Source organism: Anolis carolinensis, chromosome 4 (genome assembly GCF_035594765.1).
Source record: "Anolis carolinensis isolate JA03-04 chromosome 4, rAnoCar3.1.pri, whole genome shotgun sequence".
NCBI classification, from domain to species: Eukaryota; Metazoa; Chordata; class Lepidosauria; order Squamata; family Dactyloidae; genus Anolis; species Anolis carolinensis.
This window is the reverse complement of record NC_085844.1, coordinates 114,997,946-116,141,444: the sequence shown is the minus strand read 5'-3', so window position 1 is coordinate 116,141,444 and position 1,143,499 is coordinate 114,997,946. Positions and strand designations below refer to the sequence as shown.

The window sequence follows — 1,143,499 nt, the reverse complement described above, 5'->3', positions numbered from 1 at the left end:
CCCAAGTTTTGCACTAAGCCTCAGGCCGCCCCCGGAGGGAACCCAAGCTGCTTTTTCCGGAGGAAAGTCCACTCATTGCCACGCCAGTCTGGGTTTGTGTCCCAGATCTAGTTTGACAAAGGCTTTCCCTTTCTCTGCCACAGAATGCTGGGGCCTCACCAAGCTACAACTCCCAGGATTCTATAACATTGAGCCATGGCAGTTAAAGTAGTGTCAAATGGCATTTATTCTACAAAGTAAATGCACCCAAATAAGCAAAGTTTGGCACAATCTTCGCCCCGGATGAGGAAGGCACATCGAAAGACAGACAGAGAGTGTCTCAACTCCCCTTCCTTTTTGCCTTCTCAACCCCTGCAGCTGGAAGGGGAGGGACAGCTCTGCTGAAGGACCTACTGGATCTCAACTTACAAAGCAGAAAAAAGGGGAGAATTTATAACATTTTCCTGCAAATCCTCTTAGGAGACTGCTTTGAAACCATAGCCATAAAAACAAAGATCTCTGCCACCACTATGATTTGTGCTCTCAGAACTGTCCTGATTTGGCAGGGACAGACTATATAATCCTCTGTTGTCCCACATTTGCAGAATGGCCCAGTTTTTCGCCTCTCAATTCCCTCCTTTATCCCGGAGTGGATGAAAAGAGTTCAAAATACTCAAGAAGCTTGCACTCAAGTTAAAGCTAAAGGACAGGGAAAGGTGGGGTTCCCAGCAATGGGAGAAAAAAATCTGCGTTATCCCTGATCTGCTTGTTCAAGGGCCCTTCCACACAGCCATATAACCCAGAATATCAAGGCAGAAAATCCCACAATATCTCCTTTGAACTGAGTTTGCTGAGTCCACACTGACATATATTCCAATTCAAAGCAGATAATGTGGGACTTTATTTAGCTGTGTGGAAGGGGCCCAAGTGGTATGAGAGCAGAGGCAGGTGGTTTTGTCACTAAAGATAACACTGTAGGGAGAGAGATGAATATACAGTAGAGTCTCACTTATCCAAGCTAAACGGGCCGGCAGAAGCTTGGATAAGCGAATATCTTGGATAATAAGGAGGGATTAAGGAAAAGCCTATTAAACATCAAATTAGGTTATGATTTTTTATTAATACCAGGGACAGAAATGCCACTTCTACCCCAAAATAACTTGGGTAGATGAAGTAATAAGTCCTTTGCTTCAGAACAGTCTTAGATATTGTGGCCTGGGTTGATGGGCCCTAAGGGTGCATCTGAACTGTAGAATCAATGCAGTTTAATATCATTATAACAGCAATGGCTCCTTGCTACGGAATCCTTGGAGTTGCAGCTTTGCAAAGTCTACAACCTTCTCTGCCAAGTAATGCTGGTGCCTCACCTAACTACAGCTCCCATGATTCCTTAGCATTGAGCCATGATAGTTGAGTATGAAGTGAGTCATACCACATTAATTCTACTGCGTAGACCAGTGGTTCTCAACCTGTGGATCCCCAGATGTTTTGGCCTTCAACTCCCAGAAATCCTAACAGCTGGTAAACTGGCTGGGATTTCTAGGAGTTGCAGCCAAAACACCTGGAGACCCACAGGTTGAGAACCACTGGTGTAGACTATTGGGGATTGTGGATGATAGATGGAAGCTCTTATGTGTGTCCGTGATCCCAGAGACACCCTGTGGAATAATGCACCACTCAGCTTTGCAGGACAAAGTAACACAGGAACTTTTACTAAATCCAATAGATCAACAGAACAATTATATTTCCAATAATCCCTCTGATTGCTTACAGAAATCAGCAGTTATAGGCAATCCTTTCATAGTCCATGAATCTGGTTCAGTGAAGATCAGCAGCAAACAAGACCTCAGAAACAGTCAGGCTTCTTTGAGTAGAGAGCCATCTTCTATCCAGCCAGTACTCAGTAGACTCACAAACACACACAGTGAAACCTATTCAAACTGGTTCTCCAGCAGCAGGATAGCAACAGTTACAAAAACAATTCCCCAGGTCCTTGCAAACTCAGCCAATCGGCTTCATGCATTTGATTTTCCAGTTAACACACATATAGTATCTTTGCAAACCATGACATAGACGGATGCAAAAGCTATTTCCTCAGGTACATTATGTCACCATATCTAAGGTTCTCTAGGATCCCTTTGCATTCTGATATTCCAGACCAACAGAGCTATGCCTTTGAATTCTAACCTGATGATTAATCAAGGAAGTGCGGTTTTCCCAACCCCTGCCTGAGGCAAAGGGGACTGGTATGGACTGGTGGAACTGCATCATTAGACACAGCTGTCTGTTCTGGATGTTTTAGCCTAGTCCATGTGCACATAGTTTTCTACGGAGGTAAAGAAGAGATTGTTTGTGTTGTGGAATAACTGGTGTGGGAGGCAATGGCTGTGAAAAGAGTCACCCTCTCAAGGGAAAGCTGGGTGGTGGATGAGCGAGTGATGAACTCAGGCCTTCCCTCACACTCTTTCAATCTCAAAGGAAGGCAAAGGCAAAGCCTTCTCTGCACAAATTCTGCCAAGAAAACCCCATGATAACTTTGCTTCAGAGTTGCCATAAATGAGAAATGACTTGAAGGAATAGCAAGAACAATTTAGAATTCTCTGCTAGATAAATCTAATGTCTCCCCAAAGTAAGGAGCCTGGTATTCCAGTCAATGTTGCTGTGACAGTTAAAGGGAAATCACAGTGCTATGACTATACACAGTGTGAAAAGGAGCTTAAGTATAGCTTATAACAGCACAATATTTGAACACTTTGGTCTAATGCAAGTACCCTCTTATATGGACTTTCTCATATCAGTGTGAGGATTCTATAAGAAAGACGTGTTGGAGCCTAGCCATATATACTCCTCAGGAATAATAATAATAATAATAATAATAATAATAATAATAATAATAAATGTTATTTCTATCCTGCCACCATCTCCCCAAAGGGACTTGGGGCGGCCAACAAAATACGGCGAAGTGGCGCATATAGATAATACATAAATCTGAAACGATAAAAACCACACAATTACAACCACAGTTTTAATGTAAAACATTACAATTCATAAAATGCAGTCATAGTAAAGGTAAAGGTTTCCCCTGACATTAAGTCCAGTCATGTCTGACTCTGGGGGTTGGTGCTCATCTCCATTTCTAAGCCGAAGAGCCGGCGTTGTCCGTAGACACCTCCAAGGTCATGTGGCCGGCATGACTGTATGGAGCGCCGTTACCTTCCCACCGGAGCGGTACCTATTGATCTACTCACATTGGCATGTTTTTGAACTGCTAGGTTGGCAGAAGCTGGAGCTAACAGCGGCCGCTCACTCCGCTCCCCAGATTTGAACCTGAGACCTTTCGGTTTGCAAGTTCAGCAGCTCAGTGCTTTAACACACTTCACCACCGGGGCTCTTAAAGTCATAGCTGTGGATAAAAAAACAAGTTGTTTCAATTGACATAGTCCAGTGCTGAAGTGATGCCCACAGTAAATCCTTGGACTAATCCCTAAAAACCTATGTAACCCACATTAAGATTACTTCTTTGTTCACTTATTGGTTAACTTCTCCTTTTCCAAATACTTACTGAAAGGAAATTTATGAAGACCACAACTCTTATCTCACTGTCGCATAACAATGTTTAATACAGGCATCTTCAAACTGCGGCCCTCCAGCTGTTTCGGCCTCCAATTGCCAGAATTCCTGACCATTGAACAAACTAGCTAGGGCTTCTTGGAGTTGGAGGCTACCAGTTTGAGAAGGCCTGATTTAACATCTGTAAAGAACCAGCATCATGGTTTGAGCCTTAAACTCTGACATTTCAATTGTGTTTGGTAATTAAAAATTGATTGAAAAATTCACTGGGAACACAAATGTGAGGTTCAGAGACCATGCAGCTCATAAGCCGCCAAATTACATTTCTCTTTAATATGACCTCCCCTTCTCTGTTTCTATTAAGAAGTGAACATTGCAAAGTGGCACACTACAGAAGGCATCTTCAAAATATGAAGTTGTCCACGTGGATAATTAAGATAATGCCACCTTTGCTTTCTGATGGTTTGGTGTACTCAAAGTGATCTAATAGGCGTCAGCCAAATTTCTGACCGGAGCGGCCTACAGGGAGCACGATCCCCCTGCTACGTCAGATCCACTGGCTGCCAGTCTGCTACCAAGCACAATTCAAAGTGCTGGCTTTAGCCTATAAAGCCCTAAACTGTTCCGGCCCAGCTTACCTGTCTGAATGTATCTTCCTCTATGAACCATCATGGAGGTTAAGATCTTCTGGGGAGCCCCTGCTCTTGGTTCCATCTGCTTCACAAGAGTGGTTGGTGGGGGCGAGAGACAGGGCCTTCTCAGTGGTGGCTCCTCAGCTTTGGAACTCTCTTCCCAGTGAGATTAGATCAGCACCCTCCCTCTTGGCCTTCAGAAAGAAAACAAATACATGTCTATGGAACCAAGCATTTGGCCAGTAAAGTAATACAGTGCAAGAAACAAATAGGGAATATGTGCAATTGACTATTGGAATGGCCCCAGTCTACGATTTTGGATCATGTCATTTAAAATGTTTATATTAGATGTTTTAATTCTATGTCTTCATGTCTAAATGTTGTTTATATCCTATGTTTAATGTCTTTATTGATTTTAACGCATAGTTATATGTTTCTTGTTTAGATGTTTTATTTGGTTTACATGTATGTTAGGCAATGAATTTTGCCATTATTATGTTGTAAACTGCTTTAAGTCCCCCCAGGAGTGAGAAAAGTGGTATATAAATACAGTATTTTTTTTTTCTTGTCAGGAGCTGCTTGAGAAACTGCAAGTCGCTTCTGGTGTGAGATAATTGGCCATCTACAAGGACGTTGCCCAGGGGATGCATGGATGGTTTTGATGTTTTACCATCTTTGTGGGAGGCTTCTCTCATGTCCTTGCATGGGGAGCTGGAGCTGATAGAGGGAGCTCATCCACACTCTCCCCAGATTCAAACCGGCAGCCTTCAGGTCAGCAATCTAACCTTAATTTCAGCAGTCCAGCTGCCACCAGGGGCTCCTTCTTGACACTTTGCCTTACTGCCAATTTTCCTAGCCAATCTGATTGCCTTCCAATCTAAAGTGTTTAATGCATGTGTGCAACTACATCTAAAATATAGTCCTACTCTCAGCACAGCTAAGGATTGAACAGGAGAGTTAATAACAAGTAGTAGACAATTACACCCTCTTTATTTTAAGCTATCCATAATACAGTACGTTTCCCATATCTACATGGGATACATTCCAAGACATCTCCTGGATACCCGAATCAGTGGATAATAACAAATCCTATGTTTTGACCATACTTGGGCTGGAAGCATACCATAGAATCATATTAGAGAACCCAGAGGGGCCCACACACACTTCTGTGGGTGGGGTATTTTTTGTTTTCAGTTACACCCCTTTTTTCCTTAGTGAGAACGGAACTGTATATTTTCTTGGATTTTGTTTTATGAAAACAAATATTGTTATCAGGGACCCAGAGGCAGAAAGAACTGTCCCATGGAGTTCAGTCTGGGAATGTGACTACTCCCTTAAACTTCACAGTTAAGTGCTAAATGGTGGAAATCGGCCAAAAATATCAAGGTGTGTCAGCAAGGCTGCAATCCAATATAGATAAACAGTTCAAAACCATTTAAATTAAACCCATCTAAACTACTGGTATGCTGGAAAATATCTCCATCCCCACACAGATGTATAAAAAATTCTAATAAACACCTACACTCTCTCTGGGCCCTTCCACATAGCCATATAACCCAGAATATTAAGGCAGAAAATCCCACAATATCTGATTTGCACTGGGTTATCTGAGTTCACACTGCCATATATTCTAGTTCAAAGCAGATAATGTGGGATTTTTTTCAGCTGTCTGGAAGGGGCCTCAGTTTCTCCAGTCTCCACCTCTCTCTTTATATATAAACTTCTATAGGACATGGATTTTCAGCAGCTTTCTTAACAAAAGTGTCATAAAGTCTTAGTTAGAATTATGCAGGATGCCATAAAGATCTTTATGTCCCAGGCTTAGTCGCACTTTTGAATAAGTGGACTTATTAACCTGAATGCATAATATGTTACTAGAGGAATTTGTATGTGTGAAGAGCGAAATAAGACTCTTGTAGAAATAAGTATCAAGCATTTGCAATGAAATGGTATATATTATGTTAATCTGAGTACAAAGCAGTGCATTTTCATGACTAGTTCCTTCTCTCATTTGTGCAACAAGGGAATAAGGAAAAATGAAAAAACTCCAAAGGTTCTTTAAATAGTGGGGAAGTATGCATGTGTGTGAGAGAGAAGAGGACTGTCCTTGATTCTTTTTAAGTGTTTAAATATTTGCTAGAGCAAAATCCTCACTCCAGTGCTACAATGGCAGGTCAGGAAGAATACACAGACACTGAGTTCATCAATTTCAATTTTTGAAAGAAAGGAAGGAAGAAAAGTATACAATACAAATATAAAAGTGCATTGAGAAATGGTTGTGGCTTAGCAGTAAAGAAATCACAGTCAACTAATAAAGTCAACCTTGTTCTTTGGACAGTGACATTCTACACAACACTTAGGTTAGCAAGGACAGACAAGGCATATTTGTCAAACTTCCTTTGCAAACCAGCCACCAGTTCATGGACGCTATGGGGCAGGGGTGGATGCATGCATGGCCCAGCTTTTTTTCATGTGATGTTTACTCTTTGGAGATATTGATGCCAAGGCAGGGTTTAAATGTTGCATTGTGACTGCTTTGTATTTAATATGCTTAGTTTTTAAAAAAATAATTATAAGCAAATAGGACCAAAATCCATACTCCAGGAAATAAAGCCCAACTGCTCACTGGAGGGAAGGATATTAGAGGCAAAGATGAAGTACTTTGGCCACATAATGAGAAGTCAGGAAAGCTTGGAGAAGATAATGAGGCTGGGGAAAATGGAAGGAAAAAGGAAGAGAGGCCGACCAAGGGCACAATGGATGGATGGTATCCTTGAAGTGACCGGCTTGACCTTGAAGAAGATGGAGGTGGCGACTGCCAATAGGGAGCTCTGGCGTGGGCTGGTCCATGAAGTCACAAAGAGTCGGAAGGGACTGAACAAATAAACAACAATAGAACCAAAATCATAGGTTATTCAGAGGGTTAGCTAAAGCATCTCCCACCTATCTCTGCAATGTCCTTGCAGATGACCAATTCACATCAGAAGCGACTTGCAGTTTCTCAAGTTGCTCCTGACACAAAACCCTACCTCTGCTCGTTACTCTCTAGTGGAATGAAAAATGATGCTAATGCTAGCTTCTATTCACAGCAAAGGGAAACTTGCCGAGGCCTTGTTTTCACTAGCCTTATTTTTCATAAAAGAAAGAGTTATCACTCTAATGTTGTTTCAGTTCTTTGTTCCAATGCCACAATTTGAAAGCACCTACAGATACAGTAAAATATAGTCTAGGTAGCAGGACATAGGAACCCCCAGTGGTTCCTATGAACTTGCTGACCGAAAGGTTGGTGGTTTGAATCTGGGGAGGGGGTGAGCTCCCACTGTTAGCCCCAACTTCTGCCAACCAACAGAATAGGTACTGCTCCAGCAGGAAGGTAATGGTGCTTCATGCAGTCATATCGGCCACATGATCTTGGAGTTATGTATGGACAAAGCTGGTTCTTCAGCTTAGAAATGGAGATGAGCACCAACCCCCAGAGTCGGACATGACTAGACTTAATGTCGGGAAAACCTGGACATATACTTTTATAATCGTATCCCCTACCTGAGGATTCAAAGATTTTGGTTTCTCAGAAGCCAATTAACAGTTCCTGAGAATACCAACCCTGGCTGGTATAATGTATAGCTAAAACTACAATGGTGTCTGGTAGTTTTTGAAACTTCTGATTTCAGCCTTGTTTTGTGTAAGCATTCTTGGAACACATATTTAGTTCACCTTGAACACCTCCATGCATTTATTATTTATTTATTTACAGTATTTATATTCTGCCCCTCTCACCCCGAAGGGGACTCAGGGCGGATCACATTACACATATAAGGCAAACATTCAATGCCTTAACATAGAACAAAGACAAGACAAACACGGGGCTCCGAGCTGGCCTCGAACTCATGACCTCCTGGTCAGAGTGATTCATTGCAGCAGGCTGCAGCTGGTCGCTCAACAGCCTGCACCACAGCCCGGCCCCGTATGCCACTTCTGGCCCCTGACTGTTTATCTCAGTAAGTCTGCTACAGCTGAACACCAATGAAATAGATCTAAATATTTCACCCATTGTATGGTAAAGAATATGTTTTTTCAAGAGTAGCTGAAAGATTTCCATTACTCTTTTTTCAAGGACAGTGGCAGACACGTTTGTCTTTGTGTTGATGTCTGTGTCAGATCCTCTTGTAACAGTTCCTTGAATCTTGTGGACAGAGTTGGATTAACATACATTGGTTGCCTTTCCATCACTAATTCAGTTCTTCCAACACTTGAAAGACTATGGTTATGACATCTATCCCATCTCTGCATACAGGAAATATTTTCAGAGGCTTTTCCTCCACTTTTGCTGTTCTTATAAGTGCTCTAAGGACCTTATCTCATTATCTTCGGGATACACCATCCATTGTGGCAAATCCATGGGGTCCTGACAGAGAGTGTGGAGAACCTGTTGCTCCATGCCACACATCACCTGACTTGCCGCTGTCCAGATCTCATGGAAGGAAGTGTCCACTGCCCAGATTTCCCCTCCCCCATTGTTACAAAGGCAACATGTGAAGCTTCCCATGTTGTACCAGCTTTCTCCATTTGCCACAGAGCCCTGCCAGAAGTTGATGTGCATTGTGTAATGGGCTCCATGGCAAAAGGGGAGAGCAAGTGACGTATGACAGGAAAAATGACCCTGTCTGATGAGGACGTATGACACAAGTCAAATACAAGGTCTGCCAGCCAAATCCGGCCCACTACATCATTTTATGTGACCCATGCGGCTTTCAATACCAGGATTACATAGGTACTTTTATACAGTCTTGCAAATACAAACATCCCTTTGAAGGTAACCATAAGGCTGATGTGGCCCTGGTGAAAATGAGTTTGACACCCCTGCTTTAAGACAACATGGCTTTTAGGTTCTGAATATTTTCAGCAGGCATCACAGTGGGTACATCTACATTGCAGAAATAATGCAGTTTGACACCCCTTCATCTGCCACTTCATCTGCCATGTAATCCAGTTCAAAGCAGTTAATCAGGATTTTATATGATAGTGTAGATGGGGCCTAAAGTACAACTTCATAAACTGTCAGTCTCAACCCCAAATGAGATCTCTTTAGTTCAGTGTTGGAGGTCCTGAAAAATTTGACAACAGTATCCGTTTTCTGAATGTCACCTAGTGGCATGAATATTCTTACAATGGGCTCTGCAGAAGATGCTTAAGCTGTACTTCATAAAAAGGAAAATCAGCCTACTTAGCAAGTCTTGCAAGTGCTGATTTATTATCAGTAAATGTTTGTTTTTATCTCTCATATACCTATATACTGGGGGTCATGTGCAAATTTCTTGAGCCAAAGAGGTCACAAGAGGAAAAGTTTAAGAAGCCCTGCTCTAAAATACTACTCTTTCATTCTAGTGCACTTCAGATGGAAGAAAATGAAAAACAGCTACTGCCAGTTGTGAGTTCCTGTCTCTACCCATCCAAGGTTTCTCAGTGGAAACTGGCTTTTTCCCATCCACCCACATCACTATAAAGCAACATTGAGCTGGATCTACATTGCCATATAATGTAGTTTCAGAATGCAGTTTAACTGCATTGAGCTAGACTCTGAAATTGCGTTATTTGGCAGTGTAGATCCAGTTCAATGAAGTCATATTTTCTATTACTTTATGTTTTAGTTTTGACCCAACTGCAAAACTTCAGACTTTGCCATCTTCCTATTTAGAAGAAAGATTAGCATATTATCATTAGCTGAAACTCATGACAGCATTCACTTTCATGAAGAACTCTATTCCCTTTGAGTGACTTCTTGTAAGTCAAGTGCTTCCTTCTTTTTGTTTTGCTTTCTAAGATGCCCCTGGGGCCAGACTACCATGTGCTGGAAGAAGAGAGGAGATTACAAAAGATTTCTTTAAAGTATTCTTATTCCACAAAAGATAACATCAATCCTCTTTTCTTGAAGCACAACTCAATATTCTTAGCAGCTAATAACTCATACAGAAGAGAAATCTGGTTTGTCAATGACACAGGAGCGGTTTTGTCACAAACCAACAGAGAGGTGCCATACACTTTGGTTTGCTGGATTACTTAGCATACATCGTGATTTGTAAACCTGCTTCAGATAAATTTTTGGCTGTTTGGACGTAACACCAAACCATAGTTAAATGTCTATAATCATGATTTTGCATTATATTATAAGTAAGTCTCTAGATGTTTTTCTGCTACACACAACTGTAACTTTAATTTAATAACTGTGGATCTATTTTTTTAAAGAATATGATTTATTTAAGCATTTTTCTCATGGCTCTTTTTATCAAATTTCAGAGCAGCAGATATAAAACAATGTACAAATTTTAAAGAACTCCAAATTAAAATTAGTAAATTAAAACAAACTTTAAATGAGTTAAAAGAGTTTTGAAAGGCTAAAAGAGTTAAAACCGTGTGCATGTGTAAAAGTAGACACCAAAGGCATTTAATAAGAAGTGAAGTCTTGCTTTCACCTAAGAGAAACAAGTGTTGCAAGAGTCCAAGGAGAAGGCATATTTATTTTACAATTGACATATTATTGTAATTAGTTGCTTTTCCCAGTTGCAAAGATATACAACAAATGCAGACAAAGTGGAGCCTCAGGGTTACAGACATTACCCCAGATCTTTTTCTGAAGCTCTGAATGCTTCCCAGAATTTTTACTTGTTTTAAAAAATGACCTTGTGCTTTTCTAAGTGAACTATCGTCAATGGGGGAAAAGAATGAAATATGAGTATACTATAATCAATTGGATAGTCAATGTCATCATCACTTCAGTATTGAATGGTACCATTTCATTCAGTATTGCTATTAGTCAACATGATAGTTAATATTGTTTGTGTGTGTGCATATAAGAGAGTTAGACTGATTTGAACATTGGACTACCACTCTGGAGACCAGGGTTCAAATTCCTATTCAGCCACTGAGTAACCTTGGGCAAGTCACATTCTCTCAGCCACAAAGGAATAACTTCTGAGGAAATATTGCAAAGAAAACTCCATGGTAGGCTCAACTTAGGACAATTGTAAGTCAGAAATGCACATAACAACACTAAAGTTTTTTTAAAGATTTAAGTAAAGGTAAATCGGACATGACTAAGTCTAGTCGTGTCCGATTCAGGGGGGTTGTGCTCATCTCCATTTCTAAGCTGAAAAGCCAGCGTTGTCCATAGATGCCTCCAAGGTCATGTGGTCGGCATGACTGCATTGAGTGCTGTTACCTTCCTGCTGGAGCAGTACCTATTGATCTACTCACATTTGCATGTTTTTGAACTGCTAGGTTGGCAGAAATTGGGACTAACTGTGGGAGCTCACCCTGCTTCCTGGATTCGAACTGCCAACCTTTCAGTCAGCAAGTTCAGCAGCTCAGCAGTTTAACCTACTGCGCCACCTGGGGTTTACATCTAGATAAACATAAAATTTAAAGTTATTAATCAAGCACTGAGCCTCCGGTGGCTCAGTGTGTTAAAGCGCTGAGCTGCTGAACTTGCAGACCGAAAGGTCCCAGGTTCAAATCCCTTGAGCGGCTTGAGCGCCCGCTGTTAGCTCCAGCTCCTGCCAACCTAGCAGTTTGAAAACATGCAAATGTGAGTAGATCAATAGGTACCACTCCGGCAGGAAAGTAACGGCGCTCCATGCAGTCATGCTGGCCACATGACCTTGGAGGTGTCTACGGACAACGCCGGCTCTTCGGCTTAGAAATGGAGATGAGCACCAACCCCCAGAGTCAGGCACGACTGGACTTAACGTCAGGGGAAACCTTTACCTTTTAATCAAGCATTAATGTGGTAGGGGTTATTTGTTAACAGTGTATGGGAAGAAATTATAATTAATTCAATATTATTACAAATAACATTCAACTAATGTCAGTTAATTTTTCATACACAGTTGGTGCTAGCATGCCATTGGATTCAAAAGGCAGGTATGTTAATAAAGGAACTGCTTGTGCCAATGTTCCCCGAATGAGAGTAGTATAATACTGAAACTACAACTACATATGGATCTACAGTTCCCATGTTTTGCTTGCAGAAGTAAAACAAAAGCTCCCTATCACTAAAAATGACTCTAGTGCATAGCAGTAAGAGCTTTGCTTATGGAAACACAAATCAAGAAGGCTTCACTCACTTTTGTAACATCATAGTACACTTCCGAATAACGTCAAGGCAGCTGCAATATTCTTTTTTTTTTAAAGTGTTTGAAAAGGAATATAATTTCCCCTCCTGACTCATCTGCTTCACAATAGTAAATTTTCATAAATTCCTTCTCTAGTCTGAAGACTACGGATGATTTCATCCCAGCTTTATGTAATTTGCATGGAAATATCAATAATTTGGTAACTTTACAGTGCTTTAAAGCTGAACCACTGTGCAATGTATGGTATTATTATGGTCTGAAATAATTGCACACAGATGGAAAAAAAAACTGGTCATGCAAAAGAATTGCCTTTTCACATTTCTGTTTAAAATCAATAGGACACAACTGCCCACCTACCAAAATAATACGCAAACCTTCAGTTGGTTGTAACACATCTAGATTTTTCTTAGCGTCCCCTATAATTTAGTAACTGCCAAGAATTTTGGTTCCTGAGCTTTAAAAAAAACGATTGAAGGCAAAATAACCTAACACCATAATTTCCACAAAGAGTTTTACGTATCATGAAGGCAAAAATCCATATATACTCGAGTATAAGCTGACCCGAATATAAGCCAAGGCACCTAATTATACCACAAAAAATTGGGAAAACTTATTGACTCGAGTATAAGCCAAGGGTGGGAAATGCAGCAGCTACTGATAAATTTCAAAAATAAAAATAGATACCAATAAAACTACATTAATTGAGGTATCAGTAGGTTAAATGTTTTTGAATATTTACATAAAACTGTATTTTAAGATAACAATAAGACTTTAATAAGATAAGACTGTCCAACTCTGATTACCTATATACTCACATATAAGCCAACCTGAATATGAGCCGGCGAGGACCCTCACTTGTGTATAAGCCCAAAAAAGTGCTGAAAAACTTGGCTTATACTCAAATATATACAGTGTATGTCACTACTGTTTTTCTTCAAATACAATTCAGAATGCTGATAGATCTTAAGGATTTCTGGGAAAAGGGTATATGTAAAAGGACCAGGCTGTGGCGCAGCTGGTTAGTAGCCAGCTGCAATAAATCACTACTGACCGATAGGTCATGAGTTCAAAGCTAGCCCGAGTCAGGGTAAGCTCCTGACCATTAATAGTCCAGCTTGCTGTTGACTTATGCAGCCGAAAGAGAATTGCACCTGTCAAGTAGGAATTTAAGTACTGCTTATGCAGGGAGGCTAATTTAACTCATTTATGATACCATAAAATCTCCAGCAGTGTGCTGAAGATGAGGAAGTCCTCAATCAAGGACTCGGTGTGACAGTGGATGATGAAGCAGCAGCAATCCCTGTGACCGGAATTGAGCATACCCTCATGAAAGGCCAGAAGCTGGAATGTTAAATTGCCTCTGTGTCTGTCTATATGTGGTTGTATATATGTATGTCATTTGTCTAATGACATTGAATATTTCCATGTATATGTACATTGTGATCCGCCCTGAGTCCCCTTCGGGGTAAGAAGAGTGGAATATAAATACTGTAAATAAATAAAATAAATTGGTCTAGCAACTTATTTTACCCTTCCAGAACTTTTAAAATTACTGGAAAAATATCCTCTGAAAAGAAGTTTAGCTTCATGCTGATACTAATACATCATTCGTGCTGAAGATATATTCAAACTTCAGTAGGGATTAATTTCCCCACCTCTTGTCCACTCCCATACACATATAGTGCACTTGCATTATAAATATTGGGGTAAAGTTTTCATCCCCATACTCTTAAAGTGCCACAATAAACTATATGTTTACAGGAATATTTGTGAATGTACTTGATAACTCAGAGTGAAACTGGTTCCTAATTTAATCATAGAGTCAATGAAATCAATGAGTCTCATTCAGGTGTGATTACATCTGGATCCAGCCCATTGTATATTTTCAATTATTTCTATATAATCCCAACTCTACAGATTTTTTTACCCCTATCACAGTTCATGTCTAGTTTCAGTTCTCACACCGATTTCAAACTGTCTCAAGAATTTGAAGAGGAGAAGAATTTGGACAAGAGTACCCATACAGTAAATAGCTTTGCAAACCTTTTGGCTTTGCAAACCTTATGCATGTATCTTCGTTATCATTATAAGAAAGATATAGAATCAGCAATCCAATTTTCTCTCTCCTTCAACATATGGCAGAGCTCAAAGCTTAACTGAAAGTTATCCCAAACTGCCATAGTTGTAAAACAAATATAGCATAACCTTCAACATTTCACAGATGAAAACTGGGACACATGTGACCAAGCAACATCAGAGTGTGATGAAAATGGAGAAAGTTATTGATGGGGAAGAAAAAACACATGAGCTGCTTCATTGCTGAATCAATTGATCCCAAATTACTAGGGAACTGCAGTATCACAATGGGTTAAACCCTTGTACCGGCTAAACTGCTGACCTGAAGGTTGGCGGTTCGAATTCGCGAGATGGGGTGAGCTCCCGTCTGTCAGCTGCAGCTTCCCATATAGGGATATGAGAGAAGCCTCCCACAGGATGGGAACACATCTGGGCGTTTCCTGGGCAACATCTTTGTAGACTGCCAATTCTCTCACACCAGAAGCAACTTGCAGTATATTCTCAATTTGCTTCTGACACGATTAAAAAAAAATCCCAAACTACTTTGGAAAAGGGTTGAAATGATTGAAGGAGGCTGGGGAAGAAGAGGGGAGAGGAGAGAAAAACTGGAACCTTTAAAAAACAACTAAAATAGTCAGAAGATGGAAGACAAATTGGGATAGTTTGAAGCTAAAGTATGTGGGGCTAGGGATAGAAGCATAGCTAGTTAACTTTAGATTCTAGGCTAAAGGGTCTTAAGCTCTTTTTCATATTAAATGATCATGTCTATAAAGTATACAATACTTAGGTGGTAAGCAATAACATTTTTGTATTGTTGCACATTACAAAATGTCCAAACTGAAGTACAAGGGAAAATAATGCAGAAACAAAATAAAAGTACCGTATATACTCGAGTATAAGATGACCTGAATATAAGCTGAGGCACCTAATTTTACCACAAAAAACTGGGAAAACATTGACTCCAGTATAAGCCATGGGTGGTAAATTTCAGCAATAAAAATAGATGCTAATAAAATTACATTAATTAAGGCATCAGTAGGTAAAATGCTTTTGCATATTTACATAAAGCTCAAATTTAAGATAAGACTGTCCAACTCTGATCAAATCATTATTTTCATCTTCTTCAATGTAAATGTGCTTATGTATCCTTTTAATAATAATAGAGTAAAATAATACATATAATAATAATAATAATAATAACAGGAAAATAATACAATAATAAATAGAGTAATAATAATAAGATCAGAGTGAATAATAAATGTATTAATAATAATAAAATAGAGTAAAATAAATGTAATAGTAGCAACAATAATAGAGAAAAATAATAAATGTAATAATAATAATAGAGAAAAATAATAAATGTACCATATATTCTCGAGTATAAGCTGACCCAAATATAGGCCAACCAGGACCCTCACCTGAGTATAAGCCGAGGGGGGCTTTTTCAGTCTTAAAAAGAGGGCTGAAAAACTAGGCTTATACTCAAGTATATACAGTAAATAAAAATATGAAACAATTCATAATAGTGACACTATTGAATTTGGCAGGAACATGTAGAGTGACAGTCCAGAAATGCCAGTTAAGACAAGTAAGTTTTCAGCATGTGATGACAAAATCATATTTATTGCCACATGCCTCATATCCCAGGCCAACCTGTTCCAAATAATAGGTGCTGTCACTGCAAAGTCTCTTTTTATTTTAAAAATACTATTTGCAGGTTTATAAACAATATAACAATACACTATAATCAACATAGTAACACTATACTACCAAAAAAGTAAGTACTACAAATAGCTACACTAATCCTCCCACTTCCTCACATAAAAGACATAAAGAAGTTAACTTTCCACACTTCACATCAAAGACAGTATAATTAAAGTACCGTATATACTCGAGTATAAGCCAAGGTGAATATAAGCCAAGGCACCTAATTTTACCACAAATACTGGGAAAACTTATTGACTCAAGTATAAGATGAGGGTGGGAAATGTAGCAGCTACGGGTCAAATTCAAAAATAAAAATAGATATTAATAAAACTGCATTATTTGAGGCATCAGTAGGTTAAATGTTTTTGAATATTTATATAAAACTGTAATTTAAGATAATAAGACTTTAATAAGATAAGACTGTCCAATTCTGAATACCTATATACTCAAGTATAAGCCGACCTGAATAGAAGCCGGCCAGGACCCTCACTCGAGTATAAGCCGAGGGGAGCTTTTTCAGCCCTAAAAAAGAGCTGAAAAACTAGGCTTATACTTGAGTATATACAATATGTTAAAACTATCTGTATTGCATAACTAAAATTGTATCTCCTGATTTAAAGTGCAACAAAAACACTGCAGTTGTCACATCCCGTAAATATGATAATCCCTTCTGTCTTTATAAAAGATAGAAACAATTCCCGATCTTTAAAAAGGTTATTCAATTACTCTTCTTTAAGTGAAGCGAATAACTTATCCATCTTTGACATTTTGGAAAAAAATTAAAATCTCTTCTTTCTTTTTTTTTGGAGGTTGTGAGATACACAATTGAAGTTTATGGCATTATTTTCAGAGCATTTGGAGCACTGATCTCCATGGGTCTTGTATGCTAGGAAGCTAGTGCTTCCATAAAGTTACCCCAAGTCTTTATTGTAATCTAGCTGCTTCTACAATATCTAGTTTAACTAGCAACTGGACTAGCTGCAACAGTCTCAAGGGAAAACATAGATTGTATCTACAGTTACTGTAGAATTAGCCACTGTAATAGTTATGGCTCAATAATAATAATAATAATAATAATAATAATAATAATAATAACTTCAAAGACTCTGGCAGAAACCAGTGCAGGTGGTCCCGGTGGTGATGGGCACATTGGGTGCCGTGCCAAAAGATCTCAGCCGGCATTTGGAAACAATAGACATTGACAAAATTACGATCTGCCAGCTGCAAAAGGCCACCCTGCTGGGATCTGCGCGCATCATCCGAAAATACATCACACAGTCCTAGACACTTGGGAAGTGTTCGACTTGTGATTTTGTGATATGAAATCCAGCATATCTATCTTGTTTGCTGTATAATAATAATAATAATAATAATAATAATAATAATAATTGCAGACTGTGAAAGGAAACCGACGAAACCATTGATCATCTCCTCAGCTGCTGTAAGAAAATTGCACAGACAGACTACAAACAGAGGCACAACTACGTGGCCCAAATGATTCATTGGAACTTATGCCTCAAGTACCACCTCCCAGCAGCAAAGAACTGGTGGGATCACAAACCTGCAAAATTATTGGAAAATGAACACGCAAAGATACTGTGGGACTTCCAAATCCAGACTGACAAAGTTCTGGAACACAACACACCAGACATCACAGTTGTGGAAAAGAAAAAGGTTTGGATCATTGATGTTGCCATCCCAGGTGACAATCGCATTGACGAAAAACAACAGGAAAAACTCAGCCGCTATCAGGACCTCAAGATTGAACTTCAAAGACTCTGGCAGAAACCAGTGCAGGTGGTCCCGGTGGTGATCGGCATACTGGGTGCCATGCCAAAAGATCTCAGCCGGCATTTGGAAACAATAGACATTGACAAAATTACGATCTGCCAACTGCAAAGACCACCCTACTGGGATCTGCGCGCATCATCCGAAAATATATCACACGGTCCTAGACACTTGGGAAGTGTTCGACTTGTGATTTTGTGATATGAAATCCAGCATATCTATCTTGTTTGCTGTGTCATAATAAAATAATAATTTTATTTTTGTACCCCGCCACCATCTTCCCAATACTAGGGAATCATGGGAATTATAGTTTTGCATCATTAAACTACAGTCCCTGGATTCCATAGAACTGAGCCATAACAGCTAAAGTGGTGTCAAACTGCATTAATTCTACAATATATATGTGCCACCCACACATATAAGCCATTATACAGTACAACATGGCAACATATCCTCAGTAATCTTTTACTTGAGGGGTGATACATGGATAAAGTGCACATCAATGAAGAATAGTCAATATCTTCTTTCCTGGCAACCATGAAACTAGGACTTCATCTACATCTGGCAGTTTAGCCCATGTAAATCCACATTAGACAGTTTGGCCTGTGCTCTGAAGCAGCCACAACATACCGTATATACTCAAGTATAAGCCGATCTGAATATAAGCCGGGACACCTAATTTTACCACAAAAAACTGGTAAAACATTGACTCCAATATAAGCCGAGGGTGGTAAATTTCAGCAATAAAAAGAGATACCAATAAAATTATATTAATTGAGGCATCAGTAGGTTAAATGTTTTTAAATATTTACATAAAGCTCAAATTTAAGATAAGACTGTCCAACTCTGATCAAATCATTATTCTCATCTTCTTCAATGTAAATGTGCTTGTGTATCCTTTTAATAATAATAGAGTAAAATAATACATGTAATAATAATAATAAATACAGGAAAATAATACATATAGTAATGAATAGAGTAACATAATAAATATACCGGTAATAATAATAAGATCAGAGTGAAATAATAAACGTATTAATAATAATAATAATAATAATAATAATAATAATAATAATAATAGAGTAAAATAAATGTAATAGTAGCAATAATAGAGAAAAATAATAAATGTAATAATACCAATAATAATAGAGAAAAATAATAAATGTACCATATATTCTCGAGTATAAGCTGACCCAAATATAAGCTAACCAGGACCCTCACCTAAGTATAAGCCGATGGGGGCTTTTTCAGTCTTTAAAAAAAGGGCTGAAAAACTAGGCTTATACTCGAGTATATACAGTATTTGTGCCAGATCTGGGGCTCTCGTCTAGACGGTCAGCCCACATTTAATTTTTTCCATGTCACTGCTCTTAACCAGTCATGGAGCTCCATTCATGTTTCTGGCCATTGCAGTAGTCTTGATGTGTACTGTGTATCAAAACGGGGTATTTCATATTCCTTGTTAGTAATGCGGGTGCCCATTTCGACAGCAGCAAAGTTGATTTAAAGAAAACAATATTTGATCCTTACCAAAAGCCACTGTGTATCATGGCGGCAGCCAGCAATCTGCTTGGGGTGAGTCCAGATTTTGACCTTTACCTATGGACAAGCTTAGTTTTTATTCATAATACAAGGAATATATAACTTCTAAGCATTTTAACTTGCCTTTTCTTCCTCAGGACTAGTTCATAACATTACATTATTCTCTGTTGTTCATCCACTGGCCTTTGGGAACGAAACAATGCATTTCAGTGGGCATTTGGTGATTTTATTTTCAGAAGGTATATTCTCTTTTGTTTTATTTGATTTCTTCTCTAAGATACTGTCATGCACAGCTATATTATTTTGACTGAAATGTCTGATATACCTAGAGTAATTTGCAGCAAAGTGATGGCTTGTCTAGAGGAAATCGTGTTTTAAAAATGATCAGTCCCACTGGGCAATAACATTGTGAATTACCATCAGGATATGCTTTTTGGAAGAGAAAATATCCAACTCAATTTATCTACCTTGCCTCCCCAGTGCTTGTCTATGTGATTATTTCTGCTATACATTTTGCAGGTCTCCTGGTAGAAGATGGCTATTTATATTGAGCGTCCTTCTGTGGGTAGCGCTGGGAAAAGGAAAACAAATGCACCTGCCTCTTACTAGGTAAGGGAACATTTTTCCATGTTGTACCAATGGGCTTCTTATTAGATATATTTTTTATTTTTCTATTTGTTTCTGAGCTAGTTATTTTCCTGATGGTAAAATGTGCTTTAGAGAACTTTGCTTTTTAAATGTGTCTGTTACAGCAAGAGAATTTATGAAAACTATCTGGCTTTTTGCGAGGGAAAACACATCCATACAGAAACAGAATTCAGGTTTTCATTGGCTTTCTCAATTTGTGTTCTGCTAAGAAATATTTCCATACTATGGGATATTGAAAAGCCAGTGTGCTCTAGTGGTTTGAGCATTGGACTATGGCATTGAAAACCAGGGTTTGATTCCAGTCTTGGCCATGGAAACCCATTGGGTAACCTTGAACCCCGGTAGCGACGTGTGTTAAAGCACCTAGTAAGTAAGTAAAAGTAAAAGTTTATTTGTATACCGCCCTCTCTCCCAAAAGGGACTCAGGGCGGTTTCCAATATAAAATCAGCATAAAACATTGTACAATAAAACACTGAAAACACTATAAAACGCTATAAAAATACAACCCCCCCCCCATAACAATTGACTAAGACAATCACCTAGCTGCTGAACTTGCAGATCGAAAGGTCCCAGGTTCAAACTGCTGTTAGCTCTAGCTTCTGCCAACCTAGCAGTTCGAAAACATGCCAATGTGAGTAGATCAATAGGTACCACTCTGGCGGGAAGGTAATGGCGCTCCATGCAATCATGCTGGCCACATGACCTTGGAGGTGTCTATGGACAACACCGGCTCTTTGGCTTAGAAATGGAGATGAGCACCAACCCGAGTCAGACATGACTGGACTTAGTGTCAGGGCAAACCTTTACCTTTACCTTAACCTTGAACAAATCACATGCCCTCAGACCCAGAAAACCCTATCACACAAAACTCAATTCGCCTTGGGGTCACTATGAATCAGAAATGACTTGAAGTTATTCAACAACAGCATAAGATATTGAAGAACAACTGTCTCTGTTTTAAAGCTGCTGTGTAGAATTTGCTAGACTTTGAGCCCTTCCAGACAGGCCCAAAAATGCGAGATGTTGCACTTTTACCTGAGGTGTCCAAACGAAGCCTCGGGTAAAAGCGAATTAATTCAGAACAAAGCAGGGTTTGCCTGCTTTGTTCTGAAGTAGACACCTGGAAAGATCTGGATCTTAGGTAAGATCCAGGTTTTACCAGGTGTGAGCCCAGTGTGGATTGAGCTCGGGGACCGCATCACATGATCCCTGGGTCCAATCCACACAGCCATCTTGATTTTTCAGGCTCCATGAGCCCAAAAACCCAAAGAGGACACTCACTCATTCCCTCACCCTGTGGCCACCCTGTTAAGGAAAGCCTGGGTTTTGGTCAGCTTGTGGGGACAAAAACCCATGCCGAAGTGGGTTTTTTAAACCCACTTTGGCGTGGGTTTTATCCCTGCCTGGAAGCACCCTTTGTCTCCCATCATGCTGATTGGAAATCCAGAAATATATGGGAAAGTGAAGATTACTTTATTGAAATAATTGGAGTTTGACTTCTGATTAAGAGAGATTGAATTCCTATTCTATGATCTTCCCTTTGACTGTCTAAAGATTTCCAACTAAGTAATATTGTACTAGGAGGCCCTGGTGGAGCAGTGAGTTAAACCACTGAGCTGCCGAACTTGATGACTGAAAGGTCGGCGGTTCGAATCCGGAGAGCAGAGTAAGCTCCCGCTGTCAGCTCTAGCTTCTGCTAACCTAGCAGTTCGAAAACATGCAAATGTGAGTAGATCAATAAGTACTGCTCCAGTGGGAAGGTAACAGTACTCCATGCAGTCATGCCGGCCACTTGACTTTGGAGACAACTACAGACAACACCGGCTCTTCAGCTTAGAAATGGAGATGAGCACCAACCCCGAGTTGGACACGACTAGGCTTAATGTCAGGGGAAAACCTTTACCTTTAATCTAATATTGTACTAGCTGGATTGTGCTTCATTTTATTAAATCTCATCCATTGAACATGAGGATTTTAAATACATACTTCTCTCTATACTACAAATCCAAGAATTCCATAGGATGTTCCCATGGGAATTATAGTGGAATTATAGTACTGCTGCTGTTGCATGAGAGCAACAAAAAAAGAGTTGCTGTCCAAAAAAGCTGATAAAAAATAAAATGTGTTAGTCTTTAAAGTGTCACAAAACTCTTTGTTATTTAACAAGACACCAATTATTTCCCACAGAGAGTGGCACTGCCGGAGAAACAAGTTTTCGGAGCCTATCTTCCACTGAATTCATCTCATCCTGGGATGAAATCCTCCTTGACATTCTAGAAAGGAAGCAACAAATTCAGTGGCTAGTGACTGTGAAAAGTCTTTTCAAACAGCTAAAGGGTTGTGTAGATGAATGGAGACTGAATGCACAGGAAGAGCTATTTTTGCTGTGTTGCCCTACATCCATCCACCCATGTAAGATGAAGAGCCTGAGGCCTTGGATTCCTACTGTCTTTAACTGATTCTAAGAAATGGAGAGAGAAAATGACCCTCATGGCTTTACATGCCTGGACAATTTATACACTGTCATCTTTCTGCTTATAATGGACACAAAATATAGTATCTATTTTTAAGACCTTTCACTTGAGTGAAAGCAGCTAGAAAGATCCCCACCTCCTTCCTTTCAATGGTGACATTGAATTTCTTATAATGGAAAACCCTGGGATTCATCCCATTAAGAAGTTGATCATAAATGTTCATGGATGTGTAAATAATATGAAAAGCCAGGTATATTGATGCTAAAAGATAGTCTGGGTCCATTTAAGAGCCATTCCTCATGGAAAGTATCTTACTCTTGGAGAAAAGGAGGGCTATCTAGAAATTCTGTAATGAGTTTTTCTTTTAGATTTGTGTGACCAAAACAATTCATTGCCATAATACAAGAATAGGAAAAGCATAACTTTCTTTCTGTCTCTGTGATAATTAGATTTTGAAAAATTTGCCTTGTTGTGGAAACTAGGATTTGTAATAAAGCGTCAATGGAGACACCTTCTCACCATGAGAACATTTTCAGGAGTGAATTTCACTTCCCAGGGGTAGATTTCTCTCATTTCCAGTTGTCTCACCCCTTTTCTTAACTATAAGTCATTTGTAAGTCGGGTGTTTGTATATACAGTAGAGTCTCGCTTATCCAACATAAATGGGCTGGCAGAATGTTGGCTAAGCAAAAGTGTTGGATAATAAGGTGGGATTAAGGAAAAGCCTATTAAATGTCAAATTACGTTGTTTTTACAAATTAAGCACCAAAACATCATGTTTTAAAACAAATCAACAGAAAAGCAGTTCAATACATGGTAATGTTATGTAGTAATTACTGTATTTACAAATTTAGCACCAAAACATTGCAATGTATTGAAAACATTGACTACTAAAAGGCCAGCTGCGTTGGATAATACAGAACATTGGATAAGCGAAGGTTGGATAAGTGAGAATCTACTGTATATACTCAGGGATTGCCTGTTGTAGTGAACCTTACCTATTAGGCCGGGAATGAAGCCTGGGTAACAGTGAGTGAGGCAACCCTCCATTTTGTAGAGGAATGCCAGGCAGCCATCTTGAGTGTGGTTAGAAAGGGGGAGGAGCTTAGAGAGAGAATCCTAGGATTGGCCAGAGCAGATGGGAGGAGACAAGTTTTAGAGAGCAGGGGGAAAAAAGAACTCAGAGGCAGTTCAGTTTTAGGGTTTGGAGAGGAAAGAGCAGTTTGGAGTTTGGAGGGTGTGTGTGAGAGAGAACTGAAAGCTGTGAAACTGACAGGCTAGGTCAGGCAATTTGGATCTCTTGGGGGGAAGATAACTCAAGGGATGGACTCTCACTACTGGGCTGGTTAATAGAAGGACTCTAGGTTAGAGTTAGTTAACAACCCAGGGGAACTCGTGACTATTCTTAGCAAATAGAGCGAGGGTTTTGGTGACCAATGGATAGATTGGTTGGTTGGAACTGTTTGAAACTAAGTGAAGTAATCTGAAACATACAACTAAGTTAAGCTGAAGAACTTCTGTAACCCTTTACGCTTATGTACCTCTCTGAAGTAATCATTTGCCTGTTTTAAGAAAATAAATTTTTATTCTCTTTTCAACTTTCAAAAGCCTCCACAGTGTAACTTTCATAAAAGTTTCAGCAATACAACAATAAAATACCACAGAAAAGCCTCATAGTGAACAACAGTTTGGGAGCCAGGGGTGGAAACAGTGTGGGCAGGGAACGGGGGAAGTTTGCCTCAGACACATTTAACAACAAAAATCCTAAAGACATTTTAGGTTGGTGGCAGCTACTATTTGAAAAGAAAATCTAAAATCAAATGGTATACCCTCGCCTCTCACATACGTGTGCTTGCGTGTTTGTAGAGTGGGGTTGTAGTACGTTATACACTAGAGTCTCACTTATCCAACACTGGCTTATCCAATGTTCTGGATTATCCAATGCATTTTTGTAGTCAAAGTTTTCAATATATCGTGATATTTTGGTGCTAAATTAGTAAATACAGTAATTACTACATAGCATTACTGCGTATTGAACTACTTTTTCTGTCAAATTTGTTGTATAATGTGATGTTTTGGTGCTTAATTTGTAAAATCATAACCTAATTTGATGTTTAATAGGCTTTTGCTTAATGCCTCCTTATTATCCAACATATTCGCTTATCCAACGTTCTGCTGGCCCATTTATGTTGGATAAGTGAGACTCTACTGTAATCGGTGGCAGCGCCATGTTATATTTGGTGTCTTCCCCACTCGTTTGTTATATTGGTGGCAGCGATGGGATCAAAAGATTCCCCCATGCCTAAAGGAGACTCTCTGCTCATTCGTTATACCTGTATATATAAATAAGACATATAGTGTTGTATAGTTTTATTTATTCCATTTATACGCTGGAGTTCACAAGGTGGTTCACAAAAGAATGAGATAAAACAATGTAATAGTAAAACAGAATTAAAATAATAGCATGTTTAAAAGAACAAAACAAAGTCATTAAAAAGCACTGAAGTGTTCTCCAGAACATCTAATCTTTCATGCATTTCATAATTTGATCAGGCAAGATGGTATAAAAAGCAATTGATGGGAAGGAAATAAAGGTTCCAAATGCTGCCCCAATGTGTTTGCTGTTATATGTCAGCAAGATAGAGGATTTACCATGTTCTTCTTTTTCATGTACACTTTCCTCCAAGGAGATATGGGCAGAATACATGGAGTTGCTCAATTTCCTCCTCCAAACTACTCTATGAAGTAAGTTATGCTGAGCAATAATGATTTGCCTAAGGTCCCACAATACATTTCACAACTGAACCGCAATTCCTGTCACAATTCCAAACTTTGGATCTGAGATTGGAACCCAGATCTTCCTGAACCAAGGCTAGCTCCTAGCACCTACTGCACATTATGCAGAACTTTTAAAAAATTAAACCGGCGTACTGAAAAACTTTGTTCAAGTTTTGTTTATAATGAAGAGTATTATCCAGAATGAACAGTGTCTGTTCCCAGAATGGTCAGGAGTAATATGTGGCCCTTCTGTGTCTATCACTTGGAATGTTTCATGTCAAAACAAGCGTAAATGATTGGATGTGTCTGCATAGGATAATTAGAGATGTAAACAGACTTCCATTGCAGAAACTGGAGCGATGCACAAAGTAATTACATGAATTATTTCGGTCTAGTTGTAATATACATCATTACTGTAATTACACAATGTAAATTTGAGCCCATCATACCTTTTGTCCGCTCTGTGCACAAAAACCTACTCATTGGTTTTTTAAAAATGCAAGCCCTTTTGCCACTTGGGTGGCCCATGTGCTTTGACATTTACTCAGCTCTCTAGCTTTCAGAGAACATAGTGACACGCAGACCTTTCAGGCCTATGTTTAGTCTAGATGACCATGAAATCCTATTTATTTATCTTGTCAGAAGCAAATCGAGGGTACAAGTTCTAATGTATTTGAAAACACAAAGTTTAAAAAACTTGGCATTATAGTAAATTTCCTTTGACCAGTAGCTGGACACTTGGAATGCCTCTGATGTTGCTATAAGGAGGTCCTCCATAGTGCATGTGGCAGGGCTCAGACTGCATTGTAGTAGGTGGTCTGCTCTTCGAGGGTACAAGTTGTAATGTATTTGGAAACACAAAGTTTAAAAAACTTGGCATTATAGCAAATTTCTTTTGACCAGTAGCTGGACACTTGGAATGCCTCTGGTGTTGCTATAAGGAGGTCCTCCATAGTGCATGTGGCAGGGCTCAGACTGCATTGTAGTAGGTGGTCTGTGGTTTGCTCTTCTCCACACTTGCATGTCGTGGACTCCACTTTGTGGCCCCATTTTTTAAGGTTGGTTCTGTATCTCGTGTTGCCAGAGCACAGTCTGTTCAGTGCCTTCCAAGTTGCCCAGTCTTCTGTATGCTCAGGAAGGAGTCTCCCATCTGGCGTCATCCACTGATTGAGGTTCCGGGTTTTAGCCTGCCACTTTTGGACTCTCGCTTGCTGGGGTGTTCCCACAAGTATCTCTGTAGATCTGACAAAACTCCCATAATTCTTGGCATGCTGGCTGATACCTGAACAGGGAATGAGGCCTTGATCCTTTCATTGCTGGCTGTTACTTCCCGGCGGATGTCAGGTGGTGCAATGCTGGCTAAACAGTATTATTTCTCCAGTGGTGTGGGGCGTAGACATCCTGTGATAATGCGGCATGTCTCATTAAAAACCACATCCACAGTTTTAACGTGGTGAAATGTATTCCACACTGGGGACAAGACAGAAGCCTCCCCGCAGGATTGTGACACATCTTGGCATCCCATGGGCAACATCTTTGTAGACGGCGGATTCTCTCACAACCAGAAGCATGAATTCATGAAAAGTTCGTATTCTCAAACCATTTTGTCTATTATCCCCTTTTAAAAAAATGGCCTGAGAAAAGATGACATGGTTTTACTAATATCAAATTTAGATCAGTAAAAAATGCTGTTGCTTAGGAGAGATCGAAAGATATGAATGCGGCATGAGAAAAACCCATGCAATTATTTACATTGTTCTTGAAAAATCAACTTTTTCTATTTTCAATCCAAGGTAGGGTGGTCAGTGGGTGTAGAGTTGTGAATCCACTCTACATTTTCAATACAGTAGAGTCTCACTTATCCAAGCTAAATGGGCAGGCAAAAGCTTGGATAAGCGAATATCTTGGATAATAAGGAGGGATTAAGGAAAAGCCTATTAAACATCAAATTAGGTTATGCATTTACAAATTAAGCACCAAAACATCATGTTACAACAAATTTGACAGAAAAAGTAGTTCAATACACAGTAATGTTATGTTGTAATTACTGTATTTACGAATTTAGCACCAAAATATCACGATATATTGAAAACATTGACTACAAAAATGGCTTGGATTATCCAGAGGCTTGGATAAGCGAGGCTTGGATTAGTGAGACTCTACTTTAGTTTGAAAGAAGCTGTCTAATTTGCTGAACACATTTTGAAGTATGTTTCAGCACCTTGAAGAGCTCCTTTAAAGCTTTATTAAAACTTGGAGTGGATTTGCTGCTTCACAAACATGGGAGCCATTAGCCATCAACTGGGCAACTGTGATTATGAAACCTACAGTTATGCATTCACAATTACTATATCTTAATGATAACTATGCAGCTCCTAATTTAAACCTTCTATAGTACTGTTTCTCAACCCTCCTGATGCCGCGACCCCTTAATACAGTCCCTCATTTCGTGGTGACCCCAACCATAAAATTATTTTTGTTGCTACTTCATAACTGTCATTTTGCTACTGTTATGAATTGTAATGTCAATATCTGATATGCAGGATGTATTTTCATTTACTGGACCAAATTTGGCACAAATACCCGATATGCCCAAAATTGAATACTGGTAGGGTGGGGGCATTGATTTTGTCATTTGGGAGTTGTAGTTGCTGTGATTTATAGTTCACCTACAATCAAAGAGCATTCTGAACTCCACCAATGATGGAATTGAACCAAACTTGGCACACAGAACTCCCATGACCAACAGAAAATACCGGAAGGGTTTGGTGGGCATTGACCTTGAGTTTTGGAATTGTAGTTCACCTACATCCAGAGAGCACTGTGGACTCCAAACAATGATGGATCTGGACCATACTTGGCATGAATACTCAATATGCCCAAATGTGAACACTGGTGGAGTTTGACATTTGAGAGTTGTAGTTGCAGGGATTTATAGTTCACCTACAATCAAAGAGGCCCTTGAACCCTACGAACAATAGAATTGGGCCAAATTTCCCACACAGAACCCCCATGACCGACAGAAAATACTGGAGGGATTTGGGTTCCTAAGATCATCAGAAATATGTGTTTCCTGATGGTCTTTGGAAATACCTCTAACCACCACCACCCTCGTGACCCCCCAGTGGTCCCGACCCCTAAGTTGAGAAACTTTGTTATATAGGAACTGTGAACCCCCACTTATTGGTAAGCACCTGCATATCATATTTTGCTATTACAGTAGAGTCTCACTTATCCAAGCTAAACGGGCCGGCAGAAGCTTGGATAAGTGAATATCTTGGATAATAAGGAGGGATTAAGGAAAAGCCTATTAAACATCAAATTAGGTTATGATTTTACAAATTAAGCACAAAAACTTCATGTTATACAACAAATTTGACAGAAAAAATAGTTCAATAGGCAGTAATGTTATGTTGTAATTACTGTATTTATGAATTTAGCACCAAAATATCACGATATATTGAAAACATTGACGACAAAAATGGCTTGGATTATCCAGAGGCTTGGATAAGCGAGGCTTGGATAAGTGAGACTCTACTGTATATCACAACACACATTTTCTCATTCTTACCTTCAGTAGCAGCTAAATATATGAAGCTGGTATAGAGAATTGATGATAACACATAACATATGTCAAGTGCTAAGACTTACTGAGAGTGTTAGGAGAGAAGAAATGAGACAAAACGGAATCATTTTGGGTTGCAAATCTATATTTATTTCATGGCAGCTACACTCTTAGACATAATCTATACTACTCTTACTCCAATGAAGGCTGGAGAACACTAAAAAAAAGGCATGGGTTGGTTTGTATATTTATAAGTTCAAAAGCTAACTAAAAGTGACAGAAGGCATTATACTTTACAGTGGCATAAGAAGGTTGGGTGCTTTGAAAGTCAATAGAGAATGCTGAATGACTTCAGATTTATTCACGTAAGGCAATTTCCTTGTGGTAACACCCTTCTTTTAACTGGATGTGAATAGCCAAAGTATTCATTGATGAGCTTAATATGGTTAACCTCTGAATTGAATGTATGCTATCATAAATCAGGGCATTCTGGAACATTTGTTTGTTTGTTTACATTATTAACCATTCCTTTCAACTAATAATTTATAAGATAATGCTATGATATTTATTCAGCATTTCATGATTTAATGATTTTGTGTATGATTGAATGCAATGTAAGTTTGAGCAATAATTTCTGTAGTTCTTAAAATGTTTTTGATGCCAAGTTAGATGCAAATACACCAAAAAAAAACTATCATTACTTCACCACGCAAAGCAGAAGTGATAGATCATGAATGTATATGTAAATGCTTGGGATGTCAAGTTAATCATAACTATCAAGATTGGTGAAAACTGTACAGCAGAAGCTATAAATTAAATTAAACCAGAGGCAATAAAACAGCAACGTAACTGTACATTGAAAGGCCTGGCAGATGTAAAGCTTTTAAAGCTAGTAAAAGGAAGCATGTGAAGAAAACAAAAAAATTCTTGGAAGATAAAGTCATAACGAGGATGATAGTACAGAAACTGTCTATCACCACCACACCCAAAATTGCCACCTATTTAAACTCCTATGGATGAGCAGAGTTGGCAAAAGATGTCAAAACATGGCAATATGATAATATTAGCCGGAGAACAAACATAGGCCAACATTATCGTGGTTGATTTAGAAACTGGATGCTCCCTGAGCCATTCAACAAGAGCTCCAGAGAGGTTTAGCTTACAAAGGGCATTGTGACACTACTGTGACAAGGTTAGGGGTGTGTTGTTTATATCAAATGAATGCAACATGACAATCTAGATCAGGCATTTAGCATTCAATACACACCCAATATATCCAGGAACTAAAGGAAGGGCATTCTTTCTCTGCTAAGCCGACTGAGGGATCCTTTGCATTCATTGTTCTGCTCTGCACATGCTTTGATTCACCGTCTCACCAGTCATTCTAGTTGGAGCAGATCACCTACCTCCCAGGAATTACTTGCACTTGCCCAGGATATTGTGGTTGTCAGGGACGGGACAATACAGAGACTAGGTAAAAAGGTAAAGATTTCCCCTGATGTTAAGTCCAATCGTGACCGACTCTGGGGGTTGGTGCTCATCTCAATTTCTAAGCCGAAGAGCCAGCGTTGCCCATAGACACCTCCAAGGTCATGTGGCTGGCATGACTGCATGGAGCGCCGTTACCTTCCTGCCGGAGTGGTACCTATTGATCTACTCACATTTGCATGTTTTTGAACTGCTAGATTGGCAGGAGCTGGGGCTAACAGCGGGCGCTCATTCCGCTCCCAGGATTTGAACCTGGGACCTTTTGGTCCACAAGTTCAGCAGCTCAGCGCTTTAACATGCTGTGCCACCAGGGGCCTAACTCATCTCAAATAAGTTTCATCTATTCCTAGCCTAATTCTCTAGAGCAGGGGTCCCCAAACTAAGGCCCGGGGGCCGGATGCGGCCCTCCAAGGCCATTGACCTGGCCCCCGCCCTCAGTTTTAGACGTAGGCTCGCCCAAAGTCTGAAATGACTTGAAGGCACAACAAAAACAATCCTACTTGATGATCTCATTGGCCAGAAGCGGGCCCACACTCCCCACTGAAATCCTGATAAGTTTATAGTATGTTGGTTAAAATTATTTTTATTTTTTAAATATTGTATTGTTCTTTCATTTATCAATATTGTAAATGAAATATTGTAAATGAATGATATGGTAATAATATAATATATTGTGTATACATATAATAATATTAATAATAATATTATAATGTAATACAATATAATATTTATTTATTTATTACAGTATTTCTACCCCCGCCTTTCTCACCCAATAGGGGACTCAGGGCGGTTAATAATAATAATAATAATACAATATAATAATATTGTATAATATAATAATATTAATTATATATTATATATTAAATGTAATATTACTAATAATATTACGGTATTCTGGTATAGTGCAATATAGTAATATACTAGCTGTGCCCGGCCACGCGTTGCTGTGGCAAAGTGGTGGTGGTATTGGTGAAAAATTGTTGTGTAATTTTTATTTGACGTTATTTGTATTTTTTAATTAATTTTATTATATGTTATCTTTTTATTATATTTTATTATTTTCTTGTATTATTTTAGTTATTTTCTGTTATTATAGTATTTTACTGTATTAATCTTTTAGTGTTTTTAATTATTTTTTAGTGTTTTTTATTAATTTTTATTGGGTTGCTAGGAGACCAAGTTGGAGGAGCTTAGCCTTCTAACTGGCAGCAATTGGATAAAAGCAATTATTCCTCTCCCTCTAATTAGGACTTTTATTTTTCTTTTCTTTTTGTTGTATCAACCTAGAGGCGTGGATGATGGGTTGTGTTGTCAAATTTCGAGGTTGGGGGGCTTGTAGTTTTGTTGTTTTGTCAGTTGCCGTGATGCCATCACTCTTTTATATATATAGATAATGCTAATATTGTGCTATGCTAATAACACAATATATTGTATGTACATACAACTTGTAAGCCGCTCTGAGTCCCAATCGGGGTGAGAGAGGGTGGGGTAGAAATGTAATAAATAAATAAGTAATTGTTGCTGGAGTTTTGTTTTTGTTTTTTTGCACTACAAATAAGACATGTGCAGTGAGCATAGGAATTTGCTCGTTTTTTTTTTTTTTTCAAATGATAATTCGGCCCCTCAACAATCTGAGGGACCATGAACCGGCCCTCCACTTAAAAAGTTTGAGGACCCCTGCTCTAGAGCAGTGGTTCTAAACCTGTGAGTCCCCAGGTGTTTTGACCTACAACTCCCAGAAATCCCAGCCAGTTTACCAGCTTTTTAGGACTTCTAGTAAGTAAGTAAGTAAGTAAGTAAGTAACTTTATTTTTCTATCCCTCCACCATCTCCCGACAGGGACTCGGGCCGGCTAACACAGGACAAAGGCCCGAAAACAAAACAAGTACAACAATTAAGACATATTACAATAAATAAAACACAATAAAATCGACATGATAAGAATGATACATTACAAAAATAATAAAAACTCATTAAAAGTATAAAATGAGAAAACCAAATTACAATGAAATGAACCACCAGGTTGATGGAAGGGGATGGTGTGGCGGGGACATTTGAACTAAAGTGCAGTAGTATACCTATAAAGTGCTTTGGGGCAAATGACAAGATGGAAACATTTCTTAACCATTTGATGGGGATGGGAACTTCTGGGAGTTGAAGGCCAAAACATCTGGGGAACCACAGGTTGAGAACCACTGCTCTAGAGAACTTTAGTGCTTCTGGCTCACATGTGCATCCATTAAAAGTTTTGTAAAAACCAAAATTCTAGATCCAGAGTTATTTATAGTCCCAAAGACTGGCCAGTTTGTTTTTTTTGATGGAGAAGTGAACAGGGTTGTATTCAAACTTTAGGTAAGGTAAAGGTTTTCCCCTGACATTAAGTCCAGTCTTGACTGACTCTGGGGGTTGGTGCTCATCTCCATTTCTAAGCTGAAGAGCCAGCATTGTCCGCAGTCACCTCCAAGGTCATGTGGCCGGCATGACTGCATGGAGCGCCGTTACCTTCCTGCCGGAGCGGTACCTATAGATCTACTCACATTTGCATGTTTTCGAACTGCTAGGTTGGCAGGAGCTATGGCTAACAGCGGGCGCTCATTCCACTCCCGGGATTTGAATCTGGGACCTTTCGGTCCATAAATTCAGCAGCTCAGTGCTTTAACACACTGTGCCACCAGGGGCCCAACTTTAGATTCACTTAAAACCAATGGGCAAAGATTAGGATTGATAGAATCATTCATGTATCCATGTGAAGATTGCTGAATTTTAGAAAGCGTTGTTGCTGAATCTGCTTTTTATGTTTGGCATGAATATATAACTCTTACCATGTGAAATATCCTCACAAGAGCTGAACCTTCTGCAAACTATGACCTGATTATCAGTGGGATATTAGGCAGGAAATCCGGTGGTGTATCTTTCACTGAAGGCAGGAGCAGCAAGGAAACAGACCATGCCAATAATGAACATTTTCTTGCACAAATGGGGAAAACAAGGATCTTATACAGATGCTTATAGCAGCTGCACCATTGGAAACGGTACAACATTGGAGACAGTTTTCAGCAATGGTTATCAAGAGCCTAGAAAATTAAAACATTAAAAGCTATCGTATAAAATGAGTCAACAGACAAGCAAGGGTGAAGATGATGACTTCATTAAAACTTGATATTTATTCTATATTTGCCAGCCAAGAATCTGAATATGCCCCTCCTGACAACCTGAAAACATTCTGAGCCAGCTCCTTTTAAGCATGGATAGAAAATTTCTTCTTTTTTCATTGCACTACACATTAACTGCAAAATAAGTAATTATAATTTAAGATCTTATAGCATGCCTATAACTAAATGTTGTTTGGTCTGTGAAATTGTCTTATGTGTATGTGTATATATGCATATATAGTAAAGGTTTTCCCCTGACATTATCCAGTTGTGTCCAACTCTGGGGGTTGATGTTTATCTCCATTTCTAAGCCAAAGAGCCGGCATTGTCCGTAGACACCTCCAAGGTCATGTGGCCAGCATGACTGCATGGAGCGCCATTACCTTCCTGCTGGGGCTGTACCTATTGATCTACTCACATTTGCATGGTTGGCAGAAGCTGGGGCTAACAAAGGGAGGTCACCCCACTCCCCAAATTTGAACCGCCGACCTTTTGGTTAGCAAGTTCAGCAGCTCAGTGGTTTAACCCGCTGCACCCTCACAGGCTCTGTATGCATATATAACTATGTAATATTTGAAATTCAACGAAACAAAAAATGCAATGAACCAGCCATCCCTTAAGTGGATAGTTAAAGAGATACCAGCTTCACTTTATCTTAAAAAGTCATTAAATCTTAGCAACTGTCAGCATGCCTGGATTGAGGAGGTGCTCATACAGAAATTGAAAAGTTTACCTGAGGCATTCCAGAGCTGGTATCCAAAAATGTAATTGTCCCAAACTCTTTATAGATCCCATGATCCCAGAGTGCCTCAAAATGTGATCCTTCGCAATCTCATAGATCATAGACACTTTCCAACTTGGATAGTCACTACAAGGAGGATGTTGCTGTTACAGTAGAGTCTCGCTTATCCAATGTAAACGGGCCGGCAGAATGTTGGATAAGCGAATATGTTGGATAATAAGGAGAGATTAAGGAAAAGCCTATTAAACGTCAAATTAGGTTATGATTTTACAAATTAAGCATCAAAACATCATGTTATACAACAAATTTGACAGAAAAAGTAGTTCAATACGCAGTAATGCTATGTAGTAATTACTGCATTTACAAATTTAGCACCAAAATATTACGATGTATTGAAAACATTGACTACAAAAATGCATTGGATAATCCAGAATGTTGGATAAGCGAGTGTTGGATAAGTGAGACTCTACTGTACATACAAATAGTTACTCAACTTAATTGTCCTTTGGCTATAAGATATGACACACCAAAGAGGTGGAATATATGACCTTAGAGAAATCATTATATTGCAAACTCCCATTATCTCTTACTATTGGTTATCCTGGCTCAGGCTGATGAAATTTGCAATCTGACAACATTTGGAACGGGCATATCGCATTTCCCTTCCCTGCTCACCCACTTCCAAAGCCAATCAAATTGTGTTCTAGCTCTGCCTCTACTTTTCAGATAATGTAACCTCATAATTTCCCATGGCTAGGAAACTGTGAAAATAAAATAGTCCCTTTTGTAATTATCCATCCTCATCACAAATACTGTACAGTGTAGATTCTTTGAAGATTAGTGGGAAAGTCAATTCTAATAAAAACAAAAGAAAAAGATCTGTTGTATTTGCAGCTATCTCATGGGGAGATGTATTGAGAAATGACTTAGTATCCCTCACAGACTTGTACACAAGGTACATATGAGATTCCTTTGGTTCAGCAGAAGGAAAACTACAAGCTACACAATCAGTTTACCTGGGCACTGGAGCATGAATGATTGCTATTAGTAACACATACACAAAGTCTTGTATTATACAATAAAATAACATAAATAACAACTTTGCCTGGCAGCTCAGTTTACCTACAGGGCAACTTTTGATAGGGTTTTTGTGATTGTGTTGTCACATTGATTCTGTTGTGCTAGGATGTGTATACATGTGATTTCAAGTTGCCTATCGACTTATTGTGAATTTCATTGAGTTTTCTTAGGCAAATGTCCTCATTTATCACTCCCTTTCCTTCTTTCTAAACATCACAAAATAATTAATTATAACATGATTTCAAACTATAAGGTTTGTCCAAAGGTCTCAAATATTCGGACACTTAATAAACCAGCCTTTCCCAAATATGTGCCTTCCATATGTGTTAGAGGCCCTTAATGGCACAGTGTGTTAAAGCACTGAGCTGCTGAATTTATGGACTGAAAGGTCCCAGATTCAAATCCCGGGAGTGGAATGAGCGCCCGCTGTTAGCCATAGCTCCTGCCAACCTAGCAGTTCGAAAACATGCAAATGTGAGTAGATCTATAGGTACCGCTCCGGCAGGAAGGTAACGGCGCTCCATGCAGTCATGCCGGCCACATGACCTTGGAGGTGTCTATGGACAACGCCGGCTCTTTGGCTTAGAAATGGAGATGAGCACCAACCCCCAGAGTCGGATACAACTAGACTTAATGTCAGGGGAAAACCTTTACCTTTACCTATATGTGTTAAGCTACAATCCCCAAATGAGAATGGGTATTCTGCCATAGAGATGAATTGAGTCACAATCCAACTTGTTCAGAAGATGGAGTTGGCACAAATGTTGGTAATAGATGGCATAGGGATTTTAAAATCTGAAAACAAGATCTCTGATATTCAGCATCGTAGAGGCAAAGTTTACTGGTGTCTTGCAGTATTGTATCCTTATCCATGGGGGATATATTTCCAGACTTCACATAAATAAGCAAAGATAACAATGAATCTTATCAAAATGAAGAACCTCTGATCCAAGAATGCCATAGAACTATACTGGAGGACCTAGAAAATGCCTATAGAAGCCATATTTTGCCAAGAGTGGACAAATGAAACCACAGGTATCAGTCACAGATACATAGAATAATAGAGTTGGAAGAGACTACAATGGCCATCTAGCCCAGTGATTCCCAAAGTGGGCGCTACCGCCCCCTGGTGGGCGCAGGAGCGATCCGGGGGGGGGGAGGTGATGGCACCTATTAGGTCATGGGGCCGGGACCAGAGGAGGGGCGGGGCCTCTTCCCAAGTGCCAGAGACAGGGCTGAGCACCTGAGGTGCCTGTTAGGACACACAGGGGGCGGAGTTAGAGGAGTGGGCATGGCTTCTTCCCAAGAGCCCAAGACAGGGCTGAGAATCTATACCTCTCCTGAGGCTCTTGTTGGGACACAGAGGGCGGAGCTAGGGAAGGGGGCGGGGCCTCCTTCCAAGAGCCCGAGACAGGGCTGAGCCTCTATATCTCTCCTGAGAAGACTTTTAGGACTAAAGGGCAGAGTTCGGGGTGGGGGCGGGGCCTCTTCCTAAGAGCGCGAGACAGGGCTGAGCCTCTGTATACCTCCCCTGAGGCGCTTGTTAGAACACGGGGGTGGGGTATGGAGGTTCAGCCCTGTCAGGCACTTGGGAAGAGGCCCCGCCCCCTGTGTCCTGGCAGGTGCCGCAGGACAGGGATAGAAGCTCAGCCCTATCTCAGAGCTCATAACTCCACCCATCCAGTCCTGGCCGCCCATTTGTGGCCCCGCTCACCTCCCCTCACAGCCCTGCATCTTGGACTAGGGGAGAGGCTCGGCCCCACCCTCTTAAGTAGGAGCCACGCCCACCCCTCTAAGCCACACCCCCTTTTCAGGGGGCGCTGAGTCATATTTTTTCTGGAAAGGGGGCGGCAGGCCAAATAAGTTTGGGAACCGCTGATCTAGCCCAACCACCTGTCATGCAAGAAAAGCACAATCAAAGTATCTCTGATGGCGCATAGATATGGAGGTCATAGAGTGTGTTAAAGCGCTGAGCTGCTGAACTTGCAGACCAAAAGGTCCCAGGTTCAAATCCCGGGAGCGGCGGGAGCGGCCGCTGTTAGCTCCAGCTCCTGCTAACCTAGCAGTTCAAAAACATGCCAATGTGAGTAGATCAATAGGTACCGCTCCGGCGAGAAGGTAACGGCGCTCCATGCAGTCATGCCTGCCATATGACCTTGTGTCTACGGGCAACGCCGGCTCTTCGGCTTAGAAATGGAGATGAGCACCAATCCCCAGAGTCAGACATGACTGGATTTAACATAAGGGGAAAGCCTTTACCTTTTACTGTATATGAAAACTATGGCACACAAAAAGGAAAGCTGAAAGCTTGTTCTGCTTCTTATATCTAAAGCAGTAACTGAAGACAAGAAATGAGGCTATTTAAATCCTGTGAAGCTATTGCATGGAATGAGTTGTGTTTGAAGTTTGGGAGCTATTGCAAGAAGAGAACTGTGCTCTGCAGCTTGGAAGATTGCTGTGCTTTCTGTTCCTGAAAGCTGTTACTTTAGGCTTAAGCCTGAATGAGCTATGCTTGGTGGGAAAATGTCCAAATGGGTGAGAAATATTTCTGGCTTTGCATGCTTCCCTTTGGCCCTACTCCTCCCTTCACTGCACCACTGCTGGAACTTTGCCCTTTGCAAATTGGAACTTGAATCCCAGGCCAAAAAAATCCCCCGTTGCTCCAGTCCTAGTTACAGTACTCTGGCTACAAAATACAGCAAATTAATTACTGTGAAAATGCAGCTCTCCGGCAGCAGAGGGATGGTGTCTGAGCTCAGCATTGCAAAGGGACAACAAATGGATAACAGCTGGATTTAACGTATCCAAACTGAAAGATGTTTAACTATGAGGCATTTAGGCTGTGAATTGCCCCCAAAGCATGCTCAAAATAAAAAGCTCTTGGAAACAGATGATGCATTCGTTTCCTAAATCTGGAAAGGCTCTCGAGACAATGAACAAACAAGACATTTGACTGTGTTCTGGCTCTACTCCCTCTTTAAATGATGTCAGTGGAAGTTCAGCCAAATACTTTTAATGGAAGCATGATGAAGCCAGTTGAACTCTTTTTCTTTGCAATCCAAATTAAGTGAACTGGGTACAGTCAGAAGTTATGGAATGTAAATCTAGAATAAGAAATGAGATCATCTTTCTAGTCTCCTTCCTGACAGAGGTTTCTGGACGACTGCAGTGGGATTTGTCCAGAAGAGTGATCTTGTGTAAACTGGAGAAGGATCTGGTGAAAGGATGATGATGGACTGTCCAATGCCCAGTTAATAAAAGTAGCTATGTACAAAAGTTGAAACCCAGTGAAAGTAAAATACCTTATTTGTTGGTCCATGGTACTCAGTAAATGCAATGAAATGCTTAACCAGTTGCAACTTCCCATATCTGTTCTTCGAATCCTCAGTTTGCTTGGTGTCTGGTGATGTTGGATGTTGGTGTACAATCAACCTGAATAGCATTGGATGGGAAAGGCTGCCGAACTTGATGAATTGAAAGAGAATGCAATGTTAGTTTATTTTAGCACAAAAAGACACAGGGGATTCCAGTGGCACTTTTGAATCTAACTGCAGTGAAGAAATTTCTGGTACAGTAGAGTCTCACTTATCCAACACTTGCTTATCCAATGTTCTGGATTATCCAATGCATTTTTGTAGTCAATGTTTTCAATACATCATGATATTTTGGTGCTAAATTGCTTAGAAATGGAGATGAGCACCAACCCCCAGAGTCGGACACGACGCGACTGTAACACCCCTAAGCAGCGTGAACACTGGAAACCAACATGGAGGCCAATAAACAATCTAATATCTTTATTAAAGCAATAAAAGTTCTAAACAAAAATAAGCAGTTGACCTTTTAGAAAAGATCAAAATTAGTCCAATAAAATGAAGTTATATGTCCAGTATTAGAGTCTAAAGTCTATAATCCCAATAACCGAAACACACTCAAACTCTTTGGAAGTTTGAGTGGGGAAAGAGCAAGGTTCCGCAAGAAGATTCTTGAAGTAAAGTCCAGAACAAGGATTCAAGGCTAGGCAAGGTATTTCGTGGTGGATCTGAAACACAGTCCAAACTTGGCAAGGAGTGGGACGCAACTCCCAGACTACTCGTAAGTAAACGCTCCAGTGGGCCGCTTGGAAGCTCAGGAACAAGAGACGATGTTCTTCATTCAATAGTCACGTTGACACCGCGATAGGGAAAACTCAGTGCAGAACTTTTATTGAAGTTCAAGAGCTCCCCCCAAGCAGGTGATTGACTCCCCAAATCTTCCCAGAGAACGAAGCTGTTTCAACATCGTACGAGATGCCTGCCTCCCCGAAACTTCCCAAGGGAACCGATTTAGCCACAATTGCCTCTCTTCGCTAATCTCGCGCTTCTCCTTAAAATCTGCCTTTGGGAGCAATCTGTTTTGAGAAAAGCCCTTATATCAAACACCAAGCTTTCCGGAGAAACAGGCTCCATTTCAAGGGCATCCCTAATTGGCTTTGGCACTGAAATGTCAACAGGAGACATCTGGAAAGGGATGGAATCTTGCTGAGATGGAAGAAAGCCCAAATCCTCTTACCCTAAAACTACATGTAAGCATTTAGAAATACAGTTTAGCCCTTTAAAGAAAAAGGACAATCAAGGTTATGAAATGAATGTGAATCACAGCAAATATAAGAGTTGTGGGTGTGAATTATTTTTTAATGGCTGAATCTCCACAATGTTAGAAATGTGGGGGTAGAAGTAAACTTTTTGGTAAAGGGGCAGATTTCTTATTGAAATGTCCTCATTCCTTCCCCCACTCCTTTCAATTTCTGAACCCCTCAGAAGATCCAAGTCCCACACCTTGAGCTCTCAGGAAGAAAAGTAAGATATTCCTGTAACTAATTCATACATAAAATAAATAATTTACCTGTAATTATTTACCTGTCTTGCCTGACATTACCTACCAAATTTATTAATAACATGGAAATAAAACCCATCCCTTCTTATTTTATCTTTTACAGTTTAGAATATTAATATGAGTGCAATAGAGATTTCAGTATGAAGAGAAGAAACACTGTCAGAACTGCTCTGAATACATACCCATAAATTTGTTCCTTTCACTTTGATGTCAACAAAATCAGGGCTCTGTGCCAAATGTATAGAGCAAAATTGGGTCATGTCACCATTATCATTAAGGGTTTCCTTCTTCAATTGAACATCACACTTGCCCAGTATCTCTTTCCAAGCATTACATAATATTTCACTCAACATCATCTTTGAACCTCTTTAAAAAAGCATCTGATATAGATTGTTGTGCCAAAAGAAATGCACGTCTGGCCCTGGGAAGAAAAGTAAGCCAAGTTTATCTGGCAAGTAAACCTGGCTTGATGTGAATTACCTACCATGCCCAGGAATGCTCTGGTTCCTTTTTCTAGTTGGCAGAAATGTGATGCTCTATAAATAAATCCTAGATGAAGGGATGTTACTAACAGGCAGGAATTTCCACCTTTGTCCATAGTTCAGGGTTGGCTTCACACTACACAGTTATACCACCACAATTCCAACTACTGAGGCAACATCTGATGAAATCCTGGGATTGGTGGTTTAGTGAGGGACATTTAGAACTCTCCGCCACAGAGCACCTCTGGCACCTCACCAAACTACAGATCTCAAGATCACACTTAATGTTGCAATAGAAATTATCGAATTGGGGGTCTGTAATTCTGTGATGTGAAAGGGTTTATATATGGCCAGTTATATGGCACACGGTCATCTCTACCCACAGATATTACAGAGCTTCTGGGGCAGCTTTTAAATAAGTGTCAAAAATCTTTAATTATATTGGACTTAACTCCCATCAGCCCCAGGCAACATAGAGAGCTATAGTTGCTGAGGTTGTTGTGCAATACATCTGTACACATCTGGGAAGTGTTAGGTTAAGCCATTTAACATTCTCAGCCATTTCATAAGACCACAGACACAGCTTCATGCTTAGTTAGGCTGTTTATGTATCTGCCTAGTATTATCTACTCTGCACTAGAAGACCTTCTGCACACAACAATAATGATCTACCTCTGAAATAAATTCTCCTTGAAATAAAAAGTTTGATCAGCCCTCTTGCGATCAAAGAGAGTAATTTAGATTACTGCTTTGTAAACTGTGGGTCCTGACCCCAAATGGTATCCCCTTTGCTCAATGTTAGAGTCACAAAAATTTGGGCAACAGTCAAAGGCTTCTTCTGAATATCTCCTAGTGGCTGTTTTAGACATTTACACAAATCTGTTGTGCAATATTTACAATGGACTTTGCAGAAAATGCTTCAGCTGTACTTCTTTAAAAGGAAAATTAGCCCACTGAGCAAACCTTACAAATGCTGGGTTATTCTGTGTTTTTCGAGCTGTATGGCCATGTTCCAGAAGTATTCTCTCCTGACATTTTGACCACATCTATGGCAGCATCCTCTGAGGATGTCTGCCATAGATGTGGGTGAAACATCAGGAGAGAATACTTCTGGAACATGGCAATACAGCCCAAAAAACACATAACAACCCTGTGATTCGGGCCATGAAAGCCTTTGACTTACAAATGCTGATTTTTTTTTTAGTAAATGTTTGATTTATATATCTGTTTTATATACTTATATAAAATAGGTCATGTAAACATTTCTCAGGCAGTGAAAAAGAAGCCCTGATCTCTAGAATACACACAGTATAGGAGAAGTAGTGGTGGACTTTTGGAACTTTTCAACAATATCCTTGAGCAGTAGGATTGAAGAACATCCAGAAGTTTCAGGACCTCATCACATTGAGGATGTCCTGCATTTGGCGGGGCAGCAGGGCAATCCAGGTGCTCTAAGCCCTGTTTCACTGACAGCGATGCTTTCCCATCACACATGAGGAATTATTGCTGCATAGCTTCCCTCTGCACTGGCCCCGTTGTTACTAATGTAACATGGGAAGGCTTCCATGCTGCCAGCGCAGTGCCATAGGATACTTGTGCCCTGTTGATTCCTGGAGCCCTGCTGGAAGCAAGCTTACATTGTTTGATGGACAATGTGGGGCTCCATGACTCATTTGGGGCAGAAGGATCCTATAACATTGAAAATCAATCATATGATGGGGTCCCTAGTCAGTGCAAAGTGATGCAACTAGACTGCTAACTGGTTCACAGTGTCATCACTCCCAGTACTCCAAGTGTAGTTAGCAATTGCTTTTGGGGCTCAAATTCTAAATGTTTGAATGATTTGGAGTCTGGCTCTTTAAATAACTACCTGTTTCATTATGAACCTGTCCAGATCCTAAGATCTTCAGAATGCCATACTTATAGAGGACTTTTGCCTGTACGGTTTCCACACTGCGGAATGAACTTCCTATGCAACTGTCATTCTTAGGGAACATCCAGACAGCGCCCAAAATGCATGGCCTCCTGCGTTTTCCCCTGAGGCGTCCAAACGACACCTCAGGGAAAACTAATTCCTTCGGCACAAACCTTGCTTTGTCCCGAAGTAATTTGTCAGCTGGTAAGACCCGGGTCTTTCAGAAGGCCCTTTTTTCCCCAGCTGTGGACACTGTGTGGATGAGGACAGGGGATCGCGTCATGCCACTTCTGGTGCCCATCCACACATCTGTCTTGGATTTCTTGACAGTCCCCACTTCATCCCAAAACACCTTTAAAAGCCTTTAAAAAAGAACATAACTCCTCTTTCTCTGGAGCTCTCCTAGAGAGTAGAAATGACACGCCAGGAGAGGAGGGCAAGGAGTGATTTTCCTCCCCCACCCTGCTTCTCCTGGCACATCATTTATATGCCCAGGAGAGCTCCAGCAGCAAGGTAATGTTGGCCAGGTAAGTTATTTTCCTTTAAAAAGGGTTTTCTTTGGGGGGGGGATGTTTTGTGCCCCAGTGCCCTGCCGGACATCTGGACACCTGCCCCACAAAAGCCTGAGCTTTCTAGGGTGTGTGTGGACTTCAATGCGAGTCCAATCGGGTTTTAAAAACCCAATTGAATTCGCATTAAGTGCTGTCTGCAACTGCCCTTAGTGTTTTTGGGAAAGATAGGGATATGAAGTCAGCCGTCCACGTTAACTGTGGTTAGGAGCACAGAACTCTTGCAAAAACCCCACAAATTTTAAAACTGTTATTTTTAAAACCCGAGCAAATCCCTAACTTTTTGTCCTAGGGACATTTGTAGTCGGCCACAGAAAGGCAATTATACTACTGAGCAATTGTGAGTGCTCCATTGCAATGTCAGAAAAATAAAGCTATTAATAGCCATAAAAGAAAAAAAAAGTAAACATAATCATGTATGCACTCCTCCCCCTAATTAATTACTGTACAAAATGTGTCTTAATATATAACCTCTAGGATTCCAGTTCCATTCATTGCACAGTTGCTTGGATATTTTCATTAATATGTTGAACTGGGAGGAAATTTTCCTCCCTGACATTTCTAATTAAAAATAGCAGTGGGGTTGGAGGGGCATTGATAATTGGCTCTCTGTGGCAACTTTGTATTCTAATTGCAATTAAAACGGATCTCTTGCAGTAACCATTTTCAGCTTCACTACATAAGAAACGTATTTGTTCAGCTCCCAGGAGCTTGGATGAAGGCTGCAAACATACATCTCATTCACCACTCAGCCCACACACTCACTTTGCAGTATTAATATGTCTTTAACTTTAAAGTACATTTATAGTCACTCACATGAAATGACGTCTCCCTGAATACAAAGTTAAATTAGTTTAGACTGAAAAGAAGCTTGTGTCAATCTAAGCTTTGATTCTACTATGTACTCGCTCTTTTCAGTTGTTTATTTGCTCTTTTTAAGCCACAGTTTGCATTCACTTCAAAACAGGAACTGAAACAGTTTTAAAATACACACTGAGAATAATAATTACTGAGCAGATAGTCTGCTAACTTTAAAGGTAAGGAGGTTGGTGCTCATCTCCATTTCTAAACCGAAGAGCCGGCATTGTCCGTAGACACCTCCAAGGTTATGTGGCCGGCATGACTGCATGGAGCGCCGTTACCTTCCCACCGGAGCGGTACCTATTGATCTACTCACAATGGCATGTTTTCAAACTGCTAGGTTGGCAGGAGCTGGAGCTAACAGCGGGTGCTCAAGCCGCTCCCAGGATTTGAACCTTGGACCTTTCGGTCTGCAAGTTCAGCAGCTCAGCGCTTTAACGCACTTCGCCACCGGGGCTCCTCTGCTAACATTACTAATGTTCATTACACTGGGAACAGAGATTCTCAGAAATGTCTCTTTCCTCATCTGTAGGTACTCCAAATAGGGTTCCCAGTTCAAGATTGTCCAAAGCCCTAATGTTGGTGGGTTTTGGTTTTTTTTTCGTGTCAGGAGCAACCAGAGTTGCTTCTGGAGTGAGAGAATTGGCTGTCTGCAAGGACATTGCCCAGTGGATGCCCGGATGTTTTGATGTTTTACCATCCTTGTGGGAGGCTTCTCTCATGTCCCTGCATGGAGCTGGAGCTGATAGGGGAGCTCATCTGCGCTCTCCCTGGGTGGGATTCGAACCTGGCAGCCTTCAGGTCAGCAACCCAACCTTCAAGTCACAAGGCTTTTATCCCCTAGGCCATCGGAGGCTCTAATGTTGGTGGTCCAAAAACAGATCTAGACCAGAGCTTTCCAAACTGTGTGTCATGACATTTTAGTGTGTCACCTGTAGTATGTATGTGTGTCTCACAAATGTAGCAAATCTTTTTTCTCTCCTTTTCCTCACCCCCATTCCAGCAGTGTGAAATTATTTTATTTTTATTTAGAAATGCTTAATAAAAATTATTTACCACACCAAAGAAATCTCTTCATCTATGTGAAATAAGCAATACCAAATTGTGTTCATTTTTCCACAGCAAAGCTGCTGATTAGTATGGAAATCTTGAAAATGTATATTATTACCATATAATTCATATATTGTATTTACTCAATTGTAATGCGCATCCTTTTTGGCAAAATTGCTTAGCCAAAATGAAGATGTGCAGTACATTTGATGGTGAATTACAATTGTCCACCTGAATCTTGCCTATGCCCCTCCATCAAACTAAGACTAGTGAACTTACTGGCCTTACTGTGATGTTCCTAGTTCACATTCAAACACAGATAGTGTTTGATAGGGTCGCCCTAAGTCTGAAATGGCTTAAAGCCATACAACAATAACAATCCCAATTAACTTGACTATCTCATACTGATAAGTTTATGTTGCTTAAAATGGTTCATTTTAAATATTGTATTGTTCTTTCATTTTTTAAAATACCCCAACAATCCGAAGGACCATGAACTGGCTCTATGCTTAAAGACTTTGAGGACCCCTGATCCAAAACTTCTTGCTTTTCCAGGAAAATCTGGTCTTTTGTTACATGTATATAGCTAGACTGAGTCCCCTTCTGCACTGCCATATAAAATCCAGATTATCTGCTTTGAACTGGATTATATGGCAGTGTAGAAGGGGCCTAAGAAGAACCACACTCTCAGCCCTAGAAAACTCTGTTAAAGGTTCGCCTTGGGGATGCCATAAACTAGAAATAACTTGAAGGTCTTCTTCATTTGTTCAGTCGTTTCCGACTCTTCGTAACCTCATGGACCAGTCCACGCCAGAGTTCCCTGTCGGCTGTCACCGTCCCCAGTTCCTTCTAGGTCAACCCAGTCACTTCAAGGATACCACCCATCCATCTTGCCCTTGGTCAGCCCCTCTTCCTTTTTCCTTCCATTTTCCCCAGCATCATGATCTCTTCCTGTCTCCTCATGATGTGGCCAAAATATTTCAACTTTGCCTCCAATATCCTTCTCTCCAGCGAGCAGCCGGGCATTATTTCCTGGAGGATGGACTGGTTGGATCTTCTTGCGGTCCAAGGCACTCTCAGGATTTTCCTCCAGCACCAGAGTTCAAAAGCATCTGTCTTCCTTCGCTTAGCCTTCCTTATGGTCCAGCTCTCACATCCATAGGTTACTATGGGGAATACCATTGCTTTAACTATACAGGCCTTCGTTGACAGTGTGATGTCTCTGCTTTTCAATATTTTATCGAGGTTGGCCATTGCTCTCCTCCCAAGAAATAGACATCTTCTGATTTCCTGGCTGCAATCTGCATCTGCAGTGATCTTCGTGTCTAGAAATATAAAGTCTGCCACTGCCTCCACGTTTTCTCCCTCTATTTGCCAGTTATCAATAGGTGTGGTTGCCATAATCTTGGTTTTCTTGATGTTCAACTGCAGCCCGGCTTTTGCACTTTCTTCTTTCACTTCGGTGATAAGGCTCCTCAGCTCCTCCTCGCTTTCAGCCATCAAAGTGGTATCATCTGCATACCTAAGGTTGTTAATATTTCTTCCAGCTATTTTAACTCTAGCCTTGGATTTGTCAAGCCCCGCACATCGCACGATGTGTTCTGCGTACAAGTTGAATTGGTAGGATGAAAGTATACAGCCCTGGCATACTCCTTTCCCAATCTTGAACCAGTCTGTTGTTCCATGGTCTGTTCTCACTGTGGCTACTTGGTCTTTATACAGATTTCTCAGGAGACAGACAAGGTGACTTGGTATCCCCATACCACCAAGAACATGCCACAGTTTATTATGATCCACACAGTCGAAGGCTTTGGAATAGTCAATAAAGCAGAAATAGATGTTTTTCTGAAACTCCCTGTCTTCCTCCATTATCCAGCAGATATTGGCAATTTGGTCTCTTGTTCCTCTGCCTTTCCTAAACCCAGCTTGTACATCTGGCAGCTCTCGCTCCATGTATTGCTGGAGTCTGCCTTGCAGGAAGCTATTCACCAAAATGCCTCCCTAGAACAAGAGGCAAAAAGGGGGAAGTGGGAAGCAACACCTGTTTACAGAATCATGCACTAGCAATAATAGGCATGTTCAAAACCTTTGCTTCTGTTCCTGCTTATCTAAATGGACATTCTAATAAGTATGTGTACACTTGCAGTGCTGACTTGCAATTTTTCCTCTCTCTTCCCTTTGTTCCCGCCCCTTGATACCACTTCCTTTTTACTAGCTACAAATGCATGTATTTTTAGTGCAAATCTAACTTTGGAAGAATGAAGAGTCATACTTCATAAAATAAACCCTGGAAGCAGCACACACCCCTGGATTCGATTCTGCTAGTTTGCTGAGCCTGAAGCTCAATTCACAACCATCCATGGTCTGCCATATTTTATTCTGCAGCTCCTCTCCCTTATCATACATTTGAATTTTTCACAACTCAAGTTCTTTTTCACCCAAACATTAGGAAGCTTTTCCTGATGATAAGAATTGTTTAGCAGTAGAATACACTGCCTTGCAATATAGTGAAGTTTCCTTCTTTGGAGGTTTTTAAACAGAGGTTGTATGTGTTTTGATTGTCTGTTCTTGTGCTGCAAAGGGTTGGACTGGATGGCTGTAATGGTCTCTTTCAAGTCTATGATTCTACAATTCTATGTTCTTTGTAAATGGACTTACATGTGCAGAATTAGATTTGAGCTGATGTTCCATTATTGCAAAGCAGAGCCAAAAAAAAGACCAATGTACAACAGGACTAATACACAACAGAATGGGCATCTCATAATCCCTGATTTACATCAGGTACCAATGAGCATTGGATGCTCTTGCCAGTATCCTGTTATGCATCTTCATAATACAGTAGTAAAGGGGTTTCACTTTCTAAGCATCTCTGCGTGTGGTTTTTTTTTTATCATGTCAGAAGTGAACATACTACAAGTCGCTTCTGGTGTGAGAGAATCAGCGATCTACAGAAATGTTGCCCAGGGAACACTCAGAAGTGTTACAGTCCTGCTGGGAGGCTTCTCTCATGTCCCCACATGGGAAGCTAGGGATGACAGCTCACCCTGTTTCGTAAATTCAAACCACCAACCTTTAGGTCAGCAGTTCAGCCTGCACAAGTGTTCAATCCATTGTGCCACCATGGCTCATACCTCTGCTTGTTGCTGGGTATACATACAGCTATATAAAGTCATATAGCATTGCAATGATTATAGGTAAATCATAGACACATGGGTCTAAAGCTGGGGTTACAAAATACCTCATTTAACACATGGCACCATTTTGAAATGTTACATACTTGAACATACTTAGCCCCCTTCCACACTTCCCCTATATCCCAGGATCTGATCCCAGATTATCTTCTCATCCTAGAATATCTGGAAGTCCAGAATATCTGGAGTCATATAATCCAGATTAAATCAGATCCTGGTATATAGGGCAGTGTAGAAGGGGCCATGTGTTGCAATAGCAGATTCCCAGATTAGCTTAGTGTTTGCACTTTTTACCTTTGTCAACTTGATATAGACACAGGGTCTACTCCCATCCCAATTTGCACTTCCAAGAATTTGCAGCACTTTATCAGTCACCTCGTGTTTACAATATTTATATGGTGCACCTTACCCAGTCTACTTTTACAACCTTTCCGTTTTTATCCATGGTTTTATTCGTTCTTGTCATTAGTTTTTATTGGCTAATGTTTAAATTTTTATAATTGTGCATGCCTCTTGTTGTGTTTTATATTGCTATTGTTTTTATTCAGGCTCGGCCCCATGTAAGCTGCCCTGAGTCCCCTTTGGGGAGATAGAGGCGGGGTATAAAAAGTTATTATTATTATTATTATTATTATTATTATTATTATTATTATTATTATTATTATTATTAGGGTAAGGTAAAGGTTTTCCCCTGACTTTAAGTCCAGTCGTGACCGACTCTGGGGGTTGGTGCTCATCTCCATTTCTAAGCCGAAGAGCCGGAGTTGTCCGTAGACACCTCCAAGTTCATGTGGCCGGCATGACTGCATGGAGCGCCGTTACCTTCCTGCCGGAGCGGTATCTATTGATCTACTCATATTTGCATGTTTTTGAACTGCTAGGTTGGCAGGAGCTGGGGCTAACAGCGGGCGCTCATTCCGCTCCCAGGGTTTGAACCTGGGACCTTTCGGTCTGCAAGTTCAGCAGCTCAGTGCTTTAACACACTGTGCCACCACCAGGGGCCCATTATTATTATTATTATTATTATTATTATTATTATTATTATTATTATTATTATTATTACACCTTATTTTATTTTATTTTTTGGTTCTTTAATATTTAATGTTTATTTTACTTATGTGATATTTGTCCTTACTGTTCCAATGTAGCACAAATCCTATGTAAAATCATAGTATGCATTTTTGACATAAATATTGAAATCTGAAATATATACAGAAAGTCTATTTTTGCAGTAATAACAAAAATAGACATTTATATTTTCATCCACATCTGAATGTGTGGCATCTTCCCCCTCCCCATATTGTCTCCATATTTTTTCCCATCTGTGCTACTGCTTTGTTTTATCTCTTCCCCACTTTTCAGCAGAAGGTCCTGCATTCTTTCCCAGTCTGGGATGAGATGCCCATGAAATGAGGTCATCATCCCTGCCTTAGACAGTTAGGTCTTTCTGTCTGTGCTCCTTTTCTGAAATCATTCCAGTTTCCTCATATGACCCTTGGCTTGTTCCATAAATACTTGGTGGAAGCATGCTCCCAACAAAGCAAAACAAAAACTTGAAATGACTGTCAGGCTGTCTCTCTTTCCCCCCACTCGACTCTCCAAGACAGAAGCTGGTGTATTATTGTCACGAGAGGGGAAAATCAAATAATCTGTATATGGGCCTTTACACACAGTGATATAACCCAGAATATCAAGGCAAAAAATCCCACAATATCTGCTTTGAACTGAATCCACACTGCCATATATTCCAGTTCAAAGCAGATAACGTGGGATTTTATTCAGCTGTGTGGAAGAAACCTAAAGCAACATCTTCCAGACCAAAGTCTGGTCCCTGGCATTCAACAAGCTCATTTAGGTGCCAGACCTCTATCTTTCTTTTCCTTTTATGCATGTCATTACTGACCATGTTGTGGGATTTTAAATTGCTTGGACTATATCCCAAGGCAAAAAAGAAAATGAGCCTCTATAGCAGGGGTCCTCAAACTTTTTAAGCCAAGGGCCGGTCCACAATCCTTCAGACTGTTGAGGGGCCAGATTATCATTTGAAAAAAAAATACAAAAAAAATCCGATGCACACTGCGCATGTCTTATTTGTAGTGCAAAAACAACAACAACAACAACGACAATGAAAGAACAATACAATATTTAAAAATAAAAACAATTTTAACCAACATACATTTATCAGGATTTCAATGGGAAGTGTAATCCTGCTTCTGGCCAATGAGATAGTCAAGTTAATTAGGGTTGTTGTTGTTGTTGTTGTTGTTGTGTGCCTTCAAGTCATTTCAGACTTTGGGCGAGCCTAAGTCTAAAATAAATTTATTATTTATTTATTTACTGCATTTATTTACTACATTTGTATCATACCCTTCTCACCCCAAAGGGGACTCAGAGTGGCTTACAAATTATATGTACATACAATATATTATATTATTAGCATAGCACAATATTAGCATTAGATATTACTATATTGAACTATACCACTATACTGTAATATTATTAGTAATATTATATGTAACTAGCTGTGCCCGGCCACGCGTTGCTGTGGTGAAGTCTGGTGGTATGGGAAATAAAGTATTGAGGAATTGGTGGTAGTTAAGGTCAAGGGTAAAGGTTTTCCCCAGACATTAAGTCCAATCGTGTCTGACTCTGGAGGTTGGTGCTCATCTCCATTTCTAAGCCAAAGAGCCGGCGTTGTCCGTAGACTCCACCAAGGTCATGTGGGATGACTACATGGAGCGGCGTTACCTTCCTGCCGGAGCAGTACCTATTGATGCACTCACATTTGCATGTTTTCGAACTTCTGGGTTGTCAGACGCTGGAGCTAACAGTGGGGGCTCTCTCCGCTCCCCCAATTCAAACCTGTGGCCTTTCAGTCCAGAAGTTCAGCAGCTCAGCGCTTTAACACGCTGCGCCATCAGGGGATATTATTTCCTAAAGGTTGTGAATATACAATATTTCTGATTGTTTTTTTTGTTTGTTGGAGGCAAGTATGAATGCTGCAATTAGGAAAAATGATGAGCATGTAATGGCCTTGCAGCTTTAAAGCCTGGCTGTTTCATCCCTGAGTGAATTTTTTGTTGGGAGGTGTTAGCTGGCCCTGATTGTTTCCTGTCTGGAATTCCCTTGTTTTCAGAGTGGTGTTGTTTGCGATATTTTATGTGCTTCTACTGTCTGTGGCCCTGAGAAAACAGGATTTGCCAGACTTTGATGATGGGAATACTTTGTTGGGAGGTGTTAGCTGGCCCTGATCGTTTCCTGTGTGGAATTCCCCTGTTTATTTACTGTCCTGGTTTTAGAGATTATATTGTTCTGCATTATTCTATCCCAGTAATTATTTCATATTAAAGAAGACTCTCACTTATCCAACATTCACTTATACAATGTTCTGGATTAGCCAACGCAGTCTGCCTTTTCATAATCAATGTTTTTGTAGTCAGTGTTTTAAATTCATTGTGATATTTTAGTGGTAAATTTGTAAATACAGTACAGTAGAGTCTCACTTATCCAACATAAACGGGCCGGCAGAACGTTGGATAAGCGAATAAGTTGGATAATGAGGAATTAAGGATAACCCTATTAAACATCAAATTAAGTTATGATTTTACAAATTAAGCACCAAAACATCATGTTAGACAACAAATTTGTCAGAAAAAGTAGTTCAATACACAGTAATGCTATATAGTAATTACTGTATTTATGAATTTAGCACCAAAATATCACGATATATTGAAAGCATTGACTACAAAAATGCGGTGGATAATCCAGAACATTGGATAAGCGAGTGTTGGATAAGTGAGACTCTACTGTAAATACTACATAGCATTACTGCGCATGGAACTACTTTTTCTGTCAAATTTGTTGTATAATATGATGTTTTGGTGCTTAATTTGTATAACGATTACCTAATTTGATGTTTAATTGGCTTTTCCTGAATCCCTTCTTATTATCCAACATATTCACTTATCCTGCCGGCCTGTTTACGTTGGATAAGTGAGACTCTACTGTATATTTCTAATCTTATATTATCTGCTCAGAACTGGATTATCTGAGGCCCCTTCTTCACAGCTGTATAAAATGCACACTGAAGTGGATTATATGGTAGTGCGGAGTCAAGATAATCCAGTGCAAAGCAGATAATATAAGATTATAAATGGGTTATATAGCTGTGTGGAAGGGCCTTGAGTCTACACTGCCATATAATCCAGTGCAAATCTGATAATCTGTGGAAGAAGTCTAAGTGAGGCCTAAATCTGCCTGTCCCCTAACTGAAACCTGGCTGTCCCTTGGTTGCTAGGCAACCAAGTGGGCAGAGCTTAGACCTCTAAACTGGCAGCAATTGGATAAAAAAAATATTGCTCTCCCTCGAATTAGGACTTTATTTTTCTTTTCTTTTTGTTGTATCAACCTTGAGGCGTGGATGATGGGTTGTGTTGTCAAATTTTGAGGTTGGGGGGCCTGTACTTTTGTTGTTTTGTGAATTGCCGTGATGCCATCACTCTTTTATATATATAAGATATAGAATATATAATTAATATTATTATATGGTATTATTATTAGTGTTATATTGTACTACATTATAATATTATTATCAATATTATATGTATATACAATATATTATATTATAAAACTGAGGGTGGGGGCCAGGTAAATGACCTCGGAGGGCCGCATCCGGCCCCCGGGCCTTAGTTTGGGGACCCCTGCTCTATAGTGTTTTGTAGTTAAGGTTACCAGCTGCCCTGGACTTTGAATATTTTTGTTCGAACATACACTTCTTGTTCTATTGAGGAACAAAATGGATGTTCCTTATTACAAATCACTAAAAGAGATGCTGGAAATCTGTAAAGCACCTTCTGTTTTTAATAAGCACAGGCTATTGGGGATTTTTTGTTTGATACATGAATTTCTATAAAATGTGTGCTTGAGATTCTGCAAATGAGCATCTCAGTCCAATAGTTCTTAGTGGATAAAGAATCTCTCCTGCAGGTTGATATTCAATAGATTTATATACTCATTAAATGTATTAGTTAAAATGTTTATATACTGCACTACATCCAAGAGTTCAAAATAATTTAAAACAGTTTATTTTAAAACAAATTTCAATTTAATCAGCCCCCAGAAGCCATAGCTTCACTTGCTGCTGGAATGATACCAGCATTGTGTAAGTTAGTTCTCTAAGGCCCCTTCCACACAGCTGTATAAAATTCACACTGAACTGGGTTATATGGCAGTGTGGACTCACATAATATAGTTCAAAGCAGATATTGTGGATTATCTGCCTTGATATCCTGGGATATATGGCTGCGTGGGAGATCCCGGAGATCCCTTTTCCACTGCCATATAAAATCCAGATTATTTTATTTGAACTGGATTATATGGCAGTATAGACTCATATAATCCTGTTCAACGCAAATAATGTGGATTATCTACTTTGATAATCTATGACTGATTCCACAAAGTCCTTTAATCTGCACCCAATCATATTTAAGAAACCCGATTGGGTGCGGATTAGAGTCCATACATCTCCCCTCAAAACCCGAGCTTTTGGACAGGGGATCTCTAGATGACATGAAAGAACCTCTCCTCCCAAAAAAGAGCTAAAAAATAAAAATGATTTATCTAACCACCATTATTGTGCTGACAGAGCTCTCCTGGCATGGAGCAATTTTCCTCCTCCCCCTTTCTCCTAGTGCGTAATTTCTATGCGCCAGGAGAGCTGTGCTAACACAGTAATGATGGTCAGCTAACTACTGTATATACTCGAGTATAAGCCTAGTTTTTCAGCCCTTTTTTTAAGACTGAAAAAGCCCCCCTCGGCTTATACTCGGGTGATGGTTGGCTTATATTTGGGTCAGCTTATACTCGAGAATATATGGTACATTTATTATTTTTCTCTATTGTTGCTACTATTACATTTATTTTACTCTATTTTTATTATTATTAATAATACATTTATTATTTCACTCTGATATTATTATTATTATTACATTTATTATTTTACTCTATTTAATATTACATGTATTATTTCCTGTATTATTTCCTGTATTATTATTATTATTATTATTAACCTATTATTAACCTACTGATGCCTCAATTAAGGTAATGTTATTGGTATCTATTTTTATTTCTGAAATTTACCACCCTCGGCTTATACTGGAATCAATGTTTTCCCAGGTTTTTTGTGGTAAAATTAGGTGCCTTGGTTTATATTCGGGTCGGCTTATACTTGAGTATATATGGTAATTTTTTCTTTTAGCCCTTTTGGGGAGGTTTGGGAGAGAGTGCATGCTGTTTTGGGTTTTCTGGGCTCCTGGACCCCGGAAATCCTGAGACAGTTGTGTGGATTGGGCTCGAAAGTTGTGTGATCCCCAGGCCCAATCTACACAGAGCCCACACCTGGAAAGACCTTGGGTCTTATAAAAGACCTGGGTCTTTCCAGGTGTCAAATTAATTTGGGACAAAGCAGGGTTCTCCTGCTTTGTCCCAAATTAATTCACTTTTACCTGAGGTATCATTTGGTAAAACTGCACGAGCATGCACATTTTGGGTGCTTCAAACCGGTCACAGAATTAGCTGAACTGTTTACATGCTCCATTCCACAAGCAGCAGGAACAGAGTTCAGACTATCTACCCTGTTTCCCCTAAAATAAGACATCCCCAGAAAATAAGACCTAATAGAGGTTTTGCTGAATTGCTAAATATAAGGCCTCCCCCGAAAGTAAGACCTAGCAAAGTTTGTGTTTGGAAGCATGCCCAATGAACAGAACACCAGAGCATGCAGGATCGGTAAATGTACGTACCATAGAGTGTTGTACATGGAAATAATGGTAGTAACAAGAAATTCTTGATAGGATTCACAGTTTGTCTGGTTATGCTGGTTTGTGATGACAACTACTTTACAGTATATAATAAATGTTCATTTTTTGTTCAACAATAAATGTGAATTCTTCTTCATGGAAAAATAAGACATCCCCTGAAAATAAGACCTAGAGCATCTTTGGGAGCAAAAATTAATATAAGACACTGTCTTATTTTTAGGGAAACACGGTAGTCCATCCAAATCTAGTTTGACCCTGCTGAATGGTCATCCTTTGATGTCTCACAGCTGGCCTCTGGAGCTCCATGGTCAACTGCCATGGTAACAAAGGACACCCCTGGTAAGCTCCACTCCCTTTTTCATGCATCATAAAATGGTGAACATAACTGGAATGGTGAACCAGCCTTTGCGGATAGCTGGAACAATTTTAATTAGAGCCAGTCCAGCTGTCCATGCCAAACCCAAAAACTGCCCAAGTTCTGCTAATGGAGGATAAAATTAGGTTACCTCACATTACAGGCTGGCAGTTTCTGGAAATTGTATCGAGATTCTGGAGCAACTTCTGGCCCGATTCAGAGTTTCTTGCCAGTATAGACAGGCCCCCTGACTGGCAGTAATGTCCTCAGGCAGGAATCACAGTCTACTCACATGTTTCACGGAGGCACCAGATCATCTGCTCATTCTTAGACTATTTTTAAATAATGCTCAAGGTGAAATGTGGGTCAATAAAGAAGGGGAAGTACAATTGGATTCAATACCATTCAGTGTTAATCGTTAGAACAGGGGTCCCCAAACTAAGGCCCGTGGGCCGGATGCGGCCCTCCAAGGTCATTGACCTGGCCCCTGTCCTAAATTTTAGACTTAGATTTGACCTAAGTCTACTTGGTCATTGGAGGTCTCTTTGCTTAGCTATGGCCTTATGAGACCACCTAGATGGCTTTTGGAGGTCACTTTCCTTACCTATGCTCACATGAGACCATCTAGATGGCCTTTGAGGGTCCCTTTACTTACCTATGGTTTTATGAGATCATCTTGATGGCCTTTTGGGGCTCCTTTCCTCACCTATGGTCTTTTGAAACCATATAGATAGTCTGTGAGGGTTCCTTTCCTTATCTATGGTCTTCTGATGGCCTTATGAGATCATCTAGATCAGGGGTCCTCAAACTTTTTAAGCAAAGGGCCGGTCTACAATCCTTCAGACTGTTGAGGGGCCGAATTATCATTTGAAAAAAAAATACGAACCAATTCCTATGCACACTGCACATGTCTTATTTGTAGTGCAAAACAACAACAACAACAATGAGAGAACAATACAATATTTAAAAATGAAAACAATCTTAACCAACATAAACCTATCAGGATTTCAATGGAAAATATGGGCCTGCTACTGGCCAATGAGATAGTCAAGTTAATTCGGATTGTTGTTTGTTGTTGTTGTGTGCCTTCAAGTCATTTCAGAATTTGGGTGAGCCTAAGTCTAAAATTAATTATTTATTTACTTACTACATTTATTTACTACATTTATATCCCACCCTTCTTACCCCGAAGGGGACTCAGAGCAGCTGTATGCACATACAATATATTATATTATTAGCATAGCACAATATTAGCATTATACATTACTATATTGAACTATACCACTATACTGTAATACTATATGTAATACATAACATATAATTAATATTATTATATGGTATTATTATTAGTATTATATTGTATAACATTATAATATTTTTATCAATATTATATGTATATACAATATAATATATTATTAAAACTGATATAAAAATGTATTATAAAACTGAGGGCGGGGGCCAGGTAAATGACCTTGGAGGGCCGCATCCGGCCCCCGGGCCTTAGTTTGGGGACCCCTGATCTAGATGGTCTTTGAGGGAACCTTTCCTCACCGATGGTCTTATGAGACCATCTAGATGGTCTTTGGAGGTATTTTTGCTTACCTATGGTCTTGCTATCATCTAGATCAAGGGTCCCCAAACTAAGGCCCATGGGACAGATGCGGCCCTCCAAGGTCATTGGCCTGGCCTCTGTTCTAAGTCTGAAATAACTTGAAGGTACACAACAACAACAATCCTAATTTTGGACTATTTCATCCTAGTCCAGCTCCCCAACAGTCTGAGAAACTGTGAATTGGCCCTCCACTTAAAAAGTTTGAGGACCCCTGAGTTAGAAGAAGCCTGAAAAAGCTTCTCTGGACTTCACATAGGTTATGGTTTTGCAGTTGTTTCAGTGATTCATGATCTCATCTTTGTTGGATTCCTATTAAAAAACATTCCCTTGGAGAGGAGGGGGAAACCATTTGTGTTTACCTTTGATAAGAGTGTTTGTTTTGCAGATGCCTAGCATGCACTGGGTCTGGTTCATCATTAACACCGCAACTGACAAAACAGAGTGCTTGGATTTAACATACCATAATACTGGGGCTTAATGAAGTGGTAACACATAATGATTTTATTTCTGAGCGTACCTGCTTAGCTGTTTATGAATCACAGTCATGCTGACTTCAGTGTTTTGAGCTTAACATATGCACTTTTCAGCAAGACAGATAATCTATTGAACATACAATTTGTGTAACTGTATTGATGGCTTTTTGAGAGGTAGTGCTTGTCTTTTTAAGGTACAAACAATGACATGGGGAAGAGGGAGGGATATTTCTCCTTATTTTCTTGAGAAAAGTGACTTTATTTTTTTTAAATGGTCTTTTCTGATGTGACATGGAATAATTCCAAACAATCCCATGTTTTTTTTTTTCATGTCAGGAGTGACTCGAGAAACTTCTGATGTGATAGAATTGGCCATCTACAAGGATGTTGCCCAGGGGATGCCCTGATGTTTTTTTGATGTTTTTACCATCATTGTAGGAGTTTTCTCTCATGTCCCCGCATGGAGCTGGAGCTGATAGAGGGAGCTCATCTGCACTCTCCCTAGGTTGGATTCGAACCTGCAATCTTCACGTCAGCAACCCAATCTTCAAGTCATCAGTCCTGCCGGCACAAGGGTTTAATCCACTGCGCCACTGGAGGCTCCATACAATCCCATGTGAAAGAGGTAACTGTTGATTCATACAGAAATTGATCAAGGACAATTAAAAATACTGCTCAAACCTGGTAGATGAAGCTGAAAATGCTTTGGACTGCATAGTTTTAGGCCTTTTGTAAATAAATGCCCTCTGAAGACAAACTGTTTCATGGTACTTTGGCACTCAACGGACTGTGACATTGAGGGAAGTCACTTGGCAAACAAACATATAAGCAAGCAAGCATGATTTGGGGTTGTTTTTAGGGCCGTATCTTTTTTTTGTTACACCTATAGAAGGCTTAGGGATTGGATCCAGATCTTGCTCAAAATACCTGCTGCCCGAGGATTTCTGGAAACCTCAGTCTGCTAGATAGGACCTCCTTGGGGTAATGGAAGGGGAATGCTATACGGGCAAAAGCTGCTGTGTTGATGCCTCGCCATCTGGGGTTGAGAGTGCCCTCTAGGTAGGCATGTATCTTCCTTGCTAAAGTCCTGTAACGGCATCCCCAAGTGGGTATGATAGGACATATATCCTGCGTTTCTATAGGTAAAGGTAAAGGTAAAAGTAAAGGTGAAGGTAAAGGTAAAGGTTTTCCCCTGATGTTAAGTCCAGTCGTGTCTGACTCTGGGGGTTGGTGCTCATCTCCATTTCTAAGCGAAAGAGCCAGCATTGTCCGTAGACACCTCCAAGGTCATGTGGCCGGCACGACTGCATGGAACGCCGTTACCTTCCCACCGGAGAAGTATCTATTGATCTACTCACATTTGCATGTTTTCAAACTGCTAGGTTGGCAGAAGCTGGGGCTCACAGGAGCTCACCTCGCTCCCCGGATTTAAACCGCCAACCTTTCGGTCAACAAGTTCAGCAGCTCAGTGGGTTAATCCGCTGTGTCACCAGGGGCTCCTGCATTTCTTTCTATACAAACTGCCAAGAGCTGTGGCAATAGAGAAAAGGAAAGACTGCTGAGAAAAAACACATAAAAGAAGGCAAGGAGCGTGATACAAAGGACTTCATAATAAAGGCCTATGGATTCACCACGCATAGTGAATCTGAGGAGCCCCCAGATGGCGTAGTGGACTAAGTGACTGGAAGGTTGGGTTGCTGACCTGAAAGCTGCCAGTTTCGAATCCCACCTGGGGAGAGTGTGGATGAGCTCCCTCTATCAGCTCCAGCTCCATGCGGGGACATGAGAGAAGCCTCCCACAAGGATGGTAAAAACATCAAAACATCTGGGTGTCCCCTGGGCAACGTCCTTGCAGACGGCCAATTCTCTCACTCCAGAAGCAACTCCGGTTGCTCCTGACACGAAAAAAAAAACCACGCATAGTGGTGAATCCATGGGCTCCCAGTGGGAGGCGTCGAGAATCTGTCGCTCCACACCCTGCATTGCAGGACGTGCATATTTCCCATCCCACGGGGAGAAGCGTTGGCGCCTGGCTTTCCCCCATTGCTAGTAAGGCTGAGATGGCAGCATACGCTGCTTGCTCTCCCTTTTTTGGACGGAGCATGGCTGGAAGTTCACTTGTTTAAGGAGCTCCACTGGCTGCCGTTCATTTTCCGGTCCCAATTCAAGGTGCAGACCATCATTTATAAAGCCCTAAACGGTTTGGGACCCACCTACCTCCGTGACCGTATCTCCTACCATAAACCTGCCCGATCTTTGCGATCATCCGGGGAGGCCCTTTTATCACCGCTGCCTATATCCCAGACCCGTCTTGTGAGTACAAGGGAGAGGGCCTTTTCCGCTGGGGCCCCTCGACTATGGAATTCACTACCCACTGAGATCAGGCAAGCTCCCACTCTGTTAGCTTTTAGGAAAGACTTGAAAACATGGCTCTTTCGCTGTGCTTTCGGCGAGTAATTTCTGTTATATATTTCTGTATTGCTCCCCCCTCAACATCTACCCTCTAGATTGCCCCACTTTCATGTGTCCCTGTCCACAGTGGAGTACTCCTCTGTTTTTCTCACTCCGAGTTTTATCCTTGTGTCCATGCGGCCTGCCCTGTTTTACTGGGTTTTTTTGGGTTTTTTTTTTATGTAATGTATATTATCATCTATTGTATTGCTTTTAATTGTGCTATGGTATGCTGTTTCATATTTTATTATATTGTATTGCTCTGGGCGTGGCCCCATGTTAGCCACCCCGAGTCCCCGTTGGGGAGATGGTGGCGTGGTATAAAGTTTTTATTATTATTATTATTATTATTATTATTATTATTATTATTATTGTGTCATGTAATGGCTCCATCCTGAAAGCAGAGAACAAGCGGTGTAGGACGGAACGAGTAGTCTGTCCAATGAGGTTGAAACATTAAAGCCAGAATTCAATGGAAATTATGGGCCTACTTGGGAAGACTTGCCACCAGCCAAACATACCTACTCTGTTTTGTTGGTTTTCTGGTTGCTCTATAGTCCAGTCATGTCTGATTCTGGGGGTTGGTGCTCATCTCCATTTCTAAGCCGAAGAGCCGCCGTTGTCCGTAGACACCTCCAAGGTCATGTGGCCAGCATGACTGCATGGAGCACCATTACCTTCCCACCGGAGTGTTACCTATTGATCTACTCACATTTGCATGTTTTCGAACTGCTAGGTTGGCAGAAGCTGGAGCTAACAGCAGCACTCATTCCACTCCTGGGATTTGAACCTGGAACCTTTCGGTCTGCAAGTTCAGCAGCTCAGTGTTTTAACACACTTCGCCACTGGGGCTCTATAGAGCTAATGAAAACCATGCTGAGCCCTGGGGGAAAATTGACAACTGTGCAGAAAATTGTGCCAAAATGCTACTTCCCCACTATCTGTTCCAGACTGCAAAAAATGGGTTCCCAAGTAAATTCAATCTCTTCTCATAACAACTTTGCAAAATTGCTGTTGCTCCTGTCTATGTATATTACAACATCCCACTGCTAAGTTCTGCACTGTGAACTAAGTATTCAATATGCAACACATAGCAGCATATGTTGAAATCAGGCATGACTCACAGGAAAGCTAAAATTTGTCTAATTTCCTAGCTCTGCTCTCATAATCTTATGACATCAGTATGACAAGGGTCAATCATTTTGCTTCTTGTGAAAGCAATGACACTGAAGTGAGAAAAAATATCTCTATGAAGACCAACAAATAAAAGATGTGAATTGATGGGTAGATGGGTGGCTGGATATATATACTACTAGATATATGATAGTAAGATATCCATGTGGCTACTTTTATCTCTCATGTAGTTTTGATCGGTCTTTCTTCTGAAATGTTTCCATAAGGTTACATTACATGTAACTACCATTTCCACTGATTTAAGACCCCTTCCACACAGCTGACTAAAATCCCACGTCTTCTGCTTTGAACTGGAATACAGTAGAGTCTCACTTATCCAACATTCGCTTATCCAACGTTCTGGATTATCCAACTCATTTTTGTAGTCAATGTTTTCAATACATCGTGATATCTTAGTGCTAGATTCGTAAATACAGTAATTACTACATAGCATTACTGCAAATTGAACTACTTTTTCTGTCAAATTTGTTGTATAACATGATGTTTTGGTGCTTAATTTGTAAAATCATAACCTAATTTGATGTTTAATAGGCTTCTCCTTAATCTCTCCTTATTATCCAACATATTCGCTAATCCAACATTCTGCCGGCCCGTTTATGTTGGATAAGTGAGACTCTACTGTATATGGCAGTGTGGATTCAGATAACCCAGTTCAAAGCAGATATGGTGGGATTTTTTGCCTTGATATTCTGAGCTATATGGCTGTGTGGAATGGCTCCGAGATATAGAATTTTAAACGGACAATCCCTGTATTATGACAGACGTCATGAGATTCTCGATGATGGTCCAACCACCTCAAAATGATGACGCCTGATGAAAACATCACAAGATTCCAAAATATGACAGTACCCACAGTGATGGTAATGGAAGAGGACTGAACAAAACTATAAGGGGAAGAAAGAGGAGAATCACCAAGAGATAAAATTTTCCACTCAGCATATTTTTTTTCACTGTCAAAAGTGATAGCGCAAACTAAATTGTGGTTCCTGTTTTTTTAATTTGAGAGAATTCTAGAAGTCATGTAACCAACATTGCTGCAAGCACAGGCATTTTTATCTTATTTGATTTCCATGACACCAAGAAATTCAAATGTCTTGAGGAGAAAAATAACATGTTCAGACATACATTCATTTTACTGGTAAGACTGTATTACAATCTTTCTATAAAGTTTGTGGTGTGATAATCTTGCCCTGACAGTGTGAAGGAGAGTTTGGCAAGAGATGAATGCTTGGAAACAAAGAAGTAAAATGACATCAAACACTTGGAATAAATACATATATATCATTAAATGTTGCCCTAGGTTATCCCAAAGTGTTTATCCTTGCCTTGCATAAAATATTTTGGAAATTCAGCAACACGCTTTTGTGAGTGGTATTTAGCTGGAGAGTATGCATGAATTTAAAGCTCTTCTGAATAAACAACTTTCCATTGTCTCTTGGTAGGTAAATTGCCAAAGATGAGTCCAAGGTCTAGGGCTGGTTGTATATGTTGATTCGGTCACAGGAGGACTACATTTAGAACTGCGTCTAAATGTACATGATGGAAATCCACCATCCTAGGAAGCTTCTGCCCCAGTTGACCTACGGAGCCCCACACTGCCCACCTCTTCAATTCAAGAATAAAACAACTATCATACCATGACCCATGTAATCATCCATGTAGTCTGGGAACTTCATAGTCTATTCAATGACCACCTGTGCCATTAACAATAAATGACTCTCCTCCCAGAAAAGCAGACAGCAACAACAACCGATACTTAAAAGAAAACTTTATTGAAATTATATGTGGAGAGCATAGTCAAGAGATATAAATCTTGTAGTGATCCAAACAACAAATCTGGGGTATATGTGTTTTTTGCAGAGAATTAAAAACCATGTGCCAGCAACCATTGGATAAACTCACTGGTGTAATGCATCCCTTAGGGAATGTTGACCCTTGAAGCCATGTGATTTAGTCCCCTTATGTCTCCGATCACTGTCTTCTACTTGACCACAGCATCAGTGTACACAATAAGTCTATGATTTAGCTTCTTCAATTGTGGACACAAAGAGAGGCCATAAAAAACACAAGCAACAGATGCGCAGCTGAAGTCTGTGTGCCATGATATTCCCTGTCTCTTCCATATCCTCCTGTTGTCACACCGAAGAATGCGAACTTACTTCAGCTGGCAACCTAAAAAGCCATGACTTGTTTTATGGAGTGATTGGCTTATGTTGGTCAACCTGGGCCTCATGTGTTTTACAAAGTTGTGGCAAAAGCCATTTGGGCTGAAGACAGATGTCCTTTGTTGTGTGACAGATGCATCCTTCCTTTGTCCCCTTTCTGTGATGGCATCCTGTCTCCAAAAAGCAACAGTCCGACATCTGCTGTAGCAGCAAAGAAGGCGTCACTGAAAATTTACAAGAGTTTCAAGAAGAGACAACCACATTTCTATTGGACTGCATCCAGGGATTGCCTGTGGGCTTTTGCAGTGAATGATGTTGTTTTGAGTGTACAATCAATCTTTTGTTTCAGACAACTGCAAAAGATTTCCTAGCTATTAAAAACTATCTAACAGTTTTGCTGGGAGGCACAAAACATAAAAGGTACTGTGGCCCTATCAAGTGGTCCAGATATCTAAGTTTGATCTGTGTTAACCCATTTTGAGTTATCTGAATCTCCAACAATTAAAAATATTAATACAGTAGAGTCTCACTTATCTAAATGGGCCAGCAGAACCTTGGATAAGCAAATATGTTGGATAATAAGGAGGGATTAAGGAAACACCTATTAAACATCAAATTAGGTTATGATTTTACAAATTAAGCACCAAAACATCATGTTATACAACAAATTTGACAGAAAAAGTAGTTCAATATGAAATAATGCTATATAGTAATTTAGCACCAAAATATCACGATTTTTTGAAAACATCGACTACAAAAATGTGTTGGATAATCCATAATGTTGGATAATCATAGAATTATAGAATCATCGAATAGTAGAGTTGGAAGAGACCTCATGGGCCATCTAGTCCAACCCCTGCCAAGTAGCAGGAAATTGCGTTCAAAGCACCTCCGAGTGTTGGATAAGTGAGATTCTACTGTAAGTGAAACTTTGAAAGGCTTCTGCATGACTGCAAATTGTTACAATTTATGTTTCAAATCTTAAGCTTGGGGACATTAGAGTTTTTTTTACTACAAGAATCCCCCGGCAGAATGGTGACTGTGATCCAAAAATATCATCTTACAACCAGAAATATAAAATGTTTTCTATTTCATTTTTGCATGCAGGAATAGAAAATGTCAGATTTTTTCCTCCCTTCTCTCTCTGGCAAGAGTGCATGCATTTTTCAGTTATTTTTTCAAATTTTGGGGATTTTGTGGGGAAATTATATGGAAAAAACAGCTCGTCTCTTGGTGGTTGACAGTTTCTTGATGGAATGTCTCAAGATGTCCTTTCTTGTCAAGGATGAGAAAATTTGTCAGTATTCTTCACATATTCTGCCCCAAGCTCTGCTAAGATCTTATTGCCTCTTGGCCTGTCTTTATTAATGTTTTGCCAGATGACAATGCACTGATGCTCTAATAGAAGGGGAGATACATTGCACAGCATTGCACAATTTTCCCACTCTGAAAAAAGCAATTAAAATAAATGAATGGAAGCATATGAGAAATACAAAAGCAAATTGGGCATATTTAGGAGCAAAGGTGCAAGTCACTTGCAAATGCAGCATTGTGTATGTGTATGTTTGTGTTGTATTGGATTAACGAGGGTAAGCCATTTGGCCGAAGCTTTTCCCCCATGGGTTCCCCATGCCTCCCAGATTCGCCACAATGCGTGGCAATCTAGCAGCCCATGATGATGTCACTCCTCTGTTTTCAGAGTTCCAGACATGAATCAACCTGGGGCAGCTAACGACTCTGAACAAAGGATGCCCCCAGGCAGGAAGAAGCCAGGAGATGAAGCTATTCAATGCTAATTTAGGTGATTAACTACAACATTTACACTGGCCTCCAACTGACAAGAGTTCTTCTCTCACCCTGGACTTTCCACAGATATATATAAACCTTCCTTGCTTAGTTTCTCCATACCTTACAACCTCTGAGGATGCTTGCCATAGATGTGGGCGAAAGGTCAGGAGAGAATACTTTTGGAACATGGCCATACAGCCTGGAAAACATATAACAACCCTGTGATCCCAGCCATGAAAGCCTTCGATAACACTTTTATTGAGTTCTTTGTGAAAGCAGGCTGATCTTTAGGGCCACAGATTGTCCATGCCTGCTTTGAAGAACATACGTTGACATTCTTTGTGGGCTTGGGTAACAGAGTTCCCAGCAACTACCATAGATGACAAGGCAGGTCATCTCACAAAGGTCTTACAAGACGCCATTGTAACTAGAGTATACTTCATTGGAATTCTGACTCAGAATTGTGTCTTTTCCACTTTACATCACACATGATGTCAACAAGTTTATAAGATTTGCTTTCCTAACTACAGCTGGAGGCATGGCAGGCAATTAAAAATAGCCTGGCTCCCAAAGTTGTGTAGATCAGTCAGATGACATCAGCTCATTCCAATAATAAGTTTCTTCATGTATGCTTTACATATAGGTATGTTCAAGAAGGAGCCCCAGTGGCGAAGTGTGTTAAAGCGCTGAGCTGCTGAACTTGCAGACCGAAAGATCGCAGGTTCGAATCCCGGGAGCGGAGTGAGCGCCCGCTGTTAGCTCCAGCTTCTGCCAACCTAGGAGTTCGAAAACATGCCAATGTGAGTAGATCAATAGGTACCGCTCTGGCGGGAAGGTAACAGCGTTCCATGCAGTCATGCCGGCCACATGACCTTGGAGGTGTCTTTACTATGTTCAAGAAAGTGTTCCAGTTGAAGAGAAAATAGTATGTCCACACAGAGGAACTAAGACTTATAAATGAAAAAGAACAAGTTCCCTAAGTGCGCAACACATGAATATCAGAAAGGGAGAGTTCAGTTTTATTCCAGAACCTGGAATGTTGTTTTTATAACACAAAATATTAAGTTCTGATCAGTGATGATGTTTCTAATTCTTCTGTCAGCAGCACACTAAGTAATGCTAACTCATTACAGTAGAGTTCACTTATCCAACACTTGCTTATCCAACGTTCTGGATTATCCAATGCATTTTTGTAGTCGATGTTTTCAATATATCGTGATATTTTGGTGCTAAATTCATAAATACAGTAATTACTACATAGCATTACTGCGTATTGACCTACTTTTTCTGTCAAATTTGTTGTATAACATGATGTTTTGGTGCTTCATTTGTAAAATCATAACCTAATTTGATGTTTAATAGGCTTTTCCTTAATGCCTCCTTATTATCCAACATATTCGCTTATCCAACATTCTGCCGGCCCGTTACACTCAAACGTGATGTATTTAGCTAATGGGGCCTATATGTGTGCCCTGAAGAGTCCAATCTTTTATGGCCATATAAATTGAATAAAAATGAACTGATTTTTATCTTGGCCTGCCTTTTCAAACAATTTGATCAAATTCCAGTGCTTGGAGAATTAAGTATTAACAATTCACATAATTTTATTGGGCAATCTATAGTCTTCTAAACTAAATTTCAGCTTCCTATCCCCTGTATTTTTGAGAGATATTGTTGAGTGATTTCAGCTAACCGCTAAAACGCTGGTTCGGAGCCCAGCTCACTTTGCTACTCCAAAGGCCAGATCAAGACATGAACCGGGCTTGAAAGCAAAACAAACAGAAGTTTATTCTTTCTGGCCAGAAAAGATGTCAGTACAAAGTCTGTGCTAAAAAAAACAAAACCAACATAGTTAATAATATGTGTATATACTCATGACTAGGGGTTTATTTATGACATGTGCAGAACCTGAAGAAATCATTTTCCGACTCCATATCCCAGAATCTGTCACTAGCATAGCCAAAACAAAAAATAAAAAAAACTGAAAGTATCTGGGCAGTTAGGAAAAGCATACCATTTCAGACTGGCAGTGAGAAATCACATATCTGAATGTTTTACCCTACATGATGAAATTGTTCTTTGTAAAACTGACTAAGCACTCTATCCTGAACTGCTAGCTCTCTGTGTGCAGGGGGTCTTGTCGTATGCAAAAATGATAAAATCCAAGATGGAAGACTTGACTAGTTGATGCTGCTAATAATATAATCTAGTTGTTAAGACCTTACCTTTTTCACACCTCCACAGCTACAATCCCATGATAATGACAGCAAGGAATATGTACATTTTGTCACTCTTCCTAGCTGTATACATTAAACTCATATGTGCGCACACATAACTTTTGAGCAAGCAGTGAGAAAGGAAACAAATGTGCTTCTGTGTTCATATTATGTAAACAACCCATGAGGAATACAGACGGAACTGAAAGTAGATCTTTGTTTCATTGTGACTGTGTTCAGGCATACATTCCAAAGCAAGGCTGCTCTCAGGGCTGGTCTTGCATTTACATGCTATAAGGCAGTATTACTATTTGCCCTGCAATGCTATAGTGCCATCATCTGTTGAGCCAGGGGCACCGATCTTCAATTTGATGTATCCAGTAGGATTTTGTTTACATGACAAAATATATGACTTTGGAGAGACTCTAGCCATGTGCACGTACTGCTCATTGGAATATGGTACTAATATACATTTCAAGAGAGTTCTACTTGCCCTGATTTAAAAAAAAATATTTCAAAATGAAAGCAAGCATCTTTGGAGAGGGTTTGTTTTGTTTGTTTGTTTGCTTGCTTTTTGGCCTGGAAGATAAAAACTGCACATTTCCCCTCCTTCTGCCCCCTAGTTTCAGACTGATCAGGTTTCCCCATAATGGCTATCAAAATTTATGGATATCGTGGGCTTTTGGTATCCACTAAGGTTTAGTTCCAGGACACAAGCACTCATTGGATACCAAAATCCATGTACACTCAAGTCCCGCTATATACAGTGGCATAGTATAATGGTGTCTCTCGTGTAAAATGGCAAAAGTCAAGATTTCCTCTTATGGAGATTTCATTTTTAATATTTATAAAACTGTAGATGGTTGAATCCATGCATACAGGGGGGCAACTGTATTCTGCGAGTGTGGCTTCTAATACATACATTTTAGTAAGCAATTTTCCCCAAGCTAAAAGGTTTTTCCAGCATTTTCCCAAATGTAATGTGTTCTTAATCAGTATTTTCACTCATATATGTATTTTTACCTATTTTTTTTACTTCAAGAAACATCTTGCAAAATTCAGAGAAGTATAAAATTTTGACATACAGTTGAATTTCCATTCATGTATTAGACTTTTTTTCCGTGTCAGGAGCAACCGGAGTGAGAGAATTGGCCGTCTGCAAGGACGTTGCCTGGGGGATGCCCAGATGTTTTGATGTTTTTACCATCCTTGTGGGAGGCTTCTCTCATGTCCCCGCATGGAGCTGGAGCTGATAGAGGGAGCTCATCCGCACTCTCCCCGGGTGGGATTCGAACCTGGCAGCCTTCAGGTCAGCAACCCAACCTTCAAGTCACAAGGCTTTTATCCCCTAGGCCATCAGAGGCTCCATGTATTAGACTGAAAGTGTGAAAATAGTTTTAATGTAAAAATGAACAGAGGAAGTTTTGCACATCCTTGCGTGGGAATGCAAGACAATAACCTTTATGCATGATCTGGTGATGTGCATGTATGGTGCATGTATTGCCACAGCCCTTGAGAATGTGGGAAATGTTAGAGATATGTATCTTTTCAATACGTATCTCTGGGCTACAGATGCGGAGTTCATCATGGTTAAGAGGCAATCCTATATCCCAGCTCTCCTGTAGCCACAACTGACTTGATCACATAAGGTCATATAACTAGTTAAAAAATCACATAACTAGACCTTTACTCATAGTTGGCAGGCTGATAAGACTAATTAATTTTTACATGGCAGTAGAAAAATATTGATGTCCATGATCTTGGAGGTGGAGGCTGTATCTGTGAAGCTCAGGCTCAAACAATGTGTAGCAATGAGAGTCATGCTTGTTTCACCCCAGGTCTGCCCTAGTGAGGGTTGTCAGAATGAAAACTGGAATTAGTTTGTGTGCATTTAATGGTTGTCTAGAAGAGAGAGTTTCAACAAGTGTTGCTTGTAACCCAGTTGCATGACAATGAACATGTGTTGAAAGTGTCTCTATTCATCATTGGAAACCAACATGGTGTAGTGATTTGAGGATTGCACTACAACTCTTATGAATCCCTGCTTGACCATGGAAACCCATTGGGTGATCTAGGGCAAGTCACACTCTCTCAACATCAGAGAAAGGCAAAGGCAAACTCTCTTTGATGAAATATTGTCAAGAAAACCTATTGATATATTCACTTTAAATTGGAATCAACCTGAAGACAGGTTGGTGGAGGCTCCTTCTTTGGAGGCTTTTAAGCAGAGGCTGGATGGCCATCTGTCGGGGGTGCTTTGAATGCGATTTCCTGCTTCTTAGCGAGGGGTTGGACTGGATGGCCCATGAGGTCTCTTCCAACTCTACTATTCTATGATTCTATGATTTTATGACACACAAGAACAACAATCCTAAAAGTAAGCACACCGTTGGAGCAAACAACACCTCCTCCTAAGCCAGAATCAAAGGGAACTGTCCCGTCTCCTCCTATTTTTCTGGGAGAAGAATGGCTGTATACTATGAGCCCCCGATGGTGCAGCATGTTAAAGTGCTGAGCTGCTGAACTTGCGGACTGAAATGTTAGCAGTTCAAATCCAGGGAGCGGAGTGAGCGCCTGCTGTTAGCCCCATCTTCTGCCAACTTAGCAGTTCAAAAACATGCAACTGTGAGTAGATCAATAGGTACCGCTCCGGCGGGAAGGTAACAGCGTTCCATGCAGTCATGCTGGCCACATGAACTTGGATGTGTCTACGGACAACGCCTCCTCTTTGGCTTAGAAATGGAGATGAGCACCAACCCCCAGAGTCGGACACGACTGGGCTTAATGTCAGGGGAAAAGCTTTACCTTTACCTTACAATGAGATAACTCATAAGCACAGAGAAGCTCTTTTGCTTTTAAAATCAGACTCATTCGCCCTTCCCTTGTAACACAGCTGGCTTTGGACACACAGGCCTTCTTTCAACACATGCAGTTTAAGCCTCCTTTCTAATATCTTGCAGTGCCTGCTTCTACATTTAAGCTCAGCTAATAAGAGCAGAAGCAGTTTGGAATTTTAATCTTTTTCTCCCTAAGGGCCAAGGGAGACGGGTTCTCTCAATTCTTTATGTATTATGTGCTCGGATTCTTACTTATTTGGTAAATAATGTTGCCTTTATATTTTGAACCAACAGAGGTGAAAGGGGAATTTAAAATCCCAGCAGTTGCATTCTTGGCAATGCCTGAGTGATTTTCACAGTCCCATACATGTAACTCTTCTTACGCCATATATTTTCCATACAATAGTTTTCCTCATCTCCTCCCCCAGAATGGGTTCCTTATCTCGGCAGGCTGGATTTCTGCTTCCTATATTACTGAACAAGGAAATTGCTTTTCCTCGAGGAAACTCTTTCACAAAGCAGGTCTGGCCTTCCAGCAATGACTTGCTGTGAAGGGCAGACAGGGGATCTCTGTAAATCACAGGAAAAGGTGGTAGCGCATAATGCACAATTGGGAGATTGTTTGCCAGCAGGAGGAAGGCTAAACAGTCACTCTACTGTAATCTGGTGGTATATTTTAACACTGTGAAATCCACATTATAAATGGTATGCTGCTCCCCAATATAACATCAACTGTGCTGTAATTCCAAAGGGGCTTTTGTGATCATTAATATTTTGAGTAAGTTGTTTATTGGAGCCTCCAGTGGCTCAGTGTGTTAAAGCGCTGAGCTGCTGAACTTGCAGACCGAAAGGTCCCAGGTTTAAATCCGGGGAGCAGAGTTAGCGCCCGCTGTTAGCTCCAGCTTCTGTCAACCTGGCAGTTCAAAAACATGCAAATGTGAGTAGATCAATAGGTACTGCTCCGGCAGGAAGGTAACGGCGTTCCATGCAGTCATGCCGGCCACATGACCTTGGAGGTGTCTACGGACAACGCCGGCTCTTCAGCTTAGAAATCGAGATGAGCACCAACCCCCAGAGTCGGACACGACTGGACGTAATGTCAGGGAAAACCTTTACTTTTACCTAAGTTATTTATTATCTGTTAGTTATATAGTTGCCCCCCCCCCATATCCACAGATTCTTCATTCACGAATTCAATCAGCCATAGCTTGTAAATATTTTTAAAGCATTTCCCAAAAACAAAACTTGATTTTGTTATTATTTCTATGGGACGCCATTTTACTATGCCGTTATATATAATGGAAGAGTGACTGACTCAAGGTCACCCAGTGAATGTTACGGACTGTAGTATTTCCTGCAGAGAAATTTTTATTTTCTGAGCAAAACAATTAGGAATACAAGAATAAATTCTGAGCTGCAAATAGGCTTCTTTTGCACATTGATCCCACAATATGGAGAAAACTGCTAAAATTACATATTCAAGAAGAAACTTATTGAAGAATTATATCCCTATGGCAGATTCATATTAGAGGGATTATGAATGATTCCTAAAAAGGGAATCTGAAACATAAGACTGAAAAACCCCCAAAGCAAAGTGTACTGTGTGTATTTTCCCCCAACAGTTCATCATTCATAGATGAGAATACTGCCCTTAGCAGTTAACTGGAAACATTAAGATATAACAGATGACAGATAGTAGTATAAAACAAACTAACAAAGCCTGGTTCAGATTTTATTTTTCAAAACTAATACTTCTGAGTGTCAATATATTTTATTCTTTTAGTAGGATTTCCCGGTGGCACAATGGGTTAAACCCTTGTGCTGGCAGAACTGATGACTTGAAGGTTGGGTTGCTGATCTGAAGGTTGCTGGTTCGAATCCAGCACGGAGAGAGCGTCGATGAGCTCCCTCTATCAGCTCCAGCTCTATGTGGGGACATGAGAGAAGCCTCCCACAAAGATGGTAAAAACATCAAAACATCCAGGCGTCCCCTGGGCAACGTCCTTGTAGACAGTAAATTCGCTCACACCAGAAGCAACTTGAAGTTTCTCAAGTTGTTCCTGACACAAAAAAAATTCTTTCAGTAACCATTCAAAGGTAGCTTTATTTTCTTAAGAGATACATTTATACCATTATATCTGTCAAAAGCATGAAAAATACTGTTGCGATGCTACATTGCTTCCATGTTAGTGGGGCAGTGAATCCAAGTTTTAGCTCATATTTTAATGGCACTATCCAAGGTGCTGAACCCTACTTCCAAAACAGCACCTGGAGTATCTCCTTTAAAGTCTGGGCTGAGACTTTATCACATCAACCTGAGGGAAGTCTCTTGGCAATCACATTGTTTAAGTCAGTGTTTCTCAAACTCTCCTCCTCCTAGTGTTTTGGAATCCCAGCCAGCTTAACCGCTGTTAGGAATTGTGGAAGCTGAAGTCAAAAACAATTGGAGGATCACAGTTTGCGAACCACTGGTTTAAGTAATTAGAAACATACTGGATTTGAAATGAACACTCTTACATACTCACCACTGTCCATTCCTTTTCCCAGAGTCTACAACCAAAACTCAAGCAATTGCATGCTGGTTGGGAATAAAAAGAGGACAAGATAATTATCATGCCTATTTTATACATGAGTCTGCTGCACAAGAAAACTATACCACCAGAAATAGTGCTATAACTACAGCAATATTGGAGCCATTCCTGGTTTCCTCCATTAATGAAGAAACATAACCCAAGAACGAGTTGGACTTAATGCATCAGTGGGTAAGACATGATGTTATACATTAATCACCAACCAAATAGGAGCCCCTGATGATGCAATAGGTTAAACCCATGTGCCAGCAGGACTGCTTACTTGCAGGTTGGGTTGCTGACCTGAAGGTTGCTGGTTCAAATCCAACCCAGAGAAAGTGTGGATGAGCTCCCTCTGTCAGTTCCAGCTCCATACCGGGACATGAGAGAAGCCTCCCACAAGGATGGTAAAAAACATCAAATATCCGGGCATCCCCTGGGCAACGTCCTTGCAGACGGCCAATTCTCTCACACCAGAAGCGACTTGCAGTTTCTCAAGTTGCTCCTGACATGAAAAAAAACCAACCAAATGCACTACAGTGTCGTAATTATAATTTGACAAGCTTCTATGATAATGCCCTGAAACTATGAGAGGGTTCACTGTCCCGCTGGCAAAGAGATAATCAGCTACCACTGAAGATCGGTAGCCTTCCATTACAAGGATTGCAATATATGTGGTTGTTAAAAAGTACTGTAAGTAGTGGCGTTTGCCAGTGTTTTCATGACTGAAACGAAGGCTTCCATAAGATGTATTTTAGCTGCCGGCAAGGCTCCTGACCACAACAGGGGATATAATTACCAAGCAATGGTCACTCCCATCAACTGGATTTTCCTTTTTGAGTAAAGGTGCCCTCCGGTGATCCAATAGGACTGAGGCTTGTTATTGTTCAGGCAGCTTGGCATAAGACTTGCACAATCAATCGATTCTGGAATATTTTTCAGTGCCCAAATAGCTCTCTGTGCCATGTGTATGCACATTTTTTCATATTACTTTGAATGTTATAAAGTCAGTATGTTTAGTCCTGTTCTTTCTTCCTGCACATAGCCTTAGTTCTTTGAGAGACAAGAACCGGAAATCAATGATGCAGCTAAATAATTCTTAAAATATTGGATTTGCAGTTAATGATTCTTAACTTCTTGGGTTATGGGTTTCCTCTTCTTTAGAAAATAATGTGTTTTACCTTACTTATTGAAAGTGTGTTAAAGCAGCCAAGTTTGCATAGCAGAGTTCTTTCATTTATTCTACTGGTTGGGATTGTGTGTACCTAGCCTCCAGTCCTTTAAAATAAGTGGGATTTAACAAGTCTAGCTGTAGGCAAATTTTCAGTGAGAGGCATACATTATTAGACAATTATGAGCAATGTATTTGGTCCAGTGTCTTCTTAATCTGTCATAAATGTGGCAGGGATGCTCTTGGCACGTACACATCTGGCCTTAATGGGAAATGGCGTGATGAATTATTGTCTGCCTTTTAGTATAGAAATGCTTGTAATAAATTCTGTAGCACATTTCATTAAAAAACACCAGTTTTCTTTTTTTTTAATTTGATAAACCAAGAATAACAGATGTAGGATCAACAGAATGTATTATTTTAAAATTACATATATATGAAATATAGTTACTGAAATGAGTGATGTAGTTTTAGATCCATTACTTTTAAAGTCCCTTGCATTGGAGTTCCTTTCAGTGTTGTTGTTTGTGCATGTTGTTGTTGCATTGAATATGACAACCAGATAAAAATGTAACTGTGCTACACAGTTGTACCCTGTTTCCCAAAAATAAAACATCCTCTGAATATAAGACCTAGTAGAGGTTTTGCTGAATTGCTAAATATAGGTAAAGGTTTTCCCCTGATGTTAAGTCCAGTCGTTACCGACTCTGGGGGTTGGTGCTCATCTCCATTTCTAAGCCGAAGAGCTGGCATTGTCCATAGACACCTCCAAGGTCATGTGGCCGGCATGACTACATGGAGCGCTGTTAAATATAAGGCCTCCCCAAAAGTAAGACCTAGCAAAGGTTTTGTTCAGAAGCATGCCCAGAACACCAGAGCATGCAGGATTGGTCAATGTACATATGATTGTTGTACATGGAAATAATGGTAGTAACAAGAAATTCTTGATAGGATTCACAGTTTGGTTATGCTGGTTTGTGATGACAACTACTGAACAGTATATAATAAATGTTCATTTTTTTGTTCAACAATAAATCTGAATTCTTCTTCATAGAAAAATAAGACATTCTCTGAAAATGAGACCTAGTGCATCTTTGGGAGCAAAAATTAATATAAGACACTGTCTTATTTTCAGGGAAACCAGGAGCAGTTTCTGGGATAGGTAGTGGACTCTGGAGCTGTTTTTAAGATGTGGGCAGGCTAAGCATTGAGAGACACATTGTTATTAATTTTGCTTACATGCAGAAACATGAAGCAGTTTTCCCCAGGTCGATCTGGATCAGTCCACATGTATATTGTGGCCACTGCAGTCCCACAGCAACCTAAATAGTCAGTCTAGATGGGGTCTAGGTTCTCAAGTGTGCTTCAACTTTCACCAAAAGCTGTAAGAGATGTTCTGTCAGGTAAAAAAAAATCAATTTGTTTATTAGAGGTATTTCATATGGCTAGCCTTTCACATTCATTGGGTTTAGGGGTCCTGTGCCGTAAACCAGCATTTCTGAATCTGTGGGTCACAAAGGGGGTTATCAGAGAGCTCACCAAAGACCATCAAAAAACACATATTTCGGATGGTCTTAGGAACCCTTTTGACAGAGAAGGCTGGATGTAAGTGAACTACAACTCCAAAACTCAAAGTTAATGCCCACCAAACCCTTCCGTTATTTTCTGTTGGTCATGCGAGTTTTGTGTGCCAAGTCTGGTTCAATTCCATTGTTGGTGGATTTCAGAATGCTTTTTGATTGTACGTGAACTATAAATCCCAGAAACTACAACTCCCAACTGGCAAAATCAATCCCTCCCTCAACCCTACCAATATTCAAATTTGAGTGTATTGGGTATTTATGCCAAATTTGGTCCAGTGAATGAAAATACATCCTACATATCAGATATTTACATTACGATTCCTAACAGTAGTAAAATTACAGTTATGAAGTAGCAACAAAAACAATTTTATGGTTAGGGGTCACCACAATATGAGGAACTGAATTAAGGGGTCACGGCATTAAGAAGGTTGAGAATCACTGCCATAAATTCCGCTAATGTGAGTTATGTGAGTTAACATTTCCAGATGGTTGTTGTATGTCTTTCGGGTTGTGTGGCCATGTTCCAGAAGTATTCTCTCCTGACGTTTCGCCCACATCTATGGCAGGCACAACCTCTGAGGATGCCTGCCATAGATGTGGGCGAAATGTCAGGAGAGAATACTTCTGGAACATGGCCACACAGCCCGAAAGACATACAACAACCCTGTGATCCCGGCCATGAAAGCCTTCGACAACACATTTCCAGATGGGTGAAATAATAGCTTCTTTGGGATGAATGGGGAAACAAAGATTTTTAGGCTTTCTCAGTTTCAAAAATGTTTTGAAGGGTCAGATAATGAAAAAAAAAACAACAACAACCAAGGAACTTGAAATAATTACTGGCTCAAAATACTATGTCCAATTTCTAGGCTAATGTATATTCTGAAATTCTGGAGATCTGCCTCCATGGTTATTCTTCCAGACCAGTTCTTGATCTATTAAATAAGACATTTAATTATTCTCAAGTAAATCACATTTGCAGATTGTGTGCATGCTTTTTGTAAAAGGTGGTGATTCACTACAGTGCAATCACTCTATATTGTCCCTAACCATTTAGAGCAAACTGACATAATGGAGGAAGGCACGAGAGAAGGTCAGACAGCAGCCTTCACCTGTCTCTTAAATGAGACATACAGTAAAAGCTTCATAATCTTTGTGGAAGTGACTGAATTATCCATGGTTATCAAGTGAGGATTTAATCAGGCATTTGCACATCAACTTATTAAACAAAAATGACTTTTAAAAGGGTAAAGCTCAGCAAGAGGCACAATCTGTCTACATGCTTTTAGATCTTCTGGATTTCAGTACAAGTCTTACCATTGATTAAAGATGTTAAATTCCTGGTTTCTCACAAAACATTAGTGTTCTGGGAACAGTTGGATTTGGGATGCCACCAGTAAAATGAACATTCAAATAACCTGGAGGTCCTCCACATTCTTCCACTAAAAGTCCCATCATCCTTACCCTCAACTCTACTGGGAATTATGGTTATGTAGGAGAGCCAGTGCTCTGACTCAAAAGCCTATACATGTGTCATGAATACTTTTAAAACAAAGGTTAAAACATCCTGCTCCATTGGGAAGGAGAGAGATAGTGTACCTTTGGGCCTCCTTTTCTCAAGGGAAGAGGAAAGAACAGAATACCCCACTTCTGACACCAAAAATGTTATGACTAACATTTCAATAACTTTAAAGCATAGGTTAATTTTATTGCAATTTCAGTGTGAGAGGTACGAGGGCTATCCAGAAAGTACATTGCGTTTTGGAATTAGAAATGAACAAAGTGTAGGAGAAAACATTTACCATATGCAGTTGAAAGCCACACCCAAATACCACATCTCACGTAGTCGCCATTCAAATCTAGGCACTTACCATAGCGATGAAGGAGCTTTGCAACTCCTTCCCCACTAAATTCTGCTGCTTGTCCTCAACCAGCCGGTCAGCCCTACTCGCAGCTGCGCAGCGTCACCAAAACGCTGCATTGCCTGCCACATCCCCATTGTTGGAAACAAGTGGTTGAGGAAGCAAGCAGCAGAATTTAGTGGGGAAGGAATTGCAAAGCTCCTTCATCGCTATGGTAAGTGCCTAGATTTGAATGGCGACTACGTGAGATGTGGTATTTGGGTGTGGCTTTCAACTGCGTATGGTAAATGTTTTCTCCTATACTTTGTTCATTTTTAATTCCAAAACATAATCTACTTTCTGAATAACCCTCATATATCAGAACTTTTACGGAACAACATTATACATACAGACATACAGATTCTATGCAACTACATTGGATTCACAAACACCCTACAGTTACATTGGCTAACAAACAAAGGAGGGGTTACATTTTGACTCAGCATTCACACACAACTTGCATCCATCTTCATGCATACAAATATTACCATATCCTTTCTCCCTCCTTGGAGAAGCACCTGCTTAGGCCAGACCCAGCTTCTACTGCAGCCTGCCCACACATCTTTCCTCCTGGGGGAAAAGAGCAGTATATAAATAAATAAATACATAAAATTTCCAGAACTCCAAAACTTCAAAACTCCAAAATGCATCCTTTCCCCCTAAGAACAATGCCAAGATCAGATCGTTGTTTCCATACAGCAGAACTGACTCCCTGCAACATGTATCATGACTCCAAAATGCACTCCTTCCTCTTCCCTTGAGAAAAGGAGGCCACAAGGTACACTATCTCTCTCCTTCGCAATGGAGCAGAGCATAGCGGGTGAACAGCGTCGCTGTCTGTCACACTTTCTGGATTGTCATAAGGTTACTTATATAGCAATATTTTGTTGATGCTGTCCTAAAGTTGTAAATGAATGATAGATGTCTTCCATCCAGGAATATCTTGGCTCTCATTTTCCTAGACCAGCTGTTGAATCTTCTTGATTGGTATTGGCCTTGTGCTGACTTCCTTCTTAACAGTTGTAAACATTTCCTTAACTTGATGTAAACATTTCTCTTATCAGTCACAGTTCTTATTACAATTTACCAGGCAGGTCAACTATTTCAGGTCTTATTAGCAACTTTTAATTACAATTCAGCAAGCAGGTAGTTAGTCATTGTAGGCCTTAATATTTTAATGGGGTCTCCAAAATTACTTTCATTCATTCATCTTCCATTCATACCCACACATATTAAATCCACATTTATCAAATCTGCACATTACATTTTTGTAACATGTGGGTACGCACAGATAAGGATATAAAATACCAGCACTCTGTGTTTCTATTTTCCCACTGCCATCTCTATTCCTCAGAATTGCTTATCTAGACAGGAAGTAAATTTTGCAGGGCTATCCAGAAAGTAGATTACGTTTTGGAATTAAAAATGAACAAAGTGTAGGAGAAAACATTTACCATATGCAGTTGAAAGCCACACCCAAATACCACATCTCACGTAGTCGCCATTCAAATCTAGGCACTTACCATAGCGATGAAGGAGCTTTGCAACTCCTTCCCCACTAAATTCTGCTGCTTGTCCTCAACCAGCCGGTCAGCCCTACTCGCAGCTGCGCAGCGTCACCAAAACGCTGCATTGCCTGCCACATCCCCATTGTTGGAAACAAGTGGTTGAGGAAGCAAGCAGCAGAATTTAGTGGGGAAGGAATTGCAAAGCTCCTTCATCGCTATGGTAAGTGCCTAGATTTGAATGGCGACTACGTGAGATGTGGTATTTGGGTGTGGCTTTCAACTGCGTATGGTAAATGTTTTCTCCTATACTTTGTTCATTTTTAATTCCAAAACATAATCTACTTTCTGAATAACCCTCATATATCAGAACTTTTACGGAACAACATTATACATACAGACATACAGATTCTATGCAACTACATTGGATTCACAAACACCCTACAGTTACATTGGCTAACAAACAAAGGAGGGGTTACATTTTGACTCAGCATTCACACACAACTTGCATCCATCTTCATGCATACAAATATTACCATATCCTTTCTCCCTCCTTGGAGAAGCACCTGCTTAGGCCAGACCCAGCTTCTACTGCAGCCTGCCCACACATCTTTCCTCCTGGGGGAAAAGAGCAGTATATAAATAAATAAATACATAAAATTTCCAGAACTCCAAAACTTCAAAACTCCAAAATGCATCCTTTCCCCCTAAGAACAATGCCAAGATCAGATCGTTGTTTCCATACAGCAGAACTGACTCCCTGCAACATGTATCATGACTCCAAAATGCACTCCTTCCTCTTCCCTTGAGAAAAGGAGGCCACAAGGTACACTATCTCTCTCCTTCGCAATGGAGCAGAGCATAGCGGGTGAACAGCGTCGCTGTCTGTCACACTTTCTGGATTGTCATAAGGTTACTTATATAGCAATATTTTGTTGATGCTGTCCTAAAGTTGTAAATGAATGATAGATGTCTTCCATCCAGGAATATCTTGGCTCTCATTTTCCTAGACCAGCTGTTGAATCTTCTTGATTGGTATTGGCCTTGTGCTGACTTCCTTCTTAACAGTTGTAAACATTTCCTTAACTTGATGTAAACATTTCTCTTATCAGTCACAGTTCTTATTACAATTTACCAGGCAGGTCAACTATTTCAGGTCTTATTAGCAACTTTTAATTACAATTCAGCAAGCAGGTAGTTAGTCATTGTAGGCCTTAATATTTTAATGGGGTCTCCAAAATTACTTTCATTCATTCATCTTCCATTCATACCCACACATATTAAATCCACATTTATCAAATCTGCACATTACATTTTTGTAACATGTGGGTACGCACAGATAAGGATATAAAATACCAGCACTCTGTGTTTCTATTTTCCCACTGCCATCTCTATTCCTCAGAATTGCTTATCTAGACAGGAAGTAAATTTTGCAGGGCTATCCAGAAAGTAGATTACGTTTTGGAATTAAAAATGAACAAAGTGTAGGAGAAAACATTTACCATATGCAGTTGAAAGCCACACCCAAATACCACATCTCACGTAGTCGCCATTCAAATCTAGGCACTTACCATAGCGATGAAGGAGCTTTGCAACTCCTTCCCCACTAAATTCTGCTGCTTGTCCTCAACCAGCCGGTCAGCCCTACTCGCAGCTGCGCAGCGTCACCAAAACGCTGCATTGCCTGCCACATCCCCATTGTTGGAAACAAGTGGTTGAGGAAGCAAGCAGCAGAATTTAGTGGGGAAGGAATTGCAAAGCTCCTTCATCGCTATGGTAAGTGCCTAGATTTGAATGGCGACTACGTGAGATGTGGTATTTGGGTGTGGCTTTCAACTGCGTATGGTAAATGTTTTCTCCTATACTTTGTTCATTTTTAATTCCAAAACATAATCTACTTTCTGAATAACCCTCATATATCAGAACTTTTACGGAACAACATTATACATACAGACATACAGATTCTATGCAACTACATTGGATTCACAAACACCCTACAGTTACATTGGCTAACAAACAAAGGAGGGGTTACATTTTGACTCAGCATTCACACACAACTTGCATCCATCTTCATGCATACAAATATTACCATATCCTTTCTCCCTCCTTGGAGAAGCACCTGCTTAGGCCAGACCCAGCTTCTACTGCAGCCTGCCCACACATCTTTCCTCCTGGGGGAAAAGAGCAGTATATAAATAAATAAATACATAAAATTTCCAGAACTCCAAAACTTCAAAACTCCAAAATGCATCCTTTCCCCCTAAGAACAATGCCAAGATCAGATCGTTGTTTCCATACAGCAGAACTGACTCCCTGCAACATGTATCATGACTCCAAAATGCACTCCTTCCTCTTCCCTTGAGAAAAGGAGGCCACAAGGTACACTATCTCTCTCCTTCGCAATGGAGCAGAGCATAGCGGGTGAACAGCGTCGCTGTCTGTCACACTTTCTGGATTGTCATAAGGTTACTTATATAGCAATATTTTGTTGATGCTGTCCTAAAGTTGTAAATGAATGATAGATGTCTTCCATCCAGGAATATCTTGGCTCTCATTTTCCTAGACCAGCTGTTGAATCTTCTTGATTGGTATTGGCCTTGTGCTGACTTCCTTCTTAACAGTTGTAAACATTTCCTTAACTTGATGTAAACATTTCTCTTATCAGTCACAGTTCTTATTACAATTTACCAGGCAGGTCAACTATTTCAGGTCTTATTAGCAACTTTTAATTACAATTCAGCAAGCAGGTAGTTAGTCATTGTAGGCCTTAATATTTTAATGGGGTCTCCAAAATTACTTTCATTCATTCATCTTCCATTCATACCCACACATATTAAATCCACATTTATCAAATCTGCACATTACATTTTTGTAACATGTGGGTACGCACAGATAAGGATATAAAATACCAGCACTCTGTGTTTCTATTTTCCCACTGCCATCTCTATTCCTCAGAATTGCTTATCTAGACAGGAAGTAAATTTTGCAGGGCTATCCAGAAAGTAGATTACGTTTTGGAATTAAAAATGAACAAAGTGTAGGAGAAAACATTTACCATATGCAGTTGAAAGCCACACCCAAATGCCACATCTCATGTAGTCGCCATTCAAATCTAGGCACTTACCATAGTGATGAATGAGTTTTGCAACTCCTTCCCCACTAAATTCTGCCGCTTGCTTCCTCAACCACTTGTTTCCAACAATGGGGGCGTGGCTGGCAACGTAGCATTTTGGCGACGCTGCGCAGCTGTGGGAAGAGGTGACCGGCTGGTTGAGGACGCAAGCGGCAGAATTTAGTGGGGAAGGAATTGCAAAGCTCATTCATCGCTATGATAAGTGCCTAGATTTGAATGGCGACTATGTGAGATGTGGTATTTGAGTGTGGCTTTCAACTGCATATGGTAAATGTTTTCTCCTATACTTTGTTCATTTTAAATTCCAAAACATAATCTACTTTCTGGATTACCCTCATATTTTAAGTAGTAAATATTCTATCTAATCAGATTCATTTTCAGCTCATGACAGCAGACACATCTGCATTTAATTACCAATAACTAAACTGAACTCTTTGGGAATTAGTGCAAGCAATAGTCCAAGGGGCTTCAAAACATGTGTACGATTGTGCTGCCAGCATTGTGGGCCAGGCTTTAGCACAGCAGGTTAATCACCAAGCTGCAATAAATCTTGCCAACTGGAAGGTTGAGAGTTCAAAGCCTGGTTCAGGGTGAGCTCCTGACCTTTAGCCCAGCTTCTGCCTATCTAGCAATTTGAAAACAAATGTGAGTAGAGAAATAGGAACCGCATAGGAGGTATTTAGGCTCGGCATTTCGATCAGAAAAAAGGAGAAAGTTTACAAACAAAGAAAGCTCTTCAGCAGGGAGATGGAGCAACAGCACACCCTGGTGGCCGGAACCGAGCACAGCCTCCAAAGAAGCGGAAAGATAGGAAAGCCTATATATACCTCTATCTGTTGTCTGTTTTGTCATTGTTATAATCGGCATTGAATGTTTGCTGTATATGTGTTCTGTGATTTGCCCTGAGTCCCCCTTGGGGTGATAAGGGCGGGATAAAAATATTGTAAATAAATAAACTTATAATTTTTGTTAAAGAAAACTGTTATGGCCTTATACTAGCACAAAACGTAGGCCAGTATAAGGCAAAGTATACAAATACAACATGAAGAAATCTCACGAAAACATGGACAGTGGCCACTTTGCCAGAGGGGATTGGGAGTAGAGATCATAAAAAATAATCTTTCCAGCCTCTGCTTACACTAATGACAGGGAAACGTGAAGTTGCTTGTCCCTATTTTGAAACTAGAAATTGCAAAGTACCGTAGCCTTATCCATTAATAGTAAAATCACTATCACAATAAACCAGTGAGATACAAGTTTAAATCTCTGCTCAGCTTTAAGAGTAATTGCTAGCCCAATCGGTGTCTCTTAGCTTAAGTTAAACCACAGGAATTGTAGTAAGGATAAGAGGGGAGAACCAGCTAACCATCAAAGTATAAATAAATGAATAAGGAAATTCTTATGTAGCCACCCCTTCAGATTCAGGCAGTAATTTCAATCATATATCTTTACATCCACCGCATCCTTCCCTGGCCTCCAATGCTTTAAACGCTTATTTCATTCAAAAATATATATTTATTTATTTTTAAAATCAGGCAAAGATCAAGGAACTGTACAGCTCATCAGTTTCCTCATCCTATCCCACCTCCTTCAGTGAGAATGATAAAGGCCTCTTCTTCCGTACTGAAATATTTTCAAACTGCCACCTCAGCAAACTTTCTTTTAACCTCCTACCCCACCCCATACTTTTAACCCAACTGTGGTGAAGAGATGGAGAACAGCCTGGGGATTTGGTTTGGCTTCATGTAGCGTTGCATGAACAGTGTATATGTACTTGATTTGTAATGCATTAGGTAACTCTATATAACATATTATACACAGTATGTTTTGACATAATTGTTTTCAGATGTCTCACTGCCTCCATTTGTAAAGTGTAGCATAGCTAACTATTCTGTCAAACTAAAAGTAAACTTAGAGCTTCTTTAAAAAAAATTGTCTCTACTTCTACGTTATATTTTTGAAGAGGAATATATATATATATATATATATATATATATATATATACTCAATTTGAAATACATCCCGTGATGAAATAGAGAAAAAGTAAGAGTTTCCCTATGTGTAATGGAAAAAGAAATTGTCAGTAATTTTTTTGCCCTGATGTGATCGAGGTGACCACCCCCTCCCCCCAGGACTTTGTAAAAGATAGTTCAAAAATCAAGACTTTATGTTCTATATTTCATATATTTATAGTAGAAGGTGATTGAGACTTTTTACTGGAGTTTACTGTGGTTTACTAAAACTCTCTGCACAAAAGGTGTTTGACCTTTTAGCCTGAGGCAAGAGATAACAACTTCATGAATTGTAAAATCATGCTGCTAAAACTCCACTTTTATGAATTTCCATGCTGGGTTCTCCAGATGTTATGAACTTCGTTCTTATCAAATATTTTCAATTGTTTATATCATTCATGATTCCCCTTTATGAAATGTAACTCACTTTTATGAATTCTCCCTTATTTCCATGAAATCTATCTATCTATCTATATGTATTTGTACTCTTTGGAATCCCCGGAAAATATGTATTTTTCCCAGCCTGGGTCATATTCCAACTTTATTTTATTTTTCATTTTATTTCATATAATTGTCAAATCATGAAATCAAATAGGAAATATTTTGAACTCAACATGAACCCCAGAACCTATCCCATTTCCTATGACCCAGGCTTCCTTTCCCAAAAACAAAAGGATAATCTGCCACCGCTAAATCCAATCAAATTCAAATTGCATGGACAATATAGGGCTTGAGTCACCGAATTCGGAGTGTTGACCTAAAGGAGATTCGCCCCAAGGCAAACATTGTCATAGCTCACCCAAAGAAATATCCAGGACACCTCAGGAAGGCGCCCTGCAGAGCCTGTCAATATGGCTCATCACCACCCATCTTTGCTTCCATCTCTGACACCCCAAGGCATATCTGAAATCTGTATACGTGACAGAAACCCAGACATCCTTGATTGCTGCCATTAATAAAATAAGCACCCTTTAGAAATCAGTCTAGCAGGATTTAATCCTCTGGTTCCTGTCCCCGTCACCTCATTGTTTCACTAACTCCCGCCTTCTCCCTCCTGATTGGCCCGAGTGGAGACGTAAGGCAGCTTCCTATTGGGCCAACGGAGCGAGGCAGGAAACGAAAGCCCGCCTCGTTCAACCTTCTAGCCTATCAACGACCAGATAGGCGGGGAAGCAGGGCGGGAAATTCAAAGGGCTGTCAGACTGAAATTTTGTATAAGTATGGCTTTATTTTGATTGTATGGGACGGCTGGTAAGTCGAATGATCGCTACCAGAGTCCTCTTCAGCTGAATTGCTCAATAAAGACTCCTTGGCGGATTTTCCTTCAACTTTGGCGGACCTTCTTCATTTCGGCTTCAGGTTGTATTGCGGCTCGTATTTTCCTTTTGGCTCCGCCAAGGTCCGTTCTCTCAGGACCGGATCGGGTCTCTCCTCAAGGGCCCCGATCCCCTAAAACTCGGTCGACAACACTGAGAACCACTGAAGACTGATTAGGGTGGCCATATGTCTTATTTTAGAAGAGACATTCCCTTTCTTCCCAGTTGAAAGGGTGTTCCGAACTAAATGTATCTTACAGAAGAAGACCTGGAGGAAAGAAGTTACCCTTCAATAGTAAACATCTATAAGCAGGACATCCCAAATTCTACTTTGCTGCCTGCAACTACAACTCCCAAATGTCAAAGTCTATTTTCCCCAAACTCCACCATTGTTCACATTTGGGCATATTGAGTATTTGTGTTAAGTTTGGTCCAGATCCATCATTGTTTGAGTCCACAGTTCTCTACACTGTGAACTGCAACTCCAAAACTCAAGGTCAATGCCCACCAAACCCTTCCAGTATTTTTTGTTGGTCATGGGAGTTCTGTGTGCCAAGTTTGGTTCAATTACATCGTTGGTTGATTTTAGTATGCTCTTTGATTGTAGGTGAATTATAAATCCCAGCAACTACAACTCCCAAATGGCAAAATCAACCCCCCCCCCAACCCCAACAATATTCAAATTTGGGCATATTGATATTCGTGCCAAATTTGGTCCAGTGAATGAAAATACATCCTGCATATCAGATATTTATATTATGATTCATAACAGTAGCAAATGAAAGTTATGAAATAGCAATGAATGTAATTTTATGGTTGGGGGGTCACCACAACATGAGGAACTGTATTAAGGGGTCGTGGCATTAGGAAGATTGAGAACCACTGCTCTAGGTAAACTCAATGGATAGCTACTACTGGTAGTGTAAGGGGCATGACATCAGAGTATGTTTTGCCTGGTGCACAATACCCATTCCTATCTGAACCTCATCCTGCCTGGATTTTGCTTCACGCTTGGGAAAAAGGTTTTTTTTGGCACTACATTTTCCAAAATTAAGTCATTTTCATGGTCACTGGACACTCTGGCAGTATTCCGGGAGCTGTGATCAAAAGAATGATTTTTCCAAGCTTGGGTTTTTCTATAACAAAGGGAAATACAGGTCAATATCCCTCATACAAAATGGTTGGGATGAGAAGCATTTTGTATTTTCTAAATGTTTTGAATTTTGAAATACCAGCAAATATATAACAATATATAATAGAATCATAGAGACATCATGAGCCATCCAGTCCAACCCAAGAAGCAGGAAAATCGCATTCAAAGCACCCCCGACAGATGGCCATTCAGCCTCTGCTTAAAAGCCTCCAAAGAAGGAGCCTCCACCATCTTTGAGATGTGATCCAAGTCTAAACACAAAACTCATCTGTGCTTATATACCTTAGAGCCTATACAATCATTTTAATCATTTTGTGCATGCAGCAAAGATTGGGTACATTGAACTATCAGAAAGCAAAGGTGCCACTACTTCAACCACGCAAGTGGACAACTTTGGATTTTGGTGGATTTTGGATTTTGGAATTCCAGATAAGGGATACTCAATGTGTACTGCAATTTATCCACCTTCTCCTGTTTAAATAAAACCAGCTTGGAAAAACGAATAAACACCTCCCCATTGCCAAGAAATAGGAAGCTTGTCTCATGCAGACCTGATTTACAGAACAGAAGTTCTCTGGTGAATAAGTTGGCTTTTGTTCTCTCCACCTAGATTGCTTTAAGAGGCACTCTGTTGTTAACATCAGCTTTTCCCAAAACTTTCTCTAGGTCTTAAAACACACATGGAATTTGGATTCCTGCTACAGCTTGACCCTTGTCCTTTTGGAGGAATACAGAAGATTTGGGAATTAAATCTTCCAGGAAAACTCCAAGTCATATTGAGAGATCCAGATTTACTGCACAGTTTTGCCTCGTCCAAGAGCTGTAGGTCACATGTGTAGGCCATACTGGCAAGTCTTTCAAAATAATATAGTACAGATGCATTTGTAATTAGATTGGCTAGCTAGGAAACAAAAGGTAATTGACTTCCTGAAATGCTTTCCATCTTGGAGTGCAATGACATTTTGAAGCCATACATAACAAAGCAGTGCTAAGATAGTGCTAATTGGCCAAGTGGCAATAAAAGATTTCCCATTCAACCTCCCGCCCATTATTTTTCACCATTATATTTATTTCAGATCTAATGTGATGTATTCATTTGATACCAGGCAGGGCCGGCCCCACTATTGAGGCACCTGACGCCGCCGCCTCGGGCGCAGGCCCGCGGGGGCGCCGTCAGGCTGGGCGGGAGGCGGGGCACCGCCCTGACGGTGCCCCGCCTCCCGCCCAGTGCGCCCTGGCCCGTCTGGCCTTTTCTAGCTGGCCAGAAAGCAGCGGAGGTCCCTCCAGGCCGCAATCGCGGCCTACAGGGACCTCCGCTGCTTTCTGGCCTGCTAGAAAAGGCCAGACGGGCGAGCGGGAGTAGCGTGGGAGGCGGGGCCAGCTCTGGCCCCGCCCCCCCCGCCCAGCGTGCCCTGGCCCCGCCTCCCACGCTGCGTGGGAGGCGGGGCCAGGGCACGCTGGGCGGGGGGCGGGGCCAACTCTGGCCCCGCCCCCCTCACTAATCGCCCTGGCCCCGCCTCCCACGCAGCGTGGGAGGCGGGGCCAGGGCACGCTGGGCGGGGCCAAGGCGCGGGAGGCGGGGCCGGTGGCGGGGGCGCTTTTCAGCACCCCCGCTTCCCATTAAAAAATATCTCCGGCCGGCCCTGATACCAGGATTCGAATCCCCACTAACCCTCTGAGACACTGTCGCAGAGGGAAAACAAAGGCACAGATCCTTTGAATAAATCTTGCCAAGCAAACACCATGATAGGTTTGCCTCAGAGTTACCCAAAGTTGAAAAAGACTTGAAGACACACAGCAACAACATATTTATTTACCTATCAAAAAGAAAATTATTTTTGGTAGTGTTGAATTTGTAGTCCCAACAAAAAAGCTTCTGGCTCTAGAAGTATTTTAATTTTTAAGATGTTTTCAATGCTCTTATGAATTATAATACTTCTTTTTGCTTTAGGACGTGTCCACCACATATGGTTTAAAATTCTTTTTAAAATTTTGCTTCCATCTTTGGTAGTCATTCTGGCGTCATGTACCATCTATACATCATCAGAGATCTCACCAGTCTTAATCCAACAATCTGTACATTAGACCACATCAGCTGTTCAATTTCAATGATAGCTGTGTTATGAATACACAAGGCAACTTATTTTATTTTTTATTTATTTACAGTATTTATATTCTGCCCTTCTCACCCCGAAGGGGACTCAGGGTGGATCACAATGCACATATACATGGCAAACATTCAATGCCATTAGACATATGACATATAGACAGACACAGAGGCAATTTAACACTTTCCAGCTTCTGGTTTCAGGAAGGTACGCTCGATTCCGGTCAAAGGGGGAGCTGGTGCTTCATCAACCACTTGTGACACCGAGTCCTTGATGGAGTACTTTCTCATTCCTTTCCACACACTGCTGGAAGTTTTTATGGTGCCATAAATTAGTTAAATTAGCCTCCCCGCATAAAGCAGTACCTAAATTTTCTACTCGACAGATGCAACTAGGTCAACAGCGAGCTAGGCTATTAAATGGTTGGGAGCTCAATCTGACCCAGGCTTTGATCTCATGATCTCTTGGTCAGTGGTGATTTATTGCAGCTGGCTACTAACCAGCTGCACCACAGCCCGGCCCCATTTGTAAAGTAAATACTTTCTGTATATATTTCAAATTTCAATATTAATGTCAAAAAGTATGATTTTACATAGGATTTGTGCTACATTAGAACAGTAAGGACAAATATCACTTGGGCCCCATCAACACTGACCATTTGAAGCAGTTTCAAACCAACATTGAAGAAAGTGGTTTTGCTATGCAGATTTTTTTTCTGTGTCAAAAGCGACTTGATAAACTGCAAGTCGCTTCTGATGTGAGAGAATTGGCCATCTGCAAGGACGTTACCCAGGAGATGCCTGGATGTTTTGCTGTTTTACCATCCTTGTGGGAGGCTTCTCTCATGTCCCCGCATTGGGAGCTGGAGCTGACAGAGGAAGCTCATTTGTGCTCTCCCCGGATTCAAATCATCAACCTTCAGGTCAGCAACCCAACCTTCAGGTTAGCAGTCCTGCCAGCACTAGGATTTAACCCATTGCACCACCAGGTGTAGATGATTACATAGGAAATCCTGGAACCAGTTTGTGGCCTGGATAATGATGACACACACCAGAGCATTGATGCACATTAAAGGCTTTATTTCATACATCTTTGTGGAAGTTTGATGTCTGGCCACCACAGTTTGAAACTAGCTTCAAACTTTATTAAATGGTCAGTGCAGATGTCGAGAGTCAGACGCCAATTAGCGAACAAAAATAGAGTTTATTCAGCAGATAAGCCAAAAAGTAATGTTAACACAGAAAAAACCTTGAAACACTTCACTATCAGTGCTTCAAGAGCAGTTCAAACAAAAATATAATTCAGCAACACAAGCAGGTAAAAACAAAGCTAAACAAACTTAGTGCAAACTGCACTTTCTGAGTCCAAGCCCTGCCAGCCGGCTCTGTAGTTTTCAAAGGAACAGTTCCCAAAAAAAAAACACCAAATTGGGCAGGAAACAAACAAACAAACTAAGAATGCAGTAGACTGCTTCCACAATGTGGATAAAGCCGAAGGCTCCAAAAGGATGGTTGAAAGACGTCGTCCGGGATTCCAAGGTCAGGTCAGGAGATAACAGCGGTGTCCAAAGAGCAAGCCAGGTGTCAAAAGCCGATAGTAGTATCAATCACAGGGCGAAGGCAGTAGCAAGGTCAAATTCCGATCCAAGGTCTGAAGAGGGTGCAGTCATCCAAAACAGGTCCACGATAAGACACAGCGAGAGCCAAGCTAGGTGATAACAGCAGATTCAAATCATAGTCCAAGTCCAGTCTTCATGGAAACACAGAGATCCCAATGGCGCTTCAGCAACACCTTGCCACACGCAAAGTGCAGTGGCCAAACATTCCCATTTTATTCCCCTTCCTCCTGGGTGACCAAACACTCACACCCAAACACCAGGTGTCCCAAATCTACTCAGAGTCTGAGCTCCACACAGCTAGAGCTCGTGGATCTGGAGTACCTAGCAATTCGTCGGAGTCCCAATCATCCTGCCCACACTTAGCCCCATGAACACTTAAAGAACCATCCTCCCTTCTCCAAGCATCCCAATTGGGATCAGCTCCTGCAGAAACCCCAGGTTCAGAAGTATCCATAGACCCCAAATCCCCAGACATCTCCGGTGGCTGTGCCCATTCAGTGCCCGCTTCCCCAGCCACCACCTGTTCCTCAGCATCCATCTCCCCATCTGAATCTTCCTCAGAAGATCCCCCACATAGTTCTCTAAGTCGCTTCCTGCGCAACTCCTCCAGTGAACCCTCATCACGAGGGTTTTTTCTTCCTCTTCGAATTCCATCCCCATCAACCATAATCCCCGAAGGCGCAGTCACAACAGCAGATGAAGCCAGTTAGTCTCTTTCTACACCCTTTGTTTCTTCATCTGCGATAACACAATGAAGGGTTTTTGTAAAGATGGAAGTAAGAAACACACTTTGAAACGTGCTATGAACAGAGGACTGCCAGTTCAAAGGATTTTGCTGCCTGAGGCAAGAGCAAGATGACATCTCCCTCACCCTACCCCACCAGAAGTGAATTAGACTGGCAGTTCAATTATATTTCCAGCATGGGCAATGTGACAGTATATTCCCCTGCACAAGAAGACCAAGTATATTTAGGGGATTTAGGACAACTCATTTGACAAGCACGGCTCTGTCTTGCAAGAAAAAGCAATGGTTGAAGGGGCTCAAGAGAAAAAAGCTTGGAAATCTCCATTTTAGAAACATCAACTTCCAGATTTCATACCCTCCAAAATATATATATTTTAAAGTTTTGTCTTCATTGAGGAGCTAGTGCCCTCCACTATCTTGTCTCCTTCTGCCTAATGATAGAGCTGGCCCTGGTAATATATAAGAACAATCATTCTCATCAAAACTCAGAAACATAATCCTCTTCCCTTTTCCCGGAGATTCTTCATGCAGACAGATTATTCATCTGTTTCTCACTAGACGCCAAATCATCCTGAATTGTTGGGCTTCAGACCTGTAGCTGAATGAATAAGAAATCACAATGCTTATTAAAGATAAGCCCAGAGGAAGAAATGACGGAATAACTGCATGTCAGGACTTGGCCACTTCCTCCAGAAGATTCTGAAATGGCTAGCTCTTATTTCTTGAGAGATACTGCTACAAAAGCCTTGGCTCTATCTATATAAAAGTATTCCTGGATCAACAGTCAAATGGGGAGACAAAAAAATCTCCAAAATTGCTGCATAATTTTTTCAAATATCTCTCTAACTGGGTTAGTCCCAGTCTCCTCCTTTCACAGACCTGCAAAAGCCTCTCAGCATACTATGGTTTTTGTGCTACTGCAAACTGAGAATGTCATGTGGCTTCTTCTCTTTTCTTCTTGGCTGTCCTGAAGGCAATTTGCAGTTTCCAGCTGGATGGCTTGCCCCGTTTCCATACTAATGGCATGTTTTTAAGCTATGAGAGATCCATTTGAGTGTCATATGTTGATATTTGAGTGCAAAACAACCCCCATGAAACACGAAACTATTTCCCCTCGAGCTGGACCGCCATTTCCATCTTTTCTTCAAGGAGATTTGCAATAATTTGGCTTTTTCACATAGGCTTTTATGACACTGTTTCCTTACAAGCGTGCATCCTTGCAACACAGAGTAAACTTACTTCCGAGGCTAAAGTGCCAGTCAGATAGGCTACTTAGGTTTGACCTCAATGGGGATTAAGCAATCTATCTCTGACTACCGTGTTTCCCCTAAAATAAGACCTCCCCAAAAAATAAGACCTAGTAGGGGTTTGGGGGGATTGCCAAATATAAGGCCTCCCCTGAAAGTAAGACCTAGCAACTAAGGCTGCAGCAGAGTTCCATTGGGAAGCATGGCTGCAGGGCTAAAGCAGCACTAATACACACCGGAGGGAGGGAGAGAAAGTGCTTGCTGGCCTTGCCTTGCCTGCCCCCCAGCCTCCGTGGCTGCTGCTGCACTGCCGTTTCTTCCTTCCGAGGCAAGGCTCCGTCCTGGCCATGCTCCCTTCACCCCCAAGGCTTCTGATTGGCTCCTGGTGCCAGGGCAAGGGAGGGTGGGAGGGAAGGAAGAGGGCTTGAACAGCCTTTCCAATCATCCTGCTCCTTCTGCTTCTTAAAGGCACAGGACGCATTGGGCTTCTCCTACCATTCTTATTCCTATCCTATGCATTGAAACTTATTATTTTATACTATTATTATTACCATATTATTAGCCTCATATTCAGTTATTATTATATCCCATTATTATATTATCCTATTAATATATTTTATATCATTATATTCTATACTATTTTTTATTATTATTATATTATATTATATTATATTATATTATTATTAGCATATTCTGTTATTATTATTATATTCCATTTTATATTATCCTATTAACATATTTATATCATTCTATTCCATTCTATTATTCTATTATTCTATTATATTATCCTATTATTATTATATTATTATGCTATTCTGTTATTATATCCCATTATTATATTATCCTATTAATACCATATTATTATCATATTCTGTTATTATTATATCCTATTATTATATTATCTCATTAATATATTGTATATCATTATTTTATTATTATATTATCATATTATTATTATAGTATATTATATTATTCATCATTCATGACTACATTGAAACTAGAATAGAGAGAAATCAGCGTGGAAACCTTGTGAAACCTAAACTGCAAGAGGTACCATAGATTGTTGTACATGGAAATAATGGTAGTAACAAGAAATTCTTGATAGGATTCATAGTTTGTCTGGTTATGCTGGTTTGTGATGACAACTACTTTACAGTATATAATAAATGTTCATTTTGTTGTTCAACAATAAATGTGAACTCTTCTTCATGGAAAAATAAGACATCCCCTGAAAATAAGACCTAGTGCATCTTTGGGAGCAAAAATTAATATAAGACCCTGTCTTATTCTCGGGAAAACAGGGTAGGTCTACAGTCCCCCATCATGTAAAAGAAAACACATATATACCACCTGAGCTTCTTTCTGAAAAGTCCAAATCACTGCTTTATTTCTACTTAGCAATTCACTTTATGTGTTCCATTTCACACTCTGTAAAATTTACCGTATACACTCAAGTATAAGCCGACCTGAATATAAGCCGAGGCACCTAATTTTACCACAAAAAACGGGGATAACTTATTGACCTGAGTATAAGCCGAGGGTGGGAAATGAAGCAGCTACTGGTAAATTTCAAAATAAAAATAGATACCAATAAAATTACATTAATCGAGGCATCAATAGGTTAAATAATGTATATATATGCGTACAGATATACAGGTACATGGATTTGCAAAGACCTGCAAACCTATGAGGGGAAAATTCATATATAAAATTAATAGATAGATAAATACAGATATAAGTACATAGGGATTGCAAATGCATGCAGGGGGCTAATGTTTATGTATCTGTAGGAAAGATTAACAAATATTTCAAGGGAAAATTCTTTTATAAGATTAATGGATATATATATATATATATATATATATATATATATATATTTCTTCTTCCTGACTTGCAAGGGCTTCTTTCCCTTTTCAAAACATTCCCTTGGTTAAGGGCGAGGGAGGCTTTGGAAAACACACTGATAAGGGAGGGTAAGAAAGAAATATATCATCTATTGCAAGCAATGGCCTCCAGGTTCTGTTGCTTTGCCTTGACTTTGACCCCATTATAAGCTGAGGGAGGTTTTGCCAGCCCAAAAAAGGGCTGAAAAACTCGGCTTATCTTCAAGTATATACGGTACTTTGAAAACAGGGATCTAACTTTGCTTTCTACTAAAATCTATAGGAAGGCTTCAATATCCTAAGGCAGTGTTTCTCAACCTGGGAGTTGGGACCCCTGAGGGGTTGCGAGAGGGGTGTCAGAGGGGTCAGCAAAGACCATCAGAAAACACATATAATGTCAAGGTCTATTTTTACCAAACTCCACCAGTGTTCGCATTTGAGCATATTGAGTATTTGTGCCAAGTTTGGTCTAGATCATCATTGTTTGAGTCCGCAGTGCTCTCTTGATGTAAGTGAATTACAACTCCAAAACTCAAGGCCAGTGCCCACCAAACCCTTCCAGTATTGTCTTGTGCCGTCGCGCCTGGGGTTATAAGTCTTAGCAAAAGAGACATGGACATGACATCTTTCCCCCAGGGGATTGCTTCTTGTCCTCCTTTAGGAAAGCTGGAACTCCCAAGGATCAAAACACTGTAGATAACTAAAAACTGGTTTTATTGTTTACAAAAAGTTATCCTTTTAAGGCAATAAGCTAGAAGTTTCAAAGGGGTAAAGGAAAATATACATTACAGTCTCTGGTTGTCTTGGGTCCAAGGAGCTTCGCAGCTGAGAAGCTTTTCCAGGTCCCTCTTTCTCAATGGCAGTGAATGCTGAAGCAATCCTCAACCCCGGTCCAAATGGCCTATGTTTGAAGACACAGAGCCTTCCTCTGGTGCCAAAGAACCAATTTGAAGGCGCTTGAGACTTCTCAACGTCGTCCAGGTTGGTCTGAACATGAAGCATAAGTCTCAAGGGTAAGAACCTCAGAATTGGTGCTGAGAGGTAACTTAAGCAAGGGCTTGTCTCTCTCTCACGTCCATCTGATAGAAAGCTTGATGGTGGAATGAAAAGGAAACACTGTCCTACTCCAGGAAGAGGTGGAGCCAAACAATTGAGCTGAGGGAGCAATATAACTGGTGCAAACAACATTGACTGACAGCTATAAATAACCAATCAATCCAACTACATTTACAGGGTAAAAAGACAAAATCAGGCATGATACAATTCAAATCTTGCAACTTGCAGTTCCACATATAGATGGCGCCACTCGCGCCATCACATTTCTGTTGGTCATAGGAGTTCTGTGTGGCAAATTTGGTTCAATGCCATCGTTGGTGGAGTTCAGAATGCTCTTTGATTGTAGGTGAACCATAAATCCCAGCAACTACAACTCCCAAATGACACAATCAATCCCCCCCTCAACCCCAACAGTACTCAAATTTGGGCGTAGTGGGTATTTGTACCAAATTTGGTCCAGTGAATGAAAATACATCCTGCATATCAGATATTTACATTACAGTAGCAAAATTCTAGTTATGGAGTAGCAACGAAAATAATTTTATGGTTGGGGGTCACCACAACATGAGGAACTGTATTAAGGGGTCACGTCATTAGAAAGGTTGAGAACCATTGTCCTAAGGGATCCTGAAGAAATAGTTCTCTCTTTCTACATTTTGCTACTTCCTCACAATATTTGTGCCCAAGATTACTGTCTCGTTGTGCCTTATGGTAGTACCACCCCTGCCCACAAGTAGCACATTTTTACTTCAAAATAGGCATTTGCAGATTTGCAGTCAAACACATCTGGATGGCACCAGCTGGAGTGTTAAGAAAATTGTAGTAGCAGCAAATGACTAGCGTCACTGAATATTTATCCTGGTTAAATACAGGCAATTTTAATGAGACTAACACAGTTTTAAACAGATTGAGATCCTGCAAAATGTACAAGGCTGAAAATTAATGCAACTGCTAATAGAAACAATGCAAAAAAAAAGTTTTTAAAAGCTTTCTCTTTCTTAGCAGCCTGGCATTAATTTATTCCATCAGTACCCACAAAAATGCCAACTGAATAGTTTGGCGGATTACAGTGACACATCTCAAGAGCATCTCTGGATCAGTGTTTGCCAGAAAAAATAATGCACTGGAAAGCATTCCGCTTAAATCACACAGAGTTCATGAAATAATTTTCTCTTCCTTCCTGTGATGGTTTTTAAAGGCACTCAGTCTAGATATTTCAAACTTAAACAAGCAGATGGTTCAGTTGGGAAATCTGGATATCTGTGTCTATATTTTATTGAATGTGTTACACTTATTTGTTACAAATATTATTAATTTGTTACTAAGACTGAGGTAGCCTTTCTGACAATGAGCTCAAAGCAGCATAGCTGGTTTGCTTCCTTACCATTGTATGGTAAGGACAGAAAGAAAGATAGTAATTTAGTGAGTGAGTGACTGGTCCAGGAACACTTGGTTAGTTTCATTATTCAGGGTCCTGGGAGTTACAGTTTTGCAAAGAGTGCTGGTGCCTCACCAAACTACATTTATTTAGGTGATCCCTTGTTGTCTGAGTATGATGGCCTTCCAAGTGTAGTGTCTCAGCAGTGGATACGCAGGTGAGTATAGAGCTCTATTCTTGACCCACATGTTCTTCCACAGTGAGGACATTGGTTTCCAGATGGAAGGTGGTCCCTATCAGGGTTGGCTTGATGCACCTTCCTCTTGGCACGTTTCTCCCTTTCATCCTCTATTCATACCTTTGCAAATTCCACAGCACTGCTGGTCACAGCTGACCTCCAGCTAGAGCACTCAAGGGCTAGGGCTTCCCAGTTCACAGTGCCTATGCCACTGTTTTTAAGGTTAGATTTAAGTCATCTTTTCCTGCCCATTAACATTCCGTTTTCCGTTCTTGACTTGGGAGTATAGTAACTGCTTTGGGAGATGTTGGTCGGGCATTCGGACAATGTGGCCAGTCCATCGGAGTTGATGGTGTAGGAGCATCACTTCAATGCTGGTGGTCTTTGCTTCTTCTCGCTGACATTTGTCCGCCTGTCTTCCTATGAGATTTGCAGGATTCGCAGGCCGAGCTTCTCGTATGCTTCTGCAAAGGTATTTAGAGTGGCTTGTAGTTCTTCTTCTGAATGTGCACAGACTACATTATCATCGGCATATTGGAGTTCTATAACAGATGTTGTTGTGACCTTGGTCTTGGCTTTCAGCCTGCTGGGGTTAAATAGCTTGCCATCTGTCCAAGAGATGATTTCCACTCCAGTTGAAAGCTTCCCATCAACAAGATGAAGTATCATAGTGATGAAGATGGAAAATGAGGTTGTGGCAATAACACATCCCTGTTTGACACCTGATTCCATCTTAAATGGGTCACTTTGAGACATTGCTGTCCAAGACTGTTGCCATCATGTCATCATAGAGGACAGCAAACTACAACTTTTTTTTTGTGTCAGGAGCAACCGGAGTTGCTTCTGGAGTGAGAGAATTGGCCGTCTGCAAGGACGTTGCGCAGGGGACGCCCGGATGTTTTGATGTTTTTCCATCCTTGTGGGAGGCTTCTCTCATGTCCCCGCATGGAGCTGGAGCTGATAGAGGGAGCTCATCCACACTCTCCCCGGGTGGGATTCGAACCTGGCAGCTTTCAGGTTAGCAACCCAACCTTCAAGTCACAAGGCTTTTATCCCCTAGGCCACCCTACAACTTATGATTCCATAGTATTGAGCTAGGACAGTTATAGTGGTGTCAAACTGCATTAATTCTGCAATGTAGACACACCATCAGTGAAGACTAGAATTTGAATCTCCCAAGTCCAGACTCAATATTGTAACCATTGCAGGGAAGAAACATCTCCCTCAAATGACACTGACAATAAACTCCCTGGAGAGTGGCATCAGTGTAGAGGTGGCATGCTGAATGAATCAAAGGTACAGTACTTTTCACACATGGCAATTATAGTGCTATTATTCCACTTTAAATGGAATTCTGTGATTCACAGCTTAGGGATCATTTAGAATTTCCAGCCAAAGAATTCTAGTGCCTCAACAAACTATAAATCCTGGGAGTCCATAGGACAGGAACATGTTCGTTAAAAGTAGAACCGTAGTGCTATAATTGTGCAACACGAAAGAACCCAAATATGTGAGCAGAATACGACAATCTTGCAGTATGGATGGAGATATCACAGCTAATTCTTTCCTCATGTCATGTTGAGAAAACTTTCCCAAATCCCATTGCCAAGTGATGTAATAATATTAACCAATGCAAAGTACTTTTAAAAAGTTCAGATCTATGCCAAGCCTAACATCTTAAAAATCCCAAACTGAACTGTTGCCCTACAAAGAACTCAATTTGTATGCTTTTCTGTGTGTATTTCCAGGAAAACATTGTGTTGTTGATGCTCCAAGCACACTATACAGCACAGGTTGAAAATCGGAAACCTTGCTTTGCCTTCTACCGTTTACTGTGAGTTTCTTTCTGCCTTTGACTCGCCCAAAGCTTGAATCCATCCACTTCTTAATTTGTTGGATCACATCTCGACAGCACTGCTTGTGGACGGTTTCCCAAATATTGCAAATTCACCAAGGAGATTGGGTTCCTTTGTAAACATCAAAGCTAGGCTAAGCTTCCTTCTCTCTGTTTCCAGACAGAAAAAAACAGTTTCCCAGAGAGATGAGGGGAAATTTTGTTTGGCCTGCGGTTTTAAGCAAACCCAGTTAATTCACTCCTTCTAGATCTGTAGGCAGATTGGAACACAATCATGTTTGGATTACGCATTTCTTTGAATTGTGTGAGGCACTTCTTGACTCAAACATTGCATATTTAAGAGTGTATATCAGGAAAAGCTGTCTAACAAAATAGATTATGGAAAGTTGTGCTCCACAATAAATGCATTAGAAATATATATATATATATATATATATATATATATATATATATACACACACACACATATATGTATATATGTATATAACAACATCTGTATTAGGAAGTATGTAAGGTAAAGGTAGAGGTTTTCCCTTGACATTAAGTCTAGTTGTGTCTGACTCTGGGGGTTGGTGCTCATCTCCGTTTCCAAGCCGAAGAGCCAGCGTTGTCAGTAGACACCTCCAAGGTTATGTAGCCGGCATGACTGCATGGAGCGCCCTTACCTTCTTGCCAGAGTGGTACCTATTTGTCTACTCACATTTGCATGTTTTTGAACTGCTAGGCTGGCAGAAGCTGGGGCTAACATCAGGAGCTCACTGCATTCCCCGGATTCAAACTGCCAACCTTTCAGTCTGCAAGTTCAGCAGCTCAGTGGTTTAATCTGCTGCACCACTGGGGAAGTGTGCACAAGAAAATTAATGTGTGTGTGCGTGTATGTATTTTATATAATATGCCAAATGACTGAATGTATGACAAATTTACCTGGTTTGGAAATCGATTTGTTTGCTCCAAGTGCTGGGGCTGTTTCTCAGCTCTGGTATGGAGCAGGAAAAGCAGCCAACAAAAGGCAGTTTGATTGACTGCCATTCGGCAGGACATGTAGACAATCCAGACTATAGATTTATAGCAATTTGATACTACTTTGATTACCATAACTCCACCTTATAGAATCTCAAGATTTGTAATATGTTATGGTAGCAATGCTCTCTGACAGAGAAAAATAAATAACCCACGAACTACAAATCCCAGAATTTCATAGCATTGAGTCATGACTGTTAATGCATCAAATTACAGTAGAGTCTCACTTATCCAACATTCGCTTATCCAACGTTCTTGATTATCTAACGCAGTCTGCCTCCTGCTCGGATCCACAGCTGTTTCTCTAGGCACCAAGGACTGAACTTTTTACAGATTTAATTCCCGACAGTGTTGTTACTGTATGTTCATTTTATGTAATTCTATCTTTATTTGTAGTCAATTTGTTAGTAGCCAAAGTTTTTGTAGTCAATGTTTTCAATACATTGCAATGTTTTGGTGCTAAATTTGTAAATACAGCAGTTGCTACATAACGTTACCGTGTATTGAACTGCTTTTCTGTCGATTTGTTGAAAAACATGATGTTTTGGTGCTTAATTTGTAAAATCATAACGTAATTTGATGTTTAATAGGCTTTTTCTTTAATCCCTCCTTATTTATTTATTTATTTATTTATTTACAGTATTTATATTCCGCCCTTCTCACCCCAAAGAGGACTCAGGGCGGATCACATTGTACACATATAAGGCAAATATTCAATGCCATATAAACATAGAACAGAGACAGAGACAGATGCAGAGGCAATTTAAACCTTCTCCAGGTTCCAGCTTCCTGAGGGTATGCTTGATTCCGGCCACAGGGGGAGCAGCTGCTTCATCATCCACTGTGATGGCAACTTCCTCATTCCAACGGCGACTGGATGATTTTTATGGTGTCATAAATTAGCCTCCCCACATATAAGTGGTACCTAAATTTCCTTCTTGATAGATGCAACTATCTTTCGGGTTGCTTAGATTAACAACAAGCATGTGATGTCTCAGGGACCTTTGGCCCATGACCCCGCAGCCATCATAGATCAAATTGAAGAGGATTTGGGCTTTTTCCCACCTCAGCAAGTTTCTGTTCCATTCCAGATGTCCCCTGTTGACATTTTCATGCCAGAGTCAATTAGAGACACCCTTGAAACAGAGCCTGGTTCCCCGGAAAGTGTTGTGTTTGATAGGAAGGCCTTTCTTAAAACACATCGCTCCCATAAGCAGTTTCTAAGACGAAGCGTGAGATTAGCGGAGAGAGACGATTGTAATTAAACCGTTTCCCTTGGGAAGTTTCGGGGAAGCAGACATGTTGAAACAGCTTCGTTCTCTGGGAAGATTTGAGGAGTTAAACACCTGTTGGGGGGAGCTCTTGAACGTCCATAAAAGTTCTGCACTGAGCTTTCCCTATCGCGGTGTCAATGTGACTATTCAAGAAGAACATCTACTCTTGTTTCTGAGCTTCTAAGCGGCCCTCCGGTGCGCTTACTCACGAGTAGACTGGGAGTTGCGTTTCCACTCCTGATCAAGTTTGGACTGCATTTCAGATCCACCACAAATTACCTTGCCTAGCCTCGAATCCTTGTCTGGACTTTACTTCAAGAATCTCCCTGTGAATCCTTGCTCTTTCCCCACTCAAACTTCCAAAGAGTTTGAGTGTGTTTTGGTTATTGGATTGTAGACTTTGGACTCTAATACTGGACATATAACTTCATTTATTTGGACTATTTTTGATCTTTCCTAAAAGGACAATTGCTTGACTATATACTCTGCATACTTTTGTTTTATTCTTTTATTGCATTAATAAAGATATTAGATTGTTTATTGGCCTCCATGTTGGTTCCAGTGTTCACGCTGCCTAGGGGTGTTACAGAGCAGGGGCTATTTTTTATTTTAATTGTCGGGTGCTCACCCTGACACGGGCTGGCCGCGAACTCATGACCTCTTGGTCAGAGTGATTTATTGCAGCTGGCTGCTAACCAGCCTGCGCCACAGCCCGGCCCCTTATTATCCAACATTTTGCTTATCCAACGTTCTGCTGTCCCGTTTATGTTGGATAACTGAGACTCTACTGTACTATAATTCTGCAGTGTAGATACAGACTTGGAGCAAGTGGAAGATTCGTGCAGGTCCTCCGTCAACCCATTTAAGCTGATCTCCTCTCCATGCCAATAGTTAGTTGGCTTCAATCATCAATCCTACTCACCATCCCTCCCAACATGTTTATTTAAAAAAACCCGAGAACCTTCTACAACCATTTAAGGAAATAGGGACCCAGATATTTTGGAAGAGAAATAGATGCCTTTGGAATAATGTGTAAAAATGAAGACATATGTGCTAAACTAAATTCCCATCATGGAAATACAGATATTGGATGAAGTCCGTACCTCCTGCAGCTCACATTTGGATTCAGGAAAATTGGTCCTTCCTTGTACTGTGTTTCAAAATCATAAGGACATTCAGTCAGATGAATAATTAACATAAACAACCACTCGCTTGCTCTTCCTGGGTGGGATGATGAGATTAATTAATCAGTACAGCTAACCATCATGTAAGAAAAATCATAATGCACAAGGGAGCAGCTGCCAGACACCAAGGCTGACTTGCTAGACTGATTTCATTTGACAAATGATGTCCTGTAACCATTTATAGGACATCTTTAAAGCTAATTTTTACGAGAGTAAGACTACAACACCCACAATCTCCACTTTTGCCCGTGCTGGCTGGGCCTGATGGAAGCTAAAGTCTAACATCCGGAGAAGAAAAGATTCCTTATGCAGTAGAGTCTCACTTATCCAAGACTTGCTTATCCAAGCTTCTGGATTATCCAAGGTATTTTTGTAGTCAATGTTTTCAATATATCATGATATTTTGGTGCTAAATTCATAAATACAGTAATTACAACATAACATTACTGCGTATTGAACTACTTTTTCTGTCAAATTTGTTGTATAACATGATGTTTTGGTGCCTAATTTGTAAAATCATAACCTAATTTGATGTTCAATAGGCTTTTCCTTAATCCCTCCTTATTATCCAAGATATTCGCTTATCCAAGGTTCTGCCGGCCTGTTTAGCCGGCAGAACCTTGGATAAGAGAATATCTTGGATAATGAGACTCTACTGTACCTACCTAAAGAAAAAAGGATAGAAAAGGAAGGTATTCCCTCAGAATCATGATTTATGTAACGAATGAATCAGCTACTCTAGTAGATGAACAAAAATTAAGATATACAGTAGAGTCTTGCTTATCGAACTTTCACTTATCCAACATTCTGTATTGTCCAACACAGTCTGCCTTCACAGGACTGAACTTTTTACAGATTTAACTTCTAATAATGTTGTTACTGTAAGTTCATTTTATGCAATTCTATCTTTATTTGTAGTCAATTTCTTAGTAGCTGATGTTTTTGTAGTCAATGTTTTCAATGCACTGCGATGTTTTGGTGCTAAATTCGTAAATACAGTAATTGCTACATAACATTACCATGTATTAAACCACATATTGGGTTGTTGTATGTCTTTCGGGCTGTGTGGCCATGTTCCAGAAGCATTCTCTCCTGACGTTTCGCCCACATCTATGGCAGGCAACCACATATTGAACTCCTTTTTCTGTCAATGTTGTAAAACATGATGTTTTGGTGCTTAATTTGTAAAATCACAACGTATTTTGACATTTAATAGGTTTTTCCTTAATCCCTCCTTATTATCCAACATTTTCGCTTATCCAACATTCTGCCAGCCCATTTATGTTGGATAAGCGAGACTCTACTGTAGTTAGCAGTGCATTCTGTATCTGCTCCGAGCATTGAATGCATAAAGACCCAACTACAACTCACTTTATTCAATGAAACAACTTGAAAGTGTGCAAATTTTGTAGGATTCTGATTGATCCAAGTAAAGGAGTTGCTTAACTGGATTGGGGTGATTCCTTTCCTTCATGATGGAATAATTTTTGTATGTTTGTTAAGTAGAGGTTTTTTTCGTGTCAGGAGCAACCGGAGTTGTTTCTGGAGTGAGAGAATTGGCCGTCTGCAAGGACGTTGCCCAGGGGACGCCCGGATGTTTTGATGTTTTACCATCCTTGTGGGAGGCTTCCCTCATGTCCCCGCATGGAGCTGGAGCTGATAGAGGGAGCTCATCCGCGCTCTCCGTGGGTGGGATTCGAACCTGGCAGCCTTCAGATCAGTAACCCAACCTTCAAGTCACAAGGCTTTTATCCCCTAGGCCATTGGAGGCTCCAGTAGAGATGTTCTGATGTTTCATGTGTTGTTGAAGGCTTTCATGGCTGGAATCACTGGGTTGTTGTGCATTCTGTATGGCCATGTTCCAGAAGCATTCTCTCCTGACATTTCACCCACATCTATGGCAGGCATCCTCAGAGGTTGTGAGTCATATTGGAAAACTAAGCAAGGGAGGTTTATCTATCTGTGGAAGGTCCAGGGTGGGAGAAGGAACTCTTTTGTCTGTTGGAGGCCAGTGTGAATGTTGTAATTAATCACCTTGATTAGCATTAATGGCCTTGCCAGCTTCGTGGCCTGGCTTCTTTCTGCCTGGTGGGTGTAAAGCAAAGATCCACCCAGAGGAAAAGTGTTCTTACCATACATCAAGAGAACCACTGACCGCATAGGAAAGCTGCTGAAGAAACACAACCTACAAACTAGCTACACACCCACTAAGAAAATCCAACAAATGCTACATTCAGCAAAGGACAAGAAAGGGATCCTCTCACCTCTGTAGGAGTCTGCCATATACCATGCAGTTGTGGACAAGTCTACATAGGGACCACCAAAAACAGCATTGCCCAAACACAATGTAAGGAACACGAAAGGCACTGCAGACTGATTCAACCAGAGAAGTCAGCCATAGCAGAGCACTTGATGAACCAACTTGAGCACAGAATATTATTTGAGAACACAGAAATACTGGACCACTCTGACAACCACCATGTCAAACTACACAGAGAAAACATTGAAATCCACAAGCATCTGGATAATTTCAACAGAAAGGAGGAAACCATGAAAATGAACACAATTTGGCTACCAGTATTTAAAAAAGTCTAAAATCAGGACAATAAATAAAGAACAACACTCTGAAAACAGAGGCATTACAGACATTAATTAATCAGGGGCAACTAACACCTCCAAACAAAGGATTCCCCCAGGCAGGAATGAAGCTTGCAAGGCCATTAATGCTAATCAAGGTGATTAATTACAACATTCACGCTGGCCTCCAACAGACAAAAGTCCTTTCTCTCACCCTGGACATTCCATAGAAATATATAAATCTCCCTTGTTTAGTTTTCCAATATACGTCATAATCTCTGAGAATGCCTGCCATAGATGGGGCCAGGCTGTGGCGCAGGCTGTTGAGCAGCTGCAATAAATTACTCTGACCATGAGGTCATGAGTTCGAGGCCAGCCCGTGGTGGGGTGAGCACCCGTCAATTAAAAATAAAAAATAGCCCCTGCTCGTTGCTGACTTAGCAACCCGAAAGATAGTTGCATCTATCAAGTAGGAAATAAGGTACCACTTATAAAAGTGGGGAGGCAAGTTTAACTAATTTATGACCTGGAATGAGGAAGTGCCATCAGAGTGGATGATGAAGCAGCTGCTCCCCCCTGTGGCCAGAATCAAACATCCCCTCAGGAGGTTAAATTGCCTCTGCGTCTGTCTGTCTCAGTTTCTGTTTGATGTGTTTATGGGCATTGAATGTTTGCCCTATGTGTGTATAATGTGGTCCGCCCTGAGTCCCCTTTGGGGTGAGAAGAGCGGAATATAAATACTGTAAATAAATAAATAAATAAATAAATAAATAAATAATATATAAATAAAATAGGTGTGGGCAAAACGTCAGGAGAGAATGCTTCTGGAACATGGCCATAAAGCCATATGCACAACAACCCAGTTCTGATGTTTCTTCTTTTTTGCCACTTCTTTTTCTCTCTCTTCTCTTGTTTTGTGTGATGACCACCATATGCCAAATGTTTTCGAAGACCCTGATAGCAGCCTGTCAGTTCTGTGTCACTAGAACCCTGGCTGCGATGCAAAGGTGGGTGTTAGTTTCACAACAGCCTTTGAGCCTAAGCCAGTGCACCCACATCACCCCACCCCCAAACCTTCTGTACAGTCAACATAATTTTTAGAGTGAGTGGGTTGGGGACAGCAGTATCTTTTGTTCCATTGCAGTGAAACAAAAGTATTCAACAACAAATAAACAATTTTTAAATGATATTTCTATAAGAAAAGACAGCTAAAATCATAGGAAGTTGGCGGCAGACTATTGTGCCTTAGTATTGCAGGACAGGCTGTTATCACCCTATAGCCACTCAATTAAGGGCTGGGAAATGGTTCTTCAAAGGATCGAACAGTTGTTGTTATTTGCCATCCAGTTGACTTCGATTTATGATGTGCCTAAAAAGGAGATCTCTAGTACTGAGCTCTGGTTTGCAATTGGAAGGTCTGGTTGAATGCACTACTGGGTAGACACTGAGAGAAAACGTTTTCCATTACAGTAGAGTCTCACTTATCCAAGTTAAACAGGCCAGCAGAAGTTTGGATAAGCTAATATCTTGGATAATAAGGAGGGATTAAGGAAAAGCCTATTGCACATCAAATTAGGTTATGATTTTACAAATTAAGCACCAAAACATCATGCTATACAACAAATTTGACAGAAAAAGTAGTTCAGTACGCAGTAATGTTATGTTGTAATTACTGTATTTACGAATTTAGCACCAAAATATCACGATATATTGAAAACATTGACTACAAAAATACCTTGGATAATCCAGAAGCTTGGATAAGCAAGGCTTGGATAAGTGAGACTCCACTGTACCCTAATAAGGTACTATTGGCACTTGAAACTTCTGAGATGGAAACTGTGAACATGGCCACTCTGAATGCCATTTTAGCCACATGTCAAAACACTTAGATTGGGTGTAGCTTTTGTTCTGCCCTATGTCAGTGTACAAATATAGAGATAATACTAAGTTATTATGCAATTGTTCGACATGGCATAGCATTTTCCTATTATAGCGCACAGAACATTAGCAACTGCCAATTCCATTCTGTAAACTAGAAGCCATCAAGAGAGAAGTGAGAGACAAGTAGACAAGACTAACACATAGCACAATGAGTCAGCACCAAGCTGAGGACGAGTAAGTTCCAAATTGTTACTGTGGGAAACAGTTCTTTAAAAAAAAAAAAAGATATCCTAGCCAAGATAGCTATACCACTAGTTTGCTTACTCATCCCTGATGTCAAAGCACTAGCCAAACTCTACCTAAATGTCAAGAAAGAAGCATTATAGCCAACATCAGCAGGCTGGGCAGCAGTTAATTTAACCTCTAGGTTTCTTTCTACAGGGGTTCTAAAATCTAAATAATGATATCAGGCCAGTTGCCCCAGATAGAACCAAAAATCTGTCATCATACTTTACTATTGCTCTTATCCTCACTGCTGCCATATAACCTATGCACTTTACTCATTAGCCTATCCTTTAAGTTATTGTTGCACTAGTCCACCCACCCGTGATAAGTGCAATTGATATTGGTTGTTGGTTTGATGCCTTTTTATATATTGTTATAACGTTGTTGTTTTATTTTGTCTTATATTGTTGTTGTGCATTTTCATGTATTACATTTTAAACTGTGTCATTCGGACTTGGCCCCATGTAAGCTGCCCTGAGTCCCTTCTGGGAGATGGAGGCAGGATACAAAAATTAAGTTGTTGTTGTTGCTATTATTATTATTATTATTATTATTATTATTATTATTATTATTGACACAAAGACATAGTATGACACAGCAAACGAGATCTGTATGCTGGAATTCGTATGACAAAATCACAAGTCGAATACTTCCCAAGTGTTTAGGATGGTGTGATGTATTTTTGGATGATGCATACAGATCCCAGTAGGGTGGCCTTTTGCAGTTGGCAGATCGTAATTTTGTCAATGTATATTGTTTCCAAATGCCGGCTGAGATCTTTTGGCACAGCACCCAGTATGCCCATCACCACTGGGACCACCTGCACTGGTTTCTGCCAGAGTCTTTGCAGTTCGATCTTGAGGTCCTGATAATGGCTGAGTTTTTCCTGTTGTTTTTCATCAATCCGACTGTCACCTGGTATGGCGACATCAATAATCCAAACTTTTTTCTTTTCCACAACAGTGAGGTCTGGTGTGTTGGGTTCCAGAACTTTGTCAGTCTGGATTCGAAAGTCCCACAGTATTTTTGCATGCTCAAAAATACAAAAATAAAGTAGTAGTTGTTATTATTATTATTATTATTATTATTATTATTATTATTGAGCAAATATGTTAATGGTTCTGCAATTTGTCATATCCTCCAACTGTGTCAATTTAGCCGAGACAGTCACAGTAAACCCTCTGCCGTCCCACTTTTTCTTCTATTTTTAAAATGTCCCAGTTTCTCTTTCCTCCAACTACTCTCCCTCTTACTCCTCAGTTTAATTCAACTGGTGCAAATTGAATTAAACGAGAATAAGTAATTTGCACTCAATTAATTCAGCAAGCTAGGGGAGGAGAAGAATCTTGTTTACCTAGAAGACTCAGGCAAAAGCAAACAGTTGCATCTTTGTGCAGTTTGTGTGATAGTCCCCATTTATTATGTTGACCATCATGGCTACACTGTGATGTTGTTCAGACATGCACATCCAAATTTTCATCTGTGAAACATTGGAGAATATATATCACATTTTCTCAGGCAGGCAAAGGTAAAGGTAAAGGGTTTCCCCTGACATTAAGTCCAATTGGGTCCGATTCTGAGGATTGGTGCTCATCTCCATTTCTAAGCCGAAGAGCTGGCATTGTCCATAGACACCTCCAAGGTCATGTGGCCGGCATGACTGCATGGAGTGCCGTTACCTTCCCGCCAGAGCGGTAACTATTGATCTACTCACATTTGCATGTTTTTGAACTGCTAGGTTAGCAGAAGCTGGGGCTAACAGCAGGTGCTCACTCCGCTCCCCGGATTCAAACCTGAGACCTTCCGGTCAGCAGCTCAGCGCTTTAACACGCTGTGCCACTGGAGGCTCCTTTTTATCAGGCAATCTCCCTCTAAACAAATCTTACCAAGCAAACCCTATTATAGGTCAGGTTCACCATAAGTTGGAAATGACTTGAAGGCACACAACAGCAATAAATAAATACATATGTGAAAAATATGTTTAAGATGATTATAATTTTATTAGCTTTCACTTTTTAAAAATTGTTAAAACAATTGGGGAAGCAAGAAGAGCTCAATAGGCAAAAAATTGGAGTGCAAATGTTGCACCTGAATTGGCACATTTTGATCTGTGTTGTTGGCTTTTCCAGATTTGTGGAAGTGTTGCTGAAGGAACCATAAGCCAGAAAGTAGTAAACTATTGCCTATGTAGTTTTATTTATTATTATTTTTATTTACAGTATTTATATTCCGCCCTTCTCACCCCGAAGGGGACTCAATGAACACATATATGGCAAACATTCAATGCCAACAGACAAACAACATTCAGTTTTAGACAGACACAGAGGCATTTTGTGTTTTAGACAGACACAGAGTTTTGCCACTGCATATGCCCCTCCCTTTTCCTCCAGAAAGTTCTAAGGAGAGAGGAGAACTCGGAGTAAACAGGTTAGATCATTGGTATCATTTATGCCAAAGTAGGTGTGAAAGGTGAGGAAGACCCTCAGCCATTGGTCAATTCTAGATAAGGCCGAGATATAAAATCCTTTGTTTGCTACGCACATGTTGCGGCAGCCATTTGCATTGTACAGCCCTCTGGAATATGTACAACTATCCGCCTTTTCATAGCTATGTGAAAATAAACTTCGCTTTTTACATCTCTCACAAGACTGAATTTCTCTGCCTGATTTCCCTCCTGAGCCAGGACCCTTTGAAGGTAATTGTCTTACATTGCTTGTGCATCATCAACTGTTGCAAGGTGAACATTAGGAATGAATATATTTAGAAAACAATTGTCTAGACCAGGGTTTATAAATCCATTTTCAAAACAAACAAACAAACAAAAACCCAGGAAGCTGGAATCTTTATTAGCTGGTTTATGGAACCAGATATCTTAGCAATTGAATTCATTTCAAGGGCTGGTTTGTTTACATGTTTGAGAGGAGTGAATCAGGATTGGAACAGAAAGAACAGCCAACAATAGCTGTCACAGAGATGCATTTTGACAACCTACTCCTTCTTCAGAAGCTAAAGAAGGGTCAGTCCCAAATGGCCCTCGGGCAAATGGGGCACACCAACCAAAGTCTACATGCAGCCTGAGCAGAACATTGTGTATTTTGTTTCTCACATTTTCAGAGTTTTGAAAAGGGAAGAGAGGGTTGGAGAAAACCTCTAAGCGATGACATGACATTTTTCAGTATTTGGGAAGAGCTTGAAAAAGTTACATTCTTCAAAAACTCAGAAGGGTTCTTGAACCCAAGAGTTATAGATAGAAAATATATTTGTTATAAATACAGAAAGAGAGAGAGAGCATGATAATGATAAAATGATATAAGAACACTAACCTACTAATAATCTAAATGAAAATTGTAGAACTTTCTTGGTAGATATTAATAATAATTAATTTAAGAAAAGATTTAATGGGTTGCTGTGAGTTTTCCGGGCTGTATGGCCATGTTCCAGGAGCATCATCCCCTGATGTTTCGCCGTTATGGAAAATTAAGTTTAATTTCCATTGAAGAACTGGAAAAGAAGATATGAAGACCAGGAGACAATGTGAGAAGACACAAGAAGATACAACTGATTGACTTAAAATTAAAATTGTTAGAATCCTAAAAAATTTATTGAAATATATGTTAAAGAAATAGAGATGAAGACTTAGTTGTAACAATGATAATTTTGTAAAAGAACCCCCCATACCTCAAGGATCTGGGCCAAAGTGCAGAATATATCAAAATGGGAGAGGTAGTTTCTCAGTCAAAATAGTACATAAAGTGCAAAATAGTAGTGGCAGAAAATCCTATAGTTGGATGGGCAGATAGTTCAACCTAATAATTAATCGTCAAAGGCCTTTTGGAAGATATTTAATAAAAATTATTTGGTGAAAAATGAAAATATTTCTTTAGATTACAATAATCAGATTACCTTTTCCACCATCTAATTCTTGAAGTTCTAATATTATTTATTTATTTATTTACAGCATTTATATTCCGCCGTTCTCACCCTGAAGGGGACTCAGGGCGGATCACATTACACATATAGGCAAACATTCAATGCCTTTTTAACATAGGACAAAGACAAACAACATAGCTCCGAGTGGGCCTCGAACTCATGACCTCCTGGTCAGAGTGATTGATTGCAGTTAATTGCAGCTGGTTTGCTGGTTTGCTCTCCCGTCTGCGCCACAGCCCCGGGCAGAAAAATAACAACTTTTCCAAGCTCTGAAAATGCTGTAGGATGCATTTAGTTTTTCTTTAATTGAGATTTTAGCCTATAGATATTGTTTGATGTGTTCTGTTCTTGATGTAATTTTGTTTATATGTTTTCTCGCTGACATTGAATGTTTGCCATATATGTTGGAAACCACCTTGAGTCCCTTTGGGGAGATGGGGCAGAAGAAGAAGAAGAAGAAGAAGAAGAAGAAGAAGAAGAAGAAGAAGAAGAAGAAGAAGAAGAAGAAGAAGAAGAAGAGAGAAGAAGAAGAAGAAGAAGAAGAAGAAGAGGAGGAGGAAGAAGAAGAAGAAGAAGAAGAAGAAGAAGAAGAAGAAGAAGAAGAAGAAGAAGAAGAAGGAGGAGGAGGAGGAGGAGGAGGAATACTCTGGGCTAGTTTTGCCAATTTCTTCCTCTGCAATATAGGCCACAGCAGCCGGTACTAATTGGCAGTTTCCCATCTAACAACTAACCAGGGCTGACCCTGCTTAGCTTCTGAAAGCAAACACGATTTGCCAACTTTAGGGTATTTTGGCCCCTTTGGTATACACATACTCCTCTTAACTGACTTATTTTAAAAAAATTCCAGGGCTGATGGTTTCTTTGTTTCACCATGCCCACTTATCTTTATATGTCATTTTATTCTGTTGTTTTTGTGGTTGTAAGTCTTTTTCAACTTTAACTATATTGTAATGCTGTTTTATTGCAGGCTACTTTGAAGCAATTTGCAAAAGTCTGGGACAATACTTGCAATAAATACGTGGACAGTAATCAATATTCTTTAAAGCAATTATAAACACATTACTTTTTCATTTTATTCAATATAAGCTCCTCACATTACCTACAAGATTAAAAGCTACAAATAATACAACTACCTTTACTGTAGGTATATTATTTGTAGCCTTTAATCTTGCAGGGTTTTTATTATTTTAGTATTATTGAACATCTCCTACAATATCCATCTGAAATCTAGCAATAAATCCCAACTACAATAAATACACGGAATCAATGGAAACTTGGTAAGTCAACGCTAATATAAGTTCCGATTATGAAATGGCTCAATTCTAATTGGGGTAACGGTTGAATTTTGGCCAGGGCGGAAATCATGCAATCCTCTTGCTGTTGTTGGATTATACCAGACATTAATATCTGCCAGTACAGTCAATATTCAGTAATATTGAAAGCTGTAGTCTAAGAACACTATAGAGCAGGGTTTGCCAAACTAAGGCCCATGGACCGGATGGGGCTCTCCAAGGTCATTTATCTGGCTCATTATCAGTTTTAGACTTAGTCTCACCCTAAGTCTGAAATGACTTGAAGGTACACAACAACAACAATCCTACTTAACTTATCTCATCAGCAAGAAGCAGGCCCACACTTCCCATTAAAATCCTGGTAGGTTTATGTTGGTTAAAATTGTTCTTATTTTTAAATATTGTATTGTTTTTTCATATTTTTTTGCACTACAAATAAGACATATGTAGTCGTATTTTTTTCAAACTATAATCCGGTCCCCCAATATTCTGAGCGACTGTGGATCGGCCCTCTGCTTTAAAACTTTGAGGACTCCTGCTATAGGTGACGCAATGGGTTAAACCCTTGTACTGGCAGGACTGCTGATTTGAAGGTTGAGTAGATGACCTGAAGGTTGCAGGTTCGAATCCAGATAAAGCACAGATGAGCTCCCTCTATCAGCTCCAGCTCTCCATGAGGGGACACGAGATAAGCCTCCCACAAAGATGGTAAAACATCAAAACATCTGAGTGTTTCCGGGCAACATCCTTGCAAACAGGCAATTTTCTCACACCAGAAGCGACTTGCAGTTTCTTGAGTCGCTCCTGACACAGCAAAAAAACAAAACAAAAACTATAGACCTGTGTGATTCCAATCTTAATTGGCTAATTTAACTTATATGCTACTTTTCTCCTTACATGGAAATCAGGGTAGTTTACATAGATTAAAAAAAGATTAGCTGATTATCGTACACATAACAACATATCTATCCACATATTTCCATCACCTAATGCTCTCAGATGTCTTGGCATACAACTCCGTCAATGAGTCCTATAGCAATGACACTTGAAAAATTTAGAGAGCTAAAGTTTGAAAGAGGAAGCTTTCCATCCTCTTTATGAGCTTCCAATTTTTGTCCAGGCTTGCCATAGATTCCTAATGCCTGTGCCATTTTTTTCTCCTACTATCCAGGTTAACCATCCATGAATGTTTTCATAAAAAGCAGGTAACATTTTATACATTACAGTGCATCCTTGGTATCCACTGAGGTTTGGTTCCACCACCACCCCTCCTGTAAATACCAAAATCTGTGGACAACCAAGCCATATCATATACAATGGCATAACAAAATGGTGCCCTTATATAAAGTGCCAACTGTATTTCAGAAAATTTGACTGTCCAAATGTGTTTCAGTGCACACCTATCACAATGATTATTAAGTACACACATTTTCTGCAGTACTATTTATTGAACCACCAGGAACAAACCCGAATCCGTTTACATTATATAATATTTCAGAAGCATACTACAGCTCTTAAAACAGAAAGAGAATAATATAGAACTAGCATCTCGGTGGTGCAGCGGGTTAAACCACTGAGCTGCTGAACTCGCTGACCAAAAGGTTGGCAGTTCAAATCCGGGGAGCAGGATGAGCGCCTGCTTTTAGCCCCACCTTCTACCTACCTAGCAGTTCGAAAACATGCAAATGTGAGTAGATCAATAGGTACCACTCCAGTGGGTAGGTAACGGTGCTCTATGCAGTCATGCCGGCCACATGACCTTGGAGGTGTCTACGGACAACGTTGGCTCTTTGGGTTAGAAATGGAGATGAGCTCTAACCCCCAGTCGACACGACTAGATTTTGCCTTTACTTTAGCATGTCAGGTTTGTTTTATCCACATATTTCAAGCTACAATAATTTTCACATTATACTCATAAATGAGCTCCAGCTAGACGGTAAAGCTACACTCTTAAATTGTTATGTAGTTCAGGTGGCCACTCTTTCTACCAGTCGTGACATGATAATATGAAGTACAGCTCCTGTGAATTTCTCATCTTTGATTGCCCTGCCAACATATTCAAGATTACTCCATTTAAATGACAGATGTTATCTTTTAAGTGTCAAGCTTCAGACCAAACTCTGATCTATTGCCTGAAATTGTGAACTATTTGGAAGAAGTTTACACAGCTCAGATTAAATTGCTTCTACCTGATCTGTTTCTAGTAGCAAAGATTATTCTTTCTTGGCACTGCAAATTGCAACTGTGCTTTTTTAGGTACTATAATAGCTGATTATATCAGAAAATGGATAAAACTGCTGGATCAAATGCGAAGAAGATTGTGAATATGGTTTTTTATTTGACAATTTAAGAGAAAATCCCTTTTATTGCCTGTCAGAACCCTTGTTGTAGGTCTGTTGCACAGCAATAGAATATGTTTGCTTGTGTTTCATAAATTCTGAATATTTTTAAAAAGAGTAATAAGTGATCACTGATGTGGCTCAGCCAAGACACATTCAGCTGTTAGAAGCAACGATTATTTGCCAGCAGCCTAAATATTACGGCTTTATTGTGTGGTTCATTCTTAACATGGAAGATATTTAGCTGAGGCTCTGTATTGCTTTCCCTCCACTCCATCTCTCTTCCACCATTTTTGTCAATGTTGTATGCTTTTTCTCGATTTATTTATTGCTGTGTTTGGATTTGTTTTTACTGTTGTATTTTTATATTGTTTGGGCATGGTCCCTTTGTAAGCCACCCCAAGTCCCCTTGGGGAGATGGGGTGGGATATAAGAATAAAGTATTATTATTGTTATTATTATTTTATTATGACACAGCAAACAAGATAGATGTGCTGGATTTCGTTTCACAAAATCACAAGTCAAACACTTCCCAAGTGTCTAGGACTGTGTGATGTATTTTCGGATGATGCGAGCAGATCCCAGCAGGGTAGCCTTTTGCAGTTGGCAGATCGTAATTTTGTCAATGTCTATTGCTTCCAAATGCCGGCTGAGATCTTTTGGCACGGGACCCAGTGTGCCGATCACCACCGGGACCACCTGCACTGGTTTCTGCCAGAGTCTTTGAAGTTATTATATTGTTCTGCCCATCTTTCTGTTTGCCCACCCACCTATGTATCCATCCCATTGCGAAGGAACCTAATTCAGAGCTTTCCAGACTTGGTGTCATGATACATTAATGTGTCAATGATGAGCCATGGTGGGGCATTGGGTGTTGGCTGGACTGCTGACCTGAAGGTTGGGTTACTGACCTGAAAGTTGCCGGTTCGAATCCGCAAGACAGGGTGAGCTCCCGTTTGTCAGCTCTAGCTTGCAGGGACATGAGAGAAGCCATGTTCTCAAGTTGCTTCTGACACGATAAAAAAGCTGCAGTGTGTACCCTGTTTCCCTGGGAAAAAAAAACCTAACTGGAAAGCAAGCCACAGATGGACACGTTTACTGTACCAGTAGTTGCAACACATGATGGATGTATTGATTTATATAATAATAATGTTCACATATAATTAAATATAAATAAAATATTATTAACAGAATATTACAACAATGTTTTAGGAGAGGATGACATGACTGTATTTGAATACATATAGAATTTTGTACAATGTAAATTGTTGTACATGAATAAATGCAGATTGATGTACATGAAGAAAATAAGACATCCCCTGAAAATAAGTCCCAATTCATTTTTGGAGCAAAAATTAATATAAGACCCAGTCTTATTTTGGGGAAAATATGGTAAGTGTGTCATGTGACATTAATGAAAAGCCTCTGAATCTACATGAAATAAATAATTGTATATATCTTTTAAAAATTAAGTAAAGGTCTTCATGAGCTAAGTTATGCCTCTAAGCATTTCATCATTACACGTTATGTATGTTTGCATCTCTTATAAGGGGTTGATGTAATCTCTGTTTTGCTAGTAAAACTGGATTACTGTGTCATGAAATGATGTGTGTCTAAAAAGTATGTCACCAACATGAAATGTTTGGAAAGCTGTGTGATTTTAATGTACTATTTTAAGTGATATGTTTTAATTATGTGATTTTAAAATATATGTTGTTTTATTTTTATATGTACTCAAGGCATTGAATTGTGCCTTTGCTGTGAGCTGCTCTGAGTTCCCTTCAGGGTGAGAAGAGCAGGATATAAATTTGGTAAACAAATAAAATACATAAAGCTCCCACCTAATCTAACACAGATTCCTGCAGGAGAAGAGAACAGATGACAGTATGAGAAAGAATGCAGGATTGAAAAGAAAAAAGGAAAATACATTTGCCCCCTCATAACCATGTGGGATACATTCCCAGACTCCATGTAGATGTGCAAAACCATGCATTATAACATTCTGAAACTCCATTACTGTATATGGCAGTGTATATCCAGCCACAGTTAAGGTTTATAGAATGATGGCATCATCTTCCTCCACAGTCACTTTCATACCTTCTATTTACTCGAAGCCTAGCTGAAGTCACAAAGTCCAAGGAAGGGAGTAGATTTTTTCAGCAACAATATAGTCTTAGGAACTACCCACACTGTAATGTAAAGTATTTGAAGATTGCTTGGTCTTGAATAGGACAGTAAGACCCCATTACCTTTACAAAAGACCATGGCAGATGGAAATAAAGGTGTTAAAAATAGTCTGTTAAAAATAGGAAGAAATAAGTTGCCTCCTTATTTGAATGCTCCTGGGGGAGGGTGGGGAGCTTGCTTTGCGGCCATAGGAACTGTAACAATGAGTCACTGCACTTCAAAATGTACTATTAGACTGTTCTAGATCAGTATTATGGGACACATAGGACTTCATCACATGCTGTTTTCTCAGCATTTCTGAACATTTAAAATTCAAATACCCATGGAGCCTATCAGATGCTGCAAGATTGCTCTGTGGGTTCCAAGTTAGTTCCAATCTCTGAAGTTTTTAGAAACACTACGATTCTTATGTTGGTCAGCAAGTGACTTTATTATTCACTCTGCACATAGACATGAGTTAAAGTGGCAAATATCAAGTGGGATGGCAATCATCCTTTTTGTCCGTGTTTAATCATGTTGGTGACATTTTCTTGTGGGTTTTCTTGAAACACCCATCCAAGTTCCACCATAACCAGTTTTCATCATGCCCAGCCAGTTCTAATCATGAATTTTAAACTTGCCTCTTGTTTTTAATCTTTATACTGTGTATTTTAATATGGATTTTGTAGAATGTTTTAGATGATTATGTGTTTTTAGCAATTTTGTAACCCGCCTTGAGCTGGGTAAGAAATAAAAATATTACTATTATTATCATCATCGTCACCATCATCATTTGGACACAATTGAGGGAGGAAAGATAAATTTTTAATGTTATAATTCACATTTCTGAAATTGTGCAATGTCAAAGTTATGCTAATTTGCTGGATGTACATTTCTCTTTTTTGCTGGAAATGTAGCATGTATTCCAAGTTGTGGTGTTATTGTTGTTTTCGAGAGGGAGGACTACTCATGGGGCAGCGGGCAAAGGGCTCCAGCAGGCATGCCACTACAGTGCCTTTGCTACCCTCCAACTGCTCTGATAGGAGCATGTGCTTGGAGGGAGAGGAGGAAAGAGGAAGGAGGGAGACCTAGTATAGTCACAGGCATGCTTGGAGGGGAAGGGAGGAGCTGGAGGGGAGGGAAGCGTGGGCCCCTCAATTAGCTTCACAGAGCCATAAATAATAATAATAATAATAATAATAATAATAATAATAATAATAATAATGATAATAATAATGCCAAGATCAAAAAATCAGCTGATGACCCAAAATGCAGACTGTGCAAGGAAACCGACGAAACCATTGATCATATCCTCAGCTGCTGTAAGAAAATCGCACAGACAGACTACAAACAGAGGCACAACTATGTTGCCCAAATGATCCATTGGAACTTATGCCTCAAGTACGACCTCCTAGCAGTAAAGAACTGGTGGGATCACAAACCTGCAAAAGTATTGGAAAATGAGCACACAAAAATACTGTGGGACTTCCGAATCCAGACTGACAAAGTTCTGGAACACAACACACCAGACATCACAGTTGTGGAAAAGAAAAAGGTTTGGATCATTGATGTCGCCATCCCAGGTGACAGTCGCATTGACGAAAAGAACAGGAAAAACTCAGCCGCTATCAGGACCTCAAGATTGAACTTCAAAGACTCTGGCAGAAACCAGTGCAGGTGGTCCCGGTAGTGATTTAGGAAACAATAGACATTGACAAAATCATTATCTGTCAACTGCAAAAGGCCACCCTACTGGGATCTGCACTCATCATCCGAAAATACATCACACAGTCCTAGACACTTGGGAAGCGTTTGGCTTGTGATTTTGTGAAACGAAATCCAGCATATCTATCTTGTTTGCTGTGTCATACAATATAATAATCTTTATTTATAAGGTAAAGGTAAATGTTTCCCCTGACGTTAAGTCCAGTCATGTCTGACTCTGGGTGTTGGTGCTCATCTCCATTTCTAAGCCGAAGAGCCGGAGTTGTCTGTAGACACCTCCAAGGTCATGTGGCCGGCATGACTGCAAGGAGCGCTGTTATCTTCCTGCTGGAGCGGTACCTATTGATCTACTCACATTGACATGTTTTCGAACTGCTAGGTTGGCAGAAGCTGGAGCTAACAGCGGTCATGCCGCTACCGGGGTTTGAACCTGGGACCTTTCGGTCTGCAAGTTCAGCAGCTCAGTGCTTTAACACACTTCACCACCGGGGCTCATTATCTTTATTTACATTCCACGCTATCTCCTCAGAATAACTCGAGGCAGATTCCAAACATAAAAGGTAAAAATCCAATGCCCAAACACAAGAACAATACACCCAAACTAACGAAAATTGACAACCCAACATATAAAAAGAAATTATGACTTAACAACTAAAATTAAATTAAAAACACAACCTGTTATTAGACAAAACTCCTGGGCTCCTTTATAGCCCCTCTCAATCTCTTTACTCTAGAGTAGACCCAAGGCACTGTCCTTAAATCAGACACCATTCCTGGGCTCATTTAGTTACCGTTCAATCATTACTCTAGAAGAGACTGAAACACTGTCATTAAATTCGACATTGCTCCTGGGCTCCTTTATTCTCTTACTCAATCCTGTTGCTCTAGAGGAGACCCAAGGCACTGTTTTTAAGACAGACGCCACTTCCGGGCTCCTTAACATTTCCCCTCAATACTGTTGCTCTAGAGGAGACCCCAAGGCACTGTGCTTTGGAACACCCATTCCACCACATCACTGAAATGATTCAACACAGGCAAATCTGACAGATCCCATTCCATGTATTTTAAAGTGCTTTCTCCCATTTCCAGGCAATCCGGAGCTCAGAAGATAATTTCTCCCGTGCTTCAGTTTCCCCGTTTCTCCACACTTCTGAGACAGTTCACTGACAAAACATCATGGATGACAGCAAAAAGTCTATCTGCATCGTACTTTGTCTATGAGCTGTGTGGAAATGGGGGGGGGGGGGCTGCATATGATGAACTCCTTGGTCATGATGATACAATATTATTTCATTTTAAAAACAAAATAATTAATTACAATAATAATGTCAAATAATAATCATGGTTACCGGTTTTGTATTTAAAACTCATTAATTCACCTTCAACAAAATGAAAACCAAGTATGGCTCATAAAAGTCAGAAGCAGATTTTAATTTTTTTTTTTCGTGTCAGGAGCAACCGGAGTTGCTTCTGGAATGAGAGAATTGGCCATCTGCAAGAACGTTGCCCAGGGGATGCCCGGATGTTTTGATGTTTTACCATCCTTGTGGGAGGCTTCTCTCATGTCCCCGCATGGAGCTGGAGCTGATAGAGGAGCTCATCTGCACTCTCCCCGGGTGGGATTCGAACCTGGCAACCTTCAGGTCAGCAACCCAATCTTCAAGTCACAAGTCTTTTATCCCTTAGGCCACCGGAGGCTCCAAGCAGATGATAGGACCTCCAACAAAGGGTTGCAGTACAAAGCACTTCTACTCAGGGTACCAGACAGCTAATCTTTGCATCCAAGATATTCTGTCACCACCACTTTCTTCCTATTCCCCCAAGAATAGTCAGCATTCTGTGCTCACTGACCTTGTCCTGATCAAAATTTGGGCTATTTTTAAAAAGGAGTGTTCCCTCTAACAGAAAAGAAACCCAAAAGAAAAAACATTTCTGCAAACCTGCTGCAATTTGGTTTTGTATGCAGATAAATCCAACCTGCCTGCATAAAGACTGACACTGGAAACTTGAGAATGCTATTACTATTAGGATAATGCCAAGAGCAAATTGGGCTAGGTTTCTGTCACGTCACTTTGCTCCACTCAATTGCCTCCAAGTTATATATTTAAGACTCCACGTGGAGCTTCTCCGTGTGCCAATTCATATGCTGGATGCTTATTAGCCTATCCATTATGTTATTATTCCTCTATCACTTTAAGAGGGTGATTAATATAAAATTGTTCTTTGCCTCCCTTTATTTGTACAATTATTCATTCTTCTTACTAGCTTTAAAAATTGCTTACCTAAAAAAAGCCCTACTCTTTAAATATGTGTCACACAGAACTTGCAAGCCCAAATCCAAGAAAGCTGCAAAGGCTATTTATGTGGAAATTCAAAGAATCTAAGACAGTTTTTATTATTTTCTTCTACTTTTGGCAGGAAGGGAGGTCTTGTGAGAACCATGGCAACGTAACATCTATATACACAAATGCCTCAGGCAAACAAAAAAGTATCTGAGCGCATCAAGGGAAAAGGAGGAGGCTGAGTCTCCAGCGAGGAATTGAACTTTAATGTGACAGATTCAGAACCAAAGAAAAGAAGCCTTTGAAAAAACAGAGGGAGGGGAAAGGAAATAAATGAAAGCTCTGCACAAAGAAAGTGACAGAATGTTTTACTTTTATCCAAAGGAGACATTGTTTACTTTCTGTGTGAGAAAAAAAAATTGCTTGCCAAGTTTTAAAAAGTCATTTTTTTAGTATCCAGAAATGAATTGTGGAGCTATTCTGGCAGAGAGATTGCAAGCTCTACTCAATAGTCCATGATCTAAACAAATTTGACCGAAAAGAAGACGCTGCTGTGATGTCATAATGCAATGGTTGGCTAATCGAAGACATTTTGCTGGTTTAGATAAAATACGTGGTACTTCCTTCCACTCCATGTATAGATGCTGAATGAATCAGCAGGTTAATATTATCTCACCACCAACAATGAAATATGTCCTTCAGAATAAGGATAGCAAGTTAGTTTAGGAGTGTAGGATAACACATGATGTACAGCAAGCACGGTCTTGTCTTCCAGCTTAGAGGATCTTAGGAGCAAAATCTTCCCTGAACCTTCTGCTGGAGGCAGTTGCCTCAATCTGCCTAATTGTACGGCCAGCAATGGATGTCACATGCATCTTAGGGAAATATTTGCCATTCAATCAGTTTCTTAGAACAAAGCCCCATTCCTAGTGAGAATATAACACAGAGCCAAGTTCTTTTTAGCCAGCACAACTTTAGCTAGGCTGGTGGCAGTTCCAAAAAGGGAACATTTCTGAGCTCATAACAATAACACACCAGAAGCGACTTGCAGTTTCTCAAGTCACTCCTGACATGAAAAAAAAAATAGATGAAGATGGATAACCATGTGGCCGTACCTCTTTTACGGAAGGTGTTTCCAGCCTTCATCCCAGGGCTGGTCCAACGTGGTAAGCTGATTACGCCTTGGCATTGGGCGCACGGCGACGGGGGGCGCTGTCGAGGCCTCGACAGCGCCCCTGTTTTGCGCCGGTGTTTGTCCAGGCGCCGGCGCTGCTGCCGCCTCACCGCCACCACCGCTGCGCTGCCGCTGTTGGCTGCCATTGCCTCCACAAGGCAATGGAGGCCCTGCGTGTAGCACATGCTCATAGCAGCACAGGACTGGAGTCCCATTGCCCAAAATGTCTGATGGGACTCCTGTGCAGAGGCGGTCCATCAGCGTCACCAAGCAGAAATGCTGCGTTTCTGGTTGGCAAAGTGGAGATCGCCTCCCTTCTGGCCAGAAGGGAGCCGATCCCTACTTCGCCAAGCAAAGAAACATGGCTTTTCTGCTTGTCGAAGTGTAGATCGGCTCCCTTTTGGCCAGAAGGGAGCCGATCCCCACTTCGACAAGCAAAAATGCCGCGTTTCTGGTTGGCGAAGTGGAGGCCTCCCTTCTGGCCAGAAGGGAGCCGATCCTCACTTCGACATGCAGGAATGCCGCGTTTCTGGTTGGCGAAGTGGAGGTCGCCTCCCTTCTGGCCAGAAGGGAGCCGATCCCCACTTCGCCAGGCAGAGAAACCCCACTTTTCTGCTTTGCAGAGTGGAGATTGCCTTCCTGGCCAGAAAGGAAGCGATCCCCACTCTGCAAAGCAGAGAAACCCTGCTTTTCTGCGGAGCCTGCCCTTCTGAAGCCGCCTTGGCCCTTCTGTTGGAAGCAAGGCAAGTGGGGTTTATTTGTCTGTGGAATAATGTCCAGGGTGGGAGAAAGAGCTCTTGTCCGTTGGGAGGCAGGTGTGGATGTTGTAATTAATCACCTTTATTAGTATTTAATGGCCCTGTGATTTCAAGGCCTGGCTTCCTATTGCCTGGGATAATATTTTTTTGGGAGGTGTTAGCTGTCCCTGATTGCTTCCTGTCTGGATTTCCCTTTGGTGTTTTTCTTTATTTAGGCCTTTCCTTAATCCCTCCTTATTATCCAACATTTTCACTTATCCAATGCTTTTATTTTTCAGTTATTGGGTTTTTTTTGCGGGGGGGGGGGGGGGGTGCCAAAATTTCTGTTCGCCTATACTTGATAATTACCTTGGACCTGCTCTGCTTCATCCCATAACTTTCCAAACATCTCACATCTGAAAAAAATGAAACAAAATATTTATTTATGCAAAAGAAGAACTTCCTCACTGTGAGAGCTGTTCGACAGTGGAACTCTCTCCCCGGGGCCGTGGTGGAGGCTCCTTCTTTGGAGGCTTTTAAGCAGAGGCTGGATGGCCATCTGTCGGGGGTGCTTTGAATGCGATTTCCTGCTTCTTGGCAGGGGGTTGGACTGGATGGCCCATGTGGTCTCTTCCAACTCTACTATTCTATGATTCTATGATTCTATGAAAAGTATTAAAAGAGGGCAGCTATGAGAAGATAATAATATTTTCTTTTTTTTAATGGGGTGAAACCAAGCATGCCTCTTGTAACAAGTAGTGCCTTTGCTACCAAGCAGATAGGTTTTGGTGGGAGATGGCTCATACGTATGCACCATTATATTCTTTTGCCTTTGCATATCCTTGGAACTCCATGCTGCATTGGTCTCCCCTCAGAAGGGAAGCACACCAGTCAGGGGACCCAAATAGCTAGCAATGGGAATACCAATGTTTCTGGAACATGGCCATACAGCCCGGAAAACTCACAGCAACTCTGTGATTCCGGCCATGAAAGCCTTCGACAATACAATGGGAATATAATCACCAGTAGAGGATAACTTGGGTAGAATTAACTGAGGACCTAATTCTCCTTGGTGGTGAAGGGGTACTGGACTCCAGCAGCAAAAAACGGAGATATTTATCTTCTCTATACCATCAACTGATGCTGTTTTATGTTATGTTATTGTCTTTTGTAATGTTATTGATTTTATCAAGTTATGTTTTAATCTATGGTTGGTTTTAATTGTTGCTGAATTGGGCTTGTTCCCCATGTAAGCCGCCCCGAGTCCCTTTGGGGAAATGGAGGCGGGATATAAAAATAAAGTTATTATTATTTATTATTATAACTCTGCATCATTTATCATCAATGGAGCTTTTCTTATAGCTGTAATGTGCCAGTACAGTAGAGTCTCGCTTATCCAAGGTTCTGTATTATCCAATGCCGTCTGCCTATTAGTAGTCAATGTTTCTGTAGTCAATGTTTTCAATACATTGCGATATTTTGGTGCTAAATTTGTAAATACAGTAATTACTACATAATGTTACCATGTACTGAACTGCTTTTTCTGTTGATTTGTTGTCAAACATGATGTTTTGGTGCTTAATTTGTAAAATCATAACATCATTTGATGTTTAATAGGTTTTCCTTAATCCTTCCTGATTATCCAACATTTTCACTTATCCAACGTTCTGCCGGCCCGTTTATGTTGGATAAGTGAGACTCTACTGTATTTGGCACCAAATGAACACTTAAGAAGGCCAAGGACTACACCCAATTCTGGCGTACATAAAACACCCTCCAGATTTTTTCTAGCCTGGCTAAAATTTGTGAGTATAGATTTATTTAATCCCAAATATGTATCATTTGTACCCAACTCAGGATGGTGAATGATTTGGGTCTAGTGAAAAAGGCCAAAACAAAACAAAAAACCAAACTAATGTAGGTCTGGTGAGTCTTACATGTGTTCTGCACTGTAATGGAAAAAATGTGTTCTGAGAGCAGTGGCGAGTTCAGGAAAGAATTGTTGGAATCAGGAAATATTTCATGAAAATGAAAACAGAGATTTGTTTCCATAATGCCTCTCACAATTCCTGCAGCAATGCAAGTGCAGTCAATGGTATAATGAGCACTTCACTGAACAGAAGAGTTCTTGTCATAGCTCTGACTACTGCAATAGTAGTCAAAAGTGCACTTTATGTAGTTAAGGAAATACCAGCTCCCAACTGATGTGTCAAGCAGCCCTATTTGCTTATTGCTGAATGCACCAGATAGAGAACTGTTCACAGTAGTCTAGTATGGTGTGACAGCAGCCTTCAAAGCACACGTAGGAATAACAGCTTCCTCCTTCAGGATGTACATTAGTGAAAATCAAAACCCTTTTAAAGAGGTTTTCCTACCTAGGGTTGGATCTGAACTGCCCCATATCCCAGAATCTGATCCCAGATTATCTTCTTTGGATTATATGAGATTCGACTGACATATAATCTGGGATAAGAAGATAATCTGGGATCATATTCTGAGATATAGGGTAGTGTAGAAGGGGCCTAAGAATGGAGTTCTTACAAGCTCATTTATATCCTTTAAAATTGTGAATAAGCAAACCATTTCTAATCTGTACCTTTCATTTAAAAAATCCTCTCTCCTGATTTCAGTTCCAACCTACCATGTTACAAATACAAAAGATCATTATAAAGATCCAATACATCGTCTTCATCTTGGAAAGAAGTCACGAGTGGAGTGCCGCAGGGTTCTGTCCTGGGCCCGGTTCTGTTTAACATCTTTATTAACGACTTAGACGTAGGGTTAGAAGGCACAGTCATCAAGTTTGCAGATGACACCAAACTGGGAGGGATAGCTAACACTCCAGAAGACAGGAGCAGAATTCAAAACGATCTTGACAGACTAGAGAGATGGGTCGAAACTAACAAAATGAAGTTCAACAGGGACAAATGCAAGATACTTCACTTCGGCAGAAAAAATGGAATGCAAAGATACAGAATGGGGGACACCTGGCTAGACAGAAGTACATGTGAAAAAGATCTTGGAGTTAAACATGAGCCAGCAATGTGATGCGGCTGCAAAGAAAGCCAATGGGATTTTGCCCTGCATCAATAGGGGTATAGCGTCTAGATCCAGGGAAGTCATGCTCCCTCTCTATTCTGCCTTGGTCAGACCACACCTGGAATACTGTGTCCAATTCTGGGCACCACAGTTGAAGGGAGATGTTGACAAGCTGGAATGTGTCCAGAGGAGAGCAACTAAAATGATCAAAGGTCTGGAGAACAAGCCCTATGAGGAGAGGCTTAAATAACTGGGCATGTTTAGCCTGCAGAAGAGAAGGCTAAGAGGAGACATGATAACCATGTACAAATATGTGAGGGGAAGTCATAGGGAGGAGGGAGCAAGCTTGTTTTCTGCTGCCCTGGAGACTAGGACACGGAACAATGGCTTCAAACTACAGGAAAGGAGATTCCACCTGAACATCAGGAAGAACTTCCTCACTGTGAGAGCTGTTCGGCAGTGGAGCTCTCTCTCCAGGACTGTGGTGGAGGCTCCTTCTTTTAAGCAGAGGCTGGATGGCCATCTGTCGGGGGTGTTTTGAATGCGATTTCCTGCTTCTTGGCAGGGGGTTGGACTGGATGGCCCATGAGGTCTCTTCCAACACTACTATTCTATGATTCTAGTATAACCAATTCTACTTTTAAACCCATTCTCTTTAGAAAAAGCTTCATAAAATAGCTATATAATAAAGATAACATGTCTTTATGCCAAAAAGACAGAGGAAGCAGGCACACAGCAGATAAGAGCCCTCTGGAGCACTCTCAGCCACCCGGTGTCTCACCCTCCTCCCGGCATAAGGACGGTGCGAGAGGTCCCATCCTTATGCCTTGTACAAAATGCAACAAAAAAGTATTGGGTAAGTTTAAATTCTTTGGTTTTTGACGCAAGCCACACATTGAATATTGCGTCATAGGTACGAATTTCATGAATTTGATCCAACTAATGGGGACTAATGAAAAAAATGTGCACCCCTATAGGCTCGATATCTCATGTTGGGTATCAGAATGATGTGAGGGAAAAGTTTTTCACCTGAAAAGACTGAATAATAAAAAGAGGAAATATGACATTGGCTCAAAAGAACAGAAGACATCATTTCAGACTGATGGACGTGGCCATAGCCTGGTGCCTTACAAAAGGAATAATCTGAAGGTCTGGATCAGCTTTTCTTATGGTGTGGGAAGAGGAAGCATTAAAAAAAATTAATCCGATAGCCAGATGTTTCCATTCTTCATGGAAGCATGTAGGTAGGCAAAAAACAGAAGTACAAATGAACTAGCCTATTTAATATTTAAAATGCTGGAAGTAATTTTATGTGGGATACTGGGTAAAAATAAAAATATCAACCATAAGAAGTCAAAATAGGTAGTTTAATAGTTGGAGGAAATGTAACTTTGGTGAATAAATGTCCAGCTTTGAGTTGTAATAAAATCATCTTCGTCCAGCATAGTATTCTGCTGTCAAATGGCTATTTAATATTCTCCAAATCACATAAAAACCATGGTATCTGTACTGAGTATGTGGAACTATTCCAAAATCCAACATCAAGAGAGCTGTTACCTCTTATCTACCATCTTTGTATGGCTTGGTGTAGGCAAAGTGTGGTCCTCCAGATATTGTTGGACTGCAGCTCCCATTACATGTATTGTATATCAATGATAATGAATGCTGGGAGCTGCTGCTCAGCAGCTTCTCGAGAGCTACACTTTACCCATTACTGTTGTGTAGAAAAGCCAGTTTGCAGAAGGTCCCAGGTTCAGTTTTCGGTGTCGGTAAGTAAGAATGAGTCTTCCATTCAAGTATTGCAAACAATCCTGAACAGGACATTCAGGATAGTAGGAATACTTCTTAGGGCAAACAGCAGTTTCGTATATTTGTTACTGATGTAAGTTTTATATTTCAAGAATAAAAACAAGAAATATCAAAAGATGAGAATAGCATTGGCCTTTTGCTGCCCCCTTCTGGACTGAGAAAAAAAACTCAGACAGATGATAAGCACTTCCCAATCATGCTTTTCACATGAGTAATATATAAGATGTTATTCTGATTTTGCTTGATATTGTTCCAGAAGGTCCTCTGGAGTCACACCACATTATTTTTTTAATGACATCACCCTTACCTGAATGTAACTATAACAGGTATCTTTGAAGAAGTTGCCATAACTAAGAATTATGCATCCTCTCCACGCCAACAATTGTGTTTTCAGTCACAATTCAAGGTGCTGGTGATGACATAAAAAGCTCTATATGGCCTGAATCGAGGCTATCTGACAGATCCTATGCCCCCATACAAGCCTGCTTGTGTGATGTCTCAGGGACCTTTGGCCCATGACCCCGCAGCCATCATAGATCAAACTGAAGAGGATTTGGGCTTTTTCCCACCTCAGCAAGTTTCTGTTCCATTCCAGATGTCCCCTGTCGACATTTTTGTGCCAGAGCCAATTAGAGACGCCCTTGAAACAGAGCCTGGTTCCCCAGAAAGTGTTGTGTTTGATAGGAAGGCCTTTCTCAAAACACATCGCTCCCATAAGCAGTTTCTAAGACGAAGCACAAGATTAGCGGAGAGAGACGATTGTAATCAATCCGTTTCCCTTGGGAAGTTTCGGGGAGGCAGGCATGTTGAAACAGCTTCGTTCTCTGGGAAGATTTGGGGAGTTAAACACCTGTTGGGGGAAGCTCTTGAACTTCCATAAAAGTTCTGCACTGAGACACCCTATCGCGGTGTCAACGTGACTATTCAAAGAAGAACATCAACTCTTGTTTCCGTGCTTTTAAGCGGCCCTCCGGTGCGCTTACTCACGAGTAGACCGGGAGTTGCGTTTCCACTCTTGATCGAGTTTGGACTGCTTTTCAGATCCACCACGAATTACCTTGCCTAGCCTCGAATCCTTGTCTGGACTTTACTTCAAGAATCTCCCTGTGAATCCTTGCTCTTTCCCCACTCAAACTTCCAAAGAGTTTGAGTGTATTTCGGTTATTGGATTGTAGACTTTGGACTCTAATACTGGACATATATCTTCATTTATTTGGACTATTTTTGATCTTTCCTAAAAGGACAATTGCTTGACTATATACTCTGCATACTTTTGTTTTATTCTTTTATTGCATTAATAAAGATATTAGATTGTTTATTGGCCTCCGTGTTGGTTTCCAGTGTTCACGCAGCCTAGGGGTGTTACAGCTTGGACTGCAAAATCCAGTCCCACCAGCTTCATGGAGAGGTTTGGTGGAAAGGCAAGCAAGGCCTTCTTAGTGGCTGTTTCTATAATGAAGAACTCCCTCCATTGAAAGGCAGGAATGGCCCACATCTCCCTGACTTGTCCCAATCTTGGTGGAAAGGACAGGATATAAACTACCAAGTAAGCCACTTCTATCTGGTAGCAACAGGACCAAATAACTGCTGGAGTCTGCATCTGGGAGAAGGCAGGGTATAAATAAAGGATGGTGATGATGCAACAAGTCGGTTTGTCAAGTTAGTTGGAGTTGTCCCATCTCTTCCTTCTTTTCACTTTTACACTCAGAAATGCTAGGTGAAGATGTAATAATTCCAAGGGCATTGGGAGCCTTGCTGGGGCTTTGGCCTCATATGCAAACATCACCAATTCTTGATTGGAACCTCTATTTTCTAAAGCTTCCAGACTACCCTTCTCAGTCTTCTTTTCAATGCAATTCTTCTTCCCCTTTGAATTTTTAGTATTCAAAACAACACAGGAACTAGATGATTGCTTTAATGTGTATCTCTTGTGATTATGTATCACAAAGCCCCCAAAACTGATTAAGAGTCATGCTGTCCTAAATGTAGCATGAATGGCGCATGGCAAATATCACATGCTTCCAACTCTGCACATTACTGACTTCTGAATTCAGTCGCACAAACTGGTAAACAAAAAGTGGAAGAGAAAGAGTTCCCTGTTCCACAGTGTGGTAAAAATGTCCCTTTATGACCCCAAGAATCTCACTTCTTCAACAAAAAAAGGAAAAGAACAAGAGCAAAATTTAAGGATCACACAATACCATTGCTATGCCTGACTTAACTACACACTGCCTATATGACTTTTCCTCTGCCTGTCTTGTGTTCTGTAGAGATCAGACTTAGCTGAAGGATAACAAGATGAATCGAGAGTATAGGCAGTTATCTGGTGATGAACAAGATGGGTTCTGTATGTTCCAGGAGTGAATTTCCCTTTCTGGGATAGATTTCTTCTCACTTCCTGTTGTCTCACTCCTGTTCATAATCAGGAGTTGTATGTAAGTTGTATTTTGTAACTCAGGGACTGTCTGTACAGAACAACATTGTAAAGTACTAACCCTACATATTCCACTTCCAATAGGTGATGATTTTTTTATGTAGGCATCTTACAGTTCACAAAGAAAAAGAGGGAGACAAAATGTGGGTTAAAACATACATTTTATCGCACTTTATAATACAGGCAAATAAAGAACTATTGTTTACTGTCAAAAAAGAAAACTAAGTACAACTCTAAATTAGAATATTTTAGCAAAACTATAAGTTTCTTAACAAACATAATCCTTGGTTGGAACTTGCTAAAATTTCTCATGTTGTCAAGACCATAACAAGTGCCCTGTTATCATTTCTTGTAGATCAAAATACATTTTTATATTCTTATAAGAAGAATGGCAAACTGGCGATCTGCTGGCCAAGTTTTGTCCTCAAAAACATCTCACGTTTCAATGGTCTACTAAAAATCCACAAAATGAAATTGAAACAAACAAGACAAATCCTTAGGATGGGGAGGGGGCTAAAAGATGGAAGTGCAAACAAAGCACAGGGAAGCATGCACTTTGTATAATGGGAAAAGAGCTGCTAGTGGAGGTTTCTGGGGAAGTAAATAGTCATTTTTAATTAGGAAAATTTGAGGAAGGGGATGTCAAGGGTGACTAAGGGCTGCGGAAAAGGAGGCTCCAGAAGCCAAACAAGGCCCACAGCCCATACTTTGGCCATCTCTGATTTGATAAGTCTCCTCACAAGTGCTTATTTTATTTGTTGTCCTTGACAATTCATTAAAGACAATCTGATGGCTGTTTACTTCCAATTCATATTTCAACGTTCTAAAGGTAGTTTACTTCCTTCGGTCCAACTTGCTTCCTTTGAGAACATTTTCTACACTGGCTTATCTGTTTTTAAATATTTTTTAATGATCTGGTCATTAAATGGTCCACCTTTAGAGGGCTTGACCTGTATTTTTCATCAGCTCCAGCCAACATGGCCAACAGTAAGGGACTATGGTAGCTGTGGTCCAAACCATTCTTACGGCCTAAGGTTCCTAATTCCTCTAAAACAACTTAGTTATGCAGTCCACCTTGGGAACTGACCGGGTTGCTAGGGCCTTTCCCTTGCTCCATGTGATGATACAAGGTCACATCCAACTATAACAGTGGTTCTCAGCCTGTGAACCAGATGTTTTGGCCTTCAACTTCCAGAAATCCTAACAGCTGGTAAACTGGCTGGGATTTCTGGGAGTTGTAGGCCAAAACACCGGGGGACCCATAGATTGAGAACCACTGAACTAGAACAATAGTTCTCAACCTTTGATTTCAACAGATATAGTAGATCAACTCCTGGAAGTCCCAGCCATGGTAAAATATTCTGGGAATGATTTTCAAAACACCTCTGGAGCAAAATGTGGATAATCATGAGCTGAGAACATATGCAGCACTCTGCTGTGCCAACAGATCGCTGGGAATTATTGATAGTATTGATAAATTTGTCTTTCAGGAAATATTTGCCCATCATGATTCATCTCCTTATTGAAGACACCAAGGCAGCATTTTATATTTGGAAAAACAGTTTACTTCTAAGTGCCAACAACCTTCCTAACCCCATGCTATGCCCATTATACTGCTTGATTTCATCCTATATGGCGTTCTACTTTCTTGCATTTCAGGATGATAGGCAAGTTCAACTGGTGCAGGTAACACCGACAACCCAAAGGTAAATTACGTCAATCCCTGTATTTTATTCTTCTTGTCCAAACAAACCAACCCAGTTAGCACTATTCATTTTGCAAATATGATACAAAGAACAACTAAATCCAATCCTATGCTTTGGTTGGTGTCGCTCATGCTTTGTCTCTCTATTTCCTAAACAGAGCTACTGTTGCTGTGATAACTGTTTCCAGAAGCAACCAAAATAAACAAAAAACACAAAAACAAGGCATGCCTCTTGCCCCAAACATTAGCAATTCCTCGAAATAACCTAAGGGAATTCTTGCTTCAGCTATTCTGATGGCCCTTTCCCTCCACACTGCATTCCTTGTTCATTTTCCATACCAGCACAAAGCTTTTAATTGTCATATTTAAAGCTCTTCATTTCTCTATAATGGCTAAGTCTTTTTTTGTCCTCACTATACAATGCTATTTCATCTCAACCCAAGTAAGCCCTCACTGCCTCTTTTACACATATCTAATGTCATTTCTTTCTAATCTAGGAAGAATAGATCTCCAGCAATGAAATTGAGGAGTCACATCTTCTTCTTCCTCCTCACTTTTTCATCATTCTTTTTATTTTTCTGTGATTTCTTTTTCTATAACTCTGGCATCTCTGCAGCATAAATGACAAGTGCAGGGCTTGACATCATTTTGGAGGACTACAATGCCAGAATCCCCTGCCACCATGGCCACTGCAGATAGAAAGATTGAGGCCCCTTCTACACTGACATATAAAATCCAGATTATCTGCTTTAAACTGGATTATATAGCAGTGTAAACTCATATAATCACGTTCAAAGCAGATATTATGGGTTATCTGCTTTGATAATCTGGATTATGTGACAATGTAGAAGGGGCCTAAGAGTTGTCCAAAAAAGTAATCTTTTCAATCCTTGGTCTGCACCATGGTTCCTGTGCACCAGTGACATTAATGAACATCTGCCCCTCACATGCCCACACCACAGATTGTGAAAGTCATGCTTTTAGCAGAGAATGGAAAAATTATCTATTTCTATGAACCACACACCAAAAACAAAATCCGGATGGAAGTGACATATTTTCCTCCTATTTTATATCAATTGCTGAAATACCATGTTCAGAAATACTCAAAAACCTCTAGACATTAAAGATAGAATTTTTCTTCTCTATACTTCAACTATTACAATTTACCGTTAGTTCTGAATATATGTTTGCTATTAGCTTATATCATATTATAGACAATATGAGATTGACAATTTGGGAGGAAAAAGGAGAAGAGAAAAGCTAATCCCATCTATCAAAAGACAACAAAGGAAAAAGGAGAAAGTGATCTCCAACCAGTGTCCTTGTACTTTTCTCCCAGGTGTTAGTTGAACATTTGAAATTAAAGTGGGGAGTATACAACCGTTGATATATAGCATTTTAAGAAATATTAAACAAAAGGCAAAATGGGTAGAATCAGGGTCAACAGTCCAAATGGTCAAACCCAATATTGCAAGAACCACAAAGCTAAAACACAGTTAAGGGTTGAATTTCTGTTGCTTCCTCCTGTGATTCACCCTGGCGACTAGTGTCCGCCGTGGGACACCCGCACGGGAGGGAGGAGAGATTGCAGGGCGCGGACGAGCGTGCCAGGAAGGGGCAGGGGGTGCTGGGGTCTGTTCAGTGGACTGCATCTGCACCAGTGACTCCAGCAGTTCCGTCTGGCGCTGCATGATCGCGATTATTTGTGCAGTGTCCGCCCGGTCTCTCTCTCGGTCTTGCATGTCAGCTGCAGCGTACCTGTTCAGAGATGACAGGATCCTCTCAGTTACTGTGTGGGCTCTCCGGTCTGCTATCCGCGAGAGCTCCATGACCAAGTCACCCCTGATTTTCCTCTGCCGTTTTCGGACTCTGGATAGGCGGTCTTCGGAGGAAAGATTCACATAGTTACCCAGCAGAGATGGTGAGGGTGTTAGAGCAGCATCTGAAGAGATACAAAAACAGTATTTTTTAAAAAAGGCACACATTACAATGGAATGCAAAAGAACATAGTCATGTCCAATAGCAAGCAGAGCAAAGACAATGCAGAACTTACCCATCCTGGAGTCTTTGGTTAATGTGCTGCTAGAAAATATAGATGACAAGGAAGGAGTTGGATGATCAGTTTCTAATAGGAACAAAAAAAAGAAAATGTGAATTATAAATGGACCTCTTTATTAGCAGTCCCAAGCATGTGAATTCTGTGTGTGTGTCAGGAGCAACTTGAGAAACTGCAAGTCACTTCTCGTGTGAGAGAATTGGCCATCTGCAAGGACGTTGCCCAGAGTACGCCAGATGTTTTTGATGTTTTTACCATCCTTGTGGAAGTTTCTCTCATGTTCCCGCATGGGGAGCTGGAGCTGCAGAGGGAGCTCATCCGCACTCTCCCTGGATTTGAACCGGAAACCTTCAGGTCAGCAACCCAACCTTCAAGTCACAGAAGCACTCCAAGTGCCACATATAAACAAAATGCATAAGTATACAGTGTTCCCTCACTTATCGCAGGACCACCCGCAATAAGTGAAAATCCGCAAAGTAGGGACACTATATTTATTTTAATATTTATACATTATTCTAGTAGTTATACACTATTTTAAGTCTATCAACCAATTGTGTGTTGATAAATTGCCTCCTTTTTCCTCCTGTTGCCACTTGGGCTCCTTTTCTCTCCCTTTGGCTTCTCCTTCCTCCCTTCCTTAGGCTGCAAATTGTAATTTTTATGATTTATAATAGACTTTTAGAGTTTATTGAAAAACCACAAAACAGTGAATCCGCAAAAAGTGAACCGCGAAGTAGTGAGAGAACACTGTATACACAATGACATAAGTATATAAACAACAACACACATAAAATCCCACTAATAATAACTGTTAAGAATTATAAAATGATAAAATTTCCTGAAATGCACTAGAATCAAGCTGGCTATCTGTTGTAACAAGTCAGACTGCGAAGTTGCACAATCAGTGGATCATCGAGCTGATCATAGATTATGCAGGGTCAAAGGCCTGTCTGAAGAGCCATGTTTTTAAACTCACCCTAAAGGCTTGAAGAGTGGGGCTAATCTAATTTATTTAGGGAAGAATACCACTGGATGTAACTAAGGCGTGGACCACCGTGGTCTGTATGGCTGTGTTCTAGAAGCATTTTCTCCTGACGTTTTACCTACCTCTGTGGCTGGCATCTTCAGATGATACAGACCAGAACCCACACAATACCCCATTATTATTATTGGTCTTACACATATTTTCATCCATGAACTAGCAACAGCAGCATGGATCCGAAGTGTAAAGTTAAATGTGCAAAAGCTCATAACAATAATAGGCAAGTTACATTCAGAGACAGAAAGTGGAGTCCTTACTTGGTGTTGGCCAAGCCATGCTTGCAGGATTCCCAGAAGCTGGCTTCATCATGTAAACCATGGGGCTGGGTGTGGCAGAGTCAGAGAGCTCAACGGTCATCTGTGGACATGGGGAAGGCTGGTCTTGGCTGTCATTGCAGTCCTCGGTCACAACAGGCACTGCTCCCTCTGCTGTGGGACACGGGGAATTGGTATCCCCCGATGACTCCTCTGGCAGAGGGATTTGTCCCTTCTTATGAAGCAGAAAACTTGATTCAATAGCCAATATTCTATCAAGCTGCTCATAGAATGGGCAAGAAATATAGTCGCCGCCCCCAGAGGAGAAACTGTCCTTGGCTTTCTTGTAGTCTCTTCGCATGGTTTTCGTCTTGGTCCGGCACTCCTGGGCAGTACGTTCATGGCCCCGCTTTGCCATCTCGCTTGCAATGACTTGGAATGTGTCCATATTTCTGTAGCTGCTCAGAAGCAGCTTCTGGATCTTCTCCTCTCCCCATATATCCAGGAGGTCAATGACCTCAGAATAGGCCCAGTTGTTTCCACGGCGGCTCATTGTGGCAAAATGTACAACCTGTTAAAAATATTAAATTATACGAAGTCACAATGAGACCAGCAGAGCATGCAAATCACTTTCCAACCACAGCAGCCTGCAATTCCCCTTATATGTTCCAATTAGGTTAAAATTCTCATCATTTCCCATCTTGAATATGGTATGACTCCTGTATCTATTGAACTTTATGTCAATAGACACTTGAAAAAATGGGTAATAGTCAACCCTATTGAAATGAAGGCTCTATGGCCTAGAAATACCATAAAGTCAGACCAGAGGACCTAGAAAATGCATAGAGAGGACAAATTTGGTTAGATGTGGATGTCAAACCACAGAAACTGGTCCCACCTATATGATAGTTATACAGTGTTCCCTCACTTATTGCAGGGGTTAGGTTCAAGGACCACCCGCAATAAGTAAAAATCCATGAAGTAGGGATGCTATATATTTATACATTATTTTAGTAGTTATACATTATTTTAAGTCTTTATCAACCAATCATGTGTTGACAAATCGCCTCCTTCTCCTTCCGTTGCCACTTGGGCTCCTTTTCTCTCCCTTTGGCTTGTCCTTCCTCCCTTCCGTGGGCTGTAAATTGTAATTTTTTATTATTTATACTATTCTTTTCGGGTTTACTGAAAAACCGCGAAACAGCGAACCCGCAAAAAGCGAACCACAAAGTAATGAGGGAACACCGTATTCTATTTTCCTCTCTTCTTTTTCAAGTCTGCTAACTTTGTGATGCTTGTCTGCTTCACCAGTGCCTAATTAAAGTGGCTTCATGTATTACTCCAGGGCAATGCTCCTAAATCGGCACTTTCCAGATAGGCTGCACTGCTAACTCAGGCCCCTTCCACACATCTGAAAAAAACCCACATTATCCGCTTTGAACTGGGATATATGGCAGTGAGGGCTCAGATAATCCCATTCAGAGCAAGTATTGTGGGATTTTCTGCCTTGATATTCTGGGTTATATGGCTATGTGAAAGGGCCCTATGTCATCCCTAGTAAACACAGGTATTGCCTATGTTACTCATACATAATCGGAGCTGGAGTCCACTGCATCTGGTACCAAAATAGTAGGGAAAAAGGCTTGGACTATATAATATATTGACCACAGCGATCATGGAATACCAGAGTTTTTCATTTTATGTTGGAATTGTCCTATTTTTCCAATATACTAAAAGAAATATATTTGTGGATATAATGGCACCTTATGTCCTAAAATTCTACTTCCCACATTTTCTATTTGCATATTTGATTTTGGACTTCTTTATTTTTCAACTGACATTATATCTGGAAGATGAATGGGAGACACACATATTATTTATTTATTTTGTAGACCACCCTATCTCTCCAGAAGGACTCAGGGTGGTTGTTCAATCTAGGAACGTCTTCTACTAAGCTATATTTAACATGTCAAACAATGCCATATCTCAGTCTTGTGTGTTCAGAACATTTTGGGGGGAAACTTTTATGCTTCTGCAGAGTTGTGCAATGCTCTTACACTCAGAGACGTTATTAAATTCTGCCATGCCAAGTTTTATCAGATAATAAATCAAGCACAACTTTTACAACTTAAAGTTATATGAAGACACACTCAACATTTTTAAATGTAGGGCTTTTTAAAATGTACACAAAAATTCCAAGTAAGAAAGGATCCTATAAAAGACGCGTACAGATGGGAAAGAAAGACCTTTAATGCTACTTACAAGCTCTATCTTTTCTTTCTTGATGTCTTAACCATAAGTGAGCAGATACATGATGAATTTAGTGTGGGCTCCTGCTGGATTGAAAAAGCAATAAATCACTAGAATGATTTTTTCCCCCAAATTTAAACAGAATTAAAATGAAATTCATCTCCCTTTTGTGCTAAAGTATGTTTCTTTCACATTTCAATTTTAAACATTCAACTACATGTCCAAGACTTTTCATGGAATTTTAAAATTTGGCACAGTGTTGTTAAAAATAATTGCAACTCTTACAAGAAAAGGTAAAACATTTATGCATCAGAATAGGCACTTAATGTAGAAATGAAAAGTTAACAGTACAATTTCACAATGGTTCTACACTGCCATGTAATGCAGTTTGACCAGCATTATTTGCTCAGTGTAAAACCATATAATGCAGTTTGAACTGTATTTTATCACTCTACACTGCTCATATAATTCAGGTCAAAGTGTATTGTATGGCAGCGTAGACCCAACCTCTGTTGGTTTTTGGCCTTTTCTACACTGCCATATAATCCAAATTATCAAAGCGGATAATCAACATTATCTGATTAACTGGATTATATGAGCCTGTACTGCCATATAATCCAACTCAAAGCAGATAATCTGGATTTTATATGGCAGTGTAGATGGGGCTTTTGATTTACATTCTCCCCTTTGGACTATAAGGATGTTTTTCCTGATTCATAAATAGACCTGCAGATTTGCAAAACTGGGGAAATTTCAAAAGCCTATCACTGTCAAAAGAGCCATCACTCTATTACCTTTTGTTTATTTCTCATGTAATTGGAACTTTGAAGGCTGAAGGAATCAAACTCATCTTCAGAATGAAGAAATGTATCCACCTATGAGAGGAAGAATATATATATTTAAATTGTTTGGATAATTTCTTGAAAGTGGTCATCTGAAAAGCATTTTTTTGAATTAGAGAGCCAATTAGAGCAGTGGTTCTCAAATTGTGGGTCCCCAGATGTTTTGGTCTTCAACTCCCAGAAATCCTAACAGTTGGTAAACTGGCCGAGATTTTTGAGAATAGTAGGCCAAAACACCTGGGGACCCACAGGTTTAGAACCACTGTATTAGGGTCAATCCATTGCTCACCAAGTCAAATCAACCATTGCTACTGTTGTCGCCCAAAACCAATTACCGTATATACTCGAGTATAAGCCGACCCGAATATAAGCCGAGGTACCTAATTTTACCACAAAAAAACTGGGAAAACATTGACTCCAGTATAAGCTGAGGGTGGTAAATTTCAGATATAAAAATAGATACCAATTAAATTACATTAATTGAGGCATCAGTAGGTTAAATGTTTTTGAATATTTACATAAAGCTCAAATTTAAGATAAGACTGTCCAACTATGATCAAATCATTATTCTCATCTTCTTCAATGTAAATGTGCTTATGTATCCTTTTAATAATAATAGAGTAAAATAATACATATAATAATAATAATAAATACAGGAAAATAATACAAGTAATAATAAATAGAGTAAAATAATAAATGCAATAATAATAATAATAATAATGAGATCAGAGTGAAATAATAGTAAAATAATAATAATAGTGAAATAATTAATAATAATAATAATATAAAATAATAAAAATAGAGTAAAATAAATGTAATAGTAGCAACAATAATAGAAAAAAAATAAATGTAATAATAATAATAATAGAGAAAAATAATAAATGTACCATATATTCTCGGGTATACACTGACCCAAATATAAGCTGACCAGGACCCTCATCCGAGTATAAGCCGAGGGGGGCCTTTTCAGCTTTAAAAAAGGGCTGAAAAACTAAGCTTGTCCTCGAGTATATACAGTACATCATAAAACCAACCCAGTCAAGTGTAATATTCAAGATTAGCAGATGTATCATTTATTATGGTGATCATTTTTGCTGTCACAGACTAACACAGCCAAACTGTGAAAAGCCAGTATGGCGTAGTGGTTTGACCATTGGGCTGTGTGCCTGGAGTTTAGGGTTTGAATCCCTGTGCATTCAAATCCACTGGCTGGCCTTGGGAGAGTCACAATCATTCCTAGCCTCAGGCTTGGCAAGATTTGATCACAGAGGGTTCACCTTTGCCTTCATCTGAGGTTGGATCTACACTGCCATATAATGCAGTTAATCTGAATTCTGAAACTGGGTTATATGGCAGTGCAGATCCAGCCTCAGATGAAGGCAAAAGTGAACCCTCTATGATCAAATCTTGCCAAGCAACATCCATGATAGATTCACACTAGGGTTGCCATAAATTGGAAATAACCTTAAGAGACATAACAATCTAGAAGTGGGATTTGGGGGTGAATGTGCAGGTTTAATTCATTTTAATAAGTTAACGTTTTATGGTTTTAATTATGCAAATGGATTAACTGATTTTTATTACATTTCTATTTTAATGCACATAGCTTGTTTTAATTTCCATTCCTTTATTATTTATTGCTAGTTGCCTTTAGTCCCTATAGCAGGAGAAAAGCAAGATAGAATTAAATTAAAATTATTAAAAGTAAAATAAAGAAAAGCAGGCATATATACAAGAATAGCTTTGTATCTACATTTAATATTTTAATATTAATATTTTAATGTATGTATCTTGTTATAATTTCCATTGTTTTGTATTTGTTTTATAGTATATATTTATTATATATTATTTATTGTAGTATACTTATACAATATAATAATATATAATATGGATATTGTGTTATGCTATTGTATATAAATATAGCATTAATAATAATATTGTAATGTAATGCAATATAATACACTAATATTGTAACATAATAATAGTAGTATATTAATTATAATACTGATAATATATAATAATACTGTTTAATTGTTATATATTTGTATATTTTAAGTTGTATTGTAATGTTTTTAATGGTGAGCCGCATTGAGTCTACGTCTGGAGAGATAAAGTGGGATATAAAATAAATAAATAAATGTGTTGTCAAAGGCTTTCATGGCCAGAATCATTGGGTTGCTTGAGTTTTCCAGGCTGTATGGCCATGTTCCAGAAGCATTCTCTCCTGACGTTTCACCCACATCTATGGCAGGCATCCTCAGAGGTTGTGAGGTCTTTTGGAAACTAGGCAAGTGGGGTTTATATATATATATCTCTGTGGAATAATGTCCAGGGTGGGAGAAAGAACTCTTGTCTACTTGGGGCAAGTGTGAACGTTACAATAGTTCACCTTGACAGCCTTGCAGCTTCAAAGCCGGGCTGCTTCCAGCCTGGGGTAATCCTTTGTTAGTTGTCCCTGATTGTTTCATGTCTGGAATTCCTCTGTCTTCTGAATGTTGTCCATTATTTACTGTACTGATTTTAGAGTTTTTTTAAATACTGGTGGCCAGATTTTGTTCATTTTCATGGTTGTCTCCTTTCCGTTGAAATTGTCCACATGCTTGTGGATTTCAATGGCTTCTCTGTGTTCTCTGACATGATGGGTTGTTAGAGTGTTCCAGCATTTCTGTGTTCTCAAATAACATGTAGTGTCTCTGCTATAGCTGGCTTCTCTGGTTGAATTAATCTGCAGCGCCTTTCATGTTCAAAGAGAAAACCATGAAAATGAACAAAATCTGGCCATCAGTATTTAAAAACATTAAAATCAGGACAGTAAATAAAGAACAATATTCAGAAAACAGGGGAATTCCAGACAGGAAAAAAAATCAGGGCCAGCTAACACCTCCCAATAAAGGATTCCCCAGGAAGGAAGCAGTCAGGCTGTGAAGCTGCAAAGCTATTCAATGCTAATCAAGGTGGCCAATTGCAACATTCGCACTTACCTCAAGCAGACAAGAATTCTTTCTCCCACCCTGGACATTATTCCAGATATATATATATATATATATATATATATATAAACCCCACTTGCCTAGTTTCCAACAGACCTCACAACCTCTGAAGATGCCTGCCACAGATGTGGGTGAAACGTCAGGAGAGAATGCTTCTGGAACATGGCCATACAGCTCGGAAACCTCACAGCAACCCAGCATATTATTATTATTATTATTATTATTATTATTATTATTATCTCTACCAGGATCAAGATAAACACGTAGTTTCCTCTTTACTGGAGGCACAAGCAGGGCTTGAAAATTCTTAAGTAAAGAGTAAGAGGCTTAGCCCAACATGAGATTGTATGGTTCAGGCCCTGGCTGCCTTTTATTACCCAAAGGCCAACCAAGAGAAAGAACCCAGCCATTGCTTCCTCCTTCCTTCCTCAGGCCGGAGGCTCAAAGGCAACCAGGGGAAAAAAACATACCTTAGTTATCCTTGGCGAAGAGATCTGCGGAAATATATTAATCCAACGATGTCAGATCCTCCGCCTGTGAATGAACGCGATGCAGAGGAGAGCGATGCAGGACCTCTGCAAATCTTGGCCTGGGGGGGAGGGGCGGTGGAATGTTCCATTCTGCTTCGCAGGGGCGAAGGTCTAGCAGGGCCCCCATTGGTCGCTCTCCACTTCCGTTCCTCCAATCCCTTTGCCAGCTGCAATATCCCAGGGAAACATTGATCCCGCCCACCGAGACACAAAGGGAGCATGTGCAAATTCTTCTAGGCCTCTTCCATACAGCTGAATAAAATCCCCATATTGTCGGATTTGAACTGGAATATATGGCAGTGTGGGCTCAGATAACCCAGTTCAAAGCAGATCTTGTGGGATTTTCTGCCCTGATATTCTGGGTTATATGGCTATGTGGAAGAACCCCTAGAGAAGCATTTCAGGCAGTTTATTAAGGAGCAGAGTTTTTCCCACCCTCTATAGCAGTGACTGTCAAGACTTCCGGCCCTTCCACACAGCCATAGGGTAAAGGTAAAGGTTTTCCCCTGACATAAAGTCTAGTCGTGTCCAGTTCTGGAAGTTGGTGCTCATCTCCATTTCTAACCTTAAGAGCTGGCGTTGTCAGGAGTCACCTCGAGCCCCGGTGGCGAAGTGTGTTAAAGCACTGAGCTGCTGAACTTGCAGACCGAAAGGTCCCGGGTTCAAATCCCAGGAGCGAATTGAGTACCCACTGTTAGCTCCAGCTTCTACCAACCTAGCACTTCGAAAACATGCCAATGTGAGTAGATCAATAGGTACCACTCCGGCGGGAAGGTAACGGTGCTCCATGCAGTCACGCCGGCCACATGACCTTGGAGGTGTCTATGGACAACGCCGGCTCTTCGGCTTAGAAATGGAGATGAGCACCAACCCCCAGAGTCAGACATGACTGGACTTAACGTCAGGGGAAACCTTTTAACCAAGGTCATGTGGCCGGCATGACTGCATGGAGCACCCTTATCTTCCTGTCGGAGCGGTACCTATTGATCTACTAATATTGGCATGTTTTCAAATGTCTAGGTTGGCAGAAGATGGGACTAACAGCAGGAGCTCAGTCTGCTCCCTGGGTTTGATCTGCTAACCTATCATAGAATCACAGAGTTGGAAGAGACCTCACGGACTATCCAGTCCAACCCCCTGCAAGAAGCAGGTTCAGCAAGTTTGGGTCAGCAAGTTCAGTAGCTCAGCAGTTTAATCTGCTGCATCACCGGGGGCTCCCTCCACACAGTCATATAACCCAGAATATCAAGACAGATAATCTACAATATCTGCTTTGAACTGGGTTATCAGAGTCCACACTGCTATATAACCCCGTTCAAAGCAGATCATAATGGAATTTTATACAGCTGTATGGAAAGGGCCTTCATTGGTTTTATTTTGAACTGACAACAGTGGACTAGAAGTGGCAATGCAGTTTGGGGCCACTTTAACGGCCAAGACTCATTGCTATGGGATCCTGGGAGTTGTAGTTTGGTGAGGCACCAGCCCTCTTTGGCAGAGAAGGCTAACGAACTGGAAGACTACAACTCCCAGCATTCCATAGCAATGAGCCATGGCAGTTAAAAGTAGCGTCAAACCGCATTAATTCTGCATTGTAGATGTACCCCATCTTTCGACATTCAATTTACATAATCCTTCTATTAGGCCAACCTGAAAGTCAAAAAATGAGCAAGTTACAAAATCTTAAGAAATGTTACAGATTTACCATCCCTTCCACAGAATTTCAAAATCTGAAATACACCAAGATTTGGTATCTTTGAGGCCTCATTTACACTGTCATGTGAAATCCAGATTATCTGATTTGAACTGGATTATATGGCAGTGCAGACTCATATATTCCAGTTCAAAGCAAATAATGTGGATTATCTACTTTGATCATCTGGATTATATGGCAGTGTAGGAGGGACCAGAGTCTCCTTCTGGAGAGAAATGTGGAGTATAAATATTAAGGGTGTGCATTTTGGGTAACCCCCCATGCCATTTTTGGTGTCCGATTTTCGGATGCCCATGTTCCGTTTTTTCAGGAACTGCCTGAATTCAGGAGAGATAAAATATCGTTTATCGATCTGTCAACCGGAAGTTCCATTTTATCTCTGGGAAGATTTGGCCCATTGGCAACAATGGGGTGACTTCCAAGACTCCCCTTTCTGTCATTTTTAGGGTTATCGGGACGAAAACGGCCATACTTGGAGAAACCATTTACCACCGCAAGTTGACCAAGTTTCAGAACGTTTGAATCATCCACTGATTTTTAGGAAATTCTTTATATTTCAAGAAATAAAATCTCCTTTACAAAAAGCCCCAAAAAGTATCCCTTGGAATTTCTCCATAGTGACAGTATAGCAGTAGCAGGGCATCATTCCTGCCAACTTTCATAAAGATCCACACATCCCACAATTTGTAGGAAATTTCTAAAAGGTTTTTTTTACTAATAAAAACAAATACTGTTCCTAAGCTTTCCCATTTCTACATGGTTGTCAAGCTAGGTGAATTGGAGCAGGAACACACACAAGCCAGAAGGCAGGAGAGGGGAATAAATGTGTTAGTCAAAGAAATGAACAAGAACATTAAAAAATGTTTTGGAGGGGGGGGGGAAGGTGCAGGACAGAATACAGAAGCAAGAATTTACAGTATCTATATTCAGTATTTATATTCCGCCCTTCTCACTCTGAAGGAGACTCACAGAACATCACAGAACACATATACGGTAAATATTCAATGCCGATTATGACAAGACAGACAACAGATAGAGGTATTTATAAGCTTTCCCATCTTTCGGCATCTTTGGAGGCTGTACTCAGTTCTGGCCACCGGGGGGTGCTGTCGCTTCATCTCCCTGCAGGAGAGCTTTTTTGTTCGTAAACTTCCTCCTTTTTTTCTGATCGAAATGCAGAGCATAAATACCTCCCCGCTTTAATGCGGTACCTTGTTTTTGAACTGCTAGGTATGCAGAAGCTAGGCTAAAAGTCAGGAACTCACCTTGACCCAGGCTTTGAACTGTCAACCTTCCGGTTGGCAAGATTTATTGCAGCTTGGTGATTAACCTGCTGTGTTAATGATAGATAGGGCTGGGTAGGGATTGAATGAATTCTCCTAGGGACCTTCCATACAGCCTTATATCCCAAAATATCAAGGCAAAAAACCCCACAATATCTGCTTTGAATTGGGTTATCTGAGTCCACACTCACAAAATGTGGGATTTTCTGCCTTGATATTCTGGGATATAGGGCTGTGTGGAAGGGCCCCTAGTGAGGACTCAAGGGAGTCAGTATATCCCCTCCCTTCAATAAATCCCCTCCAAAAAGTAAAAAATATTTAAACACCTCCCCCCAAAAATGCCATTTTGCAACCCCTCCAAACACATGCCCACCCTCACTTCCTTAGCGAAACAGTAAAAAAGAAGGACTGAAACAGGGATGCGGCCCTCCAAGGTCATTTACCTGGCCCCCACCCTCATTTATAATATAATATTTTATATCAGTTTTAATAATATAATATATTGTATATACATGTGATATTGGTTATAATATTATTTTATACAATATAATATTAATAGTAATACCATATAATAATATTAATTATATGTTATATATTACATATAATATTACAGTATAGTGGTATAGTTCAATATAATAATATATAATGCTAATATTGTGCTATGCTAATAATATAATATATTGTATGTACATACAGCTGCTCTGAGTTCCCTTCAGGGTGAAAAGGGTGGGATATAAATGTAGTAAATAAATGTAGTAAATGAATAAATAAATAATTTTGGACTTAGGCACGCCCAAAGTCTGAAATGACTTAAAGACACACAACAACAACAATCCTAATTAACCTGACTATCTCATTGGCCAGAAGCAGACCCACACTTCCTATATAAATACTGATAGGTTTATGTTAGTTAAAATTATTTTCATTTTTAAATATTGTATTGGTCTTTCATTGTTATTGTTGTTGTTTTGCACTACATGTGCAGTGTGCATAGGGATTTGTTTGTATTTCTTTTTCAAATGATAATTTGGCCCCTCAACAGTCTGAAGGATGGTGGACCAGCCCTCTGCTTTAAAAGTTTGAGGACCCCTGTAATAAACCAACAAAATTTAAAGATTGGAATTGAGTCCAAAAGCAATCCTAAACAGCGACAGCACGGAGATAGAACATGGAACTAGCTAGCACCTGATCTCTCTCTCTCTCTCTCTCTCTCTCTCTCTCTCTCTCTCTCTCTCTCTCTCTCTCTCTCCAGGAAAATGTAGAAGCTTGCCCTGGCATATATAGACCAGCTTGGCGGAAAAGACACACGATCCACTTTCTTGCTCTGATTGGCTCAGGCAAGACTAAAGGGAAAATCCTCTATACGTGGGGCTGCTGCCACGGCATTACAAAAGCAGCTGTTTTCAGCAACCAGGTGGTCCATTTTGGCTAAGTCAAACCAAGTCCCACCGCCTGTTCCGATTCCGGAGATTCGGTTTCCGAAACTGCCTGATTTCCCAGATCCCATTTTGAAAAACGGCACAGTGCACACCCCTAATAAATAAACATAATAATATCTGAGATAATGATAGCTTTATTTTCTAGTGGGTCAATATATGTGCATTTTATTTCATGTAAACAATAATTTAAAATATTGTGCATAAATAATTTAGTGCAAATCAGAATATGCAAAATAATGGTGTGAGCTCCGGCTTTTGAAGTTTTAACGGTTGCCGTTCACAAACAAAACAACTCCAAAAATCCATTTTAAAAAGTTGAATGAAGATTTCTGAAGAGATGGAGCTCAGTTTCATCACATTTAAATTAAAGCTATTGGGAAAGTATAGGAGCCCTGGTGGCGAAGTATGTTAAAACACTGAGCTGCTGAACTACCAGACCAAAAGGTCCCAGGTTCAAATCCCGTGAGCGGAGTGAGCGCCCGCTGTTAGCTCCAGCTCCTGCCAACCTAGCAGTTTGAAAACATGCCAATGTGAGTAGATCAATAGGTACCGCTCCAGCGGGAAGGTAACGGCGCTCCATGCAGTCATGCCGGCCACATGACCTTGGAGGTATATATGGACAACACCGGCTCTTCGGCTTAGAAATGGAGATGAGCACCAACCCTCAGAGTCAGACATGACTGGACTTAATGTCAGGGGAAACCTTTACCTTTTTTATTGGGAAAGTATTGTGAGAACCACCGGTGGCGCAATGGGTTAAACTCTTGTGCAGGCAGGACTGCTGACCGACATGTTGGTGGTTCAAATCTGAGAGAGTCAGCTCCAGCTCCCCATGCGGAGACATGAGAAGCCTCCCACAAGGATGGTAAAATATCAAACATCTTGGCGTCCCTGGGCAACGTCCTTGCAGACGGCCAATTTTCTCACACCAGAAGCAACTTGCAGTTTCTCAAATTGCTCCTGACATAAAAATCGAGAGAGTATAGCAAAGATGTGGAATGATTACTGGAGAAAATCTAGGAAGTGCAAAGGGCAGTTTACAGTAGAACATTAATACAGCACATTAAGGCAGATAATCCACAATATCTGCTTTGAACTGGGTTATCTGAGTCCACACTGCCATATAATCCATTTCAATTAGGATTTTATACAGCTGTGTGGAAGGGGCATAAGAAAACCAAAATAATGATTGTGTATGTGGAGGGATGACTCCCTAATTACGGTTACCTTTCCAAACATGGGCACAATAATATGTTGCCCGAGATACAATTTTATGCTTCAGAGGAATCCGCACAAACATTTGCAATAAGATTTATTGACGGGTCTTCCACACAGCTGTATAAAATCCACATTGATCTGGATTATGTGGCAACGTGGACTCAGACAATCCAGTTCAAAGCAGATATTGTGGGATTTTCTGCCTTGATATTCTGAATTATATGGCTGTGTGGAAGGGCCCCGAGTCAGCAAAAGCAGGAGGGATCTTGTGGCAACTTAGGTCCCTTCCACACAGCCATATAACCCAGAATATCAAGGCAGAAAATCCCACAATATCTGCTTTGAACTGGGTTATCTGAATCCACACTGCCATATATTCCAGTTCAAAGCAGAAAATGTGGGATTTTATTCAGCTGTGCGGAAGGTGCCTAGGGGCCAGGCAGGGAGGCCCAAGCATGTGTCTCTTTTTAGACGTTCCCTAAAACAGACCGTTCCATTTTCCGCTTGCGTTTGAAGACAAAAGAACTAATCGGTGCTATTTCTATTCCTCACTTCCGGTTCGCATTTGAACAACGCAACATGCGGGAAAGAAGCATTTCCCCCTTATCTATTGCAATTATGCTTTGGATGCTCCATATTCGACTGGGAACCGGAAGTCTAGTTGAGTCGCTGAAGTCTCGCCGGAGTTGACGTTACCCTCGCGTTTCCCTTCCTTTCTATTCTCGCGAGGTTTGTCTTCATTTCCGGTTACCTGACGCTGTTTGCCTCGTTCTGTAGTTTCGGACGTTGGCTTCCTCTCGCACGCATGCGCACGCGCCCCACTCTCTTCCTCGGCGTCGGCGAAGGCGTTCAGAAGTTCAAAATGGCCGCGGCGACGGTAGTGGAGCTGGGGGTGCAGGGCCCTGGGTAAGGCCTACTAGGTTTTTCCTTCCTAAAAAACGCCTAGCTGTTGTCGTTTTAGCCCTTTTTTGACAAGACGGGAGTGAGGAAGAGTAGAGAGAACAACGGGAGGGAAGGGAAGGGAGCGCGTGCCTGAAGAAACCGTTATTACGGTCGCGAGGCGGCCTCGGTTGGGCCTAGTGCCTGAGCCTGGCCTTCAGAGTCGAACGGGCCTCGGGACTCTTCCACACAGCCATATAACCCAGAATATCAAGGCAGATAAGCCCACAATATCTGCTTCGAACTGGGTTATCTGAGTCCACATTGCCATATATATAGTGTTTATGTATATTTATGGTTTATTTTATGTTCTGGCATTGAATGTTTGCTGTATATATGTTGTGCTCCGTTCCGAGTCCCCTTCGGGGTGAGAAGGGTGGGATATAAATGTTTTAAATAAATAAATATAATCCAGATCAATGTGGATTTTATACAGCTGTGTGGAAGGAGCCTCAGAAGACAGCTTGTTCTCGCTTATTCCTCCCCCCCCCCCCATAACATGCAAATAATAAAACCTGTAACAGTTTCCCTCCCATATTTATGTGGGAGAAATTTGTTTGGCAATTAATGGCAGTATCCTTTATGTTTGTAGATGTAGAGACATGGAATATTTTCTCGTACCATCTCAGGCTTGTGGTTTTTAAAATTCTAATTACCGTACAGTATACTTTATTAACTGGGGGTCCTTCCAAACAGCTGAATAAAATCCCACATTTTCTGGTTTGAACTGGAATATATGGCAACATGGACTTAGATAATCCAGTTCAAATTATATATTGTGGGATTTTCTGCCTTGATATTCTGGGATATAGGGCTGTGTGGAACTCAGGCAACTAGCGAAAAAGAAATATTAAATAAAAACTTTGTTATAATAGAAGAAAACAGAAGTGTCACATTTAGTTAAATTTGTCATTATTTGCTTTCAACTAATGTATTTCAACATTATCAAGTCAATACATGGTTTGTCGCATGTATACTATTAGTTAGGTCTATTTTAATAGATGCCCTTTTGGGGCCATTCCACACAGCTGGCTAAAATCCAACATTATCTGCTTTGAACTGGAAAATATGGCAGTGTGGACTCAGATAACCCAGTTCAAAGCAGATATTGTGAGATTTTCTGCCTAGATACAAACCAACCTTTGTGGGTCTGAGGGAGCATTTTTCATGCAACACACCTAGGGACTACAGGCGACCACTGGTGTATCCCGACACAGTTTGGAAAGCTCTGATATATATACTATAATGCAGTGGTTCTCAACTTGTGTGTCCTCAGATGTTTTGGCCTTCAACTCTCAGAAATCCTAACAGCTGGTAAACTGGCTGGGATTTCTGGGGAGTTGTAGGCCAAAACACCAGGGGACCCATAGATTGAGAACCACTGCTATAATGAGACCTGAATATCCAGGGATTTGGGTATCTATGATCCTGGAAGCAAATCCCTGTGGATACCAAGGGTTTGCTTTTGGTATTATTTGAAATACTTGGGACCAGAAGTGATTTCAGTTTGGGAGTGGGGTGGATTTTGGAATACAGGCAGTCCCCAAGTCATGAATAACTTCTATAGGTTTGTTCAAGTCGAATTTGTATGTAAGAACAGGTAAACATTTAAGTGTAACTCCAGCCATATAAAAGCTTTGTATAGCATAGGGAAGGGTTGACACCCCTGTGGTGTTTGTTTTGCTATCTGTTCATAAGATTTCACCTCACTTTCTGGCCCTGTGATAATTGGATTTTGAAAAAAAAATGGCTTGTTATGGAAACAAGTGGAGATTCCTTTTCCCTATGAGCCTTTCCACACAGCCATATAACCTAGAATATTAAGTTAGATAATACACAGTATCTGCTTTGAACTGGGTTATCTGTGTTCACACTGCCATATAATCCTGTTCAATGTGAATTTAATACAACTGAGGGAAAAGGGGCCTATGATAATTCTTGACTGATAACCCAGGAGTGAATTTTCTTTCAAAAGGGTAGATTTCTCTCACTTCCTGTTATCTCACCCCTGTTCTTAACTAGGAGTTGCTTGTAAGTCTGATGTTTGTAACTTAGGGACTGCGTGTAATTCATTAGATAACATGGGATGAGACCCTGGTCTAAAAAAATACTTGTTTTATGTAAATATTACATGCATATCAAGAAAGTAATTTTATACACAATTTTTAAAAATAATTTTGTGCATGAAACAAAGTTTGCATACATTGAAGCATCAGAAAGCAAAATGTCACCATCCCATCCAGTAGTGTGGACAGTTTTGGAGCATTTTGAATTTGCAGTTAAGAGATACTTAACCTGTATAATCTTAAGTATCATGGTATTTAGAAATTTGGTTTCTCTTGAGAATGCGTGTAATAATTCTTTGTATTCATTTAATACTCTTTACAGACAGGCATTACTAGTGTTTAAAAAATTCAGCATGACTTTTATAATGCAGTAATTGATTTTGTGAACAGGCATGCACTGTTAAAAATGCTTATTATGGCATTTCTGTTTTATTAGCAGTATTGGAGTTGTTCAGAATTAAAATCAGTGTCATTAGCCGGATTTTCTAATCAAAAGACCGACATTGATCTTGTATCCAGTATGCCATGGAGCTGAAATGTTAACAAAATAAAGATTGTAGCTGCTTCTATATATGCAGTTAAAAGCATATACTGTACAGTAACTGCACATAAGTACAAAGAGAAGTTATAAAAACGGTACAATAGTTTTGGGTCATGGATGTTTGTGTGGCTGTGAAACCAATTCCCTAAAAGCAACTGTTTATGTAATTTTCCATGTTACTATAGAAAACAAATTGCATACAAGTGAGTGAAAGTGCATGGTGTTTCTCCACTAGCAATTTGATTTCTATCTTAAAGACAGGAAAAAGAGATGGTTCTCAGCCAGTACAGCAGTGTTTTCTAAACCCTAGTCCTCCCATATTTTTTGGACTTCAACTCCAGAAATCTCAGCTGTTTTGGCATCCCGGGATGTTTCGGAATGTTTTGGCATTCCAACAAAACAGTTGGAAAACCAGTCTGGAAAACACTGCAATAGAGAAATACCATGTGCAAACAGGGAATAGGAATATCATTACTCTTTGACTAGCTTCATATAAGGTAGTGTTATTGGGATCTTAAGTGACTAGAAGCCTTCATTTTCACCTGGATGAAATGGAAGAGGATCCTTTCCTCCCCACAGTTGACATAAAAATAAGGACTAGTATCTTCATTGCAATGTATTGAAAAATGTTTGGCTACACAAAATTATCTTACATTGCTAGGCTTGAAAGAAAATGGAGTTGAAACTAATGTCCTGGAACTCCTTTTTTACCCTGCTCCCAATTCCAGTGAATGATTTCTACTTATATAATGTTTAAGATAGACATGTTTGGCGTTCATAACAATTCAAGAGTAAAACATTATTCCTCATAGGTAGTATAAAAAGGCTGTGTAGGTAGTAAACTAATTGTTCAGCTTGTGTAAAATAAAACGAATAACTTTGATAAACAGAAGTTTCAGTTTGGAGCATAGTTCTTTTCCCAAATTGTCTTTACTCTCAGGTATCATTTTGTCAGTGCTGGCACCTCACTTATGCCAAAACTAAAATGGTTTGTTGCTGTATGATTTGTAACCCTGTGCCTGTATTCATCCACCCCTTTTTACACAAAACCACCCACTCTCCATAGCAGGCATGGGTATACTTGAGCCCTTCAGGTATATTGGACTTCAACTCTCACAATTCCTATAAACCAGCTATTAGGAATTGTGGGAGTTGAAGTCCAAAACACCTGGAGGGCCCAAGTTTCCCATGCATGCTCCATAGTGTTTGTCTGTTCTCAGGGCTGGATTTGCATTTAGCCTAGCATTTCTAAGGAGTCCTATTTTCTTGAAGCAACTGACTGTAAATAAGAGTAAAGTTGGCATGAAAGAAAAGGACTATAAATAGTCTTCAGGTTTGGAGTTGTTGATGGAAAGATGGATAAGACTAATTGCCAATATCCCTTTTTTCACAGCTGCAGTGTCTGTAATTAGAACCATGCTGCACAGCACTTCATTTGCATGAGCATACAAGTTTGATAAGCTGAAGAAATAAAAATTACCAACACAGATAAACTTGTTAGTTTTCTATGTTTGAGTGGTTAGGTAGAGATATTTGAGATATGGTCCTGGGTGATCTATGTCCACAGAAAGGCATTTAAGAGAAAGGATAATTCCATTCACTAATCTGAAGATTTGGCTAGATTACAGTGTGAATTTTTAAGTATAAAAGTTAGATTTCTTTTGCAGATGTTTTATAATCAGAATTTATATTAAATGTATGTTGATATATACATATATATACACATACATATACACAAACACTTGATACAAATGTTGAGTGGGTATATGTGTGTGTTCTAGAAGCTACTTAATTTACTTTAAAATTAAAATACAAGAAAGATTTTTTGCGGATGAACTAAATAAAACTAAAACGAAGGGTCCAAAACTGGAGCTGTAAGTATAAATGCTCACAGCGGAGAATGGATGCAAACGTCTCCCATTGGAAGTTACTTTTCTTGGATTTTTCTTGGGATCTTCCTCCATTGATTTGGTTTGAAGATGGCTTCAAGCGGGGAGAGATCCTTATACCAGGTTTTCTTTTGGAAGTTAGGATGTATGGTTGTAGGATCATGAAATGATTTCTCTTTTGGAGTGAGTGAAATATTTTACCCAGAATTTTTGTGTAAGCCAGCCCCCTAGAGCAGTGGTTTTCAACCTTTGTGTCCCCAGATTTTTGGCCTTCAACTCCCAGAAATCCAAACAGCTAGTAAACTGTCTGGGTTTTCTGGGAGTTAATAATAATAATAATAATAATTTTTATTTTTATACCCCGCCCCATCTCCCCAGTGGGGACTCGGGGCGGCTTACATGGGGACCAAGCCCGAAATATACAACAATAAAACGATAAAACAATTACTCCAACAGTAAAACATCAATATCAATAAAACCATCATAGTAATCAACATACAGCATAAAGTATTAAAGTTGTAGGCCAAAACACCTGGGGACCCTCAGGTTGAGAACCACTGTCCTAGAGCACTAGTAAGTGATACTTGTGTGCATGTTATGGACTTATCACAACACCCAAATTGTTGTGCGTTTCTGCGTTTGTGGTGTTGCTGTTGCTTTAAGGGAGGAGCGTCCATAGTCTTTTCATTTCTTGAGGATTGTTGTATATTATGTTCTAGTAAGTTTTGAACTCATTTGGAAATACAGTAGTAGAAGCAAGTGCCATGTGTTGGCTTTCATTTAGTCTGAGCTCTGTACCCTTATCATTATTTACTAATATTTACTGAGGGCGGTTACACTGGCTTCTTAATTTTGAATAAGTGTGCATAGAATTATTCTATAACTTGCATAATAATTCTGAATGTTCTATATTAAGTCAATTGATATTTTTATGTTAAAGTGGTAAAATTAAGTTTAGTTTTTATAAGTACTTTCTTTTCTGTAGTATAATTGTACTATGTGGTCACATAATAATTACAGTTCTGCAGTACCATTTATGACCACACTGAATGTTTTAAGGATGTTGGTTGTGTTTAGATTTCTGAATGAATAGCGTAATTAAATTTTCTTGTTGAATTGTAATAGTTTATTTGATCCTGAAATAATCTTTTTAATATGTTCATAGAATTGAAGAGGCTGATATATCTGAGAGGAGTGCAAATGAAGAAAATGGAGATATTTCAGAAGGAGACCAACTTCAGACAAAACACAACCGACATAAAAAAAAGAAGCACAAACATAGAGGCAAACATAAGAAACACAAACATTCTTCAGAAGAGGATAAGGACAAAAAGCATAAACATAGGCACAAGCATAAGAAGCATAAACGAAAGGAGGCTGCAGATGCTTCTGATAAGGAAGATGGGCCAGCAAAAAGAACTAAAATTGATTTCTTAGCCCCCCTTGAAGATTTAGAAAAACAAAGAGCATTACTTAAAGCTGAACTTGAAAATGAGCTAATGGAAGGAAAAGTTCAATCTGGCATGGGATTAATTTTGCAGGGTTATGAGTCAGGTTCTGAAGAAGAGGGAGAAATCAATGATAAGATGAGAAATGGGACTAGATCTTCAACTAAAGCATCTATTAAGGGGAAACTAGAGATTGTGGACAATAAAACTAGTTCAAAGAAGCAGAGTAAGAGCGGATCAAAAGAACGAACTCGACACAGATCTGATAAAAAGAAGAGCAAATTAGGAGCTGATGGTATAAAGGAAAGAACAGCTAGAAGTAAATCAAAAGAGAGAAAAAAATCAAAAAGTCCATCTAAAAAAATCAAGTCTCAAGACCAAGTAGGAAAGTCAAAATCTCCAACCCTTAGAAGACGTTCTCAAGAGAAAAATAGGAAGTCGAGATCTCCAGAAGATAGGAGTAAAGCAGAAGAAAAGATTAAGTCAAGAGAGCGTAAAAAATCTCCAGTTGTTGTTGAAAGTAAAAGCAGAGATCGTGGCAAAAAATCTAAATCTCCAGTAGAGCAAAGGAGTAAATCCAAAGACAGAAGATCAAGGTCTAAAGAGCGAAAATCTAGGAGATCAGAGACTGAAAGAGAGAAAAAGCCCATTAAATCTCCTTCTAAAGATGCATCATCTGGAAAAGAAAATAGGTCTCCTAGTCGGAGACCTGGTCGTAGCCCAAAGGGAAGAAGTTTGACTCCAAAACCACGGGATAAGCTGAGACGTAGCAGATCACCTCTCCTTAATGATCGCCGATCTAAACAGAGTAAATCGCCGTCCCGAAATCGGTCTCCCAGTAGGAGAGCAAAGAGCAGATCATTAGAGCGAAAAAGAAGAGAGCCTGAAAGAAGACGTTTTTCTTCTCCCAGGTAATTTCAGCCAATAAAGTAATAGCTTGGATTTGTATTTCATGGTGGGAATGGGTTAATTTTCTTTAGTCCTCACACCCTCAAATCTGTTATGGAGGGCTGTAGAAAGATCCAGAACAGTGTAGGATATTATATTGGAAACAGAAGGTGCAATCAACCCTTATTGGAGCCTTCATTTGATGGGAAAGTACTTCATTTGTGGAGGGAGGTCTGGATTTGACTCGGGAATATAATGATTAAGAAAGTGATGTGGAGGCAGGGCTAGGCTTGCATTTCCCAATCCTTATTGCTTCCTGAAGACTTATGACATAATTTTCAAATTATCTCCCTAGCGGTGCAGTTTTTCATATTAACTATTTTTACTTCGTACAAATTAATAACTGCCATACTTACGACTAGACCTGGTAAGGTCTGGAAAAAAACCAGAAAAAATGGGGGAAAAAATGTGGTTTCTCCCCAATTTTTCTGCCCCCCCCCCCCCCGGGCCTTCCCATCTCTACTTCTGATACAAGAGCTAGAGTGTGGTGTAGTCTTTTGTGACTGGGATTCAAATTTCCACTTGACCATGAAAGCCCATTGGGTTACCTTGGGCAAGTCATATTTTCTCAGCCTCAGATGGAGGTGAAAATACTTAATAGTTCCACTCCTCCCTTTGAGGGATTTTAAGAATTCCCTACATAATAGTCCAGCCTGTGCCTGCACGCCTGCCTTTTGGAGAAACCCCCATATCTCAGAGGAGTATGTGCAGGTGAAGGTGCAAGAGCTAGAAAGCCTTTCTTATCGGCTGCCCGGAGGAGGCCCTATAGTAGTTGTGCATACGCACACTCCTTTTGGGGGGTGTGTGACTATTATGTGATAAAATAGGGTAAACAAATCTTGTAATGCAAACATCATGAAATACTATAGGGTCAATATGTGTGGGAAATGACACAAAGGCATATAACAGCAATGTATGGTACATTCTTCATTGGGCTGTTTTTACTTAAGAGGAATGAGGATCACCTGAACAGCCTCTTAGTTCTGCTGAGAAAAGATTTAGTTGAAAGAGAGCTGATTTTTGGACTTCGGTTTGCCATTATCACTATTCCATGTGGAAGGCAGGTAAAAAAGTAGGGGAAACTTCATTTGAAAGTAGGACACAGCTTTCAAAAAATGTCATGTTGGCAACACACTTTAAAGATATTTTGTGACATAGTAATTCAGTTTTATTAGCAAATCTGTGGTTGAACCAGCCCCTTATAAGAGATATGTACATATACGTAAATTATAATAATGTAATGTAAGTGAACACAACATACCTCATGAAAGCTTTTCATGTGTATATATATTAATAATATATATATAATATGACTTTTTGCTTATTTTACATAGACTTAGAGGTTTCTCTTTATATTCGCATGACACATGCACTGCAGCCAACACAATAAGGTGATGCAATACAATTTGAAAAGTTCTATCATAGGCAATTAAAACAATAAGAACTAAATGTCTGAGTCCTCTCCAGAGATATTGAAAATATTGAAAAGTTCATAGTTAAACAAGTACATTCTTAATATGTTCACACATTGCATAGTCTCAGTTAGAGTAGAGCAGCCATTGAATCCTTGAAACTTACATACAGTAAATATTTATTGACAATGTTTCTATTTGTTCAGTGTTATTGGACCTTAGCTTACAAGCTTACTTGGGAGCAGGCATGATTTTTCAGCAGGTACTAATGTCATATATAACAAGAAGAGAATTTTTGAGTTTTGACCTTCATTGTGATCTTTTCATTTTGTCTGCTTTTTATTGGAAACTGCTGAGAAAAGGATGTCATCTGTTGAGATGAGTGCTGTGGGAGTTTCCTGTCACAAGGGCAAAGCTACTTTAGCTTTTATGCATCATACATGGCATCCTCTGACTTAATTCCATTATTCCTGCTCAACTATTAGATGTCATTCCAATATTAATATACTGTAGTTTTCAGTTATTAAGGGGTTGCTTGGGGTTAATTTTTAATGATCATAGAATCAAAGTGGTGTGAGAAACCACAAGGCTATCCTGTCCAAGTCCCATACAGGAATACACAATCAAAGCACACCCAAAACCAGCTTCTGTTTAAAAACGTCCAGAGAAGGAGATTACACCACACAGGATCACCCAGAATATTTCTTTCTGTATATTACTAGTGGGAGTTGACCATGTTTGTATGAGCATGGGAAAACTTGAATACAATGATCTTACCTGCAGAAGGAGTCTTAGTGAATTCTACAGCAGCAGTCTTGTATCTTATTCTCTCAGCCTATCCAAGCATTGAAAAAAACGTCATGTTTATTGTACCTAAGGATCTTATTTGCAGTATTCCGTATGAATTGCATTACAGTGTAGTGGTAAATCACTCTTTTAGCAAAATATCCTTCCAATTTTAGTTTGGGACAATAAACCCCATGTACTTTGAATTTGCATTAGGAAGACTATTTATAAATGTATTTACACTAATAATTCTTGGGCAAGTGGCTTATAAGCAAAATACCCTCTGTGTAAATCAGTGTTTCTCAACCTGTGGCTCAGTTTACCAGCTGTTAGGATTTCTGGGAGTTGAAGGCCAAAACATCTGACCAACAGGTTGAGAACCACTGCCGTAAATGTATAGTAGAGTAATTACTAGCAGCGTTGTAATCCAGCAACAGCAGCCATAAAATGATTGACAGAACAAAAACACACAGGCCCGTTTCTTACTTCCTTTGGAGGCTTTTCCTTGTAGCAAAAATAACATAGTTGCAGGACTTACAAAATAAAGTTTCTTGTAACACAAATAAAAGTTCATTACTCTTTGTTGCTTGCTTCTTTGCTCATGGAGATACTAGCATTTTAATTAATTAGCTAATTAGTTAATACCCTCTTTTCTCCCAGTGTTTGACCCAAAGTGGCGCACAATACTCAGAAATATTAAATTTCTTGATTAATTTCTCTGGATAGCTTTCACTTGGATCACTGGAGATAGTTTAAAATTCAGAATGTGAATTTTTCTATGTAATGGGCCTTTGAAAAAATTATTTTTCTGGGTGCATCTACATTATAGAATTAATACAGTTGGACATGACTTTAACTGCCATAGCTGAATGCTATGGAGTCGTGTATGTTGAAGTTTGGTGATGCAGCAGCAGTCTTTGGCAGAGAAGACTAATGACTTTGTAAAGCTATGTTCCCATTGTTCCATAGCACTGTTATGACAGCTATGGCATTAATTCTGTAGCATCATTCACCTTCTGTCACTGTCCTGTTCTACTTAGGGATGATGGCGGTGGAAATCCAAAAAGGATGCTAGCCTTGGAGAAAGCTTCAGTAGCTTTTACAGTTTTGTAAAATTTTGTGGTACATTTTTCTTCACATTTCAGTTTCTGCCATTTTAAAGGATATGCTTATTGTTTTGTATAAGCTTCCAGCTTTATATCTTATCATCTTTTACCTTCAAGAACACGAACTAGAGATGATATCCTCTCTAGGAGTGAGCGCTCAAAAGACGCAAGTCCACCTAGATGGTCCCCATCCAGAAGAAGATCCAGATCTCCCATTCGACGAAGGTCTCGCTCACCTTTACGTCGTAGTCGGTCTCCAAGAAGGAGGAGTAGATCTCCTCGGAGAAGGTATGTGTGCACTGTACAGTTTGTAGTAGAAGCAAACTCTGTGTGTAAATTTACAGTAGCTGTTTCTTATTTTTATTTTTTGAGAGGCAGCTTGGTGTAGTGGTTTGAGCATTGGAATAAGACTGGAGAACAGGGTTCGTACCCCTGCTCAGCTATGGAAACCAACTGGGTGACCTTGGACAAATCACTCTCAGTCAGCCTCAAGGAAGCCAAGGCAAAGCCCCTATGAACAAAACATTTCCTGTAGGGTTTCTGTAAGTTGGAAAAAACTTGAAATGACACAACAGCATTTGTTATATTTTAATGATCTTCATTTCCCATTATATGTTCAGCCATTTCCAAAGCTATGTTGATTTGTGTCAAATGATACTATATCTTTTTGGTTTTTGTCCAACAAAATCTTAACAAGCACAAGCACAGCATCATATTCAAAATCGTAGTACAGACAGCCCCCTAGTTACAAACATCTGACTTACAAATGACTCATAGTTAAGAATGGGTTTGAGACAACAGGATGTGAGAGAAATCTATCCTAGGAAGGGAAATTCACTCCTGGAAGAGTTATCATAAGGAAAACGGGTCTCAACTGAAGCTTCATCACCAATCCTTCTTTTCAGAACAAGCCACATTTTTCAAAATCCAATTATCCTAGGGACAGAAAGTTAGATGAAATCTTCTGAACAGGTACACAGACAGCAAAGCAAACACTACACGTGTTAACCCTTCCCTATGCTACTCAAAGCTTGTGTGTGTGTGTGTGACTGTACTGTACTGTCACTAATATATTTTCCTCAGTCTCTCAAAATCATGGTTCACTTTCGGATAAATATTATTTGAATTTTAAAATGAAAATCTTGATTATGACAAAGCAGAAGAATTAATACTTGTTGATTTAAAAGTGTACTTGGTCTTCACAGTTTAAAAACATTTTCCCAATTTTCAGGGATAGATATCGACGAAGTAGATCTCGCCTTAGAAGGAGATCCAGGTCACGGGGTGGCCACAGACGTAGAAGTAGGAGCAAAATAGAAGATAAATTTAAAGGAAGTCTTTCTGAAGGAATGAAAGTTGAGCAGGAATCTTCATCAGATGAAAAGTAAGAATGACAATTTTGATACTTCATAAAATGCAAGGTGGGCAGTATTTTCAACATGGTGGGCAGTCTTGAAAGTTAATAGTGAGTTCAGACCCATTAGCTAATTTTCAATTCTGAGCCATTTATTATGCGACACAGCTATTTGAGAAAAATAATGCAAACCTTGAATCCACAGTGATATTTTCACAGTTCTTTCTGTTTTGACTGCAGTTGGGTTTATGGATTTTAAGGTGTACATTTTTCAGTATTCCTTCAATACTTTTTCAAAGAAAAAAATGCTGTGTTAGCAGGTTTTGAGTGATATTGTTACACTTTCTAATATTCTACATTTTCTAATAGCCTTGAAGACTATGATGTTGAAGAAGAAGATGAAGAGGCTCTCATAGAACAGAGAAGATTACAGAGGCAAGCAATTGTACAGGTATGTGATTATGCTTACCAAAATTACATTTTAATAGACTTATCAAGGGTAATAATCATAATGCAACAGTTCATAAGCCTTGAAGAGGGTCCATAAGCTGATTACAAAGGGAAGAAAACTTATATTTCCTTACTGCTGTTAAAACTGTGGTTAAGTAATTTTTGCCTGGGGAGCTTTTATAACTTTCTCAATGTAGTCTGATCCAAAAAAGATAAGCACTAATGAGTTTTGGAGGTTCCCTAAGGTTATGGCATGAGATTAATATTTTGTCAACTTTTTAAAATAGTGGTATTTTTAGATCGATAATTACTGTGCAGAGGAATGGAGACTGAATAGTTATGTGTAAGTCACTTACTTTTCAGTTGTAGGTAGGAAGAGAGATATAGTGTGGAAAGGTGTGAGTATCTTTAAAACAGCATGTCAACAGGAAAAGCGGAGCTCAGCCTGCAATGTCATGTTGCAATTCAATTGCTGGAATAAGCGTAAAATATTATAACCCAGAGAAGTCACAAAACATGGTTACACATTCAAATATCCACACAGTTCCAAATTCCACCATTCTTTACATACCTGGTTACCACCATAGAGCCTCTGTTTGTTCAGAGACTAGAAACAGGACAGGATATGATCATATTGACATGATAGCCCACACAGGAAATTCCAACCCATCTACAGTTGTGGTCATAGAAATGTAGACTTCTGCAAACAAAGGTTTGTTTGTTCAAGCAAAGAAACAGTTGAATTTAGAATTGGTGGGTGAAAGTTATTGGAACTCAGTCACATCCTTCACAAGTTTGCAGTCCTCATCAAGGACATAGATAGGCAAATGAGTTAGCTAGCAGGGAAAAACCCTTCCCTCATTGGCCTTTTTGTTTGTCACACTATTCTCTCCTATTTCCTTGATTCTCAGGGACATGCCTCTTTTTCCGAGCTCATTACTATCCCTTGCATCCTCTATTTTGCTCTTCTATGAACATGGAGAGTGACAAGATGTCTGTTGTGAGTTAGTTAAATACATAGGTTCTGTTAACTTTCCTATTTAGTAATGTAGTTATTTGATTAAAGTGTTTCATAATTTTTAAAGCTTGACTCTGTTCCTGAAGTGCTTAAGTGCAATCGCTCTACTCCTGGCACTAGAAGCGTCTGATCTGCTGAACTGCTACTAATGCTGTTTTTGCTACTTTACCTATTTTTGGATGCTTTTGTTTTTTGAAAATTACCCCCCAACAAAATTTGTTTGATATAGTGAGTGCTTTTCTCACTTACTGCCCCTGAAAATCTTAACTTGGGAATCTGGGATGTATCATGGGGCTGTAGTATGGAGGAGTAAACAGGATCTAACGTCACCTTAATGCTCAATTTGGTTTCTCTCAATATTATATCTAAATTAGATGATAGTTTGTCACTATCTTAAATTATGATGAATTCTCTCCAGAAATACAAGTATGTAACTGAAGATAGTAACCTCTCCATGCCGTCTGAACCAAGCAGTCCTCAGAGCAGTACTCGCAGTCGCTCCAACTCACCAGATGACATTCTCGAACGAGTTGCTGCTGATGTGAAAGAGTATGAGCGAGAAAATATGGACACATTTGAGGCCTCAGTGAAGGCTAAGCACAACCTTATGACAGTTGAGCAAAATAATGGTAAGAATCAGAAGTATTTCTGTGTAATTTCCGAAAGACGAAATACTTCTTAAAATGTAAAGGAGATCAAGTATAATGCCAAGGTAGCTATGATTAAGAGATTGTGTCATTTCTAGGATATATGAAAACACATGTTTCTTCATTTAAAGAAGCCTAGTTCAGTTATAGACAATATGGTTTTGGTATCTAAATGTTGAATCAGGAGAAAAAAGTGCACATTGTATGCATTGACATACAGTGCAGCATCAGCATGATGGGACATTTTTCTCTTCCCTCTGCTAGAACTGCTGTTTAAAACATATATTTTGATTATTTTCTTAATCGGAACAAATTTTGAGATTGAATGTGGGATTGAAGTGGGAAGGGGAGATTACTGCTCTCCCACTTTCTTTATGTCTACCACTGGACCCAAGGATAATTTGATGTTTTTTTCAACAGCTTCATTGGGTTTAAATTTTAAAGGCTTAAACAGCTTAAAGATCTGCTCTCACACATTTTTTCTGTATATTAAAAACTGCATTATTTCCTCTTTTCATACTGCCAGTCTAGAAACTTATCACACTGAGTAGCATTTGTCCCTATCCACTTAAACCATCATAGGTTTAAGTGGATAGGGACAAGTGCTACTCAGTGTGATGTTTTCTAGACTGATACCCATCATTGAGCCATTAGCTGCTGGTCCCTGGAAAAAATTTCAAGAAAGAAATTATACACAGTGGGCACAAATATGGTGCCAGTCTTCAACATCTTGGAAGAAAATAATTGCCGATCACCAACAGACACTGTCCTTCAGAGAGGGCACCCTTGTTCTAGAAGTCTCTCATTCTTCAGTTTAATAGGGAGATTTATCTGGTGCTGTGTGGGATATCTTTTTGGTGCCAGGCAAAAAAAAACTTTCTTCAGAAGATTCCTAAAACAGGGTAGTATGTTGTTATAACTATGAAAAGATTGATAAAAATTATTTGTGGCTTTTCAGGTTCATCTCAGAAGAAAATCACAGCTCCTGATATGTTTACAGAATCAGATGATATGTTTGCTGCATATTTTGATGTAAGTAATTTTATAACATTGCATATCAGTGTTTCAGAAGTTCTAGTCCCTATTGTAAAACTAAATTGGTAAAGAACCGTGATTCTTTGACAATTTTTCTTATTATCTTGTACTAAATAAAAATCAAATGGTCGTGAATAAAAAAAATTCATCAATTTTATGCAAGTATTGTGAGTAGACTTTGAAGTTCAGAGAATGGTTGCTCTCCATCTGCATTGTATTGCACAAAATCACAGTTGGGAATATAAAAGACACTTAAGTGGCAATAAAGATTTGCATAATATTTTTAGTACAGTAGTATCATTGAATTCTTCTCTTTATCATAAAAATACATCCCTTTGTAAAACTAGATTTAAAGGCAAATTCATTCCTCAAGAATATAGAAAATAATTTATGTATGGAGAACAGAAACAAAAAGGCTGGATTTGTTTTGCTTTCTTTTAGAGTGCACGCCTTAGAGCTGCTGGCATTGGAAAAGATTTCAAAGAAAACCCCAATCTCAGGGATAATTGGACAGATGCAGAGGGATATTATCGTGAGTATAACTGATGAGTTCTATACCTTCTGTACATGGCATGCATTAATTTTCATTTTGGGAAATTGCATACTTATGTAGAGTATTATATAAGAACGACATTGTCTTAGTAAAATAAGGGCCAGCTTCCAGAGACATTTTTTCTCTTAGTACCCAGTTTCTTGGGATCATGATTCAGTAGATACTGCTGCTATTAATTTCTGCTTATGGCTGCCTGTAGGCATAGTTGTCCCCCTGTGAATAATGTCTTGGGTTAGTAACATGTGGTATCCCAACCCAGCATGGTGGTTCTTAATATATTTTCTTTCCCAGATATGACGTGTAAAAACTGAGCAGGGGGGGGGGGGGCATTTCTGTAACTTTATCTTCTAGCATCTTAGATTGGGCCTGTTCAGATACGTTTTGCATTTGACAATGTTTTGGGAAGTTCTTTCTCATATAGTTTTTGAAAATCTTATGTTCAAATAGGCTATTCCCATTATGGCTAAAGCGAAAGCAGTAGGGGAGAGAGCACATCATCCCAGCATCTCTTCCTAGAGACAATTGGGGCAGGGATTGATATTGTTCACATAAGCCAATTTTTGTATGGTGACCATTACAATTATTATGAAATAAAGTTCTATTTATGAGATGTCCCATGACAGAATATAGCTGAACTGCAATATAGTTTAACACAATTGCTCATGTATAGTTTGTTTGCATTTTGTGTAATTATATGGGATATCATCTTTCTTGCCCCCCCTCCCCCAATGCTGTGTTAAGATGTTTTAAGTGTGCATAGAAAATTTGTTTAACAGTAATTTGTATCTTACTACATATGTTTCATTTCGCCTAGGTGTTAATATTGGTGAAGTCCTAGATAAACGTTATAATGTATATGGCTACACTGGCCAAGGAGTTTTCAGTAATGTAGTGAGGGCCAGAGATATGGCAAGAGCAAACCAAGAAGTGGCTGTCAAAATTATTAGGAACAACGAGCTTATGTAAGTGAGATTTTTAAATATCTTTACATAATAGTGTGCATATATAGTATGCTGAACTGTTACAATGAGATCTACTCAGAAGTCATTGAATACGGTGTGGCATGAGTACTCCTTTGTGTTATTTCTTGTTATTAATTTACCCAGTTTTGTTCCCACCTTCCTTACCCAACTCTCAATCGTTAAAACTCCAGTACAGGTTCTTTTCCTGGTCTTAAGATTCATATGCATTGCAATACCATTAGCCAAAAATATGGTGTAACTGTTGTATCACTTCAGCTCAAGCATTTCTTTTTTCTGTTTTAATAGTTGATTTCATGTCCTCCTTTTCCCAACAGCTTCCCCTGCCACTCTTAGTTAAATGTGTTCTTTTTCCCTTTTCTTTGCTCCTTCTTCTCTTTCACAAATCTTCAACAACCTCTGGCTAAATGGCATGTTCCTTATTCTTTCCCTCCCTCTTCTCCTTCCCATGTCTCTTTGCTGTACTCCCTTTTCACTTCTGAGAAGCTGGGTGTGATTTGGGGCATCTATAACTTTCCAGGATTCTCTCCTAGTATGAGTGCAATATCGGGGAAATAGAAGGGGAAACTGGGCAAGGAGCAGGTGAGCTGTAGCCTGCCAGGGCTTTCTTTGGCTCCCATTCACTACCATATGACATCTAGACGGTTGGCGGGGAGGCAGTTGAGGATTAGTAAGGCCTTCCTGGATCTTCTGTTAGTGCCACTCGCATACTATATGGGTATCTGTTAATTCTGGCAGGATGATTTAAATAAAGGAGGGAAATTTCTAAGGTTTCTACAATCTTAGATCAGCTGCCATTTCATGGGCTTTAAAGTATTGAAACCATATTCCAGCTCCAAATTGTCAGTCATAGCAAATTCTATTGTTGCAATCTTTATGCAGCAGATTTTGATAGTACAGTAGAGTCTCACTTATCCAAGACTCACTTATCCAAGGTTCTGGATTATCCAAGGCCTTTTTGTAGTCAATGTTTTCAATATTTCATGATATTTTGGGGCTAAATTCGTAATACAGTAATTACAACATAACATTATTGCATATTGAACTACTTTTTCTGTCAAATTTGTTGTATAACATTATGTTTTGATGCTTAATTTGTAAAATAACCTAATTTGATGTTTAATAGACTTTTCCTTAATTCTTATTATCCAAGATATTAATTTATCCAAGGTTCTGCCGGCCCGTTTAGCTTGGATAAGTGAGACTCTACTGTATTAAAACATCAGTATCAACCATGTGAATGGGAATGTTATTGTACTTTTGTTCCAGAATATTTCATAAAAATCAAATTTATTTTTCTTTAAATATACAGATGGCTTTATTAAAAAGCACCGTACAGATTGGCTAATCCAGGCTGCCACTAGGTCTTTTCTGAGAGTTGGTATTTCTGGCATTTCAATTGTTGTTCTAAATTTATCATAACTTTTTTTTCTTTTTGTATAACTGAAACAATTTATTTCCCCTCCATTGTTTTCCACCTACATAGTTGTGATACCTGAAGCAAGAAAGAGTTCTCTCGCAGATTTTCTGATCTTGCAATCCATGCAGAGGAGTTTTTTGAGAAAGGGATGTCACAGAAAAACAGAAATAGTGACTTTCTTTTACATATGCAAAAGCTACTCTTTTCTCCTTCCTTTGGCTTTGTTGCATTTCCTGGGTCATCAGCAAAAACGTTTCCTCAGAGTCCTATGTAGCACATTCTCTCTTGGACATCTGCTGTCTATGTTACCTCTTTTTTTTCAAATGTCTGCAATATGTAAGGATTTTGCAAACTTCAAAATGCTCATTTGAGCCAGTTTCAGGGACAAGCAGGTCATTGTCACCTTCTTCTTTGTAACTACCTCTAATGTGCCATCTTCTAGTCTGTGACTACAGTAAATGTTTCCTTTATTATTGTTGCTGCTTTATATTGACATATCCCTGCCGTTTAAATACTGGTTGTTATGTGCTCAATGTCCTATTACATGGTTCTCTTTTCAGGCAAAAAACTGGCTTAAAAGAATTGGAATTTTTGAAGAAGCTTAATGATGCAGATCCTGATGACAAGTTTCATTGCCTACGATTGTTCCGCCATTTTTATCACAAGCAGCATCTCTGTCTTGTGTTTGAACCACTCAGGTAGGTTTCAAAGATAGATTTAAGTCCTTTTTAAAAGGTATTTTTCTAAGTCTCTTTGTTAATCTTACGCTTATTTTTCTTCTTTTCAAAATAACACATAGTCTGAATGTTTCAGACATAGTTGTTCCTTTGCACTTACTTAGATGTAGTCTTGTGCAGAACTTCAGGAATCCAAGTAAAGACTATATATGCTGTGGTTTCAATCTTCTTGAGCTCTGTGTGTTGCACCAAGTGATTTGAAAAGAGATTGTGGTTGCATTTGGCTGAAAGTAGTTACCATTGTGATAAAGAATCCTGGTTGCACAAGATTCCTGGGGTGAGAGCATTGTCACAGTGTTCAGCTGAACATGGATGCTGCCTTCCTTGTCAAACTTTCTGGATAAACATATGGTGGGTAGGGGATGGAAGGAATAGGAATAAGTGTGTATACTCATGGCCCTTCTGCTTGAGTAGTGCTTACTGTACATCTGTCTAGTCTGGAATGACATACTGGAACAAAGGAAATCAGAAATAGTTTTCCATTAATGAAAATGTATCTGATTTCATTTAGTTACTCCTTGTTTAATCCCCCCTTTATTTCTTTGTGTTTCTGTTTTTTCTTCAAGTATGAATTTACGAGAGGTACTAAAGAAGTATGGAAAAGATGTTGGTCTCCACATAAAAGCTGTACGATCCTACAGTCAGCAGTTGTTCCTGGCACTCAAACTTCTTAAAAGATGCAACATACTGCATGCTGATATCAAACCAGATAATATTTTAGTAAGTAATATTTGGTGTACAACTGTGTAAAAAAAATCTGTAAGAGACAAAAATACAATACAATGGGCCCTCAGTGTTTGCTGGAGTTTGGTTCCAAGATGTCCCTATGGTTATCAAAATCCATGGATGTCTTAATATAAAATGGCATAGTAAAATGGCATCCCTTATATAAAATGGCAGACAACTCAAAGGAGTGCTGGAGAGAACCTGAGGTTTTGTGAAATGGTAGAAGGCTACAGCACAGTGCAGTGTTTGATGCATAGTAAAATCAACGTTTGCATTTATAAAAATGTTTTTTAAAAACATTCTTGAGCTATGTTTGATTGAATATGTAGATGCAGAATCTGTGTGTACAGAGGGCAGGCTGTACTTTGGATTTGTATTAAGTTTGTATTACTGTGAGAATTTAGAATGCGTTTAGAATGCTTTTACTTTACTCTGAAAAAAAGTAGTGTGCTTTAGAATAATATTGTAAAAAGTAAAATCAGATCCAAAGTGTATGTTCCAAAATAGTTATGCTGTATCTAAAGGTTGGTTTGCATATTATGTCCGCCATGTGATAACCCCTGTTGTAAGACCAGCTATAAGATTAGAATTGACAAGCCGTGTGAATTGATCCCATTAGCTGGAACGGCTCTATGCTGGTGCTACTACACTCACTCTGGGCATTTCCAAATAACACACAAATAGCCTTGGGAAAAATAATTTAGTTTTCTATTAATGTTTAAATCAATTGCAGAAAAAACAAAGTCCACAACAAACCTTATGAGTATAAAATATATTAAGTTTCTGTGGAACAGGGATCTTTCTACTCCAGATTTTTTTGCATTGTAATGCCTATAATCTAGTATTGGGCTATAACTGATGGCAGTTGAAATCTAGAATGTAGAGGGACACTGATTCCCTACCCTTGTTGTAAAGTGGTCAGGTGAACAATTGAATGCTTTTCCTTATTAAAATGAAAATCCCTCCTTGAAGAAAAGCTTTAGCCTCCATTTCCCATTCCCTACATAGTACATATGATGTGTATAGTGGGTTCATTTTTATATTTTGATAGAATGAAACAAATCTGCAACACAGCATTACCCTATGAAGGCAGTGTTAATTGTATGTTTAGAAGCTTCTCTTAAGACATGGCTTTGGGACCAAGCTTTTGACAAGTAATTGGAGCAGTGCAATAAGTGACTATGAAACAATGTGATTGACAAATGGAATGGCCCTGGATTATGTTTTGATTGGCATGGTTTTAATTGTTTTTAATATTCCATGTTTTGATTGTTTGGTTTTAATTGTAATTGTTTATATGCCATCAAATTGCTACCTGTTGTAAGACCGCCTTGGGTCCCCTCCGGGATGACAAAGGCAGGATATAAATATGGTAAATAAATAAATACTGTTGAGAGTTTTAGGATGTAATTCAGAAGCTGGGAGATTATTGGGTAATGATGCTCTGAATGTAAGTGCAAACTTTATTACTGGCTATAACAGTCTGAATTGTCGCATATTTCCTCATTGATAAGAATAACCAGAAAAAGAAATTCCATTCTTTCTCAGTAGATGTCAGTCTTACTACAGAATAGCTTTTTAAAAAAAGAACAATATGCATGTCTTGGAAGTGGTTGTTGTGTTTTTTCAGACAATGTTTTTGGCGCTTATAATTTAAGGAGATTCTTGTATGTGGGAAGACCTTTAATGGATTAAACCAGCAGTTCTTCCAGCCTGGTATCTACTGTGGCTCAAGATGCTTATTCTTCCAGATTTTGTAACTGGACATAAAAATAACAGCTCTCTCTTCCATTTGTTTCTGACCCTGATCAGAGTTCTGCAAAGTTGGGAAGGGGATTGTTTTTGTTTGAAGGGGGTACTATAACTCCATAATTCCGTAGCCACTGATCATGATCTGAGGTCTGCTTCTGTTTTCCTCCAAATAGCATGTTCCATAAACATAAGTGAAGTTGAATAGTACACTACTTAGGACATTCAAATATTGGTGTATCATATGCACTCTATAACAGTGCAACTTATTGCTTTTTGTCCTCTAGAAGGTTTAACTACAGCTTTCCTACTTTTTAGGTGAATGAGTCTAAAACCATTTTAAAGCTTTGTGACTTTGGGTCAGCGTCCCATGTTGCTGATAATGACATTACGCCATATCTTGTCAGCCGATTTTATCGTGCTCCTGAAATCAGTAAGTTAATCTATTTTGAGATCCTCAAATATTGCAGTTAGTACTTGATCTGATTTACACATGTATGAAGAGTGAGATGTGTGGAAATTTGTATTTGGTTTCCTGTTGTGTACTTAATATGGAAGGTGGAATGTAAAGGCAGACTATAGTTAACAGGGACTTGAAGTGCTATCCACATATTCCCATGGCACTTTCTGTATGGCATTAATGCATGTGAATCATAGTTTTCTAAGACTACGAAGTTGCAGAAATCCTAACTGAATAGCTGTTTAGAAATGGCTGCATGAAAAACTGTTTCATTTTGTACTGTTGAGTGAGATACCACCATGTTGCATAATTTCTGTTTGACTTTTCATCAAATCTCTTTTCATCCACCATTTAACACAACAAATGTGAGAAAAACTAAGAATGATGTAGGTTATTAGAAGATGCCTAATTCACTAAAAGATTTTTGAAGACTAGAAGGAGAGGTGAAAAAGAAAGTAGTTTAGTAACATGCACCTTTTTTGAATAGATAGGCACGGGATAAATGTTCATTCTCTGGCTGATTCAGGAGAAGTGAGTGACCTTAATTTCTGTCTGTTGTTTTGTATGATTAATTCTAAAACTGTTTTCCTTCAGTTATAGGCAAAATCTATGACTACGGTATAGATATGTGGTCTGTAGGCTGTACCTTATATGAACTTTACACAGGAAAAATATTGTTTCCTGGGAAAACCAATAACCATATGTTGAAACTTGCAATGGACCTCAAAGGAAAGATGCCAAACAAGGTAACGAAATATAGTGCTTATTAAAATGTACCAGTGTCTCCAGATTGTCTTGGTATTGTAGGAATTCATGGCCTGGTACTTCCTTGCTTATTCACACTTCCTCCCTTGATTCGTTGTCTCCTTCCCCTCCAGCTGATCACCAAATTGTTTACCTTATTAATTTAAAGTGCAGTTCCCCATCATGCCCAAAACTCGGAATTTTGCTTGGATGTCACTTTACCAACCAGCATCTTAAATTGGATTGTGATGTAAATTTCTGGATGGTAAGTCGGTAGTAAATTTTCATGTATTTTAATTTATACAGAGGGACACAGTTATAATCTACCATTTATTCCAATTTTCCTTGGAACTTGTTGGTGAGCTGGCATACAGTGGCATACTGACATACAGTGGAACCTTAGACCTGATGTGTTGGTGCGGGCTGTGTCCCTCTTATGAGCTGGTCATTGACCATTATAAAGTGAACTTGAACTCGATACAGTGGAACCTCGACTTAAGAGAGTCCCAACTTAAGAGCATTTTTGAGTTAAGAACCATCACTCATCCCAGGTTTTGCTTTGACATACAAGCAGCATTTTGAATTAAGAGCTAATGCCAGAGGAAGCTGTAACACCAGAGTACAGGGCTTTAGGGCTTCAAGGGAGCAGCCTCCATGCTTCATGCTCTTGTCCACTTTGGAAGATTGCTTTCTGCTTTGCTCTTGTTCATTTTGGGAGATTGCTGTCCGTTTTGCTCTTGTCTGCTTTGGGAGATTGCTTTCTACTTTGCTCTTGTCTGCTTTGAGGAACTTTGGGATAGTTGATTTTGTGTCGTTTTTATTCCTGATGTTTGGCTTCATGCAGAAAGAGAGGGAGAGGGAGCAAGAGAAGGATCTGGGTTGGAATGAGTACAGTATGAAGAAAATAATGCTTCTGCCTCTTTGCTTTGTGCTTTCTTTCAACAACTTTGTGCTTCTACCATTTTAAAGTTGATATTTTCTATTGTTCCATGTGAATGTGCATTTATACATAATTTATTATTTATAAAGTACATTTTCTTACTTAAAATATGTAACAAAAATGGATGGGTTTTCAGGGGGCCAGAACAGTTTAATAGTTTATCAGTGGGAAAATTCATTTTGAGGGAAGAGTGATTTGAGTTAAGAATTCAGCCACGGAACACATGAAACTCTTATCTCAAGGCATCACTGTATTTGAAAGGGAGTTCATATGTCTCTCAGGCATAAAGTAATTTTTTTCGAAACACCATTATATATAATAAAAGCTAATTGAGTTCTTTTTTTATTTTATGTTGACTACATCATGGAAACAAATCTCCTTTTTTGGGATTACTACTTTAAGGGTATATACTTTTGAATCTTTAAAGATTTTTAATTTGCTATGTTTTCCTTTCCCTCAGATGATCCGAAAAGGTGTCTTCAAAGATCAGCACTTCGATCAAAACCTTAATTTCATGTACATAGAGGTAGATAAAGTAACAGAAAGGGTAAGTCTGAACTGTACCACTGCGATGCTTTATTTAGAAGTATACCATACAATTTTTATACTTTTTCATTGAAATTGAAATTGCCCAACCTGTATTTCTTTTCTTTGGTTTCTTTAGTTAGGTTTTGCTATATTGACACGTCTAAAGCTTGTGAAAGATTGGCAGTTCTTTTAATGTTCTCATTATTTTCATGTGATGTACTCTATTCTAGAGCCAAATGACATGCCTGTTCTATATTTTGTGAAATGCTGCTCTTAATTGGAATGTATATTTTTGTACTGTTTTTGTCATTGCTTTTTCTGAAAGTGAATATTGAATGACTTTTTTTTAGGAAAAAGTCACTGTCATGAGCACCATTAACCCAACAAAGGACCTGCTAGCAGATTTGATTGGGTGCCAACGCCTTCCCGAAGACCAGCGCAAAAAGGTTCACCAGCTGAAGGACTTGTTGGACCAGATCCTCATGTTGGATCCTGCAAAGCGGATTAGTATCAACCAGGCACTGCAACATGCCTTCATCCAGGAGAAAATTTAAATCCAGTGAAGATATTCAAAGGGTTTGAATAGTTAATATACAAAGACTGATGAAATTTCACAGCAGTTGATAAATGTACATATAACATATAAATAATTTCCTGGCAAAGTTGAGGAAGAGTGATATGTGAGTTAACACGAAGTCGGATATTTCTTTTAGAAATGTTAGATTACTGGCTCTTGTGTTTACCCTTTTCACTGTAGAACTGTTTTAATTGCCACAACTGCACAGAAATACAATGCTAATGTATATGGTTGCAGTTCTATAATATAATATATATACATATATATATAAAAATACATAGGCATACTCAAAAATACAGATGCACATGCACACTGTCCTTTCCATCCCTCCCTCCCTCTCTAAAATACATATAAACAAAGCGACTGTTAGCAAATAACAGTTTAGACCGGGTGGTTGATTGTGGTTTTTAGCAGAATTGGCATCATTTGGGTCTCTGAGAAATGGCCAGCGTAAATGCTGTTTATATTGCGTTTTCCTAGGTGTGCGTGCAGGCCACAGCAGCATGCCCTTGGTGTGTAGTCATTGCCGAAGGGGGCCTGTTCCTTCTTGCGCCTGCCCTGCAGGGATGGCCTCCTCTTTTAAAGCAGGTTGCGTACAACTTTCAGTACACTGAAGGTAAGCTAAACCATCAACATCGCTGGTGTTTTAAGATGTTAACTGTACTGGAACAACTGACAAATAAGGGCTTTGTAGCAGAATTCCCTGCATGTTTTATAAATGAACTTGTTTTTGTTTTCTGGCATTACAACTGTGGCATAATTCCAACTTCTGTTTGATCATCACATTCGAAGAAAAAAATGGGGGAATGTGCACTTGATGGAGAGAGCGCCTTCAGTGTACTGTTTATTACTTTTGTTTCTTTAAAAACATCAACTTGCTATATAGACTTTATACCTTTTATGAAAGACAGTTCAGACTTGAGAAAAGTCAATTTACTAACAAATGTTCAGCTTTGGTTCTAAAAGAACACCCTTTCTCATGGCCAGATAGAAAACATCGTAATTCAATTTTTAACTATTTGTATGTCATTTGAAAGTGTACTGCTTTATGCTGCAGGTGTTTTTTGTTTGTTCATTGTTTTCATTCTTTGTGATCATGTTGTCTTTCAATACAGGCATAAACCTTCCACTCTTGAGCAAAGCAGCTGCTTTTTAAAAGCGGTAATTGCTTCTTTACCTTTTATTTCTTTTGTAAATGAAGCTTTCTTTAAGAAATGTGACTTTAAAGTGTTGTCTCTTGCATAAAAACAGTTGACTTTCACTTATTGTAAAGTGAAGATTGTTTTGCTGCATGTAAAGTGGACCATGCAGATTTCTGTATGTTTTCAGTATGCATCATTAGATAATAAAAGTCTTTTGTGAACAAGGCATTGGTAGCCATTTTTAAAATATTTTTGTTTCCAGTGTGGCTGACTCGGGTATCTATAAGAATTTCTTTTATTTCGATAGCCCCTTAATTGTAGCAGTTACTGAATAAATGTGAACCTTTAAAAGCGATACTAGACTTAATTGTCAGATTTTGCAATATAAATGCTGTCCCCACCCCCAAGCATCCTACATATTCTAGGGTAATTTTAAAAAGGAAAAAAGCATTTAAATATGTAAGTCGGAATAGCAGTTTTAGGTGATCAGAAGCGTCTTGATTTAGCAGTAGAGCAAACGAGCATCAGCAATTACAGAAGCAGAATCGAGCTTGTAAGAGTTACAAAAAACCTTATTGAAAGAAATATGTTTATATAGGAAAGAACCTAGCTCTCTTAAATATCAAGCTCTTCGGAGACTTCTTCTCGCACCATACTCCCAGGAGAAGAACAAAATGGAGGACTCTGGGGTCTTGCCATATGGCTGAAACTTGAATAAAAAAGGGCATCTCCCTGAGAAGTATCAGTCTAACAAATAGGAGATAACAAAAGAGAAAGAGAAAGGGAGACAGCAGGCAAGGAGGACAATGAGAGAAAGGCTTTCCCCTGCCAGCTAACTCACCTGCTTATTTTATTTCCTTGATGAGGACTGTCCCTATTCATTTGTGCAGGATGTGAGTTCCAACACAGATACTATCTGCTTTCACTGTAATGAAATATTTTCCTGTGCGTTACTGGATTGAATGCAGGTTTTAACTAATGTTTGTGCTGTTTTTCTTACTTTTCCTTTTTGATGGTGCTGAGAGAGACAAAGGAAGGCAAGTCACAGGCCACTCAACGCCTACTCCAGGGGGTCTGGTTTGCTGAGACACCAACTTCACCTTCCTAACAAGGTTATTTCTGACAGCATGTGTAGATAAAAATTTAGCAACCAGTTAAACAATAGTTCATTGTTCATCGTGAAGATACTCAGCTAAATCAATTAATATTTGCCAGTTCAGGTTTTGTTCAATAAGCAGTTCCCATAGTGTCATATTCTTCTATATATATTCTTTTTCATGTATGCTGAACAAGATTATGAAGGCACCCGAAATCTAAATGTTTTGTACGAAACGTTTTTTAAATAGGACTTTTAAGGACCTACCTAGGTATTGTCACATTCCGTGTGACATTTCCATGATGCTTCTTGTCTGTGGGGTGCTCACAATGAATTCTCTCCCCACCATGCTAAAAATAATGAGCGAACAAGGTATAGCAAGTGATATACTACCTGCCTGTTTTGAGCCTCTACCCTGACTCCGCTCCAGCTTAAGTTAATTCGAAAGGTAGTAAATGTATATTTTTGTCAACTTACTTAAAATATTTCTTGTTCGTGCAGGAGACAGAATGCAGCTTTCACTCTCACTGAAATGAAGACGTAGATTACTTGATAGTTATTTGCACACAAAGTAATGTGTCGCACTGCTTTGGCAACAGAACTCCAGCCTCTCTTGCACATCTGATGGCAGTTTTACACAGATGTCATACAAATTCTATTTCCTCTACGATTGTTTCGTATCCCTCTTTACAAAATTTGAAAAGAGTTGGTCATACCAACTCCAGTAGCAGCTGCAGTCAGCCATATGGCTACAGAATTTTTAATCTCACAAAAACCAAGTTGCTTGTTTACTTATTCTTTGTGTTATAGGTGCTGCTCAAATGAAGACGATGGCAACCAGAAGACATGAGCAAAGGTTTCTGTTCTATAAAAGATATGAAAAACATTCTTCATCTAGTTATGTCTAGTTTTCTGTTCACAGCACACAAATATAGGCTTCATTTACACTTCTTTGCCTTGCTGGCAGTTCTTAGCTTAGTACTGTTGTGGTGTTGCTATGTAAAATGTGTCTGTTTCATTTCTGGGTGATGTGATTTTGTTGTGATAAAATTGAGGTAGGCATTATTTAATATTTTCAACATTTTATTATCATGCCTTCTCTAATACAAAGGCAGTAACATTTGGTAAACTATGCTGATGTAATCACTAATGTCCTGTTTAGAAACAGATAGCAAAAGGAAATACTTATGAATATCAGAGCATCGATTTCTGTTTGCATTGGCGGGAAAAATATTGGTATTGTTGTGACGAGTCAGATGTAAGGTGTCTAGAGATTTTTCAGACCTTTACACTTAAGGTCTAGATGTGTGTGAATTACTTCCCCCAAATCCTATCCTGGTAAATCTGTTTGTACGTCAATGGGATGGCTTTCACAAGGAAACCAAGTTAACAAAAAAATCTTCCAAAATGAGAATATAATTATTTGCAGGCCTACCAAGTTGAAATTCAAAATCCTGCTCTTCCAGTTGAGTAGAACATTAGGAAATGCATCTTGAGAATGGCTTATCTATTTCTGTTTCTCGTTGTTTGTGCTGCAGTATAGATTGAAAAGACAAGAAAAGGATATTTGGGAATTATGATTTTGGTGCATCAAGTTGATATTTGTTTTTGCTAATGATATCTTTTCCTTCCTGTGTAGGGTAAGTGGCAGAAAATCTCTGAAACATTTGCATGGCATGAAGTGGGCTCAAGACGCAGATATGTCTGTGAAAACATAAAAAGAAGGCTTGGATCTGAAATGTGGCAAGCTGTAACGTAAATGTCTGCACCAGTATGAAGCTGCAGTTTGTTTCAAGATAACAGCTTTTACTGTTTAATTTCAACTTCGTCAAAATGTTTTGATAAATGTGATAGCCTTTATTCCTTTTGTACTTACTCATGCAGGATTCTGTTAATTGTTAGATAACATTGCAATAGCACTTTCTTGCACTGCATTTCAAGCATTATAGTGTGTTGCTCATTGCTTTAGTAGGCTTGCTCAAAGACACCATAGACTCCCAATTTCTCTTTATTTCTTCTGGGAGAGAGCGCCTATACTCTCATTACAGGGAGTTGTTCCCTTCCTGAAATCTCAGTTAAAATGACATTTTTCACAATTTACCTCCATCAAAATTGGAGATGGCATCTTTTCCAAGGCCTACCCTTATCAACTGTAGCGGAGAAGAACCCCTGTTGTTTGATGAGCAGAGATGACAGGAATTTCTTTGGAAAGGGAGGAGGAGCAAAACCATTTGCTTAAAGTTGCTCCTTTCAGTGTTAATCATCTGGTGCTTGCAAGTACAAGGTGATATCACTTTGTTCGTCCTTCCTCCTAAGGAAGAGGGAAGACTGGTGTTGTCTGCAAAAACAGGTTAAGCCCCTTTTATCCAGAAACCTGGAATGAAAAAAAGTTTTTTTGCCCGCAACCACCTGCTTCCACCTTGAAGACAGAGGTTGCAGCATTTCTGCTTTTATTCATATTTCAGATCCTCAATTTCCTCCTAGGTTCACAAATCTGGAAAAATGAACAAACAGAAGTGCTGCATTTACCACCTCAAAGGTGGAAGTTGGCAAAAAGAGCTGAAGAGCTGAAAGAGAAAGAGTGCCACAGCTGCAGACTTGAAGGCAAAAACAAGTGGCTAGCAGCAATAAGTAAAACATCCCAAAATATGGAACACTTTTGGTCCTAAGCATTTGGGGATACCCAACTTGTGCCACATCCTTTCAGGTCACTCTTGAGAGTGATGCTTGGGATGCCAGTATGTTATCTGATCAGTGGAAATCTGAAGATCTAGGCCCAACCCCAACTCCACTTTAGGTCTCGGAAAATATCCTAGTGTCTGGAAATAGATGCGGCATTAATGGGGACATGTGTCTTTCTAAAACAATACATTTTAAGCCAAACTGAAGTGTCACCTCACCAATGCATGTTGTTACAAACTACCACCACTGAGGCTATTTTTCTGCTTCTTTTCTTTATATTAACTGTCAGCCTTTTCCCATAAAGTAATTGCAGTTTATACTACAAGTTATTATATGATACAGCCTTGAAGGTGTTTCAGAGATGCTGTTTTAAAAACAACTTTTTTTAAATGTAGAAGGTAAACTTCTTTAGACATAGCCTCAATGAGAAAAAAATATTTTAAATGTGTACTATTTTGCCATTATCCCTGAGTTGAAGATAAAGTGTAGCATATCTGATAATAGACTCAGAAACGAATGCTACAAAAATGTTAGTTTTTTAAAGGCAGCCTTCAACACAGCCTTCAGATGAGGATAGACAACTCTGTCATTCTAACCTGCACAGCTGCCTGGAAAGTTGTAGTCAAATTAAGCTTCTTTTATCAGAATATACAATTAACAATTTTCTCAAAAATAAAAAAATATCTAAGTCGGGAAAGTACATGATATTTTTATAAAGACATAAACAGATTTTTGACATCTTAATACATCTTAATACATCTTATACATACAATCATTAAACAAGTTAGCATTTTGCATATTCCAATGTAAAATTTCGATGATCATAATCTTCTATCCATCTAGTTTTGAACTTTCCCCTCTTGAAACATACTATGCTTATATTCCTATTCCAGTTTTCTATCTATTTAAGTACATTCTGTTTTATTATTATTCCCATACTGTTTTCTTGTGCCACCTTCACCTGGACCAACTTGTCTTAGCTAGTTAGGCGTTTTTATAGCCAAACGTTTCTTTGTTCTGTTTTGATCTGTGTTCTTCTGCTCTTCAGCTTTAAATAGAAGCAAAAACAGATAAAACACGTTTTAAAAGATGGTGGAAATATCAAATTTTTCATTCAAAGCTTTAGAATTGCTGTTGCTGTTTATTATTTCATCCTTGTTAAGAATAACCACCAATTAGCAACTTTAACTGAGTAAAAATCAATTGCTGCAGAAGTGCATATGCTTTTCCTTGCTGTAAGCACCAAGTACTTACAATAAATATTGACAGTCAATGATCCGTTATTCTCGATACAAATACCCCACATTTGTGGAACTAATTGTAGTGTCTGTTATAAGTCTTACTGGGTTTTGTTAAATAAATACTCAGTTGATACCTTAAAGCCTTCTGTGTTTTGCTTTGAGATACTTGATATAAATATCCTTTATCATTCACTTCATGATGATATGAAACACTTTTATGGGAAATTCAAAAGCTGCCTTTAGTTTGATTTGTCAGTTCATTTACTTGGAAATGAGAGTATTTGGACTTGTATATTTTCAATTTTATGAAATCCCCACTTGCAAGTTTACAACCTTTGGCGATCTTAGGGGAAGATTTGTTCAGAAAGGACTTTGCCTTTACCTTATTTAAAGCTGAGAAAATGTGACTTGCCCAAGGTCACCCTGTGGATTTCCATAGCCAATTGGAGAGCTGAATTCTAGTCTCCATAGACATAGCCCAATGCTCTAGCTGCTGTACTACACTGGTTCACCATTTCCCTACACATAAAGACAAAACTTGAGACTTCACTTTCTTGAAAGACATATGCAGAGAATTAAGTCCTACTCAGAGGAAACATTAATACTTATAGTCAAAGACATTTCAGTTTTCTCTGAAAAAGGATCATATTGTGAATAACTTTATACAATAGACTTAGCAACTGTGGTCCCAATTTAGACTGGACTCATTGAATCAATGAAAAATTGGCACTTAAATTAAGTGGGAGCACTTTAGGACCAGGTCTTGAATTTAGGTCAAAATATTTGCCTTCAAGGCATATATTTTGTTAATGAACACATTGGTATACAGAATTTTAAAGTTCCATATTGCAGAGATTCAGTATCTGGATAGTTTTTTCACCCTCGTCTATTCAGGGCTGCATGTTTAGTGCCCTTTCATAGAAATGATTAAATGAATTAAATATGTTTTCAGACTAATTTCCTCTATTTTAACATAGAGGAAGCAGGAATTCCAATTGTCATGACTATCAGCATATGCAGTTTTAGAGTAATGTAGCATAGTAGTCACACCCAGCCTTACGATGAGTGGATTAGTGTACTGCAACAAGAATATTCAAGTGACTGCTTCTGTTGAGGGATACGACCACTTCATTCTTTCCCAACATAATCTGCAGCTGCAACAAAAGGCACAGCATTTTTGTTCCCACTGAGCATATTCAGTCTTCATTGAGTAACATTTTGCACAGTTGTATTAGCCCAGATTGCATTTAAACCTTGGTGTTCTCTTGGTTTGCTAACAGCTCTTTAAACAAGGCCTTCCTTATCCAGGTGGCAAGATGGTGTTTTCCATCCTGTGTTATCCATCTTTCTAGCGGCACATGCTTCTGTCCTCAATTTTCTGGGAACATTGAATCCCCATCAAAGTGTATTGGAAGGACCATCACTGTTTCCTCTGCGAATTCTACTTGTAATCCTACAAATAGCAACAGGGCTGGCTTGAATTTGCTGATAGTGTCTTGTGGATGTTGCCATTTCCACCATATTTTGTATACGCATTTCAAAATATTAGAAGAGATGTCAGAAATGGCACCCCTTTCCTACAGTTAATAATGACACAGACTGCAATAGCTACAGGATGGCAAGGCCTTAATTGCTTCTGTATTGTCCCAACTCCATATGATAATGCAATATCATATTCAGAGATGTCTAGTAATGCCAATTGCAGTAGGGAAACAGAAAGGTATTTCTAAACCTTTACTTTGGTATATTTTAATAGAGAGTACCATTCTATGAACATGGTCCTGAAATGTTATGCCTCATATTTGGCTTTCTGTATATAGGACATTTTTGTATTGATCATTCTGTTGAGTTCAGTTCATATCAACAACTGAAAAAATAATACATAATAACTTGAAAGTAATACATAATAAATTTAATTAAGATATACACATCTGTGTTTCCCCCACCCCGTCAGTTTCCCTTTGTTGTGAGAACTCTGGCATATCATTAGACCATTTTGTGTATATATGAGCACAAACATAAGGACCTTCAAGGATGTTGCAAAAATCATTATTTAAACACTACCATTTCTTTAATTTATGAAATATTAACTGAAGTACCCAATTTAACATTGTTTTAAAAAAAAATTAGTTGCACAGTCAGGCAAATCCTTGTTATCTTGAGCCCCTTATTGCAAAGTCCACACTGATCTCTCTGCACCCCAGTATAAATTCACCCTATGACAATTTACCTGGGTAGCAAATCCCTTTGCAGCCATCTTTTAGTGTTTCTCCCACTCTTGATCAAATATTCCTTTAGCCTTTTCTGCTCCTAACCTACCCAACATTACCTGGCAATTCTCTCTTTCTCTGCTATAGTCTAGTTCAGTGTGGTCCAACCTTTAGTTAACCAAGGGCCAATCAAACTTTAGTATAGGAATGTGAGGGCCAGAGACATTCCAGAAAGAAAACAAATTACATAATATTTAATTACATAATTAAAATATTTTTCCAGTAAGAAGGGCAAGGGCCAACAAAAATGAATTGGTGGGTCACATGCGGTCCACGGGCTGCAGATTGGACCACACTGGTCTAGTTAACCAAATCAAGCCAGTCCTCTTTGCATATGATGCAAAGTACTTGTTCATTATGCAAATTATGTGGATCATAATAGGATTCACTCAGGCCCCTTCTACACTACCATATAATCCAGATTATCAAGGCAGATAATCCACATCTTTTTTGGATTATATGAGTACACTACCATATAATCCAATTCAAAGTAGATAATCCGGATTTTATATGGCAGTGTGGAAGGGGCCTCAGGTGTTGTCTTCTGAGTCCCAGAATAAGAAACTGGATAATATCTCTTCATAAAGGGATGCACCAGCGGATTAGTGGGGATGACATTTGTAGGAACTTCATTGGAGTTAGATGGCATTTGTATGGAAGGTCCAGTGAAGTTTCTGTGGGAAAAATAGTGGTATTAGTGAAAATGAACATTGGCATTCATCTTAGAAAAATGAGTATGAGTCGTACTCTAGATGATGATGATGATGATGATGATGATGAACCTGCCTTCCATTAAGTGGCACAGTTTCACCCTATTCTATATTCTGTGGAGAACAGGGAAGGAAGTCTGCTTTTAGCATTGCACTCACACATACAGTATTAACCTTTCACTTACAGGCAAAATGCCCTACAATACATTCTGAAGTCGTATTTTAATGCTGTCAGTGAAGTAGTATAGACTTGCTAGTAGCAGACTCTTAGAAGTATGTTCCATGGCAGCCAAAAAGCACTATTCAAAGCAAGTATATTTCACTATTTTTTTAAACAAGATAGAATCACACTTAAGATCTTTTCTTTTTCTTTTTTTTTACTTTTTGGCAATGTTGAAAAATCTTCACAGCCACTGGGTAAAGGGTAGTTCACTCACTGCCATATTCAAATTCCAAGAAGTTTTATAGAAGTGATGGAACCAAAGGCGAAAGGAGGCGACCAAATATACATGATACAACTAAGGAGTTCAAACCTCTTGCTGCCAGTAAGCTAAAGCTTAGCAGAAGCATTTCAGCTTTAAAAAAATGAAATGGAAACAAAAATGAACCAAAATCAAAAGTTATGAAATCTCTAACTGAGGACATCATGGAAAAGGCCACAAAAGCATATGGGGAAACTCAAGGTCAAGTTTGGCTCCTGGCTCTGAGGTTCTCTACTGCTGCGATAGAATATAGCAGAAGAACCAAGGGAGGTAATCTCCCATCACTCAACAGTCCTTTGCAAAAACAATCACCAGTAGAATAAGACAACCCCTCAGCACTGGGAAGCTACCCTCTTTCCCCAAAAATAAGGCCTAACTGGACAAGTAGCCCTGGCATGATTTTTCAGCATGCTCATAATATACTCCCTACCCCAAAAATAAGCCTCAGTTAAGATTGTCAGCTAGATGGTAGTACATCCATTGCAACACATGATAGACATAATGAATTATACAATAATATTAATATGTTTTATTTATTGTGTCAAAGCAAATTGAGGGTACATTTATAATGTATTTAAAAACACAAAGTTAAAAACTTGGCATTATACTAAATATCTTTTGACAAGAAGTTGGCCACTTGGAGTGGCTCTGGTGTTGCTGTAAGATCCTCCATTGTGCATGTGGCAGGGCTCAGGCTGCATTGTAGTAAGTGGTCTGTGGTTTGCTCTTTTCCACACTCGCATGTTAAGGACTCCACTTTGTGGCCCCATTTCTTAAGGTTGGCTCTGCATCTCGTGGTGCCAGTGCCTTCCAAGTCACCCAGTCTTCTGTATGCCCAGGGGTGAGTCTCTCATCCGGTATCACCCATGAGTTGAGGTTGATTGGGAAAAATGAGAGAAGCCTCCCTGCAGGATCTTAACACATCCGGGCATCCCCTGGGCAAGGTCTTTGTAGATGGCTGATTCTCTCACACCAGAAGCAACTTTTAGCATGCAACCCAGTATGTAATTAAATATGAATAAATGTTACTGACATTATATTCTGATGATGTTCCATAAGCAGATGGCATTACTTTAATTGAATAAATGTCGAGTTTTCTATTTGAATAAATTAAAAAATGTAGATTGTTGTACATGAAAAAAACATTCCCTGAAAATAGGTGTCTTTTGGAGAGAAAAAATAACATTATGTAACAAAATTTGAAAAAAAATCTGTTGCTGGTTTGAAAGTGTCATTCCTGTTTAATTGTGCGATGCTTACTTTCAAAGTACAGTAGAGTCTCACTTATCCAAGCCTCACTTATCCAAGCCTCTGGATAATCCAAGCCATTTTTGTAGTCAATGTTTTCAATATATCATGATATTTTGGTGCTAAATTCATAAATACAGTAATTACAACATAACATTACTGCGTATTGAACTACTTTTTCTGTCAAATTTGTTGTATAACATGAAGTTTTGGTGCTTTATTTGTAAAATCATAACCTAATTTGATGTTTAATAGGCTTTTCCTTAAACCCTCCTTATTATCCAAGATATTCGCTTATCCAAGCTTCTGCCGGCCCGTTTAGCTTGGATAAGTGAGACTCTACTGTAGTTGTTATACTCCAGCAACTTATTTTTGGCCACCACAAACTATGTGGAATTGGTTAAGACTCTGTGAGATACCACTGAAAAATTATAGCAAAATGTGCTGCAAAATGTCATGCAAAAACAAAGTTTTATGCAATTTAATATTTTTTTTCTATGTCTTTATGATAGAACGAATTGGGAAATGACAAAAATAATGCTACATACTGTAATAGAAGACATATTCTATACTTCTTAGCTGGTATGGCAGCTAAGAAGAAGCATATTTTTGCAGAGTGGATTTCATATTTCCATTTTTCAATTTCACTTTCAGTAAGTTTGCAATATATAAATGTTTAAAACTGTTTTACTGACTAGAAAATAAAATGATTGCATGAAATGATTGGACAGCAGTTTATTTATAAAAATATTATTGTGATATGTTTAGAAAAACCATTGAGGGTAAGAGCCAGCACAGGAAAAGGCATGCTGTTTTCACTGTCTGGCAAAAGGTCTTTTCTCTTCTAAGCAGTTGCATTATGTAAGAAACGCAACACTGTATCATTCTAGTTGTTTAAAAATTATTATTTATCCTTATTGATTGCTTAATCTTGCAGGTTTTAGTCTTTTTTGCTAGAATTTCTTTAATTTGCTGGCAGAACCTATTTGAAGCATGTTGACACACAAATGACAAACAATGACACGTTAGTCTGGATAACCTTTTCAGTTTCTTCCAACTCTCTGATTCTGTGAAAACATTATATGCACTCAATGAATATATTATAGTTCATGAAAAACAAATAATTAAATTTCACGTCAGCATATTATATAATTGAGGAGCCCCGGTGATGAAGTGTGTTAAAGCACTGAGCTGCTGAACTTGCAGACCGAAAGGTCCCAGGTTCAAATCCTGGGAGCAGAGTGAGCGCCCGCTGTTGCTCCAGCTTCTGCCAACCTAGCAGTTCGAAAACATGCAAATGTGAGTAGATCAATAGGTACCACTTCGGCGGAAATGGTAATGGCGCTCCATGCAGTCATGCCGGCCACATGACCTTGGAGGTGTCTATGGACAATGCCAGCTCTTCGGCTTAGAAATGGATATATTGGATCCATGACTGTGAAGAAATGACTGGGGAATGAAGGGACCTTGAGACTGGTACATCCAATGCTTGAGCTGCCCCAGTATATTCCACCCCAAACACGGCTCCTTTTTTTATCTTTAATTCCTGCAAAGTATCCATACTATGCAACAGGGATTTACATTGCCCAAATATGACTTATAAAGGAAGGAGTGGTTTAATGCTTCTTTTGCCCTGCCTATCCCCCAGTTCTATTTTAATCTCGCTTAAAAGGCAAAGAGAATGCAGTTCTTTACCTGCTCACTGACTTATTCTTCTGATTATGCGTAAGGCTCCAGGAATTAAATGACATTTGTTTGTTGCTATTTGAATAGTGCTGAAAAAGATAAAACATTTGAAGAAAAAATGCCCTCTATATATAGCTCAGAACAAGCAATGGGTAAAATGTATCATGAAAATATCAAGGCAAAGATATGCCACCTTCTCTGCCAAAGAGTGCAGGTTTCTGATATGCGGCTGCCCAGAGCTCTTGGGAGGCATTCCTCTCAGCAGGAGGATATAGCGGGACACTGCGTCCTCCTACCAGGAGGATGGTGTAACTCTCGGGAAAGCTCTGGGCAGCTGCATGTGACTACAGGATCAAAGGAATGACCCCACTGGGCCGCATCCAGCTCACGGCCAGAGTTTGACCAGCAATCCACAACACTTAACAGATCACGTAGTCAAGATTCAAGGTTTAAATTGCACTTTTTGCAAAAATGCTGAGGAAATCTGACAAAATCACATCTAAAAGATTGCTGTGGAAATCACACCAAAAGAATGCTTGATGGAAACTGCAGAAATAAAGACCAGACAAATCGCACACAGAAGAATTGTTATGGCTAACAATTTCATCCACTGGACGACCTTGGAAATATTTCTAGGAGAACATGCAAGTTTAGTACTTACTTTCATGGATTGCTTATTTGATGACTTTGAAACTTGATTTGCTAGAGCATTGTGTTGTCGACCGCGTTTCTGGGGGATCGGGCCCCTTAAGGAGAGAGCCGATCCGGTCCTGAGGGAACGGACCTTGGCGAAGCCAAAAGAAGAATATAAGCCGCAATACAACCTGAAGCCTGAAATGAAGAAGGTCCGCCAAGTTGAAGGAAAATCCGCCAAGGAGTTTTTATTGAGCAATTCAGCTGAAAAGGACGCTAATAGCGATCATTCAATCTACTAGCGTAACATATGTTTCAAATAAAGCCATATTTATACAATGTTTCGGTCTGACAGCCCTTTGAATTTCCCGCCCCGCTTCCCCGCCCATCTGATCGCGGATAGGCTGGGAGGTTGAACGAGGCGGGCTTTCGTTTCCCGCCTTGCTCTGCTGGCCCAATGGGGAGCCGCTTTTTGTCCCCACCCGGGCCAATCAGAGAGGAGGAGGCGGGAGCTATTAAAACAATGAGGTGACCGGATAGATTAATCCTGACCCGGCCGATTTCTAAAGGAATTAATGGCACCCATCAAGGGTGTCCGGGGTCCTGTCACGTTCTCAGATTTTAGATATGCCTTGGGGTGTCAGACGGGAAGTGGTGATGGGTGGTGATGAGCCGTCATTGACGGCCCCACAGGGTGCCTTCCTGCGGCGTCCTGGCCTGGGATATGACAATGTTTGCCCTGGGGGTGAGTCACCTTTAGGAATTTGGGTGACTCGCCCTATATTGTCCATGCGATCGGAATGAGATTGGATTAAACTGTGGCAGATTATCCTTTGGTTTTTGGGAAGGGAGGTCTGGGTCATAGGGCTAGAGTTCATGTTGGGGTCATAATATTTCCCATTTGATTTCATGATTTGGCAATTATATGGGATAGAATGAAAATTAAAATAAAGTTGGAACATAAACCCTGCTGGGAAGAATACATATTTTCCGGGGATCCCAAAGAGTACAAATACATATAGGCAGATAGATAGATTTCAAGGAAATAAAGGAGAATCCATAAAGGTGGGGGTTACATTGCACAAAGGGGAACCATGGATGATATAATCAATTGAAAACATTTGATCAGAATGAGGTTTACAACATCTGGGGGACCCAATATGGAAATTCATAAGAGTGGAGTTCTAGCAGCATGATTTCACAATTCATGAAGTTAGCCCAACGATTAGAAATTCATACAACAGTGAGTCATGAGAGTGTCCAAGTACATAGAATATGAGAATTCACAAATACATGAGGAAAAAGAGTTCATCTGTGATGGGAGGAATTCGTAGAGGTGGCATGGGGAAGAGGCACATGTGGGTTGCAGTCTTTGGAAGTATAGGATTTCATAAGTCCAGGGGTAGGTCTGGGGAAGAGTGTTCTTCTCCTTCATAAAATCATGAAAAGTATGAAACGTGGAGGGCATCCGTCCGGGCACCCCCTGGCAGCTGCAGAGAGGGTAAGGGTACTTGGAGAACTATGTTTCCCCAGCGAGAGAGAGCGATCCCCCATCCCTAGTTCACAGAAAGGGGCTAGGGATCTCTTAAACCCATTCCGCGGGGAGAGGAAAGTCCGGGATAAGGCAGCAGTTTAGCTTGAAAGGAGCCGTCGGTCCCGTTTGACAGTCAGCTGTTGAGGTGCCGAAAACTGGACCGATTCCGGTTCTGCTGGTTGTCTTCGAGTCAGGAGCCTTAGAAAGGGTTAGGACTAAAAGAGGAGCGTTCTAGGGGTAATTTTGATAGAGATATGAGCCAATTTGTATCGTCCGCCATATTAATCTATGGCGGAGAAATCTCAGCCGGAGTTAAAGGGACGCGAGAGAGAGAGAAATTGCATGCAAAGGAAGGAGTCAGAGAAAAGATACAAAATAACCAGATAGAGAGGGTTACTGTTAAAATAAATGCTACTTTTATTGGGGGGATTTTGTTACATAGTTCAGGGAAGGGGAAAGTGAAATAAAAAGATCTCCTAATAATAGTCTGCTGCGGTCCCGTTCCGTTCCTTTTGTTGAGCGATCTACGGAACTCTCTGCTGCGTTTTCAAATCAATTTGAAAGCCGGGGCGACGGTTATCATACCCCCACTCGGGAGGGCGGGGCGAGATGGGCGGAGCCTATTTCGCCCCTGCCCTACCGCATAAGCATTATAACCTCTTAGCGGCAGCCTGGCCATCTGCTGAGAGGGGTTCGAATGGTTCTTTTTGCGACAAATTTGGAACAGAGCGGGCAAATGTGACCAGCAGCAGCCTATTATTAGAAGGAAAAGGACTACAGCTAGAAAAGAGGAGAAATCCTTTGCAAAACCGGGCTAGAATTGACAGGGAGGGTTAGAGAAGAAAGGAGAATTAGGGTTAGGGTTAGTACGCTGGACAGCTCCCAGCGCTGAAGGATAGGGGAAGAACAGGGAGAGAAATAGAGTGAAAATTAGGACTCACGGCTCCTGATTCAGCACGCCGGACAGCTCCCAGCAGGGAACCTAAGGTGTTCAGTTCTTCCGAGCGGGGGGGGGGGGGGTTGAAGTGAGGGCTGATTTGACAGCTGTCAAAGTGAGCTGTCAAATGTTTGTAGGTCCAAATGGGGGTGTTCCCGTGGTGCTAGAGGGATGGGATTTGGAGGGGTCCTCGGAGGGGGTCTTGTGCTTCCGTCTCTGGCGTTTGGTCTTTCTCCGGACCTCGGGAGGGTGTGGGTCAGGACAGCTTGCGGGCGGCGGGCCCTGAGGAGGTGTTTTCCGGAACAACACCTTCAGGTCGTCTCCCGGCTCAGCAGTCCACAGGTCTTTGTCTCCCTCACCGCTGGTGGGGGCCGGTTCTGGTTCTGGAGCACTCTTGATGGATCCTGGCATGGATTCCAGCACCTTGCAAGTGGTGTAGGAGGTCAGGAGGACTTCGAGGAGGTCGGGATGCCATCTTCACCAGGCGCCTCCTAGTGACCACAGCCAGGTCCAGCACCTCCACCCGGGAAGGGGGGTCCAAGGGGTAGAGAATGCCTCAAGACAGCAAAGAAAAGAGATCACGTGTCCCATCCCCACTCCCCTTCCCCCAAGACCCTAAGTGTGGAGGGTTAATTTTATAAGGAAGAATAAAAGGAGGGAAAAAAATGGAAATAAATCATTCATACCTTTTGGGACGTTTTCAATACTGAAGGTTCCTCTGGCACCCTCGCCGCCATGTTAGGGCTCCCCACTCGCGCCTGACCCAGCGGCCAACAGCGAGGGTCCTGTTCGTGGCTCCATGGGGACACACTTTTAGCCTCTGCCGCCTCTTCTCAGGTGAGGGGGGGTCGCCCTTACCTGCCAGCCTTCTCCTGGTCTCGTGGGGGCGCCCTTTCCTCCCTGCAGTTGAAGGGGGATGTTCTTCTGCTCAGGGTCAGTCTTACGATCGGAGCCAGCTTGTGGGTGGGGGCCTCATCACCGTGATGGCACCCCACTGGTTGCTCTCGCCTTATCTGAGCTGGGTTTCTCAGAGTCCCTTTATAGCCACAGGAGCGGATGATGGTCCTGGTAGTCCAGGTCGGAGTGGAGTGCCTTCCATGTGGGGTGCCAGGATCCCCATTCTACAATTCCCAACGGTCCCTTTTATACTGAGAGAGTGTTAGTAAAACCCCTAACCCATTGTATACACAGTCATTCAAGAAATAGCAAACAAGAGAGGGAGAGAGAGGAACAGAAAGCATAGCTCAAGGAAGAAAACCATGAGGAAGAGGAACAAAACTTGGTTCCCCACATTTTAAAGGACAGACAAAGCTCCAAAGTCAAGGCAACAAACAAAGAATACTACTCAGAGAACAGGGAAGCCCCAGGCAGGACTCAGCCAGTCTCTGAAGATGGAAGGTTTTCCAAAGATACACAATATCCCCCAGAGAGAGGGGGAGCTGAGAGGGAGATTCAAAAGGGGAGGGGTTTTGCAGGGTTGCCCAAAGGGATTGGGTGAAGAAAAAAGAAAAAGGGAAAGGAGTCTTTGAGGACACAGGATCCTTTAGTTTGAGCAAATTTCAAGGTGTGACCTGATGATTTGGAAAGAATGCCAGATCAAAGGTCCCACTTACAAATTGTAACCAACAAAAATGCAAATTGACAGTCTAAAAATTTATGTTCCTCTGGGATCTTTGGGGAGTTTCTGGAGTTTTTGGGTAAAGCTTTGAAAGCAAACAGAAAAGAAGAAGGAAAAAGGGGATTGAACGGTGACTCAAAAATTCAGAAGCAGATTGCTTTGAAAAGGAGGGAGAGAAGGGAAAATAATTCTTTGGAGAACTATTGGCCCAATATTCAGGCTTCAGATAAAACAGAGGTTGGCAATGGATGTCTTATGGTCTCTGAACAGTCAATTCCTCCTTCCTCTGATGGTCTCATCCCCCCCCCCCCGTTCCTCTGGCCAAAAAGGACGAGCGAGAGGAAGAGAGGGAGAGATTAAGGGAGGGGGGCCGCAAGGGGGAAGAAGTCTTGGGGTGGAAGGGAAAAAGGCTTAGAGGGATTCGGTTGGGGGGGTGGAGAGGAAATAGGAGGTTGGGAAACGGAGGGGAGATGGGGCTGAGAAAAAACAGAGGGCTGGGAAACGGAGGGGAGACGGGGGTAAATGGCAGGGAGTTGGGAGAGTGAGTCTGGGAGAGTGGGATCCCGGGAAGCAGAGGTTCCCTTGAAGGGTCGATTTGGGGGTTCTGGGTCGGTGCAGGACTCAGATCAGGGGAGAAAGCAGGGGATGAGGTGGGGCAAGGGATGGGGGTCGGGGTTGGTAAGGTGGGGGGGGGCAAGCAAATGTCTCCAGAAGTTCCTCTTCTGGTGGAGGCGGGAGGGGAAGTAGGTCTAGAGAGGAGCTTCTGAGGAGGGTAGGTTTGGAGCCCACGTCCCTGCATGGGAAGACTTGGACCCCCCTCCCCCCTTCCACTCTCCCTCTGGCTTAAGGCCATGAACATCGCAGCATAAGCAAGTTGGGACCACTTGCCCTTCCCCTGGCGAGTCACCTTAGGTCAACACTCCGAATTCGGCGACTCGAGCAAGGGGGGGGGCAAGCTGTTCCCCCTTCAAGGGCCCCAAGGGGCCACTTATGTGCTCTGAGTTAGCCCAACCTGGCCTGCACCATGTTTTTCGATGCAAAGCCCACCCCAATTGGCCAGGATCTTACCCAATGGAGAATCCCTGGGGATGTCTGCTGGGGTGGGACACCCTAGACGTGCTGAACAAACACCCATTCTTGGCTCAACCCCTGCCCAGTACCTGACAGTTAACGGAGTAACGACTCACCCAACCGGCTAGGTGCCGCTCGTCCTTCCGAGAGTTCCCTTCACCAAGACTGAATGGCTGGCGTCCGTGGAATCCGCAGGTGCCCCGGGAACACAACCGTTCCCCTACCCCGTGATTCTTGAACCTGTAATCTTACAAGCCAGACTGTTCTCACACGTCCCCCGAGCGCCAGATGTTCCCGCGTTTCACCAGGAATTTGTTACCGAGCCCTGATCCGAAGTGCAATACCTCCAGGGCTCCTCCCACCTGGGTCTCAACAACGGGGCCGGTTCCCTTTTATTTTTACAGGGCGTCCCCTGTTTCACGTTGGCGCCTTTCCTTCGAGGAGCTAAAAATCTGCTTCCTCCTATCTGGCTCCTTTGTTCAGTACCCTGAATCAGATCTGGAGAGAGAAAGGGGCTGCCAGGGAAATTTGGATGTGAAATAAGGTCAAATTGTTGGTCGGAGGGCCCTCCTTGCAGCCGTTTCTCTCCCCAACCTGTCCCAGAATATCTGGACCAAGGTCGCCGCTTGGAATTTTAGCCTAGAAATTGATCTTTGGAACTTCCAAGCAAGTCCCTTCGTGGTAAAGCCAAATTATGTTGTCGACCGCGTTTCTGGGGGATCGGGCCCCTTAAGGAGAGAGCCGATCCGGTCCTGAGGGAACGGACCTTGGCGAAGCCAAAAGAAGAATATAAGCCGCAATACAACCTGAAGCCTGAAATGAAGAAGGTCCGCCAAGTTGAAGGAAAATCCGCCAAGGAGTTTTTATTGAGCAATTCAGCTGAAAAGGACGCTAATAGCGATCATTCAATCTACTAGCGTAACATATGTTTCAAATAAAGCCATATTTATACAATGTTTCGGTCTGACAGCCCTTTGAATTTCCCGCCCCGCTTCCCCGCCCATCTGATCGCGGATAGGCTGGGAGGTTGAACGAGGCGGGCTTTCGTTTCCCGCCTTGCTCTGCTGGCCCAATGGGGAGCCGCTTTTTGTCCCCACCCGGGCCAATCAGAGAGGAGGAGGCGGGAGCTATTAAAACAATGAGGTGACCGGATAGATTAATCCTGACCCGGCCGATTTCTAAAGGAATTAATGGCACCCATCAAGGGTGTCCGGGGTCCTGTCACGTTCTCAGATTTTAGATATGCCTTGGGGTGTCAGACGGGAAGTGGTGATGGGTGGTGATGAGCCGTCATTGACGGCCCCACAGGGTGCCTTCCTGCGGCGTCCTGGCCTGGGATATGACAATGTTTGCCCTGGGGGTGAGTCACCTTTAGGAATTTGGGTGACTCGCCCTATATTGTCCATGCGATCGGAATGAGATTGGATTAAACTGTGGCAGATTATCCTTTGGTTTTTGGGAAGGGAGGTCTGGGTCATAGGGCTAGAGTTCATGTTGGGGTCATAATATTTCCCATTTGATTTCATGATTTGGCAATTATATGGGATAGAATGAAAATTAAAATAAAGTTGGAACATAAACCCTGCTGGGAAGAATACATATTTTCCGGGGATCCCAAAGAGTACAAATACATATAGGCAGATAGATAGATTTCAAGGAAATAAAGGAGAATCCATAAAGGTGGGGGTTACATTGCACAAAGGGGAACCATGGATGATATAATCAATTGAAAACATTTGATCAGAATGAGGTTTACAACATCTGGGGGACCCAATATGGAAATTCATAAGAGTGGAGTTCTAGCAGCATGATTTCACAATTCATGAAGTTAGCCCAACGATTAGAAATTCATACAACAGTGAGTCATGAGAGTGTCCAAGTACATAGAATATGAGAATTCACAAATACATGAGGAAAAAGAGTTCATCTGTGATGGGAGGAATTCGTAGAGGTGGCATGGGGAAGAGGCACATGTGGGTTGCAGTCTTTGGAAGTATAGGATTTCATAAGTCCAGGGGTAGGTCTGGGGAAGAGTGTTCTTCTCCTTCATAAAATCATGAAAAGTATGAAACGTGGAGGGCATCCGTCCGGGCACCCCCTGGCAGCTGCAGAGAGGGTAAGGGTACTTGGAGAACTATGTTTCCCCAGCGAGAGAGAGCGATCCCCCATCCCTAGTTCACAGAAAGGGGCTAGGGATCTCTTAAACCCATTCCGCGGGGAGAGGAAAGTCCGGGATAAGGCAGCAGTTTAGCTTGAAAGGAGCCGTCGGTCCCGTTTGACAGTCAGCTGTTGAGGTGCCGAAAACTGGACCGATTCCGGTTCTGCTGGTTGTCTTCGAGTCAGGAGCCTTAGAAAGGGTTAGGACTAAAAGAGGAGCGTTCTAGGGGTAATTTTGATAGAGATATGAGCCAATTTGTATCGTCCGCCATATTAATCTATGGCGGAGAAATCTCAGCCGGAGTTAAAGGGACGCGAGAGAGAGAGAAATTGCATGCAAAGGAAGGAGTCAGAGAAAAGATACAAAATAACCAGATAGAGAGGGTTACTGTTAAAATAAATGCTACTTTTATTGGGGGGATTTTGTTACATAGTTCAGGGAAGGGGAAAGTGAAATAAAAAGATCTCCTAATAATAGTCTGCTGCGGTCCCGTTCCGTTCCTTTTGTTGAGCGATCTACGGAACTCTCTGCTGCGTTTTCAAATCAATTTGAAAGCCGGGGCGACGGTTATCAATTGGATGATCCCATTTGTTTAGAATCAGGCTCTGCGTGCTTACAGAGGTCCCTCCAGACAGAAGACATTCCCACTAAAAAAAATGCTGACATAATTGGGTTTTTTTTTTCAGATGATAGCCTTCTTGGCTCTACAGTGCCTTAGTAGAAGTGGGAATCATATGAATTCTCAGGGTTGTGTTTCTAACTCATGGGTTGCTCTCAGTTTCAATTGGAAAAACAATCAGTGGAAAAATACAAACTGCTATTCTAGAAGCAGGGATTTCCCTTCTAAATACAAGCTCCCATTCAATACCTTCTAGAAGATTAGGGAATGCGAGTTTTAAAAAAAAAAGCTGGAAGAGAAACTCCACTTCTCCATCGTGGTCAACTGTGAAATATGCACATATGGTATCCCCCAGCTTATGCTGACAGCTTACGGAACCTTCTAGAGCTTTCCAGAACGTCTCTGGCAGAAGCCCCGCCCACTCCCCTATATATAGCCCATGCAAGGGGCTCCCGCCTCAGTTCCCTTTTTTCCGCTAGACAGCATAGAGAACTCTTCTACCTGATCTCTCTTCAAGAAACATAAACTGCCAAATGGCATCAGCAACATCCTTTAAAAGATGTTCCTCTTGTGGAGGTAAACTACCTGAATCTGATGGCCATGCAAAATGCCTTCTATGCCTGGGGGAAGGGCACGTAGTTCAATTATGTGCCATCTGCCAAGGTTTTACCCCCCAGGCCAGACGAAATAGAGATTCACGTCTCAAAGCCATCTTCTATGAACAGGCACTATTGCCTTCATCAGAATTGGAAAGTCAAATACCCATAACAAAACCAGCTTCCAACTCACAGACACGAGGGGGACTTGAGAAGAAAAAGAAACCAAAAGCTATAACTGCCAAAACGGCATGGCAAAATGGCGGCGGCTCTGGAACATCCATCTCCACCTCAGACAAACAAAGAAGATCGGAGCACTTACCATCCATTAATGGATCAATCATCCCTCAGCACCACCTCAAGGGTTGGCTGCTAATGAGGTAGAGAAAAATAAAAATCAATCCTCTTCTGCATCATTTGGTAATGAACTAACCCCCCTACACCAGGAGGCTAAAGAGACCTCACCTGAAATAACGGCTGAACATCAAAGGCCATTAATCGTCACGGGTTTGACACCCGCAATACCAACATTAGATGGTCCCGAAGGCCCAGATGCAGGCTGGGACAGATGCCAACCTCGTCCTTGCATGTGTTCGTCTTTGCTTGCCAATCCATCTTGGAGGAAGCATAGGAGCCGAAGCCCCTCCCAACGCTCCAGACGCTAGCATCGCAGCTGAAGCTCCTCCCAGTGCACCAGACGCTTGTGTTGGAGTTGAACCTTCTCCCAGTGCCCCAGACGCTCGCATCGGAGCTGAAGCTCCTCCCAGCGCCCCAGACACTCGCGTCGGAGCCGAAGCTCCTCCCAGCGCTCTGACAGGCAAAGAGGAGCACGGGTTAGCGCCTCCCCCTCCAGCAGCTGTGACTCGAATCCGAGTACAGCCTCCATGTTCTCTGGCTCGCAGCGCGTTCAGATCCAAGGAAGGCAGCATTTAGAAAGGAAGGAGAGGAAAGGACAAGGGGAATCATATGCCCATTGGTTATTATAACTATCCTCCTAATATGTGGCATATGTCTCCGTGTCAGGCTCACTTCAAAGGACCAGTCTGAACGCAGATCAAAGATAGCTGCTCTCAAATTCAATCTTTATTGAAGAATACATGACTTTGGAAAAGTCGAGAATGACCTAATGTTTACATACATCTAATTTTATCACTTCTGATGCAACGTAATATCACACGCAAATATCATCATCAAACCCCACCTTCGGGATCACATTTCTACCATGATTTCTATTCCCACACACTACAGCAATTATAATTGTTTATACTTTCAACTCTGAGTTCCCAGGCTCATTTTATCTTCTCCCGCCAGGTGCTTGCAGGATTGTTTATGTTATGAAGTCAGATTCAGTGCTTGGAAATTCAGCCCTGGGATCTGGCTCCATGACATGGCGCCCTCGTTTTCTTCGTCCTCCTCTTCGGTTCTTCTTTCATCATAGTTCTGAAACAAATCAAACAATAATTCTATGTGTCCATTTTGTCCAAAGTCCCCATATACTTTTTCAGTAAGCTGCGATGGAATACTGGGTGTATTTTCCCTAAACTTTTTGGCAATGCCAACTGGAAAGTCACTTCATTGATAACACCCTGTATTCTGAATGGTCCAATATATTTGGGGCCCAGTTTTCTTGAAGGTAGCCCCAATTTGATGTTTTGGGTACTTAACCACACTAGATCTCCTTTATTTAATTTATCGCCTTCCACCCTCTTTCTGTCTGCGAACGCTTTATACTTTTTGTGTGCTTCCTTTAAGGATGCAGTCACTTGACTCCAACATTCTAGCATTTGCGTTTTCCACTTCCCTGCCTCCGTTTCCTCATTTTCTGTCCACCTTGGCAACTGGGGTAAAGGCTGTATTTCATACCCGTAAACTACTTCAAAGGGGGTTTTATTTGTTGCTGAATGTATAGTTGAATTAAAGGCTAGTTCCGCAAAAGCCAACCACCTAGACCAGTCATTTTGTCTCATGTTAGAGTACATTCGAAGGAACTGCCCAAGCGTTTGCTGAGTACGTTCTACCGCCCCGTTTGTCATGGGGTGAAAAGCAGAACTTAGACTCCTTTCTGCTCCTAGCATTTCCAAGAATTTTTCCCAAAATTTTGCTGTGAACTGTACTCCTCTGTCACTGACTACTCTACTGGGACATCCATGTAGTTTGTAAATATGATTTATGTACAATTCAGCTAGTTTCTCAGCCGATGGTAGTTTCGTCAGCGCTATAAAGTGGGCCTGTTTAGAAAACAGGTCTAATACTGTCCAAATATAACGATGTCCTTTGCTAACCGGCAGTTCTCCCACAAAGTCCATAGCTACACATTCCCAAGGTCTGGTAGGTTCCGCTACTGTTTGTAACAATCCCATAGGCTTCCCTCCTCCCGATTTATTTCTGGCACAATCATCACATTGAACAACATGATTCTTTATGTCCTTCCTCATTCCTGGCCACCAACAATGTTTTACTATTGCCTTTGTTGTTTTTGTAATTCCTGTATGACCAGCGCTCTGGTTGTTGTGAAAACGATGCAGAATCTTAATCCTTAATGTCGCTGGGATATACAGTTTCTTGTTTACAAACCAAAATCCCCCCTTCTGTTCCCCCTTTTCTGCGTTGGACGCGATCCATTGATCTCCTTCATAAGACTGTTTCAGTTCATTTCCCCAGTTTTCTTCCCCGCCGAGTTCAACAAAAGCGGTGTCCTCCTTTTGGGTTTGTGCTCTGGTCCTGACAGCTAAGCCCCATTGTTTGTCAGAGAATATTGTCCCCTCTTTTGCTGTGGTTATGCCTTCGTGTTGAGGCATGCGTGAAAGAGCATCTGCCAAGACGTTCTGCTTCCCTTGAAAAAACTTTAATTGGAAATCGAATCTGCTGAAGTATTGCGCCCATCTAATTTGTTTGGGGGACAATTTTCTAGGAGACTTTAAATACTGTAGGTTCTTATGGTCAGACCAAATTTCAAATGGGATTCCGCTTCCTTCGAGGAAGTGTCGCCAGCATTCTAAGGCTTTTAATATGGCTAATGCCTCTTTTTCCCATATTGGCCAACTTTTTTCAGTTTCGCTGAACTTCCGTGACAAATATCCACAGGGTTTTAAGTTCCCATTTTGATCTTTTTGCAATAGTACTGCCCCATACGCACAGTCTGAGGCATCGCAATGGATTATGAAAGGGCTCCTGACATCGGGGTGTTTTAGGATGGGTCCTTCAGTGAAGCATTCTTTTAAGGTTTCGAATGCCTTTTGGCATTCTGGCGTCCAACTCAGTTTGGCGCCAGGAGCTTTCACTTTTGCTGTCTCCCCTTTCCCTTTTGTTTTTAAAAGTTCTGTAAGGGGTGCGGTTATTTGCGCGAAGCCTTTTATGAAGGGTCTGTAAAAATTTGCAAACCCCAGAAATGATTGTAATTGCCTCCTTGTTTGAGGCACTCCCCATTCTTTCACATCTGCTACTTTAGCTGGATCCATAGCTAACCCTTCTGGAGATATCCGATACCCCAGAAAGTCAATTTGAGTTTTATTGAATTCACATTTGGACAGTTTTGCGTACAGCTTTGCTTCTCTTAGTCTCTGCAAAACTTCCCGGACCAATTTTACGTGCTTTTCCTTATCTTCAGTTACAATCAAGATATCATCAAGAAATATGAATACCCCTCTGTACAATAACGGGTGTAGTATTTCATTTATAAGCTGCATAAAGCAGCCGCCTCCGTTTTTTAACCCGAAAGGCAAAATTTCGTATTCAAAATGGCCGAATGCGCAGGAAAATGCAGTTTTCCAAGTATCCTCCGGTTTGATCCTTAATTTATGATACGCTTCAATTAAATCCAGTTTAGTAAATATGCTCCCTTTCTTCAATACGGTAATTAAATCCTTGACTAAGGGCATAGGGTATTTATTGTCCTTAGTAATTGCGTTTAAATTTCGATAATCAATGCACAATCTTAGGGAGTTGTCTTTCTTTCTCCTAAATAACACTGGGGCCCCGAGAGGAGAATTGGATGGCTTAATGAAGCCTCGCGCCAGGTTTTTATCAATGTATTTCCTCAATTCCTCCTTCTCCTGCACAGACATGGGATACACTTTTGGTTTGGGTAAGTTTGCTCCTGGGGTTATTTCAATTTCTACTTCTATATTCCTTTTGGGAGGCAATTTACTGGCCTCTTTCTGATTGAAAACATCCACAAAGTCTCTGTATTCAGGTGGCAATAGCTGTGGGTCTATTTCCCCTGCTTCATCTTCCTCGTCCTCCTCTTCTGCAATTTTGCTCATCTCCCATTGCATCTGCTGTTCTTTGAATGCTAGGCTTTTTCCTCTCCAATCTACTTCAGGATTTGCCTGTTCGAGCCATGGTATCCCTAATATTACGTGGTATGTGGCAATAGGGGCTATCACAAAGGATATTCTTCCTTCCCATTTGCCTATTTTACATGGGATTCCCCGTATTTCCTTTGTAGATACTTCCCCAGCAGCGACTGATCCATCTAGCTGCGAAAATGCAATTGGGGAGTCAAGCGCCATCTGCTGGCATTTCAGCGCTCCTGCTAATTCCGGGGTTATAATATTTCTAGAACACCCACAATCCACAAATGCCTTGCAGGTGGCCCGATTTTCTAGCCCTGAGAGGCAGATTGGCACTACTATCATGCGGTTGTCCCGACTCACCAGTTTTTCTGAAGATTCTGGGGCCTGCACCTCCTCTTCCGCGCGCCTCCCGGTTGCTGGCTTGGGCTTTGGGGCTTTTGGCGGCTCCCCCTTCCGGGCCCAGCATTCTGCTGCTCGATGGCCCGTCTTCCCACATACAAAGCATCCCGGTTTAGGTTTGTTGTCGTCTCCTCTGGAGGGAATCCCCGGCCTCCCTCCGGGTCTTTCCTGCTTCCTCGTTTCTCCTCGACCCCTCGCCACCGGTCTTTGCTGGCCGCTGCCGCTCCTGAAGCGCTTTACTTGGGCCAGGGTGGATTCGACGCGCCCCGCTAGTTGAATCCATCCCTGGAGCGTTTCGGGGTCGTCTCTGTGCGCTGCCCAGCTGAAAATCTCGGGGCGTAGTCCCTCTTTAAATAATTCCACTTTGGTCACTTCAGACCATTCTGGTACCCTTTCCGCGAGGTGAAGGAATTCCTCTGCGTACTCGGGCACTGTTTTGTCCCTCTGCTTTATTCCTTTCAGCTGGTCTCGAGCCCTCAATTGCTCTAGCCGGTCTCTGAACCGGTTTTCCAGTGCGGCGAGGAAGCGGGGCACTGACCTCAGGCATGGGTCGCGTCTGGCATGAAGCTGCACATACCAGCTGGCTGCTCCTCGCTTTAGTGTGTTGCCGATGGCTCGAACCCTGCTTGCCTCGGAGGGGAATGTGTGTGCATTGTCTTCCATGTATCCTCTGATGCTAATTAGAAAAAAGTTCAGTTCATCTGATTCCCCTCCGTATTCTAGTTTGAGATCTTCCCTTCTAGGCATCCATTCTGCAGCCCGTTGATGCTGTCTGGGAGGCATGGGGAAGGGTTGCATCAGGTTTCCTCGGGCGGCTCCTTGGAACACGCCGCGCCCCACTCCGGTGGTCATTCTGCGCGGCTCCCGAAAGTCTGCCGCCGCTGTCGGCTCTTCCGCCCATCCGCATACTGGCCTTGCTGTAGCCCCCTCATCTCGCCTTTCCTCGTCGTACGGCACATCCTCCTCCTCTTCCTGGATCCCCCGCTCCTCTCCGCCTTCGTCTGCAAATCCACTGGACCCGATCCCTGGCCCCAGTGGCCTTTCCACCCCGACGCCCATTCGGGGGGTTGGGAGCTCTGTTGGAGATGGCGGCCTCAGAGTTCCCAGGGCTCGCTGACGCTCCACTTCTCGCGCCATTCTGTCCCGGAACTCCAGCTCCCGCCAGTATTCCTCATCTCCCTCGTCCCTTGCCGCCACGGGACTCTGCGTTGACGCTCGCTGGCCCCTCTGGCTCCAATCTCCTTCTTTACTTGGTTCTCTCTCGGCGCCATATCGGCTGGGCTCCTTTTGGAGATTCTCTTCCAATAATGGCACCAATCTCCCCACGGTTTCCGACAGCCTGGATAAATTAGTTTCCAGGATGGATAACCGCAGGGCCACGGTCTCCGGCATACTTCCTCCAGATCCCCAACTGGTTTCTGCAGCCGCAGAGACGCCTCTTCCTCCCCTGGGAATTCTCTGGGTCACGCCGTTCGGCCTGGGGTACCCCGTAGAGGAAGCTATGGCTTGCAGCGTTTCTTCTCCCTTCGGCCGGGCCCCTTGCAAAGGCCTCTCTGCCCCATTTGGGCTTTGATCTCCTTCTTCACTCATTATCACTTCACTGCGAATTCCGCAGGAGGGTGAGAAATGGATTCTCGACTTTAATGTCAGGCTCACTTCAAAGGACCAGTCTGAACGCAGATCAAAGATAGCTGCTCTCAAATTCAATCTTTATTGAAGAATACATGACTTTGGAAAAGTCGAGAATGACCTAATGTTTACATACATCTAATTTTATCACTTCTGATGCAACGTAATATCACACGCAAATATCATCATCAAACCCCACCTTCGGGATCACATTTCTACCATGATTTCTATTCCCACACACTACAGCAATTATAATTGTTTATACTTTCAACTCTGAGTTCCCAGGCTCATTTTATCTTCTCCCGCCAGGTGCTTGCAGGATTGTTTATGTTATGAAGTCAGATTCAGTGCTTGGAAATTCAGCCCTGGGATCTGGCTCCATGACATCTCCGCATGGTCAGTTTTATTATTTTGGCCCCCCTGGATCTAGTATGCCTTTCTCACATGATATGGCTACATCACACCCTACAGAAATACAATATTCTCAAGGGACTGCCTCTTTCCAGCCTACAGTGGAGGCAAAGAAATTACAGACTGCTAAAGAATCAGGGGAAACCCCACCAAACAACAGCAATACACAACTATGCATGAACCTTTAGTTAGGGAAACCAATGTAAACACCATTACCAATAAAAATTATACATCTTTAGCTATGGCAGGACTGGGAGTTCCACAGCCCACTCTGCAACCTTCAATTGAAACATCTCATCCACAACTAAGCGAGGTTCTAGATTCTGAACCTAGTGATGACAATGAATGTCTCCCAAATCCCACTATTGACATTGAAATATCATTAATCACTTCTGAAGAAATGCATCGCTTCTCTGCTTTGATGATTTGAATGTCTAAGGCCTTAGCATTACCTACTTCTAAAGTACCCACTGCTGTGGAAGATCCACTATTCCCAGCAAACCAGCAGAGGTCACCGACACCTACGGCCTTGCCTGTTTTACCATTTTTCCTACAGCTGGCAGGCATGGCTCACCTTGCTCCAGCAGCTGTGCCAGCCGTACCTAGATATGTGGACAACATGTACAAACTGGATACATCTTCTGCTGACTGGCTAGCATTCCCCCCAAAACCTAACACAGTAGTCACCGAAGCAACACATACCAAACGCCTCAGAAGACAAGTATCAACACCGCCAGATAAAGAGGGACATAAAATAGATGTATTAGGAAGGAGAATACATTCTTCTGCTGCCCTATTTACAAAATTAGCCCACTATGAGGCTTATATGGGGGCATATCAGTCTTTTCTATGGTCTAAAATAGAACCATTGATTGACCATTTACCCATCGATGAACAGAGACTGGTCAGGGCATTTCACCTCGAAGCAACTTCCTTGGCAAAACTACAGAAAGATTTAGGGAAACATATGGCCGACTCTATGGGCAAGCTGTTTGCAACAGCAACCTCAATAAGACGTCATGGCTGGTTACGCGCCTCAGCACTTTCGGAAGAAGGATGTCCTGTTGCAGAGGACCTACCAATGGACAATTCAGGCCTATTTAATGCTAACACAGACGAAAACCTTAAGCACGGCCATGAAATGAGACAAACAATGTTTAAGTACGGCCATCATCCACAGTATACTTACCAATAGAGAACACGCTGGCAGACATTTAATCCAATCTATTTCAGAAGACTGGAAAGATCACAAGGTGGAAATTTTAACAAGTTCAGGAGAACAACACAATTTAAATACCAAAATCAAAGGAAACAACCTTACCTATCAAGGCGCCAGGGCTCCAACAAAACAAGGAATCAAGGTGGGTCCAAACGGCACCTTTAGCAAAACACCAGAACTTACGACTCCAGTTAAGACTTCCTCCTCTTGCCCATTGGTAAATTGTACAACATACATTAGAAAGAAATTTAGAGTCAACTCTGAGTTCACCTGTTTTTAGTTTTAGATTGGCACCTTTCATTTCAGCATGGCGTAGTATCTCATCTGATAGCTGGGTGCTTAAGATTATAGATTTTGGTTATTTTATTGAGTTTTACAAGTACCCACCACTTGGGGAAGTTTGTATAACTCCTCCTTCCACCGCATTGTGGGAAGAAATACAAACACTTTTGGAAAAGGGCGCCTCGACCAAGAGTCAATACCTAGATGTTTTTTCTCACATTACTTTCTAGTACCGAAGCATGGAGGAGGACAAAGACCAATTTTGGATTTAAGGGGAGTAAATGTATTTATCAATCCCAGAAAATTTAGAATGGTTACTTTATCAGTGATTCTACCATTATTAAATAAAGGTGTTTGGTTTGCAAGAATTGATTTGAAAGATGCTTACTTCCACATTTTTATACACCCAGAACACTGCAAGTTCCTATACTTTATGATTGGAAATCAGGCCTTCTGTTTCAATGTACTTCCCTTTGGCTTAGCTACAGCCGCAAGGGTATTTACTAAGTGCATGGCTGTCGTCGCAGTTGTCCTTCGGTTATGGGGCACAATGTTATACCCATATATCGATGACTGGTTAATAATTTCTGACTCTCACTCTCAGTTACTCATTGATATTGACATCACATTATCTCTTCTCCAGTCTTTAGGTCTGTTTGTGAACATAGAGGTGTCCCATTTGGAACCTACCTAGTCTATCCAGTTTATTGGAGAAATTATAGATTCGGTGCTGCAGAAAGCGTTTCTTCCAGCAGACCGATTGCAAACTTTGAACAATATTATCCAAGAGGCAATCCAACAATAGCATGTAACAGCAAAACAAATTCAATTAATCTTAGGCCACATGGCATCCACAATGAGTGTAACTCCACATGCCTGCCTGCGTATGCGAATACTGCAGGCCTGGTTCCTCAATACTTACAACCCTTTATTGCACAACCACAATATACAGCTGTCCCTTCCGCAGGAGGTCCACCAATTCCTTTTATGGTAGACCAATCAAAGCAATGTTTGTGCTGGTCTCCAATTCAAATCTCCAGACCCCACAATAATTTTAACTACAGATTCTTCCACACGGGGCTGGAGTGCACACACTGGAAATTTGATTGCTCATGGAATTTGGATGAAGGAGGAGGCCGAGAATCACATAAACTACTTAGAGCTCCTCGTAGTTGAAAAAGCCTTAAAGGCGTTCAAACCATGACTCAAAGGGCAAATCGTTCAAGTCATCACAGACAACACAACAACACAGTGTTACCTGAACAGACAAGGAGGAACGCACTCAAATCAACTCCTACAGCTCTCAATCTACTTGTGGAATTGGTATATCAACAGAAACGTAGACCTGAAAGCGATACATCTACTAGGAGAACAAATATCGTTGCAAACCAACTCAGCAGGACACCTTTTGCAAATCATGATTGGTCACTACACAAGGATGTTGTGGAACAGATATTTAAATATTGAGGAGCGCCAAGAGTGTATCTCTTCGCAACACCAGAAAATACCAAATGCCCACTGTACTATGCTCGCCGACCAGTGAACCGGACAATAGGCTGCCTGGGAGTCGCCTTCCTGCAACCGTGGAACAGAGAACTTCACTATGCATTCCCACCAATTCCTCTCTTAACGAGGAAAATAGCCAAGCTACAGGAGGACGAAGCAAACTGCATTCTAATAACTCCATGGTGGTCCCATCAGCTGTGGTTCTCGACTCTCCTGAAGTTATTCAAAGGGGAGTACTTCCGTTTACCGAATCGCCCCAATCTGCTAACAACGCAAGGGGGAATGGTACAGCATCCAGACACACATCTTTTTAAAATTGATAGCATGGTGTCTATGATCACCACAATGACATCTACAATATTATCCTCAGTGCAAAGAATTCTGCTTGCAGCACACCGAGCGTCAACAAAGAAGTCATGCAATTATAAGTGGAAAAGATTTGCCTCATTCACAAAACAAAAAGGAGAAAAACCGGAGACAGCACCATCAACTATAGTTCTAGATTTCTTAGGTACTTTAGCAGATGCAGGCTTGTCACTATCATCTTTAAAATGTTATTTAGCGGCAATATCTTGGTATAGAAGGAAGGCCAGCCTTCCTTCCTGTTTTACAGACTTGTTAATAGCACTTTTTCTCCAAGGTTTCAGGAACCTGAGGCCATCAATAGCAGCAGTAGTTCCATCTAGGAGCCTGGAATTAGTACTTTCATCCTTGACAAAACCTCCATATGAACCGCTAGCTTCAACAGAGTTAACTTACCTTTCCTGGAAAACTGTGTTCTTAGTTGCAATAACCTCCACAAGAAGAGCAGGTAAATTGTGTGCTCTTCGTTCAGACCCTCCTTACATACGATTTCATAAAGACAAGGTAGTTCTGCGCACTGACATCGTGTTTCTCCCGAAGATGGCATCAAGATTTCATACATCACAAGAAATATTTCTTCCAGCATTTTTTCAGAATCCAGCTACTGATTTGGAAAAGAATCTGCACATGTTGGACGTTCAAAGAGCACTCTCCTATTACATAAACAGAACATCTGAATTTCGTAAATCACGACTATTTCTAAAATATCGGAAAGATGCAATGAGTAAGCCAATCTCATCTCAGTGCCTATCAGCCTGGATCGTTGCTACAATTCACCATGCATACAAGTCAACAGGCCGAGAATTGCCAGAACATGTGAAAGGCCATTCCACAAGGTCAAAGTCAACCTCCACGGCATTCATAAGGGGTGTATCCTTGGATGCAGTTTGTCAAACAGCTGCATGGTCCACTCCATCAACATTCATCAGACATTACAAAGTTGACGCAACTTCTAGAAAGGATGTGGAGTTTGGAAGAGCAATACTTTTCCCCTCGGTGGCATGACATCCACAATCCAAGGTTAGTAGCTCACTAATCTACAATATGTGCGTATTTCACAGTTGACCACGAGGGAGAAAGATTAGGTTGCTTACCTGTAACCGTGTTTCTCCGAGTGGTCACCTGTGAAATTTGCACATCCCCGCCCATCCTCCCAGCTGATGTCATGCCTCTTACCTTACTGTTGTCGCGGCAGGGAACTGAGGCAGGAGCCCCTTGCATGGGCTATATATAGGGGAGTGGGCGGGGCTTCCGCCAGAGACGTTCTGGAAAGCTCTAGAAGGTTCCGTAAACTGTCAGCATAAACTGAGGGATACCATATGTGCGAATTTCACAGGTGACCACTTGGAGAAACATGGTTACAGGTAAGCAACCTTATTTGTTTCCAGCCATTTTTAGTTTTGTTCTCTCCATTCTATACACATTCTTTTTGCATGGGAGTAGGTCAATGTGGCTAGAGGGTCCTTTAGGTGGGATATAGACTCCTGGACATCTGGAGTACAGATTACAAAAACACTACAGACTGTAACATTTAGGCTGTTAGACACCTATGCAGGTGCATGCTTTTTTGGGTATTGTTTTGGCACAGCAATAACAATTAAGACACACAGCAGCTGTGGCTTCTAGTATGTGGGCGGGAAGAGAAGTCTCCTGTGTTCTGGGGGAAGTGTCCAACTTCTACCATAGTTGGAGGCAGAGTCGTCCTAAGAAAACTATTATGAAAGGAATAGTGTTTATTTTGCTCTTACCTTGTCGTTCTTTCTTGCAAAAATATCTGTAAAAGAACAATGCTACTTTACAGACATTGTTTCACAGTTTCTCATCAGAATGTCTGTACTAGTTCTCACCTCTTTTGGAAAATATTCAGTTTTGGCAGACTGATGTTTTCCTTAGCAAATTTCATGCCAGAGGTACCTGCCTGAAATGACATGCATTGTTAATTTCACTACATATATAGAGAGACCTAGCTGGAGAAATACACATTGGTACAATGTTTAAGTGTGTGTTCGAAATAGAATTGCAGCTGACCAATTTGGTCAGAAGAAATCAACCATATCCAGCTGTACATTAAAAAACAGTATTAAAATTTTCTTACTGGGACCCCCTCTTTCAATGGAATCTACATGGATGAACCTCACTAAGAGCCATTTTATTTAGAAAACGGCAGTACAAATCAGATCTCAAGCCAAGATCAGCTCACATTCATACAGTCAAAATGATATCTGATCCTGGGATGAAATTTACACTATATCGAAGGTTAAGAGTATTTGCAAGGACTAAGATCCAAAGAACCATATTTAGCTTTCTCTATATCCTAAAGGCAGCAGATCCTGTCTGATCTTGGAAACTAAAAATCAGATCTTGGATAGTGGGTTGCCAATGAATACCAGGTGTTGTAGGCTATATTTTAGAGAAAAGAAATGGCAAAACTTCTTCCGAGTATTCCTTACCTGAGAAAACCCTATGCAATTGATTGGGTTGCCATAAGTAAACAGGTAATTTAAAGGCTCACACAGAGTGGGAGTTTTTTGTATGGAATTGCACCATTAATGAGAAAATTGAGTTTTTGTCTTTCAAAAATTTTAATTTGATTTTTAGGTTTTGTCCTTATTTTACTGATGTAAAGAGGGAATATGTTTTTAAAAGCTGCAGCTGTTAAACACGGTTCACTTACTATGCAAGGCAGGCTAATCAATGGAAAACTTGTTTTCAAAAGTTAAATTTAATTTTTAGGTTTTGTCCTTATTTTACTGATTTAAAGAGGGAATATGTTTTTAAAAGCTGCTGCTGTGAATCAAGGTTCATTTACCATACATGGCAGGATGATCAATTGAAAACTAGTTTCCTTCACACAAGGTGTACCATCTTTTTTCTCCATTGGACATAACATAAAAATGGAAGACTGGGAAAAATGTTGGAATAAGCTAAAGTATACATATTCTTATGATTTAAAGGAAAATTGGTACAAAATGCAATGTCGTTGGTACATGATACCAGATAAATTGGCAAAATGTTATAAAAATGTAGAGCCAAAATGTTGGAAATGTGAAAAACATAAAGGTACTGTCAAAAGTCAGACGCCAATGGAGAGCAAAACAGAGTTTAATTCAGTTATAGCCCAAAAACCAATTCAACAACCTAAAATGGCTTAAAACACTTAACATTCAGTGTTATTAAACAGTCTAAACAAAGAAACGCCAAAAAAAAAACCGTGAATTGGCGAATAATCCGGATTAATCAGGAATATAATCCGGATTAAACTTAAAGTCCTCCAAATAAGACCAAAAGTTCAGAGCGGACTTAGAATGAACATACAAAGTAAAGTAAACAGCTTCAAAGCCCCAAAAAAACCTCCTAAAGCCCATAAGTACAAAAGCAACTTCAAACCCAAACAGGAAACCAAACTAGGCAGAAAAGCTCTCAACTGAGAGCAGCTAAGCAAGCGGAGCTGAAGGACACTGGCGGGCCAGCGACAACCGCTGCAGAGCAAAACGCCAAGCCAGGCCTGCATAAATAGGGGTATAGCATCTACATCCAGGGAAGTCATGCTCCCCCTCTACTCTGCCTTGGTCAGACCACACCTGGGCACCACAATTGAAGGGAGATGTTGACGAGCTGGAAAGTGTCTAGAGGAGGGCGACTAAAATGATTAAAGGTCTGGAGAACAAGCCCTATGAGGAGCGGCTTAAAGAGCTGGGCATGTTTAGCCTGCAAAAGAGAAGGCTGAGAGGAGACATGATAGCCATGTATAAATATGTGAGGGGAAGTCATAGGGAGGAGGGAGCAAGCTTGTTTTCTGCTGCCCTGCAGACTAGGACACGGAACAATGGCTTCAAACTACAGGAAAGGAGATTCCACCTGAACATCAGGAAGAACTTCCTCACTGTGAGAGCTGTTTGACAGTGGAACTTTCTCCCCCGGACTGTGGTGGAGCCTGTGGTGGAGCCTTCTTTGGAGGCTTTTAAGCAGAGGCTGGATGATCATATGTCAGGGGTGCTTTGAATGAGATTTCCTGCTTCTTAGCGGGTGGTTGGACTAGATGGCCCATGAGGTCTCTTCCAACTCTACTATTCTATGATTCTATGAAAATCTTATCTTCCTGATTCTTCTTTCAGGACATGTGTTCTTTTCTTGATAGCTTTCAGGATAAAAAGGCTTACTCTGATTATGGTGGATCTTTCTTGTCCTTGCAAGAGGACTGTCAGAAGATCATTTCTGTTGGGGGACTTAAAATTAGATAGTAATGGATGAAAATATCTGTGTCGAAATTCAGCATATGCTGGGCAGTCAATCAAATGTTTGATATCTTCCACTATTTATTCTCTCCAGACACAAAATCTCTCATTTCTTGGGATGTTACAGTAGTGACCAGTTTGCATCATAATATCGAGTTGTTCAAACCTGGCCCTGGTATATATTCTTCTTAAGAGTAACAGAACTGGAAGAGTCAAATAGTATTCTGAACGAATATTCATTTTGTGGGAGGCTAAAAACTTTGTGGCAGAAGACCTACCTCTACTATGCTTATTATGCTTAAGAGAGAGGCTAGGCTTAATGTCAAATACCCATGTGGTAGTGTCATTTTGGCCTAGTTCATCAGATTCAAGATATAAGAAGTTCAGGTATTCTTGTCTGGACCCGTTTTTTGTTTTTAATTCTCTTCCTATTGATTTTTTTTTTGCTTCATTGTGGAATTGCATGCAAGGCTCATTTGGTTTATTGGTCGTTTTTGCCACCATTCTTTAAGACGGTGTTTGTGCGCTTGGAATTATTATGTTTGGACTGCTGAAGCCAAGCTGCTTTCCTACATTGAGGAAAGAATCTATCTTCCTCTGCTGCTTCTTTTGAAATGTATGCAGGGCCGGCCCCACTATTGAGGCACCTGACGCCGCCGCCTCGGGCGCAGGCCCGGGGGGGCGCCGTCAGGCTGGGCGGGAGGCGGGGCACCGCCCTGACGGTGCCCCGCCTCCCGCCCAGTGCGCCCTGGCCCGTCTGGTCTTTTCTAGCAGGCTAGACTTCAGCGGAGGTCCCTGCAGGCTGCAATCGCGGCCTGCAGGGACCTCCGCTGCAGTCTAGCCTGCTAGAAAAGGCCAGACGGGCGAGCGGGAGTAGAGTGGGAGGCGGAGCCAGCTCTGACGCCGCCCCCCCCGCCCAGCGTGCCTTGGCCCTGCCTCCCACGCAGCGTGGGAGGCGGGGCCAGGGCACGCTGGGCGGGGGGGGGGGAGCGGCGTCAGAGCTGGCTCCGCCTCCCACGCTACTCCCGCTCGCCCGTCTGGCCTTTTCTAGCAGGCCAGACTTCAGCGGAGGTCCCTCCAGGCCGCGATTGCGGCCTGCAGGGACCTCCGCTGAAGTCTGGCCTGCTAGAAAAGGCCAGACGGGCGAGCGGGAGTAGTGTGGGAGGCGGGGCCAGCTCTGGCCCCGCCCCCCGCCCAACGTGCCCTGGCCCCGCCTCCCACGTTGCGTGGGAGGCGGGGCCAGGGCACGCTGGGCGGGGGGGGGCCAACTCTGGCCCCGCCCCCCTCACTATTCGCCCTGGCCCCGCCTCCCACGCAGCGTGGGAGGCGGGGCCAGGGCACGCTGGGCGGGGCCAGGGCGCGGGAGGCGGGGCCGGTGGCGGGGGCGCTTTTCAGCACCCCCGCTTCATATCAAAAAATATCTCCGGCCGGCCCTGAATGTATGGCAGTTTTCACTAGGATCGTTGACAGATTTGGTTGCTCTTGAATTTCCCGGGGTGTGTGTTGGGACTTGTAGTGCAGGAACCGAGGGTGTTGGTAAATTCGAAGGACTGTTTAGCGTGTAAAGTAGGTCACCTAGGCATTCAGTTATTACTTGGAACATTTTGAGAAGGTCAAAAAAAAGGGCCAGGGTCGTTTTTGACGACCCTATGCCTTCTTCTGTTGGTGATTCTGTTGGAATCTTCCTCCTTCACTGGGTGAACCTTGCACCTCTTCTGTTCAATCCTCCTCCCCTGTTTTTGGAGACCGGTTAGCTCCATTTATAGAAGCCTGGCATGCTATTACGTCAGATGCTTAGGTGTTGGAAATTGTAGAACATGGCTATGCCATTGAGTTTTTTGAGCAATCCCCTGTGGGCACTGTTAGAGTTACCTCTCACTCTTCTGCTGTTTGGCAGGAAGTTCTTACTTTACTTGAGAAAGGGGCTATAGAACCCCTATCGCCTTCTATGTTTCCTTTTTCTTTTTTCTCTAAATATGTTTTAGTTTCTAAAAAAGATGGAGGTCTCCGTCATATTTTGGATCTTAGAGGGCTGAATGCATACATAATTTATCATCGTTTTTGGATGGTGACTTTATTGACCATCTTCCCCTTTTGCCCAGCAGTGCTTGGTTTGCGAGCATAGATCTTAAAGATGTTTATTTTCATGTGGCAATTAGATGCCAAGATCATAAATTTTTGTCTTTTATGACTAATGGCCAAGCTTTTTGTTTCCGCATTCTCCCCTTTGGTATTTCAACAGCTCCCAGGGTGTTTACCTAGGTGATGGCAGTGGTGGCAGCTCACCTTAGAGAGCACGGTGTAGTGGTCTATCCCTACATCGATGATTGGTTACTGGTTGCTAGAACATGTGACCAGTTACAAAACAATATTCAGTTTACTTTGTCGTAATTACAGAAACTGGGCCTTATTATCAACAAAGACAAGTCTCATCTTCAACCCTGCCATGTTATATGTCGGGCTCTTCCCCATGTGAGCCGCCCCGAGTCCCTTCGGGGAGATGGTGGAAGGGCCCAAGGGGCCCACCGGCAAGGGGGGGGCACCACTGGCAAGATGCTCCACCTCTGAGAAGATGCTAGAAGAACCCAGCATCCTTCCTGAGAATATGGCCCTCCAGTTGCAGTAAGGATCTAAGGGCTGGTGGAGGTTCAGGGAGGAGGCCGTTTGTTTTCTCTGGCTGGGTTCCCTCACAAGAACATCTCTTGTCTTCCAGAAGCCTCTTCAAGTCCTCCCCCTCCTTACTCCTGTACCTGCTTTTCAACGGGGAGGCAGAAGTGTCACTGAAGCATTTGGCCAGCATGGTGGGCTTCAACATCCAGGTGAGAAGGGTTGGTCAGTTAGGGGTTTGGGGGTTGGAAGGGGCCTTAGGACAGGGCTGGGGAGGCAAGGAGAGGAGAGGCAGTGCTTCCCTTCCCGGCTCCAGTCCTTCACGCTTCTCTTCTTCCCTTTCAGCTGCTGCACATCGGCCAACGCCCTCACTCCCCGGAGAAGACCTGGACGCTGCTGATGGCCTGGCTCCAACATCGCAGTCTGGCCGTCCAACATCAGAACAAGTAGGGCCTTCTCCTTCTCTGCAAGACCTACAGGGAGGTAAGTCAGACACAGCCCAGGCTCCATGCACCATAAAGAGTCCCAGCATGCCTTGCTCTTGTGATCATAGGAAGAATGTATGATATGGAAGATCCTGGAAGATTCATTTCCCAAACAAGGGGGGAGGTCTGTGGTCAGTTCTCTGCAGAGGACCTCTTAGGAACAGCTGTGCTTTGACTTTATTTTCCTTTCTCTCTCTTTGCCAACCATGGACTTTCAGGGGCTCCTTGACGGGGTCCTCAGGGGGTTGCAATCCCCCCACACCAACATCAATCTGGAGTTCCTGGACCTGGCTGGCTGGCTGGGGCCTCTGCTGCACAAGGAAGACCAGGCCCCTGCAAAGGCTCACCTGGCTGCCGGGTGCTGCCTCCTCTTCCACCATGTGAATCCTGGCCCCTGGACCTTTTTGGGGAGGGTGCTGGGTTCCACCTCTCTCCAAGCCCTGAGAAGGGGTTTCATGCAAGGAAACAGTGAGAAATAAGATCTCCTTTTCCCCCTCCCTTTTAGGAGGCGTCCAATATATGGAAGACAACCCTGGAATGCTTCCAGCATGTTCTCTGGTGCCCAGATCATCCCCATCAGGAGCACCAGACCATCCATGGAATCCTGGCGGTGCTAGTTCATGTGGAGGATGAGGACAAGGAGGTGGTCAAGATGGGTGAGAGGGAAGCCCAGTGCTGAGGCTCAGGAGGGAGGGAAGATAGGAAGGAAAGGGGCCCTTGCACTCTAAGTGAGGCTGATTCAGCTTTCCTCTTCTTTCTACTCTTTGAAGACTGCGAGGGAGACCCTCAGGAAGGTAGCAGAAGTCCTGTGTTGGCAACTGGAGGACAGCGTTCGGGGGGGGGGAACACCTTCAGCCTGCAGGAGTTGCTTCACAAGATATTCAAGCGCCTGGTCAGTGCCCACCCTGAGGCCTGGGAGTCAAGGGGGCATTATGCCTAGCAGGTGGAAGAAGCCCCCCTTTTGTCCCCGATCTCTTCTTCAGATCCAGCACTGCAGCCCCAAGAAGGAGATGGAGGAACATGTGTATGACTGCCTGCCATTCTTCAAGAGCCAGCATCCATTGGCAAAGAAGGCAGCATACATGTTTCTCGGTAAGGTCTTGGTCCCTTTTGTGCCCACCCCTAGCTTCCAGATCAGCCTTTTGGGCAGCAGGAGTTTTTAGTTTATTCAAGAGATTTTTTTTAAGACATGCCGCTTTTTAATTAGCTACGCCGACAATGCACTTTAGAACTCCCTTGGTGTCAGTTTCAAAATGCCCTCTTGATTTATTAAACAATGCTCCTTCCCTTTGGGATGGAAGCCTCCAGGTGTGTTCCAGACAGGTGTGTGTTGCAAGGGCTCACCGGCCAGTCTTGTTTTTTGCTTGTTTTTTTATCTTTTTATCTCGTGTAATTTTGATATCCAGAACACTGCAGATAATAATGAAACCCTTCACTTTGTAGCCTCTTGTTTTCCCTGGCGTGAATGATCTCTTCCAGCCTTGTCAACAAAAAAGCAAAGGAAGTCCTTTCTGAATTTTAACTGCTGCAAAACATTGCAAGAGAAGCATGGAAAGTGCATTGCCGAAAAAGGTCCACGAGGGGCAGAAATATTTTTCTGGGGCGGGGGGGAGTAGCAGGCTTGCATTTAACAGCTTGTTTTGTTTTGTTTTGTTTTGTTTTGAAATATATTTTTATTGAAGTTTTACATTGATACAGGAGGGTAAACTAAGGGGAAAAGGAAAGTGTGTAGGGGGGGGTTAAGATATTTCAGGGGGAAGAGGAGAAGAAAGAGGGGAAGGGGAGAAAGCTTCAATAAGGGAAGGGGAGGAAAAGGGCCAGACAGGGATGGGTAGAGTCTAATACTAGGCTCCTGGGAAAGGAGACCCTAATAGGGGGTTGGGGGGTTGGGTTGACTTCCAATCTTCTAACTTCCATCCACCGTTGATATGATTTCTTCAATTCAGCGTTTCTTGAAGGTATTAATCAAAAAGTGACCAGTTCATTTCTCTCATTGGTCTTCCAGTAGCTTTTTTAATAAAAAAAAAGTCAGTCTGTCCATATTTTTAATGTCCATTAATTTCTCCAGCCATAATTCTTTAGTAAGGTTATCCCTACCCTTCCAATTTCTCGCTAATACTAATCTGGCTGCTGTTACAACATAAGTAAATATTCTTTCCTTATTATTTTTTTCTTTCTCTGAGAGCAATTCTCCCCCTTCTTTAAAATTATATAATCCTAATAGATAATATTCTGGCTTGCAATCAAAATCTGTTTTAAAGATTTTTTACATTCCATATGTATTATTCTACAATATTTTTAATTGTTTTACAATTCCACCACATATGGAAATATGACCCAACCTGGTCTCTGCAGTGCCAACAATTATTATCTCTATCTTTATACATAAATCCTATTTTTTGGGTGTCAAATACCACCTGTGTATTGTTTTTAGTCAGTTTTCCTTTAATTCTGTGGAGTAGCAAATTTTGGTCATTTTATTCCATATTGCATTCCATTCATCCATAGTTATCGGTCTACCCACATTTCTGGACCATTTTATCATTGTATCTTTAATAATTTCCGATTCCGTATTCCATTCTAATAATTTATTGTATAATATTGTTATAATTTTTCCCCCTTTTAAGTAAATTGTCCCAGAAATTTGTAATTGCATTAAAGCCTATTATATCTTTTTTGTAACATTCTTTTAATTGATATATTGAAGCCATGTAATGTTTTTATAATCATTTTGAATCTCCTCCCATACTTTCATAGGGGATGCACCTGTCAAAGTCTCTGTTTTTTTTAATAATTTCATTGTATGTCGGCCATTTTTGCCAGCCGAGTGATCTACGTTGAGTTGCTTCTAGAGGTGAAAACCAGAGTGGGTTTTTTTCATATAGGAATCTCTTATATTTTTGCCAGGTTGCATTTAAGGCCGATAACAGCTTGTTTTGTGAACTGGTGGGTTTCTGTTAGAGTCCCGCAAGGAGGTTTTTAATTGGAGTTTTGTGTAGTTTCCGGGCTGTATGGCCGTGTTCGGCAGCATTTTCTACCAACATTTCGCCTGCATCTGCGGCTCACATCTTCACAGGGTCTGGTGGTGGTAATGCAAGTGAAATATATTATATACCTGTGGAAGGTCCAGAGTGGGAGAAAGAACAAATGTTTATTAACCAAGTGTAAAAGGTGCAACTAGCAAGCCTGATTTGCAAGTGTTTGAATGAAATCCATCTATTAGCATGTCAGTATCTGAGAAAATTGCATAGTCAATGTTTTAAACATTTTAATGTAAAATGTTTTACTGTTCTATGGTATGTCTGATGATTTATATGCTGTAGTTTTAATTAGCTAATTTATGGTTTTATGTATTTTATACTTGAAATGTTTCTTTTATATGGTTGTGAGGTATTAAATCTTTGCCATTTACTATGTTGAACCACTTTGAGTCCCCCCTAGGGGCGAGAAAAAGTGGTATATAAATGTAATAAATCTATATCTAAATCTCTTCCCCAGAGAGACTCCCCCCCCCACACACATACACACACACTTTACCCTGTTTTCCCTAAAATAAGACATCCCCAGAAAATAAGACCTAGTAGAAGTTTTGCTGAATTGCTAAATATAAGACGTCCCCCGAAAGTAAGACCTAGCAAAGGTTTTGTTTGGAAGCATGCCCAACGAACAAAACACCAGAACATGCAGGATCAGTAACTGTATGTACCATAGATTGTTGTACATGGAAATAATTGTACTAACAAGAAATTATTGATAGGATTCACAGAATTCATTGACAAGTGGATTCCATTTTGATTAAATGCTCTATAGATTTAATGGCACTCATCATTCAAGAGGCCAACTCTCTTATTGTCATACAAGAAGATAAAATCAATAACCTTAAAACAGAATTTAGAAACTCATACAGAGCACAAGGATAAACTACAAGAAATAGATAAGAAATGTAAAGACTTCATGAAACAAATCAGGGAATATAAAATTAAGAAATTTAACAGAGACAAATATGATTATGACCATAACAAAGTATATAATTGGACCAAGAAATCTAATATCCCTAGAAGGAAGGTTCGCTTTGAAACAGATTCAACAGATCCTTACTCTACCTCTGAAGAGAAATCTGCCAGAAACACAGATAGCTTCACTACGTCTCCCATTCCCCTACGTAGATCTAGTAGAATCAGATACTCAAAACCACAGGCACATTTTCAGAGGGACCCTTACAAAAAGAATCGTCCCTAGTAATAAATCTTTCTAATTATCCTCTTTCTACCCTAGAAATATCGGTTGTGAATAAAGGTTTAAGTTTTGTACCTACACCTAGGTTCAATGTTTTCAATACTAAAGTGGAATTATTTAAACTCTTTAGAATGATCAGATTAAAAAAAAATTGGTCCTAAAATTGATAACACACGTGCAGACCCTTTTAAGCCTAAAAGCAAGTTTTTTCCTAACACAAAAAACATAATGATTAAAACTTTTGAGAAAGTAGTCACCAGAGATATAGATAAACTTTCTAAAAGCAGGTATAGGTCACATCTAAATATGTCGAAGAGGGAACTGGACACACTTTACAAATTGTCAAATATGAGAAATTATATTTGGAAACCTGCAGACAAGGGAGGGGCCATTGTACTAATGAATATGTCAGATTATTTATCTGAGGTCTATAAACATCTCACAGATCACTCATTCTATAAGGAACTCCCGGGAGATCCTCTAAACAAAATTAAATCTTTAATCAAAATAGTGTGTTCTGAAGGGTTAGCGATGGGATATATTACTATGCAGACATTTGAATTCCTCCAGAATCAATACCCTAGGACTCCTATCTTTTATGTTCTCCCCAAAATACATAAAGGCATTATACCTCCACCAGGACGTCCCATTGTTTCAGGCACTTCATCAGTATTAGAACCTGTAGCCAAATTTTTAGATTATTTTCTCCAACCTTTTGTTTCTAAGTCCCGTTCATATATCAAAGATACTACTCACTTCATCAATATTATTGAAACACTACATATTCCACAATCATGTTTTTTGATGTTGACATTAAAAAACTTTACTACTTGTTCCTCTGAAAATGTGATATATGCCATTTTATGTCCATGCAAAAAAAATTATGTAGGCATGACGATCAGAGCCATAAGGATGAGGATACTTGAACATAGATCAAGAATCAAAAGAATGAGCACAGAATCCACACTGTATCTGCATTTTAAAGATAGCTCCCATTCCTGTAATGATCTCAAATACTTTGTCTTAGAGAAACTACAAGCCCCCTTCAACAGGGATATCAGGATATCTCTCCTTCGCAGAGAAACCTTTTGGATCCACAAACTAAAGTCTTTAACTCCTCAAGGCTTGAATGATAAATTAGAATTTACCTGTTTTCTTTTATTGTGCTATATCTCTTTAATTGTGCTACATTCCTTGAATTGTGCTATAGTACTTAAGCAATTACTGTTCCCCAGTAGAATGCTCGCCACCTGATAAAGAACACTGTGTGTAAAGATTCTCCTAGGACATGTAAGTTCTAACCATAATCCTTATATATTGCTTCTCTTTTGTTATACATTTATTAGGGTGTTTTCTAACATGTCTATTTAAAGTATGGTATATATTACTTTTAATTGACCTTTAAAGTGTATATTAGATCGTTATTCTTTGCATTTCTACATGTATAGAAGAATCAAGAAGGCAGAGCCACACCACTCTTTAGCCCAAACAAACAGTGGGAAATCTGATTTACCTGAAGAAGCAACGAAACTGGCCTATACCCAGGAAACCAGTCGTAACCATCCCCGGCACCATAGATCACTTGGGCATCCCAGATACCCTACAACGGATTGGTATCAACATCTAAAAACAACAATCTATTCATTTAACCCTTAAGACATTGATGTATGTCTGGTATCCAGGAGCTACTCTGAGAAGAACTGATAAAGATGATATATTAATTACTGAACTGTCTTCTTCTACGCTCCAGCAATACTTGAGAATACCATTTAGAAAGTAGTAGATTCTGCTTGTTTTTCATTTATTGGATTGGATAAGATTGTAACCAATCTAGAAACTACCACAGTTTTATGTTAATACTTATGTGAAGGGTTGTCTTGTTGTACATATATATGTTAAGAACTGTTTATTTACCTCGATTCTACGTTGCGACAACTATTTTGAGTGTTATTAAGTCAACAATAAGACTTTGTTTGGTTTTGATTTTTATTTGACAGAACTGACACTGAAACTATAAAGAGGAATAGTTTTTCCAGTATATCTGTGTAAGTGTTGCTGAGTGTATTCCATTTATGTTAAGAATCATACTAATGTAGTCAAAGTAAATACAGGTAGTGGATACCTAAAGTAATATATTCATTGTAATATATATTATCAGTAAATGTAAGAGATTCTAGAGGGTTATGATCTACCACTGTTTCTAATCAAATCTAATTTTGATGGATATTAATAAGATACCATAATCACCTTCTTTGGCAAATTGCATAACAAGTGCCACTAAAAGTTGTTTATATAGAAGAAATATTACATTACTAACATAGTACTCACACATTACATACCATACTATCCTTTTTACGTTTCATTGTAGGATTCACAGTTTGTCTGGTTATGCTGGTTTGTGATGACAACTACTGTACAGTATATAATAAATGTTCATTTTTTTTGTCCAACAGTAAGTGTGAATTCTTTTTCATGGAAAAATAAGACATCCCCTGAAAATAAGACCTAAAGCATCTTTGGGGGCAGAAATTAATATAAGACATGGTCTTATTTTCGGGGAAACACGGTAGACCATTGCTGAATGGCTCTTGGAGCTCCTCCTGGGAATCCCAAGCCTCTTTGGGGAGAGCAAAGTTCAGGTTCCCCTTCCTCCCCTTCCCTCCCTTCTACCTGCAAAGACACCCTGGGCCTCCTCTGGGTCTTCCCCCTTTCTTGGGTCTAGTGTGGGAGACAGGGAGCTCTAGGACGCTCTTTGCTCATGGAGATGGTCCCTCTCTTTTCTGCCGCCTGCCTTGTCTCCAGGTCACATTCTTTACAAGGCCAGCAACAACTGCACCGAGATTAACATCTGCACCTACGAGGTCTGTAAGTGGGGCCTGAGAGGGGCTGGGCCTTGGGGAGAGAGCCTCCCTGGGGGGTCCGTGTGCCATCTCTCACCTGCTGCCTGCCTTTCCTCCTTCTTTCCCCCCTTTCTTCCAGGACTGATCAACCTCCTTGCTGACCATAACCTTGAAGTCAGGCGAGTTGGCTGGGAGACCAAGGCCATTCTCGCCAGGGCCTCCGCCCTCCACTCCCGACATGGGCTGCAGGCTGCTCTTCGGCACTTGATGGCAGCCTGCGGGAGGCAGAGGTACTCCCCATATTACGCCAAGGACCCACCTGCCTAATGGACTGGTAAGGGAGGGAGGGAGGAGGAGGAAATGGAGGAAGGAGGGAAAAGAGGAAGCAATGGAGGAGGGAGGGAGGGAGGAAGATTGGAGGGAGGAGATAAGAAGGGTTGAAGGAGGAATACAGGTAGAGTAGCAAGGGAGGGAAGGAGCCCTGGTGGCGAAGAAACTAGGCAAGGAGGTTTATATATATCTGTGGAAAGTCCAGAGTAAGAGAAGAACTCTTTGTCAGTTGGAGGCCAGTGTGAATGTTGTAGTTAATCACCTTAATTAGGTGGTCAAAAATGCTTGACCACTCCAACAACTATCATGTCAGACTACACAGAGAAGCCATTGAGATTCACAAGCATGTGGACAACTTCAACAGAAAGGAAGAAACCATGAAAATGAACAAAATCTGGTTGCCAGTATTAAACTCAAAAATCAGAACAGTAAATAAGAAGCAACACTTTGAAAACAGAGAAGTTCCAGACATGGGAACCAAGGGCAGCTAATGACTCTGAACAAAGGATGCCCCCAGGCAGAAAAAGCCAGGAGATTAAGCTTTTCAATTCTAATTAAGGTGATTAACTACAACATTCACACTGGCCTCCAACTGACAAAGAGTTCTTCTCTCACCCTGGACTTTCCACAGATAAATATAAACCACCTTGCTTAGTTTCTCCATACCTCACAACCTCTGAAGATGCCTGCCATAGATGTGGGCGAAACGTCAGGAGAGAATACTTCTGGAACATGGCCATATGTAGTGAACTTTACGTATTAGGCCTGGGATGAAGCCTTGGTGGCAGTGAGTGAGGCAGCCTCCATTTTGTTGAGGAATGCCAGGCAGCCATCTTGAGTGTGGTTAGAAAGGGGGAGGAGCATAGAGAGAGATTCTTAGGATTGGCCTAAGGATTGGAGCAGATGGGAGGAGCCAAGTCTTAGAATGCAGGAAAAAAAAGAGCTCCAGGCAGTTCTGGTTTGAGGTTTGAAGAAGAGAGTTCTGTTTGAGGGTTTGAAGAGAGCAGTTTGGTTTTGGAGTTGGGAGTGTGTGTGTGAGAGAGAGAACTGAAAGCTGTGGAAACTGACAGGCTAAGTCAGGCAGTTTGGATCTCTTGGGGGAGATAACTCAAGGGATTGTCTCTCAATATTGGGCTGGTTAATAGAAGGACTCTAGGTTAGAGTTAATTAACAACCCAAGGGAACTCGTGTATATTCTCAGCAAATAGAGCAAGGGTTTTTGTGACCAATAGATAGATTGTGTAGAGAGGTTATGTGTTAAACAGAGATTATTGATATGATTTTATTTGTTTGTTGGTTAAAGAAAAAATAAGAGTTATATATTAGCAAGGAAAAGCCTAGCGTAGAAGCAGTGTTTGGTAGGTTGCCATGGTAACGCAGCTTCCCTTGGGAGAAAAAAGGGGGCGTGGCTAAGTTGACAGTTGGAGCATATTCCCTTTTTAAAAAGTTGAGTTGCTGATAGGGTTTTGAGAGGATCAGTGGCTGTTAGGTTTTGGAAAGATTAGGAGCTGTGGGAACCAGCTAAGGACGGCAGCTTATTGTTCACTCAGGGGAAAGGCTGGTGATATAAGTTGACCGGGTGTTTTATTTACTGTTCGAAGAGAAGTTATTTAAGATATATCCATTCAAGCAAGAATACATTGTAACTTAAGATCCGGAATGTTTACTGATTGAAACCACATACTTATGTACCAAAATAAACTTGAGTTTTATTGTTCATAAAGATCAGTCTTCTTGCCTCTCTGTAAGCCTGAAGGAAGACCATTACCTCACGTTGGTGGCAGTTACCGTACCTATCTATATAAGTTACCGTACTTTTCTATATAAGTTACCATCTTTACTCATTTAAACCCATCAGTTCTATTATCCTTCCTTATCCACTAAATCCTCCCAGTCATACATTCACACATCCTCCATCCCTCCCTCTCACACGCGCGCACATCTCCTCAATTGGAGGCAGCGGTGGGATTCAAAAAAGGATTTCTCCCTGCCTGAGTTGAGTTTCACAAATTGGGCCTCTCTTTTCAATTGGTGCCAAGCGGCGGGATACGTTTAACATCTCAAATTAAGTGCCTTGAGACTGCATAGTGAGAAATCGTGAGGTAAAATTTAAGAAGAATGGCTACCAGACTACAGAAGAAGTTAGCAGGAGAGGCTAGTGAATACCAAGGAGATAGTTCGGACTCTGAGCAAACCCCTGAGACAAGGGAAACCCTTAAATATAAGATAGAATTGAGAAAATTAGAATTAGAGGAAAAACGATGGGAAAGAGAAAGAGAAAGAGAAAGAGAAAGAGAGGAAAAACAATGGGAAATGGAACAAGAGAAGGAATAGAAAAGAATGCAGCTAGAGAAGGATAAGGAAATAGAACTGAAAAGATTGGAATTGGAAAAAGAGAAATTGGCACTGTCTCAACAACACATTATTAACCAAGAAGGGAATGGTAGGACTGAAGCGTCTGATCTACTTTTAAAGAGATTCCCGAAGTTTAATAAAGATGATGATGTGGAGAAGTTTTTGATTTCTTTTGAGAGGTGCTGCAGAGATTTTGAAATTGATGAGGGAAAATGGATGCTTTATTTGAGACCCCAGATTTGTGGGAAATTGTTAGAAATATATGGTGATGTACCTGAAGAGTCACACCGAGATTATAATTTCTTTAAAAAGCAGGTACAACAGAAATTGCAACTCACACCTGAGTTTTATCGTTTAAAATTCAGATCTCTGAGGAAAGAAAAGGGCCAGAGCTTCGCACAAGTAGCCTCAAAACAAGCCCAGTTATTTGATAGTTGGCTCAGAACCTCAGAAGTGGAAACCTTTCAACAGTTGAGGGAATTAATTAAGTTGGAACAACTGTTTCAATTAGTGCCCTCAGATTATTGGTGGTTAGTTCAAGACAGAAAGCCATCAACTGCCGATGAAGCAGCTTCCATGACAGATCAATTAATCACTCTGAGGGAAGGATTTAAGAAGGATGAGGGTCTAGGGGAGAGGAGGCAGAATAGACCGCCATTTTATAATTATCAAACACACACACAATACAAAAAGACGCCTGCAAGAGTAAACACCGCCTACAGGAGGCCTGAGGTAATTAATCAGACCAAACCTGAGGTAAAAGCAAGGTGCTATCAGTGTGGGAAGTTTGATCATCTGAAATATCAATGTCCTCTTTTGAGAAGAGATAAAACATCCTTCTTCATGAATAAAGAGCCTAAAGAAAACACTGCTAATAGTGATACTAAGTTGCTGAGCAGTACTGAGACAGTCCCTAAGGAGAAACAATGTTTATTTTATCCGATGATTTTTCTGAAGATTATTTTGAGCCTATCACTATTGTGAACCAACAAAAACAAGGGTGGAGGGATACAAGATCCCAGGTGTGTGTTATTCACCCGAGATCAGTACCTCAGGAATATCAACAACCCACCTCTGAGATTAATCTAAAGGGTTTGGGACCAGCTGTACCAGCTGAGGTAGTATCTCTCCCAATTGAATACAATGGATGGAAAGGGATCTGGGACTTTGCAATTAGCTCAGATATCCCTCATGAATGTTTAATCGGCAATGACCTAGCTAAACAAGTTAAGAACTGGAGGAAGTTGTGTGAGGAGAAGGAAAATAACAACAGAAGCCCTATTCAGGAAGCCGTGTGCTTACCTGTTCAACCGGAATCTGAACAGGGTCCAGAATCCAGTTCCGCCATTATCGAAATTGTTAGTAAAACGGGGAGTTCAAGAAATTAAACAAGCTCAGGAGGAAGATGAATCCCTGAAGCCTTTGTTTAAGCAAGCTGAAAGTTTACCAGATTCAGCAGAAGAACTACCCAATAAATTTGTTACAAAAGATGGGGTGCTTTATAGAGAAAGCAAAAGTGTGAAATCAAAAGAAAGGTCAGGAGTACATAGCCAGATTGTAGTGCCAGAGAAGTTTAGAAATCAGATTATGGGGGTGGCACACGATAACCCTCATAGTGGACATTTGGGTACCAGAAAAACTACAAAGAGGATTGCAAGAAACTTTTATTGGCCAGGCATGTTCCAGAGTATAAAAAAGTTCTGTCAATCATGCAACACCTGCCAAAGATTGAGCTCTGGTAGAGACAAGGTAAAGGCGCCTCTGATTCCTATGCCAGTGATAGAGGAACCATTCTATCGAGTGGGAATAGACATTATAGGACCTCTTTGCAAACCAAGTAGACGTGGTTATAGATACATTTTAACCATGATTGACTATGCTACAAGATACCCAGAGGCATTAGCTCTCACCAATATAGAGACTACCACCATTGCCAATGCGTTACTGTCCATTTGGGGAAGAACTGGATATCCTAAACAATTAATATCGGATTTAGGGACACAGTTTACCTCAAGACTCATGAAAAAACTGCTTGAGTTATGTGGTATTAGACATATTACCTCTACGGCTTACCACCTGCAAACAAATGGGTTGGTGGAGAATCTGAATAGGACTCTAGTAAGAATGATAAAATCATACAGCCAAGAGAGACCACATGATTGGGACATCAAGCTACAACAACTGCTATTTGCCTACAGATCTGTCCCACAAGACAGCACGGGCTATAGTCCTTTTGAACTTTTATATGACCGGAAAGCTCGAGGTCCATTGGATCTAGTTAAGGAGTACTGGGAGGCGAGACCAGCAGCTGATGCAGTTCCAGTGGCCGAATATTTGACCGATCTTCAGTCAACCATGAGAGTGGCGAGAGACATCGCGCACGAACATCTAGCTGTAGTCCAGCAGAGACAGAAAAGCTACTATGACATTTCAGCCAAGCCGAGATTCTTCAGCGTTGGAGATGAAGTTTTGTTTTTATTACCCACCAAAACTAATAAGCTCCAGATGGATTGGACAGGACCTTGGAAAGTCACAAAGAGACTTAATCAAGTGAACTATGACATCCTAGATGAACAGTTAAATATTGGGAAAAGGGTCCATGTAAATATGTTGAAACCCTATATTGGAAGATCAGCTAATGTATGTTTTATGATTTCAGAAGAATCTGTTCCTTTTTCTTTTTGGGAAGGTGATCGCACCTTATGCAAAAATTTAGATCAGGTGGAGATTAATTTGGATTTGGCCCAATCTCAACAAAAAGAACTAGTAGGAGTTTTGAATAAATACAAAGAGATGTTTTCTGATTTACCAGGAAGAGTCCAAGGAGTGGAACATCAAATTAACACCGGTGATGCAACTCCTATAGCATCCCCTCCTTATAGAGTAACTGGGAAACTCAATGAGTGTATTGATAGGGAGGTAAGGGAGATGCTGGATTTAGGTATCATAGTACCCTCCAGTAGTCCCTGGGCTTCGCCAGTTGTCTTAGTTCAAAAGCCCGACAAAACTATTAGGTTTTGTGTTGACTATAGACTGCTAAACAAGGTGACCCAAACAGACACTTATCCAATGCCCAGATTGGATGATCTTCTAGAAAGAATTGGAAACTCTAAATTTATTAGTAGTATTGATCTTACAAAAGGGTTTTGGCAAGTGCCTATGGCACCACAGGACCAGCAGAAAACTGTTGGGTTATCTAAGCAATCATGCATGCATTTTCAATGTGGGATGGTTTATGTAGTTAGTTATGTCTGTTGCTTAGTAACCTGAGCCAAGATGCATTCCAAAGTTGATGACACCATTTAGGGGGTTTTGCATATGAAATGGGAAATGGGAGTATCCTTTCTGGGGACACACAGGAAGTGATGTACAGATGCCTCTTCCTGTCTCTTCCTCTTCCCTCCTGACCATGCCATGCTGATGTTCCTGTCTGTTAAGAGATATGTAGTTTCCTGAACTGTTTTTCTTTGGAACTAAGATGTTTTTGCCTGTATGACCATCATCATACAAGATTGTGAGTAAACATATTTTTGCTATTTTATTTGATGTCTCTGATGCTTATTTTATGCGCATGACATTTTAAAGGGAAAGGGAGGCTGGATATTTTGTCTTATTGTTTATTTTCTTTTTACCTCTGCTCACATAAACCCCTAGTCTTCTGCGTTTTTACTGCTCTGCACTAATATTTAACCATATTGGGATCATAATCTTAACAGGTTATGAAAATATATTCCTATTAAAAACGGTTTTCAGGACCCAAGGGGGACTCCACGAATTCACAGTCCTTCCTTTTGGACTCAAAAACAGCCCCGCCACCTTCCAAAGGTTGGTTGATAAAGTTTTAAGTGGCCTAGGAAGTTTTTGTGTAGCCTATATAGACGATATAGGTATCTTTAGTAATTCATGGGAAGACCACCTGAAACATTTGGATTTGGTGTTAAAGCGATTGAAAGAAGCAGGCCTAACCATCAAGGCTTCTAAATGCAAATTAGGGAATAACACCACTAAATATTTGGGACATTTAGTAGGAGGTGGTTGTATTAGACCAGACCCTACTAAAGTAGAGGCGATTCATAATTGGCCAATTCCCAAAACTAAAAAACAAGTAAGATCTTTCCTTGGATTGGCTGGATACTATCGCAAATTTATCTCCTCCTTTAGTGATTTGGTGGCCCCTCTTTCGGACTTAACAAAAAAGAAGAACCCCAACCAGATAATTTGGACTCCAAATTGCCAAACTGCTATGGATAAATTGAAGAAAGCCATCACCTCAGATTCAGTTTTAAAGGCCCCAGACTTTGAGGTTCCTTTTGTTTTAACATGTGATGTGTCTGATACGGGTTTAGGTGCTGTCTTGAGTCAGAAAGATCCAGAAGGGGAAGACAGACCTATATTGTTTTTGAGTAAAAAGTGGCATACGCATGAATACAGCATGTCCACAATTGAAAAAGAATGTTTTTCTATTATTTGGTCTATCAAGAAACTTAAACCTTATTTGTGGGGTAGGAAATTTATTTTGCAGACTGACCATGCACCGTTAAAGTGGCTGGACAATGTCAAAGGAACTAACAATAAATTATTAAGATGGAGTATAATTTTACAGGATTTTGTTTATGACATCAAACATATTACAGGTAAAAAGAACGTGGTAGCAGATGCACTATCTATGGTAACTTGAATGATGAAGGTTTGTATTTTATGATGTATGTGTTGTATATAACTTTGTGTTTTATTCCAGGAATACCATTATATATGTATATATGTATGTATTAATTATTTTTGCCATTCTAGGCATAGAAAAGGCAAAAATAATCTTTCTAAGGGGGGAGGTGTAGAGAGGTTATGTGTTAAACAGAGATTATTGATATGATTTTATTTGTTTGTTGGTTAAAGAAAAAATAAGAGTTATATATTAGCAAGGAAAAGCCTAGCGTAGAAGCAGTGTTTGGTAGGTTGCCATGGTAACGCAGCTTCCCTTGGGAGAAAAAAGGGGGCGTGGCTAAGTTGACAGTTGGAGCATATTCCCTTTTTAAAAAGTTGAGTTGCTGATAGGGTTTTGAGAGGATCAGTGGCTGTTAGGTTTTGGAAAGATTAGGAGCTGTGGGAACCAGCTAAGGACGGCAGCTTATTGTTCACTCAGGGGAAAGGCTGGTGATATAAGTTGACCGGGTGTTTTATTTACTGTTCGAAGAGAAGTTATTTAAGATATATCCATTCAAGCAAGAATACATTGTAACTTAAGATCCGGAACGTTTACTGATTGAAACCACACGCTTATGTACCAAAATAAACTTGAGTTTTATTGTTCATAAAGATCAGTCTCCTTGCCTCTCTGTAAGCCTGAAGAAAGACCATTACCTCACGTTGGTGGCAGTTACCGTACCTATCTATATAAGTTACCGTACTTTTCTATATAAGTTACCATCTTTACTCATTTAAACCCATCAGTTCTATTATCCTTCCTTATCCATTAAATCCTCCCAGTCATACATTCACACATCCTCCATCCCTCCCTCTCACACGCGCGCACATCTCCTCAATTGGAGGCAGCGGTGGGATTCAAAAAAGGATTTCCCCCTGCCTGAGTTGAGTTTCACAAATTGGGCCTCTCTTTTCAGATTGGTTAGTTGGAACTGTTTGAAACTAAGTGAAGTAAATCTGAAACATACAACTAAGTTAAGCTGAAGAACGTCTGTAACCAATTACACTTATGAACCTCTCTGAAGTAATCATGTACCTGTTTTCAAGAAAATAATTTTTTATTCTATTTTCAACTTTCAAGAGCCTCCACAGTGTATATTTTCCATCAAGAAGTCTTAATAAAAGTTCCAGCAATACAACAATAAAATACAACAAAAAAGACTCATAGTGAACATCAGTTTGGGAGTCAGGGGTAGAAACAGTGTGGGCAGGAAATGGGAGAAGTTTGCCTCAGACACAATTAACAACAAAAATCCTAAAGACATTTTAGGTTGGTGGCAGCTACCAGTTTTAAAAGCAAAAATGTTAATTAGCCTTTCCCCGCTTTGCTCATTTCCATTATAACGGTGGCGGAGGTGGGATATTATTATAAAACATTTCCCCCTTGCCATCGATTTTTTTATACCATACAGCCCAGAAAACATACAACAACCTATCTATGTATTAACTGATTTTTTTTTAAACAGAACCCTTAGGTATGGGCAGGCTAAACCTTTCCCCACACCATTCCTCCAGTTCTGTGTTCACAGGACAGCCCTGAGTTGACAGCAAAGTCCATTCAAAACTAAGGTTTCAGGCATAACAGAGGCCTTTTTTCTTTATGGAACGCGTCCAGGGATTAAGGCCAGGTTTTGAACATCCAAAGCTAACATTCCTTCCAACTGTTCCCCCTCTCTCTTCTGTCTCTCTCTCTTCTCTAGAAGATGGGATATATTATCCTCACCACACTGTCTGTGCAGTTTTGGAGTAAGAAGACTCACAATGATAATAGAGAACTAATGGGAACTGTTCCTCCCAAATCGGGACAAGGCGGGGGAAATGAAACCCGGTGAGAAACATCTCTTCCCTTCAGCCCCAACTTGAACTGTTGGGTTGGCAGCTATTCAGCCTTGGGACTATTCCTGGATTATAGCTCCCAGCAGCCTTAGATATCTTAGGCAAAGGGGAAAAAGGATGGGATTTGCAGTCCACTTCTGGCTAGTTGTGTGAAAGCAATGTGGAGCACACACAAAAAGAACCCAGCCAGTTTTTTTGCTTCAGGCAAAACAAACTACATGTCAGAGAACAGCAGGGACTCTAACTCCCAGCAGTCCTAGCCAGCCTGGACAATGACGAAGAAGGCTGAGATTTGCAGTCCAACTGCATCTGGCATGTATGTGTTTTTTGGATTGTGCGTCAGAAAGCTGAAGAGGAGTTATTTGGGCCAAATTCCTCCTTGTCATAGCAAGGATTACCAAACACAAGCCTTGCTACTGAGGAGGCCTGGAGAGAGAGAGATGTTAGCATCTGCCTAGTTATTCTGTTTCTAGATTAAAGCAGAAGATATAGATCCATAATAAGTAATAAAGATCGAGGGGGGTAGAAATACAATAAGTAAATAAATAATTCATTTTTCTTATGATTGCCATTTTTGATAGCCAAACCTATAGCTTTATGTTTGGCGCAGGTTTGTGTACTCAGGGAAAGGGGAGTCTACTTTGCTGTTCTTTGCATGTACATTGAGAGATTCTGAACGCACTGCTGTTTCCTTTGTCAACTGCATTGAGGCATACAAAGCCAGGGCTGAATCCGGGTATTTACCAGGTCAAGCTTTGTTTATTCATTGCATCATTTACAGCAGACACTCTCCTGCGTTCTGATCCTGAATGTCTGTTACGATATGTAAGAACTCAGTTAATGTGTGTGTGTCAACTGCAAAATAAGATGCATGAAGCTGATTGGTTGAGAAATATCTGGAGAGCTGGTTAAGCCTGGGAGTTTTTGATACTGTTGCAATTTTGTTCACTCTTGAGCTAAGCAGGTGCAGAGTGATTTTGAAGAGAGAAGCAGATAGAGACACAGAGTTTGAAGTGTGCTATTGCTTCACAATTTGCTGGAAGGAATTTATCCACATGGACAAAGGAAAGATTACTTTAAATCTCTCATGAAAGGACATTATGCGAGTTGGTGCAACTGATCACATTGTACATATGTTGTTCTGGATTTAAGAAGACTAAACCACTTATTCTTTATTGTTCACCTCCGTGGCATATATCTTCTTTTTCTGGCAAGGCAGTGCGTGGATTACATATTTTGATTTTTCATTCTGTCACAATGTCCACTTCATCCTAGAAAGAAGTGATTAGTGGAGTGCCTGGGCCCAGTACTGTTGAACATCTTTATTAATGACTTAGATGAAGGTTTAAGGGCATGCTTATCAAGATTTCAAATGACACCAAATTAGGAGGGATAGCTAATATTCCAGAGGACAGGATTAGACTTCAAAATGACTAAGAGATTATAGAGCTGGGCCAAAACAAGCAAAATGAATTTCAACAAGGACAAATGTAAGATGCTACACTTAAGCAGAAAAAATGAAATGCAACGATACAGGATGGGTGGTGCCTGGCTCAACAACAGTACATGTGAAAAAGATTTTGGAGTATTTGTGGACAACAAGTTGAACATGAGTCAACAATGTGATGCAGCAGCTAAAAGGCAATGGGATTTTGGACTATCAAAAGGAGTTATAGTGTATAGAAGAGATTGAGGGAAGTCATGGTGCCTATCTATTCTGCTTTGGTTAGAGCCCACCTGGAACATTTTGTCCAATTCTGGACACCAAAAAGGTGAAAAGAGATATTGACAAGCTGGAAGATGTCCAGAGGATGGCAACAAAAATGATGTAAGGTCTGGCGACCATGCCCTATGAGGAGCGGCATAAAGAACTGGGCATGTTTAGCCTTCAGAAGAAAAGGTTGAGAGGAGACATGATCGCCATGTGTAAATATATGAAATGATGCCATAAGGAAAAGGGCAGTCTTGTTTTCTGCTGCCCTGGAAACTAGGACTCAGGAGCAATGGGCTCAAATTACAGGAAAGGGGATTCCACCTGAATATTAGGAAGAAATTCCTGACCAAACAAGCTGTTCAACAATGGAACTCTCTGCCTCAGAGTCTGGTAGAAGCTCCTTCCTTGGAAGCTTTTAATCAGAAGCTGGGTGGCTTTTCTTGCTTTGATTGTGCTGTTCTTGCATGGCAGGGGGTTGGACTAGAGCCCATGTGGACTCTTCCAACTCTTTGATTCTGTGATTCTAATATCAGTCCCCAAGTCACTTTTGCCATCAACTTCTGGTCAAGAAACATCTCATTTTATCATACAATCTTTCACTTGTTCATCTTCCCACTGAAATATTAAAAAATACTCATTTTACCAGCTTTACCAATTAACTGTTCATAACTAGTGCATAATTGACTTTTTTGATTCACGGAGAGAGTATTTCATGTTATACCAAACTCTTCTACAATCACTAATTATGTAACTTCAAATAAATAAACATCCTAGGCCCATGTACACTGCCTTACAACGTAGTTTGGTCAGTGTGGGTTCATATAATGCAGTTCAATGTTGCTGATATGGAGACAGCCTCAGCTGATCACAAATATTGTGATGCAATGGATGATGTCATTATCAAGATGAGCTTCCGATCTGAGCAGAGGTGGTAGGTGGCACTGAGGGAGGCCTGACAGTTGCAAGACATCTAAATACTGTACTGGATCAGTTGTAGTTGTAGTTATTTGGGGCTTAACTACACTACGCAGAAACCCAGATTTACCTTGAATTCAACATTGACTCTATTGTCTATATAGAATACTTTTGGTGAGTATGTAAGACAATTACTTCTAGGTTTTCCGGGTTTAAACCTATTTTACCCCACTTAGACTAGCTTGTTTTCTGCTGCCCTGGAAACTAGGGCTCAGAGCAATGGGTTCAAATCAAAGGAAAGGGGATTCCACCTGAACATTAGGAAGAATTTCCTGATTATACAAGCTGTTCAACAATGGAACACTCTGCCCTGGAGTGTGGTGGAAGCTCCTTGGAACAGAGGCTGAATGGCCATCTGTCAGGGGTGTTTTGATTGTGCTTTTCCTGCATGGCAGGGGGTTGGACTAGATGGCCCACGTGGTCTCTTCCAACTCTAAATTCTTTGATTCTATAATTGTATACAGGTACACATTTTCTAATAGGACCATTCATAAAATCATAAAGCGAACAATCATTGGTTCTAATAAATACCATTAGATAATGCATACCCAGGCAATGCCAAGTACATAGGCTAGTAGTGTATAAAATGTGTGGGCACAGTACAGTAGAGTCTCACTTATCCAACACTCGCTTATCCAACATTCTGGATTATCCAACGCATTTTTGTAGTCAATGTTTTCAATATATCGTGATATTTTGGTGCTAAATTCGTAAATACAGTAATTACTACATAGCATTACTGCATATTGAACTACTTTTTCTGTCAAATTTGTTGTATAACATGATGTTTTGGTGCTTAATTTGTAAAATCATAACCTAATTTGGTGTTTAATAGGCTTTTACTTAATCCCTCCTTATTATCCAACATATTCGCTTATCCAACGTTCTGCCGGCCCATTTATGTTGGATAAGTGAGACTCTACTGTACATACTTTTTCCTTCATCTACATAAGCACACCGAAGCAGCAACTCCTTTAGTAGGTCTTTCCAATTCTGAAAAGATGTCATACTATTAATACTTGAAATCACCGCACACAGGGTTATTAGTTAGCTGGCTATTACCCAGTGGAGGAAACTAGACATTTTTATTTAAGTTGTTCTATTTAAGTTGTATTCTTGGTTAATTTATTTGGTATTAAATGTAGAACTAGGTTGTTTGTATTTTGTTTGATGTATTTTGTTTTGATGTCATTTGTTTACATGTTCTTTGTAAGTATTGAAAGTTTCCCATATGTGCTGGAAACCGCCCAGAGTCCCTTCAGGGAGATAGGACAGTCTACAAATAAAGTTGTATTATTATTATTATTATTGACACAACGACGTTGTATGACACAGCAAACAAGATAGATATGCTGGATTTCATATCACAAAATCACAAGTCGAACACTTCCCAAGTGTCTAGGACTGTGTGATGTATTTTCGGATGATGCGTGCAGATCCCAGTAGGGTGGCCTTTTGCAGTTGGCAGATCGTGATTTTGTCAATGTCTATTGTTTCCAAATGCCGGCTGAGATATTATTATTATTATTATTATTAACTGAAAATAAACGGTCAAATTTCAAATTTTATAGAGATTCAAAAATATCCTCTGTCATCCTTACTGTTTATATGGATTTTAGAAATACTGAAAATTAGAATTAGGGAAGATACTGTGTTCCCCTGAAAATAAGACAGTGTCTAATATTGATTGTTGCTCCCAGATATGCTCTAGGTCTTATTTTCAGGGAATGCCTTGTTTTTCCATGGAGAACAATTCACATTTATTGTTGAACAAAAAAACCGAACATTTACAGTACAGTAGCTGTCATCACAAACCAGCGTAACCAGACAAAATGTGAATCCTGTGAAGAATTTCTTGTTATCATTATTTCCATGTACAACTATTTATGGTACATAGTACATTGACCCATCCTGCATGTCCTGGTGTTCTGTTTGGCAGGCATAGGTAAAGGTTTTCCCTGACGTTAAGTCCAGTCGTGACCGACTCTGGGGGTTGGTGCTCATCTCCATTTCTAAGCTGAAGAATCGGCGTTGTCCGTAGACACCTCCAAGGTCATGTGGCCGGCATGACTACATGGAGCGCCGTTACCTTCCCGCCGGAGCGGTACCTATTGATCTACTCACATTTGCATGTTTTCGAACTGCTAGGTTGGCAGGAGCTAGGGCTAACAGCGGGCGCTCCTTCCGCTCCCAGGATTTGAATCTGGGATCTTTCAGTTTGCAAGTTCAGCAGCTCAGTGCTTTAACACACTGTGCCACCACCAGGCATACTTCCAAACAAAAACTTTGCTAGGTCTTACTTTCAGGGAGGCCTTATATTTAGCAATTCAGCAAAACCTCTACTAGGTCTTATTTTCAGAGGATGTCTTATTTTCGGGGAAACAGGATAATCGTATGAAAGGAGTTAAAATAAAAGAGCATGAATTTAAAGGGAAGGCATTTACAGATGATCTGGTGTGCCTCTTAGGGGACCCAGTAAAGAGTAAAGATAAAGTCAGCAAGTTCAGCAGATCAGCGGTTTAATCCGCTGCGCCACCTGGGGCTCCTAGAATCAAACAAAGCTAAATAGGCCAGGGGCACATGTTAACTGTAGTAACAATCTAAAACAGGGTTAAAATATGCATGTCTCAAAATGTGCCTAAACATATTCAAGTGAAGGGGCAAGGATGTAAAAGATGTAAAATTACTCCTCTTAATGCAAAGTTAAAAGCAGGAGGCCCCTTTTCTGTGGAGAGGGCGAGGAAAAACACCACAAAAGTTGGAGCTTCAAACTGCAAAAGAAGTATTTATTGCGTGGCCATAGCAATGTGACAAATACATGCATACATGCAATCAAAGGATTTGTCCGACTTTCCAAAATGGTTGCAAGGGTTTATCACCTTCACAGAAATTAGCAAGCATATTCTTATTGGCTTACAAAGATCATTTACCCCATTTGTCTAATGTTGTCTACGTCACAAGCAACCACCATGCAATCCCATTGGTTTTCTATGCTGTAACAACATGTGATTCTTTAGACAATGGTGCTTTCATGTTACTGACCCAGACTTGTTGCAAGTATATGCTCGAAATCGTATGGGAACCGGTTCTGACTTGATGAATTGTTATTATTTGAAAGTAACTTCTTTTCTCTGGAACAACTCTTTTCCCAAACATCAGCATTTTCTCTCAAGCGCAGGCCTTCCTCAAACATAGGCCTTTTGCAACTTAGGTCAATCAAAACATATGGGACTTATAGTCATTACAAGTACAGTAGAGTCTCACTTATCCAAGCTTCTGGATTATCCAAGCCATTTTTGTAGTCAATGTTTTCAATATATCGTGATATTTTGGTGCTAAATTCGTAAATACAGTAATTACAACATAACATTACAGCATATTGAACTACTTTTTGTCAAATTTGTTGTATAACATGTTTTGGTGCTTAATTTGTAAAATCATAACCTAATTTGATGTTTAATAGGCTTTTCCTTAATCCCTCCTTATTGTCCAAGATATTCGCTTATCCAAGCTTCTGCCGGCCCATTTAGCTTGGATAAGTGAGACTCTACTGTATCTTTGAAAATCCTTTTTAAACCCACGTCTCTCTCACAAGGATAGAAGTACAGTAGAGCCCCGTAAATTTCAGTTCGCTTTTTGCCCAGTGAGGAGCATTGCCAGATGGAAACTGTGATTCTTAAAACCAAGCAATACCTTTATTAAAAGCCCAGAAAAACCAAGCAAATTTTAATATTTCTGTCTATTTCCTCCTGAAATTGGATATATTGTCTCCTCTAGCCTTTTTTCCTGCTGCTTTCCCTTCCTTTCTGACGCCCCTTTGTCCCATTTTTAATGGTTAGAAAAAATATCAGCCAGTTTTCATGACGAGACTCCAAGAGCAATGTACAATGTTAAATACGAGTACAAACATTGCAGATCACCTTTAAAGAGGGGGAACAGGCTGAATCTCCGACTCTTAGTTTTAAAAGTATGCCAAGTGAAAAGCAGCTCCTTTATTTTGCTCATAGAATCATAGAATCATAGAATAGTAGAGTTGGAAGAGACCACATGGGCCATCTAGTCCAACCCCCTGCTAAGAAGCAGGAAATCGCATTCAAAGCACCCCCGACAGATGGCCATCCAGCCTCTGCTTAAAAGCCTCCAAGGAAGGAGCCTCCACCACGGCCCCGGGGAGAGAGTTCCACTGTCGAACAGCTCTCACAGTGAGGAAGTTCTTCCTGATGTTCAGGTGGAATCTCCTTTCCTGTAGTTTGAAGCCATTGTTCCGTGTCCTAGTCTGCAGGGCAGCAGAAAACAAGCTTGCTCCCTCTTCCCTATGACTTCCCTTCACATATTTGTACATGGCTATCATGTCTCCTCTCAGCCTTCTCTTCTGCAGGCTAAACATGCCCAGCTCTTTAAGCCGCTCCTCATAGGGCTTGTTCTCCAGACCCTTAATAATTTTAGTCGCCCTCCTCTGGACGCTTTCCAGCTTGTCAACATCTCCCTTCAACTGTGGTGCCCAAAATTGGACACAGTATTCCAGGTGTGGTCTGACCAAGGCAGAATAGAGGGGGAGCATAACTTCCCTGGATCTAGACGCTATTCCCCTATTGATGCAGGCCAGAATCCCATTGGCTTTTTTAGCAGCCGCATCACATTGTTGGCTCATGTTTAACTTGTTGTCCACGAGGACTCCAAGGTCTTTTTCGCACACACTGCTGTCAAGCCAGGCGTCCCCCATTCTGTATCTTTGATTTCCATTTTTTCTGCCGAAGTGAAGTATCTTGCATTTGTCCCTGTTGAACTTCATTTTGTTAGTTTTGGCCCATCTCTCTAGTCTGTCAAGATCGTTTTGAATTCTGCTCCTGTCTTCTGGAGTGTTAGCTATCCCTCCCAGTTTTGTGTCGTCTGCAAACTTGATGATCGTGCCTTCTAACCCTTCGTCTAAGTCGTTAAGAAAGATGTTGAACAGAACCGGGCCCAGGACGGAGCCCTGCGGCACTCCACTTGTCACTTCTTTCCATGATGAAGACGACGCATTGGTGAGCACCCTTTGGGTTCGTTCGCTTAGCCAATTACAGATCCACCTAACCGTAGTTTTGTCTAGCCCACATTTTACTAGTTTGTTTGCCAGAAGGTCGTGGGGGACTTTGTCGAAGGCCTTACTGAAATCCAGGTACGCTACATCCACAGCATTCCCTGTATCGACCCAACTCGTAACTCTATCGAAAAAAGAGATCAGATTAGTCTGGCATGACTTGTTTTTGGTAAATCCGTGTTGACTATTAGCAATGACCGCATTTGTTTCTAAGTGTTCGCAGACCACTTCCTTAATGATCTTTTCCAGAATTTTGCCTGGTATTGATGTGAGGCTGACCGGACGGTAATTGTTTGGGTCGTTCTTTTTTCCCTTCTTGAAGATAGGGACCACATTCGCCCTCCTTCAATCTGCTGGGACTTCTCCCGTTCTCCAAGAACTCTCGAAGATAATTGCCAGTGGTTCTGAAATAACTTCCGCTAGTTCCTTCAGTACTCTTGGGTGTAGCTGATCTGGCCCTGGGGACTTGAATTCGTTTAGAGAGGCCAGGTGTTCCTGGACAACTTGTTTCCCTATTTGGGGTTGGATTTCCCCCAATCCTTCGTCCATTCCGTGTTGCTGAGGTTGAAGATGGCTTTCTTTTTCTGAGAAGACCGAGGCAAAGAAGGCATTAAGTAGTTCTGCCTTTTCCCTGTTCCCTGTCGCCATCACCCCATCTTCTCCTTGCAATGGCCCTATCGCCTCCTTTTTCTTCCTTTTTCTACCAACGTAAGCAAAAAAGCCTTTTTTGTTGTTTTTTATGTCCCTGGCAAGCCTGAGCTCATTTTGCGCTTTAGCCTTGCGAACCTTTTCCCTACAGGTGTTGGCTATACGTTTGAATTCTTCTTTGGTGATTTCTCCCCTTTTCCACTTCTTGTGCATGTCACTTTTGAGCTTTAGCTCAGTTAGAAGTTCTTTGGACATCCATTCTGGCTTCTTTGCACTTGTCTTATTTTTCTTCTTTGTTGGCACTGTTTGCATTTGCGCCTTGAGTATTTCACTTTTGAAAAACTCCCATCCATCCTTAACTCCCTTGTTTTTTAATATCGGCGTCCATGGAATGCCGCTCAGTAATTCCTTCATTTTTTGGAAGTCAGCTCTCTTAAAGTCCAGAATGCGTGTTTGACTTGTCTTAGTTTCAGCATTCCTTTGTATTGCAAACTGCAGGAGCACATGGTCACTTGCCCCTAAGGATCCAACCACTTCAACTGTATTGATCAGGTCTTCCACATTTGTTAAGATTAGATCAAGAGTTGCTGATCCCCTTGTTGCCTCTTCTACCTTCTGGACCATAAAATTATCTGCAAGGCAAGTGAGGAATTTGTTGGACTTTGTACTCTTGGCTGAGTTTGTTTTCCAGCAGATATCGGGATAATTGAAATCGCCCATGACTACTATATCTCTTCTTTGTGCCTGTTTGGTCAGCTGTTGACAGAAGGCTTCATCAAGTCCTTCATCCTGACTCGGAGGTCTGTAGTAGACACCCACGACAAGATCTTTTTGAGTCCCGGTTCCCTTGATTCTTATCCAGATGCTTTCAAGCTGGTTTCCCGGATTACAGTCTTGCATTTCTTCTGCAACGTAACTGTTTTTGACATATAAAGCTACCCCCCCTCCTCTCCCCTTTGTTCTATTTCTGTGAAAGAGGTTATAGCCCTCAATGGTTAAATTCCAGTGATGGGAGTCATCCCACCAGGTTTCAGTGATGCCTATGACATCGTATGTGTGATGCTGTGCTAGGAGTTGGAGTTCGTCTTGCTTATTTCCCATGCTCTGAGCATTAGTGTAAAGACATGTAAGCCCCTGTGACCTCCCCTCGAACTGTTTATTTGGGATTATTGTGCTCTCTGTACTTGGTCCTTGCTGTGTTTGTGCAGCCCTCCGTTTAGCCTTTCGGCGGTTCCCTGTGGTCGTGGGTAATATAGTGTTCGCCAGGCTGTTGTTCCCCTCAGGATATCTCTTGTAAGCCGCTCGCTCAGCCTTATGGTGGGTGAGTTTCATTTCCCTCCATGATGCTGAGGATCCCCTATGGATAGATTCTTCCCCAAATGCATGCCTTCCTTTCCCAGCTCCTCTTTCCCCTTGGAAGCATGGAGATCCCTGCCCCTTCCTCCCTCCCTCTTCTTCCTGGGAAAGGCCAGAGGCAACTCCTTCCCAGTGGCCTCCTTCCTTACTTCTTTCCCTCCTGCAGGACAAGATGGCTGCTTGAGGAGGAGATGTGGAATCCCAGGACCCTCCAGGCCTGAGGAGGGGCTGCCAGGAGCCTCAGGGACTGAATGGGGAGGAAGGGAGGCCTTTCCTGCCCACATTGGCTTCCATGGCTGGAAAGGCTGTTCTGTCCTCACAGCCAAGCCTTCTCTTTCCAAAGGAGCAGCCAAACGGTTCCCTTTGGAGGGAAATGAACTGCAGCCCAGAGATGGGGAGAAAGGGCAGAGAATGGAGGGAGAGGAAAGAGCCATGGAAGGAAGGAAAGGGTTTCACAGAAGCCACGCAAAGAGGGCTCCATTCACACATGGAAAAGGACTGGGTCTGCAGAAAGCCTGTCCTCCACATCCTGCCCTTCATACAAAGCCACCTTTTCTCTCCTTCTCTTTCTTCCGCAGCCAGCCTTAAGAAGAGTTTGTGAGACATAAATATATTCTGGACCAAACCAGAGTCCAAAAGGCCATTAAACTAGGCCCCGAGAGGCTGGTTTTCAGAGCCAGAAGCCCTGCAAACGTGAGAAAGAGTAACTATGGAGGCTTTCTCTGCATGAAATGGCTGCCGACTCCGACTTTGCTGTGGAGAAATCCGGAGACACCATTCCTGGCCTTGGGTCCAGCTTTTGGGGAATGTGGGGCCGCAACCCTCTTCTGCTCCAAGCAGCCCGGCTCCTCAGGCTGACCCTAGAGCCATCCCCCTTTCGGTTTCCAGTCATGGCTTTCAACTTGTATTCTCGCAGCCAGGTCCTCCATTGTCTTCCCTTCTCCTTTTCCACCTCAGATGTCCTGAGAAGTTGTATGTCATTCTGGAGTTTGCATGCTTTTTTAACGTGGTGATCTTTAAAAAAGAATGAAACTGGAGCCTAGGTTTGGAAAAACAGGTCCAAAGTCCTCTCTGTGGGATTGTCATGATTTCTTCTTCCATTTTCAGTCATGGCTTCTGACGTGTATTCTCACAAACAGGTCCTCCGTTGTCTGCATTTGTTTTTTCTGAAAAGATGTTTATGACATTCAGGAGTTTGCATGGTTTTGTAACACGGTAGTCTTTTAAAAATGTTTAAGAAACAACAAAACTGGAGCCTAAATTTTGAAAAACAGGTCCAAAGTCATCTCTGTGGGATTGTCATTCTTTCCCCTTCCATGTCCTCTCACGGCTTCCGACTTGTATTCTCACAACTAGGTCCTCCATTCTCTTTGCTTCTCCTTTTCCGCTTCAGCCGTCCTGAGGAGACATGCATGCCACTCGGGAGTTTGCACACTTCTCCCACGTGGAGGCCTTGAAGAGAAGAGCCTCCCCCAAGGAAAGGGGCCCTGTTCTGGGGAAGGGACAGGGCCTCTCTGGGGCCCCATCTTGAGGCTCTTCCTTCTGCCTTGGTCTCTTCATGAGGGAGAACATGGCCGCCGACTGGAGGCGGGATTCCCAACCAAGGCTCCTTCCTTGAAGGATGATGGTTCACACCTCAAGTTCAACACAAGCCATTCATTTTGTAATGTCCGTATTTATATTTCAAATGCATCTACATTATTTTAAGCTGCACTGTGATGTCTTTTCTTAGCAGTCTTGAGTGAAAATCAAGTAAATAAATACATAAGCAAACAAACCCCTCAAAGGAGAGATTTTTGAGAGGAATTTGTGGAAACCGTGACCCGAAATGCCCCTTTTCAAATGTGAATAGGATTCCTCCTGTTTCCACCCAACACTTTGAAGCGCCTGAGTGCCGGGAATCAGGCACCACTTCAGTTTCCATGGCTCAGTGCTGTGGAGTCATAGTTTCCCCAGGGCCCTGCAAAGAACACTGCTGCCTTGCCAGACTGCAGCTCCCAGGAGCCCATTGCGTTGAGCCTCGGGAAGGAAAGGGGTGTCAAACAGGGTCCGTTATGTCCTGTAGAGTCAGCCTCAGGCAGTGGTCGGCTGCCCAAGGGACTTTCCTCTCAGTTTGAAGGTCTTCTTTGCCCCTCAAGCACCATTTCTCTCTTCTCCGTCTCCGTTTGGAAAGAGAGCCGTTTCCCGACTTTGGCCAAGAAGGTCCCTTTGAGGCCAATCCTAATGAATCTCAGGACCAAGTTTCCGTCAGAAAATGTCACAAAGGCATCATGTTCACAGCAACCTGGGTGCTGTTTATGGTGAAGTGTCAATACTGGCTTAGTTTTAAAAGATTGATACCGGTATCATTTAAGTCAAACTGAACCTTGCTGTTCCCAATCATTATTAGCAATGGGATTTCCTCTCAGGAGTCATGCTTTTGCCTGTTTAAACCTCCTTGGGGTGTTTTTTGCTTTGTCTTTTGGGGTTGAAGAGGCAAAGACGCATTGGTACTCCTACGATCCCACTGAAGGCAGGAGCCCCCTTGGTGTTAAGAGCAAGGTTAGGAAAGACTCCAAAAGTTCAATCTTCAAACTGCAGAAGCTATTTATTGCGAGCATAGCAATAACAACAAAAATGCATACGGGAATGCAATCAAAGGTTTTGTCGCACCTTGAAATGGGTTGCAAGGCTTTTTATCACTATTATTACAGAAAGTAGAAACAATCTTATTGGCTTACAAATATCATTTATCCTATTCGTCTAACATTGATTACGTCACAAGCATCTTAACTAACATACAATTTCATTGGTTTTCTTTGTTCTAACAACATGTGCTTCTTTAGATAATGGTGCTTTCATGTTATTGACCCTGATCACTTCACCTGCGGGTCAATCTTATCTACTTCTGTTGCAAGCATAACTCCAATGTGGCTAGGAAACTTTAGGGAGTACTCCTAACCAGGTTTGTCCTGATAGACTTTTCCATGAAAAGTAACTTCCTCTCTCCAGCAACTCTTTTTCCAAGCATCAGCATTTTCTCTCAAACATGGGCCTCACTAGGGCATTTTGCAAATTAGGTCAAATAACATTAAATCAGCACATATGGGATTTATAGTCATTAGAAGTATCCCTGAAAATTCCCTTTTTAAAACCACGTCCCCCTCAGGATCTCCGTTTGGTTTTCTCGGGAACTGGACTCAACGGCTTAAATCACCCTTCTTGAATGACGCCTCCTCCAGATTTGTAGGACCACAACTCCCATCACCCAGGAGAGCAAGCTGGGTGAGGACAATGGGTGCTGTAATCTGACACATCAAACGTTATGGCACTGTACATGGAATGGAGGTCAGTGTCTACTGACGGGAAAACCAAATGCCTACGTGGTGCATCACAAGGATATCATCAAGACAAGTGCCCAGGATATGAATACAGACAATTTTCAATGGGCTTCCTGGGTTTGTGTCTGTTTCTTTTTCAGGGCACTTCCAGACTGCACCAAAGTCTATTCCTCATTATTTTTATCCTAAACACATAGGGAAAGTTGATTACAGGGCAAAAACTTTGTCCAGGCAAGAGAAACATCGCCACCCACCCATTTATCAAAGTTCGTGATACACAAAGTTTTTGCCATGTAAGCAACTTTCCCCATGTTTTTACAACTGAACCAATGAGGAACCGACATTTATAACACAAGAACAAACCAAGATTTTAAAAATCCCATATTTTCTGAGTGTAAGGACATACAGAAATTCGAAGATCTGAATCTTCTGGCCAGAACCGGGATATTCCCACACTTTTTTATTTCATGGTTTTTCGGCTTTGTAGCGATCCCTCTTGTATTTTCAGCTGTCGTCGTCTAGCCACCCTCCATTTTGAACTAGGAGCTCCTGGGATAAAGGTGCTGTTTGGATGGGTCCTCAGATGCCCCCAAAGGGTTGGATTCTTGTTTTCGGGAAGCTGAATACCAATTACAGTAGTCTCACTTATCCAGCATAAGTGCTGGCAGAATGTTGGATAAGCGAATATGTTGGATAATAAGGAGGGATTAAATAAAAGCGGATTAAACATCAAATTAGGTTATGATTTTACAAATTAAGCACCAAAACATCATGTTATACAACAAATTTGACAGAAAAAGTAGTTCAATATGCAGTAATGCTATGTAGTAATTACTGTATTTACGAATTTAGCACCAAAATATCACGATGTTTTGAAATCATTGACTACAAAAATGCCTTGGATAATCCAGAACATTGAATAAGTGAGTGTTGGATAAGTGAGACTCTATTGTATTAAGTGTCAATGTTTCCTTAACTTTATTCATGTGCATTTTAAGTGTGGAAAGAGGAAAAAGAGGGCCCTGTAAACAGGAAGACCAAAGACCTCAGTAGGGTCTGCAAGGCAATGGGAGTATCTCAAAGAAATCTCAGGAGTTGCAGAGGCTCCCTTCCAGAGATCCCTTGGTCATTGAGTCCCAAAGCCAAACCAGCGGCCAAAGAGCCTCCGGAAGATACATCTAAGATACACACCTGGGGCTCAAGAGAGTCCCACGGCCCCTGAATCTACCCTTCAAAGCAGAGGAACAGAAAAGGGAGACACGCAGTGCCACCCTCCCTCCCTCCCTTCCTCCTGCCCCCCCTCCCTCCCAAGAGTAGCTCCAAGCTGGTGGTTGTTTTCCTTTGAAAAGGTTCCATTCCTGCCAAGATTCCAGGACCGATAGTGTTTACCTGGTTGTGATGAAGACCAGGGGTTCCGAGCGGCCTCCAGTCAGTTGGCCCCTCCATTGCCTTCCTGGCCACCAACATGGTCAGAGGGCTCTCCAGGTAGGTCCAGCCGGGGCCACCCCCCACGGATGCCTCTCCGCCCCAGGCTCCTCCGTGTGCCCCCTCAGATTGACCCTGGACACGTGGTTCAGGGTAAGGGCCACACTCCCTTTTGGAGCACTCCCCTCCCACTCCCTTTGGGGTCCCGGGGCCAGCCCTGTTCTGGCATTGAGAGCCCCTTTCATTGCCTCCCTCTGCAGAAGGTCAGGACGAGGCGCCCACATCTCCGCCGCGTGGGCCCCAAAAACATAGAGGCTGTTCTTGTGGATCCTCTAAGGTCAGCTCTGGACCCCCATTCCCTCCAGGGGTCCCCCTCTCCTCCCCAAGGGAAGCCCTGGCCCAAGAGGGAAGGGGTCCCCAGAAAAGGAGGGGCCTGCCTTCTCCATTTGGGTCTCAATTCCACTCTCAGGTAGTCCCTTTTGGAATAGGGGAGAATTTGCATGTGGGATGTGATTGGCCAGGGAGGGAGAGGAGGGAAGGGGATATGCAAATTTTGACCAGTGGGGATTGTGAATTTGCATGTGGGAGGTGATTAGCCAAGGGAGGGAAGGGAGGGAGGGGGAAATGCAAAGTGTGGCAGGTAGGGATTGTGAGGTGGGGGGAATTTGCGTGTGGGTGGTCATTGGCGGAGTGGGAGAGAAGGGAGGGGCACCAGGGAAGGGAGGTGGATAATATCAATTAGGCACCGATATCTATATCAAAAAGCTACTAGAGTGGTATCAATAGAAATAAACAATTCAAAAAACAATTTTCAGTCCTCATTCTCGTGTTAAAGTGATTCTAGAGTATCAATGTTCTCATACAAATTAAATGTGTGTATTCATAAAACAGTATGTCTGTATTGACAAGTATTTTCCTTACCATCCCAACTGGGTTCTATCTTATTAGGTAACACATGAAAAATAACATACATCAATCTCAAACAGAAAACAGTCCAAGATGATTGGCCAGGAAGGGAAAGGAGGGAGGGGCCCAAGGGAGGGAGGGGGTTATGCAAAGTTTGGCATGTGGGGATTGTGAGGCAAAGGGGAATTTGCATGTGGGAGGTGATTGGCTGGGAAGGGACAGGAGGGAAGGGCTCCAGGGAGGGAGGGGGGACATGCAACGTGTGGCAGGTGGGGATTGTGAGGTAGGGGGAATTTGCATTTGCGATGTAATTGGCCAGGGAGGTAAAGAAGGGAGGGTCCCCAGGGAGGGAGAGGGGATATGCAAAGTGTGGCAAGTAGGGACTGTGAGATAGGAGGGAAGCTCCATGTGGGAAGTGATTGGCCGGGGTGAGGAGGCATATGGAAAATGTGGCAGGTGGAAATTGTGAGGTGGGGGGAATTTGCATATGAGAGTTGATTGGCTGGAGGAGGAAGGGAGGGTCCCCAGGAGGGATATGCAAAATGTGGCCAGTGGGGATTGTGAGCAGGGCTGTAGCCAAGCAGAGTGGGGGTTAGAGGTTCAACCTCCCTTAAAATTTTCAGGCTTTTTAAAAAACTGGTTTACTCATGAATTTAAACTATTTCACTCCTCTGCTCAATTGTCTTTTACAGGACTCCAAAGTGGCAATGCTGGCTGACATCTGTAGCCTGGAGGATGAGGTGTGGGACCCTCTCCCAAGTTCAAGCAGTTGTGTTGCTCTTCACCAGGAGGGGTGACCATTGCCCTCCTCCTTGTCCTCAGTCCTTGTCCTGCCAGACCTAACCTCCTTTAATGTAAAGCCTTATTTTATTGGTGATTTTTGTCTATGTTATTTAATGTTGATTCAGAGATAAAGGTGGGCAGGAGTTAGCTACTGGTGATTGGCTATGTGTCACCATGGTAACGTAGCTGCTTCTGTAGAAATGTAACCATTTCGAAGCTAGCATGAAAGGGGCGGAGCTAGCTGGATGAAAAAAGGAGGGAATGTTTTAAAAAGAGTTCAGTTATGTTCTTGTTTCTAGTGAGGGAAACTAGTGGAAAGACTTGTGTGAGTCTGAGGGGTCAGTTATGGGAGTTCTCTAGCCGTTGAGCTAGAAAGAAGTCTGAAAGTTAGTAAAGTTCTCTAGCCGGTGAGCTAAGAAGAAGACATCTGTATATTTAGGTTCTAGCAAGGGGAGCTAGAAGGAAGACTGCTGTGTGTTCAGTTTAGTTTCTAGCCTGTGTGTTAGAAAGAAGATTTCTGAAGTGAGTTAAGTTTCGGTTTCCAGTGAGAAAGAGATGAGGAAAAGGAATACTGTAGAGACAAAGTTTCAGTCAAGTTGTTAATAGAAAAGAATAAAAGATATTGTCCATATTATGTACAAATGAAACTGAAGAAGTAAAACTATGCAACAAGCTAAGAGCTAAGAGGGAGCCATGAGGACAGTTCCATCTTGTCTCTTTACATCAGCTGAGGCCCCTCCCACCATCTCCAACTGACGCTCGGGTGCCAGAGCTAAGAGGGAGCCATGAGGACAGTTCCATCTTGTCTCTTTACATCAGCTGAGGCCCCTATCCGCAATAACATGCTATGCTAGTTTTATATCTGGAGCAGAATGAAGAAGGCGGGGCCGGGAAGACATCTTTCCACCATGTCTCCTGTATCAGTTTAATGATATAATGATATATAATAATATTATACTATACTAATATTATAATACATTGTATATACATGTAATATTAATAATATTATGATGGAATACAATGTAATAATAATAATAATAATTCACTATTATAATTGTATATTTATATTACATGCAATATTACTAATAATATTGCGATATAGTTGTATAATATAATATGTTGTATGTATATATATACTTGTAATCCGCCCTAAGTCCCCTTCGGGGTGAGAAGGGCGGTATATAAATGTCGCAAATAAATAAATAAATAAATAAACAAGTTACGCTTTTTGGACTAAAGAAACCATAAATAAATAATTCTTTGTTTTTAATAAAGACAGTGTTCCTGAATTGCTCTACTGAGAGTCAGCGGGAGATTCGTCTTACATATTTTACCTCAGTGTCACATCCTCTCATACATACACACGCACAGACTCAAGTTTTATAGCTGGCAGTGGCTGGGATCCTGAAAGAAGGATTGCCCCCTGTCATAGTGGGATTTAAGAGATCCCATATTAAAAAGGCGTGGCAAAGGTGTGGGATATTTAAAAAAGAATCCCATAGCCTAAATGTAAAGGGGCTTTGGGCAGGGTGTCTCACATCTAATGGTGGCAGTGGTTGGGATCTTGAAAGAGAGATTTCCCCCTGCCTGTTTGAAAGCCACTCTCGTTGTTTTGTGTAGTGAACCCTGTTTTGTGTAGTGAACCTTGCACCTCCTTGTGCCTCTCTTCCGGCTCCATGGGACACGAGGAAGAAGACCCAGCTCTGCACCCTCGGAGATGGTCCTCCCTGGACCCAAAGCAGGTAAGGCCCAGAGTTCCCCCTGGTGAGGCCTGGTACCACGACCGAAGAGACATCGCCCAACGCCTTCCTCAGGACATGGAGAGGGGCCTCCTGCATCGGACTTCTAGGTGGCAGGTTTGTCCAGAGATGTCCAGCTTTCAGGTAGGCTGCTCTTCTTGTCTCTCGTTCATTACCCAGTGGTCTCTTTGGCCACTAGAAATGTATGTTGGGACCCTAATGCCCACTTCATTCCAGCAAGCATCGCACACACAATCACCTGCCCCTGCTCTCCCTCCATTTTTGACCCAGGAGCCTTTCCATTTATTTATTTATTTATTTATTTACTACATTTATATCCCGCTCTTCTCACCCCGAAGGGGACTCAGAGCGGCTTACAAATCAAATGAACATACAATATATTATTAGCATAGCACAATATAAGCATTAAATTACTATATTGTACTATATCATTATATGGTATTATATATTATATAATATAACTAGCTGTGCCTGGCCACTCGATGTTGTGGCATTGTCTGGTGGTGTTGGTGAGAAATTGTTGAGGTAGTGGTGGTATTGAATGTCTATTGTATGGTTGTCTTTATGTTTAGTATGCATTTGGTTTTTTGTGTACTGTGAAAGTGGTGAGGGTAGAGGGGGTCTATGTCCCTGTGTAGTATTGTATAGTATTTATACGTTGTCCATGTGTTGTGAATGCTTGGATTGTGTCCTGCTGCATAGTAGAAAGGGTTGGGCTAGATAGCCCTTGCAAACTCTTGGATTCTATGCTTCTATTATTATTATTATTATTATCATCATCATCATCATCGTCATGTTCATCATCATCATTATTATGTAGAGGCTGGATGGCCATCTGTCAGGAGTGGTTGGATTGTGTCCTCCTGCATGGTAGAAGGAAGTTGATCTGGATTATCCGTAGGGGTCGCTCCAAACCTTAGGATTGTATGATGTTGTTGTTGTTGTTGTTGTTGTTATTAGTGTTGAGAGGCTGGGTGGCCATCTGTTGGGAGTGCTTGGATTGTGTCCTTCATGGCATAATTGAGTTGGACTGGATGGCCTTTAGGGGTGTCTCCTAACTGTCTGATGCTATGATTCAATGTGTATTATTATTGTGGAGATATTGGATGGGCATCTGTCAGGAGTGGTTGGATTGTAGCCTCCTGCGTGGTAGAAGGAAGTTGAACTGGATGATCCTTAGGGGTCTCTCCTAACCTTAGGATTGTATGATCTTCTTCTTCTTCTTCTTCTTATTATTATTATTATTATTATTGAGAGGCTGGGTGGCCATCTGTTGGGCGTGCTTGGATTTTGTCCTCCATGGCAGAATTGGGTTGGACTGGATCACCACAGTAATTATTTATTAATTACTGTCCTAGTAATCACTTATCCAACGTTCTGCTGGCTTGTTTATGTTGGATAAGTGAGACTCTACTGTATATTTATTATCTTATATTATCTGCTTAGAACTGGATTATATGAGGCCCCTTCTACACAGTTGTATAAAATGCACACTGAAGTGGATTATATGGTAGTGTGGAGTCAAGATAATCCAGTTCAAAGCAGATAATATAAGATTATAAATGGGTTATATAGCTGTGTGGAAGGGCCTTGGGTCTATACTACCATATAATCCAATTAAAATCAGATAATATGTATTTTATAGGCAGTGTGGAAGAGGCCTAAGTGAGGCCTAACTCTGCCTGTCCACTGGGCTGAATGAGTTGCTAGGTGTGGTGAAGTGTAAATTTTGGTTTACAGTTGTTATTTTAATTATAGGTATATGTTTGGAATGGGTAAGTATTAGAGTTATCAGTGCTTGGGGGATGGTAGCCAGCTCAGCATTCTGAGGCAGGTTGCCATAGAAATGTAGGCGGAACCAACTGCCGTTTGGTAAGAGAGAGCAGGTTTTGAAAAGAGAGTCAGTCTGTGATCAGGGAATCACAGGGAAGACTGGTTCTAAGGTAGTGAGAACCAGGGAAGTTCAGATCTCTAGCTTGTGTCGGTTTTAAATAGGTCAAGTGACTTATTTGAGTTAGTAGTGGAGTCTGAGTGATAAAGGGAAAGAAATCCCAGTTGGATCTGTAGTGATCAGTTGAATTAAGAACATCAGTTGGAAGAAAAAAAGTTTAAACTGCTCAAGGGAAGAAATAATCCTTTTGAGAATTGTATCATCACATGTTATCATTGTAACTGTTGAAGAAGTGTACCTCTAAGTGAGAAGCAACATTGAAACCGCTATGCTTATGTACCTGAATAAACTTGTTACTGTTTTTCAACATCCAAGCCTTTGTTACATACATTCTAAGCCAAGTTATGCTACCCTTTAAAGTAAAAGTAAACATCTCCTTGCATCTCTGGTGGTTGCATCGCCCCACTAGGAGACCAAGTGGGCGGAGCTTAGCCTTCTTTTTAAATGATTTTTATTGAAATTTTCTTACGTGTACATAAATTAAAAAGAGTCGAGTAAGTGAGGGAAGGTTAGGAGAGGGATGGAGGGATGGGGAAGAATAGGTCCCAAAGGGGGGGGGGGAGAGCTTAGCCTTCTAACTGGCAGCAATTGGATAAAAACAATTATTCCTCTCCCTCTAATTAGGATTTTCTTTTTCTTTTCTTTTTGTTGTCTTGTCCTTGAGGCATGGATGAGGGGTTGTGCTGTCAATTTTCAAGGTTCTGGGGTGTTTAGTTTTGTTGTTTTGTCCGGTGCCGTGATTTTATCACTCATATATATATATATATATAAAAATATTCCATGGCTGCCGGGTGCCATTGTTTCCCTTCTGTTTTTCTTGACAGGCGAAAGAATACCTGCACTGTCCTTGCCAGCTAGTCTGCAGTCCCTCTTCTGCAGAGGTCTCGCGGGCAGTGGATTACATGGCCCGCAAAAATCTGAAGATGGCCACGGACCACTTTCTGGAGTCCGTCGGGAATTAAGAGAGCTTGGCCTGGGGATGGCACTCCCCTGTCCCCATGGGCGGTCTCCCCATAGGGTTGGAGACAAGGCTGAACCTCACCATGATTCCCGTTTCCTTCTTCTCTATGGGGCTTATGGTGAATTGATATGCACCATACTAAATTCACTGTATTGTTGCCTGTAGGCAGCGCTTGACCTGTTTCTGGCCAAGGTGAAGGAGGGACCATGGCTGGCCCAGGAGGGCAAGGAACAGGGCACCCCCACTTTGGATGCTTTCAGCAGGATCCCTTCTTACATTTGAGCCTCCTTCTTTCTTTCTGCAGACAAAAGCAATGTGGGCCATCGGCAGGATCGTCAGACACATCAGGGACAGCACTTGCCTGGAGGCATGGCTCCTGGAGCTTCCGCTCGCCTTGGTGACCAACTTCATTGAGGTCACAAGGCCTGGGTTGGAGGCACCCAGCAGGAACTGAAGCAACAGCTACATTCCTCCAGAGTAAGGAGAGGTTGGGGAGGAAGGGTCAGCGGGACTCCCAGCCCGTGCTGGTAAAAAGGGTGGTGTAGCGAAATGCATGTTATAATGTAAATGTAAAATATGTTTGTTCATATTGGAACATGACCTACCTTACAGGGCTGGTGTGCAAACAGCCATTTTGTGGTTCTTAGAAGGTAGCAGCAGGAGATGAGCTAATTTGCATAGAGGTGACTTGATTGGTCATATGCAAATGAGCGGGTGCTAGGATTTGAAAGGGGAGATAGCTTGTATGACAGTTGGAAGAAAACTGAACATTCTATAGGAGTAAAAAGTCAAGTTAGGAAGGGAAGGAGCTAGCTTCAAGGTCATGATAGTTTAGTTGTCAGTGAATAAGAATCAGAGACTAAGTTAATAAAAAGTATTTGAAGAAATAGTCAAAGGAGTAAGTTGAAAATAACCAAGAGTCTGCCTCTACATAGTGATAAAGCTAATCTTTCTGTGTATGAAGAAAAGATTGAAGGAAAGTGTAATGAGACAATGTTACTCAAAACAAGAAACCAATATGCAATTGTAACCAATATGCTTTTGTCATAAGAATTCCAGAAATAAACTAAGTTGTTGTTTCACTTTATATGAAGACTTTTTTCAATACACTGAATATCAGGGGTCCCCAAACTTTTTAAACAGGGGGCCAGTCCACGGTCCCTCAGACAGTTGGAGGGCCGGGCTAGAGTTTTTAAAAAAAACTATAAACAAATTCCTATGCACTCTGCACATGCCTTATTTTGAAGTAAAAAACAAACAAAACGGGAACAAATACAGCCTTGATGATAACAACAACAACAACAACAATAATAACAACAACAAAGAGGGTTGGAAGAGAGCCCTTGGGCCACTGAGTCCAGCCCCCTTCTGCCTTTGTGCACCCAAAGCACAAGCAAAGCAACCCTGACAGATGGCCTCCCAGCCTCAATGTTAATAATAATAATAATAATAATAATAATAATAATAATAATAATAATAATAATAATAAAGAGGGTTGGAAGAGACCCCTTGGGCCATTAAGTCCAACTCCTTCTGCCTTTGTGCACCAAAAGTACAAACAAAGCATCCCTGACATATGGCCACCCAGCCTCAATAATAATAATAATAATAATAATAATAATAATAATAATAATAATAATAATAATAATAAGTGTTGTAAGAGAAGAAGAGACCCCTTGGGCCATTTAGCCTAACCCCCTTCTGCCCTTGTGCTGTGGGGGCCGGATAAATGGCTTCGATGGGCCGCATCCGGCCCCCGAGCCATAGTTTGGGGACCCCTGCTGAATATCATTTAAAGAGTCACAGAAGGTCCCTGCAAGCTTCATTTAAGAACAGGAGTGCATTCCAGGTGGCTTGGGTGTCCTTCAATGAGACCTCGGAGAAGATGTTAGAAGAACCCAGCATCTGCCCTGAGGGGATGGCCCTCCAGTTGCAATTTGGTGCTAAGGGCTGGTGGAGGTTCAGGGAGAAGGCCCAGCCTATTCTCTCTGGCTGGGCCCCTGACAGGAACCTCTTGTCTTCCAGGAACCTCCTCAAGTCCTCCTCCTCCCTACTCCTGCACCTGCTTTCCACCTGGGAGGAAGATGCTCCGTTGGGGCAGTTATTCGGCACATCAGAACCCGGATGTTCAGGTTGGTTACTCTTGCAACCATTCTCCCAGTCCTTAGGAAGGGCACCTGGTTTGTGACTATTGATTTACAAGACGCTTATTTTCATATCTCAGTTAGACGCCCTCACCTCAAGTACCTTAGATTTATGGTTGGCGACTCCTACTTTTTTAACGTTCTCCCGTTCGGCTTGGTTATGGCCCCATGGATGTTTACGAAGTGTATGTCTGTGGTTGCAGCGTACCTCTGACAACAGGGTTTCATAATTTATTTGTACATTGACGACTGGCTTCTGGTGTCAGATTTGAGATCTCAGCTCCAATCTGATGTCAAGTTCACTCTGTCTCTTTTGCAGGCCTTAGGGTTGATGGTGAACGAGGAGAAGTCTCAGTTATACCCCAAGCAGAGGATTCACTTCATCGGAGAAGTTATAGACTCATCCATAGAACGAACCTACCTGCCAGAGTATTGCTTTTGTAATATCCGTTCGGCTATTTCCGAAGTCTGTTCAAGAGGGTATGCTTGGCATATCCAGTCTATCTTAGGCCATATGGCCTCAATGACAGCATTGATAGACCTAGCAAGGCTCTGGATGCGCCCTCTGCAAATTTGGTTTCTGGGGTCCTTTGACCCATTCACCAACAGTCAACAAATCAGATTGAAGCCTCCAGCACGGGTCCTCCGCTCCCTGAGGTGATAGACGATACGACAGAACGTCCTCACTGGAATGCCCTTTCAGCCTCCGGTTCCATCATGCCAGCTCACCACAGATGCTTCTTGCTGAGGCTGGGGAGGGCATCTAGACAATCTCATAATTAACGGGAAGTGGACAGAGCGACATTGTCCCCTCGATATAAATCTCCTGGAATTACTAGCAGTGGAAAAGGCCCTGAATGCCTTCAAACGACTCCTCAGAGGAACAATAGTGCGTCTAGTAACGGACAACATGATTGTGAAGTTCTACCTGAACAAACAAGGTGGAACACTCAAAAAGTCTACTTTACCTCTGCATGCGGATTTGGAATTGGTGCGTCGACAGGTGAATAAGACTCCAAGCTGTTCATCTACCAGGGAAAGACAATATCCTTGCAGACACCCTCAGCAGGTCACTCTCAACCGATCACGAGTGGCAAACTGAACATCAGGGAGTTCCGCCTGTTAGCCCGATGCTGGGGTTGGCTGGTGATAGATCTCTTTGCCTCCCTACAGAACAACCAGTGCCCCGACTACTGCCCCAGGCTCCTCCCGCACACCGCTCCGGGATGTGTTCCAGTTCACTTGGACAGGACACCTGTTGTACGCGTTTCCCCCAATCCGCTGATAGGCATGACAGTGTCGAAAATAATTTCAGACAATTCCGACTGCATCCTGGTGACACTGTAGTGGCCCCGTTGTTCTTTTGATTTTGTTTAATGTACTGTATATTATCATTTATTGTATTGTTTAATGTGTTATGATTTGTTGTTCTACTTATATTCTGTTATATTGTATCATTCTGGGCATGGCCCCATGTAAGCCGCCCCGAGTCCCCGTTGGGGAGATGGTGGCGGGGTATAAATAAAGTTTATTATTATTATTATCAACTGTGGTTTGCACCACTGTGGAGAGCAGCCAGGGGCGAATCTCTTGGCTCAGGTCCACGCCGGACCTTCTCACAATTCACCACAGTAAAGTCAGGTGCCCAGACCTGGAAACGCTGCGCCTCATGGGTTGGAGGGTCAGGCCGCACAAGGTCTCTCCTCCCCTGTGAGAGCGATACTTCAGGCAGCACAAAAAAAGTCAATGAAGAAAGCATATAGGTACAAATGGGCTAGATTACAGAAGTTCCTGGAACCAAGAGGTCTGGACCCCCTTATAGCCCCTACATCAGTGATTCTAGATTTCTTAGTCCATCTCTCCAGGTAAGGCCTCTCCCTTGCCTCCCTAAAGTGCTATGTGGCTTCCCTATCCTGATACAGGAAAGGGCTTCTGAGCCACTCTTGTTTTCAAGAACCTCTCATTAAACTCTTCCTGAGAGGGTTCAGAAACTTACACCCGCCTGCAATGCCTCTGCCTCTGGCGTGGAGTCCAGAGTTAGTCCTCTTGCAGCTCTCTCAACGGCCCTTCGAGCCGATGGCCTCTAGCATTATCAGCCATCTCTCTTGGAAAACAGCATTCTTGGTAGCTGTCACTTCATCGCGGAGAGCTAGCGAGTTGTGGTATTGCGTATAGATGTCACCTTTCTGCCGAAGGTAGTGTCCGGGTTCCACATGTGTCAAGACATTTCTTTACCGATCTTTTTCCCAAACCCATCCTCGCCCCTAGAGGTGACGTTCCATTTTCTAGATGTGAAGAGGGTGCTAGCATTCTATGTCCACCGGACGTCCAGCTACTGGAGGTCGCCTCATCTATCCTAAAATACCAGAAAGACTCTTTGGGCAAACCGGTTTTGTCTCAGCACTTGGCGTCGTGGATAGTGTCTACGATCTGCCTAGCTTATAGGATGGCGGGGCAAGATCTACCACATCACGTGGCGGCTCATTCCACGAGAGCACTGGCAACTTCGCAAGCATTCCTGAAGGGAGTCCCATTAGAGGATATCTGCAGGGCTGCGACATGGTCCTCTTCGCTGACATTTGCCATGCATTACAAGTTAGACATCTCAGCGAAGAAGGATGCAGCGTTCAGGAGAGCTGTCCTCATGCGTGGCATGACCCACCACCATCGGTGAGTAGCTTGCTAGTCTCCCATACATGCAATTTTCACAGAAGCACCACAAAGAAGAAGAAATAGTTGCTTACCTGTAACTGTGTTTCTGTGAAATTCCCACAACCCGCCCATTCTCCCCACAATCCTCATGCCACAGTACACCAGCTGTTGCCTGGCGGCTGGGATCTGAGGCCAGTCCCCACCCATAGGGCGATAGTCTATTTGAGGATTGTGAGCGGGGCCTCTGCCAAAATGTGTCCCTTTAGAGTTCTAGAAGGTTCCGAAAAGCTGTGCAGGTGCAGGATAATCACATATGTGTGAATTTCACAGAACACCACTCGAAGAAACACAGTTACAGTTAAGCAACTATTTCTTAATATCTTTTTTGGTTAGAATAAATGTACCCCTTTAATTTTACTTTGGTGCTTTCCATGGATTCCTTTGGGGAGGGAAACCCAAGCCACCCAGGACCTGCAACTCAGTCCCCATCGACACGGATCCTTTCACACAGGTTGAACTGCATATGAGGCTGGGTCTATACTGCCCTCTATCCCAGGATCCGATCCCGGATTATCTGCTTTGGATTATATGAATCTGCATTGCCAGATAATTTAGGAAAAGCAGATAAACTCGGATCAGAGTTTAGGATATAGAGCAGTGTAGATCCAACCTGAGTCTGCACTGACCATATTATACAGTTCAAACTGCATGAAATGACAGTGTAGATAAGGCCCATCTATACTGCCATATAGTCCAGTATCACAATGCATATTAACTGTGATTCAGATTGGATTATAAGGCAGTGTAGAAGGGCCTAAGAGGGAGAAGTGAGAGAAGACGACAATGCTGCCATGTAGACTGGATCTACACTGCCGTATATCTCAGGATCTGATCCCAGATTATCTGCCTTACACTATATTATATGAGTCTGCACTGCCAGATAATCTGAGATAAGAAGATTATCTGGGATCAGATCCTGGGTTATATGGCAATGTCAATCCAGCATGAGTCTTCATTGACCACATAATACAATTCAAACTGCATGAAATGCACAGTGTAGATAAGGCTATAGGCCCCATCTACACTGTCATATAATCCAGTTTCAGAATGCATATTAGCTGTAGCTCAGACTATGGCAGTGTAGATGGAGCCATAGTTTGTCTCTGTCGTATAGGCTTTTTAACCAGGGTTGTCATGTCGGGCAACACTGGCGTAAATTGTGATTTAACATTGTATTATTCTATAGTCTATTTTGTAACCAAGTATATAATATCTGCTGTATAATTTTTATCATCTTTGTTTAGAATAAACGTACCTCTTTCTTTTTAGTTTGGTGCTTTCCTTGGATTCCTTTGGGGAGGGAGACCCAAACCGCCCAGAACCTGCAACTCAGGCCCCATCAACACTGACCCTTTCATGAAGGTTGAACTGCATTGTATGGTGAGTGTAGGCTCATCCAGTCTTCACTAACCATATAATTCAGTTCAAACTACATAAAAAGTCAGTGTAGATGGAGCCATGTGACTCATTTGCACTGCCATATACTCCAGAATTCTTATTAACTGCAGTTCAAAGTGGATTATACGGCAGTGTAGATGAGGCCTAAGAGGAAGAAGTGAGAGAAGATGACAATGTTGCCATGTAGACTGGATCTTCATTGCCCTATATTCCAGGATCTGATCCCAAATTATCTGCTATAAACTGGACTATATGTGTCTGCACTGCTAGATAATCTGAGATAAGATTATCTGGTATGAGATCTTGTGATAAGGGGCAGTGTGGAAGGGGCCATAGTTGGTGCAAATGTATTTGTTATTACACTGTATCACATTAAGATCATGTTGTTACCAGGGAGTTAGTACATGCAACGGTTACTAATTACTTTTCCAAAGTAACTTCCTGCAGCAAAACATGACAGCAAGATGACATTATTTGGCATTGTCAATAATCATTCAAGGATTCAAAGAATGCATCTACAGTAAAACTAATGTGGTTTGACACAGCTTTTAAAGAAAGATTAAGATTGAAATAATAATAATAATAATAATAATAATAATAATACACACTGTGCAAGGAAACAGACGAAACCATTGATCATATCATCAGCTGCTGTAAGAAAATCACACAGACAGACTACAAACAGAGGCACAACTATGTGGCCCAAATGATTCATTGGAACTTATGCCTCAAGTACCACCTCCCAGCAGTAAAGAACTGGTAGGATCCCAAACCTGCAAAAGTATTGGAAAATGAGCACGCAAAGATACTGTGGGACTTCCGAATCCAGACTGACAAAGTTCTGGAACACAACACACCAGACATCACAGTTGTGGAAAAGAAAAAGGTTTCGATCATTGATGTCGCCATCCCAGGTGACAGTCGCATTGACGAAAAACAACAGGAAAAACTCAGCTGCTATCAGGACCTCAAGATTGAACTTCAAAGACTCTGGCAGAAACCAGTGCAGGTGGTTCTGGTGGTGATGGGCACATTGGATGCCGTGCCAAAAGATCTCAGCCGGCATTTGGAAACAATAGACATTGACAAAATTACCATCTGCCAACTGCAAAAGGCCACCCTACTGGGATCTGCTCGCATCATCCGAAAATATATCACACAGTCCTAGACACTTGGGAAGTGTTCGTCTTGTGATTTTGTGAAACGAAATCCAGCCTATCTATCTTGTTTTCTGTGTCATACAACAACAACAACAACAACAACAACAATAATAATATAAAATATGTGGCTCGGTGCTGTAGAAAATGTGCAGTGTCTTAAACCTTCTCTGAAAAATGGTTCTGGTAACTCACCAATCTGTCAATCCCTGGATTCCATAGCTTTGGGTTGTGGCAGTGAAAGTGGTGTCAAACTGCATTATTTCTACGATGTAGATCAGGCATGGGCAACCTTTGGCCCTCCAGGTGTTTTGGACTTCAACTACCACAATTCCTAACAGTCTACTGTTAGGAATTGTCAGAGTTGAAGTCTAAAACACCTGGAGCGCCGAAGTTTTCCCATGCCGGGTGTAGATGAGCCCTTCGTTCTTACGAGCAAAATATGTCTATCTCTCTAAGGGTGTATCTACAATGCAAAATGTCACGACTCAATGCTATGGAATTCCGGGAGTTGCTGTTTTGCAATGTCTGCAGCCTTCTGTGCCAAAGAACTCAGAGAAAGCGAAAGACATTGCAAACTAAACTACAAATTCCATGACTTCATATCATTGGACCATAGGGGTCAAACTGCACCCACTCCACAGAATAGATGCCCCTGAAGTCCAGTCCCCTTAAAGTCCAGTGCTCCTTGTAAAACTACAACTCGTAAGATTCCATAGCATTGGATCATGGACGTTGCCGCAGGATCAGACTGCATCCTGAGTCCAGGGCTCCAAACAATTAACCCAACTGTGTCTCTGTTTCCGGCACTTTTGGCCAAGAAAGCCTGTCAAACTACAACTCCCAGGGTTCCATGGTGTTCAGGTGCCTTTTCCCCAGGTGAGTCAGTTCCTCCTCGTGCCCTCCAGAGGGCCCCTTGCCATGTGCTACAGTGCAAGTGTTTATTCCTGGAAGGAAAGTAAAAGAAGCCAAATCCGGCACATTGAACCCCAGCCGCCTGCTTCTCCTGAGGATGCTTCTCTTTGGGATCTTCCTTGTGTTGTGGAGAGATAATACCAAAAGAAATCTTTTTGGGAGGCTTTAAAAAGGAATGGATTATTTTAAGGAAAACCAGCTGGAACTGACTCTGGCATGGATTACTCCAAAAGGCACTAGAGGATGGATAAAGAGCTGTCTTCTATTTTTTTACATTTTCAAATTTGAGGTTTCTGCATAGTGTACTTAAGTCCCAAATAATAGCCTCTGACAGTGTTTGGATGTCTTGTAACTTGTCAAGCCTCCCTCCCTGCCACCTACCATCTCTGGTCAGATCTGAAGTTCATCCTGATAATGACATCATCCATTGCATCACATTGTTTGTGATCAACTGAGGCTGTCTCCATATCAGCAACATTGAACTGCATTATATGAACCCACACTGACCAAACAACGTTGTAAGGCAGTGTACATGGGCCTAGGATGTTTATTTTTTTGAAGTTACATAATTAGTGATTGTAGAAGAGTTTAGTATAACATGAAATACTCTCTCCATTAATCGAAAAAGGTCAATTAGGCAGGATATATGAACAGATATATGAATATGAACCCCGGTGGCGAAGCACTGAGCTGCTGAACTTGCAGACTGAAAGGTCCCAGGTTCAAATCCCGGGAGCGGAGTGAGCGCCCGCTGTTAGCTCCAGCTTTTGCCGACCTAGCAGTTTGAAAACATGCCAATGAGAATAGGTCAATAGGTACCGCTCCAGTGGGAAGGAAACAGCGCTCCATGCAGTCATGCCAGCCACATGACCTTGGAGGTGTCTACGGACAATGCTGGCTCTTCGGCTTAGAAATGGAGATGAGCACCAACCCCCCCCAGTCAGACATGACTGGACTTAAAGTCAGGGGAAACCTTTACCTATGAACAGATAATTCGTAACATTTGTGAAATGAATAATATTTTTAGCATTTCAGCTGGAAGATGAACAAGTGAAAGATTGTATGATAAAAGGGGGTGTTTATCGGCCAAAGTTGATGGCAAAAGTGATGAGATTGATTTGCTATTACTCAATGTTGTTTTCTGCCACTCCAAGTTTTCAAAGAGGAAAAAGGGGAACATTTGCTGAGCAGAGACAAAGTGTGGCCACAATAAAAGTCTATATATTTGGAAGTAAGTCCTCCAGAACTTACTGAGGCTTATTTCTAAGGTCCTATTTGTACAATTGCATTGTTAATTTAAATGGAATATTGCTTTTCTTAGACGCATACACCTAGATAAACAAATGCAAATTCCTTATGACTTCCTTCTGTGAAAATCAACAGCTATTGTAGTAGTGCTTTATTAATACTTAGACCATAGGCCTTTCACATACAAAATAAATAGCTATAATGTAAAAGTGCAATAATATGAGTAACATCAAAGTAATATCTGGCCAACACACATTTTGGTGCCTCAAATGTTAGCCTTGTTTCTGGGTATATTTCACCTGCTGATTACAAAAATAGCACCAATTTCTCCCCATCAGGTATAGTTTTTGAGATACAGAACGTATGGCATTTATCAGTTGCCATCTGCTACTACTGTCATTAACTGATTTAAATCCTCATTTTTCTGTTACTATTGTGAGTAGTGTCTATAAAAATGAAGCTCACAACTGTAACCAATAGTTTCTTATCACAATATTAGGTAAAGGTAAAGGTTTTCCCCTGATGTTAAGTCCAGGCGTTACCGACTCTGGGGGTTGGTGCTCATCTCCATTTCTAAGCTGAAGAGCCGGAGTTGTCCGTAGACACCTCCAAGGTCATGTAGCTGGCATGACTGCATGGAGAGCCGTTACCTTCCTGCCGGAGCGGTACCTATTGATCTACTCACATTTGCATGTTTTTGAACTGCTAGGTTGGCAGGAGCTGGGGCTAACAGCGGGCACTCATTCCACTCTCGGGATTTGAACCTGGGACCTTTTGGTCAGCAAGTCCAGCAGCTCAGCGCTTTAACACACTGTACCACCAGGGGCCCTTATCACAATATTACTACATGGTAAAAATAGTTTATATATTCCACATACAAGAGTATGCTATAAAAGTGTAATATGTGGGAGCTGATTTTCCAGCAGCAGGGTAGAAATATCACAGTATTTTTATTTGGATCTCCAAGGTGTTTTTTTTTTTTTGCTATATGGAAGGTCTCCATTTAGTTGGGTAAAGTACTGGGAAGCAGCATTAACTGGACTAAAAATAGATGGGTTGTGGATAGGTAAACAAATAAGCATATCAATCCTAAATATCTCTCCTGTTAAAACATTAAAGATATGCCTTCCAGGACATATCTACACTGGCTAGGTTACTCTGATGTATCTCTGACCCAGAGGAGCCCCAAGTGCAACATATATGTACTGAATCTAGAGCTGTTGTCCAAATTGGGTGGGACCACTTCACTACCTCTGGGAGTTCACCTTGACCTCGTTGCTATCACGCTGCTACTCAATGGCCATAGATCTTTGTGTGACCACCTGGCCATCATTTGTCCTGTCTGTTCATGTCCTTTATATCATACTAGCTGTGCCCGGCCACGCGTTGCTGTGGCGAAGTCTGGTGGTATGGGAAATAAAGTATTGAGGAATTGGTGGTAGTTAAGGTAAAGGCTAAAGGTTTTCTCCTGACATTAAGTCCAGTCGTGTCCGACTGCACACTGAAGTGGATTATATGGCAGTGTGGAGTCAAGATAATCCAGTTCAAAGCAGATAATATAAGATTATAAATGGGTTATATAGCTGTGTGGAAGGGCCTTGAGTCTACACTGCCATATAATCCAGATCAAATCTGATAATCTGTATTTTATAGGCAGTGGGGAAGAGGCCTAAGTGAGGCCTAACTCTGCCTGTCCCCTGGGCTGAGTGGGTTGCTAGGAGACCAAGTGGGCGGAGCTTAGCCTTCTAACTAGCAGCAATTGGATAAAAACAATTCTTCCTCTCCCTCTAATTAGGACTTTATTTTTCTTTTCTTTTTGTTGTATGAACGTAGAGGCATGGATGAGGGGTTGTGCTGCCAAGTTTAGTGCTTCTGGGATGTGTAGTTTTGTTGCTTTGTCCTAGGCCAAAATTTTATTACCCTTTTATATATATAGATCTTGTCACATAGAAATCAATTTGTCTTTCTTCTGTGCTCTAATCATTGCCTTACTGTTTCATTTCCCCGAGAGTTTCTGTATACCAAGGAGCCAATTTGGTAACTGAGTGGAGAGGACATTTCGGAGAGATAATGTCAATAGCCCTGGTTAGAGTTCGATTCCATGTATTGATCAGGGATTCAACAGGAGCTATATAACCTCTAAGGCTTTTTGGAATCTCAAAGGATTCATCAGACCATTTTAATAGATTCTTGACCCCTGCAGAAGTAGGTTGTAACTGTGATACTAATCCTGACCAGAAAATGATCTGTTTATAACACCTCGGAGTATTGGTCACCCCCGCCCACAGATCCTTATGTTCTGTGCTGAAAACTACAACGGTGTCACCTGCTGAGTGAACAGGTCCAGAAACGAATTGAGATAGGCCAATGTTTGCCATGGATACCATGAAGTCCTGAGCCGCATCTGTCAAACTGGCTTCCAGAGGTATGTTTCATTGATCCAGAAAGAAATCCTGGGTGATTCTAACCACACTTATGAGACCAATTCAGTGAGCTTGGCCAGGGAATCTGTTGGGCAACAGATCTCAGGGCCCTTCCACACAGTCATATAACTCAGAATATCAAGACAGAAAATCTCACAATATTTGCTTTGAACTGGATTATCTGACCCCACACTGCCTGGTTCTAGAGAAGGTGGTGCCTCTCAACTCCAAAGATTCGTGGATGAAACAGATTACAAGGATTCAATGGCTGCACATTGCTTAAGTCGCATTGACCGACCGTCTGCACAGGGTTCCATACTTTGCACTTTAACAACACAACCATTCAATGCTAAGGTTTCCCGTCAAATGGAACTGTAGAGGAGAGTCTACTGAACAAGCCAATACCTGCCGCATACCAGGACTGCCATCTGTTGAGGAGTTACGAAGGTGGAGGCATTACTTTTCATTCAACCCTCGTACTTTAACTGCTTTTAACTTCATAGATAGTTTGATAATATTTTTAACTTTGTATAAGGTAAATATTTAAGGTGCAGATGTTGTAAGTTTTGTAAGGCACTTTGCATACTAGACTGGGGAAAACATAGAATATAAGCAACAACGTCATCTTCTAGGAATGACCATTTTCATAAGTAATGCAGAATTTTCTATAAAAATTAAATGCAAATATATCTGCAAATTTCAAGAGCAGCAGTTCTTTCCTTCCCATCCGGATGCAGGAGTCAGCCAATTCGTCATCACAAGGATTTTGCTAGATCTGCTCCTTCAGAACAGGGAAGTCTGGTCTCCATGTAATCCAAATTACATTTTGGAAGTATTTCAGTTTGTGATGCCTTGGGTTTATACTCCTGGAGAAGCACTCCTCAAACCCTCTTCCAGGGGTTCGTTCTACATTGTAGAATTAATGTAGTGTGACACTACTCACTGCCATGGTAAGCGCGCTATAGATTCATGGGAGTTTTAGTTTTACAAAGTCTTTAGCCTTCTCTGTTAAATAATGCTGGCATCTCCCATAATTCCACACCATTGAGCCATGGTAATTAAAGTGGTGTCAAACTGCATAAATTCTACAGCATAGATCCAGCTTAGTTTACTATTGAAGGAACTGGACATTTTGTTGATTTTGTTGCCTAAGTCAGGATAACAATAAATGCCACCTAACATTTTTATCTCCTTTAAATACAAATGATTCTATGATTCCATGGACTTCATCATATTGAGGTCAGTAAGCCGGGTGATAGCGGAGAGATTCGGCATGGATCATGGTGAATCCAGTGTGGGGCATGAGGAACCTGCTGCCCTGTATCTTGCATTGCCCTTTGCCTATCCCATGGGGGGAAGCGTCACCACCTGGCTTCCCCCCATTATTCTCTCTGGAACACCAGAATCTTTCTGTGTTCCCAGTGCTGCCTTGTACAACAGTTCAACCTCACTTCAGGCACAGAGCCCCACCGGAAGTAGATCTACATTGTAAGATGGGATCTAGTGAGCTTCATACCTGAAGTAAAGTCGAACTGTTACAGGACAGGCAATTTTCTCCATGTGAAGAGGTCAAACGAGATAAATTAATGGAAGAGAGGCCAACAAAGGAGTCCATACTTTTTATTACTTTTAATTTTATTTTATTTTTACTTTAGTTCCATTTCAATTTTATTTTATTTTAGGGTCAAGCACAAGGCCAGAGTTAAGGATTCGAGGCAATGGGTTCAAATTACAGGAAAGGAGATTCCACTTGAATATTAGGAAGAAGTTCCTGACTGTAATTGCTGTTCAACAGTGAACTTCTCTGCCTCGGAGTGTGGTGGAAGCTCCTTCTTTGGAGGTTCTTAAACAAAGGCTGGATGGCCATCTTTCAGTGGTGGTTTGATGGTGCTTTTCCTTCATGAGACGAATGGCCCATATGGTCTCTTCCTGTTTCATTTCATTTCATTTCATTTTTATTTTCATTTCTTTTATTTCTATTTTAGAGCCAGGGCAAAACTGTTTTGTGTTGTGTAGCATTCTATTATAGAAATAGTGATAAAGCAAGGGCCAAAGTATTTTATTTAGATTTTTAATGCCAGAGCTAGGGTCAGTGCATTTTATTTTATTTTCATTACATTTTATTGTGATTGATTTTGATTTTGAGGTCAAATCAAGGTCAGCATATTTTATTTTAACATTTTTATATTTATATGTATTTGCTTTGCCTGCTAATGAAAGGAAAGCAGGGAGGAACCAGCCTAGCCTCCTACAGAAGGGTGTTCCAAGGGTGGGAACAACCGCTGAGATATTCTATATTCTCACCAAACAAGTTTGTGATGATGGTAGGCTAGGGGAAAGCCCTTCTTTGTGAATCTTCAGACTCAGGTATATATATGGAGATCTGGTCTTTCGAATAGTCATGGTGAAAGGTCTCCAGAGCTATGTTACGAATCTGCTTCAAAGAGAAGAGATTCTTGGGGCTCCTTGGGAGTGAACATTCACTTCCCATCCTCTAGCCCAGGGGTCCCCAAACTAAGGCCCAGGGGCCACATGCGGTCCATCAAAGCCATTTATCCGGCCCCCGATGCAGCGGCAACGGCTCCCTCCTCCTCCGTTGAGGAAGGCGCATACGGCGCAAGGGAGCAGGGAAAGGCGCTCACCTTTCCCACCTCCTCCCTCGCCTGGTGCACGCCTTCCAAAGCTTTGCTTGTTTAGAATGGTATTTTAATTATTATTTAATTAATAATTAATTATTAAGGGGTGCTTTGCTAGTGCTTTTGGTGCACAAAGGCAGAAGGGGGTTGGACTAAATGGCCCAAGGGGACTCTTCCAACCCTCTTTATTGTTGTTGTTGTTGTTGTTGTTGTTGTTGACACAAAGACACAGTATAACACAGCAAACAAGATATATATGCTGGATTTTGTATCACAAAATCACAAGTTGAAAACTTCCCAAGTGTTTAGGGACTGTGTGATGGATGATGATGATGATGATTTTTATTATTATTATTAACAACATTGAGGCTGGGTGGCCATCTGCCAGGGGTGCTGTGCTTGTGCTTTTGGTGCACAACAGCAGAAGAGGTTGGACTAAATGGCCCAAGGGGTCTCTTCCAACCCTCTTTATTGTTGTTGTTGTTGTTAACATTGAGGCTGGGTGGCCATCTGTCAGGGGTGCTTTGCTTGTGCTTTTGGTGCACAAAGGCAGAAGGGGGTAGGACTAAATGGCCCAAGGGGTCTCTTCCAACCCTCTTTATTATTTTTATTATGATTATGATTATTATTAACATTGAGGCTGTATTTGTTCCCATTTGTTTTTGTTTTTTACTTCAAAATAAGAGATGTGCAGTGTGCATAGGAATTTGTTTATAGTCTTTTTTTCAACTATAGTCCGGCCCTCCAAGGGTCTGAGGGACCGTGAACTGGCCCCCAGTTTAAAAAGTTTGGGGACCCCTGCTCTAGCCCCTTTCTCATGGGAAGAGTTCATTGAAGTAGACCTGTAGTGCATCTCCCCCATTTTTTCTCCTTTGCTGAGAGCCCTTCCACACAGGCCCAAAACCCGTGGTGGGTTTTAAATCCCGGTTCCTTTCGTAATTTGGGCTTGTCTGGAAGAGCCCTGAAAATGTTTGAAAAAGTTCCCAAGATCAATGAGTAGTATGGCCATCTTTTCAAAATAGCAATAAGATCAGCTGAAATTCATGATATGCATTCATGACATGACAATCAGGAAGCAGTTAACAAATTTAAATGCCAAATAAAAGTATTAATTTCAATTCACTTGACTATGTAGTTTTCTGTAAAATTAACATACTGTTCGCATTCTTAAAATATATTTATCTCTTTGTGAAGAACCCACACCTCAAAATGCATTATTTTAAGCACCTCATTCAGTCTATATAAAATGAAAAGCTTTCTAATCTTGCAATAGGGAGCACCTGGCAACCAGTGCAAAAGTGGTCAAGATCAGCAATAAGCCATGGCAATAAACATCTCTGTCTATTTGGAGCCAATTGAGTGGGAATTGAAGAAACTCACTCAAAATGATGATGTAATCCAGAAAGAACCATGCCAGCTGCCCATTCTGTAGACTTCAAGACTACATCTATAAAAGAAAGTGCTTTCTGTCCATTTGTAATACCTTATTTTTGGAATGCTTTCCTTAGGCTAGTTTATATTTCTTTTGGTGCCAAATCAACATACTTTTAGTCCTCATAGACTTTATAATTTTTAAATGATGCTAAATTTCAATATTTAAAAAATGTAAATTCTATGTCTATCAAGTTTTAAATTTTTAGGTTGCCTGGTTGCTGAATATATATCTTTCTTTTTAAGCACCTCCTATTGTTTAGATTGCACTGTTGCTATGCACTGTTACATTAATTGCCTTGTATAAATTTACACACACCGCCCTGTGTGCCCATTATGAAAGTGCAATATAGACATCTGTAAAACGAATAAAACAAACAAACAACAGGAAATGAATCCATATCCGTTCCCAAAAATAAAGATTATTGGACTGCCTGAAGTTGTGGAGAGATGGGAGTCAGCATATACATCTTGCTCCCTAACGTCTCTAAAACTGATCATGTTTACAGTCATTGAAAGAACTGGGATGCATCTACACTATCCCATTGTAGCACTATGATTCAGCTTTAACTACCATGGCTCCATCCAATGAAATTTTGTAGTACTCTCTAGCAAATAATTCTGATTACGTCAGCAAACTACAAATCCTAGTATTGTGTTGAACATAGCTAGAGTTGTTAAAGTGAGATCAAAGAAGGGTTAAAATGGAGCAATGTAGAAACAATACTACGACCTCATTATACAATGAATTTTTAGCATCCTAAGACATTAATGCCCCAGTTGAGCAGTGGTTCCCCATGCTGCCCATTACATGACATAGCCTCACTTCCAGCAGAGCTCCATTGGTCAACTGGGGTGACAGCAGGGGCAGTTCAACCGCGAGGCCATTTCAGCACTTGCCTGTGGCGCCATAATCCAGGGGCGCAGATGAGGTGCCCCCGCGTGCGCGCGCATCTGTTGGAAACTAGGTAAGTGGGGTTTGTATATCTATGGAATATAAAGGTTGGGAGAAAGAACTCAAAGAACTTTTGTCTGTCTGAGGCAAGTGTTGATGTTGCAGTTGGCCACCTTGATTAGCTTTGAATGACCTTGCAGCTTCAAAGCCTGGCTGCTTCCTGACTGGGGTGATCCTTTGTTGGGAGGTGTTAGCTGGCCCTGATTGTTTCATGTCTGGAATTCCCCTGTTTTTGAGTGTTCTTTTTTACTGTCCTGATTTTATTTATTTATTTATTTATTACCCATACTTGTGTCCCGCCCTTCTTACCCCGAAGAGGACTCAGGGTGGCCTCACAACTGGTAACAATTCGATGCCCAATTGGTTTGAAGGGGGGGGGGGGGCAAAATTCTGTTTGCCTACACTTGAAAATTTCCTTGGGCCGGCCCTGGGTGACAGCAAGGTAGGATGCTGCACTGCCAACATGAGAGCCTCCCCACATTCCATTTGGAACAATGGCGCTATCGCAGGGATAAACCATGAAGCAATGCTTCCTTACGTGTGATGGGGAAGTGTCACTGCTGGCCAGACAGAGTACAGAGCTCCAAGATTGCCCTGCTGCCACTGATTCACTGCAGTGGCTGGTGAATTGGCACAGGGGATCTCATCAATGTGATGAGGTCCCAAGAAACCACTGTAATCCCCTAACATGGTCAATCAGAGAGGTTTGGAAAATTTTAGTTTTATTGGCTGGATGAGTTTTATATTTTAACCTTTATGAACCAGGGCAGGACTATTCATCTATTTATTTAAAACATTTTTATGTTTAAAAGTTCACTTAAACATAGGACTTCATCACATTGATGAGGTCCAGTGTTTTGATTCTCCAGCCTCTGTGGTGAATGGGAGTGTAGCAGGCAATCCCGGTGTCCTCACCACCAGCAGACACTTCCCTATCACACGTGGGGCAGCATCATAATGTGGCACCTCCCCATGGTAGCCCCGTTGTTCCAAATGGAACACAGGGAGAATCCCGTGTTGGTGGCGCAGCGGCCTACGACACTGCTGCCCTAGTTGACCCACAGAGCCCTACTGGAAGCGAGGCTACGATGTGTGATGGGTGGCATGGGGCTCCTTGAATTAGCTAGGGTAGAAGTGTCCTAGAATGCTGAATTTCCATTGTCTGATGAGGTCTTTAGAATTATCACCTGAGGAGCTGCAAGCCATGAGCCAAATTGTAGTTATTTATTTATTTATTTCTCTCATTTCTATCCCGCCCTTCTCACCCGAAGGGACTCAGGGCGGCTCACAATCTGGCAAAAATTCAATGCCAGTATACAATAAAAGAAGATAAAACATAAGCAATTAAAACAATTGAATAATTTAATAAAATACAATAAATACATTTAAAACCATACAGTATAAAATCCTTGAACCATTCGTCCGCAAAACCTTGTACATAAACCTTAATCCGGACAGAGTCGAAGCCAACAGAATTCACTCATCAAACGCTTGCCCACAAAGCCAGGTCTTCACTTTTTTCCTAAAACTCAGAAGGGATGGAGCCTGCTGAATATCACTGGGGAGGGAGTTCCACAGCCGAGGAGCCACCACTGAGAAGGCCCTTTCCCTCATTCCAACCAGCCGCGACTGTGAGGCAGGTGGGACTGAGAGCAGGGCCTCTCCAGACGATCTTAGTGTTCTTGATGTTTCATAGGAGGAGATACGTTCAGACAGGTAAGTTGGACCAGAACCGTTTAGGGCTTTTGTATTTGTCATTTACAAATGTTGTTTTCTAAACAAACAAGCAAAGAAACAAAATAAATGAAACAAAAACCTTCCAGCACATCTACTGATTTTTGCCATTTGGATACTTTTTAAATTTCGCCGGAACAAAAAAAAAAGGGGGGGGGGCTTCAATTCAAAGCCTGCTGAGTACTTAATTTGGTACTATAAAGTCATCTCCATTACTATTTATTAGTGATGGTAAATTATGCAGCAGAGAAGCATCATGGTCTTTTAGTTGATGGAGTCCAGCATCGCTTTCAGCAGATGGTAAAACTGGGTCCCTAAGCAATTAATTCTACCCAGGCTATCCCATGGTTGCAATAACAGCTTCCTATAGTGGAATCTGGGTGAAGTGCCCCTTTTTTGACAAGACCAACTGAAGGGTTATATAGCTCAAAGATGAACCATGGAATCATACAGTTGGAAGAAACAACAAGGGCCATCCAGTTCAATCCCCTGCCATGCAGGAAAACATAATCAAAATATCCCGGGCAGATGGCCATATAGCCTCTGCTTAAAAATTTCTATAGAAGGAGACTCCACCATGCTCTAAGGCAGCATATTTCACTGTTGACAAAAATATCTCTGAATGAGGAGAGAGCATGAGATCACACATGCATGCTCTAAAATGCTGCTCTTCACTTTGAAAAAGATGTTTCAGATTAACATCAGGCTCAAACTGCTAAGCAAACATTGATGGACATTGCCCTTGCAAAACATAAAGTTATTAATCTCCTTCTAAGTACCTAATATACAATTGATTTAGAATTGAAGAGAAATCTTCTGGCTAGTGATGAGAAGGAGGCCTGAGTGACTTGCGTTTTTTCTGTAAAGAAATAAAAAGGAAATACAGTAGAGTCTCACTTATCCAAGACTCGCTTATCCAAGGTTCTGGATTATCCAAGGCATTTTTGTAGTCAATGTTTTCAATATATCATGATATTTTGGTGCTAAATTCATAAATACAGTAATTACAACATAACATTACTGCACATTGAACTACTTTTTCTGTCAAATTTGTTGTATAACATGATGTTTTGGTGCTTAATTTGTAAAATCATAACCTAATTTGATGTTTAATAGGCTTTTCCTTAATCCCTCATTATCCAAGATATTCGCTAATCCAAGGTTCTGCCGGCCCGTTTAGCTTGGATAAGTGAGACTCTACTGTAAAGACTTTTCACAAGATTTTGGTTTTAAAGCAGGCCTGCACAACCTATGGTCCTTCAGGTGTTTGGGACTCCCAGAAGCCTTAGCTAGCTTGTTCAATGATCAAGTTGAAGTCCAAAACACCTGAAGGGTTGTATAGGCCTGGCTTACCAAGAGTGTAGCTTAACAAAGTTATAAACAGATAAAGCAGACAGCCATTTTAACAGGATACAAGAATTCTTATTTTATTTTTGTGAATAAGTAAAAGTTAAAGGTTTGCCCTGACGTTAAGTCCAGTTGTGACCGACTCTGGGGGTTGGTGCTCATCTCCATTTCTAAGCCGAAGAGCCGGTGTTGTCCGTAGACACCTCCAAGGTCATGTGGCTGGCATGACTGCATGGAGAGCCGTTACCTTCCCGCCGGAGCAGTACCTATTGATCTACTCACATTTGCATGTTTTTGAACTGCTAGGTTGGCAGGAGCTGGGACTAACAGCAGGCGCTCATTCTGCTCCCGGGATTTGAACCTGGGACCTTTTGGTCTGCAAGTTCAGCAGCTCAGTGCTTTAACACACTGTGCCACCAGGGGCCCCATTTTTGTGAATACTGAGTCAAAATTACCAGATTTTTGTGGGAATATGGATTGCTTACTTTGATAGAAGACAAGATAAACAATATCTAGAGACCTCATCACAATGAGGTCCAATTTGCAGGCAATAGCAGGGGGGATTTGCCATGCAGCATAGCAAATCTGGTGGGCAGCGGGGGAAACCATCGCCCCATGCTTGTCATTGCCTGCATCACCCCCTTACCCATCTCATGGGAGAAGGGAGGGAAGCATTGCTGCCCAGCTTCCCCCCATGTTCACCATGTACTTTCCTATGAGAACACGGGAAGCCTCTCAGAATGGGGTTCCCGCAACATGAACTAGGAAGAGGTAGAGCAATCTCCTCCTTTTTGCTTGTCTCATAGTCACACTATTTTGTTGACAGCTTTGTGGTCATTCCCTTCCCCTGCATGGATCAATGTACAGAAAGGTGGTGGCAGTGCTGTCCATCTGGAAAGTGGATTAGACCAAAACAGATCCAATACAGGTGTCCTGCAAATTCAGCTCCTGCAAATTCTGAAGTTTTCCCCAAGTTTGCCTAGAACAAAGCAAAATCAGGTTAAGGGCAGAAAACCAAGAATATTTTGCTATAAGTACTCATGCATCATGAGGACAATCAACATTGGATATCAGATGAGTCCACATTTTTTAAATCCTGAAGACAAGCCCTAGCAAAATGGCACTACCTAGAAGAATCCTTCACCTTGTGTGACTGTTGAGCAGAACAAACAACTCCGCATCTGTATGCCTGCCCACAATGCCCTGCCTCAGGTAAAGAGGAAGAATTCTTGAAAGCTACAGACAATGCAGTCGCTGTTGCCCGTTATTTAGCCACATGTGTTCCCTCTAATGTTATCAGTTTTATATGCAAGTTCAGCACTGAGCTGCTGAACTTGCGAACCAAAAGGTCCCAGGTTCAAATCCCGGGAGCGGAATGACCGCCTACTGTTAGCCCCACCTCCTGCCAAACTAGCAATTCGAAAACATGCCAATGTGAGTAGATCCAGAGGTGGTTCAACCACCAGGCTAACTAGGCAGTTGCCTGTGCCGCCATCTTATTGGGGGCACCATCGAGGCAACTCCTGTCTCCTGTGGCCTGCTTCTGCAATGTATTGAACTGCTTTTTCTGTTGATTTGTTGTAAAACATGTTGTTTTAGTGCTTAATTTGTAAAATTTTAATGTAATTTGATGTTTAATAGGCTTTTCCTTAATCCCTCCTTATTATCAAACATTTTCGCTTATCCAACGCTTTTATTTTTCAGTGATTGGCTTGGGGGGGGGGGGGGCGCCAAAATTCTGTTCGCCTACACTTGAAAAATACCTAGGGCCGGCTCTGAGTAGATCAATAGGTACCGCTCCAGTGGGAAGGTAACGGCGCTCCATGCAGTCATGCCGGCCACAATACCTGGAGATGTCTATGGACAACGCCGGCTCTTCGGCTTAGAAATGGAGATGAGCACCAACCCCCAGAGTCGGTCACGACTGGACTTAACGTCAGGGGAAACCTTTACCTTTACCTATACTTTTTATGCAATGCCTTTGACACAAAATAAATAAATAAATAAATAAAGACCTAGACGGTGCCATCACTGGAACTAATTTTGTCAGTCCTATGGAAGATTTCTGCTTCTCACTTTTAATCCTGTAATTGCTGGATTTTTAATTTGGATTTACTGAATATGATATCCACTAGAAAAATGATAAAAAATATTTAAAGGAGAAATTTACAGTTATTCTTTGAAGATATTAGACTTATAAGAAATGATACGGTAACAGTTAAGGAGGAATTGAAAGAATTATTTTAAAGAGGAGAGTTAGCAAATTGTTGAAGCATCAGTGAAATTAATTGAGATGCAAAAAATGATAATGATGGAGTGGAGATTCTGGACTGTACAGCTGAGATCATAGATGAAGAGATGGAAAAAGAACTGAACATTCACCATGGCTGAAACTGAGAAATATGGGATTTGGAGCCATTTTGGAACCACTTGTAATAGTATTAATCGAAAAATTAGGGGATAAAGATAATATGGATATAGAGTTTATTAACAGAATTAGTTTCAAAACTGAGAAAAAAGTCAAATACATAGTGGTATTGCTATAAAGACCCCCAGTTTATCAAAATACAAAATTTTGGACCCGAAAGTTGTCCTTGACATGATGTCAGCTTGTACACAAGACTATATATGATAACTAAGTTAAGACACAGAAGAAGATTAGGAAGAATATGTTAAAATGGGAGAATCCCTCTTTTAAATTCTATATTCTTGAACTTTTATTTTATTGCATTTCATGTTTTGTTTCTAACCCTTGTAACTTTAAAACGTTTAATAAAATCATTATTTAAAAGGATAATTCTTTTTGGGTTCAGACAATATTTCAGAATTCATACAATGTGAGATTTTGTTTAGTTCTAGTGCATAAGGATTAAATGTGGTTTTTAAATTGATTAATGCGGTTAGCTTTCTATGCCATATCTATTAACTAGACATTTGTTTATTGTATCCTTTTGTGTGAGAGATTTTGTTTGTTAAATGTATGTCTTTCCTTTGCACCAAAGAGTACTGAAGATGGCAAATGCCAATTATAAAAATGTAATAACACAGTCATAAAATGCCAGGCTAATAATGGAAACAAGGCATAACAAAACATCAATCAAATCAATAAAAAATAATTGGTTAAAACCAATTACCATGTATTTACAATTCAGAATTAATTACTGTTTACTTACACGTCTGGCTACAGTTTTCTGAACCCGCAGAGGCTCCAAGACAGCCCCACACAGAGCATATTACAATAGACTAAATGAGATGTAAATGTGGCATGTGTCATCGTGGCCAGAGGCAGCTTGTCAGAGAACAGGTGCAGCAAAGCAATGGATAAACACTCGTGGCTACTGTCAAAACTTGGGCATCCATCTTCAAGGCTGAATTAAGCACTACACCCAGGTAGGAACTAAAAGGGGAGTGCAACCCTCCTTGAGACAGGTTGAACCACTCTTTCCATGATCAGCCTTTCAAATGACTAGGAGTACCCCGTTTCAATTTGTTAGTTTAACCTTGCCCATTATTGATATCAGACACTGATTGCTAGCTTTCTTTAATTTAGATAGAAAGGATAGCTTTCTTTAATTTAGATACAAAGGAGAGATAGAATTGGACAGCATCAGCTTTTTGGGAGACATCAAACCTACAAACCCTGGATGGTCTCCTCCAGTGATTTCATGTACACGAAAAACAGAATGATAGATACATTGAAACATGGATCAATGTAGTCATAGGTCAACTGCAGTCAACCAGAATCAACTTTGGAGGTTGTCTTTTAACAAAAAAAAGTTACAGCCATATTAAATAGTCTCCAAATGTCATCTCAGGACTTCATCAGATGGAACTGAGGAAAACGGGAAAATTGTCTTCTTTGCATGTAGAATCATCTTCTTTGCATGGGATTCCATCTTTAGAGAAGATGGTGAATTTACTTACCCTCGTCACACAGGATTGCCTTCTCCCACCTCTAGCTCAACCATCCATAGAGACACAAGAGATCATTCTTAAGACAGGCACCACTTTTTTGTGCTCCTTTACTTTCCCTCTCAAGTCCATCACTCTCAAGACAGACACCACTTCTGAACCCTCCTCATGTAAACATCCTAAGGAGGATTAAGTAACACATTGTGACTTTTGGGAACATGACAACTGAAGAACTTATATGCAATAAAATAGGGAAAGGGGGTGCCATGGAGATTTTTTTCCCCTTGAGAGACTGCAAGTCACTTCTGGTGAGAGGAAATTGCTTGTCTGCAAGGACATTGCCCAGGGGACGCCTGGATGTTTTGATTTTTTTAGCATCCTTGCGGGTGACCTCTCTCACATCCCCGCATGGAGCTGGAGCTGATTTTTTTTTTTTCGTGTCAGGAGCAACTTGAGTTGTTTCTGGAGTGAGAGAATTGGCCATCTGCAAGGACGTTGCCCAGGGGATGCCTGGATGTTTTTGATGTTTTTACCATCCTTGTGGGAGGCTTCTCTCATCTCCCCGCATGGAGCTAGAGCTGATAGAGGGAGCTCATCCGCACTCTCCCTGGGTGGGATTCGAACCTGGCAGCTTTCAGGTCAGCAAGCCAACCTTCAAGTCACTTAGTCCACTACGCCATCTGGGGGCTCACTGGAGCTGATAAAGGGAGCTCATCCGCGCTCTCACTGGGTTGGATTCAAACCGTCAACTTTCAGGTCAGCAACCCAACCTTCAAGTCATCAGTCCTGCCGGCACAAGGGTTTAACCCATTGCACCACCAGAAGTTCCGCATCATGGAAATAAAATACTTAAATAATCTACATTATTATGACATAGAGAACACAAAATTATTTTTGAAAAACTTTTCTAAATGAAATCACAATTGTATAAATTATCTCAGCAATGTCAACTAAATACTTGGCCAAATTCAGGAATGAATGTGAAGAGCAGGCAATCAAAATCTAATAGTATAGGAGGAGAAAAGGCTTTGCAAATAATTTTAATCAAGCAAGACCAATACAATTTTAACCAAATGTAGGACATACTATTCTTTGAGCCAGGAGTTCACACCTAGAAAAATGGTAGAGGAAATGAAAGAATGTATTCATATTAAAATTAATATGAATTATTAATTATATTAATGTTAAAATTATTGTGCAGCAAACTTACACTCACATGGTAGTGTGTCCCATTTTTAAAAACCTGTACTTTGTCAAGTCAATTAGGGGAATAGCATAGTAGGGGACAGCCCAATAATCAGAGGCCATGGGATATTTTTACTCATGGTGGGAGGAAACTGAGAGTTAGGAGCATGGCACTCAAAAAGTGTATGTTTATGACGAGAGATAGGGAAATCACAATTACAGCAGGAGAACAGCAACTTTGACTTGGACCTTTCACACGATGCCACTTCTTTCTCACCACTTTCATTGTGTTCTTTTACAAACATAAATGATCCATTAGTGGTTCCCTTTTTGTAAAAGAACCACTTTTCAACAGTCTCCAATCAGACAGTTGTGGGAAAAGAGCAATGCCATGTAATAGCAGGGCTGGGTTCAACCCCACCCCCACCAAATTTTTCAAGTAAAAAAAATGGATTTACTTATGAATTTTAACTGATTAACCAAATCCACATGAGTGTCCACTGAAGTTTATCAATGGAGCCTGATTTCTGAATTAATTTTCATTATGGAACTACGCTTCATGATTCACTAAAAAAAACCACCACCCCCCTCTGAATTTTTTTCTGGCTATGGTCCTGTGTGATAGGTATAAGGCAAGGATGCTGTTGTTCTGCTGTGACAGCAATTCGCCTGTCTCCTGTGATAAAATCTCTAGTAAAATAGTAATGAAGAAGCCGCCAGCGATGTTGTCTGAAAACATATGTCCACAGAGTGTTTCGCAACCATCCCATTATCTGACTGCTAGACCGAGAAGAAACAGTGAAAAACAGCCTAGTAGATAAAACCAGCTCATGCATAGCAGTTCAGAAGTAAAAAGCTGAAAGAGCAGCAATCATCTCCCCCATCATTCCCATGGAAATATAAACACAGTCCTTTGCAGATGCATACTCACATTACAATTCTATCTTCATCAAAGTGTCAAGATCATGAGTGAAAAGTAGAGCTGGTGGGCAGCACATGCAACATTTTGCTCTGATGGCAGCCATTTCTAAGCATTCAAAGCACACTTCTGCCTGACTTGTCAACTATCGCTTCCATTTCTATTCCAATTTAAGCTTCAAAAAAGAATGTCAGCCACTAAACCCCATTATATAGCTTCATTCAGAAGTCGGACAGACACATTACTCAGGAATATGCAAAAGCAACAAGTTGTAAGCATTCAAAATGCATCCGTCTTTAATAAACATGTTGTTATTGTTATGTACCTACAAGCTGAATCTTATTTAGTGTTTTCCTAAGAATGATGCATTCATTTGCCTTTGGTTTTCCTCCGAGACTGAGAGAATGGGACCTGCCCAAGGTCACCTAATTGATTTCCAGAGGTGAACAGGGATTTCAACCCTGGTGTTCCAGATTCTTAGTCTAATATTCAAAATACTAAACCATACTGATTGTTTCTTTAACATGACCATTCTTCCATTCCTTCTCATATATATGTGTCAAAAGCAACAAAATAGAAGGACTCCCTTTATGCAAAACAAAAAATCCTCACAACCTCTGAGGATGCCTGCCATAGATGTGGGTGAAACATCAGGAGAGAATACTTCTGGAACATGGCCACACAGCCCGAAAGACATACAACAACCCTGTGATCCCGGCCATGAAAGCCTTCGACAACATAAAAAATGGAAAGCAATAGAATAAGGGGCCAATAGCCCAGAACAGACAGAGGCTGGATCTGCACTGCCCTGTATCCCAGGATCTGATCCCAGATTATCTGTTTTGAATTGGATTATGTGAGTCTCCACTGCCATATAATCAGGAAAAAGCAGATAATCTGGGATCAGATCCTGGGATATAAGGCAGAGTAGAAGGGGCAGAGAGAACAGAGTGGTAAGGCATACGACCTCATCAGACTGGGCAATTTGCCTATTGTATGCCACTTGCCCATTACACAATGCACACTTACTTCTGTTCAGGCTCTGTGGTGAAAGGGAAGAGCAAATGGCGTACGCCACTGTCACAGCAGCATGAAATGCTTCCCATGTTGCCTTTGGAGCAATGGGAGAAGCTGGGCAGAGATGCTTACCGCCATGGGATGGGGGAAGAGGTACATCGAGCGATACAAGCATGCAGTGACGGTTTTTCAAGCCTCCCGCTGGGACTCCATAGATTCCCAATGTCAATATGGTAAGGTCGTTGGACACCTGATTGACTTGCAGGGGGCTAAGGGACGGTGTGGATGGTGTCCTCATTCAGGTAAACAAGTCACATATATATACACACAGTGCAGATGTCTTGAAAACATGATGGGAAACCGTGTTGTCTCTCATACACGTGCTAATGCATGCTTTAAAACATAAATATTTAACACCAGTGTGTATTTTCCCCTCAATATCTGAATTGACACTTTTTAAAAGTAATACGATTTTTTTTTAAATTTATACCACACCTTTTTCCCTGTGGGGACTCAAAGCAGCTAACAATCCCAAACTTAGATCATAGTTTTAAAAGTGCAATATAAAAATTAATAAACAATTAAATAATACAGAGTGGATTAAGGTTAGAAAAACAGATTAAAATATAATAGGTAAAGGTAAAGTTTTCCCCTGATGTTAAGTCCAGTCGTGACCGACTCTGGGGGGTTGGTGCTCATCTCCATTTCTAAGCCAAAGAGCCAGCATTGTCCATAGACACCTCCAGGTCATGTGACCGGCATGACTGCATGGAGCGCCCTTACCTTCCCACCGGAGCGGTACCTATTGATTTACACACATTGGCATGTTTTTGAAATGCTAGGTTGGCAGGAGCTGGGGCTAACAGCGGGCGCTCATTCCACTCCTGGGATTTGAACCTGGGACCTTTGGGTCCTCAAGTTCAGCAGCTCAGTGCTTTAACACACTGTGCCACCAGCGGCCCTTCAAGGTCATTTACCTGGCCCCAGTCCTAAACGTTAGACTTAGGGTTGACTTAAGTCTACCTGGTCTTTCGAGGTCTTTTTTCTTACCTATGGTCTTATGAGATCATCTAGATGGTCTTTGAAGGTTTCTTTGCTTAGCTACGGCTTTATGAGACCATCTAGATGACTTTTGGAGATCACATTCCTTACCTATGGTCCTATGAGACTGTCTAGATGGCCTTTGAGGGTCCCTTTCCTTACCTATGGTTTTATGAGAATCAGGGTGATAACCAGAAAAAAATTTCGGGAGGGGTTTTGAAAATTTGAACCCCTAGCACCCCCCCCTCGCTACAAACCTGTCAATATCTGCTTGAGATAGTGCCTGGAGGGACTCTTAATGTTTTGCGTCTGATAGCATGGGGATTTGGTTAACCAGTTAAAATTCATGAGTAAACCAGGTTTTTTTTTATAACCTGAAAAATTTTGAGGGGGGGGTTGAACCCCTTAAACACCCCCCCCTCGCTACAGGCCTGATGAGATTGTCTAGATGGCCTTTGAGGGTCCCTTTCCTTACCTATGGTTTTATGAGATTGTCTAGATGGGCTTTGGAGGTCTCTTTGTTTACCTATGGTTTTATGAGATTGTCTAGATGACCTTTGGGGGGCCCTTTCCTTACCTATGGTCTTATGAAACCATCTAGATGGTCTTTGGAGGTCTCTTTGCTTACCTATGGTCTTATGAGATCGTCTAGAGCAGGGGTCCCCAAACTAAGGCCCATGGGTTGGACGTGGCCCTCCAAGGTCATTGACCTGGCCTCTGTCCTAAACTTTAGACTTAGGGTTGACCTATGTCTGAAATGACTTGAAGGCACACAACAACAACAATCCTAATTTTGGACTATTTCATCCTAGTCCAGCCCCCTAACAGTCTGAGGGACTGTGAATTGGCCCTCCACTTAAAAAGTTTGAGGACCCCTGATCTAGGTCTTCAGTATCCACCTGCTGCCTGCTTGGATGCTGGTCGTATTTTAGAAGTTATTGTATTAAGACAAATAATTCTTGGGTAACCCAGGTGGGTGACATTTTGAGAAATGGTGGTAGATATAACTCCAGATACTAACGTAGTAAGTCTCTTACAGGATAAGACAACAAAAGACAACTCTCCTAGCAAGGGCTTTCCAAGTGCTTGGGCTACAATTATGCTAAACTTGACCCAATATGGCTAATAGGAATTGTTAAACTATGATTCAAAACATTGTAATTAGGATTGTTCACGCTATTGTATTTCCCATTTCTATTAATAGTTGTGAAAACCGGAGAGTGAAGATCTTAGGCAGAAAGAGATTCAACTCATTTGAAATATGGTACTGGAGAATAGTCTGATGAAAACGGTGGACTGTTAAAAAGACAAATAAGTGGGTCCTCGAACAAATCAAGCACCAACTCTTCCTAAAATCGAAGAAGACTAAACTAAGACTGTTGTACTTTGGTCATATCATGAGAAGGCATGACTCACTAGAAAAGACATTGCTTACTAAGGCGGAAGGCAGCAGGAAAAGAGGAAGACCACATTCCAGATGGATAGACTCAATTAAGGAAGCTACAACTCTGAGTCTGCAAGGCCTGAGCAGAGCAGTTGAGGATGGGGTGACTTGGAGGTATCTCATCCATAGAGTCACCATAAGTCAAAGTCAACTTGATGACAGTTAATGACAACAACAATATAGGGCACCAAGAAGCCTGATGTGGTTAGCTATGCTCATCCAGATGCTTCTTAAAAAATTGCAGTCAGAGCAAAACAGCAACAATGCCCCCTTGCCATTGTTTCTCAGCATCTTCTATTGTTTAGGTGGGCATCTGTAACCCTTTCAGTGCTGTCAGATACTAACTCCTATCACCTTCAGACTGTCCATCTTGACGAAATTGAATAGCCAGAAGGTATTCATAAGGCCTTAATGAGACAGAGCCACACTGAAGAAAACAATTTGCTTAGCCACAGAAAACGGCCTAGGTTCCTAGTGATTTCAATTAAACATAAACATAAACAAAACATGTTTGAACAATGCTGCAAAACACTTGACATGTTCTGCTGTGGTGATAATACTTAGGAAAATGAAATAAGACACAAAGAACCAGTGTGGTGTACATTGTTTGGAAACAGTAAACAGTGTCTATTCCTTATTATTCTTTGCTCAATTGCTGCCACTGCGTGGTTTTGTAAGAATTCGATCTAAAGTTGGTGTAATTGTTTGTAAATGGGCTACCAACTGCTGAATTCAATCCACTATCAGACTCCAAACAGAATCCCCTTCCATAAATACATGGGTGAAGGAAGAGGGGGTTCTCCCTGCTCTCTGTTGTATTGTTTTCCAAAATATACTGTTTTTATGTAAAGGTTCCATTTCATGCCCATGATTGATAGACCATGACTGGCATGCGTGACCAACTTTTAAATGCATCTGAATTAATGGCCAGCACCATTTCCTGGAATAAAGATCCTACATGACGTTTTGGAGAATATGCAAGTGATGTTAAAATTTCCTCCCTGTTGGGACATCTGGGCTGCGGCTATGTTCTTTGCTTAAAAAATTCACATTCTTTTGGTAGTGCCCACCCAACCCCTAAAAAAGTTTTCACTTTAAGGATGATTACTACAAAGGCAATCTTTTCAGATCCCATTATAGACCACACTTAGAACAGGGTAACAACACGCAGGGCACTCTTTATGTCATAATCCATATGGCTGTCTGCAGCATATTAACAATACATAATTATACAAGGTCATAGACATAGTATCGTAATCTATGATAATTATATTTATTGCAAAGGCTCAGTTTATACTTTACACTGTTTTCTTTATGTAAATGGCCAGTAATCAAACTGTTGCAGATTTAGAAATCCGGCCTTGATTAATGGCCACGGGGCTGTACCAAAGTCTGTATAAATACCAGCACCTCACACAAGAAGAGCATCACACTCAACTGGCAGTATCTGACTACAGCTGCTGAAGTCCAGGTAAAGAGCTTTCTTTGCAACTCTTCCTATACCCTTGTCTTTGGTGATGGGCATCTGTTCCTAGAATGAAATGTCACTTATTTTAGGTAGTGCTTCAAACTGTGGCTTGACTGAATGGACGGATATAATGACTATATAGAATTTATCACCCAAAAACATTCTCAGTGATTTGAGTTTTATGCAAAGAGTTGGAATAAAAATATTCTCATAAATTGTTATGATTTTGTTCTTCTTCTAGAGCCTTTGAATTGCATTATGAACAGCCTGCCTGAAGCCAATTTGAAATTTGCGATTGACACTTACCACAAATTGAGAGAGGAGCACCCACATGATAACCTCCTCTTTGCCCCTGTAAATGCTACCTCTGCCTTGGGGCTACTTGCCATGGCATCTGGACATGAACAGGCAGCAAAGATTGAGAAGGTAAGCACCATTATGTGGAAGAGATGTTCAATGCCTTCATTGTTCAATGGTTTGCCATCACTGCCCCTCGCTGCATTGCCATCATTCTTTTCTCTCTTCTCTTTATTCACTTTGACCGAATCAAACCATGACCCATCAGAATCTGCCTCGGTTCAGAACAGGACTAAGATAACTTTGTCTTATTAATGGTTTGATTTTAATCGTATGTTTTAATTTTCATTCGTGTGTTTTCGGTATTTGATGTTTTATGTATGTATACTTGTTTTGCATTTGTAAGCCGCCCTGAGTCCCTGTGGGGAGTTAGAGGTGGGGTACAAGAATAAAATTATTATTATTATTATTTTATTATGACACAGCAAACAAGATAGATATGCTGGATTTCGTATCACAAAATCACAAGTCGAACACTTCCCAAGTGTCTAGGACTGTGTGATGTATTTTCGAATGATGCGTGCAGATCCCAGCAGGGTGGCCTTTTGCAGTTGGCAGATTGTAATTTTGTCAATGTCTATTGTTTCCAAATGCCGGCTGAGATCTTTTGGCACGGCACCCAATGTGCCCATCACCACTGGGACCACCTGCACTGGTTTCTGCCAGAGTCTTTGAAGTTCAAACTTGAGGTCCTGATAGCGGCTGAGTTTTTCCTGTTGTTTTTCGTCAATGCGACTGTCACCTGGGATGGCAACATTATTATTATTATTATTATTATTATTATTATTATTATTATTATTGACAATTCTTGTAAATTGTTTTATTGTGTTGTCGAAGGTTTTCATGGTCGGTATCACTGGGTTGCTGTGAGTTTTCCTGGCTGTATGGCCATGTTCCAGAATTTTTCCAGGCTGTATGGCCATATTCCCGAAGGCATCTCTGAGAATGCCTGCCATCAATGTGGGCAAAACATCAGGAGAGAATGCTTCTGGAATATGGCCATACAGCCTGGAAAACTCACAGCAACCCAATTGTTTTATTGTCACAGAAAAGTTAAAAGACAAAAAACCTAGTGCTCTATACAAAGTCATAAATGGTATTGACATCTATAATACAGCCATAATGCAGATGTATGGAGCTCTTAACATTACAGCAAGATTTATGTCTCTATTATGGGAATGTGAAATGTTTTTATATAGCCCGACACCCCCCACACACACATGCAAGCTTATATAGACCTAGAATATTGTGCCAATTTGCTTCTGGGCCCAATTCAAAGTGCAGGTTATTACCTACAAATCCCTATACGGCTCAGGTCCTATCTATTTACATGACCGTATATCTCCCTATAAGCCTGCTCGGACTTTAAAATCAGCAGGGGAGGCTCTCATCACAATCCCACCACCTTCATAAGCAAGGTTGGTAGTGATGAGGAAGAAGCCCTTCTCAATAGTGCCCCCCCCCCCGGCTCTGGAATGCTTCACCCAAGAAAATAAGACAAGCACCCACCTTGTTAACTTTCAGGAAGGAGCTAAAAACTTGGCTATTTAAGCAAGCCTTTGAGAATGGCTAGACAACATTGGAAACCATCAGACACAGGAATGGCTGGTTAAATATTGATATATACTTAGATTGTTTTTATAGGACTACAGTAGAGTCTCACTCATCCAACACTCGCTTATCCAACGTTCTGGATTATCCAACGCATTTTTGTAGTCAATGTTTTCAATACATTGTAATATTTTGGTGCTAAAGTCGTAAATACAGTAATTACTACATAGCATTACTGCATATTGAACTACTTTTTCTGTCAAATTTGTTGTATAACATGATGTTTTGGTGCTTAATTTGTAAAATCATAACCTAATTTGATGTTTAATAGGCTTTTCCTTAATGTCTCCTTATTATCCAACATATTCGCTTATCCAACATTCTGCCAGCCCATTTATGTTGGATAAGTGAGACTCTACTGTACTAGTTTAAATTAGTCTGTCATTGTGAATTTTAGCTTCTAGATTGTTTTTTATAGGATAAATTGTTTTTAAACTGTAACATAATAATAATAATAATAATAATAATAATAATAATAATAATAATAATAATAATTTTATTTTTATACCCCGCCCCATCTCCCCAAAGGGACTTGGGGCAGCTTACATGGGGCCAAGCCCAGGTCAAACAGGCAGTACAAAACACAACAATAAAACAACTCTTATGGTATTTTTAATTGCACTAAATGATAATTGGTTATTGTTATTGTTGTTTATCATGTAAGCCTATAATTTTGTATTGCTTGTTGTAAGCTGCCTTGAGTCTCTTTGGGGAGACGGGGCAGGGTAAATAATAATAATAATAATAATAATAATAATAATAATAATAATAATAATAATAATAATTTCCACCAATTCATGCTGCTACAGTATTTTATTACTTTGTACAAAGAATTGATATTAGTCGCTACTTTTATCCCTGTTTCCATTTTTACTTTCCGACAAACCCAGGCTTCCCCTAATGCGTTTAATTTATTCATGCATTCAGCTCATTCAGCTCATTTTGTTAATTTGATATCTTTTTTAAATTCTTTTTTTAATGAATTCTTTCACATGTATAGTAGGAAGTTAGGGAAAGCAGAATTTATTCATGTTATTGTTAGTCATTTAATAGGTTAGTTTAACAGATTTTAACAAATGTCTGATAAATCATCTAAAAAGGAGGGTGGTGAGGAGAGCAGGTAGGGAATCTTTTAAAACATGATATTGTATTACATTCAGTTTTTGATCTCTATTACTCTTACATTCATTGCTTACACTCCTAAAATTTTAGGAAGGTCTTTTTTCTATATAATAGAGTAGACATGGGCAAACTTTGGCCCACCAGGAGTTTGGGATTCCAACTTCCACAGTTCCTAACAGCCTGCCGGTTGTTAGGAATTATGGGAGTTGAAGTTCAAAACATCTGGAGGGCCAAAGTTTGCCCATGTTTGTAATGGAGGGATCTTATGGTCCCTTAAATCTATTGATCATGTCTTTTTATGCTGGATCTTTGATTCCAGTTGGTTATCCTCTTTCCTTTTCTGCTTGAAGATTCTTCTTGGCTGTTTCTGTTAGGTTGTTTCTTTTTATTACCAAACTGTTCTGAGAAAACTATTACTTAAATCTATTTGTTAGCAAGTTAGCATTATATATACTTATATTATATATACTTAAGCTACAATGTTTTTCAATTATCCTCACTTTTTCCCAATACACAACCTTTCTGCTATCCAATATCTCTCATGAGAGATTTAGCCACATTAGCCACATTATTTAAAATATATATTATTCAATACTCAAATTTTAAATCACCAAGTTTACATAACATTCTTCTTGATCTTATATTACCAGAGAATCCCCCCCCTTTTCTCTTCCACTAGATCCCCAAAAAAATTGTTAGCCCTAGTCTATGGGAATTCCCCCCTTTTCCCCACCTGCTATTGAAGAGTCCTGTATTCACCAAGGAAGTGGAGATTTGATTTTACATCCTCTTTAGACTCCCAAACTTTTCTGAGATATCTCCCAACTTTATTTGAAATTTTCATTGTTCCTTCTGTATATTTGCCAGGGGTCTATTCTGTGGTGGTTCCTTCTGAAATCTTGCTTTTTATTGTGCATCTTCTTCCATTTTTCCAGGTCTACTTGGCTCCTCTTGTTCACTTTTGATCTCTTAATTCAGAGTTAATTTTTTTGAGGGAAAATGTAATGACAATGCAGTTTGTTGCTGGTTATATTTTTATTGGCAAATCCAAGTTGGAAATCTTAGATTACAAGCTGCAGCAGTCAGAGCCAGTATGCCTAATTGCAAAAATTGCTCGGTGTTGCAGTTCAGCAACATCTGGAGGGTAACTTGATTGCCATTCTGGTTTAAATATTTTGAAATATACGTGGATCATTCTTCTGGATTTTTAATTTGCAATGGATATGGTGTACTAAATGTACTGAATCTTTTTGATTGAAGATATCATTTAGTGGTACAAGGGACACAGAAACCCACCAGGCCACACAAATATTAATCTATTTAGACACTAAGCCTGGAATATTTGACTCAATGTTACAATTTAATTCAAGGTCTTGCACTGGGATGAAGTAAAAGAGTGTGACACATCCAGAAACAGAAGATATTTGGAGGCAGTTGAAAGCATTGGACTAATATCAGCCAGAGTAAAGGTAGGTATGGAAAAGTTTGAACTAAGTTCACCAGATAACCTTCACCCATTGCATCACCCAGCTAGTATATTAGATTATATACTTTTATTTAAATTTAAAATATTATATGTGAAAAACATATCTGAAGGAAGAAGCAAGAACACCAGTTTTCTGTAAAGGTTAACACAAAAGTCCACAAACAAGTATTGCACATGTGGTTTCAACAAAATAGTCAGATTAAAAATCACTGAGTAGAAATAACATTTAATTTTATGTCTGCTTTTTGTTTTGTTTCGTTTTGTTGTGCTTTGTCGTGTTATATTGTGCTTTATTTGGGAAAAAAGCCAGCTATCTAATGAATATTTGTTTCAATTATTTTGAAAGATAAATGTGTTATTTGAAAGATAAATAAAATTTTACCAATTTTTTTTTTTGAAAAACCGGATGGTAACTGCAGTTTTAATTAATAAAGAAATGTTAAACTCTTATTTCAGACACAAGAAAAAATTGATATTCTTCCCAAATCAAGCCCTCATTCTGAATCAACATTTCCCAGATCAAAGCCTTCTCTTGAGTCAACTTGTCCTGAAGCAGAGGACTCCAAATCAAGATCTTGTCCAGAAGCAGAACGTTCCAGACCAAGAAGCCAACCTGAACGAGACCATCCAGAAAAGGAGGACTCTAAAAGAGAAGCCCATTGTGAGCAAGACAATTCTGAACCAGAACGTTCAAGATCTCGTCCGGAGGCAGGGCGCTCCAGACCAAGATCCCAAGCTGAGCCAGACCATCATGAAAAAGAAGACTCTGCACCTGAATGTAGGCCTGGTGAAGCACACCCCAGACCAAGACCACATTCTGAGGCAAATCACCCAGTAAAAGAAGACTCTGCAACTGGACGTAGGTCTGAGGAAAGACACTCCAGAGCAAGAACCCATGCTGACTCAGAACACCCTGAATCTGAAAAATCTGCCCCAAGAACCTGTCCTGAGGCAGCACACTCCAGACCAAGACCTGAGACATCCCGTCCTGAACATGACTCTAAATCAGAAACCCATCGTGAGTCAACCTGCCCTGAAGCAGAGGATTCCAAATCAAGATCTCGTCCAGAAGCAGAACATTCCAGACCAAGAAGCCATCCTGAACGAGACCACTCTGAAAAGGAAGACTGTAAACGAGAAGCCCCTCATGAGTCAGAAGATTCTGAACCAAGATCTCGTCCGGAAGCAGCACGCTCCAGACCAAGATCTCAGGCTGAGCCAGACCACCGTGGAAGAGAAGACTCTGCACCTGAATGTAGGACGGATGGAACGCACCCCAGACCAAAAGCACATACTGAGGCAGACCGCCCAGTAAAAGAAGATGCTACAACTGGACGTAGACCTGAGGAAAGACACTCCAGAGCAAGAACCCATGCTGGCTCAGAACAACCAGAATCTGAAGAATCTGCCCCAAGAACCCGTCCTGACGCAGCACGCCCCAGACCAAGATCCGAGTCATCCCGCCCTGAACATGAAGACTCTAAATCAGAAACCCATCGTGAGTCGACCTGTCCTGAAGCAGAGGACTCCAAATCTAGATCTCGTCCAGAAGCAGAACGTTCCAGGCCAAGAAGGCATCCTGAGCGAGACAACCCTGAAAAGGAAGACACTAAAGGAGAAGCCCATCGTGAGTCAGAAGATTCTGAACCAAGATCTCATCCGGAAGCAGCACGCTCAAGATCAAGACCTCAGGAAGAGCGAGACCACCATGATAAAGAGGACTCCGTACCTGAATGTAGGCCTGATGGAACACACCCCAGACCAAGAGCACATGCTGAGGGAGACCGCCCAGTAAAAGAAGACTCTACAACCGGACGTAGGACTGAGGAAAGTCACTCCAGAACAAGAACCCATGCTGACTCAGAACACCCTGAATCTGAAGAATCTGCCCCAGGAACCCGTCCTGACGCAGCATGCCCCAGACCAAGATCTGATTCAGCCCGTCCTGAACATGAAAACTCTAAATCAGATGCCCATCGTGAGTCAACTTGTCCGGAACCAGTGGACTCCAAATCAAGATCACGTCCAGACGCAGAACGTTCCAGACCAAGAAGCCATCCTGAGCAAGATCACCCTGAAAAGGAAGACTCTAAACGAGACGCCCATTCTGAGCCAGAACATTCTGAACCAAGATCTCGTCCAGAAGGAGTACGCTCCAGGCCAGGATCTCAGGCTGAGTCAGACCACCGTGGAAAAGAAGACTCTGTACCTGAATGTAGGCCTGGTGAAGCACACCCCAGACCAAGAGAACATGCTGAAGCAGACCACCCAGTAAAAGAAACCTCTGCATCAGGACGTTGGCCTGACCAAAGACACTCCAGAGCAAGAACCCATGCTGGCTCAGAACATCCTGAGCCAGAACATTCTGAACCAAGATCTCGTCCAGAGGCAGAACGCTCCAGACCAAGACCTCAAGCTGAGCCAGACCATCGTGAAAAAGAAGATTCTGCACCTGAATGTAGGCCTGATGAAGCACATCCCAGACCAAGAACCCATGCGGAGCGAGGCCGCCCTGAAAAGGAAGACTCTAAACGAGAAGCCCATCGTGAGCAAGAACATTCTGAACCAAGATCTCATCCAGAGGCAGAACGCTCCAGACCACGAACTCAGGCTGAACCAGACCATCATGAAAAAGAAGACTCTGCATGTGAATGTAGGCCTGATGAAGCACACCCCAGACCAAGAACCCATGCCGAACGAGGCCGCCCTGAAAAGGAAGACTCTAAACGAGAAGCTCATCCCGAGCAAGAACATTCTGAATCAAGATCTCGTCCAGGGGCAGAACGCTCCAGACCAAGACCTCAGGCTGAACCAGACCATCGTGAAAAAGAAGAGTCTGCACCTGAATGTAGGCCTGATGAAGCACACCCCAGACCAAGAACCCATGCCGAGCAAGGCCGCCCTGAAAAGGAAGACTCTAAACGAGAAGCTCATCCCGAGCAAGAACATTCTGAACCAAGATCTCATCCAGGGGCTGAACGCTCCAGACCAAGACCTCAGGCTGAACCAGACCATCATGAAAAAGAAGAGTCTGCACCTGAATGTAGGCCTGGTGAAGCACACCCCAGACCAAGAACCCATGCCGAACGAGGCCGCCCTGAAAAGGAAGACTCTAAACGAGAAGCCCATCCTGAGCAAGGACATTCTGAACAAAGATCCCGTCCAGAGGCAGAACGCTCCAGACCAAGACCTCAGACTGAACCAGACCATCGTGAAAAAGAAGAGTCTGCACCTGAATGTAGGCATGAAGAAGCACACCCCAGACCAAGAACCCATGCCGAACAGGGCCGCCCTGAAAAGGAAGATTCTAAACGAGAAGCCCATCCTGAGCAAGAACATTCTGAACCAAGATCTCGTCCAGAGGCAGAACGCTCCAGACCAAGACCTCAGGCTGAACCAGACCATCGTGAAAAAGAAGAGTCTGCACCTGAATGTAGGCCTGATGAAGCACACCCCAGGCCAAGAACCCATGCCGAACGGGGCCGTCCTGAAAAGGAAGACTCTACACGAGAAGCCCATCGTGAGCAAGAACATTCTGAACCAAGATCTCGTCCAGAGGCAGGTCGCTCCAGACCAAGATCTCAGACTGAACCAGACCATCGTGAAAAAGAAGAGTCTGCACCTGAATGTAGGCCTGATGAAGCACACCCCAGACCAAGAACCCATGCCGAGCAAGGCCGCCCTGAAAAGGAAGACTCTAAACGAGAAGCCCATCCTGAACAAGAACATTCTGAACCAAGATCTCGTCCAGGGGCAGAACGCTCCAGACCAAGACCTCAGGCTGAACCAGACCATCGTGAAAAAGAAGAGTCTGCACCTGATTGTAGGCCTGAAGAAGCACACTCCAGACCAAGAACCCATGCCGAGCGAGACCGCCCTGAAAAAGAAGACTCTAAACGAGAAGCCCGTCCTGAACAAGAACATTCTGAACCAAGATCCCGTCCAGAGGCAGGTCGCTCCAGACCAAGATCTCAGACTGAACCAGACCATCGTGAAAAAGAAGAGTCGGCACCTGAATGTAGGCCTGATGAAGCACACCCCAGACCAAGAACCCATGCCGAACGAGGCCGCTCTGAAAAGGAAGACTCTAAACGAGAAGCTCATCCCGAGCAAGAACATTCTGAACCAAGATCTCGTCCAGGGGCAGAACGCTCCAGACCAAGACCTCAGGCTGAACCAGACCATCGTGAAAAAGAAGACTCTGCACGTGAATGTAGGCCTGATGAAGCACACCCCAGATCAAGAACCCATGCCGAACGAGGCCGCCCTGAAAAGGAAGACTCTAAACGAGAAGCCCATCCTGAACAAGAACATTCTGAACCAAGATCTCGTCCAGAGGCAGGTCGCTCCAGACCAAGACCTCAGGCTGAACCAGACCATCGTGAAAAAGAAGAGTCGGCACCTGAATGTAGGCCTGATGAAGCACACCCCAGACCAAGAACCCATGCCGAACGAGGCCGCCCTGAAAAGGAAGACTCTAAACGAGAAGCTCATCCCGAGCAAGAACATTCTGAACCAAGATCTCGTCCAGGGGCAGAACGCTCCAGACCAAGACCTCAGGCTGAACCAGACCATCGTGAAAAAGAAGACTCTGCACGTGAATGTAGGCCTGATGAAGCACACCCCAGATCAAGAACCCATGCCGAACGAGGCCGCCCTGAAAAGGAAGACTCTAAACGAGAAGCCCATCCTGAACAAGAACATTCTGAACCAAGATCTCGTCCAGAGGCAGGTCGCTCCAGACCAAGATCTCAGACTGAACCAGACCATCGTGAAAAAGAAGAGTCGGCACCTGAATGTAGGCCTGATGAAGCACACCCCAGACCAAGAACCCATGCCGAACGAGGCCGCCCTGAAAAGGAAGACTCTAAACGAGAAGCTCATCCCGAGCAAGAACATTCTGAACCAAGATCTCGTCCAGGGGCAGAACGCTCCAGACCAAGACCTCAGGCTGAACCAGACCATCGTGAAAAAGAAGACTCTGCACGTGAATGTAGGCCTGATGAAGCACACCCCAGATCAAGAACCCATGCCGAACGAGGCCGCCCTGAAAAGGAAGACTCTAAACGAGAAGCCCATCCTGAGCAAGAACATTCTGAACCAAGATCTCGTCCAGGGGCAGAACGCTCCAGACCAAGACCTCAGGCTGAACCAGACCATCGTGAAAAAGAAGAGTCTGCACCTGAATGTAGGCCTGATGAAGCACACCCCAGGCCAAGAACCCATGCCGAACGGGGCCGTCCTGAAAAGGAAGACTCTACACGAGAAGCCCATCGTGAGCAAGAACATTCTGAACCAAGATCTCGTCCAGAGGCAGGTCGCTCCAGACCAAGATCTCAGACTGAACCAGACCATCGTGAAAAAGAAGAGTCTGCACCTGAATGTAGGCCTGATGAAGAACACCCCAGGCCAAGAACCCATGACGAGCGAGGCCGCCCTGAAAAGGAAGCCTCTGAACGAGAACCCCAGCCAGAACCATCTTGGCCAAAACAGACAACTGTGTCAGCACATCCCAGACCAAGATCCCATCATGAGCCAGAACATTCCGAATCAGAAAGCTCTAGACCAAGACTCCATCCTCAACTAACATGGCCCAAACAAAGACCTACAATCCATCCCGAGGCATCCAGTTCTGAATCAGAACAGCCCAGGCTGCCTGGGCGTGAGCAAAGCAGACATCATTCACTTCCATCTCATGATAGTAAACCTGAAGAAGAACCTTGCCCTGATAAAGTAAGTGATGAAATATTTGACATATTTGACCTTGTACTGAAATACAGTGAAAGATGATATAACCATGGATGGATGGATAGATAGATAGGGTAAAGTAGTTTAATGATAAAATGATAAGAATGATAACGAAGGAACTTAGAAAACTAGTCTTTAAAATAGAAATTTGGTGTTATTGTTGGCATAAAATAAACAATAAACAAGCTTTGGCTACATTCTGGTCGGGTCATATAGACATCAGATATGGATTAACACGTAAGTATTAAATATTGCTCATGTGTACTATGTCATTCTATACAGTGCCCTGAAGTTTTATAACATCATTATCATGGGTGATCATTTGTAGTCAAGTATGATCAAGTATGATTGTCTTCATAGCGGTGGATCTGTAAATAATTGAGAGGACGTATTCTGGATCCACATGGTCTTTCACACTGAGGACATAGATCTCCAGATAGAAGGCAGTCCCAACAAAGATTTACTTGATGTTTTTTCCTATTGGCATGTTTCTTTCTTTCATTCTATATTTGACTCTTCAGAAACCATAGCACTATTAGTAACAGCTAGCCTCCAGTTACAACGCTCGAGTGCCAGGGCTTCCCAGTTCTTGGTGTTTATACTATAATGTTTAGGTTAGCTTTAAGCCCATATTTAAATTAACATTGCTGCTAATTCTTAGATCTTTTAGATTGTAATCACCTAAGAAGGTAGGAAGTAAAAGTAGCTTGGCGACATGTGGCTTGGGGGAGAAAGGAGCATCAAAAAAGCATCAAAGCACTATCAGCCAAATGGGATTAGACATAACCTTTGTTTTTTGGGTTGGTTTTTGTTATTAGGATGTTCCAGATTATGAACATGAAACACATGAAGGAGTCCATACTGCATTTAGCAAAATCCTTGAAGCTCTGAATGAATCCATCGGCAAATATACTCTGAGTATTGCCAACAAGCTCTATGGAGACCATTCTATTGCCTTCATTCAGGTAACTCTCAATTTTCAAACCACATGATGGGTCCACTACAGCATAATGACCAAAAGTATGAAAGGTTTTTCCATTTCCATCAAAAAGTGCTTTATTTCATTCCATTTGTATAGCCATTTACTTTTTTACAAAGTGCTGCACCAGCAAAAATTGATATTGTGAAACCTTATACAAGATTAGGAGGAAATTAACTTTACAAGTTTTTAGTTCATTTTCACTGATTTGTGGCATTAAGGAAAGGGGGGAGAGAAAAGGATGGGAGATAAAGAAAAGCATAATATAGGCTACAGAGTTTTTGTTAGTAAATTAAATCTACACAGGAGTCAATTGCATCGCCGGGACATGGAGGGGAAGGGTATTGTTATACATATTCTCTAGCATATAAAGGAATTCCATCTACAATATTTTCTATTCCAAGAACAACTAGATTCTTGCCATCTGACATTGGCATTAATCTTCTGTCTTCTTGTAATATCTCATCTTTTTCATATCTTTCCTCCAAGCCTGCATAATAAGTATTTCTTCTGTTTATCAGTTCAGTTTACTTATACATACTCTATTTTCCCCCTAATTTTAATCATATCCATTATTTAACGTATCCCAGAGTCAGTTTCTTTTTGTTAATACATTAATAATACATATGTAAATACTTATATTAGCCTATTGTCTACACAGATTATACACACACACACACACACACACATATATATACCTTCATATACATATACATTATTATGATTTAGAAATATTAACCCAGCAGTTACCTTCAATCTTTTGAGTTTACGATACAGAATATATTCATAGTATTTTTAGTTCACAAAGCCTGTTATGATCATCTTCTGATTTTTTTTTATAAAGTTCATAAAAGGTTTCAATTCTTCTTGCAGTTTCTGTGAATTGGTTTGTTGTAAAATTATTTTGGTCATTTCAAAAACTTTTTGTAACCCAATCATCTTTTGGTGTAGTTTATTGCTTCCATAATTTTGCATATTCAGTTCTTGCTGCTGTTGTCATATAGAGGAAGTTTCTTTCTTGGTGTTTTGGTATTTGCTTTGTCTAATAATCCTTATAAAAGGGCTTCTGGTTTCAGTGTTATTTTGTTTTTTAATATGATTTCCATATCACTATGAATTTTTATCTAAAATCTTTAGTTTTTGGGCAAGTCCATCATATGTGATTGAAAGTTTTTGTCTTTGTTTACATTTCCAGCATAAGTCTGATCTTTTGTATATCTTTGAAAGTTTTCTTGGAGTTATGTACTATCTATAAATCCTTTTGTATAAGTATACTTTAATGGTATAGCTTCTTGTGAATTGTTATCTTTTCTTCCAAAGTTCTTCCCATTCTTCTATTTTTTTGCCCATTAAACCATGAGATCTTTTACTTGTTCATTAACTGTGTAGTTTTCAGAAGATATTGATATGTTTTCTATGATGCTCCTTTTTCTAATAACTGTTTATAAGACAATTTTTTTTCTCCTCAGTGTTCTTAGTTGTGGAAACCCTGGGGTTTCGTTCATCCATAATATGCGTGCCATCCATATTTTAAATTCGACCCTTCCTTATAAGCAATCTTTTAAAAAGAAATCCATTCTTTTATCCATTTCCAGGCTGCTGCATTGTAATATAGTCCCATATTTGGTAATGCCATTCCACTTCTCTCTTTTGAGTCTTGTAATTTTTTTCATTTTAATTCTAGTTTTTTATTTTTCCAAATGAATTTTGTCAATTTTGTAATCTAAACTTTAAAAATATGAGGAATACATCTCTCTTGATTTTTTAGGAAATGAAAACGTTTCTATTTTGCTAAGTCTCCCAAGGCAGTTTGTAGCATTCTTAATCATTTCAAAGTTAGAGGTGTGTTTTAGACTATCAACGTACATTTTTTTCATAAATGTACTAATTCTTAGATCTGATTTCTTTCCTTCTGTGCAGAAATTCATTTCTAATGCTCTAAACCTCTACCGGACAGATGTAGAGGGAATTAATCTGAAGAATGCCCCAGAGGAAGTGAGGGGAATCATCAACCATTGGGTTGAGGCTCAGACACAAGGTAAGAATACATCATCTATTCATTGCTTCTATGTGATGTTTAATGAAATGTCAGAGAAGCAAGATCTCTTACTGTTGTAAGTCTGCTGGAACAGAAGTGAAGGACTTTGTCCTGACCAATTAGACAAACTAAAAGTAGAAAATTAAATTTCCTTCTTCTTGGCAGAGGGTTGGACTGGATGGCCCATGAGGTCTCTTCCAACTCTATGATTCTATGAAATGGTTGTATATGAAGCAAATGGTTGAAAATGTAGCAAACTGCCAACTGTTGTGCCTGTTTTCCAGATAAAATCAAGGATCTTCTCCTTGAGGACAGCTTTGACTGTCATGCCCAGCTGCTGCAACTAAATGCTCTCTACCTCAAGGGACAATGGAAGGTGAAGTTTAATAAAGACCTTACAGTAGAAGCTCCATTTTATTCACATTATGCAGCTAAGGTAAGTTCTAAAGATAGAAGATACCCATCTCCCTGTTTTGTTAGGCCAAGAAAACAATGCAAATTAATAGTAAATTTGCAACCAGCTTTGTGGAAAATGTGAAAAGTCACTTGCCCTAGTAAGAAGTGTTATTAGTCCAATGAAGTTTTCAAGCATTATTTATTATTTATTTATTTTATTTATTTCCAATATTTCTATCCCGCCCTTCTCACCCGAAGGGACTCAGGGCGGCGTACAATTGGCAACAATTCGATGCTGATACATCATTAAAAACAACAACATATAAAAATATATTACAACCAATTAAATACAGCATAAAATATAAAACATAAAACATATGCTTAAAATCCGTTCGTCCAATATCCTCCAACTTTATCCATATAACAGCATGTAACTTCAATATCATGCAGCTAAGAATGCCCCCATGATTAATCACTCCTTTTGGCTTATAATGGCAATCCTATATGCATATTAATTATACTAAAGTACCATTAGAATCAATGTGCTTAAGTTAGCCACTTACAGTAAATTAAACTTTGATTTCATACCCCTTTCTTTTTGTCTAAGAATTCCTGATATTGCTGAACCCATTTAAGCTTGGTATGGTCTTTGTAGAATTTACTGACAAGAGTCCAAATAAGGATCACTTCCCCCTATAGAAAACTCTCAAAACTTGCTTTTAGTTTTACATATCCAGTTTTGGGGTGGGTGGGTGATGGGAGTTGTGGGGCTAGTTAAAAAATCAACGATGGATTGTGTCACCTCTTTCCATTCTTCTTTTTGATGATTATTCAGAGGCTTTTAATTTAATTTAAAATATCATCTGGTTTTCAATTTGACCATTGGAATTCTGAATTTGGATGTACGCTAATAAAAGCTCCCAAAAAGCAAGTGCAATCTGGTTGTCCCCCCTTCTCATTTTTTAAAAATCTTTGATTTTGTTTACAGAATGACTGCCAGACTGTGCAGCTGATGAACAGGAATGGTATTTACAATACAGCCACATTTGATGTCGGGGATACTGAGGTCCAAGTGCTTGAGATTCCTTTCAAGGACAATGAACTGAGCTTATATGTGATGCTCCCAACAGACAGTGGGCCGGAAGCTCTCAAACAAGTAAGGCAGCTCTCATATCCATTTATCTAAGGCTGGAGCCATAGTGCGCTATATCCCAGGATCTGTTCCCAGATTATCTGCTTTGAACTGGATTATATGAGTCTACACTGGAATAAGCAGATAATCTGGGATCAGATCCTTGGATATAGGGCAGTATAGATCCAGCCTGAGTCAGGTCTTTATGGACATAGTAATCACTTCACCCAACAATGGCCATCTAAATTATAAGATCTTGTTGGTACTAAAGCATTTCTGATTACTTGGTTTTGCTTTGGGGCAATGTCTGAAACTTGGGCCCACTTGGGTTAAAATGTTCTTACCACAATTGTATGTTTGTTCTTCTAGCTGGAAGATTCTCTGACCCATGAACACCTGCTCGACTGGGCCAGTCATCTGAAACCTGAGTTGGTGGATCTTTTCATCCCCAAATTCAGCTTAGAAAAGAAATTTTATCTCAATCAATACTTGGATCTGCATGATCTTTCTGATCCTAAAAAAGCTGATTTCTCTCAAGCAACAACCACAGAAGGAGTGACTCTTACTCAGCTGGTCCATGACGCCTTTCTTGAAATCAATGAAGAGGGTTGTGAGGAAGTAGAGGACCCACGTCTCTGCCGGGATAGGCGTTCACATCGAAAAGCCCTGGAATTTATGGTTGACCATCCTTTCCTTTATTTTGTCCACCATAAATGCACCCAAAGTATCATTCTCTTCGGCAAATTCTCTAAACCGGAATAAAAGGACCCTTGTGATTCATGCAAAACACACACACACACACACACTGGAGCACGAATATGGAAAACCTGTTTTTGATTACGGCAGTCCTCTGGATTTTTTCCCTCTTTGCCACATTCTCTGGACAGCTTAGTCTTTGCAGAGATTTGGGACAAAGAAGCTTTCTACTTGGTGGTAGGCCAAATTCTTACTGTGGAACTAGAATGCTTTAAGGCTTCATGCCCTGTCAGTCTGTTATTTTCTTCTTTTACTGTGTATAACTGTTCAGTTCTTTAAAAAAAACAGCCTTCCTCCTGATCTTTGGCAATAGTCTCAGGTCTTGAGACCCAGATTATCACATGTTAGCTTATAATTAAATACCTGCAACTGGGGAGGAACAGAGCTGCATTTGTGTAGCACAGTAGCACTGTATTGGCTGAAGAGACACTTCTTTTTTACAGGGAGATCTTATCAGCACATTTTTCTCTTGTGATAAGGTCAGTCAAAACAAAATGCAGCAAAAAATGAGATTTTGTGCCATATGCACTGTCTTTGGAATCTGCTTCTTGACACCAGCCTTCCTAATGCTTCATGATCTAGCCTGCCTAAGTAACCCATTGCCTAAGTCAACATAATAGTATCATCCTACCTACCTAAATGGAAGTGAGCCTCTCTGAAATCAATGGCATATGTGTAAACATGCTTAGGGTTTCACTAGCTCCATCTACACTGCCATATAAAATCCAGATTATCTGCTTTGAAGTAGATTATATGGCAACGTAGACTCATATAATCCAGTTCAAAGCAAAGAATGTGAATTACAGTAGAGTCTCACTTATACAACATAAACGGGCTGGCAGAATGTTGGATAAGCAAATATGTTGGATAATAAGGAGGCATTAAGGAAAAACATCAAATTAGGTTATGATTTTACAAACTAAGCACCAAAACATCAGGTTATACAACAAATTTGACAGAAAGGTAGTTCAATAGCAGTAATGCTATGTAGTAATTACTGTATTTATGAATTTATCACCAAAATATCACGATGTATTGAAAACATTGCCTACAAAAATGCCTACAAAAATGTGTTGGATAATCCAGAATGTTGGATAAGCGAGTGTTGGATAAGTGAAACTTTACTGTATCTGTATCTGATTTGATAACATGGATTTTATGGCAGTGTAGATCCAGCCACTGTTAAATTATATGACGGAATGGTTCTTTTAAAGGGCAAGTATCAACAACGAAAAATCTCTACGACTTTTGCTTTGCATTGCAAGATGGAAATCTCAATCTTTTTCCTTGACTTGAACTGTAGCTTTTGTATCACAATAAACTAAGCATTGCATAAAAATGTGGTCTTGTCATTTTCGGAACACAGAGTTGGGGAATGTAGTAAAGTGTACATTTGCACGGATTAATATGACAAAGTCTTCCAAGGAACAGAAGCTTAAATCTTGGGTATCCAAAGCATCAGACTTAAACAAGGGGAAGAACATCACAAAAAGATTTATATGAAATGATGCCATTTTTTGTGGCCATCCAGGATTCTGGGCCTTTCATTTTAAGCATGGGTTAGACTTTGTTTTTGAAGACCTGTCTAGTCGATGTCCTTACTTATGGAATATGCTGTTACCTGATACACAGCCTCCTTCATCATGGGATAGAAATGTAATGACAGCTGCTGCTCTTGCTTGGCACCTGCAGATTGCCCAATTCCCAGCCAAACATGACTCAACCAAATGGGTTCAACCTCTAATGTCTGTGCCTTTGGTTGTGGTCCAGGCCTTAAAGGCACTGTCCAAGCTACTTAACCATATCTTTAAAATAATTCCAGTTCCTTCTGGCGCACCTTTAAAATGTTGACAAATTTTCATCAGCTCACTAACACTTCAACCACCAACCTCTGCTGGACTGAAGAACTTGTTTTGATCACTTTCTAATCATCCATTTACTCAAGTGAAACTCCAAAGACTAGAGGAGATTTGCAACCTGGTTTTAAAAGAAGTGTTTTGAACTAGTTATTTGTTTTTTTAATGAATCTATGAAGTATTTTATAGTATTCTCAAAATGGTTCCCAAATGGCAAACAAATAACTTATTCGAGCTGTGGATGTTGGATGTGCTTTTCCCTTTGTCTCGCATTTGATCCTTTCCTTCCTTCTCTATGGGGCTCCATGAATATACAGCTTGCAAGGAAGCTGAGGTCCCAAGTTGTCATTTATTTGCCTTCCTTACAGAAGAGGACAGGAAAATCAAGCCCCATAAAGGTGGGGTGTAATGAACCTTACCTATTAGGCCTGGAATAAAACCTGGGTAACAGTGAGTGAGGCACGCCTCCATTTTGTAGAGGAATGCCAGGCAGCCATCTTGAGTGTGGTTAGAAAGGGGGGGAGGCTTAGAGAGAGACTCCTAGGATTGGCCAACCAGAGCAGATGGGAGGAGCCAAGTCTTAGAGTGCAGAGGGAAAAAAAAGAGCTCCAGGCAGTTCTGTTTTAGGGTTTGAAGAGAGCAGTTCGGTTTTGAAGTTTGGAGGGTGTGTGTGTGTGAGAGAGAGAACTGAAAGCTGTGAAAACTGACAGGCTAGGTCAAGCAGTTTGGATCTCTTGAGGGGAAGATAACTCAAGGAATTGACTCTCACTACTGGGCTGGTTAATAAAAGGACTCTAGGTTAGTGTTAATTAACAACCCAGGGGAACTCGTGACTATCCTCAGCAAATAGATCGAGGGTTTTTGTGACCAATAGATAGATTGGTTGGTTGGAACTGTTTGAAACTAAGTGAAATAATCTGCAACATACAACTAAGTTAAGCTGAAGAACGTCTGTAACCTATTATGCTTATGAACCTCTCTGAAGTAATCATTTGCCTGTTTTTAAGAAAATAAATTTTTATTCTATTTTCAATTTTCAAAAGCCTCCACAGTGTATATTTCCATCGAGAAGCCTTTATAAAAGTTCCAGCAATACAACAATAAAATACCACAGAAAAGCCTCATAGTGAACATCAGTTTGGGAGCCAGGGGTAGAAACAGTGTGGGCAGGGAATGGGAGAAGTTTGCCTCAGACACATTTAACAACAAAAATCCTAAAGAAATTTTGGTTGGTGGCAGCTACCATTTTAAAAGAAAATCTAAAATCTAACAGTATATCCTCACCTCTCACAGACGTGTGCTTGCGTGTGCGTGAGTAGAGTGGAGAGGTGTCCGATATATTTGGTGTCAGCCTTCCTTTATATTGGTGGCAGCGGTGGGATATAAAAAAGATTCCCCCCCCCCCCCGCCTGAAGGAGTAGCCTCCTCTCTCCTCTCCGCTGAGCGCCTTCCATTATATGGGGCAAGGCAACTATCAGTTTTTAATTCTGAACACACTATTATTCCACTTCCTATTTTTTCATTCTTCTCAGACCTCCCTCCCTTCCTTTCTCTGTCAACATTAGTTATGGGTCCATGGGTAAATGTGAAAGAAATGTTTAGAAATGTACTATCATGCAGCTATTGTTTCGAGTCTTGTGATTCAGTATGGAAGTTCAATGGGATGGTCTTCCTGGAAATGTTACTGAAGAAAGTGAATCTGGCATGACATCAGAGCCAATGGTGTTTCACTTGTGATTCTGGCCCCAAACAACTACACTAGTTAAACTCCAAGGCAGATATATAAATAGGTTATGTTTGATTCTTTGTGACCTATTGCTTTCTTTCTTATTAGTATGCAAGGGGAAAGGCTCTGTTTTATCAGTCTGTGCACGTTGCCAGGTGATCTTTTCTGATGATATGTACATTCTTTCAAAATGTTTGCAATACTGCCATCAGAATAGCTCCTCTTCCTAGCCCATGCCTCCAAATGAACTCTGATCAATTTGCCGTATATACTCAAAGATAAGCTGAGCTTTTCAACCCTTTTTTTGAGCTGAAAAAGCCTCCCTCAGCTTATAATGGGGTCAAGGCCAGGCAACCTGGAGGCCATTGTTTGCAATATATGATATATTTCTCTCTTACCCTCTCTTATCAGTGTGTTTTCCAAAGTCTCCCTCACTCTTAACCAAGGGAATGTTTTGAAAAGGGAAAGACGCCCTTGCAAGCCAAGAAGAAGAAATATATATATCCATTAATCTTATAAAAGCATTTCCCCCTGAAATATTTGTTAATCTCTTCTACAGATATATAGGCATTAACCCCCTGCATGCATTTGCAATCCCTATGTACTTACATATCTGTATCTGTCTATCTATATACATTAATTTTATATATGAATTTTGCCCTCATATGTTTGCAGGTCCTTCCAAATCCTATATACATATAGATCCATGTACCTGTATATCTGTATCCGTAGGTAAAGGTAAAGGTTTCCCCTGACGTTAAGTCCAGTCATGTCTGACTCTGGGGGTTGGTGCTCATCTCCATTTCTAAGCCGAAGAGCCGGCGTTGTCTGTAGACACCTCCAAGGTCATGTGGCCGGCATGACTGCATGGAGCGCTGTTACCTTCCTGTCGGAGCGGTACCTATTGATCTACTCACATTGGCATGTTTTCAAACTGCTAGGTTGTATCCATATATATACATTATTTAACCTATTGATGCCTTAATTAATGTAAGTTAATTGGTATCTATTTTTATTTTGAAATTTACCAGTAGCTGCTTCATTTCCCACCCTCGGCTTATACTCGGGTCAATAAGTTATCCCAGTTTTTGTGGTAAAATTAGGTGCCTCGTCTTATATTCGGGTTGGCTTATACTCGAATATATACGGTAAATGAAGAATGCTCATGCTTTAAGAGTCTTTTCATGTACCTTTCAGTGCAATGTCTACTCAGGCCCCATCTGCACTGCCATATAATCCAGTTACTGAGTCCAGATTATCTGCTTTGAACTGGATTATATGGCAGTGTGTACTCATGTAATCCAGTTCAAAGCAGATAATCTGGATTCAGACACTGGATCATATGGCAGTGTAGATCCAGCCTCAGATATAAGCCAATGAATTCATTGGGAAATATTTCTCAGGGCCTCATCACAAAGGCCAGGCAAAGCACCCCGGTTCGTCTAGCATCATGGCAAAAAGAGAGGGGCAGTGGGGCGAATCTGGTGCCCCATGTGCAGCTCCTTCTCGATGATGCTTTCCCCATCACACGGGGGAAGCGCCGCCCACCCGGAGAGGACTTGGAGCCAACACAACACATAAACTCTCCCATGTTGTGGGGGAAGCTTCTGGTGATACTTTCACCCCAGTTGGGAGCAGGGCCTCCGCCAGAAGTCACATGACGCTGTGTGATGACCGGCATAGACCTTTATCCTGAAGACGGGGTGAAATCATCCTAGGATGCTAAATTCCCCCACCTGATGAAGTCTCCTGCAATTGTGTATAAGAGTGCATGTTTAAATCATATTTCCAGCCGCTTTGGAATTTAGCATTTTCAAATACCATAGGAAAGTTTACCTGCGGATCTTCATACATCCAAACAGAAACTAAGCAAATTTAAAGAACCTGTACTATGATAGGGACAAATATTAATTGGGGAAGACTGGAATAGTGAGAACACCATGTGTCCAACTTTTTTATATTTTAACCTAAACATTCCATAACAAAAACTGAAATTGTTTCTTTTTTTCTGTGTTTTTCTCATGGAAACAAGAAATGTAATCCATCTACATTACAACCTATAAAGCCATTTTAGCTTGCCCATTTGTAGCTGGAGCATTAAGGCAGAGTTGAGACCCAGTGAGTGCTCTTGATGCTATTATTTTGAATATGTGAAGTGTGGATATGAGTTGTGCCAATGCTGTAGTTCAATTCAATTCTCCTAAGCAACAAGAACAACAAAAATGGGACCATTGATTTCTCTCCCTCTCTCTCTCTTTACTGAGAGCATATTTACACTGTAGAATTAATGCAACTTGATACCACTTTATTTCTATGAATTCCTGGGAGCTGTAGTTTGGTAAAAAACAAAACAAAAAACAGAATTTTTTGGTAAGGTAAAGGTAAAGGTTTCCTCTGATGTTAAGTCCAGTCATGTCCGACTCTGGGGGTTGGTGCTCATCTCCATTTCTAAGCCAAAGAGCCGGCATTGTCCGTAGACACTTCCAAGGTCATGTGGCCGGCATGACTGCAGCTCAGCGCTTTAACACACTGAGCTACCAAAAGTTCCCATTCTTTGGTAGGGAAAGATAAAGGCCTTGTAAAACTATAACTCCCATTATGCCATATCACTGAGTTATGAAAGTTAAAGTGATGTCAAACAGCATAATACTGCAGTGTAAATGCACCCTGAGTTGAAAGTAATGTGTTCTAAATCCACTTGGGGATGATGGGGGAGGAATATTGCCCTTCCCTGTATATTCCAACAACAGCAATCCCACCCACCTTGTGAGTATTTACTCATTAATAACATTTATCATTTTGACTGCCTTCTGCTATTACTTGACCAGCCTTATTCTGTGGAACGTATATATGAGGCAGTTAAAGTGATGTCAAACTGCATCAATTCTACAGTGTAGGTATACCCTAAAAGACAGAATTTCCCTCCAGATTTACTGAGAATGACTCTCTCATTTCATCTGGTGAGAAGCTGGAGACTGGGCCAAAAACGTCTGTGTCAAGCTGTATTTGAAACCATTTTAGTGTTTTTTCATTCCCCATAATATCCACTAACTCTTGTTCCCGAATCTCTCTGGCTTCAGCCACAAGAACCCATAGGCTGACAATTTGTCACACAAATACCAACATCCTCCTTCTGTGAAACCCTGAGAGAAATCCTCTTACTTTCTAGGCAAGCACTAGATAAAAAATACTTCTGGCAGGCTGTTTCCCATTTAAATCAGTGGCCTCATCAAGACTAGATCTTCATCTAGTTATGCTAATGTGTTCCTGACATAGCGAGATTGCACAACTTACCATGCAGGACAAGTCAAACTGCAATGTAGAATAAACATTGGGTATAGGACTAATATTGCTAACTGGCAATATTGAATGTCTGTTTAATTTTTTCTTTCCTACCTTATCACATTAATAAATGGATTCGCCATACATCATGGCAAATCTATGAGGTCCTGATGGAGTGTGTGATGAACCCGTCACCCCATGCCATGCATCGTCCAACTTACCACCCCACGGGGGAAGCATTTGCCACCCGGCTTCCCCCGCATTGTTGCAAATGCAACATGGGAAGCCTCTTGTGTTGCCACTGCGGAGGTGTACACCACTTCCTCTCCCCTTTTGCCATAAAGCCCTGTATAGCGAACCTTACCTATTAGGCCAGGAATGAAGCCTTGGTAACAGTGAGTGAGGCAGGCATCCATTTTGTAGAGGAATGCCAGGCAGCCATCTTGAGTGTGGTTAGAAAGGGGGAGGAGCTTAGAGAGAGACTCATAGGATTGGCCAACCAGAGCAGATGGGAGGAGCCAAGTCTTAGAGTGCAGAGGAAAAAAAAAGAGCTCCAGTGTGATGACCCATGGGCCTTGTAGTCCTGCACAGGACATTGTAATTCCTGATGAAGATGAAAACTTGGGTTTTTTACCTTCCCAGTCTGAACTGGATTCCTCTCAGCCAGATCTTTCCCAGGCAGATCTGGGAACCTTGCACCTGCAAGAAAGTTGTTTCCCAGAAGTATGTCAAACAAGCCCAGAGCCTACTTCTCCCGTATTCTTGCGCCGGGAGTTTTGTAAACAACAGAGAAGTTTGGATTCAGCTTCGCGCAGGAGTGCGAGGATTGCAGCTAAGAATGTGGCCAATTAAGACTGCTTCTCGTGAGAATCTTTGGGGAGTCTCACATCTGGTCTCAGAGTTAGCTTTCGGTTCTGATTCCCAGAGAACTGCTTCGGCGGGAAAGCTAGACTCTATTTAGGTGATTTACCCGCGTAGTAACTTCGCGGAGTCAATTCGTCAGCCTACGGAGCGGGTCGTGTCTGGACAGCGCGCTCCGATTCAAGCCTCGCTCTCGCTCAAGCCTTGCCTTGCTATCCAGCCTTCGCCTTGCTTCCCAGCCTTTGTTTACCTACGGACTTTGCCTTGTTTCCCAGAACCAATCCTTGCCTTGTACCACGGATTTTACCAAGTTATCCCACGGACCTTGTTCTTGTTCCTAGTTACCTTGTTCCACGTTCAAGCCTTGTTTCAAGTATCAAGTTATTTCCTAGCCTCGCTCAAGTTTCATGGACTAAAGGACCTTGTCATCTCCCCTCACTTTGCTTGGCAAAGTGAGTGTTTCGGTTATTGGATTACAACTTTGGACCTTAATATTTCTTATTGGACATTGCTTTTTTGGACTAATTCTGACCTTTCCTGAAAGGTCTAATTCTGGACTATTTTCTACACTTGTTTTTATTAACTTTATATATTCCTACAATAAAGATATTAGATAGATTCTGGCCTCTGTGTATGGTTATTGGTGCTCTGCAGCCTGGGTCGTGACAGTTTGACTCCGCCACCCTAAGCACCAATTAACCTCGGCCAGAATGTCTACCGGAGTCGTACCTGGGCCGAGCGGCCAGCCGATTACCTACACCATCGACAAGGAAGAGGTGGACCGAATCCGTGATAAGCTCAATGCACAGGATGGAGAAATAAGGGGTTTGAAGGAACGCGGTGTTCGTCTTCCGGCCATGGCGTTGCCAACCAAGTTTACTGGAGAAGCTTCTAAGGTTCATGTCTTCCGTCGCCAATGTCAAGCTTATCTGGAGGCCCGTGCTGCCGAGTTTCCCCAAGAAGACATCAAAGTGGCATGGGTTTGCAGTCTTCTAGACGGGCCAGCGGCCAGCTGGGCGACGGCACTGTTCGACCAAACCTCTCCACACCTAAGATCAGCGCAACACTTCTTGGACCACCTCAAGGAGACTTGGGGAATCGAGGACAATTTGGAGGCAGCCGGTCACAAACTCCGTCGCCTTTTCCAAGGAGACAGACCTATGTCTCAGTATATAGCCGAGTTCCGAGTGCTGGCCCACAACACCGGCTGGAACGATGTAGCCCTCAGGGGACAATTCCGGGAGGGTCTCAACATTGAAATGCTGGAAGAAATCTCCAAGGTGGATCCTCCCCAGACCCTCGAGGCACTCATTGATCAATGTTTACGGGCTGAAGTCATGATTGCCAACAGGAAACAGTGGGTTCGAGGCCAGGGCAGTAGAGCCGGGGCAAAACCCCCCGCTCCCGCCAGCGTTCAGCCACGTCCGGTGTGGAGACCCCCACCGCCAACCCCATACCCCAGAGGAGGCGAGGAGGTGCCGATGCAGTTGGGCAATGTGCGTCCCAGACTAGATGCCGCCGAGAAGGCCCGTCGTCAACGCTTAAACCTCTGCTGGTACTGCGGGAACGGGGGCCACTTCGCCAGAGAGTGCCCAGCCAAAGGGAAGCCTGCCGCCCGTCTTGCGGCGGCGTCCTCCACGGAGACGAAGGCGTCTGAGCCGACTGGCACACAGCCGGCGGGGGAAGCCAACGACCGGGTGTAGAGAGGCTCGCCAACCCGGTCAAAAAATCCATCCAAGAGCCGCCAACCGGGGTCCTGTTCCTTCTCGTGGTCACATTATGGTCAACAAAAAGGGGACCCGTCATGATCCACGCCATGATAGACTCTGGAGCTACCAACAATTTCATCGATAGAGAGTATGCCGACTCTCTGGGATTACAATATCATGATTTCAAGAATGCCCGTGTGGTGCAAGCCATAGACGGCCGTCCCCTCAAGACGGGCCCCGTAAGTCAGTGGTCGGAACCCACCAGGATGTGGATAAGGGAACATATGGAAGAGATTTCCTTCTTTGTTACCGAGGTCCCCCATTTCCCTGTGATTTTGGGAATTCCATGGCTGACTCTCCACGACCCTAACATCTCCTGGTCCAACAGAGAACTGCAGTTTGCTTCACCGTACTGCCAAAACCATTGCCTCGTAGCCAAGGTATGCCATGCCACAGACACCGAGCCCATCATCACCTTGCCAAAGAAGTACTCCGAGTATTGGGATGTATTCAATGAGAAAGAAGCCGAAAAATTACCCCCACATAGACCTTATGACTGTGCCATTGACTTGGTGGAGGGGGCCCCGATCCCGCGAGGGCATCTCTACTCCCTGACTGAACCAGAGCAAGAAGCTCTCAGGGAATTCCTAGAGACAAACCTTCGCAAGGGATTCATCAGACCCTCTCAATCCCCAGCCGCCTCCCCAGTGATGTTTGTGAAGAAGAAGTCAGGGGAACTACGCTTGGTGGTGGACTACAGAGCATTGAACAATATCACCAAGCGGAACAGCTATCCCCTGCCCTTAATCTCGGATCTACTGGATCGGCTTCGAGGAGCCAAGGTTTACACCAAGCTGGATCTTCGGGGGGCTTACAACTTAGTTCGCATCAGGGAAGGGGACGAGTGGAAGACCGCCTTCCAGACCAAATTCGGATTATTCGAGTCCCGAGTTATGAATTTCGGTTTATGCGGAGCCCCCGCAACGTTCCAGCATTTTGTCAATGACATTTTTCAGGACTATCTAGACAGGTTCTTGATAACCTACCTGGACGATTTTTTGGTGTTTTCCAGATCACAATCAGAACATGAGAACCACGTCAAAATGGTGTTACAACGATTGCGGGATCATGGACTTTATGCCAAGCTGGAAAAATGCGCTTTTGATCTACAAGAGGTAGATTTCCTTGGTTACCGCATCTCGCCTCTAGGGCTTTCCATGGATCCAGCCAAAGTTTCAGCAGTATTGGAATGGCGGGCGCCAACTAACAAGAAAGAGGTGCAGCGTTTCTTGGGGTTCGCGAACTACTACCGCAAGTTCATTCCAGATTTTGCCCGCTGGTCCGACCCCATCACTAGCTGCATCCGTGGAAAGCAGCCTTTCCGCTGGACTGATCAAGCAGAGAAAGGGTTCCAGCAACTAAAGAAACTATTCACCTCCCAGCCAATTCTACAGCACCCAAATCCTGGAACCCCTTTTGTGGTGCAAGCGGACGCCTCTGATGTGGCAATTGGGGCTGTACTCTTACAACCGGTGGGAGATCACCTCCACCCCTGTGCCTTTTATTCTCGTCAACTAACCACACCAGAGAGGAATTACACCATTTGGGAAAAAGAACTACTGGCCATAAAGGCAGCCTTTGAAACTTGGAGACATTGGCTAGAAGGGGCCAAATTTCCCATTGAAGTCCACACTGATCATCGTAATCTAGAACATCTAAGAACTGCCCGCAAACTAAATCAGAGGCAGCAACGTTGGGCTTTATTCTTTGAACGTTTCAACTTCCAGATCCATTATGTGACCCCAGCCCAAACCAAGCAAGCAGACGCCCTGTCACGTAAACCGGAATACGCTGCAGGACGCAAGGAGACCTTTGAATCCCAACTGCTACAACCTGAGAACTTTGCCACGCTCACGGTGGGGAACACCAAATCCATTCCCATTGGTTCAACTTCCCCTACTCCAGGACCCATCTGTGCTCAAGAAATCAGGGCTAGTCAGCAAGCAGATGCCTGGGCGCAGGACCAACTTCGCCAAGGTCTGCATTTCCCCTTTTCGCTTAAAGATGGGCTGCTCTGCTATAGAAATCATGTTTATATCCCACCCGGACCGGGCAGGGAAAAAGCGCTTCGTCTGTGTCATGACTGCAAACCAGCAGGACACTTCGGACTATTTAAAACTATGCATTTGATCCTAAGGGATTTTTGGTGGCCCAAGATCCGCAAGGATGTGGAAAAATATGTCAACACCTGCCCAGTATGCCAGCGCTCCAAGATACGAAGGGAGAAGCCCTCAGGGCTTTTACACCCCCTTCCTACCCCATCTCGCCCATGGGAAATAATTTCTGCGGATTTCATCACTGACCTACCACCTTCCTGTGGATTCACCACGATCTTAGTGGTGGTGGACCTATTCACCAAGTTAGCCCATTTCATTCCCTGCGAAGGCCTCCCCACGGCCAAGGAAACTGCGGATCTATTTCTTCAACATGTTTTCAGACTACATGGATTGCCCAAGAGTTTAGTCACAGACCGTGGATCTCAATTCACCTCTCGTTTTTGGAAGGCACTACAAAAACTATTGGGCATAGACTCTCGCTTATCTTCAGCTCATCATCCCCAAACAGATGGGCAAACGGAGCGCACCAATGCCACTTTGGAGCAGTATCTTCGCTGTTATGTAAACTATCAACAGGACAATTGGGCTTCTCTGTTACCACTGTCTGAGTTTGCCTACAACAATGGAGTTCAAGCTTCTACAAAAGAAACGCCGTTCTTTGCAAACTACGGCTTCCATCCACGTTTCTTTCCCCCTGTCATTGAAACTTCAGAGGTTCCCGCAGCAGAGGATTGGCTGCAGGAACTCACAGCGGTGCAACAACTTTTGCTCCAGCAACTGGACCAAGCCAAGGAGGACTATAAACGCCACGCTGACAAACATCGCCAGCCGGGCCCCGAAATCAAGGTAGGAGATCGGGTCTTCCTGTCCACTCGCTTTCTGCCCTCCCACCGCCCTTGCCGGAAGTTAGATGCCCGTTTCATTGGTCCCTATCCAGTGGTGGCGCAATTAAACCCCGTGACTTTCAAACTCCAACTTCCGCGTTCAATGCGCATTCACCCAGTGTTTCACCGTTCCCTGCTCCTTCCGGCGGATGGTGTGCGACCTGATACAGACCAACCGGCCCCCCCTCCTGTTTTGATGAATGGGGAGGAGGAGTTCGAGGTTGAGGACATTTTGGATTCTCGCTTTCACCGCCGCCGCCTACAATATCTCATTGACTGGGTGGGTTTTGGCCCTGAGGAACGCTCTTGGGAAGACGCCTCCACAGTCCATGCTCCTGATCTAACCCGTCGCTTTCATCAGACCTATCCCACCAAACCACGACCTCGCGCCTCGGGGAGAGGGCCCCAGTTTGGGAGGGGCCTTGAGGAGGGGGATAGTGTGATGACCCATGGGCCTTGTAGTCCTGCACAGGACATTGTAATTCCTGATGAAGATGAAAACTTGGGTTTTTTACCTTCCCAGTCTGAACTGGATTCCTCTCAGCCAGATCTTTCCCAGGCAGATCTGGGAACCTTGCACCTGCAAGAAAGTTGTTTCCCAGAAGTATGTCAAACAAGCCCAGAGCCTACTTCTCCCGTATTCTTGCGCCGGGAGTTTTGTAAACAACAGAGAAGTTTGGATTCAGCTTCGCGCAGGAGTGCGAGGATTGCAGCTAAGAATGTGGCCAATTAAGACTGCTTCTCGTGAGAATCTTTGGGGAGTCTCACATCTGGTCTCAGAGTTAGCTTTCGGTTCTGATTCCCAGAGAACTGCTTCGGCGGGAAAGCTAGACTCTATTTAGGTGATTTACCCGCGTAGTAACTTCGCGGAGTCAATTCGTCAGCCTACGGAGCGGGTCGTGTCTGGACAGCGCGCTCCGATTCAAGCCTCGCTCTCGCTCAAGCCTTGCCTTGCTATCCAGCCTTCGCCTTGCTTCCCAGCCTTTGTTTACCTACGGACTTTGCCTTGTTTCCCAGAACCAATCCTTGCCTTGTACCACGGATTTTACCAAGTTATCCCACGGACCTTGTTCTTGTTCCTAGTTACCTTGTTCCACGTTCAAGCCTTGTTTCAAGTATCAAGTTATTTCCTAGCCTCGCTCAAGTTTCATGGACTAAAGGACCTTGTCATCTCCCCTCACTTTGCTTGGCAAAGTGAGTGTTTCGGTTATTGGATTACAACTTTGGACCTTAATATTTCTTATTGGACATTGCTTTTTTGGACTAATTCTGACCTTTCCTGAAAGGTCTAATTCTGGACTATTTTCTACACTTGTTTTTATTAACTTTATATATTCCTACAATAAAGATATTAGATAGATTCTGGCCTCTGTGTATGGTTATTGGTGCTCTGCAGCCTGGGTCGTGACATCCAGAGAGTTCTGTTTGAGGGTTTGAAGAGAGCAGTTTGGTTTTGGAGTTGGGAGTGTGTGTGTGTGTGAGAGAGAACTGAAAGCTGTGGAAACTGACAGGCTAAGTCAGGCAGTTTTGGATCTCTTGGGGGGAAAGATAACTCAAGGGATTGTCTCTCACTACTGGGCTGGTTAATAGAAGGACTCTTGGTTAGAGTTAATTAACAACCCAGGGGAACTCGTGACTATTCTCAGCAAATAGAGAGAGGGTGTTTTTGTGACCAATAGATAGATTGGTTGGTTGGAACTCTTTGAATCTAAGTGAAGTAATCTGAAACATACAACTAAGTTCAGCTGAAGAACGTCTGTAACCAATTACGCTTATGAACCTCTCTGAAGTAATCATTTACTTGTTTTTAAGAAAATAAATTTTTATTCTATTTTCAACTTTCAAGAGCCTCCACAGTGTATATTTTCCATCAAGAAGCCTTAATAAAAGTTCCAGCAATACAACAATAAAATACCACAGAAAAGCCTCATAGTGAACATCAGTTTGGCAGTCAGGGGTAGAAACAGTGTGGGCAGGGAATGGGAGAAGTTTGCCTCAGACACATTTAACAACAAAAATCCTAAAGACATTTTAGGTTGGTGGCAGCTACCATTTTAAAAGAAAATCTAAAATCTAACGGTATATCCTCACCTCTCACATACGTGTGCGTGCGTGTGAGCGTGAGTAGAGTGGAGTGTGGATACATTATATTTGGTGTCAGCTCCTTTCGTTATATTGGAACCAGAGCTGGGGATTTATAAAAAGATTCCTCCCTGCCTGTAAATAGATGTAATGGGCTCCGTTGCAGAACTGGCATATAACAGGCATCATATGTAGCCTGTCTGATGAGGTCATAGGTTACAGGATGAAATCACAGCCTATACTCCTCCTTGGAGACTATGCTTCTACTAATGCATTTTAGGACCTCATCAGACAGAAGTTGTCTTCTGTTTCTACACACCTGAAAAACAGAATCCTAGGGTTCCCATCAAACAATGACCAACCCATTCCATGACTTGCTCATGGGACTCTGCTTCTGCAATATGTAGAAGTGAGTGGATTTTACAAATGGGGTGGAATTGACTCCAGTCATTTCCTGTACTAAGAAATACTTAGAAATGGGATTCCCCCCCCCCCCTGTGGGATGGGAAATGGTGCAATATTCTGATGTTTCAGTGTGGGTATGCAGGTGAGTGGTCTATTCATGCCCTTTGATGCTCCTTCTGCTGCCATTGCTCTTTGGCCTCCTTTTTTGATTGCTTTAACTTGGAATCTTGAAATTTCACATTTTCTTTAAAAAAGAACCTGTGAGTGGACACTCTGTGGACCTTTCAAATTCTGTTCTTATCCTCCAATATTTTAACTACCCCTCCCACTTTGTATCATCTACAAATTTATTTATTTATTTATTTACAGAATTTATATTCCGCCCTTCTCACCCCGAAGGGGACTCAGGGCGGATCACATTACACATATAGGCAAACATTCAATGCCTTTTAACATAGAACAAAGACAAACAAACATAGGCTCCGAGCGGGGCTCGAACTCATGACCTCCTGGTCAGAGTGATTCATTGCAGTTAATTGCAGTTAATTGCACTGGCTTGCTCTCCCGCCTGCGCCACAGCCCGGGCCCAAATTTGAAAAGAATTCCCTCGACTCCATCATCTATTCTAAATCATTGAAAACACTGAAAAGCATTGGCCTCAGGACAGAATCTATGGCACTCCACTTGAGATCTTCTTTCAATTTGGAGTTGTGCCACTGAGGACAGCTCTTTGCGCATAATTTTTCAATTAATTATGGGTCCATCTCCTAGTACAGTAGAGTCTCACTTATCCAACACTCGCTTATCCAACGTTCTGGATTATCCAACGCATTTTTGTAGTCAATGTTTTCAATACATCGTGATATTTTGGCGCTAAATTCATAAATATAGTAATTACTACATAGCATTACTGCATATTGAACTACTTTTTCTGTCAAATTTGTTGTATAACATGATGTTTTGGTGCTTAATTTGTAAAATCATAACCTAATGCGTTATTTAATAGGCTTTTCCTTAATCCCTCCTTATTATCCAACATATTCGCTTATCCAACATTCGGCCGGCCCGTTTATGTTGGATAAGTGAGACTCTACTGTACTCCCACCTATTCCATATTTGTCCAATTTGCTAGTTATGGATTTGGAAAGAATTTGAGGTAGAGAAAGGCACTGATTATAAAAGTGTTGCCTTGTTTTTAAAAAATAAGAGAAAATAAAGGTAAAGGTAAAGGTTTCCCCTGATGTTAAGTCCAGTCGTGTCCGACTCTGGGGGTTGGTGCTCATCTCCATTTCTAAGCCAAAGAGCCAGCATTGTCCATAGACACTTCCAAGGTCATGTGGCCGGCATGACTGCATGGAGCGCCGTTACCTTCCCACCGGAGCAGTACCTATTGATCTGCTCACATTTGCATGTTTTCGAACTGCTAGGTTGGCAGAAGCTGGGGCTAACAGCGGGCGCTCATTCCGCTCCCGGGATTTGAACCTGGTACCTTTTGGTCCGCAAGTTCAGCAGCTCAGCGCTTTAACACACTGTGCCACCAGGGGCCCCAAGAGAACATTTGAGATTGGGAGACTACTAACAGCCATGTCCTTTCTGGGGCATACTCGAGTATAAGCCGACCCGAATATAAGCCGAGGCAACTGGGAAATCATTGACTCAAGTATAAAGCCGAGAGTGGTAAATTTCAGAAATAAAAATAGATACCAAAAAATTACATTAATAGAGGCATCAGTAGGTTAAATGTTTTTGAATATTTACATCAATCTCTAATTTAAGATAAAACTGTCTAACTCTGATTATTCTCATCTTCTTCAGTGTAAATGTGCTTATGTATCCTTTTAATAATAATAGAGTAAAATAATACATGTAATAATAATAATAAATACAGGAAAATAATACATGTAATAATAAATAGAGTAGAATAATAAATGTAATAATAATAATAAGATCAGAGTGAAATAATAAATGTATTAATAATATAATAAAAATCGAGTAACATAAATGTAAAGTAGCAACAATAACAGAGTATAATAATAAATGTAATAATAATAGATTAAAATAATAAATGTAACAATACCAATAATAATAGAGAAAAATAATAAATATATTCTCGAGTATAAGCTGACCCAAATATAAGCCAACCAGGATCCTCACTCGAGTATAAGCCAAAGGGGTATTTTTCAGTCCTAAAAAAAGGGATGAAAAACTAGGCTTATGTATTTAAAATGGAAAGTTAACAAAATGAAGCTTTGTTTTAAATTGGTTTCATCATTTTCCATTGTGATAGATCTGTAAACACATTCATCCAATCGTCTGATCTTGGAGATAATGTCCCTTTGGCAGCAGTGAAATGACTGATGAGATTCCCTAATTCCTGAGAGACAGAGATAGTGGCAACACCCATCAGACTCTGATTTGTTGTTTACAAAGGAAACAATGATGCAAAAAAATAAAAATAGAGACTGCTTGTAACATATCTTGCAAATCTAAATATGTGTTTCGGTGGGCGGGGAAATGGCAATATAAGTTGTCACCATTAACAACTGTTTTGTTGTGTCTTGTGCTGCTAATCCTCATTTGCAATAGGCCGTTGTTGCATATTAAACTAGTGCCAATGCAAGAATGGAACAACAGTAGTTATACAGGACAGTTTTAGTGTTGAACAGTTACAGATCAAACTTAGATATGTTTAGAATTTTATTTTATTTCTCATTGGGAAATAAGGGAGTGTTCCGTCCCCCAGAGGTTTGGTTTGCATTTTTCCATAGCTGTAGAAAATAGCACCTGTTTGCATTTGCTCCAGGGTTGCTGCAGATTCTGCAGCAGTCTGATAGTTAGACTATTAGCAGAGTTTGTAGCCAGCTCAGCAAAGTCTTTGCTGCTTGCAGCCTGCAAATGTATCAGTTTGTTCTGGAGACTGCCCCTTTTCCTGGGGAAAGAAGGCTCCATTTTGAGAAGCCTCTTCTGCCTTCTAGACTGAAGAAAAAACAACTTAGATGTGCTTGTGTGGCCAAGCCCGGCCAACTCTGTAAAGGCCATCGTAAGTACTGACCTGCCTTTATAACCAGTGCCGAGCATAGATAGGGAAAGACCTGTTCTTTCTAAAATTAGTAGCTTGGCACTGGGGCAGAGAACATCTCCGGATTTCTTTGCCACTGGAAGAAGCCCTACCAACTTCGCCTCAAAACTAGCTTTGAGCTTAGATAGTTATCGACTTTTTTGATAGCAGCTTAGGGCTAGGGTAAAGAGGATCTCAGGATCTCTTCGCCTTTGGTGGAAGTTAACCCAGCAACAAAAAGGGAAAACAGGGTTGTTGTATGTCTTTCGGGCTGTGTGGCCATGTTCCAGAAGCATTCTCTCCTGACGTTTTGCCCACATCTATGGCAGGCATCTTCAGAGGTTGTGAGGTATGCCATACCTCACAACCTCTGAAGATGCCTGCCATAGATGTGGGCGAAACGTCAGGAGAGAATACTTCTGGAACATGGCCACACAGCCCGAAAGACATACAACAACCCTGTGATCCCAGCCATGAAAGCCTTCGACAACACAAAAAGGGAAAAGCAAGAAAGGAACATCTGCAAGATTTTATAAGTTGACTGTTTATATTTGCAACCTTAATTACATGTGCCAAGTCTGCCAAGGACTTTGTGAAAATAAAATTTTGTTGGATTGTTCAACTTGAAGTGCCTTTGGTTACTGTGATTTCCAGAGCTTCTAAGTAAGGACCCCGCAGTTCACCTGGGCAAAGGAAGAAGCACATCTTAAAGCTTTAAAAGGTGCCTGGGTGTGACGGCATAGAGAGTGATTGAAAAGGACATTGGGAGAGTTCTTTTAAAAAGGAGAGGGTGATGCCAGACCGAACAAGAATTGCAATCTGAAACAAACAGCCCTGTAAAGTACACTCATGTATAAGTCTAGAACTTTTTGTCAAAAGCTTGAGACAAAAAAGCTGTGTCAACTTATCCATGTGTCAGTGCAAGTACTATACCTTCACTCTTATCAAAAAAGAAACCACCCCCTTTTGCGAGTAGAATGGCTAAAGGCAAGAGGTAAGTCCATCCCAGGGGAATCTAGAAGAGGCACTGATCTCCTCTATTTTCTTCTCTGACCTTTTCGAATGCCTGGCTGGAAAAATGGTGGTGGTGGCAGCCAAGCAGAACTGTCCCTCTGAGATTGCTGCAGTGTTTCCCTCTGTCCGTTTAATGGGCCTCAGCTTACCCATGGGACATATCGAAATCCTTACTATTGGCCATTAAACTTGTGCTTGACTTCTACATGAGGTCAACTTATAAATGGGTATATACTGTATAATAGGGATATAACAAATACTAGCAGAAGTTCTAATCTTCTACCAGAAAAAAGGGTGCAGGGATACCCCAGCATACTGTAACGGCCAGTCAAGAAAATTGCAAAACGACTGCATATGTTTTCAAATTTTGTCATTTTCCTGCCAAAACAAATGGAGGTAATGCATGTTTTGTGAGGGTAGGGGAATAGTTTCCATACAAACAATATTTTCAAACACAAAAAGTCATTTGCTTATAGTTGTTTGTTTATTCATTGTTTAAAAAATGAATTTTTCAAAAGAAAAAAGACCTAAAGTCCCATTCTGGGAGAAAGTTGGAATATAAATTAAATACATGAATAAACAAAGATTTGGGAAAAAGTGTAAAAATCATTACAAAAATGTGCAAAAAACCAAAATAATTTTTCTCGATGGAGAGAAAATGTTGCAACATATTTGTTCTTGGATTAAGATGTTCATTCCTGTGAAGTAGATATGATTTAATCTTGGGGTAAGCATGATTAAATTTTTAAAATCACTATGACCCTGAAAGAGATCAAAGTAATAAAAGGGGTATAAAAATGAATTATTACATTTAGCTTACATTTTCCTTTGTGTTGTCTCTTGGTGCAGAGTATGCCTAAAACTATTTCTTTCTTTTATTCCATCACATAAGAATGAAAAATTTCAAAAGTTTCATTCTCACTGAATATTTGTACTTTTTATTATTTAAATTGGGCTCCTCTGAAAACAAATTAACAGAGTAATTTTTTTCCAAATTGTTTTTGTAAAGCATCACTTTTTTTTCACAATATCCATCAAGGATCCAGAACAATATGTGTAACTGCAACTGAGGCCAGTCTTGTCCTGGGTTAAGTCCATGTAGATGAAGCCTATGTCTTTTTAAATTTCTTTCCAGATTTTTTCATAGTTCTTCATAAGTGTGATTCTCAAATATTTAATCTCCTTCCACTTTAAAATCTGAAAGAGTAGTCATTTCATTGTTCATTCCTGAAGTCTTGTTTTAATCAGTAATTTTGTTTGGAGGTGTCTACGGACAATGCCGGCTCTTCGGCTTAGAAATGAAGATGAGCACCAACCCCCAGAGTCAGACATGACTGGACTTAACGTCAGGGGAAACCTTTACCTTTACTTTTTCTTTACCCTAAAGGGGACTCAAGGCGGCTTACATATAGCAATTATTCAACCTTACCAGTCTTACCATGGTTTGTCATGGGATCCCTTACCATGACATTTCCCTGCTCCAGTATCCTCCCTGGCTTATTTTCTGTGCTGCCAGCACTGAGTCCCACTAGAAGTAGCCCTGCGCCATCTGCTGGCTTCGGTAGACTCTGTGCTGACAACATTTCAGTAGCACCAAGAAGCATGGAGAAGACTCTTCCGAGCTTCTACTGACATTGGCATTACAACAGGCTGACAGAAGCCATATTCGATTTGCTCTTTGCACACAGGCCCTTTTTGCCTGCACCCATGCCTTCAAGTGAATATGTCTTTTTGTTTGAACTCCTGTAGAACAGCAGTAAGTCCATGTTTTGCACTGTAGATGACAGCCTTACAAATTAGGAAAAATAAATATAGGCAAACAGCAAAGCAAAAAGCGAAGAAATTTCCACAATGGCTCCCCAGAAGCAAATAGGAAATTCCAGGATTGCAAAGAGATTTCTACCGGAGCAAAGCGAAGGCAGAGATTTCAAAGGGAGAGCTCCCATGAATTCCAGAGACACTATGAATATGTACAATATGTTTGGCAGACTATAAAAACCCTAAGGAGCCCCGGTGGCGAAGTGCATTAAAGCACTGAGCTGGAGACCAAAAGGTCCCAGGTTCAAATCCCGGGAGCGGTGTGAGTAGCCGCTGTTAGCTCCAGCTTCTGCCAACCTAGCAGTTTGATAACATGCCAATGTGAGTAGATCAATAGGTACCGCTCCAGCGGGAAGGTAACAGCGCTCCATGAAGTCATGTCGACCACATGACCTTGGAGGTGTCTATGGACAACGCCGGCTCGTCGGCTTAGAAATGGAGATGAGCACCAACCCCCAGAGTCGGTCATGACTGGACTTAATATCAGGGGAAACCTTTACCTTTACCTATACAAAATGAGTCAAATCAAATACTAGGAAATGAGTGGGTCATAACAAAGGAAATAGCGGTATTAGGGAAAAGAGAGGAAAGGGAAATAAAAGGGAAATACAGTAGAGTCTCACGTATCCAAGCTAAACGGGCCGGCAGTAGCTTGGATAAGCGAATATCTTGGATTGAGGGATTAAGGAAAAGCCTATTAAACATCAAAATAGGTTATGATTTTACAAATTAAGCACCAAAACATCATGTTATGCAACACATTTGACAGAAAAAGTAGTTCAATACGCAGTAATGTTATGTTGTAATTCTTGTATTTACGAATTTAGCATCAAAATATCATGATATATTGAAAACATTGACTACAAAAATGGCTTGGATAATCCAGAACCTTGGATAAGCGAGGCTTGGATAAGTGAGACTCTACTGTAAAAGAAGCAATAATTGAATGTGCACAAGCAGTAATAGTATTAGGGTGGAAAGATAAATCAAAATGGACAGTAAATAAATGTTACCAATATATGGTGGAGCAAATGGAATTTTAAATTATGAATGTGAAGTTAAATGTTTTAAAAACTAATGAAAATAGAACGAGAGAAATGGAAGAAAGTTGGAAAAGGGTAAAGAACTATATCATGAATCAATCCGGAGATCATAAGAAATAATGTTATATAGTATATAGAATGGAAATGTATAAAGATATAAAGATTGTCTCAAAAAGAAATGAATATGTAAATGAAAACAATCCTCGTGTTGGTGGTGGGAAGTGTAAATGTTTTGTATGTGTACGGCATGTATTTTTTGTGTTTTAAAAAAATAAAAATTCGTTTAAAAAAGAATTCCAGAGATACATGCCAGAGAAGAGAGAGATTTCTGAGAGATTTTTCACAGAAGCAAGAACAGCACAAATTCTAATGTCCCATTCATCCAGAACCTACTTCCTGCCTGGAAGAGCTTTCTCAAAACCAGTAAACCCAGGCATTGCTCTTATCAGAACCAATTACCTAGAGTGGTGGTGGGATCTCTTTCTATTCATATTTTCAAAAAGAGGGTGGGCAGCTACCTGCTAGGGATGCTCTAGTCAGTGGTTCCCAACCTTTGGTCCTCCAGGTGTTTTGGACTTCAGTTCACACAATTCCTAACAGCTGGTAAGCTAGCTGGGATTTCTGGAAGTCCAAACAACTGGAGGACCGAAGGTTGGAAACTACTGCTGGAGCTGGAGCTCTTGTATTGAATGGATGGGGAGTGTGTTTGATGTCCTTTGGGTTCCCTTCCAACTCAAGGATTCTGATTCTGTGATTCTATGATTCAGCTCCAGTGGCCATGCCTCCCAACTTCAAAACAGAACATCACATAATTATTATTATGTATTCAATTTCTTGGATGACTATTTCTTTTTTAAAAAAATGGTTTTAGATGTATTGCAATAGACCTAGGGAAAATGATAAGTGACCAAAGATGATATTCCCTAATTTACACTAGTTATCTGAACATACCTTGTGCAAGCCTTTTGACTGGGCTTTTTTTTACATTAGGTGGACAAGCTTGTTATTAGGATTCACACTTTGCCAAAGAAATGCTATACTCAAGAGTTTTATTAAATGCTTTCTTTATTAAGATATTGGCAAAATACAGTTTGAGTTGTGGGAGGAGGAGGAGGAGAGAGAGAGATTGAGGTCCACATATTTCAAAGGAAAACAACAGTTTCCTGTTACAAAGAAAGATTTTCACTCACAATGTTTTCCCTGTTAAAAATTGAAGTTAAAGTCTACAGTTTAAAAGCACAAATCCATATGTGTCTACACAAAAGAAAGAACCACCCAGTTCAACCAGGCTTACTCCAAGAAGTCTAATAACCATCTAATGCTGACTTTAGACAATGATAGGGAAGGTTGGCAGTCCAAGAGGTAGGGCATCCCACCACAAAGTAAGACTAAGCCTTTTTGCACTACAAATTGGAATTGGAATTCAGTAAATTTCAGATTAGCAGATTTCAAAGTGAATGACATATGCCACCACATTTCCTATTTCACTAAAACAACCCATCCTGAGACAAAAACTATCCTAAGGCACCTCTCCCAGAACAGGTAAAAGTCCCAGGTAAAAGTACACCTCTGGATATTATGTTTCTTTAAAGGTTTTTAAGAGACAAAAGTTCCCTCCCCTTTCCAAACTGCAAACTTTTAAAAATAACTGCCATGCTAAAAAAGCTAAGGCCATTTCTCGAGGTCAGGAGGAAAGCTATTCTACAAAAAGCTGAACTGATATAAATGGCCAGAGAAAGAAATGCAGAGTAGACGGGGCACAAAGCTCTGTCCCAATATGAGAATCAAGCCCACCACCAGGTAAAAAGTCTCTTTCCTCCAATCTCTTGAATGAATTGCATTATAGAGAATGAAGCAAAGAGCAAGAAGATCCAGAGGACTGCCATGGTCAAAAACGTATCTGTGTTCCATTAGTTTCCCTACATGGATCGCAGGAGTTCCTTTATTCTGGTTTTGCAAATCTGCCAAGGGCAAGGATGCTCTGGGTACAATTGTGGTGGATAAAATACAGGAAGGGATGGTTGGCCACAAACTCCAGGACTTCCCGATTTTGACGCCTATCCCGGCAACGTGGGCTAGCAGCTGCCTCTTCACCACCCTCCTCATCGAACTCAACGAAAGTATCATGGACCAGCAGAGTAAGAGCAACTCCGTCTGTGCATGTAGCTCGAGAGAAATCAGCCTTCTCGGGATCAGCTAGATCATGCAGAGCTAGGTATTCATGGAGGTAAAGGCTCTTTTCCAAGCTGAACTTGGGGATGAAAACATCTACCTCTTCGGGCTTCAGGTGGCAGGACCAGTCAAGCAGATGCTCGTGGGACAGGGCATCTTCCAGCTAGAAGAACAAATATACAATTGTGATGAGATCATTTCAATACCCTTGCACCAACATCGTCTGATTGTTTGATGATCAGAGATGGGCTAGATCCATAAAGATTTTGGTCAGACAGATGGATACAATGAAATGTGGGAGAAGATGCATTACCTGTTCAAGGGCTTCTTGGCTGCAATCCAGTGGGAGCAAAACGAACAAGCTCAGTTCATGGTCTTTGTAGGGGATCTCAACCACTTGCACTTGAGTTTCGCAAATATTAAAGGTAGCTGTGTTGAAAATACCCTTCCTGTTCATCAGCTGCACAGAATAGCAAGTTTTCTGAAAAGAGATACGGAGATAACAGGTTAACGTAAAATGTAAAAGGGAGATACCCTTTTGATTTCATTGTGTAAACTATATTATTTTGGGGAATATGAACCTGAAGTTATAGGGTACAATGTTGAGATTATTGAACCAAGACCAAGATCCAATTGCTTGCCCATGGAACCCACTATTGATTATAAACAAACACTTCTGTAAATGGGTTGATGTGAGTTTTCTGGGCTCTATGGCCATGTTCCATAAGCATTATGGAACATGCTTATGGAAAATGGCCATACAGCCCGGAAAACTCACAGCAACCCAGTGATTCCGGCCATGAAAGCCTTCAACAACACTTCTGTAAATAGTCATCACTATATAAATCTACTCTGTTAGATTTACTCCAAGTACTTGTTTTTTCTGTACATCAAAAATGAAAATAAAGGTCAACAGCTATCAAGCATTTTTAAATCACCTCTCGCATGATACATAATATGTGCAACACTACAAGAAAGGCATACAATATCCAAAATATAACCAACAAATAAGTTCCAGAAATGATAAGCATTGCTTATTTTGAATCAGTAACTATGAGACACAGTGTGGTGTAATATTTTGAGCATTGGACTATGACTCAAGACCACAATTCAATGTTCTGCTCAGTTATGGACACCAACTAGGCCAGTCACATACTCTCAGGCCAGAAAACCTCCTGATCAATTTCCTCTATAGGGTCGCTATAAATAAGAAATATCTTGAAGGAATACAGCAACAGATTTTTTAAATGTTATTTATACCCTGCTTTATCTTTCTCGAAGGAGACTCACAGGAAACTATCCCTCCTGTGCAAGAAACTATCATTTCCATCCACTAACAATGTTTAATAATTAAAACTCTTGTAAGGCCAAGAGCTCGAACACTGTCTCCATCCTAAACATCTTGGTGTCACCTTAGATCGAACACTAACATATAGGAAACTCTGTATGAATACCAAGCACAAAGTAGCTGCACACAATAACATCCTGCAGAAACTTACTGGCAGTGCATGGGGTGCAGACCCAAAATTAATTAGAACATCAGCCCTCGCCTTGTCTTACTCAACTGCTGAGTATGCCTGCCCTGTTTGGCACAAATCTGTCCATGCAAAGCACGTGAACATAGCATTGAATGAAACATACAGAATAATCACGGGATGTCTTAAACCTACATCTGTGGATAAATTCTATAAGCTACCTGGCATTGTCCCCCCCCCCCCCCCCGATGTGTGACGGGAAGTTGCTGCCAACTGTGAGAGAAATAAGGTTGAACACTGTGAAAGTCATACTCTACATGGCTATCAGCCTCCTCCTAGTAGACTCATATCAAGGAAAAACTTCATGAGAACCACCACTCCTCTTAATGTTCCCCTAGCAACAACAAGAGTGTCTCTCTGGGAAGCTAAGCCAGGACATTCCAGTTGGATGGCCCCCCACGAGGGTCTTCCTTCAGGGGCAAACCAAGAATTGGCAACTTGGAAGTCCCTAAACAGACTCAGAAGTGGAGTGGGCAGATCAAAAGACAACCTGGCAAAATGGCACTACCTAACCTGTTTCCCTGAAAATAAGACATCCCCAGAAAATAAGACCTAGTAGAGGTTTTGCTGAATTGCTATATATAAGGCCTCCCCCAAAAGTAAGACCTAGTAAAGTTTTTGTTTGGAAGCATGCAGAATCGGTAAATGTACATACCATAGATCGTTGTACATGGAAATAAAGGTAGTAACAAGAGATAATAATAATAATATTATAATAACTTTATTCTTGTATCCCACCTCCATGTCCCAGAAGGGACTCAGGGCAGCTTACACAGGAACAAGCCCAACAACAACATAAATTTACATTCAAACAGAAGTTTAAAACAGTAATTTAAAAACAGTATAGCAATAAAATATAATATAGAAATTCTTGAAAGGATTCACAGTTTGGTTACGCTGGTTTGTGATGACAACTGTACAGTAGATAATATTATCTACTGTACAGTAGATAATAAATTTTCATTTTTAAAAAATTCAACCATAAATGTGAATTCTTCTTTGTGGAAAAATAATACATCCCCTGAAAATAAGACCTAGTGCATCTTTGGGAGCAAAAATTAATATAAGACACTGTCTTATTTTCGGGGAAACAGGGTAAAGAATCTTCCACCTTGTGCGACTGTGGAGCAGAACAAACAACTCCGCATACATATTTTGTCCACAATGTCCTGCCTCATGTACAGAGGAAGAATTGTTTAAAGCTACAGACAATGTGGTCGCTATAGCCTATTTTTGGTCAAAAATTATTTAACCCTCTATTTTTATAAGTTTTATACTTCTTTATTCTTTTGACATGAAATACATAACTAAAACAGGTAGGAATACTAGAGAAAAAAAACAGTAGACGGGAGAGAGATTTTATCCAAATGATCACTTATGCCCTGTCAAAAGTAGTGATGTCCACCATCCTATTGGAAGCAACAAGGCTGGCTACTTGTGCCTCTGCGTAATTTGCATTGCTACAAAATGAGACTTTAGCACTTTTAACTTTATTTGAATGGCAGCTGCAATTATCTAAGCAGAAGAGCATACCAAACTCCCTACGATTCCCACAACTTCCACAAACATTGAACTTGCAAAGTTATTCTTTTCCACTCTGCAAAACTGAGAGACAGAAGCTATGTACATAAATAATACATAACTCACCGCATCTGCACAGTGTGGGTAAAATGGGGCTTCTACTGTGAGTGCTTTGTCAAACTTCACATGCCATTCTCCCTTGAAGTAGAGAGCGTTCACTTTCAGGAGCTGAGCAAGACAGTCAAAGCTGCCCTTGGGGAGGAGACACTTGATTTTACCTTGCAACGAAATGAATACAACACTTTATTTGGTTTACTGCATTTTTAGCCATTACATTTTACTCTTAACACTTCAAATATAGCAAATTAACTTTATTTTCTCTGCGATTTGGGGAAAGCATAAATCAGCATGGTTATCTTGAGATGTTTGATATTACCACTCCCAACATCTCTACTAGTCAACTCTTTGAAAAGAATAGGAACAAAAAGCTAGGACTTTTCAGTCACTCTGGCTGCACAATTAATTGGTGCTTTTTTGAACAACCAGAAAGTTTCATTAAAGATGGGTGGATGGTGTATTCTTACCTTGTGTCTTGACCTCAACCCAAAGGTTTATGATTCTCCTCACTTCTTCGGGAGCATTCTTCAGATCAGCTTCAGCCACTTCTGACCAGTACAATTTCAGAGCACAGTAAATAAATTTCTGGACAGAAGGAGTGGGGTGGGAGAAAGATCATACATTAAAAAGGAAATATAGAAACCTTTGACTACAAAATCATTAGGAATATTGCAAACTGATCTCAATGACTTGTGAAGTAGAAAAGTTCGTATCAACTTTCTAAAAGTCAAGAGAGGTATACAGCTCGATTGACATCTGTGGACAAAGTGCTCCAGGAAACAAGACCAGGCAGAGAAAAGGTATTTCTAGTTTCTAACTATCTCTACTAGTCATCTAAAGGTCTATAAAGCTTTTGCTGAGGGAGCACTTAGTAGAAAAAAGAAACACTGTAATAAAAGCATCCTTGTATTATCTGAGGAAACAAGGCTAAGTTTTGTTGATAGAAGTAGAGTTCAATAAGCGAGTTGAAAACAGTATGTATATTAGAGTACCATATACATATTATGTTATCTAAAACATAACTATGTCCTCTGAAATCATATAGGATTAATACCAAAATATTATTTATCTAAGTTTAAGGCTCTTCCCATGACCTTGTAGCACCTTAACTTCCTTCTTGTATACAAGTTCCACTCAGTGCACTTTGCCCAGCTCATTTTATGTTTTTATTGCTGTGTTTTTCATGTGTTTTATAATGATTGTGATTTTTTAATGCCTTTTAAATTTATTTGTGTGTTTTTGTATTTGATATTACTGTATGCTGGTTTTATATCTGTAAGCCGCCCCGAGTCCCTCTGGGGAGATGGTGGCGGGGTACAAAAATAAAATTATTATTATTATTATTATTATTATTATTATTATTATTATTATTATTATTATTTCAAAGCAAACAAGTAAATATACAAGTCTCTGTAGTTCTGGGAGGATTTCCTATAGATTTCAACCGAGTTAACCACGGATTAGAATCAAACAGTCTCCGTATTTTTATAATCCTGGAGGGATTTCAACTGGATTCAACATAAATTGGTATTAACAGTCTTTGACATACTTAGATAAATAATATTTTGGTATTAATCCTATATGATTTCAGAGGACATAGTTATGTTTTAGATAACGTGATATGTATATGGTGCTCTAATATACATACTGCTTTCAATTCACATATTGGACCATTATTGTTTATCGTATTTTGATTCATTCTCATAATAGACATCTGTGGTTTTCACTAGAAGTAGAGTTCACTCAAGTCCTGATGATCAGTGTTTTTGGTCCCCATGCTGCAATGGACCCATCAGGGAATTTAAAATCAGAGACTTACCTCAATGAAGTCAATGACATGGTCTCCATAGAGTTTGTTGGCAAAATTCAGAGTATAGTTGGTGCTGGGTGCATTCAGGGTTGCAAGGATTTTGCTGAATGCAGTATGGACTCCTTCGGGTGACTCACACTCATAATCTGGAACATTCTAATAATGAAAAAAGAAGGGTTAGCTCTAGCTGCCCTTAAACGTTATTTTAATTCCTAAAACATGAGTCAATGATAGAACTAGCTCTTAAATTGCTGCTCTGTTAAGATTTCTTGATAGAATCATAGAGTTGGAAGAGACCTCATGGGCCATCCAGTCCAATCCCCTGCCAAGAAGCAGCTTATTGAAAACCGCTAAACCTTTTAATGAAAAGTAAATATTTACTCAATTGTGCTTACTCTTTCAGGACAAGGAGAGCACTCGGGCTCAGGACGGGCTCTTGGTCTTTGGCATGCTGGTTCAGGACGGGGTCTTGCCTTGGGGCAGGATTCACTTCTTTGTTGTGCCTGTTGTGTCTGAAATGAAAATAATAGAAATTAATAGTCATGTCAAGTTAAAGATGCTTAAGGAAAGGGCAAATCCTCTTTGCATAAAGTCATATTCAACTATTCAAAATATCTAATAAACATATCTGGCATGTATTCTGCATAACACAACTGAAGGAATGCAAACAATGCACTCATAACCATATAATATTAATGCAACTGAATTCAATTTCATACACAAATGTTTTGTTGGGAATGTGACTGTTAATAATAATAATAATACTTTATTTATATACCGCCCTATCTCCTCAGGGGACTCAGGGCTGTTTCCAACATGCAAAGGAAACCATACAACAACTTAAAACCATACTACAACTTAAACATAATATGAATAATGAACATAAGTGCAGAAAACATACAATTCAAAACAACCACAGAATTAAAAACTAGTAACAATATATATATAGATAGATAGATAGATAGATAGATAGATAGATAGATAGAGATATCTATATATATAAAAGGGTAATGAAATTTCGGCCTAGGAAAAAACAACAAAACTACACATCCCAGAAACACTAAACTTGGCAGCACAACCCCTCATCCATGCCTCTACGTTCATACAACAAAAAGAAAAGAAATATAAAGTCCTAATTAGAGGGAGAGGAATAATTGTTTTTATCCAATTGCTGCCAGTTAGAAGGCTAAGCTCCACCCACTTGGTCTGCTATCAGTTAGAAGGCTAAGCACCCACTTGGTATCCTAGCAACCCACTCAGCCCAGGGCCACTTCAATCAGGCCTCTTCCACACTGCCTATAAAATACAGATTATCTGATTTCAACTGGATTATATGGCAGTGTAGACTCAACCCCCAGAGTCAGAGCACCAACCCCCAGAGTCAGACACGACTGGACTTAATGTCAGGGGAAAACCTTTACCCTTTACCTTAACTACCATCAATTCCTCAATACTTTATTTCCCATACCACCATACTTCGCCACAGCAACGCGTGGCCGGGCACAGCTAGTAGATATATATATATATATATATATATATATATATATATATATATATATATATTTTTAAATGATATCTTTCAGATATAATTCTTTGCAAATGCTGTGGAATTCCGTGCTGAGTTATTTGATGCTTTTCAAATTAGGTTTGGATAAATATGGTAGACGATATACAAAACTATCATCTTTAGGGTTGTTGTGTCTTTCGGGCTGTGTGGCCATGTTCCAGAAGTATTCTCTCCTGACGTTTCGCCCACATCTATGGCAGGCATCCTCAGAGGTTGTGAGGTATGGATAACCTCTGAGGTATGGATAACCTCTGAGGATGCCTGCCATAGATGTGGGCGAAACGTCAGGAGAGAATACTTCTGGAACATGGCCACACAGCCCGAAAGACATACAACAACCCTGTGATCCCGGCCATGAAAGCCTTCGACAACATATCATCTTTAGGCTTTCAAGTAGCTACCTTTAGTGTGATTGCTGATCTTCCAAAGCTTCTGGCTGCGGAAATATATCTTTTGTGTTTGGATCCATCACATTCTTCCAGTTCATCCCAGTGCAGGATCTTGGGAAAAATTGTAACATTGAGTTTCAAATCATACATTTGTTACCTTGATTTCTATGCTTTCTTTGGGTTCTAGCTCCCTTATACTACAAAGTGGCGTATCTAGTTAACCACAAAATAGATGTCCTCCTGTATTACAATCTTGTGAATTATGAAGCATGTATACGGTACCTTATCAGAATCATGCCAATTTGATAATCCACATTGATGGCGAACTCTTTTGGCATGATAATAAGTATCCACCAACAATGAACCATTGAGTCTAAGAAATTGAGGAAAGGTTCATTTTCTATATATTTATGTACGGAAATATAGTCTGCACACACTGAAGAAAGCCATATATGGTGCAGATTTTATTCCATGCATAATCATTTTAAAGCATAGTAATATAAGGTGAGATTTTTAGGAAAATAAATAATAAATTAAAAGCTAAAAGAACTATTCAAACTATTCAAAAGATTACGAGTCCACTATATACCGTAATCAAAATATCAGATATGCTTTTCAATAGAAATGCACAAATGTTGTAAAAGAAGGGAGATTAAAGTAACAGTTTTTATAAATCTGTGTACAACATAAGACTCTCATGCAAAAGCTTGAAAAGGAAACTTCAGGGAATACACAAAACATCTATATAGGTTAAGATTTATGAGTATAATCCATATAGTGTAAGACAGGACTTCATAAACTGTTCTGTTCATGACCCCTTTTGACCTGAGAAATGTTTATGTGACCCCCAATGTGTAGATATATAAAATAGGTATAAAAAATCAAACATTTAGTGATAACAATTTGGCATTTGCAAGGCATGCTAAACAGCAGATTCTTCTTTTTATGAAATAGAGTAAAGTCTCACTTATCCAAGCCTCACTTATCCAAGGCTCTGGATAATCCAAGCCATTTTTGTAGTCAATGTTTTCAATATATCGTGATATTTTGGTGCTAAATTCGTAAATACAGTAATTACAACATAACATTACTGCATATTGAACTACCTTTTCTGTCAAATTTGTTGTATAACATGAAGTTTTGGTGCTTAATTTGTAAAATCATAACTTAATTTGATGTTTAATAGGCTTTTCCTTAATCCATCCTTATTATCCAAGATATTCGCTTATCCAAGCTTCTGCTGGCCCGTTTAGCTTGGATAAGTGAGACTCTACTGTACAACTGAAGCATCTTCTGAAGAAGTCCATTGTAAACACTGCACGACATATCCATCTAAAACAGCCACTAAGTGGCGTTCAGAAACATTTAATGATGTCAATTTTTGGGACCACAATATTGAGCTAAAGAGGACCCACATTTGGGGTCTGGTCCCACAATTTAAGAAGCAGTGATGTAAGACACATAGTTATTTCAATATAAAGTAGACCTCTGTGCTATTGCTATGTTTTAGCTGTTAATAATATTCTTGACCTTGGGGAAAAACATTGAGTTCTGTAACTTAAGGCGTTTGGGTGGCAATAAAGCTTGATAAAGGCTTACATTGATTGCCAATACAGTAGAGTCTCACTTATCCAACATAAACGGGCCGGCAGAATGTTGGATATGCGAATATGTTGGATAATAAGGAGGAATCAAGGAAAAGCCTATTAAATATCAAATTAGGTTATGATTTTACAAATGAAGCACCAAAACATCATGTTAGACAACAAATTTGGCAGAAAAAGTAGTTCAATATGCAGTAATGCTATGTAGTAATTACTGTATTTATGAATTTAGCACCAAAATCTCACGATATATTGAAAACATTGACTACAAAAATGCGTTGGATAATCCAGAACGTTGAATAAGCAAGTGTTGGATAAGTGAGACTCTACTGTATTTACATTGCATATCTCAGTTCTGCCTTTCATTACAATTTAATTTGAAGAACCCCATCAGATGAGCCTTGGGAAACATCCTAGAACACTTCCCCGCCAATCCAGCAACAGATGGGCATGCCGCCCATCCCATGATGTTTCTGGACTTCCGGCGAAGGCCACACCCACAACTGGAGTGAAAGCATTGTATGTCACTTCCCTCCCAACATGGGAACCTGCCCATGTTGTGCTGGCTCCAATGGAAGCCAAGTGAAGCAGGATTCTTTGCCTGGCTCATGTGATAAGGTCACTGGTCTAAGATGGACATGCTGTAATACAAAAAGGATGTGATGATACAATGAAGAGTAGCAATGGCAAGGCTGTTTGCCAGTCAAACCAGTCTGTGGTCTCCATTCCTTCTATTTGTTGATGCCTACCTTCTCGATCTCAGCTGCCTGTTCACATCCAGATGCAAGGGCAAGCAGACCAAGAGAAGAGGTAGCATTCACAGGGGCAAACAGAAGGTTCTCACATGGGTGCTCCTTCCTCAATGAGTGGTAAACGTCAACAGCAAATTTGGCATTGACTTCAGGCAGAGTAGTCATGATGAAGTTCAAAAGGCCTAAGGGAAAAGCAAAAACCCTTCAGCATTGTGCATTCTGTCGCAAGGTTCTTTCAACCATATTTAAACAGCCCATCTCATGGACATGAAGCATATTGTAGGTCAGAAACGCAGAGCTATAATCTAACCACCTCCCCAAGCTACACTTTCTACATATTTATGGCATTTCATTTAATATTGGGAATACCATCACTAAACACAAGGGTTTGAATCACTGAGGTGAAACATACTGTTAGGTACACACTGCAATAATCTAGCCATCCCTCCAAACCATAATTTTGAAGTATCTGTGATAAAAAAAAATCACTCAACGCAAGGTTCCTAAGGAGCTGGAAGGAAGGTTTTTTACCTAGACCTCAGCAGAGATGATCAGAGACCGTCAGCTGAGTGAGATGTTCTTCTGCTGTGAAGTGCTGGTATTTATACTGATATTCAGACACCCCCACATCCATTAAAGATGCTTGCACTTCTAAATCTGCAACAGTTTGATTAAATATAATTTACATAATGAAAATATGTAAACTGGACCTTTGCAATCTTCTAACATAATTATCATACAGTATTACATTTACTGCATTTATGTAGTATAATTAGCTACACCTCATATACTGCAGAGTGTCCAGATTGCAACACTGAAAGTTGCATCCTTTCAGTCTTCAAAGCACTTTGTATGTTGACAGTGCAGCGTACTACAAATTATAATCATTTTAGTCTTTCCACTATATCAATATCCCCTAAAGCCAAGAGTTTCCCAAAAGATTCCAGTAAAGGAATGTTCTGTGCGGATCTCCACTGAGGGAGCAAAAACTAAGGATTATTCTCTTATCCATCATGTCATCATTATGCTTCCTGCAATATAAGCTGGTGCTTTGAAAAATCCAAGTGATTTGGTGGTCCATACTGAGTATATCCTTCCACAGATAAACCATGCTATCTAGGCCCCTGGTGGCACAGTGTGTTAAAGCGCTGAGCTGCTGAACTTGCAGACCAAAAGGTCCCAGGTTCAAATCTGGGAAGCAGAGTGAGCACCCGCTGTAAGCTCCAGCTTCTGGCAACCTAGCAGTTCGAAAACATGCAAATGTGAGTAGATCAATAGGTACTGCTCCGGCGGGAAGGTAACGGCGCTCCATGCAGTCATGCTGGCCACATGACCTGGAGATGTCTATGGACAACGCCGGCTCTTCGGCTTAGAAATGGAGATGAGCACCAACCCCCCGAGTCGGTCACGACTGGACTTAACGTCAGGGGAAACCTTTACCTTTTACCTAGGCTTTAGAAGAGACTGGAGGTAGGGCTGGAAAGGATGGGCATTTAGTTGTACTCCCCAGCAGAGTTATTTTAATAACAACTGCCAGTTATTCAATTGCCACAAGTTTTGTATTGACACTAGATTCACAATTCAGATAGACTGGCCGTCTGACTTAGAAGAACAACACCAAAAAAATTGTCCAAAATTCAAACAACTGTCAGAAGTTCACCAAGGCCATTTGGGGTGGGGGAAACCAAACCTTTCTGATATCCATGTATGTTTGTTTAAACTGGTGAGGGAACATTGGAGTCCTCCTGATATGGAATGTAATTATTATCATTCCTCACCAGGAATGCTGGGACATGCAGTCCAACAACATGCGGAGAGGCACATGTTTCCCATCCTTGGTTCACATTCTTCATTGGGTTATTACTCCAAGAAACCTTGATGTCTCCACCAAAACCTAAGGAATCTTAATACAGTATGTGTTTTTTTCTTCTTCTTCCAGTTGTTTGGATTAGTGGATGGGAGAAAGGGGCTCAAAATACTGACCTTTTTGGAGTAGTTCTCTGAGATCTAGACCAGAAAAACAACTTTGTGCTAAATTGTGAGAGTGCCTTCAATGTTCAGTCTTATTCTTTCTTTGCAAGCAAAATGATATTGCAGGGTCCTGGTTAGTATAGAGGGGATTTTTCCATAGATATGCCACATTTCCAAATTGACTGCAACTATCCCGGGAACGGCGGGAGTGGCCGCTGTTAGCTCCAGCTTCTGCCAACCTAGCAGTTCGAAAACATGCCAATGTGAGTAGATCAATAGGTACCACTCTGGTGGGAAGGTAACAGCGCTCCATGCAGTCATGCCAGCCACATGACCTTGGAGGTGTCTATGGACAACACCGGCTCTTCGGCTTAGAAATGGAGATGAGCACCAACCCCCAGAGTCAGACATAACTGGACTTAATGTCAAGGGAAAATCTTTACCTTTTATCAGACTGAAACCGTACTGGGTTAAAACCCTCCTCTTTCCTCCTTCGTGACCTCATGAACCAGCCCACGCCAGAGTTCCCTGTCGGCTGTCGCCACCCCCAGCTCCTTCAAAGTCAAGCCAGTCACTTCAAGGATACCATCTATCCATCTTGTCCTTAGTCGGCCCTTCTTCCTTTTTCCTTCCATTTTCCCCAGCATCATTCTCTTCTCCAAGCTTTCCTGTCTTCTCATTATGTGGCCAAAGTACTTCATCTTTGCCTCTAATATCCTTCCCTCCAGTGAGCAGTCGGGCATTATTTTCTGGAGTATGGACTGGTTGGATCTTCTTGTGGTCCAAGGCACTCTCAAATTTTCCTCCAACACTACAGTTCAAAAGCGTCTAACTTCCTTTGGTCAGTTTTCCTTATGGTCCAGCTCTCACATCAATAAATTACTACAGGGAATACCATTGCTTTAACATTGTGGACCTTCGTTGCCTGTATGATGTGAAGCCATCTACTTCCTTTTATTTTTAATACCCCATTCATAAAATTGCTAATGTCATGGATGGGCTTCTATGTGTGGCACTCACGTGTGGTATGAAGAGGTAGAATACATGGGCTCTATCACTTTCATTCTGATTGCTATGCAGAACCTGTCAAACAGGCAATTCTTTTCAAGAAAAGGGTGCCAATTTCAAATCTTTTCAGTAGCAATGGAAGTGACATGTCATCACTTCCATGTTGCCGTAGCGGTGGCTGCAAAGGCATAACCCTTTTGAGCACTAGAGGAATCCAAAATTTCATGATGTGCTCCTTCAGGCTCTGGACCATATACATTAATATAGTATGTTCTTTACAGGGGAACTTGCAGACCGAAAGGTCCCAGGTTCAAATCCCGGGAGCAGAATGAGCGCCCGCTGTTAGCTCCAGCTCCTGCCAACCTAGCAGTTCGAAAACATGCCAATGTGAGTAGATCAATAGGTACTGCTCCGGCGGGAAGGTAAGGGCGCTCCATGCAGTCATGCCGGCCACATGACCTTGGAGGTGTCTACGGACAACGCAGCTCTTTGGCTTAGAAATGGAGATGAGCACCAACCCCCAGAGTCAGACATGACTGAACTTAACATCAGGGGAAACGTTTACCTTTTATACAGGGGAAACTTTTACCTTTACCTCAGTTCAGCCTTCTATGGACAGTACAGTTAAAAAAAAAGGTTTAGTCTCTGACATCAAATTAATTCTAATGCAAGAAAATATATTCATTTCACCTTGCTGACACTGCTGTACAAATACATAGCTGTCTTCTTGACTTGTGAGTGAAAGGCAGAATATAAATCGATATGTTTGATATCAAGAGACTAGTAAATTTAACAAACATATATTCTTGGATTTTTGTCAATTGATTTTGATTTAAAGGAAAGGGTACTGATACTCCAGGGATGGCTGATTCTTTTCCCTCTAAAGCAAGCATTTTGCAGAATGGATTCCACCGAGATACTTCAACGTCTCTCGCCAGTTAACATCTTCATCAAGAATGAATAATCATTTCTGCTATTTAGAATCGCATTCAGCAAAATACACCTCTAATAGTCAATGAGACCTAAGCGATGTCAATATAAATCAGACAAAACAGATTCACTTTGCAACTCCAGCAGTACACATGGTGTACAGCCAGTTTCACAGCGAAATACTGTAATCCAACAGAAGGGAAACCACAATTGTGATCCTTGTGTTTTTGAGGTGTGGACAGTTGGATCATACTTTAATCTGGCCTGATCCAGTGTCCACACATCAAACAGACTTACTGTCGTGTCACCCATCAGAAGCAGCTCACTTGCGAAGACTTATGTTAATCACATGGTTTGGTGCCTTGCTGTGCCTTCACCAGAAGCAACATAACAAGGTCCTGCCAAAGAAATGTTTTTGACTAGTGAAACAGCAGCTGCAGTGGCCCAATTCACTGGATTGAAAAGGGGCTCCAGAGTGTTCCATGCTGTCCAGGGTAGTAATCCAGATTATTTTGGCAAGGGTAGATGCAACCTTAACCATTGCAGTTAACTTGTCATTTTTTTTTCGTGTCAGGAGCGACTTGAGAAACTGCAAATCGCTTATGGAGTGAGAGAATTGGCCGTCTGCAAGGACGTTGCCCAGGGGACACCCGGATGTTTTGATGTTTTACCATCCTTGTGGGAGGCTTCTCTCATGTCCCCGCATGGAGCTGGAGCTGATAGAGGAAGCTCATCCGCGCTCTCCCCGTGGGTGGGATTCGAACCTGGCAGCTTGCAGATCAGCAGCCCAACCTTCAAGTCACAAGGCTTTAACCCACTACTCCACTGGGGGCTCCTAACTTGTTATATAAAGCTTTATCAGCCTCAGTCAAGGATGATGAGAGCTGTAATTTAGCAACTTCTGGATTACTCCTTTGCAATGAATATGTAATACTGAACTATTCATGATGTTATAAACTAGGGGTGCATCTACATTGTACAATTATTGCAGTTTGACACCACTTTAACTGCCATGGATCAATGCTATGGAATCCTGGAAGATGCAGTTTATCGAGACACCAGCATCTCCCTCTATGATCCACCTCAGAGATTAAGATCTTCTGGGGTCCCTTGGCTGTGGAACCCCCTCCCTAGCAAAATTAGAGCAGCCCCCTCCCGCCTGTCCTTCAGGAAGAAAGTAAAAACATGGTTATGAGACCAAGCTTTAGATAGCAAATGCTAGTGCAATCAGATAATAAGGAATAGTGATATGACAAATGGAACGGCCTTGGATCATTATTTTGGACGGTGTGATTTTAATTTTTGTTTTAATGCTTTTGTTTTAATGTAACTATGTGTGTGTGTGTGTGTGTGTGTGTGTGTGTGTGTGTGTATAAGCTGTGCCCGGCCACGCGTTGCTGTGGCATTGTCTGGTGGTGTTGGTGAGAAAGTGTTGAGGTAGTGGTGGTATTGAATGTCTGTTGTATGGTTGTCTTTATGTTTAGTATGCACACTGAAGTGGATTATATGGCAGTGTGGAGTCAAGATAATCCAGTTCAAAGCAGATAATATAAGATTCTAAATGGGTTATATAGCTGTGTGGAAGGGCCTTGAGTCTACACTGCCATATAATCCAGTTACAATCTGATAATCTGTGGAAGAGGCCTAAGTGAGGCCTAACTGTGCCTGTCCCCTGGACTGAGTAGGTTGCTAGGAGACCAAGTGGACAGAGCTTAGCCTTCAAACTGGCAGCAATTGGATAAAAACTATTATTCCTCTCCCTGTAATTAGGACTTTATTTTTCTTTTCTTTTTGTTGTATCAACCTAGAGCCATGAATGATGGGTTGTATTGTCAAATTTCGAGGTTGGGGGGCCTGTAGTTTTGTTGTTTTGTCCGCTGCCCTGATGCCGTCACTCTTTTATATATATAGATGGCATCAAATTGCTGCCTATTTATAAGGCAGCTCTGAGTCCCCTTTGAGATAAGAAGGGCAGGATATAAATACAGTAAATAAACAAGTCACTTACTAAATTAAGCATCCTACAATGCTTGCCAGCCAGTTGAGGGACTGATGGGCACGCAGCCCATCACACAACTCCCTCGATTTCTGGCGGAGGTCCCACCCCAAACCAGCATGGAAGCATCCTGGAACGCTTCCTTACCAACATAGGAAGGCGCCCATGTTATGCTGGCTTCTGCTTTGGTTGGGCGAGGCTTCCCCCATGTGATGGAGAAAGCATCATCACATCTGAGCAACGTGCGGGGTGACAGAGTCATTCTGCGTGGCGGGGGTGTGTGTGATAAGGTTCAAAGACCTTGTAAAACTACAAATGCCAGGATTCCATAGCATGGTGCCATGGTGCTTAATGTGGCATCACACTGTATTAATTCTACAGTGTAGATGCACCCCTCATTTAGAAAATCATTAAAGTGCTGAGCTGCTGAACTTGCGGACCAAAAGGTGCCAGGTTCAAATCCTGGGAGCAGAATGAGCGCCCGCTGTTAGCCCCAGCTCCTGCCAACCTAGCAGTTCGAAAACATGCAAATGTGAGTAGATCAATAGGTACCGCTCGAGCGGAAAGGTAACAGAGCTCCATGCAGTCATGCCAGCCACATGATCTTGGAGGTGTCTACGGACAATGCTGGCTCTTCGGCTTAGAAATGGAGATGAGCACCAACCCCCAGAGTCGGTCACGACTGGACTCAATGTCAGGGGAAAACCTTTACCTTTATTTCATATCCATTGCAGAGTAGCTTTCCAGAAGTTGCTGAATCATGGCTCTCATCATCCTAATAATGCTAATAATACTGGCTAGTTCTGATAAGAGTTTGAATTCCCCAAAAATGGAGATTCAAATGTCCCTCCCCTGCTGTACACATATAACATTGGAGTATACATATTTTCTGCTCATGCCAACATTACAAAATAACAAACATATCTGTTCTCATATCATTTCATTTCTCAATTTTTTCCAAGTTATAAACATGACACAAAAAGCAACAAATATTAACATGTACATATTACAGCTACAGTGTGGCTTCACTATCAATGGCAAGATAACTTTAATGACGATTCAAATATTCCTGATTGTACTCATTATATGAAACTACTGAATAATGCCCCCTCTTTCCTAATTAGCATGCATTTCCTATTGTATATTACAACAGGATATTTATGAGTCTGTCTTCATTTCACAACTTAAAACTTTATATAATGCATTGAGATGAGTCGTTTTTATAGGAAAACATTTCTGCCCAGACAATCTGGAGACATCTAGGTAAGCACGTTCGCAGCTCTGAGAGTAGAAAACATCAGCAGAAAACCATGCAGATAGGAAACGGAATAATATTATCTCTTTTGATATCTGCTATCTTGATGAAGTAATTGGCACATCGCAGAGGGAAATGTAAAAATTATATGTTGGCATTGCCCCAAGGCAGAAGAAGATTGAGGAGTGGTGTAGTTAGGCAATGCTAGGTTCTGGACATAATGGTCTTGACCTAGGCTTCCTCTTTAGATGATAATGGGCACATTATTTCACTTGTTACATAATATGGTGAGTGAGTAATGACACTTAGAGGGGGGACCCTATTGAGCACAAACAGGAAACAGAAGATGGCACCAATACTGGCAATCCTGCAGCAACCAACCAACTTTTGAGGTATCATCATCATGGCTGGTTGCTGCAGGATGGCCCAGATCTTTTGGATGCCAATACTCAATGAGCTAAATGACTTTTGAGGATGGTGGCAATCATCAACTTTACCCACTGGCTACATCTCCTCCCAAAATCCCCCAGTTGGCCCATTAGACTCCCCTACCCCAAACAACTTGTTAGTCCTCTTGTCCACCAGTAAAAGCCCTCCATTTCCCAAAATTGATGCTAAACATTAAATGGCAACAAATGCAAATGGCTGTAGAGTAGCCCCCCCCCCCCACGTTTGGAGATCATTACCCTGAAAAAAAAAAGGGAAAAATGCAAATCGGAATGCTATTTCCTTAATGTAAGAGAACATGCTTCTACAGATCTCTATGTCCTCTAGTGTTGGAAGTTGACCATGAAGTTGTGTAAGGGACCCAGAGCCCATACTAATGAAATCCATAAATAATAAAATATGTAAAAATTTCAAACCCACAAATGTGGGGGACTGACTCTATTCCGGGCTCGGGCTGTGGCGCAGGCTGGAGAGCAGCTGCAATGAATCACTGCAATGAATCACTCTGACCAGGAGGTCATGAGTTCGAGGCCCGCTCGGAGCCTATGTTTGTTTGTCTTTGTTCTATGTTAAAAGGCATTGAATGTCTGCCTATATGTGTAATGTGATCCGCCCTGAGTCCCCTTCGGGGTGAGAAGGGCGGAATATAAATGCTGTAAATAAATAAATAAATATTCCATTTATATGCACAGTTTTTAGAACACCCTGTAGGAGGAGTTTTCCGAACTGATTATGATAACATTAGAAATTGTTGACCATTTCCACTACCTTGGCAGCCACCTCTCCATAAAAGTCAACATTGACGTTGAAATGCAATACCATCTGAGCTTTGCGAGTGCAGCATTTCTCTGAATGAAGCAGAGAGTATTTGAGGATCAGGACATCCGTAGGATACTTTTTTTTTCGTGTCAGGAGCAACCGGAGTTGCTTCTGGAGTAAGAGAATTGGCCGTCTGCAAGGATGTTGCCCAGGGGACGCCCGGATGTTTTGCTGTTTTACCATCCTTGTGGGAGGCTTCTCTCATGGAGCTGGAGCTGATAGAGGGAGCTCATCCACGCTCTCCCCGGGTGGGATTCGAACCTGGCAGCTTTCAGGTCAGCAACCCAACCTTCAAGTCATGAGGCTTTTATTCCCTAGGCCACCGGAGGCTCCTTAGGGATACTAAGGTGCTTGTTTATAAAGTTATTGTTCTTCCAACCCTACTATACTCCTGCAAAACATGGACTGTCTACAGACGTCACACTCCACTCCTGGAGCGATTCCATCAATGTTGCCCCTGAAAAATCCTGCAAATCTCTTGAAAAGACAGGTGGACAAATGTCAGCGTTCTGGAAGAAACAAAGACCACCAGCACTGAAGCGATGCTTCTAGGCTATCAACTCCGCTGGACTGGCCATGTTGTCCGAATGCCTGATCACCGTCTCCCAAAACAGTTATTATATTCCCAACTCAAGAATGGGAAATGTAATGTTGATGGACAGGCAAATATATTTAAAGATGGGTTCAAAGCCAACCTTAAAAACTGGCATAGACACCGAGAACTGGGAAGCCTTGGCCTTTAAGCATTCTAACTGGAGGTCAGCTGTGGCCAGCAGTGCTGTGGAATTAGAAGAGGCACGAATGGAGGATTTAAGGGTGAAACGTGGCAAGAGGAAGGTGCGTCGAACCAACCCTGACCAGGACTGCCTTCCATCTGGAAACCGATGTCGTCACTGCGGAAGAACATACGGGTCAAGAATAGGGCTTCATAGCCACCTACGTATCCACCGCCGAAACATTACACTTGGAAGGCCATCATCTTCGGGCTACGGGGGATCGCCAAAGTAAATAAGTATAGTATGATGCGGGGATCAGAGAATAAAATAAGTAGAATTCCAAAAAAACCATATAATGTATAATCAAAATGATTACCTTTCACATCTTACTTACTGAGGAAGGGCCTTTGATGTTGTTGTGAACACTGGGTTGTTTCATGTGTGAAGAGGCAATCTTTCAAATACTGTCATCTCAAACCATGAGAAACACTAGAAGTTTAAGCCTCCACCAATGAACCAACAAAACAGTATTACTATACATTCATAATCTAAGCACATAATACAATGTTTTCCATTTGGAGATACAGAATATATAAAATCCACCCCATGGTATGCTAACTAGAACATTGCATGGTATGACAATGCATGAAAATTGATTTATAGAGACCTACATCACAATTACATTCTGTGTGAAGAGAAGGAATATATATTGACTCCCTGATGGCTGCACTTTTTAGGACTTTGGGAGTTGGAGTATCAAATGACATTTTCCAAGTTTCTTCATCATGTGAGATGCAGTGTTGACTTAGGCTGGATCTACACTGCCATATAATGCAGTTTCAGGCCCCATCTACACTGCCATATAGAATCTTAGAGTCATAGTGTTGGAAGAGACCTCGTGGGCCATCCAGTCCAACCTCCTGCCAAGAAACTGGAAAACAGCATTCAAAGCATCCCTGATAGATGGCCATCCAGCTTTTGCTTAAAAGCCTCCAAAGAAGGAGCCTCCACCACACTATGGGGCAGAGAGTTCCACTGCTGAACAACTCTCACAGTGAGGAAGTTCTTCCTCATGTTCAGATGGAGTCTCCTTTCCTGTAATTTGAAGCCATTGTTCCATGTCCTAGTCTCCAGGGCAGCAGAAAACAATCTTGCTCCCTCCTCCTATGACTTCCCCTCATATACATGGCTATCATGTCTCCCCTCAGCCTTCTCTTCTGCAGGCTAAACATGCCTAGGTCTTTAAGCCACTCCTCATAGGGCTTGTTCTCCAGACTCTTGATAATTTTAGTCGCCCTTCTCTGGACACATTCCAGCTTGTCAACATCTCCCTTCAATTGCGGTGCTCAGAACTGGACGCAGTATTCCTTATAATGCAGTTTGACTGCATTGAACTGGATAAGAATCTACACTGTCCTATAATCCAGTTCAATGCAGTTAATCTGCATTCCGAAACTGCATTATATGGCAGGGTAGATCCAGCCAAACAGACTTAAGTGTAGGCAATAGTATACTTCCCATTTGAAATCCTGTGGCTGCCTCTTGCAAAATTCTGGGGGTTGTAGTTTAAAAGAGCGGCCTTTAAAATATTCAGTCAGAGAGGTCCTGGGTCTCACTAAACTGCAAGACCCAGAATTCTGCAGGATGCAGCCACAGAATTTCATAGTATAACATGGGGACAGTCTGTGTAAAATCCATTCCTTCGGAATACTGATGGGGGCAGTAGAGAGTTGAGAATATTTTTTTAAAATTGCCATTCTAAAGAATTGCCTTGACAATGCACCTTGCAATGGAATTGGGATCTAAATCTGTCCCCTTCCAATGTTTGTGACTGAGGAGCATTCAGTCCCCAGTGACTCAGAGGGTCTTGCTAGAATCCTTTACTTTCAGAGATGGTTGGCAATCAGATAAGATGGGCAATTGAAGGTTATTTCCAGGATTCTATTTTAGATTAAGAATGTAATTGCAATTGCTTTTGGCGGCAGGAGCCCCTGGTGGCACAGCATGTTAAAGCGATGAGCTGCTGAACTTGCGGACCGAAAAGTCCCAGGTTCAAATCCAGGGAGCGGAGTGAGTGCCCGCTGTTAGCCCCAGCTTTTGCCAACCTAGCAGTTCGAAAACATGCCAATGTGAGTAGAGCAATAGGTACCGCTCCGGTGGGAAGGTAAGGGCGCTCCATGCAGTCATGCCGGCCACATGACCTTGGAGGTGTCTATGGACAACGCCGGCTCTTCGGCTTAGAAATGGAACTGAGCGCCAACCCCCAGAGTCGGTCATGACTGGACTTAACGTCAGGGGAAACCTTTACCTTTACCTATACCTAGGCTCAATAATCTGGAGTATCCTTCTCCAGAGCTGCCCTGGATGCACCACAGCAGCAGCCCAGTTACTACAACGGCACCAGTGCTGTCCTCCCTTGGCTGCCATTACCCGTCGTATGCCACTTGTTCCCGTCATATGCTACTTGGCCCGTCGTATGCCACTTGTTCCCCCTTTCAGGACAGAGCCCATTGCAAGGCACACGTGTACTTCCAGCTGGGCTCCATCCAGAAAGGGGAGAACAAGTGGTATATGGTACTGCTGGAGCAACATGGGAGTATTCCGATGTTGCCTTACCATCAATGGGTGATGCTCCCCCCAGTCGGATGGGAGCAAAGGCAAGTCATGCCATGTGGGGCATAGAGTGACAGGTTCTCCATGCCCCCCATCGGGAGCCCATGGATTTGCCACGATGCATGATGAATTCATGGCCCTTTGTGATGAGGTCCTAGGGGAGTTTGTTTCTCACATCAAAAGGTCTTGAAATATAAGACTTTAATTATCATGCCACAAGATTACTCTTATAAGCAGTGACAACTAGACTGTGTCTATACCTAGGCTCGGGGGCACCTGGTGGCACAGTGCGTTAAAGCGCTGAGCTGCTGAACTTGCATACTAAAAGGTTCCAGATTCAAATCCCGGGAGCGGAATGAGTGCCCGCTGTTAGCTCCAATTCCTGATAACCTAGCAGTTAATAACATGCAAATGTAAGTAGATCAATAGGTACCGCTCCGGCGATAAGGTAACAGCGCTCCATGCAGTTATGCCAGCCACATGACCTGGAGATGTCTATGGACAACGCCGGCTCTTCGGCTTAGGAATGGAGATGAGCACCAACCCCGAGAGTCAGTCACGACTGGACTTAACATCAGGGGAAACCTTTACCTTTACCTATACCTAGGCTCAATAATCTGGAGTATCCTTCTCCAGAGCTGCCCTGGATGCACCACAGCAGCACCCCAGTTAGTACAACGGCACCAGTGCTGTCCTCCCTTGGCTGCCATTGCCATTTCATCAGAGAGAAGAAGCTCTCCAGCAGAGCTTTGATGGTGACATCACTTCTGGTCTAGCTGACCAGTCAAGTGATCATCAGAAGCAACATCAAAAGCAAGCTTCTGTCAAGGAGCTGCTTCTGGACAGCAACACACCAACTGGATTGGAGAAGTCTGTCTCAAAGCATGGTATCTAACAACCCGTCAATTATGTTTTATCACTAATTTGCATCTCCCTTCCTTCCACCCCCACCCACTGCCTTTGCAACATATATGCTGATTGCACACCCATCAAATACAGTGGACTGTATGTCTGGATCAGGTAGTTAATAAGGAATTGAGGGCTAAATCAAATTACTAGTACCGATTAAAGCTATTAAAATTAATGGGATAGTACGTTAAGAGTACTGCAAGCGCCATTAAACAAGTAAACCTACTTTTGCGGGGAGAAGCAATTAGATTTTGAGGGTTTTGCTCCAGTGGGAACATTGATGCTATAAAATGCTACAGCAATTCTTGCACGGCTTGATTTTTACAAGCATTGAGGGTTTATTTTTTGTTTTCTGACACATACATTAAAATGTAACAGGCTCAACCTGCAATCTAAACTGATATCTGCCCAGGACAAGTATTATCGGTTGAATCTTTTGCATGCATGAATTACCCTGAAGCTATTGAATATCATGCAATGTCACGTTCTTCTTGGAAGAGGCATTTCTCAAAGGATGCAATTAATCTTGGACAAATAATTCTTTGTTAAAAGTGATCTTATGGTCTCTGGATTAGTGATGAAGTGGCATCCAAGGCCCAGAGAAAGGACAGTAACCTAATTTCAACACCGTGATTATATTTTTTTCGAGAGATAAAAGTAGTTTTTATTATAATTTCTGAATAAATAATGTAAATTATTCCAAATTATTCTGGGGAAAAATATCTGGTGTTGCGGAGCTCTACATTTTTTGCCTACGCTTTGACATACCTGCCAAAAGGAAATACAAATTCAGCTCATTTATATTATAATTTGGAAGCAACAACTGCTGATCCTGTCATTCCAAGACAGAAGTTTCAGCCAAAAGCTAAAGTGACAAGAGTTCAACTAATGCACCATCAAAACTCTTTCAAAATATGGACTTGAAAGGATCCGATCCAGGAAACAAATGCATAGAACTAAAATCATGCTACCTCTCTTTAGTTTGGTCTTGTGCAATATTCAATCAGCCTCTGATATGTCTTTAAGTCTGCAAATCCTGTGAATGTACAGTCCTGCAGTACTAACACAACCCTACCTCTTTCATTTGGTCTAATTTACTGCATAGTTAACCTTTTTTTTTGGGTATTCAGACTGATTGAAAAATCCCATATATTGTTCCTGCTCTTTCAAATTTTACCAGGTCTGTATCCCAGATCCAGTGAGCATTATCCTCCTTCAGTTTGGCCCCATTAAAACTAAACTTGCCCATTTTAATTCAAGCTTAAATTGGTCTCAAAATCGACATAACCCCATCCTTCTTGAAGTTTTGATTAAATATCTCCTTATATTTTTCCTGTCACGAGAAATTTTATTACTTTTTTCACTGCTATGTGAAAAGCAAGATATTTCAACTGGATAATGAGAAGCAGGTTATCCTCAGAAAACATTTATGATGCTAATGCTATTTGCACAGTGTGTTAAAGCCTTTCATAGGATTTATATATGTTGGGGTTGCCTTAATAACCTCCTTCCCAAAGAAAAAACTACAAACCCTCAAACCCTATGAAATGTGACATTCTGGTTTCTTTTTATCTCTTAACCTTCTCCCTTACTTTAACTACAAAGGGAATTGAGATTCGAGTTGTTTGCTTTGGTCTGAAGCAGTGGTTCCCAGCCTGTGGTTCGTGGACTACCAGTGGTCCACAAGAATTAAAATATGTTTTGCAGTCTCCCTGTTACTACAACATTACATGAGAGCGACTGGTCTCGTGAAACCCTCTTATAGACCCTCTTATTAAATATGGTTATCTGTGGACGAACAGATGGCGGTTACTGGATGGCATATGTTCTGTATGAGAAACTAGAGCTGATGTGGTCTATCCAATGCAATTTTCTGAATCAGCACCCCAAATAACCAAACCGAATCTAAAGTTGACCAAAAACTGATTCGTAACCCTTTTGGTACTAATGTTGGAGAGTGGTCCCTGGTCAAAGTGGTCCCTGGTCAAAAAAAAAGGTTGGGAACCACTAGTCTGGAATTTTGTCTTGACCTGAGATGAAATTGAGAGTTAGTAATAGCCCTCCCCATTGAGAACTTAGTGGCTCTCCTCCGCCACTAAGATGCACCATTTCTGGCCTTGAAAGTCACTAGCTAAGAGAATGGGCTGTTGTAGAAAATGTCCACTAATTCAAAGAACAAAAGGCACAAAAAAGTGTAAGATATTGAGTATAAGCAGGATGTATTCTCACCTTTTGCACTTTTGACCAATCATACTGGACGTTAACTTAGAGACGTCATGGGAGCATCTTAATATTGTTTGACCTATAAAAGTAAATCTAATTTAGGGCCCTTCCACACAGCCATATAACCCAGAATATCAAGGCAGATATCCCACAATATCTGCTTTGAACTGGGTTATCTGAATCCACACTGCTATATAATCCAGTTCAATGTGGATTTTATACAGCTATGTGGATTTTATACAGCTATGTCTAAGACGATCACAAAGATATATAAAAAGCTACTGGAATGGGATACCGAAACAGAGCACATAAAGACATGCATGACCCAATGGGCAAGGGATATTGGAAGACCAATCCTGTATGAAGAATGGGAAAAGATATGGAATAAAAATGTAAAAACTTGCTATGCCTCGGATCTGAAAGAGAACCTGTACAAAATGATGTACAGATGGTATATAACACCGAAAAAGCTAGGGTATTACAAGAAGGAAATATATACAAAATGCTGGAAATGTCATGAACAAGAGGGGAACTTTTTCCACATGTGGTGGACGTGTATAAGAACAAAGAAGTACTGGAAAGAAATTCACAAAGAATGTCGGAAAATTCTGAAAAAAGAGATCCCATTTAAACCAGAAGTATATCTTTTAGGTCTGACAAATATAAAATTAGAAGATAACGGGCAAAAAATGAGGAAAACACCTAAGGATGAACAGGACAACCATAATGAGTGGAAACGGAAAACCGCTAACGGAAACTGGCATAATATACTAAAGAAGAAATCTCACTCCCACTCTAATCATCTTACTCACTCCCTCGTTCCCTTCCCCCTTCCCTCATTGACCCTGCATGAAACCCCTTCCTTCTCACACCCTCCCCCGCGAAAGCCCCCTCCCTCTTCCCCAATGTATGATTATCCCCACTCAGTTTTAATCAATGTATTAAAAGAAACAAATAAAAAGTATATATATATAAAAAAACTTAGAGACGTCATGGGAGCATCTTAATATTGTTTGACCTATAAAAGTAAATCTAATTTAGGGCCCTTCCACACAGCCATATAACCCAGAATATCAAGGCAGATATCCCACAATATCTGCTTTGAACTGGGTTATCTGAATCCACACTGCTATATAATCCAGTTCAATGTGGATTTTATACAGCTATGTGGATTTTATACAGCTATGTCTAAGACGATCACAAAGATATATAAAAAGCTACTGGAATGGGATACCGAAACAGAGCACATAAAGACATGCATGACCCAATGGGCAAGGGATATTGGAAGACCAATCCTGTATGAAGAATGGGAAAAGATATGGAATAAAAATGTAAAAACTTGCTATGCCTCGGATCTGAAAGAGAACCTGTACAAAATGATGTACAGATGGTATATAACACCGAAAAAGCTAGGGTATTACAAGAAGGAAATATATACAAAATGCTGGAAATGTCATGAACAAGAGGGGAACTTTTTCCACATGTGGTGGACGTGTATAAAAACAAAGAAGTACTGGAAAGAAATTCACAAAGAATGTCAGAAAATTCTGAAAAAAGAGATCCCATTTAAACCAGAAGTATATCTTTTAGGTCTGACAAATATAAAATTAGAAGCAAATGACGAAAGGATGCTAAACTTCTTAGTTACAAGTGCTAGAATTGTATTTGCTAGATTATGGAGACAAAGCCAAATACCAACGACGGACGAATGGTTAGTAAAGATATGGGACATAAAAAACATGGATAAACTAACTTTTCTAATGAAGAAACAACAAGGGAACCCAATAAAAGAAACGGACTGGTCTAAATTTGAGGATTACATAAGGCAAAGAAAGGAACAAACAGAGAATATACACTAAGAAATAAGATAACGGGCAAAAAATGAGGAAAACACCTAAGGATGAACAGGACAACCATAATGAGTGGAAACGGAAAACCGCTAACGGAAACTGGCATAATATACTAAAGAAGAAATCTCACTCCCACTCTAATCAGCTTACTCACTCCCTCGTTCCCTTCCCCCTTCCCTCATTGACCCTGCATGAAACCCCTTCCTTCTCACACCCTCCCCCGCGAAAGCCCCCTCCCTCTTCCCCAATGTATTATTATCCCCACTCAGTTTTAATCAATGTATTAAAAGAAACAAATAAAAAGTATATATATATATAAAAAACTTAGAGACGTCATGGGAGCATCTTAATATTGTTTGACCTATAAAAGTAAATCTAATTTAGGGCCCTTCCACACAGCCATATAACCCAGAATATCAAGGCAGATATCCCACAATATCTGCTTTGAACTGGGTTATCTGAATCCACACTGCTATATAATCCAGTTCAATGTGGATTTTATACAGCTATGTGGTAAGGGCCTGAGTCATTAGTTGCAGTTTATCTGGCATCCACTGGCCAGTGTCCTTCTTTCCTATTTTCTTTTTTCATCACTTTTTAGTTATTTTTTTCAAAACAAATCATTTCTTTTGTAATCAAGAAACGACTGACTGTTGCCTGTTTGAGTTTAAAAACTCCACCTTGGAGAAGTTAAGGTGATAATATGAATAAGGCTCCAGTGGATGAGAGTCATATAGGAATTAGGGATACATTTCCAGGACCAGAGAGAGGGAGAGGGAGGGAGAGAGAGGGGGGGGGAGAGAGTTTGCATATGCACCATTAGAATGCAGTGTACAAAACTGGAGCTGACAAAAGCAAAAAGAAGCAAAAGTAGGTATATGGGGAGCAAAATGATGAAATATAATTCACAATGAGAGTGTTTATTTCTGCTGCATTTGCATTCCCTTGATCACTTTGCCTGCCCCTTTTCTTTGCATGTCTAAATGGCATGCTTAATTCAAGTTCTAGATGCACTTGTACAATATACCGTGTTCATTATGATAATCCATGAAGAGATACTGTGGACAGTGTTGGATTTAGGACAAATGAGTCCCTGTGCTAGATAAATTATGAGGTCCCTTCCTTGGACCCTGGGGGAGGTAGGCCTGGTAGGCCCACCTGTTCTGTGGCAAACTCACATAGACTATCAACTCTATCATTATATCTTGAATCGCTCCAAAACAGAAGGACTTCAAATTTAGAATTGCACACATAAGCAAAATTCATTGTAAAAAAAAATTCAGGTAGATTGGGCCCCCCTTGTCAACGGGGCTCTGTGCATACCGAAATTTAATTGACGATAAAGAAAGAGGGGGGCTAAGCTTACCTGATCTAAGGACCTATTATGAGGCTGCAGCGCTGTCCTGGATGAAGGAAGGGATAAAATTAGAAAATAAGACCCTGTTAGATTTGGAAGGATATGAATTAAGATTCGGCTGGCACGCATATGTGTGATATAATGGAGACAAATTAAATAAAGACTTTAATAAACATATAATTAGAGGGGGATTATTAGACATTTGGAAAAAATACAGAAAAGGTTTGGAACTGAAAACACCCCTTTGGCTGAGGCCACTAGAAGCAGTTACAAGACCAGCCTTAAGCGTAGAAACAAGAACATATAAAGAATACCTTATTAGAGAAAATGAAAAGTGAAAATTAAAAGGGCGGGAAGAATTGGAGATTAATGATTGGTTTCGATATCATCAATTGCATGAAAGATATGAGGGTAGGTTTCACAACTAAAAAATCAGAACTGGAAAGAATATGGGAAAAGGGAAACAAAGGGTTAATCTCCAGATTATACAAATACATATTAAGTTACAATATGGAGGACAACACAGTCAAGACAGTAATGATATCCTGGGCCAAGGACCTAGGTAGGCCAATAGAATTGGATAGCTGGGAGTACCTATGGAACAAAGAATTCAAATTCACAATATCTGGCTCAATTAGGGAGAATCAATATAAAATGTTTCATAGATGTTACATCACCCCAGCAACATTGGAAAAAATAGATAAATCACAACAAGGTATTTGCTGGAGGTGTAGGAAACAGAAAGGGACTTTCATCCATGTGTGGTGGACTTGTGCGACCATACAGGCATTTTTGAACAAGGTAATTAAAGAGACAAATAAAATGCTACATAATAAGATTTAAAAAAGCCCAGGATTGTGTCTATTAGGTTTATATAGAGAAAACAATAACCAAAAGGACCAAGAAATATACCAATATTTCTTGCTGCAGCAAGATTGACCATAGCCAAAGACTGGAAATAGTGGATAACATGTAGAAAGAGTAATTCTATATGTTTTGAATTACTGATAATAATATGTACTTAATGTTAGAATCAACCAGTTGATTGACTAATGTAGATATGCATGTACGTTTCAAAAGGATTGTTATTTGACTTTATCTGCTATAATTTGCTGTTTTGTTATGTAACATATCATTAATAAACTGTTTACCCACCAAATTTTTTTTAGAATTGCACAACATAAGCAAAATCCATTGTAAAAAAAAATTCAGGTAGATTGGGCCCCCCTTGTCAACGGGGCTCTGTGCTTAAGCACACCTAGGCACAATGGTAAATCTGACACTGTGGATATTTCACAGGAATATCAGAAAAAAAATTCTCTTTTTTATTTTTCCCAATATTTTTATTAAATTTTCAACAATAAAAACACATACAAAAAGTAAAGCAACATAGACAAAGGATCTCATCACACCCCTAGCGCTGCCTTCCCCATCACACGGAGGAAAGTGTCACTGCCCTTTATAAGTTTTTATATGAAGGTTGGGGGGGGGGGGGGGGTTAAATGCCAAAGTGACTGCTTGTGAAACTTGTATATCCAGGTAAAAAGTCATTTGTGGAGGTTAGCCTAATCATTCACCATTATATAAGATAATAAATGGGGTTTGTCAGAGGAGTAAAGCAATATGCATGGGATCAGTGAACAGAGGTGAATGGTACAATGCAAGTATTTATTAAAATCAATCATAATGGCTGAGAGACCATAGACATGAAAAGATTTATCTCCAGTCACAACACGGGAGATTATAAAACACTATAATAATAAGAATAATAAAAATAACTTTATTTTTGTACCGCACCTCCATTTCCTCAAACGGCTTACATATGGCACAACGCATAAAATAAATACACAGTACAATACAGAAAACCCCCCACTAGTATATAAAACAACAATTTGAACTCAGAACAGTGCCCAATAACCTATAGTGTCATCTGTTGTGAAAACATAGCCAAGTCTAAACAAGAAGAAAGGAAAAGGATAGTGCAAGTTGTGGCTAAGGAACAAAGGAATGGAATGAAAGTGCTGTGATGTATGATGATTGCAGACCATTGGGCTAGACATTCTCGAAGGCTTGTCTAAACATTCAAGTCTTCCATTCCCTCTGGAAGGAGGACAGGATGGGGGCCTGCCTAATTTCCCTGGGGAGGGCATTCCAAAGCTGGGGAGCCACCACTGAGAAGGCCCACTCCCTTGTCCCCACCAACTGTGCTTGTGCTGGTGGCGGGACCGTGAGAAGGGCCTCCCTGGCAGATCTTAACACGCAGGTATTTGGGGGGTATGCAGTAGTGAAGATAGGCAGGGCCTGAACCATTTAGGGCTTTATGGGTTATTACCTGCTGTACTGAAGTATGAATTTTTATTTACAGATGATATGTTAAATTGTGTGTATTTGTTTTGCAAGGGTAAGTATTATAGTTATTGCATGAAGGGGGTAGCCATCTCAGCGTTCTGAAGGTGGTTGCCATGGAGATGTAGGCGGAGCCAACTGCCGTTTAGCAGAATTTAAAAAGAAACTCAGTCTGTGATCTGAGAGTCACAGAAAAGAGACTGGTTCCAGGTTAGGGAAACCAGGGAAGCTCAGATCTCTAGTTGGGTCATATTAAGCAAGTCAAGTGACTTGTTTGGGTTTATTGGTATAATCTGAGTGGTAAAAGGGAGCAATTCCAGTTAGATCCAAAGTGTTCAGTTAATAGCATCAGTTGAAAGAATAGGAAAAGGTTTAAACTGCTCAAGGAAAGCAGAAAGTCTTTTCAGAGTGGATTCATCATATGTTATTATTGCAACTGTTGAAGAAAGCGTACCTCTAAGTGAGAAGCAACATTGTAACCACTAAGCTACGTGCCTGAATAAACTTGTTATTGTTCTTCCAACCTCCAAGCCTCTGTCACATATATTCTAAACCAAGTTACGCTACCATCTAAAGTGAAGAAGAAGAAAGAAAAAAAAGTAAAAGGTCTCATTCCTGCGTCTTTGGTGGTTGCATCGTTACAAATTGGTGGCAGCGGGTGGATAAAAAAATTCCCCCCTGCCTGAAAGAGCCTTAGTCATTATTAATCCTTTACACCTGCACTTTGAATTGGGACCGCATAAGATGCATAACACAAAAGGGAAGAGTAGAAACTAAAGATACATCACTGGGAAACAAAATTAGAATTGACTATGGCTGCTGTCACTTTCAGACCTCCTGGGACATACAGTTTAAAAGTAGTCCCCAATTCCAAATTGTGGCACAAACAATGTTTGCCCCTTCACAGGAAGTATTAATGGTATCATCCTTTGCAAGCACTTCCTCCACTGGAAGTATTAACTATCATCCTTTGCATGTACTCAGATTACATTTTATATTTTTAGATTGAAGGAACAGAAAAGACTGAACCTGTAATTGTTGATGGAAATGCGCTAAAAAGTGTTGAAAAGAAAATATGCAAATCAGTACCTCAAATTTAGAATATGCTATCATCTTGCCATTAGGAAAGCAACAGAACAGTGGTTGTGAAACTCTTGAGATCCAAGAACATGTCCAGGAGAGAGCATATGGCAGGGAAGAAGGACACAAAACGTACCCACACAGTCAAATCATTTACAAATAATTTCCAACCATTATAGTCTGGTGAAAACAGGTCTCTCAGATGTCCCCCACTTCAAATAGTCTGGATGCAACAAATGTTCTATGCTGAAAATACTGCTGCTTAATGCCAGGTTGATGAATGGGAAAACATTGTTGACCCAGGATTTGATCCCAGATGAACATGCTGACTTGGCTTCTATAATGGACACCTGACGGGATGAATCTGTCGGGGTCAACTTATTCCAGCTTTGTCTACCTGTGTTCTCTATATAGCTGTAGGTAAGGTCCAAGGAGCAGAGAAATGGAATATCTCAAAATGTATTACCTGTCCCAAAACTTTTGAACTTGAGTAGCCTAAGTGACTAACTTATGCATGCATTTATTCAACGATAAATTAGAGCAATCAGTGTATGCACCATTCAGTCATTCAAAGTCTTAAAGGCTCTTTTGCTTCCCAGTTCTAAGAATGTGCATGTGTAACAAAAGTAGTAGTGTGTAGAATTTTTAATTTATCTTTGAATAAATGCATGCATAAGTTAGTCGCATAGGCAATGTGAGTCACTTCAAAGGAATTCCTAGAATTCGGAAGCCTTAAAGCCTTTGAGTGACTGAATAATGTGTACACGGATTGCTCTAGGTCTTCCAGTGAAAAGAAGAAAAATAAGAAAATGGTTCGGTATTCTACTCTCTGATACAACCAATTCAGCTGAGTGCAAATATCTTTGGCATACACATAATGGGCAGGTACAAGGACGTTTGTAACTGAAATTGGATTTCATTCATTTTTCATATTCCCTATCCACAATAATGTAAAAAGTATTTGTGCATCGCCATTTATAGTGCCATGGGTTTGTGTGTGTGTGTGTGTGTGTCAGGAGCGACTTGAGAAACTGCAAGTCACTTCTGGTGTGAGAGAATTGGCCTTCTGCAAGGATGTTGCCCAGATGTTTTTGATGTTTTTACCATTCTTGTGGGAGGCTTCTCTCATGTCCCCGCATGGAGCTGAAGCTGATAGAGGAAGCTCATCCACGCTTTCCCCAAGTTGGATTCGAACCAGCAATCTTCAGGTCAGCAACCCAACCTTCAAGTTATCAGTCCTGCCGGCACAAGGGTTTAACTCACTGCGCCATCGGGGGCTCCATAGTAAAATGCCTTCAAGATTTTGTTGAAAAGGGATGAATTTCACAGACTTTCATATGTTCTTTAGCTTAAATTGTACTTGGTAGTTGATTGATATTATTACCTCTGTATTAACTCCAGTTTTATTGTCATACTGTGTTTTATTTTTTGTATATTGTGCAATGTATTTATGCTGTTGTTTTTGTAAATTATGCTGGTTGGGCTTTGCCCCATGTGAGCCACCCGGAGTCCCCGTGGGGAGATGGTGGTGGGGTATAAATAAAGTTTTATTATTATTATTATTATTATTATTATTATTATTATTATTAATTAAATGATTAATTACCCAACTACAGTAGGCCACACCAAATGAATGGAACTTTTGTATCTTGAACTAACAAATTAAAATTAATAACAGGGCCAACTTTATGTGAGGTATGAGGAATTTCAATTGTTAAAGGCAAAGTGTAATGAAATAATCCCTTATCTATATCACTAAATTTCAGTAGGTACAACTACTCAGAACAATTGATATCTTGGAGAAAACTGCAAACATGGTAGAATAAATATGGATTAAATTTTGATTTGTTATTCCACCTGGTTGACAGGGTTTCCGCCATGCCACTTGTGACTGTTCAGAGCATCATTTGGTACAGATTCCAATATCTATTTTCTTTTGGGCCCAGCCTACTTCAGGGACGCCATCTCCCACACAAGCCCTGAAATCATCAGGAGAGGCTCTTCTCTTGGTCCAACCACCTTCACAAGCACAGTTGGTGAACAAGAGAGAGGCCTTTTTGGTGGTGGCCCCGCAGCTCTGGAACTCCCTCCCCAAAGAAATGCTTGTGGCTCTCTCTGGCCTTTAGCTCCAGGTTAAACCCTTCCTATGGAAACAGGCCTTCTCCAACAACTCATAATAAGCTATGTCTAGGCATTCAGTGGGCACTACCAAGACTCATCACTGAAGACCATCTCAGTCTGGCAAGGTCCATATAGCTAAAGAAGAGCTTCCTGATTTTTAGTATAATACTTTAAGGGCAACCTCAGTGATAATTGATAAATGTTTTTATTTATTACGCTTATTTTATATGGTTTATATAATGTCTCCAGGTAATGTGTTAGTTTATTGTTTACCTGGCTGGGTTGGGGGTGATGTTGTGTTCTTTTATTATGTAATAGTTGCTTTTTAACCATTTGTTCACTGCTTTGAGTCCCACCCATGGGAGAAAAGTGAGATACAAATAAATAAATAAATAAATAAATAAATAAATCTCCTGTCCAAGAGGGAAATGAGGCAGTCAAGGAACTGAGAATAAGGATCTTAGCTGAAAGTAAGAACCTGATAATATATGCTGCAGGAATCGCCACACATTGTGGCGAATCTGGCTTTGCCCAGCGGGGGGTGGGGGTAACCCATCACCCCATGCCCCACATCATCCAGCTTCCCCCTTATCTCATCCCACGGATGAAGCGTCCACTGCCCGGCTTCCCCCCCACTGATCTTGTGCTGGTACAGCTGTACCAAAAGCTCCGACTTTATTTTCTTGCTGCTAATGTTTGCAATCATAGGACAGAATGCCTGTCAATCATCATTAAGTTTGGTTCCACCCCTTGTTCAGGGCTCTAGGAGGGAAAGAGCCATTTTTTAAGTTAGTCTCACTTAGGAAGCTAAGCTATAGGACGTAGACCAGCTCGTCCCATTGAAAAGGTTCACATCTCAAGAACATCCGGGGATATAGAACATCTGAGGAAACAGAAACAGAAATTCCAGGGGAAAAGTCCTAAAAGCTCTGGCTGAGAGCTTACAGCCTCTCAGCCTCACAGCTCCTGAGGGAAACAGACCTAAAGTTTCTAAAGACTCAAAGAGACAACAGCATCACAGATCCACAGAACCCCAGCTGAAACATCTGCAAGCCTTGGCTGGTAGGTCCACTCGATACCCAGATGCATTTGGAATCTGTAGTGGTCCCACATCAGCTAAGCCCATATTGATAGACAGCCTGGGAGAGGTTATAAGAGGGTTTTCACAGTTATCCAAAGCCAATTGCCTTTCTCTTGGGGACAAGACCCAAAGGGCCAACAGTTTATTAAGGAAACCTTGAAGTGTTATTTGACTCCTTGAAGATTTGTTATTTGTTCATCAATAAAGACTTTGTTATTTCATTAAAGACTCAAAAGGCCATCCTTTTCGGGAAAATTCTCAATAACCTCTCTTTAGGCGCCCTGGCTTCCCGCTGGGCATAAAGTATACGTCCTACACAAAAAGACAATAGTTGCAGGCCCAGCGCGTGACAGAAAAGATCTCAATGTAAAACAGAAAGCTTTCCGTGTTGCTGCCACTGTGGCATATGCTGGTTCCTATTTAGTTTTGTGATGGAGCCCCTCTGGAAGTAGCTGTATGTCATGGGATGGAAACCGGCAGGCTCCATTGCAAAACTAGAGAGGAACCGGCATAACTGCAAAATTTTACCCCATCTGATGAGGTTGCGAGATGCAAAGGAAGATCAAGAAGAAAGACTCCCTGGGGATGAAAAGGATACCTGCTGCTGAGCCTTTTCTTTTTCATCCTTCTCAAGTGGGTCTTCTGGTCCTTCTATTATAACTCCAAACGAGAGTTTCATGGGCCAAACACTGAGAGCAAGGTTTTTTTCACATGTCCATGGTCACAAAGTGAGGCAGGTGCAGCCAAGTTACAGCAGAAAGACAGGGGAAAGAAAAGAGGCTATCTTGTGGCTTCAAAAAAATGACCTGGGCAGTCGCTGCTCCCTTTTAACAGCCAGCATCACGACTCCCCTCTAGATGTCCAAACTCATATGCATGCACACTATCTACTGTGTTTGTCTAGCTGGCTTAGCCAGCCAGTCAGTGAGCAATGCCTCTAAATGGAAAGTGGAAATTCAGGGAACTAGGCATGGCAGAACCATCATAGTGCCAAGGTGGAAAAGGAAGTATGGGCCGAGGCATCAGCCAAGAAGGGTGACAAGAATGAGAACACTGAGATTTTTTTTAGCAGTGTTGTAATAATAATAATAATAATAATAATAATAATAATAATAATAATAATAATCAGAAGGCCTGATCCTTGCAGCCCATGAGCAAGCCATCAGAACAAATGCAATTAAGGCCAAGATCGAAAAATCAGCTGATGACCCAAAATGCAGACTGTGCAAGGAAACCGATGAAACCATTGATCATATCCTCAGCTGCTGTAAGAAAATTGCACAGACAGATTACAAACAGAGGCACAATTATGTGGCCCAAATGATTCATTGGAACTTATGCCTCAAGTACCACCTCCCTGCAGTAAAGAACTGGTAGGATCACAAACCTGCAAAAGTATTGGAAAATGAGCACGCAAAGATACTGTGGGACTTCCGAATCCAGACTGACAAAGTTCTGGAACACAATACACCAGACATCACAGTTGTGGAAAGGAAAAAGGTTTGGATCATTGATGTTGTCATCCCAGGTGACAGTCGCATTGATGAAAAACAACAGGAAAAACTCAGCCGCTATCAGGACCTCAAGATTGAACTTCAAAGACTCTGGCAGAAACCAGTGCAGGTGGTCCCGGTGGTGATGGGTACACTGGGTGCCGTGCCAAAAGATCTCAGCCGGCATTTGGAAACAATAGACATTGACAAAATTATGATCTGCCAACTGCAAAAGCCCACCCTACTGGGATCTGCACGCATCATCCGAAAATACATCATGCAGTCCTAGACACTTGGGAAGTGTTTGGCTTGTGATTTTGTGATACGAAATCCAGCATATCTATCTTGTTTGCTGTGTCATACAATAATAATAATAATAATAATAATAATAATAATAATAATAATAATAATAATAAGTAACAAGACAAGGAGAAGCAGCAATATTAATCTGATGACATGTTAGTGCAGATTGTTCAAGCAGACCCTCTCTGGAAGAGCTGTTAGTTTGTGTTATCGTTGGTGAAGGAATGTTTAATGCTGAATGTTAATAGCTAAGTTAAGTTAATAGCTAAGTGATTTTGTAATACGAAATCCAGCATATCTATCTTGTTTGCTGTGTCATAATAAAATAATAATAATAATAATAATAATAATAATAATAATAATAATAATAATTGTTTCCAAATGCTGGCTGAGATCTTTTGGCACAGCACCCTGTGGTGATGGGCACACTGGGTGCTGTGCCAAAAGATCTCAGCCGGCATTTGGAAACAATAGACATTGACAAAATCACCATCTGCCAACTGCAAAAGGCCACCCTACTGGGATCTGCACACATCATCAGAAAATACATCACACAGTCCTAGACACTTGGGAAGTGTTCGACTTGTGGTTTTGCGAAACGAAATCCAGCATATCTATCTTGTTTGCTGTGCCATACAACGTCGTTGTGTTGATAATAATAATAATAATCTTATTTTTATACCCCGCCTCCATCTCCCCCGAAGGGGACTCGGGGTAGCTTACATGGGCCAAACTTGGATAAAACAATAACAATATAAAATACATCAATAGACAAAAACATACACAATTATAAAATTTAAACATTAACCAATAAAAATAAAGAACAAACTTAATAAAACATGAAATTAAAAACAGCGAGGTTGTAATAATAGACTGGGTAAAGTGCACCTTGTAAAAGTTGTAAACACGAAGTAACTGATAAAGTGCTGCAGATTCGTGGGAGAACAATTTGGGATGGGAGAAACCCTGTGCCAATGTCAAATTAACCAGGAAAAAGTGCAACCGGTGCAGAAATGGTCATGGAGCATGATTGTTATGGGGATTGTCATCTTGTACTTTAGATCGGAGGTGAGGCAGCAACAAACTCATGAAGAATCAAATCCATGGGAAAGAAAGCTCTCAAATGTTGAGGGCTGATGGTGCTAAGACCCATGAATCTGCTTTCTTAATAATTTTGGACCACAGGACATTTTTGCACATACTCAGTAGAAAATTGAAGCACGAGTGGATATTTTTCCTTCCTCTCCCTTCTCTTACTTTTTCTTTTCATTTGCTTCCCAGTAATTATATACATATATTCAATTTTGTCTCCTCATTCCCATTTTTCTTTTTCCTGCGTTCATTCTCCCAGATCCTGCCTCAACATTTTCTCCTGCCCTTCACACCCTTTCTTTTTCCCAGCCGCAGCTACTATCTTCAGCTCTTCTCTTCCTTCTCCTCGTCTTCATCTTCTTGAATATACAAAGCTTAGGTCAAATTATGTGATCTTGAAAAAGCCATAACATTTTTTGTAGCTCTTGTGAGGTTTCATTTTTAATAATTTTATTAAGGTGTATTATAACATATACAGTAGAGTCTCACTTATCCAACACTCGCTTATCCATTGTTCTGGATTATCCAATGCATTTTTGTAGTCAATGCTTTCAATACATCGTGATATTTTGGTGCTAAATTCGTAAATACAGTAATTACTACATAGCATTACTGTGTATCGAACTACTTTTTCTGTCAAATTTGTTGTATAACATGATGTTTTGGTGCTTAATTTGTAAAATCATAACCTAATTTAATGTTTAATAGGCTTTTCCTTAATCTCTCCTTATTATCCAACATATTCACTTATCGAACGTTCTGCCGGCCCGTTTACGTTGGATAAGTGAGACTACTGTATATAAAGATAAAAAGAGAAATGAGGTGGGGGGGCATCACAACAAAAAAGGGTGTTGCGGTAGGTAAGGGAGGAAAGTTGACTTCCAATCTTCCCACATCTGTTATCATAGCCCTTTTCTTCTCCTACCCTGTTTCCCTGAAAAAAAGACATCCCCGGAAAATAAGACATAGTAGAGGTTTTGCTGAATTGCTAAATATAAGGCCTCCCCTGAAAGTAAGATCTAGCAAAGTTTTTGTTTGGAAGTATGCCCGCCAAACAACACCAGAGTATGCGGGATTGGTAAATGTACATACCATAGAGTGTTGTACATGGAAATAATGGTAATAACAAGAAATTCTTGATAGGATTCACAGTTTGTCTGGTAATGCTGGTTTGTGATTACAACTACTGTACAGTATATAATGTTCATTTTTTTGTTCAACAATAAATGTGAATTCTTTTTCATGGGAAAATAAGACATCCCCTAAAAATAAGACCTAGCGCATCTTTGGGAGCAAAAATTAATATAAGACACTGTCTTATTTTCGGAGAAACACGGTATCTGTATTTCTTGCTATGCCCTTTTCTGCTTTCCCTGTTCTGGAGAACAATTTTAGTTTCAAATATCAGTCCCTTCTATCCAGTTTATTTTTTCTTGTTTCATATATTGTAGTAGTGGTGTCCAATCTGTTAGTTTTTTCCTGGGAGATCTTGGCATATAGTTGGGTTGATTTGTCCATTTTCATGATATCCATTATTTTTAAGATCCATTTATCTACTGTTGGTAGTTCTTTCGTTCTTCATTTTTGGGCATATATTATTCTGGCTGCTGTTGTAATATATGTGATATATATTTTCTCTTCTTTGTTATTTATTTCAGAATCTATAATTCCTAATAGGAAATATTCAGATCTGAGTTGAAATTTAATGTCCAATATTTTTTTAATTTTTCCTTGTATTTCTCTCCAATATTTTTGGAGTTCCACCACATGTGGAAGAACGTTCCAGTCTGTTCTTTGCATTTCCAACATTTATCATTTAGGTTTGGATAGAAGCTTGATACTTTTGTGGTGTCAGATACCATTGATTGAGGTTTCTGAACCATGCTACACAGTGTCCAAAACCAGATGGAGAAGATGGATTGCCTGGAGCTGAGTGAAGTGTCTCATTTTGTCCATGTCCACCCCTGATTTGTAGTAATCAAGGACAAATTTAAAGTATAATAATTTAAGATCTCACTCAGTCCAATACAGAAATGTTTTGGAGATATTTTTTTCTCCTAGGTAAGTCTTAACAGTTTGATTGTCAGCAGTAGGTGAAGTTTCAGTTGTTTCAATGTCGTAAAGATGTTTATCATTCCAAAGGTTTGGAAGAACCCAAACTCAACAAGACCCCACATTAATTAAAACTACAGATCCACGTATTTAATCAATGCTTTGTTTATTAAGATATTGAGAAGTTACCATTCAGGTTGAGAGGAGAAATGCAACAGATTTTCACATATTGCAAGAGAAAGCATAGGGTTATGAGAAACACAGTAAGAGTTTTACTTTTAAATATTTATTCTGCAGTTTAAAGCTTCACATGACATTCCATCTATGTTTACACAGGGCATGTCCCATAGATATGAGCCATAAATTCAGGAAAATGAAGATAGAATGAGAACAGGTTTCTGATTTCAAGCATTAAAATATGGCAAAATCTCCAAGAAGGTGTTTTGATTATTCAAACAGAATGCATTGTAAAACAAGAAGAAGACTGTAAGTTCGAAGAAGAAAGGGACATTTACCTAGCCCCAACTTCTATCTCTTTGATGTATTGCTTTCCTTTGCCAGATGAGTACTGGTCCAGAGAACTGCCAACATTATTTGGTCTTTTTGTACTAGATATAAAGACATCTGAAGCCAGCACATTACATTAAAAGTGTACTATTTCATTGCAGTTTATTCAAGGTGACCTTATTCTCCCAAGAAACTGGCCCTTCTAACAACTGAATAGGACAAAGAAAGAATGCTACACTGATGGAGGATACTGTACCTCTGAATATTATCTTTCATGAAGAGACAAAATCCATCCCACTCCACTTATATTTAAATATAATCAGCTACCACGGGATAAACAGGTAGCTGGGACCATTTCCAAAGATCAAGAAGAAGAATATCCTTTTAAAAAGTTAAACAGATCTAAATGATCAGAGGAGCAAAGAGCAAGCAGGCAGAACATGATGCTTTTAATGCATCCTTGTCCTAATGTGAGAATTAGACCCACCACCAAGTAGAACGTTTCTTTGCCCCAGCCTCTACAACAACTGGCAGTCCAGAGAATGAAGCAAAGAAGGAGATTCAGAGGACTGCCATCTTCTATAAAGGGTCATCCAAATACATTTTCCATTTATTTCCTTACATTGATCACAAGTGTTCCTTTATTCTGGTTTAGCAAATCTACCAAGAGCAATTAGGCTCTGGGTGCAATTGTGGTGGATAAAATACAGGAAGGGATGGTTGGCTACAAACTCAAGGACTTCCCGATGTTGACGCCTATCCCGGCAACGTGGAGCCTCTGCCTCTTCACCACCCTCCTCATCGATCTCAATAAAAGTGTCATGGACAAACTGAGTAAGAGCTGCTCCTTCTGTGCATGTAGCTCGAGAGAAATCAGCCTTCTCAGGATCAGAGAGATCATGCAGACCCAGGTATTCATGGAGATAAAGGCTCTTCTCCAAACTGAACTTGGGGATGAAAACATCTACCTCCTCAGGCTTCAGGTGGCAGGACCACTCAAGCAGATGTTCATGGGTAAGAGCTTCTTCCAGCTAGAGGAACAAACACACATTTCTGGTGAGACCATCATCAAACAAGAGGGTTTCTACCAAGAAGAAATACTTTTGCACCAACATTGACTGATGTGATGGTCAAAGATGGGATACACCCAAGGCTTTAATCAGACAAATGGAAATACATTGGAAGAAGTGTCTCACCTGTTCAAGGGCTTCTTGGCTGCAGTCTAGTGGGAGCAGAATGTACAAGCTCAGTTCATGGTTTTTGTAGGGGATCTCAAGCACCTGCACCTGAGTACTGCAAATATCAAGGATGCCTGTGTTGTAAACACCCTTCCTGTTCATCAGCTGCACAGAGTAGCATTCTTTCTGAAAAAAAGATAGAAAGAAAACAGGTAATTGTAAGATGGAGGGAATCATCCTTCTGATTTCATTGTGTAAATGAATTATTTTGGGGGACTATAAAGATGAAATCGTACTGGTAGGTAATGATGCTGAGATTGATGAACCAAGCCTAAAATCCAATTGCAACTAATTTATACATCTGGAGCTAATGCTGATTATCAATCAACATTTGTGGAAATATTATTCCTTGACTAGGCCTACGCCATTTGCTACCAGTGACCTGAGGACAAAGTAACTTTTGTACCTCAGAAATGCAAACAAATGATATGAACAAATTCCATCCACTACATTTTTGTGTTTTTGAAGCGTTCCTCCTCTATGAAAAAAGATGCACAATAATGCAGGAAAGGCCTAAAATACTCAGAATAAGGGGCCTTTTCCCAAATAGCACTTCAATGCTGCTAACTTCAACTGCACAAAAGCCATCAACACAAAATCAAATGGTTGTTGTATGTCTTTCGGGCTGTGTGGCCGTGTTCCAGAAGTATTCTCTCCTGACGTTTTGCCCATATCTATGGCAGGCATCCTCAGAGGTTGTGAGGTATGGATAAACTAAGTAAGGAAAGGAAAGAATATATTCTTTCCTTTATATATAAGAATTCCTTACTTAGTTTATCCATACCTCACAACCTCTGAGGATGCCTGCCATAGATGTGGGCAAAACGTCAGGAGAGAATATTTCTGGAACATGGCCACACAGCCCGAAAGACATACAACAACCCTGTGATCCCGGCCATGAAAGCCTTCGACAACACAAAATCAAATATTTCGATTTGCAAGGTGATTGGTGATATTGTTATCCTTACACTGCAAGGTTGGGGGAAAGAAGCAATACTCATACACAAAATATAACTCACCACATCTGAACAGTGTGGGTAGAATGGGGCTTCTATGGTAAGTGCTTTGTCAAACTTGACCTCCCATTGTCCCTTGAAGTAGAGAGCATTCACCATCAGCAGTTGAAGAAGACAATCAAAGCTGTCCTTGGGGAGGAGGCACTTGATTTTACCTTGCAAAGAAAATAACAATTATTGGTTTGCTAAAGTTTTTTTTAACACAGATCCAAACTGGAAAAGACATTAAAAATGTAGGAGTTTTCAGTCAATCTTGAGCCATAATTAATTACTGTGATTTTGAATAACCATGTCAGGACCAACAATTAGAGAGCTTCTAAGGTCTCTAAGGTTTTTACTAAAAAATCAAGAAGAAGCAGTGGGTGGTGTGTGCAATGCATACCATGTGTCTGGACCTCAACCCAAAGGTTTATGATTCTCCTCACTTCCTCTGGGGCATCATGGATGTCTGCTCCCTCCACATGTGACCAGTACAGCTTCAAAGCACAATAAATGAATTTCTGAACAGAAAGAGAAAAAATGATCCAGGTATCAGTATATTTAACAACAAAAATGAATTTGAGTAATCAAATAGCCTCTCAAAGTATACATCCTATAGCTCTCAATGATTTTGCAGAGCTGAAAAGTTTTGTCCCCTACAAGCCAAGAAAGATAAAGGGCCTTTCTGAGAATGGAATTTCAGAACGCAAATGTAACTACTGAAAGATCTTTGTTGTTTGTTAACTATCCTAAATTCATACTATGCTTCTGTAAACTCTTGGAAAACTGGATTTGCTGGTAAAAATACTGTAAAACAAGTATCAGTATAAAAAGAGTTCCATTCAGAACCTGTGCCATGGAACTCTTGTATCACTACAAATCAGAGTCTTACCTGGATAAAGGCAATGGCATGGTCTCCATAGAGCTTGTTGGCAAAACTCAGAGTATAGTTGGTGCTGGGTGCATTCAGGGTTGCAAGGATTTTGCTGAATGCAGTGTGGATTCCATCAGGTGAATCACACTCATAATCTGGAACATCCTAATAATGAAACAAGTAAGTTATATTCAACAAGCCTTTGTCAATAGGCCCTAAAATATGTTTTGTTCTTTCTTTCTCCATAGCCAGCAGCTAAACAGATGTTCTCTCACATTACATTATATATTTATCAAGACACTAAAAAAGGATAAGTGAAATCCTTAAAGATGTTATGACTTACTCTTTCAGGACAATCTGGTTCAGTGTGGCAGACTGGCTCAGGACGGGCTCTTGGCCTATCACAGGTTGGTTCAGGGCGAGATGGTTCTTGATGTTGTCTTGGCCTGCCACAGGTTGGTTCAGGACGAGATGGTTCCTGATGTTGTCTTGGCCTGGCGCAAGTTGGTTCAGGACGAGATGGTTCTTGATGTTGTCTTGGCCTGGCACAGGTTGGTTCAGGACGAGATGGTTCCTGATGTTGTCTTGGCCTGGGACAAGATGGTTCAGGACGAGATGGTTCTTGATGTTGTCTTGGCCTATCGCAGGTTGGTTCAGGACGAGATGGTTCTTGATGTTGTCTTGGCCTGGGACAGGTTGGTTCAGGGCGAGACGGTTCCTGATGTTGTCTTGGCCTGGGACAGGTTGGTTCAGGACGAGACGGTTCTTGATGTTGTCTTGGCCTGGGGCAGGTGGGCTCAGGGCGAGATGGTTCTTGATGCTGTCTTGGCCTGGGGCAGGTGGGCTCAGGGCGAGATGGTTCTTGATGTTGTCTTGGCCTGGGGCAGGTTGGTTCAGGACGAGATGGTTCTTGATGTTGTCTTGGTCTTGGGCAGGTTGGTTCAGGACGAGATGGTTCTTGATGTTGTCTTGGTCTTGGGCAGGTTGGTTCAGGACGAGATGGTTCTTGATGTTGTCTTGGTCTGGGGCAGGTTGGTTCAGGACGAGATGGTTCTTGATGTTGTCTTGGTCTTGAGCAAGTTGGTTCAGGACGTCTTGCATGTTGGCAAGCTTCTTCTTTTTCTTGTACCTGCAATGAAATTAGAAATTTTCTGTTCTAAACAGTTCATCCATGCACAGTCCATTATAGTTACCCCCCAGCCCTCAAATCGCCTCTGTTTCAAGTCATACTGAAGTTCTCAAATATATAGAAAACATGTCTAATGTGAACAGTATATTTTACCCAATAATACAATTTGTTTAAATGGTGCATATACAACTCAAAAAGGGACTGTCAATTTCATATTTTAATATTTCATTGAAGATGTATATGTATTTAAAAAGTATATTTTCACTTTTTACTTTTAAAATATCATAGTAACTATTCTTTCTTCGGATGTGTGTTTCTACCTAAATATCAAACAGTGTGATGTTGAGATTGCTGGAAATAAAAGGCTCAATTTATTTGCTTGAGCTTTGTTTTATGTACCTTGAACATTGTTGCTGATCGTCCAAAGCTTCTGATTGCTCCCAGGTATCTTCTGTTTAGGGATCCGATACACTCATTAACTTCATCCCAATGCAAGACCTTGATTTAAATTGTGAAATCATTTCAGATATTTCAATCAAATATGAGCAATATTTAACTTCCTATGTATTTTGGGTGGATTCCTATATGCCATCAGTTACAAAATTGAGATCCTCATGCTTTCCAAGCTTATGGACAATTTCACACACCCATGACATAATATCTGAATCATGCCAAATCAATGATCCACATTAATGTTGGAGGTTTTAGGCAAGGAAAACATCTACCTTGTGATAAGAGCAATATGCCCCCTTGTGACAGAAATGGGTAGAAGGGATATTTTCTGTACCCATGTATTATATATTACTTACCCTGTTTCCCCGAAAATAAAACATTCCCTGAAAGTAAGACCTAGTAGAGATTTTGCTGAATTGCTAAATATGAGGCCTCCCCCAAAAGTAAGACCTAGAAAAGTTTTTGTTTGGAAGCATGCCCGCCAAACAGAACACCAGAGCATGCAGGATCGGTAAATGTATGTACCATAGATTGTTGTACATGGAAATAATGGTAGTAACAAGAAATTCTTGATAGGAATCACAGTTTGTCTGGTTATGCTGGTTTGTGATGGCAACTACTGTACAGTATATAATAAATGTTTTTTTTTCCAATGATAAATGTGAATTCTTCTTCATGGGAAAATAAGACATCATCTGAAAATAAGACCTAGCACATCTTTGGGAGCAAAAATTAATATAAGACACTCTCTTATTTTTGGGGAAACACGGTATGAGATGTAAGTCTGTACACAAGCTGAGCATCATATATAGAATTTCTTCTGAGTAAAATTATAGGGCATAATTTTAGGACATTAATAGTGCAAAACACCACAGAACAGGCATGAATATTAATAGACTGAGAAAGAGAGAAGTAAGTCAGATATGCTTCTCATTAAAAATGGACATAGACTTTCATGAATAGCAATGTAAGCAACAGCCCTTGCAAATTTTTTGCAAAGCACAACAAGCTCTTATAAAAGCATATGATGCAATTAATGTCCCTTGAAGAATACTGTATGGAAACAAGGATTTGTGTATAAATTGTATAGGCATATTTAAACAAAGCAGCTGTATTAAAATAGCACTTGGACTATGTTGTCCTTCGCACTAAGATGGAGTCAAATAGGGCATGATTTGAAGGCTCTGTCCTTTCTACTTGATGATGCCTACCTTCTCAATCTCAGCTGCCTGTTCACATCCAGATGCATAGGCAAGCAGACCAAGAGCAGAGGTAGCATTCACAGGGGAAAACAGAAGGTTCTCACATGGATGCTCCTCCCTCAGTCTATGGTAAGTGTTGATGGCAAATTTGGCATTGGCTTCAGGCAGAGTGGTCATGATGATGTTCAAAAGGCCTAAGAGAAAAACAACAGCATTCAATACTGTACACTCTGTTGTTGATCAGGAACACAGAACTATAATATAACCAACTCCCAAAGCTGCCCTTTCTAAGAACCTATGACATTCCATTCGATATCATTAAACACAAGGGCACCTAAAGGCTGCAAGGAAAACTCCTCACCTGGATTTCAATAGAGATGATCAGAGTCTGCTAGCTGAGTGAGATGCTCTCCTGATGTGAGGTTGCTGGTATTTATACTAAGCTTCATACACTCCCATGGGCATTAAAGATGCTTGTGTTTCCAAATCTGCAGCAGTTTGATTAAATATAATTTACATAATGAAATTGCTGTAATGCATAAACTGGACATTTGTAATCATCCAATGTAATTATCATAGGATATTACTCATACAACTCTTGTGACCTTGTATAATTGTATACTTTATGCTGCAGGTTTCATAAGCAAGCAGTGGCAAGATATTTGAAACACTGCACTTATTTTAATAGGGTTTTGTATGTTCTTTAAAGTTAAGGGATAGATAGAAAGATAAGGGATAGATGGATAGATAGTTAGATCCCCTATCCCCTAAGGGAAGTGGATTGGATACAGCTATGGAATCAAAGACATTTAAGGAACTTATCGATACGTGTTAAAGAAAAATTATTATAAATTGGTCTGGAAATGGTATTTAACACCAGTAAAGATAGCAAACATCAATAAAAATACCACAAAAAATTGTTGGAGAAGTTGCCAGGAGGTGGGTACATATATACATATGTGGTGGCAATGTAAATATGTAAATGAATTTTGGGGGAAGGTATTTAGTGAAATAGAAGCTATAATGGATATGAAGATGGGGGAAAGTGCAAGTATTGCATTGTTGTCATTATTTAATGTCAAGAAATTGAAAAAAAAAACAGAGAAGGATGCCATAAACAACATATTAATGGTAGCAAGGTTGTTGATAGCAAGGAACTGGAAAGGTAAAATAAACATACAAATCGAAGAATGGTATAAAGAACTATGGAAATTAGCAATAAACAATAAGTTGACATGTAGGTTAAGAGTTAGGAAAGGAGTATTGAAGGAAAATGACTTTGAGGAGGTTTGGGGAAAATTTATTGAGAAGGGTTTAAAAGAAGTAGATGGGAAATTACCTCCACAAGAAGAAATGGTATTTTGGAAGGAGATTGTAAATTGAAGTGGCTTGGGGGGGGGGGGGGCACAGAGGTGAATAAAACAACATACAAGATATACAGTAGAGTCTCATTTATCCAAGCCTCGCTTATCCAAGCTTCTGGATTATCCAAGCCATTTTTGTAGTCAATGTTTTCAATATATCATGATATTTTGGGACTAAATTCTTAAATACAGTAATTACAATATAACATTGCGTATTGAACTACTTTTTCTGTCAAATTTGTTGTATAATGCAATGTTTTGGCACTTAATTTGTAAAATCATAACCTAATTTGATGTTTAATAGGCCTTTCCTTAATCCCTCCTTATTATCCAAGATATTCTCTTATCCAAGCTTCTGCCAGCCTGTTTAGCTTGGATAAGTGAGACTCTACTGTATATACATATACAGTTGATGCAATGAAATAAGTGTGAAATATAAGAGTGTTGATGGTACTGATGTATTGATGTATCTTAAGAAAACCAATACATTTTTTTTAAAAGATCCCCTATCACTGTAGTACTTCAGCGTCTTTGTTATTTGTTTTGGAAGAGAAGAGTGCAATCTACGGGGATGGCCACATTTTCACATTCCAAATATTAGGCACCAACCTCAAAGGTTTGTAAGGGTCAAAGCTCAATGAGTCCACATTCTCAGGTCCTTAACCTTGATCAAGAGCTTCTATATATGGTCAGCACTCCTTGTTCACAGATGGATTTAATAATCTGTAGTTTGAAAATACACCCACCCACCCAAATTTTTTTCCAAAAAAGCAAATTGACCTTGCCATTTTACTACACCATTGTATATACAGTAGAGTCTCACTTATCCAACACTCGCTTATCCAACGTTCTGGATTATCCAACGCATTTTTGTAGTCAATGTTTTCAATACATCATGATATTTTGGTGCTAAATTCGTAAATACAGTAATTACTGCATTGCATTACTGCGTATTGAACTACTTTTTCTGTCAAATTTGTTGTTAAACATGATGTTTTGGTGCTTAATTTGTAAAATCGTAACCTAATTTGATGTGTAATAGGCTTTTCCTTAATCCCTCCTTATTATCCAACATATTTGCTTATCCAACGTTCTGCCAGCATGTTTATGTTGGATAAGTGAGACTCTACTGTAAAAGGACTTGAGAATCTATGGATGTTGGTATTGACAGGGGATCTTGGAAAACACTGTGTCAGATACCTAGTCTTCACTACTTCTGAAAGGGTACTCCCACTATTACCAATACCATGAACAGCTTCTTGTTTACTACTTTATTTTGAGGATCAAATTAGTTGACATATCTGGCTAAGAAATAAGTTCTGCTGGAGAGGTCTCTACATCCCATCAGTGAGACTAAAACACTACTGAGGACATAGGAGGAGGGCTTGTCAGCTATGGTGCTAAGTTGTGGGATGCCTTCCTTCTGAAAGTCTGATTGGTTTCCTTATAGCTTCTTTTTTTGGCCAGAGAAAAGCGAGGCTACTTACTGAATGCATATGCACATAGTTTTAACTATTGTAAACATTTACAGTCTGTTTTAACTTGTTTACATGTTTAGTACATTTTAGTCTATTTAAATTATTTTTATTATTGTAAATTATTGTAATCTATAGATTAGGATATAATTTTTTTTGCTAGTTTAGGTACCCAGCAATGCCCAGGTTAGGTTTTTTTGTAATGCTATTTATAAGAAACAGTCATTGTTTGCATTTGGTTTTTATTAATGTTCTAATTGGAAATGCATAAGGATGTGAGTAAACTACAACTTCCCACATCGTGGGTCAATTCCCTCCAAATCCCACCAGTATTCAAAGTTGGTCATGTGGAGTATGTGTGCCGAGTTTGGCCCAAATCCATTGTCAGTTGTGTTCACAGAATTCCCTGATTGTGGATGAGCTACAACTCCCAACCTCCAAGGTCAATCCCCTCCAATCCCCATCAGGATTCAAAATCACAAGGAAAGACTATTAAAACGACAGATTGGACTCTCTTCAAATATTGGCTCAAAGAAAATAAAGATTTTAATTTGACTAATGGAAAAGACATTAAAAGACCATCCACGACAATAAGAAGGGAAGTGAATTGAAATAAGCTGACTGATGACTAATCGTTTTTTCTTTTTAGATATAAGAAGTAAATATCAAATACCACTACTCTGAAGAAAGGAAACTACTAATAGTTTTTTTCTTTCTTTCTCTCTCTCTCTCTAATTCTCTTCTTTTTTTCCTACTTTCCTATACCCAAAATGTTCTCCCACTTTTTATGTAAAAAAACTCCTGTTTTTAAAATTATATATATTTTTAAAAAGGATTCAAAGTTGTCCATGTTGGGCACGTGGGCCAAGTGTGATCCCAACTCCAAGGTCAATCCCCTCCAAATCCCACCAGCATTTAAATTTGGTCATATGGGTAATGGTCCAGGTCTATTGTTGGTTGCGTTCAGAGTGCTCTCTGGCTGGAACTCCCAACTTCCAAGGTCAATTTCCTCAAAATTCTGTTAGTATTAAAAGTTGGTCATGTTGGGTCATGTTTGGTCCAGATCTGTTGTTGGAGTGACAGGACTGTCTATATATGGGGTGAATGATAACTCTCAAAATCAAAAATATATCCTATCCCACGCCCCGCCCCACAACCCCTCCAATATTTTATGTTGGTCACGAGTGGTCTATATGCCATGTTTCATCCAAATCCATTGTCAGTGGGGGTCACAGTGGTCTTTGGAAGTCTTGGAAATCTCCTACAAACACACACACGAACATATTTTCACTTTTATTATGTAGATAGATAAATAAAATAATATAAATATATATTATCCTTATTAATTTCTATTCAGAAATAAAGAGGGAAATGACTAGAAAGAACAAAACAATACAAAAGAGATAATTTTATAATATTTAAAACTAAAACTACTACATTTTAAACTCAGCTAAGTCTAAAACAGTGGTTCTCAACCTGGGGCCCCCAGGTGTTTTTGGCCTTCAACTCCCAGAAATCCTAACAGCTGGTAAACTGGCTAGGATTTCTGGGAGTTGTAGGCCAAAAACATCTGGGGACCACAGGTTGAGAACCACTGGTTTAAAACTATCGCCCAAACCTTAAATAATAATAAACTTTATTTGTATCCAGCCACCATCTCCCCAGAGGGACTCAGGGTGGCTTGCAAAGGCACTCCAGGATGCAACATATAACATACAACAATACATGAGTATAACACATAATTTTATAACATATACAATTATAACAACAACCACTATCAAAACATATAACCTATAATCAAAATACCACCATAAAAAAAACAACAATCTGTAGATAAAACTAGCTGCGATCAATTCACAACTAAAAGACACTTATAATAATATTCACATATTACACACAGCACTATTGGAACTATTCTATGAAGCTCCCATTCATGGTCTGTTGATCTAATTCATAAATCCAATAGTTAAAATTTGCTCCCACTGTTGCTATAAAAAAGTGTCAAATAAGTCCCAATCATTCTTGAAGTTGGCCAAGAATTTCTCCTTAATCAGCATGGTCAGTTTCTCCGCTCTTTCACAAATCTTTGTTAGCCATTCTTCTTGCTTTTGGGTGATTGGTTTCTTCCATCTCTGCTCATAAACGATTATTGCTGCAGATATATTGTCATAATTATTACTCCTGTTTTCTTTCAAGTTGATTGTTCAGCATTCCCAACAAATAAAACTAGTTTCATCATGATTTTGTCCATAACCATTTCTTTCAACATCGTATGCATTTCAGGGCTTTTTTTGTAAGATCAGCAGACACGATAAAATGTCCCAACATTTCTCTCATATTTCCAACATCTAATACAATGGTTTTCCATCTGAGGTCCCCAGATGTTTTTGGCCTACAACTCCCAGAAATCCCAGCTAGTTTACCATCTGTTAGGAATTGCCTTTATGTCTGCATTGAATTTTTCTATATCTATATTATATTAATCATAGAACTGCATGGGAAGAGGGAAACATCTGGATCAGCATGAAATTATAAAAGTGAGATAAATGTCTTACAATCACTCACAGCAGCATTAAAAAAATCCTCACAACCTCTGAGGATGCCTGCCATAGATGTGGGCGAAACGTCAGGAGAGAATACTTCTGGAATATGGCCATACAGCCCGGAATACATACAACAACCCTGTGATCCCAACCATGAAAGCCTTCAACAACACAATAAATCCAGACACTGGGTATTTGTATTTATTTATTTATTTATTTATTTATTAAAAATGACTCCTCTGCCCATGGAAGTTGGGTTTGTTCCAGATAGTCCCCTATGGGTTAATTTGTGAGTTCCCTCTTACAATGAGATATTACAGTTTTAGTGTATCATGGACCTTGTTTCATGCACCCCAAGAAGCAGGCAGTATGGAAAATCTATCCAAAAGGGTGTGACAGTTTCAGGCATACTCTGTCGTGTGGGCGATTGTTGTTGTTGTTGTTGACGATCATTATGATGCTGATGCTGCTGTTGTTTGCTTTCAAATCATTTCTGACCTATGATGAGCCTAAGATAACACTTTCACAAGGTAATCTTGGTAAATCAATGTTGCTCTGTGCTCCAAGATCTCAACTTTTGCAGTTGGTTAGAAATGTTTAAGCTATGACATGAAACAATTCCTCATTCTTTTCATATGACTGGCAGCACTCTCCTTGGGATCCAGTTACCGACCAGCATTCTCACAGGGACATAAATGCACAGATTTCGTATGCATATGCATTAGGTGCGATTCAAAGGAGAGCACAGGAGTAATTTGGAAATGGGCGGACAACATTCTTGCTGTGGCTGGAAGTCATATTTTAAAGAATCGATACCATGAAGACTTCCAAGCCCAAGGATTCACTAGTCAGGTTCAGAATCTTCTTGTCATGGTAAGGAAATGTCAATTTCTAGAATTTAGAGTGCAATACAAAAAAAAAGTAATCAAAGCTAACTTGAAACCTTTCCATTAAAATCTTCGAAGTTTGGCTGTATATAACTTTTTCTGTATTTCTGAATTCATGCTGATGAGATTCAGAAGAGGCCAACAGAGGCCCAGTAATAACAAAAAAAATTAATTTTCACAATATGTGATCCCAGGACCCCTTTTGAAATACTTCTTTTGACTTCCTTCCCACTTCTTAAGCACAAAATTGTACTGGTTGTTGTTTTCACAGTTTATTATATCTTAAAATTCTTCTTCATATCTTAAAGCTCCCATAGGGAGCCAGTGGCACCAAAATGATGGCAGACCATCGTTCAGTCGCTTCCGACTCTTCGTGATCTCATGGACTAGCCCACGCTAGAGCTCCCTGTCGGCCATCGCCACCCCCAGCTCCTTCAAGGTCAAGCCAGTCACTTCAAGGATACCATCCATCCACCTTGCCCTTGGTCAGCCCCTCTTCTTTTTCCTCAGCATCATTGTTTTCTCTAAGCTTTCCTGTCTTCTGATGTGGCCAAAGTACTTCATCTTTGCCCCTAATATCCTCCCCTTATTTCCTGGAGTATGGACTGGTTTGATCTTCTTGTGGTCCAAGACACTCTCAGAATTTTCCTCCAACACCACAGTTCAATAGCGTTTATCTTCCTTCGCTCAGCTTTACCTATGCAGACTTTCGTTGCCAGTGTGATGTCTCTACTTTTCACTATTTTATTGATGTTGGTCATTGCTCTCCTCCCAAGAAGTAAACTTCTTCTGATTTCCTGGCTGCAGTCTGCATCTGCAGTAATCTTTGCACCTAGAAATACAAAGTTTGTCACTGCCTCCACGTTTTCTCCCTCTATTTGCCAGTTATCAATCATTCTGGTTGCTATAATCTTGGTTTTCTTGATGTTTAACTTCAACCCAGCTTTGGCACTTTCTTCTTTCACCTTAATTATAAGGCTCCTCAGCTAGATGATAAATGAAATAAATCATCTTGATATCTGGAACTTGGTGTCTTGAGAGCGTGCTAAGAAAAAAATGCCTTGTACAGACTCTCAGGTAAAATACTCAGTAATGCAACAGTATGACATGCCAAAATAGTAAAAGCTCTTCAGATCTTGTTCTACCGCAACTACAATAATCTCTAACCTGAAACTGATGGGGGTAAAAACTTAACATTTTGAAAGCCACAGGTTCCACACTCCAGTATACAAAGTACAGTACAGTCTCACTTCTCCAAGGCTCACTTATCCAAGGTTCTGGATTATCCAAGGCATTTTGTAGTCAATGTTTTCAATATATCATGATATTTTGGTGCTAAATTCGTAAATACAAGAATTACAACATAACATTACTGCATATTGAACTACGTTTTCTGTCAAACTTGTTGTATAACATGATGTTTTGGTGCTTAATTTGTAAAATCATAACCTAATTTGATGTTTAATAAGCTTTTCCTTAATCCTGCCTTATTATCCAAGATATTTGCTTATCCAAGATTCTGCCGGCCCGTTTAGCTTGGATATGTGAGACTGTACTGTATAAACAATTACCTGGGAGTATACAGTATTCAAAGTTTGAGATTTATTCTAAAACAAAACCCTATGTATTAGATTGCTGGGTAGAAAATGATATTCTCTATGCAGAAAACAGTTTTCTGTGCAGGAACCTTGATTTTGTGATCCAAAAATAATATTTTGAGGTGGAGGGAACCACGTGCCTTTTTTCATGCAGAATGAGCCTTAAAATGTGAATATTCTCTCTGACAAGATTCTCCTTGTCATGCGTTTCCTAACACTTCAGAAACCCATTTTTGCCCATTATTTGACTATTTTCAAATATTCTTTTCATTCCTACCTGGGAGCAAGTGTCACTTGATGCAAGAGTAGACGAATATGAACAGATGTGCATAAATAAATATATAGTACAATTTTTAAAAAAATTCTGTATATTTTAAAAATCATACTATTAGGGTTTGCTTATGTATTTCAGGGGTTGACACGTTTTCAGAAAATTGAGCAGGAAGATACTTCTGGGAAAGTTTAATTTTCCTCCTTTCTCCCCAACTTCCAGGAATGGTTGTCAGGTATCTCAGCTCACAAAAATGTGCAGGGACTGCTTGTTGACTTTCCCTAGTTTATTTGATACACAGATACCCTGTTTCCCCAAAAATAAGACAGTGTCTTATATTAATTTTTGCTCCCAAAGTTGTGCTAGGTTTTATTTTCAGGGGATGTCTTATTTTTCCATTTACATTTATTGTTGAACAAAAAATGAACATTTATTATATACTGTACTATAGTTGTCATCACAAACCAGCATAACCAGACAAACTGTGAATCCTATCAAGAATTTCTTACTATTATCAGTATTTCCATGTTCAACAGTCTATGGTATGTACATTTACCGATCCTGCATGCTCTGGTGTTCTGTTCGGTGGGAATGCTTCCAAACAAAAACTTCACTAGGTCTTACTTTCAGGGGAGGCCTTATATTTAGCAATTCAGCAAAACCTCTACTAGGTCTTATTTTCTGGGGATGTCTTATTTTCGGGGAAACAGGGTATAAAGAAACTATAGAATTCTTTTTTTTAAATTCTGTCAGGGTTGTCTTTTCGCAGTTTTAAACATACACTCAATCAGGAACCAAAAAGAAACAAATATTGTAATATGTACAAATTGGGCTTACAGTGTTGCTTAACAGTTGGTGACAAGCTGATTTTAACAACAATGCAAGAATTACTGTGCAAGCTGTCAAGAACTACTGAATAATAGTCCCCCCTTTGTTAATGAGCTCGTGGGCCTTTTGTATATGCAGTAATTGCAGCAGGATATATACAAGTCAGTTCCCATTTCACAAGACTTTATACAACACATGAAGATGAGTAGTTTTATAGGAAAACATTTCTGCTCAGACAATCTGGAGACATCTAGGTAAGCACTTTGGCAGCATCAAGAATAGAAAGCATCAGCAGAACATGGCCCAAATAGGAAATAGAGTAAGATATCACTTCATAAATGTGCTGTGCTGATGAAAGAATTAACAAATCTCAAAGACATATAAACGTGATGTGCTGGGAAGAACCCAAAGCACAGATCTCAGGAGTAGTGAGCTCAATAGGCTTAGCAAGTGGTATGATTACATCATTTTAGGCATGGTATTTAATATCTTATGTGGACTTACCATCCCATTTTTTACTGTTTTTAAAAAGCATTTTCAAGTTATCTTTCTAGCCCTTCCCAGGAGTAAGTACTATTGTACACAGAGACGGGAAAATTAAGGATTGGGAAACGATAAAAGACAATTGTAGTCAATGTAACTGGCTTCTCTGGAATGGACTGAAAAAAGGATTATGAATTGGAGGAAAAGGGAAGGTCCAGAAACAGATTTTGGCCAAATTTTAAAGTGGAAAAGGAGAAAGCCCTGATTGGTTTTATATACAAGAAATTAGCTGAAAAACAAAATAAATTGAAACAAACATTGGCTAAGATATGGAAAGAGGACTTGAATATCAATGAGTCAGACACTGAATACTGGATCAATTCAATAAAAAAACCAAGCACAGAAGGATTAGAGAAACACAAAGGAAAATACAGTAGAGTCTCACTTACCCAACATAAACGGGCCAGCAGAATGTTGGATAAGTGAATATGTTGGATAATAAGGAGGGATTAAGGAAAAGCCTATTAAACACCAAATTAGGTTATGATTTTACAAATTAAGCACCAAAACATCATGTTATACAACAGATTTGACAGAAAAAGTAGTTCAATATGCAGTAATGCTATGTGGTAATTACTGTATTTACGAATTTAGCACCAAAATATCACAATGTATTGAAAACATTGACTACAAAAATGCGTTGGATAATCCAGAACATTGGATAAGCGAGTGTTGGATAAGTGAGACTCTACTGTACTAACTAAATGATATAGAACCCCAATTCAATTAGCCCAGATTGTGTTGGCACAGATGTGGGAAAAGTGGCTCATATATGCATATGTGGTGGGAATGTGAGAAGAGAATAAAAAAAATTTATAACAAGGTAAAGAAGGAAATGGAAGATTTAATAGAACACAAATTGATATTGAATAATAAAGAATTCTTTACCTGGAAATTAGACAAGAATTAAAACTTTAAGGATTGGAGGAAAATTATACAATACATGATAGTTGCCATCCAAGCAACTGTTGCCTTGGGTTGGAAAGAGCAAAGAAAGTGGGAAGTTAAAAATGGTATGGATACCTAGCTGACTTTATGCTCCAGGATTACATCCTTGAAAGGAGAACCAAATATACATCTGGCCAAATCAAAAAGAACTGGGATCTGGAATGGAGAAGATTGATAGATAAAGTCAAACAAAATGGAAAATATAAAGAACTGAACCATTCTCTTTTTACGATTGATCAATTAAAATAATATCTGAATGAAGGAAATGAAATGGTGATGGATTTTGATATTATTCTACCTGTGTTTACAACAATGGCTGTGAAGGCAGAAGAAGGCTGCAACAGATGAGAAGCCACCAGTTGTTGGGTTAATTCATGTCACTGGGACCCTCATTCTTTGAAGACTGTGTGTTGATCGGCTATGCACAGACCTCCACATATATATCAAATTCACACAGAGATGTCTTCTAAGAAAAATAAAACAAAACCAATAAAAGTTCCATGGTGATCAGCAAGTGGCAACCGGGGCAGGACTGTGAAATCTGGAAGCCTCTAGTCACAGACTGGCACAAGGGTGGTGGATATGGATTCAGTTACTCTACTTCAAGTTCTGAAGCAGTTTAGTAATTTGGCAGCTGTATCCATGACTGAGCATTGAACAGCCCTTTTTAGGATCCACTCTGCTTACACCATTCGGGGAGGGGGCTAAAAAAAAGGTCCCCTAAACATAGTCTGCCCCTCTTATCCCTGGTTGGACTGCCGCATCCAGAGGGGTCATTACCTTGTGGCCCAAAAAGAAAAATGAGTTTTGGAACGTGGAAACTACAGACATTGTTGGACAACACAGACAGTGAACACCTTGAACACAGGACTGCTATTATTGCAAGGTACCAGAGACACTTTGACATCGATACAGCAGCACTTCAAGAGAACCAGAGAGCAGGAGATGAACAGCTGAAGGAAGAAAAAAGAGGCTACACCTTCTTCTGGAAGGGACTGCCTGAAGAAGAACAAAGAATACACAGAGTTGGCTTTGCTATCAGAAACAACCTGGTAAAGCAACTGTTAGAAGCACCCACTGGCATTAATGAATGAATCTCAACCCTCCGAATTAATTTTGCCAAAAGGCAGCAGGCAGCCATCATTAGTGTCTATGCACCAACACTAGATACTGATGAAGACATCAAGGAAATTTTTACTGTCAACTTGATACCATCCTATTGAAGATACCTAAGGAGCACAAAATCATCATCACAAGCACTGAGAACTGGGAAGCCCTGGTCCTCAAACATTCTAACTGGAGGTCAGCTGTTACCAACAGTGCTATGGAGCCTCCGGTGGCCTAGGGGATAAAAACCTTGTGACTTGAAGGTTGGGTTGCTGACCTGAAGGTTGCCAGGTTCCAATCCCACCCGGGGAGAGCGCGGTTGAGCTCCCTCTATCAGCTCCAGCTCCATGCGGGTACATGAGAGAAGCTCCCACAAGGATGGTAAAACATCAAAACATCCGGGCGTCCCCTGGGCAACGTCCTTGCAGACGGCCAATTCTCTCACTCCAGAAGCAACTCCGGTTGCTCCTGACATGAAAAAAAAAACCAACAGTGCTGTGGACTTCAAAGAGGCATGAATGGAGGGCAAAAGGGACAAACGTGTCAAGAGGAAGGTCCATCAAGCCAACCCTTGTCGAGACCACCTTTCATCTGTAAATCAATGTCCCCACTGTGAAAGAACATGCAGATCAAGACTAGGTCTCTACAGTCACCTACAGACCCATTGCCAAGACCCTACACTTGGAAGGCAATCATACTCAGCCATGAGGGATCACCTATGATGATGGTGATGATGACCAACAGACCTATATTGGTATGCAGTTTGGCTGTGATTTATTTTGTATGCAGGTTGAGTATCCCGTATTCAGAGTTCCAAAATCTGAAATGGGTAGCTAAGACATTGACAACTTTGCCTTCTGATGGCTCAGTGTACACAAATTTTATTTTTTTGCACAAGACTGTTAAAAATAAAATTGCCTTCAGGCTATGTGTGTAAGATGTCTATAAAAGCATTTTCCGTTTAGATTTAGGTCCTCACCAAGATATCCCATTATGTATATGCAAATATCCCATATTCCAAAAAAAAAAATCCATAATGCTTCTGGTCCCAAGCATTTCAGATGAGCTATCTAGTGTTGTATTGAGCATTTAAGGGATGGACAAAGGTTTATGTATAACAGAATATAGCCACATATCTAAAATATATTTATTTATTGAGACAATTAACAAACAGAACTAAAACAATAAAGAACCAAATGTTGTAGTATTGCAAAATACAAGAAAAAGGGGAAGTAAGTCTCTATCGGGAAAAATTGGCTCATTAAAAAGTTGAGACATACTTTACCAGATCAGGTTTCAACTCGTAAGAGGTCATTTAGATTAACCTGCTCACAGCGACACCAAAGGCACACCAAGTGTTCTGGTCAAAGGACATTTAGCACAATGTGATGTTTTTAACTTTGTTTGGTTTTTTAAATACATTATAACTGTAACCAATTCACTTCTGACACAATAAAGAAATAAATAAGCTAAAAAAAAAAAGTGGACTCACCCCAAATTAACCACTAACTATCTTCATGACACACAGCAGTCTCCAGTAAGTACTATAAGTTTTTTCAGTTTTAAATAACTTTGGGAGGGTATTCTGGAAAATCCAAAGTATCCCTGAGTTTTGGAACTGTCTGGATAGCTAGTTCCAGGGTCACTTGGGCCAATTCACAGTCCAAACTGGAGATCACCACCACTCCTAGCCAGCCATGGAGCTCCATCCAAGCTTTTGGCTGGTTATGGGTGCCTCTGCTTTTGACAGAAAGGGGTGCTTATGCAGCCAGCAGGAATGGGGGGGGGGCAATCTCCCCTGAAAATTAGTATTGGATCTCCTTGGCATCATGCCTGAACTGGAAGTGCACCATTACCTCTTTGTTGTAAGTACAGTAGAGTCTCACTTATCCAAGCTAAACGGGCCGGCAGAACCTTGGATAAGCGAATATCTTGGATAATAAGGAGGGATTAAGGAAAAGCCTATTAAACATCAAATTAGGTTATGATTTTACAAATTAAGCACCAAAACATCATGTTATGCAACACATTTGACGGAAAAAGGAGTTCAATATGCAGTAATGCTATGTTGTAATTACTGTATTTACGAATTTAGCACCCAAATATCATGATATATTGAAAACATTGACTACAAAAATGCCTTGGATAATCCAGAACCTTGGATAAGCGAGTCTTGGATAAGTGAGACTCTACTGTACACATTTCCTTGAAAAATGGGCCCACTCTCTTTTACAACAATCTTGTCTGCCATTTTTTTGATTTCTCAGTGAAGAAACTTTGACAAGCTTTCAAGCAGCATGAAGATTCTCCAAAATATATTTCTCTCTCATTCTGCAGGATTATCCTTTAAACCAATGTTTACTTTTTATTTCTTTCCAAAAATAAACAGATAGCTTTGGAAAATATACCCTGGCCATGGTTTCTGCTATAACATTAGAGAGGTAAAATAATACGTTTGAAAGAGTTAAATTCTACTGTCCTATCCAAATAATATACTGTATAATGAAATCTGCACTGCAGATCTAATTATTGCAGATACAGTAGAGTCTCACTTATCCAAGCCTCTGGATAATCCAAGCCATTTTTGTAGTCAATGTTTTCAATATATCGTGATATTTTGGTGCTAAATTCGTAAATACAGTAATTACAACATAACATTACTGCGTATTGAACTACTTTTTCTGTCAAATTTGTTGTATAACATGAAGTTTTGGTGCTTAATTTGTAAAATCATAACCTAATTTGTTGTTTTCTTTATTCTCTCCTTATTATCCAAGATATTCGCTTATCCAAGGTTCTGCCGGCCCATTTAGCTTGGATAAGTGAGACTCTACTGTAATTATTTAATGCCAGAGACTATATATGCATTCTATTCAGATACTGTTGTTACTTATGACTACTTACATCAAGAAAACTGGTTCAAGTTTTGGATAAATGACATTGGAAGGCCGCATCTGACCTGTGGGCCTTACAGTAGTTTTCCATAAGGATCTTTCTGCACCTTTCTTATCCTTCCCTCCATCATATCTGGAAGGAACCATATGGCTGGTTCAAGAAGTATTTATATGTATCTGTAGTCCCCATCAGTGCTGAACACTTTTTCGGCTTATATTAAATCTAGCATAGTTATTTTGGCTGGAATTTATCAGTCTGAATGCAATAATTATTCCAAATTACAGTAGATCCATTGAATCAAAGCAATTGATATAAATGTCAGTTTTCCAAGGTAACAGCTACAATATTGAATTAATACAGTTAATTGCATTAATTAGGAATGTCCCTGCTAAATCAGGGCTATGTATCTGCTTTGGCTCAATGCTATAGAATCCTGAGATTTTTAGTTTGGAAAGGCACCAGCACTCATGGACAGATTAAAGACTTTGCAAAATAACAACTCCCATAGTAACATGGCATTGAGCCAAGACTGTTAAAGTGATGTCAAACATCATTAATTATACAGTGCAGATACACCCCCAAGTTCCCATTAATTCAGTTGGATTCAGGCTTTACTATTTCAATGGAGAAAAGTCACTGTGTTGCCATTCCACTCTTTTTTCTTCAAAAGAGGGGTTACTTAATGGTTTTTGATGCATATCCCTGATTTGGCAGGGACAATCCTAATGTCATTCCTTCTTTTAAAGTGCTTTTTATATGCCCCAGTTGCCTTCCCTTTTTGCTCTTGTGTGTAGACTCCGGCAAACTGCTACAAACTCTTACAGCTCATATGATCTTCTTCATTAATAACTTTTTCCATCTTAGCCACATACTGTTTTAATTTGGCCACATGAAAAGTGAAGGGTAACATATGCCATCTATTGAGCTTCACCCTGCTTGCCAATTAAAAATTAGGATATTTTAATTTAGTGTTTACATTAATGTCTTTTAAGCATGAAAGAATCATACTAAAATTAAAGAAAAGTGTACTGCATGGGAATTTAATTATTTCATACCAAAAGCATAGGTTTATGATACAAAATTTATAAAGCAAATCTAAGAAACTAGAACTGATCAGGTCTGTCCAATGCAGTTTTCTGAACCAGCACCTCAAATAACCCCAGGAACAGGCCTAAAATCCAAGGCAACCAGAAAAATATTTTTTGGTTGGGCTATGAATGTAATTTGTTTCTTAAAAAGCTGATCGCTTTACATATCTGCAAAGTTTAAAGATGGGTTTAATACAAAATTAATATACAGATTTTTTCAGTTGACAAAATAGCTGTGCTCCTGGGCATTACTTCTTTAACAGAAAACTTGGTGTCAGAGGCAAAAATAGCACAAAAATCTTACACTACAAAAGAGAGAAGCAGTTCAACATGTTTTTATACAACTTTTAATCCCAAACTGATGATATGCACATGTGAAATGAAGCAAACAGGTCAAGCAAGCCTTGCATAATTATACAAAAACATTTTGAACCTTTTAAAGACTACGTGAAGGCTTTAAAAAATGTATCCAGAAGTATTTTTCTATCTTTCACAAGTCTCCACTTACTTTATTACGTCTATTGTCATAGCCAAATTTCTATCTATGTTTAACATTCTGGTGATGGCTAATAAGGCAGGCTTGTCTGCTTTCTACTATTTATTTATTTATACTTTTTATTTATTTATTTTTATCCCGCTTTTCTTCTGACACAAGGACTCAAGGCAGCTAACAATAAATATAAAACACTGCTCATTAAAATGTGAATACATTACAATATAAATATTAAAAACTATTAAACAATTCAAACATTAAAATATTAAAATGTATTAAAACTTTATACCTACCTTAAAATCTCAGTCACACCACCTTTAAAAGCCCAACCCTCATCAATGTATAAACGCCTGATGATAGAGAGATGTTTTCTCTCTATTTTTCTATTCGTGTATATTCAATAAAGGATACTGGAGGCAGCTGCTGTTTACCTTGCTTATTTTAGATAGGCACACAGAATTGGCCTGAACTTCAGACACAAAGTTGCAACCTGACATCAAAAGTCTGTGTTTCTCCAGCCGTTCTTCACCATCTGGTCAATCTTGTCAATGTTGATACTTCTGGAAAAAAAAAAACCTGTGCAGCTAGGGAACCATGCAGGCAAAGGGAACAGGGACTTAGTGATCATCTGAAGCAGTGATTCTCAACTTGTGGGTCCCCAGGTGTTTTGGCCTACAACTCCCAGAAATCCCAGCCAGTTTACCAGCTGTTAGGATTTCTAGGAGTTGAAGAACAATACATCTGGGGACCCACAGGTTGAGAACCACTGATCTAAAGACTTTACCAAAGACCTTATTTTCTTATGCCAGCATGGTGTTGGACTAGGACTCTGGAAAACTGGGTTTGGATTCCCATTTGGTTAAAAAAAAACCTCATTCTCTCATTCTCAAAGTCAAACCCCCTCGAAACAAATCTTACCAAGACCTCTAAAGGACTTTAGGATTGCCATGCTGGAAAAGACTTGAAAACACACAACAACATCTTTAGTAATTTCATTAATGCCAAAATAGCAGCAAGAACTACACCTAAATAGATTTTGAGATCTATTTTTGTGAGAAACTGAAATAGTTTGTTGACCTGGTTATCTGATGCTACTGCTTCAATGCGCTCTACCTTAAAGAGTATTGCCAGCTTGGGCAACTCCTTTACACTTCAGACTAAAACAGAGCAATATGGAACCCAACAGCAGCCACTCTACTTTTGCATAGAACTCCACTTCCAGTTCCTTTTTCTCTTTGCTTCAAGATCTCAATGTTGTAGGAAATTCTGACCAATCTGCAGAAAATCACAATTAGATTCATTTTGCCTCTACCCATCCCTCAGGGTAGAAGGTGCAACGTTCCCTCTGGCTTCCTTGTATTTCAACATATTTCAACTTCCAGTTGCATTTGAATTTGCCCAGGAGCCTTCACACTTGAATGTACATGAGTGAAACGCATGTATTAATGAGCCAAGAATGTCTTAATGGAAAACAATTAGAGCAAGCACAAACCATGGGCTAGGTATGAGATATTGGATGAAGCTGATCTTGCTGACTATCTTAGGACTCTATCAAGTTAATTTGTAACATGTTACTTATAGTTGTAATAAATATATATTTTTCTATTTAAAAAATTAGCCCTTCTTACTGTAAGCACTAAAACTGCAGTGTAAAAATTAAAAATATATTTTTGTATATTGAATGGGTGATGGATAAAGTAAATACAGTAGAGTCTTACTTATCCAAGCTAAACAGGCCGGCAGAGCTTGGATAAGCAAATATCTTGGATAATAAGGAGGGATTAAGGAAAAGTCTATTAAACATCAAATTAGGTTATGATTTTACAAATTAAGCACCAAAACATCATGTTTTACAACACATTTGACAGAAAAAGCAGTTCAATACGTAGTAATGTTATATTACTGTGGCCATGTTCCAGAAGTATTCTCTCCTGATGTTTCGCCCACATCTATGGCAGGCATCCTCAGAGGTTGTGAGGCATGGATAAACTAGGCAAGGAAGGTAAAAATATATATCTGTGGAGAGTCCAGGGTGTGACAAGAGTCCTTTGTCAGTTGGAAGCCAGCGTTAATGTTTCAGTTAATCAACTGACAAAGGACTCTTGTCACACCCTGGACTCTCCACAGATATATATTTTTACCTTCCTTGCCTAGTTTATCCATGCCTCACAACCTCTGAGGATGCCTGCCATAGATGTGGGCGAAACATCAGGAGAGAATACTTCTGGAACATGGCCACACAGCCCGAAAGACATACAACAACCCTGTTTCTTGGCAATTGTTAGCATTCATGTGTGAATGGTGGCAACCATCAGATTGAAGACAATAGCTGATTTATATTGGGTTGGGGAACATCAGCCGTGTGATAGTTGCCTTCAAAAGCAGCTACAGCTAAGCATAGTGTGTCTCCTCTGAATGAATTCCTGGAGGTGGTAATTGGCTGGATGAGGAAAAACAAATTGAAAATGAATCCAGACAAAACAGAGATGCTTGCCATCAAGGATCCTAATCTGGGGATGGAGGTGTGTCAACCAGTTCTGGATAGGGTTACACCCCCCCCCCACACACACACACCTGAAAGACTGTGTTCACATCTTGGGAGTGCTTCTGGATCTGTCTCTCCAAATGTCAGTCCAGGTAGATGCAACGATCAGGAGTGCTTACCTATCAGCTTCAGCTGATACGCCAGCTGCTCCTTTTCCTAGATTTGGAGAATCTGAAGATGGTAGTGCACACACTGGTAACCTCAAGGTAGAACTTCTGCAATACACTCTACATTGAACTACCAAGTTTGGAAATTCCAGCTGTTTCAAAATGCAGCAGATTGTTTATGGCCAAGGAATCTGTTAGGCAGCAGGGAGGATGGTACACTAACAGAATCCCCAGGCTATCTGTGGTTTTCAGATTCAGGTACAAACACCAAATGTGATTTGGCTCCTTAATAAGCACTCTGCTCAGGTTAAGATGGTCTTTATAGAATCATAAAATCATAGGATAGTAGAGTTGGGAGAGACCTCATGGGCCATCCAGTCCAACCCCCTGCTAAGAAGCAGGAAATCACATTCAAAACACCCCCAACAGATGGCCATCCAGCCTCTGCTTAAAAGCCTCCAAAGAAGGAGCCTCCACCACAGTCTGTAACAGAGAGTTCCATTGCCGAACAGCCCTCACAGTGAGGAAGTTCTTCCTGATGTTCAGGTGGAATCTCCTTTCCTGTAGTTTGAAGCCATTGTTCCGCGTCCTACTCTGGAGGGCAGCAGAAAACAAACTTGCTCCCTCCTCCCTATGACTTCCCCTCACATATTTGTACATGGCTATCATGTCTCCTCTCAGGCTAAACATGTCCAGTTCTTTAAGCCGCTCCTCATAGGGCTTGTTTTCCAGACCTTTGATCATTTTAGTTGCCCTCCTCTGGACACATTCCAGCTTGTCAACATCTCCCTTCAACTGTGGTGCCCAGAATTGGACACAGTATTCCAGGTGTGGTCTGACCAAGGCAGAATAGAGGGGGAGCATGACTTCCCTGGATCTAGAAACTATACCCCTATTGATGCAGGCCAAAATCCCATTGGCTTTCTTAGCAGCCGCATCACATTGTTGGCTCATGTTTAACTTGTTGTCCACACGGACTCCAAGATCTTTTTCACATGTACTGCTGTCTAGCCAGACGTCCCCCATTCTGTATCTTTGCATTCCATTTTTTTGCCGAAGTGAAGTATCTTGCATTTGTCCCTGTTGAACTTCATTTTGTTAGTTTCGGTCCATCTCTCTAGTCTGTTAAGATCGTTTTGAATTCTGCTCCTTTCTTCTGGAGTGTTGGCTATCCCTCCCAGTTTGGTGTCATCTGCAAACTTGATGATCGTGCCTTCGTCTAAGTTGTTAATAAAGATGTTAAACAGAACCGGGCCCAGGACGGAACCCTGCAGCACTCCACTCGTGACTTCTTTCCTAGATGAAGACGACGCATTAGTGAGCACCCTTTGGGTTCGTTTGCTTAGCCAGTTACAGATCCACCTATAGACCATGGTTACCTCCCACCGCCCACTTTCTCTCACCTGTGCACTGACACGGTACCCAGCTGGGAGGCTTGGCCCAGGTTGGAGCACTATCATCTCCCAGCCAGGTTTCAGTAAAGCATGCCAGGTCAGCCCCTTCATCCTTGAGGAGGTCCTAGATTGTGTGTATCTTATTCTTAATTGACCTGGCATTATTTAAGAGCAAGGTGAGGTTTTGTGGGTGGTTTGTTCACTCTCCAAGTTCCTCAGGTTGGCAAGATAACTGGAAGGTGGGATGGGTACTCAACACCTTTCTCTACTTCCTCTATAAAAGGTAAAGATTTCCCCTTACATTAAGTCCAGTCATGTGTGACTCTGGGAGTTGGTGCTCATCTCCATTTCTAAGCTGAAGAGCCAGTGTTGTCCGTAGACACCTCCAAGATCATGTGGCCGGCATGACTGCATGGAGCGCCATTACCTTCCCGCCGGAGCGGTACCTATTGATCTACTCACATTGGCATGTTTTCAAACTGCTAGGTTGGCAGAAGCTGGAGCTAACAGCGGGCGCTCACTCTGCTCCCGGGATTTGAACCTGGGACCTTTCGGTCTGCACGTTCAGCAGCTCAGTGCTTTAACACACTTCGCCACTGGGGAAGTTTGTATATTGGGTTGTATGCATCCTCAGCTCTGCTCCTCTTGTATCAGGTCTCCTTTCGGAGGGATCCAGTGCAGTACGGTTTCAGCCAAATGTGTCCAGCAGAGACAATATTTTCCAAGCACTTTGAAGGTGCAAATTGCTAGTTTTAAAAATACTTTTAGTGCTTTTCCTGAGAGAGGAGTACTGAAGATACCATCACAGAAGCATCCAAACTACACAAAAAAGTCCAGGGATCATTTCATAACAGGAACATAATCTGTTTTAATTTTTCTCTGTTGGGATAAAAAAATGGTGTTGTGCATTATCTGCCAAAACATTTTTTAAAGAGATGACAGCAATGTTGAAATCTTTTTGGAAAATTATACAGAAAACAATTAAGGAAAAGTGGGAAAATTATGGCTTTTCTTATTATATTTATATTTATATAATATATATTATATTTGGTGGCACAGTGTGTTAAAGCGCTGAGCTGCTGAACTTGCAGACCAAAAGGTCCCAGGTTCAAATCCCAGGAGCGGAATGAGCGCCCACTGTTAGCCCCAGCTCCTGCCAACCTAGCAGTTCGAAAACATGTAAATGTGAGTAGATCAATAGGTACCGCTCCGGCGGGAAGGTCTATTGATGAACTATACTTTCTGCTTATTTTCGTTTTAATTTCTTAATTCCTTAATAAAGATATTAGACTGTTTATTGGCCTTGGTGTATTGGTTTCCAGTGCTCTCGCAGCCAGGGGCGTCACAATTACATACTAACCATTTTACCTAATTGCAGCATTCATACTTGCCTCCAACAGACAAAAAAAACCAATCAGAAATATTGTATATTCACAAGCTTTAGGAAATAATATCCCCTGATGGCGCAGCGTGTTAAAGCACTGAGCTGCTGAACTTCTGGACCGAAAGGTCGCAGGTTTGAATTGGGGGAGCGGAGAGAGCCCCCACTGTTAGCCCCAGCTTCTGCCAACCCTAAAGTTCTAAAACATACAAATGAGAGTAGATTAATAGGTACTGCTCCGGCGGGAAGGTACCGGCGCTCCATGCAGTCATACCACATGAACAACGCCAGCTCTTTGGCTTAGAAATGGAGATGAGCACCAACCCCCAGAGTCAGACACGACTGGACTTAATGTCAGGAGAAAACCTTTAACCTTTACCTTAACTACCACCAATTCCTCAATACTTTATTTCCCATACCACCATACTTTGCCACAGCAACGCATGGCCGGGTACAGCTAGTAACCTATAAAAGCTATTTCACAGTGTAATTTTGGAATGTTAGATCTCTAAAGAGAGATTAGATCAGGGGTCCTCAAACTTTTTAAGTGGAGGGCCAGTTCATGGTCCCTCAGGCGGTTGAGGGGCCAAATTATCATTTGAAAAAAAATGCGAACAAATTCCTATGCACACTGCATATGTCTTATTTGTAGTGCAAAAAACAAAAAACAAAAACAAAACCCAACAACAACTATTTATTTATTTGCTACATTTATACCCCACCCTCTCTCACCCCAAAGGGGACTCAGAGCAGCTTGCAAGTTGTATGTACATACAATATATAATATTATTGGCATAGCAGAATATTAGCATTATATCTTACTATATTGTCCTATACCACTATATCGTAATATTATTAGTAATATTACATTTAATATATAATATATAATTAATATTATTAGATCATATAATTATTAGTATTATATTTATTACAATATAATATTAGTATCAATATTATATGTATACACAATATATTCAATTATTACCATAGCACTGTATTAGTAAATGAAGGAACAATACACTATTTAAAAATAAAAACAATTTTAACCAACATAAACCTATCAGGATTTCAATGGGAAGTCTGGGCCTGCTTCTGGCCAATGAGATAGTCAAGATAAGTAGGATTGTTGGTATTGTGTGCCTTCAAGTCATTTCAGACTTGGGTGAGGTGAAGTCTAAAACTAAGAGCGGGGGCCAGGTAAATGACCTTGGAGGGCCGCATCCGGCCCCCGGGCCTTAGTTTGGGGACCCCTGGATTAGATGATCATTTATTGGGATGCTTTAGCAGTGAATACCTACATGGCAAGTGGTTAAACTTCATTGGGTATCCTTCCAACACAGAGCCAGTGTGGTGTAACAGCTTGAGTGTTGAGATATGGAGACCAAGGTTCAAATTCCTGCTCAGCCATGAAAATCTACCGTCTCAAGCACGGTTGGTGGGAAGGAGGGAGATGGCCTTCTCTGTGGTTGCTCCCCGGCTCTGGAATACCCTCCATAAAGAGATTAGATTAGCCCCCACCCTTCAATGCTTCTGTTCCAGTCTGAAAACCTAGTTGTTCAGACAGCCCTTTGACCTTGAGTTGGCTTAATGGGCCCATACAAAGTTGACACTTGGCACTTTCTGCTAGTTTTATCTACTGATGTTTTAAAAATTGTTTTATTTGACTTTTCTGTTATACAGTAGAGTCTCACTTATCCAAGCCTTGCTTATCCAAGCCTCTGGATTATCCAAGCCATTTTTGCAGTCAATGTTTTCAATATATTGTGATATTTTGGTGCTAAATTCGTAAATACAGTAATTATAACATAACATTACTGCGTATTGAACTACTTTTTCTGTCCAATTTGTTGTATAACATGATGTTTTGGTGCTTAATTTGTAAAATCATAATCTAATTTGATGTTTAATAAGCTTTTCCTTAATCGCTCCTTATTATCCAAAATATTCGCTTATCCAAGCTTCTACCAGCCTGTTTAGCTTGGATAAGTGAGACTCTACTGCAGGGATCCCCAAACTAAGGCCCGGGGGCCGGATGCGGCCCATCAAAGCCATTTATCCGGCCCCCACAGCACAAGGGCAGAAGGGGATTGGGCTAAATGACCCAAGGGGTCTCTTCTTCTCTTACAACCATTATTATTATTATTAACATTGAGGCTGGGTGGCCATCTGTCAGGGGTGCTTTGCTTGTGCTTTTGGTGCACAAAGGCAGAAGGGGATTGGACTAAATGGTTCAAGGGGTCTCTTCTAACCCTCTTTATTATTATTATTATTATTATTATTATTATTATTATTATTATTAACATTGATTTTGGGTGGCCATCTGTCAGGAGTGCTTTGTTTGTGCTTTCGGTGCACAAAGGCAGAGGGGGATTGGACTCAATGGCCCAAAGGGTCTCTTCCAACCCCCTTTTTTATTATTGTTGTTGTTGTTATTATTATTATTAATTAATATTGCTCGGTGGCCAACTATAGTTGGGCCCTCCAACGGTCTGAAGGATCGTGAACTGGCCCCCTGTTTAAAATGTCTGGGGACCCCTGCTCTACTGCATATGTTACAGGTGTTATTGTTATAATTTCATGTGACTTGTTTAACTTATGTACCATTTATTATTTGCTATATGTTATATGTGTACCTTGGAGTGCCTTTGTAAGCCGCTCTAACTCCCTTTATTTATAACTATTGTTTTTTTATAATATTATTATTATTTATTATTATTGTTCTATGGCAGTGATTCCCAAAGTGGGTGCTACCGCCCCCTGGTGGGCGCTGTAGCGATTCAGGGGGGCAGTGATGGCACCTATTAGGACACAGGGGCGGGGCCAGGGGAGGGGCGGGGCTTCTTCCCAAGAGCCCAAGACAGGGCTGAGATTCTATACCTCTCTTGAGGCGCTTGTTGGAACACAGAGGGCGGAGCTAGAGTCTGGGACAGAGCTGAGCCTCTATACCTCTCTCCCCCTGTCCTGAGGCGCCTGCCAGGACTAAAGGGCGGGGCTAGGGGTGGGGGGCGGGGCCTCTTCCTAAGAGCCTCTGTATAGCTCCCCTGAGACACTTGTTAGAACACGGGGCGGGGTATAGAGGTTCAGCCCCGTGAGGCACTTGGGAGGAGGCCCCGCCCCCTCCTCTAGTCCCACCCCCTGTGTCCTGGCAGGCGCCGCAGGACAGGGATAGAAGCTCAGCCCTGCCTCAGAGCTCGTAACTCCGCCCAGCCCAGTCCTGGCCACCCCTCCCCCTCCCAGCCCTGAATCTTGGACTGGGGAGAGGCTTAGCCCCGCCCTCTTAAGCAGGAGCCACGCCCACCCCTCTAAGCCACACACCCCTTTCCAGGGGCGCTGAGTAATATTTTTTCTGGAAAGGGGGAGGTAGGCCAAATATGTTTGGGAACTACTGCTCTATGGCATTGGACATGGCACTTTCTCAGCTACAGAGGGAGGCAATGGCAACCCTCTTCTGAATGAATCATGTCTACAAAACCCTGTGATAGGTTTGCCTTAGAGTTGCCATAATAATATAAATATAAATATTGTTATAATCTATATATATAAAAGAGTGATGGCATCAGGGCAGCGGACAAAACAACAAAACTACAGGCCCCCCAACCTCGAAATTTAACAACACAACCCATCATTCACGGATCTAGGTTGATACAACAAAAAGAAAAGAAAAAAATTAAGTCCTAATTACAGGGAAAGGAATAATAGGTTTTATCCAATTGCTGCCAGTTTGAAGGCTAAGCTCCGCCCACTTGGTCTCCTAGCAACCTACTTAGCCCAGGGGACAGGCACAGTTAGGCCTCACTTAGGCCTCTTCCACAGATTATCAGATTTTAACTGGATTATATGGCAGTGTAGACTCAAGGCCCTTCCACACAGCTATATAACCCATTTAGAATCTTATATTATCTGCTTTGAACTGGATTATCTTGACTCCACACTGCCATATAATCCACTTCAGTGTGCATACTAAACATAAAGACAACCATACAACAGACATTCAATACCACCACTACCTCAACAATTTCTCACCAACACCACCAGAAAACGCCACAGCAACGCGTGGCCGGGCACAGCTAGTATAATATAAAACACAATTCATCTATGATTCTATATTTAGCTGATATGTTCAAAGGACTCTTTCATAAAACATTACCTAAAGATCAAAGTATATGAAGAGAGTTGCATAACTCTCGAGATGTACCCAGTAACCAGAACTTATTCTACATTAACATCAACACCACATCTTGCATTTACTTGGTTTCTTTTCCCCCTTTCAAATGCTATATTAAAATAGCTAGTGATCAAAGCTTCAGGGAGTTCCAATAAAAAAAGAGCAGTTGCTAAACAACATGATGTTTCTTCATCTGTTTTTGAAGGATCACCTCATCTCATACCCACCTAACCATAAGATCTTTATGCTGTGTGTACATTTGTACATGGATGCATGTGTGCTTGAACACAGATAGAAATAATCATAAATAATTACCTTCCCCATTTCGGCCCATTTCGGCACATGTTGCACTTTGCCTGGATTCTATGAATTAGTCTCCAGTGTTAATATTGTTTGTATTATGTTGATTTTAATGATTGTTTTTACTGTAATTGATGTTTTTATTGGATAACTGTTTTATTGCTGTGTTTTGATATTTGATTGTTTTATCGGGCAAGGCTCCATGTAAGCCGCCCCGAGTCCCTTCGGGGAGATGGGGCGGGGTATAAAAATAAAGTTATTATTATATTATTAATATTAAATAATAATAATCGAGACCTTTTCCATGACTCCAAGATGGCGCAACAAGAGCAGGTTGAGAAGGAGAACCCCATGTAGGAGCTGCACATCCACAAACTCTGCCTGAACATCTGCGTTGGTGAAATATCCGCGAGCCTCCAAAGTCCGGGAGCAGATCACAGGGCAGACCCCTATGTTCTCCAAAGTTCAATACATTGTCTGCTCCTTTGGGATCAGGAGAAATGAAAATATTGCCGTCCATTGCACTGTGCGTGGGGCCAAAGCTGAAGAGATCTTGGAGAAAGGCTTGAAGGTGTGTGAATACAAATTGAGGAAGAAAAACTTTTCCAACACTAGCCACTTTGGTTTTGGAATTCAGGAGAACATTGATTTGGGCATAACATATGATCCCAGTATTGGAATCTATGACTTGGACTTCTATGTGATTCTGGGCAGGCCTGGTTTCATCATTGCTGTCAAGAAGTGCCGAACTGGGAGCATTGGGGCTAAGCACAAAATCAGCAAAAGGAAACTATGTGGTGGTTTCAGCAGAAGCATCCTTCCTGGGAAATGAATGGTTTCCTCTATTCAAAAAGAGCCAATAAACTCTTTCTATTAAAAAAAATAAAAAAGAAATAATCATAAAGTTAGAAGGATGCCAAAAGCCTTATTGTCCCATCTCTTGACATGTTGGAATCATAGAGCTCGAAGGGGCTTAATAGGCCATCAAGTCCTATCCTTTGCTCAATGCATTATCTTCAGCTAAAACATGTCCAGCAGGTAACTGTCTGGCCTCTTTTTGAAAACAGCTGGAAAAGGATACTCTCTGGGCAATTGATTCTATTGCTGAACTGTTTTTACTGTCAAGGTAAAAGGTAAAGGTTTCCCCTGACGTTAAGTCCAGTCATGTCTGACTCTGGGGGTTGGTGCTCATCTCCATTTCTAAGCCAAAGAGCCGGCGTTGCCCGTAGACATCTCCAAGGTCATGTGGCCAGCATGACTGCATGGAGCGCTGTTACCTTCCCGCCGGAGCGGTACCTATTGATCTACTCACATTGACATGTTTTCGAACTGCTAGGTTGGCAGGAGCTGGAGCTAACAGCGGGCGCTCCCGCCGCTCCCGGGGTTTGAACCTTTTGGTCTGCAAGTTCATCAGCGCTGAGCTGACTCAGGGCTCCTTGAGTCTTACTGTCAAGGCGTTCCTTCAAATAGTCAATCAAAATTCACTCTCCTGCAACTTTTACCCATGAGACCTGGTCCTACCCTCTGAGAAAGCAGAAAAGCCTGAACTCTCTTCCGTGTGACATCCCTTGAAGTATATAAAGAGTGGGATCATCTTACCCCTCGATCTTTTCTTCACCAAGCCAAACAATGCCCAGCTCCTTCAACTTTTCATTATATGCTTTGTTCTCCATACATCTTATCACCCTTGCTAATCTTATCCTAACCTGTTCCAACTTGTCTATATACTTCTTAAAATGTCATTTGCAAACTTGATAAGGATTCCTTCTACCCTATTGTCTAAGTCACTGATAAAGGTTTGGCAAGATTTCTTGGCAAACCCATGCTGGCTCCCACTGGTTACTGCATTGTCATCAAGACATTTTCAGACAGACTCCTGCATAATGTGTTCTAATCATTTTGCTGGTATTGAGGTCAGGCTGACTGATCTGAAATATCCTGGATGTTCTTTTTTCACTTTTTTAAAAAGAGAGGGACTATGTTTTCCCCTCTTCAGAACTTTGGCACCTCACCTGTTCTCCAAGATTTCTCAACAATGCTGAGAAGTGTTTCAGAGCCCATCAGCAAGTTATTAAGGATCCCCCAGTGGAATAAAGGATTAAACTCTTGTGCTGGCAAGACTGCTGACTTCAAGGTTGAGTTGCTGATCTGAAGGTTGATGATTCGAATCCAGGGAGAGAGTGGATGAGCTCCTTCTGTCAGCTCCAATTCCCCATGTGGGGATATGAGAGAAGCCTCGCACAAGGATGGTAAAAACTTCAAACATCTGGGCGTCTTCTGGGCAATGTCCTTGCAGACAGCCAATTCTCTCACACCAGAAGCAACTTGCACTTTCTCAAGTCGCTCCTGACACAGGGGAAAAAAGCAAGTTACTTGAGTACTCTGCGATACAGTTCATCTGGGCCTGCACAACTGAACTTATTTAGGTTAACTAGGTGTTTCCTAACTCCCTAGCAATATTGATTTGCCATTTGGATCTCTTGCCAAGGTCTCTGCTTCTGCTTCTTCAATAAGTATTGAAGAGTTCTGCCATTTCAATGTGATCTATTAGCATTTTACCATCTTTACTGAACTGTCTCCATGATCATTCTCTTGCCATGAATGCATTGGAACATTTCTTTTTTAGTTGCTCCTTCCTTGTCTAGCCATTCTTAGTTCATTCTGATGTTAACTTTCTTGATGCAGTTCCTGCAAGCTTGCCAATTGGATTTTTCCCAATATTTCCAATTTTTCTTCTTCCATGGGATAGTGAATGTGCTTTTTGCAACTCCGTCTTCAAGAACTCCAGCCTTGTTGGTTGTCCTTCAGTGTTTCTAGTGATGGGATTCTAGCCAGCATTTCCTCAAATTGATTAAAATGGGTATTTCTATAATCTGAGGTCTGTATCTGACTATATACTTCTTTGCTCTGTCCCACAATAGTGAATTCTAGAACCCACTGCACTCCTGTTGAGAAAGAATCATAAAAACATAGAGTCGGAAGGGACACTCATGTCGGTGGCCTGAGACAGGTTGATAATTTTAGACTGGGACTTATTGGCGCTACTTAATAGTAGAATGATTGCATGATTTACAGCCTCTTTTACATTTCTGGTATGTTCAACAAAAACAAAATGAAACAACCCTATATCCAAATCTGTTTGGCAATAGAAATAGTTTCTCAGATGGTTTGAGGGGAAAATAGAAAGATACAGCAACTGTAGATGCTCATATAGCTCTTTCATGATTTTTGAGATTACAACAGAGCTTGCTCCTGCCACTAATGCAAAAATGCATTTATTTAGGAATAAGTATCATTTTGTTAGGAAAATGCACATGTCTGACTGTCCATCCAATGATCATATATAAGTTTTTAAAAAGAAAAAGAAGAGGAGAGAAGGAGGAAGGGGAAGAGGAAGAGGAGGGTGGTGGGCAAAGGAAGGTACCATGCCATGCATCCTTGACATTAATAAAGATGCTGAACAGGACTCAACCCAGAACCAAATCCGGCGGCACTCTACTAGTCACTTCTTTCCAGAATGAAGAGGAATCATTGGTGAGCACTCTTCGGGTTCGGTTGCTTAAATAGTTACAGATCCATGTAATAATAGAATTGCCTAACCCACATTTTGACTAGTTAGCTTGCAAGAAGGTCATGGGGGACTTTGTCGAAGGCTTTACTGAAATAAAGATATGCTATAACCACAGCATTCCCTGCATCTACCAAGCTTGTAACTCTATTGAAAAAGAGATTTACACTTCTCCTATTTTCTTCCTTGCTGGCACTGTTTGCTATTGCGCCTTCAGTATCTCACTTTTTAAAAAGTCCCATCCATCATTAAACATGGGAGATGTTCCAACTTTCCTGATAATATATAGTATATATAGTATATAGACCTTGGAGTCCTCGTGGACAACAAGTTAAACATGAGCCAACAATGCTCTAGCGTCTAGATCCAGGGAAGTTATGCTCCCCCTCTATTCTGCCTTGGTCAGACCACACCTGGAATACTGTGTCCAATTTTGGGCACCACAGTTGAAGGGAGATGTTGACAAGCTGGAAAGCGTCCAGAGGAGGGCGACTAAAATGATTAAGGGTCTGGAGAACAAGCCCTATGAGGAGCGGCTTAAAAAGCTGGGCATTTTTAGCCTGCAGAAGAGAAGGCTGAGAGGAGACATGATAGCCATGTACAAATATGTGAAGGGAAGTCATAGGGAAGAGGGAGCAAGCTTGTTTTCTGCTGCCCTGCAGACTAGGACACGGAACAATGGCTTCAAACTACAGGAAAGGAGATTCCACCTGAACATCAGGAAGAACTTCCTCACTGTGAGGGCTGTTCGACAGTGGAACTCTCTCCCCGGGGCCGTGGTGGAGGCTCCTTCCTTGGAGGCTTTTAAGCAGAGGCTGGATGGCCATCTGTCGGGGGTGCTTTGAATGCGATTTCCTGCTTCTTAGCAGGGGGTTGGACTGGATGGCCCATGAGGTCTCTTCCAACTCTACTATTCTATGATTCTATGATTCTATGATTCTAGTAGATTTTCTTGCTTTTCTTGTCTTCCTCAACAAGATGAACCTGTGCTGATGATACAAACGTATTCATGAGTAAACTATTTTATATACTTTATGAAGAAGACCAGGGACTTCATCACATTAAGGCTGGGATTCACCACTATCCTCATCCCATTGGGGCACGCATCACTGCCTCCCACCCACCCCCATTGTTTCCTATGCAATATGGGAAGCCTCCAGTGTTACTGCCACTGCCTCCTGCAACACTTCCACTTCACTTGAGGCATGGAGCCCCACCAGAAATAGATTGATGTCATGTAATGGGAACTGGTGGGCTCTGTGCTTCAAGTGAAGTGGAAGTGTCATAGGATGGACAATTGTGCCCTTCTGATGAGGTTGTAAGTTGGATTTTTTGCTAGATATTGGGAGAGGTGAACTGTTCACATTTTTGTTTAGCACATCAGATGTTCTGCTAATAATTTCTCAATAAGGAGAGGTAGTCTGGCTACAATCTCTGTAGCTAGATATGAAATAATGATATCAGCACTGAGTTCCCCTAGGGTCCTCAAAGGGACTCCATGGTGCTTTAGATATCATGACGAAAATATGGAGACTTTCGACCTCATCAAACACAGTCTTCTTAGTGTCCTCTCCCCATTTCCCTATGCTGTCAAAACAGAGTCCCATGGAGTCCATCACATGATGTAAGACAATTTCCAGTGGGATTTCATGGGGTTCCATTTTGGCAATGTAGAGAAATGGAACCCAGAGTGGCAGAAAGCAGGGGGAAGCCAAACCTCTATGGGGGAAAAACGTGGAATGTCAGAAGACAGATCTTAATGGGAGGGAACAGAGTAAGACAGTTCCCTCCACTGTCCCACACTGTCACATGTTTTCCCCACTTTCCATCTGCTCATTTGATAAGGTCCATAGTTTGCTGGCTGGCTACAAAGCCTGGAATGGCAATGAATTCGGCATCAAGAAGTAGATGATGGAGGTATATGGCTTAGCATAGTTCACATGTAGATATTTATGCTATGCTGAAGGGACGTTGAATTGAATATACTTAGACTTCGACTTATGAGCATCCCAGCTTAATAGTGTTTTGAGTTTAGAGCCATAGCTTGTCCCTGTTTCACGTTGACATACAAGCAGCATTTTGAGTTAAGAGCTAACACCAGAGGAAGTGCTAGCGCCAGAATACAGAGCTTTAGGGCTCCCCGGCCTGTGTCTCCATGTCTCATGTCTCATGCCCTTGTCTGTTTTGGGAGATTGTTGTCTGCTTTGCTCTTGTCTGCTTAGAGGAACTTTGGGTTAGTTGATTTTGTGTGGTTTTTATTCCTGATATGTTTGGTTTCATGAAGAGAGAAAGGGGAAAAGAGCAAGAGAGGGAGGGTGTGAAGAAAATGATGCTCGGGCTGTGGCACAGGCTGGAGAGTAGCTGCAATGAATCACTCTGACCAGGAGGTCATGAGTTCGAGGCCCGCTCGGAGCCTATGTTTGTTTGTCTTTGTCCTATGTTAAAAGGCATTGAATGTTTGCCTATATGTGTAACTAGCTTTGCCCGGCCACGCATTGCTGTGGCTTATGGGAATCCTTTATTGGCCAGATGGAATAGCAGTGAATAGTCTTGCAGTTTCAAAGCCTGGCCGTTTTCTGGAGTAACTGGAGCTTTTTGTTGTTTGAACGTAGAGGCATGGATGAGGGGTTGTGTTGCCAAGTTTAGTGTTTCTGGGATGTGTAGTTTTGTTGTTTTGTCCTAGGCCGAAATTTCATTACCCTTTTATATATATAGATGTGATCCACCCTGAGTCCCCTTCGGGGTGAGAAGGGCGGAATATACATGCTGTAAATAAATAAATAAAGACATCTTTACTTTGTGCTTTGTACTTCCTTGCCACAACTTTGTGGTTCTGCCATTGTGCCACAACTTTGGGCCTCTATCATTTTAAAATTGATCTTTCTTTTTTATTGTTCCATGTGAATGTGCTTTTAGACGTTATTTGTTATTTATAAAGTGCATTCTCTTGTTTAAAAACATGTAACAAAAAACTTGGGGGAGGTTTTGGGGTGGTGGAACAGATTAATAACATTTCAATGCATTTCAACGGAAAAATTCATTTTGAGATAAGAGCAATTTGAGTTAAGAGATCAGTCACAGAACAAATCAAACTCTTTAATCAAGTTATCATTGAACTTTATTTCATTTAATTTTTACTTTATCACAGAGTACAAGATTTTAATTAGATGTGTACCTTATATTTTGTTAACTAAAATATAAATTTGATAGCTCAGAATAAATAAATGCACAATGTATTCCGTACACATGGTTAGTTAATGGTACATAAAAGATAAAATACAGTACTTCCTCTAGAATGGGATCTCAGTGACAGCACTTTAAAGTGTGTGTGTGTGTGTGTGTGTGTATGTGTATGCATATGTAGTCAAAATGAGAAAGAAGGAATAGAGGTGTGTCTTGGCTACACTATTCTATTTCCTCTTTCAAGTATAGATCTGAAATGTCTAGATTCTCTCTTCTGATGAAATATTGATGTACTCAGATACCAGGAGGCAGAGGGCAAAATAAATTTTCCATATGCAATTTCCATATGCATATCTTACAAAATAGGATTCTATTCACCATCACCACTACCTCACACCAATTAAATGGAGAGGAAAGATAAAAAAATATTGTTCTGTTTTATTTCTGTTAAGCGTATATCACCATTGTTTCATAGTTCTACAGCTTACCATTTTAAGTTAATAGAGACTTAGAATCAATTAAAATTAATACAAGAAAAGAAGGCAAAACAACACAAGAAATTTGTTAAAAATCAGTCAAATCAAGAAATCCAAAGTTCTTTGGAAACTGCATTAACAGGGCTTAAGTGGTGGTGAAATGTCTACTGCTTTGACAATAAAGAAGAAGCTTCAGAAGAGGGAAAAGACCCCTCAAAGTAACCCATTAACAGCAAATTACTTCTAAATTCGCTTTTATGCTCATAGCACATTTGATGGAAATCTGTGTCCCCTTTCTCATTTTTTTCAGTTAGTAGGAAGCCGTGCTATAGTAAATGATAAAGTGTTATTTCTATCTAACCTCAATTTTTCAATTTTGAAAGAATATTAAACACTTTTTTGGGCACCCCACAACTCCCATCAGTCCCAGTCTATGTTGCAATTGTTTACATTGAAAGATCCGCAGCGCATAGGTTATGGTCAAAGGAAGGCAATTGTAAACCATTTCCAGGTATTCCTTGCCTAAGAAATTCCTATGAAAATTCATGATATTGCCATAAATCAATGTATGCGAAGACACACACACATCTCTCACATTTGTGCACACACAGTATCCAAATCACCTAGACTTCAATACCGGAGACTGAAAACAGTTGGCTTAAGCTATCAATTTATATAATGAGACTGATTTTCAGTATGAGCCATATGTTTAATTTAATTCCTTCCCATAAATGTGTTTCCTCCCTACTCTCTTAAAACTGTGATGAGGGATTCCAAAACACCTTGAAGGTTTGACATGCTTGTACACATGTTGTCACAACATTCTTTAAAGAGCAACCAACTTTCCTTGAATGTCTGTGCATTGTTATCTGCACATTTCACTGTATGCCTGAATTCAGACAACATGGTTCTTAGATTTTCTATGGCATCTTCAACTCTTGAGGGTGCAGTTGGTGAACTTGTTTCTGTCAAGTTTTCGCAGACATACTTGTGAGCAGTAGCTTCATTTTCAGTCACCTTTCCTTCTGCAGATGGATTTTCTTGAGTTAGATTTTCACTCTCTTCCATTCCTGTGAGATGTTTTCTCCAGGGAACATAGTGCAAGGAACTCTCTTCCTCAGCATCTGCTTGAGGAATATTTTCTGCTAACAAAATAGTTTCAGCTGCTAACAAAACCAAATTCTCTTTTGTAGTTTGTTTCTCACCTTCTTCAGATGTTTTGAACAGGGAGGATTCTCTACAGCTAGTTTTGTTCCAAGTGGTTTGAGCTACAAGCAGGACAAAGAAAGCTAAGTTAAATTCATGGAGATACTGTCATGCAACTAAAATTATGTGGGAAAAGTATACATTCTGTACCAACTGGTCCCATTCTTCACCATCTATATGTTTGAGGACGCATTTGTGGGGAGGGAAAACTATTCTAAACTAATAAGATCCACCAAGGATTTTGAAAAGTTATGTGTTACATACGGAACCAATGCATATAAAACAAGGGGAAACCCTGCATATAAAACAAATCTGAAGGTTGTCTGGATTTGGGAATAGAAATATCATAAAAATCCTCTTCACTTTGGCAGAGGTTAAGATTGCTCCCTAAACAAGTTTCTTATATTACTCTATAATCTGTATTTTTAGTTTTTAGTTCAACAACAACAAAATTCATATCTGCATTTTTTTTTCTGTGTCAGGAGCGACTTGAGAAACTGCAAGTCACTTCTGGTGTGAGAGAATTGGCCGTCTGCGAGGACGTTGCCCAGGGGACGCCTGGAAGTTTTGATGTTTTAAATAGATATACATGGAATATTATATAGCCAAATGCTTGGGAATAGAAATATTTTGGGATTTTTTTTGAGATTTTGAAATATCATTATGTGCATATACAGTAGAGTCTCACTTATCCAAGCCTCGCTTATCCAAGCTTCTGGATTATCCAAGCCATTTTTGTAGTCAGTGTTTTCAATATATCATGATATTTTGGTGCTAAATTCGTAAATACAGTAATTACAACATAACATTACTGCGTATCCAACTACTTTTTCTGTCAAATTTGTTGTATAACATGATATTTTCGTGCTTAATTTGTAAAATCATAACCTAATTTGATGTTTAATAGGCTTTTCCTTAATCCTTTTTTATTATCCAAGATATTTGCTTATCCAAGCTTCTTCCGGCCCGTTTAGCTTGGATAAGTGAGACTCTACTGTACATAAATATTGAGATCTCTTGGAGCTGGAATCCAAGTCTAAACATGAATTTTATTTAGATTTAAAATAGATATAAAATATTTCTAATGTTTTTCTGCATGAGACACTATTTGTGTTTCATGCAGAACCATCAGAAAACAAAGGCATCATTATCTCAGCCACCCATGGGGACATTTTTTGATTTTGGGATATTTTTGATTTTGGAATTTTAGATAAGGGATAATCAAGCCAAAGGCCAAGGATTTAAGGAAAACAATATTAAGACATTACAGATGTTTTCTTAGTAGAAATGTTATCTTGTTGAGAGAGAAAAAAACATACCGTTTGGCAATTTTGGAAGATATCTGCTTTGCTTGCTCCCCAAACTTTGACCTCTTGCTGATGTTTCAGAAAGGCATTTGGTTTCTGAATTAATGGATTCTTTCTCTTTGTTGCAAGAAAGCACCTAATACAAAGAATGAAAATCCAATATTGAAAAACGAGATGATGAAAATGAACTTGTAAATTGGATGGTACACCAACATCTTTGCATCAATATAATGTCTTTTATCAGTAGAATTGTACCTTCAACATATTTATAGTGGTCATGTTCACTGTATTTCCTTTCATCTTGTGGTGGTTACCCTTCTTTTGCCTTTTATTAAAACTAGCTATGGCGATATCTCATCTCCTTTGGTGCTCCTTTCCCATATGCTGGTTACATCAAGTTTACTCCAGTCATAATTAGTTAGCAGATTTTGAGTTTATAAGAGCAGAAATTGGGTTATTCCCTGTTAAATCTGTTTGCTGCAAAAGCATGGATGATCTTTGTGATTTGCAAATAACTTTTGAGATTTTTCTTTAAGGTTGCCTCATATAGGCTATGTAGGGAATACATTCTGTCTGAAGTCCTGTTTGAATCAAATTAAAGTCAACTAATTAATTCAACTGTTGAATTGTGAGTCAACATGTAGAGCCAATTAATTCAATACCTCTACGCTAATTAAAATTAAGACTAGGACTTAGGCCTTTGTTGTTTTCTTTTATGCTACCTGTCCAATTTGTCTCTCATCATCTGTTCCTAATTTTGAATTTGAATTTAACTTAAGTAATTTTCTTGCACATGACAGATTGCTCTTTTATAACACAACTTTTAACCAGAGGAGACAAAAGGAAAACAATCTGTTCTGAAAATTTAACAAGAAGTGTTCCATTTCTAGTAGCTGGAAATGAAACCAGTAGCTGATATTAAGGTATTTCTCAAGGCCCATATGCACAGGGCAGAAACCCAGGAGGAAAGGGGATAAAATAACCCACTTCATCCCGGGTTTTTGTCTCCACACCCTCCCATTTTTTTCAAGCGTCAGGAATACTCTACCAAGGGACCTGTGCTGCCAGGCACTCCTTAGGGCTTCAGGAGCTTAAGGATCTTTGCAAGAGTTTTCTTCACATTCATTCCCTTTTACCTGAGACATCATTTGGACTCCTTAGGTAAAATCGAGACAAGTCCCACATTTTGGGCCTGTCTGGAAGGGCCCTCATTTTAAATGGAAAGTGAGTGAAAATTATTCTTTTGGATCAAAACTTTCAAAATCACCAGAATGCCAATAAGTAACTTTTTCAAGTCCTAGGTTTCCAGGATGTAAAAATGTTATTCCGTGTTTTGGGGGACCTGCGAAATGATGTATATCTTACCTTTTCTGGCTCCACTTTTTTGTCACATTGTGATCCATAAGTTAAAAAACCCAAGGCAGAGGAAAGATTCACTGGAGAAAACATTATGTTTTCATCTGGGTGTTTTTGGCTCAGGAGATAGAGGAAATCGATGGCAAATTTAGCATTTAGTTCAGCAAATGAGGCCATGGCGAAATCAGTCTGCCCTAAATAAATGACAGGATAACAAATCCTTATTCTGCATTTTCCAGTCTAGTTTTTCAACTTATTACTTCCTTGATATATTCACAAGTAGGTGTGAGCTGTGTGCTTACATAATGAATATATAATCTAGCACAACCATTTTTTTTTGTGTTACAGAAAGAGCTACAAACACAAAATAATTTAAAAGTTGCGGTTCAACAAAAATATTTCGTCTCTGGCACTCCCTCTCTTGCATTGGTTAGGAAACGTAGTTTTCACTACAAAAAAATTAAAACATGCAATGCAGATACTCATTTTCAACAATGTCAAAGACTCTTTCATTTTTTCCAAGGGAGGACAATGGTTCTTGGATTGCCTGCTTTTGGTCATAGTAATATTAAAATTTAGCCAAATCCTACTGCTTATATATCAACATGAAATCTTCAGTATATAGATCCCAACTGAATCAGCTATTCATATCACTAAAAGAGAAGTATGGATCCTACTCTGAACTGTCTTAATTTCTTTTTAATGATTTCACAGTAAGGCAGCCAAATCTGATTGGCGATATACTATCAATACCTTATCCTATCAAATACAATGGTTGATATCTCCTAAGGGCATTATATAGGCACACTTCCTGCTTACGTGGGTGTACTTTTACGATAATTGTATAGTGAGGTATCCAATGCTACCTTATAAACTCATTTTTCATTTACAGTTTCCTCCACCAAATAGTGGGACTTTTCATGCTATTGGCCAAAATCACTACTTCTCTTAACTGAGGAGGAAGAGGAATTTTTTTTATTAGCAAGGAAATAGTGCAAAGTTATGAAGTTATGAAGAGTTATGAAGGTGAACAGAACTGAAAAAAAGTTAACAGATTCACTGTTGGAGTTCCTTTCCCTCTGAAAGCATTTCTTCCAACTTGATCATCTACATGAGTATCTGATGTATTCCCAATTCACATCAACAAGAGCTAGATAATTACAGTACTACAAGGAAAATAACCAAATAATGTTGTGAGCTTGATGGACACACCTTATTGAGAAGTATTTAAAAATAACCACAACTTGTTCTTGGAAGCATAGCAGCATTTTTTCAGTCTCTTCTGGAATATGAACAAAGGCAAGCATTTACGCTTTGTTGTGAAATCTGTCCCCTGCCCCATTCACAAATATCTCTTTACCTCCCACCCTTCAACCCAAGCTTCTGGGTTGGACTGAATGGCACTTGTAGTCTCTTCCAACTCTATGATTCTATGATTTGTATGGCAGAGATCAATATGAATATATTTTATTCCAAAAACTGATGTCAATTATCTACAATCCAGAGTTCTTCAGCTATTTCCGGTTGCAACTCCTATCAGTTCCAACCAGTGTGGTTAATTGTCGGAGTTGTTAAGTTACAATAGCTGGAAGATTTCATAAATGAGGAAACCTGGAGTATGTTGAAGACTCTAAAATGGAATTTCTTATCTCCAGAGCTTGGGGAAGTTAAATGTTGACTGGAGGGTTCAGCAAAAAAGCAACTTGTCCAAGCTCATCTCCGTGGCTTACTAGTAGGATAGCTTTAGATTCAGCAGCCAAATTAAGAGCTGCCTGCCACTCGTTCAGCCTTCAAACAATTAACACCATAAATGAGTCAGTGCAATAAGTGTCAATTAATTCCCCCGTCTTTTCTAAAGCCCACATCTGTCTTTCCTGAGACATATGCAAAAATCTCCTAAACATGTAAGAATATGAAAGTTTACCTTCTCTTCCAAGAGGTATCTCTGAGAAGCTGGTGATTTTGTTTAAGAACGTCCCAGACTAAATGGAAAGCTGTCATTATTTCAGTTTGCATTCTAGCAAGCAAGTGGTGATTAGATTTCAGGATATTTGCATAATGAAAACTATGCAATGCACTATACACATGAGGTCTGCTCAGTAATTGCATTCATAGAGAATGAAATGCAGCTCATAAATAAAGCAGGTTAAAATGCAGTGGCCATGGTTTTGTACAAAGTGACTTATTCAAGTTGGAATCACATGCATTTTTTTTAATTAGAAGAAAGTCCTAATTAATTGTGTGGGGCAGACTTCAGAATCAATGCATACTGAATAATGTTATAGGATTTCATAAAAATGGTATATGAACATAGTATACACAGTCCAAGTTATTTTCTGGCCAGAAAAAGCAGAGAAGCAACTTTCCCATATACATGTACATGTACTCCTCAACTCCACTTTTGTGACTATTGAAGCACTCTTATTCTCCCCAAAACTTCCTAAACACTCTCAATTTTAAAAACATTCACATGATTTTCAGGTTATTTAACACTTTTTTTTACTGAACATTAGCATATATATCTTGTGTTGCTCATGTATGCATTTTCTAATAATATGAAATACACGGTGAACTGGCCTCCTACATACCAACTGCAGGGAGAGTGTTGTGACTCAGCTGGAGTCTCAGAGTGACTCTGATGGGGATTGTGGGATTCAAGTTCCTGATGTTCAAGATGATGAGATTCAGGTTCAAGATGACTCTGATGGGAATTATGGGGTTCAGGTTCAGAGTGTCCCCTGCTGTGAGAGATAAGGCGCAGGGAGACATTCCCACGGCAAGGAATGGGGTTGTTGATACTGAAGATGATACCGAAGCTAGCCAGGTGCAAAGGGAGGATAGCTCCTGGTTAAATAATGTGCAGACAGAGGCTGCTGCTAATGAGCTCTCTGGCCTTGATGAAACAGAATCTCTGGATCAAGCTGGCCGTTTGGAATTTTGGCGCAGGAGTGTTAGAATAGCAAACAAGAAAGAGAAAGAGGTCAGAGGCCAAAGAAATGCATTCCTGCAGTGCAGAGAATATTAAAGGGTGTGCTGAGAGAGAAATCTTTGTCTCATTTTGGAGTGCAGAAGCTAACTCTTGCTTTCCAGGATTACCTTGCAGCCTTGTGTATTCAAGTTATGGGACTTTGTCAAGCATTCATGGAACCTTGTTTTATGCCTTATGTTTTCTTGGGATTTTTACTTTTGTTTTTTAAGAACTATTTATTTTCTATTACCTAATAAACTACAAAAGACTTCAACCTGTGTGTAGTCTGGTGTGTTCAGCAAGGTGAAGCTATCCTGAGGTGCGACAGAGAGAAGGGAAGGAATGGAGGCATAACCTCAGCTTCCAGGCCCATAGCCAGGATTTTGATTTGGGGGGGGGGGGCTGAGTCTGAGTGAGAGAGGATCTACTCTAGCAAACCTTTTGTATTGTTATCCCAGTACCCCCATGCATATGGGCTATATTGAGCATGGTGATCAGATCATAATATGAATAAACATATAATAATAAATGTAAGGCCTTCTTGCGGACCACCCTGAGAATTTGGGGGGGGGGCTGAAGCCCCTCAAGCCCCCTCCCCCAGCTACATGCCTGTCAGCTACAGTCACAGCTGGTTTCCCACCCACTCTTATTCCACCATGGCTGGGCTGGGATACAGGCTTGCAGACTAAACTTCTTAACTTCATGAACTGAAACAGCTGCTCATAAGAAGTCTTTCTCTCACAAAATCTGAGGGGATTCCTGTCTCACTCAATTTTTGTGATTAGTCCGAGTATGTTATTTTGATTAGTGAAGTGTCTGGGTACCAGGTTTGGTCCAGATCTGTCATGTTGGAGCTTTAGAGATACATACATACCGGTATATACATATTTTCACTTTTATACTTTATATATAATATATAATTATATAAAATATATTACATATAATACGTTGATTTTGATATCTTCTTTACGGGTAATAATATATTGAATCTTGACAGCATTTATGTATTTAACACAAGCAATAACAAATACCAACAAAGGAAAAGAATAGATTAAACATTGGGCCAGCAGGATTTATTTATTTATTTACATTATTTCTATCCCGCCTTTCTCACCCACAGGGACTCAAATCTGCCAAAAATTCAATAAAAACAACAGTACAATAAAACATAAAATAGTTTTTAAAAACACATTAAAACACATGAAACAATATATGAAAATTAAAGCATATAAAGTGCATAAATTTATTTGGATGGATGGATCTTTTCATGGTCAAAGAATCTACATTTGAAAAAAAATGTGTTCTCTTATAGGAGATTTGTAGTGGTCATTTGAAGAAGCAGTACCGTCGTGTAAAGTGTCTTTCCAAACACTTTCTGGCCCGGTGGAAGTTGATGCTATTTAGGATGTTTGTTTATATATTCAATAAAGACAAACATTTTAATTTATTTTATTGAACACTTCTGATCACCATATTGACAAGCTTAAACCTGTCTAGAGATGTGTGATCAAAATATTAACAGTTGTACAAGGAGCAGCTTAGGGTATGTATAGCCTGGAGAAGAGAAGCTTATAAAGCAACATGATAGTCATGTTTAAATATTTGAAAAGGTGTCACATTAAGGAGAAAGCAAATTTATTTTCTGCAGCTCCAGAGACTAAGGACCTCATCACAGTGAGATTCAAAATGCGGGTGACAGTGGGGTGTATTTGCAGGGCAGCGTGGCGAATCCATGGGGCAGTGGTGGAAACTATCTACACCTCATATTGCCGCCTTCCCCTTCACACAGAGGAAAGTGTCATCACTCATCTTCCCTCTGCGCTAGCCCCATTGTAGGCAATGAGAACACGGGAAGCTTCTCATGCTCTCTGGGCTCTGTCCTACAACATTTCCAGGACGGAGCCAAGACGGGGCCTTATTGGTAATAGCCCTGCATCATGTAATGGGCTCCGGTGAGCTCAGTCCTGGCTCCATCCTGGAAGCATCCTAGAACGAAGCCCACACCTCATGTGATTAGGTCCTAGGGCACAGAGCAAAAAATTCAAGCTCCAGGAAAAGAGATTGCACTTAAACATGGAGAACAACTTCTTGACAGTAAGAGCTGTTTGGCAGTACAATATGCTGCCTTGGAGTTGGTAGAGTCTCCTTAAAAGAATTTTTAAAAAGCTGGATGGCCATCTAGCAGGACTCAATGGCTCTTGTCTCTTTCAACTCTTTGTTTCTATTATCATATTTACTTACAGCACAGTTGATGTTATTGTACTTTCGTTTTGTATTTGTAAGCCGCCCCAAGTCCCCCCCGGGGAAATGGAGGCGGGGTACAAAAATAAAATTATTATTATTTTATTGTACGACACAGCAAACAAGATAGATATACTGGATTTCGTATCACAAAATCACAAGTCGAAGACTTCCCAAGTGTCTAGGACTGTGTGATGTATTTTCAGATGATGCGTGCAGATCCCAGCAGGGTGGCCTTTTGCAGTTGACAGATCGTAATTTTGTCAATGTCTATTGTTTCCAGATGCTGGCTGAGATCTTTTGGCACAGCACCCAGTGTGCCCATCACCACTAGGACCACCTGCACTGGTTTCTGCCAGAATCTTTGAAGTTCAATCTTGAGGTTCTGATAGCGGCTGAGTTTTTCCTGTTGCTTTTCGTCAATGCGACTGTCACCTGGGATGGCAACATCAATGATCCAAACCTTTTTCTTTTCCACAACTGTGATGTCTGATGTGTTGTGTTCCAGAACTTTGTCAGCCTGGATTCGGAAGTCCCACAGTATCTTTGCGTGCTCATTTTGCAATACTTTTGCAGGTTTGTGATCCCACCAGTTCTTTGCTGCTGGCAGGTGGTATTGAGGCATAAGTTATTATTAATTATTAATAAGTTGTTGTTGTTATTATTATTATTATTATTATTATTATTATTATTATTATTATATACATTTTCAATAAACGTAACAGTTTTTTCTTGCCTCCACTCCAAAAACTTTTAAATCACTCATAAAATAGTCAGATTGGGGATATGACGCCATTCCTGGAGTGCTGCTGATGAAACATTGATGAAACCTGTAATAGGCAAAATTGTCCTCACTATGGAATAACATGCGGATCAAGAACAGTCACCTACATATCCACCACCAAGACACTACACTTGGAAGGCCATCATACTTGAACAATGAGGGATCGCATAAGTACGCAAGTAAGTCTATTCCTACTTTAGCATCTACAAAAGTGTAGTGTATTGGGAGTTATCTCCAACCCTGGAACCTGGGAAGCAAGTTAGTTTAAGCATTGAAGGGCAGGCAATGTCATACAGCCATCTGTGTCCTTTCCCCAAGTAAACTGGGGGATAAGGAAATCAGATGAGGGACTGCTGCTGCTGCCCCGTCCCCCCAGCATCCACTGTCTGAGAAAGCCAGAAAATGCTGTTTCGGCTCTCCATTATATGATATTTGAGCTAGTAAAAGTAATTTATTTCTGTTCCAGGGGTATTTTCAAGCACTAAGCTTCCACAATCATTACATGATTGAAGCCAGATTCCAGTCTATTGGGTTGCTAGGAGACCAACCCAAGAGGAGCTTAACCTTCTAACTGGCAGCATAAAGCTGTCTCAATCACTGAAGTAAATAGCAGAATACCCTAGAATCACACTGGAAGACTTGGAGAAACCCACAAATACACCTGCAGATGTATATTTTCGAAGCAAGAGTAATCGAAACCATGAATATTGAATCCAATGATAAATGTCCCATGTTGTACTTAGAAAGTGACTCATACATAGAACACTGGTTCTGCATTCCTGAAGAAAAAAAATGCAGCTGTGTCATATTTTTGCTTGCTTGGGCATGACAGGCTATCAGAATCCACTGAAGAAAGTAGATTTGAAAATGAAAATACATATTTTAAAAATTATACTTTTGTATTTAGCAAATTAAATGTATGTAAATGAAATGCATACTTTGTAATTGATTAACAGATACAGTTAATCAACATACATTACTTTGCATATATGATTTATAATCGACAGGAGGAAGTGATTTTACAGAAAAACAAATGTTGAGGCATCGTGGGAACGTTTCAACTTGACTTTGAAAACTTCATTCCCTTTTTTAAATTCATCGTGCAAAGACCACAGTACTAAGGTTCAAAGAATTTCTAGATGGGGCAGTCATTTTGATGTCTAATGATATGTTTTAATCTGCTTTCACAGGTTTTTTTATTGTTAATCTTTAAATCCTTGTATTGTGTCAGCTTTTCCAATTGCTTCTCATCAATCCTGCTGTCACCTGGGATTGCAACATCTATGATCCATACTTTTTTTTAACACCATCGTGAGGTCAGGACTATTGTTCTCTAAAACTCTATTAGTCTGAAGTCTCAGAGTAGTTTGACATGTTCATTTTCTTTAACTTTTTTCAGGTTTGTGATCCCACTAGTTCTTTGTCACAGGCAGATGGTATTTGTGGCATAAGTTCCAATTGATCATCTGGGCAATGTTATCATGCCTCTGCTTGTAGTCCATTTACAACCAAGCAGAATATATTGTGTAGGGACATCACACTAGAAGAAAAAGATTGAATGTAGGAGACAGGACAGATTTAGTCCCACACAGGTACAGTCTCCAGATATGACAAACATCTACATTCTAAGATAGTCAACAATATGTCATGGAGTCCATTTGATATATTTTGCACCCAAATGATAGCATGAATGAACCAGATGTTTTCTTGTGCTCTCCAAAATTTAATTTCTTTGCCCAACAGATGTGATTAGTTGAAGCTATCCCTGATTATTTATGATTCACGTTTAGTATTCTAAAGCTGGTGGATTCTGTTTAGAAGTAACTTTGAGTTCTGTTGGTCAGATCACTACAATAAAAATGGGAGTCAGTGGCACAGATTACCAAGATAATAGTCAGGACTAAATTGCAAGAGCCCAATGACCATCATTTGACTACACAACCAACCCACACTGTTTTGCAAACGCCAGTTGGCTGCTGTAAATTTATGTGGATATTTGCTTAGATTTGCTATGTGACAGCATAGTTTATATTTAAAAACTATATTTTTAATATAGTTACACCCAGGCACCTTTTAAAGCTTTAAGATGTGCTTCTTCCTTTGCCCAGGTGAATTGTGGAGGCCTTATTTATTTATTTATTTATTTCCAGAATTTATACCCCGCCCTTCTCACCCGGGGGGACTCAGGGCGGCTTACAACAGTTGGCAACATTTAATGCCAAGAACATAAACAAAACAAAAACAGTACATATAATCAATTAAAACTATAAAAATACATCATTAAAATACATTATAAAAATTAAAACATATGTAAATTAGATCCATTTGTCTAAAAACCTCATGCTTCAGCCTTCAATCGGACCATGTCGACGTTATCATATTACTCGTTAAAAGCTTGTGCTTAGAAGCTCTGGAAATCCCAGTAACCAAAGGCACTTCAAGTTGAACAATCAAACAAAATTTTATTTTCACAAAGTCCATAGCAGACTTGGCACACGTAGTTAAGGTTGCAAATATAAACAGTCAACTTATAAAACCGGCCACATGACCTTGGAGGTGTCTACGGACAACGCCGGTTCTTTGGCTTAGAAATGGAGATGAGCACCAACCCCCAGAGTCAGACACGACTGGACTTAATGTCAGGGGAAACCTTTACTTTAACAGAGCAGCAAAAGTTTGGGAAGGCAAGATTATGAGGATATGCAAACATCTGATTACGGTACCACGGATCAAGGAATTGGCTCTATAAGAGGTTTGCAATAATAAGAGTGTTTATGCTAGTATGTAGCTGTGACCAGTGATCATGCAATTGCAATGGAATAATGGCTTAATATGATCAGTCTCCAGAGTCCTCAGTCTCCATAGAAGGAATGGGTTTTTAAAAACTCAGACACCTTTTCATATCTACACTTTTGACAGCATTCTTTTCAAGAGGGATTTTTTCAATAAATCTCCCCAACATGTATGACCATATAATAGCAGAACTGGCACATGCTTCTTGGTATGTTTGCAAAGTTCCTGCTAAGTTCAATGTTTCTGAACCCTGGGCAAGAACATTTGGAGTGTGGCCTGTGAAGGGAACAGCCCTTGGCAAGGGCACCCAAAAGCCCCTGAAGCAGCTGAATAAATGAAGGAGTGTCAGGATGTTTATCCATATCCATAACACGCAGTCAGGAGTTCCTTAGGTAGACCTTGTAAAGCAAAGGATTGTCAGTAAAGAAACTTGTTTCACACTCCTAAATCTGTAATATTGGGTAATGCATACATTGCAGTTCACAGAGCTAAGTTTACAATGGTGAAATAAATATCCCAAGGCATCTGTTTGTTAGTTCTCACAACCTCACTCACGACAAACAGTAGCAGCTGGTAGTTCCTAAGGGCCTATCTACACAGCACCTAAAACACAGTATTTACTGGGTTAAAATGGGGGGATGGCTACATGACGCTACCGGTAAATCACTGCAACGGAAGAAAAACACGTGGTAAAAAGGTCCCCTTTTATCCCGATTCTGGCTAAAAAATATGCATATTCACAACACTGTATATCCCTGCACTCACAAAAAAGTGATTTCCTTCCCTCGCAGCTGTGAAGCCTGCTCAAGTAGATGTCTGCTTTTTAAAAGTCCAAAACAGCTGATCAGACTTTGAAACAGACACACAGCTGATTTAAAGGAAGCACCAATGAAGAGCCATTAGAACTCTCTTCATTTTAAACTTTATAATATTAAACAGAGCTTGAATAAACAATTGGGGGAGGGGAAAATATGATGGAAGTATTTTTTTAAAAAAAATACACTCCTTTATGTACTGAACCTCATATGAGCACATGCCAATCTGCTTATATTTATATTCATTCATTCTACAGTATGGATCAGACATGGGCAAACTTTGGCCCTCCATGTGTTTTGGACTTCAACTCCCACAATTCCAGACAGCTGGTAAGCTGGTAAATCCAAAACACCTGGAGAGCCAAAGTTTGCCCATGCCTGATCTATTTTATTTATTTATTTCCAATATTTATATCCCGCCCTTCTTACCCGAAGGGACTCAGGGCGGCTTACAACACTGCCACAATTAGATGCCTATACAAAATCAATCAACAGTACATAAAATCAGTTAAAAAAACAATTAAATACAATATAAAATTACAGTATATAAAATTTAAAAATATATGTGCTCAGATCCGTTCATCCGAAAACCTCGTGCCTTATCCATAGGTCAGTCTGTGTCATCTTTATCATTTATCGTTTATTCATTCTACACTGTAGAATGAATGCAGTTTGACACCACTTTAACTGCCATGCCTGGTAGAGATGAAACATTAAACTACGGACTGACAGAAGGCATAATGTCATGAGTAAGCCTTGATGATGTCACTGGGCTTAGTGAAAAAGAGGACTATGCACTGATTGCACAACTGATGAAGTCTTGGGCTGTCCATCATCCCATAACAAAACAGCTCACCCTCATTTCCCACCCTCAGCTAAAGACCATGCTTACGGAGTCTCCTAGACAATGTGACTACTTGTGCAATTATCCAATTTAATAGCATTTGCACAACCCCGAAGTGGATACCACCTTTGCATGACATTCCCAAAAGTTGTCTAATGGCAAGAGCAGGTTTCTAGCCATTATTTTTATGAGTTAGAGTGGGAGGGAGTGGTACAGGAAAAGAATGCTGCAGCAAGTTATCTGAAGTGAAGCAATGTAATGATCAATCTTCCAGCCAACCAATAGTCCATCTGAAAGGATAGCAGTAATTGGAAGTAGATGGTTACGGTAGGGGCTCCCAAACTAAGGCCCAAAGGTCAGATGTGACCCTTCAGGGTCTTTTACCCATCCCACCCTAAACTTTAGACTTAAGGTCACCCGAAGTTTGAAACGACTTGAAGGCACACAACAACAACAACAACAACAACAACAACCGTCCTAATAAACTTGCCTATCTCATCTGCCAAAAGCAGGTCCATTCTTCCCATTGAAATACTGGTAAGTTTATGTTGGTTAAAATTGTTCTTCATTTTAAATATTGTAATGTTACTTCATATATTTTTGCACTAAAAATAAAATATGTGCATTGTTCGTATGAATTTATGTTTTTTTCAAGCTATAATCCGGGCCCTAACAGTTTGAGGGACCGTGAACTGGCCCAAACAGTGAGGGAGTGGTCAATTCTAGCTCATGGGAAACTTCATATTTTGCATGTCAAACTTTCCATTTTAATTCGGCATGAACTTTAAATGCATGTCTTGTGTTTAATCTCTTTTTTGTGTGTTTTAATACGCATTTTATAGAAATATGCTTCAATGTATAGCTTTTATAGAAATACATTTTAATATGTGGATTTGTAGTATTTTTACAATGTTTATGTGTTTTAATTATTCTGTAAGCCACATCGAGCCACAAGGAGTGGTGGGTAAGAAATACAGTTATTATTATTATTATTTGATAGTAGTCATGGACCTGAAATTTGTCTCATCTGTTTAATTTGTGTTTTTGATTCGTGCTGTTCATTTGGGATACACGAAACGGTACACACACCCCCCCCCAGAACAGAAATATCTGTGAATAACTTCCACGCTTTCCTGGAAGTAGCTGAAAGGTTACATTGCTTGATCACTCCAAGAAATATGGCCACTAGCAATAAGCAGTAACCAGCCTCACTTGTTGCTGTTTCACACAAGACTATTAATGATTTTATAGTTTAAAGAAACAGCAACTGAGTCATGTTCTGCTCTGTTGTCCTATACAGCTAACCCATATGGGAGCGAAGACCCACTCCCCTCCCATGTTGTGAAATACTAATTGCACCATAAAAACCAACAAACTGGTGGCTATTACAAATCATCATTTTACAGTAAAAACAGGGCCTACGAAGTAGTATAGTGTGTGTGAAAATTGTTCCCTTAGTTACTTTAGTAAATTTCATTACAGACTCCTATTATAAAGTATTGAGAGATATCTTAATGCATTACCTTCCAGCACTGTGCTTGGTAATTGGTCTTGGCAATTTGCAGTTGCTCAATTTTTTTAAAAGGCCACTCAGACATGCAACACTCCTCAACAGTTTCATGAGTGGGGCTCTTGAAAATTAGGAAGTTGGATTCAATATTAGTAATGTTGAGCCACATCTTTGGCCATTTTAGCAAATTCAGTTTATGGCCAGTGAAAATGTATCAAAAGCAACACAGGTTGAGTTTCCCTTATTCAAACTGTTTGGGAGCAGAGACATTTTGGATTTCAGATTTTGGAATATTTGCACATAGGCATGCAATCTAAAAGCAAACATTGTTTCTGCTTCATATGTACCTTATGCCCAAACTTTGTATATATTGAACCATCAGAATGCAAATGTGTAACTATTTCAGCAACCCATGTGAACAATTTTCAATTTTGGAGTATTTTAGATTTTGGAATTCCAGACAAGAGATGTTCAACCTGTAGTATGGTTAGTTCCATTAACTTATTGAGAACCAAAATGTCAGATACAAAAGCTGTACCAATTATCTCCCCATTCTCATTTTTTATAATTCCTCTTTGATTAAATCCAGTATTTAGATCACCCTATAAAAATGTCAACATTAACCTTATCTTCAAAAAGTCTGTGTATGACATGTTCTTGTAGAGCAGTGGTTCTCAGCCTAGGGTCCCCAGATGTTTTGGGCCTACAATTCCCAGAAACCCCAGCCAGTTTACCAGCTGTTAGGATTTCTGGAAGTTGAACGCCCAAAACATCTGGGGACCCCAGGTTGAGAACCACTGTTGTAGAGCTTCTTTCACTTACACAGTGATGTATTTTGCACACACACTTTCACTAAACCAGGTTCTGTAATTATGTACAGTAAATTTGAGTGATTGTGATAATGTAAAGGATATAAAAGGAATTGTGCTTGTTGATTACTTGTTACTGAATACTTAGCATATGATTCAGAAAGGAGAACCATTACAAAGCTGCAAGTAATGGAAGACTTCAGATTGTAGTGCAGTCCCAAATAAGCATCAGTGAGTTCAGTAGGACGTCGCTATTGTTTTTTGTGAACCTTGAATTTATAGCAGCCATGTCATGTGATTTTCCTGACAAGACTTATTGTCAGCGGCTTTGCCATTGACTTCCTCTGAGGCTGACAACATGAGACCCGCCCAAGATCACCCAGTGGGTTTACATCACTGAAAAAGGATTTGAACCCTGGTCTCCTAAAATACTAATCCAACACTGAAACCATTTACTCACAGCAGGACTTACTCTCCCATCAGTTGTACTATTAAGCTAGGATTGGCTCTAGGTTACCATATTATTATTATGTTATAAAGAAGCTGAGATTTGAATAAATGTACATAGATTGAATGTGGTAAAGCCTTCGCCCACACTCTGATGTTCCTCAGTCACCTAGTTATCATCTATGAAATGCTGGAGGGCATGAAACTGCCTTCCCAACCTCAAAGCCTCCATTAGTGCACACTGCCCAGTACACTCACAGCTGGAGTCTCTCACTATTATATCTAAAATAGATATAGAATATTTGGAGCACCGAGACCATTTTCCATGAAACACCATGTAAGCCAATGACATCTGTTGGCTGTATGTTCCCCATTGTCTGCTGTAAGAGCATCTAAGCATTTACCTGTATTTCCTTGATAATGGTTGCCTTTACACAACAGCCGCATCTCCATTTTGGGGGTTGGCAAAATTGGTTGTGTATTCCTCGCATAATTGTCATACCTTTAGTGCACCTGTTCCCTTGGAGCTATGGGGCTTGCCTTGCCAAGGCAAGCCTCTGTACCTGCAGAGGGGAAAGTTGGATGGGCTGGTGAGTTCACTCACCCGCCTGCCCTTCCCCTGCGAGCTACAGGTCTTGCCTTGTCAATTCACCCACTCACATCTTTCCTCTGAGATATAGGGCATTCCATGCCTCTGTAGCTACAGAGAGGAAGGGCAAGCTGGCAAATTCACCTGCCCACCCACTGTTCCCTTTGAGCTACGGAACTTGCCTTGCCAAGGTACATCTCTGTAGCTGTGGGGGGGGGGGAGTGGGGCAGGCCCCATAACCCCAAGGAAACAAAGCAGGAGCCCCTGTTTAAGGAGCTCCATTGGCTGCCGTTTATTTTCCGAGCCCAATTCAAGGTGCAGGTTATCACCTACAAAGCCCTAAATGGTTTGGACCCCACCTACCTTCGTGACCGCATTTCCCCCTATGAACCTGCACGATCTCTTCACTCGTCGGGGGAGGCCCTCCTCTCGCTCCCACCACCCTCGCAGTTGCGGTTGGTGGGGATGAGAGAGAGGGCCTTCTCCATCGTGGCCCCTCAGCTCTGGAACTCGCTCCCCAGGGAGATCAGGCAGGCCCCTACCCTCCTCACCTTTCGGAAGAGCCTGAAAACTTGGCTCTTCTAACAGGCCTTTGGCTCCATAGTAGGATCAACCTGTTGCCTATCCCTTGTGTACGTCTTCCCCAGCACTTTAATGGGTATGATAGCTTGGGTAACCACCCCTCCCTGATGATACCGACATAACTTGCACTTTTGGCCCAGTTTCTTTTGGAGCCAACCCAAGATTTTATCATTACATTTTTTGTATGTGATCTTTTATGACTTGTTTTTATTGTTGATGGACTTGTTTTATTGCTTTGTTTTTATATTGTTGATGTCCGGGCTTGGCCCCATGTAAGCCGCCCCAAGTCCCTTTGGGGAGATGGGGCGGGGTATAAAAATAAAATTATTATTATTATTATTATTATTATTATTATTATTATTATTATTATTATTTTGCAACTACAGGGCTTCCCTCAGCTACAAGCCCAGGTAAGCCCCATAGCTGCATTTTTTTCACTGTGTAATAGTTGCCACCACATAATAGTCGAAACCCCCTTAAAAAAAATACAATTATGTGATGAAATGGGGTAAACCCAGCATGTAATATGAACTATGAAGTAAAGATCAAATGCAATTTCATTGCAGGTTCCCCTCTGGGCCAGTCCTACCATTAGATAGCAGATAGAAGGGATGGAAGTGGCCATTCATTGTCATTCTCTTAGTGGAAGCAAGGCAATGGATGTGCATTTCCTGGAGCTGTTAAACTAAAGCACTGCCTTCAGGAGTCATGGGAGATTCAGGTCCATCATCTGGGTAGGGATAAGATTCAACTGCAGGTCCTGTTGGCTTCTGTATGTGGATGGAAGAGTGCATATTATTCTTCATCTGAGGTAGCAGACTGCTTAGCAGGCTTGTGCACAGAGTAGTTGGTTCCCTTTGGCCAATCAGGCTTGTTTGGCTTGGCTGGATGGCCGTAACAGTAAGGGCTCAGATGTCATGTTTTTTCATCCATTACAGGACCATGTGGCAGCCAATCATGGCTCCTCCTTGTTGAGTGTTGTAGATGTAAATAAATAGAAGCTTTACCATGGCTTCTGAACCAAAGTTTACTCTGCAATGTAATAACATGCCACTCAGGTTTGTGAAATAAGTAACAGTAACTTTACTTCAGTTCAATAGGTCAAACAGAGCAACAATATATACAGCAGTCTCTCTGACTTTTTACAGAGAACAGAGGGAATAAACAGTCCTTTTAAAACAGCCTTTAAACATGCCTCATTGCCTTAAAAATGGTCAGGCTTCAGAGAATCGGCAGCCATTAATTCCATAACTGTTACCTCTTCGCTCTCTGAGGTAAAAGTGCCCGCTCAAAACGTTTCTCTCAGCAACAAGCCAGAGACAGTAGCCAATCAGAATGCTGGCTCCTGGCATGCTTAGCCAATCAGCTGCTGACACAGTTCTTTCCAATCAACCCATTACATCATGGTGCCTTTTACAAATCCTCACACTTCTCCCCTATTCAGCATCACATGGCACGGAGAGAATTTCCATGTGAGCCCTTCCTGTTGGACCAATCAGAATAGAAGAACACCATAACATGTCTTATACAAGCTGTGTCTAAGGAAAGGGACCCAGGAAGGATGCTTCCTTAACCCCATTGCTCAAACCCAGGCTCCTTGAAAGGAAGATAGGAAAGGGTCCCAGGAAGGATGCTTCCTTAACCCCATTGCTCAAACCCAGGCTCCTTGAAAGGAAGATAGGAAAGGGTCCCAGGAAGGATGTTTCCTTAATCTTGTTGCTCAAACCCAGACTCCCTTAAAAGAAAGAAAGGAAAGGATCCCAGGAACTGAAAGGGGAGCCTCGTAAGTTCCCCATTCCCACCAATGGGCCAGATCTTCCCAGATCTTTCTGCTGTGGACGAGAAATGGCTATTCGGCAACCTGCCCATTTTCTGGAGGTCTCCCAGAATTCATCCAGCAGAAACGAATCGAGGTTCAGCTGAAATGCACAAGCCTACTGCTTAGTCCCTTCCCATATTAATATATTGAATATGAGAGATTCTGTACAAGCTGAAAGGGGTCCAATTTTTGTGTAAATTTATTAAAACATATAGATTAATTTGTTGACATCAACACTTCAAGTTCCACAAACTACATCTTCCATATTTGTTCATCCATTTTTCTTTTTTAGCTGAAGCCTTCAAATGTGAGCCCTGATAATTTTTGTAGTAATAGCTCCTTGTACAGCTTTCAACGATGCTTGATGATGCAATGAAGACTACAGTTCAGATGAACATAGAGTGAAGAAATGTTCTTCTCTGTTAATCAGTAACAAATTGTCTTGGTACACAGAAAGTATTAGTTAATATGTAAGCAATTAATAGTAATTATAGTGTGACTTCTGAACCAACACACGAGCTCCTTTGTGGAGGTAGTAATTGCAGTATGAGATATGATTCCATTACTATGTTGTAACATATAGATTATAACTAATGAGTTATTCCTCCCCGACAATCTGGAGACATGCAGGTAAGCACATCTGCAGGACAGAAGCCATCAGCAGAAAACAGAATACCTGAATAAAAAAACACTACATCTCTTTACTGACAGCATTAGGTACAGTCATAGTGACTTCCCCAAATGCATTTCTCCTTGGATGGGTTCATAGTTTTTCTAGTACAGTAGAGTCTCACTTATCCAACACTTGCTTATCCAATGTTCCGGATTATCCAACACATTTTTGTAGTCAATGTTTTCAATACATCGTGATATTTTGGTGCTAATTTCATAAATACAGTAATTACTACGCAGCATTACTGCGTATTGAACTACTTATTTCTGTCAAATTTGTTGTATAACATGATGTTCTGGTGCTTAATTCATAAAATCATAACCTAATTTGATGTTTAATAGGCTTTTCCTTAAACCCTCCTTATTATCCAACATATTCGCTTATCCAACATTCTGCCGGCCCATTTATGTTGGATAAGTGAGACTCTACTGTACTTCACTCTCCTTCAGATGATATTCAAATGGATTTAAAGACAGTAAATAAGTGGCATACTGCCTTTTCAAGCTTGTACTGTACGAATAAAAGCAATTATGTCTCCGTTCATAGTTGGACTGAAATTCACTAGCATAGTCCATGTTTCTCATCTGTATCCTACATCCATATATTAAATATGTTACTCAAATCCATGGAGTGACTGTCCAAGCATCACATATTCCATCACAATGTTCAGCATAGTATTTTAAAGGTAAGTCTACATGTGTATAGATGTATATCCTTAGTCTCCCACCATTATTGTGATGCCAGTTCATAAAGCAATCTGATTGCAGCATTCTGATTCATGATTTCATGGAGAGCCTTTGAATGGTGAAAAGGCAGTCAGTATTGAGAGCAGTGCCTCCCCAGAAGATCTTAACTTCCATGATAGCTCATAGAGGGAGATATGTTCAGACAGGTAAGCTAGGCCAGAACCGTTTCATTCCCAAACAGATTTACTGAATACACACTTCTTGAATAAATATACAAATAAGAACATTTTTAGCCTTTAGCATTCCCAGAGTGTTGCAGCAGAATTCTTCAAAGAGAATATTTTTACACTTTTAGGAAAGAGTCGGCAAAAAGGTAAATATTTTAGACAAAATAATGCTTGAACAAATATTGCATGTAAAACAAAATGTACACTACCCCACTCAATTACAAATGGGTTACTTTTTAGTTCTAAACATTGCATTAACTTATTTTTCAGATCTGCAAATCACACCAGAAGCTTGTATGTGTGTTGATTTCTGACTGCAAAATTCATTGACATTGGATCTGCTTGTATGCATTTCTGAATCCAGTGAATTTCTCACCCATACACAGAAGAAGGTGGGAGGATATACTTTGGACAGGTTTGTACTGGGTCTCTGCAGATAATGGGGCTGCTTTTCTTTGATCTGACTGATTTGGAAATCCAAAATTGGCAGCTATACTGAAGTCTCATTATAATTGTTATCAGACAGAAATCAAAAGCCGAAAGAGAAGGCGTGAAAATATGGTGTATTCAAGTAGCTTGTATGCTAAATTCATTAGCAAACCAAATAGTTCAGTTACTTCAGAAAACATCTTTCTGGTATGATTGGGATGTGCTATTTTGACCTGATTTGCTGAGCATGGTCACATTACTAGAAACACTGGCACCATGGAAGCACTTACAAAAGCAAAATGTGTTGATCAGTTAACATCATCTGTAGAAATGAAGCACAGAGTATGAAAGCAGCAACCTTAAAATATTTGTATATTTATTACTATTGCTATTATCATATTTATTTATATCATGCTTTTCTCTCTTAAAAAAGGCTCAAGCAGCTTCTTCTTTTTGTCATTGAGCCTATGCTCAGATCAGAGACATATAGGAAACTGCACCAACGAACCCAGATTTCTTTTTGATTGTTGTGTAAAGTCAGGGACCTCTGTGTTACAGGATATATATACTGTATATACTTGAGTATAAGCCTAGTTCTGGTTCTCCTGGACATCTCAGCGGCTTTTGATACCATCGACCATGGTATCCTTCTGGGGCGGCTCTCGGGAATGGGTCTTGGGGGCATTGCTTTGCAGTGGCTCCGCTCCTTCCTGGAGGGTCGTTCTCAGATGGTGAAGCTGGGGGACACCTGCTTGGACCTCTGGCCTTTGACCTGTGGGGTCCCGCAAGGTTCCATTCTCTCCCCCCATGCTTTTCAACATCTACATGAAACTGCTGGGAGAGGTCATCCGGGGTTTTGGAGTTCGGTACCATCTCTATGCAGATGACACCCAACTCTACTACTCTTTTCCACCAAACTCCAAGGAAGCCGCTCAGACCCTAAACCGGTGCCTGGCAGCTGTGTCGAACTGGATGAGGGCTAACAAGTTGAAGCTTAATCCAGACAAGACAGAGGCCCTCCTGGTCAGTCGTGAGACCAATCGGGGTATTGGGTGTCAACCTGTGCTCGACGGGGTTGCACTCCCCCTGAAGGCGCAGGTCCGCAGTCTTGGGGGTCCTCCTGGATTCATCTCTGGCGCTTGATGCCCAGGTGTTGGCGGTGGCCGGGAGAGCCTTTGCACATTTAAAACTTGTGCGCCAGCTGCGACCATACTTCGAGAAGTCTGATTTGGCCACGGTGTTCCATGCCTTAGTTACATCCAGACTGGATTACTGCAATGCTCTCTACGTGGGGCTGCCCCTGAAGACGGCCCGGAAACTCCAACTGGTTCAAAGATCGGCAGCCAGATTTCTAACGGGAGCCGGCTATAGGGAGCACACAATGCCCCTATTAAAGCAGCTCCACTGGTTGCCGATAAACTGCCGGGCCCAATTCAAGGTGCAGGTTTTGACCTATAAAGCCCTACACGGTTCGGGCCCTACCTATCTCCGTGATCGCATCTCCTACTATGAGCCAGTGCGGACCTTGAGATCTTCCGGGGAGGCTCTTCTCGCGCTCCCACCACTGTCTCAAATACGGCTGGTGGGGACGAGGGAACGAGCCTTCTCGGCAGTGCCCCCCCGGCTCTGGAATGCATTGCCAAAAGAGATCAGGCAATCCCCTACATTATCCAATTTCCGTAAGGAACTGAAGACCTGGTGGTGTCGGCAGGTTTTTAAGTAATTATATTGGACTACTGCCGATTTCTGAGCCTAAATATATTGCATTAGATTTCCCTTTATGGTTCCCGTCCCCTTGATCTGGTCATGTAAGTGTGATTTATTGTTATAATTGTATTACTTTACTTTGTTTAATAATGTGTATTATGTTGTTATGTAATGTTGTGTTGCTTTTATGACTGTAAACCGCCCTGAGTCCCATCTGGGAGATAGGGCGGTATATAAATAAAGTTTTATTATTATTATTATTATTATTATTATTATTATTATTATTATTAGTTTTCAGCCCTTTTTTAAAGACTGAAAAAGCCCCCCTCAGCTTATACTCGGGTGAGGGTCCTGGTTGGCTTATATTTGGGTCAGCTTATACTCGAGAATATATGGTACATTTATTATTTTTCTCTATTATTATTGGTATTATTATATTTATTATTTTTCTCTATTATTGTTGCTACTATTACATTTATTTTACTCTATTTTTATTATTATTAATACATTTATTATTTCACTCTGAACTTATATTATTATTATTATTGTATTTATTATTTTACTCTATTTATTATTACTTGTATTATTTTCCAGTATTTATTATTATTATTATTATTATTATTATTATTATTACATGTATTATTTTACTCTATTATTATTAAAAGGATACATAAGCACATTTACATTGAAGAAGATGAGAATAATGATTTGATCAGAGTTGGACAGTCTTATCTTAAATTTGAGCTTTATGTAAGTATCCAAAAACATTTAACCTACTGATGCCTCAATTAATGTAATTTTATTGGTATCTATTTTTATTTCTGAAATTTACCACTCTTGGCTTATACTGGAGTCAATATTTTCCTAGGTTTTTTGTGGTAAAATTGGGTGCCTCAGCTTATATTCGGGTCGGCTTATACTCGAGTATATACAGTATGTCAATGACAGTATCAGGCTTGGCCCCATGTAAGCCGCCCCGAGTCCCTTTGGGAAGATGGGGCAGGGAATAAGAATAAAATTATTATTATCATCATCATTATTATTATTATTATTATTATTATTATTATTATTATTATTATTGAGCAGCCATCAAAGGAAGAAAGGAGTGAAATGGGAACATGTTACATATCATATATGCCATAATGATATGCCTACACATTGGCCAGCAGTCAACACCATTTGATGTTGTAGCCACTGCTGGCCATAGCCTGATCACAGTGTCGTGGTATCTGTATTATCACTTGTATTATCAGGGATGTCTCAAAATACAGTTGGCCTTCCAGATATTCCAGGGAAGAGGGAAAACCACCAATATCTCAGAACATCCTCCCCCAAGTCTACAAACAAGGAACTGAGATTTCCATTATCATGTCTTCTGGAAGCCTTGGAGACAAGAGCAGCAATGAGCAGAGGAGCCACCAACCACTACCCCGAAGTCTACAAAATAATAGACTTGGAGAATGGGTGATGACTCAGATCATTGTTGCCCCATCCCCTAAAGCTACGGGACACAGACAGCGACAATCTAAGACTCCATCTATACTGCCATTTAATCCAGTTTGAAGCAGATAATCTTCATTTTGAAATTGGATTATAAAGCAATCCCCCCCAACCAAAGTCTACAAAACAGTAGACTGGTTTGTTGCTGTCACACTCCTTGAAGCTGAAAGGATCAGAGCTGCAATGATCTGAGTCATCAACCCACTCACCCCCCACAACCCCGAAGTTTATGAAGGATCAGATTTTAAGAGGGTAGCTCAAATTGTTGCTGATCTCCGAAGCTATGAGGAGTAGAGCAGTGATGATGGTGGTGACTGTTGCCAAATGCCAAATGCCCTTTCCCCAATCTACTTCCCAGACATACTGCATTGTGTACCCTGAGATCCATTCAACTAGCAATCCGTGCAGAAGGAGTTTGACATTTCAATCCAGGCATAAGTCTCCATCAAGTCACCCTGGCATCAAGGGCTGGGGTTGCGATGGGAACTCCATTCTCCTTGCTCTTCAGTTTCCAAATGAATGAACTTCTTTCAGTCTGGTAAAATAGATTTGGGGAGGAATAGCTAGTTACCCATACATAAATACATATATGTAACTAAGAACATCATGTAATATTTTTCCTTTATTCTGCACAGAAGTATTATTTCATACACAAAAAGTCCAGTGTTCTGCACAAAAATGCCATAGGTGAATTTTGTACCGAATAAGATCCCAACGCTGAAGAGTCTCATTGTCTTTGAATTCTCTGCTTCGGGTGCTACCAATATTCAAGAAACATGTTTTTGAACCATTGTTCAAATGTTTTCAAATATCTTTGCCTCCCTAAGTCAAATATAATCTGTATTTTGTCAGTGGTAGTTGTATAAGGTAAAGGTTTCCCCTGATGTTAAGTCCAGTCATGACCGACTCTAGGGGTTGGTGCTCATCTCCATTTCTAAGCCAAAGAGCCGGCGTTGTCCGTAGACACCTCCAAGGTCATGTGGCTGGCATGACTGCATGGAGCACCGTTACCTTCCCGCCGGAGCTGTACCTATTGATCTACTCACATTTGCATGTTTTTGAACTGCTAGATTGGCAGGAGCTGGGGCTAACAGCGGGTGCTCATTCCGCTCCCGGGATTTGAACCTGGGACTTTTTGGTCTGCAAGTTCAGCAGCTCAGCGCTTTAACACACTGTGCCACCAAGGGCCCCGGGGTACCAGGGGTAGTTGTATACATACATGATTTCACAAATTATTCAGGAGACATACCCTCTTCCCCAACTTGAAAGATCAGTGAGGTCAACTATACCTCTCCAAGGCAAAATTGTTCATTTTCACACTTATAGCAAAAAGGCTGGAAAACCTACTTAAATATTTATATTTTTTTAAAATGTGATTTATGTACTCGGGATATTCAAGCATAGAAACAGCATGAAAAAGACTGCAAGCCCCAAAGGACATGTAATTATTTCAGAGGATTTTCACACGTATAGCTATTAAAAGAACAGACAGGATTTAGCTTATGAAACATATCAACATCAAAGTGAGCTGAAACTGTGCAACTGATATCAATGGTTGAGTACAACATATTCAGATGAGGTGGAAAGAATATGTCAATGAGATGGGGACAAACTTAATCTGGGGTTGGCTTCCAGCCAGAAATTATAAGTTATGATGGTAAGATTTTAACAAGGGAGTGAAGATAGTTAAATGAAGAGCAAAGGAGTGATACTAGTAAAGATAGGATTGAATTGTCTCTATCACCCACAACAAAATAAGTATGTTCACAGTTAGGGTGAGTGGAATGATAAATGGCATAATTAATGGTCAGTTTACCCATATTCCAGGAGAGGAAACAAGAAATACTGGTGTGGCCAGACTTTCCTATCTTCCATTGCGGCTATGGCCTGATGTCAGGTACTACATTATGTCCTGACACAGAATATAGCCACAGTTTAATTTCAGAAAAGGAGAAAGCAAATTAGATTGTATCCATGGAATGGGACTGTGTTTTGTATGTGAAAAGAGAAAATTTGCCTTGTGATTTTTGTTAACTAAATGTTTACCTCCTAGAGGTGTGCGTGGTACCTTTTTCTCCCATTTCATTCGTTCTTTCATTCCTTTCGTTTCAGGCAGGAGCTCGAAAAAGGACACACACACACACACCCCAGAGCAAAAATTAGCTCAAAAGGAAAGAAAGCGGGAGAGGTTACCGTTTCCTTGCCTGCTTTTCGTGAGCACAGTTTAATCTTTTTTTTTAATCCCCTGCAAACAAAAAGTAAACCCTTATTTACTCTCCTCTACCAGGAGGTCATCACTCTTCCTCATCTGGAAGTGGGAAGCCTCCTTAAAATGCCTTAGAGAGTGTGTGGCGACCAAGGCCCTCTCCTCCTCCTTCGTCCTCGGATCTTGGAGCTGCCCGTCTTGGGTCATTACTTGCTGCTGCTGCCTCTCTCCTTCTCCTCCTCCATCTCTCATGCATGGAAGATGCCTCCAGCCTCCCTCCTCTTCCCGTCTTGGGTCATTGCTTGCTGCTGCTGCCTCTCTCCTTCTCCTCCTCCATCTCTCATGCATGGAAGATGCCTCCAGCCTCCCTCCTCTTCCCGTCTTGGGTCATTGCTTGCTGCTGCTGCCTCTCTCCTTCTCCTCCTCCATCTCTCATACATGGAAGATGCCTCCAGCCTCCCTCCTCTTCCCGTCTTGGGTCATTGCTTGCTGCTGCTGCCTCTCTCCTTCCCCTCCTCCATCTCTCATGCATGGAAGATGCCTCCAGCCTCCCTCCTCTTCCTCCTGTGTGTCTCTCAGTGTGATGAGGTAGCTAGAGTTAACACTATTGAACTACAAGATAAAGCAATGCCCTGTTTTGAGCCTACCCTGTTTCCCCGAAAATAAGACATCCCCTGAAAATAACACCTAGTTGAGGTTTTGCTGAATTGCTAACTATAAGGCCACCCCCAAAAGTGTGGAGCCTGCGCTGGCCTTAGGGGAGAAAAGCCTTGTGACTTGAAGGTTGGGTTGCTGACCTGAAGGCTGCCAGGTCGAATCCCACCCGGGGAGAGCATGGATGAGCTCCCTCTATCAGCTCCAGCTCCATGCGGGGACATGAGAGAAGCCTCCCACAAGGATGGTAAAACATCAAAAACATCCGGGCGTCCCCTGGACAACGTCCTTGCAGACGGCCAATTCTCTCACTCCAGAAGCAACTCCGGTTGCTCCTGACATGGAAGGAAACAAAAACCCAGAAGTAAGACCTAGGAAAGTTTTTGTTTGGAAGCATGCCCGTCAAACAGAAAAATCATGATAAAGTGGGCCAAGAATATAGGAAGAACCATAATGCTAGAAGAATGGGAAAGAATATGGACAAAAAAGCTGAATTATACTTATGCATATGACCTACGGGAAAACTGGATTAAAATGATGTATCATTGGCACCTTACTCCAGAACGGATTGCAAAATTTGCTAAGGATAATAATAGTAAATGTTGGAAGTGCGGAAAAATTGAAGGAACCCACTTCCATATGTGGTGGACGTGCGAAAAGGCAAGAGCCTTCTGGAAAACAATACATAAGTCCTGCCAAAAGATATTAAGAAGCAACTTCCCATTCTTACTGGAATACTTTCTCCTTGGAATGACAGAAATGAATTGGAGTAAAGATGAAGACAAGATCTTCACATACTTAACCACAGCCGCAACTGTGAGGAGCCCTGGTGGCGAAGTGCGTTAAAACACTGAGCTGGAGACCAAAAAGTCCCAGGTTCAAACCCCAGGAGCGGCGGGAGCGGCCACTGTTAGCTCCAGCTCCTGCCAACCTAGCAGTTGGAAAACATGTCAATGTGAGTAGATCAATAGGGAAGGTAACGGTGCTCCATGCAGTCATGCCGGCCACATGACCTTGGAGATGTCTATGGACAACGCCGGCTCTTTGGCTTAGAAATTGAGATGAGCACCAACCCCCAGAGTCGGTCATGACTGGACATAACATCAAGGGAAACCTTTACCTTTACCTACAAAGATAGTATATGCAAGAACGTGGAAACAGAAAAATATCTCGGAAAGAGACAAATGGATAATAAAAGTAATTGATATCATGAACATGGACCAACTCACCTATTTTCTATCAAAGACCAACAACAAACCTGTGAAGACAACAAACTGGACGATGGTAAAAGAGTGGATGAAAAAGGAAAAAATCCCAATATTGATATGATATGCTCTATGATGAAGGAAAGCATCTCTCTAGCAGCAAAAAGAAGTAAAATGAGGAAACAACTGGAAGCAAAATGAAGACAACAATATGGAGAAGAATGGAAAATGAGCCCCCCCCCACCCCCCTCCCTTCCCATCTTCCCTACTAACCTTTCCTAGCCACAACCAGAACCAACCAAAATGTGGCTTTTTCTTCTTTTTTTCCTTGTTTTAAAGAAAACCTCAATAAAGATATTACAAAAATAAAAATAAAAATCAGTAAATGTACATAGCATAGATTGTGGTACATGTAAATAATGGTAGTAACAAGAAATTCTTGATAGGTTTCACAGTTTGTCTGGTTAAGCTGGTTTGTGATGACAACTACTGTACACTTTTTTTTTGGTTCAACAATAAATGCAAATTCTTCCTCATGGAAAAATAAGATATCCCCTGAAAATAAGACCTAGTGAAACTTTGGGAGCAAAAATTAATATAAGACACTGTCTTATTTTTGGGGAAACATGGTACATGACTTTTTTTGTTAGTAGTTCCATAATCTTTACAATAATTGTTTATTTTAGATCTTAGTGGTAAATATGGCAAGGAGGATTAGATAATAGAACTTGACTGTAGCCATCTTTTCAAAGCAGACAAAAGTGTCAGTAACTACTAACCATGATGACTATATGTTACCTCCATTACCAGAGGTAGGATGCTTTTTGATGTACCAATTCCTGGAGAACTTGAGGTACTAGTAAACTCAGGTCCTTCCTTTGGATTTCTCATTAGAACATCTGGTTGACTACTATGGAAAGAGAATACTGGGATAGATAAGCCTTTGGCTTGATCCACCGTGGCTCTTCCGATCATTAGCATGATGCTGTTTTCATAATGGCATTTATTGACTCAGCAGATTAAGCAAGATATTATATTGCTATTACTTATCAGCTGAAATCATCTGCTGATTCACTTGTGTCTGTGTCTTTCTTCCGTACTGTTCAGCTACTGATCTCAATAAAGTACCTGCTGTTCAGGGCGTAATGTTGTAATTAGCTCCGTTTAAAGGTATCTTTTTCAAGAACACAGTTGAAGATTGAGATACTTGGCTGCCAAGAAAAAAAGAGTTTTGCAACTTGATCCAGGTGACATCAGCTCTGATCAAATGAATGCAAGAAAAGGTAACAGGACTCAAGCTGTTCCAAGTTAGGAAAATGTTGTAGCTCAGATTCAAAAGAAATGTTTACACAGCATAAAGTTAGTGGAATTCACTACCATAAAATATAGTTTTGTGTTCATTTTAAATGGCTTTAAAGGGAGACTGGATACATTCATAGATGATAGGGCCATCTATGACTACTAGTCAGAATAATTGCATACTATGACCAGTATCGGAGTGATAAAACTATAAGTGCCTTGCAGATTTAATGTATCAAAAGTCTTGCCTCTGAGGAGATTCAGACATGGCTTGGAGCTAAAACTGACAGGGTTTGAACAGACACAGTCAGGGTTTAGAGCTGATTTTGGAATTTGGAATTGAGACAGAAGGGAGAATTACCTTTGGTTTTAGGGAGGTTAAGGAATATATTATTGGTGGTTAATATATTTCGTAGTGTTTAATAAACCTATTTCTGTTGTCATTTTAAACCTGACTGGCTCTCTATCAAGGCTGAACGAGATTCAAACCTTGCATACAAAAACTAAAAAACTCGCAACACAACCACATTTAGAAGAGATCACCCTGAGAATCAATAATCTGATCCAGAAAAGGAATCACTAGGAAAACAAGAGCAGGGTGATTTTTAGGATTCCTAGGGGTTAGTTTTGGGACCAGCCTAGGTAAAAGGATCTGTCACATACATTTGAAGTCAAGCAGTGGGATCTGAGAGAATCTGACAGGTAGTCTTCTGAAATGACCTATTTGGTTAAAAGAACCCCCCCCCCCCAAAAGGTCTTGAATTGACAGTTGGCAAAGTTTTCACAAAAGAGATGCGTTGTGAGCAACTGAAGTACCCAAGGAAAAGATGCCGTGAAAGTTTAAAGGAAAGTGGAATCCCTGACGTTAAAAGACTGAGGTTAAGAATACAGTAGAGTCTCACTTATCCAAGCTTCGCTTATCCAAGCTTCTGGATTATCCAAGCCATTTTTGTAGTCAATGTTTTCAATATATCGTGATATTTTGGTGCTAAATTGATAAATACATTAATTACAACATAACATTACTGCGTATTGAACTACTTTTTCTGTCAAGTTTGTTGTATAACATGATGTTTTGGTGTTTAATTTGTAAAAGCATAACCTAATTTGATGTTTAATAGGCTTTTCCTTGATCCGTCCTTATTATCCAAGATATTCGCTTATCCAAGGTTCTGCCGGCCTGTTTAGCTTGGATAAGTGAGACTCTACTGTATAGTGAAAATTCACATCTGATAGAAATCCTGATCTCAGTAAGATGATGTCTAAGGTAAAAAGTTTGTGGTGCAGTAAGAAATCACTAATGTACCATGTTTCTTCAATTCTAGGAGCTTCATCAGATGGGCAGGGGAGAAATGTGGGACAGCATGGAAATCAACTTATTCTGTTCCCTCTCGTCCAGGTGCAATCCCGTGTCCTTTCCCCCTTCAGGTCTGTCTTTCCCCCATGTTTCTCTGTTTTGGGCCATTACGAGTCAGGTAACACCCAACCCCACCAAAGACATTCTGGGATCCATTTCTCCACATTGATGAAACAGAGACCCATGGTGGAAGTTGCCTTGTATCACGTGATGGGCTCCATAGGACTCTGTTTCAGCAATAAGTAGAAGACGCAGAGAAGACTGAGTCTGATAAAATCCCAATAATCACTTTTTTTCTTAGATAAATAGCTCTAAAAATGAGGCGTGTCTTAGAATTGCAGGTGTATTTTATGTATTTTTGTTGGTGGTAGTCAGAGCCGGCCCTAGGTCTTTTTCAAGTGTAGGCGAACAGAATTTTGCCCCCCCCCAAACCAATCACTGAAAAATAAAAGCATTGGATTAGCAAAAATGTTGGATAAAAAGGAGGGATTAAGGAAAAGTCTATTAAACATCAAATTATATTAAGATTTTACAAATTAAGCACCAAAACATCATGTTTTACAACAAATCAACAGAAAAAGCAGTTCAATACATGGTAATGTTATGTAGGAATTACTATATTTGCGAATTTAGCACCAAACATTGAACAGGGATATAGGGCAGTGTGGACTTAGATAACCCAGATAGCCCCCGGTATTAAAAAAAACCCTCTAAAATCAAGACAATTAATAAAGAACAACACTCTGAAAACAGGAGAAATGCAGACATTTGTTCTCGCCAGACATTAGTTCTCTGCTCCCCAAACCGCCAAACGCCTTCCTGGTGAGGCCTCACCAGGAAGGCATTTGGCAGCTTTTTTGCTCCGCAAAGCCCCGAACACCTTCCTGGTGAGAAGGAAGGTGTTTGGGGCTTTGCGGCGACCTCGGCTCCTTCCTTGCAGAGGGAGGTGCGGCAGTGGAGGCAGGCCGCAGGAGACAGGAGTTGCCTCAATGGCGCCCCCAACAAGATGGCGCCACAGGCAACTGCCTAGTTGGCCTGGTGGTTGAACCGCCTCTGGTGGTAGTTGTCCTGAAATTAGGGGGTATCTTGCAATCAATGACATCTTACAATTGAAGAAATATGGTAATAAAGAAACAAATGGTAAGATGAAGCAGAAGCATTAATTGAACAGTAGGAGGGAACTGTGGGTGAACAGACAATTGTGAATGTCAATAGACAACCCAGAGCTCATGGAGATGGTCCTGGAAGCAACCTGAATGCAGCCATTTTAGGGCCCTTCCACACAGCCATATACAGTAGAGTCTCATTTATCCAAGACTCACTTATCCAAGGTTTTGGATTATCCTATGCAATTTTGTAGTCAATGTTTTCAATATATCATGATATTTTGGTGCTAAATTCGCAAATACAGTAATTACAACATAACATTACTGCACATTGAACTACTTTTCTTGTCAAATTTGTTGTATAACATAATGTTTTAGTGCTTAATTTGTAAAATCATAACCTAATTTGATGTTTAATAGGCTTTTCCTTAATCCCTCCTTATTATCCAAGATATTCGCTTATCCAAGGTTCTGCTGGCCCGTTTAGCTTGGATCATAGAATCATAGAATCATAGAATAGTAGAGTTGGAAGAGACCTCATGGGCCATCCAGTCCAACCCCCTGCCAAGAAGCAGGAAATCGCATTCAAAGCAACCCGACAGATGGCCATCCAGCCTCTGTTTAAAAGCCTCCAAAGAAGGAGCCTCCACCACAGATAAGTGAGACTCTACTGTAATCCAGAATATCAAGGCAAATAATCCACAATATCTGTTTTCAACTGGATTATCTGAGTTCACACTGACATATAATCCAGTTCAACATGGATTTAATACAGCTGTGTGGAAGGGGCCTTAGTGGAAACTTTGCAGAGTGGCATAGAAAACAGGTGACAAAAATGAAAGTGCTCCAAGTGGCAGACTTTGAAGACAACCAGGGTGCAGAGTCTATAAACATCAGTGACAGTTTTGGCATCAACATTTGAATGGAACTCTTGGCTTTTGGGGATGTGCTGTAAGTGTAGATTGCAAAGGGAAATACTTGCCTGACAACCATGGCGAGAGACAAAAAAGGTGATTGCAAAGAGGAAGAGAAAAGTGAGAAAGAAAGCAGGCTGAGAAACAGGACTCAACCATATAAAAATGGTATCCGTATACCACTGAGACAGTCATCAAATGGCCATCAGTATCCCAAGACCATCTCCATAGACTGACCTCTTCTTTCTTGCCACATCCAGCATATAGGTGTGCCTTAAGAGCATACTAATGAAATGTTTAAATGTTAAGAAACATTTCTGAGGCAAGCAGTGGTAGTGAGAGGCATAGCTATAATCTACAGTATCAGCAGCAGGAAAGGGATAAGAATCATAGAATTGGAAGAGACCTCATGGGCCATCCAGTCCAACCCCCTGCCAAGAAGCAAGAAATCGCATTCAAAGCACCCCCGACAAGTGGCCATCCAGCCTCTGCTTAAATGCCTCCAAAGAAAGAGCCTCCACCATACTCCGGCGCAGAGAGTTCCACTGCTGAACAGCCCTCACAGTGAGGAAGTTCTTCCTGATGTTCAGGTGGAATCTCCTTTCCTGTAGTTTGAAGCCATTCTTCCGCATCCTAGTCTCCAGGGCAGCAAAAAACAAGCTTGCTCCCTCCTCCCTATGACTTCCCCTCACATATTTATACATGGCTATCATGTCTCCTCTTAGCCTTCTCTTCTGCAAGCTAAACATACCCAGCTCTTTAAGCCGCTCCTCATAGGGTTTGTTCTCCAGACCCTTGATCATTTTAGTCGTCCTCCTCTGGACATCCTCCATCTTGTCAACATCTCCCTTCAACTGCGGTGCCCAAAATTGGACACAGTATTCCAGGTGTGAAACATAATCTTGGGATAACCCTTGGAAATTTCTTCATTGTGTAGAGGTAGTCATGTGAGTTTCCCCTGCTTCTTTTCTCACCTCAAGCAGAACTGATGATGCCCGATGTTTGTTACAGTGTTTGTAACTTTGTTAGAAGTCTTATCGAAAACAGACAAAGACAAAGTTGCATACAACTTTCCAGAATGTGTATGTAATGTTGCTTTATTTAAGTTAATTATATTGAAACATAAAGTATGATATTTGGGCTGGTAAGGAATGACTCGTATTGAATTGTGTAGTTACATGCAAATAGTGGGATTCAAATTGCGCTGCGAGTAGTACCTCAACTCCATTTATGCAGCCTCAAAAAGATACATACATTTATCTTTTATATCAAGCATGTCTTTTTCTTTTTATATATGAGTTTTTATTATAGATTGAGCATCCCTTATCCAAAATCCTAAGTATTTCATATTGCTGATATTTCAAAAAAAATGTACATAAGAATTTTTTTAAAAGATGGAAACCAAACCTAAACACAAGATTCATTTCTGTTTCACATACATCTTGCACTTATCATCTGAAGGTAATTTCCTACACAAAAGTGTCACTATCTCAGCCATCCACGTGGATAATTTTGAATTTTGGAGTATTTTGTATTTTAGAACTCTAGATAAGAGAAACTCAATCTGTACAAGTTCCTTTTTTTCAAATACAATAAAGAGGCAAATGCTTAAAGAAAGAAAAAACAAAGGCAAACAAGAAAAGACTGTAATTTATAATAGAGAGAAATATAAACACAAAGAAAAGTGACTTACAGCATCTCTCTCTAAAGCTACATCATCAACTTCTTTCAGTAACCAAATCTTACTACTATAAGGCGTTTCCAATATTTGAGAGATGTCACTGCTGATTTTTATCTGATCAAACCAGACATCTTATTCATTTCTTCTTTTTTAACAACCATTCTTCTATAGTAGGTAATGTTCAATCTTTCCATCTTCCTAGGGCGGTTCCACGCAGCCCTTTAACCTGGGAGCAATCGCGTTTTTAAAATGCGATTGCTCCTAGGTACTAGTCCACACACACACCCCAGAAATCATTTGCATGCTTTTCTGGGAGGTTGTCCATATGCCCTGCTGGGCTTTCCAGCAGGGCACTAGGACACAAAAGAAAAAAGCCTTTAAAAGCCTTTAAAAAAGAAAATAACTCACTCGGCTTCCATTCCCCTTTCTCCAGATCTCTCCTGGTACATACATTCTCCTGGTGCATCATTGATACGTAACACCAGAGCTCTGGAGAAGGGGGAATGATGGCCATGTGAGTTATTTTTTTTAAAGGGGGGGTTGGGAGGGGGAGCTGTCTCAGTTTTCTTGGGCTCCAGGAGGCCAAGAAACCTGAGACAGATGTGTAGATGGGCACCGGACATCACGTGGCACAATCCCCTCCCATCTACATAGGCCCCGTACCTGGAAAGACACAGGTCTTCTGAAAGACTTGCATTTTTCCAGCAGACAAATTACCTTGACACAAAGCAGTATTTTTCTGCTTTGTTCTGAAAGCATTCGTTTTCCCCTGAGACGTCATCTGGATGCCCCAGGGGAAAACACAAGAGGGTGCATACGTTAGGTGCTATCTGAATGCGCCCCTACATACAACAGTCACATATTCAAATAGTCTTCCATTAGTCTTTTCCAGGTATTTATCCATAGATTTAAAAAAAATGGTTTGACTATCTCACTTATCCAAGACTCGCTTATCCAAGGTTCTGGATTATCCAAGGCATTTTTGTGGTCAATGTTTTCAATATATCGTGATATTTTGGTGCTAAATTTGTGAATACAGTAATTACAACATAACTTGACTGCGTACTGAACTACTTTTTCTGTCAATTTTGTTGTATAACATGATGTTTTGGTGCTTAATTTGTAAGATCATAATCTCATTTGATGTTTAATAGGCTTTTCCTTAATCCCTCCTTGTTATCCAAGATACTTGCTTATCCAAGCTTCTGCCGGCCCGTTTAGCTTGGATAAGTGAGACTCTACTGTACTTCTAATTGGAAGTTCACATTTGAGAACTTTTAGCCTTTTTTCACATGCTCATCACATATGATAAAATGTCCTTTTCACAAGAGTTTATACATTTTACCAAATACATCTTTGTCTGTTGTTTCTATTCTATAATGAGTTTCTTGTGCTGAGACCGACAAAGGTATTTTTGGCAAACCATGGTTTATATTTATTCCATGTGTTTATTAAAGCATGCCTTATAAAATGATTACTAAAATCTACACTGTCTTTAACTTTATTGTATCATAAATATCCATGTTACCAAAACCTAAAATCATGCCTTTACAATTCTAGTAATCTTTTATTGCTCAGCACCACAATTCTTTTAATCAAACCCAAGAGCAAGTTGCTAAATAAAATTTCAAATCAGATAAACCCAGTTTCCCTCTTTCCTTTGCATCTTGCAGCTCTTTATATTTGACTTTTGGTTTTATTTCCTTGTCATATACACTTAGGTAGATCCATCTGCCATTGCTTAGGTGGTACATTCATTGTCAAAACTGGTGCTTTCTAGAATAAAAACATATACCTAGGCAACATATTCATTTTTAATGAAATTCTTTCCAACATTTACAAGTTTAGTTTCTCGCTTCAGGCCATTTCATTCTTAATTTCATTGCACATCTTAAGCTTGTTATTCTGAAACAGTATACAATTCGTATTTCTCATAATGATACCTGAGTGTTTTGCTTACTTCTGCATTTTAAAACCGGTCTTATCCATTAATTCTCTTTGATCTTTCGTTTTCTTTTTCTTTTTTGTCAACCTCTCTCTCTTTTTATTATTAATCTTAATACTTCCCAGTTTACAAAATTGTTTTCATTTTCCCATTAACGCTATACCTTTCAAAATACTTTCCGAAACATTACCAAGTCATTGGCAAATGCTCAACTTACACATTTCTCTTTTCAATCCTGATACCCACTATTCTCTCACCAAAATACTTTTATTCCAAAATTCTAGATAAGAAAGAGCAGCCCATACTCTCCAAGACCTTTTCTGCATCCAGTAAAATCAATGCATTTTAAACAAGTCTCTTTCTAATCCAAACAAGTATATAAATTGCCTTTCAAAGACACTCTTCCTTTTTTCCCAACACACCCTTTTTGAGTGACTTTGTCTTTCATCCTTCCCAATGACATTTCATCATATTATTTTTAAATATAAGGGGCCACTGTGGTTCTTGCTGACTCAGTTGCAGCATTCGATGTTTATCCCATTCTTATATTTTTATGTATTTTATTAATCCCATCTATATGCCTCATTTCTTCAAAGCGGTAAACATCTCTCTCTTCTCTTGTTCCAGATTTTTCATTGTAATCCATGATGAAGTAGCCAGTCTGAAAAGCAGGGATGTTATATTTTCATGTAACTTTTGCCAAGTTATATAGATGCTTGGTCAAAATGAAGGCTTTGGGGTACATATTTCTCTGGCTCTTTTGTTAGCATTGTCCCTTTTAGGTTTCTGTTTCTTAAATGGCTATACCTGTTAGCTTATTGACTTCTTGGTTTCTTAATTCTGTTATCCCATGGCTGCTTCTTTATCAGAGTGCAGGGGACATTAATTACCCTGAATTCATTATAGTTTTGGAAAATTATTTTTGAAAACGGGTGTTTAAAATTTTAAACACAAAAAATATTATTTCATGGGTTTTAAACTACTCTATCACTGGCCTTTTAAAGTACTTTAAGTATTGTAAATCGCGTTTGTAATTTAACAAAATTAATATGCTTTCTGTTTAATGGCATGCACCTCACTGATAACAATTATTTCTTAAACTATTTAAGCAACAGGTTTAGGCCTAGCCAAGTCTAACCTAACAAATCAACAATTATTGCAGAAACAGGCAACAATAAAACTTTTTAAAAAAAACACAAATCCAGTGTTGTTACAGAGTTCCATGCAGTAATTAATAACAATTCAGAAGAACTTGAAAGTAACGAGGGCCTCTCTTGTGTTTAATTATGTTTATATGGATTGTTTTATTTTACAATGTTCTTATTTTATTTTAGTGGTGGCTTTGTTTTAATGGATTGTTTGCTTTTATGTCTGTTGGACTTTCTGTCCCATATGTCCCTTCAGGGAGATGGTGGTGGAGTATAAACATAAAGTTGTTGTTGTTGTCGTTGTTGTTATTATTATTATTATTATTATTATTATTATTATTATTATTATTAGACACTGCCATATAATCCAGATTATTAAAGCAGAGAACAGGATTATATGCGGGCCCTTCTGCACTGCCATATAAAATCTAGATTATCTGCTTTGGACTGGATTATATGGCAGTGTAAACTCATATAATACAGTTCAAAGCAGATAATGTGGACAGAATAACTAGCAAAGTCCTCAATTTTTCCCTATACAGTAGAGTCTCACTTATCCAACGTTCTGGATTATCCAACACATTTTTCAATATATCATGATATATCAATATATATTCAATATATCATGATATTATGGTGCTAAATTCGTAAATACAGTAATTGCTACATAGCATTACTGCGTATTGAACTACTTTTTCTGTCAAATTTATTATATAACATGATGTTTTTGGTGCTTAATTTGTAAAATCATAACCTCATTTGATGTTCAATAGGCTTCTCCTTAATCTCTCCTTGTTATCCAACGTATTCGCTTATCCAACGTTCTGCCGGCCCGTTTATGTTGAATAAATGAGACTCTACTGTAATTAATAACTAAGGAATATCATAATTAATTATTTTTGAAAGTGTCACATTAGCTAGTGAAACAAATTGCCTTTGTGACTTTTCAACAAGTATTAAATTGCTATAAACGGGGTATCAAAGCCATTTTCATAGATAGCCACATTGGCATTATGGTTGCCTACAAAGAGCAGAGATGCACCATGGGTTCTGTAGTAAAAAGGTGACTTTATATCTAGGCCCATCTTTTATACCTCCTGCTCTCAAGAGGTGCCATTATATTTTCAAATTCATGTTGCTTCATAAAATGGAAGAATTCTACTACAGTCTCCCTCTTTTCTCTTCCTCTGAGGTATTTATACCAGGGAAGGTCATAGGAAAAGTACTGTGACATAGAGATAGGTGGGCTTGAGCTGTAGGCCACTCTTTGGTCCCCAGTGCTGGATATCAGCCTATCAGTTGACCAAGCATTGGATGAGGCAATCTGATTGGAGGTTCCTTCTTCTCCTGAAAGGTCCTCACTTGTTTTTTGGTTGATGGTATCTTCTGGAATCTGAACTGAAGTGTTGCACCACTCCGGTTCATGATAATCAGTTGCAAATGGAGGACTGAATTCTGTCTCAGAATCCTCATTTTCCATATAGTCAACATGATGACTATTCTCCTGAACTTCACTTTTTTGCATATGTCCTGCACCCGTTTCCATAGAAGAAACAGGTGAAATTAAGAATTTCTCTGAAGGAACAATATTTTCTATTATAGATAATTTCTCCAGGTTTCCAAGTGGGCTTCCCTGTTGTGGCTCTAATGTTTCTTCCAAAGAAGATTGTTCTTGGCTTGGGAGATCATTCTCATTGTCTGTTCTTAGTAAACTTTCATCTTTAGTATAGAACATCAAAGGAGTACCTGATGTAGTCTTGAAATAATGCCTTCCTGTTATTAGCTGTCTATTATCTAACTCTGGAGCTGGAAGAAATGCTTGAGAAGTCCCTAGTTTTGATAAAGTATTGTTACATATTCTTTCATATGCAGTATATTTGGATGGTTGTGAAGTTGGAAGGAACATCTGAGAAGAGGTCCCTAATTTTGTTAAAGCATTGTTGTATATCCCTTCATATGCAGTATATTTGGATGGTTGTGAACTTGGAAGGAACATCTGAGAAGAGGTCCCTAGTTTTGTTAAAGGATTGTTATATATCCCTTCATATGTAGTATATTTGGATGGCTGTGAAGTTGGAAGGAACATCTGAGAAGAAGTCCCTAGTTTTGCTAAAGTATTGTTATATATCCCTTCATATGCAGTATATCTGGATGGTTGTGAATTTGGAAGGAACATCTGAGAAGAGGTCCCTAGTTTTGTTAAAGTATTGTTATATATCCCTTCATATGCAGTAAATCTGGATGGTTGGAATAAAGCACTGGGTCTACTTCTTGCAGGTCCTTGAACATTGTAAAAAGAAGGTAATCTTACACCTCCAACAGCCATGTTACTTTGTGTGACTGATTCTTTCGGGTTTTCTAAACCACTGGCTAATTCCTTAGAAGCTTCCATTTCAGGAGGGACCTCTTCTCGACTAAAATCTTCAACAGCTCTATGGTTAGGGATTAATTTGCGCCAAAGAAGATATTGAGATGACACACTTTCACTACTAACAGAATGGCCAACACTAGATGGGAGAGCATGGGTCAAATTGCTGCCATCTTGTCTAGCATCCCTCTCAAAAGCTGGAAGGGGAGATGCAATGGAAGGCTTTTCCTTTGTTTCACGAACCTCACAGTCTTCTTCCAAAGACTTAGGCAGAGCCTCCTGAGCTGCAAATGGGGGAAAAAAGAAAATTAAATGTAAACAATAAATAGCAAATCACATAAGTATATATATTCACCCTACATAACCATTTTTTCATTAATGAAGCACTCTTTTCTAAGGGGCTGTCCATGTCCATGGATTATGATCCACAGTTTGAAAAAAATGCAACAAAATTTTCAAAAAACCAAACTGATTTTGCCACCTTATATAAGGGACACCATTTTACTATACCATTGAATATAATGGGACTGGAGCATACATTGATTTTGGTATCCACAAGGGGTCCTGGAACCAACCTCCAGTAGTTAACAAGGAGCTACTGTAATTAAGAAGTGCATAGAACTAGATCACCAAATTCTGAAACATACCAACTCCTGGAGAACAAGAACAATCATATATACAGTAGAGTCTCACTTATCCAAGCTAAACAGGCCGGCAGAAGCTTGGATAAGCGAATATCTTGGATAATGAGGGATTAAGGAAAAGCCTATTAAACATTAAATTAGGTTATGATTTCACAAATTAAGCACCAAAACATCATGTTATACAACAAATCTGACAGAAAAAGTAGTTCAATACGCAGTAATGTTATGTTGTAATTACTGTATTTACGAATTTAGCACCAAAATATCATGATATATTGAAAACTGACTACAAAAATGGCTTGGATTATCCAGAGGCTTAGATAAGCAAGGCTTGGATAAGTGAGACTCTACTGTATATATGTGTGTGTGTGTGTGTGTGTGTGTGTGTGTGTGTGTGTGTGTGTGTATATATCCCAAAAACCAGATCTGGAAAATCTTAATTTGTTGCTTTCTGCCTGCCAATTTACCACAGCACTCTATGCTTTATTGAAAACTGTTCCAGACCTTCAATATCTACTGGTTGCAATGGGTGAATAATATGGGAAAATGTCTTACCCAGCTGTAACTCTGGGGCAGTGGTAGAGAACAGACTGAGAAGGTAGGCCCTGCCTTGTACAAACTGTGGCAGTTTTAGTTGGTGCAAACCCATTGTTGGACATTATTGTGTACCTAAAAGAAAAAGTCTTTTTTCTGTTTACTGCTGCATCATACAACTTTGGTGGTACTCCAGCAATTTTGATGTATTAGAGCAGGAGTCCCCAAACTAAGGCCTGGGGGCCGGATGCAGCCCTCCAAGGTCATTTACCTGGCCCCTGTCCTAAACTTTAGAATTAGGGTCGACCTAAGTCTACCTGGTCTTTGGAGGTCTTTTTGCTTACCTATGATCTTATGAGACCATCTAGATGGCTTTTGGAGGTCACTTTCCTTACCTATGGTTCTATGAGACCATCTAGATGGCCTTTGAGGGTCCCTTTCTTGACCTATTGTTTTATGAGATCATCTAGATGGCCTTTGAGGGTCCCTTTCTTTACCTATGGTCTTACGAGACCATCTAGATGGTCTTTGGAGATCTGTTTGCTTACCTATGGTCTTATGAGATCATCTAGATCAGCGGTCCCCAAACTAAGACCCATGGGCCGGAGGCGGCCCTCCAAGGTCATTGACTTGGCCTCTGTCCTAAACTTTAAACTTAGGGTTGACCTAACTCTGAAATGACTTGAAGGCACACAACAACAACAATCCTGATTTTGGACTATTTCATCACAGTCTGTCCCGCCAATAGTCTGAGGGACCATGAACCGGCCCTCCACTTAAAAAGTTTGAGGACCCCTGTATTAGAGGTTTCAGAACAAAGAGGAGAGACAGGCAGCTTGTAATATTGCCAGTATTTCCAACCTCCGTTACTAGATGGAACAGTTACATAGGGCAACCTTCCAATGATTCCTATTATTTCATGGTTCAATACCCCAGCTATGTACATAGGCCGATAAATCGATGGATTCACACTAGGCATGTATCTATTTGGTTTTTAGTATAGCTATGTTAACTAAAAAGTTAGTAAAACTATCATGAGGCAAATTCAATTTTTACATACCTCTTTGCTTATGCATGGAATCCCATCTCTGACTGGCTTCCAAGGCATAGTAATTTGGTGACTCTTCTAAATCCGGCTCAGATCTTGAATGCAGGTCCTGGTTGTCTTGATTGAAATCAGTTGGCTAAGACAGAATAACAACAAAATTACATAGTAATGAATACAAATATGTTTTATTCAAGCAGTATGAGAAAGTTTTACAAAATATAACTTAATATAGTTGATCATCTATTTCAATGATTCCCAAAGTGGGTGCTACCGCCCCCTGATGGGTGCTGTAGCAATCCAGGGGGGTGGTGATGGCCACAGGTGCATTTTTTTGTATTACCTTTCTATTCTGAGTTCAAAAAAACATTTTCATAATTTCAAACTTCAATGTTTCTAATTTACACCTTTCTTTACTATATTTTATGAAAAAGGTGGAAAGATTAATACATATATCTTTCTGTTTAATTGCTATTAAAAATTTTAAAAAAATAATTTCCAGGGAGTGCTGAGTAATATTTTTTTCTGGAAAGGGGGCAGTAGGCCAAATACGTTTGGGAACCACTGATCTATTTGTTTCCATGCATGTAAGGGAGCCATAGTTTTATACATTTGTGACACATGAACGAGGCAAACAACTCTTAAGATTACAACACAGGCCTGGGCTGTGGCGCAGGCTGGAGAGCAAGCCAGCTGCAACCAGCTGCAATGAATCACTCTGACCAGGAGGTCATGAGTTCGAGGCCCGCTCGGAGCCTGTGTTTGTCTTGTCTTTGTACTATGTTAAAAGGCATTGAATGTTTGCCTATATGTGTAATGTGATCCGCCCTGAGTCCCCTTTGGGGTGAGAAGGGCGGAATATAAATGCTGTAAATAAAAATAAATAAATAAATAAATAAAATTAAAAACAAAAAGTGATTTTTCTTTGGTTTGGGGCCCAAATCGTGAAATTAATCTTAATTGTGTTGGACTTATGGATGAATTTCTTTGCATCCCTGGGAGTCTGAGATGCTCAATCCTTCCCAAATCTCCCTTAAAAGTCATAAAAGTCAGGGATGGGGCTGGGTTATTATCTGGGAAAGAGGGTCAAGGGAGGGTTGCCTGGAAGGAAATTAATAGAGTCTCTCAGAGGACAAACAACACTCTGTCCCCAGAACTGTTTGGACAATTTCGGGATACTTCCTGCAGCCTGTTGCGAACCAACAAGGTGGCAGTGGAAGTCTCAGACTCTTTACTAAATAGAGGCAGATGGACTTCTAAGCGAGCGGTCCAGATATCTCTCTCGCAAATTTTTTCCTTGAGCCAGTCGGAAGTGAAGATCAAGACCATTGACTGGCTTCGCAGAGACTATCAATCCTGGAACCGCTCCGTATGTCTTCTCATTGGGCTGGAGGATAGAATGTTGCTGGAAGAATTGTTTTTGTACGGGCCTAAACTCCAACAATGGGGTATCATTCTGAAGAGGGTACTAGTAGACCCATTGATTCGCCCTCTAGACATCGGACTGCCTCGCAAAATACAAGAGTCCCCAACATCAAGCTATGTTTGTTCTACCCCCCAGCCCTGCCATCAGTCATTAGTTGTGCCTAGTCCCCCTCCCACGTTAGATGATGTTATCATATTAGATGACTCCTCTTCTCTCATACCAGCGGAGATAAGCCTCTCTTTTAAACAATCAAGTACACTTGGAGGCCTTTCCTCCCAGAACAGCTGACTATCCCCCTCAAATGGCAATCTCAATCAACCAATCTCTCAGGAGGAAGAGGGTTCTCACGGGTGGGGCCCCATTGAGGTGGTGTGGGGGAGAAGGAAGAACGGTCACCAACGACCCAGGGAGAAGCGCAACAGAGTTATTGCGACCCTGGAGAGGAATAGGTGTGGTAGTCTTCAGGACAGACTCCTCAGCCTTAAGGTCCTGCTTCTGAATGCCAGATCCGTCAATGGTAAGACAGCTATCATCCAGGATTTAATCCTGGATGAGGGGGCGGATCTGGCATGTATTACCGAGACATGGTTGGATGAGCTGCATGGGGTAAATCTCACCCAGCTGTGTCCACCGGGTTTCGGGGTTCATCAGCAGGCCAGGGTTGAGGGGCGGGGAGGAGGAGTCGCGGTGATCTTCCGGCAGTCCATCGCCCTGATCAGGTGCGCCGTTCCGCAATCTACAAGGTTTGAATGTGTCCTGCTGAAGGTGGGAGCCCGAGACAGCTTGGGGATTCTGTTGGTGTACCATCCACCCCGCGACCCAGCAGTCTCCCTGTCTGAGCTAGCAGAAGTGGTTTCTAATGCGGCCTTGGTCTCCCAACAACTTATTGTTTTGGGAGACTTTAACATCCATGCCGAGACCACATTAACAGGTGCAGCTCAGGATTTCATGGTTGCCATGACGACCATGGGGCTGACTCAAGTTATACCTGGGCCCACACATCAGGCGGGACACACGTTGGACCTTGTCTTCATTGTGGACGGTGGGACAGTCAGAGTGGAAGAACAAAATATCCTTCCATTGTCATGGTCTGACCATCATCTGATCTGTCTAAGTTTCGCCGTGTCTTCTAACCTCCGCAGGGGTGGTGGACCCACTAAGATGGTCCGCCCCAGGAGACTGATGGATCCAGATGGACTCCTGAGGTCTCTTGGGGATCTTCCTGTTCTGGAGACTGGCGACCCTGTCGATGTCCTGGCTGATCGCTATAATAGTGAGCTGGCAAGGGCATTGGACACGATCGCTCCCGAACGTCCCCTCTCGCTGCGTAGAGTCACGTCTACTCCTTGGTTCACTGAGGAGCTGGCCGTGATGAAGCGTGCGAGGAGGGGACTAGAGTGCATCTGGAGGAAATCTCAGGATGTGTCCGACCAAGCACGGGCTAAAGCCGCTATTAAGGCTTACTCCGTGGCTCTGCGGGCAGCCAGGAAAGCTTTCACGACTGCCCGCATAGCGTCTGCGGCCAATAGGCCATCGGAGTTGTTCCGAGTTGTTGGGGAGCTCCTGCGGCCCCCTGAGACCCGGGAGCTTCCCGATGACTTGGCAACTCGGTGCAGCGAGTTCGCACACCATTTCGCAGGCAAAGTTGCTCGGATACGTCGTGAGTTGGACTCCAGCTTAACTGTGGTTTCAGCGGAGGTAACCGAGGCACCTGTCGGTTCGATCTTATGGGATTCTTTCCGGCTTGTTCTTCCTGATGACGTGGAGGGGATTCTTGGGTCTGTGAGGGTGACCACTTGCGCTCTGGATCCTTGTCCTTCTTGGCTGGTTAAACTGGCCAAAGATGGGTTGTTGGAGTGGTTTGTGGCTATAATAAATGCCTCCTTGGGTAAGGGGTCATTTCCATCCTGTTTTAAACAAGCGGTGGTAAAACCGCTACTAAAAAAAACCTCGTTAGACCCATTGGTTTGTGACAATTGCAGACCAATCTCCAACCTCCCATTCTTGGGCAAGGTGCTGGAGCGGGTGGTTGCCACGCAGCTCCAGGGGTTTCTCGATGACACCGATTTTCTGGACTGCTCGCAGTCTGGCTTCAGGCCTGGGCACAGCACCGAGACGGGTTTGGTCGCCTTGGTGGATGACCTCCGCAGGGAGCTGGACAGGGGGAGTGTGACCCTGCTGGTTCTCCTGGATATCTCAGCGGCTTTCGATACCATCGACCATGGTATCCTTCCGGGGCGGCTCTCCGGGATGGGGCTCGGGGGCACAGTTTTGCAGTGGCTCCAGTCCTTCCTGGAGGGCCGTTCCCAGATGGTGAAGCTGGGGGACACCTGCTCGGACCCCTGGCCATTGACCTGTGGGGTTCCGCAGGGGTCTATCTTATCCCCCATGCTATTTAACATCTACATGAAACCGCTGGGAGAGGTCATCCGGAGTTTTGGAGGGCGTTGCCATCTCTATGCAGATGACACGCAAATCCACTACTCATTTCCATCTGATTCCAAGGAAGCCCCTCGGATGCTGAACCAGTGCCTGGCCGCTGTGGCGAACTGGATGAGGAGGAACAAGCTGAGAATCAATCCCGACAAGACAGAGGCCCTCCTGGTCAGTCGTGCGGCAGATCGGGGTATTGGGTGGCAACCTGTGCTGGACGGGGTTGCACTCCCCCTGAAATCACAGGTCCGCAGTTTGGGGGTCCTCCTGGATTCAGAGCTGACGCTTGAAGCACAGGTGTCGGCGGTGGCCGGGAGGGCCTTTGCACAACTCAAACTTGTGCGCCAACTGCGACCATACCTCGTGAAGTCTGACTTGACCACGGTGGTCCATGCCTTAGTTACTTCTAGACTAGACTACTGTAATGCACTCTATGTGGGGCTTCCCTTGAAGACGGCCCGGAAATTACAATTGGTCCAACGCTCGGCTGCCAGATTAATAACAGGGGCAAATTACAGGGAGAGATCCACTCCCTTGTTTAAGGAGCTCCACTGGCTGCCGTTCATCTTCCGGTCCCAATTCAAGGTGCAGACCATCATCTATAAAGCCCTAAACGGTTTGGGACCCACCTACCTCCGTGACCGTATCTCCTTCCATAAACCTGCCCGTTCTTTGCGATCATCCGGGGAGGCCCTGTTATCACCATTGCCTATATCCCAGGCCCGCCTTGTAAGTACAAGGGAGAGGGCCTTTTCTGCTGTGGCCCCCCGACTGTGGAACTCACTACCTACTGAAATTAGGCAAGCTCCCACTCTGTTAGCTTTTAGGAAAGAATTGAAAACATGGCTCTTCCGCTGTGCTTTTGGTGAGTAATTTCTGTTATAGATCTCCGTATTACTCCCCTCCGAACATCTATCCTCTAGATTACCCCTTCCAAATATCCCTGCCCATAGTGGAGTACTCCTCTGTCCCTCTCACTCCGGGTTTTATCTCTGTGTTCACGCGGCCTGCCCTTGCTTTATTGTTTTTTGATTTCTTGATGTTCTGTTTATTATTATTTATTGTATTTTGAATGGTGCTATGATATGTTGTTTTTATATCTTATTATGTTGTATTGCTCTGGGCATGGCCCCATGTTAGCCGCCCCGAGTCCCCATTGGGGAGATGGTGGCGGGGTATAAAAAAAGTTTTATTATTATTATTATTATTATTATTATTATTATAACTTCTGGTCAGAGGAATGAAATTAGCCACATCAAAAGGGTTCACGACTCCTTCTTTCCCATTTCATAAACTGTTGCAGAAGGTTCCCCTGCCCTTCATGATGTTTCTGAAGGTGGAAGCATATAAGGGAAAGTAGGATCATAAAGGGTGCAACGGGTTAAACCACTGAGTTGCTGAATTTGCTAACCAAAAGGTTGGAGGTTCGAATCCGGGGAGCAGAGTAAGCTCCTGCTGTTAGCCCTAGCTTCTGCATATTCGAAAATATGCAAATGTGAGTAGTTCAATAGGTACTGCTCCGGCGGGTACCGCTCTATGCAATTATGCCAGCCACATGACCTTGGAGGTGTCTACGGACAACGTCAGCTCTTCGGCTTAGAAATGGAGATGAGCACCATCCCGCAGAGTTGTACATGTCAGGGGAAATGTTTTACCTTTACTAAGATCATAAAAATCACCTGCCCACTTATTTCCTTCTGTACATGCGGAAATACACAATGTGCTGTTCTCAATCCAGTTCAGTATTTTGTTTGTTGTATCAGTAAATTGTTGTGAGGGTTCTCAACTGCCTCCTGTACAATTTCTCAGCACTTGAGCCACTGTTTTGAATTGCTGAAAAACATTTGCCTCTGCACTTCTTCCAAAACTGTACAAGTAATAGCTACTGTACAGGTAATAGCTACCTGATAGGAATGCTACACCTGCATGAAATTATCTGTGTTAAAGACATCAGGGCTACTTGCTTATGAATAAATGTGCATACTATTCTACTCACAAGTATCGACAGGCAAATACATTATGAAGCTGTGCCAGGATTTCTTACAAAATACTTCTCTGAAAAGAAACATATTCAACAAAAATGGGTGGGGGAACCCAGAAACACAGGCCTAACAATAGCTGGAAGAGCATTCTACAAGATGGGAGCTGATTTTGTAACTTTTAAGTAGTACTAAAAGCTTTCTGTTCTGAATGGATGTGTATTACACTCTGCAGTATTTCTCCATTCTTAGGATCAACAGAAGGAACCAAAGAAAGCTCTTAAGGCAGTGAATCACATACTTTGTTTCTCCAGGTGTTATGGACTTTGACTCCTAGAAGCCTTAGCTTCTTTGATTAATAGTCAAATTTTCTAGGAGATTGTCCAAGCATCGAGAGGATTAGATCTTAGGAACCATGCTCTAAAGCTGTGGTTCTCAACCTGTGAGTCCCCAGATGTTTTGGCCTTCAACTCCCAGAAATCCTAACAGCTGGTAAACTGGCTGGGATTTCTGGGAGTTGTAGGTCCAAACACTGGAGACCCACAGGTTGAGAACCACTGCTCTAAAGTAATATGCTTACTCTGTGTCCTAGCAGTCAAGGCAATTGAGTACTACACCCCAGTCATGCCAGACTTACCTTCACCTGTCACTAGGTTACTCCTACATTAGGAATCTATAATTGAACTAGGCAGCAAAACTACATATGTAGCAGTATTCGCCAATACATTTTTTTTCCTGGACTGTATCACTGAAACTGCTGGAAGGGAATATTCAATTGCATTTTAAGTGTAAAGATAGTATTCCATATGTTCTATGTCTATGCCTACCATTCAAATACAGTAGAGTCTCACTTATCCAACACTCGCTTATCCAACGTTCTGGATTATCCAACGCATTTTTGTAGTCAATGTTTTCAATATCTCAGGATATTTTGGTGCTACATTCATAAATACAGTAATTACTACATAGCATCACTGTGTATTGAACTACTTTTTCTGCCAAATTTGTTGTCTAACATGATGCTTTGGTGCTTAATATGTAAAATCATAACCTAATTTGATGTTTAATAGGCTTTTCCTTAATGCCTCCTTATTATCCAACATATTCGCTTATCCAACATTCTGCCGGCCCGTTTATGTTGGATAAGTGAGATTCTACTGTAGTATCATCTGGGAAAATAATATCCCATAGCTTTTCTGCATGTAGAGACTGACTGTGAATGATGATGATGATGATGATGATGATGATGATGATGATGATGATAATGATGATGGAGACTGGCCCGGAGGGGAAGTAAAGGAGAGAATTCCAAGAGAGCAATAAAACAAGCCTTTTATTGTTATCACAGCTGATGATAAGGCAAACAGCCATAGGCACCCACGCTCAATGGGTCCATACTATGCAAATGGCCGTCGCAACATGTGCGTAGCAAACAAAGAATATATACCTTTGGCTTATCTAAAATTGATCAATGGCTGAGGGTCTTCCTCACCTTCCACACCTACTTTGGCACAAGTGATACCAATGACCTCACTTTCTTCTCTCTTTGGAACTTCCTGGAGAAAAGGCACCAGTTCACAGGAAGGGAAGGGCATATGCAAGAGCAAAGCTACATAGGCAAAAGTTTATTATTTTCTGGCTTATGGTCCCTACAATAATATTGCAACCCGAGGCAGGGTACAAGAGAGTTAAAACAGAACAATAAAGCACAACACTTAAAATGCATCAATAAAATGTAGTTTAAAATTCACAAAACAATAATGATTAAGACAAGCAATGACTTGGGAGTGCTGTCTGAAGTTAGAATGACTTCATATGTAAAAAAATAAGTTTTGTTGGGATCCTCCCAATTAAGCCCTAACAATCCCAGGCCCAAAGAATAAACACCTACCATTTCAGCCTGTTCAGCCCAGTCCCCTCTACAACTGTACAATAGGTGCAAGGCTGTTGAGATGTTCAAAGGTGAGAACAGGATGTTTTCATTGGGCTGTTCACTTCTCAGCAGATGAAAGAGGTCAAAGTAAAGGTTAGCATTCGCGTCACCAGGGTAGGCCATTGTGCCAGCCAGTCAGCCTAGAAATAAGCAGAAAATTCATTGGTGTTTTTGTCTTGATTTGCCCAATTCAACTGATAGTGTAGGACAGGAAAAAAAAACTTAGAAATTATTTTTAACAGCTATAAGTTTCTCAGATGCATTTCATAAGAACACTAAATTGTATAGAAAATATACTCAATAGTATCAGAATTAATCTAATTCTTTGATATACATAACACAGCTTGCAAATAGCTGATAAATATAATGGCTCAAAGGATTTCAGTTTTCTATACAATTTAGTGACCTTATGAAAGAGTTGTTTTTAAATAATAATAATAATAATAATAATAATAATAATAATAATAATGCAGACTGTGCAAGGAAACTGACGAAACCATGGATCACATCCTCAGCTGCTGTAAGAAAATTGCACAGACAGATTACAAACAGAGGCACAACTACGTGGCCCAAATGATTCATTGGAACTTATGCCTCAAGTACCACCTCCCAGCAGTAAAGAACTGGTGGGATCACAAACCTGGAAAGTATTGGAAAATGAGCACGCAAAGATACTGTGGGACTTCCAAATCCAGACTGACAAAGTTCTGGAACACAACACACCAGACATCACAGTTGTGGAAAGGAAAAAGGTTTGGATCATTGATGTCGCCATCCCAGGTGACAGTCGCATTGACGAAAAACAACAGGAAAAACTCAGCCGCTATCAGGACCTCAAGATTGAACTTCAAAGACTCTGGCAGAAACCAGTGCAGGTGGTCCCGGTGGTGATGGGCATATTGGGTGCCGTGCCAAAAGATCTCAGCCAGCATTTGGAAACAATAGACATTGACAAAATTACGATCTGCTAACTGCAAAAGGCCACCCTACTGGGATCTGCGCGCATCATCCGAAAATACATCACACAGTCCTAGACACTTGGGAAGTGTTCGACTTGTGATTTTGTGATATGAAATCCAGCATATCTATCTTGTTTGCTGTCTCATAATAAAATAATAATAATAATAATAATAATAATAATAATAATAATAATAATAATAGAGTTTTGGAGCACAATACTCCTGACCTTACAATCGTGTTAAAAAACAAAGTATGGATTGTCGATGTTGCAATCCCAGGGGATAGCAGGATTAAAGATAAACAACTGGAAAAGCTGACACGATATGAGGATTTAAAGATTGAATTGCAAAGACTCTGGCACAAGCCAGTCAAGGTGGTCCCAGTGTTGATCGGCACACTGGGTGCAGTGCCTAAAGACCTTGGCTTGCACTTAAACACAATTGGCGCTGACAAAATTATCATCTGCCAGCTGCAGAAGGCCAACTTACTGGAATCTGAACGCATTATTCGCCAATACATCACACAGTCTTAGACACTTGGGAAGTGTCCAACCTGTGATCCAATACAACAGCCAGCAGAGTGTCTGCTGTGGACTCATCTTGTTGTGCTTCAAATAATAATAATAATAATAATAATAATAATAATAATAATAACAACAACAACAACAACAACAACAACAACAACAACAACAACCATCTCTGAATAGCATTGATTCTTCACAGAAAACTACAAACTTAATGGATCTCAATTGGTGGAACTATAGATGCTGTGTTTTCAGTTCCCCCAAACCTCCAGATAGTATGGCCAATAATCTGGGAGCTGAATTCTTAACTGCTGTTTCCTGATTCAGAAATATTGCCTTACTCCACTGAACAATCTAAAGCAATTTTGGATCAGTTTTCAGAAAACTTAATGAAAAGAATCAGAAATATACAAAAAAGTATACCTCCATTAGAAAGGGCTCCTACATCAATCTAGAGCCCACTCCAGATAATTGAACCTTAAATATATTCAGCTCATGATCCAGAAAATTCAAAACACAACAAAATCCCATTGAAACCCACAATACTTCTGGCTTCTTGCAGCCATTTCAATTCTACACAAAATGTCAATGTGCTAACATTATACCCATTTAAGACTTGCAAATGGAACATCAACAGATAGCTGCATAGTCAACCAGATTATGTACAGGACTCATAAGAAAGGGCTTATTCTATCGTCAAGCTCATGGTTTACAGATTATTTTTCCTAATCCCCTTCCCGGGTAAACAACCAGAAGTATTTACCTTTCCTTTGGCAATGAGGTTCAGAACTAGCCGTCCAGGTTTACCTGCCTATGATATACTAACCTAAGCAGAGAACCTTTTCTATCTTTGCCTGTCATGTGTGTTTTAGAGTTCAGTCATGCGTTTATTAAAGATCATTTACATATAGAAAATGAAGTATGGTACAAATAATAGTTCTGCCACTGGAATGTTGTTACTGCCCGGTTGTTCTGAACTTATAATTTGTCTTGTCCTTCCCTCCAGAGTGGAAACAGAAACTTCTGAAGGTACCTTAAGTATTTTATTTCGATTACATCTCTGCTCATTAAGAGTTGAGTTGAAAGGACTGGTATGTGCATACATATGCATTTTTTAAAAAAAGAATTACCTTGTATTTTTAAAGCCTTGAGCTCTGATTAGCACATCACAGCATTCGCAATAGAACTTTTCAGAGAGACTGTGCTGACTAGAGAGTGGGATTTGAGAGCTCACGATACACACTTTTAGAACATCTGGCATCAGCCCAAGACATCTTGCCACAAATCAATGTTGATCAAACTTACCCTTAACCCTACTTCAAAACACCATATTTGGCCAGCAAGGAGACCATAGGTGTGACATCCTTGCAGTACTGGCTTGTGAGTGCCAGGGCAATGGGTTGGTAATCTGTTATGCGCTTTAATCTGAATTTTAACTGATTTATCTAGATTATTGACCCTGGGCCCCTAAATAGGGATCTTCCCTTTGGATATTTCCTCTAAAATTCTGAATTAATTAATTCACTGCCTTGCTAACATAGAAGCCATTAACTGCAATTGCATAATCATCCAGCTTCAAAGTTAATAAACAGTGGCAGTCTGGGTCTCTGTTTTGTGTATTTTAATATGTATTTTATAGAAATATATTTTAATATGCAGCTTTTATAGATATACGTTTTAATATGTGGATTTGTAGTACTTTTACAATATGTCTGTATTCTGTCACACGCTGGGCCTGTGACTGATTGTCTATTATATAGGACGTACACTTTACGCCTAGTGGGAAGCCAGGGTGCCTAAAGAAAGGTTGTTGAGGAATTTCCCTGAAAAGATGGCCTTGAAGTCTTTAAAGAAATAATAGTCTTTATTGACGAACAAATAATAAATCTTCAAGGAGTCTTGTCCCCCAGGACAGGCGATAGGCTTTGAATAACTGTGAAAACCCTCTTATAACCCCTCCCAGGCTATCTGTTATCTGGGCTTAGCTGGTCTGGGACCCACTACCGACTCCAAGTGCATCTGGTTGTCGAGTGGACCTACCAGCCAAGGCTTGCAGATGTTTCTGTGCTGTTGTTCTGTATCCTCGGACGGTCAATATCCCTGGTGTTCTTGAAATAGGAAGCTTTTTACGGGATGAGCTGGTCTACGTCCTATAAATGAGCTTCCTAAGTAAGACTAACTTAAAAATGGCTCCTTCCCTCCCAGAGCCCTGAACAAGGGGTGGAACCAAACTTAATGGTGATTGACAGGTGGCCTGCCCTATGATTGCAAACATTTGCAGAAAGAAAATAAAGTAGAAGGTTCTGGTACAGCTGTACCAGCACAGTGTGTGTTTGAACTATTCTGTAACCCACCTCATTCTGCCAATCTAGCAGTTCGAAAACATGCAAATGTGAGTAGATCAATAGGTACCGCTCCAGTGGGAAGGTAATGGCGCTTGTAGAGAAGTTATGTGTTAAACAGAGATTATTGATATGATTTTATTTATTTGTTTGTTAAAGGGGAAAAAAAGAGTTATATATTAGCAAGGAAAAGCCTAGCATGGAAACTAGCTGGAAGCAGCATTTGGTAGGTTGCCATGGTAACACAGCTTCCCTTGGGAGAAAAGGGGCGTGGCTAAGATGACAGTTGGAGCATATTCCCTTTTAAAAGCTCAGTTGCTGTGAGGGTTTAAAAAGGAGTGGCTGTTAGGGGTTTAAGAAGAACAGTTGCGGTTAGGTTTTGGAAAAGATTAGGAGCTGTGGAAATCAGCTAAGGACGGCAGCTTATGGTCACTCAGGGGAAAGGCTGGGAATATAAGTTGACCGGGAGTTTAGTATACTGTTTTGAAGAGAAGTTATTTAAGAAATATCCATTCAAGAAAGACTACATTGTAACTTAAGATCCTGTTTATGTATTGAAACCATAAGCTTATGTACAAATAAAGATTGAATTTTGTTATTGTTCACAAAGATCAATCTCCTTGCCTCTCTGTAAGCCTGTTACCTCACGTTGGTGGCAGTTACCGTACCTATCTATATAAGTTACCGTACCTATCTATATAAGTTACCGTACTTTTCTATATAAGTTACCATCTTTACTCATTTAAACCCAATCAGTTCCGTTATCCTTCCTTATCCACTAAATCATCCCTGTCATACATTCACACATCCTCCATCCCTCCCTCTCACACGCGCGCACATCTCCTGAATTGGAGGCAGCAGTGGGATTTAAAAAAGGATTTCCCCTGCCTGAGTTGAGTACCACAAATTGGGCTCCCTTCAATTGGTGGCAGCGGTGGGATCTAAAAAGATTCCATCCCTGTCAGACACAGTTCCCTTCAGCGCTCCATGCAGTCATGCTGGCCACATAACCGTAGACACCTCCAAGGTCATGTGGCTGGCATGACTGTATGGAGCACCATTACCTTCCCGTCGTTTTCGAATGTTAATTACCTTCCCACATGTTTTCGAACTGCTAAGTTGGTAGAAGCTGGGGCTAACAGCAGGAGCTCACTCTGCTCCCCGGATTCAAATTGCTGAGCATTCAGTCAGCAAGTTCAGCAGCTCAGCCGTTTAACCTGTTCAACCACTGGATTTGCAGAAATAACAAGGACAAGAGCAAGGAGCTTTTCTCGCTGGTCGCTTAAAGCTCTGCTTAAGATGGCAGTTAGCGTACTCTCATGCTAGTTCTCGCACTATTTCTTAACTCAAATCTTGGCTCACATGTCAAAGCAAAAAATCAACCAAGCAATGGCTCTTATCTCAAAAAACTTGTAAGTTGGTTTGCTTGCAAGTCAAGGTTTCACTGTATATACTTAAATATAAAGTATCCTTAAAATTGATATTATTAATTGTTTTATTAAAATAGTAATGCAATGCCAGTTTTAGTTGCATATAGTAACAATATAGGAACCTCTATTATATTTACAAAAATGTTTAAGAAGGGCATATGCTATCAGCAAGCAGATGACACCCTGGCCAGGCTGCCAGTGTTTATGAATAATTTCAGTGAGCCACCCCAGCTTACGGGCTTCAATTGTGCCACCATTTGGCTTCATTTTCAAAAGTGACTCTTGCAGATGAATCAAGGATGCCTAAAATAAAATGCAAACTGCCTCTGCTGAGTTCCATCCCTGAAAAGTTGCGTTTTGCATTACTGCAATTGTTGCAATTTTCCCAAAATCTCTCATGGACAGAAAGTATTGTTAAAATGCAACAGTATTGGAATTATTAGCTACCGTATATACTCGAGTATAAGCCAACCCAAATATAAGCCAAGGCACCTAATTTTACCACAAAAAAACTGGGAAAACATTGACTCTAGTATAAGCTGAGATACCAATAAAATTACATTAATTGAGGCATCAGTAGTTTAAATGTTTTTGAATCTTTATATCAAACTGTAATTTAAGATATGACTGTTCAACTCTGATTAAATCATTATTTTCATCTTCTTCAATGTACATGTGCTTATGTATCCTTTTAATAATAATAGAGTGAAATAATAAATGTAATAATAATAATAAATGCAGTAAAATAATAAATGTAATAATAAATAGAATAAAATAATAAATGTATTAATACAGTAGAGTCTCGCTTATCCAACGCAAACAGGCCGGCAGAATGTTGGATAAGCGAATATGTTGGATAATAAGGAGAGATTAAGGAAAAGCCTATTAAACATTAAATTAGGTTATGATTTTACAAATTAAGCACCAAAACATCATGTTAGACAACAAATTTGACAGAAAAAGTAGTTCAATACGCAGTAATGTTATGTTGTAATTACTGTATTTACGAATTTAGCACCAAAATATCATGATATATTGAAAACATTGACTACAAAAATGGCTTGGATAATCCAGAAGCTTGGATAAGCGAAGCTTGGATAATTGAGACTCTACTGTACTTGAGTATAAGCCGGTCTGAATATAAGCCCATCAGGATCCTCACCAGAGTATAAGCCGAGGAGGTTTTTTTCATTGCTAAAAAAGGGCTGAAAAACTAGGCTTATATTCGAGTATATATACAGTATGTATTCTATTTCTTAATGATTTTAAAATGAAGATACTGTAATTGTTTGGCTACAAGCATCATCACTGTTGTTGTCATTACTAACAACAACAACAACAACAGCAACAACTTTATTCTTATATCCTGCCTCCATCTCCCTGAAGGGACTTGGGGTGGCTTACACACAGCCCAAGGTGCCTAAAAATAGAGCATATAATAAAACACAATTAAAATACAATTGAATAAAACATATAGGTATATAAAACAACAACTTTAAACTCAATTAAAACAGTGCTCATCAACCAATGGCGGTAAGTGGCCAGGCTGTAAACAATATGACAAGGGAATGGGATAAGTGCAAAGCTGTAACCATGGGACGAAGTGCAAGGCTGCATAACAATTGCGTTGATCAACTAGGGGCTAGGCGCTCTCCAAAGGTTGTTTGAACAGCCATCTCTTCAGGTCCCTATGGAAGGAGGACAGTCTTGGGGCTTACCTAATCTCCTTGGGAGACAGTGGCAGGACCTAGAGGAGGATCTCCCCAGCAAATCATAGAGCCCGCACTGGTTCATATACTTCTGATGTTGCTACTGCTAAAGAAAATAACATTTTGAATTAAAACGTTTTTTAGTTTCTCTGTGTGCTACCAAGATAATGGGAAGAGCTGTACTCACCTCTGATCCTATTTCATACATATGACTGTACAATCAAAATAGGTGTTTCTGGAAAAAAAATAGCCTTCACAAGATACTGTGGAGACAGCAAAGCAAACAGCATCTCTAACCCAAGGTGTAACTCTTTGTCTTAAAGAAAGGGTGCATGATTCAGACTTTCTAATTCATCCTTGCCTACTTACTACACATGGCCACCCAGAATAGGGCTAATGATATTCAAGAAGTGGCGGACAGTAAGGGCGGTAAACAAAGTACAATAATTATTGTATTACAAGCTTCACACTCCCCATTAACTAACTATATGTGTTCCCCAACAATTCAGAAGTGATGTTTATTCTTCTCCCTACAGTCTCCACCCAGCATCATTAGTACAAGTATCCCCTTCAATCATCCTTTGCATGCATTCTTTTTTTTCTTGAGTTTTGTATCTAATTATCATGTTATTTTAGATGTATTGCCTTTTAACATGTAGGTTCCATTTAGTGTGTTGTCAAAGGCTTTCATGGCCAGGATCACAGGGTTGTTGTATGTTTTCCGGGCTGTATGGCCATGTTGCAGAGGTATTCTCTCCTGACATTTTGTCCACATCTATGGCAGGCATCCTCAGAGGTTGTGAGGATGCCTGCCATAGATGTGGGCGAAACATCAGGAGAGAATACTTCTGGAACATGGCCATACAGCCCGGAAAACATACAACAACCCTGTGGTTCCATTTAGCTTTCATAGCTAAGTAAAAGTCCTAGAACCAATTTAATGTCTACGGTCAAGACAAAGTGGAAACATATTTCAAGTAAATGAGACTGCCTAGTGTGTTTTTAATCTACTGAATCCTGGTCCACAAATAGATTCTTCCAAATTCTTATTATTATTATTATTTAAAAACCAAATGTGGAATTTGAAGAAGTATATCAAAAATAATATTATATTAAATGGTTGCCAGTCACTCTACAATGATAGACCAAGAGGTGAAGAACAAAATGGTTAAACAACTAAAAGCCAAATGGACAATAACTGAGTCTCCAATAGCAGTTCACAGACAAGTCTTTCCTCCAACTCTGTCCTGTTGCCTACTAGTAGCACTTGATACTTAATATGACTATCTTTCTCTGTCTAATAATAGTACTGATTCTGAAAGGTGGTCAACAACCAAAACACGTTAAAGAGATTCCAACTCCTTTTATCTGCTATGACAGAGAGGATTACAGCAATGCAGTTGTCGTTTTACACAATGTCACAAATGAGGGACACAACCCGTGGGGAAAGAATCAGGCGCAAGAGACATAAACAGTGATCTTGACTCTGTATTGCATCACATAAATCCTTCCATGCAGAATTATGCACTGATTGTGCTACACAAAACTTGTGCTGAATGGCATGGAAAAGCACAGCTGAAACTTAAAACTGGATGTGGCTCTTATGTGCACATGAAATTCTCATGAGCAACATATTCATATGTGTAGGCCTGCATAGCTATATTTCCAAAACTGGATGCAGATGTTCCCTATTGGACACTCCTGTTGTACAGGAACAGAATTCCAGCCATTCTTTTCTTCAGGTGAGTGCCATAGGGCTGGGTGCCATACTGATACCAAATTGACATGGGAACTGTGCTGAAAGTGATTCCCACACCTTCTAGTTCAAATGATAATGGGGTATTTGCATGTCACTTAGCAAAAGTATAAGAAAGTGACACTGGCCGCTAGAAAACATGAAGTGCAAACACAGCTTCCCCTTATCCACAGATTTAATATCCACACTTTTACGCATTCACATACCAAGCAGTATTCTCCTCCCAGCCCAGAAATCTCTCTTAGTCTTCCAATGCTTCCAGCCTAAATGCAGTCGAAATATAGCTTCACTATTATCAATGGTTTTAGGTATCCAAGTACTGAAATGTACATTTGCACATACAGAAGTTGTACTGTACTTGGCCACATATAAGCCACCCCGAGTCCCTTCGGGGAGATGGGGTGGGGTATAAAAATAAAATTATCATTATTATTATTATTATTATTATTATTATTATTATTATTATTACTATATGTGCTTCTGAACATGTCTCTTAACTTTACCACTTAAAATACTAGAGCTCTTAGATGTAATCTATCTATAATAAGTTGATTTTTGAAACAAATGTTTCAAACAACCAGCCAGACATTTTTTCCTCCTTCTACAGACAGGCCTTAGGCCATTAACTGCCTGCTGCAGAAAGTTCATTTAAATCAGTGGTTCCCAACCTGTGGTCCGTGGACTACCAGTGGTCCGCAAAAACTAAATTATGATCCGCAGTCTCACAATTACTACAGCGTTGCAACAAGAGTGACTGGTCTCATGAGCCCCTCTTATAGTGACAAGGCAACGGGGATGTCGAGAGGGAAGAGACTGACTACCCACAAAAGGCACGACAACAAGCCTCCTGACTTCTGCTTCTCCTCTTCCCTCTTTCCCCCTGAGTGGAGCCATTCCATGTGGTGCATGGAAGCAGAGGACTCTTGGTGTCTTCATTTTGAGGCCTGTTCTTGGGGTTATTTGGGGTGCTGATTCAGAAAATTGTTTTGGATAGACCACAGCAACTCTAGATTATTAAATATGGTTTTCTGTGGGCGAGCAGATGGCGACTACTGGATGGCATATGTTCTGTATCAGAAACTAGAGCTGATGTGGTCTATCCAATGTAATTTTCTGAATCAGCACCCCAAATAACCAAACTGAATCTAAAGTTGACCAAAAACTGATTTGTAACCCTTTTGGTACTAACGTTGGAGAGTGGTCCCTGGTGAAATGGTAACTGGTCAAGTGGTCCTTGGTCAAAAAAAAAAAGGTTGAGAACCACTGATTTAAATGGTTGCATTACAATTTACCGGATAATGGCATCAGTATATGTGTGTATGTTGGAGGTGGGCAGGTTTGAACTTGACCAATGCTGATACCACTAAAGCAGGGAATCAACTCTAGACTTCAATGTAAATGTTAAAGATGTAGAACCCAACCTTGAAAATAGGTTCAACACCTTGGATAGTTCCTTCAACACCTGAGATATATCTTGAAATGGATTCACCTTTTTCCATAGTGCTTTACACGAAATGGGAACATTATGAAACAAGAGGCAAAGTATATTAAGACAAGTAAGTTATTTGCACAATAGGCAAACACCTTTCAAGCATCCAATAATCACAAAGAAAATAATTAACATTTTTCTACCCCTAAGATCCCTAAGATGGCTATTTTGACCAATAGTAAAGCTTTCTAGACACTGTCAGAGACCTCCACAAAAGTTCAATCCTACTTGTAGGAACTGGATTGGAACAATGGTTGGTTGGTTGTTGGTTGTTTTTGTAGCATCTGGCCACACACAGGCTCAGTCAGACTGTTTTTAAAGCTGGCCAACTAATTCCATCCAATAAATTTTGACACTACTTTTCTCTCACTCTTCTTTACACTTTTTATAAACATATACAAGACACCTTGGTGATGATTCATCTGCAAGAGTCACTTTTCAAAATGAAGCTGCATGGTGGCAAGCCTGAATTCTGTAGGCAGAGGTTGTCTACTGGCAATATTCATAAGATTATTATTAATTTGGACAATTATGTGGTCAGTTAGTGGCCATGTTAGTGAGGCAATGAATTAATTACTTCTGAGTTTTGGTCATAACTTTGAAGGAAATATCCAAAAGGCAGAACCTCTTGGGCTGGGGTGGGGGGAGCTATTCAATTCGGATAGGTCTGTTAAAGCTCAGATTAAAGCCCAAAACAGATTACCAACCCATTGCTGTATAAGTCACAAGGCACCGTTGCAAGTATGTCCCATCTATGGCTATATGAAACATTCAATTTTTATTGTTGTGTGCCTTGAGGTGGACTATATCTGCTGTAGGGCTTTCCTGGAAAGAGTTATTATTTCAAAGTACATTTGTAATTATCGTTCTCTTAGGTTGAGAGTCCAACCTGTCCAAGATCACAATAGACTTTGTCACACGCACCGCCAGAACAGCCCTGGATAGTTGATATCAGCGGTGCCTGCCCAGGGAGGAAGCCACATCACATGGGAGAAGCCACCTAAAGCCAGTTTGACCTGCCTTTGCTAATGAAAGACGGTGAGCCTCCCATGGTCCACCGCCATCTTATTTTCGGTGGTGGCATGAATTTGGCAACAGTTTGACCATGGAGCCACCCCAAAAGTACTTTTCTGGGTTATGATGAGAGCCATCAAACTCTGTGGCTGAACTAAAAAACACACATTGTTGCTGCCAAATTTTGGACTGTGTGAAGAAGTTCCTAATGGCTTTCCATGTTTGGATGTGGGTTCAAATAGGTCATAGTTCATTTTACCCCCTCGATGGATTGTCACCTTGACGTGGTGAGGGGGCTTGCATGTTCCAATGAACCTGAGGGCACAACCACGGGAGTCACACACTTCCAGGAGTGGCCACAGGGGAGGATCCAGACCAAGAACAATCTGAAGACCCAAAAACCTCAACGGCGGAGCAAGCGGAGGATAAGATGGTACATGTTACAATGGCTGTGAAGGCGGAAGAAGGCTGCAACAGACTGAGAAGCCACTCTCGTTGTGTTAATCACACCACTGCTGGGACCTCAATCTGTGAAGACTGTGTGTTGACCAGCCGTGCACCGACCTCCACACATAAAAAAAAATCACGCACAGGCATCTTCCAAGAAATGGAGGACCATCATCGTCGTCTTCATCATGGAAAGAAGTGACAAGTGGAGTGCCGCAGGGCTCTGTCCTGGGCCCGGTTCTGTTCAACATCTTTATTAACGACTTAGACGAAGGGTTAGAAGGCACGATCATCAAGTTTGCAGACGACACCAAACTGGGAGGGATAGCTAACACTCCAGAAGACAGGAGCAGAATTCAAAACGATCTTGACAGACTGGAGAGATGGGCCGAAACTAACAAAATGAAGTTCAACAGGGACAAATGCAAGATACTTCACTTCAGCAGAAAAAATGGAAATCAAAGATACAGAATGGGGGACACCTGGCTTGACAGCAGTGTGTGCGAAAAAGACCTTGGACAAGTTAAACATGAGCCAACAATGTGATGCGGCAGCTAAAACAGCCAACGGGATTCTGGCCTGCATCAATAGGGGTATAGCGTCTAGATCCAGGGAAGTCATGTTCCCCCTCTATTCTGCCTTGGTCAGACCACACCTGGAATACTGTGTACAATTTTGGGCACCGCAGTTGAAGGGAGATGTTGACAAGCTGGAAAGCGTCCAGAGGAGAGCGACTAAAATGATTAAGGGTCTGGAGAACAAGCCCTATGAGGAGGGGCTTAAAGAGCTGGGCATGTTTAGCCTGCAGAAGAGAAGGCTGAGAGGAGACATGATAGCCATGTACAAATATGTGAAGGGAAGTCATAGGGAGGAGGGAGCAAGCTTGTTTTCTGCTGCCCTGCAGACTAGGACACGGAACAATGGCTTCAAACTACAGGAAAGGAGATTCCACCTAAACATCAGGAAAAACTTCCTCACTGTGAGAGCTGTTTGACAGTGGAACTCTCTCCCCGGGGCCGTGGTGGAGGCTCCTTCTTTGGAGGCTTTTAAGCAGAGGCTGGATGGCCATCTGTTGGGGTGCTTTGAATGCGATTTCCTCCTTCTTAGCGGGGGGTTGGACTGGATGGCCCATGAGGTCTCTTCCAACTCTACTATTCTATGATTCTATGATCCTATCCTCGAACTACGAGAGATCGCCTAAGTAAGTAAGTAAGTTCATTTTAGGAAATATGAATGCTGGGTTCTGGATTAACAGCCCAAAAGTCAAGAGCCAGGCAAGTCAGAACCAGGGAACAAAACCAACTGGGGCAGAGGATGAGAATCAATATTATTTCCAGTGATCATAGAAAGTTTTCTGCTTGCCTTATCTGGGGAGGATGATTGTTCAGTGGAAATAGCTGGGGCCACAGTAACGGAGCTGCAAGTCAGCAAAACCTATCCTCAAATGCTCCAGTCCTGATAGTATCTGAAAGGTACACCCAAGAGTTCAACATTACTGGGAAGCCACTCTAAATGTCCCCCCACCCCTGTGTCACAGTAGTTTTCAACCATAATGCCACACCCACCTTTTCCCCATCATTCCTTCTGATGCCAGCCATGACAATGGGGTGCTGAGGGGGGAGAGGATGAAACACCCCTCCCCGCTTCCTTTCCAGCACTCAACATTGTGTAGCTGATGTCAGAGCGAGAGATGGGAAACAATCAGGTAGGTGTCATGTCTCAGTCAGAGACTATCACAACATGGAGCTCAAGTGGCCTAAGGACGCAGGACTGCCACCTTGTGTCCATATGCCACCTAATTTCAGGGAATGCTAGATATAGCACTCAAGACCAAATGTTCTTTAGGGAAAACCTGAATCTTGCTCACAGTATAGACCCACTGTCAACAGAGATCCCTCCTGACCGTGATGATCATTCACCCTCTTATATGCTTCCTTGGTTCATTCCAAGTTATCCTTCACAATGTGGCCAACTGACATTGTTTCCAATGATCATGGAGCATACTACCCCCCTGCTAAAGCACGTGCACTGGCTGCCAATTCCTTTCCGGACTCGATCCAAGGTGCTGGTCTTGACCTTTAAAGCCCTAAATGGTTCAGGTCCTACTTACCTATCTGACCGCATCTCCTGATACCAACGTGCCCAAATATTAAGATCTTCTAGCAAGGCCCTCCTTTCGTTGCCGCCACTATTGCAAATGCAGTTGGCTGTAACAAGAGAGAGGGCCTTCTCAGTGGCCCCTCCAACTCTTTGGAACTCCCTCTCCAAGGAGGTTAAAACAGCCCCTTCCCTGACACCTTTTAAAACACAACTAAAGACCTTCCTGTTCACACAAGCTTTTGATGAAGACACTTAGCTGTAATGACAGGAAGACTAACTTTTATTGAGTCGTGCTCATGTTTACCATCTGTCTTGTTGAGTTGCCTGCAATAAAACTGCATAAATATGTTTATTTATGTTTTATTGCAAATTTGTTTTTTTTAATAGGTTATTGCTTTACATATGTATATTGTTTTGTATTGTCTTTTATATAATGCTGTAAGCAGCTTTGGGTCCCGTTTAGGGAGAAAAGCAGGATAAAAATAAAGGTATTATTATTCTTACTAATATTATTTTATTTTATGACACAGCAAACAAGATAGATATGCTGGATTTCGTTTCACAAAATCACAAGTCGACCACTTCCCAAGTGTCTAGGACTGTGTGATGTATTTTTGGATGATGCGCACAGATCCCAGTAGGGTGGTCTAATTATTATTATTATTATTATTATTATTATTATTATTGTATGACACAGCAAACAAGATAGACATGCTGGATTTCATATCACAAAATCACAAGTCGAACACTTCCCAAGTGGCTAGGACTGTGTGATGTATTTTCGGATGATGCGCACAGATCCCAGTAGGGTGGTCTAATTATTATTATTATTATTATTATTATTATTATTGTATGACACAGCAAACAAGATAGACATGCTGGATTTCATATCACAAAATCACAAGTCGAACACTTCCCAAGTGTCTAGGACTGTGTGATGTATTTTTGGATGATGCGCACAGATCCCAGTAGGGTGGTCTAATTATTATTATTATTATTATTATTATTATTATTATTGTATGACACAGCAAACAAGATAGACATGCTGGATTTCATATCACAAAATCACAAGTCGAACACTTCCCAAGTGGCTAGGACTGTGTGATGTATTTTCGGATGATGCGTGCAGATCCCAGTAGGGTGGCCTTTTGCAGTTGGCAGATCGTAATTTTGTCAATGTCTATTGTTTCCAAATGCTGGCTGAGATATTTTGGCACGGCACCCAGTGTGCCCATCACCACCGGGACCACCTGCACTGGTTTCTGCCAGAGTCTTTGAAGTTCAATCTTGAGGTCCTGATAGCGGCTGAGTTTTTCCTGTTGTTTTTCGTCAATACGAATGTCACCTGGGATGGCAACATCAATGATCCAAACCTTTTTCTTTTCCACAACTGTGATGTCTGGTGTGTTGTGTTCCAGAACTCTGTCAGTCTGGATTCGGAAGTCCCACAGTATCTTTGCGTGCTCATTTTCCAATACTTTTGCAGGTTTGTGAACCCACCAGTTCTTTGCTGCTGGGAGGTGGTACTTGAGGCATAAGTTCCAATTGATCATTTGGGCCACATAGTTGTGCCTCTGTTTGTAGTCTGTCTGTGCGATTTTCTTACAGCAACTGAGGATATGATCAATGGTTTCGTCAGTTTCCTTGCAGAGTCTGCACTTTGGGTCGTCAGATGATTTTTCGATCTTGGCCTTAATTGCATTTCTTCTGATGGCTTGCTCCTGGGCTGCAAGGATCAGGCCTTCTGTCTCCTTCTTCAGGGTCCCATTCTTGAGCCATAGCCAGGTCTTCTCCTTGTCAGCTTTTCTTTCAATTTTGTCAAGAAACTTTCCATGCAATATTTTGTTGTGCCAGCTGTCAGCTCTAGTTTGTAGTGCAGTTTTCTTGTATTGGTTTTTTGTCTGCTGTGCTTTGAGGAGTTTCTGATCTTTGACTTCAATCAAAGCAGGTTCTTCACTTTGCTTTACATATTCTGCCAGGGCATGTTCTTCTTTGACTGCTTGTTTTACTTGTAAGAGTCCTCTTCCTCCTGATCTTCTAGGCAGATATAGCCGGTCAACATCACTGCGGGGGTGCAGTGAATGATGAATGGTCATGAGTTTTCTTGTTTTTCTGTCCAAATTGTCCAGTTCCACCTGTGTCCAATTTATAATCATCATCATCATCATCATTTAATTACTTATTAATCACCCTCCATCCACGATGCTCTAGGCGATTTACAAGATAAAATTGTAAAGGATAAAAATATATACATACAAATATTGATAAAATTAACATAGATTAAAAGCTCTAGTAAAGAGCCAGGTCTTGAGTGCTAGGGTAAAAGGCCCTAGCTAACGCATGGCTCTCATATGCCAGCAGTATATCTTATGACAGGTATGGCCCAGGTGTTTATGGCCTTGATGGTGTTGCCTCCATTGAGTTTGCTTTTGAGAATTTTTCTGACCCTTGTGTGTATTCTTTGCTGACCACAGTCTTCACATGTTCATGCTTGATGTTGTCCAGCTGTAATATGCCCAGATATTTATAGGCCTCTGGCTGGTGACACTTTATTGTTTGGCCATTAGGCATATTTATGCCCTCACTTTCAATGATTTTTCCCTTCTTCAATGCCACTGTTGAACATTTGTCCAAACCAAACTCCATGCTGATATCAGTACTAAACATTCGGACAGTGTTGGTCAGAGACTGGATTTCAGTTTCCGTTTTCCCATACAGCTTCAGGTCATCCATGTTTATTATTATTATTATTATTATTATTATTATTATTATTATTATTATTATTATTATTATTATTGCTACCTGTCTTATCTAGGTAGAATTATTGTTCTATGCAAAAAGATGAGACTACACCAAGGGAGATGCAAGGATCCCAGGTCACTCCCCAAACACTTTAGACCTGCAGAACCCTAATCTACTGGTATTGTAATCCAGTACTCAAACCAACACACCATGCTGTCAAAATATTTCTAGCCTCATAAACATGAGATTTCTATCTCCCATTTCCCCTGGGAGAGAATAGCAAAGGGAAATTTGGTAGGCAAGACTGAGTCCTCAGTCCTTTCCCAATCTCATGTCAGATATTTGCAAAGGATAATTGCTGGGCACAAGAGAGGTTAAGCAACCTAACATCTACCTATGCACAATCTCCGTTCCCTACACAATCACAAATAGCAGGCTGGGACATGTTTGTTCAGATTTTAGAGAAATAGCTGTGTGCATCTATTTTCCTTTTTTCCCAAAATGTGTAATATGATAAGTGTCCAGTCAATATGGCACAAAAAATATTTCACCTAAGTGCATTTCATAGCCGGATTACAAGAGGCTGGCAGCATAACAAGAATGGCATGCCACACCTTGCTGAGTCAGAGATGGCAAAAAAAATGCCCGAGGCCTAACATCCAAATGGCAACCCCATGGTCATAAAAATGACAGTAAACTAAATCATTGTTAATTGGCTCCTCTTTAATGGCTCCCTGAAACCTGTAGCAAGGCTTGGTTTGCTTTGCAATGAATAATATGTAGTTGGGTAAATAGGAGGAAAACTAAGCATATTATGGGATTATTAGCATTTAAATAACTGTTTATAATCCCAGTTTTGGAACATTCCCAATTTTGGTAGCACGTAGCAGCAGGAAAGGCTCCAGGGTGTAGCTATGGGGGAACAACATGGGAATTGTCTCAACATAGAATCATAGAATAATTATAGAATAATAATAGGGTTGTTGTGTGTTTACTGGGCTATATGACCATATTCCAGAAGCATTCTCTCCTGACGTTTCACCCACATTTATGGCAGGCATCCTCAGAGGTTGTGAGGTATATGTGGGCGAAATGTCAGGAGAGAATGCTTCTGGAACATGGCCATACAGGCCGGAAAACACACAACAAACCTGTGATTCCGGCCATGAAAGCCTTCGACAACACATAGAATAATAATGTTGGAAAAGACCAAATGGGTTATCTAGTCTGTAACGTAATGAAAAATCTAAATGTGTAGTCCACGCATTGCCTTGTCAGATAAAGAAGATATATGCCACGCAAGCCTGCTCCCTCTTCCTTGTGACATCCTTTTACATATTTATACATGGCTATCACATCTCCTCTCAAGCTTCTCTTCCACAGGCTAAACAGGCCCAGCTCTTTAAGATACTCCTCAAAGGGATTCAGACCTTTCATCATTTTAGGTGCCCTCCTCTGGACACCTTCCAGCTTGTCAATATCTCTGCCTATCCCATGAATTGTTCGTTTAGTCCCCAAATGCCTAGCATTGCAGTAACATAAAACTTTGATCTGTAAGTGAATGAACCCAAAGGGTGCTCACCAATGTGTCTTCATCCTGGAAAGAAGTGACGAATGGAGTGCCGCAGGGTTCTGTCCTGGTCCCAGTTCTGTTCAACATCTTTATTAATGACTTAGATAAAGGGTTAGAAAGCATGATCATCAAGTTTGCAGACAACACCAAATTGGGAGGGATAGCCAATACTCCAGAAGACAGGAGCAGGATCCAAAACGATCTTAACAGATTAGAGAGATGGGCCGAAACTAACAAAATGAAGTTCAACAGGGACAAATACAAGATACTCCACTTCGGCAGAAAAAATGAAATGCAAAGCTACAGAATGGGGGATGCCTTGCTCGACAGCAGTATGTATGAAAAGGATCTTGGAGTTCTTGTGGACAACAAGTTAAACATGAGACAACAATGTGATGCAGAAGCCAAAAAAGCCAAGGGGATTTTGGCTTGTATAAATAGGAATATAGTGTCTAGATCCAGGGATGTCATGCTACCCTTCTATTCCGCCTTGTTCAGACAAGCTGGAAGGTGTCCAGAGGAGGCCGATTAAAACGATCAAGGATCTGGAGAACAAGCCCTACGAGGAGTGGCTGAAAGAGCTGGGCATGTTTAGCCTGCAAAAGAGAAGGCTGAGAGGAGACATGATATGTGAGAGGAAGTCATAGGGAGGAGGGAGCAAGTTTGTTTTCTGCTGCCCTGGAGACTGGGAGGCGGAACAATGGCTTCAAACTACAGGAAAGGAGATTCCACCTGAACATGAGGAAGAACTTCCTCACTGTGAGCACTGTTCAGCAGTGGAACTCTCTGCCCCGGGGTGTGGAGGAGGCTCCTTCTTTGGAGGCTTTTAAGCAAAGGCTGGATGGCCACCTGTTGGAGGTGCTTTGAATGTGATTTCCTGCTTCTCGGCAGGGGGTTGGACTGAGTGGCCCATGAGGTCTCTTCCAATTCTATGATTCTATGATTTGAAATGGTGCCCCTGGTGGCACAGTGCGTTAAAGCGCTGAGCTGCTGAAGTTGCAGACCAAAAGGTGCCAGGTTCAAATCCCAGGAGCGGAATGAGCGCCTGCTGTTAGCCCCAGCTCCTGCCAACCTAGCAGTTCAAAAACATGCAAATGTGAGTAGATCAATAGGTACTGCTCTGGCGGGAAGGTAACGGAGCTCCATGCAGTCATGCTGGCCACATGACCTTGGAGGTGTCTACGGACAACGCCGGCTCTTCGGCTTAGAAATTGAGATGAGCACCAACCCCCAGAGTTGGTCATGACTGGACTTAATGTCAGGGGAAATCCTTTACCTATGATTTGAAATACAGTGTAAGCATCCGTAGAAAAGAAGCACGGAAAATTCCCAAACAGAAAAGTAATAAGTGTACCGTATTAGAAATTTGGGTCTGAAGGAAAATTCATCTCAAGAAGCAAAATTCTTATCTGAAAGACAATCCTCTCATTTTGCCAATCCGTACTTTTCTTTGGTAATCCTTGTTGTTTGACTAGTAGATATGAAAGTCTCCAAAAAATCGGGTGCCCTGACAAATTTGTGAACATCCTGCGGCTCCTCCATGATGACATGATGGCAACAGTCTTGGACAGCAACGGCTCCCAAAGTGACCCATTTAAGGTTGAATCAGGTGTCAAGCAGGGATGTGTTATTGCCCCCACCTTATTTTCCATCTTCATCGCTATGATACTTCACCTTGTTGATGGGAAGCTTCCCACCGGAGTGGAAATCATCTATCGGACAGATGGCAAGCTATTTAACCTCAGCAGACTGAGAGCCAAAACCAAGGTCACCACAACATCTGTTATAGAACTCCAATATGCTGATGACAACGTAGTCTGTGCGCGTTCAGAAGAAGACCTACAAGCCACTCTAAACACCTTCGCAGAAGCATACGAGAAGCTCGGCCTCTCACTGAACATCGAGAAAACCAAAGTGCTCTTCCAACAGGCACCAGCTAATCCCTCTGCAAAGCCAGGAATACAGCTTAACGGTGCAACATTAGAAAATGTTGACCATTTCCGCTACCTTGGTAGCCACCTCTCCACAAAAGTCAACATCGACACTGAAATACAACACCGCCTGAGCTCTGCGAGTGCAGCATTTTTCCGTATGAAGCAGAGAGTGTTCGATGACCGGGACATCCGTAGAGAGACCAAGGTGCTTGTTTATAAAGCCATTGTCCTCCCAACCCTGCTCTATGCCTGCGAAACGTGGACTGTGTACAGACGTCACACCAAACTCCTGGAGCGTTTCCATCAGCGTTGTCTCAGGAAAATCCTGCAAATCTCTTGGGAAGACAGGCGGACAAATGTCAGCGTGCTTGAGGAAGCAAAGACCACCAGCATTGAAGCGATGCTCTTACGCCATCAACTCCGTTGGACTGGCCACGTTGTCCGAATGCCCGATCACCGTCTCCCAAAGCAGCTCCTCTACTCTGAACTCAAGAATGGGAAACGGAATGTTGGAGGGCAGGAAAAGAGATTTAAAGATGGGCTCAAAGCCAACCTTAAAAACTGTGGCATAGACACTGAGAACTGGGAAGCCCTGGCCCTTGAGCGCTCTAATTGGAGGTCAGCTGTGACCAGCAGTGCTGCGGAGTTTGAAGAGGCACGAACGGAGGGCTTAAGGGAGAAACGTGCCAAGAGGAAGGAGCGTCAAGCTAACCCCGACCGGGACCGCCTTCCACCTGGAAACCGATGTCCTCACTGCGGGAGAATATGCGGGTCAAGAATCGGTCTCTTCAGTCACCTAAGAACACACGCCCAAGATACCAAGGTTGGAAGACCATCGTCCTCGAACGTCGAGGGATCGCCTAAGTAAGTAAGTAAAGATATGAAAGTCTATCCATATTCTTTATTTCCATTAGTTTTACCAACCAATCATCCACGTCCGGTATCTTTTCTTGTCTCCAGTTCCTTGCGTAGACAATTCTCACTGCCATCATCATATAATTAAGTAAAAGTTCATCATTTTCTTTTACATTTTCTTCTGAGATTCCTAATAGTAAGTGTTCTGGTCTCATTTGATATTTAATATTCAATATGTTTTTGTGAAATCTCATGTATCTCTTTCCAAAATTTCTTTGCTTTTTCGCAAGTCCACCACATGTGGAAAAATGATCCTTGTTCTTTTTGGCATTTCCAGCAGATAGTCTGTAAAGATTTATTTATAAATCCTAGTTTTTTGGAGTAATGTACCATCTATGGAACATTTTTATCCAGTTCTCCTTTAAGTCGTATGAATACATTTGTTTTAATTTCTTGTTCCAAATATTTTCCCATTGGTCCATTCTAATTGTTTTCTTAATATTTATTGTCCATTTTGCCATGCATTCTTTCACAAATTCTTTCTCCATTCAAGAATTTTTTTATATATCTTTGTTATCAATTTTTTTTTCGGAATTCATAATTCTGTTCCAGAATGTTTCTTTAAGCATAAATCCTTCCTTACTATCTTTATTATAATATTCTCTTAATTGTCTATATTGGAACCACGATATATTTGTGAAGTTTTCCTTAATTTCTTCTTGGGATTTCATTTCCATCACCCTGCCTTGATATTTTGAGATATAGGGCTGTGTGGAAGGGCCCCTGAAAAAAGTGGGGCACTAGAATTAATTGGGACTATCCCTGACAAAATGCAGAGTATGTTGTCACTCACAAAGCTTGCTAATGGATTTAAACTCAGAGCAGGTGTTGGCATTTGTGGTCCTGCCACACCTGCATAAGGGACTAGGTAGATGTGGCAACATGGAGTCTGGCCTGGGAAGAGCAAAATACCATTATTTTAATACTTGACACCTGGGCAGTGACCAGGAAGTCTGAGAGAAGGTGAGGCTATAATTGACCCAGTTTTTATATGCTTACTTAGAAAAATATGATCCACGCATGAATAGGGAGCAGTGTATGCATAATGCATATTTATGTAAATATTCCATGCACAATAATAATCTAATAATCTTTCCTATGTTTATTGCTTCCCTCCCTTGGTTCCTTTTTCTTACTCCCAGTTCCTGGTCATTGTAGAAGACAAAAAGGAGTTGCCACCCATTTTTAAAGAGTCAAATGATCTGTTTGGCAAAAATAGAATTAAATGGACCTCGCTGGGTGGGTACAGTGGCATGAGGACTAGAGGGCACAGACAGTGCCAACCACACCAGGTGACATCATCAGAGGCGGTGGCACCAACTCTGGGCATTGACAGCGAGGTGGACAAGGAGCATGGGAAACCAGTCAACTAGTGCTGAGTTGCAGTCTTTGCTCTCCAATTCTCCCTTGAGACTGCCCCAGAGGATCCTATGGTTGAGCTTCAATAGTTACTTGTATGTGGTCTTTAGCCTAGATTTTAGATTGGTAAATAATTCAATTTTATAATGGTTTTTTTAAAAAAATTATTATAATTTTATTATTATTAATGAAGTCTAACATGGATGTACAGAACTGGGCACCCCTGTTACGAGCTGGTCATTGACCGTAATAAAAGTTTACTTACTTACTTCCTAGAAGGGGAGAGATTACGCCGCTTCCACACTGCTAAATAAAATCCCGCATTATCTGCTTTGAACTGGAATATATGCCAGTGTGGACTCAGATAACCCAGTTCAAAGCAGATATTGTGGGATTTTCTGCCTTGATATTCTGGGTTACATGGCTGTGTATAAGCACCCTCTGTCATTCTCCTTCTGGCCGGATTTCTTGGAAATGATCCATTTCTCTCTCGCTGCCTCCTTTGCTTGCACTATTACAGGCTCCCTTCACAGTCCTACTCTTTCCCACACATTTACAGTGTTTCCATACTTGCTTTAACCTCCCTGTCTTTTTTTAAAAGGACATCAGGTATTCTCCAGCAACAACTGCTCATGTTTTTCCCACTGTATGCCAAAGCACATGATTTGGTGTGGCATGTTGTGATTTATGAAGGTAGAAATATGAACTTAATTTGCAATTCTGATTATTGTGATACACATTTCCTGTTGCTGAATGGGCTAACTTTACATTTTTAATTTCTGGTTTTTTCCCTGTGCTTTCTATGCTCTCTAGTGGACCAGCTTTGTTTTGCTGCTGCTGCTACAGTAGAGTTTCACTTATCCAACATAAACGGGCCGGCAGAACGTAAAGATAAGCGAAAGAAAGATAAGCGAATATGTTGGATAATAAGGAGGGATCAAGGAAAAGTCTATTAAACATCAAATTAGGTTATGATTTTACAAATTAAGCACCAAAACATCATGTTATACAACAAATTTGACCAAAAAAAATAGTTCAATACGCAGTAATGCTACCCTGTTTCCCCTAAAATAAGACATCCCCAGAAAATAAGACCTAGTAGAGGTTTTGCTGAATTGCTAAATATAAGGCCTCCCCCAAAAGTAAGACCTAGCAAAGTTTTTGTTTGGAAGCATGCCCGCCAAACAGAACACCAGAAATGTATGTACCATAAAGTGTTGTACATGGAAATATTGGTAGTAACAAGAAATTCTTGATAGGATTCAGTTTGTCTGGTTATGCTTGTTTATGATGACAACTACTGTACAGTATATAATAAATGTTCATTTTTTTGTTCAACAATACATGTGAATTCTTCTTCATGGAAAAATAAGACATCCCCTGAAAATAAGACCTAGCACATCTTCGGGAGCAAAAATTAATATAAGACACTGGCTTACTTTAGGGGAAACACGGTATGTAGTAAATACTGTATTTATGAATTTAGCACCAAACTATCACGATGTATTGAAAACATTGACTACAAAAATGTGTTGGATAATCCAGAACGTTGGATAAGCAAATGTTGGATAAGTGAGACTCTACTGTACTTCTGCTGTATTCTTCACTTCACTTTATTTCTTAATTAGTCGCTCTCCACCAGAGTGCTCCGAGGGACTTATAATTTAAAATATCATTCCACAATATAAAAAACATTCATCATAAAAACATTCAACATAAAAACATTCAACATAAAAACATTCAACCTAAAAACATTCAACAGTGACTATTTGGCAAATTAGATCTGATTTACTTAAATGCACAACCAAACAGCCAAGTCTTGAGCTATTCTCTGTATCAGGAGTAAGGAACTAGGGGCCCATCCAAACAGTACCTTTATCCCAGAAGCTCCTGCTTCAAAATGGCACGTGGCCAAACTATATCTCCTGAAAATACAGGATCAGTCGCTACAAAGGCCAAAAAACACAAGATTTTGAGGTGCAGGAATATCCCAGTTCTGGTCAGAAAGTGTGGATATCCAAATCTCTGTATGTCCCTACATTCAGAAAATAGGGGATTTTTTGTGTTGGTTTGTTCCTGGGTTATATATGTTGGTTCCTGATTGGTTGTATCCTAAAAACATGGTATCCGTTGACTAGAAGGTAAAAACTTTATCTTGGCAAGAGAAACTTCGTCCTCCACACAATTAATGAAGTTTCTGACATACAAAGTTTTTTGCCATGTAATATTTGCATATTTGCATCTTACGTTTCTTTTAAAAATGTGAAAATTTCCGGCCATCTTGGGGGCTGCAAAATCCCAGGACAAAGCAGCAAGTATGGACGATGGAGGAAGAAATCCCAGGACCAGCAGGTTTGTATGTGGACCTCTTCTCAGGTCCCAGGTTTGTATGTGGACCTCTTCTCAGGCCCCTGACTAAAACCCACAATTTGGTGCTGTCTGGAACCGTCCTAGGTTGCCTGGGATAATGGAGGTTGCAATCTAACATCTGGTGAGCCATATGATCCCTTTTCATGACACAGTTCTGGTGTACACAGTTCTGGGGCTTGGGCTGTGGCGCAGGCTGGAGAGCAAGCCAGCTGGAATGAATCACTCTGACCAGGAGGTCATGAGTTCGAGGCCCGCTCAGAGCCTATGTTTGTCTTGTCTTTGTTCTATGTTAAAAGGCATTGAATGTTTGCCTATATGTGTAATGTGATCCGCCCTGAGTCCCCTTCGGGGTGAGAAGGGCAGAATATAAATGCTGTAAATAAATAAATAAATAAAATCCGAATTGTGCAGATTTTCACTGGCGCCTTCTCTGCTTTTGTATTAATGTTGGTTACTGGCTTCTTAAGAAATCTATTGAAGACACTACATTAATAATTTGTTTTAATATGGTAGGGTTTTCATACCATTCTTCATCTCAGATAGACAGAGGTGGACTGGTTTACATGATACAGTTTCCCTTGTCCAAAATACTTGGGATTTGAAGTGTTCCTTATTTCAGATTTTTTTTTTTTTTTGTATCTGGAATACTTTAATATACATAATGAGATCTTTTGGAAGTGGTTCCTCAGTCTAAACATGAAAATCTTTATGTTTCATGTTAGGCAAACATAGCCTAAATAGTATTTCAATAATTTTGTGCATGAAACAAAGTTTGTGTACATTGAGCCATCAAAAAGCAAACATGTAACTATCCCAGCCACCCATGTGGATAATTTTGAATTTTGGAGTATTTTTTATTTCAAAATTCTGGAAAAGGGACACTCAACCTGTACAACTATGATCATTCTTTCTCTAGGGAAAGAAGATGATCAGTTTCTTTCACCAATTTGCTCACACAACACTAATCTAAGATTATAGTCTAAAATTAAATTATAGATGGAAGATGATAAAAGAAAAAGATGATTGGCCAAATAGTTACATAATACAATTGCATATGTTAAACTGATGATTGACTTTATTACATTGCAGTAGTTGGCAGAGAGACTATGTCTGGAGAATATCTTTAACTGCTTTCGAAGGAAAATGGGAATGGTTTCACAAGACGTTTTATCAGCAGCAGAAGGAAGAGAAAATGCAAAAAATCAATTATGTTTTCTTCAAAAGAATCCTTGGCCAACCTATTTCTTATAACTCTTATAAGAGTTAGATCACTCTTAAGCAATGCTGAAAGTTAATGAAAGCGAATTGCTTCAAGATCGTTAATCCACTTAGCAGAGCATCAGCCTATTCTGTAATTGCCCTGGTGGTTCAGAAAGAATATCGAAAATGGAAGCAGAAATTCTTTTTCCTAGAATCATCTTGCACTGTTGAGAGTATGCCAGCTGGTTGCCACAGGATCTTAAATCCAATTATCTTCATCAGCTGCAGCTACTAAATGTTTATTGCACATGTGCTGAGTCATATGTTCCCACACATTTTATCATGGAAGAGACATTTTTGAGAAGGCAGAGGCACAAGAAAACTCCTAGCTCGCTTTTAAAAGAGCATTCATTGGATTTCTCCCATTGGATGAAACTCTTATAAACAGAGAAAATAAAACCTTGTTTTCTCAAAAAACTCAGCATCACTTTGCCTGAGGCAGCTTACATGAGCTACCGTACAAATATCTGAAATGAAGAAATAAAGATATCTAACTTCTGTCTAGGAATTTGTAGGCCTTTCAGTGTAAGATCAAGGGATGCTAGCGCCAAAAGTCATGTAATTTAATGGTGGTTGGTTGTGTCTGTGGTTTCAGGGAACCATGGTCCAGCCAGGAAGTTGTTCTTCTTCTTCATTCACGCAGTCGTTTCCGACTCTTCGTGACCTCATAGACCAGTCTACACCAGAGCTTCCTGTCGGCTGTCACCGCCCCCAGTTCCTTCAAGTTCATGCCAGTCACTTCAAGGATACCGTCCATCCATCTTGCCCTTGGTCGGCCTCTCTTCCTTTTCCCTTCCATTTTCCCCAGCATCATGATCTTTTCCAAACTTTCCTGTCTTCTCATGATGTGGCCAAAATATTTCAACTTTGCCTCCAATATCCTTCCCTCCAGTGAGCAGCCAGGCATTATTTCCTGGAGGATGGGCTGGTTGGATCTTCTTGCGGTCCAAGGCACTCTCAGGATTTTCCTCCAGCACCAAAGTTCAAAAGCATCTATCTTCCTTTGCTCAGCCTTCCTTATGGTCCAGTTCTCGCAACCATAGTTTACTATGGGGAATACCATTGCTTTAGCTATGCGGGCCTTCATTTACAGTGTGATGTCTCTGCTTTTCACTATTTTATCAAAGTTGGTCATTGCTCTCCTCCCAATAAGTAGACGTTTTCTGATTTCCTGGATGCAGTCTGCATCTGCAGTGATCTTTGCGCCTATAAATATAAAGTCTGTCACTGTCTCCACTTTTTCTCCCTCTATTTGCCAGTTATCAATCGGTCTGGTTACCATGATCTTGGTTTTCTTGATGTTTAACTGCAGCCCAGTTTTTGCACTTTCTTCTTTCACCTTGGTGATAAGGCTCCTCAGCTCCTCCTCACTTTCAGCCATCAGAGCGATATCATCTGCATATCTAAGGTTGTTAATGTTTCTTCCAGTAATTTTAACTCCAGCCTTGGATACGTCAAGTCCCACACGTCGCATGATGTGTTCTGTGTACAAGTTGAATAGGGAGGGTGAAAGTATACAGCCCTGCCACACTCCTTTCCCAATCCTGACCTAGTCTGTTGTTCCGTGGTCTGTTCTTACTGTGGAAGAACTTACCAGGAAGTTACCCCCATGGATATGGCTTCTTAGTGTAGATTAAGGCCCCATCTACACTGCCATATAATGCAGTTTCAAAATGCAGTTCAACTGCATTGAACTGGATTATATAGCAGTTTAGATGCTATGGGGAGGGCAGAAGTGTGGTCTTGGGAGGGAACCCCATTTCACATTCCCCTATAAGGAGAGGAGAGAAGGGGGTTAAATAAGAAGAAGCGTAAATGGAGAGTTGACGGCTCCCCCTATCTTTTCCCACATCAAAGCCAAGTCCAGATCTTTTGCCTCTCCCAACAGGCAGGCAGGAAAGGGAGAAGAAAAAGTGGGAGACCCTAAGGACTCTTGGTTGCTCCAACTGGAAGAGACCCATGTGTTCAGTAGGATTTGCACAAGGCTTATTTACCTGTTTGTTGACAACTGGCAAATAGAAGGAGAAAGCGTGGAGGCAGTGACAGACTTTATATTTCTAGGCGCAAAGATCACTGCAGATGCAGACTGCAGCCAGGAAATCAGAAGACGTCTACTTCTTGGGGGGAGAGCAATGGCCAACCTTGACAAAATAGTGAAGAGCAGAGACATCACACTGGCAATGAAGGTCCGCATAGTCAAAGCAATGGTATTCCCCAATAGTAACCTATGGATGTGAGAGCTGGACCATAAGGAAGGCTGAGCTAAGGAAGATAGACGCTTTTGAACTTTGGTGCTGGAGGAAAATCCTGAGAGTGCCTTGGACCGCAAGAAGATCCAACCAGTCCATCCTCCAGGAAATAATGCCCAGCTGCTCACTGGAGGGAAGGATATTGGAGGCAAAGTTGAAATATTTTGGCCACATCATGAGAAGACAGGAAAGTTTGGAAAAGATCATGATGCTGGGGAAAATGGAAGGGAAAAGGAAGAGAGGCCAACCAAGGGCAAGATGGATGGAGGGTATCCTTGAAGTTACTGGCATGAACTTGAAGAAACTAGGGGCAGCGATGGACGACAGGGAGCTCTGGCGTGGACTGGTCCATGAGGTCACGAAGAGTCGGAAACGACTGACTGAATAAAGAATAAAGAAGAAGATCCTGCTTAAAAGAGACTGAAGGGTTAAGGAAGCATCCTTTTTGGGACCCTTTCCTTTCTTCCTTGAGTTTGAGGAATGGGGTTAAGGAAGCATAAGGCGCATACTACCAAATAGAAGAGAAGAAGCCATTCCCAGAAACCACGTGGGCCATTTCGGGCAAAAAAAACCAAAAAACATGGTGGCTGAGCCCTTGCTGTTACGGCCAGCCAACCAAGCCAAACAAGCCAGATTGACCAAAGGGAACTGACCACACCAAATCTGTACACAAGCCTAGTCCCCTCTGTCCCATCATCAGCCACTCTTTAGGAGGTTGTTGGGTCCCAAAGTCCTGGACATCAACTTTGATTACTTGAACACAATATATCGTGAACTTCTGCAAGCTCCTTCCTTTGCCATGTTTGCAATGTTGCTTTCCTCTGTATTCACTTTTGAAAGGCATACTTCTCAATGGAAGCAGCATATAAACGATATGGAGTCAGGATGACCTGCTTTTTCTACCTTTAGTGTGATTTTATAGCCTGCTTCTACATATGGTTATTCAAAGTCAAGTCCCACTGGTGATAGTGGAGCTGGATGGATTTTTAATACCATATTTACTTGAGTATAATGCACCATCAAATGAAATGCATACCACAAATTTGACATTACCAAAAATGTGTGTGATTTATGTGTGTGATTGTAACACGACATAGAATCTAATTCACACCTCAATTTTGACCATGTAATTTAGCCAAAAAAGGTGAGCATTAGACAAGTACATATGGCATGTTACAGCATTCCCCACTTGGAAAAATTCTAGGGAAGCGCTATAGTTCATCTATCCATTTAAACACACACATATGCCTCCATTATGCCCAGATATTGAAAGAACCTGTATCACTGAGCCGAGTAACCAAATAAAACATTTGTCCTTGTAAGCAAAATAATTATAATGAGTAATAAAGATTGTATCTAATATGTAGACATACTTAATGTTCAAGGAGATGCACCCAGTGTGCCAAGCCACTTCATAATGATGTATCTTCAGAGGATGTCTTCAATAACCTATGGCTACATACAACTGAGACTGCATTTCTGTCTTCTTTGGTAACATAATAAAATATCAATCGAGCTAGACAAGACTGTAGGGATGTAAATCTTTATGAATTTGATTCTCATGGATGGGACCAAATAATTTAGATATTGTTTCCCTGATGTAAGAATATCCTTAGTTTTCTAGGATCCTTTGCAGTCCAAGATTTCTTCTGCAAACATTTGGCAGGGAAGTTGCATGGAGAAAGTTTGTGCACAGAAAATAATATTTGTACACAGTAAATTATATTATTGTCAAGCCACAGCACCACCTTCCCAAGAATTTATGAACTTCAATAAGACTCCAAGCAAGAGTTATGATTTTTCTTTATTTTTAAAACATTTTCCGCCCCTTTAAAGTTTTGCAGTGTTGAAGCTGCTGGAGGCTCCAGCAGGACCCAGCAGCAACTGTACCCTGAATTCTATCAAAGCTAAACCCTTTAATAAATATATGAAAATAATATATTGTGTAACTTGTTTTGCTTGTGTGTTGTATCAATTTCTAAATGTATAAACTTGCATCAAATGTATTCTGAAGGCATCTGCTTCCCCCGTTCCCCCTGTTTTCATAAGCTCCTGGGAACAGAGATCACTGTATTGTATGTATTGTATTGTATTGTATATGTATGGTTTTCATAGTAGTATTGTTAACAAAAGGTCCTTTCAGCGATCTCTCAAGCCAGATAATATCGTATCCTTTTGTGTTAAAGCGCTGAGCTGTTGAACTTGCGGACCAAAAGGTCCCAGGTTCAAATCCTGGGAGCGGAATGAGCGCCCGCTGTTAGCCCCAGCTCCTGCCAACCTAGAAGTTCGAAAACATACAAATGTGAGTAGATCAATAGGTACCGCTCCAGCAGGAAGGTAAGGGCACTCCATGCAGTCATGCTGGCCACATGACCTTGGAGGTGTCTATGGACAACGCCGGCTCTTTGGCTTTGAAATGGAGATGAGCACCAACCCCCAGAGTCGGTCACGACTGGATTTAACATCAGGGGAAAACCTTTACCTTTAACTCTTGTGTATGTATGTGAGACAGATGATCATTTTGTCACCAAGATGAGCTTAAGATGTCTACCTGTTTGGCGAAGGCTAGAGGCTTGTCATTCTTACAGAAGAGAAGGTTAAACAAATATGAAGACATAGGTCTTCTAAATTGGCAGCCAAGCCCCTGGTTATTTGGGATTGTCAACTTTTGTCTTTTGAGTCTTGCACTTTTGTCTCTATGGAAAATATGAAGAAGAAAAGAGAGAAAGAAAAAGAAAAAAAAGAAAAAGAAAAAAGTTTTCTTTTAAAAAAAGATTTTAAAAGTGACTTCTCGTCAGTTTCTTCAGGGTGGTTCACCTATCTTTTTTTTTCCATTCCTAAACCTCTTTTAATTCTATTCTCCTTTTCTTCTTTTTTTATTTTTCCCTTCTATTGGAGTTATCTTTCCTTCTCTCTTTTTCTATCCTTTTTTCCATTCTATTTTTCTTTTCTTCTCAATCTGCTTTTGTTCTTCCATCACTTTATTCCAATTTGTTTCTTTAATTGGGATTCCTTTATTTTTTGCTAGTAGAAAATTCAGTCTGTCCATATTTCTTATGTCAAGCACCTTTATCATCCAAGCATCATCCTCTGGAATCTCTTTCTCCTTCCATAGTTTGGCATAACAGATTCTTGCCGCTGTTGTTAATAAAAACAGTATTTTATCTTCGTTGTTTTCTAATTTTGTGTCATGTATCTCTAACAGAAATACTTCTACTTTAAATGGTATTTTGATTTCTAATATTTTTTCTATTTTTTGTATATTTTTCCAATTTTTTTTGCGCCTTTTCGCATGTCCACCACACGTGGAAATACGATCCCTCTTTCTTGCCACTCCACAAAGCATTCTGAGGGGTCCCAAGGATCCTGCCTCCTCCCCCTCCAGGTTTTCCCTCCTCTTTCCTCTCATTCCCTATCCCCACCTCCCTCTCTACCAAAAGCCTTTTCAACCTTCCTCCCTTGCCACCAATAGCCTTTTTCCCTCACCCCCTTGCTCCCAAAAGCCTATTTTCCTCTCACTCTTCAAGGGAGTACTTTTCCTGCATGGCAGGAGGGAGTTGGACTAGATGTCTCCTGGGGTCTCCCACTGAAATACTGTTAAGGGCTCTGTGGCTGAAAAGGTATGAGAACCCCTTCTCCAGCCAATCCCTGCATGGATCCTAGCTGCCACGGCTTCTCAGCCAATCAGGAGGAGGCAAGGGAAGTCTGAAAAGCCACCAGAACTGCATAAAATATTTTGTATTTTTTTGTAAAGTTATGTTTGTACATTTTGGGCATCTGCTGGTACTTGCATCCCTTTTGACCAACTATAATAAACCTCTGCCTTTAACCTGGAGTGCTTGCTTTCTGTCCTAGCTGATCTGATTTAGTGGAAGAGCATGGACCTCTTTATCCATGATCCTAGCTGAAATCTCAACAATATGATCCCAGGCAAATTTAAGCCCTCCTTGTCAATGTGCTGCATGTATGTTCAACAACTTTTGGAGAAGTGCTAGGAAAGATAAGGAGCCTGGGTAGATTTTTGTGTCCCAGATGATACTGTGGCTAGAACCAGGGCTATAGCCGGGGGGGGGGGGGGGTAGGGGTTCAACCCCCCCCCCCCCCCACACACACACACACTTTTCAGATTTTTTTAAAAAATCTGGTTTACTCACGAATTTTAACTGGTTAACCAAATCCCCATGAGTGTCCCCTGAAGTTTATCTGTCTTGAGTGTCCACTGGAGTTTATCGATGGAGCCTGATTTCTAAATTATTTTGTGTTATGGAACTACTCTTCATGATTCGCTAAAAAAATGTTTCAACCCCACCCCCAAATGTTTTTTTCTGGCTTTGGCCCTGGCTAGAACCAATGCTATATAAGTCTCAAACACAATCCCCATCCCTTAGAACACTGGGATTAAAACTGACTCTAGCAAGTGGAGTCAGTGTTCATGCTTGCTGGGATTTCTGGAAATTGTCCATAAGGTAATATTTCCAAGCTGTAGTCATAAACATATATCCCCTCCATTGGCTTAACTAAACTTGGATCGCCACTTCAAGAGACTTTGATTAGTCTACCCATTTTTTGTGTGAATAGCTTTCTGAGTCCTGGTTATCATGGAAAAGAAACGTCAGCAGAAATGATAATTGTAACAAAATCCATTTAAAAAATTCAATTTTGAAACTCTCTGAATTAGCCAACCAGTGGATATAGCTCAAGGGGAAATTAAGAGCATACTCATGCTGGGCAGTTTCATAAGATGCAGTATTTATTAGGGAATAATTATGTCTTTCACAGTTGGGACAGCAATCCTTTGATATCTGGAGGCAGCTACAAACTAGCCGAGTTCTGTAGCCCACAGTCTGTGTTACCACTCTAACACCCACAACTTTCCATGTACTGATTTCCATGACAAAGCATAGAAAGCTACGTACAGAGCATTTTGCAAGTTGAAAACAACAGGCCTCCAGTGCCATTATTCCCTGCATTGTTTCTTTTGCTAAAGGGTCTGCTATAGAGGATTTTGGGAGGATTGACTCACTATTTTGGGAATTGTAGTTCACCCACTCCAAACTGAGAATACATAACATTCAAAGACAAATAATGCCCTTTTCAAATAACCTGGGTATCGTCGGGTCTCCAAGATAGTACATAATAAAAGAGAATGTAAAGAAATAAACTGGATTAGAATGACAAGTCTCTGTGCAACTTGCTTATTTTAATTAGGATAGAATTTTACTGATGATGAAGCCCCGGTGGCAGAGTGTGTAAAAGCACTGAGCTGGAGACCGAAAGGTCCAAGGTTCAAGCCCCGGGAGCACCGGTTGCGGCCGCTGTTAGCTCCAGCTCCTGCCAACCTAGCAGTTCAAAAACATGCCAATGTGAGTAGATCAATAGGTACCGCTCCGGCGGGAAGGTAACGGCGCTCCATGCAGTCATGCCGGCCACATGACCTTGGAGGTGTCTATGGACAACGCCGGCTCTTCGGCTTAGAAATGGAGATGAGCACCAACCCCCAGAGTCAGACATGACTGGACTTAAAGTCAGGGGAAAACCTTTACCTTTACTTTACTGATGATAGACTCCTGGCTGCTAAGCTTTCCTATAATCTCCCAAAGCCCTGGGATTGCAGAAATAACAGCAAGGACATGAGCAAGGAGCATTCTTGGTCTTTCTCTTAAAGTCCTGCTTAAGATGATGGGTGGCTTCCTCTCGCGCTTCCTCTCGTGCTAGCCTGCAACTCAAATCTTGTCAAAGTAAAAGATGTTTGTTATCTGTCTATGCTGATGATAAATATGTGACCAAAAAAAATCTGTAAGCATTTCTAGATTTTCCAGCATGATTCTTTGGTCAACTTCTGACCTAGAGAGAACATACAGAGAGGCATCTCCAGGTCTGATGGAAGTTGATCACGCTAGAGGACCTAAAAATACCTTAAGAAGAGTTATCTCAGGTAAAAGACAGTTTTTAAGGTTTTTATTTATATTCCTGTTTCTTACACTTTCGCAGGGACACAGCAAACAAAAGTTTGGCAGTTCAAATTCAGGGAGCGGAGTGAGCTCCTGCTGTTAGCCCCAGCTTCTGCCAACCTAGCAAATGTGAGTAGATCAATAGGTATTGGTCTGTTAGCTTTTCATTTATTGCCAATTTCCATACTTCCTTATACCATTCTTCAATCTGTACATCTATTACTTTTCTCCAGTTCCTTGCTATAAGCAGTCTTGCTATTGTCAATAAATTTGTTATTGCTTCTTTTTCTTTTTTTATCCATCTTATTGTTCTTATATATTGATTATAATGCAATACCAGGGTTTCTTTCCAATTTGATGTTCATTATATCCTCTATCTCTTTAAATATTTTGTACCAAAATTTCCTTACATATTTACAATGCCACCACATATGTATATATGTTCTCACTTCCTGACAGCCTCTCCAGCAATTTTTTGCAAATTAAAAGTTAAAAGAGGGATATGGAAAAAAAAAATGATTTTGAGGATGTATGGGGGAAATTTATTGAGAAAGGACTCCAAAAAAAGGGATGGAGGGCTACCGCCTCAGGAAAAAATGAGATTTTGGTTAGACAATACATAAGAAATGGCTCGGGGTGGGAGGGGGGGATACACAGTGGTGAAGAAATATAGATAGACAAATGTTAACGATGTAGTAGATATAAATCAACAGTAGATATAAAAGAATGATGCAAGTATTGTATGATAAATTAAATATCTGCTATGTGATAAAAGCAATTATTGTATAAAAAAATTAAATTCAATAAAAACTATTTAAAAAAAATAGGTATTACTCTGGCGAGAAAGTGACGGTGCTCCATGCAGTCATGCCAGCCACATGACCTTAAAGGCGTCTACAGACAACACCGGCTCTTCGGCTTAGAAATGGAGATGAACACCAACCTCCAGAGTCAGACACAACTAGACTTAATGTCAGGGGAAACCTTTACCTTTACTAGGGACACAACACCTCCTAAATATCAAAATATGTAGGGTCTGTTATATCTGCTTTTTGAAACCACTCTCTTTGGCAGCTCTGAATTCCTCTGAATTTAATATGTGATTCCCAAGCAGCAGGACCTGAGAGCCTTCCATGTGTGTGTCTGATGATTACATTTAATTCAATCACAAGTAGTGCAGATCTGCATTAAAATGATTTGTTTGCATCTACCTTGCCTTCCACACAACGAACTATGCTTTACAGAGCTTCACCTAGGCAGCACATCCATGTGTTAAGCACTCCCTCTTGTGGTAACAACTAAAATATTTTCTGGGTTGCTGTGAGTTTTACCGGCGGCATGGCCATGCTCCAGAAGCATTCTCTCCTGATGTTTCACCCACATCTATGGCAGGCATCCTCAGAGGTTGTGAGATCTGTTGGAAACTTGTGGAGTTTATATATCTGGAATGTTCAGGGTGGAAGAAAGAACTCTTGTCTCTTTGAGGCAAGTGTGAATATTGCAATTGGCCACCTTGATTAGCATTGAATAGCCTTGTAGCTTCAAAGTCTGACTGTTTCCTGCCTGGGGGAATCCTTTGTTTGGAAGTGTTAACTGGTCCTGATTCTTTCACACCTGGAATTCCTCTGTTTTCAGAGTGTTGTTCTTTATTTACTGTCCTGAGAGTTTTTTAATACTGCTGGCCACATTTTGTTCATTTTCATGGTTTCCTCCTTCCTGTTGAAATTGTCCACATGCTTGTGGATTCCTACCGTGTTTCCCCGAAAATAAGACAGTGTCTTATATTAATTTTTGCTCCCAAAGATGTGCTAGGTCTTATTTTCAGGGGATGTCTTATTTTTCCATGAAGAAGAATTCACATTTATTGTTGAACAAAAAAAATGAACATTTATTATATACTGTACAGTAGTTGTAATCACAAACCAGCATAACCAGACAAACTGTGAATCCTATCAAGAACTTCTTGTTATTACCATTATTTCCATGTACAACTGGTACGTACATTTACCAATCCTGTATGCTCTGGTGTTCTGTTTGGCAGACACTGGGCATGCTTCCAAACAAAAACTTTGCTAGGTCTTACTTTTGGGGGAGGCCTTATATTTAGCAATTCAGCAAAACTTCTACTAGGTCTTATTTTTCAGGGATGTCTTATTTTTGGGGAAACAGGGTATAGCTTCTCTGTGTTGTCTGACATGGTGGTTGTTAGCCTACCATAGATGTGGAAGAAATGTCAGGAGAGAATGCTTCTGGAACTTGGCCATACAACCTGGAAAACTCATAGCAATCCACTGATTCTGGTCATGAAAGCCTTTGACAACACATAAAATATACTCCTTGTATACTTCTGTTTTGTTTTCAGGTGCAAGGGTTTCTCATTTGGGGGTACCCTGCTTTTATTTTTGTTTTTAGACCCTGTGTTTGATTTTTTAAAAACAGATTACAGGGCATCAAACATTTCTATTATGACCTATCGTTCATTGAAATTCAATTTGCCAATGCAAGTTTTAAACAAAAAAATATTATGATCAAATATTGTAGGCAGACAGTAGAGAAATGTTGTGAAATAGGTTCACTTATATATTGTCCTATATAAGTACATCTTATACTGAATGACAGCGATTATATCATATAGAAAAGGGAAAGATTTCCAGATCTCAGAGCCATGTATTCTGTTTTCTGGGTCTCAGAGCAAGGGTATGTGTGCATATGCATGTGTGCGCACATGCACTCATATAATGTGTGTATATATGTGTACACATATACTTTTATGTATATTGTGTACATCTTTATTATTACAGATTGATGATGATAAATGGAAGCTCTTACTTGTGTCTGCGATCCAGTCACCCACAGAACAATAACATGCCACTCAGGTTTGCAGAACAGAAATACAGGAACTTTACTGATTCCAAGAGATCAAAAATGGTCCCTCTGATCACTTACAGAAGTCCACGGTTGTAAATAGTCCTTTCTCGGTCCACAAATCTGCTTCAGAGAAGAATAAAGTCCTTGTCCTTCTCCCTCTTTCCTTGGCAGCAAACAGGCCTCAAAATAGCAAGGCCTCTCTGAGTACACTGCACTCTTCACCAGCAGTATGCAGTCAGCACTGAAAAACTTGTCCAAACTGGTTCTGCAGCAGCAGAACAGAAACAGTATCAAATCAATCCTTGGGTCTTTGGAGGCTCAGCCAATCAGCTTCATGCACTTCATTTTCCAGTTAACACACACAGCACAGTGTCTTTGCAAACCGTGACATTTATTTGTGCGTGTGTGTTGCTCAATTTTAGATTTGGGGCTTGTCTATGCTATCCTAAAATCCTGTACTTACCTTGAAAGGAAATCTGACTAAACTGCACAGTGTGGACATGCCTTTGGTGGGGTATTTTTATTTGAATTGCATACTCTTTGCAACACTGGTTAACGCTTAATGTGTGACATACCACCACAGTCTTTTCCTTACATGTCGTTCAATTGCCCTGATTTGGCAAGGATTTCATTTGGCAAGCTGCTTCCAAAATACCACTGTTTCTCTCTTTTCCTTCTGCCTTTCCCCTTTGTCCTCAGATTCCTTCCATTGATGCAAAATGAGATAAGAGTGCAAAAATAGTTTTATGAATTTTTTTAAAAATAGTATGTGTCATTTATGTATGTTTGCTGTTGTAAATTTATGTTACTATAGTGTATAAGTTTATGTATTGTTTATTTTATGTTCGGCACTTGTAGTGCCTTTGTGAGTCGCCCCGAGTCCCTTCGGGGAGATGGTGGCAGAATATAAATAAAGATGATGATGATGATGATGATGATTTTATGACACAGCAAACAAGATAGATATGCTGGATTTCGTATCACAAAATCACAAGTCAAACACTTCCCAAGTGTCTAGGACTGTGTGATGTATTTTCGGATGATGCGCGCAGATCCCAGTAGAGTGGCCTTTTGCAGTTGGCAGATCATAATTTTGTCAATGTCTATTGTTTCCAAATGCCGGCTGGGATCTTTTGGCACAGCACCCAGTGTACCCATCACCACCAGGACCACCTGCACTGCTTTCTGCCAGAGTCTTTGAAGTTCAATCTTGAGGTCCTGATAGCGGATGAGTTTTTCCTGTTGTTTTTCGTCAATGCAACTGTCACCTGGGATGGCAACATCAATGATCCAAACCTTTTTCTTTTCCACAGCTGTGATGTCTGGTGTGTTGTGTTCCAGAACTTTGTCAGTCTGGATTCGGAAGTCTCGCAATATCTTTGCATGCTTATTTTCCAATACTTTTGCAGGTTTGTGATCCCACCAGTTCTTTACTGCTGGGAGGTGGTACTTGAGGCATAAGTTCCAATTGATCATTTGGGCCACATAGTTGTGCCTCTGTTTGTAGTCTGTCTGTGCGATTTTCTTACAGCAACTGAGGATATGGTCAATGGTTTCGTCAGCTTCCTTGCACAGTCTGCATTTTGGGTCATCAGCTGATTTTTCGATCTTGGCCTTAAATGCATTTGTCCTGATGGCTTGCTCCTGGGCTACAAGGATCAGGCCTTCTGTCTCCTTCTTCAGGGTCCCATTCATGAGCCAGAGCCAGGTCTTCTCCTTATCAGCTTTTCCTTCAATTTTGTCAAGGAACTTTCCATGCAGTGTTTTGTTGTGCCAGCTGTCAGCTCTAGTTTGTAGTGCGGTTTTCTTGTACTGATTTTTTGTCCGCTTTGTATTGAGGAGTTTCTGATTTTTGACTTCAATCAAAGCAGGTTGTTGTTGTTATTATTATTATTATTATTATTATTATTATTATTATTATTTAAATCAGAAGAGGCAAGAATTACAGCTTTATACAGAATGTTCCCAGTTATCAAAGAAATGAAAATAGTCTTAGTGCAACACCAGTTTAATATTTAATAGGCTTAAAGAAGGAAACTCACTTGAGATTTAAGGAGAGCAAAATTTGCCGAGGAAAAGTATAGTGTTTGTTGGATTATGTCGGATACAGAAGAGGAATGGGTGATCAGCTAAAAAGAGTTCATAGGATATTAAGGATCTCGTAGACACAGAAGCACCTGTTGCCGCTGCTGCTTCAGTCCCCACTTCATTAACATCCACATAGGCTTTGTGAATAACTTTGGACAAGAACAGTTGCTGCGAGGGGGACATGCCTGATAGGTCAGCCTTGCTTTCATCAAACACATCGGTCATCCCCAGTGCTTGCAAAGTAATGTTGAGGTCAAAGGTGTCTTCGAGTTTGAAACGGGGTATATATACATCCACATGATGCTCCATCATATTTTGCTGTGAAGTCCAGTCTGCCAGCGTCTCACAAGTCATTGTGTTTTCAACCTTTGCAATAAAAATCAGGACAGAAAATTCATAATAAGTGATTTTGGTGACTAAGCTCTTCAGCAGCAAGATCCTAGGCTGGAGGAGCAGGAATTTGTACCACTCTAAATGGAGACTTCTGCTTACTAATGGATTATTCCTTTCAAATAAACCAAAAAAATTTTTATATCGTTCTGACTTGCATTGAAATGCTTTCCCTGTTCCATTCCTAAATACCAGTATTTCTCCCACTCTAATGATACAGAGATTGCATTGAGGAAAGTCTGTATTTCCCTATAGAGTGCCTGTGAGCATCTTCTCTGATAAGGACAATTTTGAGTTTTTATGGTTTGGGTGTTGTTGATGTATTTTCAAAATGGAAAATCAAAGTCACCCCTCTGCATTTGTGGGTGAAATTTAGTGGAGTTGATTATTTGCAGATTTTATTGTCTCTAGGAATCTCTAGGTCCTCCAGGAGGACTCTGTGATCGACTTCCACCTGAGGGTGACCACAGGGTCATGCTGTAGGACCTACAAATGCCTAGAAAGATATCCACTCAGGTTTTAAAAGTGAGGTTTTTAATTTGTATTTTTTCACTTTTATGGTGACTCTGTCACCCTAACCTCACAAATGTGGTAAAGGTTTCCCCTTGACATTAAGACTAGTCGTGTCCAACTTTGGGGAGTGGTGCTCATCTCCATTTCTAAGCCAAAGAGCCAGCGTTGTCTGTAGACACCTCCTAAGTCATGTGGCTGGCATGACCGCATTGAGCGCTGTTACCTTCCCACCAAATCGATACCTATTGATCTACTCACATTTGCATGTTTTCAAACTGCTAGGTTGACAGAAGCTGGAGCTAACATCGAGAGCTCATCCCATCCCATGGATTCAAAACGCTGAACTTCTGGTCAGCAAGTTCTGCAGCTTAGCAGTTTAATCCACTGCACTACCACAGTCCCTCCACAAATGTGAAGGGCCTGCTATATTGCATTTTCTGTTTCCAGAAAGCCTAGGGAATCTATTAGGATTTAACCTGAGGAGCTTGATTTGAGAGTGTGCTGACACTTCTTCCCAGGTCATTTCACTTGACCACAAACAATGTACATGACTTTAAGATTCATGCCCCGGATGGTGCAGTGGATTAAGCTGCTGAGCTGCTGAACATGCTGACAGAAAGGTTGCCAGGTTCAAATCCGGGGAGCAGGCTGAGCTCCCGCTATTAGCCCCAACTTCTGCCAGCCTAGCCATTCGAAAACATGCAAATGTGAGTAGGTCGATAGGTACTGCTTCGGCAGGAAGGTAACGGCGCTCCATGCAGTCATGCCGGCCACATGACCTTGGAGGCGTCTGCGGACAATGCCAGCTCTTCGGCTTAGAAATAAAGATGAGCACCAACCCCCAGAGTCGGACACGACTGGACATAATGTCAGGGAAAAACTGTTACCTTTACCTACTAAGATTCATGCTTCACCGTCTGTTTTAAGCCAACTTTGCCTGACGAATGATTGAAAAAAGCCAGATGATTAGTCACAAGTACAAGAGGGTTACAAATGTCAATGTGCCTGGAAAAGTTACCAGTGACAATATTGGTTGAATTATTTTGGCAGATACCAGCCAAAAAAGTAACTGTCTCAAGCTCTGCAGACAGAAGAGAAAAACATCTGGGCCTGTGAATGGAGTGACTGTAAAAAATACTCTGGAAGCAATCTGGTCTACCAGCAACAATTTCCTGGTTCAGACAGTAATGGGAACTGTGATTAGTTCATTTAGTCTTGCTGACAAAGGGAAAAGAACAGGGACACACAAAAATAAGAACTAACTAGATCAATTGATACATATGTCTATAACGAGCCATTACCTATGACATTTATGACATGGGAACTTGTTTTTTATTTACCTGCTCTAGGTCACTGATGTCTTTCGGCAGCAAAATGATCATGGACAACAGTTCACCAACATATGGAAGACAAAGGATCTGTGCATTTATTGATCCTACATGTCCCAACTGAAATCGACCTCTCTGATGCATCATCTGCACAGGCTTACTTTCATTCTGTGTTTAAAAGATAGACAGATATGCATATAACAAGAACACATGCATCAGACCTAAACATGATCAGAAGACTGCAAGGTGCCAGTATTCATTTCTTTTGAAAACTGAAGGCTTAACTGCTTAATATGTTTGGTAACATTGTACAATCTAGTCATTCATGCAGTTGGAACTACTGGAAGACAGCACGGATGGCTAGAAGAGTAATTAGGAAATCCCTAATTAAAAACGTAACAGCAGTGACCAATGTGCAAAGTGGTAATACTCCTGTCTAAATACAAAAAGAAAAATATTGCTTTCGGGGCAATGTTGGACATGACTCAGAGTAAGACATAACTGGACTTAACGTCAGGGGAAACATTTACCTATGCAAAAAATATTATATTTTTGGACCATTATTCATTTATTCCATTTGTTTGAATTGCATTGAACAGTGGAAATCTTTGAGTTTATTGCCATCTAGTGATGTAACTAGGGAATGTCATAAAGCACTTCACAAAGGGAGGAGAACTGGTTGGAGCTATAGGTAAAGGTTTGTTAAGTCCAGTCATGTCTGACTCTGGGGGTTGGTGCTCATCTCCATTTCTAAGACGAAGAGCCAGCGTTGTCCATAGACACCTCCAAGGTCATGTGGCTGGCATGACTGCATGGAGCGCCCTTACCTTCCCTACCTATTGATCTACTCACATTGGCATGTTTTCGAACTGCTAGGTTGGCAGAAGCTGGAGCTAACAGTGGGCGCTCATTCCGCTCCCAGGATTTGAACCTGGGACCTTTCGGTCTGCAAGTTCAGTAGCTCAGTGTTTTAACACACTTTGCCACCGGGGCTATAGGTGATGCCAAAACAAAGCTGTCTGCATTCAACATCCTGCCCTCTTTCACCTCTTTGGCAATTAGGACTAGGGATGCCTCTATACTGTAGAACTAATACACTTAGATACCTCTAACTGCCATGACTCAATGCTATGAAATATTGGAAGTTGTAGTTCTACAAGTTCTTTAGCCTTCTCTGCCACCGACTGGTAGTACATCACCATAACTACTTGGAGAAGGACATTAGGGAAGTACTACTGAGCTCAACTTCAGAATGATACCAATTTACAACCTAGCTAGATTTTTTCATAACCTACTTAATTTCATCATGAAACGAGGCATATGTGCCTATAAATTACATGCTTTATTACCTCGTTCAGCCTAAAGTCTTTTTCTGTTGTACGACTCGGATCAAATTGGTGTTCCCAAGTTGCCTTAAAGTAGATGGCATTCGCCAACACCAGAACAGTGTCCGGTCCAATCACACCCGGAGGAAAAAGTTCTTTGATGTTTCCTTAGAGCAAAAGAAATCTGAATTAATGTGGGCAATCTAAAGAATTATGTTGATATCTTTTGTTCATACAATAGTTGCCTGAACCTTGAATACTGCAAAAGCATGTTCTCCTGTGCATCAATTTAGTAGGTGGGATTGGACAGTAAAGATGCCCATGTCAAGGATGGGAAAAGTGCAGCCCTTCATATGTTGTCAGACTTCCACTTCAATCAGTCCTGGCCTACATATACAATAGTGGTGAATGCTGGGAAATGTAGTCCAGACCTCTATTTTGCCCACTCTGTATGCTCATTGTAAACTTGCTATTTCTAAAATGTCCTTATGAAAAATAAGTTTAAAGGCCTAGGAGCACTGCAGGTAGCAGTCCAATTGAATCATAGCATTGTTGACAACATTTAATTCACACACAACCAACCCCGTGCTCGTTGCAAGGAAATCTGAACTAATGTATCTCAAACAGATAGCTTTCTAAATTCTGCTTGGAGACCTCTAACAGGGAAAAGTTTGCAATCTGATCAGATTATTAACCCCAATTTTGCCACCAATCTCTTTTACTTGTCACTCTTGCACCATTAGTTCTGAATTTGCCTGGCTGGTAACTTTAATTCTGATGAGTTCACAATGGGGCAGTGAACTATGTACAATATATATTCACTTTTAGGTTAACCTCATGCATAAATCAAGGGCTGCCTTGAGGGCCAAATTAGGATTTTGATATGGCCTGTGCATAACTCAAGGGTCATCCTGTGGAGAGGGGAAAGCACCAATGCCATTTCAGGGGGTCTGCCACCCCTGGTTGCCATTGCCCTTTCCCTGCCCAGTAATTCAAAAAAGGCCAGAAGCAGTATCATGTCAGATACAGTATTGGGGGCTAATGCTTCTTTTAAGTTCAGAGAAGAGGGTGGTTCCCTTTTTATGAGAGTTTAGGAACAATCCTCACATTTAACCTGTGGATAAGTCAGAATGGGTTTGTTTTTTTTGGAGGGGGGTGATTTTCCGATTATAATTTCTAGATTTATAGATGAGTATATAGCAACCCCGGTGGCGAAGTGTGTTAAAGCACTGAGCTGCTGAACTTGCAGACAGAAAGGTCGCAGGTTCAAACCCCGGGAGCGGCGTGAGCAGCCGCTGTTAGCTCCAGCTTCTGCCAACCTAGCAGTTCAAAAACATGCCAATGTGAGTAGATGAATAGGTACCGCTCCAGCGGGAATGTAACGGCGCTCCATGCAGTCATGCCGGCCACATGACCTTGGTGGTGTCTACGGACAACGCCGGCTCTTCGGCTTAGAAATGAAGATGAGCACCAACCCCCAGAGTCAGACATGACTGGACCTAACATTAGGAGAAACCTTTACCTTATATAGCAGAAGCAACGCTTCCAGCAAGGCTTTGCCAGGGATCAGCTTCTAGCTGGAGACATAATGGTGAGTCTTTTTGATGTCTGGGCACAGGATCAGACTGGATCTGGCCTAATCCAGCTATATCTATACCTCAAAAATGTTGGAATTCAACCTCGTACTGCCCAAGTCTCCAGTCCTCAATGAGGAGTAGTTAGCTTAGAATAGGCTGAGGGAAATCCCTTTTCCCCTATCTCCTGAAGGATAGTTGGAATGTATTTCTTCTCTCCTCTCTGTTTCTGCTCTCATTTTTTTTTATTTCTTAAAAAAATAATTTTTATCAGTGTTATTTTCAACATAAACATAGACATAAACATGCAATAAAATAAATTACAAAGCTAAGAAAAAAGGGGAAAAGACAAAAAGAAGAAAAAAAAAAGAAAAGAAAAAAAGTAAAAATTAAACAGACAAAAAATAGCCAAAAAAATGTAAACTGTAAAATAAACTTCCAACTATTGCATGGTGTCCTTGAGTCACATTTTTTTTTTCCTTTCATAAGTTCTCAAATTCATCCTGGTAACCCAGATCATTCCTTTTGTCCTGTTGTGATGTTTAGTATTTAATCTAGTATTCTTAGATCTCAAATTAAGATCTTCATTTTTTTCCTCTTTTAAATATTTTTAATCATTTCCCAGTCCATTTGTTTTCTGCTCTCATTCTGATTGGTTGTGTAGAATGGATATTTTGTAGTATTCATCTATTTTTACGTCTTTGTATGTTCTGTGAGGATTGAGACCTCTCTCTGCTTGTGTGTCAGGAGAGATGTAATGCTTGGAGATTTTTCCCTCTCATTGAACTCCAGAAGAGATGGAGTTTAGAGTAGCTAGGACCCAGTTCTTTACTATTAAGAAATGTAGATGTTATTTTTGTAAATAAATCTTTTGTGTTTTTAAAGATTGAACTCTGGATCTTTGCCTCCTAAGCTCTAAATTCTTTACAACCACATGGCACTTCACTCTCTGCTTACTATGAGCTGAATTCTCCACTATAAGTATCCTGCTTTTGCATATTTTTGGATGCTCTGCTGTTTTTGGATAGCTTTCCCTAGTAAAGGTAAAGGTTTCCCCTGACGTTAAGTCCAGTCGTGTCTGACTCTGGGGGTTGGTCTCATCTCTATTTCTAAGCCGAAGAGCCGGCGTTGTCCGTAGACACCTCTAAGGTCATGTGGCCGGCATGACTGCATGGAACGCCGTTACCTTCCCGCCAGAGCTGTACCTATTCATCTACTCACATTTGCATGTTTTCGAACTGCTAGGTTGGCAGAAGCTGGAGCTAACAGCAGGCGCTCACTCCAATCCCCGGATTTGAACCTGGGACCTTTCAGTCTGCAAGTTCAGCAGCTTGGCACTTTAACACACTGAGCCACCGGAGGCTCCCTAACACCCAGAAAATCCTAACAAAATCACCAGGAACTAATTTATGGTTCCCCTTCTACTGGATAAATAACTGGAAGCAGTGCTTTTGCTGCAAAATCAATCATATGTCATGTGGACTTTTTGTAGTGAATGCAAAGTGAGTCCGTTTTATTTGGCCAGCGTACATACAATCCTAGATTAGAAAATAATATATAGGTTGCTTACAAGGAAGAACCTTCTGCCACTTTCTCCTATGTCTTCCCAACCTGATAATGTGGTCCTTCCACCTTCCTTAGGGTGGATCTACACTACACTATCTACACAGGGCTGCCACCCCTGAGCTCCTAAGAAGGCAGGGGGATCCTGACTGTCTAGCAGTATTTAATGCAATTTGGAAGCACCAAATGGTCAACCTTACTGTCCCCTTACATTCGCCTTGTTGCAGTGGTCTACAGGTGCAACGTGGATCAAGCTAGTTACTTGTTGCCTGGAGTGATGTCGGCCAGGGCATCAGAGCAATATTGGAGAGAGTAAGAAGGAATCATCCCTTTATTCTCCAATCACCTTGGCAAATGTCACTTCAGGCCATGATCAACCAGCATGCTTCGTGTCACATCTGTAGACCATTATGACAAGGAGAATGGGAGTGCTATTCTGTGGCCTTAGAGAACCTGAGTCTAAAGAACACAGGATAGCCATGTAAACAATTGTGTCCAGTTCCATCTCAGAATCAGCCACCTATTTACATGGGTCCAAGGTCATGGGTTGTTCTGGATTCTGGTACTGAATTTGGAGCAAATCACAACTTTGGTTAACGTGATTCAAGACCATGTTAAGCAGCTTTGCCTCACATTAAACTGGGTCAGCTCTGTGTGACATGTAGCTGCCAAAGGGTTGATTCAGGCACCCTTTGTGCTAAGTGGTCAGTGTAGATGTGCCTTCAGACTCAAAGAAAAAGCCTCCTTTATGTAAGAGGATCCATGAGCTTTTAAAAAAACAGGCAAAGATCATTTTAAAAGCACAGTGTTATCGAAGGCTTTCATGGCCTGAATGACTGAGTTGCTGTTAGTTTTCCAGGCTGTATGGCCATGTTCCATGTTATCTCATAACCTCTGAGGATGCCTGCCATAGATGTGGGTGAAACGTCAGGAGATTTTTCTGTAACATGGCCATACAGCCCGGAAAACTCACAGCAACACAGTCACATACTCTAGAGCAGTGAATCAACTATAAAATGAGCTTTATGTCAGAGGGTATTCTGAGATGAGATCTTTCTACAGCAGAAATGATAATCAAGTGGCCTTCCAGATATAATTTGATTGGACTCCTTTCTGGCTCAGGATTGCTGGAGCCTGTAGTCCACAACATCTGAAGAGATGCATCATTCTTACCTCTTCTATATAGGTCACACAGCTGACTCCTCTGAGAGGTTTCTGTAGTCCTGACTTTGCTTCAAGAGACTTTCCTAACTTATGCATGACCAGAAGAAATTCTTGATCCATCACCTCTGCCTAGCCCCAAAACCCAGTATATACTGCAACAGGACTTCTTGTTACAGACATCAGCATGCTCTTGGCTTCCTTACCTTGTGTCTGTTTGTCAACTTCAAGGTTAATTGTCTGCCTTGCTTCTTCAGTAGCATTATAAAAATCAACACTTTCCAGTGTAGCTCCATAGACATCCTTAATGCATACAAGATATTGCTATGGAATTAAAAAAAATAAGAAATAAAAGTTGTACATTGAAGCACGTTTAAACAGTGATTTACTGATAACTAATCATTTAACATGAACCGTCCACCCCAGCATTCTGCTAAGATCGATTTATCTAGAGCAAAGAAATGATCTCAAAAAAGGAACCTTCGGATCTATGAGAACAACATTTGCCTAATGTGAAGATAAACACACAAGGTAGGATGTTAGAAGTCTAGAAAAGTTTCCTTGAAAAATATTAAAATATTTAGAATGCTGTTAGATAATATGTTATTGTGGAGTCTATTTAACCCAAAGCAGAGATGGGGAATATGTATCCTTTCAGCTGTTGTTGGATTCTTACTCAAGCCCAAGACAGCACACCCAATGGTTACGAATTATAAGAATGCTCCTCTGAAGTTAATGCAAATTTCCACACATGTGTGGGTTTCACTCTTCTCTTTTATTAGCAAAGAATTTACCTTGTATGAACAGACAAAGAAACAACTGCTGTGTCTAATGCTCATGATCTGCTTTTTTCTTTATGAGACAAAATCAAAACTGCTTTCAATCAAGAGTATATGGTTTGAATACAGCTGTCTTTGCTATGATTTTCATTAGCTGCTTTTGAAAACAATGTTCATCATTACATGTTAGAGAGTAAAATTTCACAAACTTGCTGTCAAGGTAATAAGAGTCAGGGACTGGGTGGGGATTGCCATAAATCATCATCATTTTCATATTCTCTTTCAACATTTTCCTTTATAAAGTGCAACATGAAGCATATGTAGATTTGAGCCTGTCTTCTGCAAGCCACCAAACTCATATCGAATCAGAACACTGTGTATGGCAGGGTATCCAATGTGTTTGGTTATTGAATGTTCACTCTTTTAACAAAAATATTTGCAGAAATAAAAACTTTTGTGGGAAAGAAAAAAAAGAATGTTTATATAAAAACATCTCTGCAGAGCCATTTTTTTCCTACTCCTAATTTAAAGAGATGACCCAAGATTGAAGGATCTTAGAGATGCCTTGGGCGTCATAGATCACAAATGACTTGGAGGCACACAATAACAAGGATGGGGCAACATGTTGGGCACACAGAGAACTCACTGCTGATTTAGTTCCCAACAAATGCACTAAGGATTTCTTCTAAAAACAAGGTATACAGGGAATACACATATTTGTTTTTGAAAACAAAATGATTGCCCATAGAGCAGTAGTTCTCAACCTTCCTAAAGCCCCTTTATACAGTTCCTCATGTTGTGATGACCCCCAGCCATAAAATTATTTTTGTTGCTACTTCATAACTGTAATTTGGCTACTGTTACGAACTATAATCTAAAAATCTGATATGCAGAAGTATTTTCATTCACTGGACCAAATTTGGTCCAAATATCCAATACACCCAAATTTGAATACTAGTGGGGTTGGGGGGTTGATTTTGTCATTTGGAAGTTGTAGTTGCTGGGATTTATAGTTAACCTACAATCAAAGAGCATTCTGAGCTCCACCAATGATGGAATTGAACCAAACTTGGCACACAGAACTCCCATGACCAACAGACAATACTGGAAGGGTTTGGTGGCATTGACCTTGAGTTTTGGAGTTGTAGTTCACCTATGGACTCAAACAATGATGGATCTGGACCAAACTTGGAACGAATACTCAATATGCAGAAATGTGAACACTGGTGGAGTTTGTGAAAAATAGACCTTGATATTTCGGAGTTGTAGTTGCTAGGATTTACAGTTCACCTAAAACAATGAGCATTATGAACATCGTCAATGATAGAATTGGGCCAAACTTCCCACACCAAACCCTCATGACCAACAGAAAATATTGGAGGGATTTGGGAGGAACTGACAGTGATTTAGGGGAGATGTAGTTCATCTATATCCAGAGAGCACTGTGAACACAAACAATGATAGATGTGGACCAATTTTGGCACAAATACCTGATACGCCGAAATTTAAATACTGGTGGCGTTGTGGAGGAGATTGATTTTTTCATTTGGGAGTTGTAGTTGCTGGGATTTATAGTTAACCTACAATTAACTAAGACCATCAGGAATACGTGTTTTCTGATGGTCTTTGGTGATCCCTCTGACACTCCCTCGCGACCCCCCCCCCCAGGGGTCCCGACCCCCAGGTTGAGAAACACCGCCATAGAAGTATGTGGGGAAGGGAATAGGCAAAATGATGATGATGGTGATGAAATCTGTGCTTGTACTAAAATACATAGATATTGTCTAAGAGACCACTGGATGCTAAGAGACATAGTCCATCTCAATATAGTTTAAAGGATTTCTACTCAATTTCAGGGGGAAATGCAAATGAGGAAACCTTTTGTTCTCTATTTGTATCCCTTGTTACTAAGCTTATCACCTTCCTCTGGGAACATTAAAATACTTACTTGGAAAAAATCATATCCTCTTTGTATGAACAAATTGTTTGCTATGTTCATCTGGTAGCCAGGACTGAGATGATTCAACTGAGACAAGAGTTTCTTGACTTCTAGGTTGATTTTCCCATCCTATTGCAACATGTGGGAGAAAGTTTCCAACATTAAACAAATATTAATGCCTCCATGGGGGAAAAAACAAGTATTGTATGAATAGTTCATCAAAAGGATCAGTTGTCAAACTGATTGTCCATAGACTGCAGACTACTAGAGAATTTCAGTAATGGAGTCGTTACCATTTCTCACAGACTGAGAGCACAAGGGTGCTATTTGGTATACTGTATGTGTTGTAATGAGGTATGGTATACTGGTAGCGGTGGCCACTGATATTTACATCAAAGGTGGATTTGGAAAACAGGTTCCAGCTATGGAGACACAAACATGAGCTGGAGCCCTATTTGATGACCCATAGCAGTGGTTCTCAACCTGTGGGTCCCCAGATGTTTTGGCCTTCAACTTCCAGAAATCCTAACAGCTGGTAAACTGGCTGGGATTTCTGGGAGTTGTAGGCCAAAACATCTAGGGACCCACAGGTTGGGAGCCACTGGCCTATGGGGATATGAGGTCACCTGTGGGAGCTGGGTGTAAACAGCTGAGAGAGAGGAGTGGGGCTTGGGAGAGCTATTTAAGGAAGACAGCTCCCATTCCCTGTCTCTCCAATCTTGTCTTGGGTACAATTTATTTATTTATTTATTTATTAGCGACATTTATATCCCGCTCTTCTCACCCTGAAGGGGACTAAGGCGGCTTACAAGTTATATGTACATACAATAAATTATATTATTAGCATAGCACAATATAAGCATTATATATTACAATATTGTACTATACCACTATATTGCAACATTATTAGTAATATTACATGTAATATATAATATACAATTATAATAGTGTATTATTATTATATTGTATGACATTATAGTAATAATACACTATTACAATTGTATACTATATATTACATGTAATATTGCTAATAATGTTGCAATATAGTATTACATTATAGGGCCCCTGGTGGCACAGTGTGTTAAAGTGCTGAGCTGCTGAACCTGCGAACCAAAAGGTCCCAGGTTCAAATCCCGGGAGCGGAATGAGCGCCCGCTGTTAGCCTCAGCTCCTGCCAACGTAGCAGTTCGAAAACATGCAAATGTGAGTAGATCAATAGGTACTGCTCCGACGGGAAGGTAAGGGCACTCCATGCAGTCATGCCGGCCACATGACCTTGGAGATGTCTATGGACAACACCGGCTCTTCGGCTTAGAAATGGACCACCAACCCCCAGAGTCGGTCACAACTGGACTTAACGTCAGGGGAAACCTTTACCTTTACCTTTATTACATTATAATATTATTATCAATATTATATGTATATACAATATATTATATAATTAGTATAGATAATATTAGTATTATATATTATTATGTTGTTATATTGATACAGGAGACATGCTTTTTTGGTTTTGGTTGACCTTGGAGTTCTAGACTTTACCTGAGTTAGGTGGCAGGAAAGTTAAGAGGTTACCTGCTGCAGGCACCTTTTTCACCTCAGTAAACTCTCTCTCCCTTTTTAGTTGTAGATTCACAGTGACAATAACTGCGATAAGTGCGACATGATAGACCCCTGTCACCGAGACTTTTCTCTTTAGCACTTTATTTCCTTCTTACCTTGCCTTATCCCATATTATCCTAGTTGACTCTCTGACACATGATTATGCACTTTATTAAAAGCTTTGAAATCCTGTCTTTTATATGCCCGGCCCCTTTTATCTTTAGTGGTTGATGTTTGTATCTTTACCCATTTTATTCTGGTTATTATATGTTTTATTGTACTTTAAAATGTTCAAATCGTTTATTTGATTTGATTGATGTATCATTGTTTTTGTTTTAGATATTCGTTGTAACTGTTTTATTTTGTTTCTGTTTTGGGCTTGGCCCCATATCAGCCATGCCGAGTCCCTTTGGGGAGATGGTGGCGGGATAGAAAAATAAAGTACTGTATAGTCTCAAGTGTAAGCCTAGTTTTTCAGCCCTTTTTTTAAGACTGAAAAAGCCCCCCTCGGCTTATACTCGGGTGTGGGTCCTGGTTGGCTTATATTTGGGTCAGCATATACTCAAGAATATATGGTACATTTATTATTTTTCTCTATTATTATTAGTATTATTACATTTATTATTTTTCTCTTTTATTGTTACTACTATTACGTTTATTTTACTCTATTATTATTAATAATACATTTATTATTTCACTCTGATGTTATTTTTATTATTGCATTTATTATTTTACTCTATTTATTATTACATGTATTATTTTACTCTATTATTATTAAAAGGATACATAAGCACATTTACATTGAAGAAGATGAGAATAATGATTTGATCAGAGTTGGACAGGTTTATCTTAAATTTGAGCTTTATGTAAATATTCAAAAACATTTAACCTACTGATGCCTCGAGTAATGTAATTTTATTGGTATCTATTTTTATTTCTGAAATTTACCACCCTCGGCTTATACTGGAGTCAATGTTTTCCCAGGGTTTTTTGTGGTAAAATTAGGTGCCTCGGCTTATATTCGGGTCGACTTATACTCGAGCATATACGGTATTATTATTAATAACTAGCTCAATAAAGATGCCCCAGTTACTCAGTGTTCTGGTGTGGTTTCATTATTACATCGGTGTCATGAAATGCCCTCTAGCTTTTATTGCAGGCTCTTTTAAAGAGCTAAGAAAAGTACAAATTCAGAAATTTGAATAGCTCCTTAGAAGTCAAAATGAAAAGCAGAGATTTACCACATTGCTAACATGGAAGCCATAGGCTGCCACTGATGCTGAGACCGTGTCTTCCGGGTGGGTGCTCATGGCGACGGACATGGTTTTCTAGGGGTCTACATATGTTGGAAATTATTTGAATGCACACAACAAGAAAGATGTTCAGCCCTTGGATAAACCAAGTTGGTAGATTGTTGTGAGTTTTCCGGCTGTATGACCATGTTCTCTCCTGACATTTCGCCCACATCTAAATGCCAATCAAGGTGATTAATTACAACATTTACTTGCCTCCTACAGATAAGAGTTCTTTCTCCTACCCTTGACTTTCCACAGATATATAAACCTCCCTTGCTTCGTTTTCCAATATACCTCACAACCTCTGAGGATGCCTGCCATAGATGTGGGCAAAACGTCAGGAGAGAATGCTTCTGGAACACGGCCATACAGCCCGGAAAATTCACAACAACCCAGTGATTCCAGCTATGAAAGCCTTCAACAACACAAGTTGTAGAGATGCACTGTTGCTATACCTTGGGAATTCTGAGATTTGCAATCCAAAAGGTAACATCTCTTAGGACCCCTGTACACTGACCATTTAATGCAGTTTCAAACTGGTACTGAAGAAAGTGGTTCACTGAGCAGATGATTACGTAGGAAATCCTGAAAACAGTTTGAGGCCCAGGTCTTTCTTTTGTGCACTTTTGCGAGAGTTTGTTGTCTGGTTAACTTCAAACTTCATTAACTGGTCAATGTAGATGGGTCCTCAATCGTGCTTCTATTGGCATAATGACAGTATCTCTTCCACCAGTATCACAGACACTCCTTCCTCACACAGCTGTATAAAATCCATATTGAGCTGGATTATATGGCAGTGTGGACTCAGATAACCCAGTTCAAAGCAGATTTTGTGGCTTATCTGACTTGATATTCTGGGTTATATAGCTGTGTGGAAGGGCCCTGAATTTCTCAGCCCAACTGCCTTAGCATAACATTTCTTGTTACTGGGCCAAATGATACAACAAATGTTAGAACTTTACCCTGTGAAATATTAAAAAAAATACCTCTGGACAAACCACCAGAAAAAGACATACCACATTCTCCTTTTCAGGTTCTGAAACATCTGCCATTCTTCTTTGAAAAGCATATGATCGTGTATCTTCTAGACTTCTATCAAAGTGAAGCACCTATAGCAGAAACCAGTTGTAAGCAATGAAAAATAGATATTAAAGGAGGGTGTGGCGATATCTGATTTATAACAATCTAATATATAGATTACAATTTTCAGTTTCACCCAACAGTCAAGCTAGATATTAGAGCATGCAGACTCTAATGATAAACTCAGTCTTCCTCCCATTATCAGGTTAAATCGCTAATCAAAAGTGTGGTGGTTTGAATCCAGGGAGCTGGGTGAGCTCCCACTGTTAGCCCCAGCTTCTGCCAACCTAGCAGTTCAAAAACATGCAAATGTGAGTAGATCAATAGGTACTGCTCTGGCGGGAAGGTAACAGCGCTCCATGCAGTCATGCCGGCCAACACTCTGGGTGTTGGTGCTCATCTCCATTTCTAAGCCGAAGAGCCGGCGTTGTCCGTAGACACCTCCAAGGTCATGTGGCTGGCATGACTGCATGTAGTGCCCTTACCTTCGTGCTGAAGCAGTACCTATTGACCTACTCACATTTGCATATTTCCGAACTGCTAGGTTGGCAGAAGCTGGGGCTAAAAATGGGAGCTCACCCTGCCCCGCGGATTCAAACCGCCGACATTTTGGTCGCTCAGTTCAGCCGCTCAGCGGTTTAACCTACTGTGCCACCGCAGCTATACAAGGTTCTAAATGCTATCCTCCAAAGAAGCTGAGTATCTTCAACCTTTCAAACTTAGTCAAAAGACTAATATTCACCACCCACTAACATTGGCATTTTAAGGTTTGCAAATGGATGAAAAAAATCAGAAAAGTAGCATAAAAGTGGTTCAGAGAAGTATTCATTTCCTTATATCTTATGCATCGCCACCCCATGATTAACATTTATCATGTATTTTTAAACATGCATGTGAAGAAGTCACCACCAGATATGATAATATTGCACATCTATTGATGCTTACCTTTCCCATCTGAGTCTTAGTATTTCCCCAGGCACCTACTAGCACCATGCCCAGTGCAGTTGAAATGCTCATTGGAGAAAAGAAGATGTTTTTGCACACATCACTTTTATTCAGCTTCTTATAAAGATCAAGGCCAAATGATGTAATTGTTTTAGGAAGAGAATCCTTGGTGATGCTTAAATCCATAATTTAGCTAGGGAAACAAACAAGAGCATGACTGAGAGAGAGAGAAAAAATCTATGAGTAAATATGAAACTAATTGGAAGTACTAATCAGTCGTGGAACTGGTTTTGTCATGCCTCAGATGTAAGCTTGGAAGGACATGCCCAGTCAGAAACGTCTTTTTTTCCAGGCATGAGACTTCCCTATTCATTTTATTATAAGATGTCTTGAGCAACACCTCTCAATGCCATTCTGCTTCAGTATATAGCATACCGGTATATTAGAGAAGATTAGCACATAGTTTAAAGGGGTTAAAAAATATCAAAAAGAAACTCAGGGCCCTTCCACACAGTCATATAACCCAGAATATCAAGTCATAATATCTGCTTTGAACTGGGTTATCTGAGTCCACACTGCCATATATTCCAGTTCAAAGCAGAAAATGTGGGATTTTATTCAGCTGTGTGGAAGGAGCCTCAGAAAGGGAAGAAGGCTGGGTCTTGAGTGAAACACTCTGTAGTCACGATGTTCTTTTGCATAGCGATTTCCAGATAAAACAAGTTGAAACCTATCTACTGAAACTTTTGACAGCAGAGCAGCAACATAATATTTAGTTGCAGAATGCAAAATTGCAATTTATTTTTCAGAACTACTATGCTCAAACTTCAATATAATGCTAAAACACATAAGATAGAAGTAGCAAGTAATTTCTCCTGAACAGAAGTTAAAATACAGTGACATAGCTGTATTAGTCAAGATAAGCATGCAACGGGATCTTGTGATAGCTTGAGAGTAGCTATGGGCAGTTCCACACAGCCCTATATTTCAGACTATCAAGGCAGAAAATCCCACAATATCTGCTTTGAACTGGAATACAGTAGAGTATCACTTATCCAACACTCGCTTATCCAACATTCTAGATTATCCAACGCATTTTTATAGTCAATGTTTTCAACACATCGTGATATTTTGGTGCTAAATTCGTAAATACAGTAATTACTACATAGCATTACTGCGTATTGAACTACTTTTTCTGTCAAATTTGTTGTATAACATGATGTTTTGGTGCTTAATTTGTAAAATCATAACCTAATTTGATGTTTAATAGGCTTTTGCTTAATCCCTCCTTATTATCCAAGATATTCGCTTATCCAACATTCTGCTGGCCCGTTTATGTTGGATAAGTGAGACTCTACTGTATATGGTAGTGTGGACTCAGATAACCTAGTTCAAAGCAGAGAGACAAAAACCGGTAGCAGTCATTTTTGTAGATTTAACTCCAACTTCATAACTTAAGTCTATGGAGGCTTATACTATAGATTTTCTCTCAAAGGTGCTACAAAATGTTAAAATAGTCCCACATAATATCACATAGGTAAAGGTAAAGGTTTCCCCTGACGTTAAGTCCAGTCGTGTCCAACTCTGGGGGTTGGTGCTCATCTCCATTTCTAAGCCGAAGAGCCGGCATTGTCCGTAGACACCTCCAAGGTCATGTGGCCAGCATGACTGCATGGAACTGCATTACCTTCCCGCTGGAGCGGTACCTATTGATCTACTCACATTTGCATGTTTTCAAACTGCTAGGTTGGCCGAAGCTGGAGCTTACAGCAGGCACTCATTCCACTCCCTGGATTTGAACCTGGGACCTTTCAGTCTGCAAGTTCAGCAGCTCAGCGCTTTAACACACTGAGCCACCAGAGGCTCCTATATCACATAACCAACTGTTATTTCCAGTGTATTTTCTGAATAGGGTTAGAACACATGTGTCTCTAAAAAATTCAATGGGATTCTCACTAATCCTAGTGAGGACATCCAAAAGTGAAGGGTGATGGAAGGCTATCTGGAAGGCTATACATTCCCATTCTTGCATTAGTGTAAAGTTGATCAAGCAGGGATTTGTTTTTGTTGCTTCCGACTCTTTGTGACCTCATGGACCAGCCCACACCAGAGCTCCCTGTTGGCCATCGCCACCCCATCTCCTTCAGGGTCAAGCCAGTCACTTCAAGGATACCATCTATCCATCTTGCCCTTGGTTGGTCCTTTTTCCTTCTATTTTTCTTGGAGCCCCGGTGGCGAAGTGCATTAAAGCACTTAGCTGGAGACCGAAAGGTCCCAGGTTCAATCCCCGGGAGCGGCGTGAGCAGCCGCTGTTAGCTCCAGCTCCTGCCAACCTAGCAGTTCAAAAACATGCCAATGTGAGTAGATCTGGTGGGAAGGTAACGGCACTCCATGCAGTCATGCCGGCCACATGACCTTGGAGGGGTCTACGGACAACGCCGGCTCTTCGGCTTAGAAATGGAGATGAGCACCAACCCCCAGAGTCGGTCACGACTGGACTTAACGCCAGGGGAAACCTTTAACTTTTACCTTTCCCCAGAATCATGATCTTCTCTAAGCTTTCCTGTCTCCTCATTATGTGGCCAAAATACTTCATCTTTGCCTCTATTATCCTTCCCTCCAGTAAGCAGCCGGGCATTATTTCCTGGAGTATGGACTGGTTGGATCTTCTTGTGGTCCAAGGCACTCCAGAATTTTCCTCCAACACCACAATTCAAAAGTATTTATCTTCCTTCCAAACAAGGATATGGGTTTCTGTTTTAAGTTGGGGGATCAGTAATGATTGACTGATCCAAGACAGTTTGTTGCCTGAGACAAAGGATATGACAATGTACAAAACAGAAACCAAGTAGATGGATGGTTGAAACTTACTTCAAAGCTTTCTGGTGTGTCCTCCACCAGACCTGAGGCAGTAGACTAGTTTATGATGCCCTAGAGAGGCTTTTTGACATACACGGATCTGTCATCCAACAAGGAAGAACACCCAGAGAGTTCAGGAGGAATAGCCAAGGGACTTCCAACACTGCCTCCAGAATTATTCTCACCTGAAGTGAGAACTTCCTTCTTCCTAGTGGCATTGCCATACTCTGTTGACCTTGCATCTAAGCACAAGTGATTATGGATTCTTCCTGGCAACCAGTAAATCTCTATCTTCCTATAAAAAAACTAGTAGGGATCTGGATAAAATTAACAAACAAACTACTATAGAGTTTCTGGCCATAAACTAAATGTTACATTTGTGGTGGGACCAACATAGGCTTCTATCCTGATCCATCAATTGTAGTAGAATTTGAGATGCTAACCTCTTCTCTCCATCCCCCACAGCCCAACTTCTGATCTATCACACCCTACGGCTGCGTTTTACTTGTTTAAATAATATGTGTTTACTACATCCCCATAATTAACATCTTCTCTTACTTGACCCCGTGGCTATAGGCATAAGTGTCTTATATATAGATTTGACTCTCCATAGTAATTTTTAGGCACAATGAAACTTAAACAATCAAAACAATATTTACCTCCTTGTCTTGGGAGTTAAGAGATCCTGTCTTCCCAGTGCTCTTTCATCAAGTGTCTGGGGGAGCTGGAATTTACAAACAATCGCCACTCCCTCTATTTAATATTCCCACTGTTGGTGACTTCATGATGAGTGTTTTGATCCTCTTGCCACACGGATTGGATCTTTCCCCTCCCAGTTTTAGATGTACTTAGCCTGCAGTGTTTGGATTACCCTTATTTTAAAATATTTTGAATCTTAGAGAAGAAAGCTCTTTGGACAATCTTTGGATTGACTTGGTGTAATTTATCAGACATGATAACTTCACACATCACAGTGTTTTTGGAATATGAAACTTGTATAGGCAAGTGCCAGGCTATCCAAGTTACGTCAAGTTATAAGAATGCAGGGAACGGATCTGCTTCATTTTCTCTGTTATTGTCTCAGTTCGCATCCCTCATGAGTTCTTTATTGCCTTCATCAGCCTTTGCTGCTTTCCTTAAAGGTGAAATATTAAATTATTTGCATTAAATCAAAAAATCAGAACCAGGTTAAAAAATCTGTATATCGGGATTACAGTAGAGTCTCACTTGTCCAAGCCTCTGGATTATCCAAGCCATTTTTGTAGTCAATGTTTTCAATAAATTGTGATATATTGTTGTTTAACATTTACATGAAGCCGCTGGGAGAGATCATCCGGAGTTTCAGGGTGAGGTGTCATCTGTACGCAGATGATGTCCAGCTCTGTCACTCCTTTCCACCTGTCACTAAGGAGGCTGTTCAGGTCCTGGACCGGTGTCTGGCCGCTGTATCGGACTGGATGACGGCGAACAAATTGAAACTTAATCCAGACAAGACAGAGGTCCTCCTGGTCAGTCGCAAGGCTGAACAGGGAATAGGGTTACAGCCTGTGCTGGATGGGGTCACACTCCCCCTGAAGGCGCAGGTTCGCAGTTTGGGTGTCCTCCTGGACTCATCGCTGAGCCTGGAACCCCAGGTCTCAGCGGTGGCCAGGGGAGCCTTTGCACAACTAAGACTTGTGCGCCAGCTGCGCCCGTTCCTTGGGAGGTCTGACTTGGCCACGGTGGTCCATGCTCTGGTTACATCCCATTTGGACTACTGCAACGCTCTCTACGTGGGGTTGCCTCTGAAGACGGCCCGGAAGCTCCAACTAGTACAACGGGCGGCAGCCAGACTAATAACTGGGGTGGCTTACAGGGAGCGTACCACTCCCTTGTTAAGCCAGCTCCACTGGCTGCCGATATGCTACCGAGCCCAATTTAAAGTGCTGGTTTTGACCTATAAAGCCCTAAACGGTTCTGGCCCAATCTACTTGTCCGAACGTATCTCCTCCTATGAGCCAGGAAGATCCCTGAGGTCATCTGGAGAGGCCCTGCTCTCGGTCCCGCCTGCCTCACAGGCGCGGCTGGTGGGAATGCGGGACAGGGCCTTCTTGGTGGTGGCTCCCTGGCTGTGGAACTCCCTCCCCAGAGATATACGGCAAGCCCCAACCCTTTTGAGTTTTAGAAAAGCCTTAAAAACATGGCTTTGTGCCCAGGCTTTTAATGAATAAATGATAAAGATGACCCAGATTGTTATATGGATAAAGTTGGAGGATATTGGACGAACGGATTTTAAACACATGTTTTATGTTTTATATTTTATACTGTATTTAATTGGTTGTATTTTTTATATGTTGTTGTTTTTAATGATGTATCGGCATCGAATTGTTGCCAATTGTACGCCGCCCTGAGTCCCTCCGGGTGAGAAGGGCGGGATAGAAATATTTGGAATAAATAAATAAATAAATAAATTTTGGTGCTAAATTCGTAAATACAGTAATTATAACATAACATTACTGCATATTGAACTACTTTTTCTGTCAAATTTGTTGTATAACATGTTTTGGTGCTTAATTTGTAAAATCATAACCTAATTTGATGTTTAATAGGCTTTTCCTTAATCCCTCCTTATTATCCAAGATATTTGCTTATCCAAGCTTCTGCCGGCCCGTTTAGCTTGGATAAGTGAGACTCTACTGTATTTGTAAAATTAGAAATAGTTTGCTGGAACTGCATTGTTTCCATTTTTAGAGAGCTTAGAAACAGAGTGACTCTGGGACTTCCCATCTGATGTTATAGCTAAAGTAAAGGTAACGGTTTCCCCTTGACATTAGGTCTAGTCTTGTCTGACTCTGGGGTTGGTGCTCATCTCCATTTCTAAGCCAAAGAGCCGGCGTTTCCGTAGACACCTCCAAGGTCATGTGGCCAGCATGACTGCATGGAGCGCTGTTACCTTCCCGCTGAAGCAATACCTATTGATCTTCTCACATTTACATTTTTTTTCAAACTGCTAGGTTGGCAGAAGCTGGGGCTAACAGCGGGATTCGAACCGCCAACCTTTCGGTCAGCAAGTTCAGCAGCTCAGTGGTTTCATCCGCTGCGCCACCGGGGGCCCCGATGTTATAGCTATAATGCCCAATACGGATAACATCCACTTAAACAAAATTCACTTCCTGATGCATTTTGTGCTGGTCACAGAGAACTGATCTAAGAATTGCCACATATGTATTAGAGTAGTGTTCATGCACACTTTGTTTTTGTTCTATAAAATATTGATGCTTGGAATAAACTTTATCTCAGCCAGTGCTATGGGTATGTAGAACTGAAAGCACATACTGGGACAAATTAATGTCACAACACATTGTTTAGAAATCTCTTCCCGACAAGGTATAATAAGTGCAGTTTGACATCCCTTTAACTGCCATGGTTCAGTGCTATGGAATCCTGAGAATCATAGTCTGCACTCTTAGGCAGAGAAGGCCTTGCAAAATTACACCTCTCGTAATTCCATAGCATTGAATCATGATAGCTAAAATCGTGCCAAAAATTAATTCTGCAGTGTAGGTGCACCTCCAGACAATCCTGAACAATCAGTCACAGGCAATGGCTATACTAAGGATGACTTCTTGTCCAGTGATGTCAGGAAATCCTCATATCAAAGCTCTTGGATGCTAGGATTTTCCTTCCTTCCTTCCTTCCTTCCTTCCTTCCTTCCTTCCTTCCTTCCTTCCTTCCTTCCTTCCTTCCTTCCTTCCTTTTCTTTCTTTCTTTTTTGTGGAGGAGATTCTGAGAGTGGTGCTACCAGATAGTAACTTTCCTAAAGTCTGGGGCATCCATGAATGAGTTGGATGAGTGGTGACTTCTCTTAATTTTCTCGCTGGCTTATGTTTATCACTGATTTTGTTTATTTATCGTTTCAGAAGCGACTTGAGAATACAGTTATAATGTATACAAAAACCACAAACAAAGTTAAAAACTTGGCATATTAAATTTCCTTTGACCAGAAGCTGGCCACTTCGAGTGCCTCCGGTGTCACTGTAAGAGAATCCTCCATTGTGCATGTGACAGGGCTCAGACTGCATTGTAGTAAGTGGTCTGTGGTTTGCTCTTTTCCACAAAGTGAGGCTCCACTTTGTAGCCCCATTTCTTAAGGTTAGCTCCGCATCTCGTGTCACCCAGTCTTCTGTGTTCCCAGGGTGAGTTTCTCATCTGGTCTCAGCCACTAATTGGGTTTCCTGTTTTAACCTGCCACTTTTGGACTCTCGCTTGCTGAGGTGATCCTGGGAGTATCTCTGTAGATCTTAGGAAGCTATTTCTTAATTTAAGGCATTGGCTTGCTGACTGATATCTGAACAGAGGATGGGCTGGGAGATGTCAATGCCTTGGTCCTTTCATTACAAGCTGCTACTTCCTGACGGATGTGAGGTGGTGCAATACCGACTAAACAGTATAATTTCGCCAGTGGTGTAGGGCATAGACATCCTGTGATAATGCGGCATCCCCTGGGCAACATCTTAGTAGATAGCTGATTCTCTCATACTAGAAGCAACTTGCAGCATTTATTACTGATGACGGAGCTTAGCGAAATATACTTTTAAATTGATGAGTCTTCACAATAATTATAATTCGTTTTAAATGTTTGTAATGCTTAATATTTATTTATGTCTTATTTCTGGATGTTATTATGCTTTATGTGATTTTTGTCTTGTATTTTATTTTGAATGTGTTTTGATTTGTATTGTATTATATTTATACACTGCACATTTGCAATGTGGCACTGAAGTAGCCAAACTGTAAGCCTCTCTGAGTCCCTTTCAGAGTGAGAAGAGTGGGGTAGAAATATAGTAAATAAATAAATAAATATTCCTACATAAAGCCTTTTAATGTTAGTAATAAGCAAAAGAGGGAAATTATTGAGTTTTTGTGGTGCTTTATTTGGATTGCCTCAAGATAGTCACATTTATCAAATATAAGCCAAAGGAAAGCATTATACAAAACATAAAAAATTGAAAGTGTTGTGTAATGGTATCATATTTCACCTTAATATGAGTCCATCCCATATGAATTATAAGCTTGCTATTTTAGAAATATTTTTCTGCCAATATCTAACAAAGAAGATCACCATTAGTCATTTATCTCCAGAGCTTGGGACTATAAATTCTATAACTCTCCTGCAATCCACGAATACTCAATTCCCATTATATGAAATATGAAATGGCATAATAAAATGGTGTTTCTTATAAAAATGATGAAAACTTCAAACAAATGCTGGAAGGCTAGAGCAAGGTATGCCTACATATCAGTATAGTGCTTAGCATGTGGCAAAACCAAGGTTTATATTTTGGATTTTTTAAAAATATATTTGAGTTGTGATTGATTAGATTTATAATGCAGAACATATGGATAAAGAGACCTGAATGTATTCCATTAAAATACTGGCATTTTAGCTCCAGAACTCGGAATAATAAATTCCCTAATACTCTTCCAGCTAGCATGACAGTGGACTTCTGGTTAGGGGTTTCTAAACCTTATAGCCTCCAAAATTACTTTCTTAATTTGCTATAATTCGCTAGGGTTTTACTGTCTGAGATGAAAGTTGGAGTCATGCCATATGTAAAAAAAAAACAACCCCAAAATGTTCATAGTCACCTTGGATGAATAAGAAATGAACTGCACTATTTTGAAGACACAGAACAAAGCTATGGATAGTTTTAACTATATTCAGCTCTACTTGAAGAAGTACTTCTTATGAAGAGTACAATGTATACCATGCTTGACATATGAAATTGTTTAGATTATCTTTTGGCATTCATTCTAGGATTTTGACGTTTACAGAAAAATGGTAAAATGTGCATTATCTTAGCAAAATATTTCTATGGAGAACAGAATCTGCCAGCAAAAACAATGCTGCGGGATTTGTTGTGCTTGAAGGCGAAAAGAAATGGATGGTTAGCATTAAATTCATCTTTGTGTTGTAGGATCCGATATCCTGGTACATCTCGGGATTCTGTCCCATCTTCAACTACTTCCAGGGAGACTTTGTGAATGATCCGGGACAACACAACCCCTTTGTTCTCTGACATTTCAGAGAAATCTGATGAGCTTTCATCAAACATGTGGGTCATGCCAAGACTTTCTAAAATAGGCTTGAAGTCATATTCTGTTTCCATTTTGAATTTGGGAAGAAACACGTTCACTTTGGTGTTTGCCATCGAACTTGGATTGGTCCACTGTAGCATCTTCTCGGGTGTGAGCTGCTTCTCAAGCTAAAGGCAGAGAAGAAAGAGAACAAGTGAAATTCAGTATCTTTGCTCATTGTCTTCCACTTTCTGTCCCCTTAGGACAGGGGCCCCAAACTAAGGCCCCCACACTCAGTTTTAGACTTGGGCTCGCCCTAAGTTTGAAATGACTTGAAGGCACACAACAACAACAACAACAACAACAACAACAACAACAACCCTAATTAACTTGACTGTCCCCGTTGGCCAGAAGTAAGCCCACACTTCCCGTTGAAATCCTGATAGGTTTATGTTGGTTAAAGTTGTTCTAATTTTTAAATAATGTATTGTTCTTTTGTTGGGGGGGGGGTTGCACTACAAATAAGACATGTGCAGTGTGCGTAGGAATTTGTTTGTATTTTTTTCAAACTATAGCCTCGACCCCCAATATTCTGCAGAACCATGGACCGGCCCTCTGCTTAAAAATTTTGAGGACCTTAGGGACTTGAATTCACAATTCACCGAAGTACAAACCTTATAATACAGTGCTGTTCAAAGTAGAAACACTGATCTAATACAGGTTGTGTGTCCTTTATACAAAATTTTTGGAACTAGAAGTGTCCCATGTGTCAGGGTTTTTTAGATTTTGGAAGATTTTCATATACATATTGAGATATCTTAAGATGTGACCTATGTCTAAACATGTTTTATATGTACTGTATGTACTCGAGTATAAGCCTAAGCCGAGGCACCTAATTTTACCACAAAAAAACTGGGAAAACATTGACTCCAGTATAAGCCGAGATACCAATAAAATTACATTAATTGAGGCATCAGTAGTTTAAATGTTTTTGAATCTTTACATCAAACTGTATTTTAAGATATGACTGTTCAACTATGATTAAATCATTATTTTCATCTACTTCAATGTAAATGTGCTTATGTATCCTTTTAATAATAAGAGTTAAATAATAAATGTAATAATAAATAGAGTAAAATAATAAATGTAATAATAAATAGAGTAAAATAATAAATGTATTAATAATAAAAATAGAGTAAAATAAATGTAAAAGTAACAACAATAATAGAGTAAAATAATAAATGTAATAATAATAGTTAATAGAATAAAATAATAAATGTAACAATACCAATAATAATAGAGAAAAATAATAAATATACCATATATACCTGAGTATAAGCCGACCTGAATATAAGCCCACCAGGACCCTCACTCAAGTATAAGCTGAGGAGGGGGTTTTTTCAGTCCTAAAAAGGGCTGAAAAACTAGGCTTAAACTCGAGTATATACCTGACAGTAATTTTATTTACAACATTTTTAAATGTGCATGAAACAAAGTTTGTACATATTGAACCATCAGGAAATGCAAAAATAATCCATGGATAGTTTCATTTCAACATCATGGCATCTATGGTGGGCTGTTTTTCACCTTGCCTTACACGTTTTTGCAGATGCAATAACTATGAGAATATGACCTTAAAGTTTTTGTAAAGCTATTAAGAATCAGAGACATGTACCCCTCAATCTCTTCTAAACAAAAATGTGAACAATTCAATAATAATAATAATCATCATCATCATCATCATCATCATCACCACCACCACCACCACTTGGGAAGTGTTCGACTTGTGATTTTGTGATGCGAAATCCAGCATGTCTATCTTGTTTGCTGTGTCATAATAAAATAATAATAATAATAATAATAATAATAATAATAATAATAATAAATCAGAAACTCTTCAAAGCACAGCAGACAAAAAACCAGTACAAGAAAACCGCACTACAAAAGAGAGCTGACAGCTGGCACAACAAAACATTGCATGGAAAGTTCCTTGACAAAATTGAAGGAAAAGCTGATAAGGAGAAGACCTGGCTCTGGCTCACGAATGGGACCCTGAAGAAGGAGACAGAAGGCCTGATCCTTGCAGCCCAGCAGCAAGCCATCAGAACAAATGCAATTAAGGCCAAGATTAAAAAATCAGCTGATGATCCAAAATGCAGACTGTGCAAGGAAACTGACGAAACCATTGATCATCTCCTCAACTGCTGTAAGAAAATTGCACAGACAGACTACAAACAGAGGCACAACTATGTAGCCCAAATGATTCATTGGAACTTATGCCTCAAGTACGACCTTCCAGCAGCAAAGAACTGGTGGTATCACAAACCTGCAAAAGTATTGGAAAATGAACATGCAAAGATACTGTGGGACTTCCGAATCCAGACTGACAAAGTTCTGGAACACAACACACCAGATATCACAGTTGTGGAAAAGAAAAAGGTTTGGATCATTGATGTTGCCATCCCAGGTGACAGTCGCATTGACGAAAAACAACAGGAAAAACTCAGCCGCTATCAGGACCTCAAGATTGAACTTCAAAGACTCTGGCAGAAACCAGTGCAGGTGGTCCCAGTGGTGATTGGCACACTGGGTGCCGTGCCAAAAGATCTCAGCCGGCATTTGGAAACAATAGACATTGACAAAATTACTATTTGCCAACTGCAAAAGGCCACCCTACTGGGATCTGCACGCACCATCCGAAAATACATCACACAGTCCTAGACACTTGGGAAGTGTTCGACTTGTGATTTTGTGATATGAAATCCAGCATATCTATCTTGTTTGCTGTGTCATAATAATAAAATAATAATAATAATAATAATAATAATAATAATAATAATAATAATAAGCTTTATTTATATTCCCCTCTATCTCCCCGAGGGGACTCAGAGCAGATTACCAGTACATATATGGCAAGTGTTCTATGCCATTATGCAATTGACAAAGACAGTACATAAACAGAGACAAGGATGACAATGATCAATATGCAGATATTATTTAATCACTCAAGAACAGTGCTGAAGTGGACTTTGTACCTGTTCCAATCCAGTAGTATCATCCTCAATATCTTTTGGCAAAAAGATGAACATACTCATGTGTTTGTTATGACACGGGAGTTCAAGAATCTTGGTCTTCAGATCATTTATGTAGCCCAGGCAAAATGTGGCTTCCAGGTTCATCATTTGCACGGGTTTGGTTTCAGTCTGTTAAGCATGAACATAAATGGAAAGGCATTTGGTTGAATGTAAGTTGTGGTTAAATAAATATTCCTGTTGAGGAGACACGCACTTACTTTTATATGTCAGAAGAGTATCTCAAAAACGAAATTCGGGTTACCCTAAGCTAGACTTATTATTCTGCAGACCCATGTAAATATACATAAGGTGCATTTAACACAGGGCTGGGCAATTGTATGGGAGTCCATAATCAATTTCCACTAGTGTCACCTTTCCTCCGTGCAACACCCACCCATCAATGTCCCCCAAAACTATTCTTAGTAATCCCTATTTTGCTCAGTATAGGCTTTTTTGTGTGTCAGGAGCAACTTGAGAAACTGCAAGTAACTTCTGGTGTGAGAGAATTGGCCATCTGCAAGGACGTTGTCCAGGGAATACCCAGATGTTTGATGTTTTACCATTCTGTGGGAGGCTTCTCTCATGTTCCTGCACGGGGAGCTAGAGCTGACAGATGGGTGCTCACCCTGATCCCTGGATTTGAACCGCTGATCTTTCGGTCAGCAGTCCTGCCAGCACAAGGGTTTAACCTATTGCACCACCCGGGGACTTTCATTTTTCAGTTTTCAATATAGGCTGAAAACAAAAGTATTTGAGGTCAGGAGTTGTAGTTGCAGGAGCAGGATTTTTTTGTGCATTTGACTAAAAAATTAAGAAGGTTTTTTAGGGGACTGGTGGGAGGCTTTGGCCACAAAACTGGAATTTGGGGTGACATGCGAGTAATAATTGCCATCCACTCTCATTTAAAATAATATTTAGGTGAATGTTTGCAAAGAATAGTAATTTCACTTATTCTAATTGGATTAAACCCTTTACAAAGAACTTTAAGCAATGCAGTGCTGTATAAACAAAGCAATTGGACTTGCTTGGTTATTGCCACATAAGGAAGTACATTACTTATATCAGGAGCAGAAGGGAAGTAAAAGGAGGCTAGGGAAACAACCAGAAGGCTGAGTTTAAAAGTTCAAAAAGGAGAATTTATCCCGCCTTGAGCCATGAGAAGTGGGTAACAAGCAAAATTATTTGTGATGATGATGAAGAAGAACAAACATTTCACTCTACAGTAGTTTTGTGTGGGAATTGGCTTCTTCTATACCTTGTTTATTCTAAAAGGACACTCTTTAGTTTGGTTCTCAGGAAATTTCTTCATCCAGTTTGTTACAAAAAAGGCTGCATTTATCAGGAGGATCTTCGTCTGATCATTCACACTCCCCTCAATCAAAATGTTCTCCATTTTACCTGCAGACACATTGGTAAGAATATTTCATTAGAAAAATACCCACCAAGAATTGCCAGTTTAGGCCTTTGGGCAGAAAACATTCACACTTCTAACCTGTTTGCCCTGAAATTCCTCTCGTTTACCCTGAAGTTTGGAGAAGAGACCTGCTCCTGAGTTCTGGAAACCTTACTGACATTTCATCTAGTCTTGCTTTCCACACACCAGTAGATGACTTGGGATCTCTTTTTTGGTGGAAAGAAGATGATTTAATGACTAATCAAATAACTGGAAGCAAATGGTTCTTCAGCATTACAAAAAAAAACTTCTGCCTATATTTGTAGGACCTGTCTCAAAATGTTTCCTTTATTAAGTGTGAACAAACAAAACATCCTAGGCAATAAACTATTTATGTCAAAGATATCTCCGTCTAGTTTGTAATGTATAAAAGTATTTCATACAAATAATAATAATAATAATAATAATAATAATAATAATTGCAAAAAGCCACCCTACTGGCATCTGCACGCATCATCCGAAAATACATCACACAGTCCTAGACACTTGGGAAGTGTTCGACTTGTGATTTTGTGACACGAAATCCAGCATATCTATCTTGTTTGCTGTGTAATAATAATAATAATAATAATAATAATAATAATAATAATAATAATAATAATAATAAAATTTATTTGTATCCCACTGTCTCCCTAAATGGGACAAATGCTTAACATTTCAAATATACAGTATATTTATTTATTTATTTATTTTTCAAACTTATATGCCGCCACTCCCCTAGGGCTCGGGGCGGCTTACAAGAGCAGGCTAAAATCAACAATTTAAATATATGCATACTAAACATGGGCTCGGTTACTGTTTCATTTGTTTCATTTGTGTTTTCATACTGTTTTGTTTATTTGGAATGCACGAAACAGTACACTCCCCTCCGGTACAGCAACACCAGTGAAACGAATGAAAAGTAGGAATGGTAACTCTCATCTGATTTTCGTGTCTGTCAGGGCTGCAGGCCCTGGGAGGCACAGGTGCTTCTCTCTTCTCCCCCCTTAACTATGTAAAGCAGTGGTTCTCAACCTGTAAGTCCCCTGGTGTTTTGGCCTACAACTCCCAGAAATCCCAGCCAGTTTACCAGCTATATAAGTCTATCAGCGTGTGTGGATACAGTGCATCTTTGGCGTTTGGCGCTCCACTTCAGGATCTGGCGTGCACACGCATTTTGGGCCTGCTTGCCAGACGCACTCTCCTTGGAAAAAGACTGCATCTGGTGAGGAGGTCTGCCAGCAGTTCCTGAAGCGGAATGCCAAACAAAGCTTACTTGGCGCTCCACCTCTGACCCTGAAGATGCACTTGGCATACAGTTCTCCATGCAGCCCTGGCAGGCATGAAAATACTCATTTTTTTCTGACCTTTTCCAAAATGCCCATTTGTATAGGAGCTCATTTTTGTAAGCGGCGCCCAAAAACTAAAATGGGGCTATATGAGTGGAACATACAGAAACAGATAGCAATTCCATACAAATGCACAACCCTAATGCATACACACACACATATACCATATTTTATCAATTGTAAGACACCATCACTTGTAAGATGCATCCTAATTTCAGTACCACCACCAACAAAAATACATAAGATATACCTGTGATTCTAAGATGCACCTCATTTTTAGAGATGTTTATATGGGGAGAGTGCAACTTAGAATTGAAGAAATACCGTACACAGTGTGTGTGTGTATATATATATATATATATATATAATATATATTCATAATCCCACAGAAACTCCATCCAGAGTAAGAATTTCACACTTGGTTTTATACTGGAAGGAAATCTTCATTGACAACCAAATTGGAATCCCAGCCCACTCCCCAATATAAAACGGGACCCTCACATTTTGTTGCTTACTGCTGTTAAATTGACCTTAACTTATGGCAACCTATGAATGAGTGACCTCCAGGAGGAGGAGAAGATGTGACATGTGAGAAATCACAAGTGGTTCAGGGTGGAAAACACAGGCTGGAATTACACAGTTGTGAAAATAAAGGGCTGAAGGAGGCACTGTTGCCTCTTGATAAATCATGAATCATGGAGTTGGCAAAGGAGACACCATTAAGGTTCAAGGTCAAAATTGAGTGTTGCATTTTATTATATGGCACTGGCTGTTAAAATGTACACCCTCCATAAATGTACCTGATAATATAAATCATATTTGGAAGATCAGAGTTAATTTTAATGTTCAGAGCTACTAAACAGATCTCATAACTAAGAATGCACTTACCATCAGTCAGATCAGAAACAGATTTGTTGATTTGCAGCCTGGTGTCTTCTGTTTTGTCTTTAAAATCTGCTAATTCAAATTCTGATGGGAAGGGTCGTTTGATGGAACTCAGAAACTCCTGAAAGATAAAAGGAGTCAAGTTAAGTCTTCATTCATTGTGTCAAATTAACTTCCCTAGGGCCCATCTGCACTACACAAATTATAGCGCTATGACTCCACTTCAATTGCCGTGGCTGCATTCTATGGAAGTAACAGAATATTTGAATCAGTGGACAGGAGGCTCTTTATATCCATGAATTCAAGCACCCATAGCTTGAAAGTATTCAAAAGAAATCCAAAAAACAAACCTTGATTTTGCAATTTTATAAGAAAACATTTTACTATTCCATTGTATGCAATGGGACTTGAACATCCACGGATTTTGGTATCCACAGGGGATCCTGGAACCAAACCCCAGCAGATACCAAGGGCCCACAACTATGTTACACACACAGAGTAAAGGTGTCGGTATCACAAAACTTTCAGCAACAGACTCCACATCATCTCATGTAAAAGTCACATGAATTATTAAGCATTTATTACGTAAGACATTAAAAGAAAGATATACTGATTTTGCAGATGGAGAAGACTGAAACTCATATTAACATGCTCATGTAAATGCAAAATCCATCTATTTAAATAATAAACAGGTCAAAATTATTTTTATTGTAAATATTATAATATAATAAAATATGTGGCGTTTATAAATGGTTGTGACAGCTCTCTGTGTGTGGCATTGTTACATGATTAATTTCAGTTCTAAAGATTGGCTTGCTGTATTTTTATGCAAAGTCATATTGGAGACAAAACAAAAACTACAGCAGTAAGAAACTATTCTTGTTTAGGCATCAGCAGGTGTTTCCAAGAGCAAAATAAGCAGGAATAATAATCACAGAGAGAGAAAGAGAGAGACAATAAGACTAAGGACATCATCACATTGAAGTCCTAAAGCCAGGCAATGGCGGAAAAATCCATGGGGCAGCATGGCAAACCCATAGGCCAATAGAGGAAACCATCTATGAATTAAATAATTCTATGAATTAGTCTCCTGTTTTAATATTGTATGCTTCATGTCGATTTTAACGATTGTTTTACTGATATTGATGTTTTTATTGGTATAATTGTTTTATTGCTGTGTTATTGATATTTGATTGTTTTATCTGGCTAGGCCCCATGTACGCCGCCCCGAGTCCCTTCGGGGAGATGGGGCGGGGTATAAAAATAAAGTTATTATTATTATTATTATTATTATTATTATTATTATTATTATTATTATTATCTATCCACCGCCTGCATTGCCGCCCTTCCCATTTACACAAGGAAAGCAGTTGCTGCCCTGCTTCCCCCCACGCTGTCCCCAGCTTACTCAATCAGAACACGACATCCATGTTCTAAATTCTTCCTCCCAACATGCTTTCAACACAAGCTGGCACAGAGCCCCGGGCAAAGTAGCCCTAAGGGTTGGACTCTGGCAGGCTCCATACCGGCTCCATGTTGAAAGCATTCTATGATGGGGCAAAAGCTCCATGTGATGAGGTCCTAACAGAAGGTTTAGATCTGGCTGGCAATTATGTCTAAGTACCTCACCAAAACTCTATAGGACGGTACTATGGCAGATAAAGTGGGATCAAAGCACTATAATTGTGTGGTATCAATTCAGCCCTGTTGTTGAGGATTGGGAGAATATATCAGAACTAGGAAATGGTTGCGAGGAACTCTTTCTTTTCTGCCTGCAAATATCCAGTGGGTTGAAGAGGCTTCTATCAACGTTGACAGACTAAGATCAAAAGTCTGACAACTTTTCAAATTACACTGAATTTCATAAAAAGTTAAGGAAATCATAAGTAAAATCGGGTACTGTAACTTGCATGGATTTTGAGTTCAATTAGATTCACACAGCACTTTTATTACCAACAATTATTTATTTATTTATTTCCAACATTTATATCCTGCCCTTCTCACCCGAAGGGAATCAGGGCGGCGTACAAAATTGGCAACAATTTGATGCCTACACATAATTAAAACAGCAATGAAAATCCAATTAAAACAATATAAAAATATAAAACATATGATTAAAATCCATTCATCCAAAATCCTCGTGCTGTAGTCATAAATCAATCCGGGTCGTCTTTATCATTTAATCTTCGAAAGCCTGGGCACATAGCCATGTTTTCAGGGCTTTTCTAAAACTCAAAAGATAATGATCCCATGAATCCAAAAGGCAGAGAGGGCCAATCACTTTCTTACAACCAGACAAAATGCCAGAAAAGTAGTGACCTTTGTTGGTTATCAGAAAGTTATAGATTTAATTTTTTTAATTTCCACTTGAAAATTTCTGTACAAATTCTGACTGTATGCCAAACAGGAAGCAAACTTTGGAATAACATTGCAAAAAAAGAACTATATTGTAATCTATTTTAAAAAAAATAAAGTATAGCATTTATTTGACATATTGAGATGTAAAACTTAATGCACTCATCAATATCATGTCATGAATATTCTCAGATTTAGACTACAACAGTTGATCCAGAGAAAAACAGGAATTATCTCTTAATAGCTTACCGTAGTAGGATTAATTGACTTTTCTACATAGAGCCTCTTGACCATTTTTAATGAATAAAAAGAACTAAGTTTGGAAGCATCAGCTGTGATTGTTTGGAACCCAAAAGGCACATCTTTGACATCTTCTAAATGAAGCCCCTGTAAACAAACAAATTTCAGTTTAAACTTTGTTTTTCATTTAGATCTCTGAATATGCGAAACTATCAAAGGAATCAAGTGAAATAAGAATGTAGGCACTTTGATGGATCAAATCAGAGCAGTGTTCAGTGTTCTGTTCCCATTGTGGAGAATCAGATGTCTAACTAATAGAAAAGCCCATAAAAAGGGCATGGGATGCCAAAGGCATGCTCCAAAAAAGGTGAGAAATGGCTTACTTCTCGCCAGGAAACCCTTTTTCGGTGCTTTGCAGACCAGAGAAGCGGCACCCCCTTCTCTGGTCTGCAAAGCGCTGAGAAATGCTTTCCTGGCGAGAAGGAAGCCTTTCCTCATTGCCTTGTAGACCAGAGAAGTGGGCACCACTTCTCTGGTCTGCAAAATGCAGAACGCCTTCCTGGCAGAGCCAGGATTTGCCTTTGGTGCCACAACAAGATGGCGCCACAGGCAAATGCCTAGTTTGCCTGGCAGGCGAACCGCCCCTGGCCTCATCCCTCCTCTCTGCCTGGCAACACGGTGGGTCACCACTTTCATATGCTAAGAGGAGGGCTGAGACAGACAAGGGACGGTGGAATAGCCCAAGGTGCCACATCTGGCCCGCGGACCTGGGTTTGCCCATGCTAATATAGAGTCATGATAGAAGAGTATCAGAGGGGCCAGCCCTCCATGTTCCACCAACAGAGAGTGCAGCCCCCATAACCCCCCAACAGTTGACCATCCCTTATACCCAAATACATAAGGATTCACATGAGGGACAGTATGTAATGAATGAAAAATTGCCTTAGTAGTAGAAAATATACCATTTTCTGTAGATAACACACATTTCTTTTCTATCTCTGATGTTTAAATGAAAAGCAAATATCTACCTGTTTCATTTGGGTTGCCGTTTCGCCCTTGGCAGCTCTATAGGCAAGAGCCAGAGAGGTTGAAGTACAAAGCGGAGCAAAAATAATATTAGAAGTTTTGTCCTTTTCGGCAAGCTTTTTGTATATATCAACGGCAAAAGCGGTGTTTGCGATTTGCACGGCATCCATTGCTGCAGTTCTAAAGCAGAAGAGACAAATGTATTAGTTATTCAACCAGTCTGGTATGCAAGTACAGTAGAGGCTCACTTATCCAAGCTAAATGTGCCAGCAGAAGCTTGGATAAGTGAATATCTTGGATAATAAGGAGGGGTTAAGGAAAAGCCTATTAAACATCAAATTAGGTTATGATTTTACAAATTAAGCACCAAAACATCATGTTATACAACAAATTTGACAGAAAAAATAGTTCAATACGCAGTAATGTTATGTTGTAATTACTGTATTTACAAATTTAGCACCAAAATATCACGATATATTGAAAACATTGACTACAAAAATGGCTTGGATAATCCAGAAGCTTGGATAAGCAAAGCTTTAATAAGTGAGACTCTACTGTAATTGTAACTTTCTCATTGCAGGGTTTAGGGTGCTCAGTGGTATTAATTTCAATGGGTGAAGCATATTTGTTAAAAGTCCTGTCAAAGTCTCTAGACCAGAGCAATCCAAACATTTCATGTTGGTAATGCACTTTTTAGACATGCATCATTTTGCGACACAGAAATCCAGTTTTCCTAGCAAAATGGGGATTAAACTGATCCCTTATAAGAGGTATGGACAAATATATAAACGATAATAATGAAATGTATGAAGACACGACATATCCCATGAAAATCTTTCTCATATATATATATATATATATATATATATATATATATATATATATATATTGTATTGCTTATTTCACACAGGCTTTTTATGTCCGTACAACATACCTACACACTGCAGTTGACACGCTAACATGTTGCAACACACAGTTTGAAAAGTTCTACTCCAAACTAAATTTACGGACCCTGGCAGCCTTCCCTTTCCTCAAAGAAACTAAAAACTGAAAATGTTTGTGAGCATTCTGTGTTCTCGTATAGCTCAGCCAAATGGTATCATGGAAGCTTCATCATCACAAATGTAATGCAGTATAGTTGCCTCACTAATCCATTTAATATACTGCTTATACCAATACACAGTGATTTATTCTCCGACATTTAAAATAATTACATGAAATTACACAATGAAGCCCTACACAATGGATAGGAAGCTGTATATTCAAGCATCTTTTCTGAATTTTTAATTTATTAGTTAAAGGTATACTATTTAGAGAATATTATATCTACCCTGTCTGACACATATTCATGAATGAATATACAACAGCCTATACTGGAAAACCGCACATCTTTTTCTTTTCTTTTTTTTTTCTTTTTTGCCCAGCTAAAAACTGGCTACTTTTTGAAGTGTCAGATCTGGCTACAGTGACACATATCTGATTTGGAGTATTGTAACACACCCTATATGGGGCTGCACTTGACAGTTGACAACTGTTTAGAAACATCAGTAGGTCCAAACTGCAGCATCCAAACTGTTGCTAATTGGGACAAGTCACATCAAGTATACAAACCCTTTGCTGAAACAATTCCACAGGCTACTGATCTGTTTCTTTCCATAATTCTAAACGCTAACTATGACAAAAATGTAATACAGCTAGGCTAAGTATAAAATTGTTGTTCTAAGATTGGAAGTTTGAACAAGACAGGAGTAAGGCAAGACTGGCAAGACTGATAAATATCTCGAATTAGAAAACTGAAGGACTTTGTGGGCATTTATCAATGCCCACACAAACTAGGAAATAGTTTGAGAATTCTCTGAATGTCAGAGTTATTTTGCAAGGAAGAAACAACTTTCTCCCCCAGGCCACGGAATCATCACATTTCTGCTGCTATGTTTCCTTGTGTTCAGTTTTATTTCTGGGATACCTTTAGAACTCCATGTTGTGAAGCTAGTTGTTTCAGCTTTCTTTTTTTATTGCCTTGATACAGAATTTGGATTTTACTTGTGTTTTAGTCATACACACCCTTAAAACTCTTATTTGTGGACAACTAATGAACCGTGGAAACAAACAGTGTCTCCCTCCATACCTAATGACAATATAATCCATGTTAAGGACAAATAAATATACAGGTTAAACAGAGTTTATCTGTAACCCTTGAGACCAGAAGTGGTTGGGATTTTTGTCTTAGGGCCCTTCCACACAGCCATATAACCCAAACTATCAAGGTAGATAATCCACAATATCTGCTTTGAACTGGGTTATCTGAGTCCACACTGCCATAGAACCCAGTTCAAAGCAGTGGGATTTTATTCAGCTGTGTGGAAGGGGCCTTAGAATCCCTGTATTTGCGAATAAGAACATAATGACATATATTAGAAGTGAAACCAAGTCTAAACAAAAAAAAATTATTTATATTTTATATACACCTTATACACATAATTTAAAGATAATTTCATGCAATTTTTAATAATATCATGCCTAAAACAAAATTTGTGGGCACTGAGCCATCAGAAAGAAGAGAAAGAAGTGTTAATGTCTCAGGCCCCTTCCACACAGTTGTATAAAATCCCACATTAAACTGGATTATATGGCAGTGTGGACTCATACAACCCAGTTCAAAGCAGGTATTGTGGATTATCTGCCTTTTTTTCTCCCCAAAGGGAATTTTTATTAATCATTATTTTATAATACATAATCATAATTACATTTTCCTTTTCCTTTTCCTTCTCCCTCCCCCACACCCACCCCACCCCCTTCCCTGTTGACAACTTAAACCTTATTTTCTTGTTACATGAGCCTTCTTTCTATTCTTTCCCATTTTTTCTTCCAACTTTCGTCATATGGTTTAACAATCTGTAGCTATCTGCTAAATGGAGTCCATATTTCTTTAATTTTCTTCTGTTTGTCTGACCATGTTTTTTTTGCTTCTTATATTGTCCATAATATCCAGTTGTATTTGATCCCATATATATTCATACCATTTTTCAAGTGTCCATTTCTTTTTATCCTTCCACCCCCACGCTATTACTGCGTGTGCAGCTCTAAACATTATCATCATTAATTCGTGGTCTTGATCCTTAATTCTTCTGTCCCCATATATCCCTATTAACAGAATTTGCATATTTATATCAAATTTTGTTTTAGTATGTAATTCAACCTGGGTTAGAATTTGGTTCCAAATTTTTTATCTCTTCACATTCCCACCACAGATGAGAGTACCATGACTCCCTCCTCCCACAATGCCGGAAAAGAAAAGATATACAGATTGTAAAAAAACAAAATTAAATATTTGGTAATTTATTTAACTAATAAGCCAACAAGGATCTGGGATTATAACTATAAGAAGACATGGAATAGGATACAGCTACAAATGATTAATTGGAAGGATAAGAACGTAAGTATTTCAATGAGAATTAGATCAATTAAAATGTGTATACTCCCCAAATTATTGTATTTGTTTCGAACACTACCACTGGAGATTTCACAACAAAAATTCAAAAAATGGGATGGAGAAATAAGGAAGTGGATATTTGGAGGGAAAAATCAAGAATAAGTAATAAGGAGCTGTATAGATCCAATAAAGAAATAGGATGGAGAATACCGAAGTTACAAGAATACTACGAAGCATTCCAGCTGAAAGTGGATTATCTGCCTTGATATTCTGGGTAATATGGCTGTGTGGAAGAGCCCTCAACTACTGGAATATTTCAGAATTCCTGATAAGCGATGCTCAACTTGTACTTGTTTTGGAATGAGGCTAGGAAAGCTACTAAGCATCCAGCCTGGAACTCAGAGGAGACACTATTCTATCATAAAACCAGTTGGGTAAGTTTAGTGGTCTCTAATGGAGTCAGTCATCATGCAAATACACACACAATCCTTTCTCTCACACTTTTGACTTAGTGGGTGGCGAGTTGCACAAAACTTGAGTCAAAACCAAGGGACACGTTAAACAATTTATGGCTCAGCTATCTTTATGCTATATTAAAAACATTTAGCATACTGTCCAGAAAGAATTTTGGGATTTCGTAAGCATCTCACCCTGCTATCTACAAGGTTACCCCAAGGTCTTGGTCTTTGGATTTCCTTTATTTATTTATTTTAACATTTTATTTATATTTTTTGTGATACAATAAAAAAAAGAGGAGGGAGGGAAGCATATGATCAGAAGAAAGGGGGGGGGGGGGGAGACAGATATTACAAACAAACAAACAAAAGCCAAATCCCCACCAGCCTCCCTCCTTTCTGTGTTACCTTCCAGCTCCTCTGCTCTACGAATTATATCTTACTTTTTTTTTCCATTTGCCCGACCCATTTTTCTTAGCTCCCCAGAGTGTTTTCACATATACACAATTCCCCCTATATTTCCAAGTTCCTTTTTTCCTTCAAGTATTTGCTTAATTTGTTCCAGTTCGTTTTTGTCCCTGTTTGGTCTTTTTGTGAAATTATCTGCGTTAATATATCCATATTTTGTATATCCATCAGTTTCAATATCCATTGCTCAGGCGTCGGTACATCCGATGTTTTCCAAATTTTTGCAATCACAATTCTGGCTGCATTTATCATATATATAAACAGTTTTTCATCATTTGAGTCCATGTGAAAGTCCATTAATCCTAGTAGGAAGTATTCCGGTTTTAATGTGAATTTTGTTTGTAGTATGATCTCCATCTCTTTCTTAATTATTCTCCAAAACCCTTTGATCTTCTTGCATCCCCACCACATATGAAATAGGTCTCCCTTTTCTTTCCGGTCTTTGGATTTCCTTTAGACTGGACCTCAAACTACATATCAGTTTGTATGCAATATGACTTCCATATCCACAGGATTCATTTATCAATGTCCAGCATTTACTAAGTCTGCTGGTATGATTCTGCTGTATTTTTGAGTCAGAAATCCTTCATTTTATCAGGTTTTCCTATTATCCACAGTTTTACTCATCAACACAAAGTCAAGGAATGCCTCTCGCACAGATATGGATGTTGTTCTTTATTTTTAAATTAAACCCAAGTATTACAGAGCCTTAATAAGCCTTCTCTAATCTTCAGTCAAAGGAAACCAGATAGGTGCTACACCTATCTCATACCCAAAGTGGACCTAACAAAAAAGTAACATTCACTTTGGAATAAACATGGTAGATAATTGACCTTTTTGGAGAGTCTTTCTAGACCAGTGGTTCGCAACCTGTGGTTCCTCAGATGTTTTGGCCTTCAACTCCCAGAAATCCTAACAGCTGGTGAGTTGGCTGGGATTTCTGGGAGTTGTAGGCCAAAACACCTGGGAACCCACAGGTTGAGAAACACTGTTCTAGACCTTAAGTATAGCAACTGATGGTTTAATTGAGGCAAGGATTATACCATATCCATGATGCAGGCAGAGGAGATTGGCCGCTTCAGTGTTGTGAATGTGCTCTGGGTTTTAGTCTGAACTTTAAAGGAATTCTACAAGTTAGCAAACCTAGCAAGCCAATGCCAGTTTGCCAACTTAGACAGCTCCTTTGAAAATCACACTAAAATCCAAAGCCGTTCAGAGTCAGCAGGAATTATTTAGTTCAAGGCACATTTATTTAAGAGTACTCCCATGTGGAAACCATGACCCACATGACAGGAGGAAGATTGGGTTAAAAAACCCTCTTTGATGTGGTCGGTTCTCCCAAAATACTTGTCTTTCCTCAAGAAATTATACTCCTTTGAGCATTGTTGTGCCATAGTTTAGCCTACACACGGATGTAGAAAACTAGCACTAGAGACAGAAACAGTTTTCTGAACAAAGTATCGTCACATAAGAAGCGTGAACAAGAACAGAAAAGAACAGAGCACTCCAATGCACAAATAATATGAAGAGTTCAGTCATGGTGGTTCAGAGCTACTAAGAATCTCCGAAAGTAACTACAGTTGAGTCTCACTTATCCAAGTCTTGCTTATCCAACATTCTGGATTATCCAACACATTTTTGGAGTCAATGTTTTCAATATATCGTGGATATTTTGGTGCTAAATTCATAAATACAGTAATTACTACATAGCATTACTGCGTATAGAACTACTTTTTCTGCCACATTTGTTGTCTAACATGATGTTTTGGTGCTTCCTTTGTAAAATCATAACCTAATTTGATGTTTAATAGGCTTTTCCTTAATGCCTCCTTATTATCCAACATATTCGCTTATCCAACATTCTGCCAGCCCGTTTATGTTGGATAAGTGAGACTCTACTGTATTTCCAACTCTAGGTAAACTCCACCCAGTTTGTGTCAAGTGTACATTGAGCTGATTTCCTGAATTTCCCCTCCCAGTGGAAAGAGAGCTGCCATGGAAATGATGAGACTCAGCAGTAGACCTAGAAGATTAATATTGATTCTCAAGGGAATGATTAAAAAAACTCAAAGCACTAAGCTATTAGTCACTGGGAAATCACAACCTGGGGTGGAGTCAGGGAACAACTGAAACATAGGTTACATAAACTCCAGCCCAAGATTGTGACATTCTTTTTCCCTCTCTTTGGAGAAATAATAAGTCAGCGTCTGACCAGTTGCCCAAGGCATAGCAGCATCTTAGAAGTCTCGTCGGCTTCTTTCATGCCCACATGTTATGAGAACGCTTTGGAAAAGAGTGCTGCTTATTACACAATTGTGTTAAGGCCATGGAACGTGTTGGAGGTTTCTTGCCATTGTTAATTGCTGTCAAGTAAACTTTGACTTATGACAACCCTATGACTCTAGACCTCCAAGTCATCTGTCATCAATAATTCCGGTCAGGCCTAGCAGACTCAGGGATGTGGCTTTCTTTATTGAGTCTATCCACCTGGAATGTGGTCTTCCTCTTTTCCTGCTGCCTTCAACCTTGCCAAGCATTATTGTCTTTTCTAGTAAGTCATTCTTCTCATGACATGTCCAAAGTCACGGCTTCTAGGGCACATCCAGGCTTGATTTTCTCTAGGACCAATTTATTTGGCTCTTCCAACAGGCTTTTGGCAACTGATTTCCTTAGTTTGAGATTGCCCTGTTTGTCTATTCTATTTTTATAGCATTTTTACTCCTTGCGTATATAGTCTTTAGGTGTATGCCTCCTCCAGCACCTTAATGGGATAATAGTCCCTGGTACCTACCTCTTTCCTAATCTGTACTGTATAAAACTTTTTGCACTTTTCTGGCCCACTACCCTTTTTAGGAGCTAACCCAGGTTTTTATCAAAGTGTGCTTATTGTTTATTGGTATATGTGATTTTATTTGTTTATGATTTGTTTTTATTGCTGAGTTTTATATTGCTTATTGCCTGGGCTTGGCCCCATGTAAGCTGCCCCGAGTCCCCTCGGGGAGATGGGGCAGGGTATAAAAATATTATTATTATTATTATTATTATTATTATTATTATTATTATTATTATTATTATTATTTGTTTGGCTTTTTAAAAGCAATCCACAGTATTTGAAGTTCCAAAGAGTTGATTATATTCCTATCAGTTTTCTTCACTGTCCAGGTTGCTTAAATCTGTTGTGATTAAAATAATTTTCAGCTACCTTGATTAATCTATAATTAATGGATTGTCAGTTCTATGCACTCTCCCATGCATTCTTTGCAATATTAGTAAAACAATCAATGCACACATTTATCTGCAAGTCTAGGTGAACAAAACTTGAGTGACAGACTATGAAGTTCTTGGTGTGGACCTCAGCTTTTAAAAGTCAATTTAATAGTTTATCTCTCATGTTAAAATATATTATAATAATAATACTTTATTCTAATATCCCGCCACATCTCCCCAAGGGGACTCGGGGCGGCTTACAAAGGGACCATGCTCAAACAATATAAAAATACAACAGTAAAAACAAATCCAAACACAGCAATAAATACATCAAGAAAAAGCATACAACAACAACAATTTAAAAACAATTAAAACATGTTCAATGCCCTGGAGCAGTATAGTTGGTACTTCAGTGTTCAGACTAAGGGCGATGGAATAAGGTTAACAAGGTGCAATGCATTATAACTTCTAGTGGAATGTTAAAGTTAAGCAGCAGCTATAGTTCTATGAACAGTTTTCGATAATATAGTGATTTGAGAGTTAGCCTATGACTCTGGAGAACAGGGTTCAAACCTCCTTTCAGTAATAAAAACGCGCTGGATGATCATGATGATCAAGTCATAATATCTCAGCCTCAGAGGAAGAGGAAGGCAAAATCATTCTGGACAAATCTAGTCAAGAAAACCCTTTGATAGGTTCACCTTATGGTTGAAGGCACGCAACAACATACTCCAATTGCCTGTTTCTGCTGATTTAATATATACAGATAAACAAAATGCACTCCAGACCCAAAACATTTTGTTGTCTGAAGTAAAGTGTAGATTAAAGTAGTTAATTCTCAAGTGTTTTTTTTTTCTATTAATATGTCTATAGTATGTTTCTTTCGGGAGAATGTAGTGTGAAGTTCTAGTTTGAAAAGGTTGCAACAAAGTGGTGGGGGTGATATTGTTAAGATGCATCCATATGTCCAATTCTGGCATATCCTTAAGGTTGGTGATGTATTTTTATTCCGCAATTTTCCCATCAGGTTAAAAGATAGGAATAGAAGGAAAGTAGGGCCACCATCTTAAGAAACCAACTTGACTGTCATCCAGCAATCAATCAACAAGGCTGAGGAGCCTCACAACATTGAGAACTTTTGCTTGGATTTCCTTGTTTTCCTCGTCCTCCCTATTGCCTTTTCTTTTCACGTCATGTCCTTTTCAGATTTTATGCCTGAGGGCAGGGACTGTGCTTTTATATATTTGTAATTGCTAAATAAGTAACAATGATAGTAGAATGAGATCTAAATATTGAATGCCTGGAGCCATTCCCGATATGATGCCAAAACAAATTTAATTTAGCATGAGTATTTATGGATTACCATTACATTTCATTCCTTAGATTAGCTGAATAAAGTTGCTGCCATTTATCCAGCCTGATATATTTTGTCCTATTTCCCATCCCCATACATTCCACTTCTTTTTTTCATTGGGTCCATACATTTATACATACGGTCATTTAGATATTTATATATCATTAAACAGCAGTGCATAGATTCAGTTTGGGACTTACTGCATTTTGGGTGCTAAGAAGGCGATGAGCTGAGTGTGATTCAGTCTCATGTCATCTCTTAACAGGTGGAAAGATCTACTAGATTTTTCATGAAGATGAAGCTGCCTCTATGATTGCTCATAAAACTGTGACGTAAAAACACACCAAAGCAAGGCCAGGGGTGGGTAGGGTGTTTCTGTCTCTTCTGTCCATGTCTAGTTACACAAATAAGACGTCTAGACAGCATTTTATACTGGGAGGTTAATTTTCAGTTCTACCTGAGAAACATTTAACATAAACCTATTTTTGATGAAGAGGATAATTGGAAGGGGGGGGGTAGGAAGAAATAAAATTCAAGGGAAATTATTTTTCTCTTATTAAAAAGCAAGTTGAGCAATCATGCTAAGAAGTGCGAATGGAGGAAGGCTTCCTCATTCATTTTGGAATTTCTTTAGGAAAGAGGGGAAAGTGGGGCAGAGTGCTAAGCAAGTAGGAAATGCCTTAGGAACTCCTGAAAGACATCTTCTGAGTTATCTGACTACATTTTGGAAATTAATCTATGACTATGTAAGTCAGTGGTTCCCAAGCTTTGGGCCTCCAGTTGTTTTGGACTTCATCTCCTATAAATCCCAGCCAGTTTACCAGCTATTAGGAACTGTGGGAGCTGAAGTCCAAAAAAAAAAACCCGGAGACCCAAAGGTTGGGAACCACTGAAGCAGACTATGAGATCCACTACTTCACATTTTACAGAAGATCCAATACATTTGATTGAATCACAACATGCAAGCATCACATTGGCCCTATACAATTGTAACATCCTATTTGCATTTTTTAAGAAATAGAAAAGCATTGGATCTACACTGCCCTATATCCCAGGATCTGATCCCACATTATCTGCTTTGAACTGGATTATATGAGTCTACACTGGCAGATAATCTGGGATAAGCAGAAAATCTGGGATCGAATCCTGGTATGTAGGGCAGCGTGAATACAGCCTTAGCCATATTGAAAGTGAATGTTAATTGTAGCATCATCCTCGTCCCAAGGAGCCAGCATGAGTCACTTGATGAACAGCATAAAGACAGCTTTGTGGGAGGTTTACACCCATGTGGAAATTTCTCTTCTAGAAGGCTCATTCTTTACATTAATGTTCTGTAAGGTGTCAATCTCCAGATATGCTACATTAAAATTTCCAACACCTCCAGCCAAGGCAGTTCTTGTTCATGCTTGGTTGTGATTACAGAAGTTGTAGTTCAACACATGTGGAGGGCACCATCCTGGAGGAACATTGGTCTACACCAGCAGTTCTCAAACTTTGCTCCAGGGAGTCTTTGGGGCTCCCCAAGGCGTGCTCAGGGCTCCACAAGCTCAGGGACTCTGCATAAACCTTCTCTGGTGTTTCTATTTTGTATTGTTATTATTATTATTATTATTATTGACACAACAACATAGTATGACACAGCAAAGAAGATAGATATGCTGGATTTCGTGTCACAAAACCACAAGTCGAACAAGTGTTTAGGACTGTGTGATGTATTTTCAGATGATGCGTGCACATCCTAGTAGGCATTTTGCAGTTGGCTGATCGTAATTATGTCAATGTTTATTGTTTCCAAATTATTATTATATTATTATTATTATTATTATTATTATTACTACTACTACTACTACTACTACAAAGGCTGGAAAGTCATCTGTTGGGGTGTTTTGATTGATTTTTTTTCCTGCATGGCAGAAGGGGGTTGGACTGGATGGGCCTCTGGATCTTCCACTGAAATATTGTTAAGTTTATGTTGGTTAAAATATTTCTTCATTTTCAATATTGTACAATTTTTTTGCACTATGTGAATTAGTTCACACAAACACTCTCCATCCATCTACCACTGGCCCACATGTATGCCTGATATACATACATTATATATAATATAATATATAAACATTTCTTGGGGCTCCATGAGAAACTTTTACTTCAAAAAGGGCTCCATGACTAAAAGAAATTGAGAATCCCTGGTCTACATAATAAAATTCACTAAAAGCTGCATTTATCAAGCAGAATGGTAAACTGGAAACGTAAGTTTCCCACCTTCATACCACAAGAAAGGCATTACTGTATACACACACTCAAACATGCAAACAATTTGCTTAGAAATGTTCCTGCTATCAGAAAAATCAGTTATACAGTTCCTGATATTTAAAATGATTTTATTACTTCATCAGATACAATCTTAACATTCACTAAATATTTTTGAAAACAAGTAAGAATATGCAAAGATGTTGTAGTAATGTAAGGAACAATTCCGACCCTACATCAAATGGAAATGAATGAGCTTACATCAAATGGAAAGTGCTGTCCATATTTTATAGCTATGCAACTTGTTGTAGAAATTTCCACCTACCTCTTTCCCCTTTCCTTCCAATTAGCTGTAGGCAATTTCCAAGAAATCATAAGTATATCCTAGATAGAACTGAGTTTTAAAACACAACATATTCCAAACTTACCCTTGTAAGTGATCCTTCTCACCGATATGAGGATAAAGCGTGAAATGAGAATGGAGCTGAAAGCGCTAGAGCTGCTGGTAACAGGGCAGAGCAGTGAGAATGTGCAAGCTCACCTGAACTCTGATGCCACTCCCTTTCTTGTGGCTGCACTCTCTCTTAATCATCCCTCTTGGCAATTTACACATGAGAGAGAAAGGCATTCAGGTTGGACTTGCCAAGTATAAACCTCCAAAAGGCTTTAACATGCTGTAGCAGGAAGCAGACATCTTATGAAGATTGCTTTCTTAGATGAATTTTGCAAAGAAGGAGGACTGGACTAGCAAACTCATGTACAATCCCAATAGTATAACAGAAATGCTTATGTGGCCTTTGGCAGCAGTGGGTCTGTACCCTCGAATACAAGAAAACAAACACCAGAAAATCAAATATTACAACTCCCTTATCCACAGATGTGATAGTCATGGTGTTGGAATCACAGACGCCTTAAAGGGCCAGACTTAAAAGTGGCTTCACAACAAAAGAAAAGGGACGCAGAGAAACTAAAATGCAGTTCCACTGGTCAAAACTCAAAAAACCAAACTGACCTGGTCCAAAAGGTAAACAGAAATATAATCCAGATTAACTGGATGCAAAGAGCAGCAAGTCAAACAAAGCGCTCTGAGGCAAAACGAAAAGGCACAGGACACAAATGGTTAACAAAATGAGTTGCAGGAAGAGAAGTGTCGTCAGCCGAAGTCCAGGGTCGAAGCGGGAGAAATCCAAAACAGCGTTGCTCCAGTGTCCTGCAGAAGCAGAGTCTTTAGCCAAACTGGTCCAGGCAGAGCCGGCCCTAGGTATTTTTCAAGTGTAGGAGAACAGAATTTTGGCACACACAAACCAATCACTGAAAAATAAAAGAGTTGGATAAGCGAAAATGTTTGACAATAAGGAGGGATTAAGGAAAAGCCTATTAAACAACAAATTACATTAAGATTTTACAAATTAAGCACTAAAACATCATGTTTTACAACAAATCAACAGAAAAAGCAGTTCAATACCTTGTGGAGGCAGGCCGCAGGAGACAGGAGTTGCTTCGATGGCGCCCCCAACAAGATGGCATCACAGGCAACTGCCTAGTTGGCCTGGTGGTTGAACCGCCTCTGGGTCCAGGTCCAAACTGCAGATCCGAATCCAACGCCAAACACGAAACAGGCAGCAGCAAATCTACAAGAATCTTTACCAATACACAGCATCCAGTACACGAACGCACATCAGCACCTTGCCTTCTGCAAAGACCATTGAACCCACTTTTATCTACAAACCATCATCAGAAGATGAACTGACCACTGCCCCATCACTATCCCCTGCAGCTGCTCCCAGCTCTTCATGTGAATTCCCTTTCCCTCCAATTCCTCCATCTCTTGTCAAGACTTAGATCCCCCAAGACTCAGTTAGATCCCCTGATTTCCAGTCTTCACTCCCAGAGAACCCCATAAAGATATCACTAGTTGTTGGCACCTCACAAATAGCTTGCACTTCTCTTATCTTAGTCCAATCCATGGTGTCTCCTCCTTCTCCTTTACTCATTGACCCATCATCCCCAGAGAATCCCTCAAACGACTCTTCATCTGCAGGTGCTGTAAGTATGTCCCGGATCCTCTTTCTCTGCTGCTCATCATCAGATTCCTGCTCCCGAGTAACCCTTTTTCCCCTTCTGGCACCCATACTACTGTTTGTAATGTTACTCACAGGCTCTACTACAACACATGGTTTCACTTAGCTATGATCCTAAAATACCCCCCCACACACACACACCCCAGAAGTGTTTGTCGGCCTCTCTAGTTAGGTAAAGGTAAAGGTTTTTCCCTTGACATTAAGTCTAGGCAAGTCCGACTCTGGGAGTTGGTGCTCATCTCCATTTCTAAGCCAAAGAATCATCATTGTTAGTAGACTCATCCAAGGTCATGTGGCCATAGCATGACTGCATGGAGCACCGTTACATTCCCGCCAGGGCGGTACCTATTGATCTACTCACATTTGCATGTTTTCAAACTGCTAGGTTGGCAGAAGCTGGGGCTAACAGTGGGAGCTCACCCCACTCCTGGGATACGAACTGCCAACTGAAAGGTCGGCAAGTTCAGCAGTCAGAGGTTTAATCCACTGCACCACTGGAGGCTCCCTTCCTCTCTAGTTACTGCAATACAATTCTATGATATGTTTGTGGAACATTTATGGTCAAAATATAGGGTTTGCTATTATTCACATTTTCAGGAATTCATTGCGACCTTTTAGAAAATATCCCCTGGAGATACAGAGGGTTATACTATATTCCATTTTGAGTTACCTGGATCATTTTGGGAAATTTATGACTGTGTGAGAAGGAAGAAAAGGTATGGATGTTGATAGATCCTTTCCATATTATAAAGGTTTTCTTTAATCTATGTGGATTTACAGTTCCACAGAATCCCCTCCATCTCTGAACAGAATGCAGGATCACTTTTTGATTAAACACAGGTTGTTATTTTGCCATCGGGTGCTCAACCAGACAAACCAGACTTAATTAGGGGTCATAGGTAAAGGCAAAGGTTTCCCCTGATGTTAAGTCCAGTCGTGTCCGACTCTGAGGATTGGTGCTCCATTTCTAAGCCAAAGAGCTGGTGTTGTCCGTAGACACCTCCAAGGTCATGTGGCTGGCATGACTGCATGGAACACCGTTACCTTCCCGCCAGAGCGGTACCTATTGATCTACTAACATTTGCATGTTTTCGAACTGCCAGGTTGGCAGAAGCTGGAGCTAAAAGCAGGCGCTCACTCCGCTCCCCGGATTTGAACCTGGGACCTTTCGGTCTGCAAGTTCAGCAGCTCAGCACTTTAACACACTGAGCCACCAGAGGCTCCTTAGGGGTCATAGTTTTTATTTAATTACTGCTTCTGTTTCTGAAGATATTTCAAGCTCTTCTCCTCCTTTGGGAGCCTTTTTTCCCTCTAGTAGTAGGCTGTTTTTTAAAAAAAAACAAAAAAAAAAACAATGGTTTCAAGTCTGCGAGCCTTCTCTTTGGGCTTATCCAGAAAGTTTAAAAATCTCCAAAAAAAAAAAAACTGGAAACTTTCTAGTTTACCTTGTTTTGATTTTACCTGAATATTCATGGTTTTGCATCCAACTTTTTCTTGAAATATCCTAGATTTCCCTTCCCCCCTAACACCCGTGCCACCCTCGGCATGATCATGTGTCACATATAGACCCAGACGATGCCTCAGAAATTGCCTTTCACCACTCTCCACTGACACCTTTTTATTATTCTTCTGGCGTTATAATCACATTGTTAAAGTGCTTTAGTAGTACAGTTGGTTCTCCACTTTTGTGGATATTAGGAGCACAACCCTGCTTGAAAGTGAAAAACCACAATATCTTGGGAAGAAATGCAGTGCTATCACTGTGGTCCCTGGGGGGACAACCCTCTATGGTTCCAATGGGAGGAGGAAGAAGAGCAGGTTCTGTGTGCAGCTGGCACTTCACTTAAGCTGAGGATTCTGGTTTGTTTGTTTTTTTCATCTTCCTGAGTGACAAATTAGTCTGTAGGCAAAGGAGGGAAAGTACTGAGGGAGATACGTAAGGTACATAGGATGAGGATGAGGACCAGGCTCCACATGCCACCGTCACTCCACAGCCCCTGCAGAATCCAGCTCCTTTTCCTCTTCTTGTGTACCACATATGTCTGCTTCTCCTGGTATATCCTTTCCTTTCTGCAGACAAAAAAGATACACAGAACAAACAGGAAGAAAAGGAGTAACTTGGGTCCACAGACAAGTGGCACATGGGGGCTGCTCCTTTCCCTCTTCCTGTGTGCCACTATGTGTCTGTTTTGTCCAGGCAAAGCAAAGAAGGTGCCAGACACACATGACATACCTTCTTCCCAAAGATGGGATCACACTGGAAAAATCACATAATATCCCTGTCCACAGCAGGTGGGACAAGTCATCACTACACATGCTGCACCCAGGGTTCAACCGCAAGGCAAATTAGGCAGTTTCCAAAGGCGCCATCCTCTATGGGGCGCAGTTTAGGCTAGAGGATAGTGCCTTCAGCAACCATTGAGGTGCCAAGCGGCCACATGGCGCAAGCGGCTGCCCATCTCGCTGTTCCTCCCCTTGGTGGGGCCGGCGCCGGTTTACCGCTTGGTCCTGCCGCCTGTCTCGGGACGGGTCGCCAGAGGCCCCGGCAGGTAACAGGCCTTCCTGCCTCCGCAGCCACGGCCTGTTCTGGCCTTCACCCTTAAGGCCAGGTCTCCAGGCTGACTGGCTATGTTCCAGAAGCAGTCTCTCCTGACATTTCACCCACATCTATGGCAGGAATCCTCAGAGGTTCTGAGATCTGTTGGAAGCTAGGTAAGTGGGGCTTATATATCTGTGGAAAGTCCAGGGTGGGAGAAAGAGCTCTTGTCTGTTTGAGGCTAGTGTGAATGTTGCAAATGGCCAGCTTGATTAGCATTTAATCACCTTGCCAATTCAAAGCCTGGCTGCTTCCTCCCCGGGGGCATCCTTGGTTGGGAGGTGTTAGCTGGCCCTGATTGCTTCCTGTCTGGATTTCCCCTGTTTTCAGAGTGTTGCTCTTTATTTAGGCTTTTCCTTAATCCCTCCTTATCCAACATTTTGGCTTATCCAATGCTTTTATTTTTCAGTGATTGGTTGGGGGGGGGGGCAAAATTCTGTTCGCTTACACTTGAAAATTACCTAGGGCCGGCCCTGGCTGCGCCTCTCTTCCAAAGAACTCACATCTCAGTAGCTATGTGATGTTCACATGTCAGCCTAATCTTTGGAAGCCAGTCACAGTGCTGAAGTGATGATCCCCCCAAACTTACCTTCTGGAGATAGGGTTGCCATGTGAATGTTCACCAGGCAGATTCAACTTTGGAAGCCTAGCATGGCAGTACAAGCTTTTTGATACTGAAAACCACAAATGTGATTGTCCCAGGGTAAGATACCTGATACTGCATGAAAACTGTAGCCTTACTATCAGTTTGTTCATTTGTCATTTTTAGGTCGAGTAATGCCCTGCCACTCCCTATGAAGAAATAGAGTGGCTTGTTTCAACATGTTGTGGAATTATCATTCTTTTCTCCCAAAGCACACTAAAACAAAATACTATATAGTATTGATTCAATGGGGCTATCATAAAACAACACTGTATTTAGTTACTATACACATGGTTAATAGCTAAAAAGTATAAGTTATTGCCTGAATATGCAAAAGTGCTACTGTCTACAATCTACTGTATATAACTAATCACAACTTTGAATACTTGCAACTCTCTGAGGTGCCTAATGGCCATGTTCACTAAAAGATTTTGAGAGAAAGCATTTCCAAGCCTGGAAACCAACCCCTGAATCAACTGCAGGACTAAGACTTGTAGGGAGCGGGGAACAAAAATATTAAAATTACCAGAATTAATAAATGGATCCCAAATGAACAATATTTGCTTCTTGACTATAGCATGTAAAACCTAAATGTATAAGAGAGCCATTGCAAGCTTGATCGTGTCACCGTTCTGTCAGTGTCAGTTCAGTTCACAATATATTCATACATTCATACATTCTGCAAGACAGCTATGACAGTCTGTCAAAGAGTGACATACATGTGTAAAATTAAATTGTATTAAAAACTGAAATGGCTAAAAAATATTGAGTACTAGAAATAAAAAAATCAACTGCAGCAGAAATATATTATCACTAAAAATTGTCTCCTTCTGACAGCAATTATTTCTCACATTAGATCTTATCAGCCTCATAAAACTGCAAGCTTGCTATCTCTCTGTGCTGAGTTGACAACATAGCAGAAAATGAACCATTTATATTGGACTGCATCACATGGTTCTCAACCTGGGGCTCCCCAGATGTTTTGGCCTTCAACTCCCAGAAATCCTAACAGCTGATAAACTGGCTGGGATTTCTGGGAGTTGTAAGCCAAAACATCTGGGAATCCACATGTTGAGAACCACTGTGTTAGTATGTTCTGTATTATACAATGATTAGATGAGGATTTAGAAGAAATTTTTTATTAGCCTATGATGTGATAATGATAGGACTGAGTGGACACTTATTCTGCTCTACAGATAGAAAACTATGGTAATGAAAAAGCAAGATATTAGAAGAAAGAGTTCTATGTTATGCAGCATACATTGTACGCATAGCCATGAAGGACACTGTTCCCTACTCACAGCGGGGTGCAGGAGGAGGTTCAACTGCTAGACAAGCCAACCTTCATGCATGGAAGGGGTGTGTTGTATTCTTATTCTTTAGTTCAGGTAGCAAAACATCTCAGAGTGGTCTCCTTAATGGTGCCCAATATCTGAAGTATCTGAGGTTACAAGAAGATAATATTTGGATATTTTTTTGATGCTAAGAATCTCATCAGATGAGGGGAATTTAGCATCCTAGAATGCTTTCACCCTATCTAGATACTTATACTTATAAACATAAAAGATAGAAGGCGGGAACTATATAAGATGGATATGAAACATGCCAGGAAGGAATGAATTGAAAGGCAAATACTTTTTTAATATATATTTTTCTTTTTTTTCCTTTGTTTCTTTTTTTTCTTTTCTTTTTTTGCCTCTCCTAAAAAAAACTTCTTTTTTCCCTTTCTCCTTTTTTTTCATTCTATCTTTTCTATACCTACCATTGTTCCCACTCTTTCTATGTATAGAAACACTTAATAAAAACATTTTTAAAAACCCTATCTAATGGAAGGAGCACCACACCAGTCATCACACAAAGACGCTTGACTTCCGACATAGGCCCTGCCCACAATAGGTGTTGTGACGGCGCGAGTGGCGCCATCTATATGTCGAACTGTAAGTTGAAAGATTTGAATTGTATCATGCCTGATTTTGCCTTTACCCTGTAAATGTAGTTGGATTGATTGGTTATTTATAGCTGTCAATCAATGTTGTTTGCACCAGTTATATTGCTCCCTCAGCTCAATTGTTTGACTCCACCCTTTCCTGGAGTGGGTCAGTGTTTCCTTTTTCATTCCACCATCAAGCTTCCTATCAGATGGACGTGAAAGAGGGACTTGGCTCTAAAAGCCTTTGATTAAGTTACCTCTCAGCACCAATTCTGAGGTTCTTACTCTTGAGACTTATGCTTCATATTCAGACCAACCTGGACAACGTTGAGGAGTCTCAAGCGCCTTCAGATCAGTTCTTTGGCACCAGAGGAAGACTCAGTGTCTTCAAACATAGGCCATTTGGACTGAGGCTGAGGATTGCTCCGGCATTCACAGTCATTGAGAAAGAGGGACCTGGAAAAGCTTCTCAGCTGCAAAGCTACTTGGACTCAAGACAACCAGAGACTGTAATGTATATTTTCCTTTACCCCTTTGAAACTTCCAGCTTATTGCCTTAAAGGGATAACCTTTTGAAACAATAAAACCATTTTTGAGTATCTACAGTGTTTTGATCCTTGGGAGTTCCAGCTTTCCTAAAGGAGGGCAAGAAGCAATCCCCTGGGGAAAAGATGTCACATCCATGCCTCTTTCGCTAAGAGTTATAGCCCCAGGCGCGACGGCACAGGTGTAAAAGTGCTGCCAGATGCTTTCCCCACAACATGAGAGGCTTCCCGTGTCATGCTGGCTCCAGTGGAGCAACACAGGGCCTCACTGAGAGGGTGAAGCTACTACATGTGATGGGGAAAGCGTCGTCGAGAGGGAGCTACACATGGGGCAACGGATTCACCCCACTGTCCCTCTCCTCTCGTCAAAGGCAGGCAAAGTGGAATGTTTCGCCTGGCCTTTGTGATAAGATCCTAAGAGCAGTTGAACAAAGGAAGCAGTTTTCAAAGAGAGGGGTAGTAAGGGGTAGTGAGTTTCCGTTGCTCATAATCTTCAATGAAAGATTGGATATCCAGACATTGGAAATGGTCTGAATTTGACTCTCCCATTCAGAGTTGGACTGGAATGCTGATAAAGTCCCTCCAACTATATGACTCTTTTAAAAAAATGATTACCTCTCCAAAGAGGCAGAAGACTTCATGCAAAAAATGAAACTAGAGAACAAGGCTATCCCAATGTTGCACCTAATGCTCAAATTCAGTTCGCTTAACTACCACTAATGGAAGCCCATGTTAACTAACTACTAATCTGCCGTTTTACTCTAGTGCTCTCAATGTTGTTGGAATTTGATGTGCATGCTGATGAGATTTCAATAATGATTTCAAATGTCAGACAATCCAGGTGAATTATCAGCCATATTCCACTTCTCTATCCTCGTAGTTATCTATCATGAAGACCAAAGCAGATAAGCACATCTGAAACCAGATTAAATCCAGTATATTCAAGAGCACTTGCACAATTAACTCCAGACAATATCAACCAACTGGTAATTGTTATAGACCTTAGAGTTCAGGGAAATGATTCTTTGGCCATGATAAAAGGCACTCTGATGTGCAGTGAAGTCTAGAAATAGTGGAACTTCTAAACAGTATTTTTCTGGAAATAGTGACTTATACCAGTGGAGTGCAACAGCATGTTGGACTATGAGTCTGGAGACTAAGGTTGGCATCTTCACTCAGCCATGGATACTCACTGGATGACCTTAAGCAAGTCACACTCTCTCAGCCTCAGAGGGAAGCAAAAACAACCCCTCTGAACAAATATTCTTAGTAAAGGTAAAGGTTTCCCCTGACAGTTGTGTCCGACTCTGGGGGTTGGTGCTCATCTCCATTTCTAAGCCGAAGAGCCGGCGTTATCCATAGACACCTCCAAGGTCATGTGGCCGGCATGACTGCATGGAGCGCCATTACCTTCCCACCGGAGCGGTACCGATTGATCTACTCACATTTGCATGTTTTCAAACTGCTAGGTTGGCAGAAGCTGGGGCTAACGGTGGGCACTCACTCAGCTTTCCCGGATTCGAACCTGCAACCTTTCGGTCTGTTAATTCAGCAGCTCAGCGCTTTAACACACTGTGCCACCGGGGTCTCTATAAATTGGAAATTATTAAAAGACCCACAATTACAAACTAGTTGAAATTCTTGCAGCAGTGTGATATCAAAAAAAAAACAAAAAACATAGAGTGGCTACAGCAGTCCAGATATCACTTCTTCTGTTTGATTAACAATAGCACTGGCCTTAGCTGACCTTCTAGAAGCTAGATCAAACAGAACTCTAACACTGCAACAGTGTTAACACTGCCACAGACAATAAGATTTTAATAAGTTTATTAAACAAATAAATAAATAAATAGCAGACAAATTTAGAACAAGTAATTCTATGCTTTTAATGAATATTGGAAAAGCAGAAACTAAAAAAAGTTAGAATTTGGATTTCGGAGTTCAATGACCATACTGGGACTTTTAAGAGCCCTTCCATACTACCCAGTCATAGTGTTATCATTCCACTTTAACTGCCAAGGCAATACCCTGTGGAAACCTGAGTACTGTAGAGATCTCTGGTTAAGAATTTTGAGTTGCCCCTTCTCATAGCACTAACTGAAAAATGTGAAAAGACCCTCAAAAGTAAAAATTTGTGCTCTGTAAAAGAGGAATAACAAATAACTCTTCTAACTTTTACATAAATGAGAGTGAGGTATTTATTCATGTTGTTGCTTGTTTCTTCCCTTGAAATTGGCAATACGGTTGTGAGTAACAAATGCAATGTGCCGCCTTTTAAAGTTTTCATTGAAAGAACACACCCTGTTGTTCTCACATCTTTAATCATGGCTGACAATGCCCTCTGTGGCTTTCCAGTTAAGAATGAACTAATAAGCCAATTTCATGATTGACAGGAGAAGTAGATGTAGTCTGTTGCTGAGACTCTAGTTATTCTTTGCCCACATGTGCACCTTTGACATCTTTTAATCATGTAGTTTGTTCTAGAGCATTCCAGTAACATTATTTCAAGGTTGTTACAGTAGAGTCTCATTTATCCAAGGTTCTGTATTATCCAAGGCATTTTTGTAGTCAATGTTTTCAATATATCATGATATTTTGGTGCAGAATTCGTAAATACAACATAACATTACTGCGTATTGAACTACTTCTTCTGTCAAATTTGTTGTATAATATGATGTTTTGGTGTTTAATTTGGAAAATCATAACCTAATTTGATGTTTAATAGGCTTTTCCTTAATCTCTCCTTATTATCCAAGATATTCGCTTATCCAAGGTTCTGCCGGCCCATTTAGCTTGGATAAGTGAGACTCTACTGTACTTCAATTTTCCCACATGCCTCTCTCAGGGTTTTCACCATCAAATTTAACTTCTAGCATTTATAACTGCAGTTCTGGCTTACCTAAGGTGGACAAATCAGCATTAAATCTTTTCATTCGGGGGTTGGAATTAGGCAGATCTTCAGATGTTAAACTCCAACTTTTGATATTCCTTACTGTTAAATTTCAACTTTTGATATCCCTCACTGTTGGCTATGCTGACTAGGGCTGATGAGACTTATGGTTCAGAAATATCTAGAAAGCTCTCCAATCGTCCTGTATGTTTTAAATAAAACTCTTCCTCCTTGGAGATGCAGACTTACTTTATCTTTCCCTATATATTCCTGGGCTACCATAAATTTCCTTTTGCATAGCTTCTCTGTGAATATCAGCACCCTTGCTACACTATCCCCTGAACAGAAAGGACAGAAAGAAAAAGTTGCTGCATGGTTCCACTATTTTTTTAAAAACATGTTAAATTAGAAAAAAAGCAGTTTAGCAGTTAATATATACTAGTCCCATGCATTTGTATGGAATCACTAATTCATAGAATCATAGAATCATAGAATAGTAGAGTTGGAAGAGACCACATGGGCCATCCAGTCCAACCCCCTGCTAAGAAGCAGGAAATCGCATTCAAAGCACCCCCGACAGATGGCCATCCAGCCTCTGCTTAAAAGCCTCCAAAGAAGGAGCCTCCACCACGGCCCCGGGGAGAGAGTTCCACTGTCGAACAGCTCTCACAGTGAGGAAGTTCTTCCTGATGTTCAAGTGGAATCTCCTTTCCTGTAGTTTGAAGCCATTGTTCCGTGTCCTAGTCTGCAGGGCAGCAGAAAACAAGCTTGCTCCCTCCTCCCTTTGACTTCCCTTCACGTATTTGTACATGGCTATCATGTCTCCTCTCAGCCTTCTCTTCTGCAGGCTAAACATGCCCAGCTCTTTAAGCCTCTCCTCATAGAGCTTGTTCTCCAGACCCTTAATCATTTTAGTCGCCCTCCTCTGGACGCTTTCCGGCTTGTCAATATCTCCCTTCAACTGTGGTGCCCAAAATTGGACACAGTATTCCAGGTGTGGTCTGACCAAGGCAGAATAGAGTTTCTGTTTGTCCCATTCCTATGGCCCCGTTTCTGTTTCTGTCAGTCGCTTTCAAAAACGGGCGCCTATATGAATGAGTTTTTCCTGCCAAGGTCTGAAAAAAATGAAGATTTTCAGACACTGGGTGGCAGAGCGCCAGGGCCTGTAAGTGCCTGTAGGTTCTGCCAGCTATGGCCTACATCCGAGTGCACCTCACGCTCGGTGCCCGGCGCCCAACTGTAGCTCCTGGCAGGCCCTGCCAGCCAGGCCTATGAGTGTCGAGCACTCAGCATTCAGCTGTAGGTCCTGTCAGCCAGGACCTACATCCAAGCAGGCCCAGTGCCCGGCGATCGGCACTTAGTTGTAAGCCCTGCCAACCAGGGTCTACATCCGAGAGGATCTAGAAATCAGCGATTGACACTTGGCTGTAGACCCTGAAAACCAGGACCTACATCTGAGTAGGCTCAGCGCCCGGCACTTGGCTATAGGCCCTGGCTAGCAGAGCCTACAGTCGGCGCAACGAAAATCAGCTGAACAAACGACTACCGTTTCCCCTACCCTATTTTTTCACTGATCTTTCCATTCCAGAGGAGGTTGTACCATTCTGTGCCATCCGAATGAATGGAACGGTGTGAAAACACAAAATAAACAGATGAAACGGTAACCAGGCCCATGACTAATATATACCACCAATGGAAGGAACCTTCCTCACTGGGGGGATTGCAAGCTTCTGTGAGGAAAGAGGTTGTGCTGAAGACAGCAACAGCACTGGCATCAGCACCACCATATGAGACATACCAGCAGTCATGTGTGAGTGACACTGGCAAAAGATCTATCAAAGAGAACAGCAGTGGCACTATTGCTTATGATTGTTGGTACCATACAAAAGGAGGCACAGTAAATGCCTGATTTCAGTAAAGAGAATGAAATACTGGATGTGATCCCATGGTCAAAAATACTTAAAAAGAAGGGTGGATGGGAGCTTTTTAAAAATGAAGCATTGAAGGCACAATTTCAAACAGTTATGAGGAAGACAAATGAAAGGCATCTAAAAGCCAGGATGGAAATCTAAAGAACTTTCAATTGAGCTAAGATTTAAAAGGTACATATATTAGAAATGGTTAGAGGGAGAGATCACCAAAGAGGAATTCAAACAAATAGCCAGGACATGTAGAAAGAAAGCCGGAAAAGGGCAGAACAAGCACAGGCTTGCTAGAGTGGTAAAAACAATAAAAAGTAGTTTTTAGTTATGCTCGCAGCAAAAGAAATAATAAAGAAATGGTAGGGCCACTGCATGAAGTTGACGGTGAAATACTAATAGGATAGAGAAACAACACTTTCTTTACCCTAGTCTTCTCCCAAAAGAAAAACAGTGCTCAGCCTGGGAAAATGAAGCAGATGATGCAGTAGGAGAAGTGCTGCACAGAATAGGTAAAGAGGCAGTACAAGAATATCTGGCTAATCTAAATTAATTCAAATCATCAGGCCCAGATGATTCACATGCAAGAGTATTGAAAGAACTGGCAGAATTAATTGCAGAACTACTAGCAATCACTGGGGTGTTGTATGGTTTCCACACAATAGTTCAATGATTCCGGCTGTGAAAGCCTTCGAGAATATTAGCAATCATTTTTGAAAATTCCTGGAGAATAGGAAAAGTCCCAGCAGACTAGAGCCTTGCTTTGAGGGATTTTGGATTTGAACTCACACAATTCCTAACAGCCGGTAAGCTGGCTGAGATTTCTGGGAGTTGAAGTCCAAAACACTTAGAGGGCCGAAGTTTGCCCATGCCTGCCTTAACGAAACTATGGCAATGTACCTCCTGGATCCAGGCCTATGCCAACTGTCACAAACTGTGACAAAGCAATACAATTTGAGTAACAAATATGCCAACACAGTTTGTGATAACAATAAAAAATACAAGGGATGCTGAATGGGTAGTCCAGGTAGAAGCACTGGATCACTCACCCAACATTTAAACCCTGTTGCCTGACCAGAGTGGAAGCGTTTTGAGATTCTGGTCTGACAACATCAGCCAGTGAGTTAAACCTGAAGGTTTAATGCCATTGGTTGGTTCTCCTCCTTTTTCTCCCAGTGCCTGGTGCAGCCATGGGGCCACTGGGAGGAGGAAACCAACTTTAGCTGGCCAGCCAGCTGCAGCCATGGCTATGTGACTGCCCTGAGCTGCAAAGGGTTGCATAGTCAGTTGTGCAGTTCCCCATTCTTTAAATATTCATTCTCCCCGTCCTCAGTGTTCAACATATATATTTGTATTCAAATATTACAAAAACAATGTACTGATTGAATCTCCCTTATTTGAGATGCTTAGGATCAGAGGTGTTCTGTATTTTAGGTTTGTTTGTATTTTAGGTCTTCTCTCTTAGACAATATATAGATTGGATTCCATGGGAGAGACTCAGTCCTAAAAATGCTAGATAGAAAAATATTCAGGGCAGAACGGGGAAGCATCTGAAAGCCTTTGCACAAATACAGTTTATTGGGGGTTGTAGAAATAAATAAATAGAAGCTTTATCACAGTTTCTGAATCAAGATAAACCCTGCAGTATAATAAAATGTCACTCAGACTTGTGTAACAAGTAACAGTATCTTTACTTCAGTTCAAAAGATCAAACAGGGCAACAAAATATATATCAGTCTTTCTGAATTCACACAGAGAATATAGGGAATAAACAGTCCCTTTAAACAGTCTTTAAATATACCTCACTTGCCTTATAAATAATCAGGCTTCGGAGAGTATGGCAGCCATTTCCTTCCTGACCATTTCCATTCAGCTGCTCTCCTCCCTCTCTGAGATGAAAGGTGGCAGTTAAAACCATTTGTCTCCGCACCAAGCTAGAGACAGCAGCCAATCGGAATTCTGGCTCCTGACTGGCTCAGCCAATCAGCTGTTGACACATGCCCTTTCCAGTCAACTCACCACATCATGGTGCCTCTTTTACAAATCCTCACACAGTTGACCCTATATCAAGGATTTTGTATTCATAGAATCAATCATTCATAGCTTTGAAACATTCCCTCCAAAAATCCAAAAAGCAATTGTTGATTTTGCCATTTTAAATCCGGAAGATCATTTTACTGCACCATTTTATATAATGGAACTTGAACATCCATGGAGTCTGGTATCCACATGAGTTCCTGAACTCAAACCCCAGTGGACACTAAGGGCTCATTGGATTTGTTCTTGGTCCCTAATTCAAATTAAATGGAAAAGCATGTATGGCGAGATTCAAGGGAGACAATGACACAGTCAGTTCCTGGAAGGAAAGACAGACAGACTTGAAAGGTAGAGTCAGCCAAAATATAGATTATTAAAAGCTCCAAGTAGATCTGGAAAGGCAAGCTAACTGAAAGCATAATCTGATAACAGTGTTGCTATGGAGAGCCAATGTCAAAAACAACAATAAATTCAAGGAGTGTCAATTTAGGAACAGATAAAGCTCATACCTAATGATAAGGAACATGGGAAAGTCACTAGGCAGCTGGATTGCACATCGTTTAGGATCTGATCTGCTTAAGCAGTGATGTGGTTAGAAATTATTTTCTATTTGTGCCTAGTTGCAAACCAACATTTGAGAAGCCTCTACTCCAGAAAAGCCCTTTTCCTTATGAAATGCCTATTTGTGCCTCAACTAGTGAGAAGCAATGTCTACATCTTCTGGTACCCTGTTTTCCCAAAAATAAGACATCCCTGAAAATAAGACCTAGTAGAGATTTTGCTGAATTGCTAAATATAAGGCCTCCCCCAAAAGTAAGACCTAGCAAAGTTTTTGTTTGGAAGCATGCCCACCAAAAAGAACACCAGAGCATGCAGGATTGGTAAATGTATGTACCATAGATCGTTGTACATGGAAATAATGGTAGCAACAAGAAATTATTGATAGGATTCAGTTTGTCTGGTTATGCTGGTTTGTGATGACAACTACTGTATCATATAAAATAAATGTTCATTTTTTGTTCAACAATAAATGTGCATTCTTCTTCATGGAAAAATAAGACATCCCCTGAAAATAAGACCTAGCGGAAAAATTATATAAGACACTGTCTTATTTTCAGGGAAACACGGTACTGATGCTCTCCAGAGCTGAATGATCACTTACCACATTACCTGCTCTGACTCTACATGCAAAGTAGGTTTTTTGGGGTCCTATTTGTGTGTTCCTCGAGGTGTTTTGTTGCTTAAGGGAGAGATGTAGTCTCTTGCAGTGTATGAAAATTATCTATATGAGTAGTAAGTTGGCAGGAATCTCCTGGGGTCGTCAGACCTGAAATTCTCACCAGAAAACCTAGTCCAAGGTTAGGAATGACACTAAAAAAAACCCTCTTCTTTTACATACATTATAAATTGTTCAGTGTTTATTTACTCAGGGTAGCAAAAAAGCAGCCTAGCAGATACTAGTATTCCCTAACTGTCTCTCCTTGGTAAGGCTGATGGCACTTAGTAGAACAAACACGAGGAGAGCCTCCTGATTCCCACCACTGTATTGGTTGGAATGTATTGTTAAGGAAGTATATAAAGAATAGAGTCAGATGTAGTGTGTTGGGTGGAGTATATTTTCATAGGAATGGTAACAGGACAATATAAAGGAAGGTGCTATTGGCAAGTGAGAACAAAGAGGAGAATGTCCAATAGGATTAAAATTTGGATAAATACAAATCAGGTACCGGTAGGTTTGAGTAGTCAAAGGAGAGAAAGGGATTATGTGAGGGAAACCTTTGTGACATGCGTATTTTCCCTTTTGAGTATATATAGGTTGAGTATCACTTAGCTGAAATGCTTGAGGCCAAAAGATCTTTGTATTATTTTTGGATTTTGGAATACTGGCATATTCATAATGAGATCTCTTTCAGGACCCAAGTCTAAACATGAAATACAGTATGATTCCTTGGGTCTATGGGGGATGTATTTCAAGACTCCCATGGATAGCTAAATTATCAGTGTACCTCTCAAGGAAAGGAACTTTCCATCTTGTTTAAAAGAAGCTACTGAAAAAAGCCTCGCTAAATCCTGGGAACCTTAATAACTACAGACAAGTGTCTAACCTTCCCTTTATGTTTTATTTTTGGGATTTTTGTTTTATTGTCTTGCTGTTGTTGTTATATTGTTGTGTTGGGCACGGTCCCATGTAAGCCGCCCCGAGTCCCTTTGAGGAGATGGGGCGGGATATAAGAATAAAGTAGTAGTTGTTATTATTATTATTATTATTATTATTATTATTATTATTATTATTAGGCAAGGTGATTGAGAATAGAGTTACTCTCCAATTCCAGGGCAGTCTTGGATGACACACACTTCCTTTACTCATTTCTAATGGGCTCCACAGCAGGATATGGAGTTGAGACAGCTATTGTTGCCTTTGGGTCCTCCACACAGCCATATAACCCAAAACATCAAGAAAGACAATCCACAATATCTGCTTTGAACTGGATTATCTGAGATCACACTGCCATATAATCCAGTTCAATGTGGATTTTATACAGCTGTGTTGAAGGGGCCTTAGTGGATATTCTCCATCTTAACATTGACAAGAAAGTGTGTCCCTGTTGGCACTTTGAGATCTCTCAACGGCTTTCAATACAATCAACTGTGGCATCCTTCTGGAGCTCCTGGAGGGGTTGAGAATTGGAGGCACTGTGTTGCAGTGATTCTGGTCATACCTCTCAGGCAGGTTCCAGATGCTGGTGTTTAGGGATAGCTGCTCATCAAAAAGGAAATGCCATACGGCATCCCACAAGAGGCCATTCTATCCCCAATGCTTTTTAACATTTACATGAAACTGCTGGGAGAGATTATCCAGAGGCAAAAGGCAGAGTGCTATCAGTATGCTCATGATACCCAAATTTTTTTCTCCGTGCCTTCAAAAACACCTTTGTTGAATGAATGGCTGGAGGAGGTAAACAAATTGAAACTGAATCCAGATAAGACCGAGATGCTTATAAGCTTATATAAGCATCTTAACTTGGGTATGCAGGTGTGTCAACCAGTTCTAGATGGAGTTACACTCCCCCTGAAAGACTGTGTTCACAGCTTGGGAGTGCTCTTGGCTCCGTCTCCCCAAATATCAGCCCAGGAAGATGCGACGCTCAGGAGTACTTACTACCAGCTTCGACTGATACATCAGCTGCACCCCTTTCTATATTTGGAAGACCTAAAGATGGTAGTGCATGCACTGGTAACCTCAAGGTAGCATTTCTGCAATACGCTTTACATTGAGCTACCTTTTTTTTATATAATTTTTATTGAAAAATATATGAGGAATGGGGAAGGATATAAGAGTGGATATTGAAATGTGGTATTTTTAATATCTTGCATCTTTGTCTTCTCCCATTGTTATCTAATAAGGTTTCTATGATGTTAAAAAGGAAAAGAAAAACATCTTTTCTAATCTAAAACAAAAGGATTGAAGAGCGGGTGTACAATATTTTGAAACAAATGAGATAGAAAAGTTGGGAAATAGAAAACACAAAGCCCTAACTAACACTTCCTACCCTGTCTCTGCTGTTTTCTTCATAATTTAAAAAAACTACTATTTTTGTCATAAAACATATCTCTGTTAGATTAACTTTCCAGAATCCCTTTGACATAATTGTGGATCTTGTCAATCACTTCTCTATTTTTTCCCTTTTTGTTCCTACATATCTGCACTGCTAATCTTCTCTTAATGCTATAAAACCCCCAATATTTTCAATTTCTTTTTTTTTTTCTTTTAAATAGTCAATAAAGGGCTACCAATCTTTTTCAAATTTGGAAGTATCTGGCCATTGTATAAGCCTCGTCAATTTGTCCATCTCTTCCATGTCCAACATTTTTGTAATCCATAAATCTTGGGTGGGAATTTCTACTTTTTTCCAATAGTAAGCATAAACAATCCTTACTGCGGTTACCATGTATAAAAAAAGCATCAGGAATTTTTCAAGTGCCGTTGAATTTATAAGTCACAACAGAAAGACTTCTGGCTGTAGTGGTACTTTGTTTTTTAAGATATTTTCAATGTTCTTATTAATCATAATCCATATTTTTTTGCTTTAGGACATGTTCACCACACATGGTAAAACGTTTCCATTGCTTCCTTGCTGCCCCTGCTGAGGAATTTCCTTGACATCAGGGGTTGGGCAAAATCTCTAGAGAAAGGTGACAAATGAGGTCAGTTGTGTACACATGTGGATCAGCAGCCTTTTCCGTTTTCGATCTGATATCGTCAGCCAATACAGCTGATTGTCCAGTTGATTGTCTCAATGAGACTGAGAGATGGCTGGCCGGGGAAACTGGGATCCAAAATATGTACACACATTTGAAGTCCATTATTTGACATACAAGACTTGATTACAGAAGATCATCATCTTTTGCCTCAAGATCCCTTACCCCTGCTTTTGCCAGAAAGTCCTCATCACCAAGGACTAAAACAATTAAACCAATCAAGGACTCATTTCCCAATGTGGACAATTGATTTTCTGGGGCTCACCTTCCTCCAGGAGAGTCCCCCCCCCAAAAAAAAAATCTGACTGGCTCTCCCTGAGCCAGTCCCCATCATCTCCTCTTCTCCACCAGGGAGTCTCTACATTGCATGCTTGTACATTCTGGCATCAGTCGTAGTTGCATCCTTTCTGGCTAGATTCCTAATAAACCTCTGTGGCTGTCTTCACCTGGTGAGTGTGTTCTTCAATTGGGATTTCCCATAGTAACCTATGGATGTGAGAGCTGGACCATAAGGAAGGCTGAGCGAAGGAAGATAGACGCTTTTGAACTGTGGTGTTGGAGGAAGATTCCGAGAGTGCCTTGGACCGCAAGAAGATCCAACCAGTCCATACTTCAGGAAATAATGCCCGGCTACTCACTGGAGGGAAGGATATTAGACACAAAGATGAAGTACTTTGGCCACATAATGAGAAAACAGGAAAGCTTAGAGAAGAGAATGATGCTGGGGAAATTGAAAGAAAAAGGAAGAGGGGCCGAGCAAGGGCAAGATGGATGGATGGTATCCTTGAAGTGACTGACTTGACCTTGAAGGAGCTGGGGGTGGCAATGGCCAACAGGAAGCTCTGGTGTGGGCTGGTCCATGAGGTCACATGAGGCCAGGTACGGACCCTCAGTATCCGCGATCCTAGTCTAAATTCAACCCCAGAAGGGCAGCAATATATTGGCTGCATTTTATTTATTAGTCTCAATATCTCTGCCAAAGGGGCTTTCTTTTTGTGCAGTATGTGATGAAATGAAAATCATGTGTCGTTCATGCTTCGATCATGTCTGATAGAAATGTTTCTATTGGGATCTTTGTAACATTTTCTGTATCTTTTTTCCAAAAAAATCAATGCTTTTTTACATGACCACCACATGTGGTACAGGGTTCTTTCTTTCTTTCCACATTTCCAACATTTTCTATTTGTTTCTGTAACACTTCCCCAATTTCTGTGGTGCCATGTACCACCTACATGCTTGTGGATTTCAATGGCTTCTCTGTGTATTCTGACATGGTGGTTGTTCGAGTGGTCCAGCATTTCTGCATTTCTGTGTTCTCAAATAATATGCTGTGTCCAGGTTGGTTCATCAAGTGCTCTGCTATGGCTGACTTCTCTGGTTGAATTAGTCTGTCGTGCCTTTCATGTTCTTTGATCCATAGCTGGGCAATGCTGCGTTTGGTGGTCCCTATGGAGACTTGTCCACGGCTGCATGGTATAGGGTAGACTCCTGCAGTGGTGAGAGGATTTGAGTCGGCTTGTGAAGAGAAAAAGCGGGTATAAATAAGCATAACATAATGATAATAATAACAACAGATATTTAAGGAAGAAGAGAGGATGTCAATATGGGCTCAGCCACTCCTGCATCCCTTCCGGTCACGTGCAGGCAAAACGTCACAGCTACCAAAGCACAGCTGAGCAGGGAGGACCAAACCGGGAAGTCCCTTGCGCACGCGCTGTTGCGTCCTCGCGGCTCCTGCTCATCTGCGCGTGCGCTGCCGTCCGCTCTCTTCGCTCTTTCCTCACTCCACGGCCGGGTGCGGCCGTGACGTCACGGGAGCTGAGCGGAAGCGGAAGAGCAGTGTGGTTTCCCTTTTCGCCCGGCGGTGGGAAGTAGCCGAGGTTCCTTTTGTGTTCCTTCCTGCCCCTCTCAACGGAGGGCCTGAATTGATTTATTTCTTCGGAGCTGCTTCAGCGGGCGGACTCTCAAGAGGCTTCCTTTTCCTCTTCGGCGCCCTTCTTGACAGCTCCGCCCATCATGGCGGCCACGGCCAACTTGCAGGTGAGCATTTCCCCTTCGAAACGTAGGTCGCGGGTGTGGCTGCGGGTTGGAGCAGAGGAGAGGCCTGGCTTGAGGGGAAGCAGCCCAGCCTGAAGCTTATCTCGACCTGAACCTCAGTTGCCGAACTTCGTGCCACCTTATGTAATAACAAAGATGCCGCAAACTAGGCAAGCCTCCTCCAAACGGGTCAGACTACAACTCCCACCCCATTATCCAATTGTTCCCAAACTCTGGCCCTGTAGTAATTCAGCTCCCAGAGTCCCTGACCTTTGGCCAAATATCAGGCTTTTTATTCCCGGATCTCCACAGACGTTTCACACCTGGTAGCCCATTAAATAACATTTTAAAAGGTAAAGGTTTCCCCTGACGTTAAGTCTAGTCATGTCTGACTCTGGGGGTTGGTGCTCATCTCCATTTCTAAGCCGAAGAGCCGGCGTTGTCCATAGACACCTCCAAGGTCATGTGGCCGGCATGACTGCATGGAGTGCCATTACCTTCCCGTCGGAGCGGTACCTATTGATCTACTCACATTGGCATGTTTTCAAACTGCTAGGTTGGCAGAAGCTGGAGCTAACAGCGGCCGCTCACGCTGCTCCCGGGGTTTGAACCTGAGACCTTTCGGTCTCCAGCTCAGTGCTTTAATGCACTTTGCCACCAGGGCTCCTAGATAACATTTAATTTCCGTTTATATACACTACATTATATTGATTTCCCCAATTTTATCCCAGTGGTTCTCAACTTGTGTGTCCCCACATGTTTTGGCCTTCAGCTCCCAGAAATCCTAACAGCTGGTAAACAGGCTAGGATTTCTAGGAGTTGTAGGCCAAAACACTTGGGGACACACAGATTGAGAACCACTGCATTATCCCTTTATCCAATTTGTCGTCGACACACTTTTTGGGCTTCACACAAATCTTCCATTTGTGAAAATAATAATAAACTTTATTTATACCCCGCCACCATCTCCCCGCGGAGACTCGGGGCAGCTTACATGGGGCAGAGGCCCAAACAACATAAGGACAAAATATAAGCAACATAATACAAATCACAATATAAAAAAGATGAAACTGTAATACAATGTATCAATTAAAACAACAATACAAGGATAAAAAATTGCATTTAAAACACATAAATGGTAAGACCGTAATAAATACAGGATAGATTATTAAAAACCCACTGGGGCTGATTAATTAATGACTATCTCACTGAAGGCCTGCTGAAACATCCAAGTCTTCAGTTGTTTCCTGAAGGAAGATAGAGAGGGAGGTAACCTAATCTCTCTGGGGAGGGAAGTCCAGAGTCAGGGGGCCACAGCTGAGAAGGCCCTCTCTCGTCCCCACCAAACGCAGTTGTGAGGAGGGTGGAAGTGAGAGGAGGGCCTCCCCGGATGATCTCAGAGATCGGGTGGGTTCATAGGGGACAACGCAGTCACGAAGATAGACAGGTCCCGAACCGTTTAGAGCTTTATAGGCAATAACCTGCACTTTGAATTAATTAAATGTATGATCCTAAGTTATTCTTTTCCATTTCTGGCAGCCCTATCTCTCCAAGGGGACTCAGGATGGCTGCCAACATTCAACAATAACACACAAACATTCAATGCCTGTATAAATAGAAGTAAGAATTAAACAATGGATTACGCAGTGGATTAAAACAAATAAACCAATAATTAATAGAAACAATTAATCATAACTAAACATAGAAGGCAAATCACTATAGCACAAGTCACACAATAATCAGCAAGGTTAAGAGCCAAAATCGGTAGATTTAAAAAACCATGTCCATATCCATTATTAAAAGCCTATCCATAGGTCATTCCTTGTGTGGTAAAGGCAGATATTAAACATTTGATTCTCTGTAAACCTGGGAACATAGATAAGTTTTTTTTGTTATTTTCTGAAAGAGGAGCATGGGATCCATTCTAATTTCCTTCAGGACAGAGTTCCATAGAATATCAAGGCAGATAATCCACATTATCTGCTTTGAACTGTATTATCTGAGTCCATACTGCCATATAATCCATACAGCTGTGTAGAAGGGGCCTAAGGATATACCTACAGGCTAGAATTAATGCAGTTTGACCCACTGCCATTGCTCAGTGACCTGGAATCATGGGAGTTGTTGTTCCACAAGGCCATTTGGCCTCTCTGCCAAAGAGTGCTGGTACCTCACGAAACTACAACTCCAAGAGTTCCATTGCATTGAGACATGGCAGTTAAACTTCATTCATCTTAGGCCCCTTCTGCACTGCCATATAAAATCCAGATTATCTGCTTTAAACTGGAGTATATGGCAATATAAATCCAGTTTAAAGAAAATAATATGGATTTTTTTCCTTTGATAATCTGGTTTATATGACAATGTAGAAGGGGCTTTGCAATCTAGATGAAACCATAGATTGTCTTGTTTGAGGAGGGGGTACGGGCATACAAGGTGGCCCTCTGGACCCACTGATTCCACCAAAACATCCACTCCCATCATTTGAACAACCTGAGGAAGTCAGTCTCATATTTGTCCAGAGACAGCTTTCCTCTGCTTGATCAGATGATGGTAGTGGAAAGCACAGGGAGGCCAAGGCGATGTTCTTTTATCACCTATGAACATCCTGGAAGCATTTCCTGTTGGAAAGTGTTGGAATGTAAGCTGAAGTACAGGTTGAGTATCTCTTACATAAAATGCTTGGGACCAGAAGTGTTTTCAATTTTAGATTTTTTAAAGATTTTGAATACCTATATTCACATTAAATTGTAAAGACGGGACCCAAATCTAAAACACGGTTAATTTATGTTTTACATACACATGATATACATAGCCTGAAAGTGTGTGTGTGTATATAATTTTGTGCATGAAACAAGGCTTGTGCACATTGAACAGACAGAAAGATGTCACTACCTCAACTATGCCTGTGGACAATTTTGTAGGGTTTCGGACTTCAAAATGCCACATAAGAGATGCTCAACCTGTATTCGGACTTTCCTTGAGAGTGACAGTTTTATGCTCTGAGAATCTGGGAAGGCATCAGAGCACCTCTCAAGGAATTTCAGAAAGGAATAACTCATTTCTGTCAGGACTAAAGCTGGAGTCTTTTGCATGCCACATATGTGTTCTTCCATTGAGCTACAGTCCTTGTACAAGAGAAGACTGAGTAGAGACATGATAGCCATTTATAAATATGTGAGGGGAAGTCATAGGGAGGAGGGAGCAAGCTTGTTCTCTACTGCCCTGGAAACTGGACTACAGGAAAGGTGATTCCACCTGAAGATTAGGAAGAACTTCCTAACTGTGATAGCTGTTCAGCAGTGGAACACTATGCCCCGGAGAGTGGTGGAGGCTCCTTCTTTGGAGTCTTTTAAGCAGAGACTGGATGGCCATCTGTTGAGGGTGTTTTGAATACAATTATCCTGCTTCTTAGCAGAAGGTTGGACTGGATGGCCCACGAGGTCTCTTCCAACTCTATAATTCTGTTCACCTTTTTTGTCAATGTGTTTCATGGAAACTGCCATTGAGACTATGGATGCATCTACTCTACAGTGAATAAAGTTGGATGCCACTTTAATTGCCATGGCTCAATACTATGGAATTCTGAGTTTTATAGTTTCGTGAGGCACTCTTTGGCAGAGAATGCTAAAGATCTTGTAAACTACAACTTCCATTGTTACATAGCTTTGAGCTGTGGCAGTTCACATTGTGTCAAACAATGTATGTAGATGCATCCTTGAAAGAGATTACAGATATAGCTGTATATTAAGAGATTAGTACATTATTGTGGAAGCTGAGGGTTTTCCAAAGGCTGCTGTAAGAAACAAGGTAGGGTTGTTACATTCTCACAAGTTGTTCAATATAGGAGAAAGACTGTAAGAAAGAGGTGATGTCTGTGTGAGATGTTTTTATGTGTTTGGGAGGCAGAAGCACAGTTGAAAAATATCTGTTCTATGGGTAACCGTTTTATTATTAGCAAGTTGTAAGTCTGATCTAAGAGATTCATGTACCCAAATCAAAATGAAAAGGCTTAGTCAACAACTCTTCTTTCTTAGGATTATGTTCACAAATCACAGGTTGTGGCATTATTCTTCCTCTCTAAGACTTGAATGACTGAACTTGTTCTTACATTTTTTACTTCACTGATTCCAGTGCGTGCTTAATAGCCAATGAAGAAGGGAGGCATATTTCGATTCTTGTGTTATGCTTATTATGCAATGTTTCTTCCTGTTCTTTTTATTGCTTTCTTCAGGTTCCTAGAGATTGTATATTTGGGTTTTTAAAAAAATTATATTTACACTTACTTGAAGCTTGTGGCAATTTTTTTATCTCAATTCCACATCAAGTCATTATCCATACAGAATCAACAATCTGAAGTTCTCAAATTAGTGACTGAGCCTCTTATTCTCAACATTTAAAGGGTATTTTTCCTGATCACAAAACCACTGACCAAGATGAATTATTTCATTCATTAGCATATATTTTAAGAGTGATACTTATTTGAAAGAGAACTTTCCATTAAACACGTTGAAAACCTTGATTGCCTGCATATAAAAAAGTGATCTGAGTAATTTGTTACCTCTTATTAAATATGAAATGGTTTGTATTCACTTTAGCCATTGTGAATATGGAAATTTTGGATAACAAAATGCAGAATTTGAGTACCTTTCTAGTGAAAGATAGTGAAATATAAAAGATGTAGGATGGTAACTGAGTTTCAGAAATAAAATAAGAAGTCCCAGCAGACTGGAGGAGGGCAAATTTGTCTGTCTTCAAGAAGGAAAAAGAGGACTCAAACAATTGCCATCCAGTCAGTCTGACATCCATACCAGTAAATATTCTGGAGCAGATCATTAAGGAGGCAGTCTGCAATCACATAGACAGGAATACTGTGATCACTAAAAATCAATATAGATTTCTCAAAAACAAGTCATTCTAGACAAGTCGTCTCTCTTTTTTCAATAGAGTTTAAAGCTTGGTAGATGTAGGGAATGCTGTGCATGTAGATATCTTGATTTCAGTAAGACCTTTAATACTTAAGAGCAGAAGTGAATGAAGCAGTAAACTGTAAGGAACTCTAGCTAGATATAGACGTGACAGACATAAGACAACAAATCTAGAGCTCATTTGCTAATCTATTAAAGTGGGGAAATCACATCTATTTGATTACTCTATTACTATAGTCTTTGAGACCAAGGGGTATCTTCATGGCATGGGACTTTGTCAAGGGCCTTATGTTATACACTCTTTTAATACTTTGCTGTAATTGTGTAAAATAAAGTGATATATATTTTTTTTTAAAAAAAAGAGCTTACAAGTAAAATGTATATGCTTCTATTCTGCCTAAATTTTACATTATAAGGTTTTATAAATAATAATATTAGGACTATTAAACACATATCTCTTACATATTTTACTTCTGTGCTAAAGTAAACACTGTATTTATGCAACACTTAACCTCACAATACTGTGTCATGCATAGGCATTATTAAGAATTATGAAGAGTGACATTATTTCTGGTAAATGGTATTGTGCCTCAGGTAGTTTCAAAGGGAAGATTCATTTCAGCATATAATACATTTTCCTGCTTTTTATACTAGAAATGTTGTTTAGAGTCTACACAACGAATAGTCTTAATCTTTCTCATGTTTCTTTTTTACAGAAAGCAATAGACCTTGCTAGCAAGGCAGCACAAGAAGATAAAGCAGGGAACTTTGAGGAAGCCCTCCGCTTGTATCAACATGCTGTACAGTATTTTCTTCATGTTGTAAAATGTAAGAATTTCTATTCTAAGTGTAATTATTTGGAGTTTTGTTATTTTAGGTTATATCCTGTAGTCTGCTAAGTAACAGTTAACCCCAGTTGGGAGAATACACTTCCAAATGAATTCTAAAATTATCAAGTAGCACAGGAAGAAAGGATGTTGGCAAGACACATCCTTTAAACTGGATAGCAAGAGTAAAAGAGATAGCACAGAAGGGCAGGGGGCAAAAAGCATTCTCTCCAGCCAAGTTAAAAAGAATGATATGTTTGACTAATACTGGTTCCCACATATTTTGTTTGTAAATGTTTTGGCTTAAAGGGCATCAACTGGTGCTGGATGTCAGTCCAGACCTGCTCATTTGTGTGGTGTGCATATCCAACCTCTGTCGCTGTGATCATGCTCAAGTTTTCAGGCATCTCAGTTTTATTTCTTTTTTCAAAACACTGCCCTTATCTTGGTCAGACTGAACGCTTTCCTTGTGCACTTATATTAAAAAGGTGCATTCTTTTCAGTTGTTTGCCAGGGGCAATCTCCAGAATCACAGCACCGCACCAAATTCTCTGGAAGCTATTTCAGACGTTTTTGGTGATGCCTGCTCTCTATGCTCTCCTTCTAGTTGTGTCCTACAGAGAAGTTGAGAGATGTTTGTGACTATCAACCAGGATCCATTCTGTGTGATAAAGGAAAATCATCAGAATAATGTCAAGAGTGAAAGGGGCAGGACTCTGTTGCAGCATATGTTGATCTTAGAGATTTTGCAGTAGAGGCATAAGGCCTTGTGGTCATCGTACATAAAGTCCACTGTCAGAGAGAAGTTCTCCTTGGTGAACCTAGCAACTGATTGCTATGAAATTTTAATTTGCTTTCTTTGTGGTAATGCCAATTCCCTCTGTAATGTATATACCCTGAAAACCCCCTTTAAAGATTTCAGCTTGTTCTCTTATGTGCTACATGTCTTGCCAAAGAACATTAATCTTATACCAACACCCAAATGATTTTCAGGTATTATTTAAACTACAGTAGAGTCTCACTTATCCAACACTCGCTTATCCAAGGTTCTGGATTATCCAAGGCATTTTTGTAGTCAATGTTTTCAATATATCGTGATATTTTGGTGCTAAATATGTAAATACAGTAATTACTACATAGCATTACTGTGTATTGAACTACCTTTTCTGTCAAATTTGTTGTATAACATGATGTTTTGGTGCTTAATTTGTAAAATCATAACCTAATTTGATGTGCAATAGGCTTTTCCTTAATCCCTCCTTATTATCCAACATATTCGCTTATCCAACGTTCTGCCGGCCCATTTATGTTGGATAAGTGAGACTCTACTGTAGTTAGGAAACCTTGTGTTCTGCATATATTTTGGACTATAGCCTCATTTTACTATCATTGGCTATGTTGGCTGGAACTGTTAGGATTTTGAACACAAAACATCTAGAATGCATTAGATTTTGTATACTGATTTTGTTCCTGATGTAGTGAATAATTTCATTTTCAGTTACTTTAAGTATACTTTGTACATTTTATTATTGTAGTCTGGTTTGTTTTTTGTAGTTTTGGAAAACTTTGTTTTATGTTTAATCTTTGTTCTTTGTATTTAATGTGTATTTTGTAGAATGTTTTTAGATGATTGTGTGTTTTTAGCAATGTTGTAACCTGGCTTGAGCCACAAGGAGAGGTGGGTAAGAAATAAAATTATTATTACTATTATTATTATCATCATCATCATCATCATCATCTTAACTTTGCTGCCATTGTGAATAAGATAGCCATAAATTTATAATCATTCAGGCATTTTGTCTTCTGAATTTTCAAATCAGCACAATAATGAGTAATATGATCATTGGTAATGCTACAGATACTTTTAATAAATTGTATTTTTGTAATCAATGAATGGAAAAGATTAAAAACAATTGCTACTACATAAACCCGACGTGTATGCTAAAAGAGAATACTTTATAATTCACAGATGAAGCACAAGGTGATAAAGCAAAACAAAGCATCAGAGCAAAGTGTACCGAGTATTTAGACAGAGCTGAAAAACTAAAAGAATATCTGAAAAAGAAAGAAAAAGCTCCCCTGAAGCCAGTGAAAGAATCTGGTCCTGCTGATGAAAAAGGGTGTGTTAATTTTATTTATTCAAATACAACTTTCTTGTTTAGTGCTTCTAGAGTTAATAGAAGTACTATGGTTGGAGCAGAATAGCATACTAGAAGGTATGTAAACTTTCATGTAAACATTCTGTTATATTGTCCTATAAATTAATCCACGATAATGGGATGTTCACTGACGTTTCCAATTATATTTCTGCTTTTCACTGGTTCTGTTTCATAGTTACTGGGCCTATCCAGATATGGCATTCTGGAATTTAGTCTGCATAATATTTTTCTTTGTGATCTCTGTGAATCATACAGACATAATATATGGTTTATAGCAGCCATCCTTTATAGTGAGAGTGCAGCTGATCAAGCTGCCCTTTGAGACAAGGGCAAACTAGGAACAAAGCGATAGAATACCTAGAATAACACATTGAATTCAATCAACATTTAGTTGTAATATGATTAAATTTAGCCATTACAGTAGTTCTATTATAGGTTTGAGTAAGTTTGGATACAATCCATTGGTTTCAGATAAAGGTAGTGCTGTCGGTTTCACTTTTTACTTTTTCTTTGTGATGAAGGCAGATAAGCCCAAAACTCATATTGGTAGATATATTCCCTTCAAACATAATTTCCAATGTATTAAGGTTTTTGGTTCTTCCCTGCAGTAGAAGATGTCTGGACTGTAGTCAAAGGCATGCTTATTGAAAAGCAAGTACAGGTAAAATCATTGAGACTTGCTTTCCTCAGTGTATTGAATATTGAAGGGGCCAAAGAAGATTTTTTCTGTCCTGGGTTGACATGTGTCCTGTGTCTCTCTTGATTGACCAAAGTGCTGCTTTCTTGAATGTTCTTATTACTTTTGGTTTCTGGGAAGGGTTCATGAAAACTACCATGGGCTATGCTCTGATCAATAAGCTGCTTAAAAACGGTGTGTACTAAATCTAACTTCCATTACATAAATACTACTTTTCCATTAATCTTGCTTTGAGGTATTTTTTTGACATAACACATGTTTCTTCTTTTGAGGGAGGGTGTCTTATGACAAACACATCTTATTCTTGACAGGGAAAGATAATCTCTGTTTAATTTGTACTTATACCCAAATTAGAAATGATAGTGATGGGGAAGGAGAATCAGATGATCCTGAGAAAAAGAAGCTGCAGAATCAACTACAAGGTAATGTAATGTCATGATAGCTACCGTGTTTCCCCGAAAATAAGACAGTGTCTTATATTAATTTTTGCTCCCAAAGACACGCTAGGCCTTATTTTCAGGGGATGTCTTATTTTGCTCCCTCCTCCGCCGAAGAAGGCAAAGGAGGAGGGAGCCGCCACTGTCAAGGAAGGCAAAGGAGGAGGAGGGAAAGGCGCACGCCTTTTTCTCCTTCGCACCTTTTTCTCCTTCCTCGGCGGTGGCTCCCTCCTCCTAGGTCTTACTTTCGGGGGGTGTCTTATATTTGGCAATCTACCAAAACCTCTACTAGGTCTTATTTTCAGGAGATGTCTTTTTTTAGGGAAACACAATATGTTTTAGTAGCCTGATAATGGAGCTGCCATTAACATCAATTTTGAAAGACACACTCTAATATGCCTTCATTTATTATTGATTCATTTATTTCTTTTTGCATTTTCTCATGACTGTTTGCTGTCTTTTCTTTCCCCACTCTAGTGGTTTTCTCTTATGGCTTAATTGCAACTTTGGGATAACAGTGTGCCAAATGACATTATGCTATTCAAATTTGGCTATTTAATATTCCCATTGTGGTCTGATGAAACAAAACAAATGATTTCATAGAGGAAAATGCACCTCTGCTTTGTTGAAATAATCAACTATTACCTCCTCTCTCTTGTAATGTGAGAAATCTAGATGTATTTTTCTAGGGGTATGATGCCCTAGATGATGCAGTTTTCATAGCCAATGCCTGTTAAGATATAAACACTACTGTATGTACTCATTTATAAATCAACTTTATTTATAATTTGAGGGCCAAAATTATGGATCTTCATATAACCTGTAGATAGTCATTCTGCAGAGAGGGAAAAGTATCCTAGCCACCCCTGGCCCCTGCCGTTTCCCCAATCATTCAAAAAGGCCAGAAGGAGCACTAAATTTATTTACTTTAGGAGAAGAGTGGGGAAGTGCTTCTTTCAGGTTTTCTTAGGATGGACTGCACACTCATTTTCACCACTTTACTCAAAAAGGGAGGGGTCATCTTTCTTTGATAGCTTAAAGGGCAGTATTCACATTGACCTGTGGATATGTTGATCCAGTGTTTTGAGTTGCTTTTTATTAATTTTTCCAGATTTATATAGAGTATATTCACCACAAAGAACACTCAAAATTATGCTCAAGTTTATTTATAACCAGTGTTAGCAAGAAGAATATTTGTGTACCTTGACACATTGTGGCCCAGTAAATAAAATATTCTGGCAGCAATATGTGCTTGGTTCTCATTACAATATTTGCCAATAAGACAAACATAATTAGTATAACTAAGAATTGGTGTATAAAATCTGACAAGTTTTAATGACAAATTTTAAATGTACTATAATTGTATTCTGTGATTACCCACTGAAGCGGTAGTCTTTTGATTAATAAGACTAAACTGGTTGATAGTGTAAAAAAATAATAGGATGCTAATTTGTATTTTCTATAGTTTGTGATGATATTTCAATTTTTCTTTAAAACTGTAGAAAGAAATGGGTTGTTTAAGACAATGCTATTTTCTTTAATAGGTGCCATTGTTATGGAGCGGCCAAATGTTAAGTGGAATGATGTCGCTGGCCTAGAAGGAGCAAAAGAGGCACTTAAAGAAGCAGTAATATTGCCTATTAAATTTCCTCATCTTTTCACAGGTAAAACAAATGTAAATTGCTTGGCAAGAGTGACCGGTTTGATTTTTTTTTTTTTAGCATCCAGAACATTGACATCTTTCAAGAAGCCTATCCCTTTGCTTTCCATGTTATTTTTGCCTTTGGTATCAAAATTATTGTTCAATAAGTAATGCCTAACATCTGCTTTGTTAGCTGAAGTATACCTGTACATATTTCAGTGTCCAAAGTCCCACAGTCTATAGATTGCCCCATTGGGCAAATGAAGGAAAGAGAGGGAGAGGGAGTCTCTTTGGGATACATTTCTTGAATAAAACAATACTTGCTTTCCCTGTACCTTGCCTCCCCATACTTTAAACTATTCTGGAACTTGCACTTCTATTTTAAGGGAGGAAATCAGATGTGTGGTCCATAGAGTGGTTTTTGGGAAATAGAGTGGAAAAAAGGGACCCTCCAGAAGTCTGGTACTGCCTGTCTAACACACTGAACAAACGTTTGCTTTGACGGGAACGAAGAGAGCATTGCAGCCAGCAAAGCAAATTGTAGCATTAAAACTGTAGGAGGTGCTTCTCAAAGCCTGAGTAGTGAAAAAAATTGCTGATTGTAGTTGTGTAAATACAAAATTGTAAATATCAAATAGCTGTCTATGTTTGGGCCAACACAGATGAGCATCATACAAACAAGGAACCACCACAAATGGTCACCTCATTCAAAAACTGCCTGACATCAGAGACAGAGAGTGAACATGAAGGAAAATCTTAATATTCAAGCAGATTCTTAAGACAGTATGCAGTTTGTTTAGATATTTACACTGAAATGTTATTATTGGGCTCTAGTAGAGATGACTCTTTATCAGTGGGAATTTAGAAAGTGAGCAGCTACCATATTTAGGTTTCAATGAGTCAATTTGAGTTGTATTCAAGCCATAGGATCTATCTGTATAAATCTGTAAAGGTTCACACAGCATTTGGCTTATGTCAGAAAGCCAAAGACAGTCAGTGAAGTTTAAGAATATAACCAAATAGCTATGTTTCAGAACTACTGAAGTTTTTAAGGCACCTTCTACATTGCCATATCCAGATTATCTGCTTTGAACTGGATTGTTTGGCAATATAGACTCATAATCCAGATCAAACCAGATCATGTGGATTATCTGATTTGATAATCTGGGTTATATGGCAGTGTAGAGGGGGCCTTAGTTGTCTTTAGTGTGAGCTCTGCATGCAATGCATGGTAGCAATCTCTCTAGAAGTTATCAAAACATAGCACTACTTACAGTGTCTATTGTCACATTCAACAGATAGATGGCACTGTATGCCATAGATGTTGCTTGAGCATTCAGTGCCAAAGCTACAGTACATCTGGATGGGGATCTGGTATTTTGTAGATCGCCGTGGGTCATATACTGTAGGAGCATATGTTTTCCAGCATGCATGCATGCACATATATATATATAGTTTATCAGATATAGGTCAGTTTTTGCAGTACTGCAAATGGGCAAAATTCACAGTGTTTGATAATATCTGCTGGAAGGAATCTAGTATTGTATTGAGAGGATACAGTATGTTCCTCTGCCTTCTTGGTCATCGATGGAAGTTCATCTGTTTTTAAATGGGGCCTAACTGTTTAAATGTGTCACAAGTGATCGTTACCTGCAGATTTTGTTTTTTTTTTTAATTTCACATTCAGCATGAAACTGGATCAGCAATTCCCTGAATAGTACCTTTTGCATTTTTTCCTACTCTTTTCATTAGGTAAAAGAACACCCTGGAGAGGGATTCTTCTGTTTGGACCCCCAGGGACAGGGAAATCCTACTTAGCAAAAGCTGTTGCAACAGAAGCTAACAATTCTACATTTTTCTCCGTATCTTCTTCTGACCTTGTCTCAAAATGGTTGGGGGAAAGTGAGAAGTAAGTGGTACAGAAAGCTTCAGATCTCAGTGTATTGGGGATGTGAGTGTGAATTTTTAAAATCTTGAATCACATAATCCTTGGAGAACTACATGATGTAAAAAGCCCAGAAGTATTCCAGTGACCCGTTTTATCTTGTGAATTTTACTGATACTTACTTTTTCTTTAGCCTTTATGCTTAACTACAAAAGCTCCTAAAATTTGTCAGCCTTTAAGACTTTTGTTTTGACACAGCAAGCTAGCAACCATCTACCCTTTGGGGAATTCTGTATTTTAAAACCCAAAATTAAAAATCACACAAATTTATCACATCCTGTTTGGAAAACTACTTGTTCTCTATCAAGTAGGAGGCTGAAGGAAGATGGACAAGATTGGGGAAGTATGTAAATTAAAGCCTTTGAAAAGAGATTTATCTGAGGAGTTGTAATTCTGTAGGAAGTTTCACCGCAGCTTTTAAAGTGCTAACTAGAAGTCTTTTTTACAGTTGTTTTTCAGGATGACAGTGTCAGGTTGTTTCCTGGTAAAAACAATTGCAATTCTTGCCCCATGTATGTCTGGTCTGTTTAAGAAACATAGGACTAAATTCTGTATTAGGAAATACATCAATTGAAATAATTTGCCTTTTAATTGTGACTGAGCCTTCTCTAGTAGAGGTGTGCATTTTTCTCGTTAGTCCTTGTAAATTGTATCAGATTTGTTGGATTCGTACTTACGAGGTGATATCCGACACATAGGCATGGCCTGTGCCAAAAACTTAAGAATCAAAACTTACCCAGTACCTTTTCGTTTGCATTTTGTAAATCTTGGAAGCCTCCCAAATTTTTATTTTCAGTGCAAGTAAGTAAAGCAAAGCCAAAAAGGCTGCCTTTCATCTTTAAATTAACGGCCTCTCGCCATTAGGAGAGGAAAAGCAGGGAGAAAATAGAGTTTTCTGGAAAAGAAAGCACAGAACTCTGAGAAATGTAGTTTGGGAAGGCAAGGAGCCCTATGGCAGAGAATGCAAAAGGCCCTGCACTAAACTACATTTCCCAGAATTCTGCTCACATCAGAAAGCCCCAATCAGGAGAGGGGAGAGATTTGTCCCTCCATAGCAGCAGCCAGCTAAAGTTCCAATGAATGGTTGAATCTGCAAAGAGGAGGACTGACTGAAACTTCCAGTAAATAACAATAATAATAGTAATTTTTATTATTATTATTATTTTATTTAAATCAGTGCTGGGCTAGGAAGTAATCCCTAAATGGATGGCCCTTGGGGGTCCCTTGCAGCTCAACAGGAAAGCATATTAATTTAGAGGCTGAATGACTATCTGTCAGGAGAGTTTTGATGGTGCCATTCTGCCATGAGGAAGGGAGTTGGACTAGATGGCCCTCCAACTCTAGGATTCTATGAAAATGTAGAATTGGTTAAAATTGGTTTCTGTTGGTTAATATATGAGAGACATTCAATGAGATAGGTGTTGTCAAAACCTTTTTTTTAAATTCCATAAAATCAGTAGAAAGTTAGAGGGAATGATCCCCTGCTATCTTGTGTCATTGTACAGAAAATTCAAGGAGATAGCTTTTGAAAATTCCCCAAAAATCCATAGATAAGTGAAACATTCTGAAACTTGATGGGCTAACAGTGGTAAATGTGTTCTACCATTGTAGCAAGTTTCAACCCAAAATAAGGGAGAAAGGAGCCCTTGAAGTTTCCCCAATTATAGTAATTATGCACAATTACTATAACGAAAGTAATGAAATTTTCACTAACTATACTTTAGAAACAAAACACCAGCATCCCCTAACTTTGTAATGACTATTGAAACATTTTTTTAAAATCAATCGCATATGTCTATGCTCTAGGTAGATTCCATTTGGTGTTTAGCCCCAGGAGTGGGAATAATAATAAGGTCTTGTATTAATGTGGTGTTAAGAAGGAAAATAAGCATAAGTAGGCTGTCGTGGGGAAAATAAGCAACATCACCAGCCAAACCTACTAGAAGTCCTGATTAACTCCTAGTTATCTTGAAAACATAGCAACAAAGTAAGACCAAAACAATTCATGTTGTTGTGAAATGTAAGTTAGGAATCTGTTTTGCAAAGATTTATTAATTGAGTGGTATGTGGATAAGTTCTGATTAATGCATTTATGCCTAAGAACCTGTAAGGAATTGTCTAAATTATTATGAAGCCAAGGACATTTATGCAGTATCATTCTAGAAAGAAAATCAAAACTGATTTAGGCAAACAGGTATCTAATCACAGATGGAAAATTAGTCAAATTCATTAATAACACTGAATTTGGGAGAAGCAGTGCAATGCCATATTGCTGTATAGTGTTTTCTTCTAAAATGCAACATTTTCCCCTTACAGGTTAGTGAAGAATCTCTTCCAGCTCGCCAGAGAAAACAAGCCGTCAATTATCTTTATTGATGAAATAGATTCTCTTTGTGGGTCCAGAAGTGAAAATGAAAGTGAGGCAGCTAGGCGCATTAAAACAGAGTTTCTGGTCCAGATGCAAGGTAAAATCATTGGTTTTCTGGCCTAGTTAGTTTAAACAATTCATATTTTGGCTTACATAATGTTAAATAATACTCACATAATATTGTGGTCCGTAACCTGCCACAGTAATCTGGAGAAATTTTAATAGGGCTGTGTAAGTATAATAACTGATTGGATTTACTTGTTCTTATTAGGAGTTGGAACAGATAATGAAGGGATTTTGGTTTTGGGAGCTACAAACATACCTTGGGTTCTCGACTCTGCCATCAGAAGAAGGTAATGTATAATGTAACTATTTCAGTGTGCTCCTGTGGCTTTATCCCAAATACTAGTTTTCTGCTTTTCTGCAGCCATCAAATCCTTTTATCAACCTTTGATAAGTCAAACTGTTGCTGCAGCTACACAGCTCCATAGGATTAACTTTATTTATTTTGTGTCAAAAGCATTGCATAATAAATAAGTTCAAAAGTGATGAAATAAAGGAATCACAAGCAGCTAAATAGTTTTAGATCAAAAGCAGGCAACAGCGACCTGTATTGTCCATAGCTTTAAACAACTCTTCCTCTATACATGAGACAGGACATTGTGGGCAAGCATACATATGCGGAGTTGTTTGTTCTGCTCCACAGTCACACAAGGTGGAGGATTCCTCCAGGTAATGCCATCTTTCCAAGTTGTCTTTTGATCTGCCCACTCTGCTTCCAAGTTGCCCATTCTTGGTTTGTCCCTGGAGGCAGACCCTCATGGGGACCATCCAGTTGGAATTGCCTGGTTTAGCTGCCCAGAGGGATAATCTTGCTGTTGCTGGAGGAACATTAAGAGGAGTGGTGGTTCTCATGAAGCTTTTCCTTGATTTGAGTCTAGTGGGAGGAGGCTGATAGTCATGCAGTGGATGGCTTTCGCAATGTTCGACCTTATTTCTCTCACAGTTAGTAGCAACTTCATGTCGCACATCGGGGGGGGGGGGGCAATGCCAGCTAACTTGTAGAGTTTGTCAACAGGTGTAGGTTTAAGGCATCCTCTGATTATTCTGCATGTTTTGTTCAGTGCTATGTCCACCTGCTTCGCATGGGCAGACTTGTGCCAGACAGGACAGGTACACTCAGCAGTTGAGGAAGACAAGGCTAGGGCTGATGTTCTTATTAATTGTGGATCTGCACCCCGTGCACTGCCAGTCAGTTTCCGCAGGATGTTGTTGCATGCAGCTACTTTGTGCTTGGTTTTCATGCAGTGTTTCCTATATGTTAGTGTTCGATCTAAGGTGACTCCAAGATATTTAGGATGGAAACAGTGTTCGAGCTCTTGGCCTTCCCAAGTAACTTTCAGTTTCCTGTTGGCTTCACGGTTACGTAGGTGGAAAGCACACACTTGTGTTTTGGCAGGGTTAGGTTTCAGGTGGCTATCTTTGTAGTAGCTGGAGAGATCTTTCAAAGCATTAGTGAGTTGGTTTTCAGGATTTAGCTGTCATTTGCTATCCATTTTAATGAGATGTTTGACTTCTCCTGATCCTAGAAATAATAATAAGAGCTTAAATTAAATAATTGCAGGATCTGTGAGCAATATGTTATAAAAATGCTTTGTAGGCTACACCTGTTGGGCAAGTTAATCTGTAACATTCCTGGCTTGATAAACAATGGTTTATGAAGCTGGGAACAAGCAATGAATACACACACTCCTCCCTTTTTGATAATCCTGGTTAGTAAACAGACAGTAAAACACAGTTTTCTCTTTGATATATAAGAGCAGTAGTCTGTTGTTCCAGAATTTGTAATCATTTATGTTTAAATATCTAAGTGCTTTAATTGACTTTAATCATTTTTAAAGTGTTATTTACTTCTTTTGTTTTGTGCATTCACATATTGGTCTCATATTTTTTAAGTTGCTGTAAGCCTCCTTGACTCTCATCTTAGGAAAAAGTTAAATGTTAAATAAATAAGTAAACAAAGGAGAACTCTGTTCTATAGAAAGCAGAATCAAAGCACCAAAACCAGCATATAAGGAAATGATGTGTATAGGCCCAGTACTCCTTCCCAGCCTGTGCATTATCAGGCCAGGAACATTCCATTCCAATTAGCCACTACTTTTTCTTGATTGGAAATTTATTTTATTACTCTTTTTCTGTATCTGTTTGATACAGCAAAACAGTGATTACATTATATTGATGGAACAGTGTATGACACAAAACAATAGATGCTGTTGGAGGTCTTGAAGCTTTCATTTACAGGCAAGATTTAACATTTCCAGAAATGTTGAAATCATAAGAAAGAATGTGTCTTCCAGTTTCATGGGGAAGAAAATAAATTATTTTGTCTCTTTTAAATGAGGTTCGAGAAGCGTATTTACATTCCCTTACCTGAAGATCATGCAAGAGCTGCAATGTTTAAACTTCATCTGGGGACCACTAAGAACACGTTGACTGAATCAGATTATCGGGAACTTGGAAAGCGAACTGATGGCTACTCGGGTGCTGATATCAGTGTAATAGTACGCGATGCTCTAATGCAGCCAGTTAGGAAAGTTCAATCAGCCACACACTTTAAAAAAGTGAGTACTACTTGGATCCTCTCTCCCTCCCTCTTTCCCCCTCTTTTTCTTTTGTAGGTACACTAAAGAGGAGTCAACTAAACATGGGCCAGCCCAAAGTATTTTTAACAAGATGTTAGTATTGCGAGTCGACAGGGGTTTCTCTTCACCCAAGTAGGCTGCACCAATGTCTTTTCACCTCAAAATCTTGATCAGCACTGTTCTAGAACAAGTGGGAAAAGTGAAGTTTGTGTGTTATCGAAAACTGGTCAAAGTGGAGTTTGTGTTCTCCAGGATGACTTTATGGAGTATTATCAAAAAGGGAAATTACTTTTGTCCAAATATTCTCTAGGGATCATAGGGGTGACTGCTCCCTTCTCCAGACCATTTTATTTATTTATTTATTTATTTATTTCTTATTTCCAATATTTATATCCCGCCTTTCTCACCCGAAGGGACTCAGGGCGGCTTACAACACTGCCACAATTAGGTGCAAATACAAAATCAATCAACAATACATAAAATCAGTTAAAATTATTAAATAGTATAAAATTACAGTATATAAATTTTAAAAATACGTATGCTCAGGTCCGTTCGTCCGATAACCTCGTGCTTTATCCATAAGTCAGTCCGTATCATCTTTATCGTTTATTCGTTAAAAGCCTGGGCACATAGCCATGTTTTTAGGGCTCTTCTAAAGCCCAAAAGAGTTGGAACTTGTCTAATATCTCTGAGGGAGGGTGTTCCACAGCCGGGGAGCCACCACTGAGAAGGAGACTCAGGAGACCTTTTTTAAAAAAAACTGGAAGTGATTTGCTGTTTATTTATTTTTAAAAGGCTATTCTGCACCAAGAATTATGCATGGAGTCCAAAAACATGGCAAAAATACTCTCCACGCTCTCTTGAAGTTGTTTGGAAGTGGGGCGGGGGAGAAATATGGTAGGGGGCGATGCCACCTGGGTTTCATGGTGAACGAATGCAGCTCCCAAACCTCTGACAGTTCGTCATACCTCTTCTAGAAGATTTTAAACTTTTTTAAATAGTAAATAATTCCCTATACATGTGGGACTGACCGCCTCAGTATCATCTACTCTAATCCTATAAAATTTGTCCTCTTTATGAATTTTCCTCCAGGTTGTTATATAATATGCTTCTACCGGAGGTTACGATGGAGTCCTCTGGAGAGCCTAGATACCTCTCTAGAAATTTTCTAGGTCCTCTAAGGTGACTTTGTGGTAGCTTCTAGTGATAGTCATTAATTTCAGTAGGATTTGTTGTTTTCCACAGTTTCCTGTTTTCATATTAAGTTAAGGAATGTATTCCCTGTGGATACAGGGGTTGTAAAATACATTTCAGAAAACAGCACCGCAAAAATCTATTTGCTAACATTTGGTGTGTTTGAAAGCTCTTACAATTATACAAATGCTGACCAAACATTATTATATTGTCTGTTCACACATAATTCTTATTCATGGCACATTATTGGCATGTAGATAGGTTTGTCTTTGTTAATTGCTCTCACTAAGAAGAATGAATTATTTTTTCACATACAGTGCAGTTTTCAAAGACATTGTCACATTTTAGGACTTGTCTGGAAGAGAGCATGACAATTTTAAACATGGGAATGGGTAACAAAGGAGGGCAAGGGACTTAAAGGCATTGCTATTGCATATTATTGACAAATTTGTTAATAATTAATTCTCACAAGTTATATGAAAAGTAAATGATGTGGGCTTGGCTGTGGCTGAAGATGGAACAAATGCCAGAGTCATTACATTAAAAATGCACATCTGTTGTCCTGTTAATCACACACAGAGAAGTATGTCTTTTGGTTGTAATTGTGGGGGGAATAGTTCAGTATCTCTCCTGAGAAATTAAACTGCCTGGAGACACACTGCTTCTCTGTCTGTCTGTTCCCCTTGTGTTTGAGGATTTTCTGGCTACATTGTGATAGTCAGATGTACAACAATGCAAAGATGATACTTTCGCTGTGTGTCCACCTATTAAGATAAATACCATCTGGAGTAAAATTGTCTTCATCTTGGCTGCTTTCTCTTAATCACTGCATGGCCGTGTCTCGAGGGGAGCAGGAAGACTGTGAATCTCTGTGGGTAGATGTACAGTTGAGGATCTCATCCACATAGATATATTTTTAAAAAAATAATCCCTACTTATTGATAGAGAGGTGAGAACTGCAGCTTCTTGTCAGGGGCTATTGCCACCATTCTCTTCTTTGTAGTTTCCTGCTATTATCAGAAACCCACCTTGTTGTTGTTTTGTCTCCCCTCTTTTTCATTCTTTTCAACCCTGATGGCATGAACTGAGGTGTTTGAATTGTTTGGGCAAAAACTATGTTTTTGTGTTGTCGAAGGCTTTCATGGCTGGGATCACAGGGTTGTTGTATGTCTTTCGGGCTGTGTGGCCATGTTCCAGAAGTATTCTCTCCTGACATTTCGCCCACATCTATGGCAGGCATCCTCAGAGGTTGTGAGGTATGGAACCTCTGAGGATGCCTGCCATAGATTTGGGCGAAACATCAGGAGAGAATACTTCTAGAACATGGCCACACAGCCCGAAAGACATACAACAACACTATGTTTTTGTTTTTTTTAAAAAATCCCTGACTGTCGAGTTAATGCTTGCTCATCACAGGCTGAGAGTCAAGTTTGTTTACTAGTAAAATGATGCAGTATCCTGTTATAATTGTTTTATGTGTCAATCCTTGCTGCAAATATATAATTTAATGTAATTGTAGTTTGTTTCCCATTTCCTCTCACTTGAGACACATGTATAATGTTTTCACTCCCTTTGATGTTTTGTCATTTTAACTCAGATTTTTTTTTCTTTTAAAGGTTCAAGGACCATCACTGGCTGATCCAAATGTTTTAGGAGAGCTCTTTACTCCATGCTCTCCAGGAGAACCCAATGCCATTGAAATGACATGGATGGATGTACCAGGAGATAAACTACTGGAACCTGTTGTCTGCATGGTTAGTTTTTGTTTTCCAATGAATGTTTTCACCTCAGACTGATGTGTCAGTACCAGGATAAAGGTCATGTATTCATAATTAAATAAGTGCCCTAATTTACAGAAGATTATGCACCCGATAAATCTGGGTGGATTATAGCAGTGCCATACTGCATTGCAAAGTGCACTCGCTCAAGAAAGGTCTATTTAACTGTGCCACTTCTTCCCACTCGGTCTGTGCTCCTCCCTACTGTGTTTTGCTACCGTAGAAGATTTGTCCTGATATATCTTATCCTTATACACAAGTCAAGAATTGCTTGTTTGTCCTTGCATTCAAATCTTCCTCAAAAATTGAAGATTTTGTGTCAACAAAAATGTTTTGTATGAATGCTAAAAGCTGCAACACTAGTCACAATTTGGGACATAACGATATAGAAATCTTCCTTCTACAAAATCAGGCATCTAGCTTAGGATTGCCTTCTGTGACTGGAGTTGATTGCCAGAACCTTGGGCTACACAAAGTGGTGGTCCACAAATTGATGTTAGTCCAGAGCTTTCCAAACTGTGTGTCAGCTGTAGTGCATAGGTGTGCCATGCAAACAAAATAAGAAACCTCTGAGTTTTATGTGAAATAAACAATACCAACTAGCATGTATTTTTATGCAGTGAAGGTGCCAATTAGTGTTAGTAATATTATTAATATTAGTTTAGTAACATATTGTTAATCATATAAATGATAAAAATCTTGGAAATGTATATTACTTTACAAACAATATATTTTTAAAAATATAAATGAAAGGTTTTCATGATATGTCCCCATACATTTTGTTATTTCAATTTATATATGTGTTTGTGTCTGTCATAAGAAGTTAGTTTAACCTCCAGTTTGCTAGTAAAACTGAATTACTATGTCACAAAATGATGGATGTCTAAAAAGCGAGTCACCAACATGAAATGTTTGGAAAGCTCTGTGCTAGTCCATGTGCCATTCAACTACGGGCAGAAACATGATTTCAGTGCCTAGCACATTAGGGGGAAATGCCAATCCTCCACAGCAGGTAGCCTGAGAAGCGCTCCTGTAGATGTATTTGCCCCATCCTTGTCTTGAACTGCAGTGTTTACAATAGTTAAGAGTGTGTCTGAATACAGCAACACATACAACCCAACCATGTTATATTCCTCTCTACCATTTAACATGACATCACAACTCATGACATCACAAAGTTTAAATTTAAATTATTCTGCTAAAGGGTCATGTTATCCCTTGTTAAGTTAGAGAAGGAGGATACAGATGTGCCTTTATTATAACTCTACAGCAAAGTTTAGATCTAAGTTATTCTGCCAAAGAATAACTTAGTTGTCCCTTGTTAAGTTAATCGTAATGAAACTGAGGTATGTGTTCATCAATGCATAAATAAATTTGTGATCAGTTACCATATTTTCAGTTTCTATATAGAAATGGTGGGAAGAGTATTTAGATTAGATTTAATAGCTTAAGATTCTTAGATTCCCACAGAGATATACCATAAAGCATTGCTTGTAGTTACGCTTATGCTGCAAATTGTGCATAACTTTGTCAGAAAGCCCTGTTAAATAGGAATTTATCAACATGTTACAGGAAATGTGATACAAGGGGTAGAAATTACGTGAAATAACAATTACACCATAAAAAGAGTAGTTCAATAAGCATTTTATTCAAAAATGCATGTTTCGATAAGCATGTTATTAAAAAAATATGTATATGTCAGAGGAAAAGTGAATTGTAGATAAGTTAGCAAAATATATTTTTCCATCTTCTTGAGGCCATTTGAAGTTTTATGCTAGGAAAAAGCTTCCAGTTAGACAGAAGACAAGAAAAGGAATGTGGGCTCTCATAAAAAGTCAACAACTTTGTTGATGGATATACTGTATGCAAGTATAGGATTGTGTTTTTAAATAATAACTAGCAAAAGACTTACACCGGGATCTATTTCATTTGCACTGTCTATAATTGAAAGTGGTGTAAATTTCATGGCCCTTGTCATTATTTCAATTGTCCCCAAATATTGATAAATTGTTCATAATACCATAAGAAAAGTCATGCTTAATCAAACAAAAAGCCTATCTACACAAGATGTAAATCCCATAGGCAGGATAGCACTTTCTTACTCATCTTTCCAGTAACTGTTATTCAATGACCTATAGCTTCTGATACTTTAGAGTATACACAAACACACACTGAGCCTTTTGGATTTAATCTTCGCAGATTTGATAATTTTGTGAATTATTAGCTGCTCTCCTGTGCCATGTTTTATTGGGATTTTTAAGCCTCACTTTATGTTCCTAGTCTGCAAGCCTTGTGAAACTAAGAGAGATTGCAAATGTTAGGTTTATAAGTCCCTGTTAAAAATGGCATTGGGCAGCAGCAGAAATGATGGCAAGACCCACTCGCTGCCCACTTTTCCCTTGTAAAGGAAGGTGAGTTGAATCCACGGATTGTACTGTACTTTTGTGTATGCACTATGCACAAAATAAAATTGCCGGTGGGGATTAAGATATTTGCAGTTTTCCACTTTCCCGAGTGTCCCATGCCCTAACCCCCCCCCCCCCCCCACACACACACACACACACACAGATGTGGGCATCCAACTGTATGTCCATCATATTCACCTTATCCACCATGAACTTGTCTGAACTCCTTTTAAAACTATCCTAAGAGATCTGACCTGCATCTTTCACTATTCATGTTCAGTGGATGATATCAGATACCAATACTGTATTATGAATGTTGGAAAATACCTTCTCCCATCCATTTTCACATCATGGGTAACTTTATACATCTTTGCTATTTCTATATATGCTTTTATATGATAAAAATTCAGAATATTTTAATCTTTTCCTTGTACTTAGTAAAATGTACTGTTTCAGCCAGAAGTATTACACCATATTCTATTTGGTCACAGTGTAAATTTGCAAAAGGACTCAGACCTTCATAGCAAAGGATTACAGTAAGGTAGCAGTAAAGGCAGATGAGATTGTTTCATTCAAGCATTTTTTTAAAAAAAATAAACTTCTTACACATGTCATCCTGTTGGCTTCCTATTAGTTTGCAGTTTGTGTTGCAAACAATTAATGAAACTGTTCAAAATAACAGAGTAGATCAAGGTCCTGGCTGCTACCTATATTTGACTAACAGCTGGGTTGCTTTCCTCCCCTCCCACACAAATGGCTTAATAAATGCCAAGGTCAACTGAATAATAGAGAGGTCAGCTGTATGAAAACAAGATTTGCAGAAGAGATGGTAGGACTTGGTTTGGAGCTGACAGCATTTGTTAAGATTACCTGCTAAAATGAAGACATTGGGGCTTTTGTTGCTTTAGAGTTGCCACCAAACAAGAGGGAGTTTCGATGGTTGAATTTTGCCCTCTCATTTGGTCTTATTGAAATGAACCAAGAAAGTAAGAGCAATATAGCAATTCCTTCTGAGAATCTTATTTGGTGCCACTAAATTAACCACAAAAGATATAAAACCTGCTCCAGAATCTTAATACTAAAACATTAAAGTGACACTTGAAATTACTCAGTTCACATCTTAGTAGAAAGTAAGTAAAATAACTATTACTATTATTTTATTTCTATCCCGCCTTTCTTCCCATGGGGACTCAAAACAACACACATAATAAACATTTAATTTAGGATAGATACAATTTTTTTAAAAAAATTAAACTTTTGTGTGTGAATACAAAAGTTAAAATACAGGAAATACCATTAAAATTACATTCAAACCCCACCCCCACATCCAGATTCCACTCCACAACCTCCCCAGCAGCGTGTCCCTCATCTTCACCCAAATACCTGCAGCGCATAAATGTCTTTATCTGCTTGCAAAAGGCAAGCAGTGATGGGGCCATCCTGGTCTCTCTTGGAAGAGAGTTCCAAAGTCTAGGAGTAGCCACCAAAAAGGCCTTCTCCCTTATTCCCATCAAATGCGCTTGAGCGGGTGGTGAGAAAGAGAGAGAATCCTCCCCAGAGAATTATAGATTTTTAACAGATTCATAGAGAGAAGTACGGTCCTTCAAATAAACTAGACCGTATCTCTCTCTACAATCAACATGATAAACTAAGGGAATGTTGCAGACTTCACTTAACATTTCTCATGTAATTTTATGACACTTCTCTACTAATGAAATCATAGAGTTAAAAAAGACCATTTTGTCCAACCCAATTATTCAGGAAAAGACATTCAAAGCATTTCTAACAGGTGACGATCCAGCCTGTCTTTAAAAACTTACAGAGAAAGAGAGTCCACCATGCTCCGAATCTTGTTAAAAGATGTACACACTTTTTGAAAAAATTGTAAAAAAAAATATTCAGGCTTATAAGCTACTAGCTTGGGGACCCAGCAGTGCCCGGGTTATTAGAAGAAGGCATTGTTTGTTTTGGGATGTTAGGTAGGTTTTGGGATGTTAGGTAATATCACTGAATTTGATCCAGATCAGTTGTTGGCTGGGTTTAGTATGGCTGAACTACAACTCCCAGATTTCCAGGGCAATCACCCCCAAATTCTGCCAGTATTAGCAGTTGGCCATGTTGGCTCTGTGTACCAAGTTTAGTCCAGATCAATCGTTGGCTGGGTTCAGGGTTCTCTGGATAAGGATGAATTACAACTTCCAGATCCGAGGTCAATCACCCTCAAACTAGGCTCGTATGCACAGTTGGTCTTGTTGAGTCAGTGTGTCACGTTTGGTCCAGACCTGACGTCAGCTGGGTTCAGTACTTTCTGGATGCAGGTGAACTATCACTTCCAAAATCAAGGTCCATTCCCACTAACCCCTGCAGTATGTTCAGTTGGTCATGAGGCTTCTCTGTGCCAAGTTTGGTTGCAGTCCATTGTTGTTGGGGGGTCACAGTATCAGTGAAAGTACTGAAAGTACTGGTTGGGTTAACAGTGCTCTCTGGGTGTAGATTAAGTACAAGTCTTGTAAATCATTGTGAATTCTCCCCAGACCTCTTGTTCAGTTGCTGATCAATTCCTCTGTTAAACTGTGTGCCACAGAAAATGGTTGGGCTTAAGATAGAGGCAGTGGGTGGGGTCATGCAAATTAAGGAACCCTGGGATGTCCATTCTGGAGGAAAAACAGAACATCTAGGATGAAATTGTCCCCACGTGAAAGCCTTCACTTGGGTGGGGGTCCGAATGGTGTTTGTGGAGGACACTGACAGGGTTTGGGCTACATGTTCATGGCGCTCACTATAACCTGCATGTCAGTGGAGAGAGGGCCATTGGTGTCTTCTGTACAGTGGGAACTATAGCTATTTGTGGAGGCGGGAGGCTGTCTGGGTAAGTGGACATATCCTCCACAAACATACATACACATTTTTCACTTTTGTTATGTGTATAGATTAGTTCTTAAGCATGATACCTATAATATTAAGTTGTTTGGAACACCCTGCACAATTGTTAGAAAGATCTGGAATATCCCAGAGTGGATAGAAATACAAGTGCTTGGCAGTGCTTAGATTTAGATAATCATGTACTTACCTATACTGAGCATAACTTAGATTTGTAATGAATTTTGGATATGTCTATCTGTTTTTTTAAACTATAGCTGAAATTGGTTTGTGAAATATTTATATTACAGTGTTTTTATTGTGCATGCATTAGTCACCCTAATTATTTGCTAATTATATGTGTCTTGGAAATAGAAATAGAATAATTGCTTCTGGTTCTTTTTAAAAGGCCTTTATATGTTTCTAAAGTAGTTTACAAATGAATGTTTCTAAGGATATTAATTGACCTAGATGCTTGGAGTTGTCCCTTCCTAAATAAGCCAGATATAAACTTGAAAGATCAGGCTATAGAATTGCCGTATATACTTGTGTATATGTTGACTTCATGAGTCAAGGGACATTTTGGAGCCAAATTGCTGAATAAAGGCAAGGGTCATTCCACAGATCGTGGGAAGTGGCAGTGCCACCTTGGGGTCATCTGCCCCTACAACCACTGCTGCCATCTTCCCACCCAGGGGTTCATAAAGGCTAGAAGCAGACTCGCACTGGAGACATTGGAGTGTTTCTTTTAGGTTCTCCCAAAATGAATGAAGCTCTTGCATTTTGCCACTCTACTCAGAAAAGGAGATAGTTCCTTTTTTTTTAAGAGTTGAGATGCAATATTCATAATGCCACAAAGTCAACCTAGAGTTAAGGTACAGTTGCTACATTGCCACTGAGTTAAGCCATTTGAATTTTAGAATGATATTACTAAGTATCTTGATCCCTATGCTGTCATTATCTAAGCTGTTTAGTCACTATGCAATGAAAGGAACAGCCTAGTCCTATCTCTCTCCAGTCCAGTTTCATTATAGCTTCCCTTATGTTTGAATGCTATCCATTGGAAACCCTGATTTTGTAAAGGGAAATGTCAGTGAGCATCTAAGTGGGAACCAGTCATATTCATCTCTCTCCATATAAAGTAACACAGGGGTCCCTAACTAAAGCCCGTGGACCAGATGTGCCCCTCTAAGGTCATTTACCTAGTCCCCACCCTAAACGTTGTCTGAAACAAATCAAAGGCAGAAAACAACAACTATAATCCTAATTAACTTGACTATCTCGTGAGTCAAAAGAGGAAGCCCACACTTACCATTTAAATATTGGTAAGTTTTATGTCGATTAAAATTGTTCTTTATTTTAAATATTGTATTGGTTTTTTTCTCATTATTAAAATTGCACTACAAATAAGGTGTGTGCAGTGTGCATAGTTTTCTTACTATAGTCTTGCCCCCTAACAGTCTGAGGGACTGTGAACTGGACCCTCAGCTTAAAAAGTTTGAGAACCCCTGGAGCAACATAGCTAAGATAAAGTTGGTGGGAGCAGTGTACTTCATTTGTTGTGTGTTATTAGAACATGCTTAGATAGTGCATTATAGGGTTTTGGAATCTTGGACAGTTCTGTGACAAACATCCACAAGGGAAGGAATAGTATATCCTATCTACTGATCAATCAGACTGAGGGCAGTAGAAAGAGTGAACACAAGACGGAGGAGGAAATTAAAGTAATATTAGAGAACTGCTTGAAGAGGATTGGCCTGATACCAAAAATACCTATTTAAGAATATCCTGCTAGGCAAGTGAGTATCTTGTAATAGAACACTGGATTACAGGGAAGTGTAACAACAATGACACGGTAGGGTGTTTATCTAATAATGCAGTCACACCACTACCAGAACTATATATAGTTCACTGAAAAGAAGTTCACATCACTCGAGTTTAAAACATACGTTTAAAGGCCCATAAAATAAAGAACTAAAGTAGAGCAGGAAGTGGTTTAACTGCTAATGAAGAAGAAAAAGGGTAAGACGTGATTGAAATTGCTTTTGCTTGTCAATTTTTCTGGAAGCAACTTTCACCAGTGCGAGTGTGGTGCTCTCTGTGATGTATTTTCTAATACATTCTCCCACTGCTATTTGGCTGTGATGTTTAATTTTTGTGTTTGAGAAGTTGCAATTCAAGTAAATAATGTTGTGCTATGGATGATTGCTTCTTAGGGAAAAAAGTCACAGTCTAGGGATAAAAAGATAATCCAGTTTTAAATTGTGCTATATTTCTAATAACATACATGTTTAAGGTCATAACCCTTGGTTTAATGTATACCTTTTTGTATTCAGCACTTTCAGAATGTTTTCTCAACTATATGAGTCCAAATAAAAACCTTGCTTATTCTTTACCTTAGCTACTTGCTACAGGGAATATATTGATAATTCAGTTCTTAATAGGGTGCACCTACACTGTAGAATTAATGCAATTTCATGCCACTTGGAGTGCCATGGCTCAATGTTATGGAATCCTGGGAGTTGTAGTTTTACAAGGCCTTTATCCAGAGTACTGATGTCTTACCAATCCGCAATTCCCATGATTCCCTTGTACTGTCCCCTGACTGTTAAAGTGGTGTCAAACTGCATTTATTCTGCAGCACGTGTCAAACACAAGTCCTGTGGGCTGAATCTGACCTGCCAATGCCATTTTATATGGCACTCCAGATGCTGGACTACAACACCTGCATTCCTCATCATTAGATATCAGGACTAGAGCTGATGGCAGTTGTGATACAGCAACATCTGGAAAGCTGAAGTTTGTTCTGTTTAGTCAGGAGAGTAGAGTTTGAGTTGAGATACAAAGCTTGAGGATAGGATGTCTGACTAACCTTTCTCCTACCTCAGAGCCAAAAGTGCTGTTAGACTGGAGCTTGCATTATCCCTGTCCACATGGCGGATACTCAGAAGTAATGGGAGTCATCATTCAATAACATCTGGGAACCAGAATTGGGCAAAAACTAAAGAACACCAACCACTATGTCAAAAATTATAGTTGAACCTCTGAATCCATGGTTTCTCCTTCCATGGATTCAGCTGCCCTTTGAAGGCAACCATATGACTGATATAGCCCTTCATGGAAATAAGTTTCATACCCCTGGTCTACAGTGTAGATGCACCTTTAGTCGGAACTAAAGCTTGTGTTATTTTCAGAATGCAAGCTTCTTTCTCTTGCATCCCCCACAGAACCTGGAACTCCATCATGGGAGCAACAAAATGTGACAAAGGGTTGTGCCATTTTCAGGACCAATATAAGTCTTTGTTTCAGGGATCGTATTTTTTATCCTGACTGTGATATTACTGACAATACATTCACATAATTCCATGTAGGCTAAGTTTTATCATAAAAAGTTAATCATGATGAAATGAGAAGTTGCTATTATTTGAAAAAGAATGCAGAAGAGTGGTGATACTCAAGAGGCAAGGAGCTTGTGTCCCCCTTGATGGCTGTGTCCCAACAGAACAAAAAGTGAGCAGCTGTTTACTGCATTCATTGGTTGAAAGGCAGAGTCGTTTTGGAAACAAATCAAACAAAAAACAAGTTATTTTATATCCCAGATTGTTGACTTGTCTTCATCCTAATTGTTTGTCAATTTCTGCAAATTTACTATAAAGTTGTGGATCAGATCTTGCCTTTGGTTAGATGAATGGTTATAGTGTGTATGTATGTTTCCACAGAATTATATACAGTTCTTGACCATTCTCCCTCCCCCCTTACATTACAGGCTGATATGTTGAGATCGTTATCCAGCACAAAGCCCACTGTGAATGAGCAGGATTTGGAAAAACTAAAGAAATTCACAGAAGATTTTGGACAGGAAGGCTAATACAAAGACTGCTGTGACCCTCAAATTTCTTTCTTTGGGATTCTTGCCTCTCTGTTGCCAGTGAATGACTTGCTCCTTCCTGTTTTTCCATGTGAACTGAAGAGCCATTTTCAAGGACCCTTGAGCTTTTGTATATCACTTTCCAGAAATAGCTATAAAACGTCTCCTTCTGAGAGCATGGTACTAGGACCTTGTGGCAAAGAAGAAGGAAAATGTGGAAAATATTTAAAAATTTGGCAACTCCTTCAGGTATAATTGCAGGTTTTTTGAGTTTAGATTTTAGGTAATATATACTAGTTCTAGTTTATAAATATTCATAAATATCTATAGAAAACTACTTTAAAAGGTGCAAAAGATTTATTTGATTACCAGATATTTTCAGTGGCAGTTAATCTGCAAAATAACTGCTTTATTTGGAATTGCACAGAGGATTTTGGTTATACAGGTGGTTAAATGAGCATTGAAGTACAGCTGAAGTCAGGATTAGGCATAGAGAGAAAGGATTTGGTGTTTCAATAAAGGCCAGTACTTAAAGAGTACAATACTCAATTTATCTTTTTTCCTATTATGTTAAATTTAGACATTGCCTTAAAAGCGAAAAGCATTGTTTTTAATAGCTCACCAATAGACACTGTCACTGTGCAATCTACCAGATAACATATTCCGAATGTAAATATTGTGGAAGCGGGTTTCTCTCTGCTCTTCATTCAACTTTATTATCTGTATGAGTTTAAGCATGGGATATATTCTGACAAAACTCCATGGGCAATCCTGCAAACTCCATTTAAGCCAGCTAATTATTGGGGAAAGTGAAGTTGTGGAATTTTGCATTTTGGAACAAGTATCAAGTACCAGGTGCCAAGGAAAGTTGTCCTTATTCAAAGTCAGCTGGAACATCTACTTGATTTAATCTAATAACTAAACATTTCACAAACAAGCTGATACTGCTTTTCAGATAGTATATGGGTAGCACAGGCCCCTCACAGGGCCTTTGCTAAGAATCGTGCATCTTGGAAAAGTGCCTGAATGTAACTGTGTCAACACTACAGTGGCCTAGCCAATAAACTAAACCTTATATTAGTGTGATGAGGAAACATCGCAGAGGTCCTAGATATTCCTTCTTCTCTCCAGGTGCATTGACATGTTCAGAATCTCACTTGAGTTTATGTTAACCAGCTTGTCATAACCTCTGAGTCTCACAGCTATTATTAACTATAGTTTGCTAGAGTGAGCCAGTTTCAACCCGCAGGTTAATTTGCTTAGTTTAAACCAAACATAATCAAAACAATAGCAGACATTAGGTTTTGTGCAACAGACTAAACTGTAGATAATGGGGAAAGTGGCAGCTTCTGACACTTAGCCACATTATAAGTAGAGAGAACATAGAAAGCAGAGATATATTTCAGTTTGTTTTCATCACACTAAATTATGGTTTGGCATGATTTCCTGAATGTGATCGGTGACAGCACTGAATTAGTGCCTTGTAAGTTTGCCCTGGTTTATAGACAAGCAATCCTTTGAGGATCAGTGTAACACGTTGCATTTGTGTTAAAAGCAACACCTTGTGGATGCATTGTGTCTTATAAATTTCCATGTAAAGTACTGTATACTCGCTCACCTCATAGACGTTGGCTTCATTTTATGTACAAATTTTGTGTTCTTTCCAAAATCAGGACTGGATGAAATTTGGTTTCTGAATGAAGTAAAAACTTGCAATACAACACACTAGCTTGTTTTTGTATAGGTTTTTTCTGTTCTTTTCTGTTATTAGGTATACTTTCTGTTCTCAGTATGTTTTCTATAATTTTAAACTATGTGGAATATTTTTATTCCAGTTGACAATTCAAATGGTGTTCTGAGACCAAATGGAAAAAGGAATTTTTTTTACAGAACACATCCTTATAACTAGATTTTACTCTGACTGCAGTCTTTAATGTTTACTTAGGCCACATATATTTTTCAGTGCATTAAAAACTCTTTACTGTGCTGTCCATGCATTGTGTACACCTATCCTATCTAAAATCTTGCAATTTGCTTTAGGTGCTTACAACATTATGCCTGCTTTCAAAAAAGTACCATCTAGAGGGATGGATTCAGACTTGATTCAGACATACTGAGCTTCACCTTATGTTACTGTTGTGATGTGTGCACTCTTAAACATTTGGCACTTATATCATGGAGACTGTAAGTCACCAATCAAAGCTCATCTGTATTGACTTAAAATCCAAAATAAAATAAAGCTGGTGTTCTAATTCTGTTTTTTTGAATAACTACTGGTGAACATTTCTGCACATTAAACCAATTTCTGTAGCATTTCAGTCAGAGTAAGGGTTAATGGAATAACATATCTCAAATTATCCCATACCAAAAAAAAATAACCATAATATTTTTGCTTCATATCTAAAAGGTTCAAAAAAGTTTTGCTGCTGTTAAATTGCCATATTCTGAAATGAACTGAGGGCCCTTTCACACAGCAATATAATCCAGAATATCAAAGCAGAATATCCTACAATATCTGCATTGAACTGGGAATCTGAGTCCACACTTGCAAAGAGCAAAGTAGATGATGTGGGATTTTATTCAGCTGTGTGGAAGGGGCCTGGCTTGTCTTCTTCAGATGTCAGTGCACTAGTTTTTGGATGGTGACCATGATGATGATGATCATAATTTATATCCCATCCTTTCCCTAGTTTGGAACTCAAGGTGGCTTACAATAGTTACAACATCCAGAGTTAAAATCCACACCACATAAAAGCTTTAAAAGTTGTTGTTGTGAACCTTCAACTTTTGATAACCCTATCATCAGGTTTTCTTGGAAAGATTTGTTGAGAGTCTCTGAGAGAGAGACTTCCCAAGATCACCCATTGGGTCCCTATGGCCAAACAGTGATTCATACTCTGTCCTCTAGGGTCCTAATTCAACACTTAAACCACTACACCTTACATATAGTATACATAAACAGAAATAGTAAAGATCTTTGCTGAGCACTTTTCAACAATATTTTTGGTAAATTTAGATATCACTCATAGAGTAGTTAGTCCTCCAAGTGTAATACAAGGATATTTTTTGCTCAGAAGGGTGGTTTAACTGTTTTTCTGTCCATTGATGGACAGAAAAAAGATATCTGCAGGTAAAAGAGTTGTCATCTCAGAATTCCTCTGCTCAGATTTGCAGCCTTGTATGACAGTAAGTTGTTCATTTTAAATCCATCCCCTTCCCAAGCCCTCTTGTTAAACTTGTTTAATTATTTTCCTTGAGCTTCATGGAAGGTATATCTGTGGGAGGAAAGAGGTTGGTACCTTTCCATTGCACCGAGGCTCAGTTGTCCCAGGATTTACAGCGAAGAGATGGACTTAAGATATAAAGTAGCATGAAACCAATATACTTTCGAGTGCCCAGATTATTCCAGTGTGGTTTGGAACACACTGAACTAGTACATTCCTTTTTGACAACAGATAATTTTTAAAACATTCTAGTTCAGGCTCACGTTAACTCTTAGCTAACATAGTTCAGTAAAGGATGATGGAAATTGCAGTCCAACAAGGCCACTTCTGTTCTAGTTTGTGTTTTTCAAAGTAGAAACTGAGAACTAGGCATGGTTTTCCTAATGTAGCCAAGCTGCAGCTTTGTGTATTATTCTGTATGGCAAATGTGATTATCTAGGCAAGTAAAAACCACCTTGATTCCAATAACATAGGCTATTCCAAGTTTTGCATGTTCTTCTTCGTGGTGCTTCTGTGGAAATCGCACATATGGGATTTCCTACTGCGCCTGCGCAGCATTTCGGAACCTTCTGGAAGCTCTAAGTGAAACTTTTTGGCGCGAGCCCCGCCCACTCTCCCCAGTAGAGTATATAAGGCCCTGTGGGCGGGGCTAGGCAGTTCCTTTTTTCCGCCGTTCAGTCAGCATCTAAGGAACCTCTAGCTCTGTGTGATTTATTAATTGACTTTTTGGACTTGACTCGGACCGGTTTTATCGCTACGTGATACCTCTCTCCAACCCTAACAACTCGGAAAGGACTTGACTTTGGCTTTTGGACAACCCTAGGCAGGCTAGTGACGATGGCTTCGTTTTTTAAGAAGTGCGGGGCGTGTGGAGGCAAGCTTCCTGAGGCCGATGGCCATTCGAAATGCCTCCTCTGTCTGGGGGAGAGTCATAATTCCCAAGCCTGCCAAGTATGCCGGGGGTTTACCCCTCAGGCCAGGAAAAATCGCGAGTCTAGGTTAAAAGCGCTCCTTTACGAGCAGGCCCTGGCCCCAGCAGCTCCAGCGGCGGTTGTCGAAGCTGAGATGACTATTCCCGCAGCTGAGGGGAGGGATTCCCCTTCCACAGTGGGCCCCTCACCGCTGCAAGCGCCTCAAAATGGCGCGGAGGAAGAGTCCCCAATCTCCTCAGGTCTTGGAACTTCTCAAAAAGCGGTTCCCAGGGCGAAAGAGGGCCGTAAGAAAGCAAAAAAGACTAAGCATATGGGAAGCGCTCCTCTGCAGAGGCCCCGGCCCCAGCTTGCCTCACAACCCCCAGATAACGCTGAAAACTTACCGGATGGGTCCCCCGGATTGCAGGGCCCCCCTCCTTTGACTCCGGTGGAACCGTTGGCGTCGCGAGCGCTTTCTCCTCCGAGAATTATCCCTAGCCGGTACCTAGGGTGCCGAGCGTACAGCAGGAGGCGCTGAGGGGGAGGAGGAGAGAGAGGAGAAGAGACAGGAGATCAAGTTACACTTCCAGCTCACAAAGCTCCTCTCCCAAGAGGCCCAGAGGGGCTCGTTCAAGCCGCCACCGCCGTCATTCCTCCTCCCCGAGCCCGAGGAACTCAAGATCTCCCCTGCAACGGGGCTCCCCATACCCATACGGGCCAAGCTACTTTCCTCCGGACCCACGCTTCCCATTTATGTTTTATGGCCATGGCCTTCCTCCTTACCCCCTCCCACCTCCTGGATTCGAGGGATTCTACCCTCTCGATTCCTACGGCTGCCAGCTAACGCCGGGTTCAGGGGGAAGCCACGCCCATGCAGCCTCACCGCTGGGCGCGCTGATGGAGCCACGCCCACATAGCCAAGCCTTGAATTCGGGGCGGGCTCCTGAAGGCCCGGACTCCTCCCTCTTGGCAAAGCGCCCGGCCTCAGGCGCAGCGCTGGGAACGGGGCCTGCTTTCGCAGCCAACAGCATTCCAATGGCGCAAGTGGCTTCCCAGCCGGAGCAAGCGTCTACATCAAAACTAGCTCACGGAATCGGATCCCTGGATCCCGACCAGGCAGTTCAACTTGAAAATGAGGCTGGGAAGACTCAAGAAGGCCCAATCTCGGGGGTTGATCCTCATGAGGATGTCGATCCTCCTTCAGCTGAGGACATTAGGAGTTTCACTGCCTTACTGATAAGACTCTCCAGGGCTCTAAATCTTCCCACTCCAAAGCCTTCCAAAATTGTGGAAGACCCAGTATTTCCTTCTTCAAAGCAACAGGCCCCAGCTACTACATCATTACCTTATCTCCCATACTTGGTAGAGTTAGTAAAAAATGAAGGAGTCCCACCAGCCTCATTGCCTGCAACCCCAAGGAGGGCAGAGTTTCTCTATAAGGTTGATCTCTCCGGAGTCTCATGGCTGGCAAAGCAGCCTAAGCTGAATTCGAGGGTGGTGAACGTGACCCAGCCTAAGGCAGTGCAAAGATCCCAACCAACCCCCCCAGATAAAGAAGGGAAGAAATTGGATAGTTTCGGGAAGAAATTCTACACCTCAGCCTGCCTGTTCGCCCGCATTGCCCACTATGGGGCTTACATGGGGGCATACCAGTCGTACCTCTGGGACAAAATTGCCCCCTACATTGACTTGCTCCCTCACGGGGATCAGGCCCTAGCGAGGGCATTTCGTCAGGAGGCCGTCCTCTTATCGGATCTCCAAAAGGAGCTGGCAAAGAATACAGCCGATGCGTCCGGCAAACTTCTGGCGGGAGCAATCTCTCTGAGACGTCATGCCTGGCTGCGGGCAGCTAACCTGTCGCCGTCAGCAAAGTCCGTCATTGAAGATCTCCCTCTAGATGAGGCTGGTTTGTTCAACCCTGAAACTGACGCCGAAATTAAAGATACTCACGAGGTCACCCAAGCGGCCCACAAATATGGCGTTCAACCATCTTACTACTATTATCAGAGACGTCGGTGGGGGCAATACTACCGTTCCAGAAGGGCTAGCCCTCCATCCTCTAGAGGAAAGCAAAAACTTCCTTTTCGTCCCCAGGGACTTAGGAGGTCATCATTCCCCTATAGGTCTCAAGCACGGGGGGGAGGCAAGCCAGGTGAGAAGCAAAGACGCCGGTTTTAGCGAGTCCTTTGACTTGCCATCCCCTCCAAGTTCGGACCCCCTTGTTGAAGGTTGGCCTTCTCATAGTTCTGTTAAAGTTGAGTTTTCTGGTTACTCATCGACCGCAACGCTGCACCCTTCTGGGGTAGAGGACGGACGTTTCCTATTCAGGAATAGGTTGGCCCCATACCTAGAGGCATGGAAAGGGATAACATCAGATGCATGGGTTCTAGACATCGTAAAGAATGGCTATGCCATTGAGTTTTTTTCCCACCCCCACACCGGAACCCCTCGCCCAACGGCACCTTCTGAATGCCTCCGGGAGGAAGTAGCTACCCTACTAAAGAAAGGGGCGATTTCTAGAACGCCTCGTGGTAGAGTCAGGAGATGCTTCTTTTCGAGATACTTTCTAGTCCGCAAAAAAGGTGGCGGTATGCGCCCCATCCTTGACCTAAGGGCCGTCAACCGTCACATTAGGGCCCGCAGGTTTAGGATGGTGACACTAGCTTCCATCCTCCCTTTTCTCCGCAAGGGCATGTGGTTTGCCACGATTGATTTGCGTGATGCCTATTTCCACGTGGCGATACGGCACTCGCACCGAAGGTTTTTGAGTTTTATGGTTGGTGACACCTGTTTTTCTTTTAACGTACTTCCTTTCGGCCTCTCCACAGCGCCAAGAGTATTTACTAAATGCATGGCCGTGGTAGCTGCGTACCTTAGGCAAAATGGCATTATAGTTTTTCCTTATATAGATGATTGGCTTCTGGTCAGCCACTCTAGGTCTCACCTTGAATCTGATATTTCATTTACCCTCTCCCTCCTGCAGAGGCTTGGACTTGTAGTAAACGAAGAAAAGTCCCAACTTACTCCAACGCAAAAGATCCAATTTATTGGGGCCACTTTGGACTCTGTGGTCGCGAAGGCCTATCTACCAGAAGATCGTTTTCGCACCATTCGTGCGGCAGTTTCAGAACTCTGCGTAGAGAAACGCACTACAGCTTGGGGCATCCAGTCCATCCTTGGCCACATGGCCTCTACTACGTCGCTTGTAGACCTAGCGAGGCTCAGGATGCGCCCGCTTCAGATATGGTTCTTAGGAGCATTCAACCCGCTCCTCGACAGTCAACACATGCGTCTGACCCCTCCGGCCGGCATCGTCAACTCGTTGACATGGTGGACAAGGAGGCGCAACCTGCTGGCGGGCCTCCCCTTCCAACCATCAGAACCTACTCACGAGCTCACGACAGATGCGTCCCAGTATGGCTGGGGAGCGCACCTCGATGGCCTCACCGTCAATGGGAAATGGTCCAATCATCACCGCTCCCTGCACATCAACATTCTCGAACTACTGGCCGTAGAAAAAGCACTCCGCGCATTCGTTCAGAGTCTCAAAGGAAAGACACTGAGGATAGTAACAGACAACACCACAGTCAAGTACTATATAAACAAACAGGGCGGGACACATTCGAAGGCCCTGTTGGCCCTCTCCTTGAGAATATGGGACTGGTGCGTGCGCAGACGGATGCGGATCCAAGCTGTCCATCTTCCAGGGAAGGACAATGTGCTAGCGGACGCATTGAGCAGGTCACCTTCATCCAGCCACGAGTGGCAACTGAACCACAGAGAGTTTCGACTCCTGGCTCGTCGCTGGGGTTGGCCAACGATAGATCTTTTTGCGTCGCCTCAGAACAGCCACTGCCCCACCTTCTGCGCTCGCCTACGGCCCCATGCGAGCCCGGGATGCCTGGGGGACGCGTTCCGCTTCTCATGGTCGGGGGACCTGCTCTACGCGTTCCCACCCCTTCCGTTGGTAGGCAAAGTGGTCACCAAATTGATCGTGGACAACTCAGATTGCATTCTTGTGGCCCCTTGGTGGCCCCGTCAGACGTGGTTCGCACCCCTTTGGCAGGCCGCCAGAGGGGAGTATCTCCAGCTCAATCCCTCACCAGATCTCTTGACGCTCCACAACGGCAGAGTCAACCATCCGGACATAGAGACTCTGCGACTCACAGGGTGGAGGATCAGGTCCCACAAGCCCTCTCTTCCCCAGTGAGGGCGATTCTTCAGGCGGCTCAAAAATCCTCAACAAAGAAGGCTTATAAGTATAAGTGGGATAGGTTTAGGAAGTTTGTTGAACCCCAGGGACTGGATCCCATCTCGGCCCCTACGCCGGTGATTCTGGACTTCCTTGTGCACCTCTCAAAAGAAGGCCTCTCCCTTGCTTCTTTGAAATGTTACGTAGCCGCCTTATCATGGTATAGGAAAGGGCCCTTGGGTCATTCTTGCTTCCAGGACCCCCTAGTGAAGCTCTTCCTAAAGGGGTTTCAGAACTTACATCCTCCAGCAACACCACCACCACCTGCTTGGAGCCTGGAGCTGGTGCTCTCCCAGCTTTCAAAGCCTCCCTTCGAGCCATTGGCCTCCTGCGATATCTGCCATCTCTCCTGGAAGGTGGCCTTCCTTGTAGCCATCACATCTGCGAGGCGGGCCAGTGAACTGTGCGCCCTCAGGGCTGATCCGCCATACTTACGTTTCCACGCCGACAAAGTGGTGTTGAGGACGGACGTCACATTTCTACCTAAGGTCGTTTCGAGATTCCACATGTGTCAGGACATTTCATTACCAGCCTTTTTTCAGAACCCCTCTTCAGCACTGGAGGTGGCGCTGCATTCCTTGGACGTCAGGAGGGCACTGGCGTTTTATATTCAAAGGACATCGGAATTTAGAAAGTCACCTCGTCTTTTTCTCAAGTATCGGCCGGATGCACTGGGCACCCCCGTCTCTTCCCAGCGTTTAGCCTCCTGGATAGTTTCGACGATTCGTCTAGCGTACAGACTTGCGGGCCAAGAACCTCCGCAAAGGGTGACGGCACATTCCACAAGAGCCGTAGCGGCATCCCAAGCCTTTCTCAAAGGGGTCCCCCTTGAGGATATTTGTAAGGCGGCGACGTGGTCATCATCATTCACCTTCGCCTCACACTACAAACTTGACATCATGGCTAAGAAGGACGCGGCGTTTGGGAGAGCGGTTCTCTTCTCGTGCGTGGCATGACCCGCCACCTCCGGTGAGTAGCTTGTTAATCTCCCATATGTGCGATTTCCACAGAAGCACCACGAAGAAGAAAATGTAGTTGCTTACCTGTAACTGTGTTTCTTCGAGTGGTGTTCTGTGGAATTCGCACAACCCGCCCATCCTCCCCGCTGATTTCATGCCACTGGGCTATAGCTGCTTCCTGGCGGCGGGGAACTGCCTAGCCCCGCCCACAGGGCCTTATATACTCTACTGGGGAGAGTGGGCGGGGCTCGCGCCAAAAAGTTTCACTTAGAGCTTCCAGAAGGTTCCGAAATGCTGCGCAGGCGCAGTAGGAAATCCCATATGTGCGAATTCCACAGAACACCACTCGAAGAAACACAGTTACAGGTAAGCAACTACATTTTCTCCCCATTCTGAAAAGTTGGAACTATCTCTCCTTAGGCGTGGCTACTAGCAATAACTTTAGAGTAAAATATAAGTTGGTTCCACAGTCTTGCTCCCATTGTTCTGCTGACTGGAATGTGCTCCTCCCAAAAGACAAACTTTTATGAAATTGAATTTAGCCTTTAGGCTGAAAGAGGTTCCTTCCACCCTTACCTTAAAGGGCCATGTGCTCTATGGGAACTATGGAATAACAATCTGACCGATATTAGATAGAGAACATATCATAGGCTTCAGTGTGAGAAAGTGATGGGGCTAGGGCTAGATCTTGGAATAATGGAACTGTAGAGTTGAAAGAGCCCATAAGGACTTTCCATTTGAAGCATAGCTTTGGATGACTACATATGGCAATACTTCCTAAAAGAAATTATACTCCCAAAATGTAATTTACCCAATCTCTGGAAGCCTCGATCTATGTACACAAACATAGATGCAATGTTAATGTTTATTTTTGTTGCTATGCCTTTGTTTTCAAACTAAGGAACCTGTCACAAGTTATTTAGACATTTGTCATTGCCGCCCTCTGAGGCTGAGAGAGCTTGGTTTTCCCAAGGTCTTCTAGTGGGTTTCATGGCCAAATGATTCGAAACCTGGTCTTCAAAATTGTAGTCTAATGCTCACACCACTATACTATACTGGCTCTTAATTAGGGAGTAGTAAATAAGATGAGCAATCCTGACACGATGAACAAGTTGGACAAGGTAATCACAAGCGATTGTAATATTAGTAGCCCAAGCATGTTTTGGTTACTAAAAGCTTCATCAATGGGAAAAGTTGCATCAATTTCAAAGAAAACCCTCCATAAAAATCTATTGGGAATTGGTACGTGTACATTTTTAAAATCCCCAGAGATTATAACTTCCAAAGCAGAACAGAAGTTTAGACAAATATAATGCCGAAATTAAGTTATTACTTTTTAGAGAAACACATATACGATATACACAAGTACAGATCTGCTTAGTCGAAAACACAGATATAAGCAAAGAAAGACAGAATATTACCCTTTTTCTGCTCAGGTTTTATGATATAGTTTACAACAGACATACTTCCTCAACACAACACCAAAGGATTTTATTTCTCCAGCCATCTTTCACCATCTTCCCAATGTCACTGTTGCTAAAAAAACAAACAAACTTCTAGCTACAGAGAAATTAGAAGATGGAGACTGGAGGCATAAAAAAGCACTGGAACAAAAAGCTGCTTTCTCAGCAACTTTAAAAATTGAATTATGCCTGTATAGATTTCAAATTATAATTATTTGTAAATATCATTTATATTTCACTGATGTTTGCTTATATTTTATATCTTTGGAGTCCCTAACTTTGCATTTGTACATAGTAAAACATAGAGAAAGGTGGAGAGCAGATAAGCCTCACTAGATATCTTAAGCATGTTTTTTTAAGCATCAACATATAAATTTGGCCATCAAAATATAAACTATTTTGAAAAAATGGGTTAGTGAGAGAAAAGCATGTCTGAATGCATTTTGGAAGTAGACTTGATGATTAAAAGCTTACCAAGGTTTTTGTTTACTCATGCCATGCTCACCTAACCTGGTTGCTTAATTTCACATGTGCATGTATTTCATTCTGAATTAAAAATGTGCTGAAAAATGTTCAAGCTGCACATTTTCTAAAAGAAATAATTAACACATTTTGACTTATACAAACTAATTAAACAAGATAAACATTTAAAAAGACAAAGAAGAAAACCCAGAACGTATTGTATATGTTTAACTAAAACTAAGGTACACTATAGGAGCCCCAGTTGCGTAGTGTGTTAAAGCACTGAGCTGCTGAACTTGCGGACCGAAAGGTCGCAGGTTCCAATCCAGGGAGCGGAGTGAGCGCCCACTGTTAGCTCCAGCTTCTGCCAACCTAGCAGTTCAAAAACATGCAAATGTGAGTGGATCTGACAGGGTCTACTCAGAATGGCAGGATTTTGCCCTTCTGCTTTTCTTCCTAAGTTAATTGAATGTATACTACAGTACTTTTGCAATTTGAACTCAATAAATAATAGACTTCACTGTGGTGTCAAACACAACTCCGCACCCGACCCCAAAAGATTTAGTTTTCAAAGGACATTAAACCAGAATGAAATAAAGTGGTGCCCTTCCCTTTTATATGAAGTCTTCGCCACCACCTCCTAACAGACCCCCAGCAGCCAAACCCTTTCAAAGACCATTTTCAATTTTATTTTATTTTTACTAAAAGTTACTTAATATGTGCTGATTCATACCAATGCATACCTAAGTGAGCCTCACCAAACTACCAATCCCAGGATACCACTGCACTGAACCATGGTAATGAAAGTGGTATCAAACTGTGGCCCCCTCCACACAGCTGTATAAAATCCACATAGAATTGGATTATATGGCAGTGTGGACTCGGATAATCCAGTTCAGAATGGGGCTCAATCTTCCCCTCTTCCCCAAGCTAACCCCTCACTAGTCTCCCCAAACTCACCCTCCAGGCACCATAGAAGCCCCGATATCCACCAGAACCTTATTTTTCTTCCAACATATTCGCTTATCCAATGTTCTGCCAGCCCGTTTATGTTGGATAAGTGAGACTCTACTGTACCCAGGGTCTCAGTGGCGGTCGGGTCTCCCTCAATATACATGAATCTACTGTGTATGTTCTGCTTTGAACTGGAATATATGGCAGTGTGGATTCAGATATCCCAGTTCAAAGCAGATATTGTGGGATTTTCTGCCTTGATATGCTGGGTTATATGACTGTAGAAGGGCCCTCAGATAATCCAGTTCAAAGCAGATATTTTGGATTGTCTGCCTTGATATTCTGGGTTAGATGGTTGTGTGGAAAGGCCCTGAATCCACACTGAATCCAGTTCAATATGGATTTTATACAGCTGTGTGGAAGATGCCTTACTTGGGGCCCTTCCACAAAGCCATATAACTCAAGAGTATCAAGGCAGAAAATCCCACTGGGTTATCTGAGTCCACACTGCCACATTTTTTTTGCACAGGTGTTTTTTTCATATGCCTGCCTTCCCTATAATTTCTTAATAGCCCCATCGTTTAGTCCTGGTGCTCGCTATGTATTTTATGAATGTTATTTTATTGTTATTGTTGTAATAATATATGTTGTTCTATTGTTTCATCTGTTGATCGAGCTTGATCCCCATGTGAATGACTCCGAGTCCTCTCGGGGAGATGGAAGCCAGTTATATGTAAAGTTTATTATTATTATTATTTTATTGACAGAAAGACGTAGTATGACACAGCAAACGAGATCTATATACTGGATTTCGTATCACAAAATCACAAGTCGAACACTTCCCAAGTGTTTAGGACTGTGTGATGATCATAATTTTGACAATGTTTATTGTTTCCAAATACTGGCTGAGATCTTTTGGCATGGCACCCAGTGTGCCAATCACCACCGGGACCACCTGTACTGGTTTCTGCCAGAGCCTTTGCAGTTCGATCTTGAGGTCCTGATAGCGGCTGAGTTTTTCCTGTTGCTTTCTATCAATTCAACTGTAACCTGGTATGGTGACATCAGTAATCCAAACTTTTTTCTTCTCCACAACCGTGAGGTCTGGTGTGTTGTTTTCCAAAACTTTGTCAGTCTGGATTTGGAAATCCCACTGTATTTTTGCGTGTTCATTTTCCATTACCTTTGCAGGTTTGTGATCCCACCAGTTCTTTACTTCTGGGGGGTGGTACTTGTGGCATAAGTTCCCAAGAATCATTTGGGCCACATAGTTGTGCCTCTGCTTGTAGTCTGTGAAATTTTCCTACAGCAGCTGAAGTTATGATCAATAGTTTCATCAGCTTCCTTGCATAGTCTGCATTTTGGGTCACTGGCTGATTTTTCAATCTTGGCCTTGATTGCATTTGTTCTGATGGCTTGCTCCTGGGCTGCAAGAATCAGGCCTTCTGTCTCCTTCTTCAGTGTCGTCTTTATTATTATTATTATTATTATTATTATTATTATTATTATTATTATATTCAATCTCAAAGCAGATAATGTGGGATTTTATTCAGCTGTGTGGAAGGGGCCCCAAACTCTAGTACTCCCAAGAACTGTCTTAGGGCCCTTCCACACATCCATATAACCCAGAATATCAAGACAGAAAATCCCACAATATCTATTTTGCACTGGGTTATCTGAGTCCTGCTGCTGCTGCTCAGTCGTTTAGTCGTCTCTGACTCTTCGTGACTTCATGGACCAGTCCACGCCAGAGCTCCCTGTCGGCCGTCACCACCCCAAGTTCCTTCAAGGTCAACCCAGTCATTTCAAGGATCCATCTTGCCCTTGGTCGGCCTCTCTTCCTTTTTCCTTCCATTTCCCCCAGCAACATGATCTTTTCCAAACTTTCCTGTCTTCTCATGATGTGGCCAAAATATTTCAACTTTGCCTCTAATATCCTTCCCTCCAGTGAGCAGCCGGGCATTATTTCCTGGAGGATGGACTGGTTGGATCTTCTTGCGGTCCAAGGCACTCTCAGGATTTTCCTCCAGCACCAGAGTTCAAAAGTGTCTATCTTCCTTCGCTCAGCCTTCCTTATGGTCCAGCTCTCGCATCCATAGATTACTATGGGGAATACCATTGCTTTGACTATACGGACCTTCTGAGTCCACACAGCCATATATTCCAGTTCAAAGCAGATGTGGGATTTTATTCAGCTATGTAGAAGGGGACGTGGCCTTCAAATAATCACAGCTATCATGAGCTGAAATAGTGGATTTTTTTAGAGACAGCCTGTATTTTTCTGCTGAGGAAAGGGCGTACGGAAAAATCACTTTTAGGCGGGAATTTTAATGGGCTTTTAGGGAGTAAAACAATGAATTGTGAGGCAACTTGAAAGTGATGAGCAGGACCAGGCTTGCATTGGGAGAGTCACTTTGGCCATAAACTCCTCCTTCTTCCCCTCCTCCTCTTTCTCGCCCCTCCCTTCCTCAGCCGCGAGCGCGAAACCGCCCCAACCTCAAAAAACTGTGATTAGCATGCGCCGCCCCGCGCGCCCTAAACCGTTCACTCCTTCAGCCTTCAAGCTGCCCGCGCCAGCCAATCGCCGCGCGAAGACGTCACCGCTCTGCATTCCGATTCCTCCCCTTGCCAAGGGGGGCCAATCCGGTTTCGCCTTCTCTCCGGCTGGCCAATGGCGCGGCGGCGCCGGCTTTCTTCCCGCCCTTCCCCCCTTGCTGCCTCTCGCGCTCCTGCCTGAGGAGCAGTTATGCGCCGTTGTTGGTTGACCTAGTCAGTCGATTGAGGACCGAAGAGTCAAACGGAGGCTGGCTTGGCTTCTTCCTCCCGCGTTTCCGAAGCTCTCTCCTCAGCGATGCCCGGGGCGGTTCTGCTGGTGGTGGCCACCGGGGCCGCCCTCATCGTCGCCTTCCTGCTGCTCTTCTGCATCGTTGCGCCTCTGACCAGCCCCAAGCCCCTGGCGCTGTCCGGCGCGCACGTCATGGTGAGGTTATGAGGCTGGGCCAGGGGAAGCCGAGCCTACCCTTTCCTGAAAGCCTTTCCTGCATTTCCTTTAATTTTGTTTTGCTCCTGCACCTTTTCAAAGGGAAGGCTGGGCTTGTGCTGGGAAAATGCACGAATAAACCGGGCGGGTTTGTGGTTGAGCCCTCGAAAAGGTGAAAAAAAGAAATGTTCTGATGTGTTAGGAGAGACTTGGGCCCCTTCCACACAGCTGTTTAACGTCCCCATTGAACTGGATGATATTGCAGTGGGGACTCATATAACCCAATTCAAAGCAGATATTGTAGATTATCTGCCTTGATATTCTGTCTTATATGGCAGTGTGGACGAGCCCTAATTCATGCACTCTATTTCCCTTTCACCTTCTGGGTTTTGTTTCTAACGTTTCCTGAGATAATAGAGAACTGAAATACAGTTTCCTAACAGAAGTATGTTTGGGATTTGGGGACACTGGCATTTGCATTTGCCAGTGTCTCCATTTGCATTATGAATCATGAGATGTCTTGGACATGGGACCCAAGTCTAAACAGGAAATTCATTTTTGCTTCATATTATTATTAATCTCATACTCATAGCCTGAGGGGAAAATTGCGTGCACAGTGTTTTAAATCATGACTCAAGTCAAACCTATGAGCACGTGTCAGTATTCAGAATGACCGAAATATTTGTTTTAATCTTTAATATAATAATAACAAAACTATGCAACACTAATTTTGTTCCTTGGTTATGAATGCCATTTCCTAATTGGTTTTATTATAATATGGAATTATTTTCAGGCTGTGTGTATATGAAACCCCAAAATATCTCATTGTGTACTTATAGATAAATATATGCATTGTGTGTATCTATAGATAAATAATCTGTAATCCAATCCAATAACAACAACAACAAAACTATGTAACACAGTATTTGGTTCTTGGGTTATAAATGTCATTTCCTAACTGGCTCTATCTTAAAAACATAGAAAACATTTATTAAATTGCAAAAACTTTGTTTTTGCAGGACATCCAGCTGCACATTTTGCTCTAGTTTTTCAGTGAATATCTCAGTCTCAACCAATTCAACCTAGTTTGTAGCAACCACAAAAACACAATTTCTGAAGGAATATTGTGTACAGTGTTCTAAATCATGATTCCAGTAAAATGTATCTGCACATGTCAATATTCAGAATGACCCAAATCTTTTTATTCTAATCTTTAATTCAATAATAACAATAAAACTATGTGACACAGTTTTTGTTCCTGGGTTATAAATGTCATTTTCTAATTGGTTTTATTCTAACAACATGGAATTACCTTCAGCCAATGTGTATATGAAGCATATATTTGTCTATAGGTACACAATGAGATATCTTACAAGTAAGACCCATGTCTACAGATGCAATTAATATATGCTTCATATACACATAGGCTGAAGATAATTCCATGTTGTTATAATAAAACCAATTATAAACTTACATTTATAACTCAGGAACAAAAACAGTGTTATATAGTTTAGTTGTTGTTAATGTTGTTGGATTAAAATTATTTATGTTTTTGTATAGGTACACAATGCATATATTTATAGATACACAATACTTATATTTATCTACATATACACATAAGCTGAAGGTAATTTATACACAATATGTTTAATACTTTTGTGCTTGAAGCAAACTCTGTGTACACTGAACCAGCAGAAAGCATGGGTGACACTCTCTCAGCCACCTGTGTGGACAGTGTTGGATTTTGGATAAGGGATGTTACACCCTAATTAGACCTTTTGTTTTCTCCCAGAAATAAAAATTAGGCTGCAGATCTCCACCCATGCAAAGGGCTTTTCTGTTCCCTTCAGGTTTCGTTGAAGGATTCAAGGTGTTTGCTCAAGGATTCCCCTCAGCTTTAAAAGTGACCCCCCCCCCCCCCCCCGGACTCTTGCATATGCTTAGTTATGGTTTGCTCTTAATGGGACAGAAATATGTAGGTGAATGCAAACTCTACCATCGACAGTCAATGATGATGTGGGGTTTGCAGGGAAAATAGAATGGGGCAGTTTTCCAGTTCTTTGAATAATTTTGTTTGATTTAGCATGTTCCAGTATATGGAAACTATTTAAAAAATATTTCTAATAATGAAAAAACATATTTATTTAGATTACATTTTTCCCCTTTGAGCAAAATCCAAAGTGGCTCACAATCTTAAAATTAAAACAATTTAAATCCTATGAACTATTAAAATAGAATTAAATATACAACTACTAAAATGTGTTTTAAAAGACTAACATGAACTCAAAGAGAAATGAGCCAATTGCAATTGTGTGTTGGGCAGCCACTGGAGACTAGAATTTGAATCTCCACTTAATCATTGTGCCACCTTGCTCAAGTCACACTCTCTGAGCCTTAGAGGGAAGCAAAGTCAACCCCCCCTCTGAGGAAATCATGCCAAGGAAATTCTATGATAAGTTAACAATAGTTTTACCATAAGTCAAAAGTGGCTTGAAGGCACACATCATCCCAAAGAGATATGAACTTCATACATCACACATCAAGTGTTTAACTTTGTTTTGCTCAAAAAAAGTATAATACCTTCAACTCGGTCATTTTATTTATTACTTATCACTTCCATTTCAAGCTTAGAACAAACTCGCTCAGAACAGCTAATTGAGTATTCCATTTCACTAAAGGACTGGTGTGAGTGCAGTCCAGACCCATTCCAAAACTGACATTATTGTACACAGAAAAATTGTACACATTTTTCTGTGTACAATAATGTCAGTTTTGGAATGGGTCTGGACTGCACTCACACCAGTCCTTTAGTGAAATGGAATAAGAGAGTTTCTCAATGTTTGTCCCCTTAAAAATAACTTGCAGAAGTTCCCATCCTATATCTGGCCCATCTGACACGATTGATTGTGATGCAGTGAGCCAGACTAATAAGGATAAGTGTACTGTAGAGATAGGTAGATATGTTGTGGAAAGTTTCCATGGAAAAATATAGCATCAGTTATATGTGTTTCCCCACTGTTAGACTAGTTGCAGCAGAATGCCCAAAAGATATTTTGTACTACAGTTAGAGCAACTTCAAATGCATAAACATTGCCTGTTGTCAGTGTCTGAAGGCTATCACTGTATATATTTTTTAATTTTATTCTAGCAGTATAACACCTCATTATTATACAATTTATAAAATTAGTATCAAACATTCCAATACACTTCATCTAAAACTACAACATCACTCACCCACTTTCCCTCTAAAACTCTATAATAAAAGAGGGTAGCCAACTAAGATTGACTTCTCATCTCCTTTCTTAGACATATAATGAAAACACTGTCATCCTGCTAATGTCCTGTTTCTGATTACACATCTTGCTACTACAAAAACAGAAGTTTTATGTCTTTAAAACTTCTCTATTTCTTCCTATAGTCTCATTATATGCACTTAATCTTCAAATCCTGGAAGCATTTTAACACTTTGTTTTCTTTTTATAAAGGGTTGAAATTATTCCCATTGTTTTAGCAAAACTATCTATTGACTTCACTTTGATTAGACAAGGTAACTTACCTATTTCTTCTAGTTCCAGTGTTGTTATTTTGCAAGATGAGTGCTGTGGCAATATGATCTTTTAAAAAGAATGTTACAGAAATGTTAGTGGGCACAAAGCTTATTTTTAAAAATCCAACAAATATAGGCAAGTGTTCTAATTCTATACTTACCATACAAAATACTTAGTGGCCAGGCTTTCCATGTTACTGTAATTCTGAGTATTCTCAGTATTTTAACATTCTTAAAAGTACCCTTGCTTCTTGATGTAAGCTACATTAATTCTATCGATTTCTAAACAAAGAATACAAGGAGCTTTGACATTACAGGATGGAAAATTCCAAATCTGAATTTAGCATTATTTATGTTTAATGACTTTATCTTTTACTGGCCCTGTAGAAACCTGGTACATGGAAGGGTTATCCCATTGTATTGAGAATTAAAATACTTTATTGGTCCAATTATTATTAAGGCCACAACAGCTGAACATTTTCTCTGATGCTTGACGAGGGGAGCTAAAACGTTCGGATCTCAAGAATTTGGTTGTAGAAACAAGTTCCATATTTTAGATTTCAAAACAGCAAGTTGCTTCTAATAGTACCTGTTTTAAATATTAACAACTGTATATCTAAGAGCTGACCTGTCTGACCTGTAATGTGTCAAATCTTAATTCATACAATATAGTCTACCAGGAAGTGCATACTGAGGAAATGAGAAGTGCTTTGAACACTTCAGATATGTTGCGTTGATCATAAATATTGCTGTTACATTTTTGGATGACATGTAGTGGCTTTGATTTGGAACTTGAAATAAACCTTCTGTTGAATATAATAAAAATGCTTCATCATTAAGAAATATAGTTAGGTGTTTCTTTATATTTCAAGCTAATTGTTACTTATTTTTGTTTTGAACATAACAAATATGACTCACCAGAAACTGTATTTGTGGTTTTTCTGCTGCTATTAATCCTGCTGCATCACACTTTTAACTCCTTATGGGTTCAACATTTCAGAAATTTTATAACTATATGACAAATATGTTAAGAGTAACAGCAGAACTCTCTATGTATTTTGTCTTTGAAATGGAGATATTCTTATTCCTTCTCTTGTTGCAAGAGTCTCTGTACACATTCAGGTTAGGTTCTCGAGGAAAGACTTCAATCATATAGGGTGCATATCTGTATTGTGTTGCATATCTAATCTTTTCAATACATCACATCATTCTTTCAAAATTGCTATAGTGCATCATATTCCTAAGATATACAGAAGACTGTTTCTTTTCATTGCATTATATCTATATATATAAAAGAGTGATGGCATCACGGCAATCCACAAAACAACAAAAGTACAGGCCCCCCAACCTCGAAATTTGACAACACAACCCATCACCCACGCCTCAGGGTTGATACAACAAAAACAAAAGAAAAATAAAGTCCTAATTAGAGGGAGAGAAATAATTGTTTTTATCCAATTGCTGCCAGTTTAGAGGGCTAATCTGTGCCCACTTGGTTGCCTAGCAACCAATTCAGCCAAAGGACAGCCAGGGTTCAGTTAGGGGACAGGCAAATTTAGGCCTCACTTAGGCTTCTTCCACAGATTATCTAATTTGCACTGGATTATATGGCAGTGTAGACACAAGGCCCTTCCACACAGCTATATAACCCATTTATAATCTTATATTATCTGCTTTCAACTGGATTATCTTGACTCCACACTGCCAGATAATCCACTTCAGTGTGCATTTTATCCATCTGTGAAGAAGGGGCCTCATATAATCCAGTTCTAAACAGATAATTTAAGATTATCAATATACAGTAGAGTCTCACTTATCCAACATAAACAGGCTGGCAGGATAAGTGAATATGTTGGATAATAAGAAGGGATTCAGGAAAAGCCGATTAAACATTAAATTAGCTAATCGTTATACAAATTAAGCACCAAAACATCATATTATACAACAAATTTGACAGAAAAGGTAGTTCCACGCGCAGTAATGCTATGTAGTAATTACAGTAGAGTCTCACTTATCCAACACTCGCTTATCCAATGTTCTGGATTATCCAACGCATTTTTGTAGTCAATGTTTTCAATATATCGTGATATTTTGGTGCTAAATTCATAAATACAGTAATTACTACATAGCATTACTGCATATTGAACTACTTTTTCTGTCAAATTTGTTGTATAACATGATGTTTTGGTGCTTAATTTGTAAAATCATGACCTAATTTGATATTTAATAGGCTTTTCCTCAATGCCTCCTTATTATCCAACATATTCGCTTATCCAACATTCTGCCAGCCCGTTTATGTTGGATAAGTGAGACTATACTGTACTGTATTTACAAATTTACCACTAAAATATCACAATAAATTTAAAACACTGACTACAAAAACATTGATTATGAAAAGGCAGACTGCGTTGGATAATCCAGAACATTGTATAAGTGAATGTTGGATAAGTGAGATTCTACTTTAATATGAAATAATTACTGGGATAGAATAATGCAGAACAATATAATCTCTAAAACCAGGACAGTAAATAAACAGGGGAATTCCACACAGGAAACAATCAGGGCCAGCTAACACCTCCCAACAAAGTATTCCCATCATCAAAGTCTGGCAAATCCCCTGTTTTCTCAGGGCCACAGACAGTAGAAGCACATAAAATATCGCAAACAACACCACTCTGAAAACAGGGGAATTCCAGACAGGAAACAATCAGGGCCAGCTAACACCTCCCAACAAAGTATTCCCATCATCAAAGTCTGGAAAATCCTCTGTTTTCTCAGGGCCACAGACAGTAGAAGCACATAAAATATCGCAAACAACACCACTCTGAAAACAAGGGAATTCCAGACAGGAAACAATCAGGGCCAGCTAACACCTCCCAACAAAAAATTCACTCAGGGAGGAAACAGCCAGGCTTTAAAGCTGCAAGGCCATTACATCCTAATCATTTTCCTAATTGCAGCATTCATACTTGCGTCCAACAGGAAAAAAAAACATTCAGAAATATTGTATATTCACAACCTTTAGGAAATAATATCTCCTGATGCCGCAGTGTGTTAAAGCGCTGAGCTGCTGAACTTCTGGACCGAAAGGCCACAGGTTTGAATTGGGGGAGCGGAGAGAGCCCCCACTGTTAGCTCCAGCTTCTGCCAACTCAGAAGTTCAAAAACATGCAAATGTGAGTGCATCAATAGGTACTGCTCCGGCGGGAAGGTAACGCCTCTCCATGCAGTCATCCCACATGACCTTGGAGGAGTCTACGGACAACACCGGCTCTTCGGCTTAGAAATGGAGATGAGCCCCAACCCCCAGAGTAAGACACGACTGGACTTAATGTCTGGGGAAAACCTTTACCCTTCACCTTAACTACCACCAATTCCTCAATACTTTATTTCCCAGACCACCAGACTTCGCCACAGCAACGCGTGGCCGGGCACAGCTAGTTGTTCTATAAAAATGTAACATAATAATAAAGCAGATTCTTTGTTTTACACATTTATATCCTCCCAAAAGCATTTTCCAAATCAATTAAATATAAGAAAAAGTGACTATCTTGTAAACCTAATAAGGTTTTTTCAAATGGCAGATTGGCTTATGTAGACATCATCATCATCATCATTATTACCATCATCATCATCATCATCATCTTTAATGCAGAGACTGGCTTGAATGCTCCATATTGCTTCATATTTGGAGATCTATTGTCTCTTTCAATTAATTCATCCCATGTTTCAAATGTAATACTTTTGAGTTCTGATTCAAGCATCAAATTTTTAAAAGCTTATGAGACAGCTGGTGGACTGGTTTTGCAATTGTAGAAGAAATTGGATCTTCAGCAGGCTGCCTTTTTTCTAAATAATTGTCATATGCTTTAGTACAAACAAGTAGTACAAGAGATTGCAAGTATTACAATAATTTTTAAAAATGTATTGTTAACATTTTCCAGTGACGGTAAAGTGTTTGAGGCTTGAAAAACATTACAGTATTGCAATGTCTTATATTTTCTTTTTCACACAAATACTTTGTGTGATAGTTCCTAATGTCTGGTTTTGTTTTTTCAAAGACACTTAACTAGCTAGGAGCTAAATGATATTGCATGCTTGTAAGTATACAGTACTTAATTGCACTATAGTAGCAAGATGTCTAATCATGTACGTAACACATTTTTGTCGTTAAATTTAAGGGAGAGAGATGTGAGACAGCTTTGGTTGTGTTCTAAACTATGGAATATGGTTATTTACAGTTGGTAGATATCTGTATATCAGGTGTACAATTGGCCCTTGGTATAGAAGGGGAAACATAAGTTATAAATGTGTTGTCAGCCATTTTCATTATGATTCATGGTGAAAGAATTTCACAACACCATTGGTTTCATCTTCAATAAATGAATTTCTAATATGTTTGTAATAATACAAGTTGGCAAAACCAAACACTTGTTACTTTTCAGGAACTTGTAGCTCAATTTGTAACAAAAACGTTAAAAACAAAAAGGGAATTCAGTTTTTAATGACGGTCTAACTGAGCTGTGCTTTTAATATACAAAACATGTTAATTTTATGCCAAAGTATATTGTATGATAGAATAATATATATAGCATTTTATGTTCTAAAGCAACAAAGTGTTTTTCAATTTATAACTTATGCTAGTACCATTTTTATTCCTGAAAATATTTTATCAATGGTGGCAGAGAAAACAGTTGGCTTCAACATTTCTAGAAATTGAACCCTATACAGTGTTCCCTCACTTATTGCGGGGGTTACATTCTAGGACCACCCGCAATAAGTGAAAATCCGCAAAGTGGGGACACTGTTTTTATTCTATGTGTGGAGGAGAGCAAACCACAAGCCACTTACTACAATGCAGTCTGTACTTTATTTTAGCAGTTACAATATACAGTACACCGGCAGAGAAGAAGAATGGAAGCTAAATAACCCTTTTTTATTTCCAACACTTCCCTCCCCTCCCCTTCTCCCTTTATTCCCCCCCCCCCCTTCCGAAACCCTTTGCACACCGCAAAAACCCACGAAACAGCAAAAATATCGGAATAAATGTGTACCTTAATATTAATTGAAAACCTGCAAAACAGCGAGGGAGCGAAAAGTGAACCGCAAAGTAGTGAGGGAACACTGTATATGGGAAAAGATTGTGCATGTGAACCTGTCCTTAATTTGATCAGTCTGACTATTAAAAGATGTATTTTGACAATAAAATCAGCTTTATACATCTAATTGGCATGCTCTTTTCTTTTCTTATAAGGTAACTGGAGGTTCCAGTGGCATTGGAAAAAGCATTGCAATTGAATGTTTTAAACAAGGGGCATTTATAACATTAATTGCAAGAAATGAGGTATTTTTTTCTTTTATTTAACAATTGTGATTGTGATGTGCTTGATTTTTCTGCAATTATAAAGAATTTTATTTTATTATATACCCTTTCCCCCCGAAAATAAGACAGGGCCTTTTAGTAATTTTTTGCTCTAAAAGATGTGTTAGGGCTTATTTTCAGGGGATGTCTTGTTTTTCCATGAACAATAATCTTCAATTACAGTAGAGTCTCGCTTATCCAACCTCCACTTATCCAAAATTCTTTATTATCCAACACAGTCAGCCTTTTCGTATTCAATGCCTTTGTAGTCAATGTTTTCAATATACTGCGATGTTTTGGTGCTAAATTCGTAAATACAGTAATTACTACATTACTTTACCGTGTATTGAACTGCTTTTTCTGTTTTGTTGTAAAACATGTTTTGGTACTTAATTTGTAAAACCATAATGTAATTTGATGTTTAATAGGCTTTTCCTTAGTCCCTCCTTATTATCCAACATTCTGCCTGCCCGTTTATGTTGACTGAGACTCTACTTTATTCTTGAATTTAAAAATCAGTAGTTATTCAAATATAGTCATGTCATTGTGTTTTTTGTTTATCTGTTTACATACTGTACCATAGTAAATGGTAAATAAACCCTTTACCAAGTAAAGCAGATACCCCCAAAAGAATTCCACTCAAAATACCCCAAGCAACCCAAAACAATTAGAGTTGGCAAGTTCCAGGCTCTCGCACACAGATTGGGTTGTCCTCCTGAGGTCACTCTACTCCCAAGCCCATATTAGAGCGTTGTGTATGTGTCCGGTTACCGGGGGAGCTGACCCCTACTCTTGGCTGAAGTGGAACGTGTAAGAGAGCAGCTGGAATGCTAAGGGACCTGACAGCATACAATGTACCTGTTACAGAAGTGACATCAGAGGGACTACCCTATCTGTGTGAATAATTAGTTCCTTTACCTAAGTCTGTTCTCTTCCAGTAAAAAAGTCCATCAGTATTTCATTGAATTTGATAAAAATTTTGTTCAAATTTGGAGTACTCCATTCACTTTGATAAAGGGGCTTGCAGAATAACATTTATTTTCATTGTTAACAATCACTTACATATTGTATCAAAGCAAAGAAAAATATTTTTAGTTTTAGCATTTCCTTGTATTACAATGCTGGAAATGATGAATTTCCTTATCTTCCTATAGAGAGGTGCATGAACTTTCTCTGCCTGTGTTGCCTTTACATTTTAAACGTGAGGCAGTCTTATAACTGCCTTGAGTCCTAACTTTGAGGGTGAGATGTAAACCAGTAACTTTAAAAGTTGTTTATTTTGGCTTTATGTGCTCAAAACTTTCCTCAGACTACTATGAGAATGTCAATTAAAGCTCATGATGTGGAACTTAGAAACATTGCAGTCATCCCACAGCTAGGATAGAGAACAATTCTTTTGAGACACATTATTGTCCAGACTCTCAGATCATTGTATAACACATAAATATATCCCAGTGAGCAGACTGGATTCCTGATAATTAGTTTGGTTTTGAAACTATTTTATTTTAATTTGATAATTTCTATCACAGCTTTCTAGAATAAAAGCAAACTTAAGCAGCTGACAAAATATAGGACTGAAGCTAAAAACAAACCAAATAAAACAAGCAAGACTTCATGTCAAGAGTCAGACGCCAATTAGCGAACAAAAATAGAGTTTATTCAGCAGATAAGCCAAAAAGTAATGTTAACACAGAAAAAACCTTGAAACACTTCACTATCAGTGCTTCAAGAGCAGTTCAAACAAAAATATAATTCAGCAACACAAGCAGGTAAAAACAAAGCTAAACAAACTTAGTGCAAACTGCACTTTCTGAGTCCAAGCCCTGCCAGCCGGCTCTGTAGTTTTCAAAGGAACAGTTCCCAAAAGAAAACACCAAATTGGTCAGGAAACAAACAAACAAACTAAGAATGCAGTAGACTGCTTCCACAATGTGGATAAAGCCGAAGGCTCCAAAAGGATGGTGAAAAGACGTCGTCCGGGATTCCAAGGTCAGGTCAGGAGATAACAGCGGTGTCCAAAGAGCAAGCCAGGAGTCAAAAGCCGATAGTAGTCATCAATCACAGGGCGAAGGCAGTAGCAAGGTCAAATTCCGATCCAAGGTCTGAAGAGGGTGCAGTCATCCAAAACAGGTCCACGATAAGACACAGCGAGAGCCAAGCTAGGTGATAACAGCAGATTCAAATCATAGTCCAAGTCCAGTCTTCATGGAAACACAGAGATCCCAATGGCGCCTCAGCAACACCTTGCCACACGCAAGGTGCAGTGGCCAAACATTCCCATTTTATTCCCCTTCCTCCTGGGTGACCAAACACTCACACCCAAACACCAGGTGTCCCAAATCTACTCAGAGTCTGAGCTCCACACAGCTAGAGCTCATGGATCTGGAGTACATAGCAATTCGCCGGAGTCCCAATCATCCTGCCCACACTTAGCCCCATGAACACTTAAAGAACCATCCTCCCTTCTCCAAGCATCCCAATTGGGATCAGCTCCTGCAGAAACCCCAGGTTCAGAAGTATCCATAGTCCCCAAATCCCCAGACATCTCCGGTGGCTGTGCCCATTCATTGCCCGCTTCCCCAGCCACCACCTGTTCCTCAGCATCCATCTCCCCATCTGAATCTTCCTCAGAAGATCCCCCATATAGCTCTCTAAGTCGCTTCCTGCGCAACTCCTCCAGTGAACCCTCATCACGAGGGTTTTTTCTTCCTCTTCGAATTCCATCCCCATCAACCATAATCCCCGAAGGCGCAGTCACAACACTTCATCTAAAAATGAGATTAAAATTCAACCAAACCTGGCCATCAGAATAAAAAATCATGTCATAAAGAATATGGTTTTCAATTGAGTGTGATGATGTTACAGTTGTGTATGGTACAGATCACAACAAGGAAACAGACTTACTCAAATTGTGCTCTTCAATTCTAGAGTCGACTATTGGAGGCAAAAAAAGAAATTGAGAAGTTCTCAGTTAACGATAAACAGGTAAGACTGCTCACATCTATCACTACCAGGTCTGCCATAGTCAAAATTATGGTTTTTTACATTCAGATAGTACAGCTGTGTTTGAATTAATGTGACTATGACATTGAAAACAGAAGAAATGTTATGTCATTTTATAACATCTAGTGTTCCAATCAACTAAATGATATCTTACATGATATAATTTCATGAGTAATATGAAGCTCCTCCATTAAAAAAATTGTTGGCCAAAAATGCCAAATCACTTAGTTGTCTTCCTGATACTGATTAGATCCCCATATACTAAGTTTCACAAAGACTAATGATGTCCTCTGTCATTCATGCACAATAAATGTGTTAGTGCTTAGGACATTAGCCATAGCACAAAAGGCAGTGAAACACCTGTATTTATTTTAGACTAGCTTGGGTAACTGGCATTTCCTGAGTTATTTGAAAAGGTCAGTTTTCTTAATTGTACAAAATGCATAAGGTTGTGGGTGAACTATAACTCACATCATGCCAGGTTAACCCCGAGAAACTCCATCAGTACTTTAAGTTTGTTATGTTGGGAAAGTTTGCTTTAGATGCATCATGGGTGCATTCAGTGTGCTCTCTGGCTGTAAGATAAACTATAACTCCCACTATGGTGAGTCAATCCCCTCAAACGCCTTCAGTAGGTTGATTTAGTCAGGGGTTCTATGTGCTAGGTTTGGTCCAGGTTCATCATCAGTGGAGGCCACAGTTTCTCTGGGTGTGGGTGAACTACAACTCTCAGAAAGAAAGGTCAGTTTTCCCCAAACCGCTCCAGTAATTACATTTTGGTATATTGGGTATGTGTGCCTAGTTTGGTCCAATCTGTCGGTGTTTGGGTTCACAGTTCTCTCTGGATGTAGGTGAACTACAGCTCCCACAAATCAAGGTAAATTTTCCCCAAAGACCTCCAGTATTTTTTTGCTGGTCATGAGAGCTCTGTGTGCCAAGTTTGGTCAAATTCCATCTTTGGTGGAGTTCGGAGTGCTCCTTGATTACAGGTGAACTATAAATCCCAGTACCTACAACTCCCAAATGTCCAGGCCAATTCCCCTCAAAACCCACCAGTATTCAAATTTGGGCATATCGGGTATGCGTGCCATTTTGGTCCAGATCCAACATTGTTTGGATTCATAGTGTATTCTGGATGTAGGTGAACCACAACTCCTATCAATCCCTCCAAAGACCTCCAGGTTTTTTTTTGTTGGTCACAGGGGTTCTGTATGCCAAATTAGTTCTAGGTCCATTGTTGGTGGAGTTCAGAGTACTCTTAGAGTGCAGATGAACTATACATCCCAGTACCTACAACTCCTGTAAATCATGTTGAATTATCTCCAAAAATCTCCAGTATGTTCAGGTGCTGATCAATTCCTCTGTTTGCTGTGTACCATAGAAAAGAGTAGAAAGGGGTTATGGGAGAGGCAGTGGGCGTGGCCATGGAAATTCCACACCAATGGAGAGAGTAAGAAACACTGGGATATCTGGTGGAGGATATACAGAAAATCTAGGATGAAATTGTCCCTGTATGAAAGCCTTCACTTGGGTAGTGGGCAGTATGGTGTTTGTGGAAGACATTGGCAGGGCTCTTGTACATGTTAACGGCACTCTCTATGACCCGCAATGTCATTGGAGGAAAGGCCATTGGTGTCTCCTGAGCAGTGGGAGCTATAACTATTTGTGGAATTGGGAGCCTTTCTGTGGAAGTGGACACCCCAGCCAAATACACACATACATATTTTCACTTTTATTATGTGTATAGATGGCTAACCCATAGTGCCATATTGGGCTGTAGCAGAAATTTTAGCTTACTAACATGAGTCTGTAGGTAACTCCCCTGAAACTTGGCATAAAATGAAAGTGCTTCATATGTAGTTGACAAGTCATCAATTTGTTATGTGTTTGATTAGTGAAGTATAGTTGAAAACAATGAAATGTTTTATTGGAACGGGATAGTTGGTCTCATAAACTTGTATTGTGAACAGACTCTTTATTGGTTAATATGCTAAGTCAGTGTCTGCAGTTTGAAACACCTAGTAGAGCAATCTGAATTTGTGCCAAAATGAATGGGTTTTAGCAAGTGTAATCATGCTACAGTTTGCAGATTTAAAGGAGCACTGTATCTACGAGATGGTCCCGCCATCTTCTGTGCAATTGTTGACTTTCCTCATATTAAAAGCTTTTATTAATGAAGGAAGATTGGAGAAAGAAAAGGAAACAATACAATAAGAGAGGAATAATGAGAAAAAAAACACAAAGAAGAAAGGAGAGAGATAGGAAGTGAAAGAACAGGGGCCAAGGAAATGGACAAATACTCTGTATTCAGCTCGAAAAATCATTTGAAGAAATGTTATCTTTTTAAAAAGAAGTGGATTAGATTACCATATATACTCAAGTGTAAACTGAAAAATGTATGACAAAAAATCAACTACACCTGGGTCACTTCTGTATGAGTCAGTGAGTTACCTCTCTGCTGTGTCACCGCTTCTGGTAATTTGGAATGCCTGGACAGAAAAAGGATGGTGTTAGCTCTTTGGCCTTTTATTATAACATTGACATAGTTGCTCCTTCATTCTTTCAGGAACTTATGACCAGGTTTGAAAAAAGTTGGGTGGGAAGCATTTCTTTCTCTCCCAGCCATATGAATGCTCATGGAATTTGCTGGGGGAAGACAAGAGAAAAAGAAGACAAAAGACTGAGTGTGAAAGAGGTTCAGGGTTTGGGGAGTCGTCGGGTACTTAAAGAAAACTCAGCCAGGAAAAAAAGAGCAAGAAGGCCATGCAGAAAGACTGAGCTGCTACTCTCCATCCCTTTATTCTGGCAGAGCTTCAGTCAAGCATGGTTCCGGGAGGCAGGAACTTGACTGCAACTTGACCATAAGAAGGATAAGGGTGATGGGTGGGGCCTCAGCCTTTTAGTGAGAAAGCAAGAAGAGTGGGAGCTGCTTTGAGGGTCTGTCAGCACATAATATGCTCTGAGAGCATTCAGCTTTGATTAACCTGTCTACAGTTGCCTTTCACAGTCTTTAATTAGTCTTCTATCTCATTCTCATGCCTTTACATATTCTCTGTATTACCATGATTTTTCTAACTTGACAATTTTTCCATGTGGCTGCTTCAAAATACAGCAATTGTATTTTGTTCTTACTGTAAAGAAGTTCTTCCTAACGTTTAGGTGGAATCTCTTTTCCTGCAGTTTAAACCCATTGTTCCAGTTCTAATCTCTAGTGCAGCATAAAACAAGTTTGCACCCTCCTCAGTGTGATATCCTTTCAAATATAGAGACATGGTCATATGTCCCCTATTAAGGTTCTCTTCTCTAAGTAAAATATTCCCAGCCCTGTAAGCAACTCCTTGTAAAGTGTGTCTTCTAGACCTTTTACCAATTTGGTTGCCCTTTTCTGGCCATGTTCCAGCTTGTCAATATCCTTGTTGAATAATGAAGCCCAGAACTGGACACAATATTCCAGATGAGGTCTGGCCAAAGCAGAACACTGGTACTATTATTACTTCTCTCAGTCTAGACACTATACTACTACTGATGCATCTCATTGGGTTTTTTAGCTCCTGCATCACACTGTTAACATATTCAGCTTGTGGTCTACTTATTCTCCTATATTCCTTTCACATGTACTCTTGTCAAGCCAGATATCACCCATCTGATATTTGTGCATTCCATTTCTTGCCTAGATGTAGTACCTCATATTTCTCCCTGTAGAAATTAATTTTGGCCCAGCTCCGTAATCTGTTACAGTCATTTTGGATTCTAATGCTGTCTCCCAATTTGGTTTCATCTGCATATTGGATAAGCATGCTCTCTATTCCATTGTCCAAATAATTGATAAAGATGATGAATAGCACTGAGCCCAGGGCAGAAACCTGTAGCACCCCACTGGTCACTTCTCTCCAGGATGGGAGCCATTGGTGAGCACTCTCTGGGTTTGGTCATTTAACCAGTTCCTAATCCATCTAATATTAGCATTGTCTAGCCCTCATTTTACTATCTTCTTTGTGATAATATAATGAGATAACTTGTTGAAGACCCTAATGAAATCTCAACAGGCTATATCCACAGTGCCCCCTTCTCCTACCAAGCTTCTAACTGTATCAAAAGAAAAACATAGAAAGAGTAAGTCTGACATGACTTGTTGAGAAACCCATATTGACTTTTAGTGAACATTGAATTCTTTTCTAAGTGCTTACAGATTTTCTGTTTATTTATCTGCGCTAGAGTTTTAGCTGGTACTGATGTCAGCCTGACTGAGCAGAAATTGCTTAAGGCTCTTTCCTCCACTTTTTGAAGATGGGGACAACATTTGCCCTCTTTCTGTCTGCTAGCATTTCTCTTGTTCTTCAGGAATTTGCAAAGATGATTAGAAGTGGTTCTGAAATTACTACTGCCAGTTCTTTTAATACCCTGGGATATCATTCATCTGTCCCTGGAGACAGGAATTCATTTAGTGTAGCCAGATACTCCTGTACTGCTTCTGTCTATTCTGTACTGCGTTTCCATACTGCAGCATTGGCTGTATTATTCCCACTATGAGCACTATTACCTTTTAAGAGAGGACCAAGGCAAAGAAGGTCTTTGCTCTGTCCTCTATCGTTTGTTCCTCCTTTTTGCCTTGGGCATTTTTTTAAAAATCACTTTTATTGTTTTTAATATCTCTAGCAAGCCTGAACCCATTCTGAATTTCTCTTCCAAGGACAATTTTTCTGCTTCTTGACAAGGGGTTGGACTCGATGGCCCATGAGGTCTCTTCCAACTCTGATTCTATGAGAACAACTCAGACTTATTGCAGATGTAGCTATCCACATCTTCTGACAAGAATACAAATGTACTACAATTCTTACAGGTGACTGCATCTCCCTCACCATCCATTTCTAACACTCTTAAATAGACAATGGAAGATAACCCCAAGCCTCCTCTGCAAAACATCCCTGTTGGCCTCACCTTTTTAGCCAAGCTCAAAGGACTGGGTTTGTAGCTATATAGAGAACTAGTGACTACCAGGTAGTCCCCAACCAAGACTTCAACTAACTTCCTTTCAGCAAATGGTCAGCCCACCCAAGTTGGTCTCATACACTTGTATTGTGAACGGACTCTAATTGTTAATATCCAGTTAACCAGATGCTTAGGCAGTAGACCTAAGCTGTGCATACCAGAACAACAGAATCCTAATGAGCAAGCATGCAAGCCAGCCTTCACTCAGCTCACACAAATGAACAGAGTTCCCCTCAACATACTCTCCCAAATGATTTCTTGGACTGGAAAAGTTTAACCCAACAGACACATGTTCAGCCTATGCTGGTCTTCCACCACACCCACACAAAATACCTCTGTTGATCATGCCTGTTTGTTTCATTCCTGTATGTTGCAGGTTCAAATCATGTGGTTTCAAATTTTGTGCATATAATAATCAGATACCAAATGAAAGCAAACTTCTCTCCATCTGTTTATCCCTTTGATGTTCTTATCTGATAAGTTAGTTTTTCTACAAGAGCAATAAATCAAATTCTTATTAGCCATGAAGAAAAAGAGATCTCACTTGTGATTTTCCGGGACCTTGCAGTTTCTAAGCACAGGACCAACCATCAAGATAATTGAAACCAAATCTTTATGCTGAAGGGATGAATTGGGTCCTTTGAATACAAGCCATGTACTCATTGGTTGAGTATATCTGATATAGAATTCACAACATTCCAAAATGTTATGACTTTACTGCATTGCAACGACATAGTGTAAAATCCTTCCAATATTACAGAGGGACTGAATGGATCATTTTAGAGAGTTTTACCAGAATAAAATATCAGTTAGGCAACAGTTCATAAAAACGTGATAGATCCAAATGGTAGCAAATTCCGCGTTACCCTTCTTTCACCATAAGAGTAAGAGAGCAAAGATCTTGCAACGTGTGCATTGGAAGTCACAATGCCTCATACATTTTCAGCAAAAATATTGTCTAAATGGCATAAGTAGTAGTCACTGAATAAAAAATAGTACAGTGTTTTAATCCTCTCTTATTTTCCCCCAACATAGGTTGTGCACTTTATCTCTGTTGACATTTCGAAAGACTGTGCACATGTGGCAAAAGTCTTAAAACAAGTAAGGAATTCATTGTCTTTTACATAACTTGTTTAATATGATACACTGTTGTCACAGAAATGTTGCGGTGAAAGTAAGGTCATATAAATAGTGGGCACCAATTGTTTATGGCACTCATTAAATAGCTTTTATTTTCAGGCTCAAGAGAAGCTGGGTCCAGTTGACATGCTTGTAAACTGTGCTGGAACATCAGTTAATGGAAAATTTGAAGACATTGATGGCAGTAAGTTTGAGGTAAATGATCCTCAGTTTATTCTGAAATACTGAAATATGGATATAGCAACGTAAAACAAATTTAAATCTAAGAAATGAGAAATAATTGAAGCTGGTTCTCATTGTCAAAACTGTATCAAATATGCAATTGTAGTAATAATTCCTGCAATTGTGCATTTCTACTTCTTACTATATTGTAAGTTCAAAAAACAGCAGTGCAGTACATACAGTTTAATGTTTTCTACTTGTTCAATAAATTCAATAATTCTGAACTTTCAGACCCTGCTGTGAAAGACAAAAGACTTGATAGACAGCAATATCTATCAAGCTCTACTGCTTCATAACTTCAGTTCATTCAGTAATACGTGAGCGAGAATACTTAAAATTCTTACTGAAACTAAAAACTATAGTATTCAGTGCATGTTATATTATGTTTAATGTCATGATGATATTAATTAAATTTTATCATCTAGGCAGCATAAAAGATTTAAGGAAGCAGTGCATTATGCATTGTGTTCTAAAATTCCAACACTGTTTATATATCTCTCGATAAAATAACCTATTATCTGAGAACATTACTTCCTCTTAAAAATTAGTGTAATTGAATTGGGAACACTTTGACAATGTGCAACAGGCCACAAATGGAAAAGGACTGCTTTGTAGTGAAATTGTATACAGATTTGGGACTAGATGAAAACATTGCTTAGAATGCCTGAGGTGAAGGTAGGTGTTGTAGATGATTTTTGTAGAGCTACCTGGCTCTGTTGCCCTGAGGATTCTGGAGAGTGTAATTTTTGTTTGGTTTTAAACTTTTTCCAAATTATGCACTGAAAATGCTTCTAGAATTGATTCTATGGTGATAGTGTCCTTCCAGAGTGAATGTGTGCAAGTTGGGAGGAGGCGTTAGAATGTGAAACATTGCAGCTATGTTTTTCTTGCAGCCAACTATATCTAATCACTTCAATGTTGATAACTGAGAAAATAATGCCGTGGAATGGGAGAGATGTTTCATTTACTGTTTGTAACTCTGCGAGTGACAATAAGAACCTGTCTTGTAGATATTGAAATCATTGGCTCATTTAGTACAGTATTTTCTATACTGATCAATAGTGGCTCTGTAGCATTTTGCCTTGGGACTTCCTTGAAGATACTGAAGAGTGAACTGCTTCCTTCCCAATGGCAGCTTATTACCAGAAGCAGTTCCATAAACCAATGCATGTCTGCAGGATGTTGTTATTGAGTACTGCCCAACAATTTGTAATATATAAGCATTTGTAACATCAGGCCATGTACCAATGTTATTTTAAAAGAGCATTGCACCAAACTGTCTTCAGCACTGTGGTTTAATATCACTGAAGCTTTAAATGTGAATTTCTGGTTGAGCACCACACCTATCTAAATGTATGTGTGGATTACCAAAACATGAATGCTTATGAAATTCATTGACACTGATTTTTTGTATTTATCAACAGCAATTGATGGCTGTGAACTACCTGGGCAGTGTTTATCCAACTCATGCAGTAATCACCACCATGAAGGAAAGAAGGATGGGACGGATTGTATTTGTGTCATCCCAAGCCGGACAAGTTGGTGTGTTTGGCTATTCAGCATACTCTGCAACAAAGTTTGCTCTTCGAGGTTTAGCTGAAGCATTGCAAATGGAGGTATTGCCCTTTTTCACCTGAATGTATTTATTTTTAGAAAATAATGCTCTGTGACATTTTTCAAATGTAAAACTGCTCTGAACATTTGAAAATGTTTGATTCTTATAAGCCAGAACATACATTAGTGAATAATTTCTTGTGTAGATTGGAAATAATGGCTTGCCATGGTTTCCCAGGTACAAACTTCAAGCGTTTGAGATTTGCTCTTTTTATAGAACTCTCAAGGTTCATCAGCTGGTGATAGGAGCAAAATAATGATTATTCGTGATACAAAATACTGGCTCAGTATTGCCTTGCACTTCATGAACCATATACTGGCACTGCCAGTATTTATGAATACAAATATACATCTGATTTAATTAAGCATTGGTGATTTCAACAGATTCATTTAGAAGGAAAAACATTTTAATAGTTCTTAATAATGAAGAACATCGATCTTGAATGTTAAACTCCCTTGCTTAACTATTACAAATTGTCAGCAATCTACCAGTACAGCACCACTTCTTGCCCTCTCTAGTGTATATCCGTATTTTTAAAGTTGTGATTGGCTGGAGGTGTGTTTTTCTTATGACACAGATCAGAAGAAAACAAAGTACAGCCCTGAAGCTGCCTATGAAATTTTTGGCAATTGCTACTGGCCTCCAGAGGCAGAAAATAGTCTAGGCCTGATACAAATGCTGACCCCTGATCTAGATAACTTAGGTAGTATTGTACAGTAGCTGTAATATACCAACTTTATCAAACAACACTTCTTTTCTCATAAGACCCTTATTCAGCTCTACTCTATGCATTCAATATTATTTTTCAACCTGTCAATATTATGCTGCCATTTTTCAGAGACTATAAAGATGTGGCCACTCTGTAGATGTTGTCACAGTATTAGTGTAGCTAATATATATATATAGAAATTGAGTTCCTTTCATAATCTAAGAGATAGGTGAAGAAAATGTTGTTTATGTCTTTAAGCATTCTATATATTTCATGATAAAAGGAAGGAATGAGGCCTTGGCTAGTTGAAATTAGCTAGGCTTTGTGCATGCCTATTTCACATGTTATGATGAATAAAATGTTCTTCTCTTATGGCTGAAAAGTTATGTGGAATACTTCTTCAGTATTATCCCATTTGATGGGAACATTTGCTCATCTAAATGATCTATAGTATCACACATGATGTATTGAATATTCTTGTGTCATGTAAGATTGTAAGATTCTTGTAGATTGTATATCTCAACATTCATCTGAATAGTTAGAACACACCTGTTTGTGCATGCTGAAATCTTACATTTCCCTCCACAGTTGGTATTCTGATCATGGAAAAATATATTCCAATATTTATTAAATATTTTTTCTCAACAAAAACAGGTTAAGCCCTATAATATCTACATAACAGTTGCCTATCCTCCAGATACAGACACACCTGGCTATGCAGAAGAAAGTCAGACCAAGGTAACGTTTTCATCTTCAGTCAAATATTCTGTCAAAATACAGTGTTCCCTCACTACTTCACGGTTCACTTTTTGCAGATTCGCTGTTTCACGATTTTTCAATAAACTCTAAAATAATATTATAAATCATAAAAAATTACAATTTACAGCCTAAGGAAGGGAGGCAGGAGAAGCCGAAGGGAGAGAAAAGAAGCCCAAGCGGCAACGGGAGGAGAAGGAGGCAATTTATCAACACACGATTGGTTGATAAAGACTTAAAATAATGTATAACTACTAAAATAATGTATAAATATATAGTGTCCCTACTTCATGGATTTTCACTTATTGTGGGTGGTCCTGGAACCTAAACCCTGCAGTAAGTGAGGGAACACTGTATCCATTTTATTTGCTCAAAATGTTTTTTCTGTCTTTGACTTTGTATGAATGGGTCAAGATGAGACTGAAAATATTTTAACTTGCCAAAAAGCTACAGGTTTTTGGCTGATTCGGAATCTGAATTTTGGTTTCCTGTCTTTTAATCCAGTAGTCGGTATACACAATGCTTTTAAATGACATTTTAATTGAAGAAGATGTGAGTGGTTGAAACCGTGGATACCTTATTTTGAAGAATGATTTCCTTAGGTGGTAATTGATTTTAAATTAATAATATATTGCACAAAACCGTTGAGTCCTTGTGAAGCTAATCTGCAATTCATTCCTTTGAGAATTTTTTCTCTTGTTTCTTGTCAACCAGTTGTTTTGAGGTACTTGCCTTTGCCTTTAATTCACTGCTATAATACATTGTTTCTGAATGTAGATCTAGGCTAGCCATATCCTTCTACATATTCTTATGCTTTTTTGTTTTACTTCTAAGAAATTTGTTTAAAGTTTGGAAAGGTATATAATTCTTATAAAGCCGATTTCGTCCTGTTACAGTTTTGAAGCTTATGTTGATTATATACAAATGCACAAACTCAGACTGGAACAATATCAGTTTGTCCCCAGTTGTTGTAATAATTGCACACCATGTTTTTACTTGGTACAAATATTTTTAAGGATTAAAAACTAAGTTTCTCTTACTCCGTTTCTCCTGCCACTTGCAGTTGTAAGATTTCTGAAAATCTTGATGCCACAGGAGAAAAATAGGTTTTGTTCTGGCGGAGAAAACCAGAAGTTTTTAAAAATATTAAAAGAAAGGTAATATTGGCACCCTTTCTAAATTGAAAGTAATTTTGTTACTTTGAAATTGAAGTTCTGCTTCATCATTTGGCTTAATATGAATAACATATAAAAGTAACCTTTATTCTTGAATTGTAAAGCACTCTTTTTTTTATTCTAGTGGAATCAAGCAAAAACAATAAAGGTTTATTAATACTAGGAAAATAGCAACAATCATTTTGCTTCTTTAGTCTTATGTTGTGTTAAAATGATATAAAATCCTTATTCCCATGAAATGAAATGCAAAAAGGAAATAAAGACTAGGACATTTTTGGATTATTGGCATACACATCCAACTGTATGTGCCAGTGGAACCAATTGTGCCTTGCTGAACACAGTTGGAAAGGATAATTTTTGTTTATTGTGTGCTTGTTTTGTTTTTTCATTCTTATTAAACTGATAGTCCCAAACTGAATTTCTTATGAAGTATAATTAAGCTGTATTGGGTATCAAAGTGAGAGCACAAATAAGTGTGTCGGGAGGGGGGTGGATGGGAAAGAACAGTTTAATCTATTACTGTTGGATGTGTCTGGAAATAATCTGTTCAGCATTGAGAATTCACTGTAATAACCACTAGTGATACTTATGTCCATGTATGCAACAGGCAGCATATGGAAATTTTCAGCATTAGGGATGAGAATTGGGCAGCTTTCCAGATGGTAATTGATTTCAGCTTCTGTCATTTTTTACCATTGCTTAGGCTGGTTAGTGTTGCTGGGAATCCTAGACCTTTATGGGTATCAAATAGAAGATTATTTGATACTCACGCCATCTCTATATTTGTGTGTTCGAGTTGCAGTAAGCTCATGATGTAGACATTAAAATTCAAGCCAACTGTACTTTATTGATGTCACATTATTTTCTATCCCAGCTTCCTGACTCTCCAAAGAGATAAGTTATTGACTGTGATTTAAAAGCACCGTGATGAGCATAAACATCTCAAAAGTCCTACAAATTTTAGAAACCAAATACTCAGAGATGTTCCTGTTAAGTATAAGGGGGAAGGACTGCCTCTTTGAAACTATATGTTTCTGAGAGCAGATAGCAAGTACTGTAGGCCTGATCCACAATGTTTTAGGAACTAAAGAGTTTTACTGATTTCTGTTCAATATTTGCTGCAGTATTCTTTAACAAATCTTGTTTGCTCACCAAAACTCAATTGTAATCTAATGGTGTAATACAATAATTGAGCACTGCTACGAAGTTCTTAAAATAACACTTAAAGCTGGTCCTGAAATACAGTGGAGTCTCACTTATCCAACATAAAAGGGCCTCGTGACTTGAAGGTTGGGTTGTTGACCTGAAAGCTGCCAGGTTCGAATCCCACCGGGGGAGAGTGCGGATGAGCTCCCTCTATCAGCTCCAGCTCCATGCGGGTACAAGCCTCCCTCAAGGATGGTAAAAACATCAAAACATCCAGGCATCCCCTGGGCAGTGCCCTTGCAGACGGCCAATTCTCTCTCTCCAGAAGCAATTCAAGTTGCTCCTGACACGGGAAAAAAAAACGGGCCAGCAGAACGTTGGATAAGTGAATATGTTGGATAATAAGTAGGGATTAAATAAAAGCCTATTAAACATCAAATTATGATTTTACAAATTTAACATGTTATACAACAAATTTGACAGAAAAAGTAGTTCAATACGCAGTAATGCTATGTAATAATTATTGTATTTACGAATTTAGCACCAAAATATCACAATGCATTGAAAACATTGACTACAAAAACATTGACTACTAAAAGTCAGACTGCATTATATAATCCAGAACGCTGGATAAGCGAATGTTGTATAAGTGAGACTCTACTGTACATATATTTTTCCACAGGAAAGGTTCAAATGGTAGACATATGTTTCCTGACAGATTTCATTTGTTTAGCAAACCTGCAGTTGAATTTTGCAGCTGTACTTGTTAATCTGCTCATCTGTAACATTGTACTTGCATTTTCTTATATTCAAGCTTTTGGAGACAAAGCTTATTTCAGAAGCATCATCTATTTGCCATCCTGATCATGTCGCCAGAATTATTGTTAAAGATGCCATTGTAAGTACAATAATGTATAAAATTGTGTTTTTTTCTTGTAGGAAATAGAGCATGGATAGTGTGGGATCAAGTGAAACACTTCTAATTGAATAATTTTTTTTACTAGAGTTCCTTACTCATAAAGTGCCATGCTACACCTGGTGCTTTAAATAGTCAGGGTCTTAAATAGATCACTGATTCAATTCATGTATTCATTGCTTCAATTCCAAGCACTTTGAGTCTTCTTCGGGAGATGAGTCTTCTTCGGGAGAGAAGAAGCAGGATATATATGCAAGAAAACTGAACATTTTTACAGATTGAGACCACTGAAAAAATGTCTTGAACCAGAGATTCAAGGAGATTGTGTTCTATTATGTTTACTGTCCCCAATAAGAACGGCTCATATAGTCAGGTTTCGGATCTGCAAAAGTATTTATGCTCGTAGAAAGTGATCAATTTGGGCAGGTTAAGTCAAGAATAACTTAAACTCAAATTACTGTTCTAGATTCTGTTTATTTTTAACTTTCAATGAGTTACACTTACAATCAAGTTATGCTTTTGAAACAAATTAGTCTGAAGAATGCTTAATTGTGACGAGTAAGTAGACTTGCTTATGACATTAGTTAGTGATTCTGGGACTTTTATCACATCCAAGTGAAACAAATAGATACTTTTCCCCTATAAGAAAAGTCAGGATATAGTTGACTGACTTATGTAACAGATGTGTTTCTAGTATTGATGGCATCTCATCCTATGTATGTGGTGCATGTGTGTGTGATGTTAGATATGGTGCCCTGTTTAGGATTCTCATGCTAGCACCTATTAAATCCTTTGATTTAAATAGTTGGGAAACTACTGATATTTTCCTATTTTACTCCACCCAGCAAGGAAAATTCTTCAGTTCTGTTGGTGCAGATGGTCACATGCTGGCAATATTGACTAGTGGAATGTCACCAGTCTCTTCTATTGCTGAAGCTCTAGAGGGGGTAAGAAAGAAAAGTCAAACTGTCTTTTGAGGTTAAATTAGTGCTGTGGGGCATTCAGGTATATTGGATCTATATAATTAAAACTCCTGCCTTGATTGAGATTTAAAATGCTAGCGGCTGCTAAATTAGTCATAATGATATATTCCAAATATGGAGAACAAAACATGCTGTATGCTATTATTATTATCATAATAAACCGAGTCTTGAAATTGTGGGCTTAACCTAAATTTTGCCCTGATTAACCCTAAAGCTTTGAAAAGCTATCAGTGCATTTGTTTTGTGTTACTTGATCGCCTCTCATTGATTTTGCTTAAAATATTATATTGAGCCAGATAACAACTCTTCAGTACTGGTCAGACTACACTGACTATCTGTTACTAATTGAGCTATTGTCAAGGTTTTGTTACTTTACATAATTCTTGTGTCTGGATATTATGCTTTCTATATGTTGTATGCTGTATTATAACTTTGAATATATTGTTATTGTATGGTGGCGCAGTGTGTTAAAGCACTGAGCTGCTGAACTTGTGGACCAAAAGGTCACAGGTTCGAATTCGTGGAGCGAAATGAGCGCCCACTGTCAGCCCCAGCGTCTGCCAACCTAGCAGTTCAAAAACATGCAAATGTGAGTAGATCAATAGGTACCGCTCCAGTGGAAAGGTAACTATACTCCAGGCAGTCATGCTGGCCACATGACCAGTTGTCTACGGACAACGCCGGTTCTTCAGCTTATAAATGGAGATGAGCACCAACCCCCAGAGTCGGACACGACTGGACTTAACGTCAGGGGAAACCTTTACCTTTACCTTACACTGGTTGTGCATGTGCATACTTTCTAAAGTGTCTATAAATTGTAGTAAATAAATCAAGGGCTTTAGATTAGGTTATTTTCATTAAATAATAAACTCTACATCTTCTTTATGCATGAAATATGCATTAAAGAGAACCAGTTAGCCCAGTCCTTTTTCATGCTTATTTGAATAATCACATATGTCCCTTTAAATCTGGCACTTAATAGGTGAGATAATGTATTTGTAAGTGACCACTAACTCTACTATGTTGAATAAACTTATTTCCTGTATTCCAATTTGCAGGTTATTTTTATGGGATTTTTTCGCTTCATTAGCTTATATTTTATTGCAAGTTTTGATAGCATAGTTCGCCGTTGCATGGTACAAAAAGAAAAATCTGAAAAGACGGACTGAATGACTTTCTGAATGGATTTTTTTTTATAAAGTTGGACAGTTTGCTGCAAAATGGAACTATATCTGTGGCCTGAATATACTCTACATGGAAGAAGTGGTGATCTTCAGTGATGAAAGGAGGCAAATGAAAAATCTACTAAAAAGACATTGTGAAAGGGCTAATGAAGAAGACTGCATTTTTGTTTTGTTTTTTCTGTGATTTGAAGTAAACACAGACTTGCCTTTTTTAAAAAGCAGGACTTCAGAGTAGCCTATCCAATGGCAGTTTTGGAACAGTACTAACGGTAACATTTTTGATGCAGTGATCCACTTTCTAACCTTGGGCTGGTTCAAACATACATTCTTTCACTTAGTACAATTCTCTCACATTTCTACATGACCTGGGCTGTGTGACTGATCCCAGGGGCTCTGTACAATGTGTTTATATGATTGGCCAGTATGTGTGGAGTGGTTCAAACAGTTGAGGCAAATCTAGTCACAACAGCAAAATTAGCCAAAAATAAAGTGCTTTCTTTTCAGAATGATGCACAAATTGAGCCAAAGTCTGTTTTGTGAGGTGGCAAATTAGAATATAAGTTTGTGGTTTGATGCTAGAGTACTTTTTAAATGAGTAGACTCCTCCTTGAAATATTATGTGATAGTATTTATGAGAGAACTGTATCAACCTAGAGAATGAACACTTTGAATTTGTTCAAGGGATTAGTTTTGAGTTCTTACCAGGATTTGGACACTTTTGAATTATGTTCCCATTCCTGAACTGTAGGGTTATGAAGTATTTTCCCTATTGTATTAAGCACTATATTATATATACATATAGATGAAATTTCAGTGGTAGCAATCTTGTTATATGGTCCCAATTTCTTTGTATGAAGGCAATGAAGTATACTTATAAATAAATATTTAGATTCCCCTTCCAGTGGCAGCAACTTGCAAGGTCATTAGTATTGTTTCAAGGTTTTATTCCAAGATATCTATTTCATTAACTGTGTGGAATTTGGTTTTACAAAGCACTCTTTGGTGGCATTTAGGGTATTGTATTCCTGAGTTCCTGTTGGTTACAGATACCATAGAACCGCAGTGTTCAGTTTGGTCGTTTGGAAATATTTTCTCCTATACCATATCATTATCCAAGTGCCTAAGATGTCTCTCTGATACAAGTTTCAGCAAGCCAGTTTGTTGGTTCCAGAACCAGTGGTCTTTGGCTGCCAGAAATAAAGGGGTATGTGGAGATTTGGGTGAGAAGGAGATTCTTGAAAGCCCAGAAAAGTCAGCTGCTTCTAATTCAATTCCAGTATGAGTGTTCCAGATGTTAGTAGATTTAACAGTTCTTAAAACATGATGCAGTCACATCAACTGCTTAAGTACTGAATGGCAATGTTTACTTTTTTATTCTTTCACACAGGCTTAAATGTTGGCTCTCCAAGTGTTGGACATGATAGCTTCCTCTAAATGTAAGCATTTAGGTCATTTGATATTTTGAGGCACTGAAAAACATTGTTAATTAGAAGAGATAGAGATTGATGTAATAATGGTTTATGGTGAGTAGTGCCTGGTGTTGTGTCAAAACCGCCAAAACCTTGACTTGCAAGTCCCACTCTAGTTCCAGTTACCAGCTGTGATTCAGTGTGGTTTGATACTTAGTGGAATTTTACAGCTTTGTGTATATTTGCTGGAATGTTTAAAATGGAACATTTGAACTAGAACTTGCTTTTCTTGTTTGCCATATTGAATTCCTACCATTGAAGTTAGTGAATGTACTAGGCTATTCAAGTGCTGCAGAAAACCATTCAAGCCGCTTAACCATGTGTTCATTTCAAGCTTCAAATTCTAGGTACAGTGGAGTAGTTCACAAATGCCAAATAGCCAAATCATTTAAAGAAAGGTTGATCACTTATACATTCATTTAAGCTCTCCCACTGAAATCAGTGTGCTTTAATGTGCTCAGATTATGCTCTCAGTCTCTTCACAGTTGGAAAAAAGTGTCTTGTCATATTTCCAGGCTTGCTCTTTAACTCTAAATATTAAACTTTCTCGTGTTACTTAGCATTAGGGCTCATGTTCAGCTCAACTGGATTTAATAGTAACTGAAGAAAAAGAAGGAAATGGGTAACTAGCCTGCAATTGTATACTGTGAAAAATGTTATGCACTTTTAATGTTAATAGTGAATATGGCTAAGACCCATAGCTCGCTTAAGCTTGTTGCTTACAAAATGTTGCACCAGAATTATGAACTTTAATATTTTGTAATTTCATTAAATAAATGGAAAAGTTATGTTTCATTAATATTGTGGTTTCTTCAGAAGTGTCTCCAAAGAATTGTTACTTTGCTATGCTGCACACATTTGTTCATATTCACGTTTATTTTTGGACTTTGTATAAATGAATTATTTGTTTTTAAAAAGCTATTATTTCTAGGAAAAAAAAACCCTGTAGGTCGAAAGCAAGGGTTTTGAATTCCATTAATTTATGTTTGGAAAAAATAGGAATGGTTTCTGAAGTAATCTTTACAATGCAGAAGTACATTTTCTGGATACACAAAAGCTGTAATGCTCAATATGGGTTTTTGAGGTTAAACAGACTTTATTCCCACTTGAAAAGCAGCAAGCGATTGTAGAGGCGTTTTGCTGTTCTCATAGGTTTTGAAAGTTATACTATCTCTCTTGTAGTTCTTTCAAAATATCCCATGAATGGTGTCATCGCTTGTCCTGTATTTGCATCACAGGATTAACCCTAACTCATTCATTTATCTGCTGAAGACTTCTAACCTTTGATGCTGTTTTTCATATATGTTGTCTCAGTGAGGTGACTACTGAATGTGTGGGAGAATGAAAAAAAATCCTTTCTACATGTCATAGAAGGACAACATGTAGCTTTGGGACTGCATGCACACCAACACTTTTTGCACTTCAATGCCCTTTTTGTCCTCCATGATTGCCAATTCAGCTTTTTTAATAGGGTCCAGGAACCCCTGCATTGTTTAACTTTAAAGTCCCAAGTTTACAAAACAAGAAGTAGATTTCTTTTCACATCTGTTTTAAAGAAGAGTCCAAGGGTTACATAATTGGGCCCTAAACCTTCCCACCCATTGCTGTTTTCCCAATACAGGTTTCTCCACCACCATTTTGAGTGGAAAAATGTGATGACACAATAGTCTTCTCCAGGCTTTGAGCTGCCCACACATGCAAAAAGTGTGGTGGGTTGGTGTAAGCCCTCCCTTTCATCTCCCTGGAGCACTTACTTTTTAGTGTAAAGGTTTGAAAGCCGGTTGTAAGGGTGACTGACCAAACAAATTTGCTGACCTCACACTTTATTTATTTCGTGTCAAAAGCATTGTACAACTAATACATTTCAAATAATGGAAATTAAAAGAAGAAGAAATCACAAGCAACTAAATGGTTTTGGACCAAAAGCGGGCAACAGCAACCGCATTGTCTGTAGCTTTAAACAACTCCTCCTCCGTGCATGAGGCAGGGCATTGTGGGCAAGCATACATGTGCTGAGTTGTTTGTTCAGCTCCACAGTCACACAAGGTGGAGGATTCCTCCAGGTAGTGCCACCTTGCCAAGTTGTCTTTAGATCTGCCCACTCCACTTCTGAGTCTGTTCAGGGACTTCCAAGTTGCCCATTCTTGGTTTGCCCCTGGAGGAAGACCCTCTTGGGGGGCCATCCAGTTAGAATTGCCAGGTTTAGCTGCCCAGAGAGACACCCTTGCTGTTGCTGGAGGAACATCAAGAGGAGTGGTGGTTCTCATGAAGCCCTTCCTTGATTTGAGTCTGGTGGGAGGAGGGTGATAGCCATGCAGTGGGTGGCTTTCACAATGTTCGACCTTTTTTCTCTCACCGTTAGCAGCAACTTCCCGTCGCACGTCAGGAGGGGCAATACCTCACACTAATGAACTCAGATGTATTCAGCCAAATGGGCATTCTGTTCACTTCAGAGCTTGGTACTGAATAGATGGTGATCTGTCTAGGACAGTGCTTGCAGCCACATGTAGCCCACACATGTCAGCAGGCTCATCAGATGCGTAGGACTGACTAGTGATACATCTAATTGGGTCCATAGATCAAATCTGACTGACTATCCTTCCTTTGAGGGTAGGATAGTTAAATGTGAGGTAGGATAGTTACCTCACTATTAGAGGGATTTAAACTACTACTGAGTTTCTGTTCTTCTGAGATAATCCTACGTGGGCATACACACAGGCCTTGCTTAGTGAGTTTTTGGGGTTTTTGCCTGATTTCAGTCTAATTGGGCGAGGCATCCTTTAGGAGCCCTAGGACTGTGGGAGACGCTACTACTACTTTGTCTGGGTGATCCTGTTTTCCTGCCCTGTTGGCTGCTGCAGGGACTACTGAATTCACTATTAGAAGGAATATGATATGCAAGATAAAGTGGAAAGATATCAAATGTGAGGACATCCAGCAGAGATGAAAATGATTTCCTATGACTCATAACTTGTGTTGATATTTTTCATAGGCTTCTCTAACAGAATTCTTAGCTTCCTAAAAGGAAATAAGTCACTTTTAAGTTTCAGGAACAGTAACACCACCTACTAACTGAAACAATCTTAGTGTAAAATCATTTGAAACCTAAAACAGATTAAAAGGCTGGGGAAAATGGAGAATTTAACCTGGTATTGAAATAAACTATCAATTTTTTTTTTGGGAAAGGCATTCACCAGCACTGAAAAAATCTCTTCACCATACTCTCAAATAACTTTTTTCATCCTGTTTTCCCATAGTGGCCCCACCAAAAAGCTCAAAAGTTGTCCATGCCTGCATGTAGTCAGTAGATTTCTCCCTGGCAGATCGCCTCTGAAGCTAGAGGTTTTCTGTCCATCTCTCTGTGACCATCATGACTTATAATAATTGATGCAAACCCTCCATGAATTGGCCTAATTTTCATTAAGTCTTACTGTAGTAGACTTTGCTGCATCTAGTGGCAGTGAGCATAAGGTGAAGCACATGGTGAAGTGCTACTTTCGTGTGCTCTTTGCTGGCCATCTCTGCCAAATTAAATCTAAGTTTCAGAATTTTGAAAGGAAGGAAATTATATTTTTGATAGCCATGCTTCCAATGTTGTGAGAAAGCCTCATAACTAAAAGGAATCTTTTATTGCTCTCATGCCCGCCCCTTCCCAGCTATGGCACTTCAGTTGTCTGCGCCGAGTGAAGTGCTGAAATTATTTTATTTTTTTACCCGTAATAGTCACATATATTCTATCAAAAAAGGGATAAAAGTGTAACTAGTACAGTAGAGTCTCACTTATCCAAGACTCGCTTATCCAAGGTTCTGGATTATGCAAGGCATTTTTGTAGTCAATGTTTTCAATATATCATATTTTGGTGCTAAATTTGTAAATACAGTAATTACTACATAGCATTACTGCACATTGAACTACATTTTCTGTCAAATTTGTCATATAACATGATGTTTTAGTGCTTAATTTGTAAAATCATAATCTAATTTGATTTTAATAGGCTTTTCCTTAATCTCTCCTTATTATCCAACATATTTGCTTATCCAACGTTCTGCCAGCCCGTTTATGTTGGACAAGTGAGACTCTACTGTACTCTGAAATTATCTTTCCTGAATAATAATTTCCAGTTAAGCCCCACAAGTGTACATATAAGGTTATAATTCCTCCTTTCTTAACTGTCTAGATGTAAGGTTGGTATGGTCAACTTACCAACTTGCAAAGAATCTTAACCTGCTAGGACTATGGGTCCACTAAATGGAGGCAGTGGCCACTGCAAATGTGTGGCTGTGGGAGGAATCTCCTAGCAAGAAGTCTGCAGAGCAGCTTCAACCATTTGCCTTCATCTGGCACTATCATATTGAATACAGTGCATAGGCAGATGCCATAAAATCATAGATCCGTGTTTGGAATGGCAATGCTGTCCTCTGTCCTTGGCTGACCTGTTAAGCTAGTCACTCATTTGTGTGAAGCACAGAGATCGCAAAGTTGAAGAAAAGTTGCTTACGTGTAACTGCCAGTTGAGGGGCCATCTGTGCTCACATCCTCACCTTCCCCTCCCTCTTTCTACATGTCCCTTGCTCACTAAGCATGCCAGAACTGTTGGTGGAATTTATGCTGGTACCCGAAGGGACAGGGTTCCTTCCAAAAGCTGCTCATCTCTGGATCATTTCATGGATGGATCTGTGCAGGCACAAGATTCGTTTGTGGAAATGCATAGGTGATCACAAAGAATTACAGTTACAGGAATTCAACCTGTCCTCAATATCATGTTCCTTTTCTTCAGGCATGGCTACTAATGTTGCCAATTTTCAAATCTGTGAGATGTCTCCACCAAACAAAATGTTGTCAAAAGTTCTCAGAATTAGTTCTCTTAATTTCTTCTACGAAAACTTCATAAAATTCTTCTGCTTTACCATATATCTTGATCATCTTGTTTATTTTTGTGTGTGTTAGTGCTACTTTTCACTCTTTTTCTCTTCTTAGAGTTAGAAAAGATCCTGTTCTCTGAGAACTAACAATTCCGTATGTATCAGCTGAAATATCTGGCCCTTCTCCTTTGCTCATGCTACACCTGCTCACCCGATGCTGACTTTGGAATCAACCCTTCCTATTGGTTCATCTGTAAAGCTTGGATGCCTCTTTCAGAAACCAATGTCTTAAGAATTCCTTGTAAGAATGTGTTTCGAAATATTGGATCCTTGTCTTCTCTCTTCCCTTGAAAATTTTGTATTAGTTCTTCAATCTCTCATAATTCACCTTAAGAAAACATTCCCAGTTCTAATGCCTCCCCATTTGTTGCCCTTGCCAGCCTTTCATTTTCCACATTTAACATATTGGGTTTTGATCAAGTAGTAACAAGGCTGCCCTATAAATTTGGAGATCTGACCTAAAGCCCTTTTAAATGTTGCACATATTTTCTTCCATAAAGTCCTCATGTTTAAATTTCCCCTTTCTCTCCTTTTGTCTGTAGATGCCAGTGTAGTTATTCACCAGCTCATCATTATGTGCTGTCATCTTCTCTCCCATCTGCTGTACTATGCAGATGATCAGTTCTTGCTGTTCCTTTTTTAGCTTTTCTATCCTAAAAGCTTTAGTTATGCCATTGCGTTCATTTGATTTTGTGGATTGTGAATGGAGCTACCTGATTATGCTGTCATTCATTTTGACAGTCAGCCACCTCCATCCCCTTCAGTTCCTTCTTGACTGAAATAATGATGCACCATTATGATTTCTAGGGGGATTTTAGGAAAGTGTACACAGAAATGGAGTTGAAAATCCTTTTTTAAAATGTGGCAGATGAGTGAAGGAGGGCATAGGGAAAAAAAGGAGAAATGGAAAGGAGGAGATAATGAAGTTACAGAAAATGAAGTTAGAATTGAACATAGAAAAGAAAACCATTGCAGTGACAACGAAATGTCCTATGACTCAGAAGTTGACCATCAGAAGCAATTTTTTCCTGGTCCCTATGAAAAGAAAGAAACATCACTTAAATGTTAATGTTTCCAGTTTTTAAATAAGTAATATATTTATTGAAACATCAATATCATAGTACATTTATTTATTAAGCAGTAAAAATTCAAAACGTTATATTAAAATGTCAAAAGAGAAGCCAAAGAAACAATTTGTTTCTTCATTGGAAAGTTTTTTAATCCAAGAAATATGTATTTTTTTTTCAAACTCTGTTTTCCTCCAGCAGTATCCATGCATAATAGTTTTACATTGTCCATCTTTCTCCAGTTAACCTTACATTTTTTTTAATCTGAGAAAATTTCTGGGTGCTCTAGTACAATTCTGGTCAATGTCCACTGGAGGCTGACTAGAATTGCACTGGAGGACCTAGATATTCCTAGAGAGATGTTTTTCTGGAGACCCTAGAGACACACTATGGAGCCTAGAAATTTCTAAACAGAACATTTTAATCAAACCCATTAACAATCCAATATTCAAAAGTCAAAGGGGAAAATTTAGAGGTCTGACATTTAAAGGAAACAATGTTACCTTTCTTTTACTTTAATTTCTCAGATAACACCTTTTTCCCAATCCCTTTTGTCGCAATCATCAAAATCTAAAGCAACCTTCTTCCATTTCTTTGCTGTATCTCTATCTAGCTGTGAGTAATCAATAAGAAACAAAATCCTTATACAACATCCCCAGCTTCAGAGCCAAGTAAATGTTACTAAAGCTGAAGCTGGGTCAAGGTGAACCAATGTGTAACATCCCTAATTTCAATTTGCATATTATTGAATAGTATGTCCTTGTAAAACCATATCTTCAACACATAGTCAAGCTACCTTTGATGGTATGCCAATTTCACTGGAATAAGATAGTCAATGTTTTGATTGATAGTATTTGTTCTGATGTGCAGAGAGAGGGGCTTCTCTATTTCAGTGGTTCTCAACCTGGGGTCCCCAGATGTTTTTGGTATTCAGCTCCCAGAAATCCTAGCAGCTGGTAAACTGGCAGAGATTTCTGGGAGTTGTAGGCCAAAATCATCTGGGGACTCCAGGTTTAGAACCACTGTCTAATTCCAGATGTTCCAGTATGTCCCAGTTACTAACCACTAATAATTATTTATACAATGGTGATGTTATTTATTCTTATCTGCTTTTCAGGTTCACTCAACTTCTGGCAATCCTCTCATAGAGTTTTCTTCTTCTTCATTCACACAGTCGTTTCCGACTCTTTGTAACCTCCTGGACTAGTCCACGCCAGAGTTCCCTGTCGGCCTGTCAAGCCAGTCACCTCAAGGATACCATCCATCCATCTCGCCCTTGGTCGGTCTCTCTTCCTTTTTCCTTCCATTTTCCCCAGCATCATGATCTTTTCCAAGCTTTCCTGTCTTTTCATGATGTGGCCAAAGTACTTCATCTTTGCCTCTAATATCCTTCCCTCCAGTGAGCAATCGGGCATTATTTCTTGGAGGATGGACTGGTTGGATCTTCTTGAGGATTTTCCTCCAGCACCAAAGTTCAAAAGCGTCTCTCTTCCTTCGCTCAGCCTTCCTTATGGTCCAGCTCTCACATCCATAGGTTACTATGGGGAATACTATTGCTTTAACTATGCAGACCTTCGTTGACAGTGTGACGTCTCTGCTTTTCAGTATTTTATCGAGGTTGGCAATTGCTCTCCTCCCAAGAAGTAGACATCTTCTGATTTCCTGGCTGCAGTCTTCATCTGCAGTGATCTTCGCGCCTAGAAATATAAAGTCTGTCATGGCCTCCACGTTTTCTCCCTCTATTTGCCAGTTATCAGTCAATCTGGTTGCCATAATCTTGGTTTTCTTGATGTTTAACTGCAGCCCAGCTTTTGGACTTTCTTCTTTCACCTTGGTGATAAGGTTCCTCAGCTCCTCCTCACTTTTAGCCATCAGAGTGGTATCATCTGCATACCTAAGGTTGTTAATGTTTCTTCTAGCAATTTTAACTCCAGCCTTGGATTTGTCAAGACCCGCACGTCACATGATGTGTTCTGCATACAAGTTGAATAGGTAGGGTGAAAGTATATAGCCCTGCCGTACTCCTTTCCCAATCTTGAACCAGTCTGTTGTTCCGTGGTCTGTGGCTACTTGGTCTTTATACAGATTTCTCAGGAGACAAACAAGGTGACTTGGTATCCTCATACCACCAAGAACATGCCACAGTTTATTATGATCCACACAGTTGAAGGCTTTAGAACAGTCAATAAAGCAGAAGTAGATGTTTTTCTGAAACTCCCTGGCTTCCTCCATTATCCAGCGGATATTGGCAATTTGGTCTCTCATTCCTCTGCCTTTTCTAAACCCAGCTTGGACATCTGGCAACTCTCGCTCCATGAGCATTACCTTACTGGCATGGGAAATAAGTGCCACTGTACGAAAGTTTGAGCATTCTTTAGCATTTCCCTTTTTGGGTATGCAGATATAAATTGATTTTTTCAATCTGATGGCCATTCTTGTGTTTTCCATATTTGCTGGCATATGGCATGCTTCGCCTTGACAATATCATCTTCCAAGATTTTAAACAACTCAGCTGGGAGTTTTCTTAGCAAGATTTATTCTGAGGAAATTTGCCATTGCTTTTCTCGAAGACTAAGAGGAGGCAATTTGTCTGAAGTCACCCAGTCAGTTTCATGGTTGAACAGAGCTTGAATCCTGGTATCTTTCAGAAAGTTCCTTTACTCAAAGATTACCTTAATCTCATTCTAATCAAGAAGCATTTGCATGAGTAGACCACTCCATGATGGGGTTTAGAGTCACTGACACTGAAATTTTGCTATGTGTAAGGAGCCAATTAAGATTTGCTCAGGGTGCTGATGGTTTCTTATGGTTTCCTGGTGACTTAGGATTTTTCCTGTCACCTTGACAAGGGACTCTGTTAACATCCTTGTTGACCTCTCGAATAAGGAAAATAAAGAATTCTGGAATGGAGTGTAGGCATGCACATTCTTGTATGTCTTATGCAGAGATATCAAGTTTGTGCCCCGCCAGATGTTTCAGACTCCCAACTCCCAAAAGCCCTAGACAGCTTGTCCAATTACCAAGAATTATGGAAGCTAAAGTTCAAAACACCTGGAGGCCATATGTCTGACACCTCCATCTTACGGTATGAAGCAAACCCAGTCACCTGATTTTCTACAGAAGTAGCAACAATGAAGTTATTGAGATGGTGACTAGAATAACATTGGCAGAAAACCCAGTGGATTCTTGATTGAAAATAGGCTAAAAGCCTATGGTACATCTTATCTATGGTAGTGTAAGCAGCAAACAAATATAAAACCTTCTCTGCAACCATTACTGGATCTTGCTAAAGGGGTTGGCAAAGTGAAGTCCACGAGTCCCTTGAGGCACCAAAAAACAGCCCCTAAAACATCCCGAACCACAAACCTCTCCAATTTACAATTTTCTTGGCCAATTTTTCCCCACATTACAATGCAAAGTGCAGCAGCCTTACCCTTCAAACAGCCCACAGCTCACTTGAGCAAAGGCAGAAAAATCAGCCAAATATCAGTCAATTTTGAAACCAGAAATAATGACACACCATATTTGGCCACGTCTGATGCACCAGTGTGGTTCACCAGGGGTGTATGTGCAGAAATGCAAAACATTACCACTTTATCAATAGTTTGTTCCTTCTTTTATGCAATCTCACTCACATAAAGAGATCCAGGACACTCAACAGCCTACGGTAAAATATTTGCTTAGCACTTTTACAACCACATTTCTTGGATTCATTCTGACTTGAGCTCTCTTGTTGGTACAAATCCAATGGATATAATGGATATTTTGAAATTTTAACAGCCAAAGGGTGTGGAGAAGATCCTTGAAGAAATGGGAAACTGTTTGAGTCTGAACCATCATCTTTGATCTTCCTGGCTCCATGCAAAGGTGAGGAAGACAAGGTGAATGGATTGTGATCTATGTCTCCTTATATCAGAGCAGAGTTCCCATAAACCTAAAAGCTTTGGCCGGAGGACGAGGAAGAAGAGGAGGAGGAGTGCAGCGGAGGAGGAAGTTTTCAGCTCTCTTCTAGTTCAGTGGTTCTCAACCTGGCGTCCCCAGATGTTTTTGGCCTTCAACTCCCAGAAATCCTAACAACTGGTAAACTGGCTGGGATTTCTGGGAGTTGTAGGTCAAAAACATCTGGGGACCCCAGGTTGAGAACCACTGTCCTAGTTGCTGTCCATTGCTGCTTGGATGCCTCTCGCTGTCCCTCAGCCACTAAATGGACAAGGAGTGTGCTTCAGCTATTCTACTAGATAATATGAACATGCTGTACGAGGGGGCATTGCATATCTCATTTCCAGTGTCCTGAAAATGACATGTTGGCGTAGCCCTTGGTTACAAAATTCTTTCCATTATATTTTTTTTCTAAAAGAAGCTCTTTATGCCTTTGTAATCCACAGAAATAATGTGTTCCTGGTAATACAATTCTGTGTGATACATTGCTTCCTTGGTCTGGTGTGTGTACATACTGCCCCCCTTTATTTTTATTTTTTTGCTGCTGACTTCTAAGAGGATTGTCATATATTTAAAGGAAACATGGTCACAGTGTTTTTTTCCCAACCTGCAGTTTATCCTTTTTATTACTTTCTTCGCCACCACTCTGTTTCTCTCTAGGTAAATTAGAGGAAGTAACATTCTCATTCAACAAACCGATGAGTCAAGGGTTTGCAGGCTTTTTGTAAATTATCAGCAGCAGAGCTTTTTACTTAAAACAATGACATTTCCTGATTTCTTCCCAGTAATTGCGCTTTTGCAAGTGCATCACATGCTCATCAAACAAGACAGTTGTGCCAATCCCTGTGCTGATGCCTGAGATACTACTTAGATTGCCAGGAAGGAAAACCAGAAATAGTAGCTCACAATCCTTATTATGAGTATTCTGTAATATGGGTGGGGAAACAGAAGCATGGATGCAGCCTTCCCAATGCACTCAGCGCTGCACTAACATTTCTAATAAATGCTGCATTGAAGTCAAATTTGAAGTGAAAATTAAATCATGAGTTGCAGTAGTAATGTTGAAATACTGGCACTGCAGTCATTTGAAAAAAGTGAATGCAGAAGAGAGGCCCACTGAGCTCAATGGAGTTTACATACATTATATTTCAAACTCAGAAAAACCATTTGAAGATAACAACTACTTTGGCTACAGTTGTCCTTCATTCTTGCAGAATTAGCCTGTTCATGTTTCAGTAGCTGTCATCTCAACCCATTTACCTTTCCTCGTTGCTGCAATGTTGTTTTCAGTCTAGCTTTTAAAACCCACAAGAATCATTTCAATGACACCCACACCAACTTGTAAAACTTGAGTTTGGTACATAGCAGCAACCCACTCAGTTCATACTGTAAGCCTGCTGAATGCCACTCCCTTTCATTACAATAGTAAAAGACTTCCAATTGTGCCATGTTGCCGATGTCTCTGTAAAGGACAAAGGGCAAAACCTGTGTAAGGAGGAAAATATTGGCTTTCCCTTTTAAAGCCTCTATTGAGACACTTGTGATTTGCTTCAGCAAAATAATAATTTTATGCATCTCTCTGGGGGATACTCGAGGCAACTTCTATGATTTATAGAAAGGCTTATTAAGGTTGCTTTTTCAAAATCTTGTGTGCATACAAGCATGTTTATAACCAGCAAGAGGTGGCAGGTTTTATTAAAATGAAAGTATTTCTAAAAAATTAGCTCTTGCAAAGCTACACAGTTTATTTTTTTTGCTTGAAGAGCTAATAATAATATGTATTATTATTATTATGCGGTTTTCTGGCATTATATATTTCTGCCGCTTCTGTGACTGTTCATTTGTATTTTGATTCCGTAGCCCACTTGTCGATGGATGTCCAGAATCAGCAGCATCCACCGCGGTCCTTTTTATCCTGGGTGACGACCGAGCCAGTGTAGACTTCATTTTGGTTTGATTCTTCGTTTTGGTTTGATGCTCCTGCAGCCCAGAAGCCATCAGGACAAATGCAATTAAGGCCAAGATTGAAAAATCAGCTGATGACCCAAAATGCAAACTCTGCAAGGAAACCGATGAAACCATTGATCATATCCTCAGCTGCTGTAAGAAAATTGCACAGACAGACTACAAACAGAGGCACAACTATGTGGCCCAAATGATTCATTCGAACTTATGCCTCAAGTACCACCTGCCAGCAGCAAAGAACTGGTGGGATCACAAACCTGCAAAAGTATTGGAAAATGAGCACGCAAAGATACTGTGGGACTTCTGAATCCAGACTGACAAAGTTCTGGAACACAACACACCAGACATCACAGTTGTGGAAAAGAAAAAGATTTGGATCATCGATGTTGCCATCCCAGGTGACAGTCGCATTGATGAAAAACAACAGGAAAAACTCAGCCACTATCAGGACCTCAAGACTGAAATTCAAAGACTCCAGCAGAAACCAGTGCAGGTGGTCCCAGTGGTTATGGGCACACTGGGTGCCATGCCAAAAGAACTCAGCTGGAATTTGGAAACAATAGACATTGACAAAATTACGATCTGTCAACTGCAAAAGGCCACCCTACTGGGATCTGCACGCATCATCCGAAAATACTTGGGAAGTGTTCGTGTTATGATTGAGCCTCATGGCTCTGCTACTGGGAAGCGTGGGCGTAAGACTCCTCGAGAGTCAGATACTCTCGAGGAGCGAGAAAGAAAGAGGCTGCGAGATATCTTTGCAGAACCATCTGACGAGGATTCTTTTGAGGGGTTTACAGAGAGAATGGAGGAAGAGGTGGTGAACTCGGAAGAGGATGAGATGGATTGGACTCGGGTAAGGGAGGAATTGGGTGCCACTGGCAATGATGGGATGGAAGATGATTGGGGACCTTCAGGACTAGACCCATGGACAAGCTGGAGGGATGGGACGGGATCCACAGCTGGGGATGCTGTGGGGCGTAGTCAGAGGTGTTCCAGCTCTGATGAGGAAAGTGATGAGGAAACGCCCGGGTTAAGGAGGGCAGCTGATAGTGATGAGGACTTGTAACTGGCATAAAATGGGGCTTGGGAGCAATTGCAAATTGCGTTGGGCAAGGTAATCTGGACGAACGCTTGGGATCTGTGTGGGACGTTTTCCTGAAGACGGGTGTGTTTCGTGTGCTGACTACGTAAGTTGTTTTGGAATTTGGGTTCAGACGGCGGGAGGAATTGTGTGGGCTTTTGTTTGTGCAACCTCTGCTTAATCTCAATAGCTTTGACCTTCCGTCGTCTTCTTGACGGATGCCATCTGCTACTCTGGATTTACGGACTGAACTGACTACGGGCTCGGATTCTCCTACCTGGACTTGGTGAACTACAAACGTCTGCTTCTGCCTTACGACCTTCGGAAAGAACTGGGACTACGCTACTGCTTCAATCCTCGGCTGTTGTGTTTGTATTGGAACCTTGCCTGCTGTGTGGAGGAGTAACTTCTAAGTTACTCAAAACATAGTGCTGGCAGCAGAGAAGCATCTGCTGCCAATTAGTTACTTTCTTTTGAACTCTTTGTTCACCAGTTTCTGTTTTGTTTATTCTCAGGCTGAAGCAAGCTGTTTTGATTTTGTCCGGATTAAACTCCGGTTTAATCCGGTTTATCTTTTGAACGTTTTATCTTGCCCCTTTTTGCTTTTTAAGGCCAGTGTTGCCTAGCCCTTGTCTTTTACGGGCATTTTGAGTTCTGTAAATCCAATAAACTCTGTTATCTTTGATCTTGTGGCGTTCTGTCCTTGACAGTTCGACTTGTGATTTTGTGAAACGAAATCCAACATATCTATCTTGTTTGCTGTGTCATACAATAAAATAATAATAATAACAACAACAACAACAACAACAATAATAATAACAATAACAATAATAATAATAATAATTGTGCGGTTTTCTGGCATTGTATATTTCTGCCGCTTCTGTGACTGTTCATTTGGGTTTTGATGATTCCGTAGCCCACTTGTCGATGGATGTCCAGAATCAGCAGCATCCTGGACGACGACCGAGCCAGTATAGACTTCGTTTGGGTTTGATTCTCCATAATGCTAATGGGTTAGGTGCTCTTAGTTCTGCTCCTCAGCTGAGGCCTCTCTGGCTTGGTTGGACCTGCCGGTAGTTACACTACCGCCAGCACAGCCCTCAGTGATCATTGGAGCAGTTAAGCCCCCCCACCACGTCAAGGTGGCACCTGTGGGGGGGATTATTATTATTATTAGTATTATTATTATTATATGTATTATTTTACTCTATTATTATTAAAAGGATACATAAGCACATTTACATTGAAGAAGATGAGAATAATGATTTGATCAGAGTTGGACAGTCTTATCTTAAATTTGAGCTTTATGTAAACATTCAAAAACATTTAACCTACTGATGCCTCCATTAATGTAATTTTATTGGTATCTATTTTTATTTCTGAAATTTACCACCCTCGGCTTATACTGGAGTCAATGTTTTCCTCGTTTTTTTGTGGTAAAATAGGTGCCTCGGCTTATATTCGGGTCGGCTTATACTCGAGTATATACGGTAGTTAAAACGCCCATTGTCTGCGGTACCATTTTCAGTCACTAGATGACTTGGAGGATCTTCCTAAACCTCCTTAGAGACAAGGGAATTTCCCAGACTCTGGATTATTAATTTATCCAGAAGACGTTTAAGCAGCTTCATGTTGTATTACCAATGAAAAAGAAAAGTGAATGTGGATAGAGTGAAGGGGTGGGGAGAGAGAGTGCATCAGCATATTAAATAGATAAGGAATTTCTAGCCCTTAACATGCTAGGTACATCTGTTGATAAAACAATAAAGCAATAATACAAACTATAAAACTCTCTAGAACAAGACTTAAAGGAACAGAGCAAATAAGTAAATGTTGTCTAATCTGATAACATAAATAATCACTATCTAACTATCAGAATTTAAAACACAACTAAAGACCCATCTCTTTCGGAAGGTTCTCCCAGTCAACTTCCAAGGGGTTGTACTGTCCCTGTAAAAAAGCAGCGAAGAAAAGAAAAGAAAAAAACCTTGTTTATTACCATAGGGAAGATGAAAGGCTATTTGTTCATACACTTGCCCTGAAACTGTTTTACAAATAATGTGGATAATGAAATGAAGCTTTCAAAATAATGATCTCTTTTAAGCAGTTAAAATAGGTAAGCCCACTAAATTCTGTCAAAGGCTTTAGGGAAGCATCCAGTGACAGCATTACTATGGGCTCTTTCGTGGATACCATTCAAAGCATAAGTTATTGCATTACATATCTATCTAGTGCTTTGGTGCAGAGTTCATTTGCTGTACTTCAGTTGCAAATAAACTTCATTGCTTTTGTTGACACTACCATTAAGATTTTCAGATCTTGATTTAAGAAGACTATAAATCCAAAACATTAACAATCTGCACCTAGTTCTGGAATAGCTGTTATCCTTGAATCTTCCCAGCTTCCATAGCACTTACCTCCCTGAAGTATGCCAATGAGGAGTGTTGAAAGAAGTAATGTGACTAATGATTTAAATTATCCCAGATTGCCATCAAGGTTGGAGCCATTGGAATATCAATCTTTAATAAGATATATTATTTGAAATTGAAAATATGTATTGCAACGAACCTCACATGCAATAGCACATATTAAACTGCAATTAATTGCTTCTATTAAATTGCAGAGATCAATTATGTATCGCTTGAACCACCAGAAAAACTAGGAAGGTAATATTCAAATTTTCTCATTTGTAAAGACCTAGTCTGGTAAGTCTGTAAATTGTAAAGGAGGGATAAGGGTCCTTCAGACCATGATTCAGATGTGATCTGTAAACCTCCTCAATTCAACACAAAAGTGGTTTTTGATGTTATTTTCCATTGATATTATTTTCTCTCTATAAAGAGATTGCTGTGAGTTTTCTGGACTATATGGCTATGTTCCAAAAAACTCCTAGCAACCCATTGATTCCAATCATGAAAGCCTTCGACAACACATATAAAGAGATAGCTTCCCAGTAAAGCTTGTGGTGTGATGACAGCCATGATATGCAGATTCCCATATCATTTTCTTCAGTGACATGTTTTTTGTGTGCATAATTTGTTAAATGGACTTTTTCTGGAATTTTTGCATGGAAGTAGACTCTGGTTGGCAGCCCAGAAAATGTTGGCATTGAGATCTGCTTAGAACGGAGGTGTGTTTTATATACTTGGCTGGAAGTTTGACTAAAGACACACACCTAACTATAGAATGACTCACCCCCACAATATTACATGCACAAGAGGAATATATTATTAGACTTAGAAGAAGACCTTGGCCTGTAAAAATACAATCCTAGAACAGAAATGGGAATAAGCTGGTCCATGAGCAAAGTGTCTCCCTGCCATTCTGTTTCTTCATTCTAATCCTTCCTTGACATTTCCACTCCCTCACCAAAACAAATAAAGTAAAATACAAAGGGGGAAATGATTGCTTCTGAAAATTCCAGGACTTGTGATCTTTTTCGTTTTGGAGGGTGGAATAGCGTTGCTTGTGATGGGTCCAGGAAACAAAAACAAAACGCTTTTTGGAGCCTCTGAGTTTTCCCATCTTTGTTCACTAAAAGATGGGAAACAGAAGAACAAGAACAACAAAACTCAGTGCATCTTTGACTGGTTGCTACATGGAAATGGAATGCTGCAGATCTGTTGGAAAATAATGGAAAACTGAGTGAGAAGGAGGAAGGAATGTTACAAATGCTATTGACAGTACAAAGCTGATCTCAGTTAACAAACGTTCTGACTTAAAAACTCACTTTAAAGTTTTGTCTGCATTAAATAATACAATAAAGGGTTGTTGTGTGTTTTCCGGACAGTATGGCCGGACAGTATTCACCCATCTCTATGGCAGGCATCCTCAGAGGTTGCCTGAGGATGCCTGCCATAGATGTGGGCGAAACGTCAGGAGAGAATACTTTTGGAACATGGCCATACTGCCCAGAAAACACACAACATCCCTGTGATCCCGGCCATGAAAGCCTTTGACAACACAATACAATAAAGTTTGGCATGGAAGAGAATGGGATTTTACTCATTGAAAGGGGAAAAAATAATCCCAAGGTGCATTTTGGAAGAAATGTTTAAATGGTCTCTAGTACATTCAATATATTCTTGTTTACTTCTGCAAGACTTACCTCACATTTCACATGTGTATTGGCTGAAACTTGTTCAACTGCTCTTTTATGTGGTGCAGGAACCTATCCCTATTCTTTCCATGTCATTACTACCTCTGTTACCGAAGTTTCTGTGGAAGAAGTAAAGTCTAAGAACACATCTGTTTTGTTAGCTAAGGCATACCTGTACTCTTTTCATGGATTTGTACATATATTTAAATATGTTGTTTGAGAGATCCTTTCCAGTTCTTATTTTTCCCCATATAGATGTTTTAATCTGGATCTAAAGTAGTACTCATTAAAAGATAAACAAGCATATGTGTATTTCTATGGTGCTTAGATTAACATGAACACATGTCATAAAGAGATCAGAGATTATTTTTAAAGCTTTCTACAAAGGATCTTCCAAACAAAATGGTTTCATGTCACCTTTCTTGTTTCAGAATGTGTCTTAAGTCAGCTTGTAACACATTTGTATGTTATTCAGTGTTTCCATACATCTTGCAAACTTGATTTTTCAACTTGCAGGATTCTGGGAGTTGTGGCCCAGGAGAGTTGCTTTTCCAAGCTCTAATTTGAAGTTATGTATGAAGCAACTCAACATCAAAGTGCCCAGTGATTATAATGTTGCTTATTGTTTTATATTCTTGATGGCATACAGTACTGTATTCCATTACCAATGCCTTTCCATTTGTTTCGAATCATTCTTAAGTTATATATTTTTTGTTAAAATTGTTACTACCATGAAGTCTGATAATAAATCGAGGTAGTGGTTACCTGTTCTGCTACTTATATTCCACTACACATATTATAACACTAACTAACACTCGGCTTCATGACGGCTGACTTGGCTAGATTGTTGCATTTTCTTTCTAATTCCCAGCCAGCACTACAATATATTTCAATTCTTTCACTATTCATCAGGTTATCTATTTACCTTGGCTTTGGGCAACGTTTTCCCTCCTGCCTTTGTCCCCCAAGAACTATAATTAAAACTGAACCTTATCACTATAGCCACAAGTTTTGCATTTTTATTACTATTCACACTTTCCACCTGCTCATTCAAAGGTCTGTTCCTATGCACCTCATTCCATGCAACTGATGAAATAAACTTCTGTCTACAAAAGCTTATGCTACCAAGTTCTTTCTCTCTGATTCAAGGGTCCGTTTCAATACTGATCCAGACTAACATGGCTATGTCATTCAATTCTGTCAGTATAACAACTTGTCAGTCATGATTGTGATTGTGATAAAAGTGGTGGTTTGTTGTTTATTTGTTCAGTCGCTTCCGACTCTTCGTGCCCTCATGGGCCAGCCCACACCAGAGCTCCCTATCAGTTGTTGCCTCCCCCAGTGCCTTCAAGGTCAAGTCAGTCACTTCAAGAATACCACCCATCTATCTTGCCCTTGGTCGGCCCCTCTTCCTTTTTCCTTCCATTTCCTCCAGCATTATTCTCTTCTCCAAGCTTTCTTGTCTTCTCATTATGTGGCCAAAGTACTTCATCTTTGCCTCTAATATCCTTCTGTCCAGTGAGCAGCCGGGCATTATTTCCTGGAGGATGGACTGGTTGGATCTTCTTGTGGTCCAAGGTACTCTCAGAATTTTCCTCCAACACTACAGTTCAAAAGTGTCTATCTTCCGCTCAGCCTTCCTTATGGTCCAGCTCTCCCATCCATAGGTTACTATGGGGAATACAATTGCTTTAACTATATGGATCTTTGTTGCCAGTGTGATGTCTCTATTCTTCACTATTTTATCGAGATTGGTCATTGCTCTCCTGCCAAGAAATAAACGTTTTCTGATTTCCTGGCTGTAGTCTGCGTCTGCAGCAATCTTCACGCCTAGAAATACGAAGTCTGTCACAGCCTCCACGTTTTCTCCCTCTATTTGCCAGTTATCAATCAGTCTGGTTGCCATAATCCTGGTTTTTTATGTTTAACTGCAACAAGTGGTATGCTCTATTTACATGATTGCAGAAAGGATTGCAACATTGCTGTATGTATATTTGGTGTGAGGGTGATTCTCTGTACAACTGTGATATGGTTCAACACTGAATCCTTTCTTTTACTTGATGAAAATATGTAAGTTATGTGCTGTTGACATTCATAGGCAAACTAATCTCTATTTAACAATCCTAGTCCTTCCATTTCCCACAGCAGACTGTGTATTTTCATGATCTTGGCAGGACTAGATCTTAATCCTATTGGACATAAGTATATTTTCATAGAAATGGGGATGGAATTTTCCTAAATGAAAAATTTCACTCTCTAGCAATAGGATGAGCACTTCCACATATTGGTCTATGGAAAACACTCCCCTCCCCATCCAAACAGTGATTACTGTACATTTAATTCAGTGTGGAAATAGTGCTAAAAGCGGAAGTATGTCAGGATTGGCTTTGGAACATTCAAGATAACATTCAGTTTGCAGCTTAGCCTAATATGTATTGGCGTGTCAGTTCACAAAAACAGTGCCTACATGTGCACCAGGTCCCGTCCACACAGCTGAATAAAATCCTACATTATCTGAACTGGAATATATGGCAGTGTGGACTCAGATAACCCAATTCAAAGCAGATATTTGTGATGAGTCATGGGCCATGTAGTCCCGTTCATGGCACTGTAGTCCCAGATGAAGAGGAGAACTTGGGTTTTTCACCGTCTCAGTCAGAATTGGAACCTTCCCAGCCAGATTTGGGAACCTTGCACCTGCAAGAGATTTGTCTTCCAGAAATCTGTCAAACAAGCCCTGAGTCTAAATCTCCTGTGTTTTCTCGCCACGAGTTTTGTAAACATCAGAGAGCAGTTCAAGCGGCCTCTCGTAGGAGTGCTAGGATAGCTGCTAAGAATTCAGCTGATTAAGCCTGCTTTCCATGGGAAACCTTAAGGAGTCATGCATCTGGACTCAGAGATTAGCTTTCGTTTCTAGTTCCCCAGAGAACTGCTCTTTGGTGGGAAAACTAGACCCTATTTAGGTGTTTTACCCACAAAGGCATCTTGCGGAGTCAATTCGTCAGCAACTGGAGTAGTGTGTGTGGACAGCTACTCCGCTTCCAAGCCTTGTTTCCTGATTCAAGCCTTCGTTTTCCAGCCTTGTTCTTCCACGGATTTTGCCTTGCTTTCCAAGACCCAGCCTTGCCTTGTTTCCCGGATTTTGCCTTGCTTTCCAAGACCCAGCCTTGCCTTGTTTCCCGGATTTTGCCAAGTAAATACCACGGATCTTGTTCTTGTTCCTCGTTCCTTGCTGTCTTGTATTCAAGCCTTGTTTTCTCCGAGAGTCAAGTTACTTCCTAGCCTCGTTAAGTTCTTGGACTAAAGGACCTGGTCATCTCCCCTCACTTTGCCTGGCAAAGTGAGTGTTTCGGTTATTGGATTACAACTTTGGACCTTAATATTTCATATTGGACATTGTTTCTTTGGACTAATTTTGACCTGTCCTGAAAGGTCTAATTCTGGACTATTTTCTACACTTGTTTTTATTAACTTTATATACTCCTTCAATAAAGATATTAGATAGATTCTGGCCTCTGTGTATGGTTATTGGTGCCCTGCAGCCGGGTCGTGACAATATTGTGGGATTTCCTGCCTTGATATTATGGGGCTGTGTTGGAATCACAGACGCCTTAAAGGGCCAGACTTAAAAGTGTCTTCAGAACAGAATTTATTGAAACAAAAGAAAAAGGGTGCAGGGATACTTAAATGCAGTTCCACTGGTCAAAACTCAAAAACCCAAACCAGACCTGGTCAAAAAGGTAAACAGAAATGTAATCCAAATCAACTGGATGCGAAGAGCAAGAAGTCAAACAAAGCGCTCTAAGGCAAAACAAAAAGGCACAGTACACAAATGGTTAACAAAGAGAATTGCAAGAAGAGAAGCGTAGTCAGCCGAAGTCTAAGGTCGAAGCAGGAGGAATCCAAAGCAGTGTTACTCCAGTGTCCGCAGAAGCAGCACCTTTAGCCAAACCAGTTCAGGTCCAAACTGCAGATCCGAGTCCAACGCCAAACATGAAACAGGCAGCAGCAAGAAACTTTCCCAATACACAGCACCCAGCACATGAATGCACATCAGCACCTTGCCTTCTGCAAAGACTCCTCATCCCTGAAGCCCACTTTTATCTACAAATCACCATCAGAAGATGAACTGACCACCGCTGTGCTTTAGTAGATGACAAAAGTAATCTGTGCTCTAAAATGCATGAGTATAGCACACACTGCACCACAAAGGTCCAGAGATTTTAAAAAATGGACTCACCCACTGTTGGAAAAGTTACTTTGAATACTGCAATACTCCTAATCTAACTGCCACTATGTGGGTTGCAGTGCAATTACCACCTCTGCCATCCCCATTCTCTGTCCCCAAATGACAGGAAATCCATGGGCAGGAACACACAGGGAAGACTACTATTTCTTAGTAGTAATCACAATACCATCCCAGGCTCTGCTACAAATAAGTAGAGACAATAGAATCTTACACTTGAAATACATTCTCTTGGATCTATCAGGGAGATATCAGTTAATATTAAATTGCAGTCTGGCAGAGCTTGAACAATGGCACTTCTTTATCTGGGAATTACAGTGTGTGTTTGCCAAGGGGAAGAGTTTAATGAACAACAGAGGAAAACATCAGTAACTTGTCTCCCTAGACAGCTTATTCAGGAAGGAAGAGAGATGAAGATTAGGGTGTTTCTAGCTTTTCTGGCTCTTAATTATGGTAGCTTAGCTGCTGTAGATAGAGCCACTCACAGCGAGACAGGATGCCCCAAAGGGGCTCCAAGTGGCTAATCAGGTCAGGCATCCCTCTGTTTTGGTAGCTAGCAACTGGCAGCAGGTAAGGGATAGATATAGATATGCACTTTGCCTAAAAAGATCCCTGTGAAATTCATGGTGTAGCCATAGGTTTACATGTGACTTGAAAACACATGCATACACAAGGCCTTTTGTGCAGTGTGTGTGTGTGGAAGGCGTGGTTTGGGCCTAGGCTATTGGACTAATTGCAAAAAGCAACTGAAAACTTACTTTTGCTCATTAGCGTATGGAAAGGAGGAGGATTAGATGATGATATATCGCTACTATACCTCTGATTGTGAACTGTTATTTTATTCAGGCTTTGTAGACCCTGTCAGCCCAGTTAACATGGGCACATAATCAGCTTACATATTTTAGTGAATCTTTGTCGGCTCTTGTAAATTGATGTGGATGTTTGATATTCATAATTTAGGTTGATATAATTTATCTGTCAAGTTACGTTTTATTTAACTTTAGGTGCCATGTTATAATGTGCTTTTATATGTTGGGTTATTTTGCGTTATTATGTTTGTATTTGTTATTGTATTGAGGCATTGAATATTTGCCTTTTTGTTTGTTGGAATCTGCTCTGAGTCCTCTTGGGTAGAAAGGCTGGAATATAAAAGTCTCCTCCTCCTCCTCCCTCCTCCTCCTTCTTCCTCCTCCTTCTTCTTCTTCTTCGATACACAGCAAGAGGAGTACGCAGCAAACAAGATCACTATGCTGGTTTTTGTATTGCATCACACGTTGGACATTTCCGAAGTGGGAAACGAGGGACAGGGCCTTCTCGGTGGTGGCTCCCTGGCTGTGGAACACCCTTCCCAGAGATATATGGCAAGCCCCAACCCTTTTGAGTTTTAGAGAAGCCTTAAAAACATGGCTTTGTGCCCAGGCTTTTAACGAATAAATGATAAAGACAACCCAGATTGTTATATGGATAAAGTTGGAGGATATTGGACGAACGGATTTTAAGCATATGTTTTATGTTTTATATTTTATACTGTATTTAATTGGTTGTAATATATTTTTATATGTTGTTGTTTTTAATGATGTATCGGCATCGAATTGTTGCCAATTGTACGCCGCCCTGAGTCCCTCCGGGTGAGAAGAGCAGGATAGAAATATTTGAAATAAATAAATAAATAAATAAGTGTCTAGGACTATGTGATGTATCAGTGAATAATGCACGCAGATCTCAGTAGGGTGGCCTTTTGCAGCTTGACAGATGGTAATTTTCTCAGCGCCGATTATTTTCAAGTGCTGGCTAAGGCCATTAGGCACTGCACCCAGTGTGTCGATCACCACTGGGACCACCTTTATTGACTTGTGGCAGAGTCTTTGCAGTTTGATCTTTAGATCCTCGTATCACATCAGCTGTTCCAGTTGCTTCTCGTCAATTCTGCTGTCATCTGGGATTGCAACATTATTATTATTATAATTACAGTATTATACAGTTTAATGGTGTAATGTTAGAAAATGTTGACCATTTCCACCACCTTGGCAGGCACCTCTCCACAAAAGTCAGCATTGACACTGAAATACATCACCTGAGCTCTGCGAGTGCAACATTTTTCCGAATGAAGCAGAGAATGTTTGAGGATCAGGAAATTAATAGGGATACCAAGGTGCTTGTTTATAAGGCTGTTGTTCTTCCAACCCTGTTATATGTCTGCAAAATGTGGACCGTCTACAGATGTAACATTCACTCCTAGAATAATTCCATAAGTATTGCCTCTGAAGACAGGCAGACAAATGTCAGTGTGCTGTAAGAAGCAAAGACCACCAGCCTTGCAGCAATGCTGCTACACCAACTCAGGTGGACTGGTCACATTGTCCGAATGCCTGGTCACCATCTCCCAAAGCAGTTACTATAGTCCCAACTCAAGAACAGGAAACGGAATGTTGTTAAACAGGAAAAGAGATTTAAATAAAGATTGGCTTAAAGCTAACAAAAACTGTGGCATAGACACTGAGAACTGGGAAGCCCTGGCCCTTGGGTGCTCTAGCTGGAAGTCAGCTGTGACCAGTAGTGCTGTGGAATTTGAAGAGGCAGGAATGGAGGGCGAAAGGGAGAAGCGTGCCAAGGGGAAGGCACGTCAAGCTAACCCTGATCGCGACTGCCTTCCACCTGGAAACTGATGTCCTCACTGTGGAAGAATATGCAAGGTAAAAAATAGGGCTCCACATTCACCTACGTATCCACCGCCAGGTCACTGCACCTGGAAGACAATCATACTCAGACAACAAGGCATCCTCTAAGTAATTATTATTGACACAAAGACATAGTATGACACAGCAAACAAGATAGATATGCTGGATTTCGTATCACAAAATCACAAGTCGAACACTTCTCAAGTGTTTAGGACTGTGTGATGTATTTTCGGATAATGCGTGCAGATCCCAGTAAGGTGGCCTTTTGCAGTTGACAGATCGTAATTTTGTCAATGTTTATTGTTTCCAAATGCAGGCTGAGATCTTTTGGCACGGCACCCAGTGTGCCGATTACCACCGGGACCACCTGTACTGGTTTATACTAGAGCCTTTGCACTTCGATTTTGAGGTCCTGCTAAGGGCTGAGTTTTTCATCAATTTGACTGTGACCTTATATGGCGACATCAGTAATCCTTTTTTCTTTTCCACAACCATGAGGTCTGGTTTGCCTAAGTTGTCATTGTTGTTGTTGTTGTTAATAATCTATTCTAAAAACACACTTATGAATTTTGTGTCCTCTTTTGCAGAAGACAACTCCTGATTTAATGGTGATGGACTTAACTGCAGATGAACCACGTTTAAAGCCATATCTTCAAACAGAATTCCTTCAAGTGGAAGCCCTTTTGAAGGAAACCTGTTTGAAGGAATGTCTTAAAAAGTGTTCCATCAGCAGTTAATATCAGAGCTTTGTCAGTTAGTAATCCCATTTGGATTATTGTAGGGCCATCTTTGAAGAATGATTGAAAGAACTCCAGCCAAATTGTTAACTGGAGCTAGTTTCAGGGAACACATGACTTTTTAATTGCAAGAGCTTCACTGGATGATCATCCATTTCAGGGCACGTTTCAAAGTGGTAGTTTTAATCTAGGTCTATACAGTTCAGCTCCCAGCTATTTTAATTACTGAATCCCTGCCTAACCCATCCAAAGTTTGAGATCTGCACAGGAGTCTCTTCTCTCAGTTTTCGTGTTTTGCAGACATGTTTTGTGAAAGCAATGGAGAAGGAAGTCTGGATTGGCAGCCCCTAGCATGCACTTGGGAACTGATTGTTTTATGTAATGATTTTTCTGTTTTCATGCTGTACTGTTTTTAATCTAGGCTTTCAAAATAATATTTCATACTGTTTTAATTCTATAGGTAGTTTAATACAATTTTAATCTTCTTGCATGTTCAGCTATGTGTTGTTTCACTAGTATTTTTTTTTTGTAAGATTCCTTGAATCCCACTCTTGGGGGAAAATATGAGATTGATTGAACAGGGAAATTGATCACACTCTTTCCTACTATGTTAGATGAGATATATTGTAATAGGTTTTTAAAAATGCATTTATGGATATACATTAGGATGTGTGAATGTTATGCAAATCCACATCCTGTTTTAGCTTTTGTGGGAATGATTTGTTTTTGGTGCTGTATTTCCAGTTTGGGGGCAATGCATAAATGAACATTGTAAAGGCATTGTACTGTTTTGTGATAGGTCCTTGTTTGTAAATAGGATATACAATCGTTCCTCGACATTTGCGGCTTTGGCTTTTGCAGATTAGATTATCCCCATATTTTATTTAAAATGTTCTCTCTAGGAATCTAGGTGTTCTCTCAGATTAAAAAAAGCAATTTATTTGTGGTTTTTCACTTTCATGGTGAGTCCTATGCCCCTAACCTCAGGGAATGTGGAGGGCTGACTAAAGCCCCTTCCATGCAGCTGAATAAAATCCCACATTATCTGCTTCGAACTGGAATATATGGCAGTGTGGACTCAGATAACCCAGTTCAAAGCTAATATTTGTGTGATTTTCTGCCTCGATATTCTGGGTTCTATGGCTGTATGGAAGGGCCCTAAATCCAATCTAGAAAGGTGTAAAATTATCAACTCTCCACTAGGTGGTAACATGTAGTAAGGAAAATAAATGTTTTCTAAGTCCAAAGTGATTTGAATAGGAGGGTGGGCTAGACTAACACTGCTTCAAATTCATCGTTCATTCTTCTTCCCTAGAGAAATACTACAAGTAGCTCAACCACTACAGGTCAAGAACTACATATTGATTGTATTCATATCATGTCAACATTGTGCTTGCTCTCCTTAAAAACATCTATTTCTGGTGGTGGGGAGAAGCCGGTAATGGAAAGTTCTTGTAAGATTTTCCCATAAGGTATAGCAGTGCCTTATTTGCTTTTTGCACCTTCATTTTATATTCATCTACATGTTGAATTAGAACATGTTATAAGAATTTATACCCAAGTTCTGCTAGCAAAATAAATTTTAACTGCATATGTATATTTCCCCAGAGCTTTTAGAAGCTGCCTCATCCAGTTTATATATTTATTATTCTTTGTCTAAAAACATTTTAGCCAGAAAACCATGAATAGTTTCAGTATCTAACCAAAGTGGGGGGGAAAGAGGAAAAACCCTCTGTCCAAATACTATTACAATTCTGACTAAAGGTTTAATGATGCTGTTTAATATGCTGCTAATAAAGAAAAATATCTATTTCATATGATTTGAATAAAAACCACTGTAAGACATTCCATAGAAAAGCATGTATGGTTCACATTTTGTCTTTCAGCAGGCCTACCCAGACAGTTTTAATGATTAATTTTAAACTTCTATTCTGTGTATAACTTTTGTTTGGTGTGTTTTATGGAAATATGTTTTAATATGTGTATTATAATATGCGTACAATAATTTTAAAATTATTATGTATTTTGATTATGAATTTTAGCAGTGTTGTAATCCGCCTTGAGCCATGAGGAGAGTTGGTTAAAAAATAAAATAATAATAATAATAATAATACCAGTACTAGTCTATTTCCACATTTTAAAAGAAAAGGAAGGTAAAGAGAAGAAGTTTTATGTCATCTTTAAGATTATTTACTTTAACATGAGTTTTTGTGGATTACAGTCCACTTTCTCACATGCATTACTACCATAATATTTCCATATTTTATGGAAATATGTTTTAATATGTGTATTATAATATGCGTACAATAATTTTAAAATTATTATGTGTTTTGATTATGAGTTTTAGCAGTGATGTAACCCGCCTTGAGCCATGAGGAGAGGTGGTTAAAAAATAAAATAATAATAATAATAATAACAGTACTAGTCTATTTCCACATTTTAAAAGAAAAGGAAGATAAAGAGAAGAAGTTTTATGTCATCTTTAAGATTATTTACTTTAACATGAGTTTTTGTGGATTATAGTCCACTTTCTCACATGCATTAATGCCATAAACGTCTCAGGTATAAATATGCTGTTGAAATGTGCTGGGAATACAACTGTGCATTTGTACCTGAGGTTTGCATGTTGCTTTCCATTGCTGCATCCAGGATAGTGGAATATTGGTGTTGTCATGCATCTTCAAATTGTTTTTGATTTATGGTGATCCTAACGCAATCTTATCAGAGAAGACCTTTCTCTAAAGCACAGTGAATATGGCCCCTTCCATACAACTGAATAAAATCCCAGATTATCTGCTTTAAATTGGAATATATGGCAGTGTGGACTCAGATAATATATCCCAGTTCAAAGCATTTATTGTGGGATTTTCTGCCTTGATATTCTGGGTTATATGACTGATATGTTTTAATGTAACCAAACAATCAGTTCAATATCTAACCTTGACATGTTCTAAGTCTGTTGTTCTCAACCTGGAGTCCCCATATGTTGATGACATTTTCGTAGGAAACGAGAGGCAACACGAAAATAAAAGCCGCACAAACATCGTTCTTGCTTTTGTTTTCCTTTCATTTCAGCCCCGTAACAATAAGCAGGTACTGACAGAGGGCTGCTTTCCATTACAGCTGATGTGTACCAATGGGTGTTAATAATAATATTAATGGAGCCCCCAGTGAAGTAGTGGGTTAAAGCCTCGTGACTTGAAAGTTGGGTTGCTGACCTGAAGGCTGCCAGGTTTGAATCCCACCCGGGGAGAGCGAGGATGAGCTCCCTCTATCAGCTTCAACTCCATGCGGGGACATGAGAGAAGCCTCCCACAAGGATGGTAAAAACATCAAAACATCCGGGCGTTCCCTGGGCAACGTCCTTGCAGACGGCCAATTCTCTCACACCAGAAGTGACTCAGGTTGCTCCTGACACAATTTTTTTTTAATATAAATAACAATAGTTACTCTGGTACCCTAAGCTGAGTCTGAGAGATGAGTGCCACTCAATTACATCCAATGTGGATCAATGGGTCTTAATGATATTTATATTAATATTAAGAACAGCAGTTATTCTGTCACCCTAAGCTGAGTCTGCGAAAGCAGTGCCTCCCAATGAGTCTTGATAATAATAATATTAATAACAATAGTACTCTGGGGAAGACCAAACGTTTTAAAAGTTGGTGGGCTAAAAGGGGTTGAAATGCCTTCCTTGTGTGGTGATTTTCACCCCTCTAGTCCAAAAACCAAGCAAGGGGGATGGTGAGCCTTGGAAGCCTATTGCAGCCAATGGTCCGAAAATTTTCATTTTTTTCGTAAGCCAGACAAAAATTAGTGTCGTATAGGTGGCCCATTTTTGTTAACAAGACACAAATACAAAAATGAGACAACAGGACCAGGTTGTGGCAGAACTGGTTAGTAGCCACCTGCAATAAATCACTACTGACAGAGAGGTCATGAGTTCGAAGCCAGCCCAGATTGGAGTAAGCTCCTGACCATTAATAGTCTAGCTTACTGTTGACCTATGCAGCCCAAAAGATAGTGACATCTGTCGAGTAGGGAATTTAGGTACCACTTTATGTGGGGAGGCTAATTTAACAAATTAACGACACCATAAAAACTTCCAGCAGCCTGTGGAAGAATGAGGAAGTACTCCATCAAGGACTTTGTGTCACAAGTGGATGGTGAAGCGGCACGGTGGACGGTTAAGCCTCTGTGTCTGTCTATATATGTTGTTTGTCTAATACCATTGAACATTGGCCGTGTATATATGCATTGTGATCCGCCCCGAGTCCCCTTCAGAGTGAGAAGGGTGGAATATAAATACTGTAAATAAATAAATAAGTAAATAAACACAAATGGACAATAAGTTAAACATGAGCCAACAATGTGATGCGGTAGCTAAAAAAACCAACGGGATTTTGGCCTGCATCAATAGGAGTATAGTGTCTAGATCTAGGGAAGTCATGCTACCTCGGTCAGACCACACCTGGAATACTGTGTCCAATTCTGGGCACTGCAATTGAAAGGATATGTTGACAAGCTGGAAGGTGTCCAGAGGAGGGCAACTAAACTAATCAAGGGCCTGGAGAAAAAGCCCTACGAGGAGTGGCTGAAAGAGCTGGGTATGTTTAGCTTGCAGAAGAGAAGACTGAGAGGAGACATGATAGCCATGTACAAATATGTGAAGGGAAGTCATAGGGAGGAGGGATCATTGATGTTGCCATCCCAGGTGACAGTCGCATTGACGAAAAACAACAGGAAAAACTCAGCTGCTATCAGGACCTCAAGATTGAACTGCAAAGACTCTGGCAGAAACCAGTGCAGGTGGTTCCGGTGGTGATTGGCACATTGGGTGCCGTGCCAAAAGATTTCAGCCGGTATTTGGAAACAATAGACATTGACAAAATTACGATCTGCCAACTGCAAAAGGCCACCCTACTGGGATCTGCGCACATCATCCGAAAATACATCACACAGTCCTAGACACTTGGGAAGTGTTCGACTTCTGATTTTGTGATACGAAATACAGCATATCTATCTTGTTTGCTGTGTCATACAATAAAACAACAACAACAATAATAATAATAATAATAATAATAATAATAGTAATAATAATAAAACTTTATTTATACCCCGCAACCATCTCCCCACGGGGACTCGAAGCGGCTCACATGGGGCAAGGCCCGACCGGCACAATTTACAAAAACAACAGCATAAATAATACATTGCATGATATACAAAAAATAAAACACAGTAAGACAATAAAACAGGAGTTAATACAGCGGTAATAATATCAATCAACCACCAAGTACAATTCAGTCGACTTCATTGGTGGGGGGGACTGCAGCAGCAATATAAAAATAATATCATCAGTTAAAATACCTGAATAAAAGGGACCTAATAAAATTCAGGATAGAGATATAAATAAGGAAATCCTTAAAAATAAATAAATATAAATACATAAAGCTGGATGGCCATCTGTCGGGGGTGCTTTGAATGCGATTTCCTGCTTCTCGGCAGGGGGTTGGACTGGGTGGCCCATGAGGTCTCTTCCAACTCTATGACTTTATGAATGAAACTAGAAATGGAGATGAGCACCAACCCCCAGAGTCAGACATGACTGGACTTAACGTCAGCGGAAACCTTTACCTTTTACAAATTAAGCACCAAAACATCATGTTATACGACAAATTTGACAGAAAAAGTAGTTCAATACGCAGTAATGTTATGTAGTAATTACTGTATTTACGAATTTAGCACCAAAATATCACAATGCATTGAAAACATTGACTACAAAAATGGCTTGGATAAGCGAGGCTTGGATAAGTGAGACTCTACTGTACTGTCATTACAACATAACATTACTGCGTATTGAACTACTTTTTCTGTCAAATTTGTTGTATAACATGATGTTTTGGTGCTTACTTTGTAAAATCATAACCTCATTTGATGTTTAATAGGCTTTTCCTTAATCCCTCCTTATTATCCAACATATTCGCTTATCCAAGGTTCTGCCGGCCCATTTATGTTGGATAAGTGAGACTCTACTGTACATGTAATATTAATAATAATATTATGATGCAATACAATGTAATAATAATTATAATTCAGTATTATAATATGTATAATTCACTATTATAATAAAGGTAAAGGTTTCCCCTGACATTAAGTCCAGTCATGTCTGACTCTGGGGGTTGGTGCTCATCTCCATTTCTAAGCCGCAGAGCCGGCGTTGTCCGTAGACACCTCCAAGGTCATGTGGCTGGCATGACTGCCTAGAGCGCCGTTACCTTCCCGCCGGAGCGGTACCTATTGATCTAATCACATTTGCATGTTTTCGAACTGCTAGGTTGGCAGAAGCTGGGGCTAACAGCGGTCGCTCCCGCCGCTCCCGGGATTTGAACCTGGGACCTTTCGGTCTGCAAGTTCAGCAGCTCAGCGCTTTAACACACTTCGCCATCAGGGCTCCACTATTATAATATGTATATTTATATTACATGCAATATTACTAATAATATTGCAATATAGTCATATAGTCGTATAATATAATATATTGTATGTATATATACTTGTAAACCGCCCTGAGTCCCCTTCGGGGTGAGAAGGGCGGGATATAAATGTTGCAAATAAATAAATAAATAGGTATCGCTCCGGCGGGAAGGTAACGGTGTTCCATGCAGTCATGCCGGCCACATGACCTTGGAGGTGTCTACGGCTCTTCGGCTTAGAAATAGAGATGAGCACCAACCCGAGTCGGACACGACTGGACAACGTCAGGGGAAACCTTTACCTTTACCTAAATAAAGCTGGATGGCCATCTGTTGGGGGTGCTTTGAATGCAATTTCCTGCTTCTCGGCAGGGGGTTGGACTGGGTGGTCCATGAGGTCTCTTCCAACTCTATGACTCTATGAATGAAACTACGCAAAAGAAACAGCCATTCTATATGAATGCACACCACTAATATCTATCTATCTACCTATCTATATACAGTAGAGTCTCACTTATCCAACATAAACGGGCCGGCAGAATGTTGGATAAGCGAATAGGTTGGATAATACGGAGGGATTAAGGAAAAGCCTATTAAACATCAAATTAGGTTATGATTTTACAAATTAAGCACTGGAACATTTACGCTGGTCCCTCACCCTGGACTTCCCACAGATATATATAAACACTAGCTGTGCCCGGCCACGCGTTGCTGTGGCGAAGTATGGTGGTATGGGAAATAAAGTATTGAGGAACTGGTGGGAGTTAAGGTACAGGGTAAAGGTTTTCCCCTGACATTAAGTCCAGTCATGTCTGACTGTGGAGGTTGGTGCTCATCTCCATTTCTAAGCTGAAGAGCCGGCGTTGTCCGTAGTCTCCTCCAAGGTCATGTGGCCGGCCGTGACTGCATGGAGCGCCGTTATCTTCCCTCCGGAGAGGTACCTATTCATCTACTCTCATTTGCATGTTTTTGAACTTTAGGGTTGGCAGAAGCTGGGGCTAACAGTGGGGGCACTCTCCACTCCCCCAATTCAAACCTGTGACCTTTCGGTCCAGAAGTTCAGCAGCTCAGCACTTTAACACGCTGCGCCATCAGGGTATATTATTTCCTAAAGGTTGTGAATATACAATATTTCTGATTTTTTTTTGTCTGTTGGAGGCAAGTATGAATGCTGCAATTAGAGAAAATGATTAGCATGTAATGGCCTTGCAGCTTTAAAGCCTGGCTGTTTCCTCCCTGAGTGAATTTTTTGTTGGGAGGTGTTAGCTGGCCTGGATTGTTTCCTGTCTGGAATTCCCTTGTTTTTAGAGTGGTGTTCTTTGCGATATTAATTAGATAATCTGTGGAAGAGGCCTAAGTGAAGCCTAACTCTGCCTGTCCCCTGGGCTGAGTCGGTTGCTAGGAGACCAAGTGGGTGGAGCTTAGGCTTCTAATTGGCAGCAATTAGATAAAAACAATTATTCCTCTCCCTCTAATTAGGACTTTATTTTTCTTTTCTTTTTGTTGTATCAACCTAGAGCCGTGGATGATGGGTTGTGTTGTCAAATTTCGAGGTTGGGGGCCCGGTAGTTTTGTTGTTTTGTCCGCTGCCCTGATGCCATCACTCTTTTATATATATAGAATTCCTTGCTTAGTTTTTCCATACCTCACAACCTCTGAGGATGCCTGCCATAGATGTGGGCGAAACGTCAGGAGAGGATACTTCTGGAACATGGCCACACAGCCCGAAAGACATACAACAACCCTAAGCATCAAAACATCATGTTATACAACAAATTTGACAGAAAAAGTACAGTAGAGTCTCACTTATCCAACATAAACGGGCCGGCAGAATGTTGGATAAGCGAATATGTTGGATAATAAGAAGAGATTAAGGAAAAGCCTATTAAACATCAAATTAGGTTATGATTTTACAAATTAAGCACCAAAACATCATGTTATACAACAAATTTGACAGAAAAAGTACAGTAGAGTCTCACTTATCCAACATAAACGGGCCGGCAGAACGTTGGATAAGCGAATATGTTGGATAATAAGAAGAGATTAAGGAAAAGCCTATTAAACATCAAATTAGGTTATGATTTTACAAATTAAGCACCAAAACATCATGTTATACAACAAATTTGACAGAAAAAGTAGTTTAATATACAGTAATGTTATGTTGTAATTACTGTATTTACGAATTTAGCACCGAAATATCACGATGTATTGAAAACATTGACTACAAAAATGCATTGGATAATCCAGAACGTTGGATAAGCGAGTGTTGGATAAGTGAGACTCTACTGTAGTTCACTATGCAGTAATGTTATGTAGTAATTACTGCATTTACGAATTTAGCACCAAGATATCACAAAGGATTGAAAACATTGACTACAAAAATGCGTTGGATAATCCAGAACGTTGGATAAGTGAGACTCTACTGTAGTTCACTATGCGGTAATGTTATGTAGTAATTACTGCATTTACGAATTTAGCACCAAGATATCACAAAGGATTGAAAACATTGACTACAAAAATGCGTTGGATAATCCAGAACGTTGGATAAGTGAGACTCTACTGTATCTAATCTATCCTCCCTCTCTCTGGATCCCTATCTAGCCCTCTTCTTTCTTCCTCTGCCTCTCTCCCCTTTCCCTAGGGCCAACCCACACAATGAATGGAGCGGGGGTCTCTGCTTTGCCGCCTTTTTGGCCCAGCGAGCCTCCCACCCAACGCGGACCACCCAGCCTCGGAGAGACCCAGGCAGAGAGAGAGAGAGAGAGAGAGAAGGAAGGCGCAGCAGCAGCAGCAGCAGCAGCAGCCATGGCGGGTGTGTGATTGGAATGAATGCCAGGGAGGGAAAGGCGGCGGCGGCGGCGCCTTTGACGGAATCGGCGGCTTCCCTCCCTCCCCCTTTTTTTTCTTGAATGAACCGTGAGGTGGGGCTAAGCGACGAAGCGGCCCCATTTGCTCGCCTCCTCCGTCTCCTCCCCTTCGGGCTGCGGAGAGAGGCAGGGAGAGAGCGGGCTGCCCTGGCCTCCCCGGCGGCACTGAGGAAAAAGACGAGCAGGAGGCCGCTGGGCATTGGGGCAGCTCAGGGCTGGCAGTCCTTAAGCGCATTGAAGGGCGGGAAGGGCAGCAAGCAAGACCGCCTTATTCCCCCCTCGTTTGCCTCAGAAGGGGAACCCCCAAACTACTTTCTTTTTGAGTCTACACCCCCCTTTCCCGGATTTTTCAGTCAGTCAAAAATGCCTCTGCTGCTGAATGGACACCGACAGACACCACGCTGCATTGGGGAAGCTCTTCTCGCGCTCATTCAAAAGCCTGCCTTGAAATAATGCCTTTTTTTTCCCTCCCTGCTTTGGTCGTTGTTCATTTGTTGGCTCCCGTCTCTTCAAGCTTTCTTGCGTTTTGACATCCCTTTGGAAATGTCACGCCAACAGGAGCCTTGGAAGCGTTTCTGGGAGTCAGAACAGTCCAAGTGAAGGCGGCTTTTCCTTCCATCCCTGCTTTTTCTGGTTTGGACCCTTTTGCATTTTTTCCCCCTCATTGAGGACATGATTTTATTTTCATTTTTGTCTCCCAATAAGAAAATGGGATTTCTCATCCATGTAAGTATCTTCCAAAGGGGGAGGGAGACTTGGAGAAACTTTATTTTATTATGCTATGAGAGAGGGAGAGAAATTAAAAAAAAAGTATACAGTAGAGTCTCACTTATCCAACATAAACGGGCCGGCAGAATGTTGGATAAGCGAATATGTTGGATGATAAGGAGGGATTAAGGAAAAGCCTATTAAACATCAAATTAGGTTATGATTTTACAAATTAAGCACCAAAACATCATGTTATACAACAAATTTGACAGAAAAAGTAGTTCAATGTGCAGTAATGCTATGGAGTAATTACTGTATTTACGAATTTGGCATCAAAATATGATACAGTAGAGTCTCACTTATCCAACATAAACGGGACGGCAGAATGTTGGATAAGTCAATATGTTGGATAATAGGAGGGATTAAGGAAAAGCCTATTAAACATCAAATTAGGTTATGATTTTACAAATTAAGCACCAAAACATCATGTTTTACAACAAATTTGACAGAAAAAGTAGTTCAATGTGCAGTAATGCTATGGAGTAATTACTGTATTTACGAATTTGGCATCAAAATATGATACAGTAGAGTCTCACTTATCCAACATAAACGGGACGGCAGAATGTTGGATAAGTCAATATGTTGGATAATAAGGAGGGATTAAGGAAAAGCCTATTAAACATCAAATTAGGTTATGATTTTACAAATTAAGCACCAAAACATCATGTTATACAACAAATTTGACAGAAAATGTAGTTCAATACGCAGTAATGTTCTGTTTAATTACTGTATTTACGAATTTAGCACCAAAATATCACGATATATTGACAGAAAAAGTAGTTCAATACGCAGTAATGCTATGTAGTAATTACTGTATTTACGAATTTAGCACCAAAATATCACGATGTATTGAAAACATTGACTACAAAAATGCATTGGATAATCCAGAACATTGGATAAGTGAGACTCTACTGTAGTTTGGCCATTCAGGTGTTTTGAACTCCAACTCCCACAATTCCTGGCCTCAGGTCCTTTCCTTTTCCCCCTCAGCCGCTTAAGGAATTGTGGGAGTTGGAGTCCAAAACACCCGAAGGGCCCAACTTTGCCCATGTCTAGTCTAGACAGAGTATGTGTTAGATACTTTAGATAGACATTGATAGGTGTGGAGCCCCCAGGTTAAACTGCTGAGCTCCTGAACTTGCTGATCGAAAGGTTGGCGGTTCAAATCCAGGGAACGGAATGAGCTCCCACTGTCAGTCCGAGCTTCTGCTGACCTGACAGTTTGAAAACATGCAAATGTGAGTAGATCAATAGGTACTGCTCTGGCAGGAAGGTAATGCCGCTCCATGCAGTCATGCCGGCCACATCACCTAGAAGGTGTCTACAGACAATGCCAGCTCTTTGGTTTAAAAATGGAGGTGAGCACCAACCCCAGAGTCGGACACGACTAAGACTTAATGTCTGAGGAAACCTTTACCTTTACTTACTGATAGATGTATCCAGAAAGAGGGAGAAGAGTGATAGCGAGAGAGAGAGAGAGAGAGAGAGAAATAAGGCTGTTCGATTTGTATGCATAATGTATATATAGAGAGAAGAGTAAAGAAGGGTGCTAGATACGTATATAGGCAGAAGAATAAAGAGTGTGATAGAAAGGATAGATATGAATCCAGAGATAGAAAGGCAAAGGCAAAATGTACATGTCTTTAAATTCTTAAATAAAAAAATTCAAAACAGTAAAAGACTGATAGAGAAATAAGGAAGAGTGTTAGATATGTATACAGTATAGTAAAGGTAAAAGTTTCCCCCTGACATTAAGTCTAGTCCTCTCCGACTCTGGGGGTTGGTGCTCATCTCCATTTCTAAGCCGAAGAGCCAGCGTTGTCCTAGACACCTCCTAAGTCATGTGGCCGGCATGACTGCATGAAGCCCCGTTACCTTCCCACCGGAGTGGTACCTATTGATCCACTAACATTTGCATGTTTTCGAACTGCCAGGTTGGCAGAAGCTGGAGCTAACAGAGGGAGCTCACTCCACTCCCTGGATTTGAACTGCCGATCTTTCTGTCCGCAAGTTCAACAGCTCAGCAGTTTATCCCCTGCGCCATCGGGGGCTCCAGTTATGTATATAGAGGGGAAAAAAGGAGAGAGAGAAATAGAGAAGTGTGCTTGATATGTATATATGCATCAAGAGAGAGTAAGAAGAGATAGATAGGTAGATAGATCGATAGATAAATATGGAGAGAGAGAAATAAGAAAGGGTGCTAGATATCTACACATGCATAGAGAAGAATAAAGAAGAGAGACAGAATTAAAGAGTTGGATATGTATCTATGTATCGAGAGATAAAGAGTGATATGATGTACATATTATATGTAGAGAGAAATAGGAAAGTGTGTTAGATATGTATATGTGTGTATAGAGAAGAGTGAGAGAAATAAATAAGTGTGCTAGATAGGTATATCTGTATCCAGAGAGAGAAAAAGAGTGATAAAGTGAGAGAAAAAGGGTGTTCAATATGTATATACTGTATAGAGAGGGAAAAAAGAAGAAAGAAATAAGGGTGTTAGATACGTGGAGAGAGAAATAAAAAGTATGTGTGAGTGAGAAGAGTGATAGATACAGAGAGAGAGGGGTGATATATATATGTGTGTGTGTGTGAGTGTGTGTGTGTATGTCAAGCCTGGGCAAACTTTGGCCCTCCAGGTGTTTTGGACTTCAAGACACTTGGAGGGCCAAAGTTTGCCCAGACTTGGTATATGTAGATAGAAATAAAGAAAAGAGACATATACAGAGATCGGCCCCTTCTACACTGCCATATAATCCAGGTTATCAAAACAAATAATCCACATTATCTGCTTTGAACTGGACTATATGAGTATACACTGCCATATAATCCAGTTCAAAGCAGATAATCTGTAATCTATATATGGCAGTGTAGAAGGGGCCATGGGTACAGAGAGAGAGAGAGAGAGAATAGGGTGTTAGATATGTATATACAGTATATAGAATGAAATCAAGATAGATAGATAGATAGATAGATATATAGTGAGAGAGAGAGATAAAGGAAGGTGTTAGATATGTATATATTCATATAGAGAGTGTTAGGTGGATATGAGAGAGGGGAGAAAGAAAGAAGAGTGTAGAGAAAATATTTGCCAGATATTTTAGATAGACACTGATAAATGTCTGTACAGAGAGAAATAAGAGTGTATTATAGACATGGGTTTATGTATATATATGCATGTATATATGTATATATATATATATATATATATATATATATATATATAGAGAGAGAGAGAGAGAGAGAGAGAGAAATAAAGATGCTCAGCTTGAACAGAGAGGAAACTGAGGCAAGGCAAGGAGCGATGCTCAAGAGCACCCACTCAGTCCATAGCCTGAAAGGAAAAGCTGAACAGATTGATACACGCACGGAAATGTTTTTAATGGATTGTATTTATATGAAGCGCCATTGCACGTGCGCACGCACATATATACACATAAAGGTATATACACTCCCCCCCCCCCAAGTTAGACATTGATTCCTTTGAAGATTATAGCTTCACAGAGAAATCGTACTGTATCCAGTCTCAGACCCTTTCCACACAGCTGAATAAAATCCCACGTTTTCTGCTTTGAACTGGAATATATGGCAGTGTGGACTCAGATAATCCACTTCAAAGCAGATATTGTGGGATTTTCTGCCTTTATTCTACGTTATATGGCTGTGTGGAAGAGCCCTGAGTTGAATGTGCTTTGCATGAATTTGCATTGGAGGTTGCTCTGCGAACTAAATCATTTGGAATGGCAGGGCTTGGTGTTTTGTTTTTGTTTTGGGGAAACCGTGTGTGTACCATCCGTCTTCATTTATGCTCTATCTAACAAGAAAGGGAGTCGGAAAGTGCACCTGATGTCAAATGAGTCTCTGTTTTTCTTATTTTAGATTCATTTCTGCACAAAGGAAGAAAGGCTTCTGAAAATAGACTTTTTGTGATAAATATTACCTGTGGAATACAGTATTGGCTGCCTTTGAAATCTGGTTTCCATCCTGGATCACAAACTGAAGAGGAAACGCTGGGAAGGCGGAAATACCTTTGAGACCCCGAGGACTCCCCCACACCTCAACCAATGGAACTGCATGGAGTGAAACAACTGGATTATATATAAACACCGGCACTTATTATTACTGGCTGCTTTTTCCCCCCCTCTGGGTGGGTGGGAGACATTTCATCGGCTTCTGTGTCTTTTTTTCCCTCTGCTTATTGTCCACCATGGCTCATCCTGGGATAAGAGGTTACGACAACAGGGAAATCGTGCTGAGGTACATCCATTACAAGCTGTCGCAGAAAGGATATGACTGGGTTGCCAGTGGAGACAGAGGAAACCTTGCTGCTGCTGCTGCTGCTGCTACTCCTAGTGCTCCAACTGTGTCAGCATCTCTTTCCCCAGAGCTTCTCAATTCTGATCCTGTGAGTACCAATGCCCCCAGGGAAGAACCTGACCCGGTGCCACAGGTTGTCCATACAACATTACGCCAAGCCGGAGATGAGTTCTCCCGACGCTATCGGAGGGACTTTGCTCAAATGTCTGGCCAGCTGCATTTGACCCCCAGCACTGCCAGAAGTCGTTTTGTGGCCGTGGTGGAAGAGCTCTTCCAGGACGGTGTGAACTGGGGGAGGATTGTGGCGTTCTTTGAATTTGGTGGCATGCTGTGCGTGGAGAGTGTCAGCCGGGAGATGTCCCCCCTTGTGGACAATATTGCTACGTGGATGACTGAGTATCTGAACCAGTACCTGCGCAACTGGATCCAGGAGAACGGAGGCTGGGTATGTGGCTCATTGTCTTTGTCTTTTTCTGTTTCAAGGTCATACATCACTGAAACATCCATTCCGGTGTCACAAATGGCTTGTGTGACCAGTGGTTCCCAGTGCGGTGTCACTTGTAAAGTTGTTCCAAGGGCATTTTGCTTATTCCGAACAAAAGGTGACAACCAGTTATTATAGATCGCAGCCACATAATATTGATGTCTAACACCAGACACCAGTCTTATACATTCGCACTTCCCAGTGGTCCTGTGGAAGAGGGTGCATGTTGTATCTTAACTTTTTCACATGCAACAGACTTTGGATGAATGTTGCCTGGTTAAGGAAGACATAAAAAATGAAGTATTTCAGGCTGTGCTCTTGCTGTAAATGTGTCTGGTCTTTTCATGGTTACATTGAGCTGGTGTCAAGTTACAATCTTGTTTCAATCAGGCATTAATCACTGATGTCATTCATAGGTTGTGTGAAATTTGATGGTAAAACGAGGTCACTGTTAAAGCACAAGCGAGAGAAAAAGCTGTGATGCTGTGGCTGATCTATGTCATGTGGGGGCTATATCTTGGACAAATCTGAAGAAGCAGAAGGAGAAAGTAGATTATCAGTATCTGAATTGATAGAACTTTTATTATCTGATCCACTGAGCTGCTGAATTTGCTAACCAAAAGGTTGGCGGTTTGAATCCAGGGAGCAAGGTGAGTTCCCTCTGTTAACCCCGGCTTCTGCCAACCTAGCAATTCGAAAACATGCAAATTTGAATAGATCAATAGGTACTGCTTCGGCGGGAAGATAACAGCACTCCATGCAGTCATGCTGGCCACATGACCTTGGAGGCATCTACGGACAATACCGGCTCTTCAGCTTAGAAATGGAGATGAGCACCAACCCCCAGAGTCGGACACGACTAGACTTAATGTCAAAGGGAAACCTTTATCTTTACGTTTAAAAAAATTCAGACTCCACTTGGCTGAAATCTTCTATTAATGATATGTTCCATAATCTATTATGTAGGTGTATTTCATGGCACTTCCATTGTTTCTAGCATCTTTGTTAGAGTACTGTTTGAAAGAAAGGTGAGATAAAAAATCAAATAGATAAATAAAGTGTTCTTTTTGGATAAAATTAAAGCTCTGTATCTATACACAGGATATAACCACATGAAGCAGGTTATGGTTGTACTGGTGAGCATAGTTTTCATAAAGAAAAAGAAACTGAATATACAACTCCTTATAGCAATAAATAAAACAATGTACATTTTAAAAAATATTTTCCAGAATATCCTTTTTAAAAGTTCTTAAAATTGTTTGAAAGGAAAAATGAGAGACAAACCCCATTTTGAAAATCTGAATATGTTTCCTTTATTTAGTTGATGGAAAGTGTGTAACACTGTGTGTATGCATAAGAGAGAGAGAAATTAGCTTTATGAAAAGTTGAGTTTTACATAGAGAAGTTGATGACAGAAGGGAAAATGTAAGTGTTCTAGGAAGGATAGGTATTATGTAGATAAGTCATGCTACATTTTTCCTATCTTTTAAAATGTAATTTAATCCTATTTTGTCTTGAGGAAGCATCTCTGTGTACATAATTGTTGTTCTACTAACTGAAACAACTCTGCTTGTAGATTTGTATTCATCCGGCAATTCTCAATTTCTATGATTTGCTTTGCTCAGTGAGTGTGTGTGTGTCTGTCTGTCTGTCACCATGATAAAACAGTAGCAAAAATAAATCTAGAAACATGGGAGACAAGGAAAGAAAAGTGAGTGTATTTTGTGCTGTATAAAAGTGGTCTTACTTGGGTTATGACACCCCTCCCTTTGTAAAAACTCAGGATTTTCTTAAGAATGTGTGTGATAAATATCATATCCCCATTTTGTGTTGTTGAAAATATATAAGATCTGAGAATGCTTTCTGTTATCGTTAGAAAAAAATCTCTTATATCATTTAAAAACAGAGAGAATATAGACTACAATTGTCCCAGTGACACCTTTTGTTTAGTCAACTCTATTTAGTGTGTTGTGACTTTTGTCCTGAGGTATAATAAGAGGGAGAAAATAAATCCTTTCACATTTTCTTCTGGAACAAGCCAGCACCTGCTCTTCAAACCTTTGTTGATGATATATGTGCCACCTTTGTTTATATAAGTAGTAGACTGTTAACAATACTGGCAGCTCCAGCAGAGCTTAGGACAAAATAGATGTCGCTCCAGTACAGCTTTTCAGCTTTTAATGGGATGTGTATCTTGTAGAGATCTTCCATATATTTGTAGTCAGGAAAGATTGATGCAAATATTTAGCTTCAGGACATGAGCTATACAGAGTCTATACCAGTGGTTCCCAACCTTTGCTCCTCCAGTTGCTTTGGACTTCAATTCCCAGAAATCCCAGCCATCTTACCAGCTGTTAGGAACTGTGGGAACTGAAGTTCAAAACACCTGGAGGCCCAAAGGTTGGGAACCACTGATCTAGAATCTTAATATCTCAACATTATGAAGAATAATAGTTACTCAAAGTGAGTGATGTGTGACAACTGGTATTAACATGTTGCTATGGATGATGTTCCCACCCTTTGATCATCAACATGATGCTATGGATGATGATGTTTACCATTTCTTGGAAGTCCCAGGGCTGGGTTCCACCTTGTTCATCATTGCAGCATCAATCGTTGACCTACTCATGTGGCTGCTCATAGGACTTTCCCAACTCTACATATCCATTGCAATGCCTTTCTCTTCAAGTTCACACATTTAGCTGCCAGTCACCAAAGATCCATATTTATCAAATGATATACATGCACATCTGAACTGAGCTGTAGTCTTCAAACTTTCAGCATCCCATTGTGCAAGGTCAGGATTATGTATTTCAGAAAAAAGAATCATCCTGTGAACTAAACGTATCATGAATGGCTAAACTGAGCATGCCATAACATTGATCTTTGGAAAGTCCTTTGTCAGCAAGAGCTAGTTTTATTTTTATTTTCCCCAAACAAGTTATTATTCCCAGAGGAAGGAGAAACACACGACTTGTTTTCCGGGTGGTGCAAGAGGATGCAAAAGATTTAAAATATCATAGTATTTTAAAGCAGGACATTAACCACTGTAGAAACATAGTATATAGACCATTTAGACATCTTTTGAAAGCCTTAACATTTACTTTCCATTGATTGCAGTAAATGTTTCCTCATCCTGTGAATTGATTTTTAATTTCTAATATAACTCTCAGCACCTCTGGAAAATGACTATCTATAGTAGTGATCAAAGGAGAAAAACTTGTGATTGGAATTTCAGTTCCATTTTAATTGCAATCCCTTATTCAGTTTTGATTCAGGTAGAATTCGTTAATGATCTTCACTACGACAGAGAACTTCTTTTCATGGCACAGGGACATGGGAAAATAAAATTTAATTTGTACAATTTTCTGATCAATTGATTCTAATGGCCAGTGCTCAGAGCTTGGTAATGTTGCCTTTTTTTTTTTTACTGTAACAGCAAGAATATCACAACCAACATGGCTGTGTTCATTTCTTTAAAGTTATATTTATGTTCCACTCTTGTTCCAGTGATTTCAGTGGGGTATATTTTGTGCTCCTCTTTCCCAACTATCATAACTATTCAGTGGAGCCCCCGGTGGCGCAGTGGGTTAAACCCTTGTGTGATTGGGTTACTGACCTGAAGATTGCCGGTTCGAATCTGGGGAAAATGCAGATGAGATCCCTTTGTCAGCTCCAGTTCCCCATGTGGGGACATGAGAGAAGTCTCCCACAAGGATGGTAAAACAACAAACATCCGGACGTTCCCTGGGCAACATCCTTGTAGACAGCCAATTCTCTCACACCAGAAGCAACTTGCAGTTTCTCAATTTACCCCTGACACACAAAAAAATCGTAACTATCTTTGTAAAGCTCAGCCCTAAGCCATCCAATTAGTTTCATGAATGAAATGGTACTTCAGGAATTCATCCAGTCTATCTTCTAACCATTACAGCAAAGTGTTTCTGGTACTATAAGTATCTACACACTTCACTCTGATATAGCCCAGAATGTTGTAGCTAGGTTATACATGTAATTCTCTAGGCTCAAGGATTTCTGAGTTTATATGATGGAGGAGATATGGAACAGATTAAGTGGCTAAACTACAAGAGTCTACAGTAGGCAAGACTAAACTGTCAAGTTGACCTTTTTCTGGCCCGACACTCTTATGAAATCTCTTTACCCATTACTACTGGTTAGTACTCAGTGAGATCTTCAGAAAACTTCTATATAGATAGCCGCTATTAGAGAGATAAAGGTTTATTGCTCTTTAGACAATACTGTCAATCTAGTACACTGACATATAATATCATTTGCTGAACTCTGTAATTTGACCAAGTGAGTTATGCATGTTTTGGCTTATTCTAAGTAAATAGAGCAAGACTTTCAACATACATGCATTTTATAAGGAATTTGATTGCTTTGCTCCCAGAAGATATGTGTTTTTGGAAATGGGGAGAGAGGGAAGGAAGGAGAAAGTTCTCTGGTGGAAAAATGCCTTCTGGAGTCATGCACTGATCTGCTGACTTTATGTTTGGCCTGTTTTTACACGCTTTTATTCTGCTGTAACTAAACTGTAGTTCTCCTTTGTTCCAGTTGACTGATTGCCTGATCTGCTCTCCAACTTTCTGTTGTGCTTTCTAGTCACTGACGCAGTTCCACTCTCCTAAAATGTCAGTGGTCACAGAATACCAGAAACCCTCCAGAAATTAGAGCCGTTAACACCAACATTTCTCCTTCTTTTCTTTTTCCCTTCTGGATTGTAGCTAGATTGTAGCTAAATAACAACTTGAACAGAAAAAGATGTACAAACACACATGCTGTGAATTTATTTTAGTTTGTTTCTGCCTGTATCTTGTCAGTAAACTCATAATCCAATCCTTCTACCTGAAGTCCAGCAATCTTGCAACACAGTTGAAAGTATTTTAGCGATTGAAGAAAATAGAGATGTCTTTGTTATGTGATATGTTTGGAATTTGTTTTAGGGACAGAGTGCATGAAGTTTAAAGGTTTAGTGAGGTTATCTGATTGCACCTTTTCCACACAGACTGTTTATTGAACTTGATGAGGACTTTTTCAGCTCTCAGATGGCATTGGATGAGATCCATGGAATGTTAAATTTGTAAGATGAACTTTAAGCTCCCACACAGTGGTATAAATAAAGGGGAACTGCATCAGGAGTAGCTAGAGCAGTGAGCCTTTAACACTGGCACAAAACAGAAGCTGAGGTTTTCTTATTCTTTCTGAAGTCTCTTTCTGTGTGTGTGTGAGAGAGAGAAAGAGATTGCAAACGTATGCTGAATGTACTCCAGTTCTTGAAAAGCACATGGCTAATAGTGGGTTTGAATAGATTTATTTGGCAAGACAGAGAAGCTCTCTCATTGGAAGGTACTTTTTTGCACTAAGAAGGGTGTATGCATGCTCTTACAGAACATTTGTTCCCAGCTTGATGCCAGTTATACCTCAAACCATTCATTTATTGTATGCAGATAGAAAATTCTATAATATGAAGAAGGGAGCAGAGGCTGTATCACACTTTTCTCTTGAACATTGGTTAAGAGTATGCAGCTAGGGGAGCAGCCACATGATATCTGGTAATTATAGTTGAGCCAAGATTTTCACCCCTCATTTAACTGTCAGGTATTAAGTTTGAGTAGCAAACTTTTCCTTTTGATGTTTGGGAGCTATGACCAAAGTTGTTATACATCTCTTTTCTTCCCATAAACTGAAAAATAGAGCATTTTTTATGATTCACTTATATCCATGCAAAAAATATTGGTTCTGGAGATCTGCAACCAAACAGTAATAAATACCATAACTATTTTCAGAGAGTTGAGTATATTGGCAATGAAGCACACATTATTTTTCATGGCAGTTAATGTCCTGTGTTGTTCATACAATATGTGGGGATGGTGTGGGTTTTCAGTATTAGAAATGCTTGATCACAGAGCCACCCAATGTTGTCTATTATCCAAGACAAAAGCTGTAGTGTCTATTTCGGGAGATTCAACCCCCAAACACTTCAGATTTACATATTCCCCCCTCCCCACTGAAATGTACATTGAGGAACCAATTTTGACCACATTTTGTATTTAGATGTATGTTAAAGCACTGAGCTGCTGAACTTGCGGACCAAAAGGTCCCAGGTTCAAATCCCGGGAGCAGAATGAGCGCCTGCTGTTAGCCCCAGCTCCTGCCAACCTAGCAGTTCGAAAACATGCAAATGTGAGTAGATCAATAGGTACCGCTCCAGCGAGAAGGTAACTGTGCTCCATGCAGTCATGCTGGCCACATGACCTGGAGATGTCTTTGGACAACGGCGGCTCTTCAGCTTAGAAATGGAGATGAGCACCAACCTCCAGAGTCGGTCACGATTGGACTTAACGTCAGGGGAAACCTTTACCTTTACCTACCTTAAAATCGCCCTAAGTTGGAAATGGCTTGAAGGCACACAGTGACCACAAACATTGACACCCAAAACATTTTTGAGCAAGTTTAGAACCTATGAGCAATGTTCAGTCCCCCTCTCCCCACGATCTAGTTTTGATCCATATTAGAATGAAATCAGTTTAAATTATTGTAGGTGCTTCCATCCACATCCACAATCATAAGCAAAATAAAAATCAACCAGAGTAATACTGAGTAAATTTCTTTATAGTCTATATAAGAATAAAGGAAGTTCACTTACACCAACCTGGAATTTTTTTTAAGTCTGGCCTGCACAACCTGTGGCCCTCCAGGTGTTTTGGACTCCAGTTCCCAGAATTCCTAATGATTGGACAAGCTGGGTAGGGCTTCTGGGATTTGGAGGCCCAAAAATCTGGAGAACCACATGTTTTGCAGGCCTGGTTTAAGCCAAAGATGGTAAATGCAAAACTGTGATATATTTAAGACTGCAACTTCCATCATATGTCACCATCAGCTCTGTTGGATAGTGATATAGCTGTCAAAGTTGTCAAAAACATCTGCAGGACAACAGGTTCTCTGTCCCTGATCTAGACTGGTTTTATCAGCACTAATTGACAGGGACATTACTTGGCATAAGAGATTAAGCAAAGTCCTCTTGGTGACTTCCTTTGGAGCAATACATTATGCCTGTATGAAGAACTTTTTGAAGTGCAAATTGGGATAGAGAAGTAAGCATTATGCCCGTATGAGGAACTTTTTGAATTTCAAGTTGGGATAGAGAAGTAAGCAGCCCTGCTGGCTCCCAAACAGGTCAGGGGCCACTTATGCCTCACTCTGGTGCCCACAACCATTTCATCCCTGATGCTGAATGAACTCATGCTGCCATATCCACTTCCACTGACATAGTTATGCTGGTCATCAGGATCATGGTTTAAGTTTATCACTATGCCATATCACTGCTCCTGACACTTATCCAAAACAGGTCCATATAGGTAGAGGGAAATGATTTCAGCAGGTTGCTCCAGGCAGTTCACACAATTCTGCAACTGTACAGCTACATTATCCTATTTCAGCCACTTCTGCTTCAGATGTTGTTTCTCAAAGTTTGCTAGTAATAAGATGGGGGCCTTCTTTACTGTTCAGTCAACAGTGGTGGTTATATCCTACCTCTCAACCCCTCACCAGAGTTTGTAAAGTTACTTTAAAATAATTAGTTAAATTATGGTATTAATTGCTCTAAAAGTAGTTACCTTACTTTCCCCATCTCTCCGTAGTGATTGAAAAGGTTCCTTTAAAAACCATCTGAATGGTACAAGTTACAAGTGGCTGGGCGGTTATACAAAACAGGCTGTCCACTTTGCTGTTGCTTCAGCACCAACAATAGAGCATGAATTGCAGCACAGGCCAATGTTTGGACCATGAAATATTCCTCCTCCTCTATTTATTGATGTAACGGTTGCATCAAAGGAGAAGTGAAGTTACCTCATTGAATTACAGTTCTAATGGAAAACAGCAAAGGGCTTATTCTACCATATAACATCATTTCGAGTGCTAATCTTCAATAGAGCTCCCCAAAAGACAACATGTAGCCTGCATGAGGTTATTAATGCTCTCTCAGATCATTCCCCATACCAATCTAGGGTTTCCCATACTGAAAAAAAAGAGAGAGTTCTGCAGGACATTCCAGGCTCTGTTTGATGGAGTGCATAGTGATGATATAATCTTTCAATTTAGTAGAGGTATACTTTCCATGATGGTAGTAATGACATGATAGGAATCTCCCCCATTCCCTGCTCTGTCCTCCTTCACGCTTCCAGCAGTTGTTTGTTTTGGGTCTTCTTTATTTAAGTTCCTTAATAAAAAATCATTACGTGAATTTATGTTTTCCTACTATTCTTACTGCTACTCAGTTTTGTTTCTCCTACTATTCCTACTCCTTTCTCAGGTAGATGCCACTCTTTAGATGTTAAGATGAGGAATGAAGAGAGGTCATTTTTCTGTTACCTTTCTTGCATAGTTTTGCTAACGTTTTTAGGTCAATGGTGTAATGCTGTTCCTTGGCCCTTTAATCTCACCCCCCCCCCATTTCTTTTGGTATTTGGGACTATCCCACTCATGATTTCTAGCAAGTTACTGTCTGTTCCCCCCCATTTCCTGACACCCTGCATGGTATTCCTTAGCTGCCTTTAGTTATTGTTGTGCTTGGGTCATTGCTAATATAGAATCCCTTAAGCAGCTGTCTTGTGGAGATCACTATTCACTGAGAAAATGGCTAACCAAGAAATATAGAGAAATTAGAGGTCAGCACTTGCGTATTGTGATATCTGCATTCATTGGCTCAGCTATTTTCTAAATCTTAGGGAATTTTGTTCTAATAAGCAAGAATGAATAATTTAACATTCTCCTCCTTGCTGCCCATCTTTGAAAACTATTCACATTTTTTGGACCTAACTCTGTGCAAAAAAAAATGCATGTATTTGTGCAGTAATTTGTATTTTAAATGCAGAAATCTCATCATCTTTGCAGGAAATACTATGTTCTATTGAGAAGGCTTATTTTTTATGGAAATATGTTGTTTTGGCTATCACTGCCTATGTTGCCGTATGTTGCAACTTCTGCCCATCATCACTGTCTTACCACTGAAACCTGGGCCAAGATTTTAACTTTCCTTTCCTACTATTGGGTGAATTAGGAGGAGGAGCAGTGGAGACTAAAGGCAGGGAAAGTTGAGGTAAAGGCAACAAAATATATTGAGCTTTTTCCAAAAGTGACAGTATAGAAATAGGGGCTCAAGCTACTACATGTAGCAAAGGAATAAATAAATTGTATTTGCGTTGGAGATGGGAGATTTTACAATAATTGTGCACTGTAATTTTAAAAAATCCTGGACTGAATTGAAATTGATGTTCATGACTGTTTTCTCCCTTAGGTATAATTTATCTGGATTGAAACTGGGGACTTATATCTTCAGGAAATAGAATTGTTCATATTCGACAAGGGTCTATTGTTAACTTACTATGGAGAGAGGCCCATAAAGTGAATATTGTATATCAGGACACCAGCTAGGGAGTGCTGATGGACATCAGTATTTCCTATGCAGATTGGAAAATACTTGCTGTAGAGTCTCATCCAACATAAACGGGCCGGCAGAATGTTGGATAAGCAAAAATGTTGGTTAATAAGGAGGGATTAAGGAAAAGCCTATTAAACGTCAAATTACATTATGATTTTACAAATTAAGCACCAAAACATCATGTTTCACAACAAATCAACAAAAAAGCAGTTCAATATATGGTAACATTATGTAGTAATTACTGTGTTTACAAATTTAGCTCCAAAACATCACAATGTATTGAAAACATTGACTACAAAAAACATTGGCTACTAACAAATTGACTACAAATAAAGAAAGAATTGTATAAAATGAACTTACGGTAACAATATTACTGGAAATTAAATGCGTAAAACATTCAGTCCTTGCTCCTAGAGAAACAGCTGTGGATCCAGGCGAGAGACAGGCTGCATTGGATAATCCAGAACGTTAGATAAGCGAATGTTGGATAAGTGAGACTACTGCCCTGACTAATGATTCCTGCTCTCTTGATCGAAGATGCTGATTGTGATTCTTGTTTTAACTGAAATTTTTGTGTTTTACCTGTTGTATTATTGTTGTGTTAAGTTTTGTATGATGTTTTGCACCTTGGAAACCTCCCTGAGTCCCTTCGGTATATAAATAAAGTTTATTATTATTATTATTATTGACACAATGATGTTGTATGACACAGCAAACAAGATAGACATGCTGGATTTCGTTTCACAAAACCACAAGTCGAACACTTCCCAAGTGTCTAGGACTGTGTGATGTATTTTCGGATGATGCGTGCAGATCCCAGCAGGGTGGCCTTTTGCAGTTGGCAGATCGTAATTTTGTCAATGTCTATTGTTTCCAAATGCCGGCTGAGATCTTTTGGCACGGCACCCAATGTGCCCATCACCACCGGGACCACCTGCACTGGTTTCTGCCAGAGTCTTTGAAGTTCAATCTTGAGGTCCTGATAGCGGCTGAGTTTTTCCTGTTGTTTTTCATCAATGCGACTGTCACCTGGGATGGCGACATCAATTATCCAAACCTTGTTCTTTTCCACAACTGTGATATCTGGTGTGTTGTGTTCCAGAACTTTGTCAGTCCGGATTTGGAAGTCCCACAGTATCTTTGCGTGTTCATTTTCCACAACCTTTGCTGGTTTGTGATCCCACCAGTTCTTTGCTGCTGGCAGGTGGTACTTGATGCATAAGTTCCAATGGATCATTTGGGCCACACAGTTGTGCCTCTGTTTGTAGTCTGTCTGTGCAATTTTCTTACAGCAGCTGAGGAGATGATCAATGGTTTCGTCAGCTTCCTTGCACAGTCTGCATTTTGGGTCATCAGCTGATTTTTCAATCTTGGCCTTAATTGCATTTGTTGTTTTAGAGAACATTTTTCTAGGCATTTCTAGGTCCTCCAACACAATTATGTGGTGAATTTCCCGTGAATGCTCACTGGAGGACATAGAAATACCTAGAGGGAGCCTATTTATTTCAGTCAGATGTATGTAGACCAAGGGTCCCCAAACTTTTTAAACAGGGGGCCAGTTCACGGTCCCTCAGACCATTGGAGGGCCAGACTATAGTTTAAAAAAAAAACTGTGAACAAATTCCTATTCACACTGCACACATCTTATTTTGAAGTTAAAAAAAACCAAACGGGAACAAATACAGCCTCAATGTTAATAATAATAAATATTATTATTATAATCACCATTATAATGAAAATAATAAAGAGAGTTGGGCCATGTAGTCCAACCCCCTTCTGCCTTTGTCCACTAAAAGCACAAGCAAAGCACCCCTGACAGATGGCCACCCAGCCTCAATGTTAGTAATAATAACAATAAAAAATAATATCAAGGGTTGGAAGAGACCCCTTGGGCCACTTAGTCCAGCCCTCTTCTGCCTTTGAGCACCACAAGCAAAGCACCCCTGGCAGATGGCCACCCAGCCTCAATGTTAGTAATAATAACAATAAAAATAATATCAAGGGTTGTAAGAGACCCCTTGGGCCACGTAGGCCAGCCCTCTTCTGCCTTTGAGCACCACAAGCAAAGCACCCCTGGCAGATGGCCACCCAGCTTCAATGTTAGTAATAATAACAATAAAAATAATATCAAGGGTTGGAAGAGACCCCTGTGGCCATTTAGTCCAGCCCTCTTCTGCCTTTGTGCACCACAAATTAAATAATAATTAAAACACCTTTGTAAACACAAGCAAAGCTCTAACTCCAGGAAGGCACAGGGCGAGGAAGGAGGCGGGAAAGGCTTGTGCAGCGAAAGGGAGGAGCCAGGAATGGCTGCAAACGCTTTTGCAGGAAGAGGTCAGAAAGGGCTGCAAAGGCTTGTGCAGGGAAAGGACGGAGCGGCGGCATGCACCTTCCTCGGGGGAGGAGGAGGAAGCCACTGCCGTGGGGGCCGGATAGATGCCTTCCAGGGGCCGCATGTGGCCCGCGGGCCGTAGTTTGGGGACCCCTGATGTAGACCAACAGCAGAGGCAAATACACTGATCTGCAAGTAATCAAATCTGTCAATGCTTAATTTGCAAATGTGGAGGGACAACTGTAGAGCTTCTCTTAATTATTGGGGAAATTGTTTCATTAATTAGTTATTTGTATCTAGTTGCCTTCAAGCTCTGTCTCAGCATCAGTGGTCAGTTGGCAGCTTTGAAGGGCAAAAATAATTTTAAGACTACCATTCTGACAACACTCAACATAAATAATTAGTAATCTCCCTATTCAAAATTCTTAAGAAGACTATTAGTCCTGAAACAATTCCAGTCAAGCTGTTTACTGTGAAAAGTTATTTATAGTCAGTTTCCCATAAAGCTTATTCTTGCCCATCCACTCCCTCTGTGTATGTAGTTTAGGTGGCAAAATTATTGTCAAAGGAAATGTAAATGCTGTAAATAAACATTCCAAATAAAGTGTTCTCTAGAGAACAATTCTACTTCCATCAGATTTTTAGATAAACATTTTTGCCTATGATTCAGGACTAGTTATATGGCTAGTCAGTCATCCATATTATAAGACAATAAACTGAGTTACAGAGACATTGAATAATGTGGCAGCCAAATAGAAAAATTATTTCTTAATGTATTACACTATGTAACACAATTTTTATTTCTGGGTTATAAATGTCATTTCCTAATTGGTTCTCTCATGAAAATGTGGAAAACGTTTATTAAACTGCAAAAACGTTTTTGTGGGACATCCTGCAGCACATTTTGCTATAGTTTTTCAGTGAATATCCTCATAGAGTTCCAACCAATTCAACATAGTTTGTGGCATCCACAAAAACAAAGTTTCTGGAGTATAACAATTACTTTTAAAGTGAAGTACCACACAATTAAACAGGAAATAGCACTTTCAAACCAGGGACAGCATTTTTTTTCCAAATTGTGTTACATAGTGTTATCATTTTTTCATAATGACATGTTGCTCCAACAAGTACATTTCTTTACTTAATGAGAAGTGTTCACTGTTAATGGCAGAGTGATTACTTTTTGAATTGGAAATTGCATTTTTCAGGATTTTATTGCAAGGCCAAGGGGGAAAATGCCTCTGGTGTTGAAAGCACATGCATACTGTAATTATTCAAACAACGTGCTTTACAGGTTACTTATTAGACATAATTGTGAGGCCTTATAACCACAAGAATACCTATTTTAAATCAAGTGTATCTCTATGAATATGTTACAGGACTTTGCAGTCCTACACATATGCCATTGAACTCAGTTTGATTTACTTTGGAATAGTCATGCTAGCAAGATCATAGCAATAAACATGACAGTCATTTGTTTATTTTGAGCTCTCAAAGTAGTGGATGGTCTTTCACTTCAAAAAGAAGAGTTTTATTCTAGTGCCAACTGTTAAATATAAATAAGTCTCATGGCTGCATTGTGTGATACAGAAAGAAAACTAGTTGCTCTAATAAACAGAATTATATATTGAAAAGCAAAAACATGCTTAGTCTTGAAATACTAAATCTCTCTACTGGACCCCTCAAGTGGGGTTGGAAGGGGCCTCATAGACCATGGAGTTATTCTTGATGTGTGTCTTCAAGTCATTTAAAATTTATGGACCTAAGTTGACCCTATCGCAAGGTTTCTTTCCGCAAGATTTGTTCAAAGAAGGTTGGTTTGCCTTTGCCTTCTACTGAGGCCGACAGAATGTGACTTTCCTAAGAACATCCAGTGGGTTTCCATGGCTGAGCAGGGATTCAAACCCTGATCTTCAGAGTTGAAATCTAGTGTTCAAACCAATGCACTGTGCTGTTTTATAAAATCCCCTTACGAGGATCATTCAGAGCCATCAAAACATCAGCTCCTCAGGATCACAATGACTGACCAGATGTACAAACATAGAGCAAATGGTTATGATCTCATATTTTAACAGTAAAACGTTGTCGTTCTTTCCTCAAAGGGAATCCTTGTCTGCTCTGCCTCCCAGCTTCATTCTGAACCAGGTATACCTATAGAGAGCACATCTTACTAATTTAATATAGAGGTTACTAGTGCCTGGACCACAGTGGCCAGGCTATTGCTAAAACTTCTATTATCCTTGATTGTTGATTATGCTGGCTGAGAGCTAAAGACCAGGAAAATCTGGAAGATCAAAAGATTCCCGGTTTGGTATAAGATATTGTGAAACAGAATAAATTTGTTCAGATTTGGGAGTTTATGCTACAAATTATTGGATAATATAAAGGTGGACTGTCTTTTAGAAACCTGTTAGTATTAGTGCAAATGCTGAGGGTTGGATCCACATTTAATTACGTCCAACTGGGCTTGGAGAACTTAACATCCTTGCTGTCTTCCTGAAAATGTTGCAGAGTGTGGTAGATGAAGATGTTCCTAAACCAGATAGGACTAACTCCAGGAAGCAGAGCTTTCCATCTAAGACAGATCATCGATCCAATCCAATATGTAATCCAATATGTAACTGTTTTTCTTTCTCTTAACCAATGGTCAATAAAATTATGATGAAATATTAGAAAGGAATATCATCAGTTGTGGAGTTCTACACTTCCTGCTGCCTGCTGTCCATCACATGGAAAATGGCTATTTATATAAAGTATATTGTGGATTGCAGTCTTGCTACTTGAGAAATCTCATTGGCAAAAGGAAGAATACAAACTAGACTGTATTAAATCAAGGATGTGACATTTGGTAGTTGCTGGAATTAAAAGGAAAAGCCAATGTTATCAATGTATCATCATTCAATCACTATTGTGAGCTGAGAAGAATGCCCATAGCAATCAGGCTTGAGAATGCCATACTAAGCAGTCATTTTACTTATTTTGGAATTTATCACAAAAAATATTATAAATATATTAGGCATTGGTTATTATGTTGAAGAGAAGAGATCTGAAACTCTTTACCTGATCCTGACTTCCCATCAACAGCTTAACATGACGTTAAACTGGATTACTTTTTTGAGATCAGCAATATCAAAAGGTAAAAGAACAAATGGAGGGTTATGGAGAAACATTTTGAATGGATTTTCCTGTGATGCTTGCATTGCACAAATTAGTGTCACTTGAATAGATAGTTTAGATTAACAGAAGCCTGGCTTTAATATAAATGGAAAGATTTGCATATTGTTTGTGGGAATAGGCTTCATGTATAGACATTCCTTTTTTGCTTTATTGCTTTTCAATTGATGAGGAATTTTTATGGAGTCACTTAAATTTCTTCTTATGTGTGTTCCTGCAACATTAATAATAAAGCCCTACTCATAGTCTTCTTTTGATGAAATAAATGTATCCAAATGTATTATAATAACTTATATTTTATGGCTGTTCTGTGTCCAATGAGTATAAAGTGTTCCATGAATATTTGTGATCTAGTCAGTTAGTTTATACTTACAAGATGCTCAGGTGAGATCTCAAAGTAATGGGAGGATCAGATGGAGATTTTTTTTAAGGACAAACACTCTTTAAAAAAATCTACATTCCACTCTTATAAAATGTTAGGACTATAAGAAGTTGCATGAGACTGACTGTGCCCTTCCACACAGCCATATAACCCAGAATATTAAGGCAGATAATCCACAATATCTGCTTTGAACTGGATCATCTGAGTCCACACTGCCATATAATCCAGTTCAATGTGGATTTTATACAGCTGTGTGAAAGGGACCTCTATTACTCCTGTCTATACCTCAACTAAACTTAAATATCCCCAAGGTACTAGATCTCTGTTAACTCTGTTTAGTACCTGAGTGGAAAGTCACCAGCAAATACTAGATACTGTATGATATATTTTAGAGGAAGTAACTAGTAAAACCAACCCTGAGTATTCCTTGCTTTGAAAAATCCTGTGAAATCTATGGGGTTGCCATTCATACATACCTATAAGGAAGGTCTTATAAGATGTGCATTTATAATATTCCAGTTGTGACATTTTTAGTGTCTAGTGAAGGCTATTTTTTTCACCCAAAATGACCATCCTTTCTAGTGTGAGAAATACGCTATGGGTATAAATACTGTAACTTGGAATTTTTAAAATATTGATTCTTTAATGTAATATTTTGCAATTTAGAATTTTTATTCCAGTAAAATTTTAATGGTTATTTAATTTTTCATTTCTAGTGCATTGTTTCATTTCTTGTACACCTAGATTTCATTAGCTAGGTGAAATGTTATAGAAATTGAGGAGCAAGAGAAGATGAAGGAAAATAAGGTATAATAAAAGTGAGGGTAGATTTGCATATTTTGGTGGATATGTTGTTTAGGCCACACCATTATTTTCAGTACTTTTCTTGGCTAAGACCTGCAGTCATACTGAAGGATTGTTAACTCCTTTAGAACTATATCTAAGGCCTCTTCCACACAGCTTAATAAAATCTCACATTTTCTGCTTTGAACTGTGATATATGGCAGTGTGGACTCAGATAACACAGTTCAAATAATCAGCCACTGCCAGAAGGGAAAGAGAGTTTTATCTATGCTGACAATCGTGCCATCACTGCTCAAGCAGGGAGCTTTGAAATGGTTGAACAGAAACTCTCCAAAACTTTAGGTGCTCTTACTGCGTGTTACAGGGAAAACCAGCTGATTCCTAATCTATCTGAAATGCAGACGTGTGCTTTTCATTTTAAGAACAGACAAGCATCTCAAACCTTGAGGATTACCTGGGAAGGAATCCCACTGGAGCATTGCACTACTCCAAAATACCTGGGAGTCACTCTGGACCGTGCTCTGACTTACAAGAAGCACTGCTTGAATATCAAGCAAAAAGTGAGCACTAGAATCAATATCATATGAAAGCTGACTGGCACAACCAGGATATCACAACCAGACACACTAAAGACACTTGCCCTTACGCTTTGCTACTCTGCTGCTGAATACGCATGCCCAGTGTGATCTCACCACATTAAAACAATGAATGTGGCTCTTAATGAGACATGCTGCATTATCACAGGGTGTCTATTCTCTATGCCATTGGAGAAATTAGACTGTTTAGCCGGTAGTGCACCACCTAACATCTGTCGGGAAGTAGCATCCTAGAAGGAAAGGACCAATAATAATAATAATAATCATCATCATCATCAATCATCTTTATTTCTATTTCGCCACTATCTTCCTGAAGAGACTCGGGGTGACTCAGAAAGAACTCTATAGTGCAGACACATAGAATACAATATGCACATGAACATATAAAGCGCTATAAAGAGTTTACACTTTGTTTTATGTAAAGGATGAGTAACACCGTAATTGAGTAAAGAATTATATGGATTTATACGTCATATAAATTTTAAATTGTATATTCGCTGTGGCCTGCGTGATTGCTTGGAGCGTCTTTTTCCTTTTCCCACCAAAGCAGTATCTATTTATCTACTCACATTTGCATGTTTTCAAACTGCTAGGTTGGCAGGAGCTAGGGTTAATCGCGGGAACTCACCCTGTCCCACGGATTCGAACTGCCAACCTTCAGATGAGCAGTTCAGCAGCACAAGAATTTTACCCACTGCACCACCGCAGCCCACTAAAGTTCTACATTCTGTTCATGGTGGGACATTACTGAGTGTGGCATGATATCCTTCTGCTTGAAGAATGTCTGCCCTGAACTTGCTATTTTCTGTTCCACCTATAAGACGTTTAAACTTGGAATAGTCCAAGGATTTGTCTAATCCCTCATTTGGTATAGTAGCAAAGATTTAGGCATTTGCTAGAACAGAATCAAATTTTCCACATGTTTATACTGTAGGACTTGGATTGCACTGTTTTGTTTTGTTTTAAATTTCAGGAGAGTGTATGGCTTGGGTTTGGCTTTTTCTCCCTTTTGTATGTGCTAGTTACATTGTTACTGATAATGGGCATTTCGAAGAAGAGCTTACATATTTATAGAGCACAATGGGATAGATCTGGACTTCATCATGCTGAAAGCAGACCTGCTGTTAATTTAATCATAACTAAATTGTCCCATTGATTCCAGTGGGTCATATTTAAGAGTGATTAGAGTCTCATCTACACTGACAGAAACAAACACACTTGCCTTGTAGTCCCTGCAGTCCGGACACACAACAGTCTTGATTAATTTGCAATGCAGTTTTTAAAGGTTCAATACATTTTTTAAAAACCCTTCACTTTTATCACAGTTTTCTAGAAAATCCAGATTTCTTTGCCTTCCAAAGAAGCTTTTAATTGCTGTTGATTTGGGAGTAGAGTTAATAGTGGGGAACAAATGGTGAGGAGTGACCTTGGCCAGGTAGTAGCTTGATCAGCCCCACAATGAACTGGCTATTTTCTGGTTAAATTTTAAGTGTTAGTTTTGCCGGCATGGTTGATGGTTTTTTGTTTGTTTGTTAAGAAGGCGGATACTTGTATATCAGTATTTCAGTACTGTATGGCCAAAAATAATGCTACGAATTGGAGATATATGGTCAGTGTAGTAGACTCATATAATGAAGTTTAACTTCGCTGTAAAGGTAAAGGTTTCCCCTGACATTAAGTCCAGTCGTGTTCGACTCTGGGGGTTGGTGCTCATCTCCATTTCTAAGCTGAAGAGCCAGCGTTGTCTGTAGATACCTCCAGGGTCATGTGGCCAGCATAACTGCAGGGAGTGCCGTTACCTTCTCGCCAGAGCAGTACCTATTAATCTACTCACATTTGCATGTTTTCGAACTGCTACATTGGCAGAAGCCTGAGCTAACAGCAGGCACTCACTCTGTTCCCTAGATTCAAACCTGCGACCTTTCGGTCTGCAAGTTCAGCAGCTCAGTGCTTTAACACACTGCTCCACCGGGGTATGTACTTAGTGCAAAAACAAGGGCAAAAGCTGTGTTATGAATAGAAGTCAATAATAAATTTATTTAGAACTAGCTTGGATACCCGGCGATGCCCGGCTTATTTGAATAAGGCATTGATTATTTTGGGATGTTAGGTAATATCAATTTGGTAATTTGTAATGCTATTTATTAGAAAAAAAGTCTTTGCTTTTGTTTTTTATGAATACTCCCATTAGAAAATGCATAAGGACGTGGATGAACTGCAATTCCCAAAAATTCAAACTTGGCCACATTGGGTCTGTGTGGCAAGTTTGGTTCAGATTTGGTTCACAGTGCTCTCTGGATATAGGTGAACTACAACTTCTATATATCCCCTCAAAGACCTCCTGGTTTTGTTGTTGTTGTTGTTGGTAATGGGGCATCTATGTGCTGAGTTAGTTCCAGGTCCATTGTTGGTAGGGTTCAGAGTGGTCTTTGATTGCAGGTGAACTATAAATCCCAGTACCTACAACTCCTGTACATCAAGGTCAATTCCCTCCCAAGCCTCTCCAGTATTTTTTGTTAGCCATGGGGATTCTGTGTGTCAAATGTAGTCCAGGTCCATTGTTTGTGCAGGGTGAACTACAACTTCCATCACATTGAGTCTGTCCCCCAAATCCCTCCAGTATGTTCAGCTCCCAATCAATTTCTCTCTGTTTGCTGTGTGCCATAGAGAAGAGTAGGAAAGGGTTATGGCAGTGGGCGGGATCATGCAAATTTTACACCAATGGAGAGAGTAAGAAACATAGAGATGTCTGTGATGAAAAAAAAATCTAGGAGGAATTTGTTCCAGAATGAAAGCATTCACTTGGTGGTGGGCAGTATTGTGTTTGTGGAGGACATTGGCCGGACTCTTGTACATGTTCATGGCTCTTGCTATAACCTTCAATGTCATTGGAGGGAGGGCGTCTCCTGAGTGGTGGAAGTTATAGCTGTTTGTGAAAATGGGAGCCTGTCTGTGTAAGTGGGCACCCTAGTCACACACATAGATATTTTCACTTTTATTATGCATATAGCTTTATATTAAAACTGTAGAGTAATGCATATGTATGTGTGAGATATTGTATGTCTGCATGTGTGTATATGTACAAATGTGTGTGCATATACATTCACACCTGTCTTTCTGTATCCTGATCATGCAATAACAATCTTAGGGCAAGACATAATGTAACCCAAACAATACCTATCAAGGTTTAGAGGAATTATATGAAAAAACTAATTCACTTAATTCTCCCATTTATTTCCATTTATATTGTGGAGCAAACAAAAATCCGTTTCCTATGGATAAGGGGTACATATGCACTGTGGAAATAATGCAGTTTGACACGGCTTTAACTGCCATGGCTCAATATTATGGAAAACAGGAGTTGTAGTTCTTCAAGGCCTTTAACTTTTTCTGCCAAAGAGTTGAGCCATGGCAGTTAAAGTGACTTCAAAATGCATTTATTCTCTGATGTAGAAGAACATGTACTGAAAATATGAGTGAATATGTATTGTCAAAGGCTTTCATTGCCGGAATCACTGGGTTGCTGTGAGCCTTTCGGGCTGTATGGCCATGTTCCAGAGATGTTTCACCTACATCTGTGGCAGGCATCCTCAGAAGTGTGAGGTATGTTGAAAACTAGGCAAGGGAAGTCTATATATATCTGTGTAAGGTCCAGGGTGTAATTAATCACCTTGATTAGCATTTGATGGCTCTGTGCTAATCAAGGTGATTAATTACAACAGTCACACCTGCCTCCAACAGACAAGAGGTCTTTCTCCCACCCTGGAGCTTACACAGATATATAAACCTCCCTTGCCTAGTTTCCAACATACCTCACATCTCCGAGGATGCCTTCCACAGATGTCTCCTGAAACGTCAGGAGAGAAAGCTTCTGGAACATGGCCATATAGCCCGAAACCCAAGATTAGTGAAGTTACTGGTATGATGAATCATAAGATCCGGTGCTTTGTATTTTTACACTCAGAAACCAAGTAAAACAATCGTTCCAAAAAGCCTGAGAGTAAGAATAAATATTCAATAGAATAATGTGTCTTGTACTTTTAATGTATCAGAATAATTAATAATTAGCATACATGGAATGACTTAACTTAGGTTTTTAATGTAGGACAGAGGAATGCCCACTCATGTAAGCTATATCATTTGTTTAAAGTTGGGGGACATTTTTTTGTTTCACCTCTGAAAGGGTTGTTTTTCTTGATCAGCCATTGGCCTTACTGTGTTTTAGACACACCCTACATGTTCTTTTCCACAGCACAGAGAGTCCCAGTGACATGTTCTGCACAATATTCCATCTATTTTTATACTTTGCCTCTCTTTATAAACAAAGGCACCATTTGTAATCCCCACCTATCCAGCGAAATCATTTCCATTATGCCTGGTTTAATTTATACAAAAGTGACCAAAGGAAGAAAAAAAAAGAAAAAGAAACGAGCTCTACTGCAGTATTTCCATAAAACCATTTGCAACAGGATGCCTGTGCTGTGGATGTTCAGGATGAAAGTGAATTTTAACATTCTGCCAGGAAATTAAACTGTGAGGGGGGCCCTAGAAACATTTTCAACCATCAACACAATTTTAGAAACATGTGTCAGTAAGCTGTTACATGCCTCATGAGTTTTCATTATTTGTTGCTTTTTCTTGGCAAGCAATGTGTTTTTTATATGAAAACATGTATATTTCCTGTAGTTTATAAGTAAAGGGTTCAAAGCAGAAGCTATTATGAAAGGCTGGATCTACACTGCCATATAATCCAGTTTCAGAATGCAGATTAATTGGATTGAACTGGACTATATGGCAGTGCAGACTGATGTAATCCAGTTCAATGTAGTTAATCTACATTCTGAAACTGGATTATACGGCAATGGAGATCTAACCAAAGTATGCATCACATCCATACTTCCATTCCAGCATTTCTATGAAGAATAATTGAGAAGTGGGGGAAAGATCTTGAACCAGGAGGTAACAGTTAAGAGCTAAATTTATTGAAGACGCCACATTAACACCACAGCAAGTCAAACTGCCAGCTGCAGAAAATCTGCTGACCGGAGGGTTGGCAGTTCAAAGGCGCAAGTCAGGGTGAGCTCCTGCTCTTAGCCCTAGCTTCTGCCAACCTAGCAGTTCGAAAGCATGCAATGCGAGTAGATCAGTAGGTACTGCCTCAGCAGGAAGGTAAAAGAGGTGCCCCAAGTGGGGGAAAGATCTTGAACTAGGAGCTAACAGTTAGGAACTAAGTTCGTTGATGACACCATATTAACACAGAGTAGGTTAAACTGCTAGTTGCAGGAAATCTGCTGACCGGATGGTTTGCAGTTCGAAGCCACGTTGGGGCGAGTTCCCACTCTTAGCCCTAGCTTCTGCCAACCTAGCAGTTTGAGAGCATGCAATGTGACTAGATGAATAGGTACCACCTCAGCTGGAAGGTAAAAGGGGCACTTCATGTAGACATGCAGACATGCTGTCAATTAAGTCAGAGATGTCCATGGACAATAGACTCCTCGGCATAGAAAGATGAAACAAGAGCACCTCCCCATGGCTGGAGTTGAGCATTACCTCCAGACGCCGGAGATGAAAAGGGGAGGCCTTTACCTTTGTGTGTGTATTGTATGTCATTGTTGTTCACTGTGTAAAAGGCATTGAATATTTGCCTTTTATATGTATAAACTGTAATTCGCTCTGAATCCCTCCAGGGAGATAAAGTGAAATATAAATAAAGCTTATTATTATTATTATTATTATTATTATTATTACATATTATTATTATTTAGGGTTATTTAAAGAAAAAACACATTGTAAAAGCTTTCTCAAAACTGCTGGGAATGGGCATCAAAATGACAATGAGGTAACAAATGAGAAACCCCAACATCTAAACTAATGGTATCTTGGTGGTAATGACTGACCTAGAGAGAGACATGCACTTGCAGGTCAAGAAAAATCCTGTCCAAATTTGTAACTACTGTGTGTTGAGCTTCACTAGGATCTGGAAATAAAACTGCCAATACAGTGGGCCTGTGGCATCTGCTGAAGTTTGGTTCCAGAACCCTTCATGGCCCTTTATAAACAATGGCAAAGGATGCAGAATCTGTGGATATGGAGGGCTGACTGTATCTCATTGCTCTCAAACAAATCTGTAGTGTAGTCACATGGTGCTTACAACTGGTCACTATGCCTAAGCATTGCTATTATAGAACTGGAGGAAGTGCTGAATATGATACCTATAATGATAATTGAAGGTGAACACATTCTTGTGAGGAAATGTTTCAACATCTGGGGGCTGTTTAAACTAGGTAAAATGAAATCAACAAAGCATAGCACAGGTTGAGTATTCTTATCTAGAATTCCAAAAACTAAAATACTCCAAAAAACAAAATTGTCCATATACTGTAGGTGGCTAAGTCAGGTGGCCTTTGCTTTTTAGTGGTTCAAGGTCCACAAACTTGATTGCATCCACTAAATTATTTAAAATGTGTTTAGATTTAAGTCCCATATCCAGGAAACCTCATTATGTACATGTATAAAAAATAGGTATTGCATTTTTTTTAAAAAAAACACTGAAATCCAAAACACTTCTAATCCCACGCTTTTTGGAAAAAGGTAACAACCTGTATGGAAAAGGTGCACCGCTCTTTGTTTTCCTTCCCGTCTCAAAGTATTAGAACTTGGAGATACCTTATGAAGCTGGATGATGGGAGATTCAGATGAAAGGGAACGCTTCATTGCACAGTGCATAGTTAAAACTGTGGAATTCATTCCTGTTTGATTCAGTGATTCCTGTTTAAAGGAGATTTGATAGCTTCATATAAGATAATGGCTATTAACCATGAACACTGTAAAGTGCATTGTTTCAAGTATCAGAAGCAGAATGCTGGGGACACAGACATGTTGGTGCTATTACACCAGTACCTTCCCTGGCTTTCCCATAGACAACTGGTTGGTCAATGTGGGAATGAAATAGTGACCTAAATAAACATTTGATGTGTTCCAGAAGGGTTCTTCCTATGTTAAGAATTCTGATCTTGGGTATAAAACAGCTGTTTAAATGCTATGACCGCTCAACCAGAACTGGGGTCCAAACTCCATCCAAGTATTTATTTATTTACTGCCCCGTCTTTTATTTACTTCATATTCCAGGACTCAAGGCAACTAATTGAAAGATATAATTTTTTTTTTTAAACATAGATAAAAGCATTCAAAAAGTTATTGTTTAAATGAAAACTATTTTTAAGGTTGAAACAACAATGGATCTGTTTGTTTCTGAATTATGGCACTCCTAAGGTAACACTACCATAGGGTTTTCAAGGCAAGAATTGTTGAGATTTGCCTTTGCCTTCTTTTGAGGCTGAGAGAGGCTCCTTCCACACCGCTGAATAAAATTCCACATTATCTGCTTTGAACTGGAATATATGGCAGTGTGCACTCAGATAACCCAGTTCAAAGCAGATATTGTGGGATTTTCTGCCTTGATATTCTGGGTTCTATGACTATGGAAAGGCCCAGAGTGACTTGCTCAAGGACATTCTGTGGGTTTTTATGGCCAAAAGGAGATTTGAACTCCTATTTTCCAGGCATGTTTTAAACTACTACACCACACTGCTTTTCTTTATGTCTCTTTTGAAAAAGTGATCCCCGAAGCACTGACCCAAATGCATGTTTGTTCCATAAATTTGTGTTGAGTTTTTGTGCTACTTTTGATATGTTGGTTTTCTCTTGAAGACTCCTGGAAGACATACCATATTTCTTCAATTGTAAGACACCATTGTATGACACACCCTAATTTCAGTACCATCACCAACAACAAAAACACATAAGATACACCTGCGATTTTAAGACACACTCCGTTTTTAGAGATTTTTATATAGGAACAAAGGTGCATCTTAGATGTGAAGAAATCCAATATTTCAGTGAGGATTCTGGGGCTAGTCTTCTACACAGGGCTGCAATTACCAAGATTCACTAGAGAGTAGATGAAAGTTTCAGAATTATTTAGCATAGAGATTATTTGTGACATCACAAAACATGCCCAGCTCTTTAAGCCGCTCCTCATAAGGGTCTGGAGAACAAGCCCTCTGAGGAGCGGCTTAAAGAGCTGGGCATGTTTAGCCTGCAGAAGAGAAGGCTGAGAGGAGACATGATAGCCATGTACAAATACGTGAGGGGAAGTCATAGGGAGGAGGGAGCAAGCTTGTTTTCTTCTGCCCTGCAGACTAGGACACGGAACAATGGCTTCAAACTACAGGAAAGGAGATTCCACCTGAACATCAGGAAGAACTTCCTCACTGTGAGAGCTGTTCGACAGTGGAACTCTCTCCCCGGGGCCGTGGTGGAGGCTCCTTCTTTGGAGGCTTTTAAGCAGAGGCTGGATGGCCATCTGTCGGGGGTACTTTGAATGCGATTTCCTGCTTCTTAGCAGGGGGTTGGACTGGATGGCCCATGTGGTCTCTTCCAACTCTTCTATTCTATGATTCTATGATCTGTCATGATATGCAGAGTCTAATTCTGACAAGTTTAAATTTCACATTTTTGTAGAGTTTGGGAAAGCCTGCAAATCACTCCCCCATATATATATAAAAGAGTGATGGCATCACGGCGACCCACAAAACAACAAAACTACAGGCCCTCCAACCTCGAAATTTGACAACACAACCCATCATCCATACCTCTAGGTTATACAACAAAAAGAAAAGAAAAATAAAGTCCTAATTAGAGAGAGAGGAATAATTGCTTTTATTCAATTGCTGCCAGTTAGAAGGCTAAGCTCCTCCAACTTGGTCTCCTAGCAACCCAATCAAAAATAATAAAAAACACTAAAAAATAATTTAAAACACTAAAAATTAATATAATAAAATACTATAATAACAGAAAATAACTAAAAATAATACAAGAAAATATTAAAATATAATAAATAAAAAGATAACTTACAATAAAATTAATTAAAAAATACAAATAACGTCAAATAAAAATTACACAACAGTTTTTAACCAATACCACCACCACCACTTTGCCACAGCAACGCGTGGCCGGGCACAGCTAGTATATATATATATATCCCAAAATTCACTAGTCAGTCTGGGAAATTTTGCAAACTAGTCTAAAATGAAATTTCCCCAAGTCTGATTTGTTTTTTTAAAAAAATAATGTATCTTATTAATAGTACATATATATGTATATATATCATGCCATTTCTCTGGATCATAGTGACTGGACAAAGACGTAAAAAGCCAAAGTATTACCTGAGTAAGCCTTGCCAGGGCTCTGTATGCTACTGGCATGATATTATTGTGATAGCTTATTTGCAAGCAATAAAGTTCTTTCATCAAATAGCTATGGAGAAAGAATTCACACTAACAATGTTGCAATTGCATTCTTCACCAAGTATGGCTTTCCCCCCAACTCCCTGTACAGCCCTATATACATTCTGGGAGTAACTTTTCCAAGCTCTGATTTTAGTGTTGATTCAGAAATGTTAAGAGTTGAAACTGGTGCAATTTCTGCTGCAAATCCAATACCTGAAATTTCTCTAAACGTGTACTCCTGTCTTTAGATAGCACCATATAGAGATAGCCGTGGCGCACTTACTTTGAGTGAATGAGTAATAAAATAGCTTACTTGGTGTCTTAACAGAAGAGGAATATGGCCACTACCATACAGATTAACATACAACAATCTCATCAGTTGGGATGAAAAAAGCTACAATTTGGGAGCCAAATAACTTTAAAAAAATTAAAGTAGACATTTATGACTTAATTTTTATAGTTTGCCCTTTTACTAGTGGGATGTAGCTTGATTTTGGTTTTATCAGTTGTTACACAGTTTTATTTGATGTGATTGTGTTTATATAGTCTTGTGTTTTCGCAGAGTGTTGTTTTATGTTCTCTCTGTAAACTGCTCTAGGCTTCTTCTTTTTTCCTTTCCCCTCCCCTACTTTTTTCCTTTATGTCCCATTATATCTTTAAAGCCAGGCAAGAATGACCTCTTGAATAACCTGCCAAGTAAGAACAGGAAAGAACACAGTTTTTGTTGCTGCTGCCACTGTTGTATAACTGTGGAACTCCTTTTCCTTAGAGATTAATTTTGATAATTTCCTACCGTGTTTCCCCAAAAATAAGACAGTGTCTTATATTAATTTTTGCTCCCAAAGATGCGCTAGGTCTTATTTTCAGGGGATGTCTTATTTTTCCATGAAGGAGAATTCACATTTATTGTTGAACAAAAAAATGAACATTTATTATATACTGTACAGTAGTTGTTATCACAAACCAGCCTAACCAGACAAACTGTGATTCCTATCAAGAATTTCTTGTTACTACCATTATTTCCATGTACAACAATCTATGGTACATATGTTTACCGATCCTACATTCTCTGGTGTTCTGTTTGTTGGGCATGCTTCCAAACAAAAACTTTGCTAGGTCTTACTTTCAGGGGAGGCCTTATATTTAGCAATTCAGCAAAACCTCTACTAGGTCTTATTTTCTGGGGATGTCTTATTTTAGGGGAAACAGGGTAGAACTAATGCAAAATCTCTGCCTTTCCCGCAGCCCTTGTTTAATGTGCATCTCACAGTTATAATTGATACAATTTTGATCCATATCTTCCTGAGTATATAAACGCAAATCTAAAACAAAACACCCAATGCCAAGATTTCACATTATCATCTGGCTGTTTCCCCGGAGCCTCTGGCCACCAAACTGATTCTATACTAGAGATCAAAAGAACATCTGAAAATGTTGAAAAATGCTCAAAAGCGTGTTTTTAAACTTTGGGAGAATCCTGAACTGGTGAGAATTTTTGCAGTTCAAGACTTATTCCATACAACACTCACACTTTTTGTACCGAAAACACTGGAAATGTATACCCTGTTTCCTGCATGTAAAATAAATATTTTCTGTACAGAAAATAAATTATTTTGTGGAAACATTACTCTCTGTTCAGAAAATACTTTTTTCTACAAAAAATTCTGAATTTTGTACAGAATAAAGCTGAAATTTCTCAAAACAGGAAAAAAATTCAAAAATTATTCAAGATTGTGCTCAATAGTAAAATAATTACCTCTCTACACAGACTTCTGTTGCAAAAAACAAAACAAAACAAAAACAATTGATGTTGCTTTCTGCAGTGAGGGAAGGTTTTTTTCTTTGCCATAGTAGAATCTCTATAACCATGAAAACATCTTTGGATATGTGTCAGCTCATAGTAACAGAGACATCTGTGACTAAACCCACCAGATCTAAAGATCAGGGAATATAGCTAGGAGATTTAGGGGTCAGACACATGATTTCATGCTGGTGTTTCCTCATGAAAGTAATGATGAAGTAATTCAGTAAACTATAGGGAATGGGTTCCAGGAGTCAGTAGAAATCTGGATGTAGTAATACTTCTGTTGCACTCCCTGATGTCACTTGATATTGTTGTGCTCAAATAGCTAAGAATTGAAATGCTGAATTGAAAATCACTTGGCCTAAAATGGAAATACTGATGACTCTGTGTTGACAATTCCTGCTTTTTGTTACCAAGACTAAACATGGCCGTCTTAAAATTAGAAACATAATTTTAGTAAGCATGTAAATCAATTAACTGCATGTGATTCAGTTAGTGAATCTGTGGCTTTTTTTTATTGTAGCACAAGTATCATAGGAGGGCATCGTACACGAAGTAGCATTTCTCATTAGTGTGAAAGAGAGTATCTTGATAAAAGATGAAATGTGCCATCTACAGTATTTATAAACACCCGATTGTTGCAGATGATACCTGCTTTATTGGGGGTGCGTTTTAGTGACTTAAAGCTTGTTCACATCCAGGGCCGGCGCAAGGTAATTTTCAAGTATAGACGAACAGAATTTTGGCGCCCCCCCCCAAAACCAATCACTAAAAAATAAAAACGTTGGATAAGCAAAAATGTTGGACAATAAGGAGGGATTAAGGAAAAGTCTAAATAAAGAACAACACTATGAAAACAGGGGAAATCTAGACAGGAAACAATCAGGGCCAGCTAACACCTCCCAACCAAGGATGCCCCCGGGGAGGAAGCAGCCAGGCTTTGAATCTGCAAGGCCATTAAATGCCAATCCAGCTAACCAATTGCAATATTCACACTAGCCTCTAACAGACAAGAGCTCTTTCTCCCACCCTGGACTTTCCACAGATATATAAACCTCACTTACCTAGCATCCAACAGACCTCAGAACCTCTGAGGATGCCTGCCATAGATGTGAGTGAGAGAATGCTTCTGGAACATGGCCAGGCAGCCTGGAGACCTAGCTTCGAGGAGGCGAAGGCCAGGCTGCGGCCGCGGAGGCAGGCCAGTCCGCGGCCCGGAGACCTGGCCTCGAGGAAGGGGTGAGAAGGAAGGCTTCGGGGAGCAGAGAAGCGGAAGGCGTTTGCCGCTTCAGGGAGCAGAGAAGCAGCGTTTCTCTTCTCTGCAAAGCAGTGAACACCTTCCTGGAAAGAAGGAAGGCGTTTGCCACTTCGGGGAGCAGAGAAACGCCACTTCTCTGCTCCCCAAAGTGGCAAACACCTTCCTTGTGAAGGCAGGAGTTGCCTCAATGGCGCCCCCTACAGGATGGGGCCACAGGCAACTGCCACCTTGCCTCACGGTTGAACCACCCCTGTTCACATCATCAAAGTTTTCCATTTGTAATTAAGATTTATCAGCTTCAGCGGTATTCCAAATTCTCCCCATTAGTGCCACACCTGCCTACACCGTGAGTGCCATACCTACCTCAGCTCCAGGGATTCTTGGATGAGACCGATTATCTTGATCCATTACAGTCTGGTTTCAGGCCTGGCCATGGTACGGAGACGGCTTTGGTCACCTTGGTGGATGACCTCCGCAGAGAACTAAACAGGGAGAGTGTGTCCTTGTTGGTTCTCTTGGACATCTCAGCGGCTTTCAATACCATCGACCATGGTATCCTTCTGGTATGGCTCTCTGGAATGGGTTTTGGGGGCACAGCTTTGCAGTGGCTTCACTTCTTCCTGGAGGATCGTACCCAGTTGGTGAAGCTGAGAGACACCTGCTCGGCCCCTGGCTTTTGACCTGTGGGGTCCTGCAAGTTTCCATTCTATCTCCCATGCTTTCCAACATCTACATGAAACCTCTAGGTGAGGTCATCCAGAGTTTTGGAGTTCGGTGCCATCTCTTTGCAGATGACTCTCAACTCTACTACTCTTTTTCACCGAATTCAAAGGAAGCTCCCTGAATCCTGGATCAGTGCCTGGCCATTGTGATGGACTGGATGAGGGCTAACAAGCTGAAGCCTAATCCAGACAAGACAGAGGTCCTCCTGGTAAGTTGGGAGGCCGATCGTGGTATAGGGTGGCAACCTGAGCTCGATGGGGTTACACTCCCCCTGAGGACACAGGTCTGCAGTCTGGGGGTCCCCCTGGACTCAATGCTTACGCTTGATGCTTAGGTATTGGCGGTGCCTGGAAGGGCCTTTGCATAGTTAAAACTTGTGCGCCAGCTGCAACCGTACCTCAAGAAGCCAGACTTGGCCATGGTGGTCCGCCCCTTAGTTACATAGAGGTTGGAGTTCTTTCAGAAGCAGCTTCCTTGGATTAATGCAGCTTTAAATAGGTTGATTTTAATCCTTTGTGCCAGTCTGAGATTTCTTTAACACAACTACTAGTAGCAACAGTTTTTGGGGCTAAAACTATGTATTGAGTCTAAATGAACCAAAGGATTCCCCACTGCTCAGATATGGTCTAGAGAACATAACTGAAATTGTGAGCTCATCAGTGTTTCACCCATAAGATGCTTGAGTGCTCCTATTTTTTCCAAAAACATTAGATTACATCCAGAATGTTGGCTTTCAAAAGCTAACATGGGTTAAACAAAGCTCAACTATAGTATTCAAACCAAATGATAAACTGCCAGGAAGAAATATGCCAAAAGCCTGTGCCAGCTAAACTCATGCAGCTCCAATAAATTGCACCCCCCCCAACAAAAAAAACAACAACCAAAAAACACTTGGGGCGTATAAATGTAGTTGTACATATAATTATATGCACACACATCTGATAATGAAAAAATACAGGAAAATATATTATGCAAATGCTTGTTTTGAAATGGGAAAGACAGAAATGTTTTTAGAAATGTTTCCCATGGACTCTGTGTTATATTTGGGAGTAAGAGCAAGAAACTTAACAGTGTCGCTTTCTAAGGCAACTATGAACAATATGCCATTACAGATATCTAGAACATTCTATTTTCTATCATTGTTATTGTTGTTGTTATTTCTATACTGCCTTATTCTAAGCCAAAGTGGTTTAAAAGAATTAGAAAGACATTGTTAAATATTTGCAAGATAGGAAATTTAAAACACTTATTATATCATATGTTATGGACTGGAGCAAAGTGCAATATATGTCTCAATATGATGTTACATGAATTTTAATGTACATTCTAGTTGTTTTCTTAACTTATTTATATTTATTATTGTTTAAATTAATTATTATTAATTATATTAATGCTTATATTTATTATTGATGTATTCTGATTGCTGTTTATGTGATTTTAATATGCTGCTAGCCATTTTGGGTCCTGTGAGGGAGAAAAGCGGGCTATAAAGATGTTGTTGTTGTTAAATAATAAAAATACAAACAGTAATACAACAATTAGCAATGTCCAGTGAATTGTGTAAAATGAGTCTTTGATAGTCACTCATAAAATGCCTGTTAAAATTGTAATGTCTTTTCTTGTTTCGTAAAGAAGGGGTTGCCCTTGTCTGATCTCTCTGAGAAGGGAGAACTTGGGGGCACTGATAAGGTCTCTTCCCATGTTCTCATTAGACGTACCTGTGAAGGTGATGAAACAGAGAAAATGGCTGGCCTATTTTGTACCTCTTGACCAACGTTTGACTTACTACAATAGAAAACTGAGTCAAAGAGGTAATAATTTCCCAACCAAAAGAAAGAATTATGAGACCACTCTTTGCACCCTGAAGTTGTTGCAACTTTTCAGTGGTCAAAAATATATCCTGTTCTTTGGAGGTAGAGCTTTCCATGATAAAATGCCAGAGGTAGAGCTTTCCATAATTTCTCTTAATGAAACAAATTATCCAAATTCCGGTGTGTTTGTGTCCTGAGAGGTTCTGAGAGCTGTAGCACAAAAAGTCTAGCCGGGCTCCAACACGTAATTCCATAATACTCCTGCTACATGGTTTCACTGGCTTCCATTTTATCCCCCCACCCACCCTTTTTGTTTTAAATGAGAACCAACAAGTTCAGATACTATTCCTTTACTAATCACAATCAACTCTTTTCAAGATCTACAAACAGTAATTGCCTGGATGATGATCTATGTACTGAAGTTCACAACCAATAAGATGGAGCTCCTTCAGGTTTGTTTGAGTGGCTCTGAGTGAAATTTCACTCTCTAAATCAGGGCCACAGCTTCAGACTTCTTGATTGATCTACTAGCATCATAACTGGTATCCATGGTCCGCAGTGCTTCTTGCCAGATAAAACGGATTGTTATAACGTGCCAGCAAAACCCCTCATGGATGTTAATAGTCTGCCTGCCTATAATGTCCCATTTCTTACAACAGTGGCTCTCAACCTGGGGTCCCCGGATGTTTTTGGCCTTCCAACACCTAGAAATCCTAACAGCTGGTAAACAGGATAGGATTTCTGGGAGTTGTGGGCCAAAAAACTTCTAGGGACTCATGGTTGAGAACCACTGCCTTTCAACAATGAGTTGTATGTGTGGTGGGGTACTTCTTGGAAATCTAGTTGCCGGACTTCCACATGGATTATTCCTTCTATTACACCATGCAGTGCTTCCATCCTTTTGCTTAGACTGAGCATAGTTCCATGGGAATTGTTCCTCTTACAAGGCATATGGTTTTGGGGGGGACATGTCAGCCTTTGTCTCCCAATCCTTGACTCTCTCCAGATTAGAATGTGTTCTGTCATCCCTCACCACCTCAAAAAATATCTAGTGGACATAGATTTGTGTTTGATCTCCCTTCTTCCTCCTCCCTCTGCTTTGCAACATGAAATATGATAACTGGAAATGCCCAAAAGTCACTTCTGATTTTGGAAAAAACGTGTTTCTGGTTTATAACTTTTCAGCATAATCTTATAGTTGTTTTAATAATCATCTTTATGGTTCTACTAGACTTCACTAATATTTATTGCTGCTGCTCACATGATTTTAGTGTTTTAGGCAGATATTTTAAAATTGCACCATTTCTTTTTAAAGGGATACAGCATCCTGAGAGTCTTGCAGTAAAGATTGCTCTTTAAAAATGTTGAACTGAGGGTTACTAGAAGAACCTGAATATTTTGTTGTTAGAGCAACAACAAATACCTTCCAAGTTGGAAAATCATGTCAAAACAGTCTGGTTAGAAATAGAGATCTAGTTCCCTGGGCTGAGGAAATTCTGGGATTTGTAATTTGAGAGATATCAGATTTTTTATTTGTTTCTAGGGCTGGATCTGCACTGCCATATAATCCAGTTTCTGAATCCAGATTATCTGTTTTGAACTGGATTATATGAGTCTATATTGCCATGTAATCTGGATTCAGCATGGATGGGATCTTTTTAGACATATGTTGCACATCTCTAGTCATTGAAGTATATTTTTCCAATTTTTGTTAATCTGGTGTAACATGTTTCTGTCTAGATACCAACAGGAAAGCAGGATAGAGGTAGATGCTGATTTCATCATGCTGTATATTTTACTAAAATATGTGAACAAAAATTGCACTTTTATGTTCTCTTCTGTATTTTTTATTGTCAACTACAGTACTAGTCTCATATGTTAAAGACCATTCAGTAAAGCCAGTTCCATCTCCATAAACACAGTGGGCCCTTGGTATCTGCTGGGGTTTGTTTTTCAGGACCACCACTACATCACAACTTGTGGATACTGAAATCCATGGATGCTCAAATCCCATTATATACAGTGATGTAGAAAAATGATGTACCTTATATAAAATGTCAAAATGAAGGTTCATTTTTAAAAAAATTTAAGCTGTGGTTGATTGAGTCCATGGATACAGATGAGAACTGTATAGAATATGAAATATTCCATAAGTCAACAAGTAACTTGAAGGCATATATGTTCAATAAAGTTCTGGTTGAGAATTTTTTTTAAAGGGCTGGAATCCTTTAGAGAGGGAGAAGTGTGTACACAAAGAAAACTGTTCAGAACAGTTTTGCCACAGGCAGTAACCCTGCAAAATGGGCTTTTCTCCCACTTAAATTAAATAAAAATAGACAACATGAAGGTTTCTTTGGTACAGAAGATGGAAAACTGGCATGTGCATTTTCAGGTTCGGCTCATTCTTGGTGGCTTAATTCAGAGTCTACTAAATCAATGTGACCCTTTCCCTAATCTCCAAATGATTCTGGATTAGGCCTGAAATGACTTTCAAACAGTGAATTAATTTGATCTTAATGAAAAGCCAAGTGATATATCCTTCCCAGTCAGTTTCAACAGAATTTGAAAACAAACAAGCCACATAATTTATTGTTCCTTTCTGTATATTGCCGGGATGGAATTCAGGTTAAATTCAGTTCAGAAAGCCTGAGTTAAACACTAATTTGAGTTGTCCTTCCCAGTCATGGATGTGTTTGTTGTTCTAACTTTAGAGGCCAAATTAGAATCCAGTCCTCCAAGAATACAATTATTTTACTGGATTTGCAACAATGGGTCATGTTACAGACTGAGCTGTTAATGGGAGTATTGGAGTTAAAATTAAATTATAATTATTGCCAACTGTCATCTTGTGCCCTTGTGTACATCTTTGGTCCTGATCCTCCCACACATGAACAGCCAATTGAAATTGGAATGAATAAAAGACAATAGAATAAACATGTTATTTGGCCAAAGTAAGGAGACGGAAAAAGCACTGAGGGGAAAACGTCTGCAGAACCCGACAAAAATATGGCTAGGTGATGCTTTTAGAAATTGAATTGACAGCAATCCTTGGAGGCTAAAAGGCTGTGGGCCAAAGAGGCAGTAGACGAATTCAAAACATTAGGTTGAGTCCACACTCCACTATTATATCAGTTCCAAACTACTTTAATTGCCCTAATTACTGTATATCCTATTGAAATCCTGGGATTTGTAGTTTTGTTTTATATTTTAAATTATCTGCCAGAGAATTCTAATGCTGTAGTTCACAAGAGAATTTTAAATATCTCCAGACTATAACATTCTTGGGTTGCCTTTGAGTTTTTTAGGCTGTATGACCATGTTCCAGCAGCATTCTCTCTTAATGTTTCACCTGCATACAATCCAAAAAGCTCACAACAACCCAATGATTCCAGCCATGAAAGCCTTCAACAGTACATATAAAATTCTTATAGAATAATGCAATTAAAGTGGAATAAAAGTGTTAGGATTTTGCAGTGTTGATATACCAGAGTTACACATAAGGATATATAGTAGTAACCATGTTATACTCCATTATTAGTACTACATAAAATGCTTCAGAAACACTATTATTAAAATAGGGTAGGGGCAAATATTGCTATAGCCTCTGTACTACAGTAGAGTCTCACTTATCCAACATAAACGGGCCGGCAGAATGTTGGATAAGCGAATATGTTAGATAATAAGGAGGCATTAAGGAAAAGCCTATTAAACATCAAATTAGGTTATGATTTTACAAATGAAGCACCAAAACATCATGTTAGACAACAAATATGGCAGAAAAAGTAGTTCAATACGCAGTAATGCTATGTAGTAATTACTGTATTTATGAATTTAGCACCAAAATATCACGATATATTGAAAACATTGACTACAAAAATGAGTTGGATAATCCAGAACGTTGGATAAGCGAGTGTTGGATAAGTGAGACTCTACTGTACTTGTAACAAAAATTAATACATGAGAAGAAACAGAATATTTTAGTAAAGGTATTTCTGAGCTTTTCATACATTTATAAGTGGCTAGTTAGTTTTTGAGGTGAACAAACATGTGAGGTTTCCCCCCTAACATTAAGTCTTGTCGTGTCCAATTTTTTGGGATGATGCTTATCTCCATTTTTTAAGATGAAGAGCCGGCGTGGTCCGTAGACACCTCCAAGTTCATGTGGCTGGCATGACTGCATGGAGTGCCGTTACCTTCCCGCTGGAGCAGTACCTATTTATCTACTCACATTTGCATGTTTTCGAACTGCTAGGTTGGCAGGAGCTGGGAGTAACAGCGGGAGCTCACCCTGCTCCCTGGATTTGAACCGCTGACCTTTCGGTCAGCAAGTTCAGCAACTTAGTGGTTTAACCTGTTGTGTCACCGGGATCAACTCTAGCCAAGGATGTTTAAGAATAACAATTTCATGGACAATGTTAGGGTAGCAGAACTCCATTATTCAAATTATTTTCCTCATAAATACAATTTGACTTCATGCTAGTCATTTAGGTTTCCCATAAGGATTTAAATCTCCTGTCACTGAACTTTCATAAGAATTTAATTTTTGTGTTCATCAGTTGTGTATTTGTAAGTTTTGTGTTGATTACAGATTGGTTTGTTTGTTTGTTTTTGACTATTATGGCCCAATCAACACAAGCTGAATATTTTCTGAGATATTTTAGACTGTATTAATCCTACCCCTGAACTGTTTCCCAAAGTAAGTATAGTAGAGTCTCACTTATCCAACATTCGCTTATCCAACATTCTGGATTATCCAATGCAATCTGCCTTTTAGTAATCAATATTTTTGTAGTAAATGTTTTCAATACATTGTGATGTTTTCATGCTAAATTCATAAATACTGTACAGTAATTACTACATAGCATTACCATGTATTGAACTGGTTTTTCTGTCAAATTTGTTGTAAAACATGATGTTTTGGTGCTTAATTTGTAAAATCATAATGTAATTTGATATTTAATAGGCTTTTCTTCAATCCCTCCTTATTATCCAACATATTCGCTTATCCAACGTTCTGCCGGCCAGTTTATGTTGGATAAATGAGACTCTACTGTAGAGGTAATAAAAATCATAATTTTATAGCCAAAATGCTGCTTAGTTGGTTTTGGTTCGAGGCTTGATGAAATCGTGTGCGTCTGCCTCCTCCTTTCCCTTTGCTGGCCTCTTCTGTGGCACTTGGTAGCTGGAGTCAAAGGGATTTATAAAAACAAAATTGTGGTTTTGGATGAAAATAACATAAATCCAAAAGACTGTTTGTTGTTCTTATTTGAGATGTTAATGTTCTTTCAGAAATGTGTTGCAATTTAAAATATATCTCAATTCCGTATCTATTAATGATGTGAAGCTATCCATTTTTTCCTAAAGAGTTTGAGTCATACTTGTTTTGAAAAGAAAATAAGAAGTCTTACTTTCAAAAACAGCACATAGTGCCATCAGTCCCCTGTTTTCTGAACAAATGTGGGCAGAAAAACTGGGCAAGTGAAAAGAATGGGAAAACAACAGGAAGGAATGATTTAATAAGAAGAGTGGGAGGGGGAATGAAAAAGTAACAAGAATAAATGTAGATCAATATAATCCGTAAATAAATACTGAATGGCATGCAATGAAATACTTATCTACAAGTGAGCAGTTAGAATATATCTGAACTATCTTGGCTACTAAAACTATTGGGCTGAACAAGAGTACAGTATGACACCTGAATCGGGGGGGGGGGGGGAGGTAAATTCCAAGACTCCATTTGGATACTTGAAACCGTGGATAATGGCAAACCCTATATTTTGACTATGCTTTGACTGAAAGCATACTGTTGAAAATAGCATTGGAGGACTGAGATGGCCTCATGGGGAATATCTTTTCCAGCGTAAGTAAAACCATGTATTTGTGAATAAAGGGTTCATACTATAGTACATCTCAGTTCCCATTTTCTCTTGCTATGGAGTAATATGAACAAATTTTCTCCATAGCCTTCTCCAGATTCTTTTTATTTAGCACTCCTTGGTTACATGATGGAGCAATTCTGTACAAAAAAATCCCATTTAGTTCAATGAGGCTCTCACATCCTTCTCTCTCAGAATCCCTTTATTCAGTTCTCTGAAAAGACCATCAGGTCCCTTAGTAATGCCATAAGAACCAAGAAAATGGTCCCAAGTACTGTGGGGATAACAAGTGATAAATACCACATGTATCAGTCAACCTTATGTATGAGTCAAGGGCATGTTTTAGGATCAAAATTATGGATTTTTATATGACCTGTGGATAAGTCAAGGGTCAGTCTACAGAGAGAACAAATACTGCCACAGCAGGCCAGTTGCTCCTAGCCGCTGATGCCATTTCCCCATCCAGCTATTCAAAAAAGCCAGAAGTAGTGCCCTGATGGAAAGAATAGAGGGGTCAGTATCTCCTTTGGGTTGTTTTCTTTCACCACTCTACTCAGAGAAGGGGAGTTCCTTTTAAAATAAGATTTAAGGTTCACCACTCACATGGATCCGTAGATAAGTCAACTCACTTTTTTGGATTTATTTATTTTTTCTAAAAATAATTTTATAGGGTAGTAATAACCACTATTCAAAGTGGTGGTCTATGGATTGGTATCGGTCTACAAGTCATCAGTTGCTCATCCCTGGAGAATTTCTGAGAAAGAAAGAGTTTCAGCTAGTGAGACAGATATGGCACCAATCCTTGGCACTTTAAGGATGAAAATTGCCCATTAGCCATATCACACAGCCTGAGAAGCATTTACCTACACATTGCTTTTGAGCACAAATATTGTCAATGCAGTCACTTTTAAAAAATATATGCCAACATTGTTGTTTCTTTGGGTCATTATTAACTTAAAACATTGTTTGCGGGCGTCCTTTTGAAATAATAATAATAATAATAATAATAATAATAATAATAATAATAATAATAATAATTTATTATTGACGAAAAACAACAGGAAAAACTCAGCCGCTATCAGGACCTCAAGATTGAACTTCAAAGACTTTGGCAGAAACCAGTGCAGGTGGTCCCGGTGGTGATGGGCACACTGCGTGCCGTGCCAAAAGATCTCACCTGGCACCCAGTGTGGAAACAATAGACGTTGACAAAATTATGATCTAACAACTGCAAAAGGCCACGCTACTGGGATCTGCACGCATCATCCTAAAATACATCACACAGTCCTAGACACTTGGGAAGTGTTCGACTTGTGATTTTGTGAAACGAAATCCAGCATATCTGTCTTGTTTTCTGTGTCATACAATAACATTTATTTATATTCCGGCCCCTCTCCCTGAAAGGACTTGGGACAACTCACAATAGAAAAAATACAATATGCATAAAAATGGGAACTCCCTGGTGGCTCAGCGGATTAAGCTGCCAAGCTGCTGAACTTGCTGACCGAAAGGTAGGCAGTTCGAATCCGGGGAGTGAAGTGAGCTCCCGCTATTAGCCCCAGGTTCTGCCTACCTAACATTTTGAAAACATGCAAATGTGCGTAGATCAATAGGTACCACTCTAGTGGGAAGGCAATGAAGCTCTATGCAGTCATGCCGGCCGCATGACCTTGGAGGTGTCTACAGACAATGCTGGCTCTTCGGCTTAGAAATGGAGATGAGTACTAACCCCTAGAGTCGGACATGACTAGATTTAATGTCAGGGGAAAACCTTTACCTTTACTATGCATAATAATACTCGACCAACCAAGGCAAACAACATCCATCAACATTCATATATTTGTTAATTGTGTTTTGTTTTGTTTTATTATAAATAGCAGTGCTGGCTGAGATTGATGGAATTTACAGTCCAGCAAAACATTCGACAGTCTTGTTATAGCAGAATATTGCCTGTAGTTCTGTAGTGGCAGCCTCCCAAAGGATTACATGCAAATGCATTTCAACACTGCTGTGGTTGAAACGTGCCTTCAGAAGGTACAGAGCCTCATTTTGGGAACTTAGTAGGACTGACTTTTACTAATGGAACTTTTAATCTGGACCTTAAAGTTCATGTTTGTGCCAATGACGACAGCTATTTTCCAGCTTGGGATGCTCAGTAGAAAGAAGTATTCCCTCTGTATACTACTTCTGAATTTCCATTTTGGGTTTTACTGTAAGTGAATGAATTAAATAATTACCTAAATAAGCGATCTACTTTTCTTTTTAACACTGCATATTTTAATGTCCCAGAAGAGGAACGGAGGAGGAGGGTGGGGGGAATCTTTTTGTACCTGGAATATCTTACTCCAAAGAGTGCATTTGACACCTTGTTCTTGCCAGTTTTTACAGGAAACTCTGTCTTTCCAGGACATGTTTCACTCTACACCCGTGGCAACTGATGCTAGGATGCCCTGTGCAACATGTCTTAAGGAGATGATGCTTTCTAAGGAACATTTGATAAATGGTATCTTAAGACATGTGAGATATCAGAGTCCTGGTATGTTTAATTTGATGTTTTTTTTTAAAATGAAGGAGTGCTGACTGATGCTTTGATACTAACAAAGGAATATTGTTAGTATACTCCAAATAAATGAAATGGCAATTCCAGAAAGTCATTGTCTTCCTGGGTTTCTCATTAAAAGACTTATTATTTATCTGAAAAATATGCATAGTGCTTTTTGCATTTCTCCTTTGTTTTCCTTTGGTACCAAAGAATAGGGGTCTGTGAAAATATGGATGGATATGGGCAGGTCAGGTTATTATACTGCTATTAGGCTGGCAGGTAGATTTCCTTTGATTAAAATTCAGCATAAGATAGCCCAGTGAGTTTAGGATCCCATTCATCCATAATGCTTATGGGATGGGTTAGGAAAATCACTATTTTGCAGTGAACATGCTGCTTTAATTTTGCTTGGTAGACAAAATAGAGATAAATGTCTTGTAGGCTTTAATATATATTGGAGAAATAATGGCTGAGGTGTTTTTTACAGGTCTGGTTTCAAATAGACCCATCAATATTTTTTCAGAAAAATTAATGATTTTGTCTTCAAGATGTGAAAGATCATAGTACTGTACTGGGAATTAGAAGTGGTGAAATGTTATAGTGTGAATTATCATAAAACGAAAAATATTGTCGTTGTCCTACATAGATCAAGTTTTCTCTGAAAGTGCTTTTAGGCTTTGCATTTCCCACTTAGTGAAGATTATACTTCCACTTCTTCTTAGACAGCAGGAGAAAATAACCAGATGTGAGTGTCATTGCGGGTTTAGAAAATTGCAAAAGAAGAAATTGCCTTCTCAAAAACACGTTACTAATTTTTTAGATTACTAGATTTTTGCATTGAATTGTATTTGAACAGAATTATCTCTGTATGTGGTTTCCGAATAAGATTTTTTAGTCTCCTCCTCCCACTTGCTGCTTTCCAAATATTTTAGACTCATTTCTAATGATCTCTTTCCATTCACCATGGTTTTCATTTACAGTGTTAAAGGTATGCTTCCATGTGAAAAAAAATGCACCTGCATATTTGATTGTGGTTGCATTGCTTACATAGTGATTTAGCTCTTCTTTGCCATAATAATACAAAGAGAGCATGTCTTATCTGGAATTCCAAAATCCAAAATTGTTCTCATTAGTGGCAGAGATAATGACACTTTTGCTTTCGGATGGAACGCAAAGGTGTATGTACATGTATACACATATTCAAAAACTTCCAAATCCAAAACACTTCTGATCTCAAGCATTTCAGATAAGGCATATTCCATCTGTATCAAATAAAATAAAAATAATGAATGAATGTCTTATTCCAATCGTTTGTCTCTTTTTCATGTGTACTTCTTTGTCTGGAGAACATACATAATTTCTGAACAAACTCTAATGGTTTGCAATCTAATTAGACAGGTTCATGTCACTGTTTGACATCTTGGGAAACTGTTAAGTGGCCAGAATGTATCACTAGTGGTCTGTCCTTGGCCCTTTCCAAGCTGAGCAGTTGGGTCTGGAGACTTACCACCTACCTTTCCCACATTTCTTTGCAGCGAGATCATGGTTGAACTTTAAATCTCAACAGCCATGTAAGGTGTCCTCTGTGGGTGGAGCAACAACAAAGGAGGGGCTTCCTGGGGGACATTTTACTAGTGGCCGCAGATGTGACGCTAGCTCTATGTCAGATCTGCATACATCCAGATCTGACCATCGACCAACCTGCCTCTTGATCAATGATCAATGAATCCACTTCCAATTAAGTTATCAGAAATGAATTGAAAAATGAGATTCTTTGCTTCTGCGTTTTTTTGGTTATTTCTTTTTGTACATTGGATGAACAAGCCCAATTTGTTGGGAATGTAAACCTGTCATACCCTGTTTCCCCCAAAATAAGACCTACCCTGAAAATAAGACCTATCATGATTTTTCAGCATTTCTGAGGATGCTGGAAATATAAGCCCTATTTCAAAAACAAGCCTTAGATATAGTTCATTTAAAAAGTCAATTTGGAAAAATAAGACTGCCCCTGAAAAGAAGCCCTAACACATATTTTGGAGCAAAAATTAATATAAGCGCCTGTCTTATTTTGGGGGAAACAGGGTAATATTAAGAATAGGCACACCCTTTTCACTATCATGTAAATACATTCTTTTGAATATGCTTCAGAGTAAAAATTCAATACTTTATACATTTGTGAGCTGTGGTGTAGGTTTACTCTTCAAAAAACACATACCACATACCTGGAGTTGGAAGAAAGGCAGGCTACCACTTCATTGGTTACTGCTAAAAAGGTCCAGATCTGACCATCGACCTACCTGCCTCGTGATCAATGAATCAAACCCACTTCCAAGACCCTCCTGAATCCCCAGTAAGGAATTCCCGAATCAATGCCTGACACACCATAGTAATATACCATATTCCATCATATAATATTCCATCACATAATAGTCACACGCCTTTTTTGGGTCCCGATTTTGGTATTTTAGGACTTTTCACATAATAGACACACCCTTGATTTACCACCCTAAACAGATTTCCCCAAACTCCCTCTCTCACCTACCTACCTGACCACCCATCCGTCCACTGACTCACTCTCACACCCATCCATCCTCTCAGCCACCCCCTTTCAGGAACAGCACTTGAAATAAGGGTGGATGGGTTGGATGATGCTCAAGTGGCAAGTACTGAGGGGTTCAGCTGGGTTTCCTCTTAAATACCCAGAGTGGAAACTATATCCTTGTGTTCCAGTCAGGCATTGCAAGCCAATGAATTAAAACCAGTGGTTTAAGCTGGTGCTCCCCTTTCCACACACACATCTCAGGGTCACATGGACCTACAAAGGCCATGGGAAAGAAGAAACCATTTCAACCTGCTGATTGGCCAGATGCTGGAGCTCTATTACATGCCCTTCCCTGTCCTGCCATACATGCCATGCAGTAAGCTGCACAGCTTTCTTTCAGTCCTTCTCTGTCTTTGCTCTGAACAGAAATAGACCCACATGAGAAGGTAGTGAATTCTGGCCACTTCAACACAGGACCAAAAAGCAGCATGAATCTGTAACAAAAAGGCCGGTTTGTGGCACATTTTGAGGCCACACATGGGGACAAACCCCCACCTCTTTCATGGGGAGAGGAGTGGCCATACATTCCCATTGTGCCCCTCCCCTCCCTGCCCCCCAAACCACAAATCAGTCTTCTTATCATTGTAGGATGCTGCCATGTTGCTGTACCATGCTCAGTGACGAAACAACAGAGTTTTGGAGGGGGAAGGGTGGTGTGATGGAGCTACAAGGAAGGAGATGGTGTCATTGCTTTTGCGACAAAACGGGGGGCAGGGAGATTAGGGGGGCACTTCCACAATACCTCTTGAATTTGCCTGAGCCTGGGGAGTGTAAGATGGCTGTGGAGACAGACCTGGGAAGATTTATAAATTTGCAATTCTTTTTTAACCCAGGTGTAAATCAGATTAAACCTCAAAATTACTTAGGCGATCCCTCCTTATCCGAGTAGGATGGCCTTCCAAGTTCTTGGAAGGCGCCTGTGCGTGAGTTTTTTTTTAATGTATGGAGGTCGGTGCACAGCCGATCAACACACAGTCCTCACAGAGTGAGGGTCCCAACCAGTGGCGTGGTTAACATGACAACAGTGGCTTCTCAATCTGTTGCAGCTTTTTTCCACCTTCACAGCCATTGTAACATGTACCATGTTATCTTCCACCTCAGAATGTGCTTGTTTGATTTTGTTATGAATAACTGGGCCAGACAACATACACGTACTCTAGGAATTATAATTTAACTGGCCAGCTTGTTTAATAAAACTTCAAATTATTTGTTTTAATGTATATATAAGTGCCCACACACTCATATTAATGTTGCCCTTTTATTGACAGAAATTATATAGGGAGCAAGAGATATCATAATCACCCCCAAACAGAGGAAAATACAAAGAGATGAAAACCTGTTCCAAACAGATACTGAAGTAAACAGTGCTTTTTGAATTAAAGTGTATAATTATTTCATTAACAAAAACATGTATCCTATTTTTTACCAGAAAGATTTTATTTGGGCACAGTCCAGCCAAGTTAAACATTTTAAAAGCCTCCTTTGTTTCAGTGGGGTTAAATTTTTTTAATTGAAATCAGGGAGATTTAAAAGTACTTTATCTGCCTGAATCGGATATTGATGTAAAGAAAGAGTTTACATGGTGAGGCTGCTCCACATAAACAACACTTTCTTGTATTTCCGCTAGTTCTTTTTCTGAAAGATATGCTTTTGCAATGTAGCATGTTAATATAATTTTGTGATTCTTTTTATGAAGGAAAATGTATCATAGGCAACCTTCTCTTTTATTAGCTCTATGAGGCAGGTTGAGAAGTTGATGAGTTAAGTGATACAGGACAGGATCAACCAGACTAAGGAGATGGGAGTTAATGATAACAGGAGATCCTGTAAAATGTACTTAGCTGAGGACCAACAGCAATAAAACCCAGATTAAAATTAGATAGTAGAGAGTTGCTTAATGGAGACAAATTATATTAGGCTCACATATTGAGATCCATGCCTACAAACAGTAATTATACTGATTGCCTAGTTCAAGCAAGCAATTGTTCATCTCCTCTCCTCACCATTTGTTTTTAAAAAGTGGGCTGCTGTAAACATTTTATTCCTCTTTGACAAACCACCATCACAATGATGCTTTAGTGCCACTACTAAAAAAAAACAAGTTCTTTCTGCCTTGAAGCTGGAAAGAACATCTTGTCCCTAAATAAGAACTGGAATGATGCCTATGTTTTTAAGGTAGTAACTTGGCTGCCTGAAAATGTTGATTTCCCGTTATCCTATATCCAACCAGAACCCATTAAGAAGCTTTGCTAATAAACAGGGAGAAAAAGACAACAGTTGCCATCTCCTGATCTTACGGCCTATCTTTCATTTTTCTTTTCTTTTTTTCTCACCTAGAAAATGCACAGCACAGCAGAAAAGAGTACTTGAACCACTGGGTCAGAGGCATTGGGAAGACTTGGCAAATGAATACATTTGCTTTCCAGCAACTCATAGGGTCAGTTCATGAAGAAATTGCTTGCAGTTCGTGTTGCTATCATAGATGTGCTTTTGGTCTACAATGCATTTTCATTAAAATTTGAAGCTTATGGCGCACAGAGGGAGCCCCCATTGGCGCAGTGGGGTAAATCGCTGAGTTGCTGAACTTGTCAACCCAAAGGTCGGCAGTTCGAATCTGGGGAGCAGGGTGAGCTCCCGCTATTAGCCCCAGCTTCTGCCAACCTAGCAGTTGGAAAACATGCAAATGTGAATGGATCAATAGGTACCACTCCAGCGGGAAGATAACTGCACTCCATGTAGTCATGCCGGCCACATGACCTTGGAGGTGTCTACTGACAATGCTGGTTCTTCGGCTTAGAAATGGATATGAGCACCAACCCCCCAGAGCCGGAGACAACTAGACTTAATGTCAGGGGAAAATTTTTTACCTTTACTATGACACATAGAACTAGAATGTGTGTTCTTTAGTTGCTCTTGTAACAATTTTCTTGTATATTATTTCAGATTGGATGATATTTTCCAATAAGGCGTACACAAATGTAAGGGGGTAATGCTAGGAAAAAATTAAAAAATACTTTTACAATTTCTGTCAATCATCTACATGGGACCAATTCTAGACATTCTTGCTTCGTATCAGCCCAAGATTTTCTGGTGAAATATACAAACCCTACTCCTGAACTGGAGCACAGCCCATCCAGTCTGGCTGAACCTAGTTGGCCTCTCTGGATGGCCAGCCTTACCTTGTGAGTTATGCAAGGCATCAGTGTGAGCTGAAAGCAGGGGACAATTACCGTTAAGAGTGTGGCAAGCGTGGTGAAGACAGCAGGGTATCAATGGGCAGTAGGGCAATGAGGCTGCCCAGCTCCTGGTATCCTGAGAAGGTGAAGGCATTGTTGATGCACAATGTTAGCTCTGCCAGGTCAATGCAAGAGGAGGTTCTTTGGCAGTGTTAGGTGCTTTTTAAAGATTCTCCGAGGATAATTTCTGTTTTCGCGTCAGGAACGACATGAGAAACTCTAAATCGCTTCTAGTGTGAGAGAATTGGCCGTCTGCAAGGACGTTGCCCAGGGACGCCTGGGTGTTTGATGTTTTACCATCCTGTGGGAGGCTTCTGTCATGTCCCTGCATGGGAAGCTGGAGCTAACAGATGGGAGATCACCTCCTCCCCGGATTCAGATTGTTTAACCCATTGCGCTATTAGGAGCTCCATAGGATGATGATGATGATGATGATGATGATGATGATGATGATGATGATGATGATACTTTATTTGTATTCTGCCCTATCTCCCCAAAGGGACCCAGGGCAGATTTTTAAAAAAAACCCATAGAGGCAAACATTCAATGCCTCACCCCAAGTGCAAATATGAATACATTAACAACCGACCCAATCCCGATGGACTAAGGTGAGAATTTACTCTATCCCAGGAAAACCTAAAAGGAGTACTGTACTAACTCTATCTACTCTCCCCACTGTGATGGGGAATCCACACATTGCTGCCATTTTTCTGTTCAGGTTACATTAATCTGTGGATAAGTAGACCCAGGTTTTTTGCTGGTTATTTTTGTCACAGTAAGTTGATTGCTTTCTTCCTGTGTTGAATGGAAAATAGCTTTGAGTACAGAAGCTGTTGTCAATATTTATTCCATGCTTAATATGGGAAATGCAATTGCCGTTATGAGTGTAGCTTGATTGTGCTAGAAGTGCACAATGTAGAAGTACTCTTACATTTGCCTTTGCCAGAGAGAATGGGAGAAGAGAAAGCATAGAAGAACACATGCGAGGCTACACAACCTTCTGCATGGATTCAGAAATGATAAGGATAAAATACCTCTCTTTCTTTGCAGTTTGGCCTATAAATGCTTAAAGAAAAATACACTCACAGTAGAGATTTGTCACTGAAATGCCATTTCTCTCTTGAGAGCATATGGCACATTCTTTATCCCATTGAAGGATGTCGCAGAGGCAATTCTGTTTGCTTAAATATGGGTGAAAGCTGAATATATCTACTGAGTAAAAACTGAATAAAATACCACTAACTTAGAGCAGATGGATAGTAGTGTAGACGGTTAGATTTGGACTTCACCTGTCATCTGTTGTGAGCCACTATAACAGGAAAGAAACCAGTGATAGATCAAACCAGATATGAAAGGCCTATTCCTTTTCTCCTTCACTCCCCATTTTCTCTGTTTGTCCTCATGTTTTGTCCCTTCCCTTTCGTACAGATGGCCTGTTTTTGTTTTCATCTTTACCCAGTAGGCAGCTGGGAGAAGGATAGATTGTTCTTGCCTCAAATTGGAACTGAAGAGCTAACAGGTGCCTTTTGAAGTTAGGCAGAGGGCCACTTGAAGTATGTTGAGGGCCACATATGGTCCTAGGGCTGGAGGTTCCTCAACCCCCACCCTTTCCTCAACACAATCATAAAGAGGACAAGCTGTTACAGTTTTGTCATTACTGTGGATACTGTTCATTGCAGTCTGCTTGAATAAGTCAATTCCAAAACTTGGTTACAAGAAACTGCAAAGTTCAGATTTGAATTATTTTTGCAAGATTTATACATTTGCCAGTGGTTTGGCAGAGTTGGAATCCTTGCACTACTGGAGAAATTGATATTTAAATTTCATCTTGATAAAGACAAAACAGTTGATGATACTTTTTAGGATCCATTGATAACATATATGCCTTATTTAATTTCTGAAAATAGCCCACACATTTTTGACAACTTTTATATCACTTATGGAAACTGTTAGTTAGTTGTTAGTCTTACTTGATTTTGTTACTGACTTTCTGGTTGTATTTTAAACCATGAAACATTGTCTGTAGAAGAGAGAGGAAGTTAGTGGGTAAACTACTATTGTTTTATGTGAAATTTTAATTTTAAAAAATCCAATGTTAAAAGTCTTGTAAACATTGTGTTGTCAAAGGTTTTCATGGCCAGAATCACTGTGTTGCTGTAAGTTTTCTGGGTTTTATGGCCAGGTTCCAGAAGCATCCTCTCCTGACATTTTGCCCACATCTATGGCAGGCATCCTCAGAGGTTGTGAGGTATATCAGAAACTAAGTAAGGGATGTTTATATATCTGTGGTAGGTCCAGGGTGGGAGAAAGAACTCTTGTCTGTTGGAGGTAAGTATGATTGTTGTAATTAATCACCTTGATTAGCATTTAATGGCCTTGCAGCTCAAGGCCTGGCTAATACCTACCTGGGGAAATCCCTTTGTTGGGAGGTGTTAGCTGTCCCTGATTCGTTTCCTGTCTAGAATTCCCGTTTTCTGAGTGTTGCACTTTATTTATTATCCAAATTTTAGAGTTTTTTTTTAATATTGGTAGCCAGATTTTGTTCATTTTCATGGTTTCCTTCTTCCTGCTGAAATTGCCCATATGCTTTTGGATTTCAATGGCTTCTCTGTGTAGTCTGACATGGTGGTTGTTAGAGTGGTCCAGCATTTTTGTGTTCTCAAATAATATACTGTGCCCAAGTTGGCTCATCAAGTGCTCTGCTATGGCTGACTTTTCTAGTTGAATTAGTCTGCAGTGCCTTTCATGTTCCTTGTTTCGTGTTTGGACAATGCTGCTGCATTTGGTGGTCTCTATGTAGACTTGTCCACAGCTGCATGGTATATTATAGACTCCTACAGAAGTGAAAGGATCCCTCTTGTCCTTTGCTGAATGTAGCACTTGTTGGATTTTCTTAGTGGGTCTGTAGATAGTTTGTAACTTGTGTTTCTTCATCAGTTTGCCTATGCGGTCAGTGGTTCCCTTGATGTATGGTAAGAACAACTTTCCTCTGGGTGGATCTTTGCCTTGACTCTTGTGGCTTGTTCTTAGCCCTGCAGCTCTTCTGATGTCTGTGGTGGAGTATCCATTGGCCTGTACAGCCCAGTTTTCATGGTCTAATTTAGAGCCCAGATTACATGATCAGTAATCCTATATTATGCCTTCCAGTAAGCCTCAACATGTTATACTTTCATGTTACATGTGAAGCATGAATTGCTGGTTGATGGCTTTATGTAAAGGGAAAAGTCTACAAAAACAGTAGCTCGGTCTGCATATGACCAGGAAAGGTGAAATCACTAGGATGTTTATATCATTAATCCATATGTCTGCCATTTTTTAAAACATCTACAGTAGAGTCTCACTTATCCGACTTCCGCTTATCCGACACTCCGTATTATCCGACGCCATCTAGTGGCCAATTGGAAACATTGCATCTTTCACTCAATCCAAGGTGAGAGCTGTGGCTCTTTCCCTTTCGAAAAAACTGGAAGGAGGAAAGCGCATCTCGGGAAGGAAGGGGGATGACTCATCCCATGGGGGGCCATTTATATGCGAGGGAGGGAGGGAGGAGGGGGAAAAAAGGAAACACATGGCTCTCCCTCCCTCTTTCTCTTGGTGCAGGCAGAGCCAAACCGGCCTTGTTTTCAAATCAATGGCTCGTGATTGGAAAGAAAGAATGGGGAGGGAGAGAAGCCAAAGCAGCGGGCCCGGGCTTGGGAAAGGGCCGCAGGCAAGGCCAAGTCAGGGCTGGCGAGTGGGGCGGGGGCTGGCTGCCTTCTGTCATCTCCTTACCTGGGTGGGTGGGTGGGCGGGTGGAGGACCCCCCTTTCCTCCTGCACACACACACATTTTGCTCCAGATCCCCCCCTCTCTCTCCTTCTCCCTTCCTTTTTCTCCCCCACGCACTCTCTCTTCCTCCTCCTCCTCCTCCCTCTTCTCCCTCTTTTACCCTTGTCAGCCTTGCAGCAACTTGCACTTCTGGCTTACTCCTCCTCCTCTTTTAACCCAAGCAAGAATCATTAGAGGCATAGCACCCTAGAAACACAAGAGACCCCCTCCTCCCTTCAGAGGCTCTCCAGTCCAGCCCCTTCTGCCAGGCTGGAAGGCACAAGCCAAATCCTCCTCCTAACACAGAGCCACCCAGCTCCAGGTGAGATTCTGGAGACAGTTGACCAATATCAAATATTTAGCAAATTTTTGTTTCCCAGTGTTGCCATTGCTCTGCTCAATATGGGATTCTAGAGATGATTAATCTACAGTATATCAGTGTGTTCCCAGCTTCCAGGGGTTTTGTATTTCAAACATGATGTTTTGATGCTTAATTTGTAAAACCATAATGTAATTTGACATTTAATAGGCTTTTCCTTAAACCCTCCTTATTATCCAACATATTCGCTTATCCAACGTTCTGCCGGCCCGTTTATGTTGGATAAGTGAGACTCTACTGTATTTGAAAAATTCTGCTCAGTATTTTGAAACATAAGAAAAAATAGTAGCAACCACGATCATTTCAAATCTTTATGTAGATAACATATAAAGGATGACAAGCTGGGATTGACTGTGCATGGCATGGAGCTGTGTGGTCAACTCTTCCATCTCTCTTCGCTGATCTTTATAACTGCCACCAGTTGCAACCCTTTTCAATTCAGTGTCTTGACTCTGAATTATTCAGTTTTCCTGGGTTCTCAAATTATAAGACCATACGTATTTTTCCCTACCCCCGTTTTAAGGCCATTTTTTTCTCTAGTGCCCCTCCACTTTTGCCAGTGTCACTCACAGTGGTTAAAGTAGTTGAACTGAATAGAGAGGTAGCCAAGTAGCAGTGTGTACTCACGCTTTGCAGAACTTGGATACATTAGTTCATTGTGTACTACAACTTTCAGAACCAGCCAGAAATCATGATCATTAATCTTACTAGATGAGAAGTATCATTTAAATATTATTCAGCCTGATAATTTTGGAATAACTGCTGTGCCCTTGTTGTTCTGTGCCTTCCAGTCATTTCTTATTTATGGTGACTATATAATGGGGATTTCTTGGTAAGATTTATTTACAAGAAGGTTGCTGTTGCCTTCTTCTAAGTTTGAAATAATGTGATTTGTCCAGGGAACCCAATGGGTTTCCATGGCTGAGTGGGGACTCAAAACCTGGCCTCTCAGACTGGATCTTCATTGCCATATAATCCAGATTGTCAACGTAGATAATCCACATTATCACCTTTGAACTGGATTATATGAGTCTACACTGCCATATAATCCAGTTCAAATCAGATACTGTAATCTGGATTTATAGCAGTGTAGACCCAGCCTCAGAATCTTAGGGTGCATGTACACTGTAGAATTAATGCAGTTTGACACCACTTTAATTGCCATGTATCTGCTTTGGAATAATAGGGTTTGCACTTTTACAAGACCTTTAGCTTTCTCTGCCAAATAATGTAGGCGCCTCACCAAAATATGACTGAGATATGGCAGTTAAAGTAGTATCAAACTGCATTAATTCTAAAGTATATATATACACCCCTAGTCAATCACTGCACCACACTCTTTCCATGGTAAATACATACAGTATATCCTTTCTGGGAGTCATCCTGAAATATATAGCAGGAAAAAAAAACCTTTGCTGAGTTTATATTGGAATGCAGATTCCTTTGTTCTCCTCATTCAGTACAATAAACTATGGAAATAGACCAAACGGAAACAATCTCTTTTTGATGTATCAAAACTACAATGTATACATAACAGTCTTGATTGTAGCTGTTATCATAGTGATACAACTTACCTGACAAAAGGTTTACTAGACAGTTTTGCCCATCATTAACATAACCCTGAATTATATAACTTGCTGAAGGTGAATGTAAGAAGCAGCTCATAGTCGCTTGATGGCATTTCTCCTCATCAATTGATATTGAGTATTCATATGAGCAGGCTATATCTGGGAGCACATGAAATGGTTTATTAGAAGGAGAAAACTCAGTTTCAAATAATCTTCCTCTCATGTAATGGTTCCCATATTTTTTGAACTGGAGTTGATCCAGTTTTTCTGCCCCAACATGGAAATCTTCAGCAGAAATGCAGAAGGATTTTAACAGTATTCTATGTTTGTACAAAACAGAGACTGGGTCTGGAATATCTTAAACCGTTTGTAGAAAGTTTGCCCTTTTGTATACGATTGTGCATAATGTGTCAGACTTCCTCCAGCCAGCATCAGCTTGTACATTAACCACCAAAAATCCACTAACTTCTACTCTATTGAAATAATATAGAGTGAGAATTGTTGACTAATTTTCAAGATAAGGTTGATTCCCTCTACATGTAAGTAATTTATCATCCAAATAAATAAAAGAAGTTTGACTAGATAGTGAACTCTTGTTTGGCACAATGGATCTGGTGTGTTTGTTTAAGTGCTTTCAAGATGCCTGTCTAAGGAACAACTCCATGAATTTCATAGGTTTTTCTTATGTAAGGAATACTCAGAGATGGTTTGCTATTGCCTTCTTCTGAAATATAGGCTACAGCACCTTTCACACAAACATGTTATAGATTATGTGGCCTTAATACCCTAAAGGTACTAGATCAGTGGTTCTCAACCTGTGGTTCCCCAGATGTTTTGGCCTTCAACTTCCAGAAATTTTAACAGCTGGTAAACTGGCTAGGATTTCTGGGAGTTGTAGGCCAAAACGCCTGGGGACCCACAGGTTGAGAACCACTGTACTAGATCCTGACTACTCTTAGGAGTGATGCAAGGTCAGCTCTGGTTGGCACCAAGGAATATCAGGGACTGTGTTACAAACCACCACTGAATATTGCTTGCCCAAAAAAGCTTTATATAATCCAAGGGGCTGCAATAAGTCAAAAAGTGACTTAAACACACAGAGACTGGAGAATAATATGTAGCCCCAGACACGTATTCAATTTATGTGGCTAGATTTTCATCCATGAAATGCTTTCAAACTGCTACAAAAATGTGGAGGTGCAAGTCTTCTTGTTTTTTTGCTTTTCCCCAACTTCAAAAAAGAATAGAAACTCATGGCTGTTTCCCAACCAAAACCAGCAACCATAAATGGTTACATTATTTATGGTTCTGTTGAGAGTCATGATTGGCGTGTAGACATGGGAGAGGATCTTCTCTATTATGGCACCGTTTGTGGAATGCCTTCCCCTTAGATTCCTGGTTGTTGGTAAGATTTCAGCAGAGGAATAAAGCATAGCTTTTTATCAAGCCTTTGGAATTCAGTCCTTTTATATAGCACAGGCATGGGTCAATTTCAGCCCTCCAGGTGTTTTGGACTTCAACCCCCACAATTCTTAACACCCTGGAGGGCTGAAGTTTGCCCATGCCTGATCTAGCATGTACACATGGTTTTAACTGCTGTGGTGTTGAGTATGGGGCTAAGACTCTGGAGATTAGGGTTTGGTTTCTATCTTGGCTATGGAAACCCATTGGGTAATCTTAGGCAAATCACACACTCTCACACAAAACCCTATTATAGATTCACCTTATGTTCACAGTTAGAATTGACTTAAAACACACAACAGTTTAATATGCTTTCATATATTGGCCAGATAGTTTAATATACTTTCATTGCATCTAAGTTATCTTTAACAGTTTACATTTTAAATTGTTCAGCTTATTTGATTTTATTTTTATGTCCTGTCCTATATGCAATCCTGAGAGGAATGGATATAGGACAAGACATAAATATTATAATAAATACATTTCCAGCGTGGACAAATTCATGAACATTCTTGTTTTGTGCTCTCTTTGTTTTAAACACTTTCATACAGCGGGAAATTCTTTGTGGGAATAAGTGTGGTATTAAGTGGTCTAACAGGAGGGTGACTGGAAAAAACTATGAATGCTTCCTGATGGGTGATTTTTTAAAATGTATGATCACCCTCCCCATTTCAAGGGTTGAATTGTACAGATAATATTGCCTTCCATTAGTTACCATTCCTTTCCAGCCTTTTTTTTACCTTACCACAAAATGAGAGAGAGAAAGCAAGAAAGAAAGAAGGAATGAAAGAAGAAGAAAAGAAAAGAAATCAGTGAGGAGGGAAAGAAAGAATACAGTACTAGATTGATAGCTCTAGAATCTGCCCATCTGGTAGCACTCCATGTGGGAAAGCAATGCAGCTTAGTGCTGCTGAAGCTTTGCTTTTCCTCAGTTCATTAGAAGTTGAATTGAAACAGAAGTTCCATGCGTCATTTAACATAGCATTATATGAACTAGCACTCCCATGGCCAGGATCCTTTAATAAGAAGTCCATTCAGAAGTTTCATATAGCAAAAATCCTGTCCAGTGGAAATTAAAAACTTCCTGTTTTTCGATTGAGCCCTTTTACGATGTGTCCTTACTTTGTGGCATTGAAGAGAGTTTGTAAATTGCTTTCATTTAGGACCCTTTAACATTAATTAGCATATAACTATTTTTTCCACTTTAACTGCTATGGCTTCATCCTCTGAAATTTTGGGATTTGCAGTTTAGTAAGGCGAAGAGCACTTTGACATTTCAAATGAAGTTCTCATGGCAGTTAAAATGGAATAATAGTGTTATAGTGTATTAGGGCCCTTAATTCTGGGGAGGATGAGTGGGTATTAAACTACTATTTTTTTCATTTCCTCTTCCTTTTCTTTGCCCTATAGCACTCATAAGCTAGTTGGATATTAAAAAGGTTTTCCCTTGACATTACATCTAGTCGTGTCTGACTCTGGAGGTTGGTGAATATTTCTAAGTCGAAGAGCCAGTGTTGTCCGTAGACGCCTCCAAGGTCATGTGGTCATGTGACTACATGGAGTGCCGTTACCTTCCCACCAAAGTGGTTTCTATTGATCTACTCACATTTGCATGTTTTCGAACTGTTAGGCTGACAGAAGCTGGGGCTAACAGCGGGAATTCACCCTGTTCCCCAGTTTCAAACTGCAGACCTTTTGGTCAGCAAGTTCAGCAGCTCAGCGGTTTAACCCGCTGCGCCACCGGAAAATAATTATAATTATTTCCCACTTTTTCATCCATAAGTTACAGGAAGTGTACATGGTTCTTCGCTTCTCCATTTTATCCTACTCCATGGGGTGTTCATATTGAGAGAGGGAGATTTCCCCAAGACAGTCTTGGTGAGTTTCATGGCTCCTTGGAAACAAGAATCTGGATCACCCAAGCCTCAATTCAACACACTAAGGACAATACCACACTGACTCTCTAGTTCAGCACTAAGCCATCAGCTGTGTTGACTCAAAAAAAAAAAAAAGAGAATTAAACAGGCTAAGCATTCAAAAAGGATACCTTTGATTTAAAGAAACAGTTCCTTTCAAAAGATTGATGCTGGAGGGGGGGGGGGAGAGAATACAGCACAACAAATATAATGTCTGAAAATATATGGAAGGACAACAGAGAAAACACTATAGTAGAGCAACCAAGCAAAAACGTGCAGATGTTTCTGCTAAAAGAGTACATCACTGATAGCACTTCCAGAGAATAGTGCTACAGGGGATGGGTTCAAAACCTTGTGCAGCCAAGAAAATCTTGAGCACTCAGATGAATCAGTGCTCCTCTGCCTTATCCACATCACAGAATTCTCGAGAAGATAAAATGAGATAACCCTGAACACTGAGTTGAACTCCATGGGGAAAGGGTGGACTACAGATAGGATTAATGAAACAAAAGAGTTTTGTTGTTCTGTTGTTGCTTTGGCCAGTTACTTAAGCAGATATTGGTTTATGCCCAGTTGGGTACAAGATATTGCAGAACTGGGTGAAACCCTTCGCTCATTAATTCTGCCAGAATGGACTAGATCAGATTCTGAACACATGTATCTGATGTATAAATGTACTTGAACAGAAAACCTTTGATACACTGGAAAAAATCGTAATTCATTTCCAAGGCAAAATGCCTGCTGACATCTGTGAGATCCAAGGGTAAAAAAAAAAAAAAAAAGAAAGGAAAAGAAAAGGGCTTAAAACATTTGTGTTGGGAAATCAGTTCAAAATTACTGCATGGTTACATCACTCCGCCTCCTTGGCAGCTTCCTAATATCTCATCAGCCCTGCCTATTACACTGCTTTGTTTGCTTTTTGTTCCTACTATTATTTCTATTGAGTGGCATCAGATGGTTAAAACCGCTCTTCTGTTGGAATGTCTGTTAATATGAATAGATAGTTAAGGATCCCCATCTGAAATTAGTTGTGTACTTTACATTGAATTATAAAGCAATTATTGGTAAATTCTTCAGAGCCAAACAGAAAACAACATTCTCCAGCATCTATAATAGCCAAATTCAAAACATACAGCTATTTTTAATATGAAAAGTAACGTGCTGTATTGAGATGTTGAAAGGTATATCATTTTTAAAAAGTGGTAATCTTAATTCTGTTCTAACCTGGTTAAACCCAGCACTGACCCTGGAAGGATAAAGTTTGCTTTATCCCACTGCCTAGAGGTTGTATCCTCAGTTTCTTTTCATCCCCAAAATGAAGAAATTTCCAAACTTAAAGTGAAACTGAATTCTTACTCATACCTGATCCCATATCATTGTGTTTAAGATTATACCTTTTTTGTGGGAAACAGGTCCGCATACTACTAGGTGTAATGTTATAAAATAAATTATAACCAGCGATAGCGTAGGCTGTTTGTCCACATTGCACCCTGATCCTGTGCATCTTCTCCTTGCATATTACTTTTTTAGAACTGGTAGACCAGCAATGAAATCAGGATGCACAGTGTGCCTTCTAACTCAATCTGAGTTACTGCATCCACAGAAAAACCTTTAAATCTTTTATAGTCTCATTGGGTTTGGCTTCAATGAATAAGTCCCCCTTCTGCGTTGTAATGCCACCCAATAGTGTCGTATTAGTCATTCTTTTATATAGGTAACTGTACCTTCTCTAACACACTTTGATATTCTTCTCAAAACTCAGCTAACATAACTCAGTGTTGCGTAATTGAGTCCATAGCTGGTTCTTGGATTGATTAAGCCGTACTCTTCCCTTATATAAGAATACGGTTATTTTGTCAGCAAGAGTTTCTTTTCCAAGACTTCCTCCCCTTCTAGAACCCCAAGGCACTGTCCTACTGAATCAGTTACCATCTGCTCCAGTGTTTGCCTTTAGCCTGGAGTGTTTGTGATCTCAGAAATATTTCCTGTAAATGGAATCCCTCATGCCAGGCCCATCACAACAATAGATATATAATTGGATAACTTCTAAACTGGGAAGTATAAAACATTACGAACTACATATTTTTCTGTACGCAGTGTAAGAATCTCTCCCAGATGAATTGCATTTTGTTGTTTACATATGAAACTGCTTAAGTATATTTTCTTTTCTACTTAAAAATGAAATAATTTAATAATCAAAATCAGTGGTAGATTCATTCCCTCCCCATTCCCTGTCCTTCTGGTTTAACGTATAATTCCAGCTTGCTGGTAATGAAACAAACTTTGCTAGAGTCACAACCTTTTGCTAGATATACAAGTAAATCCCTCTGGGAATTTGCACTTATAACTCCATACCTGAGACTTGTCAGTGAAATCCTAAGAGATAGAGTAGTTGTGAAATGTTGACATGACTTAGTTCTGTATAGAAAATGTTCAGGATGAAACAAAATATACTTTTGATAGTGTATGTATGTATGTGTGTGTATACATACAGACACACACACATGCATGCACATGCACACATACATATATACATATACAAACATATGTGCTGTCAAAGACTTTAATCACCGGAATTACTGGGTTGCTCTAAGTTTTTCGGGCTAACACCTCCCAACAAAGGATTCCTCTAGGCAGGAAGCAGCCAGGCCTTGAAGCTGCAAAGTCATTCAATGCTAATCAAGGTGATCAATTACAACGTTCACACTTTCCTCAAACAGACAAACATTCTTTCTCCCACCCTGGACATTCCACAGATATATTAACCCCACTTGCCTAATTTCCAACATACTTCACAACCTCTGAGGATGCCTGCCACAGATGTGGGTGAAACATCAGGAGAGAACGCTTCTGGAACATGGCCATACAGCTCAGAAAACTCAAAGCAACCCACTATACATACATACATTAAGTTGAATAAGAATCTGACATTTTCAGACCAGTGAGCCTTGTATGGACGCATGCTTGCAATATTCATGGCTGGGTAGCTAAGACTATTCATTTAGATGTTTGATCTCTCGGCCACCATTCTACCAGAGTGGGACTCAAAATGAACAATGCCTTGATGTATTTCCTCTGGACAGAGAGGACCACCACTGATGGGGTAGAATTCTGAAACATTATGGTGGCCAATATCTTTATAGCCAGCAAGTAGATTGGTCCAAAACAGAGAGTTCCAAGGGTGGGAAAGATAGATTTGTCTTGGAAATGTCTTGGCTATTGTGAGCCAGTAGAGTTGGATATGAGGCTTTAGATTTACAGCTAATTTCTCTCTGGCCATATAGTTTTTTCTTCTTCTGAAAAACTAGTTCTGCCACTTTAAAGCATGGCCTTTGTGAACAAAGTAAAAGCCACTTGTGGAAGATACCAATTGTGGAGGGCCACATGTACACAGACCTTTAATATGGGCTGAGAACCAGATTAGCCTGAGGAGTCCAAACGATGTCTCAAGGTAATTCGGGTTAAATCAAATACTAACATTTAGGAAACACTGTGCGAACACCAAGCACAAAGTAGCTGCATGCAGTAACATCCTGCGGAAAATTGCTAATAGCGAATACGGTGCAGACCCAAAATTAATAAGAACATCAGCCCTGGCCTTGTCTTACTCAACTGCTGAGTATTCCTGTCCTGTCTGGCATAAATCTACCCATGCGAAGCAGGTGAATATAGCACTGAATGAGACGTGTAGAATAATCACAGAATAATCACACTTGTTGGTAGACTCTATAAGCTTAGTGGCATTGCCCCCCCCCCCCCGATGTGCGACGGGAAGTTGCTGCCAATTACGAGAGAAACAAGGTTGAACATTGTGAAAGCCACCCACTGTATGGCTATCAGCCTCCTTCCAGTAGACTTAAATCAAGGAGATGTTTCATGAGAACCACCACTCCTCTAAATGTTGCTCCAGAAACAGCAAGAATATCCCTCTGTGCAGCAAACTCAGGCAATTCCAACTGAATCCCCCCCCCCCCCCACGAGTGTCTTCCTCAAGGGGCAAACCAAGAATGGGCAACTTGGAAATTCCTGAACAGACTCAGAAGCGGAGTTGGCAGATCAAAAGGCAACCTAGCAAAATGGCATTACCTAGAAGAATCCTCCATCTTGTGCGACTGTGGAGCAAAACAAACAACTCCGCATCTGCATGCTTGCCCACAATACCAGCTACAGACAATGCAGTCGCCGTTGCCTGTTTTTGGTCTAAAACTATTTAGCTGCTTGCGATCCATTTTCTATCAGTTTTAAACTTATTTGTTTATGCAATGCTTTTGACATGAAATAAATTTAAAAATCAGGTTAAAAAATACTGTGAAGGTGTGGACGTTCCAGGATTTTAATACTAATAATAACAAAAAATAATTGCCTCTCCGCTAGTTTAGAGTTGTCATATGCCTTAAAATAATTTCTAACATATGACAACCTTAAGGTGAATCTATTATAAGCTTTTTATGGCAATATTTGTTCAAAGGGGGGGGGGGCTTACATTCTTTGAGATAATGTGACTTGCCCAGGGTGGGGATTCAAAACTTTGATGTCCAGAGTTGCCTACAGTGGAGGAATTTTGCCTGTTTTTAAAACACTGGGTTTTTTAAAAACGGTAAAGAAAAAAGAATAGGATGCTTTTAAAAATACTCTATTTTTACTTATTTGCAACATTTATATTCTGCTGAATATAATAACACACATTCTCTGTTAGCTTATGGTGAACATTTAAAATAAAACAAATAAAAATACACAGTTGGCACCAATTAAAATACGTTATTTTCCCTGGTAGCCACCTAGCTCTCTGGTTTCAAATGGATAGCCCACCTGAATTGTGGAGACAGGACTGTCATAGCTGATGACTTATCCAGTATTCAACTTATTGGTATCTATATCTGAGTGCAATCTGTCAAGACAGGTTAAATATGGTAAGTAGCAAACCTGTAGTAACTGTCACTCTTTCAATGTGACATCTGTCTTCGTTAAATAAATGATGAGAAAACAAATACCTAAGCATTACCAGGAAAAGGATGGGAAGCAAACTCAGTCACCCAAGATAATGATTCTTAGCTTTCAACCTTCCAGATATTTGAGGTGTTTAAGACTTAAGCTCTCTGAGTCTTTGACCATTAGCCATGCTGGCTCAGGCTCATGGGAAATGCAAAACATTTGGAGGACCTGAGGTTGAGAAGTAGTGGTCGACATGTTGAACCAAGACACCCGTGTTTGCATATGATCTTCCAGAGTAAATGTCCTTTTGTAAGGGTGATTTTGCATATTACTACCATTTAAACTGGTCAGAGTATTGCAGTTTTGTTCTATGTATTTTAAAGTCTTCTAATTAAAAAATACCTATTATCATTACAGTTTACAACTTTGGTTTTGTTGGACTATATCAATGGTTGTCAACCTGTGGGTCCTCAGATGTTTTGGCCTTCTACTCCCAGAAATCCTAAGAGCTGGTAAACTGGCTGGGATTTCTGGGAGTTGTAGGCCAAAACACCTGAGGACCCAGAGGTTGAGAACCACTGGACCTATACCATCTTCTTCTGGGAAATAGGTTAGGTTGCTCATCTACAAAGAACTGGAATATGCAAGATGTGAGTCTCCAAGATGTTGTTGGGTTGCAAAAACCAGCATTCTTCACCGCTAGCTGTCCAAGCTGGTCAGTTGTGAGTTGTAGTCCCAAGAACATCAGGAGGACTTTGCCATCCTGGTATAGAATGGAAATTTTCCAGTGCTTATTTTTTTTTCAACACAGTGTTTTGTAATTTCTTAAAAGAAAGCTACTTACAAGTCCTTAGCAACATTGAATGAATATTAATATAACATCAGGTCATTCTGAGGACAAGAGCCTGGATTCTGTTGGAGTCCCAGCTAGAGTGGGACCATTGAAACAGTGAGATTTATGTAATTGTTGACTAATCCTTCAATAACTGATTCAATGGGCCTTCCCTGGTTGAGGCTTTAAATAGGACTCAGGTCCTTGGCCATGGTATTGAAGGTGCCCCATAAAAGAGAGTAAAACTTCATTGTGTGTGCTAAAATTACTGTTTATAGTGCTCTTTCCACTAAAATTTAAACAAGCTATGTAAGGAAAGTGCATGTTTGGAAGATTTAAAGACAAATATCCTAATAAAAATAATTTCCACATAAAGCATTGGGCTTATTTGAAAGTAATATTTAAACCACATAAAATGTTCTTTCCCCCCCCATAGCCCAATATTTCAATTTAAATACAAACGGGCTGTTGGGACATGATAAAGTTTTGTTTAGTAAACATAAGTCAAATAAATGTTCCAAATCTGATTACACTAATTTAGAGCGCTGGAAATTTTTCCAGTTCAGAATTTCCTGGAAAACACTCATAACTGTCCATATAAAAACTATTAGTGTATATAAAAATAGCAAGTTGAGAATAACTTGCTTAGCTTTGTCCTCTCTGTAGTATGTCAGTTTTTAAAATACACAGCATATCTTCTCATCCTAGGGGAGCATTCAAACATGCAATTCTGTCTACCAGTATTTAGAAGTGATATAGCACAGCCAAGACCTGCTCTGAATGTTTATTACTGCACTTATTTGTAAGATGATGATCAAACATGAGAACATGAGAACTGGCCTGCTAAATTGTACCAAAGTTCAGTTTAGTTGAGCACCTATTCAGTACTAATTAGCCAGAGTCTCTTGGGGTTTTTGTCTAGTGTAATGTACCCTCTTGGTTTCTTAATCCTGTAATTCTAAACCTTATGTGTGATCTTATGCTTTTGCTCTGTTCTGTGGCTAAATGTAAACGTGATTGGTTAGAGTGATGCACAGAGATTTGAAAAAATAACTTCTTTGGACAACAGTTCATAGAATTCCCTTGCCATGATGCTGAAGGGGATTCGGGAACCATACTCCTAAGAAGAAACTTGCCAAGCTCTGATTTACGTATATGTGTATAAATGTATGTAGTACTGATGGGATTTCTTCAATAAAGAAGAGAAAGGAAAAAAAGAAGGGATATGTACTTTGCTGATCATAATGATAAAAAAGATACAGTGGGTTCATCATATGTGTACAGGTTTAGTTGATTATGCCCCATAGTATTTAATGGTGACAATATAAATGCAGGGTTGCTGTGAGTTTTCTGGGTTGTATGGCCATGTTCCAGAAGCATTCTCTCCTGACGTTTCACCCAAATTTATGGCAGACATCCTCAGAGGTTGTGAGGTTTGTTGGAAACTAGGCAAGTGGGGTTTATATATCTGTGGAATGATATCCAGGGTAGAAGAAAGAACTCTTGTGTGTTTGAGGCAAGTGTGAATGTTGCGATTGATCACCTTGATTAGCATTGAATAGCTTTGCAGCTTCAAAACTTAGCTGCTTCCTGCCTGGGGGAATCCTTTATTGGGAGGTCATTAGCTGGCCCTGATTGTTTCTTATCTGGAATTTCCCTGTTTTTGAGTGTTGTTCTTTATTTATTGTCTTGATTTTAGAGTTTTTTTAAATACTGGTAGCCAGATTTTGTTCATTTTCATGGTTTCCTCCTTTCTGTTGAAATTGTCCACATGCTTATGGATTTCCATTTCATCTCCCACCATAGGATTCCCCCACGCAGGAAGCAGCCAAGTTTTGAAGCTGCAAGGCTATTCAGTGCTAATTGAGATCATTTGCAACATTCCTCCAACAGACAAGAGTTCTTTCTCCCACCCTGGATTTTCCACAGATATATAAACCCCACTTGCCTAGTTTCCAACAAACCTCACAACCTCAGAGGATGCCTGCTATAGATGTGGGTGAAACGTCAGGAGACAATGCTTCTGGAACATGGCCATACAGCCCAGAAACCCCTCAGCAACCCAGTGATTCTGGCCATGAAAGCCTTTGACAACACAATATAAATGCATTTGCTTCAGTACCTCCACATTCACATTGCCCCATTTTAGAATATGGGGCATGATGATGCGCATTCGGTGAAACTTATAGGTTCTGAGCCCCTGGATCTGGAGGGGTGTCTGTACTTTAAAAATATCTTCAGAAGCCTCTGTGAATTCTGTTTGGGTTTGGATGTTGTATTTAAAGAAGCGATAACAGCTATAAGAAGAGTAAATTACCTGTTGCCTCCAACTAGATTAGTCACTGTCATTTAATCTGCTATTCTAGCCATGTTCGTGTAAAATTTAGACACCATACCAGACAGTCTAAATGATAGAAGCCCTTTTAAATTCCAGAATAAAGGATTAAATAATTTATCAGTGCTGCTTATCCCTCCAGCAGCTTTTATGATCTTATTTTTTTAATCTCCTAGATTGCTTTCATGCATTACCTGTAATTTGGCCACTGCTTTCAAACTGAGCTTACTGACTCGTATCCCCCCCCTTTTTTTCCCTTCTTGGTTTTCTAGAAAATACTTTGCCCAAATCCTAGTTCATAAAAAGTAAAGGAAAAAACAATACCATCCTCCTGAAAGAGTTGTTTATGTATGCTGCAGGTGTACATGTTTTTCAATAACTCCAGACAGCATGGATTGATAAATAACTATATGAACTCAATAGCAGACTCAGCAGTGAGTAAAGCTCTACCCAGGATGTATCTATGCTGAAGCATTAATGCAATTCAACACCACTTTAACTGCTGTGGTGTGCTATGGTATCATGGGAGTTGTAGTTTGGTAATGCAACAGCCATCTTTGGCCGAGTAGACTAAAGATTGTTTCAAACTGAAACTCTAATCATTCCATAGCATTGAATCATGGATATTAAAGTGGTGTCAAACTACATTCATTCTACAGTGCAGATGCATTCCCAGTCAACAAATACAAAGACTACACACTTTGGTAAGGAAAGGCTAATCACTTTACTGGTTACATCTGAAGAAGCTTGGCCCTAGCATGGGTCTAGATTGAAGTACCAGTCAATCCACCTCCGGCTGATGTAAACCATATGACGCAACCCATCTGAGGAAAACGAGATATGCGTCAACTGCCCCGATCCTCCCCCCCACCACCCACCGGAATCTTTGGGCTGTCTTCTGAAAGACTCTCAACCACTGCGTATCTTCCTTGGGCCATCCTCCCGACATATGCCCAGTCCTTATGCCAGGAGGAGAGTGAGACACATGGTGGCTAAGAGACCTCCAGAGAGCTCTCAGTTGCTGCATGTCCTCCTCCCCTGTCCTTTCTGCATGAGGATGTGGTGGGTCACCATGTCCTAATGCCGAGAGGACAGGGAAAATGGAGGGCTTGAGATAAGTGCCCAGGGGGCTACATCCACCCCCCGGGCCTTAGTTTGCCCATGCCTGCTCTAGTTGGAGATGCTGCACTGAGCAGGGGTTTGGACTTTATGACCCATGAGCCCCTCCCAACTCTATGATTCTATGAACTGTAAAGCAAAATTCTCTGCTGCCTGATACTACTCTGACTTCCCATTATCAGTATTATTCTGAAATGAACTGAAAGGCAAGTGATTGTCCTTTTCTTTATTAATGGACAACTAACATCTACAATGATGGGGCCCCTGGTGGCACAGTGCATTAAAGCGTTAAGCTGCTGAACAAAAGGTGCCAGGTTCAAATCCTGGTAGCAGAATGAACGCCCACTGTTAGCCCCAGCTCCTGCCAACCTAGCAATTCGAAAACATGCAAATGTGAGTAGATTAATAGGTACCGCTCCGGCAGGAAGGTAACGGCGTTCCATGCAGTCATGCCGGCCACATGACCTTGGAGATGTCTATGGACAGCGCCGGCTCTTCGGCTTAGAAATGGAGATGAGCACCAACCCCCAGAGTCGGTCACGACTGGACTTAACATCAGGGGAAACCTATACCTTTACATTCAACATCTACAATATGGTTTTACTACTGATATCAATCTTGCCTACTTAGAAGACAAAATACTAATTGATAACATTGCTAAATTTGTAAATTCCTGTATGCTATTTATTCAACAGCTGTGGGTCTATGGACCGGAATAAAGTTTTGTTTGTTTGTTTGTTAACATTGCTATTGGAAATGAAAGACTAATAACCATATTCCCACTTACGCATCAAAAGAGAATGTTATACCCATTGCCCCCACCCACCCACACCCCCACTCACAAAATAGCATTTTTCAGGAGCTACTTTTTGCTACAATGTTGAATCCACCACCTTCCCAATATCTCACTGGTTCTACGAATCCTGTTGGGTTTCCATTATGCCTACTATAATTATGCTTTCCTATTTTGACAAATCTCTTTCATAGGCTCCATTAGTCAGTACATTTTCTTCAACTCAGCAAGCACTCATCTGGGCTGCCTTCCTTTATGATCTTAAATTAGTTCTTAAATTAGTTCTTAAATTAGACTCCAAAACAAGCTGATTGAGTTATAAAAAGGATTGTATTCTTATTCTGTGACACTTTTTTCCATTCTTAGTGATCTGCTTTCATTTTAATTAATATATTTTCATATTTTCAGAGGCTGGGTTTATTTCAGTGTTTCACTGGAGTAATAATACACAGTGACCATAAAAAGAGCACTCAGACTGTACATACTAATATTTGTTATTTGCAAACTAGTTTTGGTCATGGAGTTTTCCCCAGTATAGATCTGGGCTTACAGCATATTTTTACAGTGTATGACTTTTTCTCGTTTCCTTGTCATTTCTGATATTTTGTAAAATTTCTCACAAAACTTTGTTGGTTATGTATATATTTCTTAGTGGCCTTGGAAAGTACCCAAATGTTCTACTTTTTGTGTAATAAGGTTTCCACCCTATAATCTCTTCTTTAAAACTTGAGTCATAAAGCTCTACTTCAGATATGATTTGGGAAGAAATTAATCATGCGTCTTTCATTCCCATAAGGGTTTGTGCAGGAGTTCCAGGAAGAGCTTGGAAAAGTTACTTCTTTGGACTGTAACTCCCAGAATCCCTTAATCAGCATGTCCAAAAACTTCTGGTCGGTGTAGAAATTTTCCAAGTTCTGGATCTATGTACTCCCAAATGTAATTAATGAGAGTGCAAAAGCTGTACTAAGAAGATTGAGGTTCTCAGCATCCATATTGAGTCACTAATTATTTTGAGTTGTTCACATGGGTCAAAACACATATTGGCTATATTATGAAAGTTCAGGAGTTTCATGTTCATGTTCTTATTGCAGAGGAGCTCAGTAGTGCTTTTCCTCCAGTTTCACTGAGAACCGAGCTCCAGAGTTACAGATATGCTTTTAAATAGCATTTTGGTTTTGTTTTATAATTAGCATCTGCCTTATGCACAAGCTCTACCATAAGTGGTCATAAATAATTCCAGCGCAGCATAGTATCATCTTCACTAAAGGTTTAAGTGGTTTTTTTTAGCACTCAGATTAGAATTACCACTTATCTCATCCTTCTGGTTATTTTCACTGCCTTTCTGACTCAGAGATGTGAAATAAATTCCATAATGGTTTTTTAGACATTTTATTTCCTTTTTCCACAATAATCAGATCTTCTGACAGAAGATGAGGCCAGTTTTCAGGGACAATAAATAACAAAAAGGAAAGAAAATGTGTGCTGCAGGAAAAAAGAGGTGTACGCGGCAAGAGACTAAATTTGTTTGCCAAGTATGACTTTCAAAGACCCCATCCTAATTAAAAAGATCTAAACACAAGTGGAAACCATGTAGCACTGATGTCATTCCTGAAAATATTTATAGTTTGTACTAAAATAATTGCATTATGTTGGAAAACGTTTACTGGTCAAGCTGAACTTACAAATTAAAGAGGAAAGGAGTGCAGGCTAGAAACGAAAACAAGCAAGCAAGCTTTGGGGTAATTCTAGGGCATATGGGCACAAGACTTATTGGACTTCTCTCTTATCTGGTTCACTGGGTGAAAATCCATTGAGAAATCTACTTCTGAAACCTCACAATTGAACCATCTAATTTAAACAATCTTGTTAATTTTTTCCATGTGCCTGAATCTATCCATAAAGTATTGGTTAAAGTCCTTATCTCCAGTAAATGTGTCTTTATGATGTTTCCAGCTTTATCCATTGAACTCAAACTCTGACAACCTTGCCCACTAGGCTTGCCATATTTCAGAGAACTGGCTGAAATCTATGAACTACTGTTGTTCTCTTGGTACAGAAACAAATTGCAGAAGTAGCACCGTAAGATGAAATAGTTTGAATTTTTGTATATGATGATACCTAAACATCTACCTCTACCAATTCCCAGTTTCTCTGGGCTTGATGGCCCATCATGAGAATGTTCTCCATGTATGTTGCAACGGCATACCCAAAAGCTAGGTGCAAAGTCAGTAAACTGTGATGAGGACTAGGGCATATGTACATGTAGGTCAATTTGAAGTAAATGATAGAGTTGTGCCACTTGAAGCAAGGGACGGGGTTGAAGGCCAATGTCATACTTCACCTAGTAATGCTGACTCTGATGCCAGGGAGTAGTGAATCAACTCAAATTTTGTTGTTCTTAACTGCCATCATGTTGACTTTGACTTATGGCAGTGGTTCTCAACCTGGGGTCCCCAGATGTTTTTGGCTTTTAACTCCCAGAAATCTGTTGAAGTGGGAATGATTGTATATAGAGTTGTTTAAATGTAATTGAGTTATAGTGTTGCAATGTGAGCTGTAGATTGCATCATGCACTGTCTGCTGTCCACTATGCGAGTGTGTAAAGAGTTAACTGTGTATTGCATCAGACAGCAGTGGTGATTATAAATAGCTCCCTGTGTTATCTGTTCTTCCCTCTACCCTCTGCTCTCTGCCTATTTGCACTCTGTATGTATATGTCGTCTTGAGAGTTATCCGTTTGTTAGTAAATCTTTTGTAGAAAGCCAAACAGGCTTCAGCCTATTTATTGGTGCCAGTGATTCTTCGTTGATCTTCCACTGCATGTGTGTTTATCCAAACCGCGCGCTCTGACAAAATCCTTACAGCTGGTAAATTGGCTGGGATTTCAGGAAGTTGTAGGCCTAAAACATCTGGGGAACCCAGGTTGAGAACCACTGACTTATGGTAACCCCATGAATAAGAGACCTCCAAGTCACCTTGCCATCAACATCCTAGCTCAGATATTTCAAACTCATGGCTATGGCTTCCTTGACTGAATCTATCTATCTGGAATGTGATCTTTCTCTTTTCCTAATACTTTTCTAAGCATGATTGTCTTTTCTAGCGAGTAGGGCAGTCTCAGTTTAGTCATTTTGGATTTTAGGGAGAATTCAGGCTTATTTTTCCCCATTTACTGTATTTCATTGCGCCTTTTATGCATTTGCTCACAGTCTACACTATTTGTAGAACTCTTCTCCAGAGCTGCAATTCAGATAAGTTGATTTTCTTCTTATCCACATTCTTCATTGTGCAATTTTCACAACCATTCATAGAAATAGGAAATACAATGGTATTGACAAAATTAATTTTATTATTCAACTCAATAATGAACTATCCAAGGTGCTGAATCTATTTGAGTGGTAGAATTTAGGACCTTGGATGGATCCTTTAAGGTTCAAGCTGTAATTTAGAAGAGATTCTCAGCACCATCAGCAGTAGTGCAGGGTTTTACGGCAGTAGTCTAAGACTTAGTATAAATCCTCATGTAAGCTATAGGTGAGATTGTGTGGAAGAAGCCCTAGCTGGAATGGTACTAAATGTTGCAGCTGAAGAGTACATTTTACTGCCAGCCAACCATAGAAAAGAACGCCCCTTTCTCTTCTAAGTTGTCCCATTAGCAATTTTGGGACCCATTTTGGTAGATTTCTCTCCTGCTTGTTTCTATAGTAAACTGGCCCAAAAGTAGTTATGCTACCTAACTATTGCTTGCTACTCTTTTGTCAAAGAACCTGCCAGGTTTGTTTTTATCTTTAGAATACTGACTTTTGGGAGTTAGACAATGCTCATTATTTAGGAAAAACAGGCCATTTGTGAGTTTTTTCTCTATTTACGAGAAAATATTGAAATATATTGCAATAATCTCAAAACATGTTTTTCAGTTTCAAAGTTAGGTTTAAGAGACTAACCCTGATCAAAGTAATTAGAAATTTAATATACTTTGACAGACATACGCTTTGCCTGATAGAGTCAAGGGATTCGTTAATGAAAAGTGCTATCCTGTGGGTCTGGATTTCAGTGTTTTCTTACCGTATCACCACCTACCAAATGTAAGATTGGATAGCCAAGAGTTCCATATTCTTGGTTGGGAATTAAAACATTCTCTTCTCCATCAGTGTATTTTAAATGATGTTTTTTGCTTTCTGGACGATAAAGAGTAATATCAACAATGCATATTCTATAATCTCAGCTTTCTCTTAATAATAACAACAATAATAAATTTAATTTGTTACCTATCTCTCCTAAAGCCTTGCTTATTTTGTGGCAATATTTTGATATTTTTTTTAAAGAAGACTGAAATATGACTTTCTGTTTATGAAACAATGGATTTCATAAGGATGTTAGTACATCTTTCAGTTTAATATCCAGGTTATCTAAACTATTTATAGGTCCTTTTTTCAAACAGACTAGTTTGCAAATAAAATTATATAGTTATTAACAAAAAAATGAAATTAAAGGACCAGAAGATGAAAGCAATATAAAATCATGGAGTAAAGATGTTGAAGATCAGAAGGCCTGATGCAAATGAGGTCTTCAATTGACAATGAAAACATATCAAAATGGGAACCAGGCATGCTCTCTGTGAAGTACTTAGCAGTACAAGCAGAGGGCCACCACTGAGAAAGTTCTTTTTCAATAATACAGTAGAGTCTCACTTATCCAACATAAACGGGCCGGCAGAATGTTGGATAAGTGAATATGTTGGATAATAAGGAGAGATTAAGAAAAAGCCTATTAAACATCAAAATAGGTTATGATTTTACAAATTAAGCACCAAAACATCATGTTATACAACAAATTTGATAGAAAAGGTAGTTCATTACACATTAATGCTATGTAGTAATTACTGTATTTACGAATTTAGCATCAAAATATCACGATATATTTAAAACATTGACTACAAAAATGCGTTGGATAATCCAGAACGTTGGATAAGTGAGACTCTACTGTAGTAATAATAATAATAATAATAATAATAATAATAATAATAATAATTTATTTATAACCCTTATTAGATAAAAAGAACCTTCTCTACCTTTCCATTACTCACTGAACCTGTGGACATACATGGAGGATGGACTTCTAAGATGATTACACCATCTGAAGATGCACACATAGAGAACAAAACTTTTCAGATAACAAGGTCACTAGATGGAAGCATATTTGGAAATGCATTAGAAGCCCCAGTGTGAATGTTTCAGTGCCAGTGAGATATGTTCCCATCACCAGGTCCCATTAGCAGCCTGGAAACTGTTTTTCAGTTCTCAAGAGTTTCCCATGTTGTCTTGATGGGTTAGGGGTGGGCATCTGTGGAAGGCTAGGAGTCTCAGTAGCCTTCAAGAAGACCTTAAAGGGCTGCATCAGTCCCGTCCCGTCCATCTCCCTGTCCCCGTCCTTTTTGTGTGTGTGTGTGTCAGGAGTGACTTGAAAAACTGCAGGTTTGAAGCTGCTGGATTGCCTTTCAGGTGCATTGGGACATTTTCACCATGTTTGGAGTTATAAAATTGCTAGCACATTATTATGATGTACATGGGAGGCATTGCCTTCTGCAGCTAAGAGTGGTAATTTTTTAAAGTAGTGATTGTGGTTGAAGTTGGCTCCCTGCACATTGCAACTTCATGTTTTTGCCAACCAAATGTAGACTAATCATGTTTTTGCCAACCAAATGTAGAATCGCTGGAACAAAATGCAGGATTTGATCACTGAGCAGGAGAAGGGCTTAATTGGGAATATATACACAAATAATGTCAGTACATGATAAAATGCCAGGGATTGTGTGAACAACATGTTATTCAGATGTTACTTTATAATAATGCCCAGAGAGAGGAAATATGATAATTTGTAAGAGGAACTGAGCCATGGAAGACCACATGTTCTCCCTAACATTTAAATCCTGTTTGGGATTTAAATCAGTATGAAAACATGTAAATTCTAACATTTTCAGCCATTTATTTATACATATTCCGGGGCCAAAGGATTTTAGAGGGGCCAACATTCCCCAACACTGAAATCTGTATTTTTCTAGCCTTGCTTGATTATCCTTCCAATGTAGACAATTTTTTAAAAGCCTTCCAACCAATCAGATAGTGAAAAGGAAAAGGGGGCAGTGGGTGTAACAAGAAGTTTCTTTGTCAGAGGCTTCATTAACTGAGGCTTGTTTGCATTACTCAGCTTTCAGGAATAGCAAAATAGAAAGAAAGAGAGCAGATAAGTCTGCCTCACCAATTATACTCAGCTTGTTAAAGAAGTATACAACTATATGCTTGGCCTACAAAATGGAATTGTCTCTGGCTATATAGATCTATTAATGCCAGTGCTTTCACTTTAACTTCTAACTATAAACAATATGCGAGCATGCTATATTGGTTCTTGAGGGCCAACAGCTATAAAGGATTGGATAGTGTTTCTCAAAACCATTTTTTCCACATAGAGTATATTTAGGTAATCAACAAGGAATGTGACCAACACAGGGATTATGATCCCTGAAGATTGCCGCATTATTCAAAGAGCCTGAAAAAGATAAACAGGAAATTTCCTGTAAAACAAAGTGGAGAAGAATCACTAAAGTCAGAAATTATAGCAGCAAGGAGTCTAGTATATTGGACCCTTGGTACTGGGATTTGGTTCCAGGACACCCCATGGATACTAAAATTCATGGATACTCAAGACCCATTATATACAATGGCATAGTAGAATGGTGTGCCTTATATAATCTGACAAAATCAAGGTTTGTTTTTGGGCAAAAATTTAAATATTTGCAAGTCATGGATGGTTGAATCCATGGATGCGGAATCTGGGTGTACGGAAGTCCAACTGTATGTAAAGAGACCTTGTAGCTAGTTTGATACTAAATGAGAAAAATAAATGGAAGCACAAACGGTCCCAGGATGTTTTCTCATCACCGTTTATAGAATGGAAGCAACCATCTGCCAATCATCCGATCTGGTCCTGCAGAATCCTGGGAAATGTAATTTAGGGAAGCTGAGGACCTCTCTAGCTGAGAATTCCATAGGCTCCACCCTGAACTACATTTCTCAGAATTCTGCAGAAGTAATTTGGATGATTGGCAGATGATAGCATCCATCTTATAACGCTGGTGGGAAAATGTCTAATGTACTTAATCTACTTTCTCAGCAGCACTCCAAGCATCTGAAGAAGTAGGCAATAGACTAAAGCCTATGAACATTTTTGCAACAATTTCTTTCTCTTTGTCTCAAAAGTGCCACAGAATCCCTTTGTGTACTAATATTAACACATGTATGTCTTTTAATTCAATCCCAAATGAATTTTAGTGCCACTTTGAAAACTAGCAAGTTAAATTGGCATAAAAATTTGTAGACTACAACTACAATCAACTTCATCATAAGCATTTGCTTAGTATTTGCATTATTATTTGTTAACACTGGGGCCCCTTCCTGTATAAAATCCACATTCAACTGGATTATATGGTAGCGTGGACTCAATAACCCAGTTCAAAGCAGACATTGTGGATTATCTGCCTTGATATTCTGAGTTATATGGTTGTGTGGAAGGGGCCTGAGCGTAATCCAAAGTAACACTTGACAGGTCTGGAATTCAAATGTATATACATGGTTCAAAGAATCCTTGCAATTGTGTTTCTTGCCAAAAATAGAGTCAACTTTGTAGGTCACACCTTGATATTGGTGGTTATGGAAAAATGTAACAGCTAAACCAGTTCAAATTAGTGAGCCATAACTGCCATATGTTTATTAAAAGTTGAAAAAGACATGCTTTCTATGTTCAATTTGAGACATAGTTTTGATTTCTGAATATTGATGTAACATGAGGTGTGGTTGACATCTTTCCCCTTTGGGCGGAATGTGTATACAACATTATCATTAATGCTCAGTCTAATTCTTTTTCCTTTTGTATCTTTTTCCTTTTTGTTAGACAAAAAGTCCATCCCGCCCAATGTTTTAATTTCCAAGCCATCTGCCTGTAGAAATCCCCAAATATGACTTTGATAGCTGTCCTGTGTTGTTTTGTATCCAACACCTGGAATTTGTTTGCACTTTCATAGCAAACAGTTGCTGATTATGCATGTATTCCAGATAGGAATTTGTCCAATTCTTTGCTCATAATAACCTTAGTTATTGGATACCACATTTCATGGCAGTGATAATATAAGTCCGAATATCTTGTAAAGAAAAAACAAAGAATCTTCATTTTCTAGATTCTTGAATATTTGTTTGTAGTCGACATGGACAAATATCAGGGCACGTATCATGGCAATACTTAGAAAAGCTGTTTTTTTGAACTACGACTATCAGAATCCCATGCCAGTATGTAATCAAAAGCATTTCCTAAGCTCTGGTTTTAACTTGTAGGCATGTGCATCAGCCAGTCATTTCTAGTAACATCTGAAAAAAATCTATCTACTGGGGATATTCATTGGCTTACCACTAAATAAGGCAAGCCGGGCCAGTTGCTGAAAGTAGAAATACTTGTGGTGAGATGTAACATTCAGTAGCAGCCTAAAGTGCCTACTTATTAGTAGTCATGGGTAAAGAATCCTGCCTGCTGTCTTAAACAATGTTGAGCATCATGTCTATTGAGAATGAAATGCTTCAAAGAACATTATGGGAATGCTACTTTAGGAAGGATCCATACTTTGGAGGGGGTGCCTTTAAACCCCTGTTGTTGGGGGAGATAACTATGTTTTGGGCTGTATGGCCATGTTCCAGAAGCATTATCTCCTGACATTTTGCCCACATCTATGGCAGGCATCCTCAGAGGTTGTGAGGTATATTGGAGGTTTATATATCTGTGGAAGGTCCAGGGTGGGAGAAAGAACTTTTGTCTGTTAGAGGTTAGTGTGGATGTTGTGATTAATCACCTTGATTAACATTAATGGCCTTGCAAGCTTCATTCCTGCCTGGGGGAATCCTTTGTTATGAGGTGTTAGCTCAAAATATTTATATTTTGTCTGTGGGTTCCCCAGAAGTAGGAAACTGACCCCTGCTGGTGGCTTAGCCTGGCAAAGTTTACTTTCAGGACTCTAGCTCCAGGCATCCTCCAACTAGAATAGCCCACAAACATGTAACTTGGGGGGCAGGGGATCTGGTAGTCCAATAAGGTAACTTTTAAAGCTCTGATTTGCTCCAAGATGCTAAACTCAATGGGCAATGTTCTCCTTCATTCAAAGGTACTAACCTGAATCAAGCCAAATGGCACCATCTGTTCCTAATATAGGTAAGGTTTTCCCCTGACATTAAGTCCAGTCGTGTCCAACTCTGGGGGTTGGTGCTCATCTCCATTTCTTAACCGAAGAGCCGGAATTGTCTGTAGACACCTCCAAGGTCATGTGGCTGGTATGAGTGCATGGAGCGCCGTTACCTTCTCGCTGGAGTGGTACCTATTGATCTCACATTTGCATGTTTTTGAACTTCTAGGTTGGCAGAAGCTGGGGCTAACAGCAGGAGTTCACCCCGCTCCCCGGATTTGAACCGCTGACCTTTCGGTCAGCAAGTTCAGCAGCTCAGTGGTTTAACCTGCTTTGCCACCGGGGGCTCCCATTGTTCCTTATATATTGTGAGATAAATCCAGTTGGATAGGAACTATCTCAGGCATATTTTTGTCCAAAAATAGTTCTACAGACTACATGTAAAGCACTTTGATTATGCCTAGTCAAATCGGAAAGTCATTTTGTATTTTCAAAAGAAAATGTTTAGCTTTAGGTGTGTAAATTATGTCATAATAGGCTGAGAAGACTTGTGTAATTTATTTCATACAAAATGAGAACTTTTTTTGAGAACAGTAGCTCAGTGGGAATATTGTTTGACTACAAGAGAAAAATGCACTTATCTGGTAATAACCTGAGTAGCTGACAGACTGTAGTACAGGTTTTTGTAAGTAGACATGAAAAGAATGCCAAATTTATCTTTTCTGGCAATAATCACAGAGGAATGAAGTTGGCTTAGGGCCGTGAGAACTGGAGATCAAGTGGTTAAAATGCAATTACTTGCTGCTCTAATATGTAAAATTAATGTTTTATGACATTTTACTTTGATTCTCTGTCAGCTGGAAGAATTTATGATGAATTCTGGTCTGAATAGTTGCATGCACTTCTGCAAGCCTTTAGTGGTCAATAAGAATACCTGGTGTTTATAAAGTACTTTTCAAGGGCTTCACATGCAATTGCAGAAAAACAATTAGAAGTTCAGACTAGAATGAGGCTTCTTGTTCCCAGTTTGGATGTATTTTTCCAGCAACATGATGCTTCACAAGCTTTTCTCATGCTGTCCCTAATGGTCTTTAACATCTGGGTACTGTTTCATTATACAGGCAGAGCTTAAAAGGGGCCTGGACAGAGAAGGATCGTCCATTTTATGTGGGGAGGTGGGGATAAAGGAGTAAAACAGTTTCCTCCTGTTTTCCAGAGCAATGCCAAGATATCACCAAGATGATCAGCTTGGAGCCCCTGTCTTCACCATTTTCAATTCCATGATAATACACATTTCTAAGTGTAAAATAAATTTAAGAAATAGAAGTTCAACTTAAAATCAAATTGACATTAGCAAATTGACATTTAACAGAGTTAGCTTTAGATAATTGAGCTGCAGTGGTGCAATGGGTTAAACCCTTGTGCTGGTTGAACAGCTGACCTGAAGGTTGGAGTGCTGACCTGAAAGTTGCCGGTTCGAATTCGCAAGATGGAGTGAGCTCCCGTCTGTCAGCTCTAGCTTGCAGGGACATGAGTAAAGCTTCCCAACAACACATCTGGGCGTCTCCTGGGCAACATCTCTGTAGATGGCCAATTCTCTCACACCAGAAGCAGCTTGCAGTATGTTCTCAAGTCACTTATGACATGATTTTAAAAAAGCTTTAGATGGTAGCAGTGCCAGGGGAGGGGGGGAGAGATGTTAATGGGCTTCTTCTGTCATATAGTTCCAAAACCTGATTTTTGCAATGAATTTAATATCTGAATCAGTATGGTACACAAGAAACCATTGCTCTGAACTTGCAAGAGCTGAGCAGGACTATTGTTAATAGAGTGCCTTTGGGATCTATGATATATCATTTGTGTATGTGTATGTGTGCCTTCCAGCCCATTAATTTCATAGAGTTTTCTTAGGCAAAGAATCCTCAGAGGTGGTTTTACCAGTTCCTTTGAGATACACCTCACAGCACCTGGTATTGGTGAGCCACTGCAATTCAGGGACTTTGCCATAAATCAAAGTCAACTTGTAGCCAAATAGTAACAACAGCCATTGTTCTTTGAACTGTGTGGATAGGCCTCCTATTTTCTGAGTTTCATACAGAAAATGGTTAAGCATGTGACGTAGTTTCAATTGCCACTTTTTAAAATGCAGTGGTGTTAATTAATTATCTCTCATGTTTTAAAAACATTATCATCATCATCATCATCATCATCATCATCAGGTGAACCATCTTGAGAAGGCTTTTTGCCCTGAAAGCTAATATAGATATGCTTACAAGCAAATAAGCCTTTGTTTGGAATCCTAAGTATTTTTCTTAGAAAGAAGTTGACATTTTCATTCCAATTTAACACAGCAGGATTTACTTCTATATGGAAGTGTAAAAGGCTGAGATGGTAAACTGGTAAAAATGCAATGCTGTCTAGACTGTTTTTGACACTGGCCAAAGCCTGATGCTACAGAAGAAGTCTGCAACTGTGTAAGGGCACTAAAAGAATACTCGATTGCCTCTTGATCATTTCCAGCTTCTATCAGGCTAGTGTTTAGAGATGATCTCAGCAGGATAACATGTAAACCGATGTAAGATTTTATGTTGTTCATTAACAGAAACACATTGGCTCAGGTTGCTACCAGATAAGACAAGTGGAAATTTTATTTTGAAAATGAGATCCCTATGCTTGGAGCTGTTTAGGATTTTGTTGTGGCTTTAATCTTTGAAAATGTATTACCCAAACATAGGGATATTTTCTTCGTAGTCATTTTGCTCTTTATTGACACCATGTTGTCACTCATTTAAATTCTGAAGATTCCAGATCATGCTTATACTAAGTCACTGCATTCTTGATTTTTCTCCTCATTGTTCTTAGTACTGTAATGCTATTGTCCTGCCCAATACAAAAGAGTTATTGTTAACATTACATAACCTCAGCTTTCCAGTCCTGGAAATACCTAGCCATCCCATTATCTGCACTTCAGTTGATTTTTTGTGGATAAATCAGTTTTGGATCTGAGAAGGTTCCTTTCTACCATCTCATCAGCATTATGAAGAAACCTGATGTGACTAACTGGTAGTGCCTTCTAGTGTTACACAGCTTTCCAGACAGGCAAATTCTGATGGTAGTGTCAAGTAGAATAGACCCAGCAAAGTCAATTGTAGAATGGGTGAGTCAATCCTTACATGAAGCCCATTTATTCAGTGGGGTGCTCTTAAACTTGTTTCTAAAACGCTGCTGTGCTTTTTAGATTTTGTATTTTTGAAGGAGGAACAGTCTTCCACCTTGTAGTAACAAGAGGAACCGCAGGGGGTGGGCAATTGCTTCTGGAGATGGATGGAGCCATGATCCTCTTCACATGGGACCATTATTTACTTGTTAAACACTCTTTAATGAAGGATGCTGGCAAGACTTTTAAAAATTAAAATAAACAATGTCTACTGGATCATTCTTATTCACATCCTTGTTAGCATACCTTCTAGGAACTTTAGGAACTGGTTCAGTCCAGGTTGTTTGATAGACTGTATTCTGTATTATAAACCTGCCTGTGTTTTGAGATATGTTTGGATGGTCTTTCTCACTGTCCATCCTCACAATAATATTTGTTGGGGACCCAGGAGATGGCCTTTTCAGTGGCTGCTCCTGGGCTCTGGAGTTCCCTTCCCAGATAGTTTAGACTGGCAGTCTCCCTGCTCTCTTTCTGCAAACAGGGGAAGATATTCCTTTTTCAACGGGCCTTTGAGAACTGATTTAGGTAGGACAGATCTGTAGTATGCTGGATTTTCTTGGTTATTTTTGTTGTGCTGTTGTGTTTTTATGGTTTAAATTTTTATTTAGTTTTCATTTTTATAGTTTTATCATGTTTTATGTATTTCTAGTTATGCTTTAAAAAATCTGATGCAAATGTGTTGAAGTGGTTTGAGCATTAGACCATGATTTTGGAGAAAAGGGTTTAATTTTCCACTTGGCCATGGAAGCCCACTGGATGACCTTTGGTGAGACACATACGCTCAACTCCAGAAAACCCATGATAGGGTTGCCTTAGGATCACCATAGAAACACTATCAAAACAATCAAGGTCCCTTTGACTCTGAAGTGGGACTTGGAGGTATACAATAATAACAATCAAGATTCCTTCATCCCTGAAGAGGGAATCATCATTATCATCCTAATCTTGCTTCTCCACTCCATACACACAATTTTGATTTCTAATTCCCATAATTTTTTTTTTTCGTGTCAGGAGCAACCGAAGTTGCTTCTGGAGTGAGAGAATTGGCCGTCTGCAAGGACGTTGCCCAGGGGACGCCCGGATGTTTTTGATGTTTTACCATCCTTGTGGGAGGCTTCTCTCATGTCCCCGCATGGAGCTGGAGCTGATAGAGGGAGCTCATCCGCACTCTCCCCAGGTGGGATTCGAACCTGGCAACTTCAGGTCAGCAACCCAACCTTCAAGTCACTTAGTCCACTATGCCATCTGGGGGCTATTCCCATAATACTTTACTATCTGCCATGCTGGGTGAGCCTGGTAGGGATAGAGAGCAAAACATCTGAAAGGCCAAATGCTTCCCTCATTGGCCATATAGCTATGCATGAAGGGAAAATAAATGGGATAGCCTGAGGGGGTGAGAAACCACTTCTGGTTTCAAACAACTCTATGCAAGAAAATGTCATTTGGTAATACCAAAAAGCTACCATAGACAATGCAAATACTCCTTAAAGATATATTTAGAGCATTACATTATTCATGAATGTGTTTTCATCATTGTGCCTGGAGCAGATCTTCTTTCTATTGGTAATGAGAGAATACAAAATGCATAAGTTGTTGTTGTTCATTCGTTCAGTCATTTCCTACTCTTGGTGACCTCATGGACCAGCCCACACCAGAACTCCCTGTCGGCCCTCCCCATCCCTATCTTCTTCAAGGTCAAGCCAGTTACTTCAAGGATATCATCCATCCATCTTGCTTTTGGTCAGCCCCTCTTCCTTTTTCCTTCCATTTTCCCCAGCATCATTCTTTTCTCCAAGCTTTCCTGTCTTCTCATTATGTGGCCAAAGTACTTCATCTTTGCCTCTAATATCTTTCCCTCCAGTGAGCAGCCAGGTATTATTTCCTGGAGGATGGACTGGTGTAGAAGTTACTAGAGTCCTTCTTGGAAACACTTATATGGATGTTATATGTACATCTGGTGGGACAGAGAAATCTATAGTAGCAGACTAGAATTCATAAAGCAAATCAAGTAAATATGGCAAGAGAGATTTAGTAAATGCTGAAGTCATAGGTGATTTTAGGATAGCAAGAAATGAGGTGTTTGCTAAAGGAAAGAGGCTGGAGAAAGCTTAAAAGATTAAATGAAAGTGACATGCCACATTGGGATTGAGACAAATTTGGGCTCCAGACAGAGGGAGCATCAGTGTACACACAAAGAGGTGAAAAAGGCAAACAAGCCAGACTGAAAACTGAAAAAATATATATCGAAGAAGTGGTTTACAGTTGCATCCAACTTGTTTGCTTTTGCTACTGCTGGCTGAAGGAAGGAGGTGTAAGGGAAATTCCATAACACTAGATCATAATAACTTTCCATGGAAATATGATTGGGAACAAAAGAGAGAGAGAACCAAAGCAAAGCAAAGCACTACAGCAACACATAAAATGTACATCAGGTGAAAAATATTTTGCCATATTTTAAAATAAGAGCAAATGCTACATTCAAATGTATATGTAATTCTGGTAAAATTATCCCAATTCTGAGAATAACTTCCATAAAATTCAGTGTTATTCTCCCATTGTTAAATTCGAACACAATATGACCCCTGTATCTATAGGAGATACAAGACAACCAATGGATGCATGAAAGTGCAAATAATAGTGAACCCTATATTTTGATTAGAGAGGCTCACAAACACTTGTGTTTGTGGGCCTTTGTAGGTCTTTCAGTTTTATTCTGTAGTGTGCTTGGAACTGAAGACTACAACACAATCGCAGTGGAGGACCTAGTAAGCACTTCCAGGGGAATATTTTTTGAAGCATGGATGTGAAAACATAGATATCAGGTCTGCAGATAAAGGGGTCATACTGGATAGTTACTTACTTAGGCGATCCCTCGACGTTCGAGGACGATGGTCTTCCAACCTTGGTATCTTGGGCGTGTGTTCTTAGGTGACTGAAGAGACCGATTCTTGACCCGCATATTCTCCCGCAGTGAGGACATCGGTTTCCAGGTGGAAGGCGGTCCCGGTCGGGGTTAGCTTGACGCTCCTTCCTCTTGGCACGTTTCTCCCTTAAGCCCTCCGTTCGTGCCTCTTCAAACTCCGCAGCACTGCTGGTCACAGCTGACCTCCAATTAGAGCGCTCAAGGGCCAGGGCTTCCCAGTTCTCAGTGTCTATGCCACAGTTTTTAAGGTTGGCTTTGAGCCCATCTTTAAATCTCTTTTCCTGCCCTCCAACATTCCGTTTCCCATTCTTGAGTTCAGAGTAGAGGAGCTGCTTTGGGAGACGGTGATCGGGCATTCGGACAACGTGGCCAGTCCAACGGAGTTGATGGCGTAAGAGCATCGCTTCAATGCTGGTGGTCTTTGCTTCCTCAAGCACGCTGACATTTGTCCGCCTGTCTTCCCAAGAGATTTGCAGGATTTTCCTGAGACAACGCTGATGGAAACGCTCCAGGAGTTTGGTGTGACGTCTGTACACAGTCCACGTTTCGCAGGCATAGAGCAGGGTTGGGAGGACAATGGCTTTATAAACAAGCACCTTGGTCTCTCTACGGATGTCCCGGTCATCGAACACTCTCTGCTTCATACGGAAAAATGCTGCACTCGCAGAGCTCAGGCGGTGTTGTATTTCAGTGTCGATGTTGACTTTTGTGGAGAGGTGGCTACCAAGGTAGCGGAAATGGTCAACATTTTCTAATGTTGCACCGTTAAGCTGTATTCCTGGCTTTGCAGAGGGATTAGCTGGTGCCTGTTGGAAGAGCACTTTGGTTTTCTCGATGTTCAGTGAGAGGCCGAGCTTCTCGTATGCTTCTGCGAAGGTGTTTAGAGTGGCTTGTAGGTCTTCTTCTGAACGCGCACAGACTACGTTGTCATCAGCATATTGGAGTTCTATAACAGATGTTGTGGTGACCTTGGTTTTGGCTCTCAGTCTGCTGAGGTTAAATAGCTTGCCATCTGTCCGATAGATGATTTCCACTCCGGTGGGAAGCTTCCCATCAACAAGGTGAAGTATCATAGCGATGAAGATGGAAAATAAGGTGGGGGCAATAACACATCCCTGCTTGACACCTGATTCAACCTTAAATGGGTCACTTTGGGAGCCGTTGCTGTCCAAGACTGTTGCCATCATGTCATCATGGAGGAGCCGCAGGATGTTCACAAATTTGTCAGGGCACCCGATTTTTTGGAGGATGGTCCAGAGAGCGCTGCGATTCACTGTGTCGAATGCCTTTGCAAGGTCAATGAATGCCATGTACAGAGGTTGGTTTTGTTCCCTGCATTTTTCTTGGAGCTGTCGAGCAGTGAAGATCATGTCCACTGTTCCTCTGGAGGGGCGGAAGCCATTCTGGGATTCTGGGAGGGTGTCTTCTGAGACAGGGAGAAGGCGGTTTGCAAGGATTCTTGCGAGGATTTTCCCGGCGGAGGTTAGAAGGGAGATACCACGATAGTTCCCGCAGTCTGTTCTGTCCCCTTTCTTGAAAAGGGTGATGATGGTGGCATCCTTGAAGTCTGCTGGGATTTTCTCGGTCATCCACACCTTTTCAATAAGCTGGTGGAGTTGTTGCATCAGCTCAGGTCCACCCTCTTTGAAGATTTCAGCGGGAATCCCATCAGGTCCGCTAGCTTTGTTGTTTTTTTGTTGGCTGATGGCATTGCTGACTTCTTCCAAACTAGGCAGTGCTGCAAGCTCATCCCTGGTTTGTTGTTGCGGGATTTGTGAGAGGGTCTCTTCGGCCACATTGGAGCTGCGATTCAGCAGGTTCTGGTAGTGCTCTTTCCAACGTAGTGCAATTGATGTTTTGTCCTTCAGAATTTTGGTTCCATCTGATGAGCGTAGGGGCTGTATGCCATGGTTTCTTGGTCCATAAATGATCTTTGTGGCTTTGAAAAATCCCTGAGCGTCATGGGTATCTGCAAGGTGTTGGATTTCTTCAGCCTTCTTTGTCCACCAGATGTTCTTGAGTTCTCTGGTCCTTCTTTGGACCTCGGCTTTTGCACTGGCATAGATCTTTTTCTTGGCAGCACAGTTGGTGTCTCTCTGCCATGTTTGGAAGGCTTTCCTTTTGTTATCAATCAGCTGTTGGATCTCTTTGTCGTTATCATCAAACCAGTCTTGATGTTTCTTAGTTAGGTATCCAATGCTTTCTTCGCAGGCTGTGATGATGGAGGTCTTCAGTTTGTTCCAATGTTCCTCAACATTTTCGGGGTGTTCTGTGGGTAGATGATCTTTGAGTGTTGTTTGGAGAAGGGCTCGTTTGGAGGGCACCTGAAGGGCTTGGGTGTTCATTTTTCGCCTTGTTTTCCTTCCTTGGAGTCTGCGTTTGGGGACGATCTTGATAGCCATCGTGGATCGGATTAGCCTGTGGTCTGTCCAGCAGTCATCAGTACCTGTCATGGCTCTTGTGAGAAGCACATCGCGGCGGTCTCTGGCACGTGTGATAACATAGTCCAGGAGGTGCCAATGCTTTGACCGAGGGTGCTTCCATGATGTCTTGAGCTTGTTTTTCTGGCGGAAGAGCGTGTTGGTGATGACAAGGTTGTGCTCTCCGCATTTGGTGAGAAGCAAGATGCCATTCGAGTTGCTGTTTCCGACCCCGTCTTTTCCTATGATCCCTGGCCACAGGTCAGAGTCCCTTCCGACTCTTGCGTTAAAGTCCCCCAGGAGGATGATTTTGTCCTCCTTAGGTATCTCCGATAGGATGGTATCCAGCTGACAGTAAAATTTTTCCTTGATGTCTTCGTCAGCATCTAGAGTTGGTGCATAGGCGCATATGATGGTTGCCTGTTGGTTTTTGGCAAGGTTAATTCGGAGGGTTGAAAGTCGTTCGTTGATGCCAGTGGGTGCTTCAGTCAGGTGCTTCACCAGGTCGTTTCTGATAGCAAAGCCAACTCCGTGTATTCTTCTTCGCTCTTCTTCAGGTAGTCCCTTCCAGAAGAAGGTGTAGCCTCCCTTTTCTTCCTTCAGCTGCCCCTCTCCTGCTCTCCGGGTCTCCTGAAGGGCTGCTATGTCGATCTTGAAGCGTCCCAGCTCTCTTGCAATGAGAGCAGTCCTGCGTTCGGGGCGCTCGCTGTCAGTGTTATCTAACAATGTCCGTACGTTCCATGTTCCAAAGTTCATTTTTCTTTTTTGGCCGCAGAGTGGTGACCCCTCTGGACGCGGCAGTCCAGTCAGGGTAGGAGAGGCAGACTATGTTTAGGGCACCTTTTCTAGCCCCTTCCCCGTGTGGGGTGAGCAGAGCGGATCCTAAAAAGGGCTGCTCAGTCATGGATACAGCTGCCGGACTACTCAACTGCCTCGGTCCTTGAGGTAGAACGACTGAGTCCATATCCACCGCCCATGTGCCAGTCTGTGACTAGGGGCTTCCAGATTTCACAGTCCTGCCCCCGTCGCCACTCGCTGATCGCCATGGGACTTTTGTAGGTTTGTTTTTATTTTTGTTGGAAGACGCCTGTGCGTGATTTTTTTTAATGTGTGGAGGTCGGTGCACGGCCGGTCAACACACAGTCTTCACAGAGTGAGGTTCCAGCAGTGGTGTGGTTAACACAACGACAGTGGCTTCTCAGTCTGTTGCAGCCTTCTTCCGCCTTCACAGCCGTTGTAACATGTACCATGTTATCCTCCGCCTGCTCCGCCGTTGAGGTCTTTGGGTCTTCGGATTGTGCTTGGTCTGGAACCTCCCCTGCGGCCACTCCTGGGAGTGCATCACTCCAGTGCCCACAGGTTCATTGGAACACGCAAGCCCCCTCACCACGGCAAGGTGACAATCCATCGAGGGGGACTGGATAGTACGACCCCCCCATATCCACAGAGGATACATTCCTATGGAACTGCAGATAATAGTAGACAATAGGTAACCCTATTGAAAGAAACTACATCTGACAGAAACAGCATAGAACAGTGGTTCTCAACCTGTGGGTTCCCAGGTATTTTCGCCTACAACTCCCAGAAATCCCAGTCAGTTTACCAGCTGTTAGGATTTCTGGAAGCTGAAGACTAAAACATCTGGGGACCCACAGGTTGAGAACCACTGACATAGAATAACACTGGAAGAGCGAGATAATGTCTACATAGAACATATTTTTTTGGATGCGGGTAAGTGAAACCGTGGGTCCTAGTGCCGCTTTTGTGGGGTTGATACTGTGCAATCTGCTTCTTTTAAGCTAAATATTCTAATAATTATATCACACTGACTTATTCAGTTTGTGTGCATGAGACCTAGGAATCAGCAACACCACTGTCAGTGTCATCCTTTGGAGCTATGGGCTCTGCACCATAAGCAGTTTCGTGCCTTTCAGGTTCGGGCATCTGGTGCCTTCCATTGTGCAGCCTGCAAAACAGCTTATGCAGTAAATTTGTACCTTGCAGAATCGAGGTTTATTTGGATGTTTGTAACATTGTTGCTAGGGAACTTATACTGTGCCTTGCTATGTTTAAGTAGAAAATGACTTGCAGACATATAGGCACATTTGTATAATTTTTGCAGGGTACAATGTTTCAAATATTATCCCAGCAATACAGTAGAGTCTCACTAATCCAAGCCTCGCTTATCCAAGCCTCTGGATAATCCAAGCCATTTTTGTAGTCAATGTTTCCAATATATCGTGATATTTTGGTGCTAAATTCTTAAATACAGTAATTACAACATAACATTACTGCATATTGAACTACTTTTTCTGTCAAATTTGTTGTATAACACGAAGTTTTGGTGCTTAATTTGTAAAATCATAACCTAATTTGATGTTTGATAGGCTTTTCCTTGATCAGTCCTTATAATCCAAGATATTCGCTTATCCAAGCTTCTGCCGGCCCGTTTAGCTTGGATTAGTGAGACTCTACTGTACTTCATGTACAGGTTGTGGATTATGCCAAAGGGTCATTTAAGTTCTTACATACCATCCTGGGCGTGGGAGAGAAGCAATTGTATGATGCTTTGATTTTTCATACAAAATAATGAGAAACGCCAAAACAGCTTCAAAACATAAGTGACACATCTCATCCTGTACCATTGCTTGAACATCAAGCATTTAGTTTCCCACGTTATGCATCTAAAGGTTATCTTTAATTTATTTTTTAAAAAGGTACATATAACAATAAGAAAGCAGATGTATAGACGTCGACACAGCTGTAACTGAATCCAGACTCCCATCTGAATGTGGGGACATGAAGGGAATGTTCCAATAAAGTTCACATCATAAAAATATGAGCTCTTTCCCTCGCTTTGGTTAAACTTGGATTCACATGTGTTGGATTTCTTGGGGCTTTCATGTGGCTTGACTTTAGCACCATATATAATCATAGTGTGGGAGAAAGTTTTTTGTTTTTGTTTTATTTTTTACAGAGCTGATTTGGTGGTACTAAAAGTCAAAAGGTTTTTGAAGGCCTATAGCATGAAATAGGAAAAACACTTCGCTCTGTTTAGCTTTTGGTTGCTGCAGCAGCAAACGTGCCCTGCTTCTGCCAGCATATTGTTTTAGAGGAAAGCAAAAGTAGGATTTAATTTAAACTCTGAATCCAATGCAGCCTTCTAAAGATCATTGATTTAACTAGGAGAGATGCAATAGTATATCCCTTTGAACTCAATTAGTTTAAAGAGTGTCATTTGGTTATTATTAAACAATACAATAGCCAAATATAAAATTAAAAAGAACAGCAACTGTTACAGCTTTTAGATGTCATTTTCTTTGGAATAATCAAACATTACAAAATAGTTAATTTGTTTCTTTTACATAGATCCATTCTTTTGACTTATTTAATATCAACTTGAAACCCCAGGATCCTCTATGTATAAATAATCTACTGAAATTTCAGAATAATTTAATGTTTATTTTATTTTTCATTTTACATATTAATGCACTGGTATGTCATGTCTAACTATTTTTGAAAAAAGTTTTTAACAGAAATTAAATTTGGCTACATCATGTCAAGTTTTTTTGTGTATTTCAAGTGTTTTTATTTTCCTCTTCATTTAAAAAATGTTCCCAGGTTAGACTAACATGAAGAGAAAACATTAAAACACAAATAATACAAATTTAGTAATCATACTTATATGTTTTATAGTTCATATACCATATCAATAAATTTACTTTAAGCAAGTTGTGTAATATGGAATAGCACACTCAATACTCTGAAGGAACTGACTCTGTGAACACTTCTGGACTGTATTCCCTTCTCCTTTCCTTGGGCACATAGTGAGCCCTTCTGCTCCATGGGCTACTAAAGTGTGGTTTCAGCTGTCCATGGATTGTCGTATCCTATACGTAAAATGGCAGCAAAGAGAAAGCACATACACTGAAGCTTCCATACACATGTCTCCAGCATTTAATAGTATATGGTACAGCCATCTGCCTTTTTTGGTCATTTATGAATAATTCCAGAATGAAATGCCTGCAGATCCAATGGCCCACTATATTTCCACAGTGTAGCTCTCCATCTGGTCTTTGAAAGCAGTTTACCTCCCCCACCCCAAATTGTGCTTGCATTTTACCTTTAACTAGAGTTATTATACTGAGAAGTCCATTTTAGGGCCTGTGCACACAGGTCCAAAAGCCGTGATCGGTTTCAGATTAACCTGAGGCATCCAAACAATGCCTAAGGTTAGTCTGGATTAATCCAGAATAAACTGGGATTTTTGGATCTTTTCAGGTCTTGGGCCTGTTAGGATAGACTCTCGGGACTGCCTTCCGCGATCACAGGGGGTCATTCCCCACTGCGATCCCGGTAGCCTAAATTACAAAATGAATCAGGATTTTAAATCCTGGTTCCTTTTGCGATTTGGGCCTGACTAGAAGGGCACTTAGGCTGTAATACTGTACTTGCTTCTTCCTACAGATTTAACTTTTCTTGATTCATCAGCAATCCCATTTACATTAACTTCAGAATAGACACAAACAGTAGAGTCAATAGCATTTTGTCACAGAACATTTCTACTGTAACCATTGTGATTTTTCTTTCGAAAGTACTCAGAAGGCACCGAGCTGTAAGAGCTGCATAATGTTCACATCATGTTCCTCATTAGCAGATTAGGCATCAGCCCACATAAGATGAAAGTGCATGCTTTAATAATGCAAGGTTTGTGTGTTCAGGGAGCTGCTATATGCCGGTATAACCTTGGTTAATGAGAACATAAGGCTGTTTAATAACATTAAATCCATGACCATGACTTCTCAATGGCCTCATAGAGTTGATGAGGACTCATAGACAATCAATTCCATCAGCCTGTTCAATACAGAAAATCCAAAGAAATTTCATCAGCGGTCTTTCTAGACATTTTGAAGTTCTCCAGGTACAAAGATGTCTACCTGTCTGCTTCATTATATATTTCTCATACAATCTAACAATAGAACCAATTACCCAGAAGGGTGGTGGGTTCTTCTAAAATAGAGGTGCAAACAAATTCTGTCATGTAATTATTGTGGAAATATACTAAGGTAAAGGTAAAGGTTTCCCTCTGACATTAAGTCCAGTCGTGTCCGACTCTGGGGGTTGGTGCTCATCTCCATTTCTAAGCCAAAGAGCTGGTGTTGTCCGTAGACACCTCCTAGCTCATGTGGCTGGCATGACTGCATGGAGTGCCATTACCTTCCTGCCAAAGCGGTACCTATTGATCTACTCACATTTGAATGTTTTTGAACTGCTAGGTTGGCAGAAGCTTGAGCTAACAACAGGAGCTCACCCCATCCCGCGTATTTGAACTGCCAACCTTCCAGTCAGCAAGTTCAGCAGCTTAGCGGTTTAACCCACTGTACCACCGTGGGCCCCTATATACATGAAATGTACTACTGTATATAATTATATTTGGGTTGAATGATAATGCACATATATGTGCATGATTTTTTGCTTAGGTTTAAAATCCAGCCTAACTATGTCAAACTATCATATAGACAGCAACAGTTTACACAACCTCATGGTTTCAGAAAGTTTGTCCTATTGCATGATATGAAATACTTTTATAATTATCCCTCATAAGAAATGTCATAATATTTTGTGCTCAACTTTCTGCCTTGTTTGCCAAATAAAAGGACAGAGATAACTCTCTGGGAGAATTACAGTGGGAAAAATAGAAGATAATGAAGCAGGTTATTCTCTGCACGATGAGAATTCAGATAAGAAATATCTGCTAGTCAGAACCACTGATGGCATGATTACAATGCTGTAAATGCTTTCTTAATCCATAGAAATGTCAGATTTCCCAGAAACGATGAGATTTACTAAACTTAATGAGATTTACTTGACTTATAATTTGGTTATTCAGTATTAATAGTGCTGAAGATGACCAACAATAATAAAATACAGAATTATAATGAAAACACAAAAACAAACCATTAAAAGAAGTAAATAAAAACAAAATAAACAACATCCTTATACAAACTTCTGATTTAGTTTGAAAGAGAAATATTCATAACTTTTGACTCATCTTTTAAAATCTCAGTTTCTTGAGTTATAGAAGTCTCCATTAGAATTATTTTGCCTTTTCTTAACCAAATAAAACAAAAATATTTTATTAGGATAAACACTACTCTTGTTCATACAGGGCCACTGCTTTTAAATAGTTTGTAAATGCTATGTTCATTTCTCTGGATTCACAAATACAGTCTATATGAGTATATCTTGTTCCATTTTAATCCAAGTTGGTGATAACTGCATAGATTTGAAGATAGGAGAATGGAGAAAATAGAAAAGATGCTAACAATTACATACCCTGACCCCTAAATCACAGTGTCCATTGATCAGTCTGGTACTAATGTTCTGTATTCTCAAAGATTTGGGACTGTGAAAATACGTCAGATTGACTCATGCGCCATCTACACTGCCATATAATGCAGCTCAATACAGTTGAACTGCAATATATGAGTTTACATTGATCTATAATGCACTTTCAAACTGTATTATGTGACAGATTTGATGGGACCTCAGAACCTCCTTCAAAAGCACTTGAAGTATACCAACCATGGCAGAATCTGTTAATCTGTTGGTCAGCAAAAAGATTTTGATCATAAATTGTGGATCGTAGGGGTTCTTTGAGATTATTACAAATTGTCTGTGACGATCTCAAAGACACATCATTGATTAATTGTGAAAGTATCGTTGTCTCAATTATTTGTGAATGTCCTTTCCAAATTAAACTCAATGTGGTCTTCAAGTAGGTTTTTTTTAAAATCTATCATGTTAGAAGCAAATTGAGGGTACATTTATAATGTATTTAAAAACACAAAGTTTAAAAACTTGGCATTATACTAAATGTCCTTTGACTGGAAGCTGGCCACTTCTAATGCCTCTGTTGTCGCTGTAAGAAGATTCTCCGTTGTGCATGTGGCAGGGTTCAGGCTGCATTGTAGTAAGTGGTCTGTGGTTTGCTCTTCTCCACTCTCGCATGTTGTGGACTCCATTTTGTAGCCCCATTTCTGAAGATTGGCTCTGCACCTCGTGATGCCAGAGCGCAGTTTGTTCAACACCTTCCAAGTTGCCCAGTCTTCTGTGTGCCCAGGGGGGAATCTTTCATCTGGTATCAACCATGGGTTGAGGTTACGGGTTTTAGCCTGCCACTTTTGGACTCTTGCTTGCTGAGGTGTTTCTGCAAGTATCCTGTAGATTTTAGAATGCTATTTCTTGATTTAAGGCATTGGCGTACTGGCTGATATCCAAACAGATGATGGACCGGAGATGTCACTACCTTGGTCCTTTCATTATTGAAGCGACTTGCAGCATGTTCAAGTAGATAATGAATATGGAAATAAGCCTACAGTTCTTAAACAGATTGCCTGTATCATTCCACTCTCTGGATACTGTTGGCTTAAATTTAGCTATAATCTCATAGAGTGAAGATCAGATGAATCTGGGCACAGTTAGTAATGATATTCTGTGGCTCTCAAATTCAGGCTATAAGGTCCCCTTTAACCTCTTTTACGAGAACTCAAGTTTAAGTAAAATGTCTCCACATGGTCCTGATTAATCCAACACTTAGCTGCACTGAGACTGGGGAAATTTTAGACTGCAAACTTAAACGACTTTAAAACAGTCGTGATTTCCCCACTATCACCACCTCGAGAACCTGGGAATTACAACCCAATGATCATGTTGAGAACTCACAGCAGCTACACAAAGCTGTAATTCCCAAAGTTCCTTAGAGAGGTTAAGATTGTTAAAGGAATTTAAAAGTGGTTTAGGCCTGCAATACAGCTGTACTTTGAGAATGTTAACAGTCCGAAAAACATACAACAACCCACTTCAACATTGTTTTCTCACAATGATTCACAAGCTTTGGAATTACTCCATAGTTTTAGAAAATTTTCAAGTGGAGGTATTACTCGATGACTTGATTTTTTAAAATCTTGAATTGTTTGATAGAAACTGGGTATTAAAAATGAATTATTTACACTTCTGGAGTAAATTCATAGAAGTGATTATGAATGTGCAAAAACTATGATCTTTATTTCTGAAGGTGTATCCTTGCTGCTATACTGTCAAATGTCTAAAATTTGTTAACATGGGCAAAATTGAGTTTTTCCTGTTCACAGTTGTTATTATCCACTGGTGGGGTAATTCCATATTCAAAAGCATATTCCTTTGAGCAATACAAATTGATTTCTATAATTGTTGCACTTTGTATGCATACAATTATCTGCAGGTACCTTAATTGTACTACAGTGTTTTATACTTTCCTTTTTTCATAGATCCACCAATTAGATAGTTAAATCTGCTGCCCATTTATAATATTTATCTGCTGGAATGAATGTGAGATTTGCAGGCAGCAGCATCTTATTCAATAAGGCTTGATCAGTTCTCTCTCTAATCCTCTTTTTCTTTCTCAAACCATCTTGAATATATTTTGTACTTCAAACAGGGTAAAGAATTTAGGAGTAGGGGGAAACTATTGTTTGCTCCCTGAATATTTAGCTTAATACTCTATGAAAAAAGTGTAAGGAATGATAAAATGCATTGCCTTGATTCCAAGATGTTATGTGCTTGCAGACACTTGATTTTGAACAAAAAAAGATGAATACAGTTTTGGTAACAGCTACTGCCTATTTTTTTTTATTAAAATGAATGCTCAAGTTCAATTTGAATCTATTCTAAGTACTGGCCGCAAACCACAAGGAATGGTCATAAACCTTCTGGTGTTTTTCCTTCTGAATGGTCAATGTTAAAATCAGAATTCTGAATTAGATAGTCCTTAATCTGATCTGTATATTGTGATTCATGCTCAAAACAGAACCCAGTTCACCCAAACAAGGTTGCCATCCCTATAGTTTGTGTCTAAATGCCATGGATGTTTGTGCTTGAATGAGCAGGAATATTAACTGTTGTCCACTTATAGGCTTCTTGTAGGTTGCCCGCAGAACGAGTATGATAGAGATTTATTATTATTTGGAGCAAAGTGCAATATATGTCTTGATATGATACCACATGAATGTGAATATACACTGTAGTTGTTTTCTTAATTTGTTGATTTTATGATGCTTATATTTATTATTGATATATTCTGATTGCTGTTTATGTGATTTTATTATGTTGTAAGCCACTTGGGGTCCCATGAGGGGGGAAAGCAGGATAAAAATAAACTATCATCATCGGCGTCGTTGTCGTTGTTGTTGTCAATTGTTGTACATTTGTAGGCTTCTTGTAGGTTGCCCACTGTGGGAAGGGTATGCTGGACTAGATAGATATTTGGTCTGATTTGGATGGACTTTTCTTGGGGTGCTTGAAATTTAGGGCCCTTCTACACAGGCCCTAAAATACGAGAGAAACCGGGTTAAAAAGGAGGGTGACTAGATGACGGTAGCCAAAAATGAGCGCTGAATTGCATCACCAGCTGAAAAACACAGGTTAAAAAAGTGTGCTTAAAATCCAAGGTAGGCTGAAAAATGTGCATATTCACATCACTGTATATCCCTGCATTCAAGAAAAACATGGATTTTGTTGTGATACATTGATGTGGACTGTTCCAGCGCATGTGCGCATTTTAAAATCCCAAAACAGCTGATGAGGGCTGTAAACAGATGAAGTCACGGACACGCAGGTGGCTAAATGGAAGCACAGATGGAAAGCAATTCCCATGAGAACTCTCTGCAACCATTATTTTATTCTCATATTTATGAAATTAAACAGAGCTTGAATTTACACAGCAGACACCAACATGGCAGGCAAGTAACCCCAGATGGAAGCAGGATTGAAGAAGGCAAACGTAAAGGCAGCAGGAGGCTGAGGAAAGATAATAATAAGAAATCTACTTGTGTGCACAGTGCTTATGAGGTCCGGTGCATCTCGGAGAGTCAATAAAAATAAAATAAAACAAAACTTCCCATGGATGTCCTACGTCCATTTTACGCATTTCTAAAAACAAACCTTTCAGGATGCCAGGGGACTATTTGCAGAGACTGACAGTTCCGTGTTTGGACTTGCTTTCAGATACCACGTTTTTTAAACCCACTTCTTTGTCCCACATTATGAGGCTGCCTGGAAGGGCCCTTAATCCTGTTTGGATTATTTTGACTCATTCTACTTGGGGCTGCCTTTGAAGAGTGTTCAGAAACTTCATCTGGTCCAAAGAGCTGTGGGTAGAATGTTGCCTGGAGCTGGCTATAGCGAGGCCACAATCTCCTGCTGGAGCAGCTCCACTGGTTGCCAGTGTTACCAGACACAGTTAAAAGCATCCTATATGGCTCAGAGACAGCATATTTCTCAGATCTTATCTTCTGGTATGAACCTAGCTGCAGCTTCTCTCAGTCCCACCATCATCGCAAACACGGTTGGTGGGAACGCTAGAAAGGGCCTTCTTGGTGGCTGCCTCTGAACCCTGGAAAACCCTTCCTAGGGTGGGCAGAATAGATCCTTCCCTGCTGTTTTTCTGACAGGATAAAACTTTTTCTGTTCAGGCAGGCTTTTAAAGAACAAAGTTTTTAAGACTGAGTCATGGGATGCTGTGTAGTTCTTTCTGCATGTTAACAGTTTTTAATCGTGTTAACTATTTATTTTTAGTAGTTCCATATGCTTTTAATTTGTTGTTCATTGTCTGTTCTTTGGGCTTGGCCCCATGTTAGCCACCCCGAGTCCCTTCAGTGAGATGGAGGCAGGATAGAAAAATAAAGTATTATTATTATTATTATTATTATTATTATTATTATTCCATTTTTAATTCCATTTTAGTATTTATATGTGTAGGTTTTATATTCTACATTGTATAGTTAATGATGATGATGATGATGATGATGATGATGATGATGATGATGATGATGGCTAAATCAAGGAAGCAGGTACACCCATCAATTTCTAGATGTAACATTTGGGAAAAAATTAAAGTGTTTAACTTAGCAAAACTCATTTGTACAGATACTGAAATACATCCAAGCGGAAGTCAGTCTTTCTTGTTCTATATATGATATAGAGGAAGGAAGGAATATCCTTATGAGGCAAAAGAGGAAGGCTAGGCTGTCAAAATTTAAACCGTCAGATACATGTTGCAACTTTGATTAATTTTAATAACCATTTTAAAATATTGGAATGCCTGGGGGTGGGCTGAATGTTTACACAAATGATTATTTTCCAACACCCAGGAACAAGAAAATTAAGTTTATCCCAGAAACTATGGAAATGCACTAAAGTAATGTTTCAACAGTTACAGCTCTTAAAGTCCAGACAATATTATACAAATCCAGACAATATTTTTGGTTAACCACAAATATGTGTGCTATTTAATTCCTTCCCACTGTGCAGTAAGAATATTTTGCCTGTCTATATTTTGAAAATCTGCAGCAACAAATGGACTCTATTTAGAATAATGTGGTGGGAGCACATTCTTCAGGTTTCTTACAATCCTGCATTGGATCTAGAGTTCTTGTTCCATACATAGAAAAACCCTGTTTGCTCACAGAAAGATAGGGCAGTCTGTACTACATCTGAAGAAGTGGGTTTATATGCATGAAAGCTCATGATAAAATAAAAATCAATTCGTCTTAAAGGTGCTACATTATTTCCCCCTTCCTAACCCTTTATGCTGCCAGAGACTAGCAGGGCTGCTTGTTTGAAAGCATCCAATGGGTAATCTCACAAATAAAGGAAAATATTATTCTTCCTCCGTCACCCCACCCCTCAAATGCTACAGTTTTCCAGAACAGATTTCTTTCCTCAATGGGATAGAAGTAAGCAGAAATGTTTGATAATTGCCATGCACTTTCTCTCCTGGGAGCTCCATTCATAGCAACTTTGGATCCAAATTATAAATTTCAAATAATGCATCCAAGTAGAATGTACCTAGCACTACCAAAAAGAGGGAATTATGCAGCTTTTCTATCCTTTCCATCTGAACAGGTTTTCCCGTGAAAAGAAAAAAAGATGGAAAAGGATAAAAAAAAAAAGATGGAAAAGAGATAGGAAAATAACAGAACCATTTAATCTGGAGCAGAACGTGGATTTAAAAGATCCAATTTGTTTCAGAGTGCCCACTCAGGCACTCCACCAACTGACTGAAAGCTGAGAAAGAGTCCACAAAGAATCCTGATTGCAGATCAATTCAACCCCTTTTCTATCCTCATCATTAGATACTCTGGCGAAGAACAGCTTCTCAGCATTTGACTGCAGCCAGGCAAGCAAATGATGTCAATCAAGCATTCTCATTAGAATGCTGCGATTTTCTTTCCAGGGGAAGGTTTTTGTTTACCTTCATGCCAATCTTTGTATCTTGTTTCTTTCTCTGGATGCTGCAGTGTTAGCCCTGGCTACGTAAGCGCTCTGCACTTGGCATTCAGCACAGATCAGCGTCAGCAGATTTTATGGCTTGATCTGGAATTTCTCATGAGTTTTTTTTAACATGCTTTTCCCATCTGGATTCATGTCATAGTTTGCATTGAAGTGTACGTTTTGTAGACACCGTGACCTCAAGCAGCTTTAAGTTGGATTTGATTCCTGTGAAGAAGGATCCTATGGCAGCTGATGCTGTTTTGGATAGTTGGAGAAATTCAGGATTCTTAGAAAGAAACACTTTACCCTTGGGGAGAGGGCGGGCTAAAAATAACGTTTATTATTATTATTATTATTATTATTACTTTCTCACTTACGGACTTTTTGCTTGCTTAGGGGTTTTCCCTTGACATTAAGTCTAGTCGTCTCCGACTATGTGGGATGGTGCTCATCTGCATTTCTAAGTCGAAGAGTCAGCATTGTCCAGAGATACTGTACCTCCAAGGTCATATGATGGCATGTCTGCATGGAGTGCCGTTATATTTCTGCTGGAATAATAATAATAATAATAATAATAATAATAATAATAATAATAATAATAATAAACTTTATACCCCGCCACCATCTCCCCAACAGGGACTCGGGGCGGCTTACATGGGGCCATGCCCAGAACAATACAATATAACAAAATATAATAGAACAACAAATCATAGCACATTAAACAACACAATAAAAGAAAATATACACTACGTTAAACAAGATCAAAAGAACAATAAAACCAAGGGCGGGCCACATGAACACTAGATTAACCCTAATACCTATTGATCTACTCACATTTGTATGTTTTCGAACTGCTAGGTTGGCAGAAGCTGGGGCTAATAGCAGGAGCTCACCCCACTTCCTGGATTCAAACCACTGACCTTTTGGTCAGCAAGTTCAGTAGCTCAGCAGTTTAACCCGCTATGCCAGTGGGGGCTCCTTGCTTATCTTGACATATTAGTTTGCTTTAAATCATAGTATTTTAGGTCAAATTTCCCAGTTTGAAATTTGCTTGTTTTAAAAACACGAATACATACTAACTAGTTGCTTTAACACTGAAAACCTGCTGGCTTGCAACTACATTGTTCCTTCATACAACGCAAAGCCTTTGGCCAATGAACTACATGAACTTTCTCTGCAGAAATATCTTTGCTTATAGAACAGAGATAGATTTCTATGTGGTCCCCTTTATATACAAGAAATTTACTTGTTTATTCTAAGTTTTATTCTTCCATCAATCAGTCCAGGTGGTTTCCTTGGAATTCCAAGCAAAATCACCTTCTGTTTCTGGCCAGTCAAAGGGCCCATCTGATCGTCTAAACTGCACAATGGTTTTGTAGAACTCCCATTGTGTATGTGGGCTAGCAGTGGAGCAAATTACTCTGCATCCAGATTATTTTGCCTGGTATAGACACAACCTTGGTCCCATAAAGAGAATACATAATGACCCTCTCATCAAGCAAGCATTTGTGAACCACTGATTTTAGTGTTAGTATTAGATGGAAATTAACAAGTGTAATATTTCTTTTCTGGCAAGTTTCTTTGGGAAGGAAAAATCGGTAAGATTTTCCAGTCTTGCCTAGGCCTCTCTTATCAGACTTTCCACCACACCAGTTCAGAAAGATTAAACACTTTTAATCTTTGGTGCAAATGTACAGAGGAAAGCTTTCAGCTTAATCATTCTGTCTTGTGGCCCTGCTGTCTCCTTTGCTCAATTAATCTTTACTCCCTTTCTGACTCAAAATATCAAATTGTTTCTTTTTCCTTTGAAAATTGTAATTTTATAGATGTGCAGATGCTGAGAGGGAGGTGTATATGTGCATAATACATGCTGGAGAACATTGCTTTAAAACTAAAAGAAATGTTTCATGGTTGAAGACTATGCGGGTTTAATCACATTCATTTTATGGAGAGCTGGAAAATGGATTAAAAACCAGACAAATCTTATCATATGAGCTATATATTCTTTAATCCTTAACCTCTTAAATATAGTTGCCTTTTTCCATATGTTAATTGTGGCTATTGCTTTGGGGCAAACAAGCATCCTTTCCTCCCCTTTGTGCACCAGATCCTTCATTTTTTTTATGAAAAAGGTCATTGAAGAGAATGGCACTATTTTAGATTCTATACTCTGAATGTATACAATGTATATGGCAATGTAGAAGAGGCCTATGTGTGTGAGAGTCTCAGGCCCCTTCTACACTGTCATATAATCTAGATTATCAAAGCAGATAATCCACATGATCTGCTTTGAACTGGATTATATGAGTCTATACTGCCATATAATCCAGTTTCTGGGAGTTGTGGATGCAAAACAGAAAAAAGAGGGGGCAGGTAAGCCTTCTTTACCAACTCTGTCCAGTGTGTTAAAAAAACATAGATGTAAGTTTGGCCACTAAAATGGAAATCATAAGAAAAAGTGGAGACTGGTGAAAGATTTTTGAAAGGAGCCATTCAATGATCTGTAGAAGGTTCTTTCCATGCCTCTGATATAAAATTTTATGTCAGGAATACATCTATTTCATTAACTGAAGTCTACTTGTATTGTTTTAACTTTTTACGTCATATTACATACATATGTGATGAAATCTTTGCACATAGCACTTCTTTTTGCCTTAAGTCTGAATTCCCAAAACATTATTTCAGTGATATTATGATTTCCTGTGGACTTAATCTAACTGCAGGCATTGGCTAGAAAGCCATGTGGATAACACGGCCATTTAAAAAGATTTTCCATAGTGGTCCAATGAATAGCTATTTCTGGGAAATCCATGTTCCCCAAACTGTGAATACTAGTGGAAGACTGGCAGGGTGTGGAAGGAATGAAAAGTTATTGTTGGGTGGGGAATGGGAATTTATAATGGGTAAAAATGGGTAAATTGAAGATTTCCCAGAAATGTTCATAACCTGCTTTACATAATAAAATTCTACAACTTCATGTAGTAATGAAGTAAAATATATCTATGATTGAAGTCAAGGTTCCATAAAGACCATTGATTCCGGTGGGTTTAAACATGTCTAACTTTACATGAGTTTGTGACTTCACTGGTTTATTGTTATTGAAGCACTCATATGGAACAGCCTTCTTCATCAGACACATGTGGAAAATATGTTTCGGTTACTTTGATGGCACATATTTCCATGTGATTATACAATTATAACTTATTGGTGTGTTTACGATTGAGGGTTATGTTGCATAAATATTTCCACTTTTTAATTTTGCATATCAAAAAAGCTAACTGGAAAGAAGTCTTCTTTCTGGCAACTTCTTTATTTTCATATAGCTGTTTACTCATTGGGTTTTGCAACCTTTGCAGGTTTTTGGAACTCATAGCTTTCTAGTATGAACCCATCTGTGGAAAGGTTTTGGAACAGATTGATTTTTTAGGGCTATTGAACTAAGGACTGGGAGAAGATAAAAAACAGTGTATAGTCTTTATTTTCAGTTGTTCCATGTGTCAGTTACAAGCCTAATATCTGTAGCAAGGGGAAATATAAAGCAAAATGAATTTTCAGGAGTGTTTGAACCATGTAGTATGGTAAAAATTATTGTGTTGTCGAAGGCTTTCATGGACTGGATCACAGGGTTGTTGTGTGTTTTCCGGGCCTGCCATAGATGTGGGTGAAACGTCAGGAGAGAATACATCTGAAACATGGCCATACAGCTTGGAAAACACACAACAATCCTATAAAAATTATTGTAGAAAAAAGATTAGGGACACGATCTTCGTCTGCCCTAAGTAGATCATTTTTGGAAAAAGAAAGAAACTGGAGCAATCCCCCACCCATATAGTTTATATTCTATGTCTTTTTAGAACTGATATTCTTTAGAGGGAAGGTTTTATAATTTAATACATAATTTAGAATTTAATATGGCAATGATCAGGTTTTATCTGTCTGTGAAGAAGATTATTTTCCAGATGGTTGAAGTTATAATCCAAGTCTCTTCTAGTTACCAAAATAAACCATTAAATGAACAGCAAAGGGACTAACTTGTGTCTTTATCCAGATGAACACTCAAATTGTATTGTCGAAGGCTTTCATGGCCGGAATCACTGGGTTGCTGTGTGTTTTGAACAAAATCTGGCTACCAGTATTAGAAAACTCTGAAATCAGGACAGTAAATAAAAGACAATATTCAGAAAAAGAGAATTCCAGACAAGAAACAATCAATACCTCCCAACAAAAGAATCCCTCAGGCAAGAAACAGGCTTTAAATGCAAGGCCATTAAATGCTAATCAAGGTGGCCAATTGCAACATTCACACTTGCCTCAAACAGACAAGAGTTCTTTCTCCCAACCTGGACTTTCAACAGATAGATAAATCTCACTTGTCTAGTTTCCAACAGACCTCACAACGTCTGAGGATGCCTGCCATAGATGTGTGCAAAACGTCAGGAGAGAATGCTTATGGAGCATAGCCATACAGCCTGGAAAACTCATAGCAACCCACTCAAATTGTATGTTGGTCTTTTCTGACATATCCTGAATGCCTCACTGAAAGATACAAGCATGTTACCCATTCTGAGTCTAAGGGGTTGGCCAAAAGCTTTCCTGGACATTGGGTACTCTGTTGCTGCTTTGCTCCTTTGAAACAGAAACAAACAAAAAACAAGTGTTGACATGCATTCCAGTGCTGAAGAGAACAGCAAAGCAGGCCAAATGGTTTAAAATTGCTGTGAAAGGAAATCTCCTTCTGTTTTGCTAGTTCTTTATATAGAAAAAGAGCTGATTAAAGAGCTCATCTGTTGGAATGCTGACCAATGTAAGGAAACCTGCTAACTAATAGCTTTGCATGAAAGTCATAGATGTTCTGCAAAACTTTGTGTTATGTTATAATACAACTTTGAAATTCCAGAATTGACATAGGTCATTGAAAGATTCTGAGAACTGTAGTCTAAAAGGTCACACTCCTAAATTCTTCAGTAGAGGCACCATCCAGTATGTATGCTGCCTTATGCTAAGCCACTTTTTCCTACTAACACAGTATTATATATTCTATGTGGAAGCAACTTTCCAGAGCATCCAGGCAGAGGTTCGTCTCATCAGTGCAATCTGATTAAAAGAAAATCTGGAGATACTGGACATTGGACTTCCTGCTTTCAAAGCAAGTTCTCTTACTGCCAAGAAAATAAATTCTAGAAGATATTTACAATTGTAATGGTCATCCAAGGTGGGAAAAGAATACCCCTCAATATCATACACACATAGAATACAGCCCCAGTGTCTATGGAGCAGATGCCCCAGGCTTCCCTATCGATAAGTGAAATCTTGGGTAATAGCAAACCTTATATTTTGGCTATAGAGTAGGTGCTCCACTTCCACTGGGGTTAGAGGCGTAGCACCATCATGGAAGTGGGAAAACAACAAATACAAAACCACTATATATAATTTTTTAGGAATCTCTAGGTCATTGGTTTTCAACCTGTGGGTCCCCAGGTGTTTTGGCCTACAACTCCCAGAAATTGCAACCAGTTTACCAACTGTTAGGATTTCTGGGAGTTGAAGGTCAAAACATCTGGGGACACACAGGTTGAGAACCACTGCTCTAGGTCCTCCAGCAGGACTTTAGCTGAGCCATAGACTCACAGTGGAGGATCTACAAATACTTAAACAAGTGTTCTTGTTAAGAATATCTAGGTCCTTCAATCATAGAGACATGCTAGAAGGCCTACAGATTCCTAGAGAGAATATCTTAATCAAATCATAATCAAATCTCCAAAACTTAAACCCACAAATGTGGAGGGTTGGCTTTACTTCATCTGGAAGCATACCAAATAATAGAGCCTAGGGAGGTCCTCAAATACTTTTCAGAGTGGGAATCTTTTTAGGACAGTGGGTAAGTAAAGCCATGGACACTGCATCTGCAGATATGGAGGCCATATTATATATAGCAACCAAAGTTCTGCCTTGAGGAAAAGCATCTGGATCCCAGCTCTATCCACAAGGAACAGAAGTCTGTAGGAAATGGTGGCAGACAGGTTGGCAGAGGTACAGGAAGTTATTGGACAAGATCCCTGTATTACAGATGAAGGAAGGATTGTTCGAGACTCCCGCCTTGCCCAAGGCCATTGAGCTGAATTCATAGCTGAGATTAGATTTGTAACAGAGACTTCCAAGGTAAGCTAGCAAGGGAGCAGAGAGTCTTTCTAGCCCGCCTCCCCTTTCCTTCTTCCTGTCTCTTTTTCTTTTCAATTGCAGCTCACATATAAGCAAAATTACTTTATGTAGTTTCTCTAAAAACTACTTTGGTTGTGTTTTTAAACAGGATTTGATTTATAGTCCCCTTCCATAATGACTTCTGGAGAACGGAGGTGAAGTTAAAGTAGTGCTTATCCCACATCCCTCTCTTTGGTGAGTTCCCTCCTCTGGGTGGCTTGGTGATTTTTGTTTCATTTCAAGCGGTCTGTGGCATGAACTCACTTTGTTTCTGCCCACATCACTGCATTCCTGAGATGTTTCTCGCAGGCTTTAGCGAGATCATCTGACAGCAACCAGCAAGTCAATGAACTTTATACACAATTAAACACCAGCAGCCAGGACAATTGGTTACCAAATATGTATTTTCCCTTCTCATTTTGGAAGCAATACTCAATATGTTGGCCCTCCATAGGTGTACCGATTGTTACATGTAGTAATTGTGCTAGTTTCACATGATTTAATACCAAACAGACTAAGTAAGAAGAATGATTGCATCCTTTACATGGGCCTCACAGAACAGTCACCTCCCACACTGTTTATTCAGACTCGGAGCTCAGCCATTCACTGTTTAAGCCAGAAAAAAAGGGGGGGATCCATCATGAACAGTTTGAAAGCATGTATTCTTTCAGTGCAAAGTGGAATCATTTTTTAAAAAGGCGAAAAAAAGAAGTAATGATCCAAATAAAGGATTTTGAATAATGAATGCAAGGAGCTGGAATTTTTCTTTCAACATCTAGCAGCTCTGATCCAAGCCACATCGCTATTTATTTATTTTTCTATATTATAACTGTCTAAAGGTTCATTTCCAGCAAAATTGCTGGGGTGGGAGAGAAATTGCTCCTTTTCTGCTTCCTCCTTTTGACAGTTGGAAAATGAGTGTCTCACACAGTCTCCGTCTCCAAAGAGACAGTGCAAATCAATGGAGAATTTCCTATCAAATCTTCAGTGCATACTTTGGCTAGAGCCTCTTTGGTGTCTGCTGAGCTACTTTATGAGAATCGTTATGAGCTGTACACTGTCCACCAAAGAACAAATTGCTGAGAACAAGCTGTAGAATTTGTGACTTCAAAAGTGAATGGAGATCAGCAATGTATTGTGGTGATTTTCATCATATATTGTCTTTCTTTCATATGTTTTAGTTCCAAATCCATAATAAAACAATAGGTTTATTGAGTCCCTACTGAGCTGCGATTTACATAGCTGGTATTTAGTATGATGGGTCACAGTTTGTAGAATTTTGGCTTTGAAGTTTAGAACCTGATCCCATGATTAATTGAAAAAGAAGATTATAGAGCTGTAAACATTGTTTTCCAATTAAATGATTTAAAAATCTAAAATTGATTATGTTTTGAAAGGGAAGATTATTGAGCTGGGAAAAGGACGGTTTCATAATTTTTAAATGTGTGCTCTTTATAGGAATTTGGTGTTTTAAATACAAAAATGACCTCAACCTTGGTCCATCATGTACAGTTTTTCATAATTTGCTTTGACGTTTTTATATTGTAAGATGTTATTGAGGGCTTTATCACACCAAGCTGTTGTCTTGCATCAACTGCATTGTTTAAGCAAATTGAAACATAGTAGTAGATGGGAAAAGCCTATATATACCTCTATCCAGTATGTACAATTGTCTATCTTGTCAGTGTATAGCCAGCATTGAATGTTTGCCGCATATGTATATTCTATGATCTGCCCTGAGTCCCCTTTAGGATGAGAAGGGCAGAATAGCTTGTTGTTTATTCGTTCAGTTGCTTCCGACTCTTCGTGACCTCATGGACCAGCCCACGCCGGAGTTCCCTGTCGGCTGTGGCCACCCCCAGCTCCTTCAAGGTCAAACCAATCACTTCAAGGATACCATCCATCCATCTTGCCCTTGGTCGGCCCCTCCTCCTTTTTCCTTCTATTTTTCCCCAACATCATTCTCTTCTCCAAGCATTCCTGTCTTCTCACCATGATGTCCTCTTTGTGCAGGAACTTCATCCTTCTTGAGGGTAGGGAGTGGGAGAAGGGGATTACAACGCTCACTCACACGAGGATATTGAAACTGCAGCAGAATGAAATGATCACACCAGAAACAATAGTAGGAAAACAATGATGCTGGAACCATTGACAGGACTTTCCTATTCATCGAAATATGAGATCCAATAATGATGGAAATGCAACTATCACAGAGTTGTGTAATAAGGAAAGATGAAAAACAAAACTAAGCCAAAACATCAGACCTATTGTGTGAAATTAGTACTGAAATTAATAATGTAATGTGTAAAAAAACTTTGTGTGGTCTGACATTTTTATTCTGTTTTTTTAAATTTAGCACCCAAAAATACATTAAAACAAATGAGTTTTAAAAGAACTAATGTGTAGTAATTGTGGAAACATGGAGATTACACTGTAGTGATAATAGAAATAAATCATGAAATCAAGAATGGAGTTGACAAGAATGAGTTGGAGAGTTACTTTATTTCTAAACTTAGGAATGAAGAAGTTTGTCTTATGCCTGGTTAGCCTTTCCCGCCAACTCCTCTATCTCTGATATTTCCAGCCTTCAGTCCATGTCCTCCCATCATCCTCATGAGCCCCCGGTGGTGCAGTGAGTTAAACCCATGTGCTAGCAAGACAGCTGACTGAAAGGTCGGCAGTTCGAATCCAGGGAGCGGGGAATCCACGGAACAGGGAGAGAAGCCTTCCATAGGATGGTAAAACATCCAGATGTCCCCTGGGCAATATCCTTGCAGACGGCCAATTCTCTCAGACTTGAAGCGACTTGCAGTCACTCCTGACATTGAAAAAAATTGCAGGAGTAATGGTAACCGTAGTCCAGTCCATCTGTATGTATACACATCAGTTGTTATTTGCTCTTTAAGTGATTCGGAGCACTTTGCAAACTGCTTAGGTTTTCATTATCATTTTACATCATCTGCAGAATTAGCTACTGTATTCCAAACTCCTAGAGCAAGATTAACATCTTTAATGACCCATATAGATCTATTTCAAAATATAAACATAAACAATAAAATGAAAAATGAAATGAAACAAAGCTTGCAGTAAGATGAAAAATAATGTTTGTTTTTGTATATTTATCCTTTATTTATATATTTTTAAAATTGTCCTACTTTTTCTAATTGCAAAGTATTTCCCTGTGGGAATCCCTTTTTGTGGAACTTGGATGCACTGCACCATTTGCAGTTTTGTGCTATATTGTCCAAGGTAATCCAGCAATCGAAAATATGCGTGGTGCCACCCCACCCCTACCCTGGTTCCCAAAGTACATGGTTGTTTTTGCTCAATGGTTAATCCAACCCTGCTAATTCCAGAAAACATATACAGAATCCCATTTCAGAATTAGGTTTGTGTAGATGAACATGGAAACACTGAAATTGTTGCACATGATCTATTGTCTCGCTTTTTGTACAGTTGGCCCTCTGTATCCACAGATTCTGCATCCATGTCCACCATAATGACTTGAAAATATATATTTTTTAAATCCAAAAAACAATCCTTGATTTTTACAAAGGACAGCATTTTGCTATGGCATTGTATACAATGGGATTTGAGCATTTGTGGATTTTGGTGACCGCAGAGGGTCCTGGAACCAAACACCACTGTATTGAGTTTGAAGGGAACTCCTTCATTGCTATCTCACTAAGACAGTGATTCCCAACCTTTTTTTGACCAGGGACCACTTGACCAGGGACCACTCTCCAACATTAGTACCAAAAGAGTTATGAATCAGTTTTTGGCCAACTTTAGATTCGATTTGGTTATTTGGGGTGCTGATTCAGAAAATTGCATTGGATAGATCACATCAGCTCTAGTTTCTGATACAGAACATATGCCATCCAGTAGTTGCCATCTGCTCGCCCACAGAAAACCATATTTAATAATCTAGAACTGATGTGATCTACCCAATGCAATTTTCCGAATCGGCATCCCAAATAACCCAAGAATAGGCCTAAAAACAAAGACACCAAGGCGCCCCCGCTTCCAGGAGCCACATGGAACAGCTCCACTCGGGGAAGGAGGAGGTGGAGAAACAGCAGTCAGGAGGTGTTGTATGTCAGCCTGTGTCTGTCCCTGTGTCTGTTCCTTCTGATCAGCCTGAGGCCGACTTTCATGCAGAAAATGATGTTTCACTTGAGGAATGTGTGTCTGAGCAGCTGGTCTCACGTGTAGCTCAGACAGGTTCAGATGACCCTTCATCGAGTTCTACAGAGTTACACTCTGGCAGTGATTCTGATGTGGGCAGCGAGGAGATAACCTTGAACCAAAGACAGTTTTACAACAAAGATAGAGAACTCTCAGGAAAGCTCAGGCGATCAGCTTGTTTACAATTGAAAAATAATAATGACAAGACAGTGTCTCAGAAGGAAGGAAGAGTGCATTTCTCACAGCTAGGAATTTTGGGTAGGGCTGTTATTGGTGTCATGTTGCTTTTGTTTCTCAGTTGAGACAGCTTTGCTTTACCCAAGGTTCACGTTTTTCAGGTGCTCCCTGTTTCCAAGAATTTATGGTGTTCCAGTTGGCCTGTGGGATTTGATGTTGGCTTCCTGAATTACTTTATCCAAGTTTGGCCAAGGATCTTGTTTTTATATGTTGTCTGGTTTTAACAACAACAACAACAACAACAACAACAACAACAACAACTTTATTTATACCCTGCCACCATCTGCCCGCGGGGACTCGGGGTGGCTTACAAGGAGAATATGACAACATAGCATACAATACACACAATCCAATAAAACAATGAAACTTAAAACAATGCAATACAGGATAAAAACAACATAATAGTTATTTTAAAAACCGGAACATAAAATTGTTCTGCACAGCAGAGGGTGACTAATACATCATTCCACCAAGTCCAAGAATAAAATCAAAATGAGTAAAGAAGGAACAAGGGAACAATTTCATTTAAAGTGCTATAGCATGTAGAGTGAGGAGCAAGATAAAGTGCCAACTAGGTTGTAAACATAGAGTAGATACAGATGGGCTATTTATTCAAACCCGCTCTGGAACATCCATGTCTTCAGTTGACGGCGAAAGATGGGCAATGATGGAGCTAACCTGATTTCCCTGGGGAGAGAGTTCCAAAGCCGGGGGCCCACCACCGAGAAGGCTCTCTCCCTCATCCCTGCCAGCCGCAGCCGCACCTGAGACAGGGGAGGGAGCGAGAGAAGAGCCTTATCAGATGATCTTAAGTCCTGTGTAGGTTCATAGGGGAGGAGACGATCTCGAAGATAGGCAGGTCCTGAACCGTTTAGGCTTTATAGGTGATAACCTGCACCTTGAATTGGGCCTGGAAACTTATTGGTAGCCAGTGGAGCTGCTTAAAAAGGGGGTGGACCGCTCCCTATAGCTTGCTCCCATTATTAATCTGGCCGCTGATCTTTGTACCAACTGTAGTTTCCAAACCATCTTCAAAAGCAGCCCCACGTAGAGCGCATTGCGGTAATCCAACCTGGAGGTAACTAAGGCGTGGACCACCATGGCCAAGTCAGACTTCATGAGGTACGGTCACAGCTGGCGCAGTGGGTCTGAAGCCTTTTACCTGCCTTGCTCCATAGAATTTCTACAGCTTGATGTTATAGATTTAATCTGAATCCTTAAAAGACATTCTTTCCTCCTTATTTTTGGATTGTATTTTTATTATATATTGCTTAGCTTTTTAATATATTCTACAATAAACAGCTTACTGTATATTCAACTGTTGTGTTGCTTACAGTCAAAGGGATTACTGCCTTGGTGTGCAACAGGAGGCTTGTTGTCACGTCTTTCGTGGGTAGCCAGCCTCTCCCCTCCCAACATCTCAGTTGCCTCGGTACTATAAGAGAGTTTCGTGAGACCACTCACTTTCAATGCAATTGTGTAATAATGGTGAGGCCATAGACCATATTTTAGTTCTTGGAGACTACTAGTGGTCCACGGACTACAGGTTGGGAACCACTGCACTAACCTAACCAATTATTTTGCAAATTTACATCCGGGGGGTCATTATCCTACGGTTACATTAGAAACAAAAAATATTTTAGTAATTGCTGTTAAAAAAAGGGTCGGTTAGTCAAGTCTTGAGTTTAAATTGCACAATTATATATACATACAAAGGCATCCTTACAACTTAGTTTAGTGTCTTTTCTTTCATTGCAATGCTAACTGGGTGCATACACCCTGACAAAGCCCTAACCTTGCAATAAATGGGGAATAAACTATATTGGCATGATACATCAGGCATCTGAATCCCGTTGTAGATCATTCTGCACAGAGAACATATTTCCCTTTTCTGCTACAATGAAGTTTCATAGTATGTATTACTGTACTGTTAGGCAAACCATTGTTATGATAAATGACGAGGGCTGTAAAAGACCTCAATTGCACATTATTGGAATAATTAATGTCTCAGGAAGAGGATGGGGGCTTAGAGTTTAATTCTGGACATGAGTCTTCTTAACTTCCTTTTGGAGCCTGAAACTGGAAGACAAGGAGGGGAAGTGTTATTTCAGACCCTCCACAATATACAAACCCCATTCTTGTGGTTTAATGTGCATGGTAATCTGAATGCAGGAACTGTTGTGGTTTATCAGTTACAGAAAAGGATGCTTTTCTAAGAATATGTTCTCTACCTGCTGCATGTCGAAGCCAAAGACCTTTTTTCTGCCAGTCTGTCAGCTGTTAGGATTTCGGTTTAAAATAACTGTTTGGTGGTAATAAGGCCAAACAGTCTCTCAATTCACACTGCAGGTGACCTGGACAGGAATTATATTGACTGAAGCAGCATTTAAACACATGACACCAACACTACATTTGAGCACATGCCAAGAAAAACGCAAGCATGGTTACAACTGGCAGCAAGGATAAGGGATTAACTTGTCCTTCTAGGTCTGTAAATGAGGCCCTCAGACAAGCTTTCCGCTTGGGAGCATGAACGCCATGTGTTTATGGTGCAAAATAAAATATGATAAATCCCCTTCATTTATTAAGTCAGGAAAAAGCTGTATACCTGCTATTGCCTTGTTCTATTTCCAGTAAGTGGGTCATTCAGTCTTCTGTTCAAAGCTCATTGTGCTTTGCAGGAATATTGCGCAAGAATTTTACTTGTATACATACACTATTTGCATACAAAAAGAAACCGGCTGATTGGCATCAGCAGAGCAAGTGAAATCGTTTTTATTTTTAAAAATCCCTTTCTCCTCTTCAGAAATGTACATCATTTTAGCAAGATAAAAACTGGTAGACTTTTCTTTTTAAACTGCAAAACCAGTTGCTGCTAAAATTAAATACCACTTTTGGAAGGTACTGTACTGTTAGGAGGTAAAAGGGTGCATATGTTGTCATGCTTAAGTGTCTTAACATTGAAAAGAAATAGTTCTGTATTGCCAGGAAAAAAATTGCATCTAGTAAAGGAAGTTCAGTATCTGAAGTGTATGTACATGGTTGAATTGCCATAGTGTGATGTATTAGTCACATGAGAGCAAGACTGAATTACAAATATTAGATTCAGATCTGACAAATTTAACCTTAAACTGAAATAATATTAACAATAACAACAACAACAACTACTACTACTACTACTTTATTCTTATATTCTGCTCCATCTCCCTGAAGGGACTTGGGGTGGCTTACATGGGGACCAAGCCCAGTAAAACGAAATTAAAATATAACAACATAAAATACATTGCATTACAATAATTTTAAAAATGTATAAAACATCATAAAAGCAGAAACCATCATTAACAACAACCAGTACAGTGGGCATGTTCAGAACTGAGAGGGTGGGGTAAGGGCCTGTGCAATAATACTGCAAGGGTGGAACTGGTACGTAGTAAAGTGCAAGAGTCGAATATTAGGTTAGGGCTAGAAGGGTCAACTCAATTGTTGAACCGATTAATCAAGAAAGATGTTTGGATGTCAGAATGGCAAACCCTACATTGGAAATACATTTCAAGGGGCAGCAGTCCATAACAGATTCATTCACCATTTGAGTTTGCATGCAAGTTTTGTTTTTGTTTTTTTTTTCCTGTCAGGAGCAACCAGAGTTGCTTCTGGAGTGAGAGAATTGGCCACCTGCAAGGACGTTGCCCAGGGGACGCCCGGATGTTTTGATGTTTTACCATCCTTGTGGGAGGCTTCTTTCATGTCCCCACATGGAGCTGGAGCTGATAGAGGGAGATCATCCGCGCTCTCCCCGGGTGGGATTCGAACCTGGCAGCCTTCAGGTCAGCAACCCAACCTTCAAGTCACAAGGCTTTTATCCCCTAGGCCACCAGAGGCTCCTGCATGCAAGTGAATTCTAGTGGATGCAGATAATGAATTGTCATGAATGATTCATGTAGGTTGTTCCTTCTTTCTGAGCTTCATTTATCCTTTAAGATGAAATTGTAACTTGTACTGTACTTCACGTTATCTTACTGTTTGCCCACAGAAAACTGAAAAGCAGATCAAGGCATTGTGATAAGGAGCCCCTCATTAATATTGATCTTTCTTTTCCAGTAGCAATAGCTACATTACCATAATAATAACAACAACAACAACAACAACAACGACAAGCAGGCTCAAAATACTCAATCTCCAATCCAATTCTATTCTCAATGTAACTGTTTTGCTCTCAACCCAGCTGTTTGCTTCTTCCAACTCAAATCATTGTTATAATGAGACTCATCTACACTGACCACTAAGCTCGGTGTGTAAGTGGATCAGCCCCAAGGTGTCTGATCCTCGTACATAGTGACCAAAACACCACACAGGGCTAATCCTGCTTAACTTGCCCCGGGTTAAGCTGAGTTGGAAGAAAACCTGAATCCTGACCTGACTTAGAGGCCGCAACCATCTTCACTGTCATCTTTCATTCACTGGGCTCAGACCAATCCCCTGTCATCGTCCCCTATATCATAGCTGTCTCCAGCCACAACATGACACGTATCTTGTTCTCAATGCTGAGTGCCCATGCACTAACAGAGGGAGGAAGTTTGCCTTCTCACCTCCTTTAGTGTGACAGCACTTTGGTTGAAATCAGTAAGAGTGTTGAGGAACAGGTAGATAGAGTAGCATGGTTGGGGACAGCTCCAAGGGAGATTCTATGGTATTTGCCCATCGGGACCTAATTCCAGTCTCCATTACAGTTGAGGTTACTCTAGGTCCTCCCTTGCCACCATGCAGAGTTAATCCGGCATTTCCTGTCAGTATAGAAGGGCCCATGGTCAATAAAAATGCCACTCCTCCATTTATGTTTCCCTGACTTTTGTGCACCCCTCAATCAATTCTTCTCTTATTTTCTGGTTAGGATAGTCATATACTGCTTGTGATCCCCCACACCACGCAAAACATAGGATCACACATTGTGGCTCTACAGAAGTTTAATAACATTTTTCTAGTTGCCCCTTGCTTGGGATTGGAATGACAAAACTACAGGGCTGGCAAGCAGTCAACAAACAATATAAAGTGATAAGACTAATACAAAGAGCTTACTGTATTATCTGAGTGGAGTGAAACCTTGGCAGCATCTGACAAAGTAGTAGTACTGGGGAACTAAATAGGAAAAAACACACTCCAAGCCTAGTGTTATAACTGGAAATTAGATCCCTTTCTTCATTACTAGAAAGTAGGACATTGCAAGCTTTTGAAATGAATAACAAAATATCTAAAAATGGCAAAAGTTGCAAAATGCACAATCTTTCTACCTTAGATCTCAGACTTACTTGACAGCAGAAAATTGTACTTTATTCATCCATTCTTTATTTTTAATGGAATCAGCTATCTCACAGGATAACGAAGAAGCAAGAAGTCATGTCATTCAGCCAATAATTACTTCACATCTAATTAGATTAGAACCTTTCTAGTTGAAGAGAGTTTCTTTGAAATTCCCGGCGTTGACTTCCACACAATGAGTGGCCAAGCCCAGATTTGACTTCATCCAATCAGGTTGGACAAAGAAAATCAGCTTCTGCTAACCAGAGAGGGTGTACATCTACTAAGCTCTTCACTTGGAAGACATCCAGAAAACTGAACTAAGCAGCATGAAATGCTAGTTATTAATGTACTAGCCCGGGTTATTTGAAAAAGTCAATTTTTAATTGTCCAAAATGCATAAAGTTGTGGGTGAACTACAACTCACATCATGACAGGTCAACCCCAAGAAACTCCATCAGTGGTTAAAGTTTGTCATGTTGGAAAAGTTTTCTCTCTAGAAGTATCATTGGTGGGCTCAGTGTGCTGTCTGGCTGTAGGGTAAATTACAGCTCCTACCATGTTGGGTCAATCCCCCTCAATTCCCTCCAGTAGGTTCAGTTGGTCATGTGGGTTCTGTGTGCCAAGTTTGGTCCTGGTCTGTTGTCAGTGGGGGTCACAGTCTCTCCGAGAGCCACGGTGGAGCAATGGGTTAAACCCTTGTGCCGGCTGAATTGCTGACCTGAAGATCTGAAGGTTGGTGGTTCGAATTTGTGAAACAGGGTGAGCTCCCATCTGTCAGCCCCAGCTTCCCATGCAGGAACATGAGAGAAGCCGCCCATGGGATGGTATCACATTTGGGCAAGTCTCTGTAGATGGCTGATTCTCTCACACAAGAAGTAACTTGCAGTATGTTTTCATTTAAAAAGTGCCTCCAGATGTAGGTGAACTTAAACTCCCAGAAATGAAGGTCAGTTCCCCCCTAAAGCCCTCCAGTGTGTTCAGTTGGTTATGGGGATTCTGTATGCCAAGTTAGATCCAGCTCCATCGTTGGTGGGGATCAGAGTGCTCTTTGATTGCAAGTAAACTATAAATCCCAGTCCCTGAAATTTCCAAGTGTGAAGGCCAATTCCCCCCAAATCCCTCCAATATGTTCTGTTGGTCATGGGGGTTCTGTGTTCCAAATGTGGTCCAGGTCCATTGTCAGTGGGGGTCACAGTGTTGTGTCTTGATGCAGGATGAACTACAACTTCCATCATGTTGAGTCAGTCCCCCAAACCCTTCCAGTATGTTTAGTTGTTCAGTTGCTAATCAATTTCTCTCTGTTTGCTGTGTGCCATAGGGAAGTGTAGGAAAGGGTTAAGGGAGAGGCAGTGGGCATGGTCATGATGCAAATTCCACACTAGCTGACAGAGAAAGGAACACTGGGAAGTGTCTTTGGTGGAGGAAAAACAGAAAATCTAGGATGACCTTGTCCCCATACAAAAGCCTTCACTTGGGTAGTGGGTAGGATGGTGTTTGTGAAGGACGTTGGCAGGGCTCTTGGACATGTTCATTGCACTCACTATAACCTGCAATGTACCTTGGAGGGAGGGCCATTGATGGCTCCTCCGCACTGGGAGTTGTAGCTATTTGTGGAGGTTGGAGTCTGTCTATATAAATGGACACCAGTGCCACATACACACATACAGATTTTCACTTTTATTATGTGTATACAGATACGGATAGACAGGCAGGCAGGCAGGCAGGCTGAAAGCAGCACTGTACACCAATGTGGGATAAGCCAGGTAGAAACATTCCCCCTAAAGTAGTGGTTCTCAACCTGTGGTCCCCAGGTGTTTTGGCCTACAACTCCCAGAAATCTCAGCCAGTTTACCAGCTGTTAGGATTTCTGGCCAAAATATCTGGGGACCCACAGGTTGAGAACCACTGCCCTAAAGCATTTCCAAGACTAAAACTAGCCCAGTAAACATTAGTTAAATAGGAGAAGATTAGGGAGACTTCAGTTGCATCCACATTACAGAATTATAGCAGCTTGACACCACATTAACTAGCATGGCTCAATGTTACAGAATTCTAAAATCTGTAGTTTTCTGAGATATTTATCCTTCTCTGGTACCACAACAAACTGAAAATCCCCAGGTATGGCATCCTCGCAGTGTCCAAGTGCTATAATTCTGCAGTGTGGGTAGCCTCTTTAAGTCCCAAAGGAGATGGCATATTAATATCCAGAGGACTAAAACCTCTGGCAACAGTATAAATACTTAATAGAATGCCTTCTATTTTAATATCTCCCTCCATGTACACACTTACAGTTTGAGAGGATTTCTTTTAAATGAATTCTAAATGGATATCTTTTAATAAATTCAAATCTTACTTTCTAATTTTGACCTGGCGCCCTGAATCCTTTTACACTCTCCCCATGCATGCTTCCTTTGACCATTTGGAATCCATTTTTGGATTCCAAAAGAATCCAAGCTCCCCATAAATAATGGGAGCTTGGATTCTTTTACAACTGGTTCAAATAAAATATCTTTGGGGTTTGAAATATTTTAAAAGTGTGGGCAGTTCTGCTCATGTTTTTGTAAGTTTGTAACCTCCAAGAATAGGGAGTTGGGGAGTTTAAGAAATAAATTGGTACTCCTCCCTCTCGATTGTTTATAGTCCTGTAGCTTAAAATGCAAATCAAAACTTATTTACTTTAGAGGAGTCCTATCATAATAAAATAAATGCAAGTGCTCCAGGGTATATTGGTGTGTGAAGCCCAAATGGATAAATGTATGTATATCTGACTGTCTCTTGATCTATGCTAGATGCATTTCATTCTCGTCTCTAAGGAAAACGTAGTAATGACTATAAACTGAACCATTTCCAGGGAAAATGTGTCTTGTGTTATATTATTATTATTTGTTCAGTGAAATACTCTGAACTCCGAGAACACCGGTAGTGGTGCGTATCAGCATTCTAAGAATTAAATCAAGTGGTGTATATTTATGTTCTAAGAAGTAAATCATCCAGCCACATCTATTGGGGCTTCCTGCTCTTAAAAGAAAAAGAAAGAAACAGAAAAAGAAAACGTCTGAGACAGAAACTGATAACATATGTCTCAACAGTGGCATTGTTTCTGTATTCCAACAATCTAGCAACGGAAGAGCTTTTGGAGCTACTTACTTTATAGTTCAATGCTGGATATGAATTTGCTACGGTAGTTAGTTCATGCCTACCCAGATTCACTGCAACACTGAACAAAATAATGCCTGTTTGAGAGTAGACTAGGGGTGAAGTTGAGCACAGGTCTGCCTGCCCTCTGCCATAGAGATCTTTCTCCCATTAACCCTAGACCAGCGGTTCTCAACCTGTGAGTCCCCGGGTGTTTTGGTCTACAACTCCCAGAAATCCCAGCCAGTTTACCAGCTGTTAGGATTTCTGGGAGTTGAAACCAAAACACCTGGGGACCCACATGTTGAGAACCACTGCCCTAGATGTTCAGAGAATTACATTTGCTTGTGTAAGAAAAACATGTACCAACTTATAAATAGTTGTAAGGGTAAAGGTCTATAAAGCATCACTCAGTACCTGAAGGATTGTAGCTGGCCAAATATCTTGGCGATTCTTAATACAGTGGAGAGACCTACTAAGTTCAACCAACAGAATTCCTCAGTGGCCAGTGACAATTTCTTGTATTTTTCCATTTCTTTCCTCCAGGCAATGTAAACACAGTAATGTAAATTCGCGCTGAGAAGAAAATGAACATGCCTCTTCTCCTTTACTATACACCAGTGATTCTCAACCTGGGGTCCCCAGAAGTTTTTGGCCTTCAACTCCCAGAAATCCTAACAGTTGGTAAACTGGCTGGGATTTCTGGGAGTTGTAGGCCAAAAACATCTGGGGACCCACAGGTTGAGAACCTTCTATACACAGACTCAACGTTTCATGGGCCATTCCATTCTGAGGAAGACCATTGGTTGAAATATGTCTGACCTTTCTACTGGATTAAATATTTGTCAAGATTTTGGGGCAGTTCCTTCCTTTAGTTTTATGCTTTATGGAGAGAGGCTTAAAGAGCTGGGCATGTTTAACCTGCAGAAGAGAAGGCTGAAAGGAGAAATGATGTCCATGTATAAATATGTGAGGGAGGAGGGAGTAAGCTTGTTTTCTGCTGCCCTGCAGACTAGGATGCGGAACAGTGGCTTCAAACTACAGGAAAGGAGATTCCGCCTGAACATTAGGAAGAACTTCTTCACTGTGAGAGCTGTTCAGCAGTGAAACTCTCTGCCGCAGAGTGTGGTAGAGGCTTCTTCTTTGGAGGCTTTTAAATAGAGGCTGGATGGCCATCTATTGGAGATGCTTTGAATGTGATTTTCCTGTTTCTTGACTGGATGGTGCACGAGGTCTCTTCCAACTCTATGAGGCTATGATTCTTATGGCTGCTTATATGTTTGAATTGCATATATTTTTAATATGAACAATTTATTATTTAATAGATATATTATGTCTTTCAAATTATTTGTGTGTTTACATCTTGACTGGTTCCTTCTGAGTTTCCCTTTGCCTGTAGAAAGTCTCTGTGTGTGGGGGTTTGTAAAATATGTCATAACTGTCATAAGTAAAGGAAATTCACTACATTTTAAAGGCAGCTTCCCCAACATTAGTGTAGTCTAAAAATCAATTTGCTTTCCTAAATTGTCATTTGGAACAGAGTGACAAATTTGCTGATAGCAACCATCTTGCCAATCTAAGCTTTGAAGTTCTTGAACGTGAGCTTTATATTGTGAGCTGGACTGCATCAGCTTCAAATAAGTTAGCTGTAATATTTGTACTGGTACTAGTTCTTCTAATCTAAACACCTAGTCTTTACATGTATATGTTTGTTGTTGTGTGCCTTTAAGTCATTTCTGACATATGGCACTATCACGGGGTTTTCTTGGCAAGATTGGTTCGGAATAGGTGTGCCATTGCCTTCCTCTGGAGCTAAGAGAGTGTGACTTGCTCAGGGTCACCCATTGGGTTTCATGGCCAAACAGAGATTCCAAGTTGGGAATTTCCAACCCTTGTCTCCAGAGTCAATAGTCCAACGCTCAAACCACTATACCACACTGGTTCTCTTTACAGATCTCTCCAAAGTGGTTTCTTCTACCTTTGTGAAAGGCACCTAGCTTCCACCTGTATCTAATTAGGTATTGGAGAACTTTGGTTTCATTGTATTCAGCTTGCCTAGGTTAATGATCCAGAGGAACTAATCAAAATTGAATATATAATTCCCTTGTTTCAAGCCAAAAGAACCCAGTAATATCATACAAGGCTAAAATAAAATAAAATAAAAATGAACAGATTTCCAACTTTTCCATAAGGCTCAAGCAAAATTAAAATATGTTCTGTGCATATCTATTAACTCAATGTGTGCCCTTTTACTGTAGGGAAAAGAAAACAGTAAAAGATATAATCCACAGAAATGTGTTTAGAAGATTGTTTCCACATTGTGCTTCCAGCTCTATTTTCTTTTTTCTTTATAACATTTTTTGTCCCTCATTTCTGTTTTCCTGCCCTATTTGTCGCTTGTCACATATGCATAGGGAGAAAGGTCAACCTTGGCATATGGTTAATTTTATAAGGTGTCATGTTTATATTTCTGAAACCAGACCTAGCCAAATTCAGGTGTGATTTCCACAAAAAAAGGAATATATGTTTTTGAGGGATTTGGCTGCCCACTCATGGTTGTCTTTACCCAGAAGTCCCGCGTTTAATAGATTAGTTCGTGTATCACAACAGCACCACCTTTGCAGAATATTTTTTTCTAACTCAGACTTGTTTGTCTCTAGAAGAGACCTAGTTCAGCAAACAATCATTAGATAATAGTGCTTCTGGACTATTCAATGCACACTGCAGATGTAATTCAATTATTTGAATTCAGACAAGGGGGAGTAAACCATCAGCACAACGTATCCTTGATATGGATTTTTAAAAATTGAATTATTTATGTCACATTAAAAATAAATGTAGGGGTTTTTTACTTTGAAAAAAATGTTCTTATACTATTGACTAATACCAGTTAATTTCTTATCCTTCAGATATTTCAGCACCCTCTCCCTTCCAAAGTGGAATTAATATATCCTGAAAATTTCACTCTTTCCTTTGGGACCATTTAAATACACATTCCAGGTTCCGGTGAACCACATCAGGAAACTGTTGGCAATATCTAATTGCATTAGCCCAGTCTTCTGAATAAAAGATTAATATTTTGCTTTCAACTAAGTACTAGGAAATATTTTATTAAAGATTGAACTGAAGTGCAGCATTGGATGAAACTTTCCTTTGATCAGAATAGCCACATAATCCATTGGTTGAGATACAGAACTTCCTGTGAATGTCAACACAACACTGCTAAATTGTTTAAACCTTAATCGTTTTTCATGAAGCCTTCTCATTCATATTGCTCAAAATTAGAAAAGGGTAGAAATGTAGTGCTTCTCCAAATTTTATTAATATGAAATATGTAAGAAAGTGGACATATCATTTGAGAATCTATAGGTGGACTTTGATCAAATTGAGAGAGTTATGTGTATTTTTAAGTTAAAAATAGCAGGCTATCTTTTATGACAATCATAAAAGAGAACCAGATAAAAATAATGTCTAGCTTTTCTAAGCCAGGCTATGAAGAACATATTTATAGCTTCCTGTAGGTGGAAGGAGAAAAGAGTTCTCCAGATCCTTCAAACACTCCTATTTCACATCCTTACTACATGTTGCTTCAAATCGAATAGCTGAATTTATTACCTGGTGTTTTAGCCTGCATCCAAGGTTTGCCTCACAATCATTTATTTGCATCATAATCATGAGAACAATTAATTTTTATTGGGGGTGAAATGCAATACCTTGTTATTTATAAGGCAATATACCTACATACAAATTCTGAGTTTTCATTTCAGCTTATTGTGTGTGCGAAAGTTCCTTTAAGAGCCCTTCCAGACAGGCCCAAAAACCCGTGATGGGTCATGGGTTAACCTGGATTAATAAAACATCTAGAAAGATCCGGACTGTACTGAAAGATCCAGATCTTTCCAGGTATGGTCGTGTGGGGATTGACTCCTGGGACTGCTTTCCTCGTTCCCAGGGATCAATCCTCATTGCAATCCAGGTTCTTCGGGCTCTAAGAGCCTGAAGGAACAGAATGGCACCCCCACCCTCCCCTCTCAGCACCCCCATTTTCTCCAAAAAATATACTGGAGGGGCCTGGCTGCATACTCACATCCCTTGAAGAAAGCATCTCACATGTCAAAATGATGCATTCTGAGCATGCAGCCAGCCCCCTCCCAGTAAGTTTTGGTGGAAAACAGGGGACTGGCTACATGCCCTCCTGGATCAACCTCTGATCAACCCTGGAGGGCATGTAGCCACCCCCTCCAAGGAAAGTGCCCAGCTGTGGAGCCTCAATCTCAGTTCCTCTTGGGATTTGGGCCTTTCTGGAAGGACCTTAAGTTGCCTGTCAACTTGTGGTGACCCCATACATTTCATAGGGCTTAGACTTGTGTCCTAAGCTGAGAGCTCTGGTCAATTAAAATTGATGCAATGTAGCTCAATGTTAAGTACAGGTGGACTGGGACTCTTTTGAAAGATCCTGGTCAGTGTGAACTCTGATAATCCATTTCTATTACTGGTGGTAGCCCATTTGGCTCTCCTGGAAGTGGCAAGCAGTGCCACTCTCTACAGTAAGTGAATCACCACCCTATGGCTGTATACCCTTGCCCTTTTAATTTGCTATAATGCCCTGAAATGATGCTCCGTCAAAACCATTGTGTGAAATTAATATAGCTGCTAGATTCCAATGTTTCTGCTCAGAGCAACAGTATGAAATTGGTTTCTTTTTTCCAAAGGGTGGCAATAGAGGGGTCAGTGGTGGGCCCTAGAGATGCCTTGTCAGCTGGCTAAAAATTCTGCATGCTGACATACAGCAATGACTAGCAGGTCCAACATTAAAGAGCTGTAAATGTTATCCCCCACCTCTTTTTGTACAACTATTCCCAGAATGTTTGGAACCTTTTCTGGTTTTGTATAACCATGGTATTCAAGGAAAGGAGATTCCACCTGAACATTAGGAAGAACTTCCTAACTGTGAGAGCTATTCGGCAGTGGAACTCTAAGCCCCGGCATGTGGTGGAGGCTCCTTCTTTGGAGGCTTTTAAGCATAGGCTGGATGGCCATCTATCGCTATAGAAAATAACTAATTTGAGGCCTCACCCCAAGATGACATATAGGTTTTCTCAGATCCCACCATTTATGTTTTCATGTGCATAAATTTTCCCCTAAGCTTTGGTGTACAACAGAATTCTGCAACATGAAAAATCTTCAGTATGTAGAGATCTATGTATGAAAACTTGTCTGACTAAGACAACCTTTCAAGAAGAGCATGTTGAAGATACTTCCCATGGTATTTGTTAAGTACTGAGAGTAGTGTTCACAAGATGCAAGATAATACCCAAATGTAACCCAATGTGTAGTCGCAATTGCAGGGCATAAGGTCAGAGTGACTGGCATGTCTTTCTCCTCCTCTCTCATTATCTTTTTTGAAATATTTTATTTCTTTCAAAAACAGATAAAAACTACCTATCCACATTACTAGGAACCCAAGGTGTTGCCATAAAGATATCATTTGAAATAAAATAATGAGGTAGGAATTTGTCAAATTTACTGTCAAGAATGTAAATTAGGATTAAAAGTAATAAAAATAATATATAACATGTTCATAAAATCACCATCATTATTCAATAGCAACTTTGTTATTTATTGTGTAGATAGTCAACTGTAATCTTAGCAAAATACCTTTGGCAAATATAGAAAATCTAAATGTTTATTGCTGGATTGTTTCCAAGATTTGCTATTAGGATAAAGGTTGGTCTTCGCCAGCATATATATATGACATATGTTTTATCTTCACTGTTGCCATTACTAATAGCTTCTCTATATGACAACCTTTAAGGACTGTGAGCTGTCTCTGCTTTAGGTTTTCTCCATATCTATTTTTTTTTCTTTCCATCTCCCTTTTAGTCTTATGAGGTGAAGAAACAATTTCCACAATCTAGCCCTGAGATAAATAAAGAATTTTGGCAAAAAGCCTTTAAAAAACGTATATGACCTGAGTATGTACACAATAATAAGCACAGATACAGAACCACCTCAGATCCTCCTTAACTCCTTCCAAAACTGTGCTCGAGGTGAGAAGCGCGGAATATAAATGTTTTAAATAAATAAATAAAATCATCTATATATATATAAGAGTGATGGCATCACGGCAATTCACAAAACAACAAAAGTACAGGCCCCCCAACCTCAAAATTTGACAACACAACCCATCATCCACGCCTCAAGGTTGATACAACAAAAAGAAAAGAAAAATAAAGTCCTAATTAGAGGGAGAGCAATAATTTTTTTTATCCAATTGCTGCCAGTTTAGAGGGCTAATCTCTGCCCACTTGGTTGCCTAGCAACCAAGGGACAGCCAGGTTTCAGTTAGGGGACAGGCAGATTTAGGCCTCACTTAGACTTCTTCCACAGATTATCTAATTTGCACTGGATTATATGGCAGTGTAGACTCAAGGCCCTTCCACACAGCTATATAACCCATTTATAATCTTATATTATCTGCTTTGCACTGGATTATCTTGACTCCACACTGCCATATAATCCACTTCAGTGGGCATTTTATACAGCTGTGAAGAAGGGGCCTCATATAATCCAGTTCTAAGCAGATAATTTAAGATTATCAATATACAGTAGAGTCTCACTTATCCAACGTAAACAGGCCGGCAGGATAAGTGAATATGTTGGATAATAAGAAGGGATTCAGGAAAAGCCAATTAAACATCAAATTAGGTAATCGTTATACAAATTAAGCACCAAAACATCATATTATACAACAAATTTGACAGAAAAAGTAGTTCCATGCGCAGTAATGCTATGTAGTATTTACAGTAGAGTCTCGCTTATCCAACACTCGCTTATCCAATGCATTTTTGTAGTCAATGCTTTCAATATATCGTGATATTTTGGTGCTAAATTCATAAATACAGTAATTACTATATAGCATTACTGTGTACTGAACTACTTTTGCTGACAAATTTGTTGTCTAACATGATGTTTTGGTGCTTAATTTGTAAAATCATAACTTAATTTGATGTTTAATAGAGTTTTCCTTAATTCTTCATTATCCAACATATTCGCTTATCCAACGGTCTGCCGGCCCGTTTATGTTGGATAAGTGAGATTCTACTGTACTGTATTTACAAATTTACCACTAAAATATCACAATGAATTTAAAACACTGACTACAAAAACATTGATTATGAAAAGGCAGACTGCGTTGGATAATCCAGAACATTGTATAAGCGAATGTTGGATAAGTGAGAGTCTTCTTTAATATGAAATAATTACTGGGATAGAATAATGCAGAACAATATAATCTCTAAAACCAGGACAGTAAATAAACAGGGGAATTCCACACAGGAAATAATTGGGGCTAGCTAACACCTCCCAACAAAGTATTCCCATCATCAAAGTCTGGCACATCCTCTGTTTTCTCAGGGACACAGACAGTAGAAGCACATAAAATATCGCAAACACCACTCTGAAAACAAGGGAATTCCAGACAGGAAACAATCAGGGCCAGCTAACACCTCCCAACAAAAAATTCACTCAGGGAGGAAACAGCCAGGCTTTAAAGCTGCAAGGCCATTACATCCTAATCATTTTTCCTAATTGCAGCATTCATACTTGCCTCCAACAAACAAAAAAAACCAATCAGAAATATTGTATATTCACAACCTTTAGGAAATAATATCCCCTGATGGCGCAGTGTGTTAAAGCGCTGAGCTGCTGAACTTCTGGACCGAAAGGCCACAGGTTTGAATTGGGGGAGTGGAGAGAGCCCCCACTGTTAGCCCCAGCTTCTGCCAACCCAGAAGTTCGAAAACATGCAAATGTGAGTGCATCAATAGGTACTGCTCCGGCGGGAAGGTAACGCCGCTCCATGTAGTCATCCCACATGACCTTGGAGGAGTCTACGGACAAAGCCGGCTCTTCGGCTTAGAAATGGAGATGAGCACCAACCTCCAGAGTCAGACACGACTGGACTTAATGTCTGGGGAAAACCTTTACCCTTGACCTTAACTACCACCAATTCCTCAATACTTTATTTCCCATACCACCAGACTTCGCCACAGCAACGCGTGGCCGGGCACATCTAGTTAATAATAAAAGGATGGAATTGTAGAGTTTGAAATGCTTATCAAACCTTTTTAAAAACAAGCAACCAATGAGTGTTTGATGCAATCTTAAGGTAGTCTGTTCCACTGTTGAGTAGCTCTTGCCATCTGGAAGTTCTTCCAAATCTTGGAATCTGCTTGTTGTAATTCAGGACCTATCCTCAGGAACAGTGGACAGCAAACTTGCTTCATCTTCCATTCGGAAGTCCTTCAGATATTTGAAGATGTCTCTTACATCAGCTCAGTCTTCTCTTTTCTAGGATGCCTGTGCATTTCAGTAAACCCGGGTATGGTGTTCCTGGCTAAGCAAGGAGTAATACCTTACAGTCGTTTTGGGGTGGAAAGAATATTTGAAATCCTCCCCCCCCAAATTATTGAAAAATATGCTTCTTCGGTATGGGGAAACCTTAATGAGTAGAAACATAGACAGTTGAGTATCTTTGCTATTTGGACTGTATAATTATTTTCCACAGAAAATAGTATTCTGCGCAAAACTTGTTTTCTATGCAAATAGTAAAAATTTGCACAGAATAAATCCCTACATGCGAATAGTCTTCGAAACTTCCTCTATTTTCAATTATTTTCTTTTAGCATGTAGGGAACTAGTACAATTTATTCTTGCCTATGGGAATAAAATGTACAAAGTTTTACATTATGCTGTGGATAACATTAGCATAAAATGTATTATGCAATATTAATACATTTATATTATACAAGAGCATTCATTATATACATTGCATCTTCAGGGGACAGAAAGCAGAAAAGGAAATTAAGGTAAGCAGAATACACAGAGGCAGTTAAAAGCTGGATTTACACTGCTCTATATCCCAGGATCTGGTTCCAGATCATCTGCTTATCTCAAATTATCTGGGAGTGTAGATTCATATAATCCAGTTCAAAGGAGATCATCTGGGATCAGATGCTGGGATATAGAACAGTGTAGATCCAGCTTCAGGCTTCTCTGCTTCTGAGGATTATAGCAGAAGCATTATGAAGAGTGTTCCATAACAATTGACCAAACAGAACTGGAGCAATAGATGAAGGGTCATCCGAGATGACCTCTTCTAATGCCAGATTGTGCCCCTTCTACACTGCCATATAATCCAGATTATCAAAGCAGATAATCAACATTATCTGTAAACTGGATTATATGAGTCTACACTGCCATGTAGTGCAGTTCAAAGCAGATAATTTGGCTTTTATATGGCAGTGTAGAAGGTCTGTTTTCAAGTTAGCTAGCATGGGTCAGCGCTGACCAATGCTTCAGGCAGTGGGTCTGGCATCCCTATAAAATGCATAGTTCACAACACTTTTTTAAGAAACGTGGTTAAAATCTCTTGGGGAAAGCTATCTATATAAGATCAAACCATACTGATAATGCTAGCAGTTTTGATGTGTCTGAATATGTGAAGAAGCTCTAAGTGAACTACAACAGACTTCACACTGTGAAGTCATTTATCTGTGAAGCGTTTTATAACAGGTTTTTGTGTCTGGAATCCCCTCTTCGTTCCATATTCTCGAGAAGGGGAAAAGAAAGCCATCTTTGAAGTATATCCTACATAGAAAACTATCTCCAAACAACCTTCTTTGGTCTATGTCTATAGCACCAACCATACTTGCAAGGAAGTGAATACCAATAAATGTGGTGGGAGAAGTTTTGAATACACATGTTGTTGCTGCTCATTTACAGTGTTATCATATTTATATGTGACAGGGGGAGTAGAACAAGAGGGCTCTATCTTGATGAGAATTGGGGAAAAACAAGATACAGAAATGTCATTGAGGTTATAAATAACAGGGAAAGGCAGAGGAAGGCCAAGGGAGTAGTGGGGGGGGGGGGGGGAGAATGAGGGCATTGCCTCCCCAAAGAAGAATGATCTCCCCATAAATTTTCCTTCTTTCCCCAAATATCTTGTATTATAGTAACGTAAAGCTTCAGTTGAGCATTTAGAAGTATATGTCAAGATTCACCACTTACCTTATATACTTGAGTATAAGCCGACCCGAATATAAGCCGAGGCACCTAATTTTACCACAAAAAACTGGCATAACTTATTGATTCGAGTATAAGCCGAGAGTGGGATTGCAATGCAACATGGGAAGCTTCCCGTGTTGCTGCGGCGGCGGCATACACTAGTTTCTCTTCCCATTTGCGATGAAGCCCTGCCAGAAGTAGATGTATGTTGTAGGATGGGAGCAACCAGGCTCTGCTGCAAAAGTGAAGAGGAACCATCATATGCTGCTGATTTTTACTCCAACTGATGAGGTCGTAAATCTCCTACCCTCCTTCCACCTTGTTTTATTAAGCAACTAGCTGTGCCCGGCCACGCGTTGCTGTGGCAAAAACTGGTGGTATGGGAAATAAAGTATTGAGGAATTGGTGGTAGTTAACGTAAAGGGTAAAGGTTTTTTCCTGATATTAAGTCCAGTCGTGTGTGAGTGTGTGGGTTGGTGATCATGTGTATTTGTAAGTCGAAGAGGTGGCATTGTTTGTAGAGTCCTTGGAGGTCATGTGGGTGGTATGACTGTATGGAGCGGTGTTAGTTTTGTGTCAGAGGAGTACTGATATTTGGTTGTTTATTTGGATGATATTGGATGTAGTGATATTTGGATGTTTTGGAACTGTTGGGTTGGGAGAAAGTGGGGGTTGACTCCATTACGTGGGGGTTGACTCCATTTTTCGAATTCAAACGTGCGACGTTTCATTGGAGAAGTTGAGTAGGTTAGCGGTTGAAGACGCTGCGTCATTAGGGTATATTATTTCCTAAAGGTTGTGAATATACAATATTTGTGATATTTGGGTGTTTTTGTCTGTTGGAGGTAAGTATGAATGGTGTCTAAGAGATGTTGTAGGTGTTGTGAATGGGTATAGGGTACGTTATCATCGGTATATTAGAGTTGTATAAGAGATGTTGTAGGTGTTGTGAATGGGTATAGAGTAGAATCATAGAATCATAGAATAGTAGAGTTGGAAGAGACCTCATGGGCCATCTAGTCCAACCCCCTGCCAAGAAGCAGGAAATCGCATTCAAAGCACCCCCGACAGATGGCCATCCAGCCTCTGTTTAAAAGCCTCCAAAGAAGGAGCCTCCACCACAGTCTGGGGGAGAGAGTTCCACTGCCGAACAGCCCTCACAGTGAGGAAGTTCTTCCTGATGTTCAGGTGGAATCTCCTTTCCTGTAGTTTGAAGCCATTGTTCCGTGTCCTAGTCTGCAGGGCAGCAGAAAACAAGCTTGCTTCCTCCTCCCTATGGCTTCCCCTCACATATTTGTACATGGCTATCATGTCTCCTCTCAGCCTTCTCTTCTGCAGGCTAAACATGCCCAGTTCTTTAAGCCTCTCCTCATAGGGTACGTTATCATCGGTATATTAGAGTTGTATAAGAGATCTTGTAGGTGTTGTGAATGGGTATAGAGTACGTTATCATCGGTATATAAGAGTTGTATAAGAGATGTTGGTGTTTTGAATGGGGATAGAGTACGTTATCATCGGTATATTAGAGTTGTATAAGAGATGTTGTCGGTGTTGTGAATGTGTATAAAGTACGTTATCATCGGTATATTAGAGTTGTATAAGAGATGTTGTAGGTGTTGTGAATGGGTATAGAGTACGTTATCATCGGTATATTAGAGTTGTATAAGAGATGTTGTAGGTGTTGTGAATGGGTATAGAGTACGTTATCATCGGTTTATTAGAGTTGTATAAGAGATGTTGGTGTTTTGAATGGGGATAGAGTACGTTATCATCGGTATATTAGAGTTGTATAAGAGATGTTGGTGTTTTGAATGGGGATAGAGTACGTTATCATCGGTATATTAGAATTGTATAAGAGATGTTGGTGTTTTGAATGGGGATAGAGTACGTTATCATCGGTATATTAGAGTTGTATAAGAGATGTTGTAGGTGTTGTGAATGGGTATAGAGTATGTTATCATCGGTATATTAGAGTTGTATAAGAGATGTTGTCGGTGTTGTGAATGGGTATAGAGTACGTTATCATCGGTATATTAGAGTTGTATAAGAGATGTTGTAGGTATTGTCAATGGGTATAGAGTACGTTATCATCGGTATATTAGAGTTGTATAAGAGATGTTGTCGGTGTTGTGAATGGGTATAGAGTGCGTTATCATCGGTATATTAGAGTTGTATAAGAGATGTTGTAGGTGTTGTGAATGTGTATAGAGTACGTTATCATCGGTATATTAGAGTTGTATAAGAGATGTTGGTGTTTTGAATGGGGATAGAGTACGTTATCATCGGTATATTAGAGTTGTATAAGAGATGTTGGTGTTTTGAATGGGGATAGAGTACGTTATCATCGGTATATTAGAGTTGTATAAGAGATGTTGGTGTTTTGAATGGGGATAGAGTACGTTATCATCGGTATATTAGAGTTGTATAAGAGATGTTGTAGGTGTTGTGAATGGGTATAGAGTATGTTATCATCGGTATATTAGAGTTGTATAAGAGATGTTGTCGGTGTTGTGAATGGGTATAGAGTACGTTATCATCGGTATATTAGAGTTGTATAAGAGATGTTGTAGGTATTGTCAATGGGTATAGAGTACGTTATCATCGGTATATTAGAGTTGTATAAGAGATGTTGTCGGTGTTGTGAATGGGTATAGAGTGCGTTATCATCGGTATATTAGAGTTGTATAAGAGATGTTGTAGGTGTTGTGAATGTGTATAGAGTATGTTATCATCGGTATATTAGAGTTGTATAAGAGATGTTGGTGTTTTGAATGGGGATAGAGTACGTTATCATCGGTATATTAGAGTTGTATAAGAGATGTTGGTGTTTTGAATGGGGATAGAGTACGTTATCATCGGTATATTAGAGTTGTATAAGAGATGTTGGTGTTTTGAATGGGGATAGAGTATGTTATCATCGGTATATTAGAGTTGTATAAGAGATGTTGTCGGTGTTGTGAATGGGTATAGAGTACGTTATCATCGGTATATTAGAGTTGTATAAGAGATGTTGTAGGTATTGTCAATGGGTATAGAGTACGTTATCATCGGTATATTAGAGTTGTATAAGAGATGTTGTCGGTGTTGTGAATGGGTATAGAGTGCGTTATCATCGGTATATTAGAGTTGTATAAGAGATGTTGTAGGTGTTGTGAATGTGTATAGAGTATGTTATCATCGGTATATTAGAGTTGTATAAGAGATGTTGGTGTTTTGAATGGGGATAGAGTACGTTATCATCGGTATATTAGAGTTGTATAAGAGATGTTGGTGTTTTGAATGGGGATAGAGTACGTTATCATCGGTATATTAGAGTTGTATAAGAGATGTTGTAGGTGTTGTGAATGTGTATAGAGTACGTTATCATCGGTATATTAGAGTTGTATAAGAGATGTTGTAGGTGTTGTGAATGGGTATAGAGTACGTTATCATCGGTATATTAGAGTTGTATAAGAGATGTTGTAGGTGTTGTGAATGGGTATAGAGTACGTTATCATCGGTATATTAGAGTTGTATAAGAGATGTTGGTGTTTTGAATGGGGATAGAGTACGTTATCATCGGTATATTAGAATTGTATAAGAGATGTTGGTGTTTTGAATGGGGATAGAGTACGTTATCATCGGTATATTAGAGTTGTATAAGAGATGTTGTAGGTGTTGTGAATGGGTATAGAGTATGTTATCATCGGTATATTAGAGTTGTATAAGAGATGTTGTCGGTGTTGTGAATGGGTATAGAGTACGTTATCATCGGTATATTAGAGTTGTATAAGAGATGTTGTAGGTATTGTCAATGGGTATAGAGTACGTTATCATCGGTATATTAGAGTTGTATAAGAGATGTTGTCGGTGTTGTGAATGGGTATAGAGTGCGTTATCATCGGTATATTAGAGTTGTATAAGAGATGTTGTAGGTGTTGTGAATGTGTATAGAGTACGTTATCATCGGTATATTAGAGTTGTATAAGAGATGTTGGTGTTTTGAATGGGGATAGAGTACGTTATCATCGGTATATTAGAGTTGTATAAGAGATGTTGGTGTTTTGAATGGGGATAGAGTACGTTATCATCGGTATATTAGAGTTGTATAAGAGATGTTGGTGTTTTGAATGGGGATAGAGTACGTTATCATCGGTATATTAGAGTTGTATAAGAGATGTTGTAGGTGTTGTGAATGGGTATAGAGTATGTTATCATCGGTATATTAGAGTTGTATAAGAGATGTTGTCGGTGTTGTGAATGGGTATAGAGTACGTTATCATCGGTATATTAGAGTTGTATAAGAGATGTTGTAGGTATTGTCAATGGGTATAGAGTACGTTATCATCGGTATATTAGAGTTGTATAAGAGATGTTGTCGGTGTTGTGAATGGGTATAGAGTGCGTTATCATCGGTATATTAGAGTTGTATAAGAGATGTTGTAGGTGTTGTGAATGTGCATAGAGTATGTTATCATCGGTATATTAGAGTTGTATAAGAGATGTTGGTGTTTTGAATGGGGATAGAGTACGTTATCATCGGTATATTAGAGTTGTATAAGAGATGTTGGTGTTTTGAATGGGGATAGAGTACGTTATCATCGGTATATTAGAGTTGTATAAGAGATGTTGGTGTTTTGAATGGGGATAGAGTATGTTATCATCGGTATATTAGAGTTGTATAAGAGATGTTGTCGGTGTTGTGAATGGGTATAGAGTACGTTATCATCGGTATATTAGAGTTGTATAAGAGATGTTGTAGGTATTGTCAATGGGTATAGAGTACGTTATCATCGGTATATTAGAGTTGTATAAGAGATGTTGTAGGTGTTGTGAATGTGTATAGAGTACGTTATCATCGGTATATTAGAGTTGTATAAGAGATGTTGTAGGTGTTGTGAATGGGTATAGAGTACGTTATCATCGGTATATTAGAGTTGTATAAGAGATGTTGTAGGTGTTGTGAATGTGTATAGAGTATGTTATCATCGGTATATTAGAGTTGTATAAGAGATGTTGGTGTTTTGAATGGGGATAGAGTACGTTATCATCGGTATATTAGAGTTGTATAAGAGATGTTGGTGTTTTGAATGGGGATAGAGTACGTTATCATCGGTATATTAGAGTTGTATAAGAGATGTTGTAGGTGTTGTGAATGTGTATAGAGTACGTTATCATCGGTATATTAGAGTTGTATAAGAGATGTTGTAGGTGTTGTGAATGGGTATAGAGTACGTTATCATCGGTATATTAGAGTTGTATAAGAGATGTTGTAGGTGTTGTGAATGGGTATAGAGTACGTTATCATCGGTATATTAGAGTTGTATAAGAGATGTTGGTGTTTTGAATGGGGATAGAGTACGTTATCATCGGTATATTAGAGTTGTATAAGAGATGTTGGTGTTTTGAATGGGGATAGAGTACGTTATCATCGGTATATTAGAATTGTATAAGAGATGTTGGTATTTTGAATGGGGATAGAGTACGTTATCATCGGTATATTAGAGTTGTATAAGAGATGTTGTAGGTGTTGTGAATGGGTATAGAGTACGTTATCATCGGTATATTAGAGTTGTATAAGAGATGTTGTCGGTGTTGTGAATGGGTATAGAGTGCGTTATCATCGGTATATTAGAGTTGTATAAGAGATGTTGTAGGTGTTGTGAATGTGTATAGAGTATGTTATCATCGGTATATTAGAGTTGTATAAGAGATGTTGGTGTTTTGAATGGGGATAGAGTACGTTATCATCGGTATATTAGAGTTGTATAAGAGATGTTGTAGGTGTTGTGAATGGGTATAGAGTACGTTATCATCGGTATATTAGAGTTGTATAAGAGATGTTGTAGGTGTTGTGAATGGGTATAGAGTACGCTATCATAGGGATATTGCAGTTGTGCAAGAGATGTTGTAGGTTTTTTTATGAATGGGTATAGAGTACGTTATCATCGGGATATTGTAGTTGTGTAAGAGATGTTGTAGGTTTTCTGAATGGGTATAGAGTATGTTATCATCGGTATATTAGAAACGTTAGGATTGTATGATGTTGTTGTTATTATTATTATTATTATTATTATTATTATTATTATTATTATTATTATTATTATTGAGAGGCTGGGTTGCCATCTGTTGGGAGTGCTTGGATTGTGTCCTGCATGGCAGATGGTGGGAGGTGTTAGCTGGCCGTGATTGTTTAGTGTGTGGCATTCCTGTGTTTTAAGAGTGTTGTTTTTTATTTGGTGTTGTGATTTTAAGCTTGTTAAAATATTAGGAGTCAGATTGTGTTGATTGTCATGGTTGATAGCATATATTTAAAATATTGAGTGTTAAAATGGGTTGGATATTGTAGAAGGGAGAGTATATGGAGAGAAATAATGATGGGCGGGCGCTAGGACCCAGGTTACAGCTTTTTCCCATTGCCTGCCTTTCCTCTTGCGGCAGCCATTATGCTTTCTCTTTTCCTCCCTCCCGGCATGGCGCCCAATGGGGCGTTGTGGGTTCTCTCCATGTGGAGCTACGTGAAGTGAGTTTGTGTTGTTTCAACCTTAAGGCGTGAATTATGGGTTGTGTTGTCAAATTTCGAGGTTCGGGGCCCTTTACTTTTGTTGTTTTGCTCGGTGCTCGAATTCCATCACTCTTTTATATATATAGATAGCAACTGTGAGTGACAGATCTCTGTTCTCCTGTTGATCAGGGTACAGCATACTTAAATTTCCAACCAGCAGTCTTTGATGCAACAATCAGCAGCAGGATCCTTCTTGCAACTCCTCCTTGTATTGCTGCCTGCTGTCGGATAAAGCAGATTGGAGAGACTTTTATGATAGTGGCAATAGTGCCACAATTGTGACTACATATGGACAGTGAATATGAATCAGTCATGGATGTTTAAGCACTCAATGGAAAGGGAAGAGTTATTAAGTTCTTCTTTGAGGAAGAATTGGACAAACAGTGACCCTAGATCTATATGTGATCCCCAGTCTTTACTCAGATAATCCTTGTTCTAATGTGAATTTTACAGCTCTTTTGGCAATTTAAAGCCCCTTAGGCAGAGAAGGAGATGCAAGAGTGAGGAAGAGATTGAGAGAGCGGCGGAAAAGAGTGGTTTTGTCTGAATTTGTCTCTATTATATCTGTTCTCAATTTCAGCTACACCTGTTAGTGAGATCAGACTTGTCTACTTGCCTATCTGGGTCCAAACACACCCACCCAACACAGCGGTGGTGCAATGGGATAATCCAGTGGTTGTCAACCTGTGGGTCCCCAGGTGTTTTGGCCTACAACTCCCAGAAATTCCAGCCAGTTTCCCTGCTGTTAGGATTTCTGGGAGTTGAAGGCTAAAACATCTGGGGACCCATAGGTTGAGAACCACTGAGTTAAATCCTTGTGCTGCTAAACTGCTGACTTGAAAGCTGGCAGTTTGAATCTGCAGGATGGGGGTGAGCTCCTTCTGTTAGCCCTAGCTCCTGCCAACCTAACAGTTCGGAAACATGCAAATGTGAGTAGATAAATAGGTACCTTTTGGCAGGAAAGGCATAAAGACACTCCAAGCAGTCATGCTGGTCGCAACACAGGCTTCTCAACTTGGAAATGGAGAAGAGCCAGAAATGAGCTCCGCCTCCAGAGCCGGAGGTGAAAAGGAGAAGCCTTTGCCTTTGTTTGTGTATGTGTGTCTCATTGTATTGTAACAAGACATTAAATGTTTGCTTATATCTGTTTATATATACAGTAATCCACTCTGAGTCCCTTCGGGGAGAAGGGCAAAATAAAGTGTTGTTGTTGTTGTTGTTGTTGATCATAAGGGTCACCAAGGAAGCATTAGGAAGAGTATTTTAGACTTAAAACACTTTTGTTAGGCAGGAATGCAGTGTTTTACTTCTGAATACATAGATTAGACACAGATCACTTTGCCATATCCTCCAACTGTCCTGATTTGACAAGAATTGCCAATTTGAACTGGATTATATGGCAGTGTAGATTCATATAATCCAGTTCAAAGCAGATAATGTGGATTATCTGATTTGACAATCTGGATTATATGGCACTGTGGAAGATGCCTGAGTTCAAAGTACAAAAGTAGTTAGCACTCAATTAATTCAGCATTGCAGGAAGGAAAGGTGGGGAAAATTTGCCCTTTCCAGTAGGTTCAAGCAAAAGCAAACTTCTGTAGCCTCTCGTAGCTTCTGTATTCTTAATTTTTAATCACTTTTGCCATCTTTGTCACAAACTCATGTTACTTGGTTATATATGTCCCAAACATTTGGAAGTATGTATTGAAGTCTTTCATGACTGGAATCACTGGGTTGCTGTGAGTTTTCTGGGCTGTATGGCCATGTTCCAGAGGCAGAGTATGCTCTGCTAGTGTTTGGGATGGGATTCCCTAGGTTTACTTTTTAGGGGATTTAACAGGCATTTTCCAAAAAGATTTCGTGTTTATCAGAAATTATTTCACTCTCCTTTGGTGATATCATTTTTATTTCATAAGATGACCTTTATTGACCACATTGTAATGTAGTCCTGGTTCCCTGAATGGGAAGTAGACACTTAAGGAAATCTCAGAACTAGTGGTCACTTTTAAACCAACAGACATATTATTGCAATTTGAAACAGTCATATCCTTTTGACTGGGTTGCTATGACACCTGTTGACTCAAAGTCATAAGTTTGGGATTTTACATGCATATATCCAAATAGTTCTATATCCAAATAGTACATTTTATGTTCTGTATAAGCTCACCAAAGTTCCACCTTTTAGTTTACTCCTGAGACTTTTTGTGAATGATGTTGTTGTGAAACTTGGCAGGAGAGTTATTCAAAGGCAGGTTCATGGTAGCCACAGGTAGAGCTGTAATCCTTTGAAGTAATTTGCCAAGAAAAAGGAGTGTTTCTCAGAGTGTGCATTTTAACTTGGGTCCCATGGTGCTTAATGCTGTCTCTTAAGCCTCAATTCCTGGAGTTATGTAATTGGGTGAGACTATCAAATTTCTTTCCTTTTTTTAAAGTACCATTACTTTGTGTTTGCCAAGAAAAGGTTGGAAAACATGACCCAAGTGTAAGCTAAAACTTTGAAATCAGAAGACAAATAAAATAAACATTGTGTGTAACAGATATTTAAAATCTGATTGCGAGAATGGAAAGTTTCTCTTGGGTTTTGAATATTTGGATGCATCTGATACCAAAATACAGTATTCTGTTTATGACACAACTAGAGTGATAAGGTTTAACTATCATTCCTCAATGTTATATAGTTCAGGATGAATCCAAACAAAGGTTGAGAACACATTGAATTATGTGGATTAAAATATGTCTGGTTTATAATTTGATAAAAAAGCAAAATTCAGTTTTTGAACTAATTCACACCTTTTGGACCAATGTGTGAACTGAAACACTTATTTTAAAAATATCATACTTCTCAAAATTTCGCAGTGCTTTTGCCCAGTTAAAGCACACAAAATATGTATATTATGTTAAATCACAAATAAAAATGCATTTATTAGCTGTAGTACATAGTAAGGATGTGTATATTGAAGGAAATTGCATATAGACCATGTATACATTTTCATGAACAGAAAAAATAAATCTAAAAATGCATATAATGCATACTGACTTAGACTGGGGGTGTATCTACACTGTAGAATTAATGTAGCTTGACATCACTTTAGCTGCCATGGCTCAATGTCATGGAATCATGGCAGCTGTAGCATTACAAGGTGTTTAGCCTTATTTGGCAAAAATTGCTGATGCCTTGCAAAACTACAACTCCCAGGATGCCACAACATTAAAGTGGGGTCGAACTGGTAAAATTCTGAAGCATGGGTACATTCTCAGTTGCTTTGAATGTCACCAACCCCTTCCACCAAAACCCCAAAAGGACTTCTAAAAAGTTTTTAAAACCTACCTAGCCTTAAAACCGATTATTATCTTCCTCCTCGTGCTCTCCTGGTGTGAGGAAATGATGCTCCAGGAAATGGGGGAGAGCAATGAGGAAAATCCCTCCTTGCCCCCCCTCCCCTCCACACACACACACCTTCTGGCACATTATTTCCTTGCGCCAGGAGAGTGTAAGGAGGAAGATAATGGCATCTGGGCATATTTTTAAAACTTTTTAGACGTTCCTTTGGGAGGCTTGGGTGTGGCTGCATGATATCCTGATAGCTGGGACATGAGAGAAGCCTCCCATAGAATAGTAAAACATCTTGGCGTCTCCTAGATAACGTCCTTGCAGATGGCCAATTCTCTCACACCAGAAGCGACTTGCAGTTTTTCAAGTCGCTCCTGACACGAAAAAAAAATCCCGATAGTTACCGGGATGGCATGTAGCCACCCTTCCCAGGAAAGCCCGACTTTTGGGTGGCTTGTGGGGACTAAAACACATGCTCTGTTTGGAAGCGCCCTTAGTCTTCCTGCAATTCTTTCTGTCTTTCTGTCTCCCAGTTTGCTTTCACATCTCCATTCCCTCCATTTAATAGATGAAAATTAGGGCATACGTAGCCTAACATCAGAATGTGGTAAATATGGAAAAAGTAATAGTTGGAGAGTATGTCTCTCTGACTCCTCCATTTGGCCTACTCATCTTTCTTGAAGTTCCAAGTTTCCTTTCCTAGGTCTTTATTACACATGTTCAAACTTTCCTCAGCTTTTTGTTTTCTAAGTCACCTGCCTTCTCCTTCCCAAGAAGCCCCTCTGCCTTTACATTGTCTTGTTTGTATTTGATTTCAACAAGATTTTAGCAGCTAAGCTAGTGACAACCACAAAGGGATTCCCTACCGGCAATTCTACAATTCTTTAATTATAGTATATAAGCCAATCATTGCAGAGTGCTTCTTTGAAATCACCACAACACTCCTAAATGCACCGCAATATAAATAAGCATATACAAAATATAATGAGCTTTTAAAAAAGAAGGCATGGATAAGTATCAGTTTTGCCTTTTTTCATGTATCTTAAAAGACCCAGCTCAGTTATCCTCAATATTTTCTTCTATGAGCTATGTTTTTTTAAAAGATTTTCTGTTTTCTATACACAAACATGAGGAACAGGAAAAGCTTGTTTAGATTTGCTAAGAAAAACAGACAAATGAAGCCAAGCAAAGGATACAGAACGTTCAGGTAGAGTCTAATTTCCAGTCTCTGCTAAAAGCAGTCCCTCTTCTTCTATTATTTTAAACTGCTCAGCTGCTGCTTGAAATAAAACAGAGAAGGTGATTCAGTGCAGCTCCAGCAACATAACTAGCTCTTTCCTCAAAGGCTGGTTCACAACCAAATTGTGTCCTAGTTTCCCCTCTATACTGACAGGTATAAAGATCCCATTCATTGTGACTCGGTTTAATAGAGAAGTGCACATCGGTTGGGTGATCAAAAAGGATTCATGATTGCTATTATTGATAATCTGTTGCCATTCTCTTTAATCTTTTCTTTGAACAGAGGACATTGCTTTCTTTTATCTTCCTTTGGATAGCCCTGTTGGATTGGGCCATCTTTAGATGATCTCACTCTAACTGCTCCAATATAGGTGGGTTTGGGGGTGCTAGAGAGTGAAAATACATGCCAGGCTACAGAGTTTGCACTTAGACAAAGGATGCATCCACATTGTAGAATTACTGCATTTTGACATCACTTTAACAGCCATGGCTCAATGCCATGGAATCATGGGAGGTTTAATTTTACAAGGTCTTTAGCTCTCTTTGCCAAAGAGTGTTGGTGGTTCAACCAAACTCACCTCCAGTAATTCCATAGCAATGAGGCATAGCAGGTAAATCTGTATCAAAATGCATTAAATCTACAATTTAGAGGTACTGCAAAACAAATGAATGCATGCAGACTGTATTGAACTGTATTACATGAGTCTACAATGATCATATAATGTAGTTTGAAACTGCATTATGTGGCAGTGTAGATGGGATCTGAGAGAAAAGCTTGCATATGCAAGAGTATAAAACACACACATACTCTCCAACTGTCTCAGTGCTCTTCCACACAGGCCCAAAACCCATGATGGGTTTTGGATTAACTTGAGGTGTCCAAACTGGGATTTCCCAATTTACTCTGGATTAAAAAATCCCTGAAAAGATCCAGACCTTGCTGCAACGTCCAGATCTTTTCACGTGTTGGGTCTGTGGAGACTGACTCTCAAGACCGCCTTTTCTGATTCTAGGGGTCAATCCTCATTGCCTTCCTGGTTCTTCAGGCTCTAAGAGGCCAAAGGAGTGGGGTGTGCCCCCTTCTTCCTCCCTTCCCAGCCCCCCCCCCCCCCCCCCCCCCGTTTCCCCTGTAAAGTTCCCTCAAAGAAAGCTTCTGGCTCATTATTTTGAGCTTTCTTCAAGGGGCCTGACATGTCAGAAGCTCTCCTCTCGCTTCTCCAGAACTCCTGGCACGTCATTTTGACACATCAGTAGCTTTCTCTGGGGGGGGGGGGGCACTGAGGATGCAGCGAGGCCTCTCCAGTAAGTTTAGAGGAGAAAACTGGGGGCTGGCTAGATGCCCCTCATGGAAATTCCTTGGATTTGAGGCTTCTCAGTGGCCTCGATCCCGAGAGGAACTGGGATTTAAAATTTAAAATCCCAGTTCCTCTCGGGATCGAGGCCACTGAGAAGCCTCAAATCCAAGGAATTTCCATGAGGGGCATCTAGCCAGCCCCCAGTTTTCTCCTCTAAACTTACTGGAGAGGCCTCGCTGCATCCTCAGTGCCCCCCCCCCCAGAGAAAGCTACTGATGTGTCAAAATGACGTGCCAGGAGTTCTGGAGAAGCGAGAGGAGAGCTTCTGACATGTCAGGCCCCTTGAAGAAAGCTCAAAATAATGGGATTTAAAATCCCAGTTCCTCTCTGGATTTTGGACTGTCTAGAAGGGCCCTTAGGCTGGATCTACACTGCCCTATATCCCAGGATCTGATCCCAGATTATCCTCTTATTCATTATTATCTGGCAGTGTAGACTCATATAATTCAGATAAAAGCAGATAATCTGGGATCAGACCCTGGGATATAGGGCAGTGTATATCTAGCCTCAATTTGGCAGGGATAGTCCCTATTAATCCTTTGTCATCCCATTATTTAAAATTTCCTCGTTCCCACTTTATCCTCAGCTCACTTCTAAATTCAAATTGCAAAAGTAGCTTTCACTCAGTCAGCATGAAGGAGTGGAGTGGAGGGATTTTGTCCTTTCTAGTAACGTAAAAGTACAATGCTGCATCCTCTCCTAGCTGGTGTGTTTTCCTTCATTCATCACTTTTGCCATCTTGACTATACTCTGATATTGCTTGATCACACATGTCCTACTTTGCATCTGTGAATTTTTTTTTCGTGTCAGGAGCAACTTGAGTTGCTTCTGGAGTGAGAGAATTGGCCGTCTGCAAGGACGTTGCCCAGGGGAAGCCCAGATGTTTTTGATGTTTTTACCATCCTTGTGGGAGGCTTCTCTCATGTCCCTGCATGGAACTGGAGCTGATAGAGGGAGCTCATCTGTGCTCTCCTCAGGTGGGATTTGAACCTGCCAGCTTTCAGATCAGCAACCCAACCTTCAAGTCGCAAGGCTTTAGTCCACTACGCCATCGGAGGCTCCTGTGAAAAGTTGGCAGGTATGCTATATATGCACAGTTACACATGGACTTTATGGATAGTCAAACGGATACTTGTAGGCTTAGAGAAGTGCTTCCATTGCATCCATTATACGCACAGATTCATAATATTTTTGCCAATGTGTCAACAAATGCTATCAAAACTTCCTTAAAGCCACCAAGCAAATTCATGACAGCTCAGGTTTTAAAAACTCCATGGACTTCCTGGCTCACAGTTTGTTCTCCTTAACACTCAACTCTATATTGGGAACTCAATTAAAACAGGAAGTTAACCTGACATTTTCAAATGCAAACATGTCCCTCCGCGTCATTCATTCATTCATTCATTCATTCATTCATTCATTCCTCTCCCTGACAGTGACAAAAGCAGAGGTTGCTTGCTTCTGCCAACCTAGCAGTTCAAAAACATGCAAATGTGAGTAGATCAATAGGTACCGCTCCGGCAGGAAGGTGACAGCGCTCCATGCAGTCATGCTGAGACCTTGGAGGTGACTACGGACAAAGGCTCTTCGGCTTAGAAATAGAGATGAGCACCACTCCCCAGAGTTGGACATGACTAGACTTAATGTCAGGGGGGGGGGAATCTTTACCTTTACCTTAGATCCAGCCGTAAATCTTTACTATTTGAAAATGGCCTTGGGATTCATTCCCCAGCATAGGATCTGGTGTTGATTTAGTGGCCCCAGCCAAATTTTCTCTATCTGTAGTTTTCCCAAAAAAAGATGTTTCATTAGACTTTTTTAACAACACAAGTAGTAATTTAAGAGAAATAATTGTAGTATGCATATGGAGCTCTAGCCCACCACAAAGGCTGTCCCATTCATTTCAGTATTGAGGCAGCTCCATTTGTGTCTTTGTATAACAAATATGTCCTATGTTGAAGTGAATGGGGCAGCCCAACTGTGTTAGGTTTCATGCGCACAGTACAGCAGTGCACTAGAAATCCATATTCATTTGTACTGCATCTATGTTTATTATGTCTAATCCTTACAGGGAGTAAAATATTGGTCAGGAAAGAGCTGTGTGGTTGTTAGCTTCATAATGGGTAGCAAAGCCCCAGCTTTGCTGGATTAATGGGATGCCTTCAGAATACTTTGTCTGCATCATGAACTACTTGGAAAGAATTCTTTTCATGTTTAAGGATTTGATTCAATTAAAAAAACATTGCTTAGGTTGAGGTTTTGCTTTAATTTCTTTTATTGAGTCCAGCTGACTGGATCGAATATTGTTAACAATGGCACTTCCTCCCTTCACCATAATGTAGCGTTTTAAGTAGCTAACCCACATGTGGGTCCAATAAAAGGTTGTCTCATTCCCATTCTTGTGGGAATGGATTTTCCCTTCTACAAAACAATATACTACTATTGTCTTTGCTTTTCATTCCTACCAACTTTGATGGTTGAGTAGCCCGTATCCAAAATGCTTGGTTTCCGAGGTGTTTGTGATTTGGGGTTTTATTTTAATTTTGGAATCCCTGTATTTGCATATATGTACATAATGAGATCTCATGGAGATGGGACCCAAGTCTAAACATAAAAAGCATTGATGTTTGATATTCATTTTATACACATAGCCTGAAGGTAATATTACACAATTTTTAAAATATTTTTGTGCATGAGACATAACACCCTTCTATGCTGCCATATAAAATCCAGATGATTTACTTTGAACTGGATTATATGGCAGTGTAGAAGAGGCCATTGTTCATGTACACTGAGGGCCCTTCCATACAGCTACTCCTCTTCCTGCTCCTTTGCAGTCCGCCATAAACCCGAAAACATGTGCCAGAATGCTTCTTTTTGTTGTTGTTTATTAGTTCAGTCATTTCCGACTCTTTGTGACCGCATGCCAGAGCTCCCTGTCAGCCATGGCCACCCTCAGCTCCTTCAAGGTCAACCCAGTCCCTTCAAGGATACCATCCATCCATCTTGCCCTTGGTCAGACCTTCTTCCTTTGGCTTCCTAGCTGCATCAATATGAGAATATATGAATAATAAACAAACAGCAAATAAACAGCTTAATTGGCTTTCCTCCTTAAAACACCTCCTGTCCCTCCATCAGAATTTTTTGTTCCAACATGTTCTCCCATGTCTGCTAGGAGATATGTGGGAGGGGAATTTTACCCTGTTTTAGGGACTTTAGACCCACAAAGGGTCTTCTCTTTAAATAGGAAGTAACCATTCCCAATCTCTTAGGAGTAAAACAGCCCAAGTGGGAGGCATAGCCTTTATAAAATACCCACGCATGCTTTCTGTGAAGTACAGAGAAACTTTTGAGCAAATAAATAAATATGAAAATGGTGTTGCTGGGGAATGGGGGTTCGAGAGCTTTCAAAATGTCCTTGTGTCCTGCCTATGGGCCATATTTTCTCTTGCACTGGTATAAAGGGAGATTACACTTGGCTTCAGAAGGCTAGATCCACATAAATATCTCTAATAGGGCACAACATAAACAACATTCTGCCATTTCTTTCCCCTGATACTCTTCACCAGAGTATTGATACCGAGGCTCCTTCTACACTGCCATATAATCCAGTCCAAAGCAGATAACCTCAATTTTATATGGCAGTGTAGAAAGGACCTGAAATGATATAATGTTGGGAAAATTTGGGGTTCTGAACAGCACTGATTTTCAGGTATGGTTGAGATCTGAGATGGGCAATTTCCAGAAGTCATTGAATTTCATTGGCATCTCCTGAACCTGAATTGGGGTACACCCCTATTTTACTACTGTGTTGAGCATTGAAACTTCTCTCCTGTTTTCCATTTTTTAAAAGCTGTTTGCTTCTTGTCCACCTTATATAAAGGGAATTATAGTTCTGGGAAGCTCTATTTATACACATGGGTCTACGGCTTACTCCTGCCTCTCCAGTTCTGCTGGAAGATGTGGGTCATTCAGCTGGAGTCATATCCAGGCATAATGAAGTTATCCCTGAAGTCCATTTCCTTTGCCTTTGGTTGAGTCTCTGCTGGCTAAAAACAGCTTTGCTGTGACTCAAATCTGGCCATTAACTCTCACCAGAGCAAGTGAGTAAAGCCAATTTTCAGCAATCCAACAATACTCATGTTTGAAAGTGTACAGGACATGTGGCTGGCCACCTTCTCCCTTTGGCTTTAGGACCTGTTCTGAATGGCATGTATATACAAAGCATGCGGGTTTCATTTCTTTGTTTTCCCCCAGCGCTCATTATGTTCTGGGTTTATGAGAAAAATGAACCACAAAACAACCTCATGCCTGTTCTTCTGAAAGGGGGAAACACTAATCCTGGCTGACTGCAGTGGATGAGTGAAATGTGTACCACACAGGCGTGCCTTTTACACATTTGAGTACGCCTCTGCTGCTACAGTAATAATACAGTTGTGTGCTACAAAGATCCCCATAGTTAGGTGCTGTCCCTGAATAAAACAGTGACAGCTTCTAAGGCCCCCTTTACACTGCCATATAAATCCAGATTATCTGCTCTGAACTGAATTAGATGGCAATGTGGTCTCATATAATCCAGTTCAAAGCAGATGATGTAGATTATCTGCTTTGATAATCTGGTTATATAGCAGTGTAGTACGTCCCTAAGAGAGCAGCTGCAAATGGCACCCTGATATTCCTTTTGCATGAATGTAATTTACACTCTGGATGAAACAGTCCTAAATTCATATGTTAGGACTTCATCACATTGACTTCTGGCTCCGTCTTAGAATGCTTCCAGGGCGGAGTCAGGGCAGAGACTGCCAGAGCCCTTCTCATGACCGGGTTACTTCCAGCAGGGCTTCGTCCTGGCTCTTTCCTAGAAGCATCCTAGGACAGAGCTCCTGAGATCACATGTTCTCATAGCCTATAATGGGGCCAGCAAAGCCGGATGGCGATGCTTTCCCCCATGTGATGGGGAAGGTGACGATGCAGGGCATGGGACAATGGTTTTCCCCACTGCCCCATGGATTCGCCATGCTGCCTAGCAAATTTCCCCGTTGTCACACACTTTACGGATCTCAATGTGATGAGGTTCTAAGTCTCAACTAATGCTCACCTAAAGAATAATAGAATTTACAAAAATATTAACTTACCAAGTTCTTATTATTTCACTGAGTCTACTCTAGTTGGGAATTGTGTTTAGGTGAGGGATAATAATCATGCAGCCTTCTAAATGTTGAACTACAGCTCCCATAAACCCTAACCAGTATGGGCTGATGGGGGAAATGGGGGAAGTTGGGAGCTGCAGTTCATAATCCGGAGCCACCTCATTCTACCCTTGATTTAAGTCATAGAGGACACCTTACCTAATGGTAACCTTTTCATTTGATCTTGGATACAAAGCAGGGTCATCCCTGGTTAGTACTTGGATGAGAGACTACCAACAAACATCAGGGACGGTAGGTTCTATTTCAGGGCCCTTTCACACAGCTATATAACCCAAAATATCAAGGCAGAAAATCCCACAATACAGTATCTGCTTTGAACTGAGTTATCTGAGTCCACACTGTCATATATTCCAGTTCAAAGCCAATAATGTGGGATTTTATTCAGCTGTCTGGAAGGGCCTTCAGAGGAAGGAACCAGCAAAACCATCTCTAGGTATTCCTTTCTTAAGAGAACTCTCTAAAATCTGTGGGGTTCCAATAAGTCAGCAGGCAATGTGAAGGCATTTACACATGCATGAAACTTAAATTTAATGTGCATATATTAATTTAATGTGTTGTTTGATTGTACTATCTTCAGTACGTTACCTTAGATCATGAAATAGTTTTGTAAGCCAACCATTTGAGCAGAGGGAAAACCTTTGTATCAGTTGAGAAGTCTGGGGAAACAGTAATTTATTTATTTTTTTGCTTGCCAGGACAATATAAGCACAAACTATCCCAAAATGGTGACTCTCCTTTGCCCTGAACCCCTATTAGTGGGTCATCTGTATCATTTTGCCAAGTACCAAGGAGGATTTCCTTTCCTTTCACAGGAGGATTCATATGTGGGGTAAAACTATCTGAAGTGGCTAAGTTTGATTGCTTAACAGGTAGCTACATGCACATGGTATTATTTTCTGGGAACTGGCTGTTTGTCTTGACCCGTAGCTGTACAGATGGATTTAGCATAAACGAAAGGTCACTGGATGCATCAGCAATATGTTGAAGACAGATAATCTGGGAGGGTATGTTAAAAGGATGCAACAGCTGTTCCCTCTTGCGCTTTTTCAGTTAGATTAATGTCTTTCAGTGCTGGTTATCTGATGATATTTTCTGCTGGGGAGGTGAAGATGTGCCAACGACTGTCTCAATACAGCTTTTCTTAAACCTTATTAATATTATTGGACTACAACTACCAGAATGCTTCCCCAAACTGAGTCTTCTGAGAGTTGTAGTCTGAAAAAAGTAGCCTTTTCATACTCTCTCTCTCCCCCCCCCCATCCCACCTGCTCCTCATCTCCTTCCCTTCTGCCTTTTTATGTGTCCTAGCCCATATGTTTATAAAAGCTAAAATCAAGCCATGGATGATTTAGCAAGACAGGATGGGGCAAGTGTTTGCTTTAGAGAATCATAGAAGCTACATTTAGAAAGTATGTATTGCCTGGGGAAATATCAGTGTGGTACTCACTTACTAAACTGAGCTCATGCAGGGTTTTCACCCAATGCAAATGAGACAAAGGACAATGTGTATGATTCAGTATAGCCTTTATGCTTTCAGTGTTCTGGGGTGGAGGGGTTGCTGTCAAGCTGACCTTTCAGAACAACACATTAAAAACCACTTTGTTAGGAGGATCAGAAGTCCCACAGGGGCCTTTTCTCACACAGTGGGGTGAAGAAGTGCAAACAAAGGTTCCCAAAGACATGGCCTTGCTTAGGTTTGTGGTTTCTTTCAATTTTACTTGATCTTTCCGTCAGTCTGCTTAATATTAGATCAACACTAGTGCAGCATCATTGGAATCCATCTCATAGGAACACAGAAAGGTGCCCATTAGTCTTTGTTCTGTACTATCTATCATCTGTCTATCTCATTTGTATCTTGCCCTCTTCCCAAAACGGGGTCTTCGGATAGATCACTATATGGTTGTCCACAGGAAAAAGTTAACATTATTTCACTGGGGCTGGAGCTACACTGTCATATAATCTAGGGCCCACCCAGACAGTACCTTTATCCCAGGAGCTCCCGCAGCAAAATGGAAGGTGGCCAAATGACGTCCCCTGAAAATGTGGGAGCAATTGCTACAAAGGCCAAAAATACGAGATTTTCAGGTGTGGGAATATCCCGGTTCTGGCCGGAAAACGCGGATATTCGAATCTTTGTATGCCCCTACACTCAGAAAATACGGGATTTTTATGTTGGTTTGTTCCATGTCCATTCCTGATTGGTTGTATCCTAAAAACATGGCAAGTGTTGACTAGAGGGCAAAAACTTTATCCTGACAAGAGAAACTTCATTCTTCACATGTTTAATGACATTTGTGACACACAAACAAAGGTAATCAACTTTCCGCATGTTTTTATGATAAAAGCAATCAGGAACAGACATGTATAACCAAGAAACAGCACCCTATAGTTCTCAGGCATAAGTATATGGCCAAACTTGTCCACAAAGATGGCCACACAGCCTCTATAACCCAAGAACGGCACTTATACAATGATTTGCATATTTGCATCTTAAGTTTTTTTAAAAATAAAATACCAAAATTTCTGGCGGATGACCTGTGGTGGCCATCTTGGGGGCTGCAAAATCCAAGGACAAAGAAGCAATTGTGGATGACGGAGGCAGAAATCCCGAGATCAACAGGTCTGTATGCGAATCGTTTCTCAGGTCCTGTTGTGTTTTTTTTGCCCTGAGTAAAACCTGTGATTTGGTGCTGTCTGGAATCACCCCAGAGTATCAAAACATATAATCCACATTATCTGCTTTGAACAGGATTATATGAGTCTACACTGCCATATGATCCAGTTCAAAGCAAATAATGTGGATTTTATACAGCAGTTTAGATCCAGCCTGTCTGAAGTGCTTTGATTATGATTTGCAGGGGATTGGACTGGATGGCCTTTGTAGTCCCTTCCAACTCTACGATACTATGGTTTAATTCTGTGAAAGAAATGATCTTTCATTACTTAAAAAGCCCAAGCATTTAGCTAATAGAACACCATCTTTTCAAGATCTTGGGATGTGCCTCCTTTTTATCAAGAGGATTTCATTGATTGCTCTTTTCATTTCTTCACAATACAACTAAACAAGTAGAAACAAGATTAAAGAAGCAGAAAAAATACTGTACCTGTCCTCTCTGCTGTGTTCTTGGCAGCCACTCATTGGCTTAAAATTTACTTGAGTGCAAAGGACTTTGCAGGCTGGCAGATGGCAAAGAAGGATGGGGGGCAGTCTCACCATCCTCAAGAAGGAGATCCCAGGTGGAAGCAGCTGTTTGATGGAAGCAATAATAGAAAAGAGGGTCTTCCTCAGTTCTTAGCTGCCACCGCTCTCCCCTATGATTTACAAATTCTCAAACAGAACATGTTTCAGACAAGATTGCTCACGATTCCTAATCAACTTAAACCAGATGTGGATTGTCATTGAAAACATCTGGAGGGCATATGTTTTTAATTGTGTCAAAAGCAATTAAAAGTTGCTTCTGGTGTGAGAGAATTGACCATCTATGTTGCCTAGGAGATGCCCGGATATGTTACCATCCTGTGGGAGGCTTCTCTCATGTCCCCGCATGGGAAGCTGGGACTGACAGACGGGAGCTTACCCCATCTCGTGGATTTGAACTGCCGACCATTAGATCTTCAGGGCAGCAATTCAGCCGGCACAAGGGTTTAACCAATTGTCCCACCATGGCATACAATTGAAGAAGGTTGAATACACCAACAAGTGGTAACTTGGGCAGTTTCAGACTGGGATCTTTTCCTGGTAATACTGGGTGTTGATATGGTATGCTACCCCTGAAATTTATCATTGAGTCATCCTGGAAGGCCTCTTTAGGGATTTCTAGGTCCACCAGGCCAATTCTATGGTACATATGCTGGGACTGGCAGTCATAATTTAATGCTGTTTGGTTGTATCCATGATTCCAGGTAACTGGTCTGTCTGGGAACATATCCCATGTGGATATAGAGGTCTTACTGTATGTGTATATATTTGATGTTGTAAAGTGTGAGATAGGGGCCGTGATGGCGCAACAATTTAAACTGCTAAGCTGCTAAACTTACTGATCGGAAGGTCAGCGGTTCAAATTCAGGGAAAGGGGTGAGTTCCCATTGTTAGCCATGGCTTCTGCCAACCTAGTAGTTCAGAAACATGCAAATGTGAGTAGATCAATAGGTACAACTTCAACGGGAAGGTAACCATGCAGTCGTGACAGCCACATGGCCTTGGAGGTGTCTATGGACAACACCAACTCTTCAGCTTAGAAATAGAGATGAGCACCACCCCCCCAGAGTCGAACACGGCGAGGCTTAATATCAAGGGGAAAACCTTTACCTTTTAAAAATGTGAGATAGACCTAGTAAGGGCTAGTAAGGAGCAGCAAATCCAACCTGAGGTTTTATTATTGCTCTTCCAGCGACTTCTCCTGTTTGTATGGCAGTTCTGTTGGAAATATGGTCCTGAGCCTGGAAGAGTCTTATGTGAGGAGCAACAATAAAACTAGCTGCCTCTGGACAAAATCTGGAAGCTACCTTGGGTCCCAATTTGGGAGAAAAATAGAATATCATCACCATCATCATCATCATCATTTTCATTTGTCCAAATGTCAATGTGCCAGCTGTATTTCCACAATTGTAACGACTCCATAAAACACTCTGCACATTGCCAATATAATACAAGCCAAAATTTTCATAGAAGCGATCAAAATAGCACCCAAATCCTTCTTCCTACCTACCAAAAATAGCCTTCACGAACAATACTGGAAGTGTCAGCCTCACTTCAGTTTGCTTGTCTGTAACAGCCAATCTGCTGTGAGTTGCCTTGTCACAAACTGGGATGACTTCAGTGGAACTCTACTGTGAAAGAACAAGATTCACAGCTGCTTAATAACATCAGGATGACAAGCAAGGCAGTTCTGAAATATGTTATTGTAACTTTACTGGCAGATCGATGCCTCAGACATTTTGCATCAGAATATGACTCACTATCCCACAGTAGTGAATTCTAAAACAATAAAAACCACTTTGCCCCCTAAAATTCCCCGGCTGTTTTGGTAGGAACCTTCTCCACTGACTCATTCATTACCAAAGCTTGGAGGCCTTGTTGAGATATGTCTTGCCTTATGCATTTCTATGCCAGTTCAAAATGGTGCAACTCTTCTGCCCATTTCCATTGGCTTGATATGGTGCAGATAATGGCCCTGAGTCTGCAAGACTTGAGCAGGCCCAAGGGTGCATCTACACTGTAGAATTCATGCAGTTTGACACCACTTTAATTGCCATGGCTCAGCACTGTGGAATCCTGGGAGTTATGATTTGGTGACGTTCTGGTAGTATTTAGCTGAGAAGTCTAAAGACCTTGTGAAGCTAACACTCCCATATTTCCATAGCTCCGAGCCATGACCATTCAAGTAGTTTCAAACTGACTTAATTCCATGTTGTAGGTAAATGTAAAGGTTTTCCCCTGACATTAAGTCTAGTTGTGTCCAACTCTGGGGGTTGGTGCTCATTTCCATTTCTAAGCCGAAGAGCCGGCGTTGTCCATAGACACCTCCTAGGTCATGTGGCGGGCATGACTGCATGGAGTTCTGTTATCTTCCAGTAGAAGTGGTACCTATTGACCTACTCACATTTGCATGTTTTCAAACCGCTAGGTTGGCAGAAGCTGGAGCTAACAGTGGGAGCTCACCCCTCCCTGGATTTGAACCACCAGCCTTATGGTCAGGAAGTTCAGCAACTCAACGGTTTAACCCGTTGAGCCGCTAGGGGCTCACTATCCATGTCGTAGATACAGCCAAAGTTGACATCAGTTAACAACAACAACAATAAAACACGCTGGATACACTGAAAGAGCGAGTGAACATGCAAGCACCAAGAATCTCCTTTCAGAGCTTAAAATGGTTTCTTGTGGCCAAGGTGAGGGTGCATTTTGTTTCATAAAAATATCCTTGTGTGCAGACATGGGAATCCCCTAGGCCAGTTTGTGGCCGTTTGCAAATTAGTTCTAGGCAGTTTCATTTTTATGACAAATCAGCCTTTTAAAATCTTGAAACTAGAAAGAAGGTAATGAAGGGGTAGATGCTAATATCAGTGACTGGAAATTCCCTTTTTCAGAGATTCTAATTTGCTATCATGTTCTGGTTGTTCTACCAAAAACAAAATAAGCCAAACGAAAAAACCCTCCAAATAATTAACAAGATACAGTAACAAGGCTGATTTTAAAAAAAACGCAGAGGTTGCAACCTGAAGCTGAAGTTAGAAAAAAGTCTGAAGAACAAAACCCACTCACCTTGCCCCTTAAGCAACCCAATTGAAATGTGAAAATTGTGACATGAAGTTAAGGTTTTGGTTTTATTACAAATCACTGAGATGAGTATTATTGTTTTGTCGAAGGCTTTCATTGCTGGAATCATGGGTTGCTGTGAGTTTTCCGGGCTGTATGGACATGTTCCAGAAGCATTCTCCTGATGTTTCACCCACATCTATGTCAGGCATCCTCAGAGGCTGTGAGGACTGTTGGAAACTAGGCAAGTGGGGTTTGTATATCTGTGGAAGGTCCAGGGTGGGAGAAATAACTTTTGTCTGCCTGAGGCAAGGGTGAATGTTGCGGTTGGTCACCTTGATTAGCATTACATAGCCTTGCAGCTTCAAAGCCTGGCTGCTTCCTGCCTCGGGGAATCCTTTGTTGGGAGGTGTTAACTGGCCCTGATTTTTTCTTTTCTGGAATTCCACTGTCTTCTGAGTGGTGTCCCTTATTTACTGTCCTGATTTTAGAGTGTTTTTAATACTGGTAGCCAGATTTTATTCATTTTCATGGTTTCTTCCATTCTGTTGAAATTGTCGACATGCTTGTGGATTTCAATGGCTTCTCTGTGTAGTCTGACATGGTGGTTGTTAGAGTGGTCCAGAATTTCTGTATTCTCAAATAATATGCTGTGTCTAGGTTGATTCACCAGGGCTCTGCTATGGTTGAATTAGTCTGCAGTGCCTTTCATGTTCCTTGATTCATGTTTGGGCAATGCTGCATTTGGTGGTCCCTATGTAGACTTGTCCACAGCTGCATGGGACAAAGGATTCCCCCAGGCAGGAAACAGCCAGGCTTTAAAGCTGCAAGTCTATTCAATGCGAATCAAGCTGGCCAACTGTGACATTCACATTTGCCTCAGACAGACAAGAGTTCTTTCTCCCACCCTGAACATTCCACAGATATATAAACCCCACTTGCCTAGTTTCCAACAGACCTCACAACCTCTGAGGATGCCTGCCATAGATGTGGGTGAAACGTCAGGAGAGAATGCTTCTGGAACATGCCCATACAGCCCAGAAAACTCACAGCAACCCATGGTTATTATTGTCTGGTAATGTCTTCAGCTGACTGCCTGGAAGCCTGACACATTTTGGAGCAGTTTCCATTAGTAAGATATATTTTAATAGGCACATTACCTCACATTTTGGAGATTAATGCCTCTGTTGAAAACAGTACAAGCATGATCCAGCCAATGTTAACCACAATCAGATCCTTCTGTTAGCAGTGGGAGGTGTGTCTGTCAACATTTGTGTCAACTTTTTCTTTTGAAATCAGTGGGACTTAATAATACTTAACTTTGGCAGGATTGTGTCCTTTGAGTTTAACTTTTTCTTATTTAGAAGCAATGGCTTCACAAAACTAGTCAGGTTGAAAACACATTATCTTACCATATTGGAAATGTGTGTTTTGCCAAATTAAAAATGCATCCATCTGGACATGTGTATCAAAGCAAACCAACAAGAACAAGCCATGCCGTTGTCAGCCAGTTGCTGCCTGTAACCACCCTGTTTGCTCAAAAAAACACGCATCCTAGTTCCTGACCCAAATTATAGTTACAGGTTAAACAGAAATATCTTGCAGTGCTTTCTCCTGTGACACAAAACATTGCAGTTGATGAAAAACAGCTTGGTGTTAAAGAACAACTAATTTGCTAAACTCCCCTTCCCCCAGCATACCCACTCCATCCTAGGCTAAAGAGATATTTAGCATTAATATAATATTTTTAGGACTCCAAGCACTTTACACATATTATTTCTGTAAGTCTGACCACAGTTCTATGAGTTCAGGTTCTTTATTAGGCTATTATCACTATGGTGCAAGCTCTAAGGTTGAGAGTATGTAGTTTATTTAACAGTTGTTGGTTATGCTCAGTGAAGTGGAAGTCCATAGGAAAAGAAGAAGATCAAGCATGGACAAACTTGGACTGTCCAGGTGTTTTGGACTTGCACAATTCCTAACAGCTGGTAGGCTGTTAGGAATTATAGGAGTTGAAGTCCAAAACATGTGGAGGGCCCAAGTTTGCTCATGCCTGCTATAGATTGATTCAAATACGGAAGCCATGGCCCTGAGTGTGCAAGACCTGAGTGTGACTGCTGATGACAAGGCTTTTGGGAGTTTCTCATTCATAGACTCATCATAACTTGAAGTAGAATTGATAGCAAACTACCACTATCAACACAACATATATTTTAGGCTCAACCTTGAAAAAATTACTTTTTAGATGACAACTTCCAGAATCCCACCCAGGTTATGTGGATCCTTAAGTAGTAGTAAAAAGATAGTTTTTTCAGAGCTCCACCTAATGCCACTATCTTGGACTGACATGAAACTTGAAATGGAGGGCTTCCTGACAAATAGCTTACACTAGAAGTAGGCCAGTAGAAACATGAATTACTTCTGCTTCATAATGTCTTCCCATCTGGTCCTTGGCATAACCCAGGATTCCAGTTAAACACATTAGCCAAATCCCAAACACTCCAGTGAACATATACTCTTCCAGGTGTGGAGATGATAGAAGAAGCTTCATCTCCTCAATTACTGAGCCATTGTGAAAATGTGTCCAGTTGTCCTTATATATCTAGAGAAGAGAAGCTTCTGTCCTCAACATCAGGATAATATTTCTTCTCCAGATGTCCAGTGGCATCCAGAACTTACCTAAGTGCATGTTTGCAATCATTTGGTCACTGGGGATAAACTGCATTTGTGAGTAAATCAACTCCTATTGTACACTTGAGACAGGAGACATCGCACAAGGAGATACAAGTTACTCCTTCTACAGCATCCCTAGAAAACTAAATGCGGGTATAGCCAGGGATGGCAACTGTATATGTGATCAGCAGGATTCTTATGAGTGCCTTCCCAATTTAGACACAAGAAGGCAAAGGATGTCTTAACCCCATTTCCATCTGTGTGATCAACAACTAGGGTTTATATACATGCTTAGAAATTGCCATACATCCAATACTGCTGCTTATAGGGATCAGGTTGGAAGATCATATATTTCTTTGCTAGAGCACCTTCAGTGCATTTGGTGCAACAGTATTTCTTTATTTTCCTGCCCACTATTGTATATCTTTCCACATAATCACTCCACCAAAGTTTCTCTTTTACACTACAAATCTTCCATACAGCATGGGAATGTAGGCTAGGGAATATTGGAAAAGTAACAAAAGATACCCTTCCCTGTTGCATCATACCTACAAGTTTCTGAGTTACAATTGCAGCTGGTTATGAGGGAAATCTTTCCCTAGCTTTCCTATGTTGGTATAATTTTGTAAATGTGCAATTTTGGATAGATATTTAATCACAGTACAGTAATCCCTGTGTCCACAGGGGATACGTTCCTGGCTGGACTGCAGTTACATTAAAATGTAGGTATCACCAAACGATATTAAATTACCATTTCCAGTCCCAGCCTACTATAGAGTTTCCTTAGAGGATCAACAGATTTCATACTGCTCTTATTTACTTACTTACTTAGGCAATCCCTTGTTGTCTGAATATGATGGCCTTCCAAGTATGGTGTCCTGGCGGTGGATATGTAAGTGACTGTAGAGCCCTATTCTTGACCATGTTCTTCCACAGTGAGGACATCGGTTTCCGGTCCCAGTTAGGGTTGACTTGATGTGCCTTTTTCTTGGCACGTTTCTCCCTTTCGCCCTCCATTCGTACCTCTTCCAATTCCACAGCACTGCTAGTCACAGATGACCTTCAGCTAGAGCGCTCAAGGGCCAGGGTTTCCCAGTTCTCGGTGTCTATGCCACAGTTTTTAAGGTTAGCTTTAAGCCCATCTTAAAATCTCTTTTTCTGTCCACTAACATTCAATTTTCCATTCTTGAGTTGGGAGTAGAGTAACTGCTTTGTGAGAAGGTGATTGGGCATTCGGACAATGTAGACAGTCTAGCAAAGTTGATGGCGTAGGAGCATTGCTTCAGTGCTGGTCATCTTTGTTTCTTCCAGAACACTGACATTTGTCCGCCTGTCTTCCCAAGAGATTTGCAGGATTTTTCGGAGGCAACGCTGATGGAATCGTTCCAGGAGTTGATTGTGATGTCTGTAGACAGTCTACATTTTGTAGGTGTATAACAGGTTTGGGGGGGAGCCCCAGTGGCAAAGTGTGTTAAAGCACTGAGCTGCTGAACTTGCAGACCGAAAGGTCACAGGTTCAAATTCCGGGAGCGGAGTGAGTGCCCGCTGTTGCTCCAGCTTCTGCCAACCTAGCAGTTCGAAAACATGCCAATGTGAGTAGATCAATAGGTACCTCTCCAGTGGGAAGGTAATGGCGCTCTATGCAGTCCTGCTGGCCACATGACCTGGAGGTGTCCAGGGACAACGCTGGCTCTTCAGCTTAGAAATGGAGGTGAGCACCAACCCCCAGAGTCAGACATGACTGGACTTAACGTCAGGGGAAACTTTTACCTTTAACAGGTTTGGGAGGACAGTTGTATGGTAACTTCCAGGGAAGGCATGCCATAAAAATCACCTGGAGGACCTGACAAATTCCTGGAGATGTTATTTCCCCTGCATGAAGATAAGTGGAACTGCGGATATGGGTTCCACAGTTTATTTATTTATTTCAAATATTTCTATCCCGCCCTTCTCACCCGGAGGGACTCAGGGCGGCGTACAATTGGCGTACATTGGATTAAAATACCTCACTGTGGGTATGTTGGGTTGGAAACAAGAACTTCCCTCTGTTTATATCTGAAATAAGGATTACAGTTTGTGCAAAAAAAAAAAAACAAGGTGGGAGTTATTTTGGACACCAACCTATGCTAGGTCTACACCAGATTTAGTTCACCAAAAGAAGTCTGGGAAGTGAAGGTGGGTAGAGACGGTGTTGCTGGTGCTCACTTCCTCTTAAAATTATATTGCTAGTAGGGATACATGGGGATTTAGTTCAGTCTACATTTTGAAGTGCAGAGATCCAATTTGTACTTCACAGATTGGAACGCATTTATCATTCAGTTTTTCATGCGTCACTGAATTTTGCAATACATTTTGGTTCATAAATAAAAGGACTCAATACATATATGCAAATGAAAATAAGAAGGGACTCAGAACGATGTGTCTCTAGTAACAGATTTAAAACTCTGTAGAATTTGTGGGATTCCCAGACATGGAAAGAAAATGCCTACGAAATGAGGCTGGGCTTGTGGTGCAGTTGTGTTATAAAACAAGAATGTTTTATCAATCTGGATCCAACCAGAAATTGTGAGTGACATGATATATCAGTCCACTATGTATGATCAATGGAAGGGAGATCATACGTGAAAATATCTGGACGTGTAGGAGAGAGGCTGCCTTAACATATCTTTGCAGCAGTGGACAAGCAAACATTGTGATCTTAGATTTTGTAGGCACCAGATTAAAACTAATAAAAAATCCTTCCAACATTATCCAGTTGTGCTTGAGGAAATCATACTCCTTGCCTTCCTGTGCTTTATCTAGATAATGTTTCAGAAGCAGTTGCCTTTTACAGGGTGAATCTTCATGCACTCTCCATAATTAAATCTGGATGTATTGCCCATAGATTTTTGTTTTCTGTCTCTACAGGTGCATGCACTATACACAGTGATATAATTCTTGTTAGGAATGGTTAGTTAGTTCCAAAGAATGAGAGTAATGTTTTGCACTTTGCCGTCATGATTAATGCTGAACCAAAGGAAAGTCTTGGCAGAACAAGTGCATCTTTTGTTGTAAATTGTATAGAACAATGCTTCGAGGCAGATCGTTTTTCCTTTTCCTTTTAAGGTATTCTTTGTTATTTCTTATCTAATTAGCATTCTGAAATGCTTCCATTGTATTGCTGTCCATCTGAGGTCATAAATAGTTTTTCTGTCCTTCTGAAATGTGAATCACATTACTTAATTGAATGGAATGCTGATATCAGACTGCAAAGAGCAAACTTGGCATCATACGATGTCATTTACAATGAGCATAGGAAATGTTAGAATTGCTTTGCTGAATCAAATTATGTCTGCATAGCTTGGGTTCAGACTATCTGGAAGATGATATCTCTATGTGCTTGCCTAAGGTTTAAGATCCTTAGGAGAGGGCTTATTCTTGATCCCACCACCATTGTGTTTATTGAGGACATAGAAGAAGGCCTTTTCAGCAGCTGCTCCCAAGATGTAGCACTCCCTCCTACAAGATGTGGGGTTTTTCCTTTTGCTGTTCTATTTCCACTGCATTGTTAAAGTGATTATTGCAGAAGGGCTTTTTTATGGAGGTACTCTACTTTTATTTTCATTACTATATTTCATTTTTAAAAAGGATTAGGGTGATAAATAATACTCTTTATTTTTATTTTTTATGTTTTTGTAGTATGTTTTAATGACATTGGAAGCTGCCTTGGAGAAAGGGATATAATATGAAACAAAAACAATCATCATCACCATTAGGGGCCATGGTGGTGTAATGGGTTAAACCCTTGTGCTGGCTGAACTGCTGACCTCAGGGTTGGCGGTTCGAATCCACGAGTCAAGATGAGCTCCCGTCTGGCAGCTCTAGCAAAGCCTCCCAGGTGAAGCCTCCCAGGCGTCCCTGGGCAATGTCTTTGTAGATGGCCGATTCTCTCACACCAGAAGCGACTTGCCTCAACTCACTTCTGACACAATAAAAAAAATTATTACCATTGTCCCAAATCTTTTTCCAGTGGTGGTCAATGTCATATTAAAATGTGAAATACCTCTTTTTGAGAGTCAATGCATATATGACATGGATGATCATTTTGGAATGAGTCCATTGTGCTCTTTATCTCATGTGGATGCACATGGCTGTTGCTCATCAATTGATAAAAATATATACAAAACTTACCTATACTAGATAAACCATGTAAAGGCACCTGTTGACCTTTAGATTGTTTACCTACCCTGTTTCCCCTAAAATAAGACATCCCCAGAAAATAAGACCTAGTAGAGGTTTTGCTGAATTGCTAAATATAAGGCCTCCCCTGAAAGTAAGACCTAGCAAAGTTTTTGTTTGGAAGCATGTCCAATGAACAGAACACCAGAGCATGCAGGATCAGTAAATGTACGTACCATAGAGTGTTGTACATGGAAATAATGGTAGTAACAAGAAATTCTTGATAGGATTCACAGTTTGTCTGGTTATGCTTTGTGATGACAACTACTGTACAGTATATAATAAATGTTCATTTTTTTGTTCAACAATAAATGTGAATTCTTCTTCATGGAAAAATAAGACATCCCCTGAAAATAAGACCTAGCACATCTTTGGGAGCAAAAATTAATATAAGACACTGTCTTATTTTTGGGGAAACACGGTAGTGCAGCATATAAAAATATCTCCAGCTTTGTCTATATATTCATTATTTCATTCTACTTCTTTTCAATACAGTGATGTCTTGACTTAAGAGATTAATTTGTTCTGTGGCTGAACTCTTAACGCAAAAAGTTCTTGTCTCAAAGCAAATTTCCCCATTGAAATGCATTGAAATGCTATTCATCTGTTCTGCCTCCCCAACCCCCCATTTGGTTACATGCTTTAAAATAAGAAAATATACTTTATAAATACCAAATAATGTATAAATGCACATTCACATGGAACAATTAAAAAAGAAACATCAACTTTAAAATGGTAGAAGCACAAAGTTGTGGCAGAATGGTAGAAGCACAAAGTTGCAGCAAGGAAGCACAAAGCACAAAGTGAAGAGGCAGAAGCATCGTTTTTATCATACTATACTCATTCCTGCCTCCCTCTCTTGCTCTCTCTCTCTCTCTTCCTCTCTTCATGAAGCCAAACATACCAGGAATAAAAACCACACAAAATCAACTAACCTAAAGTTCCTCAAAGCGGACAAGAGCAAAGTGGACAGCAATCACCCAAAACAGAGAAGAGCACAAGACACGGAGGCTGCTCCCTTGAAGCCCTGTACTCTCTAGCGTTCCCTCTGGCGCTAGTGCTCCCTCTGGCACTAGCTCTTAATTCAAAATGCTGCTCTTATATCAAAGTGAAACTCAGGTTGAGCAAGAGCTCTTAACTCAAAACACTCTTAAGTTGGGAATCAAAATATCACTGCATCAAGGAATCATTGCACCAAGGAATCTGTGACTTTTGCCCAAGGAAAATGGAAGATTCTGAACATCAGCAAGTTTTATGCTTTTTAAAAAATGAGAGAGTCAACTATTGTTTGTTTCCTTTTTATTCCAAGTTCTTTGAGGGCCAGTTTCAATCTCCGTCTGAAGCTGTCTCATCTGTCAGGGTCTAATTGGGATGTCTGCATAGTTTCAAATGCATGGATTTGCCGTAAGTCAACAACTCAAAGGCACAAACACACACATACTTTGCCACCTATTTAATTTTAATACTTTAATGTGTATCTTCTCTTTATTTCTCAGTGGAATACAATATAAATTTTGGATCTAGATCGATACTTGTTAATCTGATTATAGCTAGCTATCATCTGTCTATAACTGTCTGTCTCTGTAACTCTCTCTCTCATCTTCTTCTATATCTAGTTATAATCCATAAGGCTGCTGTTGCATTTTGTATAATCAGTTTTGGATATCTGTTTAAACTACATAAAGTACACAATAAATGCTGGTGGCATGTAGGTGCTGTGGATTAGTCCGGTACATCCATCCAAATTATTTATACAATGAAGAACAAGTTTTGTCAGATGAAGCAATTAACTGTGTAGACTTTGAAGGACTTAATATGCAAGCCTCGTTGAATACAATAGGACTTGCTTCTAAGTAAACATGAAGGAAACAGCATCAGTCAAGGATTGCACTGTTAGTGCACGAAGTAATCTTGATGGATAGCTTTAGATTATAAAGTTGTATTTGTTCATGTAGTGCTGAAATCATGCTTGGCATAATGTTGATATATACTGCTATATATCTAGTTACTTAATTGCTAGTTTATATGCTATTCATGTTTTCCATGTCTTGCCCTCTTTTTGATCTGTTATCTAGTATTAATCTTCTGGTTACTATAGGAGAAGCCAGACAAATGGGGTGAATTATACCATGTTCTCTTGCCAAGACAATCAAAATCAGATGCAAGATCATAATGACAGATTTAAATAATATTATATGTGTTCTCATTTGTTAATCTAACCCGATCTCCCACTATTATGTACATTTAAGCTCCTGTCCTACTCTGTGGAGATTTCAGTCTTCAAAATGGTTATTGTTTCTGCTGCCTTATAAGTATGAGATTCAACCAAATTCAGAACCCCTTAATTAGCAAAAATAGCTTTTTGTCCCACGGGGTCTTCCTGGGTCTCCATATACTGATGGGACCCATGTATACATAGTACTGTATGGTGTTCCTGACTCCTCTGTCTATGTTCAGTTCTAATCCAATCTGAAATGCTGGGATGAAAGCTTATTTTTATAACATGGATGTGGATTTGTTTTTGTCCTTGTCATTTTCTTGTATTTTCACCGGAGCTTGGAAGAGTAATTTCTTTGGCTAAAACTCTCAGAATTCCTCATCCAGTTCCCTGGCTATGCTACCAGAGAAATTCTGGCAGATATACTTCAAAAACAAATTATTTAAATACGTATTTTGACACATATGAAAGCTTTTGCTGCATCCCAAGACATATACATTCTGTTAAATGGCTAATTTTCAATCTGCACATTAGTCTCAAGTCATTTCTATAGATCATTTGTAACATTTGGATCCCTCAAGCACCCCTGTTCCATCCATATGAACTTTAAAAAATCTCAGTCTGGCTGCTGTGCTTCAAGAAGTCATTAGGAGACATGTTACTCGTTCATATTTATAAAATCAATTTCATCCTGAGCTCATGATGGAGTGATTAAAGGGAAAGATCACCTTATGCCTGAAAGAAGGTGCTTGGGAACCTATCTGCAACAGGTAACCTCTAAGAACTAAAACACAATCCAGTACCAACATGATGGATTTCTTGCAGGTCTGTACCACTTTAAATGGCATTGTGCGATTGCACATATATATGATTCTACCATACTAAGAAGTAACCTTTAAGAACTCTTCTCATGCACAAAACAACTATTCCAGAGACAATATAAGGCTGTATCCCTTTGTCCTGTCATCCTACAGAAAAGACTATAAATATACAAGTTACAACTTGTAATCTGAGGTCCCATGTCCAGCAGAAGGGAGATCATAAGATCACAGAGCTGCTGATCATATGGTCAGCAAATGAGTCACTAGGATGTACCATAGATTGCAGTTTGTACTTTATTCTATACCAGACATTTCCAAATATTTTGTTCCTTGCTCCTCTTTAGTATTCATTGAACTATGAAGCTTCCTGTGATTAAAGTACACATATAGTTTAATGTATGTCCCACTGAAAGGTGTATAGCTGCATTGTAGTCATTTGTATGTTCTGATACACAATTGAATGTGTCTCCAAGCAATCTGCAATGGCTTTGGTCCAGACCTAATGTTAAGTTGACATAACTGGGTTACATGTATTTATTTATTTGCAACACTTCTACTCTGCCTTTCTCAACCCCAAAGGGGACTCAAGGCAGCTTTTCAACATAGGCAACTATTCAATGCCTTTAAAAACAGTGTACAATAAAATAAACATTTAAAATGGAGTTATAAAATACAATTAAAACAATTAAAAACATTTAGGACAATACCATCACAATTAAACATGTGATCCACAAACATAGTCCAGGCCGTTCCAATAGTCATTGCACATCTTTTTATATCTATTTATTTCACCAGTTCTCCAAAGGCTTACTCACAAAGCCATGTCTTCACTTTTTTCCTGAAAGTTAGGAGGGAGGGGGCTGATCTAATGTCACTGAGGAGCCACCACTGAGAAGGCCCTGTCTCTCGTTCCCGCCAGTCATGTCTGCAAAGAAGGCGGGACCAAGAGCAGGGCCTCCAAAGATGATCTTAAACTCCGAGATGGTTCAAACTCCAAGATGGTTCATGTATGCAACCCTCTCCACAAAGTTTCTTTTTTTTAGTATAGCTGTGAAAAAAAAATCAGTTTTGCTGCTTTCCCTAAACTGAAATCTGCACTTAGTTTTGAGAAACCATAGAAAAATTACCTACAATTTGTCTTAATTCAGACACAACGACACACTGCAGTTAGTTTAAAATGTAAGTGGATGACCACGCTGGATAGATGATTCTTGGAGCTGGGAAAGCTAACTTTTTCAAACTCTGGTCCAAATGCAGTCAACAATTTGCTTACAGATCTCTGCAGCTGGATTGTTAGAGTGCTGGTCAAAAGAAAAAAATAGGTATGATGACTTTATTGTACAACACACAAGTGAGCAAATACTGAGGAACAATTCCTATTGTTTCTGAATCTCATAGCTCACATTTGCGAATCAGTCTTAGTCATCTTTGAAAACATCCATCTGAATAAGCATAACTGTCATAAGCCATGGACTACAAATACAGGTGCAAATAAAAGAGGGAGGGCAATTTGAATAACAAATTGAAACTCCTTTCTTTCTACGTTAATGCTATTATTTTACTATTTTGTCACAGGATAGAAGTGATTTTAGAGTACTCCTTCTATTATTGCAGTTTTGTATAATCAGCCCTCTGTATCCATGGATCCCACCATCTACTGCTATGATTTAAAAAAAAATACAAAAGTAATCCTTGATTTTGCCCTTTTATATTTTACTACATCACTGTATATAATGGAACGAGGTCCCACTCATAGAATAATAGAATCACAGGATCATAGAGTTGGAAGAGACCTCATGGGCCATCCAGTCCAACCCCCTGTCAAGAAGCACTCTGGGAGAAAGACATCATACAAATGCAACCAATAAATAAAATAATAGAACATCCTCAGATTTCGGTATCCACAGGGGGTCCTGAAGCCAAACCCCAAGGGTCCATGGTATTTATTAACTGACATCCTGTTGAGCAGTTTCAAGTGAGTAAGCTAGATGGAGATAAAATATTCATATCTACAGTAGTAGCACTAGTTTATAATGACCAGTGCCTTCTCCAAACTATCTTCAAACCCAGTAGCCACACTGAAGTTCAAGTGTCTGTTCCTTTATCAGTTGGGGTGCAGCAAAATAACATTTCCAGCTCCTCCGCTAAGTGATCTGCAGTGCAATGAGGAATTGCTTTGGATTTCGCACTAAAGATTGCTGGTGGGATGGGACTGGAAATCTCGTCCTCTTGCCCCACAAACACGAAGAGAACAGTTCTCTGTCATTATAATATAATAATAATAATAATAAAACTTTATTTATACCCCGCCACCATCTCCCCAACGGGGACTCGGGGTGGCTTACATGGGGCCATGCCCAGACACCATACAATATAACAGAAAAAAAACAACATATCATAACACCATATAACAGTACAAAAATAATCAAATACATTACAGCACAAATCAGAGAAAACGAAATAAAACAACATATCAAAACACAATATAACAGTGCAAAAATAATCAAATACATTACAGCACAAATCAGAGAAGACAGTAAAAGAAAAACAGGGCGGGCCACATGAACACTTAATTAAAACTCGGGAGAGAGAGGCATACGAATAAAGGGAACAGGAATATAAAATGGTGGAGCAGTCTAAAGGAAAAAATCCAAGGGGAAGAACCAAAGAGGTATATAACATTTACTCCCCAAAGGCACATCGGAAAAGCCATGTTTTTAAATCTTTCTTAAAGGCTAACAAGGTGGGGGCTTGCCTGATCTCAATGGGTAGTGAATTCCACAGTCGGGGGGCCACAGCAGAAAAGGCCCTCTCCCTCGTTCCCACAAGACGGGCCTGGGATAAAGGCAGTGGGGAAAGAAGGGCCTCCCCGGATGAACGTAGGGATCGGGCAGGTTTATGATAGGAGATACGGTCACTAAGGTAGGTGGGTCCCAAACCGTTTAGGGCTTTATAGATGATGGTCTGCACCTTGAATTGGGACCGGAAAGTGAACGGCAGCCAGTGGAGCTCTTTGAACAGGGGAGTAGATCGTTCCCTGTAGCTCGCCCCAGTTATTAATCTGGCCGCCGAACGCTGGACCAATTGTAGTTTCCGGGCCGTCTTCAAGGGAAGCCCCACGTAGAGCGCATTACAGTAGTCCAGTCTAGAGGTAACTAAGGCATGCACCACCGTGGTCAAGTCAGACTTCACGAGGTATGGTCGCAGTTGGCGCACAAGTTTGAGTTGTGCGAAAGCCCTCCCGGCCACTGCCGACACCTGAGCCTCAAGCATCAACGCTGAGTCCAGGAGGACCCCCAAACTGCGGACCTGTGATTTCAGGGGGAGTGCAACCCCGTCCAGCACAGGTTGCCACCCAATACCTCGATCCGACGAGCGACTGACCAGGAGGGCCTCTGTCTTGTCAGGATTGATCCTCAGCTTGTTCCTCCTCATCCAGTCCGCCACAGCGGCCAGGCACTGGTTCAGAATCCGAGGGGCTTCCTTGGAGTTAGATGGAAATGAGTAGTGGATTTGCGTGTCATCTGCGTAGAGATGGCAACACCCTCCAAAACTCCGGATGACCTCTCCCAACGGTTTCATGTAGATGTTGAATAGCATGGGGGATAGAATAGACCCTTGCGGGACCCCACAGGTCAATGGCCAGGGGTCCGAGCAGGTATCCCCCAGCTTCACCAACTGGGAACGACCCTCCAGGAAGGACCGGAGCCACTGCAGAACAGTGCCACCAAGCCCCATCCCGGAGAGCCTCCCCAGAAGGATACCATGGTCGATGGTATCGAAAGCCGCTGAGACGTCCAAGAGAACCAGCAGGGTCACACTCCCCCTGTCCAGCTCCCTGCGGAGGTCATCCACCAAGGCGACCAAAGCCGTCTCGGTACTGTACCCAGGCCTGAAGCCAGACTGCGAGCGGTCCAGAAAATCAGTGTCATCGAGGAACTCCTGGAGCTGCGTGGCAACCACCCGCTCCAGAACCTTGCCTAAAAACGGGAGGTTGGAGATTGGTCTGTAGTTGTTACAAACAGATGGATCAAGCGAGGGCTTTTTTAGTAGTGGTTTTACTACCGCCTGCTTAAAGCAGGTTGGAACTGACCCCTGAACCAAAGAAGCATTTATTATGGTCACAAACCAATCCAACAACCCATCTTTGGCCAGCTTAACCAGCCAGGAGGGGCAAGGATCCAGAGCGCAGGTGGTCGCCCTCACAGACCCAAGAATCCTCTCGACGTCATCAGGAAGAACAAGCCGGAAAGAATCCCATAAGATCAAACAGACAGGTACCTCGGTTACCTCTGCTGGGACTATTAAACTGGAGTCTAGCTCAAGGCGTATCTGAGCAACTTTGCCTGCAAAATGGTGCGCAAAATCGCTGCACCTAGTTGCCAAGTCATCGGGAAGCCCCTGGGCCTCAAGAGGCCGCAGGAGCTCCCCAACAACTCGGAACAACTCCGAAGGCCTATTGGCCGCAGACGCTATGCGGGCAGTCGTGAAAGCTTTCCTGGCTGCTTGCAAGGCCACGGAGTAAGCCTTAATAGCGGCTTTAGCCCGTGCTTGGTCAGACACATCCCGAGATTTCCTCCAGATGCACTCTAGTCCCCTCCTCGTGCGCTTCATCACGGCCAGCTCCTCAGTGAACCAAGGAGTCGACGTGGCTCTACGCAACGAGAGGGGACGTTCGGGAGCGATCGTGTCCAGTGCCCTTGCCAATTCCCTATTATAGTGATCAGCAAGGACATCGACAGGCTCGCCAGTCTCCAGAACAGGAAGATCCCCAAGAGACCTCAGGAGTCCATCCGGAGCCATCAACCTCCTGGGGCGGACCATCTTAGTGGGTCCACCACCCCTGCGGAGGTTAGAAGACACGGCGAAACTTAAGCAGATCAGATGATGGTCAGACCATGACAATGGAAGAATATTTTGCTCTTCCACTCTGACTATCCCACCGTCCACAATAAAAACAAGGTCCAACGTGTGACCCGCCTGATGTGTGGGCCCAGATATCACTTGAGACAGCCCCATGGTCATCATGGCAACCATGAAATCCTGAGCTGCACCTGTCAATGTGGTCTCGGCATGAATGTTAAAGTCCCCCAAAACTATAAGTTGTTGGGAGACAAGGGCCACATTAGAGACCACTTCTGCTAGCTCGGACAGAGAGACTGCTGGGTCGCGGGGTGGACGGTACACCAGCAGAATCCCCAGACTGTCTCGGGCTCCCACCTTCAAGAAGACACACTCGAACCTCGACGATTGCGGAACGGCGCATCTGATCAGGGCGGTGGACTGCCGAAAGATCACCGCAACTCCTCCTCCCCGCCCCCCAGCCCTGGCCTGCTGATGCACCCCGAAACCCGGTGGACACAGCTGGGTGAGATTCACCCCACCCGGTTCGTCCAACCACGTCTCGGTGATGCATGCCAGATCATTCAGTTTGGTCGCTAGCTATTAAGGTAGGTTTAGGAAATCAGATCAGGAGATCATACATAGTTATATGCTTAATTATGTCTGCTATGTAGGGTCTTGGTCTAGATTTATATCTTAACTTTCCTCCAGTGAGCTCAAGGTGATGTAGATCACTGCTGTCATCTTTGTTTCTCTTCAGAAGAAGACTATGAAGAAGGTCAGGCTGAGAGAGAATACCTGCTCCAAATGTGTGCATCATCATTATATGATTCCCAGACTCTAGCCCAGTGGTTAACAACCTTTTGGCCTCTAGGTGTTTTGGACTTCAGCTCCCACAATTCCTAACAGCCGATAAGTTGGCTGGAATTTCTAAGAGTTGAGGTCCAAAACACCTGGGGGCCCAAAGGTTGGGAACCACTGCTCTGGTTCTCCGTGTATTATGGACTTCAACTCCCAGAAGCCTCAGCTATCTTGGCCAGGAATTCTGGGAGCAGAGATCCAGAACATCTGGAAGCCCAGAATTTGGGAAACTCTGACAATCATATGACAGACACTGTGGAAGAAAACGTGAGGCTGGATCTACACTGCCAAAAAGTGCAGGTTGAATTGCAATATATGATTGAGATAGACCCATATAATGCCATTTGAACTGCACTGAACTGCACTCACTGACCATATAGTGCAGTACAACTGCATTATAATAGCAATGTTGATGGGGCCTGAATCCCACATTTCAAGAAGCTTCCAATTTAAATTGCAATAGAAGTGGAAAGAGAAAACTGAAAGAGAGGCATTGATGAGCCTAGTGCAGCCTGTATTAAAGGTCGGAACCTGCTCCTCTGTTCTGGAACATGTTTTCCACAAATGCTTTTAGGTCCATTGGTTTATGTTTAATAATTAAACACACCTGTCCGTCTGTTCTTTTACACCTCCATTGGTGAGTCAGATCCCTCTCTCCCTGTTTATGGCTAGGAAATCATAATCCAAAACAGCAAAGTCGTTCAAGAAATTGTGTGTGTGTAATTACCATCTATTATTATTTCTTTTCTGGTTAATCATGAATCATGGTCTCAGAGGCATGCCAAAGTTTATGATCAGTTAGGTTTTACAGCAGGGGGTTTACAGAGGGAATTTCTATAGTTTTGCTTGTCACACAAGCAGGTAACAAGGAACACCTGCTGAAATTGCCTCTTTTACTCAAGCATTAAAGCTACAGGAGCTTTCTCTAGTTCTCATTCTGCCAACCCTACAAGGGGCCATCAACAAAGTTATATGAATTTTGCCCTGGGTTGTTTTACTGGAGAATAAACAGTGTAACAAATTATCTGTTTAGTTCATTCTCCCATCCCTACTAGCTTTAGGACAATTTTAATATGGCCACATTATATCCATGGCTAATATCAAGTCTGGGACATGAAAGTGGATAAGATGATACCCACATAGAGGCCAATCAAGCTACATGCAATTTCTGTCAGTGCTAGCTAGCATTGCAGTCATGGAAAATGCTGAAAGTTGTAGTCCAACACAATATGAGGGGTACTCCTATTAAAGCTATACATATTATCTGTTCAAAGCCAAATCGGGAGCACACTTTAGGGCAATGGTTTCCAACCAATGGTCCTTGGACCACCAATGGTCCCCAAGAACTAAAATATGGTCCTCGGCTTCACTGTTACTGCACCGTTGCAACAAGAGCGACTGGTCTCATAAAACCCTCTTATAATGCCGAGGCAATGGGGATGTCGGGTGGGGAGAGGCTGACTACCTACAAAAGGTGCAACAAGTCTCCTGACTGCTGCTTCTCCTCCTCCTCTCTTTTGCTGAGCGGAGCCGTTCCATGTGGCACCTGGAAGCAGGGGCACCTTGGTGTCTTTGTTTTTTGGCCTGTATTTGGGGTTATTTGGGGTGCTGATTCAGAAAATTGCATTGGATAAACCACATCAGCAATAGATTATTAAATATGTTTTTATTTTTGTGGGCGAGCAGATGGTGACTACTGAATGGTATATTTTTATGTATTAAAAACTAGAGCTGACGTGGTCAGCACCCCAAATAACCAAACCGAATCTAAAGTTGACCAAAAACTGATTCATAACCCTTTTGGTACTATTGTTGGAGAGTGGTCCCTGGTCAAAGTTGTCCCTGGTCAAGTGGTCCCTGGTCAAAAAAAGGTTGGGAACCACTTCTTTAGGGAAAGAAGATATCTGATATAGGGGACATCCTATACTGGGATGGCATATCTCAAGATGGGGTGGGGGTTGTTGTTTGTTGGAAAAGTCCTTTCTTAATACTGATAAGACAACATGGTTGGTTCTGGGTGGGCCTTTCTGGGTAGGGAGTTCCATAAAGAAGACACCATCACTAAGAAGGCTTCCTCTTTCTCCCTGCTTTTCTCCCGTATGGTTGCTCACCTTAATGCAGATAGCAGGGTGGCAACATCTGCAGATAACTTGAAGATAGATTGCTCTATCTTCAAGTTATCTGCATTGTTACCTTCATGTATCTGGCATTGAAGCCATACTGGGCTTTTAAGCAGACAAGGAGCTAATGAAGTCCCAGCAAAAGATGTTGCCATTGAAAAAGGAGATTGCTTTTTAATCTGTCAGGGTCAGGAGTGAGCAGATTTCAGGGGTTTGGGATCTACAATCTCCTCCCCTCCAAGAAATTCAGAGAGTCGTAGGTTTCCTGGTTTTTTAAGATACCCTCAATTACCCTTTTCAATGCCGTCTAGAGTTTGGAGGGCAGTGTTGTCTTCACTGGTTGACAGCAGCTCTTTGGGGCTTCAGATGGGAAGATTTCCCAGACTCATTTGGGGATACTAGAGATCAAACCTGACACTTTGCTTGTTCAGCATGGGGTCTGCTACTGAGATATGGCCCTTCGCCTAAGGCCATGAAAGACCAATCTCTCAGAGGGCATCTACATTGAAAAATTAATGTAGTTTTGAAACCACTTTAAGTGTCATGACCAAATGCTACAGAACAGTGGGAGTTGTGGTTTGGTGAGGCACCAGCACTCTTTGGCAGAGAAGGCTAAAGACTAAGTAAAACTACATCTCTTATGGTTCCATAGCATCCGGCCATTGCAGTTGAAGTGTTGACAGACTGCATTATTTTCAACTGCTATTAAACTTGCATTGTTAAATGCTTCTTATTTGCATGTGCATTTATTTGTTTATTCATTTTTTTTTTTGCTTTCAGTGTACTTGAAACAATGCGAAGCCTGATACAGATACCTGCCTAAATCTTGCAACTTTACAAGTAGTCAATGAGTTAAATAACAGACATGTATTTAGCAGATACCACCTCGCTGTGAATATGGTATATACAGGATGCCATCTTGAACCAAGTTGTGCATGCATTAATCTATGCAAGATTTAATTAGACGCATTGGTATATAAATGGGAACGATTTGGTATTCTAGCTGTTCAGACCCTTGCTCAAGGGCTTTGTCAGCATCCACACTATTGGGAGATGTAGTGAGTGAAAAGGCTTGCTTCCAAATGAAATTGCATCAGTAAGAATGTTAAGGGTGAAAGATTAAAAATGTATTTGGCCTCTTAAAGCTGATAGAACTAAGATATAGGCCAGATGCTAAATAATTAATAATTAGAACTTCAAATGTAGATTCTGCCAGTGTGTAGCAGGAGGAGGCTGTGGAAAGAGGGGAAATGTTTTAGTAATGAGCATTTATATGTCTACAGAGTGCTTACAGCATTCCACACACATTTCTCACAATCCTTACAACAACCCTTTGAAGTAGGTCAACACTCTAGGATATAAAAGTAGGAAATAAAACATCTGTGTCAATAAAGAAGAAATATCTAATAAACCAGCAGTCCATATGTTAATATAATAATAATGATGATGATAATGATGATGAAGATAATAATAATAATAATAATAATAATAATAATAATAATAAATATGCATGATGTGAAGAGGAAAACGTGGAATGGCCACTGCTGTGAGGCTAGTACTACAAACGAGAGGAGTTTTCTGAAAGCACTGCAAAGTGAGTTTATCGAGATGTGTGGCTGCTTTCTGGATGGCCCTTGTGGTTTCTTCCAACGCTATGATTCTATGAATTCACCATGATGTGAATGCTGTGTGTAGCAATAACATGGTAAAAAATGGAGTCTTTGTGGATTGAGAAAATACAGTGTGAATAAGGATTTATTTTAGGTGTTGATAGGCCCTAAGGCATCATATCTGTCATTCTGAACCCTGCAGCTGAGTCTTAATTTGTTCAAGAAACATTGCATCCTTGTATACTTTTATCACAATCATCTTGACTGTTAATTTATGGGAAGCCAGTCTAAGTGTGTGGGAATGGTGCTTGTGAAATTGTCCTTGATGTGAGAATCAATAGGACTCAGAGCACAAGCTTTGCCACCAAGATGACAAAGGGCAGCTGAGTTGACACTAGGCCACATCAAGTTGTGTTGGAGCCAAATCATGCGAGGGCCAGGAATGCTGGAAATTACTTAGGACTTCTCCATCTTGGCCAACTTCAAACAGCACAGTGGCTGTGTCCATTGGCTGAGAAAGGTATGCTCTGTTCCTCCTGTGTTTCTGTCCCCTTTTTGGCTCTTCTGCCAGCTGATCTCAGCCAGCAGAACAGTTGTGCTGGCACCTCCCTTTGCCAACTAATCGTGTGATCAACAACAGAAGGGAGTTATGCTGGCACCAAGACAATTCCGCTGACAGAAGCCAATTTGAAGGTTCTGCCTAATGCTAACACCCTGGAGCCAACACATCATTGGCTTGGGATCGCACTGTCTGTATTGTCATCTGTACTTATGTTGGCTGGAATGTTTTTGAGGAGGAGGTTGCAGGGCATGAACTCAGTGGGTGACAATAAAGAAGATACAGGATGTCCTGGACTAGCCTTTCAAATGATTTCAAAGCTAATCATGAGGTTGTTGTATTGCTCAAGGATGTGAGGGTGGGCCAATGGCACTTGTATCACAAGACAACTCTGAATCCGGCTATTATGAAAAGGAGGAAGCATTTTATTGTAGCAGTGCTTGAAAGCTAGAGGCAGGGAATGCATGACTGAAGCTTCATGCTGCTCAGCTGATAGGACAGACAGCCTGCTCAAACTGGTTCCAGTCCATTCTCTCCATTATATGTGTACTTGTTCAGAGACCCATTATCAGCAAGTTCTTATGAGGTATCTAATGTTCTTGCTCTAGATTCACATGTATTTCTTTTCTCATTGTTGTCTCCTCGAAATCTCATTGTTTTTCCATCAGTCAAAATCTCTCCAATAATTTCATAGAGTTGAGACAGATATTTTAAATGACAATATCCAATTATTGGAAGGAGCACTATTCCTATCTAATAATTACAACTTGACACCCAGAGATATCTGGGAACCTGATCTTATAACCTCATACAGATTTTGTAATAGCAAAAGATACTTGAAAAGTGTGATGTGATGTAGCTAGAAAGCTTTTTAATCTATACAGTATCCTGCTTTTAATATATTTCAGAAAGTATTTGTCTGTGGTGCATACTAGTAGTCCTTGCAATTTAAAAAATATTTTACTCTTAGTTGTTAAAGGATCTGCAGTTGCAGCTATTGACTTCTTAGAAACATTTCATGTGTAATTAATATGTCCCTCTTCTGTGATGACAATCTGCTGGTAGCCACTGTAAACTCAATCTGCTATTAGGACATTTGAATTAATAGCTACTTTTAGTTCCCATTTCTCAAATTGCTTTGAAAAATTAACTCTTTTTATGATAGTTTGAATGTAATAGGCACTGGCAGCTTTAACATGTAAAGGGAACAAGTAGTTTGGGTGTTCAACAAATACAGTCAGGAATAATAATAACAACAACAACTTTATTTCTAGACTTCCCTCTCTCCCCAGAGGGACTCAGGGCAGTTAGCATACATATAAACAGCAAACATTCAATGCCACAACTACTTCACTTAATAACAAAAGTAAAAAAAATGACAATAACATACTCATTATACTAAAAATTCCAAATTAGAAAAAACAATAAATTTAAACATGATTAAATTTATGATAAAGATTCTCACTATGGCCCTGCAGGTTCACATCTGGAGAAACGTTGCTTTGACATTGATGAACTCAACGTTATTATTTTCCTGTGATCCACTTTCAAAATTAAGAGCTGTAAAGACGTGGCCATCATCCTTTGCATGTGGGTGTTTATGTTGCTTGGCTATTGTTGTTTCTAAATCATCAGGGTTAGTGGTGATCCCAACAAAATGGATTTTCATCCTCAGACAGCCATAATTAACTGCTGATTTCATAATACTGTTGCAGCTGCTGCTCTGGTGTCACATGTATGATTTCATATTTTTTTGGAGAGGTGGCTTTTCCAAGAATGGGAGTAAAAAAAGAAAGCTAACCCCTCCCCCCCGAAAGAGCTGTCTTTTGGATATTGCAAAACAGTGTGTAAGTGAATTAAGTCAGAGACGCCAAGACTAATTGCTGTAACGTTTCCCAGGCGGGCCTAGCTTAGTGAACATCAGACTGGAGGAGAGTTCCCAGACTGTTGTGGAATGACAAACCCCTTCTAAATTGGAGGAAAAGCTGTCAGTTTCTTCACTCATTGGAAGACGTTCCCGTCAGTCTACCTAGCTGTTGCAGGGTTGTTCTAGTACTGCTTGGAGGGGCAGCTGGAATTCATCTTTTGTAACACAAGCTAAGGACAGCAGTGTTTTGATACCTCACCAGCTTCTACTTTATAGATATCTCAAATTGTTGCCTCATAACTTAGATCTTGTAGGGGATAGTGGACAGGGGCAGAAAAACTCTAAAGCAGGATATGGAGTTGAGACTGCTATGTTCGCCTTAGTGGATGATCTCCGTCTCAACATTGCCAGGAGGAGAGTGTTCCTGTTGGTGCATCTAGACCTCCCAGCAGCCTTCGATACCATCGACTATGGTATCCATCTGGAACGCCTGGAGGGGCTGGGTATCGGATACACTGTGTTGCAGTGGTTCCAGTCGTACCTTTCAGGCAGGTTCCAGATGGTAGTGCTTGGGGATAGCTGCTCCTCTCCTCTGAATGAATGCCTGGGGGAGGTATTGGGCTGGATGAGGGAAAAGAAATTGAAACTGAATCTAGAGAAACAGAGGTGCTTGCCATCTAGGGTATGGAGATGTGTCAAGCAGTTTTGGATGGGGTTACACCGCCTGAAAGACTGTTTTCGCAGGTTGGGAGTGCCCCTGGATCCGTCTCTCCAAATGTCTGCCCAGGTTGATGTGACGATCAGGAGTACTTACTATCAGCTTCAGCTGATACGCCAGCTGCACTCTTCCTAAATTTGGAGGACCTAAGATGGTAGTGCACACACTGGTAACCTCAAGGTTGGACTTCTGCAGTGTGCTTTACATTGGGCTATTCTTATGCCAAATTCGGAAACTCCAGCTGGTTCAAAATACAGCAGCCAGATTGGTTACAGGAACATCTAGGAGTGAGGATATTACACCTATCCTAAAATCACTCTACTGGCTGCCAATTAGTTTCCGCACAAATTACAAGGTGTTGGTTTTGACCTTTAAAGCCCTACATGGTTTGGGTCCAGGTTACCTAAAGGATTGCTATCTCCCGTACAATCCGCCCCAAACACTGAGGTCCTCTGAGGGGCATCTGTTCCAATCAGCCAGAACCCAGCTGCCAATCATCACCCAGAGGACCTTTTTATTGGCCACCCCAAGACTGTGGAACGACCTGCTGGAAGAACTCTTACAGCTAAATGAGCTGTCAGAATTTAAAAACCATGTAAAGATCTATCTCTTCCGGCAGGCCTACGTAGAGTCTTTAAGCATTAATTTTAAATGTGTGTCCTTTGTTTAATCTGTTTTGTGTATTTTAATATTTATTTTATAGAGATAAGTTTTAGTGTGTAGCTTTTATAGTGGCATGTTTTAATATGTGTTTTTGTGGTATTTTTGCAGTGTTTATGTGTTTTCATTGTTCTCTAACCCACCACAAGCCATGAGGAGAGGCAGATAAGAATTATTATTATTATTATTATTATTATTATTATTGTTAACATTTATATAGCTTTTAAACATGTTTACGAACTTGAAACACCCGCAATATCTTAATATCGATTGTGTGTTGCTTTCAGGACCCTGCATGGATACTAATATCTGGATGCTCAAGTTTCATTATAAATTGTGTCCCTTACATAATGCGGCAAAAATCAATATTTGCTTTGGGGATTTCTCTCTTCCCCTATATTTTCAGGTCATTGATGGATACAAACTGCGTAGATATGCGGGGTGACTGCATCACTGCATTTGGAAACCTTATCTTGTTGGCTACAGGTTTCTGGGAGTTGTAGAAAAAAACAAATAACTTTTCCAAGCTCTGGGTCATACTTGTAACTTCACTATAAAGTCATTTGGTGTTATGATCAACATTTTGCAAAGAAAATAGGAAAATGGGCAGCAAATGCTTGGTTTTTTTGAACACTCATCGACAGAAAAGGGCTAACAAGTTCAAAATGACTTGTGGGAAACCAAAAGAGCTTTTCACTCTGTTCATTCTTGCCATCTCCTCTGGATTTAAAAAAAAAAAAACCCAACATGTCTTCTATTATGGTCCTGAAGCTGTAAAATCCAGGAAGTCTGTTTTGCATTTTGAATGTGTAGATAAAGCATTTTTTTCACAACTAAGGACTAATATTACATTAGAAAATAAGTTGCATCCAAATGTAGTTGAAAACAGAAACTAGAAATGTTTGTTGCTTGAATAGCAATGCTTTATACAACAAAAACAGAGCCCTTGTTCTCTGAACTATATCAGACTAATGTACATAAACAGTAGGGTTACCAGTCCAATACCTGAGCTATAAAGCACATGCTGACAGTAGGGTTACCAGTCCAATACCTGAGCTATAAAGCACATGCTGACAGAAGGAAGATCTGTTACATTCTGCGGAGCTCCAACTTCTAAAAAACGAGAACCTGCATCTTATAAGTCAGCGGTTCCCAACCTTTTGTTGGCAAGGGACCACTTTGACCAGGGATTGTTCTCCAAAATTAGTACCAAAAGGGTTATGAATCAATTTTTGGTCAACTTCAGATTTGGTTGTGTTATTTGGGTTGCTGATTCGTAAAATTGCATTGGATAGATCACATCGGCTCTAGTTTCTGATGCAGAACATATGCCATCCAGTATTCGCCATCTGCTCACCCACAAAAAACCATATTTAATAATCTAGAGCTGATGTGGTCTATCCAATGCAATCTTATGAATCAGCACCCCAAATAACTCCAGGAACAGGCTTAAAAATGAAGACAGCAAGGCACCCCTGCTTCCAGGCACCACATGGAATGGCTCCACTTAGGGGGTAAGGAGGAGGAAGAGGAGGAGAAGAAGCAGCAGCCAGGAGGATTGTTATCAAGCCTTTCATGGGTAATCAGCCTCTCCCCTCCTGACATCCCAGTTGCAAGATCAGTTGCTCTTGTTGCAACAGTATAGTAACGGTGAGGCCGTGGACCATATTTTAGTTTTTGGGGACCACTGGTGGTCCACAGACCACAGGTTGGAAACCACTGTTATAAGTAAATAGGTATAGCCATAATGGCTATTTTCTGTAATTAAATGTTAATGTTGCATATTTGGATATATTCACAGATGTCACATCTTGTCTCAATTTTTCTAACATTCCATATAACTGCCATATGGTGATTCTTTCTAAATGTTAGACTCACAAAACTTATCTTGTCTCATGTGCATGCTTAATATATTTTTGATCAGACACTAGCCTAATTTACATAAATACTGAGGCAGAAACTTGCATTCAACATATACACATACCACATGTTATACGTTTTTTCTTTGTTGTTAAGCAGCACTGGATTCACAATACATATGTGGCATTTTCAGGATGATATTTTAATGATGCTTCAAATGAACAGCAAACTAGGCTAGCTTTCTGTCTGTAACTGCTTGCAGTATTTAGTTTGGAACCCAGTTATTACTGGAAGGATGCAGATGAGGAATTATGGTTATGTTATTTATTTGTATTTCCAAAATTTAGGAGCTATCGCTATATAGCTGAGCATATGCTTTGCAGGTTTATTCCCTGCATTTGTAGTTAAAATGTCCACAGAATATCATAGCTGGGCTGGGAAACAGCTTTTCTTCAGACCTGGGAGAACTGATAATACTCAAACCAATAAATATATATATGTAATCAGACTTGTTAATGGAGTTATTAGTTAGTTTGCTCTTCAAGCATTGGTTAAGCACGTGATGTCACACAAAACATCACACACGTGATGCCACACAAAACTCACATGATGTCATCATTATTAGTTCTGTGAGCTAGAGCTCTCATATGAGTTTGCAATTTGTAACTTCTCTCCAAAGCTGACATTAGCATTATTTACCCATGAGTCAGAGACGGGGCAAACAAGAAGAGACTGCAAGGCAAGTCCTTGTGTACTGCCAAGCTTTGGAAATCTTGCCAGGTCTTCATTCAGCACAGTGCGGCTAAAGAGGATATCCTGTTGGACCAGTGATAACGAGGGAAATAAAATCACTTCCTCGCCAGCTGTTTGATTTAGGTAGAAGAAGAAAAAAGAAATAAGAAGAAAAAAAGGAAGTCAACTTCCTCTGGGTGTACACTTTGGCCACCACCCACTCAAGTCATAAATGCAAAGTGGAGCACCGAGGAAGCTGACTCCCTGCCAAGCTCCTACAGCTCATGCTTCATAGGCACTGCAGATAGATAACATACCACTGAAATGTAAGCAGAATCGTGTTTTCTCTTTGCAAAGAAAGAGCGTATTTTGTTTTTGCAAACTAAGATATGTAGAGTCTAGTCTATATTTGAGCCACATTCACATCTACCAGATCAATCTGGATTAAAGCACCTGAGGATGCTTTGGGGACACTGCCACTGCTGTACTGCCACCAACAAGCAGCTCCCCCACAAAAGCTTGCTGGTGACATCACATTTCTGATCACATAGCATTTACAGAAATATGAGAGGGAGCTGCCTATTGGAAGCAATGCATTAGTGTAGACATCCAACCCAATCCTGCTGTCTACACCTCTGCAGCTTCAGAATCACACTGAAGTTCCTGGAAGTGAGCACATGATGTTATACAAAGCAAGTGGATTAATAGTGGATGCCATGGTTCTAGTCTGAATCCAGCTATGTGTTTTGTGGACTCCCCACGGAACAGTTTAGATGTAGCCCATGTCACTTTGGCCCAATCATTCTGTTGTTATCAAGTGAGGCTAAAGGGAGGAGAATCATATCCTCTACCACCACTATTGTGATCATGATGGTGGTGGTGGTTCTGATGTTGATGCCATGCCTGCTGGAATAGTGCTCCAATAAGCAGCTACCTTCCAGATCCCAATCTCTTTTTGGTTGGAGATTCTGGTGTTTGAACTGGACCTAGAAGACATGTTTCTTCCCTTCTTAATAACTTGATTTCAAACGCATTTGTTTTAGATTAAATAATACTGAAATCACTGAAAATTAGGACCAATTTATACTTAAAACTCTTGTGTGCAACATCCCCCACTCCAAATCCTTTCCATGTAGTCCCTTCATATCACAAATTTCTTCACATGTGTTTCCAAGATGGTTTGGGACACTGAAATTCAGGCACATTGAAGTCATCCAAAAACAGGGTTGGGGGAATATTGTGATAAGCATCCTTGTAAATGTGCTTTTAATGCATTGGAGCTCCAGAAGATGAAGATTTCCGCCCCCCCCCCCTCCCCACTCATCCAATGGATGACCTTGAGTAAGCTGCATTGTACACAGTTGAAGAAACTGTATGAAATTGAAGAAATGTTCTGGTTTAAACTTCAAAAATTAAATAAGAAATTTTAACAAGGTTTTAAAGGAAGGTTCCCTGCTACTTTTAATAATGTGCTTATTTTAAAATATGGGTCAACATACTATTAGTGACAAATTCAAGCTAAGTGCCCCTTATTTTCGTGTGTACACACACAACGGTAAATCCTGGGACAGGCCTTTCATTACTACAGAGGGAGGGGTGAATGCCAACATCCGCAATGATCAAATATAAATATATAAACTTGTCCAAGAAACTGATTTCATAGCAGAAGTGGGATCTGAGCTCCAAAACACAAAAGCCCCTCATTTGCATCCAGTTTTCTGCTTCAATTGAACATCAATTTCTCATAAGGCAAACATTCTCTGCATTTCTCATTTTAATCCCTGTTGAAAGTGAGGAACTCTTAAAGCAGTGGTTCTCAACTTGTGGGTCCCCAGATGTTTTGGCCTACAACTCCCAGAAATCCCAGCCAGTTTACTAGCTGTTCGGATTTCTGGGAGTTGAAGGCCAAAACATCTGGGAACCCACAGGTTGAGAACCACTATCTTAAAGTTTTGTTCAGTATGGATATCAATCACTTTTAGGCCAAAAACTTATGTCTTAAATCCTTAAACTTAAATCCTTATGTCTATCTTTCCAAGGGCTTTCCTTGCTGGCAATGCGTGTGTAAATTATAGTTCTCAAATTCGTAACTTTTCCAAGCTGTCCACATTGGAGGTCACTTGCTGGGGCTTTTTTTGTGGGTGGTTTTTTGCACCTTCCCCTCCTCTTTTCCAGCTCTCTGTTGGTTTAATGTACAAAATAGGTCGGGTGTTTGTTTAAACCGGGTTTTAAACTTAAACAAATAGTGACAGGCTGTTCAAACAAGCTTCGGAAATACGTCTAATCAGGATGTTTGAGAAAGTACCAAAAAGGAAAGAAAGGAGCCATAAAATAGTTACTTAGAATGTATAGGGACAGCAACCATAAAGTTGTTATCAATAAGAAGAGGGATTTCCTGCTGTACGTTTTTTGCTGATGTTTCTTATCGTTTTGCCATAACTAAGAGCTTTAGTACTATCATCATATTAACTTCAGCCCTTCCTCAGCCCTGCACACCTTTATACTTGGCATAACCAACCTTCTATCTCTGAGATTAATGTGGTTAGTGCTGGCTAAAAGCTAATATTACAAGTATTACAGACTTCTGTGTTTATCAGATACCACTTCCATGTCCTCTGTTTTTAGTTTGCTATTACTAACACTGCAATCTTCTTTTAAGTTGGCTTTGCCATTAACTATTCTGCTATCTCTTTTTAATCAAACTCTGCCACTTTCTACCTGGAGCTAAGTACTCATGGAACATATCAAGGGTGAAAGCCTGTAGCAAGGTAGTTGCGTTCTGCAAAATATATCTTGCATAATATATTTGTATTGTACAAATCGTATCGCGGGAACTTTGAAATGCCATATTTTTGGACTACAGCTCAATGACCAAGGTAACACTAGTTGAGGAATTCCATCACTATTAAAGATTATCTTTCCAAGCCCTGCATGAAAAACCTAATGCAACAAGCAGCCTGATTTGGAAAACTAAGGTGTCTCTCTTTCCAGAGTAACACAAGAAGAAAGGAAGAGATATCATAGAAATGTGCTTCATATTTTGCTTATGTTTTATCTTTTTATGATATCTTTTAAATTCTCATTGTATTAATGTTTCTTTAGTTAAATAATTAGCATTAAGATTACTCTTGCTGTTCTGGGGAGGGGAAGTTCCCCTGTTCTTTGGGAGTTCCCCTGTTCTTTGGGAGTTCACCTGTTCTTTGGGAGTTCACCTGTTCTTACTCTCTTTGCAAGCTAAAACAAACCAATCCTATATTATGTGATTGAGTGACCAGTATTATTAGTGAAAACATTAACAAACAGGTTAAAAAATGCACACATATACTCTGTTTAAGCAAGAGATTATGGCTTTTCAGAGCAAGTGATTCAAGTGCACCCAGTTTTGTTTCCCAGGGTTTAAGCCTATTGGGTTTTGACCAATGTGTATGTTTTGTGTTAAAAACAATCTTTAGGACAAAGGCATTCATTCCTTGGTTGTATGAAAAGGATAGCAATTCAAACAACAGGATATAAACCAGACAACTTTGGCTTTGTTTGTTTGCTTACCTTATTATAGAGTTTCTTCTGACTCTCTATGAACATTTCTCTCCATTGACATTTGGCACTGTTGGGTTTGAGCTCCATAGCATAAGAAGCCTGATGCGCCATCTTGTGTCAATTGTTAAACCTGCCAATAAGAATAATAACCACACCAGGAGTTAGTCTGTTGATATCTGCTGTTATGTCCTAACGTTCAACTTATGATATCACTAGCCTCTACCTTATGGCCTGCCAGGTTTATTGATGGGAATAGGGTGGTTGGTTTTTTCCAGAAGCTCCAAATGTCTGTTGTGACTAGGGACAGAGGCTAGTCAAAGTCAAGGGGAGAAGTGTCCCCTAGCCATTGTCATATTTCATGTTGATCACCTTGCCACTGGGGTCTCAACCTCTTCCAACGGTTATTCTCAAGGTTCTTGGGGTTTGTAAGAAGCTAAACTGGTGGTATGCAGAGTTACGGACTTCAGTCTTCAGAGCTGAACCATCCCTTTGACTGGCTGGAGATTATTTGGATCTTTGCATCCCAGTAATTAAGACTACTAGCCTTTACAAATACCTTAATTGGGAGTATGATATAGTCCACGGAGAGCCTTCACCTGCATCCAGTATACAATGAGATAGCAGAGACAGGAAACCTACAGGTTAAACATTTCTTACCTGAATCATAGAATCATAGAGTTGGAAGAGACTTCATAGGCCATCCCGTCCAACCCCCTGCCAAGAAACAGGAAAATCACATTCAAAGCACCTCTGACAGATGGCCATCCAGCCTCTGTTTAAAAGCCTCCAAAGAAGGAGCTTCCACCAAAATTTGAAATTGTGCATAAGGCTTGCTCATATAGTGAAACCTTTGCTTTCTGGTTGTTCAAACTTGGCTTCATGCACAAAATTATAACAAATATTGCTTATAAAATTACCTTCAAGATATGCATGCAAATTGTACATGAAACATCAGTTAATTGTAGGTTTAGATGTAGATCCCATCTCCAATACACCTCATTATGTATGAATATGCAAATACAGGGATTCCAAAATCCAAAACACTTCTGGTCCCAAGCATTTCAGATAAGGAAGACTCAGCTTGTAATGGGCCCAAAAAACTTTGGCCCTTCAAATATTTTAGCCCTAGCCAACATGGCCAATGATAAGTTAAGGGAGTAGAGTTCCAAACCATTTTGAGGGCCAAACACTCCATATTTTTGATTTAGGGAGATTACATAAAACCAACTGGAACTATCCCATCCTAGTAGCCTGGAATTTTGCCTTAGAGTTGGCAAATCCAACAGCAAGGCATCCAGTGGTGATATTTGGGGATAACCTTGTCTGTTTAATGCTTGAAACATGTTTTTTTTCCTGTTTCTGATCTTCTCTCTTGTCTGCTTGCTTCCCTTTCTTTTCTCCACTTCAGGATGCCTTTGTGGAGCTCTACAGCAACAACATGAGGCCTTTGTTGGATTTTTCGTGGCTGCCTCTGAAGACAATCCTAAGCCTGGCTGTTGTGGGTGCATGCATCACTCTTGGAGCTTATTTGGGGCATAAGTGACTTCTACCGGCTTGTGATGAACTGGTGAAAAAATCTCTCCATCTCTTTTATTTTTAAGGAACTGAAAAGAAGGGAGCTGGGAGAAGAAAATAATATCTGGTATTTTGTTTCCCTTGTAGCATAATGCTATTATTTTATGAGCCAAGTATCTTTCTCTCTAAATATTAAATCAGCTATTACTGCCAAAGGGAATATTCATTTATTTTTTACGATGCAGAAGAGTTATTTATTAAATAATAATTTTACATTTAACCTGCTATTTTCCTGAAATTCTGCAAACTGTACAACCTTAACTGTTGTAATGAACTTTTGAGGAGACTCCAAAGATCTTCAACATTCCAGAAAATATTGTGTTCAACTGACTTATTTTATTACAGTACGTTCTAGAATGGGCACAGAAGCATATGTGTCTTGTTCTTACAAAAGGTAATTAATGAGCTGCTAAACCCATTATGGATTCTTCAGATGGCGTTTCAACTCTACCCATGGAATAGATAATCTGAAATGCAGCAAGGATAAGATCAAAGCAAAATGCTAATTTTAGGATATTGTGATTGAACATGGTACCTATCTACATGAGAAGCTGATGGGACATTGAGGCCAGTAATAGTTTATGTAGTAAGTGCCCATCTTCGCACCACCACCACAAGCCAATAACTGTGTTTTAGAAGACTCCACAACTGGATCACAGCTGGAAATAAAGGTTTGCACAGCTTGTGAAGTATATTATTATATTGTATGGTATGTCATCCCACACCAGGCTAGGTCCTCAGAGGGAGCCATTTTGTGCATCTTCAAGCCTGGTATGAAGTAACTTGACATTGCAAAACACAGCTGATCCCGTGTACTCTTCAGCCATAACTTTATACAGCAACCCACGACCATCAGGAAACCATAAGTGCCTGTGCCTGCCTCACAAGAACTGCAGCCTGGGAGCCCCACCACCAACATACTTTTATCCACCACTGATCCCCGCTTTACATGTTGGATGCTTCTCGGGGAGTCTTAAAAGCAATTTGCGTTGCTCTCCATCTTTTGACTCTGATTCAAGATTGATTTGGCAAGAAAAAAGTGATCAGCTGAGAGAGATTAGCTCTGGCTATCCATCCACATCAGAATGGACGCCAACATTAAATTCTCCCTCTCTAATTGGAGCTTTATGGCTCTCAGAAGTACTGCATCCTGGTACTTGCATGAGGCCATCTTCAAAAGAAAATAAAATAAATAAGCTATCCAGCGCCTCAATCTGGAGAGACTCACAGACACCTGGTTCCTTGAGGTGCCGCTTGCCCTTTGCATGGAAATCTTGGACTGGCAGCAGAGCACATAATTCTTACTTTAAAATTATTCCGAGATAAATGCAACCTATTTAAGAAGACAGCTTTTCTGAGAAAACATTCTTTTGTATTAGGAGCCTAACCATGTAGATGGGTGGAGGTTGCTTGTGGGCTGAGCCTACACCAAATGCATGCCTGCCAAGGCTCACACTGCAAGTGGAGTTCCACTGGGAATTGCCACCCTTTCCCCTGTAGCTCCTCCTTGCTGTTACCACATGTTCGGTACTTCTCCCAACTATGCAAGCAGCAACAAGGACTAGGAGAAACACCACCAGCTTCCATTTTCTGTAAAATAACCGTATGAGCTTGATGAAGATGGGGCTTAGAGTGGAGGTGTCGGACATGCAGTCCTCCAGATATTTTGGCCTCGAACTCCCAGAAGTCCTAGACAACTTGTCCAATGGCCAGAAATTCTGGGAGCTAAAACCCAAAACACCTGGAGGGCCACAAGTTTGACACCACTGTCTTAGAGGGAGAGGTCAACCAAATGGGGCAGGAGTTATAGTAGCTGGGATGGGGTTTCACTTGGAGATGTGAGGGCATGTTGCCCAAGGATATCCCACATCTGCAAATGTCCATGTCTTAGGATACAGTGGTATTTTCATTGCTAACATTCTTAATGAAGAAGTGAGATTTGGTCACTAATGTAAAAATGGGATTATTCAAAGATAGCCATCATTTTGGTGATGATTATTGTGAGGCAGTGCCCCTTCCACTGGCCTATTAGCCCAGTTCATAAGAACCACAGCGGTCCATTGATTCAGTATGACTAGTACATGCTGAAAGAGTCCATGTGTACAGCTGGTGTTTTTGCACTTGCTAAGAGATTTCTTTGCCCTTTCACATTAAATAGGACCATGCACTGGAGACACGCATACCCCCGACCCCAACCTCCATGGTTACCTTTGGAAAATATTGGTATAGGGACTGCATTTGGGAGGGGAGAATCCAGCAATAACCCACCAGATGAAAAATGCCAACTCGTGCTCTCTTCTATGGATTCCAGCCAACAGGTTTAGGAACTGCGTGATAGCTATTAAAGCAGCAGCTTAGTGACTTTCTGGAAGAAATACAAGTCCAGAAAGAACAAAGTCTGAATTATATGTGGTGGATGTGTTTGTCATTTATGAATTTCCTTCTTCTTCTTTGTAGAAGTGTTTTCTCTCTAATGGGTTTCCATTACTTTGTTTATAAAACTATAAAGAAATAGACTGGGTTAATATTGATTTAGTGGTTAAAGGTAAGACATGTGCTTAAGATGATGTAGCAAAAAAACCCTTTAAAATGTTTGCTCAACAACACCTAAATGGAATATTTTATTTTATTTTGTGGCATTATATGCAACGGGAAAGCCCCAAGGAATGTAATATATTCATAGCTAAGGCTGTGGTATATATCATATTTTCAAAGCTGCATATGCATATATAAATATATATAGGATATAAAGAGATGTAGGCAGAATTCATTAGTATTTTATGCATCTCAAGAATTGCTGTAGCCACTTTGTAGTTAAGACACTTGGTTCCAACATTTCAAGAACAACCATACCATGAACCTCTTACACTTCACATCGGAAATAAATATATACTCACTTCATGTTTGAACTTGAGTTTCTAGATGCTGCGCAATGTCTGTTTCAACTTCAATTAGTTCTAATGTTTAGCTTCCCTGAAGCTAAAATGTTCCTTTGACAGTGGAAACCAGGGTGGTGCAGTGATTTAAACATTGGACTATGACTCTGGAGACCAGGGTTTGAATCTCCATGCAGTACCTCCCCAAACTACCTTATAGAAAGTTTCTATGTTGCCAAGAGAGCAGGGGGATGAATGGGAATGCATCCAACTATTTTCCTGTAGCTGGGGACACATCATCACCTACAAATGTCTGTTGCAGTGTATCCAGTTCATCCTCTGCTCTCGGGTAACATAGAAACGGTTGTGTTGAGGGCTGTGCATTAGAAGCCTTAGCTGTGAGGATGCAACTATGGTGCCGTCTACACTGATCATTTAATGGAAGTTAGCTTCAACTATGATGCACATGTCTCCCAATCCAGGATCTCAGCCAACATGTTACTTTACCAATTCTCCCTTCTATGGGATCAGTTAAAGCCTTGATAGGTAATGCCTTGAAGGGTGAGCCTTAGAATTGCACCACAGAAGCACCAGCCTTCATTGATTGACACTTGGGTTGAATGCCAACAATTTGATCAAGGGATGATTCACATCTCTGTGCTCATCACTTGATTTCTCATCGTCATTTGGTGACTCAGAACTTAATTACTCCCAGTCTGGCTCTATGCTGAGTTCAACACAACTCTGACAAAGTTACCTTTTGGGTTCCCAGAGTCGCCCAGCCACATATTCACTGGCTATGTTAGGCAAGGGAATGTGAGAGTAGTGTTTGAAAAAAATGGAACTTTCCAAATCAATGAGCTTCAAACCACTAAAGATAAAGGTAAAAGTTTCCTCCTGACATTAAATCTAGTTGTGTCCGACTCTTGAGGGTTGGTACTCATATCCATTTCTAAGCTGAAGAGCCAGTGTTGTTTGTAGACAACTCCAAGATCCTAGCATGACTGCATGGAGTGCTGTCACCTTCAGAGCGGTACCTACTCACATTTGCATGTTTTTGAATTGCTAGGTTGGCAGAAGCTGGGACTAACAGCAGGAGCTCACCCTGCTCCCCAGATTCGAACCACCAACCTTTTGGTCAGCAAGTTCAGCAGCTCAATGTTTAATCCGCTGGGCCACCGGGGGCTCCCTTTAAAACCCCTAACTGCATAAAATCAGGCAAGTAGTCTGGATATAAATCATCTCAAGTTTAAATTTCTTTCTTTGGGTTGGCATTTGAATGATAGGATCCATAAAGACAAGTCATCATCATCAGCAAGAAATCCCCAGACGTATTGCTCTAATTCCACCCTTGCACAAACATAACCTAGAATGCTGCCCTGGAATTACAAGGGAGTGTCCAAGAATAACTTGGCAACATCCAAAAGGTAAAGGTGAAGGTTTTCCCCTGACATTAAGTCTAGTTGTGTCTGACTCTGGGGGCTGGTGCTCATCTCCATTTCTAAGCCGAAGAGCTGGGGTTGTCCGTAGACACCTCCAAGGTCAGGTGGCCGGCATGGCTGCATGGAGCGCCATTATTGGATGGCAACTTCCAAAACTGTATCATAACTGTTCCGAAATAGGGATATGAGTTACAGGGTCACTCCGCAGCATTTTCACTCTGAAACGACTATATTCCTTCAGGTAGATCTAGAAGAGTGATTTCCAGTCTCTGGTCCTTCAGCTGTTTTGTATTTCAGGTTCCAGAAGCCCAGACCATTAGCCCAGCTGGCTTGGACTGAAGTCCAAAATTTTCGAAGGGCCAAAGTTTGGCAACCACTGATCTGCGATATAGGAAACATCAGTGGCAGGCCTGCTTGTTTTTACAGAGTTTAGAAGTTACTCTTTGGAATTCATCTCCAAGTCCATGGTCAATACACCTGCATGCTGGCTAAAGGATTCTGGAAGTTGTAGTCCAAACAAGTTTTTTTCTACACACAAATCCTAGCAAATAAAACAAGCAACCTGATTGTAGGAACTGTTTCAACCAGAACAGCAGAAACAGGAGTAAAGCAGCATCGACACACATAGAGCCTAGCATCATGGTGCTGCTTCTCTTCTCCCTTCACATCCTGTGTGATGCTTTTTCTTTTCTGCCCTAATCTCAGCACAGAGGTCTGTGATCTTAAACCCTGTATTTCATGCACTCTTTAGTTTCCTAATTGTCAATTATGGATTGAGGAACTCAAATAATCTCAGTGAAGATTAAAAGTCATTGTTCACAATGACTTTTTTAAAAGATGAAAGGAATTGTACAACACCGATGCTGCTACACAACCAATTATTTAAGCAAAGTGTACTTCGTTGTTACCACTCAATCCCAAGGTTTTTCAAAGCTGCTTTAAATGTCTTTTGAAGTACGTAGTCAGAAGTAGGGAGGTGCTGCCATGGGATGCTTTCTTGTGTCTGCTGGGCTTCTCCGTATCTTAATCAACTGTGTGCCAGAGAGGTCCAGGTACCTTTGATAGTTTGTGTCTTTAAAAAAAAAAACATCAATTGTGTTCCTTCCCCCACTCTCCTCTCTGCTGCAGAATTGTACATTATTGTGGCTGCGCTCACTAAGGACAGTTGATGTTGCTAATATCCATGGGAAACAGGTTTAGAAAGTGTGAATGTATATAAAAGCTTGTCCTCGTTTTTCTTTTTTTCCACCATGACCTGACAGTGTTTCCTCCTTTTTCTCCCTTGGTACATTATTATGGTTTAGAATGAAAAGTAAAAATTATTCCAAATCATCTATTCAGCACTTTCAGCCTGCATTGTCCTTTGTAATTTCCTTCACTATTCCTCAGACAGCTTCCTTGCGAAATAAGCCCATCTCGTTTTTGCAGCTGGGAACAAAGGCTCACATTGCAACCACATTTACACCAGGACTTATGAGACTCCAGATGTTTTTGAGGCCCTATTCCTATTGGCCCAGGCGATGTGAGGTACGATGGAAGCAAAAGTTCAGCAACTTGTGGAAGAGCAAATGTTCTCCACTTTTGCTATACCAATAAACCCAGCTTCACTTACCCACAGTTTGACTTATTCACTTAGGACTTCCTGTACAAGCTACACTCTTTTCATCTTTCATCCCATTGAAAATATTTTTCTTTGTGTCAGGAGTGACTTGAGAAACTGCAAGTCACTTCTGGTGTGAGAGAATTGGCCATCTGCAAGGACGTTGCCCATGGGACGCCAGATGTTTTATCATCCTTTGGGAGGCTTCTCTCATGTCCTCCCATGGGAAGCTGGAGCTGACAGACGGAGGCTCACCCTGCTCCCCGGATTCAAACTGCCCACCTTTCGATCAGTAGTCCTGCTGGGTTTAACCCAGGCATGGGCAACCATCAGCCCTCCAGCTGTTTTGGACTTCAACTCCCACAATTCCTAACAGGCAATAGTTTGACCATGCCTAGAATCATAGAATCATAGAATAGTAGAGTTGGAAGAGACCACATGGGCCATCTAGTCCAACCTCCTGCTAAGAAGCAGGAAATCGCATTCAAAGCACCCCCGACAGATGGCCATCCAGCCTCTGCTTAAAAGCCTCCAAGGAAGGAGCCTCCACCACGGCCCCGGGGAGAGAGTTCCACTGTCGAACAGCTCTCACAGTGAGGAAGTTCTTCCTGATGTTCAGGTGGAATCTCCTTTCCTGTAGTTTGAAGCCATTGTTCCGTGTCCTAGTCTGCAGGGCAGCAGAAAACAAGCTTGCTCCCTCCTCCCTATGACTTCCCTTCACGTATTTGTACATGGCTATCATGTCTCCTCTCAGCCTTCTCTTCTGCAGGCTAAACATGCCCAGCTCTTTAAGCCGCTCCCCATAGGGCTTGTTCTCCAAACCCTTAATCATTTTAGTCGCCCTCCTCTGGACGCTTTCCAGCTTGTCAACATCTCCCTTCAACTGTGGTGCCCAAAATTGGACACAGTATTCCAGGTGTGGTCTGACCAAGGCAGAATAGAGGGGAAGCATAACTTCCCTGGATCTAGACGCTATTCCCCTATTGATGCAGGCCAGAATCCCATTGGCTTTTTTAGCAGCCGCATCACATTGTTGGCTCATGTTTAACTTGTTGTCCACGAGGACTCCAAGGTCTTTTTCGCACACACACTGCTGTCAAGCCAGGCGTCCCCCATTCTGTATCTTTGATTTCCATTTTTTCTGCCGAAGTGAAGTATCTTGCATTTGTCCCTGTTGAACTTCATTTTGTTAGTTTTGGCCCATCTCTCTAGTCTGTCAAGATCGTTTTGAATTCTGCTCCTGTCTTCTGGAGTGTTAGCTATCCCTCCCAGTTTTGTGTCGTCTGCAAACTTGATGATCGTGCCTTCTAACCCTTCGTCTAAGTCGTTAATAAAGATGTTGAACAGAACCGGGCCCAGGACGGAGCCCTGCGGCACTCCACTTGTCACTTCTTTCCATGATGAAGACGACGCATTGGTGAGCACCCTTTGGGTTCGTTCGCTTAGCCAATTACAGATCCACCTAACCATAGTTTTGTCTAGCCCACATTTTACTAGTTTGTTTGCCAGAAGGTCGTGGGGGACTTTGTCGAAGGCCTTACTGAAATCCAGGTACGCTACATCCACAGCATTCCCTGTATCGACCCAACTCGTAACTCTATCGAAAAAAGAGATCAGATTAGTCTGGCATGACTTGTTTTTGGTAAATCCGTGTTGACTATTAGCAATGACCGCATTTGTTTCTAAGTGTTTGCAGACCACTTCCTTAATGATCTTTTCCAGAATTTTGCCTGGTATTGATGTGAGGCTGACCGGACGGTAATTGTTTGGGTCGTTCTTTTTTCCCTTCTTGAAGATAGGGACCACATTCGCCCTCCTCCAATCTGCTGGGACTTCTCCCGTTCTCCAAGAACTCTCGAAGATAATTGCCAGTGGTTCTGAAATAACTTCCGCTAGTTCCTTCAGTACTCTTGGGTGTAGCTGATCTGGCCCTGGGGACTTGAATTCGTTTAGAGAGGCCAAGTGTTCCTGGACAACTTGTTTCCCTATTTGGGGTTGGATTTCCCCCAATCCTTCGTCCATTCCGTGTTGCTGAGTTAAACCCATTGTGCCAGTGGGGGCTTCTCATTGAAAATAATAAGGTACACTAATATACACAATTTCACGTATCCATGCAAAGTCCAGGAATGTATCCCCTGTATAAATGGGGGCATATTGTATATACTTATCTGGATGCTACTGAACTCAATGAGATGTCAAAGATGTGCAATTCTTAGCATTGTCCTGATAACATTTTCCCCAAATCCGTGTAATAACTAGCTAGAAAATGAGGCAATGTGACTCATTAGGGACGTCTGCTGGGGCCAAAAAACAGCCATGTGGATTGCATGTTGTCCTTCCGACTCTGGCCATACAGGAACCAATTTGGCTAATTTGCGGAACATCTTTTAAATTATTTTTAAATGGGTGTCTATTTGAAGCTGTTTCATTCCTTTACCTCTTGAAGCTTTCTTTTAGTTCTAAAAACAGGTCAGCTGATTTTTTTTCCACAATGCAGTACCACTATCCCCACTAGAAGCCTGTTTTCACTCTCTTGCCACCAAAGCATGAACACCAATAACACACCATCAGAGGGATACGGGCATTCTGCATATGTCTCCCTGAATCCCCTTAACCCCTCACTCTCTGTGCTTTGTGGATGAATATTACTCAATGCAAAAAGAAAGGCTACAGATGACGGGGAAGCCACTCATAAAGGAGTCCCCATTGACAGCATGAATGGCCTTCTGCAATGAACTGCACTATTGGCTGTGCTGGTTATTTATTTACAGTATTTATATTCCGCCCTTCTCATCCCGAAGGGGACTCAGGGTGGATCACAGAACACATATATGGCAAACATTCAAAGCCGATTATAACAATGACAAGACAGACAACACATAGAGGTATATATATATATATATATATATATATATATATATATATATAGAGAGAGAGAGAGAGAGAGAGAGAGAGAGAGAGAGAGAGAGAGAGAGAGGCTTTCCCATCTTTCGGCATCTTTGGAGGCTGTGCTCGGTTCTGGCCACCGGGGGGTGCTGTCGCTCCATCTCCCTGCCGAAGAGCTTTCTTTGTTTGTAAACTTCCTCTTTTTTCTGATCGAAACGCCGAGCCTAAATCCCTCCCTGCTTTTTAATGCACTTCCAATTTATCTTCTCACATTTGTTTTCGAATTTCTAGGTAGGCAGAAGCTGTGCAAAAAGGTCAGGAGCTCACCCTGACCTGGGCTTCGAACTGTCAATCTTCTAGTTGGCAAGATTTATTGCAGCTTGTTGTGCTAAAGCCCGGCCCGGCTTGGTTAGAGCTGATGGGAGTTGCAGTCCAATACTGAAAGGGTCATAAGCTACTACTCTCTGTAAGGAAGGGGATCACTGTACCTATTGAATGAATTACAGCTGTCTTTTTTCTTCTATCTGAATATTATTTAACACCAGCCTCTTTGTAATATACAGATCTGAGTTTTATTTCAGTGTTTTGGATGTTGTATGTAAAAATAAAAATAATAGTTTGCCTGTATATTATCATTTATTAAAACAAGTACATTCTTTTTGTTTTGAAGTTGTCATAAATCATGTTGTCATTAAGCATTCCAGCTAATTTTGTGAGAAAAAAAATAAAGCACACTATGAGAAGTTGGCTTTTTGGTTTATTCCTGCTTGCCCAGAATCTTGCCAGTCAAGTTCTGCATATTGGAAAATCAAATTAATGTCTGACTTGAACCATTGCCTAATAAGTAAAATGAAGCTCCAAAATCAATTTCAGCTCCATCACCATCACAGGCTTGTAAAATTGAGGCATAAAATCCTTTTTTTAAAAAATGGATATCGGTTTTATAGGAATTTGGCATTCTGAGTCCAAAAATGACCTCAGATTTGCTCGTTGGTGTACATTCTTTTCACAACTTGCTTAGACATTTTAATGTTTTAATATATGAGTGAATGAAATTAATAATGAAATTAGTAATGAAATTTGTGAAAGGCCTGTGTGTGGCCTGACACATTTATTGCATTTTTTTAAAAAAATTCAAAACCCCCAAACACATAAAAAACAGATATAATATTGAAAAAGCTTTTTTTCATCTCAGGTCCCTGAAACATTCTGGTTTTTGAGAATGTGTGAAAAATGAATTGCACTATTCCTGGCATCCTCTTTGGAACATATGAACCCATACATTTTCCTTACATGTGTGCATATTCTTTTTTGGGATGTTGAAAAGGTTGGTATTTCCATTTTCCACAGCATTCAACCCCACACTTCTCATTGAACAACCTCTTGAATCCTACCAGATAGTTTTCTTATGTATCTTTGGGAACAATCTGGAGGATAGAAGGGGACTTTGTCCCCATTGCCAAATATAAAATGATGACATTGGCATCAGGGTCCTCCAAAAGGATGAGTGGAAGAAGTTCTTCCCTTTGGCTTCTACTGCAGAGCTTTTTTTTTCTGTGTCAAGAGAGACTTGAGAAACTGCAAGTTGCTTCTGGTGTGAGAGAATTGGCCATCTGCAAGGACGTTGTTCAGGGGACGCCCAGATGTTTTGATGTTTTTACCATTCTTGTGGGAGGCTTCTGTCATGTCCCCGCATGAAGCTGGAGCTGATAGAGGGAGCTCATCCGCACTCTCCCCGGCACTCTCCCCAGCTACCCAACCTTCAAGTTGTCAGTCCTGCTGGCACAAGAGTTTAACCCACTGTGCCACTGCGGGGTAATGGTGATGATGACACAATTTCCAACAGGAGGATCAGGAAGCAACAATATGGATCAGCTGCAATCCAACATCTCCTTAGTGTCACACAAATACAGTATCTTCATATGGAGCTATGCTATACTAGCAATACACAATCCTGGTGCAGACACTATACAATGCAAGTAAATGATTGAGTACTATTTCACAATGTGCAACCACAACCTCCAATGTGAAGACACAATTCATAATGTGCAATGACCACATACAACGTTGCTGCACACACAGCTCTGTTTCCACCACTGGCAGCAGAATATGTCTGCTTTGCCATGGTGAACAATGCACTTACCTTGTGTAACATGGCTTACATTTGTGTACCTCACTAACAGATTAAAATTACTGCCTGGTATCAACAGCGATTGTCTGGTACCACCCAACAGAGCAGATACCTAACATGAAAACAACAGAAATGCCTGGTGAAGTGAGGAGAGCATTTGGAAGAACATCTGCCCTCCCCACCTTTGTTTTGGTACCACCACCTATCAGACTAGAGCTCACAGTTTCAAAAGGACCCAACAACATGCATCATTTGTTGTGATAGCGATGGCATTTGCTGTACAAATCTGAGCTGAGATCCTGCATCATGAGGTGTACAGGTCTTCGGTAGCTTCCTCTTTGTATTTATGCCTCCCCCAAAAAGACTGGAATTCATAATCACTGTTTCATATGCATACCCTAGCGTTACATATTCACCACTGATTTGTATTCATAATTTGTATGAATTTAATAGTGTAAGAATGCATAGGGCTCATAAAAGAGGTTTCTTGGTCCTGACTTATTGAGAATCAGCCACTGCAAGCAACTGGGATCTATTGTCAATTGAGGTGCAATGGACTGACATTTCCAACCTATTCCCATGAGGAATATATAATGCAAGGAAGAATTATGACAAGAATCCTGCTTCTGTCACACCAGAGATTACTGGCAGGAAGGGGAAGGAAACATCAGTCTGCTCTATTCTGATGAACAAGAGAACAGACCTTTGTGGCTCGCAGTGGCTGCTGTCTGGTAAAGCACAACTGGGTGTCGAACCAGGAGAATACTTAATTGTACTTAGTCCTGCTACTCAATTACAGTGATGTATGTCAGACATACATCATTGCAACTCATCAATCTGCCAACTCACCTTATAAGCAGTGTCGCTCCCATTCCCCCACATGTCCCACTCCCCCACATGTATTCTTAACTAACCTTGGTCTCATCTGTAAGCGGTGCTCTATATGGGCATTTCCTGAGAGTGGATGGATGATCAGGGACATATCCAAATATTTTCTCATACCGAAATACACTACAGCATGTATTTGCATAAACCTCAAGTTCTTGAGAACTATCGGCAGATGATGTCCTTGCAGCATGTCCAGCTGTAGAAAAATAGGTAGACATATTGTCAGCTAAAATCTTCCATGGATCAGGGATGTGTTTCATTTCTTTTGGGAGAGAGTTACACAATACAAGTGCAATTATTTTACACACTCTTTTACAAACTGAAGAAAGGTCCAGCCATCTATAGTTTTATTTCGGTATTAAGTCTTTGGAAAGAACCAAGAAGTCCACCTGGGGTTCTCATACATCGTCCATTCACAAAGAGTTTTGCTCAGCTTGAATTGTGTTTAACAGCATCACATGTCGTGAAATACTGGTTAATTTAGATATAGCTATCTCAACCTATGTTACACCAATCCTTAAAAAGCACCACAACAACAAAAAGGTGTTTCATTTAAGGATAATTCAAAGTGTCAATATGTATTACACTATGTAACAAAATTGGAAACATTTTCAAAAAAAATTCAAAATGTTATTTATTGTTTAATTGTGTGGTACAGTAGAGTCTCACTTATCCAACACTCGCTTATCCAACGTTCTGGATTATCCAATGCATTTTTGTAGTCAATGTTTTCAATAAATCATGATATTTTGGTGCTAAATTCGTAAATATAGTAATTAGTGCACTGCATTACTGTGTATTGAACTACTTTTTCTGTCAAATTTGTTGTATAACATGATGTTTTGGTGCTTAATTTATAAAATCATAACCTAATTTGATGTTTAATAGGCTTTTCCTTAATGCCTCCTTATTATCCAACATATTCGCTTATCCAACATTCTGCTGGCCCGTTTATGTTGGATAAGTGAGACTCTACTGTACTTACATTGAGAATGGTTGTTATACTCTAGTAACTTTTGTTTTTGTGTCTGAGGTTAATACTATTATTTCTTTCAGTCTAGGGCGGCACTTTTGTTTGTAATTTTCCTTAATGAAAATATGCCCTTCAGTGTGCAGACCACAACAAAGTTTTTGCAGTTTAATAAACTTTTTCCATGTTTTATGATAGAATCAATTAGGAAATGACATTTATAACCCAGGAACAAAAATGTGTTACATGTTAGGATTTTCTGGGTGTTAGGAGAAAACTACCCCAAAACATCAAAGAATCCAAAATACGCAAAAGCAGGATATTTAAAGTTGAGCATTCAGCTCACAACAAGCAGAGCGTGAAGTGCCATGTGGCTGTAAAGAATTTAGAGCTTAGGAGGCAAAGATCCAGAGTTCAACCTTTAAAATCACAAAAGGTTTATTTATATTAACAAGAATAACTACATTTCTTAATAGTAAAGAACTTATATATGAAATGATTTGTGGACAAGAAATATGAACATCTTGCCATAAACATTTTACTATTCTGGGGGCAAAAAGGGCTTTGGAAAGCTGGTGGAAAAGTTTTCCAGATTTATTTTCCTGGACCTTCGTCTCTCTTCTACAGCAGAATCAAACTGGGCATTTTACTTTTTGAGATAAAGAATTTCATGGTTCATTCTCCATTCAGAGGCCAATATTCTGTTCGGACAAATTGCACTACATGCATGCTGTGGCTTTTGTGGATATTGTGAAATGGTAACACTGATGAAAACAAAACACTGCATGCGGCGGGAGCATTGACCTTTTATTTTAAAGCTTCTGAGCACTGCCCTTTGCCCTCATGCACAATGATTTTAATTCTGCATATATTGTGTGTTTATTCGTTCAGTCGCTTCCTACTCTTTGTGACCTCATGGACCAGCCCATGCCAGAGCTCCCTGTCGGCCATCTGGCAACTCCAGCTCCTCCAAGGTCAAGCCAGTCACTTCAAAGATACCATCCATCCATCTTGCCCTTGGTTGGCCCCTCTTCCTTTTTCCTTCCTTTTTCCCCAGCATCATTCTCTTCTCCAAGCTTTCCTGTCCTCTCATTATGTGGCCAAAGTACTTCATCTTTGTGTCTAATATCCTTCCCTCCAGTGAACATCTGGGCATTATTTCCTAGAGTATGGACTGGTTGAATCTTCTTGCAGTCCAAGGCACTCTCAGAATTTTCCTCCAACACCACAGTTCAAAAGCGTCTATCTTCCTTCGCTCAGCCTTCCTTATGGTTCAGCTCTCGCATCCATAGCTTACTACGGGGAATCCCCTTGCCTTAACTATGCGGACCTTCATTGCCAGTGTGATGTCTCTACTCTTCACTATTTTATCGAGATTGGTCATTGCTCTATATATTGTGTACTACATTGTAAAGGGATTGTGTGGAAAATCAAAACTAAATAATTCTGCTTGTGGCTATTTATGCTATGTTTCATACATGCAGGATTTTGGTCAGAAACTGGACAACCAATTGACCAATGTTACTTCATTACTGGTGATAGGATTGTATTTTCCACCAAACCTGAGGGATGAACACCAGTTTAGAGGAAGAAGAACCCTGTGAGATGCAGCCTTCTGCCAGGATTCAGACATAACAGCTGGAGACTGCCATTGTCACTTGTAAGTAGCTGCTAAGGCTATACTCTCCCTAATGGTACAGTTGGTTTGAAAAGCAGTGACAAGTCAGGATTATGTGGATGAAAGATGGGAGGTCTTTCTAGAATGAAGGAGGTCTGTTAGCCTCATCTCTGAAAGGTGGCTTACCACTCAATCCAGAACACGGATCGATAGTCATACTCACAATATGAGGATAGTGTGGATAGAGTGGGGCAGGGCAAATGTTCTCTCCTCCTCGCACATTTATTTTGAACTGAATGCTTGAACAGGGTTTGGAAATTCACAGGATCACAGCAAGATAGCAAGTTTTATTATGCTGAAGTCTCAGATGTGTTATAACAAAATTCTGTCAAATCTACACCTCTCTCAGATCAAGCCATGTTTAAATGTTTAAAGCCTCTGCTTGAAAAGCATATGCAAGACGCATTTGCGTTTTGTTAACAACCAAATTATACAATGGAAAGTGCCTGGCAGTTTGCAGAGAGAAGGGAACAAACCCTCGAATGTTCCTTTGGAGAAATAACAGCTGTTTTTTTCCGAGCGCAGAAAAACTATGGGGTAAAGAAAATCCCTCCTGTAAAATCCAAAGATTTGGACAAAAGGAAATCAATAATGAGGAGAGGATGTTAAGAAGGGAGAGAATGCCTCACCTGCTTTATCCATACACGTTGAGGGAATTCAAAGTTTAGACTCCAGATGTGGAACAAAAACCCTGATTTGCAGGAGTTTCCTGTCAGTTTCCACCCGTAACATTAATTTACGGTCACATGAGAGAGACAGAAAGGGAGAGAGAGAATCACTTTGGTTTTCTGCCAATCCTATCTTTGCATAACTGCAAATAGAAGGATGCTGAGGCAGCCAGCAATCCCTTCCAGACAATTATTTTGAAGATACCATCTGCACAGTAAAATTAGACAGGACACCCTGGTTGAGGGGCTAAAATGTAAACCCTTGTGTGTCCAGAGCATTGGTGGTTAATTCTCCGCACATGAAGTGGAGTTATTCTACACCTATGAGGCTTCCACATCAGTTCTTAGCATGTGGCTTTCAAACGAAGGTTGAAATCATAGTTCCGTTTTTGCTTTGTGTGTGCCATGCTCCAAGTTCAATCCCTGTGACAGATCCCTTTACTCAGGCTGGCCCCAAAACTTCAGCACCTGGGAATCATGCCCTAGATGTACCTAAAGCCTATGAAGCACTCAATTTGGTATAGGCAGGTTTGCAGAAGAATCAGGCCATGTCATTATAGCCCAGTGGTTTCCAACCTTTTTTTGACCAAGGCCCACTTGACCAAGGTCCACTTTGACCAGGGCCCACAGGTTGAGAACCATTGTTGTAGCCAGATGCAAAATGATGACATCGGCATTTTTTTCATGTCAGGAGCTACTTTAGAAACCACAAGTTGCTTCTGGTATGAGAGAATTGGCTGTCTGCAAGGACATTGCCTAGTGGAAGCCCAGATGTTTTGAGGTTTTTACCCTCGTAGGAGGCTTCTCTCATGTCCCCGCATGGAGCTGGAACTGATAGAGGGAGTTCATCCGCACTCTCCTGGGTTGAATTCAAACCAGCAACCTTCAGGTTAGCAACCCAACCTTCAAGTCATCAGTCCTGCCGGCATAAGTGTTTAATCCACTGCGCCACCGGGGGCTTGTATAATATCAGCATTGAGAGCAGCTATTGTTCTCTAAGGACTTCATCATATGGGGGGCTGCAAACATCATAGAATGCTTGTGCCTCAGTTGATCCATGGAGACCCACGTTGCCCATCACATGATGAACACTGACTTTCGGAAGGGCTCTATCGAGCTGGAGTGCAAGCGTCCTACAGTGCTGCGCACAGATATGGGAAGTTTCCCATGTTGCATAAGAAACAATGGTGCCAGTGCAGGGGGTGGCCGCGTGGCGACACTTCCCCATATATGGTGGGGAAGTGTCACTGTGGGTGAGGAATGGCGTGGGATCCCAGGATTGCTCCGCTGTTCTGCTCATTTGCCACGGAGGCTGGCGAATCACCCTATGCAACCTCCTTGATGTGATGAGGTCACAAGGGTCTCGAAGCTATTACAATAATTTTTTGTGGACAGATGCCTCTCTCATCCTGCCTGTTCACTACAAGCACTGAATGGCTGTGAAGGAGGATTCAATACACTAGAGGCTTTCAGTATTTGGAGGATCTACTATGTTATGCTGAAACATAAAAGCCCAAATCTTCCAGCTGTAAACAACCTGGTTCTCCAATGTGGAGAGTCCAGGGTGTGACAAGAGTCCTTTGTCAATTGGAAGCCAGCATGAATGTTGCAGATAATCACCCTAGTTAGCATTAGAAAGGTTCATCTCTTGCCTGGGATGCATCCTTTGTTCAAAGTCATTAGCCATTCCTGGGGCTCCTCTGCCCTCAGAGTGTTGCTTCCCATCTACTGTTCTGACTTTTGTGTTTTTTAATACTGGTAGCCAGATTTTGTTCATTTTCATGGTTTCCTCCTTTCTGTTGAAGTTGTCCACATGCTTGTGGATTTCAGTGGCTTCTCTGTGTAGTCTGACATGATAGTTGTTGGAGTGGTCAAGCATTTCTGTGTTCTCAAATAATATACTGTGCCCAGGTTGCTTCATCAAGTGCTCTGCTATGGCTGATTTCTCTGGTTGAGTGAGTCTGCAGTGCCTTTCATGTTCTTTGACTCGTGTTTGGGCGCTACGTTTGGTGGTCCCTATGTAGACTTGTCCACAGCTGCATGGTATCCGGTAGACTCCTGCAGAGGAGAGAGGATCCCTCTTGTCTTTCACTGACCGTAGCATTTGTTGGATTGTTGAACAAAGGATGCCCCCCAGGCAAGAGACGAACCTTTCCAATGCTAACTAGGGTGATTATCTGCAACATTCACGCTGGCTTCCAACTGACAAAGGACTCTTGTCACACTCTGGACTCTCCACATATATATTTACCTTCCTTGCCTAGTTTCTCCATGCCTCACAACCTCTGAGGATGCCTGCCATAGATGTGGGCGAAACGTCAGGAGAGAATACTTCTGTAACATGGCCACACAGCCCGAAAGACATACAACAACCCTGTGATCCCGGCCATGAAAGCCTTCGACAACACTAATGAAAGTTGTTTCTGCTCCAGGTTGTAATACGAAAAAATGCGGAAAAGTCAAAAGGGATGTGTACTACTGTTCCTTTATTTTTCTTTTTATGCCTATTGCTTCTTGTCATCTGCTGATTTGGTTCTAGTATCACCTTTATACTTAGGATTTACCACTTTGTTGTTCAGTCCTGATCTTGCTCTCTCTTCTCTTGCCCAACTCTCTATTGCTGCTTTTTTTTTTTTTTTTGCTCTCTCCCAGTGGACGAATGCCCAAAACTGAGCTTGCCAAAACTGCACTTCTATTCTCTCTCCTTCTCAGCCTCTCTCAACATCAGTTTTGATGGTTCTTGGGAATGGCACTCTTTGTTCTTTGCAATCTCAAAATCTTGGAACGTAGCTGGTTTCTTCCCTTTTTCCTTTCCCAAATATACCCATACTCCTGTGAAGTCTTGCCATTTTCCCTCCAAAATCCCCCCTCCCCACTTTATGGAAACTGCCAACATTTTAATTTATCCACTTCTTATTCTCTGTGTCAATTATTGTATTGTTCTTCTGGTTGGTCTTCTTGCTTCATTACACTGGGATTCTTATGCCTCTCCACTTCAGCTCAAATGCTGCCACCTCTTCCCAATGCCTTAAACTTTTTACATGCTCCTTCCCACCACTGGCTTAAATTTTCCTCTAAACTGTATAACACTTTAAGATTCTTGTACTTAACATAGGGAGCCAGTGTGGTGTAATGATTTGAGTGCTGGACTAGATTTTGGGAGACCAGAGTTCAAATTGCTATTCAGTTATGGAATTCCACTGAGTGAACTGGGGCAAGCCATACTTTCTCACCCTTAGAAGACAATGGCAAGTCTTCTCTGAATAATAAATGGTGTCAAGAAAATCCTATAATGGGTTTGCCATAAGTCAGAGTTAACTTGAAGGCACATAACAAAAATAAACCTTAAAATGCATCATTATAGTCCTCATATTCTCTTCTTCTCTTTCATTGGGGCTTTATGGGTCTAAGGCTGAGATCCTATGAGATGTTGATGGAGCATAATGTCTCACCGATCTTCTGATAGCCAAGCAAAGCAATAATGTGACCCACACGTTCTTGTGAAATGCTGATTATGCTTGAAATTTCTCTCTGAGTGATACAACGCTCATCCTGAATCAATCTGTCAACCTTTTGCTTGTGAAACTCGATGGTTGCTGTCACAGGATGTCCAACTCTTTGTTTGTCACGCAAGTCAGATGTTCCCACCTCAACATCTTTAAACTTACTCGCCCAAGGACACACAGTACTCACATCAACACAATCACCATAAACAGCTTGCATTCTCTGATTACTCTCCTTTGGGGTGACACCTTCTGCTGTCAAGAATTCAATGACTGCACGTTGCTTAAGTCGCATTGATCGACCGTCTGCGCAGGGTTCCATACTTCGCACTTTAAACAACACAACCACTCAATGCTAAGGCTTCCTGCCAAATGGAACTGTAGAGGAGAGTCTACTGAACAAGCCAGTACCTGTCGCATAGCAGTACTGCCATCTGTTGAGTTACGAAGGTAGAGGCATTACTTTTCATTCAACCCTCGTACTTAACTGCCCTGGCTCAATGCTACCGAATCCTGAGAGCTCTAATTTCTTAAGACACCAGCACTCTTGGGTAGAAATGGTTAAACAACAACTCCCATGATTCAATAGCAATGAACTATAGCAGTAGTCAAATTGTGTTAATTCTACAGTGAAGATGCACCCATAGTCTGTGGCTGTCCTTTGAGAAGAGCACACCCTCCAGATGGCATCCAGCTGAGACACTGCTCACTGTTCCAATTAGGAGGGCTTTGATGGTTATTGCTTCTGCTTCCCTCCTGGGCTTTTGATGTGGCTATAATATACCATTTTAAGTAAACATTTGCTTAGTTTTGGGTTGTCTTCTTTTCTTTCCCATCCCCTTTGGCCCATTGCGTAGGGTCTTGTAGGTTATGGCCTTATTTGTGCCTTTACCTAATTTTAAATTGTGTTCTTTTATTTTTGTAAGCCATTCTATTTTGGGCAACAGCTTTATATTTTGAGTAAGCAAATCTAAAATTAGGGAGGTTTTGTCAATGGCTGTATCCCTTTTCCGTTGCAGCTGCTTCACACACTGCGATTCTCTTTCCCCAGACACCCAGCCTTCTTCCTCTGTTATTTCATTCAAACGCTTCCTTAAGATACAGCTTTTTACCTTGGCTTTCCCTCATTAAGCTTCCTTTCCTTTCCTTCCAAATATGTTCTTTCTTCAATTAGATTTTTTTTAAAAAAACACCTGTGGGCAGTGTCTGTTTTATCTTCAATGTTTATACATTGCCAAGCAGTTTAAAAAAGGTATACATAAAATCAATGCCTTATTGTTAGTAAAATAATTTTTATATCATGTCAGAAGTGACTTGAGAACACACTGCAAGTCGCTTCTGGTGTGAGAAAATTGTCCGTTGCCCAGGGGACACCCAGATGTGTTATCATAACAACAACAACAACAATTACAGCAACAATAACAACAACAACTTCATTCTTATATCCCGCCCCATCTCCCCGAAGGGACTCGGGCGGCTTACATGGGGGCCAAGCCCAGTAAAACAAAATTAGAATATATCACCATAAAATATAATTGCATTAACAATGAGTTGAAGACATACCATCCTGATGGGAGGCTTCTCACATGTTCCCACAAGCTAGAGCTGACAGATGGGAGCTCACCCCTTCTTGCGGATTTGAACCAGCAACCTTCAGGTCAGCAACCTAACCTTCGGGTCAGCAGTTCAGCCAGCACAAGGGGTTAACCCATTGCGCCACCGCGGCTCCTGCAGAAAAATAATAGACAGTATGTTGTAATTGTACTGTTGTTATAATAGAAAATTTACCTTCTTCTCTAATTGTCATAACAATACATATGAAGTCTGCACTTAAATTGCAAAAGAATTCATTTATTTGTTGCCGCCTTTATCCCATATCATTTCCCCTGCTTCCAGAGTCAATAATGGTCTTAAGTATTAAAACAGTTGTTAAGCAGGCTGGCAACAAGATAATTTCTCTTTGTTCTTAATTGCTGTCAAATTGACATTGACTTAAGGTGACCCTTTGAATGAAAGACCTTCAGGTCCTCCTGTCCACAACAGCTTTGCTTAGGTTTTGCAGACCATAGTCTAATTTTGATGTTTCAATTATGATTTTTTGGGCGGAAGACATCATCAAGGTGCGAAATTTTGTGGAATATGGTTGGCTTGCAGATTGGTTACAAATCAGAAAAATTATGTAGATACGTTTCCATCATTCTATTTGCCAGAACAGTAGGAACCTTGCCACTGACCTGGTTTAACATTTTTGCTAGCAATCAGCCACAGCCACTGTGATCACACAACCGAACCTTTGGGAAAAACTATAGTGTCTAGCTTTACTTGGGGGCTATCTGTATACCTTCTATTAAGATCAAGACCCTTAACATACAGAGGCACTTTAAGCAAGATAAAAAGATATCCAGAACGAGTTTACTGAAAACAAGATGAATAAAGGGTTAATTCCACCTGGGGCTATTATAAAATAGCTTAGGACAATACATTACAAAAGGAGATTTTGCTGGTTGCAGTCATCTCTCTGGAGTCCTTGAAAGTCTTCTGCCTCTGATGCAAAGCGATGGTTTACAAACTGGTGCTCATAAACCATCTCAATCTCCTTCCTTGTGAAGTTTAAGCTGGTCAAAAGCTTCTGTTGTCTCTGTGACAAGTGTTATATGAATACTGGCTGAATTCTAAGGAAGGTCAAAGATGGCGCCGAGGTAAGAGGAGCTCCGTTTGGCTCCGAAAAGAGAAACTAATTAATCTGAGACAATCCTTCTCTCTAGTAACTCTTTTTTAAGCCATACCACGCTATTCTTGACCTGGAGATCAAAGAACCCCTCAGTGTCAAAGAAGGTGTGGATCTGGGCGAGGAAGAGAGAGTTTAAAGCGAAAGGGAGAAGAGAAGAGCAATGCCATCAGCGTGATTTACAGCAAGGCTGCTCTATCAGTTCCTTATCCTGTCAACGACCTGGCTGCTGAGGTAATTAACAACTTAAAAGACTTTAAAAGATTTGCCATTTGCCCGATTCCCCAACCTCTACTTCAAAGGAGGAGAGAGAGGGACGAGCGGCTCCATTGGCAAGCCCTGGGCGTCTTCAAGGCCACTGCTGCTGTTGTGCTGTCAGTTACTATTGCAAGGAGTTGCCTGCTTTCAGCCACTTGGTAAACGCTTCTCTCCCCAATTACTGGCTACTGGCCTCTTCCACCTAAACCCCAAATCTCGCCCTTTCAATCTGGGGGTTGGGAGTGAAAGAGAGTGGCGCAAGAGAGTGGCAAAGCAAGAGGGGAGAAGAGGAAGATCTGAAGGGAGCTGTGTGGCCACCATTCTCCACCCTAGTGGCCTTTTCTCCCTCCTTCCTTATTTCCATCCTATTCCCACCTCTGCTCCGCTTGACTGGGCTCCGGTGCGCCCCCACTAGGGAAGCGAGGAGAGCCCCAAAGAGACTGCTCAGAGGGGAGAAGGTTGAGTATCGCCACCATCACCATCCGACTGGTGGCGAGGAAATAGCTCCCTCAGAACTTGACAGAACTTGTTCGAACTTGCCTGAGGTTGTCGCAGCCATCTACTATTTGCCATTGCTCTGTCGGACCGAAGGGCAGTGAGCCCTCAGCCTGGGCCAGTTGGAGCAGCATTACCGCTACCTCTTTATTTGCCATCTGCCGCTGCCCTGCCGGACCGGAGGGCAGCGAGCCTGTAGCCTGGGCCAGAGGAGCTGCACTCTCAGTAAACTGTCTTCCATCGGGAACCCGCTCCCTTAGAAATTTGCCAGAGGTTCCGGTGGTCATCTGGGCCAGAGGCGCTGCATTACTTCTGCCCTTCATCTGCCATCTGCCGCTGCCCTGCTGGACCAGAGGGCAGCAAGCCTCCAGCCTTGGCCAGAGGGGCTACAACTTGTGTTGCGCCCGTCCAGCGGCCTGTCTTCCATCGAACCCACTCGTCAACTAGTGGCTGAACCGGGAACTATTTCTACACCTGCTCCGGTCCCCTTGGGAGACTGAAGGGTGAAGTTACAGCGTAGGACTCTACCAGCACTAGTCCTCTGGAGAAGGAAGCGAATAACTCTCTGTAATCTATGCTGACCTTGGGACACTACTGTTCGGGCTCGCCATCTTGCCTGATTCTTTTGTGGTTGTTTATCTATTGGTCATTTTATTTGTTTCTTGTAATTATTTTTAATAGTGATGTGTACTATGACTGGGCTTTTGTTCTGTTTGTTTAGTGCAGTGAGGAAGGTTAGACTGTAGTGCTGAGGGCTTTTGGGTGGGTAAAGAGATATTTCCTAAGATTTCTCATGAGTTATTGGTTTGGGTTTTGGTTCTGTTGGACTTTGGAAAGTGATTGAGGGTCCGAGTATGTATTGGTAAGTGTATTTAGTTCTCTCAGGAGAGTAGGTTCTAGAACGTTTGAGAAAGATCAGTGAGAAAGGGTGGAATACCTTTGAAGGTTTTTGAGTGGTACTGTTGGAAGGCTTTTGGTGAAAGTTGTAGAGGAAAATGAATCAGTTGGGAACTCATGAGAATACTGAACTTTCTCACCTGTGTGAACTTATGGGGAAGTCGCTTGACCTCGTCTTCTCACAACTTGCTACATTAAATGAGAAGATAGACTACCTCTTCAAAGGGATCTCCCTCTTGGTAAGCAATCCTGGTCAGTGTTACATCGGGAAGGAAGAGGACATCGCGACTGCCACTTCAACCGAGTATAAGTGGTCTTTGTCTTCTGATGGGGAGGGTGGGGAATGGCAATCAGAACATAAGGAGGAATTTTTGAAGGAAGATGGGGACGTTGAGAATGAGAGACAGCTTCCTCATGACTACAGGGGAGAAGGGAGGGCTGGTCATAAGGTTACGGATCAGGGTTTAAAAAGGACAATTGCACATGGAATATCCGAGTCTGGCCTGTGCACACTTGACCCAATGCGCCACCAAAAATATTTACCTCAATTAGAAAAATTGGCGTTTGAAATAACAGACTCATGGTTGAATAGGGGCAGATGGACCTCAAGGAGAGCGGTACAGGAGTCCCTCGGTCAAATACTATCTGTGAGCCCAAGTGTAGTCAAAATTAAGTTCATTTCATGGCTACGTAGGGACTTTCAAGCTCAGGACCGCTCCATACGTCTTGTTATCACCTTTGATGATAGCACTTTAATTGAAGCACTTTGGGCGCGTAAACCCCTGTTGAATTCATGGGGTATTAATATTAGGAAGGTATTTCTGGACCCCACAATCCGCCCCTTGATGGCAGGTTCGGAACTGCATTTTCAAGGTACCATTAGTTCCAGAATGGTTAGTGCCCACGACTCTTTATCTAGGTCCCCTCCACTCTTAGAATCTTGTGTAGTGTCCCCCATTTCAACTCTAGACCCTTCCCAATCTATTCTCGATTCCCGCCCAGAGACATTGATCTTGTTTAGTCAATCTAGTTCCCCTGACTGCTCCATCATCTCATCATTACAGGATTCATTCTCAGACTCTAAGCAGGATAGAATCCTGAGTCGCTCCCCATTTATGGACAGCTGACTAGGGCATCGCAATGAGAGCTCTATCCTGCCTGTCGCCCTGGGGGGAGTGGACCGGAGCCTGGGGGAGACCATTGAGGTCGTGTGGGGGAGGAGGAGGAGTGGTCACCTTTATCCCAGGGATAAGCGCAACAGAGTTCTTGCGACCCTGGAGAAGGATAGGAGTGGTAGCCTCCATGACAGTCCCCTCCGTTTGAAGGTCCTGCTATTTAATGCCAGATCCGTCAATGGTAAATCAGCTATCATCCAGGATTTGATCCTGGATGAAGCGGCGGATCTGGCTTGCATCACCGAGACCTGGTTGGATGAGCCCGGCGGGGTAAATCTCGCCCAGCTGTGTCCTCCAGGTTTCGGGGTGCAACAGCAGGCCAGAGCCGGGGGGCGGGGAGGTGGGGTTGCGGTGGTCTTTCGGCAGACAATCTCCCTGGTCAGGTGCGCCATCCCGCAATCTGCAGGTTTTGAGTGTGTCCATCTTAAGGTGGGTACCCGGGACAGTTTGGGGATTCTGCTGGTGTACCGTCCACCCCGCGACACGGCAGTCTCCCTGCCCAAGCTGGCAGAGGTGATCTCTGGTGCGGCGTTGGTCTCTCAGCGGCTGGTAGTGCTGGGGGACTTTAACATTCATGCCGAGGCCACATTAACTGGTGCAGCTGAAGACTTCATGGCCGCCATGACGACCATGGGACTGTCCCAAGTGATATCTGGTCCCACTCATCAAGCTGGACACACACTTGACCTGGTTTTTGTTGCGGCAGATGGTGAGGTCGGAGCGGAAGAGCAAAATATTCTTCCGTTGTCATGGTCCGATCACCACCTGATCAGTTTAAGACTCACTGTGACCTCAAACCTCCGCAGGGGTGGTGGACCCATTAAGATGGTCCGCCCCAGGAGACTGATGGATCCAGATGGATTCTTGAGGTCTCTTGGGGATCTTCCTGTCATGGAGGCTGACGATCCTGTCGATGCCTTGGTAGATCGCTACAATAGCGAGATGTCCAGGGCAATTGACATGATCGCCCCCGAACGTCCCCTCTCATTGCGAAGAGTCACTTCGGCTCCCTGGTTCACGGAGGAGCTGGCAGTGATGAAGCGCTCGAGGAGGGGACTAGAGTGCCACTGGCGGAAAACTCGTAGCGTTTCTGACCGAGCACGGGCTAGAGCCGCTATTAGGGCCTACTCCGCGGCTTTGCGGGCAGCCAGGAAGACCTTCACGACTGCCCGCATAGCGTCTGCAACTAACAGACCATCGGAGTTGTTTCGGGTCGTCAGGGAGCTCCTTCACCCTCCTGAGGGGGGAGGGGCACCCGAAGACTCGGCAACTCGGTGCAGCGAGTTCGCGCACCACTTTGCAGACAAAGTCGCTCAGACTCGCTTCGACTTGGATGCTAGTTTTGTTGCAATGCCAAAGGAGGTAACTGAGGCACCTGTCTGTTCGAACTTGTGGGATTCGTTTCAGCTTGTTCGCCCGGATGACGTGGACAGGATCCTTGGGGCGGTGAGAGCGACCACTTGCTCTGCAGACCCTTGCCCCTCGTGGCTAATTAAATCGGCCAGAGGAGGGTTGGTAGAGTGGTTTGTGATGATAATTAATGCCTCTTTGGATCAAGGCAAATTTCCATCTGTCCTCAAACAGGCCATAGTGAGGCCTATATTGAAGAAGGCCTCCCTTGATTCGGCCATTCTAAACAACTACAGACCAATCTCGAACCTCCCTTTCTTGGGCAAGGTCCTGGAGCGGGTGGTTGCCTCGCAGCTCCAGGGTTTCCTGGATGACACCGATTTTCTGGACCCATCGCAGTCTGGCTTTAGACCTGGGCACAGTACTGAGACGGCTTTGGTCGCCTTGGTGGATGACCTCCGCAGGGAGCTGGACAGGGGGAGTGTGACCCTGCTGGTTCTCTTGGACATCTCAGCGGCTTTCGATACCATCGACCATGGTATCCTTCTGGGACGGCTCTCCGGGATGGGCCTTGGGGGCATGGCTCTGTCGTGGCTTCAGTCCTTCCTGGAGGGCCGTTCCCAGTTGGTGAAGCTGGGGGACACCTGCTCAGACCCCTGGCCTTTGACCTGTGGGGTCCCGCAAGGTTCCATTCTGTCCCCCATGCTTTTTAACATCTACATGAAACCGCTGGGAGAGGTCATCCGGAGTTTTGGAGTTCGGTGCCATCTCTACGCAGATGACACTCAACTCTACTACTCCTTTCCACCGAACTCCAAGGAAGCCCCCCAGATACTGAACCAGTGCTTGGCAGCTGTGATGGGCTGGATGAGGGCGAATAAGCTGAAGCTTAATCCCGACAAGACAGAGGTCCTCCAGGTCAGTCGTATGTCCGATCGGGGTATTGGGTGGCTACCTGTGCTTGACGGGGTCGCACTCCCCCTGAAGGCGCAGGTCCGCAGTTTGGGGGTCCTCCTGGACTCAGCACTGACGCTTGATGCTCAGGTGTCGGCCGTGGCCGGGAGGGCCTTTGCACAATTGAAACTTGTGCGCCAACTGCGACCTTACCTCGTGAAGTCTGATCTGGCCACGGTGGTCCATGCCTTAGTTACCTCTAGACTGGACTATTGCAATGCACTCTACGTGGGGCTGCCCTTGAAGACGGCCCGGAAACTCCAACTAGTTCAACGTTCGGCAGCCTTGCTTCTAACTGGAGCAAATTATAGGGAGCGGTCAACCCTCCTGCTTAAGGAGCTCCACTGGCTGCCGTTCACCTTCCGGACCCAATTCAAGGTGCACGTGATCACCTACAAAGCCCTGAACGGTTTGGGACCCTCCTACCTTAGTGATCGCCTCTCGCCCTACGAACCTGCACGATCTCTTCGTTCGTCGGGGGAGGCCCTCCTCTCGCTCCCACCTCCGTCACAAGCACGGTTGGTGGGGACGAGAGAGAGGGCCTTCTCCGTGGTGGCCCCCCGGCTCTGGAACTCGCTCCCCAGGGAAATCAGGCAAGCCCCCACCCTGGTAGCATTCAGAAAGAGCTTGAAAACCTGGCTCTTTACTCAAGCCTTTAGATAAAGATTGCTCATCCAGAAGCAACCTGTATCTGTGACCATTCTTGTACCGGTTTGCACCTTTTACCTTTGTCAACTCGATATAGACACAGGGTCTATTCCCATCCCAATTTGCACTTCCAGAATTTGCAGCACTTTATCAGTCACCTCGTGTCTACAATATTTATATGGTGCACCTTACCCAGTCTACTTTTACAATCTCTCAGTTTTAATCCATGTTTTTATTAGTTCTTGTTTTTTATTGGCTAATGTTTTATTTTATTTTTTTATTTTTTTATTGTGCAAGTTGTTGTCTATTGCTGTGTTTTATACTGCTACTGTTTTTATTCGGGCTTGGCCCCATGTAAGCCGCCCTGAGTCCCCTTCGGGGAGATAGAGGCGGGGTATAAAAATAAAGTTATTATTATTATTATTATTCTAAGGATGCCTGTCTTGGATTGCTTGGGCCTAGGATTATCAGACAATGCCCAAGCCTCTGGTCACTGTAGCTCTATTGAAGAAAAAGGAGGAGTCTAGCAAGAGAGCTCTGTACAGGCAAATGGAATAGGCCAACTAAGGCTGGCCTCTAGAGGGTTTTTATGCTCCACCCAAAAATAATACAAAGGGAGGAATCTACACTATTGGGAAAACTTATAAACAGAGGGAACTAAACCAAAAGAGAAGAAAAGGCAGAGACAAGACTTCACAACCATCACTGACAAAGAGCTGTATATACGCCGATGACCTAGGCCTAACAACATAAGCAAAAGACTTTGAAACAGTTTAAAACCAGCTTACTAATGCCCTAAAAGATCTCTCCAGCTACTACACAGATAACCACCTGAAGTCTAACCCTGCCAAGACACAAGTGTGTGTTTTCCACCTACATAACCGTGAAGCCAGCAGGAAACTGAAAGTTACCTGGGAAGGCCAAGAGTTTGAACACTGTTTCCATCCTAAATATCTCGGCATCACCTTAGATCGAACACTAACATTTAGGAAACACTGTGCAAGCACCAAGCACAAAGGTAGCTGCACGCAATAACATCCTGCAGAAACTTACTAATAGCGCATGGAGTGCAGACCTAAAATTAATAAGATCATCAGCCCTGGTCTTGTCTTACTCGACTGCTGAGTATGGCTATCCCGTCTGGCATAAATCTGCCCACATGAAACAGGTGACTATAGACATGTAGAATAATCATATGATGTCTTAAACCTACACCTGCTGATAGACTCTATAAGCTAGCTGGGATTGCTCCCCTGATATGCGATGGGAAGTTGCTGCCAACTGCGAGAGAAACAAGGTTGAACACTGTGAAAGCCACCCACTATATGGCTATCAGTCTCCTCCCAGTAGACATAAATCAAGGAAAAGTTTCATGAGAACCACCACTTCTCTAAATGTTCCTCCAGCAACAGTAAGAATATCCCAGTAGGTAGCAAAATCCAACTGAACGGCCCCTATGAAGGTCTATCTCCAGGGGCAAACCAAGAATGGGCAACTTGAAGTCCTTGAACAGACTCAGAAGTGGAGTGGGCAAATCAAAAGACAACCTGGCAAAATGGCACTACCTAGAAGAATCCTCCACCTTGTGCGACTGTGAAGAAGAACAAACAACTCAGCATCTGTATGCTTGCCCATAATGCCCTGCCTCATGCATAGAGGAAGAACTGTTTAAAGCTACAGACAATACGTGTTGCCTGTTTTTGGTCTAAAACTATTTAGCTGCTTTTGATCCCTTTTAATTAGTTTTAAACTTACTTATTTATAGAATGCTTTTGACATGAAATAAAAATAAACAAAGAACCTTGCCTATTTCTGTTAATATTTTTAGAAGATTAGACCAACATTAGAAGGGTTCTTTAAAAAAAATGGTAATTGTTATTATTGGAAGATCTTTTAAGTAGAAATACAGAAAGCAACTGCAAATGCAATGCCACTTGTCCAGCTCTCATTTTTTTACTGAATCTGGTATTTAACCATAGCTAGGATTCATCATGGCCAATTATACTGGAGCCATAGACTCCACTTTAATGCTTGGGTCAAAAGGCTACTTTCTTAACAAGAGAAAACCCCTGCAAGAGAAATCAGGTGAAGGTGATACTTTTTACTGAGCCAACCTCTTGATAGAACCTCTCCCCATAAAATATTTTTAAGGCTGAAAAATGAGACAGACACACACCCTGCCCCAATCTATCCACAATAGCTGTGCCAGGCTATTAAAATTGGGACCTGAGAGACAGTAGATTTGGATTGACTGCTGGATCTCTGGGTGATCTGCAGTAGATAAACCAAGGGAAGCTGACTTCAAACTGTATAACAATTGAAATTTACTTGCGTAAACTGTGGGTAAGTCAACAAACCCTAGTATTTCCCAGCACTAAAATGAGGCTTTATGTTTGACAAAACCAGCACACCTTTACAATCCACAAAACAGCATTTTAAAAGGTAATTGTTAGCTTCATGTGAATTGCTTAGTTGCAGGTTTCCCAACTTGTAAAACAGTATTGAGTGCTATTAATCGGTTTTGTACCATTCTACTAAACGGTTTTAGAGTTTTGTGTTTTAACCGCTAGTCTCTAGTAGTTCAGAAATATATTCTGCTTATACGTTCCACCATATATTCTGCTTATTATATATATATTAAATATATTTTACTTATACGTTCCACAGGTGCCCCGGTGGTGCAGTGTGTTAAACCGCTGAGCTGCTGAACTTGCTGACTGAAAGGTCAGTGGTTCAAATCGGGAGAGCAGGAGGAGCTCCCACTGTTAGCCCCAGCTTCTGCCAACCTAACAGTTTGAAAACATGCAAATGTGAGTAGATTAGTAGATTAGTACTTTCTCTGGTGGGAAAGTAATGGTGCTCCATGCAGTCATGCCAGCCACATGACCTTTGAGGTGTCAACGGACAACACCGGCTCTTCAGCTTAGAAATGGAGATGAGCAGCAACCCTTAGAGTTGGACACAACTAGACTTAATGTCAAGGGAAAAGCTTTACCTTTACCTTTACTATACATTCCAAAACATGAAGACTTTGTAGCTAAGGATGAAACTACAGTGTAGAATTAATGCAGTTTGCCACCACTTTAATTGCTATGGGTCAATGCTATGGGGGTCTTGGGAGTTGTAGTTTGCTAAGGCATTCTTTGTTAGATCAAGAAGGCTAAAGGCTTAAGACCCATGTCTGCTAACTCTCCTCTTTGTGATCTACTCCATATTCCTACTTCTTCTGCCTCTCAGTTCTTCTCATCTTGGACCCTTTTGATACTTATTTGCACTTAACTATCCATGTTCCTCCCTGATAGAAAAACGAGAACAATGAGAATTTAATAACCATAATAACTTGAATTTCATATGAAATATAAACAATAAATTGTATTTTTATATTTTACTAACTTGGGTACCCAGCAATGCCAGGGTTATTAGAAAACATTATTTATTATTTATTTATTTACAGTATTATATTCCGCCCTTCTCACCCCGAAGGGGACTCAGGGCGGATCACATAATACACATATAGGGCAAACATTCAATGCCCATATACACATAGAACCGAGACAGAGACAGAGACAGAGGCAATTTAACCTTCTACTGTCATCCACTGTGACAGCACTTCCTCATTCCAACGTCATACATTAGTTAAATTTGCCTCTCCACTTTATAAGTGGTACCTTATTTCCTACTTGATAGATGCAACTATCTTTCGGGTTGCTAGGTCAGCAATGAGCAGGGGCTATTTTTTATTTTTTAATTGATGGGTGCTCACCCCGCCATGGGCTGGCCTCGAACGCATTGTTTGTTTTGAGATGATAGGTATTATTAGTTAGGCAATTTGTAACGTTATTTATTAGAAAAAGACAGTCTTTGCTTTTGTTTTTTATTAATACTCCCATTAGGAAATGCATAAGGATGTGGGTGAACTACAACTCCCAAATTGTGGTTCAATCCTCCCCAAACCCCGGTAGTATTCACAGTTGGTCATGTTGGGTCAGTGTGCCAAGTTTGGTCCAGATCCATCGGCGGCTGGGTTCAGTGCTCTCTGGATAAGGGTGAACTACAACTCCCAGATTACCAGGGCAATCACCCCCAAACCCATGCCAGCATTCGCAGTTGGCCATGTTGGGTTTGTGTGCCAAGTTTGGTCCAGATCAGTCATTGGTGGGGTGCAATTTGCTGTGTGCCATAGAAAAGAATGGGAAAGGGTTAAGGGAGAGGTAGTGGGCGGAGTCATGCAAATTCCACACCAATTGAGAGAGTAAGGAACACTGGGATATCTGTGGTGGAGGAAACACATAAAATCTAGGATTAAATTCTCCCTGATTGAAAGCTTTCCCTTGGGTGGTAGACAGTATGGTAGGGTTCTTGTACATGTCATGGCACTCACTATACTCTACAATGTCATTGAAGGGAGGGCCATTGGTGTTTCCTGCATATAGATATAGCTATTTATTTATTTATTAACTACATTTATATCCTGCCTTCTCACCCCGAAGGCTTACAAATTATATGTACATACAATATATTATATTATTAGTATCGCACCATATTAGCATTATATATTACTATATTGTACTATACCACTATACTGTAATATTATTAATAATATTACATGTAATATGTAATATATAATTAATATTACATATATACTCGAGTTTAAGCCGACCCGAATATAAGCCGAGGCACCTAATTTTACCACAAAAAAACTAGGAAAACATTGACTCCAGTATAAGCCGAGGGTGGTAAAATTCAGAAATAATAATAGATACCAATAAAATGACATCAATTGAGGCATCAGTAGGTTAAATGTTTTTGAATATTTACATAAAGTTCAAATTTAAGATAAGACTGTCCAACTCTGATCAAATCATTATTCTCATCTTCTTCAATGTAAATGTGCTTATGTATCCTTTTAATAATAATAGAGTAAAATAATACATGTAATAATAATAATAATAATAATAATAATAATAATAATAATAATAATAATAAATACAGGAAAATAATACAAGTAATAATAAATAGAGTAAAATAATAAATGCAATAATAATAATAAGATCAGAGTGAAATAATAAATGTATTAATAATAATAAAAATAGAGTAAAAGAAATGTAATACAGTAGAGTCTCACTTATCCAAGCCTCGCTTATCCAAGCTTCTGGATAATCCAAGCCATTTTTGTAGTCAAGGTTTTCAATATATCATGATATTTTGGTGTTAAATTCATAAATACAGTAATTACAACATAACATTACTGTGTATTGAACTACTTTTTCTGTCAAATTTGTTGTATAGCATGATGTTTTGGTGCTTAATTTGTAAAATCATAACCTAATTTGATGTTTAATAGGCTTCCCCTTAATCCCTCCTTATTATCCAAGATATTCACTTATCCAAGCTTCTGCCAGTCTGTTTAGCTTGGATAAGTGAGACTCTACTGTAGTAACAACAATAATAGAGAAAAATAATAAATGTAATAATACCAATAATAATAGAGAAAAATAATAAATGTACCATATATTCTTGAGTATAAGCTGACCCAAATATAAGCTAATCAGGACCCTCACCTGAGTATAAGCCGAGGGGGGCTTTTTCAGTCTTAAAAAGAGGGCTGATAAACTAGGCTTATACTCGAGTATATACAGTATATTGTATTATTAGTAGTATTATACTGCATTACATTATAATGTTATCATATGTATTTGTGGAAGTGGGAGCCTGTCTGTGTAAGTGGACACCCCAGCCACTTACACACATACAGATTTTCACTTTTATTATGTGTATAGATAGATTAGTTCAACAATTATCATTTTAAATTTGTTTTCCAAAAAAGGCAAGGAAGCAAAAATACTGTTCACTTTAGCTGGGGGGGGGGGGAGTATAAAACTCCACAGCAGTTTATTGGCTTGACAATAAACAGGACAGCTTGCAGGAAAGAAGAAAAAGGAAGATGGTGCATTGCCAAAGGGAAGGGGCTCCATACGGTTGGCGCATGCTTCAGCCCTAATCAAAAGGATCTAGAAGATCTGACAGAGAGAAGAGGCCAGTTATTAACTTCAGAGGGTATTTTTTTCCACAAGGTTGCTGTTATGTATTTAACTGCAGCTGGGTTTAATAGGTTTGTGCAAAAGCAGGCACTGTCCAAATTGAAGAAAGCAAGAACAGGTCCTCCCCTCCTCGCTCCAATTAGATAACTGACTTGGCTGCCAGCCACCCGTGAATCAAAAAAGAGGCCGTCCAACTTCTGAGACAGAAGCTAATTGCAAGTATATTGCCTGGATCCATATAACTCTATGATTGTGTCCAACAACAAGAAATTATGCCATTATTAAGAAATAGCATTCTGCCAGAAACCCATTTTCTGTGTGTACTAATCCGATTATTTGAGATACGGCATTTGCCAAAGGCAGAAATGGTAGCGATAAACAGCAAGATAGAAGTGCCATGCTGCATCGGGTTTCAGCAAGCTAAGAGTTTATCTCTACAAATCCCATCCATTCACTCAGTTCAGAAGGATTTTGATGAGTCTTCGGAGCCAGAGAAAGGCCATATCTTTGTAAATGGGTTCATCATTAAATGTGATTTGAATGATGCTATGGAGAGTCTAAAATCTGAGCTGACTAATACAAATAACGAATAAAGGTTGAGTATCCTTTATTTGAAATGCTTGGGATCAGAAGTGTTTTGGATTTCAGGATACCTGTATTTGCATCTGCATGCACAATGAGATATCTTAGGACCCAAATGTAAACATACAATTCATCGATGTTGTTTGCACTCCTAAGATAATTTTATACACAATGTTTTAAATAATTTTGTGCATGAAACAAAGTTTGTACGTATTGAACCATCAGAAAACAGAGGCATCACCACAGGGGTAATTTAGGATTTTGGAGTGTTTGGGTTTCAGAATTCCAGATAAGGGATGCTCAGACTGTATCCCAAGCCATTTACCCATAGCTTTATGCTTCTCAGTGCACATCTATATGGGCATTTAATTCAGTTTCAAACTGATATCAAATAAATAATAATAATAATAATAATAACAACAACAACACTTTTTATATTACGCCCTTCTCCCCATGAGGACTCAGAGAGGATTACAGTATAAACAGATACAAGGAAACATTCAATGCAGTGAGACACACATACACAGACAAAGTCAAAGACTTCTCCTTTCATTTCTGACTTTGGAGGCGGTGCTCATGTCTGGCTCTGGAGGATGTAGTCTTCTCCTTTTTCAAGCCGAGGAGCATATGTTGTCACCTCCTGGTTGTGTGACCATCTTTATGCCTTTCCCACCGAAGCGGTATCTATTTATCTACTCACATTTTTATGTTTTCAAACTGCTAGGTTGGCAGGAGCTAGGGCTAACAGTGGCAGCTCACCTTGTCCTGCGGATTCGAACTGCCAACCTTCAGGTCAGCAGTTCAACAGCACAAGGGTTTAACCCATTACACCACCGCAGTCCAGTGGTGAGAAAACCAGAAAGTGACACAAGCCACAGATCTCAGTATGCATTGGGGGGGGGGGTGTACACTTTTGAGAAAATTTGTTTTTTGGCTGCTGCAATTTTTTGTTCCTGGGTTATAAATGTCATTTCCTAATTGGTTCTACCATAAAAACTTGGAAAAAGTTTATTAAACTAAAAAAAAATTGTTTGTGTGAGACATCCTAGAGCACATTTTCAATGAATATCTCATAGAGTCTCAATCAATTCAACAAAGTTTGTGGCAACCACAAAAACGTTTCTGGAGTATAACAACTACTTTCAAAGTAAGTACCACACAATTAAGCATGAAATAACACTTTCAAACCAGGAACAGATTTTTTCAAATTTTGTTACATACTGTGATCTGTTGTCTATAATGTTTCAAATATTCAGATACAAATTGAACATAAGAAAATCTCACAAATTCAGTTTGTTGGAAATAGCCACCTCCCAAGCCTTTCTATGTGTATGTTGATTGGCCAGTTTGACTTAAACTCTTTGGTGTGGGAGGGGTTATAGACATGTGATTGTACTGAGCATATTCAGACTCAGGACTCCATTTTGTATTAAGTCTGCTTTACACCTCAGTGAAGGTGGATGAATGTATGCTGCTGTTTAGACTTTAGTGGAGAAGTATGACTTTGGACTTCAGTAAATACAAGAGTACAACTATACTTAAAGACTATGGACAATTGATTAAGAATGATATCCTGTGTACTCAACACACAGAGGAACTACATCCTATCCATAACTGAACTTTAATAAGAAATGTGCCTGTATGGTGAATTAATACAAGACGTTTGTGAGTAAACAAGATATGTTATTTTTCAAAGAAGACTTTGTTTGTTTGTTTTTAAATCTCTGAGTGCATATTTTAAACTAAGAGGTTTCAAGGGAGTGTATATTTTTTGGACAACTGCAACTGCAGTTTCAACTTCAAAAAAAACCCCCATCCTCTGCTAGCCAAATATATTTTTGTAGTGGCATGTCTTTATCCTTGGCAGCTTAAAGACATGGTTCTTCAGTTTAACAGCTGAGTTACCTATGTGTTATTACACAAACTATGAATATCACTTGTTCAAAGGGTTGACTTCTAACAAAGTCATACTTTTCTTGACTAGTGGTTTTCAGAAGGTTGTCTCCACATGTTCATGGAGATTCAAATTTGCCAAAAGGATATGACATCGTTTTTCTTTTTCAATATGGTTATGATCGCCATATATTTCCAAAAGGATATGTGTCCAGAGACTGAGTGCAGTTATTTCCAATACAGTCTGGAAACAGATTAGCTATCTCTCTACTTTCCGGTGAAAAGAATAGGAGTTTGATAATTTTGGGTTCTGGATGCTATTGTATTTTATTGAGTCTAAGGTGCATTCGAATGTACAGCACACCACATTTTTGAAGCTTCAGTTTTAGGGGAAAAATTCTTCAATATTTGTTAGAGTTTCCTCTTCATACACAATTTTTTAAATTTGATTTAGTATGGCCTAACAGTGCAATCTTTCCTGTGGAGTATCAAATTAATTGAGTTTGACACCAGTTTAACTGCCATGGCTTAATGCAATAGACTCATGGGAGTTGTAACTTTACAAGATCTGTGAAGTCTTGGCTCTGCCTTTTCCTCTCCTTTGCTTTAGTTCCCCCTGTATATAGATTTTCCCAATAGTGTAGATATCTTTCTTTGTATTAGTTTTGGGTGGAGCATAAAAAACCCCTAGAGGCCAGCCTGAGTTGGTCTATTCCATTTGCCTGTACAGAGCTCTCCTGCTAGACTCCTCTTTCTGCTGCAGAGCTACAGTGACTGGAGGCTTGGGCATTGTCTGATAATCCTAGGCCCAAGCAATCCAAAACAAGCATCCTTAGCACCTGCATTCAGCAGTATTCATATATCACCAGTCCCAGAGACAACAGAAGCTTTTGACCGGTTTAAGCTTCACAAAGAAGAAGATTGATACAGTTTATGAGCACCAGCTTGTAAAACATCACTTTGCATCAGAGGCAGAAGACTTTCAAGGACTGCAACCAGCAAAATCTCCTTTTGTAATGTATTGTTTTAAGCTATCTTATAATAGTCCCGAGTGGAGTTAACCCTTTATTCATCTTGTTTTCAGTAAACTAATTTTGGTTATCTTTTCACCTTGCCTAAAGTGCCTCTGTATGTTAAGGGTCTTGAACTTAACAGAAGATATACAGATAGCCCCCAAATAAAGCCAGACACTATAGTTTTCCCAAAGGCTCGGGCATGCCATCACAAAATCTTTAGCCTTCTCTGTCAAAGAGTGCTGGTGCCTTAGCAAACTACAACTCCCACTATGTCATTGCATTGAGTAATAACAGTTAAAATGTGCCAAGCTGCATTCATATGACAATATGAATGCATCCTTCATTATGAATCTGGAAATGAAATCCCCATTTTGACATCTTTGTTTTCCTAATAGTTGGGTGAGTTGGAACATGCTTGAATAAACAGCCCATTCCTTAAGGTAACACTGTGACTAGTATCATGATGGATTTATTGCAAAATAAATAAAACCGAACAACACCTTGCTACCCATTGTACTTCACAAGTGCTTAGGACATTAAGTCATCCCACAGCATTAACATTCATGTGTGAAACGGAGAAAGGAAAGCAAGGAGAAGTTACAGCATGCCATTAAAATCAAAGCAGACCAGGAAAGAGCCATCAAGTACACACACAAACAGCCTGCACCTCACTGCAAGCAACTTAACACAGCTTCTGCATTAACGTGCAAAAATCATCTGGCTCTTTTGTCAAAGAAACAATCCAGTTTTGCTCAGGGAACATGGGAACCAACTTTCCTATTGTAACCTTTTCAATAGACACTCAAATCAAGCTGACAGCAGGGGTGAATGGGGGAGAGGGATATCCGTGACCCACTTTTTTTTTATGTCAACAGAGAAAGCTTCTGTATGTATGTCTGTGCATGGGTGGGTGATATGGTTTTTTGTTTGTTCCAGAAAGCCCTCTCCCCAAATTTCTCTTCCATGCAAGTGGCCTGGTGCGTTTAAATAATCCCCAGCTGTTATGGCTTCAAGGGTAGGATTAACAGATTCAACAGGCCCATCAAATGGCTGACCGATGTCTTAAACTCAAAGACTGTCCTTCTGGGATTAAAGAAGAACAACCGGCTAAGGAGCTACCCATTTCCCACTCTATTGTATGCAAACATTGTACTATGCACCCATTTGGAAAGAAGTCTCCTTCCCCTTGCCATCATTTGTGATCCTCCAAGAGACCCACAAGGCTGGGAAAAAGGAACCTTCTTAAACGCTGTCAACAAGTATTAAGTATGATGGCTTCAAGTCACATCCAGTATCAGATATAGCAAAGAGCCTGAAGTGTGTGTGTGTGTGTGTGTGTGTGTGTGGGAAGAGGGATGGCTTCATGTTCAGTTAGTGGGTTTCACAGGGATCTTTGGCAGACCCCTGCGAAAAGAAGGATACTAGATCAGCTTAATCCGAGAGTACAGATCATAGGCCACATAACACTGTAATTCCACTTTAGTTGCATCCGGGAGCCCCTGGTGGAGTAGTGGATTAAAGCCTTGTGACTTGAAGGTTGGGTTGCTGACCTGAAGGCTGCCAGGTTCGAATCCCACCCGGGGAAAGTGTGGATGAGCTCCCTATATCAGCTCCAGCTCCATGAGGGGACATGAGAGAAGCCTCCCACAAGGATGGTAAAAACATCAAAAACACCCTGGCGTCCCCTGGGCAACGTCCTTGCAGACAGCCAATTCTCTCACTCCAGGAGCAACTCAAGTTGCTCCTGACATGGAAAAAAAATAGTTGTATCCATTGTATGGAATCCAGGGATTTGTAGTTTAGGAAAGGTTACAGGCAGTCCTCAATTTATGAAAAAGATAGGTTCTGTAGGTTTGTTCTAAAATTGAATTTATTTGCAAGTCAGAACAGGTACACTTTTAAGTGTAACTCCAGCCATATATGCTATCCAAAGCAGCACTTAAATGATTTGTTTTCCCTTGCACATGTACTACATGCACGCACACACACATACACACACACACATATATATAGTACATGTGCAAAAGGAAAACAAATCATTTAAGTCAGAACAGGTATATTTTTAAATGTAACTCCAGCCATATATGCTATCCAAAGCAGCAGGCGTGCGTATGTGTATATATGTGTGTGCGCTCTCTCCCTCTCTCTCTCTCTCTCTCTCTCTCTCTCTCTCTCTCTCTCTCTCTCATTCTATCTCTATCTCTATATAGTACACGTGCAAAGGGAAAACAAATAATTTAAGTCAGGACAGGTCATTTTTAAGTGTAAGGTTTGGATAGCATAGGGAAGGCTTAACACCCTTGTGGGGTTTGTATTGGTGTTCAGAAGATTTCACCTCACTTTTTGTCCCTGTGATAACTGGATTTTGAAAAAATTGGCTTGTTGTGAAAGCAAGGGTTGGTGAGAAAGCTTCAGTAGGGACACTTTTTCCCCATGATAACTCTTCCAGGAGTGAATTTCCCTTCCGAGGGGTAGATTTCGCTCACTTTCTATTGTCTCAGCCCCGTTTTTAACTATGTAAGTGGCATGTTTGTAACTCAGCGACTGCATGTATTTAGAATTTTTAGAGAGCTCTAGTGCCTCACCAAACTACGAACCCCAGGATTCTGTTATATGTTGTTGCTATACATAACAACTGCTGTATCTGTAGGGGGATATGTTCCAAGACTTCCATGAATACCTGAAAACATGGGTAATAGTGAGTCCTATAATTTGACTATACTTGGGTTGGAAGGCTACCATAGAATCACAGTGAAGGACTGAGTGAGGCCCCAAACACTCCAGGGTGTGTGTGTTATTTTTTGGAGTATTGATAAATGAAACTGTGGAAATCAAATCAATGTATAAGGCAGTTGTAATTGTGTAGCGTGAAAGGTGTGCCTGAAGGATACACTAAAGAATTCCTGTGGCTGCTTGTCATCATCAAGCTAGCATGATCACATCTTTAAGTTAAGGTACTAAAGAAAAGAATCAAAAAGAAAAAATGGTGGTGAGGTCTCACAGATACTAGACATGGACTGTAGGGGTGCAGAGTTAGACACTAGGTGCATGCAAACCCTGTTACCTAGAGGGCATCTTTTATTATCCTTTGAGTAGCTCCAGGAATGGTCTTCCTCTTGAAGAAGGTCCTCTCATTTGTTTGGGGGATCCTTCCCACCTGCCATTCACACAGAATACCACTTACTGGATCAAACTGGATGTACAGTACATCTAAATGCACATCAGATGTCCTCCATCCACACTGCATTGCATTCAATGGCATGTATATTCTCGGTTTCAGGTGTATATTTATGCTTTTGAGAAACAGCTAGAAGTGAGTGGATAGATGCTTGCTAACTAGCTTCGAAATAAATTTTGAAGAGACATTTCTATACAAGTCACCCCATGGTATCAGTCAACAGAGTACATCTGTTCTTTCACTGCCTCAATGATTGCCTTAAAATTAAGGCCAGGACCTAAAGGCTTTCTGTATTTTCCCTATTTTTGTTCCTCAACATTGTTGGTACATGGGTGGCACTGAGGGGAAAATTAGGAGGGGAATGGCATTGGATTATTTGTTTTAGGTATGAAATGTGTAGTCAGTCTTTGGCAAAATTGCTGCAACTGCAGAATGGGAGCTAATTCTGAGAGTGATTTGAAGTTAAAAGGAGAATACATTATGCAAAAGAAGCTTATATTTGCATGCATACCATATTTCACTGCATAATAGTCACACTTCACCCCCTTTTTTTGAGAGAGAAAAAGGGGGTGCAACTAGTAAGCTGTGAAAAAAATACAGCTACGAGGTTGGCACATGGTTGCACTATTCATTTACTCAACCGGGCAGGTGCAAAATACCAATTTTGCCATCACAAAAATGGAGGTGCGACTGATATGCGGTGAAGACTATTATGTAATGAGATACAGTAGTTTTGATAATATGTGCAAACCACAATATTTATCTTTTTGCCAGGATAGAATGTAGCCAAATTTTAAAATGCAATACGGCCCCTGTGTTCAAAAGTTTCTTGGGGCTCCACAAGAAACTTTTCCTTCAAAATGGGCTTAGTGGGTTTAAAGTTTGAGAACCCCTGTCTTAGGGTCACCATAAGTCTGAAACGACATGAGGTCACACAGCAAAAAATCAACACATATGTGATTTTGGTGCCACTATGAGAAATATGAAGTACAGTAGAGTCTCACTTATCCAACATAAACGGGCCGGCAGAATGTTGGATAAGCGAATATGTTGGATAATAAGGAGGCATTAAGGAAAAGCCTACTAAACATCAAATTAGGTTATGATTTTACAAATTAAGCACCAGAACATCACGTTATACAACAAATTTGACAGAAAAAGTAGTTCAATATACAGTAATGCTGTGTAGTAATTACTGTATTTACAAATTTAGCACCAAAATATCATGATGTATTGAAAACATTGACTACAAAAATGCGTTGGATAATCCAGAACGTTGGATAAGCGAGTGTTGGATAAGTGAGACTCTACTGTACTTAGACATTCCAGATTTGTAGCTTTCAACATTCTTCTCATGCAATGACAGGATAGTTCCATTTTTTCCTTCTTAAGTAATGACACTATCCCATGTCGCAACTTGCAGAACTGAGTTGTAACTTTTGTTCTGCCCTTGCAGAAATGAACAACTTGAGACAGCTATCTTATGTAGTTGTTAGCAAATCTAGAAAATAGATCAAACAAAGAAGGGCAAAAGAAATGCAAGCCAAAATTTATAGATTGGGAAAACTTTGTGAAATAGTCACCATTGGTGCCACCTAGTGTTCTGAAACCAACACAGCCTTGAAAATACAGTTGTAGGAAACTGCTCCTGAATAACTGAGGTCTCATTTTCATAGTTCTAAATATTTTAAACAATGTCCAAAATTGGGGAACCTGGTACTTCAAAAAGTAATTTTCCATCATCTGATTTTGTGCCTCTAGCAACTTTGACGAGAATTGTAACTACACCATTTCTTTTCAAGTCGTAGCTATCAAAGATAAACTTTTCATAGTGTACAAGCAGCATTTAACCCAACTCCCAGAAGTGGAGTGGCAGATCAAAAGACAACTTGGCAAGGTGACACTACCTGGAGGAATCCTCCACCTTGTGTGACTGTGGAGCAGAACAAACAACTTCGCATATGTATGCTTGCCCACAATGTCCTGCCTCATGTACGGAGGAGGAGTTGTTTAAAGCTACGGACGATGCGGTTGCTATTGCCCGCTTTTGGTCTAAAACTATTTAGTTGCTTGTGATTTCCTTTTTTCCCCATCATTTTAAAATGTATTTGTTACGCAATGCTTTTGACACAGAAAAAAAACCCTAACCCCCTTCCACACTGCTGAATAAAATCCCACATTATCTGCTTTGAACTGGAATATATGGCAGTGTGGACTCAGATAATCCAGTTCAAAGCAGATATTGTGTGATTTTCTACCTTGATATTCTAGGTTATATGGCTGTATGGAAGGGTCCCTATTTGGGTTAAGTACTATGAATATGCTGGTGAAATACAGCAGAATCTGAAAGTATGAGTGAGAAAGTATGTGAAGAAACTATGATTGTCACAGCTTTCTAAGGCTAGAGTTCATTATTGTGGAGAGCCAAATTTTGCCCCAATCAAGATGAATATTAGACTTGCTCAAAGATTATGAAGCAATGTGTAATGAGATCTGAGATTTGCACGAAGCATTTGGTGTTCCTCTGACATTTGAAAGATGAAGTTGCCCCCACCATCTTGGCTTCATGATCCGGACGTTATAATATTACGGAAACTACCTTCCAATCCCTAACATTTTGGCTAAGATCTCTTGCTCCAAGGTGACATGAAGAACGTTTGCATTACATGCAGGCTTTGGAGAACTCGACCTCATTTGCCGTGCTTCCATCTCATCCTCAATTTCTTGCCTCCTGCTGTTGTTGCTGCTACTTCCACACAAAGGTATGCAATGAGAATAATTCTGATATGAATAATTGTCAATGATATTGTTTCCAGCTCAGAAACAACAGTTATGATCACTGATCTGGGCAGTGGAAGACATGTGTGTGAGAGAATGGGAACATGGTGGGGGCGAGGTGTGGGGAGGTCTGTAGAGTTTACATCAGGTAAAATGTTGGTGTTAATGGGTCACAGCCATTCATATGGGTCCAACCCTAATGATGCAGCCTAAAGGTTTCTTGGAGCTTGTCTATACTGAACCTATATTCCACATCAGGCCAGACGTCACTCCTGGACAACCAGATGACATCCAGAGTCTTATGACCCACAGAGTAAAATGGTTATCAGCAAAAGTACGTGCGTGATCAGGAGAAAAGTGGGTGGATTGTCCCCTCCTTCCCCCTAGCTGTTTGGGCCCAGAGATGGTCAGGAGCTCTCTGTTACCAGGTGAGTGTATAGCGGAACCAGCAACGTCCAGTTAACACCATGTGCAAAAGACTCAGACCAGGCAGAGGAATTGAAAAAACAAAGGAACTTTACTTGTTGAGTTGAAGTCAAATAAACAGTTCAGCAATCGTACAATGTCCTTGTAGTTGCATAGGATCAATAACTAATCAATCAGCATTCAGTATATACAGCATAGCATATTTAAACAGCTACTTGACCGCAGCCAGAGAGCCTGTCTATTTCTGTGCTCTCCCTCCAAGCTCAAATTCCCAGCTGTCAAATCCAGCCATCTGCCAGCAAACAGATACATTGTTTGAGGCGTGGCTTTGCCTTTGCAAAGCTGAGCTCTTTTGCAGAGATCTTTTGGAACCAACCAATCCATACTCCAGGAAATAATGCCGAACTGGTCACTGGAGGGAAGGATGCAAAGATGAAGTACTTTGGCCACATAATGAGAAGACAGGAAAGCTTTGAGAAGAGAATGATGCTGGGGAAAATGGAAGGAAACAGGAAGAGGAGCTAACCAAAGGCAAGATGGATGGATGGTATCCTTGAAGTGACTGGCTTGACCTTGAAGGAGCTGGGGCTGGTGACAGCCAACAGGAAGCCTTGGTGTGGGCTGGTTCATGAGGTCACGAAGAGTCGGAAGTGACTGACTGAATGAATAGACAACAACAGTCCTGCTTGTCTCTGGCTCAGTGATAGCGGGGCAGAATTTGGCCCCACTGGACAACAGACAGTCACCTGTTGCCACTGACCAACCTCCTTGACCTCTAGAGAGTATTGCGCCAAATTGCTATGTGTGTGTGTGTGTGTGTGTGTGTAAAGAAATCCTTGCAAAGTTGTATCTTCTTGCAGTCCAAGGCACTCTCAGAATTTTCCTCCAACACCACAGTTCAAAAGCGTCTAACTTCCTTCGCTCAGCTTTCCTTATAGTCCAGCTCTCACATTCATAGGGGAATACCATTGCTTTAACTATGCGGACCTTCGTTGCCAGTGTGATGTCTCTACTCATCACCATTTTATCGAGATTGGTCATTGCTCCCCTCCCAAGAAGTAAACGTCTTCTGATTTCCTGGCTGCAGTCTGTGTGTGGCTGCAAGCAGGACTGGAGTACTGCTATTCCAGATCAGTTCTAGATTACGTGGCTTGTGTAGAAGAGCCCTTGCCCTTAGCGGGAGAGAAGAAAAGGTAGGGACAGCTCCATCATGACCTAAAAGCAGATGAAGCATCTCAACTGCCACTGCCCTGTCTTCAGTAGGGGAGAAAAAGAGGTAGTATCTGCTGGATTTAATCCTCGCCAACACCGCCATCCCCTGTTCCTTTTGTGCTATGTCTACATTAGATTGTAAACCTGAGGACAGGGAATTATAATTATCTGCTCAAACTGCAAATCCTAGGATTCTGTAACCATATAAATTTGAATGATTTCCCCCAAATTTCCCTGGGATACTCCTACTAAATTGCTCTTGGCAGTGTTCTGCATGGAACTACATAATAAGTCATATTTAAATGGTTCAAGAATCAAATTTCTTCCCAGTAAGTCAGGACCATGCAAAAAGCATCACTTTCATTACCATCATTGTATTGTCGAAGGCTTTCATGGCCGGAATCACTGGGTTGCTGTGAGTCTTTCAAGCTGTATGGCCATGTTCCAGAAGCTTTCTCTCCTGATGTGATGTGGGCGAAATATCATGAGAAAAAGCTTCTGGAACATGGCCATGCAGCCTGAAAGACTCACGGCAACTCTGAGTATTCTGAGTACCTGACAAAACTAAAACACATCTGAATTTCAGAGAATGTAACCATATCAGCTAATAGTTTGGGATTTCTGTGGTGATGTAGAGTAGATAAACTCTCAGAAACTTTCAACTAAATCAACAGAGTCTTGTAGTGTCTTAAAAACCAACATGTTATGTCATCTCCTGGACACAACTGACTTAATCTGATGCACAAAGTAGTATCCTCCACTGCCATAAGTGTGCACACATACACACACCACTCCATGCATACTCAGTCCCCTCGGGTGAGAAGGGCGGGATATAAATGTTGGAAATAAATTCCGTACTGAAGGACCCTTCCACACAGCCATATAATCTAGAATATAAAGGCAGAAAATCCCACAATATCTGCTTTGAACTGGGTTATCTGAATCCACACTGCCATATATTCCAGTTCAAAGCAGATAATGTGGGATTTTATTCAGCTGTGTGGAAGGGGCCCAATACACCTCATTCATCATGAAACAAATGCTGGTTGGAATATACCAGCTTTTATCAAGGGACACGGGGTTGGTATGTGCAATGCATGCACAAACACCATTGGATGATTTGTAGCTGAATGTGTTAACTTGCTCCAGTAAAAAACATTTTGCCTGAAGCCTTGTCACGAGATAAATCAATTATTTCTTCAATATTACCAGTGATGTGGGGCAGATACTTTATTGCTCAATATCACTCTGGAAAAACATCAATTCTCAAAAAGAGTTTCATAAAATTAATTACTAATAATGACTAGAAGAAATATAAGAGAGTTCCAGTGCTGAACAGCTCTCACAGTGAGGAAGTTCTTCCTAATGTTGAGGTGGAATCTCCTTTCCTGTAGTTTGAAGCCATTGTCCTAGTCTCCGCGTCCTAGTCTCCAGGGCAGCAGAAAACAAGCTTGCTCCCTCCTCCCTATGACTTCCCCTCACATGGCTACCATGTCTCCTCTCTGCCTTCTTTTTTGCAGGCTAAATATACCCAGCTCTTTAAGCCACTCCTCATAGGGCTTGTTCTCCAGATCCTTGATCATTTTAGTCGCTCTCCTCTGGACACATTCCAGCTTGTAAACATCTCTCTTAAATTGCGATGCCCAGAACTGGACACAGTATTCCAGGTGTTGTCTGACAAAGGCAGAATAGAAGGGTAGCATGACTTCTCTGGATCTAGACACTGGACTCCTATTTATGCAGATCAAAATCCCATTACCTTTTTTTGCTGCCACATCACATTGTAGGCTCATGTTTAACTTGTTGTCCACAAGGACTCCAAGATCCTTTTCACACATACTGCTGTCGAACCAGGTGTCCCCCATTCTGAATCTTCACATTTCATTTTTTCTGCCTGTGTGAGTATCTTGCATTTGTCCCTGTTGAACTTCATTTTATTAGTTTTGGCCCATCTCTAATCTGTTAAGATCATTTTGAATTCTGCTCCTGTCTTCTGGAATATACCACAGTTCAAAGCAGAAAATGTGGGATTTTATTCACCTGTGTGGAAGGGGCCTTTGTGAGTCCCACTAAAGTGTTTACGAGTGCAAATACACTGTAGAATTAAAACAGTTTGACACTATTGCCATGGTTCTATGCTACAAAATTATGGAATTTTTATTTTAGTAGCTCTGTGTTGAAAAAGGCTAAAAACCTTATAAAACCATGACTCTAAGGATTCCATTGCATTGAGACATGACAATTAAATGGTGTAAAACTGCATTAATTCTACACTGTAGATGGACTCTACAATTTATCTAACAAGAATGCTACTATGCAAACAAACCTTGATTGAATTAAGAGATAGACCAGTGCAGAGTCATATAATGCAGTTCAATGAAATTGTCATGAAAAATGTTGCATGAAATATTGCAGCATTTAAAGAGTTTTTGTTTTTTTAAAGGTACGTAAATCGAACAAACATGTAAAAACAAATCACACTTGATGTTTTTCTGGATATTTTTCCCATAATTATTTAATGGAAAAACTACATCAGTTGATATTTCCATATATTCAAATATTTGCTTAATTTTGCTGTCAACATTGATATTATCGGTGATCTGATGGCTGTTATGAACCACTTTAGCCACTAGAGGTCACAACTCCATTGCATTTCACGTTATCCTAAATCTAGGAGCTCTTCCACACAGCCATATAAACCGGAATATCGTCAGATAATCCACAATATCTGCTTTGATCTAGGTTATCTGAGTCCACACTGCCCTATACTGCAGTTCAAAGTGGAAAATGTGGGATTTTATACAGCTGTGTGGAAGGGGCCTAAGGCCCCTTCTACACGGCCATATAATCCAGATTATCAAGACAGATAATCCACATTATCTACTTTGAATAGCATTATATGAGCCTACGCTGCCATATAATCCATCTGATAATCTGGATTTTATATGGCAGTGTAAAAGGGGCGTAAAGCACACTTTTGGATTAAGTTGCCACAAATCTTACTGGTGATTGAGTTAATATTTGCATGTGCCTTCAAACCACATGTCTATTTATGGCAATCTCATGAATTTCATAGGGTTTTCTTAGGCAAGGAATACTCAGAAGTATTGTCAGTTCCTTCCTCTGAAACATAGCCTACAGTGCCTGGTATTCATAGGTGGCTTTCCATTCAAGTGCTAACTAGGACTGGCTCTGCTTAGCCTCCAATATCAGAAAGGATCCACTGCTTTTAGGGTATTTCCATGTAACATAATAAAAGCCAAGCCCCCTTACCTTCTAAATTGCTATATAATCCTAATTATGTAAGAAAATAATCCACAAATCTGCTTTGAACTGGATTATATGAATCTACACTGCCATATAATCCAGTACAAACACATAATCTGGATTTTATATGGCAGTGTAGAAGGGGCCTGAGATTTTTATTTGTATATACAATGCACCACTCTCTTCTCTGCCTCACAAGATTTAAAGATGTGGTTTTCCGTTTGTCTCAGGTTAGTAAAAATGATGTATTATTTAGGCAATGCAATGCTTATCAATCATTGTCATGGATTTAAAAAGACACCAGTAAGCAACAATAATTTTCAACAAAATTCCAAACTGTCTATATTTACCTGCTTTCCCCATGTTCTTCAAATGTAGTTTCTGTGCATGGAAACATAGTTTCTCTGCTGATCTTGTGCATCCCAATTTCTCCACCTTGAGTTCGGAGATCAAAGTGTCATTTCCTGAAGAAATCCAAAAGTCAAGTCTTTGAGAACGGATTTTACAACTCTGTTCCCAACATGTTGTATGTGTATATTTGGAAAATGCATTATACAAAGATACTGTTAGAATCTGCTAGTGTTTGGGAAATGTGATGGTGAATTTGGGGTGGGGTGTCTGTTGTTATTGTGTCTTTTTGATGACAAAAATCAATGTCTCACATCCCATTCTGATTCCACAGTAATACTATGACCCTGATGGACCCCAACATTAAAAATAGCTGAACAAACATTTGTCAAGAAATTCTGTATCCTAAAGCTTGACAAAAAACAGAGGATTTTCGGCCCATTTCATATGAGAGCAAAAAATGTGTGCTACCACTCAACTTATTGTTGTTGTTTATTCATTCAGTCGCTTCCGACTCTTCATGACCTCATGAACTAGCCTACACCAGAGCTTCCTGTCGGCCCGTTGCTGCCCCCAGTTCAGGGTCAACTACTGTTGACCACCCAAATACTGTTTGTTAAAGGTTGTTGTTGAGCCTTCCAGTCATTCCTTAAAAGGAATGTGGGAACGGTGTAGGCCCTTTGGGACACTTGTTCTCTCTTCTATTACTCTAATTGGGAATTTGGTCCTTAGTTTTTCTTGTTCCAAAGAAAACTGTTTTGTAGTGTCGATTTTTTTTATCATGTCAGAAATGACTTGAGAGCATACTGCAAGTCACTCCTGGTGTGAGAAAATTGGCCGTCTAGAGAGACATTGTCCAGGGATGCCCGGATGTGTTACCATCCTGCTGGGAGGCTTCTCTCATGTCCCCCCAAGCTAGAGCTGACAGAGAGGAGCTCACCTTGTCTCCCGGGTTCAAACTGGCAACCTTCAGATCAGCAACCCAACCTTCAGGTCAACAGTCCAGCCGGCACAAGGTTTTAGCCCATTGCGCCATGTAGTTCAATGTAGCATTGATGAAACACCACTATAATTCATTTCCCACATTGGCCACTGAGACTGTTATTGAGGCCCCTTCTACACTGCCATATAAAATCCAGATTATCTGCTTTGAACGGGATTATATGGCAGTGTAGACTCATATAATCAGGTTCAAAGCAGATACAGTAGAGTCTCACTTATCCAACCTTCTGGATTATCCAACACATTTTTGTAGTCAATGTTTTCAATACATCATGATATTTTGGTGCTAAATTCATAAATACAGTAATTACTACATACATTACTGCGTATTGAACAACTTTTTCTGTCATATTTGTTGTTAAACATGATGTTTTGATGCTTAATTTGTAAAATCATAACCTAATTTGATGTTTAATAGGCTTTTCCTTAATCCCTCCTTATTATCCAACATATTTGCTTATCCAACGTTCTGCCGGCCCGTTTATGTTGGATAAGTGAGACTCTACTGTAATGTGGACTATCTGCTTTGATAATCTGGATTATATGGCATTAGTCTGCAATTGATGCAACTCTAAACCAGAGAGTATGCAAAGGGAATTTGTAGCATGGAGTTTCCCAAACTCTGATTTTCCAGGTGTTTTGGACTTCAACTCCCAGAATGAAGTTGGCCAAGGCAGCTGAGGGCCCTTCTACACTGTCATATAAAATCCAGATTATCTGCTCTGAACCGGATTGTTTAGCAGTGTAGGCCCCTTTCACACAGCTGTAGAAAATCCCACATTATCTGCTTTCAACTGGGAATCGGATGAATTCCAGCAGACTTCCTCGCCTATGTCTAGAGGAGCAAGTCCAGTGTGACCACAAGTAATCATGGGTAGTGACTCTAAACAATGAGATGGCTAAAATTGGCCTTCCTTTACAATTTCTGAACGATCTAGGACCTAGGGCAAAACAAGTGCTCATGTAACGCACTTGTGATATCTATGCTCAGTATAGGTAGGTCTTCTGCTACAAAGTTTTTAGCTTCCCACAAAATGAATATTCATTTAGAACACTATCTGACTATTCCAGTTCAGTTACCATTAAGAAGAATATATACCAGGGTCAGGTTTGAAAAATCAGTATTATGATGCAAACTGGTTTTACTGTAACATCCCAAGAAATGAGAGATTTTGTGTCTGGGGAGAACAAATAGTGGAAGATATCAAACATTTTTTGATTGACTGCCCAGCATATGCTGAACTTCGACACAGATATTTACATCCATTACTATTTAATTTTAGGTCTCCCAAGAGAAATGATCTTCTGACATTCCTCTTGCAAGGACAAGAAAGGTCCACCATAATCAGAGTAAGCCTTTTTATCCTGAAAGCTATCAAGAAAAGAGCACATTTCCTGAAAGAAGAATCAGGAAAATTTTGACTGCAAAAAGAAGGTCAGCTGCCATCCTCCCCTCCTTTCTGCCATGTTTTTATTTGTGTTGTACTTTGAAATGGTCATATGACTGGTCAAATAAATAAATAGTTATTACAGTAGTCTCTCACTTATCAAATATAAACAGGCCAGCAGAACATTGGATAAGCAAAAATGTTGGATAATAAGGAGGGATTAGGGGAAAGCCTATTAAACATCAAATTACATTATAATTTTACAAATTAAGCACCAAAACATCATGTTTTACAACAAATCAACAGAAAAGGCAGTTCAATACATGGTAATGTTATGTAGTAATTACTGTATTTACAAATTTAGCACCAAAACATTTCAATGTATTGAAAACATTGACTACAAAAATATTGGCGACTAACAAATTGACTTCAAATAAAAATAGAATTGCACAAAATGAATTTATAATAACGACATTGTCGGAAATTAAATCCGTAAAAAATTCAGTCCTTGCTGCCTAGAGAAACAGCTGTGGATCCGGGAGGGAGGCAGATTGCATTGGATAATCCAGAACGTTGGATAAGCAAATGTTGGATAAGTGAGACTCTACTGTATTATGCTTTCAACTGGGGACCCTTCCACATTGCCCCCTTAACCCAGGATCTGATCCCAGATTATCTGATTATGTTGTCGACCGCACTTTAGGGGATCGGGCCCTTAAGTAGAGACCCGACCCGGTCCTGAGGGAACGGACCTTGGCGAAGCCAAAAGGAGAATATAAGCCGCAATACAACCTGAAGCCTGAAATGAAGAAGGTCCGCCAAAGGTGAAGGAAAATCCGCCAAGGAGTCTTTATTGAGCAATTCAGCTGAAAAGGACGCTAATAGCGATCATTCAATCTACTAGCGTAACATGTGTTTCAAATAAAGCCATATTTATACAATATTTTGGTCTGACAGCCCTTTGAATTTCCCGCCCCGCTCCTCCGCCCATCTGATCGCGGATAGGCTAGAGGGTTGAACGAGGCGGGCTTTCGTTTCCCGCCTTGCTCCGCTGGCCCAATAGGGAGCTGCTTTTTGTCCCCACCCGGGCCAATCGGGAAGGGGAAGGCGGGAGTTATTGGAACAATGAAGTGACAGGACAGGAAATATCAGATTAATCCTGGCCCAGCCGATTTCTAAAGGAATTAATGGCACCCATCAAGGATGTCCGGGGTCCTGTCACGTTCACAGATGGTGTCAGGGAGAAGTGAAGAAGGGTGGTGATGAGCCGTCATTGACGGGCTCCACAGGGGTGCCTTCCTGAGGCGTCCTGGCCTGGGATATGACAATGTTTGCCTTGGGGCCGAGTCACCTTTAGGAATTTGGTGACTCAAGCCCTATATTGTCCATGCGATCGGAATGAGATTGGATTAAACTGTGGCAGATTATCCTTTTGTTTTTTGGGAAGGGAGGTTTGGGTCATAGGGCTAAGGTTCACGTTGGGGTCATAATGTTTCCCATTTGATTTCATGATTTGACAATTATATGGAATAGAATGAAAATTAAAATATAGTTGGAACATAAACCCTGCTGGGAAGAATACATATTTTCCGGGGATCCCAAAGAGTACAAATACATATAGGCAGATAGATAGATTTCAAGGAAATAAAGAAGAATCCATAAAGGTGGGTGACATTGCATAAAGGGGAATCATGAATGATATAAACAATTGAAAACATTTGATAAGAACGAAGTTTACAACATCTGGGGAACCCAATATAGAAGTGGAGTTCTAGCAGCATGATTTCACAATTCAGGAAGTTAGCCCAACGATTAGAAGTTCATACAGCAGTGAGTCATGAGAGTGTCCAAGTACATAGAATATGAAAATTCACAAATACATGAGGAAAAAGAGTTCATAAGGAATTCATAGAGATGGCATGGGAAGGGGCACATGTGGGTTGTAGTCTTTGGAAGTATAAGATTTCATAAGTCCAGGGATAGGTCTGGGGAAGAGTGTTCTCCTTCATAAAATTATGAAAGTATGAATGAAACGTGGAGGGCACCCGTCCGGGCACCCCCTGGCAGCTGTAGATAGGGTAAGGGTTCTTGGAGAACTATGTTTCCCCAGCGAGAGAGCGATCCGCCCATCCCCAGTCCACAGAAAGGGGCTAGGGATCTCTTAAAACCATTCCGCGGGCCGCGGGGAGAGGAAAGTCCGGGATAAGGCTGGAGGAGGGCAGTCGGTCCCGTTTGACAGTCAGCTGTTGAGGTGCCGAAAACTGGACCGATTTCGGTTCCGCTGGTTGTCTTCGAGTCAGGAGCCTTAGAAAGGGTTAGGACTAAAAGAGGAGCGTTCTAGGGGTAATTTTGATAGAGATATGAGCCGATTTGTATCGTCCGCCATATTAATCTATGGCGGAGAAACCTCAGCCGGAGGGACAGGAGAGAGAGAGAAATTGCATGCGGAGGAAGGAGTCAGAGAAAGACACAAAATAACCAGATAGAGAGTGTTATTGTTAAAATAAATGCTACTTTTATTGGAGGGTTTTGTTACATAGATCAGGGAAGGGAAAAATGAAGAAAGAAAAAAGTCTTTTAATAATAGTCTGCTGCGGTCCCGCTTCGTTCCTTTGGTGAGTGATCTACGGAACTCTCCGCTGCGTTTTTAAATTAATTTAAAAGCCGGGGTTTCGGTTATCAATTATCCCAGGTTATCTGGCAACAGGTACTCACATATTTCAGTTGAAAGCAGATAATCAGGGATCGGATTCTGGGATAAAGGATAGTATGGAAGGGCCCTGGGTTATATGGCAGTGTAGACTCAGATACCCAGTTCAAAGCAGATATTATATATTATCTGCCTTTATATTCTGGGTTATATGGCTGTGTAGAAAGGCCAGTAGATTCACATAATTAATTCAGTTCAATCAGTGGATCATCTGGATTATATGGCAGTATGGAAAGGGCATAAAAGACAGACATTGGTAGCATAAACATTTATAGAGTACTAGCTGGTGGTGGTGGTATTGGTTAAAAATTGTTGTGTAATTTTTATTTGACTTTATTTGCATTTTTTATTAATTTTATTGTAAGTTATATTTTTATTTATTATATTTTATTATTTTCTTGTATTATTTTTAGTTATTTTCTGTTATTATAGTATTTTATTGTATTAATTTTTTTAGTGTTTTTTATTATTTTTAATTGGGTTGCTAGGAGACCAAGTTGGAGGAGCTTAGCCTTCTAACTGGCAGCAATTGGATAAAAGCAATTATTCCTCTCTCTCTAATTAGGACTTTATTTTTCTTTTCTTTTTGTTGTATCAACCTAGAGGCGTGGATGATGGGTTGTGTTGTCAAATTTCGAGGTTGGGGGGCCTTTAGTTTTGTTGTTTTGTGGGTCGCCGTGATGCCATCACTCTTTTATATATATAGAAAGAAGATTACCTCATATCTTCCACACAGCCCTATATCCCAGAATATCAAGGCAGAAAATCTCACAATACAGTAGTCTTGCTTATCCAACTTAAACGGGCCGGCAGAACGTTGGATAAGCAAATATGTTTGATAATAAGGAGAGATTAAGGAAAAGCCTATTAAACATCAAATTAGGTTATGATTTTACAAATTAAGCACCAAAACATGTTATACAACAAATTTAACAGAAAAAGTAGTTCAATACTATGTAGTAATTACTGTATTTACGAATTTAGCACCAAAATATCACGATGTATTGAAAACATTGACTACAAAAATGCGTTGGATAATCCAGAACGTTGGATAAGTGAGTGTTGGATAAGCGAGAGACTACTGTACCTACTTTGAACTGGGTTATCTGAGTCTACAGGGGCCCCTGGTGGCACAGTGTGTTAAAGCGCTGAGCTGCTGAACTTGCGGACCAAAAGGTCCCAGGTTCAATCCCGGGAGCTGAATGAGCGCCCGCTGTTAGCCCCAGCTCCTGCCAACCTAGCAGTTCGAAAACATGCAAATGTGAGTAGGGAAGGTAACGGTGCTCCATGCAGTCATGCCGGCCACATGACCTTGGAGGTGTCTATGGACAATGCTGGCTCTTCGGCTTAGAAATGGAGATGAGCACCAACCCACAGAGTCAGACATGACTGGGCTTAACGTCAGGGGAAACTTTTACCTTTTATAGAAGGGGCATAAGAAACAAACAATGGTAGCATAAACATTTATATAGTATTACCTCATATCTATGAGGGCTCTTCCACATAGCCCTATATTCCAGAATATCAAGGCAGAAAATCTCACAATATCTGCTTTGAACTGGGTTATCTGAGTCCACGCTGCCATATATTCCAGTTCAAAGCAGATAATGTGGGATTTTATTCAGCTGTGTGGAAGGGGCCTGAATAAGACAGTTCTTGGGCCCCTTCCACACAGCTGAATAAAATCCCACATTATCTGCTTTGAACTGGAATATATAGCAATGTGGACTCAGACAACCTAGTTCAAAGCAGATATTGTGGTATTTTCTGCCTTGATATTGTGGGTTATATGGCTGTGTGGAAGGGCTCCTAGAAAGCGCCCCAAGAGAGTCGCTCTGGGTTGAATTTAGCAGGCCCACTTAGTTATTAGTTCTCAGTAGTGTTTTGGACTCTATCTCCCAGAATTCCCCATCAATGGCCAATTTGGCAGGGACTCCTGGGAGTTGAAGTCCAAACACCTGGAGGAGCTGAGGCGGGGAGCGAGGCTTCCTCTCTCCCTCACGCTTTCCCCGCCCCGGGATGGCTTCAGCAGGCTCAACAGGTCACTCCTCCTGGTTGGGAGCGAAACCCGAGTGGGGCGGGACCCTCAGGAGCCTGTTACCTGTGAGAAATCACTCTCTTCGTTGTTTTCTTTCTGTCTGTCCTTCCTTCTCCTCAGCCGCTCTCCTGATAAGGAAGCGCCTTCGCCCTCTTGGAGGAGGAAGCGGGAGTTTGGGCTCCGCGTTTTGGCCTCCTCTCTCTACTGGCGCCATGACAGGAAATTCCTGAGACTCGGCGCTTCTTCATTCGCAGGTGACAACAAGGAAATTGGGGGGGGGGGGGGGAGTAGGGAGGAAATCGTTTTGCTGGTTGGGGGATTCAGGGCAGTATCATTCCCCAGAGGGGAGTAAACATGTAGAATCATAGAGTTGGAAGAGACCACATGGGCCATCTAGGCCAACCCCCTCCCATGCAGGAAAATTACAATCAAAGCACTCCTGACAGATGGCCATCCAGCCTCTGTTTAAAAGCCTCCAAGGAAGGAGCTTCCATTAGAATCCAAAGCAGAGAGTTCCACTGCTGAACAGCTCCTCATGTTCAGGTGGAATCTCCTTTCCTGTAGTTTGAAGCCATTGTTCCGCGTCCTGATCTCCAGGGCAGCAGAAAACAGGCTTGCTCTCTCCTCCCTATGACTTCCCCTCACACATTTATACAAGGCTGTCATCAGGTCTCCTTTCAGCCTTCTCTTCTGCAGGCTAAACATGCCCAGTTCTTTAAGCCACTCTTCATAGGACTTGTTTTCCAGACCCTTGATCATTTTAGTTACCCTCCTCTGGACACTTTCCAGCTTGTCAACATCTCCCTTCAATTGCAGTGTCCAGAATTGTATATATTTGGAACACACACACACACACACATATATATATATAACTAAGATACACAAAGGTCCGGGCTATGGCGCAGGCTGGTGAGCAGTCAGCTGCAGCCAGCTGCAACAAATCACTCTGACCAAGAGGTCATGAGTTCAAGGCCAGCTCGGAGCTACGTTTGTCGCTGTCTTTGTTCTATGTTAAGGCATTGAATGTTTGCCTTATATGTGTAATGTGATCCGCCCTGAGTGCCCTTTGGGGTGAGAAGGGCGGAATATAAATACTATAAATAAATAATGTTATTTGTTATTTTTTGGAACATCAATTGTGTTATCGTACGACAGGTTTATTGTTTATATACAAAATATAAAGGTACAACTTATCTCTATCCGGAATAATGATATACAGTAGAGTCTCACTTGTAAAATTATAACCTAATTTGATGTGTAATAGGTTTTTCCTTAATCCCTCTTTATTATCCAACATATTTGCTTATCCAATGTTCTGCCAGCCCGTTTATGTTGGATAAGTGAGACTCTACTGTACAACTTATATCTATCCTGAATAAATGTCCATATTAATATAGATTTCAAATGGGAGACATCAATCTAAATAAACACAATAGTCCAATATATTGACGGAATATGTCTGATGAATTTAAAAGTCACTTATAGGTACAGTAGAGTCTCACTTATCCAAGACTCACTTAACCAAGGTTCTGGATTATCCAATGCGTTTTTGTCGCCAATGTTTTCAATATATCGTGATATTTTGGTGCTAAATTCATAAATACAGTAATTAAACATAACATTACTGTGTATTGAACTACTTTTTCTGTTAAATTTGTTGTATAACATGATGTTTTGGTGCTTAATTTGTAAAATCATAACCTAATTTGATGTTTAATAGGCTTTTCCTTAATCCCTCCTTTTTATCCAAGATATTCGCTTATCCAAGGTTCTGCCGGCCCGTTTAGCTTGGATAAGTGAGACTCTACTGTATCTTAAAGTACCATATGTGGCATCCGAGATTGTGGTTGTGTCAGAGAAGAGTTCTACATGGTGACCAAGGTTACAACAAGGTATCCCGGGTAGTATTCCTTATCAACTACCTGAAGAATGTGTTCCAAACACCAAAACATTCTGTCAATATATTGGACTATTGTGTTTATTTATATGAAATTGATGTCTCCCATTTGAAATCTATATGAATACGGACATTTATTCAGGATAGAGATAAGTTGTACCTTTATATTTTGCATATAAACAATAAACCTGTCATACGATAACACAATTGATGTTCCAAAAATAACAATAACATAATACTTAGTGCCCAGAATTGGACACAGTATTCCAGGTGTGGTCTGACCAAGGCAGAATAGAGGAGTAGCATGACTTCCCTGGATCTAGACCAGTGGTTCTCAATCTGGGGTCCCCAGATGTTTTTGGCCTACAACTCCCAGAAATCCCAGCCAGTTTATCAGCTCTTAGAATTTCTGGAAGCTGAAGGCCAAAAACATCTGGGGACCCCAGGTTGAGAACCACTGATCTAGACACTATACTCCTTTTGATGCAGGCCAAAATCGGATTGGCTTTTTTAGCTGCTGCATTACATGTTGGCTCATGTTCAACTTCTTGTCCACGAGGACTCTCAAGATCTTTCTCACAAAGACTGTTGTCGAGCCAGTTATCACCCATTCTGTATTTTTGTATTTCATTTTTTCTGCCTAAGTGTAGTATCTTGCATTTGTCCTTGTTGAAGCCTTCGACAACACATTGAGAATAATTTTGTTAGTTTTGGCCCAGCTCTCTCATCTGTTAAGGTCATTTTGAATTCTGATTCTGTCCTCTGGGGTATTAGCTAATAGCTATCCCTCCTAATTTGGTGTCATCTGCAAACTTGATAAGCACATGCTCTAAACCTTCATCCAAGCCATTAATGTTGAACATAACTGGGCCCAGAGTTGAGCCCTGCAACATTCCACTTGTCACTTCTTTCCAGGATGAAGAGGAACTGTTAGTGAGCACCCTTTGGTTTTGGTTGCTTAATCAATTACAGATCCACCTAATAGTAGTATTCCCTAGCCCATATTTGACTAGTTTGCTTGCAAGAAGGTCATGGGGGACTTTGTCGAAGGTCTATTTTAGGGTTGATTGATTTTATTGTGGTATTGTTTTATGTATTGATGATGTAAATTATGTTTTCCTTTGATATTGATGTATCTGTATTTATTGCACTGAATGCATTGTTCTATTACAAGTGCTTTGTAAGCCTCCCCGAGTCTCATTTGGGAGATGGTGGTGGAGTAGAAATGAAGGTTTTTATTATTATTGTTGTTGTTACTGAAATGCAGATGTAGGGATGCAAATATGAGATCTGAGAAAGTAGACTTCAATCAAAGCTAGGGTCTCTTCTACACTGCTATATAAATCCAGATTGTCTGCTTTGAACTAGATTCAACGTAGTTTGTGGCAGCCACAAAAACAAAGTTTCCTTACTTTCATAGTAAGGAACACACAATTAAACAGAAAATAACACTTTCAAACCAGGAACATATTTTTTTTCAAATTTTGTTACATTGTGTAATCTTCGATCAGAAACTGAATTACTGTGTATGCCAGTGTAAATCCAGTCTCAGGATGCATTTACGCTGTCCAACGAATGCAGTTTGACCCCACTTTCACTGCCAGGGCTCAATGCTATGAAATCTTGGGACTTGTAGTTTGATAAGGTACTAGCACTCTTTGGCAGAGAAGGCTAAAGAACCTTGTCAGTCTACAGCTCCCAGGATTCCATAGCATTGACTGGGTCTAAAAATATTAGTTGCCAAGATTTTACACCTTCTTTCCTTATTCCTGCTTTTTACTATATATCTTTTGTGTGATTTTACAATTAATTGTTTGCTTTACTCCGGACTCCCATGTGATGCTCTGATCATAGGTGGCTTCAGGTCTGGGGTGCAACAACGAGACTAAATCTAAAATTTAGTGCAGGGGCCTTGGAGGACCTTAGTTTGGGGAACCCTGTTCTATGTGGTAATTTGTCAACTGTAAACCTTTTTGGAGATGCTTCAAACAGCAACACCTCCATTTGAGCTTTCTCTGCTTTTTGTCATCAGCTCTTCTCTGGCTTTTATTGTTTAGCGCTGAATGCATGTTTCAGGCTTCCTTCTCATTCCCACTAAAGTTGTGAAACCTTTGGCCAATAGTTATGCCGGTTAAAGCGGATGGGAATTGTATGCCAGAACATCTCCTGCCTCTCCATTGCAAGCCATAAAGTTGCAGTTTTGTGCATATAATTAAGATTCTAGTTAATATGTATTTTTATCTTCCTTGTGGTATAATAGGTGTAACCTTGTTTTTGCAACTGTTGGTCATTAAATAAATTGAACTGGAAGATTTGTAAGTCAAGCTGTTTTGTTTCATTGCCAGGCAGTTTCAGCAAGAGTGAAGATGTCTTATTCAGAGCGGACCCATCCAAATAGAGATTACAGACACAAGGAGAACCCCAGAACTAACAGATATATTGATGAGAGAAGTCGAACACCATATGCAGCAAATGGCAGGTAAGTCATGATCATTGTTCTTCTCCTTCTATCTAGTATCCATCCAAGAGAGCCAAAGAAGACCTTAAGATCATTTGGGGGGGGGGGGGAGGTGTACCTAGATGCTATATTTATATTTTTATGTTTTAATATCTTAATGTTAATGGTTTTAAATTGTATTTATATGTTGATTGGTTCTATTGATTTTTTGTTATGTTTTATTTGCTTTGTATAATGTGGCATTGAATTTTTGCCTAAATGTATGTTGTATGCCGCTCTGAGTCCCCTGCGGGGTGAGAAGAGCAGATAGAAATGAAGTAAACAAATAATAATAATAATAATAATAATAATAATAATAATTAATAATAGTGTAGGGCAAAAGTGGCAAGCAAAAGAATCCAAACTGGAATATACTTTCTTTTTAACATTTTTTTCACACATGTACTTTCTTTGTCACACACTTGAGCTTTTGGGTGATATCCAGGCCAAATGGGACCCCTGCTGTCTCCGTGCTTACAGCCCTGAGAAATTTTTCTATTGTGTAGCATTACAGTATTTCTGCTAATTAGAAAGAATGGCATTGTTGTCAGCCAGGGTGCTGAGGCTTTAATTCTAAGGTTATAGACTGTAAAGTGATACAGGTTGGTATTCAATTCCATATTCTCTCCTTTGTAAATAAATAAAAAAAAAAACCCAAACCAGGCAGACATCTTATTAGGGCCAAAGGCAATGAACAAAATAAGAAGGCCCCATTAATGGTGAGCTTTAGAGAGCATACCATGCCCCTCCTAAAGCAGCTCCACTGGCTCCCAACAAGTTTCCGGGTCCAATTCAAAATGCAGATGATTACCTATAAAGCCCTATGCTTTGAGTCTAGCCTATATTCGAAACCGCATCTCCTTCTATGAACTGGCACAGGCATTGAGATCTGCTGGGGAGGCCCTTCTCTCAGTCCCACCACCATTTCAAATATGGTTGGTGGGGACAAGAGAGAAGGTCTTCTCGGTGGTAGCGCCCCGGCTCTGGAATGCCCTCCCTAGAGAGATCAGGCTAGCCCTTTTGCTTCAAGCCTTCCATTCAAGCTTTAAAATATAGCTTTTTGAGCAAGTGTTTGATCTTATGTAGGTTTTTAAGGATTAGTCCGAGGAGTTACTGTGAGCATCACGTTGGCACTGGGCTGTGTCAATTGAAACAATTTGTTTTTATCCACAGCTATGACTGCATTTTATTAATTTTAATGTTTTACATTGTAATTATGCATGCGTGTGATTATAATTCTATGGTTTTATCGTTTAGATTTATGTATTGTCTATATGTAGAACTTTGCTGTACTTTATTAGCTGCCACAAGTCCCTTCGGGGAGATGGTAGCGGGGTAGAAAAAATATTATTATTTATGTATTTATGTATGTATGTATGTATGTATTTATTTATAATGGTAGTATTCGGCCATGCAAGTAAGATTTTTAATGGACCACAATTTTTGTTGTTATGGGCCAAGAGCCCCATTCATTAACACTCTGCTCAGGTCTTCCAAATCGAGGGCTATGGCTTCCTTGATGGAATCTTATCCATTTGCAATGTGGCCTTCCACTTTTCCTGCTGCCTTCTATTTTTCCAAACATTATTGGCCTTTCTGGTGGGCCCTGATTTTTCATGATATTACCAAAGTACAATAGCCTCAATTTAGTCATCTTGACTTCAAATGAAAGTTTGGGCTTGAATTGCTCTAAGGCTCTTTCTTTTGTCCTTTTAGAAGTAGCTATAGAACATTTTTCCAGAACCACATCTCAAATGAGTTGATTTTCTTCCCATCGGCCTTCTTCACTGTACAGATTTTACAGCCAGATATAGAAATGGGAAATACTGTGACCTGGATTATTCTTTTGTACTTAATATGTATTTAATAATATGTCTTGCTAAGGACCATGCTGAACATCCCTTATCCTGATTCCAATATGTGATAGTGACACCTTTACTTTATGAAGGTTCAATGTACACAAACTGTTTCATGCACAACATTATTAAACATATTGGGTATCCGTATGAGGTGGATATGAAACATAAATGAATTTTGTGTTTAGACTTGGGTCCTATTTCCATGATATTTCTTTGTATACATACATAATGCACTATTTTAGAGCAAGGAACCAAGTCTAAACACATAAAAATCATTTATACTTCATAAAGGTAAAGGTAAAGGTTTTCCCCTGACATTAAGTGTCAGACTCTGGGGGTTGATGCTCGTCTCCATTTCTAAGCCAAAGAGCCGGCATTGTACGTAGACACCTTCAAGGTTATGTGGCTGCCATGACTGCATGGAGCGCCATTACCTTCCCACCGGAGTGGTTCCTATTGATCTACTCACTTGTTCAAGTTTTCGAACTGCTAGGTTGGTAGAAGCTGGGCCTAACAGTGGAAACTCAGCCCGCCCCCTGGATTCGAATCGCTGACCTTTTGGTTAGCAAGTTCAACAGTTCGGTGTTTTAACTCACTGCGCTACCGGAGACTCCTTATGTTTCATATGCACCTTATACTTTTGTGCATGAATTCTGAAAAAATCCAAAATACTTCTGGTTTCAGGTTTTCAGACAAGAGATATCCAAACTGTACTTTGGTGTTATAAATGAGATCCTAAAACTGCACAAGAACATAATTCTTCTAAGGGAGGAAAATGCAATTATTATGCTTTGCCAGCATGTAATGTTTATATGAATATTAAGATGCAGCAAGGAGTGTGAGAACCTTGTGGGTGGTAGAAGAGGATTCACCATAAATTAAGACTCAGAGATTTCTTGGGCTGACGTAAATGTTGCTGATTAGGAAGGAAATTTTTGAAGGATGCTTTACATGAAACAAAACTGACAAAGCTGTGAGAATGGAGGAGGATTTGTTGTGAAGATACCGCTGGACCAGCTCCTCTCATTCATCATTGCTAACCTCTTGTTAAACCTGCCCTTTGACTAGCTTTCTGCAAAACAACAAAAAAGTGGGGTGAAGGACAAGAGGAGAAGAAATTTCTGCTGACTTGTTCAGTAGCTGTCTATCTGGCAAGCTAACAGGTGTTGGTGGTAGCAATGGCAACTGCTAAGCAAGCTAGATTTTTTTTCTAGGGAGACCAGTGATGCATGGCTACTTGGGGGTTGCTCTTTAGTGTTTTTGGCCTATGGCCTCCATCAGTCTGAACTAACAGACAATGATAAGGAATTATGAGAGTTGTAGTCCAGATTTCAAAGGCCTCTGTGGACCTACAGGTGTGACTGGACTTCAGTTCTCATTAGGCCTTTAAAAGTATGTTATCATCAGATGTCCAGAAGCCAACACATGGTCTCCTTGAGAGTAAGAGATATCACTTATTAGTTTATTTGTCTGTCTCTCCATATTAACAACTTTTATTATACTCCATCAATTATGTTGGCATTGGCCACTCATTGAACTTCTGTTCCTACTCCTTTAAAAAAAATCTGATTCACAACGATCAAGATCAGTTGGTGTGATATGTGTTACAGTAGAATCTTGCTTATCCAGCCTTTGCTTATCCAATGTTCTGTATTATCCAACGCAGTTTGCCTTCTAGTAGTCAATGTTTTAGTAGTCAATGTTTTCAATACATTGCAATGTTTTGGTGCTAAATTCGTAAATACAGCAATTATTACATAACATTACCATGTATTGATTTGTTGTAAAACATGATGTTTTGCTGCTTAATTTGTAAAATCATATTGTAATTTGATGTTTAATAGGATTTTCCTTAATCCCTCCTTATTATCCAACATTTTCGCTTATCCAACGTTCTGCCGGCCTGTTTATGTTGGATAAGCGAGATTCTACTGTATCTAATATTCTGGAAAGTTTTATTGGATTCTATGTTTTCCATATAGCAATCAGGGTCAGTAGTGGTTGAAGATATTGTGAACAGAGCAGAGACCTGTGATGAAGATAACTAATCTGACAAAGGTAGTATGCAACACACTAAGTTGAGGCAGGAGTAAATGAGACAATAATGGATACATATGATAAAGAAAAGTAAATATATAAATGATATAAAGGTGAACTTAAGTTGAATGTCCAGTTGTTTACTTAAAGAATTCCTCAAAGAATGTGAACAGGCTGAAAACTTTTCATTGTGAGTTGCTCTCAGTATTTTGGCCTCAAGAAGTGGCATTACACTATGTAACAAAATTTGAAAATTATGTTCCTGGTTTGAAAGTGTTACTTCCTGTACTTACTTGGAAAGTAATTGCTATACTCCAGAAACTTCGTTTTTAAGGCTGTCACAAACTATGTTGAATTGGTTGAGACTTGATGAGATAGTCATTGAAAAACTATAACAAAATGTCCAAAACAGGATGTCCAACAAAAACAAAGTTTTTGTAGTTTAATAAACTTTTCCCATGTTTTTATGGTAGAACCAATTAGGAAATGCTATTTATAACCCAGGAACAAAAATCATGTTACATAGTCAGTAGGACTTGGCCAAGGTCATCCAGTGAGTTTCCATGGCTGAGTGGGGATTCAACACCTTGTCCTCAGAGTCGCAGAATCATAGAGTTAGAAGATACCTTGTGGGCCATCCAGCCCAACCCCGTGCCAAGAAGCATGAAAATCACATTCAAAACAACCCCAACCGATGGCCATCCAGCCTAGTTGTCCAATGTTTAAACCACTACTCTATGCTGGCTTCTACTTGCTCTGCCTCACGACTTCCATCTTCCTCTACCTGTAGGTCCTCAACACCTGAACCTTCAAGCTCTTCCAGTGTTTTCACAGAGCCTTACCAGCGCTACCCAGCAGCAACCCATGGAGATGCCCGTTACCTGCCCCAGCCTTACCCTCCCAAGTTGACCTTTTCTGAGAAATGCTCAAACCTGTGCTCCAGAAGAGGTAATGTGCTTTTTCTCCACTTCATTGTTAACTAGGTTGTGAAAGAAAAGCCCATCCTTCACCTGAGACTGTTCTTTTGTTGGAGGTAGAACAGGAAGGGGAAGAATAAAGTTTCAGTTTTCTCTGAACTCTTCTGCAGAACAAAGAACAGAAAGAGGTGAAGTGATTTAAATTCACAGCTTGTAGCAAAACCATTTTATAAACAAATGGGAACACTTCTGGTAGATAACAACATCCAAACAATCCCTTAGCATATCTTGTAGTGACTGAATGGTTTAAATTGTGTAGGATTTTCACACATGTATCAGTGGTCCCATAGGAATCCAAGTTTCCGCTTAATCCTTTATTTGGAGAACTCATTAAGGCTAAATACTTCAGCATACTTCATGAAAGGATGTTAATCATGATACTGGACCTCTTTCTCTCAAATGAATGTAGAACATCTTCTTTTTCTCTCTCTCTTATCTAATGGTGGTGAAGGCAGTTGAAAACTGTGATAGATTTTTAATGTCTCCGGAGATCAGTATCATACCATACAACATAACACAACTTTGAGACTGTAATGCTTTGGCTTCTGGAGTTTGAAAAGGTCATTTTGTTAGAATGCAACTCCCAGAATCTGCCTGCCATTGTGACTACTTTCTGGACACCAACTCCCCAGATCGCTCAACTCCATGGCCGCTGCCTGGCTGATTCTGTGAAGTGTTGTGTAAACAAGATAACATACTCAAGATCTGGACCTTTTTACCTGGAAATAAGCTTAACTGGACTTAGTGTTTATAGCACAGTGGTAGTGCCTTTAACATTTTGTGACTTCTTTTCACAACTCTTTCAGTTCGTGACATAAAACCCAGAATTGCAAGTTTATTATTATATGTTGTTGAAAGCTTTCACAGACGGATTCACTGGGGTATTGCATGGTTTCTGGGCTGCGTGGCTGTGTTCTATCAGCATTTTCTTCTCTGGATCCTCTGAAGAAGCCAGCCACAGATGCAGGCGAAATATTAGGAGAAAGTTCTGCTAAAACACAGCTATATAGCCCGGAAACCACACAACACTTCTATTACCGGTATTATATATCTTATCTTATCTTAGGTCTATTGATCTTTTCATATAAAACACCAGGATATCAAAATAAAAGAAGACTATCATGAGAATATTAATCACATTATGATTCAAACATTAAATCAACAAGAAAATCCACCCAAATTTTGTTGGATTCAGATTTAGATACGTATAAGTGAGGAGATAGAAGAGGACTTTCTGGTCCCTGATGTTTTCCATGTGTGCCCTCCAAAAGATAAGGTGCTGCTGAACTTGATGATTGAAAGGTCAGTGGTTCGAATCTGGGGAGCGGGGTGAGCTCCCGCTATTAACCCCAGCTTTTGTCAACCTAGCAGTTCGAAAGCATGCAAATGTGAGTAGATAAATAGATACTGCTCTGGCGGGAAGGTAATAGGGCTCCATGCAGTCATGCCGGTCACATGACCTTGCCGGCTCTTTGGCTTAGAAATGGAGATGAGCACCAACCCACAGAGTCGGACACGACTAGACTTAATGTCAAGGGAAAACCTTTACCTTTACTAATTGTGGCGTCGGGGAAAGAAGTGACCCACAGAACTTTGGGCAGAGCCCTTTTCTGTAAGTGGAACCCTTACTGAATGTATGTGTCTTTTTGCAAATTTGGGCAAGTGAGGGCTAATTGTAATATTGAAAGAAGATGACTCCATACATTATCAGAGTTCTTTGCTCCAGCATATATGACCATTATGAAATTCAGCTTGGGTAAATGTTTTAAATATTTCTGCCATCGTACAGTTATGGATTTGGCTAGTTCTTTCTAGTAACTAGAGCCAATGAGGGAGGGAGGGGAAAATATAGGAAGATTTGGAAGGCAAATGTTAAAAATGTTAAAGAAAGTGAAGTGTTACTGTTATGATTATGATTATAGTATTCAATAAAAAAACAAAAACCTATCACTAGGCATAGCAAACTAGTTTCAAAGGGTAGATGATAAGAGGCAACACCAAGGAGGAGAAAGCTATGCAGCTACACCTGTAAATTAGCATATATATATTTTGAAGAGAGGTGTGTCCTCCAGAGATGTGTTTGTGACACATTGCATTTGTAGCAAGATATAAGAAACCATCATATCTGATAAATATTTTCTGAACCTATAGAAAGAAATATATCTCTAGAGTTGGATGTAAATACTTTAATGTGCCAAATTCTATCTGATTTGGGAAACTTAGCAGGGTAAATCCTATTTGGTATTTAGATGGGCAACTCTGATCAACAACAAATACACTGCTATGTTTCAGATTGTAAAATCATGTCTTGAGTTTTCCTTACCTAACCCTATGAAATTTATGGGAGTCTTCATACGTTAGCATACGTTATATACACACATGTTTCTAGAAATGATGTGCCTGGTAAACATTAGAAATGGACCTATGGATTTGATAAGACCTTGCACAGTGTTTCAGTATACTTGAGCCACCTCAGTCTAGCAGCATGTTTGTAAATTTGTGTATTGTTTTTTATGTCTGAAAAGCTAGACCTACACTCAACTCAATCATTAATAGTTTAATCCAGCACATGTCTAAATATTGTTTACTTGAATAGGCAGTTACTGATAGAATGAGCACAGATTTGAGTGTGTTATGGGGTGGGGGCGGTAAGAACAAACAGGGCTATTTCAGTCCTCTGACAGAAAAGCAAAAAGAGCTTTTCAGTGTATCTTGTAGGTATGGGAAAAAGCTCAAGTGTTAGACTTTACTTTAAAATATTGGCGAGATATAAATCCCAAATTAGGATCGATTTTTGTAAAAACAAAAACCTCATTTTGAATCAAAATGTATAAGATGACATTGTGAGTATTGTTTTTTGGGAAACTGTGAAACATTTCCTCCTCGATGATCTAACAACTAGGTTGCTGTGAGTTTTTTTTTAGCTGTTCCAGAAGCATTCTCTCCTAATGTTTCACCCACATCTGTGGCAGACATCCTCAGAGGCTGTGAGGTCTGTTGGAAATTAGGAAAGTGGGGTTTATATATCTATGGAATGTCCAGGTTGGGAGAAAGAACTCTTGTCTGTTGGAGGCAAGTGTGAATGTTGCAATTAGCCACCTTGATTAGCATTGAATGGCCTTGCAGCTTCAAAGCCTGGGTGCTTCCTGCCAGGGAATTCAAGTCAGGAAACAATCGGCGCCAGCTAACACCTCCCAACAAAGGATTTCCAACAGACTTCACAACCTCTGAGGATGCCTGTCATAGATGTGGGTGAAACTTCAGGAGTAATGCTTCTGGAACATACAGCCCAGAAAACTCACAGCAACCCAGTGATTCTGGCCATGAAAGCCTTCAACAGCAGATCTAACAACTGATTCTCACCAGTTTCCCCTAGTGCTTCCATAAAATCTAATAGGACTAAAACTGCCAGCATTCCTCATCATAGAATATGTTTGCAGTCCAGCAACCTTTGGAGGATTGTGTTATCTCACCTCTTGTTTACCAACTGTTGAGATAAAGTATTGGATAGTTTTCTTAGGAACTCATCACATTGGGCTTTGGCTTTGTCCTAGGACACTTCCAGGATGGAGGCTGCCCAGAGAGATACTTCTGGCGGGGCTCTGCCCTGGAGGTGTCTTAGGTCAGAGCCCTAAGAACACAGGAGGATTCCCATGTTTTCATTTATTAGAACAGAGTAAGTGTGTGTGTGGGAGGGAGGGAAGCCGGGCGGTGATGGTTTCCCTCGTGTGATAAGGAAAGTGGCTATACTGACAATGCAGGGTGCAGGCCGTGGGGCGATGGCTTCCCTGGCAAATCCTCCCACTGTCACCCACATTTTGGACCTCAATGAGATGAGGTCCTTACTGGGAAGACTGTAATAATAATAATAATAATAATAATAATAATAATAATAATAATAATAATAATAATAATAATAATAATATAAAAAACAAAGTATGGATTGTCAATGTTGCAATCCCAGGTGACAGCAGGATTGAGGAGAAACAACTAGAAAAGCTGGCACAATATAGGGATTTAAAGATTGAATTGCAAAGACTGTGGCACAAGCCAGTCAAGGTGATCCCAGCGGTGATCGGCTCACTGGGTGCAGTGCCTATAGACCTTCGTCTGCACTTGAACACAATCGGAACTGACAAAATTACCATCTGCCAGCTGCAGAAGGCCACCTTAGTGGGATCTGCATGCATTATTCGCTGATACATCACACAGCCCTAGACACTTGGGAAGTGTCCGGCGTGTGATCCAGTACAACAGCCAGCAGAGTGTCTGCTGTGGACTCATCTTGTTGTGTTTCTAATAATAATAATAATAATAATAATAATAATAACAACAACAACATAACAACAACAATCACAACCACAACAACAACTTTATTTGTACCCCACCTCATCTCCCAACAAGCAGCTTACAGACATAAACATAATAAATAAACAATCCAATTAATAACATAACGAATTACACCATCAAAAGTAACACAAGATAGATCAGCACATAGGCCACTATAATAAAACAATCAACCATTTTAACAATTAGACAATAAAAAACAATGTAAAGTAGTACTATGACTAAAGGGCTAGGAAAAGTAATGTTTGAGATGACACTTTCTAGAGTCCTACACCCAGCGTGGTTAGGGGCAGTCTGATGAGGGAGTTTCAGAGGGCCAAACATTTCCAAACTCTTTCAACAAATTCAATTCATTTCTCATATTTCAGAAATGATGTCCAAGGATTTTGGCTCTAATCCTGTAGTGCAGTAGTTCTCAACCTGTGGATCCCCAGGATCATTGGCCTACAACTCAGAAATCTCATCCAGTTTACCAGCTGTTAGGAACCACTGTTGTAGTGGTTTCCTATCTTCTACTCACCTGGAGCCCCGGTGGCGAAGTGTGTTAAAGCACTGAGCTGCTGAACTTGCAGACCGAAAGGTCCCAGGTTCAAACCCCGGGCGCGGCGTGAGCAACCGCTGTTAGCTCCAGCTTCTGCCAACCTAGCAGTTCGAAAACATGCCAATGTGAGTAGATCAATAGGTACCGCTCTGGCGGGAAGGTAACGGCACTCCATGCAGTCATGCCGGCCACATGACCTTGGAGGTGTCTACGGACAACGCCGGCTCTTCGGCTTAAAAATGGAGATGAGCACCAACCCCTGGAGTCAGACATGACTGGACTTAATGTCAGGGGAAACCTTTACCTTTACCTACTCACCTGGTAGTAGTCCAATATATCTTATATCTGAGTAGATCAAGCATGGGTAAACTAAGGCCCGGGGGCCGGATGCAGCCCTCTAGACGATTACCTCAGGCCCTCTTAATTTTCCCTGTCCTCTTGACATAAGGACATGGTGGCATGCCATGTCCTAATGCCAAAAAGACGGGGGAGGAAGGCACACAGCAGCTGAGAGCCCTCTGGTGCGCTCTCAGCCACCGCTTGTCTTGCCCTCCAACCGGCATAAGGACGGGGCGAGTGGCCCCATCCTTATGCCAGGAGGACAGCGCAAGGAAGGTATGTGGTGACTGAGAGCCCTCTGGAGCACTCTCGGCCATCGCCTGTCTCACCCTCCCCCTGGCATAATGCCAAGAGGACGGTCCAAGGAGGATCAGGAGAGGAGGATTGAGGCAGTCCCCGCATGTTCCGCCTTCCTCCCAGCATAAAGATGGGGCCACTCACCCTGTCCTTATGCTGGGAAGACAACCTGAGGATCACCCAGTCCCTGCCTTGCCCCCTCCTGCCCCCTCCCTCCCAGCCCAACCCTTCTGGCCGAGCCCTCAATGTGGCCCCTAGGCAAAAAAGTTTGCCCATGCCTGGAGTAGACCCATAACAGTTTTGCTGTATCTGTGTTGTATTTGAGAAAATCATTGGAACAATTGTTCCAGGAAACATCTAACTTCAGCTCTCACCTCAAGTATGTATGTTCTCTATCTCTAGTGTTATCCGTTTGCTTCAACAAGGGCACTTGCCATCTGCAAATTAGCAAGGAGCGAAATTGAATTCCATCAGCAAATAAAATTAGGGAACAGCTATAAAGTGATTTCTTTTTCTCCCCTGGGGTGTGCTTATGCATTAATAAACTCGTAGAAATTCATGTGTGTCTGGAGAACTACTCCCCCCCCCACCACTGTGCTCTCAGATATTTAATCAAAATCTTAAATGAATTGAAGGAGAAGACATGCTGTACTGAGAAGAAGGTCCTCATCTTTTGTCATGAGCTAGAACAATCTGTACCATGGGTGAAAGGAGCTAGTTTTTTAGGACAAAGGTGGTGGACAAATTTTGACTCTGTAGCTGTGATGAGACTACATCTCTGGTGATGCTTCACCGCTGGCGATTCTGACTACATTCCTTTATTTTTCTTTATTTTTTCATAACTGCTTTTTTACTTAGCCTTAAAATAAAGAAGAAAAAAACACTCTCACTTAAGGGGAATAACAGAGTATGTGAAATAGGGAGGTTTGCTGATATTAATACTGACCTGAATTAAATCTGTCCTGAACTGGACTTCAAGAAGTACCCTATCTTATCTAATATGTGGTCGCAGATTGTTGGCTTTGAACTGGATTGTATGAGTCCACACTGCCATATAGCACAATGTAACACAATTTTTGTTCCTTAGTTTTATGTCATTTCCTAACTGGTTCTATCATAAAAACATGGACAAAGTTTATCAAACTGCAAAAACTTTGTTTTTGCGGGACATCCTGCAGCACATTTTGTTCTAGTTTTCCAATAGATATATGATAGAGTCTCAATCACTTCAGCATAATTTATGGCAAAAACAAAGTTTCTGGAGGATAACAACTACTTTCAAAATAAGTACTGCACAATTAAACAGAATATAACGCTTTGAAATCAGAAACATATTTTTTCATATTTTGTTACATTGTGTAATCTGGGATCAGAAACTGGATTATATGCCAGTATAGATCCAGCATCGGGGTGAATTTACGCTGTCCAACGAATGCAGTGCAACCCCACTTTCAATGCGATGGCTCAGTGGTATGAAATCTTGGGACATGTAGTTTGATGAGGCACTAGCATTCTTTGGCAGAGAAGGCTAAAGACCTTGTCAATCTACAGCTGCTGTCCATGGACAGATCCATCACCATGAACCTGAAAAGAAGCACCCTGTCCGGAGATACCATCTTCAAATTTGCACATTAGCCAAAGAAAATGCAAGTTTTAAATAAGCCTTTTGTTCAGTGACTGCTCCTTGAGTCATCTTCCTCAGGACCAGAGCTCCAGCACAAAGATTCTATGGAATTTTCCTTTAGAAGTCTCCGGATTCCTTGCTCATCTAGTCACGCACTTCCAACAGACAGCATCATTGTCAATCCCATCTGAATCAGGGAAGTGTTTCGTTACTGATAGAAATCACTCTGTGAATGAATGGCATGCTTAGCCTCCAGCTGAACCTCCTTAATAGTGGAACAATTACAAGTAAAGTTGAAGTCCTATATTGTTTTCAAGAATAGTCGGGGAAGCCAGCATCAGTGTGTTGTATCCCCATATTCCTTTGTGTCAGTTGTCAGTGTGTTGGACATCTATGCAGCAAAACAGCTGATCCTTTGAGATTTATGGCTCTTCCAGATTAGCCTAGGGCAGTGTTTCTCAACCTGGGGGTCGGGGCCCCTGGGGGGTCGCGAGGGGGCTTCAGAGTGGTTGTTGAAGACCATCAGAAAACACATATTTCAGATGGTCTTCGGTAACCCCTTTGGCAGAGAATGCTGAAGATCTCTTTGCCTGGCCTTTGGCCCAGTTCTATCATTGGTGGGGTTCAAGCAGCTCTTTGATTGTAGGTGAACTATAAACCCTAGAAACTACAACTCCCAAATGGCCAAGTCTATTTTCCCCAAACTCCACCAGTGTTCATATTTGGACATACTGAGTATTTGTGCCAAGTTTGGTACAGATCTATCATTGTTTGAGTCCACAGTACTCTCTGGATGTAGGTGAACTACAACTCCTAAACTCAAGGTCAATAGCCTACCAAACACTTCCACTATTTTCTGTTGGTCATGGGAGTTCTGAGTGCCAAGTTTGGCCCAATTCTATCATTGGTGGGGTTCAAGGGGCTCTTTGATTGTAGGTGAACTATAAATCCCAGCAACTACAACTTCCAAATGACAAAATCAATCCCCACCCCACCAGTGTTCAAATTTGCGCATATTAGGTATTTGTGCCAAATTTGGTACAGTGAATGAAAATGCATCCTGCATATCAGATATTTACATTACGATTCATAACAGTAGCAAAATGACAGTTAGGAAGTAGCAATGAAAATAATTTTATAGTTGGGAGTCACTACAATGTGAGGAACTGTATTAAGGGATCGCGGCATTTGGAAGTTTGAGAACCGTTGGCCTAGGGCATCTGTCAAACTCCGGTCCAAATCTGGCCCGCCATGGTATTGTATGTGGCCTTCCAGATGCTGGACTACAACTGCTGTATTCCTTATCATTAGACAACATGGCTAAAGCTGATGGGAGCTGTGATACAGTAACATCTGGAAAGCTGCAGTATGTTCTGTTTAATCAGGACAGTGGGGCCTGAATTGAGATACAAGGCTTGTGGATATGTCTGACATTAAAAAGTCCTTTAACCTTTCCCCAGCCTCAGAGCCACAAGTGCTGTTGGGTTTCAATTCCCATTACTTCCTGTTGGCTTGGCTGGTAATAAAAAGTGATGGGAGTTTTTGTTCAATAACATTCGGGGACCCAAATTGGATAAAATATAAAGAGTATTGACCACTATGTAAAAAACCTATAGTTGGCCCTCTGTATCCACAGATTTTCCAACTGACCTTTGAAGGCAACCATAAGGCTGACGTGGCCCTCGATGAAAATGAGTTTGACACCCCTGGTCTAGATCATCAGTTCTTGTAATAATACATCCTTGGGTTTCTCCTGCTTTTGTCAGTTGTTTGTTCCATTTGTTCAAGGTGGCCAATTTATTTTTTTTATTTACCATATTTATATCCCACCTTTCTCTACCCCTGGACAAGAGTTCTTTCTCCCAACCTGGACCTTCCACAAATATATAAACTCCACTTTCCTAGTTTACAACAGACCTCACACCTCTGAGGATGTCTGCTATGGGTGTGGGCAAAACGTCAGGAGAGAATGCTGCTGGAACACGGCCATACAGCCCGGAAACCTCTCAGCAACCCAATTGAAATGTCTTTGAATTTTTTTAAAAGCCCCTCTTAGAACTACAGCAGTATATATTGCAATCTCCTGCCACCTTAGTGCTGTTGGAAAGAGCCTTATGCTAATTATTCATTTATTATTTTGGGAAACTATAAAATTGCCCCTCATCCCTGCAGCTACCATGGTGGGGGTATATAAATTCAGTTGAAACAATGAATTACAATTCTACAATTTAAAACTCTAAATCACACTACCAACTCAAAGAAGTTGTAAAGACTATAAAACATTTTATGATTGGGGTGAGGCAAGTGAGAAAATTCTTTCCCTTGTTGACACTTACTGTATGGCAAATACTAATAGAAGAACCATCCCCAGTTACCGTAAATCAGAAGCAGGTCACATACAAGACCTGTTGACATGAATTGTTCAGCTGTTCGCCAGTGGAACTCTCTGCCCCGGAGTGTGATGGAGGCTCTTTTTTTGGAGGCTTTTAAGCATGGGTGGATGGCCATATGTCCGGAGTGCTTTGAATGTGATTCTCCTGCTTCTTGGCAGCGGGTTGGACTGGATAGTCCATAAGGTCTCTTCCAACTCTATGATTCTATTAATGGGAAAGGTTCCTTGATTCCTTCTGAAGTTACTAGGATTGAAATAAGGAGCTACCAGTCTTCATTGATCATCTGGGCATTTTGGTGCTTTTGTAGCCTATCTATTTTCTTTAGACTTGTAAACCTGTTCTATGATCAGGGAATGGTATCTTCAGAGTCGGTGGTACTAATTTGAGCCCAGCTTCTGCCAAAATCACATCTTTCCCATTTCCTGAGTCCATGAAATACAGTATGTTGAGAGCTTATTATAGGAACTGGAAGGATATACAAGGGATAAATAGTTCTGCACAAGAGGACAAAAATCTACCTTCTCAGAATCAGATTTATTGGGTCTCTCAAAAAACAAAACCTAGCCAAGCCAATTGCAGGAGAAAATGATCTGGTTCTCACCATTCCAATTTAAAGATTGCAAAGCAGAAGAGAGTAGGTAGATGATGCAGGAAGTTACACAACAAACAAAGCATTTTACTGCCCTCTCTTAGGAACGGCCAGTAAATAAAAGACTGGTTTTGCAGCTTTTGTACACAGAAGAAGAAAATACAGAGAAGGGGAGAGGTATAGCTACTAGTTCAGAGTTTCTGGGTGAGAATGCTAGGATTAAGGTTTGGTTTGAAATTGTTAACTTAGGGTGCAAAATTAAAGTAGTTTGACCCCACTTTAATGGCCAAGGCTCAATGCTATGCAGTCCTGGTATTTGTAGTTTAATGATACAGCATAGCATTGTGGCATGGCAGTTAAAGGGGGGGGGGGGGTCAAACTGCATTAATTCGACAGTGTAGATCAGTGGTTCCCAACTTTTTTTTGACCAGGGACCACTTTGACCAGGGACCACTCGCCAACATTAGTACCAAAAAGGTTATGAATCAGTTTTTGGTCAACTTTAGATTCGGTTTGGTTGTTTGGGGTGCTGATTCAGAAAATTGTATTAGACCACATCAGCCTTAGTTTCTGATACAGAACATATGTCATCCACTAGTGGCCATCTGCTCGCCTGCAGAAAACCGTATTTAATAATCTAGAGCTGATGTGGTCTAACCAGTGCAATGGTCAGCTCTGCAGAAAGGAGTGGAAATACAATTAATAAAATAAAATAGATAAAGAGGAAGGAGGTTCAGGGACCAGATTTTTGTTCTCGCGACCCACTGCTGGGCCATGGCCCACAGGTTGTGAACCACTGGTGTAGATGCTGCCATAGTACAGTAGATGATAACTACAGTAGAGTCTCACTTATCCAACATTTGCTTATCCAACGTTCTGGATTATCCAACACATTTTTGTAGTCAATGTTTTCAATACATCATGATTCTTTGGTGCTAAATTCGTAAATACAGTAATTACTATTACTGTATATGCATGTATGTGACTAAGTTTCTGTGGGATCACTACTTGTGTAAGTGTGTGTTAAGAGAAAAACACCTGGTCAATTACAACTCATGGTTGAGTAATTGGAACAATCAGGGCTAACAGGCTTGAGCCACTCCCTGAATGGGGTATATCTGGGATTGTTTGTAATGTCTTTTGGGGACTTACTGGGGGACTTACTGAGAGCCTACTATGAAGTTGCATGAATTTAATGCAAGAGACTATGTGAGTTTTTGTTGCTGGAAGTTTTATTATGATTTTTGACTGCTACTTAAGAGTAAATTTTGATTTTCTCTTCCATTTTCGTGGCTTGTTTTTCTTTTGCTCATTGTGGATACAACAAAGGACTGGATAAGTCTGGACAGGACTGCACGCAGTTTGTTTTTCAACAAACCCGTAACAATTACTACATAGCATTACTGTGTATTGAACTAATTTTTCTGTCAAATTTGTTGTATAACATGATGTTTTGGTGCTTAATTTGTAAAATCATAACCTAATTTGATGTTTAATAGTCTTTTCCTTAACCCCTCCTTATTATCCAACATATTCGCTTAGCCAACATTCTGCCGGCTGTTTACGTTGGATAAGTGAGACTCTACTGTAGTTGTAACCTGCCTCCTAGTGGCTAACTGAAGATGTTTTATGATCAGCATAATTGCCTGAGAGTTCTTAAAAAACTGATATTGCTATAAAGAAGATTTAGTTGGTTAAATATTGAGGGGTAATTCTGAATAGTATTTTTAGAACCAGCCATTGTGGTTTCCTGCCCATAGAAAATCATCTAGCAATAAGTGTGACCTGCTTTCCATAAGGCAAGTCTATAAGCATAGGCTTTTCCTTCCCCCTCCTTTTTCTTTTCTGCACTGTGTGCTGGCTGCTGATTTAGCCTGGAGTCATCCAGTTCCTTCTTTTTTTTCAAGCTGTAGAAAGGATTGAAAGCCGGCTTCCAACATTCAAAAGATTAGCTAAGAGCTTCCCTTGTTTAGTGGAGTGATTCACTGTAGTGAGAATGGTAGAGGTTCTTGGCTTTTGATCAAGCCTTCGCTTTTTCCTCAGGGTGCCTTCTTCTGTGTAAAATTCAAGGTACCTATCTATAGGATCTCCCTACCCTGCTCCTCTGAACTGACAATAGAACTCAATTATTCTTTTTTGGCACAGCAGTCCAAAAATAACTATTCTGAACGTTATTCAAAATAATGTAGGTCAAATGTGCTCAAGCCTGTTAGAGCAATGTTTGGTGAAAGAAAGAAAAGAGAGGAAAGTGGCTTCACATTTGGGCCATGAGGGCTGGCTTTGTTTGGATTCCCAAGGGGCTCTGATTCAATCTCCTTGGCAGTGCTAATTATCTCCACCAACATACTTTTGTAAGATACACTTAAATGATTTCAGGAGGTCCTCCTTGGGGCCGTCTGATCATTGCAGCTGTTTCATCACAAGACATCGCAATCCTGTGGGAGAAGATTGTAAGCGGCTTCCCAAATACCCAATTGCAAAGCTTTCTTGACAGTGTTAAAGCCTATAAGCTGTGTCAAGCGCTTAAACAGCCATTGCCCCCTGTCTTGTCTTTCCTCAAGGGAGTAGCAAAGGAAAACAATTCTCAGTTTTATAGAATTTGGACTCCTTGACTCATTCTCCCTTAATAATGAAATCATACTCCGTTCTTATATAGAACTCTTGTCCATTGTGTTCTGCATTTCTCCAGTGAGCTCAAAAGAGGGGTCCACAAGAGCCTTCCCCCCACTATATGCTCACAACAATCCTATGGGACAGAATTAAACCTGAGAGATGCAGGATATTGGGAAATGACTGAATCGGACCTGTTAAGATCACAGCCCATTGGGGTATCGATTATGACCTGTTAGGATCACAAACTAAACAGATAGCACAGTTTATTTTGTAATGGATGATCGCTGGGCACGTAGATATTTTGTTTCTATTAGATGTTTTCCACAGATAGTGATGCAAGCAGACTTCTTTTAAAGTAACAAGATTGTTTACTGATAAGTAAAAGTTTTCCCCTGACATTAAGTCTAGTCGTGTTCAATTCTGGGGGTTGGTGCTCATCTCCATTTCTAAACCGAAGATCCCGTGTTCTCCGTAGACGCCTCCAAGCCCATGACTGCATGGAGTGCCGTTATCTTCCCACCAGAGCGGTAACTGGTCATCTACTCACATTTGCATATTTTCAAACTGCTGTGTTGATAGAAGCTGGGGCTAACAGCGGGAGCTCACCTCACTCCCCAGATTGGAACCGCCAACCTTTCGGTCAGCAAGTCCAGCAGCAACAGTGATCAACTTTTTCTGTGTAGCCATTTTAAAAAGCAAGAAAGCATTAAGCACCCTTCCACACAGCCGTATATCCCAGAATATCAAGGCAGAAAATCCCACAATATCTGGTTTGAAGTGGGTTATCTGAGTTCACACTGCCATATAACTTAGTTCAAAGCAGATAATGTGGGATTTTGTTCAGCTGTGTGGAAGGGGCCTCAGTAGTAAAGGTAAAGGTTTCCGCTGACATTAAGTCCAGTTGTGTCCGATTCTGGGGGTTGGTGCTCATCTCCATTTCTAAGCCGAAGAGTCGGCGTTGCCCGTAGACACCTCCAAGGTCATGTGGCCGGCATGACTGCATTGAAGCGCCGTTACCTTCCCGCCGGAGCGGTACTTATTGATCTACTCACATTTGCATGTTTTCGAACTGCTAGGTTCCTGGAGCTAACAAGCGGGCGCTCACTCCGCTCCCGGATTTGAACCTGGGACCTTTCGGTCTGCAAGTTCAGCAGCTCAGTGCTTTAACACACTGCGCCACCGGAGGCTCCAGGGGGCCTCAGATGTAACCTTAATCTAAAAGCAGTTAAGCCAAGAATACATTTTGTTATGCAGTGAGTTGGGCATAAGTATAAAAATGAGCCTGTCCAAAGACATTTGCTCTTCTGTTAACACCCCCAGCAGCAATAAGAAATATCTAGCCCTTCATATGGTAAACCACACTTCCCATCAGGTTTAGGTTGATGGGAACTGCAGTCCAACAGTATCCCGAGGGCCATGCTTCCGTTATCCCGGCACTACAAGATACACTTCAGGTTTTAGGTTCCTATATGATAGTGCTATGCTATTTTGAGTAATTTATTTCCAGGAGCATTTCCAGAAACTGAAAGCAGCCAAGTAGATATGCAAATATTCATTTTGCTTTGTCTTTTTCCCTTCCTTCCTGCAGGTATCTTGCAGTTTGTTGAAGTGATAGTCAACATTTTAGTGCTGGTCTGCATAGGAGCAGCCCAAGCAAGTCTTTCAGGTTTCTCTGCAATGGCTGGTTTGGGCTCTTTCAGCCTCGATTCAGCCTATAGTCCATTTGAAGGAACCGAACTCCAAGAAGTACGGGACCTGGATATGCAGTACAGCCAGATGAGAGCTCCTTGTGTGTACGGAGGGGTGGCCTTTAGCCTAACCATGATGTGCCTCACCCTTCTCTTCCTCATCGGTGGAGGGAAGCCTATTTACCGCCTCTCACTATTACTGCTGGGTTCAGAGTTCGTCTTCGACATCCTTGCCTGCCTTGGGTACATTGCGGCTGTTGGACTTTACCTTCACGTCGTCATACAAGTTAACGCGACGGATGTGTGCCGACGGCGGGAGAGACTGTATATGAGAAGGGGCTACACTTCCATGAACTGCAGCGTGCAGGGTGGAGATGCCTCTGTGGCTCTCTTTGGCCTCGTGGCCTCCTGCTTGTATTTTGCAAGCACCGTGGTCTGTGCTTTGACCATTCGGAGTGTGCGGGAGTTTAAGAGGCAGGAGGCCAAGATGCAGCACGATCTCGACAGAACCTACAGGGAAGGTGAGCGTCCCAAGGCCTATAAAAGTCCAGGAAGTAGTCGTTCTGCGGGGACCTTCGCTACCCTTGTGTAGCCTGTTCCGATATTCAAGGGAACACAGCCAAGGAATATGTTGGATGATTCCATTTATATTGTAAAACAAACTACTTTAGCCAGGCTGGAGGTGTAATAATATTTCTTAAAATTGAAGTAATTGAGAAAGAATACCAGATTTCCTTATTTTGTGTAAGTGTATATATAGATTTTAACTGACTTGATTGTAACTATGTGTTGTTGAAGGCTTTCATGGCCGAAATCACAGGGTTGCTGTGTGTTTTCCAGGCTGTATGGCCATGTTCCTCACAACCTCTGAGGATGCCTGCCATAGATTTGGGCCAAATGTCAGGATAGAATACTTCTGGAACATGGCCATACAGCCCGGAAAACACACAACAACCCTTGATTGTAACTGTTCAGAATGAAGTTTTTTTATGCCTGTTGTGCTAGAGATGGCCCATGAAAATGTTGTCGGAGCACTCCTGCTGTCCACCAGCCCTATGGACTGGGCTTATGGGAGTGGGAATCTTACTACTCTAAGTGCATGAAACTAACTGCTGGTTTACTAAACTTGGATGCAGAGTGAGGCCTAAGGAACAAATGGAAGGAGATTAGGGCTTCTAAAAGGATCAATTCACATAATGCATGGTTAGGTTCTAGAGCAGACATGGGCAAACTTTGGCCCTCCAGGTGTTTTGGACTTCAACTCCCAGAAATCCCAGTCAGTTTACCGGCTGTTAGGAATTGTGGGTGTTGAGGTCCAAAACACCTGGAAAGTCAACGTTTGTCCATGCTTGTTCTAGAGTCCAATAAGAATGAGAAATAGGGGAGGAAATTGTATTGTTTTGACCATGGTGTGACCACTTCCATAAAGCTCTTTTGGTAAGTCTATACAGTAGCACCCCGCCCCACTTTTAAGAAGGTTAAGGGTGCAGGACCCCCATAAAAGTGAATAAAAAACTCACAATTTGTTAAAGTGCTCTAGGAATCTCTGGGTCCTCCAGCATGACACTACAGTCAACGTCCACCAGAAATCAACCATAGAATGACACTAGAAGACCTACAAGTGGCTAGAGTAGTATTCTTTATAGAAATCTGTAGGTCCTCTGGCACAACTCATATTCAACCATAGAATGAGAACGAGACATTGACCATAGAGTCATGCTGGAGAATCTAGAGATTTCTGGAGAACACATTAATCAAATCTACAAAAAATAAACAAGCAAATGTGGAGGGACAGCTGTAGAGTCCAACTCTGTAAGATTAAAAACATCCAGAGAGCAGCTTAAGCACTGTACTGCAGGTCAGTTGTTCTTCTAGTAATGTTTAAATGGGCATATATCTCTAAATAAGCACATGTAGTTCAACTCAGTACAAGCTACATAAGCAGCTATTGTAGTGCAGTTTCAGGGAGGTATCAGGATAGGACACATTCAATTTAGTGCTGTACTCAGCTGTCCCTAGTGATTGAAGATGAGTGGATGCTGGCACCTAACCCTTCCTTGCTAGTGTAACGGACTACTGATCAATAAATCTCACCAAGACTCAGAAACTGCCTCTCTTCCTTGAATTTGGAGATAACAAAACAATTATTTAGGGCAGTGGTTCTCAACCTCTTGTCCTCAGATGTTTTGGGCTTCACCTCCCAGAAATCCCACCCAGCTTACCAGCTGTTAGGAATTTTGGGAGCTGAAGTCCCAAACACTTGGAGAACTGAAAGGTTGAGAATCACTGATCTAGGGGGAGGAGGAACATCTTGCATAAATGAATTCTTTAAGTGAAGGAATTAATCCTTCTATTTTTCCTTGTACTTATTTTGGCAGCTACTCGGCTTTATGGTGTGTGTAAGAGAATTATTCCTGCTCCAGTTCTGAATACAAATGCAGAACTCAGGGCAAATGTCAGGGGTTTGCGGCTACATAGGCTCACTAGGAGAGTTGAGAGGACTGAAACTTTTTTGAAAATATTCTATACTCCAAATCATGGGCAATTTCTAAGGCCTCCCTGGAATTAAAAAGGCTGGTAGGGAAAATGTGCCAGAATTATTCCCATTTAGGGGCACAAAAGCAGTTTTGGGGGGCAATATGCACCCTGTAGCATGCTACAACTTCCTCACCTGTATAATAGAGGTACAAAACTCATTTGAGTCAATGCTGTGCATCTTTGGTTCTTGGCTTTCACATGGTAAAGAAGGAGCCCCCGATCCCTTGTGCCGGCAGGACTACTGACCAAAAGGTCGACAGTTCAGACCCCAGGGGGGTGAGCTCCTGTCTGTCAGCTCTAGCTCCCCATTCGGGGACATGTGAGAAGCCTCCCACAGGATGGTGAAACATCAAAACATCTGGGCATCTCCTGGGCAACGTCCTTGCAGACGGTCAATTCTCTCACACCAGAAGCGACTTGAAGTTCCTCAAGTCGCTCCTGATGCGGTAAAAAAAAAACAAACCACAGGGTAAGGAGGACATAGGCATTCTCAGAGCTACATCTCTGTTAGGTCTGAACATAATGATGCAAAGGTATGCAAGCTTTTTGGTAAACCTACAACTTGCAGATTTTGTGGCATTGGATTGTATTATTAATTTTACATAGCACCATCTGTGAACATGGCACTTTATACAACTACCTTGCAACTAATTTACAAGAAAAAGAACAAGAGAAAACAATGAATTTTTCCTTGTTCTCTTTGTTGTAAATTAACAGTTTACATTTGTCGTATGATCTACCAATATTATGTTTTTCAACACAATGAGGGTTGATGATGAAGTAGATTTACTTGCTCCCCCTTGCTAAACAGAAGAATCAAAATTTTTATTACATACATGCTTTATTATATTGCTTACTGCAGGCATGTGCCAGCCACCTCTAAATGAAAATCTGTGTTTCCCTAGAACTTCTTCCCAATTTTCCCAGTGCTGATGTAGCTATAAAATGTCAGAAATGGACAGAAAAAGAAAGGGGATGCTTGACAGGTGTAAAATGACTGTAAAAAGTAACTTCTTGACAGAGGCTTTGTTAACTGTGTGTAATTTAAAACACCACCAGTGACTAAAAGCACTGAACTTGCAATGAATAGGACAATTAAAGCACAGTGTTGCCACAAAGAGGCCAATTTTTCCCCATTACATGCCAGGTTTCTACATCAGCAGAAAATGGAAACCATGCCCATGAATAGCTAGAGAGCTGTTTAGCTATTGGAAGTGTTTATAAAAACCTGCTTTGCCATAGGACTTGCAACGGTCAATGCCCTGGGCAGAATAAGCAGTACTGTAGGATCAAAGTGTATCCAGCCATTCAGTGCATCTCTGTAGGGGAAGCAGTTTATCTGTCTTGCATGAAAATCAGCAGAGGAATTGTGGTTGACTTCATTGAAGAGCAATATACACCCCATCATTTCATTACTTGAGTTCTGCTAACAACTCTGGTGCATTTCTACATTTGTTGTTCTATCACATCTCTTCCAAAAATTATAGGTTCTTCTGTATTCACATAATTTCCCATGAGGTAGTGAGTAAGTAGGGAGAAGACTGGACTAAAATCACCCACTGAGTGACACAACTAAGTATGCAGTAGAGTAGGGCCCGAATCCTGTTTCATTTGTTTCTTTCGGTTTTGTACTGTTCCGTCCATTTGGATGGCATGGAACAGTACAACCCTGAGAACAAAAGAAGCAGTGAAATAAAAGGAAAAGGGAAACGGTAGCTGTTTGGTCAGCTGATTTTCGGTGCTTGGCTGTAGGCCCTGCAAGCTGGACCTATGAGTGTCGAGCGCTTGATGTCTTGTAGGCCCAGCTGGCAGGGCCTATAGTCGAGCATTGAGCGCTTGGTGCTCAACTGTAGACCCTGCGTGCCAGGCCTACAAGCCATCGAGCGCTCGGAGCTCATAGGCCCTGCCTGCCGGGCCTGCAGTCAAACACTCAAATATAGGCCCTGTGAGCCAGGCCTACAAGCCGTCGAGTGCTTGACGGCTCGGAAGCCCGGCTCGCAGGGCCTACAGTAGAGCAATGGGTGCTCAGCGCTCGGCTGTTGGCCCTGCGAGCCGGGTCTATGAGCCATCGAGTGCTCGATGGCTCATAGGGCCTATGGTCGTGCCAGGCCCACTTGGCTGTAGCCCTGGCTGGCAGGCCCTGTAGTTTTGCCACCCAAGGCCCAACAAATCTTTGTTTTTTTCAGACCTTGGATGGAAAAGCCCATTTGTATAGGCACCCGTTTCCACAAGTGGCGGACGGAAATGGAAACGGGGCCTTGCAAATGGTACAAATGGAAACGGGCCGTGATTCCATACAAATACACAAGACTAGTACGCAGTTCCTGGTCCATTTTTGTATCTTCCCAAAACTGGTGCTGAATTTTAAGTAGCAAATTGGGAAAATCCTTTCATCCAAGCATTTCCTAGTTGTTTACAAGGGTTTTATGGGTCATCTACTGATGCGTGAGAAGGTACTGTGGGTGATCAGAAATGCCTCTAGGCCCACTGAAGATGCCAGCCCTTAGGGCTAACTTCTAGTTGCGGCTAAATACACCCACTGCGTTAATGGGGGCTTAAGTCAGCATATATGTTAGGCAGGTCTACTCTAGGAAATGGATTTAGTGCCAGTTCTTACACGTAGGAAGCAGCAGAGAAATGGATGAATCTTGGGGACTCAGCAAAATTCCTGTTTGCCTATTCAGTTGATGTGCCTACACAGCAAACCCAAGGGAATGCGAGCTTGTTGTGCCTATCCAATGAACCCAGCCAAAAATGCAAGCTTACAGCCAAATGACACAATGAAAATGCTGGCTGAGATCCAAATACAGCAGAACTCCTCATTTGTGGGATCACGAGGGAACGCTATTAGTTTCTGCACTAAGAAGGTTAGGTTCTAGGAAGCCTCATTTGGCTCTTACTGCAAGTGATAAATCTTGTCACACTGGAAATGACTTCATTAGCAACAAATGAAACACGGATGGATTTTTAGCACATCAGGTTCTTGAACACACAAACAAGAGTGCTTACGGTCCGTCATCTACTATGGAATATACTTTAAAATGGTCCTTTAATAAACATAAGTGCGCTTCCTTGAAAACAAATGGAATTTATTATTTCAAATATTTCTATTTAAATGTGTATATGTAAGAAACCCAAGTGGACTCTTCATCTCATTTTGTGCTAAAAATGTTTTATATGGCCTTCATTTTTAAGGCTTATAAAAAAAAACTGAGATGGACACAGCTGTACTTTACTTTCTGGGCAACCAATTTCTTCTGAACATTTTGTGATTAGTTAGATGAGGTATAAGAAGTCTACAGAGGCTCTTCAACTGTGGTCCCAGCAGGTCACTGTCAATCAGATAATTAAAATAGAAAAAAGGAGCAGAAAGTTTCTCCTGGAGGTTCTTGTAGAGGAACACAACCACTAACATCCTAAAGAAGCAAGCAGTCTTTCGATGTACAGCTTCAGATTTAAACTAGTCTGTACTACCTGTGTCTCATTGGGATGGAAACTGGCAACAAATGTAATGATGGAATCACCACACAGGTTCTATCCGATAACCTGTGGATTGGCTTGTCTCTTCAGCACTGCAAGTGGCTGCAATGAGAGGAGACATCAATTTTAATTCCTAATTTACATGAGCAAAATCAGGCCGTAGAAAGAATGTAACTGAGTAGAGATTCCAAGAACTGTTCACTATGACTGCTGTAGGGTGAACAAATGGTAAATGGTAAGTCCCGTAATAAACAGCAATAGCCAGCAAGAGTCATTTCTGTAGGAAGCTGCTGTAAGGTTCCCTGCTACCTCTCCGCCATCATACTGGAGAAGTTGGAGATATATATTCATGAAATGACCATAGAATGGCCTCAGACTATGACCCGTGGATGGTGTAATTTTTAATTAATTAATAATTTAATTTAATTAATAATTTAAATAATTAAATAATTAATCAGAATTTTTGATGCTATTGTATGAATCTTTAATTTTTGCTTTATTTTATATGTATGCCTGATATGTGTATAAGCCGCCTTGAGTCCTCTCCGGGGTGAGAAAGGTGGGGTACAAATGGGGTAAATAAATAAACAAAGAATAACAAACACAACAAAGATTAAATGCAAAATGTTCCCATTGGATGTGCAAGCGGCTGTGTTCACCTGCACATATATCAACACACCTGTGGCCTTTTCTTCCACCAAACTAGACTTCTCTGCCAATCATTCACTACAGCATATACCCTCCACCAACTCTCCTTCACCACATGCACCTGGTTGCAACAGTCTTAGAATATTTGAGCTTTTCTTTTGCCTGGTCATTGGCGGAGCATATGCCCTGGAAACAGGATGGAAGTGTGATGTGGATTGCCTGGACAGCTGGAGAATTGCAACGTTTTCTGAGCTTGTGGTAGTCAGGTGCATTTGGATTTTCCCCTTAACATCTGCTTTTTACAGGGGCTTTGTGTAAGTGAACTCTGCAAGAAGACTTGGGTTGGATCTACACTTCCATATAATCCAGTTTAGATCTAGCCCTAGAGTGCTACTCCCTTCAAATTTCCAACTGATGGTGTGACAACTTCCTGATAAAAACTCAACATGCTGGATGTGTAACTAACCCCCTTTCCTTCATTCACTATGTATATGCAAATACACGTATTCCAAAACCAAAACAGTCTGAGATCAGAAAAATCTTTGGTCCCAAATATTTCAGATAAGGGAGATTCAACCGCTAATATGGGAGCCACGGTGGCGCAATGTGTTAAAATAGTGGTTCTTAACCTGTGGGTCCCCAGATGTTTTGGCTTTCAAATCTCAGAAATCCTAACAGCTGGTAAACTGGTTGGGATTTCTGGGAGTTATAGGCCAAAACACCTGGGGACCCACAGGTTGAGAACCACTGGGTTAATCCCTTATGTCAGCTGAACTACTGACCGGAAGGTCGGCGGTTTGGATCCGCAAGATGGATGAGCTCCCATCTGTCAGCCCCAGCTTCTCATACAGGGACATGAGAGTAGCCTCCCACAGAATAACACATCTGTGTGTCCCCTGGGCAATATCTCTGTATGGCTGATTATTTGACACCAGAAGCGACTTGCAATATATTCTCAATTTGCTTCTGACACGATAAAAAAACCCTGCTAATATGTCAATTTTCAGTATTGTCTTGGTATTAACACAGTATCTTCCTCACCCAACATCTCTGTAATAATGGCATGGCTCCCTTATTCCTACATCGGGATAAGTTCTATAGCAACAGCAAAAAGGCTATGATTTAGGAATTTTACTTTTTTAGAATTAAGCACAGATGGTGCTGCAGGCATGCACAGATATAGAAGCATAACAGTAGGCTGCAAATATTTGTAAATTTTTTATATTTATTATAACAAAAATTATGACATGTTCATTTGTGCATTCTTCTTTAATATAACTCTTCGTATGTAAATGATCTACAGTAAATGAACTCTATACAATCATGCTGGTTGTGGCAGCAGGGAGGAACACACAAAAGATGTGCCTGCAAAAGTTATTGGTGAAGAAGGAAAGAAATAAAAGAGAGTTAACTCCGGTATTTGTGGCCCACTATCCATCTAATTCCTAGGCAGCCTGTACAGCTGTTCTGGCTAATTTTATATGGATCGTAGCCTGAAGAGTCAATCACATGGGGGCAATTTCACACGTGAGCAAAACACACACCTGTGGTGATTTGGGCCCAGCCAACCCAGATGGCAACAGGACATGGTGGGACAGACACAATGGGTCATCTGGAGCCCAGCGCACTTCAAATCAGCTAACCCACCAGGAGAGCATCATGTTTGTAAGATTTCCCTGCCCTCCAGATTTGGTTGTGGTGCAGGTTGCTGGAGGGCGCTCTGATAAGACATGCGAAAGCACCCAGGTTGGGTGGGGACAAAGTGTCAGTTTGTCAGGTTGCGTCCTCCTGCCGAGACTACAAAACATCTGAAGCATCACTATACAACACTGAGTTATTTACAGGAATTTCCCAATCAGCTGTTCTCTCAGAGAAAATTAGTGAATCTCAGTGACGTAAAGTCACCTGAAAGAGTAAAAGCAACTCCTAGGAGTTAGTCTCCATAATTCTACAAATGTCTATCCATTTTCAAGACCAAAAAAGCCTTTTTTTCTCTCAAAGAAATACAGTATTACAATATTACTTAATCATTTAGCACTGGCAATGCTGCCCTGTTTTCCAAACAGAACCCCCCCCCCCCCAAAAAAAAAGAACAGTTTTAAAAAATATTACATCAACATCACTCATCAGTTTTCTCTGCAATATATTAAACCTTTTGAATTTTAATTTTTTTCTCCACCTTTTTTTTACATTTGATATGTTAAGGAAGGGGGAGAAGTTAAACTAGTTTTATTTCTAACAGTGAAGCATCACTAGAAAAGAAAAAAAAATGTGATTATTACAGCTAACAAACATGAAGCAGCTGCAGTTCTCAGTAGAAGGGAAGGGTCTGGAAGAGAAAGTAGAACAAAGGCGTCCTTTCTGCCCCAGTCCGCTAATGTAATACAAACCTAAGGAGCCTCCAAGTTCTCATTGTCTCATCACTTTGTTTTGGGAAGCTTGGTCATAGTGGCGTGTCATAATAATCTGGCAGCTGGTCCATTTGGTATTGCCGTTGCTGTTGCTGCTGCTGCTGTTGTTGTTGCTGCTGTTGTTGCTGCTGCTGCTGTTGTTGCTGCTGCTGCTCATGATGCTGTTTCATGATCTCCTTGACCTCTTCCTCAAGCTCTGGTGGGATGATGAATTGATCATCCGGGTCAGGCTGTGCTGGGGCTGCAAAGTATCCCCCTGTTTTTCTGAGTGGTGCATCAGCTGCCACCTCGATCAGGTTGTGGCTTCTCTCCTGAGGGGCCACAGAACCATTGCCTCGGCGCCGCCCAATGGTCCCAGTGGCCGAAAGATCACCCTTCCGAAGGAGACACACCTCGTCCTCATTGGTGTTGATGACGATGCCTTCGTCGCTGGCCTCCATGGGTGCTTGCGTAAGGAGCTGCTGTTTCTCCTTTGCCCGGCCACAGTGGATGTCTACCTCCACTTCCACCCGGCTGCCGTTGGAAAAGACACCTTCAATGGGCTCCTCATCGTCGCTGTCGAGGCCGTTGTCTGAGAAGGCGCTAGAGAAAGTGGCACTAGAGAGCTGCCTCTGGAAAGAGTTGGAGAGGCAGACTGGGTGGAGCATGCAGCGTTGTTCACTTGGGTAGGCAGGGCTGTTCTCGTTCATGGTCACCTGGGGTGGCTCGTCGGAGGCCGTGGATCCGACTTCGCTGCTCATTTCGGAGGTGGAAATCTCACTGCTAATCTCGGAGGCCACCCCACTGCTGGAAGAAGGCATCCCCAGACCATCAGAAGGCTTATCTTTAATGACGACATTGACGGACTGGGGAAAGATGCCTGGGCTGGGAGGGGGGACACCATTGAGTTCGCAGCAGCAGAAACTGTCCTCGGTTACATTGAGCTGAACCACTACAGCACTGAGGCTATCGTTGCACCCGTAACTCTGAGCCAGCGTGCAGAGTTTCTTGGCAGCTCCAAGGGCATCAGGCACATTCCTGACAGCTTCCACAGCCTCCTCAATGGAGAGGCTGTCCCACAGGCCTTTGCTGCCCAGAATGAAGAACTCATCCTGAGGCGTCAATGTAATGGATTGGACGTGGGGGCGAGGGATCACGCTTGGGTGAAGGAAGGTATACCCCAAAATCCTTGTCGAGTCTGTCACACCATTCACTTTGCCATCCTGGAAGAAAGAAGGATTGATTTATTATGATGAATGCCTATGAGTGCTTAAATGTAAAAAAAACAACCAGCTGTAAATGTTGGACAGGGAGATGGGAGTAGAGTTGGGAAAGCTTAGGGCCTCCAGTGGCCATGGGGATAAAAGCCTTGTGACTTGAAGGTTGGGTTGCTGACCTGAAGGCTGCCAGGTTCAAATCTTACCCAGGGAGAGCGTGGATGAGCTCCCTCTATCAGCTCCAGCTCCATGTGGGGACATGAGAGAAGCCTCCCACAAGGATGGTAAAACATCAAAACATCCGGGTGTCCCCTGGGCAACGTCCTTGCAGACGGCCAATTCTCTCTCACTCCAGAAGCAACTCCGGTTGCTCCTGACACAAAAAAAGGGGAAAATTGGGGGGGGGGGGAACAGTCCCCCCCCCTAATTTTCTGGGTTTTTTTCCATGCCGTCCCATCTCTAGATGGGAGACAAGAAATCTTTCTTAAGTCTACATCCTCAAAGGACAAGAACACAGACTACTAAAAGTCTAAAAGGACAAGAACACAGACTACTAAAAGAGCAAATAACAGAGGTGGGTTCAAGAAGTTATTTGTTTGCTGCAGTGTTCTTCTAAAGCAGTTGTTCCCAGCCTTTGATTCTCCAGGTGTTTTGAACTTCATCTCCCACAATTCCTAACAGTGGGATTTTTGGGAGTTGAGGTGCAAAACACCTAGAGGACCAAAGGTTGGAAACCAATGTTCTAGAGCTTGGAGTTGTTACCCTTCTGGAGATGAACTCCATGAATCCTCTCTTTAGCCAACAGGCAGGCTGGTTGGGGGACACTGAGGTTTTCTGGAAGGCAGCTACTCCAACCAGTGACAACCCAACTGGCAATCGTTACCCAGAGGATCTTTTCATCGGCCGCCCAAGACTGTGGAATTACTTGTTAGAAGAAATCTGACAGCTAAATCACCTGTCATAATTTAAGAGACAATGGAATTCCTATCACTTCTAGCAGGCCTACCTAGTTAGTATTACCTATGAATTTTAAAATCATATTCTATGTGCTTTTATGGATGTATTTTAACTAGCTTGTGCCCTGCCCTAAACTGGAAGGAGAGGCAGGTAATTCATCATCATCATCATCATAATCATAATAATAATAATAATAATAATAATAATAATAATAATAATAATAATAATAATAATAAATAGACAAAATTACGATCTGCCAACTGCAAAAGGCCACCCTACTGGGATCTGCGCGCATCATCCAAAAATACATCATACAGTCCTAGACACTTGGGAAGTGTTCGACTTGTGATTTTGTGAAATGAAATCCAGCATATCTATCTTGTTTGCTGTGTCACACAACAACAACAACAACAACAACTACAACGACAACAATAATAATTGTAATTCTACTTCAAAAGGCTCTGTCTTTTAGCACTCATGACGAACTACAACATCTGAAATTGAGATAAAATTTACTGGCATATCCCAACTTGTCCAGGTAAATGCTCACAATGGAGCACAAATAGTAAAGTTTCACGTTTCAGCCAAGGTATACAAGTCTGTTGGAAGCTTTTGAAGAAGGTGACCCTTAATCTTTCCTCACGACCCACCAGTGGCATGGTAGGAAAAGACTAAAAATATAGAACCAATAGCTAGCCATGATTGGTATTCTGCTCCGGATACCTTTAACATTTGAAACAAATCTACAGATGGACACACACACACACTGCATGGAAACACCTGGAGGATCATTTCATTACAGCGTTTCCGTCTTCAGCCAGACAAAGCCAAAACTAGTATTTATCTACACTTGGAAAACTTGTAACAAGCACAATTGAGAGAGAGTCTATGTGTGGAATCTTGTTTGTTTTCAGTCAGCTGCACTGTAGCAAGAATATTTTCACATGCCCCAATTACTTGCTACACTTCCTCTTTGAGTATGACATTTCCCAAAGGGAGGAGGATTAACATCTGAAGGGGAAAGCATGGATAACAATCCAAGTCTTAGTGAAATCAATACCAGGTATATATTCAAACTCCCAGTTTCTGGTTGGGTTATGATCCAAGCCAGGCAAGACAATGTGTTTCTAACACACTGTTTCATTTATTTGTTTGTATTTGCTGGAACGGAAAGCATAAGAAAGGAAGCTACGTGGAAGGTGGAAAGAAGGGAAGCCGTATCTCTCAGTTTTTAGTAACTTCTTGCCTATTTCTTAAGCTTTACATGACATCAATAATGGCCAAAATCCAATCGTTAGTCTGAAGTAGATTAGCCTCACTGGGTCAATGGAAACTGCGTAAGTGTTGCCATATCATGTTTCTACTAATTTAATGGGACTAATCTTACAGGGACTGGAAAAACTGGTAAACAAACTGGATATGTATGAAACAGGTGGTTTATTTTAATCTTGAGAAGGGATTCCTCTGTTGTGATTGCACCATCTGGAGGGTTACAGTTTTCCAGCCCTGTTTAGGCACCATGAGTAAGAGATCCAGGGTATGTCTTCTATAACTCTAGGTATTTATGCACTGTGGAAAACGTACTGTGATTACCACATACAAACTGAGTACAAACTGGTAGCCACTAAACTCCTTATCTAGAGACAGCTCTCATCCTGTATGCTTGATGCTTTTTAGAAAAGAGAGCGGAGATCCTCCAGTGTTTTTTACCTTCACGCAAGGTCATCTTATGAAAAGGGAACAAATGCCACAAATTCAATTTGACTCACAAATGTTGTAAGGAAATGCTACATCCCTAATGCCTCAAACAATTCAGGCTCTTACCTCTGTGATGATGGCCTTGTGCTGTTTGATCCTCCTTAGTTCTTCTTCACAGCTGATCATGTAAGACCTGGATAAAGGCAGTGGTTTCCCGTTCCGACAGAGAACAGATTGGCACTTCCCCACATTTGCAGAGGTTAAGGTAAAGCATCCACCGGGGTCGATTGGATCGTGTTTTATATGGCAAAGGACAGCAGAGCCTCCAAGTTTCTGCCCAGCAGTTCCAAGTTTCCTGAAATTTCAAGAGAACAACATTAGGAGAGCAGCACAAAAACCACACACAACTAGAGTCAAGTTCAACCCAGGCATATATTTCTAAATTCAGCAGAGAAAGCGAGGAATCCTCTGTTCAAAACTTGAGGATGTGCATGCCATGTGATTTACAAAAATGTCAAATGAGCCGGAACTCTCAGTGGTGAGCCCCTAATGAAAGTGTGGAAGGGACCACAGCTCTATGGGTGAAGTTGTGCAATGAATTAATTTCCAATTGATTTCCTGGTATTTCCAGTTTAAAAAGATAAGCAAGAATGTGATAGGGAGGGATTTCTTCCTAAGATGCTGGAGATCTGGGCTCAGTCAGAACAAACAGCCTGGTGTCTGCAAGTATGCTGAATGATGGATTTCCCAGCCAGTACAGGAACAATGGGAATTACACTTCAATCCATCTATGCTTTGGGGTACCAAAACAAAGGCATAGGAGCAAATACTCTGACGCTACATACACACATTTTTTACATTCTTATAAGATGGAAAGCGTGGAGCCCCTGGTGGCGAAGTGTGTTAAAGCACTGATCTGCTGAATTTGCAGACCGAAAGGTCCCAGGTTCAAATCCCGGGAGCGGAGTGAGCGCCTGCTATTAGCTCCATCTTCTGCCAACCTAGCAGTTCGAAAACATGCCAATGTGAGTAGATCAATAGGTACCACTCTGGCAGGAAGGTAACGGCGCTCCATGCAGTCATGCTGGCCACATGACCTTGGAGGTGTCTACGGCTCTTCGGCTTAGAAATGGAGATGAGCACTAACCCCCAGAGTCAGACATGACTGGACTTAACGTCAGGGGAAACCTTTACCTTTACTTAAAGACGGAAAGCAAATTTGGAAATGCTTCTCATCCAAGCTATCTAAAAAACTGGACGTAACCCACATCTTTCTGCAGCCCTATGACATTAAGAAGCAGGAGAAAATGCCTCACACTTTTAATTTTGGGGTGGGGGAATCCTGAGAGGGTATGTCATTCCAGTGCTTGAAATAGTTCTAGTTCTGTGCATCCCTTTTCACAGTAACTAAAGGGGATAAACTCTTCTATAAAGAGAGAGGAAGAGAACAGAACGAATCCTTGGATCGGCATTTGTGAACTAGCATAAATGCACATTATTAATATCCTTTTAATTTCTACACGTTCCTTATAATAAGGTATTTCAAGCCATCTTGTGTTTTTTGAACCTAAATAAACAAGTGCATGAATGTATTACTTCTTTCTTTTCTTCCCTCCTAAAGCCACTTTAAAATTTAAACAATTTGTCTCCAACAATTCAGTCTGGGATAATAACGTGATGAGCTGCAATGCAGTTAGGCAATTGTCAATAAAGTTACTCATAGACAATACAGCTATATATAGAAAGGCCATTTTTCATCCTTTCTGAAGCTTTTTTTGTGAGGGAGAAATAGGAAAATGTATGTGACATTTATCTTTGTAATGTTCTAAAAGCCCTTCAGATTAGACTGTGGAAAATTTATAGAGAAAGTAGGCTGTAACAAATAGCATTTGAGTGTGTACACATGGGTGTCAACTGATTTTGATCTACAGCAGGAGGTGCATGGGAAAGGCAGCAGTAAAATTACGATTATTACCGGCAAAATTGGTTCCAGCTTCTCTCTGGTGGTTCAGTTATGGTCACTGAGAATTTTAAAAAGCACATAGACTTCCAGCCATCCTCAAACTAGTGCACCTGCCAGAGTATGACTGCAAAATCCCATCAGCAACTATCCTCATAGCAAAGGGTGTTGAAAATAGTGATCCTAGATGTCTGACACAAGGCTGGGAAAGCTGTATCGTTCCCTTTCTCCCATTTATGGAAAGATGCTGCATTTGAACAGTACTTTGTGCCCTAAGTTAAGTCACCCTGGTCGGAAACTGGTCTGGGATACTCCAGGGTTACCTTGAAGTCCACTTCTACAAGGTTGAGCAACAGCAGCCAAGTCTTACTGAGAGACATCTTGACTACACCTGTTGATCTTTCCTGGAATATGAACTACAGGGCAGTGCTACTCCTGGAGCTATGGAGAGGTACAGTTTTCAAGACTTTCCCAGCAGAGAATGTGAAAAGGTTCCTTTAAGGTTCCTATCTGAAGTAGGAAACCAATGGACACTTCACCCCTAACAGAAATAAAATTTTAGGCCAGGGCAAAGACAAAATGCCCCTCCCCCCGGCACATGGCTGATGAAGAATATCCCAATAGCTGCATTGTAGAACTATTGTTTACAATTGCGTATGCTACCCATTTCTTCCTCTCATTTAGTCTCAAAAATGATGCAAGATCCCTTTGCATTCAGATCTACAGCCTCATCACGGGCAAAATTGCCCATCCTAAGATAGTTTGGGGTCCCTGGATTGTTTTGGCCTACAACTCCCAGAAATCCCAGCCAGTTTACCAGCTGTTAGGATATCTGGGAGCTGTAACTGGACCCCAGCAATGTGTAATAGGATTGTGCAATTCGGCTGGAAGGCGATTTGTTTTTGGTATCCGAATGTAATTGGATCCCCAGATCTGTATTCAGGAGCCCCCTGAAAATCAGCTAATGGAAAAATCTGTTTTTGGTTAGGCAGCCAAAAGATCCAGGAAGATCCTGTTGGATTATGGTTGTATGTGTATGAAATGTAAATCAAGTGTTTCTGCTGTTTGTGCAAGAGTGTGTTTCAGCAATGAAACAGTTAACAGCAGGCTAGTTTTCAACTGACAGCCTGTTGTGACTGCTGTTGACCTATGGGGCATGGTTTCCGGCCTTTGGAGGTTGGAACTTCCTTCGGACTGAGGAATGTGCTTCTTATCTCTGTGTGTGTTGAGATGGTGCTTGCCGAGCGAAGAGGCTATAGAAGAACGCCAGCTCAGAGTGATGGCTTTTGCTGTGCTTTGTAAATATGTATTATAGATATTAAATAAATGTTTGGACTTCAGACTACTGATGTGTTTGAGTCTGACATTGAACAGGAATTGGTGAGGCAGACGATTGCAACCAGTCCATCAGGGTGCTGGAGAAGATGATCGATGGAGTTTGAAGAAACTCACCTGGCCATGCAACCTGACCTCCACGCTGACAGATCCGGCCTATTAGCAGCAATGGGGAACTTATAAGGCTCCCCCTTTCCGTTCCTGGGACCCTTTCCTTTCTTCCTTTCAAGGGAATCTGAGTCTGAGGAATGGGATTAAGGAAGCATCCTTCCTGGGACCCTTTCCTTTCTTCCTTTCAGGGGAGTCTGGGTTTGAGGAACGAGGTTAAGGAAGCATCCTTCCTGGGACCCTTTCATTCCTTCCTTTCTTCCTTTCTTCCTTTCTTCCTTTCTTCCTTCCTTTCCCTTCCTTCCTTCCTTCCTTCCTTCCTTCCTTCCTTCCTTCCTTCCTTCCTTCCTTCCTTCCTTCCTTTCATTCATTCATTCATTCATTCATTCATTCAAGGTAGCCTGGGTTGGAGTAACGGGGTTAAGGAAGCATGCACAGCGTGCTTCTGAATAGAAGGGAAGAAGCTGCGCCTGGAAACCATGTTTGCTGCTTTGGGCGAAAAAAACATGGCGGCTGAGCCCTTGCTGTTATGGCCGTCCAGAGAAGCTAAAGGAAAACGACTAAAATGGATCTGTGCCCGGGTCTAATATGTTACACTGACTTATTTATATAGACCAGTTCACAGCCTAAAGGCTGTGCAAAGCTAACGGTAGTGTCACCATAAAGGAGGGGTTGCTGACATTGCAGAGGTTGTCACTCTCAAATTAGCCCTCAAGAGGAATAATAAAACAGCAACTAGAAGAAAGGAAACAAACTGATTCAAATAGAATTGATGGAGCAAGTCCAGGGTCATAAGACAGACAGTTACTAAGTGATGTATACATACAGTACATGATTTTTTAAATAGAAACACTACTAACCTCTGCATGACAATGAAAGTATTGATCATGTATTCCTCTTCGCTCTTGGTTTTCTGCAGCTCCTCAGCTAAGATATCACTCATAGTACACTGTAGAAGGTAAGGTACTTCCACGTTGCGGTCCCCATCAAACACTCCATAAAGGGCTTCCCTGTTCTCACAGAAATTGTTTGCGGAAAGAGCTGCCACGCAGAGCCTGCAAGAAAAAAAAAGCCAGTTCTTTGCATGCCAATTTTCCATAAGGACCTCTCTAATTCCATTGTATCCAAGCTTCATCCCCATTGCTCTCCACATTTTCAGATCATGCACAAAAATGGTGGAGCATATAAATACAATAGGGTTCAAAGAAATGCATTAACTGAAATTGAGATGGAGGATTTTTTTTTACGGTTTTTCAGAAAATAGGTAGCAAGCTATACATTTCATTTGGTGAGGATACAAGGTAAGTCCAAGTTAATTTGGTGCCAGAGAAGTTAAAATCAAATGGCATCTACCCTATATTCTCTCCAATCTAATAAACTGCAATTCCCATCCTACGTAATAATACAGCTGCCACACAGAGCCTTGGGGGAAAGCCAGTTCTGCAGACTGAGTGGTAATTTCCCTTTTTTGCATTACACAGAATGCAAAAACACTGGGGTTCAGGTGTTAAATGTGAAGGACACAAAATATCTGCATGTGCGCCAACATCTGGTTTAATTACCAAAGACCTACAATTCAGAAGGTAAGAGTAGAAGTTCTTCCTGGCTGTGCTTCAGCTGAATGCAATTACACCCCTGAATGTCAGCTCAGTTATGTTTTGCCCCTTCATTCATTGGTTTATTGAGTATGCCGCAATGAACAAGAGATATGGAAAAGAGGACATTGTAGCTTAAATTGCATTTACCCTCTAGACCTCTACACGAGCTGTCACTGTTATTCAGTGTGATTATTACTGAGGCATTTCTGGTCTATTCAATAATGGCAAGCATGAGTGTGTGTGTTTGTGTCTTTAAAAGATCAACAGAGGACAATTCAGTTGGTGGTTGACGTGTGTTTCAGAAAGCATCATCATGAAACAGCGGGTAAAATTTTAATAGAAATAATTCAGCCACCGGGGAAAAAAAAGAATAATAGTTGAATTAGCCTCTTGGAATATATATTTCCTTGAGATGTCAAGACCAGCTTTCATCTTTTTTCATTAACAGATACAACTGATTACACCCCACACTTGCAACCACATCTCCTCCATTTACATTTTACTAATTTAGCAAAACTCACAGCCCAGAAAACTCACAGCCTTCGACAATGTGTAGATAAATTATCTTACTCTACTTTAACAAAAGAATAGGCCCAGGATAGCAGCCAACAGTTTTGACTACAATATGATGCTACCATAGTCCAGAAAAAACATCTGGAGAGCCACAAATAGCAAACCAAGCAAATTAGTTCTTTGGAGGGGGGGGGGGAGCAGCTGCAAGTCAACATCTCTACCAGTGTTTCTCAACTTTTGGTTTTCCAGCTGTTTTGCACTTCAGTTCCCACATTGCTTGATTAATGGCCATGCTATCCATGGCTTTTGGGAACTGAAATCTAAAACATTCAAAGGGACTAAGGTTAAGAACAAAACAAATACCTATAAAATCTGTGTTGTCAAAGGCTTTCATGGCCAGAATCACAGGGTTGTTGTGTGTTTTACGGGCTGTATGGCCATGTTCCAGAAGTATTCTCTCCTGATGTTTTGCCCACATCTGTGGCAGGCATCCTCAGAGGTTGTGAGGTGTGTGTGTGTACACACACAGACACACACACACACATATACATATACATACACCTATATATAATAAAATCTGGTTCCTGAGCCCTCCCATGGCTGTACTTCTGTGGCAGATAAGACTGGCTTTTCAGCTAATCCTTAAATGGAATTTAAGGTTGGATTCCACACAAGTAAGTATGTCCTTCTACATATGCCTATGTTCTTATTGCCACAGCACAGATAAGAAAAATGATAATCTAAATACAGTGGGCCTCTGGATTTGTGGGGGTTCAGTTCCAGGACTGCTGCAGATGCCAAAAAAGCAATTCATCACGTCCTATATTATTAAATGGCAGCAATAGGTGCATGTCACTACAGTGCATCTGCATTAATGTTGTGAAAAGACATGTTTAAACTTTGTACTGTAAAGTGTGAGATGTCCACCTCAACCTATGTTACTAAATTGTAGGGTGGACGGACTGCATGTCAAGATTAAGGTATCATTTAGATCAGTGGTTCTCAACCTGGAGTCCCCAGATGTTTTTGGCCTACAACTCCCAGAAATCCCTGCCAGTTTACCAGCTGTTAGGATTTCTGGGAGTTGAAGGCCAAAAACATCTGGGGACCCCAGGTTTAGAACCACTGATTTAGATTAAGATGGGTTCATATAAGGGTTTAAGTAAGAGGCTTTGAAATAGGTTTGGTCTCTTTGTTCGTCAGAGTCTTGATAATGATTATTAAATATATTTTATGATTACTTTTAGTTCATATACTTTAAGGTTAGGATTGAACGGATAAAAGAACTTTTGATTTAATAAAGTATATGAACTTTTTAATGTTGAGGCTACATTATAGCTATATAATGGAGACAACTGCTTTTAGTTACAGAAAAGGCATTAATATAATAGTACCAGAATAATGGATAATGGATGTGTTAAATTGTAAATTCCAAGGCTTAAACATAAAATTTTAGTATTACAAGAGTTTGGGAGACGGGGCAATTTTTTTTTGTTTAAATAGAAGCATTTATTATTAAATACTGTATTACTAATGGATAGATATTGGAAGTGAATCTTTTATTAACTTTCTGTAGCATAACTACTTAGTGTGAAAATTATCTTTTACATATGTACTAATGAAATGAAGTACAGACAGAATGTTTTTAATACTAAATTAAGATTTAGTTTTACAGCAGATTCATACACACACACACACACACACACACACACACACACATATATATCCATTCATTCATTCATTCATTCTCCGAGTGATTCTTTTACACTCATCACTACTCCCCCTGTTTTCATTTTGTAATTTAATCCCATTTTACTAAACTTATTATTTAATCAAGTTTTATTCTGTTTTAATTTATTTTAGTTAACTATTAGAGAAGATAGTGATTAGTGTCTTGTCTGGGTATTTTTTTCTCTTTTATTCTTGATATAGTCAGTGGACTAATCAATCAGCACACACAAACACATATATAGTCAGTCCTCTCAGTCTTCAACTAGTTTTGTCATTTATCTGCTTTGATAACTCACTGCCTCAAGGAAGGTGTTGTGCCTTTAATTAGGTGCAAGTCGGGAGAAGGTGAAGATGTGTTGGCTCTTTCTATCAGATTGTTGTCAAAATCAGTACCGTATGTATTGTGTTTTACCAAGATAGACATGCAATGGAATGCACAGGAATGCATACAGATTACCGGCTTTTTTTCTTATTCTCAATAAGGGGATCCCACCAAGGAAACAGGTCAACTAACATGATTTCTTTTGTAACCCAGCATTTTGACTGGGAAATGTCCTCCTCTGTGGATTTTAAGACGCTGTCAGGTTTGTATAGCTATGCTCTTTCAGAAAGGCTGGCCCTAAACCATATGGGGTTTTATAGGGCATGAACAGCACTTTGAATTGCATCAGGAAACCAACTAGGGAGCTATATACACGGCGTCCATCTGAAGTTGAAAGGTGTCCAACAGAAGCAGCATAATCACAAGCACAGAATACAACATCCTGAGCCCAAATCTGCACATGATTCTAGTCTGACTGCGTGGTTAATCTATCTACAGTAAAAGTACTTCCATCTCTCGCTTCATCCCCCAACAACCCTGCAAGGTTTTATAATATTGCTATGGTTGGCAACGTGAAGTTGCCTTAACCTTCCTTCCCATATGAAGGACTTACTTGTTCTTAACTCCTGATGCTTCAGTATAGCCATGGCTCCATACTGCTGGGGCTCCGGATGCATCACCAGCTGAAGGTTGGTCAATCTTAAAACAACGAATGTTGCTAATACAACAAAGAAAAAACCAAGAAAAATTAATGCTTCACAGGGCATATAAACCACTTCAAAACATTTTAAGTGGTTAGCTTATGTCATCCTACTTACTGTACTTAAGATTATTTTATTGAATGATATTCAGCATGTGTGTTGATACACATAGAAGAAAAAAATCTTATTTTCTTTTAAAAGAAAAAAACTGATCAGACAATTGCAAAACAAAGATGAAAAGGAATATAGAGATGGAAATGACACATACACAGACATTTTCTGCAGTAGTTGGATTGTTTCTCCACTACTTCACTAGCTTAAAAAAATTTGTACAGAAATCCTTGGATGTTCAGTTGACAGATGTTTTTAACCTTTACCTTGCTCACATAGATCCTGAAACAACCATCCCATAGGGTACCTCTACACCAGTGGTTCCCAACTTTTTTTGACCGGGGCCTGTTGACCAGGGACCACTTTGACCCGGGGCCATTCTCCAACATTAGTACCAAAAGGGTTACAAGTCGGTTTTTGGTCAGCTTTAGTTTCAGTTTGGTTATTTGGGGTACCGATTCAGAAAATTGCAGTGGACAGACCACATCAGCTCTAGTTTCTGATACAGAACTACATCCAGTAGTCATCACCTGCTCGCCCACAGAAAACCATATTTAATAATCTAGAGCTGATGTGGTCTATCCAATGCAATTTTCTGATTCAGCACCCCAAATAACCCTAGGAATAGGCCTAAAAACTAAGATACTAGGCACCATGTGGAATGGCTCCACCCAGTGGGAGGGAGGAGGTGGAGAAGCAGCAGTCAGGAGGCTTGTTGTGGCCTTAGTGGGTAGTCAGTCTCTCCTCTCCCGACATCCCCGTTGCCTTGGCACTGTAAGAGGGTTTTGAGAGACCAGTCTCTCTTGCTGCAATGGTGTAGTAACAGTGAGGCCGCAGACCATATTTTAGTTCTTGGGGACCACTGGTGGTCCATGGACCACAGGCTGGAAACCACTGATCTACACCAACACTTTAATCTGGGGTGAAACCAGCATAGAAGGAAATGGTTCCACTATGTGGTTGATTACACTGCAAGAACTGGAACTAGTTCTGAGATCAGATGGTGATTAAGAACATTAAGATTATTTGTGATTATTCCCTGACTTCTTATCACGGTTTAAAGCCCAAAGTGCACATTCGCTGCATACATTGTATAACCACTGTGCTTTCAAATTGCATTAAATGGTTAGTGTAGATATGTCACCAAGACAAACACACTTAGGCTAGGGATCGCTGCTCTCTTGTCTTTAAATTTCTTTTTTCCAACAGTTCTTCTGCCAAACCTGCAAGACCCCCCACCTAAATCCAGCACATTTTAAACATTTTAAAGATTTTGGAGTCAGTTTTCTAAAATAGTAAATTCTCTTAGAAATGTGGGTGTGTATACGCGCTGGACGGTAGCCAGAATGAATCATGAAGATGAAGCATGCTCAAAGAAGCATTTTTTTAAAGGCTATAATTTATTTTTGTATTATTTAAGAGATTGTTTTTCTCTAAGTGAACATTCCAAGCTGAGCAAATTGAAATCAATACAGCAAATCACCTAAAACAGAAATCAATCAATAAAACCAGTGCTAAAAAGGGCAGCAACAGAACAATTGAGACAAAGAGAAATTTCCAATGCCAAATGGATGATTAATAAAAAAAACTTTTAATTTTAACAGGCTGCCTGCTGCTATTTCACAGAAAGAGCATCACAAATGTGATATCTCAAAGCCTTGTGCTTATCACATAGGACATGGCTATTTCAAATGGCAGTGAAGCATTAGACTAAGTGCAGAATATCTTAAGACAATGCAGGAGAGACTTTAATCTGAGCACACTGATGTTTGCATGTTTAACAAAGTTTACTGAACATTTTAAATGATGACAGAAGAATAGTCACTAGACAGACTCCTTCCAATAAACTCTCCAATCCCCTCCACAGCCTGGTTCTTCACTCTATTATGCAATCCCACATTTACCAGTCACCTATGAACAACAAACTGTCCTCATTATACTGTAACTAGGGCTTGAACTCTTTTGGATCCTTGCACCCAGAATTCCTCTTTTGGACTCTTGCACTCACTCACTCTTGCAGGTTGGGGATCTTGGGAGCTATACTTTTTTTAAAAGCCTCCAAGCTTTTATTGCAACTCACTCCCCACTGTGTCTGCCCTTTCCAATAAACTATTATTGCCCTAGAAGCCTTTACCCTTTGGTCTGGATGTTCAGGCACTCGAAAGAACAGGAAACAGAGCGTGGCTTTCACAAGGAACTGCCCCGTTTTGACAGACAGGCAGGACATGTAACAATCCAACCAACTGCCTTTAAGCTCTGGCACATTGGCAATTCATAGGATTAGCTAAATGCCTTTAAAATAACATGGTAGGAACAAATATCCATGCATAGACAGACAGACAGACAGACGGATGGCTGGATGAAATGGCAGCCTAATGATCAACGTTTTTTCCAATGTTTGATCCTTAGATGTAGTCAGATTGCAACTCCTATCATCCCTCACTACTCTTTTTTCCCTAGTCTCTCTTTTCAACTTTTCTTATTCCTTCTTGTTGCAATGTTATGGTATCTAACCCAGAGCCTAACAAGGTCAATTTACTTGCATGTAAAAAACTGAAATTAAAAACACGCTTCTATCATCCCTGACCACTTGGCATATTGGCTGGGAATGATGATGAGATCCCCAGCAACACTTGACAGTCTATATTTGGAAAAGACTGAACTCAGTACAAATGTTCTTCTTGAAACCACCATTCACAAATAAACAAAACCACCCATCTGAAACACACCTCTATCAACTAATTTTTATGATAGATTAAGTTATATACCTGTCATTGCTTTCTCCCTTCTCCAGCTCTGAGAAGGCCAACTTCACGTCTCCATTGCAACATTCTGGCAACTCTCTTTTTCTAACCCCTTCTTCCCTCCTTTTTCCTCATACACGTCACCTTTCTTTCTCAGTGACATCACAGATGGCCACTTCACCTAGCAACAACCACATCTTCATCTAACAACAGCCTATCCAATGATATCATAGAGAATCACTTCACCTATCAATAGCCTTTGTGGTACAAACATGCATACATATCTGACCCTTATATATACAGATTAAGAAAATATTACCAAAGATTTCTAGAGAAAGGGTATAGTATGCTTTTTACCCTTCTAGGTAAGGGTATAGTACGCTTTTTAAAAAATCCTCATTATCTTATTGCTTTCCCCCATATTCTCTGGTGTCTTAAGTCAGCTATGTTAGGGCTGCTGAGTAGCTTTTGTGATGCATCACAATCCCTATGTGTGTATCTAAGAAGGCAACACTAATAGGAAGGAAGTCCTGGTGCTCCTTGTATCAGGAGAAGAAGCTGGGCTGGGTCCTTCTCAGCCTTCCCTGAACTTAAGACGAGGCAGCCCTTGAAAATCAAGCCAGCTTCTGTTCTGCCAAGGCCTGCCTCAAGTTTTACACTATGTCACTCAACCACGCAAAAAATGCCATGCAAGAACACAGCTTGGAAAAACTACTTGTGGCAACTACAGCTCCCAGAATTCGCCCACCAACATGACCACTGGACAGGATGTCCAAAGGATCTGGGAGTTATAGTTATTAAAATATATTTTTCCTGAGCACAGTGCAAGAATAGAGTGTTACTTGGACCAAAATCTCTCACAAGACAAAAGCGATGGATGGGCAGCTGGCGTGGGCATGGAGAAAGCCATCGGTAAATGGCGGGAGGAACAGAAGGAGACCTGCAGAGGGCTCAGGCAGGCTTTGTAATAGAAGTGATGGTTCTGAAGCTTTATGATCTAGTAGGAAGGCTCTGTTCTAGCCAGCAATGTTGTGGCAACTATAATCCGTACAGGGCATGTTTATACTAGTTCGCAAGGTGGCTCAAAGGTAACGCGGAATGAGGAAAGTCCTTCTTGGCACACCTTTTAACAAAAGGGATAAGAGTAGATACAAACTTGCTGGGAGTTTCACCCTTTGGAGCCTGCAGATTGCAAGAGCCACGCAAGGCCAATGTTTAATTCTCAGGTTCAAAGGGTTCACTGCACAAGGTGAAGCAGGAAGAAAACTTCAGAGCTATCTGGTTGTGACACAGGGAATGATTGTGCAAGAATTAAAAAAACCCAGTGCAGCACTAATCTGATGTGGCCATGTATACTATTTTAATACATTTCAGCAAAGAAGCACTTTGTCATGAACAGGTGCCATGTTAGACTGCATTTCAGAGCGTCAAAAGTGATAAGCAATGAGACACTTGTGCCCATCTAACTGAAAGTCACAACAGTGCAGAAAGCTGTAAAGTTCCTTAGGACAAGCATGGGCACACTTCGACCCTCCAGGTGTTTTGGGTTTCAAATCTTACAATTCCTAACAGCTTACCGGTTATTAGGAATTGTGGAAGTTGAAATCCAAAACACCTGGAGGATCGAAGTTTGCCCATGCCTGCCTTAGGAGATTCTAGGCCAGGTCAAACCAGACCTAGTAATGGGGCAAGAGTAATAATATAACCAGAAGAGTCTCTCACCTTTTGTAGCTATGCATGGATTAATGGAGGAAGGCCTCAATATTTATCTACAGAACATAAACCCAGGGGAGGAGAGGAAAAGAAGTATATTCTGAAAGTGGGAGGAGGTTTAGTTAGAAACTCAGATACTTTGGAGGGACAAAGGCAGGTATGTTCCACCCCTCTCAACTCAGTCATGTAGGTAGTATAGCAGCATAGAAAAAAGCACCACATGTTTTTATTTTTGAAATGATTATGCATCAGATGTTTAGATACTGGGCGCGTTTGCTTCCTAAGTGCTCTGTGTTCCCTTCTTGAGTAATAAAACTGACAGTTTCTTACTTCAATAGCTCCAGGGTTTTGTGGTCCAGGACAAGTCTGGGGTTTCCAGTTAGATCTAGTTCCTGCAGCTTCGGAGGCAAGTTCTCAGGTAACGTGACTTCAGTCAGCTCATTACAGCTAAGGTCCACACACTGAAGGAAGGGAAACAGAGGGAGGGAGGAAGAAAACAGAAAAGGGTGTTCAGAAAAAAAAACTGCCTCGTAGCTTATGGTCCTGCATATTTTTGGTTAAATAGAACCTAATACAAATCAGAAAGGCTTGCTCATCATGAACAAAAGTGTGGGGTTGTAAATCAGGACCTGGATGATAAAATTTCAAATTCCAGACTGAAGTACCCAGGACAAAATATTTCCATGCCATGGGATATTCTTACAGAGAAAAATGTAATATATCAGTGAGGAAGTATTTCTCCCCGACATCTACATGTTTTTCCCCCTTCCCCAAACTTTTATATTTGTTGAACAGCAAGTAATGATTTTCTTCTTTGTTGGTTTTACCAAGGTAATTATTCTTCATAACCTAATGGAGCACATATCAGTGTTAAGCGAGTTTTAATTAAAAATAATTTCACGAGTACAAAGAAAAGGAGCCATTTGTAGGGAAGGATTTGTCCTAATTTAGACAGAACTAGCACCCCTGAACTATTACTCACTACAAGACCCTCGCAGAGAGCAGGCTGGCAACTTAAAAATGCCTTCAAAAGCCAATTCAACAGCAGTGTCTGCACCAAAAACTGAACAAATTGTAAGAAATCACAAAGAAAAAAGCCAATAGACAGCAATGAAATGGAATATTGCTGAGGATATTCATCTAGCAATGGAGTCTCTCTTGGAAATAGCAGCAGTCTTTGTTGGGATGGATGTAGGGCAGGAAAAATACAGAAGAAAAGGCAGAGCTTAAACCAGGGCCAAGGAGGCTGGTAGATGTGATGGATATGGCACCAATTCCTACAATCCCATCAGGTGCTACAGGGTTTCTACACAGGCTCAAAATAAAGCAAAAAAAAAAAAAAACCACACAAACACACACTCTTTCAAAATGACCAGAAGTCATGGCTGGTTTCTATTTTTGAGGATTTTTAAAACTGCAGGTGAGGAGAGAGATCCAGGAATAGATGAAGGAGATTTCTGGTCTATTTTTGTACTACTCGCATCTCCCCCCCCCCCCCCCGCCTCAAAAAAAAAACAAAAAAACAAAAACAACAATTGACGAACAAGGACTTGAGATTGGGGCAGGAGAAGGTGGGGTGTGTGCAAAAATGTCTTTTCAGGACATAGGCAAGATGGAATATTCATGGAATCCTTCCTCTCTAAGGACTGGACGTAATGCAAGCAATCTGTACCTCACTTCACTGATTACATGAGACATCACACTTTGGTATCTGAGCATTTCAAATATGCTATATTTCTTTTAAGGACTACTTCCAAACATCCAAAAAGGAGCTCTTAGGGTAAATTATTCAAATACGAAGCTCGTACTTTGATTTCACCAAGCTGCATGACTTCCGGGAAGACTTCAATGCAATTGGAGTGTGCAATCACAGTATGCATTCGCCGACAGTTCATGATGGTGGTGGGAATGGATTTCAGCTTATTTCCACTCACGTCAATTTCTTCCAACTCTTCAAGTTTGGCCATTTTGCTATAGGAAAAGGAAAGCAAGAGCAGAGTTTGATTTTAAGTAGTGATCAAAGCATTTTCTCTCTCTGTCTTTCACACACTCACACACACAATGATTTATATAAATTTAAATCAGATGTCCCTTAGTAAATATGCGGTTTGCACTAACAGTGCTGCTATCTGAACTGACAGTTCCAGAAGGTGGCAGGAGGCCTAGTGGTTGTTACATTTTATCCAATGGACAGGACTGCCTCTTTTGTTCACCCATGTTCTTGTTTTTGTTGTTGTTGTTGTTTTTGCTGAATGAGATTTCAGAGAAGCTTTAGCTCCAGGTTTCCTGTTTGTAAAATGAGTGTATTAACTATCTCAAAGGACAAAAATGAGAAAGGAGGTGTTATATTTACGCTACAAGATGGTAACATTGGGCTTTTTTTTCCGTGTCAGGAGTGACTTGAGAAACTGCAAGTCGCTTCTGGTGTGAGAGAATTGACCGTCTGCAAGGACGTTGCCCAGGGGATGCCTAAATGTTTGATGTTTTACCATCCTTGTGGGAGGCTTCTCTCATATCAGCTTCTCTGGAGCTGATAGAGGGAACTCATCTAAGCTCTCCCCAGATTTGAACCGGCAACCTTCAGGTCAGCAACCCAACCTTCACATCAGTATCCTGCCGGTACAAAGGTTTAACCTATTGTACCACCAAGAACTGAAGTTCAGGAGTTTGAAGGGACCCTGCAGGCTAGCTAGTCAAAGATCTGCTCAATATTGGCTGTTTGATGTAGGATTCAACCATAGCATCCTTGATTGTTAACTCAACCCAAGCTTATGCTAATATATTCTCCACCATATCCTGAGGTGTTCTGTTCCACTGCAGAATAGTTTTTACTATTAACAGGTTTCTTTTTACAATATCTATCCACTGCTTCAATCCCTGCTGCCCTCTGGAAGAACAGAGAACAAGTCTGATCTACTACCTGCATGCAAGCTCTTTGAGGCATTTGAAAAAATATATAATATCTATGTCTAGCATATGCAACAGCCTTGCTTCTCCCTCCTCATTTGTGCAATCACTATTGCTGGAATTTTAAATCATAATGCTTCTCCTATTTAAGGCATCAGGCAGTAGAGTGTGGTTTCCTAGCTAGAGATATTGGTGTAAATACCAACACTAGTGATCTGGTAAATCAGTGAGTAAGGATGGTAGACAGACAAAATGTGGGGCACAATAAACCCCCTTTTATTTAATTTAGTTATGTGTGTAATTCAGACATAAAATAAAACAGAGTCCAAATCAAGCTGGTTTCATACAAATGTGTTGGGGCTACAACTCATGGAATTCCTAAGGCACCACATCCTAGGCTTTGCTGACTCTGGGGGGAGAAAATTCTGAAAACTGCGTTTGAACACATCTGGAGTGAACCAGACCGAGGAAGGCTGGTCTAAATCCGCCACTACGTCTATTCAGATAAACACAAACACCCTAAATACCAAGGGAAAATTCATCAGTCACAGAGGCCTTGAGAGGCAGCAGCTGTGAAGCTGAAGGTCAGCTTGGCTGAGAGACTAAAAACTTGCTTATGCTGACGTGAGGCTAAAAACGGGGCTAAAAATCAAGGGAGGACTGAAGATGAGGAAATTGGTAGAACGGGGAGATTTGCCTAAGGCATGAACTGTGACAGAAGGAACGGAATTGGTGGGAAAAAGGAAAGGGGCGGAATGTGGAGGAATGAATTCCTCATGGAAGTGCAAAACAACCAGCCACATATTTTTTCCAGTAGTCCTCCTTTGATACAATACATGAAGCTTACCCATAACTCCCAATAGAGTTTGCCCTAACTTAGCCACATGGGTACCAATTAATCCAGCAGGAAGATGTAACCTGTCTTCTTCCACCTGACAATCCTGACCCTTGGGCTCGGAGATTTGGCAGAAACTGCTACAGGCAAAATTATCCTTCACCTTCCTCTTTCCTCGTGGTCTTTTTTTGAAAACATGCCCTGTTGCTAATATCCTGTTTCTCCTTTCCTCCTTTGAAATGCTCACCCTGAGTAAATAGTGAGCATCCTCAGAAACTCAGCCTGCCTTTGTGTGTACAGTATACACATGCTTTTCTCTCTATCTACCACTTCCTATAAGGCCTCATAACCTTGAAAATCCTTGATCTATTGATTATAACCATGAGAGAAAGATGCCTCACATTGTTCCCATCCTCCCCTTTGAAAAAGCTACTGATAAAATATATCTAAGTAGAGAAAGTATCCCTTTCATCCCAAACATAAATCTACTTGCGGTAAAGGATCCCAACATTTCATTCCCTTCTTTTTTGGTTGTCGCTGTTTTGTTTATTTTATCCTCACTCTCCCCTTTTATCCCCTTCCCTCCCTATACTTTATAAAAATTTAGGCTGTAATTTAGACTCTTTCCTCATGCTTTTAGTCATCTTTCATGGTAGCACTATATAAACATTATCATCATCACCATCGGCAGCAGTACAGGTTGAGTTTCCCTTATACGAAACCATCCATGTGGACAATTTTGGAGTATTTTGGATTTTAGAATTCTGGATAAGGGACACTCATCCTGTAGCTTATAGTTCAACGTCTGGAAACAGTCAGTGCAGTATGTCACTCTACCTTGCAGGGAAGCTCTGCAGCCGATTGTATGCCATGTGCAGGATCTTCAGGTGCGGATGACCCGTTAACAACGGCACACATTTATCAGTGAGGTGATTGTTGGTCAAATACAGTTCTTGTAAAATACTGCAGGTCTCTTCTGAAAGAGTGGCTGGAGGCAGCATTTCCAGTTTGTTGGCAGAAGCGTTTAGGTACCTCAAGCTGCAAGACAACACATTCGAGGTAAACATTTGTAGCCTTGATCCAGTGTGGAAAGTAGGGTTGGGGAAAAAAGCCATAGTAGCCATCACAGAAATGACAACAGACAGACATTTCAAGAGTACCAAGTGGGAACTACGACTATATGAAGAAGCACTCAACATGCTACTTTGCTGGAGTAACAAAAGACATTTGTGAGGACTCCACGTGGCTTGTACTACTGATGTTATAAACAAATAGTTTATTGTCTATTTCTAAACATATATGCGCCCCAAAAAACCCCAGAGAAGTAAATGGTGAGTCTAGCTATACTTTCCTTATTAGAAGTATACAAAACACAAAGATACTGAGCCTTCAAAGTCAACATGGTGTTGTGGTTTGAGTGGTAGGCAAGAACTTCAGGAGACCAAGGTTCAAATCCCTGCTTTGCCATAGAAGTTCACTAGGTGACCCTGGACATGTCACTCTCCCTCAGCCTCAGAGGAAGGCAATGGCAAACCTCACCTGAATCAACCATGCTAAGAAAATCATGACAAAGTTACCACAAATCAGAGTAGATAATAAGGCAGATTATAAGATATATCAACAAAAGACACTGAACATAGCAAAGGATTTTTTTGGTTTTATTTGAGTCACAGAGACACAGAAATAACCAGTTTTTGTATACACCTTCCTAAACAGCGAAAAACAAACAAGCATTTCCACAGCCAAAGCTAGATAATGCTATCCTCTGATTTTTACCCTGTGTTGCATCTAAAATTCAGCTGGAATGTTTCAATTTTCTAAAAATCTTAATATCTCATGGTGGGTTGGAAGAGAAAATAGGTCTATAGTTCATTAATTGGACAAAAAAGTTTGTAAATATTTGGACACAAGAATCACTGCATGCAAAGATATCTAGGTGAGAAACAGGGATACAAGAATGTTTTACCTTCCACGGCATCCACTCTTCATATCCATCAATCTACATTTAATTTTTTAAAGCATTTAAATATCACCATGCAGCATTTTAGTGCACCCCAGACAAGGCCCAGTGAACGGACACCATTTTAATTGCCCAATAGAGCCTCAGAAAATATTGAACCAGCCTAACGTCCTTGGAAGGTAATTCCACAGTGGGTGCAGAGAAAGTTCTGTCACATGTACACAACAACCTGGTCTTACAACATGTTGTAACATGCTATAAGGCCTGCACTGATGAGCTCAAGTGTTGATATGTCTTTTACGGGAGGGAGCTATCTTTCAGATAGGGCTCAGTAGATCAAACTCAGCATCTGATACTGAGCTCAGCACCAAACTACAAGCCAAAGCACTTTCTCCCTCATGGGAATTTTCCAAGGCAGATCCTACCATCTTTATTGTTTTTACAAAAACACCAAACTCTCCAGAATGTCTCTTGCTGCTTAATCTGCCCCTATTCCTATGGGCCGCACCCAGGACCTTACCCAACCTTTTATCCACTAAAATCTACTTCTGCTTCCTTAGCAGAGAAACCTGGAATCTGCACAAAGGATTCACAAAATACAGTTGTTGTGAAATTATGCATAGCTGGGAGTTTATGACTTTAAAATACACACACACTTTTGCTCCTAGGTAATTTCTCTCCCCCACTCCCCAAATTTATCCTTGCAAAATGCATAGTAAGAGATAGTGACTCGCCGAAAGTCACCCAGTGAGCTTCGTGGCTGAGTGAGGATTAGAAGTTGTATTTCCTCTGTGCTAGTGGAACATTAAGAACCAGCCCTCAGAGTACAGGAACATAAAGATACTTGCTGCTAAATAACCCACAGTGCATTTAAGGATATTTGTCTCTTTTTGTGTTACTTAGTTCTTTTGGTCATCCATTTCTGGTTCACAATAGACAGTCATGCACATTGGCTTAATAGAGAAGATTACCGAAGCAACACCGCAGAATCGCAAAGTTGGTAGAGATTACAAGGACCATCTAGTCTAACTCCCTGCAAAGCAGGAATCGGTATCTGTTTAACAAGCTCCAGAGAAGGAGATTCCACCACATTATAAGGCAGCACATTCCACCACCACTGCTTGTTTTTACCTAGCACTAGTGTCAGCCCTCCACACATGGGGATTTCACAAATTTGAATATTTGCAGATTTAAGTAATATGTTCCCTTTAGGAATCTCTAAGTTTTCCAGCATCACTCTCTTGTTAACTTCCACCATAGAGTTATGTTGGAAGGTCTAGATATTCCTAGACAGAAAACTTCTATTGGTAGGTTTTCCAGCATAATGCTTGGTTAGCTGTCATCAGAAGATGGAGTTGTTCTGGACGACCTAGAGATTCCTACAGAGGTGTTCTCATGTAAACAAAAACTGCTTTTTTTATTTGTGGTTTTTCTACCTTTTCATGGATATTGCATCTCTAATGCCAGCCAATGTGGAGGCCTGACAGTCTTTTCAGAGAGAGAAAAGGTGTGTGTGTGAGAGAGAGACAGAGAGACCGCAGCATTGTGGTTCATGGGTGGGATGTATATTGGAGACTAAAGCTCGAATCCATTGATGAAAATGCTGAAGACCAAACTGGCTTCAGTTGCTCTGTCCCAGACATGTCAAGGAGAGATGACAGCCACAACTATCTGGAAGCCTTTTGATGGAAATGAAACAAGATTACTTGAACAAAAACAAGAATGACAAAGCAAATCAGGAACAACCAACACTGGAAGTAGTGTTTTAGTTACTGCTTAAAATCTCTGTGGTCATGCCTATGTGCAATTAGAGAAAATGTGGGGGGAAGTATTAGCAGTCCAGATTGGCTACACAGACATTTACACTAAATACTGAAAGGTTTTGATAATAAATAAGTTCTTTAATCTTCAACCCCCCCCCCCCCCCCCCAGCTTGTTGAAACTTGCCTTGCATGAATAAAAGGACAAACACATGACTGAGCAGTCACATGGACTGATTCGGAGGGGTTCACAAAAGCCTTTCCATTAAAAATAAAAACCTCCAGGAGCTCAAGAGAACTGAAACTAGGTTAGCGCTACACATTCCAGAGAAGCCAGTCTCCGAAAAGCATGGCTTAATCGTCAGGACCATTCATTATTTAACAAGAGATGTGTGTGCCTTTGTAAAGTGTTGTGTGTGTGTGTGTGAAAAGGAGATGAGGGGCTGCAGTTTATAAGGTTTTGAAAAGAGGTGGGGAAAGCACTCGACTTCACCCATCTAGTTAAAGAAAGGATATACAGTAGGTCCATTCACAAAATGAACTGCAAGAACGGCCCTGATTGGAAAACAAGGAAAACTGATTAAAGGCCCCTCCTTCCCCAATATGCTTTTCCATATCTAATACTAAAGTGGCCAAAAATCTTTTTAGGACATGTTTACATGAGCAATGTTATCTAAAGCACGTAATGTGCTTGATGAAGATCAAAACATAGGGAAATGGCTGAAAGCTCCCAGGATTTTCTAGCGATCATGGCCACTGTTCAAGAGGATTCTAGGAGCAGCTGACCAAAATGTAACTTTTCTAAGCTCTTAAGATCCATGTGGCAAACCTGCCATGACTCATACAGTTTAAGCAGTAACTTCTGAGTACTTCATAGCTAGCATACAGAGCAAAACCAGCTCTTTACATAGTCATCTAGACTTGGGAGACAACACATGACAGTAGCTCCATTCTGAGTATAGAACTGATTTTAGATTGGGCCAAAACTCAGTCAATAACTGGTGTGCCATACTCTCCCAGTGTCTCTCGTGTATATACATTTTACGTCTTTCATATCAAACCACACAAAGTTAAACAGGTACTAACTTGGAATGATGGGTTAATAACAAGCCAAGTAAATTCACAGAAAATACAAGTAGTATTCATAAGATAGCCTAGGTTTACATGTTTCCTTTATTCATAACCAGCAATGAATGAACCACACAGGGGGGCATTCATTACATTATCCTCAGTCCAAAAGAGAGCAGTAATATTACAGTTTCACAACTAACTTGAGAAGAAACAAGGCTCAGACATTTACACCTGGCAGACATGTCAGCATTTCCTAATCTTCTCACCATGGCGAAGGGATCAGAAAATAGCCTGTTTGCACCAGGCCAAAGGATACCCAGCAACTTTTAAAGCCAAAAATTCTTGCCTACTACATTAGCCTTTATCAATGTACCCAGTATTTGATCCCTTGACTTAAGAAACAAGCAGCTTACAGGGGAAAGGAGAGGGTTTAACAAGACACAAGTGGAGGAATGAAAATAATCCAGTTATTTTCGAAAAGAAACAATTGCACGAACGGGGGAGTAATGGCGACACCAGAGCAGAGACAAAAGAGACCACTATCCATCTTCCATCTCTTAGCATTCACAGGAATTCTCAATTTTTACAGCACTATCTATTGTTGATAGTGTTCCTAGGTTATAAATGTCATTTCCTAACTGGTTCTATCATAAAAAGATGGAAAAAGTTTATTAAACAGCAAAAACTTTCTTTTTGTGGGACATCCTACAGGACATTTTTATAGTTTTTCAATGAATATCTCATAAGAGTCTCAATCATTTCAACATAGTTTGTGGCAGCCACAAAAATTAAGTTTTTGGAGGATAACAATTACTTTCAAAGTCAGTACAGCATATCTAAACTGGAAAATACACTTTTAAATCAGGAACAGGTTTTTAAAACATTTTATTACATAGTCTTATGACCCCCAAACCTGCCCTTGACTTACACATGTTCGACTTATACCTGAGTATATGCAGTGCCAATAATACACTATATAAATGTGGATATGAAGTAAGTGCTAAAGATTACCGTAGACATCTGTGTGTGTGTTTTTGGTTTTAAAGACTTTCCAAAATCCAAAAGTTAAAAAGGCAAAAATCAAAACAAGCAGCGCTACAGATTTGAAGCGACAAACATAGAGAAGCATGAAAATTTCATGAGGTAAGAACAGAGGGAGATATTGTAATTAAGCCACCTTGAGTCTCATCTGCACCGTGACAGGCTCTAAGTCAACCGAAAGCTATAAATATTGGCCTGATTAAACCCGACCCCCCTCCTACACAGACCCAGTAAAAGTAGGCTGGCAGAGGGAAAGTTAAGATTAAAAAGTAACTGATAAATAAATCTCCTCTGTAGATGGGTGGTGTGAGAGAGGGAAGACACACTCTCCCATAAACAACAAGCAAAGAAGTGAACATTCCTAAATCAGGGCAAGTGAAGGGAGGGCCAAGGTTTGATCATTTTAGACCAAGCATATCTGGATTTTAAAAAATGTTCCCATCAGATTCCCCTGTCATGTGGAAGAGTGACAGAGACTCCAAAGAATGAGCAATATTCTCAAACTTTCGGCATATATGTCGAAATGGACTACTGGCAAGTGATGGGGTGCATCTCACACAAGTAGGAAAACATCTTTTTGCACACAGACTCACAAACCTCATCAGGCGCACTTTAAACTAGATCCACTGGGGGAGGGGAACAACAGCCTGGCGAACACTATATTACCCACAACCACAGGGAACCGCCAAAAGGCTAAATGGAGGGCTGCACAAACACAGCAAGGACCAAGTACAGAGAGCACAATAATCCCAAATAAACAGTTCGAGGGGAGGTCACAGGGGCTTACATGTCTTTACACTAATGCTCAGAGCATGGGAAATAAGCAAGACGAACTCCAACTCCTAGCACAGCACCACACATACGATGTCATAGGCATCACTGAAACCTGGTGGGATGACTCCCATCACTGGAATTTAACCATTGAGGGCTATAACCTCTTTCACAGAAATAGAACAAAGGGGAGAGGAGGGGGAGTAGCTTTATATGTCAAAAACAGTTACGTTGCAGAAGAAATACAAGACTGTAATCCGGGAAACCAGCTTGAAAGCATCTGGATAAGAATCAAGGGAACCGGGACTCAAAAAGATCTTGTCGTGGGTGTCTACTACAGACCTCCGAGTCAGGATGAAGGACTTGATGAAGCCTTCTGTCAACAGCTGACCAAACAGGCACAAAGAAGAGATATAGTAGTCATGGGCGATTTCAATTATCCCGATATCTGCTGGAAAACAAACTCAGCCAAGAGTACAAAGTCCAACAAATTCCTCACTTGCCTTGCAGATAATTTTATGGTCCAGAAGGTAGAAGAGGCAACAAGGGGATCAGCAACTCTTGATCTAATCTTAACAAATGTGGAAGACCTGATCAATACAGTTGAAGTGGTTGGATCCTTAGGGGCAAGTCAAACACGCATTCTGGACTTTAAGAGAGCTGACTTCCAAAAAATGAAGGAATTACTGAGCGGCATTCCATGGACGCCGATATTAAAAAACAAGGGAGTTAAGGATGGATGGGAGTTTTTCAAAAGTGAAATACTCAAGGCGCAAATGCAAACAGTGCCAACAAAGAAGAAAAATAAGACAAGTGCAAAGAAGCCAGAATGGATGTCCAAAGAACTTCTATCTGAGCTAAAGCTCAAAAGTGACATGCACAAGAAGTGGAAAAGGGGAGAAATCACCAAAGAAGAATTCAAACGTATAGCCAACACCTGTAGGGAAAAGGTTCGCAAGGCTAAAGCGCAAAATGAGCTCAGGCTTGCCAGGGACATGAAAAACAACAAAAAAGGCTTTTTTGCTTACGTTGGTAGAAAAAGGAAGAAAAAGGAGGCGATAGGGCCATTGCAAGGAGAAGATGGGGTGATGGCGACAGGGGACAGGGAAAAGGCAGAACTACTTAATGCCTTCTTTGCCTCGGTCTTCTCACAAAAAGAAAGCCATCTTCAACCTCAGCAACATGGAATGGACGAAGTATTGGGGGAAATCCAACCCCAAATAGGGAAACAAGTTGTCCAGGAACACTTGGCCACTCTAAACGAATTCAAGTCCCCAGGGCCAGATCAGCTACATCCAAGAGTACTGAAGGAACTAGCGGAAGTTATTTCAGAACCACTGGCAATTATCTTCGAGAGTTCTTGGAGAACGGGAGAAGTCCCAGCAGATTGGAGGAGGGCGAATGTGGTCCCTATCTTCAAGAAGGGAAAAAAGAACGACCCAAACAATTACCGTCCGGTCAGCCTCACATCAATACCAGGCAAAATTCTGGAAAAGATCATTAAGGAAGTGGTCTGCGAACACTTAGAAACAAATGCAGTCATTGCTAATAGTCAACACGGATTTACCAAAAACAAGTCATGCCAGACTAATCTGATCTCTTTTTTCGATAGAGTTACAAGTTGGGTCGATACAGGGAATGCTGTGGATGTAGCGTACCTGGATTTCAGTAAGGCCTTCGACAAAGTCCCCCACAACCTTCTGGCAAACAAACTAGTAAAATGTGGGCTAGACAAAACTACGGTTAGGTGGATCTGTAATTGGCTAAGCGAACGAACCCAAAGGGTGCTCACCAATGCATCGTCTTCATCATGGAAAGAAGTGACAAGTGGAGTGCCGCAGGGCTCCGTCCTGGGCCCGGTTCTGTTCAACATCTTTATTAACGACTTACACGAAGGGTTAGAAGGCACGATCATCAAGTTTGCAGATAACACAAAACTGGGAGGGATAGCCAACACTCCAGAAGACAGGAGCAGAATTCAAAACGATCTTGACAGACTAGAGAGATGGGCCGAAACTAACAAAATGAAGTTCAACAGGGACAAATGCAAGATACTTCACTTCGGCAGAAAAAATGGAAATCAAAGATACAGAATGGGGGACGCCTGGCTTGACAGCAGTGTGTGCGAAAAAGACCTTGGAGTCCTTGTGGACAACAAGTTAAACATGAGCCAACAATGTGATGCGGCTGCTAAAAAAGCCAATGGGATTCTGGCCTGCATCAATAGGGGAATAGCGTCTAGATCCAGGGAAGTTATGCTCCCCCTCTATTCTGCCTTGGTCAGACCACACCTGGAATACTGTGTCCAATTTTGGGCACCACAGTTGAAGGGAGACGTTGACAAGCTGGAAAGCGTCCAGAGGAGGGCAACTAAAATGATTAAGGGTTTGGAGAACAAGCCCTATGGGGAGCGGCTTAAAGAGCTGGGCATGTTTAGCCTGCAGAAGAGAAGGCTGAGAGGAGACATGATAGCCATGTACAAATACGTGAAGGGAAGTCATAGGGAGGAGGGAGCAAGCTTGTTTTCTGCTGCCCTGCAGACTAGGACACGGAACAATGGCTTCAAACTACAGGAAAGGAGATTCCACCTGAATAACAGGAAGAACTTCCTCACTGTGAGAGCTGTTCGACAGTGGAACTCTCTCCCCGGGGCCGTGGTGGAGGCTCCTTCTTTGGAGGCTTTTAAGCAGAGGCTGGATGGCCATCTGTCGGGGGTGCTTTGAATGCGATTTCCTGCTTCTTAGCAGGGGGTTGGACTGGATGGCCCATGAGGTCTCTTCCAACTCTACTATTCTATGATTCTATGATTCTATTCTATGTGTGTGTGTGTATGTCTGTGGTGTTGCTGTCTCTTTAGTGCATGAAGGAGGTTTTATTTTCATTAGGAGACGTGGCATAAAGCTTGCAATTTCCAGGGTGAGGTGATGCACAAACAAGTCTTAACAACTTGTCTGACAGCCACTGGTGAGAATGAATACCATTTAGGTGGAGAAATGAGTTGATAGGGAGTGCAGACCTACTTCATTTCCACACTGGATACCTCCTTGGAAGATGGCTCAGAAACTTGATCAAGGCTGTATGGAGTCAGCACACTGCCATCTTTCACAGGCTTCAGGTTCAAGTTTTCATACTCAACATAAATTGTCAAACATTTTATTCAAGTTGGAACCATGATGGGATCAGCTGCATGGAAACGTGCACACCAGAATTCCTGTGCCGATTTGGATGTCATTATTTAGATCCATCTCTTGGTGAAATGAAGTGGGTGGCAAAATAAATCCTCGATAGTGCTAATACGGCTACCATTGGTGTTCTCAACAGAGATTCTTCTGTTGTTTAATGTGATATTATTTTGGACCCAAAGCAAACATGTTTCCCTGTTCCTAATGTTGTAAATTTCCAACCTAATCATTTTATTTTTGTTTTTGTCTCCATGCCATTTTTCTTGTGTTTCATGGTTCATCTGTATCATATGTATTTTTAAATATGCTTTTAAATTTTTTGTAAACTGTCTTAAAATTTGGTTATAGAACATCATTATAAATGTGGAAAGCAAATGTATAATATACAAATAAACAGTCGTCCAAAGTACCCAGTTTGTTTTGTTTTTTTAAGGGAAAAGTACCAGGTTTTTTTTTAACAAAACCAGCAACATTATATCAAAGGAAATATTCAAGATACTCTTCAAAAATAAAATAAAAAAGAATAGAAAAATAAAACAAAAATAAAAAATCTTTGTTCTGAAGAGAGCAACTCCTAGTATTCTGAACATATCCATTTACAACTCGTAATTGGCGAAACAACAAACTATAAATCCAAAGCAAATTCATTCTAACAAACTGAAAGGCTAGTGAATGGAAAATTACAGGATTTGATATTCTAGTTTAGCATTATAATAGCAGAAAGAGGTTATTTTGAAAAATACAAAAATATATATATTTCAATTGAAGGGGAGTTTTCCTCTTTAAACGTTACAAAAACAAAGGGGAATTACTTCTGTTTGAATGAATAAGACAGAACATCTGTTCTCCCAACAGATGGCTCATCAACGGAAAGGCTAGGTAACTTTAAGTGGTATAAGATGGCTGGTCATTCTGGAACTCCAGAAGTTTAAGACTGGGAGTGATAACCAAGTGAAACAAGAAAATGGCAAATCACTTAATGAGTTGATCTAGAAGGGCAAACTTGTACTTGTATTGTTAATGTGCCACACCACTCAAGCAATCTGTGAAGCATTTTGAAACAAATAAGCTGTCTTAATAAATGTACTAAATATAATGGAGGCAGAGAAGAGGTGTTAAAAAAGAAGGGAACATGGAAGAAATCTAAAAAGCACTTGAAAATGAAGACTTGAAGAAAAGAACAAGTGGAAGTAAGTAGTATGTGGCAAAGCATCAGAAGCAAAATCAGCAAGTATCTACCCAGTTTCTATCATATTGATTTTTGTAGTAGTAGTAGTAGTAGTAGTAGTGATGCATCTATATTAGAACTTCACAAAATACATGAAAAAACACTATACTCTGCCTTAGACGATGAAGAAAGAGGAAAAATTAGCTTTCCCAATCTGTTTCCAGGGTGAAAATGAAGGACGTGGTCTACATGCCAACCACTTTGCTCTCTTTAGTGTCACAGAATTGAACACTTACACGGACACACGCAAAAAGAAACATCAGAGTTCCACAAGTATATTTCAACCTCAGAGTGCTCTGAAAGTTCTCCACTAAAGACTAGATGGAAATCACTTCAAATACTCAGGACAAAGATAAAACTCAGTGGTAGAGGACGTACTCTGGGGTCAAGAGGCTCCAGATTTTATTCCCATCATATTTGATAGGGACTAGGAAAGACCCTGGAAAACCATATCCCATCAGTGTAGACAGTGCTCAGGCGAGTGGGTCAACAGTGTGATTTAGCAAAAATCAAATACCCCAGGATCACTAGATCCCAACACTTGGCGCCTAAGAAACATGCCAGTATTGTTGGCCACTGTGGAGCCAAGACACAAAAAGGCAATTACTACCGTGTTTCCCCAAAAATAAGACAGTGTCTTATATTAATTTTTGCTCCCAAAGATGTGCTAGGTCTTATTTTCAGGGGATGTCTTTTCCATGAAGAAGAATTCATATTTATTGTTGAACAATAAAATGAACATTATTATATACTGTAAAGTAGTTGTCATCACAAACCAGCGTAACCAGACAAACTGAATCCTATCAAGAATTTCTTGTTACTATCATTATTTCCATGTAAAACAATCTATGGTACGTACATTTACTGATCCTACATGCTCTGGTGTTCTGTTCAGCAGGCATGCTTCCAAACAAAAACTTTACTAGGTCTTACTTTCAGAGAAGGCCTTATATTTAGCAATTCAGCAAAACCTCTATTGCGTCTTATTTTCAGGGAATGTCTTATTTTCAGGGAAACAGGGTAATCTTCCTATTTGCCTCCACCTGTCAAACCCCTAAACCTATCATCACTTAAAATTCACCTCAAAACATACATACATTCCTTTCAATCTGCACTAATACAGATGCACATTTATAAAGTTTTGGCTAGGATACCTGTTCTAGATGTTTTGGGTAACTGTGTGAAAAAACAATTTTAAAGTGAATAATAACAAAAATATAGCGTCAGCATGCATGGAAAGCAAAGGAAGTGTATAATGGTCCAAACAAAAGTAGTGGTGCACCAAGTAAGAACTGTTGCTGCAGAGGACACTTAAAAAGCCAAAATTCATTTGATTAATGCATTGGGATCAATACCAGAACACTGATGAAGACATCGTTCGAATTCAGTGCTTTTATATTTCCTATTGCTGCAGCCGTGAAGGTTCTTGGACATAGACATAGGCAGAAAAAAGTTCAAAGTATAAAAAAGTTGCCATAAACTCTCAGCTACATCATTCCTCAGATAAGGGTGTTTATATGAATCCTTGAGAACTAAGTTCTTTTCCCTCTCTCCTGCTGAAGGGGGGGGGGTATTTATTTTATTGTGGCATTTTTCACTACTAGCCACTTATTATATAATGAGGAATCTCTATTCCTTTTGATGATGTTGAATTGTAACTTCTATCATACCTCATTACTGGTCTGACAACAATTAAAGGACAACTGACAACAAAAGAGCATGGTTGCAGCTACAAATGCAAATGACATATGAGACCATCACATAAACAAGGCAAATAACCAATCAAATAATATTTATAACATATATGAAATACAAAAAAATCAAAATGTGGAAGATTTTTTTCCAAAAGGGACCAATTCTTTTTTTAAAAAATGAACTTGTCAGAATACACAGAGATGTCACTGAAATCCACAAGCACGTGGACAATTTCAACAGAAAAGAAGAAACCCTGAAAATGAACAAAATTTGGCCACCAGTATTGGCTACCAATTTGGTCATAAGTTATTGGCTAGGAGCAGAACATTACACACATATCAGAACTATTTTTTTGTGTCAGTAGAGACTTGAGAAACTGTCAGTCACTTCTGGTGTGAGAGAATGGGCTGTCTGCAAGGATATTGCTCAGGGGGTGCCCGGATGTTTGATGTTTTACCATCCTTTGGTAGGCTTCTCTCATGTCCCTGCATGGGGAGTTCCATGGATTCGAACTGGCAACCTTCAAGTCAGCAACCCAACCTTTAGGTCAGCAGTCCTGCCTGCACACAGGTTTAACCCATTGCGCCACCAGAACTATCAAAATGTATCATATCACCTTGGTAGAAGAATTAGAAAATTGCATTTTATAGCAAAAGAATGCATATCCTCAGCATTTTTCCAGTTTCTGTAAAATTTGTTCTGATGGATTTGGTACGTTTTGGAAACAAACTTCACAAATATATGCGGATTTAAATGGATTGTCATCTATACAATATGCAAACATAGCATACCACATAGTCCAAGGTAACAGTACTTATATGCCATATGGCAAGATACTATCAAATTCTATCTAAATACATGTTGTAAATATATAGTGTCAAAAAACACGAATGGAAAAAATGGCTATATAACAATACAGGCAGTCCCCAAGTTACAAATACAGTATAGTCTCACTTATCCAAGCTAAACGGGCCGGCAGAAGCTTGGATAAGTGAATATCTTGGATAATAAGGAGGGATTAAGGAAAAGCCTATTAAACATCAAATTAGGTTATGATTTTACAAATTAAACACCAAAACATCATGTTATACAACAAATTGGACAGAAAAAGTAGTTCAATACACAGTAATGTTATGTTGTAATTACTGTATTTTCGAATTTAGCACCAAAATATCACGATATATTGAAAACATTCACTACAAAAATGGCTTGGATTATCCAGAGGCTTGGATAAGCGAGGCTTGGATAAGTGAGACTCTACTGTATCTGACTTACAAATGACTCATAGTTATGAACGGGGGTGAGACAACAAGGAGTGAGAGAAATCTATCCCTCAGAAGAGAAATTCACTCTTGAAAGAGTTCTCCTCATGGTGGAAAGGTGTTTCCACTGAAGCTGTCTCACCAACCCTTGTTGTTTCCACAACAAGCTAAATTTCCAATTCTCCAATTCCAAAAATCCAATTCTCACAGGGACATAAAATGAAGGCAAATCTTCTGAACACAAAATACCAAAATACCAAATACCACAAAGGTGTTAATCCTTCTCTATGCTATCCAAACAAACACACACATATATGGCTGGAGTTACACTTGTTCCAATTTACAAACAAATTCAACTTAAGAACAAACCTACAGAACCTATCTTGTTCACAACTTGGGAACTGCTTGTACATATGAACAAAAGTAAACAAACTCCATTCTAACTTTCTCTAAAGACTTTCGTTGAAAAGAATCCCAGAGCAAAAAATATCTTGGCGCTTCAAGGCGGTGTTGATAGGAAATGAAATGTTTAGAGGGTTTTTCTGACACTGCATTTTTAGATAGTTTTGTTATTTTCTTGCTGTATATGTATTAACTTTTGCCACACTGTTTTGTTACTTTTCACATTGCATGTATACACTGTCAGAAGGACTATACATCCCAGACCTCTGGCACAAACCCAACTTCTGTGGCATTAAAAGTTTAGGCTGCCTAATTTAATTTAGGTCTTAATCTAATCCATGGCTTTAAAAATGCACTTCAACTATCATGGTCCATATTCTCGCTAAAGAAAAACATTGGTCAAATATCACCACACTTTTGTGTGTGTGTGTGTGGGGGGGGGGGGGGGGGGTCTTTCCAGTTACCTGTCAGCTTTCAGCAGTAAATTAGATGGTAGCTCCGTAAGCAAGTTGTGTTGTACATCCAGGACTTCCACATGTGTTCGTTCAATCCTCTCAGGGAGCCGTGCTAATTGATTGTGTCCTGCAAGCAACTTCCTCAAGCTGATATTGCAAAATAACCTTTAAAAAAAACATACAAACAATAAAGCACCAATTCAAACAAATTTACCATGAATAATTTTGCAAGGAGAAAAGAGTATTTAAGTGATGCAACCTGTTGCTTCACTGTGAGAAGGCTTCCATTCACCAAAATAAATGGTGTATTATTGCTGAATGTCACATATTTTAAAAGTTTCTACTCAAAATGATATCCCTACACAAGAGAGAGCTTTGGTGTTCTAGGACTCGAAGCAATGAGTTCAAATTACAGGAAAGGAGATTCCACCTGAAAATTAGAAACAATTTCCTGACCGTGAGAGCTGTTCAACAGTGGAACTCTCTGCCTCTGATAGTAATGGAAGCTCCTTCCTTGGAAGCTTTAAACAGAGGCTGGATGGCCATCTGTTAGGGGTGTTTTAGGTGTGCATTTCTTGCATGGCTGAGAGTTGGACTAGATAGCCCATGTGGTCTCTTCCAACTCTATGATTCTATGATTCTTAGGGACCCATATTGTATTTTAGACAGCACTCCATATCAAAGTCACAATCCTGTTTGATGTCACATTGATTTAATGAACCAAACCTCAACTTATTAAGAGTTTATCTTTAGATGGAAGAAAAAAATGTAGTTAGTTCAAACTAGGAACCAAACATTTTCAATCTCATAGCAAGAAGAAAAAAGAAAAGGAAAATGTATGGAAGCCCAAAGGTAATTTTAGCATCATATTGAAACCAGTCTCAGGTCCAGGCTACTTGACCGATCGCATCTCCTCTTACAAACCATCCAGGGCACTGCAGTCAGTGGAGGAGAACCTGCTCTCGATCCTATCCCCATCTCAAATACGGCTGGTAGGAATGAGAGAGGGCCTTCTCTGTGTGTCCCCCCCCCCCCACCTCTGGAACTCCCTCACTAAAAAAATAAGGCTGGCCCCCTTCCTCCTCTCCTTCAAAAAAACAACTAAAGACCTACTTCTGCTCATTAGCATATGGGGAGGAGGAGGATTAATTAGAGACCACTTCCAGATCCTGATTGAAAACTTTGCTGTATCTGGACTCTATGTCAGCCCAATTTATCACTATAGCTACATAATCCAACCCACACAACTGTGTTAAATTTCAGTTGCTTTTTGTAAATTACTGTGAACGACTATTTAGACTTTATGTTACTATATAATTCTTGTCTGATTCTGTCTGACTATATTGGTTTGATTTATCGATGTTAGGTTTTTAACACTATTTTCATATGTGGGGTCTTGTTGGGACTCTATGCCAATATTTATCTGTTTTATGAAGGCATTGAATGTATGCCATTGTTTGTTGGAATCTGCCTTGAGTTCCTTTGGGGAGATAGGGCGGAATAGAAATAAAGTTTTTTTATTGTTGTTGTTCTTTCAGATTTCCAGTGAAAACATTTTCCTCAGATATCTAATAATGTACCATGTTTTCCCAAAAATAAGACAGTGGCTTATATTAATTTTTGCTCCCAAAGATGCGTTAGGTCTTATTTTCAGGGGATGTCTTATTTTTCCATGAAGAAGAATTCACATTTATTGCTGAACCAAAAAAATGACCATTTATTATATACTGTACAGTAGTTGTCATCACAAACCAGCATAACCAGACAAACTGTGAATCCTATCAAGAATTTCTTGTTACTACCAATATCTCCATGTACAACACTCTATGGTACGTACATTTACAGATCCTGCATGCTCTGGTGTTCTGTTCATTGGGCATGCTTTCAAACAAAAACTTTGCTAGGTCTTACTTTCGGGGGAGGCCTTATATTTAGCAATTTAGCAAAACCTCTACTAGGTCTTATTTTCAGGGAATGTCATATTTTTGAGAAAACAGGGTATTACTCTGTTTTATTGAGTATTTTATTTAGTGTTTTTTATATAGATGTTTGTGTGTTCTATGTTAATTGTTACTGTCATTGTTTATATAATATTTATATATTTTACTATATCTTGTGTATTTTGTTGCACTTCTACATGCTTTTGTAAGCTGCCCGAGTCCTTTCTGGGAGATGGTGGTGGGATATAAACAAAATTTTATTATTATTATTATTATTATTATTATTATTATTATTATTATTATTATTATTTGTTCATTATAAGGGGGATGTCTTATTTTAGGGGAAACAGGGTAATAGCCTGATTGCAGATCTTAAGAACAGATTTATCATGGATCTAGACTGGACTATGGACTATACTCTGCAAGAAAACGTAGCTCTCTTTCTGTAATATGCTAATACTATTGTTTCAATTTTAACTGCCATAGGCACATCCTGCAGAATCCTGGAGCTTCTAGTTTTGTGAGGCAATAGAATTTTCTGACTGAGAATGCTAAATGCCGTTTCCTAAACTGTAAATCCCAGTGATAAAAGTGAAAGTACAGTGTTATAACTATGTGAACATGTCACCGGTAAAAGGTGAAGCAGTTCTCAAGCACAGCCCCCAGAATGCCTGCACAGCATCTCTGCTTCAAAGCTCTAAAGTTAAAATCCCTTCGGGCATGGAAAGCCTACCAAGGGAAGAGAAACAGCACAAAAATATTGGCCATAAACATTTCATCTCGCCACATTAGTGAACACCCAAAGAGATGGAAAATATTACCCTCTCCTATCTTTTGCCTCCAGGGCTCAAGAAATGCTGTCCCCATCCATCATATGCTGACTCAGAATCTGATATTCTCTTTTCATATTCTTCTTCTCCTGCTCCTAACTCTCCCCTTCTAATACCAGACTGGCAGAAAACCTTCCACTTCTACAGGGAATGAAATTTATCTAATCCGCTTTACTGTCTTGAGCTTTTTCATGCTACGGGTGGTCGACCATTCTGTTTCTCTGAGGAGGAGGGGAATGGAGAGGAAAACTACCTTTGCTTTAGGAGGCAATAACATGGCTTTTGCAAACTCAAAACTATTCCAGATCAGGAAGTAGAAACCTCGAGAATTAGGTTTGCCTTTAAGATGTCACACTCCTTTGAAAGGATGACAACGGCAGCAATATTTTGGTGATGTGGCGTAGTGGGGTTTTCGTAGTGGGGGAAGCTCTTCCTGAAGAAGGAAGATTATTCTCATCTACCACCTGCCTTGTGCTTGCTGTGTCTGTACGGTTTAATCAAGAGGAGCCTATGGCCCACGGCTGACCCTGCTCCCCATCAAGGACTCACAAATTACTCAGCACTGCAGAGGAAGCCTTCACCACCCTTTTGCAGACTGGAAAACGCACACACAAAACCCCCTGAAGATTTATGGATGGTTTGCTCTGTTGTTGCTTTCTTTATGCTTCCTCCACCCCATACAAACTGGAGCCACCCATGATAATCAGGTCGCAAAGTGTGGATCGTCAGGGAAATTATGCCAAAGTAATCAATAAAAGGCTGAGTTTTTTCCCTTGTGGATGTCGTCAGATAATCTCCACAACTGCCAGAATTCGCAGTTGCTGTCTGAGGACGCAAGTCAATAACGTTGTTTCTGCAAGACAGCATGAGTGGGTGTGGTTGCAAGGTTTGTTTCTGTCCCACTTTGGAGGGAAACGTCCCAAATTTTGCAATAAAAGAGAACCGCATGCACTTTCCTTTTGAATTTATAACCAGAAGGCACCCATTCTAATTCTATCAATTTCCAGATGCTCGCTGGAACAGAACTCAAGTGGTTTTTGACTCCCAACAGCATTGTTACCAACAAATTTAGATGTTGATAGCTTCTGACACAGGGCACACAAAGCTAAAAGTATGATGTTGTTAACATGTTTATAAAAGGATGTTATATGTAGTAAGTCTTTATGAGCAGTAATATGACTGTTGCTCTGCTCATGGCTATAAGAGATTTGTCAACACAGTTTTAGAAATCAACACAGCATTAAGTTTATCCTTGCAAAACAAGGACTTGAATAAACAATATGAAGAATGGAAGGGGCATCCTTCATACAGAATTCTGAAATCCCAGATGCTACAAAATCTGAAATCGTCCACATGGGTGTCTGAAAAAATAAATGTCTTATAGGCATAAGTAGAGCAACATTCCTACTCATAAAGACTATCCCCTTTGCTTTCAGGTGATTTAATGTATACAAACTTTGTTTCATGCACAAAATTATTATTATTAATATTGTACAAAATTACCTTCAAGCTATGTGTCTAAGGTGTATATGAATCTTAAATGAATTTTCTGTTTAGACTTGGGCCCCATTTCCGAAATATCTTATTATGCATACATATGCAAATATTGATATTAAAAACATTTTTAGTACCAAGCATTCAGCTAAAGGGCACTAAACCTGTATAATTTTAAGAATAAACATAGCATTAAGTTTATCCTTTCAAGAAAGAGATTTGAATAGATGACAAGAAGTATCCAAAAACATATTTACTGGGGTCTTAAGCTTTCCTATGTTATCATTTTATATCTTTGCAAAGACCATAGCACAATGGTGAAGAATATTTTCCTTATGAAGAACATGTTAAATTCATATCCTTGCATCTTCACTTTTTTAAAAAAAAGATGACAGGAACACTTGAATCAATGGAGAACTGCTATCAATGGTGGAAATAATATTGGACCCATGGTCTATTCGTTTAGTTTGCCTGGACCAAGTAGAGAAGCCATAAGCCAAGATCCAGAAGTCAGGTTTGCACACATTCTGTAGTCTTACATGAAATCAAAGTATGGGACCAGTCATTCAACTCATTATGTTGAGTTTGTCACATTTCATAGATTATTTCTGATCTTTATAAAAATAGCATGTGATCAATGCCTACTGAAATCTACCAAGCTCCTGGGTGGCTGCAGCTTCAGTTCTTCCCTCCTTTTGACCAACAAATAAGCCAAGTAAAGTAAGCAAACCTGAGGAAGTTGCTAGGTTAGGAAAAAAAATCCAAAATACCAAAAATAAATAAGAAAAAAACTCCCAGTATGTTCAGGCTTTACTTTTAAGCTGCCAAATTCTTTTCTGTTCCCAGACATTCTACCATAACCACAACGGTAATCTTGGGTCCCATAAATAAATAAACAAACAGATAGGGAAGGGGTTCAAGATGTCCACATACTGATCTCTCGTTCCCCACCCTCCAAATGTATTGGGATGAAAGCTTTGACTCAACAAATCTGGAAGGAGCAAGTTTCTAGAATGTAAAAAATAGGATCCTCCTGCAACTTGCTAAGATCTGATTCTAATGATCGGCCTGCCTAATTATTCAGTGCACAATGCTTGTGAAATTTCATTTGGGTGATAAATTAAGAACCTGAAACAATAAATCAATGTCACACCTGGTATGACATCTTTATCCTAATGCATTTTATCCTGCCTTCTATTCTCCATTATGACACACCATGTTTCGCCCATTTGCGGGCCCCATATGGCCCCATATGGCACATATATCTGACTCCTTCTACAAACAGATATGAATGTTTTGGTATCTCTGAAACTGAAATATAAACAAGTTCAAACCAGGTCTACATTTACAATACGTTTGTAGGCTAAGCACCTTGGAACACAATCCATCATGAGATGACCATCATCCTGCAACCTTTTACTCCACAACCATCCACCACATAATCCATTTGTTAAGCAATCTTTTTTTTTAAAATGGCAGAGATTCTGTTTTTAGCACCTAGTCATAGATTTGTTTCTCCATTCATACCCTTGGGCTTTTTAGAACACCCTACAATGATTTTTAATTTTTTTAGCAAGTGGCAAAATTATTTCAATATTTGCGGAGCAGAGATCCACAATTTTCAACAGCTGCTTTAAAACATTTCTGCTTGGAAATCAGGAAGACTGTGTGTTTTAACTTTTGAGTGAAAGCGAAGAAGAAAGGCTGAAATGACGTTTATGACACAATGACTACCCCTGGAGTCTAAAAAAACATCAAACCGAAGATATAACAAAGCAACACACTATCATCCATCATTGAACCAAGCTAAACACTGACTTAGCAATTATGCCCAATTTCTGTATCCCATTCCTGGTTGTGTAAATTTATTCGTAGGACTCACCGAGCAGGTAGTTCCCGTATTTGATTGTGGCCAAGATCCAGCACTTCCAACTTTCTGCTGTCACAAACCCACTCAGGAAGGCTCTCAAGGTGGTTTCTATACAAGAGTCAGAAAAATGAATGAAGACACACACAAAATCAGGAGATATGGAAACAAACTACTCTTATATACACTGAACTAGGGATGTAGGAATCAAACTTCATGATAAAGTCATGATTTTGTTATTTAAGCCAATTCCTGACGAACTGCTCAAGTGATGAATTCCCAATCCCTTTCCACTAGTCAGGCCAGCAGAGGCTTTTGGGAACTGGAATTAAATATCTCCAATGGAGAGACACAGGCACCCTATCCTTTAGTATATAAACACCTAGGGTTTTTTTTAAAGGATCTTTCCCTTATTTTCCCCCTCTCCCCCATTTTTAAAAATATAATTGGAATGAAAAGGAAGAAGTGTGGGCTTTAAAAAAAAATAAGTAAATCACTTTGCTTAAGCACTTTCCAACACACCATTTTCTCAAGAGACAACCCCATGGGAACATTAAAGATATAATTCAATCAGACTGAGGAAGATTTGAAGGACCATACACCTTGGATGACAATATAGTATATGGAAATGACAGCTAATGTCTGGGGATTATTTCACTGGGTTGTAAGAAAGCCAACTAACTGATAAAAGTTTCCTAGCATTGTCTTATTCTATCTGAGAAATGTTTACACAAGGCTTAGGCCTATAGCTCTGCCCTAATGCAACCTCTTTATTTTGCATTGTGCTTTCCCCCCCAGAACTGGGATCAAGGCTCCTTACAAAATGGAAAGATGCATCACACAGTAAAGCCATGTTATACATTATCATCAACATATTTAAAACAGTGATTTAAACAAGAAAAATTCAAAGCAGTTAAAGAGCAGTACAGTTCACTAATAAAAACTCTTCTGAAGATTTCAGAATATATGCCACATACATTCCTTCATTGCTTAACCTAGACTCTTATATGTACAGTTTTTATTGGAGGTTAGACAGATGCAGGTTTATGCAGTTACCTTGAGTACAGTTTTCCAGCAGAATATCAGATGCAAAAAATTAAAAAGAAGTTTTAAAGGGTTCTACTTATGCCTGAAGAGGCTTTCAGAGTTTACAGAGAGGCTCAGAGTATTTGTATTAATTATATTCAAATATATTTTTCATTAAAGGGCTCGCGGGGAAAGATACCATGTTATTCTAAAATGTTCCTCTAGGGGAAAAATGCATGCATCATAGACCTTTTCAATATGCATATTATGAAAAAAAAAAGCCACTAAAAGCGTCACAGGGATATTGTAAAATCAAACATCCCTCATTACTATGGCTTGTAGAAATAGGGAAACATTGCTTTTCCCTCAATAAATTACTATTACTTATCCATGCAAATGTACTGATGAGATTCTGGCATGCGATTCTACTGACTCATGCGCTTGTATGCTTCAAGTTCCTGGCAACACCCTCAGGCAACACCCTTGTCTCTTCAGTGCTCATTTAGACATAACAGTTGCTTGTTTTTTTTAATGGCAAACCAAAGCTTGATCTTTTTTTTTAAAGCACCACTGCTCCAGAGTACAAATGATCTCCGCCATTTAGCATATCGTCCTTTAATCTTGGTGCACAAGTCCAGCAGGCACCGATAACATCTGCCCGCTCTGATCAGATACATGAAAACATACATGGAAATGGAATGTCTTCCCCTTTAATCAGTGGTTGTTTTGGGATCTTTTTGTAGTGATGCTTGAAAATATCTCTAGTGGATGTTACAAGGGAAAGATGGGGGGATGAAGTGACCAGGGCAGATAAAAGGAAGCAGTACAAGTGTCTCTGTGCCTTCTGCTTCCTCCTTATCTTGCTAAAGACCTGCTTTTACAACCTGAGGTTAGACATTATCATGTGTAAGGAGCTTTCCTTCTTCACAGTAGATGAAGCCCTGTGATTCAAGGAGAATCTGTAAACAAGATAAGCACTTCCTTCTGGAGGGTGGCTTTGCTCACTTCTACTTTAGGCATAAGCCCACATTTAATTTATGGTACACTCTAAAGCAGAGTGGGCTGCGCTGAGATCATTTTACAACCTGCAGCCCCTCCAAGGGGTACAGCAGTACATTTTATATTACCAGAAGTGTTGTCACTTCCCTTCCATTTTCAGCCTTTTTTTTTTGAAAGAGAAAGCTTTTAAAGTAGCTGGGAAGGGGTGGCTTATGTGGAGCAAAAGTGTTAAGTATAAATGTAAGAAATGCACTGGATATAGTGTCAGGCAGCTAGGTGTCTCCGGTTCTTGAATGCACATGCAGCTCAGCTACTTAGTATAGAACAGACATTATAGTCAAGGTTTTAAATGGAACTGAGCCACCTAGTCAATGTATTTTTGTAGTTATGCACACATACATGGCAATTTGTGACTTTTTTGTCCTTGAACATTAGATGTATGTGTGTTTCTATAGCTATAGGTGATCACTCGTGACCAGGTATGAGGACAGAGTCTTGGCGATGACTGTAGGGACTTTTTCTGGATCCTCATGGTCTTCCACAGTGAAGACATCTATTTCCAGATGGAAGGCGGTCCTGACAAGGGTTTACTTGATGTGCCTTACTCTCAGCATGTTTCTCCACTTTGCTTTCTATCCCTCAAAATCTATACCACCGTTGGTAACAACTGACCTCCAGTTAGAACACTCAAGTGCCAGGACTTCCCAGTTCTCTGTGTTTATGCCACATTTTTTACGGTTAGCTTTAAACCCATCTTTAAATCTCTTTTACTGTCCACTGACATTCCATTTCCCATTTCAGAACTGAAAATAAAGTAATTGCTTTGGGAGATGCTGATCGGGTGCTCGGACATTATGGCCAAAACAGCAAAGTTAAGAAACCTATCACTAATTTATTGGTGGAGAGGAAAGTCATTTCTATCTCCCAAGCAAACTACACTGCAATTATTAATGGTGAGGAAAGGACTGCTTTCGAAGCCAAGGGACCATGGATTCCAATCAACTCCCACAACTCCCACCTCCCATTCCTCAACCCATAGGCCAGTTGGGCTGGCAAGAAAAATCAAGTAGGAACCCCTCCAGCTCTAGAAGTTGCATATAGACCACCCCAAACAAGCCAACCCATTAAAAAGTTTTGCTTCCTCTTTTCTTGTTCTGGCTTACCCAAAAGCTAATGCAAACATAAAAAATAATGGTGGTTCTGGTGGATCCCAATATGTATTGAGGAACATCTACGGCTCATTTTCTCCTGGCAAAGGCAATGATTATATGGAGTGCTTAATTCTTTGCTTAAGAAAACCCAATGAAATTTATTGGATCACTATAAGTCAACAGGTACTTGAAGGAACACACACACACACACACACACACACACACACACACAATGTTCAGGGAGCAAGGGAAAAAGAGTCACATGGTAAGCTTCTGTAACTCATGACTCAGTCCTGATCACTAACCCTACTTAGTTGCATCTCTTTTTCTTTAGCAATTTTAGAAATGTGGCAGCCTTTTCCCTTGGCCATTGTAACTTAAATCCAAGAGAGGAGATATAGCATTGTAATAGGTATTATGCTCACCTAGAAACATCCATGTAAGTCAGATAATTTGGAACTGGATACACATCAAGGTGAACAAGTTCTGGAACAAAACACAGATAATATACTTTAAAAAAAACAACAACAACACTTATTTGCTATGGCCTGAGTGTTGAATTGGCTGTATCCTTTACAGTATTGAAAGAACTTCAATATGTACATCACACCATATAAAGGAAACTTAGCTCTGATGTGAAAGAATTTTTCTCCTTTCTATGTTGTTGTTGTTGTTTATTCGTTCAGTCGCTTCTGACTCTTCGTGACCTCATGAACTAGCCCACACAAGAGCTCCCTGTCGGCCGTAGCCACCCACAGCTCCTTCAAGATCAAGCCAGTCACTTCAAGGATACCATCCATCCATCCATCTTGTCCTTCGTTGGCCCTTCTTCCTTTTTCCTTCCATTTTCCCCAGCATTATCATCTTCTCCCTCCTTTCTATAATCCCCTCAAATCACAGAAAAACGATTTCTTCTATTCTCCCAATACCTGATTTTCTACATGTATGTGAGTGCTTGTATTTGTGTGTGTACATGTGCAAGTTGTAAACACACGGTTAAATCGTATCAGCCCCCGACTACAGACTTCTGTAGTGATATAACCCAGAACAAGTTTATCTCCTTGAAGAGAACTAACACTTTGATAAATCAATAATGCTTCAGCTGATCACCTAAGGTATTTTTAAAACATCTCAAGTAACACTGTTTTATTGACTTTCAATTCTACCCAAGCAGCCTACCCAAGCACCCACCTGATCTCACATTAAGCCTTCAAACCATGACATTAGCCAAAACAGTTTTCATGTAGTGAACCAAGAAAGCATAACCCCCAGTTATGTTCCAGAGCTGTGGCATTCAGTTTTTCACCTTGAAACAATAAAAACAATTCAAACTCTGGTTATGCTGCCTCTTATTGCAATTCATTCCAAAGTTCAGTTATAAAGTTGTACACATGGAGCTTTAGAATGAGAGTCTTATATAACAGGAATTGTTTTTTTTTAAAGAAAAAAGAGGTGAGAGGCCAGGCAATGAATCATGATATGGTTCATGAACCTAGAACCTGCACCTGTACCAGCTGCTGCATCAATTGCCTTGAGGATGAAGACAGAAGGAAAAATAATTGAAAGTCTGCCTGTGGTTTGCTTAAACCTCTGAATCCTGTTATCTATTTCAGTCAGTTTATCAGGATTTCCAGCCAAAACAGAGACTAAAAAGTCGAACACAAATCTTTCCCATGACCAGTAGAGGCAGTGTTGAACAAAATAAGGCCATACAAACCCACTTCATTTGCTTAATTTCTACAAGTTGCTCAGTGTAATCACAGCAAAGACCCACAAGTCTTCCTGCTACATTCAGCTACAGCAATTGAAATATTATATAACAATAGAAGAAACTATCTATCTACACACAGTTTTTAGTACTACCTGATGCTTGCGACCTATGAGCCAACCTAGCATTGATGTTGCTGCTTACAAGTTCTAGCCAGTTCACAACCACTTTCATTGCCAGGGTAAACAGTAGCAGAATAGTGACTAACAGTGTCCCTTCTGTAATGAAAGAGACAGAAGAATGTTGAAGTGAAGAACAATTTTGCAGGCTTAAAAGTTGATAACGTACCATTTGCAGTGGCATAAAGAGCTTTCAGTAGGTATCCGCTGATTTTGAGGGTTACCAGCTGGTTTCTTTCACAGTGCAGTATTTCAACATTATTGAAGATGGTGGCATCTAGCTCACCAAGTTTATTGTCCCGAAGGTCAAGCTGGGTCACGTGATGTAGGAAGTCAGCTTTGTCCGTCACTAGCCTCCTGATTACATTTAACCTGGGGTAAGAGTGGGGGAAAGAAAGAAAACTAAGATATAGGGACATTCATTTGGATTATTAAAAGGCTGGCAAGCAAAAGGATTGGCTCTTTGATAAAACCAGCCACTACACATTTTGGTGCGGGACATCCTGCAGCACTTTTTGCTATAGTTTTCCCATGAATATATCAAATTTCAACCAACTTAAGATAGTTTGTGGCAGCCACAAAAACAAAGTTTCTGCAGTATAACTACTACTTTCAATGTAAGTACTGCACAGTTAAACAGGAATACAGTAACACTTTTTAAGCCAGGAACAGATTCCCCCCCCCCCTAATGTTGTTACATAGCGTTATGCTAACATACCTGTGGATTCCATGTAATGACACTTACCGTTTAGAATGATATAACACCCTGTACTCACTTGCCATTAAACTCAAGAGATGAAAAGCCCATGAAAAGCCAAACGAAGCCTACAATCGTTATCTCTCACTAACTGTACACCTCTCATAGGACATGGAGTAGGCCCGCAAATTATACGAGTTTGTGTTCCATGGTTTCAGTTATATGTAAAAACCACTTCCGTGAATTAAGACAAGGGTATTGGGGGGCCACAAATGCGCCCCAAAAGCAACTGCTTCTTCAGGGAGCAAATCTGGCAAGAAGCCCAACTGCTTGGAGCCAGACACCTCTCTCCATCAAGAAAGGAAGTCATATCTCCTTCTTATGCAGAGAAAAAGGAGGTCACCTCCTTCCTCTGTCGAGAGAAGTGAAGAACTCCAGCTGAGCTTCCATTCATCAAGAAAGGAAATTGACTCCATCATTGGGGAAAAGAAACACAGCTGGACTTTGATCTATGTATATTATAAGTGATTGTAAATAATCACTAATATATTTCTGAATTTCTGCTCACTCACAAAATTTAGCTGGGATTGCTGATTTGGTTTGTTTGTTGTTTTGATAATTCATTAAACTTGAAAATTTTAAAGAATAAAGCTAAAACAGAGCAATAAATTCCTTAAATTGTAGAAAGTTAGAACAATAAATTAATAAAGAAAATCAACAACATAAAACTTTGCAAGTATTTCAGCATGCATACTTTTGAGAAGGTAATGCAATTAAGACTTAGGGCCCTTCCACACAGCCATATAACCAGAATATCAAGGCAGGAAATCCCACAATATCTACTTTGAACTGAGTTATCTGAGTCCACACTGCCATACATTTCAGTACAAAGCAGATGTTGTGGGATTTCCTGCCTTGATATTCTGGGTTATACTGCTGCAAGGGTCTCACAACAGGGATGATTCTACATGAATTTGCTGAAATTCTTTAAGCAAAATGGGCATTATGAGACTTGGGTACTCCATCTATATTCTGAGAAGGTGACTCAGCTTTCAGAATACAAGTGGGGAGCAATCATACATGTCTATATTATCATCAGCAAAAGTGGGCAAAAAGAACTTGACTTGCTCAGCCTTTAATATAATGCAGAAATTAAGTTGATCGATAAAAAGCAGCCACTTGGACAATTTCATTGTACTCTGAAGATTTCTATTTATTCTCAGTGCTGGAGCTGACATGATCAATTAAATCACACAACCAAAACAAGGCTTTGGGGTGTAATGAAAGCACTGGATGCACTGAACAGCAAATGTACGGCATTAAAAATAATGTACTCTCTTCACCTAAAATGTACCACATGCCTTCTTCACAGAATCTATGTGCAAAAGTAAAAGTGGTTAAAGAGTTAACTATAGATCCGAATCTAGGTGGGTCTTTGTGGGAAGTCAGTGTGGTCCTTCACCCAACAACTCTCCAAAGGTCTTGACACCCAAGAAAAACATTTTGGCATCAATATCATCTTTTAAATGTCCCTCTCTGGAACCACTACATGCTATTTCAAGAACTTGCCCAGAACAGCTCCCTATTCATCTTCTCAGAAGAAACTGGTAAATTTTCACTGGATTATGTCAGTTCCCAGAGAAGATTATGATAGCAATTCTTGTTTTATATTTAATAATGTTGAATTAATATTAATAATTTTGACATTTTACTGTTTTAAATTTAAAAATTATGCTCTGGTTTTAACGTACAAACATGACATTTTTATTAATAACATGGAAAAGTGCCGATGAACTGTGAGTCCTAATAGTGAAAGTTTAAAAAATGGTGGCCGATTAGTGGTGTGCATTCGGGTAAAAACTTGTCCTGTTTAGTTTTCGGCTTTCATCATGGGGTCCTATCCATTTTCGGAAAGCCTCCCGAAATTTGGAGGGTTGTTTTCTATTGTTTTGTTTCGGGGGCCCGAAAATCGCCCCATTACGGGGGAGGCTTCCCACCTACTGACTCCCCTTTCTGAGGCGTTCGGCTGCCTGGCGGGCACTGCACTTTCTCTTCCTCCTCCTCCCTGCCTGCATGCCCCACGCCACACATACACACTCTTCCTGGAAAGAAAGTGTGTGTGTGGCGGGGCACAGGCAGGCCTGGAAAGAGCACACATTCATACTGTACTTTTCAAAGGCCTGGAAAGGGCACACTCACCTCTCAATGCCTGCCTGCAGCTGAGTACCGGCACAGTCACACCCCCCCCACACAAACGCCTGGAAAGAAGAAAGGGGCTTCCTTCTGTCCTGATGCTGAGGTCCGGATGTGGGGCTGCCTGGCCATGACTCCCATGAGTGAATGCGGGGAATTGAGGATGCGAGGGAGGTAGGGAGGAGGAGAAAGAGAAGAAGTGTGCATGCATGAAATTTCGGCTCCACACAAAAGCAGGCTTTTGTGTTGAGCTGAGTTTCATATTGGGGGGGGGGGGGGGGCTCTGTTTCTTTTTAACACGAAAGACATGGAAAAAACGATAAGAACGAATTTTGCGCACATGTCTATGGCCAATATATCCTATTGCTTTTTTCTAAAACAGCTTCTTCACAATGAGGTCTATTCATTATCTCATTGTTTGCAACCTACCTTAGATCTATGTGTTTAATGTGTGGCATCCTCCTCAATGTCTGCAGGTTGAGTGTCTCCAGGCAGTTTCCAGACATACAAAGTTTATCCATGGCAGGCAGCTTCTCCAATATTTCAGGAATGTCAGTGAATTCATTGAAAGAAAGACCAAGATAGCTAAGCTGGTGCATCCTTTCCAATTCAACAGGAAGGCTCTGGAGGAAGTTCCCATCCAGCAAGAAAGTCTGCAAACTGTTGAAACAGAAGGACAGAGGAAGGATATAAATAATAAAAATATCTTACCTTGTTCATAAATCCATCTTTACAGCAAATGATATTCAATGAATATCTCAACCAATGCAACAGAGTTTCTAGCAGCCACACAAATGAAGTTTCTGGAGATTAACAACTACTTTATTTATTTATTACATTTATATCCCGCTCTTCTCACCCCGAAGGGGACTCAGAGCGGCTTACAAATCAAATGAACATACAATATATTATTAGCATAGCACAATATAAGCATTAAATTACTATATTGTACTATATCATTATATTGTAATATTATTAGTAATATTACATTTAATATATAATATATAATTAATATTATATTGTATTATTAGTATAATATTGTATTCCATTATAATATTATTATCAATATTATATGTGCATACAATATATTATATATTTATAAATTATTATAAATAATAATTTATAATTTCAAAGTAAGTGCCACACAATTAAACAAAAAATAACACTTTTAAACCAGGAACAGATTTTTTCAAATTTTGTTACATAGTGTTATACAACATAGAGAGAGGGGATGGCTTTTTCAATAAAGACCTCAAAACTACCTTCTTTAGGCAAGCTGGAACACATTAATAAAGATGCACTGATTACCTCCTTCGCCCACTGCACCAGTCCCTTGTTAGATTTGTTTGGGAAGGGCAAGAGTCTACTTATATTACTACAAGCAACCCAACAAATCAGGATGGACCTGCATGAATCAGAATATCACACAGGAATGGCTTCAATACAAGCTGTGTTAACACAGATTAAACAGGAAACCAGCTGTCTACCGCTGAAATAGAGATACTCTTATATCAAGGAATTCTCATTCTGAATGGTGTCAATGGTGGCTATACAAGAAATCTACTATCAGAACATAGACCAAAAGCAAGGTCTAAACCAGGATCACAAGAGAAATGCAAATAAACTAAAAGTTCTGCAAAAGGACCCAACTATTTGACAGAAGCAGTCTGTGTACCATTAGTGATAGGGAAGTATGCAGATACAGACAGCTTAGTTGCATTTCATTTCTCTTAATGCCAACTCAGTCTATTTGACAGAAGGTATTGCTATATCTCTGACTGAAAAAATATGCAAGAAATGAATTCTCAAAGAGTGCCAAATGTTATTAAGGCACATCGTGCTTCAGAAAATAACTTCCCTTCTTCAGGGAAATCTAAAAACACACACCTTTTAGCTCTCAATCTGAATTAAAACTGCCTCTACTTTCTATGACCAACAGCAAGCTTACTGTGAATCTCTGGCACAGGTCCCTTGCACAAATTTAAGGTGACATGCCTCCCTATCATATTAAAGTTTTCAATCCAGAAATGTTGCTGAATGACAAACAAATTTGCTTGTGGAAAATATAAAAGTATGTTGTTCTCTCTTGCAAGAGGTGTAAAGATAGTGAATTCACCATATTAAAGATGCTGGGGCAGAACGATGGCAGAGCAAATTTTCTTTCACCGCCATGAAAACTCCATTTCTCCTCCTTTATAATTTAAGTAAATTTTATGAGTGATTTTACTGACACACCAAGCAAACTATCGAACTGTGATGAAAGCTTGCTCTCTCCCAGCTGACACCAACCAATGTGTACTGCAGTTTCCACTCTGCCTCAACCTTGTCTCCAGACAGAAACCTCTTCACTTACTCTCAATAGGAAGAACTCATTATGAAGTGAAATGCAGGGCGTCATTCTGAAGACATTCAAGACATGCTTTCCCCACAACCCAGTCATGTTTTTTGCTTAACCTACTGAAAGAATCTGGTACATCCAGAGTTCATGCTGCCCCTGCCATCCTTCAGTGTGTACTTACTTGTTCATATCACCGACAGCTACTGGAATATTTTTGAGTGCATTGCAGGACACGTTGAGCTCAGTCAAGGTTGGAATGCTGCAAACTGCCAAGGGGAACTCTCCTAAGTGATTGTTAGAAAGGTTAAGGCTTCTCAACTTGCTGAACCTATCATGGAGAGAAAGAAAAAGAGAAACAAATATATAATAAACAAGGTATCAAATGAATTACATCTTACATGGAACGTCAAAACACTGCTGGAATGTGGACACTCAGAATTATGACAAACCCAAATTCTCCCCAACCCTTAAAACAATTAACCATGAGCAAGAAAGATCTCCAGTTACTTTCCTTTCAAAGCATATCTGCTATGATCAAGAAAACTCAATGACGCTTCAAAATCCCATGAAGCTTCTGAGTAGAAATCTACTTTACAACTAAAATATTGCATGTAAAGTATTTAAATACATGGTTTTAAATTACATTATTTAATTTGTAATGATGACGAACAAGCGCTAATGGAGGATAAATAAATGGAAAAGGAGCAGCAGTAGTTTAGCAACTGCAGAAATTGGAGTAGTGATGGAAGTGTTTGCTATTTTTTTTTCCTTTTACCTGAAAAATAATGGCTGGTTTTTTAAAACACCAAAAGCAACAGGAGACTGTTCAATTATTCTCTAAAGACATCAAATGAAGGTATTCTGAATAAGTGAAGGGGCAGATGGAAGTTGTAGGTCAAAATATCTAGCAAACTCAAGGGTCATGGTCCACTTCATGTAGTTTTCCTAGGCTAGTTAATATGACTTTCTTACAGCCAAAAGGCAGGAAGCTTTTCCTGATACTATAATCTACATTCTGTACATTTAAGCCTAGTAAACATGGCCATCTTTGTCATTAGAAAGGGCAAGGTAGATTTGACTTAAGAAACCATTTTCTGGAATTATTATTAAGCTGTCCTTACTTGCAAACACATCTCACTACTCCACTTTAAAAAATCTTATTTCCCTGCACACACATAAATCTTTTCCAAGAAAGATAGCTGCACTTGCAAAAAGCAACAAAAACAGAATTTTGTGACCCCATGAAGACTATGCAACTAGTTTTCTGTGACATATCATCAATAATCTCAAAACAAAGAATCAGTCGTGCAAATGTAGGGCTGATTCTTCCCATAAACAAATAGCTTCTAGTTAACCAGCTTCTAGTAATTTAAACCTATTATCTTCACATTCAGTGATTAAATTCATGGCTAGGAGGCAACAAATGTTCTCCTTTTCTACTACATGAAAAAAAATTGTTGCTAGATGGAAATTAAAACAGATGGAAATATTTTGCTAAATCATACTTCCTGTATAAATCTAGAAATTTTAGTCAACAAATCGATCCCCAAAACCTGGCTTATCCACGTATCAATGTAAATATTGTTTGTTGCTTATACGTTCAGTCACTTCTGATTCTTTGCGATCTCATGGACCAGCCCACGAAAGAGCTCCCTGTCGGTCGTCGCCACCCCCAGCTCCTTCAGGGTCAAGGATACCATCCATCCATCTTGCCCTTGGTCGGCCCCTCTTCCTGTTTCCTTCCATTTCCCCAGCATCATTCTCTTCTCCAAGCTTTTCTGTCTTCTCATTATGTGGCCTAAGTACTTATTATTTGCCTTTAATATCCTTCCCTCCAGTGAGCAGTCGGGCATTATTTCCTGGAGTATGGACTGGTTTGATCTTCTTGCAGTCCAAGGCACTCTCAGAATTTTCCTCCAACATCACAGTTCAAAAATGTCTATCTTCCTTCACTCATCCTTCCTTATGGTCCAGCTCTCACATACATAGGTTACTATGGGGAATGCCATTGCTTTAAATATGTGAACCTTCATTGCCAGTGTGATGTCTCTACTCTTCACTATTTTATTGAGATTGGTAATTGCTCTCCTCCCTAGAAGTAAACATCTTCTGATTTCCTGGCTGCAATCTGCGTCTGAAGTAATCTTTGCACCTAAAAGTATAATCTGTCATTGCCTCCATGTTTTCTCCCTCTATTTGCCAGTTATCAGTCTGGTTGCCATAATCTTGGGGCTTTTTTATGTTTAACTGCAACTCAGCTTTTGCACTTTCTTTTTTTAGTACCTTAGTTCTTATCCACAAAAGAGGCCAATCTTTAACTTAATTCTTACTCAACAATGGAAAAGTGAGAGTCTAGTCCAACCCAAGAAAACCTTTAAAAAGCACCAACCCCCTTCTCTCTCTGCCATGACACTTTTGGACTTTTTAAAATGTCTGAATGGGAAAAGGACAGGTGCAATGACCTTTGACTTAGGTGCCAAAATCTGCTTTCAACTTATACATGAATATATACAGTAAGCCTTTCCCCAAGTTTCCTTCTGCAACCATGAGGGCTAGGAACATATTCCATTTCTTGACACCCTCAGAGAGAGTCATAATTCCTTGGCAAGCACTGTAATCCAGGCCTTATGCTCTGCAGCCCCACAAATCCTTCAACGCGTTCCCTGGCTTCTCCCGCTGCTTCAAGCAAATCAACTTAGGAATTTTATGGGGGTGGGACACAGGCAACAGATCTTTGAACAGAAAACATATGCTACATACCTCAGTTCTATTCATTTGTCATGATTTTACTATCAGGCAGAACATTATCATCATTAGGGGCTTTTGCAAGCTTGAGCAGTACCTCACTGTTAAATCTTCAATTAACAGCTCTTGTCAAGAAGCAATTTCTTAGCATCTTACTTCAAACTTCCTGTCCCACATAAAAAGAGCCAGCTTGAGCATTGGGGTCTGGAGAACAAGGTTGAAATCCCTGTTTGGTTATGGAAACTCACTGGGTGGTTTTGGGCAAGCCACTTTCTCTCAGCCTCAGAGGAAGGCATAGGCAAATCCCTTCTGACCAAAACTGGCCAAGAAAACCCCATCATAGCCTTAAGATAGTCATACACTGGAAGCAGCTCAACAGCATAACAACTGCGTTTTCAAACCCAAATTCCATTTAATTGCTTTTTTTTAAAAACAAAACCCTTTCCCTGAAATGCCAAGGGAAATTTCCTTGAATTCTTTCTCTAGCATCTTAAATACAGAACATCTTGATTCCCAGAAAAGAGGGCAAAACGTGACGCGATTACTCAGGAAAGAGAAAGGACAACCCAGTTACCCAGGCTGCATGTGCAGCCACATTGTTCGGGTTGCCTAACAACAGAGACCGGGAGGTGTGCCCGCAGGCAACCAACTAAATGGTTTGGTGAAAAGATCTGTGTCAGATCCAGATGGATGAGAGGAAGCTCTTTTCCTGACAAAGTTTACTGGATAGCTTTGTTTTCCCTTCATTAAATTTCACCCATTGTGTGATGGGCATGATTAGGGGGTACGGAATCGAGATACACCTACACAAAACCACAGAGACCACCATGCTATCCATCAACCATTGCAGCCTTAAGGGGAAAAGACATTCAGATGGCTCCCACAAAGTTAACATTCTTTTTCTCCTACACCATAGAAAGAATTAGGCAAACAGCTCAAAGAAAAGCAGTTCAGTTTTAGTAAGTGGGTCGATCACACAGAAAAAGAAACAGTGAGCAGAAACACAGTATTGTATACACTCATGTATAAGTCAAAGACTAAAATTTCTAGACTTATAAGGTAAGTTTTTATGGGGCCAGCTGTCTATCTAAAGTATGATAATATGGTGCCTATAAACCCACGGTTTGTTTGCGCAAAACCAAACTCTATGACTGTATGTTCCTTCCTTGGTCCTTCCTTCGAGGGCTTCACTGGAAATGGATTAAGCCATAGCTGCTTAAATCAGGCTGCACTGTTTGCTCTCTATATGCAAACCATCGTTTATTGCCTGCTCTCTAAAGGCTTGCATCCGGGTTGAGAAATAGGAATTAAAAAAAATTCCTGGTAAACCATACCAGTGCCAAAACTGGACACATGAGAAGATGTGTACAAGTCATGGCTGGTGATAAATATACGTAATGTACAGCATGTTCTCATCTAGTCTCCCTCATACAATTGTTTACTCCAATGGTTAGTTCAGTAATGAAGTTCTTTGTTACAATATGCATATTAAAACACACAGGAAGTTATTCATTCCTACATGTGGGTAGCACAGTAGTAGTAAATTCCAACAGTAGCACAGCAGTAAACCAGTGCTCTATTGAAAAAAATATGACATGAATGAAGTCCAGTGAAGTTCAGATGCTACAAAAAAGTTTTCAAACTGGGTGCTTGTGAGCACCACTGTCTCTCCAAACATTTAACATTTGGGGTATCTGACCTGCTGTAAAATAAAGTGCCAGCCTCAAGAGCCATACATTATTTTTTCCAAGTATGTCCCTGACCTACTCCCAGAAGCATTTTTAGAACAAAAACATAGTAGGTGCTAAGCATCATTCATATAACTTTTCTGAAATCAATGTTTGTGTGGAAAGCTGTAGGTTCAAAGAGTGCTTTTGAACTTTCAACCAGATTCTCCCTTTCAATTTGTTTCTTAAAGCAATTTTTTGATTTGTCACGTCTACTTAGAGAAGAGAATTGTTCCTTTTTTCATAAAAGTTAAGGTACAGTTCTTACACTCTAATGAGTTTACCTTCTGGTAAATATGTGTTTTGTGTTCTGTCACATCTACCACATTCAAAATTTTCTCTCTGAATAGGCAGAGCACATTTTCAAGGTAGTCATTTTGTGAGCGTATCCAGAATCATATCTCAAAATTCCAAATGTGCCTCTCTATGACCCCAAAAGGTTAGAGAATCTTGAAACAAAGTGGTAAGTCTTCAGTTAACTCTAATTGTCACCTAACTTTATTTTCCATGTTTATATAAGCAGCCGAGGAGAGGTGTTTTATATCACTTATTCCCAAAACTTTGGTCCTCCGGGTATTTTGAGCTCCCAGAAGCTCTAGGTGACTTGATTGACAAGAATTCTGGAAGCTGAACCCCCAAAAAATTGTGGGACCATCACTCCATTATCTGCCTTAGCAATAGATTCTGGGTTCTATGAGATCCTTGGGATCGTTGGCTCAACCACAGAAATGTTAAAATCTACAATTTCTCTATTGTCTTCCACAGGTACAATCACTTCTGCCTTACAGGATGAAAGATCAGTGATCTAAAGAACTGCTTCTTCAACTGTGGGTCCCGACCACAAATGGGGTCCCCTGAGCTCAATGTTGGGGATCTCAAAAAAAACTGTCAACATTTACACAAGATGTGTGTAAATGTTTTAGACATTTCCACAGATCTGTTGTGCAGTGTTTACAGTGGACCTTTCAGAAGATGCTTCAGCTGTGCTTCATAAAAAGGAAAAATCAGACAGCTTTGGAAGTATTGCAAATGTTTGGTTTTTATACCTATTTTATTTATCTATATACCCAGGGTCACGTAAAATTTCTCAGGTCGAAAAAGGATGTGAATGGAAAAATTTAAGACAGCCTGGTCTAAAGCAGTGCTATTCAAAGTGATGGTCTCTAAATGAATAGCTGTCAATCCGTGGCAAGCTTTCAGGAAATAAATTGTCACAATGAGAAGAAATTTAGTGCCAATTACTTGCAGATTTGGGGAAATATAATTGTTGGTCCCTCACAGGTATCAAAAGTAAAGTAAACCATTTAATTATGTCTGTGGGTGAGGGCACAACAACCAGCAAAATTCAATGCCAAACAAAATCAGTAAAAAACAACAACATATTTAAAACCATTAACAATAATCCATAAATTACATTATTCAAGCTTAGAAGCATATAATTACATTCATTCCTCCAAAAAAAAACCCAAACAAAAAAACCCAAAAAAAACCCCTTGCACATATACCTTAGTTCAGACCATGTCAATATAGTACTTATACTCATTAAATACTTGCGCACAAAGCCATGTCTTAACATTCTTCCTGAAGCCCAAAAGAGTTGGGGCCTGCCGGATGTTACTGGGGAGGGCGTTCCACAGCCGAGGAGCCACCAATAAGAAGGCTCTGTCCCTCGTTCCCACCAGACGTGCCTGCGAGGCAGGTGGGACCGAGAGCAGGGCCTCTCCAGATGATCTTAACGTTCTTGATGGTTCATTGGAGGAGATACGTTTGAACAGGTAAGTTGGACCAGAACCGTTTAGGCTTTGTAGGTCAAAACCAGCACTTTGAATTGGGCTCGGTAGCATATCGGCAGCCAGTGGAGCTGGCATAACAGTGGAGTAGTATGCTCCCTGTATGCCGCCCCAGTTAACTTTCTGGCTGCCGCCCGTTGTACTAATTGGAGCTTCCGGGCCGTCTTCAAAGGCAGCCACACATAGAGTGCGTTGCAGTAATCCAAACGGGATGTAACCAGAGCGTGGACCACCGTGGCCAAGTCAGACCTCCCAAAGAACAGGCGCAGCTGGCGCACAAGTCTTATGGGAAGAACGAGAAGATCTGATCATCTGGAGAATCTTTAATAGGGCTGGGCAGCCTTGGCACTTTAATTTTGCTGGACTGAAATATCTATCAACTTTAGCCAACAGAGATAATGGTGAGAATAATGGGAATTGAAGTCCAACAACATAGTGATCCACAACTGCCCATCACTGCAAAGGTAATAGCTTAATGAAATAGAACCAGCAAATGTAAGTTAAGTCACACTGACGCCTTCCCTGTTTCTGACATACTCTGGAGAAATAGATTTTATCAGAAGCTCACAACTGATTGTAGGCAAGGTCTACTTCACACCAGAAATATACATATATGATTTAATCAGAAGTACAATGTTCCTATAACACCAAGTTCATTTTTCTGTTTCTACTCCTCCAATATTTAAATATAAAGCTAATCTTACCTCCCACTCACACCGGCCACTTTGAAAATGCTCAGGCATTTTATAACAAAGCAATTAAAACCAAAAACACTCTGCTTTTCCCTTGAACAAAGACACCACAACACTGAAATGCTGACAAAGATTTTTGAATAGTGAGGACAAATGCTTATTCTTAAGGCCAAGTAGAATGATAGGTCACAAATTATACCAGGAAACCGCTAATTTAGAAGGGCTTTGATTAGTACCAGCATTTTCGGAAATATTGTGAAGGAAAAGGTAGGTCAGGTTGAGGATTAACATTATATCAACTGCACAACTAAAGTTTTATGGAGATCAGACAGATGAGAAAATTTGTGCTACTACTCCTTATTAACTTTAAAAGATACATACATATTGCCCCAAATGGGTTATTTAGCAATATTTTTGTCTGTTGCTGTAGAAAAACACATACTGACATACATCTTTATCACCATACCCTGTTTCCCCTAAAATAAGACATTCCCAGAAAATAAGACCTAGTAGAGGTTTTGCTGAATTGCTAAATATAAGGCCTCCCCCGAAAGTAAGACCTAGCAAAGGTTTTGTTTGGAAGCATGACCGCCAAACAGAACACCAGAGCTTGCAGGATAGGTAAATGTACGTACCATAAAGTGTTGTATATGGAAATATTGGTAGTAATAAGAAATTCTTGATAGGATTCACAGTTTGTCTAGTTATGCTGGTTTATGATGACAATTACTGTACTGTATATAATAAATGTTCATTTTTTTGTTCAACAATAAATGTGAATTCTTCTTCATGGAAAAATAAGACATCCCCTGAAAATAAGACCTAGAGCATCTTTGGGAGCAAAAATTAATATAAGACACTGTCTTATTTTCAGGGAAACACGGTACTAACAGAAGTGACCTGGCCTATATGGGAATAACATGTAACAAAATTTGGAAAAAAAATGTTCCTTATTTGAAAGTGTTATTTCCTGTTAACTTGTGTAGAGCCTGCTTTAAAAGCAGTTGTTATACTCCAGAAATTTTGTTTTTGTGGCTGCCCTAACTATGTTCAATTGGTTGAGACTCGATATTTATTGGAAAACTATAACAAAATGGGTTACAGGATATCCCGCAAATACAATTTTTTTGCATTTTAATAAATGTCTTCCATGTTTTTATGGTAGAATCAATTGGGAAATGAAATTTATCACAGGAACAAAAATGTGATCAATTATATCTAAACTAGCCATACATATAATATGCCTATTGGCCTAAACTCAGCTGTTAGTCCCAATGAGAGCATATCCACTGATTCAATAGAAACGTGTTAACTCAGGGCTTCAGTTCCACTAAATCAACGGACATACTCTAGTTGGGAGACATAATTGGATTTAGGTCACTGAAATCAATGGGACTTTAGGCTAGTTATGACTAGCCTGAAGTCCCATCTGCTATACCACACAAACATTTCATTTACTGTAGATATTAATAGCTGTTTGATTATTCTCTTTTCCTTCTATGAGGCTGAACCCATTTGCCTGGAAGCAAATCAAGTGGACTTAACTTCAGAGTAGATATATACAATCCAAATTCACTCAAATCAAATTAATTCAATTTTTCTTTGTACCTTTCTGACAACTGTATTTCAGCCATTATACTCAAATGTATCCCCAAAACTAAGCATAATCAAAAAGTATACATTCTAAATCCAAGATATTCTTCTCTACAACAGTTAAAGCTTCATTCCAAAAGTCCTGAGCTCTTGCAGAACTGTATCATGTGTGACCATCATTTGTCAGAGGTCTAGAGTAACACCCATATAAATCTGGTATGGTTCTGTTATAGCCATTAAACTGGAGAAGAGTTATGTTCTGTTTTTAAATTATTTTGTCTATTATTACTAGAAATCATATGGTGTTTCATTCTGAAAAACCTTTGATTATCATTGCGCAAACTAATCTCCTTTCATCTTTCTTTTGCTCCTACTCATTGCAAGATATCATAAAGCTTTGAGAAGAATCCTTCCAGCATGTTAACTGTATCAAGGATTCTTCCAGATCTGTTAATTCACAATTCACTCCATTTAGTCTTCTAATTTTATCAAAGTGTTATCTAATTTCAAAGAGTGGATTAAAAAGCTTCTCACTCCCATAAATAAAGAAATAGCTTCAGATTACATAATGGGACCATCCAGGAGAGAGGACAACCTTTTATTCTCCGTTATCCACATCTTCTCACTGTTCTAAAATTTCTTAATGTAAAATGTATTTTTTATCATTACACACCACATCTGAATATATATTTCCTAATTTACCCAATCTTAAAAGTAAAGTAAGGGGCTTTTAACTAGAAGGTTTTTCTTTGCATAATGAAATCTTACATGTCTTTTGCGCTATTAAAAGATGCTTTAATGGAGTTCCAATCTCCTATTCTGATACATGCCAACTTGCACAGGGGACCAGGGGAAGGTGGCCATGAACCACTGCACTACAACTGAACACCATTTAAGATGGGTAGTTTTACACTGAGACCTTTCCAATACAAAATCTCATACATCTATGAGTGCCTCCCAGTATTTATGAACCATCTAAATTTATATGCCCAGGAAGATAGTATTCACTGATATTAAGAGGAATTGAGTGGACTCTTGATCACACTATAGATCACTCAAGATGAACATAAGAAACAATGTAGCTGATGCATTTTAGAGTTTCTAAGTCTCTGTAATACCTCCCCCCCACCAACTCTCCCTCCAGTCTTAATTACAATTTTTTTCAATGGCACAGCTTGCTGCCACATTTCCATGGCAAAACTATAATAAACTGCTCTAGTTGCACCATCTAAAAAAAAGATGGTCTCCAAAAAGATACTCCCTTTTTGCCTTTACCTTATATATAATTATATATAACTGTATGATTCTTGTCTGATTCTGTCTGACTATACTGGTTTAATTTATCGATGTTATGTTCAATTCACTGATACTAGGTTTAATTTGATGTTACGTTTTTAATGCTGGTTCTCATATGTGGGGTTTTGTTGGAATTTTATGCCATTATTTATCTGTTTTATGAAGGCATTGAATATATGTCGCTGTTTGTTGGAATCTGCTCTGAGTCTCTTCGGGGAGATACGGCAAAATAGAAATAAAGTTTTTTTTAAAAAAATTATATTATATTGCACTGACTCAAATGAGCTGTTCTATCCTTTTCGTCACTATTGTCACCTTACTTTTCTCCTTTCAGAAGACAACGGAAGAAACAGAGACTGAGAAAAAGATGTCCTTCTCCCTACTACAAGCAACTATTTCTCTACAGCACTGTCCACTTCTTGCCCTGTGGGTGGTTTTCAGTGCCTCTGTGGGGTAGACTTGAAAAAATAGACTTTTCTGTGTACTTTGAAGACCCATAAAGCTCCAGGTTCTAGTAGGGACAAGAAGTATATAATATGTCTTTTTTATATTGTCTTTTCGAAGAAGTAAGGATAAAAGGTGGAGAAGTGAGGGATGCAGTAGTGACAGGAGGGATAAAAAAACAACAACAGGGAAGGTGTACAGGACATAAATGGAAAGGGAAGCTGGTATGAGGGTCAGTGGTCTGAATGTGATCCTCCAACACCAAGTGCATGCCTACCTTGACTTGGTCAAGGTTACCACTGGAAGCGATACTGAATAGAAACCCTGTATGAACTGTCAAATGCCCATGGGAATAAGAGAGAAAGCTTGTTTATAATGAACTAATAATAATAATAATATAATTTTTTTTTGTTTATATTCCACCACCATCTCCCAGAAAGGACTCGGGCAGCTTACAAAAGCACGTAGAAGTGCAACAGAATACACAAGATACAGTAAAATATATAAATATTATATAAACAATGACAGTAACAATTAACATAGAACACACACACACCCCTATATAAAAAACACTCAATAAAATACGCAATAAAATGCAGCAATACCCCTTTCCCCCCGAAAATAGGACATCCCCTGAAAATAAGACGTAATAGAGGTTTTGCTGAATTGCTAAATATAAGACCTCCCCCAAAAGTAAGACCCAGCCAAGTTTTTGTTTGGAAGCATGCCCGCTGAACAGAACACCAGAGCATGCAGGATTAGTAAATGTATGTACCATAGATTGTTGTACATGGAAACAATGGTAGTAACAAGAAATTCTTGATAGGATTCACAGTTTGTCTGGTTATGCTGGTTTGTGATGACAACTACTGTACAGTATATAATAAATGTTCATTTTTGTTCAACAATAAATGTGAATTCTTCATGGAAAAATAAGACATCCCCTGAAAATAAGACCTAGCACATCTTTGGGAGTAAAAATTGATATAAGACACTGTCTTATTTTTGGGGAAACACGCTAGCTGCAGATTAAAATAGGCCATATCGATTCCATTGCATAAAGTGCAGGGGTCAAACAAATCTCTTGGTCCTCAAATTTAAACTGTTGTTGTTGTTGTTATTATTATTTTCTGTATTTATATTTCGCCCTATCTCATCCCAAGGGGGGTTCAGAGCAGCTTAAAACTTGGCACAATTTGATGCCACATCAGAACATAAATATAACAAATTATAAATACATTAAACATTAAATCATTAAATATAGAATAACATGTAAATACAATTAAAACACGATTTAAAACAGCAATTAAAACAACCATATAGTCCATAGTTAAAGTCTATTGCCCATTCCAGTTACAGTCACATTAATTCACAGCTGTATTAAACTGCAGCTGTTTTAAACATGTTTGAAGGTCTACTTGAAGAACCATGTTTTCAAGTTTTTCTGAAAACACTGGAGTGTGGGGGTAATCTAATTTCTCTGGGGAGGGCATTCCAAACTGAGGGGCTTCTTATCCCCACCAACTGCGCTTGCGAAGGAGGTAGGACTGAGAGGAGGGCCTCCCCGGCAGATCTTTGAGCCGACACCGGTACATAGGGAGAGATGCGATCACAGATAGGTTGGACCTGAACCGTGTAGGGCTTTGTAGGTAATAACCTGCTCTTTGAATTGGGATCAGAAACGTTTCAGCATAATAATCTTATTGGCTACTCCTCACTTCCATTGTCATTATTAATACCATTATTCAGATGCAATATGATGTTGCTTATAAACACCAAGATTACAAAAAATTATTGTGGGTCATACATATTGTCTCCATAAATATGACTGCCACAATATAATGCTATGGAACCTGACCGCATGACACTCTACAGACAGGCACACTGTTACAGAAAGCTAATTGTTTTAAACTTGCATCGTCTATAATTCAGAGAGCTAATTATTTTAAGCTTGTATGGTCTACAATTAAGAGAGCTAACCCGTACTACGCAGATTGTCCATCCTGTAAATGTGCCACATATAGTATTTAGTTCTGCTAAAAATAGTTGTTTGTGTTGTGCTGTGTTCGCTGATGACTAAAGCTATATTTAATTCTAACCACAATTTCAACCAAAGCATTCACACAATCACACTCAGTAATAAGATGTGCACACCACATTAGCAGTCTTGTTCAATTTAAAATTATGCCCCAAGCAGCTTATGTGCTTGGAGTAGGCAGGAGTCACAATCCAATATTTCACCAGGAATTTTCTATCAGTCTCTTATGACACGGGTAATGACTCTGCTGCATATATAAGGGTTATTCGCCCTATTACAGCAGGTTATGCTTACCTCGAGATAATGCCAAAAGAATATAATGTACTGCATGCACAGCAACAAAGGCCTAATTGCTTTCTTTTCAAAGCAGATAAATGGCCACAGATGAGAGATCAAACTAGGAGTGCATCCAAATTGCAAGCATTTGCTCAACAGATAATAGAACTTTTGTACTCTTGACAAGAAGAGGCTAAAGATAAGAAAGGAGAGCGAGCAGATACAAAAAGCATTTTATTAATGTAAATAACATGAACCTGCATAGCATGGGCATTTATATTCAAGTTAGAAAACAGATTCTCCACACATACTCACACACATGGGGAAAAGGTGTGATATGGTACCACTATTATATGCCCAGTAGAAACTCTCTTTAAGGTCAAAGCTGGAAATGGATGGAAAGCTGGAGCTAAGAAGCACGTTGCTTAAGTCATACAGAATGCTTATGGCAGGAGGAGCACCATCTGTCCAAGACTAACTAAATCCACTGGAATACAGAGAGAATTCAATGACTGTCATATTTTGACCTTTACTAAATAATATATAGTTCAGCATCCTTCTCATCCCCATCATCACAGGTTTGTAAATCATAACATACCCCACAAGTTTTTTTCTCAACCGGAAGACAAACCAACTACACAATGCAATAAGAGGATTTGCACCCACAGTGGTAAAGTTGCGCTGCACAATCAGATCTCATTCAAGGGGCAACTATTATCACTGACTCTATGTATCTTTCCCATGAAATGAAAACCTGAAGCTGTACAACACATATCATAAGGACACAAAACGTGGGAATCATGAATCAGGAGAAGTGTATAAAAAATGGAAGACATAAACATTCCAATACTTGGGAGTAAGTGAGCTAAAGTGAACAGGAATGGGACATTTTCAATCAGACAACTATAAAGTGTTTGATTAAGGAAATGGAAATCTAAGTGGAAATGGGGTGGCATTAACAGTAAGGCAAAATGCAGAAAAGCTGACAAGCAATATAATGGCAAGTCTGAACGACTAATAAAAATAAGTAAGCCCATCAATATAACCACAATCCAAGTTTATGCTTCAACCATAGAAGCAGGAAAAAAAAAGAAATTGAAAGATTCTGTATTGTAGTCGAGGAGAACACTAGTCATGCAGGAGAACAGAATGTGATGATAATGACAGATGATTGGAATGCAAAAAGTAGGAAACAGAGCAGAACCAAACATTTTTACGAGAAGCAGGCCTAGGATGAAGAAATGAAACAGGAGAGCAACTGGTTGAATTTTGTGAGGTCAATAATTTCTTGATTGCAAATACATTATATCGTGAGAAGAGATGATTCAAGATAATAATCACTGGTAAGGAAGAAAGCAGTAGGAAAAGAGAAAGATAAGCAAATAGACCCAATCAAGGAAGCTAGTCTGGCAACATGGTGACCTATTTCCAGGGCTGCCCCAAGTTAAAGTCAACTTAATCGCAAATAACAACAGAAAAACAGAGAGCATCCTGGTGCAACAATCACTACTATTTAATTCTAAGGCTCTGAGAATACAAGGAAGTAAGACTAAAGGAGCAGTATGTTTTTATTTTTGCAGGACGAAAGAACTGGCGACTTCAAGAGCCTGCCCAGCTTCCTGGCAAATAGTTTCTGTGAGCTGCTTAAAGAATCTCTTTCTCATGCATTAGAGGAGATACTGTTAAATGCCCAGTTTTGCAGTTATTGCAGGATTCCTCCTCTCCTTGGACAGGGGAACAGGGAAGCCAAGTCCACAAAGGCTGCCTGCTGTAATCTCAGAGTATGTCTGCTGCCAGGGCAATTTTGATCAGACCATTTAGGAAACCATAATGAGAATATATGGCTCCCTCTGCAATGGGAATGGATTTCCCCCCTTAAAACTGATAAAGTGTCAGAGCATTACATGACAACTGATAACCACTAAGTGACACATTACAATGTAACTGGGCAACGATAGTGAAAACTGATTGTTCTGAGAATCCTTTGGAGCCATACTGAGAATTCTCTGTTGAAGTCGCTGTCTACAATGTCATCCTGCCCGAAGGGATTTGGAAAAGTAGAAAGAACTGTGTTTGTGAAGGGTGCATTACTGAAAAGGCTATCTTAGATGCTATTCTGACACCACTTTTAGTACCATCACCTGTATTTGCTTTCTTTTTGCAAGTGAATGGCACAAAAAAGTCTCCAACAAGCCCATCCCTGTGCAAAACAAAAGTGTTTTGCTCAATATTTCAAGAACTGGCTATACCAGGCCTGGGCAAACTTCGGCCTCCAGGTGTTTTGGACTTCAACTCCCACCATTTTTAACAGCCTACCTGCCCTTTTTCTAAGATACACTCACAAGAAATTCACCCTTCGTCTTTTGGTTTCCATGTTTTGTTTTGTTTTTTCCAAATGACATCCAACTTTCTTTGGGCACGAGAGGACACTGAGCATTCAATCAAGAGGTCCCTTTTGGAATTATGATTTATTTATTTGTTTACCTTATTTCTACCCTGCCTTTCTCCACTCTGAAGGGGACTCAAGGAGGATTACATATGGCAACCATTAGAGGCTTTGTAAACATACAAACAATGACTTTTACATTTAAAAACAATTACATTACGTATTAGAATCACATCATCATGTGATGATGACGATTATTATTTTAAAGAAGCTTATATTTCTGCACTCGCACCCTAATGAATCTGCCTGAAATTAACTCAGGGCAATTTCATCTCAAAATGCATTTTTGTGTAGGAAATCTGGATTATAAACATTTAAAAATGTCAATAATATTAACCTTTTTTTGAAAAAGCAATTCTTTGCTCTTCCCCTCTCCCCTTCTGAATGGCAACTCATTAAAGGTACTTGTTATTTAGAAAGCAACCTGCTAATAGCATATTACTAATGTACTACTTTTTATTTCTGTAAATGAATTCAAAAACACAATACTGACCCTAATGACTGCCTGAGCAATGTTTACTGGTAATGAGTAAATGCTATTCATTACACTAAAAAAATTAATGAATTCATTAGTCATTCTATTGCTTGTTAAAACAACATTGTTATTTTTTTTAAAAAAAATGCTGTACAACAGCATGTTCAAGTTAATGTCATTAATTTTAATGCATTTCTTCCAGCTCTGTGGATATCCAGGAAACAGACTTCTATCTTTGATAAATGTAACTAAATGTATTCCATGTGCTTTTTTAAATATACAAATCATATACAGCGACTGGAAGACCAGCTGCCACTTCGTAATGTAGGCATCTCTAGGACAGACCAATTATTAAAACTTGCCTCTCCTCATTCCACTTATGTAATGCTTTTGCCTTCTTTAGTCATTCAAGTGAGTGGCCTATCAAATGTATTTTTTTATTCGCTTTTACCCTAAATAACTCTCCCGAAATCACATCCTGCTACATTACATCCAGATTTACATGACTATGTATACATTTGTCTTTTTGCATTAAGGAATAGGCAGACACAGTATAATCTGTGGACTAAATGTAGCACATAAATGCCCATGAAGGCCCTTTAGAATCATGTCCACATACAACTTAAATTAGACACAATCTGATTTACAAATAACTCCCAATTCACACAGCTGCTGTGAGGAAGGAATACCTTCTAAAGAGCCCAGACAGGAAAGGATGCCTTGCAAACAAAAAGAAGGGGAGTCAATTATTTTTCTCTTGCAAAAGCATAATGTGCCACAAATGACCAAGATAGGTTTGTGCAGGCAAATGGGCCAACAAAAGCTCTCTGTGAGGCAGTTAACATTTATCATTTTGATCAGCAAAGTGATTTCATCAAGAATTATTTGTGGAGGAATGTCCTGTTTTCTCTAATCTTTGGCCATTTTGGCAAGATGTTCCACCCCACAGTGTAATGCATCACACTATGGAACACTCTTGCGTCAATTGAGTTCCTATGATATAATCACACTGTGTAAATTAGATGATGGTCTGACAAGAGACACACCCAGCTAGGCTCTGATAGAAATACAGAAAGAAGCTTTCAAGGAATTTCTGAAACAATTTTTAAAAGAGGGGTGAGGAGTAAGTGAGAACAAATATGTTCTTGGTTGTTGTCACAGCTTCTGAAAACCGATTTACCTTTGTAGCTCATTAAGTCCTCTGGAAGATGATGAGTTAGGGTTCAGCCTTAGAAAATTCTGCTTCAAATTAAGATGAGTTAGGTCCTGGCTGTAAAAGAGATTGGCAGGCAGATCCTCTAGGCTGCAACATGAGAGATCCACTGAGCTTATTCGTTGCGAAGCAATCTGCAAAAACAAAAAACAAAAAACACATTTCAAAACACCATAATGTTAATTCAAGAAAATGAATCTGCACTGGGCCTTTGGCTTGAATTAAGACCCTTGAGTTGTTCATCAAATGCTGTCATAAGTAAGGCTGCTGAGGCTTACAATAAACATCTAAAAGCTTTGAACAAATGGGCCTGCGACACTTATTTTCAATTTTAGTTTGAAAAACAGCCAGAGTAAAAGTGATACGACACATTAAAGCAAGGATGGGAAACTTATGAACTTCCAAATGCTATTAGACTCTTATATTTGAATGTTAGTCTTGTTGTGCGGGCTGATACCCTGTTTCCCTGAAAATAAGACATCCCCAAAAAATAAGACCTAGCAGAGTTTTTGCTGAATTGCTAAATATAAGGCCTCCCCCGAAAGTAAGACCTAGCAAAGTCTTTGTTTGGAAGCATGCCCGGCGCCTGCCAAACAAAACACCAGAACTTGCAGGATCGGTAAATGTACATACCAGTTGTACATGGAAATAATGGTAATAATATATTAAAATGTTATATTATTTATATTTATACAGTAGTAACAAGAAATTCTTGACAGAAGTCATAGTTTGTCTGGTTTGGTTATGTTGGTTTGTGATGACAACTACTGTACAGTATATAATAAATGTTCATTTTTTTGTTCAACAATAAATGTGAATTCTTCTTCATGGAAAAATAAGACATCCCCTGAAAATAAGACCTAGCACATCTTTGGGAGCAAAAAATAATATAAGACACTGTCTTATTTTCGGGGAAACACGGTAAGAGTCCGATATCTAGGTGGCCATGGAGCCCACACCACTTGAACAATATATAAACCAAGAAAGGTATAACAGAGTTCTCAAGAAACAGAGCAGATGATATTTCTCTTACTTTCACAATATTTTCTCTTACTTTCAAATACTTTCATAGCATCACTGCGGTTGTACATCTTCAAGGTAGCTATCACAGATTTCTGTTGTTGTTGGCAAGATTTTTTCATAAGAAAATGTGACTTGCCCAAAGTTACTCAACGAGTTTCTATGGCTGAGTAGGAATTCAAACCCTGGTCTCCCAGATTCCTACTCCAACTTTGACAAGACTATACCACAGAGATTGTCTCCACCGTATTTATCCCACTGCACTTAAATTTACACAAGGAATCTTCAGCCAGCCACCCAAATCACCCTAAGCTGTTCAAACACCTCCACTGTTCATTCCCCAAGTCTGGGACTGGACAACTGTGGTCCTCAATGTGTTTTTGGATTAGAACTACCATATTAGTTGGGGTGCTGTGTATTCTAAAGCTAAAAACACTTGGAGAACCAAAATTGCCTTCTTCCACTCTAAACTCTACACCTGATTGAAGCTCAACAGATCTATTTTCCTGGTGTTATTTTAATAGTTAAATAGTTTTATTTTTACATTGTGTAAAGTTATCTGATTTTGCAGACTATCCTGAGATCTTTAGTTATAGGGTGATGAAGTATTAAATTTTTAAAAAATTAAAATACATGTGAGTGATCACACATTATTTTCCTGCTTATCCATGTCTCAATTCCTCCCATGCCCTTAGTCAGACTGTGTGAACCTTTTGAGCAGGAATGTGACATGAACACATACATACATATATAAGGAGTGAGAGTCAGGCTCAAACAACAATATCTTGCCAGAAGGGTCAGAAAAGAACAGTATCATATCACCCTGCTCTACCCAGAAAATTACCTAAGGTGTGATAGATCAAGTATTGTGAATAACCAAAGGACAACTGCTGAGAAATTTATGTGATGCTTCTAACCACACCAATCATGTTGCAAAACCACTGTTACTTTGTGTCCTCAAAACCTAGATGTGACCATGGCAAAATAATATATTTAGATGGCCTACAAACAACTAGTGCTAAATATGTGAGGGATAAATAACACTATATAACATGATTTTTGTTCCTATGTTATAAATGTCATTTCCTAATTGGTTCTATCATAAAAACATGAAAAGGTTTATTAAACTGCAAAAATGTTGTTTTTGTGGGACATCCTGCAGCACATTTTGCTATAATTTTTTAATGAATATCTCATAGAGTTTCAACCAAGTCAACACAGTTTGTGGTAGCCACCAAAACGAAGTTTCTGGAGTATAACAATTACTTTCAAAGTAAGTACCACACAATTAAACAGGAAATAACAGTTTCAACCCAGGAACAGAAAATTTGTATCTGTTGGGAAAAGAAGAACTGACTGTATATATTTCAACTTTTTAATGGTAAAAAATGGAGGAAGGCACCAGGGAGGCTTAAGAGGAGCTACAAAAATGGCCTAGATAGAATATTTTGCCTGTCCCAATTTAGATAATATCACCTTAACCATAATGAAGTTTAACATAAAAATATCCCTCCTTGGAAGCTTTAAAGAAAATATGGAATAAAATTTAAGAATCTTTAGAGCTGAAAATATGAAAGCTAGCTTTCCAAAAACAGATTTTGTTTTCTTCCAAACAGCAACGATCAAGCATGCCTTCTTCACCCAGCCATCTGAAGTTGTACTCTCAAGAAAGACTGTACTATGTGCTTTTCTTTCACATTTAAACCTTTGATCCTGAGGGCAAGGAGGTAGACCTGATGACTCACAAAACCTCTGGAGTTGTGCTTTGCTGCATTTGCCATTTGTTGTTATGCTGCTGCACAAATCTGACAGTCTACAGACATATTGTCACAGTTCAGATATAAATGGTGTTTTAAGTTAGAAACAATTTGATTGTTAATGCAACAGACATAAATAATACACGAAGAAAGTGGGAAGTTTTATCCATGTATTATGAGTATGCTAGAAAAGCCATCAAGTTCACTGACATAACAAGATGAAAAGTGCAGGGAAATACAATGAGGGACTTCTGTTTTCGCCTATCATTTCTATTAGACTCTTATAGCTTGGCGAGTAGTAAGATACTGTGGATGCTAAAATGCAAAACATCTGGTCAGGTCAACAAAGGATTGCCAATCCACATTCTGGGATAGTTCAGGAAAGGTTAGTCTTGAAAGATAAAACTAGAGGGCAAGAGGAATCCTTTCTTCATATACAAGAAGGTGAATGTAAGATGACCTTACAATCCTTCAACAGGCTCTGGTTATTACTACTGGGATTCCAGTTTCTGTGAGTAATGCTCAGAAAAGAACGTTTGCAAATCTGCACACCAGCAGAACATATTTTGAGTGCAAGAAAAGGGGAGAAAGTGGCTTCAGATTGTCCAGCTATTCATTCCAGCACCAAATAAAGCCATTCCATTTGACATTTTTTTACAGCTGTGGCTTTCTAAAGTCTCAAATGAGAATACAATCAAACATAACATCTAAATTGGACAGAAATAAAAAGGAATGGCAAATGGACATGGTTTTGCAAGGAGTGCCCAGGGAAAGCAGACTAACAGCTCCAGCTGACTTCTTGCTGAGATGTTGTATTTTAAGCAGGGCCGGGCTTTGAGCGTTTAAAAAGGGAAAGTTTATTCCAAAGGCTTGAAGTAGGCTCAGGGTCATAAACATGATAATTAATATAGTGCCTTTCATAGACTTCACATACATTATTTTGGTAAAGCTGACAATAGCTCTGTCAAGTTAGCAGCAGCACTAGAATATCTATATTTTAAAATAAAGACAAGGCAGAAAACAGATATGGACATACTGACAAGTCTCTGTGTGATTTGTGGTACATTGGCAAGCATTTCTCACTCTCCATTATTTTATCAAGCACAGCAACAACATGACATAGATGCAACATGCGCGCGCACACACGCACACACACATACTGTCTATACATTATTCTTCTGAAAAGAAAAGAAAAAAAGCCTGAGGAAGCCACAAATGGTTTTCTGGGTGTGGAAGGAGCCTGAGTTCCATTTGCTTTTGTTTGTCACTCAAAAGCCCTACCACTCAGAATTTATAAATTTCAATTATTATGTCTTTCACACCAAGATGTAGCTGACAGAAATCGGGATTCTCATAGAACACAGCAAACACAAAGCAAGTCCTACATGTCTGATACCTGCAGATTCATATTTTTAAAGAATATTCTGAAGGAGGAGAAATGATCGCTGACTGGAGAGTACACAATCTTAGATTGAGTGAGATATGTGCCCCCTTTCACAACTCACAGATCTGTCTTTATTCAACTTCACAATTGAATCTGGAAACTGTAGATTTAAGGGTTAACTCAAAGCCAAGTCTGAATGGGGCCTTGACCCTACAGCTTCCTGATCCAGACAAGGCTTAGGATGAAAGCACACAAGGAAAGAAGTACACAAACATCTGGTTTGTTCCCTGACTGGAAAAAAAAACATTCTTTATTTGACTGGGATTTTTCTATCAGAACTGAGCTACTGAATAAATGAGTGAAGAAAGATTTCAACCACAGACTTCCTGAGCTTAGCCCGTTCTCACAGCCATAGCTTTTTAAGGCAGACTGAATTTTGGGACAGTAAAGATGACTGGTGAAAATGAAAATAGAAATCAAATGACCTTAAAACGACATGTGTAAGAAAGAGCAAGGATTCACAGAATAAGAAATGTGACCACTAAGATAACAGCATTGTCACATACCATAAAAAAGAGACCATTCAAACTCATTTCTGCGTAAGTGCAGATGTGGTTAGACCAGGGCTCCAAATGAAACTAAAAGAAGGGAAGGGGGAAAACAAAAGGAAACAAATGCTGGAAAACAATATATATGTTTATGTCGAATGAGCATTTTTAACTAAAGGGCATTTTTATTTGTATTGTAGGCAGTTGCAGTAAAATAGCATTTTAGTGTTTTGTGTGAAAAAAATGCCCTTCAGCTTTACAAACTCTGTTCTCATTCTGCCAACCTCTTCATGAGTTTGCGATTTAAATTTGTGTATCCATCATGCATGCTACAAAAAAGCAAACCAGATCAAAGAAGAACCACTTTGCACATCAAGGGACGTAACCAACAGTGTGTTGTCGAAGGCTTTAATGGCCAGCCCTAACTACAACATTCACACTGGCCTCCAACTGACAAGAGTTCTTCTCTCACCCTGGACTTTCCAGATATATATAAACCTTCCTTGCTTAGTTTCTCCATACCTCACAACCTCTGAGAATGCCTGCCATAGATGTGGGCAAAACGTCAGGAGAGGATACTTCTAGAACATGGCCATACAGCGCAGAAAACATACAACATCCCCAAAGTAACCAACAGCTTCACCATTATGGTCACAAACCTTTAAATGATCATGAGCTTAAAGAATATCTTCCTACTGCTCTCAGGTGTCATTTCTTTTAATCACTCTACTATTTGAAATGACATACAATGAAACACACAAGGAACATATTCTGGGCAGCCATGTTGGCCATTCATCTCAAATATGAAATCAACAAAACAACAGTGTCTTTTGGGGGGCTAACTAAAAGGTAAAAATTATACAGGCTGGGTTGCTGTGAGTTTTCCAGGCTGTATAGCCATGTTCTAGAAGCATTGTCTCCTGGTGTTTCGCCCACATCTATGGCAGGCATCCTCTGAGGTTGTGAGATTCTCACTACCTCAGAGACCTCATAACCTCTGAGGATGCCTGCCACAGATGTGGGCAAAATGTCAGGAGAAAATGCTTCTGGAACATGGTCATACACAGCCCAGAAAACTCACAGAAACCCAGTGATTCCAGTCATGAAAGCCTTCTACAACACTTTATACAGGCTGTTTACAATAGAGGGATCTGTTTGAGGTCGCTATATTGCCATAACCACAAACCACCAATGAATGAAAGTGAGGTGTATAGGTCTAAAGGATTACTGCTAGATGTCTCTTCCTGCACACAAACAGCCCCTAGCCTCCATCGTCTGCGAGATGGCAGTCCTAAAAAAGGTATTTTGTCTGTCCTAGGGTTATTTGTGCACTGGAAGAGGCTTCTAGTGGTAATCATTCTATGTGCCATCCTTTCAAGTGGTAAGAGTTTTATTCATGGTCTGTTCGTGGTTGCAGATATATAGCAATTTCAAATTGGGTGCATCTTTTTGAAACACCCTGTATAATGTAAGCTTTTGAAGCTAAACAGCAAAAGATTGTGTATGTGTGTGTGTGTGTGTGTGTATAGAGAGGGGGGGGGGGGGAGAGAAGTGATGATAATGGATTCAAAGACCTTTAATTTGGAGATTGCACTGTGTATTTTATGCTTTCTAGTAGGCCTAAAAAGGTAAAGCTGTTCAAGGTTTTGTTATAACACTTTCCAGGATTGCTTCCCGGTTATACCTTGCAAATAAAAGAGTAAATTTTCATGCTGGAAATAGTATGTCAATTAGGTATGGATTGTTACACATGAAACCATCATGTATGAATGTATGGATTCATGTGTGTATATGCGTGTGTGTGTATCTATCTACACACACACACACACACACACACATATCTGTGTGTCGGATGTATGTTCCATCACTATATGTGACTGCACATGGTATAAGCCAAATGTTAATTTACTACTCTTTGAAGTAGTCTCCCTATTTTGGCATCTCAGAACTAGATATTGCTTGATTCTCTACAGAAAGGTGATACATTATTCATGTCCTATTCAAAAGACAACTATCAAAGGACTGAACTAATCAGCCTATTCTAAAGTTTTTAATAAGGGCAAGAATAGACAGTCCTCATTGATAGCTGAAATGCGAGAGCATTTTCATTGCTGGCCATTGAGACGATAAAAGATGATGTACAACTTTTTTGGTGTATTTACATTTTAATTAGCATTTTGCCTGCATTTTTATCGTAAGCCATCTTAAGTACCATTTTCAAGGGAAAGATGAAATATAAAGGTAATAAAAATACAAATAAAAACCTGAGTTTTATGGAACCAGTGTTTTCCAACTATGCCTTTTAAAAACCTACCTCTGTGGCCAATTAAAAACAGCCGTATTAACTAACTGAATAAACATGCTTAAATTTGCATGAAGACGGGGCCTAGATCTAAACATTAAATTTATTCATGTTTCATTTCAAAATTATACACACATTCTGAAAGTAATTTATACAATAGTTTAAATAGACAAATGTTTAAATAAATGAAACAATGTTTATGTACACTGGAACATCAGAAAGCAAAGGCGTCACTACCTCAGTCAACAATGTGGACAATTTCAGATTTAGGGATATTTCAAATTTCAGAATTCCAGATAAGGGGTACTCAACCTGTACAGAACAGGGCAAGAAATCTCTTTCCTAAATACAGCAATCATGATCCAAATTTTTGTATCTATCACTTTTTAAATGTGTCTTCTAATCAGGAAACCAGCTTTTACTTGATAAACAAGAAGTTTAAAAATATGTAACAACTCCTTCAACTAAACAGCATGGACCTATTTTTTAACAGCTTATGAGGTTTGCCTTCTAATTAGTGAAGCAGATGCCTCAAGGAGCAGATTGGGAGTGACAAGAAAGGGCAGCAAGTTGTTAAGTTATCTGTTTTGTTATTACTATATTTTATTGTCAGGGACGAGAACAGGTATTAACTGGGTTTTGAGGCCTCAGGTGCCAAAATAAATTGACTAACTTTGGAAACTATGCACATTCTTGGAGGAGGGGGGCAGCTATTTTGGACAAGCCCTGATGATACAATTTGTGAACTTTTCCACCAAAACTCTAAACCAGCAATAAATCCAAACTTGGAGCAGTGTAGTAAAAACTGGGGCATGTGCTAAATTTGTGGAAGAAAAACTCTTCCTGGAAGGGCTGAAAGATTTCAAAGCATGTATAATACTGCCAACAAGCAGGCAGGCCCTAAGAAGGTGACATTTTTAACAGTATGTTAAATTTAGATGCATATTGCTAGGAAATGGGTGGAAACCTGCCAACTGTGCCGGTCTCAAGACAGAGACATTTCTAACACTACGCTGAATTTACTGGCACTATTTTAAGTCAAGAGCAAATGAGGGTGTGGGGGCAGCACATGCCAAGTCTGATAGCTGAAAGATGAAAAAAGGAATATGGGCAATAGCTTGCATTCCAAGGGTAGAACCTTGAAACATATTATGATTTTAAAACCATTTACGTTCATCCTGAAAATCAAGGATGGAGAATATCAAATACTCCAATACTGCATTTACACTACAGGCAGTCCCCAAGTTACGAACAACATAGGTTATGTAGGTTTGCTCGTACCGTGTTTCCCCGAAAATAAGATAGTGTCAGGACCCAGGCTGCAGAGCACCAATAACCTTACACAGAGGCCAGAATCTATCTAATATCTTTATTAAAGAAATATATAAAGTCAATAAAAACAAGTGAAGAATATAGTTCAGAAGCAGACCTTTCAGATGAGGTCAAATATAGTCCAGAAATGTATTGTCCAATATAAGATATTAGAGTTCAAAGTTTTAATCCACTTGACCGAAACACACACTTTGCCAAGCAAAAGTGTGGGAAAATGACAGTCTTTAAAGTCCAATGTAGCTTGACAACAAGGCTGGAAAATAAACTTGATTCTTGGCTAGATCAAAGACTTGAAACGAGGCAAACATGAAGCATGAACAAGGTCCGTGGCAAACGTGAAACAAGGCAGGCTTGGAACTTGATCCGGGAAGCAAGGAACTGGGGTTACGAAGTCCACACACGATCTCTCTCCTCAAGCTGATCAATTGACTCCGCAAGGTTCCCCTTGCGACAAGCACCTATATTGGGTCTCGTTTTCCCGCCAACAGAACACTTTCCCTGGAGAACGAGAAGCGAAACCCAACTCTGTCCAGATGCATGACTCCTTAGAATTTCCCAAGGGAAGCAGACCTAATCAGCTAGTTGTTTGGCAGCGATTCTCAGGCTCCGGCGATTAGCCTCTCTGACTCCTCTATCTCTATTATAATTGTCCCTCCGAGGAAACGGGGGGGAGTTCTGCCCAAGGCCTGTTTGGCTGAATTCTTGAGGGCAAACATCCTCCAGGTGGAGAGGCTCCGGCTCTGGTTGAACCGGCGGAAATCCCATGTTTTCCTCCTCGTCTGCCACAATAGTACTAGGAACAGGACTACAAGGCCCATGAGTCATCACAGATAGTGTCTTATATTAATTTTTGCTCCCAAAGATGCTCTAGGTCTTATTTTCAGGGGATGTCTTATTTTTCCATGAAGAAGAATTCACATTTATTGTTGACCCAAAAAATGAACATTTATTATATACTGTACAGTAGTTGTCATCATAAACCAGCATAACCAGACAAACTGTGAATCCTATCAAGAATTTCTTGTTACTACCAATATTTCCATGGTAGTAACAACACTTTATTGTACATACATTTACCGATCCTGGTGTTCTGTGTGTTCTCTGGTGTTCTGTTCAGCGGGCATGCTTCCAAACAAAAACTTTACTAGGTCTTACTTTCAGGGGAGGCCTTATATTTAGCCATTCAGTAAAACCTCTACTAGGTCTTATTTTTGGGGGATGTCTCATTTTAGGGGAAACAGGGTATGTTGAATTTGTATGTAAGTCAGAACAAGGACATTTTAAGTGTAACTCCAGCTGTGTGTGTGTGTGTGTGTGTTTGCATGTATCTGCATGTATTTGGACAGCACTGGGAAGAGTTAGCAACCCAGTATAACTTTTTTTTGCTGTCTGTGCCCCTGTTGAGAAGATTTCACTTCACTTTCTGTCCCTGTGATAACTGGATTTTGAAAAATTTGGCTTGTTGTGGAAACAAGAATTGGAGATAAAGCTTCAGCGGAGATAACTTTTCCCCATGATAATAATTCTTTCAGGAATGAATTTCCCTTTCGAGGGGTAGATTTCTCTCACTTCCTTAAGCAGCGTATCATTCTCTTCAGAGCAATGTACCAAAAAGGGGGAGGGGGAGTGTGTTATCTCTTATACTGGATGGGTGTAATGTCCATTGTGTTAAAAATTCCCTAAATAGTAGATGCGTGTGTGAAATTCGTTCCGTTTTTCCTGTTTCTTTTGTGTCTTCCGTTTATCCAGAAGCATGAAACAGAAGTCCCATTCCGACATGGAAATCTGCTTGACACAAAAGCCTGCTTTCGTGTTGAGCTGAAATTGCCTCCTTGCCTGCATGTAGGCAGGCCTGGAGCTAGGCTTCAGGCGAGCTTCAAGCCTGTTTGCAAGCCCTGCCACACACACACACAGAGTGTGGAGGGCGTGTTTGGAGGCTGGCAGGGTCTGCAGGCGAGCTCACCATCCACCAAAACATGCCCTCCACACTCTCGGAGAGTGTGTGTGTGATGAGGCCTGCAAGAAAGCCCAGAGATCACCTGCAGACAGTAAGCTCCAAACCTGCTTGCCGGCCCTGCCACAAACACTCTCCAAGAATGTGGCAGGGCATGTGCGGTGGCTGACAAAGTAAGCAGGCAGGCCTGGAGCCCTCCTGAAGGTGAATGCCTTACTCCAAAGGAGCAACAGCAGATAAGATGGATGCCAGGAAGGGGGAGGCAGTGGGTGGGAGCCCCCCCCCCCATAATGGTCCAAATATCGGGGCCCTGATCCAACCCCCCCCCCCCCCCCAGATTTCAGGAGGCTCTTGAAAAGAGATCAGGGTCCTGAACAAAAGCCGGGATATGAAACTGGGCAAGGTTTACCACGAAAACACAAGACTGCTAAACAGTCCCTTTGAACACATGTGTTACTCACAACTTAATTGGCTTAGACAGAGGTTTCTCTGTGCAAATATGCATATACAGGAGTGATCATACAGACAAAGGAAGTGCCTTGTAAAACAATATCAAAAGAGTACTGGGACAACTCTATATTAAAAATAATTGGCTGAACAGTCTTTACTTTAAAGAGAGTTCTTTTTACAGTAGCACTTCCACTCCAATACCTTTGCGTTTGATTTGCTGAATTGTATAATGACTGCCACCTTCTTCCTAATTCCTTTGTCTTCCCCAAAGGCAACCCCATCAATGCAGAAAGGGGGAACTGATCAGCCTTAACTCAGGTTTTTCAAGATAATGAACAACTAAATTGTAGTAGCAGATAATGTACTACGACATCTAAATTGTAGGAGTAAATTATCCAGTTCTACTCTTCTTCGTTGCCTTTGTTGTTAAAAATCAAATAAATAGCATATTGTACTTCAGAATCTAACTCTTCTACGAAAGAACCTCAGGTGTTGGCCCATTTTACCCTATATTTTGAAATGTCTTGATATTTTCTAATATAATTAACTGCCCCCCAAATCATTACTTATGTTGAGTATCAGCTGCTGTGTTTTTAAACAAGTCAGATACATAATAGATGGTTCAGAGCTGGATTTGTTCAAACAAACCATAGCTGACATTAACCTCAGTTTATCATGTTGAATGAAAGGACAAACTGCAACTAATCCAAACTGGAATAGATGCTTCCTAGAAAAGGGAAAGCACCTCTGCGTAGTCATGATGGAGAAAGAAGATATAAGCCTGAGACTTACACGCTAAGCTGGAGTTTAGCCTGATTTCTAAACTGGACCAATACCTGTTGAACTGGGTCAACTAGCAAGTTCCTGGGCATATGGAAATTAAACCCCCAAATCTTCCTAATCCAAGAACAATGCTTGAAATTTCAGGCCATGATTTAGCATAGATTTGAGAGAACAACACACTTGACTACACTAAACTGTGCAGGCTAAATTAAGATATTTTAACTGCAGCGTCAACTTGGAATTTTTAAATGAGGGTAGCTGGCTTGTCAGCATTACTTTAAGCTACATACATGAAAGCAAACCAAGCAGAAAATTACAAGTTGACAGGAACATATGCATGACCTTGTACCGTCAAATTAATCCTTCAGACTTCAGAACTTGACAGTCTTGTACAAGCAAACCTTACAATGACTCTTTTAAAGCATCTCAGTTCATACTCTTTTCTCCCCGAATAGTCAAGGAAAACTGTACAAAAACATCAGTGACTACCAGCTTTGCCACCATCATTTTTCAGACAAGAAACCAAAACGGGTAACTTAATTTAAAGGAAAGAATACAACTTTATCATAATTATGGACTCAAATACTTTGAGCTATCCATTATGCTATGTAACTTGATTTTCGTTCCTGGATTATAAATGCCATTTCCCAATTGGTTTTATCATAAAAACATAGAAAAAGTTTATTAAACTGCAAAAATCCTGCAGCACATTTTGCTAACATTTTTCAATGAATATCCCATCGAGTCTCAATCAATTCAACATGGTTTGTGGCAGCCACAGTTTCTGGAGGACAACTACTACTTTCAAAGTAAGTACCACACAATTAAACAGGAAATAACACTTTCAAACCAGGAACAGATTTTTTTAAAAATTTTGTTACATAGTTTTGTTATTTGACTTAAAGCCCACCTGGCAAACCTAGAATATTACAGTATCTCAACCTTGTCAGGAAACTATCCAAAAACAGAACTTTAACAATGAAGAAAAGAGATATTTTCACAGAATAATTCAGATTTAAGATTCAACAAAAATTCAAAATATGTCTGGGATGCAATGAATGGCCCAAGTAGGAAAATAATATAACACTACCTCAGATTGAGTATTTCTCATTGAAAATGCTTGGGACCAGAAATAAGATAACATGAAACATTTATTTATTTATGTATGTATTTACTTACTTACTTACTATATTTACATCTCGCCCTTCTCACCCCAAAGGGGACTCAGAGCAGGATTTTTCACATAGGCAACACTTCAATGCCATAAAAACAACATATAGTATTTAAAAAAAAACATAAACATTAAAACCAAGAAATTAAAACATCTAAACATTATACCAATTGTTAAAACCACGCAGTCCATAGCCATTCCAGTTGTCGTTGAACATATTCCATATCCTTTTATTCCACTACAATTATCCCATGGCTTGGTCCCATAGCCACATTTTTACTTTCTTTCTGAAGGCCAGGATTGAGGAGGCTGATCTAATCTCACTGGGGAGGGAGACCGACAGCCAAGGGACCACCACTGAGAAGGCCCTGTTTCTCGTCCCCACCAACTGTACCTGCGAAGGAAATCGAACCAAGAGCAGGGCCTTCCCAGAAGATCTTAATCTCTGAGATGGTTCATAGAGGAAGATACCTTATACATATAGTCTGAAGGTAACTTTATACACAATAGTTTTAATATTATTGTGAATGAACAAGGTTTGTCTATATTGAACATCAGAAACCAAAGGGTTTCCTATCTCACTATCGCATGGACATTTTGGATTTTGGAATTCTGCTGAATCAATAAACAACAAGAACAGAAAAGGTTTTGGGGGAAGGTCCTATTATCGAATGTACTTTTGAAAAGTTGCAGCAAGAATTTGAATCTTATCAAAGTAAGACTAAACAAACTACAGTATCAGAGCACCTAGGCATTTCATGAATTTTTACCCTTGGTAAATTTTGGAAAAGGTAGATGAAAAGAGAATCAGGTTAGCTCCTTCCCTGCCCATTTTCCGCCGGGAATTGAAAACATGGTTGTTCCAGAGCGTGTTTAAATGAACAGGCCCAATAGAGCTGTCATTAGAATACTTCTTTCTGTTTTAAAAGCATATGGCACTTTATCACTGTTACTTATTTCCATGATACAGCACTTTATGAAACCTGTCCCCACTGGTTTGCTTTTAATTACTCTGATTTTATTTGCTTGGATTTTAATGTATTGTCCATTATTTTATTTTGTGTATCGTTGGAATGTTTTAAGTTTTTGTCAAATATGTTGTGTTGTTGTTTCGGGCTTGTCCCTGTTGTGAGCCGCCCCGAGTCCCTTCGGGGAGATGGGGCGGGATATAAAAATAAAGTTTATTATTATTATTATTATTATTATTATTATTATTATTATTATTATTATTATTATTACATAAGGAACTGTCATTCCATTTCAAAGCTATAACTTAGCCATCCTCCCAAGGTAAAAGTACCACTTCTATCATAGCCTTCACATGTAAGTATCTTAGATTTGGAGTCAGAGAACTAGTAGACAGTTTGACAATACAACTTTTCAATCCAGAATCGTGTGGATAGAAGTCAAAGGAATCCTCATGTAAAGTCCTATCTGCGACTGAGTGACACTCCTTCCTCAAAAACTGTATTAGAATTAGTGAAACTAGATTAATAATTCTTCTTAACCTTTGATCATGTTCATGCTATGCCCCTGCCCAAGTGTGAAAGATTTTACCCTTGGGTGCATTTTCCTCAGATGCATTAATATTCTCAAGCATGAAGGTGAATGCTTTCTCTCCTTATCAGAGGAGTTGTTGGTATGCTCAATATACCGGCAGAAATGACAGATTAGGGTCATCCTAACCTTTTAACACAAGTAACTCCATCTTTTTTTCACCCAAGCCTACTCGGAGAAAAGAAATCAGTGAAGAGGTTGCTGGTAGCATAGCTTATGTAAGAATAACACCTTTCCACATCCTGAGAAAAAATGAATATTGGATCAATGACAGTCAAAAGCCAGAAACAAAGTGCTTAAGTGCTCTTCAGTTTCAAATCTACCTAACACTTCCATCATGTACCCTGCTAAAGGAAGAAGCATGGGAAAAAGCAAAAAAATACTTCTTTTAGTAGTAAGGTGTTCAAAACTATATTTTTCTTTCAACTAAGGGTGAGGGCCTATTGCACACTACACAATTATAGTGTTAGGATCTCACTTTAACTTCATCCTAAGGATTCCTGGGATTTGTACTTTGCTGAAGCACTAGAGATCTCTAGCAGAAATTACCAAATGCCTCTCCCTAATCTGCAAATCCCATGTTCATATTAGAATAGAACCATATCATTTAAAGTTGTAACATAGTATTTATAGTGGAGTCTGAGGACTGGTTCAAAAGTACCTAAGAATTAGTTATGTCCCTGTGGTTACTTATCATATCACTTTGGGATCATTAATATGCAGCGATATTGCTATAGACAAGTTCACCCTTTAAGAGTTGCTCAGCTAAGTGGGAACAATTAAATCATGTAATCAGGTCATTCTATCCATGATCATTTTAGTTCAGTGAAACAGTGCAAGAGAAGTCCATAGATAGGTCTCACGTAGCCCCAGGTAATTTATGAATCAGCCTGTACCCTTGGTTATCACAGCTCTAAGCCACTACGTAAAAGATCACTCATCAGTTGTCCTGAATAAAAGAGTTCAGAATTTAACAGAGGCATACATTACATAGATGTGCAGGTGACATGTAATAGTAGACAAGGCAGGCTGCCTAGGCAATGATTCCCTGTTTTAAAAAACACCATTATGAACGAATGTTAGCTCTCACTATACTATTAAATCTTTTTATTCTGGGAAAATTCTGGAACTCTGTCACACTACACTATTATAGGATTCCACTTCAACTGGGTGCATCCTATGAAATTCTTTCATTTGCAGTTTAGAAAGGCACTGGGACACTCAGTTTAAAAATATAAATATCCTTCCTTAACTTCAAGGTTGAGGCCAGAGGCATACAATCATTTGGCTCATGGTGCCAAGTAATAATGAGAACTTATGACCTTCTACTGTGTAGAAAAATCACTTTAAGGTAACAATTCAGTAGATAAATCAAGGTATCATCCTCATCCATCAGTCATTAGGATCAAGTTATTGGGAACATCACATCTTTGTATTTTGGTAGAGGCTACTGAAATGGCTGAGACAGAACTAACCAAGGGATCATCGAAAGAGCTTTCATCCCACAATCTTTGGGTGACTTACTGCTACTTAGCTTGTTTTTAAAGCTTTGATTATGTTTTTATAGATTTTAACGGTGGTTTTTTTAAAATACCATTTATATTCCATTTTGTTTGTATATTTTTAGATTTTAAATTGTATTGAAATGCTTTGAATGTAAGCTGCGATGAGTCTCCTTGTGGAGAGAAACAGTGAGGTATAAAGAAGAAGAAGAAGAAGAAGAAGAAGAAGAAGAAGAAGAAGAAGAAGAAGAAGACTTAGCTTAAAAGGACGGCTCCATATGTATTTTCATGAATCTCTAAAGCAACCAATTATATAGAAGCAGGCCATTTCCTCAATGCAATACCACTCCTATGTGCTCAGAACTGGTATCCATGGTTCATTTATCCACTTCCAACAAAACTTAGCCTCTTAAATCATTTCCTAGGACCTCCTATATAACTCTCTTGTTAAAGATTGTAGATGTTGTTAAACAGAAGCTCTTATGTTCACCTGTGAACCAAAATCACCCTGTGGGGTAATGATGTGCCACTCAGCTTTGTAGAACAATTAACAGGAACTTTACTGATTTCAAAATGATCAAACAGAGCAATAATATTTACAATAGTCTCTCTGATTGCTTACAGAGAACAGTAGGAATAAATAGTTCTTTTAAAGTCCATAAAGTTGCCTCTGTGCCTTAGAAATAACAGGGCCTCTGAGAGATGGCAGCCATCTTCTCTATTGGCTGTTTCCAATCAGCATACAGACACACTCTAAGGTAAAACCTGCTCAAATCGGTTCCCAAGTGGCATAGCAGAGAAATTGACCAATCAGATTCCTAGCTGTTTGCAGCTTAGCCAATCAGCTTCTTACACGTAATTTTTCCAGTTAGCCCATTCATAATGGTGTCTCTACATACCTCCACATCTCTGACATTCCTGAATTGGAAGATTTTCATTTCAATAGAGTTTGCTATTATTCACAGTTTCCCGTATCCAGGTAAAGTCTGGGAATGTACCCCCCAAGCAAAACAGGGACGACTATACTATACAGTAATGATAAGGAGATGTATGCCGTAACAAATTATTATTAGAGGAATTCACCCTCTATTTTTTCAAATTAGCTAGAATAGAGAATTCTGTTAGGCGATAAGGGAACTGAGCAGATATACTACACAAACCTGTTCCTAACATAAATGTGTTTTTCTCCTTACAAAGTAAGTATCTTCCATTAATCATAAAAAGTACTTGTATTTCTACACCATCAAATAATTTTAATTGTTTAATTTGTCTTACTTTTGGATTAGAGTTTGCAATTTTATGTGCTATCAGCATCCACACACAAAAAGGTGTCACTATGATTACATTAAAAGATGTGCTTATTCTGGCAACTTCCCCAACATAACTGAACAAAGAAGAATAAAGAAGGGACAGAACAGAACACAGCAATCTTATGCAATCAGTAATTAAAAGAGAAAAAACAAAACACTTCAGTCATCCTTTCATGCTCCTAAACCTTATTGTTTTCTACCACTTTCCCACATTTAGATCTGCCTTAATTTCTAAGACAAGGCATTGGACATCATAAGCAAAGTGATTTCCCAGAAAGAGGACAGCCAGAACAAATGCACAGGTTCATTCATACTGCACAATACAATCAAGTGCAACATTGAGGGCAGAAGGGTAGCAAAGGGGAATCTCATGGATGGCTGAAGAACTTGGCACCACACCAAACTCTTCTTTGGTGTTTTTTCTTTTCTTTTTTTTTGGGGGGGGGGGGGCAAAAAAGAAAGGATGTGAAACAAAAAGGGAGAGAAAAGGGGGAGAGTGGACACACATAAGAGCCAAGTTACAGAAGGTAACTATCACCGTGGAGTCATTTATATCCAAAGAGATATCTGTCCAGAGACTGGCTGCAGTTATTTCCGATAAGGTTTGCCCATGCCTGAGCTAAAGTCATGGATGTGTCTATACAGCTCTGCCTAGCTGGAAACAGATGAAGTAAAGCTTTAATATGAGTATAAAAGCATTGTTCAACATAAACTCAGAATTGCCTACTCCACTTTCATTTGATCATTAAAATTGGTTGTTCTGTACAGGAGTATTGAGGCTCTTTGTGACTGAAAGACAGTGAAGAATCTCAAGCTCCTCTTACCTTTGAAGCTTGCCGAAGCCACCGCAAGTATTCAGTGAATGTGTCGAAACAGATGTAGTAACTCTGGCTTTGAGGTCCAGAGGAGCTAAATGCTAAACAGTGCTGGTGCTTTTTAACTTCTTCAACCTGTATTTGGAAATTTGGAAGCGGGGGGGGGGGGGGGGGAGAACAGAAGGGTATGTTACTATAATTTCTAAAACAGACAACGAGCCTCTGAAGTACTGATCAACTACAAACCTGATTTTAAAAAGAGGATCAAAAAGATAAAAAGCTGCCAAGGTAACAAAACCAAATGTGAATTTTTTTTAATAGGCTCTGAAGCTATAGGGTTCCCAGAGTGGTTGTTTTGCATAAGTCAAAGCAAGGTAAAATATTTTTATCCAATTACTCTATATACTCATGTATAAATCTAGAAATTGTAGTTAAAATCAGTCCCAGAAACCTGGGTTGATTTATCCACTGGTCCATGTGAAGAGCAGAGTGCAATATAACTTGGCATGATGCCTCATAAATGTATTGTATATTGTACAGTAGTTTGGTTTTTAAAAATTGTTTATCTTATAACGTTTATACTTATTATTGACGTATTTGGTCCGTTGTTTGTATGATTTTAAGATGTTGTAAACCGCTTTGGGTCCCGTTAGGAAGAAAAGCAGGGTATAAATAAAGATTTATTATTATTATTATTTTATTGTATGACACAGCAAACTAGATAGATATGCTGGATTTCACATCACAAAATCACAAGTCGAACACTTCCCAAGTGTCTAGGACTGTGTGATGTATTTTCAGATGATGCGCGCAGATCTCAGCAGGGTGGCCTTTTGCAGCTGGCAGATCGTAATTTTGTCAATGTCTATTTTTCCAAATGCCGGCTGAGATCTTTTGGCACAGCACCCAGTGTGCCCATCACCACTGGGACCACCTGCACTGGTTTCTGCCAGAGTCTTTGAAGTTCAATCTTGAGGTCCTGATAGCGGCTGAGTTTTTCCTGTTGTTTTTCATCAATGCGACTGTCACCTGGTATGGTGACATCAATGATCCAAACCTTTTTCTTTTCCACAACTGTGATGTCTGGTGTGTTGTGTTCCAGAACTTTGTCAGTCTGGATTCGGAAGTCCCACAGTATCTTTGCGTGCTCATTTTCCAATACTTTTGCAGGTTTGTGATCCCACCAGTTCTTTGCTGCTGGCAGGTGGTACTTGAGGCATAAGTTCCAATGAATCATTTGGGCCACGTAGTTGTGTCTCTGTTTGTAGTCTGTCTGTGCAATTTTCTTACAGCAGCTGAGGAGATGATCAATGGTTTCATCGGTTTCCTTGCACAGTATGCATTTTGGATCATCAGCTGATTTTTCGATCTTGGCCTTAATTGCATTTGTTCTGATGGCTTGCTCCTGGGCTGCAAGGATCAGGCCTTCTGTCTCCTTCTTCAGGGTCCCTTTCGTGAGCCAGAGCCAGGTCTTCTCCTTATCAGCTTTTCCTTCCTTTTGTCAAGGAACTTTCCATGCAAGGTTTTGTTGTGCCAGCTGTCAGCTCTAGTTTGTAGTGTGGTTTTCTTGTAATGGTATAATTATTATATATTATAATATTTTATTTTATATTACTACATTACTATTATTATTAATTCATATAAAAAGGATTATCTTCTCTGAATAGAGTGGCAAAAGACAAGAGATTACTCTATCCTGGGAAAACCTAAAAGAAGTAGCAACCCCTCTACTTTGTTCACTATGGTACCACTTCTGACTGTTTTGAACCCCAGGACAGGAAAATGGCTGCAATGCCAGGGGCAACTGGCCCTCTGAGAAGTTATTGGTGCTTTCTCCCCTCAGTAGAATAATCCCCAACTTATCCAAGGGTCATATCAGCATCCATAATTTTGCCCCCCAAATAGACCATCAACTTATACAAGTGGACAACTTATACATGAATATATATAATATACTGGTAAAAATAAAATGTTATCAAAGATAAACCGAACTATAAAAATGTACATCTAAACAAATCAGGCTACAACCCAAGGCACAGTTACATGGGAAAAAGGACAGCTAGTTTCGATAAGGGCAGTGGTTCTCAACCTGTGAGTCCCCAGATGTTTTGGCCTTCAACTCCCTGAAATCCTAACAGCTGGTAAACTGGCTGAAATTTCTGGGAGTTGTAGGCCAAAACATCGGGAGACCCAAAGGCTGAGAACCACTGTAACAGGGCGTACCTCAATGTAAACATACATGGATTCTCCGTGTAACACTATTAGTAGGCCACTCCTGAAAGAATAAAGTTACAGTTCGTAATAACTCACTTTCGCTTTAAACCAAAAGAATATCACTTTTCTATCATTCCAAGGCACTACACACCTTTTCCTTGGAAGAAGCAGAATAGTGGGGAGGTAGATTCTCCACCTATGCCCAACTCTTTGTCGACAGGTTCAGATGCTCAGTTATTTTTATGAACTCATTGTCTACCTGTTCTGCCTTGCATACAAATTCAGCTTAAAAACAAACCTACAGAACCTATCTTGTTTGTAACTTGGGGGCTGCCTGTATATGGCATGATCCTTTTTTAAAATTCTGTAATAACATCAGAGAAATTGCATTTTTGACTTACCTTTCCACCAATTAAGGGGAGTACATGCATCTTGCCAGTCTGGCTTTCTTTCACCGATGATACAATTAGGCACGTTCCACAAAGGATAACTTGGCGTCTTGTCCATCTGTTGACCGGCAAATGCATTTTCCCTTTTCTAACATTGTACATTCCTGAGAGCTGAATCCGTTCAGAGTTGCCAATGCTGTGGGGCTTTCCTGAAATGGAAACAGCAAGCAGCTTTATCAGTAAGGATGCTTTCCTCTTTTTTCAAACCGCTCTTGAAAATACTGCATTTTTGAGCAGGGATTCAAAAGGCTACCAGGGCTTTGAATATACAGGAAAATCACCAGGTTACAAATTGCATTCAACAAACTCTATCTCTAGGAATAATCCTGAAAATGAAATAATAATAATTGTGCATAAAACTAAGCCAGAGGAACAGCAAGCCCAGGGACATTTTTTCCAGACTTCTTGGGGGTTTGCAAAGACTAGGATCACACCTGAAGCACAGGGGTCATCTCAAACATCATAAGACAAAACAGGATTCTCTGGGATGTGATGCTTTCTACCAGAACCCAGTATTCACTGGTATAGTTTCTGGCCACTCACCCAACTTTACAAACACAATAAAATCTGTTGTGTTATTGTGTGCATTCACACAACTGGCTTTCATAATGGTCTAGGGGGGAAATCCTAGACCATTATGGATTTATTGTTTACAGTAGTTTGAGCAGGAACCTGTGGTCCTCCAGGTGGTGATGAAGTACAGTACCATTCTCAACATTAGTAAGAGCTAGGCTGGCAAGAGCAGACGAAAACTAGAGGGCAATGCCAACACCTGGACAGCCACAATTCCTCTGTTCCTGTGTGAGTACTTCTTAGGAAAGAAGTGAAAGTCACTGAAATTAACAACAAAACATCAGCTGCTTTAACACCACAGGGAAGCATACAGCACCAGAAGAAACTGAACCTGATAGAATGGAACTCACTTAAATTACAGAAAAAACATTTTTCACATACTACATAGTTCAGACCTGGAGCTTGTAAACATTCTTTCAGATGAACATTCCCCAAATTCCCCAGCAGCTGAAAGGTTTTAGGAGTTATAGCCCAAATCAGAAATATATCTAAGTTCTACCCAGAAAATGCACAGGGTATCAAAATAAAGAAGCAAAGGGAAAAAAAGGCAAATCTTTAGTCCATTGAAAAAAAATGAATCTTTTAAATCACTTCTAAACAACTTCCTCAAGGGAAAGGAAAAAAGCAGTAACAACAACAAGAGAATACTATACATTATACCTAATTATAACAGCAGGGAAAAGCAAGTTAGGACACTGTTGACAAATGAAACAAAGCAAGTAATTGCACATTTTGCTCAGTAAGCAATTTTCACCCTTAAGTGCCTTAAATGCTAACATGAGATGACACCTTCAATTTAGGATCTACCAGGTTGGTCCACCCCCTGAGATTCAGGAGACAGGAATGTGGGTATACAGAGAAGGTAGTCTTCTCTGGGGAAAGCAGAATATAAACAAATAAATATAAAAAAAAATAAATACATTCACCCTTGAAATCAAGAGTTCCAGATTTTGTCAGCCATTTGAGTTTGAATATTGAAGATATCCTTTATTGTGTATAGGGTATTTTAAAAAAGCACACTCTGTTTTAACCAAAGCAGCTTGGCTGTTTTTTCATACATGTGTGATGGAATTTATCCAGATCTAGACAAGAGAGTTAAGAGGGTTTTGAAACCATGCAGTCTCGCTCTCAAAAAAAAAAAGTTACATGTAGCCTTCCTCTTAAATGCACACTGAGAGATATACCATGATTCATATCAAGAGGCACATCTGAGTCCAAAAAAATGGGAAGAAATAAAAATGCATTTTATTCAAAATAGTCTCTCTATTTTATTGGGGGGTAGGTTGGTAGATTCCTGTTTCTTTGCATTTCTCTAAGTTAATGAATCTAAAATTCACAGAATGCTCACAGAATCATAGAATAATAGAGTTGGAAGAGACCTCATGGGCCATCCAGTCCAACCCCCTGAGCATCCAAACCTTCACCTCTTGACTTTCCCCCATCTTATTGTATCCAATTTGGAACCAAAATGAATGGCATGGTGCCCTCTTCATATTCAGGACTATGAAGATGGAAAATCTGAGTAATGTGGTCATTTCAATTCCATATTGGAACACAGTACAATGAGCAAAAATCAAAATTACACACACTTAAGAACCATTATCCACATGCTAGCATATGATCTTAGGTAAGTCATAAGTCAGGAATGATTTGATTGCACACAACAAGAAGCACAGAATTCTAAACTACCTGAATTTCTAAAGTTCATCTTAAACACAGAGATAACTTTTCAGATTGGTTTCACAGGTATAAGATGAAAACTATTGCTTTACTACATTGTGACAAATAGAAAGACCACTGTCTGGAGATCACAAATATAATAGTGTAGCAATCCTTACAAAAGAATAGCGGTTTTAAAATATTGAATAAATGAAGGTCAGAGCACAAGAAAGGGGAGTAATCCAATTACGGACTCCACGTGCTGTCATTCCCATTTTTTAACCTATTTATACAGAATTTCTGCACTATTTCAGTGCTGAGTACATATAATCCTGGATTCAATACTATATATTCTCATCATAATCTGGTAACAGAGCCTGGATCAATACATAGAACAATCCAGCTCTGATATGCTCCGATTCACACCCTCTTACTTGTTCCAAAATATATCTATATTAGTAGTGCTTTTTTCTTTTTAGTATGAAGAAGGGGTAAATGTTCTTTCTGGCTATGAAAAGACAACTTACAACAACTTGCTGATGGCAAGAATTAGAACACACACATATATTCTCAGGCTTTTAGAATTGGTAAAAACAGTTGATGCCTATTATTAAAATTCCATTTAAAAGAGCATGAAGATCGAACTGCAAAGGGTGATATAAGCTCCAAGTAAGAAGCTTAATGCAGCTTATGCCCAAATTGATCATAGCTATTATGGATCCTAATGGAAAGGAGAAGCAGGCTATAAAGCTACTTGAACATTTATCATTTTAACAATCCCAGTACAGTTCGTAACCCACCAACCAGAACCTATCTTATGAGCCATGTACAAATTGGCCTGTTTAAGGCTCCACTTACTGCCTGTTTTTGCTCCTGGTTGGGACCTGCAAAACCAGGAGCTGATCAAGCACCTGGGCAGAACACAATATATGAATGATGGGCTGAATATGAGTTGAGGCGTTACAAATTATCTCAACACACAGATTAAAAAACACTAAGAGGACCATGACCGTAGAAGATTTATTTATACATATTCTTTCAGCTGATTCCCCAAGTTGAGAAAAATGAGCCATATACTCATAAATGCAAACTCCTTCTATTTTCTAAAGTAGATTATAAGTAGAGAAAACCATTCACTGGACCAACTGGCATCAAATATCTCAGCTTTTGTTAAGATTCTCACAATTGGATTCTTGAGCTACTACTTACATTCATAAATCCCATGAAATTTACAGGCCAAAACAAAATATCACCCTCTTAACTCTCTTCTACTTGTATTAAGATTAGAGTCCTACAAACTCCTTTTAAAATCATCACCAGAAATAAAGACATGGTTTGGTTTTTGAGTAACTTCAGTGTATGATTGTTTTGAAAGACTGCTGAAACTACATTTCAAGGACATTTTTGTTATTGTTGTGTGCTTTCAAGTTGTTTTTGATGTATGGCAACTCTATCACATTGTTTTCTTGGCAAGATTTGTTCTGGCAAGGGTTGCCTTTGCCTTCCTCTGAGGTTGAAAGAACCCTGGTCTCCACAATCATAGTCCAACACCCATTGCTGGTTCTCACTTTAAAAGCACAGCCTAATACAAGTCCCCCAAATAGGGCTCCAAAAATGCTCAGTTTAAAACAGACTAGTTAGGAGCAAACTTCATAAAAGGCCCAGTTCATCAGCTGGGTGATAGTCATTAGTCTAGCAATAATAGAAAAAAAGGAAAGAAGGAAAACAGAGCACAAACTGAAACAAAAAAGGCACAGGTCAAACATTAGGCTTCCAATATTCCAATAAGGGAAACCATAACATAACCTAAGGGCCAAACAGTCACTCCAAGTTTCCTTCAGTGCCTACGGAAGTTTCCTGTGATTATTGAGGTGGGGATCCTTTAAAACCCATGTTTATTCCAAGTTGTTTGTTAAAATGCTGCTTTTCCTCTTTATATCATTTAAAGTTTTTACAATTTCAATTACATTAAATATATTTGATTGGATTTATTTTTATACTTGGTTTTGGGAGAGTGTGAACTTGTCATTCTACTGACTGCCCAAGTAACACAGAGAGGCAGGATTCAGAAACAAGCCAAAACAAATGCTGAGATAGCAGGCACTTGCAAGATATATAATATAAATCAATGTAATTGCAAAAATATGGATGTGGAAAGGAAACAGTGAACGGAATTGCCCACGGCACTGATAATCTAAATGGATACCAAATATAGATTGATACAAAGGAATAGGCATACAATTATACTCAAACAACGCAAGGAGTAACAAATGTGTTACAAAAACACAATGTGGAATGCTGAAAACAAACTTGGAAAACAAACACATCGAAAGAGTAGCAGCGAAAGTGAATATAGACAGAAACTGTTATGAACAAGCCCTTTCCTACTACACAATGGTAGCACAGTCGTCCCTCCACATTTGTATTTTTTATTTTTCTGAGTTAGATTATTCATGAATTTGATTTTAAATGCTTTGTACAGAATGACTAGTGTTACTCTATAGTCAATATTCTCCAGTCATGCTGGATGACCTAGAGATATTTCTAGGAATCTCTCGGCCCTCCAGTGCGATTCTATGATCAACTTCAAGTAGAAGTTGACAAAAGAGTCATTCCGGGAGACCCTGGAATTTTCTCAGGTAACAAAATAGAAATGCATTTATTTGAGGTTGTCACTTTCACAGGGGTCCTGTGCCCCTAACCCCAGCAAATGTGAAGGGTCGACTGTTCTATATTATCATTTTTACTACCATAGCTTCATCCTACAGAATCCAGAGCTTTGTAGTTTTGTGAAGTGTTAGAGCTCTTGGATGAGCATCACTAAATTCACTGTTGTGTGCCTTTGCATTATATCTGACTTATGATATCTGATGATGCTATCACAGGGGTTTTTAAGGCAGGGAGTTTGTGCCCTGCCCAGAGTCACTAAATGGATTTTCATTGCCAATTGGGTATTCAAATTCTGGTCTCCAGAGTCGTAGTCCAACACTCAATTCACTAGTAGTCCTTCCTCAACTGTAAATCTCGAGAGTCTCTAGGAGGCAGCTAAAAGAGTGCTCTAATGGTATCTTGCCTTCCCAGACATTTTAAAAATAACTTCCAAAAAGGAAATTCTACTGTTTCTCTAGGTGCACGGTAGGCCTCCAAATTACATGCATAAGTATTCATTGCATACAAGGAAGAGGGACCTCATCAGCCATTGGTCAAAAAACAATTTTTCCCATCTGGAAAGAATGTCTCGGCTTGCAGCGGTTGACACAAGCGTTTTCAGTGTGATTGCTTCCTGCGACATCTCAGTCTTCTCCCTCAAAAACCACCAGATGCTGAGAAGGCACATTTATTTTTGTTAAGTCATGCAAACTGGAGCCTGACTTGCAGAGCTTCCAAGATTCTTAAGGAAGCCACAAGCTGACTCAAATCCCAGGTTTCCTAAAAGGGCAGACTCCTTACTATGTTACTACTAATACCTTGCAAAGATGGTCAAATGGCATGCATTTCATGTGAATCGTGTATTTTAGTTTCTCTCTCTCTGTGTGTGTGTGTGTGTGTGTGTGTGTGTGTGTGTGTGTGTGACACCCAGCAATCTTATCCAAATTATGAGGAATCCTGGGAGATGCAGTTCAGAAAAGTTTGGAGGGTTGTGTAATTCCTTACCTCTGTAACAGATGATCAAGCTTAAAACCAGTAAAAGTATTTACAGGAGAGAAACACAGGGAACAATTATGGCAGAGTGAGAAATTATGAGATCTGTTCACACTGCACAATTATAGTGCTATGATTCCCATTTCACTGCCAAACTACAAATCCAGGATTCCATAGGACATGACCCTGGCAGCTAAAGGAGAACTAGAGAATTAGAACTGTGTTGTGTAAAACTGTGTTGTGTAAAACTCCCATATCCACTGAGAATATGTTCCAAGACTTTGAATAATTGTGAATTTTTATTATTTTCAATAAGACAAATGATGAAATACTCAGATGAGGGTATAGCTTTTACAGCAGGCCCTAGGTCAGTGGTTCCCAATCTTTGGTCCTCCAGGTGTTTTGGACTTTGGCTCACAATTCCTAACAGCTGGTAAACTGGCTGGGATTTCCAGGAGTTGAAGTCCAAAACAACTGGAGGACCAAAGGTTAAGAACCACTGCCCTAGGTGAATAAATGAGATCATGGATAAGTGAAATCACTAATACAAGTTTTATGGATACATGGGGCTGTACTGTAGTTTCGAAATTAAAAAAAGGATCGTAAAACAACCCTAACATTTTACTGACACTTGCTAACCTTTGCTAAGCCTAGCATAACAACAAAACTCCCAAGGTTAAGAAACATCCAGAGGTTTGCTGGAACAAGACCATCTAAAAACAGCTTTGCATACCTATGTGGAATTAGACAGACAAACACTTCAGTTTTAAAAGATGGCTTTTATAAGGAATTACTTGTCCCCTGTGAAGCTGTGTAATCCAAAGACTTCCATGAATGTACACACTGATTTGCAAACTAGGTCCTCCCTCTGCTAATGGACATTTCCAGAAGGCCTGATGAAAACTCTATTTAACTGCAAATTGCTATGCTTTAATTGCTATGGCAACCAATTAGCATTTGTGTTTGTTCAGGAAATACACTAATTGTAATACTTAGCTCTGATCCTCCCCTTCCCACAAAAGGATTTAAATCACCTTGGGTAAGAAAACTCAGACTTGTTCTCTTTCTGTAGGCCTCCCTGCAACATCTTGTGTGTCTAGGGTTGGGGGAGAGAGAGAAATGTCCCAAACAGCACTTGCAGCATAACCCATCTTTCAATGAAATAACGAAGCCATCATGAGACGGGAATGGAGGTGTGATGCAGTGGAAGAAGTTCTAAATCGCTTTTAGAAATCTAACTTGGATACTGCCCATTCTGTGTTCATTCATACTTCAATATCCAGAGCTTGGGAAACCTATCTTTCTTGGAATGCTAGGGACTGAACTCCAAAAGAGTAATTTTCATCAACTTGTGCATATACTGTGTTCATCTATGTGGGAATGAGGGCAAGGCCAAGAGGAAGAATGTGGTTGGACCTCTGGCTTTACAACACAGAACGACCAGGAGTGGTGCAGAAAACTATTGTCAGCTATTTTAGGCACCTGCTACGTGATATGGTTGTCACAGCTGCTGACCTCAAGATGGTTTCGTGGGATGAAATCACCTGTTATAGAGTTGTCCCTCCACAGTCATGATTTTGACTTTTGTGGATCCGAGTATTGATGGATATAATTACAAATGTTCCTCCCAGGAATCTTTTGGTCCTCCAGTAAAATTCTATGGTCACCTTCTTCCAGTCATGTTGAAGGACCTAGAGATTTTTTTTTTTTTTAGAAAGAACACATTTCTAGGGATCTCTAGGTCTTCCAATGTGATTCTATGCTCAGTTTACAGTTAAAGTTGACCATCAGATTGTGCTGGAAAACCTATAATAGGGGCCCACAAATGAAGACCCATGGGCTGGATATGGCCCTCCAAGGTGATTTATCTGCCCCCGCCCAAAACTTTGGACTTAGCGTCACCCTAAGTCTGAAACAACTTGAAGGCACACAACAAAAACAACAACCACAATCCTAATTAACTTGGCTCTTGTATTGTTCTTTCATATATCTTTTACACTACAAATAAAATATGCATCATGTGTATAGGAATTCATTCATTTTTTTTTCACATTATAGTCCCCACCCCCACCCCCACCCCCCAAAAAAACCAGTCCGAGGGGCCATGAATTGGCCCACTGTTTAAAAAATTTGAGAACCCCTGGTCCAGAAATTTCTAGGGAGATATTCTCTCAGGTAGAAACATAACAATTTCTTTATTTGCTGTTTTTCACTTTAACAGAGATCTTCTGCTCTTAACCCCAGTGAATGTGGAAGGCTGAACTGTATATGCAATCCTAGAAATGTGTAAAGAAACATGCTTTAGGAAAATAGATAACATGTTCAATCACTATAAATGTAAAAACATGATTTGTGTATGTGGAACAACTTCCCAAATAGGCGGAACGAGGACAGGAACACAAAGCCATCATTGCACTAGGACACTTGTATTCTGCCTTGGGCACAGCTGTCAGATTACAGTTAACTAAAAAAACTGGATAGGGAGGGGATCTCACTCTTTTAAAAAAAAGCACCATGTTTCACAGGGACCGTCTTATCTCTATAATTCGCTAAGCACCTAGGAATCCGAAACATCCTTTCAAAACAGACTAGCTCATTTATTTCAAAAATTCTGTAACTAATACAGTTGTGATGGCAGGCATGTCAATGGAATCCTATCAGTTTGGGGCCCTTATCTGTGCTGTGAATTCCTTTTATTCTTTCCTGTCAGAGGTTCCCAGTGGATTGTTTCTTTAACTGGTGATTTCTTACACAAATTAGGATCAGCTCTCCAAAAGCTGAGGTGCTAGACTAAAACAGCTTCAGGCAAAAAGTCCACTCTACAATGGAACCGTTTACATAATTTGTGCTTGTTGTGTTAATTTTAGAACACGCTCGGCAGATTTGTTAGCACTGGGAGAGCCGTAGCAAAAAACATTCACAGTATTTCCAATTCCACGCTGCACAGAAGTGTTTAAGTAATGCTTATGTTATTAATACACCCAGAAGAGTGAGTCATCTGAACAAATCCAAGAACTCCCTGCCTAGCTTTGCATCTTTCGAAATGCTTTGAAGAATCAGGACTTCCAGGTCAGAGACAGAGTGTGTGTGTTTGCTTCATCAATATTCAAGGAGTAAAACGTGTTTACTAAAATAGCAGCTTTTGCCTTCAACTCAGCAAGAAATCCCAGGCCCTCTCAGCTCTCTGCCTCGTGCTGGGTCATCCTTCGGCCGTGGAGCAGTTTCCAGAATTGAAAAAGTCCTCCTCTAGGGATAAAACCCCTGCCATTGTTTCCGTCCATTATCACATCTCTTTTATCTCACGCCAGCTCCAGAGCCTGTAAGGGACTGCCGCCCCTTCTCCACCTTACTTTAACCTCTATTGAGCAGCATGAATATAGAAACCATGCAAAAGAAAGAACGGTTTGGGGTAGTCTTAGAGTAGAATGAACATCCAAGATGGGTCCTCAATCGAGGATGGGTGGTCTGCCCAATGCAACACCCATCATCCTTGCCACTGGTTGCGCTGGAGAGGGCTAATGCAAATTGCAGCCCAAGATCAACTGGAGGGCCAGTTGTCCCTCTTTCATTCTACTACTAGTCATCACAGACATGACATATGCCACAAATGTACTCAAGTCAACTCTGGGGTCTCTTATTTTGTCATGAGGAAGTACAGCACCAAGATATTAGTAGCAAAAGGAAGCTATTTAGAAACTAACTAATAAAAATATTTTTCTGCACTTCCATTATGCAATGTTATATCGCTGATACCCAAATCCCCATCATAATTTGTGCTGTGAACATCCTGACAAAAATTATTAGCCTGTCAAATTTTTTACTAGTGCTTCTGCTGCAGCCAGAACAGAAATGTCAAGCTGCTAGACTCTTTGCAGGATGGTTGGAAAAATAGTTTGCTTTCTACTGCATGGGAAGGTGGAATGAGAATAGAGATGCTGACATGTTGTCTGGAAGCCGGCTTGCTTTTCCACTAACTCTTACAGTAACCAGGTTAGTTGTTAAACGCAAACCTTGTTTACCAATGCAGTAATCTCTAAGAGAAACCCCAAGGTAGGTCAAATAGGATTGATCTCCATTTCTGCCAGTGTGCTCCTGCGCTAGTTTCAGGCCCACTGTATCATGCTTAAAAATCCTCCTGCCATACTAAGAAAGCACAATTTGGAAAGAAATGAGGCAACTTTTATTTGCCTTTTCAAACAGCTCTGGGCTTGTCGTGCTGGCACTTGCCATGCTAAGAGCAACATGTCTTTTGGTAAGCCATGGCAACACAGTGCTACAGTATCTGAAAGTCCTGCTGTGACATTAAACATGTTTGCTCAAACATATGTGTTTCTGTCCAAATTCACTTCTCAAAAAGAAGGGCAGGGACAAGGCAAAGAGGAAGCAACACTTCCTCTGTCTTCTGAACTCCCAATGTCGATCTCAAGCAGGTGCACTCTTCAATATCATGATTTTGTTTGCTGTTCATAATGAAATCTCTTTCAAAGGAAATTCCCTGTTTCAAAAATAACCCAGCACATCTGGACAAAGAGAAACCTCCTGAGTGTGTTTCCCCCCTCAAGGCTAGAAAACACACACTCTCTGTCTCTGTTTCTCTCTAACATATACACACACAATCCCGCTGAGACACAATCTATTTATGTTTCCTATTTCTTTATCTCCACCCATGCAAGAAAGGGAAGGGAGAGGTTACGGCTACGCTCAAAATACATAAACATTTAAAGGAATTAATTCTCTGCAGATTACTATATTAAAATAGTGGAAGGAAAGAGCGAATAATTCTAGATTAAACTTTATGATGTACTGTTATGAAAAGACTGATACCATTACATCACTGCAGCTTTTCGAAGGAGACCCCAGTACCATGAACCCAACTTGTACTTTGTAAACTCTTAAGGCCTGAATTGTGTTGGTAAACCCTTCTAGAATGGACCCATTGAAATTAACTGTTGAATGATTCAAAGAGACAACATTTATGTAAATCCCACCGATTCAATAGCACAACTGTGTTCCATGCTGTCACACCAGCCACATGACCTAGGAGGCATCTACGGATAACGTCGGCTCTTCGGCTTAGAAATTGAGATGAGCACCACCCCCCAGAGCCGGACTCAACTAGACTTAATGTCAAGGGGAAATCTTTACCTTTACCAACAGAATTCAAGTAAAAAAAATCAACACTATACAATCAAAACAAAACTTTATTGAATGTTTTATGCAAAGTTGTGGCATACAGAATCCAATCTACACATATAGCTTATACTGTAATATATATATATATATATATATATATATATATATATATATACACACACACACACACACACACACACACACACACATACACACATACATACACACACACACACTGATGAAATCAAATGACCAAACTACACATGCTAAACCTCTATGTGCTATTATGAAGATGGTCTTCAAAATGTAATTTCATTGCTGGAATATCTCCTCTATTGCAGGCTGTTCTAGCCAGCTGGCTCCTCAACTACCTGTTCCATTCAACTACACTCAACCAAGAAAAAAGAGCCCTGCCATGCTAGGTCTGCCTCCCATTTGTATGTATGGGCCTTCAAGTCATCTTTGACTTGTGGTAACCCCATGAATGTCATAGGATTCTCTTAGGGTCTGGCAAGTTCCTTCCTCTGAAATATAGCCTACAGCACCTGGTATTCACCAAAGTTGATGCTGCTTAACTTCCAAGATCAGGCTGGAATTAAATTTAGGATATTTAGGCATCTCCCTCCTTTACCCGGGTCTTTAGAACTTGGAAGACCAGCCACTGTAACACAACAGTGTGATCTCCTCTATTAGAGAAATATATTTTTGTGCAGATCTTTTCAGTAAGCATGCTTTCTTCACACATACATAGTAGGATCAGCTTTATCATTATCCCATATAGCAAATCACAGTTGCAATCCAACACTAACTCAGCATAGTATAAATATCTGCATGAATGCATGATGAAAGGAAAACATGGAAGCTGATAAGGTGAGAGAAAGAAGAATGCCTTACTACAGGGACTAGGTACGTATGCCCCCACTGCCCTGTGCTTAGAGCAAATGACCATCTGAATTCTTAAACATTCACATTGCATAATAATAGGTTATCATTCCATTTTAACTTCTTCAACATCTGAGATTTACCATTTAAGGAGGGTTATTTAGAATTCTCTGGCAGAACACTCTACTCCAGTAGTTCTCCACCTGGGGTCTCCAGATGTTTTTGGCCTTCAACTCCCAGAAATCCTAACAGCTGGTAAACTGGCAGGGATTTCTGGGAGTTGTAGGCCAAAAACATCTGGGGACCCCAGGTTGAGAACCACTGCTCTACTCCCTCATCAAATGACAAATCCCAGCATTCTAGTAAGGAACCATGGCAGATAAAATAGAATCACAGTGCTATAACTACAGTGTAGTGTAAATAGTCTTATTTTCTCTGTGAAAGAAGGCACAATCTAAGTGTCACTTGGAAAGATAAATTCTGAATGCCATGGACACCAGTAGGGAAATGTTAAAGATGTTCCAGGATTCACACTCAGTTCATATAGCCCAGACCCACACAACACCTCAGTTCATATAGTTTGACAGGAAAGCAAAACACACCAGTTCAGTTCTCTTCAAGTAGAGAAGTACCTCAGCAAAACACAGTCAACTCAAACAAACAAACAAACAAACAAGGAGGAAACCATGAAAATGAACAAAATCTGGCTACCAGTATTAAAAAACTCAAAAATTAAAACAATAGATGGGAAGCAACCCTCTGAGGGCAGAGGAGCCCCAAGGACGGTTAATGACTGAACAAAGGATGCCTCCCAGGCAAGAGACAAACTTTTCCAATGCTAATTAGGGTGATTAAGAAACATTAATGCTGGCTTCCAACTGACAAAGGACCCTTGCCACACCCTGGACTCTCCACAGATATATATATATAAATATATATATTCCTTTCCTTGCCTAGTTTATCCATGCCTCACAACCTCTGAGGATGCCTGCCATAGATGTAGGCGAAACGTCAGGAGAGAATACTTCTGGAACATGTCCACACAGCCCAAAAGACATACAACAACCCAAACAAACAAGCTTTGACAGAAGACACAAAGTTTGGGATCACCTCTGACTTGCCAGTCTCAAAGTTACCCAAAAATAAATAAATAAATAAAAGAATCAAGTTGCTATTTCTCTACTATTCTCTTTGAAGACAATAGTCACTTCCTGACAAATGCAATTTGGCAAAACTCTTTAGCCCCACGGGAAGGGGAGGGTACTAAACAGAAAGAGGCCAACATGCAAGCAAACAATCAGAGGAATCCATTTGCATGTCCAAACATTTAAAAGTGCCCTGTTCTGGGTACAGAGTTATGAGGGAGGGAGCATTGGAATTGTAGAAGTATTTCAATGCAGGAGACAAATACATTAAAATCCTTCATTTAAAGCCACCGGGTTTTCACCATCAGCATGTTTTCTTTTTCTTCCTTCTTTTTTAAAAAAAGAGCATACAAAGATCCCAAGGGTAATTAGGAGGGTTGCCTGGTGACAGACTTCAAATGGCAAGTAACTGCATAGGAACGAAAGAGATTTATTAAGGCAGAGCTCCATGTGAACAATGAATCTATAACAAGAAAGGAGGTATTTCAAGATCAATGTGGCTAAAGGCGCATTACTTTATTTATTCCATTTTTGAATTCAGCTTTTCCATACACAAAAGATAGCCATGCAGGGTGACTAATAACATGACTAATGTCGACTAACAACAATTTTTAAAAAATTTAAAAATAAAAGTCTTTAAAATTTTGACAGTAAGCAATAATCGACCAACACCCAAAGGAGTTGTATGTCTTCATACCCATTTACCAGTCTCAGCTCTTCCAAACAGTTCTGCTTTTAGTTTATTACCATTCATGATGATTAAGGCAATGTTTCATCTAGTGGTATTTGAGCAAATTAACCCCTGAAAAAAGCAATGATGATCAGAATTACTGCTTTCATTACAACTGACAGGTTACAAAAACTGTTATTGACTGATAGCTTGACTGGCCATCTCATTTTCCTCTAATCCAGTCCTACCCAAATCAGGTTTCCAAGTACTCTTTGCTGGTGATCACATGAACCACTGACCCAGGAAGTAATGAAAGAAGTAATGAAAGTGCTGTGGGTTTTCTTCATTTTGCATATTGCCACCAAACCAGATTTCTAACTCGCCCATCAGCTTTTTAAAATAGCAGGGTAAATTTTTCAAAAAGCAAGAAATGTTCCCTTCCAATATCTGCTAGGGATAAGTCATCATATTAAGCCACTCTGTCTTGATCAAAGCACAGGAGAATTAATGCAGTTTGACCTCAGTTTAACTGCCATGGCTCAATCCTATGGAAATCCGGGAGTTGTAGTTTGGTGAGGCATCCTCACTATCTTTGGCAGAGAAGGCTCAATACTTTGTAAATGCTACAATGTCCAGGATTCCACGGCATTTAGTCATAGCAGTTAAAATGGTGCCAGACTGCATTTATTCTATAGCAGTGGTTCTCAACCTGTGGGTCCCCAGATGTTTTGGCCTACAGCTCCCAAAAATCCCAGTTAGTTTACCAGCTGTTAGGATTTCTGGGAGTTGAAGGCCAAAACATCTGGGAACCCACAGGTTGAGAACCACTGTTCTATTGCATAGATGCACCTTTAAAATACATTCTCAGCCAATAGCCCACAACTATCACTATGCAAAGAAGGTTAGTATTAATTCCAGATTGCAGGAATGGAGAAGAAAGGCTAACAGGCAAAAAAGCTGAAATGCAAACTGGAGACTTTCAGCTCATACTCTTAGCTGTCAGCATGCTATGAAGCATATAAGGTTACCCATTTCAAAATAAAGAACAGAGACGAGAAAGCCAGCTGAAAAGAGGGATGGTGTTTTCAGCTAGGAGCTAGGTAGCCAAACACAGAATTGAAGGAGGTGCCAAACTGTTCGGCATTCAGATCTCCTTTTTCATATTAAGAGGACTAAAGTAAGCCCGAGTGACAAGATAACAGGATATTAATAGTCATAATGATGGGTTCATGTTACAGATACCGCAGATACTTTTTAGAAACATCCTCTTTTAATCTGAAAGATAGGCCTGATGAATCTAAGCTTATCTCTTTCCTAAAACATACAACTCTGATTTCTGTTTCAATCCATTCACTTCTTTCCCTGCTCCCACAAATTTGCCCTCCCCCAGTCCTTTCACAGCTATCCTCATCTGTGTCCTATATCTCTGTGGCCAATGCTCCAAATAATATTTTACAGCCTTCAGCTGGAGCAAGGGCTTTTTTTAATGCCTCGCCTGCAGGCTCCCTGTCCAACTGTTCCAGCACAAAAATAGCCTGCTTTTGAAGCAAACGTAGCCACTTGTTCACATTTTTTAAAAGGGAGACTGTCATGCCAGCACAAAGGTTGTTGTTTCTAACCAACCGAGTTACTCAAGCGGCTCTTAATAAGCCATTCAGAGGTTCATAGTTACTTGTCCAAATTGATTAGTCACATTAGCGATGAAGTTACGAGCAGAGTTTTCTTTTCATTTTTTTCATATAGCCCATCTTTTTCTGCATGTTTCTTTAATTCAATTCATATCTGTAGAAAAAGATGAATTCCAAAAAAGGAAAGATTTTTCTTGCACCACATGGCTGCTTCAAATGACACCAATCAGTATGTGCTTTTAATTGTTAAAGCACATGCATTCACTACAGGACCAAGAGGGCAAAATCATCCTGTAGAACAATGGGTGCCTCTACACTACAGAATTAATGCAGTTTGACACCCCTTTAACTGCCATGGTACAATGAAATGGAAACATAAGGTTTGTAGTTTAGTGCGGCACCAGCACTCTTTGGCAGAGAAGACTAAAGACATTGTAAAGCTACAACTTTCATGATTCCACAGCACAGAGCTATGGCAGTTGAAATGGCACCAAGCAGCATTAATTCCACCATGTAGATGCGCCCAGTGGTCTGTGGCTGGGTGCTGCTTCACAGGGCTTCAGCTGCCGGTCCCTGTGGAGCTTCCAAGAAAGAAAGAAAGAAATTGTAGCCAATAGATGCAAATATAGTATGTGGTTGGAGAGAGAACTGCTGGTCCCCCAGATCGGATATCTTAAGAAAAACATTTCTGTAGAACTCTGTGGTTAGTGAGACACTCTGATGGACAGCTGCAACCTATAAAGCTACCGACTGGTTTGTTTCGCTGAACTGGTCCATCTACTGGCTTGCAGCCCTAGAGATGTCATTCCTATGTATATCCAATTATATAAAAAAGGTAAAGGTTTCCCCTGACGTTAAATCCAGTCATGTCTGACTCTGGGGGTTGATGCTCATCTCCATTCCTAAGCCAAAGAGCCGGCGTTGTCCGCAGACACCTCCAATTATATATTACACTGAATAATATAAGGCAAATCTCACAACCTCAGCATCCCCTGCCCATCTGAATATGCAATAAAGAGATAAAAACATATACCTTTTTGAGACTTTAAGTCCTGAGTTCTGATTTTCAGCTTCGAAAGTTGTTGGAGGATACTGAGTTCTGGTTTGCAGTCTGGAAAGCTGCTTTTGCTGGTCTTACTTCTCAGGAAATATGCACAGAATTGTGCTGCACTTCACTTAAGAAAGTACAGTATTGTGTGTTTCTGGACATCACTTCTATAGCAGAATCAGTAAGAGTATCGCCATTTCCCAGCTAAAGCTTTGTTTCTTACATTGCATAATGAGGACACGCTACTGAAACATGACAATAAAACTCTTCATCTAACCCAGGGTCCCCAAAAACTAAGGTCTACGGCCCAGATGCGGACCCCACCCTAAGCATTAGACTTAGGATCGCTCTAAATCTGAAATAACTTGAAGGCACACAACAACAACAACAACAACAACAACCCTGATTAACAACACTATATCATCAGCCAAAATAAGATCACACTTCCCACTGAAATGCTGGTAAGTTTATGTTGGTTAAAATTGTTATTCATTTTAAATATTGTATTCTTCTTTCATGCTTTTTTGTACTACAAATAAGATATTTGCAAACTACAGTTCACCTCGAACAGTCTGGGGGACTGTTTAAAACAGGGGTCCTCAAACTTTTTAAGTGGAGGGCCAGTTCATGTTCCCTCAAATTGGTGAGGGGCTGAATTATCATTTGAAAAAATTACGAAGAAATTCCTATGCACACTGCACATGTCTTATTTGTAGTGCAAAAAACCCCCCCAACAATAACTATTTATTTATTTATTTACTACATTTATACCCCACCCTCTCTCACCCCAAAGGGGACTCAGAGCGGCTTACAATTTGTATGTACATACAATATATTATATTATTGGCATAGCACAATATTAACATTATATATTACTATATTGTCCTATACCATTACCGTAATATTATTAGTAATATTACATTTAATATATAATGTATAATTAATATTATTATATTGTATAATTATTAGTATTATATTGTATTACATTATAATATTAGTATCAATATTATATGTATACACAATATATTCAATTATTACCATAGCACAATATCAGTAAATGAAAGAACAATACAATATTTAAAAATAAAAACAATTTTAACTAACACAAACCTATCAGGATTTCAATGGGAAGTGTGGGCCTGCTTCTGGCCAATGAGATAGTCAAATTAAGTAGGATTGTTGTTGTTGTGTGCCTTCAAGTCATTTCAGACTTTGGGCGAGGTGAAGTCTAAAACTGATGGTGGGGGCCAGGTAAATGACCTTGGAGGGCTACATCCGGCCCCCGGGCCTTAGTCTGGGGACCCCTGGTTTAAAAGATTTGAGGACCCCTGATCTTATATTTGCTATCTATTGTCCTAGTATCAAAGCTGCTTAAAAAAACTTCCAACTAGACAAAGGATGAGGAAGAAAGGTGAGTTTGGTAGGCGTAAAAAGACTTTGTAGAAGTGGTACCTCACCCCATGTAAAATATCTAATCCATAAGAAAGGTATGCCATGGTAGTGATGCAGTCACTTAAAAGACTTGTGTGTTTTCATTTTGCAGAAAAACACAGATGTTTGGGTCTGTGTGTAATGTATTGACTATGCTTAATGAATGCATTGGGTATAATGTAATATGTACTTCTAAAACAGTTTTCCTAATTCAACTGTCCAGGGCTTGAAAATATTCCCAAAAGATCCCCCCTCCCAAAAAAAAAAACCCTTGATTTTGCCATTTTATATAAGGGACACCATTTTACTAGTGTTGTATATAATGGGATCTGAACATTCATAGACTTTGGTATCCATGAGCTGTTTTGGAACCAAACCCCTGCAGATACCAAAGACTCCCTATACTGCTAAATTATGGAAAAGAAAAGTGCTTTTCTTTTTAAAAAATAGATGGAGAAAATCGGGTGGATGGCTTAGTGGACCACGTTAACATACAAAGGAAGAGAACAATTGCAGAAGCAGAACAGATTTACATAATGAATCACCCTTTCTCCAAACTACTGAAATGAAAAGATCACTGGAGCAATTCATCTGTGTAGTTTTATGACAAAAGGGTTTCCTCTCTCTATATATATGTGTGTCCTTTTTAAGAACGCATTTTCTTCCCTTCTTTTTCTGTTCTATTTTCATTCCATCTATTTTTAATTTCTTCTTGTTTTCCTTTTTTGAACACCATTTTGATATTATATAGGTAGGAGTCATTCTAATTATGCCATGGTTGATTAAGGTTTCGTTTTTGACCTTTAGTTCATCGCTTTTTAAAAAAAAAAAGTTTACTAAATGGTTGATGAAAATAAATGTGAAAACAACACCAAGGAGATCAAAATATCCCCTTACAATCTATATATATAAAAGAGTGATGGCATCACGGCGACCCACAAAACAACAAAACTACAGGCCCCCCAACCTCGAAATTTGACAACACAGCCCATCATCCACGCCTCTAGGTTGATACAACAAAAAGAAAAGAAATATAAAGTCCTAATTAGAGAGAGAGGAATAATTGCTTTTATCCAATTGCTGCCAGTTAGAAGGCTCAGCTCCTCCAACGTGGTCTCCTAGCAACCCAATAAAAAATAATAAAAACACTAAAAAAAATTAATACAATAAAATACTATAATAACAGAAAATAACTCAAAATAATACAAGAAAATAATAAAATATAATAAATAAAAAGATAACTTACAATAAAATTAATAAAAAAATACAAATAACGTCAAATAAAAGTTACACAACAATTTTTAACCAATATCACCACCACTTTGCCACAGCAACGCGTGGCCGGGCACAGCTAGTATATTATAAAAACACACACACACTTTTTGCAAATAAGACACTCTTGTAAAAATAGCATGTGGTAATCGAATGTGTGTCTCTTAAACATGATGTGGCTAGAATTCCCAGAACTGAAATATTAGGGGGAGCAAACATACCCTTCCCTTTCTTGTATGACAAATCAGATTACACATCGGTAAGAATTACTAGTATTGACTATACTATTTCTTGACAGAATCAACAACATAAACATAGAGATTTGATTTTATTTCTTCTTGCCACAAGCCAGGGCTGAAACACTCAGTTACGGGGAACTATCAATGTACTCCCAGCACAACTGGTTGAACAGAATTTGGATAACAGCACTACCATAGAAACTGACAAAATATGTGAAAGGAGGCAAACATATGGATAATACTGAAGAGGTTTGGTCTCTTCTTATTTTATGTATAAACACAGAACATTATTTATGTCTTCCTTCGAAAACAGCATCTGAAATTCTGGAATGACATAACAACAAACTATATATGCAAAAACATGTAAGGCAGCAGTAAATATTATAGATGTGCTGTTCCAAGTTATATGTTCCCGCTGAAAAGATCAAATACTTTCCTGTCCCACCAACCACATAGTGGCCAGCCATAAGAGGGGAAGCCAAATAAATACTGTGCATGTTATTGTGCTTTGGACAAACTTCGATTAATTACCACCCTTAGACTATGACCACCTGTTCCATTGGAGATGAAGGTCAAAGTTACTACAGCCTCTGACAATCTTTGCTCAAGGTTGTCTCCTTTGCTCTCCTCTCTTCTCTTCTCCATCTTCTGTATTACATCACATGGAGAAGCCACCAGGGATTATGAAAGTCACAGCCTTCTGCCACCCAAACTCAGCTCAATGTCCATTGGTCTGCCCATTTCTGTGCAACTTCAGGGAGGGAAGAGTTCCCAAGCAAGGATCATAGAGACTATAGCCTTTCATGATCCTTGATCTACCTCTATGTGACACTGGCAGAGGAGGAAAGTGAGGAACATCATGGACACCATAGTCTTTCACAATCTAGCTTGGATCCTCTTCGCCTGATGTCAACAGGGGTTTGGGGCAGTCAAGAGTTGGAGATTATCTTCGCTACCTCTGTTCTGATAGCTGGCTCCCAATGATGCAGATGTTGTCATAGTGAGGTGGCTATTACGTTCTCCTTGTTCATACACTCACTGGCAACTGGAAATAAGTGAATCTGGATTAAGGAGGTGAGCCTATTCAAAGACTGAAAGGGGAGGCATGATAGAATGTGAGGATATTTGCTGATCCAAGTATATTTTCAGTCACTTGAAAAGCCTCTTTCGCATTTCCCCCCTCAAGTCCTCTAATAATCTTTCCATCTCTGGTAAATATAATATACAATAACTTTAAGATCTAACATCTGTACCATGGAAAATGAATTGCAATAAATCCTAATTTTAGAGCAGAGGATTATTCTGATTATGAATAATTTTCCCCTGGGTCATTGTTTAGGGTTTTTTTGCTTTGTTTTCATTTCTTGGTTTTTCTTCTATTCTTGTGTGGAATGGTATGTGAAAGGACAACAAATTCTAAAAACTTACACTGGTTACTGAACCCACCAAAGGCCAAAAAGAATCACCAGAGAACTGCATTTCACTAGGACCTTCTATGTACTGTATTTGCAAAAAAAAAAACCCCACAAAAAAAAAAACAGTATGATCAACCTGTCCTCCAGTGTTTCTCTCCCTCAGTGCGATTTGGAGCATTGAAGAAAGAATATGTTTGTTTTTCTCAGTCAAATATGGCACATACTAATTTGTTGGGGATATAGTGACTCTGGAAAAGACACCAGGGGAAAATGTTAACATCCTTTCCCTACATTATTATGCTGATTCATCTTTTGCTTTGTATACAAGAGGTCTCAGGTTCATTTCCTGGCAGTTTCAAGTGGGCACTCTTAGTCCGAAACACTGCAATGAAACCCCTTAAGGTTTATGCATGACTAGAGGGGCCATGATTCATCACAGGCTCCACAGGAAAATTGGGAGAGATACATCTCCAAGAGGCTGGTATTTTATTTCATTTAGAAAAATCACAACAAAAAGAAACATAAAATCAAAAATCAAAAGGACAACACATAATTACACATATTTATTCATTTATATCCGAAAAACATCATTTTAGGGATATTTATTCGTTTTATTTCCATAAAACATCATAATGCATTTTCATTTTTTAAAATATACTTTTAAAAATCCTATATATACCAATATGCAATCTAACAGCAGAAATTTCTGGAGCTAAAAATCTCATTCCATTTACTGAACTAAAGAGAAACTAGAGATCCAGGATCAGAGTTTTTTTTAATTTATTTTAGCAGATGGTCAGGAAAAGGGAGGGAGGAGAGGAGGAAGGGGAATGAAATAGCCTTCAAGGACCTATCATGCTATCAGGTTCTGTATAATTACGTGCTGTCCTTTTGATTTTTAATTACATATTCATATATATATATATATATATATATATATATATATAGGCAAATTTTAATCGCATTTTATCTATGTATATTTGTTATGTATTTTAATAGTGGTCTGTTTTAACTTACTATTCTAACCATATTGTATCCCGTCTCAAGCTGTGAGGAGAGGTGGATAATAAATAATAATAATTATTATTATTATTTGTAGCACTTGAACAATGCCATTGAAATATATAATATGACTCTGTACCCATGGGACTGTTACCCCTGGTTTCATCTACCTGCATTTGAAAAACATGTCTTCTATAGAAATGTTTGAGGCCCTTCGTTTCATGGATAACATGGATGAGGGTTTGTCTGAACTTAGAATGGAGCACCAATTTCCTCGGCCACACCCAGTAGTAACAAGTACCCAGCCTGCAGGCCAATCTCAAGAGGCTTCTGAAGAGCAGACTGAGAAAGAGTTAAATGGGTTTTCCTTTGAGGAACATAGAAAGTTCAGCCAGACTTGCAAAGAAGAAGGCCGACAACAGGGATCAGCTGTGAAAGCAGTGTTTAAGGTTTTTGCAGTAGGATTCCTAATTGATGTATGCAACTTTCAAAACCAAGCCTGGACCTTGTGCTTGTGAGATTTGTGGATGGTTTTGGAAATATGGACTGCTTCTTCATGTACACAACTTTGTCATTTGGAAGTATAGTAATTGGACTGACCCAGAACTGTTATTTGACTTTCTGCTTGTTTCCTTAAAATCTGCCATTACTGTGCACTAATTGGTTTGACCTTGGACTACTTGACACTCCAAGTAATTCTGGCAGTGTTTCTCAAACTCTGCTCCTCCAGCTGTTTTGGACAATTCCTAGTAGCTGGTAAGTTGGCTGGGGTTTCTGGGAGCTGAAGTCTAAAAGACTTGGAGGAGCAGAGTTTGAGAAACACTGTTCTATGGTATTCTTCTGCATACCCTGGAGGACCTAGATAATTCCAGAAGGAGCATTTGCTAGGTCCTCCAAGGAAGCTTTAGATAGTAACTTTTGGTGAAAGTTGTACATTTCAATAAGGTTTGATATTATCCACAGGTCAAGAATGTATCCCCTCTGAATATGAGGATCATACTATATACACAGGCCAAAATGCATTGGACTTTTTCTTAAAAAAATAAAAAAAACGCCGGCTATTAAGCATTTGGGGACATAAGTGTCCCCATTTCCCTCTATGGATTATGTTGGGCATTTTCCAATATCTGCCCCTTCCACAACACAAGGCAGACCTTATTCCAAGGTTGACGCCTCATGCAAGGAGATTTTCTGTGCTTTGGTGGATCTTCTGGTGTTCTGGCCATTGCAAAAAATAAAAGATTTAAATCCAAAAGAGATAAATCAGTGGAATGTGACAGCCCACTTTATATAAATGGGGCCATTTCAAAACTATGGGAGTAAATTTAGCAAGTTATTTTTAGACAGATATACAGGCATTCTTAACTTTGCTTGGAATGAAGCACACTTCCCTTCTTCTCACTCACATATTACAACACAGCTGCTTTGTGAATCACACACAAAAATGATTTGTCCATCTTCCCCTTCCTACATGTCCTTTGCAATGTGTAAAATTTAGTCTTGCCAAGCATTCATTGCAAACTAGTATAAGCAAAGGGAATTAATTCTCAATGCAATAGAATAAATGGCATGCAAACTTTAATTTGTGTATACTTATGTGTATTTTTCTGGGGAAAAGCCTGATAGCTTTCATTAGATTCTCAAAGCTGCCTATGATCCATAAAATGTTAAGAATCAGTGATAGATAATTTAAAAATCCATCAAGTTAGGAGAAGTAACACTCCAAGGTGGCCATCTGCTATATAACTTTTATATTCAGCTGCTTTGGGAAATATTTGCAGAGGAACATTTTAATCTTGCCAGATTTGTCTTCCTTCAATAAAAACTTGCTTCCACATGTATCACTCATTATATCCATACTCCTATTTCTGAGCATCAGCAGCAGTCTTTTGCTTATAGCTTCAATGATAAGCAGCTGAAAGTAAGCCAGAATTAAGCCACTGTAATCTCTTCTAACACTATCATTTCAAAAATACGGTAGCAAATGTGACAATGCTTAATTTTTACTCAGCTTGCATTAAACAGCATTCATTATTTATTTGATACATATCAGGAATATGACACATACTTGGTTCACACATAACTGGTGGGAGGACGATATCCAAACTCAACATTTCACTTTCTGATCAGAAAATGTTGTGATAAAGTGTTTGGGATTTTTTCAGATTTTGGAATACCCAGATTTCCACATACATACTATGTAATGCAATATCTTGAGAGCGGGAGCAGAGTCTAAACAAAAAAATCATTTATGTTCTATTTGCATTTATAAACATAGCTGAAAGTAATGTTAAACAATATTTTTTAATACTTTTGTACAGTAAATGAATTTTGGGTGCACTCAATCATCGGAAAGCAAAGATGTCATTATCTCAGCCATCCATAGGGACAATTTTAGATTTCAGGTATATTTTGGATTTCTAGATAAGGGGTGGTCAATATGTATAAGCCATCTCCTTATGGTCCTGTTCCTGTCTTGCTGACAGCCCTGCAAGTCTAAACAAGATATTCACTGATGTTTCATATAGACCTTATACATATAGCCTGGAGGTAATTTCAGACAATTTTTTAAATATAAAAGTTTGTATTACATTGAACCAGGAGAAAGCAGAGGTGTCACTATCACAATCACTTCTGTGAACAATTTTGGAGTGTTTCTGATTTTGGAATTCCAGATAAAAAAATACTCAGCCTATACTTGTTTCCAACATTTCCTTACTGCCTGGAAGCAACACCTCTGTCAAAAACTACTCCATGTTAATTTTTCGTAGAAACAAAACAATTGAAATGTCTTCATTGAAACATGGAAAGCTATTTATCAGACAAACTGTATTGAGTCTGGAGACAGACTTTAATTGTCTTTCCCCCAGAAAGTTTGGACGCAGTTTGAGAGGCGTTGTCACTCTTGGTAAGTTTTCATAAAGCAAGCAAGAGTTTTGAAATGGTTCAAAGCTGAAAGAACCTGTTTCTTCTGAGGTGACAGCATAACAACAAAAAGGCATGGAGATGTCCTTGTGATGAGCAAATCTCTTCTAATACAAATGTTCAAATCTCTAAAGACTGCTATTTGCATTCAGCCTAACAGTCACAGGAAGGACCTTTCAACACAGAGCTTGGAAAAGTTATCTTCTTGGAATACAGCTTCCACTCTTTTGGGGATTCTGGGAGTTTTAGTCCCAAACAGAATGCTTTCAAGCTCTGATTGAGATATGAAGAAATCCGGGTTTTCAAAAAAAAAAAAAAAAAAGTACATAACAATCCTAGGGAGCATACTGACGTGAAAGCTTAGCAATGTAAATATTTTCAAATACATAATTGCCAACCAAATCAAAGGGCTACTGCGTAAGTTACAACAATGACATTTCTTTCGGAACAAACAATAATAAATGCAGTAGAAATGTGAAGCTAAATCACTAGCAAAAAGGGTTAGGTAATGTTTTGAGAGTGACTCATCTGATTATAGTACACCACAGAACTCTAGAAATAAAAAATAAAAGAACATTGGTATTCTGTCATTAGCAAAGCAGAAAATGATTCACAACTCGGAGAACAGCAAGAATGACAATTGCAATTCATACGTAGGCCTGTTTAAAAGCAGAAACACCTACGGAGAAATGTACTGTGTACCCTCACACAGACTAATAAATGAGACAGATGGAACGGAGGAACAAATATCGATTTCCCCTTCCTGAGGCACACTGAACAGCCAGTTTGTCTTAAGCATATTTTCATCTCATGTTATTGATTTAAGTTTCCTCCATTAATTAAGACAAGTGGTTAGATCCTCCTTTACCTTGTCTTTTTCCTGCTTTCATTCCATGCCTGTCTGAACAGTCTGAAGATCTTTATACTGGTAAAGAGACAGAGGTGGAAGTATAACAGGCACACAAACAATGGCTAAAGCCCAAAAACACAACCACTATAATAAGGATCCACTTTGGGCAATGTTCTGTTTCCAAGAACATCCAGCCAGTTGTTCTGAAAAGCTCACAAGCAATGTTAGGCCATTTACTTCTTGCAATCTTTCCATGCCAAGTGGGTTGACCACTCTAAGAAACAGAAAAGTTAACTAGTTAAATCTCTATCTGGTCCAGTAAGGATTTTCTATAGAAGATGACCGATGTGTCCTATTTGTAGCTAGCAGGCAATATGCGCACGTAAACTGTTTTCATTGATGGAGTTTCATTTATTCTTTAAAAAACAAAAACACATTTTCCAAGAAATACTCCAAGAATGGTGACCAAGGTTTGGTTCAACACATCCATTTTTAGTCGCACATCTACACTCTAGATCAAGCTCAGCAAGAATTATGGAGATTTGACCCTAGTCATCTTGGGCCAACCTCAATGGTAACTTAGCTTTTCACAGATATCCTTGGGACTATGTTCACTATTATATCCAACTTCATGGGGGATAAAGAGGGTTATAGTAAAAAAAAAAAAAAAAAAAAAGATTAAAGAAGGAGGTTGGAAAAGCTGCTCCAAGCACCTCACTGCCACTGCCAAGCATGGACACAGGATATATTGGCTAAGAGATTGTCAGATCTATTTAAACTGGGCTTGCATTCACAACACCTGGAATTTGACAAGGTCTGAAAGAAGTTGTGCAAGTACTGTAACCCTCAATAAAAAAAACCATCACAAAACTTCTATGGGAAAGGAGGAACTCATAGGCTCATTGATGGGATTTCTTTCAATCCTAGACTTAATTATTAACACATACACACAGAGAAAGAGATCAACTGTTCTCCTTGCCCATGGTTTATTACAGATATCCCTATCTCATTACTATGTTGCAGAGAACACTGAAATCCTAACTACTTCCTAAAAGGGATGCATACAACTTAGGTGCTGGTGGAATGGGACAAGGATGGAAGAATACAGACAGAGAAATTCAACAAGTTGTCAGAACTACACTTCCACTTTGCTTCTTAATCGTATGGCTGGTAGTTTAAGCAACAAGCTTTACGATCACATTATAAGAAATTGATTAGCCAGCATGTATGCATGCACACTTTCCTTGTGTGTCTTCCAAATAGAAAATTGTCAAAAACTAGGATTGGATCTGACAGTGTAATTGTTTTGGATAAAAGAGGCAAAGGACTCCAAAAGCACAAAGAAGCCAAGAAAAAACACCATTTTGGTCCATTCAAAACACTTGATTTTACTGAGAAACTTTATATCTTGTTCTTTTTTCATGACTGAAAAAGCCACTTAACCTCACTCGCTTGCACAATCTATTCCCTTTCATCTCTTCTTCCTTTTCTGGCAGACCTCACCACAAGGAAGACAACAGAATCAATTTCCCTGTGTGACCCTGGGCTAGGAACTCCTCTCTTGGTGTAACCTACCTAACAGGGTAGTTGTGAGCATAAAGCAAGGAGGCTTTGAGCTGAGTGGAAAGAAAGGCAGGACATAAAGGCAAGAGTAAACTCCTGACAATAAAGCTGCTTGCAATGCAGCTATGGGAGACTGTTGTTCAAGAAAGAATGAACAGAGGCCTTCTTTGGACACATCAGGGCTCTTTACATCCCTATCTGTATTTCCAAACATTTGTTCAGAAATAGGATTTGATTATTCTCTCTCTTCTAGGCAATAAAAATTGAGACAGTCTCTGTCTTCCACTTGCCAATGTGTTGATAACATAGTCAAAATCTGTAATGAAAATTTAGTTGATACAAGGAGGAGACCTGGGAAGCAAAAGTGCACCTATTCATATTAGCTGAAATATTCTTGCCCCTCACCAAATAGACTCTGATATACAGTGGGTCCTTGGTGTTCACTAGTTTTGTTCTGGGACCAAATTCTATGGTTGCTCAAGTCCCATTACATGCAAAGATGTAGTAAAATAGTGTCCCTTATATAAACTGGCAAAATCAAGGTCTATTTCATTATATTATATTAGAATATATTCATACATCCAATATAATACAAGTCAAGTTCTTAACTGGCTTGCCTTTAAAAAGGCAGTTCATCCAATAAAACACATCAATCAGTTTATAATTCTGAACAATCACTCCAAATAATCTTTATTTCCAAGAGATTTTGCCAGTATGAAAACAAGCACGGTAGCATCTCTACTTTCACAGGGGTTCCATGAAACTGGAAAAATCACATTAAAAAAAATATTGTTTTGACCTTACATTGGAGTGTACATCCAAATACCTGGGGAAGTTTACTCTCTAGGAATCTCTAAGTCCTCCAATGTACACTGGAAATTCAAAATAAAGTCACACTGGAGGACATAGAGATTCCTAGAAAGGGAATATTAATCAAATCTGCCAATAATCCAATCTGCAAAAGTGAAATCCTTTTTAATATTGTTTCCAGTTAAGCTAAAGTTGGCTTTCCACATTAGTAAATATAAAAATAAACAATAATAAAAATAGCTGCCTCCTTTCTGTAACACAATAATTTAGGCAAGAAGCAATAACCATGTGCTGTTAATGCCATCTCTAAAGTATCTGTGTTCACTGCTACAGCACTCTTGTCTACATGAATCATGAAGATCATTTTGTTAAAAAAAAGAACTCATACCTTTGAATATGATTTTGTTATCTGTAAAGTCATATAACAGTGATCAACCAGTGGAGATGGGTGGGTAAAAACCTACAAAATCAATTTAGTGGGCAAGAGACAACACTCTCTTCTATACATAGGTTTACATTTTAACTGCTCAGTTCTCCCCCACAGATGGACCATTAGTGTAAGACGGAAAGTCTGACAGAGACTTCAGTAAAATGCAGAACGTGATTTGCTCAGCTGGTAGTCAAGACAATTTCACAGGTGAAAATATTTAATAGCTAGTATAATCTTGTGGGAGTAGGGTATGTTTCAGAATTACTCACTGCAAGGGAAGCTTACTTGTATTTCTAAAGAAAAACAAAGCAGTAATACATTTAGCAACCCTGATTTGAATAAGAAGTACTTTGCCCTTTCCATGTTCAGTTATTGTGTGGTTTTCCATTACTCATCATAAAACGATGACAATGGATGGGGAATAGCATAAGAGGGTCATATGTATTTTATTCAGGTTATAGGCCAACTCAAAATAAGCACAAACTACTAGCACCTCTTAGGGAGCTCTTCTTATCATAAAAGCTGTTCAACAGTAGACCAAACCAGCTTAGAAGGTGTTGGACTTGCCTTCTTTAGAGGATTTTCAACCGAAATCAGATGTTCACCTCACAGTAGTGCTTTAGTTATTTATAGCTGCATTGTAGTGGGTTGGATGAATGGCCCTCCAGCTCTATGATTATTTTCTAATAAAGACACTCCTCCCTAATCTGACAGTAATCTTTAGTTGTGTTGAACCACAACTGCCATCACTTCCAGGCAGCATGACCACTAGCTATTATTTCTAGTAATGGTGGACTTTGTAGTCCAAGATGTTTAGAAGCCACCTGATTACAAACAGCTAAAATTAAAGCACTCCTATAAAGTTGAATTACCATATTTTTTCTTCATCCTCTGAGGATCCCCACTGATAATAGGAGGAGTATTCAATAGCATTAAAGGCACCCCTGCCCTTCCTTATGTCACATCTCTGTTAATCAGAATTCTGCATTTCAAAAGTGGTTAACCAGCCGAGTAACAAACCACTCTTGGTTTTAGAAATAAAAAGTTCCTTTTCATTCTCTATGTCAGTTTATGATTATTTTTTAAAGTGATTCTTTTTTTAACTACCCAAATGATTGATCAGCAGATATAACAACAGATATTAAAAATTAAGCAGCTTTAAAAAGCCTTGGCAGCAACAGATCAGCTTGAAAACGATGCCCAGGAGACTGTTTCTCTTTCACAAAACCTTTCTTTGGAAGACTGCTTAGCAAGGAGAAAAAAAAATTCAGCCTTCTAAGAGATGGGTGGAGTAAATACATTAATGAGGAGGAGAAGCAGAAGCAACAGCCAAGGTAAACACTTGTGTAAACAAGGCCAGAAAGTTCATGAGTTCATTTATGGGATTATAAGAATAAAGAAGAAAAATGGCATTTTTTGTTTGTCACTCAGACATAAGGTAAAATATCACCAGATATCACCCTGCTCTATTGACTGCTTTCCCCAATTTATCCCTGCAGAAAAACTGAACAGGTCTCTAGGGGCAATTCTGAGATGGATAATGACCAGCAAACCAGGGTTCAAAGCAAACATGCTGTAAGTACTCCAGAACACAAACCCAGCTCATCTGAAGGCAAATTGTGACTAGAGAAGGATGAAGAAAGTGTTTATCTTCCCCCAAAGGGCCAAGGCTTAATCTAATTGCTAGTCCCAACTCAGAGAGACAAATCAATAAAACTTATGAAAGCAATTAATTCAACGGGTCTGTTTTAGTTGAGAACAGCAACAGTATGGAGCTCTGCGACCCACTAGAGTTGCACTATATGTGACAAGCTGGGCAATGTTAGTGGTCAAGAATTCCATGTTATTGGTTACAATTGATTCAATAGATGAATCCCTACATAAGGAGTGCCTATACATCCATAGTTCTTATCGTGTGCCTTCAAGTACTGTAGTTTCTGGCTCATGGCAACCCATAAGGTATTACCATTACCTTCCTCTGAGGCTAAGAGAATGTGACTTTCCCAAGGTCACCCTGTGGGTTTCCATGACTGAGTGGGGATCTGAGCCTTCTTCTCTAGCCATAGCTCCATACATACTCCATACTAAGCTACTGAAATGTAGGCTATGTGCTGTAATGCAACTTTTCACAATAATCTGAAAGCTTCCGTGGGGCTCAAAACTATCCTGCTGTTTGCAGAGGTTTGGTCATTAAGCATAAAACATCAAATCTCATTAGGTGCTAGTAACTTCCTGGGGGCAGTTTTAAACTTAATGGGTTGTAAATCAAGTTATCCAAAAGGATACCCTGTGCAGGTATGAGTTTTGCCAGGAACCTGAGAGATTGCAGTATGCCTCCTTGCCTTTTATTATTTATTTCTCTTTATGACATCTTTAATTTTGCAAACAACCCTAAGAGGGCTATAGATAAATATTTAATTGTTTTAAAGGAAGTATTATAGATGGATAGCAATGAGCAGGATGTTGACACCCAGCAGCCATTAATCTCTAAGTAAAGAGACAACCAAGGAAGGATCAAGATAATATTTTGCTCCATCCTTTTCAGGTGATAGGGCATTCACCTTTGAAAAAGCTGATTTTAACAAAAGTGTAATATTTTGAACTACTAAATTTTTCATTTTGGCCTTCTGCTTGCATACAAAGATCAAAAGTGATATTTATAACACTTCTGTATAATGGCTGTTTGCTAGTTACAATACATTTTTGACTGACTGACTATTATTTTGAGTATAAAATAAAATTTAACTTATGATCCCTTTGATGCAACAAGCATACTCAGCTGTAAATTTTCCAGGCATTCTTGCAATTACCTCTGTTCCAACTGGCCTTAAACACAATTATTTTATTCCCATCGAATATCAAGGGATCTGAGGGTGGCATAAAAGTAAAATCAAATGGAACGGTTTTTAGGCAATTTAAAATGTAAAGTGATAAAAATCATTTAAACAGTGTGAAAACATGTTAAACTACTTGAAAGGTTAAAACAGTTTTAAGACCATGTGCTTGTGCATTCTGGAGCTTGCATTTCACCCACCCACCCTAGGATTTTTCGGTCATCAAGTGCAGATCCTCTTTGGCAGTGAGAAGAACAGAAAAAAGCGAACAGAACTTTTATAGGCTTCCGCTTAAATAGAAGAGGGATTTTTAACTGATCTGTTTTTAACAATTCTGTGATTTAATATTGTTATATTGCAAGTTTTAAAGGGTGTTGTGAGCCATTCTGAATCTCATTTAAGAGATGAAAGCAAGGCATTTATTGTTGTTGTTGTTATTGTTGTTATTAAAAACTAATAATGATGTGTTAGGGAATTCTGAAACATTCAGAGTAGTGCTGACATTTCCCATTTACCTAAAAGAAATCCATCTCAATGTTTTCCACACAGTTTAACACAAGCTTTAGTAGAACAACGAAGTCCAAAGACTAAGACTCTTTCCAAACATGAGCAAGCAGAGTCAATTGGTCAATCTCTATTCTTCCTTGAGTGGCAAAGCTTCACACAAAAATGCCTGGGAAACCCTGAATTAGAAGATGACTGAATCAGACTGCTTCTCCCTGGGACAGGGTAGGAGTAGATAGACAATGAGTTGATTATGGCTCAGGGATCAAGTCTCCACTTAAATCCTGTGATATAACTCTAGATTTGAGAGGAGCATTTGACTTGCAACAGTACCTTGCAAATCAGGGAAACCAAGTGCAAGAGAAGTAGGGGGGAGAGGGAAGGGCCATCCATGCACCCTTTCAAAATCTTATAAAACCTTGTGTCAAAAGCTTCCCTTCCCAATTTCTCTCGCCACAGTTCACATTAAAGGCTCTTTGTATAGCAACGATTACATCATTGCTGGCGGACCGCTGCACTGTAATTAATTGTTTATTGGTGGAACGCACTACGCACCACTGGCGGACGATCAAAGTCCCCAGCTATCATCCAGACAATAATTTAGTGATTAATAAAAATATCAGTTAGCAATCTTTAATCAGAGAGGGAAAATGGAAAGCTACCAATTACCAATGTTTTCCCACGGATTGTCAGTCATGTCTAAAGACACTTCACACACACAAAGCCCAAGAGACCCTAAAAACATGAAATTCAGCTTGTCTGCTGTGCACAGTGCGCCCAAACAAGTGAAGACGGTTTTTTGTCCCATAGGACATCCTCAATTTATAAGTATTCCCTTGCAAAGCACTTACACATCTCCTTTTTCTTGAACATGATGGTATGATTTAAAATTAGCAAGAGAAAAGAACTGATTTCTCTTTTCATAAATTCAGATGTTTTACTAAAAATTGGATTGTGTATACATTTGTGTGCATGTTCCAGCAAGTTGCCTGTTGGCTTACGGCAATTCCATTTATTTCATTGGGTTTTCTTATACAAATATTAGGCAAACATTACTCAGAGGTGGTTTGCTATTGCCTTACTCTGAAATATAGCCTACAGCTACGTGATGTGGAGCATCTCCAATTACACAGCCCAGCAAAAAAAGAGAAACTAAATTTTCTTAGTGTCTTGGTTTTTAGGTCTGCTCCTGAGGTTATTTGGGGCACTGCTTCATAAAACTGCATTGGACAGACCACATCAACCCTAGTTTCATAGATATGTTATCATGGTTTTCTAAGAGAGATGTTGACAAGCTGGAAAGCGTCCAGAGGAGGGCAACTAAAATGATGAAGGGTCTGGAGAACAAGCCCTATGAGGAGCGGCTTAAAGAGCTTGGCATGTTTAGCCTGCAGAAGAGAAGGCTGAGAGGAGACATGATAGCCATGTACAAATACGTGAAGGGAAGTCATAGGGAGGAGGGAGCAAGCTTGTTTTCTGCTGCCCTGGAGACTAGGACACGGAACAATGGCTTCAAACTACAGGAAAGGAGATTCCACCTGAACATCAGGAAGAACTTCCTCACTGTGAGGGCTGTTCGACAGTGGAACTCTCTCCCCCGGGCTGTGGTGGAGGCTCCTTCCTTGGAGGCTTTTAAGCAGAGGCTGGATGGCCATCTGTCGGGGGTGCTTTGAATGCAATTTCCTGCTTCTTGGCAGGGGGTTGGACTGGATGGCCCATGAGGTCTCTTCCAACTCTACTATTCTATGATTCTATGGGTGAGCAGATTGCGACTGGTGAATGCCATATGTTCTGTATCTCAAAAACGATAGCTGACTTTTGTCAACTAGGAAAGTCAAAGAATATTTGGGGGTAAAAGACAAGAAAGAGCTGGGAGATGCTGAGGGACTTTAAGAAGAAACAAAAGAAGATGGACTGTTAGATACTAACAAGAACAACAAAAGATATATCAGGCTACAGCAATAAACTGTGATTTCTCACAAAAACAAAAATGTAAATAGGAACATTTATACCATTCATAAAGAAAAAGGTCAATGTCAAAACAGTAGTGGCTTTTGAAGATTGAATGAAAAAATAAGATAGTAAGGTAGAATGAAGAAACTGTTTGAAATGAGATTAGCACTGTGGTTCTCAAACTGTGGTTCCCCAAATATTTTGGCCTTCAACTCCCATAATCTTGGTAAACTGCCAGGGATTTCTGGGAGTTATTGGCCAAAAAACCTGTGGGGGCCCACAGGTTGAGAACCACTGGATTAGCGGGATTATAACAATATTTTCAGTATGTGTCTTTTGATGTGGGAAGTCTCCTGGAATCTTTTATTATGTTGATTGCTATTTTTCCAGGAAGAAACCAGTTTAAATTAATGTATATAGTGATGTAAGTCATATGGGGGGGGGGGGGGGGGAATGGCTTTATAAATTGTATATAATACTTTGCTTAGTTTCCACAATCCAGTGGGAGCTGGTGCCTTCAGGGCATTTAGGGCTTTGCTTTCATTGATCGAAGCAACTAGAGCACGCTGTTTTACAGGAGTACCACACCTAGATGGGTCATCAAAAAATTCACTAATATAGTACACCTGGCCTTTAGTATGTCACAATGGTCCCTCTTCATTTCTAAAAAGCATGCTGAAGTTATTGAGATCTCAGCTTCGCATAAATGCAATGCTGCCAAAAATTAGTATCTGACTTCATCTAACAAAGAACTGGTAATAACTGGGTAGGTCAGCACATATCTTTAGGAAAGAAAAACTTTGTTTGGCTGGTGCATACAGGCATAGATATTCATAGTTTTGAGAACTAAATACATATCAGAGCTCAAAGAATGTAAAAGCATAAAACGGAATGCTTACTATGGAGGTTTTGGGAATGAATCAGATGAGGCACAGAAAGTTATCCCACAGAATTTAGGAAAGTAGCTTTTTCAAATAACTCCCAGAATACCCCAGCGAACATGTTTTCACAAAAGTAATCTCTAAACTAATGCCTATTATGACTTCCTTCCCCAACCTTTGGTCTCTAGAACCTGAGTCCATTTAAAACAAACCATCATGTATCTACTGTTTTGCAATAGTTAACCTCTGACCACAAAAGGCAGATATTATTTTATTATTTTTTTCTTCATAGAGGAAAGAAGCCCCCTTATACTGAATGTATTTGACAGAGCCCTGCATTCATGTCAAGTACAGCATTTAAAATGTCTGCACAAAATTTATATTTTGTTTGAACTCATAGGCTGGACATACAATTCAACTTTTATAGCCAGTTTGGTTTCAGTGGAAAGGCTGAGAATATATTTTGCTCTCTCCCACCTGCTCCGTCACACAAATAAATCCAGTGAAATAAAAAAAGAGAAAGAATGCAAAATGTGCCATGATAAAATATGTTTTTAAAAGAAAAAAAATCTGATGTAAATAAACAAAATTATATTGATGAAGCAGTTATCCACTCTTTTTATTCAACAGTAACAAAATGATGCAACATGCGCCATCATAATCAATTATCATCATGTCCATACAAGGCTTTCAATCAATTCTTTAAAATGTCAAGAAGTAATGGCACTTCCAATCATATCTATTTTACTCATTCCATCACACAACAGCGCCCTCAAGCAATGAGATTTTCGGACAAAGCGCATTGGCCTAGAAAATAAGAATTCTTCCGAATTCAAGCTTAACTGTAAAAAACCACTGACTTTTCAGCACTGGCTTATTGTTCCTGCAGCTCAGCAAACCACAGTTCTTTGGTATAGGTTTCTGGTGACATCCAAACCCAGAAGAAACAAATGCTTGAATCTCTCTTCCAACCAGCTAGAGAATCAGCTTTTTTCTTAGAATGTTTCTCTGACTTGTCTGCAGACAAGCAAAATTGGACATTAGCTCTTCTTGAATTTTGAAGTCACCCCAACTCCACAACATCAACTCTAGGTTGTCCATCAGAGCTAGGAGAGGAAACAATGGATCTACACTGCAGAAATATTACAGTTTGACACCACTTCAACTGCCATAACTTGATGCGACGGAATATTGGGAGTTGTAGTTTGGTGAGGCACCAGCACTCTTGAACAGAGAAGGCAGAAGACCTTTTGAAACTACAACTCCCATGATTCTATAGCATTGAGACATGGGAGTTCAAGTGACATCAAACTGCATTAACTCTAAAGTGTAGATGCAGCCCATTCGAGTTTCACAACAGCATGTTCCCTAATGCTGTGGGGTAAATTGAGGTAGTCATCCAGACATTGCACGTATTAAGAATCCAAAGGGAATGTGGATCCATACTGCCAAATAAATATGCAATCTTCAGTTGCACCAGGACCAGGTCTTTTCTAAAGATAACATGTCTTAAATTACCCACTCAAAACCAGGTCCTCCACTATACCAGGAATTGTTGTTATCACATATGATTCTCCCGGAAAGGTTTATACAGAAGAGATCTGAAACTGCTTTTTTCTAAGGCTGAGAGAGTAGTGATAAATTGCAATGACTGTAACTTTAACAGCAGAAAAAGGAGTCTATACACAAACTGATTGACTTTCTCTAGGGCTACACCAAAAAGCAAGCACAAATACAAATATTAACTTAAAGGCTACACATATTCTAAAACACCATACCCAAATGCACTAGTTTATGCCCCCTTTCCCTTGCTTTCTTTCAATTCACAAACAGTTTCTGTTATGGTTGAGCCTTCGGGCTCCGATAATAGAAGAAGGAGGCATAAGACTCCTCGAGAGTCAGACTCTTTCGAGGAGCGTGAACGAAAACGGCTCCGGGATTTGTTAACAGACCCGACAGATGAGGACTCATTTGAGGGTTTTTCTGAGGGTTTGGAGGAAGAGATGGCCAGCTCGGAGGTCAATCTGAAATTATTTTCACATTTGCTTACTGCAAAGGTGATGAACTGTGCCATCTCTGGTCTATTTTATGGCTGACTAGATAGTCAGGTCAATGCCTTAAAGGCTCAGGATTATGCTTTGTAGTGTTATTCTTTTGGATGCTTTCTGAACCTGGATTCAAAGATAACCCTACCTAGTTTGTGCTTCTTTAATCAATGAGGTATGGCTTCCTTGGTAAAAAAAAAAAAAAAGCAGAAAAAGCAAAGTAAAGAGAACTCGCTTGAGAAGTCACACATTATAGAGGTTTGGTCCTCCTTCTTCTAGCATTTGCTCTCTTTTTAAAACATCACCTTGTGGAAATCATATTCTCTTACTAGTTGCTGTAGCAATTTTCCTTTGGACAGGCAGAGATTAGATATCCAAGCTGGAATTGCCTAACTTCATGCTGGCTTCCACTGTTGTTACAATGAGCAGTTAAATCCAACCCTGCAGAGAATTTACCAGTTGGGAATAACACCACGATAACTCATGTATTGAATTGCCTCACAAGCCAATTGCCTGTCCTGTTCAAAAGTCCAGATGAGGCCCTTCAGATGTTGGTACACTGCAATTCCTATCAGTGCTAGCCAGCCCAGTATATAATGGTACATAATGGGGAAGCAGTCCATCAACATCTAGAGCGCTGCTTCTTTAACTGTGGGTCTCGTCCCCAAATGGAATTTCCTTTGGAAAAATTTGGTAACAGGTGAAGTCCTCTGACTGTTTTAGACATTTACGTGAATTTGCTGTGCACAAATCGTTATGATTACTATAAGTAGTCCTCTTTACTATTTCACATGAACTTTTTGAATTGCCTATTGGATAGGTTCCACACCATCTTGCATAGCTTCAGAAAGGCAGTACAGCCATCCTTCCACATTCACTACTGTAAGGAACATTTTTAATCAAATCTGTGAATAATCAAATCAAATCTGCAAAAGTTCAAACCACAAATGTGGAGGAAATGTGTGGAAACATCTAAAAAAAATAGTGTTCCCTCACTACTTCGCAGTTCACTTTACGTGGATTCGCTGTTTCGCGGTTTTTTAATAAACTCTAAAAGACAATTATAAATCATAAAAAAATTACAATTTACAGCCTAAGGAAGGGAGGAAGGAAAAGCCAAAGGAGAGAAAAGGAGCCCAAGTGGCAACAGGAGGAAAAGGAGGCGATTTATCAACATACGATTGGTTGATAAAGACTTAAAATAGTGTATACCTACTAAAATAATGTATAAATATTAAAATAAATATATTGTCCCTACTTCATAGATTTTCACTTATTGCGGGTGGTCCTGGACCCGTGATAAGTGAGGGAACACTGTAGCTTCAAATACATAAGCTTGTGTGATTTCCATAGAGCCTATCAATCAATAGACTGTATCTAGAGCTTTGAAGGATCTCAGTGGACAGCAGACACAGGACGTTTACTCATGTAAATGAACCACGATCTGAAATATCTACATGGCGGGTAGAAGAGAGACAGAACAAAGAGACAAGTAGTGTTTACTCACTGCTACCTACATTCTGAAAAGGTATTTTGTTTGTCTTTTTTCTATTTTTAGATCATTCTTAAATAAAATACTAAAAACAATAAAATGTTAGTAAAATTTCCTTCTTAAAGTAATGACAATTTCCAAGCTCGGGGTGGATCCAAAGGTGCCCTTAAGATGGGGCCCTTTCATTCACAGAAGAGGCTCTCAAGGAATATATGGAATATATGGAGAGAACATGATTTTCATTTATCTTCCCTTCCTCCCCAAAACCTCCTTCTCCAGCATCTCCCACATGCTTTCAAAAAAAATCCCAGACCTCCAGAGTGTATTTTCAGGCCTTTTCAAGGGAAGGAAGGGAAAATGTACACACCTTCTTCCAAAAACCATCTCTTATAAATAAAGCTCTACTCTGCCAATACATGGGGGCTGGTCATATTGAACAGAGAACACTGTGCATATGGAGATTGGCAACACAAATAGATGCAAAGGGATTACCATATTTATGAATCTTAAAGATGAAGGGATAAGGAAAAAGGCAGAGACTTCTAACTCTGTTTTGATTGGGGGGGGGGGGGGGGTTAAACTGGAAACCCAACAAGAATCAGCTGCAAACAGCATACACTTTGAACTAAAGCATACTCCAAGGACAGAATGCTGTGTTCAGTATCAGAACCAAATTGAGCTGGAAATGCTTTCCATCAGAAGTCCACTTCTCAACATCCTCAGCCTTAATCTTGACAGTAATCTTCTGTTGTGGGTATCAGTTTGGAGAGTAAAAAATACATACTGAATTACTGCAATCACTGAAAAGATTGGCCTCTACATACTATTCTAATTATCTGAACTTTTGGGTTGTTAACTGAGATCTGGTATGAAACATATTCTTTGTTGATCCTACCTTACTTCTATTTACACGGAGAAATTAATTTTATTGACATTAAAAATGACATCTACACACCTCCTAGGGATAACTGATGAGGGATTACATACTATTCTGAAGTTGATTAGTTATGATTGGTACAAATCAAATCATACCAATTCAGCAGCAAAATATCTTTTTATTCAGATAGGCTTTTAGCAACTGACTGGCTGCTGAGAAAGAGGTTTTGGACAGGTGAGTGCTGTGTTTCATCATTAATGCTTTTAAATCAATTGTGTTTTAAAACTGCCATGTATTCACTTAATTTTTTAAGCTACAACCATTTTTATCTTCTAGTAAAATGCCTAGAATCCTTGTTTGGAGACAAAGGTGGGACATATACCAAATATATATATATATATACACACACACACACACACACACACACACACACACATACACCAAAGTACAGGCAGTCCCTGAGTTACAAACATCTGACTTACAAACAACTCATAGTTAAGAACAGGGGTTGTACAACAGGTAATGCAAGAAATCTGCTCCTAGGAAGGGAAATTCACTCCTGAGTTAACATGGGGGAAAGGTGTCTCCACTGAAGCTTTCTCACCCATTCTTGTTTCTACAACAAGCCACATTTTTCAAAATCCAATTATCACAGGTACAAAAAAGTATGGTGAAATCTTCTAAATAGCAAAACAAAGCCCAGAGGTGTTAATTCTTCCCATTGCTATTCAAAGCTTGCCCACACACATACACACACACACACACACACACACACATATGGACAGGTTGCTTACCTGTAACCATGTTTCTTCGAGTGTACTCTGTGAATTCACACTAATGGAGAGGCTGCGCCTGCGCAGGTCCCAACGGAAAACTCTTCCCAAGCTGAAGTTTAAATTTTGGCGGTAGCCACGCCCCTCCGTCCCCGGAGGGCATATAAGGCAGCCCTCGGCGTCTCCTCCCCAGTTCCTACGCCGCTAAGGCAACGAGAAAGGAAGAGGGTTTGCCAGAGGGGAAGGAAGGGCGGGCTTGTGTGAATTCACAGAGTACACTCGAAGAAACATGGTTACAGGTAAGCAACCTGTCCTTTTTCTTCGTGTACTCTGTGAATGCACACTAATGGAGACTAGCAAGCTTAGGTCTCGGAGGCGGGCTAAGCAAACCCTGACAACGAGAAAATGTCCAAACATATGTTTATTAAACATCAAAACATGGTCCGAGGACCCATTAAAGTATTGCATTAACACACGCCAAACACCGAGAGCAACCCGGTAAGGCATGATATAACCATTTAAGAGCACATGTGTAAGTAGGAACATCATTCCCCCAAAGGGGGAAGGCAGTTGCAAATAAGGCACAAATTGTCAAAGAGAACAGTGCAAACATGTACCGAACAGGAAAATCGACAAAAAAGTCGCATGAGGAAAACATCCACAGAGAAGTCATAAATGCATAAGGTTTAGGACAAGCATGAAGATAAAACTGCCCTAGCAAAGGCTGAATCCTTTAAAGTTTTTTGGTCTACCCTATAGTGAGACACGAATGTAAGGGGGTTGGACCAGATCGCTGCCCTGCAAATGGAGTCCAGGGGGATGCCCCTTAGGAAGGCAGTCGACGTGGAGAGACCTCTCGTCGAGCGCGGGCGGACCGACGGAGGGGGAGGTCGTTTGGCTAGTTCATAGGCCAGCTCAATGGCCTGAGCGATCCAATGGGACAGTCTTTGTGAAGAAATAGGATTGCCCAGTTTATCTGGAGCATGGGCCACAAAAAGTTTTGGGGACTTTCGAATGTCCTTAGTACGGTCCCGGTAGAAAAGAAGTGCTCTACGCACATCGAGGAGGTGCAGTCTCCGCTCAAGGGGAGACGAGGGGTCTGGGAAGAAGGCGGGAAGGACAATGTCCTGGTTAAGATGAAAGGCCGAGACCACCTTGGGAAGGAAGGTGATGTCCGGACGGAGAACGGCGCGGTCATGATGAAAGCGGAGGTAAGGTTCATCAACCCGAAGGGCCGCCAGCTCCGAGGGTCTGCGCGCCGAGGTTATGGCCACCAGGAAGGCAACTTTCCAAGAAAGGAGACGTAGGTCGGTCGAAGCCAATGGTTCAAAAGGGGAGGCAGTGAGCTGGGAAAGCATGAGCTCGAGGTTCCACTCCGGAGTAGGAGGTTGAGACGGTGGGCAGATGTTATTGTATCCTTTCAAGAAGGTTTTGACAAGGTGATCGGAGAACAACGACGGTCTACCATGTTGCTGAAAACACCAGGATAGAGCGGCCAAGTAAGATTTCATAGAAGCAAGAGAAAGTTTTTGGTCTGCCAAAGACATAAGGAAGTCCAGGACAATCGGTACCGAGGTTGGGAAGGCAGTAATTCCCCGGGAGCGAAGAAAGGAACGAAAGCGAGAAACTTTATAAGTGTAGGCCCTGGTTGTAGCCGGCTTGTGAGCTGCGCGGAGGACCTCCTGTAGGTTGTGCGGGAGGGAGGTCAGGCGAGAATCCTCCAAGCAGTGAGATGTAGAGAGGGGAGATCCGGGTGCAGGATCTGGCCGTTCTCCCTGGACAAGAGGTGAGGTAGAAGGGGCAGAGTGAGGAAGGTCGCTCTGGATAGATGAAGAAGAGCCGGGAACCAAGGTTGACGGGGCCAGGCTGGAGCTATCAGGATTGCCGACGTCGGTACCGACCGGAGTTTCTGTAGGACCTTTGGTATGAGAGGAAAAGGCGGAAAGAGGTAGATCGGTTCCGCAGACCAGTCCAGAAGGAAGGCGTCTCCCAGGCAGCCTGGAGAGGAGGACGGGGGAAGTCTTGCCCCGTATCGAGGCAGCTGAGCATTCTGGGGAGAAGCGAAAAGGTCTAGAGTGGGGAAGCCCCATTTGTGAAAAAGAGAAAGAAGAGTCTCGGGGTCGAGCATCCACTCGTGGGAGGAAGTCGTCATCCTGCTGAGGGCGTCTGCCAAGTTGTTCTGGATCCCGGGAAGGTGAATCGCCGAGATTTGGATGTTGCGGGCTATGCACCAATACCACAGCTGGGAGGAGAGGAGCATCAGCTTCCTTGAACCCGTGCCGCCCTGTTTGTTGATGTAGAAGACTGCTACCGTGTTGTCTGATTGGACGAGGACAGACCTTTGGGAGATCAGGCGGGAGAAGGCTTTCAGAGCCTTGAAGATAGCAAGGAGTTCCAGAAAGTTTATGTGATTGGCCTTCTCGGAGGGAGACCAGAGGCCTCGAACAGTGAGACCCTTCATGTGGGCTCCCCAGCCGAAATTGGATGAGTCCGTGGTTATGGTGGTGGAGGGGGGAATCGGGTGGAACGGAAGACCCCTGCAGACGTTGGAGAGGGATTTCCACCAGAGAAGCGACCGACAAACATGGGGCGGGACTGAGAGAAACCTCGAGTTGGGGTGGCGAAATGGCTTGAAAACGTCTATGAACCACCTCTGCAGGGTCCGGAGATGGAGCCTGGCAAACGGGGTCGTGAGGACTGTGGAGGCCATGTGGCCGAGCAGTACTTGGATGGATCGAGCCCGAACCCTCCGGTGGGTCTCGCAGAAGATGATTTGTTGGCGAAGGGCTAGAAACCTGTCGAGCGGGAGGGAGACAGTCCGAGCGATTGAGTCGAACAGGGCACCGATGAAGCGAATTTTGTTCGACGGGGTGAGGTGAGATTTGTCGTGGTTTAGCTGGAGACCGAGAGATTCTAGAAGAGAGAGGGTGTAGTCGACGTGACGTCGGAGGAGGGCAGGGTCGGATCCGACCAGAAGCCAGTCGTCCAGATAAGGAAAGACTGTGATCCCCTGGAGTCGGAGGTGGGCAGCCACAACGGCGACGACCTTGGTAAAGACCCTTGGGGCCGTAACGAGGCCAAAGGGTAAAACGGTGAACTGGTAGGTTTGGTCGAGAACTTTGAAGCAGAGGAAACGCCTGTGGGCTTCTCGAATCGCTACGTGGAAATAAGCGTCTCGTAGGTCTATAGACACGAAGTAGTCTCCGCGTTGAAGCATCGGTAGGATGGAGGCGATGGACACCATCCTGAACTTGGTCGGGCGTATGAAGGTATTGAGCATACGTAAGTCCAGAATGGGGCGGAGGCCCCCGCCTCTCTTCGGGACCGTGAAGTATCTGGAGAAGAAGCTTTGAGGGTCCCGTACCGATGGAGAGGGCCGAATAGCCCCTTTCGCGAGGAGGGCGTCGACCTCTGCAAGAATTTCTCGGGAAGGGTTGGAGAGGAGGACCTGTCCCGTGGGCGGGAGCCCCTCGAACTCTAAGGCATAGCCTTCTTGGACAATTTTGAGAACCCAGGCATCTGAAGTAATAGATTTCCAACGGTGAAAGAAGGGAGCCAGGCGGTCCAGAAAGAGACCATGAGGTTGATTTGGCGGAAGAGAGAGGTGCAGAGGAGTGAGAACCGCATCGGTACCGAAGAAAGAGTCTCTGGAGGGAGAGATGGCGTCAGGAGCGCCGGTGAGGTTGACCAGCGGTGGGGGTGGTACGGCCACGTTGTCTCTGTGGCTGAGTCGCCCGACGAGGCTGTTGGCGGTTCTGGTTGTTGGATACCGAGAGACGCCTGAAGGATTGCTGGCGGTAAGAGGGAGGCGGGAAGCGCCGAAAACGTTGAGGAAACCACTTGGTGCGGTGTGTTTGAGGTTGGTCACCACATTTAGTGGCCAGAACTTTAAAGTCATGATTGGTTTTGAGCTTGTCGTCCGTACCGGAATTAAAGAGGCCCATGGCGTCGAAGGGGAGGTCTTCGATGACTTGCCTGGAGGAGGAAGACAAGCCGGACGACCTCAGCCAGGCGTGGCGACGAATGGCAATGGCGTGGGCGATCATTTTGCCGGCCGTGTCGCCCGTATGCTTAGCCATCTGGATTTGATGATGTGCTAGCGAGTCGGCCTCTTGTTGGAGGGTGGACATGACGGACCGGTCTTCATCCGACAATTTAGAGAAGAAGGGCTGAGCTTTCTCCCAAAGGATCTGCTGGTATGCCCCCATACAGGCCCCATAGTTCGCCATTCTACAGAGTAGAAGGGCTCCGGAATAGAGCTTCCGACCGACCGCGTCAAACCTTTTGCCCTCTCTGTCTGCAGGGGTAGTGGATTCACGGCCGGAAGACTGAGAAGCTTTAACGACCATGGAGTTCGGGTCGGGATGGTGTTTAAGCCATTCTAAAGTGTCGTCATCTGTACGATACCAAGACTCGATTCTCTTCGAGGTAGGAGGGATCGAGGAAGGAGTCTTCCACGAAGATTGGATGACATCTAGGAGATAAGGCAAAAATGGCAACAGCGTGGCTGGAGGGGCCTGGGCTTGGACCCGTTTGAAGACCGGGTCAGTCACTGCTTTGGAAGTCTGCTTGATTTCCAGACCCAGGGCATCGGCCATTCTAATCATCTGTTCGGAGAAGGCCCGAATGTTGTCGGTAGGCGAAGGAGGGTCCACCTCATAGGCGTCATGAGGAGGAGAGAGATCAAGGCCTAAGGATACCACCGAGGCCGAGAGAGCGGAGTCAGGGCGATCTATATCGATCTCATCGTCCCCAGCCCCTTGAGGGGACTGGGGGGGGAGATGACAACACAGTCTCTGGTGGCGGCAAAACCTCAAGAGCAGGAGCCATCTGTGGCCGAGTTTCTTTGGAGGCCGAGGCCTGGGCCGCTCGAGCCAGGCGAGTGGTCTGTCTACCCCGTTCCGGTGTCGAGGTCGGGGGAAAAAGCTGTTGACGAGACGAACGATGAGAGACAACAGGTCGAGGAGATGGCACCCTGACCACTGTCTGAGTGGAGTGGTGGGGTGAGTCCTGCAGCTTGCCATCAGAAAGTTGCTGAGGAGAAGGTTGGCGAGGTCGCTGAGCGGGAGCGATCGGAGAGGATCTTCTAGAGGAAGTCGCCGAAGAAAGGACGTCCATCTTGGAGGAAGCAGAAGAGGAAGAGCGTTGGGTTGCCCTCTTCTTAGCGAGCGGTTGCTTCGATGGAACCCTCAAGGATTTACCCGGTGTGGGAGGGACCATTGCTGAGTCGGATTGGGTCCGACGAGCTTCCTCGTGAGCCCTTTTCAGGGCGATCTTCATCGCCGAGGTCGACGGAGGAGCTCCGAGATGGGATCGAGCCGAGGATACGGAAGCCACCGAGCTCGATGTCGAGGAAGGGCCGACCCGGCCAGAACGTGTCGACACCGTAGCCGTGGTGAGTGTGCACGGTGGTTTAGCGGCCTTAGACGATCTGGAGGCTCTGGACGCCTTAGACGAGACCGAGGGAGCTTTAGGTGTTGGAGCCGACATCGATCCCGGATTAAGCGGCGGCTTCGTGCCCGAAGTCGACGGAGCGGGTTCAGGGGCAAGCGATTTTTCGTAGAGCGCCGCTCTAAGCCTCGCGGCTCTATTCTTCCTTGCCTGAGCCGTTAGGGCCAGGCAGAAACGGCAGGTACCGACGACATGTGCCTCCCCGAGGCAGTAGAGGCACTTGGCGTGGCCGTCGGAATCAGGAATCTTAGCGGCACACTGAGTGCAACGCTTGAAGCGAGTCGTAGACATGAGAATCCGAAGTGAACCTTGCGGCGGAAAAAAGGGAACTGGGGAGGAGACGCCGAGGGCTGCCTTATATGCCCTCCGGGGACGGAGGGGCGTGGCTACCGCCAAAATTTAAACTTCAGCTTGGGAAGAGTTTTCCGTTGGGACCTGCGCAGGCGCAGCCTCTCCATTAGTGTGCATTCACAGAGTACACGAAGAAAAAATATATATATATACACACATACACGCGCACACACACACACACACACACAAGCTGTGCCCGGCCACGCGTTGCTGTGGCTAGGACTTAATTTTTCTTTTCTTTTTGTTGTATGAACGTAGAGGCGTGGATGAGAGGTTGTGCTGTCAATTTTCGAGGTTGTGGGGCATTTAGTTTAGTTGTTTTGTCCGGTGCCACGATTCCATTACCTATATTATATATATATATATATATATATATATATATATATATATATGTGTGTGTGTGTGTGTGTGTGTGTGTGTGTGTGTGTGTGTGTGTGGCTGGACTTATATTTTTTTAAATATAACCGTTCTGATTTACAAACAAATTTAACTTAAGAACAAACTAACAGAACTTATCTTGTTCATAACTTGGGAACGGCCTGTAACTATTTGCCGTAATCTTGCTATAAACAATACATTTCAATGTAAAAATGCAGTGATGTTTCTGTCCAATATCACTGCTGGCTATACTTATATATATATTTCTATTTGCATTCTGCCTACAGGCTAAACAAGCTTTTGGCACGTTTGTTGGCAGGGTGAGGACTGCTTTCACAGAGTCTTTGGGTTCAAATGCTCTGGTAGGTAGGTTTTGAGTGATGATGACTCATTTTCTGACAGAGCGAATATCCCGTCTGCCAAGGCATCACAGTCTCCAATTTCTTTACTCCCCCAAAAAAGTTCCATTTACAGTTTGTCACACGAAATGGGGGAAATCAGTGCACTAGATACAAAGTATTTATTGGAAGCCTAGCAGATAAAACATCCTGGGTGTTGGGGGTGGAGTGGGGTAGAATTAAGATGAAAGACGAACTGGGAAGACAGGCAGAGAATGGCTTGCTCTTGAGGACTGGAGCGTCCCCTTTTTACCCCTACGGCTGGGAGAACACAGAAGACATTCATCCCAAAAGAGTGCAGCACAATAGCTAGTTGTTGTGATCAGTATTACAATGAGGCATTTATCTAAGAGCACAGCAAGCAGCGCTGACAAAAAAAAATAGGATGCCATGAGAAACAGGCTAGAAAAAACTCAGGCTGTGAAAGGACAGGCAAACCCATGTCGGGTGATTCTAGAAATAAGCAGGGTAAAGGCCTAACAATGCTCACTCAAAGGAGGCACTGATATGGGAAACATTATAAGCCAGGTCTATTCCTTGCATAAATAATGCTTATATGTAATGAAGCATAAAGGTGAGCAGTTTCCCTCAACCAGATGTCCTCTAAAAGTGTTGGACAACAGCTCTCATCATCCATAGAGAATACAGAATCAAGCTAGAGAAGCCTAGGCTAGAGTTTTTACTCAGACCTGGATACAACCCATCATCCAGTTATGAATCTCAATGATGAACTCAGACCAGTCTTCATTTCTAAGCCCAAACCAGCCTCAGAGGGTTGTCATGAGAAAAAAAACAGAGGTGAGTATTATGTGTGCAATCCTCAGCTCCCTGAAGAAAGGATTAAGAAAGACATATACATATACACACAATTCTCATAAATATAACAGATGTCAAGCTCCATCTTTCCTAATCCTGTGAACCAATATTGTGATAAAAACCAATGAGCCAGGACTTGAAAGATCCAGTTTCAAGACAGCACTGAGCTACGAAACCACCTGGATTATCTTGGACCACCCTTCGCAGTTCACGGGGCTTTTGTGAAGATAAAAAAGATGGAGCTGATTTGAGGAAGGCGTGAAATACAGTCGGGCCTCCAGTCCACCATCCATGGATTGAAAATATCACCCGCCTCACAACAAAAAATCCCAAAAGGCAGGCTTGTTTTTGCCTTTTTATACATAGGACACCATTTTACTCTGCCTTTGTGTATAATGAGACTTGAGCATCCATAGATTTTGATATCCGTGGTGGGAGGGAGTTCCTGGAACCAAACCCCAGCAGATAACAAGGGTCCACTGTCCTGCATAAGAAAATAATCCTAAAATAGCCCTGTTTTCTGCATTAGCCAACTGCTAAATCATTGGTGTAAGAACACATGAGAGCTTCCATTACTATTTCTAAAGCCTACAACCCTTGCAACCTTTTGGAGAAGGTTTAAGAGTCTATGCAGCTTCAGGAACACAAAACTGGCTCCCAGTCCCACAACAGCTGCTCATCTCTAGGTGAGAAAGACAAATGGACCCATTTAGTATGGGCCAAATTCATAAGATCGACTGACAGGATCAATCCCTGCAAAGAGCAATCCCTGCAAAACAGACACAGGTAAAGCTGTTAATATGCCTGATACTTGGGAGCCCCAATAAAAACAACTAAGAATTTGTTCAAGTATACCTCAGAACTTGTCTTCCATTTCATTTATTTTATAAAGCTTATTTTATGTGGCTCAAGATGGCTTTCCAGAAAGCATGTAAATTATGACAAAAAACAACAATCCCTGTAAAACAGACACAGGGAAAGCAATCAGATTCTCATATAAAGAAATCATATTCTGTTTCTAAATGCTCTATTAAGAAATATAAAACTATTTAGTCCGCCATCCAAAATCAGTCAAAAGTGGCATTCAAATAATAGGATGCACAACATGAAAATAGTTCAAGTCAACGTAGCTGCCACTATTTGCCATGAAACATGCCAATTTGGTCCATGTGTATTCCTCTGTTATTGCTGTGTGTCTTCAAGCCATTTCCAATTTATGGTGGTTCTCTAAGGCGAATCTATGATGAGGGTTTCTTGGCACTACTTGTTCCAAAGATGCTTGTCATTCTCGCTTCCTCTGAGACTAAGGCGCTTGACTTGCAGAGCCTGATTCTGATGTTGTCACCCTCCTGTCAATGGAAAAATAATCCCTATGTTTCTACTACTCTCTCAAAAGCAGGAATGGAGAAATGCCACTAGTGGGCCAACATTTTAAAAAATCAAATTGGGATAGTTCTTGCACAACAAAAACAATGCAAAACTACTCCTTACTTGAAAAATGGTTAAAGATTCAGCAAAAACAAAACCAGCATTTTCAGCTTACTGATAGAATAACCATGAAGCCCACTGCAAGTTTGAGAGGGCAAGAAGCAAATATCTTTTAATATCATAATGTCCCAATTTCTTTTTTAAAATTCTGTGTTTGTTTAGAAGACAGTTGAAGACAAAACAGTTACCCCTAGGAAGCTAAATTTCTACTAATCAAGCCATGCCACACATTTGGTGGTCTGCTTTCAATTAGTACATGTCTGAAATAAATAGAAGGAAGGGCAATGCAGAAGGCTTGATTACTTTCCATCCCTTGGTTAATGCTACAATTTCAAAAGCTGCCTCATTAACACCACAGTGTGTGCAAGTCTTAAAGAGCCTTTGCAAGCTGACTTTAAATAATGACTATGTTTAAGCCACATACCACAGATGAAGAACCAATGGACAGAATTACCCCTGGTTACATCATGCATTTATTCAGCCGCAAGGAAACATGCTAAGGTACCATTTACAAGTTCCAGAATGGTGCTTCAGCAGACAGCTGGAGGAGGAAAGAGGCATTTTCAATGAGAGATTCATAGAAATATAAGATGAGGTGAGTTGGGTCCAATCAATAGTCTACGCAAGGGATACGTATTTTGCCTCCCTGCAGATATTGAGGATGGTAAAAATCCAACAACATCAGGGGACCACAATCACTTCTGTTCTCTGGACAAAATGGTCCAGCATTTTAGTGCCACAGTGGGAAACCAAGACAGCCAAAGGGGAAGCCCATAACCAAGACATGATTGCAGTAGCAACCTCCCATCTCTGTTCCCCAGCAACTGGCACACAAAAAGTATTGCCTCAAATCCTACAAGTAATATATAAGCTGTCATGACAAGTCATTGCCAATAGTTTCCTTTCACGAATTCACTTTGACATCACCAGGCAGGCAACATCCCAAATCCACGGCTCTGCTTCTACAGCTCAAAGCAAATTCAAATTTACACACTGCTATGTAAAATTTAAAACATTCTGCACGCGAGAGCAGAAAAGAGAGCGGACACCAAAGACCCAAAGCAATTAACAGTCATATTTAGCAAGAGGCATCTTTTTTAACCTACCGCCTTTCCTCCCAAATCTCTTAAAATATAATACGAGCTTCCATGCAGTTGAAATGTCTGTGACAAGCCTAAATTTCTCCTAACTGCAGCAATTACAAAGCTTATCATATTTACATAATTTGCAGCCTTGGTTACTACTAAACACTTCACAGGGTGGATTTAGCATAATTTGGAGATAACTGTCTTTTTTCAAAAAGAGAGAGGGAGCGAGGGAGCACAGATTTCAAAAAATATTGGGCAAGCAGGAGCTGGATACATGGAAGGGCAGAGCCTTGTACATAAGATTCTTCATGTCAACAGAGAAGTCTGGAGAGGTTCCTTTGATAACATGAAAGCAGAATATTTACAAAGCATTTCAGACATAATGCAGATCAGAAACCTCTTTGTAATATCTCCCTTCAAGCCATTTCCCATTTCTTCTGGGTCTATCACAAATCACTTCTGCCTGGGCATCAATACAGCAAAAGTCAGTGTGAAGGTAAACGTTTAATTTGGATGACATTTTTAATATGGAAAAAGCAGAAATTCCTCTAGACACCATATTAATCAAACTCACAATCAATTCAGCAGAAATTTAAGCCATAAATGGGGAAGTCGGACTGTAATCTGAGTGAAGCCACCACATAGATATGGCTGAGGATGATGGGAGGTATAATCCAACACAGCCAAAAATCTGGAGAAAGCCTGAATTATCAGAACACTTTTCTTCTGGAGTAAATGCATTTAAATTACCAAACACTATGTACACAATCTAAAGGTAAACACATTAAGATTGTGTGCAGTGGTATCTGAGTAAATACAGATACCATTGAGTGTTTTACAGCTTCTCTTCAGAAGAAACCTTCAAAAGCTTAAAAAAAACTGTTTCCAACTGAATGCCACTTTTTCCATTATGAAAGTGAGTGGATATAAAACCAGTATATGAAACTCAAGTAGGATTATTTCCTTCTACTACCAAGACACACACTGGAGGGTCACAAGCAGTAGGGTAGAAACCAATGAGACCTTAATGCTCTGTTGGCATTTTGTTGTGTATCTTCACTGTTTATCTTACACTTGAGGGGCACCAAGGCTTTGAATTAAGTTTAGTTCATCTGGCAGAAACCTCCTAGAAATGGTGTTACTACTATCTATCAGCGCCTCTTCAGATAGTCTATCAGAATCTCCTCTTACCATTATTTTTATAAGGGACTGAAGTCTGGACTGTTTCTTTTTAGAAGCTCCCCTGCAAGGCAGCTTCTTCCTCCCTCTTCAGAGATCACTAATATCCAACTTGCTTTTCTGTTATCAGAAAACATCCTGAACAATTCAGGGGAGTCTATGAGTGATGCACTACAATTCCAAAACTTTTCCTTCAATGCTAGTTGTTAAAGCTGAACAAAATATTTTACTTCCCTCCCACTATGAAAACTCTTTGTCTTCCCATGCACCTGATTAAACTTAACATGCCAGCTCATTCTCACAGGCCAGTTCAAATGATAAGAGATTGATTTCTCCATCCCCCATGACAAGCTAGACTGGACTTAAAAATACTTGCTAGTCACTAGCTAGCTAATAAACTATTTCCTAGGTGGTTGCCAAAGATAGAAATCAAGCCTGGGACCTTAATCCAGACAATGTGGCCCTCGAGATACTTTTGGAGTTAAACAATGGGCAGAAGACACCATAGAACCATCTTCCCTTACTTTCAGACACAAATGCTCACAGAAGTCTTGAGCTGCGTTGCTAATCCATGTCATTAAAAATCCAGCACTCGATTCTCCGTTGCTTCAGGTGGGGGACTGCTATGTCTGTTTTCCCCTAGTCTATCCACATGGCAGAATGGCACAGTGCCCAGACACACATGGGTTTGTTCACTTTCAGCATAGTTCACCTGTAATACAGGGAAAGACAGCAGAGGGAGAAATAGAAACAAACTCCCGTCTGGCAACACTGTCCTTCAAAAGTCATACCACGTGTTAGGAAGTAGAGAGAACAGCAAATGCCTCCACAAGGGAAAATACAGGGAGATGTCAGAGGTTACAGTAAAAAGAAAACCTGTCAGATGACAGCCAGGTTTCTTTTCCTTTTTGAAAAAAAGGAATATAAACAAATGTGCAGTGATGCAAACAGCTGGAAGGCATAAGGACCCACAGCTTCAAGGCCACCTGGGAAAAGGGCTCACTTTGGTATGTCAGACTGTACAAATGGTTTGAGTGTCAAACTGACAGCCTCCATGTTATGGGTGGCTCTTGAATTTCTTTTCCTAACCCATGCAATGACTGAGGCTCCAGTCCACAGTGGAAGACAAGCAGAGGGGAATGGGGAGAGAAGAGTTTAACCCTTTCCACACAGGGCATTTTTTCTGCTGAAAGTCATATGGACAACTGCTGTTACTGAATGTGAGGGATGGTGAGAGGTTGGAGCCATTCACTAACGGAAATGTAACACCATAACAAAACCTAGCTGGACAAAAAATGATCAGTTTGCACACTCCTTTGGGGCTCCCTTTAAGCATGGTGTCACATTTGGTTTGCATCAGTAACACAGTGAGCACAGTGAATCAGTGTTTGCTAAATGTACAGGGCCAGTGCGGGGCAATGGTTTGGGCATTGGGATTATGACAGTGGAGACCAATTTCCTGCTCAGCCATGAAAACCCATTAGAGGACCTTGAGTGACACACACACTCTTAGACCCTCAAAATCCTATAGTAAGTTTGCTTAGAGGTCATGGTAAGCTGGAAATTAATTACCAAGGCACACAACAGAAGCAACAACAATGGACGAAGGAGTAGGACATCATCTGAAATCTACGCTAGGATCCACTAATGTAAACAAATCAGTAATAATCATGGCCTGTAACATTCAATAGTTCATAATACATGGTTGGTTGCAAACTTAGGGCTGCATTCTTGCAAATAAGACTACCTATATAGACCAGAGGGTCAAGACTGCCTTTGTGAGCAAGTTCTGAAACATGGGCTTCAAGAGGGCTACAAAGGTAATTCTCATTATCATTAAATTAGATAGCAGAGAAAACACTATGCTGTAGTTCAGCTTTCCCAAAACTGCTGTCTTGGAGATATCTTTGACTTCAGCTTGCTGCATCCTTGACCATTGTCTGATGTGAGGTTATGTCCAACAAGATTTGGAAGATGCCATTCTGAGGAAGGCAATGGCTGCTAAGTGAACTCTGGAAAAGGAAATGTGAATATATGCAAAGGGAGGCAAATGCAAGCCTTAAGACTTCATTTGCCCTCCCCGCTTGCATGCCTTCTTCCTTTAATTATGTATGGGGGGTCAAGGAAGTTAAACCTGCCTTGGGCTACAGCCTACGCAACAACTGAATAACTGCTATGCCTTTAAAACAATGCAACTCACTTTTAATGTGCACTCCTGATATTATGGGTTCATGCATGTAAATAGAACTGGATTGGACATATACCCCACATTTCATTTTGTACAAAATAAATGAAGAAGTTACTTTTTAAAGGCAGTTGGTGAGATAGTTAATTACAATTTGTACTCATTATGTGTTTTTAAAAATCTTATTATCGATAAAAGAATGACACCAAAAGAGAAGCATTCTGCTCAATGTGCCTAGAGATTTCCTTTAAGCATCCCTAAAATGTAACTAGAAAACACTGTACAATTACAGGTTAACGCCTTAAATGAAATTTCAGGTGCTCTTACATTACTTCTAAAATGTTAATTTCATTGCACCCATGTTATGCCCTGCAGTAACTCATTAAAGGCAACTACATAACTATAATTCCACCCAGAAAGGGATACCCTGGAATGGCCTCATGGCTCGCAAGTCATTGGTATGTCACTTGGCAAGCCTGAATTTTTCCTAGAGATCAAGAAGACTAAACTGAGACTGTCATATTCGTCATATCAAGAGAAGCTCACGAGACAAGACCACAATGCTTGGTAATGTAGAGGACTGTAGGAAAAGAGGAAGATTGCATTCCAGGCAGAGGGACTCAACGAGAAAGCCATGACTCTAGACTTCAAAACCTGAGAAGTGCAGTTGACCTAAGAGGTCTTTAATTCATAAAGGCATCAGAAGCTGACTTGAGGGCAATAAACAGCAACAACAACGTATTTAGGAGTCTCTACTACAGAGTCCACTTCACAAACTATATCAGTAGTGCTCTATGAACTTGGCTAAACTGCAAATCATGGAAATATTTAGGATGACAATACCAAAGTACTATAATAGCACAGTGTGGGTATAGCCATAGAAATAGACAACTCTCTGAGTTTTATTTTGTATAACATCAAACTGGAACCATTCTCTTTCATTTTTTTCTTACAGTATTTTAACAGGGATGAGGGACAAAGAAAGACAAGTAGAGGCAAAGTTTCTGCAGCCAGCTAAGAGTAATTTCTAACAAATCCTTAATACAAGGAACTTCTTATTAATATGAAAGGGCAATGAGAAGACATCTCCTATCACTTTGAAATTCTCAGTGATGAAGACAAGGTTACAAGTTTGTCCTTACTTCTTGTGCAATTATATAAGACATGGGTTTACTAGCCCATTTAGCCAAAGTTAATTAAAGAAAAAGCAGACAACGAAATTACTCTAAGAAAGGGGAGGATATCTAACTGGACTTCAGAAAACAGCACAAGAAGCACAGTTTCTATAAATAAAACCCACCTGAAATAACACTACGAAAAACCACTTTTTCAGTCTGTAGTGCCTCCCCCAAATATACCTTGCCATTTGGCTTCTAAGTGTGGTGACCCAAAAAATGAGAGAATCCCCAAGACACCCTGTCATCAACAGTTCTGCTCCCAAAATTATTGCTTGTATTGCATTGCACATCTCCTGTTATTATAACTATTTGGGGAAAACTAAAGACAGGGTTTTCCATGTCACCTTACTCATCTTTAATAAATAGCCAGCATAGTGACATCCTCAGTCCAAGTCAAACCTACAATTCACAGGCAGTTCTAAAAAATTGAAGTTTACAGCAGAGAGGGTTTAGCAACACTTTTTATTTAGTTCAATTAAAAAAAAGCTATGGGAAAAGTATTGCTAGCAGATTTGCCTATCCAATAACAGGCAGGCAATCTAACCTGCTTCACCTCCCACAATCAGAGATATGAGCAAGAGCCTTCTAGTAAATGTTCTATAAAAACCTGCTAGGATGTGACATCTGACCCACTGTTAACCGAACAGCTACCTGAACCATCAAGGAAGATGGCTGACTGACCTAAATACTCTTTGAAATCAAGGATGCTGGCATCCTGGCCTAAGAGGAAGTTTTGTGTTTGTGGCTTTAGGGTTTGGTTTCATTTGCCTGTTTTTTATTAATGAAGACAGGATCTCATCTGACAGCCACATTAGGAGTGACAGCTCTTTTACTTCTCAGGCTTGTGGTTTTCACAATCATGTAGGACCAGCTAATTATGCCAATAATTTAGGGTCAAGCAGATGTTGCGCAGGGATCCATGGTGTAATAGTCTGCATGTTGGCTTATGGCTCTGGCGATCTGGGTCTGAATTCCCACTCAACCATGAAACCAACAGGATGACCTGGGTCAGGTCCCACAATCTCTTCTGAACAAATCTTGTAATAAAAAGTCTGCGATAGCTCTTCGCCTTAGGGTTGCCACAGGTCAGGGAAAACGCAATGGCACACAGCAGTTGGCAATAACAAAATGCTGTCCACTATTGAGCACCTCAGCTCCAACATGACACAGCAGTCAAAAATGTTGGACATAACAAAACTGGAACCAAATTCTGACTCAGATATGAAGCACGCTAGCTTCTTAAACCTTTTCACTCAGGACCTCTTTTTGGTCTGAGAAATGTTTATGTGACCCCAGGTATATAAAACAGGTATAAAAACCAAACATTTACTGATAACAAATCAGCATTTGCAAGGCTTGGTAAACAGGCAAATTTTCGTGTGTTGTCAAAGGCTTTCATGGCCGGGATCACAGGGTTGTTGTGTGTTTTCCCGGCTGTATGGCCATGTTCCAGAAGTATTCTCTCCTGACGTTTCGCCCACATCTATGGCAGGCATCCTCAGAGGTTGTGAGGTGGATTTTCCTTTTTATGAAATACAGCTGAAACACCATCAGAGCCCACCGTAAACACTGCAAAACAGATTCAAGTAAATATCTAAAACAGACATTAGGTGACTTTCAGAAAGAAATTCAGAACCCTAACATTGAGCTAAAGGGACCCCTTTAGGGGCAGGACCCACAGTTTGAGAAGCTGTGCAGTAAATGTCATGGGGTGAGATGCCATCTCCCAGCCTAGACTACATTATAGGGTTATTATGAGGATGGATTCGAGAACTCCCATGGACTTCGAAAAATGAGAGAAATTCAATATACAAGCAAACCTCCTCAAGAGTTTATACCTCTAGGAGCAGGAGAGATAGAGTACTTCTCTTACAGGCAATACGTTATAGTGGCATATTCGAATAGTTACACAGAATTCACTACCAAATGCTTAGAAGACACTGGAAAAAACAAAGCTTACTATCATATCTACTGCACTTGTTCATGGAAGGTAGAGACTCTCAATATAGCATGGACAGCAAATATGCAGCCCACCCAGTAACTGTCTTGCAACTTCCATCAGCCCTAATCAATATAACCAATGAAGGATGATAGAAGATGCAGTCCACCATCAATAGAAACATCAAACATTTGCCCATTTCTCTCTGGAAAACAGTGCTCATGAGCATACATCATAGTTTCATTATGGAACTCTAACCCATGCAAAATGGCAGATCAATACATTAATTCTTGGTGTGATTTCTGGTGTTAGATGAGAATAATTAAAATTATCTGAAAAAGCCAATAATTCCAAAGTGACCATCATGTAAAGTATCTCTGGGTTTGCCATTACCACATTTGCATGACGACTTTGAAAGTGGCCCCTACAATTACACATCCTGTACGGACAGACAAATATGTGTATCAGTCTTCTGCAAGGACATGATTTTATGGCCTTCACAGCAAACACTTGCCTTTTTCACTAGGCTCAGTATAAGCAGAACAGCATGGGGTGGGGCAAGCAGAGAACAGAAATAGGACACTAAGAATATGCTAAATCTATTTTAAAAGATGAAAAAACCAACCGCCTAGCCAATAGACGTTTCCATTATATTTATGCAACTTTTCCTACATGCTCTGAGAGTTATTCTTCAGTCATCTCAGGCCACGTTTTCCTATTAAAGTAGGAAGTGGGGGCGCTTAAAAGCAGTATTCAATGCCTGTCTTCCTGTGTTCCTTCCACCACTCCAAAAAATCAAACACCCAATTTATTCTTGTTTTCAAGGAATGCCAGATCTAATTTCCTGGGCTGCCTGGCAACGGGGTTTATTACATTTCTAATCTCTCCTTGCATCTACATTTCCCCTCCCACTGGTCCTTCTTAAATCCCCTCGTGAGTTGTGAAACAGCTGATATTGTTAGCCTTAGCTTTTTATTAATAACCCTTAGATCCTTTTTGTATATAAAAATCTGTTAGGAAAATCTCACTGACCAGCCTGTATTCTGAAATCACATAAAAGTTATACCACGGCCTTCACACAAAAATTGCTGTAAACAAGAGTCTAATTAGCTTTTTACACAAAAGCAAGGTTGTTGTGTTTTTTTTTAAAATCACAACACTTGCTAACATGTAAAGCAAGAAATTATTATAAGGCAGTAAGCACTAAAGAGTGAACTACCTGCCTCAAGCAGCCAACAGCTGCTTTTCATTCTGCAGTGACAGATAAACTATATTTCAATATTTCAATGATGTGGATTTTTAGTTGTATCTATTATAACTTTTGTAAGCCGACTTGATTCCTAGAGGTGGAGTGAAGGCAGAATATAGTCCAAATAAAACTATTTAATATGTAATAATTGTCTGAAATAAATTAGCAGATAAGCATGTTTGCTCATACAGTCATCTCTCCACATTTGCAGTTTTCATTAAAGTGTTCAGTCTAGGAATCTCTACAACTTCCGGTGTGACTCCCTCCACTCATTCTAGTGGCCTAGACATTTCCAGAGAGAACTTCTCCCAATGCAATTCTATGGTTTGTTTCCAATAGAAGTTGGCCATAGAGTTTTTTCTGGAAGACTAGAACTTCTTAGAGAGGTGTTTTGTCGGGTAAAAAAAATAGCAATTTCTTTACCTGTGTTTTTGCACTTTCATGTGCAAAAGTCCTGTGCTACTAACCCCAATGAATGTGACGGCTGAAGTGTAATGCAATCCTAAAGCATACAAGATGAGAATGTATAGGCGTCTGTGAGAATCATGCAAAGCTTAGCATTCCTCACCACTGGCTACTCTGCCAAGGGCTACTGCAACTACCTGATTGCCAGGACTGGGAATCCTGAAAACTACCCACCAGTTCTAAATGGAAGTCTAAGATGGACCTACACAATAAAGCACCAAGACCATAACTGACAGATCTGTGGTGTAGGGTGTGCTGTATAAATTCAGAATAGCCTGGGAATTCACTACTTCCTAAGATTACTTTAAAAGGCAGAATGGCTGACACATGGATAACTGTCACCTGACTGCTGCCTTACCAGCAGTGCCACACACACAGGGAAATGAACCTAGTTTTACCTCCTGGATGAAATTTTCATATTACTGATTTCATCAGACAGAAAAGATACTCAATGTAGCTAATCAGTAGTAAGATGTAGAACCAGGAGGAAAAATGATGAAAACACAACATTTAAACTGGTTTTTAAACACACATAGTACTAAATGAAAGAGCCAACCACCAATTATTAAAACCCTCTCCTCCAATAGTTGACAAGTTTGTTGTTGTGTCTCTTGAAATCTAAGGTGGACATATCACAAGGTTTTCTTGCCCAGGGGAAGTTTGCCATTTCCTGAGAGAGAATGGTTTACCCACTATGTTTCCACAATCAAGTGGAGATTCAAAAATGGGTCTCTCATGAGCACTATAACCACCTAAATTTTTTTTAAAAAGTCTTTGCTTGCTGGTGAGAGAAGGACGAGAGAGACAGCAATGCTCCCCTTGGCAAAGAATTCTGGAAATAGCCATTCAAAAGTTCCTCTCAAATTACCATGGTTAGAGAAAAGGAAGTCATGTCATCAGACTGATCTTTAGTCATGCTGCTTCCTCCTTCTTTCAAACTGCAGTCACTCTGTATCGAGGAAGTGCTCCTCCACCCTCATAAAAGTATTGGGAAATGGCGCCAATCCCTCTTCTCCAAGACTTTCTCAGGATCAAACCCAATGGCTTTTGATTAGCCAAGTCTACATATTCAACCTGTTATTATCACAACATGAAAACTTGAGTAAGGTATATATGCAATTTGTGAATCAACGGAGTTCAAGCATAAGAGGAAATAAGCTGCACTGCATTCTTGATCTTATATGCGTTGGACCTTCTGCTCCAAGCTCTAAAGAGATGTGAGACAGCTCACAGGGATCACGGCACACCAGATTATAGTTCTCCAAAACCTATAGATTTAAACTCCTCAAAGGCAGGTGCTAGTGCCTATTAAAAATCAAAGAGTGTTGTGTGTAAATGGGCACACAAAATTACCTTCCTCTTCCAGAAAAAACTTCACACTTATTTGACCATATAAATCTCATTTGTTTCCAGAAGCCAAACAGGGTCACACCAGATCAGTTTTTTATAGAAGACAACAAGGAGATAACCAAGGGTCTCCAGATAAGGCTAGGAAAGAATTTTGCCTGAAATGATGGAGATCCAGGCGCAGTGAACCAGTGATATGACCAAGACTGGCTGGGGAGGCCCTGCTCTCGGTCCCGCTGTCTTAGCAAGCGCAACTGGTGGGAACGAGAGACAGGACCCTCTCAGTGGTAGCCCCTCAGCTGTGGAATTCTCTTCCCAGTGAAATTAGATTGGCCTTCTCCCTCCTGGCATTTAAGAAACAAAACCTGGCTAGTCAAGCAAGCATTCGATGAGTGACAGCAGCAACGAAGCAGTGAAATAATTACCTCGGGATTGATGCAATTTTTAATGTTTAGTGTTTTATGTCTTATGTCAATATCCATGATTGATGTTTTATAGTTTTAAAGGTTTTAATTTACAATTATATGCTATTTCAGATGTGTAATGTATTTTTATATTGTGGGGCACTGAATTTGCCACTCACCATGTTGTAAGCCACTTTGAGTCTCCCCAGAGGTGAGAAAAGTGGTTTAGAAATGCAATAAATAAATAATAATAAACATAAGACATCTTCCAATATTCCTATGCTAAGTGGTCCAAAGAGGCCATGTGGACAGAGTTCTTCATCAGTTCACACACAGTGGACCCACTGATACAAATAGTCATGGAATACCATGCTCCATATTATTAAATTGGAGCTATGTGTATACACACACTTCAGTAAGTCCATGTTCATATTGTCACCACTACAGTTTGCAGATCCGGAGGACCCACTGTACTTTAATGAGGCACCCCCAAGGAATTTTTCTGCCTAAGGCAAGATTGGGGGGGGGGGGGGTCTGCTCTCCATTTCACATGAAAAAGCTGAAAGAAGTGTCATGGAATCTTGTTGCCATGTGACAACAAACCTCTGCCCCAGAAAAGATGGAAACAGCTTTGAAGAGACCCACTTGGGAGGAAGTTCTTGCAGTGGCACTCCTTTACCCAATGGCAGAACCAGTCCCACATTTCACCAGTGAACTGCTGGAAGTAACCCATTCCCTAAACTCTCCCCACAATAATGCTTCCCTCTTCCTCAGAACATGGATGATAACCTTTCTTCAATACTGATGTTCCCCTGAATCCTGATATACCCAAGGATGCTCACTTCAATCTCTTGTGCCAACAGTCACATACAGTACAGTACGCATGAGACAAATTTTGTCTTCTCTAAGGTCCTCCAGGTCACCCTATGGTAACTTCTGGTGGTCACTCTTGATTTCAAAAGCATTTGTTAATATTCACACTTTACCGTTTCTACAGCAAGTTCACGAATGATATCCCTCATGGATACAGAGTCGTACTGTATTATCAAACAGTGGTACAAAGGAGGGCAATCTGTCACATTAGCACTGTTGTGTATAAGAGGCATTTCCATATCCTAAGAACAGTCACATCCCACTCCTACTTCCCCAGGCATCTGCTGTTGGCAATGCAGAAATAATCTAGGCAGAGATCAGACAGAACAGATTACAGGCACAGAGTGTTTCTTAGAAAGGGGAATACAGACACAACCAAACTACACAGCCAGTTCCCCTACCTTCTCCCAATTCAAGCTTGTGTTTCCTCTACCACATCCAAGGGAGAGCCCATGCTGGTCCAGTCAACATCAGTTTTCTAGGCACTTGATCCCTTTGTCATCTACTTATACAACCCCAGGGGACACACATTACATGTTACAAAGAGAAGATGGAATACTTAAAGAAAAATTCATTCAAGAAAAAACAAATTCCTGCAATTTATTGGATACCTGTAATAAATCATGCAGCGAAGCCTAGTCAATTTTCTGCAGATTATTTGTTGTCATTGTCTTTATGCTATAGAGGTTATGCAGCCCATACTCCCAAGCACCACAAAATTTAGCAGTAGGTGCAGAATGCAGCATCCCAGTAAGCAGAGTTTTCACTTTTTTTTGGAGTAGGATGGGAGAAAGTTTCAAGCCCTAATGCACAGGCTTATTTATTGCTCATATTTATACCATGCCTCTAGGCCTGAAAGTGTGAGTCAGTGAATATGTATGCGTGCAAAGCCTGGTGAAGCCTTTGAAGCAAAAGGAAAGCTCAGCAAACTCTTCCAGTGTGTGGGGAATATGACCTAGTGCCTTGACCAAAAGCTTGTCACCTCTCTCAGCACAACTAGAAGAAACAAGATTATGCAACATTACTTTCCTTTTGGTTACTGAATCATTTCAGTTCTAATGATGCAGATTTTTATAAGATAATAAGCACATATAATTGTAATTGTAAGATACACTGAGCAAGAAGACGTTTACATAATGAACCTCCCTCAAGATAACGTTGCACAAAAGAGCAAGAATCTATTTCCCCTCTGATCTTAAAGATATCTTACTCCTCTGACTAGAAACTTAAAAAAAAGAAAAAATGTGTTTTTAATAGTAACAGAGGTTTCCTGAATCCTGGGTAAACCTACTAGAGATTGGGATAACCATCAAGTACCCTCCAGATATGTGAGGCTACAACTCCCAAAGGCCTAGATAGCATGGTGAGCAGTCTACGTTTATGGAGTTTGTAGTCTAAAACATCTTGAGATCACAAGGCTACCTAAATCTTTTGCATTCTGGTTCAAAAGCCTGCATACCAGCAGAGAGAACTATGTGGCTCTTGAACATTCCTATCAGAATTATCTGAAAAATGTTTTCATTACAGTTCAAAATAATAGAAGTCAGAAGTAGGCAACATGCAGCCTTCCAGATGTTTGCTGGATTGGACAGCAACCTCCAGAATTCTTCAGTATCTATGAAACCTAGAGCTATTGCATCTAGAGATCGCTCTGTGCTTCACCCATCCCTGATAATACAGTGGACTGTTAGTATCCACTGAGGTTTTTAACAAGATCCCCATGGACACCAAAATTCATAGATGTTAAAATTCCATTGTATACAACAGCATAGTAAAATGGTGTGCCTTTCATAAAATCAAGTATGCTTTTTTTGGAATATTTATTATTGGGATGGTTTCAAGCCACTGATGGTTGAATCCGTGGGTACGGAGGGCCGGCTATATAGGGTTAGACAGATAACACAGATTTCCCATCAAAGAAATTATAGACAACATGACCATAAAAGACCATCACTAGGTCTTCTGAAGGTTTCATTCAACTTCACCTCTCAGAAGTGACAGAACATACAGAAATATTTAGAAGGGCTAAATCATACCCTGTACTCCACAGGGTGTGTAAAAGAAGTCCTCCCCCTCAAAGAGGAAAGCTAGAGATCTGCCAATCCTGGAGGTGGGGAGGGAGGGAAGAAGTGGGAGAAACAGGAAGACTTCAGAGGCGTTAAAGCTATCAAACAAACCAGGTCACAGAAGGCATATTTTGGCTAGTAGGTTCTATTTCAGTTCTAGACACAATAAAACATCAACAGAATTAAGGCTTAGGTCTTACCACACCTTGGCGATAAAATGAAGCTGTAAGGCTATTCTGGTCACAACTGTGCCTTCTAATTGATGGCTTGGCTAACTAAACCTTCAACTGACTAGTCAACAGAAGCCAATTTTTAACATCAGTCAGGTTGCAAGTCCAGAACATTCTCACTTAATTTTTCATGTCTGATTTGAATCTGTTGAGTTTTCTGTGACTGACTATGAGCTAATGTACAGTGGGCATCTCCTCGGGTTTTGTTCCAGAAGCCCTCACAGAAACCAATTATCTATGGATATTCAACTCCCATGATATATAATGGCATGATAAAATGGTGTCCTATATAAAAATGATACATTCAAAGTTTCCCTTTTTGGAGTATTTTCAAGTCGTGGATGGATGAATGGATATGGACAGCTGACTATACTGAGAAAATTGAAACTACTCAACAATCTCTGAAACATTTGTACATGTATTTGTGACTTAATAGTTCTAATTTCATATCTCTAGTATAAAATTTTGAAAATCTGGCAATATTTGATTTATTTGCCTCCTTTTCTTCTTCATCATCATCATTATTATTAATACCCCACTTTATCTGACTCAAAGCAGCTTACACTAAAAGTATTATCACACAATTTAAAAGCATTATTAGGTTGCAATTCCCATTATCCCCAGTCCTCATGGCAGATAAGCAAAAGTGATGGGAGGTTTTGTTCAGTAGCATCTGGGTCTCCAAATTAAAATAAAACCTAAAGAGCACCAGCCACTATGTAAAAGAATTATAGCTGGCTCTCTGCAGCTGTGGATTCCCCATCTATGGATTCAACAGCCCTTTGAAGGCAACCATAAGGCTGATATGGCCTTCAATGAAAATGAGTTTGAAACTCCTACCGTACAATGTAAATGGGGTCTAGCTCCAAGATTATTTTTTCAGTATCTTCTATTTTTTCATGACTTCTATTAAATACAAAGTTGATCAAAATGGGTATGGAATGCACTTGAGAACCACTTCAGGAAGCAAGACAAAGAAATTAAAATAGTGCATAATATTTACAGACAGAATGAGATGGACAAAGCCACCATCTTTCTCATGGAGTGTCACAACCCCTACTCCTTTTGGACTAAAAGCCATTAGACAACCTTGACATTTCTACATAATCTCACCCACCATGAACCACAGTGCCTGAAACTATTCTCAGTATTTACTTACTGAGTGTGCAGTTGGTAAACAGGCCAAAAAAGGAAATCACTTAAAATTTTCCTTAAAAACCCACTCTTTTTTCTCTGCCCCCACAGTTTTTTTAAAGGTTTACACTCATTCAATCCCCCTCCCCTTGTCCACTCCTGAATGAATGTGAGAACTTCCTGCACTCAGAACAACATGAATAGACCTGGCAGCCAGTCAAGGAGATAGTACAGGCCTATGAATGCTCCGAATTCAGCTTCTGTGCAGCCGCTAAATTAAAAGCAATTCAGAGGCTTCACAAAGGCCGGGCTATTTAATGGATTCAGTCTTTTATTTGATAATATAATTAGGCAGCATACAAATGAAAAATGGCCTTTTCCAAGTGTCTGTGCCGAACAAGCATACCCAGTGACTTCTCCCAACACCCCGTCCAGTTCCCTTGAGAAGGGGATGCCATTCTCTCATTCCTGCAAAACTTTTTAAAAGTCAAGGTAGATCTGAAGGATGTTACGGGACAGCCTTGTAATTCTTTGCTGCTGTATTGTAAACTTCACAACATGACCTTGCTATGAGGCTGTGAATGTGCTCCCACTGTTAAGTCATCCACACACAGTTCTCTGCTCTATGATCCTTTCTCAATACACTCTAAAACAGCCATAGACCACAGCCATCCTTCCTTCCCATAATACATACATCCCAAAGTGAGAAACTAGATCTATACATACATCCCAAAATGAGAAAACAAAAAACAGATTAAAAATGGAAATACCCCCTTTCCAAAGAGAAAGGGGGATATAACAGTTCTCAACAATGAGAGTAGACTTTGACAGAGTGATGGCTATGGATTCAACTGGGTCAACAGAAAAATCAAACCATCTCAGTAATGATTTTCCAGAGTGTGAGTAAATTACACAGAAGTCCCCCACAACACAGCAGAATTACTGGCATTCCCAGATTGCTTGTCGGTTAAGCAATCAATCAATCACTTTATTTATATCCTGTTTTTCTCCCCAGGTTTGGGACTTAGGGCAGCTTGAGGACAAAAAGAAGAAGATATAAACTATCTTCAATACAATAGTACCCCTTATATAAAATGGCAAACAACTCAGATGAGTGTGGAAAAGAATCTGAGGATCTAACAAATTCAGGAGGCTACAACCAGGTACGCTTACACAGCAGTATAGTGCTTGGCACGCAGCAAAATCCAAGTGTGCTTTTTTGGAATTTGGTTTCCAAATAATTTTGAGCCCATGGATACAAGGAGCCAATTGCATGTCTGTGTGTGGGATCAAGAGAAGCACTCACTTCAAGATCTTGGAGCTCAGATAGGCTTATGTGAGAAGCCCCATGCACACAAACACACCACATGGGATCAAACAAAGCATTTAGTTTTTCAATCATTCCCACGATAGTATACCTCTTACATCCTCTTTTGAATGGAAGGTATCACATATAGCTTTCTGTTCTGAAAGCAAGTACATCCATTTCCAACACAACAAGCATCCAGGACGACTGCCACACAGGACTCAATTGAAATTGCCTCTGGTGTCCACACAGAGTGGACACCATGTACAGAGAACCCACAGACTTCTAACTATTTCTAGACTCCAATTCCCATTAGCCTGCCAGCCCAGCTAATTGTGACAGTTGACAGGAGTAGGGTTTCATTTATATTCCTTGACCTATAGCAATATTCCAGAAGCCTCCACATGGACGGAAGCGACAAAACTAGCTCTTAACCATGTTTAGAAGAGAAGCAATGTTCACTTTTGGACACACCCAAGATCACTTTGGGTACATAATGGACTTTAATGGACTCTGCTGTATGAATAGACACGATGACTAAATAGTGCAATGCATGCAAATAAATGTTATTACACTATTCTGTGAGCAATCTAATCTTTATTATTGGAATATGGCACCAATTCCTCTACTGTACAAGGCTGAAACAGCAAAGTAAAAGCAAAGTTCAAGGAGGTTTCTAATCACATAACTGGCCCTGCTTGCCTCCACATCATACCTACTCTACAGTTCAGAGTTCAAAAGCTTTTAGGCTCACTGGATGACAGTAAGCCTGATACAGCAATCTCTCCTCAAGTAATTTAGTGTATGGCACAGCTAGGCATGCCAAAAAAAAAAAAAGGATAGGCACATTGTTGCCTTGCCATGCATGGCTGGGAATCTTTTCCTCCCTCCTTCCCTCCCTCCCCAAATGCCATGCAATTAAACAGTAGCATTCAGTGTTTGCCAATTCATTAGCTCCAACTTCTCAGCCAGTGCTCAAAGGGCTTCAGCTAGCTGCCTTTCCGAACCAGACATTTACTCTACTCGTAAAAGTTATATAGCTGTAGATTGCCTACTGACAAAAGTATATCCCCAGGCTCTGTTGACACAATTTCTTGTCCCACCTATTTGTCGGGAAGGGAAAATGGGGTGTAGTCTGCCACTTCCTCTCATATTTACAGACAGACAGACAGACAGACAGATTTAAAATCAGAAAATTGGAGGAAAGAACAAAGCCCATTAAAAAACCACTGGAACAATGGCATACTGTCAAGAAACAAGGAAAAGGCATCATAAAGCATCACGCAGCTATGGCCAGAGGCTGACTTGCTGCAGTAGTTATGTGCCTACAAGTCCAACTTCTGCTGACTCTAAGGAGAATCTATCATGGGTCTTACTTGGGCTAAGGATGTGTGACTTGTCCAACATCACCCAATGGGTTTTCCATAGCTAAACGGCAAACCAAACTCTGGTTTTCAGAGTCGCTCAAGGTACTACACCACACTGGTTCTCAACAAAACATTAGTTGCTGTTTGACTTCAAGTCGGATCTAAGCTATGGTGATCCTAATGTGAATCTATTGCAGGGTTTTCTTGGTAAGAATTATAAAGGCTTTGTGTTTCTTTGAGGGACAGAGAATGACTTGCCCAAGGTTATCCTGTGGGTTTCCATGGCCAAGCAGAGCTTCGAACCCTGAGATCCAGAATCGGAACCCACCACTCAAACTACACCATGCTGCTTCTTTAAAGAACATTAATACATATTTACATTTCATGAAAAATTGTCCCCAAAGTACAACTTTATGTGCTAGTGCATTGTGATGTTTCATCAGAGTATACACTAGAAAACACAAAAGAATCAGTAGACTCCTCTGTTGGTGGGCTTTCCCATTAGAGAAGTGGGCTGGCCATTGTGGGAACTGAATGCTGAGCCAGATAGAACTTTGGTCTGACCTAGCAGGACTATGTTCTTGACACTATGGAACACGATTTTTATTCCTGGATTATAAATGTCATTTCTTAATTGGTTCTATCGTAAAACCATGGGGGGGAAATCTATTTAACTGCAAATAAATTGTTTTTGCGGGGCATCCTGCAGCACATTTTGCTATAGTTTTTCAATGAATATTGCATAGTATCAACCAGTTCAACACAGTTTGTAGTGCCACAAAATCAAAGTTTCTAAAATATAACTACGGTACTTTCAAAGTAAGTACTGCACAATCAAACAGGAAATAACACTTTCAAACCAGAAACAGAACATTTTAAAATGTTTATTACTGAGTGTAATCAAAGAGCTACATCCCTCCATATATTTCTGTATTTCCTAGTTTTATTAGGAACACCTGGCCTCTTTAAAGGAATGCATAACAGCACACTGAAATACACTGAATGAGTTCAACTGTCTCCAGGAGCCCCACAAGCAGAGCACAGAAATCAAAATTCTCCCCCAGAGGCTGATTTTAAGATGTATAATGGTTCTGAACATGAAATCTTATTTATCTATCTTTGCTATTATTTGAAAGAGACAACATGTTGAAGCAAGGTACATTTATAATACAGGAAGCCGCCAAGTTGCAGACATCCAACTTACATACAACTCATAGTTAAGAAAGGGAATGAGACAACAGGAAATGAGAGAATCTACCCCTCAGAAGGGAAATTCACTCATGGAAGAGTTATCATGGGGAAAAGGTGTCTCCGCTGAAGCTTTCTCACCAATCCTTGTTTCCACAACAACCCAAAATTTTCAAACCCCAATTATCACCAATTATTAAATAAACCATTTATTTAATCACTACATTACTGTTTAAAATTGTGTTTTATTCTGTTTAAATTTTTTCATAGATGATGCTTGTTTTGTTCTGTATGTATTTTATCCTGTTTTATTGTGATTATCTGGGCTTGCTCCCATGTTAGCCGCCCCTAGTCCCTGCGGGGAGATGGAGGCAGAGTATAAAAATAAAGTTGCTGTTGTTGCTATTATTATTATTGGGACAAAAACTGAGATTACATCTTCTGAAGAAGGGCACAGACAACAAACATTATGAGGTGTCAACCCTTCCCTATTCCGTCCAAAATTAAAAATGAATATTTTTGGCAGGAGTTACACTTTAAAAATGTACCTGTTGCATACAAATTCAGTTTAAGAATCTATCTTGTCCATAATCTGGGGACTGCCTATATAGCAAATAATGCCCAACCTCAGTAAACATGTAGTTCCGGCGCCTTCTTTAAAGGCAGATCCCAAAGCATAAGATTATAGTGTTAGTTTTATGAACTGTAGCCTTCTGTAGTGGGTCTAACGAAGCAAGCTATAACCTTTTTTGTTAATAGCAACTGTTACCTTTCATTAATCAATCTAATCCCTCCTTTAAATGAGTTAAGCTAAAAAAAATTTGCCACTGACTTCCTAGCAAGTTCTTCAAAGTAGTTACAATCATGAGAGTTATATAATAAATGCAAACCTTATCCTTTGAATACCATCTAAAATGGTAAGTACTTCCTGGTAACACAGTGCCTACTACACACCCACAAGGGATTTCCTTTTTGTATGTGGAAAGGCATAATTCGGATATTGGCGTTGTCTCCTTTCACTCAGCACCAAACTCAGAATGTTTAACTAAACTCATGTTGCCAATGAAGGATTGGCAAGAAAAGAACGCTGTTAGTTTCTAAAACTAACCCTGTCCAAAACAAGCCAGCATTTAGAAGTGTTAGAAGAAATATTTGTGCAAGGCCTTGACCTGCAGCTTATTGCAAAGCTAGCTTTCCTATTGTCGGATTAGCAGGTTAGCTTTAAGTCCAATTAAAATAAATAGAAATGTAAAGGACAGAAAGCGTGGGTGGGATAGAAAAGAGAGACAAATATTCCACGCTGAAGAAGGGAGGGTGTCACTTTTATTACCCCCTCATGCCTAAAATGTAAACAATGGAAATACCATACAATGCATTTTATGTTTTGGCGAAATATTTTTGAAAACCAAAGAACATGTACAAAGTGGAAGAGCAGAGAATCTTGTTACAGTTCCTATCTGCTAAAATTAATATTACAGCTAAACTAATACAGATATTGCTCTAACAGAGATTTTGGGTATAAAATTCTACATAGAACTGAAATGTTGCATACAATTTTCAGACACTCTAATATATGCCTGTATATATGTAGTGCTGTATATGTATGTACATACATATATCTTAATTTTATGTGCATACGTATATATGCATCCCGATTTCAGAAACTGAGCAGATGAAAGACATCAAAAATGGTCTTGAACGTTAAGGCTTTTGGCCTTGTGACTGCTTTAGCCCAAGGCTTATCAAAACATTTTTACTCATGAATCCCTTTCTGCCCCAGAAATTTTTATGTGACCCTGGATACAAAGATATGTAAAATAGGTATAAAATCAAGTATTCACAAGGCTTGCTAAATAAGATGATTTTCCCTTTTTTATGAAACATTTCCTGTAGTCCACTGTAAATACTGCATGTTGTTGCTAATAGATTTGTATAAATGAGTGCGTTCAGAAACTTTTACTGTGGCCAAACATTTCATGGCTTCAGCACTGAGATAGGGAGACCCCGTTTGGTGTAGGACCCATAGTTTAAGAAGTGATAATCTATCATAATTGTATCTTTACCTCACCAACATAGCTATGTGGAGCTTTACAGAACAAGAGGTAAGTGAGCAACAAGAGATAGGTGCTTTGGCAAGAGAAATTCACTGACGTCCAGGCGCATACAGGATGGAGAGAAATGTGTACTTTGATGTGTTTTTTTATGGGTGAGGTTTTGATTCATTCATCACAGCTACAAAAGCCTGGAGCTTTGCTACAAAAGCCGAAGCCTTCTGGTGCCCATTTATCTAGCAAAGTGTTGTCACAAAAGCAATGAAGAAAAACCGTAATGCGTAAGACACTCCCAATGGCCTCTCTTGGTTTGATATATAAAAGCAAAGACATTACAACAGTCACTCTTTATCACCCTAATCTCTCATTTCAAACCCAGAACTTAGTCTGGAGATGAATGCTAATCCACTTTTAAGTGCAAGACGCATCCTCATTTTACCACAAGCCTTAAACATCAATCGTTCAGAGCCCTTAGAGTAAGCCCATGAAAATGGGACTCCCTAACAATGCAAGAAATGTTGTTCAGGATAACTCACCTTGCTACAAGACGAATTTCAATCCTTTGTTCAAAATATGAATTGATGCTCAAGCGAAGTACAGAGATGAAAGGGTTTTGGGGGGGGGGGGGGGAAATCAGAGAAAAACTGTGAAACTATGCTTCAACTCATAAGTGTTTTATGAAGCAATGGATCATGCTTTAGATCCCATCCAGGGCAGTTTTAAATATGGTCGAGACAGCTGAAGTAACTTCACCTCCTTCAATCTTGATTTGAGTTTGGACTTGCCTCAACCATGATGAATGCCAACCAGGATTGCTGACAGTATTTGAAGTTGGCTGAGAGACATCTTTTGTAAAGGAGTGATGAGTCTTTGGTCAAGGTCTAGACTAAAGTCCCTCAGAAGAATATGTCAAAAAATGCATGTCCACGGTGGAAAGGCCAACTGCATGTCCTTCCTGCTGCCATTAATATAAGTAGCTTTTACATATTACCCCAATTTCAGCAGTTTTTCTGAGTACAGCTGATCATTTTCAAAGTATATTTCTTTTTCTTCAGATTCTATTAATAAAATTATACTTACAGTGACAAATGTTTGTGTCCCAGGCTTTTCCTACTAGGAACCGACTGCTTAAACCCCCTGTAAAGTTTTTAGTAGTAGCAGTCTCTCCACTGGTTCCCTAAAGACATTCATGTTTCTGCCACTGCATATGCATTATGTTGGAATTTTTTTGAATTTATAATCTGTACCTTTTTATCTTTGCTTATTTTCCAACTAAAAATATGTTCTTTGTCCATAATAAGATCCTGTATATATTAACTACCATATTTCGTTTTGACCCTTCACCATTTATAAAATATTTTAGATGTTTGCCTAAATTGTGTCTTCCATTAGAAATATATTTCAATATTTAGAAACATTATCCCAGCTCCCTCCTTTCCCCTTTAAGATAGCAAACCTTTAAAAATAATCATGAAATTCAAAAAAAGGCATATTGTAGAACAGAGCAAGATGTTCAGCTAACCATCATCTCTTGCAATCTGGACGAGAACAAATATGCCATTTATGCCGATAGCATGCTACTAAAATGGATGAATTGCAGTCCTTTTAGCTCAAATTTTATTTCCCTAGCAGTCTTCCATGAGGAACATGACACCTTTGAACTTTATGTAATCGGGGTTGCATGACAGCTATGTTGCAATAAGAAGGCAGGAACACCATCAATGCACAGATGATGCATTCCTACACTGACAGGAAATTCTATTGCAATAAAGGAACATTCGGGGACAAATTTTCTAGACCAAGAAGTCATTCGTTAAGAAGCCAACAGATATCTAGCTGTGGCCTGGTTAAGAACAAGCTCGTTTTCTGCAAGGGGCATTGGGAAGGTAAACAGACCACTTGAGTCTACCATGCACAGTAACTCCATTTCTTCCATTTTGCACAGAACAATTAACTGAGTAAAGCTGTATCAGATAATGCATTTATTATGCCAAATTGCATAATGAAGGGCTTTTAAAGACACACTAAGTGGACAGAAAACCACAAGTAATCATCCCAGCAGCAGAAAAGTATGCATAATGAGAGCTCCAGTTTAGATGCACCTCACATTGCAGCCTTAATACTGTTTACTAAACATCAGACTTCCTCTTATTAGGTAAGATTTGTTTGCGATGTTAACAATGGATAGAGTCAAGGGGAGACCTGCTTTCACTTCCCTTCAAGGCGGAAAAAAACAGAACAGACTCAAGGACTGAGCAAGAATGGTACTGTAGTGTGCATTTTCTACAATCGGTTTGGTGAGCAATCATTTCGTCTGGAAATCCTATTTTTGAAGAACTGTCTTCCCCAATGCTCCTTTCTCCAAGTAAACTGAGGCTAAGAAAAATGTTCAAGTGTGTACACATACATGTTTATATGTGAAGAATTCCCTGGTCCTTTCATAAGTGTACAGTTTAAATATGGTGAGTGAAATGTTCTTGAATGAATAGGCTAGCAAATAATTTCTTTTTAAAAAGCAAAAAGAAATCCTGCTTGAAAACAGAACACTAGCTATGTTCATTCCCATCTAAACCAGGCATCCACCTTGCTCAATTAGGAGTAAACATTTCAAGCATGATGCAAGAACAAGTAGAAATGGTACTCCATAGAAAAAATATCCCAAGAAGGCACTGAACATGGAATGAGACTACTATGAGTCTGACCTGAAGGTTGCCAGGTCGAATCTGGAGACAGCGTGAATGAGCTCCCCCTGTCAGTTCCAGCTCCCCATGCGGAGAAATGAGAGAAGCCTCCCACAAGGATGGTAAAACATCAACATCAAACATCTGGGCATCCCCTGGGCAACTTCCTTGCAGATGGCCAATTCTTTCACACCAGAAGCGACTTGTGATTTCAAATCGCTCTCAACACGAAAAAAACAAAAAACTATGGATCAGTTTTCATTATAGAAGTAAACTTTGGGAGGACAAGAGTGAACACATCAGTTTGCCAAGGTATGGTGCAAGAGAAGTGGCTTGCATGATTCAACCCTCCTAGCAATGTGTTGGTTCTATATTCTTTATAGTACTAGCTGTGCCCGGCCACGCAATGCTGTGGCAAATTGTGGTGGTGTTGGAAATAAAGTACGGAGGAATTGGGGGTACTTAGTATATGTTATGTTAGATAGTATGTGAATATAGAATATTTGTGGGTGTTAGTTGTTTTGTGTGTTGGTAGTAAGTCTGATGGGCATTTTGCAGAATGCTTTGGATGTAATGGGTTGTGAGGTTTAAAGAGGTGGCTGCTTCCTCAGTAGGGCAGGTGTTAGCTGGCCCTGATTGGTTCATGTGTGGAATGGTCCTGTTGTTAGAGTGTTGTTCAGTGGGAACCCAGTTTTTAGGTACCGCGGGTTGTATGTATGTCTATGTGTTAAATGTTTTGATACGGCCGATGGGGTAATCAATAAAATGTGATTTGGGAACCCAGTTTCAAGTAGGATGGGAGGAATGGCATCCCGTTGTGTGGAAGGGACCGTAGAATCTCGAGTTTGGTAAATTACACTATGCGGTTTGTGGTAGGTTATCAGAGTCCCCCATTGACCTTCCCCTCTCCATTGGCCCCATACTATTATTCTTATTGTGATGTTCTGCTCACCCCAAAGGCCCGCGGTGGTGTGTGGAGGATGGAGGAGGGTGGCGATGATGGTGGCGCCCTTTTGAGCCTCAGAGCAGTTTCTTCCGTGGCACTGCAATGGGTTGCGCCACCCCACTTTCTGTCCCCATGGGAATTGGGTTTTGAAAAATGTCACTTTTTGTTAAAAGGATTCTGAGAAAGCTTCTGTGGAGACATCTTTTTCCCATGCTAACTCCTTCAGGAGTGTATCTCCCCTTCCAGTGGTAGGAATCCGGGGAGAGGGGTGAGCGCTTGCAGGACGAAGAGGAGGAGGAGGAGGAAGAGACGGGGGCGAACTCAGGCTGGCGGAAGATGAAGAGCAGGCAGAGGATGGCCCACTCCATCTTGGAAGAAAGCACAGCCGCAGGGCGATGGTCCGGCTATTGCTTGCTTACTTGCTTTGAGGGAAAGAGGGAAATGTGGCTAGTGGCTACAGCATGGAAAAGCCAGTAAGATGGCAGCGGCGGGGAAAGAGGCTGAGGAGAGGAGTAAGGATGATGTGTGTGCGCGCGTGCGGCAAGGGATGAGAGGATGGTGTGCGCGCAGGCGCACATCACCTGTGGTGGCATTTGGGGTTTTTTTGGCATTGTGGTTGTGTTTTTACTTTAATTGTGTTGTCCTGGCCTTGAGGTGGCGATTTTGAGTAGTGTTGCCTATTTTCGAGGTTGGGGTGTGTGATTGTGTTGGTTAGTGCGTCGCCGCGATGTCAGAACTCATTTATATATATAGATTCATGTTACAGAATACTAAACTGTTGAATTATCAAGGACAAGCAATTCTATCTGGGTTTTTTCCTCTGTGCCATGAGCAACCATTGTTCATTTTTGCTGTTATTTTTGGTAGAGAAGTGCATGAAGTCTAATCTGGCTCAAGTCAGACACTATCATAGTGAGAACCAGGTTGATTTAGCCCTGCACCACTTTTCCCTGCCAAAGGATTTTCCAAAGAGTTTGCCTGACCCTGGAACCTACATTACAAAGGGAGCAGCCTTCTACTCTTCTCTTTCTCATTATCTTGTCCTGAGACTTTACACAGGTTCTTTGGAACAGATAAAACCAGTTTGCAATCCACTGGCATGCTGTTCTGAAGCCAGCTTGAAACCTGGCATGAATTACTTAAAGAGTTAATTACACAAAACATATCTGTAACTTAAGCTGATAGTTGGACTCATTCTGTGGGCTCAAGCCAAAAAATTAGTGACCAGAATTAGTAAAGAACAAAATGAATTCTAATGCGCCTTACTGCAGGGGTGTCAAACTCATTTTCGCAGAGGGCCACATCATCCTTACGGGTTGCCTTCAAAGAGCCATTTGTAATTCTAAGACTGTATAAATGCAACTATTAACATATTGTTAAATAACCTGAAACGCTATATCACACACAATCCTCATCCATTTATGATGTTCTGAAAATAGCAACCAACAAAAAATAAAATAAAAGCAAACCATTCAAAATGCTATAAGCTCTGAAATGCGACCGGAACTTATGGGCCACATAAAATCATGCAGCGGGCCAAAGGGCCACTTAATTTACAAAAAGAAGCTGCTCAAGAAGGCATATAAAAGCAACTTAGCACAGAAAGCAAAACCAAAACAAAATACTGATGGTAGTATCATATATAATTTCCAAGGTATAATAAAGTATAGATTTTGTGGAGCCAAAGTAGTGCTGTGAGTTGAGTGTTCAACTAGATTCTGGAAAACTATGTTTCAAATCCTCAATCAGCCATGGAAACTCAGTTGGTGACCTTGGGCAAGTTACACTCTTTCAGATGCCTCCTCTGAATAAATTTTGCCAAGAAATCTATGTGATTGCAGGTCAGAAATGACTTGAAGATACAAAACAACAAAGTGGACAAATAAGAAACTCACAGAAAACAAAGAGCTGAACATTTCAGCCACAGTTTTAGAACATGATTTTATTGTGGGCTTTTTTTTACCATTCTGCAATGCAGTAAGTAAAAAATGTATCAACTACTTCAAAAAATAATTGAAAATATCATTCAGATAAGGCAAGAGAAACACTTGGAACACACTTTTAAAATATCTACTAAATAAATGAGAAGCAAAAGGAGTCCAAGGTTCGAATATTCAAAACTTCAAGTTCACCCGGAAGTGCACTCATTTGGCCCAAGAATTTCCCATTAGGGAAAAATGGGATGTGCATTGAATGTCTACTTGCACAACACAAGCACTTTCTAGCATTTCCACATATCACAGAATGGGAAGGAAGTGGCAACGTTGGAATACTTATTCCACCTACCCAACATCCGCTTCGGATTTCAAAATGAACACAGTATCAGTGTTAGTCACTTCCTGCTCAGATAATGCTGCTTCATAAGAGCAGGTTGCACAGAACCTGTTCCATCCAAGAGAAGTAACATCTTCCAGTGATTTACCAGATAATGAAAATTTGTTATCTCTCTGCCACACAGAAGCCAAGGAGAAGAGCTATTGGAGAGAAGCTCCATAACCCTAGGCAGCCAGAAATACACTAGGCTTTCTTGCCTAGCTGCACCCTTGGGTACAGTACTATCAAGCTGTGACCAAAAATAGGTCTGTGTGGCATGGTTATACTGGCGATTTGACAACAAATGTGTACAGGAAGGGTGGACAATCATGGTCTAATTTCAAAAGCCCCCTGTATGCATCATATGTCTGATGGGCAGGGAGGAAATAGGAAGAAACATTGAGGGCAGTCCTATGCACTGTCAACATGGATATTCCAACAAATATCCCCTCAGCAATGCAACCCACCAGATATCTTTCCACCCAAATGTACAGCGAGATGGACTGACATGGGTTGCAAAACCATCAGGTTTCTCTTGGGAACATCAACAAAGATGTTTACATATTTAATACCACTTGTGTTCATTATTAACACCTATGTATTTACTTTGTGTGTTTATTACCAATAATGCCTGTGTGGCCACAGGAATCCACTGCACTATAGAACATATTTGGACCACACCATATAGGTAAAGCTTTGTACCCAAAGTGGACACATCTACGTTCCAAAGCAAATTGCTATCCACCATCCATAGTAAAGCCAATCCAACAATGCAGGATGCAATGGTATGTGGAATAAAAAAGCATCTCCCTCAGCTGTCATTCAATGTAATGGTGGTAAAGTCATGGCAGATAAAAGAGAGCACTTCTCCAAACAGGACACAGTTAGACCATAGAGTTAGCTACCATAAAATGCAGTTATGGCTGCCAATAACTTCAAAAATAGATAAAGTCATTGTGGATAAGGCTATCAATGATTACTATTGCGGGTAAGGTACTTTCCGCATCAGAGACAGTATGTAAAAGCAGAGGAACAGAAGAGAGGTAATAAAGTCATGTCCTTCTTAGGGCTTCCACATAGGGCATCCGGTTGGCCAAAATGGGAACTGCTTTCTGGATCAGAACAATTTTTGTCTGATCCAGCCTGTCTCCCGTTGGTCTTCTCACAGGTTACAAGGTAGATTAGGACTACTACAGAACACACGGTGGTGCCTATTAGAACACAGTTCATGCCAGATATTTTCTTGTGTTCCCTTTCCCATTTTGATAGGTGGGAAAGAAGACGTAGCCTTGCTATCCACAAAGAAAGGGCAAGATATTATTTTAAACTGCTTGCTATGCTTCCCAAAGACAATTAACTTTTTAAAAAATCCAATAAGTCGCTTGATAATGGAACAATGTGTAACAAAACAGCTAATCAGGGCAAAAAATGCAATAGGCTGTCTCACAAAAACTCTTTTACCTAAGATTACGTTGTATTTTCACACACAATATACCATCTGAAAATTACAGACATTATGTTCTCAATCCTACGGTCTCAGCTTCACTGCAACTGTACACCCATAAAGGAATTATTGCAAAGGCCAACATTTATTGCCGGGCATTGTCGAGACCCACAAGAAAGAAGTGTGAGCAGTTCTCAGGCTTGTGCAAACATGGTGTGCCTGAAACCAGGAGTATGCATGGAATTGATACGATGTGTTCTTCTTAATGGTCTCTGCATCTCATACAAGTGCTTTCTATATAATTTTCTGACAATCATAGACTCCCTGTCAATCTCCAAAAAAGATTCAAAAGCTGGACTGTTATTCTGCATGGGATGAAAACATAGAATCAGTCCATGCAATACTCAAATAAAGGACTGATGGAGTTCAACTCCTATCTCCCCAACCTGGGATGCAATCCAATATTAAATTCTCTGTGCCTGATCTCATTTTGAATAGGTAGAATAAACCTTTTTGACCTGAAGGAGCAAACCCAGTTCCAGTTGAATGTCAAGGGGCAGTTTACAGCTGAACACGGCAAATTTTACTTGATTCTGTAGCAAACCTTGGACTCACATCTTCCTCCACCCAAATTTCATTTTTCTTCCTACATACAGTAGAGTCTCACTTATCCAACACTCGCTTATCCAACGTTCTGGATTATCCAACGCATTTTTGTAGTCAATGTTTTCAATATATCGTGATATTTTGGTGCTAAATTCGTAAATACAGTAATTACAACATAGCATTACTGTGTATTGAACTACTTTTTCTGTCAAATTTGTTGTATAACATAATGTTTTGGTGCTTAATTTGTAAAATCATAACCTAATTTGATGTTTAATAGGCTTTTCCTTAATTCCTCCTTATTATCCAACATATTCGCTTATCCAACACTCCGCCGGCCAGTTTATGTTGGATAAGTGAGACTCTACTGTACTAGCAGGCAGCCAATAAACCAGGATCTAAAGCAACAATTTGCTCATGCTTATATTAACTTTTGTCATAATACACCACAATCTTTGGTTTGTTCACAGTAATAGGCCAGCCTTCTTCAAGCTGGTGTCCAGATGTTCGGATCTACAATTTTCATCAGTAAGCCAGCATAACCAATAAGTCAGAGACAACGTGAGCTGTCCTCCAAAAACATTTAAAACACACTGGATTATTAAAGTCTCAAGCACCATCTACACTGACCATTTAATGCAGTTTCAAACCTGTATTGAAGAAAGTGGTTTCACTCTGCAGGTAATTATGCAGGAAATTCAGGAAAAAGTTTGAGGGCCCAATGGTGATCACAGAAACTACAGAGCACTGTGCATTGAGGGCTTTCATTCTCATGCTTTTTTGTGAGAGTTTGGTGTCCAAGCTATGGCAGTTTGAAGTTAGCTTTGAACTGTATGCAATGGTTAGTGTATTTGGGGCCTAAAGCTGTGGTTTGTGTTCTGAACGAGGATGAATACATCGTAGCCTTCCAAAGTCACCAACAAATAGGTCTGGGAGCAGCTCACAGGACACTGAGATATTAAAGAGTGACAGCCTCAGGGAAAGATGGCAAAACACAGAACTATACTACAGAGTGCAATTTTGCCTCTGTAACCCAGAATGATCCAAGTAGAAAACATACAATAATAAACACTATTTAATCCAAAATATGACTTTTTAATCCAAAAAGGTTACATCCAAATTGTTTAGAAAAAAGTGTGTATTCAGGTAATTATGCAATGCCATTGACGAGACTTAATTCTGTCTATATTTCCTGTCCAACATTAGAGGAAAAGTAAGGAAGTGTTTCCGCTCAGCCTTTTTAAGCCAAGAAGATAACACTATTCAGTAAACAAAAGCAAGCACAAGGCTAGTGGGAAATGTTTTGATCAGAGCTCTGAGTTCCCTTCTACACTGTTCCGAAGGCTTTCATGTGGCTGTACATCACTGACAGATTGTATGAAGCGTCTAATGTTCTAAGTGGAACAGATGGATATTTTAATTGCACAGAGAGCTCTGAGGTATATCAATACCACCATCACCAAGAGAAGACTTGTTACAAATTTTCAAGCAACAGTGTCCAAGGATAAAAGGAAAACGAATCAGCGGCAAAGGCAGCCACTCGGCTCTCAACAAATATGACTAACAACCCAAGTGTAGTGAAATTGGACAAAATTGGCTCAAGAGAACAGAACTCAGTCCATTCTCTATACAAGTCTCAGAGCACTGCTTTCATTTATGGCTGCAATCTGAAGCACACTTCCTAGGAAGGAGGTCCTGGCCATTTCAATGGAGCTCACTTTCAAGTAGATATACAGAGATTAAGGGAGAAAAGGTTAAATACTTACAGACCCAATGACACAGGTTTCCCCCCACAAAACAAGCACAATTATTGCCTAATTTTGGAAGCTCAGCAGGGGCAAGCCTGCTTGGACATCAGAGATATGGAGAGGAGAGGAGGGAATGAATCCTGCATAAAGCAAAGCTGTCAGAATTGGAGTAAACACCCCAAGGCTCGGACTAAATGAAAAGAGGCTTCCTATACTCTTAATCAAAACAACAAACTCAAGCTGGCTCACCTTAAGAACAAAACAAAACAAAAGACATGGCAAGGGAAGGTCTTATAAACTGAGTGAACTTTCCATTTTAGAACCCCACTGGACTCCTACAGTTAAAAGTGATCAAGCTCCAATTTGTTGCTGTTTTGACCTATAGCAAAGCTATGGTCCAAGTCATGTCCCAATGAAGACAGAGAGAAAAAATACTGGGAGATACTGGATTGGGAATGCTGCTGGTCTGAAAAAAATAAAACAGGCTATTGTTGTTCAGCACTTAATGGTAACGTCATGTGAAGAAATCAGCAAGTGCTTCTAGAGCACAACCATCTCTCCAACGATTTTCACATCGCGAAGCCACTAGGTAAAGTGATTGTCTTTACTGGATCACCAAGCAGAAAATATGGTTGTAGCCACACTTAATCAGAAATTTTTGTTTGTTAAGCATCTTCCTACTACTGGGCAGGAAAAAAAAAGATAACCACTCTTCCAGATAGCTAAACAAGCAACACGAGAGCTAGTGCCTTGTCTTCAGCATTTTGGAAACTAGGTTTTCGAATCCCACTCGGTCATCCAACTGGGTGACTTTGGGCAAGTCACATTCCCAGTCTCAGAGAAATATAGAGGCAAACATGCTCTGCACAAACCTTGCAAAAAAAAAAACCATGATAGGTTTGTCTTAGGGTCCCCAAAACTGGAAACCACTTAAGGCGTGGAAGAACAAAACAAGCACTGTGGCTTAGTAAAACAGTCCTCGATTCATTTGCAACTATCTGCTTATCTCTGGATCTTGAATTGCTTTGAGGAAAGGCAGCTCCAGGAGTGTTTTTAAAGAGGAAAAGTGAAACCATTTTAAAACACAGATTAATAGCAAAGACAATCTCTATTGTGGACAGAAACCCTACTGCACAAAAAGAATCACAGATCCCAAACTTGTTATTGTACCAAAGAGCACTTCTAGCCTAGAGCACAACCAAACAACCCATCTAGCCCAATAAGCCTCCACCCAAGCTCCACGCCCTTAAAAGAGAGAAAGTAAGAGAGATTGGAGTGGCAAGTTATAACTGAAGCCACAAGAGTGGATGGAGGACTGTGTATTAAATATCAAAGCATCAGACTAGTTAACTTCTATTAATTTCACAGGCTGGATTAATACTGCTTTAGACCCCCAAATAAGATTCTTGTGTTCATGCAAGTCACATGTTCAGAGTGTAGTACTTTCACTCTGCAAACAGAAAAAAGATGCAGGACCAGAGTACTTGTCTGAATACGGTGATGGGTGTCAAAAAGAATGGCTGAATCAAGACCAAAAGTGCTTGTAACACAGCTGAGTGTTCACTGAACATCACCAAGCAGAACTGATGCTGACATCCTCGATTCCCAAATGCAAAAAGCGACTGGTGGCATCTTGCACCCAGCATGGAAGGTCATGAGGCTATTCTGAATGGTTGCCTGTATCCCACCAGCATTAATCGCTCATTAATGAAGAAGGAACAGCAGAATTTAGCCATCTCAGTCATCTGGTACTAAAAAACGGTAGACAAACTGAAATTCCCTGGCTAATTTTAAATTGTTTTCAGCACATGGGAAAGTCTACACTTTGAGATCCATAGCCATAGAGAACCACAGGAACAATCTGTTTTCATGGTGGTGCTGATGGGGGGTTATCAGACAAAAATGGGCAGGGCCACCTCTTTCCTGCCTTGCCTTAGTACCTTTCTCCCACTTATCAGTCCACAGGGGAAGGGCCGACTGCTCTTGGTAGCAGACTTAATCGATCTTTTGCAGAGGGCTTTTGAATCTAGGTCAAAGATCATCAGAGCCTGAAAAAATTACTTTTGAGTGGGACAAAGGCTGTTCTCAAAATTCCCCCAGCAAGCATGCCCAGTGGTCTTATTGGCTGGTGGGTTCTGGGAGTTGTGATCTCAAAGTGTAGACTTTCCCTATGTGCTGAAAACAATTTAAAATTAAACAGATTGCCTGCTCTTATGTATTGAGCTAGAGGTTGTCCTTATGCAACAAAAGGGAAGGCTTATCTTCTAGGAAGATCTTCTACTCTACTCAACAACAGAGTATCAACTAGATGACACTCAGGGAATATTTCAATGCCATCCTATGTGCTTATCCTTTATTTGGACTTCCCTGTTCCTCCCACAGCTGCTATTTTTATGGCCAAGTTTATTTGTATGAAGATTAAGCTGAATAGGAAAGGAATTCAGAAATGAAACCTATCAATGATGAAAAACATGCACTTTACTTCATATCACGATTCATTCACACTGACTAGAACAAAGGTTGGGGAAAGTGCAACCCTCCAAATGTTGCTAGACTGCCATTCCCAACTGTATTCAGTATGTGCTATGCTGTCTGATACTGATGGGAATGTCAGTCCAACATCTGTGAGGAAATATTAAGAAAAACCAACAAATGCTATGTTCGGCAAAGGGCAAGAGGGATCCTCTCACCTCTGGGGGAGTCTACCGTATACCATGCAACTGTGGATGAGTTTATATAGAGACCACCAAATGCAGCACTGCCTAGACACGAATCAAGGAACATGAAAGGCACTGCAAACTAACTTAACCAGAGAAGTCAGCCAGAGCAAAGCACTTGATGAACCAACCTGGACACAGCATATTATTAGAGAACACAAAAGTGCTGGACCACTCTAAGAACTACACAGAGAAGCCACTGAAATACACAAGCATGTGGACAATTTCAACAGAAAGGAGGAAACCATGAAAATGAACAAAACCTGGCTACCACTATTAAAAAACTCTAAAATCAGAATAGTAAACAAAGAACAACATTCAGAAAATGGGATTTCCAGGTATGAAACAATCAGGGCCAGCTAACATCTCCTAACAAAGGATTCCAAGCAGGAATCAGCCAGGCCTGGAAGCTGCCATCAAATGCTAATCAAGGCGATTAATTACAACATTCACACTTGCCTCCAACAGACACAATTCTTTCTCCTTCCTTGGACCTTCCACAGATATATAAACCTCACTTGCCTAGTTTCCAACAGACCTCACAACCTCTGAGGATGCCTGTCATAGATGTGGGCAAAACATCAGGAGAGAATGCTTCTGGAACATACAGGCAAGAAAACTCACAGCAACCCAAATATTATGTTTATTATTATTATGTTTATTTATACCCTACCCCTTCTCTCGCACTTTGCCAACTTCTTGAATCACCTATCAGCAAACTATGACATTTTGTTGTGATTACTGTGCCTACAAGGTGATTATAATATCTAATATTTTTTAAACTTTTCTTCAGAAGGTTTGCCACTATCTTCCTCTGAGGCTAAGAGAGTGGGACTTGCCCAATTATACTCAGTGGGTTTCCACAGCTGAGCAGGGATTTGAATCCTTATTTCCCAGAGTCCTAGTGCAGTATTCAAACCACTATGCCACACTGGCAAATGCTGTATTAACTGCTGCAAATTCAGTCAAATGACTCTCAAAAATAAAGAAAATTGGGGAGGGAGAAAAAGTTGAACTGTCCATCTTGAATAAAAGTTAATGCTAAAATGCAATTCAATCTTTCCATGCCCTGAAAGTTGAAATCTCAAGTATAAGTTATGACAATGCATCGTCTTCATCTTGGAAAGAAGTCACGAGTGGAGTGCCGCAGGGCTCTGTCCTGGGCCCGGTTCTGTTCAACATCTTTATTAACGACTTAGACGAAGGGTTAGAAGGCATGATCATCAAGTTTGCAGACAACACAAAACTGGGAGGGATAGCCAACACTCCAGAAGACAGGAGCAGAATTCAAAACGATCTTGACAGACTAGAGAGATGGGCCGAAACTAACAAAATGAAGTTCAACAGGGACAAATGCAAGATACTTCACTTCGGCAGAAAAAATGGAAATCAAAGATACAGAATGGGGGACGCCTGGCTTGACAGCAGTGTGTGCGAAAAATACCTTGGAGTCCTCGTGGACAACAAGTTAAACATGAGCCAACAATGTGATGCGGCAGCTAAAAAGCCAACGGGATTCTGGCCTGCATCAATAGGGATATAGCGTCTAGAACCAGGGAAGTCATGCTCCCCCTTCTATTCTTCCTTGGTCAGACCACACCTGGAATACTGTGTCCAATTTTGGGCACCACAGTTGAAGGGAGATGTTGACAAGCTGGAAAGCATCCAGAGGAGGGCGACTAAAATGATGAAGGGTCTGGAGAACAAGCCCTATGAGGAGCGGCTTAAAGAGCTGGGCATGTTTAGCCTGCAGAAGAGAAGGCTGAGAGGAGACATGATAGCCATGTACAAATACGTGAAGTGAAGTCATAGGGAGGAGGGAGCAAGCTTGTTTTCTGCTGCCCTGGAGACTAGGACACGGAACAATGGCTTCAAACTACAGGAAAGGAGATTCCACCTGAACATCAGGAAGAACTTCCTCACTGTGAGGGCTGTTCGACAGTGGAACTCTCTCCCCCGGGATGTGGTGGAGGCTCCTTCTTTGGAGGCTTTTAAGCAGAGGCTGGATGGTCATCTGTCGGGGGTGCTTTGAATGCGATTTCCTGCTTCTTAGCAGGGGGTTGGACTGGATGGCCCATGAGGTCTCTTCCAACTCTACTATTCTATGATTCTATGACGTGTATTATGCAGCTGATGATTACAAGATTTTTCATAGTAGATTGCTTGTTTCTGCTGAGTCCCTGGCTGCCAACAGGCATGATAAAAGACTGCACAAGTCTTCAAATTAACAAGCAGCTCCACTCTACTTCCAGAAGAATAACAATTCACTCCATGCACTAAAACAAGGGTAAAATTCAAAAGCAGAACAGAAAAGTTCAGAGGTACACACAGTGTTTATATCATTCTTGGTAACCTGTAGATGTCTGATTTACAGAAAGATCCCAGTAAATGAGAAGTTAAACATTCTTCTATATTGGAATTTCCTCCTTTAAAAGTACTCATTCACGATTGATACAAGTTAAGTTGCAAGAAATAATTAATTTGTTGTGTGCCGTCAAGCCATTTCCAATGAATAATGCTCCTAAAGTAAACTTATCACACAGTTGGGGGTTGATCCCCAGAATATTTTTGGGGATGCATTGCCTTCGCCTTCCTCTGAGGCTGAGAGAGGGTAACTTGCCCAAAGTGACTAAATGGGTTTAGTGGAGTCATACACAATATGTCTCTTTACTCAAAAATAACCCCTTGCTGTCCAGCTTATTCCCATGTAGACGTGCAGAGTTTGTAGTCTGATGACTATATTCTAGGCTAGAGCTTTCCAAACGGTGTGTTGCAAAACATCAGTGTGTCGGCTGCAGTGTGTAGGTTTGTTATGCAAATGTAAAGAGAAACTTATGAGTCTATGTAAAAAAGCAATGAATCATAAATATTTTTAAATATATACATGAAAGATTTTCATGAGGTATGTTATGTCCTATACGTTGCATTACTACAATTTGTCTATATGTCAGTTTCTCTTATAAGGGGTTGATTTAACCTCCAGCTTGCTAGTAAAACTGAATTACTATGTTGCAAAATCATGTAGAAGCCAAAACTGTGTGTCCCCAACATGAAATGTTTTTGCAAGCTCGATTCTAGGCTTTGTCTTATAACTCTGAGTCTTGAAATGCTTTTTGCACTAGCACTACTAATGTTTAGACTAGTGTCCTATTTCAAACATAATGTATGGATATGAAGATATTGGTAATCCAAAATTCCCCAAAATTTGAAATCCAAAATACCTCTAGTCCTAAGCATTTCAGGTAAGTGATACTCAACTTGTACAACCTACTGTGGCCTATATTTCAACGGAAGAAACTGGCAAAACCACCACTCAGTGTTCTTTGCCTAAGAAAAGCCTATGTAATTCAATGGGTTACTATAGGTCAATAGGTGAGTTCAAAGAACACACACATAAACAACGATTAAGGCTTCTATACACATTTCATCATGCTAAGCTCTATGGCGTGCTTATCCTTTAGGGTTTCAAATCAACAAGCAAAGATTGCTCCTGTGCCTTTAATGATTGGATAGAAAAGGAAATTTAAGCAGGTGTTGCTTGTTACATGTATGCTTGACAAGGATCACCAGCTGAAATTCTCCTTTCTCCACAATCCATAGAACTATTAGAGACCTCTCCAGTTTGCACTCCAGCAAGCTTATCCACCCACTCTAAACAGCCAGTGAATTGTCACTTAAATCCAACCAATTGTCCCAGGTATAACTTTAAATTCGTGTCTGCAGGTATTTAGAAGCCAAACTTTGCAAGGAATAAAAATAGAGAGCTAAACAAATAATACATAAATATATCTCCAAGCCACTAAGAGAAACATATTCTGAATAAGTTCAGAATAAGCAAGGGAAAGCCAAGTTCGAGGACATAACAACAACCAAAGAAAAACATGGTAAGGTTTTTGCTTACCAAATGCCTTCTGGGCATGGTTCATCATGCTTTTGCTCCCCTTGCCATTTTAGACCCAGGAAAACCTTTCTCAAACAAAAAGTGATCAGAAGCTGACTTCTTGTTGTAAAAGGGCCTAAAATGGCCCAGGACAGACAAAAACATGGTAACATTGCTTCCCGTGCCCCTCCCCAAAAGTATTTGGGGGCAAAAAAAATCAAGGAAATATTGGACAAGTATGGATTTTCACAGGTTGCTTGGAAAAAGAATACACAATCATAATTCCCAAAATTGCCTCTTAAGCTTCCACAATTATACAGTAAAGGCACCCATAGAGGTCCCAGGCAAATACGAATATGACCAAACACCATTAAATAATTTGGCATCTCATACTGCTATGTTGGAGAAACTATTAATTCCTAGAATTATCCCCTCTAGAAACTTGCTAGGTCCTCCAGTGCAACACTATGGTATCTCTGGAGCAGGGGTTCCCAACCTTTTTTTGACCAGGGATCACTATCCAACATTAGTACCAAAAGGGTTACAAATCAGTTTGTAGTCAACTTTAGATTCACTTTGGTTATTTGGGGTGCTGATTCAGAAAACTGCACTGGGTAGACCACATCAGCTCTACTTTCTGATACAGAACATATGCCATCCAGTAGTCACCATCTGCTCACCCACAGAAAACCATATTCTAGAGCCGATTTTCCCCGCATGTCTCGCAGACCTTATTTTAAATCTCACAGCCCACAGGTTGGGAACCACTGCTCTGGAAGAAGAATATCACAGACTCACCTATAAGGCCCAGCAAATTCCTCAAGACACTAAATTTGCCCATGCGGGAAAGAGCTGATATTAGTTTCATGGTTACAATTACAGTATCTGGAAAGTGAATTCTGGAAAGTACAGCAAATGAAATGTCCACTTCCTATTAAGAAGGTCAAGGAGCCTCATTCTACATCAGCTAACCAGTATGGTCCAGAGATCTAGAAATGTATGCAATGGCCCCATGCACAGGACCTTTAAACACACTCAACTTCAATGACACATTTATGTGTTTGCCCAGCAATTCTCTGTTCCTGCACCCTCCCATCCACCTCATTAGACAATCCTCTAATAGACCGAAGATTTTGTGTACCAGACAAGTATTTCACACATTTGGAGTATGAATGTACAACAGCATAACTGAAAAAATCATCTACAAATGCAAGCAATTTCTTTGCTAGGTGAAATGATCTACAATCATACCAGTGTGATCAGGTAGTTTCTAGTTTATAGTGATCTTAAGGATTTTCTTGGCAAGATTAGTTCAGAGGGGTATTGCCTTGGCACCCTCTGAGAGTGAAAGAGTGTGACTTGCCCAATGACACCCAGTGGGTTTCCAGGGCTGAGAAGGGGTTCGAACCCTAAGTCTCCCAGTGTCCTAATCCAACACTCCAAACATGAAATCACACAGGCTTTCAACAGCCTACCAAGATAAATCATTAGGCACCTGCCAGGCAATAATGCCATAAATAACTGGCACTCGACTTCATGGAATGCACTGTTGCTCAGACCTGCTCAAAAAAAAATTCCAAAAACATTTAAAACATAAAGTGAAAAGTCAATAGATTGCATTTGTTAGTGAAAGCTCAGCTGGCATGGTTGTGTAGGTTTTGCTTTCACATCTTGTACTGAACAGGCACTACAAGCCCAGGCTCCTCACCTAAGAGGAAACACAGTACATGCAGTTTAACCTCTTAATGTACTGAACCTTATGTTGAAGCACATTACTCCTCCTCCTCTCATAAAAAGGTCATTTTGGGCCCGGTTCCCATTTCCACATTTCCAAAGAGTAAAAAATATCTACACAGATGTTATAGCAGACCCAGGAAGCAAACATGAGCATCATCTGCAAGACAAGAATTAGGGATAGTCTTTTCCCAGTGATTACAATACAGATCTATCCCATCCAACAGAGAATACCCGTTTCACTACAGAAGCACACCTAACTGTAGAAATCTGTCCCACCATTTCAATAGATTTGCTCACACCCACCACTAAAAACACAAGCTGCGTAAAGAGTATTTCTCTTCAGGATCTTTTACGTTCGGGGAATTTCTTGGGCCTCGCTTATTTAGCAAGCCCTCTCAGCCTCTGCAGTTTAAAATCACCCAAGACAGGCCATGATACAGAAAGACCCAGCAATTTCATACAGAAGACAAAATCTATACTCATGTATTTCTGGTCTTGGCAGGCAAGGTACAATGTCAAACAAGTAACAAGCTTTTTTGTTAAAGAGGGGTCATCCTGTCTTTTCCATCCACAGGACTAAAATGTTTGCTTCAGAATAAAATATACACATCCCCCCTGAAAGACTACTTCATGGTCACATATGGTCCAAGGAACAGACATTAACTGAACAAGAGCTTTCTGTGTCTTCTTGTTTTCCAAACAAAGCAACCTCTTCAAAGGCCCTTTCTTTTGCCATTAATCACCACTGAGATCTACCTGTCCAGTCAATGGGATGGGATACTCCAAAATAATAACAGTCCACTCCTAAGCATATTTAAACGTACAAAACTAAGCCCAATATATTTCCATATGTTGACAACCTACATATCCAGCAAAATATTTTAAAGTAATAGTTTCTGTGATCCAAATGAGCATCCAGTCCGAGCTTTCGGGCACAACATTGACACATACAATGTTGTCCATGGGTCAAGAATAAAGAAGCTACGTGGGTTAATTCTAGTAACATACATATTTGCACCTCTGTATTTACTGGCTTTGTTTATGTGTTATTTTCACCTCAATCCAGACATCAGTATTGTATGTAAGGGAGAATTCCCTTCTGAACCATCTGAATGAGAAAAGGGGATGCCCAGCACCAATTCCTTTGCATTACATGAAGCCCCAAACATAAGCTTCATACATTTCTTAGAAGGATGGAGGGGTATGAATTTCACTAAATAAGCCAACAGGTATCAAGGAAAACTGGAAAGCATTTGCTTAAATGAAATGCCTTCCTTAATTAACACTCCCCCCCATACACACAGTCCTATTCTTCATCCAATCAGACCAGGAAAATTAATAGATTGAGTTTCCCTTACCCGAAATCCTCAGGACCAGGAGTATTTGGAATTTCAGATGTTTTTTCCTCCCAGATTTTGGGAAACCTGTATTTGCATATCTGTAGATAAGGTGGCGAAGTGTGCTAAAGCACTGAGCTGCTGAACTTGCAGACCGAAAGGTCACAGGTTCAAATCCCGGGAGCGGAATGAGTGCCCGCTGTTGCTCCAGCTTCTGCCAATCTAGCAGTTCGAAAACATGCCAATGTGAGTAGAACAATAGGTACTGCCTTGGTGGGAAGGTAACAGCGCTCCATGCAGTCATGCCGGCCACATGACCTTGGAGATGTCTACGGACAACGCCGGTTCTTCGGCTTAGAAATGGAGATGAGAACCAACCCCCAGAGTCAGACATAACTGGACTTAATGTCAGGGGAAACCTTTACCTGTTTAAATAAGGAGATATGTTGGAGATGGGACCAAAGTCTGAGCGGTACGTATTGAACTACTCACATTTGCATGTTTTTGAACTGCTAGGTTGGCAGAAGCTGGGGGCTAACAGTGGGAGCTCACCCTGCTCCCGGATTCGAACTGCTGACCTTTCGATCAGCAAGTTCAGCAGCTCTGCGGTTTAACCCACTGTGCCACCAGGGGCTCCCTACAGGTATACACAGCCTGAATGTAATTTTATATTAAATATTTGTAATAATTTTGAGCATGAAGCCTGCGTACTTTGAGCTACCAGTAAGCAAAAGCGCCACTGTCTCAGCCACCCATCTGGACCATTTTGGAGGATTTCGGATAAGGGATGCCCAACCTCCCCACCCACCCAAGGCACAGATACACATTGAAATTAATGCAGTTTAACATGGCCTTCACTGGCATGGGTCAATGCCACCGAATCACAGTAGGTGTGGTTTTACAAGGTCTTTAGCTTCCCTTTGCCAAAGAAGGCTGATGCCTCACCAAACCTCAACTCTGGGGATCCCGTAGCCTTGAGCCATGGCAGTTCAATTGATATCAGACTGGAGTCACTCTACAGTGTAGATGCAACCTCAGGAATACCCATATATGATAAAAGACATACGTCCAATGTGTTGGCATTGTGGTATAAGCAAAGGCTGGCATATCCATATGTGGTGGGAATGTTCAAAAGTTTTAAAAATTGGGAAAAAAATAATAGAAAAAATGGAAAAATATTTAAAATACCGCTCAAAGTGAATGCAGAACTGATGCTAATGAGAGTGTTATGGAATAATAAGATTTAATATATAAAAAAGGACTGTTCAAAATGATGATTCAAACAGGACAGGCTGTATTAGCCTGGGAATAGAAACACAAAAAACATGGGACTATAGAAAAACAGAATAACTATATTTATGATCAGGTCCAATCCGAAATCATATCATATGTTATTTAGGAAAATACACTGAAGGATAAAACAGAAGAATTTTTTTTAAAAATTGAAAACATATATAGAATGGTTAGAAAGAGGCGAAGCCAATGTAAATATTGCACAGAAATTGTGTGCATTGTTAAAGATAAAGACATAGGGCAAATATGTGGTTAGAGGGAAGGGTGATAGGGGGTGGGGTTGAGGGGTGTTAACAATAAAAATGTCATCAAAGAAAAGGAAGTATAAAAAGAGAAGGTGCAGAAAAAGGATGTTACATGAAAATGAAGTGTGTACAAGTATGATGAGCACTAATGGAAACTAAGTCCACACTGCCAGATAATCTGGGAAAACAGAAAACCTGGGATCAGATCCTGGGGTACAGGGCCTGACAGGAAGGGCCCTGGTTTATCTGAGTCCACCTACAGTGCCATATAATCCAGTTCAAAGAAGATCCCCCTTCAAGGAGAGAGGGGTGGTCTAGAAATAAAGTTTCGTTATTATTACTATTCTGCCTCCATGCATATTTTAACATTATATTATTATATTATACATTATTATAATTACTATATTATGATATTACTATATAATATTATTGGTAAAAAGGTAAAGGTTTTCCCCTTGACATTAAGTCTAGTCGGGTCCGACTCTAGGGGCTGGTGCTCATCTCCATTTCTAAGAGCCGGCGTTGTCCGTAGACACCTCCTAGGTCATGTGGTCGGCATTATTGCATGGAGTACCATTACCTTCCTGCCAAAGCGGTACCTATTCATCTACTCACATTTGCATGTTTTTGAACTGCTAGGTTGGCAGAAGATGGGGCTAACAGCGGGGACTCGCCCTGCTCCCTGGATTCAAACCACCGACCTTTCAGTCAGCAAGTTCAGCAGCTCAGTGGTTTAACCCACTGTGCCATCGAGGGCTCCATATTATTATTATTATTATTATTATTATTATTATTATTATTATTTTGTCCTTCTTACCCCGAATATATATATACAGCAAACATTCAATGCCAAACATAAAATAAACCATAAATATACATAAACAATACAATCAGTTATTTTCACATGAAAACCATTATTTAAAACCATCACAAGTCAGCCGTGAAATTTCCTACTGCTGCTATTATTGCACTGCCCCAAAGGCTTGGTCCCACAGCCAGGTCTTTACCATCTTTCTAAAGGGCAGAAGGGAGGGAGCTGATCTAATCTCGCCAGGGAGGGAGTTCCATAGCCGCGGGGCAATCATGGAGAAGGCCCTGTTTCGCCGATCGAGCCTGTGACAGTGGCAGGACTGTTAGCAGGGCCTCCCTTAATCTCAGTGGTGGTTCATGGAGGGAGATGCGTTTGGACAGGTAAACAGGGCCGAGGTCATTTACTATTATTATTATTACTATTTGCTGTTGTTATTATATTATGTTAAATTATTATACTATATTATATCGTTATTATATAATTATGCTACATTTATATTACAGTAGAGTCTCACTTATCCAACATAAACAGGCCACCAGAATGTTGGATAAGCGACTATGTTGGATAATAAGGAGGGATTATGGAAAAGCTTATTAAACATCAAATTAGGTTATGATTTTACAAATTAAGCACCAAAACATCATGTTATACAACAAATTTGACAGAAAAAGTAGTTCAATACACAGTAATGCTATGTAGTAATTACTGTATTTACGAATTTAGCATCAATATATCACAATGTATTGAAAACACTGACTACAAAAACACTGACTACTAAAAGGCAGACTGCGTTGGATAATCCAGAATGTTAGATAAGCAAATGTTGGATAAGTGAGACCCTACTTTATATTGTTGTTAATAATATAACAACAGCAATATTATATAATATGTTAAATTTATATTATATTGTTATTATATTATATTGTTATTATATTATGTTACATTTATATTATATTGTTATTATATTGTTATATTATTGTTGTTATGTTATATTATTATTATATGGTAGTGTAGAAAGAGCCTGAGAAGCCCAGCTTCCAGGATCCCACAGCATGGGGCAGCAGGGCGGTTGAAACGGAGTGAGGCGGGCAGGCACAATGCAATAGCTCCCGACAGAGGGCCAGCCCCCCACCCACACCCCCATTATTATTATTATTATTATCATTATATATGGCAGTGTAGAAATGGCCTGAGAAGCACAGCTCCCTGGATCCCACAGCATGGGGCAGCAGAGCGGTTCAAAGGGAGCAAGGCGGGCAGGCACAATGCAATCGCTCCCGACAGAGGACCAGCCCCCACCCATGTTGTTGTTATTATTATTATTATTATATGACACAGCAAACAAGATAGATATTGTGGATTTCGTATCACAAAATCACAAATCGAACACTTCCCAAATGTATAGGACTGTGTGATGTTATTATTATTACATATATGGCAATGTAGAAATGGCCTGAGAAGTCCAGCTTCCAGGATCCAACAGCATGGGGCAGCAGGACGGTTGAAACGGAGAGCGGCAGATAGGCACAATGTAATCGCTCCCGACAGAGGGCCAGCCCCCACTCATGTTATTATTATCATCATCATCATATTATAGTATATTGTTATTGTTATTGTTATTATTATTATTATTATTATATATGGCAGTGCAGAAAAGGCCTGAGAAGCACAGCTTCCAGGATCCCACAGCATGGCGCAGCAGAGAGATTCAAAGGGAGCGAGGCGGGCAGGCACAAAGCAATCCCTCCCGACAGAGGGCCAGCCCCCCACCACACACCCACTCACTCATCGCACTACCTACCTGCGTAGAAGCGGATGAGGCAGCCGGTCTCGGAGTCCATGCCCTCCTCCTGGGCGCGCCAGGGGTCGCGGAAGCCCAGCTGCGCGAGGTAGTCGCTTTGGAGCCGCAGGGGCTTCTCGTTGGGAGAAAGGCGCCTGGCGGTCTCTCCGTGGAGCTGGACGTAGAGGCCCAATGGAGGCGGCGGCGTCGGAGGAGGCGTTGCTGCTGCTGCTGAAGGCGAGGAAGCCGCGGCCTTAGTAGTAGTAGAAGCGGCAGCAGCAGAGGGGGCGCCTTCTTCTTCTCCTTCCTCTTCTTCTCCTTCTTCCCCCATCGCAGCCTCCTTCTTCTTCCGCCTCCTCCGCCTCCTTCTGGGCTCCTCGGCCTCCAAGTCCTCCAAGGAAGACGAAGAGGAGGCGGAAGAAGGCGAAGAGGAGGAAAAACCTACTCCTTCTTCTCCTTCAACTCCTTCTCCGCTGAGAGGCTCGGAAAGACCCGCGAGAGACGGGCAGGAGACCGCCGGGCCCGACAGGTAGATCAAGGCCTTCTCCTCCTCCTCCTCTTCTTCAAGATGGGCCTCGTCTTCTTCTTCGTCTTGGCCCAAGACGCGCAGAGCGCCTCCTCCTGAGCCTCCTCTCCTCTGTTGCTGCAGCCTGGCTGCCACTTGGCCCGCGGTGGTCTCCAAGGTGCACAGCACCGGCAGTAGGTAGCAGTGGTGGTGGTGGTGATGGTGGTGATGGGGGTAGTTGTAGTAGTAGACATGGACGCAGCCCCGGCGGAGGTCCCGCCGCACCCAGTCCCGCTCCGCCGCCTGCAGAGGCTGGACCTGCCGCGGGGGCTTGGGCAGCAGGAGCAGCGCCTTCCGGTCCAGGCTGCGCGAGGCCGAAGCGGCGGCAGGAGGAAGAGGAGGAGGCGGAGAGAGCGGAGAGGGAAGCGGCGAAGGCGAGGCGGCGGAGGAGAGGTTCCTCTTGAGGCGGCCTCTCCGCGCCAGGAGCGAGTTGGCCCCCAGAGAAGCCGATGAAGGAGTCCCGTTCGCGGCCGCTCCCCCGCGCTTGCGTCGCCTCTCCTGGGCTCCTTCAGGGCCCATGTCGCTCCCGACGCTTCCTTCGGCTTGCTGCTGCTGCGCAGGTTCCATTAGGATGGTTGATCGAACGTTCCGAAGAAAGGAGACCAAGGGGGAGGGATTATGTCGCCATGGCGAACATTCCGCCGCTGTCTCCCCTCAGCCTCGCCGCGCGCGCCATTAGCAGACTGACTGGACTGGGCGGGAGAGAGAGAGAGAGACAAGCTCGCACCTCCTCCTCCTCTTCAGAACGCCGCCGCCTCTTCGCCTTCCCTTCCAAGGCCCCGCCCACCAAGCCAAGCCTCTCCTCCCCTCCCCCTTATGAATAATCATGAAGCAGGATTTGCTCCCTCCTCCTCCTCTTCAGGGCGCCGCTGCCTCTTCGCTTTCCCTTCTAAGGCCCCGCCCACCTCCTCGCCCCTTTCTTATGAATATTCATGAAGCAGGCCCTGCTTCCAATCAAGCGGGTGGAATATTGGCTCGCGCCTGCTCCTCTTCAGAATGCCGCCGCCTCTTCGCTTTCCCTTCCTAAGCCCCGCCCACCAAGCCAAGCCTCTCCTCTCCTCTTCCCCCGCTTATGAATATTCATAAAAGAGGATTTGCTTCCTTCTCTTCAGAACGCCGCCGCCTCTTCGCCTTCCCTTCCTAGGCACCGCGCACCAAGCCACTCCTCTTCCCCCTCCCCTACTTATGAATATTCATGAGGCAGGCTGTGCTTCCACCAAGCGCGCCATTAGCGACTGACGGGACTGGGCGGGAAAGAGACAAGCTCGCGCCTCAGCCCCCTCCTCCTCTTCAGAACGCCGCTCTGTCTTCGCCTTCCCTTCCAAGACCCCGCCCACTAAGCCAAGCCTCTCCTCCTCTTTCTCCCTCTTTATGAATATTCATGAAACAGGCCCTGCTTCCACCAAGCGGCTGGCATACTGGACTGGGCGGGAGAGACAAACTCGCGCCTCATCCTCCTCAGAGCAAGCCCCGCCCGCTCTCCTCTCCCCCCCCCCGCCCGCCTTATGAATATTCATGAAGCAGGCTTTGCTTCCAGCGTTCCATCTGGTTCTGCCTCGACGCGCGCGCCATTAGCGACTGACTGGACTGGGCGGGAGAGGCAAGCTCGCGCCACCTTCTCCTCTTCAGAACGCCCACTAAGCCAAGCCTCTCCTCCTCCTATTCCCTCGCCTTATGAATATTCATGAAGTAGGCCCTACTTCCACCAAGGGGCATATTGGCATTGTTTTATTTCTCCCCAAGCTTCTCCGCTTCTCCCCCCGCCCCTCTATGACTATTAATGAAGCGGACACTGCTTTCACCAAGTGGAATACTGGCATTGTCCTTTTTAAATCTCCTCCATATTCATCAGGCGTGGTGACGTCATCCCCTCGTGAAATAGGCTGAGGGATAAACAAAACCAAGCGGAACAAAAAGGCATGCCGGGAAATGTAGTGCCCTGGGTAAGCTTTGGAATGGGAGCAGAGGAGACTGGGAACGACATTTCCCGTCAGGCCTCGCTTCCTGGGAGGGAAAGCGCTCTCCACAACAGCTCGATTTCCCCGCCCCTTTTTTCAGAGCGCCACGCCCCCTGGCGGCGCCGCGTGTGCCCTTGACTCTCGTCCGGAGGTGCCCCGCCCTCGCCGCCCAGGGCTTCTTCCCGCGCCCTGTCGCTTCCTGGAAGCTGCCAACGAGAAAGGCGCCCTAAAAGACTGCAATAGGGATGCGCCCAGGACAAGATTGAGATCGCTCACGACTCAACCTGTTGGAGATTGCAACCTTCTCAAGCCTCTATTTAATCATGTTTTGTCTGCTTTATAATGTGTCGGTTTATTTCCTGAAGTGTATGTCTTCTTTGGTTTGCAGTTTCTTAGCTCTATGTACTTGAAGCAGTGGGAAGGGCTGCAGACCATGTGACTGAGTCAGTGACTGTTTAGAATGCAGTTGAGGAATAACAGTTGAGGCTTGAGTCCATTTGAGTGCAGAAGTCAGTGTTAGAAATTAGAAGACAGTTGAGGCTCGAGTCCGTTTGAGTACAGAAGCCAGTGTTAGGAATTAGAAGACAGTTGAGGCTTGAGAACCCCCTCGATGGATTGTCACCTTGACGTGGTGAGGGGGCTTGCGTGTTCCAATGAACCTGCGGGCACAACAGGCGTCACACACTCCCAGGAGTGGCCGCAGGGGAGGATCTAGATCAAGAACAATCCGAAGACCCGAAGACCTCAACGGCGGAGCAGGCGGAGGATAACACGGTACATGTTACAACAGCTGTGAAGGCGGAAGAAGGCTGCAACAGACTGAGAAGCCACTCTCGTTGTGTTAATCACACCACTGCTGGGACCTCAATTTGTGAAGACTCTGTGTTGATAAGCCGTGCACCGACCTCTACACATTAAAAAAAATCACTCACAGGCGTCTTCCAAGAAATGGAGGACCATCATCCTCGAACTATGAGGGATCGCCTAAGTAAGTTAGGAATTAGAAGACAGTTGAGACTTGAGTCCATTTGAGTGCAGAAGCCAGTGTTAGGAGTTATAAGACAGTTGAGGCTTGAGTCCATTTGAGTGCAGAAGCCAGTGTTAGGAAATTAGAAGACAGTTGAGGCTTGAGTCCGTTTGAGTGCAGAAGCCAGTGTTATAAGGCAGTTGAGGCTAGAGTCCCTTGGAAGTAGACTGTTATGAAAGAGAGCTGTACAGAGGAATAGTAATAACAATAACATTATTTTTGTATCCCACCCCATCTTTCCAAAGGGACTCAGGGCAGCTCACATGGGGACCAAGCCCAGTAATATACAATAAAATACATCAACATTCGTACATTTAACTTGTAACATGTAAAACCATAAAAACATCCAATAAAATCAAGTAAAAGCAATTCAACAATGATAGCCAGATGCAGTGAGCGTATTCAGAAATTGGAGGCCGGTGGTTAAAATTATATATGTGCAATAACAGGCAGAACCCTGATGAGATGGACCAGAGTAAAGTGCAGTAGCTGGGTATAAGTGGAGGCACGGACACCGTCAGTTTAAACCAAATTAGTCAAAAGCACATTGACATAGCCAGGTTTTCAGATTTTTTCTGGAAAGTGGCCAGGGTAGGGTAGTCTAATATTTCTCAAGAGGGAATTCCAGAGCCGGGGAGCCACCACCAAGAAAGCCCTCTCCCTCATCCCCACCAACTGTGTTGGACGGTGGTGGGAGCGAGAGGAGGGCCTCCCCGGATGATCTCAATATAGTTTTGAAGAGACTGTTAAAGACTAAGGATACAAACTAAACGTTTTAAAGTTTGACCTGACAAGAAATGTACCTGTAGATTTAAATACGTGAAGAAGTCTACTTCAATTTTTGTCTGCTGAAAGCGTCAAATAGAAACAAGATATTTATGTACCCAGTGATCTTCCATTACCCAATAAATTAAAGGTATACCTCTGAAACTCTGCTACCCAATAGGTTATGATCATAGCAGGTCATAATCTCCATTAGGTTGTGATCCTAAAAGGTCATAACCAAATAGTCCAATAGAACCAACACGGCATGTAATTGGGGATATGGGCCAGGCCATAGAAATCATGCCAGGAGGTACATGTCAGGCCATAGGAATCAAACCTTCCCAATGGATCAGTTGAGAGGTGGCCAGGATATTGATATCATTTAGGGCTGTGAGAACGAGGAAAGAAATGTTTCAAACCTTATTACAAAATTAGAGGGAGCCAATTTTGTTTCTAAAGTGTCATTAGTACAAAAAAAAATCATTTCTATAGCGAGAGTAATGACATTTCGCTACAATTTCATTACAGTAATTGCTCATAATTACTAAGGTTGTGTGATCAGGGGCGCCAGTGTTTTGTTTCTAAAATGTTTCTAAAGTGCTGTTAGTGAAAAATTTCGTTACTATAATGAGAGTAACGAAATTTCGTTACTTTCTTGTTACAGTAATTGTGCAAGTGGGAAAACTTCAGGAGCTCTTTTCTCTCTCGTTTTTACACATATTGAGGTGAAACTTGCTACAGTGGTAGAACACATTTATCACTATTAGCCTGTCAAGTTTCAGAACAATTTAACTTATCTACAGAATTTTGGGGAATTTTCAAAGATTTTATAAACAACTTAAAAAAAAGAACTACGTGCGTGATCTCCTATTTTCTGTACAATGAAACCAGATAACGGGACCATCCTCAACTTTTGGAAATATTCATACATCTACTGATTTTAGGGAATTTTTAAAAGTTTTGACAAAAACTTTTAAACCCAGAATTCTGCTCAGCACCAGATGGCCCCAGTCAGGATAGGGGGATTTGTCCCTCTGTTGCAGCAGCCAATAAATGGTTGAATCTACAAAGAGGAGAACTGACTGATACTTTTAGTAAGTAAATCACTGGGCTGGGAAGAAATTCCTAAATGGAAGTTCTATTGGTTAATATTCAAGACATTCAATGAGCCAGACCTGGGCTAAAGAATTAACGGCTCTTCTAATTGTTTCCCATCTCAGTCAATGACTCACAAACAAAAGGGACTCCCTTTTGAGCTGAGAAACATTTACATATCTAGGCTAAAGGTTAGCCAAGCAAACATTATGCTTTATAATCTTTCCCTTGCCATTCATTTCCCCTTCTTGCATTGAGCCCCTTTGTACCCTTTGCGCCATCTCCCAATTCTAGGGGAACCCCAAAAAGCCTTTTTGTCTGATGGGCTGCTGGGGAGCTTCTGGGATCCCTTTTCTTTGTCCCCCATGGAAACTCAGTGGAGATAGGAGCCTCCTGCAAGCCCCATGGATAACCTGTGTTCTCCCAACACATGGGGATGCTGGATCTCATATTTCTCCTCCATTGTGTGTTCCACATGTGTCTCCTATCAATTTTATATTTTTATTATTATTCTTTATGTTATCTTGACCCTTAGAAAGTGAAGCACAGTGACCTTGATGTGAACCTTTGGCCAGTATTCCACCCTGACCTGGGTGCCACCTGCCTGCCCCAGGCCATATCCTACCTCAATGGATTATCATAATCATCATCTGGAAATAAAACAATGGACACCTTCTTAAGCTTCGGAGGGCAAGGCCAGACCACTTAAGAATGGAGCAACCTTTGGACATTCCAATCAAGGCAAGGATAAGCTTCAGTTGTCAAGACAGAGCCATTTCCCTTCCTTGGACTCAGAATCATTTAATCCCATCAAAACTGTGGATAATGTTGCCCTGTTAACAATGGAACTGGCATTTAGGTGTCAGACCCTTATTCTAAGGACTTGTTATTTCAATCAGTATATCAATAGACAGGTCCAGCTAGCAGGGCCCTGGGGGCTCTTACTGGACCACTTGACAATGGACCCAACATAGGGTCACTCATTAATCCTTTCATCAACATATGATTGCCTTAGTTTCTCCTGCTGCCGCGCCTCCGTCTCTCCCATTGGCCAGCCAGGGAGAGACGTCACAGGCAGGTGGCGCTCTCTCATTGGCTGAGGCGTGTCAAGCTCCCACCACTCCAGGGAGCCCCTGCCAATCACAGCAAGGCTGGGTCCAGCCAAGGGTAGTAGGAATTTGAAAACTATATAAACGTGCATACTTTGCTATGTTATGTATCTTAGTCTATTTTTGGCAAACTATCACAGGCTGGCATCACTTTCAGCTGAATTTAAATAAAATGCCTCGGTGGCTTCTGCTTCGACTTGGTGAGTTATATTCTGGAAATTATTGGATTCTTTTCTCACCAGGCTTAACCCACAGTTTAGATCTCACTATTCAATGCTGCTCTAAATTGCTCGTTGACATTGTGAACACTTTTAAGAGTGTGATTCCTATTCTCATGCCATGGCGTTTTCTGACCCAAGGCACTTTGCTGCCAAAAAAGAAAGCTGAAAAAGTTGGCACCCCTCATATGTGATGAATAAAAGCTATGCATGCTAGAGCAGGAGAGCATTCCTGCAAATTCACAAGCAGCACAGTCCACACACAATTGTCCTGGTAAAATTAGTTCTAGGAATCTGGTGTGTGTGTGGATTTCTTTGTGGATCATCAACAGTTTTGCCACATCAACAACACCACCCCATGCAGTCCCTGTGCCTTAACATTATGCCTCCTTCATTCCCACTTTGCCATGATTATTATTAATACTTCCAAGAACAGTGTTAGTCTTAGCGTTAAAAATAAATATGTATTTTATCACAATATTTTGCTATTTAAATCAGGTTAATAAATTAACCTTAATTTGCAAACATTGCTTCTTCACTCCTTCCCTTTTCTGTTTAAAGGTGATTTATAGTGTGCTGGTTGTACTCTTAGCTGAGAACATTTTTCTGGCAACCTTTCTCATCTCCCAGCATTACACAGAGGAAGGAGGCAGCATATTGTACTGGAATTTCTAGCTGCTTTGTTCAGTTATCAAATGAATGGAGAGTGGGGCAAAATATATTCCTTACAGGGCAAAGGTGTTCTGATGTGGCCATCCAACCCACTCCCATTACAATGCACTCTCCATTAATGCAGAATGAAGAATATGCTGTATGGAAGAACTTGTGAGATACAGAAACGGCTTCATCCCTTCCTTTGCCCAGTTATCTTCTCCTTAGAGAAGTCAACTGGTGCATCTACACTGAAATAATGCAGTGTGGCACCGCTTTAACTGCCATGTTTCAATGTTATGGAATCATGGAAGTTGACTTTTTATAAGTTCTTTCATTTTCTCTGCCAAAGAGTGCTTGTGCTTCACTGAACTACGGCTCTCAGGATTTCACAGTGTTGAGCCATGACAGTTAAAGTGCTGTCAAACTACATTAATTCTACAGTGTAGATGCACCCATCCACAAATGTTCCCTCTCCTGCGGTCATGTTATCTCAGCAAACATATTAGAACAAGAATTTTTGAAAAAGAGCATTCTATAGGAGAGATTAAATGGTGTCCTCTTCCTTTGCAGGGTCTATGGTTCTCATTGATCCTACACAGCAAATCGAATGGTAGGGAATGATGAGCACTACAGTTCTATAATATCTGAAGGGCCATATGTTTTCCTGCTGTGCTGCACGCGATGCCAAGTTATACAAAAATAAATCAAGTTTGGCTAATGTGTTCCAAAGCACTTTGATTGTAGAACTGTTCTTCTAGTTTGAACCTATATATTCTTGGCTGGGTTGCTGTGCATTTTCCAGGCTGTATGGCCATGTGCCAGAAGCATTCTCTCCTGCCGTTTCACCCACATCTATGGCAGAGATGTGGGCGAAATGTCAGGAGTGAATGCTTCTGGAAAATGGCCATATAGTCTGGAAAATGCACAACAACCCAGTGATTCCGGCCATGAAAGCCTTCGACAACACATATTCTTGGCCTTCTTCCTTGACCAATAGGCTATCGGCTTGCGGTGTGATGCAAATCTATCATGGAGTTGCAAAATTCCATGGCAAGATTTGTTCAAAGAGCCTTTGCCTTCCTCTGAGTCTGAGAGGGTATGACTTGCCCAAGATCACCCAGGCACCTTCTACACAGTCTTATCCAGATTTGATAATCTGGATTATATGGCAGTGTAAAGGGGCCCCCAGGGATTTCATGGTCAGGCTTGGATTCACACCCTGGTCTCCAGACTTGTAGCCCAATGCCCAAACCACTACATCTCACTTTAATCTCAATAAGGAAAAAGTAAAGGTTTTCTCCTGATATAAAGTCTAGTCATGGCCAACTCTGGTGGTTGGTTCTCATCTCCATTTCTAAGTCGAATAACCAGCGTTGTCCCTAGACATCTCTAAAGTCATGTAGCTGGCATGACTGCATGGAGCGCCGTTACCTTCCTGCCCGAGTGGTACCTATTGATCTTCTCACATTTGCATATTTTCAAACTGCTAGGTTGGCAGAAGCTGGGGCTAACAGTGGGAGCTCACCCCTTGGATTTGAGCTGCCGACCTTTTGGTCAGGAAGTTCAGCAGCTCAGCAGTTTAACCTGCTGCACCAATCTCAATACAGTGTTCAAAATACTTCCTTCAGAGCAAGAAGAAATTACACTATGTTACAAAATTTGAAAAAAAGTTATGTTCCTGTTTGAAAGTGTTATTTCCTGTTTAATTGTGTGGTAGTTACTTTGAAAGTAGTAATTATACAGTAGAGTCTCACTTATCCAACATAAACGGGCCAGCAGAATGTTGGATAAGCGAATATGTTGGATAATAAGGAGACATTAAGGAAAAGCCTATTAAGCATCAAATTAGGTTATGATTTTACAAATTAAGCACCAAAACATCATGTTATATAACAAATTTGACAGAAAAAGTAGTTCAATACGCAGTAGTGCTATGTAATAATTACTGTATTTACAAATTTAGCACCAAAATATCACGATGTATTGAAAACATTGACTACAAAAATGCGTTGGATTATCCAGAACGTTGGATAAGCGAGTGTTGGATAAGTGAAACTCTACTGTACATTGTTCCTGTGTCTGACACAAACCATGTTGAATTGGTTGAGACTCTATAGCAGATATTCATTGAAAAACTAGAGAAAAATGTGCTGCAGGATGTACCGCAAAAACAAGGTTTTTGCAGTTTAATACACTTTTCCATGTTTTTATAATAGAACCAATTAGGAAATGGCATTTATAATCCAAGAGCAAAAAATGTGCAACATAGTGTTACAGCCCCTTTCCAAAACCTCCTCACTCATTGATTAATAACTGCGGCTTTTGCCTGTAGCCTGCCTTTTCCCCTCCTGCAGACTCTCTCATTTTGCAAAGGCTGCAGGAAAAACATTTTGGCAAAAATATCCGTGTTTGTTCATAGTTTCGGCAAGAAGTGAGAAACTGCGACACTTACTCAAGGGCAAAATAAGCCTAAACTCTTGTCAGAAGCAAAAATGGCTCGGCTGAAGCTGTCATACTTTGGATATATCATGAAATAATATGACCCAGTGGAAAAGATTATAATGCTTAGTAACATGGGGCCCTTCCACGCAGCCCTGTATCCCAGAATATCAAGGCAGAAAATCCCACAATATCTGCTATGAAAACCCAGTTCAAATAAGATATTGTGGGATTTTCTGCCTTGATATTCTGGGATATAAGGCTGCGTGGAAGGGCCCATGGGAGGCAGTATGAAAAGATGGATTGATTAAATCAAGAAAGTCATGACCTGGGTGGTAGGGTGACTAAGGAATTCCTCATCCATAGGGTCACCATAACTTAACCTGATAACAAATAAAAACGTATGTTTCTTTTGAAATAAAAATATTTGCAAACTATTATGTATCTGTTGGACTACCTGAATCCCTCGTGTAGTATGACCAATGCTGTCACACCTCAAATCCCCCCAAAAGTGGTGGCCCAGCGTCTGGTTTTTGTTTTTGTTTTTGGTGTTTTCCCTTATTGCTTCTCAGTCCCCTTCTACACTGCCATATAATCCAGATCATCAAAGCAAATAATTCACATTATCTGTTTTGGACTGGATTATATGAGTCTACACTAACATATAATCCAGTCCAAAACAGATAATGTGAATTATTTGCTTTGATGATCTGGATTATATGGCAGTGTAGAAGGGGACTGAGAAAATCAAAGCAGAAAATCTGGATTTTATATGGCAGTGTCGAAGGGGCCTCAGTTCCAAAATCATTACCCAACTTGTCTTGGGGGCTTATGTGAAACTCTACCTCACCTTTTGATGGTTTTCCATCATTCAGAACATTGTAGGAAGATTCTATTCTTTCCTAGCTATTGAGAAAACACCCATAGGCCATTTGGGGATATTAACCAGTAATTCCCCCAACAATAGGGACAATTGGGACTCCTTACCAACAGGCTACAACAGCACCACAGCAGATTTAAATTGCAACATATTGGACAAAGTTCATGATCTAGTTCCCATTATATTGTTTCTTAGTTCACGTTCCATCCTAAGTGACATATGAACAATTTCTCACATTGATTGATCTTTTACTGCCAGTTTATTTTCTTTTGGCACTATATATTTTTTTAAAATCAATTTAAATGTGTTTCTATTGTTTTTTATTAATTCATCTATAAATCATGCCATTTTATTATTTTATAGAAATACATAATATATGTATTTATAGAATTTTTACAATGTTTATGTGTTTCAATTATGCTTTAACCTGCTTAGAGTCACGAGGACAGGTGAGTAGGGATTATTATTATTATTATTATTATTATTATTATTATTATTATTTTGTGGGTAAACAGTTTATTAATGAAACGTTACATAACAAAACAGCAAATTATCGCAAATATAGTCAGAAAACAATCATTTTGAAATGTACATGCATATCTACATTAGTCAACCAGCCTGCCAATTCTAACACAGTACATATTATTATCTGTTACTCAAAACATATAGAACTGCTCTTTCCACATGTCATCCACCACTCTCAATCCAGGTTTCTATTCATTTTTTTTTTTTTAGAAATTAAATATAAGAGTTTACCCTAACATTCAAACAAAACAAAAACATACAACGTATTACACACAACAAACCCTGCACGCACCCAAAACCCCTATCCCACATAAAATAAAACCCCTTCCCCACACCCGTGCACCCTTCACCATGACTTCCAACCCTGAAGCACTATGAAGCCTTTAAGCCAATTTATCTATCCTTGTTAATAGTAACCCTAAATTCCTAATGGAACTCCTCTATGTTACTGACTCCTTATTCAGATATGCTATGGCCAGCTTCCATGTTTCTAAAAAGTCCTCATTACTTTTGTTCTTCCTATTGTTGGTAAGTTTGGCCATTAGCATATATTCCCGCATTCTTTCTCTCCAATCCTTTTTAGTTAAACCTTTTTCCCCTTTCCAGTCTTTGGCTATGGTCAATCTTGCTGCCGCAAAGCTATATTGGTATATTTCTTGGTCCTTTTGGTTATTGTTTTCTCTATGTAGACCTAATAGACACAATCCTGGGCTTTTTTTAATCTTATTATGTAGCATTTTATTAGTCTCTTTAATTACCTTGTCCCAAAATGCCTGTATGGTCATACACGTCCACCACATGTGGATGAATGTCCCTTTCTGTTTCCTACACCTCCAGCAAATACCTTGTTGTGATTTATCTATTTTTGCCAATGTTGCTGGGGTGATATAGCATCTATAAAACATTTTATATTGATTCTCCCTAATTGATCCAGATATTGTGAATTTGAATTCTTTGTTCCATAGGTACTCTCAGTTATCCAATTCTATTGGCCTACCTAGGTCCTTGGCCCAGGATATCATTACTGTCTTGACTGTATTATCCTCCATATTATAACTTAATATGTATTTGTATAATCTGGATATTAACCCTTTATTTCCCTTTTCCCATATTCTTTCCATTTCTGATTTTTTAGTTGCGAAACCAACCCTCATATCTTTTTTATATCTTTCATGCAATTGGTGATATCGAAACCAATCATTAATCTCCAATTCTTCCCGCCCTTTTAATTTCCATTCTTCATTTTCTCTAATAAGGTATTCTTTATATGTTCTTGTTTCTACACTTAAGGCTGGTCTTATAACTGCTTCTAATGGCTTCAACCAAAGGGATGTTTTCGGTTCCATACCTTTTCTATATTTTTTCCAAATGTCTAATAGTCCCCCTCTAATTATATGTTTATTAAAGTCTTTATTTAATTTGTCTCCATCGTACCATACATATGCATGCCAGCCGAATCTTAATTCATATCCTTCCAAATTTAATAGGGTCTTATTTTCTAATTTTATCCATTCCTTCATCCAGGACAGAGCTGCAGCCTCGTAATAGGTCCTTAGATCGGGTAAGCTTAGCCCCCCTCTTCCTTTATCATCAAATAAATTCCGGTATGCTATCCTCGCTCTTTTTCCAGCCCAAATAAAATCTGTAATCTTTCTTTTCCATTTCTCAAAAAAAATTATTCCTTTGATAATGGGTATATTTTGAAACAGGAATAGCATTTTGGGGAGTACCATCATCTTTATTACTGCAATTCTGCCCATCCATGTTAGTGGGATTGTTTGCCATCTAGTAAGATCTTTTTTAATGTCTTCCCATACTTTGACGTAATTATCCTGGAATAAATTGATATTTTTGTTTGTGACCCATATACCTAAATATTTTACTTTTGGGATCACCTCGCAGTCTGCTGCGGCCTCCAGTTTCTTACAGCTTTTAGCATCTATATTTTTTTACTAAAAACTTAGATTTTTCCTTGTTTATAATAAATCCTGATATGTCACCATGTCTTTGAATAATGTCCAATACTTTTTTAATACTTTGTAGTGGGTTAGTTAGAATACAGACTATATCGTCTGCATAAGCCCTAATTTTTAGTTCTTGGTCACTGATCTTTAAACCCGTAATTTCCTTCTCTTCTCTTATTCTGACATTTAAGATTTCCAGACCCATAATAAATAATAGTGGGGACAGAGGGCAACCTTGTCTGGTCCCTTTTTGTATGTCGATGTAATCTGATAGTTGACCATTGATGTTTAACCTTGCTCTTTGATTAGTGTATATAGCCCCTACTGCCCTTTTGAATTGGTGGCCAACTTCAAATTTTTCTAACACTTTTTCCAAATAATCCCATCTAACATGGTCAAAGGCTTTTTCTGCATCAATAAAGAACAATGCCAAATCTCTATTTGGGTCTTTTTCTGCTACTTCCAGGGTGTTCAATATCAGTCTGATGTTTTGATTTACTTGTCTTCCTGGGAGAAACCCCACCTGGTCTTTATGAATGATCTGTGCTAGAGCTTGCTTAATTCTATTTGCCAATATAGTGGCAAATATTTTGTAATCGCAGTTCAGCAATGATATTGGTCTATAATTAAGTCTAAATCTTTATCCTGTTTAGGGACTAAAACAATTATGGATTCCTTCCAAGATTCTGGAAGTTCCCCCTTTTTCAAGACCACATTCATCACTGACACCAACTGTGGTACTAGCTCTTCCTTAAACGTTTTATAGTATAGGGTCAAAAGTCCATCTGCCCCAGGGGACTTATTTACTTTAGCCATATTTATTGTCCTGATTACTTCCTCTGGTGTAATTTGTTTGTCTAAGTCAGCTTTCATTGCTTCTGAAATTTGTTTTAAGTTTGTCTCCTCTACATACTGGGAGATTGTCTTAATCTCCCCCTGAGTTTTTTTGTATATGTTGGCATAATATTCTTCGAATAGTTTTTGTATCTGTTGTGAATCGGTGACAGTTTCTCCTTTATTTTTTATCCTCATTATCAATGGTTTTTTCTTTGCATCTTTTATTTGCCAAGCTAATAATTTCCCTGGTTTGTTTGCATTTTCAAAAAAGTTGTATCTATTATACATAACTTTCCTTTCTATTTCACTAGCAATTAGCTGTTTGTATTGTTGGTGCAATTTTTTTAGTTCACCTTGTAGTCTTGTCTTTGTACCTTTTTCTTTTTCTATTTCTAATTCCTTTGTCCTGATTTTTGATAACAACTCCAGTTGGGCCTTATTTTTTCCTTTGTACCAGATCAAGTTTTGTTGTATCAATAACCCTCTAATTACTGCTTTACCAGCATCCCAGACTATTCCCTCCTTCATTTCTTCTTTAGCATTGTCCTTAAAGTAATTATTAATCCCCATTCTAATTTTTTCCCTATGTGACTTGATTTTCAAAATATAATCATTCATTCTCCAGGCTCTGTTTCTTTTATATCCCACTCTTAATTTCATTAATATCGGATTATGGTCGGCTAATACTCTTGGTAATAATTCAGTCTTCTCTGTTTTACCCACTAGTTCCTTAGTGCCAAATATCAGATCAATTCTTGAGGATGTGCCATGTCTATGTGAATAGTATGAATACTCTTTCCTTGTTGGATTGTGGACTCTCCAGATATCATAAAGTTCCCAATACTGAATTTCCCTTAGGAAGGATCCTGGGAGTCGGCCTTCCTTCCTGTCCTTTTTAACTTTACTATCTCTGTCCTCTTTGGGCACCATGACTCCATTAAAATCCCCCATCCATAACATTTCCTTTTCCCCATATTCTGCTAATATACGTGTCAATTTTTTATAGAACAGTTTTTGTTTGTTGTTTGGTGCGTAGACTCCAACTAATAGTACAGGGGCTTTTTGTATATATACTTTAATTATTAATATTCTGCCATCCTCATCACAGAATATTTTCTCTGGTGCCAGATCTTTTTTTATATAGAAGAGTACTCCATTGGTCTTTTTACTGTTACATGCTGTGAATAAATGGCCCAGCCTTTCTCTTTTTAACAGGTGACTATCCTTGTATATCAGATGTGTCTCAACCAAACACACTATGTCTGATTTGATTTTCTGCAAGAAATGAACCACTTTCTTACGTTTATAGCCATTATTCAAACCGTTAATGTTACAAGACATGATTTTTAAATTTTGTACAGACATTTGAATCTACTCAATCCCATCCCCCCACCTTTTCCCCATCCCAGTCAGCAAAAGAAACATATTGTATTTCCCAATAATCAGTTCATTACTCTTAATGTCCCTTTATTTGTTAGTCTGTTCCCCCACTTTTTTCATCTTCTTCCACTTCTTCAACTTCATCTTCCTCTTCTTTTTCTTCATCTGTCTGGGTGCCCTCCTTCTCATTTTCCTCCTGCTCCTTCTGCTTTTGCTCTTTCCTTTCCTGTGGCACCCCTTTACCCCTTCTGTGCCCCTGGCTCTCATCGCCTGCAAGCTGTTGTTCTCCCCCCGGAAAGTCCTGGGCATATTTCCTTATTATTGATACAAAGACAGAGTATGACACAGCAAACAAGATGTATATGCTGGATTTCGTATTATAGAATCACAAGTTGAACACTTCCCAAGTGTTTAGGACTGTGTAATGTATTTTTGGATAATGCAAATTATTATGTATTATAATGATATATTATTATATGATGATGATGATGATGATTAGTGGTGCAATAGATTAAACCCTTGTGCCGGCAGGACTCCTGACATAAGGAGTTCAAATCTAGGGATCAGGGTGAGCTCCTGTCTGTCAGCTCCAGCTTCCCTTGCAGGGACATGAGAGAAGCTTCCCACAGGATGGAAAAATATCTGGGCGTCCACTGGGCAAAGTCCTTGCAGATGGCCAATTCTCTCACACCAGAAGCAACTTGCAGTTTCTCAAGTCGCTCCTGACACGAAAAAAATGGTTATATCAAAGCACAACAAACTATTTTTAAAACCAGTAAAGCAGGATATATATAGCTATAACATCACTATGTTTTGTTTTTTACAAATAAGAACTTTGGACCACCAAAGGTGATGTTTATATAATTTCTTAATAAATGGAGTGCATTTCTTATTCTTTTACTAATCTAGAACAAACTACTTATTGAACTACAGCTCCCAGATTCCCTGCAGCCAACATGGTCAATGGATAATTTTGGAAAGTAGAGTCTAAAAATTAACTTTCTCAGCTCTGGTTTTTTAAAGGTGTTGAATTTACTGCAAAAGAATTACGAGACTAGCTCTTTAGAAGATGCCTGCATAGACATTTCTTTATCCACCCAGCTTAAGATAGAAAAAAAAGACTTTTCTTGCCCTTTGAAAGGATTGTGCAGAATTGTGACACACCTTGACTCTGCAAAACGAGTCTCTCTTCTAATCTGAGAATATCCATCTACATCTAGTCACTTGGGTGATAACCTGACCTCTTTGAAGAATTAAGCTCTGACCCATAGTTTCTTCAGCTACTGTAAATCTCCTCCTGAGAACTTTCTTGGTTCATGGAGTAACCTGTCAAACTGTTTTCTGGGTAACATTCTGGGTAACATACACCAGACCTCTGTCAATGTTAAAGGAGAGGTAGGCAGATATCAGGCTTGCGGGATTTCCTTTGTTGTTTTGTACTAAAACCCTAGATCAACTCGCCAGAGCTTGGTGCAAAACGCATCAGATTGGAGTCAAAAGAGTTCTGAGCTCAGGGATTTGTTCAGAAATCAATTGTGTTACATCCTTTCACACAAAAATCCCTCTCTTCTTGCTGCAAGTTTCTCCAGGCAAAATGTAGGCAGGAGGCAGGAAATAATGATACTGTTATATTTGAAGGTGAGAAATCCTTTCCATTCTACAACAATCCCACTCCACAAAAAGCTCTTTAGCTGATCAATACTGTACAATCCCCACATCTGTGGGGGATACATTACAGAACCCCCTTGGATATCTGAAACCATGGATAACACTAGTTGTTGTTTTTTTCGTGTCAGGAGCAACAGGAGTTGCTTCTGGAGTGAGAGAATTGGCCGTCTGCAAGGACGTTGCCCAGGGGATGCCCGGATGTTTTTGATGTTTTGTGGGAGGCTTCTCTCATGTCCCCACATGGAGCTGGAGCTGATAGAGGAGCTCATCCGCGCTCTCCCCGGGTCGGATTTAAACCTCGCAGCTTTCAGGTCAGCAACCCAACCTTCAAGTCACGAGGCTTTTATCCCCTAGGCCACCGGAGGCTCCTGATAATACTAGTGAATACTAGATAATACTAGTGAACTCTATGTTTTGACTGTACTACTTGGGCCAGAAGTATACCATAGATCAGTAGTTCTCAACTTTCCTAATGCCGTGACCCCTTAATACAGTTCCTCATGTTGTGGTGACCCCAACCATAAAATTATTTTTGTTGCTACTTCGTAACTGTAGTTTTGCTACTGTTACGAATCGTAATGTAAATATCTGATATGCAGGATGTATTTTCATTCACTGGACCAAATTGGCACAAATACCCAATACGCCCAGATCTAAATACTGGTGGGGTTGGGGGATTTTGTCATTTGGGAGTTGTAGTTGCTAGGATTTATAGTTAACCTAAAATCAAAGAGCATTCTGAACTCCAACAACGATGGAATTGAACTAAACTTGGCACACAGAACTCCTATGACCAACAGAAAATACTGGAAGGATTTGGTGGGCATTGATCTTGAGTTTTGGAGTTGTAGTTCACCTACATCCAGTGAGTACTGTGGACTAAAACAGTGATGGATCTGGACCAAACTTGGCATGCATACTCAATATGCCCACATCTGAACACTGGTGGAGTTTGGGGAAAATAGATCTAGACATTTGGGAGTTGTAGCTGCTGGGATTTATAGTTCACTTACAATCAAAGAGCCCTTGAACCCCATCAACGATAGAATGGAACCAGACTTCCCACACAGAACCCTCATGGCCAACAGAAAACACTGGTCTATGGCGACCATGCCCAAATTTGAATACTGGTGGGGGTGGGGAGGAGATTGATCTTGTCATTTGGGAGTTGTAGTTGCTGGGATTTATAGAACCCCCATCACCAACAGAAAATACTAGCCTATGGTGACCCCCTAGGGGTCCTGACCCCCAGGTTGAGAAACACTGCCATAGATGCATACTGGAGGACCTTGCCCACAAACACTTCTAGAGGGAGATCTTTTTTGGAGTGTAGATAAGTGAAACTGTGAATACTGAATCTATGGGTAAGGGGGCTGTACTATATTTCCTTCTGCTCAACCTTCCTTTAAAGGAAATCTTATATTTCCACTTTCCCCCTCAAAACAGGAAAACAGGACTTCCAGTATTAAGAATCCCTAAAACAGCCAATGTATGGATCTTGCTGTAGAATCAAAGGTCCCTGTATTCAAAATACAAAATTTATACATGCATGATACGGCGATCGTCCTGAATCAATCTGTCAACCTTTTGCTTGTGAATCTCGGTGGTTGCTGTCACAGGACGTCCAACTCTTTGTTTGTCATGCAAGTCAGATGTTCCCACCTCAACATCTTTAAACTTACTTGCCCAACGACGCACAGTACTCACATCAATACAATCACCATAAACAGCTTGCATTCTCTGATGAATCTCCTTTGGGGTGACACCTTCTGCTGCCAAGAATTCAGTGGCTGCACATTGCTTAAGTCGCATTGACTGACCGTCTGTGCAGGGTTCCATACTTCGCACTTTAACAACACAACCGTTCAATGCTAAGGCTTCCTGCCAAATGGAACTGTAGGGGAGAGTCTACTGAACAAGCCAGTACCTGCCGCATAACAGTACTGTCATCTGTTGAGGAGTTACGAAGGTGGAGACATTACTTTTCATTCAACCCTCGTAGCATTGCCTAGCCCACATTTGACTAGTTTGTTTCCGATATTCCAGTAGTCACTTGGTCTGGGTGAGCATGATTCTCCTTCTCTCATCCTTGCTATCCCCAAGCAGGGTGAGGTTGCTTTGGTTTCTTTTTTCTTTTTTGTTTTTAAAAATAATTTTGCACAATTGTGGCAAAAATAAATTTTAAGACATACACATACTGACCAGGGCAGGAAGGCAGGGTTAGCAAGGCATTGCACAAGAGTGATTATGGGACCATGCATAACCAAAACAGCTCCATTTTACAATTTCAGAAGTTTTGTGTGTGTGTGTGTGTGTGTTAGGACTTAAGAAACTACAAATCTCTTCTGGGGTGAGAGAATTGGCCGTCTGCAAGGACATTGCCCAGGGGACATGCAGATGTTTTTATTTTCCTTTTAGATGCTTTACCATCCTTGTGGAAGGCTTCTCTAATGTCCCGATATGGAGCTGGAGCTGACAGAGGGAGCTCCTCCACGCTCTCCCCGGGTTGGAGTTGAACGGGCAAACTTCAGGTTAGCCACCCAACCTTCAGGTCAGCAGTCCAGCCAGCACAAGGCTTTAACCCATTGCAGAGGTGTGTGATATTCATTGGTTTTCATATTAGTATGTTTCTATATGATACAATCCCTATCACAGAGGAGCCATCTGACCCCACTGTGTTTTCATATTCCTCTTCACTTTCCAAAAACACAGCAATCGCAGGCACTGATTTTGGGGAAATATAGGCATTTTTGAAACAATGAAGATATGATGTAATCAGTACGTTTATGTAAAAGTGGCAGGAAAGGGAATATTTCACACAGGCCTACCATTTTAAAGACATCCCCTTATTGAATATCACAGCTTTTATTGGAACGTGCATAACCCAATCCAAATTTCAATGCATACTTGCATTAAAGACTTGTTTATACCAAAATTTGCATTTTTGTATTTGAAAAAATAATTTGCACTCAGTTGCAATGCAGCTATCCTTGTTAAATCGTACTGCTGTCTAGATTCTCAGCACTTCATTCTCCCCTGTCTTTACCAAGATTTATTCTGTGCTCATTCAGTAAAGCAACTGAGCCTGACAACTATCTTCAGTAAGCAAATTTCGTAAGGAAACACATCAGCTTGGATTATATCCCATGAGGCAATTTTGCAAATGCATTTGAGATGAAACTAAATATAAAACATTGTTCAGGTGCACTATTGCCTAGATAATCAGAATGCAGCTAAATATAAAACACATCGGAGCGGTGTAGTCATTGGCACACGTCCTCAGATCCACTGCATGTTGGCAACACAACTGCGAGGAATTTTAACTTGCATAAATTGCCTTGATCCTTTCACTTGGGGATATGCAGTTGATCTGTATCCACTAACATTGGAGAAATGATCACTGATGAACAGATATTTTGCTGACTTACGTAATATACAAATACAGTACTAATGGCAGGCAGAAACCGCTGAGCTGCTGAACTTGCTAACCGAGAGGCTGGAGATTCGAATCCAGGGAGTGGTGTGAGCTCCCGCTGTTAGCTCTAGCTTCTGCCAACCAAGCAGTTCGAAAACACACAAATGTGAGTAGATCAATAGATATTGCTCCGGCGGGGAGGTAACAGCACTCCATGTAGTCATGCCAGCCACATGACCTTGGAGATGTCAACGGGCAACGTCGACTTTTCGGCTTAGTAATTGAGATGAGCACTAACCTATCAGAGTCGGACATGACTAGACTTAATGTCAAGGGGAAACCTTTACCTTTACTTATAACAGCCATACAAAGAAGAAATATCTTTTGCGTTGACCCACGAACAGGGAGATGGGTGTTTGAGCCCTCCAACACTATACAAATTAGGCAAATAGGATGACCATCACTCCAATTTAGTTGAACTCTTCAGAAATCATTAATCAGAGGTGTACTAAATGCACAAGCATGCACACACATACACATATTAAAGGAGCTATTGTAGTCGAGGCCTCCCATGAATAACAAAGGAGGCATGCAATCTATCCCACACATACTTATCTGGGAATAAACTACACTGGAGGGCACTTCTAAGTATGACGTGCTTATGAGAGTCTTCATATTTCAAGGTAATGAAGCGACAATGAATAAGAAAAGGAATTTGCCCTTCTCCTGACTGTATCCTGCACCTGCTTCTCTTCACCTGAAGCATGGGAAATACATTTTCTTTGCAGATCATTATTTGCTGATTCTGTCGCTTCCAAGTTCTTAAAAGTTAACTCTCAAGTTGTTTTGGATTTCCTCTCCCCAAAGCTCCAGTGCATTTGGCTGATGGTCAGGAATAATGGGAACGGATGTCCAAACCTTTGCAGGATTAAATCATAGAATCATAGAATCATAGAATAGTAGAGTTGGAAGAGACCACATGGGCCATCCAGTCCAACCCCCTGCTAAGAAGCAGGAAATCGCATTCAAAGCACCCCCGACAGATGGCCATCCAGCCTCTGCTTAAAAGCCTCCAAAGAAGGAGCCTCCACCACGGCCCCGGGGAGAGAGTTCCACTGTCGAACAGCTCTCACAGTGAGGAAGTTCTTCCTGATGTTCAGGTGGAATCTCATTTCCTGTAGTTTGAAGCCATTGTTCCGTGTCCTAGTCTGCAGGGCAGCAGAAAACAATCTTGCTCCCTCCTCCCTATGACTTCCCTTCACGTATTTGTACATGGCTATCATGTCTCCTCTCAGCCTTCTCTTCTGCAGGCTAAACATGCCCAGCTCTTTAAGCCGCTCCTCATAGGGCTTGTTCTCCAGACCCTTCATCATTTTAGTCGCCCTCCTCTGGACGCTTTCCAGCTTGTCAACATCTCCCTTCAACTGTGGTGCCCAAAATTGGACACAGTATTCCAGGTGTGGTCTGACCAAGGCAGAATAGAGGGGGAGCATAACTTCCCTGGATCTAGACGCTATTCCCCTATTGATGCAGGCCAGAATCCCATTGGCTTTTTTAGCAGCCGCATCACATTGTTGGCTCATGTTTAACTTGTTGTCCACGAGGACTCCAAGGTCTTTTTCGCACACACTGCTGTCAAGCCAGGCGTCCCCCATTCTGTATCTTTGATTTCCATTTTTTCTGCCAAAGTGAAGTATCTTGCATTTGTCCCTGTTGAACTTCATTTTGTTAGTTTTGGCCCATCTCTCTAGTCTGTCAAGATCGTTTTGAATTCTGCTCCTGTCTTCTGGAGTGTTAGCTATCCCTCCCAGTTTTGTGTCGTCTGCAAACTTGATGATCGTGCCTTCTAACCCTTTGTCTAAGTCGTTAATAAAGATGTTGAACAGAACCGGGCCCAGGACAGAGCCCTGCGGCACTCCACTTGTCACTTCTTTCCATGATGAAGACGACGCATTGGTGAGCACCCTTTGGGTTCGTTCGCTTAGCCAATTACAGATCCACCTAACCGTAGTTTTGTCTAGCCCACATTTTACTAGTTTGTTTGCCAGAAGGTCGTGGGGGACTTTGTCGAAGGCCTTACTGAAATCCAGGTATGCTACATCCACAGCATTCCCTGTATCGACCCAACTCGTAACTCTATCGAAAAAAGAGATCAGGTTAGTCTGGCATGACTTGTTTTTGGTAAATCCGTGTTGACTATTAGCAATGACCGCATTTGTTTCTAAGTGTTCGCAGACCACTTCCTTAATGATCTTTTCCAGAATTTTGCCTGGTATTGATGTGAGGCTGACCGGACGGTAATTGTTTGGGTCGTTCTTTTTTCCCTTCTTGAAGATAGGGACCACATTCGCCCTCCTCCAATCTGCTGGGACTTCTCCCGTTCTCCAAGAACTCTCGAAGATAATTGCCAGTGGTTCTGAAATAACTTCCGCTAGTTCCTTCAGTACTCTTGGATGTAGCTGATCTGGCCCTGGGGACTTGAATTCGTTTAGAGTGGCCAGGTGTTCCTGGACAACTTGTTTCCCTATTTGGGGTTGGATTTCCCCCAATCCTTCGTCCATTCCATGTTTCTGAGGTTGAAGATGGCTTTCTTTTTGTGAGAAGACTGAGGCAAAGAAGGCATTAAGTAGTTCTGCCTTTTCCCTGTCCCCTGTCGCCATCACCCCATCTTCTCCTTGCAATGGCCCTATCGCCTCCTTTTTCTTCCTTTTTCTACCAACGTAAGCAAAAAAGCCTTTTTTGTTGTTTTTTATGTCCCTGGCAAGCCTGAGCTCATTTTGCGCTTTAGCCTTGCGAACCTTTTCCCTACAGGTGTTGGCTATATGTTTGAATTCTTCTTTGGTGATTTCTCCCCTTTTCCAGTTCTTGTGCATGTCACTTTTGAGCTTTAGCTTGGTTAGAAGTTCTTTGGACATCCATTCTGGCTTCTTTGCACTTGTCTTATTTTTCTTCTTTGTTGGCACTGTTTGCATTTGCGCCTTGAGTATTTCACTTTTGAAAAACTCCCATCCATCCTTAACTCCCTTGTTTTTTAATATCGGCATCCATGGAATGCCGCTCAGTAATTCCTTCATTTTTTGGAAGTCAGCTCTCTTAAAGTCCAGAATGCGTGTTTGACTTGTCTTAGTTTCAGCATTCCTTTGTATTGCAAACTGCAGGAGCACATGGTCACTTGCCCCTAAGGATCCAACCACTTCAACTGTATTGATCAGGTCTTCCACATTTGTTAAGATTAGATCAAGAGTTGCTGATCCCCTTGTTGCCTCTTCTACCTTCTGGACCATAAAATTATCTGCAAGGCAAGTGAGGAATTTGTTGGACCTTGTACTCTTGGCTGAGTTTGTTTTCCAGCAGATATCGGGATAATTGAAATCGCCCATGACTACTATATCTCTTCTTTGTGCCTGTTTGGTCAGCTGTTGACAGAAGGCTTCATCAAGTCCTTCATCCTGACTCGGAGGTCTGTAGTAGACACCCACAACAAGATCTTTTTGAGTCCCGGTTCCCTTGATTCTTATCCAGATGCTTTCAAGCTGGTTTCCCGGATTACAGTCTTGCATTTCTTCTGCAACGTAACTGTTTTTGACATATAAAGCTACTCCCCCTCCTCTCCCCTTTGTTCTATTTCTGTGAAAGAGGTTATAGCCCTCAATGGTTAAATTCCAGTGATGGGAGTCATCCCACCAGGTTTCAGTGATGCCTATGACATCGTATGTGTGGTGCTGTGCTAGAAGTTGAAGTTCGTCTTGCTTATTTCCCATGCTCTGAGCATTAGTGTAAAGACATGTAAGCCCCTGTGACCTCCCCTCGAACTGTTTATTTGGGATTATTGTGCTCTCTGTACTTGGTCCTTGCTGTGTTTGTGCAGCCCTCCGTTTAGCCTTTTGGCGGTTCCCTGTGGTCGTGGGTAATATAGTGTTCGCCAGGCTGTTGTTCCCCTCCCCCAGTGGATCTAGTTTAAAGTGCGCCTGATGAGGTTTGTGAGTCTGTGTGCAAAAAGATGTTTTCCTACTTGTGTGAGATGCACCCCATCGCTTGCCAGTAGTCCATCCTCTTGGAAGAGTAGACCATGGTCAAGGAAGCCAAAATGCTCCTCTTGACACCATTTTCTGAGCCAGTTATTGACCTGTACTATTTTTCCGGCCCTTGTAGAGCCGTGTCCTACAACGGGGAGGAGGGATGAAAAGATCACATGTACATTATACAGTTTTAGCTTTGTTCCCAGAGCTCGAAAATCATTTGTGATCTTTTGAAAAGTATGCCTAGCAGTGTCATTGGTACCTACATGAATCAACATAAGGTGGGGAGGGTGATGGGGCTTTAGGAGCCTGCTGAGCCTCTGAGTGATATGGTGTATTTTTGCCCCCGGGAGGCAGCATGTTTCTCGAGCCATCCCATCCGGTCTGGAAATGATGGCTTCTGTTCCTCTAAGGAGGGAGTCACCTACTACCAAGACCTGTTTCCTTTGAGGATTGACAGGGTCCCTTTTGTGCAAGACAGTGTGTATGTCCCCTGAAGAGTGTTCCTGTTGAAGTGAATCATGTAGGTGTAAAGTGTTGTCCTCCTCCTCAACATCCCCAGTGCATTCATCAATGACAATCCATTGAGATACATCCGAGAGCCCATTACTCTCCCAAGGATGTTCCTGTTGCTCCTGGTCTATGATTGGGGATGGAGCATTTGCATGATTACATAAGTGTGACTGTGGTGATGCACTGTCCCCGTCAGGGCTATCCCCTGCGCATTGATCCAGGGTGGTCCACTGAGTGGTATCTAAGAAACTGTGGTCCTCCACAGGATGTGTTTCCTGATTGTATGTTAATGATGTAAGAATTTCAAATCTGTTGTGTAAATGCAGCTGAGCAGAGGAGTTCTGCGGAGGCTGCCTGGTCCTGCGTCTCCTTCTATGGGTGACCTCCTTCCAAGCCTGAGGGTGGTCTACCTTTGAGTTGATCTCCCCATAAGGTTCCTGATCATGGTCTTGGTGGTGTTGGTGTGATGCAGGCTGCAGATCTACAGCAGCGTGTTGTGCAGTGTCCAAGAAGAGCTCGAGTGCCTGAATGTCCTTAAGGGTCTTAATACGGTGCTCGAGCTGTTGGATCCTCTGCTCCATCAGAGTCATCTGTTTGCATTTGGAGCAGATGTAGTTGTCCAGTTTTTGTGTGAAAAAGCGGAACATGCCACAGCTGGTGCATGTGATGGGAATGTTTTGCTTTTGTTGCATCTCTTGGTGAGCGTGGTGGCCAAGTGGGATCTTTGTACAGTTAAGTAATATGCACGCACTTTATGTGCAGACTGCAACAAACCACCTCTTTGTGTATTTGTTTATGTTGCTTTGTTTCCTGTATGTACTGCAAAGGATAGTTAGTAAAGGTGCCTTTTTCGGCGTGCGCGACACTGGCAAATAAAGCTTTCCCAGAAACTCAATTAACAGGGGACAATGCCTGCTGTCAATCAACTTAAGTACCTGGCTCTCATTCAACACAACAGTCACACAACAGTTAGACTTTGACCACAGGAGCCAAGCCCACACTCAGTTTAAAATCTTAGCCAAATCTTAGCCAAATCCTACCTGAAGCCAGGGAGCAAAAATGTCCTCCTGCTGCCTCTGCTTCTGCGAGAACCAACTGCCCTTCTGGGATCAGGCTCTGGCAGAAACTCACACTGGCAAATAAAGCTTTCCCAGAAACTCAATTAACAGGGGACAATGCCTGCTGTCAATCAACTTAAGTACCTGGCTCTCATTCAACACAACAGTCACACAACAGTTAGACTTTGACCACAGGAGCCAAGCCCACACTCAGTTTAAAATCTTAGCCAAATCTTAGCCAAATCCTACCTGAAGCCAGGGAGCAAAAATGTCCTCCTGCTGCCTCTGCTTCTGCGAGAACCAACTGCCCTTCTGGGATCAGGCTCTGGCAGAAACTCACACTGGCAAATAAAGCTTTCCCAGAAACTCAATTAACAGGGGACAATGCCTGCTGTCAATCAACTTAAGTACCTGGCTCTCTTTCAACACAACAGTCACACAACAGTTAGACTTTGACCACAGGAGCCAAGCCCACACTCAGTTTAAAATCTTAGCCAAATCTTAGCCAAATCCTACCTGAAGCCAGG

At 40.4% G+C, this 1,143,499-nt stretch overlaps 14 protein-coding genes, 2 long non-coding RNA genes and 1 pseudogene across 26 annotated transcripts; 8 read left to right on the top strand and 9 right to left on the bottom strand.

Moving 5' to 3' along the window:
- Positions 1-129,962: 129,962 nt before the first annotated feature.
- Positions 129,963-135,501, bottom strand: LOC103279741 (myb/SANT-like DNA-binding domain-containing protein 7). The gene is made up of 3 exons (XM_008116322.3): positions 134,881-135,501; positions 133,579-133,650; positions 129,963-133,467 (listed from the first exon to the last, which is right to left on the bottom strand). Exons 1-3 carry the CDS (start codon positions 135,428-135,430, stop codon positions 133,022-133,024), a joined length of 1,068 nt encoding a protein of 355 aa, XP_008114529.1. The 5' UTR covers positions 135,431-135,501; the 3' UTR covers positions 129,963-133,021.
- A 12,411-nt stretch (positions 135,502-147,912) lies between these two features.
- Positions 147,913-178,497, top strand: prp4k (pre-mRNA processing factor kinase PRP4K). Of its 8 annotated transcripts, XR_010005165.1 has the most exons (18): positions 147,913-148,049; positions 153,744-154,937; positions 158,396-158,566; positions 159,510-159,662; positions 160,002-160,083; positions 161,519-161,729; positions 162,706-162,779; positions 163,224-163,314; positions 164,150-164,297; positions 166,296-166,433; positions 167,039-167,192; positions 169,266-169,380; positions 170,002-170,153; positions 171,552-171,638; positions 171,970-173,357; positions 174,366-174,450; positions 175,245-175,290; positions 176,074-178,497. XR_010005165.1 is itself a non-coding variant. In XM_062977665.1 (16 exons), exons 1-15 carry the CDS (start codon positions 147,949-147,951, stop codon positions 172,171-172,173), a joined length of 3,075 nt encoding a protein of 1,024 aa, XP_062833735.1. In that variant the 5' UTR covers positions 147,913-147,948; the 3' UTR covers positions 172,174-172,195; positions 172,677-178,497. The 8 variants fall into 8 exon arrangements, 3 of the variants coding, with proteins under 3 accessions (XP_062833735.1, XP_062833734.1, XP_008114532.1); XR_010005168.1 differs by having other exon boundaries at positions 171,970-172,812; positions 173,312-173,357; positions 174,366-178,497; XR_010005164.1 differs by having other exon boundaries at positions 171,970-174,450.
- A 1,750-nt stretch (positions 178,498-180,247) lies between these two features.
- Positions 180,248-194,631, bottom strand: LOC134298215 (uncharacterized). The gene is made up of 4 exons (XR_010005169.1): positions 194,385-194,631; positions 194,242-194,291; positions 184,763-184,842; positions 180,248-181,301 (listed from the first exon to the last, which is right to left on the bottom strand). It is a non-coding gene; the product is annotated as an uncharacterized LOC134298215 (long non-coding RNA).
- Positions 194,632-246,979: 52,348 nt separating this feature from the next.
- LOC134298214 (uncharacterized) lies at positions 246,980-252,218 on the top strand. The gene is made up of 3 exons (XR_010005163.1): positions 246,980-249,004; positions 250,553-250,659; positions 250,991-252,218. It is a non-coding gene; the product is annotated as an uncharacterized LOC134298214 (long non-coding RNA).
- Positions 252,219-279,569: 27,351 nt separating this feature from the next.
- LOC100556598 (filaggrin-2) lies at positions 279,570-296,577 on the top strand. Its single transcript, XM_062977661.1, has 9 exons — positions 279,570-279,616; positions 279,855-280,039; positions 284,074-284,172; positions 284,646-289,922; positions 290,756-290,902; positions 292,837-292,954; positions 293,239-293,390; positions 294,339-294,506; positions 294,852-296,577. Exons 2-9 carry the CDS (start codon positions 279,872-279,874, stop codon positions 295,242-295,244), a joined length of 6,522 nt encoding a protein of 2,173 aa, XP_062833731.1. The 5' UTR covers positions 279,570-279,616; positions 279,855-279,871; the 3' UTR covers positions 295,245-296,577.
- Positions 296,578-318,140: 21,563 nt separating this feature from the next.
- On the bottom strand, positions 318,141-329,201 carry LOC103279744 (serpin B3). The gene is made up of 9 exons (XM_062977660.1): positions 329,092-329,201; positions 328,558-328,742; positions 326,217-326,315; positions 324,644-324,760; positions 324,258-324,404; positions 322,906-323,023; positions 322,448-322,599; positions 319,579-319,746; positions 318,141-319,428 (listed from the first exon to the last, which is right to left on the bottom strand). The coding sequence occupies exons 2-9, from the start codon at positions 328,723-328,725 to the stop codon at positions 319,036-319,038; spliced, it is 1,362 nt and encodes a 453-aa protein (XP_062833730.1). The 5' UTR covers positions 328,726-328,742; positions 329,092-329,201; the 3' UTR covers positions 318,141-319,035.
- A 29,169-nt stretch (positions 329,202-358,370) lies between these two features.
- On the bottom strand, positions 358,371-365,040 carry LOC103279745 (serpin B3). The gene is made up of 9 exons (XM_016995723.2): positions 364,981-365,040; positions 364,629-364,813; positions 363,364-363,462; positions 362,179-362,964; positions 361,854-362,000; positions 361,365-361,482; positions 360,986-361,137; positions 359,925-360,092; positions 358,371-359,759 (listed from the first exon to the last, which is right to left on the bottom strand). Exons 2-9 carry the CDS (start codon positions 364,794-364,796, stop codon positions 359,370-359,372), a joined length of 2,028 nt encoding a protein of 675 aa, XP_016851212.2. The 5' UTR covers positions 364,797-364,813; positions 364,981-365,040; the 3' UTR covers positions 358,371-359,369.
- A 25,826-nt stretch (positions 365,041-390,866) lies between these two features.
- LOC100556792 (large ribosomal subunit protein uL5-like) lies at positions 390,867-391,435 on the top strand (annotated as a pseudogene).
- Positions 391,436-396,263: 4,828 nt separating this feature from the next.
- Positions 396,264-403,091, bottom strand: LOC107983212 (uncharacterized). Its single transcript, XM_016995724.2, has 3 exons — positions 401,657-403,091; positions 400,304-400,427; positions 396,264-399,046 (listed from the first exon to the last, which is right to left on the bottom strand). The coding sequence occupies exons 1-3, from the start codon at positions 401,822-401,824 to the stop codon at positions 398,523-398,525; spliced, it is 816 nt and encodes a 271-aa protein (XP_016851213.2). The 5' UTR covers positions 401,825-403,091; the 3' UTR covers positions 396,264-398,522.
- A 32,203-nt stretch (positions 403,092-435,294) lies between these two features.
- LOC107983213 (uncharacterized) lies at positions 435,295-456,645 on the bottom strand. The gene is made up of 4 exons (XM_062977663.1): positions 455,921-456,645; positions 448,906-449,087; positions 441,192-441,315; positions 435,295-439,237 (listed from the first exon to the last, which is right to left on the bottom strand). The coding sequence occupies exons 2-4, from the start codon at positions 449,068-449,070 to the stop codon at positions 437,661-437,663; spliced, it is 1,866 nt and encodes a 621-aa protein (XP_062833733.1). The 5' UTR covers positions 449,071-449,087; positions 455,921-456,645; the 3' UTR covers positions 435,295-437,660.
- A 31,285-nt stretch (positions 456,646-487,930) lies between these two features.
- On the bottom strand, positions 487,931-990,897 carry LOC100559144 (serpin B12). 2 transcript variants are annotated; one of them, XM_008116326.3, is made up of 8 exons: positions 507,039-507,120; positions 503,521-503,713; positions 502,512-502,604; positions 498,608-498,727; positions 496,087-496,204; positions 491,607-491,749; positions 490,270-490,425; positions 487,931-488,392 (listed from the first exon to the last, which is right to left on the bottom strand). In XM_008116326.3, the coding sequence occupies exons 2-8, from the start codon at positions 503,704-503,706 to the stop codon at positions 487,988-487,990; spliced, it is 1,221 nt and encodes a 406-aa protein (XP_008114533.3). In that variant the 5' UTR covers positions 503,707-503,713; positions 507,039-507,120; the 3' UTR covers positions 487,931-487,987. The 2 variants fall into 2 exon arrangements, with proteins under 2 accessions (XP_008114533.3, XP_062833727.1); XM_062977657.1 differs by lacking the exons at positions 502,512-502,604; positions 503,521-503,713; positions 507,039-507,120 and adding an exon at positions 990,888-990,897.
- Positions 511,269-534,493, bottom strand: serpinb5 (serpin family B member 5). Its single transcript, XM_062977655.1, has 7 exons — positions 534,393-534,493; positions 522,800-522,977; positions 521,781-521,918; positions 519,180-519,297; positions 516,766-516,908; positions 515,472-515,639; positions 511,269-512,624 (listed from the first exon to the last, which is right to left on the bottom strand). The coding sequence occupies exons 2-7, from the start codon at positions 522,965-522,967 to the stop codon at positions 512,232-512,234; spliced, it is 1,128 nt and encodes a 375-aa protein (XP_062833725.1). The 5' UTR covers positions 522,968-522,977; positions 534,393-534,493; the 3' UTR covers positions 511,269-512,231.
- vps4b (vacuolar protein sorting 4 homolog B) lies at positions 554,644-586,903 on the top strand. Its single transcript, XM_003224403.4, has 11 exons — positions 554,644-554,905; positions 560,547-560,658; positions 562,627-562,777; positions 563,868-563,935; positions 565,495-565,614; positions 567,345-567,501; positions 569,854-570,002; positions 570,177-570,258; positions 572,307-572,526; positions 575,358-575,495; positions 584,550-586,903. Exons 1-11 carry the CDS (start codon positions 554,882-554,884, stop codon positions 584,649-584,651), a joined length of 1,323 nt encoding a protein of 440 aa, XP_003224451.1. The 5' UTR covers positions 554,644-554,881; the 3' UTR covers positions 584,652-586,903.
- kdsr (3-ketodihydrosphingosine reductase) lies at positions 599,580-628,867 on the top strand. Its single transcript, XM_003224390.4, has 10 exons — positions 599,580-599,856; positions 608,658-608,747; positions 611,694-611,750; positions 617,793-617,858; positions 617,997-618,092; positions 619,544-619,735; positions 621,098-621,181; positions 624,335-624,418; positions 625,282-625,383; positions 626,478-628,867. The coding sequence occupies exons 1-10, from the start codon at positions 599,728-599,730 to the stop codon at positions 626,586-626,588; spliced, it is 1,011 nt and encodes a 336-aa protein (XP_003224438.2). The 5' UTR covers positions 599,580-599,727; the 3' UTR covers positions 626,589-628,867.
- On the top strand, positions 662,070-856,323 carry bcl2 (BCL2 apoptosis regulator). Its single transcript, XM_062977654.1, has 3 exons — positions 662,070-662,876; positions 666,801-667,683; positions 846,610-856,323. Exons 2-3 carry the CDS (start codon positions 667,129-667,131, stop codon positions 846,742-846,744), a joined length of 690 nt encoding a protein of 229 aa, XP_062833724.1. The 5' UTR covers positions 662,070-662,876; positions 666,801-667,128; the 3' UTR covers positions 846,745-856,323.
- On the top strand, positions 901,724-928,592 carry LOC100558228 (MARVEL domain-containing protein 3). 3 transcript variants are annotated; one of them, XM_008116854.3, is made up of 4 exons: positions 901,724-901,867; positions 906,045-906,178; positions 910,883-911,040; positions 925,401-928,592. In XM_008116854.3, exons 1-4 carry the CDS (start codon positions 901,784-901,786, stop codon positions 926,090-926,092), a joined length of 1,068 nt encoding a protein of 355 aa, XP_008115061.1. In that variant the 5' UTR covers positions 901,724-901,783; the 3' UTR covers positions 926,093-928,592. The 3 variants fall into 3 exon arrangements, with proteins under 3 accessions (XP_008115061.1, XP_062833729.1, XP_008115062.1); XM_062977659.1 differs by having other exon boundaries at positions 901,754-902,056; positions 906,049-906,178; XM_008116855.3 differs by having other exon boundaries at positions 901,762-902,056.
- Positions 933,372-1,118,224, bottom strand: phlpp1 (PH domain and leucine rich repeat protein phosphatase 1). The gene is made up of 17 exons (XM_062977656.1): positions 1,116,905-1,118,224; positions 1,023,491-1,023,687; positions 1,020,885-1,021,010; positions 1,002,958-1,003,124; positions 986,437-986,583; positions 984,347-984,577; positions 981,197-981,399; positions 979,566-979,626; positions 975,980-976,075; positions 969,843-969,998; positions 955,844-956,044; positions 953,073-953,235; positions 951,595-951,725; positions 946,609-946,713; positions 942,692-942,886; positions 938,555-938,783; positions 933,372-935,779 (listed from the first exon to the last, which is right to left on the bottom strand). Exons 1-17 carry the CDS (start codon positions 1,118,013-1,118,015, stop codon positions 934,610-934,612), a joined length of 4,689 nt encoding a protein of 1,562 aa, XP_062833726.1. The 5' UTR covers positions 1,118,016-1,118,224; the 3' UTR covers positions 933,372-934,609.
- Positions 1,118,225-1,143,499: the final 25,275 nt, after the last annotated feature.

Bases quoted from the DNA above. Each gene is read 5' to 3' on its own strand.
- LOC103279741 (XM_008116322.3), bottom strand. From the start codon at position 135,430: ATGAGCCGCCGTGGAAACAACTGGGCCTATTCTGAGGTCATTGACCTC. The intron at 133,651-134,880 runs GTAAGGACTCCA...TGTTCCTATTAG, and splicing joins CATGGCTTGGCCAACACCAA to AAACTGATCATCCAACTCCT. The intron at 133,468-133,578 runs GTAAGTTCTGCA...GTATCTCTTCAG, and splicing joins AACCAAAGACTCCAGGATGG to ATGCTGCTCTAACACCCTCA.
- prp4k (XM_062977665.1), top strand. From the start codon at position 147,949: ATGCGCACGCGCCCCACTCTCTTCCTCGGCGTCGGCGAAGGCGTTCAG. The intron at 164,298-166,295 runs GTAAGTGAGATT...TTCTCTTTTCAG, and splicing joins ATTAGGAACAACGAGCTTAT to GCAAAAAACTGGCTTAAAAG. The intron at 167,193-169,265 runs GTAAGTAATATT...CCTACTTTTTAG, and splicing joins TCAAACCAGATAATATTTTA to GTGAATGAGTCTAAAACCAT.
- LOC100556598 (XM_062977661.1), top strand. From the start codon at position 279,872: ATGAACAGCCTGCCTGAAGCCAATTTGAAATTTGCGATTGACACTTAC. The intron at 280,040-284,073 runs GTAAGCACCATT...ATTTAATTCAAG, and splicing joins AGGCAGCAAAGATTGAGAAG to GTCTTGCACTGGGATGAAGT. The intron at 293,391-294,338 runs GTAAGTTCTAAA...TTTTGTTTACAG, and splicing joins ATTCACATTATGCAGCTAAG to AATGACTGCCAGACTGTGCA.
- LOC103279744 (XM_062977660.1), bottom strand. From the start codon at position 328,725: ATGACTACTCTGCCTGAAGTCAATGCCAAATTTGCTGTTGACGTTTAC. The intron at 324,761-326,216 runs GTAGCTACTTGA...TTTTCATTTCAG, and splicing joins GATCAGCAATCACACTAAAG to ACACAACAGGCACAACAAAG. The intron at 324,405-324,643 runs GTAAGCACAATT...TTTCATTATTAG, and splicing joins GCTCTCCTTGTCCTGAAAGA to AATGTTCCAGATTATGAGTG.
- LOC103279745 (XM_016995723.2), bottom strand. From the start codon at position 364,796: ATGACCACTCTGCCTGAAGCCAATGCCAAATTTGCCATCAACACTTAC. The intron at 361,483-361,853 runs GTAAGACTCTGA...CTTTCTGTTCAG, and splicing joins ATGCCATTGCCTTTATCCAG to AAATTCATTTATTGTGCTTT. The intron at 361,138-361,364 runs GTATGCATTGCA...TTTCTTTGCAAG, and splicing joins GGTTGAGGTCCAGACACATG to GTAAAATCAAGTGCCTCCTC.
- LOC107983212 (XM_016995724.2), bottom strand. From the start codon at position 401,824: ATGGCCTCATTTGCTGAACTAAATGCTAAATTTGCCATCGATTTCCTC. The intron at 400,428-401,656 runs GTAAGATATACA...TCTTTGTATTAG, and splicing joins AAAAAGTGGAGCCAGAAAAG to GTGCTTTCTTGCAACAAAGA. The intron at 399,047-400,303 runs GTATGTTTTTTT...TCCTGCTTGTAG, and splicing joins TCTTCCAAAATTGCCAAACG to CTCAAACCACTTGGAACAAA.
- LOC107983213 (XM_062977663.1), bottom strand. From the start codon at position 449,070: ATGGCCTACCCTGGTGACGCGAATGCTAACCTTTACTTTGACCTCTTT. The intron at 441,316-448,905 runs GTAGGTGTTTAT...ATTCTGTCTTAG, and splicing joins GGGCTGAACAGGCTGAAATG to CCAACTGATTTCAATCAAGA. The intron at 439,238-441,191 runs GTATGTAAAAAT...CCCCATTTGCAG, and splicing joins TTCCATGCATAAGCAAAGAG to CTCAGGAGGCTCTGCCTAAG.
- LOC100559144 (XM_008116326.3), bottom strand. From the start codon at position 503,706: ATGGATTTAAGCATCACCAAGGATTCTCTTCCTAAAACAATTACATCA. The intron at 502,605-503,520 runs GTAAGCATCAAT...TTTCTGCTATAG, and splicing joins CTAAGACTCAGATGGGAAAG to GTGCTTCACTTTGATAGAAG. The intron at 491,750-496,086 runs GTAAGGAAGCCA...TTTTGCTCTAAG, and splicing joins AGTTGACAAACAGACACAAG to GAAACATCAAAGAACTTTTT.
- serpinb5 (XM_062977655.1), bottom strand. From the start codon at position 522,967: ATGGATGCCGTGCAAATCGCAAACACCGCTTTTGCCGTTGATATATAC. The intron at 516,909-519,179 runs GTAAGTGCATTC...ATGTGTCTGCAG, and splicing joins TGTTTCTGATCTGACTGATG to GTAAAATGGAGAACATTTTG. The intron at 512,625-515,471 runs GTACAAAGTCCA...CTCTGCCTTTAG, and splicing joins ATACTACTGGATTGGAACAG to CTTGAGAAGCAGCTCACACC.
- vps4b (XM_003224403.4), top strand. From the start codon at position 554,882: ATGGCGGCCACGGCCAACTTGCAG. The intron at 567,502-569,853 runs GTAAGTGGTACA...TTCCCCTTACAG, and splicing joins TGGTTGGGGGAAAGTGAGAA to GTTAGTGAAGAATCTCTTCC. The intron at 575,496-584,549 runs GTTAGTTTTTGT...CTTACATTACAG, and splicing joins TGGAACCTGTTGTCTGCATG to GCTGATATGTTGAGATCGTT.
- kdsr (XM_003224390.4), top strand. From the start codon at position 599,728: ATGCCCGGGGCGGTTCTGCTGGTGGTGGCCACCGGGGCCGCCCTCATC. The intron at 608,748-611,693 runs GTATTTTTTTCT...CTTCAATTCTAG, and splicing joins CATTAATTGCAAGAAATGAG to AGTCGACTATTGGAGGCAAA. The intron at 619,736-621,097 runs GTATTGCCCTTT...CAACAAAAACAG, and splicing joins CTGAAGCATTGCAAATGGAG to GTTAAGCCCTATAATATCTA.
- bcl2 (XM_062977654.1), top strand. From the start codon at position 667,129: ATGGCTCATCCTGGGATAAGAGGTTACGACAACAGGGAAATCGTGCTG. The intron at 667,684-846,609 runs GTATGTGGCTCA...TCTCCACTTCAG, and splicing joins TCCAGGAGAACGGAGGCTGG to GATGCCTTTGTGGAGCTCTA.
- LOC100558228 (XM_008116854.3), top strand. From the start codon at position 901,784: ATGGCTTCAGCAGGCTCAACAGGTCACTCCTCCTGGTTGGGAGCGAAA. The intron at 901,868-906,044 runs GTGAGAAATCAC...TTTCATTGCCAG, and splicing joins CCCTCAGGAGCCTGTTACCT to GCAGTTTCAGCAAGAGTGAA. The intron at 911,041-925,400 runs GTAATGTGCTTT...TCCTTCCTGCAG, and splicing joins AAACCTGTGCTCCAGAAGAG to GTATCTTGCAGTTTGTTGAA.
- phlpp1 (XM_062977656.1), bottom strand. From the start codon at position 1,118,015: ATGGAACCTGCGCAGCAGCAGCAAGCCGAAGGAAGCGTCGGGAGCGAC. The intron at 946,714-951,594 runs GTAAGAAACTGT...TTGTTGTATTAG, and splicing joins AAAACCCTGGAGCTATTGAA to CAACATTCGTTGTTTTAAGA. The intron at 942,887-946,608 runs GTAAGTCCTTCA...TTTTTCTTGCAG, and splicing joins GCATCAGGAGTTAAGAACAA to GCTCTGCGTGGCAGCTCTTT.